The following is a 1096168-nucleotide window of genomic DNA, read 5'->3' on the forward strand; positions in this document are numbered from 1 at the left end:
CATTGCCTTAGAAACTATGCAAATCTTATAAGCATGAGACAAATGACACCCCTGGAACTATGCAATGTAACACTTGCAAATAAGAGCCTCACTGGTTCTTCATAGTATGTATCTGTTCATGTTGATGTCCTGTTTGAACTCTTTCAGAATTTTCTTTTATCTGCCACACTAAGCTTACTCTCATAAAACAAGATATTCTCTAAGATTTTATTTCTGTAGAGATCTCTTTGCTTATATGTCTTCCCATGCTCTACTATTCCCCAGTTTTTAAAATTCCAACTTTATAGAACTATATATATGGATTCATACATTTTTGTTCACAACGTTTCCAAATTCATAATCCTTCTTACATCACAGCTTCAGTTAATCTTTATTTGAACTCTACTTTTTCACTCTTTCTGGCAAATCAATGATATCCTTTTCCATATGTTTTTGAACAGCTCCTCTCTAGTGTCTGTAACAATGTATTTAATGGTATTTGTCAGTCTTATTCCTTGTATACCTCAGGACTCCTGTAACCAAGGGCAGTCTTACTTGTTTTTCTTCCCCATGGCATAAAATGGAACATATTTTTTGTTGGATTAATTAATCAATGTAACTGTACTAATTAATAATGTTAGACAAATAAGAGAAAAGGTGGGAGTTAAAATAGTTCCAGTTCCTAATACCATGCTAGGTTGATTACATATACTAAATGATTATCAAACTTAAGAGAAATTATATGGAGTACGGATGCCTTTCTTATTTTCTGGAAAAAGTAACTGAGGTTTACATGGTTAAGTAACTTATCCAAAATCTCAGACAGTGAGTTGCTTTTAAAATTCCTCTGTAAATGTATGTATAATGATGTTGCTCTATGTTAAGAATCAAAACAATGTCACACTAAATGGAACATGTCATTGTTTCATGGTAAAGAGAAGTATATTTTGCAATTTCCCTCAGACCTTCCAAATACATCTAGTGAATATTATAAGACTCTTATATGGCACCATCACAATAATGAAGTAACATAAGAGAACATTTTAATTGGAATAAGTTAAACCTAAGTTGCTTAGTTTGTATTTGTCAAAATATCAGGTTGTATTCAAACTTGACTTTTGAACTTTAAGACATGTTTCCGTTAGCTGTTAAGATCTAATTAGTTTTAAATCATTAGTTACATTAGTCAGTCTAGACTTTTATCATAAGTACACTTAAAAAATTTATTTTACAAAATCATGCAGAAAGTAGTTAGTAATTTATTAGTAATTAATATTTCATCCTTGAAGATGGGATGTTTTCTTGATTCATCACTGGTTTTAAGGTTTTGCTTCTCCATCCAAATGTTATATATGGTTTACCTAATCCATTTGGATCCACAAAAAGTAATACATATAATATTAGTTATATCTTTAATGTGGTGATTTACTAAATAAATTTTGAAAATACGTTTTGAAGTTTTAGACTGTTAAGACATCAAAGAAATAGGCTGTCTTTTTCCATAATTGAATGATTATTTGTTTGGATAACATGAGTACACTTGCAGAGGCTTTTCTTTCCAAAATAGACATTTCACATAGATATCCAGAAGTGGAGACACCCACCTTTGAACCTGAACTGGAAATAATAACGGAGCACATTGTTTGAACTCCTGTTATTCATTTACTTACGTATTTATTCATTCTTTTGTCAAAACCACTAAAATGCCTCCTAGGTCCCTAGAATTTGCAATAGTAAACCTGCATCTGCAAGAGAAAAGAAAAGACACTAAGCTTGCTAAATTTTGTTGTTTTCTTTTTTATTAATTTATTTTATTTATTTTTATTTTAGATTTAGGGGATATATGTACAGATTTATTACATGGACATATTGTGCAATGGTGATGTTTGGCCATCTAGTGAATTCAGTATCCAAATAGTGAGCAAGGTGCCCTGTAGGTAGTTTTTAAACCCTTTTTCCTCTTTCATCATCCCATCTTTTGGGGTCTCAGTGTCTATTATTTCCATCTTAATGTCCCCGTGTACCTATTGTTTTGCTCCCACTTATAAGGGAAACATGCGATATCAGATTTTCTATTTTTGAGTTATTTCACTTAGGATAATGGCCTCCCACTCCATCCATGTTGCTGTGAAAGACATGATTTTATTCTTTTTATGACTGTATAGTATTCCATGGTGTATATATACCATATTTTCTATATCCAGTCCACCACTGATGGACACTTAGGTTGATTCAATGACTGCGCTATTGTGAATAGTGCTGCAATAAACATACAAGTGCAGGTTTCATTCTGATAAAATTGTTTCTTTTCCTTTGAGTAGATACCCAGTGGTGGGATTGCTGGGTCAAATATTAACTCTATTTTTAGTTCTTCAAGAAATCTTCATATCATTTTCAATGGGGTTGAACTAATTTACATTTACTAATAAACTAATTTACATTCCCAACAACAGTGTATAAGATCTTCCTTTTCTCTGCATCCTTGACAACATCTGTTATTTTTTTACTTTTTAATAATAGCCATTCTGAAGGGTAGCAGATAGTATCTGAATCTCATTTTAATATGTATTTCCCTGATGATTAGTAATGTTAAGGTTTCTTCATATATTTCCTGGCCACTTTGTAAAGTGTCTGTTTATGTACATGTTTATGTACATACTATGTTCTGTTTTTAACGGGGTTATTTGGTTTCTTCTTGTTGATTTGTTTAAATTCCTTATAGATTCCAGATTATTAGTCCTTTGTCACATTCATATTTTGCAAATATTATCCTCATTCTCCAAGTTGACTGTTACTCTCGTGAGAGTTTCCTTTGCTGTGCAGAAGCTACTTCATTTCACAGTCGCATTTGTCTTTTTTTGTTTTTCTTGCATTTGCTTTTGTGGTCTTAGTTATAATTTCTTTGCCTATGCCAATGTCCAGAAGAGTTTTTCATAGACCTTCTTCTAGAGTTTTTATAGTTTCAGGTCTTACATTTATGTATTTAATCCTTTTTGATTTAATTTTTGTATATGTCAAGAGGTAGAGGTTCAGTTTCATTTTTCTGCATATGCCTAGCCAGATTTCCCAGCACTATTGATTGAATAGAGTGTCCTTTCCCTATTGTTCATTTCACAACTAACTTTTTCAAAGATGAGTTAGTTGTAGGTGTATGGCTTTACTTCTTGGTTTTCTATTCTGTTCAATTCATTTGTCTGTCTTTTTTTGTGCCAGTATCATATTGTTTTGGATACTATAGCCTTGTGGTACAGTTTGGAGTCAGCTAATGTAATGCCTCCAGCTTTGTTCTGTTCTCTTATAATCGCTTTGTCTATTCAGGATATTTTTTAGTTCCATATGAATTTTTGAATAGTTTTTTCTAAGTCTCTGAAAAATTATGTTGGCAATTTTATAGAATTACATTGAATCTGTAGCTTGCTTTGGGCTGTATAGACGTTTTAATGATATTGATTCTTCCTATCTATAAGCATGGAATGTTTTTCTCTTTGTGTCATCTATGATTTATTTCATCAGTTTTTTTTTTTGTTCTCCTTGTAGAGGTCTTTCATCTCCTCCATTAAATTATGTCTTGGTATTTTACCATTTTGTGACTATTGTAAATGGGATTGAGTTCTTGATTTGGTTCTCAGCTTGAATGTTGATGTATAGAAATGTGACTGATTTTATGCATTAATTTTGTATCCTGAAACTTTGCTGAAATCATTTACCAAATTTAAGAATCTTTTGTAGAAATCTTTAGGATTTTCTTGCTATAGGATTATGCCATCAGTGAGCAGGATAACTTGACCTCCTCTTTTCTCCTTTTGATGCCTTTTCTTTCTTTCTCTTGTCTGATTGCTCTGAGTGGTACTTTCAGTACTGTGTTGAATAGGAGTAGTAAGAGTGGATATCCTTGTCTTGTACTAGTTCTTAGGGGAAATACTTTCAACTTTTCCTGATTCAGTATGATGTTGGCTGTTGATTTGTTATATATGGCTTTTATTAATTTGAAGTATGTTTCTTTGATGCCTAGTTTGTTGAGGGCTTTTATCATAAAGGGATGTTTGGTTTTATCACATGTTTTTTCTGCACCTATTTAGATGACCATATTGTTTTGGTTTTATTTTTGTTTACGTGGTGAATCACATTTATCAATTTGAACATGTTCAACCATCCTTGCATCCCTAGAATAAAACTCACTTGATCATGATCGATTATCTGTTTGATGTGCTGTTAAATTTAGTTTGCAAGTATTTTACTGTCAATTTTTGTGTCTATATTCATCAGGGATATTAGCCTGTAGTTTTCTTTTTGGTTGTGTCCTTGCCAGATTTTGATATAAGAACAAAACTAGTTTTGTGAAATGTGTTAGGTAGGAATCCCTTCTCCTAAATGTTTTGTAATAATGCAGTCAGATTGATACCAACTCTTTTTGTGTGCTTTTGGTAAATTTGGCTTTGATTTCATCTAGTCCAGGGCTTTTTCGGTTCGTAGGTTTTTTATTACTGATTCAATTTCATAAATCATTATTGGTCTGTTTAGGATTTCAGTTTCTTCCTAGTTCACTTTTTGAAGGTGGTGTGTTTTCAGGAACTTATCCACTTCCTCTACGTTTTATAGTGTACATGCATAGAGATATTTACAGTCTCTGAGAATCTTTTGTATTTCTGTTGTATCAGTTATAATGTCACCTTTATCATTTCTGACTATACTTATTTGAACCTTCTCTCTTTTTTTCTTTTTGGTTAATCTAGCTAGTGGGCTTCTAATCTGGTCAGGTGGTGATACATTCCCTTAGCACTTGCTTGTCTGAGAAAGACCTTATTTCTTCTTTATTTAGGAAGCTTAGTTTGACCAGATGTAAAATTCTTGGCTGATATATTTTTTTTCTTTAAGAAGGATAAAAATAGGCTCCCAATTTTGTCTGGCTTTTAGGGTTTCTGTTGCAAAGTTTACTACTAATATGATAGGATTTCCTTTATAAATAATTTGTTCTTTTTCTCCAGATGCCCTTAAGATTTTTTTTTTTTTTTTGTCATTGACTTTGGATAGTCTGATGACCATATGCCTTTGTGATGCTTCTCTCATTTAGTATCTCACAAGTGTTCTCTGAATTTCTTTGATATGGATATCCACTTCTCTAGCAAGATTAGGGAATTTTTCCTGGATTATTCTCCCAAATATGTTTTCCACATCGCTTATTTTTTCTTATTCTCTTTCAATAATGCCTATAAGTCATAGGTATAGTCACTTTACATAATCCCATATTTCTTGAAGTCTATATGCATTTTTTAAAATTCTTTTTTATTTATTTTAGTGTGACTGACTTTATTCAAAAGACAACTCTTCAATCTCTAAAATTCTTTCTTCTGCTTGGTCTAGTCTATTGTTAAAGCTTCCGACTATATTTTGAAATTCACTTAGTGAATTTGTCAATTCCAGAAGTTCTATTATTTTAATATAGCTATTCCATCTTTCATATCCTAAATTGTTTTTCTGTTTTTGTATGTGCTGATTTTCAACTTTCTCTTCCATCTCCCTTGAGTTTCCTTGTAGTCCGTATTTTGATTTATTTATCTATTATTTCAGACTTTTTATTTTGATTAAGAGTCATTGCTAGAGAGCTAGTATAATCCTTTGCAGGTGTCAATATACTCTGTTTTTTTGCACTGCTGAAGTTCTTGCACAAATTCCATCTCATCTGAAGGAGCTGTTCCTCCTTATTTTTTAATCTGCTATTGTTTGAATGGGACTTTTATATTTTTAAATTATTTTTCCCATGAGGGTATGACTGTAGTATATGCTTTGTATGATTGTTTAACTTTATTTCTAGGTTGTTTTAGAAGGCCAAGTGCCTTGGCTGGGTTTTTTGTTTGTTTGTTTGGTGGTTTTCATTGATACTACTTGTTTCGCAATAGAATAGATTCATGAACCAACAACTCTCTCCTGTAGGACTGAGCATGTGCAGGTATCAGGATGCTTATCTACTGCACTAGCACTATGCCCTTCTGGAAGCAAGTTTTTTATTTGGTTGTGCAGTTCCAGCTTCAGTTCATTAGGTGGCAGTTAATTTTAAGAGCTTGTTTGCCCTCAGGTAGGTGATGATGAATAGAAGCACCTGCTCTCATGGGGCCAGTGGTAGTGGGAGATTGTGTTGGGGTGTGCTAAGGTATTCTGGGCTGGACTTGGGGAGTGCAACCCCTCCTCATCGTGGGAAGACAAGAATTCAATCCACTTCCCTATCACGCCCCTGTCACAGGACTCAGGACTTTCAGTTTATACAGACTTTGTCCTGCATGGCTGTGGACTATAAATATGCCCCCCTAGCCACTTTCACCTAACTAGGCTCAGGGCAGAGCCTTTTCTCCCAGTCCAGAACTGACTACTCTGTGGCTTCTCTGCCTCTGTTGCTGGATGCTGTTGCTCTGTGTAGGAAGCAGGAATTGAGCACCACCCTTCATACAAAACTAGCTGCACAGACTCACTTTCAGCTGGGGTACAACTGCTACAAGAAGGGCTAGAATGGCTTTCTCCAAGTGCATACATCCACCCCCAGTGAGAAGAGTCTCTGCTGTGTTTACAACAGTGAACAAGTAAAGCATGGAGATGACCCCCTCTCCTTGTCCTTGTAAGTTGTTTCTGAAACTCATTTATGTTTTGTTTCTTATAGTAATGGTTATAATTACTTGCATTCATAGGTATTTAGGTATTTTTCTTACATAATCATCTGTGTTTTAAAGCTGTGTCAACAATTCATAAAACATTATGATAATCATATGAGCAGGAGGAAACTAAAAAATAAACAAATGAATCTTTCGTTATCATCTGCTTCAAAGATATTGCCAAAAAGTTACTAAGAAAGATGAATGAATTCAGCAAATAACTTCACAAGTTTGTATTTAGTGGTTTGCAATACTTATCACTGCTTCTCAATCAACTTGAAGATATCTTTGTGACAGTTAGAACAATATATACCTGAACTAGTTAATACTTTTAAATGTTCTGCCTTAATTATCTTCATATAGATATATGTTATATATATTATTGAATTTAACTTTTATTGAGATTATTTTTACTACATTTTGTTATTTGCTGTCTCTTCATGCCTTTACCCTCTATCCAGATTAAAGATAATTATAGTATTTTATCTCTAGGGCAATAATTTAAGTAATTTAAATTAAGTAATTTTTAAATTTTTCTAACACCAATGATTCTGTGTTTAAGTATTGTGTTATGCACTGTTAATTTTCATCTTTTCCTTGTAATGTGTTTTCATCTATTTTCAAGTTAAGCTTCAAAGCAGCAAAAAATATTGATGTTTCATGTCTTCCATGACATTCCTACATTGATTGTCAAGGTGTTGAAATTTCCACCATGTAATTTTTTCCTCCACACTCACAGAGAGGCTGGTGGTAAACCTTCTATAAAGCATGTTATTAAAAGAAGTAATGAGTTTTCTTGTTTCAAGGCCCTCAAACTTAACCTTTTTTTTCAATATTTAGGAAAGGCTTTTTTCAGTTAACGCAACTCTTTCTTGCCTCAAATGTTCTTTAAAATTGTGGTGCAAATATAGTTCTCTGCAGTGAATTTCCCTAATCTTTTCTAAATTGAAAGCATTATGCAAGCATTTGTACCAATTTAAACAGTCATTTTGGATAGCAATTTTATGAGTCAATATTTCTTTTCAAGAAAATATTTGGCAAACTGTAATTTTGGAGAAAATATTAAGATTAACATTTTAGTTTCCAAAAATGCTTGTATTTGTACTATGAAGCAGAAAATTTATGTACAATTATTAAAAATAAAAAACTTTGGTAATTATTCTTTGTTTAAAAAATTAATTATAATGCTTAAAAATGTAAATATATTTTATTATACAGTATTATTGATAAATATTAATATATTAATATAAATATTACTCATTTATACTTACATTAAATAATATTTTGAGTGGCTACTATAATTTTACATCTGTTTTCTCATTTAATCCTCCCAAATATTATAACAAGTAGTGACTATTGTTATCAGCAATTCACGGATGAAGAAATCAAGACTTAACCATGTTGTTCCAAGTCACAACTAATGAGCAATGAGGCTGGAATTTGAATCTAAGTTCATATTATTCTTAAGTCTATTATCTTAAACACTTATAATTACTATATAATATACTCTTTTAATTGGCAACCTAGTATATACCAGAATGTGAAGTTACAGAAAGTTTCAAGATTTTTGTTAATGTAAGTTTTAATCCACATAAAGCAAGTATAATATTTGGTTTAAACTTTCAATAGGCTTACAATCCAGTTTGGAGCAATCAATTCCACAGGCAATGTTTAAATACATTTTGCACGTTCTATCCACTTATTTTTAAGAGAATAAATCTTTGCTGAGTCATGCAAGGCAGAAAATCACAGTTCTGCCTATATTTAACCCCTTCTCTCAAGTTCCATCTGCAAATCCTTCTTCCCTTTTATTCTAACTTAGAAACCTGTCAACTCTGCTTCATCCACTCTAACGTTAGTGCCACCATCTCATCTCATTATCTCATCTCATCAGGTCTTGACTGGATAAATACATATGTGTTTTACTGAATTCCTGTGTGCATAATTTACTGTCACTCTAATGTAGCCCAGCGAACCTACACCCCGCTACCTGAATTTTCTTTTTAAAACTGAAACCTCTTGTTTTTATTCCTTCTTGAAATGCTACAGCCATATTCACAGATGAAGTCTGGTGACTAAATCCCCACCTACCACTACTTGACTGTTGCGGTCCCTGAAGTTCACCAAATTATAGAATGATGGCTGGTTCTCAAACCTCTAAGTTACTTCATGATTTGGAATTTTACATATATCCATTGTATGAAATGTCCTTAGCATCTGTTACCCTTTGAAACTTAGTTTCAATATCAAGTAATGAAGCCTTTCTTAAATACCTAGAGAAAATCAATTTTCCAGTCTTCTACGCCACCTTTGTACACACAGCTTTCTGTTGTTACCTTTTTCCAATTATTTCACCATTATTTCTCTATGCATTCATTCATTATTTCGACAAATATTTATTGGATATTTGATATGCTTATAGTCCTGTGCTAAGCACTGAGGTTATACTTTGTTGTAACTCCATGGTTAAACTCCACAGGGACAACATCCACACAAACATTCTGTGTGAAGGACACATAAATAGTTTGGGGTTACATCATGCCTATGACTAATATGAAGAAGATGTAAACAAATGTATATTGAATTAAAGAATACCTTAAATATTCGTTTGTAAGAGATATAGTTTTAATATTTGTTACAACAGTTAGAAAAGGGTTTCATGAATATGAAATGAAAGCTTAGACTGCAACTGTTTTACAAAGCACTTTTTAAAGTAACTACTAAAATAATCTAGTAATACTTTTAGGGTCATTTAGAAAAGAGTAAAACAATCTTAGCCTAGCTAGTTCCAATAAAACTGTTGTGATCTGTTAAGACTCTTGATTATAGTGAGAATGGGTCAGAATGGATGAATCAACACATTTATGTAAAGAATAATATCTAGAAATGATGACAATGTATATTTGAAAGAAAAAAATATTAAAATGTCTTTAAATTTTCTAGTTTGTTATACTCATTGGAAAATAGAAGGTGAAAATGAAATGCTTTAGAGATGGTGTCTAATTTATTTCAAGAATTTGAGGTAAACTGGAACTGCTCTGCCCCGTTAATATGTGAGATGAGCACTTTAGGAGAGAAGTCAGGCTGGAAATGTGAATTTACTGAACATCATGATTGTCGTGTTGTTTAATGACTTAGGAATAGGTGGTAAGAGAGGTTCTTCTATCATAGCCCTACATCCTCTGGAAATACATGCTACATTAAAATTTATATTTCTATTTCCATATGCTTGGTATAACTAATGGCAGAAACTGAAGAATCTTAGGAAAAAAATGGTCTGCATTTGCTTCATACTTATTGCAAAGCCTGTGTATGAAGGAAAACATATTATTACTTCTAATTCTAGCAGACCATCACCGGCACGAGTCCCTGTGATGCCTCCCAAATCCATCCAAATGCTTAACCGAAGCTTGAATTTATTATTTTCAAGTTTGATGTAAAGTTCTTTTTTAACTTGACACTGTATACTGTGGCTTAAATATTTAAGCAAGGCTCTTTCGAAGATTGAGGAAAAAACCCTCACACATCAAAAGTATCTAATGTTTAATTCAGTGAGGTAAGGTTTCTCAAACTCTGAAGTTTATGTGAAGCTGTTTGGAATTTTTTCAAGGGTCTTTTATCTCTAAATCAAAATAGAATTTTTTTAAAAAATTATAGTAATTCTTCAAAACAGAAATAACTCCTGTCAGAGTTCTTTGATTTCTACCTAAAAGAAACAGTTACATGGCAATTGTTTATTTATTTCTACATGAACCCAACATGTTCAAACTCTAAAAGATTTAGACAAGCTTGCTTTAGTCATACATAAAGGTTTAGAAAACTTATGATTCAAGCCAACTAAGATTCTTGCTAGAAAACTCAAACAAAGAAAAATAATGGTTTGAAAACTGCACAATATACTTGGTAGATTACGATTCTTCATTGATGAACAGATAAGTAAACACCCACAAGTCAGTATATAAACAATAGGACTGGCTATTAAGTTTTTGCTAAAAGAAAGATCTTCCTTGAGAGAGTTTATAGAATTTGCTAATTGTTTTTCTTTTTTGTCTTATTTAATGTTAGTTGTCAAAGCCAAGTCTTCCCAGACCCTTACTAATTAATCTCAACAATTTGTTTTTCAAATTTTTAAAACATAGAAATATTAGGAGACTCTCCATTGGAGTGATTCAAGAGAGTTCTAAAACATGGGGATTGACAAAAACATTCAGATAGCAATCTGCAGTTAATAGTAATAAAATGATGGCAGTCACTGTGATGATATGATAATTGTGATGATTAAGCTGCTGGTTTGGAATCCTGGATGAATCACTTAAAGTAGCTTTATGGCTTTTAGCAAGTTATGTAACCTTTGAAATATTCACCTGGTTTTTAAAACCACATGGATGTAAGGTCTAAATAAGATAACCCATATAAATCATGTAATATGTCTCGCACATACTAAGCACATGCTAAGACTTTCCCCATGCTTTCTTTTTTTTTGGCTTCCTTTTTTTTTTTTTTTTAATTATTATACTTTAAGTTCTAGGGTACACGTGCACAACATCCATGCTTTCTTAAGCTTCCACCCCCCTGTCCTTGAAAATTCAAATCTATTTTGTTTACCAGGTCCTGTGATAATGAAGTCTTATGATAAAACCTGTTCCTGTAACATTCTTTTTAGTCACTATATATTTTAATCTCTTTTGTTTATCAAGTTAGGTGCCTGTAATAGTAATTTTTTCTAGAATATTTTTTACTGCTTTTAGCATGGCTAACTTTTTTCACCTTTCCTTCAATAAATGCTGCCTCATTTTCAGGTTCATTCTGAACACCCAATATAAAGTAATCCCCTCACAATCTAGACTGCTTATTATGATTTTAATATTCTACATATTTGTATTACTTATCACAATTTAGTTTTGAGTATTTTAGGAAAAGTTATTTAAACTGTGCCTAGAACATAGTTAATACTTTAAATTATTTGTAATTTTTAAAAGTTTCCTATATACTTTTCACACAGATTTGTAAGTTCTTGAGGGTTAGACACTTGTTCATTTTTTTTTTTTTGCCATTATATCATGAAAGCCTAGACAAAGCCTATACCTTATAAGAACTCAATGAATATTTGTTAAACAAACAAATTATTAAATGAATGCATATTTATAAAATTATTTGATTTCCCACAACATCAATGTAAGCAAAACATATTGTATAAATTGGAAGTTAAAGTTATATAAATTGTAGTATCTAATTACATTTGAGAGCTATGCTGCAGTATAAGAGACTTGTATGGACTAGATTTAGTGATTAGTATCCCTTTTATATGATGTTACTTTCTACAGACAGCAATAACACATTAATTTTTAGAACTAGTTTTTTGAGTCTATGCATTGGTATGGAAATATTTAGGTACACTAATATATATTTATATATTTATAAATATATACATATATAAACATACATACAAATGTATATGTATACATTATATGTACAGTATATATTTTATATCTACACTATATATTTGTATATATAAAAATAAAAAATATGTAAATACATAAATACATAATGTGTTTATATATATTTATATGTATATATAAATATATATATAATTTATATTTTTAAACTGTGCCTAGAACATAGTTAATGCTTTAAATTACTATTTAAATTATTTAACTATTGCATAATTACTATTTAACTATTACAGTTAATATATATATTTAAACTTATTTAAACTATGCCTAGAAAGTAGTTAATGCTTTAAATTACTACTAATATTCATATATAAAAATGAATTTGTATTTATATAAATATATAAAAATATATTTATATGAAAAAATATAAATGAATATATAAATATATTTACATAAGTTTACATATGAATATAATACATAAAAATATATAAATATTACAATTAATTTGAAGCATTAGTTATCTTCTAGGCATAGTTTAAATAACTCTTTCTGAAATGTTCAACAAAAAATTGTGATAAGTACTAAAAATACATAGATATTAAAATAATAAGCAGTCTAGATGTTGAGGTGATTATCTTAGATTGGGTGCTCAGAATGGACCCAAAAATGAGGCAGCATTTATTTATATCATTTCTTTATATATGTCAATGTAGTATTAAGGATGAAATTATTACATAACTATTAATGTTTTTGAAAATATTAATTAGTCAAGGACATATTTTGGCATTTTTCTTGGCAACAAATTTGTGGATAACAGTTTTATTTCTGGATGATATGGGAAAAATAAAAATGTCAGTGTATTTTTAATAAGTGAATAGCCTGTAATCATTTCAGTTTTAATCTATTGTACATAAGACATAACCTAGCAGTGTGATACATATCCTAGTATTATTATTTCACAAATTGCATTCACCAAGGAACTTCTATGTTATAACCTACTATTTGAATACACTGTATAGAATTGAGCACACAGAAGTTTTTTGTTTTTCTATTTTGTTTTGTTTTTGAGGCAGAGTCTCACTCTTGCCCAGGCTGAAGTGCAGTGGCATGATCGCTGCTCACTACAACCTCCATCTCCCAGGTTCAAGTGATTCTCCTGCCTCAACCTCCCAAGTAACTGGGAGTATAGGCATGTAACACCACATCCAGCTAATTTTTGTATTTTTAATTTTTTAATAGAGACAGGGCTTCTCCATGTTGCCCAGGTTGATCTCAAACTCCTGGGATCCAGTGATCTGCCCACCTCGGCTTCCCAAAGTGCTGGGAATACAAGCATATTTGGCTTTGTTTATGTTTTTCTTAGCTAGGACTTAGAAAATAAGCACGTTACAATATGGCATTACATTCTGAGTACTAATTCTCTGATGTTCACTTGCTAGGAAAATGGGAACAAATATATAATTTAAGGCAAAGTTTGATAACGACTTAGACATTCCGCTAAAATTTAGGTAATAGCATTACTATTTGTAACAATGTAGAGATGTAAATTTCCTATTTCCCTTCTTCTGAATATGAGGAGGACTCATTAATATTCTAATTTTTAATGAATCTTTTTTGGAATAATTTTGGATTTTGAGGAAAGTTGCAAAGATTGTGCAAAGTCCTCACTCCCAGTTTCCCCTAACGTTAACATCTTATATAAATCAAGTTAGTATATTATCTTTAGTAAAGTACTATTAACTAAACTTCAAAGTTGATTTGGATTTCACCAGTTTTTCACTACCATCCTTTTTCTGTTCTAGGAGTCAATTCAGAATACCGCATTGTGTTTAGACATTACATCTCCTAGTCTCCTCCGGTCTGTGACAGTCTTTTGGTCTCTATCTGTTTTTCATTACTCTGACAATGTTGAAGATCATTGGTGATCATTGAAGATCTTTTTTAACCTCCTCAACTTGACCTTTATGATTTTCTAAAGATTAGACTGGGTCTAGGGATCTTGGGGAAAAAATGTCCAAGAGATGAAATGTCCTTATTACATTGTGTCAGCAAGTAGATGGTATCCACATGACTTATTACTGGTAATATTAACCTTAATCATGTGCTTAATGATATGTCTTCCAGTTCTCTCCATTATAAGTTACTCTTTTCCATTTTCATATTCTGCACTTGCTAAGTGAGAGTAATATTTTGTAAAAGAAAATAAGTATATACAGCCTTATATAGAACACTTTAAAAGTAGGCTATTATTATTATATATACCTTTGGAATAAAGATTTATTAATCCATAAGAGATAAAAGACAATGTCACCATTTCACAATAACTCTGTGTTCCACAGGGAATAGGATTTTTATCCAAAAAACAAGGAAAGTTATTAATAATTGCTATTTTGTATCACTTTCCAAACTGTGAGAACAAAATTAGTTGTTCACCAAAATCATTAAGAATACATTTTATTTCAGCAACCTAGGCAAAAATATACGGATGCAAATTTTAGAAGTGTGGATATATCTATCTTTGTGTCTGTTTGTGATACAGATTATATGATATTCGCCTGTATTTGACACTGTTATTTTACTAATATGCCATTTTATCTCATATGTTTATTCTTTAAAAACATTCTGTCTCATATTGAGACATGATCGTTGTAAAATATATCCACAAATTGTGTAAAGTAACATTAAAAAGAGAGATTCAACTTAAATTTGAATGAATATTTATGTCAAGTTTACCATTGGTCAAAAAGGAAATTAAAAGGGAATTTTAAAAATACCTCAATGGAAGAGACACAACATACCAAAACTTTTGGGATGCAGAGAAGGAAGTACTAAGGAAAAAGTTTATAGCATTAAATGCCTACATTAAATATGAAGAAAGATGTAAAATAAACAACCTAACTTGATATCTTAAGGAACTACAGAAAGAACAAATGAAGCCCAAAGCTGGCAGAAGGAAAGAATTAGTAAAATTTAGAGCAGATATAAATCAAACGGAGAGTTTCAAAAATTGGAAAAATAATCAGTAAAACTAAGACTTGGATTTTTGAAAGGATAAATAATATGACAAAAAATTTAGCTAGACTAAAATAAGCCAGACACAGAAAGATAAATATCCCATATTCTCACTCATATGTGGGAGCTAAAAAATGTAACCTCATGGAGATAAAGAGTAGACTGATAGTTAACGTAGGCTGGGAGGGTTGTGTAGGGGGCCAGGGGATCAAAAGAGGTTTGTTTATCAATAGGGACAAACATACAGTTAGATAAAAGGAAAAAGTTCTAATGTTAAATAGAAGAGTAGTATGACTAGAGTTAACAGCAGTGTATTGTGTATTTCATAATAGCTGGAAGAGAGGTCTTGAAATATTCCCAACACATAGGAATGACCATGGATATCCTAAATACTCTGACTTCATCATTGCACGTAGTATATAGGTGTCAAAATATAACAGGTATCCCATATATATGTACAATTGTTATGTAGCAATAAAAAAGCTCTCAGCCAAATAGGTACCTCAATGCAATAAAGATTATATATGAGAAGACCAGATTAATGTCATAATCAATGGGGGTAAATTAAAAGATTTTGTGTAAGATATGGCAAAATGCAAGGATCCCATGCTCACTGCTTCTATTCAACATAATACTGAAAGTCCTCACCAAAGCAATTAGAAAAGAAATAAGAGGTATCCAAATTCAAAAGGAAGGAGTAAAATAAGATATTTCCAGATGGCATGTTCAAAAGAAAACCCTGAAGACAACAAAAATTCCTATTAGAACTAATGAACAATTTCAATGAAGTTGCAGTGTACAATATGAACATCGCAAAAATATCTGGTATTTCTATGCATCAACAATGAACTATTCAGAAATGAAATTAAGAAAATAATCCCATTTAAAATAACAACAAAAGAATAAAATACTTAGGAATAAAGGTAACCAAAAAGGTTAAAGACTGATATGCAAAATATTATAAAACCTCGATAAAGAAAATTTTTTAAAGACACAGATAGATTTCCCTTGTTCATGTTGGAAGAGGTAAAATTGTTAAGATGTTCATGCTACCTGTATTAGTCTGTTTCACACTGCTATAAAGAACTGCCTGAGTAAGAGTAATTTATTTAAAAAGGAGGTTTAATTGACTCACAGTTCTGCATGGCTGGGAAGGCTTCAGGAACATTACAATCATGGAGGAAGGTGAAGGGGAAGCAAGGCATATCTTACATGGCAGCAGGACAGTGAGTGAGCACTGGGGAAACTGACACTTTTAAACCATCAGATCTCATGAGAATTCGCTCATGGTCACAAGAACAGCATGGGGGAAACCACCCCCATGATCCAATCACCTCCCACCAGGTCCCTCCCTCAATACAAGGGGATTACAATTCAAGATGATATTTGGGGATGGAGACAAAGCCAAACCATATAATTCCATCCTTCCGAATCTCATGTCCTTCTCATTGCATTTTGATTAAAAAATAAAATCATGCCTTCCCAACAGTCCCCCAGAGTCTTAACTCATTCCAACATTAACTCAAAAGTCACAGTCCAAAGTTTCATCTGAGACAAGGCAAGTTCCTTCCACCTATGAACCTGTAAAGTCAAAAACAAGTTAGTTACTTACAAGATATAATAGGGGTATAGGCATTGGATATATGTTCCTGTTCCAAACGGGAGAAATTGGTCAAAACAAAAAGGCTATAGGACCAATGGAAGTCTGAAATTCAGCAGGGCAGTCATTATGCGTTAAAGCTCCAAAATGATCTCTTTTAACTCCATGTCTCTCATCCAGGCCACACTGATGTGAGGGGTGGGCTCCCAAGGCCTTAGGCAGCTCTGCCCTGTGGCTCTACAGGATTCAGCCCCTGTGGCTACTTTCACAAACTGGCATTAAGTACCTGAGACACTGGGTGTACAGTGAAAGCTGTCAGTGGATCTACCATCTTGGGATCTGGAGGACCTCTTCTCACCTCACAGCCAGTACCCTAGAGGGGACTCTGTGTGGGGGCTTCAGCCCCACATTTCCGCTCTGCATTGTCCTAGTAGATATTCTCCATGAGTGCTCTGTTCCACAGCAGACTTCTGCCTGCACATCCAGGCGTTTTCACACATCTTCTGAAATCCAGGTGGAGGTTGCCAAAACTCAACTCTAGTCCTCTGCACATCTGCAATTTCAACACCATGTGGAAACCACCAAGGCTTGGGCTTTGTGCCCTCTGAAGCAACAGTACCTTGGCCCTTTTTTAGCTACAGCTAGAGCTGGAGTGGCTGGGATGCAGGATGCCATGTCCTGAGGCTGCACAGAGCAGCAGGGTCCTGGCCCTGGCCCATGAAACCATTTTTCCCTCCTAGGCCTCCAGGCCTGTGATGAGAGGGGCTGCCATAAAGATCCCTGAAATGCCCTGGAGACATTTCCCCATTGTCTTGGCTATTAACATGTGGCTCCTCATTACTTATGCAAATTTCTGCTTCAGGCTTGAATTTCTCCTCAGAAAATGGATGTTTCTTTTCTAACTCACGGTCAGGCTGGAAATTTCTCAAACTCATATACTCTGCTTCTCTTTTAAATAAAAGTTCCAGTTTCAGATAATCTCTTTGTGAACGCATATGACTGAATGCATTCAGAATCAGCCAGGTCACATCTTGAATGCTTTTCTGCTCAGAAATTTCTTCTGCCAGATGTCCTAAATTATCTCTCTAAAGTTCAAAGTTCCACAGATCTCTAGGGCAAGGGCAAAATTCCACCAGTCTCTTTGCTAAAGCATAGCAAGAGTGAGTGACCTTTGCTTCAGTTCTCAATAAGCTCCTCATTTCCATCTGAGACCACCTCAGCCTGGACTTCATTGTACATATCACTATCAACATTTTGGTCAAAACCATTCAAAAAGTGTCTAGGAAGTTTCAAACTTTCCCTAATCTTGCTGTCTTCTTTTGAGCCCTCAAGACTGTTCCAATCTCTGCCCATTACACAGTACCAAAGTTGCTTCCACATTTTCAGGTTACCTTTATAACAAGGCCCCACTCCGAGTACCAGTTTTCTATATTAGTCCATTTTCACACTGCTATAAAGGACTGCCTGAGACTGGATTATTTTATTTTATATTATTTTAAAAAGAGATTTAATTGACTCACAGTTCTGCATGGCTGGGAAGGCCTCAGGAAACTTACAGTTATGGCAGAAGGTGAACAGGAAGCAAAGCATGTCAGCAGGAGAGAGAGCAAGAATAGAGGAAACTGCCACTTCTAAACCATCAGATCTCATGAGAACTCACTCATTAGCACAAGAACAGCATGGGGGAACCACCCACATGATCCAATCATTTCCCACCAGGTCTCTTCCTCAACGTGTGGTGATTACACTTTGAGGTGAGACTTTGGTGTAAACACAAAGCCAAACCGTATTAGTACCCAAAGCAATCTAGTGATTCAATGTAAGCCCTATCAAAATCCTAATGACACTATTTACAGAAATTGATTAAACAATTTTAAATGAACATGAAACCACAGATGATGCCAAAGCAATTGTGAGCAAAAATAATAAAACTTGTGGCATGACACTTACTGATTTGGAGATGTATTACACAGCCACAGTAATCAAATAGTATAGTGCTGGCACACACACACACACACACACACAAACAGATGTATAGACAAATTGAAAAGAATATATAACCCAAAAATAAGTGCAAGCATTTACAGTCAACTGATCTTTAACACAGTGCCAAGAATATACAATGGTGAAAGGATAGAACTTTCAATAAATTATGTAGGGAAAACTGGATATCCATATGCAGAAACATGAAATTAGACTCATAGCTAACACTATATACAAAAATCAACTCAAAATGCATTAAATACTTAAATGTAAAACCTGATAGTGTAAACTAGAAGAAAACAATGGAAAAGTTTCTTCACGTTGGTCTTGGAAACTTTTTTTTGGACATGACCAAAATATAGGCAATAAAAGCAAAAATAGACTAATGATATAACATCAAACTAAAAAACTTCTGCACAGCAAAGGAAACAATCATCAGAGTGAAAAGACAATCTACCAACCAAAGCAACATCAACAAAAAATAATAATAAATATGTAGATAACAAAAATACATAAAGGACCCAAACTGACATCTCTCAAAAGAAGGCAGACAGATGGCCAAGAGGCATAAGAAAACGTGTTCAGCATCACTAATCATCAGGGATATGCAAATCAGACCGCAGTGAAATATCACCTCACACTTGTTAGAAACTATATTACCTAAAAAGATATAAGATAACAAGCGTTGGTGAGGATGTTGGTAAAAAGGGACCTTGTTTATGAGAATGTAAATTGTACAAACATTATGGAAAACAGTATGAAGGTTTCTCAAAATTGTAAAATATATCTATTTTGCGATCCAGCAAATCCACTTGCGCATATAGATACAGAGGAAATGAAGTTAGCATGTTGTAGAAACGACTGCATTCTCATGTTCCTTGCATTGTTAGTCACAATAGTCAACACATGGAATCAACATAAGTGTCCACCAATGGATGAATGGAGAGAGAAAATTTGCAAAATATACACAATGGAATACTATTCTGCCTTAAAAAGAAGGAAATCCTGCAATATGTGACAACATGCATGAACCTGGAAGACATTGTGTTATGTGAAATAAGCCAGTATGAACCTGGAAGACCTTGTGTTATGTAAAATAAACCAGACACAGAAAAACAAATACTACATGATCTCACTCACACACAGAAGCAAAAACAGTCAAGCTCATAGAAGCAGAGAGTAGAATGGGATTGCCTGAGTGGGAGGATGAGATGTTTGTCTAAAGTTACAAAGTTTTATTTATGCAAGATGAGTAAATTCTGGAGATAATAATATTCAGCATGGTGACTATAGTTACCAGTACTGTGTTGCATACTTGAAGTTTGCTAAGAGGGAAGATCTTAAGTGTTCTCTTCAAAAAGAAAGAAAAAGAGGAATGCAGAAGGAAGGGAGGGAGAAAAATGGTACTATGGGAGGTATTGGATATGTTAATTCACTTGATTGTGGTGATCATTTTACGATATATACATATATCAAAATATCAAGCTATATGCCTTAAATATATACACTTTTCATTTGTCAAATATAGCTATACAATGCTGAAAAACTGAATTTATATTAATTTTAATTTGGCCCAAATGATAGTAGAACAAAAATGAGGAAAAACATGATTTCTCTTAAGTCTTGTTTTTTTGTTTGTTTGTTTTGGTTTGGTTTTTATTTTTGTTTTTTGTTTTTTATGAGACAGATTCTCGCTCTTTTGCCCAGGCTGGAGTGCCATAGCGCAATCTTGGCTCACTGCAACCTGTGCCTCCTGTGTTCAAACAATTCTGCTGCCTCAGCCTCCTGAGTAGCTGGGACTTCAGGCATGCCACCACACCTGGCTAATTTTTGTATTTTTAGTAAAGACAGAGTTTCACCAAGGTGGCCAGGCTGGTCTTGAACTCCTGACCTTGTGATCCACCCACCTTGGCCTCTCAACATGTTGGGATTACAGGCGTGAGCTACCACTCTGGGAGTTGGTAGTTGGCGGAAGTGGGAGTGTCATATAACTATACAGTTTTGTTGTTTGGGCCAAAGAAAACAAAGACAAGAGCAAATCCTTCTAGCTTGACTACAGATTAACTTAAAAATTTTTTTTCTAACCATGCTAAAATAAGAAAGTGTGGCAAAGTGATACAGCATTTCCAGTTTCTGATCATGTATTCAGAATGATTTATGAATAGTTTCCCCACCAGTGGAAGACTAAAAAAGCAGTATTGGTAATTCAAATTATTATGTAATGCTATCTTCAGTAGAAAATAAAAGGTGATTTCTTGAATAAACCCCTCTCACCAATGTACCTTCATCTGTCCTGAATTTTTTTCCTTTCAGCCTTGCAAAGAGAAGTCACTAATTAATGTAGACATGGGAAAAAAAGGGAAGTTTTCTGTATTTTAGCAAAGTGCTCCTCATTTATATATATAACGTAACTATAATTGAGTATAACAATACTATAATTGAGTATAACAACTTAACTATAATTTCATACTCAAACTACAGCTTGGATCCTCATGCTTCTCCATTGGCCTCCATGTCTCTGTAGTCACCACTCTATTCTGCTAGATTCAGCAGCTAGTTAAAACCCGCTTGACTCCTCTTAAGCCCAGAATATCATCTCCTTCGTTGCCAGCAAGAGCTGACTGTTTTCTTATTTTTCTGGAGCTATTCAGCTTTCTGAATATTTTCCCTCTGTCTATACTTTTCTTTCTTTTGTTTTCTACAGTGACAAGTGAAAATATTTCTTTTCACTAATGAAGGATGATGCTTTCAATAGAAACTCTACAAGGGCACTTACTCAAAAAACTACTACTACTTTTGCCTCATGCCTTCTTTATTGGTTTCTTCTTTCAAGCAGTTTATCTCTTATTTTTATTTTTTTTCATTTTTAAGAATCAAAACAGGCCAGGTGTGGTGGCTCACACCTGTAATCCCAGGACTTTGGGAGGCTAAGGCAGGCGGATCATGAGATCAGGAGTTCGAGACCAGCCTGACCAACATGGTGAAAACACACCTCTACTAAAAATACAAAAATTAACCAGGAGTGGTGGCAGGCGCCTGTAATCCCAGCTACTCAGGAGGTTGAGGCAGGAGAATCACTTGAACCAGGGAGGCGGAGTTTGCATTGAGCCGAGATTGTGCCATTGCACTCCAGCCTGGGCAACACAGTGAGACTCCATCTCAAAAAGAAAAAAAAAAAAAATCAACAAAAAAAATTAAAGAACAAGAAATCTGCCTCAGGTCAATAACCTCTTTCCATTACTTCCTTTGCATATATATTGAATCAACATTTGACCATGGCTATTCTCCCTGCTTCTTCACCTCTTCTCACTAGTTACTAAAGACTTACATATTGCTAATTGTGATGTATACATGACAAAGGTAGTAGAGTAGATATGTATGCAGGTTTAGGAATCAGATTGCTTGCATTTGAATCCTGATTCCAACTCTGATGATCTATGCAAACTCAAGTGATTTTATTAACTTCTCTTTAATTAAGATTGCTCAATTAAAATGGGAAAAAATACACTACCTATAGCATGGAGTTACTACAAGATTAACAGAATAAATATATGTATGCCCAATATTACTTGTTTAATCTTTGGAACGTTCAATATTTTTGTCCATTCCCTTCTACTTGTAGCATATTTGTAGCCTTTGATTAAGGTAAATCTCTTGATTTTATGCATATCTTCTCTAGCCAGAAGCTGCCTCTTTTTAAGACTCCTCCCACCATAATCTCAAATGTGAATTGTCTCTGGGAATAGGACCTCTACAACCTCATAATTAGTTCTGTTTGTAAACAAATTTGGGGTTAATGCTGTAGATTCCAGAAGCAGAATGCTTGAGTTCAAAACATAATTCTACCACTTAGAAGCTGTGGGAGTATAAACAAATTACTTAAATATTCCATGCCTTCGTCCCTGCCTACATAAAATGGAGCTGATATATTCACACCCATGGTTGTAAGGATCGAATTAGCTAATGCATGTAACAATGCTCAGAGTAGTGTTTGGCACCAAGGCGCTGAATAAATTTTATCTACTATGCCCTCAGAGATGTTCCAAAAGCTTCAAAGTCAGCATAGCCCAAACTGAAGTCATCTTCCAACCAGCCGTAATCTCCTCCTTTTTCAAGGAATTGCACACTATCTGCTCAGTTGGACAAATTCAACATCTGGCTACTCCCTTTACCTTATCTGCATATCATATAAATTACTAAAAACCTGCCAATAGTCCCACCCTTAGACCAAGAAAATAGGGACCTCCGCCCTGGGTCCCTTGCTTTAGAGGGTCTGCTCTGGCCCTCCTCTAGATTTACTTCTCTTCCCTCGTAAAGAACCATTAGGGACCAGAGATTATGTCACATTGGAGCCTAAAATGATGCCTCTTTCACCCTGAGACCTTTGGTTGGGTACCTAACAACCAAGAATAATCTGCCCAAATGGTATCTAACCTGACAAGCAAAGAAGATGCCTAGATTTCAATAGGTACCTAGATATTGCAGCGATGGAGGGAGAGAGGGGGAAGGTATAATAGGTTGAAATATCTTGAATTATTGAACAGAGGATTACAAAACCCTACCTTCTCATATACTCTGTCAATTAAGAGAAAGTGACAATGTATTTTTAAAAATATTTTGACTTCATGACTTATCACAGTTGAAAAGTCATATGTTAAACTGAAAAAAAAATTGTTTCCCTGAAAAATTGTGTGGTGGTCATTTCTCCTTATAATCTACTTTTTAATTTAAAAATCTGTTTAAAAATATATTTTTTCCAGGGCTGGGCGTGGTGGCTCATGCCCGCCTGTAATCCCAGCACTTCGGGAGGCCAAAACAGGCGGATCACAAGGTCGGGTGTTTGAGAGCAGCCTGGCCAATATGGTGAAACCCCATCTCTACTAAAAATACAAAAAATTAGCTGGGCATGGTGGTGCATACCTGTAACCCCAGCTACTTGGTTGCTGAGGCAGGAGAATCGCTTGAGCCTGGGAGGCAGAAGTTGCAGTGAGCTGAGATTGCATCATTGCACTCCAGCCTGGGCAATAGAGTGAGAGTCTCTCTCTCTCTCTCTCTGTGTGTATGTGTGTGTGTGTGTGTGTATATATATATATATATATATATACACACACACACACATACACACAAAACATGATATATATATATATATATATAAACAAAACATGATATATATATACACAAAACATGATACATAATATAATAAACTGCATAATGATGATAAAATATTTACAAATCTCTTTCTGTTATTCATCAAAGAAGCTCCTTCTCCTTATGAAATTCATAAAAATTAGCTTATCACTGTTTTCCTTACCTCTAATCAATAAACACTTTTGTTAATATGATATGGCAATTTTGTTTTTAGAATCAGATGTTTTATTTGCTCATTCTAGTCCTTTCTAGAAGACATTTTATTTTGAAATAATTATAGATTCACAGGAAAGATAGGACAAAGAGATGCCTTCTGATGTTCACCCGTTTTCCTCCAGTGATTATATTATACATAATAATCAAACAATATCAGAATCAGGATATTGACATAGGTGCAATATTTGTGAAAAGTTATATGCCATTTTGTCACATGTGTATAGCTGTGTAACCAGTACCACAGCTCAGATGTAGAACTATCCCATTGCTATGAAGACTTCACTCATGCTACACCTTATAGTCCCCCCTTCCATCCTCACCATCCCTAATCCTTGAAAACCACTCATCTGTTTTTCACATCTATGATTTTGTCATTTCAAGAATGTTATATAAACAGAAACATGTAGCATGTGACCTTCGAGGCTGGCTTTTTTCTTTCCACATAACTCCCTGAAATCCATTCAGGTTTTTGTATACATAAATAATTTGTTCATTTTTATTGCTGAATAGCTTTCCATGGTACAGATGTATCACAATTTGCTTATCCATGTAAATGTCTATGAACTTGTAGGTTATTTTCAATTTTTTCTATTGTGAATAAATTTACTGGGGAAATTTTTATACAAATTTTTGTATTAACATAGTTTTTTATTTCTCTGAAATAAATTGCCAATGGTGCAATTGTTGGGTATCATGGTAGGTGCACTGATTATTTTGTAAGAAATTGCTATACTCTTCCAGGGTAGTTGTATCATTTTACATTCTTACCCACAATGTGTAAGTGACCCAGTTTGTCTGCATTCTCTTCAGCATTTGGTATTGTCACAAGTTTTTAAATTTATCTATTCAGAGAAATGTGTAGTGATATCTCATTGCGGTTTTAATTTATGTTTTCTTAACAGGTAATGATGTTGATCACCTTTCCATGGGCTTATTATCATCTGTAAATTCTCTTAAATATGACAACTTGTCATATATTTAAATAATTTAGATTGCTTATTATTTTACTGATGAATTCTGTGACTATTTTATATATTCTAGATAAAGTTCTTTGTCAGATATGTGGTCTCAAATATTTTCTTCCACTCCTTAGCTTGTCTTTTTTGTCATCTTTGTCTGTTCAAACTACTATTACAAAATACCTTAGTTTGAATAATCTATAAACAATAGAAATTTATTTTGTACAGCTCTTTAGTCTGGGAAGTCTAAGATCAGGGTGTCAGGAGATTTGATGTCTGGTGAAGTCTCACTCTCTGCTTCATCAGTGGTGTCTTCTTGCTGGGTTTTCACATGATGGAAGGGGCAAGCAAGCTCTCTCAGGCCTCTTTTATAAAGGTACTAATCCCATTAATGACAGCAAAGCCCTCATGACCTAATCAGCTCCTAAAGTCATCACCTCTTAATACTGTCACACTAGGAATTAAATGTCAACATATGAATTTGGGGGGGGGAACAGCAACATTCAGATCACAGTATCATTTTAAAAGGGTCTTTTGCATAATGATCCCTTTAATTTGATGATGTTCAATCTACTTTTGAAAATCTAAGACCTCTTTGCCTAGCCTCAGGTCCCAATGATTTTTTTTTTCTGTTTTTGTCTAATAGTTGTATAAGTTCACATTATAAACTTAAGTATGATCCATTCAAGTTAATTTTTTATAAAGTGTGGAGTTAGGTAAAGTTTTATTTTTTTGCCTATGAATGACCAATTGTTCTAGGACAATTTGTAGAAAGGCCATTTTTCCTCCATTTAATTGTATTTGTACTTTGATCAAAACAGTTGAATATATTGAATGGGTTTATTTCTGGATTTTCTATTCTGTTCTACTGATCTATATGTCTGTCTATCCACTAATACTGCATTGTCTATATTACTGTAGTTATATATTAAGTCATATACAGTGGCATTTCCTGTCTTCTTCAGGATATTGTTTGTTTTCTTGCTACATTTTCATCACTTACCACAAGCTCATCAATTTTATTACTTTCTTCTGAAAAACAGGCCTTGTTTCATTGATTGTTCTCTGTTGCTTTTCTGTTTTTAATTGTAATAATTATAAATGAAATGTCTTTAATTATTGTAGGGCTAGTCAAATTCTCTTGCATATTGGATGAGTTATAGTAGCTTTTGTATTTTAAGGAATATGCCCATGTTTTCTAATTTATGAAATTAGGTGTGTAGGGTTGTTTGTAATATTTATTTACTTTACTTATGATATTTGTAGGGTCTGTACTGATAGCCCCTTTTTCATCGCTAATATTAGTAATTTGTGTGTTCTCTCTCTCCTTTTACTTTTGCCAGTCTTGACACTGGTTTGTTAATTTTATAGATTTTTTATTCAAATAATCATCTCTTTATTTCACTTATTTTCCTTATTATTTTTCTGTTTTGAATATCATTAATTTTTGCTCTTCTCTTCATCATCACCTTTATACTTGCTTTATTTTGCTTCTCTTTTTCTACTTTCTGGAGATAATAGCATATTATTGATTTTCAATATTTTTCTCTTCTTTAATGTAAGTATTTAGTACTATATGTTTTCCTGTCATCACTATCTTAGCTGTATCTCACATATTATGGTAAGTTGTATTTTCATTTTATTCAATTATATGTATTTTCTTACATCCCTTGAGATTTCCTTTGGATCATTTAGAAGTGTATTGTTTATTTCAAGCCATTTTGAAAATACTATTTTATCTTTTGTTTATTGATTTCTAATTTCATTCCATTGTTGTCAGAGAACATACATATAAGATTAAAATTATTTTAAAATTTTTGAGGCTTATGCTATGACATCTGATATGTTCTATCTTGATATATGTTTCATGGTAACTTGAAAAGTATATGTGTTCTACTGTTGTTGAGCAGAGTATTCTGTAAATATCAATTAAATACTGTTGTTTGATATTATTAATGTGTTCTATATCCTTACTGATTTTCTCTTTGTATGTCTTATCATTTGCTGAGAGAGGGATGTTCCTGTTTCTAACTATCACTGGTGATTTGTATACTTCTATTTCAGTTTTATGAGTTTTTGCTTTATGTATTTTGATATTCTATTTAGTGGATACACACTTAGAATTACTATATCATCTTGGTGCATTGACCCTTTTATCATTATATAATATTGCTCTCTCTTTATTTCTGGGACCTATTTTGTCTGATATAAATATAGTCATTTCTAGTATTTTAATTCATGTTTTCATGATACATATTTTTAATATAATTTTACTTTCAACCTACCTGTGTCATTTAATTTGAAGTGAATTTCTTGTAAATAGCATATAGTTACTTCATGTTTTGCATCCTCTCTGTCAATCTCTGTCTTTTAACTGGTATATTGAGACTACTTACTAGTATGATTATCGACAGGTCAGGGCTTAAATCTTTCATTTTATTTATTTTTTTTTTGTTTACAGCTTATTATTTATATTTTTCATTATTCAAGTATTCTTTTCTTATCCTCTGTGGGTTACTTGAATACCTTTTAGGATTCCATTTGTATTTAGTGTTGTGAGTATTTCTCTTTGTATAGGGTTTTATAGCGGTTGTCTAAGTATTATTATACATTAAATAAATGTAACTTGCCACAATATATTACTACCAATAATTTTACCACTTCAAGTGAAGTTCAGAAAGCTTACTTCCCTTTATGTCATTTTACGCTTCCCACTTACAAGAAAGAGAGAGAGAGAGAGAGAAGAAAAGAAAAGAAAAGAAAAGAAAGACAAGAAAAGGGGAACAAATGGGGGTATTCAAAACAGTTTTGTTTCTTGGATGTTGAAATCCCTATGTCACCTGTTGTTTTTGCTATACACTTCAAAGTTTTCCCATATTTTTTTTATTAAGTGTTGCCACTGCCATTTAATGAAACAAAGAAGGAAAAGTATGCTTATTTTAGTTTTTTTATTTTCATATGTTTATTTATTTTTTAAAACCTCGTTTGGTCATAACTTTTATTCTTTTTATATATTGTGGTTTGCTGCTTTTATTTTTTTATAGTTTTTTAATTATACTTTAAGTTCTAGGGTACAAGTGCACAACATGCAGGTTTGTTACATATGTATACATGTGCCATACTGGTGTGCTGCACCCAGTAACTCGTCATTCATATTAGGTATATCTCCTAATGCTATCCTTCCCCCCAATCCCTCCCCACAATAGGACCCAGTGTGTGATGTTCCCCTTCCCATGTCCAAGTGATCTCATTGTTCAATTCCCACCTATGAGTGAGAACATGCGGTATTTGGTTTTCTGTTCTTGCGATAGTTTGCTGAGAATGATGGTTTCCAACTGCATCCATGTCCCTACAAAGGACACGAACATATCCTTTTTTATGGCTGCAGAGTATTCCGTGGTGTATATGTGCCACATTTTCTTAATCCAGTCTGTCACTGATGGGCATTTGGGTTGATTCCAAGTCTTTGCTATTGTGAATAGTGCCGCAATAAACATACATGTGCATGTGTCTTTATAGCAGCATGACTTATAATCCTTTGGGTATATCCCTAGTAATGAGATGGCTGGGTCAAATGGTATTTCTAGTTCTAGATCCTTGAGGAATTGCCACACTGTGTTCCACAATGATTGAACTAGTTTACAATCCCACCAACAGTGTAAAAGTGTTCCTATTTCTCCACATCCTCTCCAGCACTGGTTGTTTCCAGATTTTTTAATGATTGCCATTCTAACTGGTGTGAGATGGTATCTCATTCTGGTTTTGATTTGCATTTCTCTGATGGCGAGTGATGATAAGCATTTTTTCTTGTGTCTGTTGACTGTATGAATGTCTTCTTTTGAGAAGTGTCTGTTCATATCCTTTGCCCACTTTTTGATGGAGTTGTTTGTTTTTTTTCTTGTAAATTTGATTGAGTTCTTTGTAGGTTCTGGATATTGGCCCTTTGTCAGATGAGTAGATTGCAAAAATTTTCTCCCATTCTGTAGGTTGCCTGTTCACGCTCATGGTAGTTTCTTTTGTGGTGCAGAAGCTCTTTCATTTAATTAGATCCCATTTGTCAATTTTGACTTTTGTTGCTGTTGCTTTTGGTGTTTTAGACATGAAGTCCTTGCCCATGCCTATGTCCTGAATGGTATTACCTAGGTTTTCTTCTAGGGTTTTTATGGTTTCAGGTCTAACGTTTAAGTTTCTAATCCATTTTGAATTAATTTTCATATAAGGAGTAAGGTAAGGATCCAGTTTCAGCTTTCTACTTATGGCTAGCCTATTTTCCTAGCACCATTTATTAAATAGGGAATCCTTACATCATTTCTTGTTTTTCTCAGGTTTGTCAAAGATCAGATGGCTGTAGATGTGTGGTATTATTTCTGAGGGCTCTGTTCTGTTCCATTGGTCTATATCTCTGTTTTGGTACTGGTACCATGCTGTTTTGGTTACTTTAGTCTTGTAGTATAGTTTGAAGTCAGGTAGCGTGATGCCTCCAGCTTTGTTCTTTTGGCTTAGGATTGTCTTGGCAATGTGGGGTCTTTTTTGGTTCCATATGAACTTTAAAGCAGTTTTTTCCAATTCTGTGAAGAAAATCATTGGTAGCTTAATGGGGATGCCACTGAATCTACAAATTACCTTGGGCAGTATGGCCATTTTCACAATATTGATTCTTCCCATGCATGAGCATGGTATGTTCTTCCATTTGTTTGTGTCCTCTTTTATTTCACTGAGCAGTGGTTTGTAGTTCTCCTTGAAGAGGCCCTTTACATCCCTTGTAAGTTGGATTCCCAGGTATTTTATTCTCTTTGAAGCAATTGTGAATGGGAGTTCATTCATGATTTGGCTCTCTGTTTGTCTGTTACTGGTGTATAAGAATGCTTGTGATTTTTGCACATTGATTTTGTATCCTGAGACTTTGCTGAAGTTGCTCATCAGCTTAAGGAGATTTTGGGCTGTGACGATGGGGTTTTCTAAATATACGATCATGTTATCTGCAAACAGGGACAATTTGACTTCTTCTTTTCCTAATTGAATACCCTTTATTTCTATCTCTTGCCTGATTGCCCTAGCCAGAACTTCCAACACTATGTTGAATAGGAGTGGTGAGAGATGACATCTGTGTCTTGTGCCAGTTTTCAAAGGGCACGCTTCCAGTTTTTGCCCATTCAGTATGATATTGGCTGTGGGTTTGCCATAAATAGCTCTTGTTATTTTGAGATACATTCCATTAATACCGAATTTTTTGAGAGTTTTTAGCATGAAGGGCTGTTGAATTTTGTCGAAGGCATTTTCTGCATCTATTGAGATAATCATGTGGTTCTTGTCTTTGGTTCTGTTTATATGCTGGATTATGTTTATTGATTTGCGTATGTTGAACCAGGCTTGTATCCCAGGGATGAAGCCCACTTGATCATGGTGGATAAGCTTTCATATGTGCTGCTGGATTTGGTTTGCCAGTATTTTATTGAGGATTTTTGCATTGATGTTTATCAGGGATATTGTTCTAAAATTCTCTTTTTTTGTTGAATCTCTGTCAGGCTTTGGTATCAGGATGAGGTTGGCCTCATAAAATGAGTTAGGGAAGATTCCCTCTTTTTCTATTGATTGGAATAGTTTCAGAAGGAATGGTATCAACTCCTCCTTGTACCTCTGGTACAATTCGACTGTGAATTTGTCTGGCCCTGGACTTTTTTTGGTTGGTAGGCTATTAATTATTGCCTCAATATCAGAGCCTGCTATTGGTCTATTCAGGGATTCAACTTCTTCCTGCTTTAGTCTTTGGGGAGTGTAAGTGTCCAGGAAATTATCCATTTCTTCTAGGTTTTCTAGTTTATTTGCATAGAGGTATTTACACAATTCTCTGATGGTAGTTTATATTTCTGTGGGGTCAGCGGTGATATCCCCTTTATCATATTTTGTTGCATCTCTTTGATTCTTCTCTTCTTTATAAGTCTTGCTAGTGGTCTATCAATTTGTTGATCTTTTCAAAAAAACAGCTCCTGGATTCATTGATTTTTTGGAGGTTTTTTTGTGTCCCTATCTCCTTCAGTTCTGCTCTGATCTTAGTTATTTCTTGCCTTCTGCTAGCTTTTGAATGTGTTTGCTCTTGCTTCTCTAGCTCTTTTAATTGTGATGTTAGGGTGTCAATTTTATATCTTTCCTGCTTTCTCTTGTGGGCATTGAGTGCTATAAATATCCCTCTACACACTGCTTTAAATGTGTCCCAGAGATTCTGGTATGTTGTATCTTTGTTCTCATTGGTTTCAAAGAACATCTTTATTTCTGCCTTCATTTCGTTATGTACCCAGTAGTCATTCAGGAGCAGGTTGTTCAGTTTCCATGTAGTTGAGCAGTTTTGATTGAGTTTTTTAGTCCTGAGTTCTAGTTTGATTGCACTGTGGTCTGAGAGACAGTTTGTTATAATTTCTGTTCTTGTACATTTGCTGAGGAGTGCTTTACTTCCAATTATGTGGTCAATTTTGGAATAAGTGCAATGTGGTGCTGAGAAGAATGTATATTCTGTTGATTTGGGGTGGAGACTTCTGTAGATGTCTATTAAGTCCGCTTGGTGCAGAGTTGGGTTCAATTCCTGGATATCCTTGTTAACTTTCTGTCTCCTTGATCAGTCTAATGTTGACAGTGGGGTGTTAAAGTCTCCCATTATTATTATATGGGAGTCTAAGTCTCTTTGTAAGTCTCTAAGTACTTGCTTTATGAATTTGGGTGCTCCCGTATTGGGTGCATATATATTTAGGATAGTTAGCTCTTCCTGATGAATTGATCCCTTTACCATTATGCAATGGCCTTCTTTGTCTCTTTTGATCTTTGTTGGTTTAAAGTCTGTTTTATCAGAGACTGGGATTGCAACCACTGCCTTTTTTGTTTTCCATTTGCTTGGTAGATCTTCCTCCATCCCTTTATTTTGAGCCTATGTATGTCTCTGCATGTGAGATGGGTCTCCTGAATACAGCAAACTGATGGGTCTTGACTCTTTATCCAACTTACCTGCCTATGTCTTTTAATTGGACCATTTAATCCATTTACATTTAAGGTTAATATTGTTATGTGTGAACTTGATCCTGTCATTATGATATTAGCTGGTTACTTTGCTCGCTAGTTGATGCAGTTTCATCCTAGAAACAATGGACTTTACATTTTGACATATTTTTCAATGGCTGGTACCTGTTGTTCCTTTCCATGTTTAGTACTTCCTTCAGGATCTCTTGTAGGTCAGGCCTGGTGGTAACAAAATATCTAAGCATTTGCTTGTCTGTAAAGGATTGTATTTCTCCTTCACTTACGAAGCTTAGTTTGGCTGGACATGAAATTCTGGGTTGAAAATTCTTTTCTTTAAGAATGTTGAATATTGACCCCCACTCTCTTCTGGCTTGGAGAGTTTCTGCCGAGAGATCTGCTGTTAGTCTGATGGGCTTCCCTTTGTGTGTAACCCGTCCTTTCTCTCTGGCTGCCCTTAACATTTTTTCCTTCAGTTCAACTTTGGTGAATCTGACAATTATGTGTCTTGGAATTGGTCTTCTCGAGGAGTATCTTTGTGGCATTCTCTGTATTTCCTGAATTTGAATGTTGGCCTGCCTTACTAGGTTTGGGAAGTTCTCCTGGATGATACCCTGCAGAGTGCTTTTCTACTAGGTTCCATTTTCCCTGTCACTTTCAGGCACACCAATCAGATGTAGATTTGGTCTTTTCATATAATCCCATATTTCTAGGAGGCATTGTTCATTTCTTTTTATTCTTTTTTCTCTACACTTCTCTTCTCGCTTCATTTCATTCATTTGATCTTCAATCACTGATACTCTTTCTTCCAGTTGATAGATTCAGTTACTGAAGCTTGTGCATTTGTCACGTAGTTTTCATGTCATGGTTTTCATCTCTGTCGGTTCCTTTAAGGTCTTCTCTGCATTGATTATTCTAGTTATCCATTCATCCATTCTTTTTTCAAGGTTTTTAGTTTCTTTGCGCTGGTTACATAGTTCCTCCTTTAGCTATGAGAAGTTTGATTGACTGAAGCTTTCTTCTCTCATCTCATCAAAGCCATTCTCCATCCAGCCTTGTTCCATTGCTGGCGATAAACTGCATTCCTTTGGAGGGGGAGGTGTGCTCTGATTTTTTGAATTTCCAGCTTTTCTGCAGTGCTTTTTCCCCATCTTTGTGGTTTTATCTGCCTTTGGTCTTTGATGATGGTGATGTACTAATGGGGTTTTCATGTGGGTGTCCTTTCTTTTTGTTAGTTTTCCTTCTAACAGTTAGGACCCTCAGCTGTAGGTCTGTTGGAGTTTGCCTGAGGTCCACTCCAGACCCTGTTTGCTTGGGTATCAGCAGTGGAGGCTGCAGAAGATAGAATATTGCTGAACAACAAGTGTTGCTGTCTGATTCTTGTTCTGGAAGCTTCGTCTCTGCAGTGTACCCTGCTGTGTGAGGTGTGAGGTGTAGGTCTGCACCTAGTGGGGAATGTCTCCCAGTTAGGCTACTCAGGGGTCAGGGACCCACTTAAGCAGACAGGCTGTCCGTTCTCAGATCTCAAACTCTGTGCTGGGAGATCCACTGCTCTCTTCAAAGCTGTCAGACATGGGCATTTACCTCTGCTGAGGTTTCTGCTGCTTTTTGTTTAGCTATGCCCTGTCCCCAGAGGTGGAGTCTACAGAGGCAGGCTGGCCTCCTTGAGCTATGGTGTGCTCCACCCAATTCAAGCTTCCCAGAGGCTTTGTTTACCTACTTAATCCTCAGCAATGGCAGACGCCCCTCCCCCAGCCTCCCTGCCGCCTTGCAGTTAGATCTCCGACTGCTGTGCTAGCAATGAGGGAGGCTCCGTGGGCATGGAACCCTCTGGGCCAGGTGTGGGATATAATCTCCTAGTGTGCTGTTTGCTAAGACCCTTGGTAAAGTGCAGTAGTAGGGTTGGAGTTACCCTAATGTTCAGGTGTTGTGTTTCTCAATTTCCTTTGGCTTGGAAAAGGAATTACCTTCCCCCTTGCGCTTCCCAGGTGAGGGGATGCCTCACCCTGCTTCAGCTCTCGCTGTTCGGGCTGCACCCGCAGACCAGGGCCAACTGTCCGACACGCCCCAGTGAGATGAACCTGGTACCTCAGTTGAAAATGCAGAAATCACTCGTCTTCTGTGTCACTCACACTGAGAGCTGAAGGCTGGAGCTGTTCCTATTCGGCCACCTTGGGCGTGCCCTCCAGTATGCTTATTTTATATTTCCAGAAGTAGATATCTGATATAACACTTTTTGGTCAGCATTATTTAGGTATGCTTTTAATACAATAAAATATATTTAAATGTACAATTTGGTGAAATTGTATATTTGAAAAATATGTGCACGCACACATTAGATATTAGTTTCAGCAGCACTGAACTTCCTAATACCAAAAATCAGTATTGTTTTACTAGGGATGTCATCACAAATTATGATAAACCAGGTAGCTTTTAAAAAATGTATCTTCTTACAATTCCAGAGGCCAGATGTCCAAAACAAGGTGTGCGCAGGGCTATACTCCCTCTTCTTTTAAAAACACATGTTGTTGGATTTCGGGCCCCCCCAAAATTTAGTATTATTTCATATCAAGATCTTTAAACGATAGAAAAACATAAGTAATTTTTTTAAATATCCCAAAATTTTTAAACAAACTTCTAAGTAACTTCTGGTTCAAATTAGAAATCATAAAGAAAATTAGAAACATTTTGAGCTGAAAGAAAACACACAAGAAACCTGATACATCACACTCTTGAAATAGAGCTAAACCAGTGCTTAGATGAAAGTTTATAACATTGAACACAAATATTAGGAGCAGATTAAATAAATTAATGGTCCAAGTTTCCACCTTACGCTAGAAAAAGAATAATAGACTACATACAAAGTAAACAGAATGAAAGAAATAATATAGATAAAAATATAGATCAATGAAATAGAAAACAAGAAAGTAATTTTTAAAATATTTTAAAATCTTTTTCTTGGAGAAGATTAATTTAAAAACAGATTTATCTAGGTTTTAGAAAATAATAAGGAAGACATGAATTATAAATATAAAAAAGGAGAGAGAGTTTATCACTAGACTGCTAGAGGTGGTAAATAGACATATGATAAACAACTGCATGCCAATACATGTGATAACTCAGATAAATTGGACAAAGTCTTTGAAAAACATAAAGTTGCAAATTCACAGCAATGGAAATAGATAAACAAAATAGCTTCCCATGTGTGAAGGAAAACTTAGTTTGTAGGTAAAAACCTTTCCACATAAATCAGTAGTTCTAGGTAAATTCATTGGTAAATTCTATTCAGTGTTTCAGAAAGATACGCTCTCAATTCTACCCAGACATTTTATAAATTATTCTGAGACAAGCATCATCCTGATATGAAATCAGGAAATAACAATACAAGAATACAAAACTCCAAATCAATGTCATTTCGTAACATAGGTGTAAAAATCCTTAACAAATTGAACATAATGATGTAAGGCAATATTACATCATGATCAAGTATGGTTTACTTCAGGAATACAAGGTTAGTTTAGTATTTTAAAATCAATCTATATCTTTCACTCTATTAACAACATTTTTAAAAAGAAAGAAAAAAGTCAAAGTGATGAACCCAATAAATGTAGAAAAGACATTTAACCAAATTTAACAACCATTTATTTTTAAAACTCTTAGCAAATTAAAAATGTGTGGGTGTTTTCCAGAGCATCTACAAAAAATAAACTAACTTATCAAAACCAAAACGCCATGAAATTATAGTTAGCATCATACTTAATGATGAAAAATGAAATGTTCTTTAGGATTGGAGACTGAAAAAAAAAAAGTGCATTTGCTTTGACATATTTTACTCAGTATCTTATTGGAAGTTTTAGACAAATGCAGTAAAAAAAAAGCAAAAAAATAAAATACATATTGGAAAGCAAAAAACAAACTTTCTTCATTAACACTTATTCACTCTATAGAAAGTACTGAGACATGTACAAAATCTTCAAGGAGTATTAAATAAGTTTAGCAAGGTTTCAAGACAAAAATCAACATAGAAAGACGAACTGCACTTCTGTTTTTAATAATGAAAATGTAGACATTAAAACATTTTAATATTATTTATAATGGCTTACAAAATATAACTCGTGAATGAATTCAAGAAGAGAGAGTTCTGTTTTTTAAAATATATTGCTACAGTGATTATATTTATGTAATCTCTGTTCACCCTTGTGTTTGTAAACAAAAATACATTTCTAGAAGTGGAAGCCAAAGTTGAGCACATTTTAAGGTTTTTGATACATTCAGCCAAAAATTTTTCCATAAGTATAATTTTGTAACATAAAATTCTGTCAGTATCTATGAGAACGACTCTTTCTTCATACTGCTGTCAACATTAGTTATAAGCAGTGGTATATTTTTAATGATATTTGCAAATATGGTAAGTGTCATAGGTTGTATTATGCCCCCTCAAAATTCATATGTTGGAGTCCTAAACTCCAGTACCTCAAAATGTGAACTTGCTTGAAGATAGGTTTGTTGCAGACGTAACTAGTTAGGTTAGGATGATGTCATACTGTTCATACCATTTCCTTTGATAACATACCATTTTGATAAACTTTCTTCTTGGTCTTAAAAATCAAGAGAGCCTCTTGTTTATATACAAAGTTGTTGAACTTTCTGTGACAAAAGATTATTTTATTTGAATTTTTTACTTCCTTTTAAATATCAATATGTGGCACTTTCTTTCAGATAAGGTTCGCCACAATTGTAGGGATTTATGCGTCCGTTCTCTTCTGCGCTTGAGCTCCATGGTGGTAGCAACTGGGTCTATCTTGTTCAGCACTATATTCGCAGTGTATAATGTATTGCCTGACATACAAAAAATGCTCAAGGAGATTTCTTGAATGTAAACATTTATTAAGAAAGAAACCACTAATCTACTATTAGGTGCACCAACAAACCACAGAGCAAGGAGTTATAATACTGAAGTTCAGGTTTTATTCCACTTATTTTATGGATTGTAGAATGGGAAGAAAGTCTGTTGTATATCAAATGCCTAACTAAGAATATAAATGTCAATCACAATTGATAATATTCTTAGTTTTTGAGCAAATAGAAAGGAAATGAATCTTTCCCTTTATTTTGTATAATATTAACTTCTATAGTAAAATATAAAATATTAAATAAAAAATGTTAAGCACAAATATGTCAACTTATTTTTCTTTTTATGTTATCAGTTTATCATCTACATTTGCTGCTTTTACCATATACTAAGTTAATATAAGAAAGTATGTTTCAAAGCAGTAATGTTGGAATACATTTCCTTTGGCACAAATAACAGGCCTTTCAGGATTAGTGTTAGCTCATTCCAGTGTTGAGCTCAGTGCCATGCCTACCACAGTATTCAATATCACAAGCTAATGACAAGAGAGTACTGGGAAGTAATACGAAGATCAGATGAAATAACCTAAGAGTGTGATAAAGTATACCATATGTTGCAATTTCCATTAGCTCATGAGAATACCAGGAATTTGAAGTCAGAATGAGATTAACAGACCTTTAGTTTTGTCAATTCTTGGAATATAAATTAAGAGCAAGGTGCATGTGAAGTGGACTATTTGTCTATCAAAATAATTATTTCAGAATGACTACAAAAGCGTCATTAGGAAAATAGCAATGCTAATGACTCTACCATCTAAGGCTTTCTTTTCAAACCAAGGGTATACTGCTTTCAATATTTACAACAGTCTATCATCCCCTCTTGATTTCAAAATCATCTAGCAGAAGACTCTCTTCTTAGGTGTAAAAAAATTTTCAGAAGGACTCTCCAAGAGGAGTGATATTTTTGCAGAAGGAATGACACCTGTTCGTCTAATTTCTGTTTTTCACATTGATATTTTGTTATAAAAATAACACTTTTGGAATGATTTCGTGACAAGTAGCAGGCATATTATTGGAGAAAAGATATCCAAATCCAAGTTTTAATGGATAATTGAAGAGCTAATTATTCTAGAGAATAGGTAATGTTTATTACCTACAGATGGCTGGTTACGGCTCATTTTACAATGTGTTCATCCTTAATTGTGGCAGGATATGTCCTGCTGTGTATCTGTCAAATGATTTAAAAAATGCCAGAAAGATTTTTCTTTTGTTTCAGCCAAGAGATCAAAAATGACTCTAAAATGCTTTCAGAGCAATGTGATTTGACTCCAACCCAATATATCCCAATTATGGTATAATGAAAAAGAAATATAGAAAATAATTATGTTCACCTACTTAAAGTAAGTTGTTATCTATAAAATAGCACAATATATTTAGAGAAGAAACAGATGTAAGCAATATATCTTAATGGTAACAACATTCTAGTTGGCTAGATATAAAAGCAAATTATACTATTGGAATCTGATTCTTTCTAATATTGCGGGGAATGGTTGTTGCAATTATGACTATTCAAAGTAATCACAATTGCCTTGATTCATTGTTTTGCCTCTTACTTTGCGTGTGCCTTGAGATAGGCAAGTGGAACATTTAACAGTAATCTGGCTTTGAGCCATATGTAAAAATGATTAAAAGTATAGGCTATAGACATGTCAGAACTTACAGCACAAGTTTTAAGAAATGGAATACAAAAGAGGTGAAATCGTTAATTTACCTGACTATCTTGGAATTGCTATTAGTAATAGCTTCCCAGAAATATACTGGAATAATGCGTCCAGTAAATATCCTATTAAAAGTAGTAATTCAGGAGGAGGTGATAAGGAAGGGAAGGATAAAAAAAGGGAAGGATAGAATGTCAGTTTACCTTTCCCCTATGTGATGCTAAAATTCCAAATGAACTTAAGTAATTATGTTTTGTAAAATCATCAAATAGGATGGAAGAAAAGAGACCAAGCTTTCTTTACTGACACGATGCACAATGACTCTCTACAAAACTGATGTTTATGAGTAATTGTGTCATTTTATTGAATGATTTGCTTTTAAAAGTTTGTAGAAAAATAACTAACAGTTTTGATGTCATTCATATTCTCCAAATTCAGCACTGTACTTTGCTTCATGTGCTTTCTATATTTCCTTCCCCCGACTCACAAATCAGAAAAGTTAAAACATATCTTTGTCCAGTACTGTCAAGTACACAATGTGACAGTATTTTATTTTATGAAAAGGGAAATTGTTGAGTGTGAGTGAAAGGTAAATTCATTTTTTAAAAAGTTAAAGCAATTTGGTATAAATCATATTAAAATACTTTGTGGTACAATCACCCATATTATTTTTCGGACCTTTGCTTACTTCCCTCAGTGGGCGATATTATCATTTTGATATATGAGGTCTCTATCCATGCATTTAGCAAGGTCTTTAAAAAAGCTTTGACTAAAGATGTTAGTGTTTTATGAGATCTTACTGAGATTTTGGGAGAAATTCCTCAAAGAATACTCATTGAGAGTGAATAGCTTCTTCAGTAAATATAAACATGGTGTGTATGCTCTGATGAAAGAAGCTAACGGGAATACAGGGGTTAAAGTTACTGAGACCCTTCTGAAGGTATAGGTCAAAATAATTCTGCTGGACATCAATCACTGCCATAGTTCTGAGCAGGTAATGGGCAGTGCCTACTGATATAGCTTTATAGCTTTATCTTTCTTATGGTTTTCAGATTGCTGTCAAGATTGAAGGGGTTCTTATTATATATCAAATGCTCTGGAGGAGGAAATGTTTGCCTGAGACTATATGGAAAGATGGCACCAATGAATATTTTTCCTGGCAAAGCATACAGTCTTCATTATTTTCAATATTGGATAGAAAGAATTTTCTGATAAATGAGCATATGCTAGTGTTTTTGTAAAAATGCTGCTTAATCCTTAGTTCTCTAAGTTATTACTTCAGTGTGACGAATATTGCTGTTATTTTTGTTTATGGTTTGTTTTGTCTGAGAACATTATCAGGTTGAAAGTACAGAAAAATCTCAAGCAAGTTCTATTTTGAGGTAAATCTCCTTTTCTTCAATAACTAATCCCTTATCTTTTACATCTTACTAGTACATTGTGAGGAGCCTATTTTTTTTTATTTGTAGTTACTAGAATCTTAGTAAATCCTAAGCAACATTTTCAAGTTCTACTCTATTTATAACAAGAACATTCCAAAAATATATGAAATGTCTTTAAGGCAAACTGAAAAATTCTAGGTGGAATATGGTCTTTCAAAAATATCATTTTAATCAATTAGCAGGACTTTATAGAAGTCTTTTACCCAGTGTGATTTTTGTGTTTTATGCTAAGAAGACAATTACTGCTTTAAATAAAATTAAGAGTTATATAAAAGCATGGCAACAAACTTCTAAAAATCCTTTATAATTAATTCTGTGACCGGTTAAGAAAATTAGAAGTTGATTCTAAAGTTCTTTCTTCAATACATTGCATGTGCTATTAATATGGGGTTTAAGATTTATGAAGGATAGACCCCTACTTTTTGACATTTAAAAACATTAAAATTTAGACAACGTAGTAATTAATCTGGTAAGCAATAAAGAGAAAGACAAACAAACAATAAGAAAAAGACATTTCCTCATTAAACAAACAGCTTTCTAGCTTTATTTCTGAATGCAGCTTCTGGCTATATTCTCAGAGAATATACTCTGGAGTACCTGGAATTATGTTTATGCCTCTTTAATTGCTACTTATGTGGATATGTCATTTACTCCTTTATTTAATAATAGCTAGTATTTATGGAGAACTTAGCACACATCACATTCTTATGAACTACATATGATTATATTCACCTTCTGGTAAAAATAAAAACAAACGCAAAATGGAGTCTTAGAGAAATAAGAAAATCTTGTGTTCTTAACTTGTCCCCGCAAAAATAAGTCTATTGGATTTTGGTTTAATTTTTTATGAAGTTAAGCATTTTAATCTTCCCTGTAATTATAAAAATAAAATATATGTCAACTTTTCAACATTAATTGAAAAATATAAGATATCTAATATCTATAGTGGAAGGGATTTTCCTAGAATTTGATAAATACCAATGTTTCAGGACTTTTCAAAGTTATTACTAAACTAATCGTCATTCTTCTATAATCACTATATTGCAAAGATTTTGTGCCTTTTCCTTTTAGGATTATCTTTTTCATTTGTCTGTCTTCATAGAGTGAGTACAAATGAAATGTTGCTGCATTGTGGTGAAGTGAGGGCCTTCAGTGCATCCAAAACTGCAGCAATGCACATTGCATCCATTGAGCAGCCTCCCATCATCCACCCTCTCTCACTCTACAGCCCCTCTGATTTCCCATTGTCCATCATTCCACACTCTGCTTCCAAGTTTACACATTACTTAGCTCCCACTGATGAGTGAGAACATGTAGTATTTGTCTTTATATCAATAAGGTGTTTCACTTAAGACAAAGGCCTCCAGCTCTATCCCTGCTGCTTCAAAAGACACAGTTTTGTTCTTTTTATGGCTGAATAGTATTCCATTGTGTTTATATACCACATATATTTATTTTTATTTTTATTTTTCCTTTTTTAAAAAAATTTATTATTATTATTATACTTTAAGTTCTAGGGTACATGTGCATAACGTGCAGGTTTGTTACATATGTATACTTGTGCCATGTTGGTGTGCTGCACCCATCAACTCGTCAGCACCCATCAACTCGTCATTTACATCAGGTATAACTCCCAATGCAATCCCTCCCCCCTCCCCACCCCCATGATAGGCCCCGGTGTGTGATGTTCCCCTTCCCGAGTCCAAGTGATCTCATTGTTCAGTTCCCACCTATGAGTGAGAACATGCGGTGTTTGGTTTTCTGTCCTTGTGATAGTTTGCTAAGAATGTTGGTTTCCAGCTGCATCCATGTCCCTACAAAGGACACAAACTCATCCTTTTTTATGGATGCATAGTACTCCATGGTGTATATGTGCCACATTTTCTTAATCCAGTCTGTCACTGATGGACATTTGGGTTGATTCCAAGTCTTTGCTATTGTGAATAGTGCCGCAATAAACATACGTGTGCATGTGTCTTTATAGCAGCATGATTTATAATCCTTTGGGTATATACCCAGTAATGGGATGGCTGGGTCATATGGTACATCTAGTTCTAGATCCTTGAGGAATCGCCATACTGTTTTCCATAATGGTTGAACTAGTTTACAGTCCCACCAACAGTGTAAAAGTGTTCCTATTTCTCCACATCCTCTCCAGCACCTGTTGTTTCCTGACTTTTTAATGATTGCCATTCTAACTGGTGTGAGATGGTATCTCATTGTGGTTTTGATTTGCATTTCTCTGATGGCCAGTGATGATGAGCATTTTTTCATGTGTCTGTTGGCTGTGTGAATGTCTTCTTTTGAGAAATGTCTGTTCATATCCTTTGCCCACTTTTTGATGGGGTTGTTTGTTTTTTTCTTGTAAATTTGATTGAGTTCTTTGTAGGTTCTGGATATTAGCCCTTTGTCAGATGAGTAGATTGCAAAAATTTTCTCCCATTCTGTAGGTTGCCTGTTCACTCTGATGGTAGTTTCTTTTGCTGTGCAGAAGCTCTTTAGTTTAATGAGATCCCATTTGTCAATTTTGGCTTTAGCTGCCGTTGCTTTTGGTGTTTTAGACATGAAGTCCTTGCCCATGCCTATGTACTGAATGGTACTACCTAGGTTTACCTCTAGGGTTTTTATGGTATTAGGTCTAACATTAAGTCTCTAATCCATCTTGAATTAATTTTCGTATAAGGAGTAAGGAAAGGATCCAGTTTCAGCTTTCTACTTATGGCTAGCCAATGTTCCCAGCACCATTTATTAAATAGGGAATCCTTTCCCCATTTCTTGTTTCTCTCACGTTTGTCAAAGATCAGATGGCTGTAGATGTGCGGTATTATTTCTGAGGACTCTGTTCTGTTCCATTGGTCCTATCTCTGTTTTGGTACCAGTACCATGCTGTTTTGGTTACTGTAGCCTTGTAGTATAGTTTGAAGTCAGGTAGCGTGATGTCTCCAGCTTTGTTCTTTTGACTTAGGATTGTCTTGGAGATGCGGGTTCTTTTTTGGTTCCATATGAACTTTAAAGCAGTTTTTTCCAATTCTGTGAAGAAACTCGTTGGTAGCTTGATGGGGATGGCATTGAATCTATAAATAACCTTGGGCAGTATGGCCATTTTCACGATATTGATTCTTCCTATCCATGAGCATGGTATGTTCTTCCATTTGTTTGTGTCCTCTTTTATTTCACTGAGCAGTGGTTTGTAGTTCTCCTTGAAGAGGTCCTTTACATCCCTTGTAAGTTGGATTCCTTGGTATTTTATTCTCTTTGAAGCAATTGTGAATGGAAGTTCATTCATGATTTGGCTCTCTGTTTGTCTGTTACTGGTGTATAAGAATGCTTGTGATTTTTGCACATTAATTTTGTATCCTGAGATTTTGTTGAAGTTGCTTATCAGTTTAAGGAGATTTTGGGCTGAGACAATGGGATTTTCTAAATATACAATCATGACATCTGCAAAGAGGGACAATTTGACTTCTTCTTTTCCTAACTGAAAACAGTTGATTTCTTTCTCTTGCCTGATTGCCCTAGCCAGAACTTCCAACACTATGTTGAATAGGAGTGGTGAGAGAGGGCATCCCTGTCTTGTGCCAGTCTTCAAAGGGAATTTTTCCAGTTTTTGCCCATTCAGTATGATATTGGCTGTGGGTTTGTCATAAATAGCTCTTATTATTTTGAGAAACGTTCCATCAATACCAAATTTTTTGAGAGTTTTTAGCATGAAGGGCTGTTGAATTTTGTCGAAGGCATTTTCTGCATCTATTGAGATAATCATGTGGTTCTTGTCTTTGATTCTGTTTATATGCTGGATTATGTTTATTGATTTGCGAATGTTGAACCAGCCTTGCATCCCAGGGATGAAGCCCACTTGATCATGGTGGATAAGCTTTTTCATGTGCTGCTGAATCCGGTTTGCCAGTATTTTATTGAGGATTTTTGCATCGATGTTCATCAGGGATATTGTTCTAAAATTCTCTTTTTTTGTTGTGCCTCTGCCAGGCTTTGGTATCAGGATGATGCTGGCCTCATAAAATGAGTTAAGGAGGATTCCCTCTATTTCTATTGATTGGAATAGTTTCAGAAGGAATGGTACCAGCTCCTCCTTGTACCTGTGGTAGAATTCAGCTGTGAATCCATTTGGTCCTGGACTTTTTTTGTTGGTAGGCTATTAATTATTGCCTCAATTTCAGAGCCTGCTATTGGTCTATTCAGGGATTCAACTTCTTCCTGGTTTAGTCTTGGAAGAGTGTAAGTGTCCAGGAAATTATCCATTTCTTCTAGATTTTCTAGTTTATTTGCATAGAGGTGTTTATAGTATTCTCTGATGGTAGTTTGTATTTCTGTGGGGTCGGTGGTGATATCCCCTTTATCATTTTTAATTGCGTCGATTTGATTTTTCTCTCTTTTCTTCTTTATTAGTCTTGCTAGCAGTCTGTCAATTTTGTTGATCTTTTCAAAAAACCAGCTCCTGGATTCATTGATTTTTTGGAGGGATTTTTGTGTCTCTATCTCCTTCAGTTCTGCTCTGATCTTAGTTATTTCTTGCCTTCTGCTAGCTTTTGAATGCGTTTGCTCTTGCTTCTCTAGTTCTTTTGATTGTGATGTTAGGGTGTCAATTTTAGATCTTTCCTGCTTTCTCTTGTGGGCATTGAGTGCTATAAATTTCCCTCTACACACTGCTTTAAATGTGTCCCAGAGATTCTGGCATGTTGTACCTTTGTTTTCATTGGTTTCAAAGAACATCTTTATTTCTGCCTTCATTTCATTATTTACCCAGTAGTCATTCAGGAGCCGGTTGTTCACTTTCCATGTAGTTGAGTGGTTTTGATTGAGTTTTTTAGTCCTGAGTTCTAGTTTGATTGCACTGTGGTCTGAGAGACAGTTTGTTACAATTTCTGTTCTTGTACATTTGCTGAGGAGTGCTTTACTTCCAATTATGTGGTCAATTTTGGAATAAGTGCGATGTGGTGCTGAGAAGAATGTATATTCTGTTGATTTGGGGTGGAGAGTTCTGTAGATGTCTATTAGGTCTGCTTGCTGCAGAGATGAGTTCAATTCCTGGATATCCTTGTTAACTTTCTGTCTCCTTGATCAGTCTAATGTTGACAGTGGAGTGTTGAAGTCTCCCATTATTATTGTATGGGAGTCTAAGTCTCTTTGTAAGTCTCTAAGGACTTGCTTTATGAATCTGGGTGCTCCTGTGTTGGGTGCATATATATTTAGGATAGTTAGCTCTTCCTGTTGAATTGATCCTTTTACCATTATGTAATGGCCTTCTTTGTCTCTTTTGATCTTTGATGGTTTAAAGTCTGTTTTATCAGAGACTAGTATTGCAACCCCTGCTTTTTTTTGATCTCCATTTGCTTGGTAAATCTTCCTCCATCCCTTTATTTTGAGCCTATGTATGTATCTGCGTGTGAGGTGGGTCTCCTGAATACAGCAGACTGATGGGTCTTGACTCTTTATCAAGTTTGCCAGTCTGTGGCTTTTAATTGGAGCATTTAGTCCATTTACATTTAAGGTTAATATTGTTATGTGTGAACTTGATCCTGCCATTATGATATTAACTGGTTATTTTGCTCGTTAGTTGATGCAGTTTCTTCCTAGCCTAAATAGTCTTTACATTTTGGCATGTTTTTGCAATGGCTGGTACCGGTTGTTCCTTTCCATGTTTAGTGCTTCCTTCAGGGTCTCTTGTAAGGCAGGCCTAGTGGTGACAAAATCTCTAAGCATTTGCTTATCTGTAAAGGATTTTATTTCTCCTTCACTTATGAAACTTAGTTTGGCTGGATATGAAATTCTGGGTTTAAAATTATTTTCTTTAAGAATGTTGAATATTGGCCCCCACTCTCTTCTGGCTTGGAGAGTTTCTGCCGAGAGATCTGCTGTTAGTCTGATGGGCTTCCCTTTGTGTGTAACCCGACCTTTCTCTCTGGCTGCCCTTAAGATTTTTTCCTTCATTTCAACTTTGGTGAATCTGGCAATTACGTGTCTTGGAGTTGCTCTTCTCGAGGAGTATCTTTGTGGCGTTCTCTGTATTTCCTGGATTTGAATGTTGGCCTGCCCTACTAGGTTGGGGAAGTTCTCCTGGATGATATCCTGAAGAGTGTTTTCCAACTTGGTTCCATTTTCCCCCTTACTTTCAGGCACCCCAATCAGACGTAGATTTGGTCTTTTTACATAATCCCATACTTCTTGCAGGCTTTGTTCATTTCTTTTTCTCCTTTTTTCTTTTGGTTTCTCTTCTCGCTTCATTTTGTTCATTTGATCCTCAATCGCTGATACTCTTTCTTCCAGTTGATCGAGTCGGTTACTGAAGCTTGTGCATTTGTCACGTATTTCTCGTGTCATGGTTTTCATCTCTTTCATTTTGTTTATGACCTTCTCTGCATTAATTACTCTAGCCATCAATTCTTCCACTTTTTTTTCAAGATTTTTAGTTTCTTTGCCCTGGGTACATAATTCCTTCTTTAGCTCTGAGAAGTTTGATGGACTGAAGCCTTCTTCTCTCATCTTGTCAAAGTCATTCTCCGTCAAACTTTGATCCGTTGCTGGCGATGAGCTTCGCTCCTTTGCCGGGGGAGATGCGCTCTTATTTTTTGAATTTCCAGCTTTTCTGCCCTGCTTTTTCCCCATCTTTGTGGTTTTATCTGCCTCTGGTCTTTGATGATGATGGTGACGTACTGATGGGGTTTTGGTGTAGGTTTCCTTCCTGTTTGATAGTTTTCCTTCTAACAGTCAGGACCTTCAGCTGTAGGTCTGTTGGAGATTGCTTGAGGTCCACTCCAGACCCTGTTTGCCTAGGTGTCAGCAGCAGAGGCTGCAGAAGATAGAATATTGCTGAACAGTGAGTGTACCTGTCTGATTCTTGCTTTGGAGGCTTCCTCTCAGGGGTGTACTCCACCCTGTGAGGTGTGGGGTGTCAGACTGCCCCTAGTGGGGGATGTCTCCCAGTTAGGCTACTCAGGGGTCAGGGACCCACTTGAGCAGGCAGTCTGTCCCTTCTCAGATCTCAACCTCCGTGTTGGGAGATCCACTGCTCTCTTCAAAGCTGTCAGACAGAGTCGTTTGTGTCTGCAGAGGTTTCTGCTGCTTTTGTTGTTGTTTACTGTGCCCTGTCCCCAGAGGTGGAGTCTACAGAGACAGGCAGGTTTCCTTGAGCTGCTGTGAGCTCCACCCAGTTCGAGCTTCCCAGCGGCTTTGTTTACCTACTTAAGCCTCAGCAATGGCTGGCGCCCCTCCCCCAGCCTCGCTTCTGCCTTGCCGCAAGATGGCAGACTGCTGTGCTAGCAATGAGGGAGGCTCCGTGGGCGTGGGACCCTCCCGGCCAGGTGTGGGATATAATCTCCTGGTGTGCCTGTTTGCTTAAAGTGCAGTATTGGGGTGGGAGTTACCCGATTTTCCAGGTGTTTTGTGTCTCAGTTCCCCTGGCTAGGAAAAGGGATTCCCTTTCCCCTTGCGCTTCCCAGGTGAGGCGATGCCTCGTCCTGCTTCAGCTCTGGCTGGTCTGGCTGCAGCAGCTGACCAGCACCGATTGTCCGGCACTCCCTAGTGAGATGAACCCAGTACCTCAGTTGAAAATGCAGAAATCACCGGTCTTCTGTGTCGCTTGCGCTGGGAGTTGGAGACTGGAGCTGTTCCTATTCGGCCATCTTCGTGGTTGTTTTTGATATAGCCTACTTGTTCCTCATCTCCCTAACCCAAACCCAACTCACCCTACATCTACTCATTGTGATAAAATTCACGTTCCAATACCAGAGTCATATAAATAAATTTTTCCTTTTATGCATGCATTTTTTTTAAAAAAACTAGCCAGTCCATAACCCCTGTGGAAAAATCTAGGGGATAATCCCACAGGTCTTAATAAGGGAATAGTCTTAAAGGTCCTCCCAGTCTCCCTTTTCGCTTGCTGGTTGAGCTTCCTGTCACCTCAGAACTTTCCATAGGCTCTCATTGATACACCCAACCTCTCTAAGACCTGTGAGTAATAAATTTCTTCTGTTTATACATTTTGGTTTCACCACCCCATTGTGTCTCATCTGACACATATCTGAACCTAACTTGCCCTTGGACAGGGCTTTCCTAGAAAGTGGCTCTCTTCTTTTCTTAAGGTCACTCTTTAAGGGAGAGAACTCAAGACCGAATTAAAACAAACCATATCAATAAAAATCAAACATGTGTAAATACTATAGATTTGAACTATAGCAAACTCATATCTAGCATTTTTTCATTAGAGATTATTAGCTTAATGGGGTACTATTGTTTAGAAATTAAATGTATTCAGTTTGTTTTATAACAGTCTGTACTTCAACTTTTGCCTTTTTGTTTTTAAAGAATTACTAAAACATTTCAGATGCTTCTCAGCTTGTCTTTCACACAAAAAAGTAACATGACTTTATTTTCCATCTCAGCTTGTCTTTCACACAAAAAAGTAACATGACTTTATTTTCCAGATTATAATTCTCAAAATGTTATTTTGAAAATATTGCCATCACAGTTGCCTCATTTGTTCTGTCCACATGCCCATTCATCCATCCGTTCATTCATGCGTTCATTCATCCGTGCATTCCTCAGAAAAGTTTAAAGCATTTTATTCCGTTTCAGGAATACAGCTGTTGTCTGAATATACACTAATTAATATGGCAGGCAAAGTCCTTGTGTTTTTCAAGGTTTAGAGGATGGGATGATAGAAAGATAACTAATATTTTTTTAAATTACAGATTGGATACATGTTTTCAAAACATTTTGTATTAGGTAAATGATATTCTCTTTGTGATGATGACATTTAAGCTGAGCCCTAAAATGTTAGAAATAGCTGGGTACTATGCATGAATTGATGCCACCCAGATGACTTTCAATATGTTTTTAAAAGTCATTTAATGCAAAAAGCGTCATGGATTTTAGTGAATATTTTTGAAGATTAATAGAACTTAGAGAATGTCCAATAATTACTTTCTTTCATATAGAGATGCTTAATTTCCTCTATTCTCTTTTTTCTTTAGGTGAAGCAATACTGAGTAGAGGCAAAAAATGGCAAAACTAAAAAACAAAACAAAACAAAACAAAACAAATAACCCTACTATGTAGATTAGTATCAAAGCTCTGTCAATTACCAGTTGAGTGAATATGGGCTACTAAAAATAGGTCCCTGTATCTCTTGTGTTTGAAGCTGGGATCTCAGTATCTCTTGCTTATTTGCTATTTCTTATAAGGTTTAAATTAGCACATATATATTACTTACAATTATACATTACTCAGAAATGACAGATTGTATAAGCTGCATATGTCTTAGCTATTATTAACTTTTAAAAAGTTACTCTCACTTCTGTTTTTTCTTTGATTCCCAAATTTGAAAAACTTTTTTGTTTGTTTGATTTTAAATTTGTGCTAAGACTTTAACTCACATTAATTTTTTTGTGTCCTCCCTCATCACCAAATGAGGTGGTTCTCACTAATAACTGTAACATATATCCCAACCTTACCCTCAGTAACATTTGACACAGTTAAATCTCTCATATTCCTTAAAGGTCTGTTGGCTTCCATGATGATACCTTATATCCTTCCCCTTCTAAATTTCTACTCATTCCTTTATGACTTCCTTAATGGATACTTTTCAATATACTCGACCACTGATACTTAAGCATCCTTTAGAATTCCTCAGGTAGTCTTCTATTCTCTTCATATTCTAATCGTGGCCATATTTACAGTCACAGTTTCAGGTGATGATTCACAAGATCCCCAAGATTTGTGTCTTTAGTGTTGACTTCTTTCTTTCATACTTCAAATAGTGTTTTAGATTTCTTGTAACATAATCACCATCTGCAAACTCCCACATGTTTGAAACATATGTTTATTCAGCATGAAATCCTTCTTAATGTTTTCCTCTATTGACTCCTACTGATACTCAGTTACCCAAGGAAAAACTTTATTGAAATACCCTGTTCCTCTAATCTGTAACTAAGTACTAACTTTTCTATTTATTTGATATCCCTCCAGTCTCACACCCTCTAGCTCTAGTGAAACAATGTGACTCAAATGTTACTAACAATTTTCTCTAGATTTTTTTTTCAACTGTTTCCTAATTGGATTTCCTCTCTCAACTCTTATGTCACTCTGATCAATCTGCTGCTCTCCAGACCATCTTTTTATCATCCATGTTAATCCAGGTAGCAAGATATAAATGAAGTCTTGGATGCAGTAAACAATATTTCCAGAGACTTTTTTCTCCTCTTGCTATTAAAGGATATCTAATTTCTAACCCATACTTTTCTTCCTCAATTACATGCCATTTCTTTTTTTTCTAAATTTCTTTATTTGTGTACCTTTGCTGAGGCAATTTCAGCTATCCAAGAAGCCATATGACAGTTCTCCTGCCTTATTCTGTGTCTCCCTACATCTGCTTGGGACCCAAAGCTGAATTATGTATGTCTTAGAAAATCTTTTCTGTCTACACACTCTTAACCTGTGGCCTGCTTCTTCATCCAACCTAGTTAAATTGGCCAGGAAGAGAAGCAGACATTTCCTTTCATAGGCATCTGTACAAAAACCACTTCTTCAAAGACTCTTAACATTCATTGTAGATAATACATGAACTTGGGGGATGAGTTGATTCCATCAATCCATAGAACACACCTAATCTATGAATTTCACTTTAGATTTATCCGCATACCCAGCTTTAAAAGTGTGCCAGTTACAATAGTGCTCCTCATTTTGGAAGTAAAGATACTTAAAGATAGTTATGGATATAATATATAGAAAGATAAAATAGAGATAATATAATTTTTTATCTCTTTAAGTATTCTTTGGCTTTCTCTTGATACACAAGAAGGGATTTCGGTTCACAATAAGATGGATTAAGTTCAATACTGGTAAACAGGAAAATGACTAAAAATGGTTTCTGATATTTAAAAACTATTTGGTGAATCATTAAATGGATGGTTAAATGGCAGAGGGAGTACTGTGTTGATTGACCGGACAAATCCAAATGAAATAGCACTTAAAAAGCAAAGATAATTGCTCTTGGCTCTGCAGCACTTTTTTTCTTAGTTATTTCTCAAGGCAAAAGGAAATAAGATAAATTCTCTCATTTAATTGTATGTTTATTAAATTGCTGTTCTCTCACATTTTCCATATGCACACCTTTATGCCTAGCCTACATATAGGCACTTCATAAATAATCAAATCAACTTCATATGACTTGCCAATTTCTTTCAGGTCAATTTAATCCAAGCATTCTTGAGTTATGTATTAAAAATAATCTCTATTTTACTTTTCATGAATAAAATCTAATATTCTTTGGCTTCTTTAACCTTTAATGTTACTCTAAGCTACTCAATTTCAGATCATTTTAATGTTCTAACTTTCACGCACATTTGAGTTAATCCAAAATTTATATCATTATTATTTTATAGACCTTATGTCTATTCATGTTCCATTCACTCCTAAGTGTATTTGCTCACTATGAAGATAATTTATATAAAATGTCTAAAACAATACTTGATTTATTCAATCAAAAGGCAATTTTTATTCAGAAAAAGGTAGTTGTTCTCTTCTCTTCTAAGATTCTTCCCTGATTAACTCTGTTTCTTCCCTTGTGTTTTGAAACATTTTTACTATTTTTATTCTAAAGCCTCTTTTAGATTGTTTTATTATTTGTAATTCCATTACAAATAAAAAAATTCAAATTCCATTTGAAATTCCATTACAAATAAAAAAAATCCATTACAAATATAAAAATTCCATTTATTTCATTAACTCTATTTCTTCCCTTGTATTTTGAAACATTTTTGCTATTTTTATTCTAAAGCCTCTTTTAGATTGTTTTACTATTTGTAATTCCAGAGGCATTATGCCCTTTTTTTTTTTTTTTTTTTAAACTATAATTTAACCAATGTTCCCATTTGTGGGGTGGGGAGGAGGTGATGATGAAGTCTTTATGTTTTCCTATTTGGTAGACTTTTTAGATGGTCCCTGTCTTGCTAGCTGTGATGAAGCAAGCTGCTATGTTGGAAAGCCTGTGTACCAAGGAACTGAGGACAACCTCTGGTCATCACTCAGTGACGCTCAGTTACGATAGGCCCTGAAAACTGAATACTGCCAAAGACAGATGAGTGAATTTCAAAGCAGAACTCTCCCTACTGGAGATTTAAAATAAGACAGCAGCATATAAGAGACCCTGAATGAGAATCCAGCTAAAATGACTAAATTTCGGATCCATAATAATTATAAGAAAAAAAATCTGTATTACTCTAAGCTGCCAAGTTTTGTGATAATTTATTTCTTTTTTCTTCTTCAATTTTTTTTTTTTTTTTTTTTTTTTTTTTTTTTTTTTTGAGATGGACTCTCGTTCTGTCGCCCAGGCTGGAGTGCAGTGGCCTGATCTCAGCTCACTGCAACCTCCACCTCTTGGGTTCAAACGATTCTCCTGCCTCAGCCTCACAAGTAGCTGGGACTACAGGCGCCCGCCACCACGCCCAGCTAATTTTTTGTATTTTTAGTAGAGACGGGGTTTCATCATGTTGGTCATGCGGTCTCCAACTCCTGACATCAAGTAATCTGCCCCCTTTGGCCTCCCAAAGTGCTGGGATTACAGGGGTGAGCCACCGCGACCAGCCAAGTTTTGTGGTAGTTTCTTAACGAAACAATAAATAATTAATACACACTTATGTTTGAAGAATTTCTGGTGTGGGGGCTAAATATAGAGTATTAAGTTGGCGATTACACCTACTCTCATCCCAAAACTTTAAAGATGTTTTTACATTCCTTTGTATTCTGTAGTTTCTACTGTTTCTTGGATATTTATATTTTTTATCTGGCTGTTTTTAAGATGTTTTTCTTCATCTTTATTTGGAACAGAATGATTATGAAGTGCCTAGGCATAATTTTCCTTGTATTTATCCAGTTTAAAGTTGCTGATCTTAGTGAATTCATAGATTGATATCTTCCTGCACATTTTTTTTTTAAATTAAGCGTTTATTATTCCAATATTTCTCTGTTCCATTCTCTCTTTCTCTGGAAAACTAGCAATATTAATTTTACATTTTTCTTTTTTGAAACGGAGCCTTTCTCGGTTTCCCAGGCTGGAGTACAGTGGAAAGATCTCGGCTCACCGCAACCTCTGCCTCCTAGGTTCTAGTGATTCTCCTATCTCAGCCCTCCAGTAGCTGGGATTAGGGGCACGCAGTCACCATGCCCCACTAATTTTTGTAATTTTGGTAGAGATGGGTTTTTGCCATGTTGGCCAGGCTGGTCTAATTTTACATTTATAAATGTGTTCCACTTGTTACATTTATAAATGTGTTCCACATATCACTCTGTGATGTTTCTTTTTTTTTTTATTCTTTGATTTCTGTGTTTCACTTTAGATATTTTCTACTGAACTCCTGAATTTAAACCTATGCAGTAACTCCTTAATTTTATATTTTTATGTTTATGTTTTCCAATTCATGACCTTCCACTGGTTATTCTGAAGTCTATATCTATTGAAATGCTCTACTTTTTATATATTTGAACTATTGTCATCTTTATTTTATTTTATATATTAATCTTAGCATTTTGAATTCTTTTTTGTCTAATATCTAACTCATCTCTGGATTTACTTTTACAGCTTGCTTTTCTTTCTTAATTATCAGTCACTTTTTCATGCTTTTTTATATCTAATACATATTTTTAATTTTATGCTGAAATTGTTAATAAAACATTTAAATATTCTACATTAGGTAACTTTTCCCTAAAAGATGTTTCATTTCATCTGGTAGTCAATTAAATCGCCCTCAGATGATTTTTTATCATTTTGGAGTTTAAGTTTTGTTAGGAAGGTTTCTTTCAATTCTTGTCTTAGTCCTAAACAAGTGTGCACTTCCTTAATGCTGGGTGTGCCTGCTTTGATGTTAACTGAATGCATGAATGATCATCAAGATTTTCCACTCAGGATGGGTCAGGATTCCAGGTCTTTCCAATTCTCTGCTCCTTCATTAATCTCTGTTTCTTTTGTGTTTCCCAGAGTCCTGTGCTACACATGTGCAACTTTAAGATTAAGCTAAGTCTGTAAGAGCATCTGAAACAGATTTTTAAAATTTCTTCTGTGTGATCTACCTCTATGAAATCATGCCATTAAATCTGAGTTGTCTTAGACACTCCAACACTCTAATACCTGTTTCATCTGTCCTGTCCTATGACTGTTCCTTTCTGCCTGGCGGTCATTTCTCTGCACCATAGTTTCAAAAGCTCTCAGAGTGAAGATTCCTTAATATTTGCCTCATGGTGTATGCTTCTCTCCTCTCAAAACGAGTATTTTTATTCTTTTTCCAGATGTCATAATCCCATGCAGGACTACAGCTCTGAGGATTCAGGGATTCAGTATGCTGGGCAGCAATCGGGTTTCTTTTGAAGCATGCCACAGCAGAAGCAGAGTTATGAAATTACATTCAGGTGGCTGTATAGGCCAGAGAAAGCACAAAGGAGGCTGGATTGACTTGAGCAGACTTTTGAGACAGGTTTAAGAATTCCTAGAAATGCATTCTGAGGACTTTGAGAGAGAACTGACATGCTATGGTATAAAGATGAGGGCAGTGATCCAATGCAATCTGAGATATTGTAATTAAAGCAAATAAAATTTATGCTATTATAAATATTTAAGTATAATAATAATTAAAATATTTAAAGTATATTTATCCACAGTGTGTATTTGGGTATGCATCTCATTTCACAGTCATTGGACTGCCTTTAAATGCAGCATAGGAAAAGCAAGTCCTTAAGAACCACAGCTAGCTGCCTGCTGTCTCTCCAGTAAAGGCAGCATTGTGCCTGCCAAACCTGGAGCTTAGCATATAGGATGATATGACTTAGATTTCAAAAAATCATAACCAAACTTAGATTCATATCAAACCTATAATTTGTTTCTAGGTACTTTTTCATCTGGCTGTTCATCTGTATCTTTTATAATAAACCAGAACACATACTTGTGTTTTCCTAAATTCTGCGAGCCATTCTAGCAAAGTGTCAAACCTGAGGAGGAGTTCACGGAGGCCCTCCCTACAGATGATTAGCCAGAAGAATGGGAATGCGCAGACTTGTGATTGTCCTTGAAATGGGAGCACTCTCTTGTGAGACCAAGCCCTTACCCGTGGAATCCGATGCAAAAGCCAACTAAATGGTGTCAAAGTTGAATTGAATTGTAGAATACTAGTTGGTGTTAGATAATTAATTGGTATGAGAAAAAATTCACACATCTGGTGTCAGAGATATTTTGTGTGGGTGTAGAGAAACAATTTTCCCTAGAACATTATTTGTTATTCTAAATATATAAACAAGTTGATGATGACTCTAGAAAATACTAGTTACATAATATTGCTAAAGGGACTCCTGAAAGTCATATAGTTCATATTCTAATCAAATTTTCCAGTATTTGTCAAATATTACCAAATAAACAATCCAAGGTTTTCCCAGTAGGACCTAAGAGGCTAGTTATAGATTATAAACAGACACCATTAAATTAATTAGACAAATATAGAGAGATCAATAAGAACTACAGTTAGTATATGCCTTTTATTTTCAGGAAAAAATAATTCTAGAACATTAATCTATTTACTTTTCTACATATGACACGTGAGACACTGAAAAACAGAAGCATTGAGGGCATAGTTTACAAGGTTCTAATGCCTTTTATTTTTGAAACAGAAACACTGAAACCAGTGCACTGTCTGGTAAAATGACTGTCAATTCATCTTTAAGTAAATTAAACATTTATAAAATATTTAAACTTTCACAAACACCAGCCTCTTAGACACTAAAGCTGCTAGTACTCTGTATCTATCTTTGAAAAGATAAAGAGCTGAGTCAATTATGTGGGGTTTAAAATTATGGCTCCAGGGAGTCTGAGTATTTTGAACATAGAGCAGAAGATTCATTGATAATATGAAGCTCTCTGCTACACTACGGTGTTTTCTTGTATTGACTTGCACTTTGAATCTTGATAACTGATTTAAAACGTATTAATTACAGAAGAAAAATAGGATTCCAGATTCCCACAATAAAGGGAATAAAAAAATACAGTACATGAAATTGTAAATCTTTTTTTTTTTTTTTTTTTTTTTTTTGAGACAGAGTCTCTCTCTGTCGCCCAGGCTGGAGTGCAGTGGCGCGATCTAGGCTCACTGCAAGCTCCGCCTTCCGGGTTCACGCCATTCTCCTGCCTCAGCCTCCCGAGTAGCTGGGACTACAGGCGCCGCCACCACGCCCGGCTAATTTTTTGTATTTTTAGTAGAGACGGGTTTCACTGTGGTCTCGATCTCCTGACCTCGTGATCCGCCCACCTTGGCCTCCCAAAGTGCTGGGATTACAGGCGTGGGCCACCGCGCCCTGCCGAAATTGTAAATCTTTTATTGAATTGTTCAGTTATCTAAGATTATCTTAATTAAGTGCGTTTTTTTCTGTGCATCAGCATGTTTGCCATCACATATTTAATTCCTTCCAGAAAGGAAAGAGTTACGTAAATCTTCAGTTTTGAATATCGCCCACAAAATATCTTTCAGTAAGCAGATTAGCTCAGATATGCCATTATAGAGTTATGTAGCAGTTTCAAGTCTCTTTTTTCATATTATTAAGCTCACATGGTATGTAATTGTCATAATCAAAAAGCAGTGCTACTTGGGATTTTTAAATATGCCATAAAGGAAATAATGAACTTGTCTCTGTTACAGATCCTGGATGTAAAATATTAAATGCTAAAGATTTAATCAACAATATTGTAAAAGACATAGCTTAAGATAGCTAATTAAAAGAGTTTAAGAAACTTTTCAATCCTATTCTTATTTGCCTTATCAGAAGCATTTGACACAGTAGATCAATCCCACATTGCTTTTGTGAAAGTTACTTCTCGTGGGTTTTGGAAGACCACAGTGTCCTTTGATGGATTCCTCTCCCTGACCTGACTCCTAAATGTTGAGCCTCTCAAGGCTTTGTCCCAAGCCCTTCTTTGTTCATTTTCTGCATTCTCACCTTAGGCTCTTTACCCGGCTTTATATGCCAGCTATATGCTAACATTAAAAATGGAAGAAAGTGTTAAAGCTCTAGAGACAGAGGAAAGGCTTAGAAAGTCCTTGGTTTTGAATACTAGCAGCTAAAAAGTTGATCTCATAGAAATAAAAAATAGGACAGAAAATACTAGAGGCTGGGTAGGGTAGGAGGAAAGGAAGGATAGAAAGAGATTTGTCAAGGATACAAAATTAGCTACATAGGAGAAAAAAGTTCTAGTGCTCTTTACCACCATAGGGTAATGATAGTTAAAAATAACATATAGTTTCAAATAACCTGAAAGGGGATATTGAACATTCCCAACACAAAGAAATGGCAAATGCTTGAGATAATGGCTATGCCAATTACTCTGATCTGATCACTATATATTATATGTACTGAAACATCACTATGTACCCCATGAATATGTACAATTATTATTTGTCAATTAAAATAGATTTTTAAAAAATCATCGATATTCTATATTTCTTAAATGTAAATTGAAGCTCAGACCTCTGCTCTTAGCTCCAGTCATTTATTTAACTTGCAAGTTAGTTATTCCTCTTAGATCCTCATAAGCATCTAAGATTTACCATGTCCCACCAAGATTAAATATATTGTAGGTATTCTTTACTTCAGTAAGTGACTCTTCATCCACACTTGGTGCCTAGAAATCATCATTAAACTATTTAGAACCTGGGAGTCATTGTTAACAATTCTTTATTCCTTACATTCCAATGCTCTATTAGGAAGTACTGGTATGGATATTTATAAAATATATCTGAAATCACTCATAAAATCCTTGTCACCTCAATAAAAATGTCTTCTAGTGGTGCCCATTTCTATTTTGATTTTAACCAAAGCATTTTACACCTTCATCAAACTAACATAATAATACAGAAAAACATATAGTCATTTAAATAGATGGTAGAAAAGCATTTAACAAAATTTTACGTATATTCATGTTAAAACAACCAGAAAAACAGTAACATAAGGAAGTTACTTCAATCTGCTAAAGAGTGTCTATGAAAACCTTACAGTTAAAATCATACTTAAGAAGAAATACTGAATGTTTTCCTCCTAAAATTAGTAAAAAGGCAAAGAAGTTTGCATTTACAACTGCTAGTCAATAATTTATTGTATTTTGTGTTAGTGCAATAAAGCAAAAAGGAAAGAAAAGTCATAGATATTAGAAAGGAAAAATAAAACAAATTTACTTACAGAGGACATCATCTTTTATGGAGAGGATTCCAAGGGATCATTAAATAGACACAAAATTATGAAGTTAGTAAGGTTGCAACGTGCCAGGTCAATGCAATTATATTTCTATATACTGGCAAATAATGCCTGAAAACAATATTTTAAAATGCCATTTACAATAGCACTAAAAACATGACGTACTTAGGAATGAATTTAGCAAAATATATCCAAGACCTGTACAATGAAACATATGATATTCTGTTGTAAGAAATTGCAAAAGAGGTGAACAAATGGTGAGATATACCAACTTCATAAATTGGAAAACACAATATTTTTATATTATCCTAAAATTGATCTAAAGACTTAACACAATACCACCCACAATCTCTACATGATTTCTTTGTTTTGCTTTGTTTTGGTTTGGTTTTAATAAAAATTGTCGTATTGATTTTAAAGTGTCAAATATCTCACTATCTCTCTTCACATATTTATATGTAGACTATAAGTTTGTTATCTTAGAAACAGACAGTAGAATAGTGGTTACTAGAGGATGGGGAGGGTAAAGAGGAGGGAGGAATGGGAAGAGATTGGTCAATCAATATAAAGTTACAGTTAGGAAGAATAAGTTCAGTTTTCCTATTGTACAGTAGGATGACTAGACTTAACAATAGTGTATTGTATATTTCAACATAACTAGCAGAAGTTCTTTAATGTTCTCATTACAAGGAAATGATGTTTAAGGTGATGGATATGTTAATTACCCAGATTTGATCATTGTGTAATGTGTACATGTAAAAAAACACATTATAACTCAAAAATATGTACAATTAGTATGAGTCTATCATAAATTTCAAAAATGAAATGAAAAGAATCCTTAATAGCCAAACAATTTTGAAAATAAAGGACACATTTTAAAGACTTTATTTCAAGACTTTTTTTTTCTTCTTGAGACAGGGTCTTGCTGTGTCACCTAGGCTGATGTGCAGTGGAGTGATCTCCGCTCACTGCAGCCTCAACCTCCTGGGCTCAAATGATCTTCCCACCTCAGGCTCCCAAGTGCTGAGACTGCAGGCGCAAGCCCAGAGAGTTATTTCTATTTTATGTAAAGATGGAGTCTCACCATATTGCCTGGGCTGGGAGATTTTGATAAAGCTATTCTAATAAATACAGCATTATGTTGATATAAGAACAGGCATAGAAATGAATCAAGCATAGATGTTAAAAGTATTTTACTTCTTGAAAGAGTATAAAGGGAAAAAATCTACAATCTCTGGGATTTTGTTTTGGTAACTTTTAGATAAGAATGCCCCAAATCATGAACTGTAAACAATAAATAAATAATTTAGGGATTATCAAAACATAAATGATATGGTTTGGCTGTGTTCCCACCCAAATTTCATCTTGAATTCCCACATGTTGTAGGAGGAACCTGGTGGGAGGTAATTGAATCACAGGGGCAAGTCTTTCCTGTGCTGTTCTCATGATGGTGAATAAGTCACACAGATCTGATGATCATATAAGGGGGAGTTTCCCTACAAAAGCTCTCTTCTGTTGTCTGCCACCATGTGAGACATGCCTTTCACCTTCCACCATGACTGTGATGCATCCCCAGCCACGTGGAACTGTAAGTTTAATGAACTTTCTTTTCCCACTCTCAGGTATGTTTTTATCACCAGCATGAAAACAAATTAATACGATAAATTTATTCTTTTCAAAAGGGATCCCCAGAAAATAAAAATGCCTAATACAGATTGGGAGGAAATATACATACATCTGATAAAAACTGGTATCCAGAATAAATAATGAATTCTTATAATTCAACAATGAAAGGACAATTCAATAAGTGTGGGTAACATATTTGAATAACCATTTTACATAGAAAGTATAATAATCATCAGTAAGCACATGAAAATATGCTCAACCAAGAAAGCTTCAATATAATTTTAATGAATTGTAATGAGATGCTATTATATAACCACTAGAATGCCAAAAAATAAGAAGACCAGTAATATTATGTGTTGGTAAATATGTGGAGCAATTGGAACTCTCATCCACTGTGGGTAGGGATGAAAAATTGTGCAGTCACTTGGAAAATTCCTATAAAACTAAACAATTCCATATGACACAGAAAGTCTACTTTTAGATAGTTACAAAAGAGAGATTAAAATATATTTACACAGAAATGATTTGTGTGAAAATGTTAATAACAACTTTATTTACCTTAACCAAAAAGGAAAAGCAACCCATATGTCCAACAGTGGATTAATGGATAAAGAATGATGATATGTTAAAATAATGGAATATTGCTGAGCAATAAAAAGGAACAAATTTTGGATATGGAAATTATTGTCAAATTTTAAAACATGCTGAATGAAAGGAGGCAATAAAAATGTACACTTTGTAGAATTCCATTTGTATGAAATTCCAGAAAAAGCAAAACTAAACTATATTTCTAAAAGCAGATCAGTGGTTGCCTGAGACTGAAAGGAGCACCAACAATTTTTTGGAGTGATGGAAATTTTCATACTTTTATTGTGGTGGTGGTTACACAGAGGTATATGTTTGTCAAAATTTACTCCACTGTGCACTTAAACTGGGACCTTTTATTGTATGTAAGCAAGCAATGTTACTTTAAAATATATAACCTAGAAAAGAGAAGATAACTAAGCCTCCTGACTTATAATAAAAATACTGCCATTTATTATGTACTGAACATGAGCTAGGCCTTTGTCTAAGTACTTTAAAGGCACTATCCCACTTAATCCTCATAACATCCTTAACTAGCAGAAACTACTGCTATCTGTCTTACAGATGATGGAAGCAAGTTTTAGAGAGCAAGACAACCGGATTTTTTCTTGCATTAAGCACTCAAAGATTATTTAGTGTTGTCTTAAAGTTTCTAGAAAGCTAAAAAAATTTCCTGTTTCTACTTTTTAAATTGCTTTTTCTTGGCAATGAGATTAAGTCTACTTCCTGTGGACTGAAACCTTGAAAATCAATACATCTGTTTAATAGTTTGAGATCTCTGGAATTCTCATTGAGGCCTTCTTCCTATATAAAAAACAGGCCAGAATGATGACTTCAACATTATCAAATGTAAAATGAAACCAACAAATAGAAAAAGCATTCTACGTTTTAATGTAAATTATATACAAGTATCTATGCTATATGCATGCAGTTTCTTCCAAAATATGATGATCTTCCCATATTTAAATTTTTATAGGGGTAAACTAAAAATTAAACAAAAAACTTTTAAAATATATACATAATATTCTACAGTAATATATTAAATATACTTTCTGAGGATAGAAAAGTTAACAAGATTGGAATTAAAGACAATATTTTGCTAAAGAGATATGCTGATAGCAGCATATTAGATTTTGCACAGAAAATACATTATCAGAAGGAAATTTTCTGGAGAGAATATTTAATCTTCCTCAAATTTCTATTTCCTCTGTGTATAGTAGAGAGTCAGAATGTCATTTCCAATAGTGTTCTCTGTGTCTTCAGAAGGTTTCTTCCTTCTGCATGTCTGGACTACCCTTCTATAATTAGTTATTACTGGTAGCAGACTGGAAGCATGTAAATAAAAATAAAAATTATGCATTTCAATAATTTAAGATATACATACTATTTGTAACAAAAAGCTTCATAGCATGTCCCTTTTTCAAAGTTTATCTTATAACCTATGTGTAGAATTCAGAATATCTTACTATAGGTGATGCCTTTCATAGAACAATGTATGTTCATCATTGTCCTTTGCCTTTACGACCCAAATTTTCTCTGCAAATTTAAGTAAACTGTTCTTATAGACACTTTATTCAAAGAATATCTTATTCAGAGAATAAGATTATATATGTATACATATCCACATATGCACATACATTCATATCTACACATAAACACACACACACATACATGTCTATATTATATATTTATAATTTATGTCTCCGGAAATTGTCCAAACAGCAAACGTACAATATGATCAATTACTTAGATTGTCCCTTGAAATTCACTATAATCATATCTAACAAGTAATATTGATAGCAGCAGGAAGCAGACAAATTCCTAGGCAGAAGGGGTGGGTCCCCATGAAACCTGACCTTCAAGACAAAATCAGCCTGAAGCCTGAAAACAGGGTTGCCAGTTTGGGATGGTGTCTGCAACAGGAGTGAGAACTTCTATTTCTGTTCACCCAGTCTTTCCCAATTGGTTCTTTCTAAATACTACTTTTTAACCAATCGAATGTTGCCTTTTCCAAGACTACCTACAGCCCTCACCTCCCCCATTATAGGCCTACAAAAATTCCAGACTCAGCCATACAGGGAGACTACCTGTCTTCAGGTAGGAGCTACCCAATTCAGGTTCCCTCTCTGCTGAAGGCTGTTCTGTCATTCAGTAAAATTCTTCTCTGCCTTGCTCACTCTTCAGTTCGCCTCATAACCTCATTCTTCTTGGATGCAGGACAAGAACCTGGGATCCGCCAAACAGTGGGTATGAAAGGAGATGTAAAGCTGTAGCCCTCCTGTCCTCCGCAGGTGTCTAGCAGTCACTTTACATAACAGGAAGCAGTGTCAGGACTGGGCCAGCCCAGGAGTTGCAGGTCAGAGTGGTGCAACAGGACCGAACAAGCTAGGACACGCCACTGTTCGCCAAACATGTGTGGATGGCAGGAACCAATGAACTGTAACACAAATGAGCTGCGACCCTTCTGGGGCCCAGACCTTAAGACTCCCCAAGCCAGAGTGGTAACATGCTGTAACACCCGCTTTGAGGCTCCATGGTTCCTGGTCTGAGTTTTTCAGGTGCTACCGCATTCCCCTCATCCAAACACCAGCACCCAAGGCAGAAGCTGCTTGCAGTACACCTGGTCCAGCTGCAGTCTCACACAGAGCCAGCACCTGGAGATTCTGTTCTGCAACAGCAGCCAACATGCCTGGCTCACCCTTGGCAGGCGTGAGATCCAGGCCGCTAGCATAAGCCAAGTGCAGTCTGCCAGCCCAAGTGGGTGGAACAAACCCAGCAGGTGCAAGCAAAACTCAAGCAGGGGTGCTGCTGGCCATGGAGGTCTCCGGCTGGTGAAGCAGCAATGATAAAATCCTGTCAAGATCTTATGTCAGTGAATGCTATCAGTAAGAAATAAGAAAACATTTTATGCAGAAGGTTTTCTGAAAACCCATCAAAAAGGAATATTCTTGGTTTATGCACAATGAGCTTTCTACCAAGAATAATTTTGAACATTTCTCCCTGTCGTGCTTGACCATACAACCTGCCTTGTGATTAAAGAGTAACCATGGGTCTGTGTCCAGGCATACAAGTGAACATACACTCACAGAACTAAAGTTAACAAATAAAAGCCACTTAAGATGATGATATTTTTCAGTCCCGGAAGAGCAGAGAGGAGGATATTGCTGACCTTTTGTAAACAAGCATCAAAGATTAATTTATCTTTGGTTTTATTTTCTCTTAAAATCAACTCTGACAACCCAAATTCAATATTCATCTGAACTCCCAAATCCTTCAGTAATCACAGGAAAACTGGATACTACAAGTTTTCAGATTTGGAGGGAAAACAAAGCATGGCATGGTCAAAACTACCTCTTTGTGTGGTCAGGTATGTGTGAAATAAACTCGACAGAATTTATCAAATATATGCTGTATACAAGTTATCGAGAAAGAGCTGGAGGGAAAAAAGCCAGAACCTGTTCTCACCTACATAAAACTTACAGTCTACTTTCCAGAATGTTGGGTTATTTTTATTTATTCATCAATACACTTAGCGAGCAGCATCTGTGACCCTTGCAAACTGCTGAGAATAGAGTGCTAGATATTAGGTCAGGCCTTCAAGTTTTGAATAGACAAGCAAACAATTAATAGCATTTAACACTATGGTGTGAGTGATGTGTGATCATGGAAGATAAAATAGTATGCCGTGAGATATTGTAAAAAAGTGCACCAATATATAGTTTCCTTGAGAGGCCAGAATCAGTGCACGCTCCTCCAGATTTGTAAACAGGATTGATATGGTGGCAAAATAAGCATGATAAGAGATAAATTTCATAATAATGTGCCTTACTAATAGTTCCAAGTCTCCTAACATGGTTGTGATGAAGAGTAAAACGTTCTTTGCAAAGTCTTATTAGCCCCTTCAACAAGTTTTAATACAAACTAGTGCTTCAATTACTAGGTTATCCAGTTTAATTGAGGAGCACAGAATTGGAAAACATGTTGTTTTTCAACACAAACTTGTCAACTAAGGGGCTGTGGCTCTGACAAGTCACTTAAAGAATGCGCTTATGTTACATTAGATGTTGAAGAGAGTAATATTTATTTTCTCATCTACTTTACAATGCTTGTATAGTAATGGAGCAACACCTTTAGGCTCCAGAAAAGAAAAATAGTGTGGAAGAACAAAATACTCTAATGCTATCATTTAAAATGACAGAGAAAGAGTTGTAATAAATTTCGACATCTTTACCTTTCAAAAGACCTTTCTCTTCATTAAGTTGTCAGTGACAACGGAGGAGGCAGTTCAAGGGCTGTAAGAGGACAAGCACGAGTAGATTCCCTCCAGGTCCAGATTGGATTTCAACTTTCATTTGAAAAATTAAAAAACTCTGGACTCTAAATTTTAGGGTTGGTCAGAAAAATGTGTGACTGACATTCTTTCTTCTGAAAAGCAGTTACTAAACATTTTAACTGCAGGGAACCTCATTAGTCCAAATAATTACAGCTTAACTCTGCATCAAACTGGCAACAAATGTATCACTGATAATGTACAGATGCTTGTAAAGAATATGATGATGCATTCTTTCCATGTTTTGCTAACTATTATAGAATTATTAGAGAATGTGTATGAAACAGGAATGTGTACAACACACACACACACACACACACACACATACACACACACATGATTCGTACTTAGATGGTCAAATATAAAATGGTAAATTAAAAGGAAATGGTTTGAGATAACGTAAGAAATCCGTGAAAGAAAGGGAGAGAGAGAGAGAGAACATCAAACTACTTGCAAAACGATACATAGATGAATGTACTTTTCAGCCCCGATCCAGTTCCGTGTGTGCCACAGAAGCAGCCTTGGATGTTCACAAAAATGATTCAATGAAATTCAAAATTTAATATGACTACCAAGCTAATAAGCAAATTTGTTTCCATTAGTAGGTGACCTGCTATTCAGCTTGAGAAAATCAAAACTAGCAGTGAATTCAACAATTAAAAGGTACTTTTACCCAAGCTATCTAAGGGAGCTATAAATATTTTATTTACTTATCTTCTTTTTTGACAGATAAAATTGTTTGTATTTACCATGTACAACATATTGTTTTGAAGTAAATATGCAGATGGATGAATACATCTACCTAATTAACATATGCATTATCTCATAAACTTGTCATTTTTATGGTGAGACTTCTTTACATTAACTCTCTTAGCAATTTCAATAATCCTATATCTTGCTACCTATAGTCACCATATCATAGTATAGATGATGCTGGTGTTCCTTTTGTGAATTTTACAAAAGAAATGAGAACAAAAGCCAGAGAGAGCCAATGGGTGAAGCAGGGGGGTTAAGAAATTAATATAGATAAAATTAAATGAATTAAATATTCTCTCCTCACTCTTTTGACTCAATCCACAACTCTGGAACACATATTGAATTTTTAGACCTACAATCATTTCAGTTTCTCTAAATCACTTTGCCAAATGTCCTCCTGAAGGCAGTGAAATGATATATTAAAAAATTTGTATGGATATAAAGTCACATACTCCCAAGGGATAAGTGCATCATCACAGAAAACTCTGGACCCTGCTGGATACATTCTTGGCACCAGTTGAGGGAAACGAAAGCAAAAGAAATCAGAGAAAGTAGCAAATGCCATGTAATTGAATGCATTTAAAATAGAGAGCTCCTGACTTCTATGTGCAGCTGGTATCTGTACTGCAGGTCACGTTATGTTCCACATATACCTATAAATCTCATTTAACAATATTGTATGTAACAACATTCCTAATGATTTGTAAAGAGTAAGGAAGCATAAGACATAAACTGTTTCCTTTAAATGAACTGGGACACACAGATACACACAAAATATTTTAAAAAGCTAAAAAAATGCATAACAATGAACTATTGATTTATTGTTAGATTTCTCTTTTTAGCTCACACATGAGACTTTTCCTGTGATCAAATATCTATTTTCTAATGTGTATGCTTGTAGAAACCTTATGAACTATTTTTCTACTTAACGTATCATAAAGGAAAAACTTATTGGTGATTATGATAATAAGAAAAATTAATGGTTTTATCAGGCAATGTCTGATCGTTTCTTGCAGCATGAAAAAATTATAACGTGGAATAATAAAGGCATGAAAACTTTTGTCCTCTAGTGAAAAATGACAGATTAAACACTGTATTATGAAATCACAAACAAAAAAAAATGCAGTCACTTTCTGCTGTATAGCATTGCAGAAAGACTGGTAGGGAAACAAATATACCAAATTAGGAGCCTAAAGAACTGGATTCTAATTCGACCTTTGTGACTTACTAAATACAAGCTCTTTGAGTTTTAGCTTCCTCGTCTATAAAATTGGTAAGCATTACTACAGTTAAGCAATTACAATTATCTCTGTGAAACTGCTTCACTTGTTTAGGATTTATTATAATTACATGCTTAGTTCCCAGAATGTAACATAAAAAGTGCCTTTGAAAATAACTTTGTTTTAGATATGAGATAATTTTAATGTTAATTTTGCCATATGACAGATGAAATCAAAGCCCTTGGACATTTAAATGTGAATGGAAAAGTAAAGAATATATACAAGTTAAGCATCCCTAATCTAAAAATTCAAAATGTGAAATGCTCCAAAATCTAAAATTTTTTGAGGGCTAACATGATGCCACAAGTGGAAGATCCCACACTTGACCTCATGTGAGATGTTGCAATCATAACTTTGTTTTATGCAAAAAGAAATTATTTAAAATATTGTATAAAATTACCTTCAGGCTGTATGTTTAAAGTCTATAAAAAACATAAATTTTGTTTTTAGACATAGGTCCCATCCCCAGGATATCTAATTTTGCATATGCAAATATTCCAAAACTCCCCCCAAAAATTCAAAGTGTGAGACACTTCTGGTCTCAAAGCATTTTGGATAAGAGATACTCTATCTGTACAGCTTTTAATTTTTTTAGTGGGCATTAAAAATGATATCCAAAGTCAGTTATTGATGGATCTTGCATCTTGATTTCACCTAAAACTCTCATTATGTCATTTAGATTAGAAGAGATGAAGCATCAATGTGTCCTAGGAACTCTCTGCACATTTTCTGTGGCCCAGAATTGTGCAAGCTTTGTACCTGTTTCTGTGAGTGGTGTTGGTAGAATGTGGATGTATGTATGTATGTAGGAAGGAAAAGTTTATGAATGATGGAGCCTCTGAACTTTGTCTTCTCCTTCCTTTTCTGAACATCATGATGTCAGAGACTTGTATTGGTGGGTCAAGGCTGGAAAGTCCACTTGACTAAGAGCTATGCATTCCATATCCTCAGCATTCTCAAGAATGCATTAGAGTGTCCGATTTCCCTTCAGAATTCTTCAGAAGTATTTTTTGATATGTGCAGCACATAGATAGTAATGATTTATTACTCCCTTCTTAGCCCTTACCTGTTTATTTTCTCTTACATTCAAAGTGTGTAGAAGAGTGAACACAATTTGAATTTCTATCTTGTATTCCAAAAATCTAGCATCCATCAAAACACAGTAGAACTCTAATTAGACTCCACATATTTCTAACATCTGATTAATCCTCAAATGTTAATCTCCTTTGGCGACAGCCTCACAGACACATCCAGGAACAATACTTTGCATCCTTGAGTCCAATCAAGTTGACACTCAATATTAACCATCACAACATTCAAGAAAATACACAATACAGACAAAAATGTGTGGGTATTTATGATGTACTTATATATAAGTATATGAAAAATCTCACAAACAAGTTTAGCTTTATTTGGAAAAAAATAAAAGAATAGCCCTCAAACATAATGCAGAGAACAAGAGTTCAACAGAGGTAGGAAGTCCAAGATGAAAGAGTCCACGAAACTTCTGGAGGTTTTTTGGGATTCTCAGAAACAGTTGGGTTTTTTTTGTTTGTTTGACTTTTTTTATTAATATAACGGTGAAAGGGAGGTTCTAGTCACACTTATTTAGTTAGTGCTTAATGGATCGCTAAAAACCAGGCTTCGAGTGTATCTTGAAGGTCCTCCTTAGGTCCTAATTATCATTTAAATCTGATCTGGCACACAAATTCGGATTGCCAGATAAAATCCTGAAAGCTCAGTTAAATTCAAATTTCAAATTAAAAACATATTTTGTGTGTGTGTCACAAACGATATATCGGCCATAGCTATACTAAAAATTTATTCATTGCTCTGTAATCCCAGCACTTTGGGAAGCTGAGATGAATGGATCACTTGAGATCAGGAGCTTGAGACTAGCCTGACCAACATGGTGAAACCCCGTCTCTACTAAAAATACAAAAATTAGCTGGGCATAGTGGCACATGCCTGTAATCCCAGCTACTTGGGAGACTGAGGCAGGAGAATCACTTGAACCTGGGAAGTGGAGGTTGCAGTGAGCCGAGATCACACCACTGTACTCCAGTGTGGGTGAAAGAGCAAGACTCTGTCAAAAAAAAAAAAAAAATATATATATATATATATAAAATATATATGTATTTCATTGCTTATCTGAAATTCAGATTTAACTGGGTATTCTGTATTTTACTTTATTTGTTCAATCTGACAACCATAACATAGATATAATTTTTATTTTTGTTTACTTAAGCTTAATTTCTGCTTGCTCAATCTTTCTCTCATTAGTCTTCATCATCACTGTACTTCTTCAAATGGAGTCACTTTGTCTTATCCATCAACTTGATATTATGTATCTGTGAGTGATTTCTATTATTGGATGTCTTTTAATGTGCTAGCTAACTTAGAGTTGCCTTCTGCTTCTGATGAACTGAATATATACAGGTTCCTCTTCACTAGGGAATAACATTTTGACATAAATAGACATAAATACTATTCCAAGCTCCACAGATGAAACTAGACTTTCTAATTATGATAGTTGCTGTGGATACCTTTTAAGGCATATTTCCATTTAATAAATGCATCATAGATTAGGCAGTATTCTAGGAAATGGTAACAGAAAATAAAAAAAAATAAATAAGACAGGATTTTTGTCCTTAAAGTTCTCACATTGCATTTGGGAAAAATGTGAATAAATGAGTAATTTCAATATTAATTGCAAGACATAGGAGGTATGCACAAGAAGTGGCAGCTAGAGGCTGGGGCAGGTGGATCACTTAAGATCAGGAGTTCGAGACCAGCCTGGCCAATGTGGTGAAAACCTGTCTCTTCTAAAAGTACAAGAATTAGACAGGCATGCTGGTGCATGCCTGTAATCCCTGCTACTTGGGAGGCTGAGGCAGGATAATTGTTTGAACCCGAGATGCAGAGGTACAGTGAGCCAAGACTGTACTACTGGACTTCATCCTGGGCAACAGAGCAAAAATCTGTCTCAAAAAAAAGGGGGCGGGGAGGAGGAATTACAATATTTGATATTAATACTTACAAGAAGGTCACACAAATTTTAACCTTTGTGCTTGAATAAACAATTAGATCAATGGAGCTAAGTAGAGAGCCAAGAAACTTACTCACACATATACAAAATTTTATTCCTACTAGTAGACTTTAGAGATCAGAGGGAAAAGATGACTGATTCAATAAGTAGTACTGATACATCTGATTACCCATATAGAAATCAAAGTTGATTCCTATATAACACCATTTTTAAAAAATCAAATTCAGGCCGGGCGCGGTGGCTCACGCCTGTAATCCCAGCACTTTGGGAGGCCGAGGCGGGCGGATCACAAGGTCAGGAGATCGAGACCACGGTGAAACCCCGTCTCTACTAAAAATACAAAAAATTAGCCGGGCGCGGTTGTGGGCGCCTGTAGTCCCAGCTACTCGGGAGGCTGAGGCAGGAGAATGGTGTGAACCCGGGAGGCGGAGCTTGCAGTGAGCCGAGATCGCGCCACTGCACTCCAGCCTGGGCGACAGAGCGAGACTCCGTCTCAAAAAAAAAAAAAAAAAAAAAAAAAAAAAATCAAATTCAAGTAGAATGAAGACTTGCATATTAAAACCAATGGTATAATCCTTTTAGAAACCAATCAAGGAAATTATTTCTGATTTTGAAGTAGGCAATATTTCTTCAAAAAGACACAAAGAAATTTGTTCATTTGAAGACACTAAACTGGGCATACAAAGTCAAGCCACAAACTGACAAACCACAACCCAAGCAATTGACAATGGATCAATATTGAGTTACATGAATAAATAAGTGCTACAGATCAATAATACAATATCATCAATACCATAGAAAAATCAACAAAATAGGCTGGTGCAGTGGCTGACTCCTGTAATCCCAGCACTTTGGGAGGTGGAGTCACAAAGTCAGGAGTTCAAGACCAGCCTGGCCAAGATGGTGAAACTCCATCTCTACCGAAAATATAAAAATCAGCCAGGCATGGTGGTGGACGCCTGTAATCCCAGCTACTCGGGAGGCTGAGGCAGGAGAATCACTTGAACCGAGGAAGTGGAAGTTGCAGTAAGCCGAGATTGCACCACTGTACTCCAGCCTGGGTGACAGAGCGAGACTCCATCTCAAGAAAAAAAAAAAAAAGAAGAAGAAAAATGAACAAAATATTCAAGAAGTCAATTTAGAGAATAAGAACAAATAATGGCCCCTCAAAAAAACCCTATTAAAAGGATATCAAATATCATTATTAAAAAAAAACCAAAGAAATATACAATTAAAAAAAGGAATATTTTCTAGAACATTAAAAATTAAAAGGTTTGAGAACACCAAATGTTGTATGTACATGCAGTAAGTCTCTTCACATAGGGCTTCTTAAACTGCAAGTTGGCACTATTATTTTTGAAAGTCTTTTGGCAATATGTAATAAAGTTTCACATGCAAAGAAAAAATGATCCAATAATTCCACTTCAAGGTACACACTCTGAAGAAACTATTAACACATGTGAACCAGGAAACAGGTACAAAAATTTTAAAGTTGCAATGTTGATTGCAACTTTGTCATTTTAAAAATCTAGAAAAAATATCAATTGACAGTAAAACAGATGGGTACACTATATATGGATTGAATTGAATGCAAATCACTGAAAATGCATGAAATACAGTTGCACAATTCATCGGGGATTAATCTCAATACAGTATTTAGCAAAGTATTTTCATTATGAAGTTAATAAAATACATATTGTATAATTTTATTAACATGTAGTGCAAAACAAATATTAGATAGTAGTTAAGAAAGAAAGAGAGGTATACAATTGGAAAGTAAAATCCAGGAAGCATTCAATGAACAGGCAATATTTTAAGTCTGAGTAGGCCATTCATAAATGTTTATTTCATTTTTGAACTGTTAATACGTTGTATGTATTATTTGTATAATGCTTTTTTGTGTAAAACCTATAATTGATGCCTCAGTTGCTATGTTGGTAATGTCTTAGATGGAAATCTTGGGATTTACTATAATATTCTAGACATTCTGATTGATAATTATTATCACACATTTCAGATCTATTTGTTCCTGGCTTCCATGATGAATAACCAAACAACTTCCTTGGTGTCCAGCTTTAGAAATACTGTGAATTGTTCACTAGTTGTACTGGTTTCTGATCACAGAAGTTTCTTCCAGTATCTGGTGTTATCACTGCTGCTTAGCCAGCTCCTTGGTAGCCCAACTTCAGGCTAATTATTACCCGGGCAAAAGGTTTGTGGCTTGCATTTTTTAGATCATAACATTATATTTTTCCTGTAAACTGTCATATCTGCCTGAACGACGTATTTGTTTACCTGTAACCAATTATACTTTGTCCAGCAGTTACTTTTCCTTCATCAAAAGATTTTATTTGTTTCCTGCATGCTTGACACTGTTGTCAATTATAGAAGTCACAGTATTCCTTTCATTTCATCCAGTCTTATTAAAGTTTTGGGAGGAGTTTGAATTTACATTATGCTTCCAATCCCTAAAAGATCTTTCACAGATATCATGCAGTTTCCTACCATAAGCCCTAATAACTTTAATTAATCTGCCAGTGTTCTTTCTCCAGCTGAGGCCAGTTTAGTGACAATGAATGCATTTCCTCATTGAACCTGACTATAGTTCAATACATACTTTTTAAAAAAAATTGTTGAAGGTTATTTGCTTGTTTGTTTGTTTCCTCAGTGCAAAACCTCCTTGCCTCTTTCAGCTAATGGTGGGGAGATTTCTATCTAATGGTAATATTTGAAGGCAATCAAGATTTTGCATCAGAAGAGAAAGTCAATAAGAATGGATTTTTGTAAGTTAGGTTCAACATTTTTTTGGTCTTATAAAAAGACTTGTTAGGTCAGAATGAGAGGAGTCAGGGCCTCTCCCATCCAAATTTCACCTCTTGGCAAAAGATGCTCTATTTTTGGTTCTTCGTAAGAGAAGTCCTTGTAGAGGTAGTGACTTTGACAACTAGTTTCTACTGAGCTATAGAAACCCACAGGCTTAATCCGTAATCCATTCTCCACCCTTCATCCCGCTCTTCTGCAAATCATTCGTCAACATGTATTGTTGCTTATTATTCACTAAGATCTTATTTGTGATGCAGTGAAGATATAGATACAACAAAATGACGGGTAAATTAAATTGGAAAGCAGAAACATACACACATACACAGAACCACAAATACACAGTCACACTGCAACTATCACCATGAATCATGAACACTGCTACCATCACCAACAACCAGTAATCCTAAATTGGAAATAATGAAAAGGAATAAATCTAGAAAGATAGCACATTTCCAAAACTGTGTGAAAGTGATTAGATGTTTGAAAATAATATGTTTATTTTAATTAATATAGCTGCTACGCTCTCATAAATAGTTGATACTTTCAAGAACAAGAAAATATGAAATATGATTTTTGTGTTGCTATGCAGGAGGATATAATCAATTTGCAAGTAGAGAATGTAACAGAATTACACACAAAAAGGGCTTCTTTTTTTTTTTTTCTGTTGTGTACTCAGAATAAATGCTATTTGTTAAGGTTAACAAAGCTCACACAAAAGCTGTTTCAATCCAGGGTTTAACAGTGTAAATTCAGAGGCATTAACTTGTGGATTTACCTTACATCCCTGGGTTGAATGTGTTTGTGACTGGCTTTGATCAAAACTAAACTAGAGGCAAATCCTCCCCCGCTTAATGAGCATGAGGTCAGTGTGGAGCAGGGTATCGCTAAATCTACCAAGATACTGACTAAATCTAGGCTCAACAAGATAAAATGTTTATATTATTATCATTTTTAATTTTGATGCATGAGCAGCTCAAAACTAGTTGTATACTCATGTTATTAAATATTACTGTAACATACGGGTCAAATGATTTTCTCAAAGCTAAATTATTCAGAAAAGAAAAATGTACTAGAAAGAGCATGGGCTTGAAATTTAAAAAGACTGATTGCATTCAGTCTCTTTTTACAACCTACCATGTGTGTGATTTGAAGCGATGGACTTACATTTTCTGTATGTGTTTCCTAAGCTTTAAAATGAGAACAACATTATTTACCTCAGAAATTTGTAAACTTTTTCATGTATGGCACATGAGGTTACACAAGAGACAGTTTGTGGGTATTTATGTGGAGCTTGGCAAAACATAATCTTTATATTATATTTTTATTAGAAAAATACAATTCAAGTCTTGGGTAAAATACTATATTAGTTTTTATGATACTTCCAAATAGTTTCATGAGCAACTTGAGCTTCATTCATGAACATAACATTTTGGAGGTTTTTAAAATATCAGGTCTTAGCTTTGCTTACATTTTTATAATAATCCTTTCAAAATATTTTTAGTTGTCATCAATATGTAACTCTGCACAAGTATATAAGAAATATAAAGCAATGGCCAGGTGTGGTGGCTCACACCTGTAAGCCCAGTACTTCGGGAGGCCAATGCGGGCAGATCACAAGGTCAAGAGATCGAGACCATCATAGAAAACATGATAAAACCCCATCTGTACTAAAAATACACAAATTAGCTGGGCGTGGTGGCGTGCACCTGTAGACTCAGCTCCTTGGGAGGCAGGAGAATCACTTGAACCCAGGAGGCGGAGGTTGCAGTGAGCCAAGATCGCACCATTGCACTCCTGCCTGGTGACAGAGCAAGACTTCGTCCAAAAAAAAAAAAGAAGAAGGAAAGCAATATAAAGCATTTTAGAACCATGCAAAATTGTTCAATTGAATTATATTTAGAGTTGAATAACTCTTATTTTATTAAAGAATATAATATTAAATGTACTGGTATAATGTGAATGTATTTTAAATATAACTGAATTTTTCACATAAATGATTTCACAGTAAGATGAAGCCTTTATTTGCAAAGTTTTGTATACTTTCTGAGCAATTAACTCTGGGGAGAGTTTAAACAGCACTATTAGTTCCAGTTTTCTATTGCTACATAACAAGCCACCCTTAAATTTTGCAACTTAAAGCAATAATATTAATTTAGTTTTCCCACAAACTTGCAACTTGGGTAGGGTTCAGCAAGGACGGCTTATTCCCCTCCCCTCAGCCCCACCCCAGTGGTATCAGCTACAATAGCTTGAGTGCCAGTAAAGGATCCATTTTCAAGAAAGACCATTTACATGGCTGACACCTTCATGCTGGCTGCTGACTGGAGGCTCATCCAAGTGCTGTCAGCCAGGGGCCTTAGTTTATATCTATATAGTCACCTTCATAGAGATCCTCAGGCTTCTCCCAGAATGATGACTGGGTTCCAAGAGCTACAATTCCAAGAGACAGGAAAGTGGAGACTGCTAGTCTTTTATTACCTGAGCTCAGAAACTAGGCATCACTTCAGTTTCATTCTGTTGAAACAGTTACAAATTCACCCAGATTCAAGAGGAGGGAGCATAGACTCCCACCATTTTCAGTCCACTACAATATTTAAAAATAGAGTCTTGGAGGTGCCACTCATAGTCATGCATGTCATGAGACAGTTTGCCTGTTTGTTATGCTCTACAGATCCCTGAAACCCAACCCCCTACAGCAGCATCACTAGTTCCTTGTGGGTAACGGGCAGTAGTGAATTCTGAATCTACTGCGGTTGTTGAAGTAGCTCTCCAGGTAATAGAGCATTTTCTTGGCCAAGCCCAGGATATTAATGAGTATCAGCAAGTACCTGTGCTGCTCACTGTCTGTGAAGATCATGGAGTGCTCATGTGCCTGTGCTGTGCTTTGCTATCTACGGGGTACTTCTCATTGACAGAGACATTTCCAGGAGTTCTGACAAACTGAAAACCCTTCAAGTTTTCCTGAAAGTTGAGAAGTTCAACATCTTGTTGTACATCTGTCTTAGTCAGTTTGGGCTGATACAACAGAGTACCATAGACTGAGTGGCTTATAAACAACAGAAATATATTAGGTTGCTGCAAAAGTAATTGCAGCTTTTTTATTAGGTTGTTGCAAAAACTGCAGTTACGTTTGTACCAACTTAGTATTTCTCACAGTTCTGGAGACTCAAAGTCCAAAATCAATATACAGCATGGCCAAGTTCTGGTGAGGGCCTCCTTCCAGGTTCCAGACTGACAACTTCTTACTATAAGTTCTCATATGGTAGAAAAAGGAAAAGAGGGGTTGAAAACTCTCTAGAGTTTGTTTGTTTGTTTGTTTGTTTGTTTGTTTCAAGACAGAGTCTCTCTTTGCCATCCCAAGCTGGAGAGCAGTGTTGTGATCATAGCTCACTGCAGCCTAGAATTCCTGGGCTTAAGGGATCTCCCCACCTTAAGCTCCCAAGTAGCTGAGATTATAGGCGCAAGCTACGGTGCCTGGCTCTTGGGATCCCTTTTATAATCCCATTCATTAGGTTCATTAGGGTTCCATCCTCATAAGCTAATTATTGGTAAAAAGCTTCACCTCCTAATTTCATCACAATGGGGGCTGGAATTTCAATGTATGCATTTTAGGGTGACAAAATGTTTCAGTCCATAGCAACACCTATAATCTATTGAAGCAAATCAGGTGTGAAATTTGTTTCCCTTCACAGAATAATTAACCATGATGCATATAATATGAGCTAATAATAGGTATGTAAATAGTGATTAAAAATGTGGGCTCTGGGTTCAGACCATTAAAATTAAATTTCTGGTTTCATCTTTATCTAGTTGTTTGATGTTGTTGGTAAAACAGAGATTAAAAGATATTTTACCTAGGGTTGTTATAAGGAATACATAGGATAAGGCATATAATAGATAAGGTCCAGCACATAGTCGATATTATAATAAATTGCTCTAATTACAATAAATGTCATAAATCACATATCTGCAAGCCATGGGTAAACCCAAGGTTTTCAGTGGTGCTTACTTTTATAATCTTTCCAAAACAATCATGAATGGCGATTTACTCAATTTGATAGGTTTTTTTATTTTTAACCATTTTGCCTTACACTTAATGTTCTCTATTTTCCTCTCATTTACACTGCTTGAAACACCTCCTATTTCAATATTGCCTATGGTACGTGATAATTCACTTCAAATTTCATACAGTAAAATATTAACGAAGAGGCCGAGGAAAAACAGACCACAGATCTGCTAGATCTGCAAATTAAGACTCCACATTTATTATTATGTTTTCTTTATCATCTTGAAGCCAGATTTCAATCTAATAGACTCAATCTTTATATAGGATCTAATTTTTAAAAACAAAATTTTAGGAAACACTGTATAGTAAGAGAAAATTAAATTTCACAACTTAAAAGTTCATTTAATTGATTTTTAATGGTGTAAGTTAAGCTTTCCAAAGTGATAGATTTTTATTCAAAAAGCATAATCAGAAAATATTTGGTGCCTCCCTGCCTTTCCCCCATATACTTCTGTTAAGACTGGCATCCATCAGAGGATTGACATGAGATCACAATATGTGGGGACGTCAGTCTCTTAGTGTGCTGAGTGTCAATGAGGTACAAGGCCGAGTGGACAAAGGAGTGCAAGGAAAAAGAGCAGAGACCAAGAAAATTGAAACAGAATAATATTATTTTCTTAAGAAGGAACTAAGGGGGAGTTCTTAGAGTACTCTAGGTATTTCCAACCCACTTAACTCCAAATAATATTTAAGAAACAAAGGGAATCTGTTCTTGGGTGAGCAGAATAGATTATATATGTAGCAGTAAAATCATCATGACGCAGTCGTAGAAATCCAGTCATTTGGGGAAATTTGCTAAGCATAACAATGGAGACAGAAGAAAAATTCAGGTGCACTGAAAACAGGGGTTGACAAAAAAGGAGAGAGAATCAGTAGACTTGGGTCAGATGGCTGAGGTCCTTCACAATATCTCATTCTCAAAATATCAGTAGTTTGCAAGGAGTGATCAGAGACAATTGTACCAAAGGCCTCTGTCAGAAGTGAATCTGATAGAGAAGACTGGCCTATTTTCCCTGATTTCCTTTAGTTTCAGGGACCTATTTATTAATATCACTCAAGTTTATTATGGCTTTGTCAATTTTTCTTGGTTTATCTCTAACTTATGTTGTATTTATTTTGTACTAGTTTCAAAACTTTCTGTAGAATTTGAAAGGCCTTCTTGCGTTATCTTCTTGCACCTAGTCTTGCAGCTCATAATTTATCTTTCCTCAGAACCCCGTAGGTAAACTTTTCTTCGGAGTCAGGTAGTAAATACACTAGGTTTGAATTTTTAGGGGTGATTGAATGGTCTCTGTTACAAGTTCTCAATTCTGCCTTTGTAGTGCGAAAATAGCCATGGACAATAAGTAAATTCATGGGTGTGTCTGTGTCCTAGTGAAATTTTATTAACAGAAATATACAGCTCATTGTCTGTAGTTGTAGTTTACTGACCATTGCCTTTAGAAGGTAAACGCATCCCTTCCCTGAAAAAGCTTTAAGGATTTTTGTTTTGTTTGAATTCTTAGTTTTGCTGTTACTAGGATACGACTTCTTGCATAATTTTTTTTCTTGCATTAATCCTGAATGTCAAACAATAACTTTTTTCCAAAGACTGGAGCTTTTATTGTGGAAAATGTCCTTCTATTAGTCTGATGATTCTCTCTACCCATTCTCTCAATTCTGTTATTTTGTTATTATACTAAAGAATAGTTGGAATTCTTGAACTAGCCATATATCATATACCTTTTCTGTATATTTTTTCTCTGGTGATTATAAAAAAATTAAGTTCTTTCTTTTATCTCACTTATTTTAACTTTAATTGGGTCAAATCTGCTATTCACTTTTTTTTAAATTAATATTTGGTGGGTTTTTTGTCACAGTAGTCAATTAAAATAATTCTGTTTTCTTTTTTTATTTCTTTGGGTGGGCTAATTTTCCATTTACTATGTTTGCTATTTCAGTTTCTTTGTGCTAGGCAGAATCAAAGGCATATTTTTAATTATTTATTATATATGTAATTTGTCATATAAGCAGAATAGTATTTGTATCTAGAATGTTTGGAAGAATTTTTATTCAGCATTTAGTGAAGTTCAGGTATCTGCTACAGAAAGCTTACTCCTAATAATGAGGGTGCACATTGTGCAACTGGGGCAAGGTGTGTCGGTGTATTTTCTTTGCTTTTTTTTTTCGAGACGAAGTCTCACTCTGTTGCCCAGACTGGAGTGCAGTGGCACCATCTTGGCTCACTGCAAGCTCCGCCTCCCGGGTTCATGCCATTCTCCTGCCTCAGCCTCCTGAGTAGCTGGAACTACAGGTGCCCGCCACCACAGCCGGCTAATTTTTTGTACTTTTAGTAGAGACGGGGTTTCACCGTGTTAGCCAGGATGGTCTAGATCTCCTGACCTCGTGATCCGCCCACCTCAATCTCCCAAAGTGCTGGGATTACAGATGTGAGCCACCGGGCCCGGCCGGGTGTATTTGTTAATTTTGGGTGACGGAAAATCCTTTCCCTCTTGGCAGTCCTAAATTACTTGGGATTCTATTGTGTTTTTCTTTCTCAAGTGACCAATCTAGGTATATCCTATGTTAACATTCTCACTGCAGAGAGTCATACTTGTAGTTTAAACTCAAATCCCATTAAAAAATAATATGAGCAAACACTAATACTGCACTTATGAGCAAACACTAATACTGAACTTAATATATTTCAGGTGCCATTCTAAGTACTTTCCACTTATTAACATTTTTAATATTCACAACTCCATATGAACAATTATTATCCCTTTATTATACCAATGGAAAAATTGAAAATTGCTAGATTATAAAATTTGCCCAAGTTTATGTAGATAGCAAGTGGAAGATGTGGTACTTAATCCCAGTGTTCACAAAACATAAAGATAGTTTTATGTTGAAATTTCAAAGTCTGTAATACCATCCCTTAGAGAAGGAGAAAATGAATGTGACTCTCAAGTGAAAGTCTTACTATGAAATTATAGATTTTGTTACTATGAGATCATTTTCTGAGTAATGACAGTGATATTTTAAAATTGATAGGAAAATTACTAATTAAAGTATGACTATAGCCCTTTTAACTATTTATCTGACAGTGTAAGACATTTTAACTTTGGGTACAAAATGTAGTTAAATATTTTTTCAGTGCTATCAGTTTTAATTAGATGTGATACGATAAGATCCTCTATAGTATATTCCCAAGATCGGTCATTATATCTAATTTAAGATTTGAAGGGGGAAAGGTAGTCAAAATAGGGATTAACTTAAGAGCCTAGTACACAAATGAATACTACAACCCAATTTCTTTGTTTCAACTGTCTGCTAGATAAAGCAGAGTAGATATAGCATGAAAAGATAGAATGATATGATAGTAGAATTATCTGGAATTAACAAGGTTCAGAAAAAAAAAAAAGCCCTTTTTTTAACATGTGATTATCTTCCTCACTTGACTGAAGGTCCCTGAAGGTAAGAACAAAATAGAAATAAACCTTGACACCATCTACAATTATTCATTGAGAAATGAGTACCCCCTATTTTTTTACAATATTTATGAAACTGATAAATCACATTGCTATTATGGAAAAATATATATATAACGTGATGTAATTTTAGCCATTTGTAAATATACAATTTAGTTGCATTAAATTTATTCACAATGCTGTCAACTGACACTATTATCTATATCCCCAAATGTTTTATCATCCCCAACTCATCAATAGCTCTCATTTGCATCTTAGTAATTTATAGTCTGGTATTGATAAGTGTTTTAGGTTTGTATATTTCTTTTCTGACTTTTAATGTATTCACTAGAATGGTTTTGTGTATAAACCCTGTACCATTAAACAATAACTCTGTACCCATTAAACAATACCTCTCCCCTCTCCCCTCAATAACCCCTTCAACCCTTAGTAATTTATAATCTTCCTTCTGTTTCTATGAATTTGTTTATTCTAAGTACCTGACACACGTGGAGCCATACAATATTTGTCTTCTCTATCTGGCTTATTTTACAAGCAAAATTCTTTCAAGGTTTATCCATGATAAACCTTGAAACTTATATCAAAATTGTATTCTTTCCATGACATTAGTAATGTGGTGAAGTAGGCTATCCCAACCTTTGTCTCCCCATAGAAACAAGAATTAGACAACTATCTTTGGATGAAAACAGATCTGGATGAGTTCAGTTCAGATAAAAACCTGCAACAATAAGTTGAAGAAAAAAAAAAGTAACGACAAAGAAAAAAATAGCAGAAAGAGTTTTGTTGCCTGAATCGTCCTATCCCCCAGCCTGGGACAGTTCAGCCTTGAAAAGAAACTCTCAGCCCATGATTTTCCCTCATGGTGTAAAAGAAAGCAGGGCAAATGACTGGTTTCCCTGGCCTTTTGGGTCACTGCTTGAAGGGTCCATTTTGGTTATATCCCAACTAGGCTACAGGAAAGATCAATATAGCTGAGATGTCTGGAGAAGCTGAAAACAAAGAAAAAGGGCAGGGCCAAACAGTTCCAGCCACGCAGCGAGTGATACTATGGTCCCCAGTGGCCTGCAGGAAGACTCTAGCAGTTGTTGCTGCTGAGGAGCTCAAAAACCATCAAAGCTGCTGAGGAAACACCATAAAAGGAGATGTTGCTTCACCACCCTGGGCCAGAAGCAGCACCCACTCTTCTTTTTCCCCTGCAAAAACATGCACATTCAAACTCCAGCACTGCCATTACTCTACTCCCTTCTGTGTTTAGGATCCTGGCTCTGCACCCACTCTATGCATGCCCACATCTGACAGGAGCACCACAGGTGGCAAGCTGACACCATAGTCTCTGGCCATAGTCACTCTGTTCATGCTCATGCTTCCAACCCTAATTCTGCAACCACTCTGGGCAATTTTGTGCCTTACACAGTGGCATCACTGCCACAGAAAGCACACTCAAATGCTGGAATCAGCACCAAAATGAATTCCCTCAACCATAAATTAATCCTGTGGAGGTAAAATAAAGCAAGAGAACTGCAACAGCCTTTACCATTAAGGATCTCAAAATTCATAGCTATGTTAGGAGAGTAGGAGAATGCCCACAGCCTTGGCTAACGAGATCTCCCTGAGTCTATGCTGACACTGACCTCAGCTGATGGAGTTGCATAGAAACTATGCTACCACACACTTTTTAGCCAGTGCCCTTGTACCCACCAATAGGTGAATATCTTCCAACACACACACACACGCACACACACACACACACACACACACACACAGTACGTAAAGGTAGGAAGAGGTGACTATAGGAAGACATCAATGCAAGGTTATAATAAACCAAAAAATTAAGAAAACACGACACCACCAAAGAAATACAATAATTTTTTAGTAACTGACCACCTCAAAATGGAACTTTATCAATTCCCTGACCAAGAATTCAAAAAAATCTTAGGAAAGCTCAGTGATCTACAAGAGAACAAAGAAAATCAACTAAACAAAATCAGGGAAACAATACACGAACAAAATTAGTAGTTATATAATAAGAAACAGTTTTTAAAAACACAGAAATTCTGGAGCTGAAAATTTCAATAGGGAGCCCCAACAGAAAACTCAATCATGCAGATGAAAGAATCAGTGAACTTGAAGAGAGATCACTTAAAATTATCCAGTTAGAGGAACGAAAAGAAGAAAGAATGAAAATAAGTGAAGAAAGCCTTTATAATTTATGGGATACCATAAATTTCACTGGGGAAGGTGACTATATAACCATATACAGATCATTCTTACTCTTTAATGGCGATGCAGAATTTATTTTAATTCTAATATAAAAGTTAAAAGAATTTGTCAATGCATATACAATATTAATAAAAGCAAATCATGACTACAATAACACAAAGCTGAAGGAGGAAAGTAAAATTGTAGTTTTAACTTCAGTCTTAACTGAAGTTAAGTTGTTACCAACTTAAAATAGAAGGTTTACCTATAAGATACAATTTATGGCATCTCAAAACAAGATACAGTATACAAATATTAAGCCAATCACAAAGAAAAATCTGTAATAGATGTACAAAAGATAAAGAGAAAATAATCAAAGTGAAATGTTAAATAATTATTGAATAACAAAATAAGACAGCAAGAGACGAAAAAGAATAGAGAAACAACTGAAAAATAGATTCAAAAGAATGAATGAAATGGCAATAGTAGGGCCAAACTTACCAACAATCACCTTACATGAAAATGAACTAAGCTCTCCAATCAAAAGGCTTGGAGGGGTTATACAGAAAAAAAAAAATCACAGATATATGTACAATAGGCTCGCTTTAGACTTAAGGACACACATAGGCTGCAAGTGAAAGAATAGAAAAATATATTTCATGAAATAGATAACTAAAAGAAAGCAGGTGTGACTATACTTATATCAGATAAAATACAGTTTAGTTCTAAACCTGTCTCTAAATGCAAAGAAAAACATTATATAATGATAAAAGATTAATTCAACAGGGAGATATGACAATCATAAATATATATGCCCCCAACATCAAAGCATGTAAATATGTGAAGAAAATATTAACAGATCGGATGACAGAAATTGACAGCAATATAATAACAGCAGGGGATGTTTGATATTCCACTTACAATAATAATGAATAGAACATTCAGACAGAAAACCAAGAGAGATACAAAAGACTTCTACAATGTGTAGACCAATGGACCCAACACACACAAACAGAACTTTCCAACAAACAGCATAAGAATACACATTCTTCTCAAAAACACAAGGAACATTCCCCAGTAGAGATCACTTATTAGTTCACAAAATAAATCTTAACAAATTTAAGGATATTGAAATCATTCCAAGTATTTTTTCTTGACCACAATAGAATGAAAATTAAAACTAGTAACAGGAAGAAAACTGGAATATTCACAAATACTTGGAAACTAAACACATAGCTTGAACAATCATTGGGTCAAAGAGGAAATCAAAATACAATTAAAAATGACAATACAACATACCAAAACCTATGAGATACAGCAAAAGCAGTAATAAGAGTACAAGAGTAATAAGAGAAAAGTTTACAGTGATAAACACTTAAGTTAAAAAAGAAGAAAGACCTCAAATAAACACTTGAACTTAACATCAGAAATAACTAGTAAAATAGCAACAAACTAACCTAATGTTAGTGGGGGAGGGGGAGGGAAAAGGAAATGAGTAGATCACAAATAAGTACAATAGAGATTTTATGAAAATAGAAAAGAAGAAACAATTCCAGAGTTGGTGTTTAGAAAAAATAAGCCCTTTATTAGACTAAAAGAAAATGAGAGAGGACTCAGACAATAAAATCCAGACATGAAAGAGAAGACATTACAATAGATGTCTCAGGAATAAAAATGATCATAAAGGAATATTATGAATAATCATATACAACATGTTGCATAACCTAGAATAAATGAATAAATTCCTAGAACCATATAACCAAACAAAATAAAATCAAGAATAAATCAAAAACAGGAGCAGATAAAAAAAATCTAAGAAGATTGAAGCAATAATCAAATATCTCCTAACAAATAAAAACCCAATACTAGATGGCTTTATAAATGAATTCTAATAAATATCAAAGAGGAATTAACATCAAACCTTCTCAAATTTTTCCCTAAAATAGAAAATGATCAAACACTTCCAAACTTATTTTATGAGTTCCACGTAACCCTCATACCAAAATAAGACAAAGACATTACAAGAAAAGAAAACCACAATATAATATTTCTAATAAACATAAATTAAAAGTACTCAATAATATACGAGCAAACCAAATTCTGCTAAATTCAGAGCATCATACGCCATGACCAAGTGTGAATTATCCCTGGAATTCAAGGATCATTACAAAACATTAATAAAATTATTTTAAAATGACCATCTCAATAGATGCAGGAAATACATTTGATGAAATTCAACATCCACTCATGATTAAAACAATTAGCAAAATACAACTGTCCCTTAGTATCTGAGGGGAATTGCTTTTAGGACCTTCTGTGGTTACAAAAATCCATGAGTTCTCAAGTCTCATGGTCAGCCCTTGCAGAACTGTGGATACAAACATTGCCACTTCAAATCTGCAGATTTTGCATCCCGCAAATTATATGTTTTCTACCCATGGTTGAATCCAGGGATGTGGAACCCAGGGATATGGAGGACTGACTATAGTTTTAGAAGGCACAATAAAAGCCATATATGAAAAGCCTACAGCTAGCATCATAATTAATGGGGAACACACAAAAGTTGTTCCTCTAAGATATGGCCCAAGGTAAAGATTTCCACTGTAGTCACTTCTTTTGAAAATAGCACTGAAAGACCTAGCCAATATGATTAGACAAGAAAAAGAAATAAATGGCATCCAAATAAAAAATCATTTATATTTGTTGATGACATAATCATATATGTAGAAAACTATAAAGATTTTAGAAAACTGTTAGAACTAATACACCTTTAATAAAATTGCAAGTTATAAAATCAAAATACAAAAATAATTACATTTCTATAAATACTCATGTATACACACAATGAAATATTATTCAGTTTCAGAAAAGAAAGAAATCATCCCTTTTATGACAACATGCATACAACTAGAGGGCATTATGCTAAGTGAAACAAGCCTGACACAGAAAGACAAATACAGCACGAGCTCACATGTGGAACCTGAAAAAGTCAAACCCATAAAACAAAAATTAGAATGGTAGTTACCAGGGACTGGAGAAAAGGGATATGGGGAGATGATCAAGGAGTACAAAGTTTTAGTTACATGAGATAAGTAAGTTCTAAAGATCTAATGTACAACAATGTAACTATAGTTAATAGTATTCTATCGTGTACCTGAAATTGGCTAAGAAGATAAATCTTGTTTTCACAACAAAAAAGGAAATATGAGGTTATATATATGTTAATTTAGTTGATTGTGATGAACATTTCAGAATGTATTCATATATTACATTCATGCACTATTCATACACTAATTCATATATTACATTCATACACTATATTACATTCATACATCATCTAGTTGTACACTATATATGTGTGTGTGTACATGCATAACATTTTTAACTGCAAACTATACTTCAATAAAGTAGGAAAATAATTTTTTCTATGACTGAATAGTATTCCATTGTGTCTTTAGGCCACATTTTGCTTATTCATTATCTGTTAATAGACGCCTGAGTTATTTCTACCTTTTGGTTATTATGAACAACGCTGCTGTGAAGACATTGCTGTATGGGTTTCTATTCCCTGCTTCAATTACTTTGGATATATACCTAATAGTGGAATTGCTTTGGATACATACCTAGTAGTGAAATTTCTGGATCATATGATTATTATATTTTTAACTTTTTTTTAGAATGTGTCGAACTGTTTTCCACAGTGGCTGCACTATTTAACATTCCCACCAGCAATGCAGGAGGGTTTCAATTTTTCCACATCCTCACCAACACTTGTTATTTTTCAGGGGTTTTGGTAGTTGCCCTCTTAGTAGGTATGAAGTGGTATTTTATTTTGGTTTTGATTTGCATTTCCCTAATAACTAATGAGGTTGAGTATATTTTCATGTGCTTATTGGCCATTTGTTTATCTTTAAAGAAATGTTTACTCAAGTGGTTTGACCTTTTTGAACTTTTTTCTTGTTGTTGTCATTATTGTTCAGTTTTAATTGCTTTTTATATATCCTAGATATTAATCTTGTGTCATTTACGTAATTTGTAAATATTTTATCTCATTCTACAGATTTTCTTTTAACTTTTTTAACTGTTTAACGGGAGTGGACGTATCCTTGTTTTTTACTTTTATTTTTTTCTCTTGTTCTCTATAAACAAACCATAAAACAAACATTTTCCCAGTAGCAGAAACCAGAATCAATTTTGTCATCTCTTAACCTCCCAAAACCACACCAATATATGACCCTTTTGGTTTTGGCTTCCATGTCTCAGTTTCATCACCTTTTATCCACTTCATTCTTGTGACCACCTATAAGTTACCATGATTCAGAGCAATCATAGGCTCTAAAAAATCACAGTAAACTTGTAGGAAATAAATTGTATAAATTTTCTGCAAAACATTTAAATAATTTATACTAAGCATCATTTTTTCTTGTTCAACTTTTATTTTAGAATCAGGGTGTACATGTGCCGGTTTGTTATAAAGGTATACTGTGTAATGCTGAGGCTTGGGCTATGATTGAACTCATTGCCCAGGTAGTGAGCATAGTACTTCATAGGTAGTTTTTCATCTTTGCTCTTCTCCCTCTCTTCCCCTTCTATTATTCCCCAGTGTTCCCATCTTTATGTTTATGTGTATTCCATGTTTATCTCTCACTTATAAATGAGAATATGCAGTATAATCCATCCCACAGAAACACAAAAGATCTTCAGAGATGTTTATGAACACTTTTATGCACACAAAGTCCAATATCTAGAGAAAATGGATAAATTCTTGGAAACATTGAACTGAGATGAAAGTAGAAACCTAAACAGACCAATAACAAGTTCTTAAACTGCATCAGTAATTTAAAGAAATCCTACAAACCAAAACAGCCCTTGACAAGATGGACTTACAGCCAAATTCTACCAGATGTACAAATAAAAACTAGTGCCAATCTTACTGAAATTATTCAAAAAAAAAAAAAATGAGGAGGAGGACTACTCCGTAACTCATTCTGCAAAGCCAGCATCATCCTGATACCAAAATCTGACAGAGACACAAGGAAAAAAGAAAACTTCAGGCCAATAATCCTGATGAACAAAGATGCAAAATTCCTAAACAAAATATTAGCAACCAGAATCTTTTAACTTTCTTGATAGTGTCCTCTGATAAACAAAAATTATTAATTTTGATGAAGTTCAACTTTACATTTTTTTCTTACCTGTGTGTTTGGTATCATATCAATGAAATCATTACCAAATCCAATGTCATGAAGATTCTCCCCAATGATTTCCTCTAAGACTTTTGTAGTTTCAGCCATTAAAGTTTTTGATAATTTTGAGTTAATTTTTGTATATGTTGTAATGTAAGGGTTCAAATTCATTCTTTTGTATGTGGACAGCACATTTATTGAAAATATTGTCCTTTCATTCTTTGAGTGGTTTTGGCATCTTTGTAGATAATTTGACTAAGTATGCAGGGTTTATTTTTGTACTATTATATTTTATGAGTCTACATGTTGTCTTTATGCCAACACCATACTGTTTTAAGTACTATAGCTTTGGGGGACATTGCAAAGTCAGGAAATGTGAGTCCTCCAGCTTTATTTTTCTTCTTTATTTAATTGACTATTTGGGGCCCCTTAAAAATCCATATGAATTTGAGGGTATCTTTCCCATTTCTTTGAAAAAGTCTGTTAGAATTTATATAGGGATTGCATTGAATCTGCAGATCACTTTATGTGGCATTAACACATTAACAATGTTAAGTCTTCCTGTCCGTAAACACAAACTTCTTTCTTTATTACTCATGTCTTATTTGATTTCTTTTAGCAATATTCATAGCTTTCAACATATAAGTATTTCACCTTGTTAGATCTATTCCTCAGTATTTAACTACTTTTGACATTACTGCAAAGATAATTGCTTTCTTAATTTTCTCTTTGGTTGGTCATGTTGTCATATAAATACTCAACTGATTTTTCTTTATTGAATTTTATGCTGCAATGTTGCTGAATTCATTTTTTAGCTATTGGAGATTTCTACTAGGTTCTTTGGGATTTTCTAGGTATAAGACCATGCCATCTATAAATAGAGATGGTTTTAACATGTTTTTTTTTCCAACATGAATGCTTTTTCTCTCTTTTTTTTTTTTTTTTTTTTTTTTTTTTTACCTTTATAGTAGCTCCGGCAGGGACTTCCAGTACCATGCTTAATAGCAGCGGTGAAAGCAGGCATTCTTGTCTTCTTCCTACTCGTAGGGGTAAAGCCTACAGTTTGAATATCTTTTTGAATATAATAGTTGCTGTGGGTTTTTCATAAGAGCCCTTTATCATATTGATGAATTATTCTATTCTAAGTTTTCTGAGAGTTTTTATCATAAAACTCTCCTCAATTTTGTTAAATACCACTTCTGCATCAATTGAAATGTTTATGTGTTTGTTTTTTACCTATATTCTATTTATGTGATGTATTCCATGGATTGATTTTCTTATATTGAAGCACCCTTGGTTTTCTATGTTAATCCCACTCGATCAAGCTGAATAATACTTTGAATATATTGTTGTATTAGATTTGCTAATACTTTATTGAGGATAGATATTTGCATGTATATTCGTAAGAGATATTCATCTGTAATTTTATTTTCTTGTTATTTTATTATCTGGCTTTGGTATCCAAGTAATCATGGCCTCATAAAATGAATTAAAAAGTGTTTCCTCCTCTTCTATTTATTGCAAAAGTTTAAGAAAGATGCATATTAATTCTTCTTTAACTCTTTGTTAGAATTCACCTGTGAACACATCTGGTCCAGGGCTTTTCTTTGTTGGAAGGTTTCTGATGACTGATTAAATCTCTTTAGTTAGTATAGGTCTGTTAAGATGTTCTATCTCTTTTTGAGCCAGTTTCACTAATTTATGTGTTTTCAGGAATTTATGTGTTTTCAGGAATTTTTAGTTATTCTTTATAATCCAATTTTCTGGAATACAGTTGCTAGTAATATGCTCTTATAATTGTTTGTTATAAATATTGTCATAATTGTTACCCATTTAGTCAAGGTTTCAAAAGATGTACACTTTGGATTGAGCATGCTATATCAATATTTATTAAAGTGAATGGTAAAGAGTGAAACTTAAAGCATAGACATGCAGATCACAAAAGTTCAAGTTTACGTGGCTTGAATTGTCATTGAGTAATGGTTTGAGAAAGAGTACTGATGAAGAAATATAATTTGGCTGATGAAGGAGGTAGAATGCCAAGTTAGGGACTAAATGTCTAACGTAGTAAATTCATTTATCACATAGGTGTTGGTTATAGGACTTTGACCCATATTCTAGGATGCCCTCTCATACTCTCAAGGTAAAAGTGAATATATTTCTATTAAGAGTCATAATTAATTGCATGAACTATTCAACTGGGTTGAAAGTATTCAGGCTCTGTTGAGGTTCTGATGTGCTTTTCTCTGCCATGCTGAAAAAGAGAATTTGAAATGCTGTCTGAAATTGGTCATTTGACCCCAGGCAAAAAATAAATTCTAAAATGTTATTAATGCTCAGTTTTTCTCCTCTGGGACTAAAGTGACTTAACTCACCTATATTTCTTCTTTTTCTTTGTCAGTGAGTACACCTTTTCCAAATCATCTGATGAGTCAGAGTCATAAGAGGTTTATGGTGCAGTGAAAAAGTCGGCTGCTCTTAGTTATAATCAATGTTCAAAGAGCTTTAACCTATGTTTTCAAGATACATGGCCTGATGCCCAGTAAAGATTACTTAAGATAGACAGACTGTGTCATCACCCAGAATTCTGATTTCTTGTAGGCATGCTAAGTCAGAAAAGCCATCAACATTATCTTATAACTTTCCTCATTCATGACCACAGTGACCTTCTTCACTGAAGAGTCAATGTTTAAAATCACTATTCACCCTTTCCAGTTGCCAAGGACCTAGCTCCAAAAGAAATGCATTATGTAAGTGAGTCATCTGTTTGCGAGTTTTCTTATTTGATATGGCAAAGGGCCATGCTGACTCAGAGCCAATTCAGTAGCCAAAGCTTTAGAAAATCACTTGACATGTAAACATATTCAAATCCTCTAATCTTTCAAAACTCTACGTTTTAAGGAGCAACTATATATATATCCCTGCCATTTTATAACCTTCAAGCAACACATTGGGGCGTTTGTCCTCAGTTTCCTCATTTACAAAATAAGGAATTTGGACTCTATAATCTGCTGGATCCTTTGGGGGCCTATACATTGGCAGTTCTTACATTTTCCAGTTTTGCTGAAGTTTTATTGTTTACTCTGTCAACTGAAGAAAAGCTAGTGTGAATGTTAGCAGCTATTGAAATTGAAATAATCTATTATTTCAGAATTTTACCCAGGCATTTAAAAAAACCTCACAATTTCCCCTTTGGATATTAAGTAAAAGACGATCCAGAAATCCAAATATATTAGTAATTTAATTTCAAGAGTTATTACAGACGGGAAGTATTGTCCCAGCAAACCATTAGCAACTATTTGAGGAGGAATTTACCATGTTAAATGTAGGTCCAATTAGTATGGTTTGGAACTTTCCCTTTCCAATGTTGGTTGAAAAACAATGTATACTTAAAAGTATGCTCCCGAGGCACTAAAATTAATGACCATGGTTCTCTCTTGATGTCACGGTAGGTATTACCTGGTTATTTAAAAAGAAAATTCCATGGAATATTATTTAGAAACAACTTTGGAAGAATAAATTGCTGCTTTTGATAGAAAGACTGGCAATCCAGCTAAGCCATTGACAGAGAACGAAGGTGTTGGAGAAGAAAACTTTTCCTCTACCCTCTCAAATTCAGGATCTGGGTGGAAAGTATGCTGTGAAAATACAGATTAACAAGAGAAAAAAAACAGTTTATTTGTATGCAATAGTTTATAAAAGAAGTAGTTTCCTAAAAGGTTAAAGTTAGAAGTTTATATATCTAACTTAGTAGGAGAAGCAAGCCGGGAGAAAAGACTTCTATAAGGAAAACAAATGGATTTCTTTAGGAAAGACAAATAGGTTTTTGGGAGAACAAACAAGAGATAAGAAAGCTTGTGATAACATTTGTTTATGCAGGCGTGATCACTCTTTTCATCTTCTTTATGGCCATCAAACTCCCCTGGAGAGGGGATGTATGGTAGATTTACCCTTGGTCTTGTTTCTGGGAGCAAAGCCACTCTCAAGGGAGGATTTATACCAGTCTTATTTCCCAGAAGTGGCTGGTTTTAATCAGATAAAGGATAGTTAGCTCTTCCTGTTGAATTGATCCCTTTACCATTATGTAATGGCCTTCTTTGTCTCTTTTGATCTTTGATAGTTTAAAGTCTGTTTTATCAGAGACTAGGATTGCAACCCCTGCTTTTTATATGCACCCAATACAGGAGCACCCAGATTCATAAAGCAAGTCTTTAGAGACTTACAAAGAGACTTAGACTCCCATATAATAATAATGGGAGACTTCAACACCCTACTGTCAACATTAGACAGATCAATGAGACAGAAAGTTAACAAGGATATCCAGGAATTGAACTCATCTCTGCACCAAGAGGACCTAATAGACATCTACAGAACTCTCCACCCCAAATCAACAGAATATACATTCTTCTCAGCACCACATTGCACTTATTCCAAAATTGACCACATAATTGGAAGTAAAGCACTCCTCAGCAAATGTAAAAGAACAGAAATTATAACAAACTGTCTCTCAGACCACAGTGCAATCAAACTAGAACTCAGGACTAAGAAACTCAATCAAAACCGCTCAACTACATGGAAACTGAACAACCTGCTCCTGAATGACTACTGGGTACATAACAAAATGAAGGCAGAAATAAAGATGTTCTTTGAAACCAATGAGAACAAAAACACAACATACCAGAATCTCTGGGACACAAAGCAATGTGTAGAGGGAAATTTATAGCACTAAATGCCCACAAAAGAAAGCAGGAAAAATCTAAAATCAACACCCTAACATCACAATTAAAAGAACTAGAGAAGCAAAAGCAAACACATTCAAAAGCTAGCAGAAGGCAAGAAATAACTAAGATTAGAGCACAATGAAGGAGATAGAGACACAAAAAACCCTCCAAAAAATCAATGAATCCAGGAGTTGGTTTTTTGAAAAGATCAACAAAATTGATAGACCCCTAGCAAGACTAATAAAGAAGAAAAGAGAGAAGAATCAAATAGATGCATTAATCAGATGAAGGAAGCTCTGAGAAGGTTCTTTTCTGCATCTGTTGAATCTCAAATGTCTTCAACTAAAAATAACCACACCAACTTGAGGGTTCTTTGTGGGTTTCGGCATTTCTTCCATTTTGAAACGTCTTGAGAAGTTTTACAAATGAGAAGCTGTGTTGGTTGCTGTAGAAAGAAGATTTGGGTTAGAAGCTGTGAGGCAAGAGATCTGCAAAGGGAAAGAAGAACATAGATTAGAACAAGGATGAATAAGCAGAAAATAACAAATCTAAGCACATTGCCCCATACCCCACTGAACCTGTCTCCTCATCTTGGGAATAGGTCAGCCTAGTTAAAGACTATGCCTCATTTATTTGATGGAGAATATTAACCTTTCTTTGTCAGAGGTGTGAATTTGACACATTTTTCCCTGTCTGATTTACATAAAAGCAGCATTGTTTTCCCATAATTGCTCAAGTTCCACCTTTTGTTGTGATCCGAAATTGTCCCATTCTGAATACTTCAGTGTATCCAGAATGGGACAATTTTGGAGCACATCAGAACCTAAACTTTAACTTCCAATTGGAGTACTCCTAGAGACTTTATGTGTTATTGCATATTGATTGTATTAGTTTGGAAATATCTACCATCATTCTTTCTAAATCATATGTTTCAAAACTTGGAAAAAAGGTCTTCATCACTAAATAGAGGTTGGAGCTGTAAGACACATTGGGTTTTCTATGATGTCTCATTGCATACATCCATGTGGTGTTATCTCATGAACACAGGAGCTCAGATTTGTAATTTGGCTTGCATTTAATGTAGAATTCCCCGTGAAGGAGAGTGTCAGGTATCCAAATTCACATTGCCCTCAGCATTTAAGTAGAAACACTTTATTAATATATACTTTGTTGCCCCTTGAAATACAGAAACTAGTGTTGTTCATGAACAAGGTCAGATGGGAAACTGTGACTTACCAAGTTGGGATCTGATGTCTTTTACAACCTCTGTCATCAGTTATGCTGGATCTGTGCTTCTCTATTTACATGTGTCTCTATCAGGATGTAAGAGCAAAGCAAGTTGTGAATTATTTGCTAGAGGAGACCTACAGCCTGATCTCGGCAGTTATGAAAATCACTTTTATCACCTAACCAAGTTAATAAAATAACTTTGGTTTACCCACATATGATTTTTTTAGAATAAGCAGCCTGATCAGAGAAACAGCTAAGGTATTCCAGAGCCTGCCAGCATGGCCCATAAACCAAGAGTGACACCCAGTGACCAGACAAATGCTTGTCCCTTAAAAGTTAGTAATAGAACCATCTATGACATTTGTGCAGGGTTTAAAATTACACCTTGGTTTGATTTCAGTGTTGTCATGGTATCTTACCTAGAAAGGGTCCAGTACCATTTCTTTTTCCAACGAAAAGGGAAATTTGTCCATTCAATAACGTCACCTGAACAAAGAATAGAACGTGAGCTTCCATGGAATTTTCCAAGTGCCAAATCAGTTTACCAGAAAGAGACTTGAAGTGATTTTTGTCTTCCTATTTGTAGATACCATACCCTTTTGCACATCTATAGTCCAGTCTGTGTCCACCAGGTATTTGCATTGGCAGAAACAAAAACTAGTTACCTTTGTCTGTATACCTATATGTTGACATAACCAAAATTCAGAGTGATTAGTTAAAGTTGCCAGTGTTCAGAAGACTGGCGCAAGTAGATGTTGGATTTATGCTAGAATTGTCAAAAAAAAAAAAAAAGCCATAAGAGTTAGTTGAAGTAAGACATAGTTTGGAAAACATCTCATTGTGAAGAAACAGAAGAAGAAAAGAGTAGCAATCTCCAGGCAGTCCATCAATAAATAAAGGGGAAGGTTTCTGTTTAAAGCTCAAAGAGGTTTTTGAGGTTTTTATTAACTTTTTTTTTCCTTTGGTCAGAGAAGAAAAAGATATCAAGGGAAAATAGGTGGAAAGGTAATTCTTGATCCAAGATATTGGAAAAAATAGTCTACTTTTTGTTGTCATCTGCTTTGGGATCCTGTGAATTGTCCCTGAAAATCCTTGGTTTGAAGTCAGCTCTAAGAATAGCTTTTCAATTTTTCTGGAAATGATGATCTGGGTCTAGCTTGGCATGACTTGCACGAATTCAGGAAAGATTTCTTTTCATTTTGATGGCCACGTAGGTGTACAGCAGTGCTTCATAAGCTACTTCCCAGAAAGATGACAATGCATGCTTTCTTTTCCAAAGTTTGATGTATACTTGATAGTTTGGTCAAAAGCGATAGCAAGGCTTCTTGATAGACAATGGTCATGACATTTTTGCCTGTTAATGGTATGCTCTGAGTATAACAGATAGTTCTTTCAGATATCTAGTCATAATACTGAACCTTGCACCCAGGTCTCCATAATGCTCACTCACTTCAGGAACAAAAAGTTTGGAGATGCTAATAGGCATAAAGCTATCAAAAATTATTCAAAAAGCAATTAATCCATCTCTCTTGTTTGGGGTTTTCCAGATTTTATCGGGGTCGGGGTGATGCTTCTGGCCACTTAGGTCTATTGTATTGACGTATTTTATAGTTCTTTTACTGTCTAAATTATCACATTCCACCTCTCTGAGGACTAAGGATGGTAAAGAGTATAGAATTTTAATGTCTATCCTAGAGTTTTTGTGAGCATGTAATTTACTTCTGCTGGTAAGTGAGTTCCTTGGTCTGATTTAATACATAAAGTAATGCCAAAATGAAAAATAATCTTAATTATTTGTTTTCTTACTACTGTTGTGGCATTGGCATGTCTAAGTGGATAGTACTCAGTCCATCTACTAACTATGCAGGTAATCACCAATTATGAGTTGAGTTGAGTATTCCTTATCTGAAATGCTTGGGTAGGACCAGAAGTGTTTCAGATCTGGGATCATTTTGGACACTGGAATAGCTGCATCATATTTACTGGATGAGCATCCTTAATCCAAAGACCTTAAATAAAAAATGCTTTCATGGGAATTTCCATTGAGCATTATGCCAACACTCAAAACGTTTTGGATTTGTATCATTTCAGATTTTGGATTTTCAGATTAGGTATAGTCAACCTATAGTGATAATAACCTGAAGCCTGAGGGAAATCTATAAAGTCCACCAGGAGTGTTGCAAAGGGGAATGTGGGTCTCAGAGGATTTCATGGGGAATGCTACTTATACCCAGAAATCTGGTAAGATTTACAAATAATACATTGGTAAATAATTTGATCAGAAATGCTGTGGATTCTAGGGCAAAACCAGCTGTCATTTACCTCTTCGATTTGCCCTTGTTTACACAAATGTTCCATTTGATGGGCAATAAATAGAAGCATAAAACATTAAAAGATAAGGGACTAGAGGAAATCCATTTGGTCCAATGTATAATCCTTCTAACAATTGTCTGGTATCTTCTTGCAGGTTTTTTTTTTTTCATTGTATGGCATCTGCCAAATATTATTGATATCAGTCAATGTTAAAGGCAGGGTTGTAAGCTGGGTGAAAAAAGGGTTATTGCCAGAGTTGGGGGGTCCATATTTGGCAGCTTTTTCAGACGCATTGTCTGCCAGAGAAACAGTGTCAGTCTCCTTGGCATGTGCCAACAATAAACAAAAGCAACCTCAGTTAGAAGATGAATAGGCAGTAATAGGGTAACAATTGTATGGCCACTGGCAATAGCAGTACCGGCAGAGGTCAGAAATGGAACTTTTCAATAGAGCCAACAGTATGGTGGAGTCCAAAGCACACCTCAAGTGTAAATAGTGTCTGTTTTCTCTTTGCCAAGGCTCGTGTAAGATCTAGACTGAACTCAGGTTCAGGCTGATTACATAGAAAGCAGAGTTTGTCTCAAGTGTTTCATGTAAGGAAACTATGGCACAGTCACTTATTATGTGTCAGTGAGAATTCTGCTTAGGACAGCCATGACAAAACAGAAATCTGGACTGTCGAGGAGGTGTCTAAAAAATCATAGTTTTAAAACCATTTATATAGCTATAAAGCAATCACGTAGAATAGAATGGGCTTTCCATCATCAGGGAGGAGTAATAGAACAGCACGGTTCAGGGTGTTACAATGATACAATAGAGACAGAATTGTTAATAGGTCCTGTTCATCATTGGTCTGCCATTGTATAAAGAGGTGCTGTGTTTTATGAGCTTGTAAGAGTGCTGACACATCAAGGGTAACAGAGGTGAGTAGGGAGGCCTAATGTAAGAATAAAGTCTTTGTCCATTAGGGTGGTAGCTGTGGCTTCTGCACACAGGCATGTCACAGGTTGATCAAAATGAGAAACATGACATAAAATGTAATTGAGAGACAAACAGCTATTCTGGAATACTAGCAACAATCTCATTAATTTCATGGCAATATCATTGAAAATGTTTGTCAAAACTGGATAAACTGAGGGCTGGGGGTGAAGATAACGCTTATTTTAATACTTCAAAGGAGGCCAGTGTCTCAGAGGGCCATAAAAGGGGTTCTGAGGTTATACCCGAGAGGAGAACATATAAAGGCTTGGCTAGGATGGCAAAACTAAGAATCCATTGATGCCAATAACCAGCTACCTCTAAAAATTTTCGTATTTTTTTTCCCTTTATTCTTAAGATTGACAAAATTCATTCAAGGCATTTTAGTGTGAGTTTTTTAGTGCTCCAAGATGCTTTATGGCCTAAATAAGTCAGTTGTTTGTACCCATTGAAGTTTAGATTTGGAGGCTTTGTAGCCTTTCTCAGTCAGTACCTTCAGAAGGATTAGGGAGTCTATACAAGCATTCTATTCAGTTTGGTTGCAAAGTAGGGGTCATCGACAAATTGGACAAGTGTGGAGTCCTGGGTAATGATTATAATGTCTCAATCCCTTTGAAGACTTGAGAAATATTGAGGGTGACTTCGCAACTCTTACTGGTATGAGATTCTTGGTTCTCCATATAATAGCAATTAACACGAGGCCAGACAAACATTTCCCACATAAGGTTTATTAAAACTTATGCCCAGAATTGTTGGGCATAAGGGATACAGTGCAGGAAGAAGGGTTCTTTGGCTGGCTCCTGGAGGGTAGGTCCTTGTGGTGTTTTCAGGAGTGTAACATGAATAACCTATGAGGTAAGCAAGCATCACTACAGGCGCAGAGTGAAGTACTGGGTGCACAGGCACAGTAAGAAATCATACTAGCACATACATTGCATGATCAGAAAATAACAAATAAGATCCACCCTGAGCAAGGATCAGGATCTTGCCCCGAGGGGAAGGCTATGGTCAGTCACCTTCCTTGTCTTGTGTGCATGTGGGTGGTAGGGTTGGCTGTCCTGGGTAAGCTTTGTGATGGAATGTTGTTTACCCTATCTTTCTAATAATTTGCAGTATCTCAGCGAGTAAGGGGATGATCATGCAAGGTCTGATGGTTAGTGGGTATGTATGAAAAAATACATTAGTGGGAGTGGGGCCAAGTCCCACATCTACTCTTTCTCAAGTTCAAATCTAGAGACATATATTTTTAGATATTTTTTATTATCATCTAATTTCTAGTATACATTTCTATGTTATTTAACTTTTGTTAGAACACCAAGTAGTCAAAATATCAGAGACTTAACCTAAAAAAAAAATACTGTTTGCTCAGATTAATTCAAATGGATTCAGCTAGGATTCATTTGTCTTCTCACTCTAGAACCTCAGCTTAATGAGTAGTCACTATCCAGAACATGTGTCCTCAAGGTAGAAAGCAGGAGAAGGGGAGATGAAGAAAAATAAAACAAATGTATTTTTTAATGCCTCTGCTGGTACATGGCATAATGTCACCTCTTCTCATATTCAATTAGCCAAAGCAGTCACATGGCCAAGCCCGAATCAGTGAGTGAGATAGGTATACTCCACCCACAGTAAAGCATCGTAAGGGAGAGGAGGAATTAAGAGTTGTAAGAAACCAAAATAGGCCGGGCACGGTGGCTCACGCCTGTAATCCCAGCACTTTGGGAGGCCGAGACGGGCAGATCACGAGGTCAGGAGATCGAGACCATCCTGGCTAACACGGTGAAACCCCGTCTCTACTAAAAAAATACAAAAATTAGCCGGGCGCGGTGGTAGGCGCCTGTAGTCCCAGCTATACGGGAGGCTGAGGCAGGAGAATGGCTTGAACCTGGGAGGCAGAGCTTGCAGTGAGTGGAGATGGCGCCACTGCACTCCATCCTGGGCGACAGAGCGAGACTCCATCTCAAAAAAAAAAAAAAAAAGAAAGAAAGAAACCAAAATATCTGCAACAATGTGCAGGGTAAAACATTTAATTGAAGGACAGAAAGTGTCTAATAGAAATATATATAATTAATCATTACATTGTTTTATTTATTAGTGTAGACATGGTATGCATACTAAATTCTCATCAATTACAGTTATTAACTTAGTAAACATGTCATACATTTATTAATGTTTTTGTCCAGTCTATTACATAGAAATCATTAGTAAAATAAGTTGCAGTAAATAAAACATGATTTGGAACGGCTTTATTATAAGTCATAAGTACCGTGATTTTTGATAAATGAATTAATCTTTAAAGGTGTGGAGCATAAGAAGTAATACCTGTACTTTTTAATTTAAAAAATAGCACTCTGGTGAATGTTGGTAATACTTTATTTAGAGGAAATACAATAGAAAGAAGTCAGTAATAACTTTAGGGTTTTACATAAGGAATTGGTACCTCCATCCTTAAATGCATCAGTGGTCCCCAAGTTATATTTGTGTTGAAGAGATAAGCCAAATGTCATTACTCTGACCTACAGTGGTTTGTATTTTTAGAAAAGATGGAATAACCAACACTTGCATTTTTACATCTGTGATATGAACCAATAACCCCATGAAATTGGATGAGCACTAAACTTTTGTTAAAAAAAAATGATTAGTCCTATTTTCTAAGATAAAAATAATAAAATATGAAAATATTTGAAGGGGAGATTTTCTTCTTCTAAGCCGTGAATTAGATTTCTTTGAGAAAAAATGTTGAAAGCCACACATTTCCCTGAGAAGATGAAAAACTAAGATGTATTATTTATTATTTTGAACTTAGCAAAGAGAGTGCTAAAAAAATTACATATTCTCCTAAAAACAATTTGCTCCCTAGCATTTTTTCCAACCCCTTTCATTTCTATGTGCAAAGAGAACAGAAGCACAGAGGAAGAGTGTGCCAGTAGTGATGTCAACTACAGAGGAATAAAGTTCATGGGCTGATTTTGAAGCATAAACATCATACAAATCAATGCATTCTAAGGATTGCTGAAACCCAGATCAAATCTAGTTTTTCTGAAGCAATATGTTTCTTTGCTTGAGGCATCAAACACAATACAGCATTACATTATTTTCCAAAAAACTATTTTGTGAGAAATATTCTTGAACTTCAATAATGAATATATGCTCAGAAAGCTCATCTGCCACTACATCTAGATATGCTTCATAATTTAGATTTTGTTGTCATCAAAAATACTAATATATGACATGATATTTTATGTTTACTAGGTTAATAATATGTTGATGAGACATAAGCTCATTAAAAGTTAAAGAAATCTATACACAATGCTACTTCTTCGGTTCTACTACAGTAACAGATAATTACAATCAAAATGAAAAAAATGCCACAATCTTTATGATTTTAAAATTCTCATTTCTAGAATTTATTTTGAAAAATATTTTGGCCTATTGACTTATGCAGAAAAATAACTGGAAAAAATATGAAGGAATAATGCTGCAAATTAAGATTATGCAAAATTACCCAGACTCGTAATACATTTTAAGAGCTATTTAATGAAATTGCAAATAATAAGGCATATGTTTTATATATGTGCTATTTCTTAAGAGCCACAGTAAACTTCAGACAAATTTATGGCTTAATAAACATTTACAATTTCCAATTAAATAGATTAAATACATTTAGTTTGTTTATAATGATATAACTATATGCTTAAATGACAACGATGCTTCTTGAGGAATCAGCAATAGAATTTAAGTATATCAACTCCAAACTGTTGGCCTAATGAGGGCTCAGGGCAGTATTTCCTTTATTCTTCATTAGCTCAAAGGTATTAATCAAGGCTGAAGCAAGTATCTGATTACAGGGCTGGAAGGAGTCACTTGTATGAGAGGCAAAGAGGTTGAAAGCTATTATATTCATAGGGCTGGTACTTTTATATGGCTTGCCTCAGTAGATTGCTTCTTTGTATTAAAAATTCGATGTGATTAGTGGGCACAATGAGTTTGTGATGAATAGCCTTTTACTTAGTTGGGCACTTTGTTCTGGGAAGACCAGAGATTCTAGTGTAGGGCGCAGAGAAAAAGAGAATGTAACTGGTATATTTAGCTTGTTGCTCTAGGCTTTGAAAAGAAAATGAGAAAATGTCCTTTTACTTGTATTTCATTTTTCCTGCCACTGAAATTATAGAATGCTAAAGGTCTTTGGAAATGAGTCAAAGAAGCCAAAGGAAATTCTCCAACTTTGCATGGTTCAAACTGACTCACCAGAGTAGGAGCCTGCATAAGGCTTTGTGGGTGGATGGTGAAGAGCGTCTTGCAGCAACTCTAGAAGCTAACAGTCTCCTAAATGCTATTATTCTAGTAACTTCACACTTCTTTCACCCTAATTATGAAGAGTAAGCATACACATTAAGCTAAAAAATGTCATGGAGTCACAGAGTTAGAGGTGGAACTTTAGGTATTTAGTCTTAAAAATCTGAAAACTGATTAGAGAAGAGAGTTCTCTTTTTTGTTATCTTTGCATTATCTTCACTCTGTATAAAACCTGTGTGGAAAGGCTGCATGAGATCTTTGGAAGAAGTATGATCTTCTAGCCCATACTGGTGCTTTTCTTCTTATCTGGATCTGAGGGGTGGAGGTAGGTGAAATAGATTCATTACCTGCATTTAATTGCTCATTATTTTAATTTTCTACAATTTTGTTTTCTTGGTAGCATTAATTAATTGCTTTACATATATCTACCATTTTTTTTCTTCTATTCCTTTTTGATCTTATGTGTTTATTCAAGACTTTATATTTTAGAGCAGGAGTTGAGTGGAAAGTACAGAGAGTTCCCAAATAACTCCTGACTCCACACACATACAGCATCCCAAACTAAATATAACTAAATATCACAGATAAGAGTGGTATATTTGTTACAATCAAGGAATCTGCATTGACATGTCACTATCATCCAAAATCTATAGTTTATATTAGGATTCACTGTTGGTGTTGTATAGGATATGGATTCTGACAATGTCAAATGCTACTTTTTATAGCAACCTATTAACACTAATACATGTATGTAGTATATTTTGAATATTAATATTCAAAGTATGATTTTAAACACTGTGATGACAAAAATCATGGAATATAATAGTAATTGGAAGTGCTATTTATCAAGAACTTTTCCTCTTTCCTTTATTGGAGACAGTTCTCAGGATTAAGGGAGGAGACAGAACTAGAAGGAATCTATTAAAGGTAATATTTATATAAACTCTCTGTGAAAGTCTTGTTCTCTGACTTGGATCTAAATAGTGCAATTGTCTAACCCCCATAGTCTAGTCACTAGTAATTTATAAAAAGTCTAAGATGCTGTGAATAAAAAGCCCTTTGTTCCCTTTCACACTTAACCAAGACCTGTAGGAGAAATAGTTATTGGGGAATAAATTCTAGTACTGGTGACACCCTTGGTCTTATATTTTCTCCTTACCCTGTGCCCTACTTTTCTAAAATATGCCTAGTCATTATCTAAAAATCAGTTCATACCTCACCCTGTTGAGGAAGGCTTTTCTTATTACTGTAATGTGATAAAATTAATCACTCCTCATTTTCAGTTTAATACATAATTCTATCAGGGCACTGCATATTAATTTCTGTGTTTACATGAACATCTCCTAGAATAGATTTCCTTAGTTGAAAGCTGGAGGTCTCATTAATCTCTGTTGTGCAGCAAAAAGCACAATGTCCTGCCTGATATATGTGCTCAATAAATAATTTTTATTTGAATTAACTAATGGTTACACTACAACTCATTTTTTATTCCCTTTAGTTGAGACTTATCTTTGTTTCTCCATATGGTTTTTCTGTTATATTCCAAACCATTCGCTGTTCAAATAAACAAAGAAAATGTGACTTTAATTTTTCTGTGACTAATCTAATATTTATCATAAGCACCACAATCCCCAGCTGGATAACTCAAGAAAATTAAATTTGGTCCACTTTAGTTAACTCAGTCCAATCCAGTAATTTAAGCAGTCTCTTCTGATGACCCAGTCCTATGTTCATTGTTCTATCATTGTTAAATCTTTGAGATTTTTGCTATGATTATTTTCAAGATAGCATATGTATATGTGGTAGAGATGGGTCTTTAAATACTTCATTATTTATATGACCACATTAGTCTCTGCTGTAAAAGTAATAATGTTGTCTTCTTCTTGGACTAGTGACAGATATAAACAGTTCCTATTAGGTTTTTTGTTTGTTTTTGGGGGGAGGCCAATAAGCTTTTACCAGGAACTGTAATCTCTATTTCTAATCATTGGTCTATTAACTCTTCACTCATTTTGCCTTCATCATTGTGATCTCAGCCATCAAAGTGTAATTTTCAATTAGTTCAAAATATAATTCTCATACATACAACCCAAATATATGGTAAACATGTGTTAAAATGTCAAACGAGAGAAACAGCAACATACTAAACTTGTTGAAAGAAAAATTCAATAAATGGAGTTTTATATATAAACATTCAACAAAAGAAATGCTGAAATACGTTTTCTAAGAGAAAACTTATTCTTATTCATCATCCTTTTGGGCAATGAAAATCTTTTTAGTTATCTTTTCTACGGAAGAGAAGTCAACCATGAACATGTAACTTTACAAAGTCTGAATCCCAATAAAAGGTAAATAATGTAATAACAATGGTGTACTTTTAGAGTATTAAATAATATTTGGGTAGACATGTTAGGCAATACTTAAGCATAACATTGGAAAGTCATGTAGTCATCTTTTTTACTTATTTCCAAGTTTCAGATTATTTCTCTTAACAGTGATCGAGCCCTCTAAGGAATTTTTTTTTTTTTTTTTTGATTTAATTCATTGGATAATGCCTGAATGTCTGAATTCTCACTATGCCATGTGTAGGGCATAGGAAATCAGAAGGCATACAAGAGTTATTTCCCCAAACTCAGATAACAACTCCCCTGTTGCAGGAAGTCAGGGACCCTGAAAGGAGGGACCAGCTGGAGCCACGGCAGAGGAACATAAATTGTGAAGATTTCATGGACATTTATCAGTTCCCAAAATTAATACTCTTATAATTTCTTATGGCTGTCTTTAATCTCTTAATCCTGTTATCTTCGTAAGCTGAGAATATACATTGCCTCAGGACCACTATTGTACAAATTGATTGTAGAACATGCGTGTTTGAACAATATGAAATCTGATTGTAAAACACAGGTGTTTGAACAATATGAAATCAGTGCACCTTGAAAACGAACAGAATAACAGCAATTTTAGGGAACAAGGGAAGACAACCTAAGGTCCGACTGCCTACGGGGTCAGGCAGAATACAACCATATTTTTCTTCTTGCAGAGAGTCTATAAATGGATATGCAAGTAGGAGAGATATTCCTTAATTCTTTTCCTAGCAAGGAATATTAATAATTAATACCTTGGGGAAGGAATGTATTCCTGGGGGGAGGTCTCTAAATGGCCACTCTGGGAGTATCTGTCTTACGCAATTGAGATAACGACTGAAATACGCCCTGGTCTCCTGCAGTACCCTCAGGCTTATTAGGGTGGGGAAAAGATCCCACCCTGGTAAATTTGAGGTCAGACTGGTTCTCTGCTCTCGAACCCTGTTTTCTGTTGTTTAAGACTTTTATCAAGACAATATGTGCACAGCCAAACATAGACCCTCATCAGTAATTCTAATTTTGTCCTTTGCCTTGTGATCTTTATTGGCCTTTAAAGCATGTGATCTTTGTGACCTACTCCCTGTTCGTACACCCCCTCCCTTTTTAAAGTCCTTAGTAAAAACCTGCTGGTTTTGTGGCTCAGGCAGACATCATGGACCTACCAATATGTGATGTCACCCCTGGAGGCCCAGCTGTAAAATTCCTCTCTTTGTACTCTTTCTCTTTATTTCTCAGACTGGCCAACACTTAGGGAAAATAGAAAGAACCTACGTTGGAATATTGGTGGCTGGTTTCCCTGATACTCCTCACCGTAGCTGCTATTGCACTACTGTCTCTTAACATGTTAAAAGTATTTGCTCATAATGTTTCTTCAAAAATATTGTGGGCTTCCTGTTTTAGATATTATGAAGCATACCATTAAATCTGTATCTATCTGCATGTTTCTATTTTGTGGTATCAACTTTTTGGGTATCAGGGTGGGACCAGCAGAAGGGCAGAAGAAGAAAACTCATTCAAGTTATCTATTTCCCTCAGTTCTAAAGCCAAGGTAATAAAGCTTTCAGATTCCTCTCTCTTTCTGGTCAGAACATTCTCTATGTAAAATTTATAATCAAGTACATTAGGCCTGGCTGTCAGAATGTCAATGAAGGACATATTGTAATTATCATTTCTTAATTATTATTTTCTCCAGTCTCATAAAATAGTACAGAAATAAGCTTTGAGTCCCAAATATCATGACTTCTTATTAAGTTATTCAAATTATATAAGCCTTAAAGCCATTATCATATTTTTGATACTTTTATGATAAATTTCCAATTTCTAATTTAGTCAAACAAAAGAGTATGTTACACTCTGGTCTCTCTCTAGACTTACCTCTTAGCACTTTTCTCATCATAAGCTATTCTCTAATCAAAATGTGATTTATGCCTGGGTGCAGTGGCTCAGGCCTGTAATCCCAGCACTTTGGGAGGCCAAGACGGGTGGATCACCTAAGGTCAGGAGTTCGAGACCAGTCTGGCCAACATGTTGAAACTCTGTCTCTACTAAAAATACAAAAAAAAAATTAGCTGGGCTTGGTGGCAAGCGCCTATAGTCCCAGCTACTTGGGAGGCTGAGGCAAGTGAATTGCTTGAATCCGGGAGGAAGATCAGGCCACTAAACTCCAGCCTGGGCAACAGAGTGGGACTCCATCTCAAAAAAAAAAAAAAAAAAAAAAGGGATGTGTCATTTTTCTCTGTGTGCTTCTGAGTTTGTCTTGCTAATCATTTTTTTCTTGAAACACACTTCCCTAGCTCTTCTGGCTAAATCTTAGTCATCTTTCTTGTTTTGGCTTAAGAATGACTTCCAAAATACCTCTTGTATGCTATGCTTCTCACAGTCTAGAAATTACCATTGTTCTGTTTGTCTATTTCTGTGTAATGAACCACCATAAGTTTTGTGGCTTAAAATAACAAAAGTCATTTATATCGCTCATGAATCTGCAATTTCCATGGAGCTCTGTGAGAATGATTTTCTCTTCTTCAAGTGGCATTGGTTGGGTTGGCTCTGAAGCAAGACTCTGGTAAAGTCCTTTTCACTGAAGAGTAGGCTATTGCTATGAAGGATGTTCTCTCTGTATTTTAAGAGGATTACTCTTGCTCTCCCATGGTGGAATGTAAGGAAAGGAAATATTTCCTGGATTTTCACTTTGAGAATCTGGTAAGATTCCTGGAGATTAAGAATATAAAACTTTGCCTCTCCCAAGAGCAGCCCTTAGGGGTTTCTTAGTCTCTACACTGTATTAGGCTATTTTGCATTACGCTAAAGAATACCTGCATTTTATATTTAAAAAGAGGTTTAATTGGTTAACAGTTCTGCAAGCTGTACAATCATGATAACATCTGTTTGGCTTCTGTTGAGGGACTTAGGAAGCTGACAATCATGGTGGAAGAAAAAATGGGAACAGGCACATCACATGGTGACAACAAGGGCAAGACAGTGATGCCACACACTTTTAAACAACCAAATCTCACATGACACTAACTGAGCAAAAACTAACTCATTACCAAGGGATAGAGCTTAATTATTCATGATGGCTCTGGCCCCATGATCCAGTCATCTCCCACCAGGCCCACCTCCAACTTTGGTGATTGCATTTCAATATGAGATTTGGAGGGGTCAAATATTCAAACTATATCACACACTAATCTAACTTAATCTCCAGCAATTCATCAAAATTACCATACAAGTATTCCTCCCAGTTTTTAGCTATAGCACCTTCTTCTCTAGGAAAGCAGATATTTGCTACGACTTTATTAATTCCCCGTCTATAGAGATTTTGGGGAAGTGGTTTGTCCTGAAAACCCAGTTTTCTTATACATCCAAGAAGAGTCATTGGTTTTTTAGTTTGTCCAGCTTTATCTTTCTGTCAGGACGTAAGTGATAACTTCTAAAGTTGTCTACATATCATATTTAAAACTGAAAGTCACCACAAAATACCATTATGAAAATTAGGACACAGAGTAACATGGCTATTATCAAAATTCGAAAAAATAACAAATATTGGTCATGGTATGAAGAAAAGGGAACTCTTGTATACTGTTGGTGAAAATGTAGATTTGTATAGCTATTATGTAAAATGGTATGGAAGTTTCTAAATAAATCTAAAATAGAACTACTATATTACCCCAGAAATCTCTTTTCTGGGCATATATTCAAAGGAAAAGAAATTGCCATCTCATAAAGTTATCTGCACTCCAGTGCTCATAACAGCATTATTCACAATAGCCAAAATATGGAAACAACTTAAGTATCCATCAATAGACAAATAAGAAACAGTGGTGTGTGGATACAGTGGAATACTATTCAGCCTTAACAAAGACTGAGCTCTTGCCATTTTCCACGAATGGATGGGGCTGGAGAACATTATGCTAAGTGAAATAACCCAGAAACAGAAGGAGAGATGTTGCATTGTTTCACTGATATGTGTAGTCTTTTAAAAAATTAAAAATACAGATATAGAGAGCAAAATAATGGTTACCAAGGGTGGGGAGGGTGGAATGGATTTGGGTCTGAGGTAAAAAGTAGCAGATATGTAAGACAAACAATTCCAGAGATTTAATATACAACATGAAGACTGTAGGTAATGAAATTGTAGTATATATGGGATTCATGCTAAATGAGCAGATCTTAGCTGTTCTTGCCACGGAAACAAAAAGGAACAAGTAACTATGTGAGATGATAGTTATGTTAATTTGCTTCACTGTAGTAATCTTTTTACTGCATATATGTACTCCAAACATCATGTTATATACCTTAAATATACACAATGAAAATTATTTTTAAACAAGAACATTTAAAAATTACACCCAACCTTTTCTCAGCAGTACACATATTTCTAAAATAATAGTTGGAAGAACAATTGGAAGAATATTCATTGATTATAATGGAGTACCTACTACTGAGGCAAGGAAAACAGAAGTGGATGACATAGTAGAAAGGGGAAATAATAAAATACAGTTTTTAAAATTGTGCTAAACTTTTTGTTCAACTGTGGCCTTCATACCAAACCAAAAAAAAAAGCAACAAAATACACAATGAGCAATTATTAGTTTACAAAGATGTATTGTATTGAGGTTTGTTAATACATGAATTCAATGAAGATATCAAAGTCAAGACATGGGATCTTTAGGTCTCTCCCCTCTATTGTCCACATTTCCAGCTCTATGCTGAGGCTGGTTTGATTCTTTTATTGCTCTATAATGTTGCCATTATCAGTCAGCACTTCACTCATTCCCAGAAACATACAGAAAACCTCTCCTTGGTTTCATTGCCCACATTTGAATTTCTTATAAATACATGGCATTGAACCATGCAGAAAGACAGAAAGGCATTTTACTTTAGTCATCCCATCAGAATTAACCTTAAACATTTCCTTAGTATGTGTCAAACAAAACGGGCATATACAGATAAACCCAGATAATTATATATAACATACTTACCTACAAACTCAATCTCAGCCTGTCAAGTCCTAACTCTTCATTTGATTCTTTAATATGTCACCTGTGATCTGGTATTTATTTCTGATAGCAATACTACCCTACTATACTGTTGTATTGTTCTGTATCCTTCCCACTTTTCTTCATTTCCTGTATCCTACACACACACACACACACACACACACACACACACACACACACAGAGGCACACACAGATATTTCTCTCAGATTTCCACCTGATTTTCCTTTCCCAATGTCTTCACACAAAATCAGGCTGTCTCATTTTAATCACAGAAAACCATCAGTCTTCTAGCAGGTTCCTCTTCAAATTCACTTTACCTTATAATTTCCTCTTTAATTTGTCATTCCCTACTCAAGAGCCTACTACAACCTCAGATTCCCTTAGTAGCTGGCACAAAGCTCTTTCCTAGCTTTCAAACTAATTGTCTATTCTTCCTCAACATGCAGTTTCGTTTCATTTATGTGACTCTTTTCACAGTCCCTGAAGACAACCTGCTTATTCTGATTTTTATTCTAAAAATACCTGCTTCTTATTGTACATTTTGTTTTTAGGTCTTTATTAATGTCTTGCACCCAGAACTGGAGTTGTCAGTCTCTCCTTTATCAATCAAAAGTCTACTTGTATTTTAAGAAAAATCCAAATTGTTCTTTTTTTATGAAGGTATTGGTAATTCATTATTCCTTGTCTGTACCTCCCAGCCTTCTTTGTTCGAATATAATTGTACTTATGGTCGGAAAGGAGGACTGAAGAGGGGAGGGAACAATATTTATGGATTATAATGCTACAATTTACATGTTACCTTATTTATTTCTAACAAAAATAGTCTTATGTTATATTAGGCTTATTTTACGTATAAACAAACAGAAACATAATATAGCAAATAAATATCACAGCCAGGATTCAAATTGAAGTCTGTCAGAGTCTAAAACTTTTCTCTTTTAACCAAAGGGGATTTAAAAAGTCACCTCTCAGTGTATCTTTCTCTCAATAAAGCCTAGTTACACTCTCAAGGGGTCTCAGATAATTTCTTTATGTTAGTTTTACATCCCCAACTACATTAAGTGGAAGAACAGTGTACTAGTTCATTCTCATGCTGTTAATAAAGACATACCCGAGACTGGGTAATTTATAAAGGAAAAAGGATATTTTTTTTTTTGGAGATAGTCGTGCTCTGTCGTCCAGGTGGTAGTGCAGTGGCACAATCTCAGCTCACTGAAACCTATGCCTCCTGGGTTTGAGCAATTTTCATGGCTCAGCCTCCTGAGTAGCTGGGACTACAGGTGCATGCCACCACACCCGGCTAACTTTTTGTATTTTTAGCAGAGACAGGGTTTCATCTTGTTGCCCAGACTGGTCTCGAACTCCTGAGCTCAGGCAATCTGCCCACCTAGGACTCTCAAAGTGCTAGAATTACAGGCATGAGCCAACATGCCCAGCCAGGAAAGAGGTTTTATTTACTCACAGTTCCTCAGGGGTAGGGAGGCCTCAGGAAACTCACAATTATGGCAGAAGGGGAAGGAAACATGTCTTTCTTCACATGGCAGCAGCAAGGAGAACTGCAGAGCAAAAGAAGGGAAAAGTCCCTTATAAAACTATCAGATCCTGTGAGAACTCACTATCCTGAGAACAGCAACATGGGGGTACCTCATACCAGGTCCCTCCCACAACACAGGAGGATTATGGAAACTACAGTTCAAGATGAGATTTGGGTGGGGACACAGCCAAACCATATTAGACAAGAAGAGTCACATACATATGTGATTGACATTCATCACTATCTTACAGCTAGTTACTAACATATCTCTCTCCTCTTCTTGATTGTGATTTCTTTAAGAAAATGAACTTTCTCTTCATGATTATAATTTCAAGAAAATGAACAATAAGTGCATAATTTTTCTATCTCTATTAGTTCGATAAATGAATTCATGTATTAAGCAATTAATTAAGAAATAATACATTATTGGCAAAGTAGCTGGCTTTAGAATAATGCTTTGACCTAGTATTAGGCAATAAATGCCAGTTGATTATAAATTGGCAAACAAAAAGGTAGAAATTTTGATTAAACTAGATATGTTATTTTGACATTTTAAAGAGTGATGGTAATATTTTTAAAACAAAATTCCCATTTTTTGTTGTGTCCATTCATTTACTCCATTTACACTTCTAACTCATTTTGGTGTCAATGAGAGAATATCTGACTGCTATAGAAAATACATTTAATAATTTATTTATTTTTAATAATGTATTATATAAATCTATATTTTATGTATTAAAAATTTAAGGATAAATATAATAAATATAAGTATAAATAAATTTATAATATAAATATATAATTAAATACATTAAATTAAATCTAGAAAATAAATTATTTAATAAATCTCATATAATAAAGCTACACTGAATTTACCAACAGCTCACTTAAGAATTGGAATCTTTAAATTTTTAAAATTATTATGCCTATACATACGAGAAACCTGTATGAATACTCAGTCTTTTTAAACCAGATTCCAGAAATGTCTACCTAGTTCATTGATAAAGGTGTAGCATAATATTATAACCTCAAATATTTAAAAATAGGCCCTTATATTTGCTGTTTTTCATTGGAAAAGGCAGACTAAAATTATGGCAAACTCCTCTCAGTCTTGGAGTTTGGTTTTAAATCTTCATATTCAATCAATGACTGAAGTGAATTTTAAAGGATGTTTATCTATATGATTTAAATCTATCACTAAAATATGTAGTTGTAAATTTTGACTATACATAAAAGATTAATTCTCTAAAATGAATGTACTTTCATACTAACAACAATGTAATAAAACAAAGTTTATTGCAATAGCATGGTTAATATGATTGCATACCAAGGAAAATTAATAACTAATTTATGAAATGTGTTTTGTTTTTATTAGCATAAAGAAGATTTAAAATTGTTCTCTGCTTTAAGTACAACTTGTGGAGGTGAGTGGTAAAATATTAGTGAAATACGTCACACATACAATCATATTAACTCTCCTTAAGGCTCAAGGTGACCACCAAGCAGCTGTTGTTTTGTAAGAGAAAAAGAAACATTGTACAATAAAAACAAAAATACAAACTTTGCTTTATATAGGAGAGTAAAACTGAATTCAGCTGCCTTTTGTGGAGACTAAGTTAAAAAAACAGGTAATTGTGCACATAGTTAAAGGCCAAAATAAAATTTATCATATATCCCAAAGATACTGGACTATAAAGTCAAGCTTCACTCAGACTTACATTTATTTATCAAGAAAATATTCATGAATCCTTTATGTTTCTTGTTGACATTTAAAAAATTGATATGACAGAAGATAATAAGGTATACTTGTTAAAAGGCAAATATGAAAAGTAACTTCTGTGGGACTTTTTGGCTTCCACTTGCGTTATATAAATCTGGAAAGAGTATCATTCTCACTCCAGTAAAGAAAAGTCAGAGAATCTACAAAAGCGCAAGTTTTCCTGAAGCCTTACAGGGCAAATTACTATGGAATTTTGACTAAAAGAAGTTACATGTAAATATGAACAAAAATATATGGATAAAACAAAATGCCCAGCATCCATTGGGTCAGGGAAATTACACTAGACCCAGAACAGGAGGTCTGTTTTGATCTAGGCTGTATTCTAGGTGTGACCTTGGGCATCCTACAGCATTTGCACCACCTTCAAGTGGTCTCTTCTCAGAGCATTTCTCTTTATTTTCAGGAAAGTTTTCCACTTTTCTGTTTTTCCATTGTTTTAAGATGCCTATATTAGCAATTAATGTGACTCTAGATTGTAATTTTTACCTTCTTTGTGTACATGTTAATGATAACACAAGCTGCAACATCCTAATTGATGCTTGCATTTGACTGCAATATATTCTAATTTGAATATTTTCCAAGTAAGTGGTTTGGGGTTTTTAACATTCTATTGCATTTGTCGTTTATTCAGCAAAATAGACACCTATATATCTTTGCTCAAATTGCGTTGACTATAAACCATAGGGAAAGAATATACAATTAGTATTTAACGTGATAGTATTAGCCTACATATGAATATGCATTTTAGTTTATTCTTGTGATAATTTCATACTGATTTTAGCAGAAAACGACACAAACAAAATGTCCTGTTACATGAGACTTTAAAAAGAATACAAAAGAAAGAATGTGAGTAAAAGTACTGAGCATTTCCTTAAAAAAGAGTGAGGAATTAGCAACCTCATTAAGATCTATGTTGTAGTATGCAGCTTCTGGACATTCTAGCTGCCTTAAAACACTTTGAAAGCTTTTATGAACTTTCGTATAATTAGGATATGAGTTTTAGCAACTTAAATATGTCTCGAAGACTGCACGCAGTTTGCCTCAATAGGCAAAGTTTGCAATAATCTGTTTATTTTCTTAAATTCTTATTGTACTTTAGACAAATAGCATTTCTTAAAAACTTCTTTCCCTCAAATAGCTACAAAATATTTTTAGAGTTTTGAAGTTAATTCTCTATTTGTTCAATAACAGTAACCAAAACAGTGAAACAAGTGCAATTTCTAAATGACATTTTTATGTCTGCAGCCAGCAATTGAAACACTCCCAAACACTGCAATTCCAACAGCATTCTTTCAAAATAATTCTGCAAACCACTGAGCCAATGGCTGCCCTTATAAAAGATAAATAGGTAGTAACTGTAATTTATTTTTGAATTTTCATATTAGAAAGGACAGAGGCTGAAATCATTCTAAAAGGTAAATTCTATGAAAGGTTGATGTAAGTGCATGGTTTTGGTGCCCTTTAGCTAGCCATCTGTATCCTGAATAGAAAATAGTCTACAATTTTTTCAAATGTTGAGTCATATCCCAATTACGCAAGAAGTGATTATCTAACAGCTAAACTATTTAAAAGTTCTAAAATCTCTCCCCACACCCCCAATAATTTGATTTTTTCGTCATTACTTTCTTTACACAGTTTATATGGTACAGTAGGTGGGTTTATTTTCCTGTGTAAAACATATTAGAGTAGGGCAGGGTAATTCTGGTTTCAAAATAGAAGTGTAGAAGCAAGCTGGCTTTACTTCTACCGAAAGAAAAGCAAATACACAGCACCAAGGTTATGACCAGCAACGTCCTAGAACTCAAATATGAGGATGAGATAGCTCCCAGAACAACAGAGAAGTGAAAAATCTCTGATAAAAGAATCAATCTTCCATTTCTGTGATGTGCCTTCTAATCTACTGGTACCAAGTGTGTAGAAAATTCCCTCATGTCATGATTTCTATATTGGAAATAATGAGATCAAGGTGAACAATGATCTTCCCTACCATTTGAGTTCCCTGGCAGGAGATATGTTCCTACCTCAACCCAAAGGAAGCACTGTGAATGCTCGAAGGGAGAAATAGTCCTAAGGACAGTCAGAAACAAAGGAGGGAGGTAGGACTACTAACTCCAGCCCTAGAAGCTGTTCTTTAACTTGGCTAAAGGAGATGGCAAATCACAGTAGTTGTTCAGCAGCACTACACTGCAGGAACTACATTCCACAAGATCCCTGGGTACAAATCTCTAGACAACCTTTTCATACTGCTATGGTAGTCCCTTTGAAGCCTCTCCTATTCTACACCCTATGTTGTCTGCTAGAGCTAAGGCACACCTGGAATTAAGGCATTATCCAGTGCCAAAAAGGAGCAGTAACCTAGTAGGGGGAAAAATCAGCAGGTGAATTACAAAAAAATTCCAGTCAAACATATCCAGTGAAAACCAAAACAAGCCACACAGAGAAGACTGGAATAAATAAATAATCATTCAACGCAAATACACAGATGTACATCCACATAGCAAATAAGAAATAATGAGTGCCCCAAACAGACAAAGCAAGGAACCAGTAACTGACCAAAATAAGATGGTGGTATGTGAGCTCTCTGACTAAGAATTCAAAATAGCATTTCTAAGAAACTCAGTGATCTCCTAGATAATACAGAAAAGCAGTTTGGATCAGAGAAATGTAAGAAGACATTGAAATAACAAAAGCAAACAAACAGAAATCTTGGAACTGAATAATACCTTTGCTGAACTGATACATTTTTTTTAGAGGTACTCAACAGCAGATCGTACCAAGGTGAGGAAAGAATCCATAAGCCAAAATATAGGTTTTTGAAAATATACAGTCAGTGGAGGAGAAAGAAAAAAACAATGAGAAGAAAGAAGCACCACCTACAAGATATATAAAATGATGTCAAAAGATCAAATCTAAACATTACTGGTGTTAAGAGGCAGCTGAGCAAGAGCAACGTATAGAAGTTTACTAAAACAAATAATAACAAAAATCTTTCTAAAACTTAAGAAATCTGTAAATAACCAGGTACAAGAAGGTCAAAGAAATTGAATAAGTTGACCTGTATAAGACTACCCCAAGGCATCTAATAGTCAGACTCTCAAAGGTTAAGCACAAAGAGAAGATCCTAAAAGCAGCAAGAGAAAAGAAGCAAATATCCAGAAACAGACTTCTCATTGCAAACTATACAGGCCAAGAGGCAGTGGGATAACATTTTCACAGCATGGAAAGGAAAACATCTACCATCTAAGAATATAATATCCAGCAATATAATCCTTCAAATACAAAAGAGATATGAAGAATTTCCCAAACAAACAAAAGCTGAGAGAATTCACCACCACCAAAACCATCTTATGAAACAATGCTAAATGCAGTTCTTTGATCTGAAAATAAAAACACAAACATGCAAAAAGAATATCTGAAGTTGTAAGATTAAATGATATAATTAAGTATATAGACAATTCCAAAATACTCTAATAATGTAATTGTTGTGTGGCTTCCACTCATATCTCTAACCCAAAAGACAAATCTTTGAAGAACAATAACTTGAAAAAAGCAACTTGTTAAGAGATAAGCAATATAAAAATATTAAAGATCAGAACAGAAATGAATGAGACTAATATAACAGCACAGAAGATCAACAAAATGAAAAGTTAGCCTTTACAATAGATAAGCATAATCGATAGCCTTTAGCTAGACTAAGGAAAAAAAGAACACTCAAACAGGAAAATCAGAAACAAAAAAGGAAGACGTAACAATTCAAACAAACAAAACCAAAATCATTAGAAACTATTATAAAAACTGTAAACCAACAAATTGGAAAGCCTAAAAGAAATGGATACATTCCTAGACACAGACAGCTGACCAAGGCTGAACCATAAAGAAATAGAAAACTTCAACAAACTTATAATAAGTGTCAAGATCAAACCCATAAAAAAGGTATCCCATCAAAAACATCTTAGGACCTGATAGCTTCACTGCTGAATTCTACTAAACTTTTAAAGAAGATCTAATATCAATTCTACTAAAACTCTTCAAAACAATTAAAAAGAAAAGTATATTTCCAAACTCATTAGTTAAGGCCAGCATAACACAGATACTAAACCAGACAAGGATACATACAAAAAAAGAAAACTATGGACCAATATCACTGATGAAGGTACATGCAAAAATCCTCAACAAAATACCAACAAACCAAATCCAGGAGATCATCAAAAAGATTATGTAGGCTAATACTATCGTGTTAAATACGAATTGTATATTCTTTCCCTATGGTTTATAGTCAATGAAATTTGGGCAAAGATATATAGGTGTCTATTTTTCTAAATAATCTACAAATGCAACAGAATGTTAAAAACCCCAAACCACTTACTTGGGAAATATTCAAATTAGAATACATTGCAGTCAAAGGCAAGCATCAGTTAGGATATTGTAGCTTGTGTTATTATTAACATGTACACAAAGAAGGTAAGAATTACAATATACATATATATGTCGTTGTGTATATATAGTTAAAAAACCATACTGCCCAAAGAAATCTACAAGTTCAATACAATCACGGTCAAATACCAAGTCATTTTCAACGAAATATAAAAAATGTGTATGGAGCCAAAAAAGAACCAGAATAGCCAAAGCATCCTGAGCAAAAAGAACAAAGCTGGAGGCATCGCACTACCTAACTTCCAAATACATTACAAGTAGATAGTAACCAAAACAACATGCTATAAAAGTAAACCCATACACCAATAGCACAGAATAGAGAGCTCAGAAATAAATCCATGTATTCACAGCTAACTAATCTGCAACAAAGCTGACAGAAACATACATTAGGGAAATAACCCCCTCTTCAATAAGGGGTGCTGAGAAAACTAAATACCCTTATACAGAAGAATGAAACTAGACCCATATATCTCATCATATATAAAAATCAAATCAAAATGGATTAAAGGCTTAAATCTAAAGCCTGAAACTATGAAACTCCTAGAAGAAAACAATGGGGAAATGCTCCAGGACACTGGTCTGGACAGTTTTTTGTGTAAGACCTGAAAATCCCCAGCTAACTTAAGCAAAAAGAGACAAATGGAATTACATCAAGCTAAAAAGCTCCTGCAAGGCAATGGAAACAATAAAGTGAAGAGACAACCCAAAGAATGGGAGAAAATATTTGCAAACTATCCATTTAACAAGGGATTAATAACCAGAATTTATGTGGAGCTCACACAACCCAATAGCAATAAAATAATAATCCAATTACAAAATGGGTAGAAGATCTGTGTAGAAATTTCTCGAAAGAAATCACAGAAATGGTCAACAGGTCTATTTTAAAAATGCTCAACATCTCTAATCATCAGATAAATGCAAATCAAAACCATAATGAGATCTTACTCCATTTAAAATGGCTTACATGAAAGACACAAGGAATAATGAATGTGGAGGAATATGTGGGGAAAAGGGAACCCTCCTGCACGATTAGTAGGAATGTAGACTATTGCAACCACTATGAAAAACAATATGGAGGTTCATCGAGAAACTGAAAATAGAACTGTCATATGATTCAGCAATTCTGCTACAGAGTATATATCCAAAAGGGAATCAATGTATCAAAGAGATACCTGCATTCCCATGTTTATTGCAGCGCTATTCACAATAGCCAAAATATGGAATCAACCTAAGTACCCATCATTGGATGAATGGATAAAGAAAATATGGTGTATATACACATTGGAATGTTATTTAGCCATTAAAAAATGGCATCCTGTCATTTGCAGCATCATGGATGGAACTGGAAGATTATGTTAAGTGAAATAAGCCAGGTAAGAAAGACAAATATAGTGTGTTCTCACTTATAAGTAGGAGCTAAAAACAGATCTTATGAAGATAGTAAATTGGTGGTTACCAGAGGCCAGGAACAAGAGGAGACATAAAGAGAGATTAATGAATTAGTACAAATATACAGTCAGGGAGGAGAAATAATACCTAGTGTTTCGTAGATCAGTAAGGTGACTATATAGTTAACAATAATCTATTCAAAATCTGTTTCAAAATATGTGGAAAAGAATAATTCAGAAGTTTCTAGCATAAGAAAAAATAAACATTTAAGGTGATGGAAATCTCAGTTACCCTGATTTGATCTTTATACATTATAATATATCTAAATATCAGATGTACCCTGAAAATGTGTACATCTATTATATATCAATACAGAAATAGAACAGGGAAGGGAAAATTTTCTGAAAGAAAACATAGAAAGCACAAATTATAAAGAAATTATTGAAGAGATTAACTGTACCAAAAATCACAAATTTGGGTATAATAAAAAAAACAGAGTAGGAGAACATATTTGCAACACATATACATGGCAGATTATTTTTATGTTTTGGAATCTCAATGCAAAGTCTTGGTCCTATATCTCTATCATTTTTGAAGGAGGCTTTGTCTGGCATCCGACCCCTACTTCAGTGTCTCCAGGCTACGGGTTGGCATTAAATCGGCAGTTCACAGTGCCTTTCCTGTGCTCATATTAAGGATATCAGAGAACCCAGGTCTGGCAAAAAAGGTATGTTGCTCCCTCCAACATCCCTATTGTATACAGCTTTCATATTCTATGGTCCTAGGAAATGGGCAGCCTGGTTCCAGCCCACCAATGCTTTAAAGTGTGTGTGTGTGTGTGTGTGTGTGTGTGTGTGTGTGTGTACAGCAGATCACTTTTAGCCCTCATTACCTTTGAAGTTGAGTTCCAGGATTAGATTAGATTGTATAGTGTTCAACATTTGATGGAGATACTTACTGAGTTGTTGGGTATGATTATATCAGTCACTTTCTCTTTTAAATATTTTATCTAGCATTGCTATGTGTTAGACTTAGAATGTTCTCAAAGCATGTGTTCACCATGTACATCATCTTGGCTAAAACTTGAATCCTCAGCTCTTTTACCCAAACCATTTCATGTTGCATAAAAAAATCATATGTCCATATGTCAGTGTTGTTCAGAACAGCAAGGATTTCAGTATACACACTAATATTTAATTAGATAATATTCATTTAAACTAATACTGAAATAGAAATTTTCAATAGTCTTACCCTTCTTCATTGTCTTCATTAATTGAATAAGCAATCATAGTTCTCAGCATGAGCTGGCCATTTAAAGTGAAAAATTCTACTGAATATTATGATTCTACTGCTATTTAACATAAATGAGTCTTTGCAATTTTAGTGACAGTTGTATCAATGGAATGCCTGCAGGCCAGAATTCTGTTTGATATTTCTAGCAGGAGGCTCTATAGGAAACTTGACATAAAATAATTGAATGGTTTCAAAGCAAAATAATGGAATAGTTTCAAAGCTTGAAACAACAAAAAGGTTTCAGTTTATTGATTCAGCCCTTTATTCCATCATATTGTACCAATAATTTTCATAATTCTATATTTGGTTTTATAACATTTACAGTAAAAATATTTTAAAATATGTTCATATGTTTTACTATTTATAATTGATGGCATCTTTTGATATTCCTACTACTAATTTCTGATAATATATTGGAGAATTTGGTTTTATCAGGAAACATTATATTAAGCTCTCCATGTACAGGGATATAGGCAATATAACGTACTGGTGAAAACTCAGAGTTCAAACTCTGCCTCTACCAATGATTAGCTGTGTGGCTCGGGCCAATAATGTTACCTTTCCAAGTACTATATCAGATAATTATTTGTAAAGAATAATTTTAAAGCACTAGAAAAATATATTGCACAGAGCAAGACCATGATAGTTAATAGCTATTATTTTTATGAAGATTGCCTTCATTATTTATCTTTGAATCCCCAATTGACCTATCACACTCCCTTGCATATTGTAATTGCTGATTAGATTTTATCTGATTATGTATCCCCTTTTAACTAATTTTTCAACCTTAGAATTTTTCATTTTCTGGTACTTAAAAATATTTCAAATAAAAATAATGTAAGTCATGTTCATCATTAAAATGTTATAAAAATACAAATTCTGTTGGCATGCCTTACTTTTAAGATGATGATACTGACCGTGTCTGTAAGTGTACCAGTGGTAAAGGGTAAACTATATGAGTGTAAGCAGCAAACATCTCTCTTTTACATAGTGAGCATGTGAAGCTTTTGGTGTTGATTTTGAAATAACTTGACGGGTTTTTGTTGGTCTGCCTGTTTGCGTGATTGTTTCTGAGACTCAGTATTAGCCTGGATGAAGTTTTTTTCTTCCAAATAGTGAAAGTGAGTGAATGTATCACTTCATTCCTTAGGGAAATCATTCAACTGAAGAACAAGAAACAGAGGGACACAAAGGTTAAGTAACTTGACAGCTAGCCCAGTGAATTGCCTTCTGAACATTACCAACTGTGTTTCCTAGTATCCATGCAAAGATGTACAGTACCTCTTCAAGATAAAATGACTTCCACTTTAGTAAATAAAAGTATACAGGAACACGCATCAATGTCTATACTTTGCTCATGCTTTGTTTACTTCACCTGAAATTTCAACATTTCAAAGGCCGGTTGATTGAGACATTTTATTTTCCTGTGTCCTTTATCATACGTTCTAGAGATACTCTCAGTATCAATTCATCACTTCTTAAAATCAGCTTGATTCCCTAGGAATTAGGTAACCCCCATTTCTGAGAGACTGGATTTCCAGAAAGTATACAGCCAAGGTCGGTTTTTTAAAAAATAATCTTCCAAACCTCCACTGTCTCTTAGTATTTTTAAGTATTCTATAAATATTCTGTATGTATTCTTTCCTAAAGTCATTCCCTCCTAAAAATACACGCTGCTGTCTGTTCTTTATTTGGCAAAACTCTGTTCATCATTACCTTTACCTCACTTTACACACACACACACAAAAGAAAGAATGCACACTTCCCACTCTCCTTAAACCAAAGGATGGTGCACTGCTCTATGGAGTGTATAAAGCTCTGTGGCACCAACCAAACATACAGATGGAGAATATATAGCTCTTGAGAGAGCGTAACAGGAACCAAAAAATGAGGAAGGCTTTGTTATGAGATAATAACAGGGGCAACACTTATTCATCTAAGGCATGTGATATACTCATGCTCATCTTTGCATTCCGTCTGTCTGTCTGACTGTCTACATATCTATCCACTCTTCAATCAATCTATGTTAGAATTAGATTTCAGAAGTGAGATATTAATTACAGTGATTCATAAAATGCATGTCACTTTGAATTTCAAAAAACAGTAAGCCTGGCCTGGTGTGGTGGCTCACACCTGTAATCCTAGCACTTTGGGAGGCCAAAGCGGGTGGATTGCCTGAGCTCAGGAGTTCGAAATGACCCTGGGCAACATGGTGAAACCCAGTCACTACTAAAATACAAAAAAATTTAGCCAGGCGAGGTGGTGTGTGCCTGTAATCCCAGTTACTCAGGAGGCTGAGACAGGAGAATCACTTCAACCCGGGAGGCAGGGGTTGCAGTGAGCCAAGATCATGCCATTGCACGCCAGCCTGAGCAACAGAGCAAGACTCCATCTAAAAAAAAAAAAAGAAAAAAAGAAAAACCAGTAAGCCTGATTTTCCTGATTATTTGATAGGTGGTAGCACTTTTCTTAAATTGACTGAGGTAAATCTGCAGTTCTAAGGAATATGTACTTACTGTATACAATATGTAAATAATTTATATATTAATGTATGTTTCTTTCAATTATTTTAAGGTGTCATAAAATATAAAAATACAATATTTATGTATTCCTTCACTTACATATAGTCATTTATGCTGTTTTTTTTTTTTTTGCTACTATAAAAAAAGCACCATAAACATTCTCTATCTTCCTATATACAAACTGAATGTAGGAAATCACAGAGAACTATGTTGTATGACAGTATTTGCACTTTTCCAACTTTATAATAGATATTTCAAAATTGTTTTCAAATGTGATAATATCACATTATATTGTAACTCCAGCAGAGTTCAGGAATTTCTGTTTATCCTCATCCTCACCAATAATTGCTGTTATTATGGTTTAACTTTTTCTTTTATTTTTTCCCCATTTGATGTTTATTATGCTGGTGATTAAGTTATGGTCTTTTAGCTCCAAATCCACTTTGAAATGCGTTAGCTGGGACTGGCTCCACATTTGTGCTTTGGGAGATGTTAATAGGAAGCACTGGAAGAAACTCAAAGCTGGAGGAAGAAAAGGGGTCTTGCTCCTTCCTGTGTGCTTGCTGTTTCTGTCAGCACCAGCAAACAGCCAACCCTGGCAGGAGCAATTGGTTCGCATTTAACAGCTATTTCGTAGTCACCAAACTAGCCGTATCACACTCACTCAGTAATATCAGTGCATCAAGAGATCTGAATTCCAGTTCCACAGAGCAAAAGAAGTGCTACAAAATTATTTACTTCAGGAAGAAAATACAGTCACTTCTCATTCTTTGCAGAATAGTCTATAATGTTGCTATGAACACTGAATAAGTGAATATTGAACTATTCCTCCAAGAGGAAATACAGAGTTAGGTTCCTGTGAGCTTCTGGTGACGCTTTCATCAACCAAAACAACATTGTATTTTATAGGTTTGTTTATCCACATCCTTGTAAAACAAGCCAGCCTCATCAGTGTCAAAAACTTGCTTTTCCACATGACCTGTTCCTGTATAATACTTAGCAGGTATTTTCAGATTTCCTCCACAGCCTTCTGATCTGTAGATACTGCCTCTCTTGTAAGTTTAACATATTCCATACCTTATCATCTTTTGAAACTTGAGAAATGGAAACTAACCAGCATAAGCGAGAAGGGCTTAACCTTTCTTGACTCTGGCTTTCAGCCCCACAACAATGCTCTCCACCATACTTTTTCTTTTTTCAACAGAGCATCATCTCATGAATCCATATATTTAGTAGCTTTTCCATCTTTCCAATAGTTACATCACAGGCTATAGATGCCACTTTAGCACTTTCCAGAGTGGTCTCACATACAGAGCAGTGAATTTTCTCTTCCTTTCTCTGGATGTACGGTATTATTGATTCATTAACATTGAACTCACAGCCAACAGCATTGGAACTCATGACTGCACGAAGCTTATCTAACACATGTATTTTCTCCATATGGCACATCACAGCTTTTGTGTGCTTGGGAACACTAGGCAGTATTTCAGCACTATGCATAAGAGATCATTTTAAACCAGAATCACCAAAAAAAAAAAGACACAGAAAATAAGAAAAGCTTGTCCCTCAGTTGACCACAAAAAGGAAACTTTAGGTCTACTGTCTGAGAGCAAAACCAGGGAGGAAGGGCATTGTCTTCAACCTCAGGTGAGAACGTGTGTGCTGAGTGACTCAGTTTTTCACCACTCTGAGTATGTCCGTGATTTACTGGGAAAGCGTTATCAATACTAAGTCTGAAGTTACAAACAATTTTAACAAATAGGCAAATGATGATGATTGACATCACAAGGAGGAAAGGAGATATAAAAAGATGTTAACCACAAAATTCAGTGGACAAATTTTTAAAAAATTGTCAGTGCTCTGTTAAACCATAAAAATTATGAATAATTTTACATAAAAACAATTGTACTTAAAGCATTAAACAAAAATAATGTATAATAGGGGAAATCAAAATTAATACTTGATATGTTTGCCCATAGAATAGTGTCATTTAAGTCAAATAAGAATATTGAAAAATTAACTGTAATTAAAGAATGGAAGTAGAATTTTACACTCAAGCAATATAGAAAATAAATGGGAACAAATAAAATACAATCAACTCATGATACAGAAAAAAATAGAAAAAAAAAGGCAAGGAAACAAATATGTTAAAGAGAAAGCATAAACTAAAAAGTAAAAAGCAAATACATAAATCCTGGCCAAAGAAAATGAAAAAAAACTAAGACAACAATAAAAGACAGAGGTTGGAAAAATCTATATGCTGTTTAAAAATACAATGGCACAGAAGCTGAGAAATAAGGTGAAAAGTTTTACCCAATAAATGCTAATTAACAGAAATATTGACAACAAGCAAAATATAATGCATGGCAAAATGCATTAATAGTAACAAATAATAAAAAGAAATAATCCACTAAGAATATTAGTCATGAACCTGTATTCACTTTAACAGTCTCCAAATTTAATAACAAAACCAATATAATTTCAAGAAAAATAGTAATATTTAACACATCTTTATCAGAAACAGACCTAATAAGCAGACCAAACAAAGAGTTGTAAGAATATAGGAAATATGAATTACATGAGTAAAAGCCATATAAAAATATTGTACAAAGACCTCTCTACACAACAGGTCAGTATCCATTCTACTCAAATACATGTGAAACTTTTATAACTGATCAAGCTTCAGTTAATTTAGAATTGATAGCAAAAGCTCAATGGTTCAATATTTTACCTCTTAAAAACTTTATTTTAAAACAATGTTAAACTTACAGAAAAAAATGCAAGTACAATACAAAGAACCTCTTTCCTGATTTGTCATGTACCATATGAGAGTAAGTTGCTAATATGATGCCTCATCACCCCTGCATATGTTAGTATCTCCTATAAACAAGGACATTTGCCTATGTCGCCATGAAGAAATCATGAAATTTACATTAATAAATTATAAATCTAAATTGCATTTTGCCAGTTGTCACAATAATGTTCTTTTTTTTTTTTTTTTTTTTTTTGAGACGGAGTCTCGCTGTGTCGCCCAGGCTGGAGTGCAGTGGCTGGATCTCAGCTCACTGCAAGCTCCGCCTCCCGGGTTTACGCCATTCTCCTGCCTCAGCCTCCCTAGTAGCTGGGACTACAGGCGCCCACCACCTCGCCCGGCTAGTTTTTTGTATTTTTAGTAGAGACGGGGTTTCACCATATTAGCCAGGATGGTCTCGATCTCCTGACCTCGTGATCCGCCCATCTCGGCCTCCCAAAGTGCTGGGATTACAGGCTTGAGCCACCGCGCCCGGCCTGATAATGTTCTTTATAGTAAAGGCATCAAGTTTGGAATTGTGTATTATACTTACTTGTCATGTCATTATAGTATTCTTCAATAATATCTAACATTTATTTCAATGTTTGTGCATTTGGGGGGATTTTAGGCTATTTTGTACCAGACTTTCCTGTGAAGCTACTCTTTTCCCTTTTCATAATTAATAAATATTTTGTAGAGAAGTAATTCAAAACTATGTAAATGTCCCCTTTCTATTCAAACTTTCATTTACTAGTGTATTAATGTATATTAATATAGACTCATTTTTTTACTATCATTGTTTGTTTGAATGGCTCAAATTCCCTTAGAATTGGCCAGTAGGATCCCATTGAAGCTCGCTTCTGTATCTTTTTGACATGCCCCCATTACTCTTTAAACACGTCCTTACTTTCTGGTATATGAAGATATTTCAGGTTCATCTTGTCTTTTCCCAAACTTGGTGGATTCCGTCATTTCTGCAAGAAACCTAGTTACTTTCAGAAAAGAATGGTATACACATGCTCTTTAGGCTAAACTGCTTATTGGTATGAGGAATTTACTGATATAAGGCACTCTCCATGGATAGAACTAGGGAATGTGTATGTATATATGTGTGTAAGCGTATATGTGTGTGTATATATACACATCTATATAGTCAAGTCTTTCTATCTATAATCTATCATTTATCAATCATAATTTATAAATTTGCATCAGTACTTCCAATTCCATCATAATAGGATAATTTTTTTGTTGTCTACATGTTTGTAAATACCTTTTCAAACAGAAACCTGATCACCATTTTTTAAAGATAACTACTGATATAATCAGTCTCCATTATACAACCAACTTCTGATTGCAGCAGCCTCCCTCTCCCCTCACATGATTACCCTTCTCTCCTGGCTTGGGTTCTGTCTCCTTGTACCATGTTGCCACTCTATGTGGGCACGCTGCTCGGGCTCTGACACTCTGCCCCAGACTGCCATCAAGAATATACATGTTCTCACTTCTTTTGAGCACTCACTTCAGGCACCCCTATGCATAAGCACCCTACTAAGTCTCTTGGACTCTGACGCTATATGGTAACCAGTCTCTGAGGTGACCTCAGATGATCTGTCTTCCAGTGTTCATAATCTTATGTGGATCCTACCCATAATGTACCAATGTTAGTGTCTGTGACTAATAGCCTAATGCAGAAATTATGGGATGCCATTCTAATAGTAGGTTATAAAAGCTATGGCCTCTCCCTTGGTGGCATCTTCTCTTGGTAGTGCTCTTTTTGCTCTCTCACCATTGGATCAGTCACTCTCAAAGAAGAAAGCTTCCATGTTATGATAACCTCTGCAGATGCCAACATGGGGAGGAAATAAAGCCTCTGGCCAACAGCCACATGGATGAAGTAGGAAGTGGACTTTCCAGCTCTAGTTGAAGCTTTAGAAAAGTCAATGGTAACTTCATGTGAGACCTTAAGTGAAAACCACAGACAGAAGCTGCTGCAGATTCCTAGCTTCCAGACACTGCATGAGACAATAAATGTATGTAGTTGTAAAATGTAAGTTTTGCATTACTTTGTTAGATAGCAATAGATAACAAATAAACATCCCCTGTTTGGTGCTATCCTCTGGCCTCCACATGAACATCATCTTCACCCTGCCTGAGTTCTGACACATCACTCAATCATCCCCACTATGGATACTCTCAGCTCCTACCTGGGTTCTGACACCTCATACTGAGCTTTCTCTTTGCAAAGACAATGTCCTGGTTGTGCTCCACCTAACTGGAAAGTTCAAAAATTGAATCAAAAGAAAGATGAAAGGGAAAAAAGGAGGAAAACCAAAATATTAAATACTGTATTTGGAAATTTAAAACATAAACTAGAAAACACCACAAATAAATAACAGAATCTCTTGTGGTAAACAGGCAAAGCAGTAAAGGAATTTTCAAAGATTAAAGGTATGTGTTTATGTCGATGAAATTAGATAGAGATTTGAATAGATATACTTATCCAAAAAATATGGTATGAGGGAAAAGGATAAACCCCAAAAACTAATGAAAAACTGTTTTTAAAGTCATACATTAATGAAAAGTAGGACAAATCAATAAGTAATAACAAAGCTAATAAATAGTTTCCTAGAAATGCTAATGAGGTGCACTGACAAAACAGATCCAGAGAATTATATAAAATAAGCAATATAAGAACTTTAAAGGAGAAATAACTATAGAAAGAATAGATTTTTTCAAATTCATAAGAAAATAATATGAAAACTTGGTAACATATTTTCTAAAAATTAGCAATTCTAGTTTTCAATAAGTGTATATTTATATTGTAGACTTTGTATATTAATGGATTATATTGCTATTTAGTTTACCAAATCTGATTTCGGAAAATATACAAAATTCAGATTGATTTATAGTCGTGAAATAAATTGAAATGGTATTTCGATATTTGTTTTGCACACACACACACACACACACAGAGCCACACACTTCCTTTAAATATCTTGATGGTTTTATAGCTTAGTTCTAAAAATCCATCAACATCCCTGTCATCATCAAAACAATCTAGAAAAGAATAAATAATGGAAAGCTCTATGGAAACCATAGTTTGTAAGAAAGATAAATCAATCCAGAAAAGGGTACAAAAATAATATTAGCAAACCAAATGTGATTGTAAGTATGTAAATACACATATACATATATATGTATGTACATATAAATATGCACATATATTTGTGTGTGTAAGTTTGTTCTAAGAACAGAAAGTGGTTTAACACTGGAGGGCAATTTCAGGTAATTCATTGCAGTAACAGTTTAAGGAGAAAACATTTTCATATCAGGAAAAGCACTGGATAAAATTCAGCACCTCATCATTTAAAAAGAAAGGTTTTATAGACAAGAAGCATAGACCATATTCATAATTTGGTAGTGTTCTTTATAAAAACATATGCATTATGTTAATAACAAAAAGTGAAAAGGATTCTCTTTGAATATCAGAAATAAGAGGTGATTGCATGTTTTGCTGATTTATTCAATATCTAACCGGGGAATAAATAAGTAAAAAAAATAAAATTACATTAAAGATAGAAAAAATGAGCAAAACTAACATAATTTACTATTATATCTAAAGAATAGTCAAAATATCTGCAGAAAAGCTATAAAATCAATAGAAAATTTCAGATAGTTATAAGATAAACATTTAAATAAGTTTATATTTAGCAAGATGCTAACAAGAATAGCTATCATTTGTTGCTACTTATACTACTTATTACTATGTGTTAATAAATACAAGAAGAGATACCATTTACAATAACAAATAAAAAAACACAAAGATCCAAAAGAAGAGAAACATAACCATGAATGGCAATTTTCAATATAAAAAGATGGAAAATCATTTTTAATTTAATTAATAAAGTTAATTCCATTCTTATCAAATCCCAACAGGAATATTCACTGGACTTGATTAAATAAAATGGAATGTAATCATGAAATACAAATGGCAGAGAAATGCCATGAGAAATGCCAGAGAATGCCAAGCTGAAAGAAGGGAAGGAATTGGAGGGTTAATAAGGTGGTGATGAGGATAGTTTTTCCACCCTAGATATTAAAATTTAATGTATGGTTACAATAATTTGAACAGACTTCTGGTACAATAATGGAAGCTCTGAAATATAAACTTTCAAATTATAATAAAGAATATATTATATGGAATAGATTCTACACATAGTCTTTAATAAATCTTACAAAAATTGCATATTACTATTAAATACATTTAAATATATTATCAGTGGATTAGAGATTTAGGTGTTAAAGATATCATAAAACTTTAGGTAAAAGTATAAGTGATAAAGTTGATTATCTCAGAGATAGAAAAAATTTTCTTAGACTGACACCAAAAGCACACATTGAGAAAACAGGGATGTGTTATTAATACATTACAATTAAAACTTCTGTATGGCAAAATACACCAAGAACACACTAAAAAGTAGCAGATGTGTTGAATTATTTGAATGAATTTAAAAGATAAAAACTCTGCCAAAATAATAAGAAAAGACAAACAACCTTTCAGAAAAGTGGGTGTGGGATAAAAATTGCCTAGTAACAAAGAGGAAACAATGGATCGCAAAGGCACTAAAGTGTGCTCAATTGTTTGGTAATTAAGATAATACAAACCAGACTAAAATTACAAATTATTTTTACACAGATCATGTTGGCAAAAATCACAAATCTAATAAAATCCAATGTTGGCAATGATATGGTAAATATTTTTTAAACATGATAAGGCCATAAATGGTATATTTGATTTTTGAGAGCAATCTGTTAATAGCTGCTAAATGTCTCAGAAAAAAAGACATTTGTTCATGATGAAGGATCACTTTTATGCATTACTGTATCCAATTTGCTAATTTTGATTCAAAGTTTAATGTTAATGTTCATGAGGGGTATTGTTCTGTGATTCTCTTTCTTGTGATATTTTCAGTTTTGTTGTTAGCCTAGTATTGCTGTAATAAAATGGTTTGAGAAGACTTTCCTCCTTTATTTTATGAACAAATTTTGTGGAGATATTGGTATTATGTTCATTTATGTGGTTGTGTGTTGTAGGGTAGATAATTTAAAAATTCAACAACTTTAATTGATATAGGGTTATTAGTGTTTTATATCTGTAATGTTTTAAAATTTCTAAGGTTTTGTGCATTTCCATAAGCTGTCATATTTATTAGCATAAAATTGTTTATGATATCCTCTTTTTTCCTTTTAAGGTCAGTAGGAGATGTAATGATGTTTCCTGTTTCATTCTAGACATTGACAATTTGTGGTTTCTCTGTTCTTTTCCAGATCAGACTGTCCAGATACTTATTTATGTCCTGGATCTTTAAAAACAAAAAAAGAACTATTTTGGTTTAATTAATTTTCACTATCTTGTTCTTTGGGTTTAAATTTTTCCTCTTTTTCCAGTTTCCTAAGGTGTGAACTCTGATTTTGTATATTTATCTTTGTTTAATGTAAACACCAATTTAGCAGCATTTCATAAAGTTTCACAGGTTAGATGTTCATCTTCACTCAGAACAAAGTAATTTTTCAGTTTCTCTTGTAATTTATTCCATGACCTATGGTGATTATTTATGGGTATATTTTTAAATTGCAACCATTCAGTGTTTTTCTGGTGACATCAGCATTTTCATGGCTTAGTGTTGGTATGTTGTATTCATTTCCTAGGACTGCCATAGAAAAATACCATGGACTGGTTCCTTCAACAATAGAAATTCATGTTCTCACAGTTTTGGATGCTAAAATCCAAGATCAAGATGCTGGCAGGGTTGGCTTCCTCTGTGTCCTTGCTTTTTGGGTTACAGATGGCTGCATTCTAGCAGCCTCTTCACAAGCTCTTTTCTCTGTGTGCACACATCGCTGGTGCCTCTCCTGTTCTTCCCAATCTTTTCTTCTTGTAAGTACACAGATTAGATTAGGTTCCTCTCAAATTGTATTATTTAACTTAACCACCTATTTGAATACCTTCTCTGCAAATATTATTATATTTTAATTATTATACTTTAAGTTATAGGTTACATGTGCACAACGTGCAGGTTTGTTACATATGTATACATGTGCCATGTTGGTGTGCTGCACTCAATAACTCATCATTTACATGAGGTATATCTCCTAATGCTATCCCTCCCCCCTACCCCCTCCCCATGATAGGCCCTGATGTGTGATGTTCCCCTTCCTGTGTCCAAGTGATCTCATTGTTCAATTCTCACCTATGAGAGAAAACACACGGTGTTTGGTTTTCTGTTATTGCGATAGTTGGCTGAGAATGATGGCTTCCAGCTGCATCCATGTCCCTACAAAGGACATGAACTCATCCTTTTTTATGACTGCATAGTATTCCATGGTGTATATGTGCACATTTTCTTAATCCAGTCTGTCACTGATGGACATTTGAGTTGATTCCAAGTCTTTGCTATTGTGAATACTGCCGCAATAAACATACGTGTGCATGTGTCTTTACAGCAGCATGATTTATAATCCTTTGGGTATATACCCAGTAATGGCATGGCTGGGTCATATGGTACATCTAGTTCTAGATCCTTGAGGAATCACCACACTGTCTTCCACAATCGTTGAACTAGTTTACAGTCCCACCCACAGCGTAAAAGTGTTGCTATTTCTCCACATCCTCTCCAGCACCAGTTGTTTCCTGACTTTTTAATGATTGCCATTCTAACTGGTGTGAGATGGTATCTCATTGTGGTTTTGATTTGCATTTCTCTGAAGGGGAGTGATGATGAGCATTTTTTCATGTGTCTGTTGGCTGTATAAATGTCTTCTTTTGAAAAGGGTCTGTTCATATCCTTTGCCCACTTTTTGATGGGGTTGTTTTCTTCTTGTAAATTTGTTTGAGTTCTTTGTAGGTTCTGGATATTAGCCCTTTGTCAGATGAGTAGACTGCAAATATTTTCTCCCATTCTGTAGGTTGCCTGTTCACTGTGATGGTAGTTTCTTTTGCTGTGCAGCAGCTCTTCGGTTTAATTAGATCCCATTTGTCAATTTTGGCTTTTGTTGCTGTTGCTTTTGGTATTTTAGACATGAAGTCCTTGCCCATGCCTATGTCCTGAATGCTATTACATAGGTTTTCCTCCAGGGTTTTTATGGTTTTAGGTCTAACATTTAAGTCTCTAATCCATCTTGAATTAATTTTTTGTATGAGGAGTAAGGAAAGGATCCAGTTTCAGCTTCCTACTTATGGCTAGCCAATTTTCCCAGCACCATTTATTAAACAGGGTATCCTTTCCCATTTCTTGTTTTTGTCAGGTTTGTCAAAGATCAGATGGCTGTAGATGTATGGTATTATTTCTGAGGGCTCTGTTCTGTTCCATTGGTCTATATCTGTTTTGGTACTAGAATCATGCTGTTTTGGTTACTGTAGCCTTGTAGTATATTTTGAAGTCAGGTAGCGTGATGCCTCCAGCTTTGTTCTTTTGGCTTAGGATTGTCTTGGGAATGCAGACTCTTTTTTGATTCCATATGAACTTTAAAGCAGTTTTTTCCAATTCTGTGAAGAAAGTCATTGGTAGCTTAATGGAGATGGCATTGAATCTATAAATAACCTTGGGCAGTATGGCCATTTTCACGATATTGATTCTTCCTATCCATGAGCATGGTATGTTTTTCCATTTGTTTGTGTCCTCTTTTATTTCACTGAGCAGTGATTTGTAGTTCTCCTTGAAGAGGTCCTTCACATCCCTTGTAAGTTGGATTACTAGGTATTTTATTCTCTTTGAAGCAATTGTGAATGGGAGTTCATTCATGATTTGGCTGTTTGTCTGTTATTCGTGTATAAGAATGCTTGTGATTTTTGCACATTGATTTTGTATCCTGAGACTTTGCTGAAGTTGTTTATCACCTTAAAGACATTTTGGGCTGAGACGATGGGGTTTTCTAAATATACAATCATGTCATCTGCAAACAGGGACAATTTGACTTATTCTTTTCCTAATTGAATACCCTTTATTTCTTTCTCTTGCCTGATTGCCCTAGCCAGAACTTCCAACACTACAATGAATAGGAGCTATGAGAGAGGGCATTCCTGTCTTGTGCCAGTTTTCAAAGGGCACGCTTCCAGTTTTTGCCCATTCAGTAGGATATGGGCTGTGGGTTTGTCATAAACAGCTCTTACTATTTTGAGATACGTTCCATCAATACCGAATATTTTGAGAGTTTTTAGCATGAAGGCTGTTGAATTTTGTCAAAGGCCTTTTCTGCATCTATTGAGATAATCATGTGTTTTTTGTTTTTGGTTCTGTATATATGCTGGATTATGTTTATTGATTTGCATATGTTGAACCAGCCTTGCATACCGGGGATGAAGCCCACTTGATCATGGTGGATAAGCTTTTTGATGTGTTGCTGGATTTGGTTTGCCAGTATTTTACTGAGGATATTTGCATCGATGTTCATCAGGGATATTGGTCTAAAATTCTTTTTTTGTTGTGTCTCTGCCAGGTTTTGGTATCAGGATGATGTTGGCCTCATAAAATGAGTTAGGGAGGATTCCCTCTTTTTCTATTGATTCGAATAGTTTCAGAAGGAATGGTACCAGCTCCTCCTTGTACCTCTGGTAGAATTTGGCTGTGAATCTGTCTGGTCCTGCAATTTTTTTGTTTGGTAGGCTATTAAATGTTGCCTCAATTTCAGAGCCTGCTATTGGTCTATTCAGGGATTCAACTTCTTCTTGGTTTAGTCTTGACAGAGTGTATGTGTCCAGGAATTTATCCATTCGTCTAGATTTTCTAGTTTATTTGTGTACAGGTGTTTATAGTATTTTCCGATGGTAGTTTGTATTTCTGTGGGGTCGATGGTGATATCCCCTTTATCATTTTTTATTGCGTCTATTTGATTCTTCTCTCTTTTCTTCTTTATTAGTCTTGCTAGTGGTCTATCAATTTTGTTGATCTTTCCAAAAATCCAGCTCCTGGATTCATTGATTTTTGGAGGGTTTTTTGTGTCTCTATCTCCTTCAGTTCTGCTCTGATCTTAGTTATTTCTTGCCTTCTGCTAGCTTTTGAATGCGTTTGCTCTTGCTTCTCTAGTTCTTTTAATTGTGATGTTAGGGTGTCAATTTTAGATCTTTCTTGCTTTCTCTTGTGGGCATTTAGTGCTATAAATTTCCCTCTACACACTGCTTTAAATGTGTTCCAGAGATTCTGGTATGTTGTATCTTTGTTCTAGTTGGTTTCAAAGAACATCTTTATTTCTGCCTTCATTTTGTTATGTACCCAGTAGTCATTCAGGAGCAGGTTGTTCAGTTTCCATGTAATTGAGCAGTTTTGATTGAGTTTTTTAGTCCTGAGTTCTAGTTTGATTGCACTGTGGTCTGAGAGACAGTTTGTTATAATTTCTGTTCTTGTACATTTGCTGAGGAGTGCTTTACTTCCAACTATGTGGTCAATTTTGGAATAAGTGTGATGTGGTGCTGAGAAGAATGTATATTCTGTTGATTTGGGGTGGAGAGTTCTGTAGATGTCTATTAGGTCTACTTGGTGCAGAGATGAGTTCAATTCCTGGATATCCTTGTTAACTTTCTGTCTCGTTGATCTGTCTAAACTTGACAGTGGGGCGTTAAAGTCTCCCATTATTATTGTATGGGATTCTAAGTCTCTTTGTAAGTCTCTAAGTACTTGCTTTATGAATCTGGGTGCTCCTGTATTGGATGCATATATATTTAGGATAGTTAGCTCTTCCTGATGAATTGATCCCTTTACCATTATGCAATAGCCTTCTTTGTCTCTTTTGATCTTTGTTGGTTTAAAGTCTGTTTTATCAGAGACTAGGACTGCAACCCCTGCTTTTTTTTGTTTTCCATTTGCTTGGTAGATCTTCCTCCATCCCTTTATTTTGAGCCTATGTGTGTCTCTGCATGTGAGATGGGTCTCCTGAATATAGCAAACTGATGGGTCTTGACTCTTTATCCAATTTGCCAGTCTGTGTCTTTTAATTGGACCCTTTAGCCCATTTACATTTAAGGTTAATATTGTTATGTGTGAACTTGATTCTGTCATTATGGTATTAGCTGGTTATTTTGCTTGCTAGTTGATGCAGTTTCTTCCTAGCATCAATGTTCTTTACATTTTGGCATGTTTTTACAATGACTGGTACCTGTTCCTTTCCATATTTAGTGCTTCCTTCAAGATCTCTTGTAGGGCAGGCCTGGTGGTGACAAAATCTTTCAGCATTTGCTTCTCTGTAAAGGATTTTATTTCTCTTTCACTTATGAAACTTAGTTTGGCTGTTTATGAAATTCTGGGTTGAAAATTCTTTTCTTTAAGAATGTTGAATATTGGCCCCCACTCTCTTCTGGCTTGGAGAGTTTCTGCTGAGAGATCTGCTGTTAGTCTGATGGGCTTCCCTTTGTTGGTAACCTGACCTTTCTCTCTGGTGGCCCTTAACATTTTTTCCTTCATTTCAATTTTGGTGAATCTGACTATTATGTGTGTTATAGTTGCACTTCTAGAGGAATATCTTTGTGGCATTCTCTGTATTTCCTGAATTTGAATGTTGGACTGCCTTGCTAAGTTGAGGAAGTTCTCCTGGATTATTTCCTGAAGAGTGTTTTCCACCTTGGTTCCATTCTCCCCATCACTTTCAGGCATACCAATCAGATATAGATTTGGTCTTTTCACATAATCCCATATTTCTTGGAGGCTTTGTTCATTTCTTTTTACTCTTTTTTTCTCTACACTTCTCTTCTCACCTCACTTCATTCATTTGATCTTCAATCACTGATAATCTTTCTTCCAGTTGATTGACTTGGTTACTGAAGCTTGTGCATTTGTCACGTAGTTTTCATGTCATGGTTTTCATCTCTTTGAGTTCGTTTATGGACTTCTCTGCATTGGTTATTCTAGTTATCCTTTCTTCCATTTCTTTTTTCAAGGTTTTTAGTTTCTTCATGTTGGGTACGTAGTTCCTCCTTTAGCTCTGAGAAGTTTGATCGACTGAAGCCTTCTTCTCTCAACTCCTCAAAGTCATTCTCCATCCAGCTTTGTTCCGTTGCTGGCGATGAGCTGCATTCCTTTGGAGGGGGAGATGCACTCTGATGTTTTGAATTTCCAGCTTTTCTGCACTGCTTTTTCCCCATCTTTGTGGTTTTATCTGCCTTTGGTCTTTGATGATGGTGATGTACTGATGGGGTTTTGGTGTGGGTGTCCTTTCTGTTTGTTAATTTTCCTTCTAACAGTCAAGACCCTCAGCTGCAGGTCTGTTGGAGTTTACTTGAGGTCCACTCCAGACCCTGTTTGCCTGGGCATTAGCAGCAGAGTCTGCAGAAGATAGAATATTGCTGAACAACAAGTGTTGCTGTCTGATTCTTGCTCTGGAAGCTTTGTCCCAGAGGTGTACCTGGCCGTGCGAGTTATTAAATGTCAGTCTGTACCTAGTGAGGGATGTCTCCCAGTTAGGCTACTCAGGGGTCAGGGACCCACTTGAGCAGGCAGTCTGTCCATTCTCAGATCTCAACCTCTGTACTGGGAGAACCATTGTTCTCTTCAAAGCTGTCAGACAGGGACATTTACATCTGAAGAGGGTTCTGCTGCTTTTTTTTTTTTTTAGCTATAACCTGTCCCCAGAGGTGGAATCTACAGAGGCAGGCAGACCTCCTTGAGCTGCGGTGGGCTCCACCTAGTTTGAGCTTCCTGGCAGCAGCGTTTACCTACTTAAGCCTCAGCAATGGTGGGCTCCCCTCCCCCAGCCTCGCTGCAGTCTTGCAGTTAGATCTCAGACTACTGTGCCAGTAATGAGGGAGGCTTCTTGGGCGTGGGACCCTCTGGGCCAGGCATGAGATATAATCTCCTGGTGTGCCATTTGCCAAGACCCTTGGTAAAGTGCAGTATTAGGGTGGGAGTTACCCGATTTTCCATGTGTTGTGTGTCTCAGTTTCCCTTGGCTAGGAAAAGGAATTCCCTTTCCCCTTGCACTTCCCAGGTGATGAGATGGCTCACCCTGCTTCAGCTCTCGCTGGTTGGGCTGCACTCACTGACCAGCACCAACTGTCTGACATGCCCCAGTGAGATGAACCCGGTTCCTCAGTTGAAGATGCAGAAATCACTAGTCTTGTGTGTCGCTCACGCTCGGAGCTGGAGGCTGGAGCTGTTCCTATTTGGCAATCTTGGGCACCCCCTCCCTTTGTCCCTTTGCGAATATTATTACACTGAGCTACAGGGGATGGGACTTCAACATATGAATTCTAGAGAACAAAATTCAGCCAATAATATACAATAAACTTTCTCTATGAATTCACTTTCTGCCTATCTGTGTCTTTAAACTTTAAGCACGTCTCTTGAAAAGTACGTATAGTTTTGTCTTGTTTGTTGTTTTTAATCCACTAAGACTATTTTTAAATTTTAATTGAAATGTTTGCTCTATTGTCTTTCTTTTTTTAAGTAACACTATTTTTAAGGTACATATTTAAGATATAAAACATGATGTTTATATACTACAGATAAGTAAATTAACATATTCATTAACTTTCATAGTTACCTCTTTTTCTTCTAGTGGTAAGAGCACCTAAAAGCTACTCTCTTAGCTAATTTTTAATATACGATACTATATTATTATCTGTAATCCTCCTGTAGTACATTAGATTTCTAGACTTATTCCTTCTACAAAATTGCTAATTTGTGCCATCTGACCTACATCTTCCCATTTGCCCTCCACCCTGTTTTAACCACCATTCTACTATTTTTATTTATTCAGCTTTTTTTTAGATTTCACATAAAAATGGGATCATGCAGCATTTGTATTTTTGTTTTATACTATTTCACTTAGCATAATTTTCTTCATTTGCTCATTGTCATTACAAATGACAGGATCTCCTTCATTTTTAAGGCTAAATCATATTCCATCATGCACTTATATATGTACCACAATGTATATATTTCTTTCTTCATTTATCTGTTGATGGACACTTAGGATTTTTCTGTACCTTGGCTATTGCCAATAGTGCTGCAATTAACATGGGAGCTCAGATATCTCTCCAGGTGCTAAAGTAATCCCCTTTGGATATATAGACAGCTGAAAAACTACTGGGTCATATGGTAATTCTAATTAATTTTTGAGGAACAATCATATTGTACTACATAATGGCTATATTAATTTACATTACCAACAACAGTGTACAAGGGTTCCCTTTTCTCCACACCCTTGCCTGCACTTCTCTCTTGTATTTTTGGTAATAGCCATTCTAACAGTTGTGAATTGATGTCTCATAGTTTTGATTAGTGATGTTGAGCACCTTTTTGTATAACTGTTGTCCATGTTTATGTCTTCTTTGGGAAACTGTCTACTCAGGTCCTTTGCCCATTTTTAATTTTTCTTTTTTTTTCTTTTGCTATTGAGTTTTATAAGTTCCTTATGTATCTTGATATTAACCACTCATTAGATACATGTTTTCCCAATATTTTCACCCTATATGTAGGTTGCCTTTTATTTTTGATGATTGTTTCCTTGGCTGTGTAAAAGATCTTTAGTTTGATCTAGTTCCACTTTTTTTTTGGCTTTTGTTGCTTGAGTTTTTGGTACCATATTAAAAAAATATATTGCAAAGCCAATATCAAAGAAATTTTCCATTATGTTTTCTTCTAGGAGTGCAATGGTTTCAGGTCTTTTCGTTAGATCTTCAATTCAATTTGAGTTTATTGTGTTTGGTGTGAGATGAGTGTACAAATTTATTCTTCTGCATGTGGATATTTAGTTTTTCCAACACCATTTACTGAAATGTCTATCCTTTCCCCATTGTGAGCTCTTGGTGTTCACGTGAAAGATCAGTTGATCATATATAAGCAGATTTATTTTTGGGCTTTCTATTCTCTTTCATTGGCATCTATGTCAACTTTGTGCCTGTAGCCTGTTGTTTTGCTTGTAGGGGTTGGATTGTATCTGTATGTTGCTTTGGGTGATATGGGTATTTTAACAATATTAGGTAATGCAAGGCTGGCTTATAACATATGCAGATTAAATAATGTGATACATCACATTATCAGAAGGAAAAACAAAATCATACAGTCATCTCAATAGACGCAAAAAAAGAAAAGTTTTTGAAAATGTTTAACATCTCTGCATGCTAAAAACTCTCACTAAAAATGTATAAAAGGAAATGTTTATGAAAAGCCCACAAATAATGTCATAATGAATAGGGAAAATCTGAAAGCTTTTGCTTTAAGATTGGTATAAGGCAAGGATGCCCACTCTCACCTCATCTATTAACATAGTACTGGAAGTACTAGCATCAACAATCAGACAAGAAAAGAAATAAAATCATCCAAATCACAAAAGAAGTAAAACTATGCAAGTTTATGGGTGACATGATTCTATATGTAGAAAACTCAAAGGATCCTACCAAAATCTATTTGCACTAATAATTGAATTCAGTAAAGCAGCAAGATACAAACTCAATAGCAACATACATAAATTCATCATGTTTAAGAGAATTATGATCAATGAGAAAAATAAAAAAAAATCTCATTTACAATAGCATCAAAAAGAATAAAGTACTTAAGAATAAATTTAACCAAAAATCCAAAAGATTTGTGTACAGTGAGAACTATAAAACTCTGATGAAAGGAATTAAAGAAGCTACCAATAGATGGAAAGGTATCCCATGCTCCATTTTCAATTAATGTAATCACTGAAATGATTGGATTTAAGTCTATAATTTATTATAATTTTTCATTTGTCTCTTCTATTTTTGATTTGCTATTCTGCCATTTTTGTCCTTTTATGAATTATCTTTAGAATTCTAGTTTTAATTTTCTTATTTTGCTAGATATACCTTATTGGTTTTGTTTGTGAGTTTAGTGATTGTCTGAGATAATACTATACACATCCTTAACTTTTCAAAATTTATTTGTAATTCTTATTGTAGTGCTTTGCATGAAATGCAGTAATTTTACAAAAGTATAGAGTATAAGTTCGTATCCTCCCATCTTTTATGTTGCAGTTTATATAGACTACACAATTTGACTTCCAAGAATCATATGATTTATAAAGTAGGAAGAAAAAGGCAAAAAACAGTTTTTGTGTTAAATATTTCTGATTATATTTATTTATTTATCTATTTTGGAAAATTTGAGTTTCCAATTGTGTCATTTTCCATACACATGAATAATTTTCCTTCTCATTACTTGTGCAGGTCTGATCACAATGAATTATCTTAGTTTTCTTTCACCTAAAAATGTCTTTACTACACCCACATTTATTTTTAAAGGATATTTTTGCTAAATATCAAATTCTGATTTAACTTTGTTGTCTTTCAGCACTTTAAAGATATTCCTTTTTGGAGGCCTTAATGATTTCCTGTTAAAAGTCCAGAAATTCATTAGTTTACTGTTTTCCTACCTGTAATGGGCTATTTTTCTCTCGAAGCTTTCAAGATTAGCTCTCAACATTTACCTTTTAGCAATTTGATTTTGCACAATTCTTTTTTGGTTTTATTCTACATGTGCTCATAAATCATCTTGTATTTGTACATTTCTATTCTTCATTAAATTTAGGAGATTTTTATATAATGTTATTTCAGATATTACTTTCTGACTCATTCTTTCTCTTTTCCCTTCCAGGATCCAATTATATGTATATTAGACCATGTAATACTATTAAAAAAGTCTCTGAGTCTCTCTTCTCTTCTCATAATATTTACATTTTTTTCTCTCTTTTCTTCACTTTCTATTTTTTTAGCAATCAGTGTTCAAGAGCATTGACTCTTCCTTCTATTTTGCAGTTATTTTTTTCATTTTAGTTAACACATAGTAGTCCCAAGATTTAATTTCGATATTTTAATTGTTTATATTTATCTGCTGAAATATCCTATATTTGTATTCATTGTGATCATATTTTATCTGATTTTATTTGCGTATTCACAAAAGCAACTTGAAAACTTCTCTTTTGGAAGTCTTTCATCTGACTGACATAAATATTTGGTTCAATTTTTTTTTCTTTACTTTTGAGACTGTGTTCCATTTTCTGTATTCACATGTTGTATAAATTTGAATTATAAACTAGACATTATGGACATTATGTTGTAGATAGTTGAATACTGTTTTTATTTTGTGTTTGTTTTTTAATGAGTGTTTATTCCTTAGGTTTCGTTTGGCTGGCTTTAATTACAAAACTGCTTCTTAGTCACAACTCCATTCTCAAATGAGATCTTTGTCTTTTGTTGAGTTGCTCTGGTTGTGTTTAGCTCAAGTACAGCTCAGAGATGAATCAGAACTCTACATAGACATAATCTGGGGATGTCCATTCCGTATATATTCTTCTTGAAATTTTACTACCCTCTTCAGCAATCATCTTTTCCCCGGTTTCAGTTTTCTGTTGGCCCAGGGCTTAAAGATTACAGTTTATCCAACTCCATCACCGACATGTTTTTCATCAATAACTCTGCTGCCATTGTCATGCCATGCCATCTATAATTAGCCCAGGCTAAAAACTGCCAAGATACAATGCACTTGTTCAGTTTTCTCCAAAGGAGTCTGAACTTCCCACAAGAATCTGTGTTTCTATTCACTTGCTGGTACCTTCATATAATTGCTTTTGTATTATACTTTCATGTTGTAGACTTTTCCTTGCATGCTGAATGGTTGCTTTTAGAGTTTGAGGACCTTATACTCCAGAGCAGATATCTTTATCATCTTCTTCTGATTTTACTTTTCTTCTTACCATACATTTTTTATCTTTGATTATTTCTACTTTCCTACTTTCTCTTATCCATATTCTTCTCTTTTAAACACAAGCTACACATTATATTCTCAAATTTTTTCAGTGGTAATCTACATACACATACCTGCCTACACACACATATTTTCTAATATATAGTTATTTAATAACTGTATTTTGATGCTAAACATAACAGTAATCTTTTCATTCTTTAAATATAATAGAATTATTCAACCACATATTCTTGATTATTTATACCTAGAATTTTTGTTTCATGTATGATATATAGAATTTATTATTATTTGACAGTACACAGTTATTAAAATTTACCACTAAAATTAGCTCACTGTTTTTGGGTGGTTATATTCTCCTGCTTTTACCTGTGTTCATTTCTTCCTGTTAAAAGTTTAACCTTTTGGAAATATTTCATTGAAGTGGTAAATCCCCATAGCTTTTGCTCATTTGTTTATTTTGTTACCATATACTCATTGTTGATGATAGTTTAGCTAACTATAAAATTCTGGAATAAGAAGTATTTCCCATTAGTTCTTCAATGACATGAGTATTTTTTGGACTTTCTTAGTTAGCAAAAGGTGACTACTTATTTCTGAATTTACACCATGGTATCAGCCCCTGCTTAGTTCATTACCATTTTTAGAGATTCTGCTTTTTATTTGTAAAATTTCTTCACATGTTACTTGACCTAGCTATACTCTTATTCCCAGGATGACCTATGGAACAGGTTGGGGGATAAAACTGAGAATACAAAGGAGCTACATATACATTGACCCTTTCCTAAGCCTCAGTATGGTTAATTGGTAGGGCTTTTACCTATAGCTCCCATACAAAAAAAAAAATCAGTCATGAATTCAGACACAGAAGCCAGGAACACAATTTTCATTAGTTCTACTGTGTAAAATGTCCTCAGATGGAGTTTGTGGAGTTTGAGGTAAGATAGATATAATGGCCAGATACATTTTATAAAACAATAATTATGTATTTTGAAGGATAAACAATTAAAGTTAAAGTATTATCACAGTTGTAAATGTTATGTTTCATATAATTGAAAAGTTCTTTATCACCTAGCCCTTACAGAAAAATATTATTACCAGGAGCAAATTTGATTTTATAACTCTATTTAGCAAAGACATTTCATTGTAGGTTAAGATAAATATTTGTCTCATTTGTAATTATATTGTCTATATTTTTTACTGAACCATTTTTTCTACTGTATTATAGAAATAACTAAGGAAAAAGGAAGAGTTATGTGCCTTATATTACGATGAAGTAGGACACCCACACCTTACTCAACATGTACATCAACACCTGCATTGGCAAAAACCTAAAAAATAAAATATTTACTTAGCAAAGAAACATATTTGCATGAGTCTTACTTTCCTAAATATTACTTTATTTGAAGACACTTGTTTTGGTGTCAAACACTACCTAAATTAAAATGTTTATTTCAATAATTATGGCAAAACAAATGTTTGTTTTGGGCCCAATGTAAATTCACAAATGTTCTTACAAATGTTCCATGGGCCAGCTGTTACTAACACTCCTTTTTAAACTTTCTTTGCCAAGAATTTTATCTACACTGGCTGCCTATTTGAAGACATTCATGAAAATGTTTACCAGGTAGAATGTTATTCATGTTTACAAATGTTGTCTATTCATTATACTTTTTGGTTTCCAAGCATAAATTATTTTCATGTGCATACTTCTTGTTGATTAGTGGATGAAATTATTCAAAATAAAATGGAAGAAAGATATTACGGTAATTCCTTAAAAGGGAATAAAAATGAAAATAAAATTATTCACTTGATAAAGTGCACTAAGAAGACTGGCATTTAAAAAATCTAAGGGGAAAAAGATTAATACAGAAAATTGGTTATTTACAAATAGTTTGAAATGGCTAGGGATGAAGGCGCCAAACTGAGCTTCCAGGTTGATTCCTAGAATGACACAGAACTAGCCTTCTAAAGAAAGTTCTCTCTGCTTCAATTCAAATGCTAGGAAATAGAAAAGCTGCCGCCCCAACTAATGACTCAACGTGTCCTAAGATCCAGGAATCAGGCAATCTAAGTATAATCTCCAGGATAAAAATTTCTCAGTGTTAACATTGCCAGCAAAACTGATGTCCAATGCCCACTAAGCTAGGGATTGAACACTAAACTATCCGTTCTAACGCTACTGAAATAACCACATGCATCCATGAAAATACCTGCAAGCAAAAACAATGGAAGCCGCAGAATCTTCATATCATTTCAACTTTTTATGTTTCAAGAAGGCCCATCAGCTTGGGAGGAGCTGGGATATATGTAGGACATAAACTGTAAGGAGGTCCAGGAATTTTAGACTTTATAGCCTCTACAGAGTAGTCAGTCCCGAAATAAAGGGGTTGGAGTTGCATTTATTGATTTAAGCTGAAATAATTGCCAGGATTCATATTAAAGAGATGGCTTTATCAACTCTACAGTATCATTTCTATAACAGCATTTGACATAAAGTGCAAATCTATTAGCTAATTATGCAAATCGAAATTGCGTATTGCCAAGTAAGACTACTCAATAATTCTATCAAAATAGGCCGGGCGCGGTGGCTCACGCCTGTAATCCCAGCACTTTGGGATGCCGAGGCAGGCGGATCACTAGGTAAGGAGATAAAGACCCTCCTGGCTAACACAGTGAAACCCCGTCTCTACTAAAAATGCAAAAAATTAGCTGGCCGTGGTGGGGGGCGCCTGTAGTTCCAGCTACTCGGGAGGCTGAGGCAGGAGAATGGCGAGAACCCGGGAGGCAGAGCTTGCAGTGAGCTGAGATCGTGCCACTGCACTCCAGCCTGGGCGATAGAGTGAGACTCCGTTTCAAAAAAAAAAAAAAGAAAGAAATTCTATCAAAATACACTCATGAGCCATTGCACCATGCTGATTTAAATGGCTTCTCCTTTAAGGAGAGAAACTTAAATTGCTGGTTTGCATTAATTCGTCATTATTTTTAAAAATATTTGATGTGGTGTGGATTATGAAGTATTTCAAACACATAAACTCAATCAGGAAGCATTTACAATTGCAGCTACTATTTATATGTAGACCATTTACTGGTCTTGATCTATGGTACTTCTGGTACCTGATGTATGTATGACTAAGAAACTGGCAGCTATACTGTTTGTTTGGGTCTTGCTTTTTTTTTTTTTTTTTTGAGACAAGGTCTCACTCTGTCACCCAGGTGGTACAGTGGCACAATCTGAGTTCATTGCAGCCTCCACCTTCCTGGTTAAAGTGATTCTCGTGTCTCAGCTTCCTAAATATCTGGGATCACAGGTGAATGCCTACACGCCTGGCTAATTTTTGTATTTTTAGTAGAGATGGGGTTTTGCCATGTTGGCCAGGCTGGTCTTGAACTCCTGACTTCAAGTGGTCTGCCTGCCGCAGTCTCCCGAAGTCCTGGGATTACAGGCCTGATCCACCATTCCTGGGATAGGGGTTTTGCCTTTATAATAATTGACTGCATATATTTTTTCACCTGATCACCTTGAATTGGGTTCATAGAAGCTCTCCAACTCTATGTCAAGATATTCACACTACCATTCCACGTGGCATTCCACTGATTCATTTCAGTGATGACAACATGTAGAAAGGCCTTATACATCAGGATATGGTAGCCACCCTGGTTAGTACAAAACATGCATGCCTGAGAGTGGGACATAAACCTCACAAAACCAGCGATGAAGTGTTAGGGGATTCCAGTTGTCTGAAGCATGGTATGATACTCTTAGAAGTGAAAGACAAGTTGTTTCTCACATCTCCTTTAACTAAAACTCAGCTAATGTTTGTCAGATCCTATTGTACATATGGTATGTTATTGTATTCTATTTATCAAGAAACCAATAAAGCTGTCATCCTTGAGTTGGGCCAGATCCTGAGCAGATTCTCTAACTGGTTCAGCCTCTTATATCAAGAATTCTGTCACCCTGCTTTTATGATCTAGCCGATCCAATGATGCTCACTAAGTCTGTGGCAGATCAGGATGTTCTATGGAGCTTGCTTAAAAGCCCATAGAAGAATCACAGCCCTACAATTTTGAAATGAATTGTGCTTTCTGATGCACATCCTTTCTCATGCTAAGAAATAATTACTGGTTTGCTATTGGGTAATGATATAACCTGGAAAACCACCGAGTACTTCATGTAAACAGAAGACCTAAGCTCTAATTCAGATATGTGTGTGTGTGTGTGTGTGTGTGTATGTGTGCTCAGCAGCATGTTAGCATCTAGTAAAAGAATATACATGAGTTGGATTACAGTAAGCCCCAAAGGGTGATTTAAGTTGCTGAAGCAGCTGAACCATACTCCCAAAACATATAATGCTCCTGCAGGCCAATTCTTCTTCACCCACTCTTCACAGGAAATCTATATGAACTAGTTAAGCCACTTGTATACATTACTATACAAAGTGCAGACATCTGTCCTAAGTTGCATCATTTCATTTTCACTCATAGGAGGCCCTAAAGACACTGAGGAATGAGAAACCTCCAAACTTCAAAGTTTATATCTGGTTGTCTACATTGCTCAGAAGAACAAAAGACACTAAGATATGAATCAGTCATGATCCATGATCAGTGGCTACTGGTTTGCTCAATAGTCAGTGGTTTTGAAGGAACATATTGAAAACTAGTGCCAAGTAGGTTTTAGGGACAGTTATATGAATGAATCTCTTAGACCCAGAGTGTGAGAATACTTGTATGCCATTTGAATAACTACCAATGAGTCCATACCTGTTTCCTCTAAAGTGAAGTGGACAAGATGCCCCATCCTTTAGATATCACTAAATTTCTTTCCTCAGCCACATCAGTGTTTGCTCAATGAGCTAATGCACAAAGTGGCCATGTGTCCAGGGATGGAAATAATACCTGGATTCAGCAACGATAGACACCACTTCATGACAGTGGTCTAGTAACTGATATAGCTAACTGTCCAGTCTACCAACAGCATACCCGAACACAGCCTGCCCAAATGATACTGTAACTGGAATGGGATATAGCCAGAAAATTAGAATCTAATCAATAGAACTTTCCATTGGCCAATGGGTAGCAACTTCAGATAAGTTATCCTATATTACATTAAGCTTCAAATTGATAATTATTTATCCTAATATACTGATAAGCTAGAATGTGTTGCACAAAAGAAACATCTACTAAAATTAAACATTAGTAAATCCTACTTAGTAAATTCACTCTCTTGGAAAAATCAAAATTATTATGAAGCCTGGCCATTGCTTAGAAAAACTGAAACTATGAAAATATGGATGCAAAACTGAATTATAAGTTTGTCTACTGCTTTTTGAAGGAATGAAATGGACCTTCCTCATCATTATGAATGAGATGTATTGAATCCTTATTGAATGAATGCAGTTTATGGTGGCTGGAGTTCAAGTTCTGTTTAGAGTTTAGATTTGTTACAGTTTAAACCTTAACAAGGAAACTTTAATTTCTTTATTTACACAATGGAAATAATAATACTTGCCTCATGGATTACTTTTTATAAAGACTTAAACCTAGACAGCAAAAGTAAAGTATCTAAAGCTTTCTTTCACAGAGTAGGCCCTTCATGAGTGTTATTTTTCCTCTCCCTTAAATGTTTGAATGATTTCTTTGCACTTATAGCACAAGTTGATTTTATTTTTATTTTGAAATTACAAGTTATATTTGAATACATATATTTATGTTAAAAGTAATATTGAGAGGGTCAGTAGACTCCTTCACCAGTGTTCTGAATGCACCTCACAATAACTTTTCTTTTTTTTTTTCTTTTTTTTTGAGATGGAGTTTCTCTCTTGTTGCCCAGGCTAGAATGAAGTGGCACCACCTCGGCTCACTGCAACTTCTGCCTCCTGGGTTCAAGCAATTCTCCCGCCTCAGTCTCCCAAGTAGCTGGGATTACAGGCATGCACCACCATGTGCAGCTAATTCTGCATTTTTAGTGGAGAGGGGGTTTCACCATGTTGGTCAGGCTGGTCTTGAACTCCTGATCTCAGGTGTTCCACCTGCCTCAGCCTCCCGAAATGCTGGGATTACAGGCGTGAGCCACCGTGCCCAGCTACAATAACTTTTCAGCAACCACCATCACAACATGAAAACAAATAACCAGTGTCACTTCTCTGTGCTTTGGTGTGACTTCTCCATATAGCAAACTGCTACTTACCTTTCAGTGCAGTATACTGGTTGGCAGCCGTGGTTAGTAATTATCTAGTTTAAATTGCATTTGAAGTCCCCAAACATTATGAAACATTATGAAAAAAATACTTGGCCAGGAGTGGTGGCACATGACTATAGTCCTAGCTACTCAGGACAGTGGAAGGAGAGGATTGCTTAAGCCCAGGAGTTGGAGGCTGTAGTAAACTATGATTGCTACATAGTTTATGCACTCTGGAGAGCTAGGCACTCCAGAGTGAGACACTGTCTCAAAAAGAAAAAGAAAAAATTTACTCATAGGATGGGCCCAATTCCTAACCTTCTATAAAGCATTGCTACCAACATTTGAAATGTATTTGACATTCTTATAACTGCCATTTTTCAAGCCATTTTACATTTTCCTTTTTGCAGAGGAATGATTGCAGTTAAACTTGCAAGCAACTCTAGCTGAGACTTCCCTGTAACTGTCATAAGTGAGAAATGTTTTAAAAATGAATAGTTTGTAAGGGTTAAGTCTTCTAATAGGAGCTGTTTATTTGTGGAGTTTTAATTAACTTCCCCAATTCTTGTGGAATAACTAGACAGCCTTAAGGTATTTTTTCACTTACTAAATAAATTTAAGTTACTCCCTAGGTTATATCATAATTACACATGGCATTGGTAATTGTCAGTTTGTTGCAAATAACCAATTATGACTCAAAAGTGTCTTGAAAGGATTGTTGACGTGCCAATATTGTTGACATGAGCTTAAAAGTAGCCTTTACCAGGTTTGCGCTTTGGGCTTTTCTTTAATGTCCTTTGGAATTAGGTGCAATTTTATTTTCACACTTTAACTGTGAAGTAGGCCACTTCAATATTATTTTCTTGTCTTTATTATTTCTTTTTTTCCTATTCTGTAAAGTATTTGCCCCAAAATCCACAAATGACAAAATTCTAAGGGAGATTTTATACTTAGGTATTTACATATGAAGTATTAAAAATAACATTTGACAATACCATCGTGAGGTTATGAAATTTATCCCACAGAAATACTTGCATGCAAAATTACTTACAAACAAGAGTGCACCAAGACATAGTGATATAATAAGGATATTGAAGACAAGCTAATTTTATACCAATAGAGCATGGATCAAATAAATTACTATGTATCTATTTATTAGAGTATTAAAGGAGTAAGTATATATATATTTTTATTTTACCTATTAATTTTACATAATATATTAATTATTGTGTTATTAATTTTAATATCTCTAATATGTAAATATATGCATTCAATGTGCTAATTCATTAATATTTTATAGCAGCATATGCTTTTAAATGCAGTGACTCTCTGGAAAGAGACTTAAGGGCCTTATAAATAGTTTGTCTCATTGAAGAAGTACTGAGTGACTTTGAAACAGAGGCAGTCCACTTGGAACAGGTAGACTAAGGTACTTATATAGTGAACTGTTTTTATTTAATAGAGTGCAAATTCAGGGTGTTCACTGAGATATATTACAAGATGTTAAAAGTCTTTTCTCAAGTTTTCCCTTGATGTTACAAATGTGGTAGTGGCATTGCTGTTTTACTCACCTCCCTCAAAACTCATTGATAATAACCAAATGAAACAAAACAGAGAAAAAAATTGCCACAACTGCAAATCACAATCAGTTGATATCAACAATCAATTAGATAAACAATATCTGCCAAATAAAATGAAATATGTTTCAAAATTTTAAGCTTACATAGAACAGATACATGCCCTCTTGGCCTCAGGCAGCATGCAGATTTTTCTAGACATAGTCTTGAAAGGTTCATCTAATAATATACCTTTAGTCCTACTGCAATAGTGCTCTATAGAAGAAACTAGAAATATTCTTGCATCACTTCAATTTAATGGCGCAAAAAGTGAGGGGAAGCTCAAAGAAGAGAAGGCAATGTGTGATCTTCCTTAGTGATCTTCTTTTCAGTGCTGACCAAAGACAGCTGAGCAAGTATAGACAACTCACTACATATATGCAGGTTACAGAAGGCCGCCACCAAAAGCCACACCAATCTCTTATTGCCCCAATGAAGGTGATAATAAAATATAAAAGAGGAATATGCCCCAGGAATTAGTATATCATAAATTTGTGAGAGTGTCATCAGAGAACAAAACTGCTAGCTAAAACTTTCAACACATGCCTTTTCTTTCAATACCTTCTCAGTTATTCTCAAGTGCTGGCTTGCATGGATCTACTCCACTTAAAAAGAAATACCATGAAAGGAACCAACAGTAGACCAATCCAAAAATATGTTTTTAACTAAATGATACATATTAGAGGAGGAATTAACTCCCCCAAATCTTCAGATGTGTAGTTCTCTATATTACCAAATAAATGAATGGTCACGGGTCAGTTTTCTGGGAGAAAAAATTTCTGAGAGAAGGATATTAAAGAAGAAATAATAAGAAAATTAAGGAGATTAGATGTGATCTGATGGATTTAGAGGAAACAACTAGAAAAATAAAATAAAATTGTCACTAAAGGCCAAATGAAATTAAATGAAAGCAGTATCACAAAGGACATGCACAAAGTCTATACAAATTTTATCAAAACAAAATGATATTAAAGCAAGAGATAAAAGAGATCAGAAAAAAGATGGTAGATATGAAAGAAAGAAAATCCAAATAAGCACAATTTATATTTCCGGGAAATGAAAATAAACAAGTAGAGGATATATAGAAAAAAATGAAATATAAATATATTTATGCGCACACACACACACACACATATATATATGATATTACAAATTAAATGACAAAAACTGTGTCCCAGGAAGAACTGATAAAAAGTGATTCATTACTAATCATATCTTGATCAATTTGCTAAACCTCAAACATAATAAAAGTACTCTAGATATACAGACAGGAAAAATTAGTTACGTACTTCAAGGAAAAATCAATCTAAACTAAGTTTTTCAGTTCCCAAAAGTTAATGGCAAAAATGTTGTCAAACTTTATATAATAATTCTGAATGTTATGGTATGTGCTCAAGAAAACTGGCAATCACATGTAAAAACAATGGACAGATAATCTCAAACGTGCAAAAACTCTGATCAAATATGCAGTGACCATACGTCACAGTTTGTCAGAACTCATTTATGCCTATTGTTCTTAATTGGCATTAAAACTGCCAATTAAGTTTTAAACTTGTCCTGGTTTGGATAATATATTGTTATACTAATAATAAACTGTACTCAAAAACTTGACAAAATTAACCATCTAAAATATGTGCACAAATGAAAAATCAGAAATGGTAACATAGAACTTCCAGTTTCAGCTCTAACATCGCAACAACTTATAAGTCATCACTTGGATTCTAAGAAGACAAAAAATTGAACAGAGTAAAAGTCAGTAACTTTTCTTGGCCCATGAGACAGCTGAGGTTTCAGGACAAATCATCTCCCTATACTCAGTAGAGACAGGTGAATATAGTGAGTTACAGCCAGCAGCTTCTGAGCAGAAGCCACTGGAGCCATAAACTGGCAAACACACTTAATAGCAACTTTGACGAGTGGCTGGAGGCTGAGTGTGAACTAACCTGAGAGTGAGAAACTCCCTGGGCTACAGTTTTAGTGGGGTCTACATGTTTTCACAGGTTTGACCTCCAGGAATCCATATCAGGTCTCAAGGTAGAAAGCCAAGAAATAAAACAAAACAAAAACCCCTCCTGTTTTGGCAGAAAGAGGAAAAGTAAACATTTAAAAATACTCCCAGAATGTTCTTTAAAATAAAGAACTACTCAGACTTTAGCATAGCCTTTTCCAACCTATGGGAGGAAAATTAACCAGCTCCAGCTGCCTCTGGCCTAAAAACTAAGAAACACTTATGAAGGTCACAGTTCAGAGACATGGGCTCAGTAAAGATGGAAATTTAATCATAAGATTATAAACCTTTTTCACCTACCACATCATAAATAGGGCTTCAGTATAATAATGGTATATTACCATTAGAGCTATAAGGTGAAGATTATTTTTAAGAAGGAGATTTTTAAAGAAACCCAAAGACAACATGTGGAAAAAATAAGGACATTAGAGGAAATTGATACCTACCTTTACAGCAAACATGAAACACAACACAACTCCTAGTCAGATTAACAAAATCTAAGACTAAAGGCCTGCCTAATACGACATGTGTATCTTTCAACAACAAAAAATACAAGGCATCCTAAAAGGCAAGAAAAAACACAGTTTTAAGAGACAAAGCAAACATCAGAGCTAGATGCATATATGACAAAGCCTTTAAAATAACAGACAGAAAATTTAAACTATGACCAAATTATTAAGCACTCTAATGGAAAAAGTGAGCAACATGGAAGAATAGATAGGTAATGTAAGCAGAGAGATTGAAACTCAGTGAAAGAATCAAAAAGAAATGCTTGAATCAAAAACACTAACAGAAATGAAGAAAGATGTTGATGATTTATCAGTAGACAGAACATGCCTGAGGAAAGAATCAGTGAGCTTGAAGATAAGTCCATAGAAACTCCCAAAATTGAAATGCAAAGAGAAAAAAAGAAAAAAGCAGAAAAAAAATCATGTAACTATAAGACAATTTCAAAAGTTGTAATATGCATAGTTGAAATACCAAGATGAGAAGAGAGAAGGGAGTAAAATAATATTTGAAATAATAATGGCTGAGAACTTTCCAAAATTTACTACAAACACTAAATCACAGATTCATAAAAACTCAGAGAACATAAAGCAGGCTACTCACCAAAACAATCTATATCCAGGAATGGCCTACTCAAATTGCAGAAAACCAAAGACAAGGAGAAAATGTTAAAAATAGCCAGAGAAAAATAACCTTATTAGTAGAGGAAAAATAAGAATTATAGTGGATTTCATGTCAGAAATCTTGCAAACAAGAAAACAGCAAAGTAAAATATTTACAATGTTGATAGAAAGAAAATCTACCAACCTAGAATTATATGGTGAAATTATCCTTCGAAATGAAAGAGAAATAAAGACTTTCTCAAACAAACAAACACTGAGACAATGTGGTGCCAACAGACCTGCCTTGAAAAAAAATTATAAAAGAAGTTTTTTAGGGAGAAGGAAAATGATACATGTCTACATAGTTGAAAGGAACCATGACAAAGAAGAAATAAATGGAGGTAAAGGGAAACATTTTTTCTTCATCGATCTAATGGTAACTATTTTAATAATAATATTATATTGGATGATTATAGTATATGGGTAAAGTGAGAGGAATGAAAGCAATGTTATAAGGAACAGAGGGAGAAGCAGGACGACTCTGTATTATGCTATCTGTACCACACGTGAAGCAGTATAGTGTTATTTCAAAGTAGATTTAGATTTGTTGTAAATACATATTGCAGAAGCTAAGAAAACCACTAAAACGTTTTATAGAGCTATATTTTATATGCTAAGATAGGTGATAAAATTGAATCATATAACATTCTACATTAAAACCAAAGAAGGCAGAACAAGAGCAGAAGAAAAGAAAAGAAAGACACCATAATTTCTTGACACAAAATTGCCAGAGAGGTCCTAGATTTTGCTTTCACATAATCAAAAATCTACTTTTCTTTTCATGCTTAAATAGAAATTATTTGAAAAAGGAAAAACAGACCATCTATATGGGTGAATAACGATTTCCATAATTTAAAATTCAGTGACAGTAATCATGTTGTAATTTTAGTATTTTGTTGCCCACATTTTTATGTGAAAAAAGTCACTTTTTAAGGAATTAAGAATAGACATAGAAACCCATGTTCTAGGTATATAAACTTATATTTGAGGAAACAAATGGAAATGAACCAGTATATTCATATTGTCATGCAAAATTAAGTCCATTTTTTATTTTGAAAAATTTACATCTTTTTAAAACAGACACAAACATTTTTCGCATTGCATAAAAATATTTTTTTAATTCATTCATGGTCATTTCAAAACTTTAAATTCTGATACCCTAAGAGTCATTCATCTTTGATGAACATATTCCATAAGTTTTTGAGGCATTTAAATGCACTGAACCTGCCAGTTGTATGTATATATCATGAGAGGTTTAATTGGAAAAATAAGTTGTTTGTTTGGAAATTTTTTTGAGTAGCTCTGTTTCACACTTCAATTTAACTGGTGTATTTTAAATATTGTATCAGTCAAGGTTATCCAAAGAAACAGAAACAGAATGAATAGGGCAGAGAGAGTATGTGTGTGTATGTGTGTTTGTGATTTACTATAAGGAATTGGCTCAGTAGTTATGGAGACTGGCAAGTCTAAAATTTCCTAAAGTGATGTGCCATTTCCATTCCAAAGGCTGAAATCTGTGGCAAATATTCAAATTTGAGTCCAAAGGGCAACAGTTACTGTAGAGCCAGCAAGAGCGGCTGCCCCAGTTCAAAGGCCAGTAGGCAGGAGAATTCTTTCTTATTCAGGGTAAGATAAAGCCTTTTGTTATTCAACTGATCAGATGAGGCCCACCCACATTATGGAGGGCAATGTACTTTACTTGGTCTAGCAATATAAATGTAATTCTCATCCAAAAACACCCTCATAGAAACACCTAGAATAACATTTGACCATATATTTGAATACAGTGTGGCCCAGTCAAGTTGAAACATAAAATTAATCCTCATAGAAATGTAACATTCTTCCAAATAATTTTATTAATAATATTCAGTCATTAGCTAAATTATTTGTACATCTCATCAAAATATTCCATACTATGTTCAGGGTTATTATTGCATATCACTTAGGATTTACCCCTACGTGTCACTCTTCTGAAAAAGCTCTTAAACTACTTACATTTCAAAATAAAGTTATCTATACAGAATTAGATATAATGTCTAAATGTCTCAATTATGACAAGAGAGTTTATTGTGTATGTGTCTTATATTCTTTCGATCTCTATCAGAAGCCATTATGTGGTATCTGTCACACAAACAAAGAAAAGAGTATGGTTTTCCCTAGAAGAATTTGAACGTCTTTAGCCAAGTTTAGAATAATAAATACATAATTTTTTTTTTATAATTTAGTCCTTCTGTTATCCAAGATAATGCTGTCACATTTTATACACTCCAAATTAATTATAACAACAATAAGAGAGAGAACGTGAAACAAGCATTACGGAAATATGCCAAAAGAATTCCAATACTTTCTCGTAGCCCTATTTATCACAGAACACAACACAATAAATAATCAGAGAAATAGGTACTTAGGTGAATCTTTGTTCTTCATTTCTCATGTTATAAAAACACAAATAGCTAACACTTGAATATGGAAATGTCATGTGACCCTCATTCTTTTGGTGCTTATGGATGTAATCCTGTTTAATCTTCACAATAACTTTTTGATATAGTTATTCCTAGCTTTATTTTACGGATGAGGAAACTAAAGCTCAGAGAAGTTGCATTCCATACCCATCAGCAAGCAATAAGTCAGAATTTAATTCAGATTTTCTGTCTTTGAAATCTCTTATCCCTAGTTTCCATTAGTACTTTCCTCATAAGAAATGTTCTACTTAGTAAAAATAAAAATGTAAAGGTTAAATGATATATTTAATCTAGCACTGGCATGAAATAACACTCTATACAATATATTAAAATGTCATGGCATCAAACTTTCTTAAGTTCAGTGTTTTTATAAATTCATCCAAATTCACATTGAAATTACTTAGTTTATATTATATATCAAATCTCATCAGATTTTTTAGAAGTGCACAACATGTGTTTATTTCTGTATTTTGAAAACTTTTTAATTCTTTAACACTAGTAGCATAGATGTATTGATACCATATATGCTAATGTTTCCTTGAGAGAAAACTAAAACTCCAAATCAGTCCTGGTTCAACTTACCAAATAATTATGTTGTGTGCTACTATGTATTTTATCTCAATAGGAGCTTGCGTCAGAGGCTACACTCAAAAGAGTCATCTCATAACCTTTCCTGCTAAGGATTAGCAATGAGAATCTGGGAACAGATGTCTGTTAGGTGTCCCTGCATGCCTGAGTGTAGACTATGATCTCATTTTATACACTATTCTAATATCTTTGTTTTTTTGTTGTTCAGCAGTGAAGCCTGCGGAGAACTGGAAAGAAATATTATTTCCTGTAGTTCACCATCTGTGGACCAAGGGTTTTTTTTTTTTTTCTTTCTTCTTGTGGTAAAATGCAATGCATACACCACACAGTTTTGGCCTAAACCAAGTAATTTGTTTCATCTTTAATTTGTAATTGGTTTAGTATACAAGTGCAGATAAATGCAAATTTAATTTGCAGAATGTGCAGAAGGAATAAAGTTATAAGAATATAAAATATATGCTACAAATATTCAGCTAGTGAAGTAAAATGATCACATAGCTTTTATTTGTGAGTCAAAGTGCCTAAAAATACAGGTGATATGGTTGGGATCTGAGTCCCCACCAAATCTCCTGTTGAACTGTAATCCCTAGTGCTGGAGGTGGGGCCTGGTGGGAGATGATGGGATCATGGGGGCAGTTTCTAATGGTTTAGTACCACCCACCTGGTGCTGTCCTTCTGATAAGAATTTTCATGAGATCTGGTTGTTTAAAAGTGTGTAGCGCCTTCCCCCCACTCTCTCTTCCTCCCACTCTGGCCATGTGAAGTGCTGGCTTCCCCTTGGCCTTGTGCCATAATTGTCAGTTTCCTGAGGCCTCCCCAGAAGCTGAGCAGAAGCCATCATGCTTCCCATGCAGCCTGCAGAATCATGAGCCAATTAAAGCTCTTTTCTTTATAAATTACCCAGTCCCAGGTATTTATTTATAGCAGTGTGGGAACAGACTAGAAAAAAGACAAATTCATGGTACATATTGACATGAGCATACAGTAACATGTAAGAAGTAGTATTTGAGTTGTTATTCAATATTCAAGTTGAGAGAATACAGGTGAAGATGCTTAAAATGGTCACAAAGCAACTTAAAAAAATAATAACAAACACAAAACAGAAAAGGCCAAAGCAAGAGTTAGTTTTGTTATGTGAAGCTAACTAGGGAACTGGGGTGTAACCAGTCATGTGACTGCACAGATCATGCCAAAGATGACTGAATGTCAAAAGCTGTTTATCAAAAGTGGGAGCATGTGGCAGGACTGGGGATCATTGTTGCTTTTGTGGTATGCCAACTTGTATATTTTACCTTATAACACATATCTATGGAATGCCATTTTCAAAAATTTCCCATGCTGTGAAAGTTCTCGTCTGATTCTATTACTATAAAGAAAGGCATATTTTAAAATTTTGCTGCGTCTATAAAGAAATAGACTACTTGACTGAATTATCAACTGAATTATCAACTACATCAGTAGATGTAGATTTTATTGTATCACATCTACATCTGATACTAAGCTTTATTAATACCTATATTTACTCTAAGCTCTCAAACATATCTTATAACCTATTTACACAAATGCATAGGTGAAGTAATTATAAAGCATGGCAATATGATAATTGTACTAATTTTTAATGTTGATGAATGTTCACTTAAATTAGAGCAAATAGTTGTCATAAAAAATCCACAATCATTAAAATAAATTTCAAAACTCAGCAATATTTTACTTAATAAAACTTTACACTTCATAAATCCATTGATATTTTATTTAAAGTAAGTAGCTCAGGGTTTATTAATAATAAAAAAGTCTTGAATTGCCTAATTTAGCTTCATAGGGGTTCCCTGTGCAATTAAACTGTGTGAAACAGAGAATGTTCTTAATAATTAATTACAAAAATTAATGATTAAATGAATGAGTGAATAAACCTATGAATATATAGAAAAAGAAAAAGTGGCCAAAACTGCCTAATATCAGGAATACATTGAAAAGTATTGAGAAAAAGTAGAAAATTTCCACAATACTTGTAACATATTGATGTGGATATTTAAGTTCTTATTATTTGAAGTATATACACACATGCATAAATACACACATAAACATACACAAATCATTGAGATAATGAGATAAATATAACTAAGCTGAATATAGGTAAGAGTCAAAACCAATTTTCATCTTGGATTTCATCAGGAAATTGTATGTCCATTCCAAAGTAGGTATCTTTTAAAAACTGCCAATATAATATACCCATAAATACTGTTATCGAGCAAACATCATTTTATAGAAAAAATGTAGATCTTTTAATTGCAGATTTTTGCAGATCTTAATAGCCAAGAAGCATGTGTATCAATAGATATTCAGGGACAGAGGTCTTTGGATTTCACTTGAATTTGTCCTAACACTATGGTAGAGGAAAATCCCAAGTTGGGAAATAGATCTGGCTTGATCCGTGTCCAAAGACCCTGATAGAGTAGAAATAAGTCAACAGAGAAGAAAGAGGTTCAGCCTCAAGGAAGACATCTCAATATGACGGTGGAAAAATCTCTATTAACCTTGAGTTCACAGTTCAAAATCATGAAATATACAGGAAATAAGTTATCATAACAAAAAATAAGAAAAACAAGGAATAAAGTTGACCTTACCATTAACTTTCGACATACAAGACTGCTGAACCATGGGACATAAAATAACTATGTTTACAATATTTAAAGAATAAAAGAGACTGTTTATAACTGGTAGAGGGAAAATTATACTAGAAAAACAAGACAACATGCAAATTTGAAAGAAAACAAAGGAGACGTTCTCTAAGTATATACACCAAAATTAAGATCTTAATGTCAAATAATATGTAAGTAAAAATTAGAAAATTGAATATTAGTCTCAAGAAATTACTCAGGATGCAGCAGAGAGAGAGATGTGGAGACAGAAAATATGTCAGAGAAGTTAAGAATAAAAAGACTTTTTATTTTATTATATTTTCAGAAGCCAAATTAGAGAAGAAAAGGTGATATGATATTTATAAAACTGATGGCTAATAAATGTCTAGACTTTAGGAAATACAATGAACCTTTTGCTGTGCTTTAGGAAACACAGGAAATCTCAAGAATATATTTTTTAAAAGAAGAAATCAAATGTAAGCATATTATGGATATAAAATCCCAAAATTGGTGGTTTAACCAAGCCCAAATTCCTATTCTACAAAGTTATCCTTCTATCTAGTTGTGAAATCCCCCAAAGGGATGTCTCATTTAGGGCAGGTCAGTTGTCTACATTTCAAACAGTCATAAAGAAGGAAAAAAGAAAAGGAGCATAATTTCCGTTAAACAGCATGATCTGGAAGTTGTTTATATTGTGCTTTTTGTTTATTTTATCCCTTTGCTAAAACTAAGTCAAGCATGAGGAAATCTGGAAATCATAATCTTTCAATTGGAAGTTATATGCACAGTAAAAAAAAAAAAAATACAAATCTATTACTATAAAACTGTGCTGCCTGAGAAAGTAGCCACTAGTCACATGTGGCTGTTTTAATTTAAATCAATTAAAATTAAATATAATTAAAAATTTAGTTTCTCATTTCCACTAATCATATTGGAAGTGTTCAATAGCCACATAAGGTTAGTGTTGGAAACAGTAGCTTAAGACATTTTCATAACTCAATACACAACATTCTATGGTCTAGTGCTGCTCTAGAAGGATAGACTACAGATTAAAGGAATTTGTCTTTCTGAGTCATTAGCTTTTCCTTTTGCCACCCTCATATTTATGTGACCCTTTATTTCTACACTTGAAACACTCTCACTCAAGAAAGACACCCACAACATCTTATCCAGTTATATTAATCATGCTCAAGTACAAAATCTTTGGGTTCCGCGCCTTCCAACAGACTCAGATGTGACTATTCTAGTGATCTACATAATGAAAGTTAATTGATCTATCTGTGGCCACCCTATACATAGTGGTGGAGCAGGAAAAGGAAAAGTACATTAAAAATACCATTTAACCAAAGGGAGAAAGGGAACCACCCGGCAGTCACTGCCCCCACACAATTATGAGATTCCTCCCATCTAGCAATCCTGGTTTTTCTTTCTGGGAATTATTCTCTAGTCCACTGTTGCCTTTGGCTCTAGCTGTGGATTTCTGGAAATGCCTTCTTTGGGGCCATAGCTGAAGTGAGCATTGGAGAATATTCTTCCTCAATATCCTGGTGCAGATTTGTGGGGTTACTTTAGAGGTTGAACAATCACAAGCTTTTGCACTCCTCGAGGTCATCTGAAATCAAGGTTCTACATAGGAGCACAAGATTCTTAATTCATTGCCACTGGGCAGATTCTTAGTTTTCTGGCTTAAAACTCTTAATGGGAAATACTTGAGAGTGATTGGTACTAGAGTTGAACCTCCTGCTAATGCTGCCTCTTTAAAGATACTTGTTAAAATTGCTTCTGGTTGGAGCACAGCAATAAATGGATTTCTAAAGGTTCTCTATCAACTTACATTGCAGGCCACAGGCATAGAGTGCCAGGGCTTTCTAATTATCACTTGACAATGGCAATATTCAAAATATTTTGCATTGTCTTCCTCTAATCTAGCAGATCAGTGTGTACTAAGAAAATGGGAGGCATTGGCAAACCAAAATTATTGAGAGATGAATGAAAAGAAGTCCAGGATAGTTTCTGTTCTATGATGTGTAAGTGAAATTTGATCCTATTTACAAAATGAAAAGAGACAAACTACTTTAGTATCCTCTGGCATTTCTGTCAGATTTGATGGAACTTGCTCAAACAATTTTAATTCTGCCAAGTGAAGGGCAAACTTACAGGTAGACTGAATGATTTATAGCAGAAAGACTTTTCACTATCTAGTCTATTAATCATTCACTTGTGTGTGAAAAAGTTCCAGTTGTTTCTTAAGCTAAATGAGTGACAGCAGCTTGCAGGTATAAAACAGCCTGAGTTCTGGCCCTAGCTTTACTACTGTCTTAGCTATGTCAATGCAAGCCTTTTTATTTCTTGCTTGTAAGATGGCAGGTATACTTTAGTCCTGCTATGTGGAATTAAGCTGACAACACAGCTTATGTGACATGCTTTGAACTAGGAAATATTGAAGTAATAGCTGAGTTTTCTTTCTTAAGGCCTAGAGAATGATTTCCTTTCAGCCAGTGGGAGAAATCCTAACCAAGTATAGCCAGGTGAGAACAAGTAAACAGAACAAGTCTCAATAAGAAGGATAGTTATAATCCGTCGTCTCATTTCACCAGTTGTAAAGATAGCTGTCATAGCCTTTTGGTATTCTACCCAGCAGTGTGGGATTTATAACACAGGGCATTTTATATTAAATAATCTGAAGGATATTCAGCAGAAACATCTATCTCAAAACATTTTTCTAAGTGCATGTTCAAAGGATAGAAATAACAACAATGAAAAATACTTCCCCTGCATTTTCAAGTTTCCAACAAGCTCTTTAAAAACGAAATTTTTAAGGAATTAACTGTACACTTAAAAATGGTTAAAATGCTAAATTTCATGTTACTTATTTTTTATCACAATTTTTAAAGGAATATTTACCAGATTTTAGTTCTCAGAGAAAGCTCTTGGAGAATATGAAAAATCACCTTATTATGTTTATTTTTATTTATGAAATTTTATTCTTATAAAAATTATATTTGATTTTTAATGAGTGCAGCCGGCCACCATGGCACATATATACCTATGTAACAAACCTGCACGTTCTGCACATGTATCCCAGAACTTAAAGTATAATAAATAAATAATAACCTTATTTTTTGAGTGCTAACTTTAGGTTCTATTTGTGACTACATTTACTCTTCACAGGAACTCTTACAGATATTATTCACATTTGCAGATGAGAAGCTAAGGTTCATAAGCATATACAGTTTACCTGAGGTTGTAGAACTAATAAGTAGAAGAGCCAGGATTCAAACCCATACTATTGGCCTGCAAAGTCACTATAAGGAGGCCAAGGCGGGTGGATCACGAGATCAGGAGATCGAGACCATCCTGGCTAACACGGTGAAACCCCATCTCTACGAAAAATAAAAAAAAAAAAATTTATCCGGGCATGGTGATGGGCGCCTGTAGTGCCAGCTACTCGGGAGGTTCAGGCGGGAGAATGGAGTGAACCTGGGAGCGGAGCTTGCAGTGAGCGGAGATCACGCCACTGCACTCCAGTCTGGGTTGCAGAGCGTGACTCCGTCTCAAAAAAAAAAAAAAAAAAAGGATTCCGTAGACTGTGGAAAAATGGAATAGAACCTCTCAATCATATTACAACTACTCTAAGAGTTTTACTATAATCCATTCCGGAGCAGTTTCCTGAGTGATCATGAAGATAGCACAACCTGAATCCAGCAATCAATGCAAGTAAAAGAGAGAAATAAAAATATCCTGTTGATTGATTGGTCAGTTGGTTGGCTTATTTTAGCCAGTAAAAGCCTTGTGCTGTCTAAGGAAAATAAGACTTTTGTTTAGTATTCAATATGACATCCTATCCAAAGTATGTTTCAAACTGAATCTGTTTGAAGTTTTCTCTCAGAGCTAACTTTTAAAAATGAAATTTCAAGTTATATTTTATCAGAAATGTAGCCTTTATTCAATCATGAAAAACAAATAAAACATCTGCCTGTCATAAAGGGTAAAGACCAAAGATGAGTTATAAATAGTTTCAAATATACACATACACAAAAGTTATTATAACAATAGAATGCAGGTAGTGAATGCTTTCCTTATTCTTTGCAATTCTTCTCTCTGTTCATTTTTCTCAACTTTACAGCCAATAGTGCTCAGAAAATATTAACTTTGAGAATCTTAATCTTAAAGTCAGATTTACTAAAACTCTTTAAAAAATGATTCAACAGAAAAAACCTGCCTATGACACTTACTGCTTTTTATAGGAGCAATAAAAACCATTCCTCATCATATGCAACCAAGAAAGTCTTTAACACTTAGGTTTAGAGGGTGACAAAACATTTTAAGAGCTGAAGTCTCCATATACAATTTTTTTTTAATCAACAAAACCTCATGACTCACCACTATTCTTTTCCTAACATTAGTGTGATCCAGAAAAAGAGTAAAAGATGTAGCCTGTAATTGCCTTTGGGTTGCTGTAGTATATGCTGAAATAATTGAGAACTGTTTCTAGTATTAGAAGTGGGGAATCTGCATGGGTCTGCAGCAACTCAGCTCTTGCCTACTCACAGGAAAGAACTCAGCTGAGAGGCATAAAGCACAGTGAGAGATTGAGGCAAGTTTTAAAGCAAGAGTGAAAGTTTATTAAAAAGTTTTAGAGCAGGAACAAGAGGAAGTAAAGTACACTTGGAACAGGGCCAAGCAGGCAACTTGAGAGGTCCAAGTGCACTGTTTGGCTCTTGACTTGGAGTTTCACACATTGGCATGGTTCTGGGGCTTCTGTTTCTCCTCCCTTGATTTTTTTCCTTGAGATGGGTTGTCTGCATGCATGGTGGCCTGGGAAGGGGCCACACGCACAGTGTGTTTACTGAAGTTTGTGTGCATGCTCACTTAAGGTGATTTTCCCTTACCAGTGGAGTGTTCCCCCAGAGGAAGGTCACATACCAGTTAAACTCTGTCATTTTGCCTCTTAGTGCAGACGCCTAAGTTCACTCGCCCAGCTCCTGAGATCTTCTCGGGAAGCTGCTGATCAGCAGCCTTAGGTGTTTTCTATCTGTTTGGAGACTGTCATTCCCTAGTGCCAGCTGAGACCAATTATTAACTTAGCAAGACAGTTTAACAACCACCTGACTCTCATCTAATGGTAGCCTGATATTAGTAGGGGGTCCCTCTTCTGTCCTGCTCATGTCTGCTTAGCTACCTACTCTAACACTAGGAATCGCATCAGAGGAGGATTTTGTCTGTTTTTTGAAATATTTCAAATCACCTTACAAAATTTATAAATAGGCTAGCAGATAAATAAAGATATCCAGATTGCTAAATACCTAATGATTCAATTTTGGGATGGCCCACTGCAGAAGTTAGCCTACTACAAGGTAGAGGGACATTCGCCACAAGAGACCACCTCCACATTTGACACCAACTGCAAGTTCAGGAGATTTCCAAAACTACCTTCATATTTGATAACTTCCTAGAAGAACCCAGAACATACTGATAGCTATTATACTTGTGTTTGTGGTTTATTTCAGATAATAAACACAGAATAAAATCATCCAAGAAAAGAAACGCAGGGGGCAGAGTTTAGGAAATTGCCAAACATGGAACTTCTGCCATACTGTCCACATGCAGTCTGGATGCATTTCTTTCTTGGCACTGATATATGATGATATACATGGAGTATTGCCAAAGGGTAAGCTTGATTCAGAGTTTTTATCAGAACACCATCACATAAGTATGATTGATTGGTTGATTGTCCATGCGTTTGGTCTCCTTCTACAAGCTCACTGATAGCCCATGACTCAAAGTCCCCACCATATATCATATTGTTTCACATTCTGGTGTAGCCAGATCCTATCCTAAATCCCATTGATGCTATCTGGCTAGCCCAAGGCTCCCACTAAAACAAAGATTATCTTCCAAAGCTAAGGGCATAAAGCTAACCTCTTTTGGGGCAAAGTTATATGCCCACGTGTATTAGTCGGCTAGGGTTGCCATAACAAAATACCACACATCTAGTGGCTTAAACAACAGAAATTTATTTTCTCACCATTCTGAGGGCTAAAAGTCCAATATCAAGGTGCCACCAAGATTGATTTTCTCTGAGGCCTCTCTTTCTGGCCCGCAGACGGCCACCTTCTTTCTTCCTCCTCATGTGGCCTTTTCTGTGTGCATGCACCCCCCCGATGTCTCTCCTGTGTGTCCTAATCTCCTCTTGTGGTCAGATTGGATCTAGACCCCCCCACCAAGAGCCTTGTTTTAGATTAATCACCTCTACAAAGACCTTATCTCCAAATACAGTCACAGTCTGAAGTACTTGGAATTAGAACGTCAGCATATGAATTGAGGGGAAAAAATTTAGCCCATAGCACTGCCTAAATTCTAAAGTAAGGCCAGTGGCTTTTATCTTGCCTTCTTTGCAACACTTAGCACAATTCAAGGTGTATATTACAAATAAAGTCAGCAAATAAGTATTAATTCACTGATTTAAAAAAATCACTCTATCTTCTGGAATTCATATGTCACAGGAAAGGATACAAAAAAAGAATTTGGGTGTTTGCTTATTTGTTCCAGTCAACATCTCAGTTTCAGTGTTTTTGTTCCCATTACAAAGAGACAGAATTAGATATTATAGCTATGTCTGCGAGGGAACAATCATCTTGAGCAAGGTTTTTTTTTTTTCCCCCCCTGTATCTATGAATGTAGTTCCTGAAACATTGACGTGGGGTGAAATAAAATTTTGTTGTGATTATAGAAGAAACTGTCAAGGTAAGGTTCAATATGCCATATATTCAGTATGTGAAAATAGAAAGTCTGATAAAACCAATTTTTAGGTTGTTGATTTGTTTATCTGAAATTTTTTGCAGTTCTGTGAATACTCTGTAGCCATTAGGAAAGCCCTCTTTGTGTGTTTATGTGTTTGACTATCTCTAGTATTCAGTGCTGTAATCTAAGAAATCCCCTATGTTTTAAAGCATGACTTTGAGAATGTGAGGTAGCTTTTTGTTTTTTGTTTGTTTGTTTTACTTTGCTTTGCTTTGTTTTAGAAATAAAACAGTATCACTCTGCTGTCCAGGCTGGAGTGCAGTGATGCAGTTATAGCTCCGCTACAGTCTCAATCTCCCAGGATCAAGTGATCCTCTTGCCTCAGCCTCCTGAGTAATAGGACTACAGGTGTGTGCCACCACACCTGACTAATTTTTTGTCAAGATAAGGTCTAACTATATTGTCCAGGCTGGTCTTAAATTCCTGGCCTCATGCAATCCTCCTGCCTCGGCACTGATACGTAATCTCTTTCCTGGCACCAAGCGATGATATACATAGAGTGTTTCTTTTTTTTCGTTCTTTCTTTCTTTTTTTTTCTTTTGAGGTGGAGTTTCGCTCTTGTTGCCCAGGCTAGAGTGCAATGGTTCCATCTCGGCTCAGCTCACTGCAATCTCTGCCACCTGGGTTCAAGCAATTCTCCTGCCCCACCCTCCCGAGTAGCTGGGATTACAGGCTCCTGCTGCTGCTGCCATGCCTGGTTAATTTTGTATTTTTAGTAGAGATGGGGTTTCTCCATGTTGGTCAGGCTGGTCTCTAACTCCTGACCTCAGGTGATCCACCCACCTCGGCCTCCCAACATGCTGAGATTCCAGGTGTGAGCTGCAGCGCCTGGCTACATAGACTATTTCTAACTAGAGGAGCTTACCCAAGCCCTGGTTCAGGGCTTGTGTGCTGGGATTACAGGCATGAGCCACCATGCCTGATCTGATGTGGCTCTTTTGAAGGGAAGTTTGGTATTATTATCAGAGATCACATTTTTAAAAAAATAGATTTTAATTTTTAGTACTGTTTTAGATTAACTGAAAAATTTTAAAAAGAGAGTTCCCATATACCCTACACCCAGTTTCTCCTATCGTTAACATCTTACTCTATTATGGTGTATTTGTTTTCATTAATGATTAATATTGATATTATTATTAACTAAAGCCCATAGTTTATTCAGGTTTTGTGGGTGTGTGTGTGTGTGTGTGTGTGTGTTTTCAGCTAAAGTCATTTTTCTATTCCAAATCCTATCCAGGATATGACATTGCATTTAGTTGCTTCCATAGGCATCTCTTGACTGTGACTGTTTCTCAGACTTTCCTTGCTTTTGACGATCTTAATAGATATGAGAAATATTGATTAGGTATTTTTCAAAATATTCCTGTATCCTGTATTAGAATATGTCTCATATTTTAGTGTGTATTTTTGTTGTTGTTCTTTATGATAAGACTCTTACCATGGATTTAGGGAAGGAAGATCACAAGTAAAGTGCCATTTGTGTCACATCTTATCAAGTATGCATAATATCAACATCATTCATAACTGTTGATGTTAGCCTTAATCACCTTACTGAGGTAGTGTCTGTCAGCCTTCTCCCCTGGGAAGTAGCTTTCTGTGTCCCCCTTTCTACACTGTAGTCTGCAGAAAGAAGTCACTGTCCACAGCCTACACTTGAGAAGCAGAAAGTTATAATTCCCCGGCTGGACAATATCCACATAAATTATTTCAATTTCTTTTGCATGGAACATTCTTTTCTTCTCCCCTATTTATTCATTTAGCAGTCTTTTATTTATATCAGAATGGACTCATGAATAGTTATTTTATTTTTGGTGTTCTAAATCAACAATATTTTGTTGTTCGTATTATTTCAACTGAGGCATTGGGAGACTTTTCAGTTGACTTTTATGCTTCTTTTATGCTTCTTTGAGTGACCTAATTTTTAGAAAACATGAAATGGTATAATAAAAAGTTTCCTATTAAGTAAATAATAAATCCAAGAAAATATCTTGATCTTGTTCAAAAAGCCATACATGCCCCTCTATGTTCTCTTTCTCTGGCTGTGCTTTCTACTTTTTAAAAGATTGTTTTATAACCATTACTTCTCCCATTGTCAGGTTCATGACTAACCTATATCCCAAATTATTGCATGTTATCTGCTGTTCAGCAAGAACAGATAAACTTCAATACAATGTAAAACAGTGATTCTTTCACATATCCTAGCAATCTTCTCCAACCCTGACTGTAGTTCATCTTAGTAGATTATTGTAGTATAAATAAGTTGTATAACTCAATATTAGGGCAAACTGAAAAACACTGAAAAGAAAACATGTTTTCAGGGTGGGTATGGTGGCTCATGCCTATAATCCTAGCACTTTGGGAGGCTGAGGCCGGTGGATCACCTGAGATCAGGAGTTCAAGACCAGCCTGGTCAACATGGTGAAACCCCCACTCTACTAAATATAAAAAAATTAGCCAGGTGGAGGGCACCTGTAATCCCAGCTACTTGGGAGGCTGAGGCAGGAGAATTGCTTGAACCCAGGACACAGAGGTTGCAGTGAGCTGAGATCACTCCATTGTACCCCAGCCTGGGCAACAAGAGCAAAACTTCAAAAAAAAAAAAAAAAAAAAAGGAAGGAAGGAAGGAAGGGAGGGAGGGAGGAAGGAAAGAAGGAAAGAAAGAAAGAAAGAAAGAAAGAAAGAAAGAAAGAAAGAAAGAAAGAAAGAAAGAAAGAAAGAAAGAAAGAAAGAAAGAAAGAAAGAGAGAGAGAAAGAGAGAAAGAGAGAAAGAAAGAAAGAAAGAAAGAAAGAAAGAAAGAAAGAAAGAAAGAAAGAAAGAAAGAAAGAAAGAAAGAAAGAAAGAAAGGAAGGAAGGGAGGAAGGGAGGAAGGGAGGAAGGGAAAGGAAGAAAGAAAGGAAGAAAGAAAGGAAGGAAGAAAGGAAGGAAGAAAGGAAGGAAGAAAGGAAGGAAGAAAGGAAGGAAGAAAGGAAGGAAGAAAGGAAGGAAGAAAGGAAGGAAGAAAGGAAGGAAGAAAGGAAGGAAGAAAGGAAGGAAGAAAGGAAGAAAGAAAAAGAAAGAAAGAAAGAAAGAAAGAAAGAAAGAAAGAAAGAAAGAAAGAAAGAAAGAAAGAAAGAAAGAAAGAAAGAAACATGTTTTCTATATGCTTTTCATTAAGGACAAATAATCATGCCAATTTTCATTTAGCTCTGTATCTGAGTAAAACCTCATTTTTGCTGGAACTTGTAAATGCTTTGGCAAATGACTTCTATAGTCTTGGGTCAACTACAGTGATTTTAGCATGTGTTCAGTGAAGTTAGGAGATAGTCCAGTAGGCAAAAAATTCCAAAAGGAAATTTGATATTGTATTCTCAGACTCCTGTTTCTCTTGAGTCCTAAAAGTGAACATGCTTTCTGTAGACAAAATGTTTTCATTATATACATTGTTTTACATGGAGCTTAGAATAAACACACAGATGTGATCTGCATTGTTGAAGAAGTGTCTTTATAAACATCAACATCGTTTTAAGTATTAGGCAATGCATATTACACTCTATGTAACCCTTTGAAAACCAACCAAGAAACAGAAAGTCTGATATTCTGGTTGTTAAATAAAAGGAATGAGTCAAAAATAAGATTCTTTTCCTATAACATGAGAGATACATCAATCAGTTTTCTGTATTCTATATAAAACTCTTAATCTAAAAGATTTTCTATTTTTTCCTAATTTTGTTAATTTATTTAGTCAGAGTTCAATGATTTTTATATTAATCAACAGTTTCGCACTCAAGTACTTTATGCCAGTTATCAACAGCAAGATTAATGATAGATACCTTTGATCTTAAAGATCTTTTTGATCGAATGACAACATAAAATGTACCACTTTACCAGGACCTAATATATATTATGAATATGTTAATTCATTTTATTTAGTTAAATTTATATAAATTAAGATTTCAATTATATTTGCTCAACATGTTTAATTCACCCTTAGTATGTCTTCTTATAGTGCCTGTATAATTTTAGGTTGTTCCACATTAACTTTAGCTTGTTGCTGATTCACAACCAGTACATTCTTCTATTCGACTGGTCGTATGTTATTTCCATTTGTCATTACCAGTTTTTTGTTTTCTCTGATATCAGCACTGCAGAGGAGTTTCTTTCTTTCATTTCTATTTAATTATTCCAATGTTTCATTAGCACTCTACCACAGTTTCTTACACTTCTTATAGTTTAGTCATATTTACATTTCTGAAAAATTTTAAACATGATCTAACATAAATATTTTCATTAAGTGAACTGTTAGAAACACAGAATTTTTATAACAACTCTTAAGCACTATGTTAATATCTATCATAATAGCTATTCATTCTGAAATGTAAGCAAGTAGTATGACCAATATCCACTTGTATAATTTTGCGGTCAATGTAAGAAGACCCTTATAAAAGTGATGGATGAGTTTATGTCACACGTTGTGCTGATGGTTTCACAGGTGTGCCCTTATCTCCAAACTCATCATGTTGTTTGCCTTAAGTATGTATGGCTTTTTGAAGGTCAACCATACCTCAATAAAAGTGCTTTTAAGAATATTATATCTAGAAGTCACTAAAATGTTCTATGATTTAAAAGGTTAAGTTTTGATACTACAAAATATAAAAAATAAATTATTAATGAAAGTATTACAATAAAATGAGTGTACTTGAAAATAATAAAATTTAAACATGTTGATTTCTTCCAAAAACTGAAATGTTTTAGGATTTCTGGTATGATTATGTGATGATTATATCTTTCTGAGCCATCAGGAAGAAAACAATTTTTGTTAAACAGAGTTAATCAACAGTATTATCAAAATAGGCTTTGACAAGAGATAATTGTCTTAAGAGGAAAGAAAATAAAAAAACATTGTAACTATGGCATTTCAGTCTAAAAATTAAATATTAAATGGTTGCTACACTAAAGTTTATTTATAAACAATAGGTTTGAAAAAAATAGAAAAACCAAATTAATCAAGTCTCTGCTCTTACAAAGTAGGAGAGGGGAAGATGAATCATTGTGAAATATTCCCAGAACCTTCTCTATCACAAAGTTCTAACTGGGGGCAGACTTTACGGGAGCCTTATCCCACCAGCTGAGGGAAGAACATTCATCCTACTCCAGGCACTTCTCGCCTTCCTGTCTCACTTAAGGAGAAAAGAAATGTACAAAGTCAACAGGGCTCTAGACGTCAGGGAAATCAATGGGAAACACTGCAGTCAGTTAAGCTGGAGAAGGCAAGGGATAAAATAGCTGTACCACTGGGAGGAGCATTTGTCAAGGTCACTGTCCCAAGAAACAGACCCACAGAGACACTGAAATTTATTGGTAAGATTACCGAATGTACCCCTTCCTGAGGCCTTACCCCCACACCAACATGGCTCCAGTGTAACAGTCTGTTACACATAGAAAATCTGCAAGACTCTCATTGGAAAGTGATAGTTTAGGGAAGCCCAAAGTTAAGAGTGGGAACAAAAAGTTATTAAAGGAATTTGAAGCTTCTGGGACCTATGACTACAACAAACATTAAACACTGCCCAATCTCTAGTTAGTTTAGCATGAATTTTTATACAAAATGTTTAATTACCTCAATTTATATTATCTAATATATGTCTCAATTTCAAGCAAGATTAAAAAGCATGTGAAGAAATGCCAAAAGTCTTAAGGAAAAAAATCAAGCATAGAACCAGACATAGCTATGAGACAAACTGGAAGTTTAAATAACTAAGATTAGTGTGTTAAAGTCTCTAATGAGGAAATAAATGATATGCAAAATATGATAGGTCATTACAGCAAAGAAATGGAAAATATAGGACTGAATCAAATGAAAATGTTGGAAACCAAAGACAGCATAGTAGAAATGATGACCTTCAAAGTGTTCATTAGTAGATTCAACAAAGTTACAATAAAACATCAGTAAACTTGAAGACTGGTCAGCAGAAATTATGCAAACTGAAGCACAAGCATAAAACAAGAAATTAGAAAATAGCACCCAAGAACTGAGGGACAATGTAAAACCACATAATATACTCATAATTGAGATATCTGATACTGGAAAATGAGAGAATTGGGCAGAGAAAATAATTGAATGGCTAAGAATTTTCTAACAGTAGTGGCAGATATCAAATTGCAAGATGTAATAAGCTCAGAGACCAAGAAGAAGAAAAAAACTGCTAAAAATCAAGGACGTAGAGAAAAGTATCAAAAGTAGCATGGGTGAAGAAAAGAATATTTTTTCTACGGAGGAATAAGGATAATAATTACACTACACTTGTTGTCAAACTATAAGCAAGCCAGAAGAAAAAAAATTGACATTTTTGACATTTTTGTCATTTTGAAAAGAAATGAACCAATGCAGAATTCTATAACCAGCAAAATTAACTTTCAAAGTCAGAGGAGATATAAAAACTATCTCAGGCAAACAAAAACAGTAATATATTTTAATTGCTAGCAGACCTACTTTATCAGAAATGTTTAGGCTGGGCATGGCGGCTCATGACTGTAATCTTAGCACTTTGGGAGGCCGAGCCGGGTGGATCACAAGGTTGGGAGATCGAGACCATCCTAGCCAACATGGTGAAACCCCGTCTCTACTAAAATTCAAAAATTAGCTGGGCACGGTGGCGTGCACCTGTAGTCCCAACTACTTGGGAAGCCGAGGCAGGCGAATCGTTTGAACCCAGGAGGCAGAGGTTGCAGTGAGCCGAGATTGCACCTTTGCACTCCCGCCTGGCAATAGAGTGAGACTCCATCTCAAGGAAAAAAAAAAAAAAGAAATGTTTAAAGAAATTCTTTATGCCAAAAGAATGTTTTATGGGTCAGAAACTTGAATCTACACAAAGAAATAAATAGTGGTGTAAATGGATAAGTGGATGTGAAATATAATCATTTTAATGCCATTTTTAATTACTTGAAAATATAAACTATGAAGTAATAATAGCAACAATGTATTGTGTGTTAAGGTGAAGTGTAAAAATAAAATATATAACAACAGTAGCCCAAGAGTGGTGAGTGTGAATTAGGAATATTGTTGTAAAATCTTTACATTGCGTGTGAAGCTTTATACTATTTTTTGAAGGTATATGCAAATTATTAAAAATTCAAATTTCAAACCCTGGGAGACTGACTAAAATATTTAAATAGGCAAATAATAAAAGACAATAGAAGAGAAGAAGTTGAATCATAAAATATCTACAATTGAATCTAGAGAAGGCAGTAAAAGAGGAAAAATAAAAAACAAAGGCAACAAAATTAGAGTATCTAGGTCTCCTCCAACAATTCCAAAAAAACTAACAGGAATAATTATCCCTAACTCATTCTACGAGGCCAGCATTACCCTGATAGCAAAGTCAGACAAGATGTAATAAAACTACAAGCCAACATCCCTGATAAACATAGATGCAAAAATTTTCAACAAAGTACTAGCAAACAGTTTCCAACAGCACATCAGAAAGATAATACACCACGACCAAGTTGGATTTATCCCAGAGATGCAAGGATGATTCAACATATGCAAATCAATAAACATGATATATCACATCAACAGAATGAAAGACAAAAATCATATGATCATCTTGATAGACACAGAAAAAGCATTTCATAAAATTTAACATCCATTCATGATAAAAAGTCTCAACAGACTAGGCATAGAAGGAACATATCTCAACATAATAAAAGCCATATTTAACAAAGCCACAGGTAACATTAGATAGAATGGGGAAAACTGAACGTGGAAAAGTTGAAAGTCTTTCCTTTATGAACTGAAAGAGGACAAGACCTCCTATTCAATGCAGTAATAGAAATCATAGCCAGAGTAATCAAGCAAGAGGAAGAAATAAAAGGCATCCAAATGTGAAAAGAGGAATTGAAATTATCCTTTTTTTGCTGACAACATGATTTTATATCTAGAGAAACCTAGACTTCACCAAAAAACCTCCAAGATGTGATAAACACATTCAGTAAAATTACAGAATACAAAATCAATGCACAAAAATCAGTAGCATATCTATACACTATGAACAAACTAGCTGAGAAATAAATCAAGAAGGCAATCCCATTTACAATAGCAACAACAATGACAACAACAACAACAAAAACCTAGAAATAAATGCAACCAAGGAGGTGAAAGATCTCTGAAGTAAAAATACAAAACACTGATGACAGAAACTGAAGAGGACATACAAGAGAAAAATGGAAGACATCCCATGCTCATGGATTGGAAGAATTCATATTGTTAAAGTGACCATTCTGCCCAAAGCAATCTACAAATTCAATGCAATTCCTAGCAAAATATCAATGCAATTTTTCACAGAATTTTTTAGAATCCTGACATTCATATGGAACCAAAAAAGAGCCCAAATAGCCAAAGCAATCCTGAGGGGGGAAAAAACAAACAAATGAAAAACCTAGAGGCATCACACCGCCGGACTTCAAAATATTTTACAAGTCTATGGTAACTCACACAGCATGGTACTGGTACAAAAACAGATGCGTAGACCAATGCAGCAGAATAGAAAACATAAAAATAAATCCACATTGTTACAACCAACTGGTCTTTGACAAAACCAGTAAGACTGTGCCCGGGGAAAAGGATACCCTCTTCAATAAATGCTGCTGGGAAGAATGAAACTGGACCCCTGGACCCCTGTCTGTGAACATATACAAAAATCAGCTCAAAATGAATTCAGAACTTAAATGTAAAATCCCCAAATACAAAAGTACTAGAAGAAACATAAGGCAAAGATTTTATGGCTAAGATTTCAAAGCACAGACAAAAGAAACAAAAATAGACAAATGGGATCATATCAACCTAACAAGCTTATGCATAGATAGCAAAAGAAAGAATCAACAGAGTGAAGGAACAACCTGTTGAACACACACACACACACACACACACACACACAAACACATACACACACACACATTTCCATTATAAAGTGGGAAAAAGACATGAATGAACAATTCTCAAAAGAAAATATATAAATGGACAATAAGTATATGAGAAAAGCTCAATATAATTAATCAAAGTATATGAAAAAGCTCAACATAATTAATCATCAAAGAAATGCAAGTCAAAATGACATATTATCTTACCATAGTTAAAATGACTATTATTAAAATGAAAAAAAAAAAAAACCAGATTCTGGTGAGGTTGCACAGAAAAGGGAACTCTTACACACTATTGGTGGGAATTTAATATAGCCATTATGGAAAATAGTACGAAAATTTCTCACAAAACTAAAAATAGAACTACCATATAATTCAGCAATCCCACTACTGGTTATTTATCCAAAGGAAAATATATTAGTATATCAAAGTGGTACCTATACTCACATGTTTATTGCAGCACTATTGACAATAGCATAGATATGGAATCAACCTAAGTGCCTATCAGCAAATGAATGGATAAAGAAAATGTATATATACAAACAATGAAATGCTATTCAGTCACAAAAAAGAATAAAATCATATTATTTACAGTAAAAGATAGGGAACTGGAGGTTATGTTAAGTGAAATAAATCAGACACAGAAAGACAAATTTCAAATGTTCTCATTCATATTTGACAGCTAAAAATGTTGATTTATGGTGGTAGAAAGTAGAATGATAAATACCAGAGGCTGGAAAGGATGTGTGTGGGGTGGGGGAGGGATTAAGTGATGTTCGTCAATGAGTGCCAGCTTAAGAAAGTTTCAGTTCTAATATTCAATAGAGTGAGTATAGTTAGCAACAATGTATTTTATATTTCAAACTGACTAGAAGGGAGAATTTGAAATGTTTCCACTACATAGAAATGATAAATACTCAAGGTGATGGATGCTCCAAATATTTTGACTTTATCATTACACATTCTATGCATGCAACAAAATATCACACACACTCCACAAATATGTGATATATTACGTATCGATAAAATATAAAGCAGCTAGGAAGACAATAGGTTTTTATCCAACCATTTTAATGATTACTTTAAATGTGAACTTCTAAAAATACACTGAATGACAAAAATTGTCAGATTGGAAAAGAAAGCAAAGAAACCCCAATGTTGGTATAAGACTTAAATAGAGGAGTTTTTAATGGGGAAATATATTTCACAAATATAGTTAACTGGTTTTTACCAAAAGCAAAGAAATTCAATGTAGAAAGCATAGTCGTTTCAACAGAAACTACTCAAACAGTTGAACTTTGGCAGGAGAAATATAAACTTTGAGACATATCTTACACTTCTGTAAAAATTAACTCAAAATGAATTACAGACCTAAATATAAAATATAAAATTATAGGATTTCTAGAAATGGTCATAGGAGAAAATCTATGTAATCTTGAATTATGTGATGAGTTTAAAAAAGGCAACACAAATTGCACAATTCATGAAGAAAAATATCGATAAATTGGTCTTTATTGAAATTCTGATATTTTCTCTGCAACATACATGACTAAGACAATGAAAACACAAGCCTCAGATTGAGATTAAATATTTTTAAATTACATATGTGATGCAGAATGTTAAAACTCCAATAATTAGTAATACTGATATATTGATATTGACATGTGCCTTGAGATACGATTTCATGAGAGAAATAATTTAGCTAGTAATTATCTGTTAGAATCTTCTAGGAAAAAAACTCTTAATCCTAGTCTAATCATGGAGATAACATCAAACCAACCTAAATGGAAAGAATTCTTCAATTGTCTTCAAATTTTCAATAACAAGATTGATAAGGAAAGACTGAGAAACTCCAACACACCAGAACATATAAGGGAATTAAGATAAAGAAAAAGCCAAGTAAAGGAACAGACAAGGAATGCCATTTAGTTATCAGTCCAACCTAATGAAAAGAAAATGCTACTTATAATGACAAACTGCAGTGTGGTGTCATGCATTGGATTCTGGAACAAAGCTGAAATTACAATAAAGTCTCTATTTGGTTAAGTGTTTTACCAATTTCAATTTCTTAGCTTTGACAAATGTGCCAGTTAAGCAAGGGGAAACTAAATCAAGAGTATGCAGTAACTCTGCACCATGCTTGTAACTCTTCTGAAAAACTGTAACTATTTCAAAATTTAAAAGATTATTCAAAAACTTAATTTGGTTTATGTTCCTTATAGCCAAGAGCTACTAAACGTGTATACTACTATAATAGTTTGTGTGAAATCAAAGGAAAATAAATAAAAGAAAGTAACTAAATCTAAAGAGGAATGAGGGCCTTGAAAATAGTTACAAGGAAAATGAATGATTCAAATTCTGATGCTGAGAAAGAATGTATAGTAAAACAAAATAGAAATAACTTAAGTTCTAGTTTTTGCCATTGGAAGAGATAGAGGCATCCCTAACAGAAATGCTGAAAAAAATCAGGAAGAGAAAGAAATTTGAGAAAAGAACTGATTTCTTCAGTTTTGCAAACATTAAGTATGCCTTGATGTGCTGGAAGTGTATGCAATTGTGCAGGTCAATGAAGCAGTTATTAGAATGTAACAGTAAGAAGACAGATTAGAACTGGAGATAATGATCTGGTGCTAGCACATAGAAAGATAATAGCTGAAATCCTAACAGTAAATTGCTAAGGTAGAAATTTTTGGAAAAAGTCAAGTTAATGAAAGAGAATGAGGCAGCATAGAAAGGATGGGAATTCTAAAGACACCACTTTAAAAAATACACTAAGAATTCATGAAGAAGAACAATAAAAGGAAATGGTAAAGGAGTAGGGAGGTAACAGGTAAACAATGAGAGGAATATATTACCACCTAAAGAGAAGAGAGGATGGCGAGAATTAGAAGTATTCATTAGTGTCAAGTACTACAGACACAAGGATCTATGTTGACTGAATGAACACCATAAGGTATGCATACTGAGAAGTCATTGATTACCAAAGGGCTCAATAGAGGGGCAAGGAACAAAAATAGAGAAAGTACTTCGAGAGGGTAAGAGATGTCACTTCTCTCTTATTTCCTGGGCGACAGTAAAATCTCATTCTCCCTCCTTTACATACAGTGATTACTCCAGCAAAATGGCCCACTCTTGAAAAGCTCAGCAAAATATGTTCGTCTGGTGTACATACTTTTTATTTTGTGGAAAGTCCATTTTCATGAAATGAGAAGGGATGCAATTAATAGCCCCAAACTGAAGCTCTAAAAATAAACTATGGAGCTATAAACTATGGAGCTAAGGCTACAATTATATTTAAACATTGTGTTTATGGAAGGGGCAATTAATAAGCAAATAGTGTAGGTAATGTGCATTAAGCAACTGTAGAGATGCAATAGTAAATCAACTGCAGTAGACTTCCTCAAAGATAGAAACATCTAATTAGTGTGATATGTGAATAGACACACACACACACACACATACACATAACATTTAAACATTATTTTTACAAAACATCTTTGAAATGGAAACCAGTAGTCAGTAGTCACAATCTAGCTGCCAACAGGCAGAAGACAGTCAAAGCTTGTGTTTGGCCGTCATGTTGGTTTCTTGTTTGTTTGTGTTGTTTTGTTTTTTGTTAGTTATTTGAGCACTTTGGGTTGAGGCATATGCTTTGTATTTTACTATATTTAGCAACATTCTTTATTATCTTACTTCTAGGTAACAAGTTTGTTGCTCTTCTGTGGCTCTTGAAGGTGGTTCAGTTTTGACTCTTTGTCTGTACATTATATGCAACTATTCTTGTATAACAGAGCAATAGAGCAAGTTTCCTTTTTCTTATTTTTGGAAAATCAAACATTTTGAGCATTTTTAAGTGGAAATGTTTAACATTGTTTTACTTTGGGTTCTGCCATTTTCTTTTTTCTATGTTGACGTGCAAAGTTTCACTTTAGAAATTCCAGTTATGCTTTCTGCCTTTTCTGGATTTGGAAAGAAGCGACAGAAATGCAATAGAAATTCATTATACTGGAATCTATGTGCATGAACAATAGTTGTAACTGCTTGAATAAAAATGCCATGATATTTATATCTAGATTTATAAATATGGAGATTCTGAAGCAAGACCATAGATCCACAATTGTCAAAATAGCTCTAGGCCAATTATCTATCTGCATTTATATAGCTCACAAATAAAAGCAAACCAGGAAATCCAGAAATAAATCAATAGCTATTGAGTGCTTCATTGGAGCTTTGTTCTATGCATATAGCTTACAGCTGTAGCTTTATTGACTGATGTGGATCACTGCACAATCAATATGGCGAGGGCAATATTTATAAGTCGTAAAATCTGGCTGGGACAAACAAATAAATGTGTTTATCCTGTAGTTCACATTACAATTACATAAGAACATGACTTCCATCTGAATTGTTTAAATAATTAAGAACAGATAAGAATTTTCTTAATAACTCAGATTATTTAGATAAAGCCTCCAAAATCATTTCTGCAGTATATATTATATATAATATGCAACTTTTTCTTCATCAGAGTATTTCTAAATACTTCTACTTTAATCAATTTTATGTTAAAAGACTGTATTCTCCCTTTTATTAATTATTTGTGGTCTAAAATCTTATAATAAAAACCAGAATAGAATATCTATAAGTTACTGAAAGTAAATGTCAGTAGAATACAGAGTAACAAATCTGGAAAATATTTTGGAGGAACGAAATAAAGTGATTCTTCTGTTTAATCCTTAATTAATGGCACCAAAAGGAGGATTGCTAACTGTCTTTCCAAAGAGTGTAACAGAACTCGGAGCCTCCACCAACCCAAGTTTGACCCCAACCTAAAATCCATTGGTTTAGTAGGGGAATAGAGGAGAGATAAAGAGAGACCAGAGAGTTCAGAGAAGTCACTGCTGCCTTAACAGCACAAAAACAGTGTTCACAAAACGCTCTCTCAGAAGCATTCACCAGAGATCGCACTTCAAATATTTGATCATTTCTTTTTCTTTTATTGGACACAGTAAGCAAGGTAGAGAAAAAATCCATACAAAAGCATAGCTGGCTTTTCAAACTGTACTCTCATTCATTCATTCTATTCTTTACGGAATAGCTGTTGAACTAAGCAAAAACCTTTATTTTCAAATAAATTATATAGAATGCATTTGCCTTGTTGTCGCATGTTTGGAAGAAAATACCTAACATCCATTTTGATTTGTCTAAATGTTTTAAATATGCAGATAACAGAACAAAATGACTATCCTCTAATATTTCAGAGATATGTTTTATTGTTTGTTTGTTTTAAAAAAATTTGAAAATAGACTTTGATCTATTTCCAGAGTTTTAATATAGAGAATGTTTGGAATACTTAGCAAATGTTTAGATTATTACTTGAGACCTATGATTACCTGTTCACATGGAATGTGAGAAACATTCTACATCAATGGATACAATTTTATTTCAGCAATCCCTTTTTTAAAAAGTCTAGAATACATATTCACTAGAGGTCTCAACAAAGCACAAACTGACATTCAGAGTCTAGTTACATCCAAAAACCTGTATAGATAGCCCTGAGGAGTTCGGAAGCCACGATGCAGGCAAAGAGAGTTTCAGGGGATGGAGAAAGTCTGTTCAAAGAACATTTGTGAAAGGCTGTAAGGAAATTAAGATAAAGAAAAAGCCAAGTAAATGAATAGACAAGGAATGCCATTTAGTTATCAGTCTAACCTAATGAAAAGAAAATGCTACCTTTAATATTCCTAGATATTTTAAAACATTTTCTATTGGCCCTATACACAAATTACACAAATGTAATTTTTCCTTTGTATCTTTTTTTTTTTTTTTTTTTTTGAGACAGGATCTCACTCTGTTGCCTAGGCTGGAGTACAGGGTGTGATCTTGGTTCACTGCAATCTCTATCTTTTGGGCTGAAGCAATCCTTTCACCTCAGCCTCCAGAGTAGCTGGGGCTACAGATGCATGTTCCCATGCCTGGCTTATTTTGTTTACTTTACTTTTTGTAGAGATGTGGTTTCACCATATTGCCCAGGCTGGTCTCAAACTCCCAGACTCAAGCAATCTCCTACCTCGGCCTCCCAAAGTGCTGGGATTACAAGTGTGAACCACCATGCCTGACCTGTACATTTTCTCTTACTAGGCTCTCTGTTCCCCACAGGAGCCATAATGAAGTATCAACTGAGATCATATTTCTCAACAGAAATATAGGACCCAGCAGGAAATCAGTGCAATAAGAATTGTGTATGATATCAGTTGTGGAGACTCTTAGACATACCTTTAGAAATTCTGCAGAGAGCTGAAATACTACCTAAGGAAGAAGCTTCTTGTAAATGGAATTGAAAAATTAAAGTTAAATGACTTTCATTCTACTGACTGAAAGAAATCCTGAGAAAATTTGGGATTCCTTTATTTAAAAGTGTAATATATTGGAGCAGTTTGGCTTTCAACCACAAACAATTCCTGAATCAGACACTGTAAATGAAAGAATCCTCTGTTAGACCTTTGACAAGTCTCTTGCAAAATGCACATACAAACCATGTTTGTCTCCATTTCTTCCTCATTGTGGAACACTTAACATTTTGATTTCCCTAAATTATACCTTTATGTGGGAAAGTTATTCTTTTTTTCTTATATTTTTGAAGCATGTATAACTTTAACTTTACCGAAATATCATCTTGCCCATACTGGATCTTATCTGTGCAACAATATCTACTAATGTTTCTGGCATTTATTTGCTTGTTTTTCATTTTTGTTTTTGTTTTGTGACAGGCTCTCACTCTGTTGCCCAGGCTGGAGTGCAGTGGCACAATCACAGCTACTGCAGTCTTGACCTCCCAGAATCAGGTAATCCTTCTGACTCAGCCTCCCAAGTAGCTGGGATCACAGGCGGCCACCGCCATGCCCAGCTTTTTTTTTTTTTTTAATTATTTGTAGAGGCGGAGTCTCCCTACTTTGCCCAAGCTAGTCTCAAACTTCTGGGCTGAAGGGATCCTCTCACCTAAGCCTCCTAAAGTCCTGGGATTACAGGCATGAGCCACTGTGTTCAATCTATTAATGCTTTCTTTCTTTTTTTTTTTTAATTTTGGTAAAATATAGCTAAAATGAAATTTACCATGTTAACATATTTTTGGTATCCAGTTCAGTGGCATGAAGTATATTCACATTATTGTTACAACCATCACCACTATCAATAACTAGACTTTTTCCTTTTCTCAAATTGAAACTTTCTATCCATAAAACAATAATTTCCCATCTACCCTTAACCTCATTCCTTGAAAGCCACCATTCTACTTTGTATGTCTATGAATTTGACTACTCTAGGTACTGTGTATAAGTGGAATTATAACCACATTTGTCCTTTTGTTTCTGGTTTATTTCACTTTGCATAATGTCATCACTGTTCATCCATGTTATAGCATGTGTCAGAATTTTATTTCTTTTTAAAACTCAATAATATTCACATGTACAGATATACCACATTTTATTTATCCTTTCATCCATTAATGGACATTTTGGTTGTCTCCACCTTTGGTGGACCATTGTGATAATGCTGCTATGAGCATTTATGTATAAATATCTGTTGAAATTTCTGCTTTCAGTTTTTTGGGGCATATTCCCAGAAGTTGAATTGCTAGATTAAATGGTAACTCTATGTCTAATTTTTTGAGGAACGTCCATACTGTCTTTCTCAGTGGCAACACCATTTGTACAGTAGGATGCTGTACATCCTACCAGCAATGTACAAGAGTTGCATTTTCTCCACATCCACTTCAACACTCGCTATTTTTATGGTGGATTTTTTTTATTTTAAAATATTATAGCCATCCTGAGTGTTAAATGGTGTTTCATTGTGGTTTTGATTTAGATTTCCCTAATGATTAGTGATGTTGAACATTTTTGCACATGCTTATTGACTATCTATATATTGTCTTTGGATAAATACCTATTAAGTTCTTTTGTTAATATTTAACTGGGTTGTTTATTCTTGTTGTTGAGTTATAGGAGTTACTGAGTTGTCTTTTTTGAATTGCAAGGACTTACTGTGAGGTTATGTTCCATTAAACCCATTGCAAATTGAAAATATTTTAAGTCAAATTGTGGTTAATACATGTACCCTACTGAACATCATAACTTAGCGTAGCCTACCTTAAACATTTTCAGAACTTTTACACTATTCATCAGTTGGGTAAAATCATCTGGCAACACTATACATTATAGAGTATTGGTTGTTTACCCTTGTGTTTGCGTGGCTAATGGAGAGGTAGCTCGCTGCCCAGAATTACACATCAAGAGAGATTTATACCACTTTCTACTGAAGGTATATAGCTTTTGCACCACCACAAAGTAGAAAATTTTTAAGTTTAGTCTGGGTGCAGTGGCTCACCCCTGTAATCCCAGCACTTTGGAAGGCCAAGGCAGGTGGATCACCTGAGGTCAGGAGTTTGAGACCAGCCTGGCCAACATGGCAAAACTCCCTCTCTACTAAATATAATAAAATTAGCCGGGCATGGTGGTGCATGCCTGTAATCCCAGCTACTTGGGAGGCTGAGGCAGGAGAATCACTTGAACCCAGGAGGTGGAGGTTGCAGTAAGTGGAGATCATGCCACTGCATTCCAGCCTAGGTAACAGAGGAGATTCCACTCTCTTTCAAAAAAGAAAAGAAAAGAAAAGAAAAATTTTAAGTTTTGAACCATTGTAAAACAGAGACTGTCTCTATGTCCTAAACATTAACCCTTTGTCAGGTATATATGATTACAAATATTTTCTCCCATTCTATGAGTTGTCTTCACTCTATTGACAGTGTCATTTAATGCAGAAATGTTATTAATTTTGATTAAATCCTATTTATTTTGTTGCCTGTGCTTTGGGTACCATTTGAGACCATATTGGTATTATGGTACGTCCAAGAAATCATGCCAAATCAAATGTCATAAAGGTTTTTTCTAATTTTTTTCTTAAAGTTTTATAATTGTAGCTCTTACACGTAGGTTTTTTTTATCTATTTTCTTTTCTTTCTTTTTTTTTTTTTTTTTTTTTTTTTTTTGAGATGGAGTTTCACTCTTGTTGCCCAGGCTGGAGTGCAATGGCACAATATCTGCTCACCGCAACCTCCGCCTTCTGAGTTCAAGCAGTTCTTCTGCCTCAGTCTCCCGAGTAGCTGGGATTACAGGTGCGCACCACCATGCCCAGCTAATTTTGTATTTTTTGTATTTTTAGTAGAGATGGGGTTTTTCCATGTTGGTCAGGTTGGTCTCGAACTCCTCAGGTGATCCGCCTGCCTCAGCCTCCCAAAATGCTGAGATTACAGGTGTGAGCCACTGCACCCAGCCTTATCTATTGTCGATTAATTTTTAATACAATTTAAGGTACGAGTACAACTTAATTCTTTCTCATGTGGATATTCAGTTTTCTAAACATCATTTGTTGAGAAACGCTGCTTAAACATTTTTCCTCTTTACCTTTTTCGAAGTAGGTACAAAGCTAGTACTTAAACCTCAGTGTGCATTTATTGTCAATTATTTATAAGTCACACAAGCTATTCAGGAAAGAAAATCTCACATGCTGTTATAATTTATTTGCACCAAAATAGGCACCTATTACATAGTATTCTTTGTCGTTGAATTTTTTGTGCCTGAAAGATGTAAGGTATGTTTTTGTACAGTAAAATAATTGAAGGACACATATATCTGACTCTGAGATACTGAAGTGAGGTGTTAATCTTTAAAAAGATTTATTGAAGAGGTGGAGAATATTATACATAGGAAAACCTCTTGACTATTTTTAGCCTTCTCTTCTCCACCACATTCCACTCATTAAAATATCTAATCTACTAACCTGCTTCACCTCATCACATGCTGACTTTCTGACTGTCAGCTCCTCTTACTTCAGAGCAGCTCCATACCTTCTGCTGTGTAATCCAGCCTCTCCTCTCAGGTTTTCCCGTTTGCTTCCGTTTTCTACATTTTTCTCAGCAAAACAAAAGAATCTTACTATTGATCTACTTTACAAGAAGAGAGTTGAAGGGCAAGAGAATAATAACATAATTGCCAATATGAGTATTTTATTTTATTTTATTTTATTTTATTTTATTTTATTTTATTTTATTTGAGACGGAGTTTTACCCTTGTCACCCAGGCTGAAGTGCAATGGCGTGATCTCAGCTCACTGCAACTTCCACCTCTCAGGTTCAAGCAATCATCCTGCCTCAGCCTCCCGAGTAACTGGGACGACAGGTGCCTGCCACCATACCTGGCTAATTTACGTATTTTTAGTAGAGACCAGGTGAAACCATGTTGGCCAGGCTGGTCTCGAACTCCTGACCACAGGTGATCCACCCACCTCAGCCTACCAAAGTGCTAGGATTACAGGCATGAACCACCACGCCAGGCCAATTCATTTTTTTCATTATGACATATAGCATACCCAAAAAATTATATGTGACTTAATTAAATAATGACAAAGCCTTATTTCCTCTAAAGTTCCATGGATACCACTTCTAATTACATCCCCCACCATTTCCCAAAATTTATCCATAATCATGAGTTTGTGTTCAACATTCTTTTGCTTTTCTTTATAGTTTTTACTACAAGTTGTTTTCTAAACACAATAAGATACAATGTTACCTAGCAGACAGAAAAATGTCAAAGTTTGAAAATACCAAAAATGAACCAAGATTTGGGACATGGGATTTTTCATAAACCACTGGAGCATACATTGTTATACAGGCTATGCGTAAAACAATTTGGTATTACTTTATAAATGAGGCTGTACATCCAACTGTTTTCTTTCTCAAAACTCTTACATATGTACTCCAGGAAAGATGTATTTGAACGTTCAGAGCAGCATTTTAGTGGTATAAATGTTAAACAACTCAAATGTTCACCAGCATACCAGTGCATAAAGATGAAGAGATTCCAATTTTAGGTATCAAAATAAATGATTCTCAAATATTTAGTGTTGTATGGAAAAGCAAGTCAGTGTATAAAATATATGATTTAATATTTTATTATATAAAATATTGCATGTAAAAACTCCTTTACCAAGATCATACGGTAGACCTTACTAGTGTTCATTGACCTCTAGTCAATCTCTTTAGGTTATATGATATAGCTTATAAAAGACTATACTTTCTTGCTTTATTACAGTCAGTTGATGTCATCTGTCTAGTAAGGGCCATGATGAGAAGATCCTGATTTAAATAATCAAAGTGCAGATGTGTGGCATTCGTGACTTCTGTTCCACATCCACTGCAATTGAAGGGGCCATGGATTTTAGAGGGTACATCTTCAAATCAGTGAAACCTCTTTCTGCCTAGCAACCAGAGTGATTTGTGGAGTAGAGTCCCTGCTGACCTATAAAAGACATATAGCTTGAATGAGAAATAAGCTTTGATCTGTTAAAATGGTAGGATTAAGGCATTGTTTATTATTGCATCAGGTTAGCTTATTCAACTATTGCAGTTGCCATGATCTCCTGTATGTATTATTCTCAAAAATGCAAGTTTTAAGTAAAAGAAGCCACACAAAAGAAAGTATATGCTGTATGATATCAGTCTTATAAAGTTTTAAAGTAGGCAAAACTAATATATTGTGTTAGAAGCCAAGAAAGTACGTGCCTTTAGGTTTTATTGATTGGAAAGACATATGAGTGGGGTTTCTGGGGGGCCTGGTATTGTTCTATTCCTAATCTGATTGCAGATTCATTCTTGTTATCTCTGCTAATAATTCATAAGGACTGTAGTGATGTCCTCCTATTTTTTGATATTTATAACTTGTACCTTTTCTCTTTTTTGCTTGTGCAGTTTTGTTAGGGTATATTAAATTTTATTAGTCTTTTTCAAAGAAATGAGCTTTGGCTTGGTTAATTTTTTCTATCATATTTTTTGTGTTATATAAATTTCTGTTCTTAATTCTATTATTTCGTTCTATTTTCTTTAGATTCAATTTACTTTTTTTAACTTTGTGGGAGTATAAATGGTAAGTTCATTGATCACAAGCCATAAGAATTGAATAATGCAGGTAGGATTATAAATTAACCTGTACTCATCGCTTTATCTGCATTGCACAAGTAGTGCTTTGTTATATTTTAATTTTCATTTAGTAAAACATTTCCTAATTCCAATTTGTGATTACTTCTTTCATTCATGATTATTTACAAGTGCTTGTATAATTTCAAAATATTTAGAAATTATCTAGTTATCTTTTTATAATAATAAATTATTAAATTTCCAAGTTAAATCTACTGTAATCAGGTAACAAAATATGTAAATTCAAAAAATTAGGGTTTTGCGTCTCACATTAAGTCATTGATGCATTTGGAATTGAGTTTAGTAATAAGATATAAGGTAATGATCCATTATCAGTTTTCCCAGATATTTACTTATCTTGTCTCCATTTATTAAATAGCTAATTATTTTTCCATTAATTTGCCATGCCAAAGCAATTTGTAATGCCAAAGTTGTCATATATCCGATTTTCTAAAATCTAACATATGATTTCTGTTTTATTGCTCTTTTTGTCTACTCCTTAGTTAATATCAGCTATTTTACATATTAGAACATTAAAATAGTTCTTAGGACCTGAAAGAACAAATCTGCCCCCTCCCACCACCACCTGATTCTTCTCGTTTAGGAGGTTTTGTCACCTCTCCAGATGCTGCTTCTAATTAATTTTGAAATCAACCTGTCAAGTTTCTCATATATAAAAATTATATATATATATATCAGTTTGCACAGAATTAATACCAGTATGATGCCATAGTAATCTTTTAATTCACTCAGATTTTCTTTAATGAACTTTAATGTTTGTATTTTATTACAAAATCAGCTTGCATATGTTTTGTGAAACTTGTTACTAGGTAAGATATGTATTTCATTGCTATTGTAAATGGTATCCTGCATGTGTGCGTGTATTTTCAAATAGTGTATTGCTTTTGTATGCAAATATACTGAATTTTTAAATTTAAATTTTGAACTTATTATCTGGAAAACTTGCTATATTATCGCATCTGATCAAAGGATTCTCTCTTGATACTTTCAAGCTGTTCTTCCTTTCCTATCTCATATCTTTTTTTTTGTTTAATGGCCCTTATTGTACTGACTGGAATGTTCTGATTGTAAATGGAATCCTTTTACCACTTAAGATAGTTTTTCTAAATGCTTCTCAGGTCAAATAAGTTCTTATCTATTTCTAATTGGCTAACAATTTGTCATAAATTCTGGTTGATTTTTTAAATATTATTTTCTTCACTAAATGCGATAATCACTTAGATCTTATTCCCCTTTAATTTGTTATATTTACATATCCTCTAATTTTGAAGCAATCTTGCAGTCATAAAGTGAATCTGTATGTTGTGGCATTTTACATTTTTATAAGGCATTACTGTATTTGGTTTGTAATAATTTGTTTATATCTGTATTTATGTTCAATAAATTTGGATTTTATTTTCTTTCTATTACTGGCCTTGTCTGGCCTTGGTTTAAACATAAAAGTAAATTAAGATTGAAACATACCTTCTTTTTCCTAGTCTTTGAAGACACCTTGTAAAGCTTAATGTTACCCATTCCTTGGATATTTTCTAGAACAATGATGCAAAATTATTTGGATCTGTTATTTTATATGAATATGGGGAGGATGTAAAGGAAGGTTTTAGTCTATCGAATTCATTTCTTTCTTTGAGATAGGCCCATGTAAGTTTTCAAAATTTTTTTGAATTATTTTTGATAATATCTTTCAAGGAATTTATTTTTTCATTTCAGATTTTTCATGTCCATTTCTACACATTTTTCTTTCTACTAATTCTTGAACCAGGAGGCTTAAATATTTACTTTTAGTAATTTTTATGTTTAGGTGTGATTATGTTAGTGTTCATAAACTTGGTGAAAATTTTTTGAAGTTTGTCCAAAAGAACATTTTTTAGACATTATTTGCATTCCAAATCCCATCTCAAACAATGTGAGCTTGAGTTAACAAATCTCAGAGGAAAATGCTTGGTAGGAAATCCTAGTTAGAGACGTACTCAGACACCTATAGACCTACCCAGACACCTACACCCTCTCAGGCTCTACGTCCCCAGCTCCAACATCACATCTTAATCCATGGGGTTTTGTGCTTTCTGGTCTTTTATGACTTCCGAAAAATTTAAATATTTTTCCACAAGTCCAGCCACACAATAAAATATTTTGAAAAATTACCCATTACTGTGCAGTTTTCTGAATGTCTATCTAGTCTGCCACAAGGTAACAGAATAATAAACATATTTTCTTTCATTCTGATCATTTCCTTTACCATTTCACCCTTTCCCATTTAATCTAGAATTTTTCGTCTATAACTTGGAGAATAGAAGACATAATAGAACAAAAGAAGATGATTATCTGTTTTTGAACCTTCAAGGCTAAGGATCTCGGACAAACAATAGATTAGAAAATCACTTGGGGATCCAGTTTCTTCTACCCAACTCACCTACTCACCTAAGAAGAAATTAGATTCCTCAGCAAATAATAATTTTGAAAGTAATAAATAATATTTCCTGAGAGGCTCTGAGAAGAGAGGCTTTGTATCTTGCCCATTTACTTTGCTCAACAGTTGATCAGAAGGGGGATGAAACCTTAGAGTAGACATTTTTTGGATTCCCCTAGACAGAAACAGGGTATCAGTATATCCCTTCTAATATGATGTGAGAAAAATGAAATACAAGTGGATATTTGACACATGGATGCATATGAAAACTTTTTTTCTAGACTATGAGATAGCTTTTCTTCTTTTGAGAGGAAGGTATAAGCACCTGAGATAAAAAGCCAGATCGAAATCTGTCTTATGTTGAAAGAGGAGTATGCAGAGCACATGCTATTAACAAGCAATGATACGAATCATGGTGGTACAAAGATTATTCCTCAGAGTCTAACTACTCAGAACATGAGCTCTACCCAGACGAGCACCACCAGCAGCCGCTTTTCCTAGAAGCCTGTTATAAACACAGAATTTCAGGCCCTACCCCAGTTCTATTTAACCTGAATCTATATTTTAATAAGATCCTACAGAGGATGACAGCAAGAAGCAATGAAAAGAAATGAACAAATAGATGAGACAAAATGTATCCAAAAAGTGACATCAGAAGATGGCACAGTATTCAACACCTCTGTTTACATGATTACTGATCGTCATTATATAAACTCTCCAAGTAACTGAGGGAAGTACAGAGAAGAAGACTAAATTGTTAGAGACCCTGATATTATGAGTTTATTCTAAGATTAAAGGTCTACCTTCAGAAAGATGTGGTTATAAAGGAGGTAAAATATCAGAGAAAATTAAAAGAAAAAAAAGTTTTTTTTCTAGCATGGGCTGAAATTTGTTCCTGCCATATAAACTTTATTCCTGCTTAAATCTTTGAGGACAGGGATTATGTTACATAATTTCCAAGTCCCTACCAGCACTTTGCCCAGCATGTTTCAAAAAGGATGTTCTCAATATATGTTTATAAATAAATAGAAATAAATTGGACTGTAAATATTTTTATTGATAATTCTAGTATATTGTTTGTATTTTATATATAATATATATGATAAATATATATATTTTATATATTATTTATAAATTAAACAAATATACATAAATAATAGTAAATAAAGAGTATAATTTATGAACTTATTCACAATTGTTCCTTACCTTAAATATCTCAGTGTGGTAGTTCAGTCAGGGTGATGGGAAAAATTATAGAGAAAAAATTATAAAGACAGTTTTAGGAAACAGACACAAACCTTCTTGGAAGGCCAGGGGATTTGCATAGCTTCAGTAAAAGATTTGGCTGAAGGGAACCTAATCCTCTTACCTTGAGTTAATAGCTTAAAATAGGAGCAAAGGAATGTAAGGGAGTTTATCTAAATAGCTTGTTTACTCATGTGGTCCTAAGACCAAACTTTGATCATTTGCCGGCAGGATGGCTCTCTCTGGAGGAAGGCGACCAGATTAATTAGCCACAAGTGTGTTGACTCAAAGCCTTTGTCATTAAATCTGTGCTGAACAAATGCCCACACGACTGACTTATCAAGGCCAATGCTGCAGACTCAGGCAGCAGAACTCCTTAGTCAGACTGACAGGCAAAGTACTGTGTCAGTGTACTCTTTCATCCATCAGTTGGGTCAGGGTCTGCGGGATGGACCCCCGCAGGTGGTGCCCCAAGTGAGGAAGCTGCAAAAGGATTGCAAGGGATCCCTCCAAAACGAAGGTGAAAAGGACTGCACAGTCAGTGAGTCAGTAAGTCATTGGTGCCTGCTCGAGATTTCCAAATTTGGGGGGGATTGTTCAAGCAAGGGTTTCATCATGGGACAACAGTTATCAGCTCAACAGAAACAGTATATAAAAGTATTGAAACAGTTGCTTAAAGCTAGTGGAGCCTCGGTTTCACAGGCTCTATTAAGGGACCTAATGCTAACTGTTGTAACCCATAACCCATGGTTCACAGAAGACATACTAGCTGTAGAGCTCTGGGAAAAAGTGAAGAGAAATCTTAAACAACACCATGTGCAAGGGCAATGGGTCCCTTAGTCTATGACTATGACTTACTAGAGCCATAGTCTAATGCTACGGGCTCTAGTAAGGGTGGCTGTGGTCCTGCTATATATAGAAGAGCCTAAAAAGGGGAAGAAGGAAGAACCATCACCTGCCTTACCACCTCCTCTTTCCTCAGCCCCGATATTACCGGGCCAAAATAACAAAGAGGAAATGGAGGCTTTCCCTGAGCCCCTTCCTCCAATAAATAGGAAAAAAGACAAGGGATACACTACAGCTATGGCACCCTGTCTTAAGCATGAGGCATTAGAAGGGGAGCTCTTAGCCTTCCCAGTAATGCAAGATCAACAAGGCAATCGGGTATATAAACTCATTTCTTTTAATGCTTAAAAAAAGATAAGAAAAGGCATTAGAGGCCAGAGCTGCGGGGTCAAGCAGGCGATAGGTAGAAAGACAGGCTCTGCAGTGGGGAAGCTCACAGACCCGAAGCCAGCAAGTGCTCCCAAGAACTCAGCCTGCACAGCAGCAGTGGTGGTGATGGGGAGCCAGGCCCAGCGCTGAAGCTGGCCTGCTGGGGAGGGGCAGGATGTGTGCGCAGGAAGGTCCACCCAGCCAGCAGCAGCCACCCGGTGGCAGGAGTAAGGAGCAGCACAAACAAAAAGTGGCACAGGCAAAAAGTGGCACCTAGGCAAGCGCAACTCAGCTGCCACCCTGGGACCCACTCTGCTGCCTTCTGGCAGAGCACAGCAACATTTCATGTGTTCCTTGTATACAAGCAACATCCTAGATTATAACTCTCTGCTAAGATTTAAGTAAAATTTAAGAATTTGAAAGACTTCTTTCTGATAATGGCCACTGTTATTATCTCTCTTTTACCCCTAAAGTGACTCTCCAAATCCAATTCAAGTAAAATAGTAACCCCTGTAGGGAGAGAAATTACAGACAGCCCATGAATTAATTGAGGAGCAATTAAGAGCTGGCCATGTAGAACCATCAAACAGCCCTTGGAATTTGCCCATTTTCATCATTCCCAAAAAGTCTGATAAATAGAGACTTTTGCATGACTTACGTACTATTAACATTAATTTGCAAGCTATGGGGCCCCTTCAACAGGGGTTTCCTCCCCCGCAGCAGTTCCTCAAGATTGGCCTATAATCGTTACGACTTAAAAGACTGTTTTTATACCATTCCCCTAGCAGGGCAGGACAGAGACAAATTTGCATTTACAATACTAGCTATCAATAATGGAAGACTAGCTTGCTGATTTCACTGGAAAACACTTCCTCAAGGGATAGATACTAAACAGTCCTACCATGTGTCAGTATCATGTAAATCAAGCTTTGCTACCCAGTAAAAAAGAATTTCCTGATTGCAAAATTATTCATTTTATGGATGATATTCTACTAGCAGCCCCAGTGGAGCCAATACTTTTAAGTTTATATACCTATGTCATAAAGAATACACAGTTACGAGATTTAACCATAGCACCTGAAAAAGTACAGATGTCCTCTCCTTGGAAATATCTTGGGTACATACTAACTTCCTGGTCAGTAAGACCTCAAAAGGTTAAATTATATATATCAACTTAAAAACCTTAAATGATTACCAAAAATTACTAGGTGATATTAACTCACTTTGTCCCACCTTGGCATTCCTACTTATAAGCTGCAAAACCTGTTTTCTATCTCAAAGGGCAATACAGATCTGGATTCTCTCAGGTATTTAACCCCTGCAGCACAAAGGGAGATTGAGGAGATAAAACAAGCAATCTCTCAAAGGCAACTAGATCACATAGATACGAAATATTCAGTCCAGTTGTTTATTTTTCCCACTAAACACTCCCCTACAGTGTTAATGGGACAGATGACCCCAGGGCTGTGCTTTCTAGAATGAGTTTTTTGCTCTTATACTGGGACTAAAACACTCTCTTCCTATATCCAGTTACTATATCCAGTTAATCAGTAAAGTCATCTATTCAGGCCACAGGTGATGCAGTCAGTTGTGACGTTATGATCTTGATATCATCAGGATTTCTTTAAGTAAAAAGCAGTTTGAAGCAGTTTTACCCTATCGGTAGATCGGCAATTAGCACTCTCCAATTACACAGGTCAAATAGAGCATGTCCTTCCTGCCAATAAACTCCTTTGGTTCTTATCTCATACTCCTATGATTTTACCTACAAAAATAGTTCACTCCCCCATACTTAATGCTTTAACACTGTTTACCGATGGTTCAGGTAAACATGGAAAAGCAGCAGTTTAATAAAGACCATGTGATGCCCTTACTCAATCTGGATTTACTAGCACTCAAAGAACTGAGGTTGGGGCCTTAATATAGACTCTGGAGACCTTTTCCTCTCAGCCCATCAATATTGTTAGTGACTCTGCCTACTCTATTTGTTGTAGAACCTTGAGAAAGCCCTAATTAAGTCCACTCTGGAGTTCAGAGTGTGATCTTTTTCTTTGACTTCAGCAATTGCTAGATCAATGTACATACCCTATTTTATTACACACATTCGAGCCCACAGCTAACTGTATGGCCCTTTGGCTTATGGCAATTATCAAGCAGACCTTCAGGTTATGACATCACTGCTCGACCAAGCCAGCCAATTGCATCAATTCTTCCACCAAAACTGGAGAAACTTATCTAAACAATTTCAACTTACCCCAAAACTGGCTAAATATTCTACAATGCCCAGATTGTCAGCTCACAGGCATGTCTCATCCTTCAACAAGTGTTAACCCAAGAGGACTAGAACCTAATCAGTTTCGGCAAACAGATGTTATGCACATCCCTGAATTTGGAAAACTTAGATACGTGCATGTATCTGTTGATACCAACACTCATCTAATTAGTGCACATGCTCTTCCTGGAGAGTCCACTCGATATGTCATTAAACATGTTCTTTTAACTTTTGCTTTTATGGGGTTACCCACAAATATTAAAACTGATAATGGTGCAGGTTATGACAGCTCACAATTTCAACAATTTTGTCACATGTGGAACATCCAATATTTCATAGGCATCCCATGTAACCCCCAAGGATAGGCCATAGTAGAATGTGCCCACTCCACTCTTAAAAATATGTGCAAAAACAAAAAAGAGGGAATATGAGTAAGGACCCTGCAATGCTATTGGCACAAGCCTTAGTTACCCTTAATTTTTTGAATTTAGATAATAAATTTCAATCAGCTGTAGAAAAGCACTTTGCTAAAACCTCTCAAGACACAAAACCTACAGTTTTATGGAAAGATGTAAACAGTAATGTATGGTGTGGTCCAAATGAATTGTTAAAGTGGGGAAGAGGATATGCTTGTGTTCACACACCCTCAGGTCCTCTTTGGATTCCAGCACAATACATTAAACCATACCATGGCATCAACGGATACATGCACATACTTAAGTTATCCAAATTCAGGAATGTGTGTAACATCTGTTTGCCATAACTGATTAGGTTCTAGTCCTCTTGGGTTAACACCTGTTGAAGGAGGAGACATGCCTGTGAGCTGGCAATCTGGGCATTGCAGGATAATTTGTTTAGGACCCAACCCAGTACCCAGTCCGGTACCAGAAATGAAGGAAATTAGCCTGCAGGACCCACAGCCCCAGACAATGTGACTTCCTTGGATGATACAAGCCCTGGACATCACCTGGGGGATGCTGAAGAAGACAACTCAAGAGGCTGAACGAATCCTGCTCCAGACACAGACACCATTCACTCCAGATAATTTGTTCCTTGCTATGCTCTCTGTTGTACATTGTAACTCGCATAGGGTATTGATAGCTTTCATGCTCTTGCTTTGTCTGCAACCTGTACCTGCTACATTCTATTGGGCTCATATCTTAGATCCACTTTTCTTTTGCCCTGTCACTTGGGCAGACACTCCCTTCCCAACCTTTAACAACATAACTGCTTGGCTAGGAGGGATAGATTTACCCCCAGTGGGGTCCCTCGTTAATGGCACAAATTGGACTAAGGTGTCAGGTAATGCTGCGTATCACTCTACTATCCTTGCACTGTGTGTAAGTTATAAAAGTTCTAGCATTTACTGTGTACCTTCCCAAACACGCTTATGGCTGCATTATGGCAAAGGAAATGCCTTAACAGTCTTAGCTGCTGGTAGCCACAAACCGGGCAGTGCAATCGATGCCAATTTCCTAAACAGTCCTTCCTGTGCTAAAGAACAAAGCCAAGAAAGTAATGGATTCCACTTTAGCTGAGAGGTCTGTCATGGGGGACAAGCCCATAGCCTCCAGTTAGGCAATTATAACATCTTAGACTGGATCCCCCACGGCCATTTGCAGGGCAGCCTTACTGATGTCCTCATCCATCATGGCATCAATCACAGTTTCACAGCCACATCCCATTTCCCTGTGATTTGGGCTGATGGGGGGATGGAATATCCCAGACCCCAAGGAAAGTCCATGCCACTTCAAGACACTTTATAGTGACTGGGACATCTTAGCACTCCCTTGACATCTGGCATGGGACATACCATAATACCAGTCACAAGTATACTATAACCTTTATTCATAATCACATTGATCAGTGCCTAATTTGCACTACCTATCCATATGTTTTCCTCATAGGAACCAATATTTCTATTACACCCCAAAACTCCGTGTTTGTGACCCAGGTGCAGGGACAGGCTTGGTTCACCTCATGTATCACTAATTACAAAATGTCTAATTTAAATATTACTAGTGTCATGATATTAAGGAGACAATCTGAGGCATTCCTACCAGAGTCAGGGTCTGTGGGATGGATTCCACATCTCAGGAGTCTAATTGAATAGTTTCCTTCAGTCTGGTTGAAAATGGAAGTCCCTGGATAAAGGAGAAAGTTTACCACCAAAAAAGTAAACTTGTATTTATATTTGATAATTATTGAACATTGGTCCTGTTTTACAAAGGAGACATGTTAGTATTAATGCCTGGATGATGCTGTCTTTTTCAGGACAAATATTTTCTTTTTCAAATTTCATATAGTCTTTTCTTATATTCATGTGACTTTAAAGAGGAAGATTAGCCTCTATCATTTTGAGATGGCTGTTTGTCACACATGTTTTTTTCCCTCACCATATCTCCAGTAACTTTTAATGCTAAAAACTATAGCTGAGTTGAGCATTCACACCTGAGTGTCAAGTGCTACTCATCATCAAGTGAGAAGAGCACATTAGTGATTTCTGATAAAATGCTTGTCATACTAGCTTTAAAGAGAGCCAAGGAAGTTTGTTAAAGTCAGTATCTCCGAGTTTTGGTGTAAGCCCTGTCACAGCTTCCCTGTTTTTCCAGACAACAGAAAAGTAATTTCTGAAGTACTAGCCGCTACTCCACCCTCCCTGTGTCATAAGTATCTTAAATTTCGCTCAGCAACACAACTACCAAGGTGCAAACACAGACATCTACGTGTTGATTTGTTACACCATCTAGACAAATCTATACTCTATTTTATAAAATTGTATATTTTTTAATGTAGCCTTTTTACAAAGCATGGTGAAATATGGTTCTTTAAAATAAATCATGACTAGTAAAAGGACATTAAATTATATGTGTGAATTTATTAGAGCAAGATGGTTTATGAACAATTTTGACACTTCATATATTTATTTCTATTTATTATTGCTAATAATAACTATTACTATTTGGGAGTGTACTTTAAAAACAAACTTAGTCATTACATAATTAAAGTTTGAGCCATGGAGAACATTTTTGTGCTTAAGAAGGTTTGTGTTTAAGAGGATTTACTTTGGGGGAAAATGTTTCCATAGTAAAATATTACATCTTTGCCACAAATGTATTGTATATGCCACAGATGTATTGTGTTTGCCACAGATGTATTGTAGCAATAATTTAAACTCTAAGTTTGCAAAGATCACATAGCAGTAGCAATAATTTAAACTCTAAGTTTGCAAAGATCATCATGCCATTCTCTAAAATATGACTAAATATCTTTACATGTATATGCCTCCCAAACATGAAAACTCAATGCAGCAGAAAATGTCCCCCCAAAAATGTATAATTGCATATGATATGTCTAAGGATGAATCTATTAAAGTGTATCATATTCCACTCTGCTGTCATTTTATAACATAGAGGGACATTATGCATTGTATGATGCCAAATTTGAATTTATTGGGTTTTTTCCAAGCATTAGACTAAGATTGTGAATGATGTTTTTCTTGAAAAAAAGATTCCATTTTAAAAATATTTTAAAATATGTATTATCTAAGATACAGAAGGGCTGCTAAATTTTCAATTTATTTTAAACAAGAGGTATTTTCAAAGCCAGGTAAAAGCTTGTTGAACCCATGATAGCTTTCTTCTCTTGCTGAAAAAGACCATAAGTGATTATGATTAAGTTGTCTCTGAATGTAAGGAAAATGCTAATTTTACAATCCTACACTGAAAAAAAGTGTCCACTTATATCATTAAGCTTCACTCTTTATGCCTATGTAATTTAAAATAATACAAAAATAAGAGCTTATCATATTGACCTATGTGAAAATTTTCATCATTCTTAAATTAACTATTTCAACATTTATAGCAAAATAGTAATGATGCATTTAAATTAATGTGTATCAATTTTAATCAATAATTTAAGAATATGATATAGTACATGAAAATCTTCACTAAGAAGTTTATAATACTAACGTTTCTTAAGACAATTGAATAAAAAAATGTTTTAGAGAAAAATCAAGTAATCTTCCAGTATCTCCATGGATTAGATGTAAAGCATTCCAGGATATTCTGTTTACTCTCTTACTTTTAAATATCTCTTGGCAAGGAGATTTCATAAATATCTTTAATATTATATAGTCTTTACTTAGCTTTTAGGTTTGATACCTAGGATATCTAACTCTAATATGATTCCTAACTCTAACCTACAGGTATTCTTCTACAGCTTTTGATGTGTTACTCCACATAATTGAATAAAAATCTCTATGTATGAAGTGACCAAATAACAGATGATATAGGATTTCCCAACAGAGGATTATTTGGCTGGCAATAATTGTAGATCTGGTATATTTTTAAAGAATATTACCTTCTTGTGGAAATAAATCATGTTTTGACCATGTCACTGGGTAACTGGTGATTAAGTACTTTCTACTCATTGTTCTCCATGGTTCAAACTTTCATTATGTAATGAATAAGTATTAAGACTTTACATTGAAATGTACCTAGATTTCAACCTAATTTCTATTTACCAGTTTAACTGAGCTTGGTTTCAATACATATAAAATGGAGATAATTATCCTTATCTCCTATGACTCCTATAAGTTTTAAATGTGTTAATCTTAGTAAAAGTGCCCTGCATATTATTGATATACAAAAATACTCTGAACATTTTTCTTCCTTCTTGATCTGTTAGGAATGGAGTTGAGGCCATCTTATCAAAATCAAACTCTCTGCTAAGCTAGAATTTCTATTTCAAAGAAAAATGACATTAATCCAATTGCCCACCTCTTCCTTGCGGGCACCCCAGAATTTGACTGTTAGTCTACACACTATCTGACTTAAGCCCATACACACATATTTTAAGTAGTTTCAGTGCTTTGTAGAATACACCACAGGAATCACATCCTACTGTCATTGGCAATTGTGAAATTTCTCCGTGAGTGCCCTGATAGGACTGGGAAAGTGTATCCACAAATTCACTCCCTTTGAGGAAATTCTCAGTTGTAGACTCCCCATGTGCTCAGATTTGTCTCATCAATATATATAGATCTTCTGCCCTCAGACATTTGGACACTGCAGAATGGCTAAGAAGAACAGTTTAATGTGAAATATAGCAAAAGTATTTTGACATAGCTTTTTTCTTTCTAAGTGAACCTCCTCATGAAGAAGAAAAAGAGAGACTTAAGAGTGAAGAATTCTTCTAGTAACCAACTCTATTAGTTCAGCTGGCCTAGAATATGTCTGAGAATAAACAAGACATTTAAAGCATATTGGGCCAGGCACGGTGACTCATGCCTTTAATCCCAGCACTTTGGGAGGCAGAGGTAGGTGGATCATGAGGTCATGAGTTCAAGACTGGCATGATCAGTATGGTGAAACCCTGTCTCTACTAAAATACAAAAATGAGCCAAGCATGGTGGCACACACCTGCAGTGCCAGCTACTTGGGAAGCTGAGGCAAGAAAATCGCTTGAACCTAGGAGGCGGAGGTCGCAGTGAGCTGAGATCGTGACACTGACTCCAGTCTAGGCAACAGAGTGAGACTCCATCTAAAAAAAAAAAAAAAGCATATTGAATATTTATTTCTTTTTATTTGAATTTTGAAAAATAAAGCTGTCTTTGATTATATTTTACTTTACTATGGTGTGAACTGTTTTTGAAGAAAGTTTTGAATCTTATTCAGCTTTGTGTCACTGGAGGCTAGCACAGTGTATGGCACATACAAGCATTCAAAAAGTCTCTGTTGGATAATTAAACAAATAATTGAAGTGCAGAACTGAGGTAGGAGGCAGGGCTCAACTCTGAAGGCAGGGCTCAGACACCAGGCCAAGTAATTGAGGACTAGCTAAAACAGGGTGGCGGGTGGTAGAAGCAGCTTGCCATAAGGCACACCTACCAGTTTGCCATGTTATTTTACCATTACCATGGCAACACCTTGAAGCCACTTCCCCTTTCCATGGCAACAACCTGGAATTTACTATCCTTTTCCTAGAAATTTCTGCATAACATGCCCCTTAATTTGCATGTAATTAAAACTGGGTATAAATATGACAGCAGAACGGCTTTTCAGCTTTGGGCACCCTACCTAAGGGGTAACGCTACTCTGCAAGGATCAGTACCTCTGCTGCTGCTGCACACTGCTGCTTCAATAAAAGTTGCTGTTTAACAACACTGGCTAACCATTGAATCCTCTTCTGGGTGAAGCCAGGAACCCTCTTGGACTAAGCCCCAATTTTGAGATTGTTTTCCTTGCATCAGAACTTAAAAGAATATCAAATAAATTCATGTACTGATGTCTTTATTTCTCATCCAACTGTATAATTGAAAGTAATCTACAACCTTGAATCACCTTTTTAATTTTCTCTCAGTTTGTCCAAGCTGAAATTGATATATCTCCATTGTTCCCACAGCCTGCCTTTTCCTACTAAACAAAATCATAAAATAATAGCACCTGTTATTGATGTGCATATTTTATCTCTATATACAACCATTTCCATTTAATTGTACATTTATTTTTACTCTTTGGCTAATACTGTTTTACATATTAATTGAGGAACATAGACTTCTTTATGAAGACAGTAACTCTATTTTCTATAAAGTAATATGTAATACTTTTCTTTTGACAGAGACAAATTAGTTCCATTCATGGTGACAATGAGTATCAACTATTTCAAAGCACTCTTCTGAATATTTCAGTAGATTAAAATGTAAAGAATGTATAAAAGCTGCTGTCAAGTAACAAGTTTCATAGAAGTTATGAGAAGCATACATTAATATATAAATATTCTTGGTGTTGAGATTTGAAATGATAGAAATCTGAAAATCAGAGGAGACAGTCTAAGAGAGAAAAGAGGTATTTGCAAAGGTTTATATTTACAATGCCATATAATAAGTTCAGCAAACTATGATTAACATAGTTTGCCCAAAGAATAAAATGTACGTTTTAGTAACTTGAGAATTTGACACACCAAGAGATTGCAAATATTAGCATTAGATAAGTTATACTATAACCTTTTATGTTCATGTCCCAGTCAATAGGTGAAAATCAAACTTCATTCATTAAAGCTAAGATCAAGATTCATAAGAAGAAATCCTGCTAAAGTTACTTTCCATCTAATACTCCTCATTTGTAGGTATTGAGATTTCTCAGTTTAATGTTTTGATAGCTAATGAATAAAGTTGTCAAAGGGGGATTATGCAATTAATGGCACATAAAAAATAAAGCCACCAGTTTGCATTTTTTTTTTTTTTACAAATTATCATCTCAAACATTGGCTGCAGTTGGTAAACACCTCAACATTTTATTTTTTATCTATGGAATGATATTGACAATGAAATGTAAGTGATGCTGGGGGAGCTCAGCATGACTGGCTCCAATTTTGGATAGAGGTAGGCCAAAGGGGACAGATTAATATCAGTTTATATATGAAAAAGAAGGTAACTTTTGAAGAGTTGGAAAATGTTACTCAATTTCAATGTAATTGGCAGAAAATTGCTACAGGCTTATAGCATTTGCATAAGATTTAGCTTTTTAGAACAAGAAGCATATTGGAAGAGGTGAGCAAATTAGAGTGGACAAATGAGGTCATTCTACTGTGACTGGAACAATAAAACGAATAGAAGGCAAATGCACCATGTGATACATTCTATCTCACATAGACAGCTCTCCAAAGAGCTCACTGATTTAAAAGAGGTGAAACCATGTAAAAATGTAGAGCTACAATGGCAATCATAGCTGTGGCAGAATATCCTTTATTATTGTGGTTCTCATAGTTAATCCTTCATTGCATGGCATGAACTATGTTGCTTATTTAGCCTACTAATTTTCAGTTACCGTATGCAGCTGTATTACAGGAAGAATCCAAATTAAGCAGTAAGGTCATTTCCTAGCTTCAGCTTAGTGAAAGTGTACATGATCAATTACCTTCTGTAATTTAGAGCAGCCAATGTCCCAGACTGTTTTATTTTATTCTAGAAAGAAAAAGAAGTGATGTGTCACTGGAATAGGCTGCACAAAACAGGTGGAACAAAATAATGTTAGCAATGAATGGGAAATAAAAAGCATAAATTGGTACTTTACATTTTACAATCATACTCTTTCACTACAGACATAAAAATAGGCCTGGTATTATTATGATCATTTATTATAAAAAGCTTTAGAGGACATCTTCTATGTGTTAAACACTTTGTTAGACTTTAGAATGCAAAAATAAACAAGATATAATTTATGCCTGAGGGAAGTCTACTGAATAATGACAGAGAACATGATGCTATATGTGCTATGGAATATTAAATGTAAATAAAACAAGCTTTAAAGACAAGTCGGTTAAATTTTGACTCTGTCACTTTCTATCGTAAAAGAACTTGAGCAAGTTGCTTAGGCTTTCTGGGACATTTTCATCTATAAAGTGTGAATAAATAATATAGCTGGTGAAGAGGCATATTTTGAGAAGACAATGAGACTAAAGAGCTGGATGGGTCTCTAGGGAGGACCTGAAGGTAAAAACACTGACTTAGAAGATACAGGTACATAAACAGTATAAATAAATAAATAAATAAATATAAATAAATAAATAAAGAAATAAATAAATAACCAGTATGTAGGAGAACACTATAATTAAAGAGAGAAAAACAAAGAATACAGCTCTGGATAACACAAACGTGTGGAGTGGGTGAAAGAGAAGCTGGTACACAATAGCTAAGAGAAGGCCAGGTGTGGTGGCTCACATCTGTAAAATCCCAGCACTTTGGAGGCCAAGACTGGCCAATCACTTAAGCGCAGGAGTTCAAGACCAGCCTGGGCAACACAGTGAAATCCTTTCTCTGAAAAAAACACAAAAATTATCTGGGTGTAGTCGCATGTGCCTGTACAGGTATTCAGGGGGCTGGGGCCAAGAAGATCGCTTGAGCCTGGGAGGTCAAGACTGTAGTGAGACAAGACAGTGCCACTGCACTCCAGTCTGGGTGACAGAGTGAAATCCCATCTCAAAAAATAACAATAAATAAAAACAAACAAAACGGTGAAATCCTTTCTCTAAAAACAAAAACAAAAACAAAAACAAAACAAAACAAAAAAAACAACCACCAGAAATTAGCTTGGTGTGGTGATGCAAGAATCAGTATATATTACAGGAACAGAAACTAAAGGAGAATCAATGGCTTTGACTTAAAGGCCAGATCCATGAGAAGAAATGCTTGATGCCCAATTTCACTGCTATTATTATTTTTTTTTTATTTATTATTATTTTTTTTTTTTGAGACAGAGTCTCACTCTGTCACCCAGCCTGGAGTGCAGTGGCCGGATCTCAGCTCACTGCAAGCTCCGCCTCCCGGGTTTAGCCCATTCTCCTGCCTCAGCCTCCCCAGTAGCTGGGACTACAGGTGCCCGCCACCTCACCCGGCCAGTTTTTTGCATTTTTTAGTAGATATGGGGTTTCACCGTGTTAGCCAAGAGGGTCTCGATTTCCTGACCTCGTGATCCGCCCATCTCGGCCTCCCAAAGTGCTGGGATTACAGGCTTGAGCCAGTGCCCCTAGCCTATTGCTATTTATTATTAAACATGACTGTTAAGATGTAACATGGGATAACAGAATGAGCACTGGACTAGGAATCAAAAGTTACTACTCCCTGTTCCACTTGAAACTATCATTTCAACTTCTCTCATTCTTAGTTTCTTTAGGTATAACGGTGAGATGGCAACCATTTCTATAATCAGGCTTATCAGGAAAAACGTCAGATAAAATATGTAAAAAATGTTCCATACCTTGTGATCTGCCCGCCTCGGCCTCTCGGGAGGCGGAGCTTGCAGTGAGCCGAGATCGCGCCACTGCACTCCAGCCTGGGCGACAGAGCGAGACTCCGTCTCAAAAAAAAAAAAAAAAAAAAAAAAAAAAAAAAATGTTCCATAAGTGATAAAAGACTATAGATTCAAAATATTAATGACATTAAAAATACAGCATAAACAGGAAAATAAAATGTGACATATTCCAAGATATTTTTTAAAGAAATTCATTTTTAGTTCACAACTGAGGACGAACATTTTCTGTTGTCTTAGTTTAGGTTATTTTTTCAATTTCCTCTTCTCCACTGGACCCTAAGATAAGACTTCCACTCATGCATGCTCTTTAGACACTGCTGATGCCACTATATTACTGTGTCCGGAATTGGTGCGTTCGTGGTCTTGCTGACTTCAGGAGCTAAGCTGCCCACCCTGGCAGTGAGCGTTATAGCTCTTAAACACCGCCTGTCTGGAGTTGTTCATTCTTCCTGGTGGGTTCCTCGTTCTTCCTGTTCAGCGCCACAGCTCATAAAGGCTGCGGACCCAAAGAGTGAGCAGCAGCAAGAGTAATCGTAAAGAGCAAAAGAACAAAGCTTACACAGTGTCAACCGCTTACACAGCATGGAAGGGCACCACAGCGAGTTGCCACTACTGGTTGGGGCAGCCTGCTTTTATTCCCTTCTCTGACCCCACCCACATCCTGCTGATTGGTCCATTTTACAGAGAGCTGATTGATCTGTTTTACAGAGAGCTAGCTGATTGGTCCGTTTTGACAGAGTGCTGATTGGTGCGTTTACAATCCCTGAGTTAGACATAAAGGTTCTCCAAGTCCCACTAGACTCAGGAGTCCAACTGGCTTCACCTAGTGGATCCCACAGCCTGGCCACAGGTGGAGCTGCCTGCCAGTCCTGTGCTGCGGGACTGCATTTCTCAGCCCTCGGACCGGGCACCACGGGAACAGGGGGTGGCGCCCATCGGGGAGGCTCCGGCCACGCCAGAGCCCACCCCAGGGGCGGGAGGCTTGGGCGTGGCGGGCTGTAGGTCCCAAGCTCTGCCGGGGTCGGGGGGGTCGGGGGGGTCGGGGGGGTCGGGGGGGCCGGGAGGGCAGGGGGAGGTGGCTGAGGTCCAGCGAGAATTCAGGGGAGGCGGCTGAGGCCCAGCAAGAATTCCAGCGCGGTGCGTGTGGGCAGGCAGTCCTGGAGGACCCAGTGCAAACTCCGCAGCTGCTGGCCTGGGTACTAAGCCCCTCACTGCCCGGAGCCACCGTCAGGCCACTCTGAGTGCGAGACCCACGGAGCCCGAGCCCACCCGGAACACACGCTGTCCCACCAGCGCCACGGGCACCCCTGGTTCCCGCCCACGCCTCTCCCTCCACAGCTCCCCGCAAGCAGAGGGAGCCCGCTCAGGTTTCGGGCCAGCCAGAGATGGGCTCCCACAGTGTGTGGGGGCTGAAGTGTTCCTCAAGCGCCACCAGAGTGGACGCTGAGGCCGAGGAGGAGCGGAGAGCAAGGGCTGCTAGCATGTTGTCACCTCTCATTATGAGCAATCAATAAGTCAGTTGCCTTGAAGAGACAATCTAAAACTAATTTCAGAATTCTTAAAAGATAGTAATTTTGAATCTAAAACAGAGCTATTTGAACCAAAAAAGAAACCAAAAAACACTTTTAATTCTTACACAGAATAAAATGGAATTTTTAAGTTCCACAACATCCATTAGTAATTTCAGAGGAATTAAATCAAAACACAAATTACTTGTGCGAAAATTGACATGTAAATATTATTCAAGTCATTCCATTAAAAAATGTCATGGTGTGCCTCATATGTTATTTCAATTTCCTCTTTATTTCCTAATAAACTTTAGAAGTTTCTTCACTAAAGTTTTATTCCTTTCATGAAAGGAGTCTTATTTACATAAGATTTCCAAATGGATTACTATTGGTATATAGAAGCTATTAATTGTTCTGTATTCAGCTGGTAAGCACACATCTTAGTGAATTTTTTTGTTACTTTAAACAGATTTTCATTTTATTCCCTTGACTTTTCTGTTTAGGCCATCATAAAGTCTTCAAATAAAGATAATTGTTTTTTAGTTATGAAAGGTTTTAATTTTTACTATTTATTGTGTATGCATTAAATAAAATTTTATGACAATGTGAAATAATTGTAATAATGGTAGTTATCTTCTAATTTTCTTAACTTGTATTTATAAAAGAATCAAGATGTATCACTTTCTAAAGTTGAATGTATTAAGAGTCTGCATCAAATGAATAAAGCTATATATAAGATTAATTAAACTTAAATGATAATTTGAAAGTGGAATTAAACGTGTGCTGTGATTTGAATGTTTGTTTCCTCCAAAATTCATGTTGAAATTGTATTGCCATTGTGATGGCATTGGGAGGTGGGGCCTTTAAGAGGCATTTGGGTCATGATGGCTCCATCTTCATGAATGAACCAATGCCTTTATCCTGGAAGGGGGTTCTCCCTTTCTTGCTCTCTATCTCACTCTCTTTTTCCCATCCACCATAGAATGATGCAGCAAGAAGTCCCTTGAAAGATACTGGCCTGTTAATCTTAGACTCCCCAGTCTCTGGAACCATGAGCCAATCAATTTCTGTTTATTGTAAATTACTCAATCTGTCGTATCCTGTTACAGCAACACAAAACAAAGACAATGTGCAAGTTTTGATGAAGAATATTTAATAGTGTTTTCCAAATTGTAGGATTAATATAAAAATCATTTTATAGCCAAGGTGTCCAGAATAACAGTTGACTTAAGTGATATATAAATGTATAACTTTCTGATGTTACAGTCTGAGCTTAAGCACAGCATTATGTCGTGCCTTAAGTCTCACCCATATCTGATTTGGATGAGACTTTGTACTTTGGACTTTTGAGTTGATGCTGGAATGAATTAAGCCTTAAGCGGCTCTTGGGATGAAATGAATAATATTATTTGTGAGAAGGAGAGGAGGTTTTAGAGCAGTGAGTAGAATGTTGTTGTTGAATTGTCTGTCCCTTCTAAAACTCATATTGAAATGTAATGGCCATTGTGATGTCACTGGGCTGAAACAGCAGCTGCTTCTGCTGTGTTGTGCTATTGCCCTCATCTGTAAGGTTCCAGATGACTTGCTGTTGTGTCCAGTTTCCAAGCCACAAAATGGAAAACTGAAGGGACAGGAGGAGCCCAACCCTTTCCTTAAGGGCTTGCCCTGGCATGTAAATTTATCGTTTTATTCATCTCTGATTGACATAACTTAGTTCCATGGCTGCACTGGCTGCAAAAGGGCCACGGAATGTATTATTTAGCTAGTCAGACAAGTTCCCAGCTTAATATTCCATTACAATATATAAGAAGGGCAAAATAGGTATTGGGACTCAAGGAAGATAGCTATCAGTATTTGCTAAAATCTTACAGGATTTTGAAATATTAATGAATGCTGATTTTTTCCCCACATTTTCTTGAACCATTTGTTCTCTTCTATGGTCTGAATATTGTTGTGCCCCTCAAATTCATAGTGAAACCTAACCCTCATTGTGACAGTATTAGAAAGTGGGGCCTTGAGGAAGTGATTAGGTCATTAGGGCTCTGCCCTCATGAATGGAACTAGTGCCATTATACAAGACACTCCTGAGATCTAACTAGCCCCTGTCGCCATGTTAAGACATAGTGAGACGGTGCAATCTATAAAACAGAGAACCCTCATCGACACTGAATCTCCTGGAGCCTTGATCTTGGATTTTCTAGTCTCTATAACTGTAAGAAATAATTTTCTCTTGTTTATAAGTCATCCAGTTCATGATATTTTTGTTATAGCAGCTTGAATGTACTAAGATATTCTCCATGAGCTTCGTCTTCAATTTAGTCTGTGGTGACTATTGTCTCAGAGAAAAGGTAACAGTGCCCAAAGTAGGAGGAAATGCATGAGTATGGTTTTTTGAGTTTCAAACACTGAAAGATTCAGTGCATTATGCTTTTTCCTTAAACAATATGTGTAGCGCATATAAATATTTATCACATTAAGGAGGAGGTAGGAGTTAAAGTGAAGTGAAAGAGAAAGTAATACACACCCTATTTGTTGGAGGGAGGTAGAGAAGAGGGAGCAGATTGATGGCGTTTCATGGGTCACCATGTTACTCCTTGGTCCTAAAGAAGCTATCAGATTCTATAGCTGTTTCAAATAAACTCTGGCATAGCACAGAACTATTACAGGTTCTGAAAAATATAATTACATCTACTATCAAATCTTCAACTTTACATTGTCAAAAAAGTCAACTTCCCTCACCCCAGCTTCCATCTAATTTAGTTCTGGACTCTGCAATTTGGGAAACCAAGTGTGTTTTGTTTGTTTCTTTCCACCTTTCTCTTTAGCAATTTGAGGATATGAAAATTCTCATTTACTAGAAAGAGAAAACACAACCACAACCAAAACTTGACAAGTTGCCTGCAAAATGTGTGATAATAGCAGAGAGTAACACTATTGAGGTTTAAAAGAAAACCAAGAACTGGAACAGTTGCCCAGTGCATGTTAATATGCTGTTCTTTTTGCCATAGCTAATTTCTTATTTATGACAAAATCTATATTGCCTTAGGCAGTTACTTAAAATCGCATTATAGTGATTACCAGGAAGTTTTAGAAACTAAATATAAAGAGTATTAACAATAAATATTGATTGCAGCTGTAAATGAATGTATGTGAATTTCATTGCCCTTTAAGAAAAGAGAGAGATCATATGCTCCAAGAGGTTGGGTGGAAATTATACAGGTGTTAAGTTTTACTGATTTTTGACTGGACTCATGCTACATCATTTGTTTACCATTGGTCATCTAGTTCCAACTCAAAGTTTAATACGCATCTAAGGATTAGTCTATTTTTACTCATCTTTTTTTAAATGAGATGAATTTTGCTACTATATTTGTTCTTTCACACTATGACTTAAAACACTTTTGCTATATGAATTGTTGAATATTAAAAGATCAGACACACAAACACAGCATGTTCAAATGACTGCGTTAGAAAATATAATATGCTATCTTTTTGGTAAGTCCTTTAAATACTATAATACATTTTTTAAATTATGTAATTTATATTTTTATGATTTATTGATTTATTCAAGTATGGTCAGGTATTAAGAAAAATACTTTGTAAAGAAAAGTATTTAATCCTGAAGAACACCAGTGAGTTCATCATACCCTTCTCTTGGTTGTATATTGTATTTCACGCCTCCAGTAATGGTACCCCCTCTGTTCTCCTTTGTTTCATGCATTTTAAGCTTAGTTTTGTCTCTTTCCTCCCTTAACATCCTACTCCCCCATAAGTACCTACACCAATGCATTTAATATATATCCTTATCTATGAATTTGTCCTATAGCATATGTAGTTTTTGTGGGAAGAGGAAGTATGGTTTCCAATTTACATAAATGTTAATGTTTTCCAAATCTGTTTCTGTTACCTACTTTTATCATTCATCAACATTTTTGAGATTTATATTGTTCTATTAATAATTAAATTTTTGTTTCCTAATGTGCCAAGTGCTCAGTACTACAGATTTCCAGCATTTTACTGATCCATTACTATAATGATTGATACCCAGAGTTACCCTCAATTCCCAGCTAACATAAATAAGGCTTTGGTGAATATCCTTTCACATGCCACCTTACAGACCTACATGAAAACATTTCTAAGCTAAATACCCAGGAGGGAAATACAGGGCCTTAGAAGATGCAAACACATGGCTTTATTAAGTTCAGTCAGATTGACCCAGTACGGCCTCAGTAATGTACATTTCCCAGTTCAGAGCTCCCATCTATCAACACCTCCAAGAGTAATTATCCTTATCCATCTTTCCAATACTTGTCACATTATGAAGTAACTTCTCCTATTGTTTAACTTATTCAATTTGTGCTTCTCTAATGAGTTAAAGCAATTCTTTATATACTTGTCAGCCATTCAGGCTTCCTTTTTCATTTTTCTCTTGGATCTTCACTCTTTTTGGTGATGTGTAAGGTATTTTTTGCAGTCTACATATTAGTAACTTGTTAGTTTTAAACATTGCAAAAGTCCTTTCTTCGTGTCATAATCTGCCAAATTTATCTGTGGAATTTTTGTTCAATATATATTGTTATTTTTGATGTAGCCAAACCCATCATTTTTAAGCCTTGGAAAGCTTATACTTTTAAAATCTTAACAAATTTCCCCAACCTTTGGTCAGCAGGATTATGTTCCTACATTTAAGGGAAGAAACTTTACAAAGAGTCTAAGGTAATCACGTAGGAGTTTACATCTCTTTTCAGATTCCATTTATTTACCCTGTATAAGAAAGTTCACAATTACATGTGAATATAATTATATTAAATCTATTAAAAAATCATGCACTTAACCAGGTAATACAAAATAATACAATGATAAAAAGCATTAAAATATATGAATAAAATAACCAAGATTTTCTTTTTCTTTTCCATTTTTTTTTTTTTTTTTTTTGAGGTGGCGTCTCACTCTGTTGCCAGGCTGGAGTGCAGTGGTGCAATCTCAGCTCAGTGCAACCTCCGCCTCCAGGGTTCAAGTGATTCTCCTACCTCAGCCTTCTGAGTAGCTGAGACTACAGGTGAGCACCACCACGCCCAGCTAATTTTTTTGTATTTTTAATAGAGATAGGGATTCACCATGTTGGCCAGCATGGTCTCAATCTCTTGACCTCGTGATCTGCCCACCTAGGCCTCCCAGAGTGCTGGGATTACAGGCGTGAGCCACCGTGCCCAATCAAGAACCAGGATTTTCTGTAGGTATCAATGGTAGTTATGAAAAGAAAGTGATTAGAAGAGACAAACAAATGTAAAGCAGTATCCTTAGATGCTTGAATGTGTTCAAATTATGACCTCTCACTTCAGAATTAACCTGAAACCTAAAAGGATGATTGGAATACAAGCAAACACTGTGAGGGATATTGCAGAACCTTTGTAAAAGCAAGTTGAAGGGAAAGTATATGTTCATTTGCAAAGAGATAATCATATTCTCATTCCTTACCAATTGTCAAAATTTCTTCTCTCCACTAGAATATTGGGTACGTACTTACTCAATAAGTATGCAAAACTACTATCAACATTTAGTGTTGGTGATTTTCCCAGCTATCTGTCATTGACTTTCTACCTATAGGTCTATACTGAGTTCATATGATTTAGAGTAGGGGTCCCCAACCCCTGGGCTATGGACCAGTATCAGTCTGTGGCGTGTTAGGAACCTGGCTGCACAGCAGGAGGTGAGCAGCAGGCTAGGGAGCACTACCAAGTTCCACCTCCTGTCAGATCAGCAGCAGCATTAGATTCTCATAGTGAACAGTGCATGTAAGGGTTCTAGGCTGCATGCTTCTTATGAGAATCTAATGCCTGATGATGTGTGGTGGGACAGGTTCATCCCAAAACCAAAACTATCTTCTCCCTGCTATCCATGGAAAATTTGTCTTCCACAAAACCACTCCCTGGTGCCAAAAAGGTGGGGGACCGCTGATTTAGAGCCTCTAAAATTATTCCTATATACTTTTTTCCTATTCTCATTTCCAACACTCTGCTTGGATGAGCTCCATACCCGTAACTATCAACAACCACCCATGCATAATCTCCCATTGCCTAAATCTCTCAGAACAATATATCCAGCATAGGTGCTATTTCCCTTAAGAACCTCTTTAAATCTTTCTCCTTTGCTCTCCCTCTTGCTCTTTCTCTCTAACACTATCTCTGTCTCTCTTCCTTTCCTTTTTTGACCCACAAAACAATCTCATCCCTATCTGATTGCAGACCCCCTTATAACTCATAACTTACTTCCATAAAAATATTTATAAAAATGAATTTTAAAGATTTTTCTCTCATAACCTAGATATGAAAAATATTATACAAATACTACATGTAATTTGATGGTTGATATGTTTTTTGTCAGTTGGGGGATGCAGATGGGAAGCAATAGGAAGAGATAGAGAGGAATACAAGAAAATTCCATATTTTCACATCTTTCTTTGACTCTATTTAGCCTGAAGAATAATTTAACTCCAAATTTATTATAAAATGTTATAAAATAACATTTTATTAAAAAGTGCTATTTTGAGACTATATTGTTTCAAATACAAATTTTTATCATAAGCCTTTAGTAACTCAAGATTTTAAAAATTTAATTATCTTAATGTATGTTGTTCATATTTTGAAAGAAAATTAGAATGGAAAAAAAAGAAAGTAGGGCCCCAAATGACAATGCTGCATTTCTTGATACTTTTCTCAATTTTTCTTGCATGATAGTGATTAATGATCCCTGACTTTGGCTGTTTCTTATCAAGTTCCTTCAGGTTCTGATTTAGAAAGTGAAGCTTAACCTTTCTACTCTTGATCAAGGATACAGAGAGGCTTCTGGATAATAACAGACTACAAATGAGAGCTCCTTAAACTGTAAAGATAAAAGCTGAGAAATAAGATAACAACTTTTAAAATCATGAAGTTTATGGATGGGGTAGACATAAACTTATTCCCAAATTTTAGTCTACTAACATCAGGAGAATTTACTGAGATTTACTTAAAAATAACAATAAAATTGTTAAATTGCAAGTCATCTATATATACAGAGCAGTAACAAGTAGTTCATGTAAGTAAATAAATTTAAGGAATTTTAGATAGATTCATAGGGAATAAATTTAGACTTATTCATAGATGATAAATCTGGATTTAATTAACAAAGTAAGGTAAGAATATTTAGAAATCTATGTCTAAATGTAGAGATAAGTAAATTGGGAAAATTTCCACTTCACCTATTCACAAAATATCTGGCTATATAGAACATTTTGTTAATCACAACAAGCATGTTACTTTTTATAAAAATTGTATCTTTGTGCTCTGGATGTTAGATGTGAGGTCTAGAGGTCTGGATATGATAGATCTTTCCATCTTGCCCTCACATATCCTTGGCAGAACTCTACATGCTCCTGGAAAGTGTCCCTCTCTGTCCCCAATATTCCCCTCCCCAACCCCACTCACAATACTCACTGAGTCACCACCATCATTCGTACAACAATCACCAGCATTAGTCTTCTTAGGCTCTTATAAAAAATAAAAACAAAAACAAAAAACCCAAGATCTTCAGATCCTCTTTAAAAACTAAAAAGACAGGCTGGTCATGGTGGCTCATGCCTGTAATCTCAGCACTTTGGGTTGCTGAGGCAAGCGGATCACTTGAGGTCAGGAGTTCAAGACTAGCCTGGACAACACATTGAAAGCCCATCTCTACTAAAAATACAAAAATTGCATGGGTGTGGTGGCCCGCGCCTGCAATCTCAGCTACTCAGGAGGCTGAGACTTGAAAATCGTTTGAACCTGGGAGGTGCAGGCTCCAGTGAGCCAAGATCAGGCTATGCACTCCAGCCTGGGCAACAGAGCAAGACTCCGTCTTAAATAAATAAATAAATAAATAAATAAAAGACAATAATACAGGAGTTATTAAGAAATAATTAGGCAGCTAGAAAGGGTGAAACTTCTCGGTGGAATTTTCATTTCATAAAAAGCAGCCCCCAAACTATTTCCTGTCTAACAGAAAGCAGCCTGACAAGTCAGGCACAGACATGCAAAGTAGGAACTTTTATATGTAAATACTGGCAGCTGTACCTGGAAGCCAGGTACATTCAATATGGCATCTCCTGCCCTCTTTTCCTTGTCACCGTGTTTATGGGTATCATCCTAGCCTCCAGGTAGAACCACGTGTACAGGCATTATGGCTGCCGCCAGGTGGAGGCCATATTTGCATAATAGAAGTCTAGGGTGGGAGGGCCAGTCTTTCCAGGGCTAGGTAAATAGCACAGCTGGTCAACCCAATCCCCTGAGCCCTATGTAAATCAATCACTGCCTCCTCAAGCCTCTGTACAAAACCGATTGTGTTCCCTGGCAAATTGGAGACCCTCTTTTGGGTGACCTGTTTTCTCAGCATGAGGAAGCTTTTTCTCTCTCTTTTCTTTTTCTATTAAACTTTGCACTCCTAAACTCACTCCTCATGTGTGTCCATGTCCTGAATTCTTCTTTCTCGACTGAGACCAACAGCCAGGGTACATACTCCAGAAAATGGAGCACTTTCAGCAATGTTGAGTTTACTTACTTGTCAGTCAAGTGAACACACATTAGAAGATGAAAGGCATTGAGTAGGTTAATGAGGGGGAAAGGGTGAGCTTTTTAAATGCTAGAAAGGTGAGGAGTCTGTGGTGGCTGTGCTTGTTTAGGATTAAAAACTAACACTCTATCAGATAAGATAGTCTACACATCTACATACAGTTGGGCTCAACAACATCTATTTGTTATTTGTCATGAAAAAGCCTTCAGTTAGGGCCACTAAATTTCTGACAAACTTGAAACAACTCAAGTTTTTGCTCTGGATTTATTTCGCTAGAGGTGTGTAAGATGAACTCACTGAAATATCTAGAAGTTGGTCCTTTAATAACTTTATTTGTTTAGAACTAGGTATGGAAAAACACAACATTCCATTTGATACCTCCTAAGCAAGGAATACATTGGTCTCCTAATGAACCTGAAAATTCAGGTTACCCTGATTACCTGGCCTCTAATCTCCTAATCTGATCTCATCTAGCATATCCCCTCAACTCCCAAGACCCTCAGGAAATCATTGTCAATTCTTATCCAAATCTCCTATTCCCTGCAGGTTTTTATTCATCTGTTTGGGAAGTCCCTCTCTCTTTCTTGTTCAAACTAAAATCTGACTCTGCCCTGATGACTCTGCATCACTCCAGACCCATGAGAAGGTAACTATTTTTTTCTTAAACAACCTCAGACATTGGGCTTCAAAGTGTCCTCTGTGCTCACATTGCCTCTTCTAGTCCATTCTCCTTGTCCTCCAAAACAACAACAACAACAACAATCCCAGCTTTGAATTACATGTCAATAGACCATGTGATAGATTGAGTGGTCTACCCCCATACTGGCACTGGGTTTGTCCCAGTCATTTGCTTTGGCCAATGAAGTAATTACAAACATTATGCAAGTAGGCATTTGCAAATTGCTGACACTTGGGGCTTGCTCTATCTTTGTTTACAGGAATTTTACAATTGCTAGACTGTGTAAGAGCCCAGGCAATTATGTTGTGTACCCACAGGCCCTTGGTAAAGTCATCTCATTGCCCATACAGGCCCCCAATCAAACTTCTAGATATTTCAGTGAGTTCATCTTACCCATCTCTAGCCAAATTAATTCAGAGCAAAAAAAAAAAAAAAAAAAAAAAAAAAAAAAAAAAGAATTTCCTAGCTAATCCATAGAATCCTGAGACATAATGGTAACTGTTTATTGTCTTAAATCTGTAATCATAGAATGGATTTTTTTAATATTGCAAAAGCTAATACGGATTACATCACCCAATTCTCTTACTAGACTGTAAACCCTATGAGGACAAAGATAAAATTTTTCTCTCCAATGCTGCAGCTCCAAAGTCTAGAAAATTTTAGATGTTCAACAATTTCTTCTTCAATAAATAAAAAGGTTAAATATATTCTTAGATCAATATTGCCCCAAATTAAGTATTAAAATAAAATAAATATTTACTTTATGGTTCACAGTTCCTGAAAATTAGAATATATAAATATCCTAGAAAATAATTTTGCTAAAACTATAGTAAACTTAAATTTTTTCCAACGCTCTCTTTTGCAACATTAAAGTGGTAGTGTGATAATGATGACATGGTAATGGTAAATTACAATGATTATAACATTAACATCATATAATTGTTGTTATTTATTGAAAATCCCTTGAATCCTCATATGCCATTGAATGTTCAAGTGAAACTTCTAAGATAGACAATATTATTATCTCCGTGTTATTGAGGAAAAAACCTGAACCTTCACAATATTAGCCATTAATCCAAAGTCTCACAGTTAGCAAGTGCTCGATTATATATTCAAAACCAGAAATTTCTTATTCCAAGGCATTAGTTATATTCTCTCTCTGAGTGAATCTTATTTATATCCCTGTTCTTAAAATCATTTTTGAGATAGAAGGAAACTTAGAATATATCTGATTCCATTTCTCTATTGAGTAGGTGAGGAAACAGAGAGCAACAAGGTCAACTAATGTGTCCAAAAGGACATAGACAATAATTTATTCAATAAATGTGCCATGAATTTAGAGACTAGTAGCAAGTAGATAACAAATGGAAAAAGAAAAGATGTTTTCATATATTAAGATTGTACCATGTGCTGGGCACTGGATAGGTATAGTTATGTGTATAACTTGGTTTATTCCTCACAGGATGCCAGTTAGGTAAGTGCATCAGTTCTACTGATGAGTATTCTGGAATTCAGAAGTGACTAGAGGCAAAACAATATGTATGAAATTCAAACATACTTCTATATGAATTCAAATAGCATGCTTTGTCAGTAAATATACATCAGCTGGGAATTATATTCTTTTTCTGTATTTTTAGCAGTGTCTTAGGAAGAAAGGCAATTTATCTGAAAAAGAATATTCTATTAAAAAGAAATCTCTATGTAAGAAAACTAGGATCTTCTAATATTTTGTTAGTTAAACTAGTGAACAAGAGGAATAGAGGTTAAAACAAAAGTCAGGTCAGAGGAGGAAACATGTTGTTTTAAAAAAAATTATTCAAAAATATATTTCTGAAATAGAGTAAATGTCAGCTATGTGCAACACACATAGTCTATTTCAGAAACATATACATAAATACATAAACATACACATAAATATATAGAATGTATAATTGTGTGTGTGTATATATATACACTATTAAAACAGAATTCATTAGGATTTCACATATATATATATATACACACACACACTATTAAAACAGAATTCATTAGGTTTTCACAATAGGTTTTCCATAAATGTCATTTTGTTTTGTTTTGTTTTTTGTTTTTGTTTTTGAGATGAAGTCTCATTCTGTCACCCAAGCTGGAGTGCAGTGGTACAATCTCGGCTCACTGCAAGCTCTGCCTCCCAGGTTCACGCCATTCTCCTGCCTCAGCCTCCTGAGTAGCTGGGACTACAGGTGCCCACCACTATGCCCAGCTAATTTCTTTGTATTTTTTAGTAGAGACAGGGTTTCGCCGTGTTAGTCAGGATGGTCTCGATCTCCTGACCTTGTGATCCATCTGCCTCGGCCTCCCAAAGTGCTGGAATTACAGGCTTGAGCCACCACGCCCAGCCCACAAATGTCATTTTTCTGTTCCAGGAACCATTGTAGGATCCCACATCAACTGTCATGTCCCGTAGTCCCATACACACACTTTTATTCCCCCAGTGCCTTTAAATGTATTGTTCCTTCCCTCCCTTGACTTTTCCTCCGTTGCCTGCCTGGTGACCTTGTCATTTTTTTTTTTTCCATACAATTTCAACTTTTATTTTAGATTCAGGAAGACCATATGTAAGTTTTTTATATGCTGATGAATATATTAAAATTATAATAAAATTCACTCATTTTTCTTCTGTAATAAAATTTGTTACAGGTTAACAATCTGGAAATTACATCAAGGTTCTGCTTATATAGTACACATAAAAGGCACAATGATTTGTGCCTTTTTAAAATATTTTAAATATTTAAAAAATGATTTTAAAATATCAGGAGGCACTTGCCTTCAAGACGGTACATGAAGGAGTGATTCACCTAGAACAACCCGGCTTCAGTGGCCAGTTTCAGCATTCCATGTCAGTGGTGATCAGTTTACTGAGAAGGAAGCCATGGGATGGGCAAGTTCTTCTAGAGGTAACTGCAGTATTTTAATTACCTAATTGTCTACTTTCTGAACCAGATTGTGAGTTATTTAAGTGATTGAGATTAATAACTGATGAATGAATTAATTAATGGATGAGGCAAGGGTTGGAATAAAGTTACCAAGTGAAAAATTTAGCGTACTTGTAATATATGATACACCTTGGTCAGAGACAGGTCAGGATGATACAATATAGATGAAAACTTACAAAAATGCATCAATATGTAACATTTGAGAAACATATTTTGCACTCAGTGAATCTTTGCTCCAGATACTACAAATGACAAAGAAGATCACAAGTTATTTTTAATTTTTTATGTATTAAATATTATTAAGAATATTATCAAATTAAAGTTTGAAATGCCTCCTATTTCCATGGGTTTAGTGAAATATTAAAATACATTTTAATATACTTCTTAAAATAGCCCCAAACTAGATGAGAGTTATCATTTTACATTAACATAATGCCAACATAATTTCAATTTAAATACATTTCCATATTTTTTATCAGAATTGTGTTAATATTCAAGTTCATTACCTCTTAACAGAGACTTATTCCATTTAGAGGTTATATGAATATGTTAGTTGTTAAGCATACTTACAACAGTTGAAATTTCTTAATTAAAAATTGTTATTGAAATACAAAATGTGCAGCATAGCAGTAGGCAAAGCAAGCCAGATACAATTCTTTTTGTATGTCTTTGGCTGTTGTCTTCTTTCCATTACACTTGAGAACCCAGGAAGATAAGTTAATATCCTTTTCAGCTTAATTTCATTTATTCTAATAATTGTAAATGATATTCAGAAATGCTATTTTTTCTGGGTTTAATTCTAAAAATCTTTCTTCCATACCCTAAAAACCTATCTTCTGTGCTTTCTGAGAAATAGCAAGTGCTTTAATGGGGCAACCACCTTGACTACTTATTGGAAGTGATTTCCTACACAGCCTGGTTGCTATGAATCAGTATTCACATCATAAAAAATATTAGACTAGGGAAAAAATCACTATAGAAATCTTTGATTAGGTTACTAATTGTATGCTATTAAAGACATGTACCACACATTCAGGATTTAAAACATTATCTTTTGGGACATACTGACAGGCAGTCAGGAAATACATTTTTCAGTTAGAATGTGACCACCAAATACTGTCTTATTGACTGACAGTTGCATTATGAATTTAAGCTGGGGATATAAAGTAGTCAATTGAACTACACATTTATCACTACCTGCAGTTGTGGATAAGATGAAAATAACTTGTTAACATGAGTTGGTGGAGGTTACAGTTTCCAGGAGCTATTGATTTAGTTCTGTCTGCAACTCAATTACAATTGAGGTGTGTAGGGGAGAGGGAGATTGGGAAACTAAGGCTAAAACAAAATATAAGTAATTATTTAAAATACAGAAAATCATGAGCCAAATGTACAGCATCTGGGAACCTGGATTTAGTCCAAAGTGGACCTTGAAGACCTAGAGCTAGGGTTGCCATTAACAGGCATGAAATCAGTGGCAAACTATTCAAATTTTTTAAGCATTAATGTGTTCATCTGGAAAAAAAAAGTGAAGGGGTTTTAGTAGTTTCAGTAATAGCATAAATCAACACTCAAAGTGCTTAATTTTGTAAGGACCATGTTGGAATTCTCGTTTTATTGTGGGCTCTTAAAATCTCATGACACAAAGCATCCATCATTGGTAAAGCCCTAAGTTGGAACTGGAAACAAAGTACATCTTGAAATAAAGTAACATCAATAAATAAGAAAAATTATACAATTATACAATTACTACATATCATACAGAGAATAAAAATTCAGCATTGAAGGTCATGACTCAATATATAATCATAAATTAGAATGCAGAATGGAAAACTCACTGGGTGGACTAATCTATCGAAAAGACAATTCAATTGTTTTTAAGTCAAGCTTTCAGATCTTCCAAAGATGTAAAGGGAAGATAATACATAATTTGAAAGGTTGTCTTTTCTTCCCTTTAGGCTTAATGACTACAGTACAATACCATTTCATTTGGTATGCCTCTTAAGCTCCAAATGCAAACAGAAACTGCCAAAATGTACTCATCAGAATTGCATCATGAAACATATATGATACTCTACATATTTTTCAGAATTTACTATTAAAAAATAAATTGGAAATCAAACATTGTAATTTTGTCACTGTCCTTGCTATTTGATATTATTTATCCTAGGATTATATAGCCTGAAGACCACTGATTATGACCATAAGATATAAAAGAATAACAGAAGGTATTCTCTCTTTTTATTCTTTCTTAATTAATCACATTATCCATGATATAAGTCAAAACCCAAAAAACATAAAAATAATCAAGATTAAAGTAAATAAAAACTGAAATAGAAGAGTAGAGGTATACAATCATTATTAGTAAGTCCTGGACAATTGATAATGATGACATAAAACTATTCCAAGTTGTGTCTTCTGATTATTTTGTTTGATTTTTTTCACCATCAAAAGAGTCAATAACATAACTTTTATCAGGAGAGGAAAAAAATCAGCTTTAGAATGTCAAAAGTAGAGAAAAACTATATTTGTACCATACTATCTTATTGTTGAAATTTTAAGGACTCTTTTGTTCACTAAAATGTAAAACAATTCTATTCATTAAAAATAATTATTTTGATAGAAGGAACATACCTGAATATAATAAAAGCCATATATGACAGACTCACAGCTAGTATTATACTGAATAGGGAAAAACTGAAAGCCTTTCCTCTAAGATCTGGAACATGACAAGAATGCCCGCTGTTACCACTGTTATTCAACATAGTACTGGAAGTCCTTGCTAGAGTAATCAGACGAGAGAAAAAAATGGGGGACATCCAAATTGGAAAGGAAGAAGTTAAATTATCCTAGGTGGCTGATGATATGATATTATATTTGGAAAATCCTAAAGACTCCACACACACACACACACACAAAAAAAAACTATTAAAACTGATAAACAAATTCAGGAAAGTTGCAAGCTACAAAACCAACATACAAAAACTAGTAGCATTTATATATGCCAATAGTAAACAATGTGAAAAAGAAAAAAATGTAATCCCATTTATAATAGCCACACATACAATTAAATACCTAAGAATTAACTTAACCAAATAAATCAAAGATCTCTGTTATCAGAAGTATAAAACACTGAGGACAAGATGGCTGACTGGAAGCAGCAGCAATCAGAGGCTCCCATTGACAAGATCCAAAACGCATGCTAATCCTACACCAGCAACTGAGATATTCAGGTTCTGTCATTAGAACTGACTAGGCAGCTGGTGTGACCCACAGAGAGAAAGGAAGTGGAGTGTAGTGTGGCAGCCCACCAGAAAGCCACACAGGGGAGGGGAGCCCCCACCCTCAGCCAAGGGAGGCCGTAAGTGAGCATGCTACCCTGCCTGGGAAACCATGCTTTTTCTATGAAACTGTGCAACCCACAGATTGGAAGATCCTACTTGTTAGCTCACGCCACCAGGGCCACTGGGCAAGACTCTGCCTAAGCCTGCCACGTTCCCAGAGGGGAAGGTGGCCATCATCACTATCTGCTGTCTAGGCAGGCTGAGCTCCTTGTGGGAGGGGCAGCAGCCAACACTCTAGCTGCAGGGCCTTGCAGGAACCCCAGCAACTCCAGCCAGGGGCTCAGGAACAGAACTCTGATCTCCCTGGGCCTGAGCCCCTGGGGAGAGGGTTGGCCATAGTCTCCACGGACCAGCAGACTTAGTCTTTCTTTCTGCTAGCTCTGAGGAATCTGGGCAGGCTAGGTAAGTGAGTTTCCCTCCAGCATAGCACACCCCATCCCCTCCACCAAGGGACAGCCTAAATGCTTCACTAAATGGGGCTTGTTTCCCATGTCACCCAACTGGATGAGACACCCCAACAGGTGTTGTCAGACATTCTATACAGGAGCATTCCTACTGTTACCAGGTTGATGCCCCATGAAGTTATAGATCCCAGAGGAAGAAGCAGGCACCCATCTTTACTGTCCTCTAGCCTCCTCAAGTGACATCTCCAGGTGTGGGTGCAAATCTGATGAATAGGGCCTGAAGTGAACCCCTGGAAAACTGCAGCAGCCCTACAGAAGAGGGACATGACGACTGAAAGAAAAACATACAAACAGAAAGCAACAACAGTATCAACAAAAAAAGTTCCCACAAAAATGTCATCCAAGGGTCATCAGCCTCAAAGATCAAAACTAGACAAACTCATGAAGATAACGAATCAATGAAAAAAAACACCAAAAACCTGTAAGGCCAGAGTGTCTCTTCTCATCCAAATGATCAAAACACCTCTCCAGCAAGGGTGCAGAACTGGATGGAGGATGAGATAGATGAATTGACAGAAGTAGGCTTCAGAAGATGGGTAATAACAAATTTGCTGAGGTAAAGGAGCATCTTCTAACCCAATGCAAACAAGCTGAGAACCTTGATAAAAGGTTACCAGAGCTGCTAACTAAAATAATCAGTTTAGAGAGGAACATAAATGACTTGATGGAGCTGAAAAACACAGCACAAGAACTTCATGAGGCGTACACAAATATCAGTAGCCAAATCAATCAACTGGAAACAGAATATCAGAGATGGAAGACTATCTTGCTGAAAGAAGGTAGACAGAGAAGATTAGAGAAGAAAATAATGAAAGCAAATGAACAAAACCTACAAGAAATATGGGACTATGTGAAAAGTCTGTAACTATGACTGATTGGAGTACCTGAAAGAGACAGGGAGAATGGAACCAAGGTGGAAAACACACTTCAGGATATTATCCAGGAGAACTTCCTCAACCTAGCAAGACAGAACAACATTCAAATTCAGGAAATGCAGAGAACCCTACTAAAATATTCCACAAGAAGATCAACCCTAAGACACATAATCATCACATTATCCAAGATCGAAATGAAAGAAGAAATGTTAAGGACAGTCAGAGAGAAAGGCAAGGTCACCTACAAGAGAAGCCATCAGACTAACAGTGGATCACTCAGCAGAAACCCTACAAGCCAGAAGAGAGTGGGGACCAGTATTCAACATGCTTAAAGAAAAGAATTTTCAACCCAGAATTTCATATCCAGCCAAACTAAGCTTCATAAGCAAAGAAAAAATAAAATCCCTTTCAGACAAGCAAATGCTGAGAGAATTTGTCACCACCAGGCCTGCCTTGCAAGAGCTCCTGAAGGAAGCACTGAATACAAAAAGGAAAAACCAGTTCTAGCCACTGCAAAACACATGAAAATATAAAGACCAATGACACTATGAAGCAATGGCATCAACTAGTGTGAAAATAACCAGTTAGCATCATGAGGACAGGATCCGATTCACACATAACAATATGAACCTTAAATGTAAATGGGCTAAATGTCCCCAATTAAAAGACACTGACTGGCAAATTGGGTAGAGTCAAGATCCATCAGTGTGCTGTATTCAAGAAACCCATCTCATGTGCAAAGACACACATGGGCTCAAAATAAAGGGCCAGAGGAAAATTTACCAAGCAAATAGAAAGCAGAAGAAAGCAGGGGTTGCAATCCTAGTCTCTAACAGAACAGACCTTAAACCAACAAAGATTAAAAAAAAAAAAAAAAAAGAAGACAAAGAAGGACATTACAAAATAGTAAAGGAATCAATTCAACAAGAAGAGCTAACTATCCTAAATATATATGCACCCAATACAGGAGCACCCAGTAAGTTCTTAGAAACCAAAAAAGAGACTTCCACTCCCACACAATAATATTGAGAAAATTTAACACCCCAATGTCAATATTAGATCAATGAGACAGAAAATTAACAAGGATATTCAGGCCTGGAACTCAGCTCTGGATCAAGTGGACCTTAATAGACATCTACAGAACTCTCCATCCCAAATCAACAGAATATACATTCTTCTCAGTGCTACATAGCACTTACTCTAAAATCAACCACCCAGTTGAAAGTAAAATACTGCTCAGCAAATGCAAAAAACTGAAATCATAACAAACAATCTCTCAGACCACATGCAATCAAATTAGAACTCAGGATTAGGAAACTCACTCAAAATCACACAACTACATGGAAATTGAACAACTTGCTCCTGCATTATTCCTGGGTAAATAATGAAATTAAGGCAGATGTCAAGAACTTCTTTGAAACCAATGAGAACAAAGAGGCAACATACCAGAATCTCTGAGATGCACCTAATGCCATGCTAAGAGAAAAATTTATAGCACTAAATGCTCACATCAGAAAGCTAGAAACATCTCAAATCAACACCCTACATCAAAATTAAAATCACTAGAGAAGCAACAGGAAACAAATACAAAAGTTAGCAGAAGACAGAGTTGAACTAAAGTAGATAGAGACACACAAAAAAACCGTTCAATAGATCAAGGAGCTGATTTTTGGAAAAATTAATAAAATAGATATACCGATACCTAGACTAATAAAGAAGAAAAGAGAACAGAATCAAATAGACACAATAAAAATAATAAAAGGTATATTACCACTGACCCCATAGAAATACAAAATACCATCAGAGAATAGTATAAACACCTCTATGCAAATAAAGTAGAAATGCTAGAAGAAATGAATAACTTCCTAGACACATACACCCTCCCAAGACTAAACCAGGAAGAAGTCCAATCCCTGAATAGACTAGTAACAAGTTCTGAAATTGAGGCAATAATAAATAGCCTACCAACCAAAAAAAGTCCAGGACCAAATGGATTCACAGTCAAATTTTACTAGAGGTACAAAGAGAAGCTGATATCATTCATTCAGAAACTATTTCACACAATTGAAAAGGAGGGATTCCTCTATAACTCATTTTATGATGCCAGCATCATCCTGATAGCAAAACCTGGCAGAGACACAACAGAAAAAGAAAACTTCAGAACAATATCCCTGAAGAACATCGAGGCAAAAATCTTCAATAAAGTAGTGACAAGCCTAATCCAGCAGCACATCAAAAACCTTATCCACCACGATCAAGTTGGCTTCATCTCTGGGATGCAAGGCTGGTTCAACATATGAAAATCAACAAACGTTATCCATCACATAAACAGAACCAATGACACAAACCACATGATTATCTAAATAGCTGAAGGAAAGGCCTTTGATAAAATTCAACATCCATTCATGTTAAAAACTCTCAATAAACTAGGTATTGATGGAACATACCTCAAGATAATAAGAGCTATTTATGACAAACCCACAGCCCATATCATACTGAAAGGGCAAAGCTGAAAGCATTGCCTTTGAAAACCTGGCACAAGACAAGGATGCCCTCTGTCACCACTCCTATACAACATAGTATTGGAAGTTGGCCAGGGCAATCAGGCAAGAGAAAGAAATAAAGCGTATTTAAATAGGAAGAGGGGAAATCAAATTGTCTCTGTTTGCAGACGACATGATCCTACATTTAGAAGACCTCATCATCTCAGCCCAAAAACTCCTTAAGCTGATAAACAACTTCAGCAAAGTCTCAGAATACAAAATCAATGTGCAAAATTCACACGCTTCCCTATACACCAACAATAGTCAAGCAGAAAGCCAAATCATGAGTGAACTCCCATTCACAATTGCTACAAAGAGAATAAAATACCTAGGAATCCAACTTACAAGGGATGAGAAGGACCTCTTCAAGGAGAACTACAAACCACTGCTCAGGGAAATAAGAGAGGACACAAACAAATGGAAAACTTTCCATTCTCATAGACAGAAAGAATCAATATCATGAAAATAGCCATACTGCCCAAAGGAGTTTATAGATTCAATACTTTTCCCATCAAACTACCATTGACATTCTTCACAGAATTAGAAAAAAACAACTTTAAAATCTATATGGAACCAAAAAAGAGCCTGTATAGCCAAGATAATCCTAAGCAAAAAGAACAAAGCTGGAGGCATCATGGTACCCAACTTCAAAGTATACTACAAGGCATCAGTAACCAAAACAGCATGGTACAGGTACCAAAACAGACATATAGACCAATAGAACAGAATAGAGATATCAGAAATAAGACCACACATCTACAACCATCTGATATTCGACAAACCAGACAAAAGCAAAGGGGAAAGGATTCCCTATTTAACAAATGGTGCTGGGAAAACTTGCTAGCCATATGCAGAAAACAGACACTGAACCCCTTTCTTACACCTTATACAAAAATTAACTCAAGATGGACCAAAGACTTAAATATTAAACCCCAAACCATAAAAATCCTAGAAGAAAACCTGGGCAATACCATTCAGCACATAGGCATGGGCAAAGATTTTATGGTGAAATTTCCAAAAGCAATTGCAACAATAGCTAAAATTGACAAATGGGATCTAATTAAACTAAAGAGCTTTTGCACAGCAAAAGAAACTATCATCAGAACAAACAGGCAACCTACAGATTGGGAGAAAATGTTTGCAATCTACCCATCTGACAAAGGTCAGATACAGCGATTTTTCAAAGACAGAAATACCACTCAACCCAGCAATTATAATAAAATAGAATGATATATATTCCTTTGGGTATATACCATTGCATACAATAGCATAACTGCATTTGTATTTTGGAAATATTTTCTTTATACTATAAGGAAGCCTCATTTTTAATTAAAATGATTAGCCATGGGTGATACTACAAAACAAAATGTCTCAATTCATATTCTTATTATTTTAAAATGTGATTTAAATTTCTTTTACATATATATGTGTGTGTATATATATATTAATTTTATATCAGAGTGGTGGCAAGCAAGACTGCCTTCCTACCACAATGGATTCCTTCTACTTGGGCATGTCTCTTAAAATGACTATTACTTTCTTATTATGTTAATATTTTTCTGCATATATAATACTCTCCCTCGGTAGATTTTATATAACGTTTTCAACTCATGCTCTCAGTAAAGGTGACCTTTAAAATATATGTTTCCAAAATAGGAAATGCAAATCTTAATAGAAAATTACATCTATACAAACTAAGAATTCCTGAGGACATATAGGTCACTGTACTTTATTTGTACAGGAAATTTTGAAATACAATAAAATAGAAGTAAATGAATTAAATATCATTTTAATACTAAGCTTACATAAATAATAAAACTAACAAATACAATTTTTCTCAAACTCTAGTAACCTGATTATCCCTCTGACTGTTGTACTTTGAACAATGCTATAAATTTTGATCATACATTATTTATAATTTTCTAGTATAACCTTGTTTAAATGCTGACTATTAAAATAAGCAATGACATTATTGATGAAACATAATGAGAAAACAACAATACCTACCATAAATTGTCCTTTCCAAAAAATATAAAGTCTTGATTATTAATTTGTTATCATGGGGTTGAATACTTAAAGAACTTTTAAATATCAACTACCATATTTTTCATAAAAATCTTTACAGCCATAATCACTATATATGATGGCCTCTATTTCAAAGTAAAGTTTGATACCATGTTTATAGCTCATTATTGTTTGTATTACTTCTGAAGACAGTGGCTCCAAAATTTTATTAAGTTTATTAATGTATTCATTTAGTTTTTCAAATTATAAGTGTGCCTAATCATAGCTGATGTTTGAGTATTTCTTACAGAAAGTTCTTAGTCAGTTGGTGGAAACTTCCCTATTAAGTTACTGAAGGATTTTAGCTCCCGCCATTCTGTGATACAACCATCTGAACATGTCTTCTAAGGTTGTCGAGATGATGAGGAACTTGCAGCAGGCATAACACCTTTTGATTGACTTGACTGAAAGTAACTCACATCACATTTAATCATAGTTCACTGGGAAAAACTGGGTATTGTCCTATCCTAACTGCAAGAGAGTTTGAGAAATGTCAGAACATCATAAGACCTAATTGTCTGTCTCTTCCACTATTACCAAGAACTTACTAGAAATTACTAAGGTGCATGGTAGATGTTTAAAAAGCCATTTAAAAAGTCTGTGTCAGGCCGTGCGCGGTGGCTCAAGCCTGTAATCCCAGCACTTTGGGAGGCCGAGACGGGCAGATCACGAGGTCAGGAGATCGAGACCATCCTGGCTAACAGGGTGAAACGCCGTCTCTACTAAAACATACAAAAAACTAGCCGGGCCAGGTGGCGGGCGCCTGTAGTCCCAGCTACGCGGGAGGCTGAGCCAGGAGAATGGTGTGAACCTGGGAGGCGGAGCTTGCAGTGAGCTGAGATCCGGCCACTGCACTCTAGCCTGGGTGACAAAGCAAGACTCCGTCTCAAAAAAAAAAAAAAAAAAAAGTGTGTGTCTTCTGAGATGACATGTTAGCAACGTAGGTAAAAATTTTTACGAATGTTCGTGTTCTATGTGAAGCAAACATGAGTATAAGGACTAATTCTACATAGGGATTGTGGAAAATGTAAGTAGAAAAGGTAACATTTAATGTGGGATTTAAAGCATGAGGATTTTGTCAAGCAGAGAAGAGGAAAGAGAAAGTTTTAAGTAGAAGTAATAATGCACACTTCTACTCCCCTGAGGTGGTTCAAACTAAGTTCTGGTAATGGCACTCATTCCTGTTGGCTGAAGTTTGGCAACCTGCTGGAGATACTGAATGTGATGGATATGTGGACAGATGGAAAACATATTAAAGCCACTTCAATATACCTTTATTGGCATCAATCAATATGTTCCACAAAATGGGAACATAGTAAGTCATATCTGGGTAGCACAGACAGGGGCATAAATCAGTAATTGTAACTTGTATCAATAGTTGATAATATAATTATATTTTACAATATCATGCATATAAAACTTCAAGACTGATAAAAGGGAAATAGTTTGTTTTGAATAAAGGAAATAGAATTTTAAAAATTGTAGTAAAATTGACCTCAGACAAGTGAGGCAAAGCATTCCAGGCAGAGGAAGCAGCAAGTGAAAGTATGTGGACAAGAACTTTCAGGGTTCATTCAGATCATAACAAATAGGTTGGTATTGCTGGAGATTAAAATGAAAAGAAGATCCCATGGAAGGTAAAATTTTAAGAGCTATCTTTTTGGCAGTAGACTTAGGGTGGGCAGAAGACGAAAGTGATCTAGATGACAAATTTTGAGATCCAATGAGACTACCATGGTGACAGTGGAGAAGAGTACAAGTTGGTTTTTAAGGAGGTGGTTCCAGTGGTTCTTGGTAACTGATACCTCGAGGGAGGCAGGAGGGGGAGTCTAGAATTCCTTCTAGTTTGCTGTTTTAGGCTATTCTTGCAATGCTATAAAGAAATACTTGGGATTGGATAATTTATACTAAAAAATATAATCGTCTCACAGTTCTACAAGCTAGACTGGAAGCATAGCACTGGCATCTGTTTCTAGTGAGGCCTCAGGAATCTTACAATCATGGAGGAAGGCAAAGCTTACAATCATGGAGGAAGGCAAAGCTTACAATCATGGAGCAGGCACATCACATGGTAAAAGCAGAAGCAAGAGAGACAGAGTGGGAGGGGGAGGTGCTGCACTTTGCAACTGGATCTCACGAGAACTCACTCACTATCTATTGAGAGGACAGCACCAAATGGATGCTACTAAACCGTTCATGAGAAATCCAGCCTCAGCCACAGGATCCGATCACCTTCCGTCAGGCCCCACCTCCAATACAGAGAATTAAATTCAACATGAGATTTGGGCAGGGACAAATATACCAACTCTATCATTGATTGAATTGAACATCCATGTCAAAGGAACTTGCAAGAAAATGCTGACAAATTACAATTTCCCTAATGAACTCACCTGATCCTCCCGGTGGAGCAATCTGAGCTCTAATCCTGTCCGCTTTCGTTAAGTGTTTCTTCTGTCAAGCCCATCCACGTGTAAGGCTGGAGGAGATTAACTTGGCCTATTGTCTCAGACTGTTAAGCTCATTTTACTCCTTCTGATGTGAGTTTATGACTACAGTGTTGAGGGGGAAATCCTTGGCCCAGGTAAAATCCTCAGCCAACAAGGAACAGCATTGATGGATAAACACTACCACCACTTTTCTCTCAGTGGGACAATTCATATGCACAATCAACCTGTCTCCTCCTAGGGTACCCAGTGGGAATGCGTTCACTGTTCCAGGCTGATAATGGATAGTGGAAATTTTATCTATTTTGCCTAAGAGAGTGTCCTATGTACAATAACCTCAAAATGATGAAAGTTTTCTAACCGATATTTGGAATCTCTTTCCCACACCTCTGACATACGGATGAGAAAAATGGGTCAAAGAACCTAAATGATTTGTTAAAGATAAGTGGCAGATTTCAAGATGAAGCCAGGGTCTTTTTAATGATAAGAAACAGAAATGTTAATTTAAAAAGAAAATTCACAAAATATATGAACTAAGCAGGCAATTATTCCCTTTACAATAGAATCCTTTATAAAACACAGGAAATTCCCACCTGTCCAAGTTAACATTATGAAACAACTTACATATATTTTCACTGATTTGTCCAATATTGGTATCCTGCCTTTCCTTTCAAAGAAGAAATTATAATCAAATATAGAAATCTGGAGTAACACATGATTAACTTGGTAGCTCATTTTAGCCCTTTTAAAACATGGCGATTGGTAAGAAATTCAGATACCAAAAATGTTGTATGGATGGGCAGTAAAGGAGATTAAATTGGTTGTCCATGGTTAGGTTTCAAGCAGTTGATGGTGGGATAAGCTTATGAAGAAATTTGTTAAAACAATATAACTTAGAAGGGGCATGAAATTTGGGAGATATATTTTTAATCTGCAAATAAAGAGTCTACTAGAAGCAAGTTTAAAAACTTTCATGTTTATTTTTATAAAATATGCTAAGACTTTAAGAGTTTGTGTCAAAAAACATTTCTAAGAAATTCAACGTGGTATATCTATGTTTTACTAGACAATTTTAAGGAGAAATTTCACTGCACTACATAAATGTTAGATGCACAGGAGCTATATGAGTAAGTAGCAATATTTACTCTCTAAAGAAAAGAATAAAATAGGCTGGGCATGGTGCCTCATGCTTGTGATCCCAGAACTTTGGGAGGCCAAAATGGGTGGATCACTTGCAGACAGAAGTTTGAGACTATCCTGGTCAACATGATGAAACACTGTCTCTACTAAAAATACAACAATTAGCCAGGTGTGGTGGCATCGCCTGTAGTTTCTGCTACTCAGGAGGCTGAGGCATAGAATCACCTGAATTCGGGAGGTGGAGGTTGCAGGGAGCCGAGATCACGCCACTGCACTCCAGCCTGAGTGACAGAGTAAGACTTTAAAAAAACAAACAAAAAAAAACACTAAGAAAGAGACTAATAAAACAATTAGATATCCTATTTTAACTTATTTATAACATACTTAGTCTCTAATCACACTTAAATACTTTAAAATGCCTTTTTGGATGCAGACATTTTAAGAAAAATCTGACTTTTCAAATAGAATAAAGAAAATGGATTTATCCATGCAATAGTAGTGAATAGTGTTGCATACTTAAAAATAAAGTGCATGCAGTTTTTCATAAGCCCATTAACACTATGCAAATAACAAAAGGATGCATTTATTGTCAGATTCTAGACTAGGGTCAAATCCATCTCTCTCTCCAGAAAATCAGAGTCCCCAAAGGAACCCTCTGGATGACTTTCAGAAATTTTGAAGCCACATCACCTTCGTAAGATCCTCAGCATGGCAGATGTGGTCTTCCCTTCCAAAAAAGTGATGCAAATCATGTATGAGGGAAAACTCTTCTGCTGCTTATACATGTTTGCCTAGATAAAAGGTGGGATATCACTTTCATGAACCCAAAATATTTAGAAGGAAGTGTTGTATCCACCTAATAAGCTCAGGGCTTTAAGAATGAAAGTTTTCAGATGAATGATAACTCCAGCAAAGCAATTTATAACCCCAAATCCTACAAGACTTACTTTGGGTGACACTACTTCTGCAACAGTATAACAGATTATTCTATTTCATTTCTTGCCCTGGCTTAGTTCTTATTATTTTCTCAGACAAGCCTCTACCCAAAACACAAGTGCTTCAGCCTTGACCTCAGGATCATCCAGTCAAGTCAACTTAACTCAGATACTTTTTCAATGCTATTTTATAGGCTTTGTATATACAGACATGAACAAAAAATTGTTACTTCTTTTGAGGCTTTTAGTGAAGCTGAAGGAACAGACATGTTTTTAAATGACTCTAATATGATGGAAAATACACAGGGTGCTAGGTCTTAAAAGATCAGTGCAGGAAAACTTGGGACGTTGCAGCGCAGTTCAAAGCAGGGCAGGGCTGGTCTTACCAACCTTTGATGATATTTTGTTTTAACATATACACAGCCTAATTACTAAAATGCTTGTCTCCTGTCCAACACTAGAAGAACAGTGCCCTGGATAAGTTAGAATAATTTGTTTCCCCAAAGAGATCTTTTAAAATGATAAGTCAAAGGAGCTTGGCAGAACAATTTTTTATGGTTCTAACAAGTTCAAATTCCTTATTGAGCCTGAGTCTTCATAGAAATACTTAATGGGAATGAAAAAAACTGAAGGACCATAGGCCAGATATGAGAAGCCACATAAGACATAGAATACTTCATATTGATTTGCTTTGATTTTCTGCTGCAGGTCACAAGTATATCATCATATAATCATCCAGTTTCCTGGAATAAAGAATAATCTTTCTACTTAATCATTTTATTCAATAGTTAGTGCTTTTTAGCTCCTAGATCTAGAATTTTTGTGACCTATTATTTTTCATAAGACTCTACTCACATTCTATTTTAAATGCCATTAATTTTCTACAAATAACAGGAAATATTAGATAATACTCTTTTTAATTCATTCACTATATTTAAACAAACCATTCTCTACTTTTACCATCTCATACTAGACTTAATCAGGCTTTAAGCAGTTATTGAACAATTCATTTAAGTGTATGTAACACTACTCTATCTTCACTTTTCTTTTTTATTGTTATTTATTATGATCTCCTATTTTAACCCCACAATTTCATTTGAATCTTTCTTCACTATTTCACTACATGTAATTTCTATAATGTTCTTTTTTGAGATTTACAAACTAATACATGGTTTTGCCTAACAGTGAGCACAACTTTCTCTTCTATACACTGTATGTTTTCCTTTGTTATTTTCTTTATAACTAGCAATTTACTTCCCTTAGAATTAATTATACTTTTGTATAAAATCTATGCCTTTACCTACATTATTCTTTTTGATTGCTGAAAGCTTTTTATCACACCACATTGCACAGTCCAGATTAAATGATGCACACAGAAGTTGTGCAGAGTTGCTGTTGGCAGTAAATTTTTCCACTGACTTTTTTCTTTCTTTCTTTTTTTTTTTTTTTTTTTTGATCTCTACTTAGGAGACACACTATAAATCTCATTTTTTGAACTTTTTAGTAAATATTCAAGTTTTATCATAGTTCATTTTTTCCCACAAAGATTCTTGCTAATTTTTCCCCATCTCTGCATATTCTATCTTAGATGCTTATACAGGAGCGTGCACTCCATCTTATGTATAAGATGCCCCTGCTTAGCCTCCCTTACACTTTTCTTTAGTTTCCTGGACAAACTCTGTATTAGTCATCCTTACTGCTGATTTGAATTTTGTCCCAAACATTTTTTCTGCTTTCCATACAAACCTTCCAATTTGTGCTTTTTCCTGGAAGATGTTTTTAAATTCGGAAAACGAGTTTGATCACACTCATTGGGTAGCTTCTGTTTAAAAACACAAACTGCATCAACATGGGAGAAAGACATGTAGGAGTTGTTTTCTTTTGGTGAATATTGCAATAGTTTATATTACCTAGTAATTAACTCACATATTTTAGCTTTGAATATACTTTTAATTGTACTTTGTCTAGAGTCAGATTACCTTGGTTTGAGTTTACATTTATGAGCTGCACAACTTTACTCAAGGAGCCTAACTTGATGAACTACAGTTCCAATAACATGAAATGGGGATTTTAAGAATACCTATGACATAAAATTGGTATGAGCACTTGCTAACATTATATTAAAAAAGCACTTGCGTGCAGTGGTTCACGTCTGTAGTCCCAGCACTTTGGGAGGCCAAGGCCGGCAGATCACAAGGTCAGGAGATCGAGACCATCCCGGCTAAAACGGTGAAACCCTGACTCTACTAAAAATACAAAAAATTAGTCAGGCATGGTGGCAGGTGCCTGTGGTCCCACCTACTCGGGAGACTGAGACAGGAGAATGGTGTGGACCCGGCAGGCAGAGCTTGCAGTGAGCCGAGATCGCGCCACTGCACTACAACCTGGACGTAGTGCAAGAGTCCATCTCAAAAAAAAAAAAAAAAAAAAAGCACTTGACCTAATCTTTGGCACATAGCAAATTTGAGCTGTTTATATTCCAGCATTATTACACTTCCTATGGCAAATATGTGAAAATAAATACATCATTATTCTCCATATTGATGTAGATACTGGAAAACAACACATTCTGTTAATACATAGTTTGAAACAGAAATTTTTCCATCTAAAGGAATATTAAGTCATCTAGTAAGCTTAAGAAACATTAGGTAAAAGTTGAAGTTCTTGGCTACAAGCCTTCTCAGAACTCTACGTGCCTTTGGGGAAAACAGGAAACATTGACCTGTCAGGCCTCTGAGCCCAAGCTAAGCCATCATATCCGCTGTGACCTGCATGTGTACATCCAGATGGCCTGAAGCAAATGAAGAATCACAAAAGAAGTGAAAATGGCCGGTTCCTGCCTTAACTGATGACATTCCACCATTGTGGTTTGTTCCTGCCCCACCTTAACTGAGTGATTAACCTTCTGAAATTCCTTCTCCTGGCTCAGAAGCTCCCCCACTGAGCACCTTGTGACCCTTGCCCTTACCCGCAAGAGAACAACCCCCTTTGACTGTAATTTTCTACTACTTACCCAAATCCTATAAAACGGCCCCACCCCTATCTCCCTTTGCTGACCCTCTTTTTGGACTCAGCCTGCCTGCACCTAGGTGAAATAAACAGCTTTATTGCTCACGCAAAGCCTGTTTGGTGGTCTCTTCATACAGATGCACGTGACATTTGGTGCCGGGACTCAGATCGGGGGACTTCCCTGGGGAGATCAATCCTCTGTCCTCCTGCTCTTTGCTCGTTGAGAAAGATCCACCTACGACCTTGGGTCCTCAGACCAATCAGCCCAAGGAACATCTCACCAATTTTAAATCGGCTAAGCGGATTCTTTTTACTCTCTTCTCCAACCTCTTTCACTATCCCTCAACCTCTTTCTCCTTTCAATCTTGGTGACATCCTTCAATCTCTCCGTTCTCTTAATTTCAGTTCCTTTCCTTTTCTGGTAGACACAGAGGAGATGCGTTTTATCCATGAACCCAAAACTCTGGTCCTGGTCACCAACTTGGGAAGACAGTCTTCCCTTGGTGATTAATCACTGCGGGGATGCCTGCTTGATTATTCACCCACGTTTCAGAGGTGTCTGATCACCACAGGGACACCTGCCTTGATCCTTCACCCTTAGTGGCAAACACCACTTTCCTGGGGGACAAGCACCCCCCCCACCCCTTCTCTCCGTGTCTCTACCTTCTCTTTTCTCTGGGCTTGCCTCCTTCACTATAGGCGACCTTCTGCCCTCCATTCCTCCTTCTTCTCCCTTAGATCCTGTGTTCTCAAGAACTTAAAACCTGTTCAACTCAACCTGACCTAAAACCTAAACACCTTATTTTCCTCTGCAATGCCACTTGACCCCAATACAAACTCTACAATGGTTCCAAATAGCCAGAAAATGGCACTTTCGATTTTTCCATCCTACAGGATCTAGATAATTCTTGTCATAAAATGGGAAAAAGGTCTGACGTGCCTGACATCCAGGCATTCTTTTACACATCGGTCCCTCCCTAGTCTTTGTTCCCAATGCAACTGAAACTAGGCCTCATAAAACTTAGAAACTAGGCCTCACATAGAAAAAATTAACACCAGGTGGCTCTGGATAGGGTCCCACCCTGCCTCGATAGGGTCCCACCCTGATAGGGTCCCACCCTGCCGATTCCGGGAGACAACCCCATGGGGTCCCACCCTGCCAATTCCAGGGGTCCCACCCTGCCTCGAAGTTCCCGGAATCAGCAACTCCAAGAAAAAACCTCATAAGGTCCTGCTCTAACCAATTAGAACAAAACACCTTGCTCAGGCCATAGCTAGACCCAATTACCACGCGCCTAAAGCTTTGTTTGAATTTCGCGCCTTAAGCTGTGTTTGGACTTGTGTTTGCCTATATAAACAACCTGAAACAAGCACTCTGGGTCCCAGGGCCAACTTAGAGCTTGGGACCCTAGCGCGCTAGTAATAAATAACTCTCTGCTGTGAATCTTGTGTCGGTGGTCCTTCGCGGCGACCCCTGCCCAGGAGGGAATCGACAGTTCGGTTCCAACACAACTCATCCCAAATCCTCCTTCTTTCCCTGCCGCCTGTCCCCTCAGTCCCAATCCCAAGCATCACTGAGTCTTTTCAATCTTCCTTTTCTACAGACCCATCCGACCTCTCCCCTCATCCCCAGACTGCTCCTCCTCAGGTCACTCCCCGCCAGGCTGAATCAAGCTCCAATTCTTCCTCAGCCTCCACTCCCCGACCCTATAAACCTTCTATCACCTCCTGTCCTCACACCCGGTCCAGTTTACAGTTTCATTCCATGACTAGCCCTCTGCCACCTGCCCAACAATTTCCTCTTAAAGAGGTGGCTGGAGCTAAAGGCATAGTCAAGGTTAATGCTCCTTTTTCTTTATCCGACCTCTCCCAAATCAGTTAGCATTTAGACTCTTTTTCATCAAATATAAAAACCCAGCACAGTTCATGGCTTGCTTGGCAGCAAACCTGAGATGCTTTACAGCCCTAGACCCTGAAGGGTCAGAAGGTCATCTTATTCTCAATATGCATTTTATTACCCAATCTGCTCCTGACATTAAATAAAGCTCCAAAAATTAGATTCTGGCCCTCAAATCCCACAACAGGACTTAATTAACCTTGCCTTCAAGGTGTACAATAATTGAGTAGAGGCAGCCAAGTAGCAACATATTTTTGAGTTGCAATTCCTTCCCTCCACTGAGAGAGAAACCCCAGCCACATCTCCAGCACACAAGAACTTCAAAATGCCTAAGCTGCAGTGGTCAAGCACTCTTACAGGACCTCTTCCACCAGGATCTTGCTTCAAGTGCCAGAAATCTGCCCACTGGGCCAAGGAATGCCTGCAGCCTAGGAGTCCTCCTAAGCTATGTCCCATCTGTGTGGGACCTCACTGGAAATCAGACTGTCCAACTCTCCCAGCAGCTACTCCCAGAGCCCCTGGAACTCTGACCCAAGGCTCTCTGACTGACTCCTTCCCAGGTCTTCTCAGCTTAGCAGCTGAAGACTGACACTGCCCAATCACCTTGGAAGCCTCCTGGACCATCACAGACGCTTTTGGTAACTCTTACAGTGGAGGGTAAGTCTGTCCCCTTCTTAATTGATACGGAGGTTACCTACTCCACATTACCTTCTCTTCAAGGGCCTAATTCCCTTGCCTCCATAACTGTTGTGGGCATTGACAGCCAGGCTTCTAAACCTCTGAAAACTCCCCAACCCTGATGCCAGCATGGACAACATTATTTTATGCACTCCTTTTTAGTTATCCTCACCTGCCCAGCTCCCTTATTAGGTCAAGACATTTTAACCAAATTACCTACTTCCCTGACTATTCCTAGGCTACAGCCACACCTCATTGCCACCGTTTTTCCCGGTTCAAAGCCTCCTTCGTATCCTCCCCTTGTATCTCCCCACCTTAAGCCACAGGTGTGGGACACCTCTACTCCCTCCTTGGCGACCAATCATGCACCTCTTACCATCCCATTAAAACCTAATCACCCTTAGCCCACTCAACGTCAATATCCCATCCCACAGCACGCTTTAAAAGGATTAAAGCCTGCTATCACTTGCCTGTTACAGCATGGCCTTTCAAAGCCTATAAAATCTCCTTACAATTCCCCATTTTACCTGTCTAAAAACTTGACAAGTCTTACAAGTTAGTTGAGGATTTGTGCCTTATCAACCAAATTATTTTGCTTATCCACCCTATGGTGCCAAACCCATATATTCTCCTATCCTCAATACCTCCCTCCACAACCCATTATTCTGTTCTGGACCTCAAACATGCTTTCTTTACTACTCCTTTGCACCCTTCATCCCAGCCTCTCTTCACTTTCAGCTGGACTGGCCCTGACACCCATCAGCCTCAGCAACTTACCTGGACTATACTGCCACAAGGCTTCACAGACAGCCCTCATTACTTCAGTCAAGCCCAAATTTCTTCCTCATCTGTTACCTATCTTGGCATAATTCTTCATGAAAACACATATGCTCTTCCACCTGATCGTGTTCAGGTAATCTCCCAAACCCCAACTCCTTCTACAAAACAATAACTTCTTTCCTTCCTAGGCATAGTTAGGTGCTTCAGTCTTTAAATACCTAGTTTTACCATCCTGACTAAACCATTATATAAACTCACAAAAGCAAACCTAGCTGACCCCATAGATCCTAAATCTGTTCACCACTCCTCTTTCCATTCCTTAAAAACAGCCCTAAAATCTGCTCCCACACTAGCTTTCCCTAACTCATCGAACCATTTTCATTACACACAGCCAAAGTACAGGGCTGTGTGGTAGAAATTCTTACACAAGAGCCAAAAGTGCACCCTGTAGCCTTTCTGTCCAAACAACTTAACCTTACTGTTTTAGGCTGCCCCCGACATTATTCCTGATACCACATCTGACCCCCATGACTGTATCTCTCTAATCCACCTGGCATTCACGATTTCCCCATGTTTCCTTCTTTCCTGTTCTTCACCCTGATCACACTTGGTTTATTGATGGCAGTTCCACCAGGCCTAATCACCACTCACCAGCAAAGGCAGGCTATGCTATAGTATCTTCCACATCTATCCTTGAGGCCACTGCTCTGCACCCCCTCCACTACTTCTCAGCAAGCCAAACTCATTGCCTTAACTCAGGCCCTCACTCTTGCAAGAGGACTACACATCAATATTTATACTCACTCTAAACATGCCTTCCATATCCTGCACCACCATGCTGTTATATAGGCTGAAAGAGGTTTCCTCACTATGCAAGGGTCCTTCATCATTAACGCCCCTTTAATAAAAACTCTTCTCAAGGCTATTTACTTCCAAAGGAAGCTGGAGTCATTCAGTGCAAGGGCCATCAAAAGACATCAGATCCCATCACTCAGGGCAACCCTTATGCTGATAAGGTAGCTAAAGAAGCAGCTAGTATTCCAACTTCCGTCCCTCACTGCCAGTTTTTCTCCTTCTCATCAGTCACTCCCACCTACTCCCTCACTGAAACTGCCACCGATCAATCTCTTCCCACACAAGGCAAATGGTTCTTAGACCAAGGAAAATGTCTCCTTCCAGCTGCACAGGCCCATTCTATTCTGTCGTCATTTCATAGCTTCTTCCATGTAGGTTACAAGCCACTAGCCCGCCTCTTAGAACCTCTCATTTACTTTCCATCGTGGAAATCTGTCCTCAAGGAAATCACCTCTCAGTTTTCCATCTGCTATTCTATTACTCCTCAGGGATTGTTTGGCTTCCTCCCTTTCCTACACATCAAGCTCGGGGATTTGCCCCTGCCCAGGACTGGCAAATTAATTTTACTCACATGCCCCAAGTCAGGAAACTAAAATACCTCTTGGTCTGGGTAGACACTTTCACTAGATGGGTAGAGGTCTTTCTCACAGGGTCTGAGAAGGCCACTGCAGTCATTTCTTCCCTTCTGTCAGACATAATTCCTTGGTTTGGCCTTTCTACCTCCATACAGTCCAATCACAGAGAAGCTTTTACTAGTCAAATCACCCAAGCAATTTCTCTTGGCATTCAGTAGAATCTTCAGACCCCTTACCGTCCTCAAATTGACTTCAGGAAAGGTAAACGGACTAATGGTCTTTTAAAAACGCACCTCACCGAGTTCAGCCTCCAACTTAAAAAGGACTGGACAATACTTTTACCAATTGCCCTTCTCAGAATTCGGATCTGTCCTTGGAATGATACAGGGTACAGCCCATTTGAGCTCCTGTATGGATGCTCCTTTTTATTAGGCCCCAGTCTCATTCCAGACACCAGCCCAACTTGAACTGCACCCTAAAAACTTGTCATCCGTACTATCTTCTCTCTATACCCTTCCCTTGTTTACACTGCTGGTTTACACTTTTCCTTCAAACTATCATAACTGATATCTCCTGGTGTTACCTCAAACTGCCACCCTTAAGTCTCTCTTAAAGTGGATAGATAATCTTTGCTGACAGGGTACACTCCAATACTTTCACCCTGATGAAGTCCTATTCTTTACTTTTATATTCACTTTTATTCTCGTTCCCATTCTTATGCCACCCTCTACCTCTCCCCAGCTATCTCCACCACACTATCAATCTCACTCACTCTCTCCTAGCCATTTCTAATCCTTCTTTCACAAACGATTGCTGGCTTTGCATTTCTCTTTCCTCCAAAATCACCAAGGCCTCGACTTATTCACTGCAAAAAAAAAAAAAAAAAAGACTCCATATATTTTTAAATAAAGAGTGTTGTTTTTACCTAAATCAGTCTGGCCTGGTATATGACAACATAAAAAAAACTCAAGGATAGAGCCCCAAAATTTGCCAACCACGCAAGTAATTATGCTGAACCCCACTGGCCACTCTCTAATTGGATGTCTGAGTCCTGCCAATTCTTAGTCCTTTAATACCTGTTTTCCTCCTTCTCTTATTCGGACTTGTGTCTTCTGTTTAGTTTCTCAATTCATACAAAACCGCATCCAGGCCATCATCAATCATTCTATATGACAAACATTCCTTCTAACAAGCCCACAAATCACCCCTTACCACAAAATCTTCCTTCAGCTTAATCTCTCCCACTCTAGGTTTCCATGCTGCCCCAATCCCACTCGAAGCAGCCCTGAGAAACATCGCCCATTCTCTCTCCATACCATCCCCCCAAAATTTTTGCTGCCCCAACACTTCGCTACTGTTTTATGTTATTTTTCTTATTAATACAATAAGGAATGTCAGGCCTCTGAGCCCAAGATGAGCCATCCTATCCCCTGTGACCTGCAGGTACACATCTAGATGGCCTGAAGCAAGTGAAGAATCACAAAAGAAGTGAAAATGGCCGGTTCCTGCCTTAACTGATGACATTCCACCATTGTGGTTTGTTTCTGCCCCACCTTAACTGAGCGATTAACATTGTGAAATTCCTTCTCCTGGCTCAGAAGCTCCCCCACTGAGCACTTTGTGACCCCTGCCCCTGCCCGCCAGAGAACAACCCCCTTTGACTGTAATTTTCTACTACTAACCCAAATCCTATAAAACGGCTCCAACCCATCTCCCTTCACTGACTCTCTTTTCGGGACTCAGCCTGCCTGCACCCAGGTGAAATAAACAGCTTTATTGCTCACACAAAGCCTGTTTAGTGGTGTTTGGCGTGTCAGCAACACGCATGACAGACCAAACACATTTGCCTTACGGCAAAGGCACTGTAGGTTTTGTTATACATGTTGGAAAATGTTCATTTGAGGAATCTGAAGAAGAAAAGATATTTGGTGCAAGGCATTATTTTCTTACATATTTCTAAAATCAGACTTGTGTGTTGAGGAAATTGATCTGTCAGAGAAATGTAGAAACCTTTGATTCCTGTTGTTTTCATTATTATTTTAAGAGGAGAGCAACTAGGAGATATTAGAATGTTTTTCTGATCATAAGTGTCAGTTTTTGCATTATGTCATTCTTTCATGAAGTAGTATTTTTCCAATAAGGACAATATAATACATATCATATCATATCATATTACCAGAAATGATTTGAGAACATTGTGAAGTTGCCTACAGGTGATCGTTGTATTACCCTTTGGCTTCTTCTGATGATGTCTCAGCCAGATGAGGGGATCAATAAAATTAGTATCTTACTTTTTGCTATCATATTAATACATACTTGCTCTGAAGAATAGTAATAAACACTTTAGGGAAAAAAATCATTACTCAGTGCAAATGCATCTCTGAAAACAAAATAACAAAATCTCTAAATAAATACCTTAGAAAATGGCAGAGATTATAGGGAGACAGACATGTAACCTAGGTAATTAAAAATAAAACCTGAAGTTGTCCCTAATAGTATATAGTTTACAGGTTAAAGCAATGGCAGAACTTAATATCTATTGATGCATTCTATTTAAATTTATTTAAAAATATGCTTCAAATTATATTTTACAAACCATTTTTATTATCTGTATGTAATACCAATATGTTTACTGGGTCCTAAAACAGTATCTGGTACTTTGTGGCCTTCAATATATATTTGTTAAATGAAGCACAAATCAAACTACAGACCATTAGCTTTGGTGACATTTTTCAGGACATATAAGTGAGTTTTACATAATTTATCTTCAATGGCCTGAGGGTTTTTAGATATTAACTATGACTTAATAGTAAAACACTTCTGTAGTACACAAGTTACCGATACTGGTAGCTGAGGGAAAAGGGTAACCAAAGGGTAACAAAATAAATGATAATCATTCCATTTTAGAAAACAAAACAATGTTTTAATACTTCCCATGTGTAAAAACTGGAATTTCTAAGGATTAAAATGTAAGTGTTCTTGAAAAGTGATATAGAAAGGGTGGCATATTTTCTAAGAGAAGTTATGATATAGCCAAAATTGTTTCTTTTAATAAATATAATTTTTGCCCATTCTATAATACAAATATTGCTGAAAAAGCAATCTTGATGAAGTAGTAAGTACAGTATTAGTTTCTCACTAAGCTATATAAGAAATATTCAAGTCAATCTTTTTAAATTAGCAGCTAATTAAGAGTATAAATTGACTTCATTGAAATGAATTTTAAAAACCTTCGTTCTGTAGAAACACCATTAAACGAGAAGGTAAATTACAGATTGGTAGACAATAAATATTTGTAAATCATACATCTAACACATGTTTAGAATATAAAAAGAAGGCTTTAAACCATGTAAACAACAACACAAATTAAATTAGAAAATGAGAAAAATACATGACAGATGTTTCACGTAAGAAGATATACAGATGGCAAATAAGCATACAAAAGGATTTTCTATATCATTAGCCACCAGGGAAATGCAAATTAAAACTAAAATAAGATAGTACTACATACCTATATTAATGATGAAAATAAATGCTTGTGAAAACTCCCAATGCTGGCAAAGCAGAGATACCAAATCACTCATATATTGCTGGAGACAATGTAAAATGATACACCCACTCTGGAAAATAGTTTGTCAGTTTCTTTTAAAACAAAAAATGACCTAAAATAAGACCCAAAAATTGCACTCTTAGGAATTTATCCCAGAGAAATGACACTTATGTTCACACAGAAATTTGTACATGAATCATCATAGCAGCTTTATATTTAATATCCATGACCTGGAAATAATCCAGATTTCATTTCACAGGTGAATGTTTATACAAGCTGTGATACAACCAAACCACAGAATACCACTTAGAAATATAAAGGAACAGACTATCGATACATAAAACAACTTGGATGAACCTCAGAGCAATTATCCTGAGTGGAAAAAGCCAACCTCCAATGATTACCTAGTGAATGATTTCATTTATATAACATTCTCAAAATGCCAAGACTATAGAAATGGGAAACAGGTTAGTGGTTGTCAGGGGTTAAGATGGGTGTGTGTAAGGATGGCTACAGTTGGGTAGAACAAAGGAGCCATTTGATGATGGGACAGTCTGTATCTTAAATATGGTAAGTTACACGAAGCTACATGTGATAAAATTTCAAAGAAATATATACATTTATAATAATCACTGTATCTATACCCATGAATTGTGAATAAGTTCTGTAGTTTTACCAATGTCAGTTTTCTTGTTTTGGTATTGTGTTATACTTAGGCAATATGCTAATTTAACAATAGGGGAGGCTGGTAAGTCTTCCTTACTAGGGGGTCTGCATGCATGGGACCTCCCTGTACCCTTCTTTGCAATTTCCTGTGAATCTATAATTACTTCAAAATAAAAAGTTAGAAAAAAAGTCACCCAAAAGAAAACAAACGATGCATGGTATATAGGATAGCAATATTGTTTGTTTTCTTAATTGCTATAACAGCATCCAGCATATTGGAGACACTTAAGAACCGGTTAATTACAAAACAGTTTACCAATAATAAAAGCAGCATTTTAAATTCAATCTCACAATTAACATATATATAACATGTTCAGAATGGTTTAAATATTTGTTGTCCAGTTCTAACTTTTGTAATAGATATGCAATCAATGCATCTTAGAGCTTAGCAAATTAGTTTCAAGACACTGATAAGACTGGGACAATAAATTGTTTTTAATTGATATATCATAGTTGTACATATTTTGGGGTACATGTGGTATTTTCATACATGTGTATAATGTTAATGATCAAATCAGGATAATTGGGATACCCATTACCTCATTTATCTTTTTCGTGTGTTGAGAACATTACAATTCTTCTCTTCTAGCTATTTTGAAATATATAGCAAAATATTTTTACCTGTAATATCCTTATTGTACTATTAAATATCTGTATGAAGAAGAATTAAACTAAATCTCCGTCTCTAAGGAGTAGAACTCATTTCTTCTAACTGTGTATTTTTACCATTAACTTCTCTTTATTCCTCCTCTACTCACCTTCCCTTCCCAGTCTCTGGTAACCACCATCCTACTCACTACCTTCAAGAGATCCACTTTTTTAGCTCCTATTTACAATGAGAACATGCAATATTTGTCTTTCTTTCCCTGGCTTATTTCACTTAACATAATGACCTCTAATGACCTCCCTCCATGTTGCTACAAATGACAGGATTCCATTCTTCTTATGGGTGAATAATATTCCATCATATATATATATATACATGATTTCACTTAACATAATGACTTCTAGTGACCTCCCTCCATGTTGCTACAAATGACAAGATTCCATTTTTTATGGGCAAATAATATTTAATCGTTGCGTATATATATGATATATAGAGAGAGTTGATTTTTATATATATTGATTTTATATATATCATATATACTACGTTTATATATTATATATTGATTTCATATACATTTATATATACTGAGTTTTATATAGTTTAGTTGTGTGTGTATATATATAATATACATGTGTGTATATATATACATGTACACGCACACACACACACAATGTTTTCTTTATCCATTTATCTGTTGATGGACCCTCAGGTTGATTTCATATTTTGGTTATTGTGAATAGTGCTCAATAAACATGGGAGTGCAAATATCTCTTTGATATACTAATTTTCTTTCCTTTGGTTATGTACCTAGAAGCAGAATTGCTGAATCATATTTTTAGTTTTTTTGAGGAATCTCCACAGCTTTTTTCATAATGGCTGCACTACTTTACATTTTCACCAACCGTGCATAAACATTCCCTTTCTCTGCATCATCACTGGCATTTGTTATTTTTTGTGTTTTTGGTAATAGCTCTTCTAACTGGGATGAGATGATATCTAATTGTGTTTTTGATTTGCATTTCCTTGATGATTAGTGACTTGGACATTTTTTAATGCATCTGTTGGCCATTTGTATATTCTTCTGAGAAATGTCTATTCAGGTCTTTTGTCCTTTTATTAACTGGATTATTTGTTATTGAATTGTTTCAGTCCCTTATTATTCTGGTTATTAATCCCTTGCTGAATGGATGGTTTGCAAATATTTTCCCCCATTCTGTAGGTTATCTCTTCACTTTTTAAATTACCTCCTTTGCTGTGAAGAAGCCTTTTGCCTTGATGTAATTCTATTTGCCTGTTTTTGCTTCTGTTGTCTGTGCTTTTGAGGTCTTCCCAAAAATATCTTTGTCCAGACCAATGTCCTTAGTACTTCCCAAAGTTTTCTTTAGGTAAATTACAAAGTTTCAGTTTCTATGGTAAATTATAAAGTTTCATAGTTTAAGGTCTTACATTTAAATATTTAATCCATTTTGAGCTGATTTTTGTATATACTGAAAGATGAGCATCTAATTTTATTCTTTTGCATATAGATATCCTGTTTTCCCAGAACCATTTATTCAAAAGGCTGTCTTTTCCCCATGTTCTTGGTACCTTTGTGGAAAATAAATTCTTAATTCTCAGAGTTCTTAAGATAATCAAAGTATAACATACACAAAGGTTACAAAAGTGGATGCCATTTATATAAAATAAGTAAAGTAACCAAAGAAAATCTTGATTACATGAACACTGAGGAAAAGACTCAAATCCTTCATGTTGCCCAATTTTCAAACTTAGATGCAATATTGATTTTTGCACCTTGTTAAACTAAAACTTACTGCAAGGGACCATTTTTTTTTATTTTCAGGAGACCTTTTAAGATAAGAAAATTGGACTTCATTTTATCTTAATTCACCTGATAAAAACTTTCGCATTGTCTCTCTCATTCTACCCCTTCACTACCTCCCCCATTATGCTCCTTAATAGATAAAGCTTCGCTTCAGACACATAAGAATCAATACAAAACTAAATACAGTGTGCTGCTACCCATCAAGGACTAAATGAAGAAGTATATGAAAAGTCTAGCGCTTTGAGTAAAATCAGTAAAAACTGCCCTTTTGCTACTTAACCTTTAACTAGTCAAAAGCTTATTTTACTAGAAATAAGAGAAGAGTATCGGATGCATTTTCTCAGATGCTGACTCAGTTATAAAAGTAATACAGACCCCCTCAAAACAGTGACTTAAGCATGACTAGAATTTCTTTCTGAAGTGAAATAAATACTTAAGTAGGGTGGTTAGATCGGTTTCATATCTCCATGAAGACATCAGCATCAGGGACCAAGTTATCTTCCAGTCCATCTCTCTGCAAACTCCAGGTTATAGCCTTGATTCCCATGCCGTAAGATGGCTGCTAGAGTAGCAGCTATCTCAAGGTTCTCAGAAGTTCTACATAGGACCTTTATTCACATATCACTCACAATAACTTGGTTAACTAGTATTGCAAAGGCAGCTGGAATTTTCTTTTATAAATGTAGGCAATATGCTCACTAAAATTTATCTTTTTTAAAATCTTAGAGAAGAAAACATACAATGGTTCTTAGGAGGTGAATAAAACCCCCAAAATAGATGCTATATTAAGATTCTCCAGAGAAACAAAACCAATATTAAACATATAATCTATCTATCTATCTATCTATCTATCTATCTATCTATCTATCTATCTATCATCTATCTTTTCTATCCAAAAGCTAGAGATGTAGATGAATACATACATACACACACACATACATACAGATTTATTATAAGGAATTGGCTCATACAATTATGGAGGCTGAGCAGTCCCAAAATGTACAGTCAGCATTCTGGAGATTCAGGATAACTAGTGATGTAGTAGTTTCAGTCCAAATCCAAAGGTCTGAAAACCAGGAGAACTAATAGTGTAAGTTCTAGTCTGAGTTTGAAGACGTGAGAAGCAGGAGAGCTGATGGTTTAAGTTCTAGTCCAACAGCAGGAGAAGACTGATGTCTCAGCTCAAGAAGTCACACAGGTGAAGTTTCTTTCTACTTTGCCTTTTTGTTCTACTCAGATCTTCAAGTAATTGAAGGAGGCTTACCCACATTAGGGAGAGGAGTCTGCTTTACTCAGTCTACTGACTTAAATATTAATTATATCCAGAAACATCCTCACAGACATACCCAGAATAATATTTGACCAACTGTCTGTGCATCCAATGGCCCAATCAAGTTGACATTTAAAAATTAACCCTCACAAACATATTCATAACAAAATAAATAGGAAATACTCAAGAAAATTAATCTTTGTATATGTTACTGATCATGTGGTCATAACAGGTATTTATAACTACCTTCTTCCACCACAATTCTGTATTTTCTCCGCATTCAACAGGGTCCTCAGTTGGCTATGGTTGTTTATCTGGCAGGATAACCCAAGTCTGTATTCCTGAAGGATCAGGGCCATTTGTCAACCTGCCTGGATTGGGTTGCTGTAGTTTTCCATTGAGTTTAATCCCAGGATATGGTAATACTTAGAGACACCCCAGGAAATCTCTTCTATTTCAACTACATTCTCCCTTAACTCCATTGTGAAATAGCAAGCCAACTTCCACTCAGTAGTTAGGCTCAATCACTCCAACCAGTTCAGGAACTCCATTCATTATCTAGTGATTCAGAGACATAAGGAGTCCAAAGTGGCTGAACAGTAGTCTAAACTTTCAGGTCAATGCAATCATTGTTTTGGCTTCTAGTAGAAGCAGTCTCCTTTAGAACAAGACCTCTAAGCCAGCAGAGCATAAGTTCATGGGAATAGGAAACAAAATTTTTGCTAACGTGTCACTAGGGAACATAGTGAGTGGTTCCACCCTTATCTCTACTCCCCAACTCACAGATCCATGAATCTTAGCTATAGGAGAAAGAGCACCATATATTGAATGCTGATTTGGAGCATATGCAGCCTTCTAGAGAACCTTTCCTCTTCCCTGGAAGGTATTACCATGTAGCTGGTGCTGTAACTCAGTCTTCAAAAGGCCATTCCACCATTCTATCAAGCCAGTTTCTTCAGAATGATGTAGAACATAATAAGACTGGTGTCTTCCATAAGCATGATTCAATTGCTGCACTTTTTTGGCTGTGAAATGAGTTCACTGATCAGAAGCAATGCTGTGTGGAATGACATGATTTTGGATAGGGCATTCTATAAGTCTGTGGATGGTAGTTTGGGCAAAAGCTTTGATGTATGGGAAGCAAATTCACACCCAGAGTACATATCTATTCTAATAAGAACAAAATGCTGCATATCCCATATAGGAGTGGTCCAATCTAATCAACCTGCTACTAAGTATCAGGCTTATCACCCCAGAGAGGACTCAATCTTCATCTCTACCATTGACAGATTGGGCATCTAGAGTAGCAGTAGCCAGGTCAGCCTTGGAGAGTGGAATTCCATGTTGCTGAGCCCAGACATAATCTCCATCCTTGTCACCATAACCATTTCATTCATTTTAACTACCCAATGGGTTCACCTTGCCTGCTGCTTAGACAGAGCCGACTTCTCAAGACAGGAGAATTGCAATAGAGAAAGAGTCATTTATGCAGAGCCAGCTGTGTGGGAGACCGGAGTTTTGTTATTACTCAAATCAGTCTCCCTGAGCATACAGGGAGCAGAGTTTTTAAGGACAACTTGGTGGGTGGGGGAAGCCAGTGGGCCAGGAGTACTGATTGGTCAGGGATGAAATAATAAGGAGTCAAATCTGCCTTCTTGTGCTGAGTCAGTTCCTGGGTGAGGGTCACAAGATTCAGTGAGCCAGTTTTTCGATCTGGGTGGTGCCAGCTGACCCATCAAGTACAGGGTCTGCAAAATATCTCAAGCACTCATCTTAGGAACCATTTAGGGAGGGTCAGAATCTTGTAGTCTCCAGCTGCATGACTCTTAAACCATAATTTCTAATCTTGTTTCTAATGTTAGTCCTACAAAAGCAATCTAGTCTCCAGGCAAGAAGGAGGTCTGCTTTGGAAACGGGCTATTATCTTCTTTGTTTTAAAGTATAAACTATAAAAGTTTCTTCTAAAGTTAGTTCATCCTATACCCAGGAATGAACAAGGAGACCCTGGAGGTTAGAAGCAAGATGGAGTCGGTTAAATTAGATCTCTTTTTCTGTCTCTGTCATAATTTTGCAAAGGCGGTTTCATCATGAGCCCATTTGGGTGATGACAGAGGTGACTGAGAAAAGAAGCTGGCTAGTATCTATAACTGGGCCATTCTATCGACTTGATTAATGAAATTCTGTTCTGTGGAAGCCACCCTTTGTTAAGTATTCACATGGAAAACAAATATCTTTATGTTTTTTACCTATTTAGCTAAGTCTATCAATATACCTTTTCCCCAGATTTACTTGTCACCAAGTTTCCAATTATGTTTTCTCCAAGTCCTTGATCATCCAAAGAAACCATTGGACATGCCCATGAATTGGTGTATAATCAAATATCTGCTCATTTCTCTTTCCATGCAAAATGGACAACAAAGTATACTGCTTGAAGTTCACTTAGTGTCCTGCCCACTGGAGGGGATTTTTCTTCATTACTATTCATCAGGGATAGCCCAGAAACAGGATTTAGTGCTGCCTCTGTCCACTTTTAGATGGTGCCTGCATAGTGTTTGGAATCACCTATAAACCCAAGACTTCCATTCCTCTATAAACTGATTATCTATCATGACAAAACTCCTGTGAAATCATAGCTTCAGGCTGGGAGAGAGCATAGTATAACAGGAGTGGGGGCCGTTGGCATTTGGGCCCCTATTTCATGTAACTTACTTGTCCCATTGGGGCCTGCTCAGACCTGTTCTTGTATATACCACTTTCATTTGATAATAAAGTGTACACTGCATGCGAAATTTTATGACTTGCTGGGTGAGATGACATGCAGTTCATGACAGGCTCAGGTCTCATGGTAACTTGATGGCCATGGTTAAGTTTTCAGTTTAGTCCAAGCGCTCTTTCTCAAAAGGGTAGTAGTTAACTTTAAAGGATGGCAAAGTGTTACTCCAAAATCCTAAGGGCCTACAGTGCAACTAACCTATAAAGGCCTGCTAAAGTCTCCAAACAGCATTCCTATCTACCACTGACAATCTACCATTGGATAGGCTAGATCATGTGGCCTAAGTGATAGAACCATTGGATAGGCTGGATCACATGGCTTAAGTGATAGAACAGATTTCACAGCAGCTCGGATCTGTTATGGATCCTTTTCTTGTTCCAGGTCTTACTCAAAATTAGCAGCTTTTCAAGTCACTCCATATATGGTCTGGAGTAACACACCCAAATAAGGCATGTGTTGTCTCCCAAATCCAAAGAAGCCCACTAGGTGTTGTTCCCCTTTTTTGGTTATGGGAGGCAGGGGCAGATGCAATAACTTTTCCTTCACATTAGAAAGGCTATCACAACATGTCCAACATCATCAGACACCCAGATATTTCACTGAGGTAGAAAGACTCTGAATATTTGTTTGATAAAAGTTGTCCCACCCTCTGACACACAAATATTTTACCAATAAATGTATAGTAGTTGCTACTTCTTGCTCACTAGGCCCAATCAGCATAATGGCATCAATGCATTGGACCACTGTGATACCTTGTGGAAGGGAAAGGTGATCAAGATCCCTGTAGAAACTAAATTATGGCATAGGGCTGGAAAGCTGTTATACCACTAGGATAGGACTGTGAAGGTGCATTGCTGGCCTTGCCAGCTGAAAGAAAACTGCTTCTGGTGGTACTTATTGACAGATGGGGTTGGGAGGTGGAGCATTAGCCAGATCAATAGCTGGATACCACATACCAGGGAATGCAGTAATTTGCTCAAGCAATGAAACTACATTTGTTACAGTAGCTGTAATTGAAGTTATGACTGGTAAGCTTAGGATAATTCATTGTCATTCTCCAAGATCCATCTGTCTTCTGCACAGGAAAGATAGGAGTGTTGAATGGAGATCTAGTGGGAATCACCACTCTCGCATCTTTCAAATGCTTGAAGATGTCACTATTCTCCGAATCTCCCCAGGGATAGAGTTTTTCTTTTGATTTACTGTTTTCCTCAATGGAGGCAGTTCTAGTAGCTTCCATTGGGCCTTTCCTACCATAATAACCCTCAATTTTAGGTTATAGAACCAATGTGAGGATTCTGTCAGTTACTAAGTGTGTTTATTTCAGTTAAGAACTCTGGCAGTAAGGAAATAACCAGAAGATGCGTTCAGGGATGCACTGGCCTCACTATGAAACTGACCTGAGCTAAACACTCTACTGATCACCTGATCCCCATAATTCCTTGCTGTGACTGGAGGGCCACAATTCCGTGTAGTCTCTGAAACATGTGATTATTTCCTCTTCCCCAGTGAACAGTTAGTAACCCTAATAAAAGGCCATGGGTCCCTTTGGGGAAGGCTGAAAGAAAGAGTAACAGTATAAATTTTACATAGTATACTCAGATTTTTCATTGAGGAGATCTAGCCTCTCCATTCACGGAGTTCTCAGTCTACAAAGGCTTAATTGTGCAAATTGCTTGAGGGAACATGACTCTGTTTTTATAATTTGAGTTGAACTTATTTTTTTTTTTTTCTTTTTGTTTTTTTGAGACAGAGTTTGACTCTGTTGCCCAGGCTGGAGTGCAGCTGTGTGATCTCAGCTCACTGCAACCTCCATCTTTCAGGTTCATGTGATTCTCATGTCTCAGCCTGCGGACTAGCTGGGATTACAGACATGTGCCACTATGCCCAACACTTTTTTTTTATTTCTACTAGACATGGGGTTTCACCATGTTTGCCAGGCTGATCTTGAACTCCTGGCCTCAAGTGATCCACTTGCCTCCACCTCCCAAAGTTCTGGGATTACAGGTATGAGACCCCACACCTGGCCTCGGGTTGAACTTTTATTCGTTGACCTAGAACTTTTCTGCTTATATAGCTCCAGTAAGATTTTAGTCAGCTACCTGTCTTTCACTTCTAGAAACACCCTATGATCAACTAGCAAACACCATAGTTCTAAAAACTCAAATTATTCTAATTGTTATCTCGACTTTCTGTGCATTACAGTAACCACAACCACCTTGCCTTTGATGGTTGAGTGTTGTTACTCAGCCCTGTCACCCCAGGATCCAATTACTCCATTGCTATTGGGTTCCCCAGTTTAGCGACTGTAGTTCCCACTGTAAGATGTGGCCTGCAGAGAAGATCGCAGAGCTTCTCTAGGATGCCAAGCTTCCATTCACAAATTTATTTCTCACAGTGCTTGTAATAGGTACGTCTTCTGGACCCTCCCTGGGTAGGTGAGTAGGTCTTAAATGACAAATTCATGCTAACATCCCAATCTCTCTAATCCTTTGAATCCTTTCCTCTATGATAAATCAAGCTAAGTTCAGCATTTTTAACATATTCATTGTAGGCCACCTATTGGTCCATGTTTCAGTCAAGCAGTCAAACTGTTTAAGCCTTTTCTAACTCCTCCAAATGTAATATTAAATGCAGAATCTCTGCTTAGTGAATCCATATCAATGAATTCAGCGTGATCTAATTTTATGTCTCCACCACCATTATTGTATACTCTTAGTATCCAGTCCCACACATGTTCCCTGAATTTCTATCTGTATATATTAGGTAAGTAGATAGATTAGATAGATAGATAGATAGATAGATAGATAGATAGATAGATAGATAGATAGATAGTAGACACATACATACATAGATACATATACAGATTTATTATAAGGAAATGAATCACTAATTATGAAGGCTGAGAAGTCCTAAGATCTGCACTTAGCAAGCTAGAAACCTAGGAGAGCTGATGGTGTAAATTCTGGTGTGATGGATACCTAGCTCTAGCAGTCATATGTGTGTAGTTTTGTCTTACTCTTCCTTTTTGTTCTACACAGGTCTTCAAGTAATTGGATGAGGTCTGTCCACATTAGGAAGGGAAATCCACTTTACTCAGTCTGCTGATTCAAATACACCCAGAATCACCCTTACAGACATGCAGAAGAAACTGTTTGATCAAATGTTTGGGCACTCCATGGCCCTGTCACACTGACAACTAAAATTAACCATCACAGGAATCACAGAGTTTACACCAGGTTGTGAATTCATTACCGACAAGGGAATGTATTGACTATCAATTCAACAAAAAATATTGGGGATCTGCAATGTGCATATTGCCAGATGCTTAGGGTCATCCACAAATGTGGAGAAAATACTTGCTAATCAAATATCTGATGAGACTGGTATCCAGAATAAAGAACTTCTACAACTGAACATTAAAAGACAAATAGCCCAACTTAAAAATGGACAAAGGATTTCGAATAGTCATTTCTCCAAAGAATATATACAAATGGTCAATAAGCACATGAAAAGTTGCTCACCAGTATTAGCTATAAAGGAAATGGAAATCAAAACCAAAACAAGGTCCCACTTCACAAACACCAAGATGGCTACAATAAAAAAGATAGACAATAATTAGCATTGGTAAAAACGCAGAGAAATTGGAATTCTCAATTGGTTGATTGTGGAAGTCTCCTAAGTTGATGCAGCTTCTCTGAAAACAAGTCTGGCAGTTCCTCAAAATGGTAGACATAGAATATTACATGATCCAACAATTCCAATCCTAGGTATATACCCATGAGAAATGAAAACTTATGTCAACACAAAAACTTGTACATGAATGTTTATATAAGCATTATTTATAATTGACAAAAAGTAGAAACAACCCAAATGTTCATCTAATGATAAATGGATAAATCCAATACGGTATTTCCATGCAATGCAACATTATTTGGCCATAAAAGGAAATGAAGTATTAATATATGCTACAACATGCATGAACCTTGAAAACATGCTAAGTTAAAGAAATCATAAAAAACACTCATTGTATTATTCCAATTATATGATGTAAGCAGTATAGGCAACTCTATAGATACAGAAAGTAGATTAGTAGTTGCCAGGAGCTGTGGGGAGAAAGGAGTAGAGAGTGACTGCTAAGGAACATGGGGTTTCTTTTGGAGATGATGACAATATTACACAATTAGATAGTAGGAATAGCTACATAATATTGTGAATTGTCAATAAAATGACACCAATAAAATGACTCTCCAGAAAAGAAATCTTACTGCATGGGGGATAGCAAAGATCAAAACAATGTCAATCAACAGGAGCGGCAGTTACAGGATGTCAACCCCTTGTGCAGTTTGCTGGTAGGTGTTGGGGCTACCAAAAAAGACATGGTTCACAGAAGCACTGGAAGGAATAGCACTCTGCCCACATAAAGATGAGACAGAGAAAAATCAGCTTCAGCAGTGAGCATTGGTCTCCAATGGCCATCGGGCGTCACCTGATGGCCATCGTAGGAAGATCGTTCACACATAGCCCTTCTTGTACAGCAGGTGAAGGACCCCATTTTATTCCTATTGGAAACAGATATAGCAGTGGGGTTGGCCAGGTGTCATATGACACGCACACTTGAAAAGAAGAAAGAAGTACACATCAAACCTGGAAGAGGAAATGATATTGCCAAACAAGGTGATATACCCACATGTTGTGAGGGCTTCTTATCTCCACAAAAGAAATATTCCAGGCATGATGCATGTTCCTGTGCAAGTATGTAAGTTTCTTCAGGCCACATGACCACCTTTCCCAGCATGAATATGTAGTACTAAAAACCACTCAATTGCACAGTTAGATATCATGCCATATAAATTATATATTCCTAAAACTGGTATTACAAATCATAAAAGTGTTTAGGACAAATAAAGATGGTAAGATATAGTATTGTTCCCTCACTTCAAAGACATTGAAATCCAATGAGGATTAGGTAACCAACAGTTATATGTTTCATGTTCTAAAATTACCATGTGCAAGAAGGGGATGATAACAACACATGCAAACATTGTGTAGAAAAATATGAAAACAATGTCAGTCACACATTCAATTGTTAATAGCTCATATGAATTAGAACATACTAAGAGAAAAATCTTCCGGTAGGTATACAGTCAAAAATAATGCATGAGTTTAGGTCGTTTCCTGTCACCCTAACCTCAAATAGAGTACTGCAGGGTTCATTTTAATACATAGTATAGCATTTAGATACATAGCATATCAAGTATTTCCTTTCACTCCCCAATGAGTTTTCACCTAGTGCTTTAATAGAATTAATATCAATAATAATATAATATAATAGTATCAATATTTGTAATGCATTCTGATACTATGGAGAGTATTTGTTCAGTACAAATAACTTTGCATATGTGAAGAAATGATAATATAGTCTACATTATATTTCTATTTTTATATAGAAAGTAGACCTTCCTTTGATTCTTTGATTAAAAAAGAGATTGAAGATTTTAGATTCTATGTTAAAAAGATAACGATTAAATTTTATAAGTTAAAAATGTAACCCTTAAGAAGTGAGAGGTCCAAAGTCAATGTCTGTCAAAATATTTACATTCATTAAAATAAAATAGCCTAAAGTATATTATTGTTATTTTAATTGTCATTAATGCTTACTAAGACAAAACACTTTGCTAAATTTTTAAGTGAATAATGTCATTGTATTAAATAAATACTAATATCGATTTTTCCATTTTAAGTTGAGGGAAATAAGACTAAAAAATATATGTTAATTTATGCAAAGTTACAGCCAGAATTCATGTACAAGTGAGTCAGAACCCCAGTCTCATGTTCAATGCCTATTTCAATTTTTACTAGATCATATATACTACATTATATCTTACTTCAGTATACTATTCAAAAAAGACCAAGAGTAAGAAAAATAGCAATAATAGCAGCTAATATTTATTTTAAATATGCATAGTACTAAACACAATGTTGAGTTTATGGTATCATTAAATTAAATTGAATATTGAGGATATCATATTGAATAGGACATATTAATATTAATGAGTATTATAAAATTAAATTCTATCACTAATGATGTTATGATGATGGTGATAACAAAATTGAAGGAAAGGATATGTAGAGCATTACAAGAGGAGAACTTCAGGTCTGATTCTTAAAAAGTTCAGTTGTTAAGGATTTAGCAGATTCCTGTCTATCAAGTATGTTTTAATGGATATAGAGTATGAGTTTTTTTCTCTAACTGAAAAAAAGATGAAATACAGGCTGAGTAGTCTTTTTTACAAGGTTTCTTTTTGCCATTTTATATCTTGTAGAAAAATCAAGATTTGTCTGAAGACCAAGCATTATTCCAAGGAGGGGTCAATTTCTACTTTTTTAAGGGTATGAAAAGGGTTTAAAATTACACTAAATATTGCTCAAGCAGTTGAAAGTCAGTTTCATTGTGGACCCTATATTTTTCTGTTTCTCTTTGTCATTACTCAAAGCAATGAGCTAATATTTAAGATCCAATTTAGATATCTCATTAGGGTGAAATTAGTTACTTTATTTAGGTCAATTATATTGAACTCTACCCTCAAACATTTTACAGATATTACAGCTTTGTTTGCTTATTCCTTTGTTTAATTTATTTGCCTATAGTAAGAACATTATCTGGGATTTGATTCTGTAAGTTATTTGATTCTGTATATCATCCATTGACTATTCCTTTTTTCAGTTTAATCACAAGCAAAGATAAGATTTTCTATTATTTATTTAATGTAACCTTAGGAATGACTAGATAAATTTTATGGTATAATTTGACACTCATCTGTTGTAATTGTTTTTGAAAGCTTTGATGGTGTTTTGATCCATGTTGGTAAGTAAACAATGTAAACAGACTTGGTGTGGGAGGAGGAGGTACAAAAAACATTAGAATAAGCACTGATTAATTGCACCAAGTGATTAGTTTTAGAATCAGTAACATTTGATTGAGATATTATCCTTTTACTTGTAAATTTCATTCAACTTCACAAAGGCAAATTATAAAAAGCAAGTGATCATTATGTCTTTTATATGATCAGAACCAGAAAAGAGTGTTATGAGGGAAAGAGGTGAGTAGGGATGGACCCATGCCACTTTGAGTGTAAGGGTTTGAAACACCATAGTAATTTAGGAATTTCTCCATGAAACCATTTGTTTCAATTAAGTCACTTCCTTTTATAAAAGACAGCAACTCAGCTCAAAATGGCTTCATCAAAGTAGTATTTGGCTGACATTTTCTTACTTCAGGCATGAATGGATCTTGCTGTTCATAGCATGTCAGTCCATAAACTGAATGTTATTGGTTCTGAATCACATGACATTATCTTCTATCCATCTTTGATCCAATCACTATGGCTGAAAGAATGATATGTTCTAATAAACCATCCCTACATTTTGTGATCATTCCTGGAATCAATGCCATCTAGACCTCACAGGCTAATAGTTGATGAGGTCTGGTTTCTCAAGGAAAATTGGCGTACACTTACCATGAGAAAGATGAATGAATGCCAGGAAGACAAATTAACAAGTGTCTACTAAACCATCTGAAAAATAAAAACACTAGACATTAGGTATTTATTGTCATTGATAGAGGCCAGGTGCAATGGCTCACACCTGTAATCCCAGCACTTTGAGAGGCCGAGGCGAGCGAGGTGAGCAGATCACTTCACGTCAGGAGTTTGATACCAGCCTGGCCAATATGGTGAAACCCTGTCTCTACTAAAAATACAACAGTTAGCCAGGTGTGGTGGTACACGCCTGTAGTCTCAGCTACTTGGGAGGCTGAGGCAGGAGAATTGCTTGAGCCTGGGAAGTGGAGGTTGCAGTGAGTTGAGATCGTGCCATTGCACTCCAGCCTGAGTATCACAGCGAGACTCCATTTCAAACAAAACAAAACAAAACGAAACAAAACAAAAATCATTACTAGAGAACGTAAGACAAGACGTCCTATTGCAAATGTGGCTAGTGTCATTTTAGTTAAAAATGTATTCAGTTAAATAAATCTCTCTTTATCAGCTTCTAAGATACTGTATGACAGCAACATGGCTTAATTACTCTTCTTTCTTATCACATATCATATTGCACAGCATTGTGTACTTCCTTACTTGATTAAACTATTTTTGGATTGCACTGTTGCAAGTTAATTTTGTTAGCTATTGTGTATTAAATAAACTGGTTAATTTATTGCTTTTCTGTCAGTTTTATTTCTTAACACGAAGAATATACTTTGAAAGCAAGAAAGGAACAAAACAGTTGTACTTAAACATGTGGTTTTAATACAGTGGTTTCTAATTCTTTTATGTAGTCAATTATTTTGATTTCAAATGGAATATAACTTAAAAGCAGCTTTGAGAAGCCTTATTAAAAGGAATTACTAAACAGCAGTGCAGGCCTTGGTAACGGAGCACTAACAAAAGGAGAAATTATTAATTATTTAAAAAGCTATTCATGACGCTTTGTTCCAAACCACACAATCTTATATGTTTACCTGCTCTGATACCATTTAACAGTTGAAAAATCACTTCCTAATCCCATTCTATTCAAAGGATCGTCAGTGCCCTGCTGGCAGGAACCCTGTGCTAACATTCAGTGTGTAAATGCCTCTCAGCCTATCATTTTCTTAATTTGTTCTATTTGAAAAGCAAATCTACAAACTGACCTTTTAAATGAATAACTACTCTGAAATGGCCTCAAATAATATAACTGATGAATTACCTCCTTTTCTTCTGTCTCTTTAAACTGATCATTTTTGTTCTGACATCTCCCAATGTTTCCTGCTACTAAAATGTTCATACTATTCATCCAGTCTTCTGTGGATTTGTATAAATTTACTCCTATGGATAGCTGGAAGTTCAAAAGGATAATATTTATCTTTATGAAAGGCATGTATGGTGAAAACATCAAGTTAAAATGTGCTCTGTTTGCTTCCAACCTATCCTTCCACCCACATCTCCTGTCAGATTTGAATTATATTCAAGTCATGTTTAACCGTCTACCACATTCTTCCAAAGCATTCTGCATAAGCCATCATTTCCTCAGGTAAGTGTTCCTTGATTTCTGGAGGGACTCCATTTCTATGGTCTCTAGCTTTAGAAAATTGCATACTTTTTACTCTTAAAGATATCAATATTTTCCATAATGTATGCCAGGCCATGTTAAGAGAGAGAATTAAGCAGATGAATAAAGAGATTAGGAGTTCAAAGGTTTGGGATAAGTATTTTGGAAAGAAAAAGCCAGCTAAGATCTCAGAAAATGTTTGATTGCCTTGGGGGTACTGATGGATAAGGTAGCTTAGAGACCATGATTTGAGCTGTCACTAGTTTATAAGCCATTATTATTTCCTGGAGCAGCATTCAGCTGCAATATGATTTGAAAAGTCAGCTGGAAAAAGTACATCAATTTTCAACTTTAGAGATTATGAGAGAAAAAAATGGAAGAGTCATAGCACATCTAAGTTCGAGCATATGTCCATGTAGTAAGCTGTGGATTGAAGTTTTCAGGCAAGCGCTGAAATTGGATAGATCTTTAGAACTATATTGTTGGACATGTTTACCACATGAATGTTAGACTATTTCCCAGATGACAGTAGGAACTAATATCAAGAAGATTATAAGTTGGGACTCATTTCTCTAATACTTAGGGAAAATATAATAATTGGGAGATTAGATATTAAGAGCAGCAGGAGGCAGCCAAATGCCTAGGTAGATAGGGGTGGGTTCCCAGTGAAACCCCACCTCCAAGCCAAAGACTGTTTAAAGCCTCAAAGCCAACCTACAAGTTAAATACATGGACCAGATTAAGAACTTGTCTTCCTGTTTGGTGTACTTTCCTCTGATTGATCCCCACCCTTTCCTAATTGGTTTTCTACACTGCTGTGTTCACCTTTTAGTGGTGTCTTAACTTTAACCTTTTTGCATACTCACAAACCAATCAGCACATACTTCCCATTCTGAGTCCATAAAAAGGCTCGGACCCAGCCACATGGGGGAAATTCCCAACCTCAGGTAGGGCAAACAGCCTCTGTGTCACCTCTTTGCTGAGAGCTTTCCTTTCACTTAATCAATTCTACTCCACTCGCTCTCCAGTGTCCACTCACCTAATTCTTCCTGGTTGTGAGACAAGAACTCAGATATAGCTAAGATATGGAGCAGAAATACCTCAATAATATGATCGTAAAAGAAGTTTTCAAATTGATTATTGCTATACTTCATGAAACTGAATAAAGGGGTTCTCTTTCAATAAAGAAAACAATGGTGTTGATTTAATGCCATTGGTACCAGTATTTCTCCCTGGTCTGTAATACATTAGAGTGGGAGGCTGAGCCATTTCCACTCCAGAGGGTAACAGGGCTAATTGCACTCTGAAGGAAAACTGAGTCTTAGTGAAGGCAAAGGAAGAGGGGAAATAGTTAATTTAGATCCTGAAGCTATATACAAGTTTTAGAGCAGAGTGCTGGGGAAACAAAATCAGAGGGAAGAAGTACTGGCCATCAAATGATGAGTGTGCATAAGAGGATAATTGAAAGCTTGCATTTTCACCATGGTAGAAGGTAGAAGTGAAAAATATTGACCGCTTGATAAAAATAGTGATTTTTGCTAAGAATTTTTCTTGTACCTCTTAAGACATCTCTTCCAAAAAGCTAGTTGGGAAGATTACTTACATTACAATATATCCACCTTCCATTGCAAAAAGTTAGTTGAAATTCCTAGGAGAATTCAGGCTTCAGAAAGTGGCAAAAGTGAAGATGGCTGTAGTGAATTGAGAGAAAAATCAAAGATTCCTAGGTGATTTATATTCTCATACATTCACTTCCCAATGGAAATACATTATCTCTCTGTGGTTATAAAGACAAAACTTTATTGGAAAAGCTGTACAGCCACTGGGGAAATGGCCCTTGGTTAGAATTTCTTTTACGTCACATGGAAGAGATCAATGGCTATCCAGTGGGTCTTCTGCCAAGAGAATCACAGCAGGTGGTATTTAATCTTTGAGGATATTTATTGTGTTTTCTCACCATGCTATATATCACTAATTCAATAAGCTCATATTATTTAATTTGTTCTTTTTAGATTTTATTTTTCAACGTTTCTTATAGAATATCATCTTAAATATACATTGTCCACATTCAAGACTTCCAACCAGTAACAATTGCATTTATCTATCTTGCTAGAAATAAAATGACTAAGAATGTAAATTCAAGTAAGAATACGATGGTTTAAAGAATACCTAACATTTCTGCAGGACTAACTAGGTGTGAAAAACTAAAATTTTTTTAAGTGCATAATATCGTAACAGTCTTCTTATTGTCATGATTATGTGTGTCCTGTCTTCTATTCAAAGTAAATTCAATTGGTTTGCCAGGAACAGTATGTGATATTTTCCATTTGAGAGAGCAGTGAGTTTACTGTCCTCCAGATAGAGTATTTGATCTTATGAATGCATATAAATAAAAATAATTGTTATAAAAAAGAGATGGGATGATGAGACAACACATGTTATAGTCTCACTGGGCTACTGACTACAATACTGGTCAACATTAGCCTAGTATGAGACTCCTGTGAATTATAAACTGGTAGATTAGACTGGTGGAGGGCCCGTAAGAGGTCATTCAGAAAGCAACGAAGGAGTGCTTTCTACTATATTCCTGCCAAATAACTATCTGTTTAAACATCCTAGTAATGAGATAACTATACTTTTGTTTTCTCTTTATAAACTACTTAAGCCATAGATTTATCTCAAGAACACTTTAGTTATCCCCATCATGATTATCTATTAAGATTATTCTTAAATGTAATGTAATTATTGAAAATAACCACTATATCTTCTAAATTTGGATTATGCACACCTTTGATAAGCATATCTTCTACATTCCCAGGTGGTCTTGAAACCTCCTCCCATTTATCTATGCAACAATATACTTCTGATGTGGTCACAGAATCAGCTCTCAACTTTATTTTTGTTAGGTTTACATTTGCCCAGAAAATATAGCTCTCACACTTTGTCAATTAAAGTATATAAAAAGAGAATACAACAAAATTTTAAAATATTGTATAGTATCTGGTAACTATGATAGAAAATAATCTAATAGTTCCATTAGACCACTAAAATCAAAGAAGTGCAATAGTCAATAACAAGAATTAGCATGCTAGCAGATTGGTAGATTAAAATAGCAATGGAATAACATTTAGCAATCTCACTAAAATTTATATCTAAATTATAGAAGAAAGTTTTGGTAACCAGATCTTAGGGGAAGGACCCATAGAATTCTAAGAGGAAACTCTTGGAATTTAGGAATGGGTATTAGAACACAACAGAAAATTTGTCTTTTACTTTAATGATTTAATTGAGATGAGTTGATAGTAAACATCAGAACATAGTAATTTAAGTGCAGTATTAGTTCAGAGTCACATAGGAACAAAAATATAATTCAGGTAAATCATTGTATTATTGAATCTGCTATTTTATTTTGTTTTTTTATTCCCTTGATTAGGAAATGGGATTGAATCCCAAACCTGGGCCAGAGCTGTCTGGGCCTGCAGGTAGAGCTTCATTTGATGGATTTAGGAACAAGGAACCAAACAAGTCATTACACCAGAATTAAGTTTACTGAATTTGGAGCACTAGTTCATAAAACACTTTCCTGGATTACTAAAGAGTTTATTTACAGTAAAATTTTACTTTAGATTACTTCCCTATATCATCTAGCCCACAAAATGGCCAGTCAAAATAGTCCTATTATGTAATACTTAATGGCATTGTAATTCTGGTCCTCTAACACCAACATTTTAATGAAATGCTACCTTTTTTTCTGTCTGGAATAGAAACAGCTCAATAATTCCAAAGATGCTAATTATATTATATATTTACATGTAATATATTCATGCATTTGAGTCTTGTGATGACGGGTAGTATACTTTGAGCTCTAAACAGTGGTTTTGAAAGAGGAGTTTGCCAAAAGGTACTTGTAAATATCATTCAAGTCACAGTTTGAGTCTCAGTTCTCTATTAAAAGGAAGTAACAATAACTGGTCTACCCTCTTCACATAACCTTGTAACAATCACGATAACTGATGTAAGTGAAAAGAAACTCTGGAAGGCATGAAGAAACTTTGTTCATTTTCTAGTCTCTAGTCTATGTCAAATGTTAGTAACTGATCAACCCATACCAGGAGCACAAGGATTGTGACTTTAATGTTGCTGGGGTCCAGAAATTCCTCCTTAACAATACCCAGTGACTTACTTTTTATTTCTCTTCATTTCACATGAACAGTATAAGTTATTAGTTGAGAAGAATATAACTTCTACTAGGAACTAACTGTACACAGAATACTAAATATTTAACTTAAGTATATAAGTAGTTATAAAAATAAGGATAATATTAAGTAACATCAAGTAATAACATCTATCATTTGTTAAGCACCATGATAGAACAGTACTATACATTATTAATTTAATCTCTACAACCTATGCTTGAGATATTCTTATCACCATTTTACTGATTAAAATGAAACAAAACAAAAGGAAATTACCATATTTCAGGATGTAACTAGTACACTCAAAATGAAAGAATCACGAATTGAATTCAGGTTGACCTGTCTTTAAACCACTAATAGCCATTGTGATTGAGAGTGTACAGCAGTAGGTTTATTTCTGTGTAAACTAACAAGTATCACTTAGTGCTTTAAAAATAATGATAAGGAATATGAGTTCCTCCATTGGTGCAGTCCTTGCTATATTGTTGAATCTTGTTTCAATATCAAAAATTATTCTCTTTTCCCATCCTGGCTAACATGGTGAAACCCGTCTCTACTAAAAATACAAAAAATTAGCCGGGTGTGGTTGCAGGCGCCTGTAGTCCCAGCTACTCGGGAGGCTGAGGCAGGAGAATGGCCTGAACCCGGGAGGCGGAGCTTGCAGTGAGCGGAGATCGGGCCACTGCACTCCAGCCTGGGCGACAGAGCGAGACTCCATCTCAAAAAGAAATAAATAAATAAAAATAAAAATTATTCTCTTTTCAATGAGACATTTAGGTAACCCCAGATAGGTATGGTTAAGGGAATGCCTTTGTGCTAACATTATATGTAACTTACAAATTCATAATGCAGATTCAGTGTTTATCTTTTTCCTAGATACTGTCTAATAAAAAGAAGGTATAACTAAAAATAATACATTGTGTACTTCAGACAAACCAAACTTTTAGTGTAATATTCTTATAGGTCTGTCTTTCATTATGCTTTTTCTTTTACCTGTATTTATTTCAAAACTTCCATCTCTATGATGTGAGTCTAAGTTTTCTGCTGATCGTATTTATTCAAGTACAACTTTTCACTGTTACAACTCAAAGTTTCTAAAAAATTATACTTGCATTGGATATAGGTCTCATACACCTTCCAAAACTCCCTCAACTGCCTCCACCTTAATTCTTCCTGGTTGAAGCGCCACTTCTTCTGGATGACCTCTTCATTTCTAGACGTGGAAGAAATTCTCCACTATGGGTATGAGAACTGGCTTGCTGAGTGGCCACCAAAAGAATGGATGCAGCTTGAAGTTGCAGTGACTAAACTCCCTGTGGGATGAAACTTAATCTGTAGAATATGTGTAGAGAGATGCGGTCGGTAAATTCTCCTGCCATTTGCTCTTCCAGAAATCTGGAGTTCCCCTAAACAAATTATCACCCTGCTGAGTTACCTGCTTTGTCTTTTTGCAGCTCCTCGTGAAGTTAGGAGTCATGCGTCTCATTGTTTTGCATCTTTCTAAGGATCTCTACTGTTTTGAGTTTTTTTACCCTAAACATTCTCTCAAGAAAATCTTTAGTATCTTATTCTTGGCTTTCTAGAAAGCAGTAATACTACTTAAAATTACTTAAAAATTTGTCAATTTTATTTTTAGCACACTTAGGTCAGTGATTTTCAAAATTGTGTTTTTTTGGTGAAGGAACCATTTCTTCAAATACATTCTAAGAAGGAAAGCAACACGCTTAAGTAGAGGAAGAGCTACTAAATTGAAGTAAGAATGTGTGTGTGTGTATGTGTGTGTGTGTGTGAGAGAGAGAGAGAGAGAGAGAGAGAGAGAAACGTCTGGAATCCTACCTTTTCATCTTGCTTCCCCTTGGGGAAATGCTGAAGTACATCTTAGGAAATCATAGAGCTTAATGCTCAGAAGATGATTTGGAAATAAGTGCTCTATTTCTGATGCTGCTTGTTACTTCACATCCTTGTAAAGATGCAGGACCTTCTGAGGTGTGAGCCTCCTCTAATATAAACTCAGCAGAAAGGCTTGCTAAGGTTTATGGGAATGACAATACTGTCTCCTCTTTGTTATTGTGGAGTGAATTCTCTCTCTCTCTCTCCCTCTCTCTCTCTCTCTCTCTCTCTCTCTCTTGCTCTGGCTCTGTGCATGTGTGTGTATGTGTGTGTGTGTGTCAGGATGAGAACAACTTATATTTCAAGTACTCCATAAAAAATCATGTTTCCCCATTTCTTAGAAGTTTTTTACTTTTTGTATTTTTTTCCAAGTTACATTGCACACCCACTTTTCACCCACTCTAGCTGTAGCAGCTTGAATTTTCTTACTGGACTCTTACATGTGCACATACATATTTATTATATAAGTATTTTCAAACCATAAAAGGATAAGGAAATATAAAGTATTATAAGAATTATAAGAGCTCTACTAGTTTTTAAAATTGAACTATCTGGATATAATTATACAAAGGCTCTATTGGACTTTGCATTTTATTAATGACCCAAAATTCAACTGAATAAGCGTTTATTGAGCACATACTTTCTTTAAGATCCTTTACTAAGAAACAGAGTCACCCAAATATAAATGTCACAATCCACTACAAAATATAAACAAGTACACAATGACTCAATTCGTATTGTGCTGCCTGATATCAACAGATGGAAACAAAGGCATTTGTTATGGGAATACAAAGGCATTAAGTGATTAGTATTGAATGAGAGGATCAAGGAAGGCTTCACGGAGTAGACAACAGTTGAGTTGAAACTTGAACTATTTCAACAGCCTAAGAAGATAAAAGGTACAGAGAGAGCATCACAAGCAAAATGTGGAGGTGTGATATGCTCGGATTACAAGTATTCTGAGAACTGAGGAGGCTAATTTTCACTTGTAAAGCAATTACCACCAGCAGTCAAAACATTTTAGAAGGCAGAACGCACTATTACAAATCATGCTGGAGCACTGCTCCACAATGGCAAATTTTAAAAATTCTTGACACATGTTCGGTACATTTTGCACTTGTAAACGTTGTGCAATGTCCAATATAGCTTGTAGGGTGTCTTGATTAAGATCTAGAGGAGAAGTGTGAATGAAGTCCCATGTCTAATTTGTGCCTTAGACATTTGAAATTTCCAACCAAAACCTATCATTTCATTTGTGTAAATAAGTCAGGGGTCCAAAAATATCATAGAAAAGCAGCTAGGATAACACAGATATTTTATAAGAGTGTCTATCACAGTTTATGGAAAAAAAGGAGGCCCTAATTACTTTTTACCATTTAGAGTCCATGTTAAACCAAGACTCTTCCCAAGGTTTTCACCTCCCATCAATGCTGCCCAGAGAACTTACAAAGGACGTCAGTTGCTCACCCTTTCCAGAGACATCCCTGCTTCTTGACAGCCCTTGTCTCCTTAACATACCTCCAGCCTTCTTCAAGCAGCATCGGGTCTGCTCTGAATCTAGGTCTGTTTAGACTTAAAGTCTCTGCTTCTGTGCTATCCTGAAAGTCAAAGGAGATATTTCCCAATTAAACCAGAACATGTGCAGCTATGCTTGCAAATGTGTCACATTAGCTTGGATTCAAGTATAAGTAAAAAAACCTGTAGTCAACCTCCTACTTACATCTGTGAATAAGCAACTGCAGGGCTGTTCAGGCTAAACAGATGGATGGTCCTGTCAGGAACAGATTGTGGTAGAGCTAGGATGTAGGATGAAATGCCACCCCCTCTGAACTGAGAAACATATTCAGCAGCAGGAAAGACGTTCATTTTAATGTAGACATTCTTTTTTAATTCTTCACATTTACTGATTCTAAGGAAAGGTTAAACCCTTTTGTCCTCCATACATTTTTTTTTCTTTGTTAGTTTCATTTTGTTTCATTTCATTCTACTGGATTCAGATTATATTACATCCACTTTAATAACCACCATCATATATGTTTTAATGCTGCTATATGTATAATCATCAAACATCATTAACTAAGTTTATTAACATAAATATCATAATATATAAAAAGCTTGTAATAGATTTTACATCAGACAAACTAAACAAGTGAAGCTATTTTCAGATATATTCATTAAAAAATGGAAAATTCTTTTTATTAAAAATTATTTGAATTTTATATATCTGAGCAATCCTTAAAATGATAATGTACATAATCATGGAATGTACATGAAATTAAAGTTAATGTGCTTGAAAATATTGTCTTACTAAATTTAGAACCTCTATGATAGTTCATTTTAACAATTTTCTCAAGTTACAATTCTATTTCAAGGTAAAGAAAAAGTTTATTTTAAAGTTTATTTTAAATCAGGTCTATATTCCATAACTCCATCGCTAACAGTTTTATTTACCACATAAGTTCGAATGAAGGGAAAATTTTAAACATCAACAAAATGTGATGGCATCATATGCACTCGGTTAGGTATGTGTTAAACTATCTTATGCATCACACAAGCTATCCATTTTCTTGAGTAACATGGCTCAACTGTCCAGATATTCAGCATTTCAGTAGCATAAAGAACTTTGGAAGAGTTTCATGTTTATATGATTTTGTTCCTTGGTACTCAAGTAAACACATATCAATGTTGGTCAGTTTTTGAATGATTATGTTTTACTTATAACAGTCCCATATATATTAGTAAATACATTCAGTACCAGCTTTTGAGAGCTTATATTATCAGAAATGGCTCAATTGCCCTTAAGAAGATGACCTCATTCTATATTTAATATAAAATTCATCATTTAAACGAAGAGAAGGTCTCAGGGAATTATTATAAAGTTTTATTTCATAGTGAATAAAAAATAATTCTAATGAGAAAGGACACTCATTTGCATACTTTTCTTTTTCTTTTCTAAATATTAAAAGCCTTTTGGAAATGATGTTAAGAGAAAAGAGAAGAATTCTATTTGGGAATTCATGACTTATTGTAAGGGAGATCACTAATATGATTATATTGATCTGAAAGGATTTTTTTATGAGTATGTAGCATTTTTAAGTAAAACAACTTCAATTTTCATACAGTTTTCCATTAGTTGAGTGAAGCAATTATAGACTGGACTGTAACTTCAAATTTGGGACATTTATAATTACCTCTCTAATTAGAGAGATCATCTTGAAATAGTTTTGTAATATTATAGCCAAGGAGGGAATAGAAGTGGAGAAGGGGTTGTTGGATAAATTACTTGTATTTGTTCAATTAACAGGTGTTTATTAAGCAATGATAAGCAGTGATATGTACTTGGGATACAAAGATTTCTAGGAGCATTAACTGCTCACAGAGAGATCATTGTTCAGTGGGAGAGGTAAATGTGCAAATAAATATATGAATGAAATATAATAAGTGCAATAGTTAAGGAAAATTCCAAGCACAATATTAAAGATGTGGGCTGGTTTCTTCCCACTGCTTAAAATAAATATGATACAAGAAATATAAATCGAGGGAATAACTTTTAAATATAAACTTTTATTCCCCCTTTGGCTGTAGTACTAGGCAAATATTTCAACTGAAGATAGTTTTAAGATAATGTAAATTTGAGAATTATAAGTATCCCAAATTTGAAGTCTAATTCCAGTCTATGATTGTTTAACTCAACTAATGTAAAGATGACTTAATGATTTAAGAAATTTTCTATGCAGAACGAAAAAAATTCAGTTTAAGAGGTTTGATATCCAGAAAGTATGCCTTAGAGAAATGATTGAGAGTATGGCTATATAATCTTGTGCTGGTGCCCCATAAAGATTAGAAGCTCAGAGTATTCAGTAACACAAAGGATTTTTTACCAGATTGAGGGCATGATTCATAGATCTCTTCAATCAAATAACAGGATATCTAGGAAGATTAAGGACATCATCTGAATAATCTCAGCAAAAGCCAAAAATAAAGAGGGGATTATCTAGGGAAAATCTGTGAAATAGCATCTTGACCATTTAACATAATCCATGTGATATACAGAGGAAACTCACAAAGTTCTTGAAAATGTTACATGAGCAGAAAGAGACAGAGAGAGAGAGTATTTGAAATGAATAGCTATTCAAGATTCCAAAAATTCTACAAGCAGGAAATAGATAAATATTTAGCTGAAAACACACAGTATATTTTATAATAAAAAAAGAACGGCTCAGAGGATGGAGTTGCTCCAGAAGGCAGAGTCACAAGCCACAGTAAATTATTTTCTGGCCTTGAAACTCAATGGAGTTTATACAATTGGATTTTGGAATTGGTTCAGACTATAGCTCTTTTTTATCTCCCATTTTCTCTAATTTAGAACTGAGATGTCTCTACATATTATCCTGTGCTTGTCCCATCATTTGGGAACAGCCAGTTTGTTTCCTTAGTTTCACAGATCCCCAGATAGAGAAGAATTGTGCCCAAAGTGGATATACCCAGAGCCTCACCCATACCTAATTTACATGACATACATAATGAAGTCTGGGACTTCTGGGCTGATGACATTTAGATGGGATTTTGAATTTTTGGTTGATAATATAATAGGTTGAGACTTTGAGTGACTTTGGGATGAGGAAAATCTATTTGGGATGGATGCTAAAACTTGGGAGCCAGAGAACAGACTGTAGTAAGCAGAGTGATATCCCCCCAATAATAACCCTCCACTAATCCCTAGAATCTTTGAATATTTTGTTTCACAAGGCAAAAGATACTTTGAAAATTTTATTGAAGATAAGACCTTGAGATCTGGAGATATTTCTGATTGTGAGGATGGGCCTCATCTAATCACATGAGTCCTTAAAAGCAAATATTTCCTGAATGAGAAAAATGACATTATGAGAAGTATTTGATGCTCCACTGCTGTTTCTGAGATATAGAGACTATGTTCTAGAACCTCAGAGAGGTCTCTGTGAGTTAAATGCAGCCGTAAGACAACAGCCAACAGCCAGCAAGGAAATAGAGAGTTCAGTTCCACAACTGCATGGAAGTGAATTCTACCAATAACTTGAGTGAGTAAGAAAACAGGTCATTCTTAGGGTCTTCAGAAAGAAATGCAGCCACCAACACTTTGATTTTAGCCCAGTGAGGCCAGTTAGATTTCCAACCATGGAACTGCTAGATGATAAATTTGTATTCTTTAGCTATTAAGTCTGTAGTGATTTGTTATGGCAGCAGTAGATGACTACGACAGGTGTTATGAAGCAGATAAAAGTAATGCATAGTCTTCAAAGGAATAAGTAAAAACCTACCAGAAAAGAGCAAGGTAGAGAAGCATGGTTTGGCATGGTGTTCCATATGGAGCTGTTGGTGTTATACTAAGGCAGAAAAATGGGGTACTGATGCTGCTAAAGGTGCAGTAAGTAAAATAGCTTTCAAGGAATACATTCCTATAGTGCATCAAGCACAGTAGTAGATAAGTTTTTTTTTTTTTAATATGGAAGATGGAATTGTATAATATTTACAAAAGTTACATATAAAGGTATTATAAATATTTTAGGTGTTTTGGCATATCCAGGTTCAGATACCTAAAGTAGGTTAGATCGATGAATTTCACTCTCAGAAAAAAATTGAGAATCATCAGCATATGGATATAGAAGATATAATGGCTACAGATAAACTTACCCAAACGGGTTGCTTTGAGTGAGAAGAGATGACGGTCAAGGATGAAACCAAGTAAATATTGTGTGTTAAAAGAAGATCCAGGAGAAGAAGCTGGTGATATAACCTTAATGATGTAAGCTAGTGATATAATCAAAATAATTATAATATTCAAAAATATGAGTATTATATGTATGTTGACAAAGAATACAAAAGAAAATAATTTTAACAACAAATTTCTCGATAGCCAAGTCCACCAGAGATGTCAGGTAGACAAAAACTGAAAAACAACCAGTTAGTTGAGCAATTTGATGAGAATATCAATCTTAATAAAAGGATTTCCCATAAAATGGTAAAGTCAGAAGCAAACTTCTCAATATGGTAAAAGATTTCTGGGAGGCAAAGAAGTGGAAAGCGTAGTTTGCAATTTCAAGATGCTTGTTGATGTGTGACAGAGTGGGAAAGTTTTTTTCCTATATAATTTGATTTGCCTATTGGCAGAAAAGAAAATGATGACAAGGAGGGAGATTTTGAATAGGATTCAAAAGAGAGGCAAATTAACAAATCTGAAATTTTGAGGAAGGGAATGAGTTCAGGGAAACAGTATGAAAGCTTAGTGTTGGTTGAGGAAGGAAGTTGCCACTTTCTATGAGACCAAAGATAAAAATGAGTGATGATAAAGTTAATGGAATAGCAGAAGAAAGGAGATGTTAGAGCCACTTATGCCCGATAACCTTTGTTGTATCCTTAAAATGACATGTGTTTATCTATTGAGAGGAGCATGAGTATAGGGTATGACTACTGAGGAGACTGAGGATAGCTTGTAATACTCTCTATTATAATCAGTTGGAACTGCCATAGCGTATGAGTAAACTGAAACACTGATATATTATGGTACTTGCCACATTTACTCATTAAATAGTAACATATAATGAGCAACATATCTATTTAATGATCACATAATTATAATTTGATTTCAGGAAATACAGCTTTAAAATCTGTGTTTACCTTATACAATACTGGTAAGTCAGAGTAACAGAATCATTGAGACTCCAAATTTAGAAGATAATGTTAATGAGAGTCAAGTTGAAGTTAAAACCTTAAGAGCTGGAGAATATAGTACATACAGGGAAGCCATCAGGGAGCTAATGCATGCTGAAAAAAGTGAGAGATCAAAGACAATGCATTTGAAAAATCGTCGTTGTTATTATAAAACATGTACAATTCCTAAGAGTGCATGGACTGTCATAGAAAATATATCAATGACTAGACTAATTTTACTCCTGCTTCTCAATTATGAAATCTCAATTTTTCTTGTACTCCGAATTAGAAGTACCGTATAGGGTAAAGCATCGGTTTTGAAGCTTTATTTCTTGGAATCAAATTATAATTGTGTGATATGTATTTTATGAGCAATCAAGGCAAATAACATAACTGATCTGTGCTTCAGTTTCTTCATATGTAAAATATCGATAAAATGGATATATAATAATTCCTACTTCACCAATATTTTATTTGTGAGAGTTAACTCATAAAAAAATGTAACATGATTTAGAGCACTGTCCAACACATACTAAGTGCTCAATAAATTTTATCTATAGTTGGTCTGTTAATAGAATCAGTAGTATTGTGTAAATATCTTATCAAACATTTTAAAATGTGTCTTTTTGCCAAGTGAGTGATGATAGCAGTAGCAGTGCTCCCTTTCAAAATTGAAAGTGAGATGTGGGAAAGGAAGCAAAGATGCTCTGAGCCTCAGAATTATGGGATTGTGAACACTTAAATTCATTACTTAATTGAACAATGGATAATATTTTCTGTTTTGATAATGGAGGCAATGAAACTTTACAATTAGCTCAAGTCAGCAGCTCTTCCTTGAAATAATTTTTTGAATAAACTTCTTTTCCACATCCTCTACTGTAACTCCTAAAATTGCTTTCTTGTGTTTAATCCTGCTGACAGACATGACTGAAAGTGTAACACTTGGGAATCCTTTAAAAACAAATGAGGTGAGAAAGATATAACTAAAAGGGGATGACATAGATGGCATTAACTGAGAGAAGTGTCCATCCAAAATGTAATTCTGAACACAGACACACATTAACAACTATAGCTACCTAATGGCTCATCCAGCAACCTATCTATTTAATGAGCAATTAATCAGTGACTACTATATATCAGTCACTTTGTTGTGCACTTGATAGAAAGGCCCGACACTGGCTCTCCAAAATTAAAAAATCATTTGGATCTTATCATCATCAGAAGAGTCTTCTGGAAATTGGAGGAAGTCATCTTGTGGGCAATAAATTGAGCAGGACAATAATTTAACTCTACTCAACTCTAGAAATCTGTTAGCTAAATTAGAGACCATGAAAGGAGAAACTTGGGCTGCAATTTCCTCAGGGACATTAAAGTTTAATACAAATGAGAGTTATTACAGAGCTGTGAACTTCTTGGGGAAAGAGCATGTTTAAACCCTGAGACTGAAGAGAGTGCTAACAAAGTTTGTTCAGTAAAACTCTGATGTTCTAAGATTTAAAAAAAAAAAAAAAAAAAAAAAAAAAAGGAATCTGTTCCATCTTTTCTCCTGGAATGAGCCACATTATATCTACTTTGGTTTTCTCTTCCATCTCCCCAGGGTTTTTGATCATTATTTCATTTTACAATGGAAATCCTCTTACTACCTTTCATTCCATAGTTAGTAGTGAAACAAAATAATACTTATTACAATGCAATGGACCTTCTTTTATAACTCTAAATGTATTTTAATTATACATTATACTTATAATATTTACACAATTTTTATACAAAAAGACAAATATTTTCATTCCATTATCTTCTCAGTTTAGTGGTTACATGCCAATGCTTACTCATTCTTTGTTTTATTTCTCTTTTCTACACAGAAAAAAAATTTAATAAAGAAAACAGGTCACCAGAGGAACATTTAACGTGCAATACATTTATTTCTCCCTGATAAAAAATTTGGGCCAATATATTACTCTTATGTTGCAGAAAAAGAATGCCAGAATTGAAGGATCAGGATATACTGATATATTAAAAGACAAAGGATATATATTAGCTTTGATCTGTCCATAAATTCATTTAGTTCTCTTTTCTACAATTATGTTCTCTATACTTGCCTCTTACAACAAATCCAGGGTGTGCAGGCAATGACCTAGTAAATAAGCTCACGAGAGGGCAGGAAAATATGAGGTCAATAGATGATGCAATCTCTCAAACGAATCTAATACTTTTGCTACTGTATCATTCTGATAGCTGACTAGAACATTTAAACACATGAAGCTTAACAACATCTACTGTCTTCTGGATATCAGCACCAACTAAACTTTTACAAGAAGCTTTTCTTATGTTCTAATACTGTTTATTTAAAAATATGAGTGTGCAGAAAAAACCCTACAGATTTATAAGTTGTTTATCTGCTACTTTAACAAAATTATTAATTTTTCCTGACTGTCCTATATCTTTAGATGAGAGTTATAAAGAAAAAAAATAGCTTTCATAAACTAGAAATATCAGCTTTCACCGCTGGCTATTTTCACAGCATTCTAGAAAAAATAGGCTATGGTTTATTTCCATAATCGTATTTTTCAAATAATTTATTTGCAGAAAAACAATGCTATCTTTCTTCAAAAAAATTTAAACAAATACTATATTTATATAGAACTACTTACAATAAATTTTTCTGTTGTGGTTTTTCTCTTCCTAACATATTTCCCTTAATCTTTGGCATTTTTCAAGACTCATATTTGAAGACAAATAAATCAAGATGAAATTAGGAACTTCATTAAATGACACCTATTTCAGGACTTCAAAGAAAAATCAAGCACTGAAGAGACAATGTTTGAGGCCAACCAACTCCCAACTGGCTGCAGCTCGGGCTCTGAATAAGTCAGGGGTAGGAAATATTAGCAAGTGGGAAGAAAGAGTTGACGAACCAATTATGATTTTGAATGGGAAAGAATGTCACCCCTAATTTCTGGCTTTGAAGATAATTCTTAAAACTTTGAAAAAGCAAAACAGCTAAAGAAAAATTACCCTGTGTTTACCTTGTGCTTATGATCTTCCTGTTAGATAATATGACTGTGATGCAGACTGTAATATTCCTGTTAGATAATATGACTGTGATGTTAATTTTGTAGACAATGATTTCCTCATTGCCTTTATCTTTTCACAAGACCCTGGAGATGTCAGTGAGGTCTAGGTCTGGGATAACTGATTCTAATTTTTAGAATGACACTCTTCTTCTTATATTATTTCCATTTTTGCAGAGCCATAATATTTTTCTATTATTCTAATGAGTTATAGTAAGTTGACAAACTAATCATAGTAAAATGTCAGCTTTTGGATGAAATCTTGTATATATATGCCAATGATATGCATGTTGCATGAAACCTCAGTGTCTTGCACTAATAGTGTGCCAGATGGCACCATCTTGCTATGGGGAAACCATGGATGTAGTATTATATTTCAAATTAGAATAGGTTGTTCTTATTTTAGATTGTGAAATAGCACTGAAGCTCAGAGATTTTACTGCAATTCAGTTTACCTATGATATTAAAATGGAAATGTATAAGAGATGCCTTAGAAAACTTCTGAGGTTGAAGTGGAACACTTCACTATCTCTATGGAGTTAGAGGGTGGTTCACACTTCAGCCAGGACAAGGAAGTAAGGGTGAGACAGACTTTTAAAGCCACAGATATGACAACTTAAGAACAAAAGATTCAGAGGTAAACTAAGAAAAGTGGAGCAGGAACAAGTGGATGACAAGAGCTTAACAGATTTTTGTAGACTTGTAGGGGCTGGAAACAGGCCAATGAATAAGGAGCAAAGAGGGATAGCAGGTTTGATTCTAAAAAGGAAGTAGGCCAGGCTCCTTGAATCCTCATGGTATAGGAGCATTCCAAAATGCAAACAAACTGACTTCCCAACTCACTTGCTATAAAAGCCAAAGTCTACATGACAGCTTCTTGGTCTCCACCTATCTGCCTGGCTCCTTATTACCTTTCTGACCTCATCTCCTACTACTTCCTCCTACATCTCATCCCAGCAGGCACACAGCCCTGTGTATATTCAAACACCCCGTATGTATTCATTTCCTAGGGCTACTATGACAAATTACCACAAACTTCATGGCTTAAAACAGAGAAACTTATTCTGTCATAATTCTTGAGGCCAGAAGTCCAAAATCACAGTGACAGCAGGGTGGCACCCCTCCAAGGGCTTAAAGGGAGAATTCTTGCTTGCCTCTTCCAGCGCCTGGTGGCTCCAGCTGTTCCTTGGCTCGCAGCTGCATCACTGCAATCTCTGTGTTTGTCTTCATGCGGCCTTCTATTCCCCTATGTGTCTGTGTCAAATCTCCCTCTGCCTCTCTGTTATAAAGACATCTGTCATTGGATTTAGGGCCCACCGGATGGTCTGGAATTATCTCATCTCAAGATCCTACTTAGTTATAGCTACAAATAACCTTTCTCTAAATAAGGTTGGATTCATAGATTCTGGGGCTTAGGGTGTGGACATATATATATTTGAGTACCACCAGTCAACCCGCTAAATCATATATAATTCTTCATCAGGGAAAGCTTGTTCTTTCTGGTCCCTCTGCTTGGAACTCTGTTTCCATAAATGTGAGTAGCTCGCTCCCTTACCGTGCTCAAGTCTTTAGTGTCATTTCACCTTCTCTGGGAAGACTTTCCAGAATACCTTATTTAGAACTGCAATCTCTTCTCCTCAATCCACTGACTCTTGGCAAATTTTTCTACATAGCACTTATTTCCACTTACTAACATGTAACATAATATGTATTCATTAATTTTTCTATGCCTATTCATAAGTATCTAGGCTCCACAAGAACATGAATTTTAACTGATATTCATTATTTTATTTACAACACCTACAAGAGTGATCAAACTGGAACATAGATGACAATACCTAATGTTTGAATAAATTTAAAAACATGAGCATCAAAAATATAAAATGATGGTTGAGAAATGTGATGACAGTTTAGGAGTTATGGACTTGTAAAAGTTATTTGCAAATTATTTTGCTAACAAATGACCAATATTCAGAATATATGAGTGCATACAAATTAATATTCAAAAGACAACCAAATAGACAAAAAATGAGCTTAAAAAGGCCCATCAAAAATAAGTATATTCTAATGCCATTGAAGATATGAAAAAAAGTCATTTTTCTGTTAGAATGATACAAATAAAGTCACCATGTAATACTAGTATATAACTTAAGAAAAGGACAAGTAATAATAGGTTTTGTCACGAATATGGAACAACTAGACTTAATACAATACTGGTCAGAATGTAAGTTGAAACAATGACTTTGGAAAACGGTTTGGTAGTTTGTACTAGAGCTGAAAATAGGCATGTCCAGTAATTCCAATCTTATACTTCATTCCCAATGAAAGTGAGTGAGTGAGTGAGTGAGTGAGTGAGTGAGTGAGTGAGTGAGTGTAATATTTTTGGATTACGGTTTTTACTTGCATTCTTGTTTCTGGTCTAGACACCCTTATAATTCAAGTATCTTAATGATAATCAAAGACTCCTCAGCAATTCCTATTATTGTGAAAGACATGTACAACAGCAATGTTCATAGCAGAACGATTTGTAATAGCAGTTACAAACTGGGAACAACTCAAAGTCAATTAATAGAATAGTGCATATAGTGGCAGTAAACAAACTACTAATATGTTCAACAATAGTGATGAATCTCACAAATATATGAAATTAAAGAAAGCAGGCAAAAATAGTACATCCTATATGAATTCATTTACATAAAGTGCAAAAAAAGGTAAGCTAGCATATATTATCAGGATAAAGGTTAACTCTGGGGCTGCAGTGACTACAGGGATTCATGAGGGTACTTCTGGATAATGTTCAATTTCTTTACTTGAGTTCAAGTTACACAGGTGTATTAAATTTATGAGCATACATCAAGCTTTACCCTAATGCTTTTAAACTTTTATGGACAAATATTATGTTTTCCTTTTTAAATTTTTTTTATACTTAAGTTCTGGGATACATGTGCAGAATGTGCAGGTTTGTTACATAGGTATACACGTGCCATGGTGGTTTGCTGCACCCATCAGTCCATTATCTACATTGGGTATTTCTAATGCTATCCCTCCCCTAGCCTCCCGCTCCCCAACAGGCCCCAGTGTGTAATGTTCCCCTCCCAGCATCCATGTGTTCTCATTGTTCAACTCCCACTTATGAGTGAGAACATACAGTGTTCGGTTTTCTGTTCCTGTGTTAGTTTGTTGAGAATGAAGGTTTCCAGCTTCATCTATGTCTCTGCAAAGGACATGAACTCATCCATTTTTACAGATGCATAGTATTCCATGGTGTATATGTGCCACATTTTTTAAATCCAGTCTGTCATTGATGGACATTTGGGTTGGTTACAAGTCTTTGCTGTTGCGAATAGTGCTGCAATAAACATACCTGTGCATGTGTCTTTATAGTAGAATGATTTATAATCCTTTGGGTATATACCTAGTAATGGGATTTTTTGGTCAAATGGTATTTCTGGTTCTAGATCCTTGAGGAATCACCACAATGTCTTCCACAATGATTAATTAATTTACACTTCCACTGACAGTGTAAGAGCATTCCTATTTCTCCACATCCTCTCCAGCATTTGTTGTTTCCTGCCTTTTTAATGATCACCATTCTAACTGGCATGTGATGGTATCTCACTGTGGTTTTGATTTGCATTTCTCTAATGACCAGTGATGATGAACTTTTTTTTTTTTTTTTTTTTTTTTTTTTTTTTTTTTTTTTTTTTTTTTTTGAGACGGAGTCTCGCTCTGTCGCCCAGGCTGGAGTGCAGTGGCGCGATCTCGGCTCACTGCAAGCTCCGCCTCCCGGGTTCACGCCATTCTCCTGCCTCAGCCTCCCGAGTAGCTGGGACTACAGGCGCCCACAACCGCGCCCGGCTAATTTTTTGTATTTTTAGTAGAGACGGGGTTTCACCGTGGTCTCGATCTCCTGACCTTGTGATCCGCCCGCCTCGGCCTCCCAAAGTGCTGGGATTACAGGCGTGAGCCACCGCGCCCGGCCCGATGAACTTTTTTTCATATGTTTGTTGTCCACATAAATGTCTTCTTTTCAGAAGTGTCTGTTCATACCCTTTGCCCACTTTTTGATGGGGTTGTTTGTTATTTTCTTGTAAATTTGTTTAGGTTCCATGCAGATTCTGGATATTAGCCCTTTGTCAGATGGATGGATTGCAAAAATTTTCTTCCATTCTGTAGGTTGCCTGTTCATTCTGATGATAGTTTCTTTTGCAGTGCAGAAGATCTTTACTTCAGTTAGATCCCAATTGTCAATTTGCCTTTTGTTGCCATTGCTTTTGGTGTTTTAGTCATGAAATCTTTGCCCATGCCTATGTCCTGAATGGTATTGCCTAGGTTTTCTTCTAGTGTGTTTATGGTTTGGGGTCTTATGTTTAAGTCTTTAATCCATCTTGAATTAATATATGTATAAGGTGTAATGAAGGGGTCCAGTTTCAGTTTTCTGTACATGGCTAGACAGTTTTCCCAACACCATTCATTAAATAGGGAATCCTTTCCCTATTGCTTGTTTCTGTCACGTTTGTCAAACATCAAATCATTGTAGATGTGTGGCATTATTTCTGAGCTCTCTGTTCTGTTCCATTGCTCTATATATCTGTTTTGGTACCAGTACCATGCTGTTTTGGTTACTGTAGCCTTGTAATATAGTTTGAAGTCAGGTAGCATGATGCCTCCACCGTTTTTCTTTTTACTTTGGATCTTCTTGGCTATATGGGCTCTTTTTGGTTCCATATGAAACTTAAAATAGTTTTTTTCTAATGATGTGAAGAAAGTCAACGGTAGCTTGACTGGAATATCATTGAATCTATAAATTACTTTGCACAGTACTGCCATTTTCATGATATTGATTCTTCCTATCCAGGAGCATGTAACATTTTTCCATTTGTTTGTGTCCTCTATTATTTCCTTGAGCAGCGGTTTGTAGTTCTCCTTGAAGAGGTCCTTCACATCCCTTGTAAATTCTTTTCCTAGGTACTTTATTCTCTTTGTAGCAATTTTGAATGGGGGTTCACTCATGATTTGGCCCTCTCTTTGTCTATTATTGGTGTAAAGGAATGCTTGTGATTTTTGCACTTTGATTTTGTATCTTGAGAATTTGCTAAAGTTGCTTATCAGCTTAAGGAGATTTTGGACTGAGACAATGGGGTTTTCTAAATATACAATCACATCATCTGCAAACGGAGACAATTTGTCTTTCTTTCTTCCTATCCGAATACTATTTATTTCTTTCTCTTGCCTGATTGCCCTGGCCAAAACTTTCAATACTGTGTTGAATAGGAATGGTGAGAGAGGGCAGCATTGTCTTGTGCTGGTTTTCAAAGGTAATGCTTCCAGCTTTTGCCCATTCAGTATGACATTGGCTGTGGGACTGTCATAAATAGATCTTATTATTTTGAGATCCATTTCAGTAATATCTAGTTTATTGAGAGTTTTTAGCATGAAGGGGTGTTGAATTTTATCAAAGGCCTTTTCTGCATCCATTGAGACAATCATGTGGCTTTTGTCACTGGTTATGTTTATGTGATGGATTACATTTATTGATTTGCATATGTTGAACTAGCCTTGCATCCTAGGGATAAAGCCAACTTGATTGTAGTGGATAAGCTTTTTGATGTGATGCTGGATTTGGTTTGCCAGTATTTTATTGAGGATTTTCACATTCATGTTCATCAGTGATATTGGCCTGAAATTTTCTTTTTTTGTTGTGTCTCTGGCAGGTTTTGGTATCAGGATGATGCTGGCCTCATAAGATAAGTTAGGGTAAAGTCTCTCTTTTTCTGTTGTTTGGAATAGTTTCAGAAGGAATGGTACTAGCTCCTCTTTGTACTACCGGTAGAATTTGACTGTGAATTTGTCTGGTCCTGAGCTTTTTTTGGTTGGTAGGTTGTTAATCACTGCCACAATTTCAGAACTTGTTATTGGTCTATTCAGGGATTCAATTCCTTCCTGGTTTAGTCTTGGGAGGGTGCATGTATCCAGGAATTTATCCATTTCTTCTAGATTTTCTAGTTTATTTGAGTAGAGGTGTTTATAGTATTCTCTGATGGTAGTTTTTATTTCTGCAGGATCAGTGTTAATATCCCCTTTACATTTTTTATTGTGTCTATTTGATTCTTCTCTCTTTTCTTCTTTATCAGTCTGGTTAGCAGTCTATGTATTTTGTTGATCTTTTCAAAAACCCAGCTCCTGTATTCACTGATTTTTTTGAAGAGGTGTTCATGTCTCTATCTCCTTCAGTTCTACTTTGATCTTAGTTATTTCTTGTCTTCTGCTGGTTTTTGAATTTGTTTGCTCTTGCTTCTCTGGTTCTTTTAATTGTGATGTTAGGTTGTTGATTTTAGATCTTTCCCGCTTTCTCCTGTGGGCATTTAGTGTTATAAATTTTCCTCTAAACACCGCTTTAGCTGTGTCCCAGAGATTCTGGTATGTTTTGTCTTTGTTCTCATTGGTTTCAAAGAACTTATTTATTTCTGCCTTCATTTCATTATTTACCCAGTAGTCATTCAGGAGCAGGTTGTTCAGTTTCCATGTAGTTGTGCAGTTTTGAGTGAGTTTCTTAATCCCAAGTTCTAATTTGATTGCACTGTGGTCTAAGAGACTGTTTGTTATGATTTCTGTTCTTTTGCATTTGCTGAGGAGTGTTTTACTTCCAACTATGCGGTCAATTTGAGAGTAAGTATGATGTGGTGCTGAGAGGAATGTATATCCTGTTGATTTGGAGAGGAAAGTTCTGTAGATGCCTATTAGGTCTGTTTGGTCCAGAGCTGAGTTCAAGTCCTGACTATCCTTGTTAATTTTCTGTCTCATTGATCTGTCTAATATTGACAGTGGGGTGTTAAAATCTCCCACTATTATTGTGTGGAAGTCTATGTCTCTTTGTAGGTCTCTAAGAACTTGCTTTATGAATCTGGGTGCTCCCATATTGGGTGCAAATATATTTAGGATAATTAGCTCTTCTTGTTGCATTGATCCCTTTACCATTATGTAATGCCCTTTTTTTTTTGTCTTTTTATACCTTTGTTGGTTTAAAGTCTTTTATCAGAGACTAGGATTGCAACCCCTGCTTTTTTTTTTTTTTTTTTTGGTTTCCATTTGGTTGGTAAACATTCCTCCATCCCTTTATTTTGAGCATATGTGTATCTTTGCACGTGAGATGGGTCTTCTGAATACAGTACACTGATGGGTCTTGACTCTATCCAATTTGCCAGACTGTATCTTTTACTTGGGGCATTTAGCCCATTTGGATTTTAAGTTAACATTGTTATGCCTGAATTTGATCCTGTCATTATGACGCTAGCTGGTTATTTTGCCCGTTATTTGATGTAGTTTATTCACAGTGTCGATATTCTTTACAATTTGGTATATTTTTGCAGTGGCTGGAAACAGTTTTTCCCTTACATATTTAGTGCTTCCTTCTGGAGGTCTGCAAGGCAGGCCTAGTGGTGACAAAAATCTCTCAGCATTTGCTTGTCCGTAAAGGATTTTATTTCTCCTTTGATTATGAAGCTTAGTTTGTCTGGATGTGAAATTCCAGGTTGAAAAATCTTTTCTTTAAGAGTATTGAATATTGGCCCCCACTCTTTTCTGGCTTGTAGGGTTTCTGCCAAGAGACCCGCTGTTAGTCTGATGGGCTTCCCTTTGTGGGTAACCTGACCTTTCTCTCTGGCCACCCTTAACATTTTCCCCTTCATTTCAACCTTGGTGAATCTGATGATTGTGTGTCCTAGGGTTGCTCTTCTCAAGGAGTATCATTGTGGTGTTCTCTGTATTTCCTGAATTTGAATGGTGGCCTGTCTTGCTAGGTTGGGGGAGTTCTCCTGGATAATATCCTGAAGAGTGTTTTCCAGCTTGGTTCCATTCTCCCCGTCACTTTCAGGTACACCAATCAAACGTAGGTTTGATCTTTTCACATAGCCCCATATTTCTTGGAGACTTTGTTCATCCCCTTTTTATTCTTTATTCTCTAACCTACTCTTCATGCTTTATTTCATTAAGTTGATCTTTAATCTCTGATACCTTTTCTTCTGCTTGATTGATTTGGCTATTTATACTTGCATATGCTTCATGAAGTTCTTGTGCCATGTTTTTCAGGTCCATCAGGTCATTTATGTTCTTCTTTAAACTGGTTATTCTACTTAGCAATTTCTCTAACCTTTTTCAAGGTTCTTAGGTTCCTTGCATTGGGTTAGAACATGCTCCTTCAGGTCAGAGGAGTTTGTTATTGCCCACCTTCTGAAGCCTACTTCTGTCAATTCATTAAACTAATTCTACATCCAGTTTTGTTCCCTTGCTGGTGAGGAGTTGAGATCCTTTGGAGGAGAAGAGGCATCCTGGATTTTGGAGTTTTCAGCCTTTTTGCACTGGTTTTTCCTCATCTTTGTGGATTTATCTACCTTTGGTCTTTGATGTTGGTGAGTTTCTAATGGGATTTCTTTGTGGAAGTCCTTTTTGTTGATGTTGATGCTATTCCATTCTGTTTGTTAGTTTTCCTTCTAACAGTCAGACCCCTTTGCTGCAGGTCTGCTGGAGTTTGCTGGAGGTCCACTCCAGACCCTGTTTACCTGGGTATCACCAGCAGAGGCTGCAAAACAGCAAAGATTGCTGCCTGTTCCTTCCTCTGGAAGCTTCATCCCAGAGGGGCACTCCCCAGATGCCTGCCAGAGCTCTCCTATATGAGGTATCTGTCAATCCCTGTTGGGAGGTGTCCGCCAGTCAGGAGGCACGGGGTCACAGACCCACTTGAGGAGGTAGTCTGTCCCTTAGCACAGCTCCAGCACTGTGCTGGGAAATCTGCGGCTCTCTTCAGAGCCGGCAGACAGGAATGTTTAAGTCTGCTGAAGTTGCACACACAGCTGCCCCTTCCCCTAGGTGCTCTGTCCCAGGGAGATGGGAGTTTTATTTATAAACCCCTGACTGGGTCTCCTGTCTTTCTTTCAGAGGTGCCCTGCCCAGAGAGGAGAAATCTAGAGATTCAGTCTGGCTCCAGCAGCTCTTTGGAGCTGTAGTGGGCTCAACCCAGTTCCAACTTCCTGGCGGCTTTGTTTACACTGTGAGGGGAAAACTGCTTACTCAAGCTTCAGTAATGGTGGATGCCCCTCCCCCCACCAAGCTGGATAGTCCCAGGTGGACTTCAGACTGTTGTACTGGCAGTGAGAATTTCAAACCAGTGGATCTTAGCTTGCTGGGCTCCCGGGGGGTGGGATCCACTGAGCTAGATAACTTGGCTCCCTGGCTTCAGCTCCCTTTCCAGGGGAGTGAACAGTTCTGTTTTGCTGGTGTTCCAGGCACCACTGGGGTATTAAAAAAAAAACAACCTGCAGCTAGCTCAGTGTCTGCCCAAATGGCCAGCCAGTTTTGTGCTTGAAACCCAGGGCCATGGTGGTGCGGGCACCCATGGGAATCTCCTGGTCTGCGGGTTGGGAAGACCATGGGAAAAATGTAGTAGCTGGGCTGGAATGCACTGTTCCTTATGGCACAGACCCTCATGGCTTCCCTTGGCTAGGGGAGGGAGTTGCCTGATTGCTTGTGCTTCCCGGAGTGAGACAATGCCCCACCCTGCTTTGGCTCATCCTCCGTGGGCTGCACCCACTGTCTAACCAGTCCCAATGGGATGAGCCGGGTACCTCAGTTAGAAATGCGGAAATCACCCACCTTCTGCGTTGATCTTGCTGGGAGCTGCAGACCGGAACTGTTCCTATTCGGCCATCTTGCCACCCACCTATGTTATACTTTTAAAAGTTTTTATTATATTCATCAATCTTGGCACTACTATTCCAGAAGTCTTTTATCTGTCACCCCACCATATGTATAGAGTCCCTCTTTAAGTTAGTGCCATATGTCCTCTAAAGTGTTAGCAGAGAAAATTCACAAATTATCTCTGAAACCACAAATCAGTCTAGGTTTCACCAAGTTTTTAATGTATGTCTAGAGAGTTCCAACTGTCCACAAGCATTTCTCTGCACTCTGACACATGGAGAAAATAAGGGATTTAACATTCTGTTTAAAAAAATGAAGGAATTGGGTAGCACCTGTCCAGGGAACTGGAATTGTATTGAGAGGTCAAATTTGGGTAATTGATACTTTGTTATTTGTTTCCCTCCCACAGGGCCCTTCTATGCAAAAAGTATCACAAATCTGGACTACTCCACATTCAAGTTCTGTTGTTTTTACTATAATTTGTTTTCTCTTCTCATATTGTCAGTGGATTGCAAATGTTCTTTCTCCTTTTCAAGGACTACTTCTTCTGTCATCTATTTTTTCCATGCTTAAGACTATTACACAATAACTTTTTTCCTCATTATCTCGTTATTTTCTTGAGCAGGAGATACTTCAGGATGATGCTAGAGAAAGCCCGTGTTGGGGCTTCTTTGCCATAAGCATGTCCCCATTTAATGTATCAATTAGGTACATTATGAATGAGACTTTTTCTACTGTTAATGGCTCTGAAGAGGAATTGAAATCCACCTTCTTTCTCCCTTATCTATTTTATCAGATGAGGAATGCTGATTTTAATGAAGCTGAGCATTAACTTTATTTGCAATAAGTGGTGGGTAAGATTGTTGAGAATTTTTTTATTATAGTTAATCTGCTCAAATTATAAGAGTTTCTAGATGCGAAGCCAGGATGTAGGTAAAAGCCATAATTTCAGGAAAAAGTCTTAAATGTTCTGATAATATTTTATCTTATTCAAAAATTATTCCTATTTCCAGAGCATACTGTGAGCTCTCAGCAAGTATAAATAATCAATAATTATAGTGATGGTAATAATAATAGTTAAGTCCTTTATACTGTTGGGACTTTGATGCATTACAAAATGCAAGAATCACATAAGCCCTATGAAATAGGTATGATAATTATCCCTATTCTCTTGCTACGAAAACTGAGGAACAGAGATTTAAAGTAATTTGTCTCAAGGTGACACAGCTAGTAAACGTTGGTCACACAGTTGGAGATAATACTTAATTGCTAGAGCAAATCCTAATAGCTGAATGTTTAAAGAAAGCAAGCAGCTTTCTCTCCAGGAAAACAAATTATAATTGAAATCCATAGTATGAAATTGGGATTAAAACCTTATAATAAGATGCAATTTTTTCTTCAAAATGGTGGATGGTTTTCATTTTGTTTTGTTTTTTGAGAAAGAGTCTCACTTTGTCACCCAGGCTGGAGTGAAGTGGCTCGATCTCAGCTCACTGCAACCTCATCTTCCCAGGTTCAAGCGATTCTCCTGCCTCAACCTCCAAGTAGCTGGCATTACAGGAGCCCACCACCGCACCCTGCTATTTTTTGTATTTTTAGTAGAGTTGGGGTTTCACCATGTTGGTCAGACTGGTCTCGAACTCTTGACCTCAAGTAATCCACCAACCTCGGCCTCCCAAAGTGCTGAGATTATAGGCATGAGCCACCACATCTGGCCTATTTTCAAGGAAATATAGGATATAGCATTGTAAGACTTTTGTAGGATTCTGGGAAATAACACTAAACAGTTAAATATTAAAGAATGTATTTGTACCCTTTGATTAGTTAGATAGGAGGAAAGAGCTTTAGTCATCCATTGAACAGAATAGTGACTATAATAAATAATAATGCATTGTACATTTCAAAATCACTGAAAGAATGAATTTTAAACGTTTTCACCACAAAAATATGGTATGAATATGAGGTGATAGATTTGTTAATTGGCTTTATTTAATCATTTCACATTTTAAACATATATCAAAAGATCATATTGTACCTCATAAATATATAATGTATGCAATTATTTGTCAATTAAAAATAAAAATTTTAAATGATTTATTTTTATCTTCTGTTGATCTAAAAGACAGCATGATGACTATTTTAATTAGTAACTGTTAATTATCTACATTAATCAGATAGACTAATTTGAGATATTAAGAGAGGAATGAAAATATGAACATGAAAATCAAATGATTGATTTTTTGTGTTCTGTGGTGGAGAACACCTAATGCCTATAGACATAATCCTAAATAGATTTTAGAAGAAATTTAAAAAATCGTGTAAGTAATCTTATGACAAGAACTTTCCATTAAATATGACAAGTTAATGACTCAAGGAATACTGATAAGAATATTGGAAAATGGAGATACAGCAGTGGCTGGCACAGACCAATACAGCTTTGAGACTGGAGTTACATTTTTCAGCAGTTTGCCTAATGGGTTAGTCACAACAATGTGTCAGAGAAGGGCAGAAGATGTTGGAGTTCAGCATCACAGTAAGAAAAATTACTTTGTCAACGTGCAAACGGAAACATTTTGTAGGTTCAGATACGAACAAAATATTTGAACAGATTGGAAAATGTATGCATATATTCTGTAATGTAATCAAAGGAAATTTTTTAACAATACTTCACATTAGCTTCAGTCTGTGACAGTTCTTGTTGAATTTCTGTTACTAATACTAATAAAGAACACCCTAATACCAAAAAAACCCTATTTATAATTTGTAGTTATTCCACATGCATCTGTAAAATTCTTCTAAAGTTTACTCCTCTTTCTCCTCTTCTTCTTCCTCTTCCTCCACCTCCTCCTTCTGCTCTTCTTTTTCCTCCTCCTCCTCCTCCTCCTCCTCCTCCTCCTCCTTTTTCTCCTCCTCTTCCTCCTACTTCTTCTTGTTAGGACATTGATACTTCAAAGCTCAGGTCACATAAGGACAGCAGTTGAACCAGTTGCTCCATTATATTTGCATCCTAGCAGTTAGCAGGTACACCTACTTTTGTTTAATTACCAATGATTTTACTTCATTATGAAACATTTATCCCCTGAAACAATGACTGTTCTGAGTAACCCATAAGGGTCTGTGTATTAGCAGCTGAAAACCTACAAACTCCTCTCTTGATGTTGCAAACTTTCAAGATACCCCAGCAATGTGTGTTGTACTTAAAGAATAAAATTAGAAAGTTCATCCTTGTGCATTTTTTCCCAGTTGTTAAGCCTAATGCATCTCATTTGGCCTGAGAATTGTTGTTTATTTATTCTCAGTAGGTACAAGTTACCTAATGACAGCCTAAAATTATGGTGCCTGCTACAATGTTCATGCATATAAAATATTTTCGAACACACACCCACAACCACATGCACACTCCTTGAATATAGTCAGTACTGCAACTGTCGCAGTGAAGTCTTTCTAGGGTGCTAAACTATTGAACAGAGATGACTAATTTCATTCAACAAAATTTTAGTCAGCACCTACTGTGCATTAGGCACTATTCCAAATCCAGTCACCTAGCAACTTACAGAATAGAAAGTGAGCCAGCAAACAAAATTTAACATAAATTATTATACAGTAGTATTATGGGAATACAGAGTTAGGAAGAAATAACTCTTCTTACTATAATCTGTGTACTGAAAAGATATCACAGCAAAGACAACATTTGGGCTGGATGTTGAACATAACTAGGACTTCACCAGAGGAAGGAGTAGGAGTGAATTGTAGCTAGAAGGAACAACTTATGTAAAGACATAGAGGCATAAAATAGGATAAACATGGCCAATGGATGGCAAGTGGTGTGATATGATGAAAGTATAGGATCCATAGGATTGCCTATTGAAACTGTAAATTAGAGAGAAATCAGATACTGAAAGGCCCATTCCCATAGACAACGGGATGTGAATATAGTTCTTATACAGGTGAATAGGAACATTAGTATGTTATGACAAAAATACAAAGGTAATGAAGGTCAGAAATAAAGAAGTGTTAGTGGAGAAGAAGTAAAAGTAACCCAACTGAGGGAAGGTGCAATTGACAAGGTGCCATAATTATTGACTATCATGATCAAAGCAGATGGAGAAAGTTTCATCGATCCTGATAATCTGGGTTTGATAATGGCTGGACCAGGCACAATTAAGCAAGCTGAAGAGAAACGCAAATGCATAAAGGAAGATGCTTCTTGAATATTGTAAATTTTGACTTTGAGAAGTTTGTGAACAAGCAAGTAACTTTATCCAGTAGGAAGTTCAAAATACTTGACTGTTTTCTTCTTATCCCTGCCTGGCTTAGAGTGTCAAAAAAGATAAGAACTAGACAATCTGAAATTAGCCAATGTGGAAAAAAATGAGACAGTGCAAAGAAAACCTAAAGTCAGTGTTTACCTTTGTGCTCATAAATGTTTTCTGCCTTTTCCCCCTCCTTGTAATATGTCTTTCCCATTTGTATCTCTCTGACTACATTAAGCACCCAAGTATTCCCTTCGCCAGCATTTTTCGTGCAACCAATCATCTCTCATTACTTCCTCTTTAACGTGAATCAAACTCTCATTCCATACATGTTTCTTAGCTAGACGAGACAAACAGATTAAATTAATTTATGTGCCAGTAATTGATTGTCATTGCCAACTCCTCTCAGGGATATTTGCTAAGATAATGTGATTTGAAATTAATAAAATTTAAAGCATTAAAAAGATGTATTTTGGGTACAAAGGACTCTTAATTTACACACACAAAAAATATTAAGATTGTCAAGTACAAACAGAGGTCAGGCAGAATGAGAAATGATAATAGTTTTTTTAGATTAAAACAATTAGTAATTCAGTTTTAACAAATCAGTTTAGGAGAAAATGAGATAAAAGGTAATCAAATAAAAAAGAAAAGAACCAAATAGTAATTGAATTATCATTCAATTACTAATTCTTCTGTGAAAGATAAAGGTGAAATGTACACTCACTATGATGATACGATCAAGAATTACATTTATAATATTCTTGGTGAGGAACCAAGATAAGAATGACACAGTTATTAATGTAAAATATTCTTTATATAGGAAACGAAAGAACTTTTATTTATAATTTCTAAACTGGCTTTTTCTTAACTAGTTTAAAAAAGATCAATTTAGTTTTGGTAGAACTTTAAAAAACAATGGTAACAAGATCTTGTCAATAGAGTTTTTGACAAACACTGATTGGCTGTTGATTGCATGTGTTACAAGCCTGTGGGTTTTGTTCAGAAGTTTAGAATTGCTAAAGAGGGATGTCTTGGAAGGGTATTAAATGCAAACAATTATAGTCAGGATGATTAACCCAAAAAAATCACATAAAATATTTTTTTAACAAATAGTACCATGATGTCTGTATTAATATAATAAGGTTATTTTTACAACTGAAAGTGTATGTTACTTAAGTCAAATAGTTATAATAAATTCTATCTAAGGAAATTTTAAGTGATAAAAGTAATAGCAATAATGATAACCCTGGTCATATGTTATTTCATTTCTTTGTACGTGTTTTCACATGCCTGGCCTCTTTGTCTTGCCCTGGGTTCTTCTAATAAGGAAGACAATTGGTACGGTTGCAATTTTAGAAATGAGAATACAATTATTACAGCTCTTTCAGGTTACTCAGGCAGTTAGTCACCCAGATTAGATAGATTATATTTTGAAAGGAAGGATATTAATTTGTTCAACCATTTAAAAAATATGTATTTTATTCCTGGTTGTGTGCTCAGAGCAGTAGATACAATAATAAAAAAAAAAGTCCTTGACCTTGTAGAGCTAAAACAAAATTAATAATTATTTGTTCAGCATTTCTCCTTTTAGGCTATATGCTATCTGTGAAAGACCCATACCAGTCATATTTACTTGTGTAGACTTAGAATCTAAAATAGAGCCTGAACATAGGTGAAGCTCAAAAACAGTTGTATTCATTTGTTGAAAAATACAGACTTAGTCCTTATCATGTGTGAGACATTCTTCTAGGCAATACACATATCAGTGAACAAAATGCACAAAATTTCCATCTTCATTTAAGTGTGTTATGGAAGAGATAAACAATAATGTGATAAATAAGTAAATATTTATAGTATATTAAATGGCTACAAGTGGTAAGGAGAAAAAATAGGCTTATTAGAGTTCAGAAATATATATATACACACACATACATATATATACACACACACACATATACATACATACATATATATATGTGTATATATATATAATTTTTTTTTTCCTTTTTTTTTTTTGAGATGGAGTTTCATTCTTGTTGCCCAGGCTGGAGCACAATGGCACAATCTCGGCTCACCACAACCATCACTTTCTGGGTTCAAGTGATTCTTCTGCCTCAGCCTCCTCAGTAGCTGGGATTATAGGCATGCACCACCACCCCAGCTAAATTTGTATTTTTAGTAGAGACGGGGTTTCCCCATGTTGGTCAGACTGGTCTTCAACTCCCGACCTCAGATGATCCACCCGCCTCAGCTTCCCAAAGTGCTGGGATTACAGGCGTGAGCCACCACGCCTGACTGAGACATAGTTATATTTTTTTTAAGACAGTGGCCACCGAAAGGCTCTCTGAGAATGTTACTTTGAGAAACAGTCTATTGTTGGGAAAGAATGAGACATAGATATTTGCGAGTTTCTCAGGCAGAAGAAAAATAATTATGAAGGCAGCAAGGTGCTGAAGCTTCTCTTGCTGGAGAAACAACAAGGAGGCTAGTGTGGTTAGAATAGAGTGAGCAAAGAGGCGAGTTTGAAATGTGACAACAGCATTGCCATAGGCATAGTGTACGGTCTTCAGAACAGACAGCAGTGTTGACCCACTCAAGCACAATTAGGGCAGGACTCTGTGCTCAGTCTTTTCATTTCAAGTCACAGAAAACACAACTCCAACATATTTGAAAAAATAAATTTGTACACGTACAAAAAACATGCATAGAAGATGCAGAATTCAATTATGGGGGATTCTAAACTAATTTGCACATGGTGGCCCAGTGTCTTCAGGCTTGCATCATCACGTCAGACCAAACCCAACTCTATGAGTCTTTGCAAACGACTCAAGCAAAGCACTGAGATATCATCTGGAATGGATTGACTTGGGTCATGTGTCCATCATACATAAATAATCACATTGCTCAGAGAAATGGGTTATTCTGGGTGACCTAGGGCTGTGTCACATGCTCCTTCCTAATAGCACATGCACTGAGAGAGAGAAACATTCTGGTCTCATCAAGGAAGGATAAAATGGATGCTAGAAGCTAATAATAAATACACTCAACAAGCTCGCAAGGGAAATTATATCTAAGCTGAGAACCATAGAAAGATGGCTCTAGACACGTAGGAAGGGCTTTATATATGGAGTTTTGACTTTATTAAACAGACAATAGGGAAGTGTTGAGGGTTTTTAACAGGACAACAGTGTAGACATATTTCTGTTTTTGAAAAAGTTCATTGAGATAGCAATATTGAGAATGGGTTAGAATGGTGCCATGGTAGATTTGCAAAGACCAGGTTTTAGGCTACTGATATAACAGAAAACAATTGAAATCTGGAGCACGTAGTAGCAGTGGGAAGGAAAAGCAGTGGATACAGCTGAGATGTATTTTGAAGCCAAAATCAACAGGCTTGAAGCTCAGAAGAAAAGAGGGGAGAGGGAAGGAAGGATTGTGTTCAGCAAATCTGATAGCTACTGCGTTATGGAAACAGGAGAGGAAGGATTGTGGATGGTCACACAAGGGGCTTCACAAATTTTGGAAATATTTCATTTCTGAAACTGGCTCATGAATACATGAGTAATCATGTTTTATTTCTTATGACATAAATATATCATATAATGTTTTATTATTTTATATTATATATCACCTTATGCATAGCATTGAGGTTTATCTTCCACTGTGGTTTCACAGATACCATTACAGGGATTGACTTTTATCTCAAAGAATCTAAATAACTGAAATATGAATTTGACTCTGAGCTAATACTATTTTCTCCTTTTGGCAATTCGTATCATTTAAAACAAATTTTGATTTTTGTTTGATTTTTCTTGGTACAGACTGGATGGTATTCCTCACTTTCTTAAATGTTCAGAAGCTTTTAAAATATGTTGATTATGATTTAATCCACATGTTCTGGATGATTCAGAATTTCTAGCCCAACATTCTGCTAGAAATACATTACTATACCCAGTTTTCAAATATATCAGTAACAACAGTTTTAATAGCATAATTAAATGTCCTGCATCCACTGAACCAGCAGAAATAACATTTGAATCTTACAGGGTAGTTCTTCAGCATGACTTTGAGCATTTTTTATGGCCAAGAATTCAGGTCCTTCTAGAAATTGTGTGAGCCACTCAATCAATACCTTTTATTATACTAATGTACTATTTAAATGAGTCAGAGTTTGTTTCTGATATTTGCAACTGAATACCCAGTTGATATAAACACCAATATGCACATTTTATAAATTTCTTCATTTCTGCTCAACAGTTCAAGCCTAGGAGAAGGCTACATTGATCTTGGATTGATATAGGATTAGCTACACTAGAAGAACAGTGAGTACAGAATCAAAGCCAGACATAGAAATAAACTGAGATAGAAAGGGATGAATATAGACAAAGAAAAGATGTCTACACCAATGAAATAAGGCAATTAAAAGAGGGAGAAGACAAGATAAAATGTTTTATCCAGATTTTAAAAACTCATCTGATTTCAGAGATGAAGTGAATGATGATGATATCATGACTCAGGGTGTTGTCAGGAAAAGCACTTCAGTAAGTAAAAAGGAGGTTATTGAAAATGTGGACACAGAGAACCTGAGGGGCTAGTAAGTTCAACAAATGGTTCACATATTGAGTTACAAGGATGACGAGGCAAAGAGTCTGGTGCCAAAGTATTCAGTGTAAAAGTAAGAAATTAGAATTCCTGTGGTGTTGAGAATGGAGAGGGGGCCATAGCTGATGGGTATGAACATCAAAGTAAAATATGTGTTTAGTGCAAGAGTAGAAGAGCTCTGCTCGGAGAGTAGCAGCAGAGCAGATGCTGCTGCCACATTCAACTCTGCAGACAGGCCTGGATTTACCCTCTCCTAGACACTCCTGTCTTTTCTGTATAATGCAGTTCAAATAACTGTTTGCAAATGTAAAATGGGCATGTAATATTACTAAGTGTAACAAGAAAGAGCTAAAATAAGCAAGGCACTGAACTCTCCACATACGTCGTAGCAAAAAGCTTCCATTTTAACTAGAATTCAGAAATGCTAAGGTCCTTTTATTTTAATAAAAATAGGATTCTGCCTGATTTTTATTTTGGCAAAAAAAAAAGGAAAGATAATCATTCATTTAAAAATGTGTTGTGATTCCTAGTAAAATAGTAAAATATAAGCCATATTTCTATAGAAAGCTTGTTTTTTTTTGTTTTTTTTTTTCAGTGAGAACGTTATCTGACATTTGTCCAGAATTATATAATCATTAAAAGGGACATAATTCAGAGATGAGTGAAGACAAGCTTTAGGCCTTTTAGTACTCTCTTTTTGTAATTTAATTTAGAGGGGAAAGGGCTATAAATGCAGTAAAATCATCATGAGTTCCCAAATTTGGATTTCCATATGAAAGAAAACCGAATACTCAAGTAAGATAGGACATAGACTTGCTGTATTAAATGAATTTCTTGATTTCTGAGGATAAACATTATATTTCAAAATAATGAAAAATTATATTTTTCAATTAACAAATTATCCATTTCCATCTTTGGTGTTAAGGATAGCTAACCTATTATCTCACATACATATTCCAATTATTTTCATCAGTATTTATTTCTCCAATAACTTCCTTTTATGTTGAGGTTTGATAAGTGATAGATTTTTATTTTATATAGCATCTAATTTTCCCCATAATGTCTATTGTTTATGTTTTTTATTGTCCTGTTTAAAAGCCTTATTCATCCTGAGACCAGATAATCACCTATGTGTTTCTGGTGTTTTTATGAAAGAATCCACTATAAGGAGTTTTAAATCTTTTAGAAATTGTGTTGGTATATGGTGAGAGATTCTGTTCTAAACTCTATTTACTTACTTATTTATTTACTTATTTTATTTATATTTCTAAGTACTTGTCATAACACTACTTATGAATGCACAAAATCCTGCACTGATCTGAAATGATAATTCAAGACAAACTGAAATGTTTATATGTCTTCCAATTGCTATGTGAACTTCTTACTCTCTTCCAATTATCTATCTATTTCTGTGCCATGGTCACAATGTTTCATTGTTCTGGTTTTATATTAATTTTGACATTTGGAAGAGTATGTTTATACTTTTGTTATTCTCACATATATTTTATGCTAGAACATTTTAAAATCACTTTACTAATTAAAATGTGATTTCCTTTTATTGTAATTAAATTAAAAAGTAAAAATTGGTAAAAGCTGACTTTTTAAAATTATTGAATCTTCCCTTTGAGAAATATAAAGTCCTCATTTATGCCAGTCACTGCAATTTTTAGAGCATTCCTATAGACCTTAACAACTACTTAATAAAATACTGTATATGCAATATTTTTTGCTCATTATATTTTCTAAATTTGGGTAGGGCAGTGCTAGAAGCAGCTGTTGAATATTTTAATAATTATTTATTTTACCCAATATTTTTAGAAGTCTTAATATTTTCAGGGATTCTCTATTTTTAAGCATGTTAAATGTAAATCATTTCAAATTTTTTCTTATACTGTCTTTCCCACCTTGTGTGTAAGCTGTGTCAGGGAATGATTTTCAAATAAAGTTAATCACTGCAGAACATAATCATCCTTGTCTTAGTCCCAAGTTTAATAGTAACATTCTTAGTGTTTCACTAGTAATTAAGATACTGTAATCCCAGCACTTTGGGAGGCCGAGACGGGTGGATCACGAGGTCAGGAGATCGAGACAATCCTGACGAACATGGTGAAACCCCGTCTCTACTAAAAAATACAAAAAACTAGCGGGTGAGGTGGCGGGCGCCTGTAGTCCCAGCTACTCGGGAGGCTGAGGCAGGAGAATGGCGTAAACCCGGGAGGCGGAGCTTGCAGTGAGCTGAGATCCGGCCACTGCACTCCAGCCTAGGCGACAGAGCGAGACTCCGTCTCAAAAAAACAAAAACAAAAACAAAAACAACAAAAAATATACTAGCTATTGTTTTGAAATAAATATCTTTCATCATATTAAAGGAGAGACTTGTTTCTATTTTACATTTTTTCAGTTTAGGAGGGAATTTGTATTTATCAAGTGCCCTTGCAGTATCTATTCAGGTCGTCTTGATTTCAGTCTTTGAACTTGTTGATGTGACAAAATACGTTAATACATTTTTTAATACTGAGACACCATTGAATGCAGAAAGCTAATCACTCTGTGTGTATGCCTATGCCTTCTCTGATATCATATAAGTTCTAATATCATATAAGTTCTCCTATTTCACATTTCCAAGAAGAGTCTGTGAGACATAGCCTTTATCTTTTTCTCTGCTGTCTATACAACTCCAAACCAATACTGAAGATTAAGTTTGACTATTTGTACTTTGTTCATCATTTTCCAGCTTTGTTGAGGTATAATTAACAAATTAAAAATATACATATTTGAGGTTTACAGTGTGATACGTATATATACACATTGTGAAATTCTACAATCCAGCTAATTATCATATCCAAAATCTCACGTAGTCACCTTATTTTTTTGTGGTGAGAATATTTAAGATCTACACTCTTAGCAAATTTCAAGTATACAATACAGTATTATTAACTATAGTCACCATATTAGTTTGTTCTTATGCTGCTAATAAAGACATACCTGAGACTGAGTAATTTATAAAGGAAAGAAGTTTAATTGATTCACAGTTCCACATGGCTGGGAAGGCCTCACAATCAAGGTCGAAGGCAAATGAGGAGCTAAGTTCCATCTTTCATGGCAGCAGGAAAGAGAATTTGTGCAGGGAAACTCCCATTTATAAAACTACCCTATCTCGTGAGACTTATTCACTATCATGAGGACAGTATGGAGCAAACTGCCCCCATGATCCAATTATCTCCACCAGGCCCTGCCCTTGACACACGGGAATTATTACAATTCAAGGAGAGATTTGGGTGGGGACACACCCAAACCATAACATTCAGCAAGCTGTAGTATATCTCCAGAATATATTCATCCTGCATAACTGAAAGTGTGTATCCTTTGACCAAGATCTCATCATTTCCCCAGTCCCCAAATTCACTGGCAACCACCATTCTACTCTCTGCTTCTATTAGTCTGATATTTCTACATTCCACATATAAGTGATATCGTGTGTTATTTGTCTTTTTGTGCTTGATTGATGTCATTAGCATAATGTACTCCAGTTTTATCCATGTTGTCACAAATGACAGAATTTCATTTTTAAGGCTAAATAATATTCCATTGTGTATGTATACCACATTTTCTTTATTACACTGATGGACACTCGAGTTACTTACATATCTTGGCTGTTGTGAATAATGCTGCAATGAACATGGGAATGCAGATATCTCTTCATCATACTGAATTAATTTCTTTCAGATATATACCCAGGAGGCAGATAGCTAGGTCACATGTAGTTTTTGTTTGTTTGTTTGTTTGTTTACGTTTTTGAGAAACCTCCATACAGTTTTCTATAATAGTTGACTAATTTACATTCCCCTTAATAATCTACAAGAGTTCCCTTTACTGCATGTCTTTGCCAACAATTGTTGTTTTGTCAGTTTATAATAGCCATTCTAGCGGATGTGAGATAACAACTTATTGTAGTTTTAATTTGCATTTCCCTAATGTTTAGTGACAGTTGAGCACCTTTAATACAGCTGTTAATAATGTGTATGTCTTCCTTTGAAAAACTTCTTTTAAATGAGTTATTGTTTTTCTTTTTTTCTGTTGAATTATTTGAGTTTTTATTTCTTTTGAATTAAGCCCCATGTATGGTTCATGAATATTTTCTCGCACTCTATGAATTGTCTATTCACTTTTTTGTTTTCTTTGCTCTGAAGAAGCTTTCTAATTTGATAAAATTTCATTTATCCATTTTTGATGTTATTACTTGTGCTTTTAAGTTCATTTTCAAAAATCATAACCCACACCAATGTTAAGGAGCATTTCTCATATGTTTTCTTCTAGTAGTTTTATGGTTGCAGGTCCTACATTTAAGTCATTGATTTACTTTACATTGATATGCTGTGAGAAAAGGGGAGTCAATTTTATTAAGTTTTATGTGGCCTTAGATTTTCTGCTGCTATAATATAGTGCCACAGCCTGAGTAATTTATAAAGAAAAAAATATTTATTTAACTCATGCTTCTGGAAGCTAGGAAGTCCTAAGGTGTGGTGCTGGCATCTGCTTAGCTATCTGGTGAGGGCTTTCTTGTTGCATCATCCCATGGCTGAAAGAGAAAAAGGCAGAAATTGTGCAGGACAGAGAGAAAATGGGGGGAGCCTACTCTGACCATAATGGCATTAATCCATTCATGAAAGCATAACTATCTTGACCTATTTACCTCTTAAAATGTTCCACCTTTTGATACTATCACAATGGCAATTAAAATCCAACATGAGTTTTGGAAAGGACAAACAATAGTACATGTGAATATCCAGTTTACCTAAAATCATTTATTGAAGAGACTATCCTTTTCCTATTGTATGTTATTGGTATCCTTGGTGAAGATAAAGCAAACATAAATGTACAGATTTATTTTGGGGCAGTCTATTCTCTTCTGTTAGTGTATGTCTGTTTTCATGACAGTACCAAACTGTTTCAATTAATATAATGTTGTAGTAGAGTTTTAATTCAAAAAGTGTGATGAAAGTATGATGCTTCAGCTTTCTTTTTTTTTTTCCTCAAAATTGATTTGGATATTTAGGGTCTTTTTTATTTCCAGAAAAATTTTTCTACTTCTGTAAAAAATGCCACTGAAATGTTGATAAGGATTATCATTATAGATGATAGATTACATTAAATCTATAAATCACTTCAGGTAGTACTAACATTTTAATAATATTAACTCTTCCAACTCATGAACTCAGGATATATTTCCATTTATTTTTGCATTACACAATTTATCAGCGTTCTATAGTTTTCAGTGTACAGATTTTTCATCTCCTTAGTTAAATTTATTTCCAAGTATTTTATTTTTATACTGTTATAAATGACATAGTTTTCTTGATTTACTTTTCAGATGGTTGGTTGTTAGTGTATAAAAAATACAAGAGAATATTTGTGTTATTTTGTATCCTCCAAATGTACTGAATTCATTTTTTTATTCTAACAGTAAGGTAGCCTTTAGAATTTTCTATATTGAGATAATATCATCTGCAAACAGAGTCAATTTTACTTATTTTCTTATCTGATTGTGATATATATGTTGTAATATATTTTTAATTCAAGAAGTAAAATTTGCCTTTTATTTATGTGTATATATATAAAATATGGCATATATCAATATATAAGTTATATATTTCATATATATCCAAATATATAGGTTAATATATATTTATAACCAAATATATATAAAAATATATATAGCCATATATAGGTATATATAAATATATGTTAACATATATATTAACATATATTCATATCTTTATATAAATCACTTGATTTATATATTTGTATATATAAATATGTTTTATATATACATATGTGTTAAATACATATTTATATATACAAATATATAAATCAAATGATTTATATAAAGATATGAATCAAGGCAAAGTGAATCAAAGTGAATCAAAGACTTATATGTAAGACCTGAAACCATAAATATTTATATATTTATACATACAAATATACACTTATATATAAATGTCTTTTATTTCATTAACTATTAAGCATTTTATTGAACATAAAATACATATATATATATGTGAGGGAGACTAATTTCTCCAGCTAGAACTTTCACTATGTTGAACAGTAGTGGTAAAAGTGGGCATCCTTGTATGTTCCTGATCTTAGAGGAAAAGCTTTCAGCATTTAACCATTGAGAATGATGTTAGTCATGGACTTGTCATATAACCCAGAAAATTGTGAGCTTTATTGTGTTCAGGTAGTTCCCTTTTCTTCCTAATTTGAGAGTTTTTATTATGAAAGGAGCTGAATTTTGTTAAATGTTTTCCTCCACTTCTATTGCAATTACTATATGATTTTTACCCTTCATTCTTTTAATGTCTTGTATCCCATCTATCGGTTTGCATATATTAAGCCATGTTTTAGTCCATTTGTATTTCTATAAAGAAATACCTAGGGCTGGATAAGTTAGAGGATTATTTGGCTCACTGTTCTGCAGGCTGTACAAGAAGTACGGTACCAGCATCTGCTTCTGTTGAGAGCCTCAGACTACTTCCACTCATGGTGGGAGGTGAAGGGAAGCAGGCATATATAGAGATCGCATAGTGAGAGAGGAAGACAGAGAGGAAGGAGAGGGAGATGCCAGGTTCTTTTTTAACAACTGTCTCTCATGGGAACTAATGAGTGAGAACTCACTCATCCCTCCCCATGCCCCATCAAGGAGGGCATTAAAACTCTTCATGAGGGATCCTTCCCCATGACCCACACACTTCTCTCTAGGTCCTACTTTCAGCATTGGGACTCAAATTTCAATATGAGGTTTGGAGGATCAAATATCCAAACTATAGCAAACTGTCATTGCATCCTGGGGGTAAATCAAAATTGATCATGGTGTATCATCCTTTAAATGTGCTGCTGAATTTTCTTTGCTAGTATTATGTTGAGGATTTTTCCATCAGCAGCAATATTAGCCTGTAATTTCCTTTATTTTAGTGTCCTTGTCTGACTTTGAAATCATAATAATGCTTACCTCATGTGATAGTTAATACTGTGTCAACTTGATTGGATGGAGGGATACAAAGTATTAATCGTGGGTGTGTCTGTGTGGATGTTGCCAAAAGATATTAACACTGGAGTCAGTGGGCTGGGGAGGCAGATCTAATCTGCTGGGCAAATCTAATCAGCTTCCAGCGAATATAAAGCAGCCAGAAAAAGGAGAGATGGGCCTAACCTCCCAGCCTATATTTTTCTCCCATGCTGGATGCTCCCTGCCCTTGAACATCTATAATATATATAAAGAAGAGTTTATTAAGTATTATATATATTAAATATTTTATATATAGGTATGTGTTAGTTCTGTCCTCCTAAGATAACTTGGAGTAATACACCTCATAAAAGGAATTTGGAAGCGTTCTCTTCAGTATTGGGGGAAGTGTTTTAGAATTGGTGTTAATTCTTTAAATGTTTGGTAGAATTCACCAATAAATTCATCAGGTTCTGGGCTTTTCTTTGATGGTAGCTTTTTAATTTCAGATTCAATCTTCTTACCCATTACTGGCTGTTCAAATTTTCCATTTCTTCATGATTTACTCTTCTTAGGTTTTATGTTTCTAGTAATTTATTTATTTCCTCTAATTTATCCAACTTGCTGCCACATTAATGGTTCATAGTAATCTCTTATGTTCCTTTATGTTGCTGTAGTATCACTTGTAATGTCTTCTCTTTCATTAACCATTACACATTTTATTAAACGTAAATATATATTTTGAGATAGAGTCTCCCTCTGTCACCCAGGCTGGAGTGCAGTGGTGCACTCTCAGTTCACTGCAACGTCTGCCTCCTGAGTCCAATCAATTCTTGTGCCTCAGCCTACCAAGTGGCTGGGATTACAGGCATGCACCACCATGCCTGGATAATTTTTGTATTTTTAGTAGAGACAGGGTTTCACCATGTTGGCCAGGTGGTCTCAAACTCCTGACCTCAAGTGATCCATCCACCTCAAACTCCCAAAGTGCTGAGATTACAGACATGAGCCACTGCAGCTGGCCAATATTTTTATTTATTTGAATTTTCTTTCATCTTACAGTGTAAATAAAGGTTTTTCTGTTTTGTTCATCTTTTCAAAAAACCAATTGTTAGTTTTTTAAACTGTTTTAATTTTTTAAGTCTCTTTTTTGTTTATTTCTGCTTTATCTTTATTATTTCTTTCCATCTACTAACTTTGGCCTTTGCTCTTCTTTTTCTAGTTCCTTGAGGTATACAGTTAGATCATTTATTTGAGAGTATTTTTCTTGATACAGGCATTTATTGTTACAAACTTCCCTCTTAGAACTGTTTTTGCTACATCCCATAAGTTTCAGTATATGCTGTGTTTCCATTTCCATTTGTGTTAATAAACATTTTGTTTTCCTTTTTCATTTATTCTTTGTCCCATTAGTTGTTCAATAGTGTATTGTTTGATTTTCATATATTTGTGAATTTTCTAGTTTCATGCCATTGTTGCCAGAAAAGACATTTGATATACCTTCAATTTTTTAAAATTTATGAAGACTTGTTTTGTGGCATAACATATTATCTATCCTTGAAAATATTTTTATGTGTTCGTGAAAAGAGTGTGTATTATGCTACTATTGATGAAAAGTTATGTATATCTATTATGTTAATTAGGTCAACTGTGGTTCAAGTTCACTGTTTCCCTGTGATTTTTTCTGGATACTCTACTCATTGTGAAGGTGGGTTATAAAATCTTTACTATTATTGCATTGCTTTCTGTTTCCCCCTTTTAGGTCTGTTAGCATTGGTATTATATACACAGGTTCTCCAATATTGGGTGCAAATATATTTATAATTATTTTAGCTTCACAATAAATTGACCCCATTATTATTATATTATGACCTTGTTTGTCTCTTGTGACAGTTTTTGACACAGCATCTATTTTGTCTTAGATCAGTATAGTCACCCCATTCTCTCTTCTGGTTACCATTTGCATGAAATATCTTGTTTCTACTCTTTATTTAAAACCTGTATATGTCCTTAAAGCTAAAATGAATCTCTTGTAGGCAGCATATAATTGGATTTTGCATTTTCATCCATTCAACATTCTATGTCTTTTAATTGGAGAATATTATCCATACACATTACATGAATTGTTAGGAATAACTTACTATCGCCGTTTTTGTTAATTGGTTTTTGTTTTATAGTTCCTTTGTTCCATGTTTTGTCTCTTACTGTCTTCCTTTGTTATTTGATCATTTTTGTAGTAGTATGCTTTGTTCTTCTGTTTTTTTGTGTATCCATTACAGGATTTTTTTTTATCATTATTATGACTCTTACATAAAACTTATTATAGTCATAATAATCTCTTTTAAGTTGATAAGTTTGATTGCATACAGAAACTCTACATTTTAACTTCTCTTCCCTCCACACTTTATGTTATTGATGCCATTATTTACATATTTTTATACCATGTATCAATCAACAAATTATTGTATCTTTAGTGATTTTTAATATGTTTAAGGCTTTTATAATAGAATTAAATGTGATTTACAAACCACCATTACAGTATTACAGTATTCTGAATTTGACTATATTCATACTTTTGCAGTGAGTTTTATACTTTCATATGTTATCAAGTTGTTAATTAGTTTCTTTTCATTTCAACTTGAAGAACTCCTTTTAGCATTTCTTGAAAGGCAGGTCTAGTGATGTTGAATACTTTTAGTTTTTGTCTAGGACAGTCTTTATCTCTTCTTCATTTCTTAATGGCAGTTTTCCCAGTACAGTAACCTTGGTTGACAGTTTCTTTTCTTTTTTTCTTTTTCTACAAGACAGAGTCCTGCTCTGTTGCCCAGAGCTGGAGTGCAATGGAATGATCTTGGCTCACTGTAAACTCTGACTCCCAGGTTCAAGTAATTCTCCTGCCTCAGCTTCCTGACTAGCTGGGATTACAGGTGCATTCCACTACTCCCAGCTAATCTTTGTATTTTTAGTAGGGGCAGGGTTTCACCATGTTGGCTAGGCTGGTCTTGAACTCCTGACCTCCTGATCTGCCAGCCTCAGCCTCCCAAACTGCTCTGATTACAGGTGTAAGCCACTGCACCCAGCTGACAATTTCTTTCTTTCAATATTTTAATTTTATAATCCTACTCTCTCCTGGCCTACCAGGTTTCTGCTGAGGAACCTACTGATAGTCTTATGGGATTTCCCTTGCAGGTGATGAATCATTTTTTCTTGCTGCTTTTAAATCATCTATGTCTTTGGCAGAGAAAGCCATTCACCAAGCAGCCTGTCCAGAGATTTTGGGCTGTCTGACTGGCAGGATCTGCAAGTGGGCTTACTGCTGAAGTTTTCTATTGGGTGGGCCTGATGCCTGGGCCATTGAGCAGGCAGGCCTGGTGCTGGGGTGGTCCTGGAAATTGTATCTTTAGGGATTGGCCTGTGACCTGGTGCCTAGGCTTGCCTCATACAGCTACAAACCTAGAACTCGGGTCTTCAGGGGATGGCCTGAAGCCTGGGGTTAAAAGGGTTGGATTTTTACAGGGTGACCAGGACCCTGAATCATGGGAACTTGCCTGGTGCTGAAGTGGAAATGGAGCCTGAAGATATGGGGTAGGCCTAGAGCCTGAGTATACAGGGGTAAGGCTTACAGCCTGGGTCTGCAAAAACCAGCCTGGCACCAGGGTACACTGGGGTAGGCCTGGTCCTAGAGTCTGTGGCAAAGCTGGGTGCTCATTTTATTCTCTTTTTCTCACACATAGGATATCTGTCTTCTCACTGTGCTGCATGGGCTTGGGGAAAAGATGACATGGGTAATGTGAATCTGCCCTTCCTACCATATTCAGTGAGTCTTTTCTTATTTTGTGATCCCCATATGTGTCGCCATCTGTCATCTGGATTCCTTGGCACTTATGAAGTTATTCTCATGCATCCATGTTTATTCAACTTGATGTTTCTGTGAGGGGTTGAGTTCTGGGAAAATTTTATTTTGCCATTTTTTTGGTGTCACTCTGTGTGTTTCTTTTGTTTTCATGTTTGTATTTTTTAACAAATTAGGTCTTACTCTGTCACTCAGGCTGCAGTGCAATGTCACAATCATAGCTTGCCACAGCCTCAAACTCCTAGGTACAAGTGATCCTCCCAACTCAGCCTCCTGAGTAGCTGGGACTACAAACATGTGCCATCACACCTGGATAATATTTTTTAAAGTTTTTAATAGAGATAGGGTCTCACTGTGTTGCCCAAGCTGATCTCAAACTCCTGGCTTCAAGCAATCATCCTGCCTTGGCCTCCCAAAGTGCTGGGATTATAGACCTGAGCCACTGCCCTTGGCCTGTTTTATTTTGTTTTGTTTAATGGATACCTACACCATTTGCCTTTGGATATAGAAAATTCTTCCTGAATTTTAAAATAAAACCTAAATTTTAAGAACAATTTCAAAGATATGGCACTTTTTTGTCCTGCTGTTTACTCACTTTATATTACTTAAAGACTCAAATGTGTCTCCTATTTTTCCTACAATTAACAAGAGAATAGAGTGTGGAGTGTCATCGTAAGAATGGCCATACAACTAAAAGGATGCACCATTTTAAAATGACGTTATCAAATATCTCAGTGAAATGAGACCCACAAGCAATGATAAATATGTCTATTCTCACAAAATTCTCTGCTCCAAGAAATTAACTCGTTTAACACTGAAACACATGCAGATATTGACTTTATGTGGCAAGGATGCAGATAAAAAGAGACTTGCCAGATTTCCTGACAGATCCTAAATGTCAGATCTCTCATTATTTCCCAAGTAATGCTATTACATGGTATTATATGATAACTTTTATTTAGCCACTGTTATTAACCCATCACCTATTAATTAAAATTTTCATGTATAGTTTTCTATAAAATTAGTGTAATCAACTTTACTAATACAAGAGATGGCTTCTCCATCTCTTTCAATAATTCAAGAACCCCAGCCTGAGGGACTCAGTTCTCCTGTGAGTGCACCACAAACTCTTCAGTTAAATAGAGACACTGATTCTCACTGCCACATGAAATTCCTCCTAAAGACTCATCCTCAGAAGTAACTCAGATGTCTTACATTTGTGCTGTGGTTTATCATTCTTTCAGCTCTTCCTCAATAAATTTAATTATTTTTTTTTCCAAAGGGTTCACTCTATACTAAAATGGCTAAACCCAGAGAACATTTTCATTATCTGTCACTTGCCATGAATCAAAAAACCTACCATGATCATTATACCATTCCCCCACACACACACACATTCCTGGGCTTTTATGCCCTTTTCTGGATCTCTGGGACTTATTTTATTTCAAGGGACTCATTATTATTATTTTCTGCTCTGATACATCCCAATAGATCTCCCATAAAAATGAGGGTATAGGACTGGTTTCCACCTGCACAAATGTGTATATTCCTCCTTGTAACTATACCAAGGAGTGACAAAGCTTGTACTAAGCAACTGAAACACACACATACTGACACACATGCACGTTTGCCATCATACACACAAACCTAGGTTACTGTGCTCTATTCTGGGAAACTTGGTGCTTTTCAACTTACTTTTGCGTAGTTTAGAGAGACCATTCACAAGTATTTAGAAGCAGTATATCAGTTGTATATTTAGACCAACACTAAACAAGTAGGCCCATTCCAGAATCCTGATATACATGCTTCTACATACTCATGACAAATATATATATAGATATGTGTGTGTGTGTGTGTGTCCTCATCACTATTTGTAATGAGGTATATAGTGTGGTTAATTATTTTTTCTCACAATTGAAGACCCTCCTCTTGCTTTCAAAAGTTGTGAAATACAACATATTACAGTGATGAAAGCATAATTAATTATTTCTCCTTTCTATTTTAGTCTCTTTCCTAAATCAGTTGGGCAACTTTATTTTAGATCATACACTTGATGGTAGAACAAAGAAATGGCCTTGCAAAAATGTAAAGACAATTTTCTTTATCATTCAAATATTTTTGCTTCAGAATTATTAAAACTAATATATAAGAACTTTTTACATGTAACTAATACAAATTGTTCTTATCTGATGAATAGTTAATATATCATATTTGTTATGTAAAATGTCCTTTATATATTCACTGTGACCTAAAGATAATAAACAACCAGGCAAAAGTGAAACCAGCTACAACAGTGTAACAGATTTAATGCTGTTTGCTTACAAAAGTGAAGGAACAGTTAATAGGAAATGACAAATCTTCATTGATGAAAATTCTAACAGGCTGATACCTATGTAGAAAACCTATTTAGAATTACAATTCTAAGGATACCCACTCTAGGATATTTTCCACATATTTAGGTCAATTTAAGACCTATAAAAATACCTTTTTCCCTTCAGAGAGTTACTTTAATACCTTGTCTAATTAGCAACAAGAGAGCTCAAAGTTTCTTACTACAATAACGTAGTTTACCAACTTGAATTTTAAAAGGTATAACTCCACATTTACATGTGTTTGCATGCTAGGGTTATTAAAAGGGAGAGGTAATTAAGAGGCAGAAAGAAATTATTTTTCTAAATGACCTTTTTTCTACCAATATCTACCAGAATGTTTTTCCATTTATATGTTTTGATTAGCAATGAGGTTGACATCCAATTAATACTAATACCATTCTGTATTGCAGGTAACAAAGCACAGCAAAAAAGGAAAAAAAGAAAAAAAAAGAAAGTGATATTACTTAAACACTATAAAATATATTGGAATTTTGTATTAAAAAGTCATTCTGTATCTATTAGGGTAGTTTTTACTGAAATTATCTTTCTATCAAATATATAATTTACTCTTTAAAATTATTATTTTTCTAATGGGTGCTATTTAAGGGAAAAAGCTTCTTAAACCAATGAATTTTTTTTTTTTTTTTTTTTTTTTTTTTTTTTTTTTTTTTTTTTTACCAAATCCTGGACAGTCTGTCAACAAAACACAATAATGTTTTAAACCATTATTTTGTTATTATTATCCCTTTTCAATTGGAATCCAAGCCTACCTTCAACATTATTAATCATTGGTGAGAGTGCAAACTGGGATAACCTATCTGGGATGCATTAACAAGGCATTCTGAAAAAAATAAAATATATACATATTTTTAATCATATAATTGTACTCTCACAACTGTATTTAATATAATATTTTTAAATATATATAAAATATATGTGTATCAAATCAGTCTTTATAATAGTGAAGCAAGCAATGGGGACAATCTGAATTTCAAATAAGATGTAAACACCTAAATAAATTGAGGCACATCAATATGATGGATGATAATGCAGCCTGTGAAAATAATATGATAAATCAAACTTGATTGATATAGAAAGATATTTTTGCTAAATGAAAAAGTATGTCTTAAAAGAGACATGATGACATTTTTGGTGATAATGGCATATTTATTTAAAGTATGTATAAATAAAATATCTTTTATACAGTATGGGTTTTGAAAATGTATTCTTCATTTTTAATGAAATATATGGGGAAATACGTGAAATATATTTTATAAAGTGAATGTACACACAATAAAAAACTGTACATTCATGCAAATAGCAAAAAGTATAGAACCCTTATTTCTGTGTGGTAAAATTAGCTTACAGTTTTTCTAAAATTTTTAACAAATATTACTATCTTGCAGCAGTAAAAAAAATACTATAATTTAAAATATATACATATATATAGAAAATCTACTGGAGAGAATCTGCATCTGCAGTCTTTAATAATATACGAGAAAGCATCTCTGAAGATCTTGACACACTCCTAATCATCAGACTCATATCTAGGCAGTTGTGATTGCCATGGTGATTTCAAAGCACTTGTTCTGATTCAGAAATGTGAAAATATGAAAACTACTGACTGAACTAAACATGGCTTGAAATATCAAATGTAATGCTTCTGCCTGTGCTTCTGCCCAGGTAGATTTTAGTAGTGCCAACCAATTCAAAGCAATGAACACATCTTTGTCTTCTGAAAGAATAACATTCATAGATTTAAAAGTAAAATGAGGTGGCTTTCTAGTGCTTTTCAAACTTTTCCCCTCTAACAGCAGAACACTGTATCCCAAATAATTCTTATATGGAGTATAAAACATACAAGAAGTATCTAAATGTGTACAATGAATCAGAACAGAATTGCTTTAAGGGTCAAAGGATGTGGGATACTAGCTGTGAGCTTTCCCCTCAGTCCTCTTTCCTCTCTTCCTGGCAGTTGCCCATCGGGCATCTCCCTAGAACCTACACACTCTGAAGAATTATGTTTGACATTGTTGATTTACAACATGGTTAAGCAAAAAATATGGAACTACGTTTACATTTCTGCAGCAATACATAAACAAATATTATACAGAATCATCCCTTAATGGTAGCAAATTCACTATATAAATGTAAATAATATATTATTATATATGATAGTAAGGAAAATAATGAATACACTCATGCTCAAATATTAGTGTGGAAAAGAATTATATGTATTTCTTATTGAAAATGAAGATTGCTGGAACCAGCCCTCAAAGATTTCAATTTCAAAGTATTCTAATAAAATTGGACCATAAATTGAGGAATATTCACAGAAAGTTTTGCAAAACACAGCTACCTCTGCCTCACGTGCAGACCCTTTTAAGTGTCTAAATCACTAGACTAAAATGGTAAATTTTTCACCTGTTCCAAGAGAAGCTTTTTATAACATGGCTCTCTTCAGTTGGTTACTGAAGAAGTATAGGTGAAACTAGGGGAAACCTAAGGAAAGGAGAAGAGAATACATGCTTCAAATACTAATCAGTGAAATAAAAACAATTAATGTATAATTTTTATATACAATGTTATGAATCAAGTAGATGAACATTCAGTAAAAAAAAAAAAATAGTACTTTTGAGATAGGGCATAGAAGAACTCAATGGTAGTGTGGAATATATTGTCATTAAAATAAGTCAGAATACAAAGCACAAACCCATCTAACTTAAAATCCAACCTGAACTAGCATGGATAAATTTCTATTAAATATCATTGGACAGAAATGGTGCCCTGTTGTGGTACTTAAGCTTAAGAGTAAACAGTTTCGGACTTTGATATAACAGATTTAACTCTACCATGTTTAAGAGATTTTTGTGATAATAAAAATATTGATTAGACTGGGTAATCAAAATTCACATATAAAATTGAAGAAACACTTATAGAAGCAATGTATTTATGACAAACCCATAGCGAATATCATACTGAATGGGCAAAAGCTGGAAGCATTCCCTTTGTAAACCGGCACAAGGCAAGAATGCGCTTCCTCACCACTCCTATTAAACACAGTATTGGAAGTTCTGGCCAGGGTAATCAGGCAAGAGAAAGAAATGAAAGGTATTCAAATAAAAAGAAAGGAAGTCAAATTGTCTCTGCAGATGAAGTTATTGTATATTTAGAAATCCTCATTGTCTCAGCCCCAAAACGCCTTAAGCTGTTAAGCAACTTCAGTAAAGTCTCAGGATACAAAATCCACATGCAAAAATCACGAGCTTTCCTATACATCAACAATAGACAAGCAGAGAGCCAAATCATGAATGAACTCTCATTCACAATTGCTAGGAATACAACTTACAAGGGACATGAAGGAGCTCTTCAAGGAGAACTACAAAACACTGCTCAAGAAAATAAGACAGGACATAAACAAATGGAAAAAAATTCCATGCTCATGGATACGAAGAATCAATAGCATGAAAATGGCAAAACTGCCCAAAATTATCTATAAATTCAATGCTATTCCCATCAAACTACCATTGACTTTCTTTGCAGAATTAGAAAAACTACTTTCAATTTCATATGGAACCAAAAAGAGCCCAAATAGCCAAGACAATCCTAAGCAAAAAGAACAAAGCTAGAGGTATCATGCTACCTGACTTCAAACCATCCTACAAGCTTACAGTAACTAAAACAGCAAAGTACTGGTACAAAAACAGATATATAGACCAATGGAACAGAACAGAGAGCTCAGAAATAATACCACACATCTACAACCATCTGATCTCCGGCAAACCTGGCAGAAACAAACAATGGGGAAAAGATTCCCTATTTAATAAATGGTGTTGGGAAAATTGGCTAGCCATATGCAGAAAATTGAAACTGGACCCCTTCCTTACACCTTATACAAAAATTTACTCAAGATGGATTAAAGACTTAATGTAAAACCCAAAATGATAAAAACCCAAGAAGAAAAGCTAGGCAATATCATTCAGGACAGAGGCATGGGCAAAGACTTCATGACTAAAACACCAAAAGCAATGCCAACAAAAGCCAAATTGACAATTGGATCTAATTAAACTAAAGAGCTCTGCACAGCAAAGGAAACTATCATCATAGTGAACAGGCAACCTAGAGAACGGGAGAAAATTTTTGCAATCTACTCATCTGACAAAGGTCTAATATCCAGAATCTATAAGGAACTTAAACAAATTTGCAAGAAAAAAACAAATAACCCCATCAAAAAGTGGGTGAAAGATATGAACATACAGTTCTCAAAAGAAGACATTTATGTGGCCAACAAACATGTGAAAACAAGCTCACTATCACTGGTCATTAGAGAAATGCAAATCAAAAACCACAATGAGATAGCATCTCATGCCAGTTAGAATGGCGATTATTAAAAAGTCAGATGCTGGCAAGGCTGTGGAGGAATAGGAATGCTTTCACGCTGTTGGTGGGAGTGTAAATTAGTTCAATCATTGTGGAAGACAGTGTGGTGATTCCTCAAGGATCTAGAACCAGAAATAAATAACATTTGACCCAGCAATCCCATTATGATTATAAGTCATTCTACTATAAAGACACATGTACACATATATTTATTGCAGCACTATTTACAATAGTAAAGAGTTGGAACCAACCCAAATGCCCATCAATGATAGACTGGATAAAGAAAATGTGGCACATACACACCATGGAATTATGCAGCCATAAAAAAGAATGAGCTCATGTCCTTTCCAGGGGCATGGATGAAGCTGGGAGCCATCATTCTCGGCAAATTAATACAGGAACAGAAAACCAAACACCGCATGCTCTCACTCATAAGTGGGAGTTGAACAATGAGAACACAAGGACACAGGGAGGAGAACATCACACACTGGGGCCTGTTGGGGGCTAGAGGGCAAGAGAAGGGACAGCAATAGGACAAATACCTAATGCATGTGGGGCTTAAAACCTAGATGATGCGTTGATAGGTGCAGCAAACCACCAAGACACATGTATACCTATGTAACAAACCTGCACGTTCTGCACATGTATCCCAGAACTTAAAATAAAATTAAAAATTAAAGAAGAAATGTAGATGAACACATACATAAGAAGTGGAATTGAGCACTTGACAAAGCTTTTCAACTTTCAAATTAGAATGTATATTGTATATATACACACATAAGAATGTATACACACATGTAAATATATGTATATAATACACACACACAGAAACAGATACAAACACAAGCATTTTGCCATGGGTGTGGGAAAATAGTACTTTTTAAAGTCTTCAACTGGATATGAAAATTGACCCTATTTTTACAAATAAGAATGGCACAACATGTTTTAATACCTTACATGTGTGCATAAAATTAGGTTAAGGAAACGATCAAATTAGCTCAAGGACATGTTTTTAGTACATGCCATTTTTGCTGTTTATCTTCAGTGCTCTCCTGCATTTTAATTTTTGTGATCACAACAGATTAAAACCCACATGACTGTAGGGAGAAACTGAGGTCAGTTAAATAAACGGTTTCACTTACACTTCACGTCCTGATAGTAATCATGCAAGGTATTAATCTTTCTATTCCTACCACTTCCTCATAGTCAGAGTCTTCAAGGACATGAGGACCAATAGTTAAAGTAGAACAGTGGGCAGCACACTTTTTAGTAAATGGTCTAACTTTTTAGTAAATAGTAAACCTCTTTACCTTTGCAGGTCAGAAGGTCCCTGTGGCAGCTACTCAATACAGGCAGTGTGGTGAAAAAGCAGCCATAGGCAATATGAAAATAAATAAGTATGGCTGTGTTCCAATAACACTTTGTTTATGGACTCTGGAATTTGAATATCATATGATTTTCTTTCTTATTATTTTATTGGTTTTTATTATTTATTTATTTATTTTTAAATTTATCTTTTATTTCATTAGGTTTCTGTGAAATAGGTGGTGTTTGGTTACATGGATACAGTTCTTTAATGGTGATTTCTGAGATTTTGGTGCATGCATCATCCAAGCAGTGTACACTGTGCCCAATGTGTAGTCTTTTGTTCCTCACCTCCCTCCCACCCGTTCACCCAAGTACCCAAAGTCCATTATATCATTCTTATGTCTTTGCGTCCTCATAGCTTAGCTCCTGATTATGAATGAGAATATACGATGTTTGGTTTTCCATTTCTGAGTTACTTCACTTAGAATAATCGTCTCATTTTCTTATTTCATGAAATATTATTGTTCTTTGTGTTTCTTTCAGTCCTCTAAAAATTTAAGAATTTTTCTTAACTCAATAGTCCTACAAAAACAGAAAGTAGGCTGGGACTGGCCCACAGCTATAGCTGTGGATCCCTATTGAAGATTAAGCTATCTCTTGATCATAATGGTGCCAATCAGTAAGGATGGCTGTCAAGGCCTGATGCTTAGTCCCTGTAAGAATAGCCATGTGTCAATTCCCAGAGGTATGAAAGTGGGAATCCATATTTTTGCTTCATTTTTTTACTTTGTGAATAAATAAATCTCATGACTTCTGATCACAACTTGAAAATTTGAAAAAAATAACTTATTCAGGACAATAAGAAACAAAAATTTTCCTATTTTGTATAAGCAAAATAGATGAGTACACATACATCAGTAAGTCAAGCAAAGATGACTCATAATTGCAATGAGTTCTACTCTCTCATTGCAACTATGCAAACTATTATTTGAAAATAATACACAGATCCTGGCATACTTTCTCTAAGAACAATGGTAACACCTGCTAATTGCATCTATTTCCATGAGAAGAAAACCATACTTTCAGGTTGGTTACTAGGTAGTCTCAGTTTCCATACAGGAAATATTCTCAGTAGTTTGCAGCATCTGAAGATGTTCATTATGGACTTTTTCATAATAGCTAAAGATTGAAAATATTCTAAATTTTTAAAACTAAACAATTGAAATAACCAAGTATTAAAAATAGAATTGAACAAGGTACTTAAGTCATTATAAAATTATACTTTTCATGTTTAAAAACACTGTCTTCTGGTTACAGTAATATGGCAGATTAATATTAGGTTGCTGTAAAAGTAATTGTGGTTCTTGCCATTACTTGCAGAAAATAATTGCAGCAAAAACTGCAATTACTTTTGCACCAAGCATATAAAACCTGAAAACTATCCCCTAGGTGCAACTAATAATCCCAGAAGAAGTACATCTTTTTTCAATTGTTTAGGGATACAATCAAGTACACAAGAAAAAACAATCTGTGCTCCGATAGTAAAGAAAGTATTGAAAAGCAGAGTAATTAATATGAGAACTGGAAGGGGATTTATTTTATTTATTTTTATTTTTAATTTTATTTTTGAAATGGAGTTTCACTCTGTTGCCCAGGCTGGAGTGCAGTGGGCAATCTCAGCTCACTGCAACCTCCGTCTCCTGGGTTCAAGTGATTCTCCTGCCTCAGCCTCCCAAGTAGCTGGGACTACAGGCGCCTGCCACCACATCTGGCTAATTTTTTGAATTTTTAGTAGAGATGGGGTTTCATCATGTTGGCCAGGCTGGTCTCAAACTCCTGACCTCAGGTGATCAGCCTGCCTTGGCATCCCGAAGTGCTGGGATTACAGGCGTGATCCACTGTTCCCGGCCTGGAAAGGGATTTATTGATCTTGGCACCTAAGGACTTGGGTGTTAACCCTAAGTAGAGGAATAAGAAAAGAAAGAAAGAAATAACCACATATTTTAAAATCACTTAGGTTGTTTTTGAGTTTTTTGATTTTCTTTAACAGTGATGAAAATTAAAATTTTCCACAATAAGAGTCATTCTGCCATACTGTATGCATTCCAACAGTACTCTAGTAATTCTAACTCCATTAACAGTACTCTAGCAATTCTAAAGTATTTTCAATCCCTCTTCTGCACTTTGCACTGTATTCATTGCCTTGGCATTGTGTTTAAAATAACCAAAATATTCTCCCTCTTCAACTCTGTAAAGTCTGTTTATATAGCACCAGCTCAGTGGTGTCTATTATTGCTGCTTTAAAAAAAAAAATGTTTGCAATGTGAAGTTCACAGTTTTTATAAAGATTCTCATCTTTGACTCACAATCTTTCAAGCTAATTCAGAAATATTCCACAAACTTTTCAGAAGTGTCCTAAACAATATTAGGGAGAAGTTTATTAAACTTTCACAGCACTGAGTACTGATTTATTCTTTAGTATTGAATATCTCCCAAACATCTACTCTAAGGAGTTCTATGAAAGGCTTGTCATTTGCCTTGGCATGTTTTCTTTTTGTTTTTTTGGTTTTTGTTTTTTGTTTTGAGGCAGAGTCTCACTCTGCTGCCCAGACTGGAGTGCAGTGGCGTGATCTCAGCTCACTGCAACCTGCATCTCCTGGGTTCAAGCGATTCTCCTGCCTCAGCCTCCTGAGTAGCTGGGATTACAGGCATGTGCCACCATAGGCGGCTAATTTTTGTGTTTTCAGTAGTGACAGGGTTTCACCATTTTGGCCAGGCTGGTCTCAAACTCCTGACCTCAGGTGATCCATCCGCCTGGGCCTCCCAAAGTGCTGGGATTACAGGCATGAACCGCCACACAGGCCTGCATGTTTTTTTTTTTAAGCAAAATACGTACTAGGATTGACCTGACTTGCAAAAATGGACTAATTAATGATTAATTTGGAAATGTTCACAAAATATTAAATACCTGATAATTATCAAGATGAAAAGGACCTAATAGCCTCAAATTATCAGTCATGATTTGTCCTCATAAAACTCCAATAATCATAGGCTTTCACAAAGTTTTTCTTCATTATTGCCAAAAACTAGAGCACAAAATTATAGAGCAATTCTAACCAGATAAAGAATGTTTTCCTCCATTCAAAGTAGATTCTATTAAAGATAAAGAAATAAATGTGTGTTTTGCTAATATTTTTTCTAAATGAAATATCATGTATCATTAGACAATCAGCCCAATGATAACTGACTAAAATTTCCTGATCAGAAAATATTCAGAATGTTGTATTGGTTGAAATTTAAATATGTAGTAGATGGAAAATACAAATTATTTATATAAAAATTGTTTCTATTTACATCTTTGGTCTTTTGTTAGTTTGAATAGGATGATGATTATGTATGCTGAATTGCCTGGAGTTCATAATAGTCTGGTTAAAAATATTGATTGATTTACCAATGGCAGTGTCATCTATCACAAATACTTCCTGCCGTTTCTAAGTCCTCCTCTCTATTTCAAGTCAGGTCCACAGGACTTCTTCACTTTCTCATCTCATATTCAGTTATAGTTTCTAACTTCACACCCATCCCAGAGTCTCTCCAACTCTAGCAAAAATTTTCTGACAAGATTGATGATAAATGCCTACTTTCTGAGTCCAATCAATATTACTTTATGATCTCTATATTAATTGATTTCCCTGTAGCATTTGATACTTTTGAGTCTTTGTCATTCATTACAGACAGTCTCTGACATAGGATGGTATAACAAGACTTTTCAACTTTATTATGGTAAGAAAGTGATACATATTCAGTAGAAACTGTACTTTGAGTACCATACTACCATTCTGTTTTTCACTTTCAGTACAGTCTACAGTAAATTAGATGAAATAATCAACACTTAAATATAAAATAGGCATTGTATTAGATGATTTTGCCCAACTGTAGATTGATGTAAATCTGAGCATGTTTAACATAGACTAGGCTAAGTGATGATGTTCAGCAGTTTAGGTGTATTAAATGCATCTCCAACTTATAATATTTTCAAGTTATGTTGAGTTAATCAGGATGTAGCCCCATCATAAGTCGAGGAGCATCTGCACTTACTTCTCCCTTATTTAGAAACCATGTCTATATTTTTCTCCTGTTTCCAGGCCCCTTGTCTTGGTGTTCATGGAGGATGTCTCCCCTTCCACTAGCTTATTAGGTGTTGTCACCTCCTCAGAATCTCTTTTTGGCCTTCTTCTTTTATCTCTGTGCATATTGTCCCTGGAAAACATTCATCTATTGTTATGATTTCAAATGTCAACTACATGCCAACAACTTGCAAATCTCTATCTATCTTCAGCTTACTTCCAGGTACCAGAATCCTAATGCTTTACAATACTCAGGGTAGAGATAAAAGAAAACTTTTAATTATCAACTAGGATAATTCAAAAATACATATTCATAATGATGAGAAATCAGTAGTTACCAGCTTCCAAAAATATTAAAGTATATATTATATATGAGGAGCTAGAAAGAAAAATTGCTGCAATTTGTAAGGGATACTTATGAGGTTACAAATTTTTAATTTTCTTCTTTAAGATTTTCAGCAATTTTCTAAATTTCCTACAAGGAACATTGATATTACAAAGGCTTGCTTAATATTAGTTTTGTTTACTGAATAAAATGTAGTGTTAATTTAACAGCATAAAACTCACAAAGCTTTAAAGAAATATAATTAGGATTGAGAATCCTGTATGATCACCATTCTTATAAAATACTTTAGCAGCCAAAAAAGGAGTTGCAATTTGTAGGTCTGTTGTTTTCTATTCCAAGTGTTTATTTTCTCTGTGTGTATCTTCTATCAGCAGATACCATCATTTTGAACCATATGTTTTTGTCACAATGTTTACATAACCTATCTGCTCTACTGGTGACTAACCATGTAGCCTTGACATATTTCTTAGTCATTTTTGACTCAGTTTCCTCATTTGCAAAATGGAGCTAGTAATATCACCTACCTCATAGGGTTGCAGTGAACATTAGATGAAATATTTGCTGCACATGTAATTCATAGCATTATTATTACTATTATTATATCTTAAGCAGATACATTAATTAAATTTTGATCTACTATCATATATATGTGTATATATATATCTATTCAATCTACCATTTATATTTTTATTTTTTATCTAAAAATTGAGCATCACAGTTCTATAATCATCATCAATACAGTAATATTGATATTTTACCATTTTTTCATTCAATAAATACATTAATACATAGCTAATCACTATCACGTGCACTTTGTTGAGTAAATATTCCAACTCATTTCATTTTTCACATAAAATGATGACGATTTTATCTGCTTCCCCAATAACACTTAATAAACATGCGCCATACCGACATTGAAGAAAAAAACTACAACTCCATTTTTAAATATAAAAAGTCAACATTGTTTTTAAATTTAGAAAAGTCAGCAGGGTGATGCTATGGTTGAAATAGAAGGTAAGAGATTCAACATGTGTTCATGTAAAAAGTAAAACAAATTTAAACAGCGCATTGTATGTCTCAATTACTTTATTGATGACCTTGTTGAAAAGTTTTTTTTTTTAATTGTACTTTAAGCTCTAGGGTACATGTGCACAACGTGCAGGTTTGTTACATAGGTATACACGTGTCATGTTGGTTTACTGCACCCATTAACTCGTCATTTACATTAGGTATTTCTCCTAATGCTATCCTTCCCCCGCCCCCCACCCCACGACAGGCCCCCATGTGTGATGTTCCCTGCCCTGTGTCCAAGTGTTCTCATTGTTCAATTCCCACCTATGAGTGAGAACATGTGATGTTTGGTTTTCTGTCCTTACGATAGTTTGCTGAGAATAATGGTTTCCAGCTTCATCCATGTCTCTACAAAGGAAATGAACTCATTCTTTTTTATGGCTGCATAGTATTCCATGGTGTATATATGCCACATTTTCTTAATCCAGTCTATCATTGATGGACATTTGGGTTGGTTCCAAGTCTTTGCTATTGTGAATAGTGCTGCAATAAACATACATGTGCATGTCTTTATAGCAGCATGATTTATAATCCTTTGGGTATATACCCAGTAATGGGATCACTGGGTCAAATGGTATTTCAAGTTCTAGATCCTTGAGGAATCACCACACTATCTTCCACAATGGTTGAACTAGTTTACACTCCCACCAACAGTGTAAAAGTGTTCCTATTTCTCCACATCCTCTCCAGCATCTGTTGTTACCTGACTTTTTAATGATCAGCATTCTAACTGGTGTGAGATGGTATCTCATTGTGGTTTTGATTTGCATTTCTCTGATGACCAGTGATGAGCATTTTTTCATGTGTCTGTTGGCTGTATCAATGTCTTCTTTTGAGAAATGTCTTTTCATATCCTTTGCCCACTTTTTGATGGGGTTGTTTGTTTTTTTCTTGTAAATTTGTTTAAGTTCTTTGTAGATTCTGGATATTAGCCCTTTGTCAGATGGGTAGATTGCAAAAATTTTCTCCTATTCTGTAGGTTGCCTGTTCACTCTGACAGTAGTTTCTTTTGCTGTGCAGAAGTTCTTTAGGTTAATTAGATCCCATTTGTCTATTTTGGCTTTTGTTGGCATTGTTTTTAGTGGTTTAGTCATGAAGTCCTTGCCCATGCCTATGTCCTGAATGGTATTACCTAGGTTTTCTTCTAGGGTTTTTACGGTTTTAGGTCTAACATTTAAGTCTTTAATCCATCTTGAATTAATTTTTGTATAAGGTGTAAGGAAGGGAGCATTCCTGTAAACCAATAGTAGACAGACAGTCAAATCATGAGTGAACTCCCATTCACAATTGCTACAAAGAGAATAAAATATCTATGAATCCATCTTACAAGGGATGTGAAGGAACTCTTCAAGGAGAACTACAAACCACTGCTCAACTACATGAAAGAGGACACAAACAAGTGGAAGAACATTCCATGCTCATGGATAGGAAGAATCAATATCATGAAAAATGGTCATACTTCCCAAGGTAATTTATAGATTCAATGCCATCCCCCTCAAGCTACCAATGACTTTCTTCACAGAATTGGAAAAAGAAAAACTACTTTAAAGTTCATATGGAACCAAAAAAGAGCCCACATTGCCAAGACACTCCTAAGCAAAAAGAACAAAGCTGGAGGCATCACGCTACCTGTCTGCAAACTATACTGCAAGGCTACAATAACCAAAACAGCATGGTACTGGTGCCAAAACAGAGAGATAGACCAATGGAATAGAAAAGAGGCCTCAGAAATAACACCACACATTTACAACCATCTGATCTTTGACAAACCTGACAAAAACAAGAAATGGGGAAAAGATTCCCTATTTATTAAATGGTGTTGAGAAAACTGGCTAGCCATACATAGATAGCTGAAAATATCTTCAATATAATTAAGAAAGTGAAAATGTGACCAGGTGACCAAAGTTCTTTAATGGGGAAGTGTAAACAATTATAAGAAGAAATAAATTTTCAAAGCTTATTTATTGAAAACAAGGAGGGACTTAGAAGAGGACACATTGTGAGCAGTTTTATGAGAATGCAGAATATGCGTGTGTGTCTGTGTGTGTGTGAGAGAGAGACAGAAAGCAGGAGAATGTATGTTAGTGAAAGTAACAGATAACAGTTTTATGAGAATGCAGTATACACGTGTGTGTACATGTGTGTGTGTACGTGTGTGTGTGAGGGACACAGCAGGTGAATGTGTGTGTGTGAAAGTAACAGATGTATTGTGTGTAAAAGTTTTTATGGAAGAGACTTGAGTCTCTTCCCCTTAGGAGGGAAAGCATCTTCTGAGGAGGACATGTTTACTGATATTGCAGTGATAGGGTATAAATTGAAGTTTCAAAGTCCCAGAGGGTCAGAATAGTATCCAACCAATAGACAGTGTATACTTTGATACTTTAAAGAAGGAAGGGGTGGCTGGGCATGGTGGCTCACACCTATAATCCCAGCACTTTGGGAGACCGAGGTGGGTGGATCATGAAGTCAGGAGATCGAGACCATCTTGGCTAACACAGTGAAACTCTGTATCTACTAAAAATACAAAAAAATTAGCCAGGTGTGGTGGCGGGTGCCTGTAGTCCCAGCTACTCGGGTGGCTGAGGCAGGAGAATGATGTGAACCCGGGAGCTTGCAGTGAGCCAAGATTGTGCCACTGTACTCCAGCCTGGGCAACAGAGCAAGACTCAGTCTCAAAAAACAAAAACAAAAACAAAAAAAGGAAGGGGTAAGAAAAGTTGAAAATGTAGATATGTTGATATGAATAGCTGGGCGCTGGGATGAACAAGAAATTAATAAAATTCCTGACTAATGGCTCTCTGAAAAAGAAAGTAAAGCCACTATTGATCCTCGAGTAGATGTTCATTGCAATGGTCAACAAAACTTTTGTAAATGATTTTTTAGTAAATTAGAAAAAAAATCTTTGAACATGACATGTAGACAAATTTCTGAATAGCACTGGATGTCTACCTGGAGCTCGAGACCACACATTTGAAATTGTGTAAACTGGCATATTGATGCAATTTCCTTACTAGAGCTATCTGGCATAATGCAGAAGTTGGGGAAGAGGAAAAGGTAGTTAGTTATAAAGGTGGATGCAGTGCAAGGAGCAACTCGGTGCCCTGTAAAATTGAACTGAGGTGGTAACAATAGAGATGACAAGAGTTGGGATAAATTCAAAACAAATATATTTTGAACTAGAGCAGACTGTGGAAAGGGGTGTTTTCTGGCTATGACTGAGTGGATGGTAGAACCACTTACTGAATTGAAGAAGACAGGAGCTATAATGTGCCCAGGGGCAAAATATCAAGAGTTCTATTTCAGACTTAATATAAGGAAACTTATGACTATGGTTCAGAAAATGCATGGGAGGAAGGCAAAATTGAAATCTTTGCAGAGGTTGTAAAATAGGACTGAAAAGTATGAATTGTGTGTTAAGGCAGGGCAGAGGCAATGAAAAGGAAAGATGAATGACTTTGAGAATATTTAAGAAGTAAATATGACAGAATTTGGTTGTTTATTGGATAAGGTATTTTTAAAAGTGAAAGAACTCAGAATTTCAAGCTTGACAAAACGTGTATTATATATTGAGTTAAGAACCAGAAAAATTAGACATAAGTAGCAGATAATAGTCGGCTAGTCTCACCAGTGTTGGTATGTCTAGGGCTCTTTCCTCAGCTCACTCATTCTTGCAACTCTGTATTCTCTATCTGGAGTCAATTATCTAGTCATAAGTTTTTTCCAGATAGTAATTTTTTAGAATTATGTTACTACATGTTTAAGAACTAAAATAATACACACTCATTGAATATGTCTCCTGTACCTAATTTTAATAACTTGGTATGTATCCTTCAATAATTTTCTATATGTTTCCATATAAACTGACATAATCATAAATGTGTGATTATACTAACACTATATTGTAAAAGTTTCTTTGCAGATAATATGTTTCCTAATAATCATATGTGGCTACCGCTCCTATTCCAATAAATTAAAGGTTTATTTTTTAATCAACCAATACTTATAGATCACTTAATGTGTGCCAAACACAGTCCTATGCACGAGAAGTAGCACTCAGAATATATCACTGGACTTAATTTGCTAATATTTCAATCTTTTACCTAACTTAATATGTACTTTTCTTATTACAATAAATAAGATTTTATATCAATTAACATAACATAACCAATCATTTTTGTCTTTTCTACAGTCTACATTGTTTTAAAATGTTGAAATATATAGTTTAAGGCCTTTTCATATCTCAGTAAAATATCATATGGCTTCAGTGTATTTAAAATAATATACCTTTTAATCACTTTCTGATTTCTTCTGTGGTTCTTAGATTATTCAAGTTTTTATTCATTTCTGGGATCAATTTAATTGCTTATATTTTGCTGGGAAAAATCTGTATTCTCATACTTATTGGCACATGATGTTACAAAAGTTTTATACTCAAACATCATTTTGACAGCTATAATTGGTTTATATCTTTTAATATTTAAAGTGGTGATCTTCAGGTTTTTAGTACATTTATCTCTTTGTCTTTCTATTTCATACTTTATACCTTCCAGTTGCCTTTTCTTTATTTTTACTATTCATTTTCTAGCTTCATAATTTGAATACTTAATTTAGGATTTTTTTTTTAACTTTTATTTTAAGTTCGGGAGTACACGTGCAGGTTTGTTACACAGGTAAATTTGTGGCACAGGGTTTTTTTTGTACAGATCGCTTCATCATCCAAGTATTAAGCCTAGTACCCATAAGTTATTTTTCCTGATTCTCTCCTTCTTCCCACCTTCCACCCTCTGATAGGCCCCAGTGTGTGTTGTTGCCTGCTATGTGTCAATGTGTTCTCCTAATTTAGCTCCCACTTATAAGTGAGAACATGGGTATTTGGTTTTCTGTTCCTGCATTAGTTTGCCTAGGATAATGGCCTTCAGCTCCATTCATGTCCCTGCAAAAGACATGATCTCAGTTTTTTTAGGATTAAATAGTAAATTTATTTTTTAATTTTAACAAATATATGCCATTAGTATGTTCTTAAGTTTTGGGTCACATTGGCAACATTGTCTTTAATTTGTTTTGAAATTATTTTCAGGAATCTTAAGGTTATAGTTCCCTTAAAAAATATATTTGCTATGTTTTACCCCCTTGAAGACGGTAAACAGGACAAAAAGGCATGGATATAAGCATTAGCTAGTGATCACCATTAGCTAGTGACTCTAAACAGTCACTAAGGCTTGAATTCTCTCTTTTCCATATACCTAACTGGCAGAAGTCCCAAAGGTTTCCCTGATCATACTAATAACTTTATAAAAAGTTGATCACTATTCATTAAAAATTAGATATTTGTAATGAAAATATAAATGAAGTCTAAACCAAAACTCTTAACCAGACTAACTTCAATGTTATGAATTACAAAATCTTCTTGACTGATTACTCTATTGAAAGGATCTTATGTGCTTTTAGAGAAAGATTAAATCCCCCTATAAGAGTTGATACATTTTAGTCAAAGACTAGAACACAACTTACATAATAGATGATTGGACTTGACAGTTAACAACTTAGTTATTTACACTGTACAATGGAACAAACAAAAATCTTAATATTTCTGCATTTATAGCTGTATTTGACCATTCAGGAATATGTTGGCCTTTATATTTACAGAAATTTCTTAGTTTAAGCCTAAAATATGTATATTTCCTATATGCAACTTTTAAAGATAATGTTTCTATTAGGAGGGTATAAAAAGCTGAAAAAAGAACTCCAAAATTTTTATCCTTCATTTTTCAAAGAAATTGAAGATCTTAAGTATAATTACAAGGAAGAAGTGAAGAACAATATTCTCTTAGAAGAGAAGGTTAAAAAAAGAAGAAGAAGAAGAAAAAAAAAACAGCTTTCAGAACAGTTGGGAGTTGAATTAACTAGCCCTGTTGCTGCTTCTGAAGAGTTTGAAGATGAAGAAGAAAGTCCTGTTAATTTCCCCACTTACTAAATGTCACCTATAAACTTCGTTTCATTTAAATATTTATTAACTTTATATGTTAAAATCCACCTGGAAATAAGCAATTCTCTGAGGTGTAGTGTTTCCTTCTCACTACCTTGTACCTTTACACTTAAACTGGAATTCTTAATAAATGAAATTATACAAAATTTTCAACTCACTATAAAAGTACATATTTGAAGACTTATAATAAGTTATGGCCATCAAATAGGCAATGAGCTCTGGTGAATTTCTCTACATTCATAATGTTTTAAGTTTTGTAAAGAGTATGAAGGTAAATTCAGCAATTCTAATATTTAAAATTGGAATTTATATATACTTATTTATACATATGTTAAGATCCTCAAATCCTAACTATGATATATATAAATACAGATGTAGATATACACACATATAGGTTATGAAGTTGAGCCATATGTTTTGTTAAATATCTAGCAAAATCAAATTGAGCTTAAACTATTTAATTTTGAAAATTAGTGACATTAAATTCTTGGTCTAATTGTTGTCTTTAAATTACCATTCAATTATAGTGGAGTGAATCCAGCCTTTGTACAAGCTTAGGAGCTTACTGTTACTTATGTTTTTATGGCTAGAGATTAAAATTAATTTGCTGGTTTTTAATAAAATTTTAAATAGGTATTTGAAACTGGAAAATTCATTTCTTCACAAATGGTAGAAGACAAATTGATGTTTCACAATGAACAGGAACTTGTGATATTCTTAAACATGGTAGCATATTCGAGATTAAAATATAATGATAATAAACTAATTTTATTTGTATTTTATACATCAAATATTATATCTTTGAGTCTAGCAAATTTCTGATTATCTACTTTTGAAAAATGATTAGACAAACACTTAATATCAAAGGCAGAGTCACATTTGTTCAGGTTCATGTTGATAATAACTACTCTTGAATTCATGTAAGTATCTTGAATTGATCAGCATAAGCCAAGATGATGATGATGGACCCTGTTTTTTGTTTTTTTTTTTATAGCTGTTCTTGTCCTGACATGTTACACATTTGTTTATTTTCTATCTTCCCCATTAGAATGTGAGCTTCATGAAGGCAGACACCTTGTTTTGTTGACTGTTTATGTCCAGCACCTTTATTAAACAGCCATCACTGCAATGCCATACTATTCCTTCAATTTTACCCACTTTGCAACCTTCAAACCAGGACAAGAGATTATTGTGCTTCAATGAAGGTAGATTTCTTATTTGAAATGCTCCATGAGGTAGAAGAAGATGTAATGGATGTTTCTTGCTCCCTAACCCATATGGGTTTCCATTGATATTTCTTCCTATGAGCTCCAGTGTTTGTTCTAAGAGATCTGATAGTGGCACTGCAGTAATTTCCAAAAGTCCAGAATCATCAGCATGATGTTTTAGTACCAGGGCAATTTCAAATTCATAATTAACTACAGAGGAATGCCAGCAATACTGTTTGTTGTTTTTCTCTACTGGTACCCAATCAGGAATGTATCTGTTTTCATTAGGCACTGGGGTCCCATTTATTTGTTCTATTTCTTTTGCTCTGGTATCCAGCAAGGTTTGGAGTCCAGAGCCAGTTTGAAGTCCTCTTCAATGTTCAAATATATATATATATATATATATATATATATATATATATATATATATATATATATATATATATTTATTTTGGGTTTTCATTTGAATGTAGAAAATTTTGAAATCTTTTTTCAACTTGTTTGTTGTGCTTTCTATCTAGTAGAGTCCAAAGCTATGGCTGATCTGATGTTCCCTTTTGGCAGAAGGCTCCTCTTTCACCTCCGTCACAAACATACTGCATTTTCCGCTGCACAGAGCTCAAGCCTTCATGATGAGCCCAACAAGCAGTGCGAGCGGAGGGTGTGCTTTCGAACAGCCCCTGGTCCAGGAGGGGAGAAGCCCTGGAGCAGTCACCAGCGGGCACTGGCCACTCACTCTCCATGCCCAGCAGCCGCGGCTGCTGATCTCATTCTTTTTTATGGCTGCATAGTATTCCATGGTGTGTATGTACTACATTTTCTTTATCTAATCTATCATTGATGGGCATTTAGGTTGATTCCAAGTATTTGCTATTGTGAATAGTGCTGCAATGAACATACATGTTCATGTGTCTTTACAATAAAGTGATTTATATTCCTTTGGGTATATACCCAGCAATGGTATGGGTATATACCCAAAGGAATTGCTGGGTATACACCCAAAGGAATATAAATCACTCTATTATATTATAATTGGTATTTCTGTCTTTAGGACTTTGAAAAATCACCACACTGTCTTCCACAATGGTTGAAATAATTTACAATCTCACCAACAGAGTAAAAGTGTTCCTTTTTCTCCACAGCCTCAGAAGCATGTGTTATTTTTTGACTTATTAGTAATAACCATTCTGACTGGTGTGAGATGGTATCTCATTGTGGTTTTGATTTGCATTTCTCTAATGATCAGTGATGTTGAGCTTTTCTTCATATGATTGTTGGCCACATGTATGTCTTCTTTGAGAAATGTCTGTTCATGTCCTTTGCCCACTTTTTAATAGGGATATTTGCTTTTTTCTTCTTGTAAATTTGTTTAAGTTCCTTACAGATGCTGGATATTAGGTCTTGTCAGAGGCATAGATTTCAAATATTTTCTCCCATTCTGTAGGTTGTCTGTTTACTCTTGATAGTTTCCTTTGCTGTGAAGAAGCTCTCTAGTTTAATTAGACACCATTTGTCAATTTTTGTTTTTGTTGCATATGCTTTTGGAGTCTTCATCATGAAATCCTTTCCCATGTCTATGTCTTGGAAGGTATTACCTAGATTGTCTACCAGGGTTTTCATAGTTTTGGGTTTTACATTTAAGTCTTTATTCCATCTTGAGTTAATTTTTGTATGTGGTATAAGGAAGTCATCCAGCTTCAGTCTTCTGCATATGGCTAGCCAGTTATCCTAGCACCATTTATTGAATAAGGAGTACTTTCCCCATTGCTTGTTTTTGTCAGGTTTGTTGAAGATCAGATACTTGTAGCTGTGCAGTCTTATTTCTGGGTTCTCTACTCTGTTCCATCTGTCTATATGACTGTTTTGTATCAGTACAATGCTGTTTTGATTACTGTATCCCTGTAGTATAGTTTGAAGTCAGGTAGCATGATCTCTCTGACTTTGTTCTTTTTGCTTAGGATTGCCTTGGCTATTTGAACTCTTTTTTGTTTCCAGATGAATTTTAAAATAGGTTTTCATTTTTAAGTTTTGTGAAGAATCTCATTGATAGTTTAATAGAAATAACATTGAATCAATAAATTGCTTTCAGCAGTATGGCCATTTTCACAGTATTGATCCTTCCTATCCATGAGCATAGAATGTTTTTTCATTTGTTTGTGTTATCTCTAATTTCTTTGAGCAGCTTTTGTATTTATCCTTGTAGAGATCTTTCACCTCCCTGTATTCCTAGGTATTTTATTCTTTTTGTGACAATGGTGAATGAGAGTACATTCTTGATTTGTCTCTCAGCTTGACTGCTGTTGGTGCATAAGTATGCTAGCAATTTTTGTACATTGATTTTGAATTCTGAGACTTTACTGAAGTTGTTTATCAGCTTAAGAAGCTTTCAGGCTGAGACTATGGGGTTTTCTAGAAATAGAATCTTGTCATCTGCAAAAAGAGATAATTTGACTTCTTCTCTTCCTATTTAGATCTCTCTTTTTTTCTTTTATCTTGCCTAATGGCCCTGGCAAGGACTTCCAGTACTATGTTGAACAGGAGTGGTAAGAGAGGGCATCCTTGTTTTGTGATGGTTTTCAAGGGGAAGCTTCCAGATTTTGCCCATTCAGTATGATGTTGGCTGTGGGTTTGTCATAAATGGCTCTTATTATTCAATACCTAGTTTATTGAGAGTTTTTAACATGAATGGATGTTGAATTTTATTGAAAGACTTTTCTTCATCTATTGAGATAATCATGTGCTTTTTGTTCTTAGTTCTGTTTATGTGATGAATCACATTTATTGATTTGTCTGTGTTAAACCAATCTTGTATCCCAGGGATAAAGTCTATTTGATCATGTTGGATAAGCTTTTTTATGTACTGCAGGATTCAGTTTGCCCATATTTTGTTGGGGATTTTTGCATTGAATCCAGGCTACTGGCTTGAAGTTTTCTTTTTTGTTTTATCTCTGTCAGGCTTTGGTATTAGGATGATGCTGACCCCACAGAATGACTTAGAGAGGAATCCCTTCTCCTGAATTGTTTGGAATAGTTTTAGTAGAAATGATACCAGCTCTTCTTCATACATCTGGTAGAATTCAGCTGTGCATCCATCTGGTATGGGCTTTTTTTAGTTGGTAGGCTATTTATTACTGCCTCAATTTTGGAGCTTGTTATTGATCTGTTCAGGATTTAATTTCTTCCCGGTTTATTCTTGGGAGGGTGTATATGTTCAAGAAATTATCCATGTATTCTAGATTGTATAGTTTATGTGCATAGAGTTGTTCATATTCTGACGGTTGTATTTCTTGTGTGGTCGGTGGTAATATACCCTGTGTCATATCTATCATGTTTATTTGAATCTTCTCTCTTCTCTTCTTAGTGGTCTTAGCTACTGGCCTATTTTATTTATTTATTTAAAAAAACAGCTCCAGTTTTACTGATCTTTTCTATAGTTGTTCATATCTCAATCATCTTCAATTCAGCTCTCATTTTGGTTATTTCTTGTCTTCCTCTAGCTTTGGAATTCATTTGCTCTTGGTTCTCTAGTTCCTTTTGTTGTGATGTTAGGTTGTTAACTTGAGATATTTCTAACTTTTTGATGAGGGCATTTAGTGTTATAAATTTCCTTCTTAACACTCCCTTACTTCTGTCCCAGAGATTCTGGTACCTTGTATCTTTGTTCTCATTAGTTTCAAAGAACTTATTGATTTCTGCCTTAATTTCATTATTTACCCAAAAGTCATTCAGGACCAAGTTATTCAATTTCCATGTAATTGTATGGTTTTGAGTGAACTTCTTAGTCCTGAATCTTACTTGATTGTGCTGTGTTCTGAGAGACTCTTATGATTTAAGTTATTTTGCATTTACTGAGGAGTGTTTTTACTTTCAATTATGGGATGAATTGTAGAGAATATGCCCTGTAGCAATGGCAAGAATGTATATTCTTTTGTTCTGGGGTGGAGAGTTCTGTAGATAGCTATCAAATCCATTTGCTCCCATTCTGAGTTCAGGTCCTGAATAACTTTTGTTAATTTTCTGTCTCAAAATGATCTGTCTAATATTGTCAGTGGGGTGTTAACATCTCCCACTATTATTATGTGGGAGTCTAATTCTCTTTGAAGGTCTCTAAGAACTTGTTTTATGAATCTGGGTGTTCCTCTGTTGGGTGCATATCTATTTAGAATAGTTAGATCCTCTTGTTTAATAGGACTCTTTAACATTATGAAATATCCTTTTTTTCTTTTTTGATTTATGTTTGTTTAAAGTCTGTTTTGTCAACAACTAGGATTGCAGCCTCCATTTTTTCTGTTTTCCATTTGTTTGACAGATTTTTCTCCATCCCTTTATTTTGAGACTATTTGTGTCACTACATGTGAGATGTGTCTCTTAAAGACAGCATACTAATGGGTCTTAGTTCTTTATTGAGGTTGCCACTCTGCATCTTTTAAGTGGGGCATATAGCCCATTTATATTTAAGGTTAGCATTGATATTGGTTGGTTATTTTGATAACTTTGATAACATTGATCGTTGGTTATTTTGCAGACTTGTTCATGTGGTTGCTTTATAATAATACTGGTTTATGTACTTCAGTGTGTTTTGATCATGGCTGGTAATAGTCTTTCCTTTCCATATTTAGTACTTCCTTCTGGAACTCTTGTGAGGCAGGTCACAGACCAGTGACATTGTAAAGCAACCACATAAACAAGTCTGCAAAATAACCAGCTAACATCAAGATGACAGGATCAAATCCACACAAATCAATACTTACCTTCAATATAAATGGGCTACATGCCCCACTTAAAAGACATAGAGTCTTAAGACCAAGACACAGGGTCTTAACACCAAGACCCATTCATATGCTGTCTTCAAGAACACATCTCATTTGCAATTACCCAAATAATCTCAAAATAAAGTGACGGACTACATGAAAATATGTAAAGAGATTACTCATGCTAACTCCTTAACCATCAAGGATTTCCTTTCTGCTTTTTTCTAAATCAAAATATAGTTATGTGTCACTTCATGACAGGGATACATTCTGATAAATACATTGTTAGGCTTTTTATTATTGTCTGAACATCATAGAGTGCACTTACACAAACCTAGATGGTATAGCCTACTGTATATCTGGGCTATATGGTATAGCCTATTGCACCTAGGCTACAAACCTGTGCAGCATTTTACTATACTGAATACCATAGGCAATTGTAACATAATGGTAAGTTTTTGTGTTTATAAACATATCTAAAGATAGAAAAGGTACTGTATAAATGCAGTATAAAAGGCAAAAATGGTACACATTTGTAGGGCACTTACCGTGAATGGAGCTTGCAGAACTGGAAGTTGCTCTGGATGTGTCAGAGAGTGGTGAATGAATGTGAAGGCCTGGTACATTGCTGTACACTACTGTAAACACTGTGCAATAAGGCTACACTAAATTTAATATTTGAATTTTTTTTCTTCAACTTTTATTTTAAGTTCAGGGGTATATGTGCAGGATGTGCAGGTTTGTTACATAAATAAATGTGTGCCATAATGTTTTGCTGCACAGATCATCCCATCACCTATGTATTATGCCCAGCATTGGTTAGTATTTTTCCTGATGCTCTCCCTTCCCCTACTACTCCCTTCAACAGGCCGCAGTGTGTGTTGTTCCTCACCATGTGTCCATGTGTTCTTATTGTTCACCTCCCACTTACAAGTGAGAACATGCAGTGTTTGGTTTTCTGTTCCAGAATTAGTTTATTGAGGATAATGGCTTCCAGCTCCATCCACATCCCTGCAAAGGGCATGATCTTGTTCCTTTTATGTCTACATAATATTCCATGGTGTATATGTATCACATTTTCTTCATTCAGTCTATCATTGATGGGCATTTGGGTTGATTCCATGTCTTTGCTATTGTGAATAATGCAGCAATGAAGATACCCATACATGTATCTTTATAATAAAATGATTTATCTTTCTTTAGGTATATACCTAGTAATAAGATTGATGGGTCAATTGGTGCTTCTACCTCTAGATCTTTGAGGAATCACCACAATGGTTGAACTAATTTACACTCCCACCAAAAATGTAAAAGCATTCATTTTTCTCCACACCTTGTCAGCATCTGTTATATTTTTTACTTTTTAATAATACCTATTCTTACTGGCACGAGATGGTATCTCATTGTGGTTTTGATTTGCATTTCTCTAATGATCAGTGATATTGAGCGTTTTTCATATTTTTTGGCTGGATATATGTCTTCTTTTGAGAAGTGTATGTTCATGTCCTTTGCCCACTTTTTAATAAGGTTGTTTTTTCTTGTGAATTTAAGTTTCTTGTAGACTGAATAGCAAACCTATGTCAGTTGGATAGATTGCAAAAGTTTTCTCCCATTCTATAGGTTGTCTGTTTGCACTGATGATAGTATCTTTTTCTGCACAGAAACTCTTTAGTTTAATTAAATTCCATTTGTCAATTTTGGTTTTGTTGCAACTGCTTTTGACATTTTTGTGAGGAAATCTATTCCTGTACCTATGTCCTGAATGATATTGCCTAGATTTTCTTCTAGGGTTTTTGCAGTTTTGGATTTTACATTTAAGTTTTTAATCTGTCTTGAGTTAATTTTTGTATAAGGTATAAGGAAGGGGTCCAGTTTCAATTTTCTGCAATGGTTAGCGAATTCTCCCAAAACCATTTACTACATAGGGAATCCTTTCCCCATTGCTTTTGTCAGGTTTGTCAAAGATCAGATGGCTGTAGCTGTGTGGTCTTATTTATGAGTTTTCTATTCTGTTTCGTTGTTCTATGTGTCTGTTCTTATACCAGTACCATATTGTTTTGGTTACTATTGCCTTGTAGTACAGTTTGAAGGTAGCATGATGCCTCAGTTTTGTTCTTATTGCTTAGTATTGTCTTGGCTATTTGGGCTCTTTCTTGGATCCATAAGAATTTTAAAATAGTTTTTCTAATTCTGTGAAGAATGTCACTGATAGTTTAATGGGAATAGCATTGAATCTATAAATTACTTTGGGCAGTATGGCCATTTCTATGATATTGATCCTTCCTATTTATAAGTATGGAATGTTTTTCCATTTGTTTCTGTTGTGTTCTCTCTCATTTCTTTGAGCAGTGGTTTGTAGTTCTCCTCAAAGAGCTCCTTCACTTCCCTTGTTAGCTATATTCCTAGGTATTTTAGTCTTTTTGTAGCAATTGTGAATGGGAGTTCATTCATAATTTGGATCTTGGCTTGTCTGCTATTGCTGAATAGAAATGTTAGCAATTTTTGCACACTGATTTTGTATCCTGAGACTTTGCTGATGTTGCTTATCAGCTTAGAAAGCTTTTGGGCTGAAACAATGGGGTTTCCCAGATATAAGATCATGCCATCTGCAAACAAAGATAATTTGACTTCCTCTCTTCCTACTTGAATATCCTTTATTTCTTTTTCTGGCCTGATTGCCCTGGCCAGAATTTCCAATATTATGCAGAATAGGAGTGATGAGAGAGGGCATTCTTGCCTTGTGCCTTGTCTTGTGCCAGTTTTCAAGGGGAATGTTTCTAGCTTTTGCCCATTGAGTATGATATTGGCTGTGGGTTTGTCATAACTCATTATTTTGAAGTATGTTCCTTCAATATCTAGTTTATTGAGAGTTTTAAACATGAACTGATGCTGCATTTTATTGAAGGACTTTTCTGCATATATTGAGATAATCATGTGGTTTTTGTCTTAAGTTCTATTTATGTGATGAATCATGTTTATTGATTTGTGTATTTTGAACTAACCTTGCATTCCAGGGATGAAGCCAACTTGATTGTGGTGGATAAGCTTTTTTATATGCTGCTGGATCTGGTTTGCCCATATTTTGTTGAGGATTTTTGCATTGATGTTCATCAGGGATATTGGCCTAAAGTTTTTTTTGTTATTGTTGTATGTCTGCCAGGTTTTGGTATCGGGATGATGCTGACGTCATAAAATGAGTTAGGGAAAAGTCTCTCGTTTTCAATTTTTTTAGAATAGTTTTATTAGAAAGGGTACCAGCTCTTCTTTTTACCACTGGTGGAATTCAGCTCTAAATCCATCTTGTCCTGGGTTTTTTGGGGGTTGGTAGCTTATTTATTACTGACTCAATTTCAGTACTCATTATTGTTCTGTTCAGGGATTCAATTTCTTCCTGGTTCAGTCTTGGGAGAGTGTCCAGGAATTTATCTATTTCTTCTATATTTTCTAGTTTATGTACATAGAAGTGTTGATAGTCATCTGTGGTGGTTGTTTGTATTTCTGTGGGGTCAGTGGTAATATCCCCCTTATCATTTCTGATTGTGTTTATTTGATTTGTCTCTTTTTCTCCTTTGCTATTCAAACTAGCCATCTATTTTATTAATTTTTTCAAAATATTGGCTCCTGAATTCATTGATTTTCTTTGAAGTGGTTTTCATGGTTCTATATTCTTTTGTTCCAACACTGATCTTGGTTATTTCTTGTCTTCTGTAAGCACTGGGGTTTCTTTGCTCTTGGTTCTGTAGTTCTTTTAATTGTGATGTTAGGTTGTTAACTTGAGATCTTTCTAGCATTTTGATGTGAGCATTTAGTGCTATAAATTTCCCTCATAACATCACATTAGCTGTATTCCAGGGATTCTGGTATGTTGTCTCTTTGTTCTCATTAGTTTCAAAGAACTTCTTTATTTCTGCCTTAATTTCATTATTTACTCAGGAGTCATTCAGGAGCATATTGTTCAATTTCCATGTAGTTGTGTGGTTTTGAGTGAATATCTTAATTTTGAGTTCTAATTTTGTGCTATAGTCTGAGAGACTGTTTGTTATAATTTCAGTTCTTTTGCATTTGCTGAGGTATGTTTTACTTCTAATTATATTATCAATTTTTGAGTAAATGCTGTGTGGCCATGAAAAGAATAAATATTCTGTTGTTTTTGTGTAAAGGGCTCTGCATATATCTATGAGGTCCACTTGATCCAGAACTTAGTTTAGGTCCTGAATATCTTTGTAAATTTTCTGTCTCAGTGATCTGTCTGATATTGTCAGTGGGGTATTAAAATCTCTCAATATTATTGTGTGGGTGTCTAAGTCTCTTTGTAGGTCTCTAAGAACTTGCTTTATGAATCTGGGTGTTCCTATATTGCATGTATATATATTTAGAATAGTTAGCTATTCTCATTGAATTGAACCCTTTATCAGTATTTAATACCTTTCTCTTCCCTTTTGATCTTCATTGGTTTAAATATGTTGCATCTGAAACTAGGATTGTGATCCCAGCTTTTTCTGTTTTCCATTTTCTTGATAAGTTTTTCTCCATCCATTTATTTTGAGCTTATATGTGTCTCTGCACATGACATGGGTGTCTTGAATACAGCAGACGAAGGAGTCTGGGCACTTTATCCAGCTTGCTATTCTGTGTTTTTAAATTTAGGCATTCAGCCCATTTACATTTAAGGTTAGTATTGTTATACATGAATTTGATCCTATCATCATGATGCTAGCTGGTTATTTTGTAGACTTGTTTATGTAGTTGCTTCATAGTGTTACTGGTCAGTGTACTTCAGTGTGTTTTGGAAGTGGCTAGTAATGGTCTTTTCTTTCCACATTTAGTGCTTCCTTCAGGAGCTCTTATAAAGCAAGTCTGGTGATAAAAAATTTCCTCAGCATTTGCTTGTCTGAAAGGGTTCTAATTTCTCCTTCGTTTATGAAGCTTAGTTTGGCTGAATATGAAATTCTTGGTTGGAATTTATTTACTTTAAGAATGTTGAATATTGGCCTCCAGTAACTTCTGGCTTTAGGGTTTTAGCTGAAATGTCTGCTGTTAGCCTGATGAGTTTCTCTTTCTAGGTGACCTGATCTTTCTTTCTCCCTAGTTTCTTTTAACACTTTTTCTTTCATTTTGACCTTGAAACATCTGAAGATAATATGTCTTGGGGATGGTCTTCTTGTGAAGTGTCTCACTTGGGGTCTCTGCATTTTCCATGTGCACAATGCAGCTGTACCCTGCAAAACCATAGGAGTGGACCTCCACAAGGCTGTGGGAGCCCACCTATTACATCAGTGTGCCCCAGATACAAGACATGGAGTCAAAAGAGATCATTTTGGAACTTCAAGGTTTAATGACTGCCCTATGGGATTTGAACTTGCATGGAGCCCATAGAGCCTTCATTTTGGCCGATTTTTTTCATTTGAAACAGGTGTCATTTACCAATGCCTGTACCCCCAGTTTTTCTTGGAAGTAATTTGGTTTTCATTTTACAGGCTCATAGGCAGAAGGGACTTGCCTTGCCTCGGATGAGACTGTGGACTTGGACTTTTGGGTTACTACTAAAATGAGTTAAGACTAGGGAAGGAGTAATTGTGTTGTGAAATGTGAGAAAGATTAAATTTGGGACGGGCGAGGGGCAGAGTGGCATGGTCTGGCTTTGTGTCCCCACCCAAATCTTAACTTGAATTGTAATGTGAATTGTAATCTCCATGTGTTGGGGGAGGGACCTCGTGGGATATGATTAAATCATTGGTGTGTTTCCCCCATGCTGTTCTGGTGATAGTGATTGAGTTCTCACAAACTCTGTTGGTTTAATAAGGGTCTATTCCCACCTTCACTCTGCACTTCTCTCTCCTGCCCCCACGTGAAGAAGAACATGTTTGCTTCCCCTTCTGCCCCGATTGTAAGTTTCCTGAGGCTTCCCTAGCCATGCCTAACTGTGATCCAATTAAATCTCTTTCCTTTTTAAATTACCCAGTCTCAGGTGCTCTTTTTGCAGCATGAGAGTGGATTAATATAACATTCTTACAGCCTGTGAAAACATGCTAGAAATAGGTGCCCATGGAACAAAACAAAACTACAACTTATTTCAAAACATAATAAAGAATATTAAGAAAACTATACAAGATAATAAAGAATATAAAAAAATGAAAAACAGAAGTAAATTAAAAAGAGAAAAATTTATTTTAAAAAGGAAGGCTTAAATAGAAGAAACCACAAAGCAAATGAACATAGAAAAATGTGTCAAGCAGAATAAAAAATCCAAAGGAAAAGAACTTTAAAATATAAAATAAGTTTTAAAAGATGTGAAAACTTCTAGGAAATTGATGAATGCTAATATTGCCTAATAATTTTGAACACCTGAATATTTGGAATATCTGGGAGGTGAAATCAAATTGAAGAAATAAGACAATACCAAAAATATAATTCAAAATATTTCCCAAATGGAATTTGAAACTATATTTTGAAAGGGGGCCACAAAACTAAAAATATTAACCTAATTTTCAACACCAAAGTATATTCTGGTAAAATTATTGCATGCATTTCTTTTCTAAAAATCTTTGTGCTCTTAAAGAAGGAACATGACTTACAAGGGAAAGAAAATTATATTTAAAAACAGTTTTTACACAAGTAAAAATTGGAATACTTAAATAGTAAAAAAGAAAATGCAGGTATAAGTAAAGAATTTTATCTTAAAAAATAGAAACTTAATCTAAAGTATAAATATAACACTTTTCAACATGCAAAAATCAGGGAACTGTGTTTGCTTGAAAATTTCATGAAGTATCTTGCCAGAGAATAAGCTTTAGAAAATCAAAATGACTGGAAGGACAACACCATGAAGTATGATAAGAAAGGTTTGTGAGCATTTATTAATTATTACATATAGAACCATTTAAGATTAAATGAGTTTTGAGAAGAGCAGTGTATTATGTGTAATAAATAGATGTTAGTTATATCAATGTAGATATAGAATAACTTTTTAAAAATGAGAATGATAGAAGCATATGAAAATTTTTATGTTTTCTATAATTCTATTGGTGTTATCATTAGTATTGTTATTTTAAGTGTGGAAAATATGAAACAAATCTTAGATTTAATCATGGCATATTCTATTTCTATCAATATCTATGTTCCTTAGAACCAATATACTCAATATGTAATCTTGCATTTAATTATGGCATATTCTATTTCTATCAATGTCTATGCTCCTTAGAACCAATGTACTCAACATGTAAATATAACGTAATATAGTAGAATAATAAAATCTCTGGTTTGAATTAGAATTAGAATTTTAATATGAACTCATGAATATATATGTTTGTACCCTAGCTCTGTCCACTGAAATTGCCAAGAAAAACGACTAAATCAATGGGAAGTACCATCCTCACCTTACAGATTTTTGTCTTGAAATATTTCTTTAAAAGAATATAGGACTTTTTTGGAAGGATGCTAGGAGGTGATTAATACAGAAGATACAATAATTGTTTTCTCTAGGAAGAGGAAGGATGTTGGATTGGGTTGAGGCATATTAACAAGATGTGTAAGATGTTTGGCAAAGGTCTATTTCTTCACTTGGGTAAAGTAACACAGGTGTTAGCATACTGTATTAAGCCATTTATTAGATTTGGATCATCTTATTATAATGTACTGTATGTATGTATGTATGTATGTATGTATGTATGTATGTATTATGTATTAATTGAGACCAAGTCTCACTCTGTTGCCCAGGCTGGAGTGCAGTGATGTGATCTTGGCTCACTGCAAGCTCCACCTCCCGGGTTCACGCCATTCTCCTGCCTTAGTCCCCTAGAGTAGCTGGGGCTACAGGCGACCGCCACCACGCCCAGCTAATTTTTTGTATTTTTAGTAGAGACGGAGTTTCACCGTGTTAGCCAGGATGGTCTCGATCTCCTGACCTCATGATCCGCCTGCCTCGGCTTCCCAAGGTGTTTGTTTGCTTGTTTTGTTTTGTTTTTGAGACGGAGTCTCGCTGTATCACCAGGCTGGAGTGCAGTGGTGTGCTATAATGTACAGTTTTGAATGGTGAAGGTGGAATAAAGAATTTTATCTTCAAACCAAAACAAAATTTTTCGTCAATGCACCTTCAGTAAACAAGTTATTCAAAGGAATTCTTCACGCAGAAAAAAAAAAATCATCTCAAGCAAAAACCAAGTAATAAAGAAAGAAAAGTCATTGAACAAGCAATCAAATCAAAACCTAATAAGTACTACAATTACAATAATGATGATAATGTCTGGCGGGTTTTAGTATAGGTAGAGTCAAAATACATGATGTCAATTATAAAAACTAGTGGGATTAAGTTTTCTATGTTTTTGGCAACTTTTATGACTACTTTCTAAAATTATTAATATATGCTAAAATCAAAGGATACATATTTTAGTCTCTATTAAAAACAACTTAAAAATGTAAAATTAACAAGGTAATCACAGGGAAAGTGAAATGATAAAATACCCTTAATCCAAAACAAATCAAAAAAGGAAGAAAGGAGAACATAGAACTGTGAAACAAATAAAAATACAGAAAATTTAGGATATATCAATAACAATAACTGCATTAAATATACATATAAATTAAAGATTCTATTTGATGACTAAGACTGTCAGACTTCATAGAAAACAAACACAAACATGATTGTATTCTCTTTCAAGAGGCAAATCTTAAGATTAAGAAGATAAAGACATTAAAATTAAAAGAGATACATGGTGCAATACTATAAGGAACGTTCCAAAGAGTACAATAAGGCAAATAAAATAAAATAAAATAAATTGCATAGGCATTGGAACTCTCATTATTTACAGATGAAATGCTCATGTATATAGAGACTTCAAAGAATGCAACTACAAACTGTTAGGATTATTGAGGGAATTTGGCAAGGTTTAAAATTACAAAGTTAGCATATAAAAATTATCTGTTTTCTCTATATTATCAACAACTAAAAAATAAAATTAAAAAATATTTTGAATGTGTTCTTGTACCATAAAATGAATATATGTGTGTTCTCTGCCCCAGTTTCCTGTGACACAGTTTATAAAAACCTTTGTAGCATCTTGAGTGACATGGGGTTGCAGGAACATCTTCTGTTAATAATATTTGGTCTTTGTCCCCAGTTTCTACACAAGAGTGTAAGACTCTTGGAACCTCCAGAATAATAACAGTGATTTTCTCTTCTAATGAGACTGGTGGCATTGGTCAAGGGGGTATCCCTAGATAGCTTCAGTTTGGGTGCCGGCCACCACAAAGATCCAGGTACAATTAGAGGATCGCAACAACAAAGAAGAAGACACTGATTTCCAAATGAAAAAGGATCTTCTTAATACATTGTACTGGATACATATACACTGGATCTCTTTATGTGGGTGCAGTGGGGATTGGAGAAAGGAAGAATCTTAAACTCTACCTAACACGAATCTTAAAAATAAATCTCAGATGAATGGTCAATGTGAATGTAAAAGCTAAACAAAGAAAGCTTTTAGATGAAAACAAGAAGAGGATCTGCAAATCTAAAGGCAGGTAAATATTTTTAAAATAGGACTTTTAAAGCAAGAACCATAAAGAAAGAGTTGATATATTTTACTGCATTAAAATAGGAACTCTCTGTCAAAGCCTACATTGAGAAAGTGCAAAGACAAACCAAAGCATGAACAAAAATATTTGCAGTATATTTATCCAACAAATGACTCTTTCAGAATACGTAAAGAAATCTGACAATCAAAAAACAAAAATAAAATCTGATAGAAAAATGGCCAATAACTTGTCCAGGTATTTCATAAAGAAGATATTCATATGACCAATAAACAATGGAAAGGTATTTAATCTGTTTAGCCATTAGAAAATGCAAAATAAAACCACAAGTTACATTGCACACTCATCAAAATGGTTATAATTTAAAAGTCAGGTAAATGTTTCAGAGTGTGTGAAATCAGGATAGTGGATACTTTCTTTAGAGTTGTGTGTTGGAAAATAGTAATTACTGGAAATAGGCACAAGTGGTTTATGGAGTGAAAGTAATGTATAAACCTCTATGGAGTTATAGTAATGTGTTCACCTTTATAAAAGTTATGCATTTATATGTTAAATGAGTAAATTTTTAATTATTTCCTCGAAACAAAATTCCAGGGAAAATCTACTGTTAGAGGATGTTCTACAGTATAATCTAAGGCTAATTATACATATTTTAGAATCACTCCCATAAAATTGTGCCAATTTAACTGCACCAAAAACAGAAGAATTTTACATTTTTGCTAAGTTGATAGAAAATTATACCTTGCTAAAATTGTCACTTTTATGTTTATTTCTTTCTAATTTTATTTACGTATATTTCCTCTTAGAATTTATTAAATGAATTAATTTCTAAAACTATTAATTTATAAGTTTAATTGTTCATCTTTTTGCCGTTCATTTGACCATACTGTCTTTGCTACACACATTGCATCCATATATGCAATTTAATTTTTGCAAATATATGCACATTGCTGTGTGATATTATGTGTATTTTCTTTCATTATAGGCAATTCTTTATTTATATGTATTAAAATTTACAATCGTTCTATTTTGTCTTTCACCATTCTGTACTTAGTAAAATCTCCTACGTATGAAAACAGATCGATTTTCACCAATGCTACAGTTTCCTAGTTTGTTTTTTCCTTGGCATTGTGTGACTTATGAATGGCTGGACATCAGTTTACCACAAGCTTTGTTGTTTAAAATGACATACACTTTTTATTTCAATTTCTATGAGTCAGAAGCCTAGGCAGAGCTTAACTGAGTCCCCTGATTTGAGTAGCTCAGTGTTGTAATAAAAGTGTGAGCTCGTCTGTATTTGCATATAGCAGCTTGGCCGGTCTGCTTACAAGCTCACCCAAGTTGACAGTATGAATTTCCATTTGGTTGTAAGACTGAGCATACTGATATCCTGCTACTTGTCAGCTTGCAGTCACCCTCAGCTCCTATAAGCTTCTAGCTTTTCCTTGTTACATACACTTTCCCAATATCCCCACTTATTCTATTAAACCAACAAAGAGAGCATCTAGAATGAGTTGGCTAGCAAGATGGAGTCTTATATATAAAATAACATAATCATGAGAGTTTCATCCCATTATCTGTGACATATCCTAATAGTTATAAAGAAGTTATGAGCGAGTGTTATATGAACGCATGAACACCAGAAGGCTGGGATCATGAGGTAAAGAACACCTTAGAGTCTGGCCAACAGGTTTATTTACCTCATGCCTGAGATATTGAAGAACTGGGAACTCTCCTCTGTGGCCCACTCATGTAATTGTCCCCGACAGCCATTCCTCCTCCTCCCTCTTACACGTGACCTAATCCCTTAAATGCTTCTCTCCACCCCTCTTGATAAAATCCAAATTGCAAAAACAATGGCAAGTAATTGAAAAGTGCAATTTCTTTCTTGAAAGAATTTTCCAGAAACTATACTATAAATCAGGTAACCATCTTATTAAAAAGAAAAAAAATCAGCCCTTTTCCTCAAGTTGGAATACTCCTTTGAAACTTCTGAAGCCCACTATTTTCAAATAAAGAATTATTCCAATAATGAACTGCTTGATTTTTGTTCCATAGCCCATAGGTGAATTAAGATAACTTGGTTTTTATTTCATTTATTTATTTATTTATTATTTATTTATTTATATTTCTTTTTTTTTTTTTTTTGAGACGGAGTCTAGCTCTGTTGCCCAGGCTGGAGTGCAATGGCCGGATCTCAGCTCACTGCAAGCCCCGCCTCCCGGGTTCACGCCATTCTCCTGCCTCAGCCTCCCGAGTAGCTGGGAGTACAGGCGCCCGCCACCTCGCCCGGCTAATTTTTTTTTGTATTTTAGTAGAGACGGGGTTTCACCGTGTTAGCCAGGATGGTCTCGATCTCCTGAACTCGTGATCCGCCCGTCTCGGCCTCCCAAAGTGCTGAGATTACAGGCTTGAGCTACCGCGCCCGGCCGCATTTATTTATATTACTTAAGTAGATTTTGCTGATTTCTTTTAACTTCCTGTGATGATGAATCAGAACTTTTATTTTATTTTATTTATTTATTTTAATTTTTTTTTTGGAGACGGAGTCTCACTCTGTCGCCCAGGCTGGAGTGCAGTGGCACCATCTTGGCTCACTGCAAGCCCCACCTCCTGGGTTAACACTATTCCCCTGCCTCCACCTCCAGAGTAGCTGAGACTACAGGCACCTGCCACCACACCCGACTAATTTTTTTTGTATTCTTAGTAGAGACGGGTTTCACCATATTAGCCAGGATGGTCTCAATCTCTTGACCTCATGATCCGCCCGCCTGGGCCTCCCAAAATCACTATTTCCAAATGAAATAATTTAAGACTGGATTTCTCCAGTGTGTTTGACTCTCGCTACTTCATATAAGATTTGATGCAATATTCATCATTCTATAAATAATTTAGAAATATATATTTTATGTCCTTTATCCAATGTACAGGCACTATTTAATTTATCATTGGTATTTTTTTCCAGAAATTTGTTACTGATTTCTCCTTTTAAATCATAATGGTCAAAAATAAATCTCAGGAAGTTATATACTTTATTATGTCTTACTGGCACATACTTTGGTGTCAAATATAAGTAACATTTTGGCATAGGGCTTTTAGAAGAGATATTCCTTGATGGTTTGGTCCAAAGTTAAATATAGTTGTATTAATTCAACTTTGATAATTAAAGAATTTGAATCCTCTCTGGATTTTCTTTGAATGTTAGTGGTGTTAAAAATCTCTAATGTTCTATTTCTGTATATTGTTCTTTCACTCTTAAACATAATGAAAAGTTATTTTTAGAACAGCATTTTGCTCCTTTAGAGATATTTGTTTTCTGTTAACTTGTTTTATGCTTTCTTTATGTTCTCTGTTATTTTGCCATTTAAAAAAAAATCTCCTTTCACTGTAATAGAAATTATACACTTTTCTGGCCTGATGTTTATTATTTTGTTTATGTGTCTTGGAAATTTCTTTTTCTCTAATTTGGTGGGATGGAAATTGAACAAATATGCTATATATTCCACCCTACCAAATGTCTTACAGAATGTTTTATTCCTGTGACAATTTGGAAGAAATATATATTGTTTTTATTTCTACTTGTAGTCACATTTATGTGTATTATGCTTACTTCTCAATATTGATAATAAAACAATTTTTACTTTCTGTTTAATGGAAAAGCTGAATTTGCCATTTTTTTCTTTCTTTTCATTTTCACTTTCTACTCCCAAGTATTTTAAAATTGAATCTAAATATATAGTTTCTCCTTATTAACAAATTACATCTTTTTTCAATAAATCTTAACTTTCATAAAAACTTTGGCATTTGTGTGTTGCTATATACTATTAAAAGAAGTATTTAAGACTTTTGCTCTCGGCTCAGACAAATAAAGAGCTTGGAAGTTTTCACTGTGATTCTTGCAACAAGAAAACATGCTGCACTGAAATTGCTTACTTTTCTTCAACCCATCAAAAAAATTGAGGTTACAGAGCAAACTGCTACCCTGAAATCTGGAGAGACAAGTAAATATAGAGAATATAGAGAATCACAGCTTCAATCAGCTTACTTGAAGAAGAAGACATTGGAGCTACAAACTAATCAGAACCCTTGATTGCTAACTTTGAAGAACTGTGAGAAGCTCAATGTGGAGTGCCATGAAGGTGAAAAACTCCTGGGGCCACAGTCTTAGCAGTCCTCCTTTCTCTCTCTCTCTCTCTCTCTCTCTCTCTCTTTCTCTCTCTCTCTCTCTCTCTCTCTCTCTTTCTCTTTCTCTCTCTCTCTCTCTCTCATACACACACACACACATACACCACTTTTGTACGTGTTACAGCTAGAAAACCCACCAGGTTTTTACAGTGAAGAGCCAAGAAAAATAATCTTCATCTTCCTGGCAGGGGAGAAGAAAATGTAACCAATTTAAAATACTCCTGGAACATTTTTCCAAAGAAAGGCCAATACTCAGAGGAAAAGGCTTTACAGGGCCTCAGCCAACCTTGGGGGAAGGGCTATTACCCACTGCAATTCCTTGTACACACTGTCTCACATAAGGGAGCAAAAACATAGAAACATTGTGAGGTCAGAGATTCAGGATACAGACTCATTAAAAGGCTGATATTTAATCATAGGATTAGAGAACTCTTCCCCTTCCCTGCATCCTACGCCACGTCACCAGAGCTTCAGTATAATAACAGTGGATTACAATTGAAAGAATCACAATGTACAGACTCTATTTAAGAAGAAATTCTTAGCGAAAACCAAAGACAACAGGGCAGACAAAAAACAGACACTAGAAGAAATTGTAACCTCTAACACAGCTATAGCAGATAACCCAAATCATAGCCAGATTAACATAAAAGTCACATTAAAGAAGGCTCATTTACCTCAGCTTCTATTAAATGGTATGTCATGTTCATATTTCAATGAAAAAATTTCAAGATATGCTAATAGACAAGAAAAACCTTTCAAAAAACACACCAATCATTAGAACAAATTCAGATATGGTGCAGACTTTGGAATTTCCACAATGGGAATCAGAAACAATTATGATTATTATGTTAAGGTGTTAATGAAAAAAGTGGCAAACATGCAAGTACAGATGGGGAATGTACACAGAAAAAAAACTAAGAAAGAATCAAAAGAATATTCTAGAATCCAAAACATTGTAACAAAAAATAAATAATTATTCCTTTAATAAATAATTTAATTCAATAGTACATTGAAAAAATATGAAAAAAGAATTATTCAACTTAAAGATAAGTCAATAGAAACTCCCAAAACTGAAATTCAAAGAGAAAAATAAATAAGAAGAGAAAAGAATATCCAAAAACTATAAGATAATTTCAAAAGAGGCAACACATACATAATTGGAATACCAAAAGAAAATAAGGAAGGGTACAAAAAATTTTTGAAGTAATAACGGCACAGATATATGTATATATATTTTAACTAGTGACGAACATCAAACCAGAAATCTAGGCAGTTCAGATAACACCATACGGGTTAATAACAAAAACTTTGGGTGCATCTTACCCAAACTGCAGAAAAGCAAAGACAAAGATATCATCTTCAAAGTGGGGACAGTAGGAGACATTCACTGCAAAGGAATCAATAAAATAATTATACTTCTTGCCAGAAAATATGCAAGAAAGAAGAGTATGAACAGAAATATTTAATCATCAACAAAAACATCATCTATTTAAAATTTTCTAGAACTTCTAGAACTAATAAGCAATTATAGCAAAGTTGCAGAATATAAAGTTGACATATAAAAGTCAATTGCTTTCTCTATTTACTATAGCAAAGACTTGGAATCAACCCACATGCTCATCAATGACAGACTGGATAAAGAAAACGTGGCACGTATACACCATGGAATACTATGCAGCCATTAAAAAAAAAGAATGAGTTCATGTCGTTTGTAGGGACATGGATGAAGCTGGAAGCCATCATTCTCAACAAACACAGGAACAGAAAAACAAACACCACATGTTCTCACTCATAAGTGGGAGTTGAACAATAAGAACACATGGACACAGGGAGGGAAAGATCACACACCAGGGCCTGTTGGGGAGTGGGGAATACAGGGAGGGAGAGCATTAGGACAAATACCTAATGCATGTGGACTTAAAACCTAGATAATGAGTTGTTAGGTGCAGCAAACCACCATGGCACACATACACCTATGTAACGTACCCGCACATTCTGCACACGTATCCCAGAGCTTAATTTGAAATTTGAAAAAAGGTCATTTATAATATCACTAAAAAAGAAATACATATAAATCTAACAAAAATATATTTAAAAACCAATATATGAGTAAACTATAAAATGCTAATGAAAAAAGTTGGAAAAGCTCTAAATATGGAAAGATAGCTCATGAATTAAAAGACTCAATATTGTTGGCCGGGTATGGTGGCTCATGCCTATAATCCCAGCACTCTGGGAGGCTGAGGCGGGTGGATCATGAGGTCAAGAGATTGACACCATCCTGGCCAACATGGTGAAACCTCATCTGTACTAAAAATACAAAAATTAGCTAAGCGTGGTGGCGCGTGCCTGTAGTCCCAGCTACTTGGGAGGCTGAGGCAGGAGAATCACTTGAATCTGTGAGGCGGAAGTTGTAGTGAGCCAAAATCACACCACTGCACTCTTGCCTGGTGACAGAGAGAGATTCCGTCTCAAAAAAAAAGGAAAAGAAAAAAGAAAAGAAAGGATAAAAAGACTCAATATTGTTAAAAAGTTCATTTTTCTTAACTTGATCTACTGATTCAATGCCACATTAAGCAAAATTTATTCTATAGTTTATATGAAAAGGGAAAAGACCTTGAATAGCCAACATAAAACTTAAGAACCAAGATTGAGTATATGTGATGTACACAATCTATTTCTAGACTTACTATATGTTTACTGTTATCAAGACAGCATGGTATTACTCAAAGAATATAGAAATATATAAATAGAACAAAATAGAAATGCCATAAATACACCCAAACATATATAGTCAGCTGATCTTTGACAAAGGCAATTTAACTGTAAAGGATTAGTTTTTCCAACAAATGATGTTGGAATAAGTGAATATTGATGCACCAAAACACACCTTATTGAACTTGCACCTTACACAAATAATTAAGTTAAAATTCATCTTAGACTTATAAAATTTCCAGAAGAAAATATGGGTGATCTTGCTTTTGGCTTGACTTTGTAGATAAAATATCAGAAGTACAAACCATGAAGAAAAACATGATATGAGAGTTTTTTAATTAAAAACTTTTACTATGAAAAAGGCACTGCAAAGAGAATAAAAGAAACAAGCCATAGACTAAGAAAAAATCATTCACAAAACAAATATCTGATATGTATGCAGCATATATAAAAACACTTGAAACTCAACAATAAGAAAATAAACAACCCAATTTTTAAAATGAGCAACATTCACTATAGCCACACACAAAAATAAAATACCTAGGAATACAGCTAACCAGGGAGGTGAAAGATCTCTACAATGAGAATTATGAAACACTGCTGAAAAACATCAGAGACTACACAAACAAATAGAAAAACATTCCATGCTTATAGATAGGAAGAATTAATGTTATTAAAATGTCCATAATATCCAAAGCAATATACAGATTCAGTGTGATTCCTATCAAATTACTAATGACATGCTTCACAGAATTAGAGAAAAGTATTCTAAAATTAACAAGGAATGAGAAAAGAGCACAGTAGTCAAAGCATCATAAGCAAAAAGAACAAAGCTGGAGGCATCACATTACCTGACTTAAAACTATACTACAAGGCTACAGTAACCAAAACAGCATGATATTAGTACAAAGAGACACATAGAACAATTGAACAGAATAGAGAGCCCAGAAATAAAGCCACATATCTGCAATGATCTGATCTTGACAAAAACAAGCAGTGGATGGTACTGGGATAACTGGTTAGCCATATACAGAAGACTGAATCTGGACCCTTTCCTATACAATTCTTGAATAAAACCTAATAAACACCATTCTGCACATCAGCCTTAGGGAAGAATTTATGACTAAGTCCTCAAACCCAATTATAACAAAAATAAAAATTGACAAATGAAACCTAATACAACCAAGGAGCTTCTACACAGCAATGGAAAGTATCAACAGAGTATATAAATATCCCACAAAATGGGATAAAATATTTGCAAACTATGCATCTGAAAAAGGTCTAATATCCAGAATCAACAAGGAACTTGAACAAATTAACAATAAAAAAACAAACCACCCAATTAAAAAGTAATCTAAGGACATTAACAGATACTTTTATAAAGAAGACATATATGTAACCAAAAAGCATATGTAAAGATGCTCAACATCATTAATCATCAGATAAATGCAAATACAAACCACAATGAGATAGATACCATCTCACACCAGTCAGAAGGGCTATTATTAAAAAGTCAAAAAATAGCAGATGCTGGCAAGGTTGCAGAGAAAAGAGAATGCTTATATACTGCTGGTGGGAATGTAAACTAGTTCAGCCACTGTGGAAAGAACTTTGGAGATTTATCAAAGAAAGCAGAGCTACCATTTAACCCAGCAATACTATTTTGGATATATACCCAAAGGGATATACATTATTCTACCATAAAGACATATGAACACATGTGTTCATTCCAGCAATTTACAATAGCAAAGACAGGGTATCAACATAAATGTCCATCAATGGTAGATTGGATAAAGAAAATGTGGTACATATACACTATGGAATACTATGCACTCAAAAAAAATAATGAGATCATGTCATTTGCAGTAACATGGATGGAGCTGGAGGCCATTATCCTAATTGAACTAATTTAGGACAGAAAACCAGACACCACATGTTCTCACTTACAAGTGAGAGCTCAACATTGAGCACACAAGGACACAAAGAAGGAAATAATAGACACCAGGGCCTACTTGAGGGTTGTGGGTAAGAAGAAGGTGAGGATTGAAAAACTATCTATTGGGCATTATGCTTATTACCTGGATGATGAAGTAATATGTACAACAAACCACCGCAACATACAATTTAATTATGGAACCAATCTGCACATGTACCACTGAAATGAAAATAAATGTTAAAATAAATAAATAAATAGGCAACCTCACCAAGAAGGTATACAGATGGTAAATAAGTATATGAAAAAATGCTCAACATAATATGTAATTAAGAAATTACAAATTTAAGCAAAAAAGATACCATTACATACCTGTTACAATGGCTTTGATCAAACAAAACTGACATTACAAAAAATGCTAGCAAGAATGTAGAGCAATAAGAAATATCTTTCATTGATAGCAGGAATGCAAAATAATACAGACACTTTGGAAAACAGCTTGGCAATTTCTTACTGAGAAGAATAAAATTTTACTACATTTTTCAGAAATTGCACTGCTATCCGTTTACCTAACTGATTTGAAAACCCATGTCCACACAAAATGGTGCACATGTAAGTTTTTAACAACTTAATTCATAATTTCCCAAAATTGGAAGCAACAAGATATAACTCAATATGGGAGTATATAAATTATAACATACTCCATATGACAGAATATTCTTCAACAATAAAAAAGAAATGAGCTATTAAGCCATAAAAATACAGGGATGAAACTTAAATACATATCACTAAGTTAAAAAAGTATATAGTCATCTTAGGGTTTATGATTTTCTGGCTAGCAGTTAGACTGTGTTTACCATTTGTTACAACTGTAGGTATCAGGGGCTAAATTTTCCTCTTCTGACCTCATTTTTGTCTCTCACATTACTTTTGAGTTTTCCTAGAGATTTCTTCTTGAAGAAGGTTGAATCTTAAATTTTTTTCAGTTTTAATTTTCAGTTATTATACAGGAGGTCTGTAGATACAGGGGCAAGGGTTGAGGGGTCAGAAACATTCTGTATTTCCACATCATATCTCAGTCTTTAAGTGGCCCCGTATCTCTAAGCTGTGACCTTCACAAGAACTTCTCAGCTTCCCTTCAATCCCCTTAGGTGAGACAGGAATCCTGAGGGTTGCTGGAGATGGGTATTTATCTTCCCTTTCTCTGTAGGTAGGTGAGGCTCTGGCAAAACAGTTTCCCTTGAGAACAGGTCTTTGCTATTGAGAACAGAACACAATGAGTGTATTTGAAAATGGTTAAATTCCTCTACTCCTGAAGGAAGCAGGGGCAATTTTATTTTTCTCTTCTTCACCCTAAGTATCTGTGAATATTTGTGCTCCTGTGTTAGGTGCGTATATATTTAGGATAGTTAGATCTTCTTATTGAATTGAACACTTTTAGCATTATGTAATGCCCTTCCTTGTCTTTTTTGATCATTGTTGGTTTGAAATCTGTTTTGTCTAAAATTAAAATTGAAACCCTGCTTTTTTCTGTTTTTCATTTGCTTGGAGGCTTTTCTCCATCCCTTTATTTTGAGCCTGAGTGTCATTATATGTGAGATGGGTCTCTTGAAGACAGCCTACCATTGATTGGGTCTTGCTTTTTTATCCATCTTGCCACTCTGTCTTTTAAGCAGGGCATTTAGCCTGTTTACACTCAAGGTTAGTACTGATATGTATGGATTTGATCCTGTCATTGGGCTGTTAGCTGGTTATTAAGTTGGCTTGTTTATGTGGTTTATGTGTGACACTGGTCTGTGTGTTTAAGTGTGTTTTTTTATTAGCTGGTAGCACTTTTTTCTTTCTGTATTTAGTGCTCCTTGTGAGATCTCTCATAAGGCAGGTCTGATGGTAATAAAGTCCCTCAACATTTGCTTATCTGAAGAGGGTCTTATTTCTCCTCACTTAGGAAGCTTAGTTTGGCTGGATATAAGATTCCTGGTTGAAGATTTCTTTCCTTAAGAATGTTAAATATAGGCTCCCAATCTCTTCTGGCTTGTAGGGTTTCAGTTGAGAGGTCTGTTGTTAGCCTAATGGGAATGACTTCGTAGGTGATCTGCCCTTTCTCTCTAGCTGCCTTTAACATCCTTTCTTTCCTTTCATTCTTGAAAAATCTGACAATTTTGTGTCTCAGAGATACTGTTCTCATGTAGAATTTTCCAGGAGTTCTCTGTATTTCCTGAATTTGACTGTTGGCCTGTCTAGCAAGGTTGGAGAAGTTTTCATGGATGATATCCTGAAATACATTTTTCAAGTTGTTTACTGCCTCCTCCTCCCTTTCAGGGATGCCAGTGATTTGTAGATTTGGCCTCTTTACATAATTCCTTACCTCTCGGAGGTTTCTTTCATTCCTTTTTATTCTTTTTTCTTTATTTTTGTGTGACTATCTTATTTCAGAGAACCAGTCTTCAAGTTCAGAGATTATTTCCTCAGCTTAATTTATTCTGCTGTTAATACTTGCAATTGCATTGTGAAATTCCTGTATTTTGTTTTCAGCTTTGTCAGATTCATTAGGTTCTCTTTTATCTCAGCTATTTCATCCTTCAGTTCCTGTATCACTTTGTTGTGTTTCTTATTTTCCTTGAATTGGGTTTCCCCATCCTTCTGAATCTCAGTGATCTTTGTTCCTATTCATATTCTGAATTCTATTTCTGCCAATCCAGCCAGTTCGACCTGGTTAAGAACTCCTGCTGGAGAACTGGTGTGGTCATTTGGAGGACATATGACACCCTGGACATTTGAGTTACCAGAGTTCTTGCATTGTTTTTTTGTTTTGTTTTGTTTTGTTTTGTTTTTTGTCATATCAGCATGTGGGTGTTCCTTTAACTGTCATGGAGATTAAGTACAGTCAGTAGGCTTCTTTTCTGGATGTTTTCACTTGGCTGAGGCTTTGTGTACAGTCTTAATTTGAAGCTGACCTCTTGTCTCTGGTTTCAGAGGGGGTAGGTTAGTGAGGTATTTTTGATGTTGAAGCTTTGATGTTATCCAGCAGATGATGCTTAGGCTTATAGCTCAGCTGGTAGACTCTTGTTTGGTGTGTGGCTCCCCTTTGTTTCCTCACGGCTGCAGCCTTGTTCCCTCTTAGTGCTCTGAAAGTGTGGGTTTCTCTCCCCCTTGAGTGCTGGCTATAGTTCATGACTTGACACTCCTGGGCTGCCCATTGCAGCTCTGGGATCATTGCAGTGTTTATGTTCCCTTTCCAGCTTAGAGGTAGCAGAGGAAGAAATTTTAGCAATAGTTGTGGCCAAGGGTAGTTTGCTTGACTCCTGGGGGCTCCACGTCAGAGAGATGCAGGTTAGCAGTCACTCAGTGCAGTCAGCCCAAGATGGAGGGTTTGTGCTGTGGGCCTAAGCAAGGAGAAACCTGTCTGGTGGTGAGCCATGGGGTGTGTGTGGGACCCATGGGCAATGAACTCGCCTTCTCTTCTTGGGTCAACTGCAGCTTGTTGGAGGTGTGGAGAAGGGCCTTTGCTCCTTCATTAGTCTGAGGGTGGCAAGAGCAGTTCCACTGCAGAGGCAGTGGCTGAGGCTTTCAGTTGACATTGGAGGCTCTTTCAAGGGAGTTGCTGAGTTGGTACTGGCTCAATAGCTCTGGTGGGGATAGGGGGTGGCTGGAGGCCCAGGACTAGAGGACTGCCGAGTGAGTCTGGCCACTTTTCCGTAGGGTTGCTGTGGTTTGCTTGGGGATCCACTACATTCCTTAGTAACCTCATATTTTCCAGAACCTGGAGATGTCCCCAATTAAGGCTGCAAAACAGGAAAGATGGCAGCCTGTCCCTCCCTCTGGAAACTTTGTCCTAGGGAGGTACAGACCTGTTGCCAGCCCAAAGGCACCTGTAAGAAGTGGCTGGATCCCCAGTTGGGAAGTTCCACCCTGTGAGGAGGAATAGGATGGGGACCCACTTAAAAAAAGCATCTGGACACATTTTGGTAGAGCAGCTGTATTGTGCTGGGGGTCCACTTCAGCCCTCGATCACCTCAGACACTCTGAAGCCCAAAGGCTGGAAGAGCTAAGTTGCCCAACAGCAAAGATGGTGGCTTGCTCCTCCCTCTGGGAGCACCATTCCAGGGGGAATTCAGATCTCAGTAGGCTGGAGAGCTTGGGTGGGGGTGGCTGCATGCTGTAGTTGGTAGGTTCCACTGGTGAGGAGGAATGGAATCAGGCATCTGCTTAAAGCAGCAGTCTGGCCACAAGTTTTGATAGAGCAGCTGTGCTATGCAGTGGGATCCCTTCCACCCCAGGTTGGCTCAGACTCTTCAAAGCCTGAAGGCTGGAATCACTAAGGTGCCCAAACAGCAAAGATGGTGGCCCATCCCTTGCCTCAGGAGCTCTTTTTCAGGATGTGTAATGCCACTACTGGTAGCTGGCCGGAATTCCAATCCAGTGTGGCTTCTATTGTGAGGTGCCATGGGAGTGGGGCCTGGGGGCCATTGCTGCTCAGCCCCTGGATTCAGCCTCTTTCCTAAGGGTACATACAAAAGTCTAAGCTTCCATGTTGTTGAAGCTGCCACTACTTTTGCCAGAAAACCCAATTATCTAAGGCTCCAGTGTCTCCATGCATGCCTGAGTGGCCGCTGTGCCAAGACTCCATGTAGCTCTGTCAGATTGAAGGCTGAAGGCCCTGGTGGAGTGGGTTCACAAGGAGATCTCCTGACCTGAGGGTTGCAAAGATCTGTGGGAGAGGCATGGTTTCCTGGGGTCACTCATTTACTCACCACTTCCCTGGGTTGGGGAGGGTCCCCTGGCTCCATGTTGCTCCTAGTTGGGCCATTGTCCTGTCTTGCTTTTCTTCATTCTCTGTGGGTCAATTTGTTTCCTTGATTAATCCCAGTGTGAGTACTTGGATGTTTCAGTTGAAGGTGTTATATTTACTCACCCCTTCTGTTCCTTTCTGGAACAGCCACACACACTGGCTGCTTCTAGCTAGCCAGCTTGGCCACTCCCCTCCTATCCTTTTCTTAAATAAAAGAAAATAAACTTAGCAATTGACCTGCTGATGTTATATAGCTGGGTGTCATATATGGCAAAGATCAAACTCAGGACTCTTCTGATCCCAAAGTAGGGGCTTGTTCCTATGAAAAATATCCAATTAAAAAAAAGCACACATATGCTTGAAATTCTGTTTTTTACAGTCTCAAAAAAGAATTTAAAAAGCCTAAAATTACTACAGATGCTTTGCCTTCATTTTGAGTAAATCATTTCTTTTTTGAAACTAAATCCATGTTTGTACAAACTCTTCCAGGTTAAAGACTATCTTGTCATTCTCTGAAATTTTCTATTCAACTAATTGTCTTAATTAATTAATATATTAACTTATTTTAAAAATCTAATTTTAAGACTTTGGAGATGCTAAATAACTATAGGTTGAGTAGCTCTTATCCAAAATGCCTTAGACCAGAAGTGTTTTGGATCTTGGATTTTGGAAAATTTGCATATACATTATGAAATGTCTTGGGAATGGAACTCAAATTTAAACATGAAATTCATCTGTGTTTTATATACACCTTATACATATAGTCTAAAAGTAATCTTATACAACATTTTTAATAATTTTATGCATAAGACAAAATTTGTGTACATTGAACCATCAGAAAGCAAAGGTGTCACTATCTCGGCCACCTTTGTGAAGAGTGTGGCTGTTTGGCATCGCCATCATTCTTGACTAAATTTATATGCTACCAATTAGCAATCATTTTATTACTTACAAATAAGAACTTAAGAGTAAAAATATGGCATACCATTAATACAGTGAGAAAAATAATATGTTCAATGTAACTACGGACAATAGCGTCACCAGAATACCTGAATCTGCTGTTAAACAACTGGAACAACAAACAATAAAAGGTCTTCAGTCTCTATCTATGATGCTGTATTTTGACTAAAAGGTTACTGTACACATTATTTTGTTTCTTGGGTGAGAAGAAACAGCAGAAGCTGTTGAGGGACCAGAAGAGGTCCTCTATGGATGAGGAGGCATTCTGCAGGATGGCTTTTTAAAATATTTCTACCAGAGTTATCTTTCTCATTAATAACAATTTTTGTCTCAGAATTCTCTCTTCTATTTTATAACTGACATGATCTCTGGTTCTGTTATGAATGCATGCTACTCTAGTCCTTTAATAGGCCCATCAACATTTTCACCATGTTGTCTATAGGCACTTTTTCTCTACAGTGTTAACATCACCTTTATAGTCACTAGATCACAATAACCTGGATTCAGAATCATTTCTGCTATTTCACCACCAGCCAGTGAATAAAGTATTGTAGCCTCATTATCAGTGTTAAAACTTCTTCTATATCTACATCTTCCAGCTTACTTAAGAGCTATGAAGGTACATTGTTTTTGCATGTGTGATTAGGTCAATCATTTTTTTCCTCACTTGATGGACAGAATCCTCCAAAATCACCACCTTGTCCGTCATTATCATTGTACATAGTGACAAGCCAGAGGTTGTGCCAGGCATGCATGCACAACTGTTTCTTTAGTCGCTGTGTTCTAAGCATTGACAATAGCACATACACCATTCTTTATGCTAAACTCCTTCTGAAAACTTTCCATACCCATGCCTCTGTTCATTATTGCTAGAAGGTGTTTTTATATTTACTCTTCATTAATCTAAGGATATTCCAATCATATGGCTAAATTAATGGAGTCACATTTGGGAAAAAGTACATGGCATAAACTTTATTCTTATGAGAATTTCAGCTGAAAGATGAGCAGAACAGTTGTTGAGAAATAATAAAATCTTGCAGTTGTCATCCAGTCTGGCTTCTCTCTAGTGAGCAGAAGCCACTGGTAACAATGTTTGTGACACCAACCAAAAAGATGTCCCTGGTGACTCATGTCTTTTTGTTAGCATAATAAAACACTGATAAGAATTCATTTTTTTGTTTGTTTTTGAAAACTGTGAGGACAGAAATTCTTGCTTATCACAACAAATTTACACTTAGGCATGTCTGCTGCATTAGCACATACCAATGCAGTTATTCTGTCCTTGATATCTTTAATTCTTGTAGGGGCTCTCTCATCAGATGTAGTCAGTGTCTTTCTGGAACAATAATTTCAAAATAGTGATGTTTAATCAGCAGTATAGACTTTTGTTCTGGCATCAAATTTTTATCAGTGATGACCCTGGCCAACTCATCAATGACTTTCCCCACTGCTTCATGATTAGCAGATACTTTTTCAACAAAAATCTTTAAAAATTTAATGTTGTGTCTTTTCTTAAAGTTTTGAAATCAACCTGTCCAATATTCACAGTTTCTTCTAATTTGTGGTTTATTGTAATATGTTTCTTCTTGTCTCATGATCAGTGTACCATCAAGTGGCATGTTCTCACTGACAAGCTGATAGAGCCACTGATATGATTTGGCTGTGTCCCCACTGAAATCTCATTTTGAATTGTAGCTCCTATAATTCCCACGTGTCATAGGAGGGACCCAGTGGGAGGTAATTGAATCATGGAGGTGGGCCTTTCCCATGCTGTTCTAGTGATAGTAAGTCTTATGAGATCTGATAGTTTTATAAAGGGGAGTTCCCCTACACAAGCCCTCTTGCCCGCCTCCATGTAAGATGTCCCTTTGCACTTCCCTTGTCTTCTGCCATGATTTTGAGGCCTCCCCAGCCATGTGGACTTGTGAGTCCATTAAACCTCATTCCTTTATAAGTTACTCAGTATTGGGTATGTCTTTATTTACAGCATGATAACAGACTAATACAGTAAATTGGTACCACAGTGGGGCACTGCTGCAAAGATACCAGAAAATGTGGAAGCAACTTTGAAACTGTGTAACAAGCAGAGGTAGGAACAGTTTGGAGGGCTCAAAAGAAGAAAAGAAGATGTGAGAAAGTTTGGAACTTCCTAGAGACATGTTGAATGACTTTGACCAAAATGCTGATAGTAATACGGACAATAAAGTTCAGGCCGACGTGGTCTCAGATGGAAATGACGAACTTGTTGGGAACTGGAGCAAAGGTGACTCTTGTTATTCTTTAGCAAAGAGACTAGCAGCATTTGCCCCTGCCCTAGAGATCTGTGGAACATTGAACTTGAGAGAGATGATTTAGGGTATTTGGCAGAGGAAATTCCTAAGCAGCAAAACATTCAAGAGATGATTGGGATGCTGTTAACAACATTCAGTTTTACATATTCACAAAGATACCATTTGGAATTGGAACTTATTTAAAAGGAAGTGGAGCATAAAAGTTCAGAAAATTTACAGCCTTATGATGTGATAGAAAAGAAAAACCCATTTTCTGAGGAGAAAGTCAAGCCACCTGCAGAAATTTGCATAAGTAATGAGGAGCCAAACATTAACCACCAAGACAAGGGGAAAATGTCTCCAGGGCAGGTCAGAGATCTTCACAGCAGCCCCACCCATCACAGACCCAGAGGCCTAGGAGGAAAAAATGGTTTTGTGGGCCAGACCCAGGGGACCTTGCTGCTTTGTGCAGTCTCAGGACTTGGTGCCTGGATCCCAGCAATGGCTAAAAAGGACCAACATAGAGCTCAGACTGTGGCTTCAGATGATGTAATCCCCATACCTCGGCGACTTACATGTGGTTTTAGGCCTGCAGGTGCACAGAAGTCAAGAATTTAGGTTTGGAAATCTTTGCCTAGATTTCAGAGAATGTAAAGAAATGCCTGGATGACCAGGAAGATGTGTGTTGCAGGGGTGGAGCCCTCATGGAGAATTTCTGTTAGGGCAGTGTAGAAGGAAAATGTGGAATGTGATCCCTCACACAGAGTCTTCACAGTGGCACTGCTTAGCAGAGCTGTGAGAAGAAAGCCACTGTCCTCCAGACCCCAGAATGTTAGAGCCACTGACAGCTTTCATCATGTGCCTGGAAAAGCCACAGACACTCAACAGCAGCCATGAAGGCATCCAGGAGTTGGGCTGTATCCTGCAAAGCCACATGGGCAGAGCTGCCCAAGGTCATGGGAGCCCACCTCTTGCATCAGCATGACCTGGATGTGAGACATGAGTTCAAAGAAGATCATTTTGAAACTGTAACATTTGACTGCCCCACAATATTTTGGACTTGCATGGGGCCTATAGCCCCACAGTATTTCTGACTTGCATGGGACGCATAGCCACTTGTTTTGGCCAATTTCTTCCATTTGGAATGGCTATATTAATCCAATGCCTGTATCCTCATTTAGGAAGTAACAAATTTGCTTTTGATTTTAGAGGCTTATAGGCAGAAAGGACTCATCATGTCTCAGATGAGACTTTGGAATATGAACTTTTGAGGTAATGCTGTAATGAGTTAAGACTTTGGGGGACTATTGGAAAGGCATGATTGGTTTTGAAATGTGAGGATGAGATTTGAAAGGGGCCAGGGGCAGGATGATACGGTTTGGCTGTGTCCCTAGTCAAATCTCATTTTGAATTGTAGCTCCCATAATTCCCACGTGTCATGGGAGAGACCTGGTGGGAGGTAATCAATCATAGGGTGAGTCTTTCCCTTGCTGTTTTCATGATAGTGAATAAGTCTCACAAGATCTGATGGTTTCATAAAGGGGACTTCCCCTACACATCCCCCTAGCCTGCCACCATGTAAGATGTGCCTTTGCTCTTTCTTTATCTTCTGCCCCTCTAGATAATTGTGAGGCCTCCCCAGCCATGTGGAACTGTGAGACCATTAAACCTCTTTCCTTTATAAATTACTCAGTCTTGGATAAGTCTTCATTAGCAGTGTGAGAACAGATTAACATACCCACTCTAAATACACTGTGAAGTTATTCACTTTTAGCTTCATGTAGTGCTTTTCTAATCTTCCTTAATATGTGTTAATCACTGTCAGCATAGAACTTCAACAATTTATATTTTTGTTTCTTTGGGTCATACATGGTGGTTATTCCAACACCATACCAATTTTCTTCAATAGCTTGACTTTCTGTGCTATAGATAAACATAAATGCTTCCTCTTGTTTTTTCAATCATTGTTACCCAGAGGAGTATATTTATGCCTTTTTGACATTATCCACATTTTTACACCACAGAAAGAGAATCATCAAAACACAGTGAGTAATACAAGTAGGTCATGGCCTTCTGTGGAGCATCATAGGGAACCTGCCTTTGACACATCCAAACTTACATATGTGCCATTGTAATTTCCTTTGTGGGCATGGTTGTAGGTTGGAATCTGGGCTTGCTCAGAAAAGATATATTGCAGATGAAGGGGGCTAGGAGGGTCTCTTTTTCCTTGCAGGTGCTGAATAAACGGTGTGTTCTGCACTGAATTTTGACTGAATCCTGGCAGATGAGGTCACATGTGGAATTTTCTACTTGTAGTGTCATATCAGTGCTCACAAAGTTTCAGATTTTGGAGCATTTTGGGTTTCAGATTTTTGGATTAGAGATGTTAAACCTTTATTAGCTTTCTTTTTTCAAATTAGTAGACTTTAGTTTTTGAGCAGTTTTAAGTTTATGAAAAAATTGAGTAGAAGGAACAGAGTTTTCATGTGATCCCTTTTTTCCCCCAGTATATCCTCTGCTATTAATATATTGGATCAGTGTGGCACATTTGTTATCATTGATGAGCCAATATTGATACATTATTATTAAAGTTTATAGTTTATATCAGGGTTCACATTTTATATTGTATGGTTCTGTAGGATTCGGCAAATATATAATTACATGTATACACCATATCATACAAAACATTTTCACTGATATACCTGTGTTCCATCTATTTATATCTCCCCTGTTTCCCCCTGAACTCTTGGCAACTGTAGATCATTTTATAGTCTCCATAGGTTTGCAATTTTCAGAATGTCATAAAGTTGGAGTCACACAGTATGAAACTTTTTCCAATAGGTTTCTTTCACTTAGCAATATTTATTTAAAAGTCTTCATGTCTTTTCATGGTTTGATAATGGATTACTTTTTATAGATGAATAGTATTCCATTGTGTGGATATACCATAATTTGTTTATCTATACATCTATTAAAAAATATCTTGGTTAAGCTCATGTTTTGGCAGTTATGAATAATGTTGTTATAAACATTTATGTGCAGGTTTTTGTGTAGATACAAGTTTTCCTCTTATTTGGGTAGACACTCAGGTAAGATTGCTGGATCTTATGGTATAAGTATGTTTATTCTTGGAAGAAACTACCAAGCTGTCTTCCAAAATGGCTGCACCATTTTGCATTCTTACTAACAAAGAATAATTTTTCTTTTGCTTCACTTCTTAGCCAGCATTTGCATTGTTAATGTTTCGGTTTTCAGCCATTCTAAGAGTTGTGTAGCAGCATCCCATTGTTGTTTTAATTTGCACTTCCCTAATGACATATGATGCTATCTTTTCATATGTCTATTTGTTATTTGTGTATCTTCTGGAATGCAGTATCTATTTAGATCTATTTCTCATTTTTTAAAATTCGTTATTTGTTTTTATTGTACATTATTTTATATTGTACAGTGTATATTACTTTAATGAGCAATTCTTCTTGTACATTCTTATTGTCCATTATTTTAAAGACTCAAAGACATTTAAACTATCAGTTAAGTCAAATATTTTCTTATATATTTTAAAAAATAATATGAATAAAATATTGTATTTTAGCATACTATAAAGTTCAACTTGGCAGAATATTAGCCACCACAATCAACATAATCCTGAGACTCATTTGATATTTAATGAATTGTGATGATTATGATCAAAAATAAAATATGTATACAATAGGAAAAACATGACATTTTACTACTAATGAACCTCTATTTGGTTTTTGGTTTTTGTTTTTTGAGATGGAGCTTCATGCCTATTGCCCAGGCTGGAGTGCAATGGTGTGCAAGTAGAAGCTTGGCTCACTGCAACCTCTGTCTCCTGGGTTCAAGTGATTCTCCTGCCTCAGCCTCCTGAGTAGCTGGGATTACAGGCATGTGTCACCACACCCGGCTAATTTTGTATTTTTAGTACAGATGGGGTTTCTCCATGTTGGTCAGGCTAGTCTCGAATTCCTGACCTCCGATGATCCACCCACCTCAGCCTCCCAAAGTGATGGTATTACAGGCATGAGCCACTGCGCCCAGTTGAACCTCTATTTGTTATAAAATATCCTAATTTTAGAAATCAGAAATATTGAATAAACAATAGGATTTTTAATTTTTATTCTAATTGGTTAACATTTTAATGTAGACTTTTTTCAGAAATGAAGGCACAAGTTCTGTCTATTTGTCTGAAATAATGAGAGGCCTCACTTTAACAGGTAATAGGTTTGCATTTGGGTTGAATCAACTTATAGCACAAGTTGGCAATCATTCAACAACTAATTGTGAAAATTCTATTTGATCATCATTCTTTAACTTGCACAGTACTATATAAGTTACAGTGACACATTCAAAATTACCTTTTTATTTTCATTTGGGTAGTCAAACAAACTTTTATATTCCAAGGTGACATTTGAATAAGTTGTACAGCTAGATTCAGATACAAGGCTATTTTTTACGTAACAGGAAAATCAATTTTGTAGTCTAAAATAACTTTTCTTTAACTTGGAACATATGTAAATTTTTAAAATAAGTATCAGTCTATTTCTTTACAGAGAAGTTATTTGTGGAATATTAAGTCTATTTTTATATATTTTCAGTAAGGTCGTTTCTCCCTTCACTGTACATTGGTAACAGAAAAAAATTATATGTCCTGTTTCTAGTATTTTAGTGGATAGCATTGGTGGGACATGTGTTTGTATGAGGAATTGATGTCTAATAATGTTATAATAGTTGCTCTGTATTTATTGTTTTGTAGGAGTCATACACTATGCTAAAGACTTTACATAAATTATTTCATTTAACATCATGATAAAATAATATCATAGATTTTTGTATCAGTATCAAAATTTCAAAGTACTTATATAATATCTAATCAGTGATTGAATCAGAATCTTTCATCTACATTATCCTTACTCATGCCTTTATTTTCCACCTATACACACACACATACACACACATCTTCATCTATAAGATTTAACTACCATAAGGTACAAAGGAAGTAAACAATAAAACACTGTAAAAGCCTGAGCCACCATAAGAAATAATTGTGAGTTTCTTTTAAGTCTGGAGGCCAAAAAAGCTTTCTTAGGGAAAAGTAGAAGCTTGGACCCAACTATGCCAGTCCTGTTTACAGTGGTATATATTATTTTATCACTGCTTTTTATTCTAAAAATATATAACTTTATGGAATTGAACATTATCCATTAGATCATTATAAAAATTTTTCATGTAATTTTATCTATTTATTACCTCAATTTAATCTTTTCATATTAACATACATAGTTCAAATTACTATTTAAATATTAATTTTTAATTAAAAATTCTCCATATCACCGATCCTCAAATAAACGCATATAAAAACCACAATAAAATACCATATCACACCAGTCAGAATGGCTACTATTAAAAAGTCAAAAAATAACAGATACTGGCAAGGCCATGAGAAAAAGAGAATGCTTATATACGGTTGGTGGGAACGTAAACTAGTTCGGCCAATGTAGAAATTTTGGAGACTTCTCAAAGAACTTAAAAGCAGAACCACCACTCAACCCATCAATCTCATTACTGAATGAATATCCAAAAGAAAACAATCCACTCTACCAAAAAGACACATGCACTTACATGTTCACATGGAAACAACCAAGGTGCCCATTAATGGTGAATTAGATAAATAAAATGTGGTATACACACAATGGAATACTCTGCAGTCTTAAAAAAGAATAAAATTATGTCCCTTCAAGCAACATGAGTTCAGCTGGAGGCCATTATCCCAAGTGAATTAATGCAGTAACAGAAAACCAAATACCATATATTCTCACTTATAAGTGAGAACTAAACAATGGGATCTCAGGGACATAAAGGAACTAAACAAGAGGTACTCAGGGACATAAAGATGGCAACAGTCAAAACTGGAGACTTCTAGAGGAGAGAGTAAGAGGGAGCAAGGGTTGAAAACTAACTATTGGGTATTATGCTCAATACCCAGGTGATAGGATCATTTGTACCTCAAACCTCAGTATCATGCAATATATGCAGGCAACAATCCTGCACATGTATACCTTGAATCTAAAAACTTGGAAAAGAAAAACATAAAATTATTTCTCAAGATAATTTGTCTTAATCTAATTATTTCTAGTAGAATTAAAAAGATGAGAGTAGAATGAGTCCTAAAAATGTATATTCAAATAAAATTCAAAACCACTTCAAAGGTTAAATTATAGAACATTGTAACAAGAAAATGCATTTCCATTCTAGAACTATAATTATTTTTCAATCTGAGTTTGTTTTTCTTTATTCGATTTGCAATTTTAAAAATCAGTGCCTTTGTAATTTTTTTGCTGTATTTCTGAAATGCCATTAAATAAAGAGCATTTTAGTCTTTGTAGCTTGAATATGTAAAATTCAATACTTTGTTCAATTGTTGCAGTAGTATAAGCAACTTGAATGAAAGGAAGTAAATAAACACTCAGCCTGGCGCGGTGGCTCACGCCTGTAATCCCAGCACTTTGGGAGGCCAAGGCGGGCAGATCACAAGGTCAGGAGATCGAGACCACGGTGAAACCCTGTTGCTACTAAAAATAAAAAAATTAGCCGGGCGTGGTGGCGGGCGCCTGTAGTCCCAGCTACTCCGGAGGCTGAGGCAGGAGAATGGCGTGAACCCGGGAGGCGGAGCTTGCAGGGAGCCGAGGTCGCACCACTGCACTCCAGCCTGGGCGACAGAGCCAGACTCCGTCTCAAAGAAAAAAAGGAAGTAAATACTCATACTCTAATGACATGAATATTTATTTTAAATGTTGATATGTCAAAAAGTTAAATGTTAGTCCATGTTCCAAAATTATCTTCAGAGTATCCGAATTACTTCAGGATTCTGATTTTCTAAATGTTGTTATTTAACTTATTCTAAAAGCATTGAAGATTATATGCATTGATATATTTCAAAACAGTAGATCCTAGAGCTATTTGTATTTCTTTTTCCCAACTAATGTGGTAAAACACAGCAATTTGCCTTCCTTGTGTCTTTAATTATCAGAAGTGTAAAATAATCATTGCTAATTTATATGTGCCACCTGGCAATATCTCAATTCTTTCCTAAGAATTATATGAAGCCATTCATATATATATTCATGGTAATTGAAATGCTGATTCATAGTAATTAATTCTGATTCATGACTTAGAGTATCTTATAGAAAATTGAGGACACCACCAATTTGGTTTTTAGAAAGTTTTGGTACACAGACCAGCTACAATGACTATTCAATTTCTTCACTGCTGAGAAGAGGCAAAAAAAATAGGTTAGTGTTCCTCAACATTTGTATAATTTAAATACGGTTCAATGCAATCTCTCTTAGAGTTTTAAGCAAATTTAGCTGAAGACTTAACCGTTCTACTTAACTTTATGTGCCAAAGTAGTAAATTGTCTTTTAAAATTATTATCAAGTTTTGTCATAGGACACAAAGGTGAAATCACTCACAAATTAACCGTTTGTAATTTGTGATGCGGCCCATTAGGTCAGATTTCTACCAGCTACTTCTGTCTCTTTGCTTCCTATTCTCACTATTTTTGCAAATTAGGTTACAAATCTTTAAAACAGTGATTTAAAATTTTCCATCTTTAAATTTCAGTACGTTGGGGAAAACTTACAGTCTTTTTGTCCTCTATTATCTGTCCCTTTGATTCAAAAATATACATACACAAGTTGTCTCCCTTCAGTCATGAAGACTGCATGTTTTTCAGTATTCTGAGTAAAGACTGGTATGTCATTTCTATTATGTATTTTCCATCTGATACAGATTAAAAATGAATGGTAACATATGGCTAACCAATCTTAAATTTGATTTCCTATGTGAAGTAAGAACTCCCTAAAGAGAAAAGAAAAAAGTATAGTCATGTTTTAAACAGTTTAACATAAAAACAGAACTGTATTTTCTGGGAAAGTAGGTGTGAGCCTGTCATAGATATTCAAACTTTCAATTACTTGAATTAAACTTACATAGGAGCCTACAAAAAATTTTCAAATTTGTCACAAAAATAAATTTAAAATTTAATAATTTACCAGATAATTTAAAAAATATTGTAGTAATTAATATTTTCTAGTCTCAGAATTTATTGTTTATATTTCCCTAAGGAAAAATAATAATAATAATAATTGCATTACTCCACTTTACCTTGATTAATACTATAAAAACAATCTTTATGAAAACAGACATTTTCTGCATTAATGAGAAGTAAAATTGATGTAAAATTTAAGTCTTACAATGATTAAGTCAATTGTTTTACTTTCAAATACTTTTGAGTAAGTATTGAGTATCTGAAAACTCTACATATAACTTAACTTTAAAGAGGAACGTATTTTATGCCTCTTCAGTACAGAAAATTCCTGTTTTGCTAATTGGCTTTAATTTGCTGCTAATTAGATGTTTGTGGAACAGCCCTCATTTCCAGTAACTTCTAAAATCTAAAACTTTTACAACTTGTATTTAACAAAAAATGCTTTTTGAAAGATATTTTTATTATCCCTAATCATACTATAATATAAAACTTGTTTTTATACAGAAATTTCATATGTTCTAACAATGAAAAAAGGAGAACATTGTTGTATAATTTTAGTACAGTTCTTTAGTCTGTTCAGACGGCTATAACAATATATCGTAAACAGGGCAGCTCATAAACAATATAAATTTATTCCTCACAGTTCAGAAAGGTGAGAAGTACAAAATTAAGGTGCCAGCAGATTAGGTGTCTGGTAAGAACTTGCTTTCTTATTGAAGACACTGACAGTGCCTTCTTTCTGTGTCCTCACATGGTGGAACAGGCAATCAAGCTCCCCTGGGACTAGTTTATAAGGGCATTAATCCCAATCATGAGGGCTTCATTTTTGTGACTTAATTGCCTCCCCAAATGCCCCACCTCTTAATACCATCAGCTTGGGGGTTAGGATTTCAATAAATGAATTTTGGGGCAACACGAACATTCATACCATAACATGCAGCAATAAAATAATTGTCTGCTCCTAACATATAATCATAATAGTGCAGCTGAAATAACATAAATATACTTAAAGTACTTGATTTCACTGATTGAATCCTTACATAGCAAATTCTTTCTTGATAAATAATAAAACATTACTTTAGTATAACTTCTGTATACCAACCAATATATAAATACTAAATAGTATATGAATTAAGTTTTGCTCTACAATGAAACCAGCATTCTGCTAAGTTGTAAATGGACTTAGCCATCCAGAAAACGTATTAAAAATTAAACAAAGTTAGCTTTGGAATTCTCATAAGAGTATTTTGTCAGAACTGATTCATGATAGTTCTCTTTCTAAAACAGCTCTTTCATGTTTAGTTACATTTCTAACGTATGAGTAAACTTTTAGTTTTAAATTTAATTTTGATCATACCTGTGTATTCTTTTATGGCTATCTATTTTTACAGATAATATTATTGTTCTGAATTTTTTTATGAAGTGTGATATAAAAGTGAAAAGTAAATCTCATATAATCTCATATAATGTCAAAAATCATGAAACTCATTTTGATTTTTGTAGCAGTTGTAATGGAATTGTCAAGAAAGTAGTAATAATCTAGCAGCATAATTATCTCAGTCAGTCAGCCTGCTTTTTCATTTTCTTCATCCAATCCTACATTTCATTTTCTCTTCATCCTAAATAAAATAATTCAGTTTACTGATTAATGAGCTAGCTGCCTACATCTAATTTTGTTCAATTCCTCCATCATGAGTACATTTACGTCCTGAATTTAAATTTGTATGTCACTTTTTTTCAGAAATCTTTCTTTTATCTCATTCCTGTTTTGGTCCATGGCAGAGCTAATTATCCTTTGGCAATAGCTTTAAAAATCTTAACAAGTTTAAGATTTTTATATCAAAGATGGAAACCAAGTTCTCATAGTTTTCTATTAGGTATTTTTTTCCATTAAATAAAAGAAAGTGCAGTATGTTCCAACAGCAGTGATTAGAACTTATTAAAATTTTTAAGTGATATGGTAAATTTTAAATCATTGACACTCTTGACTGAAATAGAAACACATTTTAATGATGGGAAATCTATAAAAGTAGGAAAAACAGTCTACTGGCAAGATTTATACATCTCAGTATCTTCAAGTCTTATTTACTTTATGCAAACATATCTAAAAACAAGTTTGGACTCTACTAATTTTATTATTTTGTCTTCATGATGCATAGTTAAATGTTACAAAAAGCATTTCCTTTTTTTTATTATACTTTAAGTTCTAGGGTACATGTGCACAACCTGCAGGTTTGTTACATATGTATACATGTGCCATGTTGATGGGCTGCACCCATTAACTTGTCATTTACATTAGGTATATCTCCTAATGCTATCCCTCCTCACTCCCCCCACCCCACAACAGGCCCCGGTGTGTGATGTTCCTTTCCTGTGTCCAAGTGTTCTTAGTGTTAATTATATGACAAAGAGCATAACTCTTTGTGAGAGCTAACTGCTTAGGTCACCATATAATTAAACCACCATGAGTTAATCACAAACTATAATAATATGTTTATTATTGTTGGGGGATGGGGAATAGCAGATATACCAAAGAGTACTCACACCACCAATTTTATAATACTGGTCAAAAAAATTTTCACAGGTTAATGGGTACAAGAGAAGAGAAGAGAGTATAGGCAATTCATGGTAATTCATGTAATGGGAAGTAATAATCTAGCTAGAAACCTCTTCAAAATATATCTATTAGTTTAGCATTAACACATCAAAAAATATTTAATCAGACAAAACTAGTTTGGGAGACAAAATTTCCACTTACATTCATTGGGTGTAATTAGGACAGCATTGATCTTAAATTAGAATTATGAACATGTGTGCAATTTTTATCTCCAAATTAGAGCTACATTTTTGTTTTTCTTTAAGTATAATCACTCATAACTTACATACTTCCATCTATGTATGTGAAACTAAATAAAAGTTACAAAATTAGAACTGAGATCTGTATTATCATATTTTCATACTAACTAAATGGATCACTTTCATTTAGTCTTGAAATATAATGATTGTAAAGATGTATAACTGACTTTTCACCTACCTTTTCAAAGACTTTTTTTAACATTGTAATCAAAATAGAGAAAATATTTAATGACTAACATCATCCTTTGAAGCTGACACTTCAGGCATTTTGTAATGAAATTGCCACACCTTCCAAGAAAGTGTACTACATTTGTTTACTCTTACTATGAAAAGCCTTGAGGTAGGAAAAGGAGGCACGGCAATTCAAAAGCTCTTTCTTTTTGCTAACAGTACTGACCAGGAAATTACCTGCCACATAACAATCTGAGGAAGGTTGTTCCAGAAAAAAACTATTTGAAAATGACAAAGTATGTTGAATGGATATGCAATTTTATGTACCAATTCATTCTGAAATTATAGTAACACATCAAAACCTGCGTCTGAATTGAGTCTTTACTAATATACCCTATGATTCAACATACTAACATCTGTCAAAATATGCAAGAATGAGTCCTTCTTGATGTCACTTTATACTGATGTAAGCTTTATATTTCTCCTTACTATCAAACATCTGTTAGACACAATGTCATTTAAAGTAGTAAGGAAAAGTGTTTCTCTACTCATAACACTTATAGCACTAAATGTGGTTTTTTCGTACCAACCAATTCTCCAACTGTCTACAGTCACCAGTTGAGTATCCAACTACTTAATTTAATCCTAGCATTAACAAACCAGCCTGTGCAAACCCCACAGGTTAAGGGCTCATTCTCACTGTCTGTCCCCACTTCAGACACCAGCCATAAGTATTTGGTGCCAAGGATACCTAAACTTGTCCAACTTGGCAATAATTAGGGGGTTCCCACAACTCTCTTCTCAAGTTCCATAATTTGCTTAATGGTCACAAAACTCAGGGAACACTACCTACACTTACAAGTTTATTATAAAGCATATTATAAAAGATACAAATTAACGATCAGACAAAGAGGTACATAGAGCAAGGCCCAGCAGGGTTCAGAGGAGAGGAGCTTCTGTCCCTGTGGAGTCAGAATGTGCTACCCTTTCAGCACGGGTTTGTGTTCACCAACTGAGAAGCTCTCCAAGCCTTGTAGTTTAGGGATTTGTATGAAAGTATTATCATGTATGAGTGGTGGATTATTCATTTACTTCCCAGCCACTCTTCCCTCCCCAGAGGATGAGGATGTGGGGCTGAAAATTCCACCCTTCTAATCAAGGCTTGATATTTCTGGTGACCAGTGCTTATCAAGAAGCTATCCAGGAGCCTACCAAGAGCCTCATTAGACTAAAAGACCCTCCCATCACCCAGAAAATTTCAAGAGATTCAGGAGCTCCATGTAGGATGCTGCTATCAGCCCCATTACTCAGGAAATAAGAATTTTTAAATCTCTGGGTCACAAACAAGGAGACAGAAACCTAATACATATTTATTTTTATATCATAGTTACTAAACAATGTAGCAATAGCTTTCTTTTAAGAGTTATTAGATAAATACAAGCTGCATGAGGGCAAGAAACTTGTCTGGATTGCTTATTGTTGTATCTCAGTGATTAGTACTGTGCTTAGCACAAGGTAGAGATACTCCATGTTTTAATTAAATACTTGCTGAAGAGATCAGGATTGATAATTGTGCTAAAAAATGATGAAAGTCAATTCAAATAGGATTTATTTGTGGTAATCGTCTTTGCCAGTATGTTCTATTACTTTATTATTCTCTTTCACTTTCTACTTATATTTTTATCTGAGATTTTTCTTCCAAATTCTGAACTTGTAACTGTTGGGTTGTATAATGTACAGATTGAAGAGGTTTGTCATAGATAGCCTTTATTATGTTGAGGTATGTTCCTTCTATATCAAATATTTGAAGGTTTTTTATCATAAAGGGATGCTGAATTTTATCAATTTTTAAAGCATCAGTTGAAATAACCATGGTTTTTGTCCTTTATTCTATTGATATTATGTATCACTTTGATTGGTCTGCATATATTGAACCATCCTTTCATTACTGGGATAGATCCCACTTTGTCATGGTGAATGCTACTTTTAAAATGTTGTTGAATTTGGCTTGCTAGTATTTTGTTGAGGATTTTTGTATCAATGTTCATATGTTGTTGAATTCAGCTTGCTAGTATTTTGTTGAGGATTTTTATATCAATGTTCATCAGGGATGTTGACCTGTAGTTTTCTTTCTTTATGTGTCTTTGTCTGTTTTTGGTATCAGGGTAATACTGGCCTCATAGAATGAGTTTGGAAGTATGCATTCCACCTCTGCATTTTAGATAGATTGAGTAAGATTAGTTATTATTTCTTTAAATGTTTGCTAAAATTCAGCAGTGAAGCCTTCGGGTCCCAGGCTTTTCTTTGCTGGGAAACATTTTGTTATAGCTTCAACTCTATAATTTGTTATTCATCTATTCAGTTTTTGGATTCCTTTGCAGTTCTATATTGGTAGGTTGTATGTGTCTAGAAATTTATCAATTTCTTCTAGATTTTCCAATATATTGGCATATAATTGCTCATTGTAGTCTCTAATGATGCTTTGAATTTCTGTGGTATCAGTTATAATGTCTCCCTTTCATCTCTGATTTTATTTTTCAGAGGGGATCGTCTCTCTTTTTTTCTTAGTTTAGCTGAAGATTTATGAATTTTTTTTTTTTTCCCCTGAGATGGAGTTTTGCTCTGTCACCCAGGCTGGAGTGCAGTGGCGTGATCTTGGCTCACTACAAACTCCACTTCCCAGGTTCATGATATTCTCCTGCCTCAGCCTTCCGAGTGGCTGGGACTACAGGCACCTGCCATCATGCCTGGCTAATTTTTTGTATTTTTAGTAGAGACGGGGTTTCACCATGTTAGCCAGGATGGTCTCAATCTCCTGACCTCGTGATCCGCCCACCTCAGCCTCCCAAAGTGCTGGGATTACAGGCATGAGCCACTGCACCCAGCCGATTTATGAATTTTATTTATCTTTTTAAATGACCAACTTTTTATTTTGTTGATCTTTTGTGTTTTTTTTGAATTTCAATTTCATTTATTTCTGCTTTTATCTTTACTATTTCCTGTCTTCTACCAATTTGGGGTTTGGTTTGCTCTTGCTTTTTTCATCCTTTATGACCCAACATTAGGTTGTTTGTCCAATCAGACAAATTTACTCTAATGCATACTTCAGTAGGTCAATTGCATTTTTAGCTCCAAAATTTTTGCGAGAGTTTTAAAAAAATATTTCTGTATCTTTGTTAAATTTATCTGATCAGATTCTGAATTCCTTCTCGGTGTTATCTTAAGTTTCATTGAGCTTTCCCAATTCAAGCTATTTTGAATTCTCTGTCTGAAAGATCACATATTCTGTCACTCTAGGATTAGTCACTGGTGCCTTAGGTTGTTCGTTTGGTGAGGTCTGTTTTCCTGGATGGTCTTGATATTTGTGGATGTTTGTTGATACCTGGACATTGAAGAGTTAGGTGTTTATTTTCATCTTTGCAGTCTGGACTTATTTGTACCCATCCTTCTTGGAAAGGCTGTCCAAGTGTTCAAAGGGAATTGTGTTTTGATCAAAATGTTTGGTCCCTGCAGCTGAATCTACGTTGAGGGCACCCTAAGCCCAGTAAGTATGTGGCCTTTGCAAATTCATAGAGGTACTGCCTTGGTGATCTTGGGTAAGACCTGAGGGGATTCACTGGATTAACATGGAGAGACTTGTTTTTTCCCTTACTTTCTCCCAAACAAAGTCTCTTTCTCCATACTGAACTGCTGGGAGCTGGGGGAGGGGTGACACAACACCCCTGTGGCCACCATCACTGGGACCATACTGAGTCACACTTAAAGCCAGGACAGCACTCAGTCTGATCCAAGGCCCATGGCAAACACTGCCTCATTACTGCCAATGTTCACTCAAGGCCCAGTGACTCTTCCATCAGCATGTGGTGAATCTAGCCAGGCTTGTGTCCTTCCTTGAGGGTAACAAGCTGACCCTGGCCCAGTGTCTGTCCAGAGATGCTGTCTGGGAGCCTGGGTCTAAAGTCAGGAACCTTGAGATTCTACCTGGTGCTCTATTCTACTGTGACTGAGCTGCTCATGGAGAAGAAATCTCTCCCCATGGCCTGGCTACCACAGGCTTGCAGGGAGTACTGCCTGGCTACCATCAATGTTCACTCAAGTCCCAAGCACTCTTCAATAAGCTTGTGGCAAATACTTCCATGCTTGGGTCTCTCTCTTCAGTAAGCTTGTGGCAAATACTTCCATGCCTGTTCTCCCCTCTTTTCCAGGGTGGGCCCAGAAAAGTCCATATATGAGCCAAGGCCTGGAATTGGTGACCCCAGGAGCCCACTTTGTGCTCTGCCCCACTGTGGCTGATCTGGTACCCAAGCTGTGAGACAAAGTCCCCTTTACTCTTCCTTTCCTTTTCCTCAAGCAAATGAATCTCCTCACATGGCCACTACAGTTGGGAATGTGCTGGGTCACACCTTAAGCCAGCAAAGCACTGTACCTCACCCAAGGCCCACAGCAAGTACCGCATGGCTACCGCTTGTGTTCATTCAAGGCAGAGTCTCTTTAGTCAGCAGGTGATGGATCATACCAGAACTAGTCCTTTCTTTCAAGGCAGTGGATTCCTTTCTGGCCTAGGGTGTGTCTAGAATTGTTATGTGAGAGGTAAGGCTTGAAATGAGGACTTCAGGAGTCTGCCTGGTGCCCGATTCTACTATGGCTGAGCTGGTATCCAAGTTGCAAGACAAAGTTCTATTTATTCTTCCCTTTCCTCTTGTCAAGCAGAAGGAAAGAGTCTCCCTAGGGGTTGCAAACTGCACAGCCTGGGGTTGGGGGATGGATGACACAAGCACTCCCTTGGCTGCCCCAGCTGGAGGCTCACTATGTCATATGTACCCCAAATCCACTGACTCTTAGCCCAGCCCAGTATCAGGACTTGCTGGGGAATCAGTCTTTGTGATCTAGATTGCCTTTCAAGTTTAGCACTTCAGGGCATTTTAACCTGTGGTGATGGTGCTAGCTGGAACTCAGGTTCTGACCACTGGGATGAAAAATTCCCCTCTGGCTAAGGATGGTCTGCATGCTCCTTCCATGAGTGCCAGCTGAATTCTGTCCAGTGCTGCTTTTGACTGTGACAGGAAGCACTGAGTTCCAACGGAAAGTCCCATAATCACTGGGCTCTCCCTCCTTTAAGTGCACAGATTCTCTGTTAATGCCATGCAGCCACTGCCAGAAAATGGGGGACAGGTGGTGTTGCCAATTCAAGACTGCCTTTTTTATTCTCTTCGGTGCCTCTTTCCTTGCTATGATGTTAAAACCAACTACTGTGATCATTAACCTGATTTTTTGTTCTTATGAAGGTGATTTTTGCATATATAGTTGTTCCATTGAGTGTTCCAGTGCAGGGGTTGGGGAGGTAGGGTATTGTGGGAGAGTTTTTTCAGCTATCTTGCTCTGCTTCCCTCCCTTTACCTACTTTTTTTTTTTTTTTTTTTTTAAATAAATATGGGGTTTTGCTATGTTAACCAGGCTGATCTAACTCTTGGCCTCAAGCAATCCATCCACTTCAGCCTTCCAAAGTGCTGGGATTACATGTGTGGGCTACTGCACCTGGCTTGCCCACTTTTTTTTTTTTTTTTTTTTTTTTTTTTTGAGACTGAGTCTTGCTCTGTCACCCAGGCTGGAGTGCAGTGGCACAATCTCGGCTCACTGAAAGCTCCACCTCCCGGGTTCACGCCATTCTCCTGCCTCAGCCTCCTGAATAGCTGGGACTACAGGCGCCGACCACCACGCCCAGCGAATTTTTGTATTTTTTTAGTAGAGACGGGGTTTCACCATGTTAGCCAGGATGGTCTCAATCTCCTGACCTTGTGATCCACTGCCTCGGCCTCCCAAAGTGCTGGGATTACAGGTGTGAACCACCACACCCGGCCCTGCCCACTTTTTAATAGGATTGTATGTTTTTTGCTATTGAGTTGTTTGAGTTCTTTGTATATTTTCAGTATTAGTCCTTTATTGGATGGATAGTTGGCAAATATTTTCTCTCATTCATCAGGTTGTCTCTTCATGCTGTTGACTGTTTTCTTGCTAGACAGAAGCCTTCTAGTTTAATATGCTCTCATTTTTCTTCTGATCTTCTTGTTGTCTGTGACTTTGAGGTCTTGGCCATAAAATCTTTGGTACACTAATGATCTGAAGTACTTTCCATGTGAATTCTTCTAGTGGTTTTACAGTTTTGAGTTTTACTTTTAAGTTTTTCTTAATCCATTTTTAGATAATTTGTTGTAAAATAGTGGTAGAATTTTACTTTTCCATATATGGGTATCTAGTTTTCCCAGCATGATTTATTGATTAGAGTGTCCATTCCCTAATATATGTTATTGGCATCTTTGTCAAAAATCAGTTGGTTCTAAATACACAGATTTATTTCTAGGTTCTCCATTCTCTTTTATTGGTTTATGTATTGGTTTTGCACTAACATGATGCTGTTTTCATTATTATAGCTTTGTAGCATATTTTGAACTCAGGTAATGTGATGACTCCAGCTTTGTTCTTTGTGCTCAGGATTGCTTATTGCTTTAGCTATTTGGGTCTTTTCTGGTTTCATGCAAATGTGATAATACTTTTCTCCTATTTCTATGAAGAATGCCATTGATATTTTGATAAATACTGCAAAAATATTAATTATTATCAACAATGAGCATTGAGATGTCTATTTGTTTGCATGATCTTCAATTTCTCTTATCAGTGTTTTGTAATATTCTTTGTAGAGATCTTCCACTTCCTTGTTCAAATTTATTTCTAGACATTTTAGATTTTTGTGGCTATTACAAATCGGACTGCATTAAATTTATTTTTCAGCTAGTTCATTATTGGTGTATAGACAACTATTAATTTTGTATATTTATTTTATGTTCTGAAAATTTACTGACTTTGTTCATCAGTTCTATGAGTTTTTTGATGGAATCTTTAAGGTTTTGTTTGTATAAGGTCATATCATCTGCAAAGAGAGAAAATCTGACTTTCTTTTTAAATAACTTGTACACATTTTATTTATTTATTTTGCCTGTTTGTGGTGGCTAGAACTTCTAGTATTATGTTAAATAGGAGTGGTCAAAGTGGTCTTCCTTGTCTTGATCCAATTCTTAGCTTTCAGGTTTTCCCCATTCAGTATAATGGTCTCTGTGGCTTTGGCATATATTGCCTTTATTATGTTAAGGTGTGGTCCTTCTATGCCTAATTTGTTCAGAATTTTTATCATGAAGGGATGTTAAATTTTATCAAATGTTTTTCTACATCTATTGAGATACTGACCTGATTTTGTCCCTCATGCTGTTTATGTAATGTATCACATAAATTAATCTGCATATATATTAGTTTATTTTGCATTGCTATAAAGGAATATCTAATGCTGGGTAATTTATACAGAAGAGGGTTATTTGTTTAATAGTTCTGCAGGCTGTTCAAGAAGCATAACCCAAAAATCAAGAAGCATAACACAAAAATCTGCACAACACAAGAACCAACAGAGGAAGTATTCACTTACTAGTTTAAGGCATTCATGAGGGATACACCCCCATGACATCTCCCATTGAACCCGAACTCTGACACTGATAATCAAATTTCAATATGAGATTTAGAGGTGACAAACATTCAAACTAGATCAACATATGCTGAACTATGTTTTGCGTCCTTAGAATAAATCTTACTTGGTCATGCTGTATTATATTTTGATGTGTTATTGGATTTAACTTACTAGTAATTTTTTGAGAATTTTTCTGTCAGTGTTCATCAGGTATATTGGCCAGTTTTCTTTTTTTCCTGTTCTCTTATGTAGTTTTGATATCACGGTAGTATTGTCCTTGTAGAGTGAGTTAGGAAGAATATCCTGTGCTTCAGTTCTTCAGAATAGTTTCAGAAGGATTGGTGTCAGTTCTTTAAAGTTTTACAGAATTCAGAATTCAGCAGTAAAGCCATACAGTCCTGAGCATTTTCTCCACCTTAGGAGAGATTTTATTACTGCTTCAAACTTGTTACTCGTTATTTGTCTGTTTGTTCAGGTTGTCTATTTGTTTTCGTTTCAATCATGTTAGGTTGCCTGTGTCTAGGAATTTATCCATTTTCCTCTAGTTTTTCCAGATAGTTAGCATGTACTTGTTCAGAGCAGATTCTGGTGGTCTTTCATGTTTCTGTGCAATCACTTATAATGTCTCCTTCTTCATTTATGAGTTTGTTTAGGTTAGTATTCTTTTTTTCTTTGTTTGTTTAGCTAGTGGTTTATCAGTTTTGCATGTCTTTTTGAAAAATCTAACTTGTTTTGTTGATCGTTTGAATTTTTTTTTTTAAGTCACAATTTCCTTTAGTTCTATTCTGACATTATGATTTTTATTTTACCAATTTTAAGTTGAGTTTGTTCTTGGTTTTCTAATTCTTATGGTGCATCATTAGGCTATTTGAAACCATTCTACTTTTGTGATGTAGGCATTTACTGGTATGAAATTCCCTCGGCACTCCTTTTGTTGTATTTTATACATTTTGGTATATTTTGTTTCCATTTTCATTTGCAAAAAAAAAAATTATTTTTAACTTTGTTAGTGACCCATTGGTATTTCAGGAGCATATTGTTTAATTTCCATGTATTTGTACAGTTTCCAAAGTTTTCTTTATATTGACTTGATTTCCACTTTTATTCCATTGTAGGCTAAGAATGTACTTGACATGATATTGATTTTTTAAAAATTGCTGAGCACACATAGGGTCTTCCTTGAAGTCTGGAGATTGAGACCATCCTGGCTAGTATGGTGAAACCCCATATGTACTAAAAATACAAAAATTAGCTGGGTGTGGTGTGTGTACTTGTAATCCCAGCTACTTGGGAGGCTGAGGCAAGAAAATCACTTGAACCTGGGAGGTGGAGGTTGCGGTGAGCCGAGATTGTGCCACTGCACTCCAGCCTGGTGACAGAGTGAGACTCCATCTCAAAAACAAAAACTAATAATATGTGCTTAATATATCTGGGTGTTTCTTAGTGTTGGGTGTATATATATTTGGAATTGTTATGTCTTCTTGCTGAATTGATCCCTTTATCATTGTATAATGACCTTTGCCTCATTTTACTGTTGCTGACTTCAAGCTTGTTTTATGTAATATAACTATAGGTATTCCTGCTCATTTTTGGTTTCCATTTGTGTGTAATATTTGTTTCCATCCCTTTAATTTTTGTCTATATGTAAACACATATACACTTTACAGGTAAAGTGGGTGTCTTGTAAGCAACATATATTTAGGCAAATTTTTAAACATACTCAACCAGTGTATATATTTTAAACAACTAAATTAATCCATTTAAATTCAACATTATTATTGTTAGGTGAGGACTTACTTCTGTCATTTTGTTCATTGTTCTCTGCTTGTTTTGTATATCCTTTACTGCTTTCTTCCTGTCCCATTGTTTATTATTGTAGTCTGGTGGTTTTCTATAGTGGTAACATTTCAGTCCTTTCTTTTCCTCATTTGTGTATCTATTCTATCCTGTTTAATGTTAAGTTTCATACATGAGTGTGTTTTCATTATGGTATATATTTTCCTTTCATTTCCTGTTGTAGAAATCCCTTAAGCCTTTCTTGTAGGAGGAGTATACTAATGATGAATTTCCTCAGTTTTTTCTTCTCTGGGAAAGATTTTATTTCTCCTTCATTTTTGAAGGGAAGATTTGTTGAATATAGTATTCTTGGCTGACATTTCATTTCTTTCTGCACTTCAAACATATTCTCTCATTTTGTCCTAGCCTTAAGGATTCTCCTGAGAAACTTGTTAGTCTGATGGGGTTTATGTGTCTTTATGTATCCTGATGCTTTTCTCTTGCGTTTTTAAGAATTTTATCTTTGTATTTGGTTTTGAATATTTGACTGTAATATTTCTCAGAACTTTTAAGGTTGAATCTATTTGGGAATATTATAGTTTCCTGTACCTTGATTTCTATATATCTTGCAAGACATGAAAAAATTTTAGCTATTACTTTGTTAAATAGTTTTTTTGTGACTTTTTCCATCTCTTCTTCTTTCAGAACACTCAGAATCTGAATATGTGTTCACATTATGGTGCCGCATATGTCCCATAGGCTTTCTTCATTCTTTTTTTATTCTTTTCTTTTTATCCTCTTATTTTCTTTGAGGTAGGGGGTTGACTGGGTTATTTCAAAAGACTGATTCTTGAGATTAGAAATTCTTTCTTCTGCTTGAGCTAGACTATTGTTAAAGATCTCAGTTGTATTTTTTATTTCACTCACTAAATTATTCACTTCCAGAATTTCTGTTTAGTTCTTCTTTATGGTATCTATCTATTTCTTGAATTTATCATTTATATCCCAAATTGTTTTTCTGATATCTTTGTATTGTTTATGTGTGTGTATGTTCTCTTGATTCTCATTCAATTTCTTTGGTCATATTATTTTAAATTATTTTTCAGGCATTTCATAGATTTGTGGTTTTTTTGGAATCTACTGGTAGATAATTATTGTGTCCTTTGGAGGTGTCATGTTTCTTTGCTTTTTCATATTTCTTGTGTCCTTACATTGATATCTAGTATAATAATAACTTCTTTCAAATTTTTGGATTGGTTTACATAGGAAAATATTTTTTTCCTTTAAATGTATCTATAGGGTTCATTGGATAGGATACTTCAGTTTTCATTCTGAGTGCATACAGAAGTCTAGTCTTCACATGATTTCTTCAGCTTTAATCAGTGTCAATGGTGTCTCAGTGCACTCTGATGGAGCCTGGTTTCTCAAAATGACACCATGCATCAGTTGCTTGGGTCTTAGAGGTGTTTGAGTATGAGTTTTCTCTCTCCAACAATTCAATTATGCAGACTCCAGGCAACAAGCACCCTTAACAAGTAGCAGGGCCTAGAATGGCCAAGGGGTTCTCTGGTGGCTAGCATTGCAAAAGTCTACAGTGGAAATGTGGACCACTCAGGATTTCTCTCTTGCCTTTTCCCCACACTAGATGGCCTCTTCTAGCTCCCAGCTGATCCTAGCCAGGCTGGCTGTGTCACTTAGTTCTCTAGACTAACTGCCTTGTTTCTCTGTCCTTCCATGCCTTAGATGTTTCTTATCGTTTCCCTGCTGAATGGTGCTTCTTAGATGCTCCATTTCACCTGTGATTATCCACTTGTTTTGCTTCCTTTTTGTTGACTCAAGTGCCTCTGGTCAGCCATCTAGAAGGGCTCCTCTCATCAGAATTTATGTTTCTGTAAGCAGTTTTAATAATTCTTTGCATGGAAATTAATGAAAAAGAATGTATATTATTTATTTTGTAAACACAATAAACTGTTATTTATGTAAAGACAGTATCAAGAATTAGGAAAGACATTCCACATTGTTACTTTAGAAAGAACAAAGGAGGAAAAATGCTTTGACACTTAAGCACTTACATGTATTTGACACTTAATCACTAAAATTGGATCACCAACCATATTTATATAACTGTGCTCTTCTTATAACAAGGTACTATATGTGAATTAATCATGTAATCTTTAAGTCTTGCAAAGTGTTAATATTGGTCAAACACTGAATGGGTGAGTATGAAAGGTAATAGTATTTAATAGAAGCAGAGACTTAGTTGTAGTTATGAAATAAATCTCTTTATTAAAAGAATACATTTGAAATAATATCAGACTATAATTATTATAACATATTTACTAAAATATTTAAGTAGCCAAATTTTAAACCTATGAAATTATACTGTGAGAATAATAGTGTCTCTTCACACTAGCTGCTAGATTGCTCCGGCATTTATAATAGCACACAATAAATGCTCATTTTCAGCTGTGGTTGGTAGAGGAATGATTTATTTCCTAGGTACTTAATTTTTCTTTAACCATATTTCCCATTCTCCATAAATCTTTACATTTTCATTAAAATGTGATGAATCAAAGATGGATTCATCCACTGGATCAAAGATGATTTATCATGGATATGATTTAACATCATTTTGAAGTTTTCTGTTTTCAGGAAATTGATGTAGCACTTTCAATTTAGTTATACTGGATGGGAAGAATTTGAAAATATAATTTTTCTTTTCAAAAATTCTAATGGCCTCAATGGAATTAAACAACTAGAAAAAGATAGAATTCTTAACGTTTACTTTATTTAATACTGTGATTCCTTTTTTAAAAATTATACTTGAAGTTCTTGGGTACATGCGCACAATGTGCAGGTTTGTTACATATGTATACATGTGCCATGTTGGTGTGCTGCACCCATTAACTCATCATTTACGTTAGATATTTCTCCTAATGCTATCCCTATCCCCTACTCCCTCCCCATGACAGGCCCTGGTGTGTGATATTCCCCACCCTATGTCCAAGTGTTCTCATTGTTCACCTCCTACCTATGAGTGAGAACATTGATTCCTCTATGGTTAACTACATGCAGAAGAATAAAACTTATATCTCAATATACAAACAAAATGAAATAAACACTTAAATCTGAGATCTGAAACTACTAGAAAAAACGGAAAAATGCTGCAAGAATTTGGTCTTAGCAAAGACTTTTTGTGTAAAACCTCAAAAGCACAAGCAACTGAAGCAAAAATAGACAATTGAGTTTGTCTCAAGCTAAAAAGCCTCTCCACAGCCAAGAAGTTAATCAACAAAATAAAGAGACAAGCCACAGAATGGGAGAAAATATGTGCAAACTATCCATCTGACAAGGCATTAGTAACTAGAATATATAAGAAGCTCAAACAACTGAATAGCAAAAAATATATAATCTAATAAAAAATGGGCAAAAGCTCTGAACAGACATTTCTCAAATGAGGACATACAAATGGTCAATGGTATATGAAAAAATGCTCAATATCACTAATCATCAGGGAAATACAAATCAAAACTGCAATGAGGTATAATCTAACCCCAGTTAAAATGGCATTTATGAGAAAGACAGGCAATAACTGATACCGGTAAGGATGCAGAGAAAAAATTATCCTGTACACTGTTGGTAGGAATGTAAATTAGTACAACCACTATTACAACCTCTAGTATGGAGGTTCCTTATAAAACTAAAAATTGAACTCCAATATGATACAGGAATTCCATTACTGGGTGTATATCCAAAAGAAAGGAAATTAATACTTTGAAGAGATATTTGCACTCCCGTGTTTATTGCAGCACTATTCACAATAGCCAAAATATGAAATCCAACTTAAGGGCCTAGTCATGAATGAATGGACAAAGAACATGTGGTACATATACACAATGAAATATTATTTAGCCATGTAAAACAATGAAATCCTTTCATTTGCAGCAACATGTATAGCGTTGGAGGTCATTAAGTGAAATAAGCCAAGTACAGAATGGCAAATATCTCGTCTCATTCATGTGTGGGAGCTAAAAAAACAGAATCTCAAAAAAAAAAAAATTAGAGTAGACTGGTGGTTACCAGAGGCTGAGAAGGGGAGGTGGGAGAGGATATAAGGAGAAGGTGATTAATGGATATAAATACTGTTTGATAGGAGAAATAATAAGATCTAGTGTTAGATAGTAGGGTGACTATAGTTTACAACAATCTATTGTATATTTCAAAATAACTAGAAAAGAAGAATTTGATTGGTTTTAGAATAAAGACTAATATTTAAGATGATAAATATTCCAAGTCCACTGATTCAACCTGTAATAATTATATGAATATATAACATATGTATCCTGAAACTATGTCTATTATAATTTAATAAACAAAAGGACTCCTAGTACTCTGTATAGTTCTACACTTATTAAAATTATATCTGATATTATTGTTCTGTCTTACTACCATGTTTCTAAGAATGTGTATGTTTATATACAAATGCCTAAGGATTGCAATATTTTTCTAAAATTATGTAACATATATGTTCTTAATATTTGTATTAATTGTCAATCTATTTTTTTTTTTTTTTTTTTTTTTTTTTTTGTTGAGACGGAGTCTCACGCTGTTGCCCAGGCTGGAGTGCAGTGGCGCGATCTCGGCTCACTGCAAGCTCCGCCTCCCGGGTTCCCGCCATTCTCCTGCCTCAGCCTCCTGAGTAGCTGGGACTACAGGCGCCCGCCACGTCGCCCGGCTAATTTTTGTATTTTTTTTAGTAGAGACGGGGTTTCACTGTGGTCTCGATCTCCTGACCTTGTGATCCGCCCGCCTCGGCCTCCCAAAGTGCTGGGATTACAGGCTTGAGCCACCGCGCCCGGCCTGTCAATCTATTTTTATTTATTTTTAAGTTCTTCATAATTTGTAGGAATTATTAATTATTTAAATAATTTTTGCAATAACTGATAACATTAATAAATTTCAACATATAAAGCACATAATGAAATTTTGTTTTTTTTTTCCATGTGGATTTATCTAGAATGCTTATCCTTCTAAGATAGTAAATATGCAGGTAATAACAATAAATACAAATGACACATCTTATATATACCACTAATATTATAATAGTAATTAATATGAAAGTCACACACTTATTGATTATGGTTACCTGAAGTTCAGGAATGGCAGGAATGTGTTTAGCTGGCTATTCAATAGTTCATCCTTCCAAAGGGCAGATTTATATCTGACACCAAAGAGAAATTTTTTGCAAAATTCAAGAGTCAAATATAGACTTTGTAATATCTCTAGTAGGTATCATTATTTCTTTTTAACAGATAAGGAAATCAAAGTTTAGTTAATGGCAAATTAAGAGTAAAATTAAGAAAATAAAAATTTTCTTCCTTTTGTATAAATTTAGTATGCGTAATTATAGCCTGATAAAAATTCCTTTTTCTTTACTCAGCAGGCAATGAAGTATAAACCTATTTACACTTCTTTCAGGCCAAAATATCCAAGGTCATTCATTCACTTAATACAATTGTTTGCATACTTTTTAAGGTTAAGGCAATATTCGTGTTACTAGGAATATTGCATTGAACAAAACAGTGTTCCTATTTTCATGAAACAAATATTTCGTTAAGGAGTGACAGGCAATAAATTATAAGCCAATAAATGTGTAATTAATTAAGAAAATAAAGCAATTGTTCATGGGTGAGAAAGGGTGTTTTTTTATACTAATGGTTATAAAACATTTGATAAAGTGATCTTTTAATAGAGATCTGAATAAAATAAGGTACAACTTTTCAATCTTTAATATAGAAGTTGTCTCTAAAGGTGAAAATGGAACATGTTCTACTTATTTATTTATGAACTGCTTTAGGAAAGACACAGTGAGAAGGGTGCCATTGAGGCAAGATTGTTGTGGTGGTTACTTTAATTTAGTTTAGTTTTGTTCAGAGCACTAAATCCCTTGGGCTGAAATTTACATAAGCCTGAAAAATATGTAATATTTTTGGTTCTTTGAAATTTCCAGGTATTTTTACAGTGAGGCATAAATAGTAACCATTCTATTTCTTCCCCAAGGTAAAACACAATCCAAATTTATCAACTAATTAATGACATCTAGATTTGAACTATCAGTTTCAAAGGGTTAAAAATTTAGTCAAACACATTGATGTCAGGGTACATAGGAATTAAACTAACACAAACAGAAAAATATTGAATCAGAAGCTCTTGAACTAATAAATGTCTGACACAAGCCTAAGGCAAAATGTAAACATCACAGAATCCCAGCTCTTTCTGGAGACATATGCAGACATATAAAATCCAGACTACATCACAAAAATATTGTTAAAATATTTATAATCTTCTCCTTCTTTTATATATTTCTCTTTTTTCTATGGTCTTCAAAAATAATAAAATTAAATTCCGGCCAATATTGTTCCTATGAATTAGCTCATCTATCACTCTGTGTTTATTGAGCAATTATAAATGTTGAATATATAGTCAGCTCTAAGCAACTTTAAGAGCCAATATTTCAGGCACTGTACTTATTTTTTTAAATGTACATGAAATTAAATAGAATTTCTATTTTCAAGAGGGTTTATAGTCTCTCTTGGGTAAGATAATATTTAAATTAAGTAAAATTGAAATGTAATAATGTTATGACTCTTAAAAAGTAAGAGTTTCTATACAGTGCTACGGTCGCACACAAAGGGGAATTTCTAACCCTCCATGGAGATGTTACAGATGAATTTCCAGAGAAGTTCATACATGAAGAATAAGGTATTCTTTATATAAATAAAAATGAGAATAAAGATATCAGCAGAGAGAAGATTGCCAAGGCATGGAGATAAGGGTCTTCACCTGAAAGTCAAGGTGTGTGCATAATATCATGTGGCCAATATCAAATGAAGGCAGTTATAACATGCTAATACATGTGAATTTTATTCTAAAAGGGTTAGGGAAACATTTAAGTTTTTTAAGCAATTAAGTTTCATGTGACGCATCCTTGCCAACACTTGATATTGCCAATCTTTTTTTTTTAACTTTAGCCTTTCCAAAGGATATATAGTGATATCTAATTCTGATTTTTCTTTTGTATTTTCTTAGCAACTATTAAGCATTTTTTTCATGTTCTATTTGGGCATGTATATCACTTCCCTTTGTGAAATGTGCATTTTTACAATTGGAGGTTTTTTTTTTTTTTAATTCTTTTTGAGGCAAAGTCACTCTGTCACCCAGGAAGAAGTACAGTGGCACAATCGCACCTCATTGTACCCTTGACCTCCTGGGCTTAAGTGATCCTCCCACCTCATTTTTTGATTTTTTTTGTAGAGACAAGGTCTCACTATGTTGCCCAGGCTGGTCTTGTACTTCTGGGCTCAAACAATCCTCTCACCTCAGACTCCCAAAGTGCTGGGATTACAGGCGTGAGCCATCACACCTCGTTTGTCCTCTTCTTATTAAGATGTAGGAATTCTTTACATAACCTTGACACAAGTCAAACTGTTACTGGTGGAAGTCATTCAAGTTACCGGCAGTGAATCTGTACAGGTTTATGGCAACCTCAATTCTTGCCTCCTCAGAAGAAAGAATTTAACTGAGGGGCATAAGGAAGAAAAGGAGACTGAGGCTAAGTTTCAGAGCAGGAATGGAAGTTTATTTAAAAAGCTTTAGAGCAGGAACAAAGAAAGGAAAGTACACTTGGAAGGGACCCAAGAAGTCATCTTGAAGGTCAAGTGCCCCATTGGACCCTGAACCTAGGATTTCATAGGATAACTGACTTCCAGTGTTTTGTGTCCCCTTTCCGTGGATTCTTTTCTTAGACTGAGCTGCCTGCATGCGTGGGGACCTAATAGTTTCTAGGAGGTGAGCATGCACAGTGTGTTTACTGGAATGCTCACCTGAGGCTTTCTTCCCTTTTTCAGTGGAATGTCCCCCAAAGATCATATTCCAGCATTTTGGCTTTCAAAGTGTACGATCAAGCCCACGCACCCAATTCCTGAAAGCTGCTGATTACCAATTTCAGGTGCTTTTATCTATTGGGAAACTGCCTTTCCCTGGGTGCTGGCTGTGACCAATTACTATTTTAGAGAGGCAGTGTAACAACTGCCTGACCATCACCTGATGGCAGCCTGACATTCCTGATGGGTTGGGGGAGCCCTCTCCTCCCCCGCTCAAGTCTGACTCACTACCTACTGTAAAAAAATGACTCAATTATGCTCTCTGTGTATATGGTTTTATTTAAATGTATGCTGTTTTGGGTTTTCTAAATCTCTTAAATTTGTGTAGTTATGTCTTTCAAAAATATGAGAAGTTTTTAATGATTATTTCTACAGTCATTTCTCATGCCTTATCCTCTCCATCATCTCTATTGTAAAATTGATATTTTCCCCTGGGTAATCTTGTGCAAATATACTTTGATATATATAAATATCTTGTGTTTCACCCACTAATTTTAGCATCTGTTAACGATTCTTGCTTGCAATAAGTATTATTGAGGTGTTAGCCAAGTAGTGTTAACCAAATGGTAATTCTATTTTTCCAATATTTTTATACATTTACAAATTGTAAATGTTATTGAAATGCAAACAAATTTATTGTGACAGAAAGTATTATCATTTGTTTCAGGAAAATAAGGCAGACAGGGGCAGGATTACCAAGGGAAGAGGAAACTTATAAAGGAGATAGATATGTTCATTATCTTGATTTTGGTGATGGTTTCCTGGGTGAATATATATTTTGCAAGTTATCAAAGTACATTGTACACTGTAAATATTTGTAAATACTCACAACTATACTGTAAATATTTGAAGCTACTGTATACTAATTATACTTACATATATTTGATTTTTTAAGTGAGGTTGAATTTTAATATATATTTTAATTCTCCTTCACCTAGTCCTGGTTCACAAAAATAGTTGTTTACCAAGAAAACAAATCTTCATTTTATCAAAGTTATATTAAATGATTAGTATTTTATATTTACTTTTATTAGACAAAAGTATAACAATTGCTAGCATTTGGGGAGGATTAATGAGGGTATAAAAGGGAGGAGGAGAAGGGAAAGGAATTATTAAAATTGAGATTTGAGGGGGGCAAGAACTAAGAATACACTTTGTTGTTTGAAAAATTGAGTCTTAGCCGGGTGCAGTCACTCACGCCTATAATAGCAGTGCTTTGGGAGACTGAGGTAGGTGAATCACTTGAGGCCAGGAGTTTGAGACCAGTCTGGCCAACATGGCAAAAACCCATCTCTACTAAAAATACAAAAAATTAGCGGGGCATGGTGGTGCATGCCTGCAATCCCAACTACTCAGGAGGCTGAGGAATGAGAATCAGGTGGGCCTGGGAGGCAGAGGTTGCAGTGAACCGAGGTTGGGCCACTGCACTCCAGCCTGGGTGACAGAGCAAGACTGTGTGTCAAAGAAAAGGAAGAAAAGAAAAGAAAAATTGAGTCTTTTCATTTAGTATTTGAACATGCCTAATTCTAAGAGAAAAAGATGGAATTGAGCCTGGGAACTGAGGAAACTGGATTCCCAGCCTGAAAGTGACAAAAATTAAGTGTTCATACATATGCCTACTAATTTTATCCTTTCTATAAAATGAGATTAAATCTGATGATCTCAAATGTTTTTTTTTTTTTCTTTATTCTAAGGCTATGTGATCCGTGACTCTTTAAAAGAATTTGCAATGACCAGGAGCTCAAAAATAATTTCATGAATCTTTAATGTAAATACTTTATTTATATCCAGCCAACTAAATTGCATAATCCTTTATGAATATCATGCTGAAGAAAACCACTTACTGGCTCATTATAATAAATAATAGCTTTTCTTTAAAATGTCCTACTAAAACTACGATGTACATTGTAAAAGAATGATAAATTTTAGTTGCTCCAAGTTGTGAATAGAAAATGTTCGTTAAGCATAATACTCTTAATTTATCACTCAACTTTGTTGTATTAAATATGCATTCACATATATGAAAGGAAAATAATCAATTTAAATTCATATTACATATCAGAAAATATAAGTGTATATTTCAAAGCAGATAACTATTTATATTCATAAATTATAGAATATTGCTATAAAATAAAACACGAGGGTTTTGTTCATTACAAATAACACATAGATAAACAATGTAAGTGTCTTTATTTCTTTCACTAGGAATGAGTTAAAAATAACACATGGGGGGGTGGAGCAAGATGGCCAAATAGGAACAGCTCCAATCTCTAGCTCCCAGTGCGAGCGACACAGAAGACTGGTGATTTCTGCATTTTCAACTGAGGTACGGGGTTCATCTCACTAGGGAGTGCCGGACAATTGGTGCTGGTCAGCTGCTGCAGCCTGACCAGTGAGAGCTGAAGCAGGGCAAGGCATTGGCTCACCTGAGAAGCACAAGGGGGAAGGGAATCCCTTTTCCTAGCCAGGGGAACTGAGACACACAACACCTGGAAAATTGGGTAACTCCCACCCCAATACTGCGCTTTACCAAAGGTCTTAGCAAACGGCACACCAGGAGATTATGTCCCACACCTGGCCGGGAGGGTCCCATACCCACGGAGCCTCCCTCATTGCTAGCACAGCAGTCTGCGATCTAACTGCAAGGTAGCAGCAAGGCTGGGGGAGGGGCACCCGCCACTGCTGAGGCTTAAGTAAGTAAACAAAGAGGCTGGGAAGCTCGAACTGGGTGGAGCCCACAGCAGCTCAAGGAGGCCTGCCTGTCTCTGTAGACTCCACCTCTGGGGACAGGGCACAGCTAAACAAACAAACAAAGAAAAAAAAAAGCAGCAGAAACCTCTGCAGACGCAAACGACCCTGTCTGACAGCTTTGAAGAGAGCGGTGGATCTCCCAACAGGGAGGTTGAGATCTGAGAAGGGACAGACTGCCTGCTCAAGTGGGTCCCTGACCCCTGAGTAGCCTAACTGGGAGACATCCCCCCACTAGGGGCAGAATGACACCCCACACCTCACATGGCGGGGCACACCCCTGAGACAAAGCTTCCAAAGCAAGAATCAGACAGGTACACTTGCTGTTCAGCAATATTCTATCTTCTGCAGTCTCTGCTGCTGATACCCAGGCAAACAGGGTCTGGAGTGGACCTCAAGCAATCTCCAACACACCTACAGCTGAGGGTCCTGATTGTTAGAAGGAAAACTAACAAACAGGAAGGGCACACACACCAAAACCCCATCAGTACGTCACCATCATCAAAGACCACAGGCAGATAAAACCACAAAGATGGGGAAAAAGCAGGGCAGAAAAGCTGGAAATTCAAAAAATAAGAGTGCATCTCCCCCTCCAAAGGAACGCAACTCATCGCCAGCAACGGATCAAAGTCGGATGGAGAATGACAAGTTGAGAGAAGACGGCTTCAATCCATCAAACTTCTCAGAGATAAAGGAGGAATTACGTACGCAGTGCAAAGAAAATAAAAATCTTGAAAAAAGAATGGAAGAATGGATAACTGGAATAATCAATGCACAGAAGGCCATAAACGAACTGACAGAGATAAAAACCATGACACGAGAAATACATGACAAATGCACAAGCTTCAGTAACCGACTCGATCAACTGGAAGAAAGAGTATCAGCGATTGAGGATCAAATGAATGAAATGAAGCGAGAAGAGAAGTCTAAAGAAAAAAGAGGAAAAAGAAATGAACAAAGCCTTCAAGAAGTATGGGATTATGTGAAAAGACCAAATCTACGTCTGACTGGGGTGGGTGAAAGTGAGGGGGAAAATGGAACCAAGTTGGAAAACACTCTTAAGAATATCATCCAGGAGAACTTCTCCAATCTAGTAAGGCAGGCCAACATTCAAATTCAGGAAATACAGAGAACACCACAAAGATACTCCTCGAGAAGAGCAACTCCAGACACATAATTATCAGATTCACCAAAGTTGAAATGAAGGAAAAACTATTAAGGGCAGCCAGAGAGAAAGGTCGGGTTATACACAAAGGGAAGCCCATCAGACTAACAGCAGATCTCTTGGCAGAAACTATACAAGCCAGAAGAGAGTGGGGGCCAATATTCAACATTCTTAAAGAAAAGAATTTTAAACCCAGAATTTCATATCCAGCCAAACTAAGTTTCATAAGTGAAGGAGAAATAAAATCCTTTAGAGATAAGCAAATGCTTAGAGGTTATGTGACCATCAGGCCTGCCTTACAAGAGACCCTGAAGGAAGCACTAAACATGGAAAGGAACAACCATTACCAGCCATTGCAAAAACATGCCAAAATGTAAAGAACATCGATGCTAGGAAGAAACTGCATCAACTAACGAGCAAAATAACCAGTTAATATCATAATGACAGGATCAAGTTCACACATAACAATATTAACCTTAAATGTAAATGGACTAAATGCTCCAATTAAAAGACACAGACTGGCAAAATGGATAAAGAGTCAAGATCCATCAGTTTGTTGTATTCAGGAGACCCATCTCACATGCAGAGACACACATAGGCTCAAAATAAAGGGATGGAGGAATATCTACCAAGCAAATGGAGAACAAAAAAAAGAAGGGGTTGCAATCCTAGTCTCTGATAAAACAGACTTTAAACCATCAAAGATCAAAAGAGACAAAGAAGGCCATTACATAATGGTAAAGGGATCAATTCAACAGGAAGAGCTAACTATCCTAAATATATATGCAGCCAATACAAGAGCATCCAGATTCATAAAGCAAGTCCTTAGAGACTTACAAAGAGACTTAGACTCCCATACAATAACAATGGGAGATTTCAACACCTCACTGTCAACATTAGACAGCTCAATGAGACAGAAAGTTAACAAGGATATCCAGGAATTGAAATCATCTCTGCACCAAGTGGACCTAATAGACATCTACGGAACTCTCCACCCCAAATCAACAGAATATACATTCTTCTCAGCACCACATCACACTTATTCCAAAATTGAGCACATAATTGGAAGTAAAGCACTCCTCAGCAAATGTACAAGAACAGAAATTATAACAAACTGTCTCTTAGACCACAGTGCAATCAAACTAGAACTCAGGACTAAGAAAATCAAAACCGCTCAACTACATGGAAACTGAACAACCTGCTCCTGAATGACTACTGGGTACATAACGAAATGAAGGCAGAAATAAAGATGTTCTTTGAAACCAATGAGAATAAAGATACAACATACCAGAATCTGGGATACATTTAAAGCAGTGTGTAGAGGGAAATTTATAGCATTAAATGCCCACAAGAGAAAGCTGGAAAGATCTAAAATTGACACCCTAACATCACAATTAAAAGAACTAGAGAAGCAAGGGCAAGCACATTAAAAAGCTAGCAGAAGGCAAGAAGTAGCTAAGATCAGAGCAGAACTAAAGGAGATAGAGACACAAAAAACCCTCCAAAAAATCAATGAATCCAGGAGCTGGCTTTTTGAAAAGATCAACAAAATTGATAGACTGCTTGCAAGACTAATAAAGAAGAAAAGAGAGAAGAATCAAATAGATGCAATAAAAAATGATAAAGGGGATATCACCACCAACCCCACAGAAATACAAACTACTATCAGAGAATACTATAAACACCTCTATGCAAATAAACTAGAAAATCTAGAAGAAATGGATAATTTCCTGGACACTTACACTCTCCCAAGACTAAACCAGGAAGAAGTTGAATCCCTGAATAGAGCAATAGCAGGCTGTGAAATTGAGGCAATAATTAATAGCCTACCAACCAAAAAAAGTCCAGGACCAGATGGATTCACAGCTGAATTCTACCAGAGGTACAAGGAGGAGCTGGTACCATTCCTTCTGAAACTATTCCAATCAATAGAAAAAGAGGGAATCCTCCCTAACTCATTTTATGAGGCCAACATCATCCTGATACCAAAGCCTGGCAGAGACACAACAAAAAAAGAGAATTTTAGACTAATATCCCTGATGAACATCGATGCAAAAATCCTCAATAAAATATTGGCAAACTGAATCCAGCAGCACATGAAAAAGCTTATCCACCATGATCAAGTGGGCTTCATCCCTGGCACAAGACAGGGATGCCCTCTCTCACCACTCCTATTCAACATAGTGTTGGAAGTTCTGGCTAGGGCAATCAGGCAAGACAAAGAAAGAAAAGGTATTCAGTTAGGAAAAGAAGGAGTCAAATTGTCCCTGTTTGCAGATGACATGATTGTATATTTAGAAAACCCCATTATCTCAGCCCCAAATCTCCTTAAGCTGATAAGAAACTTCAGCAAAGTCTCAGGATACAAAATCAATATGCAAAAATCACAAGCATTCTTATACACCAGTAACTGACAAACAGAGAGCCATATCATGAATGAACTTCCATTCACAATTGCTTCAAAGAGAATAAAATACCCAGGAATCCAACTTACAAGGGATGTAAAGGACCTCTTCAAGGAGAACTACAAACCACTGCTCAGTGAAATAAAAGAGGACACAAACAAATGGAAGAACATTCCATGCTCATGGATAGGAAGAATCAATATCGTGAAAATGGCCATACTGCCCAAGGTTATTTATAGATGCAATGCCATCCCCATCAAGCTACCAATGAGTTTCTTCACAGAATTGGAAAAAACTGCTTTAAAGTTCATATGGAACCAAAAAAGAGCCCGCATTGCCAAGATAAACCTAAGTGAAAAGAACAAAGCTGGTGGCATCACGCTATCTGACTTCAAACTATACTACAAGGCTACAGTAATCAAAACAGCATGGTAATGGTACCAAAACAGAGATATAGACCAATGGAACAGAACAGAGTCCTCAGAAATAATACCACACCTCTACAGCCATCTGATCTTTGACAAACCTGAGAAAAACAAGAAATGGGGAAAGGATTCCCTATTTAATAAATGGTGCTGGGCAAATTGGCTCGTCATAAGTAGAAAAGCTGAAACTGGATCCTTTCTTTATTCTTTTCGGAAAATTAATTCAAGATGGATTAGAGACTTAAATGTTAGACCTAATACCATAAAAACCCTAGAAGAAAACCTAGGTAATACCATTCAAGTCATAGGCATGGGCAAGGACTTCATGTCTAAAACACCCAAAGCAATGGCAACAAAAGCCAAAATTGACAAATGGGATCTAATTAAACTAAAGAGCTTCTGCACAGCAAAAGAAACTACCATCACAGTGAACTAGCAACCTACAGAATGGGAGAAAATTTTTGCAATCTACTCATCTGACAAAGGGCTAATATCCAGAACCTACAAAGAACTCAAACAAATTTACAAGAAAAAAACAACCCCATCAAAAAGTGGGCAAGGGATACGAACAGACATTTCTCAAAAGAAGACATGCATACAGCCAACAGACACATGAAAAAATGCTCATCATCACTGGCCATCAGAGAAATGCAAATCAAAACCACAATGAGATACCATCTCACACCAGTTAGAATGGCAATCATTAAAAAGTCAGGAAACAACAGGTGCTGGAGAGGCTGTGGAGAAATAGGAACACTTTTACACTGTTGGTGGGATTGTAAACTAGTTCAACCATTGTGGAAAACAATATGGTGATTCCTCAAGGATCTAGAACTAGAAGTACCATATGACCCAGCCATCCCATTACTGGGTATATACCCAAAGGATTATAAATTATGCTGCTATAAAGACACATGCACACGTATGTTTATTGCGGCACTATTCACAATAGCAAAGACTTGGAATCAACCCAAATGTCCATCAGTGACACACTGGATTAAGAAAATGTGGCACATATACACCATGGAATACTATGCAGCCATAAAAAAGGATGAGTTTGTGTCCTTTGTAGGGAGGGACATGGATGCAGCTGGAAACCATCCTTCTCAGCAAACTATCGCAAGAACAGAAAACCAAACACTGCATGTTCTCACTCATAGGTGGGAACTGAACAATGAGATCACTTGGACTCGGGAAGGGGAACATCACACACCGGGGCCTATTATGGGGAGGGGGTAGGGGGGAGGGATTGCATTGGGAGTTATACCTGATGTAAAGGACGAGTTGATGGGTGCTGATGAGTTGATGGGTGCAGCACACCAACATGGCACAAGTATACATATGTAACAAACCTGCACGTTATGCACATGTACCCTAGAACTTAAAGTACAATAATAATAATTAAAAAAATGGGTAAAAAAAAATAAAGTTAACCAAATGCTGAAAAATAAAATAAAATATAATATAATAAAAAATGGACCAAAGACATTAACAGATATCTTACCAAAGAAGATAGACAAAATGACAAATAAGCACATGGAAAGATGTTCATTTCATATGTCATCAAGGAAGTGCCAACGGAAACAATGAGATCCCATTACATACCTATTACTATGCCCAAAATCCAGAATACTTACACCACCAAATGCTGGCAAGAATGTGGAGCAACAGGAACTCATTCATTGCTTGGTAGCAATGCAAAATTTAACAGCCACTTTGGAAGACAGTTTTGTGGTCTCTTACAAAATTAAATACATGATTCAGTAGTTGTACTTGGTATTTACCCAAAGCAATTAAAATTTGATGTCCACACATACACACACACACACAATAATAACACATAGATAGACAATGTTAGTGTATTTATTTCTTTCACTAGGAATGTGTTAAAGAAAAATTATTATTGATACTTGTTAAAGCAAAACAAGGAAGACTATTCAGGACCATCACAATAAGTATAGGGATAACTGAAATGGTATTTTGCAATGGGGAAGAGAGACTGGACTCAACTCAGAATACAGTTCCCGGGTAAAGATTTATAGCCAAGAAGCAGGATGAGAACCAGTGGATGAAAAAATTACTAAAGGGAAACATCAAGGGGAAGGGAGACTCTGGCTAACTCCATCTAACAGGATTCTCCTAAGACAGGCATCACCTGGGGGATGGAGGATGAGAAACCTGATGAGATGTCTAGGGTGATCACATATCTAGGGTGGAAGTTCTTGCTAAACTAATTTTGCAGGGTTCTTTGATAAAACAGCATTTACAAGAAAGTGCATGGATGGGATGAGGAGAAGATTCAGGATCCCAACTAAATTTTGGTCAAGCAAAGAATCTTTGTCGTAAGCAAAAATTAGTGTTGTGTAAAGTGTACACAGAAGAAAATGAAATCAACCTTTTTCTTTTCTTTCTAATCTCTAAAACTTACCTCTCAGCTATGGAAACATTATCAGAATGATTACCTTTAATAATTTTTTGGTGAAATCATTTTGAAATAACTTAAATTTAGTTTAGGAAATGAATCATTACTATTATTTAAAAAGGGAAAATAATTCTACATAATGAGACTGCATTAAGAAGCTAAAAAGTAATTATTGCATGCAAACTGTGTAAAGCTTGCACTTTGGCAAATTTGTAAGAGTTAAATGCTAGACTGTTCAACTACTTACAAAAATCAATGAGAAAGGGAGATCAAAGAAGAAGAGCACAGAAATTCTCGTGCATTCATGAACAATTACATGCTAAGGGAAATGTTTAAATGTTCCACTTTCCTTGGGGAAATCGCTGCCTCGGAATTCTCACTAACTTTAAAAGAAAAGTATTTCCTTTGAAAGACAACACTTTCAAAGACTTTCATGACTGTGAACTGGCATTAGAAGAAACCAGCTTCATTCTGTGGATATTTACAGAACACTTACTACATAATAGGAAAATAAACAGGGTAAAAACAAAGAGGAAAAGGAAGTGAAAGATAAAGAGACAATAATAAAAGGACAAACAAAATGGATACCAGAAAAAAAGTATCTGGGCTTGTAAATAACTATTACCTATTGCTTCAGACAAAAGTTTTTGAAATGTAAATGATTCCATAGTATTTTCTTTTACAATAATCAACTCTCAGTTATCTTACAGATAATAACGTTTTCTTAGATAAATCAGTCCTTACAGTCTTTACATGAATTATTTTAAAAATATGAGAAAAGTAAATTAATTAAATATGTTATATACATTCCGAAAAATCTACTTAGGCCCATCTTTCCCAAGAATTGGCTCAATTAATTGATTCTACAAATGCCTAGACATAAATTGCTATCATTCTACTGTCAATAATTTTGGTAATTTTGGAGCTGTTTAACATTTAGAATGTTTAACAGAAGTTGGGGTGAGACCAGAACAGAAATGAAACCCAAACTACCCAATTTTATTTTATGTGACATCTCCGGTAAAAATGGTTTAGTAGATGGAGATTCTGAATTAAAATAGCACTTTACACATTCTCCAGGAAAAATCTTAGTCTTCATACTATAATTTTCTTCTGTAAGTAGGGAAAATTTGTAATTGCAGTTGTCTTGATAGCAAGCAGTACAGTTGCTCCTGCTTACCTGCAGTTTTGCTTTTTGCATTTCAGTTTCTCCTATCAACAGAAGTATGAAAATAGGCAAGTACAGTAACAATGAATCATTTTGACAGAGAGAGGTCAAATTCACATAAAATTACTATATTTTATTAGTAGCAGTTAGCACTGTTAATCTCTTAGTATACCTAATTTATAAGTTAAACTTTATCATAGATTTGAATATGTAGGGGAAAATATAGAATATATAGGGTATACATATATTCACTAGAAGTCTTGGAATGTATCCCCTGCAGATAAAAAGGAACCACTGTATTCAAAATATATGTGTTATTTATGCTATAATTGTATCCATAATGAACATGGAATAGATTTACATTTATAATATATGAAACCATTTATTGAGTTTTCAGAATTGTATTTTATAATATTCATTTTCTAGATACATACTAACATGAGAACACACACACACACACACACACACACACACACACACACGCACATAATGGTCATGAAATATATTGGTCTACTATTTCATGACCATTAAGAAGTCCCGGTGCTTTTCACAATTATTCCACTGATCTCGGCAAACACCCCCCATTCATGCATTTTTAGGTAACCTAACTTCCCTAATTCCAAAGCCTCTTCTAGTCTTCTTCACAACTCCCAGTGAAGTGTTTCAGCCCTCTTAACAAATTCCAAAGCATGTCTTGTCATAGCTACTAGTCAGCAAAATGTTCATTAAGCCCTCAAGCACTGTGTAGAATGGATTGCCCCACTACATAAGGAAATACCTAGAATTAGGTCATGAAAACCAGCACAATGTTAACAAAAAAAGAACCTTTTCAGTGGATGCTTGTATTTCCTCTCTTCTTTTTCAAGAGCAGTATAGACATGTATTTACAAGAAAGGCAACTTCCCTTCCTTGAAACTGACATAGGTATGAACCACCTATTTATAATTTACTTCATATCCTGGCTTTCTATTTCTCCTCTAAATATTTTCCAGAAGAGTCGAAGTAGATAGTGATGGCTGGTCCAACTACAAGAAGATGTTTTTACTCTACTTCTTAATTTACTGCTTTATCTTATCAGCATTAAAAATGTGAAATGATGGCTGGGTGTGGTGGCTCATGCCTGTAATCCACACACTTTGGTAGGCCTAGGTGGGCGGATCACCTGAGGTCAGGAGTTCGAGACCAGCCTGACCAACATGAAGAAACCCTGTCTCTACTAAAAATACAAAATTAGCCAGGCATGGTGGTGGATCCCTGTAATCCCAGCTACTCGGGAGGCTGAGGCAGGAAAAATCACTTGAACCCGGGAGGCGGAGGTTGTGGTGAGCCAAGATCATGCCATTGCACTCCAGCCTGGGCAACAAGAGTGAAACTCTGTCTCAAAAAAAAAAAAAAATAGTGAAATGACAAGACTCCAGGTGTACATAACTGTAGCTCAAATTTTAAGTAGCTCAAAATGAATGACACTGTGAATTGAGGTAGTTAGAGATTCAAACTGAAACATACTTCTCAAATGTGCAAAAGCCACTTGAAATAGGCATGTTACATTCAACAGCAACCCTTATGACATGGAGACATTATTAAACTTTTAAAATTAATACTTCTCAAGGTTTTCTTATAACTATACAGAAAATAGTGTTATCATATACATATACGTATCTTCGTCTCCTAAGATTAGTATATATCCTCATATTCTATGTAAGAAAACAAAAGGAAAATAATGAAGTTACATGAATTTGAGGTAGATACATCTCTTTTTTTTTTTTTTTTTTTTTTTGAGACAGAGTCTCACACTGTTGCCCAGGCTGGAGTGCAGTGGCGCGATCTCGGCTCACTGCAAGCTCCGCCTCCTGGGTTCACGCCATTCTCCTGCCTCAGCCTCCTGAGTAGCTAGGACTACAGGTGCCCGCCACCACGCCTGGCTAATTTTTTGTATTTTTAGTAGAGACGGGGTTTCACTGTGGTCTCGATCTCCTGACCTTGTGATCCGCCCGCCTCGGCCTCCCAAAGTGCTGGGATTACAGGCTTGAGCCACCGCGCCCGGCCAGATACATCTCTTTGTTATCATTGACCCAGATTGTCAGAGTGGATTTGCTGGGCTTTTAAAAATAAAACAGGCTGGATACAGTGGGTCATGCCAGCACTTTGGGAGACTGAGGCGGGTGGATTACCTGAGGTTAGGAGTTTGAGACCAGCCTGGTCAACATAGTGAAACTCCGTCTCTACTAAAAATACAAAAATTAGCCAGGCATGGTGGCACGCACCTGTAATCCCAGCTACTGGGGAGGCTGAGGCAGGAGAATTGCTTGAGCTCAGGAGATGGAGGTTGCAGTGAGCCGAGATCATGCCACTGCACTCCAACCTGGCTAACAGAGCAAGATTTTGTCTCAAAAAATAATAAAATAATATAAAATAAAACAATGTGAAAATTGTCATTTTAAAAAAAAATTCTTATGTTTTCTACCCAACAAAAGCAATCTAACAAAAATGTAAAGAAACCCAATACAAAGCAAAATACTGTGGAAGTGCCTAAGGAAGAGCTTCAGCTCTCAAACAATCATGGGGGTAACTGAAACGCATCTCCTGTTGAGAAGGACCAGCTGGGGCTTTGGCCAAGAGGTTAATTAAGGAGACTTGTGCTACTGACCTACAGCTCGGAGAATATTGGATGTATTTGATAACAAGTCAGTTGTGAGTCTTTCACAATCCAGAAGGCAGTGATTGTTTGCCTATATAACATGTAAAGCACATCAAAAAACATATAACTAATTGCATAGTTACACATGACAGGTGCATTTGTTTGCGAGGACAGCTATAACAAAGTACCACACACGGAGTGGCGTAAAACATGACTTACTGTCTCACAGTTCTGGAGCTTAAAGTTTGAAATCAATGCATTGGTAGGGCCATCCTCCCTCTGAAGTCACTAGAAAAGGGTCTGTTCCAGAAGTCTCTCCTAACTTTTAGTAATTCCTTGGCTCATGGCAATACAACTACAATCATCGCATGGCATTCTTCCTCTGTTTGTGTTTGTCCATGGCCCAAATTTCTTGCTTTCATAAGGACACTAGACATGTTGGAATCCACTTAAGTATGACTTCATCTTAACTAATCAGATCTGCAAAGAACTCAATACCAAACAAGGTTACGCTCTGAGGTAGCAGGGGTTAGGACTTCAACATAAAAATATTTGGAGGACATAATTCAACCTGCAACAAAATACAAATAAATGTCTTCCTGCAAGCAAAAATTACAGACAGATTAAAACGAACACAGGACCAGGTGCAGTGGCTCATGCCTGTAATCCCAGCACTTTGGGAGGCCGAGGCAGGAGGGTCACATAAGGTCAGGAGTTCCAGACCAGCCTGGCCAACATGGTGAAACCCTGTCTCTACTAAAAATACAAAAAGTTGCTGGATATGGTGGCATGTGCCTGTAATCCTGGTTACTTGGGAGTCTGGGGCAGGAGAATCACTTGAACTGGGGAGGTGGAGGTTGCAGTGAACCAAGATCACGCCATACACTCCAGTGAGCTGAGACTGCACTACTACACTCTAGCCTGAGCAACAGAGCAAGACTTCATCTCAAAAGAAAAAAAAAAAAAAAAAAGCAAATTAACATATTATCACACCTAGACATTGGAATAGTATCGGTAAGTCTTATATCATTCAGACATGAACTAAGTTGTACTAAACTCTATGCATGGTAAGCAAAATGAAGGCCAATTATTTGGCTCTAATAATGTTCCATTTCTTTTGAAATATCTGTTTACTGGGACAGTTACTCAATATTTTGAGGCCAGAAAGACAGCTAATCTAAAATTGGCTAAAAGCTAATGCTTTTAGAACAAAAATGATATAATTAACTCATTTTCACTTCTCTGATGATTTCCTAATTGGCAAATCTCTGTAAAACCACTTTTACCAGGACAGAAAAAAATCCAAAACCAAAAATGTCTTCCTTTTATAAAAAATTTTAGCAAATAATTGTAGATAGTCTTTAAAGGTAACACCTGTGATGTATATTTTATACCTAGTCAAACACTAAAGGGAAAATAAAATGTTACTGACTTTCCATTTTATTGTTCCTATATATTATTTCCTATGTCATTAGTTTTAAAAGGCTTAGAGAACAAAGTTACTAGTTGTACAGACTAAGAAGGACCTTTAAAAATATGTATGATCAGATTTTCAATAAATTTAGATTGTCCGAGACTCTCAATTCATTTTAATACAACAAACATTTGTGAATTGCCAACAACATGAAATATATTATAGCAAGCACTGTGGAAATTAGACAGCAAAATAAGATATGGTTCCTTCTCCCTGAAGGGGAAGTTACAGTTCAGTTAGAGAAATTGAAATAAGTAACTGAAACAGAAAATTAAAGTTAAGCAGTACCACTATAGAATTAATTTTAAAGTATAATAATAATAGCAATAGCAATAATAATACAACATTTAACAATGATATGGTGCTTCTTGTATGCCAGGTGCTGGTCTAAATTTTATATGTATATATATGTGTGTGTGTGTGTGTGTGTGTGTCTGCATGTATATTTAATCTCTATAACAATATTATAATACCGATACTCTCATTATACTTTTGCATATATAAGAAACCGAGGCAAAGAGAGACAATACAAGTTGGTTTCTGAGACTGCAGAGTTAAAGGGTTGCAGTTATGCCTGAAATCCAGTCAGTCTGTCTCTACAGAATCTTTTTTCTTGACCATTACCCTGTACTATGTCTCTACTCTTAGAATCTCTGGCAGATGATATTTTTGGTCTAGATACTAATCTGGAACCCACCAAATACAACAAAAATTGTCAAAAGTATTGGAATGAGGAAAGATTCATGTCACCAACTTAAAAACTACAAAATTTGAAATCTTTTTCAAATTTGGTGGGCTTTCGACCAGATGATGAGGAATTGGTAAAACTATCAGATGCTATAGATACGGAGTAGAAAAGGCATTTCTAGTCTTCCTTCCACCAAATACCTGCTCAGATTTCACTTAAGGGACAGATTCCATCAAAAGTCTGAAAAGCTAGTCAAGGAATGCTTCTTACTTGGAATAATGATTCTGACAGAATTGGTGGACCATGGGAGAAGCAGAGGACATGCTTGAAAAGACAAAGTTCCAGCTTCAGAATAGCAGAAGAGCAGGGCTAAAGCAGAAATGCTATACAAGCTATCTCTACTTTCCACATTCCCTCCTCTGACTCTGGAGAAACACCTGGAGGAGCTCAGGTAAAAGGGTAAGGGAAGAAGTAACCACTCAGGCAGTTGTGATTCAGAGTCAGAGGGGCAGAAATAAACATAACAAGGAGAATCTGCTACGTGGGGGTTCACCCACTGATTTTATTTTCCTGAAGGAGGAAACACCAATAATTATGGAATATTTGTTTAAAAATTCATTTACTCCAGGTTTATAAATTTAAATTGCTAAGTGCCATGGCTTATGCCCCTGTCCCATTTCAAAAATGATGAATAAGCAGCATGGCGCCTATGCCAAAATACATATATATTTTTTTAATTAAGAGAATACAGCAGGCAAAAAATGACCCCTACTGCCACGATCAACTCCACCCAATTCTTGTAAGAAACAAAGAAAACACCCCTTAATTTGTGCTTTAAAAATAGCATTACTACTCCTACATCTTTAAGACTAAAGGAAGGAATAGTACCTTCCAGAGAGCCCATCACAAAGTGACCCTTGCAACCAAGTTGATTAATAAGAATATGGCCTGAATAACCCATACTTTGTTGGCCTGACTAATCAGGATGAATGCTGGCTTCGCTGTTCATCTCTGGCAAAGTCAGAAACCTCAGGTTCCCTGGACATTCATTTTCACTAGGACTTTAATTCTCAATTTGTTGTCTCCATCCTTTTATCAGACTTATTCCCTTAACCCTCTTCTTCTTTTACTGTGCCCTCAGGTACTGCATGTCTGAGCCAGCAAACTCCTCTATCTGTACAATCTTTTATTTGACTTTCTCCAAGCCTTCTTATTTAAGCTGAAATGGCATTCCCCTAAAGGCACCATGTCCCCTTCTCAGAGGTAGACTATTTATCTCTTATTTCCCAGGTACATTAAGCTCTATCTCCTCTCCCTCTGTTCCTTAGTCTTCAGCTAGAGCACCCGGAAGGTGAGACAGGAAAAAATAAATATCTTAAAATGCATTGATGAATGCGAAGTAAATAAGAGCCAGCAAACTAAACTTAAATAATTATAAACTAATTTTAACAACACCATCAGGAAATACTTGTTTTGATTTTTGCTTCTTTAAAAAACCACTGACCCCTATATAGATGAAAATGTGGCCGACAAGTTCCTCTTTACAGTGGCCTATTGTCGGTTAATATTTAACATGTACTCTCACCTTTAAATCTAGAGCCATGGTATACTAACAGCTTAGAAAACTGAAGTAGTCCGATGAATTTAAATAACTAAAAGGAATGAATTAATTTTCTACATTTGCTGTTTGAGACAGTGACAGGAATTTGCCTATTTCCCAGTTTGGCTTAATTCAAGAGTCGATCCTGAGCCTTCTCTTCCTTGTTCCCTTCTCTTCCCAGATGAGCTCATCTATTCCCATAAATACCACTTCTGTGCTGACAACTCAAATATTCATATCTCAAGCTAACTCATTCCCCATAAGCTAAACTCATATAACCAATGGCCTACTTAAAATTTCCACCTCATGGCCTTTGTACACTATCTCCAAATTAAAACTTTCGTTTTTCCCTACCCACTACTCAAACCAAACCAAGGTTCATCTGTGATTCCTCCCATTCCTTCATCCACCTACGTTTAATCCATCTTAAGTTCTATGGTTTCTATTTCTAACACATCTCAAATCTCTGTCAGTGTCCGCTCAGCCCCTCTCACACAGCCCTCTTATACATCACAATCATCTCTCATTTACAAGTACTGCTTTACTATATTTGCACCCTATTTACTCTCCCAGCATCTACTTTCTCCAGCTCCTTCAACTACAATCCACTTTGCACATCAGCAAATCAGATCACTATCTTCTTACTTTAAATCCTCTAAAAACTTTCCATTTAATTTAAAATTAAGTCCATTCTCCCTAGTGACCTGAGAATGCCCTAAATCAGGAGTCAGCAGACTTTTTATTTCTGGAAAAAGCCAAACAGTAAATAGAAGCTTTGCAGGCCCTATGGTCGTATCATTGTAGCAAAAAAGTAGGCAGAGATGATGTGCCAACAAATGGGTATGGCTGTCTTCCAATACAGTTTTATTGATGAGCAATGAAATTTAAATTTTATAAAATTTTTACATTTCACAAAATATTCTTCTTTTTATTTTCTCCATCATTAAAAAATAGAAAAACTATTCTTACTTGACAGACAGCCATATAACGTCAGGTAGCAGGCCAGATTTGGTCTATGGGCTATAGTTTGCCAAACTTTCCTGAATAATTACCTGAGACCACATTTCTGACATCTCCTTGTATCTGTTTTTCTCCAAACCAGTATGTCTTAGCCATACCAGCCTTCTTTCTGTTCTTAAAATACTCCAGTATCCCAACTCGGACCCAGTGCCACACGTACATCAACTTAGAACATGGCTTTGCTTGTGGTATGAATGGCTTGCTACTTATCCTTTATCCATCCACAAAAATAAAGTCTCTTCATAATCGAGTCTATTATGTGCCCATTCTAAAGTAAAAGTGTAACCCTGTTCTATTAGCCTATTTTCATAGCACTTACCACTCTAGTGCCAAACATATGTGTAGTAGTCACTCAATGAAAGGCTAACTGAAGTAAAATCATAATTTTCTATATTTGCATATAGAACAGTAAGAGGATGGAATTTTTGAAAGAAAGAGTCATACATTGATACACATAAATACTATAGAAGAATTACACTTAACATACTCATTGGCAAAGTTAATACATTTAAAGGAAAAGAAAAAATTTATAAGCATCAATGCAAAGATAAAAGTCACATACAAAAGAGAAAGTAATATAATTCCAGGTTGGCTTCATAATACATTGCAACTTCCAAGATTACAAAAAAAAAAAGAACAGCAATGTTAAATTATGAGAGAAAGAGCATCCACCTCAAGTAATCATTCAAGAATATAGGAGACTACAGGACAGGAATGGCAGTGTGAGGAGCTCCACAAGCCTAATCCCTGGCAAACCAAACATAATTGATAAAAAATTATTTGAAGAAAATGAAAAAAACAGGCCAATCATGGTGGCTCACACCTGTAATCTCAGTGCTTTGCAAAGTCGAGGCAAAAAGATTGCTTGAGCCCAGGAGTTCTAGATAAGCCTGGGCAACATAGTGAGACCCTGTCTCTAAAAAAAAATAAAATAAAATGTATATATAAATTAAAAAATAAAGTCTCTCAAGTATTTCCTATGGGCAAACATTTAATGAAGAAACACTAATTTGAGGCAATCTCCTAAATCTCAATAAAAGTCTATGGCATTTGAAAAAGTGAGCCACCCACCTCTTCGCACCCTCCTACCTACTCAACATGACAGAAATCACTCCTGGTGGATGTGGATGAGATGAGGCTCCCTCTTGGCCCAGCTTCCAGGCAAGGGCTACAGTGTCTCTCCAGGAGGGACAAGCTGCTAGCATTTCTCATCGCCCATGTTCCACGTTGCAAAGGTTAAATTCCAGGTGAAGGCAACTGAATGGTTATGGGATTCCTTCAACCGCCCAGTCCCACTTATAGGGTGGAGGCTATATTCTAGGTACAGCTGGCCAAGAATACTGACGCTCTAATCACCACCGCTTCAGCTTGCTCATAGAGCAGAAGTTCAACTCTAGACAGGAAAAGTCAGAAAGATCTGAGGCTAGCACCCTAACCCAATGTCCAATTCATAAAGCAGAAGGGTCACTCCAAGACAAATGGGACACTGTTTATGCCCCCCACACCCCGCTTCTTAGAAGGGTAAAACTACCTATTTATTATAATAGTAGACTCTAAATATTACTCATTTATTTATTTATTTATTTTTTTGAGACGGAGTCTCACTCTGTTGCTGAGACTGGAGTGCAGTGGCACCATGTCGGCTCACTGCAACCTCCATCTCCTGGGTTCAAGCGATTCTCCTGACTCAGCCTCCCTAGTAGCTGGGATTACAGCCACCCACCACCATGCCCGGCTGGTTTTTATGTTTTTAGTAGAGACGGGGTTTCACCATGTTGACCAGGCTGGTCTCGAACTCCTGACCTCAGGTGATCAACCCACCTTGGCCTCTCAAAGTGCTGGGATTACAGGTGTGAGTCACCACACCTGGCCAATATTATGCATTTTTTTAAAGTTACAATGCTGTAAATTTAAAAATCAAAGATATGGCTATCAATTTGTAAATCATTAATGGTATTTCTAAGGATATATAACTGAGAAAAATTACTTGATTTTACTCTAAGTCTTACATGTAGAGAGAGAGAGAGAGAGAGAGATCTTTTCAACCAAAAATTATGCATTCTTAATTATCTTATTGTGTATTTCAGATGTATCTGAAATTCAAATATGCTTTTCTTTTAATCCATTCCTTTGGATAAAATAATGCCAGATGTTAGATCAAGAGGATATCAAGACTAGATATCCCTGAGTTCAATGGATATAGTTGATTTATAAATATGGCAGAAGCCTTCAGCCACAGGGTTAATTATGGGGGTGGGGGACTTGTCTGTAGCCAGGTAATTACTTCCAAAGGTTAAGTGTTCATCTCTATTTCCTCCTTTGGGCAAAACAATTGCCGCTCTAAAACAGCTAACAGGTGCATCACTTTGAAGAGCACTTTGAGGAAAACATTTTTCCTCACTTCCACCTGAAACAAAAGCATAGCTCACTAACGTTTCAGGTGAGCTAAACTCCAATGTATTCAATGGGCTGTCATAGCTGTCCGGACTTCAGCATCAGCTACACAGCACTGAAAACAAATATGGTCACACTGCTCAGCAGGAAAATTCAAGGTGTTTTCTTAGTTCTCCCAGTGCTCTTCTTGATGAATTGTGTGATAGTTTTACTGGCTTTGGCTATGCCAATAGCCTAGATATTTGGTCTTCCAGTTGTAAAAGGAGACTGGCAGATTAAAGAATTCCCTCTTGGGGTCCATGAAATTTAGAAACAAATTACAGCTGCTGTTCAAACCATCTGGGTCACTCATGTAAATGCCCATGGTAAGGAGCTATTCTCTGATAAGATTGAGTGCAATGAAGCTACTGAATGAGCCTGCAATACCCAGATTGCCACCATTCCTGCCTGAATCCATCATCATACTAAGTATGACAATACATCTACCATCACAGCCTGTGTATTAAATGAAGGACTATATGTTTCTGAAGCAAAAGCTGTCACTGAATGCTAGATGTGTAATTCCTCCCAATAATTAACCCAATTGTTTCATAATGAGAAAGGCTATATGGCACAGGGTAAGGAGTATTGATTGGCCTCATTCATTCCTGGAGGATTGACCACATCAGACCTTTGAATCCTTTAATGGGCTATTGGCAGTATCTCATTAATGATGACACTTTTTCAGTATATGCTATAGCTGTTTCAGTCCAATAATATGATTCCACCCATGTCATTGTGAGTCTTGAAACTAATCTGCCCCATGATTTTGGGCCATTTGTAATAAGTGTGTTTTATTTACAACAGCCACTCAACAATGAGCTGATTGTCAAGGTATTCCATCCACCTTCTATGCTTCCTCTATCCACATATCAACTATTTTCAAGTGTTGAAAAGATGCCCGTGAAAATCAACTGAAAAATATTTCAACACTACATTTCTCACCTCACCTTGTCCTGGTCTACACAACTCATAAAGGAACTATGTTTGGCCATTTTTGCTTTGCTATAAAGAAATACCTGAGGCTAGGTATTTAAAAATGTATAAAGAAAAGAGGTTTAACTAGATTATAGTTCTGCAAGTTTTACAGGAAGTATGTCACCAACATCTGCTAACCTTCTGATGAAGAACTCTGGGAGCTTCCAGTCATGGCAGAAGGTGAAGTGGGAGCAGGTACGTCACATGGTGAGAAGAGGAGCGAGAGAGAGAGAGACAGAGGGAGGAAGTCCAAGACTTTTAAACAACCAGATCTCACATAAACTAATGGAGCGAGAACTCACTTATTACCAAGGGAGTGGTGCTAAACCATTCGTGAGGGGTCCACCACCATGTTCTAATCACCTCCCACAATGCCACACCTCAAACATTGGGAATCATATTTCCACATGTGATTCCACACGTGATTGGAAGGGACAAATGTCCAAACCATATTAGAGACTTTGGTTATTGAATGTAGCTGTCTCCAGAAAAAGTTAATCCCCTCTTCGAAATGTTCAAGATAATCATGAGAATGAAAGGTTGGGGGAGTATATGAGCTTATTTTGGTGATAACTAGTTTCAGGAAAACACATTTGGGTTTGCTTGTTGTTACATCCTCCAGGCGACAACCTAGGCAAAAAAACAAAAACAAAAACAAAACACACACACACAAAAAAAAAATGGCCTAAGGACCTCAAACTTAATTCTCTTTCCATAACTTAGGATCTCTTGTTGTATTAAAATGACCCCAGATCATAAAGATAATAACCGCTTAGTGAGAAATCTACAGCTCAGCAATGCTCCTTCTAGTGGCCCACATGAGCCAGACTGGAGAATATAGTGGGTCTTTGAAAGTTTTATAAAATTCTTTAGCATGTGATCCAGGAGTATCATGTCTTCTACAAGCATACTTGAAACTCTGGCAGGCTAATTCTGTTACTTTACAGGTAGGGTAAACCTCAGAATCTACAGTGTTTGACATTCGCCTTCCTTGAGCCATATGTTTTCAAGCCTTCTTTACTTTGTTATGTTTGCATAATTTCCCATTGAAAATGTTAATTGAGGTCAATATATTATTAACCAATATGGAATGATATCATTCCAATCTGAAGTTGTATACTAGTAATCATATTTTCAAATGTTAAACCAATCTTTTATTCCCAGGATAAACTCCAGCTGATCATGGTATAATACTCTTCTTATGTATTGCTGCATTTAATTTACTAATGTATTTTAAGTTTTTTTTGTGTGTTTATATTAACCTACCATTTTTTTTCCTGTAATGTCTTTATCAGATTATGTATCAAGGTTATGTTGACTTAATAAAATTCATTAGCAATTGTTTATTACTCCTATATATTCTGAAAGAGTTTGTGTAAGTTTGGTGTTATTTCTTCCTTACATGTTTGATGGAATTCTGCTGTGAAAAAGTCAGGACCTGCAATTGTCTTTATTAGAAATTATTTAACAAATTCAAGCACTATAATAGATATTGGGTTATTCTGATTTATTTATGTGTATTATTTGGGGGTAAGTTATGTATCTAAAGGAATTCTTCCATTTCATCAAAGTTATTGGATTTGCTGCCATAATGTCTCCATATTATTTTTTCGATGTCTGTAGGATTTGTAGTGACATATGCTCTCTTATTTCAGTTGTGTTTCAAATCTCTTTGCACTACACTCGTCTTCCATTCTTACATCTAGATTTTAATTTCTGTAGTGATTCATTTACTCAGCAGTTTATTTTCTTTTTAAAAAACAGATATTCCAAAATTTAACCATTTAAAAACAAATGTATCTTTGGTCATATTTTCTGGGGACATCCAACAATCATTGTAGAGGTATATATTAGCTTTTTCTGTATAGAACCATGAATGCTATACAAAATTCTTTCCTGAAAAGAAGTGAAATATAAAACTATGCATTGCAATATTGTTCCCTTTTCTTCTTGCCTATGTTATCTTAACACCATTGACAGCCCTTATAACTTTATGAATATTTGCTGCTGAGGCTGGTCTTGAACTCCTGGACCTAAGTAATCCCCCACCTTGGTCTCCCAAAGTGTTGGGATTATATCATTGAGCCACCATGCCTGACCAAAGCAGTCTTCTTAAAAATATTGAGGATTCCAGAAGGCTTTTGTTAATGTGAGTTATATTTATTGTCATTGTAGTGTAAATAACTAAAACTGAGGCAATATTAAGCATAAAAATATGCTTTTCTCAGCTTTCTGTCAGTGAATTGAAGAGTTTAACACAAAAATAAAGTTTATATGCCCACACCGAATTACCATGAGTAGCTATGTTATCACACGATAATGCTGCCTCCAAATACCATTAGCCATCTGAGTGGCTTGAATGAATACTTAATAAAAGTATCATTAGTAGTTATATTTTAGTGAATGGGACATTTTAACACAAAAATTGTTCATAAGCACCAAGGAGAATTAATTATTCAAAGAAGATTCTTTTGCCAAATGTGATTATAGGACCACATACAAATCCAGTCTGGATACTAAATGAAAGATTGTTTTCAGAATGGCTCATTATTACCACATTTCTTTAAGTAAATGAAAAAGTTTAACTTAAAAATAGCTTATAAACACACAGTGAATAAAAGGTATTGGAAGAAATTTCTTTTGCCACACCTGCATGTAGACTCATAGAAACATCCTGTCCTGAAAATTAAGCGGAAGCTTGCTTTCAGTACGGCTCACCATTCTCAGTTTTCTGTCAGTGAATGGAAGAGTTTAACACAAAAATTAAGTGTCTATGCACACATTGCACACAACGAGTGGCTATGCTATCACATGATAATGTAGCATCCAGAGAACTCCATGGTAGATTATGAGAGAGTTAAAATAAAAAAAGAAATAATACCTTAGTGTCATTATGAAAATAGTTTTAATATTGTGCACCTCCTTAAAGGGTCTCAGGAACAAATAAGAGTTTCCAGACAATACTTTGAGAACCACAGACCTAGGCCATAAAGGCCTTTCTAAAGTTGCTTCATGTCAGAAACATTTTTTAAAGTCTTATTGAAGTGGATATCCCCATCTTTAGTTTGCACTTTATTTAAATTTTTAACTATAAAATAACTTGAAGTGCTTGAAATCTGATAAACCTTATAGGGATATACTACTCATTTGTCAATATTTCCTCCAATGTGTATATCTTGTCTCTTCAAATATAGTTTATTGACTATACAAGAGCATCTCATATCTTCTTAATAAAAAGCTTTCTGTAGATAATATACTCCAAAACATAACAATTTATGAACTAATTTGAATTCTGGTCATAATTTTTGGAAACACCCAACAATGGTTGTGGAAGTGCATATCAGCTTTTTCCGTGGAGATTCATGAATGCGATCAGAAAGTTATTTTCTGAAAAGAAGTGAAATATAAAACTATACAATGTTGTTCCCTTTTCTTCTTGTCAATGTTATCTTAACACATTTGACAGTCCTTATAACTTTATGAAACAAAAACTTCATGCCGTATGTGGTTTGCAGATTTTTGGAAAAAAAATGTGGTGTGATTTTTTTACTTAATAATATTAATGCCTTTAATTAGACTTTAAAAATAAATGTGTCCCTTGGTTGCAATGAGCAAAACTAGTGTCTACATCTTGGTTTCTAACACTATTTCTTCCAAAAACAAGAGTTTCTTAAAGAAATTGCTGATTCTGAGGCTGGAAGTAGAAATGTCCAAGATGAAGCTGGGACACCTTATAGTACCAGAAAGTTAGGAAGTGCTCCAATGTGCATACATGCACACATATACAAATGGGAATATGTAAAAGGGACACACTTAAAAGAGCTCTTTTTAACTACTACTGGTACAATTGAGCGACAAATAAATAATGAAACATTAAATTATAGCCTAAGATATAAAATTAATATCAATGACTCTATATACCACAAAAAAGTGGAACATAATTTCCCCCATTAAGTGTGATCTTTACACAGTGACTTCCTTTCCAAAAGGGCAGTACAGAAAGGTGGGGGGAAGAATAACTTTACAGTGGAGGAATTCAAAAAACACTACCCCCACCAGGCTATCAAGCTTAACGTCAACAGTGCTAAGTCATGCTGATACCACGTACGCTTGGTATGATATAAGAAGAATGGTACTCTTCCCTTGTGATCTTCCTCCCAAGCATCCATAAACCCTGTAATTCCACGAGGAAAACATTACATGAAGACAAACCGAAAGGTAGTCTATAAAATGCCTGATCAATACTCTTGAAAACTGCCAGGTCATCAAAAGCAAGGATAGTCTAAGAAACTGTCACTGTCTACAGAGGCCTAAGGAAACAATGAGGACCAAGTGTAATATGGCGTCTTGCATGGAATCCTGGATAGAAAAAGAACAAACATTAGGAAAACACTAAGAAAATCTGAATAAAGTATTGTCTTTAGTTAATAGTAGTATGTCAGTATTGGTTTATTAGTTGTGACAAATGTACCATACTGAGATGTTAACATTAAGAAACTCTGAGGGTGGAGTATATGGGAACTTTCTACCATTTTCAAGGCTTTTCTGAAAATCTTAAAAGCATCCTAAAATATTCTGCCCAATTTAAATATTTTTATTTCTTTTACTCTTGACTGATTAGATGTGCTTTTTTCTCATGGTTATTAATATACTTAAATGCTTATATACAATACCTGGTCTCCTCAAAGGACATTGAATATGTAATTCAAAGAAAATATACCCATAATTTTAATATTGTTTCCTCTAGAGAAGAATTATACATAGGGCTGTTCTTAAAAGTCACTGAGTATAGTTGACAGTTTATAATTTAATTTTTTTCCTATGTAAACTAATTTTTAATTCCTATACTTTTATAACTTCCGTGTGTCACAATTTTACTTTTGTATGTATAAAGACACAAATTTACTTTTATATGCACAAAGTAACATGTGCAGGTAACAGTGCAATGGCTGGACGTAAGTTTCTTTCTATTCATCCTTTTCAAAAGCAAAGATCATACAAGGTATTTGGCTGATCCCCAGGTCTTCTTTTTCCCTTTCTATTTCACCTTATTTTATTTATGAGTTCCAGTCTTTAAATATTTTTCATTTCAAAGTGAATTCTGTTTTTTATTTATTCTTACAATTCATAAAATACAAACACCAACAATTTCTGTACATTGCAAATGGGGCTTTATGATGAGCAGCAAATCTTTTCAGCTAGGAACATTTTAAATTTGAGTGAATTCTGACTAACAGCAAAAGTGTGTTACAAAAGTTTTCACTAGAGGAACTCACACATTGACATTAGAGTAATGGATGAAAATACAAAATCATCACAATCATATCTTCCTTTTAAAACGGTTATGCAGGTTAATTTTCACAATGCACTTAGAATTATGATGGAACATGATTAGATGTTAGCTAATATCATGATTAGGATGCCTTAGTAAATATTATTTCTTTCTAGGCATATATCCATTATGTATACCAACCAGTACAAGTCCTGTTCTCTCAAAAAATATGAAGAAGCTGAAGACATCATGAGAAGTCTGCTTAATATTCCCTGCCTATCTTCTAGATTCAGCAGATGAGAAAATGTCCTTTAATAGATTTTTAGTTATCACAATTAATGTTGAACAAGTGTTTTTAAACCCAAAGACTGAAAAAGCACTTCTTCAATGTTGGAAAATGTATCAATTATTTATTAGCATTTACTCATTCTTTAATTAGGTCAATTATTATTCGCCAACCATGTGTCTGACATTATTTCAAAATTGTGTTTGGTGAGGATAATTCCATTTGAAAGATGTGTTCCTTTTCTTTGGCTTATTATCTAGTCAGTAACAAAGGCCATGAACACTTTGTAAGTGTGTAAGCAGGTAAGTGTGTAAACACTATGTAAGTGACTGTGTAAGCAGGTAGATATTTGAATCTGGAGTTAAAAAAGAATGTAATGTAAACATAAACTGAGTTGGCATATAATTTGGTAGATGGATTGGTAATAGCCCCTATGGAAACAGATACAATTACTAGCAAAATAATACTTGAGAAAGAAAAATGTATGGAATGAAGTCCTCAGGAACTTTAATACTTAATGCTTTTGTAGAGGAAGGGAAAGGAATAGCCAGAAAGATTATGGTTAAACCAAGTGTATGTGGGTAATAGAACTCAAGAAAATAGCTTATTTCAAAAAGAAAGTATTAAACTCCATTGAATGTAGTTGTGAAGTAAAATAAATGAAAACAAAAGTTCACTGAAGGACTTTACTGACCTTATTAAGAATGGTATTTATGAAATAATAGGGTAGAGTATAGATTAAGGTTAATAAGGAGGGTGGTAAAAATGGAGCCCATGAATGTAGTTTATGTTTTGTTTTTATAAAATTTGGTTGAGAAAGGTAAGAAATGATTAAGACAGAGTTTTGTTTTAAGGTGGTGAAGACTTGAATATGTTTAATGGCTTATAAAATGTAGGAGAGCGGGAATTAATCAATAGTACAAATTTTCTGTGAACTTAGGAGGCAGCATATAGAGTTTAATTGATTAAAGATAAAAGAAGCAGGGTGGGTGTGGTGGCTCACACATGTAATACTAGCACTTTGGGAGGCCAAGGTGGGTTGATCACTCAAAGTCAGGAATTCAAGACCAGCCTGGCCAACGTGGTGAAACCCTGTCTCTACTAAAAATACACAAATTAGTCAGGTGTGGTGGTGGGCGCCTGTAGTCCCAGCTACTTGGTAGGTTGAGGGGAGAAAATCACTTGAACCCAGAAGGCAAAGGTTGCAGTGAGCCCAGATCGCACCACTGGACTCCAGTCTGGCGACAGAACAAGACTCTGTCTTTAAAAATAAAAATAAAAATTAAAAAAAGAAAAGGAGAAGTAGTTCTAGATTTTAATAAGAGGTAAGATAAGGAGTACTCCAGATATAGATAGGTTTGGAAATTTGGTGATGAAAAAATTGATGGAATACTTGCCTAATGGTTTCTATTTTGTGTCCTAATTAGCAGCATAATCGTATGTTTAACATGCTAGCTTGGAGTTTTAAGACAGTCAGAAGTTAGAAGAATGACTGGACCTATACATAGATTGGAGAGAATAGAAGAATAGTCTCCCTGGAGAAATATAACCAAAATAAAAATTGTGATGATGGCTCAGTTGAAGTCAGACAGATGAAGCTTAACATGTGAGTGGGAAATAACAAAAGTGAACCCTTCAGATATGAGAAGAGATCAACTCACTTATATCTTGTAACTCTTTGGAAAAAGCTGGGCATAGTGGTAAATACCTATTGCCCCAGCTTCTTGGGAGGCTGAAGTGGGAGGATTGCTTGAGTCCAGGAGTCCAGCCTGGGCGACATAGGAGAAGAGAGGATGGGTTTGAAAGATATCTAGAAATTAGAATCAATGGTAGGAGTTGGTGGATGTTAAAATAGGTACATTTTACTCAATAAAACAATAAGTATTGGGGAGAAACTCTATAGACAAATTTTTAGCGTAATATTTAGCAGCAATGGTTACTGGATACAAAATTAATAACGAAAAGTCAGTTGTATCTAAACATTAAGAAATAACTAAATAATGTTAAAGAAAATGCAACTTACAGTAGCATCACAGAATAAAGAAAAATCTGACAAAGATGCATGGGTTCCCAGATTGCATTTCTTGGTGGATGCAGCTCCATCCACAGGTGCAGAATAATGAGGAAGAGGAGCATGTATATGTACATAACGTAATGGGATAATGTTGATTGCAGAACTTGATATATTTATTCATTCAGGCAACATTTCTTCAATTCCTGCTGACTGTCAGGCACTGTGGAAGAGTGTGGGGATACACTAATAAAAAATATTGATGAGACATCCATCCTTTCTGAGAAATTGCATGAGCTGTCTCTAAGTGGATGTCTAGAATATGGCTGCATAAAGAAGGCTGGGCACTGGAAGATGGAAAATAGATTTGGGCTAGAAATAGAAAACCGGTAGATATTTTTGTACATATGAGAATAATCACAGAGAACACATTGTTCCAAAGGTCAAAACTTGGGGCATGCCAGTATATTGAAAAACTATTAAAAAAAAAAAAAAAAACTTAAAAACACAAATCTCATTTAAATGAGATTAAATTGTTCAAAATAGTAAGTTGTTTTTTATTCTAAAAACAAGTCATTAAAGTAGTAATTCTAAATAAACAGGTTTTATATATTTTTTTCCCTGGTTTATATTTTTAGTTTTCTTCTGAGAAAATGTCCTGAGGGAGATAAATTAAAAAAGAAGGTAAGAAAAAGTACAAGAAGCCAAACTGGAGCTATATCACCTTAATCACTTAATCTCAAAAGTCATGCACCATCATTTCTGCTAATTCCCTTAGTCAATACCAGATTTTGAGGGGAAAGGAAATAAACTTCACAACATAATGAAAGAGTGTCCAGTTCTGAAAATCATGCTGGATCAGAAATATTATAAAGATCATATTTTAAAAGTACAATATTTCACCTCAAATTTTACACACATCTTCTGAATTGTATTTTAAATTTCTACGTATCTAAGTCACAACCTGGGGGAAATTGGCATTACCCAAATATTAAGTATTTCTATCCATAAATAAACTTTATTTTGGTTTTGTTAAATAGCTCTTTTCACCACATTAGATTTTTTTTCCTATTCTGTGATGCTACTGTAAATTGTGGTTTTCCTTTACATTATTTAGTCTTTCTTAATGTTTACATATAATTGACTTTTGGATATTAGTCTTATATCCAGTTACCATTGCAAACTATCATATTACTGCCAAAAATGTGTCTATAGATTTTCTTCCCAATGTATTTTGTTTCATTGAGTAACATGCACGTTTTAAGGGTTCAGTTTGGTGAGTTTTGACAAATATGTATTTCCATGTAAATCACTATCGCAGTACATAATATTTTAATCACCTTTCATAAGATAGTGTTGTGTGCCTCTTTCTGGCAAAGCCAGTCCACTCAGGTACAATTAGCATTCTGATTACAGCAGAAATAAGTAAGTTTTGCACATTTCGAACATCATATAAATGGAATCACACAGCATGACCTCGTTCTTGCCTGGCTTATTTTTCTCAACCGTAATGTTTTTTCTTTTATTTTCAGTGTTTTATGTATCAGTACCCTGTTCCTTTTATTGTTTAGTATTAGTCTATTGTATGAATATACTACAATTTAGTTAGCCATTCTCCTATTGATGGACTGAAACAATCTGGGTCTAGTAAGGAGGGCGAAACCACATAGTAATTTTAACAGACAAAGTTAGTGCTAAGAATAATTAACTCTAAAAGTAAATGAGACTAGCGAAGTACTGGCTAGTAAGAAGTGGAGAGAATAAAGAATAAAGAACATTTATAAGAAGCAACCACTACCCTTAGGGTTGAACTAGAGTGCCCAAGGAAGACATTCCTCTTGGGCCAAGATACAGACTTTGTTGGAGAAGGCATGGATGTGGCTTACCAAGTGGCAGAGCTTTCTGGAACTATGCCTGCCAAAACTTGCTGGAAATTTGACCTGTAAGATTCACAAGGAGGTACTATATATAGCAGAAGCACCCTGTTACAAAACCATCCAACGTGGATACTGGAAGAAGCTGAGTGCTACTGGCCACTGGGGGCTACAGACACTGCACTGAAGAAGCCTCACGCATTGCAGGACCCAGCTGAGCAAGCCGACAGGAACCAATAAGCAAAACTTTTTTTTTTTTTTTTTTTTTTTTAATCCTGCAACATCTCCCTGCATTCTAATTCAGTGCCAGCTGGAATAAGCAAAAATGTTTAAAGGGCCCAGATCCATCTTCACAAATTAGTCTAAAAGGGTGAGCCAAGAGGCAATAAAACTATAACCAACATTTAGACCTTTGGATAGTTTTGGATAAAGCTGTAATGAATATATTTTAAAATTATTTGTGGAGTTTTTTTTTTTTTTCTCTTTCTCTCTCTCTTTGGTAAATGCTTAGGATTCATAGAGTAGACTGGGTCATAGAGTAGACCGTTATTAACTTCATAAGAAACTGTCAAAGAGTGGCAACATTCTGGGATTAGCTTGTCAATATCTACAAATAAGCCAACAAAGATTTTGATTGGGATTACGTTAAAACTATCAATTTCAAGAGAATTAATGTCATAATAATATTGAGTCATCTAATTTATAAATATGATTTATATTTTTTATTAAAGTTTTCTTTAGTATCTCCAATAATGTTTTACAGTTCTCAGGGTAAGTTCTTACACAGCTTTTGCTAATTTATTCCCAAATATTTTGTGTTTTAAATGTTATTTTAAATGGTATTTAAAAAAAATTATTTTCTAATTGCTTGTTACTAATATAAAGAAATATATCTAGTTTTTATATTGACCTTGTATCTTAAAACCATGATACATTCTTTTATTAGTTCTAGTAATTTTTTTGGTAGATACCATGGGATTTTTCTGCTTACACAGTCATAAAATTTGTAAATAAAGAACTTTACTTCCTCTTTCCAAACTTTGTCTATTATGTCCTTCTTGTCTTTTTGTTCTACCAAGGACTAGTAAAATAGAGAAGTAGTGTATGCAAACATTTTTTTGCCTTCTTTCAAATCTTACAGGAAAATATTCAATATTTCATTATTAAGCATAATAACAAAGTCAGATTTTGTTACCAAAACTATACTGGCCTCATAAAATAAATTGGAAAGTCTTCCTTTTCTGTTTTCTGAAAGTTTAAGATTAGTATAATTTCATAAATGTTTGGATGCAGTTAACATTAAAGTCATCAGGGCCTGGACATTTCTTTGTAGAAAAATTTTAATTATAAATTAAATTTTAAATAGATACAAGTCTCTTCATATACTCATATTTTCTATATTTCTTCTTGTTACAAATTATGTACATCATTTCAATGACTATTCAATGACTATCCTGGCTTTGTGGGTTTTTGTTTTTGTTTTAGTTTAGTGTTTTTTTTTTTTTTTTTTTTTAGACACGGTCTTATTCTGTCACCCAGGCTACAGTACAGTGGCACAGTCACAGCTCACTGCACTGCAGTGTTGACCTCCTGGGCTCAAGCAATCCTCCCACCTCAATCTCCCAAGTGGCTAGGACTACAGATGTGTGCCATTATACCCAGATAGTTTTTGTCTTTTTGTTTTTGTAGATACTGGGTTTCATTATGTTGCTCAGGCTGATCTCAAACTCCAAAACCAATCATTCTGCCTCAGTCTCCCAAAATGCTGAGATTACAGGTGAGGGGCACTGAGTCCGGCCCAATAACTCTTCTTTTAATTTCCAATAATACTGCTTCATTCACGGTTTCTCATTCATGTTTTATATTGGTAATATCTTCCTTTATCTCTTTGAAGTATGTTTTAAATTGTAATTTTAAATGTTTAAGTTGTTCTGCTTTAATATTTATGCTTTGTAATAGACTGTATAAATCTTTGTTGTGTTGTCTTAATAAAAATTGTGCTTTTCAAATAATTGTTTTATTGGCCTACAAGGTCATTTTTTTCCAAAGAGTATCAGCTACTCTGATAGGCACTGTGAGGAAGTGAAGTTTGGTCCAAGTTAGCCCTAGAGAGCTCAGGGGATGGGCAATGGATGAGTCCTTTGTGTAAGGGTTCCTGGCTCTAGACAACCACAGTCAGACAGTTTTTAACCTGACAAACAAGTCTGCTGGCCAAAGCTTCATGCCTTGTAACTCTCCCTTGCCCTGGCATTAGGAAAAAAACAAAAAACACTACTAGATGTTAATTTGCCAGCCCTGAGTGTTTGGAGGGCTAGAAGGGGTTAAAACAACTGTACAAATTTAGGTAGTCATTATCTGTTTGCCTCAGGTCTTCTCAAGCACAGGGTTTACACACTGAGAACATCTGAGTGAGAGCTTTGAGTATCTGTTATTGTCTCAGGACAATGGGTGTGGAAAAGCATGAAGAACTTGATAATTTTTTCCCTGACTTTATCTATTTATTTATTTGTTTATTTGAGACAGAGTCTTGCTCTGTCGCCCAGGCTAGAGTGCAGTGGCGTGATCTCCACTCACTTCAAGCTCATGCCATTCTCCTGCCTCAGCCTCCTGAGTCGCTAGGACTACAGGTGCCTGCCACCACGCTTGGCTAATTTTTTGTATTTTTAGTAGAGATGGGGTTTCACCTTATTAGCCAGGATGGTCTTGATCTTCTGACCTCGTGATCCACCCACCGCGGCCTCCCAAAGTGCTGGGATTACAGGCATGAGCCACCACATCCAGCCTCCCCTACTTTATTCTAATACAGCCATGTTGGATTTTCTCCTAAGGCCAAGGCCACAAGTTCAAAAGCTCTGCCATTGAAGAGTTGCAAATTTTCTATCTGTTTTATAACCATAGTAAGATATAACTTTGGCCAGGGACCCAGCTAAGATATAAATTTTTTTAAGTTTGAAGTTTTAATTTGAATTTAGATATTAAAATTGTTAAGGAAATTCTTATCTTGGGTTCATATATATTTGATTTTACATACTGAAAGCATTCAAATACTACTGATATCTGAACAACACAAATAAATGGTCAAAAAAGATTAAATTTTGTCAGCTAACATTAAATGCATGCTATAAAAATTTTAAATTACTCTCTGCACTTTTATAATATATTGGCTTTAAATTCATTATTTTAATGAAAGCATTTTCAGAGATTTGTTGTTCAAATTATAAATAAGTGAGTTACCTTTCAAAAGCATTTTGCATGAACATGTTTTACAACACAGAAAGTTCAGAGGCCATGTTAGATAGTTAGTCAACCACTATATAAGACAGAGAATGAAGTTTAGCAGCTACACTGCTACATTACGATAAATAATAATTATAAAGACTCTCACACCAATTGACAATCCTTGCCTGAGTTCATGTGTACCTAAAGTGGGACTTACTGAATCATAGAGTAGGATAATCCACAGATTTAATACCTTGTTTTTCGTTTGCTTTGTTTGGTTTGTTAACTTTAGCTATGCATTTAACAATTACTCATCTTGGTGTTCTCTCAATTCACCAATTGCGCTTGAAGTATGTTATAATTCATCCTTAGCCATCTGTAATTTGGTATTTCTATTGCATCTTCAAATCAAATCTTGACAGAGTAAAATCATAACACTCTGAATGACATAACAGATTTTAATCATTTTGGTCTCTAGCAAATGAACTAGTAAGCTGCTATTGATGTGTGAGGTGGAAGGATATGCTCTGTAATTATTAATACCGTTAAGCAGCTCTTTCCAATTACATGGATTAGAAGCAGTTCTCTTCAAGAGCAGTACCTACGTGTCTGGACCAGACACTTATGTTAGACCTATGGTGGCAATACAAGTAAACATATGCATTGTTTTCCTCAACATATTCCTTGCTCATGACTAGAAACACAGGGAGCAGTATTTTTCCCCAGAAATTCTAAAGCTCTCAGATGAATACAGGTTTCAAATGCAAACTTCAGCAGACACTCTTTGGTGGAGGGAAAGCTGGAAGAGAAGTTCAGTAATTTACGATTACATTAAATAATAACCCACACAAAATACCTCTCCTGAGCCATAAATTTCCTTTCCAAAGAGATAATTCTGAATGATTATATTTTCTACTGTCACATCTATTTAACTTAAGAGCTGCCTTCAAACATCAGAAATCTAGCTGAGAGCAGGAAAATAAAAGGTTAAATTAATCTTCCTTGTAAAGTCAGAATAAACAAAGAAAAAATCAAACAAAATATTTTGGGTAAAGATCCATAAAAAATGGATTATATGTATTGATGTCCCTATCTCTGATTATACTCATTTTTTTTTTATTACTGAAAGCTTAAGGATAAGGCATAACTGCAGTGCTAAAATATAGGTGTTATCTTTTCCCTGCAATATATTTCTCAGATTGAGGAAAGTTTTGATTAAAGAATTACTCCAGTGAAACTTTTACTCATTCATATGTCAATAAACTTTACTTCATTATGTCTCTTACAATAACTATAGGCTTATAGGACAGGACTGAAATGTTCTTATACAGCATTAATGAATTCACCAAAGTCTCAACATAGTCGGACCTGATGTCAAATTATGAATTCTTGATAAGTAAGGCAAAATGGTATAGAACAAGGAGAAGAACTTGAAATTTAAGACTAGATTTCTATCCTTAAGTCTGTAATTAAAACTGTCAGTGAGTTTTTCCAAAATACCATCTCTCTAGGCCCTAGATCCACCATGGGTAAGAGGATGGTGTAGAATTAGATTAATCATCAGGTCTATGGTCATACCTGAATGTTCCTGATCTCATCTGATCTCCCAAGCTAAGCAGGGTCAGGCTTGGTGAGTGCTTGGATGGGAGATTAATCACAGGTCAGTTTCAGTTTCAATGTTTCACAATCTAGTCCAAGATATAAGATATTCGTTGACTATTTCAGGTCCTTTATATCAAATCTCTAGGTATATTATCCCAGGAAATAGGTGCTTTGGGGGATTAGAAACTTTCCTGGCACTCTTGAAATCACACCATATATTTAGTCAATTCTCTAAAAAGTAATTCATAAACAAGATTCTTTGGAACTAAACAGCTTTGTTAATGATGTAAAACATAAAAAGGAAAGAAATATGCTATAGGCTCCAAATATGTGGAAATTATGTGCATGTGACTCTTTTAAAATAGCTGTTTCAACTCTGACAAATCACTTAATCTATCTAAGCCTCAATTTCCTCATCTGTAATATGGAGATTACACCACATGCATCTTGACATTAAACTGAGAATTAAAAGGATGGATACACTTTACATTTCGTAAATGTGCAGATGCCATCTTTATGCATTTTTACCTACTCAGTTCATCAAAATAAAAATACTTTGTTACTTTCGAATTTTCAGTTTTTTGACGTTGGTTTTCAAGAGTGTTTTATTTCTTTAGGATGCTAATTTTTCAGTTGAAAGTGCAGCATATAATTTAATATAATATATCATCTCATCCCAAATAGCCTGTTTGCAGTTGCTGTGTATTTTTGGCACAACTGAAAGGAGCTCTCCACTGTAAATGTCACCTATGATAGATACTATTGGCTATCAGGCCACTGGCATCTCTGGCCCATGGAGTAGGTCAGCAGGCAATTTTGCAGAGTGTCTCAGCGATCTACAGGAAGAACTTACTCAGCAGCAATACCAATTGCTTTTACGTAAAATTTAATTTGTATGATGAGTGCTTAAAGCAAGTTTTTTCTCTTACCACATCAGTAGCTTCCAAGAAGAAACTTCAGAGGAATAAACAAAAAGGAAATGAAGGGGCAGAAACTTAATAGGAAACAGTTTAGATGTGAAAGGCCAATTTCTTATTTAACTTCTGTGACTGTCTGACGCAGCCCATGTACAAGATTGACTATGGCAGTGAGTATGTCATAGGTTCTTTTTTCTTTATCTTTTACCTTTAAAAACTACAGCCTTCCTTAAAGTTGACATGAAATACTGTCTCTGATGCTGAAAGCATAAGGAAACAGAACAAACACAGCCAGGTTTAGCGACTAATTCAACGATTAAGCCTATAAATCAGAAGACTGGGTAATCTTCACAAAGAGTGACATATACTATTTACTCAGAGCTTTAAAAGATGTAATTGAGCAGTATAGAATTAGTGTGGGGACAACTTTGGAGGACTGAAAAGGATAAAAGGAGGAAGAATTGATTGAGAAATGGACAAGTCATTGAAAGAGAGGCAGTCAATAAAAGTGCCTACTTTGTGATCTTAGCCATAGCTTTTAAAAGTGTGGTTCACAAGCACCATGGTGGGTTTTGTTTGACCAAATTTCAAGTTTGATCAAATGTATTCTTTTAAAAGTTCATTTTCCTACTAGAGGATTTAACCTGAATTTTAAAGGACTACAAATAACATCTTTATTTTATTACAATAATATTTATTTCACTTTTTTCATAACCCTTCAAAGCAAATGGAGAGCTCTGTTTATAAGTCAAGCATTAAAATTTCGATTAGGCAGATTAACATGAAATAAAATATAGAATTTTAATTGATTTCCCAAGTCATTTTCTTTTTTTTTTGATATATATATATATATATATTTTATTGTACTTTAAGTTCTAGGGTACATGTGCATAACGTGCAGGGTTGTTACATATGTATACTTGTGCCATGTTTGTGTGCTGCACCCATCAACTCGTCAGCACCCATCAACTCGTCATTTACATCAGGTATAACTCCCAATGCAATCCCTCCCCCCTCCTGGATGCAGCTGGAAACCAAGTCATTTTCTAACATCCAAGATTTTATATTGCTTCTTTGCATACAGTACTTACATTCTAAACTGGGGAATTGGTTTCATTAACCCTCTACACATAGTACATCTACCCCAATGTCTGAAACAGACAGTGATGTTGTTTTGATGTGCTTGTGGAATTCATTAGTGATTTTATATTTCTGTTGAAAAAGTTGGAAAATCTTTTCCTTTAATTTAGCAGATATACAATTTTTTCTTTTAAATAAATATTTTATGTGTGTTAATTATGTTTAATGTTCAGAAAAAATGAATGCTTTTTTTTAAATTAAATTTTCTAATTTTTATTTAAACCTTATATAAAATACAATAAGTGCTATGTGGCATGTTTTTCTTTTGTATTTCTTTAAAAACTAGACTCCCAAAACATCATACTTTGAATACTGATTGTAGTCACTAAGATAAAAAGTACTCCTTTAGAGTACATGAGTTTTAGCTATTGGGTTTTTAAAATTTATTAATTAATATCTATTATCTATCCTCAATATAAGCTTTCCTAGTTCACATATAAATTAATGCTGATTCTACTTATACCACACATACATTTTCCAGCTTCTTTTTAAAATTAGTTTAATAAAACTGATTAAGTTATTACATTGAAATCTATTGGAACCAATTCATGACTTGAAACATAATCTCTATATTAATTTCACATTACTACATTAAAACTTTGATTAGTTGAATATCTGAGGGGACAGAGAGAATAGTAGATAAATCAGAAAAACAGTTTGATCTTAATTTAATATTAAAAATTATTCTTAAATACAGTCTAGGTACAGCTTTAGGCAATACTTTTACTAAAAATCATCTCTTAATTTTTTAGAGCCTTGGGTGTTTTTCCCCCAGATACTATTGATTTTGTTATGGAATAATACTGTAATTGTAGAATTTAAACAATTAAATGAGTATTGACACTAATAGTCTTTTTAAAAACTATTTTATTACTGATAGGAACAAATTGTCCTATATGAAGCTGAGTCCTTGAGGTGGCTGAGTGGTAGGTTGGAATCCGGGGATTATCATGGTAAAATTTAGACTTACATATTCAGAAAAGTGATGGAACATGAGTCATTTGGTCATCCAAGGGTGGTATAACAGGTAATAAGGAGGCCAAAGCAAACCTGAAGCTGTTAAGCAAAGGCCTGGAACTAAACTGAGGCTTGCGAGAGTAGGAGATAAGATGGTTAAGCTCTGTTCCATTTGCTCTTGAGAAGCTTTACAATTCTAAAGGGATCAGAATGTTTCCTCGTCAGTGGAGACTCTGTCACAGTTAGGGAAGAAGATGCTTATTCAATGATTTGGAGAGAAAACTGCTGATTTTGGCAGAGTCAGCACACACACTTTTTGAGCTACAGTGGCTGTAGTAATCTGCTGAGTAACTTATTGATGGCTTGTGGTTTCCAAGCCTCTTTCACTTTTGAGGCATTTTCCTGTTTGCAGGTACTTCACTAATGATCTGTACTCATTTGTTAAGATCTGTCATCTCCATACTTAGCTTCATGGTGTCAAGCGCTTTTGTTCATTTTGTCTTTCCCTCTTTATTTTGTAGCATAATGCTCAGCCTTTACAAGGTGTTTAACAAATGCTATTGACTGCATTAAAGAAAGACTGATTCACCAGAAGGATTCCTTGTGCTAGATTTGGTGTTGGACGTAATAGAATATATTTCTAAATTCCTATGGAATCATGTCCAGAGCAGAGATTCCCTTAGTTTTACATTCTGCTAATAGAAAATGTAAAATATTTTTCTATTATTATGTTATTTCAGTAAGTGTGAACTGTAGGTTAAAAACAAAATTCCACTCAGTTGGAGGCTGATTAATTGAAGTTTTCTCTAACTGCTACAGTCATATCTTTAAAAGTGAAGGTATTATCCTAAAATTTAATGACAGTGATAATCATTCATGTTTATTGAGCAATATCAATGTTTGGGTACTCTCAGAAAACTTCTCAAGCATTATCTCATTTAAGAGGACCACATAAATGCATTTAAAACTTGACATATGAAAGAAGTGAATGGGAAATTATGGCAATATATCACTCTTCAGTGAGTTCACAATGCCCAGAAAACTGTGCAAATATGCTGGTCATTGTTAAAAATAAAATGGAGATTATTTAACCACTGATTATGAGCAATACTGCATCCAAAATGTGATGTAAAATATTTCTTTGCTCTTGTTATCAAATCACTTTTCTGTCCATAGAATCCTGTTTGAAAGTGTACCTGAGAATCTGTTTTATTGTCTCTATGTCTATTCATTACTGCAGGTTCACCTAAATCTTTTCCCATTCTCTGTATATTTCACCCTCGCTCAACCCGAGATATATTCCTGCATCCTTTCTGGAAGGAAACAAATAGAGCTGGCTAAGCAAAGGGGAAAGAAGCTTGGAATGCCAAAGTCCTCTCCCGAGAGCAAGACAAGTTCCTCATGTTCATGTAGTTAATAGTAACTATTTTTTGATGCATTACTATGCTGAAAGCTTCTCCCTAATGTCCTACCAAAAACCCCTTTTCCATGAGGGTGAAAAAAGAGATAAAAGAATGACAGGAAATGAAAAAAAAATTCTCTTCCTATATACCCATTATGTAATTCTTAAAAGAATCATGAGAAGTAGAATAGAATGGCAATCATTAAAAAGTCTGGGAAAAAACAGATGCTGGCAAGGATGCGGAGCAATAGAAACGCTTTTATACTGTTGGTGGGAGTGTGAATTAGAAGACCATTTGGAAGACAGTGTGGTGATTCCTCAAGAATATAGAACCAGAAATACCATTTGACCCAGCAATCCGATTATGGGTATATACCCAAAGGATTATACATCATTTTACTACAAAGACACATGCACATGTATGTTTATTGTGGCACTGTTCACAATAGCAAAGACTTGGAATCAACCCAACTGGTCATCAATGATAGACTGGATAAAGAAAATGTGGCATATATATACCACGGAATACTATGAACCATAAAAAACAATGAGTTCATATCCTTTTCAGGGACCCGAATGAAGCTGGAAACCATCATCCTCAGCAAACTAACACAGGAGGAGGAAACCAAACACTGCATGTTCTCACTCATAAGTGGGAGCTGAACAATGAGAGCAAATGGACACAGGCAGGGGAATATCACACACAGGGCCTGTCAGGGATTGGGAGGCTAGGGGAGGGGGAGCATTAGGACAAATACCTAATGCATGCAGAACTTAAAACCTAGATGATGGGTTGATAGGTGCAACAAACCACCATGGCACACGGTGTATCTATGTAACAAACCTGCACGTTCTGCACATATATCCCAGAACTTAAAGTACAATTTAAAAAAAGAAGTAGAATAAACTTGAGATTTAAAAAATCCTTTAGTGAGTTCCATGGTTGTTCTTCAGAATATTGTTGCTTCTGGAAAAGCAGGCTCAACCTAAATGCACATTTTCATGAAGTAAATAAGATTTCACACAATCAGTACATGAGGGATGATGTCAATAAAATGCAAAGATGCACAGGAGCATTTGTGACTTTCCCACCCTACTTCTAGTAATTTTTTCATCAAATAGCAACACTTCAATGCAACGCACACTAATACAAGCTATGCAGAAACATATTGTTGTACAATGTGCCTATTTAACACATTATTCCTCTTAAAATAAACTTTTAGCCCTGTTTTAATAAATAAAAATTATATTTGTTTATTGGGTACAATGTAATGTTTTAAAATATGTATATATTATAGAACAGCTGAATCAAGCTAATTAACTTATGCATTACCTCACATACTTACATTTTTTTGTGTGTGGTAAGAACACTTAAAATTTATTCTCTTAGTGATTTTCAAGAACACAATATATAATTATTAACTATAGTCACTATGTTGTACAATAGAACTCTTGAACTTATTCCTCCTAATTGAAATATTGTATTCTTTGACCAACACATTTATCCTACCCCCAGCCCCTGGTAACCACCATTGTATTCTAAGTTCATCTTGTTTAGATACCACATGTAAGTGAAATCATGTGGTGTTTGTGGTTCTGTGCCCAACTTATTTCACATGGGTAATGTCCTCCAGTCTTCCAGGTTCATCCATGTTGTCCCAAATGCCCAAATGACAGTGACAGGATTTCCTTTTTTTTTTTTTTTTTTGGAGGTCTCGCTTTGTCACCCAAAATGGAGTGCAGTGGTGCAATCTCGGCTCACTACAACCTCTGGCTCCCAGGTTCAAGCGATTCTCCTGCCGCAGCCACCCGAGTAGCTGGCAATACAGGCACACACCACCACACCTGGCTAATTTTTGTATTTTTAGTAGAGACGAGGTTTCACCATGTTGGCCAGGAGGGTCTCAATCTCTTGACCTTGTGATCCGCCCACCTCGGCCTCCCAAATATTTCCTTCTTTTTATAGGTTGGATAGTACTCCATTGTATATATTTACCACATTTTCTTTATCCATTCATCCTTTGATGGACACTTAGATTAATTCTATATCAGGAACTCAAGCAACTTGATAGCAAGTAAACAAATAATACAATTAAAACATAGGCAAAGTAACAAAATGGATGTTTTTCAAAGGATACATACAAATGTATAAGTGTTGGAAAAAATGTTCAAGGTCAGTAATAATCAGGTAAATGAAAACTAAAACCACAAGGAGATGTGACCTCATACCTGTTAGAATGGCTATTATCAAAAAGACAAAAGATAACAAGTGTTGATGAAGATGTGGAGAAAGGGAACCCTATTACAGTGTTGATGAAAATATAAATTAGTGCAGCCATTATGGAAAACAGTACAGAGTGCCCCAAACGAAAACAGGATTACCAAATGACCTAGCAATCCTCCTTCTGAGAATGCATGTAAAGGAATTAAAATCAGTATGTCAAAGAGAAAACTGGTCTGCAGTCAAATCATCAGCTGTAACTGCAATCATCTGGAATCACCTGAGGGGGGAAATTTATTTCTAAACTCACTTCAGTGGCTGTTGGAAGGTTTCAGTGATAACCGGAATCATACATCTAGAGAAACTGGAATAGACCAAAGAGAGGTGGTCAAAATGTATACATGATCTTCAGCAAAGAAAAGGATGTGCTGTCTCTTTTATTATTCTTCCTGGAGTAGAAAATTTAGAATTATAGTGAAATTTATTTTAACTTTTTCGTGTTATAGGGATACAAAAGAAAAGTTTTCTATCTACTCTATTTTGGCAGATTTAAATGTCCAGAGAAAACAAAGTAAGATACCTAAACAAGGGATTAGTGGCTTTCTCTCATTTAATCTTAGTACAGACTTGCAGCATGTCTGTCAGGAAAAGGCCTCAGAGATGTTTGGTTATTTTCTTAAGGACAAGAATTATCATTTATGAGTATTCTCTATTTCTATGAAATTTTTATAATACAATTTAAATGGCCAGTGTCTGGAGTTTTGGGCCACCTCAGGGTACTTTTCGAGATATCTTCAATATCATAATCATGTTTGTCTTTTCTTTCCACTCTTCTATTGTAATCTGTAATCTTATTGCCTCTGAATTTACTTGCAGCTCCCCACTTCCACAGTTTTACTACACGAATGTTTTCAAATTGTACTTTTATAAGGTACTTCTAGCCTTGAAATCCTTCAGTACCTCTGATCTTCCTATATTCTTAGATCAGCAATCAGAACTCTCTAGGCTGTGAGCCTTTTTTGAGATTTTATCTCTTTCTTCCTATGCTCTCAACTTTCACCAATGTAGCCAATTTTCCTTCCTGACATATTCATTGCATATTCTTCTATAATTTTATACATGTTTTGGCTTCGCTTAGAATTTTCTGCCCCTTTCAAATTATCAAAGCCTACATTTCAAGGTTCATTTGAAGTGTCACCTTCTCCATGAGGACATTTCTAATGTAGTTGACATATATCTACCCCTTCTTCCTATCATGTTGTCATCTTTATTCATTTGACCATTAATTTATTAGGATGCAAAATGTATAAAAGTTAAGTGCTTCAACTAGTCTTTAAGTTACTGGACAACAGGAAGTGTGTTTTATATATTCTGGTGTTTTCAAAAATGACACACAGCATGCTTGATTCTTGGGTAATATTTGTTTATTAGTTGATCAGTATTTTGAAAAATTACAGATGGCTTCTCCTCAGGAATAGAAAATTAGAGGACATTTTATTCCTGCTGTGTTTATTGTATGTTTATCTTTATAATAAACACAAAAAGAACAAGGAAAAAGTACGTTTTTAAATATCCTGTAATTAGGTATCTTTTCTATCAACAAGTTATGAGTAAATTTGCATTCTCTCCTTGTGACAATGCAAAGACATTTGCTTAAATTTGATCTCTATATGCTTGGTAATTTAAAGATATTTATAAACAGAATGATTGCATCCTTGCCTTCTTATACATATTTTGTTTGTCTCTTTATTTTTGGAAAGTTGTTTCATAACTTTGCTCTCCCAGTTAGCAAACATGTGAGATTTTTCTGCCTGCTTCAGCTATCAATTGAATGAGTGAGTCTGCCTCTATCTTACATAGATCCTAAAAAGAAAATCTTGGGATTTTTTTTTCTTACCTACCAAAATAACCATGAAAGATTTTAAACTTTGATCATAATCTCTTTCTGGTTTATGTGATACAAATTTAAAAGTGATACTAGCTTTTTTGTCCTTTATAAATACCTAAAATAAAATAAAAATCTCAACCTAAACCATATTCATATGTGCTATATCCCCATTTGTTACTTAGAGTATAAATGTCCAAGGCTGAAAACATTTTACCGATGAACAAAGAGGCCTTTTACTAGGTTAAATAAAGGTAATCACAGGAAATATTTTGGATACTTCAAGCAAATGCAAAAACTTATATTTGGCTGCTTAGAAGATTGGGATCAGCTTCATTATTTAATTTAGAGGGCACCAAAACAGTAATGTGAGCTCACTTTTAAGATTATATGGGAAGACCGCAGCAATATGCCATTATTGAAACTAATAGATTTCTAAGGTTATGTTATCTATAAGATTTTATTTTAATTGTTTAAAAAAGAAGTATGTGGGCTGGGCATGGTGACTCATGCTTTTAATCCCAGCACTTTGGGAGGCCGAGGTGGGTGGATTACGATGTTAGAAGATCAAGACCATCCTGGTCAATATGGTGAAATCCTGTCTCTACTAAAATACAAAAAATTAGAAGGGCATGGCGGCACACACCTGTAGTCCCAGCTACTCAGGAGGCTGAGGCAGGGGAATCGCTTGAATCCGGGAGGTGGAGGTTGCAATGACCTGAGATGGGGTCACTGCGCTCCAGCCTGGCAACAGAGCAAAACTCTGTCTCAAAAATAAATAAATAAATAAATAAATAAATAAATAAATAAATAAATAAAATAAAATAAAATAAAAATAAAGGCCTGGTGCAGTGGCTCAAGCCTGTAAATCCCAGTACTTTGGGAGGCTGGGGTGGGCAGATCACTTGAGGTCAGGAGTTAGAAACCAGCCTGACCAATATGGTTAAACCTCGTCTTTACTAAAAATACAAAAATTATCTGGGCATGATAGCGCACACCTGTAATCCCAGCTACTGGGGACGCTGAGGCAGAAGAATTGCTTGAACCCAGGAGGTGGAGGTTGCAATGAGCCGAGATCGCGCCACTACACTTCAGCCTGGGCGACAGAGTGAGACCTTGTCAAAAAAAAAAAAAAAGAAAGAAAGAAAATAAAAGAAAGAAAGTAAAATGATTCATGAACCTCATCCAAGAACTTTTGAACATAGTATCTTGAGATGAAAACTGGCAATTTGGCAGTTGGCTTTTTAAGAAATAACCCAGGCCAGCGCGGTGGCTCACTCCTGTAATCCCAGCACTTTGGGAGGTTGAGACTGGCGGATCACGAGATCAGAAGATCGAGACCATCCTGGCTAACACAACGAAACCCCATCTCTACTAAAAAAATACAAAAATCTAGCCGGGCGTGGTGGCGGGCGCCTGTAGTCCCAGCTCCTCGGGAGGCTGAGGCAGGAGAATGGCATGAACCCAGGAGACTGAGCTTGCAGTGAGCCGAGATCCTGCCACTGCACTCCAGCCTGGGCGACAGAGAGACTCCGTCTCAAAGGAAAAAAAAAAAAGGAAAGAAAAAAGAAATAATCCAGGTGATTCCTTTGCACACTACAGTTTGAGAGTTATTTGATTAGTGATTAAAACACTGGGTCATTTGAATCACACCAACTTGATTGGACTCCCAGCGATTTTACTTATAAACGAGTCTTTTTAATTTTTTTTGAAAAAGCAATTAGTGTCTCTATGCTTCAGTTTCCTTAGAACACATAATCTCAGTGAAAAAGAAAACAATGGCGGGGCGCGGTGGCTCAAGCCTGTAATCCCAGCACTTTGGGAGGCCGAGACGGGCGGATCACGAGGTCAGGAGATCGAGACCATCCTGGCTAACACGGTGAAACCCCCATCTCTACTAAAAAATACAAAAAAACTAGCTGGGCGTGGTAGCAGGTGCCTGTAGTCTCAGCTACTCGGGAGGCTGAGACAGGAGAATGGCGTAAACTCGGGAGGCGGAGCTTGCAGTGAGCCGAGATCTGGCCACTGTACTCCAGTCTGGGCGACAGAGCAAGACTCCGTCTCAAAAAAAAAAAAAAAAAAAAAAAAAAACAAGAAAGAAAGAAAAAAGAAAAAGAAAACAATATAATCCAGGTTATGTTGTTTTTATGAGGATTAAGGAAACAGCACAATGTAGTGCTAAATATAGTTTCTAGAATATTTTTACACTTATTAGGTCTTAAGATCCATACTAACTAGCAAGAATATAATGATCAATTAAATATGCTAATATCTATTCATCTGGATTTTTAAATCTAGTGGAATTTTAAAATCTAGAAATAATTAAACAAATATTACCTGTTCTGTTTTTGATGGTGATGATAACTGAGATCTAAAAGTCTAGAAAAAAAATATATAAAAACTAAAGTAGGACCAAATGCTGTCAGAAAAGTACTTTCTAAGGGAGAAGAATGACAGAGGCAGAGAGAAGAAAATCTCTGTGCTCCATCTGTTTCCTCTGTGCTTTATACTTTGTGGGCTTTTGGCAATCCCCTTTTCCCCGTAACTTGTTGTTTTTGTTAAAAGGCTGCTGCATCTCATTACAGTGGTCTAGAAATGATAGACTTTAAGCATGCATTCATCTTTTAGGAAAAAAAAAGTATACATACTAAGAGTTTTAAGTCTAATAATTACATGGCTGTTATTTTTCTCAAAATAAATGATGTTTTATCTTTTTTTAGTTTTCATAATTTCCTCTTTATTACCTTTCTACTCCAACGTTTGTGAAGAACCAAGAGCTGTCCACTGAATACAGTCATGAGTAATAGAAACAAGATCACATTGTCTTGAGATTTATATTCTAGTGTCAGAGAATCAGGATGACACAGATGGTAAGTAAATACACACACAAATAAACTAATATGTAAGCAAAGAGAACAATTTCAGAGAGTGATCAATACAAGAACAAAATGAAATAAGGCGAGGCCATTGAAAGTGATGTCACGGTCAATGTTAGAATAGACCATCAGGAAAAGACTGAGTAGGTGACATGCTCAAAGGAATAAATTCCTCGACAGTGTTAGTCATTCAAAGAAATAGGAAAGTATATTTCAGGGATGAAATAAAATCTTTCTGCAGAAATAAATTTGTCTTGTGTGGAAAAAAGCAAGAGAAACAACAGCAGAATGAATAAGTGGTTCCAAGGCTGGTCTAAGGGATAACTCAGTACCATGTTACGTGTGGTCTTGAAGGTTATGATGAGGAGCTTTCTATTGTTCTAAGGATAAGGGGATTTCAACAGTGAAGTGACATAGTCTGACTGTTGCTTTTTAAAGTAGAGTCTGGCTGCTATGTAAATGGTAGAACATAGTGAGGTGAGAATGGAGGTGAATGTACCCTTAAGATACTATTTCAATAGACTTGGTGAAAGATGTTAGGTGTTGGGAGTTTAACAGTGATGGCTGAATTGCAAAAATATTTTTGAGGTGAATCCAAGGAAATTAACTAATGAATTGAGTGCATCATGTGAGGGGATGTGAGGAATCAAAGACAATGCTTGGTGTGAAGAATAAACAAGTGATTCAACAGAATGGTGCATTTGTTGATATGAGGAATATTTGGGAGAGTAGCTTTGACAATTTAAACCCAAAAAAGTCTAAAACTCAGTAATGAGGGAAAAGGCAAAGTTTGAATGTCATCCATGCATAGGTTGTAATTAAAGTTCTGAGAGTTGATGAGATTCTCTAGCTCGAGAGTATGCTAGAGGAGGAAAACATCTGGAGCACTAGATGTTTACATGTCTGGTAGAGGAGGAGCCACCAAAGGAGACTTTGAAAGGAAGATAATGAAGGAAGAAGAAAATCAGACATCTTGGGTATACTTGAAGGTAAGAAAAAAAGTCTATTTCAAGAAAAAAAAAAGTGATCACTTCTGTTAAATGCTGCTAAAAAGTGAAGTAAAATAGGGCAGTGAATTGACCACTTGCTTTGATCATTTGTAACCTTGCAAATAGCTTTTTCATTGGAGTTGCACGGAGAAAAGCCCCCTTGGAGTAGGCTGAAGAGAGGATGGGAAGACAGAGCAATAAAATAGACAAATCTTTTATTGGAGTTTTGCTTGATTGAGGAATAGAAAAACAAGGCAGTGGTTATGCCCTGTAATAGATTATGGAGCTTAATGTGGAGTTATGTGATGATTTTTTTTTAAAAGATCTAATTAAGGCATGTTGTGTGCCAACTGGAATGACCCAGTAGAAAGAGAAAGGGAAATTGCTGATGCAACAGAGAAAAAACTATATTGCAGAACCAATTTCCCTGAAAAAATGAATGGAAGTGGAATCCAGGGCACAGATGGAAGGACTGACTAATTGAAACCACAGACTTGTCTCCTACAAGAACAAGAATTATATGGGATAGAAGCAGGTAGGTTGGTGGAACTGGTGCAGGTTTTATCCAGATGTTCACTGCAAAGATACATTAGCACATGTAGTGTGAGGGAACACAGACAAGAAATCATCCCTGGCTTAGAGCTTACAATAAGCAAATATCCATCATCATTCTTTATATTTTTATTGCACACTATCCTTGTCAATACTCTTTTAAGTACAAATTTTGGCAATGGTACCTACTTTCATTATGTAGTGAGATGTTATTTTTTGGTCTCTGCAATTTTATGGTGCAGAGGCATAGATGTTAGTTTGCCTTGTTGCACTTACCCATTCTTGTAGTCATATGTTTGCAAGCTGTTGGAATAGACTGATACTGCCTGTCATTTTTTCTGACACCATTTAAATCACAGCAATGGTTTAATAGTTTCCTTAAAGTGATGCTATCATTAATTCACTTTCTCAGTGAGCAAGTTTTATTCTAGAGAATATATTGTGTTCAAAAGATATGGAATATTTGTGTATGGATAAATGAGAGTTGTGTCTCCTTATGTGACACTTAGTACTCTATTTTAACTCAAATAAAAACACATTTAAAAAAATGCCCTGGATTGTGGTGAATAGCATAGTCTTGACAATAGGCAGATCTGACTTTATATCTTAGCTTTCCCAAGTCATCTGAACTTGGAAAAGTTTCTTAACCACTGTCTCTTTACTTGCTCATCTGAAAATATGGATACTATCTCCCTCTCTCATTAAAGCAGTATTTGATGATTAAATAAGATAATATTTGTAAAGCATCAAATTTAGTCAGTGCATGGTATATTATATGGCAACCATTTCATTTTTCTTTCTGTGATTATTAGCATCATTACTGCTACTAGAAAATATCAGGGCTCATTTCTTATGATATTGTTTAATTTTTTTTTTTTTTTTTGAGACAGAGTTTCACTCTTGTCACCAAGGCTGGAGTGCAATGGCGTGATCTTCGCTCACTGCAACCTCTGCCTCCTGGGTTCAAGCTATTCTCCCATCTCAGCCTCCTGAGTAACTGGTATTACAGGTGCCTGCTATCTGGCTAATTTTTGTATTTTTAGTAGAGACAGGGTTTCACCATGTTGGCCAGGCTGGTCTCTAACTCCTGACCTCAGGTGATCCGTCTGCCTCGGCCTCCCCAAAGTGCTGGGATTACAGGTGTGAGCCACTGTGCCTGGCCTAATTGTTTAATTAAATCTCATGACTGCATATAGATAGGATTTTGAAAAAGAAAGAGAGAGAGAAAGAAAAAGAAAGAAAGAAAGAAAAGAAGGAAAGAAAGATAAAAAGAAAAGAAAAAAGAAAGAAAAAGAAACAAACAAAGAAACAAAGAAAGAGAAAGAAAGAAAGCAAAAAGGAAGGAAGGAAGGAGTGGAGGGAGGGCAGGAAGGAGAAAGGGAGGGAAGGAGGAAGGAAGGAAGGGAGGAAGGGAGGGAGGGAGGGAAGGAGGAAGGGAGGAAGAGAGGGAAGGAAGGAAGGAAGAATGGAAGGAAGGGAGGGAGGAAGGAAGGAAGAATGGAAGGAAGGAAGGGAGGGTGGAAGGGAGGGAAGGAAGGAAGGAAAGAGGGAAGGAAGGAAGAATGGAAGGAAGGGAGGGAGGAAGGAAGGAAGAATGGAAGGAAGGAAGAATGGAAGGAAGGGAGGGAGGAAGGAAGGAAGAATGGAAGGAAGGAAGGGAGGGTGGAAGGGAGGGAAGGAAAGAAGGAAGGAAGGTAGGAAGGAAGGAAGGAAGGAAGGAAGGAAGGAAGGAAGGAAGGAAGGAAGGAAGGATAAGGTTAGCCTAGAGAAAGGATGAAAGAGACCCAAGGTCAGGCAAGTAAGTTTATTAAGCTGCTGGGCTGCTCCACCAGTCAGAGGAGGCAGCCCTGAGCTTAAAAAAATGAGGGGTTTGCCGGGCGCGGTGGCTCAAGCCTGTAATCCCAGCACTTTGGGAGGCCGAGACGGGTGGATCACGAGGTCAGGAGATCGAGACCATCCTGGCGAACACGGTGAAACCCCGTCTCTACTAAAAAATACAAAAAACTAGCCGGGCGAGATGGCGGGCGCCTGTAGTCCCAGCTACTCGGGAAGCTGAGGCAGGAGAATGGCGGGAACCCCGGAGGCGGAGCTTGCAGTGAGCTGAGATCCGGCCACTGCACTCCAGCCCGGGCGACAGAGCGAGACTCCGTCTCAAAAAAAAAAAAAAAAAATGAGGGGTTTATATGGGGGAGAGAGATCCTGGAGTTGTTTGTCGGTTAACTTTACCACATACCATCTCGTGACCGAAGGAATTTACAAGAGAGTATAACTTAGGTTTCACCACATTTCTCGTGACCTCCCCCGTGCTGTAATCAGGGTTTGCTCAGTGTAGCAAGTCTGGTGATCTTGCTGTGGTGCCTAGATAAGGGTTCAGGAATGTAGCTGTAGAGCATTTGGGTAAGGGTCAGCTGTAGAGCATTTGGGGGAAGGGTCAGATGCACTGAGAAGGTTCCTGGGGCAGCTTGTTTCTAATAACAAGGACAGAAAGAAGGAAGAAAGAAAGGGAGGGAGGGAGGGAGGGAGGGAGGGAGAGAGGGAGGGAGGGAGGGAGGGAGGGAGGAAGGAAGGAAGGAAGGAAGGAAGGAAGGAAGGAAGGAAGGAAGGAAGGAAGGAAGGAAGGAAGGAAGGAAGGAAGGAAGGAAGGAAAGAAAAAAAGAAGTTAGTTTTCCTAAAGATCACCCAGCTAGTAAGTGGCAGAACACATGCAGAATTCAAACCCTGGAAGTCTGGCTCCAAAGCACAATGTCTACCTCTACACTCTACTGGATCTCACCACTACTACTCATGAATAAAGATATTCCTTGTTCTTTCTTCTGTTAAAATGAGATATTTTCAATCACTTTTGTTCCCTATACAACTCTTACTAAAGATGAGTGTAGCAATGAGGATGTTAGCTACTGCTTTATTCTGACTGTATCTTTCCCATTTCTGGGGGAAAGGGGGATGTTTCTCTATCCCAGGTACCATCCACATTCCATAGGCAATGATGATAGAAGTCACGATTCCAATTCTACCAGAAATTATTCAAAAGGTTATTAAATTATAGAGTATAAAGAATAAAATATAAAGAATAGATCCTATCTTTCTGAGAGAATATTTCATCTTCCTATGTGAAGGAATGTAGTCTCAATTACCTACAAGAGTCTCATTTCATTAGTATTTCATTCATTCTTGTGGCCAACGAAAGACAACACCTTATGCTTTCTGCATGATATTAGTTTATATAGATTACATGTTTCTTTCTATTCTTATTTCATTATGGCAATTGCAAGAGCCCAGATTTATCAATAAGAAAGCAGTCTTGATTTTCCTCTGAGCATTTCCTTATGCCTAAGGCACTCCAACTGTCTCAGTGATATAGTATACATAAATACTTCAACCCAAGGGGCTCTGAATAAATGTGCCACCTTGGCAACATGTGATTAAAAGTGTTGTGTGTGGTACTAATGCATAGAATTTGATTTTAATATCAATTAGAATTAGAGAAATGTTCTTTTCTCTTCCAGACAGAAATGACTGTGCCCCTGAAATGATATTTCATATTATCCACAATCCAATGTACTTATATAGGCATTCCCTTTAAATTTCCCGAAGAGATACTAATATACTGATTATTGAATAGTGTTGAGGCAAAATAGCTTTGCAGGATTTGGGGTCAAACAGATCTTGGCTTGAATCCTTGCTCTACTACTCATCACCTATGTGATCCTGGGCTGTATCTTTAAAATTGAACTTATAACTGTACTTCATATTGATAAGTATCAGGTGAAATATCACATATAACATATTTGGCATCCTCTTTAGAATACTGTGTCCAATCAATAGTAATAATAGTCATATGTATCAGTTAGAAAACTTTCATCTACAAATAACATAAAACCTAAACTGGACCAAGATCAAAGGAAATGTATTTCCTAAGAAGTACATTTCCTTAGAAACAGATACAACCAGAGGACCCAGAGGAGGGTTTTCATTAGGACTAACTCTAATGCCTCTTGTGCTGTGCTATGTCTAGGTGATATTTTCCAACTGTGTCCTTCTCTCTTATTTGGCTTTATCAGGAGGTGGATTATTGGAGGAAAAAAAAGCTGTTGTAATTCACACTTCACATTTTCACACTACAATGTCCAGAGAAAGAAGGAATGTGTTTTGTCTGTTTTTATAAGTCCCAGTAAACCTATCATGCAACTTTTTTGCCTGAATTGAGTAACCTAATCTGCTCATTTATGAATCATTCCTGGTAACAAGATAAATGTCATGTACTGATTGGGTCAAGTCTACAATGCTGTGCCAATCATTGTAGGAAGAGGAATGAGAGATACCTTTAGGCCAAAAAGTCAGTCACTGATGGAAATCTGAAACCAAAAGAAGGTGATTTGGGGGAGAGAAGAGGACAGGAATGGGTACAGGAAAGCTGAGAAATAACGTCACCTTTCATAGTAAGCAGTTTTTTTTCTCCAAAGTAATTAATGAGAATCTTAATTTTTTGAATGGATTATTTACTTATGTAACCAAAATTATATAGAAATGCTATTTATGAGCCTAGTGATGGATAACATGGCAAAAAGGCTTTGAGGGCTCAGGATCATGAAAATTTAAATAGAATTGTTTGAATATATGCCTGTCTTAAAGTCAATAATAGGAGGATACTAGCTAATTTTTTTCACACAAGTTCTGAATTAACACATAGCTTTATGTTATTTAAAAGAAACTTGACAGTGACATTTGACAATTCTATAAAACATGCAATAATTTAGTGGCATGTGAAGTGCTCTAAAATAAGAATTAATGGATGCACAGCAAAAAAGTTATATTGCATGTAAAATTATGTATATGTAAACTAAATATACATTATATTACATTGTTTCTTGGAGTTACTTGAATAATTTTACCATTATTTCTTGAGAGGAATATTGATACATTAATTAATTGATGAATATGAAGTATAATTCAGTCTTCATAATTCTAGTTACAATACAAATGCATAATAATTCTAATAGTCATCTCTTGGTATTAATATGACTCCTGTGTTTACAGGTCTTCTTTTGATTGCACTTTTGAAACCTGATGAAGCCCTACTTTTCTATGGGGTAATGAAATGTAACATGACATTAAAAAGGATACTTTCATCTGTTGGGATGGCTACCCAACTTTCCATATTGATTTTCATAATGTGGGATGATATCTAGATACCCAAATAAAAGAAATATTACATTTATTAGGTTGTTTCAGGTTTTTCATATGTTATTTGGATTCCATCCATAAGTAAAATTCATAAAAATTATAAAAGTGTCAAAAATAAATTAGAACAAAAGGTTAAATTAAGGTAGCATTTGGAAATTGTTAAACTTATTTCTGGAACTTTTATAAAAAGAACAGATTCTTGATAAGTAGGAAGAATCTCTAATAGAGAATGTTTTCGGGTAATGTAATATTTGAATATCATATGTTAGAGGTATTGTATTTGACAGAGGAAGAATGTGTATACCTTTTTTATTTGGATAGAATCAAACTTAATTTTCCCTATTTGTAAATAGAGTTAATAATACTTTTAATTGTCTCAGAGGTGTATGAAATCCAAGGTAATTTTTAACCTGGCCTATGTCATTTATTAATGGGTACAAGAAGCATATTCAATTCAGTCAGATCACTCTTTTCCACTCTACTTTTCCTGATATTCACCCCAAGCTGTTAAGAGCAGCTAGAAAATCTGCATTTACCCGGCAGCTACCAGAGGATAAAATCTCTTCCAAAACTGCAGTTCAATTTCACAAACAGGTATTAGAGCTGTGAAGATGAAAGACAGCATTCTCCACTAAAATCTGAAACAGGTAAACAAATAGCATTTTCTACTCCAGATTGGCCAACGAAGCTGGAGGTCGGTTTCCCAGAAGCAGATAATGATGATATTCATTTGGTTAGTGTAACAAGCCATGCCCCTTTTCTGTTGGTCCGAGGAAGCAAGAGACTGCCTGAAATAATGTTATAGTCACTTGAGGAAGATTAAAATATTTCACATCATCTGCTTGCTTCTTTTATACAGAAAGATCCAACACATTGAAATCCCTTTGCTCAGACAGAATAGTCAACCATGAAATAGCTGGAGAATAGTGAGCAATAAATATTTACTCTCTTGAAAACTGCAAGATAAAGATGCTACATTGTGTTCTATTAAAATTAAATAGAGGAGTGCCCCCACACAACCAGTGTGCACATGTTGGGCACTGACAATCAGGCTTGAAGCTGGGGCTGCCCAGTGGCGATTCCAGAAACACAGCAAGAGATTGATTAAAGTGAGCTTTCCACCATCTGTGGTCACGTTATGCTTGGGATAGTTCATGTATCTGCAAGGGCAGCAGTAAATATGCCAACAGAGTCAACAAGTTTCCTTGAAGCAAAAAAGAAAGTGGAGTCAATCAAGCTAAAGCTATATCTTAAATCTGATAGTGCAGGATTCATGGAAAAGAGCTGACTTTGGCATTATGTGTGAAAAGACCATCCAGCATTAAAATATTATGCTAGAAAGATAATTCCTACTTGGAAGATTTATTATTAAATTTTTAATTTGTTCTAAGATTTGTCCAATTAAATCAGTTACAGGCATTTTGGCTGAAAATCAACCTTTACATTAGGGAGCAATATTTTTTAAATGGGTTTGGCTGGAAATGGTTATGTATTATTTGGATGAGAGGAAGAAATAGAGGAGGCAAAGATGGAGAAGATAAATAATTGGACAAAAGGAGGCTTTTCCCCCAAAATCCAATGTTGCAATTCACAGCATAGTCTCTTGATCATATAAAAGTCTTTTGTAGGAGTCAGAATTGCTCATTCATTAACACATTCATTAATTTATTCAACAAATATGTGTCGTGTGCTTACTTTGCACCTAGGGTCAGCAATGAAGCCCTGAGGGAGACAAACATTCCTGGCTTCCAGGGGTTTATATTCTAGATATGTTAGAATTTAAACAACTTAAACAAATAATTATATAACTACACTTAAGAATGTTTCTCATCTCATCTTTTTTTTTTCTTTTTTTCTTTTTTTTGAGATGGAGTCTCATTCTTGTCACCCAGGCTGCAGTGCAATGGCGTGATCTCGGGTCACTGCAACCTCTGCCTCCTGGGTTCGAGCGATTCTCCTGCCTCAGCCTCCTGAGTAGCTGAGATAACAGGTTTCTGCCACCATGCTCAACTAATTTTTGTATTTTTAGTAGAGACAGGGTTTCACCACATTGGCCAGGCTGGTCTTGAACTCCTGACTTCAGAGGTGATCCACCCACCTCGACCTCCCAAAGTGCTGGGATTACAGGCATGAGCCACCATGTCTGGTTGAATGTTACATCTCTGATCAGAATGGCTGAGCAAGATGCAGCACCTCAAATGGACATAAAACCATTCAAGTAACATCGTTCTTTCTCTTTGAAATAACTATTCCACATCTCCTCCATGCTCTGCAAATGCCCTACCTTTTCCGCCTCACTTGCACATATAATCTTGCCTTACATTTCACATGGAGAATGGAAATCATTCAAAGAAATGCCCATTATGTTCTCAGGACCAAATCTATATACCTACCTGCATCTGCCGGGAACTACTTCTTTCCTTTTTCCTGAAAATATTGGGGTGGCATTGGTGATGTTTCTATCTCTTGGCAAAGGTGAATCATTCTACATGTGCTGCCTTCTCCATGACTTTACTTTGATCATTTATCTTCTTCCTATATCATTAAGCTCTATCTCTCTCTATTGGATGCTTTCTGTACTCCAGAAGTCATGCTTCACATGTTTTACAACATAACACATATAAAGTTCTAATCATTTGAAATCATACTAGGGAAAGCTGATGAGACTGCTGAAGGACTAAGGCAAGTGGCTCACTTGTCTCAGGCCATCTAGAACATTATAGGCACAACAGTGGGCCCAAGCGCTTATGTCAGAAGCTTTACGTAATAAGAAGTAATGAAGCACATTTAAATATCCTCCTTTATCCTATATTCATTCAGTTCCTTTCTCATCTTTCTCATATATAAAATTTCTAAAAAAGTTTTAAATACATATTTTTCCCAACCACTTCCTTATCTCATATTTAGGTTTAGAAATACTCCAATCTAACTTGCCTTTCTGCTTTTCTGAAATCACCATTTTCAGAGTAAACAATGATCTTCGCATTACCGAATCAAATGCATACCTCTCTGCCTCTCGTTTGAAAGCCGCCTTCCTTGAACTCTCCTCTCTCTTGACTTCCCAGATATAGACATTTCTGGCTTACTTCTGGCTTTCTGCCTATCTCCCCTTCCCATATATTTTTTTGTGTGTTTTGTTTCTAAGAGAGAGACAGGGTCTCATTCTGTCATCTAGGTAGCCAGCCAGGCTGGAGTACATTGGCATGATCACAACTCACTGCCGCCTTGACCTCTGGGCTCAAGCGATTCACCTGCCTAAGCCTCCTCCAAGTAGCTGGGACTACAGGAGCACATCACTATGCTCAGCCGATTTTGTATTTTTTGTAGAGACAGGCTTTCTCATATTGTCCATGCTGGTCTCAAACTCCTAGGCTCGAGCAATCTGTCAGCCTTGGCCTCCAAAGTGCTGGGATTAGAGGTATAAGCTCCCGTGCCCCACTGCCCATGTCTTCCTGATGACATTATTCCTCAGTCATTTTTGCTGGCTCTTCTGTCTGTATCTAATCTGAGAACTTGGTTATAACCCCTTTTTTTTTTTTTATCCCTTCTTCTTTATCTTTAGGTCATTTTACTGAGTCACATAGTTTTCATTCCCACATCTATGCCAATAAAACAAAATTTAAATCCTCAGTCTCACCTTCTCATCTTGGCATTTGTATTTGCATTTTTTAAACTTAATGAGTCTAAAATTAAATTATTCATTCCTTTCTTGGTCAGTCTTCTCCATCTCAATAAACATTTCACAAGACAATCAGTTTTGTAGTAAAAAATTCAAGTCATCTGAATGTTTTCCTCACCTTCAAAAGCCATTCCATCAGTAAGTATCAGCAATTCAATCGTTCTCACCCATATGGAATCTATTCTCATTCTTTTCTCTTCTGCTAGCATCTTATCTCAAGCCATCACCGTCTCTTACCTAAAACTTGGGATAAGTTCCTGATTTTTAGACATACCTCCCACATTTCCTTTCCAACTTGTTCCTATTCAGAAGAGCAAAATGATCTTTCTAAAACATAAATTATTTCATAAAACATCTACACACAAAATAACACCTATACTCTTGTATCTTACAGTGTCCTAAGTAGTTTGGGCTCTACCTCTGTCTCCAAACTCTTTTTGATCTACTTCCTCAGTAGCAGAGTGGCTTTCTTTCAGCCACTCACTTTTACTTCCTAAAATGTCTTTTCAAACAGAGATCCTTTTGCCTGTAAGACTCTACCCACCCTCTCTTTGAATGTTTGGCTCTCCTTTATCTTTTAGAGCTGGTCTTGTTTTCTAATCAGTGTTTTGTTGTTGTTGTTTTCCTTGGCAATAAATCTACAGTTTGTTTATTCTGTTATTACCTCTCACAGAGTACTGTCTTTTCTCTAAATATTATAGTCATCTTATCTTTTAATTATATTGTAAATGTTTGTTTACTTAGTCATTGTCACTAGAAGGTAACATTTACAAGGCTATAGACCATTTCTTTTCTGTTCATGAAAATACGGCAGAGGCCGGGCGCGGTGGCTCAAGCCTGTAATCCCAGCACTTTGGGAGGCCGAGACGGGCGGATCACGAGGCCAGGAGATCGAGACCATCCTGGCTAACACAGTGAAACCCCGTCTCTACTAAAAAAATACAAAAAACTAGCCAGGCGAGGTGGCGGGCGCCTATAGTCCCAGCTACTCGGGAGGCTGAGGCAGGAGAATGACGTAAACCCGGGAGGCGGAGCTTGCAGTGAGCTGAGATCCGGCCACTGTACTCCAGCCCGGGCCACAGAGCGAGACTCCGTCTCAAAAAAAAAAAAAAAAGAAAAAGAAAATATGGCAGAATGATGCCACACAGTAGGTGCTCAATAAATAGTTGTTGAGTGTGTGTTTCCACTTCAATGTGACAGACTAAGGCACTTCAATATGGCAGACCAAGGCACCAGCAGGAAATCCATGTTACTGGCAGTGAATCCATATGGGTCTGCAGCAACCTCAATTCTTGTCTTCTCAGAAGAAAGAACTTGACTGAGAGTCATAGGTAGAAGGAGAGATCACGGCAAATTTTAGGGCAGGAGTAAAAGTTTATTAAAAAGCTTTAGAGCAGGAATGAAAAGAAGTACAGTTGGAAGATGGCCAAGCAGGTGACTTGAGAGATCAAGTGCGTGGTTTGACCTTTTGACTTTAGGTTTCATATGTTGGCATGCTTCCAGGGTCTTGCATTTTTGCTGCCCTGATTCTTCCCTGGGGTGGGCTGTCTACATGTGTGGTGGCCTGCTAGCACTTGGGAGGTGAGCACGTGCAGTGTGTTTACTGGAGTTGTACACATGCTCACTTGAGGTGTTCTTCCTTTAGCAGTCGAATGTCTCTAGGAGGTAATATACCAGTTAACCCCAGCCATTTTGCCTCATAATGCGTATGCTCGAGCCTACTTGCTTAGCTCCTGGGACCTTATCAGGAAGCCGCTAATCATAAGTTTCAGGTGTTTCTGTTTATCGGGACACAGCCTTTCCCTGGCGCTGGCTGGGACCTATCATTATTTTAGAGAGACAGTTTAGCAACTGCATGACCACGACCTGCTGGTCACCTGGCATTCCTGGTTGGGGGGCCTCTCCTGCCCTGCTCATGTCTGACTAGCTGCCTACTGTAACAGCATGTCCCATCTTTGTTTCTTTTCTTTCTAAACACCCTATTGAAGAATATGTAAAGGTTTTTGCTTAATGAGAATATTCTGTTCCTGAACACATTTCTCAACAAATATTTGAGAAAACCAAATAGAAATAACTATTATATAGATTGATTAAGGAGAGCAGAGAAAGCCACAGTCTGGAACATAAACTAATGCTGTATGGCTGCATTCAGGGAGAACGCCAACTTAATTAAGCAGCAAGTTCAGCCAAGGGAGAAGCAGAGGTGCATGGCTGAAGCAGAGGCACTAATAGTAAGTTTATATATGAAACAGTTGATTTACTCATTCCTTGCCTCTATACTTTATGTGGATACAGAAAGGCATTCAGCCAGGTGATTAAGCCTAGATAAAAATACCAGAGATTTATTTTCTACTGAAATGATAAAAACTATCTCTAAAGTTAAAGCTCATACTGGGAGCTTTATCACATCAAATTAAAACTTCATTGTTTCAGCACTTAGGAGTTTTCGTGGTAACGAGTAGGACTTCAGCCTCATCTTGTCACCTTACAGCAAAGCCAGTTGACTGTATTTATCTAAGTATACAGAGGTCCTCTTTACTGACTTAAGATATAAATAATCAATCAAATATTACCTAACAATTAACATATAAGAGAAAAGCCAAGGCATGTAGAAAAGAATGTCCCAGACAAATCTAAAACTTTTTCAGAAATATTAACCATTAAGTGACATTTATACTAGTACTCTGAGAAAAATTTAATCAAAATTATTAGAGACAAGAAAGAGTTTTAAAAATTAAAAATATAATTACAAATGTAAGGTAGGAACTACAAAAAATAGAAGATAATTTTGAGGCACTCTCTATAGGAAAAAAGACAAATAGCTAGGGAATAATGATATAAAAGGAAATAAAAGGCATTCAGAATTAATATGTGATGTCATATTTAATTAATATTCTAGAATGTAGAAAATGAGAATAGATATTATCAGAAAACATAATAATAGATATTATCAGAAAACATCATAAGAAAAAGAGTCTCTTCAATAAATGGTGTAGGAAAACTGGATATCCACATGCAGAAGAATGAAACGAGACATCGATCTCTTACCATGTACAAAAATCAATGTAAGATGATTTAAGATCTGGAAATGTAAAACTAGTAGGATAAATCATAGATAAAAAAATAAAATGACATTGGTTTGGGCCAGGGTTCTTTAGTTTTGACCCAAAGTTTAGCAACAAAAGCAAAAATAGACAAATGTAATTACATAAAAAGAGAAAGCTTTGGCACAACAAATAATTAACAGGGTGTGAGACAACCTAAGGACTGAGATAAAATATTTTCAAGCCCTACAACTGATAAGGGGTCAACATACAAAATAGATAGGCAACTCAACCCTATAGAAGGAAAACAAATAACCCAATTTAAAATGGGTAAGGGACCTGAACAGACATGTCTGAAAAGGAGACATACAAATAACCAACAAATATATATGAAAAAAGTTGTTCAACTTCACTAATCATCAGACAAACATGAATTAAAACCACAATAAGATATCACTTCAAACCTGTTAGAATGCTATTATCAAAAAGAGAAGACAACAGGTGCTGGTGAGGATGTGGAGAAAAGGGAAGCCAGGCACACTGCTGGTAGAAATATAAATTAGTACAACTATTATGGCAAACCAGGGAGGTTCCTCAGAAAACTAAAAATAGAATTACCGTATGATCCAGCAATCGCACTTCTGGGTATTTAGCCAAAATACTTGAAATTAGTGTGCCAAAGAGATGTCTGCATGGCCATGTTCATCATAGCACTATTCACAGTAGCCAAGTTATGAAATCAAACAAAGTGTTCATCAAAAGAGAAGCAGATAAATAAAATGTAGTATATGTACACAACAGAACACCATTCAGCCTTTAAAAACAAAGAAATTCTGTCATGACTGGAATTGGAGAACATTATGATAAGTGAAATAAGCCAGGCACAGAAAGACTAAAGTTACATGTTTTCACTTATAGATGGAATCTAAAACTATTCAACTTAAAGAAGCAGAGAAAAGAATGATAGTTACCAGGAACTGGTGTAGCATAGGGGAATGGGACAATGACGGTCAAAGGGTAAAAAACTTCAATTCGGGAAAATGAGTTATTTTTCTTCAATATATTAATATATTTCACAGAGTGGTGAATATGGTAAATAATAATATATTGCACACTCCAGAATTGCTGAGAGTACACTTCAAATGTTTTCACCACAAAAATGGTAAGTATTTTGAGATGATGAATATGGTAATCAACTCGCTTTAATTTTTTGACATTGTATCCATAAATCATCACATCACTTTGTACCTTATAAACATATACAACTATAATTTGTTAATTTATGATTTAAAAATTAGAATTTAAAAAACAAAAGCAAACCAAAGTTTTCTTATTAAAAGGGTTTACAGAGTTCTGAATAGAATAAAATGAGATATTCATACCTAGATGTATAATGATAATATGTCAGCATTACAACTATTGAAAATATATGGAATATTATGGATTGAAAATATATGGAATATTATGGATTGAAAATATATGGAATATTATGGATTGAAAATATGATAAAATGTCCATTAATAAGTGATAATAAGTGATAATTTAAATGACAACAAATTATAAGGTCTACTAAAAGTTAAAAGATTATGGGGAAAAACCTTCAAAGTAATGAAAAAAAATTTCAATCTAGATTTTTATACTCAGTCAAAATTATTATCAAATGTCAGGACAAAACAAGGATATTTTCAGAACCCACAAACGTTACCTCCCAAAAACCCTATCTTAGGAATTTGGTGAATTAATAGTGTAGAAAAACAAGGTTAATAAACATCGAACATGGGGGATGGGGAGACAAAGAGGTTCAATTTCTCTTAGAGTTCACTATGACAACTATGACAACTGTGTTGCAAGGCTAGAGGCAAAAATTCATATTGATAAAAGAGGATGCAATGATTGGCGGCCAGACAAAGGGCTTTAAGAAAAATTGGAGGACATGATGAAACAAATATCACGATGAAAACTCGGAAGATCCAAAGAGAAGGATAAAGACGCAGAATAAAAACAAACAAAAAAAGTAGAGAAAACAAAGAAAGTCCAGTAAAGTTAGAAAGTCACAATCCAAATTAGAAAGAAAAAAACCCTTTGATCTGAACATTTTTTTTGAGCTATATGAAGTATGAAAATTTATTTTCTGCCCAGAGAGACATGAGTGTGGGACTTCAATCGTGCACCCTCCCACATACACACACCCATGCCCAGGGGCAATTGTTTAAAGATATTCTGCTTAGTGGGGGTTGATTTGTAATAAGTGTTTACTGCTGATATGTCATAAGATTTTACGTTAGAAAATGTCTTATTTATTTTACCTTAGAAAATGTCTCTCACACAAATAAGTACTGTTAAATACTGACATCAATCCATGAGCTTACAATTTTAATTGAATATAGTCACTTCTTGGAAATCATATATAGAATTCTATTGGGCTCTTCTCTTGATATTCACCTTTTATTGTGTCATTATGTTGTGGTTTAATCACTTACATTTGAAGATTAGGTGGAAACTCCTTAATTGTACAGTAAAGTGGATTTTAAAATACAAAAAATTTCTTCCCACTTGCATCAAGGTGCAAAACCCACTGCTGGACCTGTAATTTGAGTTCAGGAAATATTTCCACTGCAAATCAGAATGAGAATAAGATCTTATTTCTTGTTGCAACTTTTGACAGCATGTAAAGTGTTTAAAACAACTTGACATTACCAGTGATTCAAACGTTGATTGTTGAAATTACTGCAGCATACACTCCACATGTTAGCACTATTTTTTCATTCTCATTTTAGATCGAAATAATTAAGAAATATTATTTCTGCCTCCTGCTAACATCAAAAGCCATTCAGTTTTCAGTTAATAGTGGCTGAGGTAATTTTCCTCATTCATTCAGTAAAACTTCATTTTTGGTTATGTGCTCAAAAAATCCCATTGAAAATTTACCACTGCTAATTCATCAAAGAAGTAGGGCAGATCAGATTATTCAGCTTGTATTTCTAACAAAAATTGATAGAACTGGCAATAGTTCTATGTTTACAACTATAACAAGTGGCAGAAGTCAAATATTTTCCACGAATTCCATGAATAATACAATAAATAGCCATAGGCTTTAAGCACATTACATGTCCATAAGCTTTGTATATTTGTTCAATTTTTTCTTTTTCCACCACACACACATTTTTATCACCATCCTCTGTAATACATCTTAACAGATTCCACATCACATTGTACTGATTTCATATTTTCTCTACTTCTTTCTAAGTATTCTTGCCTGTTCACATATAATATTAATGTAAATTGGTCACTTTAAACTTGGCATTGACTCTTCTAATAGACAACATCTGAGCAGTGTTCTACTTAGCCATTCAATAATAGTGGGAGCCTTCAACACTCCATTGTCACATTAGACAGATCATCAAAGTAAAAAAGTAACAAATTCTGAACTTAAACTTGACACTTGACCAATGGGACTTAACAGATATATACAGAATACTGCACCCATCAAACACAAAATATACATTCTTCTCACTTACACACAGAATATACGCCAAGATCAACTACATGCTTGGCCTCAATAAATTTGAAAAAATCAAAATCATATCAACCATAATTTCAGACCACAGTGAAATAAAAATAGAAATCAGAACCAAGAAGATCTCTGAGAACCAAACAATTACATGGAAAGTAAGCAACTTGCCCTTGAATGACTTCTGTGTAAACGATATAATTAAGGAAGAAATAAAAAAAGTATTTGAAACAAGTGAAAAGAAAGACACAATATACCAAAATCTCTGGAATGCAGCAAAAGCAGTGTTAAGAGGAAAGTTCATAGCACTAAACACCTACTTTGAAAACTTAGAAAGATCTCAAATTAACAGTCTAACATTACACCTAAAGAAACTAGAAAAACAAGAACAAAATAACCCCAAAGCTAACAGAAGAAATGAAACAACTAAAATCAGAGCAGAACTAAATGAAATTGAGACCCAAAAATCCATACAAAGAATCAGTGAAACCAAAGAATCTTTGAAAGGATAAACAAGATTGATAGACCACTATCCATATTAACAAAGAAAACAAGAGACAAGATCCAAATTAGCACAATCAGAAACAACAAAGGTGACATTGCAACCAATCCCACGGAAATACAAAACATCCTCTGAGACTATTATGAACACCTCAATGCACATAAACTAGAAAATCTAGAGAAAATGGATAAATTCTGGAAAAGATACAATCTCCCAAGATCGATTTGGAAAGAAAAACACTATTCAACAAACATCTATTACACATCTACTATGTGTCTGGCTCTATATTAGGTGTTGAGAGTATAAGACATTGCTCCCTCAAAGAGACTACAGTTTTATAAAAATACAATTAAGCAGAATATAGAACTTGGTGTGTCATGAGAGCGTATGGCTTAAGAGATCAGGTAAAATTTCTTCAAAGAAACGATTTCTAAAAGGATGAATAAAGGATGATTAATGCTAGCCCCAGTAAGGGGGTATGCCTTAGGAAAAAGAGCATAAGAATAGTTCTGAAAGAAGTGAAGTCTGAAAAAGAAAACACTAAAAGATGAGAAATAAGTCAAGTTTAGAAGGATCCTTTATCAAATAAAACATAAATTCAGACTTTATTTTATCTGTTTTTACTTATGGGAGAGATTTTATCCTAAAGGATTATTGCAAGAGGGTGGGGAATGGAGCCAATGAAAAAGGGAGAGAACAATTATTGCAATAAGGAAAACACTGCTAACATGAGATTCTCACAGGTCTCCAGAGCTATGCAAAAGGATTTTCTTTTACAGTAAGGAATAAATAAGGCTAGAGAAAACCCAGTGTGGGGAAGTGGGGTGAAAGAGTGGCATGATTGGATGAATCAGTGAATGTTTTGCCCAGATGTCAGTCTGTGCTCAGGATGGGCCATTGGAGCTGGAGGCTGGTTCAGGCTGAGGGTAAGACTAAGTTCAGGGGCCTGGGAGGAGAGAAGCTTAACCCAAGTTTGGTTAACAAAAAGTTCGTTCCCACTGATCAGTGGGGCAAACATTTCAGCTAACCATTGATGAGCAAAGAATGGAAATTTGGAGGGTCTATGTCTGGCCTTGTCATAGCTAGACAGGGTTGTCATCCCTGAGTCTTATCTAAGTCATATGGAGAAGGGTGCATTCCTTGCCATAAGCCTTTTCTGAAACATGGAGGGCGTTGGGGGGTTGTCTTTAGCTAACCCTGTATATTAGGATCAAAGCGCTCACTTCAGGATAACAATATGTTTAACATTATCACTGTAATGCACTGGCTTGTAGAGGAATTGTAGATTTATCATTAACTTCCTGTGTACAGAATGTCACAGATCAGTCATTGTAAATAAGAGATGATTCTACATGAGATCAGTAGAACCAAACTCAAATATATGACAGGAGTTGGAAAATGAACAATTTGTTAAAAGCATCCATCTCGAGCTAGATTGTTGTCATCTGATTGATTTAAGTGCTTATGCACCACTACTGAGTTACCTTTACTCAGCAGGCCTTTTGACAACACGTTACCTGTGGAGTCACACTCTCTAGAATGCAGAGTGTTATAGGAGCAATTACCCTTATTTCCTGCCTGTGACTTTTTGAGTTTTGGAGGCTCCAAATGTCTACGTGTGAGGTGAGAGAGTAGGATGGGAAAACAATGTTCTCAATATCGAGAACATTGGGAAGTATCAAACAGGGATACTTCCTCATAAGGGAAAGCTATTGAATTATTTTATGGACTCTGAGTTTTGGGGCCCTGGGACAGTTACTGAAGTAGGAACACATGATATTTAATCCTCTATCAGCTGCTATGTTTCAATGAGGGGACACAAGGTGAGAACAATAATTGTTTTCACCAATTCCTGCCAGATTCTGTCAATGGATCGGTTCTGTTCCCTCTCTTTAGCTGGAGTTGTAAGGGATTTTCACCTTTTCAGTGTCCTCTCAGGAATTTTATGTGAAATCAGGAGAGGTTGTATTAGTGGAGGCTCCTTGCCAAATGTTATTCTTAACCAAAAATCATAAACTAAAATATTCCTTAAAGAGGGCATTTAGGCTTAAATCAACAAATGAGCAGGCATTATAAGTACACAACAGAATTGTGATGTAGTTCAAAACAATCTATAATAGGGACAGTTAGGTCAGCATTAGAATTAAACAACCGGCCTACACCCATAATATTTAGATGAAATAGCTTTGACTAATGTGACTCAATGTCTAATATAATGGATTCATACGTCTAAAAATTTTTCCCAGCCTGGGCAACACAGCGAGACCCCATCTCTATAAAAATTTTCAAAAATTAGCTGCATGTGCTAGTGCACACATGTAGTCTCAGCTACTAGGAATGCTGAGACAGGAGGATCACTCGAGCCCAGGAGCTCCTGGCTACAGTGAGCTGTGTTTGTGCCACTGCACTCCAGCCTGGGTGACACAGTGAGACCCTGTCTCAAAAAATAAATCAGTAAATACAAATAAAAATTCTGCATCATCTGAAAGACTGAAACAAAGGCAATTGACCAAGATGGCCTTAATGGCCCCTTCAGCATAACTAAACTTTAGACAGGTTTCTTCCTGCCAATAGGCCCTTGACCTCTCTTTTCTTAAAGCATTTCCTTTAGAACACTTGGAATTGTTTATTCTTTCTGTGCCCCTTTAAGATATAAATCCTCTCCCAGCCTCTTTCCAGTGCTACAACTCAGAAATGTCTCTCACAAGGACCTAGGAGCCATCCCTTTGAAATGTAATCACGAAGAAAAATAGTGCCCCTATCTTCCAGCCTCTGTGGGAAGGTATGAGTCTAACTTCTTCAAGTACAAATTAGCAAACACAGATGGCCAAATCACATTGACGATCTCCTCCACCCCCAGCTTCCTCCTGTAATTTTCCACTAGCTCACTCCCGCACTTAAAAATTCCCCACCTTGAACATCACACACCAGGGCCTGTCGAGGAATGGGGGCTGGGGGAGGGATAGCATTAGGAGAAACACCTAAATGACGACTTGATGGGTGCAGCAAACCAACATGACACACGTATACCTATGTAACCTGCACATTGTGCACATGTATCCCAGAACTTAAAGTATAAAAAAAAAGAAAATTCCCCATCTTTTGTTTCAACAGATTGAGTTTAATCTCTCTCCTCTATTGCAATAGTCTTGACCTCTATTGCAATACTTCTGAATAAAATCTTCCTGTCTGTTTAACTGTGAGTGGTGCCCATTTTACTTGACACAACTGATGGTAAATTTGATTTTTAACAGAAATTATTGAGACTGTGTTTTTAGATAAACACGGGCTTATTTGTTTCTGTTTGTATTTGCCAAATCCAGTCATTCAATTGATGTTCAAAAACACTGTAGAGTTTGAGAAATTTTTCTTTCAAGATGAAAACAACAAAATTTTGTGAAAGTCCATGTAACATAAAGAGAAATTATCTAATTAAGTAACGTTTGAAAGGAAAATTTTTGATCTTCTGAATCTGAAGTTTTCCCATTTCCTTCCTTCCTTCCTTCCTTCCTTCCTTCCTTCCTTCCTTCCTTCCTTCCTTCCTTCCTTCCTTCCTCCCTCCCTCCCTCCCTCCCTCCCTCCCTTTCTTCCTTCCTTCCCTTCTTCTTTTCTTCCTTTTTCCTTCCTGCTTTTCTTCGATTCTTCCTCTTTTCTTTTTAGAGGTCTCTCTTCTCAGGTAATCATTACAGCTTAAAGGACACGCTCTGTTTCCAATCTGTTTCAATTATCATTTATAAGTAGAAAAAAATTCAGTGAACTTTGAGAAATTTCACACTATTCATAGCATTTACACTAAACACAATTTCCATTAAATTTATAAAATGTCTTGATAATATTTTTTAAAAATGTGTGTCTTAAGCTGATTATCTTTCTTCGTACCTTATTCAGAGTCAAAGATGAGGGGGTGATAGTGAACACTGGAGAACCTAGAGGTCTCCCCAGGCTCTTAATTCTGCTATACTGGATATTCATTTTGGGCTAATTCGAATTCAACCTTTTTGTTTTCTTTTTCGCTATTGCAGTTTTTGCCCAGGTTAAGGCTAACTCATGATGTGGAAGGTGTTGCTGTTATTGCAAATGGCCCTGATGCTTCATCCAAAGACCAGTAGGAGCAATTTTAAGACTCAAATATCTGTAAGAATCGCAGCAGGTACTCGTTAGAAGTGAGAGTATCTGAACCCACTCCCAGCAATTCTAATTCAGGTACTCTCTGGAGATGGGTGGGTGTGAGCTCAGAATTTATATTTTGGAAAAACACCTTAGGTCATTTGATTTAGGTAGGTAGAAGGATTAAATGTTGAGAGATATCAATGTGGAATAAAATATATGAACCTGAGAAAATTGGAGAAGTGACAACATTAATTGTGGGAGAGTAGTAGAGTTGGAGAAACAATATGTCTGTGTGTGTTTATTAAAGGAGAAGAATAGATGAAAAGGAGGTGAATCCCTGGCCCTGACCTTGGCCCTGGTGCTGTAGCCTCCCATATGACTTCATTTTCAAGCCCTGCTACCTGTGTCGGCCTTGCATCAGAGGGGAACACTGCTTCAACCATTCTATTCTTTTAAGATAAAATTGACTAAAATTGGGATAACTTAATAAGTTAATTATCTATAAATGAAATTAACCCCTTATCTTTCTTTGCCAGACATACATTTGCACTCTCACTTGGTCATATGCCGCTGACATCCCAGGATTTTCATTATGTTTGCCCAAAAACAAACAAACAAAAAATGAAAAAACTATTAAATGTGTTTTTAGCAAATCCTTCTTCAAGCCCCTTTCTAGAATGTTAGATTTTTAATAATGTTTCAAATAAAGGAATATATTCAATGTATTTCTTTTATTTATCTTAGGAGAGGTAGAGTTAATTGGGGGAGCTAAGCGATAAATGAGCTACTAATTTAGTGTCAGAAAATATATATAATTGGCTTACTGGTCACTCTTCAAAAGAACAAAATAAAATAGTCATGAGTAGAAACAGGATAAACTTTCTAAACAGCTCTTTAAGGCAAGGCAATTCCAAAGTCTAACACTCCCATGGAGATTGTTCATGACCTCTACTTGAAAGAACCAGATCTATAGCTACTCCTTCCCACATGAATACGAAACAGCATTTGAAATGGCATTCTTCAAGAAAACAACCAAGAAATTTGTCTCCCAAAAACAATTATGTGAAAAAAAGTATTTAACCTTAAACTGTACATAAAGTTTTGGAGTATGTTACCACCTCATCTTCAGTAGTTATTCAATGCCATAGTGGACATGTCTTTCTGACATTGGCATTATGCCCATTAGATGTTATTAATAACCCAATTAAGAGTTAATAGATGACACTGGGGACTGACTTTAAAAATAGGACATTGATAACTTTAAATAACATAAAAATTATTTTTGTTGTGCGTCAGGTTTTACTGATGTTCTTCATTTTTCACTTCTAGGCTATTATAAAAATTAAGCGTAAGTGTATACCTACTTTCATAACTAGTTTTCATGAAAAGCAAACTAAATGTAAGTACATAGAAAAGGCACATCATGTTTTTAGAACTGTAGCTAAGCTTTTGTTGGCTACATTCCTCTTACACATGATGTGGGTAAGGTCAATCTAAGTGAATATTGGATTAGGTCCCTAAGTACTGTCACTACCCCCACCCCATATAATGAACTTCCCCACTCCCAGGCTCCCCATCTCGAAGTCAGAACCAAATCCTATCTATCTTTTATTTGGCGTTTGAGTAGGATTTACTGACCTTCTCAGGAACACTTTCTCAATATCTAGAAATCAAACATAGCAACACAGTACTGTAAAGTATATAATAAAATATGTTTACTTCTCAGTGGTTTTCTGTCTCCGCACACCTAGATAGATATTTTTAATCAGTACAGTTTGGCATTGAGTGAGTGAGGTAAAGTGGAACCATATGAGTGGGGAATCAAACTTAGCAAGATTTACGGGTGGGGATAATTGGCCAATGCTCATGCATCCTCATTATTTTGCAATTACAGCTTTCCAACACAATTTTCAAGGTTTGCTTATCTTAAATTCTTAATGTAGGCTATCTTCCAACATTTCTTCTTTATTATGTGCAGTATGATATGTTTACTCATAAGGGTTTATCCTTCTTAGACCTAATGCTTTGTGTTTTGAATACCTTCTAGATATTAAAAGTGCCATATACAGGAAAGTACAGTTTTATATATGCCAAGTTTCATTCAATTTATTTTGTTAAGCTTTCCTACTGCCTGTCCTATAATTCTTACTGGCAATGCAGAATACTTACCATAAAGTTATTCAATTAACTTTTATTTTTCATACTACTTAGCAAAGTTCTATTTAATTTTCATGTTAAAATCACTATTTAAACACCAAAATTATTAATACCTGCATATTCTTATCTCAGACTCCTCTTTTTCCCTAATTAACTGGAGGCATGCATTGTGTTGATTTTTTGTTTGGAGGCTGCATTAACTAGCTAGTCAGTTAGCCCCGGTTCTCTCTTTTTAAATAATTTATTACATTTTATTTTATCTTAGAATAGGGTCTCACTCTGTCACCAAGATTGGAGTGTGGTGTGATCATAGCTCATTGCAGCCTCAAATTTCTAGGCTCAAACAATCCTCCTGTAGCTGGTCTAGTTTTATTTATGCACTTATGTTTTAACACAGATAATAAAAGTCTTTCATTCAAGGAACATGTACCAAGAACCTACTATGGGCTAAACACCAAATGTGCTGAAGCTGAATCGTACTGTAGCTGAATTATAGTGCCTTGTGAAAGCTAATTGTGTGCATCTCTTCACAACTCTATATTCACTGACATTAATTGGCAGATTGCAAGTGGCCATGATGGAAATATTTACACCATAGTAATGGGCAAATATTAGATATCTGGAATTTTTTCCCATGAAAGCTGATTTACCAGCACAATACTTACTAACTGCCAGATGTCATCCTTGTCCTTAAGAAATGTACTGACAAGTAATTGGAATAGACAAATAAACCTTTAGATTTTCATCTTAAAAAGATAATTCTGCTACCGTGGAGACATGACTAATGTAAGAATGAGACTGGAATTATCATTAGAACAATCTCCTAGAAGAGCCTGTAGAATTTAGATGAACAGTGATGGAGACCTAAGTTAGGAAAACAACAGTGGAAAGGTAAAGGTGGACATAGATTTTTTTCAGGAGGGATTGAGGAGAGAAAAAAAAAAAAAAAGAACCCTCAAACCTGAGAAAAGAACTACTAGAAAGCTGTAGATACACAAGTCTCAGTGCTCATACAAGGGCAAAAACAGTTTATGTTGGACTAATCAGAGTAGAGAGACTTAGACTAGGCATTAATGTCTTCAGAAGGCTTAAACTTTAGTATTGGGCTTAATTAGTGCCAGAATAAAGGCTGCTTTTGACATATCATAACAAAGTTAAAGGAATGCTTAGAAAGGATCAAGTTGACTCGGGAAGGGGAACATCATACACCGTGGCCTATCATGGGGAGGGGGGAGAGGGAGGGATTGCATTGGGAGTTATACCTGCTGTAAATGACGAGTTGATGGGTGCTGATGAGTTGATGGGTGCAGCACGCCAACATGGCACAAGTATACATATGTAACAAACCTGCACGTTATCCACATGTACCCTAGAACTTAAAGTATAATTAAAAAAAAAAAAAAGGATCAAGTTGAAAACCAGAGAAAAAAGCCTACATTTTATTTTTTCAAATTAAACAAAATTCAGCATGCAACAATGGCAGTATCCAACTAAAACTCACCACATATGCAAACAATCAGGAAAAGATAACCAAAAACCAGAAGAAAAGTTAACCAAAAGAAAAATCAATCAATAGAAATGGAAAAACAGGTTGATCATAAAGGATGTTAAAACAACTGTTCTATTTATAAATATGTTAATGGAAAAGATGAACATAATAATGGGAAAATAGAAGAAATAGAAAAAATAATAAAGCTCTAAATGGAATTTTTATTGATCAAAAACATGTGAATAAAAAATACATAGGAAGGGATTAACTGTAGATTAAATACTAAAGAAGAAAAGATCAGTTAACTTGATGACATAACCATATAAACAATTCTAAATATAGCACAGAAAAAGATTTTGAAAACGAATGATAGACAGAACCACAACAAAGAGAGACAAGATAGCTAATGGTCTAACCTAGGTGTAATTAGAGACCCAGGAAGAGAAGATGGGAAGAGGGTAAAAATATTTGAATAAATAATGTCCAAAACTTTTTCAAATGGGATGAAAACTTCAAATTCACAGCTATAAGAAGATCCTTGGACCCCAAGGAAAAACAAAACTGAACAACAACAACAACAAAAAAGAAAATCACCCTAAGCCAGAAATTAGATGAAAATATTGGAAGCAGCCAGTTTATAGGCCAAAGATAAGAAAGAGAGAATTCTTATCAGAACCATGCAACAAGAAAACAATGAAATATATCCTTAAATTTCTGAAAAAATACAGAATACTATAACATTGATACAGAAAATCATGCAAAGACTTTTTAGATCAAAATTCTAACAGAACTTAGATCTGGAAAAGTTGTACTATAAGGAAGAACTTCAGAAAAATTGTAAATGATACCAGACTGGAATTAGGATCTACATGAAGAAATAAAACCCACAAGATAGGTTAAATATATGAGTAAACAGCCATTTTTTTTAAAAGTCAGTACCTTTAATAAACAACTGACTGTTTTAAAAAGGTACTGCAGAATTTGTGAAATGTATATAAAATTGTATGACAAACTAACAAAGACAATGGAAAGATAAATGAAAGTATACTGTTGTGATGTTTTCATACATACATGATTGGTGTAATATTATTTCAGAGTAGGCTATGCTAAGTTAAATATTGGCATGGCTAATGATCTGCTATGGTTTAAATATTTTTCCTCCAAAACTCAAGTTGAAATTTTATCTCCAATGTGGCAGTATTGAGAGGTAAGGCCTTTAGGAGGTGACTAGGTCATAAGGGTTCTGCCCTCATGAATGGATGAATCAATTCATGAATTAATAGATTAATGGGTTATTATGGGAGCAGGACTGGTGGCTTTATAACAAGAGGAAGAAAGACCTGATCTAGCATGTTCAGCATGCCCACCATGTGATAACCTGCACAACCATGAAACTTTGCAGAGTCCACACTAGCAAGAATGCTGTCACCAGATGCAGCCCCTCAACCATGGACATTGCAGCCCTCATAGCTTGAAGATATAAATTATTTTTCTTTATAAACTACCAGTTTCAGGTATTCTGTTATAGGCAATAACAACCCAACTAAGATATGACCCAATATTGGAGATAAATGGTTCAATAAAACATATTCAATTCATTAATAAGTCAATGAGAAAAGAGGAAAAATGGAATGAATAACAGATGACTCAATATGAAAAGGAAAATATACAATTTTAAACATAGGCAAAGGATCTGAATAGACATTTTCTAAAGAAGATATACAAATGACCCCAAATCACATTGAATGTTGCTCAAAGTCAAAAGCTATCAGGAAAGGCAAATGAAAGCCAAAATGAGACATTACTTCACACCCAGTAGGGTGGCTATACATATAAGAAAAAGAAAAATAACAACTGTTGGCAAAGATGTGCAAAAGTTGGAATCCCCGTATACTGCTGGTGAGAATGTCAAATGGTGGAGCTGCTTTGCAAAATAGTGTGGCAGTTTATCAAAGGGTTAAACATGGAAATAGCGTATGATCCAGCAATTCCATTCCTAGATATATACCCAAAAGAAATGAAAACACGTGCCCACAAAACTTGCACACAAATAATCACAGCGGCAATATACATACTAGCCAAAAGGGGAAACAGCCCAAATGTCTGTGAACTGATGAATGAATAAATAAAATTGATAAACAATAAAATATTACACAGCAATAAAAAGAAAGAAAGTACTGAAGCATTTTACCATATGGGTGAACCTTGAAAATATTATGTTGAGTGAAAGAAACTGGTCATAAAAGGACCACCTATTGTATGATTTCATTTATATGTGATGTCCAGAATAGGCAAATCTATGGAGAAAGAAAATAGACTGGTGTTTCCTAGGGCTGGTGTGGATGGGAGCGGATGTGGGATTGAGAAGGAAGCAATGTTTCTTTGGCAGCAATGAAAATATTTTAAAATTGATTGTGGTAATGGATGTGCAACTCTATGAATATACTAAAAGCCATTCATTGAATTATGCCATTTAAATGAATGAATTGTGCGGTATGTGAATTATATTCAACAAGGCCGTTTTACAAAAATAAACAGACAAAATAAATAGGAACAAATTTAAATGATAGATTAATTAAGCATAGGAGGATTTTTTCTTTCCTCTCCCTAAATTCCTATAGACTGTTGTGCCATTCTTGTGCCATGCCCAGTGCTTTCCTTTGTTTGTACTTTTGTAAAGTTTTTTGGAATTAAATTTTACATATTTTATATAAACTTGTGATTCTTTACAAAAGAGTGCTTTACCTTGCATATTGTAGCACAATGCTATTTATTGAATAGATTTATATTTTGTATATTGGGAAATGAGTGGCATTTTAAATTATGGATTTTTGAGGCTGCATTGGAATTTTAAAGGTTAGGTGTTTTAAATCACAGTCCACGATTATCATTTTTTAATGTAATTGATTAAAGTTTCAGATATACAAATAGAAGGTTAAATATGATTTATGAAATAACCTGATACAAAGTGCATCAAATCAACATGAAATTCTATAAAGCTACACAGAAGGTAATTAGGTTAAGAAGGTTACTTACATAAATACAAATAACTCATGCTTAGCTTTGTACATAGATCAAAGACAAAGTTGAAGGTACCATGGATTACAAATTAAATATGTCATTGCTATAATTTCAAAAGAAAAAAGATACCAGGCTAAATAAATTGCAATGAGCTATGCAGATACTCCTTACCTGGTCTTCTTAGTGTGGAAATTGGGATAATGACTAGTAACTAGTCATTATTAAATTTCAAAAGTTTAGGTAGTTTTCTTAACCAATATGTAAAGGGTTCTTTTGACATAGCCATGTATTTGAAAATTAGTTGAAAGTGTTTATATCCATATTAATTGGCAAACCACATCTATTTTTATTGAATGTTAAGGGCTAGTATAAAAATAAATAATCCAAACTACAAATAGTGTATTATCTAAATAACTATAGTGTGGTTTTGGTATGCAGGATAATTCTTTGTCCTGGTTTCCATTCCATTTTCTTGCTTCTTAATCTTCCTTCCATCTAGGCTGTTGGGCACTTCACCCAGGTTCCCCAAGGTATACTAGTTACTGTATTGTATTATAACTAAAATGTTAAACACTTTAAAATCATGGTCTGTTTTCTGAATTTTTTTAGGTTTAATGCATAGATGGTGAACTATATTTATATTGCTTGGTTTCTATTTTCCAGTGTAAACGTACATAAGTACCGGCACTACAAATAATATTTGTAGATTTTTTGCAATTGGAAAACATTCTCACAGGGGTTGTTTCTTGGATATTTAAAACTATCGCATTTCCCACTTTTAAAAAATAACACTACATCTCTAAGAGTTTTTTGTTTGTTTAATGTAATATAGTAAGTAGCAGAGCCAGGAGTCAAACTGCACCTTATACCATCTGCAAGATCTCTGCAAAATGACTTTCACAGGTGCAATACCAGAACTTCATACAATTTCTTGCTTTTGGCAGAGAAAAAAAGTTTGTCTCTCTAAATTTTAAATAGAAAATTATTCCCTATTGCTCAGAACCCACAATGGTGGTTTCTTTTACTCACTGATTAAAATGGTCAGCTTTAGAAACACAGAGTCCTGAAAGTTGTACTCACTCTACAGTGGAGGATGTGTTGCTATATCTGGTACAAAGATGAAATTAGGTGACAATCCGGACGGTGCAGGTTCATTCGATAGCTGGATTTTAGTTGGGCTCATCAGACAATAATCCCTTACTTTGAACATCTACATCTTGAACATCTACAAGTATGATCTAGATGACTTGGTCAGCAACCACAATTTGTGTGGCAGACCAAACACCTAGGCCCCTGGCAAAAGCCAGAAAGCCAGCAAAATTATAGCAAGGTTCGTCAAGCAGAGTATTGTCCAGAGCTATGAGTTATGTCCAGAGACACTGTCAGTCATCCATTCTCAACTAAACACAGTTGGTGCTGAGGCTGAATTGTATAGTGGACACCATCAAGTTTTAGCTTGGCAACCAAAAAATCAGTGTCTCAGGCCCAAGAATGTAGAGGAATCTCTCTAAATTGAGGACCCTATCAAACCAGTTTTGCTTCTGGAGGCAGATGGGGGAATACAATTTCCCCAAAGTATAGCTATCTCTTTTTCATGTAAAGCTGAGAAGCTGCTGTGGCCTGGCTTGCTGTACTGTTGGATACATAATTTCCATTTGACAAGTGAAGCTTGTTGGATGTCCTTACTTGTTCTCCAGTTAGTCACCACTGCCAGCATTGTGAACTACCTGGAGCCATAAGAACTTTAATTCTAGTCAATGACTCCCTTATGGTTTCCCACAAGATTTTTCTCAGGGAATTCTGCCCCAAAGGATCAAATGTCTCTTACGGCATACAAGGCTTATGTGTATATATGTATGTATGTGTGTGTGTGTATATATATGTATATATATGTTTTATTATACACAGGTTTTTAATATATACACATATAAAACAATGTATACATATATGTTTTATATATACATATAAGACAGAACACCAAAAAACCTCATATGTTTTACCATCATCTTTGAATAGATCTAAAATTGGCATGACAGACTGCAAAGGGTGCTGAGCTGAAAGCAAGTATTTCCATTCTTCCAGAATGAGCATTACATGCCATTCTCCTCTTCTCTGAAATGAACTAGCCAAAATTTTAAAGATGCACCTAGTTTCTGCCATGCCTTTTGTGAATTTCCCTCCTTTCTTGCTAGTGTAGATGCTCAGCCCTATAATAGTAATCTGAAAGGAAGTAGAAACCCTTCTGTCTTTTCAGGATGAATCTTAGTACTTGCTGTTACAATAAGGTAGACTTGAGGTTCCTCCCCATGTTGGTGAGGAAATCTCCCTCCCTCCTTTCTCCTCCTTGCTCCTGACCCAGCATTTCCTCGAGCAAAATTAGCAACTACAGCCCCCTATTTAGATAGGTGTCCTTGAACCTACATACATGCACCCTCCTCCCCAATTTCTTCTTACTAACAAGCAATAAAGTGAGGACCAGTGCTTCCAGGATGACCATATGGTTTACTTCCAGCCTCACTATACAATTTGGTCAATATGTTTATTACCAATTCCTGTGGACTTACCTTAAATTCTGTTATCAGCTTATGTGACACTCATACTTTACCTTTTAGAAGACCTTGTCTCTGTCAATAACTGATGTTCACTGCCAAAACATCTGAGATAGTTGGATATGTGTCCCCGCCTAAATATCACGCTAAATTGTAATCACCAGTTTTTGAAGTGGATCTGGTGGGAGGTGACTGGATCATGAGGGTGGGTTTCTCATGAATGGTTTATCACCATCCTCTTGCTACTGTTCTCATGGTAGTGAGTTCTTGTGAGATCTATTTGTTTCAAAGTGTGTAGCGCCTCTCCCTTTTCGCTCTCTTGCTCCTGTTCTGGCCATGTGATGTGCCTCCTCCCCCTTTGTCTTCTGCATGATTGTAAGTTTCCTGAAGCCTCCCCAGCAGCCAAGCAAATGCCAGTATCACGTTTCCTGTACAGCCTGAAGAATCATAAGCCAATTAAACCTCTATCTTAAAATAAACTACCCAGTCTCAGGTATTTCTTTATAGCAATGCAAGAATGGAACGATACAACGTCTTACAAGAACTGTGAGGGGTCTAAGATCTTTACCTAACTTGCAGTATAACCAGTTAGCCTGCTACAGTTTTATGGATGCTGGAAAAGACACAAGACTCCTGGGTGAGACAAAAGACTTTCTCACGGCGGTAACATTAGACAGACTATCTGATTTTTTCCACAGGTTGGAGGAACTCATGCTCTTACCAGGAGGCATGAAGGGGTCTATGTAATCCCTGCAGATATAATGGGCTTCAAGAGAGGAACTCTACACTTAGAGAATTTGGTTCTTTTATAAAAGGAAGCAAGCATATGTGTCCTTTGCTCCTGTGGGAGTCATTATCTTGTTAGGCTGAGCAGCAAGCAAGCCTACTTCCTGTTTCAGAGCGAGATACTATGTCTTTCAAGTGTGCTCATTAGGCAAACATCCTTGAAAAGACAGTTAAGGGCCCGGTGTGGTGGCTCACGCCTGTAATCCCAGCTCTCTGGGAGGCTGACTCGGGCAGATTGCTTGAGCCCAGAAGCTCAAGACCAGCCTGGGCACCATGGTGAAAGCCTGTCTCTACAAAAAAAAAAAAAAAAAAGCAAAAAAGAGAAAAAGCAAAAATTGGCCAGGAATGATATGATGGCAAGCACTTGCAATCTCAGCTACTTGGGAGGCTGAGGCGGGAGGGCTGCTTAAGCCCAGAAGGCAGAGGTCGAAATGAGCCGAGAACACACCACTGCACTCCAGCCTAGGTGAGAGAGCTAGACACTGTCTCGAAATAAATAAATAAATAAATAAAATAAAAGAGACCTCAGAACATAAGGTAAGTAAGTGCCTCAATCATGAGACAAGCTGACAATATGAGAAACCCATTGAAAATTGTCTCAACAATAACAGTACATGAAATCTTCACTAAAAATATTCATAATTTTGATAAGAATTGTCATAGACTCTTTCGGGGAATTGAAATTAAGAATCTCTTTCTTAATAAACAAATGCTTCCTATATACATTTGGTGCTATTATCTATGCAATTAAAGTGAATGGGTCACTGTCTCTTGTAATTCATGCATTAATATCATACAATTAACCCCTGATATATGCACTATTTTACTGAAATTCAAATACTTGTTTTCATTTCCCTGAGGAGCTAGTAACATGACAGTTTCACAGCAACTCAGCAACTATGTATTCTCAGAAATAGCATAAAATGTTGTTTGAACATGAACGGATAGAAACAAATCATGGGGTACTCTATGTGAACTGGACAGTGTCAAGGGAAGCCTGAAAAAGTCAGCTTGATAAATGTGGGTGACACTGAAGAAGGCAGTTCCTGGTGCTCAGAGGGCCTTACATTCTAGTCTGAAATACATTAATGCATGTTTACTATGTAATAACATGCCTTAGATAAGAGAGCTAATAAGTTTTGTATTTGGTAACATCCGCTTATATTTAGTTGTAGTAGTGGCTTAATAGGGTTCACATAAAGTGAGGAGAGATGTTTCACAAAAGTCACACACTAAAATGTAGTTTTTGGGAGGTGGAGCAGTGCTTTTTTCCTTCAAAGGTGGCACTTTATAGTAATTTGCTTATTGTTAACTATAAACTACATTGTTTTCACAATGTGGATACTAAATTCTGGATCATTGTAGTGATTTATTTGCCAATGCAAACATGTTGTCAGTTTCTAACGATTTTTACAATTGTATTCTTAGCACATAACCAAGAAAATATTTTAAAAATATATCTGGCCAGGCTCAGTGGCTCACGCCTGTAATCTCAGCATCTTAGGAGGCTAAGGCGGGCGGATCACCTGAGGTTGGGAGTTCAAGACCAGCCTGACCAACATGGAGAAACCCCGTCTCTACTAAAAATACAAAAAACATTAGCCAGGCGTGGTGGCGTGCGCCTGTAATCCCAGCAACTCAGGAGGCTGAGGCAGGAGAATCGCTTGAACCCGAGAGGCAGAGGTTGTGGTGAGCCGAGACCACGCCATTGCACTCCAGCCTGGGCAACAAGAGCAAAACTCCCTCTCAAAAAAAAAAAAATGAAACAAAAATATATATTATATAAAATATATATTTAACATATTTTATTAAATATATATTATATATATTAAATATATACGTATATTTAAATGTATATATACATATATACATATGTTTAATATATTTAATATATAAATATATATTTCATTATATATATATAATGAAAAGGAACAATAATGTCTGGACAACAGAGATCACAATGCGATTATTGTTTGCAAACACTCTAAGAGAGTAATAATAAAAAAATTTAGGGTTTTTAAAGCTATAGTCAGAGCCAGAGAAACATAGGATGGATAGAAATAGAAATATTTTTCAAGTGTGAGCTTCATTTAGGCCATCTGTAAACAGAGCCAAAGTTTGTGATTTAAATCTTACTTTGCTTCTGTCTTCTCCAACCTAAAGAACTAGTCATATGTCGCATAATGACGTTTCAGTGAACAATAGATTGCATTTACAATGGTGGTCTCATAAGATTATGATGGAGGTGAAAAATTCCTATCACCTAGTGATGTTGCAGTCATCCTAACATCAAAGCACAATGCACTACTCACATGTTTGTGGTGAGTAGTGCAAACAAATTTATCCCACTACCAGCTGTTTGAATGTACAGCACATACAATTATATACAGTACATAATACTTGATAATACTAAATGACCACTGTATTAGCCCATTCTCACACTGCTATAAAGAAAAGCCTGAGACTGGTAACTTATAAAGAAAGGTTTAATTAGCTCATGGTTCCACAGGCTGTAAAGGAAGCATGATGCTGGCATCTGCTCAGCCACTGGGGAGGCCTCAGGAAACCTACAATTATGGTGGAAGGTGAAGGGGGAGCAAGCATGTCTTACACGGCTGGAGTAGGAGCAAGATAGACAGAAGGAGGAGGTGGAATACACTTTTGAACAACCAGATCTTATAAGAATTAACTACAGAATGCCAAGGGGAAATGGTGCTAAACCACTCATGAGAACTCCATGTCCATGGTCCATTCACCTCCCACCAGGCCCCACCTCCAATACTGGGGGTTAGAATTCAACATGAGCTTTTGTCAGGCACACACATCCAAACCCTATCAACCAGGTTACTGGTTTATGTATTTAGTATACTACATTTTAACAGTTATTTTAGAATGTACTCCTTCTACCAATTAAAAAAATGTTAACTGTAAAACAGCCTCATGCCGTTCCTTCAGGAGGTACTTCAAAAGAAGGCATTATTGTCATGGGAGATGATAGCTCCATGCCTGTTATTACCCATGAAGACCTTCCAGTGGGACAAGATGTGTAGGTAGAAGGTAGTGATACAGATGACCCTGACCCCGTGTAGGCCTAGGATAATGTGGATGTTTGTGCCTTATTTTTTAACAGAAAAAAATTTTCAAGTAAAAAGTAAAAATTAAAAAAGCTTAAAGAATAAAGATATAAAGAAAATATTTTTGTACAGATATACAATGTATTTTAAAAGTTTTTGTTTGTGGATTTTTGTTGTTGTTTGTTTGTTTTTTAGACAGTTTCACTCCTGTTGCCCCGGCTAGAGTGCAGTGGCATGATCTCGGCTCACTGCAACCTCTGCCTCCCGGGTTCAAGCGATTCTCCTGCCTCAGCCTCTGGACTAGTAGATATTACAGGTGCCCGCCACCACAACCAGCTAATTTTTTGTATTTTTAGTAGAGGCGGGGTTTCATCACGTTGGCCAGGCTGGTCTCAAACTCCTGATCTCAGGTGATCCACCCACCTCGGCCTCCTAAAGTGCTGGCATTACAGGTGTGAGCCACCACACCCCACCTTAAAAGTTTTTTTAAAAGTTATAGAGTTTATAAAATAAAAAAGTTACGGTAAGCTAAAGTTAATATACTATTGAAGAAAGAATAATATTTTTAGGGGTGACAGCCCACCTGGGAGCAGCATGGAGCAAAAGGAACCCTCACCCGTAGCCAAGGGAAGCAGTGAGAGATTGTGCAACCCTGCCCAGTAAACCATGCTTCTCCCACGATCTTTGCAACCTATGGATCAGGAGATGCCCTCGTGAGCCCATGCTGCTAGGGCCTTGGGTCTGATACACAGAGCTGAGTGGAGTCTCAGCAGAGTAACTGCTCAGGCACACACAGAGCCCCAGAAGTTTTACATATTCTGGCCCCGGATTCCTGGCAATGTGGCAGCTCCATTCCTATATTCCCCTAGGAAAGGGGCTGAATCCAGGGAGCCAAGCTGTGTCATTCTGTGGGCCCCACTTCCAAAAGTAAAGACTCACTGGCTTGGAATCCCAGCAAATGACAATAGGCTGAGTTTGCCTGAAACTACAGAGAATTTGCGGGGGGGGGGGGGGGGGTGGAGACGGGAGGGAGGGAGGTCTGGGGGGAAGAGAGAGCAGCTACCATTTCTGCAGTTTGGTTGACTCAACATTCCAGCCTCCTGGCTCTGGAGAGCCCAGGAGATCCTGACTTGGAAGGGTCTTCTTCAGTGCAGTACACCTGCTTTGCAAAATTGCACACAAAATGGTTCTTTAAGCAGGACTCCAATCCATTCCTCCTGACTGGGCCAGGCCTCCCTGCAGGGGTCCGTTAGTCACTCCAGCCAGGCTTATATGAACAGAACTCTGATATCTCCCTAAGAAAGATCCCAGGGGAGGCGTGGCCACCAACTCTGTGATTTGGAGAGTCCAGGTAGTCCAGATGAGGAAGGGCCACCTCTGACCAATGCAGCACATGTGCTCTATCAAAAGCAGCCAGGCTGATTTTGTAAGCAGGTCCCTGATCCCGTTCCTCCTGACTGCATGTGATCTCCCAACGGAGGTCTCTGGGCAGCAACTACAGGAGCATTAAGGCTGGCAACAGGTCAGTACCCACCTAGGATGGAGCTTCCAGAGGAAGGAGCAGGCTCTCACCTTTGATGTTTTGCAGTAATCACTGGTGAAATCTCCAGGTATGGGAAAAACTAAGGCAACTAGGGTCTGGAGTGGACCGCCAGCAAACCACAGCAGCCCTATGGTTGTTAACAGACAGTGGCCTATTAAAATAAAAAAAGACAGAAAACAACAACAACATCAACCAAAAATACCCCACAGAAGCCCAATTCAAGATCAGCAACCTCAAAGATCAAAGGTAGATAAGCCTACAACAATGAGAGAAAATCAATGCAAAAATGCTGGAAAATAAAAAAGCCAGAGTGCCTTTTCTCCTACAAATGACTGCAACATCTCTCCAGCAAGGGCACAGAACTGGGCTGAGGCTGAGATGGCTGAATTAACAGAAGTAGGCTTCAGAAGGTGGGTAATAAACTTTGCTGAGCTAAAAGGGCATGTGTAACCCAGTGCAAAAAAGCTAAGAAATATGATCAAGCAATACAGTAGCTGATAACTAAAATAGTCAATTTAGAGAGGAACACAGTTGACCTGATGAAGCTGAAAAACACAATATGAGAATTTCCCAATGCAGTCACAAGTACCAATAGCAGAACAGATCAATCGTGTGGAGAAAAGAAGCTCAGAACTTTCAGACTATCATTCTGAAATAAGACAGCCAGACAAGAATATAGATTTAAAAATAAAAAGAAATGAACAAAACCCCCAAAATTTTGGAATTATGTAAGAACAGAGAATAAAAAGGGACAAACAGTACTTCTGAGAAATGTGTGATTATGTAAAAAGACAAAACAAATGACTGGGGTATCTGAATGAGATGGGGAGGATGGAACCAAGTTGTAAAACATACTACAGAATATCATCCAGGAGACCTTCCCCAACCTAGCAACACAGGCCAACATTCAAACTCAGGAAATCCAGAGAAACCCAGTAAGATATTCCATAACAAGATCAACTCCAAGACACATAATCATCGGATTCTGTGTTTCATTCCAAGGTTGAAATGAAAGAAAAAAATGTTAAAAACAGCCAGAGAGAAAGGCTAGGTCACCTACAAAGGGAATCACATCAGTCTAACAGCAGACTTCTTGGTGGAAACCCTACAAGACATTAGAGATTGGGGGCCAATATTCAACATTCTCAAAGAAAAGAATTTCCAACCCAGAATTTCATATCCAGCCAAACTAAGTTTCATAAGCAAAGGAGAAATAAGATCCTTTTCAGACATGCAAATGCTGAGCGAATTCACCACCACGAGGCCAGCCTTGCAAAAACTCCCCAAGAAAACACTAAATATGGAAAGGAAAAACCATTACCAGTCACTTCAAAAACACACTGAGGTATACAGACCAGTGACGGTATGAAGCAACCACATAAACAAGTCTGTAAAATAACCTGCTAGCATCATGACAGGATCAAATTCACACAAAACAATACTAACATTAAACATAAATGGGTTAAATGCCCCAATTAGAAGGCACAGAATGGCAAGTTGGATAAAGAGCCAATACTCATTGGTATATCATCTTCAAGAGACACATGTCATGTGCAAAGACATTCATAGGCTCAAAATAAAGGAATAGAGAAAAATTTATAAAGCAAATGGAAAACAAAAAAAGCAGGGGTTGCAATCCTAGTTTCTGACAAAGCAGAATTTAAACCAGCAAAGATCAAAAAAGAAAAAGAAGGGCATTACATAATGGTAAAGCATTTAATTAAACAAGAAGACCTAAATATCCTAAATATATATGCACCCAGTACAGGAGCACCCGGATTTATAAAGCAAGTGCTTAGAGACCTGCAAAGAGACTTAGACTCCCACGTAATTATAGTGGGAGACTTTACTAGCCCACTGACAATATTAGGTAGATCAGCAAGACAGAAAATTAACAAAGATATTAACAAAGATACTCAGGACCTGAACTTAGCTCTGAATCAAGTGGACCTCAGAGATATCTACAGAACTCTCCAACCGAAAACAATGGAATATATATTCTTCTCATAGCCATGCAGTACTTACTCAAAAATTGATCACATCATCAGAAGTAAAACACTCCTCAGCAAACGCAAAAGAAATGAAATCATAACAAACAGAATCTCAGCCCACAGTACAATCAAACTAGAACTCAATATTAAGAAATCCATTCAAAACCACACAACTACATGGAAACTGAACAATCTGCTACTGAATGACTCCTGCAGAAATAATGAAACTAAGGCAGAAATCAGGAAGTTCTTTGAAACTAATGAGAAAAAGGAGACAACATATCAGAATCCCTGGAACACAGCTAAAGTAGTGTTAAGAGAGAAATTTTTATCACTAAATGCCCACATCAAATTGCTGGAAAGATCACAAGTTAACAATCTAACATCAGAATGAAAAGATCTAGAGAACCAAGAGCAAACAAATTTCAAAGCTAGCAGAAGACAAGAAATAACCAAGATCACAGCAAAACTGAAGGAGATAGAGATATAAAAGAAATTCAAAAGATCAGTGAGTCCAGGAGCTGATTTTTTTGAAAAATAAAATTAATAAAATAGACAGCTAGCTAGACTTACAAGGAAGAAAAGAGAGAAGAATCAAATAAACATAGTCAGAAATGCTAAGGGGAATATCACCACTGACCCCACAGAAATACAAACAACCATCAGAGAATACCATAAATATCATACAATGAACATAAACTAGAAAATCTAGAAGAAACTGATAAATAACTGGACACATACACCTTCCAAGACTGAACCAGGATGAAATGAAATCCCTGAACCAACTAATAACAAGCTCCAAAATTAAGGCAGTAAGAAATAGCCTACCAACCAAAAAAAGTTCAAAACCAGACAGACTCACAGCTGAATTCTATCAGATGTATGAAGAAGAGCTAATACAACTCCTACTAAAATGATTCCAAACAATTGAGGAGAAGGGACTCTTTTCTAACTCATTCTATGAGGCCAGAATCATCCTGATACCCAAAACTGGCAGAGATACAACAAAAAGAAGAAAACTTCAGGCCAATATCCCTGACAAATAGCGATGCAAAAATCTTCAATAAAATATTGGCAAAATGAATCCAGCAGCACATCAAAAAGCTTATGCTCAATGATAAAGTTGGTTTAATCCCTGGGATGCAAGTTTGGTTCAACATATGCAAACCAATAAATGTGATTCATCACCTAAACTGAATGAAAGAAAAAAACCACATGATTATCTTAATAGGTGCAGAAAAGGTCTTTGATAAAATTCATCATCCTTTCATGTTAAAAACTCTCAATAAACTAGGTATTGAAGGAACATACCTTGAAATAACAAGAGCTACTTGATAAACCCACAGCCAATATCATACTGAATGGGCAAAAGCTGGAAGCATTCCCCTTGTAAATCAGCACAAGCCAAGGATGCCCCGCAATACTACTATTCAACATAGTATTGGAAGTTCTGGCCAGGGGAATCAAGAAGAGAAAGAAATAAAAAGTATCCAGATAGGAAGAGAAGAAGTCAAATTATCTTTGCTTGCAGATTACATGATCCTATATCTAGAGAACCCCATTGTCTCAGCCCAAACGCTTCCTAAGCTGATACAAAACATCTGCAAAGTCTCAGAATACAATGTGCAAAAATTGCTAGCATTCCTATATACCAAGAACAGACAAGCTGAGAGCCAAATTATGAATGAACTCCCATTCACAACTGCCACAAAAAGAATAAAATACTTAGGGATATAGCTAACAAGGGAAGGGAAGTGAAGGACCTCTTCAAGGAGAACTAAAAACCCCTGCTCTAAGAAATCAGGACAGGCAGAAGAGGTGCCAAGATGGCCAAATAGGAACAGCTCCAATCTACAGCTCCCAGTGTGAGCGATGCAGAAGACGGGTGATTTCTGCATTTCCAACTGAGATACCAGGTTCATCTCACTGGGGCTTGCGGGACAGTGGGTGAAGCCCATGGAGTAGGGCGCGTGGCATTGCCTCACCAGGGAAGCACAATGGGTTGGGGAATTCCCTTTCCTAGCAAAGGGAAGCGATGATAGATGGTACCTGGAAAACCAGGACACTCCCAACCTAATACTGAACTTTTCCAACGGCCTTAGCAAACGGCACACCAGTAGATTATATCCCATGCCTGGCTTGGAGGGTCCCATGCCCACGGAGCATCACTCACTGCTAGCACAGCAGTCTGAGATTGAACTGCAAGGTGGCAGCGAAGCTGGGGGAGGGGCATTCACCATTGCTGAGGCTTGAGTAGGTAAACAAAGCTTGAACTGAGTGGAGCCCACCGTAGCTCAAGGAGGCCTGCCTGCCTCTGTAGACTCCACCTCTGGGGACAAGGCATAGCTGAACAAAAGGCAGCAGAAACTTCTGCAAACTTAAACGTCCCTGTCTGACAGCGTTGAAGAGAGTAGTGGTTCTCCCAGCACAGAGTTTGAGATCTGAGAATGGACAGACTGCCTCCTCAAGTGGGTCTCTGACCCCTAAGTAGCATAACTGGGAGATACCTCCCAGTAGGGGCCGACTGACACCTCATACAGTCGGGTGCCCCTCTGAGATGAAGCTTCCAGAGGAAGGACCAGGCAGCAACATTTGTCGTTCAGCAACATTTGCTGTCCTGCAGCCTCTGCTGGTGATACCCAGGGAAACAGGGTCTGGAATGGACCTCTAGCAAACTCCAACAGACCTGCAGCTGAGGGTCCTGACTGTTAGAAGGAAAACTAACAAACAGAAAGGACATCCACACCAAAACCCCATCCATATGCCACCATCATCAAAGATCAAAGGAAGATAAAAACCACAAAGATGGGGAGAAACTACAGCAAAAAAGCTGAAAAGTCTAAAAAGCAGAGCGCCTCTTCTCCTCCAAAGGAACACAGCTCCTCACCAGAAATGGAACAGAGCTGGACGCAGAAGGATTTTGATGAGTTGAGAGAAAAAGGCTTCAGATGATGGGTAATAACAAACTTTTCCGAGATAAAGAAGATGTTCAAACCCATTGCAAAGAAGCTAAAAACCTTGAAAAAAGATTACACGAATGGCTAACTGAAATGAACACTGTAAAGAAGTCCTTAAATGACCTAATGGAGCTGAAAACCATGGCACGAGAACTACGTGACGAATGAACAAGCTTCAGTAGCCAATTTGATCAAGTGGAAGAAAGGGTATCAGTGATTGAAGATCAAATGAATGAAATGAAATGAGAAGAGAAGTTTAGAGAAAAAAGAGTAAAAAGAAATGAACAAAGCCTCCCAGAAATATGGGACTATGTGAAAAGACCAAATCTACATCTGATTGGTGTATCTGAAAGTGAAGGGGAGAATGGAACCAAGTTGGAAAACACTCTTCAGGGTATTATCCAGGAGAACTTTCCCAAACTAGCGAGGCAGGCCAACATTCAAATTCAGGAAATACAGAGAATGCCACAAAGATACTCCTCGAGAAGAGCAACTCCAAGACACAAAATTGTCAGATTCACTAAAGTTGTAATGAAGAAAAAAATGTTAAGGGCAACCAGAGAGAAAGGTCGGGTTAGCCACAAAGGGAAGCTGATCAGGCTAAAGGCAGAAACTCTACAAACCAGAAGAGAGTGAGGGCCAATATTCAACATTTTTAAATAAAATAATTTTCAACTCAGAATTTCATATCCAGGCAAACTAAGGTTTGTAAGTGAAGGATAAATAAAATCCTTTACAGACAAGCAAATGCTGAGAGATTTTGTCACCACCAGGCCTGCCTTACAAGAGCTCCTGAAGGAAGCACTAAACATGGAAAGGAACAACCGGTACCAGCCATTGCAAAAACATGCCAAAATGTAAAGACCATAGAGGCTAGGAAGAAACTGCATCAACTAATGAGCAAAATAACCAGCTAACATCATAATGACAGGATCAAATTCACACATAACAATATTAGCCTTAAATGTAAATAGGCTAAAAGCTCCAATTAAAAGACACAGACTGGCAAATTGGATAAAGAGTCAAGACCCATCAGTGTGCTGTATTCAGGAGACCCACCTCACATGCAGAGACACACATCGGCTCAAAATAAAGGGATGGAGGAAGATCTACCAAGCAAATGGAAAATAAAAAAAGGAGGGTTCACAATCCTAGTCTCTGATAAAACAGACTTTAAATCAACAAAGATCAAAAGAGACAAGGCCATTACATAATGGTAAAGGGATCAATTCAACAAGAAGAGCTAACTATCCTGAATATACATGCACCTAATACAGGAGCACCCAGATTCATAAAGCAAGGCCTTAGAGACATACAAAGAGACTTAGACTCCCACACAATAATAATGGGAGACTGTAACACCTCACTGTCAACATTAGACAGATCAACGAGATAGAAAGTTAACAAGGATATCCAGGAATTGAACTCAGCTCTGCACCAAGTGGACATAATAGACATCTACAGAACTCTCCACCCCAAAACAACAGAATATACATTCTTCTCAGCGCCACATTGCACTAATTCCAAAATTGACCACATAGTTGGAAGTGAAGCACTCCTCAGCAAATGTAAAGAACACAAATTATAACAAACGGTCTCTCAGACCATAGTGCAATCAAACTAGAAGTCAGGATTAAGAAACTCACCCAATACCGCTCAACTATATGGAAACTGAACAACCTGCTCCTGAATGACTACTGGGTAAATAATGAAATAAAGGCAGAAATAAAGATGTTCTTTGAAACCAATGAGAACAAGGACACAACATACCAGAATCTCTGGGACACATTTAAAGTAGTATGTAGAGGGAAATTTATAGCACTAAATGCCCACAAGAGAAAGCAGGAAAGATCTAAAAGTGACACCCTAACATCACAATTAAAAGAACTAGAGAAGCAAGAGCAAACACATTCAAAAGCTAGCAGAAGGCAAGAAATAACTAATATCAGAGCAGAACTGAAGGAGCTAGAGACACACACACACACACACACACAAAAAAAAAACCCTTCAAAAAATCAATGAATCCTGGAGCTGGTTTTTGAAAAGATCAACAAACTTGATACACCACTAGCAAGACTAATAAAGAAGAAAAGAGAGAAGAATCAAGTAGATGCAATAAAAAATGATAAAGGGGATAACACCACCGATTACACAGAAATACAAACTACCATCAGAGAATACTATAAACACCTCTATGCAAATAAACCAGAAAATCTAGATGAATTGGATAAATTCCTGGACACATACACCCTCCCAAGACTAAACCAACAAGAAGTTGATTCCCTGAATAGACCAATAACAGGCTCTGAAATTGAGGCAATAATTAATAGCCTACCAACCAAAAAAAGTCCAGGACCAGATGGATTCACAGTCAAATTCTACCACAGGTACAAAGAGGAGCTGGCATAATTCCTTCTAAAACTATTCCAATCAATAGAAAAAGAGGGAATCCTCCCTAATTTATTTTATGAGGCCAACATCATCCTGATACCAAAGCCTGGCAGAGACACAGCAACAAAAAAAGATAATTTTAGACCAATATCCCTGATGACCACAAATGGAAAAATCCTCAGTAAAATACTGGCAAACCGAATCCAACAGCACACCAAAAAGCTTATCCACTACGATCAAGTAGGCTTCATCCCTGGGATACAGGGCTGATTCAATATACGCAAATATATAAACGTAATCCATTATATAAACAGAACCAAAGACCAAAACCACATGATCATTTCAATAGATGCAGAAAAGGCCATTGACAAAATTCAACAGCCCTTCATGCTAAAAACTCTCAATAAACTAGGCATTGACGGGACATAGCTCAAAATAATAAGAGCTATTTATGACAAATCCACAGCCAATATCATACTGAATGGGCAAAAACTGGAAGCATTCCCTCTGAAAACTGGCACAAGACAAGGATGTCCTCTCTCACCACTCCTATTTAACATAGTGTTGGAAGTTCTGGCTAGGGCAATCAGGCAAGAGAAAGAAATCAAGGGTATTCAATTAGGAAAAGAGGAAGTCAAATTGTCTCTGTTTGCAGATGATACGATTGTATATTTAGAAAACACCCTCGTCTCAGCTACAAATCTCCCTAAGCTGATAAGTAACTTCAGCAAAGTCTCAGAATACAAAATCAATGTGCAAAAAATCACAAGAATTCCTATACACCAATAACAGACCAACAGAGAGCCAAATCATGTGTGAACTCCCATTCACAATTGCTTCAAAGAGAACAAAATACCTAGGAATCCAACTTACAAGGGATGTGAAGGACGTCTTCAAGGAGAACCACAAACCACTGCTCAACGAAATAAAAGAGGACATAAACGAATGGAAGAATATTTCACGCTTATGGATAGGAAGAATCAATATTGTGACAATGGCCATACCACCCAAGGTAATTTATAGATTCAATGTCATCCCCATCAAGCTACAAATGACTTTCTTCACAGAATTGGAAAAAACTACTTTAAAGTTCATATGGAACCAAAAAAGAGCCCACATTGCCAAAACAATCCTAAGCCAAAAGAGCAAAGGTGTAGGCATCATGCTACCTGACTGCAAACTATACTACAAGGCTACAGTAATAAAAACAGCATGATACTGGTACCAAAGCAGAGATATAGACCAATGGAACAGAATAGAGCCCTTGGAAATAATACCACACATCCACAACCATCTGAAATTTGACAAACCTGACAAAAACAATAAATGGGGAGAGGATTCCCTATTTAATAAATAGTGCTGGGAAAACTGGCTAGCCATATGTAGAAAGCTGAAAGTGGATCCCTTCCTTACACTTTACACAAAAATTAATTCATGATGGATTAAAGAATTAAACGTTAGACCTAAAACCATAAAAACCCTAGAAGAAAACCTAGGCAGTACCATTCAGGCCATAGGAATGGGCCAGGACTTCATGACTAAAACACCAAAAGTAATGGCAATGAAAAACAAAATTGACAAATGAGATTTAATTAAACTAAAGAGCTTCTGCAGAGCAAAAGAAACTACGATCATAGTGAACAGGCAACCTAGAGAATGGGAGAAAATTTTTACAATCCACTCATCTGACAAAGGGCTAATATCCAGAATCTACAAAGAACTTAAATTTACAAGAAAAAAAAAAAAAAAAAAAAAAAAAAAAAAAAAAAAAAAAAAAACAACCCCATCAAAAAGTGGGCAAAGAATATGAACAGACACTTCTCAAAAGAAGACATTCATACAGCCAACAGACACATGTAAAAATGCTCATCATCACTGGTCATCAGAGAAATGCAAATCAAAACCACCGTGAGATACCATCTCACACCAGTTAGAATGGCAATCATTAAAAAGTCAGGAAACAACAGGTGCTGGAGAGGATGTGGAGAAATAGGAACACTTTTACACTGTTGGTGGGACTGTAAACTAGTCAACCATTGTGAAAGACAGTGTGGCGATTCCTCAAGGATCTAGAACTAGAAATACCATTTGACCCAGACATCCTATTACTGGGGATATACCCAAAGGATTATAAATCATGCTGCTATAAAGACACATGCACCCATATGTTTATTGTGGCACTATTCACAATAGCAAAGACTTGGAACCAACCCAAATGTCTATCAGTGATAGACTGGATTAAGAAAATGTGGCCTATATACACCATGGAATACTATGCAGTCATGCAAAAGGAAGAGTTCATGTTCTTTGTAGGGACATGGATGAAGCTGGAAACCATCATTCTCAGCAAACTATCGCAAGGACAGAAAACCAAACACTGCATGTTCTCACTCATAGGTGGGAATTGAACAATGAGAACACTTGGACACAGGGCGGAGAACATCACACACTGGGGTGTGTCATGGGGTAGGGGGAGGAGGGAGGGACAGCATTAGGAGGTATACCTAACGTAAATGATGAGTTAACAGGTGCAGCACACCAACATGCACATGTATACGTATGTAACAACCCTGCATGGTGTGCACTTGTACCCTAGAACTTAAAAAGTATAATAAAAAATAATAATAACTGGTAGTATAAGATGAGGTATAAAATAAGCCAGATGTATTAAGTGTAGTTTCAAAGCCTTTAACATGGATTTTCAGCAAGATGAGTGAAATTTTGGAGAGATTTTTCAATTTGTTAATGATATTAGATTAGACATGAAATTTTGCCAGTTAAGGTTAACTGTATTGCTCATTAAGAGTGTTATACTTCTTGCAAGTATAATATTATACAAATTTGTATTTGAAAAGTAAGAAAACAATAGTCATCCTTTGTAAAGAAGCAGAAATATATTTGTTTAATGTCTCTTTTATATTAACCTCATAATAAATGTGACAGCAAGAAAAAAAAGAAAAAATAAATCAGAGAGGACAAAAACAAATGGGGAAAAAATATTCCATGGTCATGAATAGGAAGAATCAATATCACGAAAATAGCCATGTGACCCAAAGTAATTTTCAGTTGCAATGCTATTCCCATTAAACTATCATTGATATGCTTCACAGAATTAGAAAAAAAACTATTTTAAAATTAACATTAAACCAAGAAAAGCCAGAATAGCTAAGACAATCCTAAGAAATAAGAACAAAGCTGAGGCATCACACTCCATGACTTCCACCTATACTACAAAACTACAGTAATCAAAACGGCATGGTATTGGTGCAAAAACACATAGATCAATGGAACAGAAGAGAGAACTTGGGGTTGGGCACAGTGGCTCACACCTGTAATCCCAGCACTTTTAGAGGCCAAGGTGGGAATATCACTTGAGTTCAGGAGCTTGAGACCAGCCTGGCCAACATGGTGAAACCCCATCTCTACTAAAAATACAAAAAATAGACATACATGGTGGTGCATTCCTATAGTCCCAGCTACTTGGGAGGCTGAGGTAGCAAAGTTGCTTGAACCCTGAAGGTAGAGATTGCAGTGAGCTGAGATCATGCCACTGCACTCCAGCATGGGCAACAGAGCGACTCTGCCCTCCACCCCCCGCCAAAGAAAAAAGAATACAGAATTCAGAAATAAGACCACATACCTACATCCACCTGATCTTCAACAAACCTGACAAAAACAAGCAATGGGGAAAGGATTCCCTGTTTAATAAATGGTGCTGGGAGAACTGGTTAACCATATGCAGAAAACTGGAACTGGATCTCTTCCTGACACCTTATACAAAAATTAACTCAAGATGGATTAAAGACTTAAATGTAAAGCCAAAAACTATAAAAACCCTAGAAGAAAATCCAGGTAATACTATTCAGAACATGGGCACAGACATAGATTTCATGACGAAAATGCCAAAAGCAGTCACAACAAAACCAAAAATTGATAAATGGGATCTAATTACACCAAAGAGCTTCTGCAGAGCAAAAGAAACTATTGTTAAAGTGAATAGACAACCTACAGAATGGGAGAAAAGTTTTTCAATTCATCCTTCTGACAAAGATGTAATATCCAGAGTCTATAAGGAACTTAAACAAATTTATAAGAAAAAATCAAACAACACCATTAAAAAGTAGGCAAAGGGCATGAAGATTCTCAAAAGAAAACATACATGCGGCCAACAAACATATGAAAAAAAGCTCAATATCACTGATCATTAGAAAAATGCAAATCAAAACTACAATGTGATACCATCTCATGCCAGTCAGAATGGCTATTACTAAAAAATAATAAAAATAAAAAACTGATGCTGGCACGGTTACAGAGAAAAAGGGGTGTTTTTACACTGTTGGTGGGAGTATAAATTAGTTCAACCATTGTGGAAGACAGCACAGCAATTCTTCAAAGATCTAGAGGCAGAAATACCATCTGATCCATCAATCCCATTCCTGGGTATATACCCAAAGAAATTTAAGTCTTTCTATTATAAAGATACATGCATGCATATGTTTTTTGCAGCACTATTCACAATAGCAAAGACAGGGAAACAACCCCAATGCTCATCAGTCATAGACTGGATAAAGGAAATGTGGTACATATACACTGTGGAATACTATGCAGCTATAAAAAAATGAGATCATGTCCTTTGCAGGGACATGGATGGAATTTGAAGCCATTATCCTCAGTAAACTAATGCTGAAACAGAAAACCAAACACCGCTTGTTCTTACATGTAAGTGGGAGCTGAACAATAAGAACATATGGACACATGTCGGGGGAAACAACACACACTGAGGCCTGTCAAGGGGGGTGGTGGGGGAGTGAGAGCATAAGGAAGAATAGCTAATGAATCCTGGGCTTAATACCTAGGTTATGGGATGATCTGTGCAGCAAACCACCATGTAACACATTTACTTATGTAACAAACCTGCACATCCTGCACATATACCCCTGAACTTAAAATAAAAGTTGAAGTTAAAAAAAGAAACATACTTTTAATATTAAATTTAGTGTAGCCTTAGTGTACAGTGTTTACAGTAGTGTAGAGCAATGTCCAGGCCTTCACATTCATTCACTACTAACTGACACATCCAGAGCAACTTTGTCCTGCAAGTACCTTTTTTTCTCTTTTATATTGCATTTTTACAGTACCTTTTCTATGTTTAGATATGATTAGAAACATCAATATTTACCATTATGTTACAATTGCCTATGGTATTCAGTACAGTAACATGCTGTACAGGTTTGTATCCTAGAAGCAATAGACTATACCATATAGGCCAGATGTACAGTAGGCTATACTATCTAGGTTTGTGTATGTGCACTATATGATATTCAAACAATTATGAAAATGAAATGCATTTATTAGAATGCATGCCTGTCATTAAGTGACACATGACTATATTTTGATCTAGAAAAAGACACAAAAGAATTCCATGATGGTTGAAGAGTTGGCATAAGTAATCTCTTTACATATTTTTATGTAGTCCTTATTCCCAAATCTTTTGATCTATAGTGTCCAAATGTAACATACAAATTATTTAATGGAAAAAGTAATTAAGCAAGAGTCAAGAGAGGGGCTGGGCTAACTTTGAGCATTTCTCTTAAACTCTTTTGAATTAACTTCCTGGGTTATAAAATAAGGTGATTGGAAATATACTTCTCTTTTAAAATTGTATTTTGGATTAAGGAGGGTGTGAGCAAGTTTGATTGTACAGAACTGGGCCATTAAGAGCTAGTTTATAGAGACTTGTATTAGTACAGTCCTTGTTAGGAACCAAACAGTTGATTAATGTCTGTTTCCACGATCCTTATATAGAAAATTTCAAGACAGCCAATGTTTCAATTGGGCCATTAATTGTCACCATGCCATGCTGGGTATGTCTCAAGAACAAGTCATATTAGAGGGTAGTGTGCTGTTTTCCAGTGTCTTTCTAATCAAAGTTCCAAGATACCTTGGGTGAGAAAATTAGCCATCATGATTTCTAGACTTATTGATCATACCTCCTAATAATTACAATACAGGAAGGAAGTGCAATTGGTTGGTAGAAAGCAAATAAAATGTAAAAGTATTGAAAGAAATGATAGAAGAAAGTTTATTGAAATAATAACAGCCCCTCAAGTTTAGCAGATTAAGCTGGTACAATACATACTAGGGAAATGAACAAAAAACCCTCCAAATGAAACAGAATTAAGTAATTTAAACTAAATAATTACTGATTATTTAAACAAAATTAAATAATCACATGACCATGCACCAGAAATCACCAAGGACTTTCAGTATTTGACAGAAACAGTGATCTATGAATTTTATACTAACTCAACTTGCTAACTGAGAGTTCAAAAGCAGGGAATAGGTTTTAAAATGCAAGAGAACCAGGGAATATGAGACCCATACTCCATAATAAAATCCAGAACATAAAACAAACAAAAATTGTATTTCTTACAGACACTGGATTTGTTTACATAAGTATCAGTCTTTCATTCTGTCATTCTTTAAACAAAGATTTAGCATTCTTCTTTTCTGAATCAGGCATTATGCTGGGTGTTGGTGATAAAATAGTAAACAGTTCAGAGGAAGTCCCTGTTGTCATGAAGCTTATATTTTGTTTATATAAGTTATATTTGTTATATTTATATTATGTTGTCATGAAGCTTATATCTCCACTGTGAATGAAGGTAGTGATGGAAATAAAACAATAATTTATCATAATAGTAAACAACTAAAAAGAAAATAAAACATGGCAACTGAAATCATAGTGACTGATAATAAGTATAGGGTTGGGAGGTCTTTTATATAAATAGTTAGAAAAGCATTTTGTAAGTAGGTGACTTGTGTGCCAAGGATACTTACTGATTACAGCATTAGTACATGTTCAAGTGGTCAAGAATTCATCAATATTTTGTACGTTCTCCTTTCAATTCCTGTTGAACTCTTCTGGGAATAAACTACTCAGAATTCTAAAATTCCACGGGTCTTTATTTCTCAGCACTTAGCTTTAACCTTCCTTTCATTTTTGTTTGTCACATGACTCATTCCTAAGTATTTTCATATACTGCATTTTTGTCTTTTCAATTAGAATGAGAACACAATAAGGATATTTTCTCACCTTTTCACCTGTTGGATTTTATGACATGCTTAATGGGGTTTTGTTCCCCATGAATAAGCTACCATGCAAGTCACATATCTCCACTGCATTATGGTTTAACTCTTCTCTACCACAGTGACTCTTCCTACTGAGCAAATAAAACTGTTGGTAGGCATCAAAATATTAAGTAAAATACACATGTAACTTTGGTGTAAAACGTGGGGTGATTCCTGATTTTGCTCCTTTACTAGCTGTGGTGACTTTAGGCAAATTACTTATCTTCTCTCATATCACTGAAATTTGCATATTTTCAGCAAGACTGATTTGCATTCTTGTGATTACCTGAACCAAAAACGGTTTTGCCAGGACCTTCTTAATTTCTATTCTTTGCATGCCACAGAGCTGGTCAAATGATAATGTGGCTTTTCAGTGGAGTGGCACACTGATACTCTTGTCAGTTCTCAAGAATGAAGGACAAACCCACTCCATTACTTTCCTACAATGGCAGAATTTATTAAGTCACTGGATCTCCTGTTCTATTAACACCTCCACTCCTATTGTCATTACCTTGGCTCTTTGTAACTAACTCTCTTTTGTCTCTTTCCCATCATTTCTCTTTTGTTCTTTTTGCTTTCTCATTCTCTCTCTTAAATGGTTGTCAGGTTTTGTGCAATTGATTGCTGATATGAGTGTTGCTTTTCACCTGGTGTGAGGTACAGCAATTTCGGAGCATCAGGCTCAATCCTTTTTACTCTGTTTGGCTATTTTCACAGTTGCTATAAATAGATGTTCGCAAGTCATGTTTATGGAGCCAGAGTAGTTTGTTATTTTCTTTTCTTTCTTCCTTCCCTGTTTACATTCCTTACCTCCCTGTCTGTAATTCGGATGGTATCTCATTCTTTAGCCTTAAGAAATATAAAGTTTGACTTCCAGATAGCTGAGGTGATGCTATATTATCTCTCCATCTATCTATAGCTCAGAAAAAGCATTAACCTATTGTATATTTATATGCTAAAGATATTTGCCATATAAAATACAGGATGCCTAGATAAATTTAAATTTGAGATAAACAATGGATAATTCTTTAGTGTATATTCCAAATATTGCAAAAGATATACTACAAATTATTTGTTGTTTATCTGAAACTCAAATTTACCTGTGAATCCTGTATTTTCATTTGTGAAATCTGGCAACCCTTAAGTATTTTTTGTAGACCTGAGAAGCATGTTTTTCAATTAAGCAGTGTTAACAATGATTGTATAATTTTAAATATTAAAACTATGTCAGTGGTCTGATAAGATGATGTGAACACTTACTATGATTAGAAACTGCCAAATTAAATATAACAAAAAGCTTCACTAATATATACTTAAATAACTATTTTCATTTTTATAATAGAATATTATATAGTATTATTTCTTTTAATATAACCAATCTCTAATTCATTTTACTGAAATAAAAAACAAACATTTGTTTATAAATATATAAAAAGCCACCATATATCAGCCAATATACAGACTTATTCAAAATTCTTGGAAATTGTATTGATTCACTTGAGCAACTGATAATACTGAAGCAAAACTAAATACAACAAGTTTGTAATGAGGACCAGATGCTGAATTTGAAGCAATTGAATGGGTAATGAGCAACAAATCATGATATTGTACTCTTTCCAGAAAAGTAGTACTTATGTTAGAACATTTTCACATATATTAATGTAAAAAGCTATTTTTACATAGAAGTTTATCCTTAAGCTATATCCTTCATACATAAGAACTGTTTATTATATGCTGTTGCACCTACCCAAAATACACACACACACACACACATACACAAACACACACACAGCACTGACTAGCTGAAAGGCATTCTTTTCCTCAGTCATATACATTATAATGACCCCTAATGCAGAAGCCAGGCAAATATTACACATACACAGACACACCTGGATGTATATACATAGAGGAGCTTTTAAATAAGAAGCTTCATGTGCATATATAAACTTACCTTACTATTATATCATTCCATGTGTTTCTCCGAATTTAAATCAGGGTGACCTAAAGAAAGGCTGTCATTTACTTAGTACAGTAAAGATATTGAAACTTACCAAGCTAATGGAAAAAGTTTTAGGTTGAATTATATTTATACCTAGCTTGATATTTTAAATTCTGACTTCTTAGCAAGACAGGTATTGATTATAACTTTGAGTTAGCATTGATTTAGACATTCACAGAGTTTGAGAACTTTCAAATACTTCAGAATTTATCTGATTCAAAGTTTTCATTTCATACATACAATATATAGAGCATAGAACCATTGGCAGGCTTGCTTAAAGAAAATCAGCTACTTACTGATGGAGCCAAAGGTAAGAAACAGTCTCCAGACTACTGTCTTAGTGCAATTTCCAATATTCATTAATATCTCCTTACTGAAAGGTCATGCCATTTACTATAAAGGGAAAAAGGAGCAGGAATGTATGGTTGTGTATAGAGACCTATTACTAAGGAAAGTCTGTAATATCTTTCTTGAGGAAAGTATTAATCTTATTCTCTACAGAATCCATTCACAACCTAAGAAGCATGAAATAATGTCTTAAATTCTGATTAATGTTAAGCCACAGCTAAGTACATACATCAATGACAAATAAAACTTGGGAAACTTTTAAAATAGAATTGAATAATCTTATGCCATTATGTTATAATAACAGAGGATCAAGTAATACCACTTTGTAATACTCTGAAAATACAGATTTCATTTGCATACAGAATGTTTTACATTCAATTCCAGTATATAATTTAAGTAAGAGCTCATAAATATTTAAATAATTGTCACATAATAACGGAGTTTTTTAAAATTAAAAATGGGAACATTATAGAGAGGATTCAAATCTGGATAGAAACATGGGCTATCTAATCTTTGCAAAGTCCTCGGAAACCTTGAGATACAATATTTGATGGGAACTGTATGTATGCATTCCTTTGTTTAAACCAATTGTAGGTTCATAAATCGATTACAGAAACATTTTTCTGCTCCTTGGGAGTATACCAAATCATGAGTCTTCATGTTTTTAATTTCATTGTAAAATAGACAGAGTTGAATGGCTCTGCTGATGATGTATTAGAGGCGGTAATATTCTTCAGAATATGTGCTGAGAATGAAGGTTTTACACAATGTGTGGAGTGAAGCTCTAAATATAACTGAATATATATGTATGTATGTGTGTAAAAAGCCTTATTAAAAATGATTTTGCCTATGAAAAACTCTATAATTTCAATATGGAAAAACTGATTTAAAAAATCTGAAAGATCAAATGCACTTGCAAGCTCCCCTGAATATTTTGCCTTATAAGGTAGTCGGATTCCCATTTCTGGTGGTCTTCAAGAAGCAGCTGAATTACTTTGCTTTAAGAATAGTTAACAGTATAAATTGAATGTTTGTGTGACCCCAAAATTCATATGTTGAAGCCAGAATCCCTAATATGATGGTATTTGGAGGTGAGGCTATTGTGAAGTAAGCAGGTAATGAAGGTAGAGCCCTCATAATGGGATTAGTGCCCTTATAAGAAGAGACTCTGGAGAGATGATCTATCTCTCTGCTCTGCCTGTGAAGCTACAAGAAGAAGGCCACTGTCTACAAGCCAAGAAGAAGGCGCTGACCAAACACTGAATCTGCCAGTCCTTATGTTGGACTTCCCAGGCTCCAAGCTGTGGAATAAATGTTTATTGTTTAAGCCACACACAGTCTATAGTGATTTTGTGACAGCATCCCAAACTGACTAAGCATGATTTGTTTTCCATTGGGTGAGAGCATGCAATGGGGCATCTGGTCCCTCCTTGTCCCACAATTAATTTTTTCTATAATGTCTGAATTAACAGTTGAGCTCTCACAGTTACAGTAAGTTTGATGTCAATCCAATTTAAATGAAAATGGAAAATGGGGCAACATTTCATGTAAACAATATCTAGCTATCTTCATTATCTTATTTCGTTTTTAAATAAAACAAGCATTTAAGCAAAATTCTTTAAAGGCAGAAAGCAAAATATGTCTTTAATTATAATAAGAATTATACTAAGAATTTTTTAAAGTAAAATAACAGAAATGCTAAATGCAGGTGTAGCTTTGATATGAATAAATCAAAACGCCAAAAGCATTTGAATGTGTATATATTCCAATTTCAGAATTACTGTATAGTAATACTTAAGTTGTATCTGTGGGCAATTTATAGTATATTTGGTTGTCCTATGGAAACTATAAGACTCTAAGTCAAGCCCTAAGATATTTATCTCATTCCTTGGACTAAGGTGATAGTGATTATTTCACTTTGAAATATAAGAAGATATCTGATGTTAACAAAAATCTTGGGAATAAATACTTCAGACAAAATTTTTCTAATTCATTTTAAGACTTTTTCTTTTTTCACTTTTATTTAGATGAATGAATTTAGTCTTATATAGAAGACACATATTTTACCAAAACAATTAAATAGGTATTGGTTGTAGTGTCAAATTATGATTTACCGACACTGTTATGTTTTTATATTAAAATCACACTGCTTCACGTTTGATTAAAACGTGAAATACTTTGAAATAAAGTATTTATATGTGAAATAAAGCAAAATATTTAGGTCATTTCAAATTACTGTAGCTATTTTTTCAAAGAATAAATTATTTTTACATTAACCCTAGATTTTGAGACATAACTACTTTAAAATTTATAATGAACAAGTCACTTATTTTTTGAACCATTGAATGACATAAAAGCACAACTACTCCAATATAACCAGAAACAGGTATCTTAATGATATTAATAAAACCATAGTAACATCTGACATATATGATAGAGAAATTGACTCTTGGGGTGCTTTTTTTCTTTTCTTTCTTTTCTTTTTTTTCTTTTTTTTTTTTTTTTTTTTTTTTTTTTAATGTGACGGAGTCTCACTCTGTCGTGCAGTGATGCGATCTCGGCTCACCGCAAGCTCCGCCTCCCGAGTTGATGCCATTCTCCTGCCTAAGCCTCCCTAGTAGCTGGGACTGCAGGCGCCCGCCACCATGCCCGGCTAAATTTCTGTATTTTTTTATTTTTATTTTTTTTGAGACGGAGTCTCGCTCTGTCGCTCAGGCTGGAGTGCAGTGGCCGGATCGGATCTCAGCTCACTGCAAGCTCTGCCTCCCGGGTTTACCCCATTCTCCTGCCTCAGCCTCCCGAGTAGCTGGGACTACAGGCGCCCGCCATCTCGCACGGCTATATAGATATAGATATAGATATAGATATAGATATAGATATAGATATATTTTTTGGAAATTTTAGTAGAGACGGGGTTTCACCGTGTTAGCCAGGATGGTCTTAATCTCCTGACCTCGTGATCCGCACGCCTTGGCCTCCCAAAGAGCTGGGATTACAGGCGTGAGCCACTGTGCCCGGCCCCTGGGTGTTTTTATAAATGTACATAAATAGTTTTTTCTTATTAGACTATCAGACCATTAGAACACCTCATCTCACCTGATACAGTGAGTCAGGTAGTGAAAGATGTAGAAGACTGCTAACTTTATTATGATAGTAAGTTTCTTAGTAACAACAAACAAAATAAGAATGATTCTGTCTATTTCAGCTTTGACAGAATTAAAGATAAGTGTGGTTAAAGTTTTCAAGATAAGAAAACATACAACAAAAGCACAAAATACACTACAGCTATGGTTAGATGACTGAATACATTTTGGTGGAGATACCTATGAAACTGTGAGTGCATTTAGATTAAGAAAATGAAAATTGCTTAACAAATGCCCTCCAAAAAAAAGTTTGGCATATTTTCTCATCTTTCTATTACTATCCTTCCTCTAATGATAACGATACTGATACGGGTTAATTCATTTTTATTTTTGTTCTAAAATGTAGAAAAAGAACATTGTACTTGGATGTTTATTTCCTCATTATTGAAAATTAGCTCATAAAAGGTTCTCTGAACTCATAAGTTTAGATTCCAATTCAAAGCCTCTAATTTAATATAAAATATTCAATTTTATATCATATATTTTCGTTGTGTTGTTATTATTTTAATGGGTGCCAATCTAATTTCTATTTCATTTTCCATTTCCTTTTCTTTGCCCCTGAACTAATGAAAAGTTTATTTAATACACTGTGTAATAATACAAAAGGGACTAATTATATTTTGATAACAAAGACTGCCATTTTATAGCTCCTTTTCTTTATCATTTCTGTTAATACCATTTAAAAACACAGCACTTGTTACTCCCCAGCAGAAATTACTTCACTTTCAAGGTTAACCAGAATCTCATTGAGTCTTTGCTGCCTGCCTGCTGAAAGTAAAGCATGCAATAGCCACATATAATCTTTTATGTTGTTGAGTACTTAGAATTTTACAGAAAGCTTCCATGTGTAATATCTCATTTAATCCTCACAACTACCCAAATAATATGAAATACCACTGTATAGATGAAAAAAAAGAAACATAAACACTTATTTTTCTAAAGCTACACAAGTACCTAAAGGAATTCTCAATCCTCTTCTCCATTTTCCTAGCCACCTACATAATGAAATGTCCTTCCTCATCATATTTCATCATTCTCATCATATGTGCTATACATCTCACTATATACCAAACCATGGCATGTCTGATAATCCAGAGCATATTATCTAATGTTCGTCTACCACAATTATTTACATGGCATTGGTAAAAAAAAAGTGATGAAAATATTTCCTACACTGGTTTGTTTGTTCATGGTATTTTCTTGCATGCCTAAAGTAGTTTAGATGAATATTTTTCTTTTACAAAGGCAATCAGTTGTAAATCAGAATACATGTGTGTTTTTTACCTTTGCCAACTAGTCACATCTTATGTAACATTGTTAAGCCTCAATTCCCTCCTCTGAAGAATGAAGAGGAAGAAAAGAACTCTAAAAATGTCCTAATTTATAAATGCCATGTCTATGCTGAAAATTATACATAAGAATAGTTAAGTTTGGAGGGGATTCAATGAGCTGATTTGAAGAATAACTGGAGACAAAAAAGAACATATGTATATACAACATACTGGAGGCTACTTCCGTGATTAGCCATGGAATGACAAGAGCATACATTTATAAGGGACAGCTAACTGTCCCTTATATTAACTGCAAGTGCAGGTGAAGGAATGAATCAGAGTGATTTTGGACAAGGGTCATCATAGCTACTGGTGACTGATTCTGATTCAACACAGAGCATAAATGAATATTAGAGTCAAAGGTGTGTTTCATGTTAAGTGGAATAGTGGGTCTAGATTGAAATGGGGAAAGTAAAGAATATACCATCTAAAGAACAAGGTGGTGAACTTGGTTGGGGACATGCTAAGTTTTAGGTGAAAGTAGTAATATGAATTCTAGACCATGGAACTAAATTTAAGGCTGGGGATACAGACCTGAAAATTACCAGAGTAGAAGTATCAGACATAGACTTAAGAGTGAAGAATCTCTCTAGAGTGAGGGAACAGCAAAGTTAGACTTCAAGCTTCTGCAACTCCACGTTATTCGTTATAACACACCACGGTCACTGGGAAGCAGATAATTGCATTGCTGGAGCAATGGTCTTGTGTGGTTATGGGCACAACTATGGGAACTGACAAGACCCACCTCTTGCCTAATATTATACCTGGTCTGGTGTGTTTCTCATAATTCCCAGTCATCTTGGAGCTCCAAACTTCAGGTACTCCATGACAAAAAAAAAAGAGAGAAGGCACTGGGAGCCATTTCTTCACTCACTTTTACCAAAAGCATGTCTGTATTCTGTACTGATTCTTGTTTATTTCAAAAGGAAATCCAAATGAAAACAACTTTAAAGTCCAAGACTTCATCAATCTTAGAACCCAACCAAACTGAATTGGTTTATCGTAACTCACTCCATGTTTATCTTTTTAAATCTTCACTTGCTTTGTATTTTACAATGGTTAATCAATGTCCTTGGAGGAATGAACGAACTAAAAAGAAGACCACATATTTGAGAAACACTCATAATTATGGAGGGGTAAAGAGTATAAATCAATGAAAGAAATGGAGAAAAAAATCATGCTATCCTCATAGGCAGTAATAATAGCTAGCAATTTTTCTTATCTATCAAGTAGAAGAGCTGTTTTGCACAGAATGCATGTTCAAAAAGAAAAAAACAAAACAAAACACCATATTGCTGAAAGTTAGAAGCTATATCAATAAATTCAGGTCATGCAGTTATATTTTTGAGGGAAAAGCCAAGACTTCAGTACCACAAGTATAACTCTGGAACTGGTTAGCTCTCTTTGCATAGGGCATGACACTAACAACATTAAGGTGGTGGATATGGTGCAACTAAGCTGCCCTATGGGCAAACTCTAGAATGGTGCTTCTCAATTTTACCATGCCTATGGAGCACTGGGGTATCTTGACACAGCCAGAGATTCCACATTTCTGACAAGCTCCTAGGTCTTAAAGTTCACAGAGGGAGCACAGCTTAAATAATAAGCCTCTAGCTGATTGCTCCACATATGTATGACCCTGGTAATAACAGATGTGTGAGAGAATGTCAGTAGTTGGCACTAATTCAATATTCTCTGAATTTAAAAACAACAACAACAACAAAAATACCACAGGTTCAACTGATGCAAGTAGGAAAGAAAGCACATTAATTGATATGATGGAAGAATGAGCAAGTTAATTTAACTTCCCAACCTACCAAATTCATTCCAAAGTCTTTATTTTACAAAGAAATCTGGTTCAATAAAGGGTATAGTACATAATTTACCTTTTACCTACAGTGTTATTTTAGGTAGTTATTTACATATCCCAGAATGTGACTCAACTGCTCTTTTTCTTTTTTTTTTTTTAAATACTTTAAGATCTAGGGTACATGTGCACACCATGCACGTTTGTTACATGTGTATACATGTGCCATGTTTGTGTGCTGCACCCATTAACTCATCATTTACATTGGGTATACCTCCTAATGCTATCCCTTCCCCACCCTCCCCACAATAAGACCTCGTGTGTGATGATCCCCTTCCTGTGTCCAAGTGATCTCATTGTTCAATTCCCACCTATGAGTGAGAACATGCAGTGTTTGGTTTTCTGTCCTTGCGATAGTTTGCTGAAAATGATGGTTTCCAGCTGCATCCATGTCCCTACAAAGGACACAAACTCATTCTTTTTTATGGCTGCATAGTATTCCACAGTGTATATGCGCCACATTTTCTTAATACAATCTGTCACCGATGGACATTTGGGTTGATTCCAAGTCTTTGCTATTGTGAATAGTGCCACAATAAACATACGTGTGCATGTGTCCTTATAGTAGCATGACTTAGAATCCTTTGGGTATATCCCCAGTAATGGGATGGCTGAGTCAAATGGTATTTCTACTTCTAGATCCTTGAGGAATCGCCACACTGTTTTCCACAATGGTTGAACTACTTTACAATCCCACCAACAGTGTAAAAGTGTTCCTATTTCTCCACATCCTCTCCAGCACCTGTTGTTTCCTGATTTTTTAATGATTGCCATTCTAACTGGTGTGAGATGGTATCTCATTGTGGTTTTGATTTGCATTTCTCTGATGACAAGTGATGAGGAGCATTTTTTCATGTGTCTGTTGGCTGGATGAATGTCTTCTTTTGAGAAGTGTCTGTTCATATCCCTTGCCCACTTTTTGATGGAGTTGTTTGTTTTTCTCTTGTAAATTTGATAGAGTTCTTTACAGGTTCTGAATATTAGCCCTTTGTCAGATGAGTAGATTGCAAAAATTTTCTCCCATTCTCTAGGTTGCATGTTCACTGTGATGGTAGTTTCTTTTGCTGTGCAGAAGCTTTTTAGTTTAATTAGATCCCATTTGTCAATTTTGGCTTTTGCTGCCATTGCTTTTGGTGCTTTAGACATGAAGTCCTTGCCCATGCCTATGTCCTGAATGGTATTACCTAGGTTTTCTTCTAGGGTTTTTATGGTTTTAGATCTAACATTTAAGTCTCTAATCCATCTTGAATTAATTTTCGTATAAGGAGTAAGGAAAGGATCCAGTTTCAGCTTTCTACTTATGGCTAGTCAATTTTCCCAGCACCATTTATTAAATAGGGAATCCTTTCCCCATTTCTTGTATTTGTCAGGTTTATCAGTCAGATGTCTGTAGATGTGTGGTATTATTTCTGAGGGCTCTGTTCTGTTCCATTGGTCTATATCTCTACTTTGGTACCAGTACCATGCTGTTTTGGTTACTGTAGCCTTGTAGTATAGTTTGAAGTCAGGTAGCATGATGCCTCCAGCTTTGTTCTTTTGGCTTAGGATTGTCTTGGCAATGTGGGGTCTTTTTTGGTTCCATATGAACTTTAAAGTAGTTTTTTCCAATTCTGTGAAGAAAGTCATTGTAGCTTAATGGGGATGGCATTGAATCTATAAATTGCCTTGGACAGTATGGCCATTTTCACAATATTGATTCTTCCTATCCATGAGCATGGTATGTTCTTCCATTTGTTTGTGTCCTCTTTTATTTCGTTGAGCAGTGGTTTGTAGTTCTCCTTGAAGAGGTCCTTCACATCCCTTGTAAGCTGGATTCCTAGGTATTTTATTCTCTTTGAAGCTATTTTGAATGGGAGTTCATTCATGATTTGGTTCTCTGTTTGTCTGTTACTGGTGTATAAGAATGCTTGTGATTTTTGCACATTGATTTTGTATCCTGAGACTTTGCTGAAGTTGCTTATCAGGTTAAGGAGATTCTGGGCTGAGACAATGGGGTTTTCTAAATATGCAATCATGTCATCTGCAAACAGGGACAATTTGACTTCTTCTTTTCCTAACTGAACACCCTTTCTTTATTTCTCTTGCCTGATTGCCCTAGCCAGAACTTCCACCACTATGTTGAATAGAAGTGGTGAGAGAGGGCATCCCTGTCTTGTGCAAGTTTTCAAAGGGAATGCTTCCAGTGTTTGTCCACTCAGTATGATATTGGCTGTGGGTTTGTCATAAATAGCCCTTATTATTTTGAGATACGTTCCATCAACACCGAATTTATTGAGCGTTTTTAGCATGAAGGGCTGTTGAATTTTGTCAAAGGCCTTTTCTGCATCTATTGAGTCAATCATGTAGTTTTTCTCTTTGGTTCTGTTTAAATGCTGGATTACATTTATTGATCTGCGTATGCTGAACCAGTCTTGCATCCCAGGGATGAAGACCACTTGATCATGGTGGATAACCTTTTTGATGTGCTGCTGGATTTGGTTTGCCACTATTTTATTGAGGATTTTTGCATCGATGTTCATCAGGGATATTGGTCTAAAATTATCTTTTTTTGTTGTCTCTCTGTCAGGCTTTGGTATCAGGATGATGTTGGCCTCGTAAAATGAGTTAGGGAGGATTCCCTCTTTTTCTATTGATTGGAATAGTTTCAGAAGGAATGGTACCAGCTCCTCCTTGTACCTCTGGTAGAATTCGGCTGTGAATCTGTCTGGGCCTGGAAGTTTTTTGGTTGGTAGGCTATTAATTATTGCCTCAATTTCAGAGCCTGTTATTGGCCTATTCAGGGATTCAACTTCTCCCTGGTTTAGTCTTGGGAGAGTGTAAATGTCCAGAAAATTATCCATTTCATCTAGGTTTTCTAGTTTATTTGTGTAGAGGTGTTCATAGTATTCTCTGATGGTAGTTTGTATTTATGTGGGGTCGGTGATGATATCCCCTTTATCATTTTTGATTGCATCGATTTGATTCTTCTCTCTTTTCTTCTTTATTAGTCTTGCTAGCGGTCTATCAATTTTGTTGATCTCTTCAAAAAACCAGCTCCTGGATTCATTGATTTTTTGCAGGGATTTTGTGTCTCCATATCCTTCAGTTCTGCTCTGATCTTAGTTATTTCTTGCCTTCTGCTAGCTTTTGAATGTGTTTGCTCTTGCTTCTCTAGTTCTTTTAATTGTGATGTTAAGGTGTCAATTTTAGATCTTTCCTGCTTTCTCTTGTGAGCATTTAGTGCTATAAATTTCTCTCTACACCCTGCTTTAAATGTGTCCCAGAGATTCTGGTATGTTGTATCTTTGTTCTCATTGGTTTCAAAGAACATTTGTATTTCTGCCTTCATTTTGTTATGTACCCAGTAGTCATTCAGAAAAAAGTTGTTCAGTTTCCATGTAGTTGAGCGGTTTTGATTGATTTTCTTAGTCCTGAGTTCTAGTTTGATTGCACTGTGGTCTGAGAGACAATTTGTTATAATTTCTGTTCTTGTACATTTGCTGAGGAGTGCTTTACTTCCAACTATGTGGTCAATTTTGGAATAAGTGTGATGTGGTGCTGACAAGAATGTATATTCTGTTGATTTGGGGTGGAGAGTTCTGTAGATGTCTATTAGGTCCTCTTGGTGCAGAGATGAGTTCAATTCCTGGATATCCTTGTTAACTTTCTGTCTCGTTGATCCGTCTAATGTTGACAGTGGGGTGTTAAAGTCTCCCATTATTATTGTATGGGAGTCTAAGTCTCTTTGTAAGTCTCTAAGAACTTGCTTTATGAATCTGGGTGCTCCTGTATTGGGTGCATATATATTTAGGATAGTTAGCTCTTCCTGATGAATTGATCCCTTTACCATTATGTAATGGCCTTCTTTGTCTCTGTTGATCTTTGATGGTTTAAATCTGTGCTATCAGAGACTAGGATTGCAACCCCTGCTTTTTGTTTGTTTGTTTGTTTTTCATTTGCTTGGTAGATCTTCCTCCATTCCTTTATTTTGAGCCTATGTGTGTCTCTGCATGTGAGATGGGTCTCTTAAATACAGCAAACTGATGGGTCTTGATTCTTTATCCATTTTGCCAGTCTGTGTCTTTTAGTGGAACCATTTAGTCCATTTACATTTAAGGTTAATATTTTTATGTGTGAACTCGATCCTGTCATTATGATATTAGCTGGTTATTTTGCTTGCTAGTTGATGCCGTTTCTTCCTAGCATCGATGGACTTTACATTTTGACATGTTTTTGCAATGGCTGGTACTGGTTTTGTTCCTTTCCATGTTTAGTGCTTCCTTCAGGGTCTCTTGGAGGGCAGGTCTGGTGGTGACAAAATCTCTAAGCATTTGCTTGTTTGTAAAGGATTTTATTTCTCCTTCACTTATGAAACTTAGTTTGGCTGGATATGAAATTCTGGGTTGAAAATTCTTTTCTTTAAGAATGTTGAATATTGGCCCCCACTCTCTTCTGGCTTGTAGAGTTTCTGCCAAGAGATCTGCTGTTAGTCTGATGGGCTTCCCTTTGTGTGTAACCCGACCTTTCTCTCTGGCTACCCTTAACAGTTTTTCCTTCATTTCAACTTTGGTGAATCTCACAATTATGTGTCCTGGAGTTGCTCTTCTCGAGGAGTATCTTTGTGGCATTCTCTGTATTTCCTGAATTTGAATGTTGGCCTGCCTTACTAGGTTGGGGAAGTTCTCCTGGATGATATCCTGAAGAGTGTTTTCCAACTTGGTTCCATTTTCCCCGTCACTTTCAGGCACAGCAATCAGACGTAGATTTGGTCTTTTCACATAATCCCTTATTTCTTGGAGGCTTTAATTTCTTTTTACTCTTTTTTCTCTAAGAAAAATTCTTGCTTCATTTCATTCATTTTATCTTCAATCGCTGATACTCTTTCTTTCAGTTGATTGACTTGGTTACTGAAGCTTGTGCATTTTTGTCACATAAATCTTGTGTTACAGTTTTCATCTCTATCAGTTCTTTTAAGGTCTTCTCAGCATTGATTATTCTAGTTATCCATTCATCCATTTTTTTTCAAGGTTTTTAGTTTCTTTGCCCTGGTTACATAGTTCCTCCTTTAGCTCTGAGAAATTTGATTGACTGAAGCCTTCTCTCAACTCGTCAAAGTCATTCTCCGTCCAGCTTTGTTCTGTTGCTGGCGATGAGCTGCGTTCCTTTGGAGGGGGAGATGCGCTCTGATTTTTTGCATGTCCAGCTTTTCTGCACAGCTTTTTCCCCATCTTTCTGGTTTTATCTGCCTTTCGTCTTTGAGGATGGTGATGTACTGATGGGGTTTTGGTGTGGGTGTCCTTTCTGTTTGTTAGTTTTCCTTCTAACAGTCAAGACTCTCAGCTGTAGGTCTGTTGGAGTTTGCTTGAGGTCCACTCCAGACCCTGTTTGCCTGGGTATCAGCAGTGGAGGCTGCAGAAGATAGAATATTGCTCAATGGCGAGTGTCGCTGTCTGGTTCTTGCTCTGGAAGCGTCGTCTCAGGGGTGTACCCAGCTGTGTGAGGTGTGAGGTGTTGGCCTGCACCTAGTGGGGGATGTCTCCCAGTTAGGCTACTCAGGGGTCAGGGACCCACTTGAGCAGGCAGTCTGTCCATTCTCAGATCTCAACCTCTGTGCTGGGAGATCCACTGCTCTCTTCAAAGCTGTCAGACAGGGGCAATTACCTCTGCAGAGGTTTCTGCTGCTTTTTGTTTATCTATGCCCTGTCCCCAGAGGAAGAGTCTGCAGAGGCAGGCAGGCCTCCTTGAGCTGCTGTGGGCTCCACCCAATTCGAGCTTCCTGGGGGCTTTGTTTACCTACTTAAGCCTCAGCAATGGCGGGTGCCCCTCCCCAAGCCTCGTTGCCGCCTTGCAGGTAGATCTCAGTCTGCTGTGCTAGCAATGAGGGAGGCTCCATGGGCGTGTGACTCTCTGGGCCAGGTGTGGGATATAATCTCCTGGTGTGCTGTTTGCTAAGAACCTTGGTAAACCGCAGTATTAGGGTGGGAGTTACCCAATTTTCCAGGTGTTGTGTGTCTCAATTTCCTTTGGCTAGGAAAAGGAATTCTCTTCCCCCTTGCACTTCCCAGGGGAGGCGATGCCTCGCCGTGCTTCAGCTCTGGCTGGTTGGGCTGTACCCGCGGACCAGCACCAACTGTCTGACACACCCCAGTGAGATGAACCCGGTACCTCAGTTGAAAATGCAGAAATCACCCATCTTCTGTGTCACTCATGCTGGGAGCTGGAGGCTGGAGCTGTTCTTATTCGGCCATCTTGGGTGCACCCCCTCCACTGCTCATTTTTAAGTATATGTCATTTGCCTCTTGATAGGTTTACATATAATTTACTTCCTCAGACTTCTTGTCTCCCATGTAATATTTCATTGAATTGCTATTAACTTTTATCAGTGGCAATTACTACTTCTCTTTGGCTTTCTTATTTATTTTCATCTTTTTTTGGTTTTCTTTTCTCTAGTCACATGTAATTCTAAGATTGTTCATTAGTTTTGTGAAATTTTGAGAACAGGGAAAGTAGTTGATGGAAAGCATACACAGCAGGTGCCAAGAGTTGTGAGGGAAGATTTCATTCATACCCTAAAGGGAAGGATGATAGTCCATGTTTTATCTAACTATGCATAGGAAAACAATGCCTTCTCTAAGACTGCCAAGAAGCTCACATTACTAATTTGTGAGAATAGATACTTCTTCATAATTCTAGGCCCTTGAAAGATAAGTATATATAACAGATTAGAGATAAAATAACACACTCACCTGACCATGAAAGCAATTACATTTCTGCAGGTACCCATCTGAGTCTATATGTGAAACGTTGCATCAGGCTTATTAGACAAACACAGATAGAAGATCTATAAAGGCAGTAGATACTGCATGCTCAATGGAACATATGAGGTAAAATATATGAGAACTACAAGGTCTGCCTCTGCATGGTATTAGCAAACAAACAGTAAAGGTAGTGAAAATCCAACTATTCCTCCTAAGAGTTCCTTCGGGAGAATGTCTACAGCCTCAAATGTGGCACCTAAGACTCTTGCTGATCTGATCCCTGCACACTTACTCATGCAACCTCTGACTCTGACCTTGCTTTACACACCCTAGCCTCTAGTCCAGACCAACTATTTATAGTTCCACGGATGCCTCTTTGTGTATTTATTCCTCCACTGCACACAGGTCAGAAATATTCTTCCTTTCCCTGCCCAGTACATTTCTCATTATCAGAGATTTCACTTGAGAACCACGTATTTTGTGATGCCTTTTTCCAAAAATAAAAAATAAAAAAAATCACAGAAAGTCAACTGCTTCTTCCACTCTGTTCCATAGCATCTTGCTTTTGTAATTACCTGGGTCTTACGACATTGCAATATTTATTATATGTCTGTCCTTCTCACTGTACTATGAATTCTTCTGAGTCCCATCTCAGAAACGAAACAGTATTATGTTAGTATTCCTAGAACCTTGAATATTCATAGTATTTCTATAACCTTGAACATTCATTCATTCAATTATTGCTCATCAAACACCCACAAATAAGTTTAATAACTATTTATAAATAATTAAAATTCTTATCATGGTAACCAATCACTAATTTGATATTATCTTTTGAATTTAGGATTTTCTATTTTCAATAGAGTTTTCTTCTCTTAAGATTGCTCCTTGAAAGCATAGATTTCATAGGACATCTCACTAGTCCAGGCCTTACAGTTTCATAGCTGGATTAAAACCTTATTTATTTCTTTACTTATTTTGAGATAAAGTTTTGCTCTTGTCACCCAGGCTGGAGTGCAATGGCGCGATCTGGGCTCCCTGCAACCTGTGCCTCCTGGGTTCAAGTGATTCTCCTGCCTCAGCCTCCTGAGTAGCTGGGATTACAGGCACTCGCCACCAAGTTCAGCTAATTTTTGTAATTTTAGTAGAGACGCGATTTCATCATATTGGTCAGGCTAGTCTCAAACTCCTGACCTCAGGTGATCCACCCACCTCGGCCTCCCAAAGTGCTGGGATTATAGGTGCGAGCCACCATGGCCGGCCTAAAACCTTATTTTAATTGTTGCCTCTTTGCATGGAGTCCCTTCCCATGGTCAATCCCATACATAATTTTGAAGACAATATTCCCTGGATATCTATTCATGTCTAGAATGGTTTAGCAATCCCTGTTTGCCTACTTGAGCAAATATTAACTCAGTATTTCATTACAAGTCCCTCTCTATACCTCTTCTCCACAAATACACTATTTTTCTTTTCTGAGCACATGCTTTAAAAAAAAAAGAAAGAAAGAAAAAAAAAGTTATTTATGGTGAAAAATCTCTCCTTGTTGATAGTTTTGCAGTGCTCAACTTGCACTCCATGTCCTTGATAAAGTCTTCTAATATTTGGCTCAGTTAGCAAGGACTTCACCATGTAGCACTGTTTTCTCATGAACGTCTTTGGTAAATTATTTTTATCTGTTCCTCTTCAATAGTATCTCAAAGACTAGAAACTGAGTTTACACATTTTTTTCTATCATTTTCCCTCTCTAATTTTGCACTTTACTAGATATAATGTACACATAAAAATCATTCTTGATTTATTGACAAATACTTCACTACATTTTGTTACCTTATACTGGCACAGAACACCGTATAAATTCTACATAATGACATTACTTTCATGTTGCCTTCTAGCTGTTTCTTTTATAAAAGTCATCTCAACCTATGGATTATGAAATTGCTAAGAGCAGGAATGAATTGCTATTTGGAAAGTCACTGGAGTACAGCAGGAAAGTCACTGAACTGGGAGTCAGGAAACAGGTCTGAACTCTGCCACTTGTATGGTTTGCTGGAACGTTGTATTTTATTGCTATCATTTACTTCATCTGTAAAATAAAAACAAAATCCTCAGACATGGTGTGAGAATTAAATGAGATACTATGTCTGGAAACATTCTGAATATTCTAATATACTATACAATATAAGGCATTGCTTTTTGTTACATCTTCAAAATTATTTTGTGGGCAGCACATGCTGGGCACAAGGCAGACTGTCAGGAAGGTCTCCCTGAGACCTTCTTGGGTGTTGGGTCAAGTTGGTTGGGCATTTCTTACATTTTTACAGCAATAGCTACAAATTCCCATTCCTCAGCCTTTTTTTTTTTCTTTTATTGGATAAAAGTTATTTCAGTCTAATACAATTTTTGGCAAACCATTTTCAGCATTTTCCATCTGCTTACCACATACGACCTCTTGTAGTCCTGCTTCCTGCCTTTCCAACTCATCCATGAAATTTGCCTTGTCAATTCTCTCTTCCACCTCACTGAGGTAGCTGTCATACCTGGAACACTCTTTATTCTTAACCTCGCCTGCTTTTCTTTCCCGTGGGCTCCTCTTCCCCTCTGCTGGCTGCCAAGGAGAAGCACATTTACTGGCATTGCCCCCAAACAGATGCCTGCCTCGCTCCCTTCCCCCTTTCTTTTTCAGCCAAACCATCACTTGCCAAGGGCTGGTGGTTGCTGCCCCCCCTGTCCACTGCCTCGCACTGCTGCAGCTCCAGTCCTTTTTGGCAGCCTCCTCTGAAGTTCCCCTGCCCGCGTTCACCGGTGCTTCTTGCCAGCCGCCTCCCCCTCTCGCCTGCAGCTCTCCTCGCTCCCGCCAGCCTCTCCCCCGCTCGGTCTGCGCGCAGCCTCTTCCTCCCGCCCTTGCCAGCTGCTTTACTCGCCTTTCCTCAGGCTGCTCCCTCTCCTTCTTTCCCCAAGCCTTCCCCTGGCTCTTGCAGCCGGTTTCTTTCCAGAGCCCCCATCCCTCCCGTCGGATGTTCTCTTAGCACCCAGGACCACCTCTCCCGGGTCCCAGTGTGTGCGTGTGTCCACCGTTCACTTGGAAAGTGAGCATTTTCATCCCGCCTCTGTATTTGTCTAGTCCCCCACCAAAACCCTGTGCCTACCCTCAAGCCTGGAAGGCGGAATGTAGCTATGGTAGAGGGGATTCAGGAAGACACCAGGCCACAAACTCGGCGGACCCCAACAAAGTTTTGGACGTTCGGGATTTGCTATCTCAGGCTTCCCAAACTTGTTCAGCCCCGGCCACCGACCCGAACCACCCAGCGGCGCTCAGTGACCAGGCGCTCCTCTGATTCCCAGCGCCCCTAATCTTCCAGGGCCGCTTCCTCAAGAATGCTGACCGCTCTCCAGGACCAGGGGTTGGGCCGCTCCCCAGGCCCCACGAGGGTCCTCAGCTTGAGCCCCACCCAGCTCATGGCTGGGGAGGGGCGCACTCGTTTTTACATGCGAGGCGGCGGGGTGGGCGAGAAGAAAGAATGGAACCGCCCAGGTTGTTGGGTGCCTGCCTCGGGGATGCGGGATGGGAGATACTGTTGAAGAGCTGTGCTCAAACCAGGGCCCTTGTCGGGGGCTGGATACCTCCGGTGTGCCCTACCGTAGTGGGGAAGCCTTTATGAGCCGTCTCCTTTAAGAAGCGCGCGTCCGTGTGTATCTGGCTGTGTGTATGCTCGTGTGTGTGTGTGTGTGTGTGTGTCGTGGTGTGTGTCTGTGTGTGTGTGTGTGTGTGTGTGTGCGCGCGCGCGCGCCAAGGGCCCCGAGAGCCAGGCAGACCCCGGGAAGGAGGAGTTATGTAGATTACGGATGAACATTCTGGAGGGGAGCGAGGAGAGGAGGGAAGGAGAAGCAGAGGCAAGAGAGTGAGGAGCGGCGGAGGCCCTTCCCGCAGGAGCTGGGGGCGGCGGCGGCGGCGGCGGCGGAGGAGGAGTAGGCGGTGGAGGGAGGAGGACGCACGGGCTGGAGGCGGCGGCGGCGGCGGCGGCTGCTGCTGCTGCGGCTGCGACTCGGCGCTTTGAGCCGGAACCGCCGGCGAACTTGGGCGCCACGTTCCCGGTGACTGACCTCGGAGGATGGTGAACAGGAACTACTGCTGACCCTGTCTTCGTCGCTGCCTCTCCGGGGCTGCCGAGCGCGGGGCCCCCGTCTCCTCCCCTTGCCCGGCTGTGGGTGAACCTGCAGGCTCCTTACCCACCCGGAGGACTTTTTTTTTAAAGGAAACGAGGGAGGGAGGGAGAGGGAGAGAGGGAGAAAACGAAGGGGAGCTCGTCCATCCATTGAAGCACAGTTCACTATGATCTTACTCACATTCAGCACTGGAAGACGGTTGGATTTCGTGCATCATTCGGGGGTGTTTTTCTTGCAAACCTTGCTTTGGATTTTATGTGCTACAGTCTGCGGAACGGAGCAGTATTTCAATGTGGAGGTAAGAGTGCGAGGGCTTTCTTCCTCCCCCCTTGCCTGGGCTGCTCCCTGAAACATTTCCTTCACTCCTGGGATCCTTGTAGCTCAGACCAGCGTGGGTCCCAACACATTGTTTCCCTTCCAGCTGCCGAGACCCTGGTTCAGTGAAGGGTGTCTTAGGTGACGGATGCGTGTGAGACCCAGAATCCGTTATCCCCGGCAGCACAAAGCACGATGCTGCGCGCTCAAAGACACAATTGTAGCCGGTCCATGCTTTTCACCCAAGGAAGAGAAGTCCTACATATAGCAACCGTGTAGCTAAATAAGGCAGCTTGAGTTTATGATGGATACACAGCTCGGGGAAGACAGAATTAATTCCCTGGCATCATGTGCTGCCTAGGTATTGTTCCTGAAATCTTTCTCCCGGTGTTTGATGCCTAACAAAGGAGGTTAAAAATCAGAGAATCTGGAGGAGAGCGTGGGAACATTAGATGTGTTTAATAACAGTACTTTGTGATAAAACACTTGAGAGTCTTTTTTTCATTTAGACATAACTTAGTACACTGTAACTAGATCTGGCTACACAGAGGACATGAAATCCATCTCTTTTTAAGTGTCTTCTTTCCCCCTCCCCCGCCAATTGAAAATAAACGTGGCCCAATGTAATAGTTTTGAGGTGTGTTTTTAATTTGATTTCACACTCTCGTGGCAAAACGGGGAGGTTTTAGACTGTCATTTGCTTTACTTTGATAGCTTTGGGAACAGACGGCACAAAGCAAAAGGGAACTTAAGGATAGGGACTTGTCAGACCTCTGCCAAAGTACTCTTCCTGTCATCAAGTCAGCACTGAAGCCAGTAATGTGCAATAAATCAATTAAAGCGTGTATACACCTGGGCTGTAACACAACTTTATCACATATACGGTGGGATGCAAAGCCAGTAAGAGGGCCTTAGTAACATTTACTTCTTTTGATTAGATCTGATGTCCTCTGATCTCTCAAACGAATTATAAATAATTCTTTAAGGAATAATGTGATTTTTTTTTCTTATATTGTTGATATTGTAAAGCTTATTGTCATTTTGTTGGGAGTGTGTGTTTACACAATAGCAAGACCTGTTGCACAGTATTTGAACATGCTTCGTGTAACCAATTGATATACAGAGTATAGATAATAAATGCCATGTGTAAAGGCATATTCTGAATATAGCTGTGTTTATAGAAACTGTTCTTAGGATTTCATGTAATAAGTGATGGTTAGTACAGAAAAAAAGTATTTGAAAAAGTAAGAGCTATTATCAAAAGAGTTAAAGACCTTTACAGATATTAAGTATGAATAAATTACACAAAAAACCCAATTTGAAAACTAAAAAGGTTTAACCCTTTGAAAAATACAACTTTATTTTTTCTGGATAAAAAGAGAAAGGGGCTTGAAAGTCCAGACTTTTTTTATTGCAAATTTGAACTTTTGGAATTACGTGCCACAGATGCATTTTTGTACCTAACCTTTAAATCAAGAGATAATTTAATGTTGAAATGAAGGATTAGTTCATAGGCTGGAGGAATTAAAGTGGCAAGCTGTTATTTATAATGTTATAAACAGAAGGGCCTATTGCTTCAGATTGGTGGTGATGGTGGTGAGGTGGAGTGTGGGGGAGGTGGTAAAAGTAAGTGCAAGGTTGTGTCTTCCTGACTAAGGGAAGGGAAAGACAGCCTGAATTGATGGCTACCTGTTTTAGGAAAGTATTAGATTTGCTTTCAGAGATTAGGGTAACATGAGTTTTGATGATTATTAGATTTTTTGTGAGACTAAACATGAAAGATTGTATTTCTTTATATTGGAATCCCTCAGTAAGTTCAGATATTATTATGCAAGAAAAAGTTATGATTGTACTAAAAAAATTTCTTTAATTTTGGATTCCAATGACCCCTATCTTTCTTCATTAAGATGTGTGGGGAAAATGGTTTATATTTGTGGAGAAAATCGTTATTTTCCCATTTTTAGAGTATTTAAGTTATTCTATTCATTATTTATTATACAGATTTAAGCATGACAGATAAGAAGTCATGTGCCATCTCAGACCTTTAAAACCTTACTTATTAAAATGGGAAGTTTTTAATGATTTAGAGCAGATTATATACCATAGTTTGTGTTATCCCCAAATAGTATTTTTAAGCTCTTGAGCTCATTTTGGTTGGATTTATAAGCTTCTTTATGTGTAATGATACCCCCTTTTTTTTTTTAGATCTTAAGAGTTGCTGCTAGTGAAATGAAAATATTGTCAAGAACACAGAATGACAGGATGTTTTCTGACATAAATTGCTGCCTGATTCGCTTCTATTTGATGTTTCTTTTTGATAGGAAACACTAATCGGAAGAATGGTCCATCACTTCCTCTCCAGAAGAGGCACTTACATTGTGTTCCTCATTCTGGTGGCAAAACATACACACTGGGCATGTTTTATTTGATTGATTCTCAAGGACAGCCTTAAAATAAACAGTAATGATATCAGTCATGCATGAAGCTCATATGATCATAATTTTTTTTTTTTCAGTAAGCACAGAAAGTTATTATAGTTGGAACAAAGCTTCAGAGGGATGATTGTTATGCTGACAACTAAGATTACATTGCTTTATTCATCACTAAACTTAACAATTTGTGGTCCCCCCATTCTTTTTATCTCTATGATTTAAGGTTTAAGATTGTATATTTTTCCGGAAAGTGGGGGATTAGAGGAGGGTGGCTGGCTAGAGGTAGTCATGTTAACTCTTTCCTGTTTGATTGTTGAGAGTATAAATATTTGGAATTGTCAATTATTGAAGTGAGAGATATTTTTAATATGGTGATAAAATCCTGTTACAGAAAGATAGTGCATTTGGTTTTGTTTGTTTAGGTTGCTTTTAAGAAGCAAAAAGGAACATCTCTTACAGCTGAGAAAGGGTCAGACACTACCAGGAGTAGTACTATGGAAGAGATTCAGTACATTGCTCTCCTTTCATTTCAAGTGGAACACTTTTAATGTTAAGTCTTCAGTATATTCTCATTTAGGTAAAGATTTCTGTATATCATTGAATCCCTTTTTTAAGAGTTGGTCTTTCAGTGTGTGATAATTAGCATGATGCAGGGGAACACTGCTAATATTAACTAAGTCAAAAACTGTTGTCATTGGACAGCAGTCTGAATCAGAGGTGTTCATTGGTCAGAAGCAGCTAAATTATTAATAAAGAATTATTACTTAATATCTACTGTCTTAAAAATCATTTTGTTCCTAAAATAGCTATCTCATATAGGGATGCTCATGATCCTGTGGCTTTTTTTGGTATGCTGTGAGCATTTTTGTTATGAAATTTGAGACAGAATATAGTTCATGATAGTAATACCTCTCATATCATCAACTCTGAATAGTTTGTCAAATATTACTTATGTGAGCAACATATTCCTTATCAATTTCTAAACAATAGTGTACATTTCCAGGGAGGAAAAATTTTTCAAGCCCATTTAGTGATAAAGTAAAAACATATAAAACTCTAAATGATGCATATATCAAAGCATAAAATGATTACTCTTTTGTGAGAAAAAAGTCTTGATAAGGCAAAAATTGATTTTGTTGTTCCTGATTAAAGAAAGCAGAATATTTTAGATTTCAGAGGGGTCTTTTATGACAAATATGAGTTGAGTATAACTATTTCCTAAATTTTTCTTGCAATATATTTACTTAACTGATTTAAGATTTATTCATCTTTGTCAGGTTTGCCTGCATGTACCTAAAAAGTCAGAGTTTGCATTGGGTACTTTTGTATTGCATATAAATTTGGTAATTGATCATGAGACATTTCAGAGATAAAATATTCTATTTTATAGAATTTTACAGTCTTATGTTGGGACACTGTTTTGCTTTTCTCTTGTTCTTTGATTGCTTAAAAAATCAAGATGCATTATTTCATTTGGACATGGAAGAATGATGGTACCATGCCTTCTTGAATAAAGGTTGTCTCCTGAATATAGCCTATAATTCTCCACTGTAGCAGTTTATAGCTGGTCAACAACAGGGGCTGTATGACTGATTCATCAAGATTTTTATGTACTGCAAGATTGCAGGTTTAACAAAATGTCTCAAATATGCTGGCTGTTTAGGGTGCTCATAAGGGCCCAAAGCTATGACAAGGAGAACAAGAGGCTCAATTGTTTTAAGGTTCTCTAGCTTCTCCTACATGTCCCACCTGGAGTATGCCTTTCTCTATTCAGAGTTGCCTGGGCTGGGTCACTCAGGGCTATGGTTATTAATGAAACCATTACAGATAAGCATATGCCAGTGAGGTGTGTTTTCTCCTACTATCCCCTTGAGAAATGCAGAGAGAGCAATAGTCCAAGTTCATCCCTCTCCATACAGCTGGGTTTTGTCTTTCATTCACTTTGTTACCAAGTAAGAATACAGCTGGGTTCAGTGACAGCTTTTCTGTCTGTGGAGTCAGGTTAAAAATGATGAACGTGAAGTTGTCACTTTTTCTTAATTAAGGTTATTAACATAAGAAAATTTTAGGGCACTTGTTTAGTGGCATAATTATTTGAATTAATCAATAACTGTGTGTAAATCTATATTACTGACCTGTGTCGGTTACTCAAAATGTACTTGTTCAGACTATTTGGTAGAGGACAAATTGGAATTATTTTGGGACCAAAAAAACAAAAATGGACACTTGAATTAATGTATTAAATGTATTCAGCGTTGGAAGAGAAATATTTCTGTCTTTATAGCCCTTCAAGAAGTGTTGGACCTTTCAGCATGTATGTTTGAAATTGATAGTTAATTTTCATATGACTTTCTATCAAAATTTAAATATCTGTGAATATAGTAATACTCATCAATTCATTTTATATTGTGTAGAAATATAGTAATTAATAGCACATATTCTGGAACTAGACTGCCTGGGTTCTAATTCCATCCTTTTTGTCTGCAAGTTTTATAGTAAGAGACAGGTTAATTAGTCAATCTCTGTGAGCCTCAGTTTAACTGTCTGTAAAATCTGAATACTCCAAGTACCTGCCTCATAGAGTTGTTTTGATAATTAAGTAAATATATATCATATATATGTGTATATATTATATGTGTATATATCTAATAGCTTGAAATATGCCTTCACATGGTTGAACATTCAATACTTTGTAGATGTTGTCATTATTTATTTATTTAAATACAGGATCTTGTTCTGTTGCCCAGGCTGGAGTATAGTGGCATGATCATAGCTCACTACAGCCTCAACCTCCTGGGCTCAAGCAATCCTCCCACCTCAGCCTCCTGAGTAGCTGGCACTACAGGCACATACCACCATACCCAGCTTTTTTTAAAATTTTCAGTGAGACAAGATCTCACTATGTTATCCAGGCTGGTCTCAAACTCCTGAGCTTAAGTGATTCTCCCTCCTTAGCCTCCCAAAGTGCTGGGATTACAGACATGAGCCACCACATCTAGCCACATGTCATTATTATTAATAGAAAATAAAGGTTGATAAGGAGGTAATTGGCACCATAGCATCTAATGACATAAACACGTATCAGGTTAGGATATATCAACTGGTCTAGGAAGATTTTATTTAAACACCTTTCCATTTATTAAAAATATAATGTACTGAAAAATCAACCAAGCTAACATCAGTATATTTTCTTCCCGTAGGTTTTTCTTAGACAGTTTAGTTCAGGAATGTGATTTTCACATTTTGTCTTGTCATCTGTTACTATCATAGAATATCAAGTTCAGCTCACACCTTCTTTTACAACATTAGGTTCGCTGAAATCTGTTCATCTTTTCTAATGCCATAGAAAATAAATAGGCCTTTATAATTCAGTAGGCCTTTTTATTTTAATTGGATCAAACCCCAAGTGCTTCCTTCCCATAATATGGGCAGGATTCAATAAGAAACTTAGGCCAGCTCTGTTGTACCTCAAATTCTGAACAACAACCAAAAAGTCTTTTAAAAATTATGTATTGGGAGGGATAAGAATGGACTGAAAAAGAAATTAAAGTGTTTTCTACAGTAATAAAAAAATTAGTGAAAAACAGATCATATCCATATAACATCGGGAATGGCAAGATAGCTAGCAATGTAGTGTAATTGAGCACTGGGGGAGAAGTTGAAGGAGGTGGGCTTTAACTCAGGTTATTTCACTAACCTGGCTTTGAACTTGAACATGTAATTTCTTTGATACCTTCATCTGCAAAAATGAGATGTGAACTAAACTGTCACTAAGGCCATTTCCAAATTCGAAATTTGATAGTAGTAAGCCTAGAAGCTTTAGGTTATATAGCCAAAGGGGGTGGGGAATGCAATATTGACCCTGCAAATTTGGTAACAACTGAATCACAAAGGTAGATAGTTCAGATTTTTTTTTCTGAAATAACTGTAATGAGGAAACGCAGAATGTATAGCTTAAATCTAACGTGTTATCTGTAGTTCCAAAGGGTGTTCCATTTTGGAGATCATCCTAGCCCTCCGCTGAGTAGTAAATACATTGGCAGCAAATGATATGTAATTTTATAATCTAGTTTTGGCCAAGGTAGCAAATCCTAAGTATTAATTTTGAAAATATAATTTAGTGCTATTTTGAAAAACAAATACCGTCTACAAGTGGTACTTCAGTCATAAAAAGGCAAGTTGGAATAAGTTCAAAATCTAAGTTTTAACAGTTTTTGGGAGGGAGTGTCTCAAAATTTAAATCTGTCTCTCTGTATATGTATACAAATATAAACATGTTTTGTAGTGAAATAAAGTGCTTATACTGTATTCTCCATTTGCCCATTGTGGGAAATAATTTGGGCATGTATTCTTTGAGGGTTTTTTTGTTCTTCACCACATATTTGATTTTGAGTATGAAAAATCAGATTGCATTTGTTTTATCAAATATGTAGTTTATGTGAACAATAAAAAAATTCATGCTGAAAGGACAAAATACTAAGTAATAATATATGTGACATTCACATTTTATTTTGCCTTATTTTGCTTTTACTTGGGGAAGTTATTTTTAGATTTGAGGTTCTTCATGAAACCATATTTGATTGTTGCTTCCTATGATTTAGCACTGTGAATGGATATTTTTTGCTTGGTGTTTCACCACAACTGTTTGGCATTGTGCATCCTTATGTTTGGGTAGTGGCATAGCTTAATGGGCCACATGACAGAAGCTGAGCCAAGAGAGTAAGTGTAACCTGTAACCTTCGATTAAATGTGACCTCTTGGTGTGGCATATAAAAAGAGGCTAGAGGGAGCTATTGAGCTGTTTAAAGACTCCAATGGCTTGGAAGAATTTGGTTTAAAACCAAGGACAGATACTAGGTGCAATCAGATGTTGCAAAATGAATCATAGCCAATTGTAGATTTTGGAGAATCAATGAATGCAGTTCACGATTTAAGATGTAAGCTGGTTTACTGAGAGCCACTTGGCACCAGTGATTACATATTTGATGAACTAAGAAGGAAATTAGCACTTCTCTAGGGAAAAATGTTCTGGGCATGGCAGTATAACAAAGAATATTATAATGCAGGAATGCTCTACATTTCTCTTATTTTTAGGTGTGCAATAGGTCAAAACCTATACATTGTAGTGACTAGGTGTATTTGGTGTTCCTGTTTTAACTAAAATGACTAATGAAATAATTGTGGTTTTATAGATTAGAGGTGGAATAAATTTCATATGATAATGCCTTTTAGATTACGTGTAGTAAAAATCCAATTTTAAAAGCTCATAAGACTAAAGTGATTTAAATTTCTAATGTTTACCATAAGTCCTTATTGAATAAATACTTTTCAATGAAAGCAGATTTTAAAATACAGCTTTAACCTATTCTTCCTTTTAAAAATATGTAAGAAATGATCCACAGAAGTGTGAAACAATGTGGTTTCTTTTAATAGGAGCCTACGAAATGTTTTTAGTTGAGCAGATTATTATTTGACCTCTGATAGAGCTTGGGGTATAACAAAGGCACTTGCTAATGCATTAGGGCACGCCAGCATTTAGTTAAAATATTATAAGCTACTCGTAACCATCACTAAGATTTTTTGTAAGTTTTTTAGTCTAGTCACTTAAGTGAAATACGGATTATTGAAGTAAATCATGGACCCTGAGAACAGATAAATGTTCTCAAGAGAGATAGTCCTTAGCGTGATGTATTCAAATGACCAAAGAAACCCAAATAAACTACTCACTGAAATGGAATCTTACAGTGTTTGTTTTAAGCACGTTTAAGTTAAGGAGGAATAAACTGCCATTTTTAAGAGGAAGCTGGATACTTTTATAAACTTCATTTCATGTCCCCAAATTGCTTGCACCTGATGTGATGTCAATGGAATGTAGGCATGTGCCTCTGCATGCGACTGAGGCAGTCAGACCCCGAATGATGTCAGTGGAGGCATTTTTCCATGGGAACTTTTCACAGTTGAATTCCTACCATGTGTTAGTAATTTCGCATTGTTTATAATAATTAGAAATTTGTTTTTATTTTAGGTTCTAATGTCTGTGCATTCATTCCTTCTTTACTCTCAACAATTGCAGTTCCTTTTCTCATGCTCTACTTGCTTCATCTAGTTGGCATCTTAGGAACTTCATATTGTACTTATATTGCAGGACCTCAGGCTTAGAAGTTGGGGAAAATTATGAAAAGTCACATTTTTACCCCTCCCCTCTGTCATCGTTAATAAAGTAAAATAGTTTCAAATAGCTTAGAGAAACGAATGTATACTCAATGGTTTATATAAAATCGAGAACAAACATAGAAGAGAGCAAGAGCACTACTAAGTCAAGAGCATTACTAGGATATGACTAAAATCCTTTTTGGAGGTTTGGGTATTCCTTGTATTACAACAGTGCTACTCATATAACTCATTGTTTTGCTTATGTATGATGGATTGAGTGAAGTTGTTTGCTCCATGGGTGACTCAGGCAAATTGCTTAAGTAGCCTTTGCCTTGTTTGGGCCATTTATGTAATGGATATGTGATCTTTATTGCCTGTCTGTAGCATGGATTTTATAACAACAGCATCCAGACACTGCCAAGCAGTCTCCTTTGTAAGTAGGAATAATATGGTGTCTCAGTCCCTGAATTCCCTTTGATGACTGGGAGCATAGAAACACCTACATTCTGCCATTATATTCTGATTAAACAAAGGTCCAAATAACCAGCAACTTGGAAATACCTGGAATTTATTTGAACACCGAATTTTAATTATAATTAAAAAAACAATGTTAGTTAACATTGGTTAAACACAAACTATGTGCCTAATAAGTGTTCTAAATATTTCATATATAAACACATTTAATTCTTCTTATAATCTTGTGAGTTGGTATGACGATTTCTGTTACACAAGTGATGGATCTGCAACACAGAGGTTAAGGAACCTGCCAAGGTTACATTGCTATGAAATGCTGAAGTGGAATAGCCTAAAATCAAAGCGGGCAGGCTGACTGTCATACCCAGGCTTCCAAACAAATAAATACAAGTGAGAATTAACTTCCAGGTTCCCAGTATGGATAATTTGATCCAGTTCCATTACTAACATCATTTGTATTCCAAACTAAAATAGTATAACTAATATGTGTAGTGGAAAAATATTAACCTATCCTGAGCAGATAGTCTTATCTGGTGTAAAAACTGAATAGGGTATTGTTGATTTGATTGGTTGATTTAAGATTGCTTTTGTGGTACTCATTATAGTTTTGCAGTTATCTAAATTATTAGATAATTGGTAATCCATGTATGGTGTAATCTTAAATATATACAATATTAAATTGTAGTATTTTATTTGTCAACTATTTGTTATATTGCAGTTTACCATTAAATCTGATTTTCAAAGTGTTCAGGAAGATTTGGTTACATTCTAAGATTAAAAAAATTGAACAATACAGAAAATGTAATGAAAAATCTTTGTCAGAGACGGGTGTTCCAATGCCCTGCAGGGAGGAATGTGTGTGTCTATGGCTACTGACTGGTATGTTTTATGAATTCTGGCGTTTTGTTATTTTCATATATATTGTATCTATTGAGTAGAAGCTAAAATGAAATATTTTATTGTTTTTAAAATATTTATTTAGTTTAATATAAAGCGGCATTTTTCAGAGATAGATCAATCCAGCGATGGATCAGGTGTCTCAAATGTTGCTGAGTTCCTCCTCACTGTTTGAGAATAGGCCTGATGGCTGGTTGTTGCCTTTATTGTAGAGAGAATAGAAACTCCAACGTGGTAGTTGACCAACAGATGTAAAAAACATCTTCAGGCCCTAAGATTGTTCTTGTATGTATCCTTCAGCGCTCACATAATTTGTTTATTACCTTATCAAAGAAGGACTATTTCTAAACCAACTTACAAAGGTGAAAATCTAGGTGATTTTTACAAAACCTTTTCTACTTTCTCAATTCCTCTGAAGGAAGTAAAAACATACCTCAGAGATGTTGCTGGTTTAGTTTTCTCACTGCAATAAAGAGAAATTCACAAAGAAGTGAGTGACATGAATTTCTTGGTTTCCCAGTGCATATAAAAGTTATATTTACACTATTCTATATTCTATTAAGTGTGAAAGAGCATTATATCTAAAAAAAATGTACATACCTTAATTAAAAATACTTAATTGTTAAAGGACCATTGAGACTTTGGCAAGTCCTCTTTTTGCGGCTGGAGGGTGTTGCCTTGATGCTGCTGGCTGCTAACTTGATCATGGTAATGGCCCTGGAGATGAGGGTGGCAGTGGCAATTTCTTAAAACAACAGTGAAGTTTGCCACATTGATTGACTATTCCTTTCATGAAAGATTTCTCTTAACATGCAATACTGTTCGATAGTATTTTTACCCACAGTAGAACTTTTCAAAATTAGAGTCAATCCTGACAAACCCTGCCGCTGCTTTATCAACTACGTTTCTGTAATATTCTAAATCCTTTGTTGTCATTTCAACAATGTTCATAGCTTCTTCACCAGGAGTCGATGTCATCTCTAGAAACCACTTTCTTTGCTCATCTGTAAGAAGCCTCCTCATTCATTAAAGTTTTATAATGAGACTGCAGCAATTCAGTCAGATCTTCAGGTTCCACTTCTAATTCTCTCAGAGTCATCGATAGGGATTGGAATAATTAATGTTATTTTTACCTCCCCCCATGAATCATGAGGATATTTAGTAGCATCTAGAATGGCGAATCTTTTACAGAAGGTTTTAAAGTTACTTTGCTTAGATCTATCAGAGGAATCACTATGTATGGCATAGTGATTATAGCCTTACAAAATGTATATCTTATATAAGCAGACTTGAGACTTGAAATTACTCTTTGATCCATGGGCTGCAAAATGGATGTTGTGTTAGCAGGCATGAAGAAAACAGTAATCTCCTTGTACATCTCCATCAGAGCTCTGGGTGACCAGGTATGTTGTCAGTGAGCAGTAATATTTTGAAAGGAATCTCTTTTTCCTGAGCAGTAGGTCTCAGTGGACTTCAAATATTCAGTAAACCATGCTGTAAAAAGATATGCTGTCATCAAAGCTTTGTTGTTCTATTGATAGAGCAGGGTAGATTTAGCATAATTCTTAAGGGCCATAGAATCTTTAGAGTGGTAAATAAGCACTAGCTTCAACTTAAAGTTGCCAGCTGCATTAGCTCCTATCAAGGTCAGTCTGTCCTTTGAAGCTCTGATGCCAGGCACTGACTTTTCCTCTCTAGCTATGAAAGTCCTAGATGGCCTCTTCTTCCAATATAAGGCTGTTTTGTCCATATTGAAAATCTGTTGTTTAGGATACACACTTAACATTGATTATTTTAGCTAGATCTTCTGGATAACTTGCTGCAGTTTCTTCATCAGCACTGCTACTTCATCTTGCACTTTTAGGTTACATAGATGGCTTATTTCTTAAATCTCATGAGCCAACCAGTTCTAGCTTTCAACTTTTCTTCTGCAGCTTCCTCCCCTCTCTCAGCCTCCATAGAATTGTAGAGAGTAAGGGTCTTGCTCTGGATTAGGCTTTGGCTTAAGGGAATGTTGTGGCTGGTTTGGTCTATGCAAACCACTCAAACCTGTTCTGTAACAGTAATAAGGCTATTTCACTTATCATTTGTGTGTTCACTGGAGTACCACTTTTAATGTCTTTCAGAAACTTTTCCCTTGCATTTACAACTTGGCTAACTGTTCAGTGCAGGAGGCCTAGCTTTTGGCCTGTCTTGGCTTTCAACGTGGTTTCTCACTAAGCTTAATCATTTTAACTTTTAATATAAAGTGAGAAATGTATGACTCTTCCTTTCACTTAAACATTTATAGGCCATTGTAGAATTGTTAACTGACCTAAATTCAATATTGTTGTGTTTCAAGGAATAGAGAAGCCCAAGGACAGGGAAAGAGATGGGGTAGTGGCCAGTCAGTGGAGCAGTCAGAATACACACACTTAGTTACTAAGTTTGGCATCTTAAATGGGCAGAGTTTGTGGCACTCTGAAACAATTACAATACATCAGAGATTAGTACATAAAGTGAGGTTTGGGAGTCTGTATTTTTTAATTCTAGAACCCTAGGTGAGTTTTTGGGTCTCTGTTTTAGTGCATATCTCACGATATGTTCTTTGGAAGCTAATGCTACAAGATATTTCTCAGAAACATTCGATAGTCAAATAAATTTGATAAGTGTTCGAAAAAGAAAAAGAACACTAACCACAGATTACCATAACAGATATCATCTAGTGAAAAACCTTGAAATATTGTGAGAATTACCAAAATGTGACACAGAGACATGAAGTGAGCACATGCTGTGGGAAAAATGACGCTGATAGACTTGTTTGTTGGAGGGTTGTCACATACCTCACTTTGTAAAAACTACATTATCTGTGAAGTACAATAAGGTAAAATGAAATAAATGGAGGTATGCATATCCTGTCCCCAAAAATGGACAAAATGTTTGAACAATGATATTCAAGTCACTGGACTTTGGGTAATAAAGTAGTTATCCCTGAGAGATGGGAAACAAATGCAAAGAACCTTAGGATTATCTCAACTTGCTGCCTTGAGAGAGTTTCCAGCCATAGCACCAGGAAGGTGGAACCCAGGTTGAGCTGGACAGACTCTGAGTTAAGGAATGGAGCTGAGTGTATAAGGAGACCAAGGTGGCTCGCATTCAGAATACTGGAGAGAAGAGGACTGCGAAGAGCAAAAACACCAGAGATCTGCCCAGGGTTCCCCTTGAGTATGCAATTGAGAACTGATCTGTGTCTTCCTATGAAGTAACTACTGGTTTCCAAGGAAAGAATCAACCAAAACAGCTAGAGGGAATCATGCCCAGTGTTCATGAAGGCCTTACCATAGTGCCTGCTCCCTTCAGCCAGACCGGATAACCTCATACTTCTTAGGGCAAAGGGGAGAGTGCTTAGAAGTGTCTCGCCTCAGTTATGAAAGATAATTAGCTCTGGACTAAACACTGCTTTGGTTCAGCTTAACAATACCTAAAAGGAAGACTGGAAAGAATCACACTGTTTCTAAGTGACTTAACACAACAAAGCTTAATAATATATATTGGAATACAGAAATACCCAGCACTCAACAGGGTAAAATTCATAATGTCTAGCATATAATAAAAAATTGTCAGGCATACAAAGAAGCAAAAAAACACTAATTAGGAGAAAATTGTATATATTTAAATTGATTCAAAAATATCACAGATGTTATAATTAGCAGATAAAAATATTAAAACATTTGTTATGACTATATTCTTTATGTCCAAAAGTTGATATATGGAAGATAGATTGAAATTGAACTTGTAGAGACAAAAACTACAATATATGAGATTAAAAATAAATGTGAAGTTAGCAGCAGATTACCCATTAATGAAGAAAAAAATAAACTTTAGGTTGCAGAAATACAAGTAATTCACAGAAACATGAAACAAAAATTTAGCAATGAACAGAATATCAGTGAGATATGGGACAGCTGCGCATTACCTAATATACATGTGATATGGTTTGGCTGTGTCCCCAACCCAAACTTACCTTGAACTTTCTTGTGGTGTGGGAGGAACACAGTAGGAGGTAATTGAATCCATGGGGAAGGGTCTTTCACATGCTCTTCTCATGATAGTGTATAAGTCTCATAAGATCTGATGGTTCTATAAGGGGGGTTCTCTACACAAGCTCTCTCTTTGCCTGCTGCCATCCATGTAAGATGTGACTTGCTCCTCCTTGCGTTCCACCATGATTGTGAGGCCTCTCCAGCCATGTGGAACTGTAAGTCCATTAAGCCTCTTTATTTTGTAAATTGCCCAGTCTTGGGTATGTCTTTATCACCAGTGTGAGAACAGGCTAATACAACATGTATACGTGTAATTTAAGTCTCTTCAACAGGGAGAGATAGAAAGAATAACGCTTTTCCTAATTTGATGAAAAATACATAAATACATAAACTCACAGATCCAAGAAGATTGATGAATCCCAAGCACAAAGAAAAAAGAAGAAAACTACAGTAAGGCACACCATAATCAAATTGCTCAAATGAGTGATAAAGAGAAAAATCATAAAAGCAGACAGAGAAAAATAGACACCTTTCATATAGAGTAACAAATAATTGCAGATTGCTTGTCAGAAATAATACAAGGAAAAGACAGTAGAGAAACATGCTGAAAATACAGAAAGGAAAAAAACCTCTCAATCTAGGATTCTGTACATAATGAAAATATATTTCAAATACTTAGGCAAAATAAAGAATTTTTCAGAGACACAAAAGCTGAAAGATTTATTTCCAGCACAACAACATGGCATAAAATGTTAAAAGCTGCCCCCAAACTGGAGACAGCACAGATATCCATCAACGTCAAAATGTATACATACAAAACTCTGATACATGCATATAATGGAATACTACTTAGTAATAAAAAGGAATGCACTATCAATACATTGTAAAATAGTAAAGAATGCCAAAGTAATTAGGCTGAGGGAACAAAACCAGTTAAAAGGAGCACATACTGAGTGATTTATTTTAAATAAAATTATAGAAAATGGACACTCAACTTTTTTTTTTTTTTTTTTTGAGACAGAGATTTCCTCTTTGTTGCCCAGGCTAGAGTGCAATGGGGCAATCTCCGCTCAGGCTCATTGCAACCTCCGCCTCCTGGGTTCAAGCAATTCTCCTGCCTCAGCCTCCCAAGTAGCTGGGATTACAGGCATGCACCACCACACCCAGCTAATTTTGTATTTTTAGTAGAGATGGGGTTTTGCCATGTTGGTCAGGCTCATCTGGAACTCCTGACCTCAGGTGATCCGCCCGCCTCAGCCTCCCAAAGTGCTGGGAATGCAGACGTGAGCCACCATGCCTGGCCCAAATGGACACTAATCTTTAGCAACAGAAAGCAGTTCCGTGATTGCCTAGGGACTGAGGGAGGAGGGCAGGAAGGCTGGGAGGGAAAGATTATAGAGTCCAGAGAAGACTTTTGCTGGTGATGGATGTGTTAATTTTCCTGGTTCTGGTGGTTGTTTTCTGTGTATGTCAAAACTTGTCAAGTTGTACACTTAAAATATGTACTACTTGTTGTATAGCAATCATACCTCAATAGAGCTGTTAAAAATTGCATATTGAATATATAATCCAGTTCTTAGTAACCAACTTAATAAGGATAACTGCTGGTAGTTACTTGTATGCTGTAGCCTAAATTGAGAGGGAAAAGAATAGTTTGCAGTCTTCTTTATGACACTATTCTATAGAAATAAAATGTCTAACTATAAACGATTGGGTGATCAGGGCTTAGCTTTGGGCCATGTCTGACTCTGGAATCTGTCTTTGGATTCCTATGGCTTAAAATACCCATATGAAGAGAACTGCCAGTTTTTATCTCCAGTTGGCATCTCTCTTCTCAGCTCTAGCCTGTATTCCCATCGTCTGCTTATCCATCTTACTGTGTACAATGACAGATGTTCTGATCTGCCCTGTCACAGTGTTTCCTCTGATACTACTTCCCACCACTGTGCTGGCATCACCTACCACACAGGTGTTCAAGTTAAGAGTGGACACCAAATCCGCAGTTTTCTGCCCCTTACTCTCTACTTCTAATCAGTTGCCTCATTTCCTCTAATGTATATCTTAAGTTTTTTTTTAATTTCTGATGTCTATTTTGGGTTGCAACCCTGTTTTAAATCTTCATTACCTCTGGTCTTGACACGTTATATTATTTATAACATGGCATGCAAGCCCTCTCATTATCAGCCTCACCGCTTTCTCTAGCCCCGTAGCTCAGAGTTCATCTTCTGCTCACTGTGATTTAGTGTAGTGGTCCTCACATTAAAGATGCCTGTCTGCTACTAAACATTAATGAAAACCCAAAAAAGCTTCTATTATGGTTTATATCTATCTATATTTATGGTATTAGATAAATCTGAGAGAATTTTAAAATACTGATTTAGAAATTCATTAAAAATAAGTCATGTTATAAATAACATTTTTATGAAAAAATAATTTTACACAGCAAAATAATAGTAAGAAAGGTAACATTGTTTTAGGTCTTTCCAGATACTTTAAATATCTGGCTTAACAAAAAATAGCTAGATTCTCATATCTCCTTATGCATTCACACTCCTGATACTATAAATCACATAGGCTCTGGTAAACTTAACTGTCAAATGCAAGTGAATGAGAGTAAAAAGGCAAATAACATCTTATTAAGATTGTTTGACTCCTGAAAGTTTTAGGACACTCAGAGGTTCCTAGATCAAACTTTGATAATCTCGGCTCTAGCAGGTGTGCTGTTCCCCTTTTACCTCTTGGATATATCAATGTCCACCATAGAGTCTTTATCAAAATGCTTAATTCCTTCATTTCTTTCCCATCCTAATGTGCATTTTTTTGGTCTTCCTGTGTCTAGAAAAATGTAGGCCAAGTTCATACTTGCTAGTAGAAAAATTTAAGGGGACAGAAATAACTATTTTTCTTCTTGTCTGGGGCACATAGGCAAATTCAGTACGTTAGAACAAATTGAATGCCTGTACGAGTAATCCATTGTACAAGGTGTTTGTGTGATAGATTCACAGCTGTCTCTCACAGAAAATTATAACTTTGTGTTGAGCCAGAGTATATCTGTCTTGGTCGTTAGTGTGTTCCATGAGCCAGACACCACCATGCAAGTAGAGTGCTCATTAGATATGCACTGAAAAATGAGTAGATTACATCATCCATATTCATGGGTTTTAATTTCTAATGTAGATGGTATTTTCTGATCCATTTCAATTGTTGTCCTTTTTCTTTTTCTTTTTTTTTATTATTATACTTTAAGTTCTAGGGTACATGTAGATAACATGCAGGTTTGTTACATATGTATACTTGTGCCATGTTAGTGTGCTGCACCCATCAACTCGTCAGCACCCATCAACTCATCATTTACATCAGGTATAACTCCCAATGCAATCCCTACCCCCGCCCATAATAGGCCCCGGTGTGTGATGTTCCCCTTCCCAAGTCTAAGTGATCTCATCGTTCAATTCCCACCTATGAGTGAGAACATGCAGTGTTTGGTTTTCTGTTCTTGCGATAGTTTGCTGAAAATGATGGTTTCCAGCTGCATCCATGTCCCTACAAAGGACACAAACGCATCCTTTTTTATGGCTGCATAGTACTCCATGGTGTATATATGCCACATTTTCTTAATCCAGTCTGTCACTGATGGACATTTGGGTTGATTCCAAGTCTTTGCTATTGTGAATAGTGCCTCAATGAACATACATGTGCATGTGTCTTTATAGCAGCATGATTTATAATCCTTTGGGTATATACCCAGTAATGAGATGGCTAGGTCATATGGTACTTCTAGTTCTAGATCCTTGAGGATCCTTTTTCTTAACTCGTTTAGCCCATACTGGATGACAGCATGGTGTCTTTACCTTACATTTACTTCAATTACTTTATTAGAAATATTTAACTTCAAATAATCAGGGGTCATATTTATCTTAGTTATTAATGGTCAACTGGTGAGCAACTTGGACTTCGAGATTTTAAAAAATCATCTCCATCATATGACAGTATTTTTCGTATAAATAGCACTTTCTATCTTCATTCACCAATAGAACATTTATATAAATGCCTTTTGGCTTGGCATTAAAAATATTTTTAAATTAGTCATTTTTTCCCCCAGTGGTGTGTATCAGAATATCTTAGGGAACATATCAAAGGAAAATAACTTTGTTCTAGTTCAGTGACTTCAGTTGTAGTTATTGCTATTATTGAACAGCACTTCACCAAATGATTTTTAGAAAAGAGCAAAAACAGTTTTACTTGTATTTCACTGGAGGTCTTAACTGATTTCCATCCCTGTTTGAGCTACATGGATGAGGAAAAAGGTGCATACACTGTCAGTCGCTGTGTCCATTAGCATGTAAAACTTGAAGACTCAATAATCACATAATAATTTGAATTTCTTTTAAGTAATTTACATTAAAATTAGATCATAGTATTCAAACAGGCACAATAATGAAGGCCCATGAATAGTTGACTCAATAAATGTTAAATATATGATGGATTTGCTTTTGCTGAACACGTCCATATTGGTGATAGGCAGGATAAAAACAAAGAATATGAGGCCTTCTTTACTCTTTCATTGATACATGTGCTGTCTATCTGAATTCCATTTTAGGAAAAGTAGAGGAAGTGTAGTCTTAGAATATTAAGCAGTCCATTTTTCACTTTTGTGTTTAACAGAAAAAATGAGGCTGTTATTATAGGATCATATTAGAGTAACGAAACACTTGGAGCCTTTTCTTTGAGGACAGCCATCTGCCCAAGAGTTGCAGGTTCCAGTCATTATTTTTTTAAAGAAAGGTTTTCTTTTTGCTACTTAAGTAATTTCCAGAAATTTTCTAGACACACACACAATTCCCCCTTCCCTCCTGCCACCCTCCCTCTTTACAGACTTTCCTCCCTCCCCTGCCTTCCTTCCCATAAAAATGCATTGTATAAAATGTTCTGCCTTCCTTCCCATAAAAATGCATTGTATAAAATGTTCTGTATATTTTTAACATAACAATATACTTTGGAGATTTTTTTTCTATCAATGCATGTAGAACAACTTCATACTTGTATGGTATTAATAACTTGTAATTTTTTTAACTATAGCCTATTACTGGACAAAGAGGTTATTTTAAAAGTTGTTTCTATAATTAAAAAATAATGCAGCGTAATATCTAAGTACATGTGAGTTAATTAGTTTATGTAACAAAATTTCTGGAAGTGGAATTACTGCGCTAAGGGCTATATTTATTTATAATTGTAGTGGATTCTGCCAAATTGTCACTCAACAATGCTTGAGCATGCTTGGTTCCACACACACTTGCCAGTGCTTTTAAGTTTTTCCTAATCTGCTGGGTAAAATATTAATTTTTTTTGCAAGTGTAAATTCATAGCAGCATTGGGAATTTTTATGTGTTTTAAACTATTTATATTTTTTAAATTATGAAGACTTCCTTCTTCTGCCAACTTGTGTTTTGTCTTCTCTTTTTGATTATATGAGCTCTCTATATATTAAAATTGGCCCCTTTCTGTCATAAAATGAATTTGTTGATGTTTTGATTTTTTAAATGTTTTTTAAGATTAGTCATCTATGTTGTAACTTTTAGTTTTGTATTCTTCAAATCTGCAGCATTTCAAAAGTTTCAAAGAAACCACTTTCTTTTTTCTTTTTATCTACATGAATCTTTGAAATACATAAAATACTTTTAGTGTAGATAAGGAAACTGGAATCTAACCCATTTTTCCTAAAATTACTGAACAGATGCTTCAACACTATATATTGAGTCATACATCTTTCTCTCACACTTGCTCAGGCTTTGTTGAGAACTAACTACTATAGTATGTAATGGCTTAAGACAGATGCCATTGATCTATGGAACCATGGGTGGCTTTGGGCACCTCTTGCTTTATATAGCTTGTCTGGGGCAGTTCTATTGCATGTATCTGACATGATCCTGGAACCACTGACAAAATAGAACATGTTCCCTTGGTAGTGGCAAAAGCATTATAGAGCAAGCATTCACATGTGATGCCTCATAAGTCTTACCCTCATAATTAACACAAGGTCCCTTTGAACACATTGATTGTTCAAATGCAAGTTTGCTGCATGGCAAGGTCCAAAGTCAAGGAGCTTGGCTATACACTGTCTCTCTGATGTGGCATGGCAAGGATATAGATACAGGGTGAAGTGAAGAATTGTGGCCAGTGATGCATTTATGATGTTTTCAATGCTTTAAATGCTGCCTTTATTATATACTAATTTTGACACATATTTCAGTCTATTTCTGAATACAATTCTGTCCACAGATTTATTTAAACATTTCTGGGAAAACTATTTTGAAGTTTCTGCTTCTGCCCTTCAGTGGTGGTTTGCAGCTTTCTGAGATATGGAGTTATTACATTTTTCTTATGTTGCAGTTTAGAATGGGATCTTCTGATATATTTACCAAGTGACATTCATCAATTTATAAATTTTTGTATATTTTCATATAATTATATGAAAGATAATCATAAGGTTTTATGTATTCTTTCCATAGATTCTCTTGAGTAGTCTGATACAGGGCTATATCATTTATACTTAATTTTGCCTCCTTTTCTGTGTTTTGTTCTCTTATTAATTCTAGACAATTATAGTGTCTAGTTGTTCCAGAGCAGTATTAAGTAATTATTGTGATACTAGGCATACTGTCCTTTATTCTGACTAAGGGAAATGGGGACTAATTTGTTTTCAATTGTCAATTATTAAACTAAAAAAAGAATTAAGATACTAGTTACTTTATTTAGGATAATTCATTCTAGAATCTTTGTATATTGCTATTAAATTAAGATTGATGGTGAGGATGTAGCATGACCAGCCTGACAAGAATTGAAATTTGGTATTGTCTATTTTTCTATTTGACATTCTCTATTTCCTTCTTAATTCTTAACGGATTGGTTGCTTCCATGACTATCACAATGATAGGAGGACAAAATTTGTTTTCAAATAAAACAAGAAATGGATACTTTAATTTTTGATGGAATATGAGCATTTTATTCAAGACTTTCATTCAAGACTCTTCATTTCATGCTACAAAAAGCCAATTTGAACTACCTTAAGCAACGTAAAAAGTTCATTGGAAATTGCTAATGTAGTTCAGAGGTTGTTGGGTAGAGTGCACCAGGCAAGCATGGGGCAGTTGCAGATATCTTAAACGTGAGATGTTGATTTGGTTCTCTGCTTGCCTGTTGGAATATGGGAATCTAGCAATTTTTGCACATTGATTTTGTATCCTGAGACTTTGCTGAACTTGCTTATCAGCTTAAGTTGCTTTTGGGTTGAGACAATGGGGTTTTCTAGATATAGGATCCTGCCATCTGCAAACAAAGATAGTTTGACTTCCTCTCTTCCTATTTGGATACCTCTATTCCTTTCTCTTGCCTGATTACCCTGGCCAGAACTTCTAATACTATATAGAATAGGAGTGGTGAGAGGGTGTCCATGTCTTGTGCCAGTTTTCAAGGGGAATGCTTCCAGCTCTTGCCCATTTAGTATGATATTGGCTGCGGGTTTGAAATGTATGGCTCTTATTATTTTACACTACATTTCTTCAATACCTAGTTCATTGAGAGTTTTTAATATTGAATGTTATCAAGGTCTTTGCTGCATCTATTGAGATAACCATGTGGATTTTGTCTTTGGTTGTGTTTAGGTGATGAATCACATTTATGGATGTGTGTATGTTGAACCAACCTTGCATTCCAGGGATGAAACCAACTTGACTGTAGTGCATACGCTTTTTAATGTGCTGCTGGATTCAGTTTGCCAATATTTTATTGAGGATTTTTACATCCATGTTCATCAAGTATATTGGCCTGAAGTTTTCTTTGTGGTATCTCTGCCTAGTTTTGGTATCAGGATGATGCTGGCATCATAAAATGAGCTAGGAAAGTGTCCCTCCTTTTCAATTTTTTGGAATAGTTTCAGCAGAAATGGTACCAGTTCTTCTTTGTATCTCTGGTAGAATACAGCTGTGAATCTGTGTGGTGCTGGGCTTTTTGTTGTTGGTAGGCTATTTATTACTGCCTCAGTTTCAGAACTCATTATTGGTCTTTCAGGGATGCAATTTATTTCTGGTTCAGTCTTGGGAGTGTGTATGCATCTAGGAATTTATCCACTTCTTCTAGATTTTAGTTTATGTGTGTAAAGGTGTTTAGAGTATTCTCTCATGGTTGTTTGTATTTCTGTGAGGTCAATGGTGACATCCCCCTTATCATTTCTAAGTGTGTTTATTTGATTCTTCTCTCTTTATTCTTTATTCGTCTACCTAGTAGTTTATTTTATTTATTTTTTCAAAAAAACACCTCTTGGGTTCATTGATGTTTCAAGGGGCTTTTTGTATCTCTGTTACCTTTAGTTTGGCTCTAGTCTTGATTATATTTTGTCTTATGCTAGCTCTGGGTTTTGTTTGCTCTGGTTCTCTAGTTCTTTTAGTTGAGATGTTAGGTGGTTAACTTGAGATCTTTCTAGCTTTTTGATGTGGGCATTTAGTGCTATAAATTTCCCTCTTAACACTGCTTTAGCTGTGTTCCAGAGATTCTGGTACATTGTCTCTTTGTTCTCATTAGTTTCAAAGAACTTCTTGATTTCTCCCTTAATTTCATTATTTACCCCAAATTCATTCAGGAGCAGGTTATTCAATTTCCATGTAATTGTATGGTTTTGAGTGAACTTCTTAATCTTGAGTTTTAGTTTGATTGCACTGTGGTCTGACAGACTATTGTGACTTCATTTCTTTTGCATTTGCTGAAGAGTGTTTTACTTCGTATTATAGGATCAACTTCAGTGTAAATTCCATGTGGCAATGAGAAGAATGTGTCTTCTGTTGTTTTGGGGTAGAGAGTTCTGTAGATATCTATGAGGTCCACTTGATTCAGAGCTGAGTTCAAGTCCTGAATATCTTTGTTAATTTTCTGTCTTGATGATCTGACATTGTCAGTGGGGTATTAATATCTCCACTATTATTGTGTGGGGATCTAAGTCTCTTTGTAGGTCCCCAAACACTTGGTTTATGAATCTGGGTGCTCCTGTATTGGGTGCATATATATTTAGGATACTTAGCTCTTCTTTTTGAATTGAACCATTTACCGTGATGTAATGCCCTTTGTATTTTTTGATCTGTGTTGGTTTAAAGTCTGTTTGGTCAGAATCTAAGACTGCAACCCCTGCTTTTTTCTGTTTTCCATTTGCTTGGTAAATTTTCCTTCATCCCTTTATTTCAAGCCTATGTGTCTTGCACTTTACATGAGTCTCTTGAATACAGCATGCCAATGGGTCTTGGCTCTTTATCCAGCCTTCCATTCTGTTTTTAAATTGTGGGCATGTAGCCCATTTATATTTAAGGCTAGTATTGTTATATGTGAATTTGATCCTGTCATTATGATGGTAGATGGTTATTTTGCAGACTTGTTTATGTGGTTGCTTCATAGTGTCACTGGTCTATATATTTTAGGGTGTCTTTTAAGTGGCCAGTAATGGCTTTTCCTTTTCATATTCAGTGCTTTATTCAGGAGCTCTTGTGAGGCAGGCCTCATGGTGATGAATTCCCTCAGCATTTGCTTGTCTGAAAAGAATCATATTGTTGCTTTGCTTATGAAGCTTAGTTTGGCTAAATATGAAATTCTGGATTGGAAATTCTTGTCTTTAGGAATGTTGAATTTTGGCCCCCAATCTCTTCTACCTTGTAGGGTTTCCACTAAGAGGTCTACTGTTAGTCTGATGGGCTTCCCTTTGTAGTTGGCTGGGCCTTTCTCTCTGGCAGCCCTTAACAGTTTTTTCTTTCATTTCAACCATGGAGAATCTGATGATTATGTGTCTTGGGGTTGATCTTGTTTTAGAGTATCTTACTGGGGTTCTCTGCAGTTTCTGAGTTTGAATGTTGGCCTGTCTTGCTAGGTTGAGGAAGTTCTCCTGGATGATATCCTGAAGTATGTATTTCAACTTGGTTCAGTTCCCCGCTTCTCTTTTATGTACACCAGTCAGTTGAAGGTTCAGTCTCTTTACATAATCCTATATTTCTCAGAGGTTTTGTTTACTCCTTTTCATTCTTTTTTCTCTCTTCTTGTCTGCCTATCTTATTTTGAGAAATAGCCATCAAGCTCTGAGATTCTTTCCCCACTTGGTCTGTTCTGCTGTTGATACTTGTGAGTGCATTGTGAAATTCTCATGTTGTGTTTTTCAGCTCCATCAGGTCAATTATGTTCCTCTCTAAACTGGCTGTTCTGCCTATCAGCTTCTGTATTGTTTTATCATGATTCTTAGTTACTTTTGATTGGGTTACAACATGCCTCTTTAGCTCAGTAAAGTTCTTAATACCTACCTTCTGAAGCCTACTTCCATCAATTTAGCCATCTCAGCCTCAGCTGAGTTCTGTGCCTTTGCTGGAGAGGTGTTACAGTCATTTGGAGAAGCAACACTCTGGCTTTTTGAGTTTTCAGCATTTTTTGTGTTGATTATTTCTCATCTTTGTGGGCTTATCTACCTTAGATCTTTGAGGTTTCTGATCTTTGGGGTTTTTGTGAGGATTTTTTTGTTGATGTTGTTTTCTATTTGTTTTTAATGGTCAGGCTACTTTTCTGTAGTGCTGCTGCAGTTTGCTGGGGGTCTGCTCCATACCCTAGTTGCCTCAGTTTTTCCTGTACCTGGAGGTATCACCAGTGAAGGCTGTGAAACAGCAAAGATGGGAGCCTGCTGCTTCTTCTGAAGGCTCTGTCCCAGGGGGAGGGGGGAGGGGTACTGTCCTATTGCCAGCCTAAACTCTGCCTGTAGGAGATGTCTGGAGACCCCTGTTGGGCGGTCACACCCAGTTAGGAGGAACAGGATCAGGGACCCAACTAAAGAAGCAGTCTGGCTGCTTTTTGGTAGCACAGCTGTGCTGCATTGTGGGGGACCCCTCCTCTTCTGGACAGGCTGGACTCTCCAGAGCTGGCAGGCTGGAACAGCTGAGTAGACCAAACCACAGAGATGGCAGCCATCCCTCTCCCTGGGAACTTGGTCCTTCTCAGGCAGACCCCAACCTGTCATCACTGGCTTGAGGGAATTCCAAGCCAGTGGGTCTTAACTTGTGAGGTGCTATGGAAGTGGATTCCTTAAAACGATGCTGCCTGGCTCCCTGGATTTAGCCCCACTCCCAGGTGTATGTAGTTATGTCTCTCCCTCCTTGCCAGGAATCTCGGGACCAGAGTATGCAAAACTCCTGGGTCTCTGTGTGTGCCTGAGCAGCTGCTCTGCTGTGACTCCACATAGCTCTGTGTATCAGACCCAAGGCCCTGGTGGCGTGGGCTTACAAAGGGATTTCCTGATCCACTGGTTGCAAAGATCTGTGGGAGAAGTGTGGTTTCCCAGGTGGGATCGTACAGTCACTCACCGCTTCTCTTGGCTGGGGGTGGGAGTTCCTTTCGATCCATGCCACTCCTGGCTAGGCTGCTGACCCTCCCTGCTTTTCTTCATTCTCTGTGGGTCGAGCTATTTGCCTAGTCAGTCCCAGTGCGAGAAGCTGGATATTTCAGTTGAAGGTGCTGAATTCATCCCTTGCTTTCATACCTCTCTGTGAGTGTTACAGATTTTAATCGGCCATCTTGGACCCTCTATTATTATCCTATTCTGTTTCTCCTTTTACTATCTTTAACTTTCCTCTTCCCCTTCTGCATTTCCAATTATCCCCTACACATATATGCATACTTATTTTCCGACTTTTTTCTTCCCCTTCTTTTCTCTGTAATTTTCCCTTCGTGTCTCTGAAAAGTTAGGATTAAAGTGTGATTTAGGGTTGTTACTTATTTGGAGACACTTGTCCTGAGTGCAAGAGTGAAATGTCAGTGGAGAAGGAGTACAACAGGGACTTCATTTTGTGCACAGGTAATATAACAAGGGACAGAAATTAGACTAAATGAGTCAGAGTTCTACACTAATGTGACTGAGAAAAACAAACAGCTGAGAGGCATAAGGTTGGCCTTAAACAATAATTTTCGGGTTTACATGCCACGTTTTTCCTCAAGAGGTGAGAAATATTTTCCCCCCTCTGGCAACTTCTTCCACTGATTTTATTTGATGATGTGACAGCAAAGTGCTGAAAATGTTGCTCTTTGCCCTCCTAATTATTTTCCATGTTAGGATCTTAACTATAATGTCGATCTGTTATTTTTTTAAATAGGGCATCTGGGAACCTGGTTGTGGGTATGACTTTGTTACAAGCTTCATAGAAAGTTAATGGCAGAAAACAGAATAGAAAGTGGGACTTTCCAGTGTTCTTGTGAAAGTTTCTGAGCAAGTGAGCTGGAGTGAACAAAAAGCAGGCATTCTGGCATCATACCAATGGTCAGATTTCAGAAAGTGTCATTGTGATATGTGACTGATAAATGTTATTTTATTATGTGGATTATCTCTCAGTGTTGAAAAAAATAACTTTGTGAAACAGTAAAAAGTTTTAGCCATTTGAATGTTGAGGTATGATATTCATTAGTGTATTTCCTGAAGACCAGTTTTAATGGGGCAAAAGTGAATATTAGGGTATTACCAAATATCTGCTAAATTCAAACTTCAACAAATTGAGTTTTAAATAATACATTTTCTTCCCCAATAGCAAAGATGTTTATGTAGTAGCTATGATTCAGTCATCTCAGTTTTAGGCACCATTAAATAAGAGCATCTTTGTTTAAATGTATCTGTAATGTTACAATTAAACACATTTCTAACTATATACACATAATGTCATATTCCTGCATATATCTGTATTTTCATAAAGAGAAAATATAGAGTATAGCATATGTATTCATGCATACATTGAAAGAGAGCTTTCGGTAGTAAATCGGCTTCTTACATGTCTTGAGATGTTCATCTTATTTTTAAGCTTTGTGGCAAACAAGTCACAGAGATATTAAAAGAAAATAGCTATTTTCCTGCTTCCAGGAAAGAGTGAAGAGGATCAGACAGTTAAACTTCAGGAGTTCTTCTGTTTTAGGTTTTTATGTGTAAGATTTACTGCAATTATAAAATGGAGAGAGGCAGAAAAAGAGGAAATGAGAAGGAGGGACATTGAGGGAACGAGAGAAGGCTGAGAAAGGACTTTCCTTCACCCCCTGCCTGTTAACACTAGAAGACTTAGCATTGCTATGAAGAATATTCGTATTGTGTTCTAGAATTATTAGAGCCTTATGAGAGATAATTCTCATTTTTCATTGAGCTAGGTTTAAAGTAAAGGATGTTTTCTGTGCAAGATAAATGATTTATAAATTTTAAAGTATGAATAAGGCAAAAATAAAGATTTAAGTGATATAATCTTTCACCTTCCTGTGTCTGCCTGCCTCTAAACGCATGCATAGAAAATTGTAAACTTTGTCTTCCTGTTTTGTTTTTTCCATTTTCCATTTACCATTGCTTTGAGGTTATTTTTGCCCTTATAACTGATGGCATTTCATTAGCTGGTGGACGAGTTACTCTCTCTTCAGGCTCTTAAAAAAAGTGGGGGGCCTTTCCTCTATCATGGAGGCTTCTCTACTTTCCGATTCTCTCTCTTTCAGACAGTGAGAACTTGGGGACCTCCATTCAACAGTACGTCCTTGTCCTCATAGGATAAGTTCCGTAGTAGATGCCTGAAACCAGCAATAGTACCAAACCCTACATGTATTTTTTCTTTTTCTGTGCATACATACCTGTGGTAAAGTTTAATTTATAAAATACGCACAAAAGAAGATTAGCAATAATAACTGATAATAAAATAGAACAACTAAGTAAAATAAGGCTTGCTTGAATGCGAGCACTGTTATCTCACAACGGGTGATCTGATAACAGAGAGAGGTACTAAGTGACTCATGAGCAGGTTGTGCCGACAGCATGAATACATTGGATTCATGTCCAGGGCTGATGGAGTGGGATGGCGTGAGATTTCATCATGCTGTTCAGAAAGGTGCACAATTTAAAATGTATGAATTGGTTATTCTAGAATTTTTCATTTAATGCGTTTAGATTGCGGGTAACTGAAACCACAGAAAGTGAAACTGCATAAGGAGGGCTTCTGTGTACTACTTAGGCTTAATAATTATTTAACATAGAAAGTGTGAATTTTACAGTTTAAGAGATAGAAGAGTAGACAACAATAGGATTCCTATCACAGTTTCCCCGATAGAATGCATTTGTAATTTCCTGTATACAAGTATGGTAGTTGATGCTATTGGGGATATTGGTCACTCTTTTCCAGGGATACCACTTACATGTGGTCTGCATTTCTTTCACCTTTTTAATGTGAATGTTTCTTGGCATTTTCCCACATGAAAGACATTTATGTTTACTTTTATAGAAAAGAAATATAAGCATAAGTAATATGAATATGCAATCTAGTTTCTATTTAGTACCTAGCACACACAAAAAGTAAATGTTAAACCTTTTGCTGTTCATACAATCTGGAAAGACACGGGATGTAGGCATGAAATTAGTATAGGAAATAAGACAGTATGGTTCATGTTTTGATATTTTTAACATAAGTCAACATTTATAAACAACTTTATAGACTCACAGAAGGTTAAAGAATGATTTTGCAAATAAGAAAAGCTATTATCGATTGTCTGAGATACAATTGACTAAATGTTTTCCCCCAAGTCTTGTCATTGCAGTATACATTATAGACAGACTAATAACATCATACTAAATCACCTCAAATTGACTCATTAGATGAAGTAGTGACAATTCAAGGTTCTGAGGTAGTAATATGCTTTGGTTAATATCTGGATAGTTTCAAGTTCGGCAGGTGGAATTATCCACTTTTATGTTTTGTATTTTAGGAATGTCGTGGTGGTGCTTTTGTTGGAAGTATTCTTTAAAAGTGAGGAAGAAGTGGGTGATGGAAAATGGGTTTTCATCTCCCATGGTCCTTTCCTTTTCATCTTGCTACTTCCAGATGGGATCCAGATTGAGGATAAAGAGATACAGTGCTAGCATTAATTAAAGAATTTGGAGTATGAAGTGTACTTTCTTTTTTGTTTGCCTTTTTATTTGAAGTTCATATTGATTTCCATGGATAAACAAAAGCATGAAGCCAGGGTTTATACATTCACTTTCTGAGCAGAAGTGTTCAGCCATGAAAAAACGAACTTATCTGTTTGCAATATATTTTCTTCAAATTGGGAACAGATGCATGTGTCGTTCCAGAGTCGAGGTAAAAAGGACTGAGCTCTTGACTGAATAACCTCAACTTTCTTCCTTTGGCCATTGTGACTTTTCTTCCATGGAAGGTTATCTGTCCTCTCTTTTTTTTTCCCACTGTGTGATTGTAAAAGATGAAACCAAAAAGAAAAAAAATGAATTTTTACAAAACAAATTATAAACTATAAATATAATGTTAGAAATGAACTAGACAATTTTACCTACAGTTTTTTATGATTAAAAACTCAACAGCTATTTTAAATTTATTATAACCAGGTATTGAAATTCAATTTGATTCCTCAAACTGAGTACTCTGACCGTGTAATGTATGTGTTTAAAGTAAGATATCACTTAAAAAGCAATATAGATAATTCTCATTATGTAACTAATCACAGAATAAGTAGTGCCAAATTGAAAAGATATATTCATGCTTAATTTATTGTTCATCATCTCCTGTGGTCACTTTTTTCCTGTGCCATGGAGCAGAGGTCTCACACTTCCACGTGCAGATGAGTCACCAGGAGGAAGTTGTCTAAAGTGATGATTCTTTGGCTTCTTCTCCAGAAAATCTCTTTCGGGAGGTCAGAGTAGAACTCCAGAATCTACATTTTGAAAAAGTCTCCCCTCCCCTCGTGTGATATTCATGCTGCCAAGCCATTGGTCTTGCTTTAGGAAGTACAGTTATAGAATTTCCTGAAGGATTGCTATCTCAGCAATTCCACGTGTTTTCCATTTCTTTTCCTAAATTGAATTCAGGTTTATTGGCCTATAATTCTCTGGTTCATCTCTTGCTCCACACGTAAATTTGGCAATTACAAGCTGTACATGTTCTACCTCCCAGTCTGCACTTTGATAGTCACGTGGATGTGCCTTCTTACACTGTCCTAACATGGGGTGTTTGGGGAAGGAAAGTGGGAAAATGTTTTATGGTTGTTATTAGTTTTAACTGAACATACTCAAAATGGTCTGCCACATTTTTCCTTTTATTTTCTTCATGGTGATCTTTTATTGCCTTTCTTACCTTCTCTCTTACCTTCTAATCACTTTGAACAGGCACAGGCATAATTATAACTCCCTTTTTAATTTATTTAGCCATCATTTTTTTCCCTACCTTTTTGACAGGCCTAGATTTTTGCTTTCTGCACAACTGAGCTTATTGAGTTTATTTGTATGTGGTCGAATTGTAATGCTTGGATGCATTGAATTTCCTTTCTCTAATTGTTTTCTTCCTAGACTTGGCTCCCTTGCCTTCAAAAATAGCCACTTTTTCGGCACTTTGCAAGTGTGCCAGACATTGTGCTAAATGTTACATATATTACCTCCTTCCATTTTTAACTCTCTGAGGTGTATTTGTTATTATTACCATACTCATTTTACAGATGAGGAAACTGAAGTCACAGAGAAGAAACTTGGCTAACTAAAGTCTTGCCACAAATGAATGTGAAAGCGAGAACTGGATTCCTGACATTCTGCCTCTAGAGCACACTTGTGAAACTACTGCACAGTACTTAGAGTTTATTAGCTGGGTAGAGTCTGGCTGAGAATCAGCCTCCATCCTGACTGTATCAAGGCCCTCTCTGGCAGAGCACTGCTGAGTCCTTTGGGAGGAAGTGCTGCTATTTCTTTTCTCTAATGATCAAGTCCTTAATCCTGTGGTGGCTCATTATCATTTTTGGAGTGGGCCATATGCAGAGAGGCCATCTCTATGGTTAATCATAATGACTGAGGACGGTTTGTTCTCTCAGGTACCTACAAAGGACAGTTCTTAGGTCCCAGAGACCTCCTTGGTTATTATGCAGAAGTCGTTTGAGTTTGGGGAGAACACTTCTACAGGGCGTCTGTTCTAGCTGTTGGCACTTCTTCCTCAGAGCACTCTGCTCTTTCTTCCATTAATAGCCTTTGGTGGTGGTACTGTATTGCCTTTAACAAACTTCCTTGCCCAATTATTCTTGGGGGTTACTCTTTCAGATCTGAGTATGCAGGTGGGGTATCAGTCACATGTATTTAGCTTTGTGGGAGCAGATCCTTTGGATAAAGTAATATCTTAGCCAATCTGATATAAAATACAGCTATAAAACAGTAAAATATTGAAGTTCCAGGTTTGAATAACATTTTTATAATAAATATACTGGAAATTTATTTTTAATTTAAAAATCATTACTTTCTCAGGGCACTGACATTAAGTTATTTTGAATTAACTTTTATATTATTTAATTAATTATTTATTTTCAGACAGAGTTCCACTTAACTGATAAATGAATAAATGGCTCTATCTATCTATTGCAAGCTTTTTTTTTTTTTTTTTTTTTTTTTGAGACAGTGACTGTCACCCAGGCTGGAGTGCAGTGGTACGATCTCAGCTCACTGCAACCTCCACCTCACGAGTTCAAGTGATTTTAGTGCCTCAGCCCCCTGAGTAGCCGGGATGACAGGTGTGTCATCCCTGTCATACCTGTCATCCTGGCTAATTTTGTATTTTTAGCAGAGACAGGGTTTTGCCATATTTCCCAGCCTGATTTTGAACTCTTGGCCTCAAGGAATCTGCCCATCTCAGCCTCCCAAAGTGCTGGGATTACGGTCATGAGCCACCTCACCAGGCATACATTTTCTTTATTTTCCTTACTTCAAAAGAAAAATGGTACCACCTATAGTGTTAGAAGTAAATGTTGGTGTAATAATAGTGTATAAAATATTTCAAAATTGCCAAAATAACAAATGTTTAATGTCCTCATTCTGAAAAAAATAAGTTGATGAGGTGATGGATATGTTAATTAGCTTGACTGACTCTTCCTATGATGTGTACATAGACAGAAAATCACATTGTACACTGTAAATATACACAATTATTATTTGTCAATTAAAAATAAACCAATAAAATGCTACTTTAAACCATTCATTTTATTACAGAGATTATTCAGAATTCTTGAAGATAGAGTTATATTCTTATCCATCTTTACATCCCAGCATAGTGTCTGGTAATTGGTAGAAGCTGATGAATAATTGTTGAATAAATGAGTGAATGAATGAATGAATGAATGGTGGAGCCTGAAAATTTGAGGTGGCAAAAAATACTGGATTATGAACACCATCTTGTGTATTATATTTGGACTAGTCTCAATTAGTAAGTAGGATTAATATACAGTTAATATATGATATGAAATTGTTATTAATGTATTGAAGCAAAGTATTATATCTAAGCTTTTATTTGATTTGCCTTATTTTTTCCCCCGTGTACCTATTATGGCACTGTTTCACGTATTGTTAGAGAAAAATGGCACAGTACAAGGTTCTTGGTAACATCATCCTGCATATAAAAATATATCTTGTAAAGCAACGTATTACCTACCATCTGTGCTTCACTTATAATCTTCAAAGAAATTACTACACAATTTTCAGAATTACCTTACTTCTTTAAACAACATGTGTTTTAGGAAAACAGATTAAGAATTGGAGAACATTTCTGAATTCTTTCCAGAAACCACCATGTTTATTAGATTTAAGCAGCCATTAAAAAAAGACACTTGAAAATATCTTTCTTTAATGAAATCAGCCCCATTGGAAAATTGAGATCATCGCTCACAAAATATTTAACTTAAATTGCTTTTTTGAGTATAAGATACAGTCTCTGTAGTATAAAGTTCCCTCTGAGAGAGTCTGTGAATACTGATTTTATTGGGCTGTGTCCAACCTGTAAATACAGATTACCTTTTTATTTTCTTCTATATTATCTTCAGCTTTTTAGATTGTGTATTGCTGCTACTAATAGCAGTTTCCACTTGAAATTGTTGAGTTTTTCTTGGCTGTTTTTCTTCCCAAGTGTTTAGGGAACCTACATTCTGGATTCTTTTTTTTTTTTTTTTTTTTTTTTTGAGACGGAGTCTTGCTCTGTAGCCCGGGCTGGAGTGCAGTGGCCGGATCTCAGCTCACTGCAAGCTCCGCCTCCCGGGTTTACGCCATTCTCCTGCCTCAGCCTCCGGAGTAGCTGGGACTACAGGCGCCTGCCACCTCGCCCGGCTAGTTTTTTGTATTATTAGTAGAGACGGGGTTTCACCATGTTAGCCAGGATGGTCTCGATCTCCTGACCTCGTGATCCGCCCGTCTCGGCCTCCCAAAGTGCTGGGATTACAGGCTTGAGCCACCGCGCCCGGCCTCTGGATTCTTAAAATAAACAATCAAGTGTTTGTTATTGATGGAAAATTGGAACTTGGTTTAGAGCATTTCATCTAAATAAGAGGTGAATTATTTTAAATTCAGGAGGAAACATCGAAGTAATATATGTCTTTGTTAATTACTAGTCACGTTTGTACGGTAAGACAAGGTTTGATTACTGTTTCCTTTATGCTATATCCCAAAGTGTGCACAATATTTTGTAGGATAAAAGGGATACTTACAACACTATTCCCTTGAAAATAGGAGTTAAGCCTAAAGTGGATATGCATTTCATTGCTAATATTGAAATGTCAGGTCCATGCCAGGCACAGTGGCTCATGCCTGTAATGCCGGCACTTTGGGAGGCCAAGACGGGTGGATCACCTGAGGACAGGAGTGCGAGACCAGCCTGGCCAACATGGTGAAACCCCGTCTCTACTAAAAATACAAAGATTAGCTGGGCATGGTGGCAGGTACCTGTAATCCCAGCTATTCAGGAGGCTGAGGCAGGAGACTCGCTTGAACCCGGAGGCAGAGGTTGCAGTGAGCTGAGATTGCGCCACTGCACTCCAGCCTGGCCGACAATGTGAGACTCCATCTCAAAAAATCATAAAATAAAAATAAATAAATAAAATTCTAATATTCATTAACTAAGAACACATTATAGTTATATATATGTTTATATATGTCTATATGTACCATAACGTTATATATATCTATATATACACACACGTCTATATATACACATATATGTAGATATATACACACACGTCTATACATATATGTGTATATATAGACGTGTGTGTATATTCTATACATATATGTGTATATATAGACGTGTGTGTATATATCTACATATATACATATATGGACATATAGACATACATATATACATATATGGACATATATAGACATATATACATATATAGACATATATGTATATGTGTGCATAGCTAGGTATACACACATGTCTATGTATGTATATTTGTGTGTGCATATATACAACACATATGTCTATATATCTGTATTGACATTTATCATATATACACACATTTATATAGGCATATATAACTAAAATGTTTTCTTAGTTAATGGAATATTGGAATTTATAAAGCATCTTTATAGAAAGTCAGTTCGACATGCAAATGTCTCCACATATCATATGTCAGTAACTCTGTATTCTGATTGAGTGATTGTAAATTGTAATTGGACTAATGGTTGGTCTAGCTTTGAAGTGTTTTATAGTGTGGTCTTCAGACTGCTCTTTACTTTTCTTTTCCTTTCATTCTTATCAAATTAGAAAGCATCCAGAAAAGTGTCTGACCCAGTAGTTGGTCACGAAATGTTGGCTCATAGGATTTGAAATAACTAAGATAACTTTATGTAAAGAAGAGAGATTGAGATGGGACACTGACTGTCATGGATTTAAATCAAATCCTAACTTCACTCATACAACGTAGTCTTGGAAAAATTGTTTAAACAGTCTTAAGCTCATTTTGGTTTTCTAAAAAAAAGTTAACTATTTTATAGGTAATGGATTAATAGTGCCTATCTCATATTGTTTTCGGGATTAAATTAGCTTTAATATATATAGTATATGCTTAAAAAGGATTTCCTTAATACCTTTTTTATTTGTTCAAGTTCAAAGAAATGAGTGATGCTCCCTTTTAAAAACAATGGATTAAAATTTTGAGAATATGTTTATTCTCACTGTCATTTAGATTATACCTTTATTTGAAGAACATACCAAATTGGTTTTTGTTACTCTAACAGATATTTGGAATTGTTAATGAATTTAATTAGATAGAGGCCCACTGACCAGTTCAAAGCTATTTTTTTATCCATTAATCATCAACTTTTAGCATTGTCTCTTAAAAAAAAAACATTAAGTAGTTTTGGGGTAAGGATAATAACTTAGATCACTCTCAGCTAAATAGGTAATTAGGAAACAGTGGAAAGAGAGAAGGTAGTAAGACATAAAAACTAGTTTCCATAACTTAGAAAATTATATTTAGTGTTAGGAGTTTCAACTCATTCTCTTTTATCTTCTTAAAATCAACAAGATGTACTCAGTATGGATAATGATATAACCAAAAATATATTAATAATTGTGGTGTGTCATTTACTCTCAAAGTTTTATGCAGTTTTCACATCTGTGTTCATTACCTGTTGAACTCTAGAGCGTTAAATAGATAGATATTAAGGCACTGTGAACTCCTTGAAGTCATGTGTAGCATTTTTATATGTGCGTTTTTCAGAAGTTCTTTGTTCAGGTTCTCAAAGAGGTTCAAAACCCATTGTCAATTAGGCGTTAAAACTATTGTCACTGTATGTTAAATATTAAAAAATCGAGTGATACTTAAAAGAGGCTTATAGGTTTTTGTTATTTCTTAATTTACAAATATAATTTCTTGTTAAATGTTCATCCTTTCAACCAAGTGTTTCTATGCATATTTGGTGGCATGAATGGATTAAATAATACTTACAGATTTCCATATTTAGCTTTCTATGAATACCAGTAAGTGAAAAAACTGTTTAATTATCCAGATGCTAGATACAACTTATTTCATTAGCACTTCCGAAAGTGATCGTTATCTCATAGATTTTACTTCTTCCAATCATATGATTTCTGTTATGTATTTACCTTTCAAATATGTATTTATTTATTCACATTTTTCTCATCTGGCTATTTGGGTACATAACAGCTGGTATTATTTCAAGACTGTTTGATCTGTCTAGGTAGGAGAGGAGCTATACCTACTAGTAGCAAGGGCCCCTCACCTGGTGTTCATAGGTGGTTAAGTATATGGACATCGGGCTACTGTGAACTCTCTGAAGTTCAATGAAGTATTTGTATATGGGTATGTTCTTAGGGTCCTTTCCTCAGATTCTCAAGGGGGTCCATAATTCCACAATTGATTAAGAGTTAAAGTGGCCAGGCGCGGTGGCTCACGCCTGTAATCCTAGCACTTTGGGAGGCCGAGGCGGGCGGATCACAAGGTCAGGAGATCGAGACCATCCTGGCTAACATGGTGAAACCCCGTCTCTACTAAAAATACAAAAAATTAGCCGGGTGAGGTGGCGGGCGCCTGTAGTCCTAGCTGCTCGGGAGGCTGAGAGGCAGGAGAATGGCATGAACCTGGGAAGCGGAGCTTGCAGTGAGCCAAGATTGCGCCACTGCACTCCATCCTGGGTGACAAAGCGAGATTCCATCTCAAAAAAAAAAAAAAGAGTTAAAGCTACTGACACTGTGAACTAATCTAAAAAGTGAATAAAAATTAACACAGAGAGGTTTGAAGGATTTTGCTAACTTCTAATTTTAAAATATAATTTTGTATTAAATGTTAATCTCCAGCAAAGCAGGTAATTCTTCTAGAATAGTTCTTTCTTAATAACTATTGATTGCCTTTCAAGGTATTATTTTCAGGAAGCAGCATCTGCTGTGCAATGGAATAAGAATGGACTTTGTATCCAAGATGATCTAACTTAAAATAGTATCTCCTCAAAATACTAGTTACGTGACACCTTAGGTAAATTATTTAGCATGTCTGTGTCTCAGTGTTCTCATGTGTAAATCTAAGATAATAATTCTTACCCAGTACTACTAATGCGAGGATTACAGATAATGCTTACAAAGCATCTGGTAAATATCAAGTCCTTAAAAACGTTAATATATTTACATTTAAAAAACCTATCTATTGAAAATGTTTTCATTTTTCTTTCATCTTCCTATTTTTTAAATCGATTTATCCTAAATATTAACTTGCAGTAAAATATGTTACTAAAGGTTATTCCACAAAATTCTTAGGTTTTGCCTTCCCTGGGACTTGATATTTTCACTTGCAGCTTTTATTAATTTGTTCACCTTAACTAAATTTTTCTACTCAATTAAAAGAGAGGGTTTCAGTTTGCCTCTACTATAGTTTGGAAAATATGTGCGTCTTTCTTTTCCCACTCGAAGACACTGAGTTTGCTTTTTAACTTCTAGTGAAAGCATAGAGTTAACAATGACCATTAGACTGAAGTTTTGAAATATCTGTCCAAGGTATAGGAAGGATCTTTCTAGTTTACTTCTCTCGTTATAGCTCCCTGTAGTTTCTGGTAGTAGCTACTGGTTTTGTCACATAAGGGTAATTCTAGGTTAATTTGGACTTCTAAAAATTTTAGCCACATTTGTAATGGAACATATTTTTAAATCTCTGTTTCTCTTAAAAATTGGCCTGATTATTGTCTGTTTATTTATTTATTTATTTAGAGACTGGGTGTGACTCTGTTGCCTAGGCTGGAGTGCAGTGATGCAATCATGGCTCACTGCAACCTTGACCTCCTGGGTTCAGGCGATCCTCCTGCCTCAGCCTCCTGAGTAGCTGGAACTGCAAGCATCCACCACCATATCTGGCTAATTAAAAAAAAAAAATTATAGAGATGTGGTATCACCGTGTTTCCCAGGCTGATCGCAAACTCCTGTTCTCAAGAGATCCTACCCCAGCCTCCCAAAGTAGTGAGATTACAGGCATGAGTCACCACGCCTGGCCCTTATTTTTTATTTGACATCAAATGTCAAATTAAGCAAGGTTTTACTCATTAGAATGGGAGAATCTCTTCATTTTTTGAATATTTAAGAATTTCTTCTATTGTATAAATAAAATATGAGTAAAAATATATATCCAGCTGAGATTATGGTTGCTTCCCTGTTTCCTTTCATCTTACAAAAGGTTGCAAATCAAGTAAGGTGTCATGATTTGGTGAACAACATTCTTGCCTTATCAGATTGGGATGTTATCTCTGCCAGATATGGTGGTGCATGCCTGTAGTCCCAGCTACTCGGGAGGCTAATGCAGGAGGATCACCTGAACCTAGGAGGTCAAGGTTGCAGTGAGCCATGATCGCACCACTGCACTCCAGCCTAGGCAACAGAGTCACACCCAGTCTTAAATAAATAAATAGAAAATAATTAGGTCAATTTTTTTTTTTTTTTTTTGAGACAGAGTCTCGCTCTGTCGCCCAGGCTGGAGTGCAGTGGCGCAATATCTGCTCACTGCAAGCTCCACCTCCCAGGTTCATGCCATTCTCCTGCCTCAGCCTCCCAAGTAGCTGGGACTACAGGTGCCTGCCACCACGCCCGGCTCATTTTTTATATTTTTTAGTAGAGATGGGGTTTCATCTTGTTAGCCAGGATGGTCTTGGCCTCCTGACCTCATGATCCGCCCGCCTCGGCCTCCCAAGGTGCTTTGATTACACGCGTGAGCCACCGCGCCTGGCTCAATAAGGTCAATTTTTAAGAGAAACAGAGATTTAGCAACTTTTATTTCTGTGTATAGATCATAGGGGGACATGAACTTATCCATAATATGGGTGTTCCATATGCACTCAATCCTCATTATTTGTGGATTCCATATTTATGAATTTTCCCATTTGTGGTAATTTATTTGTTACCTCAAAATCAATACTTGTGGTATTTTCCTGGTCACTTATGGATATGCACAGATGGACAAAAAATTTGTGTCACCCAGTAAGCATGTTCCCAGTTAAGGCCAGATAAAGCAAGAGTTCTGCCTTCAGATATCAGCTTTCAGAGGATGGAGGCAGTAGGGGGCAGTGCAGGGTAGTGCAAGGTAGTGCAGGAAGAGCCCTAGAGCCAGGTGGAGGAAGTTTCAGTCCCAACTCTGGCACTTGCTAGTGGGGTAGGCTCAGGAAAGTTACCTAACACTTGTGAATTTTTTTTTGCCTTTCTTTTGTAATAAAGAGGAAAATGGAATCTACCAGTCTGTGTTGTTTTGGGTATTTAAGATTATATGAGTGGTGTGTGTGTGTGTGTGTGTGTGTGTGTGTGTGTGTGTGTGTGTTTTTCTATATAACCATCACAAATAATGAGAAATGACTGTATTTTTAAGTAATGTCTAAAGTAAATTTTTGTATGAAATGACTATCACTATTGCAAAAATACTTCGATGTGTATGTGTAGGAGATGTACAAATATTTTACTTGCTAGAACTTTTGACATCTATTGTTCTTTTCTTCCTCACAGTTGTCCTCTGATGTGAGAATTGTTGATGATATACTTTATGGGTCATCTACATGTGCTATTATAATCATTTTATATTTTACTGGCTTTTTAAATGAGCTTTAAAATGTTCCTTTTTCTCCATTGTACAATGTAGAAAATTTTGGCAGCACAGAAACATACAAAGATGATAACAAAAATGTCTGTGTTCCTGCACCCTATGATATTTTCCTTTTAATCTTTGTACTCTGCAGTTTTTTTTTGCTCTGATTCATCCCTCCAGTGTGCTGCAGTCTCGTGCTCACTCTCTCTCTCTCTCTCTCTCCTCTCTCTCTCTCTGTTTCTGGGCTGTACCATCTGATTCAAATGTTCTGCCCATTATCTAACTAACACATACTTGGGGTCAAGTTTAGCTTGAACCTCTGTGATGCCCTGTCTGCCAGAAGGCCCTTGCCTCTTCTGTACCAACAAATTGAAATTATCTTGTTTCTTGTGTGGCTTCCTACAGGAGCATAATTTGTCTTTCTCCTTTTTTGTTCCCTCAGAAAATGTCCAGTGACTATTTGTTTAATGAAGAGATAAAATGATTGTGATAAATGACTTAGAGAAGAGTGAATGAGTAAATATATCTTCATCTACATCACTGATTATTTCCTTGAGCTAACGTCCTAGAACATAAAAATACTAAATCAAATCTTGATACACAATAAACATTCATTTCCTGAAAGGATGTGCAAATTTTTACTCAAAGGGATATATGAGAATTTCTATCCTACTGCGTTCTCACCAACATCAATTTCTTTATTTTAAAACAATATTTGCAAATTTGGGAGATACAAAAAATGGCCTCTTTACTGTTTTATATTGCAACATTATTGTCCTCTAAAGATACCAGATCACTGGTCAGTTGATGTTTAGCAATTAGGGAATGATAGGTCCTCTATGCCTCAGTGGCATACTTAATCAACCTCTTGTATGGGGTTAAATAGGGCTCAGGGTGTTCTTAGCATCTTTTGAAATACTTGATGCCAACAACCTGCTGTCATCTGATATAGCACCTGGTGCCCATGGCCTTTCTGCAAAAAAAAAAAAAAAAAAAGAAAGAAAGAAAGAAAAAAAAGAAAAAAAAATGGTGTCCTGCAATGTTTATGTTAATTGCTGCAATTTCTTTTTTTTTTTTTTTTTTTTTTTTTCTTTTTTTTTTTTTTTTTTTAATTTTTATTTTTTTTAAATTATTATTATTATACTTTAAGTTGTAGGGTACATGTGCATAACGTGTAGGTTTGTTACATATGTATACTTGTGCCTTGTTGTTGTGCTGCACCCATCAACTCGTCATTTACATCAGGTATAACTCCCAATGGAACCCCTCCCCCCTCCCCCCTCCCCCCTCCCCATGATAGGCCCCGGTGTGTGATGTTCCCCTTCCTGAGTCCGAGTGATCTCATTGTTCAGTTCCCACCTATGAGTGAGAACATGCGGTGTTTGGTTTTCTGTTCTTGTGATAGTTTGCTAAGAATGATGGTTTCCAGCTGCATCCATGTCCCTACAAAGGACACAAACTCATCCTTTTTGATGGCTGCATAGTACCCAAAGGATTATAAATTATGCTGCTATAAAGACACATGCACACGTATGTTTATTGCAATTTCTTAACTGTATTCTATTCGGAAGAAGAATGAGGTTTCATGGAAATTCTGAGATATGCTCATTGTACACTGCTCAAGCATAAAGCGAATTGTCTTTACTAATGGAATAGTTATATTGGTTTTGGTAACTGTTGGAGTGTATTGTGTTTATTGATTTTAAGTACAAGATGACCCTTTATCATACTGGATAGATTTGTGAGTCTAAAGTAAATGAGGCTTTGGGTTAGTGTTTTCAAAGTGGTGTGCCTAACTTTAGGACTATGATATGTTTATGAAATTGACAGTGCATGCATTTGTGTTGTTTGAAATATATGAATATCTTCATTCACTCAAGGAGCCCAATCAGATTCTGAGGTTTGACTGACCTTGGTATTACTCTTACTCTTTCACTTACTGTTTAAGTTACCTTTAGCAAATCATGTAACTTCTTTGAGCCCCAATTTCTTTGTCTGTAAATGAAAGCTAATGCTAGTATCTGTCTTACAACCTTTTTGTTACAATAACACAAAGAAGTGCCTGATTACTCAAAGCTCTGGGCACCATGTCTGACACATAGGAAGTGATCAATAAATGTTAGTTTTACTCATGACACTGCCTATCACATAATGGGCTATTTGTTGAAAGAATAAGGTTTTTCAACAAATATTTAGGGCCCTACAACTCATCCATTTATGTATTCATTATTTTGTTTGATACATATTTATTGAGTACCTGCTATATTCCAGATATATTAGGTGGAGGGGATGTAACAATGAGCAAAAAGGCATGATCTCTGCATCAACTCGAGGGCCTGAATTTGGGGTATGATGTAAGAAGTAAACAGAAAATTAGCAATGTGGTAACTGCTATGAAGAAGATGCACTTGATGAGATGAAAACTCATAGCTTTGATCTAGCAGTGGCAAGTTTCTCCTAACAAGTGACATTTGATTTGCCTTTCAAAGAATGAGCAGGAATTATCTATTTAAAATTTGAAGAGGGTGGGGAGCTTCCCAGGAAGATAGAATAACATACAGAAGGAATGGAGAGGGACGTTACTGAGAACAAAGGCTGGAAAAAGGCCGGGGTGGCTGGCGCTCAGAGAGAGACTCTTAACTGGTTGTAAGTTGGGGCTGGAATATAGGCAGGGGATCCGAGCATTCAGAACTTGTTAAGTGGCTTTGTCTTTACGAGCAACGTAAGCTTTCATAGTCCTCAGTGGGCATTCTTGGAGCAGTGGAAAGTGCTTACAGGTCTCAAGTGATTATATGTTACAGTGTGGAGAAAGTATTGAATTGGAACCAGAATGGATGTAGATAAACCAGATGTAGATGGCTATTGCAGCATTCTAGATGGGGATGCTATATTTAGGGTAGTGACACCAAAGAAAGGAAGATTTAAGAGAGAAATTTATAAGGTAAAATCTTTAGTGCTGTTGATTGAAGGCATGAGGATGGGAGGAGTGGGATGTATCAGAATTGAATTCCAGGCAGGGCGCGGTGGCTCACGCCTGTAATCCCAGCACTTTGGGAGGCCGAGGTGGGCGGATCACTAGGTAAGGAGATCGGGACCATCCTGGCTAACACAGTGAATCCCTGTCTCTACTAAAAATACAAAAAACTAGCCGGGCGCGGTGGCGGGCGCCTGTAAGTCCCAGCTACTCGGGAGGCTGAGGCAGGAGAATGGCGTGAACCTGGGAGGCGGAGCTTGCAGTGAGTGGCGATCATGCCACTGTACTCCAGCCTGGGCGACAGAGCGAGACTCTGTCTTAATTTAAAAAAAAAAAAATGAAATTGAGTTCCAGGTCTCTGACTCATGTAACACATTGAATGATAGTGACATTCACTGAGGTAAAGAACCTGGACAATAAAATGCTTGTATTAGGAATTTTATTTGGAACATGTGGAGTTTGAGGCATTTGTAAAGAATTTTCAGAAAAACAATTTTTAATACTTATTTAAGCTCAATGGAAAGGTTTTGGTTGACTGTCACATCTAAACATGTGAGTCCAATATAAACAGGTGGTAACCAAAGCCAAGGATAAGGAGAAGATTATTTAGGAAAGGAAAAAGTATACTGTGAAGACAGGAGGGAACCTAGGGGAGAGTCTTCTGAGATTCTTATACTGAATGGCTTTGTGTAGGCAAAAGAACGTGGACAGGATATAGGAAAGAAGTACCTGGAGGGAAAACAGACGATGTAGTGCACTGGGCCAGGGAAGTGAAGGAAAAAGTGTATTGAGTGGGAAGGAGTGGTGAACAGTTCATCATGCTGTTGAGAACTGAAAAGAGCTCCTTGAATTCATCCCTATGGAGACCTGCTACTGACTTTTTGAAATCATTTGGAAGACTGATACACTCAACCCAGTTGGAGTGAGTTAGGAGTAAGAGGTTAGTGAGAAAATACCATGGGATATGAAGCTGGCTTTGAAGAGAAAGAGTGTTACAGGAGGAAGATGAGATGACATAACAGGTGACAAATGAGATTGCAAAACATTTTATTTGAGGAGTGCTCGAATTTGTTTAAAAGCCATTAGTAAAAGTTCTGGAGATGGATAATGTGTTGGTTGTGCAATAGTGTAAATACACTTGATACCACTGAATTGCACACTTTAAAATGGTAAATGATGTATATATTTTACTGCAACGTTAATTTTTAAAAAGAAAAAAAAGTCATTGGAAGGATCCAGTTGAGGGGGAGGGGTGAAATATATAATAGAGAGAAGATCATCAAAAGTTTTATCTCTTCAGTAAGGCAAGAAGGGGCATAGTATCTAACATGATTCAAAGGATTTGCCCCAGGAAGTAGAAATAGCTCATCTTTTATAGTGAGTGTGATACTTTGAAAGTGAAGAACTTTTCATGGAGTAGCTTCTTTGAGTTTTGTTGTAAAATGGTGGGAAAGATAAAAAACAGCTCTTGTTGGCCGGGCACGGTGGCTCACACCTGTAATCCCAGCACTTTGGGAGGCTGAGGTGGGTGGATTGCTTGAGGTCAGGAGTTCAAGACCAGCCTGGCCAACCTGGTGAAACCCCATATCTACTAAAAATATAAAAATTAGCTGGGTATGTGGTGGTGGGCACCTGTAAACCCAGCTACTCAGGAGGCTGAGGCAGGAGAATCACTTGAACCCAGGAGGTGGAGGTTGTAGTGAGCCAAGATCACACCATTGTAGTCCAGCTTGGGTGACAGAGCAAAACTCCATCTCAAAAAAACAAACAAGCAAACAAACAAAAGACTGTTCTTGTCCCTGCTGGGATTTATAATATGTCAGGAAGATAGACAAATAAATAAGACACAACAAGAACATATGCTAAATGCTGTTATGGGGGAAATAAACCAGTTATGAGAGAATGTTAACAGAGGCCCATAATAAGGACTAGCAAGAATCAGGGAAGTTTACCTTGAGGAATTTACATTTATGTTACAGCCTCAAGGATAAGTAGGAATTAGCTAAGGCTAGACAGCATGAGGGGGAAGAATTTCTGGCAGAGAAAATTAAAAAAAAAAAAAAAAAAAAGGCATAGAGAAGAAGGAAGCACCCTTGGGGGAAGAGAGTTTGAAGCATTTGAGGAAGGAATTAAAGCAGTTCAGAGTTTGCTGGAGTGGAATTGTTTTAGGAAGCAGTGATGCAAAAATGGAGCACAGAGAGGCCGAATGTGTACATGGTGAGTAAATAGCACTTAGCAGCATTCTTCTAGCCATCTCCATTGTCTGTCATCTACTTCTGAGAGGTGCTTCCTAGCACTTCCAGACTACAATGCTGGTATTCACATTGGCTTTAAGGAGACAACAGGCTGTGTTGAAAAGAGCACTGAATTAGAATGAGAAGGTCTACAATCTAGTATTGCCTCTTCCACTCTTTGTTTACATAGCTTTAGACAAGTTATCTAACTTCTCTCTTAAAGTCAGTATCATCATTGTAAATGGAAGGAATTAAGTGAGATGATCCTTCAGATCCTTTCTAACTAAACAATTTTTAAAATGATATGATAGATATGCACATGTTTGATATGTACCACATTAATAACAAAAGCCAAATGTTGACAGAAATTGTTCAAGAGCAATTTATCCACTATTGTGTGACTGTTACATAAGCAACATCATTTGTAAAATCTGTTAGATTGGCATGATAAGACATTGCTTTGTGTATTTGGAGGATTAATAGTACTGTGCTGCTGTGGATAATACAGAGCAATGTCTGTTGCCATTTCAAATGACTTTCACTAGAACAGGTAAAGACAGTATTGTCCTAATAGTGTCATCAAGCAATTTTTCTGACAAAATACTGTTTGTGTACAAAAGGTGATGATGTTTGGGGGCAAACAATTCATGAAAGGTCAAGAAGTCATTGTTAACAATTATCATCAGTTGTTTCAATATTTATTCAATGCTCAAATGTAGAACTTTCAGCACCATTTGATACTTTGCAAAATATTATGATTCACCTTGTTGGCATTGTTCAGGCCATGTGGGTAATGATGTTGTGAGGTCAAGTGAGCAGCTTTTGTGGGTGTTTCCTCTCTTAGCAGAAGACAATATGTCCAAACAGTACATTTATGGAAATATGAGTAAATTTTTGTATGTTCTAGGTCTCACAGGTCAGTGTATAACCTCACGATTATTAATAAAAATGTTTTAAAGCATTTTTGGTTGTTTGGTTTTAGTATATCTGCAAAGAGCAGAATGTGCACTAGTCCGTGGAAGTGAGGATTTTAGACAAGACAATGTGACATTTCTAAAGGATATTATAGATCATGGACATATATTCATAAATAGAGAGAGTGGGGAGTTGCCTGGGGGTGAGATAGGAAGGGAGGCAAAGCCCTGTCAAGTACCTGTAAAGTGCTAACCACATTATGCCTGTCGTGTCATTTAATATTCACAATAGCTTTGTTTTTGAGTTCTGTTTTTGTGTATACTCTATACAAGAAAACTGAAACAGAGAGAGATCAAATAACTTGTCCAGTGTTACAGATCTGTAAGCTTCAGCACTTATACCCAGAGGCATGGTCTGCCTGACTCAAATGCTCATGCAGTTAACACTCTGTTTTAGTTATGTTAATATAAAAGGAAAACAAGAAAGAAAAGAAAGCCAAATAAATGAAGAATATGAGTACAATGGCTTTGTATAAAATATCTCCTCTTGATCCCTTTTGTCTTGCAAGTCGCACAGTTAAATGGAATCAATGTAACTATGTTAAAGAAGAGGAGGATTTATACTGTTTATTAAATGATTGTACAATGCCTCATTGTACCCAGAATGTGTTGTCCACTAATCCAGACCAGAGTATTATGCATGAGATGTTTAGTAATGAAAGATAATGAAAAAAATGCCCTTATATCAAAATTCCATAGTGATACCACATCACATTGAACATGCCATATATAAAAAAGAAAGCCATATAGTATTACCAACAAAAATTTCCATGTAAGAAACTTCAATAAGCTTGACTTAAACAATATATGAAAAGAATAATATGTGGAACCAAGTGAAATACATGTTGTTTTAAAATAAGAAATGAGTAATATAATACCCTATGTGAATAGATTATAGAGAAAGACCATGTGATTCTATTGAAGAATGCCAAAAAGCATTTGACAAACTAATTCCCATAACTATTTTTTAAAAAACAAAACACGTTCATTGAAAATAATAATATAGCTACCTCCTTAATCATCTCTTTACTTACCTGCATTGAGAAAAATACTGATTCAATAGAAACATTTCTAATTCAGGGGGAAGTAACTTCAAAGACATTGTGTTCACTGTTATTGCCTAGAAGCTCCAATCAATGTAATTAGGAAAGAGAAAGAAAGTAGCATGTCTACATTGCAAAAAAGATGACATATTCAGCGTTATTTGTTTTCAATATGTTTTAGTATTCCAACAGAACCCCCATAGATTCTATTGAATGAATATTTACAATTTTCAATTTATTGTATTTTGTAATTCATTGTATGCATATAGAAAAACTCTGGAATTTGGCTGAGCATGGTAGCTCATGCCTGTAATCCCAGCACTTTAGGAGGCTGAGGTGGGTGGATCACGAGGTCAGGAGTTCGAGACCAGCTTGACCAGCATGGTGAAACCCTGTCTCTACTTAAAAATACAAAAATTAGCCTGGTGTGGTGGTGTGCGCCTGTAATCCCAGCTACTCTGGAAGCTGAGACAGGAGAATCTCTTGAACCCCAGAGGCGGAGGTTGCAGTGAGCCGAGATCGTGCCATTGCAATCCAGCCTAGGTGACAGCAAGACTCCGTCTCAAAAAAAAAAAAAGAAAAAAAGGAAACTCTGGAATTTTTAGTATTAATTTTGACTTTATACTGAAGTCTGTTAATGTTTCTTTTAAAAACGTGTAGAATTTTAGTTACCAAGAACAGGAAGGAAGGATTTCAACAAAAATTTAAAATTTTTGGACACAGAAGAGCTTGTGGATGGGGCTTGTGGACATAGAAGAGCTTGTGGTGGTTAGGACAAGGGCATGGTCAGGAGATCCTGTCAGAAAGAAATTTCCAGAAGAATGAATAGACGTTTTCAAGGCAAAGAGAATTTCCTAGGTTGACATGTAGCATGGCAACACTTGAGAAAACATGGTGGACTGGGGAAAGCACTGGTTGTCCACTCCGTGACTAGGGGGCAGCCTTGTGCAATGCTTCTGCCAGGTATGAGGCAGCTACCTGGGGCTAGGTGGAATCAGATTTCTGAGCTTTGGGTACTGGTCAATTTATTGATTAAAGGTCCACAGGTGACTACTGTGGACTGCCTGCTTAAGAGCTGCTGACTGGAAAGATCACTGACAAGAGGGTCATTAGGCCTGGATTTTAATTTGGTTCTGATATTAACATCCACAACAATCTCAGTTTCCTTCTCATGGCAGCTGAAGCTGTAGTCATTTCTGTATTACATCGTTTCCTTTAGGATGATTTTGAAAATGAGTTTCACCTTCCTCTGACCCTTGCACTGATGTTTTGATGAAGCAGCATGTTGGAATGCTTTCTTACCCTTGGGAGCTCTCTCTTAACTCTTGTGCTCATCATCTATGATCTCCTATGAGCCAGTATGTTCTTTTTTAAAATCGTAATTTTGACTCTACATGAATTTAACATGAGCCCTAATATAGTATAAATGAATTCTTACTAATCGTTAAAACAACCTTATCTATATAATTTTTCTTTTGCCTTCAAATATTCTTACAAAATATGGTTTTTAATTCCATCTGTATTGATAACCAGAGGAAGTAAGGGAAAATTTGGAATTGCAAAGACCTGTCCTTGATCTGGGTCTTGTACTCTTTGCTTTGCTGTGATTATGACTTTCTGCTCCTGCTTTGGAGTGAAATTTCATCATTATTAATTTGTGCTTTCCTGATCTCCTGTACTATGTGAGGTTGGTTAAAGCTAATAGCAGTATACTGATATATTAAAATATTGGGCAAGATATCATAGGACTGTTGTGATTCAGAAAAGCAGAAAGTGAAAAGAAAGTTTTTTGAGATGGGGTCTCACTCTGTTGCCCAGGATGGAGTGCAGTGGTGTAATCATAGCTCCCTGCACTCTGGAACTCCCAAGCTCAAGCAGTCCTCCTGTCTCGGCCTTCTGAGTAGCTAGGATGACAGGCACCAGCACCACGCCTGGCTAATTTTTGTTGTTAATTTTTTTGTAGAGGCATGTTGCCCATGCTGGTCTTGAACTCCTGGGCTCAAGTGATCCTCTCACCTTGGCCTCCCAAAGTGCTGGGAATATAGGCATCCATGCCTGGGCAGATATTTTTTAAAAAACAAAATAAAAATAATTTATATTTGCCTGTCATCTGTCTAGGTATATAATTAAATGAAATATTGTAATGTTCACTGAACTCACATCTTCAGACACAGACCAGAATCATTCCTTTCAAAAACATGGAGATGGTATATTGGTATTTTGAATCTTCTGTTATTTTTTTTTCTCTATCATAGTAGCATGGATAGAGTTCTCTTTATTCTACAGAATAAATTCTTGCCTTTTTTGATGTCATTACATGGAAAATAAGTTTTGCTGATGGAGTTTAAGTTTTAAGATACTTTTTGAAACATGTCTGTTCCCTATATGGACAAAAAGCTTGCAAGAAGTGGACACAGCTGCAGTAGAGTATTAACTTCAGGATATATTTGTAACACGTAAAAAGAAAATACAAAGCAGACCATAAGTGCACAAATTTTGCCTCTTAAACAGATGCAGTTCAGTGTTTGTCAGCTCAGAAAGTTGTAAAACTACAATCAGATCCTTCAGGATCATTTATAGAGGGAGACTCTGCTTGGTGATGAGAGATGTGGGAGGAAGGGGAATGTTGGGGATATTGCTGAATTCTGAACCACTGGGGTTCATCTGCCCCCTCGGGAACCTCCTCTTTTGAGGGCATGAGCATTCTGGCTCCTGGGCATGTCTTTCTCTCTCTTTTTATAAAACATGACAGTCCAGGCAGGGCCTCATGGTTCTTATGCAGTTTCTTACCATAACTCCCTGAAGCTTCGTTGTATGTCACTGAAGGCTGCTGCATATTAGAGTTCCTTTTAGGTGGATGATACTTTGAGAAGAAATATGGAGAGTCGTTGAATGTCCTCTAATACTAAGCATTTGTGGCAGACACTCCTCCCTCCATATTTTGTTTTACCCTTTGGATTACCAAATGCAGTGGCCCCATTTACAGTGAAACAGATGTTGCCCCTCTTGAGACAGAAGTTAGTTATGTCCCGGAAAAGTTCTGCCTGCAACTCTTGAGATTATGTCTCCAAATTTTGCTGATGCTTCCTTACTCCTGTATGAGAACAATGCAATGACAATTTAGCCCCTCAAAACTTTTGTAAAGTTTCCTTTGATATTGTTCTAAAAGCCTCTAAAATGTTTCTAGAAGGATGTTACCTCACCCCTTCAATACATTAGACTAGTTCTGACCAAAAGAAATAGAATGCAAGCTATGTAGGTAATTTCATTCTATTAGCCATGTTGAGAAAAGGAAAAATAAACATATTATTATTATTAATATTTTATTTAATGCAGTATAGCCAATATATTATCATTTTAACATATGATCAATAAAAATATTGATGGGATAGTTTACATTTTTTATGCATTGCTTCTTTTTTGTTGTTTGTCGTTTTTTGTTTTTTGTTTTTTGTTTTTGAGACAGGGTCTCGCTCTGTCGCCAGGCTGGAGTGCAGTAGTGCAATCTCGGCTCAATGCAACCTCCACTTCCCAGGTTCAAGCAATTCTCCTGCCTCAGCCTCCTGAGTAGCTGGGACCACAGGCGCGTGCCATCACACTTAGCTAATTTTTATATTTTTAGTAGAGATGGTGTTTCATCATATTGGCCAAGCTGGTCTTGATCTCTTGACCTCATGATCCGCCCGCCTCACATTAGCCCTATTTCAAGTGTTCAATAGCCACATGAATCTAGTACTACCATATTGGACAGTATAACAGTGGACCAAAAATTTGCCCTGGAACTACTCTGCTGCTTTAATTTTATGTAGCTATGTTATTTATGCAAATCTACCAGTTAGGGTTGTACAATGCCCCTAGATAATAAAGTCATCCTATTGCCAGCAGAACATTATAAAGTCTTTTCAGTTTACTTCCTAGAATGTGAAAGCTTTCCCATTCCATGCAATCCTTTGTTTCCGTCAAATTACAAAAATGACTCCCCCATCATTATTCCATTTGAAAGTAGTGAAATTCAAAATCATGTACGAAAGCCTCTTCATGCTTCTTGTGTGTTTGTTGTTTTTGTTGTTATTTTAATTCTAAGCCAACTAAAGAATTTCACTTCCATGTCTTTCAGAGCCTGCATAGTTTCTACAGCTGCTATAACCTCGATGTGTCTTCCATAGTAGTTAATGTAGCTTCTGCAGCACTTTAAAGATTTGGTTTTACCCCAGCCTTATACTTCTTATGCTTCTCATCACTTTGTAGTCCTAGGAAATTAGGAACCTGCGTGAAAATATTGCAGCACCAATATTACAACACACCCAGGTCTCAGAACCAAATGCGGCCAGTATAGCAGTTTATGATTCATGCTTTATACAGCAGCATTTCTTGGGCAGTGGACGTGTTCTCAGTATCCATTCCAAATCTTATATTTTAGACCGGTGTTGTAGAGCTTAGTGTTAGCTGGGAGATCAAGGTAAACAAAGATATTAGAACAGCCAAAAATGCAGGTTTCAGGATTTCAGCTTCAGTAGTAGTGATGGTTTATAAAGTAAGAGACTAAGAGGAGGAGCAGACTTAAAAGATCCAAGATGACAGTTTGTCTTTGGCCTTCCTGGTCTTTTTGTTCAAATATTTTTAGCCATTTTGCCTGCCATATATAGAGTTTCAGGCACATGTAACTGGCATTAGAGCCTTACTCATCGAAGATGCCAAACAAATTTCTGGTAATTCAATGCAATCAGTAGTGCTGGAGAAGATCTTATAAACACCCTTGATATATCAGCACATCAAATATTACTGCATGAGGAACACCTACTATTGAGGTAGGGCAGACCTGTCTTATTTAGTTTCTCAAAAGTTATTCTGAAAATGCATAGACCCAATGATATAGAGCTAATCTTATAGATGAAAAGTAAATGGGCTAAAAATTATTCTTTGCATCACTAGTCTTACACAAAATGCAGGCTTGGTAGAGACCAAAAATTCATTCCTTGTCAAATATAGCATCCCAAAAGTGACCAATTTGATAACCTAATTTTTAGTAATAATTAAGTAACCATAATTACCCTTATGGTTTACAAAGGTACTTGTATGTTTTATTTCAAGTCTAGGTAAACATTAGTTTTCAAAATAACCATTGCAGCTGCCTGCAGCACAGTTTCAGCTATAGTCGATCCAGAAAGAGAAAAGGATGATACACGTTTTGTTTCCAGTCTGCTCTCTGGAAGACATCTGTGTATTTCTTAGTTAGAATCTCCCAGAAGCTTATGTGAGCTTCATCTTGATAGCACACCTGGGTGGAGATGTAGATCTGGAGGCTTTGAGACTTTATCTGAATAACCTGAATAGAATATTTGTAATTAAAGGGATTTGAAGAAGATACACATAATCATAGTGACAAATTAAATATATAGCTGAGATGCATCTAAAGTAATTAGGACTGAGCTACTGAGCTTTTCCTTGCTTTTGCTCATATTCGAATTCCAAATGTTTTGAAATGGAAATAACAATTAATATGTAATAGTTGAACATCTTTAGTTTTATTGTGGTGACTTAAGAATAGTTGATATGTATTGCATATGTTATTTTCACTAAAAGATTTATTTCACTTCTCTTTTAAATGGTATAGTGTTAAGATTTTCTAATTTTAATAATATCCAATATACCTAAGAGGAAAACATTGTATAGTGAAAATCTTTAAAGTGAAAAATATGTTAAGGCAAAAATAAAGATAATTGTTTTAGTTTGGTCTATTATTATTGAATATTTGTGATTTGTACATTCAACTGAATCACTATATAATTTCCTTTTTTGAAAAAGACATGGACATGGAAAGAATGAAACTTGACCTAATTACCATTTTATTAATTTAACCAAAATGCAGAGTGGTTAATATATCTTACTCGGGTTCTCTTATTCATAATTGAGAGATGGGAGTGTTAACTTCTCTTCAAAGACAGATAATTATCAACCCCCAAGCAGTATTGGGTAAGAACATCTGAATAAGAATGACTGTTTTATATACTTCCTTTTATGACATAGGCTATGGACTGATGAAGCACGAGATTTTGGTATTGTAAAGCCTACCTATTTAAAGGAAATTTTAAAAATATTTTCTTTGAAATCACGGGTAACTAATTTTGTCTTCACAGTTATTTAGGGTAGTTCTTCTCTGGAATTTTCCAAGAGACTGGGCTGAACATTTGCATAAATACAAAGCAATGCATTTGAGTGCAGGAAGCAGAGAATTACTTTCATATCTTATTTAAGCTTCTGTAGAGACTATGGAATTATCCTCAAAGGAAATGAGTAATACTTCAGACCAAAGATGCAAAAGACCACAGAATATTGGCAGAATATTAAAACATGTGCACATGCACACACCCACTTACTGACACACACATTTACAATTTACGTATATGAGATGCTACATACCTTTTGCAGTGTAAGCTATACTTTTGTGTGTCTGAGCAGGGATACCCCACTGTTGTCCTAGTTTCTTAAGAAACTCATAATGGCTTCATTTTTTCTATCCAATTCTGCAAATTTTATGATTTATTTGCTTAGAGTTTCAATTTTATAAACTGCTTAACTTTAAATGTTAAGAGACTTAAGTTATACTAGTCTTAAAATACATGTACAGTACACTGGATCTCAAAAATAGCATTTTAATGTTACAACTAGAAGACACGAATATCTTTGACACTTTTAAAATCCTACTATTTGCAAGGGACTAGGAGTGCTCTTAGTTGATTTTATGAAGGTCAGGAATGAGTATGTCAGATTCATAGCTTACAAGGCTAAAAAGTTGGATTCCCATCTTGTTTAAAAAGATAAACAAAGCTATGGTTTTTTTTAGTGTTCACAGTGGTATTATTTATAATGTAGGTAAGCAGTGTTCTCTGGAATTGTTACTGTAACTATGAGTATTAATAGCAGGCCACCCCATGATGTAGTTTATTAGACCCAATTCTAATATTTTGATATTATATTAAGTAATACACGGCAAGGGCTGAAAAAGATGAAAGGGATCCTTAAAAGAAGAAGATAAACACTGCTATGTGTTTTTTAAATGTTCACAATGGTATTATTTACAATGTAGGTACGCAGAGTTCTCTGGGATTGTTACTGTAACTATGAATATTAATAACAGGCCACCCCATGATGTAGTTTATTAGACCCGATTCTGATATTTTAATATTAAGTAATATATGGCAAGGGCTGAAAAAGATGAAAGGGATCCTGAAAAAAATGGCTAAGTTATATTGGAACTAAAGTCATTATTCAAAATGTTTTTCAAGAACAGAGGTAATTTATCTTAATCTTAAAAGATGGTAGGGAAAGGCATTATATAACTGCTTATGTTTATTCCACAATTCTTGATCAATTAATAAGTAATATTTTTATTCCATATAATCTTAGTTTCATTTTCTATATCAATCATATTCTTTCTAAATTTGTAAATTATTAACTATTAGTCTTTTTAATCCTTACTTAGATTCACACAAAATAATGGGAAGATAAAGCTACAATCTTGATTCTCATAGCTTTTTCAGAGATGGTAGTATAGGGCCAAATGATTCATATTTCTCTCTCTCTCAAGTGTATTGTCTGGTTAACCATTGATTTAACTACGGTGACTTTTTATTATTATTTACTCCTTAATGTCATTCTCTTTTAGAAGACAATAATCTTTTGTAAAGATAGGTTTGAGAATTGGGTAATGATGCATGAATGTGAGTTTGTATACATATCCAGGATACTTTTGGAGAAAACTTTGGTGATATATCGTTTGAACTTGTCTTTTTCAGGTTTGTTTAGGAATGTTCTTGGTAGTGATGTTGGTTGCTCTGATTATTTTCTATCATGTAGTTATCTCTTTTTTGGTATTCTTTTATAAAATCACCTGACGTTATAACAAATACTGTTTTCCTTTCTTAAAGAACACAGATGAACAAGACTAATCAGACTCATTTACCTTTCACATACACAGAACTTAGTAATTACAGATTGTAACTTTTACATTGGGCTGTGCATTTGTTGGAATCTCTTTTTAGGTGAACTTATGTGTTCATTATTTTATTCAAGCAAGTGTTCCTTCATGCATTTATTCAATGCATTTCTTTTTAGTATCTACTTTGTTCAGTACATTTAAGTGTAGTGTCTGCATAAATATGATAGAACCTCTGATGTATTTAGGAACATGCAAGGAGCTGAATATGTCTGTGGACTTAGGTATTAAAGGTAAGTGAGAGAAAAATACAAGATGGGAAAGGTAATCAGAGACCAATCACAAAGCTTGTTATAAAACACACCTGCAGGATTGGATAATAATTGAAAGACATTATAATCCCTCCCTTAGAAGTATATTTAAATTCCTCTTCTGTTTCTTCTTTCGTTGTAGTCATCAGTCAAGTCTCTAGTTCTGGATAAACTTAGCTATACACAGATCCTGTGCTTGCACTTAAGTAATTGAACATACCTGAAAAAAAAAAAAAAAAAAAAAAAAAAAAACCACAAAAACAAATTTAGTGATTGGTCTCACTTTAAATTCGTCGTCATAAATCTCAGACACTCAACTCTGCTGAATAGTCTACTCCTTCCATGATTCGTTTGCTTTCTTAGTATCCAAAATGATTATTTTATACCTTCTTCTCTTCCCATAAAACTAGTATTTCTCTCAAAGTCAATAAACGTTAGCAGTGTTGATGATGGTGATGATGGTGGTGAAGAAAATGATAAAAATAACAGCTCTGACAACCAAAGTTGATGATGTTGCTGCTTTGTGGTGTCCCCTCCTGTTATGTCATCAAGACTTTGATCTATACTTGTTTCTTTTCTATTCTTGTAACATCAGTTTTTTCTTGTCTATACTCAGGTTGTTTCCATCGACATATAACCATATATTCTGTTTGCCATTAAATTATTAAGGGGAAATTGTATTTGAAGATGCCTATTAATAGTTTCTAGTATTTGTAAGCACTCAGCAACAATTGTATGTGGATTTTTAAATATTTGAATCAGAAAGTATATTTCACAGGCTTAAAGAACCCTTTAAATGTGTGTAACATTGTAACAAACAGACAGTTAATTTCAAACATTCTAATTAGGAAATCATGTTGATATATGGCCATTTTTTAGATTTAGTCAATATAACTTGTAGCTAGAATGTACAGTAGTGCTATTCTATGTCAGAATTGATTTATTATATATCACTCTGTGCAAGATTAAACAGAGTGAAACGGTAGGTTCCTGGGTCAGGTCAGAGGATTGAGGACCAGTTTCTCATCAAAGGCAGGTTATTTTCTAGACCGGGGGCGGTCGCACACGCCTGTAATCCCAACACTTTGGGAGGCCAAAGCAGGTAGATCACATGAGACTGGGAGTTCAAGACATGCCTGGCAACATGGTCAAACCACATCTCTACTGAAAATACAAAAAAAAAAAAATTAGCCAGGCATAGTGGCACATGCCTGTAGCCCCAGCTCCTCAGGAGGATGAGGCAGGAGAAATTGGTCAAACCTGAGAGGGAGAAGTTGCAGTGAGGTTAGATCATGCCACTGCACTCCAGCCTGGGTGACAGAGCAAGACTCTGTCTCAAAAAAAAAAAAAAAAAAAAAAAAAAAAAAAAAAAAAAAAAGGTTATTTTCTATTTAGCTATTCAAAGCAAGAAGGATACCTTTTTTTCTTTTTTTCTTTTTTATTTTTTTTCTTTTTCTTTTTCTGACATGATTTGTTTGAAGCCAGCTTAGTAGCAGGGACTGAGGTCTAGTGTTCTATTCCAGTTGTTTCCTTTGATTTGGCTAAAATGACAGAATCATAGAATTTTAATTCTTAACAGTCTCTGGGGAAGAAATGTTGAGGTCAGATATTCCAAGCTTCTATTCAGTATCCCTGACATAACTCGCTTTTGGTGGTCACCACTCCCTTCTCTATGTGCTTACAAAACATCACTGCTAGAATTTCACTGGTGATCGATGTTCACTGGTCTGCAATTTTGAAAATTCCTCTCATGACAACCTTTTCAACATAGATTTCACAATTGTCATGCCTCTGGTTTTGGCCGCTTTCCCGTTCCTTGTGACAACACAAATATTATCTACCCTAGTTATGTGATCACATTTACTTACCAATTGTCCCATTGCCCCCAGAATATAAATTGTCTGGATTTAAAGATAACTATAGTGAGTTCTTAGTGTCACTTTTTTGTTTTTTAATCTCAGGTTTTAGCTCTCTTCTAATCACATGTGTACTACCTTTCACTGTTTATGATCATTTTCCTTGATAAAGAAGCAGAAACAAAATAGGATTCAAGGCGTTCTGCTGTTTACTGGATTTTGTTATAGCACATATGTTTCAAGCACTAAGCTTTATATATTCTTTGCTATTTTTTTTACTCTGACATGAATTAACATAACTTTCTTCTTGTTCAAAGTATAGATTATTGGGGATAATGATGATCTTGATGATACTGCTGATGTGATACTAATAATAAAGATAATGTGACCCCCAATATGATTCCATTATAGCCATGAGGATGATGAAAATGATTGATAAATAATACTGCCACTGATATGACATCAATACCACTGCACTTGTACACACTTACATGCATGTATTCATGGACATGCACCTTTAACTGTTTACTATGTGCCATGAACTATGTTATTAATGTACTTTATATATTGTCCCATTTAATCTCCATGAAGTTTTATCAGGTAGGTGTTGTCCCCATTTTATAGATGGACTAACTGCTAACTTAAATATGTCTTAGCTAGTAAGTTGCTGAGCTAATGTTCAAATTCTGCCTTCTCTAGCTCCAAAGCCCATTTATATCACCATAATGCATAAGATAAGTACACATTTTACATGTTTAAACTAACTTTTCTATTATCTACCAAGTTCTTCTGTGTTTGTTTTATGGCTGCCCATTTTAGCACTTCACATTTAAGCCAGTGTTTTCTATCTGGGACTCAATTTTGAGGTCTTTTCCATTTTAGCATTTGTGTCTATGGGATCATACTAAAATACTTTTTCTGAAACTTTGAGAATCAGCCTTTTCAAAAATCCAAATCTGCGGCTGAACGTGTTGGCACATACCTGTAATTCCAGCTACTGAGGAGGCTGTGGCAGGAGAATCACTTGAACCCAGGAGGCGGAGGTTGCAGTGAGCCGAGATCACACCACTGTACTCCAGCCTGGGTGACAGAGTGAGACTCCATCTCAAAAATAAATAAGTAAATAAATAAATAAAATAAAATCCAAATCTGTGAGTGGCAATGACTGATGTGAGTGACACATTGTGCTCTTATATAAAAATAATTCTATCTAGATTCCTCTTGTATACTCTGCAACAAACCATTTTTTAAAATCTTAGAGTCAAAGTTAGAGAAGTTCCTACATTTGCTTTCATAATCCAAGTTATGGGAAAATGGTGCAAAACACATCAAGAATCCATCAGTGTTATTATTAGTAAATTAGAATTCCTTAGTAAATTAGTGTTATTCCTTAGTAAATTAGAATTCTACCAGGTCATAAGTAATTGAAGTTTCTTCCAAGTACTGTCTATTTCCCATCAGTTTTAAAATCTATAAACGATCACTTCTTTTTCTATCTGGTTAGATACCTGTTTGTATACTCTGCTATAGAATATCATGTTTTACTTCATTCATTTTATCTTAATCTCTCTTTGGATTTAAACCATACCCTAAAACCCAAATTAAGTGTACTGACTTTACGTTAGTCTTACTCATTTATTATTCATTCATCTAGCAAACGCCCGGCACTATGCCAGGTCTGGATAGATACAAAGGTAAATAAGGTAGATATATTCATGACGTTTTCATATAGTTGCTGAAATGTCTAGAACTTGTTTGGATTGTGATTAAAGTAAGGCAGTTCTTTCTAGATCTTTTGGGAAGACAATTTTATAAAACTATTTAAGTTGTATACATGCTAAAAGAGAAATCAGGACTGGAAAGGCACAAAATAAACAGATTTGGCCTATTCTACTGTTTCAAGAAGACATCTTGAAGAAAATGACAATTGACCTGACACTCAATTAAATGAAAAGGAGTTGCCTTTGGATATTTATTTTGTGCCACAGACTTTATATAGGCTCATGCCAGGCATTTATTAATTCGATAACCATTTAATTCTTATCTCTTTTGTTTACTACAGGAAATTTAGTTGATTCTCTGCTTGCTTATCTACAAAATGTACATTAAAAGTTATTGTAAATATTCAGCGGGATATCTGTGAATATTTTCGTAAACTATACATTGACTTTTAGATTATTTCTCTTATTTTGCTTCTAATTATATGTAAGATACTATATGAGTTGCAGTGGGAATACGCTATTGCAGACCTTATTCACTGATTCCTGTAGCAGTTACTTACTTTCCTTTCTTTTTCTCTCTGGTATTCCCAGAAGCAATTTGGTAAATTTTGGAGGAAATTTAGAAATGGGATTGTAGTATCAGATTTCTAAAATGTATTAAAATTATTTTAGTGATTGCCTAACTTGGGTCTGGCTTTTAGTTTTCGACTTGAGAGTTATGGGATTTTCATAATCCTGTAATGCATTTATTCAACTTTGTTGAGATCCTCTATGACTCACCATGCTGAGCTCTGGAAACTGTTCTTTGTCTTAAAGAACTGGGTCAGAAGGCAGTACCATTCCAAAAGGGTTGAAGTGCTTGAATATGAACATGAACCCATCAATTTAATCACATATTGTCAGTGCTAAAAGGTGTTGTATACTTGATTCTAACTAAATAAGAGAAATGAAAGGTGAATACTTTTTATGCCTGAGTATAATATGAGATATTTTAGTGTTATTGAATCTGTTAAACAGTTATGCATTTAAAAGAATGGCTTATGAAATGAACTCTTTGTTTTATCTGGTTTTTCTTTGAAATTCTGCCATAAAAACTGCTATATTTGAAATGAGTCTCCAGCAACAGTAATACAAAAATATTTTAATAGGTCGTAGAGCAAAGCAGTGGCCTGTAGGGTGGATGACATTCCAAGAGCTGGATCAGGATCTAGGAGGTGTCTGATTAACCCTTTAGTTACTGGGTCACTGATTATTTCTAGGGAGTGATTAGGACAGTGACTGTTTTCCAAGCTGCATGGAAGAAGTCTTGTGTTGTACGGTAACAACTGGTCAAGTTGTACTGATGCATTCTAGCTAGCCATCAGCTCTAGTCTCAGTATCAGTTTACCTGTTTATATTGGACATATTTTTATGTTTCTAGGTAAGTATATGATTCCCCTCAACTCCGCTTTTTGTCTCCTTAATTCATCCCTGAGATGGGTGCACGCACCTTGTCCACTTTTGTTATGGCTCTGTGAAGATATTATCTTGGTTGCCCTGTGAAGGTGTTTCCCTATAGAGAGAGATCTTGATGTTTTGCTCTTTTTATTTTTTAGGTCATTCACAGTGAAAGACAGGCCATGATGTCCATAACAGGGTAAATGTGCTTAGGCTTACATGCCTTAGGTAAAGCCTCTTTGTGGTACTACATAGTACTGTTTACCATGAATGAAATTAAAAGTTAAAAAAAATTTAAGATGGTAAAATGCTAATGTAGAAACACCTTGGCACCTTCCCAATATGCAGTGCTTTCCTGTGGTCTGTTCTGCAAAGTCTATAAGAGGCTCTCTGTTATTAGGAAGTACACTGGCTTCTTACTGCCTGTCGTATATAACTGAGTGCTTCAGTCTGGATTGCTGCTTTTTACCTTGGGGAATCCTGCCTGTATCCTCAACCCCAAGGTCCTGTGAGAAACTCAGCCTGTATTGGTATAGGGGATGTATCAAAGAACCATGCCTGATGTTCAGTACTTTCAGAGTGGAAGGCAATACACTTGGAATGGAGAGAATGGAAGAAGAATAAGTAGAAGGTTAAAAAACAAAGAACAATAACAAAGCATGGGATTTGTGAAGAAATTGAGAAAGAAATACTTACTGGTATAAGGGTGAGCACAAACAGTGCATCTGTATAGATGTCTGTCATATGGTTGGGAGGAAAATCAAAACATTTGCTTAAAATTGACATGTTTGGAAGACTAGACCAATGATGGACGAATTGACTTCTGGGGAGATATTGGCTTCTAAGGAAAAAAGGAAGTTGATCTATTGTGGTCCCCCACTCCACCCTTTTAACCAGAAAAGCCTCTGTTTTATCTCTGTTATATATTAGAGTTCTTACTAAGATTTCATTTGAGGAGGGAAGAACTGTCTGGAAAAAAAGTATGGAAATCATAGAACTAGAATATATACTCCTTGAAGCTTCTTCTTCTTTGTGCCAGGCATCAAGTAGATATTTTGTTGAATAGACAAATGAATGAATTTGTTTGTTTGTTTGTTTGTTTTTGAGACAGAGTTCCATTCTTTTTGCCCAGGCTAGAGTGCAGTGGCGCAATCTCTGCTTACTGCAACCTCCGCCTCCTGAGTTCAAGAGATTCTCCTGCCTCAGCCTCCCAAGTAGCTGGGATTACAGGCATGAGCCACCACTCCCAGCTACTTTTGTATTTTTAGTAGAGACAGGGTTTCTCCATGTTGGTCAGGCTGGTCTCGAACTCCCAACCTCAGGCAATCTGCCCACCTCAGCCTCCCAAAGTGCTGGGATTACAGATGCAAGCCACCGCTCCCAGCCTAGGAATTTTTTATGATAAATCTGTTGTTCTCTGGAGATCCTAGTACAGTTGGTAGGATCTTCTTTCTTATACAGGTAAAACGTTGCGTAAATCTGGCCTTTTAAATTTAAACTATATTAAAAACTGTGGTTTCTTTGTTATGATTGCTTCATTCACACTCCTATGTAATGACAGGATCATTGAATAGGAATATGATGTCAATTTTGGGGCCAGTTACAGGACTTTCTCAAAGTATATTGCCCTAATTTCTGTATTCTCAACTTCTTACTTATTTGTTAATAAGTAATTATGAGAATACTCAAATTTGACTATACTGACTATATTACCTGAATTTTCTCATGATCTTTCCTTTCAATATTTAGTAATAGCATCATTTCACCATGTGCTACCTTTGATAATTCTACTAGCTCTTGTTTTTTTGTTTTGTTTTGTTTTTGTTTTACAAAGAATACATACGCAACTAACCCTCAGATGTCATTCTTTATGTATTCAGTGAGCGTTTAGTAGGTGCCCACTGTGTGCCAGGTGTTACGCTAAGTGTTGGCTATGTAAAAGTAAGGCAGGTATGGTTCTTAGCATACAGAAATTCACAGCCTGGTATGAGGAGGCAGGTACATTAATAGGTGCAAGTGTTATATTAGCAGGCCCTTTTGGGGTATTGTGGGGATACCCAAAAGTCACAGCAAATGGGAGAGAGTTTTGGGTAAGGAAAGTGTGTGAGATCTGTAGTGAAAAGATTTATATTTAAGACTTGACCACTACTAGCCGTGGTATGTCTTAGGAAAGTTACTTATCTTTTTCTTCTCTCAGTTTTCTCAACTGCAAAATGGCAATAAGGATCAAATTGTCATGTTTTCTAAACTGTTTTGTGATTCATATATACTATATGAATATTAGCTTTCCCTCTGTGTTTCCTTCTAAGGAAAAGCAGATGAACGTTCCTGATATTTATTGGCAGATGTCAGGTAGCAAAATGTGAGAATGACTAAGAATGACATCTTAGTTGTCCACAAGTGCCATATAAATTAGCATTCATCACACCAGCATCTTCCTTCTATATGCATATTAATTTTCTGTGATCTTTCTGTATTTGGGACTATTTTAGAATAGTTAATAGATTCTCAACTCATGTGACCAGTTTTTTTGAGGAAATGTATAAAGCAGAGGTTGTCAGGAGTCATGAAATAGCAATTTGAAGATAATTGCTACTGATTCAGCATGATTGAAATCCAAAGATAAAATTTAGTAGAGAAAGATTGCAATATGTTCACTTTTTCATGCTCTAGGGCCTACCATTAAACAACGGAATAGTTGCTCACCTTGGGTAGGCACATTTTTTTCTGTTTTTACAAGCTACTAAGAAAAAATGGTCTCTTTGAGAACAGTAAGTAGAACTGCACTATTATGAGAAAATTTCCTCAAAATCATGAAATGCCCATTTTACCAAAATACGAGGGATCTCAGGAAAATGGGAGCACCAAATGGGTGGAAGTACAATGCCATAGAGTCCTGGATGAGGTGCCAGAGACCTGGCTCTTCATAATTATGCTACAATTTCACTAAGTTATCTGATCTATAAAATGATAAATGTATACTCCAAATGAATTTATATAATCTCCAAAACCACCAATGACACTGTTATGTCATAAAATGTTATTGAATCTGAACTTGAAGGTCACTTTTTTCAACTGAGGAAAGTATGTCAAAAAATAGCATACTCACTAATAAGGAGATGACCTTAGTCTGATGGATATAAACATAGTTATAGATGACAGAATCACAGACCTGGAGGGAGATTAGTCTATTTACTCTCTTGGTTCCCATCGTGGCTTGTACTCCGTAGTGGGCTGGTGAGAGAATTAGGAAGTGTTAGGCATATATTTTTGTTACAATAATGGGAGCACCTCTAGCATTTTGAGGGGTAGGGATGCTAAAGGCCATATGATGTTTGAAATTCTCCTACATAGTAAATCATGTCCCTTGCAGGATGCCAGTGGTGTCCCATTGAGAAATGCGAATAGAACAAGCTCTCATTTTATAATTGACAAGGCAGTTCTAAGAACTAAAGAATGATGGTCCTGATTGCCAAGCAGTCAGATCCAGATTGCCCTGATTACTACGCCACTCAACTCCATTTCTTTGTTTCCCTAATGCCCCAGTTGTCAGTGTAGATTTGCTTTCATCTACTTGGAAAAACTCCACCACCAAACTGTTTGCAGGGTTACACAAAAGTTACCTAAAATGTAATGCCATTTGCCAGTTTTTTGTTTTAGTTACATTATTTACTTCCAAAGCAAATCTGAAGGTATTTTCAAACTATGCTGGAAACATAATCACAGATTATTTCCTATGTAAGGCATCACTTCTGCTGCAGAACCTTTTCTGACTTGTCCAAGTCTGCATACAAACTTTACCCATATTTTGCTAGGTTGTCTCTATCATAGTACTTACAACTTCATTGTGGTTACCCAGTTAATGATCATTCTCCCCCGTTAAACTATGAACTCCCTCTGATTAAGGACTGTGCTTTTTTCACCACTGAATTCTCAGTGCTTTGTGCAGCTTTTAGCTTTCATAGTATCTTGAATGCTTGAGACACTAAATGGAAAATCCAGAATGGATTCAGAGTCAGAGACCATGATGGAAACCACATTTCTGCCAAATTAATGGTCTTGTGAACTTGACCTCCCTAGGACTCAGTGTCTTTATCTGAAAGAAAATGGAAATGGTCATTTCTACCCTGAATTTGTCTAGTTGAGGACTGAGTTTGAGGACTGGTGAGAATCAGTACTCAGGTGCATTAATTATTTCCAAATTAAACATTTCTGCAGTAAAGTTAAAGGATTCTGCTTACAGCAAAGGGTTTTAGGTAGCATCAAATAGGAAATGTTTGATCAGCTCATTTTCTCAGGTCTCAGGTTTCATCATGGTAGACATACTACAGGGAGAGAATCAGTAGGGGCAGGGAATTGGTAGGCCAATGCAATGCAGTCCTGCCAAGTCATTGGAAATGCTAGTCTTCTTGTCCTGGTGTCTGAAATGTTAGCATGGTTTTCTTTATGTGTTTGTATAAAGTGTCTAACATCTGAGGTTAGGGCATGATTTTCGAGATATGCCATATTGTTGTATTAGCTCTGTGTTATAATAGTACTTAGCTATCACACATGGACAGCACACTGCCACTGTGTAATGATGGTTGGTAAGTGGCATGGCAATCATGTATGTGCTGTGCCCAAGGCCCAGGAGATTCTGCGCATAGCAGGCCTGGCCATGGCCTGAATCATATCTCAAGTGATCTTTTCTGAGGATTCAGATAATCACCTGCATGTACTTGACACTTAGGATGTACTTGCTTCATGATGATACTCTATAGTGTTTACCCAGTCTCTATTTCTAATACTTTAAAAACATGTAAGATACTTCTAAATGATCAGAAATATGGACTTGTAGCTGGGCGTGGTTGGTCATGTCTGTAACCCTAGCTCCTCAGGAGACTGAGGTGGGAGGATAACTTGAGGCCAGGAGTTAGAGATCAGCCTGAGCAACATAGCAAGATCCTATCTCTACAAAAAATTTTAAAAATTAGCCAGGTGTGGTGATGCATGCCTGTAGTCCCAGGTACTTGGGAGGCTGAGGCAGAAGGATCACTTAAGACCAGGGGTTGAAGGCTGCAAAGAGTTATGACTGTGCCACTGTACTTCAGTCTGGGGGAACACAGTGAGATTCCATCTCTAAAAATGTGTGTGTGTGTGTGTGTGTGTGCGTGCATACATTTTGATTTCTGATACTTATTGATTTCTTTCTGATGTCTAGCACTGACCTAAAGTAATAAATGCGCGCGCGCGCACACACACACACACACATCATTTTTGTAGGGAGGTTGCAGTTGAAAAATGTATCAGTCAGGCATATTATACATTTTGTAGAGGATTTTAAGCACCAGTCCCTGAATGGGGGATATTATGGATTGAATTGTGACCCTACAAAATTTATATATCAAGGTGCCAACCCCCAGTACCCCAGAATGTGACCTTATTTGAAGATAGGGTCTTTACAGATGTAAATAAGTGAAAACTAAGTGATTAGGGTGGGCCTAATCCAATATGATTGGTGTCCTTATAAAAAGGAGAAATTTGGACATAGAAACACACCCAGAGGGAAGATGATTTGAAAAGACATAAGGAGTAGATAGCCCTCTACAAGCCAAGGAGAGAAGCCTGGAATAGATGCTTTCCTAGCAGCTGTCAAAAGGCAACAACCCTGCTGATGCCTTGATATTGCACTTCCAGCTTCTAGCCCTGTGAGACAATAACTGTCTGTTTTTTAAGCCACCCAGTCTGTGATATTTGTTATGTCAGTCCTAGAAAACTCATGTGTTGGATGGGTGGGGAATTTTTCCATATAGACTTCCTCTCTGCCTTGGCTTTCCTGTAATTTAAGCCCTGCTCTAAGTAATAAGCCAGAACAGTTTATATATACTGTGATACATTTGAGAGGATAAGTGGGTTTGGAAAAGTGAATCAGTATAGCTAGATGTCTAAAAAGGGAAGAAAAATTGAATTTTCTTTTAGGAAATTGCATCTTTATGTTATGTTTGTTTTTAAGCACACTCATTGAGACAATAAAAAATGACATTTTTAAAAGCGCAAAGGGTGTTGATTGTCATGATTGAATTTCTGTCATAAATTTATATAGAAATGTGGTAGCAATTCAAGTGGTGTATCAGCACTCCTTTTGAATTCAAAACCTTTTTTTTATTTTTGAGACGGAGTCTTGCTCTGTCACCCAGGCTGGAGTGCAGTGGTGCTATCTCCACTCACTGCAAGCTCCACCTCCTGGGTTCACGCCATTCTCCTGCCTCAGCCTCCCGAGTAGCTGAGACTACAGGAGCCCTCCACCACGCTCGGCTACTTTTTTTTTTTTTTTTGTATTTTTAGTAGAGACGGGGTTTCACTGTGTTAGCCAGGATGGTCTCGATCTCCTGACCTTGTGATCCACCCGCCTCGGCCTCCCAAAGTGCTAGGATTACAGGCTTGAGCCACCGTGCCCGGCCTGAATTCAAAAACTTTAACTTACTACAAAATTGCCAATTACTTGAAAAGAAGGTTTTAAAAGTAAAGAAAGTTTATAATGCTTGCAAAGCCCAAAGAAACAGAACTCTAGAAAAGAGACAGCCAACAGGCTATATAACTACCATTATATTGACAAAAGCCATCAAAGCTGTACATGCAGATTCTCGGTAGTAAGCAATACTTCTAAGGAGAAGCCTCGGGTGTGTACTTGCTGCCTAATGGGGGCATAAACAGTGAAACAAAAGTGAGTAGTTTAACCTCTGTTTCTGATGAAGTTCCAGAAAAACAGAGTTTTATAAAATGTATTCTTGGTAGACAAGTCCATCCATACCAAGCTCTTGGAAAATCTTGAGAATCAAATCAAATACAAACAACCTACAGAAAGGAAATATTTAAAAAATTCTTATCTTTTCTTGCTTTAGTAAAATGTGCACTGTGCCACATTTGATAAAATTTCCCGTGCCCACACTTTTCCTGTAATAATACATCTCACTGCTGCACATAGTATGGAGTGTGTTTTATAATTTTGTTTGTGTTTGTTTTTGTTTTTGGTGAGAATGGAGCTGTGGCTTGGATTATTGACTAAGGTTCAAATATCGCTTTATTCCCAGACATTGAAACACCCATGTTTTGGCCCTGTGCTAGGCACTGGAATGTAGAACTAGAGAGATAATTATCCTTTGCCTTAATGAGCTCATAGTCTTTAGATCTTACTTAACATTCTACCTAAGTAACCTTGGCCAGAGTACTTTCTGAGTGTTAAGTTATTTATAACCTCACGGAGTTGCTCTGAAGATTAAATATTAATAATATGTGTGAATCATGCTAAGTGCAGTGCTCAGTGCATAGGATACACTCAGTAAATGTTACCCTCTTCCATCAGTAAATGGTTATATGGGGGGGGTGTTTGTGTATGTGTACATGTACATATATGTATGCATATGTGTATATATATGTGTGTACAGATATGTATCTGCATATGTGTATATATGTATATGTATGTAACATACCTAATGGGAAGTGCTTTGAGTTGCTTCTCTGGTATTAAGTACAATGATGATTCTCAGTCTCCATTCCCTGGTATCTTTTTGTCCAGTGGTTTATAGAGTCTGAAGGGGAGGAGTTTTAATTGAGTGGCTGGGTGGAAAATATATCCTAAATAGTGAGGTGAAAACAGAAACATCGATTATATCATTAAGTATGGTAGTAAAAATGTGAGCACTAGGGTGGGATTTTAGGGGATTGCAGTTTAGAATTATAATGCTATTATAAATTGTTGGGTTATTTTTCCCCCCTCATAAAACTGACACACTGATTATACAGTAACATATTTTTCTGGGCTTGATAATACAACTGTCCATGTGATATTTTTGAATCCAAGATAGGCATGTTTGTCTCCTAAATGATTTCTAATCTCAGTAAATGAAATAACCAGAATCAGTACAGATCTAACCCACTGTGCGTAACTACCTACTCTTGATCCTGGTAAAATGATTGTTTATAGTGGTGTTCTTGAGACCAGAGGGAATGATTAAATTAGAATCAGTATGTCTGCATGATAAAGCTAGGAAATTTATAGTATATTTGAGGCATATCTTCAAGACAAAGTGTTAAATAACTTTAGTATTTCAAAATGCAGTGTATTCCCTTGATTTTGGCAAGCTGCCTGAAATGAGCTGTCAGGGTGTTTGAGTACAAGATACTTGTTAAAGTGCATTTGTTATCTGAGGTCACTAATGTAAGAATTAGCAAATTAATATATTAGAAGCCATGTATAACTTAAAACAGTAATGCTCATCCAATGGAAACAATTTACTTCTCAAGTGTTTATAGATTGAAGTCTGGTGGTCAGTGGTTAAAGGATCTGTTAACCGAGAAACATAACATAATTCATTAATAAAACATGAGGATTTTTCAGTCATTTAGCTATGTTTATACTTCATATATTTTTTCTAATTTTTAATCTATATTGTAATTGTTCAGGTTCATCTGAATATCATCAGTTTAAATGTTGATATTTTTCCCCTAATAATTTTGGTTTGTTGGCTTTTTGTTAGCAGAAGTAGAGGAGATCTTTTCTTTGAATTTTATTTGTAAACTGATAAGATCATTTAGGATTTTAGACTACGGAGAGATAACACCCTGTTTTTATTGGTAACATGAATGCTCAGTTAGGGCTCCACAAAGTGGAAATAAAATATCAGTATATACTTATTTTGGCAACCTATTAGGAAAGTTTCAATAATTGACTCTAGAAATCCAAAAAAAAAAGTAAACTTTTAAGTGAAAAAAGTAAGATCATTTGAAGTCTTAAGTAGCAAGGAAAATACATGTTTTTTTGCCTTATGTTTTAATTTCTTTCTTTGATTTTGCAAGAAACAAAAACACATGCATTCCTTAAATATGAGTGTTTTGTGAAGGAACTATTTCATAGGAATGACAGTACAGTTAAAAATATACTCATATTTTTTTGTGCAAAGCAGTAGAACCATATTATAGAAATGTTTTTAAAATACTGTAAAAAGTATAATTTTTATCACTTCATGTTTCTTACTGGTGTATTTCTTTCTAATAATATCACCATGGGCTTGTTTTTTCTAGTTCCTCATATTGTGCATTTTTTGAATATGTAGCTTTTCACCTCACTTGGTCAACTAAGTTAAAACAATGCTCTCTACCTTTATTAGTAGAAATAAGTAAAATTTGGGGGGTTTAGGAAGCAACCATTAATCTACCTATTGGATTCTGACTTATTCACACCCTTTTGCCAGACTGAACACTTAGGGAATCCAGCTTCAAGTCAGATTCTTTCCATTCTCATTGACATTGATGGATCAGGTGGGGTGCTCAGTAGTTACTGGAGCTGAGTGATGGGACCGACATGTATCATAAGGATTTGTACCTTTTCCTATAATAATCTTCAAAATAACCAGTATTTTTTGCATAGTATTCAATGGAATCAGTGTTCCATTGTTAACATAGTTACAGTCCTAATGGTTGGGGATCCCTTCCCTTCCCTTTCTTTTTCCCTTTCTCTTTCCTTTCTTTTTTTATTTTTATTTTTTGCTTTGCTATTAAACATAAGGATAAGGTGGATCCTTCTGTACATATCACATTTTCCACAAGTTTAAATTATTTTCTAGGATTGATTTTCCAAAGTACTCTTGCTATTTTTGGTTGTGATAGATGTCACCAAATTGCTTCACAGTAGGGGTGTAGTAACATAAATGCCTTAAATAACATTCACAGTGCACCCTCGCCAATGTGTGAACATTAACATTGTCATTTTGTTCTTCTGTTTTAATACTCCAGTGAGCTTTGTTTTAATCATCATAATATACTGTCTTTGAGACATTTCCGTTGAAAATGCTTCCAATTTCCTGACTTTAATCTATCTTTTTCTAAAGTTGTAACTTTGGCATGATAGAAAGTATCTAGATAGTTATATGTATACTATATATAGGTAGCATCCATATGTAGGTAGCTTTTGCTCTCCAAAAATCTTGGCTCTGGAGTTAGACATGGGTTCAAATGACAGTTCAGTTACAGGACAAGGCCCTTAATCCATTTCTGCCTGTGTCTTCATTTTCTTCATCTTGCATGTGGAGGTCATGTATGGTGAAAGGAGGAAAGGAAAGGAAGGCAGGCAGGAGGCATGCTTCCTTGTGAAGCTACCACATTAGGTTCTTGGGATTTTTATGGTGATTTCAAAATTATTATGTTGTTGTAAATGGAAGATGAAACCTCTGAATCATAGCTATGCAACTTAAGATATGTTAAATAGAACTCAACCAAATATTTTGACTTAATTTCAGTGATAGTTCTCTTTTTACTTCTGCAGTACTCCAACTTTACACTGTGTCTTCTCTGTAAAAGAAATGACAACATTTCTAAGTTATTGAGATAGGTGAACAATAGCAACATGATTTATTTTGCCTAGGTCAGAAATGAAAATATAGTTTTCTGAGTTGTAAGCTCTCCATCTTCCTTCTTATTGTAAACCATTATTTAACATTTAACATTTACAGTACATCAGGCAGTGTGGCTATCACAGAAAACATTTTTGCTTAAAAGGCCTACTTTGTTCATATGAGGTTTTATTCGGTCTTGCTTTTTTTAGTGATTTTCTTTGTTTTAGACAAAGGGCAACTAACACAATAGGGGAGATTTAGGGGAGAATGAGGGCTTAGGTAGGGAGTGATTTCTCAAGTCAGGGAGAGACCTGATATGGCGTTAGACAGGCATTAGTATGCCTTACAGTCGACTCACTGGAAACTCACTCTGGTAACTTATTCATAGTTTTGGAAATTGAAAGCCTATTTTAGCCACTGATCTTAAGTATAGGCTCCTGAGTGCAGAGCTATGTGCATTTTAATCATCTTCCTTCTTGAAGGCTGGCAAGAAAAGGAAATTTTATTAACACAGCAGAGGTATTAGCACAGGCACAAAGCAATCAGGAGGGAAAAGGAGATGTGAAGCAAGTCCTGCTCAAAAGAAGAGTCATTGCATTTTGACTTCTCTAGCTTCAGGCAGTGAAGCTAGATGCCCTTTCTGTGTTACGATTGTTCCTTACCGTTAGCCTACCCTTCTGTTCCTGGAAAGCATTTTTTTTTTTTTTTTCAAAAAGTTGGAAAGTAACTTAACCGACCCTGCTAGTGCCTTCCCTTTAACTGTGAAGTAAATGTTGCAAACACTTACAGTACTGTTTTTTGATTTTTTTGTGTGTGTCACCTTTAATAGGATAGTGAGGTCCAGTATAACCCATACTCTGTTCATGTTTATAAAATGAAATACTGGGATATTTGTTCATTTAGTCAGATTAACAAATATTTATTCAATGCATAGTGTTTATGCCTACTTACCCCATGCTTATAATGCATTGGTGAACAAAAGGAGCTTTTATTCTAGCAGAATTCATGGCAATAAATTATATTTAATATTAAACTGAGCTTTCTTATCAATGATATTAAGCCCCATAAATGGTAGGTCCCTTAGAGGGCATTGATCTACCTAGAAAAGTTGAATATTTCCTAAGAGAATGGCATATGCCAGCAAAAGGCAAAAGTAATTGTAAACGAGATTTGACTTTTTGCTTGTTTGTAGCTTTGTTTCCACAGAAGCTATATTTTTTGCACATACTTCAAACATCAGCATATATATGACCTCTAGTAAATGATCCCAACTGATGGAAGGTTACTCTTTTCTCTATTCTACTCTACCTTGTACAGGTTTCTAAAGTGCATTGTCCAAATGTATTTGCTATTGTGTATACACAGGTAACATGCTAAGACATTCTGAGCCCTGTAAGAGCAAGGACTGTCTCACATGTTTGTTGAATGAATGTATGTCCTTAGGTTTAAATATAAACCAAACTTGCTATGAGTAGACTCAGTATAGCTCAAGTGAAATAACAACATATTCAGCCTTATGAAGTGTTCAAAGAACAACTGTTAAGAGGATGCAAAGTGACAACTAGTTATAAAATTTAAGAGAATGAAATTACTGAATTTAAAACACTAGAGGCTGAGAAAAGACATTATTGTATGGAGAGCAGGGGTCATGCTTACTGAGGATAGAACAAAAGAAATTTGACAGAATTATAATGAGTCTACAGTTCTGCATTTTGAAAACTTGAACATTATATTCAGAATTGCTTAAATAGGTTCTGAAATAAAGGAAATAAAATAACATTTGGTTATGATGACCTGACAAAGCTTCTAGCAAGGAAACCTGGTCATAAAATGTGAACATTTGTATTGCTGCTAGGAAGGTTATAAACCAGGGACCCTCTGAGTTATGTGTACTATAGCTCCCCAATGGATGGTATGTGTGGGGTGTGCATCTGTGTGTGTGTGTGTGTGTGTGTGTGTGTGTGAGAGAGAGAGAGAGAGAGAGAGAGGGTGATTATGGAAGGACATAGTGAGAAGGGAGAAGGGAAGATAGCAAGATGGTGACAACGTAAAATAAATATGCATCCTTCAGTAGTTTGTCTTTCTTCTCAGAAGAAGTCAGGGTTTGATTCAAAAACAAGTTTATTGAATTCTGAATGTCTTGGACTCATCTTCTAAGATGGGAAAGAGATCAGTATCTTACACTAGACAACACTTTATTTAAAAGAGAAAACAAAGCAGTAGGTGTATAACCACATATTTGGATCATTCAACATTGGAGGTTGTTGTGTAAAATCCATTTGACTATTCAGTTTTTGATTTCAGAAAGAGAGAACATTAGCCCATTTGCCTGTTTAATTGAAAAGATTGGTTCTTATTAGACACAAGCTAATTGTAAATAAATAAAATTATTTTTGCAAATACAAACCTATGGTTACTCCTGTCTTTGATTAAAAAAAATGGAATTAAAAAAATAAAAAATAAGTATTTATAATGTTACAGGTTTTAAGCTTGGCTTGGAATGTATTTAACTATTGAAGATAGAATTGGTGAAAGAAGAATAAATGGGTTAAAAACACTGCCTAGAAAAAAAACTGAAAAGAGGAGATGAGCTGTTTTAATAAGATCAGGGACACCAGGTGCAGACACATTACAAAAATAAGCTGGGACAACCTTGAGATTCAACCAAGAGAAGAGATAAGAATGACCTCTGGATAAATGAAAAGATAACAGTAGAAGAAAATGAATCCAACATCTACAGAAAAGTTCCCTAAAGCCATTACTGCAGACATTGGCATTTAAATGATTGAATTCCACTACTTTCAGAAAAGGCCTGCCCAAGCCATGTGCCTTAGTGAGGGAAAAATCAGACCCTTGCTCAGCTGTTCCTCAGTGTGTATGAGTGTGGAAGTCTGATATGTTTCATGCACCTATATAAAAAACCCTAACAATCAGCCCTTATCTTCTTGCCCATCCTTCGGCAGAGTTCAACATACTGTTTTTAACTAAAATGGAAATTTCAAGTCCTTATTTACAATGAATGTGCAATAAAGAGGCAACTATTTTATTGGAGGAAAGCTTTGCTTTTAAACTTGAAAATCCTTTTATGATCCAAATTCATCCTCTCCTAGTGATCCAGACAGATCACTGGATCAATAAGAAGTTCTGTTTTCTCAACTGTAAATTAAGATAATACCAATTTGTGTGTATGTCTTTGAGTTTGTATGTGTGTTATTCTGTTACACTGCTATAAAGAAAATACCACCTGAGGCTGGATAACTTCTAAAGAAAGGTTTATTTTGGCTCATGGTTCTGCAGGTTGTACAGGAAGTGTGGTGCTGGCATCTGCTTCTGGTGAGGGCCTCAGGAAGCTTACAATCATGGCAGAAGGTGAAGGGAGATCTGGTGTATTACATGGTGAAAGAGGAAGAAAGAGAGAGAGAGGGCAGGTGCCAGGCTCTTTTAAATGAGTTCTTTTGCTTGAACTTACAGAGCAAGAACTCACTCATTACTATGGGGAGAGCACCAAGACATTCATGAGGGTTCCATCCTCATGACCCAAACATCTTCTGCCAGGCCCCATGTCCAATATTAGGAATCACATTTCAACATGAGATTTGGAGGGGACAGATATCCAAGCCAAATCACTGTGTGCATGAATTTTTCCCCATGTTTTTAAAATAATAGTTTTATTTATAATAGATTTAGATTAACAAGAAAGATGTGATAATACATATAGATAGTTCTCATATTCTCAAAAAGGAGTTTCTCCTTTTATTAATATATTACAGTGATATAGTACATTTGTGACAATTAATGGCCTAAGATTGGTGCACTATTATTAAGTAATGTACACAGTTTATTAAAATTTCCTTAGTTTTTATCTCATGTCCTTTTTATGTTCCAGGATTCCATCCAGGATACAATGTTATATTTTGTTGTCATGCCTCCTTTGTTTACTCTTTGGTATGATGACGGTTTCTCAAGTTTATCTTATTTTTGATCATCTTCACAGTGTTGTTATGTACTGGTTTCAGACATTTATTTATTCAGCTATCAGTTGATCTATTTTATATTTGTTATCTTTACATTTTTATTCAAATAAAATACAAACTAGTGGATGCATTAAGAAACTAAGCATTTTGCCATGCGTGTGGCTCACACCTATAATCTCAACATGCTGGGAGTTTGAGGCAGGGGGATTGCTTCTCCTTTTTTTTTAACTTTTATTTCACGTTCAGGGGTACATGTGCAGGTTTTTTATATAGGTAAATCTGTGTCATGGAAGTTTGTTGTATGGATTATTTCATCACCCAGGTATTGAGCCTAGTACCCATTAGTTATTTTTCCTGATCCTCTCCCTCCTCCCACCCTCCACTCTCTGATAGGCCTGTGTGTGTTGTTTCCCTGGATGTGTCCATGTGTTCTCATCATTTAGCTCCCACTTATAAGCAGGAACATGCAGTATTTAGTTGTCTGTTCCTGTGTTCGTTTGCTAAGGATAGTGACCTCCAGCTCTATCTGTGTCCCTGCAAAGGACATGATCTCATTCTTTTTTATGGCTGCATAGTCCTCCATGTTGTATATGTACCACATTTTCTTTATCCAATCTATCATTGTTGGGCATTTAAGTGGATTCCATGTCTTTGCTATTGTGAATAGTGCTACAGTGAACATACATTTATGTGTGTCTTTATAATAGAACAATTTATATTACTTTGGATATATACCCAGTAATGGGATTGCTGGGTCAAATGGTATCTCAAGGCAGGAGGGTTGCTTGAAGCCAGAAATTTCAGACCAACCTGGGCAACAGTGAGACCATGTCTCTACCAAAAAAATAAGAAGAAGAATTTTAAAACATTAGTTTGCATTAAAATGATTGCTATTTAGCTAGTTTGTAGGTGAGAAAAATTGAGTAGATTTTATAACCTGAATTGAAACCTGAAGAACTGATTGCTAGATAGGGTTTTTCTTTTTATATATTATTTATACTTATTTTTAAATTATATATTGACATTATAGTTGTGTGTTTTTATGGGGTACAAAGCAGTGTAATGTAAAATGATTAAGTCAAGCTAAGTTTTGAAACACATTGGTCAGATATTTTTGTAGCCTGCCCCTCAATAGGGATTTGTCTGATATTTTTCTCATTATTGGACTGGGGTTATAGGTTTTGGGAGGGAGGACTTGTTGCCATTTTCATCACGGCATATCAAGGTACATACTGTCAACATGACTTATCACTGTTGATGTTTATCTGGATCATTTGACTGAAGGACTGTTTTTCCAATTTCCCTACTGTAAGATTACTCTTTTTCCTATCTGCGCATATTATACTCGTTGGAAGGAAGTCATTGTGCGCAGTACACACTTAAGGAATAGGGACTTATGTTCTACCCCTAGGATAATACCTACGTATGAGTGCGATTCTGAGGACTAAATGAGAAAATATATATGGAAGACCTGGAATAATATACAGTGTTGTGTAAATAAATATTAGTAATGATAATCATAATAATAAGTGTATCAAATGCATTCTAGTTGTGTTTCTAAACCAGTACCTCTGTAAATAACTGACAAGTATTTCATGAAGGTGAGGAGATGGAGAAAAAGAAAATAGAATTTTAATTAAGAGAACAACAGTTTTTCTAAAGAATTGTCCTATCAGACTTCATTTCCACTGCTTACCAAGTATCTGAACTTGTTTCCAGAGAATTGCTCATTTATTGATCAAATCTACTATTCATTTAGCAATTTTTTTTCCAATCTATTTGGCTTGAGTCAGATAAATCTAGTTATCTAATTTGCGTTTTCTTTTATGTATTAAATGTTTCTACATTAGTGCTTTGATTTGGCTAATGTATTAAGGCTGGATAGTCTCAAGATAATTCTAAGTTAATTTAGTTTTTATCATACAACTAAGAATATTTTTGGAGTATAATTAAAAATTCCGGAAAACAATGATAAATGTAATTTAAATTACTGCAAGTCTGTTAGATTCGGTTAAAGTTTTGTTTGTTTGTTTGTTTGTTTGTTTGTTTGCTAAGAAGTGGAAAACACCTGTTTCTGAAATTTTCTTATTAAAAATACTATTCAACTTCATTTATATCTAGATCTTGATTTTTTTTGAACCTTATATACTCCTTTTTTATATTTGACATGTAAGAGATTATTGGTTTGTTTTTACTAAGCTGGGAAAAATAGTTCAAAAGGGAAGTAAACAAAATGTATCTGCTATTTGATAGCTGAAGGTGTAGGCAATAATGAAAATATTTCTGTTACCTGTAGTGATTGACAAATCAGTTGGAGGACTACAGTTGTCTGTTAAGATAATGAGCATCATGAGCTAGAACGAGCATATGTGGAAGAGGCCCTAGTACAATTTACCCTAGGGAAAACTGCAGCCATCAGAGGGTCATAAAGACTAGAGGATTATGACGACATTACAGGCACTGAGGGCTACTTTGGTAAATTTCTGGGATTTCTTAATGAAACTTATATATATTTAATATGAATTTTAAGAGATGACATGTTTTCGGCCCCTACTAATTGGCCTTTTGAGTAGTTTGTAAGGGATAGATACTGTTCATGATTTTTGGTCATCACACTACAAAACAATCTGATTTAATAGTTACGATCCCTTTATGCTTTCTCAAAGAATAATAAGTTGAGCTCAAGGGAAAATAAAATTGCTTTTATTTGATTAAGTGGCTTAAAAATGGAATTAATGACAGTCTCACATTTTAAATTTTAAGGCTTTATTTAATTTGGAAATTTTTATTTTCTTATAATAACCCTTCAGTAGAAGACATATTCAGAGTATCAAGTACATAAACTTGAAAACTAAGAAAGACATGATTCCTATGCCCACTCTTTCTTAAGTAGATCTTTGTATGGAGTTTTTAGGGTTTCTGTTTAGGGAGCTATTAAGTCTTTATGATTTCTGGTAGCTAGATCATGAAAATGGAATAGAAATTTGTGGGGCAGGAATGGAACATTTTGGGCACTGAGAATCAATGTTTAGGCAAGATATTAAGATAGTATAATTTACAAATGGTATAAGAGTTATCTACAGCTAGAGCATATTTCTAGTGATCAGGAAACAGTAGAAGCAGCTGCATTAAAGGAAGATATGACAGCTACAGAGATGAGTTTTTGCTTATGTAACCTGATTCCTAATGTTTGCAAATAGTGCTAAAATAAAACTAGTAAATATTTTAGGAACATTACATAAAATTCTTGTTGAAAAGCAGACAAAAGATTGAATAGGCAAAATTTTAAACTTAGTTTCCCAGTCGGACCCTCTTGCTTTGGGATATTAGAAACACACCTAGTTGGACACAGTTCTTTCTGTATACCAACCCTGTTTCTCCTATTTCTCATGGATTTCCTGTACCCTTGCAGTCCTGATTTTGTGGTGTGGAGTTCTATAGCCAGTGGTGATCTTGCCTGCCTTTTCCCTAAAGCCGCTGTCTGGAGGAGGTGTTTTCTCAGGAGAGGAAAATTATATTCCCAAGAGCTACTTGTCTAGCCAGGTGAAGGGCATTCTCAGGCTTGTCAACAAAATGTGGTTTCTAACATTTGATCATTCCAAGTAAAACTCTCCCTATAACATAAGGTGGGAAAGTTACTCCAGGAATCAGAAAACTAGACATTGTCAGTAAAGATTAGGAGATGCATCTATTCCTTAGGCTGGGGAAAAGCTATGAGCATAATTGTAGTATCAGAAAGGTCTCACTGCCCTTTGCTTGAACCATTACCCTGCTTCCATTCGCCATTTATGAGGCCTCTGATGAAACTAAAAGCTAGTTATAAAGCTGGCACTTACTCAGCATCCCATTGGAGTACTTTATTTGATCAGGACTTATTACATTCATTTCTTACCTCTCTGGCTTCCAAATTTTGTGTTTTATCTTAAACTTCCCTGTTTTCATCAGATATAATTCTTTTCTGCCACATCCATTTCCTCCCTACCCCACCAGGTATGCTGCATGACATTTTGAGCATTGGCTCAACTGGTTTGTCTGCCTTTCCATCTCAGTGTCCTCTATTGCTTCTCTGGTGAAGGTTGTTGGCTCCAGGCATCTCTGAGGAACTCTGAACCCTCATTCATCCCCAGCCAGCTAATTTAAAGAGTTATGTTGATGATTGGCCTTTTTTTGTTTCTTTGCAGTTTAATTTTACAGGAGATTAAGTAAGATATTTTCTCTAAAATAGAATTACAAATTACATTTGATGAACATATTTCTTTAAATATTAGATATTGGTCGTAGCAATATAAACTGCATTATAGTTGGGAAATACAGTTTTTTTTTTAACTATGTCCAATACAGCCCTGTCAATGAGATTCTTCTCACCAGTCTCTCCCTAGAGGACAGCTCCTTTTTCCAGTTCTCACACTAAGCAAGTCCCTCTGGGAATATTGTGATGATCAGATGTGTGAGAGATTACTGACCTCAGAGACCCAGAATGGAAGTCGTACTAGAGGCTGGAAGCCATGATCACTTAATCCAGGAGGATCGGGGAATGGAGGTTTTCCAGTAAAGAAGAAGGAGGGGAGCTCATGGGAATCTCTGCCATTGATGAGGACCTTACTTTTTGCCATTTCTGCCTGTGCCCTTTCCATCTCTGAAACTTTTTTTTTTACATTTTCCGTCCCTTTATTCTTTACTGATGGCTCCTGAGAACATTTCACAATCTACATTGTTGGCTCACAAATTCACTCTTTACCCTAAATCATTTACTCTTTAGTCAGTCTGGTGAATTTTAAATTTTCACTTTTATGTTTATTATCTACAGTTGTACAGTCTTCTTGTACATGCTTATGTTTACAAAATTCTTATCTATTTGATGATATTCAATATGCTTACTTTAAATGTTTGTTCTGCTTGCATCCATTAATTTTACATCACATGCTGTAGATGGTTTAATGCATCATCTTTCTTTTATAGAAATTGTGCTGTAAGTGGGTAGATGATGACAGACTGTCAGCTAATGCAGCCCCAGCCTCAGCTTTGTGTCTCAATTTTGGGGAGGTGTGTGTATATAGGGGATATTTCAACAAGGTGAGTGATCTAATCTGGGGGAATTTTAAAAATATTCCCACCTTGGTGCCCACTCCCCAATTCAAATTCATTTGATCTGGGACTGGGCCCAAGCTTTCGTAATTACTTTGATGATGTCAATGTGCAACCACATTTGACAACCTCAGAGGCCTAATCATTGTGATGAGAGAGTAGGAGGAAGAAATGTACAACATCAGCCAGATTCTCCTACACTGTTATCTGCCTCCATGACATTGTTACTGCAGCTGGGAATGAAGATGAAATGATTAAAGACGTGTACAGAGCAGTGTGGAGTAAAGGTACAGCTGAGCTCTGTTATACATTGCCTATTCTATATTCATGACTTTTCTCTGGACTGTTCCACCTAAAATTGTTCCAGGGTTTTCCTACCTTTTATTATCAATCTCTCTCTCCTTTGTGCGTATTTTCCTGTATTGGCAGGAAAATGTTCTTGTAAGAACCACAGCAATGAACTCTCTAGCCTCATTCCCTGTGAATCCTGTAGTCTGTCAGCCTTTCCATGGGAACAGAGATAGAAAATGCACAGGAACAACTAGTGCTACACAAGAGCTGACTTGAAGGTGCCACATGTTTCCTCCATAGCTGTCAGGACTTTATACCCTCTGGGTGCCTAGTCACATGTTTCTGAAAACTAATATAATGATGGCAATTTGTATTATTTAAAGAGTTACAAAATTCTCAAAATGACAAGATAAAAGTACTAGACAGTAGAAATTATTCCTGTGGAATATTTATACTTGTATCATCACAATAAACTTTTGTTGGAAATCTTTTACAAAGTTACTACAAAATTTTCCTACTGTATTAAATAAACACTGTCTTCTGGATATATTTTAAACATTGTATGAAGATTTAAGATACAATGAATGTTGACTGTGCAGCTACCCTGAATGACCTCATTATGCCTTTGTGGTTCTTGGAGCTATTGGTTATCTTTATTCTTCATTAGTTGGTTATTCTTATTTCCTAAGGTCTTTGGAAGAACTGCTTCCTCTGATTCACTATTTTATTTTGTAACAGTTTCAAATAAAGGGTTGTCCATTCCATTTACCGTCACATGATAAAGAGTAAATACACTCAGAATAAGATTTAATTCGATGAATGAAATTCAATGTAAAATTGTTTAAAATTTATTTTTTGACTTCTGAGAAACAATATATGGCATATTCTTATTTTAGAACTATCTCTGTATATTTTAATTGCTGGATTTTAATTACCACTGGATAAGAGAAAGGTTATTCTGATTAAATAGTATCACATATGTCTTGATAGGTTATTTTCCTTAAATGACAATAGACTTAAATTTATTCCCTCATTCAGTACCATTTATAAGCATACTTAAAAAATGTCTGGAGTACGTGACTAATTCTTTAACAGATACTATTCTGGATCCTTCACACGTTTCTTTAAGTATTCAATTATCTAACGGAGGTAAAGTTGGGCTGGGTAGTATTTATCATTTGGTATATTTTTGTATATGTCTTTAGGCACAGATGATATCCCACTAAACTGATAACATCTTTTCAACCATCTTAATAGTTGATATGAGATAGCTACACAGCCTTCAAGGTGACCAGATTGGCCACATGGCTTATTTTGCTTGTCACACAGATGCATTCATATGCAGTATTCTTTAGGTGTGCTATGTAAGATGTGTCTGGGTGCCTGTAACTGAATTGGAAATGGCCAAATTATTTGATGTATTTAATTTTCTATATATAATGAACGGTTACAAAAATACTTGGTCTATAACTTGACAAATCATCTAAATGAATAATAAATCATGCAGATTTTCTACCATTAATGTTACTGCTCGGTTTACTTTAGTGTGACTTCCAATGATGCTGTGTCATCTTTCTGACCTTTCATTACTTTTGTTTTAGCAGTCACATACAGAGATTGGATTTGGGGATTTTAACGTAGTCTGTGTTTTCGTCTTTTACCCTGTAACATCCTTAGCTGTTTTTTAGCCCTTGCCTTATAAAGAAAGGGGTACATTAACAGAGAATTTCTTGCTTGCTTTTTCTCTCATATTTCTTTTAGAAGAGAAAAATGAACTTGAAAATGCACTTATTACTAATCATATATTTTTATTTATAGAATTGATTTAATAAAGCCCTAGAAGGTTTAATAAGGATAGCTTTATAATGGTTATTTGAAAAAGGGTGCTTTATTTATTATTGCTATCCACTTTGGGAATGTGCATCGCTTTTCTCCAAAGTCACACCTTGATATTGTCACATTTCTTCTGCCATCTGTTCCCTTCATCATTGCCTGGTGCTGTTGAATGCCACTTCTGCTGAACACTTGAAATTTGCAGCCACTTGGGCCTGTAGTGATGCCAAAACAACGGTCCTGTTGGGTCCTTGACCTTATCGTTTTAGGGGACTCTGCTGATAATCTTTTACCTCTTTCTCCATCTCATACAGATTGGTCTCCATATTCCTCATGTGTTCTCCTAGTCCAGGAAAACCTGACTCTATTCTAGCTTTTCTTCCTTACTTTGAGGCAGTTCTAGTGGTAATGCATTTCTCTTCACCTTTACACAGGGGACTGCCTCGGAGAGCCTAGCTCAGCTGTCAAAATACTATAATGCTCTTGATTTCCATGCCTATCAGAGAGTGCATCCATATGACTGCCATACTCAGACTGCCTGATGTTTTAGGAATGCGTAAGGTCATATACTTATGCCTTTCAAAATCTTTAAAATATTAATAATGAGGAACAGCCTGTATATTTATTGGTCCCCAAGTGGGAAAGACCTTGTGTGGTAAAAGTAACTGTGATATGGAAACATAGATATATACCTGTATTTAAGGAGAAGAATTTCAATTCCAATATTTGTGTATTGAGAGTCACACCTTTTAGGCATAGTTAGAAAACAATTCAGGGTTGAGAGAAGAAAGGTCACATAAAACATGGCAAAGAAGGAATAGAAATTTTGAATTAAAACCTCAGGGAAGAAAAACAACATGAATTTACATCGGTCTGGGCCTTAACCACCTGCCCCTACCCGACCTCAATTTCTATGTATTGGTGTGGAAAGAAGTTGCTGAGAGATGTTTCACTGGAATTGAAGACATGGGTTTGACCCAAAGTTTATTGACAGCCCAAGGAACATAATCTCTAGTTATTAAGAATCTATCTGAATAATATCACCTGAAACTAGGAGAAATAATAATAGCACAAATATGTTCAAAATCTTTCTGCAACATAATTTTGTATAAGTCTATGAAAGTCACGAAGGTAAAGAAAGATGTTATAGCCAGGTAGTTGAAAATCAAGTCTCTGGGTCACACTGCTTGTGTTCAAGCTCCGGCTCTACCTTTTACCAGCTGTGTGAATTTAGGCAAGCTATGTAGCCTCTCCGTGTCTTGGTTTTCTCAAAATGTATAGGATGGGACTATGATTAGGATCAGTTCAGTTAATATATGTAAAATACAAGAGTGCTTGATTCATAAAGAATGCTCAGTACATGTTAGTTTAAAAATCATTATTAGAGAAACTGTTGCATGTATTATGAAGGAAAGGATTGATGTACCACAAAGTGAATTGGATGTGTTTTTACTATTTAGGCTTAAATTACTCCTCTTCAAATCGTTTTTAGAATTTCATTGCCAGAGTGTGATATAGCTTTTACATTCAAGTCCACTGATGCTTTTCAGTCATTGAAGATTCTGCAGGTAATATGACCTGTTTTTGTAAATTCACAAAATAACAGCAATATCTTACATTTTTATGTTTCCCAATTGTAAAAGTTCTTTGAAGTAGGTAAGGTGGTTATATAACACAGAAAAGTAAGTCTGCTGAGGAATTTGCATTTATGCTTGTAATTTGATAGACTGCAGTGTTTGCTTCAGACCAAAGAACCATTTGTGATTAAAGTGGTAAACAACTGTTGCCCTGAACAAAGGAAACACATCAGCTTAATTCTAAAGGTTCTTTACTAGAACTTTTCACTGGATAGATTAAAAAAAAAAATTCATTATTGTTACCTTTAATAAAAAACAATTCTAGTAACTGATTTACCTTTATTAAAATACAAAATTGCAGCTATCTTTTTCTTTTATACTTCTCTCTGCATTGATGCTTTGACTCAAAAGATTGGCTGTAAGACTGAAATTCCAGCAACGAGAACTTAGTAATATCTTCGACAGGCAACCTGAGGACTATTATTTAGAAAGCAATTAATTACTCATCTCTTTTGAGCAGTTGCCCAAATAAAACAATGGTGTCATACATTATGTTAACACGCAGCACAAAAGATCCCTGCTTACTAAACAATTCTGAGTTCCACTGAAGGACTTGGGCCTTCTTCCAACGCTTAATGTAAAAAAATTACCTACATCAGCAGAAAGCAAGTATTTAATGCAACACCATCATAAATTTGAGGATTCTTGCCCCAAAAACAGTCTTTTAAGCATCTACTGTCTCATTCTGTCTTCGTCCGGAGTCTACTGCAACATTTTCTGGGTGAAATCATGCTGACTGGAAGCAAATTAGAATATGCATGACAGGAATTGGTCTTTGGTCTCAAGAATGACCAGGACTGCTGTCCCATCATTGCAGATGGAGCTGTGAGGCAGTGATGTGGGGACCAGGAGCTGGCGTTGCCTGGTGCATCAGCATTCTGAGGAGCCTTCCATGTCCCTTCCCTGTGGCTCACTCCTGTGGGCAAAAGTGTGAGCAAAATACATCAGATGCCTCCCTAAATCATGCTAGGCAAGATGATTCCTAATGGTCTTGAATCCAAGTACTAAGCTTCAGCAAACATATATGACCTTGGTAATATATTGTATTTATCTTCTTATCCTAAACCTTGACAACAGTAACTTTCATTTTTGGACATTATCTTCAAGTCTGAAACTTAGATTGGGAGGCAAATGATAGCTTGACATAGTGACTGAGAACTCACATTCTTGAAAACATGGGATCCTGAAAAACATTCTTGCAAGTATATTTAACTTTGGCTTCTGAGATTATAGGACATTTCTTTTTAGGCAGGTTGAAGACATATAGATTTACCATCACTTTATAAATAAATGTCTCTCTAGTCAGACTAAGGACATTAAAAGAAAAATAGTATCTGGGTAATATATGCTAACAAATAACACTCTTCCCTAACTCATTTGCTTCACTGATGTCAGGATGTGAGGATTAACACCTGTCTGTCTACTAACCAGCCTGAAGGATAAGGATCAAAATTTTCCAGTCACAATATTTTAAAGTGTGACTGTTCTAGGCCTTTATTTTTATGATTTATATTGCCCATAATACAGTTCTGCTACACTTAATATTTCAGAGTTCTGTTTTTACTTTAAGATGTACTCAGACTATCAGTTTCAGCATTCATGTGGCATTCAGATGGGGTGTTTACTGTGACTCAGTGTAAGTTACTTGGATGACTCAATGACAATGCATTTCTATGGTACTATCCCTTTCTACAGTTTATGAGAGCTTGGTTTCAAGTCTTTGGACCAATCTTCTGAGCCACAGTTCTTTATATTGCTATGTTCACACAGGGCAGCATACATAACTTTATTACAAAGTATCATTTGATTTAAAATATCTCCCCTTCCACTATAATCCTTCTCTAGGAGTGAAAGGATGTTGTTGATAAGCCCTAAGCCTTTGACAACTGATATAGAAATTTTTCCTAGAATTTCTACTACAAAATGAAAGACATAAATGTTAGGAAACAAAGGTAAAAAAGAAAGAAAGTGATGAATCTTGATTTTCAAAATGCTTAAATTCTATTACCACAACTGTGTGCTCTTTTCCTGTCTCCATTAAGGAAGGAAAATAAAATGGGAAAAAAGATAGCTGTTACATTATCTCATTTCAGCATCTTCAGATGAGCTGGTTGTATATCTTTCTTTTTTATTTTCTGTCCAAGCACTAAAATATGTATGTTGCCCTGTGGCTTAAATAAATACCATGTATTTTCTAATATGTCATTTAAATTGAAAAGTTGATATACTAGATATACATCTAGTTGTTCCAAGAAAATTTAGATTAAGGTCACAGCAAAAATCAGATATTCAAGATATGATATTTAAGATACTTACATATGATTATGTAAATCATATTGCCCTTGGTATCTTTTCATATCCATCTTAGCTAAAAATAGTACTTCATAATTTATTGTATATTTTCAAGGAGCTAGAAGAGAGGATTTTGAATATAATCAACACAAAGTAATGATAAATGTTTTAAGTAATTAATACACTAATTACTCTGATTTGATCATTACACATGTATCAAAATGTCACACTGTACTTCATAAATATGTACAATTATTATTTGTCAATTAAAAGGAAAAAGTTCTTACCAAAAATTGATAAGTATATGAGATAATATGTTAAATAGCTTGTTTTAGACATGCACAATGTATACTTATATCAAAACATCATGTTATATACCATAAATACATCCTTTACACCATAACTATGTCCAGTTTCTATTCATCAAATAAACAATTTTTAAAAAAGAAACAGAAAAATAGCTTTTCTTCCCTTTTTTACCCTATGAAACTCTCTACCTAAATAATCTTATCTGCTCTCAAATGTTTATGTTTATCCAGAATACTTGGGGCATTTTTTAAAACTGACTTGCTGGACTATAAAGTTAGCTTCACCATGTAAAAAACTTTCATGCATATTTCTGATAATGCAATAAGCTAGAAATAAAAAGAAATATGGTAAGAAAAGTGACATAGAGGCATTTAAAAATTTCAAAGCATGCTTCTAGAGACCTCCGAAATTAAAGAAATCATAATGAAATTTTTTAAATATTTACACAGAATGGATGTGCAGTTACTACATATGAATGCATGTTGGAAGCAACAGAAGTGGTACTTTTTTGTGGTTTCTGTTCTTTTTTTTTTGAGACGGAGTCTTGCTCTGTCCCCAGGCTGGAGTGCAGTGGTGCGATCTCGGCTCACTGCAACCTCCGCCTCCCGGGTTCATGCCATTCTCTCGCCTCAGCCTCCCGAGTAGCTGGGACTACAGGTGCCCGCCACCATGCCCGGCTAATTTTTTGTATTTTTAGTAGAGACGGGGTCTCACCGTGTTAGCCAGGATGGTCTCCGATCTCCTGATCTCGTGATCCGCCAGCCTCGGCCTCCCAAAGTGCTGGGATTACAGGCGTGAGCCACTGCGCCTGGCCGTTTCTGTTCTTTTTATTTTTTAAGAACTATCCCAGTTCTCTTTTGGTCTTTTGAAGCCATCCCATTACTGGGTATATACCCAAAGGATTATAAATCATGCTGCTATAAAGACACATGTACACGTATGTTTATTGCGGCACTATTCACAATAGCAAAGACTTGGAATCAACCCAAATGTCCATCAGTGACAGACTGGATTAAGAAAATGTGGCACATATACACCATGGAATACTATGCAGCCATAAAAAAGGATGAGTTTGTGTCCTTTGTAGGGACATGGATGCAGCTGGAAACCATCATTCTTAGCAAACTATCACAAGAACAGAAAACCAAACACCACATGTTCTCACTCATAGGTGGGAACTGAACAATGAGATCACTTGGACTCGGGAAGGGGAACGTCACACACCGGGGCCTATCATGGGGAGGGGGAAGGGGGGAGGGATTGCATTGGGAGTTATACCTGATGTAAATGACGAGTTGATGGGTGCTGACGAGTTGATGGTTGCAGCACAGCAACATGGCACAAGTATACATATGTAACAAACCTCACGTTATGCACATGTACCCTAGAACTTAAAGTACAATAATAATAAAAAATAAATTAATAAATTAATTAATTAATTTAAAAAAAAGAAAAGAAAAGAAAACTTTGTCCAAATGCTACATTAGAAAGAATAAAAGTTCAAGATTCACTAGTTCAACACCCAAGTTAGAAAATGATAACTTAATATACGCAAGAATGTAGAAAGGAGGAAACAATGAAGATTAAATCATAAATTAATGAAGTAGAAAAATCAGAGTATGACATAATAAACATATAACGCTGTGGATCCACAAAGCCAAGTTGATTCTTTGAAAGGCTAATAAAGACAAGCCGCTGGCAAGATTAATAATTATAAAATAGAAAGCACACATAAATAGGGAATAGGTTATTTTAGACACTAGTTTTGGAACTAGTTATAAGAAGATATTTTGATCACCTTTATGCCAGTAAGCTCAGAAAACAGATGAACTGAAGCAATTTTCAGATCACTGTTGTTGCCTAATAAGCGGTTCTCTAGACTTGGTCGTTTTCTCCTCTCAGTCCATTATCCACATAGAAAAGTCATCAGTTTACAAAGAAAATCTAATTATGCTCCTCTTCTGCTTAAATATAAGCCTTGTATACTTACCAATAGTTTAAGAAGAAAATATAAAATCCTCCTGTTTTGCAAGACCCGACATCTTGCCTCACCTGCTTATCCACCTTCATCCCTCTCTACTCTGTCCCTGCTGCTCTCCTGGCACACTGTTTTCCCTTCCCTGCGTTCCCCAAATGTACTGAATTTCCTTCTGCCTCAGGGCTACCACTCATGCTATCCTCTCTGCTGACGGCATTTTTCACTACATTCTCTAGAGTAATTCTTATCTTTCAGATTGCAACTAAAATATTACATTCTCAATTTGTTCCTCCAAATATCTGGGTACCGTGGCCTCGCACATTGACACATAAAATTAACAATTGCAGATGGTTAGTGACCACTTGACTTTAGGTGCCTGTGACACAGGAAGGGTTCATGTTCGTCCATTTCCTGTGCTCCTCATCCAACATTGTACAATGGGCATTGCATAAGTTGACTCCTTTCAACAACTCTTGACAACACTAAGTGAGTAAGTGAACACCCTGAGTATGTAAGGCAGCATGGGTCTTTTGTTGCCCTCTGAAGGCAGACCTCAAGGCCTGCAGCATTAAAGGCTAAAGGGTGTGGATGTAGGTCATCTAAGTTAACTTTGTAAAATAATAAATCCCAACTTATTTTTAACTCATGTTTCAAGAAATGCATAAAAGTAGAGCACATTAGTTCTTATATTTGATTTGGGAGGGAAGGAATTATATTTCTTCTAACCAGTGTTAATTTTTGACTTTTATTTCAACTGAATGCAAAAACAAAAACAAAAAAACAAAAAACACATGGCAGAATGCTACAAGTTATTACAGTTAAAATAGCTCCAAAGGGATTCATGCTATGTCATTATCTGATTTATCCTCCTCATCACAAGGACTATATTTAAAAACATAAGACACTTAGAGGAAATTCTTATCATTTTAGTAATCGTGTATAGGTTTTGTTTAAATCTGTGGAAACCGTGATATTTTTCAGCTTAATTCTCTACCCATTTTCTCTTTTCCTTTCTTTAAAAAAAAAAAAAAATTCTTATAACACTCAGCTATTTCCAGAGAACTTATGGTAGATGCCAAAATAATGGTTTGCATTTTTAGTAATGTACCTCAAATAGATTTTACAGTGAGGTAAGGTAAACATGATTCGTATTTATTTCACTCGATGACAAGTTAAATCTTGAAGATATTTTATACTAATCTGTTTTTTAAAAGTGAAAACACTATTCTAATTGATTTTGAAATGTTCTTTTTCTTTTTTTGTTTTTTTTTTAGACTGAGTCTGGCTCTGTCTCCCAGGCTAGAGTACAGTGGCACAATCTCAGCTCACTGCAACCTCCGTTTCCTGGGTTCCAGCAATCTTCCTGCCTCACCCTCCCAAGTAGCTGGGATTATAAGCAAGCGCCACCTTGCCTGCTTGTAATCATATTTGGGGAACACAGGGAAAGGAAAACAGTGTGGCAGGAGAGCAGCAAGGAAAGAGTAGAAATGGATGAACGTGGACAAGGAAGTGAGGCAAGATGCTGGCTCTTGCAAGGAAGGAGGATTTTATATTTTCTCCTTAGACTAACGGAAAATAATACGAGGCTTACATTTTTTTATTTTTAGTAGAGGTGGGGTTTTGCCATATTGGCCAGACTGGTCTTGAACCCTTGACCTCAAGTGATCTACCCACTTTGGCCTCCCAAAGTGCTGGGATTACAGGTGCGAGCCACTGCACCCAGCCAAAATTTTAATTTTTTTTCTATCACAGTATTTTATCATTGGCTATTATGAACTTAAATATCATAAACTTTGGCATATGCCTCAAAGTTATTACAGAAATAATACACATATGCAGTATAAAAAAGGCAGAAGGATAGGAAACAAAGAGCCCATGTCTGTTTTTTTGGTTTTTTTTTTTTTTTTTTTTGAGACAGAGCCTTGCACAGTTGCCCAGGCTGGAGTGCAGTGGCACAATCTCGGTTCACGGCAACCTCCCCTTCCTGGGTTCAAGCGATTCTCCTGCCTCAGCCTCCTGAGTAGCTGGAATTATAGACAAGCCACTGGGCCCAGCTGCATCTGGCTAACTTTTGTATTTTTAGTAGAAATGGGGTTTTACCATGTTGGCCAGGCTTATCTCAAATTCCTGACCTCAAATGAGCATATTGGTGGATAATACCAAAATGCTGATATTACAGATGCAAGCCACTGGGCCCGGCTGCGCCCGGCTAATTTTTGTATTTTTAGTAGAGATGGGATTTCACTATGTTGGCCAGGCTGGTCTCAAACTCCTGACTTCAAATGACCCACCTGCCTCGGCCTCCGAAAGTGCTGTGATTACAGGCATGAGACACCACACCTGGCCAAGCCCAAATCTTGTTCAGGATCTTTGATGTGGGTATTTTCCCCTTACACATGACATTGATGATCTAGATCATTGCTTGCCTAGTACAGATAGGGTAAGGAGACAGGCACGATGACCTTCCTGTGACAGGTTCACCATATTTCACCTAACTTTCATAAACATAATAGGTATATTTCCTGAAATAATTCATCACTTTATAAGTGATTTTTCTTTGCAAGGCTGGAGGAAGTACATGTTACTTTGAAGTTCATCCTGCCAACTTTAGGTTGACTGATGACCCAGTTTTTAATGAAAGAGTGATAGGGATACTCTTTCATGCGCTATGGTACTTATAGTGACTAATGTTGCCACAAGCATACAAATCATTTCCAAGACATAAGATTGGTCATGATAGAGTCATCCATGTAGGTTACCAAGGTATGCATTTTCAGTCTTTGAGAACAAATGCATACACAAACGTAAATCACCTATAATAGCCTCAACCTCTTTCACAAATACTTTGCTTCATGTACGTGCCATACCCAAGATGCAGTTTTGAAAAGCTAAATTCAGGCTTGTGAATTTGAATCAGCCTTGTTACTTAAGCCTAGCTATGTGACTTTGAGCAAAACGCATAATGCCCATTCCTTCATTTCTGCATCAGTAAAACAAGGTAGTTGAACAAAAAGAGTTCCAGGTCCCTTTTACCTCTAATATTCTTGTTAGACTTTTTATAAGAAACGTCGTGGAGGATGGTCTTATCAGTGCAAGGGTGATAACTGAAATTTAAGAGGATTATTAATTACTAAGCAGACAGGTGTTTATATGGTCATTTACAATTTATGAAAGATTTTGAGCAGTTGTGGAGATTAATTTTTTTACCTGTAAAAATAGCAATATTTATAATCTGACCTGACTTGTCTATGTCACAGGAACTGTGAAGTACTATACGGACGTATGATTTTATCTTTATTACTACTAAGACTAATTTTGCCGTAAGTGCTATATAGCGCGAGAAATCTTGAAAGGGGTAGTTGATGACTAAATGTTGGAACAGGTGAGATCAGCAGTGGCCCAGATCTGAAAAGTGAGTCATCAAAGGTGTGAGAAGGTGAAAAGCTTTGATTGTAGGGCTGGTCTTCTGTTTGTTGTTGTTGTTTTGCAGAGTCTTGCTTTTCACCCAGGCTGGAGTGCAGTGGTGCAATCTGGGCTCACTGCAACCTCAACCTCCCAGGCTCTAACGACCCTCCCACCTCAGCTTCCAGAGTCGCTTGCAGGTGCACGCCACCACACCCCGCTAATTTTTTGTAGAGACAGGATTTTGTCATGTTGCCCAGGCTGGTCTCACACTCCTGGACTCAAGTCATCTGCCCCCTTCAGCCTCCAAAGTGCTGGGATTACAGAAATGAGCCACTATGCCTGACCCTAGGGCCAGTTTTAACTACTTAATGTTCATTTTAGGCAGGAACTTCTTCCATCCTGATTATTGCCACCAGCAGTTAATGTCATCAGCAGCTGATAGTTTATGAGTGCCTACCATGTGTCAGGCACTGTGCTAAGCACACTGCATTTGAACCTCACAGAACCCTAAGGGAGTACAGATTTTGAGGCCATACCATTAACTAGTAAGTGGTAGATTTAGATTCCGCTTCAGACTTTGGGACTGTGCTGTTCTGTCTCCTCTCCTTTATGCACTCTTCGTATACTTTCCGCTTCTAATTTTCATCTCCATGCACAAATTTCCACCTTATGAAACTCCTGTTTCCAATAAATCATCACTTCTAAGACTTAAAAAGTTGGTGGTTTACTTTATTGCTATAGCATTCCTGCTAAGACATCTAGTTATTTGAGTAAAGACACCTATGCTTGGCCGGGCGCGGTGGCTCAAGCCTGTAATCCCAGCACTTTGGGAGGCCGAGACGGGCGGATCACGAGGTCAGGAGATCGAGACCATCCTGGCTAACACGGTGAAACCCCGTCTCTATTAAGAAATACAAAAAACTAGCCGGGCGAGGCGGCGGGCGCCTGTAGTCCCAGCTACTCGGGAGGCTGAGGCTGGAGAATGACGTGAACCCGGGAGGCGGAGCTTGCAGTGAGCTGAGATCCGGCCACTGCACTCCAGCCTGGGTGACAGAGCGAGACTCCGTCTCAAAAAAAAAAAAAAAAAAAAAAAAAAAAAGACACCTATGCTTGTATGCTGGGAGTTATGTTCTTGTGCCTTGACTTAAATATTATGAGGTTTGAAAATAATATATATGAAACTTTTTTAAAAAGTCATTTGGGCATAAACTAATCTGTTAACACTTACTATTCTGTGTCAGTGAGTCTTAAAATTTTGGGGATGATATAGAATCCTTCAAGATGAAGTAGCTAAATGCAAAAAGAAAGAAACACACGAAGAAAATTTTCCTAGAGTTCAAGGGAGTTGGACCTCTTGAAGCCCTCTCTGGGGTCACAGTTTAATAACACCTGATCTATGGTTTGAGTAAAATAAATTTACCCACAGGCTGTAACTTGGGTGTTGTAAACTTATTATTATGTTACTTTCTGAAAGACATTTAAACAATGAGTAAGTGGAATAAAGGGCAGTATATGCTTTGGGATTTTGAAAGGCCACTTGACATCTTTCTTCCATCAGTCTGTAACCTTTTTCTACTTTCCTGCTTTACAGCAGGTCGGCCGGCTTTATGGAGTCACTGTAGTTAAAAGAGCCCCAGCTCTAATTGCATGTGTAAGTAAAGGTCAGAGCCTAACTCTGAATTTGCTGTTTGTCCTAATACCTCTTTAAAGAAACAAAAGATCTGCTTCTGTTAAAGAAGGGTCAAGGCAGAAAAGTGAGTTAAATGATTGAGTCAGAAGCAGTCATTAATTATAAAATAATTTCTGAGGAGACCCATGGCACCCAGAACCATTAAAGCAGAAAGAGTTTGGATACATCGATTCTAAGGCCAAATCTTTTTATGGAATGAGAGGGGAAGAAAAGTAATTGTGTTCACTTGATTTGGATTGTATCATACTTTTGCCAAAATACTTCAACCTTTATTAAATTCTTAGGAAAACAGTAATACCACATTTTAGTTTTGTGGTTACCCAAGTTCTAGCTTATATTTTAGGTGAAATTACAGTTGCAAAATGACAAATTCACATTAATAAACAGATTTAGTTAATTAATTGAAATTCTAAGTTATATAGCTACTATTCGGTAATATGAATGCAACTCCACTTTATGTTTTTCTCTTAAAGATAAGTGATTTAGGATTTTTCCATCTCTAAAAAATGAGCATAAATCTTGTTTCTGAAAGTTTAAAGCATACACTTAATGAAACACGGATTTAATGATTCATTGCTAGCTTATTTTTTTGAAAAAATCTTTAATTGCATAATATTATTCTCAATAGGATGGATTTAGCTCCTTGAAGTTGTATCTAATATATGTCTGTTTTCATGTTAGGCTATAAAACAGAATTATCACTGTGAAATAACTAGATTTGGCACTCACTTTGGGAGTCTTTAAAATAAAGTAATGAATAAAACTGGAAAGACAGTGCTTTTGTATCCCGTACATTAAATATCTGTTCAAATGTGAACACACTTTGCTGAATGAGATGTTCACACATTAGGGACAAGTTGTGTCTTAAAATTTCTTTTGTCTGTTTCATTCATCACTGTTTAGCATTGGTTTCAATCTTGCTTTGTGCAGACACTGTGCAGGCATCTCTGGTCTTTGAAAGAGGAAAAAAGCCCAGTCCCGGACAGTTAAGAGCTCAGCTTCCTTAGTGGAAGGTGCTCCTCTGTTCAGAAAGAACATGCTCTTGGAATTAAAACAAAATGACCTTGTATCTGGTTAGTGGAATCAGACTTGCATCATTCAAGAGGCAGCACTTAGATCTGACCATCAAGGAACTGAATTGATGAGAAAGGCATTTGGGATTGATCAAAGGAGATAAACCAAGGTATCTCCTTTGGGTAGGACATTATGGAGGGAAGGATAGGACATTATGGTGAGTTATTCTGAGAAGGGCAATCTATCTGGTTTGACCTCAGCATGGATTGCCTATAAGGAAAGTGGTATCATAGAAATCTAGAAAAGCAGGGTGGGCTGTAAAGTGAAAGGACTCAAATTTCTGGCTTAGATGCAAATAATTTATCTGATCGGCAACTTTAAAGGCCTTTTTTTAAAAAAAAAAATAAGGAATGGAGTGTCATTAGAGTAGTAATATCTGGCATTTGTTGAACACTTGCTCTGTGCTACATACTCTGCTAAGAATTTTCATGTATTACCTGATTTAATTCTAATGGCAAATTTTAAAATAGGTAGATTATTATCCCTATGTAACTGATGAATAATCTGTGGCTTAAAGACACTAAGTAAGTTGCTCGAAGTCACACAGGTGTTATAATAAGTGAGTGAGCCAGAGTTCAAAGCTTGATCCCCCTGACTTCGGAATCTAACTCTTCTCATCCACTACACTGTGATATGATGTAGGCCTTGGGAAGTACATATGTGAATATTCTGTTTTTCAAGATGGGATTTTAAACACCAAACGCAGGAGTTGACTCTCTTCTTATTGAGCATATTCCACACTGCTTTAACTGGATGCAAAATATAGCTATTACTCAAAAAAAAATTGTCAACTTATATTGAAAGTCCATTTGCTGTTTGTATTGACAATATTTGATTCATTTCACTGTGCAGGATAGGTGTTGCTGACTTGCATTGGCTCCATTCCCAGGTGAAGTATTGTTTGAAAAGTAGTCATATATTTAACACCAGATATTTAAAGGACTTGAGTGCTTCTCTTAAGATTAAAACTATTTAGAAACTCTAGGACATACTGTGATTCTGTTTGTCTACGAAGAGTCTCACCATACGGAACATATGTGGATCACTTAATCTAATCCTGTTCTTTATGTGGCTATGTGACATCAGGCAGAAATGATCTTATATATAGTAATGAGAGCTCTCCAAATATGTAGTTAATCTATTTAGTATGTAGTAAGTGTAGTTCTGCCAAAATTGCAAACTATTTGCTGGTTTTACAGAATCTAAATAGTGTTTTTTTTCTAGGTCCCTGACCCGTTGGGAGATTGCTTCAGTTTTCCCATCTGTAAAATGGCATTTTCTATGTAGTATACTGTCAATTAAGTCAATGCAATTAAATATGTAAAACTGAATTTCTTACAAAATCACTTTGAAATCAGAGATGAAAGATACTTTAGAAGTTTAAATTGACATTAAATATCTATCAAGGTTTAAAATGGATGAGGAGGACCACTTCTTTACTTGCCCATATGTGAACTTTCATCCTCATAGATGAAAGAATCTGGAAGTAAATGTATGACGACCTCTTGGTTGCCTCCCCACTCCATTCCTTCTTTTTATGGCTCAACGTCCATGCAGGAAAACGAACTCAGAATTTTAAAATATTTTGATGGAGTAAGTATCATTAGCACTCTATCAATGTTAGAATCTCAAATGTTTTGATGGATTTTAGATAGGGTAATGAATTCGGAATATGACATTTTCAAGATTATAACCTAAAAATACATATATGTTTTTATCGTATTTAGAATTATTTTAGAGAAAAACTTTTTTAAAAAATGGTCACATCATATTACATATGAAACATAAGTTTTCAACTTAAAGATATTTTAAAATAAAGAAGTTACAATCATTTGGGTGAAGTTGATATCTTTATGTATAGTGGAGTGGGAACCTACCAGAAATATTTTCACAGGTGTTACTTAGGTTTGTAGAAAGACTTGTAAACTGTTAATATTTACAAGCTGGTCACCGAGGTGGCCTCCCAGTGACCTTTCATGGCAGTCATGAACTTTGGTTAGAGAAAGAGCTTCATGACTTAAATGTGACGTGTGTCTTTGTTGCTCTGCTTTCTGCCACCACTGGACTTTCATTTCTAGACTGGGTGGATGGGTCCTTGTCAGCACCTTAGTTTGGTTCTGACACTGAACTTTCTGTGTAAGGATTTAGGGTAAAGAGAAGCCAAATAATTTTGGATTCGACTTTCAGTTGATTGTATGGAAGATATATAAGATAAAACTGACCAAATCAATTGCAGCACACACTAGCAATCTACTGAATAAAGAATTACTAATTTTATGTTTATATTGGGTTATATCTAGAATGGCTCAGTTTTGAGTTGGATGAACCCTTTTATTTCATTGACTCATTAGAGAATCTATTCACTCTTTCTCATCTTTATTGATTCCATTTTATTTTCTCAGATCCATCATAGGTACAAAGAAGAATCCAAAAGGAAAATTCAAGTTGGTATTACAGCTATTTCAGACAAAACATCTAAATAATGATTATTGAAGTTTGTCTGTTTTTGGACACTGACATATATATTGCCCATTTCATTTCAGCAGTATTTTGAGATGGAAATTTTTATCTCTATTTTACCAATAAGAATACTAAGATCCAGAAAAGGTATATGACTTCCTATATCTGTACAGATAGTAATGTCGAAGGTCTTTCACTACGTGTCTTAGAGTGACTTGATTGCTGAGTTCTAAGATTTTGCAATATATGCAACTTCATATGACTCCCAGAGAGATCATGAATAATGGGTATGCAGGTTGCAAATTTGTGAAGAAGAAAAACCATGTAGCTTGTTTATCTAGCATTTATAAGAATGCATCTCAATTTTAAGAAATATGATCACATTTCTTAGATGATATTAATGTTGCTTGTAATCATTGCTACTATTTTTTTAAATGCAAACTTTAAATAGCTTATATATGGTTGACTTTCTACTAGCCACCATATAAAATGACATGTTATACATCAAGTGTCAATATATAGTAAGGGCAGGCTTATTTTTTATGTTTCTGTTGCTTATTTATTCCTTACAAAAAAAAAAAATTGATCCAGTGACTAGCAGTAAGTATTTAGGCTTATCTTAAATCTCAGTCTAGGTTATCTGGACTTTAGTTGATGATGCCTAAACAGTGAAATGTTCATATGGTTAGATTTTCATTTTACCTTCCCACTAAAGGTCTTTTATGTAGCCTGCTTCAGAATTGTCTTTTAAAATGTTACTTTTTCACTATAATTTGTTTACCCTCAGTTACTTAAATTCATTTATCTTTACCGTTCATGGGGTTATGTGGCTCTAGGGCAGTGGTTCCCGTATATGGTCCCCATCCCTAGACCAGCAGTATCCACATCTCGTGAGTGAGAAACCCAGGGGTGTAGCCTGGCAATAAGTGTTTTTAAAATGTCCTGTCCCTGTTGATTCTAAGGCACAATAAAGTTCGAGAATCCTTGTCCTAGAGATATGTCAAAATGATGATGGACACCACAAATAGGCATTTCCATGGTATGTGACTCTTAGCTTTTATGGAATATTGGCTTGTTGGTACATTTTATTTCTAAATGCTTTACTTCTAATGAGAAAGGGATTTGTATTTTGCTACGGTACTGTTATACAAGGAAGAAAGACACAGTGATTCAGTGGTGAAGAAATAAGATAAAATATGTTGGATCTCTTAACTACATTCTAAATTTTCCATTTTCTCCATCCCATGTCTCAATATTCTTTAAATACAGCATTACTTATTCTCTCAGTCATTTAGACTTGGATGTACACATCCATAGAATTTTCATCTCCCTTGTTATTCACATCAACTAGTCTTGAAATTTACCAATTCTACTTCAGAATTGTGCTCAATAGCATTCTTGTCTTTTTTTTTCCCCCCTAACAATCACTAGGTGACTAGGTCATAGCTCTGGCCCCTTCACTGACTGGGTGCCTCTGGATTTTTAAATCTAATGCATTTTGTACAGATAAATGCCACTAAAATATTGCTTTGTCCCTGTTGTTCTTCTGCAAGTAAAAACCAAATTAAACAAAACGAACTATTTCTTACCTCATAATAGTCTTACCCTGGCTAAGATTTCACTGTAACCTAATTATAACCTGTCTTTTCTACCTTGTCTCTCATTTTTTAAAACCATGCTCTGTAGCCATGTTGAGATTGGAGAACACACCCTGTTTTGATTTGTTACTTTTCTCTTGTTTTGTTTAGTTTATGCCCTAGCACATGTGTTGTCATTGAATGCGGTCATCTCACAGAACTGTTAAAATCATTCATATTTTTAATAGGAAAATAGTTATATTAATATGACAAGAGTAATATATACACGTATGTTCTGGAAAACTCAGCATATTCACAAAATATCAAAGAAAGTAACAACAGTTTTATTATGTCACTTCTATATTAGTGACCCTATTATTTATCTTCTTCCTTTGCATTTTTCCATCATTGTAACCATATGGTTTGTTTCACTGCAGCCTTGACCTCCTGAGCTCAAGCGATCTGACCACCTCTGCCTCCTTAGTAGCTGGTACTGCAGGTGTGTACTACCACGCCCACCATTTTTTTTTTTTTTTTTCCCATAGAGACGGGGTCACAGATGTTGCCTAGGCTGGTCTTGAACTCCTGGGCTCAAGTGATCATCCCATCTTAGCTTCCCAAAGTGCTGAGATTACAGGCATGAACCATCATGCCTGCCCTGTAGTGCTTTTAATAAACATTTTTGTACTATTAAAGTGTTGCTTTTAAATATAATTGTATCGACTCCACAATAGCCTAGTAAGAATGTTCCAAAGTTTATTTAATAATTGCCTTCTGATACATGCAGGCTATTTCAGGCTGTGTTTGTGAGCAAAGGGATGCATTATAAATATTGGTCTAAAGAACATCTTTGTATATCAGTAATTTACCCATATTTTTGGTTTTAAGACAGACTCTCAGATGTGTGAAGTTATTCTGTTTAATTTTACATACATGTAAGTAAAAATTGCATTTAATATGTCACTTGGAAGGAGCTACACATTTTATTATAATAAATGCACTTCAAGTCCTATCTTTGACAATCATTTTTATTGTCATTGGTACCATATATATTTTTCCTGATATTTTTCCATTAATATTTCAAATAAGCATTTTACCTTGTCATTAGAGTTTATGAAAATCACTTTGTTGGCTATGTAATATTCTATTTAAAAAGTATCAGTATTTAATCATTTTAATTGTTTTGCAGTCAATTATTTTGATATCTGTTAAAAATAATTATTCATGAAAACATTTGTAGAAATGTGTTTCAATTCTCTTATTATTTTCTTGTAATAATCTCCTAGAAGTGCATCTGAGGGTATGAACATAAATTAAAGCTCTTGAAACATCATGCCAAAATTTTTTCCAGAATGGTTTGCCAATTTATACCATTAGCAGCATATGAGAATGCTTGATTCAGTGCTCCCTTTTTAGCATTGAGGATTTAATGTTTTAATCATTGCTAAGTTTATTGGGGAAAACAGTATTTTGTTTTAATTTGCATTTCTTTGATTAGTCGTGTTTGAATATTTTCATGTTCATTAGTCATTTGTATTTCTTCTAGGAATTTTCTGTACATAGTCATTGCCAATTCCTAAATTGTGGTTCTGCAGCTTTCCAATTGCTGTTAATGATATTAACCATTTGTCTATTAAACAAAAAAAAAAATATATATATATATATTTTAATATGATGATTGTTTTTTAAGTTCCAGGGTATTTTAAGGAATGGGCTCTTCAGAGTTAAATGAAACAGAGTGAGTGTTCTACTTCTGATCTGAAGGATCAGCTTATGAAGTAAATTGTAGGCCAGGGAGCAGAAATTAAATTTTACTTTATAGATATCACAGTGTCTCAGAAGTCCTTTGAGCAAGAGTGGAAAACACAGCAATCTTTACACATTAGAAAGAACAGAGAGCCTTGGAAAAGGATACTAGAGTGGGCCCTTGCCTGAAAAAGGAGCTGGGCACTTCAGATGCTGATTCATGATGTGGGTAGGATTACCATTGCCTGACCCTTGACAAGAGGAAAGTCAGAAGACTCACGCAAGACACACACCCAACCAAGATGGATAGGTCTTTGTTAGGTGTTGATGACAGGGTTATTTTGGCTTCCTGAAATCTCATATTTGTAATAATCTATACTTTTAAGATTTGGGAGTTTTAAATATGACATTGTGAAATCTAAATTATTTCTGTGGTAATTTTTCATCCCTTTTAATCACAGAACTTCCTTCTTTTGTGAAATGTGTAATGAGCCTTCACCGTTATTACATAAAGACATAATTTGATGTTTTATATTTGATCCTTTAAATCTCCTAAAAGTAATTTTGCTATATGTATATTGTAAGAATTTAAATTAGTTTCTTTTTCCCCCAAGATTTAACCTACTGTCTGAAAGCGGACTTGGCTGCCTTTGTGATCTCACAGACTACACATCATTATTATGTATTTAAATTTCTTTGTCCACCTATTACATAGGAAGTTATGTTACTTATAAAATATAGTTGCCTGATTTGCTCATTCTCTCTAGATCACTTTTGTTTATTTGTAAGTGAGAAGAAGAAGAAACAATATCCAGAGTGAACTAGATGTGGAATCCCTAGTTATTGTTTTCATGTTCTTAAATGTTTTCATCAAAACTATTTCTGAGAGAATAAATACATAAATAAATACATGTAGGCTCTTTGAGTACTCTTTTGTTAACATTTAATAGGAAACAAAGTCCTCCTGTATGTTTTACCAGGGACTGAGTTGAAGGCAGTGCTGACCAGAATTGTCAACTGAAATAGGCAGAAGAGACCCTGGTCAGCTCTCTCGGACATGCCTTACCAAGAGGGGAGGACACGAGAGCTGGCTTTTGGGCAGTAAGAATGAGCCTGTAGGAGCCCCATAATCTATGAGAAAAAATAAATTCCTAGTAGAAAGAGTTAAGGATTTTCAACCATGATCTATGTGCGAACAACTAGAAAATTTGACTGAATACATGATTTTAAAAAACTAAAACATGCTTCTTGACTGAACAACCCATGTTAAATACCACAGAACTTGAAAATAAGTCTTCTACAATTAAAAGGTATGATTTGAAATACTGTATCCAAGATTTATTTGTTGGGAATTAATCAATGTCCTGAAATATCTTCATTGGTATTATTAAGTCAGTAGTCATACCTACCCCATAGGGTTATAAAGTATTTAGAATGTAGCCTGGAATACAGTCAGTTTTAATAAGTGATCGCTGTTTTGTGATAATAATTCCACCAAAACTAATAAGTCTATTGAGTATACTCACAGTCAGAATCTAGCAGGAAGAATAGGAAGGGGAACACAGATTTAAGAAAGTAATTCTCACTTTCACCTGAAAAAAATGAAAGTTTAAACCTTTTGAAAAAAATGGGAAAAGAAGGTTAATACACCTAATCTATATATATATATATTTTTTTTGTGTGTGTGTGTGTGTGTACACACAACAGTCCATTTGTTAGTTGCCATGAGCACAATTGAAAGGAAAATATCTAACTAGGAAAATATTCTTAGTGTATAAGAAAATTTTTTCAAAAGTAATTATAAAATAGTTATATAAAAATGGGGGACAATACCAACAGAAAAATGGATAAGGGAATGAATGCGCTATTTCTACATTCACACACACAGGTCAATTTTCCTAATAATCTAAGAAATAGAAATGGAAAGAATAAGGTACGTTATCCTGTACAAAATAGACAAAACACTGGTAATTCAGAGTATTGTCAAAAGTGGGGGAAATGAGCAACCTCATGGCTTATGGGAGAAGCGAAAATAGTACACCTTTTCTAGAAAGCAATTTGGCAGCATCAAAACTTTTAAATATTTATATATATTGATACTACTTGAGCACTTCTGTGTGTGTGTGCCTGTTTTTGTAGGTGTGTGCATGGGTCGATGAATATTCAAAGATGAAAACATTCAAAGTGAATACATGGAAATTATCATTATATATGGCTGAATAGGTGGGATTAATTTTCTTGTCTTTTTTATTCAATGAATATGTATTTCTATATATTCATGGATCTCATTGTTTTTGGATAAAAATTGTTATGATTATTTAAAGCAAAAATATTTTTAGTAATTATAAAGAAGTATCTTTAAAGATAATAAATCACCCTCAAATCCCAATAAATATGGTAATAAATTCAAGTTAGTTTGGATACACTGATAAATGGTGTGAACGGTAAGAGTAGAACATGGACAAACACAGCCTGTATGCATTTTTAAAGTGTCATGGAAACATTTCATGTGAAGTGTTAAGTTTTAATTTGAACTAAATAATATTAGTGTGAGCTCTTCTGTTTTCTCTTAGTGCATTTTTATCCATTTGAAACAACATAAAATATCTTACAACTATTTCATGTTAAAACTAGTGAAATTGTAAACTATATAGTTTCAGCATTTATTTTTTGTTTGAAAGGGATCTTTTATTCCTCAATGTAAAATGAAAGTATTTCAAATATTTAAACAGGTGGTGCTTGTTCATAAATGATTTAAAGTGTTAGGATTTATTTAACACCTCATTCAGGAAACAGCAAAAAAGATCAGAGGTTAATCTAATCCTCTAGGCCAAAAACTCTCAAATTGTGTTCAGAGATGTTAATGGGTATTCTGGAAAAAATACATAATTTAAATGTTGTGTGGTCAAATACGGCTGGGAAATACTGTCTACTTTAATCCTACTGTTGATTTTTCAGCTCACATTAACTCTCTGAGGTTCTCAGAAACCTGCTTAGCTTTGTTTAACTCAGCATTTACCACCTATATTTGACTATGAAATCCTTTCTTTTTTCACAGATCTCCCGTTAAACTTGTCATAAAAGTAGAGTTTACAATTTGAGAAATGAGGTGATAAATTATTCAGTTCAAGCATAGGTTAATTGTTTTAATTTGTATATTCTTGTTTCCAATAGTCTTGCATGGTCATTGTATTCTGATGAGTCTAAAATTAACAGTAAAATTATGTAGTAACTAGTAGTTTGAGATGAAGTCATCAAAATTCACTTCTAAGCATTTTGTGTGCAAATGGCATATATGATCATTTTATATAAACTGTCTAAAGAAAAATCCTTTTGTTAGCAATAAATATAAACATACTGGGAAAAGGTAACTATTAATGGACAAAAGTTACCAAAACCAGCTGTTTATAGTATGTGTACCTATTAAAGTCCTGCTTATCTGATGATGTATATCTTAATCAGTTATGTGATTCATATCCTATGGTATCCAGAATTTTGTATTAAATTCTTAAAGAGGTATTAAGATTAAACTGGAACTTTGTTTATAGCCTAGAGCAACAGACCAATTTTCTTATTAGTCAAGGCTACCATTAGTTACATAGAACCAATAGTGGCATTTTAAATTTTGAAACTGTTTTAAATGTTCAGATCATAATACAGAAGTATCTTCCTCACAATCCTCCAGAGGCCCCCACAATGCAACCTAATGCAGTTTTTTTAACTGTCTTGTCCATTATCACTCAATAAATTTTTCTCATGACTTTTCCTTTCATAATCTGTGCATCTTTGGCTCTCGTATCCTTCACCACATTCCTAGAGGTCATTCTCGCTATTTTTACCTATCAAAATCTCCCACTTTTCAGGTCCATACCAAATTTTTTCTGCCTAGCAAAATATATATATATATTTTTATTATACTTTACGTTCTAGGGTACATGTGCACAATGTGCAGGTTTGTTACATATGTATACGTGTGCCATGTTGGCGTGCTGTACCCATTAACTCATTATTTACATTAGGTATATCTCCTAATGCTATCCCTCCCCACTTCCCCCATCCCACAACAGGCCCCAATATGTGATGTTATGCATCCTGTGTCCAAGTGTTCTCATTGTTCAATTCCCACCTATGAATGAGAACATGTGGTGTTTGGTTTTCTGTCCTTATGATAGTTTGCTCAGAATGATGGTTTCCAGCTTCATCTATGTCCCTACAAAGAACATGAACTCATCCTTTTTTATGGTTGCATAGTATTTCATGGTGTATATGTGCCACATTTGCTTAACCCAGTATATCATTGATGGACATTTGGGTTGGTTCCAAGTCTGTGCTATTGTGAATAGTGCTGCAGTAAACATACATGTGCATGTGTCTTTATAGTAGCATGATTTAAAATCCTTTGGGTATATACTCAGTAATGGGATGGCTAGGTCAAATGGTATTTCTAGTTCTAGATCCTTGAGAAATTGCCACACTGTCTTCCGCAATGGTTGAACTAGTTTATACTCCCACCAACAGTGTAAAAGCATTCCTATTTCTCCACATCCTCTCCTGCACCTGTTGTTTCCTGACTTTTTAATGATTGCCATTGTAACTGGTGTGAGAGGGTATCTCACTGTGGTTTTGATTTGCATTTCTCTGATGACCAGTGATGATGAGCATTTTTTCATGTGTCTGTTGGCTGCAAAAATGTCTTCTTTTGAGAAATATCTGTTCATATCCTTTGCCCATTTTTTGATGGGGTTGTTTGTTTATTTCTTGTAAACTTGTTTAAGTTCTTTGTAGATTCTGGATGGGTAGATTGCCCTTTGTCAGATGGGTAAATTGCAAAAATTTTCTCCCATTCTATAGGTTGCCTGTTCACTCTGATGGTAATTGCTTTTGCTGTGCAGAAGCTCTTTAGTTTAATTAGATCTCATTTATCTATTTTGGCTTTTGTAGCCATTGCTTTTGGTGTTTTAGTCATGAAGTCTTTGCCCATGCCTATGTCCTGAATGATATCGCGTAGGTTTTCTTCTAGGGTTTTTATAGTTTTAGGTCTAGCATTTAAGTCTTTAATCCATCTTGAATTAATTTTTGTATAAGGTGTAAGGAAGGGATCCAATTTTAGCTTTCTACATATGGCTAGCCAGTTTCCCAGCACCATTTATTAAATATGGAATCCTTTCCTCATTTCTTGTTTTTGTCAGGTTTGTCAAAGATCAGATGGTTGTAAATGTGTGGCATTATTTCTGAGGCCTTTGTTCTGTTCCATTGGACTATATCTCTGTTTTGGTACCAGTACCATGCTGTTTTGGTTACTGTAACCTGGTAGTATAGTTTGCAGTCAGGTAGCATGATGTCTCCAGCTCTGTTCTTTTTGCTTAGGATTGTCTTGGCAATGCAGGCTCTTTTTTGGTTCCATATGAACTTTAAACTAATTTTTTCCAATTCTGTAAAGAAAGTAATTGGTAGATTGATGGGGATTCTGCCTGGTGAAATACTTTCTAAATAACTCAGAATGATATAATTAATCTATTTTTCTCATGAAGGTTGCTATTTATAATAATTTTTTAAGTCCTAATTGTGCACTCTTAAAAACGAAATCCCATGTCATCTACACACTTGTTTTCCTACAATACTGAGTACTGCATGGAGTGGGCAGACGTGGAAAGATCTGTTAAGGTGGGAGTGAGACACCTGCCTGGATTTTATAATTACTCTATCCCAATAACAAAATGCTATTTTTATATTAATATATTTATCAAACTTTTTATGAAGATTAAAAAACAAAGCAGGAGTATGATTTTCTTCTAAAATAAAAAAAAATGAACAAATATATAAAAAGATGGATGTTTTGTAATATATCATACCAAAAAACTCCCAAAGCCTTGATGCAAGAGAATTCATGATCTGATTTGTATTTATTTGAAATCAGTATATGATTATAGGCTTTCAGCTTCATATAGGTCTTGGTGGACCATAGGGTGAGAATGTCAAAAATAAATATAATTATTTTTTTCTTCACTTCCTTTCTGGGGTTTGTTAATCAAATGTTAGAAGATTTTAACTGATTCCTTGATTTTTAAAAAAATGTTCTCTGTTTCTTTGCATGCATTTTCATTGTACTCTGTTTTTTGGAGGTTGTGTTAATTCATCCTGTCTACTGGTCGTATTTTATTTCAGTTTGAGAATTGTATTTTTTAATCTTCTAGGATATTTAATTGTTTTTAAAAACTATTTTTTGGTAGAATTCTCTTCTCTCTGAGGTTATTAATTATAAGGATTTTGTTTTGTTTCCTGACATTTTTGTCTAGTTACTCCGTGGCTCTTTTTAAATGTTATGTTATTTGCTTTTTTCAGATTCTTATTTTGGAGGTTTTTTCAACTATCTGGTGATCCTTGGTGCATACGGAAGGCTGAGACACTGAAAAGATTATTGAATGTCATGGCCAGCCTTGCTAATTGGAGGGCTTCACAGTGCATACATTGTGTAGTAATCTGTACTCTCAGATTTCACCATTTATAAAGAGTTTTCTTTTGGCATTTGACCTTTGATGTCTCTTGAGGAAGTATTAGGGCCTGAGGAAAATAAACTTGCCTGGCTGTCTAGGATTCAGGTGAGAAAAAGGACAAGGTATCTTGCCATTTATTGGGCAGGCTGTCACTGACTCCCCACCCCTCCCAGCTATTTTGGTGCCTCATCTCTGTGCCTTAGCCCCCAGCTCTACCATGCCTGGTATTCCTAAGTCCTGAAGCTTTCTGGTTAAGTTTTCTCTGAAACGAAGCCTCATCTGGTTAAAGGAGAGTCACGTGGGTACATAGTTCAGCCAGACTTCATTCTTGCTAATTTAACTGGTCCTTCCATGAGTTTTAGACAATCCTTTGTGGATTTATGTATTTTCTAATTTAGTAGGGTTTCAGGAAGGAGCAAGAGAAATACATATACTCAATCTTCTAAGTTTATCCAGAAATCTTAAACATCCCTTTTGGACTTACATAAAAAAATTTATATCGTAAGTCTCTGGACAGTAGTTTGGGTGGAACAGAGTACTACAAGCCAGTTCAGCTGCAGCATCCACCTCACGTTGACTTCACTGAAGTGAATCTTCTTCCTTTTGTTGATAACACTTTTCTTTCATCCTCACAGATAATTATGTCTCCATGAAATAAGGACTTTGCAACTCCCAATGAATAAATGTGCCTAGGCAATGATTATCAATGGCTTGATGAGATACATACTGATGGTGTACGACACTACCTATGTTCAGACTAAAAAAAAAAGTCATGCACACATACAATCTGAATGTGGACAGTTCTCCAGATCTACCAATTTATAGGACACAGAGGGAATTGGGGAGCATGGTCAGTGAATCTGTGGAGATGTAATCAGCAGAATCTAGACATACAGACAAAGGAATTTCTATAGAACAGTCTGATTCCTTCAACAACAACAAAAAATGGAAGAAATAAAAGGAAAGATGAACTTTATTTTAAACTAAAATACAAAACTTAAAAGTCATAACAACACACACAATTTATTTGGACTCTAGTGAAAGCAAGCTATAAAAATAAACTATAAAATAATTGAGGAAATATGGAAACTGCCTAGGTATTGAAGATAGGTATGATAATGATATTGTGGTTATTTTTAAGAATTTGTATATACTAAAAGCTGGTACTGAAGTAAATCATCAATGAACTGATATAACGCTTGTGATGTCTTAGATTTGCTTCACAATGAACTGGATAAAGAAGTGAGTAAGGGTTATAGATGAAACAAGATTGTGAATGTATTGATAATTATTAAAGGTGGTACAAATATATCACATTCATTTACCATTCTCTCTACTTTTGTCGTTGAAATTTTTCATAAGAAGAAATTTTAAAAAATGAAAAGACTGTTTTGACTCCATTCAAAAGATGAATATATCTGCTTCTGAAAAATTCAACTCAAAAATTCAAAGCTCTTCGGGTTCAATACAACAAAATGGCATTAAGGATGCTAGTGTACAGTTTGGAATGCAAAGCTCTGCATTTGAAGCTACAGTGTCCACACTGAAATATGCATACTGATAGAACTAGATACTGAAATTTTTATAAATAACTCTTGAATATTTTGAAGTTTTATTTTAATTCAGTGCATATTGTCATTGTAAAAATACTTTTAAATGGCTATTGGTCCCATAGCTGTGGGTGTCTCTGTTTTTAAGAGTACCAGAGGGCTGTATGAATTCCCAAAATGAATGACACGCTGGTCCCAACAGGCGACCTTTGAAATAAAATTCTTATAGAAGAAAAAGCATACATTCTCCAGTGGACATGGTCTCATGCAACAACAACAACAAAAAGCCAAAGTCTTTAAAGCAATCTGCATACTGTAACGTTTCTTGGCTCTCTGGAACTTTTTTGACTTCATCTCCTCTTGCTTTCTCCTCTCTTTCTCCGTTCCGCAGGCATACTCTTGTCTCGCCTTTATGATGGCTATTGCCTCTGCCTAGGAGGTTCATAATTAACATCAGTAATTATGATGTTAATTCAATATCACATCAAGAGATGTGCCTGATGTGCGATGCTCCTTCTTCCAGTGTTTATTCAAAATGTCACCTTCTTTTTGAGGTCATCCTTGTTTATCCTGTCGCTAATTTGCCCTTCTTGATCCCTCCTTCTTTCCTGCTTTATTTTGTTTTCTACTGTGGCTTTTATCTCCTATCATAGTCTATATACCTTTTTTAGTCATCATATGTATTTATTATCTATTACCTTTCTTACCTCACCAGAATGAAAGCTGTGTGAGGCCCGAGATATTTATATCTTTTATGTTCTGCTCTAATCCCTGAGACCCTTGTGTATGGTTGATGCTCCATTAATACTTAGGGATTTGATTTAATAATGATCTGACAATGATGGGCTACCTATTTTAAAACAGCCAATTCTTAAGAGTTTCTAAAATGTATTAATGAACTACCATTGGGTCTTTTTCTGTAGTTTACTTTAGATTTTAATTTGATACCATATTATGAAGTTAGACTAATGTACAGCACTTCTCTTGAGCATGTGTATAAGCTCAAGGGCATTTTATCAATATTCTGGAAGGATTCTTGACATTAAGGCATCATTAATATTGCCGGTATTTAGTGAATATTTTCATATTGATGCCAATCTTTATTTCATTTTTTTCCAGTTTTATTGAGGCATCATTGATAAATCAAAATTAAATGCATTTAAGGTATGAAACATGTTGTTTTGATAAACATACATTGTGAAACAATTACCACTATCAAGTTAGTTAACATAGCCATCACCTGTCATAGTTAGCAATTTTTCTCGTGTGGTAAGAAATTTTCAGATTTACTTTTAGCAAATTTCTAGTATACAATGCATTATTAACTAAAGCCACCATGCTTTATATTGGATCTCAAGAATTTACTCATCATACAATTGAAAGTTTGTCCCTTTTAATAGAAATCCCTCAATTTCCCCTGCATTCTTACTATAGATTTAAATTCCTCCTAATTTAGGTCATTGAGATTTGCTTAGCTTCCTGTGCATCATTAGAATGATGCATATTTTAATGAAAAGTTTATATTTTCCCACTACTATACTTTAAGAAATGAACATATTGTGTTTCAGATATTGATAATTCATGTCTCACTTGCAAAAGGATGGATATACATAATACCCCTCTCCAAGTTTTTTTCCTTAGAGGTTGTTTTGCTTACTGAAAATAGACAGATAAAGAGTAGAAGTCAGAAGATCTTTTGGTTAATATAGTGGGCCAGAGGAAGCAAATGAAACAAAGCAATAAAAGTAAATGGTATAGCCTATCTGTAATCTTCTCTCAGTGCTTTGTCATGCATACTAAAGGACCAAGGTGCAACGTTGTGTGTGACGGAAATTGAGAAACAAGTTCACATAGACATATGCATTACTTGTGATTTGAAAGATGTGTCTGCAAGCATCTAACTTACTGGCTCAGCCATGTGATTTATTTGAATTTTCTCCTAAATTATGTAATTTTCAAATATGTTATATTTCTATTTTTCTCACTCATATTTTCATATTTTTATCTTTAACTTTGTATTAAGTGGAAATAGTGATAGTAAGGATCAATTTTTTTGCTAATTTTAAAGTAAATGTCTACAGATTAGAACATATTCAACTATCTGTCACATGCAGGGGCAGGGGAATTGGTGCTGGCACAGATAAGAGATTGGTAATGTAGAGGAGGATTGCTCATATAACTGAGTAGGTTTAAGATGATGAAGTCCAGTTCCACATTGGCAGAGAAGGGTGTAAGAAATGCAGAAAGGAAGAAAACTGTATTGAACCCTGTGGTGGATTAATATTACAGATATTCATATGAAGTCATGGTTTTAAATGTATAGATATAGATATGGGAATGAATATAGACATAAATATATGTATTTGTTACCATTGTAGTAAACATAAATGGACACACGTATATGTGAGTATGTGTGTATACAGGCAGATAGAAACATATATATGCATACATGAATGTATTCCCTAGCTTTATACATTGAGAGAACTGGGATTAGTGACAACCACATAACAATAAATACATTTTTTGCCTGGATCTTGGCTTCTAAATACCATTATCTACTAAAAGCATCTGGCTTCTTAGAGAAATGACTGATTTCAGGGCAAAGTACAAGATGATCCTGGAACACCTTGTTTTGTCAGAATGCCAGTAAATGCTTGAAGAATTACAGGAAAACATTGAAAGAACAATGACACTAGCTTGAAGGGTCTTCAGTTGTTTGAGTCAGAGACAGATAAGCATCAAAATAAGTAATGATAGTTACATATTATAATCCATTTAATAAAATAGCAATCTATGAGTCCACGTATATGTAAATATAAAAGCAAATCATTTGAAGTTACTTGAGAAACCAGATATTTATATAATTCAAAGTATATATCCAATAAAATTGTTATTATTGACAAAGGGGGAAAGTGTAACTTCACTGTGGAGAAACTTTGCAGACCTTAAGCAAGTTATCAAAGTAAACATTATAATTAATGGGACAAACTGAAATCAAATGCCACCTGATAGATGCACCCAGCATCACATTGAGATATTTCTGAAAATGTTATTTAACAAAATATAATTATGAGACAGTATCAGCAAAACAAACTTGATAGACATTCTCCAGAATAACTGGCTTGTAGTATTCTGAAGTGTCAAGATTATGAAAGTCAAGGAAAGACTGAGGCACTATTCCAGACAGAGGAAACTAGCATGGCATCGACAGGCAACTCATCATTTTGAAGTGGATTCTTTTGCTATGAAAAATATTTTTGAGAAAACTGTATAACTTTAAGTGGGATCTGATGATTAAATGATAATGTATTGATGTTAATTTCCTGACATTGATAGTTATATTTTGCTTTGTAGGAAAATGTTCATGTTTACACAAAATAACAATATTCAGGGTAATGAAGCATTCTTTCATTGGCAGTTTACTCTCAATGGTTCAGAAAAATTAAAACTTTAGTATTTAACCAATTTTTTACAAGTTTATGATTATTTTAATTTTTTTAAAAAAAACTCATGGAGAACTAATTTTAATTTTATAGTTTTTAATGCATCAATGCTTTTGTAAAACACAGTAAAAATAGTACCTAATGCCAGATTACTAGAACAGTTTCTAAAAGCTTACTCTTATTTTTTGTTTATCTCAGACCTCAGAGACATACCAGTCTATGCACCACAGTTTGAAGAACACTGCTCTAGATTAAAATTGTCTTTTGTGATAAAGTATGTAATTCTTCTTCTATGAAAATGACTTTCAGGTGCCACAAATATATGTAAAATCATACCAAGCACTTTGGAGCATGCATGGTCATTATCTGATGGTTTTTTTAAAAGCTATCAAGATGATATGTAAAGATGATCCTATCCTGCTGCTTTTTTGGTTCATGGAATACACTCAAATTGGCATGTCTATTAGCCATACATGCCAGTCAGAATCCTAGCACGAAAAAGGTTGCACACTCTAAAGTGTCCAGTCAAAAAAAATATTTCAGTATGGAACTATTTCCTGAGATTTAGAGGCAGTTAACGAAAACTACAGGAGATGGTGAACTGTACTGAGATTAAGAACAGCAGGAAGTCATCACTATTCTTAGGAGTAGGAGGGGAAAGGAAGATCACTTAGTTTCAGAGCCTGGTGAGATCTGGCATCATGGAAAGGTAATTAACTGCCCAAGAAACGTGGCACCATAGAGAACAGCATTGAGGTTAGGGAGGGGGCATGGATGTCTCAACCTGCTCTTTCTTATATCTTCTTTATGGATAGAGCTGCCTATTGTCTCAATCCAACTGAAAGTCAAATGGCAAGGGATCCTGGGCAGTACAGTCCATAGAAGTTAACCTCTCTAGCCTCTGCAGAGATGAGGAGGACAAACAAATCTTAGAAAGGCAAATGGAAAATAAATAGTGTTAAAAATCCTCTTAGATCAGTTGCTACTTCTTAATTTAAATTTATATCTATTCAGTAATGAAATTTGTCACTAATTTATTATCTGAGGGTACCTTTTCAGATTTAAGGTTTAGAATGATAGTTCCTTCACTGAAAAGGAGGCTCACTTATTCTCTGTTCTCTTCTTCAAGTGTTTGGAAGGCTCTATAAAGATTATCACACTGGCAGTAAACAGGGAGCTGAATCAGGACTAGAGATAGGGGACATGTTAGGAGGTCACTACAGTTTCTCAGTTTAAAAAGATTAAGGTCCTTGTCAAAGGACACAACATTTCAGTTAGACAAGAGGAATACATTCAAGAGATCTGTTATACAACATGATGAGTCGATAAGCTGGTAATTTATACTTGGAAATTGCTCAGAGAGTAAATTTTAAATATTCTCATCACAAATAAATGATAAATATGTGAGATAATGTACATGTTAATTACATTGATTTAGTCATTCCATATATTTACTTATTTCAAAACATCATATTAAACACCATGCTTAGACTCAAGTTTTGTTCATTAAAATGTAATGAATAAACTGGAAAAAAACTAAAAGTTTGAGGTATCCAGCTGAGCCTAAGGAGTGAGATAGAGATGAGTCTTGGTTGTATTCACTGTACACAAACAGCTGGGTGTGTAGACTGGTTGACAAGTTGAGAAAGATAAGAACAAGAACAAGAAATGTATTTTAGATAATTTTCAGATTTGGAATTTGATGGATTGGATGGTGTCATTTACCTGTATAAATAACAGAAGACTGGGCTATATGTTGCCTGCATTTGGAGCCAGATGAGAAGTGATAAAAGGTTCAATTTTACACCTGATGAATGTGAGAGGCCCATGGAGACATGTAGATGTAAATGTTTGCTGGAAAACGTCATAGATATTTCTGGAGTTCTGGAGAGAGTTCATCTTGAGCTACACATGGAGGAGTCATCACGTTTAGGTATTGGAGACATTATTGTTGTTGTTGCTTTTGTTGTTATTGCCATCGTTGTTATTACCAGCTTGCATATGTGGAAAAACTACAATCTGTTAGGCGCTTGTTAGAATCAGAGAGGTTGAGTTGCTAGTATTACCCTCAGGAGAAGATGAATTCTCTAAGTGAAGATAGATTAGAATCAGCAGATCATTTCCAAACATTTGGAATATAGTTTTTGAGGGATGGGAAAGAAGAAGCATCAGGAAACAGAAAGAGAAAGAACAGTCATTTATTTTCCAATTTGATATTTATGATTAATTTTCACTATTCTAAGTGATTACTCCTTTTTCTAGACTGCTGCTTCTTTGGTATGTAATTATGACATTAAAGTTAATACCTAACCTCAGGTCCATAGGCTCAGAAAGCTCATGGGGAAAATAGCATCTAGGACTGGGACTAGAAAAAATATTTGTACTTTTTGTAAATCAGTCTTGTGACTGTTATAATTGATCTTATAACTGATCATTTTTCTATCTTTGCTCTAAGTTTTAGGAAATTCAGAGAAATCAGTTATATGGCAACTATACCAGATAGTGGAGTATACATAATCTACATTAATTCTGCCATTGGCATTATCTTATTTTCTATTCTTTTTCCCTTGCGTGTTAATGTTATAATATATGAATATATGAGTAACGTTAAATATTGAATGAGGTAGAGTATTTTTAAAGTGAATAAAAATGAAACCATTTAATTTTGTAAAGCATTTTTTCTCATTCTCAAACATCTTGTGATGACAAGGTTGACCCATTTCAAATTTTAATTTGCAGTATTTATCGAGTCAGAATGTCATGCTAAGTTAAACACAGTTGAGTAACATGTAAGAGTCAGTGTGGAGGATCTTAACAGTGTTTATTGAATTGGTAGTCCAGTGATACTGCTAAACAATTACAGAACTCATGTTTGTTTAATCAGCACAAGTACAGCCCCCAAATCCATTTAGCATGCATCATTTCAAGCAATCTTTTAAAATTTTGTCAGATAATATATTATACATACAAAAACATTTTTTTAAGAAAACTTTGCCTCTGAATTTTCATGTTTACTAAATCTTTTAAAAATTATAATCATAGAAAAGTTTATTCAGAAGTAGAGTTTTCTACTTCAACCCTTTGCCTACAAAGTTCATTCACCAGGTGATAACTGTTTTTAATAATTTCTTATCTAAACATACAGAAAATATCTATACATGTGCAAGCATAATATATAGATGTAAGTATGCAGGTGTGTTTTCATTTACCAGTATTTTATGTGCACCTCTTCCTATCTATTCATATGGATTCATCTGATTCTTCTTTAGGATTATATAATATTCTACTACAATAACCAGGGAGTAGAAAACAGGATTTATGGTGAAGACTGGATACAGTTCAAAGGACCTTTTCCTAAAGTGATGAAATCTCAGAGAGGCTCATGAGATGTAGTCAGTAATAATGTTGTAGCAGAAGGACATTTTTTGTTTGTTTTGCTTTCTGCTTAGTGGATATAACTATCATAGACATTTTTGTTAATAAATTTAGCAAATCTGTTACCTAAAATTGTCATGTATTCTTTAGATATTTTGGAAATATTATTATGTTAGATATATAACTGCAACATGGACAGATATATAATTTTTATCTACTGTTTTGAGCTGTTTTATGATATTCCCTGTGCTAGGAATTCTTGTAGGGACAATTTTATTGAATTCTCACCACAACCCTGTAAGGTAGCATCATCATTATCTTCATTTTGTACATGTATAATTTGAAACTTAGCAAATACCATTTACTTTGTTCAAGATCATAATTTGTAGGCATCTTATTCAGGCCCTGAATCTGTGTCCTCCAGACTTAAAACCTGTGTCCATACCCACCACACACCATTACCTCTCACGTAGTGACTTGTTAATTATTCAGCCAGCCATCTGCACACTAAGTGCTCTCAGAGGCAAGAGAAACAGAGATAAGGAAGGAGAGAGACTTCAAGGAAGACTAGGACTTGATTGGTCAAGACCCTTTGGTATATACAGGACACTGGAGATGTGGGGCCAGTGTGAACACAGGTGAAGCCCAGGAGGCACATTCTGTAACCCAGTTTGGATAATGCCCAGGTAGTATATAAGCCTTTTGGGACAATTGAGCTTGTTAAGGTAGATATGTATGAATTTTTGAAGTTTACTCATTGCAAGGATAAAGAATCTTAAACCATTTCAGTAAGTAAATGATTGTAATCATAGCAATCATAGTGTTTTGAGCAAGGAAGTTAAATAAAGGAAATGATATTTTGGGATACTTAATCTTTCCATACTTAGTAGGGTAGGTCAAAATTGAAAGAATATAGAGCCACGGAAATGAATTAGGCAATTAGGAAAGTGTTGCAATACTCAAGTACAAGTAAAAGAGAGCCTGGTCTAGGAAGGTTACCTTGAAGATGAAAAGGAGGCAGAGGAGTTTTTTTTTATAAACTCAGGGATTTAACATTTTGTGAAAGGCTTTTCAAGTTGTGTTTAAGATTCCATTTCCATTCTCCTAGTGCTCTACCCCATGAGGTTTGGAGCTCTATCAATGTGCACCCATAGTACTCATACAAACCCCTGTCAGAACACCTGCCTGTGTCTCTGATGGTTAAACTATGAACTCCTTGATAACAAATACCTTACTTTTTACCTTTGCATCCTAGGTTCTAGCATTCTGCTCCCAAATCTGTATGCACCAAAAATTAAACAGGATTACAATGGTAGTAATAATAACTACAACATATTTTATAGCTTACAACCTTGTGGCTAGCTACCTCTAAAATATCACTTGTTGTTTGCATTTTATTTTGTTCTTCCAGCAAAATGACCTACCTGTACACTGGTGAGATTCAGCTGTGTGAAACCAGACAGTGGATTTCTGAGCCAGAACGCTTATGTAGATCATCCTTAATCTTATGTAATAAAGGCTAGGTTTGTTACCCACTCTTCTGGGCTTCCTGGAGGTTGTTAAGAGCAAGAGCTGTTTCAAAGTTACAATGACACTTGTATCCATGGATATTGCCTACTCATTCTGTAGCCCTGGGCAAGTTGATTAACCCTTCTCAACTTGTTTCCTCATTTGTAAAATGACAATAATAATACCAATCTCGTAGGCTTGTTGTGATAATTATATGAGCTAATGTGTTAAGGAGATTAGTGCAGTGCCTGGCTTAATAAATGTTAAGCTCTTGGTGTGTTGTTTACATTGAGTATCAGTACTTTCCAGAATGCAATTTTCAAGCAGTAAAACAATTCCGCATTGATTTTTATCTGTGGGTATGGGGATGGAAGGTAGAATCTGAGAAGACAAAGATAAAAACCTCTAAGTGCTTGCCCAACAGTGGCCTAAATTATCACTATTACTTCCTATTGTACCTTACTGTATATTTCCTAGAGCTTTCCCAGATGTGCCTGGGAAGGTGCTAATCTTTGCTATACGTGTGATAAAATGAGATTTGTTATACACCTTTTGAGCACTGGACTTCCTACTGGGGGTCTAGTTTTGTGTGTATATGGGGGAGAGTGGGGTGGTAAATAATCAAGTAGTAAACCCAGTTGGCAGAAAATGGCAAAATATGATTTGTACAGTTGTGTTATCAATTGGCATTAATGCATGGATGCCTCACTTAACGAGCCCTTGTAATTCCATCACTCAGGCTCAGAAAATGTGCTAGGAGCTGTCTGTGTTGACCCTACTGTGTTGAACAAAATAGATAGAAATACAGTATAAAACCATAAATAAAGCAACCATGTAGTGATCTCAATAAGTACAGCAATAGACATAAACTGGGTGCTATATGTTTGGGTGGTGAAGTAGTCAGGGAAGCCCTCTGTTTCTTTGTCTTACTCAATTCAGGCTGCTAAAAAAAGTGTCATAGACTGGGTGGCGTATAAAGAGCAGAAATGTCACAGTTTTGGAGGTTGGAAGTCTGAGGTCAGGGTGCCAGCCTGGTGGAGGTCTAGGAAAGATTCTCTTTTAGGCTGTAGATTGCCAACTTCTTGTAGTATACTCCCTGGTGGAAAGAGGGATAGAGAGCTCTCTGAGGTCTGTTTTAAAAGGGCGTCCCATTCATGAGGGCTAATTACCCTCCCAAAGGCCCTACCCCCTAATTTTATCACCTTCGGGTTAGGATTTCAACATATAAATGTTGACAGACACAAACATTCAGTCCATAACATTCTTTGATAGATGAATGAATAAACAAAATGTGGTATATACAAGTAATGGGATATTATCTGGTCTTAAAAATGCTACATTCTACACACTGCAACATGGGTGACCATTGAATATATTATTATAAATAAAATAAGCCAGACACAAAAGGACAAATATCATAATGATTCCACTTATATGAGTTGCCTAGAGTAGTCAAATACATAGAGAGAGTAGAATAATACATTTTACCTTTGAACAGTTCAGGGATTAGGGGCACAGATCCCCACATAGTCAAAAATTGGCGTATAACATTTGACTTCCCCAAAACTTAACTACTAATAGCCTCCTGTTGACCAGAAGTCTTACCAATAACATAAACAGTTGATTAACCCATATTTGTATGCTATAGGTATTATATACTATATTCTTACAATAAGTAAGCAAAAGGAAAATGTTACTAAGAAAATCATATGGAAGAAAAAATACATTTTTTTTAATGAAGTGGAAGTAAATCATCATAAAGGTCTTCATCCTCTTCATCTTCACTCCTCAGTAGGCTGAGGAGGAGGAAGAGAAGGGGTTGCTGTTTTCAAGGGTGGCAGAGGCAGAAGAGGTGGAGGAGGTGGAAGGGGAGGCAGGAGATGCAGGCACACTCAGTGTAACTTTATAGAAATACATTTTCTAATTATTTTGCCTTTTCTCTAAAAATGTTTTTATATGGTTTGAATCCTTCCTCCAATGATTGCTTTCATTTCAGTGCTTGCTTCATAGAAAAGCCCATAGTTTTGAATAAACAGAAGCCTTCTACTAGATTGTCTAATATCAGTTTGTTTTCCAGCACTGTTTCTTTTACATCTTCTTCCTCATCTGGCACGGTTCAGTTGCACTCATCGCTATTAAGTCATTTTCTGTTAATTCTGGTGTGGTATCTATCAGCTCTTGAATTTCTCCAAAATCCATATCTTGAGTACATTCCCTGTTCTTTTTTTTTTTTTTTTTTTTTGCCATATCTGCAACCTCTTTCATGATTTCCTTGATTGACTCCATCATAAATCCTGTAGAGTCATGCACAACATCTGCGTACACAGTTTTCTGCAGCAAGAATTTGTTGTTTCAAGATTGATGGCTCTTTATATAACAATGATGGCATCTTTCATGGTGTAATCCTTCTAGACTCTCATGATTTTCTGTCTACTGGGGATCTGTTCAATAGCATTGGCAGTCCTTTCCATAGAGTACTGTGTGTAATGAGCCTTAAAGTCTTTATGACCCCCTGATAAGACGTTGTGTTTGGGGACAGGTAGACCACTTTGACACCTTCAATGTTGAGTTTATGGGGTTCTTGGTGACGAAGGAAATTTTCTAATATAAGAAGAACTTTAAAGAACAATAGAAGAATTTGCCTTACTGGCATGGTACTTCCTGACTTCAGGGACAAAGCATCAATGGAACCAATCAATATTCTTATTGTCCAGACAACTTAAATACTGGCAACTGGTGTTTATCTTTTCCCTTTAAGGCTTATGGGGTAGCAGCTTTTAGAACATGGGCAGTCCTAATCATAAACCCAACTACATTTGCACAAAACAGTAGAGTTAGCCCATTTCTTCTTACCTGAAATCTTGGTTCCTGGTTCTCTTCGTTACTAATAAATGTTCTTTGTGGCATTTTTTCCAGAATAGGACCCTTTCATCTCATTAAAACTGTATACAGGCAAATATGTTTTCTTCCCAATGATTTTCTTCAAGACATCTAAGAACTAGTCTCCGCTTCTTTATCAGCAGAAGCTACTTATTCTGTTATTTTGACATTTTGTAAGCCAAACTTTTTTCTAAAATTATCAAACCATCCTTTGCTGGCATTAAATTCTCCAGCTTTAGAACCTTCACCTTCCTTTTGCTTTAATTTTGGCATATAATAACTTCAGCTTTTCTCGAATCATGTTATAATCTATAGATATGCCTTTCTTGGAGTAATCCTGCACCAACATACAAGCTCCTTTTTCAACTGGAGATTAAAAGGTATTTTGCAAACAGTGCAAGGTTTTTATGCCTACTGGCGTAGCTGCAGCAAAATCTCATAGATTTCCTTATCTCTCTTTCCTTTTTTTGTTTTTTTTAAACAATCGTCCTTACTCTGAATTCATTTACCTTGAAATGACGGGTAGCCTCAGCTGCAGACATCAATCTGTGCTACAAGTGAAACAATTCAACTGTTTCTTGTAATGCCACGACTTTCCTCTACTTTTAGGGAGTGCTTCCAGCATCACTAGCAGCACTTTGTATGGTTCCCATGGTATTATTCAAGGTTTATGGTATTGCAATAAACACAATAAAAATATGTGAGAGCTGCAAGAGATCACTTTTTACTGAGATATGCAATTAGGTGGAGAGATAACTTCTCACACAGATGATTTGCATCACATAGCATTTTCAGCAGATACAACATTTGGGCTCACTGCAATAGCAACAGGAGGTGGCTACGGAATTATCATAGTAGTACAGTATGTACCACAGTTAATTTTATGCAGTTATTATTTAATACTGCATCTTTGTGTTTATTTACATTTCTCTCAACTGGGAATAACACCATATATAGTCTTTGTGTGCCTAAGTTTTAATACGTCTTAACTTTTTATAATAGATTTGTGTATATTTTTTGGTAGTAAATGATAAAATAGATGAGTTACCACATATATTTTATGCATTCATGACATATATAAATTTTAGAGTTTTTTGATATTTCCAGGCTATATGGTTCATCTGTGAGGTTTTTCAAATTGTTGAAACTTTCCCCAAAATTTTCCAACGTATTTATTGAAAAAATATACATATAAATGGATTGAAACCCATGTCGTTCAGCAGTCAACTTAATTACCAGAGGCTGGGAGAAGCAATAATGTGGAGTCATTATTTAATGATCACAGTAAGTCTTTATTTAATGTCATCATAGATACATTCTTGAAAACTTCATCTTTAAGTAAAATGATATGTAACATAACCAATTTTACCATAGGCTAATTGATATGAGTAAGAGTTAAGTTCCTACAGCATATTTCTGGTCACAAAAACCATCACCAGACTTCTAAGTAAAGACCAAAACACTTCTGATATTAAACACTGAAATAAATGTAAGCTATACATACATTTAACATTAATAAAAATTAAGATAATTATATATCCAATTATTCCAGCTTAGTATCACAGATGGCCAGAGCCTGTCTAACAGCTTAGGGCACAAAGCATGAACAGACCCTGGACAGGATGCCATCCCATTGCAGGGCGCACTCACTCACACCCTCCCTCACTCTGACTGGGGTCATTTAGACATGTCGGTTCCTAACAGGCACATCTTTCTGGGATGTAGTAGGACACCTAAATACCCAGAGAAAACACACAAACATGGGGAAAACATGCAATCTCCACACGAACAATGGCCCCGGCTGGGAATTGATTTTTTTTTTCATCAACATTATAACGAAACCACATTGAATAAAACATTATTTGAGGACTTTTCTATATATAGTTTCAGTTTGTGATGATGAAAAAATTCAGGAGATGGATGGTAGTGCTGATTGCATAACAGTGTCAGTGTACTTAATGCCATCAAATTGCATCCTTGAAAATTGTTAGAATGATAAATTTAGGTTATGTATTTTTTTTAACCACAATTTAAAGAAAAGACAACTTACCCTAGTTGGGCAAAGAGAGAGAAGGTAGCAATATGAAAGCACAGAGGCCAGCTGGAGAATCTTACAGTTTCTTGTGGGAAATGATTGTTTCCTTGACAATGGAGTGGCAGCAGAAATAAATATTTCCATTCAAGATTAAATTGTAGCTAAATCTTGATGATGGATTGGATATCAATGATGAGGAAAAAGAAGAAATTAAGAATGACTGCTGTATTTTTTATTTAAACAGCAATGTGATCTCAGAGTCTGGACATTTGGCTGCGGTCAGAGTTACAGTTAAGTGGTGTGTCATAGGTGCATAGATTGTATTTGAGTGATTAAATTTAGAGAAGATAACTAAGGTTGCTGGTCAGCTGTAGATACTAGCAACCTTGAGGCTACAGTAAGAAAATGCTGTGAAAGAATAAAGTGAGAAGAAAGGGTGTCTCTGGCAAAGAAGGTTTCAGTGGTTTTTTAAACTGTAAAACTGAAATGGCCATAAGTGAAATATTCTAGCATAGAAATAAGAATATTAATTAGGCTGGGCAAATTGGACCATGCAAGGCTATTTTGCACTGGCAATTAGAGAAACCCTTAGAAGTAGGAGTTAGTGTTATACCCAGAACTTATGCAGCCACAGCTCAGTGCCCTTTCATGGTACAAAACTGGGTGTTTTGTTTGCATAAAAACTGAACATTCTTGGTTATTGTAGGTATGTTTTCAGACAGTCTGCCTTTTCATTTTTTAATATGAATAGAGTCTCCTAGGCTTTCCAGCATACAGACAGGCAGCTGGGTCTCCTCTCTCTAAAAGGCAGTCTAAATTAACAGACAGAGCCAAGCTTGGTGCCAGTCATGTCTCTCTTTGAATACTGATTCCTCCTCTTACTATTGATGTGTCCTTGAGCAAGTTACCTATTTTTTCTGGGGTTTTATTTTGTCATTACAGAGGTTATAGTGCTGAATATGAGAAGTTATTATAAGGATTAAAAATAACGCATGTAAATTGCCTGGTACATAATGGGCAGTAAAGGCATGCTAGCAGTCATTCTTATGGAGACCTGCTGGGAGTGGAACTGCAAGTTCAATGTGACCAAAGAACAGATTCTATGGAGGAAAGCAACAAGCGAATAGTTTGAAACAAAATCATACATGGCTTGGAAGGCATTCTAAGAAATTGATTCTGTAGGATATGGGCAGCTTCAGTAGTGCATGATGGAAAAGGAAGAGCTTGAGACTTGTCAAAGTCAGAATAGAATCTAATATCTAGGTATTGATAAACTGCTTTCTTACCTTTTCAGGAGAGTAAGTGTGGCACATTGGAGAGAATTTAAGGAAATAGCTTCATTTTTAGAAATAAAGTAGTTTCTATCAGCTTTATGATCTCTACACTTTTTATTGTACATCTTAATTTTTAAAACATGTACCCTGTTTTACTTATAATTATATTCATGAACTAAAGCACTAGAATTATGTATATTATACATCATTATAATAGAAATATTAAGGTGAACTAAAGATGATGTGTTTTAAAATAATTTTTATTTTTTATTTATGAATTATATTTACATTGTTTTGCTCTTATTAGAAATATTAATCATTTTTTCTTTGAGAGTTCTGTGACTGATTCTTCCTTATTCTTTAAAATGCTGATTTAACACTTTGAAATACAGCAATTTCAAGATCAGTTTATTTATAATCTTTATCTTAAAAATAGTCATAGCCAAAAATGGTACCACACAGGATCCTGGAAGAGTTGCATCATTAGCTGGTTATAAATCATGAGCCTTATTTTGCAATGCTATCCCTCAATTCTGTAAAGGTTTTTGGTAAAATTCAGCAGGTAAATTAACCATTTTCTCTGATGTCTATCAGTTCATTCTAAAAAACAATCAAAAGGTGTTGCATCTTTATATTTTTAACAAATGGGCTTAAAACTCTCTGCAACTGTTCTATTGGCAGATCATTTTACAGATGGAAAATTCTGTTGCTGGGATTTTAAAGTAGGGAATTATGATAGTTTGAATAGGTCATGAATTTCTGTCTTTTTTTTTTTTTTTTTTTTTTTTTTGAGACGGAGTCTCGCTCTGTCACCCATGCTGGAGTGCAGTGGCCGGATCTCGGCTCACTGCAAGCTCCACCTCCCGGGTTTAGGCCATTCTCCTTCCTTAGCCTCCGAAGTAGCTGGGACTACAGACGCCCGCCACCTCGCCGGGCTAGTTTTCTTTGTATTTTTTTAGTAGAGACGGAGTTTCACCGTGTTAGCCAGGATGGTCTCGATCTCCTGACCTTGTGATCTGCCCGTCTCGGCCTCCCAAAGTGCTGGGATTACAGGCTTGAACCATCGCACCCGGCCGAATTTCTGTCTTTTTTAATATAATGTCATGTGATGATAGAAACATTTCCAAACATCTGTCTTTAAAAATAGTTGGCATGGCATATCTTTCCTTGAAAAGCAATTTATCTTGCATTGCAAAAACATCACTTTTATCTTGATGGTACAGATTAAAATATTTTTGTTTCTTATATCCCAAAATAGCTACTGAATAACCCACTATTTGCAGCTACTTGTCTTCACAGGAAAGGACAGCACTTTTGTCTTTTTGTAAAAGAAAATACATAACTCAATTTGACAACTTTTAAGTACCTTGCTATGAAATAACCAGCAAACATCTATATAGCACAAAATGTTTTGTTAGTCATTACCCATCGTATTTGAAAGTATTATAAAATTTCTTTTTTGTAATATGATATCATTCATAAATCCATATAACCTGGCACAGAAAAATAGCTGTATGTTGTATTGTGCTGGAATCATCCTAACTGTTGAGGTGACAGTGTGAAACTCTCTGCACTGTGGAACTCCAGCTCCTCCCTCAGGACATCTGGTGGTGATGAATGTATGAAGTTTGGTTAGTCTGTATATTAAGTAAAAGTAAAGTTTATTTCTTCTTGTATTAAGTTTCATCTACAGTTATGCTCAGGCTTGTAAGTGTGGATGTGTGCATTTTATAAAATGTTCTAGTGTTGGCCGGGCGCAGTAGCTCATGCCTGTAATCCCAGCACTTTGGGAGGCCGAGGTGGGTGGATCACGAGGTCAAGAGATCGAGACCATCCTGGCCAACATGTTGAAATCCCATCTCTACTAAAAATACAAAAAAAAAAAAAAATTGCTAGCCATGGGAGCACATACCTATAGTCCCAACTACTCAGGAGGCTGAGGCACGAGGATCCCTTGAATCTGGATGATGGAGGTTGCAGTGAGCCGAGATCAAACCACTGCACTCCAGCCTAGTGACAGAGTGAGACTCCATCTAAAAAAAAAAAAAAAAAAAAAAGTTCTGGTATTTCGTACCTTCATCTCAGTGGGACATTTTGCACCCCCCACTTTGCAAGTTTAATTGAGATTAATTTCTTTTTTGTATTTTTGGTGTCAATGAAACTGAATCTGCTCCCAGTAAATAAAGCTGAGTTGAATCTGTGACTCATATGACAGACTCAAGTAAGTGCCTTTAGAACATTCACATGGTGCATTGTTCAGCATTTCTCTTCACTTGGCTAGTGTGAAAAGACACAGATTTGAGGGGGATTTTACTGTTGTGAATTTTTAGGTAATCATGATATAAAGTAGAATCATGTCAATGATTATTACAGGTAGTTTTTTGGTAATTCTGTCTACTTCAGAAACATAGGGGTTGTGGTATCATATACAGGCTTTGTTATTGTTTATTGTTTGTTGTGTTTTGCTTTTATTTTGGTCTTGTTTTGTCACTGTTTATGTGTGTGTATGTGCATGTACACTATAAATTAAAAAAAAAAAAAACTAAACAACTTAGAAGAAAAAAAAAAAAAACAGTAAAATCTGAGCAGACGGCATATCACAGTCCTCTGCAACTTTCCAGCATGATGACCAGCACATAATGGAATTTCAAGTAAGGGCTCTGCTCTCTTTTAACACTGGGGCTCAGCCATTACTGTTGGAGGGGTTTTGTTCCCACAGCTACTATGTATGAAGTGTAATTCACTTTATGCAGATTGGAAAACCTCTCCACAGCCTTGACACCCTAAGTTATTGGCTTCTATCATAAATGAGTTTCATGTTAAGGTGTAAAATATGCTCATGACGGCCATCACAACTTTTAGTATAACTCACCTGTTTTCTTCTCTTCCTATCCAAATGATGGTTGCCTCTTAATTGATAAGATGTTTTATAGAGTAGCTTTTGGTTGTTCCACTACTTCCTTTGCATTTTAAGAAGCCATTAAAGAGATGGTAAAATTCTAAGTGAATTGAATTATATTTGTGCAATTTCATACACTAATCCATTCATGCTAGGGATGGGATGGTAATTTAGAGGCCATTTAGATTTTTGAATGAAGAAAAAGGCTAATTTCTGCCTTGTTAACTTATCCTGTGAATCTTCAATTTGACCAATTCTGAGTGACTACTCTAACATGAGTTTAATTGTTTGGTTAATAGGTAGTTATAATTCACATTTATAACCATTTTTTAGAAGAGAAAATGTAGGCCACAAATCCTGCCACTTTTTATAACCAGCAAATATATGCTATTTCAGGAAAAAATGTCCTTAAGCTGTTACTGCCTTGGCTGATGATACCGCAAAATAGAGGGGTCATCACCTTTTAGTTGTTAATTTTGCTTTATAACAAAATTTAACAAATGCATTTATAAGTCTCATACTGAAAAATGGAAATTAACATTTTATAACATTGAGAAGTTATCTGTTAAAAGCATTTTTTCAGTTGAATTTCATCTGAGAAAGTCAGTTAATTATATCAGAATATATTTTAAACATCATAGATTTAGACATTTTGTTAGTATGTTATAATTTGAGAATTTAGCAATTTTAAAAACTTGTTTCCCAAAATAATAAAAATGTTTATATAATCAAGTAAATGGAAGAGATTCTTACTAAATAAATGCTATAAAATAAATTTATCACCTTTGCCCTTTCCTTTTCATATGAGTACTGCACTTTGGGTCATATAATCACTGGGTACAAGGAACTTGCATTTGCCATACCACGTTAGCTGGAAATTAACTTTACTTGAAATAACCTGAAATAATTAATTCAGTCACAAATAGGCATTGTGGACTGGCAAAGTGATTTTTCAGATTAAATAAAATCCTAACACAGCCTTCCTTATGTTCCCCTTCAATTATTTCTATAATTTCTAAAATGTATCTCTTCTAGTCCTAATATATTCATTAGTTTAATTACCTATTCACTTATTCCAATTTTCTTTTTTTTTTTTTTTTTGGTGGGGGAAAGGATGTCTGCAATTAATCCGAGTTAGTATTTCAAGATGTTTTCTATATATATTATGTCCTATCAGTGAGGAGGTTTAAAAATTGTTCTTGCATCTGTGTTTCATCAAGCAAATTAATAACAGTATCTAACTTTATGTTAAGATATTGATAAACTTACTAGCTTCAAGGCTAGAGGGAATTTTTTTTTTCCTCTAGGTTGTAGTATTGGCCTGAAGGAATAAATAAGGATACATATTTTTAAAAATTACTACTTAGTTTTGCTCTTAGTGGTGAGAACTTCTACTGTCTCCATTTTTTTATGTAATCATTTTTCAGGATACTGCTTAATATATGTGGGTGAATAACTCAGTCAATTAACGTAGGTTTTCACAGTATGGGCACATGAAATATTAGTGACAAAGTCAGTTTTTGTCACTAATCTTTATGAATTAATGAATTCATTAATGAATTTTGCTGAAATTTTGTTTGCCTGTCCTTATTTATGCTATAATCAAGTAAAGGCAGTGTCTATTGGCACAACATTTAATATTTAAGTGTTTACCTTTTATTGCTTGATATATTGTCTTGCTCTGCAGAGAACAATAGTCTTCTGGTTGTTCCTCCAACTGAATAATCACTAAGTGCTGGAAATTGGTTTTGTCTACCTGGTAGCAAGATGTTTGATGACTTAGTAAAACAGGAATGTAATTCAAGGTGAGATTTTGTTGCTTCATTTGAGGTTGGTTGTTCTGGTGATAATGAGGTGGGGTAAGTCCCAGATAGTAAAGAGTCAAGGTTTGTCTTAAAGGAACTTGTTTGTCCCTTGATATTTTTTCAGTGTTCTCAAAAGCACTTGTCAATCCAGTGAGCACAAAATGAAGAAAACATAACAAAAATCAGTTTGCCAAATGTGTCACACCTTATTTGCTTTTGGATTTGGGGAGTTTTGAAGCACTCTATGATTCCTTACCCCATGTTGTTTGTCTTTCCTTACAGCTATGACTAGTTCAACCTCACCATTTTTAATCTTGCTCTATCCCAAGGACAAATCTTAAGGTGAACAGGAACGATTTTAAGAACTCAGGGTAGTTGGTAAGCATAAAATAGTAATATGATTTACTGAGCAAGAATTATGCTGAGGGCTTTGTATATTCTCAGTTAATCCTAGCATCACCCCTACAAATTATATATCATTCATCCAAGTGCACACAAGAATAGATGATTCTTTAACTATTCATAATGTACATTTGAGAACATTGAAAACACATTAAGGCACAGCCAGTCTCAAGAGACAAATTTAGTATTTGCAGTCATCCAGGAGATGAAGTATTTTAAGACAATGATGAAAATAGGGATGTATTTCAAGTAAAAACATATGAGGATGGAAGGTTATGGTGTAATCTGTAATATATATGTATATATGTTTACAGATACACATACATACATATATATTTATATCTCCAAATTTATTTTTAAGAACAGTGAAAAAGATGCAAAGACTACATGCCAAATCATTAACCTTGGATAGCAGAATACTAGGGTAAGCGGAAAGATACATTTTCAAATATTACTTCATAGATTTAACTTTTTGTCAAAAAAGATATTTTACATTTGTAATTTGGAAGAAAAGTTTGCTTCCTAGGTGACAAATCAATCTTGATTAGCCAGAAAACAAACCTTGACCATAAAATGGTAGAACTCATAGCTTTCCCAATATTTTACAATTAAAAATAATGATCCACTCCTCAGTCATTCAGAAAGAACTCCCTTTCATAAGTGACAGTGTAAAAGAAAACTTGAAGAAAAATCCCAATTCATTTTTTACATTATTTTAAAACATTTGTTTGAAAGGCTAGTGCATAAATCAAATATGTATGTTTTATTCTGTTCATTATGCACTTAACATTTACATATTTTATAGTTCCTCTATCTGTACATAAGTCATAGGTTTTATTGTTAATGGTTTTCTCTTTGCTTTCCTCATAAACGTAATTGCCTGTAGCTTAGCACCCATGGGTTACCTAGCAACAAGTCAGCTCTCTAGCAAGTAAGAAATGAATGCAAACAAGGTCTTATGGAAAAAACATTCAGTTTAAGAATATTGGTGCATGTATGTTATTAAAAATCAAGATACAGCATTCTAATTTTGAGAAATGACATAACAATAGGTATTGACTTTCATATTAAATAATATTCCCTGCTTCCTTCATTCAGAAAAAAGTGGAGTCTATTTCAGACTGCACCACTGTTAACTAGGAAACTGAATATTCATATTTTCCCTGGCAGTCTGTTCATTACAGATTAGATGAGAAGAGTGTCTTGGCATGCTTTTACTATGTGGTACATGAGTTTACTAGATTAAGTTTCACTAATACACCTTCCTGACAGTGATGCATTGCTCATTTCTTAAATAGTTTTAGAATAAATGTGTTTTTTATTTTTTCAAGGAGATGTGCTTATGGTACTGTACTTTTGAGGTGGTTAGTTTTTGTAAATACCATGAAAAATTCCACTTTGTGTTTCACATTTTAAGACTTTGATACATTTAATATTAGTATCTTTTGGTGAAATTTAACTTCTATACTTGCTGGTTATTTTCACTGGGAAAATAGGTCTCCTGTTTTAGAAGTTGAAGTTCATAAAGGAAGAATATCAGTTATTAGGGAAAAACTACAATTTCATAGGATGGTCATTTATATGATAAATAGACTGAGGTAGGAAGGGTAACACATGCTGGCAAATACCTTTCACCAAATAGCAAGGCTTGTATTTTATGCCAGGGACAGAAGTACTTGGCCCTTATCAGTTTGAGAGGTAGCTCACTAAACTCCAAGAAATCTCGGAGCCCTGTAGAAGACTGAGGTAAAGGACTGCAGGATGGGATGTGGCCGGAACATATGATTGCGCATTTAAAATGAATGCATAGCATTGTAAAACTAGAAAGCATCTGCTCCCTAGTGGAGATACATGTGTTTGGTGTTTTTTTTGGTTTTTTTGGGGGGTTTTTTTTGTTTTTTTTTTCCCCCAAATGCCCTACATTTGTATTCACTTGTAAAATTTAACCTTAAATGACTGAATTTTTGCTCCAATCACAGTTAGAATGTGAGTTTAACTATGAGTTCTTTCTCTGTCCTCCCAGAGCACCCTTCACCAGGGAAGGTGGGGGATAAAAATCATGAGACCCTTAAAGAGAAGTCTAAACACTCGTAAGGTGATAGTTGGATTTGGATTTCTTCTATAGGTGAAAAGCTTGGTTACTTATGTGATTTAGATTAAAATGAGTCACCAGAAATAAATGAAGAAAGAATATTTTTTACATGGTAAAGTCATCAAAAGATACCTAGCTACGATGGGATAGAATGGTTTTCTGGAATTTACACTCAAAATGTCATAGAGTAACATGGTTTATCTGTAAAGAAGCTACACGTCATAGCTGGAGTCACTGGTCAATTTCAGGAAGACGGCTTTTTTAATGTGGTATATGCACATAACTGCCCCTTGCAACATAAACCTCTCAATGGAGTCATACTGTTGAAAAGCATCCTTCATTTTGGGAGGTTGAGGTCCTGGAGGACGGGGATAATCTTAAGTTTTTATCCAGTATTTGCTATAGTACGTTATACATTATAAGCTTGCAACAAATAATTAATCTTTTTTTTTCAATTAGCATTAGGAGGTATGTCAGAAAGATCCATAACAGTCACTCCAATTATATTAAAATAACCTAACCTATATAATATATATTATAAAAAGATCAAACACTTAAAATACTGTATGCCCTTGTGGATAAAATGTTCAAAACTCTATTATAGGTATACATTAATTACCAGAAAATTATTGTAAAAGTATAAAATTGATCTAAAAGAAACTGTACTTGTTATTGCAGGTTTGGTTACAAAAGTACGGCTACCTTCCACCGACTGACCCCAGAATGTCAGTGCTGCGCTCTGCAGAGACCATGCAGTCTGCCCTAGCTGCCATGCAGCAGTTCTATGGCATTAACATGACAGGAAAAGTGGACAGAAACACAATTGAGTAAGTAATGGCTCCCACCCTCCTTTCTTTTGGTCTTTGAGCCAAACTAAGTAGTCTGGAATACTTTATATGAATTCCACCAACCAGAAATGGAGTAATTTGTCTCATGAACTTTCTTTGGAATTATATAACCTAATTTAACCCCACTCCTCCAATATTTCATAAGATATTTAAGGCCCAATGTCAGGTTTGCTTACCTGATTTTAGCAACATAGTTTCAAAGTAGTAAAGAAAGTATGAATGGGAGTTGAGGTAGGTGTACGGTTGAAGCCACTACAAGAAGAGCGACTATGAGCAACAGAGGTGTGTTGTGTGGCTGAGAATATATTGTACACATTGCTTCCCAAATCTCTGTTCATTGGTATCATATTAGGAGCTTGAAACGGCCAAATGGAAATATCTACACCCTGAAAACTAGGAAACAACACAAATTAGGGCTTTTATGTTGGGTAGGAGGGGCAGCATCAGAGAGCCAGTTAACAGTTTACTAACTCCCCACTGCTGATGGTTCTAAATAAAAAAAAAAAGATTTTCGGCCGGGCGCGGTGGCTCAAGCCTGTAATCCCAGCACTTTGGGAGGCCGAGACGGGCGGATCACGAGGCCAGGAGATCGAGAGACGATCCCGGCTAACACGGTGAAACCCCGTCTCTACTAAAAAATACAAAAAAACTAGCCGGGCGAGGTGGCGGGCGCCTGTAGTCCCAGCTACTCGGGAGGCTGAGGCAGGAGAACGGCGTAAACCCGGGAGGCGGAGCTTGCAGTGAGCTGAGATCCGGCCACTGCACTCCAGCCTGGGTGACAGAGCAAGACTCCGTATCAAAAAAAAAAAAAAAAAAAAAAAAAAAAAGATTTTCACTGCAAAGTTACTTCTTTCAATTTCTTGTTATCAAAGGACTCTTCTTATTTTTTAATAGTTTTGCTTTTTAATGATTGGTTCATCAGTCATTCATTTATTCATCTCTTTATTGAGTTCTTTATCAGTGAAAGATAAAGCATGTACAGATTCAGAAGGCATAATCTCTTCATCAAAGGAGCTTAATTCTTATCTTCTGCATAGATAAACATAGTCACAAATGCTATTACCACAAGTACACAGTAAGTTCGTAAGATTATAAAACAACAGCATTACTTTTCTGGACAGCAAAGGGAGAAGTGATTAATTTTTTCAGTGGAGAGAAAAATCATTTGTGTTTTTAGAATCCTTGATATTCACAAAATTTACATATTTTTGTTCCTTAGTTTGATCATGGTACATCAACCCTCCACAACAGGACAGACAAGCATGCATTTTTCTCTCTGCTTTCTCAAATAGAGGAACTAAATGTCAAAGGCTAAGTGAACTGCAGAGTAGTTGCAGAACCTCTCTTTTAACATTTGATCTGGGGAACTTGCCCTGCTATATACCTTGAGAAAAGACATACTGTTTTTCTTTTTAAACCTTAAATACCTGGATTATCTAGACTCAGACATACTTAATTAATTCTGACATATCAAACTAATTTAATACATAATTTTGAAATTTTGCCATCTAATGTTTGCAACATGATGTTAGTCATAATTTTTCTATTTCATCAACACAGGAAAACCTTTATAAATAATAAAGACTTTGAGATTAAACTTCAAAGCAGTTTGAAAACATAAATACATTACCTCCCCTAGTACTTTTGAGAGATGCATAAATATTAACTTTGATCTACGTCTTGGAAAACAGAATCAAGAATAAAAAGATTGTATTCTGCCACAATTAGAAATTTGTTCTAAATATTGGGAATAGAGTTTTGATAGTTTGGACCTGCTGTCCTCTAATCACTGCAGTTCTCTCTGAATGCTAAAATATTTTAAGTCATAATATGCCCTTGTCTTAAATAAATATAGTTTTAAGTTAACAAGCAAAAGCCTCAAGCAAATCCTGTGTTTTGTTGCCATGTATAGTACCAAATTCCATTTAAATTGTACTCCTCATCACAGCATTTTACGAAGTGCTGTGGACAACATTCTTGTTCTTAATGGAGAGCTGTTAGCTTCTGATTCACTTTCTTGGAAAATATGATGCAATTCATAAAAATAAAAATAAATTGAGGACTTGGGAAACAAATTAGTTCATATTGTTTGAATGTCTATCTTGACTAGTGCCAGAATAATAAGGAAGTATTACTAGTTATTACTACTTATTACTAGTTATTAAATTTAAGGAAGTGGAATCCTAGAAAAGGTACATTTCCACCAGTTTTGTGAGCTCCTGTTGGTCATTGGAAGGACTTGGGATGGAAAGGTTTGTTTTCAGAAAGCGGCTGGAGGAAGGTTTTTGTCAGGAGGTAATAGAAGAGTAATGTGCACAGGATTCATTTGGTCCCTTCATGTGGAAAGGGGTCTCAACAGTTTGCTGTTCTCTGGCAGGAGGATGTAAAAAATGTGGAGGGGTAGAAAAGGACACGGGCCTTTTTTGGGGCACAGAGTGGCTCAGATTCCAGACCAGTAAAAATGATGGTGTCAGTGCATGGGAGTTAAAGTAGCATTTCTGTGGTAGAGCATCACAGAGAAAAGATCAACTATGTAGGCAGCCCACATTTTAAAATCAAAGGAACTTTTCTGCTTGTTTGTTTTGGTTTGGAGCTATTTTGCTTTTGTTTTTGAACAAAGCCTTGTTCTAATTCAGGTTTGGATTTTTCTTGGTGTCTTTTTAGGAACTGGTAGTGCATCTTTCTCTTCAGAGTGTTATACCTGGCAGTTATTTCTAGGTGAAACAACTAAAGCCTTGTTAACTCCGCCTCATCTTCCCTTCCTAGCCTGCCATGCCTCCTCTGCTCCCTGTGTCTGCTTGGAGACTTCATTCTCATTGTCACTTGAACTAGAAACTTGGTGACTTCATTTATTTCCTGCCTTTTTTTTTCTACTGTCACATCTCTGCTCTTAAGGTGTTACTGCTCAAGGTACTCAGCTGAAAGAGTGTACTATTTTTGGAAGTATAATCCCCATCATCATGATATTAAAGCTATCATCTGTGCTTTTGTAATCTTGAATGTGTGGTAACAATCCATGCTGAAATCACACTCTTGTTATATTAGGGTCAAATTATAAGATATGAATTTTTATCTGACACTTACTACATAAAATATGGACTATAGTTATAGATCTGAATTATTCCTTAGTATTAATATAATGTCTTAACCATTTTCGATGCTATAAACTCTTACCTAATTTTAGACTCTTGTCAAGATCAATTGTTTTTATATTAAATAATTATATCCTTTCTTGGCAGATAGATATGTGATACATTGAATCTGTAATTGTTGGGTAATTAAAAGTAATGATGACTATTGCAGTAATCCCTATATTATGTTGAAGAAATTGCCCATTTTCAAAAAATAAGGTATTACCTTAAATGTCATATTATATTGCTTTAATATGAATTAACAATGGTATTAGAGATCATAATAAGTACTTATTCCCTCCCACAGAATGAGTTCATCAGTGATTCTTTTAAATTATAGATGCATAGCTAATTTTTATAAGCAAGCTCCCTTAAATTTCTTAATTAATGGAGTAATCTGTATTATACATAAAGTGTATATATTTAGCAAGGAAACAAAAAAATAGCAAGGCAATAAAGAAAATGAGTCTGGTATGTTTTATAATTTTAATAGTAGTTTTTTTCATATTAGTTTATCTTTTATATGTGCACAGTGGCATGCACTCAAGTGTGCTTGGTGAAATATTTCTTTTTAAAATTATTTTTAATTATTATGGATATATAATAGTCCTATACATTTAGAGGGTACATGTTATGTTTTGGTACAGGCATACAGTACATAATGATGAAATCAGAGTAGTTGGCGTAGCTATTACCTCAAGCATTTGCCATTTATTTGTGTTAGGCTCATTCCAATCTTACTCTTTTAGTTAAATATGCAATATATTGTTTTTAACTGTAGTCACCCTAGTGGACTATTTACTACTGTCTCTTATTCATTGTATCTAACTATATTTTGTACCCATTAGCCACCCCTTCTCTTTATCCCCATCTCCCTCCTATCCTTCCCAGCCTCTGGGAACCATAATTCTAGATAATTCTAGTCTCTGTCTCCATGAAGTTCTTTTTGTGTGTTTTTTTTGTTGTTGTTCTTGTTTTTGTGGGTTTTTTTTTTTCTTTCTCCCACATATGTGAGAACATGCAATGCAATCTTTTTGTGCCTGGCCTATTTCACTTAACATAATGTCTTCCAATTCCATCCATGTTGCTGCAAATGACAGGATTTTATTTTTTATGGCTGAATAATATTCCCTTGTATATACATACCACATTTTCTTTATCCATTCACACACTGACAGACACTTGAGATGATTGCATGTCTTAGCTATTGTGAATAGTGCTGTAATAAACAAGAGAGTGTAGATATCTCTTCAATATACTGATACCCTTTCCTTTGGATGTATGCCCAGCAGTAGGATTGTTAGATCGTATGGTAGTTCTCTTTTTAGTTTTTTGAGGAACCTCCATACTCGTCTCCATTGTGGTTATACTAATTTATATTTCCATCAGTAGTGTATAACGATTCCCCTTTCTTCAGATACTCCCCAACATTCATTATTGCCTATCTTTTCGATGAAAGCTTAACCAGGGTAGGATGATATTTCATTGTACAGAAATTTAACTTAATTAAAATTTATTTAAGGTTGAATAAGTAGTTTTTTCAAGTCATTTCAATGAAACTGTGATATTTGGACTCCTAATTTGATAATTGAAATATTTATTTAGATGTACCAAGAACCCCAGCATTTTTGGCTTATCAATATGTTTTATGATTTTTATTCTTTTGTCTAAATTGCCAAGGGAGTATTCTCTATCTTCTTTTTCAGTTTGGATATAAAAGATATGTTCTTGATCAATTGATGTTCTTCTTTTTATTTCTGAATATACCCATGGCATTAAAACACTATCACGTTATAGGATAGGTCAGTCCATGTTTTGGTGGCAGCAGAAAGAAGGTTGATAGCTAGTGAGCAGGGACCTTAGATTCCTGTTCTGAAAGAATTGGAAGAATTCTCTTCAAAAGAATTTTCAAAAGAATTTTCAAAAAGTTGAAAGAATTGGTACGAGCTGACACTGAAATTGTGTTCACATTGAAGATCATGGTGGCTTAATATGCTTTTGTTCTTGCTCAGGTATTTAGGTACTTTAACTTTGCCATTGCAATCTTGTGAATAACCTGGGTGTCTATACAGGCAGTTAATGAGTCTGTAGAAAAAAGAAACTCTGGACTGGAATGACCTGTCAGCCACAATATTTTTAGCCCTAAGTTAATTTACTTTTAAAAATCTTTCCATTACAACTGGACTTGACTCTATGAATACAAACAAAACCTGAGGATTTTTTAAAGTAATTAAAATAACTATATTTTAAAATTTTTAGAAGGATCTTTTGGGGACTACTATAAATAGTAAATATTATTTGTACTTTTAACTAAAACCTGGAAAAGTATGGAGAATGGAAACTTGTTTAACATATTATCCTGGTGAATATTGTCTTGGAGAACTAATTGATAAAATACAACATATGTATTTGGCAGTCATTTTCTTTTCTCATGGTAAAGGTAGGTGTATGTACACAGAGCCACTGTGTGGCAGAGCTCTAGCTGCAAGGGGTGATGTTTCCCTGGTATTTTGTTGAAGCACTGCCTTCCTGCAGCACCACTACAGGATACCCAGTACAAGGACTATAACCTAAGGGCACCTCTTAGAGTCATGCAGTGAGTGGCCTTATGTGTTTGGCATGAATGCCCAACTTATTAAATACTTTTAAAAATATTTTTTTACTGAAGTTAATGGACACTTTCAGATAGTGTGTGTGTGTGTGTGTGTGTGTGTGTGTGTGTGTGTGTGTGTTTACACCAAACTGTCTAGAAGCTTCTGGCTACTTCACTTACATAAAACAGGGGACAGTGAAGCTGTTTACTTATATTTCTGTTATCAAAGTACCAAGAAAATCCCTGTTTTAAATAACACACATACAGGTCAAAGGGAGGTGAAGCACACTGTTATTTGTATGCTGCTGCTGCTGCTGCTTCTACCACGATTACCCCCGGTATAACTACTTCCTGATATTTGTAAAATTATAATAGTTATTAGAATTGGAATTATAAGTTAATAATAGTAGTTACTGTCTGCTAGACACTATTTTAAGTGTTTTAAATGATTTAATTCATTCTTCACAATAACCTAATAAGAGAGGTAATATTATCATCTTCTTTAAAGATGCGGAAACTGAAATATAAAAAGAAATGGTAACCTGACTATTGTCATAGGTCTAGTGAGTGATTCAGTGGAGCCAGCGAGGTAACTGTACAGTATGGCACCTGGATCCCTGCTTTCAACTTTTATACTCCTCTAAAAAGCACTGATTTAGATTTTTTTTTTCTTTTTCAGTTGAGTTAACTTAAATGAGGACATTAATGATCTGCCCACCTAATTTTAAAATTCTCTAAAATTCCCAAAAATTAAATCAGTATTTCATTTATGAAAATTGAAGCCATGCCATTATTTACACCTTAATAATTACAAAATGCCTTTTTTAGTTAACCCTCTACCACATGCTGCAGTGCCCCTTTCCCGTGTCTTTGTTTGCTTTGGGATGTCAACTTAAAATTTCTTACAAATGAGTCAGTTAAGAAAAAGAAAAAACACTGTTATATGAGTTGTGTGTTGACACACTAAAAAAGCAACTATGTTTAAGCAGTGACACTGTCACAAAAAAGTACTGCCTGAAAATAATGTTATTGAAAGCTTTAAAAAAAGGTGGCAACTAGATTTTACCAAGTTGCCAGTTGTATATACCCGTATATATACACACACACACATATATATATGGGTATATGTATATAAAATACACTTATATGTTAACTTTGTATGTGGCTATATGTAGTTATATAGTCCTGCTTTTTGTGTAAACAGGTATATATGGGATTTATCAAATTGATATTTGAATGCTACTAACATTTTTGTGGCTAATACATTTATATTATCTATTTGGGCAACTGGAAATGAACCTGACTGCTAGACTCTAACTGAATAAAAACATTAACATGCCAGTTTTGCATTTAATATTAGACAGCATTTCATGTATTGATGAATCCTGTTAAACACTGACCATTCTTTGTATCCATTGGGAACTTTAAAATTTCCATAAGAAAGGACCTGCCTGCCACTATTCACAATAGCAAAGACTTGGAATCAACCCAAATGTCCATCAGTGACAGACTGGATTAAGAAAATGTGGCACATATACACCATGGAATACTATGCAGCCATCAAAAAGGATGAGTTTGTGTCCTTTGTAGGGACATGGATGCAGCTGGAAACCATCATTCTTAGCAAACTATCACAAGAACAGAAAACCAAACACCGCATGTTCTCACTCATAAGTGGGAACTGAACAATGAGATCACTTGGACTCGGGAAGGGGAACATCACACACCGGGGCCTATCATGGGGAGGGGGAAGGGGGGAGGGATTGCATTGGGAGTTATACCTGATGTAAATGACGAGTTGATGGGTGCTGACGAGTTGATGGGTGCAGCACAGCAACATGGCACAGTATACATATGTAACAAACCTGCACATTATGCACATGTACCCTAGAACTTAAAGTGTAATAATAATAAAAATAAAAAATAAAAAAAATTTAAAAAAAGAATTCATGATAAAGGGAAAGAAATCTGAAAAAAAAAAAAAGGACCTGCCTGCTTATGAAATCGAATGTTTAAAGTCACATACAAAAGCCTGAAGACTGATTTAGCTCAGATTCTGTGTCATGTTCAGTAGTGTGATGTGCTTTGATCATATTTATGGTATTTTACATCCTTTGATACCCACTAATGTTTCTGTGCCAGAATGTTTACATACAAATATTGGTGAAGTTAACAGGGAGTATTCTCAACTTTACCAATCTTCATTCAGAGTTCTTTTCATTAAATCATTAATTGGTATTATATTATATATGTTATGCTTATTTCTTATGTGTAAATTATCTACTTCATGATTTTGTTTTATATAAGTGTCTACGTACTATCTCTGCAATAATCATTTGTTAAAAGCGCAGAGTTGGAGAAAGTTATGAAGTCCTCAAGAAATATGTAGGATTGTCGAAATGATCAGTATATGAAGAATGACATACAGACTTAGTTCATTTGCTTCATATTCCTTATTGGCGACTTCACTAGGCACTGACCTCATGCTTGGCTGTCTACCCTCACTCACAGGTCAGTGGCAGATAGAGACAGACACATACAAATCAGGATACACATTATAAGACATGCTGCATTGGGGTGGTAAACTATATCTATGTGAGCTGACTATTAAAGAATAATTAGGATTCTCAGGGTGAATAAGGAGTGAAAAGTAGTCCAGACAGAGGTCACTGCATATAAGGGCAGGAAGAGTTTTGGTTCTGTAGAAACTCGAGTGGATTTTGAGAAGGAGGACAGGGGCACCCTCACTAAGTGGACCTAAATCAGATTCTTTTTACAAAGGTATTTCATGCTCAGAACATGTAGAGAACACACCTTTGCTTTGGGAAAATGTATTGTTAGTAGTGAAAATGAAGGAAGTGTTGAGAGTGAGAGATATGAGACATTTTGAGGGTCAAAGAGACTAGACTGTGATTGGTTGGATGTGAGGAAAGAGTAGTAGAGGATCATACCTGGATATCTGGTGTGGGCATTAGAAGATGCTAAGGCTTTCAGTTAAGATGAGGCATCAGATAAATTGGTGAAAGTTTGGGGTAGGAATGTCATTATTTTCTTTGTATTACATATAACATTAGAGATGATGACAGGATATCTAGATGGAGGTGTGAGAGCACTTACCCCATTATATTGTACTTTTTAAATGATACGTGTCTTACCTGTGTGCTATGAGCTCAGTAAGGAAGGGGCTCTTTCTTTCTTCATCTTTTAATCCATACTTTCTTTTATATATGTTAGCATGTTGTAAAAGCTCAAAAATACTGTAGGATGAATAAATCAGGATGAGATGGGTAAATGAACAAATAGAACACAAGCAAACAACTATTTGAAGTGGGCAAAAGCCCAAAACTTAAATAAGGAATTCAGCAGAAATGTCTTTTAGCACAGGAACCTAATATTCCTCCCTAAAATATCTGTTTTTTGGGCCGGGCATTGTGGCTCACGCCTATGATCCCAGCACTTTGGGAGGCTGAGGCAGGCAGATCACCTGAGCTCGGGAGTTTGAGACCAGCCTGGCCAACATGAAGAAACCCTGTCTCTACTAAAAATACAAAATTAGCCGGGTGTGGTGGCACATGCCTGTAATCCCAGCTACTCGGGAGGCTGAGGCAGGAGAATTACTTGAACCCGGGAGGTGGAGGTTGTGGTAAGCCAAGATCATGCCATTGCACTCCAGCCTGGGTGACAAGAGCAAAACTCGGACTCAAAAAAAAAAACATCTGTTCTTTGGAAGATGCATACACTTCACAAATAAATCTTTTACTGACTCCAACAAAAGCATGACATCACTGCCTTCATTTTTCAATTTTATACATACTAAAGTAATTTTAGAGACTATACCCTCATTGAAAATACATTTTATTCTGGTAATAGTGAATTCTGTTGTTTCAAATTTTACCCAGCTATCCATTTCGGGTTTTTTTTTTTTTTTTTTTTTTACACATTGCTTACTTAAATGTTTTCCTTAGCTAAATGTGAATGTAAACATATCCCACATTAAGTAAATATATTCATATTTCATAATTACATATTGTTTGTTCTCCCGGGACTTTCAATGAGATAAGTACCTACCTTAGGAATATTATAATTTTTTGAGAATATAATTAATACCCACATATAAAAGCAACTTAAATCATCGTAGGCACACCATTAATACTTAATTGTTAGTTAAATCAGTATCTAGATATTTCTCCTATGCCAGGAGTTGTGCAAGATACTGAGAATACCAAAACCCCTTCTCTTGAGTGTTTTACAATATAATGAAATATCTCTCAAATTCATTGTGTTTAGGAATACCCTGGAAGTGTTAGTTAAAACTGAGAGGCCTCTGATCTCACCTCCTGAGAGCTCAGTTCCGTAAAGCTGGATAGCCTCTTAGAATTTATCATTTACAAGATGTATTTTTTAATTCGAGGACTTAAAGGGGAAGAATGATTTTCTGAAGTAACTCTACACTGCATTTAAACTAGGATAGAATTTGTTAATCTGGTAACTGCATGGTCTACATTACTGGGGTCAGAATAAGAAAGCAGAATCTTTTAATGTTTTCTGGAAACGTGCCATCTTTCTTAAGAAGTAAAAGTTATTATTTCACTGATGCAGAAAGTTATTTTGTTTGTAAAAGTGGATTATTTGATTTTGTTGCATAACATGTAAATTACTTTACATGTAAATTACTTAATGTGTAAATGACTTAGAGAGTCATCTCTATGATCACGCCTTTTGCGTTTAAAAAGTATAGAAATTGTACTGCAAATACTCCAAAAATTGTTTTTCATTTTTACTTTCTGAACCATGTAGCACTATGAATTTTCTGCCTTACCTTTGTAGTTATTAAAATAAAGAGACTAATAAACAGTAAAGTCACTTTATAAAGCACTAAAGAAAAACTACCCCCCAAATCATGAAAATCTTTCTACTTAGATAAGATGCAAGAATAGATAGAAAATGTGACAGTGGTCCAATGAGACTCTCTAGAAGAGAAATTAGACTATTTTATCTGTATATGTATTAAGATTAATAAATTAAAAGCAGCATTTCCTTTTCAAATTGAAATACATTAAACCTTAGTCTTGTGAGTGCAAAACCTCATATTCAGAAAAATATTTTTAAGCATTGAATTTGGTTATTTATCAAATATTCAAAGCAAGTGGCTGCTGCTTGGAAATGAAATAATGATCAAATGTAAAGAAGAAAAGGTAGAGAAATGAATATTTTATTTGAACAAACAGTTGACTGCTATGTAAATTAGAACAGAGTAGCATATATCCTCTTGAATCGTGGCATTTAAACTCAGGTAATAGATTAGAATAATCTTTGAATGTTAAAGGTGGAATACTCCTTAGTGGCATTTTATGAGTAACACTAGGAATTAAAGACTTGCTCGAGATTATATACCTTGTTAACAGCAAATTCTTAGAAGCTTTAGAGTACCTCTGTCTACAGTTAGCTCAAAATAAATCAGAGAGAAGAAAATTATCTAAAGGATCTGAATAGTAAACTAGTGTTTCTTGATAATTCAGGAAAAACTATGCTATCTACTTAGATTCAAAGTGCAAGAAAATTCAGTGTTCCCTTTACTTTATAGTTTGCCATTTTCATCATCACTATCTCAGATTAACCTCTTAATTGATTTCCTTTTGAATTTAATGATTAGGGTTATTAGTAAATAACTGGAAAATACTGCTTTTTTTTTTTTCCCAGCTGGATGAAGAAGCCCCGATGCGGTGTACCTGACCAGACAAGAGGTAGCTCCAAATTTCATATTCGTCGAAAGCGATATGCATTGACAGGACAGAAGTGGCAGCACAAGCACATCACTTACAGGTATAAGAACTCATGATTAATCTCCCCTTTTCCCCATTTTTCATTACTATTTGTTTTGACACATAGTTTAGTATCTTCTGCACGTTGACTACATGTTAATATATAGGGGTATAATGTTAACATAAGAGACTTAAAACTGCTATTGAGAGGAGAGTAAATTGTTCATTAGATACCATGTAGACACTCTGAAACACTTGGGCTCTTTTGTAAACTATTCCAGCTTCTTGAATGAATGTCAATATTATGAGAGACTTTAGATGAATGTTCTAACATATTACATTCTTTGATAAATATTTATAATCTCTAAAGTAATCAAATAATAAAATATGTAAATAACTGCTATTTAAACAGAATGTTGAAATAATTAATCAGTGTTTAATATCAGTCTAACCATTCTGCTTTTTATCTTTTTCTTAATTGTGCAAGTGGTTTTGTCTTCAGTAACAAAGTATTTTCCAACCTAGAGTGACTATTGTTATTAATGAATTTTCACATTTATTCATTTTGTAATTGAACAACTGCTTATTGAGTCCCAGTATGAACAAAGAACAATGCTAAGGCCTGGAGATGTAACAACAAATAAAACATGAGGACCCTGTTTGTCCTCATGGAATTTACAGTCAAAAGAAGTTGAATAGTCATATAAATACGATGCTTGTTATAAAAAGAAAGGACAGCATGCAAGAGAAATGTAAACCAGGGTCGTCCAACCCATTCTAGAAAACCAGATGAGATTGGCCTAAAGAAATAGGTTTTCAACTAAGACCCATAGGAAAAGAAAGAACTTGTTAAACCAATGGGCAGGAGAAGGGGAAAGGTACTTTGGCGAGAGGGTAGAACGTCAGGAGTCATCTCTGTCAGATTATGTGACTAGAAATGATAATTTTAAAGTATTATTCTTCATGTAAATACCCTTTTGTATATGATTAAAGATAAAACAAAAGCCTCAATATATTAATTTTCTACTTATATAACTGGAACATGTCACTTGAACTTATTTTGGTTATTTTGGAGATACTTTTTTTTTTCTTTTTCTGAAACAGAGTCTCACTCCATCACCCAGGTTGGAGTGCAGTGGCATGATCTCAGCTCACTGCAACTTCCACTTCCCAGAATCAAGCAATTCTCCTACCTCAGCCTCCCAAGTAGCTGGGATTACAGGCCTGGACCACCATGCCCAGCTAACTTTTGTATTTTTTGTAGACACAGGATTCCCCCATGTTGGCCAGGCTGGTCTTGAAGTCCTGACCTCAAGTGATCTGCCCTCCTCAGCCTCCCAAAGTGCTGGGATACAGGTGTGACCTACCGTGCCTGGCCTGGGAACACTTTTCTGTCTTCTTTTATATTCTTTTGCTGTCTTCTCACACAGCTCCTAGATTATTGTCTTATGCTCCTAGATTATTGTCTTATGCTACTTACTTTAATTATTTCTGCAGATAAGAAAAATCAAAGATGAAGCAGCTTTAGGCTAAGCCCATGAAGTTAGTATTCACCATCATTTAAATTTGCTCACAAGATATTTTTATTTCACGTATTTGTTTTATCATCTCTACGATCTGTATTTCCAAAGCAGAGTTAAGAAAGTTAACTCTGCTAAGTTAAGAAACCAATAAGTTCATATGGAATATACAGTTATTTTCCCAATAACTGTAATGTATATGTCTCTTGTCTAATAACCATTTTTCCATTAGTGGAATTAGTGGTTACAGTGCTTTCTGAGAGGAAAACATGGATTTTTTTTTTTTTTTTTTTTTTTTTTTTGAGACAGGGCCTCACTCTGTCACTCAGGCCCTAGTGTAGTGGTGTGATCTTGGCTCACTACAAACTCTGCCTCCCAGGCTCGAGGGATCCTCCTGCCTTAGCCCACTGAGTAGTTGGGATTATTGGTGTGCACAACCATGCCCAGATAATTTTTGCTTTTTTTTTTTTTTTTTTCCAGAGATAGGGTTTTACCATGTTGCCCAGACTGGTCTTGAACTCCTGGGCTCGAGTGATCCTCCTGCATTGGCATTCCAAAGTGCAGAGATTACAGGAGTGAGCCACCACTCCCAGCCCATGGATACACCATGAAAAGCATTTGTAGATTTTGATGAAAAATGGTCACATGGCAGAATAGAAAGCCTAAAATATACTACCAATTAGGGTAAAACTTGGATGAGATATATTAGATTTTTAAAACTAAATATATATCTTAAAAACATTGTTGAGCTGAAATAAAAGGAAAAAACCTAAAAACCAAAAGTAGAGGGAAATTAGGAAATTTAGGAGGCATGTGAGCATGTAGGTCAAGTAGAGAGATGTTGAACTTCTGTCTTGGCAGTACCATAGAATATTAAATAAGAAACTTCATACGATTACCTTAATAGATACAGAAAAGTGGCCAAGGAAATTTACCATCCATTTTTGATAAGCAGGAATCAAAGCAAAAAAGTACATTTTGGGCCAGGCGCAGTAGCTCACACCTGTAATCTCAGCACTTTGGGAGGCTGAGGAGAGCAGATTACCTGAGCTTGGGAGTTTGAGACCATCCTGGCCAACATGGAGAAACCCTGTCTCTACTAAAAAAAAAAAAAAGAAAAAGAAAAGAAAAAAAAAAAAGCTGGATGTGGTGGTACATGCCTGTAATCACAGCTACTCCAGAGACTGAGGCAGGAGAATCACTTGAACCCGGGAGGTGGAGGTTGCAGTGAGCCGAGATTGCGCCATTGTACACCAGCCTAGGCAACAAGAGTGAAACACCATCTCAAAAAATAAAAAAAGAAGTACGTTTTGTTAAACAGAAAAATGGCCTCTATGAAAAATACTACACTTTTGTTATGTAGTTCACATACAAAATGTTGGTAAAATCTTTAAGAAGCAAAAACAGTATCTGCTACCTCTCCTCTATTCAGCAACATTGTAAAACTACTAATAGAGGTAAAGAAAGAAATGGAAGTAAAAGATACAAGATTTGAAAAGAAACAAACTATCATTAGTCTCAGTTTATATATATTTCTATATGGTAAACCCAGAAGAAATTCTGATGATTGTTTAGAAATAATTAACAAATATAGTCAGCCTAAAATTAGATTTTATTTTCAGAACAATTTTGCATTTACACAAAAACTGATAGTACAGAGGGTTCACAGAGTTACTGTGTACCCTCTCTTCCATCCTTTACATACTCCCCCAATAAAAATGGTTTCTCCTATTATTAACATCTTGCATTAGCACAGTAGATTAGTTAAAATTGATGAGCCAGTACTGGTACATTATGACTACTTAAGTTCATAGTTCACACTATGTTGTGTGGTTCTATAGGTTTTGACAAATGTATAATGTCATTTATCTACCAATATAATATCATACAGAATAGTTTTCCTTCCCTAAAATTTCAGTGTTTCACCTATTTACCCCTTCTGTCCTCTTCCCAAAGCCCTGGCCAGCACTGGATTTTTTTTTTTTTTTAATGTCTCTATCATTTTGCCTTTTCTAGAATGTCATATAGTTGGAACTATAGAGAATGTAGCTTTTTCTCAGACTGGCCTCTTTCACTTGACAATAGGCTCTTAAGGTTCCTTCACATTTTTCGTGACTTGAAGCTCATTTTTTATTTCTGAACGATAATCCATTGTATAAATGTGCCATTGTATGTTTATTCATTCACCTATTGAAGTCATCTTGGTTGTTTCCAGTTTGGGGAGATTATGAATAAGGCCAGTATACACATTTGTGTGCAGGTTTTTGTGTAGGCATAACTTTTCAACTCATTTGGATAAATACCAAGGAGTGTGATTGCTGATCATGTGAAAAGACTATGGTTCGCTTTGTAAGAAACTGTCAAACTGTCTTCTGACATGGTTATCCCATTTTGCATTATTACCAGCAGTAAATGAGAGATACTGTAGACCTACAAGCCCTACCCCCAGCATATGGTGTTGTCAGTGTATTCAGTTGTAGTTATTCTAAAAAGAGTTAGTGATATTTTATTCAGATAAAATAATTGAGATAAAACAATTATTATAAATCAATTGTTTATTAAGATAAGCAATTTTATTGATAAAGATTGCTTTAATTTGCAATTCCCTAATGACATTAGATACAACTTTTCATATGCTTATTTACCTACTGTCTCTGTATCTTCTTTGGCGAGGTGTCTGTTCAGATCTATCAATTTTTAATTGACTTGCTTGTTTTAAGTTTTTCTGTATATTGTGTATGTTAGTCTTTCATCAGTTCTGTTTTCAAATACTTTCTTCATATCTGTGGCTTGTCTTTTTATTCTCTTTAAAATGTCTTTTTAAGAGCAGAAGTGTAATTTTAATAATGTCCAACTTAGCATTTTTTTTTTCCTTCTTGCATTGTGCTTTTGGTGTTGTATATTAAAAATCATCATTAAACCCAAAGTCCTTAGATTTTCTCCTATGTTATATTCTAGAAGTTTAGTAGTTTTATGTTTTGCATTTAGGGCTCTGATTTCTTTTGAATAAATGTTTGAGAGATGTATAAAGTCAGTGTCCAGATTCATTTCTTTTACTTGTGAATATCCAGTTGTTCTAACACCATTTGTTGAAAAGATCATTCTTTCTCCATTGTATTGCCTTTGCTCAGTTGACTCTATTTGTAGTGGTCAATTTCTGGGCACCTTCCTTTGTTCCTTTGATATATGTATTTGTTATTAATCCAATATCGTCCTATGTTGATTACTGTGACTTTGTAGTAAGTCTTACTAATAGGTAGTTTCTGTTGTCTGATTGTGTTTATTTTCTTAAGTATTCTGCTGGGTATTTGGAGTCTCTTGCCTTTCAATATAAACATTAGAGTTTGTTGATTCACACAAAATAACTTGCCATGAGTTTTGCATGCATTGTATCTATAGTTCATCTTGGAAATAACTGATAACAGTATATAGTCTTCTTATCCATGAACATGGATATCCTATTTATTGAGATCTTTGACTTCTTTCATCAAAATTTTATACTTTTCCTCATATGCATATTTTGATAGATTTATTTCTAAGTATTTTACTTTTCTGGTGCTAAATTAAATGGTATTATGTTTTTCATATCAAATTTGAGTTGTTTATTGTTAGCATATGGAAAAGCAATTGACTTTTGTATATTAACCTTGTATTCTGCAACTTTACTATAATTGCTTATTAGTCTAGGAGATTTTTTGTTATTGGTACTTTTCAATATAGGATATATCATCTGTAAACAAAGACAGTCATAAATATTTTTTTCTTCCTAATCTGCCTCTTTTCATTTATTTTTATTGTTGCATTACATTAGCTAGTGTTTCCCGTATGGTGTTGAATAGGAGTGGTAAGAACGGAACTCATTGGCTTTTCTGATCTTAGGAGAAATACAAATAGTTCTTCAACATCATGTGTGTTTTAAACTGTAGATTCTTTACCAGACGGTGTTCATCAGATAGAAGAAGTCCCCCTCTATTCTTAGTTTGCTAAAAGTATATATTGTGAACGGGTGTTGGGATTTTGACAAATGCTTTTTCTGCATCTGCTGATATGATAATATGAATTTTCTTCTTTTGACTTTTGATGTGAAATATTACATTAATAGAATTTTCAAGTCTTGAATCAGCCTTGCGTATCTGGGATAATTCTCAATTTGACATAATGTACAGTTCTTTGTATAGATTGTTCTATTTGATTTGCTGACATTTTTTAGGATTTTTACATCTGTGTTCATGAATGTTACTGATCCATAGTTTTTCTTTTTTTTATATATCTTTACCTGATTTTGATATTAAATAGAGTGATATTGGAAGTCTCCAACTATAATAGTGCTCCATGCATTTTTTTCTTGCATTTCTATCAATTTTTGTAACATATATGTTCTTGCTATGTTGTTAGGCACTTGCACATTAAGTAATTCTAATATCTTCTTGGAAAATTGAGACCTTTATCATTATGTAATGACTCTTTATCCCCAATAATTTTCTTTTCTATGAACTCTGCTATATCTTAAATTAATGTGGCTAACCTAGTTTTTTTTAATGTGCGTAAAGATAATATATCTTTCCCTATATGTTTACTCTTAATTTACTCTTAATTTATCTGTGTCCTCATATTTAAGGCAGGTTTCTTGTGAGAAACATATGGTGGAACTTGCTTTCTGTTTTTGTTTCATTTTTTTTTTAATCTTTGCTATTTTTATTGGCATATTTAGTATTGACTTTTTTTTTTTTTTTTTTTTTTTTTTTTTTGAGATGGAGTTTCACTCTTGTTGCCCAGGCTGGAGTGAAATGGCGCAATCTCAGCTCGCTGCAACCTCTGCCTCCCAGGTTCAAGCGATTCTCCTGCCTCAGCCTCCCGAGTAGCTGGGATTACAGGCATATGCCATCACGCCAGGCTAATTTTGTATTTTTAATAGAGATGGGGTTTCTTCATGTTGGTCAGGCTGGTCTCAAACTCCCAACCTCAGGTGATCTGCCCGCCTCGGCCTCCCAAAGTGCTGGGATTACAGATGTGAGCCACCGTGCCCATCCTAGTATTCACATTTAAAGTGACTATTGATGCAGTTGGATTAATACCTACGTTTGTAACTATTTGCTGTTGTTATTGGTTTTTTATATTTGTTTTTGTCTTCCCCTCTTTCAGTGCCTTCTCTGGTTTTAATTGACCATCTTACATGTTTTCATTTTCTCTTAGCCTGTCAATTGTGCTCCTTTTTACAGTTATTTTTAAGTGGTGGCCTTGGGGCTTGCAATATATATGTGCAAGTAATCAAAGTCTACTTTCACATAACATTATACTACTTCACAGGTATTACAGGTATCTCATAACAGAGTTTCTAATTTAATTCTTCTGTCCCTTAGAACATTCTCATTATTCATTTTATTTATCCATGTGCTATGATAACCCAATACATTATTTCTATTATTATTTTGAAGAGTTATTGTTAGATCAATTAAAACTAAGAATAATAAAATACTTTATTTTACTTTCATTTATTCCTTCCCTAATGATCTTTCTTTTTTAAAGAGATACGCATTTCTGATGAACATCATTTTTCTTCTTTCTGAAGAACTTCTCTTACCTTTTTTTTTTTTTTTTTTTTTTTGTAAGGCAATTCTGTGGACAACAAGTGTTTTTAGTTTTTATTTGTCTGAGAAAGTCATTTTTCCACTTCACTTTTAAATGGTAGTTTCACTGGATACAGAGTTCTAGGTTGGTGATTTTATTATTTAAACACTGAATATTTCAAGCCCCTTTCTTTTTGCTTGCATGGCTCTTGAAGAGGGGTTTAATAGAATTGGTATCTTTGTTCCTCTACAGATAAGGTATTTTACCCCCGTCTGACTTTTTCTACAGTTTTCTTTTTGTCTTTTGTTTTCTGCTTTGAATATGATATGCTTAGGTATAGTTTTTTTATATTTATTCTGTTTCATGTTCTCAGAGTTTCCCAGATCTATGATTTGGTTTCTGCTATTAATTTTGGTATATCCTCAACCATTATTACTTAAATTTCTTTCTCTCTTCTCCTAGTATTTTCATTGTGTGTATTTTCTCTCTAGTTCTTAGATATTCTGTTCTCTTTTTCATTCTCTTTTTTTGCTGCTTCAATGCATTTACTAAAAACCTACAGCTAATATTATACTCTGAGATAGAGATTAGATACAATATATTGTCCTATCTCCGCTCTCTCTTTAATTCAAAGTGAAATATCCAGTAACACCCAGAAATATTGAAAAAAGGAAAGGGCAACATATAAAAATAATAATATACATGAGGTTATACTCCACAATAAACTTTACATGCTTACAAATTGACACAAATTCTTCATTAGGTAAGAATAGAAAATAAACTTCTTACAGTAAAAAAAGAGAAATTTTTCCCACAAGAATAAAAGTTGGAATATATGAAATAGGTGAGGATATGCAGGACTTGCCACATATGGTAAGAAAAATTTTAACAATAAACAGACTCAATTTTCAATGATCTATTTATCACATAAGAATTAAACAACTATATAAAAATTAAATCTATCTATTAGACATTCATTTCAGTCCATTTTTCAATTTGGGATGTTTCTTTTGACATATCTTACAGCGCACTGATTATTTCCTTTGCCATGTTTAATCTAATACCAGCTTATCAAAGGCATTCTTAATTTCTGTTTGGATTCTTCTCTAGAGCTCCCATCTTTCTGGTTATATTATCCATGTGTTTTCTTTATGTTGTCTACATTTTTCATTAGAACCCTTAGCCTATTGATCAGTAATTATGCATTCTCATTCTGAAACTTCCAAAATGTTGGCCATATCTGAGTCTGGTTCTGTTGCTTGCTTTATCTCTTCAGCCTGTTTTCTCTTCCTTTTTGCAAAGCAAGCAATAGAATTGCTTGTAATTTTCTGTTGCAAGTGGGAAGGTATTGGGTAATAGGAAATGAGGTAATAATCCTTTGATGTGAGCTTTTATGTTTATCTAGTTAGGGGTTGGGTTGTATTTAACCTTGGCTGTAGCTGAATTTCTTCTAGCATTCTTTTTACTTTGTCTCCTCCTGTCTTTAAATATCTCTAGAAATTCCTCCTTAAATAGATAACCGTGTCTTTAAACTACCTCATTTGTAATCCACTGTTAATATAGTGGAGCCCTGTTGGTTTGGTATAAGATATTGTACAGAGGAAGCATCTGTAATCCTGTGATTAAGTCCTTTTTAGTGAGTCTGAGTATCTGAGCTGTGACCTTCTGACAAGTCTATTAGGCTTTTTGTTTTTCTTCGTTTATGTAGTATATGAAGGCAAAAGGAGGTTGAGCTGTCTAATTATCTTTAACCTAGATCAGATAATGCTTTGATAAAATAGTTTTCTTTTAACACTGGCCTTTATTATGGAGAATAGAATACTCTTGGCATATTTCAAAATTGTTGCTTTTTTCCTCCCCATGCTGGAGGAAGGAGAGGATCTTTCTCAGATCTTCACTGTAAGAACTTGATGAGGGTCCTGGGGGTCAAACATGTAAAGTGTAGAGCTCTCTCCCCGCCCTCCACCCCTAAGGCTGAGACGTTGAGGGTTTTTCCTTCTCTTGGCTTCAGAACTTTTCCTCTTGATAAACCATGAGTCTCTGTATTTGCTCCTCTCTCCACTTTTGGGGCAGAATTTTGCCCTATGACCTTATTTTTTTGATGGAATGAAGAAGAGTTATTTCAATTTATTCGGTTTTATTTCTTGTGAGGTTTGAAGTGATAACTTCCAAACATTTTATATATCGAAGCAGAGACTGCAAGACTGTAACTGTCTTTTTAATAAAAACCAACATACGAAATATATACACACATGTGCCCACATTAAAAAGCAGTCCAAGTGTATAACCTTTACAAAGGCACTATTTAAAATAGACACAAAAATATAAGAGCAAAGAATAAATCTATAAAATGATGTATAAACCTTTTATGGAGAAAATTATGAATTTTTATTGAAGGATGTAACAGAAGATGAACAATAAATGAAGAGATATATTTTGCTCTCAGTAGAAAGACTTAATATAATGAAAGTTTGACTTTTCCACAAATTCAATGGAATTCCAACAAAAATCCCAGTAAGCTATTTTTTGTATAATTTAACACACTGAATCAAACATCTCTGAGGAACAGTGAAGGCCAAGGAGGACATCAAAATGTTCCCACCACTGGATATGAAGACTTACTTTAAAACAATACTAATTAAGGCAGTTTTGGGTATTAGCACAAAGATAGATTAATAGGCCAGTAGTACAGATGATAGATCAAGGAAACAGATCCTTGTATATATATAAAAAAAATTGATTTATGCCAAAGTAGGCTTTATAGATCAATTGGAAAAGGATTCACTATTTCATCTATAAAATTTTTCTGTGATAATTGATTATGTATATGAGAAACAATGAAAGTGAGTTCATACCTACCCCATACCATACAAAAACAATCAATAAGTAGTAATGGAACTAAAATGTATAATCAACTATAGAACTGTACACCTTAGACAGCTCCATATATTGATACACTATCTTCATTTCAGATAGTGTCCTTTTTGACCTGATTTCCAAACTGTTGGCAGTGCACCCTATTTAGTATCTGTGAATCCTTATACTCACTACACTTTTTTTTTAAATGAAAGAAAGGAAGGAAGGAAGGAAGGAAGGGAGGGAGGATTAAGAACTATTATATTCAGAACTGGTTATAATTTCACTCATGCTATGTTCCTGTCCTGACAATGGCCTCAGCTGGTTTTAAGCATACAAGTAATTAGGTGTTTGTGTGTATAAACTTTCAGGTCATTGATAAACACAGCATCGGTTAAGAGTCTGTTTTATAGCAGGAAAAACCTGGGTTTGAATGCTCTCTGTGTCACTTATAACCTGTAAAACCTGCAAGTTACTTAGATCCGCTAAATCTTAGTGTCCCAGCGTGCAAAGTGAATATTGTAACAATACTACCTCTATTCGTCCATTTTCATACTGCTATGAAGAAATACCCAAGATGGGTAATTTATAAAGAAAAAACGGTTTAATGGACTCACAGTTCCACATGGCTGGGGAGGCCTCACAATCATAGCAGAAGGCCAAGGAGGAACAAAGGTACAACTTACATGGCAGCAGACAAGAGAGCTTGTCCTCTTTATAAAATAATGATCCTTTATAAAACCATCTGATCTCGTGAGACATATTCACTATCACAAGAACATCACAGGAAAACCTGCTCCCATGATTGAATGACCTCCCACCGAGTCCCTCCCAGGACACATAGGGATTATGGGAACTGCAATTCAAGATGAGATTTGGGTAGGGACACAGCCAAACCATATCACTACCTCACCAAGTTTAGGGAAAATTAAGTAAGATAATGAGAAAAATAATAAAAGTAGCATAATGTTTGAAGTATAGTGTTTAATATATACCAATTATTATCTTTACTTCTTTTAATTTACCAGACAAATTGCAGAAATTGGTTGAGAGTGCTCTGACAAGACTATGGAGAGTTAGAAATGAGAGCTAAGTATATTGCACTTTAAAGTTAATGTATATAAGGTGTTAAGAAATTGTCTAGTGTATAGAAAGCATTATGCAATCATTTGCTATTCTTTTTTTCGAACAATATTTAGAAAAAATAAATTAATAAGTAAAATCTGACATTTAAGCTCAAAAATTAATTGTTCATGGAAAGGGTAGCTGAACTGTACCCTGACAATATGCAGACAGGAGGTGGTGTGAGAGTGGTGGAATCTAAGTTTTATTTGATAGCAAACTCATTATAAACCAACAGTATAATGTGATCCAGAAAAAGTTAAAATGACCAGATTACTTTGATACACAAAGCAGTGGTGATACTAATTTTTCTCTTTGGGTTTTTTGGCCAAGTTTTACCCAATATACAGTTTTCTCTTCTGGCTACCACACGTTTGGCTGCTTCCTGGAAAATTAATGTACTCCTCTCAGAAAGCAGTCAAAGCTGGGCATGGTGGCTCATGCCTGTAATCCCAGAACTTTGAGAGGCCGAGGCGGGCATATCACCTGATGTCAGGAGTTCGAGACCAGCCTGACCAACATGGTGAAACCCCATCTCTACTAAAAATAAAAAATTAACTGGGCATGGTGGCGCATGTGTGTAATCCCTGCTACTCAGGAGGCTAAGGCAGGAGACTTGCTTGAACCCGGAAGGCAGAGGTTGCAGTGAGTGGAGGTCATGCCACTGCACTCCAGCCTGGGCAACAGAGCGAGACTCCATCTCAATAAACAAAAAACAATGATCAAAATTTAAGGGAACTGTAAATCAGTCTGCATGTGGAATAAAGCTAAGCGTTCTCAGCATCGTGGCGAGTGTATTTAAGGGGGAAATTTCTAGTTATTCTCAAATTGTTAAAGACTTTCAGAAAAACCTAATATTTTAAATAATTGGAAAATTAAATCATACATCATATGAGTTATCTTCATTTTTGGAAGTATTTTAACCAAAAATTTATTCACTTAGGTTAAATTAGAGACTGTGTATGCGTTTATGTAATGGTTGGAAAGTTGGTTGTTGAATAAATTCGTTAATTCCAAACAGGTTTTGGTTAAACTTTTTTTCATGACAATGATAGAAGCTTCTGAGTAACATAACTTTTATCAAATAGATCTGTATTACCCAATTGTTGAATATTAATAAAATGGACTTAGAATAAGTTCTTTTTCTCTTAGAAATCTAAATTCCAAAATGTTATTTTGTGTGACAACGGCCAATGGGACAGGTACCTAAATTGTGAGATGAATATGAGTATTTATAATATATTAATTAATATAATAGTGCTATATTGATTAGTTTTTATTTTTCCAGTATATTAATCCTTTAGCTCCTCTTGTTTTTAAGTGAATGACTCTGTTACAACTGAGGACACACACTGGAAGTTATTTTACTTTAATATACAGAGCAAAGAGGTTGCTAAGGAATTTTTTTTAAAATGCCTCCCCAGAAACATTTTTCATTATTCTCTCTAAACCCAAAGAGTTCACTGAACTTGATGATCCTGTTGAGTTCAAAGAGAACTCAACTTGTGTATCCAGAGAATACATAACAGACTGAAAAAGCAGAACCCACTTAAACAACACCCAATGTAATGTGTACTTAATTAACTCTGCCCTGCATAGAAAGCCAGCATCTTGGGAAATAGCCAAATATTTAACGTAAGGCAAGGTTTCCTGGAGGGACTCCATATTCACTTTCTATTTTGTGACCATTTCTCATACTTAAGAAAAAAGTTGTGAAACTCCATTAGTTATACAAACATAATATGAATAAAAGTAAATTGGTCTATTTTATTTTCTCTGGATAGAATATTACAGCACATTCAGGATATGTTAGTAATTTAACTATACTCTACTATGTTTATTCTCTTTTATTCTTAGCAATTGTCTGCATTCCCTGTTATAGTAAATTCTATTTAACTGATAATCACTTACATAAAATATTAGTATGCCTTTCCAAACAACTAATTTTTGTCTATTTAATTGAGTAAAGGGGATTTAACCCTGTTTATATAAAAATATTTTGACATTATATTATGAGATATTTGTAACCCAACTAGATGCCACAGTATTTAGGATTTTTTTTTTCTAATATTAGGGATCAAACAATACTTTAAAAAGATTTATTACTGTATCAAAAACTTTAAAGAGGGCCGGCACTGGTGCTCACAACTATAATCTCAGCACTTTGGGAGGCCGAGGTGAGTGAATCACTTGAGCCTAGGAATTCAAGACCATCTGGGCAACATGGCAAAACCCTGTCTCTACAAAAAGTATAAAAATTAGCCAGGCGTGGTGGTGCACAACTGTAGTCCCAGCTACTCAGGAGGCTGAGGCAGAAAGATTATCTAAGCCCAGGGAGATAGGGGATGTAGTGAGCTATGCCACTGCACTCCAGCCTGGGTGATAGAGTGAGACCATGTCTTATCCACAACAACAACAAAAAAAACCTTTAAAGAGTTGTAACCATTCTTAATATGTAGAATTGTTATGAAATGAAATTGTTTTGATCTAATGATAATACATCAATTTTATTTCCAAATCTAAATACTGTTTCACATTTTTTATTTTTATTATATTATTTTACTTCATTTTTCTCAACTCTTTTGTACTTATAAATAAAGACACTTGTTTTGTTATGTAAGACTGTGTAAGACATGGGCATTAAAGATAAAATTTAATAATTTTTAGATTAAAATTCCAAAATTTACCAAATTGGAAGTTTGAAAGAATCAGTGAAATAGTATAATAAAATGCCACATATACTTCAAAAAATGAAATCTATCATCTGTTAAAATAAGAAGTAAACTCACTTTACTGTTTTCACAAAAAGAAAGGGCCAGTAAAAATATTTTAAAATTAAATTAGCTTTATTAAGTTTTTCAGACTTTTACTCATTTTAAGTCAATGTCTTTTATTCTGCAAATATATTTAATCATTTCTGCATTTTTATTAGAATTGTTAGTAGCAATCTTGTTACCTCATGATCACTCTGTGACTTTTGTGAGTTCATTTATGAATACATACAAAATACATCTCTCAATGGCATAAAAGTTTCTAAACTCTTGTGTTTGTTTGCACCTAGTTCAGAACTCTCGCTCTCACTTTGAAGCATACTTGTATATCTTGTATTTATTTATTTTTTTACTGCATAAAATGTGTTGTCAGAGGTCATTAAATTACCACTACATTGTATGTGTTATAAAAAGTTAGTAATTTTAATCATCTAAATTGGAAATTTTAACTATAATTTTTTCTGAACTTTCATAAAAAAACAATTAGGTGTTACTATTTTTACATTATTTATACTGCTAATTCAACATAACCAAATCATTAAGAACACAATTAAAAATGCATCATATGGCCGGGCACGGTGGCACACACCTGTAATCCCAGCACTTTGGAGGCCAAGGCGACCTGAGGTCAGGAGTTCGAGACCAGCCTGGCCAAAGTAGTGAAACCTCATCTCTACAAAAAACGCAAAAATTCACTGCCTGTAATGGTGGGCATCTGTAATCTCAGCTACTCGGGAGGCTGAGGCAGGAGAATTGTTTGAACCCAGAAGGTGGAGGTTGCACTGAGACGAGATAGTGCCACTGTATTCCAGCCTGTGTGACAGAATGAGACTCCATCTCAAAAAAAAAAAAAAAAAAAAAATGCACATACCATTGAAATTCATCATATATATTTAAATAAGAGCAATAAGTATTTTTCTTCCTAATGTTGAATTTTCCATCTTTGTTTAATTCAAGTAAGACCACTGAGTACTCATTTCCATTTTGAACAGTCATTTTAACTTTACATATCAAAACCTATTAAAATGAAATAATATCTATAATTATGTTTATTCCTATTTTTTAATTTAGAATTTTAAATTTATTTTAACCAGCTATCGTTTTTCTTCCATACTATCCAAAATCCACAATTAAGTGGGCCTCCAGAAGATAAATAAAGCAGTGTCAGTTTCTAACTATTTATTCTGATTTATTATTGAAAATACACCTTCCTTTCAGCTCACGTTTTTCAACCGTAATGTTCCTTTTTATCTCCACCCTTCATGTGTGAAACTGGGCACTGACTTCCCGGATTCAACCTGGGCTCAGTGTCATCAGCATCTATAACCTTTTTAATCTCTTTTTTGTAATCTTTTAATTTATGTTCAGGGGTACATGTGCAGGTTTGTTATGGAGGTAAACTCATGTCATGAGGATTTGGTGTACAGATACCTTGTATTTATTAATGACAATCATATATAATGTAGTTAAGCATATCTGGAAGCTAATCAGTACATAGCTTTGAAAAACACAGTGATGTGTTCTCAAATCCAAATAGTACTCCACATTTATTATTTTTATTATATATTTTGCTTCATTTTTCTCAAAACTATTATGTACTTACAAGCAAATAATACTAACATGATTTATTTCTCTATTATAAGATTATTCTTTATTTGAAATCACAATCAATTTCTCCATTACATATCAAATCCGTCACCAATCCCCATGAACAATTCTCTCAGAACACATACTGAAACTAATTCTTCATATCTCCATGGCTATCACACAAGTCCTGGCTTCTCTCTTCTCTTATGTGAACTTCTGAAATGTTTTTTTACTCCCATTTTTGTCCCCTCATCCATTTTTCCATCAGACACAGTGATCGTCATTGCTCCAACTCACTGAGCAGTCCAGTTCTTTGAACTGGCCATCTTTGTTTGGCCTTCTCAGCATTCCCCCGGCTGGAAACTCAGTGCTAGGCGTCTTTAGCTCCTTCTGCCATTGAAATCCTGTTTGTCATTTCCTCACCCCCTCACCATATGAAATTATCTTTTTGTTCTGTTTATTATTTATCTCTTATAACTAGAATATATAAGCACTGTGGGAGCAGAGTCTTGCCCACAGCTGTATCTCTGGCACCTGGAACAGTGCCAATTATGTAGTAAGTTCTTTCAATAATGTGTCATAGGAATATCAGCCCACTAATGAGGGACTTCTGAAATCCCATAGGGTGCATAGAAAATAAAAGACTACTAGGAAAATTAATTTAGACAAAATTCAGTGTTACATTACCTTGCATGTTTCTTTAGCCATTAGACAGGAAATTTAGAGACTAGCAAGGTAGACAAATGTCTGTGCTATCTCAGTGCAGATGTTTATTCTTCCTCAAAATATAGTTTTTAGCACCATGTTGAATATACCGTAGAGTTAAAACAAACTAACAAAACAATAGCAACAAAATATTGCACAGCCTTCTCCCTGAGTAGGCATGTCCATCCTTTGGCTCAGATCCAAAAAAGAAAATGCTGTCTTCCTCAGCTCTTCTTTTTTTCCTCATAGCCTATGTCTAATCCATCAGTGTATCTTGGGAGACATATTCTCAAAATATATCCAAAATACAACCACTTCTCAAAATCTCTGCTGGTACCAACCTGGTCCAAAGCACCATCATCTCTCACCTGGATTTTTGCAATAGTTCCTGATGTGTCTCCCTGCCTCAACTCCTGCACCATATCACTATATTTTCAACATAATAGCTCAAGTCATTTATTAAATCATAAGTCAAATGTCATGTCTGTTCATGATGCTCCAGTTTTTCCCTTCTCAGAGCAAAAGCCAGACTCTTTAGAGTGGCCTACGGGGACCTACCTTATTTGGTCTCCTTCTGACTTACTGACCTCATATCCTGACACTTACTCTCTCTCTGTGACCAAACTATACCAGCTGCCTTGCTGTTCTTTGAACCTGCCAAGAATATCTTCACTTCAACGCCTTTCACTTGCCATTTCTTCTTCCTTGCCTGCACTGCTTCCACTTGGTTTGCTATCTTATTTCCTTTATGTAATGAATAACATTTACCACCAAATAATCAATGTAAATATAATCTGGATATTTGTTAGAAAATAGTGATAAATGTATCTTAAATGTGTGGTCCAACATATAATTTAAGGCAATAGATTTTTACCCAAATGTTTGGATTGAAACCCAGCTCTGCCACTTAGAGGTTTTTCTCTAAATTCTTATAAATCCCCACTGTGCTTTTGGTAAAATAGGTATAAGTACCCATCTCATTGAGTTACTCAGGAGATTAAATTAGATAATGTGAAGTGCTTTTCTAGCTCATAGTAAATGATTCATTAATACTATTTTTAGTTTACATAATTCCTGCCTAATATTTATAATTGTATTGACATAGAATCAGGTTAAAAATATAATGTGCATATTATTTTTCCACTGGAAAGTTAATCCTACAAGTTTTTCCATGCTGATTAAAAAGTCTTAAAATGGGAAAATAATTTTGAATCCTATTTATATAATGGCATGCATTACCGATGCCATGATTTAGCCATACTTCATCATTTTAAATTGTTTCACTTTCGGTTCTCTTTTATGATTGCATTTCAATATATATTCACCTGGATATGGTATCCCCTTTTTTGTAATAAAATAGTTTAATTATCAGTTGGGCATGGTGATTACTCCTATATCCCAGCTGCTTGAAAGGCTAAGGTGGGAGGATTGCTTGAGTGAAAGAGTTCAAGGCCAGCCAGGGCAACACAATCAGATCCATCTCTAAAAAAGAAAAAAGAGTCAAAAAAATTTCATTAGTGTAAGTTCATAGATGTAACATTATTGGTTGAAGTGATCTGAAACTTATTTATGACTCCTCTGAAATTTACCCATTTTTTTCACATGCATGGTTTGAATTTATAGTGCTATAACATAAAAAATACACATACTAGTTCCATTTTTGTTGTTTAGGAAAAAACTGAGAAAAAATAAACATCTGATTTAGTGCTAAATGAATCAAGGACAATATTTATAGTGATTTAATCCATTTGTTATTAGCATTAGGACAAACTAAAGTACATGATGTCCAAGTTACTTCTTTAAATTCATGTAATTGTTTAACCTTTGTATTAAGTAGCTGTTTATTCACAATACATTTTTAACTAGAACAAATTAATAAGAAACAATAGAACATCATAAATTGTAGTTATTTGATCATTTCTTTAAAAAATTAAGAAATAATCATGTATCTGCTCAATTACTATTTACAGATCAAGAAGAGCATAAAGACATTGTTTGAAATTGATGTGTGTAAATATAATGGTGTGCCTCTAAAAATTAGAAAAAAATGAAATTTTTATTTCATCTGAAAACTGTTGTGCCTCTTTGATCATTTGGCAAATCTGCCTTTCTCTTTCTTATCCAGAAGGTAAAGTAACTGATTGATCCAGTTACCCTACTGTTAACCATTCTACAGAGATCTTCTCATTTAAAACTTTGATACATGAATACTATCCTGAGGAAAATTAAATGATTGCAAAGTAGTGAAATCTAACAATAGAGACAAGAGGAATGAGTATGTGTTATTTCTATTTAATATGACTATTTTCTCTAATATTTTACTTAACTGAATCGGTCAAAACTTGTAATAAATTAACTTACACATAACAATACTGATTATTATATTTTCTAACTTTCAGTATAAAGAACGTAACTCCAAAAGTAGGAGACCCTGAGACTCGTAAAGCTATTCGCCGTGCCTTTGATGTGTGGCAGAATGTAACTCCTCTGACATTTGAAGAAGTTCCCTACAGTGAATTAGAAAATGGCAAACGTGATGTGGATATAACCATTATTTTTGCATCTGGTTTCCATGGGGACAGTTCTCCCTTTGATGGAGAGGGAGGATTTTTAGCACATGCCTACTTCCCTGGACCAGGAATTGGAGGAGATACTCATTTTGACTCAGATGAGCCATGGACACTAGGAAATCCTAATCATGATGGTGAGTACATGTTTGTTTTGCAGTGTAAATACTTCTATTATTATTTCAGAATACCCAAGAGATTTAACAATTTACAAACTTAAGGTATAGATCCTAAATTTACTTTTAAAATTACAAAGCAATATGTAAGCATACTTTTATGGCATATTAGGATAAGAATTTGTGTAGGTCATTAGATAATATAGTTATATATGTGTTCTTTTGATTCAAGATTAGAACCTTACACTATCTATAAATACTCTAAAGTAAGTTTTATCTTCTTCACAATGTGATTCCTTAAAAGATTTTATAGTCAGTATTTAAGTCATGAAATACATATTAAGAAAATTCTGCTGTTTTTTACACCTTGTCCCAGTGTTTCTACTTGAAATTTAATCCTGATTAGCATCTGTAGTCTGGCTTCTACTATATCTTTTCTACATTATTTTCTCTTCCTTTTTTTTTTTTTTTTTTTTTTGAGGTGAAGTTTTGCTGTTGTCGCCCAGGCTGGAGTGCAGTGTTGCAATCTCAGCTCACTGCAACCTACACCTCCTGGGTTCAAGTGATTCTCCTGCCTCAGCCTCCCGAGTAGCTGGGATTACAGTTGCCTGGCACCACACTCAGCTAATTTTTATATTTTTAGTAGAGGCGGGGCTTCACCATGTTGGTAAGGCTGGTCTCTAACTCCTGACCTCAGGTGATCCACCCACCTCCACCTCCCAAGGTGCTGGGATTACAGACATGAGCCACCACATCCAGCCTAGTTTCTATTCTATTATTACCTTTCTAGTCTATAATTTTTGCAGGCCAGGCGCAGTGGCTCACACCTGTAATCCCAACACTTTGAGAGGCCAAGATGGGAGGATCCCTTGAGCCCAGGAGTTCGATATCAGCCTGGGTCTGCTTTTTAAACAAACTCCTTCTGTTTTTTTAAAAAAATTAACATTAAGAAAAAAATATATACACACACACACACACACGTTATTTTTTGCTCCTTCTCTTTTGTCTATCATCCATTTCATTGGTCTCCCAATCTGATGGGACTATATAATTTATTATATTTTCATTACATCTTAATTTTTACCAAAGATCATTTTTTGCAACTGTATGCCAACATATCTATCAGTTTTCTAAGCTTACAATTATTCTGATATGCAAAAATAATGTAAAACTCAGAAACTTCAATACCTTTTAGCTACTTAATATGAGAGTAGTTACTTAATATAAAAGGCATGTGTTTCTTCCTAGTCAACAATGCATATTTCAATTCTGTGTTTTAAAAAATTTGCAGTTATAGGATCATAGAATAAGATTTCTATATAGCCATATCACCAGTTTTTATTGTGAAGACTTATTTTTCTTCTGATTGTAGAATGTTATTTAACTATAAGTGTACATTTATTTAATGACAACTAATCACGTAATAAAACTCTTAATTTCACCTTGATGAGTTAACCCTAGTCATGACATTAAGCTTTGTTTGTTCATAAGAGGGTTCAGTTACCTGGATTAGCGTAATTAATAACCTTGCAGTTTTAGGATACCAAGGGTTCTGTCATGTTTTGGATAGGAAAAATTAGGTTGAGTTAAATTTCAAATAACATCAATTTCAAAGAAAAAATATAATAAATAACTGTTGATGTTTTCCAAAATAAAGTATATAGTAGTAAGATGATTTTTTTTAAATGGTTATTAATAGTTGTATGTGCTGTAATATTAAATTATTATTACATTTTTAAGAACAGGTTTGAAGACTAGTGGAGATTTTAGTATAACAGAATGAAAAGCCAAAAACTTTGGAGGCCAACAGATGTATATTTACGTGCTGGCTAATTATTCAAAAATGTGTAGATTTGTTTTTACCATGCAGTTTATATTACAGGCCTGTAAGCATTATAAGTAGAAGTGCTTTTTATGCAGGCATGTTTAACCTACTGTATACCTGAGCATCTAATAATAAAATATCTGGAACATGGTAGTTGGGGCATACCAGTTTGACACATAAATCATTTAAAATAAAACATGTTTGTTTTGTTTTGTTTTTTTTTCCAAAATCACACAGGGATTCTAGTGAAATAATTCAGACTTCTTGAAGTCAATTAAAAAAAATTTTTAATAATATAAGAAATGCTTGCATTCTAAATGGTTGACAAGAATAACACTTATAATGGTAGAATTTTACTGACACAGGCTGCATTTACTTCCAGGGGAAAGATTTTCTTTTGATATTCTGAAAAGATAAAATTGCATTTTATTGCAATAATGGATCTAATCATTAAAAAAATTGTAAATCTATAGTTTTGAAGATGTGTCAGTTTGACTTTGTGACCTTTTAAATTTAAAATTATTAAAATCCTATATGAAAGAAATGTCTATCAAGTTCCCTATATTTTGTCTTAAAATATTGAAGTCCTCCATGAGGAAGGTTGCATGAATTCTTTAGCTATAAGCTTTATTAGCTGGGTTTTTTCTTTTCTTTTCTTTTCTTTTTTTTTTTTTTTTTCCAGAGACAGGTTCTCGCTATTTTGCCCAGGCTGGACTTGAACTCTTGGGCTGAAGCAATCTTCCTGCCTTAGCTTCCTGAGTAGCTGGAATTACAGTATTACCTGGTTTTTAGGCATCAACCAACACTCTGAAAATAAAGAAAATCTTTTGGGAAAAAAATCTACAGGGAGATTTTATGAGAAGAAATAATAATGTTTACACCGATTTGAGTGTGGTCAGTGCTTAGAATGCTTAATAGTTTTGTGTGATTTAAGAATTTTTCCAAGGAATGTATATGTGGGAAAAAATTCTGAAATATAACGTGGCCTAAGGGGAACAATCAAGTCAATGCACTTTTGGCTGACAGTATTCATCAGTCGACTTCCGGAGTATGTTAAATACGTTTCTTAACAACTCGGGAAGTATAACATTCTTTACGCATAGACAAATGACCGAAGAATGTGAACAAAACAATTGTTTAATATTTGAGTTATTTGGAGAAAACTTTGTATTTACTTGTCTAACAAGAACACTGTGCTGGTGAATGAGCCTGAAGGAAAGGACTCTGCAAAATAATAGTGTTTCAGAATTTCAAGAGATTAGGGAGACATTAATTGACTGTTGGAGATGTGATGCCATAAAGATTTACTGCTTAATTGAAATTCAAACTTTTAACCAGCAACAGCAGGGCAGCTAGAGTAGTGTCGGGCTGAAGTATTGATCATTTATCAAAAGAACAGCCTCTGTCTTTGCTTGTGGTACTGGTGGCTGTGGGGAGAATTAATTCATTTTTACATTCGCGATTCTAACTATATGTGAGACTATCTTTTTATATCACAAATATGCAAGGCACAGTTCTGACATCTTCATTGATAAACTTTTTCTTTTCTTTATTGTAGTCCTGGAATGCCCCCGGGCTTACTTACCTGGATTATTTTCTTTCTCTTCTATTCACAGCTCTTGAGCAGCTAGGAAACAAAGCAGCTTGTTTATTTAGCAAAAATGCAAATGAAAGAGCCTCTTGATAAGTACCCAGCACATTTTTCAGAGCATATTGCTCAGCTAATGAAGGCAATTTGAATTCTGTCTACCTTAAAAGAGATAAACAGTGTCTTAGGCTGCCAGTAACCCTTAATTCATTGTTATCTACTTTCCTATCAATTTGCTAATAGTCATACCTTTTGAAAATTCAAACTAAAGACCATTAAGTGAATTACAAAATAGTTTTATTAAAATAAACACATTCGCACACACTTATATACACAACCCTAATACAAATAATGCCTTTTTTAAGATTTTTTATTTTCGTGGAATGAATCAGCAACACAGTTAATGTCATTAACTATTTTCAAACATGCAAATTAATTCAAAATAGAAAATATTTATCATGATAGTAGTTTTAAAAAATATACATTGCCTGAATGTGAGTTGGAAAATTTAACTCCAGCAAAATGTTAAGATTCATTTTGAGTAACAATAGGACATTGTTTCCTTGTCTATGGTTAAAGTTAAAATGGTGCTATCAATGTAAAACAAACGTATCACAAGGATTCTTCCTAATTAGACAAGCATCTACAGCAGTAATATAATTTTAAATGGATACTCTCCAAGCAAAGCAGGTTATCTATTAAAATAATATGTAAAACTTATGACAGAAAAATATCTAGAGGCATATCCTATTTTAACACATAGTTGCAATTTTGTTAAAAAGAATACATTGCAGTGACTCTGCTTGCTGTCAGGAAGTTCACTGCCTAACATAAGGAGATAACCAGGAAGGTTATCAACGCTGTTGTAGCAGGCTGTCAAAAAAAAAAAAAAAACAAAAAGAGAAAAATTATGATAAAAATGTCATCTGAGACATCAAAACCATTAAATTCAATTCATCATTCACTGTGAAGTGATTGACATCTACATCCAAACCCACTCATTCCTGAGTACACCTAGTTTAAGTTAAATATGTTCATGGTGTGATACTTGAGTCAATGGACAGGACTTAGGCTGACCTTGGAGAGTTAGCTTTCTGTAACTGAGATGTCCATTTGGTGCCATACTACAGAAAACACCTGTGTAGAAGTAAACCTAAGCCTTCCGCAGGTTTACTTCTGCACAGGTTTACCTCAGGTTTGCCTTCCCAACCTTTCCTGCTCATTTTGCAACTGCACTGCTATATAATGTTTCTCAGAGGCCTACAAAATTTGAACTTTGATATTTGAGGAAAGAAAGAGTTAATACTGCATTAGTCCGTTCTCAGACTGCTATGAAGAACTACCTGAGACAGGGGAATGTATAAAGAAAAGAGGTTTAATTGACTCACAGTTCTACATGCTGTATGGGAGACTTGGCTGGGGAGGCCTCAAGTGAACTTAAAATCATGGTGGAAGTGCTAAGGGAAAGCAAGCATATCTACACATGGTGGGAGGACAGAGAGAGAGAGAGTGAAGGGAAAGTGCTACACACTTTTCAACAACCAGATCTCCTTAGAACTCACTCAGTATCACAAGAACAGCAAGGCGCAAATCTGCCCCATGATCCAGTCACCTTCCACCAGGTCCCTTCTCCGGTGCTGAAGATCGGATACCAACTTGATATTTATGAAGATGCGTCTCGTCAGTACAACCAGCTGTGGGAATACTGTCTCAATTCATCTGTCCTGGAGTTTTTGAAAAGGAAAGGACTTGATATGGACAGTCAAGGACCTTAACTCATCCTTAAAATAAGTTAACTTATTAAGATTTTAAATTCTAAAAATATTAACTCTACCACATTTTTCTTATCATGTTTTAAAACTGGAGAATGAACTCTCTCAATAATTCGGCTTTCACAACTATTATGGAGGATTATGTATGTTTGCTTTTAAAAAACTGACTTCTTTCCTTTTTTACTGGAATGAGCTTCATTTTACTGAATCTGTTTCATTTTACAAGACTGGTAACCAAAAGTTTCATAGTACTGACTTTTTAAAAACCTTTCAGTTACATAGCCTTACATGATTACTATGCAGTCTCTACTTGGTTATTTATTTTTAGATCCTTGTGTGCAGTTGGAAAATAGCAGAAAATTTGATATAGTCACATTCACAAAAATATGTCACTTGTTAGTATTACACAAATGTATAAAAGGATCACAAACATTAAAATGCATATAATATAGAGTTCTAAATAAAGGGAAGCAGATTAAACCAGAAATTCCTATGACTTAACACAACTGATTTTATTTCTTGCCCTTGTGGTGGGATAGAGAAGCTCTGTCCAAACACTCTATCAGAGACACCAAGAATAACGAAGGCTTAGCATCAACACATGACTTTGGAAGTTGCCTCAGGTGTCAACGTCCAGGCAGCAGTTGATAAATTTGCTCATGTGAGGGATTTATTTGCCATCCCCTGGTATCTGTGGGGCATTGGAGGACTCCCTGCAGACACCGAGATGCAGAGATGCTCAAGTGCCTTATATATGATGGTTTAGTATTTGCATATAACCTGTGCACAATCTCCTGTATATTTTAAGTCATCTTTAGCCTACTTATACTACCTAAAACAAGGTAAATGCTATGTAAATAGTGGTTATACTGTAATTTTTAGAGAATAAGGACAAGAGTTAAAGAGTCTGTACATATTCGGTACAGATGCAATCGTGTATTTTTTTGTTCAAATATTTAAATCCATGGTTTATTGACTTCATAGATGCAAAAGCCATGGATGTGGAGGGCCAACTATTCTACTAAACTGTTTCATTTCCCCCCGGTTGCACTAAAGTGCAATACTATGGCCACAACTAATCACAAGGAAGGCAGGAGAAAGGTGACAGGTTTAATGAACAGCTAGTCCGTGTCTGCCACAACAATATATTGAGAAGTAAATCAATACTACTTGGATTTTATATATACTTTGAATCTCTTGGTAAGTTGTTTAATCATAATTCATACATATTTTGCCCTATTGTCCATTATTTAGCTATTGTTATTTCTCTTCTCTTACATAGTCTGTGTAGAAATATTCCTTCTAATTAATCTTTAAGGTTTTTTTTGTCCTTTATTCTAGACAACGAGACAAAATGAAATCGAAGTTTCAATTTTCATCCCCTTTTTTCAATATAGACAATATCTTTAAGTTTCTGAAAAAAATCCAGTTGGTCTGAATTAATGATTTAATGGCATTATTGCTTAAATTATCTAAGACTAGTAACAGATTTCTGCTTTAGTTTTGTACCTTTTTTGCAGAATTACAGCCATACCACTTTAAAACCTAATATGCTACAATTTTTGTAAATTTCCTACAATGTAAACAAAGCAACACTAGCTACTAACAACAACATTTAATTTATAACTCTCTTCTTTAGTTGAAATCAAGAGTTGCCAGAACCCCCACCCTCTTCCCTAAATCTATTGACTACATATCATGGAACCAGCAGAAATAGACTTTGTTATAATCCACAGTGGAGATTGTAGCTTTGCCATTGATTTAATGCATCAGAAAAAGAAGAATGTGGGCATAAGAAAGATTCCACCTCTGTTCAGTAAAACTGTACGTACCGGATGCATATGTCCTGAGCAATGGGAATTGACCTAAGACCATGGAATATCAGCCTGCTTTCCAGGTTTTAATTGAAAAGATTGTTTGACCAGCATGTAAAAAAAAAGTAGTGAAAGTAGGAGATATTATAAAAAGCCTCTCTATGGGTTATCATCAACCATAATCAAAGATGCATAAAGAAGAAAACAAAAAAAATAAAGTGCTAATTTAAGTGCACATTTAATACATTCCAAACACAATTCTAAATTAGTTTTGTGTATTTAACTCATTTATTCCTCAAAACAAATTTGTAAAATATATAGTGTAATTACTTCCATTTTGCAAGGGAACTGAGGCAGAAAATTTATTAACTTGCCTAAGGTTAGGTAGTCGTAATAACAGAACGATACCATTAAAAGGATACTGAAGAATCAAGGAAAAATGAATATCTACTTGAAGACTCAGGAAAAAAAGGCTGTCAATGAAAGTATTTTATCAAGAAAACCAGAAAAACAATATTAGAAACAACTCAGAACATCCATTGCTGTGCTTGCTATGGATCAGGAAAAGAAAACCTGTTATTACTGTAAAAACTGACTCTGTCATGTGGAAGAAAATCTTGGTAAGCCATTTCTAGGAAAGTATGAATAGATAAAATGATGTGAAAGCCAAAGATAAAGTATAGATATTGAAGATCTGGTAAATAAATTCAGCTTAAGAGTGCAAGATTCTCTCAGGATGGAGGAAGAGTAGGAAAATTAAAGCAAAATAAATAAGCAAACAGATAATAGCAATAATGTTCAATTCTAAAATGAGACAGTAGTGTGCAATTCAGAAGTCATTTTATTCACTGCAAAATTGATAAAATCAGATCCATAAATACATATATCCTGTAAGTAAAAGATTCTTTCAGTCACTATGCAGAAAAAAAAAATTATTCCCAAAGGACTAAAAAGTAAAACTAACCATTGTTTTTACTCCTGCTATGCAAATTTCTAAAAGACAATAGAAGAAAATAGAAGACATAATATTTTTTATATATTCTAATTACATGCATATTATTTTCATTATTAAATTATATCTGTAGTTTTAAAGTATTCCCTTATAAATATTTGTTTTAGAAATCATGTGTCCTGAATTACACTTCCTGTGATTTAGTAGTAACATAATTTAGTATGTAACATAATTTAGTAGTAACATAATATAAAGATATAAACAAAATTTGGACCGAACATTCAGTATTTATTTATGTGATAACATTCAGTATATTATTTATGTGATTTATTTATGTGATGTTAACATAGAAGTCTGATAATGTATTTTCACATATTAATCCTTCAACAAACATTTTTTTGATCATGCTATTATGAAATATTTGATAGAAACCTAGGGAAAGACTTAGCATTATGTAAAATTTAAATGAAAATATTAATGATCTATACTGCCACAAGAGAAGCAGAATTTTACAACCTACAATGGATATATAATACACTAATTTTAACAAGTAACATGTAGATATTTTAAAAGAAAACTCTTGGAATGGTTACTTCTGGAAGACAAAATATTCCAGAGATTTTTCTTACTACTAAAGAAGTAGATAAGCAATAAGGTACAATTTGTATTGAATGTTTTGACATCACATTCAGGAAGGATATCTCCAAATGATCAGTAAAACAGTGAGCTCAAACTAAGAGTTTTGAGTGGTGAGTATGTGTGAAAAGCAGAGACCAAACCTTAGTTCAGGGGCAAGGTGAGCAAATTGAATCTGAAGCTCCCACGTTAAAATACTGCACTTGGATATGGACAAAATGATACACATACATACACAGCTCCCTGCATAAGCAAATATATATCCTCTAGAGGAAACATACTGGGTTTAGGCACCCAACTATTTTCACAGGTGGCTCTCATGCAAATAGAGGTTTAGGAGCAAAGATCACTAATACAGAAGGAAACAGATTATCATGAATGAGAATCAGCTCTAAACAATAGATTAATCTTCAGGATTTCAGATACTGAGACTATGAAATTAAGTTGCATAATCTTAAAATAGGATATCTTTTAAAACTTCAGGATATCTTTAAAAAGGAAAAAATGGAATCACAGAACTGAGCAGACATCAAGTGACTATGAAAAGGAACCAAGAAGAGCTGAGGAATAGAACTTTAGAAATGTAATAGTAAGAATAAAATGTAATCATAAAAATTAGATTGAATAGCAGGCTAGTATTGGTTGAAGAAATATTTTGTGAACAAAAAGATAGATTTGCAGATAGTAAATCTGTAAATTGCAGTATGGAGAGTAAAAAAGATAGGAAGTATTAAAAGGTAAGATATATGGGAAATAGGACAAAATGATGTAATATAATACAATTGGAGTCCCAGAAGGAGAAAACTGAGAAAATGATGGAAAGATATGCAACATGCAAAGTATACTTGTTGATAATTATCTGGAGGTATAAATATGAATCCACAGATAGAGGAAGCTCAATATATTCAAAGCAGCATAAACTAAAGGCATGCATGCGCACACACGCACACATACACACAGACACTTATTTTGTAGTAACTGCTGTATACCAAAGAGAGAATTTTTTCCAAACCAACAGATAGAAAAGACTCATTATGTGCAATTTCACAGGAAACTCTCATAGTCACTGGAAAGTCAAGAAGACAGTGGAATACATTCAAATACCAAAAGAAAATAACTCAACCTAGAATTGCCCAGCAAAACTCTTTCAAAGGTTAGGATGGAAAAAAAAAATGTATAAAAGGTGAGGCAATTGACCATTCACTTAACAATTCTTCAAAACTTTCTGAGACATGAAGTACAGGAAGAAAGAAAATATTCCTAGAAAAAAACTTAGATGAAATAATTTTGATGAAAGAAAGTAATAAACATTGCATGCATACATTAATAAAAATGTGTAATCTGTATAACTAAAAAGAAATAAAAGTTGATTGCATAATAACAGCATGTAAACCATAAGACATGAGAATTAAGATGTTCTCAGATCCTTATATTGTCTTAGCATTAAGGAATTAATTTTTTACTGTATTAAGTGGGCATAGTAAATCTTCACGGATAACCAATAGTAGAAGAGGTAACAAAAGAAGAAAACCAAAATAAATGTAAAATTGCAACAGAAAAAACTATAGTTTTTAGAAAACAAGCAAATAAAAATTATAGCATAAAAAAGCAAATAAAGTGATCAGATGATATGATAATTTTAAAATTTCAAACATATCAGTAACCACAATGAATATAATTGAACTAAACTTGCCATTTACAAAGTAAAGTTGTTGGAATAAATAGAAATAAAATGCTATCTATAGTTTATAATAATTTATATACAAAATGTTAGAGCAAGTGACAGTGAAGATGTGAATCAGCAAGAACATTTATACCTGCTATGTAGGAGTATAAATTGTTCAAACAGTTGGAGAAAAGTTTGGAATATAAATTGTTCACAGTTGGGGAAAAGTTTGGAGTATAAATTGTTCAAACAGTTGCCGAAAAGTTTGGCAAAAACCTAGTAAAATTGAACATTTACATAAATATTTACCGAATTTTTTTTTTTTTTTGGTTTATTGGCATTCTAAAGAAAGCTTTGCCCTTGTGCATTAGTACATGTATACAAGAATGTTTTCATGGCATCATTGCTTTTAATAGCCAAAAAAGAAGGACCATTTAAATGTTAGTAGAATGAGTATATAAAATTCTTATTTATTTACAATGTGGAGTATTAAGAGACAGGGAAATATAGTACTACGGCTACAAGCAACAGTCTAGATGAATTTAAAAGACAATAATGAATGAATAGGGCAAATTGCAAAAGACTAGATACAATATAATCACATTTTTTCTAAGGTTCAAAACAAACAAAATATATATTCCATGTGGATATAGGCATGTAAATGTGCTTTTCGAAACAGCAAAGGATACCACAAATTTGAGGATAGTGATTAGTTTTGAGGGAGGTAGAAGAGTAGAAAAAGAACAAACATACCTGAGTAGATGTAAAGGAGTTGGCAATATTCTGTTTTGAACTTGGGATGGCAGATTTTCAGATGCATGTTATTATGTTTTGTAATTTACAATAAGGTATATTTTGCTGTATGTGTCTAACTATAATTACGTAATGTCATAGGATCTTGCTGAGCATATTGAACCCAAATAAATATTGTTTGATCTTAATTGAATTGTACCAGTCACATTGAATTGAAGTTTTCATGCACAATGGAGCATTTGAATTGAGAATTGAAAAAAAAGTGTAATTCTGACAAAGAGAAATGGGAAGAAAGAAATGTTAAAGCAAAAGAACTATATGGGAAAGATCATACTAAAAATGATTAGGAATATTTGTCCAGAACCACGTTGCTCAACCTCAGCACTATTGGTGTTTTGGAACAGATAATTCATTGTTGGGGTAGGAAGAGAGATGTTCCTATACATTACAGGCTTGATGTTTAGCAGTGTTCCTGGCCTCTAGCCATAGATACTGGTAGCATTTCTGAATTGTAATAACCAAATATCTCCAGTCTTTTCTAACAGTCCCCTAGGAGATAAAATCATCCTCAGTTGAGAATCACTGGTCTAGAAGACAAGGTAATTAAGAGTGAATAGTAGTAATAATATGAAGACTAAGAAGATTGCTTTTATCCAATTTGTTGAAGTCAGTCAGTGACATGCTAATGAGGTTGGATTTCTCTTAGGGCCCATTGGAATCTACTGAATGCTTTTCAACAAGGGAATAAAATGAGTATACCTGCAATTTAAAATATTGTATCCATGTTGCAGGATATGAGATCTATTAAGGCGTAAAATATGAAGGGTTGAGTATGACCTGTTCTGAGCTTATTTCTCTATTGAAATGGATTTTTGGCCTTTTTTCAATATTATCTCCCATACTATTACTATTATTTATTTCAAAATATATATAGTCATGTGAAACATAATTGTATTTTGGACAATGATGGACCTCATATATGATGATGGCCCCATAAGATTATAATACCATTTTTTCCTGTACCTTTTCTATCTTTAGATATGTTAATATAGATACACAAATATTTATAGTTGTGTTATAGTTACCTACAGTATTCAGTACAGGAACATAGCTGTACAGGTTTGTAGCCTAGGAGCAATAGACTATACCATACAGCCTAGGTGTGTAGTAAGCTTTACCATCTAGGTTTGGGTAAGTCCACTTTAATGTTGGCACAATGACAAAATCACCTAATACATTTCTTGGAGCCTATCCCCATCATTAACTGACACATGACTGTTCTAGAGACTTATGGGGTATTAAAAATAGAACAGTTTTGAAGACACTCTACAGGCAATTATGGGTTTTATTTAAATTAGATTATTGTACAAAATAAAATATAGAAGCATATGTAAGAAGCAACTTTTTAACTTCAGGAATTGACTTATTCAGTGTGAAAATTCTGCTAACTCCACCTGACTCTAGAGCAAGAACCCTTCCTGACTTCTCTGTAACAATTGTATTTCATGTTTGTTAAACTCACCACTTACAGGTTTTTAAAAATTGTGATGTCTTAAATTGTATCTTGGACATATCGAATTTTAAATTCGCTCATTCATAACAGAAAAAACTTGTTTTTTATTTAACACTGAGTTATTCAGAGTTGAAGAAGTTGTTTCATATTGTATAGTATTGAAAAAGAAATCTCAAAATAATAACTCAATTCCAATTTCTCTTACCTTATTTTGACATATATAAAAATGGAACTTTATTCTCTATTACTGGCCCATATTATATTAGTCTCTCTATATATAAATTATCCAAGCTAAATTTGCTAAAATTAGATAAAAGTCTCTAATTTTTTCATGTTAACTTTTAAAACCAGACTTTATTTTGTTCCCTTCATAATATATGTTTTCCAGATACATACACACACGTACATACATACCTATGCAGGATACTTCATACTATGTATAAATTAAACAAAATTTTTAAATATTGTAATTTAGGTCATTTTTTTAAAGTAAACTTGGCACTTTGTTAGAACTTTCTTTTTGCATGCAAACATTGATTTTTTTATAGCCACCTAAAAAAATTAATTTTGTTATTAAATGTCTGTTGGATAGAATATTAGATCAAGAAAACAGCATCGTTTAGCTCTACTAACAAGAATATGTATCTGTATGCATACTAAGTACTTTTTAATGATTATACATTAAACCAGAGGCAAATAACCCCTGTTTAAAGTGAAAGTTTTTAACCTATGAAAGCTTTTTGTTATAGTGATTTTACTGACACAGTTTATTGACAAAATTTTAGCCAGATGACAGGGATTAATGGTTTTTGTCTAATGGAAACATTGGAGAAATGTACATTTCTGTTATGTATGTTATTTCTTAGGAAGATGATTCAGATAAATTAAATTGGGTATAATTTAAACTTTTTAGACTTATCTTAAGTTTCCAATCTGATTCCTGGCCTCAATAAATAATGCATCTTAATTTACTGATTTCAATTAGTTAAATTTGTAGGTGTTTTCTACCTCTTAATTTCAGTTATTGTTTCTATATGAATTTCTGCCTTGAAAACAATGACTGCATTTTATGCCCACTTCCTTCCATCGTAAACTCCTGTTCAGTCCCTCAAGACCCTTATCTAATCAACCTAATAATCTTTTCCTAATCACTTTCTCTATATAACTTTACACCTTCCTTTGTAAGTTTGTGGCATGCATGGAAATATAGCACCTTTCCATGACTATCTTAAGAACATAATGAATTCTTATGGAATAAATGAAATCAAACTAGAGGCAATGTACTTTACAGAATAAACTTTTAAACAGAATAGATTATAAGTTTTGAATTTGCTCAGTATATCTAAAACAATGATTTTACTCAAGTAGTAGAAGTACTTCGAGTAGAACTCTTCACACTTGAGGCTGAAGATACTGAAGAAAATAAGAGAATCTTTGAGGAAGCACTGGGAAATACTTCTCTTTATCTATGTTTATTATCAACTTATATAATTTAGTCTTAACTAACCTAAATTGCCATGATTTATTTTTCAGCCTTAATACTTTCTTTTCTGAACATAATCTCTTCATTTCAACACTGATAAGTTGGGGTGGTGAGATGAGGAAGGTGATGAGTCTCACCACACTCTTCGCTCAGGTTGAATCTTCTGTCCATCTCTATTCAGGACCTTAAGGCTTTATATTCACATAATGCATATGCTTTTTAGCTTATGTGAATCTCAAATGATAAGGTCAAAATAGCATACCAAAAATTATTTACTTCATTTTCCTAAATAACTTCAACCTCATTATTTCTGTGGTACCACTCTGAGTACCACCACCCTTCCTATTCAGATTGACCCAGATATGTGACGTTAATTTACCTAGATATTTTAAATTCAACACGATGCAGTCTGGTGCCTGCCTTGTTCTTCTTAGATTTGACCTAATGGACTCTGTCAAAATCTTTCTTCTTCAAAAATACTGATGTAGCCAGATACCCACTCTGACATATCTATAGCCATACATCTTCATTTCATACAGACCAAGAACAAAATGATTGTTGGTCTTCAGATAAAGACTTGCAATTTTTCTCAATGCCGATATCACATCTATTGGCAATAGAACAATTGAGAATTAATTCTTCTGTATTTAACATCCCTTAAACTGACCATACCTTTGTTTCTCTTTTTGTAGTGTGTGGGGTGGGGAAGAAGGTGGTAGTTGAAAAGGATACAATCACCATTTAAACAAGTTAAATATGACAATCCACTTACTTCAATACCTGGTAAATAATAAATATTAAAATAAATATTAAAACATTCGTTTATTTCCTGGTAACTACAGTACCAACTGCACATTTTGATTTATCATTAAACCCATAATTTCTAGTAAATCTTTTACTGTAATATGGTTTATAATATTTTTAATCATATAAACAATATCTTTGTGTAAATTTTTTTTAACTGGAAGTTAGAAAATTATTAAAATCTTTAAGACTTTCACTCAAAGATAACCACTGCAGGTCTGATAAATTTAATCACTCTCCTCAGTAGATATATATTAATTACTAGATAAAGCAGAGATGTAAATCTGGGCAGCTGTATGTACAATTGTTATGAATTGTTCATAATTTTAAAATATGTCTAATGACTAATACATAGCTTTAAAAAATGTCTGATGACTAATATCTAAAGAGTCATAATATTCTGGCATGTGATTTAATATAATAGGATTATTTTAATGGCGAAAATTCAGGTTATCTCTAATTTTAGCTCTTAAATATACTGTAATGAACACATTTATGGCCAGGCGCGGTGACTCACGCCTGTAATCCTAGCATGTTGGGAGGCCCAGGCGAGCGGATTGCCTGAGCTCAGTTCAAGACCAGCCTGGGCAACATGGTGAAACCGCGTCTCTACTAAAATACAAAAAAAAAAAAAATAGCCGTTTGCCTGTAGTCTGTAGTCCCAGCCACTCGAGAGTCTGAGGCAGGAGATTTGCTTGAACCCAGCAGGCAGAGGTTGCAGCAAGCCAAGATGGTGCCACTGCACTCCAACCTTGGCGACAGAGCGAGACTCCGTCTCAAAAAAAAAGCATATTTATGTGCGTAAAATTTAGTTTACCACTCTAGTGATTTCTTTATGATAGAGTCACATAATTATTTGGTCAAGGAACATGAACATTTTTAAAGAACTTAATACATTGTTATGTTGTTTTTCAAAAACACAGAGCCAGTTTATACCCCTACCAGTAATATATAAAAAGGACAGTTCATTTGACCCTGAACATAACAATAACTATGAAAGTAATGGTAAAAATAATAACTAAATTGCAAATAATAATAGTATTACTGAATATCAAATTCTGTTAGGTGCCATAGGTGAATTTTTATTTAATCATCACTGAACCTCTATTAAGTAGATTCTGTTATTATCTTAACTTTACAGATGAGGAAGGTGAAACACAAAGAATTAGATAATGTGTCTGAGGTAATAGTTGTAGGTGAGGATTCTGGTTATGTACCCAGATAGGATGGCTGCACAGCAGGCACACAGATTCAGCCACTCAAACTATCCACCTGAGTATTAACTCTAATAATACCTGATTTTTCACCTTGACCAATCTAATAGATAAGAATTTAATTTCACTGATTTACATACTTTGTTAATACTGAAAGGCACATATTTTTGTGTGTATTACTCTATTGTATGTGTTATGTGAATTTTCACTAGCTATTTTCTGCCTTTGTGTCTATTATACTATTCTACTGAGTTATTTTCATTAATTTGTAAGACATCTTTAAATAGAAAGGATATTAAATGATTATTTCATTTTCTTCCACTTGGTTATTTCTAGGAAGTGGGAGAGAGCCAAACTTTTTTCACAAGAAATTATAAGGAGGCTATCTCCCTTTTACTTGCCTATGGAAAGTACCATTCACTTATTTGGGTACCAGGCTAGCAGTTAATAGGTTATTTTCTCTGTGTTGCATTACATTTTTTCTGTCCCACAAAAATATTTTATTGATACACTGGGAAAGACTAGTATTCAAATTTGATCCTAATGATATTTTAATTTTAATGACTTTTCACATAGAACCTCTTTTTATCTTTTTGGAGTTTTAAATTTTCTGTATTGTAATATGTAGAATACATTTATTACTTTATTTAAGCATAGAGTCTGATTTTGCAGACAGTATTTTATCTGTTTTCTTTTTGCAAATTTTGATGTGAAATAATTGGTTTTCTGAATTCGTGTAGGCAGCAGTTCTTTCTAATCAAAATGTTATGAAATATGCTTAGTAAGGTTATTAAGACTTTTGAAAAATATAGGAAAATATTAAAAAAAACTTAGTTTTATATTCAAAATCTCACAAAAATTCATTCAGTAGGATATTATTCATAGCAACAGCAGAAACCAGATTAATTTCATCTTCCCAGTTTCCATAATTGAATAAATTATAATTTGAGTTTAAGGCACATGTGGCTGTTGTGATGCTTCTAAAATATTCTACAAATTCTTTGACACTTGTCCCATTGAAACATAGTTTCTAAATCATCTCCCAATGAATATAAGTCATACTTAGTGACTCCCTTCTAATGAATAGAATGTGGTAGAAGTGATGCTATGTGACTTCTGAGACTAGGTCATGACAAAGATATACTTTCTAACTAGAGATAGCGCTTTCTCTCTCTCCCTCTCTTACTCTTTTATTTCACTTCAAGATATTTGACTTTGGATACAGTCTGTGTTTCACAGAACCCCAGGCCATATGAGACCCAAGACCCAAGTGGAGATGGACATCCACCAGTGGTCAACACCAATTTGCAAACTCTGTGAGTGAGCCACTTACCCTGAAGTAGACTCCAGCCCTCCTCAATCTAGAGAAGAATGCAGACCCAAACCGTATCAAATTGCAATTTTCCTGGAGACCCCCAAGGTAGAACTCCTTAGCCAAGCCTTTTCCAAATTCCTGGCCCAGAACATTAAAGAAATAATATAGCAAATGATTATTGTTGTTAAAATGCAGTAAATTTTCAGAGATCAGTGATATAGCATTAGATAAATAACATAGCTTTCTTAAAAAAAGGAAAGAAGGTTACTTTCTAGGAAATTACCTAGGAAAATAGGAATTTAAATGTCCTATTTTCTATGAAATTAAAACATTCAAGACAAAGATGTATAGCAATATTTTGAAGGTAAGAGCATAGAGAAGAGGTAGGGAAAATGTATACAAATTAATAATTGAAACCTGGCCAATTTTTTTATTAACCTTATTTTTATTCAGTAATTAATCAGTGTATAAAAATTGAATGCTATTAACTTTGATTCTTCTGCTTATATCAGAAAATAAAGAAGAGGGTAAAAAAACTGGCAGTTATCCCTGCTTTTCCCATGTTTTGTGGAAAGAAAGTCAATAAATACGTAGACTGTGTAGACAGAGAATACAAAAGCTCCCTACATATGTATCAACGGCATGTCTCTTTTTGTCTTTCAAAGGTTTATACTTGAGTCTTAAATGATGGTTTGAGTAATGCCCAATTGTGAATTACTATGAGTTTAAGCGGAATAACCTAAAGGAGAGATGGGGTAGTATACCCACCTGACTAGGTGTATTTAATAATGGGATATGCTGATGACCTATTATAAATTGTTTGGGAAGAGAATATATTGAGAAGCACCTGAAATTTTAAGGATCCTAAATTCACTGAAGAAGAAAGATGCTGAAGTAAATTTGCAAAGCTATAAGGGGAACTAACAGATGATTGAGCATAAAATTGGAAGATGTGCTTATTATGAGAATGTGTAGTAATTTTTCTACAGAAAAAAATAATTCTAAGAGACATAGACAATGTCAGCATGTGAACAGTCAGCTGTAAGTGAAGAATTTATTATTTGGTGACAAAATAAGAATTTATTATTTGGTGACAAAATTTCCAGGTGCTTCTCAATATATTCGCTTCACAAACAATTTAGAGATAATTTAGCAGAAAAACATTTTTATGTCCCAAAATATGTTTAGAATTTTAGTTACCAGAAACATTTTTAAATGCCTTTATTGCTCACTGGCAAAGTCAAAAAAGTGATTGAGTGTACCTGAAAAACATAAATGCCTTGGCTATGATGACAGCTTATAGCAAACTAATGTTCCCATTGAGATCAAGAAAAGACAGATAAAATAACATGCATATGTATATATATATATGTGTATGTGTGTATATTCAGAGACATAAGATAACTGCCAGGATATCCAGGACATGAGATGTGAAGATCCTGGCGAAAAAGGAACCAAAGAAAGGTGAGCTTACATACTAGGTGATCTTAGGGCATTTGCCAATTCTGGTTGAGACTTCAGGTTCAGGGTTGACGGTATCATGCACAGAAGCCAAAAGAACTTTTAGGAATCTTCTGGAGATAAGGAGACAACGAATTGGAGTTTGAGGCCATGAAGGAAGCCACAATTAAGGGGCCAAGATCCATGAGAGTAGGGAAGCACTGAGATGTACATTTCAATACTATTTATTGTTCCTCTCAAGGTTTTACCAAACTCATAAACTGCACTGGATGAAAAACTAAGAGCCAGTCAAAAAGCCACTGAAACACAAAATAAAGTTTTCAGTTGTCTCATGGTTGTGAGGCTACGAAAATTAGAGTGTAGGGCCTGTTAGGGATAATGGACTTTGGCAAACACAGCATGAGCACATTTGGGACATCTAGAGAGTCACAGCCTAGGAACAGAGTCTTAAAGAGAATGTAAACAGACTCCTCAGTCTCTGATAGGGCGCAGATGATTTGCCCAATTTTAAGTCTTTTTCAAAGGATAGGATGAATATAGATGAAAATATTATCTAGCATCTCCCCAATATGTATACACACTGCCTAGTATTCAGGAAGGTTGCCAGGCATCCAAAAGAAACTAGACCTAGAAAAAAAAAAAAAAAAACACATACACATGATTCAGGTGTTGGAGTTATCATTCAGTCTTTAAAATAACTGTGATACATATAACTAAAAAGTAGATTTGAGGCTGCAGTTTTGGCTGTTAAAAGAAATATATTGCAAAGGATCAAATAGAAACCCTAGAACTGAAAAGATACAATAACTGAAATTAACAACTGAATAGATGTATTTCATAGAAGAATGGGCACAATAGAAGAGAAGGTGTGTGAATTGAAAGAGACTAGTATCTATCTTCCAATATCAAGAAAATAGAAAATATTCAGGCTTAAGCACAAAGAAATCAAGAAGAGAGAGAGAGGGAGCTCTAAATGAGTAGAGACATGCATATAGGACACAATGAAAAAACGTATAACACCTGTGAAATCAGGAGGCTTCAAATGTGAGAAAGTGGAGAAAAAAGAATGAAAGCAATATATACACAAAAAATTGCAGGAAACTTTCCAAAACAGATGAAAAACATCACACCACTGAACAAGTGTTTGAACTCCAATCACATTGAATACAAAAATTATTACTCAGACATGTCATAGTGAAACTAGTTAAATCCAAAGAGAACATCTTAAATGCAGTCAGAAGAGGCAAAAAAAAAATGAAGGCACTTTTGGTTGAGAGAGGAAAAATAAAATTGGCATCTGACTTCTCAACGTCAGCATTGAAAGTTAAAAGACAATGATATTGACAGCTTTCATGTATTTAAAGAAGTACAGGTTCAATATTCCTTATCCAACATTCCAAATTATTGGGACCAGAAGTGTTTGGATTTTGTGGGGGAGGGGGCAGAGGCTGGGGGGTATTTGGAATATTTGCATTATATTTACCATTTGAGCATCCATAATCCAAAAATATAAAATCCAAAATGCTCCAATGAGCATTTCCTTTGAGTGTCATGTTGGCACTCACAAAGATTCAGGTTTTAGAGCATTTCAGATTTTAGATTTTTAGATTAGGGATGTTCAGCCTCTAATGCCACCTAAAACTGTATTCCAGCAAAAATATCTTTCAGAAATAAGTACAAAATAATTTTCTAGATAAAGAAAATCCAAGATAATTTGTTGGCAATATATCCACACTAGAACCAATACTAATGATTTCTGGCAGATAAATATGCAAAACTTCAAGATGACCAAGACAGTCTTGAAGAAGGGAAAACTCCCATGGATAACTTTTATTATCAGATATGAGACTCTCAGTAAAACTACCAAAATCAGCAGCATACTATATTGGCATGAGTATTGGTGAGGGGACTTTATTAATGGAACTGAATAGATAATCCAGAAATAAATCCACACATCTATAGTTCTTCAGTGATAATCACTATACAGCAATAGAGTAGGGAAAAGGCCTTTTAGGTAAATAATGCTAGTTTAACTGGATATCTGTATGGCTGGAAAAGATGAATGTTGACCCCTCACCTTACGCCACATATTTTTTTAAATTTATTATTATTATTATACTTTAAGTTCTAGGGTACATGTGCATAACGTGCAAGTGTGTTACATATGTATACTTGTGCCATGTTGGTGTGCTGCACCCATCAACTCGTCAGCACCCATCAATTCGTCTTTTACATCAGGTATAACTCCCAATGCAATCCCTCTCCCCTCCCCCCTCCCCATGATAGGCCCCGGTGTATGATGTTCCCCTTCCTGGGTCCAAGTGATCTCATTGTTCAGTTCCCACCTATGAGTGAGAACATGCGGTGTTTGGTTTTCTGTTCTTGTGATAGTTTGCTAAGAATGATGGTTTCCAGCTGCATCCATGTCCCTACAAAGGACACAAACTCATCCTTTTTGATGGCTGCATAGTATTCCATGGTGTATATGTGCCACATTTTCTTAATCCAGTCTGTCACTGATGGACATTTGGGTTGATTCCAAGTCTTTGCTATTGTGAATAGTGCCGCAATAAACATACGTGTGCATGTGTCTTTATAGCAGCATGATTTATAATCCTTTGGGTATATACCCAGTAATGGGATGGCTGGGTCATATGGTACATCTAGTTCTAGATCTTTGACGAATCGCCATACTGTTTTCCATAATGGTTGAACTAGTTTACAATCCCACCAACAGTGTAAAAGTGTTCCTATTTCTCCACATCCTCTCCAGCACCTGTTGTTTCCTGACTTTTTAATGATCACCATTCTAACTGGTGTGAGATGGTATCTCATTGTGGTTTTGATTTGCATTTCTCTGATGGCCAGTGATGATGAGCATTTTTTCATGTGTCTGTTGGCTGTATGAATGTCTTCTTTTGAGAAATGTCTGTTCTTATCTTTTGCCCACTTTTTTATGGGGTTGTTTGTTTTTTTCTTGTAAATTTGTTTGAGTTCTTTGTAGGTTCTGGATATTAGCCCTTTGTCAGATGAGTAGATTGCAAAAATTTTCTCCCATTCTGTAGGTTGCCTGTTCACTCTGATGGTAGTTTCTTTTGCTGTGCAGAAGCTCTTTAGTTTAATCAGATCCCATTTGTCAATTTTGGCTTTTGCTGCTGTTGCTTTTGGTGTTTTAGACATGAAGTCTTTGCCCATGCCTATGTCCTGAATGGTACTACCTAGGTTTTCTTCTAGGATTTTTAAGGTATTAGGTCTAACATTTAAGTCTCTAATCCATCTTGAATTAATTTTCGTTTAAGGAGTAAGGAAAGGATCCAGTTTCAGCTTTCTACTTATGGCTAGCCAATTTTCCCAACACCATTTATTAAATAGGGAATCCTTTCCCCATTTCTTGTTTCTCTCAGGTTTGTCAAAGATCAGATGGCTGTAGATGTGTAGTATTATTTCTGAGGACTCTGTTCTGTTCCATTGGTCTATATCTCTGTTTTGGCATCAGTACCATGCTGTTTTGGTTATATTTTAATGTGAAAGAAAAACTGTCAAGAACTTAAAATACAGCATAATTAATACAGAGAAATATTTTAAATAGGATACAAGCTTTAACCATAAATTGGACTTCATTATTATTAAGAACATTGGTTCATTTTTTTAAAATGCCATTAAGAATATGGAAAAATAAGTCATTTATTTGTAATAGATATTTGTAATGCCTGTCTATAAAGAAATCGTATGTAGAATATGTCGTTGGAAGACAATTCTTCATGGAGATCTTGTATTTCTGTACATCTTGCAAGTGGGGTGCTAGCTACCCTTTCTTTCTGGGCTACCTTTTCACAAAGTCGGTTATAAAAAAATAGCCTTGACAGATACAGATAGTGTGTATCTCTCTGGAATAAAGAGCTTACTGTGCAGTATAATTAGCATAATACCTTCCTCTAGAAAAAAGAGCAGGCATGCTTATTGACCTTTATAAAATATTTTGGTTCCTTAATCTAAGAGGTTTTGTTTTCTAATGCAGCACACTGAATCTGCAGGTATCTACCTGTATACATACATATGACTCCTGGGGGATATGGAGCAAAGTAAACTAATGCAAATATACTGATGCCCATGATGCTTGCTCTGTCATGGGTAATAAGATCTTCTGTCTCTGACCCAGGCATATTATGTCTTCCAGCATTCCATGAAATGATGACAGGCTAACTTCTTTCCTCTAAAATAGGGCAAGTCTCAGACCCTTCACAGTCCTAAATGTAAACAGACAACTCCAAAATGGCAAAAAGAAATAGGTAACCCAATATAAAAATAGATAAAATACTTCAACAAGCATTTCACAGAAAAAGAATAACAAATAAGCATATGAAAATTTGTCAACATTACTCATCTGGAAAATCTAACTCACAACGCGATATCACTCATCCACCAGAATAGCTAATAAAAATATTGATGATAACAATTACTCAGTTATTCATGAGAACGTGGAACAGATGGAGTTCCGTACAGTCCTGGAAAAGGAGAAAAAACTATATGTATATACACATACACAAACATATGTGTTGAACTATTTGTCACTATTTAAGCTGAACATATGCATGTGTGTTGAACAAGTATTTTAGTGTGGGGTGGGGAATGAATATAATGGTATAATGTGGTGTGGTATATGAAAACATATGTAGTGGAATATTCATAACATTGCTGTTTTTAATAGTGCCAAACTAGAACAACTCCAATATTTATCAACACCAAAAATATAAACTATTTATTTATTCAGTGGAATGAATTAAATGAATTTAATTCATATTAAATATAAATTCATTTGATTAATTTATTTAATATGAATTTAATCCATTTAATATTTGATATTTTGTTTAATATGAATTTATTTAATATGAAGTTCAAAAATGAGCAGTCTAATCTGTGGTTATCAGGATCTGATAACCATTCCTTTAGGAATGTAGCAACCAAGAAGGAGACTCAAGCAGATGGATTACCAGTAACATTCGATTTCCTGATCTGGGAATTGATTGCATAGGGTTTTCAATTTATGATGATCAACTAACCTGTACACTTAGGATTTGTGCAATTTTATAGTATGTACTTTTTACATCAATAAAAATTACTTAAAGTTTTTAATTTGATTAAATTAAGGAAGACTTGGGAACCCACACAATATGGCAGGCCTCTGCAGTTTGTAGTTAAGCTCTTAGAGTGCTTAGTGTCTATTTCACTCCTCCTACACTCTCAACTAGAGTTTTCCAGGCTCCTGTCAGAAGTCATTATTTTATCTTAGTTGTCAAATCCATGAACCTTTTTTAGTCATCTCTTTCTTGACATCTCATTTTATTTATCCTCTGCTTTATTAAAACATTTAGCTCTTTTTAACTTCCCAGTAGGCTACTCACTCTATCTTCTACTGTTTGAACTATTCCAAGTTACTCTTCTTCAAGATTTCCTTCTTCCATGTACCTCTACATTTTGACCCATGGATTTTATTATCCTTTCTTTTGTAATCTTTCTGTATGTTTTTTCTGCCTGTTTATTTATTACTATGGCTTAACCTACTTATTTAATAAAAACCTGTAAGAACATTAATACTGAGTCAGTTTTTCTTTGAGAGTTCCAAACCCAAATTTCACTGTTCCATAGGAATCTCATCTCAATAAATTCAAAAGTTAACTTTTCATGTCCCCAGACCTGCTGTAGTTTTTTGTATTCTCTGCCTTTGTTAATATATCATCATGTAATTGTCTGAACCAGAAACCTGGTGTTACTCTGGATTTTTTTGTTTGTGTTTGATTTGTTAATTTGCCCTTTATCTCATTTTTTCTCCACAATAACATGGTTACATCAGTTCTCCTCTTTATCTGTCTGTTATGTCATCCATGACACTTGCCACCTATAACACTCCTACCTTAGTTCATTATTTCTTACACAGGCATTTTGATTAGAACACAACTGGTCACCCTGACTCCAGTTTTAAGCCCCAAGACTCAGTCTCACAACAAAATCATAATAGAATTGTTCATTTCATCTGAGTCTTTACTAGCCTGCACATACTTCTGTCTTAGAACCAGCAAACTTGTAAAATATCCTTGAGTTTGCTTACATATCTATCTTATTCTTATAGACTTAAACTGGGACCTTATTTTATTGACCTCAGAAGCCACTGTGCTTACAGCATTTTAGATGCTAAGGATATGGCTATTGAGGGGATATCTCTGTGATTTTTAGGTATTTGTATTTTTGTGTTTATTTATCAGTCTCCCTTATCAGACTAAACTCATTGAGAGTCAGGTCAATGTACTTAATCTAATACTCAATAAATGTTTGCTTAATGAATAAATGCATGTAGTGGAATTAAGTTTGGCTGAAATAAACTTTGATTAGGAACTTGTAAAGGACTAAAAGATTAATAAAAAGGGCTTTAAAGTAGCTCAAAGGAAGAGAATCATATAAAAATTCAATTGAATAGTTGTGAGATAGTGAATTCATTATAGGAAAAGGAAAGATTTATTTCTTATCCTTTTTTCAATGATGAAAAGCTTATTTGGGAAAATTCTATTAAAATTCTTTTCTAGACATGAACAGACTGAAGAATTACCAATCAAATAGCTATCAATCTTATATTTTAGAACAATACATAAAAATAAAGCTACATATATCAGTGACATCAGATCTAGGTGTTTCATAAGGTGGAGAAGAAAAATAAAGATTAGTGGATCACATGTCTAGCCAAGCAAGGTAGTAGAAAAAAAAATAAGGAATGGATACAAAGAACATTTGTATTAAATAAGCTGCTAGGGGAAACAGCAACATTGTCCCTAGAAAGGATAATACCTGATGAATAAATTGGAATGTGTTGAGAGGAAAATTAGAAAAATATATAGAGGAGAGATGGATACATGGTTTAAAATTATTTAGACATTCATAAATCTTTGACAATGTATAATACCAAAGACCCCAAAACCTAATCACTTTTTTATGAAAAAAAAAATAGGCTTACAAAATAGAAAATAAAGTATGTAGAAAATACAGGTACTTCTCTGAGTAAAAATAGTTTCTTGAGAATATCTGTTCCAGGTACACAATTTATAAAAATTTGAATATCTTTAAGTTTTAAGTTGAGTTATACCTTACTGGTTTTGAATAAAACCAGTAATTGAATATATAAAGAAATTGAATATATAAGGATATTAAATATATAAGGAAAGAGGAATAAAAACAAAATTTCTTTATGTAAGTGTGAAGAAAGATGCTTTTAATAATCTAAGAGCTATGTGTCTTTAATATTTTAGTGGACCAAGGGAGACTCTGGGATTTTGAAAGCAATTGCTTATGGTTATTATTTTTGTTAGAATTGGTGACATATTGCTGGAGTTAGAATTTCTCATTAACTGCTAAGAAGCATATGTTATAAAATAATTTAAAATTACATATTCATATGCACATTTTTCCACAAGCATTTCTGTAGAGGGGTGTCTTCTTTTTTTAATAGTTTTCTGCTTTTGGAGGATCTAATATGTTATCTTTTCTTTGTTTTTACGTTCCGTTTTATTTACAACAGAAAACTGTGCTTAATGCTGTGTATGCTGATACTGAATTGCAGTCTACCTTCTTTCTTTTCATTCTTTATATGGTTCTACTTGAAGATTATATTGCAAGATAAAGGTCAGCAGGATACAAAATGACTAAAAAGTCATTATAATATGTTAGATGATGATATGATAGTTATAATGGGAACTATGATAATTAGAGAAAAACTGAATTTTTATATGAAAATTTTAATAATATCTGTCACATTGTTAATTCAGGTTCTAAGTGTTATATTTAATTCTACATCGTTATTTTAAGCTCTAATTTTGTTTGTCAAAAAAATGGGTACTAAGACTGAAGAGTCATTAATGTGAAAATATGTCTGCATATTCTCTTTGTCAAAGGTAGAGGATGACTCTGAATTACTCATTATAACATGCAAAGAATGTGACTACTTTAGCAAAATGAATAGAGAACATATTCTTCAGATATAAACAAATACTATAACTCCATCATTAGAAGTTCAGTTTACCCATCACTAGCTCCTGATTCTCCAGCCTATATAGAACAGTAACTGAGGAGGATTATTGAAAACTCCTAGTGGACAAGACAATGATAAAGAGGCCCCTGTATTTGTGCCTGATTATTGGGAGAACATTTCTGAGCACAAACACTTCATTTCAAAATTTAGCAAGTCAGAGCTGTATAATTTTTATTTATCTAAGTGTCATATTGAAAAGTAGCAGATTTTAAAGCTTGCAATTTTTTTCTTAAGAATCAAATTTAATAAAGGTAATGGCAAGGTAATTCAATATGATTCTTTTTTCCTCTCTGCTTAAGTAACATGAATTCCCAAAACAGTATGTGGAATAAAAATCATTACAGTTTAGATCATTTTCTATTATCATAGAAGAAAAAAAGGTACAGTGTTAAAGGGGAGAAAAATTGCTGACTTTGACTACAGTAGACCTAGGTTTGAATCCTGGCTTTACCAATGATTAGCAGTACTCCTTGTTATTTGTTTAACATTCCTGAGTATCAGTTTTCTTCATAGGAAAAACTTATATGGAACACTGTCCCTTGCATACTTATTACAATGAGTGCAAACACTTAGTACGGTATCTAAAACCTAGAAATTGCTTCAAGCGGTAGCCTTCACTGTTGTTACTGATGCTAGAGTAACCAGCCCCCAAATGGCCGCCAATGAGCCACCTCTGGGTAATTACTCCTTGGTATAATCCTCTCTTCTTGAGCGTAAGCTAGACAAAGTGGCTTCAATCTAATAAATAGACCAGAGAAGAAGTAATGGTGAATCACTTCCAAGATTAGGTTATAAATGACTGCGGCTTCCAGCGCAGGCAGTATTTCTGTCTGTCTCATCAGTCACTGTGGAAGAAGCCAGATGACATGTCATGAGGACATCTAGCCAGCATATGAAAGGAGCCCACGTGGTGAGGACCACATCTCTGTCCAACAGATAGCAGGATCCAAAGCTTGCCAACACGTCCTAATTGGGCTTTGAAGCAGAGCGTCCCCTAGTCAAACGTTTTGACAGCTCCAGCTAACAGTTTGAAACCTCACAAAAATCTGATCTTGAACAACGCAGTTAAGCTTCTCTCATATTTCTAGCCATAGAAATTGTGAGAGTATCAGCGACTTTTGTTTTAAGCTGTGGATTTGTTACGTAGCAATGGCTAACTTAAACAATATTATCATTCTTGAAGTTGTTTACAAAGTACAATTGAAAAATCGTGTTTTAAAGAGTCTTTCTAAGGCTTTTTAAGTATTGAAACTTATGTATATACAAAATCTTTATTTTTTTTACTTTTCACAAAGGGATGTATGAGTAATTTGATGGCGTATTTTTAAAAAATCTGTATTTCTCCACAGCTAAAATAGATTTTGGTAAAAATCACTTCACTGTAAGGATGACTAACAAAATAGAGCAGGACAAGGCCAGAAGGAGTATGTGAAAATAGTCAAAGTAGTTTCAGAGGGAAATTCTACCTCTGCAAAAGACATATCCCTTGCGGCAATAAATGACATGATGTAGTGAATGGAATCATTCATAAACAGTTCAATTCTCATTTCTTAACATTGACCATCCAAGGTTGTTTGATCAAAATAAAACATACTAAAACTTTGAACAATGAGAGGAAAGGGGCAAATGGTTTATCACTTTTATATATGTTGTGATATTTGCATGAAGAAAGTGAGAGAGGTAAAAATTTTTATGGTTTTTTAGGGGAGCTATTAAGGATTAAGTTACATGTGGGTGAATAGTGACAGATGGGTTGGATAGGAAAGTCTAAACCAGATTATGAAAGGTAGTTTTTAATGGATAGTTTGAACTGTAATAAGAAACGATTTTAGGATTTCGACCAATAAAGTACTGTGATAATAATGATGTTTTGTTAACACTCAACTAATATGATATAGGATGGTAGATGTTCTCTAGCAGAGCACAGTCAATTCCTTGGAGACTATTGTATCTCCTATGAATAGTCTGTGTTTCTCGTTGGACATAGAGTGGACAATATATTCTTGCTGTATGTTATTAAAATTCATGGAATCTAGCAGTCCATGAGCAAACATCAAAGGAAATGATAGTTCTTTTTGGTATCAACATTGATTCTTTTTTTGTTCATTTGTGTCATAAGATTACATTTATATCTTTTACCTTAGTTTAGGTGATGAAAGTTATGGAAGATTGTGTGTGTGTGTGTGTGTGTGTGTGTGTGTGTGTATAATACTACAAGATAGTCATATTCAGCATAGGGAAGAAATACTTTGTATTCAAAGAGACCTGGATACAAACTTTCCTGTACCACTTACCAGCTTTTAAGTTATTTACTCCAAGCCTTTATTTCTTCAGGCTCTGTCCGGGGTGATTACATCTACCTTAAAAGATTTTCGTGAGAAGAATCTGGGCCATAATGGGTACCCCACGAATGTTACCATTATCCTTTAGTAAATGAAGCAACTGCTTCCCATTAATTAGGTTATTTGCAATCAAGACATAATAAAAAGGAAAAGAAAGCTCACAATCAGGGATTTACATCCCTTGCCTTTTTTTGAGTCAGAATTTCTAATACATTTTTAAGTGTTCCTGTTTGCTGGAAGAAATTTCCAAGACTACAGTGAAGTTATTATACAAATTTATTTCCTTAGAATCTGTAAAAATTATGAAACATAAGTGGTTTATTCATTGCTCTACTTACAAACCACACACACACACACATATTTCACAAGACATTTAGGTTATGGTTCCCATCCAAGTCATGTATCCTAGAAAGAAAACATTCCTCAGAACATTTGAAATTCTTAACCACATTGCCAACAGAATAGTCTGCCAACTCCTAAGCAAAAACCCAGGCCTTTCAAATATTTGTTTACTAAATAAAAATAAGACAAGATATTTTGCTGCACCTACACTGAAATAATTTAAATATGAATTTTAGTTACAGAATATGTGGAGTAAATCACAGACAAATGTAAAGCATATCTATCATTAAAAAAAGAAATGTCCTTTAATTTTCATTTCCATTTTTATCTTGCTATTTCAGTTCTGCCACTCTAAATGCAAACTAAAGAAAGCAGATAAGGAAGACACTTAGGTTACATCATATCCTTTTGCAAGATCCTGAAATATGTTTTAAAATTTGCTGTGTGAACACTAGGCCATGCATGAATCTTCTGATTTTATTGGTGTGTGCCATGTACATGTCTATTTTAAAGTCCACTACTTTACTAAAATATTTTGATAAACTGGCTCAGCTAATCCTCGCTAATTTTGACTGCACAAATAATTACCGAATTTATGATTTTGCATATTATTTTTTAAATTCATACATTAAGGTAATTTATCAAGCCAAACTTTACATGTATTACATTGCTTCTTAGAAAACAAATATGAGCTCAAGTTACTGTTCTGAAATGAGAATTACAGAAAGGCAAACACATTTGTCTTTTCTTATTAGCATCAATAGCTTTAGTCGAGTTGGAAAATCTTATTTAAAATAAATAACTCCTTGTCAGAAATTCCAGAGTTGTTGATTTCAAACTCTGGGTAATCACTCGATAAGCCAACACAGTAAATTAATGCCAACTGTTCCACTGTCAAGTGTAAGGTTCACAATATTCTAAAAAAGAAATATATATCTATCATTTTTAATTGTCTATGAATTTTTATATGTCTATGAAATTTTATACATATATGTGAAGCCTACTCTAAAAAATACATGATTATATTAAGGTACTAAGGTTATAATTTTTTTATATTTTTATACTCATTTTGGTGTAGTTTTACTATTGTATACCTTCATGAAAATATGCATGCTTGGGAGAGTATGGAAAGAGGGTTGCTTTAGAGAAAACTAAAATTAAAAAACTAAAACATTAATAGAAAAAAGCCTTTTCTTTTCTTTTGTTAAATATTTTTTGGCAAAACAGGCTCTTTCAGAGAAGAACTTCACTTAGAGAAGAAAGGGAAATCATCAGGAAATCTGAATGTGCCATGATAAAGTTATCAAACTTCTTTACTATACTTGCTGTTGTTTATGTATTAACGTTTTATAAAAACAAATTTGTTTACAAGTTTTTAATCTCTGTACAAACACTCGAGTATAGAGGGTTATTTTTATGAGCTTTTGCTTTGTTTTCTAAAAACAGGAAATTGTTTATACCTAGGCCATCAGGTCTGTAATATAAAAAAATGAATTAGGTGGCAATGAACTGAAAATAGCAAAATTTGGAAAGCAACTAAAATTCTATCTTCCCTCAACTTTTAAATTCTATAACTAATTTAATCTCCTACTTGCAGAAAACAAGCAGTTTACTTGAATATAGGGTAGTTGCTTCTAAGTATGTAAATATATCCAGGAGCAGAGAAACATGTTGCATGGGTTTACTCTGAGGGCCCTACACACGTACTCTAGTAACTTGATACACAACTATAACATCTGTAACATCTTTTCACTTGATTTCTGGTTAATTCTCTCTTGCTACTTCCTTCATATTGTAATTTGTGCATCCCTTCTGTGAGGGTCTCTATTCTAGTCCTCAAGAGCTGGGAATTTAAACTCAACCATTCTCCAACTTTTATTCTCCTTTAGGAGGTGGAAATGAACCAGAAAACCCATCTAATTCTGTTCATGTTTCCAGATGAGCCTGACCACCATCCAGATCTTTAGGATCCCTCCTTCCACAGCCTATAAATACTTTCCCAATATTTTCCTGGGGATCCCATAGTCATGATTGGTTTTACTAAGTATAGAGAGGATGTCCACCAATGTGATTAGAAGATCTTTTTTTGCTAATTGTTGCTAATCAAAATAAGACTCTTCCCTTCCCATAGAGACAAGAAGATAAGGACTCTATCTTGCTTGATGATTACATTTCAAAGAATGGCTCCCAAGTCCCAGAGAAAGACATTCCTAGGTTGTAAAACTGGCAAGAATCTGGGATAATATTTACATCTGAAAGTAACAAAGAAAGGATTTATATTTGAAAGTTTCCTATAGTAAATACTTTAAGAAAAGTGCAGTCTGGAACTTATGGTCAGGAAAAAACCTGTCTAAAATTTAGTCAAGCTGTAGGGAAAATTAAGGCCAAGATATAAGCCACAAAATACATCTTAAATTCAATTGCTGTATAAGTTACCCTTTATTTATGCTTTAATCAGAGTTGTTTCTTTAGTGTAGGATCAGAAGTTTTTTCATTGTAAAATAAAAAAAGTTTCTGGTGTCCAAATATGTATACTGAAAAAGCAGGAATTTTGTGAACAAAATACACTAATCGTTTTGCTAATTATTCTTCTCATATGCAATTTTGCAAGCATGTACTGGTTTCCAATTTTATGAAGGCTTCAAAAGTCTGTCTTTGCATGACAGTAAGCTGAATGCCCTTCCTCAAAAAGAGCCAACCCATCTCCTTGTTATGAGCCAGCCATTATGTATAGCAGCTTTGTATCAGTGGTGTTACAGTATGTCTTCAAGCAGTTTTCTTATAGGATAAGCTCACATCAGCAAAGTGCTTGAAAGATACAGCAGAATGCATATGGGAACTACAATCTAGGTGTGTTGGTCCAAGCAAATGTATGAAACATTTTATAAACTTTTGTACAATTTCTTGCTAACTATTCATTATTCATTTAAGCACAAGATTTGCAGAGAAAAGCCGGTATAAGGTACTATGTGAAAATAATGTGAAATATTTCTATATGACATTTATATGGACAGCCTTTAAAAATTATAACCTTGAAAGTTCTAATCAAAATCCAAATTAAGTTTTTCTGCTTTTGGAAATAATGAGAGTAAAATATGAGATGATCTTGACATGGAATTTGGTGGTTTAGGGGTTATGACCAACAGTAATGTAATAATGTCATACTTGTTGTTGGTCTTAACCCCTAAGTTCAAAAAAGGATTTCAAATCATTATATCACTCACATACTTCCTTTGCTCATTTCAACTCCTGTGTTCTGTTCCCTTCAGCACTACCTTAGCCCTCATCACCTAATAGCTTTGTCTACTGAAGCAGTCTTCTAACTGCTTTCTTTGCCATCAATCATTTCACTCCAATCATATTTGCATACTGAGGCCAAATTACTCTACAGCAATATCATTTCAATGTCAAACTTTCGTAGTACTCTGTTATCTCCTACATGATAATAACACTCAAACCTAGCATTCAAAACTCTCCAAAACTTGAGCCTGGTATATTTCTCAACTCTGTCACTCACATATGTTTGCATAGTAACCATATTTAACCAGTTGGTGCACTAGTTTTGGTAAAGTCAGAACTGGTGTTTAGATTCCTGTTCGGGCACATAACAGCCTTTTTACTTTCTGTGATCTAGTGTACTGGAGTTTCAATTTCTTTTCATGTCATTTAGTATCTACCTCAAAAGTTTGTTGTAAGGTTTGTTGATTATAGGAATATTTGCAGTGGTAGAAGTAGTTATTGTTATTGTTACTGAAATTACCACTCTTTGTAGTAAACTATATTCTAGAAACTATTCAAAGTATTTTATATACTTGATGGTGTTTAACCTACTAACAACCCTATAATAGGTGATGTCACACCCACTTTACAAATGAAGAAATTGAATTGCAGAGAGGTTAGTAGTTTACTAAATTGTATACAGTCAATAGTTGAGTCAGGATTTAAAATACAGTTTATCTTTTATTTTTGATATATATGTAAGGTATGCAAAGTAATGATTACATATATACACACCCACATAAACACACTGGGAAGTGATTACCACAGTCATGTTAGTTACCACATTGTTCACCTCACGTAGTCACCATTTTTCTTTTTTTGGTGACAAGAACACTTAAGATCTACTCTGTTAGAAAATTTCAAGTATTGGCCGGGCGCGGTGGCTCACGCCTGTAATCCCAGCACTTTGGGAGGCCGAGACGGGCGGATCACGAGGTCAGGAGATCGAGACCATCCTGGCTAACACGGTGAAACCCCGTCTCTACTAAAAAATACAAAAAACTAGCTGGGCGAGGTGGCGGCGCCCGTAGTCCCAGCTACTCGGGAGGCTGAGGCAGGAGAATGGCGTGAACCTGGGGGGCGGAGCTTGCAGTGAGCTGAGATCCGGCCACTGCACTCCAACCTGGGCAACAGAGCGAGACTCCGTCTCAAAAAAAAAAAAGAAAAAAAAAGAAAATTTCAAGTATAAAATGCAGTATTGTTAGCTATAGCCATCATGTTATACGCTAGACCCCCATAACTTATTCATCTTATAACTAAGAGTTTGTACCCCAGTATGTCTTAAAGGACTTAAGTAGTGCAAAAGTAATTCCATAATAACTTTCAGTACTTTGCTAATGCATTCATGTTTTGGGAAAGAAGTTCTGTAGTTTCTCAGATAATTTTGAGAGGATTATGAGCTCAAAAGAGCTCAGAGTTACTGAACTACTCTCAGTTCCTAAATGAAGAACAAAGGCCTTGGGTGATTTATCTTTAGAGCTCCAGGCACTCATATTTTCTGGCCCAAGTAGAAAAATCAATTATATGCTATGATAAATTGTTTATCAATAGTTCAGTAATTCTGCATATATTTCCTTGCACATAGTAGATAATTGAAAATTTTTAAAAGAGTAATTCATATAGTTGTTGCTGATCTGGAAATTGTAGCACATATTACCAGGATTGCCATACAAATAATAATTTATATTTTTCAAATAGTAATCAAAATAATATGGCAATTCATATCAGTTCCTAAAAACTGGCTTTGCAATTTATTATGTGATTACTTTTATTTTAAAGCAGTCAGTAAAGTTGATCTCTTTTGCACTAGCTGTAGAGAGAGGCAAGTAGGCCTCCAGAATCATCCTGACCAATCAAAATGAGCTACCCATGGAAAAAGTGTTGCACAGATAAATCACAGAAAAATAAATAACATGAAACATAACTGAGAATGTTCTTAGAATCTTAACTGAGCTCAATTGGAAACAAAAAGGGCTTTGTTTTTAGCATGGTGCAATTAACTATATCCAGTCTTGCTTTTCTTCAGCAAGACTTTTATGAATTAGGTAAAGACATGTCTAATTCATTAAATACAGACATCATCTTCAAACTCTAGCCCAAAGGAATAAAAAGTATAGTTTGGCCTTGATTATTCAAATATTTTCCTAAGTTTTCTACTTTACCTGACTAACATATACATATAGGTTGTTTTAATTATATTGATTTAATATAAAGTATTTGTTTTATTAAATACTATAAATGTTTGGCACATATATTCCTGAAAATACTTTTTCTGATTTTGGAAGACCTGTTAAATGGCAATTTGTTTTCTTCATATTTTAAGTGCACAGTGTTTAACTGTGCCTTATTAGACATACTTCACACCACATCCAAATAGACAATTCTAACATTCCCGGCAATCTTCTTTAATTGCTGAATACATATTTTGAAATATAATTTAAAAAATGAAATTCTGTGTACTATACCTATGTCTTCTAATTGTAGCAATAATGTTTTTTTTTTAATTTTGTAAAAAAAAAAAAAAAAACTCCAGGACTTTCAGACTTAATTAAAAGTAAGAAGCAATGAAAATGATAAAAAGCTCTTTGAGTGGCCAAATTGGACTGAGGATTTTTATGGACTGAAGTGTGTCCATAAAAATTTTGTAGTTAAAGCCACAAAATTCATAGGTTGAAGCTTTAACCCTCTAATCCGATAGTATTTGGAGATCAGGCCTTTGAGAGATAATTTGGGGTGGATGAGGTCATGAGAATAAGGTCTAGTTAATGAGATTAGTTTACTTATAAGAAGAAACACCAGCAAGCTTCCTTTTTCTCTGTTTACCTTTTTCTCTCTGAGTACGTACAGAGAAGCTGGGCATTGAAGAAGTCAGGAAGAGAGCCCTCACCAGAATCTGACCATGCTAGTGCCCTGAGCTCAGATTTCTAGCCTCCAGAACTATGAGAAAGTATATTTCTGTTGCTTAAGCCACGCGGTATGTGGTATTTTGTTATGGCAGCCAGGACAGACTAAAATGCTTACCAAGTTTTAAAATAGTAAGTTTATTATTAGCTCAGTGGAAAAAAGAAATGCTATTATTACAGATACCTACAAAAACCTCCTATGCAGCAGCTGTGTTCTTTGAAGGTGGCTTGACAGGGTGGCCATCACCTCCTGGGATGCTCAGTAGAGCCTTGAAAAGATGTTGAGGGCTAAGGAAAAAGTGGATAAGTGCATTTTCTTAGCACACTAAGTTTTTGGTTGTGGACCTGGACTGTATGGGAGCTTACATAAGTTTCTACCACTTACTGTGTAACTTTGGTCAAGTCCCATTGCCAATGAAAGTCATAGTTTCTCAGTCTGTAGAATGGTAATAATAATAAAACCTAATTAGTATGGAGGGGAGTACATAAACTAACACATTAAGCACCTAGTACTCTACTGGGCACATATGACTATTAACTGATACTTCATTCTGTCACTTGCGTATTATAAAAACTATTTTTTTTAATTCCACAAGCGTTGGGGCATAATAATAGTCCTGTGTACATCAAAAGACTTCAAAGGTCCGAGTGTATATAAAAATAAGTTAGGTTTGCCCTCAAATAAATCTCAATAAAATTTATCTGACACACATGTAAATGCTACTCGTAAGTGCATTGCAAGAAATTTACTCATCAATGGTAAGTAACTAATAAATGATTGCAATAATAAACATTTTTTCATACTCAAACTATGTCTGACTCAATTGGGGGAAAGCATTTAGAGAAAGGACTGAGGGATGGTTCTAGAGTTTTGAGGCACTAGGGGAGCAGCCCAGTCTAGGTGGAATGCTGAAGGCAGGGATGGTGGGCAGGGAAAAGGAAAGAGAGAACACTCTGAGAGACTGCAGGCTCCATGGAAGAGTAGTAGTGTCAGAAAGAGATGCGTGAAAATCCACCTAAGATCGGCTTCTCTCAGCTTCTGTATTGCAAAGCTGTGACATAAGTCTTTTTAGTAGCCCTCTTTTCAGTGAAATGCAAAGAGAGTCATAGCATAGGTACAACAAATAATAAAACCTAATTATCAAGTTTTCCAGACTTGAAAAAACACAGGAGACAAGGAAATAGATGATACTTCTACCTCTGGAAATTTTCAATCACAGACGTTCCTTCAGACCAAGAGTTATGCCAAGCCTTTTGGGTTTTGTAGAGGGGGTTAAAATGGACAATATTTTAATCCCTTGTTTATTTCAGAAGTGCTATACAAACACTCACATGCTTCAAAGCAGCTTCCTTTCTACTGTATTTTTCAGTTTTTTCTTAGAATCACCTTTTAATCCTAACCAAATGGAGAGAAGATAGAGTGCTAAAATACCCCATAGCATTTATCTATTGCTACACAAAAAATTACCCCAAAATCCAGCAACTTAAAACAACAATTCATTATCTCACATGGTTCTGAAGGTTAGAAATCCGGGAGCAGCTTAGCCAGGTGGTTCTGGCTAGGGTTATTTCATGGATACCCATGTTGGCTGGGGCCGCACTCATATGAAGGGGTTGGAAAATTCACTTCCAAGCTAACTCACATGGTTGTAGAGGAGGCAGGGGTGAGGGGAGGAGGGGAGAGAGAGAGAGAGATAAGATGGAAGTCATGGATGTATTGTATGACCTCACCTTGGAAGTCAAATACCATCACTTCTGCCTTATTTTGCTGTGGCAAACTGATAAAATGCTGATGGACAATGTGAGTGTGAGATCAGGAGGTGAGGATCACTGTTGTCATCTCAGAGGCTGGCTCCCAAATATTTCTTTAGCTTCTCAACTAGGGAAACCAACTGTACGCATATTCTGATAGGACTGCAGGTTAAGAAGACCCATTCCATCCTATCCATCCACTAAGCACTGGAGAAATTTCTACTAATCACAGGTTTGGTGATGATTTCTGATTTTTATTTCTAGATATGGACTGTAACATTTTAAGTATTTATATATATTTAAAATTAGAAATATGTTCAAATTTATTCCGTCAGTCTTTTAACCTACAGGTGAATATTAAGAGCATCAGAATTTTTCAGGGCAATTATGGTATGTGCTACAATCAAGTTATATATGAAAGACTAGGTATACACAGATGTAGAGGGACTGAATTGACCTGGGAATTTGGAGAAGGCTTCACAGAGGAGATGACTTTGATTTTTGTTTTAAAATATTAACAAGATCTTGCACAATTGACAGAGTCAAGCTAGAAGATATATATTAGGGGAAAAAATGCTGAGTTTCAACAAGTTTTAGAAGACAGAATGCAAAGATAAACTTTGCAAAGCTCCAACACTAGGGGAAACTGTAATTCATTGAAACACATATTTGATAAAAGTGTAAGCAAGGCAAAATATACCAAAATACATTTAACAAAAATGTAAGCAGTGCAATGACAAATTCAGAACTCGGGGTAGTGATATGACCTCTGGAAGGAATGGAGGAGCCAAAGTTTTGGGATCACAAAATCATCAGAGAGAGAGATTAAGTGATGCTGGTGATATCCAAATATTTTAGTAGGATTATAAATGTTCCATAACAATTTGTATGTATAAAATATTACATGATCTTTTTTTTAACATTCAGGATATGTCAGCAGGGAAGACAGTATCTGAAAATGCATGGAAGGGTAAAGGACCTTGGAATAATATATAGACATAATTATGACAAAGAAATGACAAATAATTAATTATCCTTCATAATATACAGTTTAGTATTCTAACATTGTATTGGAGTATACAAAGGAAAGGAGATTTTAGATACAATTGAAAGCAACAAACTCAAAACTCAAAATCTTGCAAAAGAAGCAAGTACTATTTCTGTATTAAGAACCAAGAGACTGATTTCTCCTTTGTTGCCTGCTTGGTGATAAAATCAAGGCATATTACAATTAAGGATTTCAAATAATGTGAATTAATGATAAGTTACAGCAGCAGTTATTATTTTCATCATTTGGAAAGAGGTCCGGTGCATTTTAATTGTCTGAAGCTCATCATGTGCCAACAACTTTTGTTCCTAGTGGAATTCAAATTACAGGGCAGTACTTTATTGAACAACTTACCCTTTTAAACTATTGTGAAGCTGCAAGCAAGGTTTAATTACATTATTGCCAATCATCTGAAGAATGGTAATTACTTGGAGCCCTTGGCCAATGTTTCTGATTAAAAGTAGTGTAGAGTACTCCACAGGTCATAAGTTCATATCCTGGTTCTATTAATTTTCTTCTAAACCTTACTTTATTCCTGAGACAAGGAATGACTCCACCCTTGGAAATGATGTTAAGGAAAAATATGAATGATCTGAAGAGAACAGATACATGAAACAGAATGACTTTGGCTGTTATGACCTGTTTGCTATTATGTCTGTGTTGTTTTTGTCTTTTTGTATTCCTCTTTCTAGCCAAAAAAGGAAAAAAAAAAAAATCTGAGACCAAGAGACTCTTTTCTTGTGAGAGGTTTGAAGTACCTTTAATAATCAACTGGGTTCCTAGCCAAAATTTTAGTTTTGACTGAAAGCAATATTTATCTTCTTAAGAGTAAGACTGACTTCCTATGTGTTTAGGAACAGAGCAGGGTCTGTTTTTTCTAGTGAAGGGGACCTGATATGCAAGGAGGAGAGGATGGAGGTTGGATTTTTTTTTTTCCCCTGTGAAGATTAAAGCAAGATATAATCCCTGTAAGTCCACGTCGGGACTTTCTTACCAAGAAGTTGCATCAGTTTTGCTAAAAGAAGGTCAAGAGTATCTGAAGCTATTTTCTGAGTCAGCACTGTCTTCTGACTGAGTTCAGGTGTGACTAGCTGTTCATGGTGAACTTGAATGCCAGTTCGTGAGTTTTCTGCTGTTCGTTCGACTGCCTGGGCTTCTTTTGTTCCTTTGTCTGCTTGATAGATCTTTGTTTTGCCATTCAGTCTGCTGTTGGTGAAAATATCCTTTCACTTAGCCCATTGATAGCATGCTCCAGCCAAAATTGACTCATGTTTTCTGGGTGTGGCCATGCTCCGAAGCTATCCTTCTTCCCCTTAACATGTTATTTAGGGTAGCAATAGGCCACGTGGTTATCAGATTCATATTTTAACTAAGGTGTCTCTGATTCGAAATTACAAAGGTGTTCATTGTAGCATTGGGGTTAGATGTTCCATATCTAAAAATGAGTATAACTTCTTTTCTTTCCAATCATCCTCTCACCTGTGAGTGCCCCCAAGACACAATCCTTAGTAGTCTTCTCCCTAAATTACATACTTCCAAACACCGTCATAGTTATGCAACTCTTCATGAATAACTTCCTCCTTCCTTCTGTTTTCCTTTTTTTCTTCCTCCTGTGACTACGATGTTCCCTAGACAACCCCCAATAACCATGCTCTATTAGTATTTTTACTCAGGTAGACCACAGGAAGTACTGTCAATGGCTCATTTTTGGTATGCTAATGTCATATGAAGAGTCAATCTTATGATCTCTGTGACAGACTACTCCAGAGTGGAAAAAATGTTCGTTATTCGCCTGGCTTTTGGGTTCAAAAAATAGTCTTCTGAAGGCAATTATCATAGTACATTATAAAAATGGTTGGAAAGAAGTTTTCATGGAAATAATGCTGGTTGAAATTATTAAATATTTGCATTCATGGCAAGTATTCATGTGAAATATTAGCCTTCATGTTCAATCACATTAAACTTTTCACTTAGAAGCATAACCCTTAGAAATGTAACAGCACCAACTATTTGATACATCATGTTGCCCAACTAAATGTTTAGCATTAAATATATAGATGTAGGACCACCTTTTTCTCCCGTAATGCGTATGGTTATGATGATCCAGAGTGAGCAAAATGTAGAAGTCATCAACAGGGGGTTGAATGCGTAAAATCACACCAAATATCTCTGCAGAGTTTTTACTCCATAGACTTTACTGTACAAGTTTACCACAGGTGGAAATTTTCAGTGATGAACAGCAGCTCTTAAGATAAATGTATTTGGTTCAGATTATGTATGAAAAGATTAGAATTGGTATTTATAGAGCTAGGACTAGCATTCTAGTTAGTATGACTAATAGCCTATAGATTTTATTTTACATTATTATGTTTCTATATTCTATGCTAGCAAAAAATTTAAGCTTTAGTCTAGGAGTCAGAATATCTTAAGTCCCAATCTTAGCTCTTTGCTGTTCCTGACAAGACTTGTCACCTTCATGCCTTAATTTACTCATTGGTGTAAAAGTAAGGAAGGTATCTGCCCTATATTTTTTACTAAGTTGTTAGAATTATATTATATGTGAGGCATATTAAAGTAAGATGTTTCACATTATGTGTTTCATAATTAGAAGAGTATTTTGACAGCAGTAGTATCAGTTTCCAATGCTTCTGTTCTTCAACTTTTATTCTTTTTTCTTCCCTTTTGGATTCTAAATATCTGTGACTTTATCACGACCACCTCCTCCCTTGACCCTTTTTTGAACGAAGGATATTGGATTTTTGCCAGTAGGAAAACCAATGATGAAACCATACTAATAGTTGAAGGAAAGAGTTCCTCCTATTTTTCTTGGGTAAAATGTTGATAATACCAAATTGTCCTTTTCAATTCTGTATTTGGATATTAGTTACAATAACTTATTTTCTTCTTGTTCACACAGGAAATGACTTATTTCTTGTGGCAGTTCATGAACTGGGACATGCTCTGGGATTGGAGCATTCCAATGACCCCACTGCCATCATGGCTCCATTTTACCAGTACATGGAAACAGACAACTTCAAACTACCTAATGATGATTTGCAGGGCATCCAGAAGATATATGGTAGGTTACTACTTTTTCCATTTGCTTAATCCTGTAGTGAAGTCCAGAAATTCTGCTGTGTTTTCTTCTTTGAGATAGATGCTCTAAGAATAAACAGATAACTACAGAAAAAGTATGTAGCTGGCCTACTGGCAAAACTATTCTATCAATTGAATTCTGTTGGCAAAGGTCCCAGATATCTTAATGTATAGATTATGGGAACATGTTAAGCACTGATGAAATTTTCTTACTGAGTTTGGTTGGAAAACCTGCAGTTACAGCAAAGTTCTGATAAACTTTAATTTTTAAAATTCAGGAAAAAATATGTAATAAGTGAATGTAACAAAAAAAAAACGGAAAAATATAAGACTTTCGTATATAAAATGCTGAGACTTTTCTACAAACTGATAGATTGACTCACAGTTTGTGAGAGTTGATGTTAGATATTTCCTCGACAAAACACTTTTGAAGGTCCACAAAATACCCTTATATGATAGATACAAGAAATTGACCCCAAAGTCACGTAATGATTTATTGACCTAGAGTAAGAGTTAACAAACAAAGGAGTGAAATTAACAAGTGGTGAAGTTTATCAATACAGAATACAAAACAAATTTTTAGTATAGTAGTGTCATTTTTATTCATTCAATGAATGCAAATTAAGAGAAAAGAGAAAAGACTATTATGCATATTTACTATAATCCTAACTTCCTCATACAACCATTGACCTTTATAACGACATTTATTTCACACATAGTAGCAAAGAACTTAACATTTATAATTAACATATAGCAAATATGCTTTACTAAATGAAGTGAAGCTTTTGTTTTTACAATACAAAGACAAACATGTGCTATCTGTATGTTAATATCCAGTATCCAAAAGATGTCTTTTGCATTTTTTTTTTTTTTTTTTTTTTTTTGAGACGGAGTCTCACGCTGTTGCCCAGGCTGCAGTGCAGTGGCGCGATCTCGGCTCACTGCAAGCTCCGCCTCCTGGGTTCACGCCATTCTCCTGCCTCAGCCTCCTGAGTAGCTAGGACTACAGGCGCCCGCCACCGCGCCCGGCTAATTTTTTGTATTTTTAGTAGAGACGGGATTTCACTGTGGTCTCAATCTCCTGACCTTGTGATCCGCCCGCCTCGGCCTCCCAAAGTGCTGGGATTACAGGCTTGAGCCACTGCGCCCGGCCTGTCTTTTGCATTTTTAAGCAGCATAGTTTAAGTTCACTAATTCGTTTTGCATTCATTTATTTTCTTTTAATTTTAATAACTCAGTGGTAAGTATTCTCTCAGGGTTAAAATAGATTTGTAAAAAAAAAAGGTCAATTTTTGTGCTGCTCTTTAGTTTTCTGGGATACCAAGAAGAGAGAAATGTCTGACTCAGTGCTAAATATCTCTTTTGTTGAATTGAGCTATCCTATGTCTAAGTGTGTGTCATCAGAAATTCTTCTTAAGTGGTTCACTGAAAGAAGTCTCTTTCTCATGACCTCATGAATTAGTAGTCTAGACTGAAGGTCTGCAAAAGAATATTCTTCCCATACCTAAATATTAAGTGCAAACAGCTTTACATCTTTTTTAAAAAACATGAATCTCTTGAGAATGATGCTTAACATCTGTACCAAATTACATGTGTAAACTTTGTCTTGATTTAGAAGCCCTTTTGAGAAATACTTCTTCACATTAATATTTTACTGGTGGTGTTTTAATCAATCGGTATTTTAGATTCACTACTTAAAGGAAACACTCTTCCAGCAATTTGTCAAAATATTTCATTAGAAGAAAACAGTGAAAATCAATGAAAGAGTATAAAATAGTTTTGACACATTGGATAGAATAAACTTTGCTTAGTTAATGTTTATCTTTTGGAAATATTTTCATAGAATCATTATCTATTGAAATCTAGGATTAACTTTGTTGGAGCTTACTTACATGGCTCCAGTATTCCTTTTCATTTATTTATTATTTATATACCACCTGCTTCCAAAAAAGTTCTGAAGGCAGCTTTCCCAAAAATAACTGTGGTGAAGCTATGAAAAATATTATTAAAAATTAACAAAGTAAACCTAGCTACCTGGATCCAGAATCTAGCATGATAAGGATAGTTTCAGATAGACTTGGCAATGCTTTTTGGGGGTAAGATATTTTGTCTTTTGTTTTTTTTTTTTTTTCAGAAAATATACGATCTTAAAGACCTCTTAGTTCACTTAGTCTGTGCCCTCTGCTGATAAGTGATTGTTCTCTATAGCATATTTTCCAGCTCTATTCCAGTTTTAAGTGAGCCAAGCACTGTCCTCATATTTTCAAAAGGTCCACCTGACAAGATTCCTCCACCTACAAGACCTCTACCGACAGTGCCCCCTCACCGCTCTATTCCTCCGGCTGACCCAAGGAAGAATGACAGGCCAAAACCTCCTAGGCCTCCCACCGGCAGACCCTCCTATCCTGGAGCCAAACCCAACATCTGTGATGGGAACTTTAACACTCTAGCTATTCTTCGCCGTGAGATGTTTGTTTTCAAGGTAGGAGACCGTGATTTTTTTTTTTTTTTTTTTTTAACAGTAGATCAAGTGTCTAGTGTTGCTTTAGAAAACAAGTTCTCATTCATTCTAACACTACCTTCCCAGCACTCTCACAGTTAGAAAGTTCAAAAAAAAATTTTAAAAAATAAATGCACAAATGGGCTTAAATGTCTAGCAGAAGATTGCTGTAACATTCTATTTTGGGAATGCATTTATGTCAGCAGAAGCTAAAATGCCTAAAATGTGAGGGTAAAAAAAATGCTGCATGTTATGAAGAGATAAAATAGCATAATTTGAATCATGAATAGGAACTAATAGGGATGATTTGCTTGGGAGCTTAGCCACTTCCAGGCATACTGCAGCTATTATATCTTTGGTTTACATATCTTTATGAGATCCCTGTAATTTCATTTGACCATTACAGCATTGTTTTTCAGGAAGAGCATTGATCATTTTGTTTGGGGTCCACGGGTAGCCATTTGAGTTAAATCTCCTCTATGAGGCTATCATTTTGACTTTACATATATATGTTATTGTTTTGATATTGTTAGGCAATTGTATGTAACTAATTTATATGATTTTTTTTAAAGGCTACAAGCTGAAACTAATTTTACATTTGCAAAAATACTTTTAATGTTGGGGTCTCAGAAAACAACACTAATAAACAGTATATCAAAAGTAAATTATATAATATTGGAAGGTGAATATAATACTGAAAAATACTTTCCCCCCCCGGTATTTGTAAGACACTCTTAAAGACTAACAAAGTAAGTTTGGATGTTGGTAGTAGAGTATTAAAAGAATCACGTTTTGCCAATATTATTTATTTTAAAATAAAACAATGTGCTCTCAGTTTTGGTGGACATAAATCAATAAATAATCATATGCTCTTCTACTTATATGCTGCCTATGTAATTTTCTGTCTACCAGAAGCTATCATTTAAAAATACAGATTTCATATAATTTTAACTTGATAAAATGCTCTATTTTCTTTGTTGAAAAATAATATCTGGATTTGATATAATATGCATAAAAGCATCATGCTTTCCAGGAAAAAATCAATGTGTTTCTTCAAGCACATGAATAGATTTTTGAACTCTATAAATGCCCTGTAATACTTTATTTGATATCGCCATTCTATTTCAAGTAGTTTAATAAATTTAGATTCAAAGAGTAAAGAAAATCTTACTTTTGTTGCTCATTGTGTTACTCTGTGTTACTCATATTGTTAGTCATTGTGGCTAAGCCCACAGCAACTAGTTGAAATGAACACAAAGTGCAATCTTGTTTATTCCACAAGACACCTGATGAAAACTGAAGGGTTGGCAGAATTTCAACATTGCAGGCTTTATACCTTGATATCATAATAATAACACTAATGCATCAACCTTATCTGAGAATATGATGTGAAATTGACTCTGGGTACATTATTTTTTCATTATTCCTGTCTATCTTAAGTAGGTTGCTGATGTCAGAGGAGACTGGTGTCTTCATATCTAGTGATCGCTTTCAACAGCCTCTTTGCTCTGCACATTGTAAAAGTTTAGTAAGTGCGGTTGACTAACAAAATAAAGTCCTGTGATCACTGGTTCCTGAAATCAGGAACTGATAAAAAATGCATGGATCAGACTCTCAAGTAGAAATGCAATAGCTGCTACTTTCAATATCAAAACAGGTATATAAAAAATGTAAGTAAGGCATGCTTCCCTAAACTCTGAGGTTATATTGGATTCCTTTATCAAAATCCCTGACAGGACAGAGTTTCTAAAATCTTCCCTATTTTCATTTTCTCACTAATTCCAAGAATTATTGCTTTCTTTCTAAGAATAATTTCTCTGGAAGATAACATCTTCTAATAGGCATTTTTTTCTTTGTAATATCCATTTGCTTAGTGAATGTTTTGTCACATAATTTCATACTTTTTGTTTTTATCTCATCTTTGATAGAATGTGTCTGTGTGCCCAGTATACTTTCCTAGGCATCAAGAATGTGTGAATAGAAACTAGCATCCCTGTCTTTGCAGAGCTCATTTTTCAGGAATGAAGACAAACTTGAACATTAATACTTTTAATACATAAGAGTAAAAGTAATGACACTGAAACAAAGAGAAAGTACTGAAGTCTAATCAAACAAGAAATTTTACTGAGATTGGAGTTGTAATGAATTTTGAGACAAATTTTCTAGGCACCTTAAAGAAGTGGGTGGTGCAGCAATAGGTTTGTGTATGGAGGGAGAAAAAAACAGACATGTTACTATCTAGTATAAAGTGATAATCTTTTAATTCAGACATATGCAACATTGGATAGATGTAAAGAAAGCATGATTGCATGATATCTGACTCTTAGTTAATAGTTGTCATAGATTCGGTAACCATTATGTGTCTCTGACCTCATAAAAACACTGCAAGATAGATAACATTCTGTTTTACAAATTTAAAAAACTGAAAATCAGAAAAGTGTTGTTCAAACACTTCTAAGAGGTAGTCAATAGCTGAACACAGGTCTACGTGATTCTAAAATCTATGTTTGCCCCACTAAACTTTTTGCTTTGTTACCTGAAATAATTGAGAAAAGTTTCAAAAGAAAAGTAGACTTTCAACTATATTTTGAAATCGTAAGTATTCAAGAAATCTTTATTGCCTTCATACTGTACGGTAGATGTTATTTTAGGCACTGGCTATGTAGCAGTGAACAAAATAGGCTACACTTGGGTTTCTTGCAAATTGCATTCTAGTCTTCAAGGTGGACACGTGGGTGAGAGGCTTCACACAGATGTTCCACTTGTGAATGTCACAGAAGGATGTGAGAATGCTTACATGTGACAGAGCCTGGAATTCTGTTTTTCAATGCCAATGACAGCTGATTGGTCTCCTAATTTCTCCTCTATACTTACTTAGTCTAGACTGCCTTTACTTCTAAATTAATGTCATTACCCCATATCTGATCTTTCTCCCATTTCAACATTTCTTCAATGTATACATCATTATTTTTCATATTTTGCTTCTTATTGACTGTCTCTTCAAGTATTTTGAGTATTGCTCATTGTTTGATCTCACTCTTATTAATATGTTGATTTTCTACTTTTGTTTATTACAGACTCTACACAATTTAGAAGTGTCTTCATCTCCTCAACCCTTACCCATCAACACTTACTTTCTCCTAAATTTTAATGTCTGGGGATAGCTTCTTGAGTCTCTGCCTATCCAAATGTTCCATCCTCAGCATCTTCTGTTGTCCCATCTTCTCTGATTGATTCTCTCTAGTGATTTTTATATTCTCTATATTCATTCAATTAGCATGTTATTTATTTCTGTCTTCTCTAATTATTTCTTACTGAAATGTGTTCCTCAACAAGATTTTTACTTCTCCAGAGCGGAGATCGGTTCACGTGACCTTCATAGTGCTCAGTGCTAATGAATAGGGATGTCATTGTAAGAATTGCATAATCAAACCGTGGCAAATATTATTTTTATACTATGATAGTCAGGCTAATGAAATCCTTGAAGCATTTTATTTTGGTAAGTTGTTATTCCTTGCCCAAAGATTTCAATGAGTATTATTTATATAAATTCTATATGTGTGATTTTTCAGCCAAAAATAAGAAAATCTAGATATAAGCAAAAGGTAATATCATCAGATAATTTTGTTTTCTTGTAAGAAAGAAGCCTTTCTTTATAGTAGAACTTTCAGCATAATGCTTTTTGGTTGTGAGCTTCTTCTCAGAGAATCTGATTGACATTGCACTTTCCAGGCATCCATTTATTTAAAGTGAGTTCACCTAGACATGTGTTTCTGTAGGAGGTGGGATATGTATATACATACATACACACAGACACACAGAAACACACACACACATGCACACACACATACCCTTCTGTCCTTATGCATGAAAAAATTAAGCCATGCAGCTTTATAATCTTTAGAGAATGTAAACCACCTAATCTAAGAAAATGAGAATCAAAACAAAATGCCAAAGGAGAGAGAAAAAAATAACAATAACAAAAAAGCTTTGTCCTTACCCTAGAAAAGGTGATTTTAATACAACTCCTTGAAGAGTGTAAGCTGTTATAAGTAAACTGACAACAGCAAGATCTGATTGTTCAAATGAATACTCTCAAAGCACCTTTGGACTACAAGATAAGAACACTGAATATTTTAGTTTTTAGTTGTGTAAAAAAAGCAGAAGGCAAGAATTAGCCAAAGTTGTACAGAACATATTTCAGTACACAATATTTCACTATGTATGCATGAATGCATATAGTGGTAACTATATTCTTTTGAAGCTGGAAATAGAAAAAATTGTATACAGCACTAGGAACTCCTTTAGTGTCCAAAAAGAAAGGATAGTTGCCTTTGATTACTGACCAGTTCTTTTTTTTTTTTTAATTTATTATTATTATTATACTTTAAGTTCTAGGGTACATGTGCATAACGTCCAGGTTTGTTACATATGTATACTTCTGCCATGTTGGTGTGCTGCACCCATCAACTCGTCAGCACCCATCAACTCATCATTTACATCAGGTATAACTCCCAATGCAATCCCTCCCTCCTCCCGCCTCCCCATGATAGGCCTCGGTGTGTTATGTTCCCCTTCCTGAGTCCAAGTGATCTCATTGTTCAGTTCCCACCTATGAGTGAGAACATGCGGTGTTTGGTTTTCTTTTCTTGTGATAGTTTGCTAAGAATGATGGTTTCCAGCTGCATCCATGTCCCTACAAAGGACACAAACTCATCCTTTTTGATGGCTGCATAGTATTCCATGGTGTATATGTGCCACATTTTCTTAATCCAGTCTGTCACTGATGGACATTTGGGTTGATTACAAGTCTTTGCTATTGTGAATAGTGCCACAATAAACATACATGTGCATGTGTCTTTATAGCAGCATGATTTATAATCCTTTGGGTATATACCCAGTAATGGGATGGCTGGGTCATATGGTACGTGTAGTTCTAGATCTTTGAGGAATCGCCATACTGTTTTCCATAATGGTTGAACTAGTTTACAATCCCACCAACAGTGTAAAAGTGTTCCTATTTCTCCACATCCTCTCCAGCACCTGTTGTTTCCTGACTTTTTAATGATCACCATTCTAACTGGTGTGAGATGGTATCTCATTGTGGTTTTGATTTGCATTTCTCTGATGGCCAGTGATGATGAGCATTTTTTCATGTGTCTGTTGGCTGTATGAATGTCTTCTTTTGAGAAATGTCTGTTCATATCCTTTGCCCACTTTTTGATGGGGTTGTTTGTTTTTTTCTTGTAAATTTGATTGAGTTCTTTGTAGGTTCTGGATATTAGCCCTTTGTCAGATGAGTAGATTGCAAAAATTTTCTCCCATTCTGTAGGTTGCCTGTTCACTCTGATGGTAGTTTGTTTTGCTGTGCAGAAGCTCTTTAGTTTAATGAGATCCCATTTGTCAATTTTGGCTTTTGCTGCCGTTGCTTTTGGTGTTTTAGACATGAAGTCTTTGCCCATGCCTATGTCCTGAATGGTACTATCTAGGTTTTCTTCTAGGATTTTTATGGTATTAGGTCTAACATTTAAGTCTCTAATCCATCTTGAATTAATTTTCGTATAAGGAGTAAGGAAAGGATCCAGGTTCAGCTTTCTACTTATGGCTAGCCAATTTTCCCAGCACCATTTATTAAATCGGGAATCCTTTCCCCATTTCTTGTTTTTGTCAGGTTTGTCAAAGATAAGATGGCTGTAGATGTGTGGTATTATTTCTGAGGACTCTGTTCTGTTCCATTGGTCTATATCTCTGTTTTGGTACCAGTACCATGCTGTTCTGGTTACTGTAGCCTTGTAGTATAGTTTGAAGACAGGTAGCGTGATGCCTCCAGCTTTGTTCTTTTGACTTAGGATTGTCTTGGAGATGCAGGCTCTTTTTGGTTCCATATGAACTTTATAGCAGTTTTTTCCAATTCTGTGAAGAAAGTCATTGGTAGCTTGATGGGGATGGCATTGAATCTATAAATTACCTTGGGCAGTATGGCCGTTTTCACGATATTGATTCTTCCTATCCATGAGCATGGTATGTTCTTCCATTTGTTTGTGTCCTCTTTTATTTCACTGAGCAGTGGTTTGTAGTTCTCCTTGAAGAGGTCCTTTACATCCCTTGTAAGTTGGATTCCTAGGTATTTGATTCTCTTTGAAGCGATTGTGAATGGAAGTTCATTCATGATTTGGCTCTCTGTTTGTCTGTTACTGGTGTATAAGAATGCTTGTGATTTTTGCACATTAATTTTGTATCCTGAGACTTTGCTGAAGTTGTTTATCAGCTTAAGGAGATTTTGGGCTGAGACAATGGAGTTTTCTAAATATACAATCATGTCATCTGCAAAGAGGGACAATTTGACTTCTTCTTTTCCTAACTGAATACCCTTGATTTCTTTCTCTTGCCTGATTGCCCTAGCCAGAACTTCCAACACTATGTTGAATAGGAGTGGTGAGAGAGGGCATCCCTATCTTGTGCCAGTTTTCAAAGGGAATTTTTCCAGTTTTTGCCCATTCAGTATGATATTGGCTGTGGGTTTGTCATAAATAGCTCTTATGATTTTGAGGTACGTTCCATCAATACCGAATTTATTGAGCGTTTTTAGCATGAAGGGCTGTTGAATTTTGTCAAAAGCCTTTTCTGCATCTATTGAGATAATCATGTGGTTCTTGTCTTTGGTTCTGTTTATATGCTGGATTATGTTTATTGATTTGCGAATGTTGAACCAGCCTTGTATCCCAGGGATGAAGCCCACTTGATCATGGTGGATAAGCTTTTTGATGTGCTGCTGAATCCGGTTTGCCGTATTTTATTGAGGATTTTTGCATCGATGTTCATCAGGGATATTGGTCTAAAATTCTCTTTTTTCGTTGTGTCTCTGCCAGGCTTTGGTATCAGGATGATGTTGGCCTCTTAAAATGCATTAGGGAGGATTCCCTCTTTTTCTATTTATTGGAATAGTTTCAGAAGGAATGGTACCAGCTCCTCCTTGTACCTCTGGTAGAATTCAGCTGTGAATCCATCTGGTCCTGGACTTTTTTTCGTTGGTAGGCTATTAATTATTGCCTCAATTTCAGAGCCTGCTATTGGTCTATTCAGGGATTCAACTTCTTCCTGGTTTAGTCTTGGAAGAGTGTAAGTGTCCAGGAAATTATCCATTTCTTCTAGATTTTCTCGTTTATTTGCATAGAGGTGTTTATAGTATTCTCTGATGGTAGTTTGTATTTCTGTGGGGTCGGTGGTGATATCCCCTTTATCATTTTTTATTGCGTCTATTTGATTCTTCTCTCTTTTCTTCTTTAGTAGTCTTGCTAGCGGTCTGTCAATTTTGTTGATCTTTTCAAAAAACCAACTCCTGGATTCATTGATTTTTTGGAATGTTTTTTGTGTCTCTATCTCCTTCAGTTCTGCTCTGATCTTAGTTATTTCTTGCCTTCTGCTAGCTTTCGAATGTGTTTGCTCTTTCTTCTCTAGTTCTTTTAATTGTGATGTTAGAGTGTCTGTTTTAGATCTTTCCTGCTTTCTCTTGTGGACATTTAGTGCTATAAATTTCCCTCTACACACTGCTTTAAATGTGTCCCAGAGATTCTGGTATGTTGTATCTTTGTTCTCATTGGTTTCAAAGAACATCTTTATTTCTGCCTTCATTTCGTTATGTACCCAGTAGTCATTCAGGAGCAGGTTGTTCAGTTTCCATGTAGTTGAGCGGTTTTGATTGAGTTTCTTAGTCCTGAGTTCTAGTTTGATTGCACTGTTGTCTGAGACACCTTTTGTTATAATTTCTGTTCTTGTACATTTGCTGAGGAGTGCTTTACTTCAGATTATGTGGTCAATTTTGGAATAAGTGCGATGTGGTGCTCAGAAGAATGTATATTCTGTTGATTTGGGTGGAGAATTCTATAGATGTCTATTAGGTCTGCTTGCTGCAGAGATGAGTTCAATTCCTGGATATCCTTGTTAACTTTCTGTCTCGTTGATCTGTCTAATGTTGACAGTGGAGTGTTGAAGTCTCCCATTATTATTGTATGGGAGTCTAAGTCTCTTTGTAAGTCTCTAAGGACTTGCTTTATGAATCTGGGTGCTCCTGTATTGGGTGCATATATATTTAGGATAGTTAGCTCTTCCTGTTGAATTGATCCCTTTACCATTATGTAATGGCCTTCTTTATCTCTTTTGATCTTTGATGGTTTAAAGCCTGTTTTATCAGAGACTAGTATTGCAACCCCTGCTATTTTTTGTTCCCCATTTGCTTGGTAAATCTTCCTCCATCCCTTTATTTTGAGCCTATGTATGTCTCTGCGTGTGAGATGGGTCTCCTGAATAAAGCAGACTGATGGTTCTTGACTCTTTATCCAGTTTGCCAGTCTGTGTCTTTTAATTGGAGCATTTAGTCCATTTACATTTAAGGTTAAGATTGTTATGTGTGAACTTGATCCTGCCATTATGATATTAACTGGTTATTTTGCTCATTAGTTGATGCAGTTTCTTCCTAGCCTCGATGGTCTTTATATTTTGGCATGTTTTTGCAATGGCTGGTACCGGTTGTTCCTTTCCATGTTTAGTGCTTCCTTCAGGGTCTCTTGTAAGGCAGGCCTAGTGGTGACAAAATCTCTAAGCATTTGCTTATTTGTAAAGGATTTTATTTCTCCTTCACTTATGAAACTTAGTTTGGCTGGATATGAAATTCTGGGTTTAAAATTCTTTTCTTTAAGAATGTTGAATATTGGCCCCCACTCTCTTCTGGCTTGGAGAGTTTCTGCCGAGAGATCTGCTGTTAGTCTGATGGGCTTCCCTTTGTGGGTAACCCGACCTTTCTCTCTGGCTGCCCTTAAGATTTTTTCCTTCATTTCAACTTTGGTGAATCTGGCAATTATGTGTCTTGGAGTTGCTCTTCTCGAGGAGTATCTTTGTGGCGTTCTCTGTATTTCCTGGATTTGAATGTTGGCCTGCCCTACTAGGTTGGGGAAGTTCTCCTGGTTGATATCCTGAAGAGTGTTTTCCAACTTGGTCCATTTTCCCCCTCACTGTCAGGCACCCCAATCAGACGTAGATTTGGTCTTTTTACATAATCCCATACTTCTTGCAGGCTTTGTTCATTTATTTTTCTTCTTTTTTCTTTTGGTTTCTCTTCTCGATTCATTTCATTCATTTGATCCTCAATCACTGATACTCTTTCTTCCAGTTGATCGAGTCGGTTACTGAAGCTTGTGCATTTGTCACGTATTTCTCGTGTCATGGTTTTCATCTCTTTCATTTCGTTTATGACCTTCTCTGCATTAATTACTCTAGCTATCAATTCTTCTACTTTTTTTTCAAGATTTTTAGTTTCTTTGCACTGGGTGCGTAATTCCTCCTTTAGCTCTGAGAAGTTCGATGGACTGAAGCCTTCTTCTCTCATCTCGTCAAAGTCATTCTCCGTCCAGCTTTGATCCGTTGCTGGCGATGAGCTGCACTCCTTTGCCAGGGGAGACATGCTCTTATTTTTTGAATTTCCAGCTTTTCTGCCCTGCTTTTTCCCTATCTTTTTGGTTTCATCTGCCTCTGGTCTTTGATGATGGTGATGTACTGATGGGGTTTTGGTGTAGGTGTCCTTCCTGTTTGATAGTTTTCCTTCTAACAGTCAGGACCCTCAGCTGTAGGTCTGTTGGAGATTGCTTGAGATCCACTCCAGACCCTGTTTGCCTGGGTATCAGCAGCAGAGGCTGCAGAAGATAGAATATTTCTGAACAGCGAGTGTACCTGTCTGATTCTTGCTTTGGAAGCTTCCTCTCAGGGGTGTACTCCACCCTGTGAGGTGTGGGGTGTCAGACTGCCCCTAGTGGGGGATGTCTCCCAGTTAGGCTACTCAGGGGTCAGGGACCCACTTGAGCAGGCTGTCTGTCCCTTCTCAGATCTCAACCTCTGTGTTGGGAGATCCACTGCTCTCTTCAAAGCTGTCAGACAGAGTCGTTTGCGTCTGCAGAGGTTTCTGCTGCTTTTGTTGTTGTTTAGCTGTGCCCTGTCCCCAGAGGTGGAGTCTACAGAGACAGGCAGGTTTCCTTGAGCTGCTGTGAGCTCCACCCAGTTCGAGCCTCCCAGCGGCTTTGTTTACCCTCTTAAGCCTCAGCAATGGCGGGAGCCCCTCCGCCAGCCTCGCTGCTGCCTTGCGGTTAGATCGCAGACTGCTGTGCTAGCAATGAGGGAGGCTCCATGGGCGTGGGACCCTCCCTGCCAGGTGTGGGATACAATCTCCTGGTGTGCCCCTTTGCTTAAAGCACAGTATTGGGGTGGGAGTTACCCGATTTTCCAGGTGTTGTGTGTCTCAATTCCCCTGGGTAGGAAAAGGGATTCCCTTCCGCCTTGCACTTCCCAGGTGAGGTGATGCCTTTCCCTGCTTCAGCTCTCGCTGGTCGGGCTGCAGCAGCTGACCAGCACCGATTGTCCGGCCCTCCCTAGTGAGATGAACCCAGTACCTCAGTTGAAAATGCAGAAATCACCGGTCTTCTGTGTCGCTCACGCTGGGAGTTGGAGACTGGAGCTGTTCCTATTCGGCCATCTTGCTCCGCCCTCTATATTGACATTTTTGCATAGAAAGTACTTATATTCACAATTCATGTTTCAAAATGCTTTTACATTAATTCAAGATAAATAAGCAAAGTTTTGTTTCAAGATTTATAGTGCACATGAAAAGCATTTTATTTTAGTAACTTTGAAAAAATAACACTTTTCTGATTTTTTCTTTCAAATTTGGCATTTGTGAATGTGCCACTGTTGTCCTCTTATATTTCTTTAAAGCAAAAATTAGACTTTATTCTTTGTATTCCCTTTTTAAAATTTTAGTTAAGTATGTTGTAATTATCATTGTGCTTTGTGGATTATGTGAAGTTATTTAAACATTCACCCAGGTCTTCACAATCTCTTAAAAGCATTTATTTATTTTATCTTTCAAAAGACGGTCTTACAAGTATAAATCTTTAAAATAAAATACGTGTGAAAGCTGTAATTATTTTCAAATTAGGTGATAGTCTACCTGAAAAAGTCCATGAAAATCAACAGAAAAAAAATTAAAACTATTAACACTGTTAAGAAAGACTCCCTAAGCCATAGAAAAAAATAAAATATAACTTATCTGATAACTATATAGACTATATAAATGGAAAATATTTTTTGACACAAATGAATAACTCATTGGATTACATTGAACTAGAAGAGCCTGGCAATTTCATAACATTCAATAAATATGTATTTAATAAACAGTCTTTTTACTTCTAACTCTGTCTTCTCTGCATTTAACCTTCATGAGAGAAGTTCATGATTGTCTTGTTTGTCTGTTCCCAGTGCTTAGAAGACTATGTACAATTATCACTTCATAATTATTTCTCATTTAAATGGATCTGATATACAGTATGTATAAACAAAAGCAACAACAGACTTTACAACACACAACTTTACTTTACAATACACAACTGTAATGATGGAAATCTAAAAGAATTGAATAAATGGAGAGATTTACCAAGTGCTTGGATGGGAAAAACTTAATATCGGAAAAGCATTACTCTCCCACATTATTCTACAAAGTAAAAATTATTCCAGTCATAACTTCAGTGGAATTAGGGATGGGAGACCTTACACTTTAAGATTCTAACTTACATGTAGAAGGACAGTAATTGCCAGTTTCATGGACAGTGTTGTGGACAGGATAGTAATTGTAAGTCTTATGCCAAACTTGTAATCCCAGCTGTATCAATCACCACTCCCTGCATACCACAACTGATTTTTCAGTACTCAGTTTTTCAGGATAGATGTTGCCCTTCCAGATATTCCATATTATATAAAGAAGAAAAAGGGGCAAAATTGAAACATATAGTAACCATGTCAGGGAAAATAGACAAATGCTTAGTGTCCTTACTATGGCTGGGCTTTGTTGCCCTCCTTGATTAAAAAGATGCCTGGGTGAGCAAGAATGTTAAATTGTGCAAATTACTCTCTCAGAAAACATCAAGAATTTATTAACAGGAGAAAGAGAGGGAGTGGATGTTGGTTAGATAGCTAGCCATTTTTCCAACACTTTCTAAAGCTTATTTCTTTATGAAGAGAGTTGCTGATTTTTATGTGTTAATTGTGTGACCAGTGAACTTACACAATTCTTCATTATTTTTAATATTTTTTTCATCTGGCATTCAGGAATGTTTTTCAGTTTAAATCTTTATACTTCATCTAGAATTTACTTTGGCATAAGGTATAAACAGGGATTTTAATTTTTGTCCAAGTTATTAACCTAGCTTTATCCTATTTTTTATTTTTGATAAAAGTTTCATATTCCATATATATTGGAATAATAATATAGATAACACCTATTAATCACCTACAATGATTTTTTCATATGTTTTAGATGGATTATCATATTTATATCTGACATCATATGAGAAAGAGAGACATAAAAGTTAATTCATTCCCATATATCAAGCTATGGACAGCTTACCTCTGAATTTCTTTTTTTATTCCCAATAGTTTTTCATTGTACTCAACAAGTGTATTTCTATTTTTTGTTAAATGCAGATGAATTTCTCCTAATTAACACCAAAATATGGAAAAAGAAACAATCTCAACACAATAGCAATATAAAATAAAACATCTAGGGCTACACTTATAAAAAAATGTGCAGAACTTCCGTGAATAAAAATTAGAACTTTATTGTAGAACAAAAATACAATTTTGATAAATAGAAAGATGTATCCTATTCTTGATTAAAAGATTCACTCTACTAAAAATTTTGATTCTTTGTATCCATCTTTAAATCAGTCTGATTCCAATACTCAGGAGAAAATATAACATGAAATATTCAAAATCTTAAAGAATAACAACATATATAATTCTAAAGATAAAAATAGAGAAGCAATGAAAGAATTTCCATGTATATGGGCCGGGCGCGGTGGCTCAAGCCTGTAATCCCAGCACTTTGGGAGGCCGAGACGGGCGGATCACAAGGTCAGGAGATCGAGACCATCCTGGCTAACATGGTGAAACCCCGTCTCTACTAAAAATACAAAAAAAAAAAAACTAGCCGGGCGAGGTGGTGGGCGCCTGTAGTCCCAGCTACTTGGGAGGCTGAGGCAGGAGAATGGCGTAAACCCGGGAGGCGGAGCTTGCAGTGAGCTGAGATCCGGCCACTGCACTCCAGCCTGGGCGACAGAGCGAGACTCTGTCTCAAAAAAAAAAAAAAAAAAAAAAAAAGAATTTCCATGTATTGGAATGAAATAATCAGTATTGTAAAAAAAATTACTTTCCCTGATTATTCTAAAAGTTAAAAGTAATTCCACTGAAAGTCCCCAGACTTGAGTAAATGAAAATTATGATATTCATTTATAAGAAGACTTGATAAAATTAAAATGGCTAATAAAAATAGTACCTTAGTTTTTAACCAGGTAACATAAAAGATTATATAGGAAAGTATAAATGTATAAAAATACAAAAGACTATACTACTGGATTTTAAAACTTACTGTTACGCAAATTTTTTTAAAATTGGATGACATTTAGAGATTACTAGATAGGACAAATGAACAGAATAGAGTCAGGGGAAAAAATCTAAATAAATTCCAAGGTGGACCAGCTGTTTAAAATGGAAACATTAAGCCATAAAAGTACTAGAAGAAAACTTGCAAAATCTTTTCTATTTTGATTACATGTATATATACCTTGACATTGAGTTGTTTCTAAATAAGCTACAGAATTAAAAAGCTATTCATAATACCTTGATAGATTTAATAACGTTTAATATAGACATTTCTACATGGCTGAAAATATTTATGAATCCACTTGAAAAGCAATACACATATAAGAAGTGTTACTTTTAAAAGTTATAATAGGCTTAGAAATGAAAAAAAGGAAATGCACCCAGTTGAAAAATTACATGAAGATAAAGAAATGCATATACATTTTAAGGAATAACAAGTAACTCATACATACTTATAGAAGTATATGCAAATTAAAAATACAGTGAGTTTTTTTAAATTCATTCTGACAAAGGTCAAAGGTTAATAGTATCTTATATTTGTGAGAATGTGGAGAACTAGCACTGTGATTCTGTTAATGTGAGTATGCATTCTTCCTACATTTCAGAAAAATGTTTGATCACCAGGAATCTTTGCCTGGGAAAGGTTTTTTGAAGATTTACGCTCAAAAGCTTTCAAAGGCTGTGTATATAAACAGTCATTTCAGCATTTTTGACAGAAAACTGGAAACAATGTAAATGTCCAGCAAGAGGAACTTAGCCTTAGACATATCCTAGCCAATGTAATACAGTGTAGCTATTTTAAAGAATGAGGTTGAATCTCCAAGATATATATTTTTAAAGTGAGGTACAGAGCAATTTTTAAACCATGCTATTTAAGAGGGAGAAGTTGAGGAACACATACTTATACCCAGATTCCTATGTATACCCAGTGACACACTCATACCCAGATACAAATTATCCCTAAAAGGGACACAAGAAAGTGAAAGCACTGAGTGTCTCTGGGGTGATGATATATGTAGTCAGAGGTAAGAAAGAAAGTGAAATCTACAATTTAGGTGATTTTAATCTGTAACTATAAATACATATATATACATAACATGTAAATATGTATACATACATATATCTATGCATGTGTGTATATATATTTGCATATATACAAATATATTTATAAAAATTGTCAAAGGACTAATACTGTAATGTTAAGTACAGTTATCTCTGGATAAAAATTAAAGATTATTTTTAACATTTTATTCTTTTTTGTCATGGAGTTTTATTTTTCACTGAACATTTAATAAAGGAAAATGTGTTGTTTTTAATGTTGTCTTTAATAGCAGAGATTTATTTTAATGATGCATCTGTGTTTTTAATCTTTATTTTCTCTAGAATACTATTGTTGGCATTAACATAATCATTTTTACAGATTCTAGAATTAGGCTCTTCACCTTGAAAACAAGAATGATTTTGAGAATCTGAAAAGTGTTTTCTTAAATATTCACTTTTCCCCTCCACCATGAATGAGAGAAGTGACAGGGAGATGGTGGGGCATCCAATTTTCCATAGAACTTATTTGCTTGACATTTGGTTCCAAATGTTTATGTTTCCATCATTATGCTTCTTACACTACTTTGCAGTTTCAGAACATATATTGTGTTTGTTTACATGTCTATTAATATTAAAGAAACTATAGATAGTATGAATAGCAAATGAGTCAAATTTTAAAGGTGATTTTAAATTTAAACTACAGCAATACTATGTGTTACAACAAACAGGAGAATGTGCATAGTTTTCCAATTACTAACCCCATGTATGGTGATTGATCCACAAAGTAATAAAGTAAAAATGAAAATGAACAAAGATATCTACTGTACCTTTTGGGCCAGTAGGAAAAAATTTTGCAAGCAAACCCAGATTATCCAGTAATATGGTAGTGGTATAGCAAATGATAATAGTCATGAGTTGCCTAATGATAGCTAAGGTAAAAAAAAAAAAAAAAGATGAGATAAAAGATAAAAAATGGTACACCTGTGTAGTACACTTACCATGAGTGGAGGCTGCACACTGGAAATTCCTTTGGGTGCATCAGTGAGTGAATGACGACTGAATGTGAAGGTCTAGGATATTCCTGTACACTACTGTAGACTTCATAAGTATTTCACACTTAGACTACACTAAATTTATAATTTTTAAAATAATGAATTAACCTTAGCTTACTGTAACTTTTACTTCTATAAGCTTTTTTATTGAAAATGTTTTTTGATTGTTTGTCTTTCTTTTTCTTTTTAAACTGTTTTGTTAAAAACTAAGACACAAACACTCACATTAGCCTAGGCCTACGTAGTGTCAGGATTATCTATATCACTGTTTTCTACCTCCACATCTTGTCCCATTCAGGGGCAATAAAAGGCATGGAGCTGGCATATAATGAAAACAATGCCTTCTTGTGGAATACCTCCTGAAGGACCTTTCTGAGACTGTTTTATAGTTAACTTTTTCTTTTATAAGTAGTTCACTCTGAAATAATGATAACATGTATAATATGGTAAGTATGTAAAAATTATTAACATAGTCATTTATTATTATCAAAGGTTATGTACTACAGTTCATTGTATGTGCTATAATTTTACATGACTGGCAGCGCAGTAGGTTTGTTGACACCAGCATCACCATAAACACATGAGTAATGCATTGCACTATGACGTTATAATGACTACAACATCCCTAGGCAATTGGAATTTTTCATCCTCATTATAACCACCTGTCTTGTAGGCAGTACGTCATTAACTGAAGAATTATTATGGACTGACTGTACATCAACCCAATGGAATATAATGAAAATCACTTGAAACATTAATTATGAAGAATATATTAAACAATGAGACATGATTATCATATATAAACAAATAAAATACTAAAATATAAAATTTTATGTTAACACATAAAATATTAAAATATAAAATTTTATTATTAAAATACATTGACAAGATATGGAAAAGATAGACAAATTGTAGAGTGAAGGAATTGTGAGTAGATTTTAAAAATATGTGCTATTGTAATAATGTTACATATATGTTTAGTAGGCCAAAATATAGTGATATAGAAGAAGCTTTATAAATGTGAAGACTGAAATGTATTAAGTGATGGTGAAGTCGTACCAATTTTTAAAAATAAAATAGGCAAAACCTTTTAAAATATTCATTGAAATTTTTCTTTAGACTGACTAAATGGCCTTGGACAATATTATGACAAGTGTCCATAATATAATTTAGCCTGTCTAGCAAAGGTGTCCAATTAGGTAAGAATCCGTGCCCACTATGCATTAATCTCAAGTGGAAATAATCTTATGTAAATCAAGCTAAACACTTATTTTGTTTGTGTAACAGTTTTGCTGTTTTCTAGGCACTATTGTGAGAATTTAGTCTGTTCATTATAGAAATACTTTAAAATCATGCAAAGTGACAAGATATTTGGCAATTCAGAGAGTTTTGTTAAATTATGTCATGTGAGAACTGTCATATAGCAAAGTTTGTCAGCTCTACAAACACTAATAAATTATTAGCCATAAAAGGTAGTTAGCACAGAGCCTGGTACACAGCAGATTTCAAGGAATTTCAGCAACTAAAGTTATGGTTGTAGTAGCTGATGATGGTTGTGTTATTATTACTACTGCTATTAGTACTGTGCAAAGCACTATAATGACCTTAAAGTGATTGCAAAGGAGTCTGTGACAACATTCTTTACTCTCAGGAAGCTTATAACTACTGTAATCTTTTATTCATTCGCTTTTATTCTTTCATTTAAGGAAGTTTTATCCGGCTACCAAGTAATAGCTAGACATTAGTAATAAAATGATGACCAAGCCATTCCTTATTCTTTCCCTCAGGAATGAAATAATTTAGCTAAGTACCAGTAATTAGATCATCACAATACATTGTTATGTTCTGTAATAGACGAATGTACAAAGTACCATGGGAGTACTTAGGAGGACCACATATATTGGGAAAAAGTTATTGTGAAGGGATGTAATCTGCATGTGCAGATGTAAAGTAAGCCAAGGCTGGAGGTATGAAAGAATATAGTGCACTGGGAAAGGAATGTAGCTTACTATAGAAATCAAGGCAAGGAAATCGAGAAATGAGGATGGAAAATCTCAAACAGAACTACTTCATAAAGAATCTTATATGCCATGTTGGGAACTTGAAGCTTTATTCCACTGGCCAGGTTAACCGGCCAACAGAATAGACTAAGAATGACTAGGTGGGAACAGAATGTAGGGGACCGAGCTAATGAGAAGTGTTGAGCAAAAGATAGTTCCTGGGGGTAGAACTAGTAAGAACAGTCCCATTCCTAAAAGGCAAGAGTGAAGACAACTAGCAGAAAAGAGATTTGGGCAACAGGACTATGGTATTATAAAATATATATTTGATCTTGGACCCTGTTTTCTGGCATGCAATTTTTAAAAGCCTTGGAATCTTCAAAGTGATATATTCTTTTATACTAATGAGTTGACTGACAGCTGGCAGCCCCTACCTTGGTGGTTGCAGGATGGGGGGTGGCTACTGGAAAGAGGGAGACAAGAGTAGAGGGTTAAGAGCTTCAACCCCACTCCTTAACACCAGGGGAGGGGAGAGGGACTGAAGGTTAATTTCATGGCCAATGGTTGAATCAAACATGCTTACATAATGAAGCCACCATAAAAACCCAAATGGACACAGCCTGGAGAATTTCCAGATAGCAGAACACATGGAGGTTCCGGAAGGGTGGCATGCCCAGGGAGGAAATAGAAGCTCCGCCCCACTCTCCCCATACCTCAGTCTGTGCACTCTTCACCTTTGTCATATCCTTTGTAATAAACTGGTAAATGTATGTGTTTCTCTGAGTTCTGTGTAACACATCTGTAAATCAGTCAATCCCAAAGGGGATCAGATACTTGAGACCTAACTTGAGGCCAGTTGGTCAGAAGTTCTGTGGGCCCAGAGTTGCCACTGCTTATCTGAAGAGGGAGGGAGGCAGTTTTTGGGACTTAGTCCCCAACCTTGGATTGAAGGACACTCCACTGATAACCACTGCAGAATTGATCACACACTTGCTGGTAAGGACAAATCTCCAAATATTTTGGGGTCAAAATATTGAAAACACAGTCCGTGTTGACTGTTGTGTTGGTATGAGAGCAGAAGAAAAACAGTTTCAGTTTTTTCTCATAAGGGCAAAAGAGCAGCTCTAAGAATTGTAACACTATGAATGAGTGACGAGAAGCCAAGACTGGATTTTTTAAATGAGGCTTATCTTCAGATGTCCAGGGAGTTCAAATTATGAAGAGAATCAGAGACAGCCAGATAGCAGGGAGATGTCCTATCTGGAACTAGATGAGAAATAGTAGAATATTGGGACTTCTGTAAAAAGAAGCAATAATGTTTTCCTTTTCTTTGTACAACTATTATTTACTGAAACTTGACTCAAAAGAATGATGCATCATATTCTTAATCTGTCCAATCAAAGGGCAGCAAGCATTTTTATGGCGAATTAAATTGAGCTATTGTTAAACCAAGGCTCTTTACCCCTCACCTAAAGCAGTTGCTGAGTCTCTGCATTCTTTGGGCTGTGCGACTTACTAGTGAAGTGCAGTTATTTGTACCAGTTGCTGGTCAGGTCATTAGGCAAAGACTGTTGATATCCTTGAGCTGAAGTCCAAAGGAGCTGATGTAAGAGCTGGCCATTCATGTGCCACTGACACATAAACCTCCTTATTCATAATCCCAAGATCTCTTGAATAGAGAGCCTTTTCCAAGCAGCTGCATTTGCGGTTACTATTAGAAAGAGAAATGCTGAAGTTTATTGATTCCTGAAACTTTTTCATGTAAATTATAAATTTGTTAAAATTTCTTTATTGCATATATTAATATACCAATCTGCTTTATTGCCTATACAAAGAATAAAGGAGATTCTTGATTAGATTATGTGATTAGAAATAAGAACGCTATTTAAAAATTATACAATATACTAAATATATATGTAAGGGCAATTTTCTCAACCACATGTTAGATATAAATAGGAGATTTTGTTTTGCTTATCTTTCATAAATGTATAATATGGGAATTAGTATGTGGAGGAACATAGTTTCTGATGTATAGTCATATTCAATGTATCTATTTACTTTTTGAATCTGTATTGAGCCCCTGTGGTGTTTAAGAAAGTATACTACCTTATGGTAAAAGCAGAAAAGCCTAGGTTTAGGGCACCTGTATGACCAGGAATCCACTATTGAGCCTGAGTTTTTTCATCTGTATGATGAGAATCTTTGTAGCTGCCTCAGTACCTTTGCCTTAAAAAGTTTACAGTCCAGTGTGGCAAATAGACATTAATCAGCTAATCAGAAGGAGACAAGTAAAATTCTACCTATATGAAATGCAAAGTAAAGAAAGCAGGAGGTGCAACAAGAGCATATAGATTTTTTCATTTTTAAAACGTCGTCATTAAAATTGGCAGATACTTTTCTGAGGAAGAGAGGTAACAATGAGCTGTCCCTGTTTTTTGTTTGTTTGTTTGTTTTTAAGAGAAACAACATATTACAGGGGAAAAAAATCTGGACTAAAAGTCAGGATACATGGCTTGTAGTGCCAGACTATTTTACCTTGATTATTGGACTTTACCTCAGTTATTGGACTATAAATTTCTAGTCAAATAAGGCAAATAATAATAGTTGTGCTACCTATCTCATGATAAGGGAAGATATTGAAAGCACTTTGAATGTTTCAAAATAGCTGAACTGATGTTAGATATTGTCGTCATTGGTATACATTTTAGGATGAATTGTTTGAAATGTATGATACTTTTATGTCACTTTTATGGTTTTAAATTGTATTAAGTCAGTATATGTTATATTGGAGACTTCAGCTGTCTTAAAAACTAAAAGGTTCCAGACTGTAAAGTTGAAAAATAATTATCAGAAGTGATATGGGACCTGAAAAATATGACAAATTTTAATCAAGGCTGGGAAATAAAATTTTAGTAAAATTTTTTAAATGTTTCCCATTTTCCCCAATCTCTTTGGCTTTTATTTAAATAATTCTGTTTTTCATAATATAAAAAAGGTTCTTATATTCTTTTTAGAACATGTACATAGAATTTGAATATATGAAATTTAGAACATGTACATAAAATTTGAATCTATATGTTAGATTTTCTAAAAATAATTCCTTATATGTATATCACTTAATTCAACTTATCACTTATTTCTAAGAAAAAAATAGTTTTCATTCTTAGCAAACTATCACAAGAACAGAAAACCAAACACCGCATGTTCTCACTCATAGGTGGGAACTGAACAATGAGATCACTTGGACTCGGGAAGGGGAACATCACACACCGGGGCCTATCATGGGGAGGGGGGAGGGGGAAGGGATTGCATTGGGAGTTATACCTGATGTAAATGACGAGTTGATGGGTGCTGACGAGTCGATGGGTGCAGCACACCAACATGGCACAAGTATACATATGTAACAAACCTGCACGTTATGCACATGTACCCTAGAACTTAAAGTATAATAATAATAATAATAATAAAAATAGTTTTATCGTAACACAGGAAAATTTGTCTATATTTATGGAAGTTTAGGTAAATAACTTAGTATAAAAAATCTACATATATATCATTCATAGAATGGGAACAAAATAATGATCATATAGTTTTATCAACATGTAAAAATTTTTGCAAGTTTGGCTGTAATTTTGTTTACAGACAGAATTTTATACTTCTTTTGACTTTTCTTACATACTTACAAAATTAATTTTCATAATATTATACTTGGATTTTCTTTGACAGGTGTGAGATTAGAGCGGGGTGTTCATAATAGGCAATGAAGTTGTTTTCTACTTTGCTTTTTTCTTCTTAAAACAATGAATGTTATGAATTTCCAACTGAATATTTGGTTTCATTTATTCTTTTAATCTGTAATAGTAATATTTACTCTTGAAATAAATGTTTGTTATTTAATAAAGAATTGGCCATGTCCTAAAGGAAGTCTAGCTTTTGCCCTCTGATATGTGGAGTTAGCCTATGTCATACTTGATACAGTCTCTTTGTTTAGAGAAGGGATTGGTGACACTGGATCATAGGGTAGGGACTGGCCACACCAGAAATACCAACCATGTGATTTAAAGTGATTCACATGGTTTAAGTAGACCTAGACACCGAGTCCACCCGTGTGGGCAACCAGTCAATCAATCCTGCCTACATAATGAATACTCAAGAAAAACTCTGGACACTGAAACTCAGATGAGCACCCATAATTGGCAGTAGCCCATGTTGTCAAACATTGATACTAGGGTAGTAATGCATCCTGAGGACAATGGAAGCTTCTCAGACTTGGTCCAATGTGTCTCTCCCTTTTGCTGATATTTTATCTGTACCCTTTCCCTGTAATAAAACATATCCATGAGCATAAGAGTTTTCAATGAGTTCTTTGAGTCATTCCAGGAAATTATCAAGTCTGAATTTTGGGAATGTCTCTCAGACTTGCAGTTGGTGTCAGAGTAAGGGTGTCCTTGTGTGGACTCTTCCCTATGACTCAGTAGTTGGACCCTAACTCCTTGCCATGGATGTCAAAAGTCTTGGACAGGACTTGGCAATCTGGAGGAATGTGCCCTTAAGCTCACAGTTTGACTAACTCTAGGTAATTCCATTATCCAAATTCCTCAAATTTCTTCAACTCAGTGACAGTTACACACTTTTTAGTTAAAAATTTATTCTTTGAAAAATTAAATATAACTATTAAGGTCTCATTGAATCTTTAACAAACTGAATTGTAATTCTTTAACAAACTGAATTATGGAATTTGTCATAATTGATTTTCACTTGCAGGTTGGAAGACTGGGCTGATGGGGAAGTCCTATGTGCCAAGTCCCAGTCTTTTGATGTTTTCGTTCTTTTATTAGTATTATTATTATTATTATTTTTATTTATTTATTTATTTTTTTTTTGAGACAGGATTTTGCTCTCAGGTTGGAGTGCAGTGATGTGATCATGGCTCACTGCAATCTCTGCCTCCCAGGCTCAAGTAATCCTCCCACCTGGGCCTCCCAAGTAGCCAGGACTACAAGCATACACTGCGACACTCGGCTAATTTCTGTATTTTTTCTAGAGACAGGGTTTTGCCATGTTGTGTAAGCTGGTCCCGAGCACCTGGGCACAAGTCATCTGCCCACCTCAGCCTCCCAAAGTTAGTATTTGAGGATTAGAAACATGAACCACTGCACCTAACCTCCATTCTCAATAGAACGTTTAAGCAGCATGAATCTATATGTAGAAAATATCCTTGGCAAATTATATACTGAGGATCAATATAGTTAATATCCTGATTCAACCAAAAAAATATGTTTTCTTAGAGATAACTTAAATTTAAACTGAAATTATAAAACATTTTCCCGAATTGAGTTTATGAAAACTCTTACCAAAGTTATAAGGACTTTCCAATAGAAATCAATAAAAGAGATACTACAGGTGACATTGAGTATTTTAAAATCTGCCATGTGAAGGAGCCCATTCTGTGCATGTGCAGAGATACTAAAACCTACAGTGGAAAAGCAGATTTTGCCCTAGGAATGTATTTTATTTCAATGAAATTGTCACTACAGAGGCCATATCCTAAAATGTTAGAAATCAAGGGAAATCTGTCTATAGGATATAATATATATGAACACTTACAGTGTTTTAAATGCTAGAATGTATAATGTTAGAGTGTTTTCTTGTGTTTCCAATCATGGATGAGTCTGGCTAGGACCTTAAAAAAATTAAAATATACCCTCCTATAACTATATATTTAGACAATATTTGCCAGAAGAGGGTGTGACTTTCCCATGAGGGTTGCATATTTAACAAATTCCTTCAGTCCCCACATTGCCTGTTGGGAAGGCTTCTAATCAATCTTCCTGACAGGCGCTGTCTTTAGACATAACACTCAGTCCAACAGTAAATTACATACCTAAGGCCTCAGATGAAAGACTAGGAACTTAAATTTCTTGTTTTCAAAGTAGTTCTATTTCTCTTGTTTATTTTTAAAACACCAAAGACAAAAAAAAAGGTAGTGACCCTTTGAAGAATTTTAGAAGCAGGAAATACAATCCTCAACTTTGTTCAAAATAATGCCATCGCCATCAGCATTCAAATTTGAAATAGGGACACTGAAGTCATGATTAGCCAGTGTAGCCAAGTAAGATTTTTTAAGTTTTAAAAAACTAGTTATTAAAATATAATCACTGGTCTGAAGATGTATTATCTAAAACTCTGAAGTCCAACCAGTTTTTAAATATATCTTCCATAATACTCTCAAAGGATCTAGGGAAGTAACTCATAATCAAACCCATTAATATTCTTTCAATGAAACTTATAAATATTATTAATAACTGGTATAGTCTCTAAAATATCATCACATAGTTGATATCATATTGTCTGCCAAATAAGTTCATACCAAAATCAATAAACAACTTTCTTCTTTCAAGCTCTCTGGATTTTAGAACTGTGAATTAGGGATTGTAGATCTGTACAATGAATATTGCAAAACAGTGTAAACAGACAACATTGTCACGGTTTTTTCCTTTACCAATATTTCAGGAATCTTTGAGGTATAAATAGTAAAATATAGTTTTGAGCTTAAAGTTTGAACAAGTTACAGTTGGCTTTCTCATACCACTCTCTTATTCACTGCTCCATTTCCAATGCCTAGCATAGCACCTAGCTTTTGGAGGTGGAAAATAGTTATTTATTAAATGAATGCATTCTAGGTAATCAGTGATTTGGGAGGTCTTTTGAATGCTCAGCTAATAACTTGATGAGGTTATTCAGGAAGGTACTGTCAGGGACACTGTTACATTATCAAAGGCTCATTAGATAATCAGGCATAGATTCAGGTTGAAGAACTGTACTTGGTTTTGAAGTGTATTATTTATGAGAGCAAAAATCACTTTACAAAACAATATTCCCTAATGAATCAAGTGGTATTGTCTTTCAAATATCTATAAATAAAATAGATGCTCCTTGTGAATTTTCTAATAAGTATAAGCAGAGTTGAAAACTTGTCTGTTCCTCCATTTTTACCACAACTTTGTGCCTAAACTGAAAGAGGAATTCAGATATCCTTTCACCATGGTAACGGATGGGGAAGTAAGACATGAGAGTTATGCATCTTGTCCTAATGCATAGAAGACCAAAGCCAGAGGTCGGAGTCAAAACCAGAGGCCAGGACTCTTAGTACTTTCTACCATGCCATTTCTATTTAGGTTTCTGGTGGAAAAAAAAAAAAAATTAAAGAACAACAATGAAAAACACACAGACATTTCAGTCTACCTGTAGTTATAATAAACTTGCAAAAATTTAAGTCAAATTTCAAGGCAAAATTGATAGAGGGTTTTTTTTTTAAATGTCTTTTAGCAAATTATTGACTTCTTTTCTTTTTTATCACTAAGCATTGCCAGTAGTAAAATATTAATGTACTGTAAAATCTGTGGAGCCGTGCCTTGTATTTTTATACCTAATCAACTCTGTGTATAATTTTGTAACCATGTAGCCCACCCTGAATTACAGTTGCAAGCTATAGGCATTAATAATATGGAAACTGCTGTGAATGAAATAAGCCTTTGACAGTGGTTAGGAAGGCCAAAGAAAGAAAACTGAAATCCTTTTGACAAGCAGTTTCTGAAGCTCTGATGTCCCTTTAAAGGCCTTTTTCATGTTGGCGTGTAGACAGGCTTTGCATAGCACACAGAGTAAAACCTATTAACTGTAGTACAAGGGGCTAACAGTTTTTCATGAGACCTGGAAAGAAAACGGACAAACTCTGCTACTGCTGACATTTCAGTTTGACATTATATTTTTGGATTTTTGGCTAGAGAAAACAAACACATAACTTCTTTTGAGATGTGTTACTGGTGTGTATCTGCCTCTTGAATTTCCTTGAGAGCTACATATTCCAAATCATAAATATTTTAAAAATATTTTATAAACTATAAATATAAAGAGGTTTTTTAACCCTAGATCTTTGCTGCAAAAACTGAAGACTAGACAGAACATAGCACAAGGGAGAAAGATACTGTTTCTTTTGTGTACTTCATGTTTATAGTTATGGTCAGTAAGCAGTTTTTAAAATAAAGCAATAGCCCATCTTATTTGGTGTTAAAAAGGATGTTAATTTGAAAATCAGTGAATAATATCACTAGTTAATCTTTTTATCACTCTTCTAATTACTATCAATAACTTCAAATATTTATAGTTAATTTCTTTATAAGTTAGTCTATATATAATTTTGGTAGTAATATTTATCAGTGGAATCTATGGTTATCTAACATTCATCTCTTACTTGTCAAGGATTCTGTTGGGTTATGTGGAGGAAACCACCATAGAATATTTCAGAGCTAAAGCATGTTTGGAAAAAAAGAAATGAATATAATTATCTCACATTAAAAATATACCATCGTACTTCCCCAAGAACTCATAATATGTGATTATGTTATATGTAAAATAAAGAGTTCTTTCTGATATTTCCAGTAATACACTCTGACTTGATCTAAGCCCAAGACAGACCCACCTTATACTAAATAAATGTTACGGCATTTCATATTAATGTGAGAATTCAGCGTGGGTTTTAGGCCAATTCTGACATAGCATGTAGAGATTGTTTCCTTGAAATTCTCTAGTTATACATTTCAAACATGAAACATTTATAGTGTCATTGAAATTACTAGTATATACATAGAAATAAAGGGAGGAAAATATCATTTAAGATTGTGTTTGATGTTTAACCATAACACAGACACTCCTGAAACAGGGCATAACATGTCAGCATTTGTAATTCACCTATCTAGGTAAAGCCTAAAATGACCTCCTGTGCTATTAAAAATGCTGCTTGGGGGTTATTTTAAAATATCATCCATCATTTATATAATTATTATATTAATTTGAAAAGTTTGTTAAATTTTATTCATAAAGAAGTACAAAGAACAACTAAAATCTGGATACCAAACAACATTAAGGTAGTGTAAATCAGAATTGCATTCTATTTTAAGATGTTAAACATAGCCAGGAAGGTGGCTGGCCAGTTTATTCACTACTCAGGGTCACTGTGTATCAAGATCTAGTCTTTAGGTTTATGGACCCGGCTGTCTCAGTGATTCGGGCTTAAAAGAAATCACTGAACAAAATAAAATCACAAAAGACTGGTTATGGTTGATCGATGGGCCAAAATGGCAACTTATCAGTTTATGGTGAGAATTTTAATTCTCACAGAAAATATGCATTAATTATATTCAAGAAGATTCTGCATTATAAGCCACATTATAATCAAAAGTCTACTTCTGAAGCACTTAGACAATCTTAATTGCATCCCTAGAGCAATCATTTTTTGATAGCCTGATAATCCCAGTGTTGTGCTAGCATGTAGTTGATATTGTACATTGTTACATGTGTTAAGTTTTCAGGACATACAGTCCCTGGATAGTATTAAAGTCCCCCTGACCAAAATCTGCTTTTTGTATCATTTTTTTTTCCTTAAACAATGAACAGTCTGCATTGCCCATTTCAAAACCTCCATTTATACTGGATTTACTTAGAATATTTGGAAATATTTAAGAAGAATTAAATACCTTTGTTATTTTTCCATAGATCTGCATGCATCCCAGTTTCACCAAGAGATACTCACTACTGCTTGAGTGGGTTCCAGATACAGATGGTCAGTCTCACCCATTAAAGGCTAACTTTTTACTTAACTTTCAGAATGGTGTACTTACACATCCAATATGAAACTTTGTACTTACTATATCTCGTTATAAAATTTGATAAATATTAATAGCAAAGATCAAATTGGGAAAGAAAAGTCAGTGTATTTTTTTTATTTAAAAATGCCTTTATATTTCAAAAAAGCACATTTCTGCTGTGAATAACTTTAATCTTCATTTCTTATTTAATGCATTTTTGATTTATTTATGCAATAAATATTTATAAGGTGCCTGCCTTTGCCTGGCAGACTTTTAGTATCAGGGAATACCATAGTGAGCACCACAAAATCCCTCTCCTAAGATGAGCTTTATTTGGGAGAAAGAAAAGACAGTCAAAAATCACATAAATATGCATAAGTATTTGAGACATTAACAAATTCAAAGGTGAAAATTAAACAGGGTTATGTGATAGATGCTAACAGTTGGGATATGTGGAAAGGAAGATGCTGTAGCTTCCGAAGGATCTTTTCTGAAGAGGTGACATTTTAGCTGAGGTTTAAACAGATAAAGGAACCAGCAATGCAACGATAAAAGGAAATAACATTCCAATTAGACCTGTAGCTAAATAATGTTTTTTGTGAGACTCTAAAAAGAAAAAACAAAATTCTGAAAGTTATAGCCATAGTGCCTGTACCTGTGATACTGTGATACCACAATTAACATTTCAACTGACTACACCAGTGGAGTTGTAGAAACACTGCACATTTTTTAATCAATAGTTACAGTGTTTCTGCTGAAGATTGACTCTAGAAACACTAGTGCCTTACAATTATCTCACTCAACATTTTCTCATAGTCTTGAATCACTGCTGCATTTTGGAATTTATTTTCATATCAGTACAGGAGTCTTAAGTATGAGAAAAATCATAACATTGATCAAATGCTAAAATGTTATTTTCTAGAGCAAGGCTATTCAATAGAGTTTGCTGCAATGATGAAGGTACTCTATGTGCGTGCTACTCAGTATGGTAGCCACAAGTCAAAAGGCTGCTGTTAAGCACTTGAAGTGTGGCTAGTGCAACTAAGGAAGTAATTTTAAAATTAGATTTAGTTAACTTAAATTTAAGTAGCTACACATGGCTAGTGGCTACCATATTGACAGCACAAATCTACAGAATTAATTTTAAATAATTATCAGTGTTTCGGAAAGTATGAATTGATTATTTCTTTTAAAAATTTAAGTTACACCTTCAGACTACTAATAAGAGGTAAACTAGAATTTGTCTCTGAATTGGAAATATGTTGATTAAGAGAATATCTTAAACCTGTGTGTGTGTATGTGTGCATTTGTGTGTAAATGAATTAGTCACGTTTCTGCTACCCCATCTTTTCGTTTGTTTTTCCTCTGGCATACGCTAAAATACTGTTCCTTCCTCTGTGGCCTAGGAGGTAATGGTGCAACACTCTACATCCAGAAGAAATGAACCAGAACAATATACAGAAAGCTATTGAATTGAAGACCATTAACCTCCATTCCATTAATGTGTTTTGTCTTCACTGTCACAATTTCTATGTATCTGACTAGTAAGAAATAGTTATGACAGAATCTGACTAAGGACGAACAAATCTGCAATGATCTTTTGGGGGAAAATAGGTATTATTGATCTTATATGAAAAAAATATTCAACAAGAATGAATGATAGTGTTAAAATATTGCAAAACGGTAGATATCTGTATTCTTTATTGGTCTTTGGGAGTAGGAGAAAATCTGATTTTTAATCATATGAGTGACTTCTGTTTAATGATTGATTTGATTATGATGATTGAATCTAAAAAACACACTTCAGAAAACAGCTATGAAAATAATGTTCACTGAGCACCCAAATTAAGTTACTGTAAGTCAAAAAAGCATTTTGAAGGATCAATAGGAAAGAGAAAGAAAAGACTTTACCCCTTCCAGGATTTTCCAGACACGACATTGACTACTTTTATTAGTGTAGCTTGGCAAATGGAACTCAAATATATATGCTCATATTCATGAGAATAATAGTGACAATGTTATTTTTCTATACATCAGATCACATGAGACATATTCAGACCACAAAAGCTATTTCAGTATTACCTAGGCCCACCTATACTTGTTTTAATTGTTCAGCTTCCGCTTTGGAATTGAATAGAACAATGTCTATTTTGTAAAGCTCTTTAAGATATATATTGTGTAGACACATGTTTAGTTGTAATCAGTAATATAAAAGTAATTTTTAAAATTAAAATTTGACAATTTTTACTCATGTATTTGAGTACCAATCAGAGGAAAGATGAACTTGATGGACCATATATTACCAACTCACTCATTTTGTGCATAACTCACTGACTCAGTTTTCCTTTCAGAAAATAATGGTCTGAATGCAGCTCAATACGAAAATACTTGAGCCATAGATATTTAACATTAAACATGTCTCAATACAAAATAGTTTTATTTAATATTCCATAGGAGGAATAATTATAAAATTAAAACAAAATGATTCATTCCTTTAATATCATTCCTTTAAATATTATTCCCTTTTAGTTCAATTGAAATAGTATTTGCTTTGTAAAATAATCAATAACCAAGTTTTCAGGACTAGATGTGTGGCATAAAGTAAGATTCATCTATATTCATGATGTTTATAAAACTAATTACCATTGCAACTTCTTTTTCAACCCCACAATAAAAATCAAGAAACAGTGAAAAATTCTAAAACCTTGCAAAAAACAAAAGTAAATTGGAATATATTTCTCCCTTCACATATAAGCAGAAGACAGGGAGAAAAAATTTATTTGCTCAACTAAATAAGCTTGTTTCCTCTCCTCACTTCCACATTAATTTGACTACTCATGAAGAAATACAGGGAAAATAGCATATTCTCAATTACATTTGAACTTTTCACTATATTTCCCAGCATACTATACATGTGATTGAGCAAGAAGGAATTTTCCCACATATATAAATGTGTTTTGGCTGGGCGCGGTGGCTCAAGCCTGTAATCCCAGCACTTTGGGAGGCCGAGACGGGCGGATCACGAGGTCAGGAGATCGAGACCATCCTGGCTAACACGGTGAAACCCCGTCTCTAATAAAAAATACAAAAAAAAACTAGCCGGGCGAGGTGGTGGGTGCCTGTAGTCCCAGCTGCTCGGGAGGCTGAGGCAGGAGAATGGCGTGAACCCGGGAGGCGGAGCTTGCAGTGAGCCGAGATCTGGCCATTGCACTCCAGCCTGGGTGACACAGCAAGACTCCGTCTCAAAAAAAAAAATAAAAATAAAAATAAATAAATGTGTTTTATGAACTCACCTTTTCTTTCTTAATGCTTGGAACCTAATTTGATTTTTGTATTATGTTTTGTTCACTTAGCATCCTCAGTCTGGGATGTGTGTTTTATTATTTAACATTTACTTCTCTACCTAACTGAAGTGCTTTATCTTCTCTACTTGTTGCAGTAGTGGACTTCCCTCCTGAAATCCCTAGTGCTTTCTTTTCTAGCCCTAAGTGAACGTCTTGCCCTTAGACATAGCACAATGCTGCACAGCCTGTCAGACCCTTCTAAATCCCCATGTATTATTACATCATTTCCTCTTCTTTTTAGTCCCTCATTTCCTGTTTTCTTATATACATTCTACTTCAATGATCATATTATTGGATGCCCCATCAAGCTGTTGCCTTTCCATTTCATATCACATTGTGTACAGTTGCTTCTAGAATTGCCATTCCTTCCCTTCAGTTACCACTCTATCCTCTTAGAGCATGCATTCCCACGACATGCTACCTGAATGCCTCCTGGTCATCAAATCTTATTTCCCCTTTTACCAAGAAGATATGTCCTCTCCTGTTCACCATAATCTTCAGCCTTATGAAGCATAGATTATTTTGTGCTTTTCTTTTGTGTGATACATATTAACTTACTTTTCCATAACACCCTGAAAGTTTTTCTGTGAAAGCCCAGTCAACTTCATCCTTCCTCACCTTAAAAGATTTCTTGAGTTATTCTTAATATATGGATCTTCCAGCTTAGTGAAAGAAACATACCATCTCTTTTATGCCCAAATGACACCTGGTACTATGTTCAACTTCTATACATTCACAAAGATTCAAATGTTATACACCAATTTTACCAATTTTATTTTATCTGTCTTTTGTCTTTAGATTCCCGGTTGCTCAGAATGATTTTCAAAAATTATTTGATCATATCGACATAATTGTTCAAGGCTTTATAATTTTGCTGAATGATTAGGAAACTTACTGACTTATTTTTATTTTTTAGAACTTTCTCCAATTGCTTTTGTATTCAACAGTAAGTCATGGGTAAAACCCATAAAAATGACCCAGTAGCACAGTGCTTTCCATTCATTAATGATTGTGATCATCTGACTTCCCTCAAGACTGCCTTAGAACTTGATCACTATTTTACTCCACAGCAAGTTGTGTGTTGAGGACTTACTCTGAGTGTAAAGAAGGGCAGTTACCTTTTGAACTCTGTATTTAAGTAAATAAACCACAGCCACACAGAGACAGCAAAAGGAATGCTTTCAAGAGCATATTAGCATAAAGCAATTAGGTAATGGTAATGAGGATTAGTCTCCCCTGTTATGGCAACAACTGTTCCTGAACTCCAAAACAAAGTCACTTAGGAATCTTTCAGGGTTTTTTGCTTTGTAATTTCTTGGGAATTCCCTGCCTCGTCTACCCTTATCTCTTAGGAGCAAATCAGTCATTCAGCCTAGGCCTTTAACACTTAATTTGTTGACAACTGACTTTGTGTTCCTTTGAAAGAAAAAAAAAAATATTTCCCTATGGCACATTCCCTCCTGGGCAAATCCCCCTGCCTGCTTCCCTCCCACTTAGGCCTATGCACTTGCTCCGGGCTTATAAGTAGAGTCTATTGATTCTTTAGTTCTTCTCTCTCTCTCTCTCTCTCTCTCTCTCTATATATATATATATATATCTCCACATATATACACACACGTTATTTTATATATATATATGTGTGTGTGTGTGTATACAATTTTTTTTTTTTTTTTTTTTTTGGAGACAGGACCTCACTCTGTTACCCTAGGCTGTAACGCAGTGCCACAATCACGGCTCACTGCAGCCTCAACCTCCCAGGTTTAAGCAATTCCCCAACCTCAGCCTCCCAAATAGCTGGGACCTCAGGCGTGCACCACCATGCCCAGCTATTTTTTTTTTATTTTTTGTAGAGACAGGATCTCACTATGTTGCCCCAGCTGGTCTTGAACTCCTGGGCTCAAGCAATTCTCCTGCCTTGGCCTCCCAAAGTGCTGGAATTTCAGGAGTGAGCCGCAGCGCTGGGCCTCAATATCGTATTCCTAAGGCTGACGGCCTGCTCTACTTTCTACATTCTTTCAGCCCAGTGAAATTCCTCTGGTGTGGTGTGGTGAAGTCTGGTGAGAAAGAACATGTCTGATTGAAGACCAAGTTGAAAATATACTCTGTAGCTCTAGCTCAACCCTTTCCCTCTTCCTATGTCGTATCATGAAACCTCTCCTTTCCCACCCTACTCAGCATGCCTATGCCATGGCACACTGGCTGCTATTACAGGAACTAAGGTATGCTATGGGAATAAGCAGGACAGTCGCCTAAAAAGCAAGAAGTCTTTGGGGGAATAGGAGGCATAGTTTAAAGAAAGTATCCCCAGAGGAGGTGAAGCCTAGATTGTACCTTAAAAAAGAAAAAGAGAAAGCAAAGTATGATGCTGCTGCTTATGGAAAAGAATATACATATGACTTGCACATTGGCCAGCCTACTTAGACCATTGGATGGAAATTATAACGTATAAATTATTATAATTTCCATTTATAGTAATAAATGTATAAATTTATATACATTTATAAATTTATACATTGATTTATAAATTATAATTTTCATTTATAAATTAAAATTATAGTTTCCATCCAATGGTCTAAGTAGGCTGGCCAATTTAAGAAAATAGGCCAGTTTAGGGCTATAGGAGCAGGAAAGAGGGCCTGAGGAAGAGTTTCTGTGAGGACACCTAAGAGTTTCTGTGAAGACATCTAAACAGAATATTGACTAAGTTTTCCCAAATTCCAGGCCAAACAAAAGATTTGCTGATCTATCTCTGTCTCTGTTTTTCTCTCCCTGTCTTTGAACATTCATTCAACAAATGGTGCTGGGAACTGTTCCAGGGCTAAGGGGTACAGTGTTTTAATAAGACAGATGAGGCACATACTCTGATGGAAAGCAAGTGAACAAATAAACAAGGCAATTTCAGAGAACAATAGGTATTGTGAAGAAAATAAAACATGATGCTTTGATAGAAAGAGATTGAAGAGACAACTTTAGCTTGGGTGGTGAAAAAACTAAATTGAATACCTTGTCTATGTACGTTAGGTAGAAACGGCCCTATAGTCAGCAAGAACCTGGATTTTATTGTAGATGAGACATCTTTCTTCAGTTCGAAAATAAAAGGATGGTAATTCTTGATAGGTGTGCTAATGATACAGCTGTTTTCCCAGCTCATAATATTCACTGAAAGGTAGTTCCCATTTTATAGAGACAGCAAGAATAGCATTTTACAGAGCATTTTGAAATTAGCTGTCTACCTCTCCTCCTCTGTAGATTGAATATACATTCTTAAAGAGTTCATATTTTTGAATCCAGAACTGCTAGTACAATGGAAGGAATGAACGCTTTTACCTGTTTCAACATTTAATTATATGGTATGTGAATTATTTAGAGCACCTTGCTAATGGGATCTTCAGATCACAAAAATCAGAATATCATACAGCAGTAATGTGTGATGTATTCTTATCTGGAATTTGTGACTACTTTCCCTAACTGCAGTATATTGATGATAAACTTTTTAGTGATTGTTCTTTTCTTCATTGCAACCATCCCCCAGTGATTTCTGAACGAGAGTAGATTAAAGAAGAAACAGGAAAAAGATATAAATACCTAAAAAGACAAGAGTGTCAGCACACACCCTTCTTTCACTTACTCCTCAGCTCGCTCTTTCTATGCTAGGGCTGAACTACATTTTTGGTGTAGCAACACTTTTTTATGATTTATTGTTTATGTATAGAAATTGGATAAAAATGAATATTTATATTATCATCTTCATGAATGATTATGAATTTTTAAGTTTTAAAATTAGTATTCTCTAAGTTAGAATTTCGAATGAATACTAATGAATAAAAAGGGGGTCCATATCTGCTACATCACTTAACTCTTTGGTGTTGAGATTTTTTCATATAAATTAATATAAAAATGAATATTTAATGTTTGGAGACTATAAATGTTAACACATAAACTTAGCACAAGTAGTAAACAAAGTATTCTGAATATATCAACTCCCTTTTCTTTTGAAACACAAATAAACACTTTATGTATTAAAATAGTTCACAATTTTTAATCCAAATGGTGACTGTGACATTCTTGCTTGAAAATAAAGACATTAAGGGAAACTTCAGAATTGTGAATTTAGAAATTATTTAGAAGAATCACTTGTTAATATGTCACTTCCTTCCTCTACTATAATAAAGTCTATATTTTGAGCATTTTTCAAAAATACCCAAAGTGATTTGACCTATTGAGATGTACTGCTGCATCATTTCTCACAGAATTACATCTGGTCAATCTTAATTGATGAGCCCTGAAAACCATGCCTGCAAAATCATTGCAGACATTCACGACTGTCTTAGTGAAAAAGTCTATTCTAATGGTTGCTTTGAACAGGTTTTCCCCTAACATTTATATACCAAAACCCAGCTTATGTCAGCTCTTGTGATAAAGTATTGAAAGCTTCCCAGAATGGCATTATCTTTGCCAGACACATCTATTAAGGCTCCCTTAATAGTTTTTTCTTCTTTGAGTTATGACTTTACTTTTTCTTTTCCAATGTTGAAAAAGTAATGTAGTTAATTAAGTGTAAATATTCTTGCTCTCTCTTTAAACACTACAGTACCTTTTACAATTCTCTGTAAACTGTAAACCTAAGAACAAAATGTAGTGTGAAATTAAATTCATGAATTTATAATGTATTTGCATGTTATCACAATATGTGATTTTACATTTCCAGTCCACATATGTTACAGTCAAATGAAGCATATATTATCCTTAGTTACATGCCACAAAACATATTTTTGTTTCTTTTTTAATGAACAAAGATGCTGGTTACAGCCTTTTTTATAGTAGCAAATCTAAATGGCTATTCAATGGAGGTTTATTAAACTTATACTCACTAATTGGAATAGTATTTACCCATCACAAATATTTACAAAGCTTCCATAATATTATTTTTTCATAATCTAGTTACCTATGTATTTTCCAGATTTTTAATAAGTATATATTTTCAACTTTTTACTAAGAAATTTTTCAAAAATACAGAAAAGTTGTAAGAGTAAATACAGTCACACCTAATATTTAGATTTCACAACTATTAGTGTTTTGCTTATATTTATTTCATATGTATGTATGTGTGCAAATGCTATACACATGTGCAACTGTTTGGCAAAACAAAGTTGCAGGTATTATGAAATTTGGTCTTTAAATATGGGATCGAATGAGTATGTGTTGCGTTTGGCTATGTCTCTTTAGATCTTTTAATGGGCTGTTTTCTTCCAGCCTCTTTTCTTTTCTTTTTTTTCTCTCCTTTTTCTTCTTGCTGAGACCAAGCCAAGTTTATAGTCTTATAAACTATCTCCCATTTTAGAATGTGTTTGATTGCTTGTCTTAAGTTATTCCTCTCTTAAATGTGAAGAAGTCAAGTCTGAAGGCCCAATTAGATTCTGGCTTAACAAGTTTCACTTCTACATGATTGTACATCATAGATTTTGTGACTTTCAAATGCCTAGCTATTTGTGTTGCATCACATTATGAGCATATAGCTAGATGTCCGCTATCACTGATGCAATCCTTGATGCTTAGGGTGGCAACGGGCATAACTTTGCCTTGGAAAGGTATACTTTTGCCATTAAAATTAGCATAAATACACACAAGTGCATGTAAAATTGGTGAGATTTTAATAAGATTGGTAAGTTGGATCAATCTCACTTTTCTGTTTTTGAAATTGTAGTTAGGCAAGAGTTACCATTGGGAGAAAAGTAGGGAAGGAAAAAATGAATCTGTTTGTATTATTTCCTATAACTGCTTGTGAATCTACAGTTACCACAATATGAAAATTTTTTTTTTTTTTTTGCTTACTTTGCACCTGGTTTTTTGTAATGTACAAATATCTTCTTTCTCAATAATAGATGGAATGTAGTCACATTCATTGATGATTCTTGCTTGAACCAGTCATTTAATTGGGAGTTGCAAAATGGTTTTTCTCTTTCTGTTTTCCCTTCTGCATTAGGCATTCTTCTCTTAAAAGCTAACTCTCATGAACTAGAAATGAACTACGTTTTTTCTTCTCAAAAGGCAGCACATATATTTAACTCTTTCTCATAGTTAATTCTTTCCCTTTGATTACCAAGTTTCAGTGAAAAGAGTTCTTGCAATAGCCAGTTGCGATAGTAATGATTAATACTCTGAACTCTTAAATATATTCATTCAGTATATTATACCCAATTGCAGCCATTTTTCCTTTTGATTCTCAGTTTATCCCAAATTTACCCTTTGCTTAAGCTGCTCTCATGTTTTGGCATGCTTCCATTAGTCTTGAGTAATTTCTTACTTCATCACAATTGTCCCAGGCTTACCTTCTAATTAGCCTATCTTGAGCCCAGACTCAACTGTTCTCCAAGAAGCCCTGATTTCCTTCTAATAGGAGCTCTATGTAATACCTGTTGGTGGAATATTACGGCTTCTATGTCTTTTGAGTCAATAAAATTAGGAAATTGTGAAAATTTCCTTAAAATTTAGAAAAAATTAGAAAATGCTATTTGTGTATGTTTAAATCATGAATTATTTTCATTCTAATTTCTAATCCAAATATAACATTAACATCTTTGTATCTCTTTATTTTACTCTGAAACTCTTTGTTCTAATAATATTAACATATTAACTTTTGTCTTATAGTAGTTTTAAATTTATAATACCAGAAATCCTTTTAATGATAAAATTATTAAATGAAGATTAATATTTATTTGAAGTTTCTTTTGTGGTCTGTTTCCCACTAATGTACAATTAGAGTACTCGGTTCCAAAGTCATATGATATATCTATTTTCTCCATGTGGATGTGTTTCCAATTTCTTGTACAGATGAATTTAGGGATTTATTTTTAGCACATGCTTTTTTTACCTTTGATTTTTTTTTTAATTTTTAACAATTCAACCTGACACAAATTTTTTTTGAATATATAAAACATGCACATGGTCTGAGAAATCTGTCCTTCATTTCCACACTTTTAGTATGTTCCACCCATTTTTATTAGTTAGTAACCACTTTTTTGTTAGTTTCTGTGTTATCTGTTTAGTAAGGACAACATAAGTAATATCTATATTTTATCTATATTTATATCTATGCCTATACAACAATGTTAATATAGATAAATTTTCCCATCCTCTTTTACACAGAAGATAAAATACATTTGCTATCACAAATGACATCACAGTGAGAAACCTTGCAAAAATTTATTTTTATTATAGTATATCATAGGAATTTGTAATGTATAGCATCTTTTTATTTGGGAGGTTGTAGCTTAATCTGAAGTGGATTGACAGAGAAGAGATTACTGGATCAAAAGACAAATATGTATATAATGCTATTAGATGTTGCCATATTGATCTCCACAAGCATCATGCCATTTTGCACTCCTACCAGAAATATATATGGGTGCCTATTCCTACAAGCCATGAGATCAAAGCAATCTGATAATACGTGGTATATCAAAATAGTTTCAATTTGCATTTTACTTATGAGTGAGGTTGAATATCTTTCCCTACATTTATAAACCGTGTGTGTGTGTGTATGCACTGTTCATGTCTTTTACTGATTTTTCTGTAAGGTTTGGGGGTTTGTTTCCTTGATTTTTAAGAGTTTTTTATATATTAGATTAATCGACCCTTTGTGATCTGGGATACACATATTTTCTCAATGTTGTCATAGCTTTTTACTTTGTTAGTGGCCTCGTTTGTTCTTGAAAACAAATTTATTTTTCAAATTTATTGTCAACCAATGTTTTTATATAATGTGGTTGTTTTCTAAGAAAAACAGCTACTGTCGACATGCTTTTAAATCCAACAGCTTCAACTTTCTGAGTTCCTTTTACTTCACCATTCTGAGCAACAAATGTCTTTGTCACCTTTTCAACAGAATCTAGTAATATGTTTTAAAATTTGAGCTGCTTAGAAAAAAAAATTTTTTTACTATAATATATTTAAGTATTATATTTCTATTAAATGTATTTTATTGTTGGAAATATTAGGTGATATATTCAAATATTTACATAAAATACCCTAAAAATGTATAAATTTAACCTAATAATTGGTATTAGCCATCATCATCAGTCTTTTCTTTTAATTCTTCTTAGAGATGGGGGTCTCACTATATTGCCCAGACTGGCATGGAACTTCTAGACTCAGGTGATCCTCCTATATCAGCCTCCCAAGTAGCTGGGATTACAGGCACAAGCCACACCATCATCAATTTTTATTTCAATAAGTGCAGTAATTATGGCTGTGATTATGAGATATAGAGTCTGGCATAGGGTGTTATTAAAAAACTTTAAATAAGAAATTTTCTGAGAAATTCTGATGGTTTGCTTTTTCTCCATGCTTTTGAAATATGACTAAAACAATGAGTCAGTTCAGTGGTGAAAGTAACAGCTATTTAATAGTAGTTTTCTCCAAAGTATACTTCTCCTTCCCTGAACTCCAATTGAAGTTCCCCATTTATTCTTCTTGCCCCTTCAGAAGGGCAATGTTCTGAAATTGGTGAACCTTTGGACGTCTGTCTTAGGGTTAATATTCATTGCTGGCTCCTCCATTCTGCCCAGATGTACATAGCTACCTGTGCACTGCTGCCTCCCAAACTCCACTCACCTATGAGACTGCCTGATGAGCTTTGCTACCAAGGGTTACTCCACGGTGGAGAGCATCCAGCTGGGTGCTTCTGAAATCTCATACTGCTTGCAAAGAGGTAGAACCAAAGCAGGCCCTGCCAGGGAATGGAAAACCAAGACCACCATTTCTTTCTCTGCCTAATAAGCATCCATATAAATCACCTTCCTCCTTATTATGTATATAGCTGCCACAATTTTGTCTTTCTTTCAGTAATGTTGCATACCCAATTTTTTTCTTAGGAACCAGCTTAATTTTCAACACCAGTTTCCCCAGACACACTCCATGCCCACATCAGAAGCCTTTAAAACATAACACATGGCCAGGTGTGGTGGCTCACGCCTGTAATCCCAGCACTTTGGGAGGCCAAGGCGGGTGGATCACTTGAGGTCAGGAGTTCAAGACCAGCCTGGCCAACATGGTGAAACCTCATCTCTACTAAAAATGCAAACATTAGTTGGGCATGGTGGTAGATGCCTGTAGTTCCAGCTACTCAGGAGACCAAGTCAGGAAAATTGCTTGAACCCAGGAGGTGGAGGTTGTTAGAATGTCATCTTAATAAATAGACTTAATATTCATTAAACAGCTACTTTGCTTTGAACAATCTCAGGTATATGTACTCATCCTATGATAGTTTGGTGAAAAAAATTGGTAGATTTTTCTAGTAAATGTGTTGTACTCCTGCAGTAAACCAGACACAGTTCACCATGCTGATAATCCAGTGATAAGTAAAATACACACTGCCCCATTCCTTTGGAGCATATCATACAGTGGAGCAGGTGGAAGAAATTACTTCACAAATACAATGATGCAGTAACACATGTGCAAGTTCTGTGAAGTCAAAATGCAGAGTACCATGAGATAGTTCGAGGATGTCTTAGTTCATCAGGATATGCTATACCAGAACACCATAAACTAGGCACTTTACAAATGGCAGAAAATTACTCTTCACATTTCTGGAGACTGGGAGATCTAAGGTCAAGGCACCAGCTGATTCCACGTCTGGTGAGACCCACTTTTCATAAATGGCAACTGCTACTTGTATTCTCACACAGTGGAGAGGGCAGTGCAGCTCTCTAGGGCCTCTTTTATAAGGGCAATAACCTCATTTATTTGGGTTCTGCCTTCCAGGCATAATCATTCCCAAAGGAAAGGCCCCACCTCCTAATACCTTGGGGTTTAGGATTTCAACATAAGAACTTGAGGGGATACAAACATTGAGATCATAGCATACTGTTACGTAATTTCAGTCAGAGGGCAGCCAAGCCCACTTTACGGAATAACATTTCAGCTGAGAATTAATGGATGATTTGTGGTTCAAATTGATGGAAAAAGAAGAACATTTCAAGTACAGTTGTCTCCTCCTACCCATGGGGGATATGTTCTAAGATCCCCTGTGGATGCCTCAAACTGCAGATAGTACCAGACCATACACTATGTTCTTACCTATACATACACACACCTATGATAAAGTTTAATTTATAAATTAGGCACAGTACGAGATTAATAATGAAATAGAACAATTACAACAATATACTGTAATAAAAGTTTTGTGGATAAATAACTTATATGCTGGATATATTTGGTTCAGCATATAAACAGAACCAAAGACAAGAACCACATGATTATCTCAATAGATGCAGAAAAGGCTTTTGACAAAATTCAACAGCCCTTCATGCTAAAAACGCTCAATAAATTCGGTATTGATGGAACGTACCTCAAAATCATAAGAGCTATTTATGACAAACCCACAACCAATATCATACTGAATGGGCAAAAACTGGAAAAATTCCCTTTGAAAACTGGCACAAGACAGGGATGCCCTCTCTCACCACTCCTATTCAACATAGTGTTGGAAGTTCTGGCTAGGGCAGTCAGGCAAGAGAAAGAAATCAAGGGTATTCAGTTAGGAAAAGAAGAAGTCAAATTGTCCCTGTTTGCAGATGACATGATTGTATATTTAGAAAACCCCATTGTCTCAGCCAAAAATCTCCTTAAGCTGATAAGCAACTTCAGTAAAGTCTCAGGATACAAAATTAATGTGCAAAAATCACAAGCATTCTTATACACCAGTAACAGACAAACAGAGAGCCAAATCAGGAATGAACTTCCATTCACAATTGCTTCAAAGAGAATCAAATACCTAGGAATCCAACTGACAAGGGATGTAAAGGACCTCTTCAAGGAGAACTACAAACCACTGCTCAGTGAAATCAAAGAGGACACAAACAAATGGAAGAACATACCATGCTCATGGATAGGAAGAATCAATATCGTGAAAATGGCCATACTGCCCAAGGTAATTTATAGATTCAATGCCATCCCCATCAAGCTACCAATGACTTTCTTCACAGAATTGGAAAAAACTGCTTTAAAGTTCATATGGAACCAAAAAAGAGCCCGCATCTCCAAGACAATCCTAAGTCAAAAGAACAAAGCTGGAGGCATCACGCTACCTGACTTCAAACTATACTACAAGGCTGTAGAACCAAAACAGCATGGTACTGGTACCAAAACAGAGATATAGACCAATGGAACAGAACAGAGTCCTCAGAAATAATACCACACATCTACAGCCATCTGATCTTTGACAAACCTGAGAGAAACAAGAAATGAGGAAAGGATTCCCGATTTAATAAATGGTGCTGGGAAAATTGGCTAGCCATAAGTAGAAAGCTGAAACTGGATCCTTTCCTTACTCCTTATACGAAAATTAATTCAAGATGGATTAGAGACTTAAATGTTAGACCTAATACCATAAAAATCCTAGAGGAAAACCTAGGTAGTACCATTCAGGACATAGGCATGGGCAAAGACTTCATGTCTAAAACACCAAAAGCAACGGCAGCAAAAGCCAAAATTGACAAATGGGATCTCATTAAACTAAAGAGCTTCTGCACAGCAAAACAAACTACCATCAGAGTGAACAGGCAACCTACAGAATGGGAGAAAATTTTTGCAATCTACTCATCTGACAAAGGGCTAATATCCAGATCCTACAAAGAACTCAAACAAATTTACAAGAAAAAAACAAACAACCCCATCAAAAAGTGGGCAAAGGATATGAACAGACATTTCTCAAAAGAAGACATTCATACAGCCAACAGACACATGAAAAAATGCTCATCATCACTGGCCATCAGAGAAATGCAAATCAAAACCACAATGAGATACCATCTCACACCAGTTAGAATGGCGATCATTAAAAAGTCAGGAAACAACAGGTGCTGGAGAGGATGTGGAGAAATAGGAACACTTTTACACTGTTGGTGGGATTGTAAACTAGTTCAACCATTATGGAAAACAGTATGGCGATTCCTCAAGGATCTAGAACTAGATGTACCATATGACCCAGCCATCCCATTACTGGGTATATACCCAAAGGATTATAAATTATGCTGCTATAAAGACACATGCACACGTATGTTTATTGCGGCACTATTCACAATAGCAAAGACTTGGAATCAACCCAAATGTCCATCAGTGACAGATTGGATTAAGAAAATGTGGCACATATACACCCCGGAATACTATGCAGCCATAAAAAAGGATGAGTTTGTGTCCTTTGTAGGGACATGGATGCAGCTGGAAACCATCATTCTTAGCAAACTATCACAAGAACAGAAAACCAAACACCGCATGTTCTCACTCATAGGTGGGAACTGAACAATGAGATCACTTGGACTCGGGAAGGGGAACATCACACACCGGGGCCTATCATGGGGAGGCGGGAGGGGGGAGGGATTGCATTGGGAGTTATACCTGATGTAAATGACGAGTTGATGGGTGCTGACGAGTCGATGGGTGCAGCACAGCAACATGGCACAAGTATACATATGTAACAAACCTGCACGTTATGCACATGTACCCTAGAACTTAAAGTATAATAATAATAAATAAATTTTAAAAAAATAAATAAATAAATAAATAAGTAAATACCTTATAACACTAGACTTACCTATTTTTGGACTAGGGTTGACCACAGGTAACTGAAACTGTGGACAGTGAAACCACAGAAACAGAGGGCCTGCTGTAGGGCAAACTGTCTGCAAGATGTCTTAAGGAAGAAAAGAGCTTTCCTCTGTCAAGCAGCTGAAAGGAAGCTGATACAACTGGAGCGATGTGAGCACAGGAGAGACTGCTGGGAGCTGCATAGGAGCTGGAGGCAGAAGTCCAAGTTTGAATTGCATTCTAGATGCAGTAGGAGGCAAAGTAGAGGCTTTACTTTGGCATTGAAGTCATCTCAGTGAAATACAGTGGCACTCGGATGGTGACAGCGGTGATGGTGAGAAATCAAGAGATTTGAGATGCTGTTTCAGAAAGGGGGAAGACTAGACAGAGCAGGACCAAGGTGGCTTGGCAAAGGAGGGCCCAAAGAACAACTGGTGACTGCTAGAAATGTTCAGTGTGAACATGTGACACATTTGTAGATTTATGGAAAGCTGTTGGTTGAATAAATGAATCTATGTATCAGAAAAGAAGTAAAAGTAGATCAGTTCTACTGATTAGCTTTTTTGTTTTTTGTTTTGTTTTGTTTTTTTCTGAGACGTAGTCTCGCTCTGTCACCCACGCTGGTAGAGTGAAGTGATACCTTCTCAGCCCACTGCAGCCTCTGCCTCCTGGATTCAAACTATTCTCCTGCCTCAGCTGATTAGTTTTATTAAAAGGTCCTGAAAACAGCAATTCCTGCTGATAGTAGATCATTAACATCATCGTTTCATATTCAGACAGTAGGCCTTTTCCTTACAGTTCTTAGCAAACAAATATACCTGTCATGAGCCAGAATTTTAAAGGATGTAAAAGAGTAATAAACAGAATTTCCCCGTGTGTTACTGCTCCATGGTGTACACTATGTGAACTTATCTCTGTGAACTAAATGATCTGTCTGGGTTCTATGCTACATGGAAAATAAATCTACATGTAAGACTGTACGTGCTTGTATCGTTAAGTGAAATATTGGTGTTTAAGTAGGAATTCCAATTTGGTAATGTTAAGCAGTGTTTTTTTCACAAGTTGACTTTACACATAGGCTAGTTATGGTTAATATTTCCCCTTCCACCTCCTTCTATAAGGGCTGAACCAAAGAAAGAGAGAGGGAGAGGAGAAAGAGAAAGGAAGAGGGAGAGAGAAGAAAAAGAGGAAGGGAGAGAGGGAAGGAGGAAGGAGGGAAGGAGATAAGAAGCTTAAGGCAACATACAAATAGCAGATTTAGAGCTCCATAAGGGTTATTAGTCTTTCTTTCCCTCCCCATCTAAAACTAAAACCAAACTTATCTTGTTTAGAAGGGTGAAACCAAATGTATTTTTTTTTATTGTTCAAAGACCTTTAAATATCATACTTTTCTAGAAAACAGAATATGTACTAAACATCTACCTATTCAAATAGAATTTTTATGTTCATGCGACCCCTTTATAGCTTTTATAATTTTTTAATAAGGAAACATCTTAACCACAACAGGGAAAAAAACTGAGATGTAATTTTAAAACGTTGACTTCTAAAAGGATCATTACTTTTACTTTGCTCTTTTCTCTTCACATTTTGTTTTCTTTAAAGAAATATTTATTGTGGCCCTATTATGTGTAAGGTCCTTTTCTGGAAATAGGGGACTATATGTAAACAAAAGACCAACATTCTTGCCATCAGGGAGCTTATATATTTAGTGGAGAGAGAATGAACAATAAATTAGTAAAACAAGTATTGTATAAAACGACTATAAATGCAGTGAAGGAAAATACAACAGGAAAGGGAGGTGAAGATATCCAGCAGACCTGTATGAGTGCAGTGAGGGACTTCAGTTTTAGGCAGCGTCATCAGGGGATGTCTCACTTATAAGGAAAATTTGCACAGAGACCTAAATAGCATTTTAAGAATCCTTTCTCTATGAATTGTTCACAAACCCTATTTCTGATATGGCAGTCTATAGTAACCATGGCATGAGTTTACATCCACTGTGACAGATGCTTTCTAAATTATTTGTACTATTGCTCTCTGCTAAACTGCAGATAAGTTGAATAGAGGCAGAACCTGAATATCTATAATTTATATGACTCTCTGCCAAGGCTGCTGTCAACAAAAACCAGTGGAATTCATCTGCAGTTTCACATGACCTTCTGAATTTTTGCAAATTGACTATGTTTATCTTGAGACAGAACTTGCATTTCTCCCCTTATTAGTGGCAAGTTGGGGTTGTACTTCTATATGCAGACTGCAACACGTGTCTGTTGCATAGAGCCACTGGCCCGGCTCCATATGTGGTGAGATTATAGCAATGGGAAGGGCTTTTGTGGGAAAAATTGGAATGTAGTCAAGGTTTTTTCACTAGATTTCCTCCCATTCTTCAGCTTGGAGAACTTTCTGTTTCATTGTTTCATAGATAGTCATGGTCATTATTTCTTTATCAGAATCCATTTGTTTATTCATTTCTACTAATTATTTTGGCATATATATTACAATAATTTAAGAACACTTTAATTGGAGATTGGCATGGTTTAAACACCCCGTTAGAAGCCCTTGTTATATCTAAACAAAAATTATGATTTTTCTTTTAAGTGATTAGAATATCACTGACTTATATTTTATTTGCAGTGAACTCTTTATTTTCGTGCCCCTGTATATTTCTCTGAATCAATCTGTATATGAAATTGTATTTGAAAATCTGTTTCTTTTATCTACTGCATATGGATCAAAACATTATTAATACAGGCCACCTAGCACCATGAAAATTATCAAGAAAAGGTGAAAAACATTTTTTACAAATTGATTGGAATGAGATACGTGGCTGGAACTATAGTATAGCTGACATCCAAAGAGGAAACAATGAACAAGTGTCAAAACTGTAAACAGGGGTATGAACAGGGAAAGTAGATAACTTGTTTCAATATAATTTTAACAATAACAACAACCAAAAATGTTGGTACTAGTCTGTGCCAGGTTCTCAGAAAGTTCTTTGTATGTTATACAGTAATCATGCTATAAATTAGATATTAATTTGTGCTAACTCAATGACTAGTATATTGACCAAAGTGACACAGTTGTTAGGCAACAGAACAAGAATTGCATATGAGCTTAGAGCCATTAATTAAGCTATTTCCTCGTTTTTAAAAAAATTACAGAAGTTGGTAGAGAAGACAGTACATGATAACTAGAACAAAGTACAACTATTAAAGGCTTTTAAGACAGTTTTCATATTCAGATTCATTTGGGTGAAAGAAAGTTCATTGTTATCATATTAACTGAAGTCCAAGAATCCTCAGTAGATTGTGTGTGTGTGTGTGTGTGTGTGTGAGTAACTGATAAATCCTAGAAAGTTTGGTCAGGCTAACATATTGTTAACCAAAAGCATGAGAAAGTCCTAAAATAAATCACTTATATAATATATAAGTTGTATGAAAAGAGCAAGAAAGAAAGAGAATTAAAATGGAAGTATTTTTGTGATATATACTCGTCTAAATAGTGGATATACTTAACATCCAAGTGAAATATTGCTTATATGTACAGAAATTTAAAATAAAGTGAAATTTTAATTGTATTAAAATCAATTTTTAAAATACACCTAGTTTTTAAATATTAAAACACTGAGTCGTCTTTCATTTATTTTCAGATTTTAAATAGAAAACTACTTAATGTCATCAGATGTATCTTTTTTTGGGTTTGAAGGGTTTGTTTTTGTTTTTCGGGATTTTTTGCCCTTAGTAAATATTATGGTGAAACATATTGTATGTAGGCCAATTATTAATTCAACAACTTTATAAAAACCTGCTGTGGGTCAAGCCATGTGTTCTTCACTAGCGGTAAGAATGAATAGACACTTTTCCTGTAAAATGACCTGTGCTATGATTGGGTGAAGTACAGGGTATTACCAGAGCAGATAGGAAAGGCAATTAACCCAGACTAGAATCCTCCGTGATGATTTATTTTTTGAAAATAATTTTGCCTATTTTTCTTGAGTAAAGTTATCAGCCAAAAATATGTTTAATGATGAAAGAGGGCTCTACTTTATAACTGTATGAGACAATAGACATAACGGGCATACAGACAGATATTTCATCCTCAACATGGTAGGTGTGGAGATCTTGCATATATCTAAAAATGTTAGGAAGCATGCGTGGCCCTAGCGCTGCTCTCATATTCAAGAAACTGACATATCCACAAATCTGGCAGGGATTTGTCTGTGCTACCTCCATCTAGAAAGCCCTGGAGAAAATGCAAAATGACAAGATTCAGTATGTTGACATTATGTTTTTAATTACACTGTATGGCTTAGACATTAAGGAATTCACTACAAAAGATTTTGTGATCATTGTGGTCAAGTTGTTTAGCTCTTTCTCTGACGGATTTAATGTAAGACAATAATAAGGAAACCAACTTGACTGCAAAAGCATCCAGCCATTGCACTGTGAAATACCAGGGAGGCCTACATATTTGTTGAGAAATGCCTTTGCTTGGTTTGCAGGACCAGTGGTTTTGGCGAGTGAGAAACAACAGGGTGATGGATGGATACCCAATGCAAATTACTTACTTCTGGCGGGGCCTGCCTCCTAGTATCGATGCAGTTTATGAAAATAGCGACGGGAATTTTGTGTTCTTCAAAGGTAAGGATGTTTTCCATATCTGGCTATGTTGTATTTTAATCATTTTGTCTAGAGCCCTGTGCTGCACACAAAAGTGATGAAATGAGATTATATAGCTAATGAATTTAATGAAATAAGCTATGTTGACTAGAAATATAAATGAAATACAGATAATTTTCAATTTTTATTTTATTTGTTCTCATATGGTATTCTCATGTCAGATTTAAGAGATATTCTTTCTCTTAGAACTTTTAGATTTGACTTAAAAGTACCAAAAAAATTAATACATAAATAGCCATTTCTGCACTGACTAAAGGTTTGTTTGTTTGTTTGGAGTATTTGGAGTTGCTTGCTGGTTTTAGGCATTCAAATCTATTACACTCCTATTTTCATACATAATCTCTGAAAATCTGCTTGATTTAATCAGTTTATTTAAACAGAGTCTAGTAAACTAAGAAATAAAGGTAAGGAAAACAGACTTATCCAGTTATCAGTATCATGAAATTTATGGTCTGTTATTTATCTGAGTGCCAAATTTTAATCTCACAAGTACTACCAACTGCCTGGCTTGCAAAAGTGAGATTACCTGACGAAGTGAACTTAGGCAACTGCCTATTATTTTATTCTCAAAACTAGTTAATATTCAAAACCACAAATCTTATATCTGTGGAGGAAAACACAGGGACAAGAGGCAGATTGAGTTGGAGGACTGAGGGAATTGTGAAGAGAATGTATTTGAGCTAAAGCTGAGGAGAACTAGAGTGTAAAAGTTTATGATTGAACATATTACCCAAGAGCCTAAAGGCCTGAAAATAAGCTTATACAGGAATAGAGATTGAGGAAAGGAAAAGGGGGATCTTAATCCCTCAAAAAGCAATTATTCACAGAATCAAACTAAAATAATAGTAATGATGAGGGTAATGAAAACGTGGGATTTGGGAAACACTTGTAATATTTAAAGTGAGGCTCAAACTACCTCTATAAAACGGAAGTATATACCTGGACTTTATCTTTACAAATTGTTCCTCAAGAAAAGAGGCAGTTTAGTACATTAACTGTAAAAACCTGAGAATTCTATGGCCATGTTGCCAACCTCGAACACTTACTAGATGTATGAACTGAACAAGCTACTCAATTCTCTTTGCCTTAGTTTCCCCATCTAAAAAATGGAGTTTGTATTATTCCCCATCTCAGAATGATTTTGAGAACTAAATTAATTACTACATGTAAAGTACCTGGCATGTATAAACCCTCAATAAATGCCAACTATTGCTGCTGCTGCTCGTAAGATTGCTATTAATTTTCTTGCCCTCCTGCTGTCTATAATAAGCATATAAAAAAGTGTGCGTGCACCGCACCACAGTGGACAAAGTAAGGATACCACCTAAAGGCTGTGAATCTTAGCGACATGATATTCGAGGGAAATTCCCCTCTCCTACACCCTTCCTGGGTCCCATGAGTAGGAGCGACAAAAAGAAGGGCAGGTTCATTCCGACTAGCCTTCCACTTGGGGACTATCCCAGGAGGCCCTGCCTCCTCACAGGACCAGTAGTGCTCTCTGACAAAACTGCCTGAGGCGAAATTGCCACAGTCATCAATTCATGTTCTGACAGCTCTTTATTGCCTCGGGGGCATCTCACTTTTATTCGCTTCCCTGCTCCTTACTCTGTGGCAGCTCCTTTTCATCTTTCAACAGCCAGCATAAAAGGTATGTCCCCCAGTGCCCTCCCTGCCCACCCTATGTAAGTAGTATCTTCTAAGTTGCACAAAGTATTTGTAAAAAAAATTGAAATTACCCACAGCATTCAGATGGAAATTTCATGAGAGATGGAACTTGTTTATATTTTCCTGCATATCATTTTATTTTCAGTTCCTAAAAGTTTTGGGTGCATAGTAGGTGCTCAATAAACATTTCAATAAAATATCACTGAATACTGATTTGATTCAGTATGGTGTTTGTTATGCTATGGTGCTTACAACAGCAATAATTTCATCTTTTGTCCCAGACTTATCTAACCGCCAGAATGTTGTGCTTGTCAGTGGTCTCTTCTAGTACATTGTCAACCTCAGGAAATGCCTACTGTTATAAATTTTGTCACTTTGAGGATCCTGCTTGGTGACTCTTTCCTCCAGTTTACTCTTACCGTCAAATAAACCCTCTCAAAGCCCAGCTATGACTTGTAGCTCTCCCGCTCAATAAAGCATTGATTATCTAGAAAGAGTCAGAAGTTCTGGGTATTGCCAGTGAAACCACACTCTTCCCTAGTCTCTACCTCATGACTGGCAGGAGAGGAGTGAGAGTCCTAGCGCCCTGGGCTTCTGAAGTGAAATGACCCCCTCCACTACCGTCACTACAGCAATCACGATCAAAATATTTCTCCTTGATGCTATCTCTTTATAGCCCTTATCATCCTCAAAAGATCAGATAACCACATCATTCCTTATCCCACGTGGTCACTCCATTTTGCTCTATGGGCCATGAGGCAATCTCTGCCCCTTTGCTAACAGTTGATCCCCTTCCCTGCATAACTTGTGCAGGTACCATCTGACAAACCATATATTTTAATTGTTTATCTGTATCCTTCCCACTAGAATATCCCATAAAGGCAAGGCATTCTTTTTTGTTTTTTTCTTTTACACTGTTTTATCCCCAATATCTTAAACTGGGCTTTGACAGACTTTTTCTGTAATGACAAAATAGTTAATATTTTAGGTTTTGCAGCCCATATGGTCTCTATTATATACCTTTCTTTGTTTTTTGTATGTGTTGTGTTCTAACTTTAAAAATGTAAAAAGTATTCTTAGACCATGGCCCATACAGAAGCAGGCTGTGGTCATAGTTTGTTGTCTTAAACAATACTTGGAATATAGTAAACACTCAATAAAGATTGATTGAATGAACCAAGAATAACATTCAAGCCCCAACCTGTACTTATAGCCTTGTACAAGTTGGTCTCAACCTATACCAGCCATATTAGACTCTTGTTACTAGTGATTTAGATGTTATTCTTCTTTAATTTACTCTTTTATTTAGCCTCTTTGCCTTACATTATTTCTCTTTGTTTTCTTCTTCTCTCTCTTTACAGAGATCATCTTTTATGTTTTTTTTCTTCTTCTAATCTATACTAGACAATTATTATGTATTTGAATAGCTTCATCTTTTATTCCCCTATTTAACTAAAGTCCATGTTTGGATATAAATGTATTTAACTGTGTATTTCCTAAAGGTATTTGGTATTAACGTTGTTTTCATTTTGCATAAGAATTTGAAGATGTGGATTCAACTATATGTATAAATGAGTGTTTAGTTATAAAGTACAGCTATTGTGTTAGTAATATAAACATAAATATAACATGTCTTGTTTATTTGAACTTTTATAAATCTTAAGAAGAATGAGAAGCCATTAGATACAATTAAAAATTTATATTTTGACTGGGTGCGGTGGCTCACACCTGTAATCCCAGCACTTTGGGAGGCCAAGGCTGGCAGATCACGAGGTCAGGAGATCGAGACCATCCTGGCTAACATGGTGAAACCCCATCTCTATTAAAAATACAAAAATTAGCCAGGCATGGTGGCAGGTGCCTGTAGTCCCAACTACTCGAGAGGCTGAGGCAGGAGAATGGCGTGAACCCGGGAGGTGGAACTTGTGGTGAGCCAAGATTGCGCCACTGCACTCCAGCCTGGGCAACAGAGCGAGACTCTGTCTCAATAAATAAATAAATAAATAAATAAATATTTATATTTCGGTATAATTTAGATATTTTTTGAACTTGGGCAAAATTATATGTGCACATGTACATCATATGAAGTGGGAGTTGTCAGTATATAAATTATGAAAACATAAAACTTGTCCTTTATATATGTGTCCAATTCTATATTTTGAACATAATCTTACTGCTTTTTGGTATGTTAAAGTATGGTATATCAGAATGTAATGTAATATATTACATAATAGTATACTATAATGGTAGATTCTGCTTCCAACCAAGAGGTAATAATGGGGATCAGATTTGTTTTTCTTCCTGAAACAAATAAGAAATTGACATTATATTAAAAAATGATTTTCAAAGACACTGTGTATCAAGAAACAGAGGACATTGAATCCTGAGAGTCAAGAAATAAAGGAGATGAGCCCTGAAATTGCCATAGCTTCCCATCTGAATAATTTACAGGCTGTGGCACAAGGTAGGGGAACCCAGGCAGAGCTCAAAAGACTTCCTCAGTTGAAGAGACAGAGCTAGGAGTTCAGGGAGAACAAGGTGGCTTCATGCACAGGAGAAAGTAACATAGAGGAGAGAGCTACACAAGAGAGCCCAGAGATTAGCAGATGGACTCTCATACATATTGGAGAGATTATTGGTCAACTCATGTCTGTAAGGAAACTACTCAAATCTAGAAAAGGAACCAATCAGTGGGAATAAAAGGAGCAGGGCCTGACACTCACGGAGGGCCATAGTAACTGCTGCCCCCAACCACCTGTTCATAGGCATTGGATCGAGTATTGAAAAGGGCCTTACCTCAGTTATGCAGAATAATTATCCTAGAAATATCCCTGCTTGGATTCTACTTAACAAATCTTCAAAGTAAGACCTGAAGCCATCACATGATTTCCAAATAACATTCCTAGAACACAGCTCAAGAATATTTATAGGGATACAGAGATAGTGACCCAACAAGGTAAAATTCACAGTATCTTGCATTCCCCAGAAGATCAGGAACAAGACAAGGATGTTTATATCAGGTCTGTTCAACATTGTGACAAGTTTTATCTAGTGAAATAAATAAAAATAATTTAGACTGGAAAGAAAGAAACAAAGCTGTATTTATAGACAACATGATTGATATGAAACAGAAGTAAAACTGTATCCATGGATGTGATTGTCTGTGTAGAAAGAGAGAGGATTGCAGTCAACCAAAAAGCTTCCAGAATTGATAAGTGAGTCTCTCAAAGTTACAAGATGCAAGAATATTAATAAACATTTAATTGTATTTCTGTATATTTTCAAGAACTATAAAGGATCTGAGATTTTATCTTATTTATAAGCTAATAAAAGCCTGTTAGCCTGCCTCATGTTCATGGATGTTGACAGAAGACATGAGATTCCTGAGTCAGAGAAAAGGATGGAAATCAAAAGCAGTAGCCATAGTATAGTCATCTGTACTTGTTCCCTAAACCCCAGTTTTAAAAGTGTGATACTAAAAGGTGACACCTTACATGAAAGTAGTCTCATTGCAGGAAAGAAACCATGAATTAAAGTACCTAAATTTTCTATAATTAGCAACAAGCCTGCCCAAATTTTTCACTGAAAGGAGATATTTTCTTTATTTATTTTGGACAGTAAACAAACCTTTCCTTTGCGGTGAAGGGAGACACCGTATCTATAATCCAAGATGGTTGGCTCTACAAATATCATTGGAAATGGAATCTAGAACGAAGGCAGTCAGTGCCTCTGCTCTCAAGACAAACTGAAAAGCACAAGACCTATGAAGAATTATCTCTCATCACATACTAACAAAGAACAATCAGGAATTGAAGTTTTAAAATAAAAGGCCATTTACAATTGCATTCGAAAACACCAAATACTGAGGAATCAATCTGCAAAAAAATGTGCATGACCTCTACATTGAAAACAACAAAACACTGCTAAATGAAAGTAAAGAGGCCTAAATAACTGGACAGATATGTGTCATTCATGGGTCAGAGGGCCCAGTATTATTACAATGACATTTATCACCAGATTGATGTTGACGTTCATTGCAATCCCAATCAAAATACTTGCAGGCACTTTTGTAGTAATGGTCAAGCTGATTCTAAAATTCATATATACAAATACAAAAGGCCTATTATAGACAAAACCACTTTGGAAATACTACTTGATTTTGGCCAGGTAAGGTGGCTCACACCTGTAATCCCAGTACTTTGGGAGGGGAGTCAAGTGGATCACTTGAGGTCAGGAGTGCAAGACCAGCCTGGCCAACATGGTGAAATCCTAACTCTACTAAAAATATAAAAATTAGCCAGGTATGGTGGCAGGCTCCTGCAATTCCAGCCACTCGGGAGGCTGAGACAAGAGAATCTCTTGATCCCAGGAGGCAGAGGTTGCAGTAAGCCGAGATCATGCCCCTGCACTCCAGCCTGAGTGATAGAGCAAGACTCTGTCTCAAAAAAAAAAAAAAAAAAAAGAAAGAAAAAGGAAAATACTACCTGATTTCAAGTCTTATTTCAAAGCTATAATAATCAAGACTGAAAACATATATGGACAAGTAATTTTTGACAAACATACATGTTAAAAAAAAACAAAAAACAACACAAACCTCCGATTCACATCCTGTACTATATGAAAATATGGTCCTAACCTAAATGTGAGGGCTGAATCTATAAAACTTCTAGATAAAACATAGGATACAAAAGTTTGTGACCTTGATCTGTGCAAAAATTTCTTAGATATTATGCAAAATCATAATTTATATAAAGAAAATCATAAAGAAAAATTGATATATCAGACTTAATTTAAAAATTATTATCTTCAAAGACACTTTTAAGGGAATAAAAAGCCTCAGATTAGGCTTCATTCAGTGCAAGTGTAAGCCAAGTATAAGATGAAGGATATTTATTCACAATATATAAAGAACACTCAAAACTCAATACAAAGAAAACAAACAACTCAATAAAAGTGAGCAAAAAGTGTTGAACAGAAGCTTTACCAAGGATCATAGATGGATGTCAAATGAGCTCATGAAAAGATGCTTTACATTATTAGTCATTAGGGAAATGTAAATTAAAACCACAATGAAATACCACTGCAAACCTGATAGAATGACTAACATATAAAAGACTGACCATACCAAGTGTTGGCAGGATTATGAAGGAACTGTAACTGTCATATATTGCTAATAGAAAGTAAAATTGTATACTCTGGAAAACATTTTGGCAGTTTTCTTTAAAAGTAAAATGCACAGCTACTGTATAATCCAGTCATTTTACCCCTTGGTATTTTCCCAAGAAAAATGAAAACATGTGTAATCAAAGACCTCTACATGAATATTCAAAGCAGCTATATTTGTGATAACACAAAACTGGAAATAATTCAGATATTCTCAACAGGTAAATGAATAAACTGTGATATATCCATATAATGAAAGAATATTCAGCAATAAAAAGAAATGAAATACTGATTCACATTACAAAATGGATGAAGCTCAAAATAATTTTGCTGAGTGAAATAATTGAGACAAAACAAGAGTACATACTATATTATAGCATTTGTGTTAAATTTTAGAAAATACAAACTGACGTATAGTGATAAAAAGTGCCTCATTGGTTCCCTGGGGAAGGCAAGAGTTGGGCATGAAGAAAACTTCTCAGAATGACGAAATGATCATTTTCTTGATTATGTCAATACTTTGATAGGTATGTACATGTCAAAACTTAATAAATTATACACATTAAATTTATTGAATGTCAGCTATACCACAATAAGACTGTTTTTTTTTTTTTAACAAGAAGCTTTACTAAGCACATAAATTTATGTTGGAATAGATAATGCAAATATTTCATACATTTAAATATACTGATGACATAGGTAGTACAATTTGATTCCTTCATTATTCCAGAGCATGTTAATTATGAATATCCAAATTAGTACTATTTCAGTTTTCGTTTCTTAGTTGAGTCCGTTGGTAATCAAGTGCAATGAACCCTCATAGCTGAGATGCATTCATTCCGCAGCAACTTTCCCCTCTAGGTTAAAGTTTTAGTGTTATTGACAATAGTAGAAGGAAAATTTAATCAATTAAGTCTTAGTAAATAACTCATACACTTACTGAAGAAATATTATAAATACTCTATGATCTCAATTTAATTTTAGATGCTACAACTTATAGTGATTATAAAGTATTCTCTCCTAAGTGTTTATCTTGGAAATAACTACCAAAAAATTTTGATGCCCACATTTTGAATACTTTTGTCACTGTCATTTTATATTGTTTATCTGTGTTTTATTTTTGCTCTGTAATTTCTCATCTTATTTTTGTTTGTTTTTAATTTATGTTTTATCTTTGTATCACATTTTGTATCAGATCCCTCAAATTTTTGTGAAATGACTATAGGTACAAGTAAGTAGACAAGTATTTTAGATACTTTTTCTTTCAACCTCACATGTGTAGACATATGTATGTGGGTGGGTATTTTTTTGTTGTTTATGTTTTTTTTAAAGAAGCCAGTGTATAATGTCTCCCTTCACTGATTAAGTTGCTTGCTGTAAGGGCTGTTGAGTGAGATTATAGATATACAAACCTATAGGCCTTTCTTACTGAAAGTCAGCCAACTTTATGGTTTGGTGTATGTGACTATCACTGAGCACCATTTACAGTTGTGATGGCTGAATAGACCAATTTATTCCTCTATTTGATATTTAGTAAGTAACACTGAGTCGTTCTCCTTTATGCTCATAAGGTGTTTTTTGTTTTTTGTTTTTACTTAGAGACACCCAGAAAATAGAAAATGTAACACACCTCAAGGAAGTAATATGCTTTTTTTTCCAGCAACTGAATGTACTCCACACTTTGTGCTAGTTAGCTATCTTTCCATCACTCAGGTATATCCCATATAAAGAGTAACATTTTAGAAACATAATCAAGCCAGGTATACATTCTCAGTTACTAGGCATGTAAGATTGAATGGTTATGAGATAATAGTATCAAAAAAGCTGTCTTGCAAATTGAGCTGGTGCAATCTCTTTCAAGAATTGGAAACAAATTTTAAAACAAAGATGCTGGTGTTGTCAGAATCCATAACAGTCAAAATAAAATCAAGTAGTTGAAAAGTTGTCTCAAAATTCAAATTATTGCTATCACTTAACAACTTTAAGCAATACTTATTACCCTGGTTAGCAGTTTTATTTCAAGAGACACAAATCACTTATGGAATAGAAACTAAAATATATGAGACAGAAAAGAGGACGGCAATAAAATTTGGGAATAAAAATGGCATACAGAAGATGTGTATCAAAAGAGAGGAGTTGTCTAAAATACTTGGTGCTGGAAAATGGCAAAGAAAAGAACTGTTTGTTAATAAATGGTTTATATGAATTTAATTGTTATGTTATTTCAAATGAGTACTCATAAACCGGCAATTTCTTTATGCTGCTCACAAATTATTTTTCTTGAAAGGTTTAGCGAGTATTCATGAAGTTCATTTGAGGTTGAAATACATTGTTTCTTACATAGTACAATAAATAGGTAACCTAAAAGAAATATTTTCTATAAATAGGTGAATACAATGATTATTTATTTATTTATAGGATATAACAGAAAAGTTATATATAAGAAGTTATACTAGATTAAGGAATTTATAGATAGTTGTCTTGGTATACATGAAAATAGATTTAGACTAAGCGAATAGTGCTACTTTTTGAATTATAAATATTTATAGAATTTTAGTATTAGTGGTTTTGTTGTATGTTGAAACGATCATCTAAAACATAGGTCCAAATGTTTAATATTTGAAACTCTTGTTGCTAATATACCTCTACTTATTATAATGATTCAAAAACTCTATAGTATATTTTCATTATGTCTATTTTCATTTATGTTTGAAGCTGCAGTATTTTCCTATTAATATTACTTGTGTATCTAAAAGTTTTCCTCATTTTCTTTTTTTTTTTTTTTTTTTGAGATGGAGTCTGGCTTTGTTGCCCAGGCTGGAGTGCAGTGGCCGGATCTCAGCTCACTGCAAGCTCCGCCTCCCGGGTTCACGCCATTCTCCTGCCTCAGCCTCCCGAGTAGCTGGGAGTACAGGCGCCCGCCACCTCACCCGGCTAATTTTTTTTTTTTTTTTGTATTTTAGTAGAGACGGGGTTTCACCATGTTAGCCAGGATGGTCTGCATCTCCTGACCTCGTGATCCGCCCGTCTCGGCCTCCCAAAGTGCTGGGATTACAGGCTTGAGCCACTGCGCCCGGCCTCCTCATTTTCAAAAACTGTTATAACACAACTTTGTTTGTTGTGCCCCTTTGAGTTCCCCAGGAAGCAGACACTGAGACCAAGTTAGGAGGTTGAGTGGTTTGTCGAGGAAGAAGGTAAATATATGAAAGATTAAAGGGGACAAGGCAGGATTAGCAGTAGGTGACAAAGTCTTGGTGAACCCGATGCCAAGCTTCAGATCAAAGAATGCCTCTTAGAGAACTTGCATACAGATCAAAAATGGCCAGTCTTTAGTACTCTGCTGTGCTCAGTCTTTGGTGGGAGGCTGCTGAAGAAGAGTGTAGCCTTGGCCCAATTGGTGCATCAGACCCAAAGGTGCTCAGCTGATGATAGTTTCTTTCTCTAAGGAAGACCTGAGCTGCACACCTCAGTGGCAAGCACACTTGCCTAAGCATTCAAAATTCTCTGCTTACTGGATAATATTGTGGAATCTGGAAAACAAAATGCTGCTAACAAAAAGTCATATGACCTCAAGAGTTGAGCATTTATTCAAATTTCCTGAGCAACCAACCTATAAATGATATAGAAATCAAAACAAATATTGAGCCCAAATAAGAGTTTAGTGTTACTTAATTGTTTATTATTGGTATCATTTATTTATTTGAGTAGGTGATAAGCAAATTTGATCAATGAAATACTGTGTTATAACCATTTATTGGGACATCCTGAGGCACATACAATGTGAATGTATTTGATCTCTCATTATTTCCAGAATTCCAAGCGAGCATTAAGTTAGCATCCTATGTACAAATTATGAAAAGAAAGCTCACATTCATGACTTGTCCAGGATCTTACAGTTGGTTATTGGTAGAGCTGTGACCGCCTAGTTCTGACTTCAAAGCTATTGAATGCCCCATTAAATAACATAATCTAACAAATAAAATATCAATTCTTTATAACACTTTTTTTAAATTCCCTGATGTTTTCTCAATGAATATATAAATGATGAACAGTAATCAGCCCAATAAACAATATTTACTGACGATTCTATGCACAGACTTCTGTGTTATGAAGAAAAACCATTAAGGAATTTGTTTTCTAATCTTTTCTATAAAAGACTACATAGTAAATACTTTCTGCTTTGTGGACCATATGGACTCTGTCATTAACTACTAAACTCTTTCATTGCAAGGTAAAAGCAGCCATACGCAATATGTAAATAAATAGATGTGGCTTTTTGCTGGTAAAGGGTTATTTACAAGAACAGGTGGCAGCTAGTGGTCCTCGTTTACTGACCACTGTTGTAATAGAAGACACAAAATACTAATGTATGAATAGTTTTGAGGAGACAAAAATACAGTTGATTTTTTTTAAAATTTCTTTAGTAATAAGGCACAAAGGATATCTGACTACTTAGGATACAGTGAACAAGCATGAGCTGAATACACTGGGTTAATTAATAAACACTCCCATTGAAAATGTTTGGTGATTAGTTGATAAAGGAGAGAAGAAGAAGGGAATCATTAGCAATTCTGAAAGCCAGAGTGTGAACTCGTTCTGTTCTGAGAGTCAATTTTGGATAGTAAGATAAGCACTGAATCAAGAGGCCTGGACTGCAGTACAAATCTATTAGCACCTGGCAGTGTGGCTTTAGACACATCACTTCTTTGACCTGTAAAATAAGCAAATGCGTTAGGCTGGATTCTCAGCCACTTTTCTGATCCAGTACATCTGAACAATATAATGCACTCCCATCATTAACAGTGGCTCAGTTCAAGGGGGTCAAAAAGCAGGTAGAAATCTTAACCTCCAGAGTAAGCATTGTCCTTCTGAAAAAAAAAAAAAAAAAAAAAAGAGGTTATTAGATACTGCATGTTTCCTGATAGGAACAGCATTTAATTTAAAAATTCTTTTTGGGATTATTTGTTTACTGTCTATCTTCTCTGCTAGTCTGTTCCACAAGGGCAGGAACTTTTTGTGTTGCCTTCATCAGTGTTTCTGCAGCTCCTAGTTGAGTGACAGACTATAATAGGCTCGTAATAAACAGACATTGAATAGGAGAATAGATGGATGAATAGATGGAATAAATGGATGATTGAATGTCATCCATCCGTTGAATAGATGGATGGATAGACGAATATCATTGAAAAATCACTGCAGTAGATGATCTGTAAAGTCCTCTCCAACTCTAAACATTTTTAAAGCTATTCTGTTTATAAAACCTTTTGGTCTTTAATTCTAACTTGTTGATATTTTCCCTCTGCATTCTGCCAAGTACAATGTCGGTAAGAACTAGTTTTTTTCCACTTGCTCCAGAATGTGTCAACCTCATCTGAAATCCAGGGAATACTTACATTCTGCCAAAAAGGCAATATTTTCCTTGAGAACCAGACTGTCTGATGGTAGGGTAGTTAAAAAACCACCTGTCATATGTACAGTAAAAAGAGTTGAATATAAATCTTACATATTTAACTGAAAAACTAAAAAACAGAAACAAAGTCATTTCAGTTTTTTCATATGAAAATCTTAACTCATCAGGATATAAAAGTAACTGTATAATTGTATTTTCAAAATAAACACTCAGAAAATTAAATGTTACCATTCATAATTATTATTGAGTTATTTCCTTGAATTTTATGCCACATACTCAGCAGGCATGGTGGTATTTCTTAATTTTGGTGAGTAACTACTGGAATTCCGTCATGCAACTTTACAGCAAATGTTTGCTGATAAGCTATCTATTTTGCTTTGTTTTCATAAAGGGAATATAAGTGCATTTTTCCTAGCAGGTTAAAAAAAAAAAAAAAAAGCTAATCGAGCTGTTTTATACAAAGGACTTCATCATTAAAAAGTGAAAGACTGATTATTTCTCCCTTTTGTTTACGGAAAATACTAGACCAACAGTACAGGAAAGTATTTTCAATGCATAGTTTTTAAAAATAGCAACAATAACAGTTTTTTAAGTAGAATAATAACAATTTCCTATAAGAACAGTAATTCCTTTTCTTTTTTCACACATTATCCTCTACTGAGACACCAGGACTACAACAATAAACTAAGCTTCTGTGAACCATTTCTCCTGCTCCATGCACCAGGGCATCCTGGTTATTGATGAGCCTAGTGTCATCACTGAAAAAAGCCTGGAAGAAATTATCATGCAAATGATAATCAAGTTTAGGAGCTGCAAAAGGAAGTGATCGAAAGCATACTAGAGTGCTTCTGCTTGAAGGACAACCAATTGAGTTGAGCTGACACAAGATGTACCCTAAATAGCTAGCATGAGAGGCATTGAAACTGCATACTCCTTCCTAATTAAAAAGGAGATGAAAGCAAAGGATGCAATAAGTCACTGAGGTATATGCCAACAGAAAAGGCCTTTCTCTCTCTTTTTTTATTGTTTTAAGACTTTCTATTTTAAATGCTACAGAGATTAGATTAAAATATAGAGCATGCTATGAAACAGCTTTCTGGATTTTCCAACTCACTGACTCTGGCAAGGAAGTGATCTGGGCCTTTGGGATGAGGGGTGTGTGTGTGTGTGTGTGTGTGTAATATTCAGATTATACAAGGGCTGAGAGTAAGTTTGCATTTTTATGACTGTATTTCCCAACACTTGATTAAATATAATCACTTAAATAAATGATTTTTCAGCACCATACCAGAGCATGCCTTATATTTTCTCACTCTTGCTAGTGGTTATAAAATTTTTCTTTCCTGCTATACTAACAAGATTCCAAAGTAATGCCCTCAATGGTATTTATGTAGCCTTTATTGTGCCTTTTGTTAGATTTTTGGTCCTATATTTGAGTAGTCGTGTAATATTAAACATGGTTCTTTGCTTCAGTAACTATTTATTAAGCACCTACTTTCCAAGCACTATAAATGAGGTGCTGCAGGAAAATAATGTGTTCGATGTAGTGTTTTTCCTCAAGTTACTCACACTCTAAAGTGGGTGGCAGGCTTGTGATTCATCAGGGTACAATGTACTAAGTAATAAGATCAAGGTAAATGCTGGTACTTTGACAATGTAAAGTGCCCACCATACTCAGATGGGAAATGTTTTTCAGAGAAATCGTGCTAAGCTAAGTTTTGAAAGTGTCATCCTAGTTTTCCATAAATGGAGATAAGTGGAATGTAGATGAGATAAGACACCCATACTGAAAGGAGCCTTGAAATGACATATAATGAATTTGGGTTTTATCCTGAATGCAGTGAGAAAACACTGAAAATTTTAAACAAAAGAGAGGCAAAAATCAAGTATGCATTTTCAAGGAATCCCTTTGTTGACTTTGTGGAGGACAGTTACAAGGGAGACTGACTGGAGACAATAAAGTGAGAAAGGGAACTGTTGAAATAACGTAAGCTAGGAAATAAACAGGTTTCTCTTAAGTCTCATGGCTGAAAGACAGCATGGTATCATTGGCTAGAGCCAGGATTCTGGCCAACAGGCTTGGGCTCAGATGCACCTAATAACTTACATGATATTTGATTGTTCACAATTTTACGTTGAACAGTCTCATTCAGTTAAAAGAAAAATAAACCCTGTAAGATTAATTGAGCTTATGGGGAACTTATGGTAAGCAGTGGGTGTGTAACAGGAACTCAGACAGCCAGGGTCCCTCTCCCATTCATAGCTTCGCTCCTTGCATCACTTTTCTCTTTTCATTCTCTTTTCTCTTTCAGTCCATCTCTTTTATTCAGTTTCTGCCTCCTTATAATATCTGCTTCCTCTGGCCATATTGGCTTCTCACGCTTCCTATTATATAAAAATAGTCAATTTCCCCTGCTGAGAGGGAAAAATCTCTCAGTATTCTCTGGGTCATCCTCCCAAGAGAGAAACATGGATGGTTCTGCTTATCTCTGCTTATCAGATGAAGCCATGTCTCCATAGCTTACTCTGCAGCACAGCATTTTGACTGGCTCTAGTCTTACAGTGATAATATAGAGAGTGGATTTGGAGAACAATGACACCTACTTTACAGCTTGTGGACAAAGCAATTACCTTTAGAAGGGACGATGGAATGGATGATGGAAAGGACCATTGGTAAAAAAGAACAACCTTCAAAGGACAGTTCTAAGTGAGAGTTAGGAATTGAAATCAGCTGAATGTATTTAATGATCCATTAAATACAGAAAATAATGAACAAGGAGGTTTCTGATGTCATCCACAGAATAACTAGCATTCCATCTACCCAAAGAGGGAAAATAAGAAAGGTTTTCAGATGAGTTCAGATTTGAACTTTGTAGAAAATCCCATCAGATAACTATGGATACTGGTTGGCTTTCAAGAGATATTTGGATCAGAGATAGTCATTTATGACTACATTTTTTTCTTTTCGGCTTCTGACGTTTTCTTTTGCTTTTGTCTTCAACACTGCCTTTTCTTTCTCCTCATGTGCCTACTCTTCCCTCTTCCTTTATGTGATCATTCCCAATGGTCATAGATTACTAGAAGTCCAGTTATGGTTACTCTTTATCTTCTGTATATACTTTTCCCAGGATAATCTCAACACGTCCTAAATTTATCCTAAATGCCACGTGTAGGCTTGTGTCTTACAAACTTACTTTCAAAGTGACATACCTGGTTGTCTACATGACTTCTTTATGTAGATATCTCACTGACATCTCAGACCCTTGATTTAAATTTCCCACTCACCTTTAGTCTTGTCTTATTAAATAACACTGTTATTCACTTGTCTACACAAACTAGATCTTGAATATCATTCTTAATATTATCTTTATCTTATTTCCTTCAGCAATGCCTATCAATTCCATCTCCAAAATATGTCCTGACTTTGTTTTATCCTTTCCATCTCTATTTCTGCTGTATTGGTCCAAACCACTATCAAAGAACTTTTTGATTTAACTATTCAATGACTTCCTATTTCATTTAGAATAAAGTTCAACTCCTACATGGGTTACATGATCCTCACCTCTATCATTATACACTCCTATCACACTCTCTTCTAGCCACACAACAAGCTTCTTCCCATTATAACATTTATTCTTTATGTTTCCTTTACCTCAAACAATCTTCAGTGGTCTGGCTCCCTTGAATAGTATGTCACAGTTGAATAAAGAGATCTTTCCTATGTCTAATACAAAGTAGCCCCATCCCATCACTGTCACCTTAATATCCTTTTTTCTTTCTCTATTTGTATAGCACTTTGCTTTCTGAAGTTTTAATTTATTTATCTGCTTGATTCAAGTCAATGTTTCCATACTCACTCGCTGATATCTAAGTTTCATGAGATAGAGATGTTGACCTTCTGCTTCACTTCTCTATCTGTAGTGCCTACAATAGTGCCTGGTGCATGTACTGAGTAATTATTGAGTGAATGATTCAATTAATTCTTGCCAAAGACTCTTGATGGGTCATCTTGTTTTCATTCTTCCCTTTATAATCCATTTTTCACCAAAAATCATTTTAGTGTATAAAACCAATCACAACCCAACACAAATTTCATCTCCTTGATGGCCTCCAGTACACTCTAAATAAGATTTCAACTCATTATGTTCATTTTCAAAGATTTTGTCCTTGCTTATTACAAATTACAGATCTTCTTTCAATTCGTTGATCATCCCAAACTGTCCTCTGCTCTGAATGCACTTCCCAATATTCTTTGCATATTTATTACTTTCTCTTTCTTTAGATTTTGTTGTATTTCTTCAGAGAGGTCTTTCTGACCTTTTTACTTAAAGTACGTTCCCTTTATTTTTTTTCTCAACCTGTTTTTGTTTTTGCTTTTGTTTTAGCCTTCACTAGTTTTTGAATTACTACAGTTATCCATGTGTATATTTGGTTTTCATCTGCCTCTTCTGCTGTCATGTAGGATGATCAGGGTAGCAATCAGGTCTGTCTTACCCTTTTCAGTATCCTGAGTACCTGGTATGATACTTGGGATGCTTGAAGATACCCAGTAAATGTTGTTTTAACTCAAATGGTATCAAATGTTAGTAGAAGGTCTTGGAGTAAATGAGATTACCCATGGTTACAAACTAGAAACTCCCAACTAAGTTTAACCTAAGGATGTGTGGTTTTTGTTAGCTTATTTTGTGTTAAGAGAGCACATGTTTTAAATTTTTTGAATACTCTTAGGTATTACAGGAAAGCTATGGTTTATCATAGTCCTTATCTATGGGTGGTTTTGAAATATTGTAGAAAGGACGTTGGGACACCTTACTTTGCCAGACATTAACCCCAGGAGGTGCCAGAGATCCAAGACGATGCTGGATCATAGAATGATTCAGAAGGCCCAGGAGAAGAGGACTTGGGGAAGGAGGGAAATACGCCTTTAGGGTAATAGATATTTACTGACTTTTTTGGAAATATCTCAATATTAGTGTAGATACTGTACTACTACTATCATCCCTAACCTGGCCCCTGTAGTTATTTGAGTTTGTGACCCTTCCTTATTTAGGATAAGAAGAGAAGAAAGCAGAGAACATAATCCTAGGAAACAACAACATTCAAGGGCTGAGTACAATACAGTAAGCCCAGAAAGGAGCAGCTAGAGAACAAGCAAAACAAAAGAAAATGGTTTTCTGGCAGCTCAGGGAGGAAAGTACTTAAGGTGGTCAATTGTGTCAATAGATAAGGATGGAAAATTGTTTAGTTGGAGGGCATTGGTGACTCCAGAACAAAAAGCTTAGTGGACTGAAACTTGATAGGCATACCAGAAAGGGAAGTGGTGGGCGCAGTCGGCCAGGGGCACAGGGAGGGCATGAGGAAATGTGCTGTCTGTAGAGAATTGTCAAATAGCAATACAACTGACTAAAGCCTGTCTGCTTTTGTCTGCTTTTTAGTATCATCATGCCATGCTCCAGCAATTCCAAACATGGTTAAAGTTAACATTTTCCTCCCCTCAGTTACCACTCTTAAAGGCAGGAATAGAGTTAACAGAAGAGGGCATGAGGTCAAGGGAGGATGAATATCTAAGACTAGGGAGACTTGTGAACATTTATATAATCAGAGGAAAGGACCAGCCCAGAGGAAGTGTTTCAGTCGAGTAGAGGTTATAATCACTAAGTCAATCTGAGGGCATACCCGTTGCTCAAAATACAGGAATGATTTAGCCTTGAAAAAAAGTAGGACCTCTAATTCCTAGGGGAAGAATCCTTCATCCTTGACTTAGAATTGTTTCTTTATGGTGAAGTTGTAGATCTATTTTATTTTTTAAATTCACTCACAAATTTTGGTTATATTTTTATATTAATAAGTAGTGTTCATTATATCCACTTGTGAATGATATTTCAAAGATAACATCAATATTCCAGATGGGACAACTAATAACTTATTTCAAGGATTTAATATGGTATATATTTAGTATAATTTTAAATGTATAGTATATATTTAATATAATAATTTTAAATGTATTGTGTTAATTAGATATATTCTAATTTCTGACATTAAATTAGTATATTCTGCATTTACACTTATTTCATACAGGTAACAAATATTGGGTGTTCAAGGATACAACTCTTCAACCTGGTTACCCTCATGACTTGATAACCCTTGGAAGTGGAATTCCCCCTCATGGTATTGATTCAGCCATTTGGTGGGAGGACGTTGGGAAAACCTATTTCTTCAAGGGAGACAGGTCAGTATATACTTCTGATGAGAAAAACAGTTAATTAACTAATGTTTAGAAAATCAGCACTTCTAGTCTATCAGAGGCATGAGCTGTTGATGAAGAATCCTGGTGGATTTAACACAGGAGTTAATGCAATTAAAAATTGTTTTATATTTCAAATAATATTTAAGATAAATCTTTCTTGAATATATTCAGCTAAGGTGACTTTCTTATGAATATGTATACCTAGCATATGTTTTTTCATTTCCCCATAATTGTAACATGCCCATAATACTATGTAAGCTGTGTATATGTGTGTTCTTGCGATACATTTTTTGGGGAATTTTACTTACTTTGTTGAGAAAAAAAAAATACTTTTTAGCACATGATTTTTGTTGTTTCACACTCAAAGTTAAATTTTTATACTTTGTATACAATCAATTGTGAAGACTTCCAAATAATTTCAGTTTAGTCACAGATTATATTTCTTAAGAAGCCATTTATTTAGATACCATAGTCAAACTATCACTGGGCTAAATACTTTTAGCTTGAAGGATAATATTTTCTCCCAGCTATTTTACTCTCTTATTTTTTTCCCCTTTTGTGATATTACTAACAGAGTTCACAAATTGAAAGAGAATTGTTAGTTTAAAACTTACAGTAAGGCTGAGTGCGTTGGCTCATGCCTGTAACCCCAGCATTTTGGGAGGCCAAGGTGGGTGGATCACTTGGGCTCAGGAGTTCAAGACCAGCCTGACCAACATGGCAAAATCCTCTCTATGAAAAATACAAAAATTAGCCAGGTATGGAATTACAGCCATGTAATTTCAGCTACTTGGGAGGCTGAGGCATGAGAATCACTTGAACCAGGAGGCAAACTAGTCTGGGCAACAGAGTGAGACCCTGTCTCAAAAACAAAAACAAAATTAAAAAAAAAAAAAAACCTTATGGTAGCTATTAGGCAGATATAGCCCTAGCCCTGCCCAGTTGTTAACAGATATTACAAATGGAATATATATAAGTCGAAGCCTATATTTTTATTAATTTAAATAAATATTAAATTAAAAAATCAAAAATCAAATTTTAATTACATTATTACTAGCTAGCTCACAATGAGAAATTCATAAGTAGACTTCATTGGTTTGTAGGATGACTTAAGTCTGCCATTGTACTTCCATTTGTTAGTAAATTTTTTAAAAAATACACACATATAAAGTACAGGCTTCAATGTCCAACATTCCATTACTGAGTTTGCCATATTATCTTAGCATAAAATAACCCTATGCAATGTCTCCAACTTTAGGAGAAAAGTAAGTAAGACTATAAACTTTGTTTATTTGGAAATTTACAATTTTTAATTGCAAATGATTTCAAACATTGAGCTTTATGTGTGAACCAAAAGTTGCTATAATTCGCTTCCATGAACAAGAATGTACACTTTTAAATTTATCCTTTTACTAACTTTATATGCAATATTTCTCTATTTTTCCATAGCAAAATGCTAGTTGATTTTAATTCATTATAATAAAATTAGACTGTGCTTTAGTGTTTCTTACTAAATCACAAATTAAAAATATCTATCAAACAAAAATTCGATCAAAGGAGAAGATGCTACTTAAAGCCACAAAAAGTATAATGACTATCAACAGGATGTCAATGTAATAGGGTATGAAAGGGGAAGAACTTTATTGCCACTGCATAGTGACCACTAATGAAAATAAATCTGCAGACTTATAACATATTCTTTAAAATGGTATAACCCTTAAGGTTGTTAAATTCACCGGCTGATTTTAATTGCTTGAATAAGTACCATGCAGATCTCAGTACTATATGGAGTTGCACTTTTTTCTTTTTCTCAAAAAAGGGCAAAAATGAAAGACTGAGGAGACACTTTGGAGAAGTTGGCTTCTAGGGGACAGAAAATGGAAGCTGAACTTTTATATAACAGTTTAATTAAAGTTTCATAGATAATAATAAAAATGCCCATTTCATTATCGGATAGCTCTTTTGCCCACAAATGTAGAGATTACATTTAAAATATTTTCATTCTAAAAATTTAGTTCTTACTGGAACATTTAAGTTTAAAGATTAAACGTGAACTACCTTAAATTTGTGAAATCAGTGGAGGTTAGATTCCAAAAGTAGAGAAGAATAAAGACTATAGAAAACAGGAAAAGGGTTTTTTAGATCATTTACTCCCCATTTGAAAAGCTACATGCTAAATACAGAAAATGTATTTTCTACATGCTAAATACAGAAAAACCTTTATTACTTTTAAGTTCTGTTTAAATAACTATGGTTTTATAGGTTTTAAAAAACTGAAAGCAAGATTTCAATTAATTTCCGTGTGTGATCTTATGTAAGATGTCATGAATTATAGATGTTTTATAAACAAATTATTCCATAGTCGTATAATTACGTATTTCTAGAGTCAACAGTAAATTATCAATATGTTTATTCTAGATTTAAAAGTTAGATGGAAAAGACATTAAACTCTCTAACTGAAACAAAGAAACAATTTAGTTGTCACTTTTATATGAGTATTTTTTATTATTTATCCCCTCTTCTCCCACTTCCATTTTTCTGCTTACAAAAAAGAAAAAAATTATGTCAACAGTTTTCTATTTATCTAAGGCTAAGAGCAAAAATGATTTTAGTGAGTATCTAGAACAGCTGTAAAAAATTCAAGTCCTTAAACAGATCAGGTGAGTAATGGCTGTAACACTGGGTAAAGTAGTATATCCAAGGCAATAGCGAATGACGAGTACTGTGGTGAGCTGGAAAGTGCAAAAACTCTAGAAAAGCATTCAAAATCAAGATTACTTAAAATAATTTACTATGCAAACAAAGCACGTCTTTAAATTAGATACTGCCATATGTCAGCCCTGCATGTTGTTCACTTCCTACCAAAATCTAGATACCCTCAATTACAGCCCAAGAGTACCCTTCCCTCTCCACCAAACTGCCTGTGACAGTATGAACATGAGGCAGCCCATTCTATTCTCGGTAGCTCTAATGCCTGCTTCCTTAATATTTCTGCACGTGTCCTACCCTAGCACTTATTTCATTCATTCAATAATGCATTTTGAAACACAAAGTATGTGACATGTGCTAGGTAATGAAGATGGAGTAGTAGAAAGAAAGACCACAGAGCTCCTAGTTTCATGGCACTTAGACTGTGTTGGGGGAGACAAATAATAAACAGTAAACAAATAAATGACCCTGATAATTTTCACAGTGAGAAATGAGACTCCTGGTGGTAAGGACAGGTTAGGACTTAGTGTTGACTTGGGGGAAGGCCTCACTTGTGAAGGGGACACTTGAGTGGGGACTTGAGTAGGAAGACGTTTCAGCCATAGAAAGCTATTCAGGACACTGTGTTGCAGGTGGGTGATATAGTCATGCAAAGGCAATAATGTAGGAAAGAAGTTGGATTGTTCAAAAACAGTGTTGCTAGAGCATAGTGGGTAAGTGGTGGAAACTGGAGGATAGGGACCAGATTTCACAGGGCCCTGTAGCCTATGGCAAACAGTTTGAATTTTATTCTAAGTACAAGGAAGGGGCATTGGAGGGTTTTCAACAGGAAAGTGATATGATCTTCTGTGTATTCACAAAGATTGTGCTGGCTTCTGTGTGAAGAATGGGCTCCAAGATTGGAGGCGTGGAGGGTAACTGGGAGACCATTGAAGGAGTGCAGGAAGACATGATGACAGCGGTGGAGATGGAGCAAAGTGGGTGGGTGCAGGATACATTTTGAGTATGATAGCAAGTTGTCCTCAGGGCTTGGATTTTAGGGGAGGAACAAAATAAATCAGGGCAACTTCTAGGCTTTCCACCCAAATAATTAAGTAGATAGCACCTTATCTGGAGACAAGACAGACACGGAGAGTGATATTGGGGGAAGGGATTAAGAGATTGAAATATCCATGCTTGACTGAGGTGCCTATTTATACACCAAGTGAAGAAGTCAAGTAGGTGGTTAGATAATTGAGTTTGCATCTTAATGGAGAGTTTAGTTGGAGGCACAGATCTCAGACTTATTGACATATAAATGGTATTGAAAGCAGGAGTTCATGTGAAATCTTCTAAGTATAGAGATAGCTAAAGAGAGTAGATGAAATGACAGTTCTTTAAATAAATCTGTAAATTCAGATTAAAATATAGAGTGTTGTACTATTTCACATAAAGCATGGAACTCAGTCCCTCAGATTCCTACTTGCCCTTTTGTTAATACACTACAATTTGGTCCTTGGATAAGTTTTGATCTTCATAACATTTAGCTTAAAATGCTATATTTCTAAGTCATCTCTCAACATCTCACAAACATATCTAAGACTCTATTGCCATATTTCATAAGAAGCTTAGCTGTCGAGAATTTTAAGGTATTTTCAAATAAAAAGAACAAAATGTAGACCTACTTTATTTTCTTGATTATTATCATCACTAACAGTCAAATAGAAAAATACATTTATTTCTTCCAGCTTTAATGGTATGTTTATAAAGTAATTTCTTAATGTATATGTTTTGATTCATTCAAAAATATAGCAAAAACTGATATATTGATATTTTCTATTCTGTTGCATTTTTAAGACTGATTCTGAGGAATGGGATTTGGGGGCATTGATTAAGACTGCTAATCTCAAAAAAAATCATCTGATTAAAGTCAAAATTCTACAGTAGAGATAACTGATGAATCAGAAGAAAGAGCTATGAGCTTCATTTATAATAGCTTTTATTGCTTACTGACCCTCCCACACAAAATTTCAATGTTTTCCATGAAAATATCTACATTTTAAACCCCCCAAATGGTTGATGTACACAGTGTTCTCATCTGAATATGCTAATTTACTTCTCAATGCATCTATAAGCTTATTTTTCAGGGAGAAAAACTCGGTGGGATGAGCTTTTTTGTTCATGTTGACATATGCTCAAATATGTTGAAAATTAAAATACAAAGCAATGTTTATGAATAAGCCTCAGCACCTTTTATAAGACAGCACTAAATATAGATAATTCTAATTGCATTCCAGTTTACTGGATGTATTTCAAAGCTGACACAAAGCAGACAACCTTTGGGATTGAGCCTATGTTGAGTTTTTCTAAAATTGTAAAATGATCCTAAATTATTGTTTTGTATTATCTGCTGAGAGGGAGAAATGCGTTTATGTTGACGAATTCATACCCAAATTATGTTCCTACAAAAGAGTGTAATACAATTTACATTCCATTAACGTTTTCCTGAAATGAGATCTCTCTGAATCCTATGAGCCTGGCATATAATATAGGTGCACAGAAAAGCATCAGTGGGTGAATAAATCTATGAATGAACAGACTAAGGGAGAAAGGAAAGCTATACCCAAACAATGAACACCAATTGTTTGAATGACAGCATTGAGAGAATAAGAACTACAGGCAGACACCAGCAGTAACATTTGAATTTCAATTCTACCACATTCAAATGCAGTAAATGTGACTAAGTCAATTGTCTTTGAATAATATGATACCCAATGCTCTGTCATTGCTTAAATTGAGTGACAATTCATACTAAATCTATGGTTAGGATATTATTGTGGAGAACTCTGTAATATGTGATGTAAAAGACTGTTGAGGGATTTAAGCAAAACAATATATGTGTATAAATTTACTTTATAGCTACAAAATGCTACATAAAGTGTAGTTTTTCTACATAAAAACATAACTACTTCTCAGAAAACTAATCTGGTTGCTAGGTATGTATTAATGTTACTTAAATCACATGCAGGATGTGATCCCATTGTCCTCAGGATTTTAAGTTATTCCAAATTTTATTTATTGTTATTATTACTATTATTTGAGATGGAGTCTCTCTCTGCTGCCCAAGCCAGAGTGCAGTGGCGCTATCTCGGCTTGCTGCAGCCTTCGCCTCCTGGATTCAAGCGATTCTCCTGCTTCAGCCTCCCAAATAGCTGGGATTACAGGCACCTGCCACCACGCCCAGATAATTTTTGTATTTTTTAGTAGAGACAGGGCTTCGCCGTGTTGACCAGGCTAGTCTTGAACTCCTCTTGAACCTCAGGTGATCCACACGCATCGGCCTCCTAAAGTGGTGGGATTATAGGCATAAGCCACCATACCTGGCCTATTATTATTTTTTTGAGACAAGGTCTCATTCTGTTGCCCTCACTGGAGTGCAGTGGCATAATCGCAGCTCACTGCAGCCTCAACCTCCTGGTCTCAATAGATCCTCCCACCTCAGCCTCCTGAGTAGCTGGAACTACAGATGCGCACCACCATGCCCAGCTAGATTTTTGTTTTTGGTAAACACAGGGTTTCATCATGTTGCCTAGACTGGTCTCAAACTCCTGGGCTCAAGCAATCCATCCACTTCGGCCTCCCAAAGTGCTGGGATTACAGGTGTGAGCCACCACACCCGACCCTAGTCCAAATTTTAAGTTAGAATTTAAAAGCTCACTTTAAGTTATAGTTTATGTCATCTAAAAATGCCATGTATTGTTAAGATATGTCATTATTTATGCTATTATGAGAGGAAAACCCTGTCAAGTAAACTAACACTGTATCTGTTGAAAGGGCATTCTGATGTTGAGAGATGTAAAATGTGAAAAAGTGTTTCTTAGGATCCATGAAATAGGTATTTGACTATTTCCCTGCAAGAGACTTTCTTTGCTCAAGTGTGGAAAGCAGTTTTATATATTTATATATACACTATTGTAAACCCCACTGAGATATTTACTTGAGAGAAGAGATCTTTAGATTATGAGCAAATCTCAACTACATTAACCATTCATCACAGAATGTTCTGTGGGACAGGAATATTCAGAAATGATGTTTAATTTAAATATTTTAATTTAAAAGTAAATGTTTCCATGAACAAAATGTGAAAGAAAATACATTTTAGAATTGGTGGCATGATACACTAATGATTCCACTTCATTGTGCTCTTCCAAATGATGCAGTTCAGGCACCATTCTTTCAGCTCAGTGCTTCTCCATGTAGCTATTTCTGATTTGTTCATCAGATCTGTTCTCATCTTTGATGTGATGAGAACCTGTGACAAATACCCGTGACAGTTTCGCTTTTGGTGTAAACTCTTCTTTGGGTGTTATTTCTTAGAACACTTCCTGAAATAATCTTTTTCTGTGTGAACATTGAAGATGGAGGAAGTGCATCTTCAATGGATGGAGGAATTCCAGATGTTACTCAAATGAGGTTTCTAGGAATTTATAGCAAAACCTTTGCACAGGACCCCAGAGCTCTGTAGGTAAAGAATCCTCCATAGGCCTGGCAGAGGCATATCCAAACTAGAAAATACTTATTTTTTTCTAATTTCAGATAAAATGGCTAAGACAAAAATAATTTTTTAAAAATGTATCATTTCCCAGATATGTGTTGGTGAAACACTAGCTTTAGTAGATCACCATAGATGTTTAGCGGGGGAAAAGCATTGTCAAATAAAATCGGGAAACATATTTAGTGGCATCAAATGAATTTGGAAACTGCCTTTATGGTGAAAATAGCAGATAAACATGGTTATCTGAAATCAGACAAACATGGTTATACTTCTACCTATCATTCATTGTCCTCCAAGAATTCTCCTCTCTCCGATGGGGACAGTGATGACTATCTCATGGGTTTGTTGTGATTAAGTAAAATAATGCATAGAGCAACCGGGCTGCCTGAAATCAGTGATATCACTGTGAACTCCCAATGATTTTACCCTTTTGTCAATCTTTGTGACCATTCAAAATATAAACTCATTTTACTCTTAAAATACATGAATAATAATGAGTGATCCAAAGTAGGGATGTTCACAATTTGTTCCTTGGAAGTCTAGGGGTTCTGTGAAAGTAGCTCAAGGACTACCCTGTGAAGGGATAAGAGTCTGAGAGTTCTAACTCTTGGTGAGTTTTGCTCTTATTTGTATTAATGTCTACACTTTCGTACTCCAATCAAGACCAGCCCTAACGTCTATACTCACATTCCCAGTTTCTTCCTCAACAGCTCCACCTTGAAGTCTGAATTTAAAGTAGCTAACACCAAAGTCAAGATTCCTCAATTCATCTCAGCTTACCTTCCCTTACTTCCTTACCTTACTGAATGATAACATTCTTCTTCTAGATAATCAGGCTTAAAATTCTTGAGTCATGCTCAGCTTCCTTCTCTTTCACACTCCACATCTAATCCATGAATACGTCCTTTGGCTCTTCCTTTAAAATATATCCCAAATGCCTTGATTTATCATCAATCCTATAGCTGTTGACTCCTTAGTCCAAGGATTATTGCAGTGACATCCCAACTGGCATTCCTACTTCTGCCTTACCTCCTTCAAACTCTTTTACTCATAGCAACCAGTGTATTCTTTAAGTTTAAGCTCCTCTGTTCAAAATATATATTGGCTTCCCGTCTCTCTTAGAGGGAAACCAAAGGCTTACTGTAGTGTAAAGGCTTGTCTAATCTTAGGTTCTGGTTCTGACTCTCACCTTGTGTCCGCATTACTAACTCAATTCCAGTCACCCAGCCTCCTTGTAGACACAGGTATTCCAGCATGTGCCTGCCACAGGAATTTTCAACTCCTAGTTTCTCTGCCTGGAATGTTCTTCTCCCAAAAACTACATGTATTGCTCCTCACTTTTCTGTGCTCAGATGTCAACTTATCAGATAGGACCTCTCAGTCCACCAATTTAACGTGGCTTCTGATATTCCTAGATAACTCTATCTGCTTTGCTTTTTTCATAGGTGTTATCACCTCCTATCATAGTATATATTTATTGATAAATTAGTTTATTGCTCATATCCTCACATATCCTATAATGTGAGATCGGTGAGAACCACAGCATATCGGTGTTGTTCAAGGTTGTATCTCTAGCCCTACAATAATGCCAGCAACATAATATATATTCACTAAATATGTACTGAATGAAGAAATAAATCAAGATTCTACTTAAGATTATTTCAAAAAAAAAATGTTCTGCTTCCTAAGAAAGATTTTAAAAACTCATGAAAACCTCTGATATATATATGCAGGTTGGTGATGTCCTTATGAACTATAAATATACTTAGCTAGCACTTTTTATTCACTTTAGCATACTGAATAAGAACTTATTTTTAACACAGGCAGGATATGGACAATAAGATGCCCATTTTTAATATATGCAGGAGAAGAAACAGAATAAATGCCTTATGCCAATTGTATTTTCAGTTATTTAAATCAGAGCTTGCCAGTTGGAGTTCTGTAAATCATTAGCAGGTGCACAGGTAACAAAGTCAAGCGCACAGCAAAGGTCTAATAAATGTTAGCTATTATTGTTTGTATGCATAATCTTTCCCTTATATGTGTGTTATTGTGGTGGTGGTTGTTGTTGTTTTTATCCTTTGTAGATATTGGAGATATAGTGAAGAAATGAAAACAATGGACCCTGGCTATCCCAAGCCAATCACAGTCTGGAAAGGGATCCCTGAATCTCCTCAGGGAGCATTTGTACACAAAGAAAATGGTATGCAACATGTGCTTTCTACATTTCATAAGTTTGCTATCTTAGTAACACATTAGGCTTTTTCACTGTGCTAAATTAAGCCATTGGAAAGTGCTATACTGGAGCTATGTAATACTGTATTTCTATTTATATGAACTTTTTTTCCTAGATTTACATGTAATATTATGCTGTAGACATTTTTTAACCTCCACTTATTTTAGTTTGTAAAAAAGTCATTAGAAAAAAGATGAGTAATAGTTTAATATGGAAGTTGTGTATACCTTGGAAGTAATCTCACCTGTATTTCTATTAAAATTCCTGTAAAGATAATAAAAATACATGGGACAGAACCGGTCACAAGGAAGATAGAGGTGCCACTCGAGGTATTATATCTGGTAATAATGCATGTTGAGAATTATCATTTTTTATGTATTCTTTGACTTAGAGTGTCAGCAAGGAAGGAAGATTCCAGCTCAATATAGTGAGAATAGAGTGGATATATGATGGCATAATAACAAGAAAAAAATCCAAGAGCTGCCTCTTTACTTGCTATCCCAGGATTTCACATTCAGCTAGATCCCGAGTGGAAAGTTAGCTAAGCCATGGATAATCAGTACTCCCCTATCTGTTGGCATATATGAAATGTAAACATATCTCTTCTCATCCAGGGATTAGTAAATACGAATAAATCATAATAATAATTTGAAATTGAATTTATGTGCAATATTTCAGAACAAAGGAAAGGAAAATGACATTCTGAAATACAGAGAAAAAAATTTACCTCATCAAATTATTTTCGATATGAAGCATAAGAAAATAGTATATTATATATGTCCTCAATAACATGAAAAGTCTGTGACGTATGTTCAGCATAAGCAAAAATAGGCATCTTTTGCAAGACAAACTTAAGTGCATCTAGAGGCAAGGAAGAGAAAGCAAAGGTAATGAAAGAGTCAGGGGAGAGTGAAAAAATCACACTAGCACTGAAAACTGTGATTGACCATAAGCCTATTGCAAGATTAAGAAAACTCTACACTGGCAGAGGATGGGAGCTCACGCCTGGGAGGCTGAGGTGGGTAGATTCCCTGAGGTCAGGAGTTTGAAACCAGCCTGGCCAAAATGGTGACACCCCCATCTCTATTAAAAATATGAAAATTATCCAGACATGGTGGCATGCACCTGTAGTCCCAGCTACTCAGGAGCCTGAGGCAGGAAGATTACTTGAAACCAGGAAAAGGAGGTTTCAGTGAGCTGTGATCATGCCACTGCACTCCAGGCTGGGCAACAGAGCCAGACTCTTTCTCAGAAAAAAAAAAAAAAAAAGGAAGAAAAAGAAAACTCTATGCTAGTATAAACTTGAAAGAACTTAGAACCAGGATAAATTAATACCAATCAGAAAAATCAAAGTACATGTACTGTTTTTTGAGCATTGCTGTATGTATAATGATATACCACTACATTCTGTGTGATGGTGTCCCAGAAGTGGAACACTAGGCAGAGGCAAAGTCAAAAAGAACCTTGAAGTCCTGATCATAGTACTGGCTGAGAAAAATAATTTGTTTGTATTCTATTGGCTCAGAAAATTGAAAGACCAAGTTAAGATATTACTTGTATGTGACAGAAGCAGAAATCCATAGTACAGTGAGACTAAGATTAAAACATAACTCTCTGAGATAAAAGGGAAAGGAATAAGAGAGTAAAGGAAGTCACTATAAAGTCACGTCGGAGGTAGTAAAATCACATTAATAATGTGCCTCAAAACTTTCGAAGCTATACACTTAAAAAGGACAAAGAAATGAAAACATGTGAAAGATGAGCACATCAGTTTATTCTTCCACATGTATTAAATAGCGACTTCTTACTAATGAGCATGTAAGAGTAAGAAATAGAACACAGAGACCCTCCTCTCAGGGTGCATCTCCTAAGCTATATAGTAGTACCAGCTGTGGAGAATTATCTCTCATTACACTTTTAGGATCAAACAATAGAAAAGTCCAGTAAGGTTCAGTCAAACATAAAAGGATCATCAAATAAAACATAGCCTCATTAATTTATTTTCCAGAATTTCTCAAAACAATGAAAATTTAGTTAAGAATTCACCAGAAGTTGTTCTTCATAAGCATGTATACAAAAATACATGTCAAAGCTGCTTTTAAAAGAAAAAAAAATACAAATACCTAAATATTTATTCAACCAACTGACTTTCATAAATGAAAAAACCCTAAATTATTGAACAAGATGAATTTTGCAGGGTCAAGGTTTGACATACTTCTATTACTAAGATTTTAGGCTACTTCCTTTCAAATGCTTACACTATCTCCTAGTAACTAGACATTTTTTTTTTTCTTCTGAGACAGGGTCTCATCTAACTATGCTACCCAGGCTGGTCTGTAACTCCTGTATGATGCCCAGCCTGGTGTTGAACTCCTGGGCTCAAGCAATCCTCTTGCCTCGGCCTCCCAGAGTGCTGAGATTACAGGCATGAGCCTCTACAACAAACCTAGACTTTTTATGTGTACCAAATATATTCAATAACTACAATTCTACTCCTATATGTGGAGTGTGTTACTATAAAATTTGGCCTACAGAACTGTATAGTATGTAAATAGAAACTTCTTAACTTTTGTGTAATGCCCAGTAGCTCCATAGTAATTAGCTTTAGCTAAAAATTGAAGATGAGGACACTTCCGGCTGTTGGTTTCCAGTTTATATAAGAAGTGCATTCACCTGTTTTGAAGGTCTGTTTAATTCTAGATGAATGCCATTATTTAACTATGATTGTCTAATGTACTGTTATTTGGCAGGCCCTCAATGTTACAATGGCAGGCCCCTTTCTTCATCCAAGCCTGTTGAGTAATTATATTGAATTTCATTAATGTGATCAAATACCAACTCTCAGCAGAACAACTCTAATCTACATACACCTGTTTTCACTTGGCAAGTTGCCCTCATTGCAAAACTGTCCTACGAAACTAAAAGCAGCAGTAGGTGTTTATGGCATTGAACAGAATGATTTCCAGAATAAAGTGCCCTGAAGTGATCATCTGCCCTATCTAAAATTTCTTGAGAGATGTCAGAGTTCTTCATTCAAAAATGATACCTCTCACACCCTTGGACGTTTAAACTACAAGTATTTGATAAAAGACAGGAGATCTCTAAGGTCAGGAGTTTGAGATCAGCCTGACTAACATGGAGAAACCCTATCTCTACTAAAAATACAAAATTAACCAGGCCTGATGGCGTATGCCTGTAATCCCAGCTACTCAAGAGGCTGAAGCAGGAGAATCGCTTGAACCCGGGAGGCAGAGGTTGCCGTGAGCCGAGATCGGGACATTGCGCTCCACCCTGGGCAGCAAGAGCGAAACTCAGTCTCAAATGAAAAAGACAGTAGATATCTAAAGGGACCCAGTCTTAAAAAATTATTAAGTATCCAGGCTCTAGATCTAGATCAAGATTTAAATCTTGTGTTCACCAGAACATGAGCATGTTATTTTGTCTCTGATCCTCAATATCGTGGGCTTAAAAGAAAGGATAGTTAATTCTACCTGATAGAGTATTTGTGAGGATTAAAAGACAGGTCATCTACTAAACTTTAACACAATGCTTCTTCCATAATAAGTCCTCAATAAAACAGGAAAAAATATTACCTTCATTAATGATTACAAACTATGAATTATGCTTTCTATCAAAAATAGATAACTCCTAAAATATAGTTTTAAGTAATTATAGCGTTAAAACATTTCTTCTTGATTTTTTTAAGTTTTATCTCAAAGGACAAATTAAGTCAAAGTATTATAGTCACACAGAAACTTGACATGAATGAGCTGTGGACAGAAAGAAAAAAAATGGATATGTGCCCAACAAAAGGATAAAATTTGGAGAACAGACCTAGGAAAAATGTCCCTATTTGTAGTTTAATCATCAGGAGCTTACAAAGTGTATTGTATGCATTCATAATGTTTTAGAAAATAAATTGCATGTTACTTGAGCCTCCCACATCCCACCTCCTCCCCGTGAAATATAAGGTACTAGGAAGTATTAAAAATGGAATTGTAGATTTATGTTCTATTTTATTCTTAAAATAGTGAATAATGGCTTTGGTACTTCTATAAAATATAGCTAGGTGACACAAATTAAACATACTTTTAATAAAGTAAAATAAAGAGGACAAAAGGAGAAGGAACAAAATGTTTATGACCTAGAGCCAGAAATGAGGTTAGAGTACCAAATGCTATGAATACGTCTTTACATGTTGAGATTCTTTGCAGACAAATGAAAGCCCCTCCAGTTTTATGATTTATATTTTATTATGATTTCTCATCCAAATTACAACAGGAAACCTGTTGTTTAGAAGGAGCACAGATTCCTGATACTAAGATGATTAGAAATTTCCCTTGAGGTGTTTCATAGAGAAGCTTCTTTATCATACATTGAACAATGTTCCCAGTAACAGCCTGAGAGTAAACAGTGTTTCAGTTTATAAGGCTGTTTCAGCATCTTTCAATATAGGTTGATATTATCACACTAATATGTAATTTTGTAACAGCAGTCCTATAAGCGAGCAAAAAGATAAGGTTCTCTTTTCTAGCTTGGACTAGGAGTAGATTGCATAGCATGGTCTTTGAACAGTCCTCTGTAAATGATATTTCTCTCTCTGGACTGAGCTTTCCATAGGCATTAGATGGCATCATTCCTGGAGCACAGCAGCCATAGCCATCTTAACAGACAGCTGAGCTGAAAATAGTGTTTTCTTCCTATGAAAACTGAAGGGCCTTAAAATACATCTCTTAAGACATAGCCTATTTTAATAACATTTCTCTACATATACACTGTCACAAATAAGTGGTACCTGTGTGTGTGTATGTTTTTCCCCCTAGGCTTTACGTATTTCTACAAAGGAAAGGAGTATTGGAAATTCAACAACCAGATACTCAAGGTAGAACCTGGATATCCAAGATCCATCCTCAAGGATTTTATGGGCTGTGATGGACCAACAGACAGAGTTAAAGAAGGACACAGCCCACCAGATGATGTAGACATTGTCATCAAACTGGACAACACAGCCAGCACTGTGAAAGCCATAGCTATTGTCATTCCCTGCATCTTGGCCTTATGCCTCCTTGTATTGGTTTACACTGTGTTCCAGTTCAAGAGGAAAGGAACACCCCGCCACATACTGTACTGTAAACGCTCTATGCAAGAGTGGGTGTGATGTAGGGATTTTTTCTTCTTTCTTTCTTTTGCAGGAGTTTGTGGTAACTTGAGATTCAAGACAAGAGCTGTTATGCTGTTTCCTAGCTAGGAGCAGGCTTGTGGCAGCCTGATTCGGGGCTGACCTTTCAAACCCAGAGGGTTGCTGGTCCTGCACATGAGTGGAAATGCACTCATGGGGAAGCTTCCATGATGCACAGTATCTGCTGTTCTTCAGTCCTTTGTCTTTCTTTGTCATTCAGTTCTAGGCCTTTCCTCTGCACGCTCAATGCCCAGTAAAATTTCAGGATTAACTAAAGAAGAGGAGAAAAAGAAGAAAAGATTCTTCTTAAAAGTTTCTAATGTTATTTTCCTTCTGAAGTCTGAGCCCATTTCTGGGGGGAGAAAAAAAAAAAAAAAAGCAAATCAGAAAACCCACGATTTTTCCTTCTTTTTTTTTTTTCTTTATGTTTTCTTTTTTTCTCTCTCTCTTTTGCTTTAAAACAAAGGGAAAAAAGAGTTTAAACAAAAAACCCACAATTGAACTTCCAGGAAAGTGTGAAGACCCAAAACAGCTTTGTCTCCAAAGAAGATAGCTCTCTGACTGCTTTGGATAGTCTCCTACGCACCATTTTGTCAGGTGGGAGATTTGGAATACACATGCAGGACGTTAGACTGTTGGGACAGCCATTTTCCAACAACCAAGGGGCCAAAATATCTGCAATATAGTAACAGCCTTAATAATACATCCATTTTTCATTTTATACAGCTGTTCTCAGCTATGTCCTCAATGTTTCATCGCATTTATATTCATAGCTATTTTCAAACACGACCTTTTAATTGTTTTTGAAGTATTTCTAAACCCCTTCTTTCCACCTTACTCCTCCATCATTGTGATAATCTTCCCAAGTTGTATTAGGCCATTGCCCCAGGCCTTCCATGAGTCTGTCAGGAATATTCATTACAAAGCAGAGCAAGAAGCAGTATATCTCTGAAGTGGATTACAGTGACAGTTATTTTACAAGGATTTGTGACACTAGTAATATACCCGTGTAACCCTTTGAGAACTATCACACCAGCTTTCAGAGTCTTAGGATTGTTGGTCTTGTGATCTGATAAGTTACAGAACTGGGCAATGGTAAAAACAGTCACAGGTTCAAGAAGATCAGGTTTTTAAAACATTATGTCCTATAATGTCATGTAATTTTTAAATGATTTACAAGACTACATAAATGTGTTTATAACAAACAGAAGTGATGTTACTTGCCAAAATTTTTCTGGCAAATAAAAAAGGTATTTTATTAAGAATCTCGTAAGACTGAAATTTTATTTGAAAAACTGATAACAGCCTACATCTTCTCTTTTTTTGTTTCAGGCATACTGAATTTCTGTTTGAAAATCCATTGCATGAAAATTCAATTTGCCTTGGTATATGCAGTTAGCATTGCCATTTTAAAAATGAATTAAAACGATGACTCTGAAGTTGCATGAATATGCTCCAGTGCATTACCTATTGCATGTCCACCATAGTTCTCAAAGGGTTAGTGTGGCTTCTGGCATTTAGCCGTCCATTTGATCACTGACAGAGCCAAGAGACCACCAAAGCATTTCATTGTTGAGTGTAATTTGTCCTAACAGCAGTATTGTCATTTTCATGTGACCTGCAGAGCAGGTTTGTATCAATATTTTTTTCCTAGAGAAAAGTCAGCAACTGACAGACCTCTTTATTGATTTTTAGGAGCTGCTTCTTGCAGTGAAAGGCTTTACAGCCACTGGGCTGTGAACTTATTAGAGATGGTCAGAATGAATGCACCCCATGAGTCAGACATTGGCTTTGTGTGAAAGCCAGCTTTGAGGGGATTAGCTTTTGAAACAATGAACAGCTTGCCTTGAACTTGATTATTGATCTATTGACTGTCATTAACAACAACTTAAACATTGTCTTCTGTGAAAATTTTCCTTGAAGAGTCCTGTTCTATGTCTTTGCCCTTTGACCTTTAACTTGCAAACTGGCACAAACTGAAGGAAATCTGGTGTTGCTTCTCCATTGAATTAGTTGTTCTCTAAAATCTAGTGAGCATGAGCTGTTTCCTTAGAGTGGAGAGAGTGATGATGGCCGATCTGCAGATGGACACTTTGCTCTTTACATGCACACTCTGAAAATGCCCTATAGGTAGAAGTGAATTTTAATTTCATTATAATATAATTTCAAGTCTAAATTCATCATTTTAGTACAAATTACAAAAAACTATAGGGAAAAAAAAAAAACCTCAAATACTTGAATGGCCAGTGTGGCTTTTATATAAAGCAGGAATTTTATACTAGTAAAAATTTCTTACTCATTTGCTAATAATACACATTTCCAGATGATTTTTAATGAGTGTAGGTATACATTCTTATTTCGAAATGGATAGTTTGGCTGCCTTGAATTTATATTTATACTCAACATAGCATGAAAATCAGAATGCCTTTTGGTTAAACTACATGTTTATGATTTGGTTGGGGAAAATATTTTATAATTGTAGGTGGCATGCTGCAAAGCCTTGCAGATTGTTATTTCTTACAACCTGAGCATATATACTGTGAGGCTAAGAAAAAAGAACAGTAAGAAAAGAAGAATGGCTTTACAGTTAAATATCATACAATGCAGATGATATTTTAAGAGGATATTGGAGATTATGTACGCAAGGGCCAAGAAAGCAAGAAATGAGAACCAGAGTCAGCCCTGTAGCTTTACTTCAGTGCTTCCATTCTAGATGATGCTGATATTATAAAGAGTTAGTCACTGCTGCTAAGCATGGAGGACTATATACATAAGCTCGTTTTTACAGTGTTTGCTTGTAGGAGGGTTTAATCCTTTTAGGGCCTTGATATCAAGAAAAAAATAACTGGAAACTATATTTTGCTAAAGATAGAAATGAGGAACTGTGTCATTTTGGGACATGTGCAAATCATTGAGGAACTCCATCACCCTGCATTGAAAATTGATTTTTTTCCTCTAAAATGAGAAAGAAACTGAATAAGCAATCTGTTGCCTCTTTACTCATTCATCACAATATCCTGATTCGTCATAAGACTATAAGTATAAAGGGCTAGAAAATAATCATAGCATTAAGAAGGAAGGAGTCTATCATTATGCTTGAATTCTGGCAAATGTCATGAATAAGGGTTGGGTCATATTTACTTTAATATGACACAAGAGTTATGTGATAAGCAAAGGCATATAAGGCTACTCTTTTGACTAGAACATTTCAGTTATCAGGCTGTACTATTACAAGAGATAAGAAAATAAGGACAATGTAATCACAAACACTGGGATACCATTTGTTTATTGTACACCAGCTACTTTGTGGGTATGGTTCCTGACTCCTCTTCTACTTGGGGTTTGGGAAAAAAGTCTCAATCCAAATGGAACAGCGATAGGGAAAGTAATTGATCTAACACATAAGAATAGTGATTCAAAACCAATGTGGAATAAATTTCCATGGGTCAATAACATAAGGTGTCAGTTCAGTATTAGTAGAGATATGCGAGGCATCAAATATCACTAAAAACATGAAAAGCTCAGACATACCATTTCCCAAATTGAAATGAAAACACATTCATGCCTGCAAAACTAATTGTTCTGCTTCATTTATCACTACTTTATCTAATATAAACACAAATGTAAACAAGGCAATGTTCTTCACATAAAATGACCATATAGTTAAGAATTTTAGTAAAATATTGTTGTTCTGTGTATTATTAAACAAATGCAATGAAGTATTAAAATAGCTGATCAGTTTGAATTTCCTGTAAAGCAGTAATTCCGCATCAGAATTGTAGATAAGGTTGTGAATTTACTGACTCACTTCCGAACAGTATCTGTTGACATGGCAGTCAGAGCAGGTGAATACAGATGCTCTTTCTGATTACAAAGGTTATAGAGCTAAATCAGACAACATTATGTGATACTAGCAAAGACAACTTCTGTTATAAATCAGAGGGCAAGGCTTTTCTGAATCGATGTGATAAATTACTAAGTAATGATTACCAAAAATAATTACTAAGTAATAAAGGATACAGACTGGTTTACTGAAAAAAGCAAGTGTTACATTTAATAATTACTCATAATCATTTTTTATTAACACATAATTTGGCCATTTCATATACTATGTACCTATTTTCATTCCCTCTCTGTGGGTCATTAAAAAACACAATGTGGTGGATAAGAACATTGTCCAAACTTCACTGCTAGTTCCAGTACATAGATGATGGTGTATAAACTGGATTGTAGGGGTAGTCATATTTGCAAGTTCTACATATTATGCTAATATCTCTAGTGTGGTACACATACACACCCACACTTTGTGGATCTTACAGTGGAATAAATAGTGTGTCCACATTAACTAAACTCAAAGTGCTATCTGAAGAGGAATGGATGCTATAAGCAAACAGACTGAATTAAACTGAGTCATGAAAATATATATATATTTTTAAGTTTTTGGAATCATTTCCAGAAACTAATAAAGGGGTTTACTGATAGTATTGAGTCTGTGAGATTGTAGCATATACTGAAACAATCTTCTGGATGGTGGTAAGATCTTTTTAAGCAAACACAGTAAAGAGCTTATTTTATTTCTGATGCTTTCAAGGGCATATTCCAAAGTATCACAGATGTCAAATAGAATATGCTATATAAACCAAAAATGTACATTTCAGATGACCTATTACAGCAATCTCAGCCAATATGTAATATCACAAAATGTGTCAAGTCAATCGTATAAGAGGATCTAATCATTCGGCTGGATTTCATGTACTTTCATGATGTTGATATATTGTGACCATGGGAAATAGGTGCCAGAGCATATGTAGCTAAGTCACAGGTTCCACGTTGCCTAGGAGGGAATCATAACTATATCAGAAAATTTTTAACAGTTATGTCTTAAAAATTAGAATTTTATGTATTAAAGAAAGCAGCAACCAGGAATAGCACCACACCATAAATATGAAAGCTAATTATTATATTTAATAAATATAATGGAAATGGAGGAGGAGGAAAAATGAGTCTTTTGTTAGATATAAAGACAAACTATAGCACTCCTTGATAATACAACTGGAAATTTTACTTTAGCAATCATAAAATAGTGGAGAAAGAAATGCCACTTCAAGCTCTTCACACTAGTGATGATTATGTGATATATCAATGTAATATTTAGCCAGTGGTTATTAGATGTTACCATGCTTAAAGACATCTGATACTCATGCATTGCCTTACAGGCTAAAAATGTAAGAGGTAGGTGTTCAGTAACCTCAGTTGGAAAGATATATAATGTTAGAATCCCCTGAGACAAGCCATTTCCCTGATATAGAAATTTACCTCAATAATCATGTAACCTAAAACACTTGGCATAGTAGCAAAGAAGTTGCCTTAGTGTTCTAATCTCATCTAATTGTGACCTTTGTCTTTCATGTACTTCTGAAATCATTTTCCATTTTTTCCATTGGTGTGATTTTGACACAATTCTGAAATGTTTCAGGTAAGATTAATAACATCCAATTACAAATATGTGTTTCAATATTTTATACATGTCCACTTTGAAAGTTAAACCAATAGTATAGAAAGCCTAAGAATGAACAGTGATTAGACAGAAATTAAGGGAAAAACACATGATATTGTAAAATTCCTGTCAATTTTTGAGTAGAATGCAGAAGTACGTAGCAGTCTTCAATTTTTAAACACAATTATGAGCTTACAACTGGACGTGACATGCATCATTTATTAGAACAATGTTAATTGTTTATACTAAGTAAGGATATAAGATCACCGAAGCTTAGTGTTATAACAGAGACTTCACAGGCATTCATAACTAATGCTTTCTAAGGAGAATAAGGGCATAACCCAGAACTCATGGTCAGTGCAGAGTAAGTATTAAAAGTTATGTATGAAAGACATTTATTTATAGAGATTTCTGAGGATTCTATGCCTTTTCAACTTAAAGATGAGTGTGTCTTAGAATTTATTTTATACATCATTGGACTGGGGATAATATTCAAATCTGCACTCAGCGTATCCTCACATTACGTGGCACATTGAACAGTATAGGAAAAGACATCATAAACTAGAATGTTGTACAGATTCATATAACGTTGCCATGTGCTCTTCTGTAGAGCTGAATTTATATGCCCTTAAAAAGGGATAAAAATCAATTAAATATAAATATGAAAATATACGTTAGGTCACTTAGCTTCAGAGCAAGATGTCATTAACCTTTATTTCACAGAGAAAAACTGGAAGAAAAGAATGGTGAACAAGAATAAAATGATAAACTTCTTGGCTTATAGAGATGTTTCTTGGGAATTTTTTCCACTTGTTTTTATCCATGAAAAAAAAATATCAGTCACAATACAGACATTTCTTTTGTATTTGGTCTGTGGGTAAACTGGATCCCAGGCAGAATACTTTTTGCCACAGGCCTTTTTATACATGCTTTATATATGATGAAGCTTTGGTGAGATGTGACTGCATGGTAGGATGCATTTTCCTAGGATAGGATATGGTGCTGCTTGTACTTGCCACCTTTTATATGAATGTATGTCGCTACATTGGCCTGTCTGGCCAAGATATGAATGAATAAAGCCTGGTATGAGCTGTCTATTTGAAAAGTCACTAGGATGCATGTTTCATTTGCTGTTACATAATGCCAGTTTGAACCTGTTTCCTCTATATATTAACAATCCAATTGTTAAGATAAAATATACTTTGCTTGAATGAATGATTTTGGTAGTAATATGAGAGTTATCCTTAAATCAATGTTATAATTTTTGCTATTACTGAAATTCCATCACAGAGGCCACATTATTGGCTGTCTTCTCACAGCTCTTTAGTGTATACCATTGCCTGAGTAAAATTAGGTTTTTAGGTCTTTTTGGCATTTACTTCTTTTATAGCTGATGTGAAATCAATTATTCCTTTATATGTTCATAAGTACAAATTATCACTATCTTAATTACTTCCAAACAAACAATTTCCAAGCAAGGGTGTGTGTGCCTGGTTTTTCTGCTCCTCCAATTCTAAGATCATTATTTGTTTGCCTTCTGTTTGTCACCCAAAAATACAGATGGTTGGGAAAGATACATCTTACTGAGTTGTCTTATGCAGTCTCTGTCTATATTTGCATTTCTTTCTATTTCTACATTGTCTTTTTTTTTTTTAAACACAGATTTGGTTTTCCATTCCCTTTGTGAAAATCAGTATTGAGCAGCATTGTACATCAGAGGTGGTACCCAGGAAATATCTTTGTTCCTCAGTATTTTCCTTCAAAACTTCCATGCAAAGACAGTCCCAGTAAAGTTCACATACATCCCAACCTCTCTCATTGGCTTCTAACTTTTTATAGAGCTATTCCCCTGAGAAAAGTGAAATGCTGAGTATGAAGGGTATTGTCTGTTGATGAGATAGCTAAGGAAATTTGCTTTTGGAGAATATATCTTAAATAATTATACAGGAAGTAGTCACAGTATAGTGTTCTCTTTAAGGTACATCATGGGTACATAAATGCCTAAAACCTTCATCCTTTGGTCTATTTCTCTGTATGTGTAAATTACATATATGTTAGAGAGATAGAATAAAAGAATTAGGGGTGTTACAGAGGCAACTTTTTGCTGCCTTGGTTTTGACTGTATCAGCATTTCTATTGCAGACCTCTATTTTCAGGGGTTTTAGAGACTCGACCATAAAAATTTGCTTCAGGCTTAAAAGTTTTGAAAGATTTTTTTTAGGTATCTAATTTTAAACAAATAGATCTTGTTTTTATATTATAGGAGGGAATAAATGGAGTTTACTAGTTCAATTTTGCGCTAATATAACTTTTAATGAACTTAACTTTTTAAACAAAAACATAAAATCTAATTAGTTCATAGTTGGTTGATGCTTTTTTAAAAGAATCAATTATTGACCTTGAGAAACTTGCCTGCTTCATCAGTATAGTAACCTATCTTTAAGATGTTTTAAAACGTGTATACCTATATTAACATTATCTTGATTCCAGTGGCGGATCAGTATGATAATGCAGATTTATGACATCCATATAAGCTATCTGGTAATATTGATTTGGGAATATATAGTATATATGATATATATATATACACACACATATATATATATTTACTAGATAGATGAAGAGAAAAAGCTCCCATAAACTTAGTTTGTCAAATAAATACCATATATTTAAAAAATTGCACAGACATTTATCATTCAGAGTCAGAATGAGATGCAAGTAATTGCAAAGGGAAGTTGTCTCTTGGGTAAACAATATACATTTTATAGCTTCTTACAAAACTAATTTTTTCTTTCTATATTGTGGTTATGGGAAAGTAAAAAATTAAAATTAATACAGACTTTATTTAAATAACATTAAACTGTGAAGCAGAGAGAAATGCCAGGAAATTAAATATGTAGGCCATTATCTTGTGGTTGTCTGACAATACTTCACCTTTCTTTTAATTCCCCATGATATTTTCAGTTATGGAGAGAGTATTAAAATCTAGATTTAAGTTTCTGCATTGTTCTCATTACACTCAACACTATTTCATTAAGTTCTTGATAATATGTAGTGTTCTGTGTGCAAGGAAAGAAATAAATAATACATTTATTTGCTGAATGAGTTTTAAGGTGTGCAAGTTGTAGTGATGTTTTTCCCACACAGGATTCTATACATTTACACCATCTTAAATCTGGCATAATTTTTTTCAGATAGCTTCTACTGACAAACACAAAGCTTGTTTGTGTGCAAATATAAGGCTAAATAAATGGTGCTAAAGTGTATTATGACTGTCAGATAAAATCAGGCAAAATTTTGTGGTGCTTAAATTAATTTTTTCATTGATTTTATTGATCAGTGCATTGAACAGTGTTTATTATTCACAAGTTGTCTTTTATTAGTAAATCAAGGCCTCATAGCACATTGTTAAATAAAGTGGTTGACTAGTCTATGTAACAGCTCACCAAGCTACTATCTCTTTTAACTCCTTATAATGTTGCGTCATTAAAGGTCAAGGGGTCATGCTATTAATCTCATTGCTATAGACCATTAACATGACTGAACTTTTCCACAAAGTACTTATGTTTACAATGCTATAACCCTTTGACTGCTGCGGCAACCTTTAACCACACAAATGTCACAAGCTAGAATCATCAGCATGGTTCTTGCCATGGCAATCAAAGAGTTAAGGGCTGTGCAGTGATTTTTTTTGTATTTATTAATTTATATTTATTTTGTTTCCATTCAAGGAGGGGATTAGGGGTGGGGCAGTTTTTGTCTGCTGTAAGTGTCTTAACCAAGGGAAGGGTTAAATGGCTTTTTATACTATTGCATCTTCTGTATTTACCATCAATTCATTGTGTTGTAATTAAAAGAAACTGTCAATAAATAAGAGAACAGAAAAATGGTTCATAGACATTGTGGTTTTACTCAATGAATGATTTACATACATTTATGACCAATATGTAAGATATGCTTTATAAGCAGTACCCGTTACTATCTATGTCTTTCTAATCCATATGAAACAGAAAATGAAAACTAATTTAGGGAAAAATCCTCAGTGCATTTCCCTGAATTAGCAAGTATATGAAACTGGCCACATCAACTGGAGAAACTGTTTAGTTACTGTATGCTTATAACTGTGATCAAATAAAGGAGAAGAAAACTTCATTGCATCAAATATATTTCAGGCAAATGCCTGTAAACATAGGATATTTAAGGTTTCTACAAAGACTTGACAAAAATAAAAGACTACGTTTTGAATAGATGAATATAATTTATTTTTTAAAGTTACACATCATAGTTGTCTAGGCAAATTTAATCACAGAATTAATTTTTCTATTAACTCTTTGGCAAAATCCCATATAAGAAATCACCCCCCCACCCCCCACCCCGCATGGTGGCTCATGCCTATAATCTCAGCACTGTGGGAGGCCAAGGCAGGCAGATCACCTGAGGTCATGAGTTCAAGACCAGCCTGGCCAACATAGTGAAACCCCGTCTCCACAAAAAAATACAAATATTAGCTGGGCATGATGGCGGGTGCCTGTAATCTCACCTACTCAGTAAGCTGAAGTAGGAGAATCACTTGAACCAGGGAGGTGGAGGTTGCAGCAAGCTGAAATCATGCCATTGCACGCTGCAGCCTGGGCAACACAGCACGACTCCATCTCCATTTAAAAAATTAAAAAAGAGGCCGGGCGCGGTGGCTCAAGCCTGTAATCCCAGCACTTTGGGAGGCCGAGGCGGGTGGATCACGAGGTCAGGAGATCGAGACTATCCTGGCTAACACGGTGAAACCCCGTCTCTACTAAAAATACAAAAAAATTAGCCGGGCGTGATAGCGGGCGCCTGTAGTCCCAGCTACTTGGGAGGCTGAGCCGGGAGAATGGCGTGAACCCAGGGGGCAGAGCTTGCAGTGAGCCGAGGTCGCGCCACTGCACTCCAGCCTGGGAGACACAGCGAGACTCCGTCTCAAAAAAAAAAAAAAAAAAAATTAAAAAAGAAAAAAATCGGATTATAGTAAAGGATGGCCATGAACTGAATAACCCACTCACAGAAAGAAAGCAAGAGGAAGGACTAATATTTTCATAACTAGCATATTAATAAATTACCTTGTACATAGGATAAACTGTGAAATCACTTTCTGAGAATATCAAATAGTTGCATGTAATCTAGTACTAAACCAAGAACTTTCTGAAGATTACATATAATGTGTATCAAAGGTCATCTGAATTTTAGGAAGTCATATTGGGAATAAAGCAAACAGGTTGTTCTCTTATGCAAAAATCAAGGTACACCTGTCCACCAAGGAATTAATCTTACAAATTGTAATCCACACATGAAAGAGGAGCTGTGAAGCAGAGTAACTAAGATGATTACAGATATTTATTTTCCTGAAGTCATAAAAAGTAGACTAGAGGGATAGAGTACCTTTGTGTTAAGTTGAACTCTGAATCTAGAATGATTCCTGGGGAATTTGGAGATCTATCAAGAGTTTAAAGGAAGACTGCAGATAAGAGTTGTTGGCTTTTAGAATATGTCAAAGAACGTACAAGGGTGAGCCAACCAACAATATAGTTTACTTTTATTTGTAGAAGGCTTTTTAAAAAAAAGATAACCTTGATTTTTGTAAAACTTTTAAGAATATTAAACCATAAATATCTGAATCCAAGAATCAATCTCTTTTGTTTTTATTGTCAGAGAGAGAGAAGCTGGAAACATCCAATTGTCTCAGTAGATAATTTATTTTTCTTATGTATATGGATTTATTTAATATCAAAATACAATATTATATGCAATATATTACATGATTTTGCCACAATCAAGGACTAAATTAGAATAACAACTTGTAGAGGAAAAGAAGAATACAAATAAGGATATAGATAATCTAGTAATACACCTAGCTCACTATAGGAATAAGTATTACTTATTGAGGTGGATTGTAATGTTTGCATATTTTAATTTTTTTAAGAAAGTATTTGAATGGGCATAGCTTCAACCCAATTTCATGCATTCAGTCACCCTCTCAAATTAGTTACCCCAGTGTGCCACTGGCTCTCCCCTCCTACTGCTCTTCTTCCTTCCTCTCCTCCCTTTCTTCCCTCTCTTTCCCTTCTTTTCTTTCCTTCTCTCCTTCTCAATTGCACTATTTCTTGGAAGAAAAATTTACAATCCTTTATTCTTTTCCACACCCTGATTCTTTCCTTTTTATAATTGAGTTGCACTCCTCACCACTTCACTAGAGCTATTTCATGAAAGGTAAATTATATAGTCATCACTAAATTGAATCTTTATTTCCTATCTTACTGGACTTTCTCATAGTATTTAATACTAATAATTACTCTGTCGTTAATATTTGTTCTAGGCAGCTCCTTGGTGGTAGGAGTGTTCATTTTTTTCCTACCTCTTTCATCCCCAGAGGCTGATAAAGTACCTAGCTCATAGTCTTCAATAAAATGTTGACTTCTAGACATTAGAGTTTAGGATTTTCCCTCACCATGTTAAACTAATTCTTGTGAGTTTACATGACCCCACCACCACCACCACCATGTTCTTAACTTCCTTTATTTCTACACTCTTTCCTGGACCCTCTTTCACAGCCATGGCTTTAGCTTTATGACTATGATGTGCTGTGAAATTCAGATTCACAATTTCCACCCACTTGCTAGACAAATTGATTTGAATTTTTTTTAGCTTCCCAGATTCAATCTACTAAATTTAAAACTCACAACTATCCCTTCCCTCCCCTAAAAATTCCTCCTGAATTATCTAATCTATTTAATGGTACTAGATTATCTTGTTTACCTATCCATTAAAACTTCCCAAGTTCTTGGCCTTCTCCTTCCTTTGACACACATGCCCCATTCGACATTTGCCATATCTATGAATTCTACTCCGAGTTCCACATGGTATCATTTGCATATGATTTTTCCTTGGCATTCTTACCCTATTTAAGGTTCATTATTTCTTGCCTCCTCCGTGTTCTTGTCTTATTCAATCTCTATTTTTCATCCTCTCTACACGTTTCTGGCAAAACAATCTTCTCAACTTAGAGTTCAAATATTATCATTCCTCTTAAAATCTTAAAAACAAAGATTTTATATGCAGACCCTTCAAAATCTATACTTCACTTTCAAGATTTTTTCTCCAAGGCATATCATTATATATTTTTATACTTAAAGCCATCCAAGTATCTGCCATATCTTACCCATGTTCTTGCACATACTGTCCTCTCTATTTTGAATTCCACCTTCCCCATCTTCCCTGACCTCACTGAATAGATAAAAACACCCCCACCTTTGAAACTTCATGTCATCTGTTTGCATTCTGTTTTGCTAGGATTCTCCTAGTATAGTTAATATTGTCTCCCTTTTCCTTCAAAAGTGTTCCAGTTTTGTAAGTTATATGACCATACTCTTAACCAACATTTTAGACAAAGCTTATAATTTTATGTGAAATTTTAAAAATAATTTCTTGTCAATGTCTAAAATTCTGGTGATTATATTCTTCTTACTGTTTTTTTCCTTTTTCTTCTGCTGCAGCATGTGATGTAGTGCCTTACACAAAGAAGGAGCTAAGAAATATTTTTTGTACTAAACTTAATTGTGTTCTTTACTATAACTGGCATTACAGAAACTTTGTTTTGCTTTGTTATATTCTCTAACCCATTTTCTAAGAGTCTTATGAATTAAGATATTTAAAAGCATTTGTGTTACAAGATCAAATATTTTAAGCAGTTGACCTTGATTTTTTTCTTTTTTTTTTTTTTAATTTATTTATTATTATTGTACTTTAAGTTGTAGGGTACATGTGCATAACGTGCAGGTTTGTTACATATGTATACTTGTGCCATGTTGGTGTGCTGCACCCATCAACTCATCATTTACATCAGGTATAACTCCCAATGCAATCCCTCCCGCCTCCCCCCTCCCCATGATAGGCCCCGGTGTGTGATGTTCCCCTTCCTGAGTCCAAGTGATCTCATTGTTCAGTTCCCACCTATGAGTGAGAACATGCAGTGTTTGGTTTTCTGTTCTTGTGATAGTTTGCTAAGAATGATGGTTTCCAGCTGCATCCATGTCCCTACAAAGGACGCAAACTCATCCTTTTTGATGGCTGCATAGTATTCCGGGGTGTATATGTGCCACATTTTCTTAATCCAATCTGTCACTGATGGACATTTGGGTTGATTCCAAGTCTTTGCTATTGTGAATAGTGCTCCAATAAACATATGTGTGCATGTGTCTTTATAGCAGCATAATTTATAATCCTTTGGCTATATACCCAGTAATGGGATGGCTGGGTCATATGGTACATCTAGTTCTAGATCCTTGAGGAATCGCCATACTGTTTTCCATAATGGTTGAACTAGTTTACAATCCCACCAATAGTGTAAAAGTGTTCCTATTTCTCCACATCCTCTCCAGCACCTGTTGTTTCCTGACTTTTTAATGATCGCCATTCTAACTGGTGTGAGATGGTATCTCATTGTGGTTTTGATTTGCATTTCTCTGATGGCCAGTGATGATGAGCATTTTTTCATGTGTCTGTTGGCTGTATGAATGTCTTCTTTTGAGAAATGTCTGTTCATATCCTTTGCCCACTTTTTGATGGGGTTGTTTGTTTTTTTCTTGTAAATTTGTTTGAGTTCTTTGTAGGTTCTGGATATTAGCCCTTTGCCAGATGAGTAGATTGCAAAAATTTTCTCCCATTCTGTAGGTTGCCTGTTCACTCTGATGGTAGTTTCTTTTGCTGTGCAGAAGCTCTTTAATTTAATGAGATCCCATTTGTCAATTTTGGCTTTTGCTGCCGTTGCTTTGGGTGTTTTAGACATGAAGTCTTTGCCCATGCCTATGTCCTGAATGGTACTACCTAGGTTTTCCTCTAGGATTTTTATGGTATTAGGTCTAACATTTAAGTCTCTAATCCATCTTGAATTAATTTTCGTATAAGGAGTAAGGAAAGGATCCAGTTTCAGCTTTCTACTTATGGCTAGCCAATTTTCCCAGCACCATTTATTAAATAGGGAATCCTTTCCCCATTTCTTGTTTCTCTCAGGTTTGTCAAAGATCAGATGGCTGTAGATGTGTGGTATTATTTCTGAGGACTCTGTTCTGTTCCATTGGTCTATATCTCTGTTTTGGTACCAGTACCATGCTGTTTTAGTTACTGTAGCCTTGTAGTATAGTTTGAAGTCAGGTAGCGTGATGCCTCCAGCTTTGTTCTTTTGACTTAGGATTGTCTTGGAGATGCGGGCTCTTTTTTGGTTCCATATGAACTTTAAAGCAGTTTTTTCCAATTCTGTGAAGAAAGTCATTGGTAGCTTGATGGGGATGGCATTGAATCTATAAATTACCTTGGGCAGTAAGGCCATTTTCACGATATTGATTCTTCCTATCCATGAGCATGGTATGTTCTTCCATTTGTTTGTGTCCTCTTTTATTTCACTGAGCAGTGGTTTGTAGTTCTCCTTGAAGAGGTCCTTTACATCCCTTGTAAGTTGGATTCCTAGGTATTTTATTCTCTTTGAAGCAATTGTGAATGGAAGTTCATTCCTGATTTGGCTCTCTGTTTGTCTGTTACTGGTGTATAAGAATGCTTGTGATTTTTGCACATTAATTTTGTATCCTGAGACTTTGCTGAAGTTGCTTATCAGCTTAAGGAGATTTTGGGCTGAGACAATGGGGTTTTCTAAATATACAATCATGTCATCTGCAAAGAGGGACAATTTGACTTCTTCTTTTCCTAACTGAATACCCTTGATTTCTTTCTCTTGCCTAATTGCCCTAGCCAGAACTTCCAACACTATGTTGAATAGGAGTGGTGAGAGAGGGCATCCCTGTCTTGTGCCAGTTTTCAAAGGGAATTTTTCCAGTTTTTGCCCATTCAGTATGATATTGGCTGTGGGTTTGTCATAAATAGCTCTTATGATTTTGAGGTACGTTCCATCAATACCGAATTTATTGAGCGTTTTTAGCATGAAGGGCTGTTGAATTTTGTCAAAAGCCTTTTCTGCATCTATTGAGATAATCATGTGGTTCTTGTCTTTGGTTCTGTTTATATGCTGGATTATGTTTATTGATTTGTGAATGTTGAACCAGCCTTGCATCCCAGGGATGAAGCCCACTTGATCATGGTGGATAAGCTTTTTGATGTGTTGCTGAATCCGGTTTGCCAGTATTTTATTGAGGATTTTTGCATCGATGTTCATCAGGGATATTGGTCTAAAATTCTCTTTTTTTGTTGTGTCTCTGCCAGGCTTTGGTATCAGGATGATGTTGGCCTCATAAAATGAGTTAGGGAGGATTCCCTCTTTTTCTATTGATTGGAATAGTTTCAGAAGGAATGGTACCAACTCCTCCTTGTACCTCTGGTAGAATTCAGCTGTGAATCCATCTGGTCTGGACTTTTTTTGGTTGGTAGGCTATTAATTATTGCCTCAATTTCAGAGCCTGCTATTGGTCTATTCAGGGATTCAACTTCTTCCTGGTTTAGTCTTGGAAGAGTGTAAGTGTCCAGGAAATTATCCATTTCTTCTAGATTTTCCAGTTTATTTGCGTAGAGGTGTTTATAGTATTCTCTGATGGTAGTTTGTATTTCTGTGGGGTCGGTGGTGATATCCCCTTTATCATTTTTAATTGCGTCGATTTGATTCTTCTCTCTTTTCTTCTTTATTAGTCTTGCTAGTGGTCTGTCAATTTTGTTGATCTTTTCAAAAAACCAACTCCTGGATTCATTGATTTTTTGGAGAGTTTTTTGTGTCTCTATCTCCTTCAGTTCTGCTCTGATCTTAGTTATTTCTAGCCTTCTGCTAGCTTTCGAATGTGTTTGCTCTTGCTTCTCTAGTTCTTTTAATTGTGATGTTAGAGTGTCAATTTTAGATCTTTCCTGCTTTCTCTTGTGGGCATTTAGTGCTATAAATTTCCCTCTACACACTGCTTTAAATGTGTCCCAGAGATTCTGGTATGTTGTATCTTTGTTCTCATTGGTTTCAAAGAACATCTTTATTTCTGCCTTCATTTCGTTATGTACCCAGTAGTCATTCAGGAGCAGGTTGTTCAGTTTCCATGTAGTTGAGTGGTTTTGATTGAGTTTCTTAGTCCTGAGTTCTAGTTTGATTGCACTGTGGTCTGAGAGACAGTTTGTTATAATTTCTGTTCTTGTACATTTGCTGAGGAGTGCTTTACTTCCAATTACGTGGTCGATTTTGGAGTAAGTACGATGTGGTGCTGAGAAGAATGTATATTCTGTTGATTTGGGGTGGAGAGTTCTATAGATGTCTATTAGGTCTGCTTGCTGCAGAGATGAGTTCAATTCCTGGATATCCTTGTTAACTTTCTGTCTCGTTGATCTGTCTAATGTTGACAGTGGAGTGTTGAAGTCTCCCATTATTATTGTATGGGAGTCTAAGTCTCTTTGTAAGTCTCTAAGGACTTGCTTTATGAATCTGAGTGCTCCTGTATTGGGTGCATATATATTTAGGATAGTTAGCTCTTCCTGTTGAATTGATCCCTTTACCATTATGTAATGGCCTTCTTTGTCTCTTTTGATCTTTGATGGTTTGAAGTCTGTTTTATCAGAGACTAGTATTGCAACCCCCGCTTTTTTTTGTTCTCCATTTGCTTGGTAAATCTTCCTCCATCCCTTTATTTTGAGCCTATGTATGTCTCTGCGTGTGAGATGGGTCTCCTGAATACAGCAGACTGACGGGTCTTGACTCTTGATCCAGTTTGCCAGTCTGTGTCTTTTAATTGGAACATTTAGTCCATTTACATTTAAGGTTAAGATTATTATGTGTGAACTTGATCCTGCCATTATGATATTAACTGGTTATTTTGCTCGTTAGTTGATGCAGTTTCTTCCTAGCCTCGATGGTCTTTACATTTTGGCATGTTTTTGCAATGGCTGGTACTGGTTGTTCCTTTCCATGTTTAGTGCTTCCTTCAGGGTCTCTTGTAAGGCAGGCCTAGTGGTGACAAAATCTCTAAGCATTTGCTTATCTGTAAAGGATTTTATTTCCCCTTCACTTATGAAACTTAGTTTGGCTGGATATGAAATTCTGGGTTGAAAATTCTTTTCTTTAAGAATGTTGAATATTGGCCCCCACTCTCTTCTGGCTTGGAGAGTTTCTGCCAAGAGATCTGCTGTTAGTCTGATGGGCTTCCCTTTGTGGGTAACCCGACCTTTCTCTCTGGCTGCCCTTAAGATTTTTTCCCTCATTTCAACTTTGGTGAATCTGGCAATTATGTGTCTTGGAGTTGCTCTTCTCGAGGAGTATCTTTATGGCGTTCTCTGTATTTCCTGGATTTGAATGTTGGCCTGCCCTACTAGGTTGGGGAAGTTCTCCTGGATGATATCCTGTAGAGTGTTTTCCAACTTGGTTCCATTTTCCCCCTCACTTTCAGGCACCCCAATCAGACGTAGATTTGGTCTTTTTACATAATCCCATACTTCTTGCAGGCTTTGTTCATTTCTTTTTGTTCTTTTTTCTTTTGGTTTCTCTTCTCGCTTCATTTCATTCATTTGATCCTCAATCGCAGATACTCTTTCTTCCAGTTGATCGAGTCGGTTACTGAAGCTTGTGCATTTGTCACGTATTTCTCGTGTCATGGTTTTCATCTCTTTCATTTCGTTTATGACCTTCTCTGCATTAATTACTCTAGCCATCAATTCTTCCACTTTTTTTTCAAGATTTTTAGTTTCTTTGCGCTGGGTATGTAATTCCTCCTTTAGCTCTGAGAAATTTGATGGACTGAAGCCTTCTTCTCTCATCTCATCAAAGTCATTCTCCGTCCAGCTTTGATCCGTTGCTGGCGATGAGCTGCGCTCCTTTGCCGGGGGAGATGCGCTCTTATTTTTTGAATTTCCAGCTTTTCTGCCCTGCTTTTTCCCCATCTTTGTGGTTTTATCTGCCTCTGGTCTTTGATGATGGTGATGTACTGATGGGGTTTTGGTGTAGGTGTCCTTCCTGTTTGATAGTTTTCCTTCTAACAGTCAGGACCCTCAGCTGTAGGTCTGTTGGAGATTGCTTGAGGTCCACTCCAGACCCTGTTTGCCTGGGTATCAGCAGCAGAGGCAGCAGAAGATAGAATATTTCTGAACAGCGAGTGTACCTGTCTGATTCTTGCTTTGGAAGCTTCCTCTCAGGGGTGTACTCCACCCTGTGAGGTGTGGGGTGTCAGACTGCCCCTAGTGGGGGATGTCTCCCAGTTAGGCTACTCGGGGGTCAGGGACCCACTTGAGCAGGGAGTCTGTCCCTTCTCAGATCTCAACCTCCGTGTTGGGAGATCCACTGCTCTCTTCAAAGCTGTCAGACAGAGTCGTTTGCGTCTGCAGAGGTTTCAGCTGTGTTTGTTATTGCCCTGTCCCCAGAGGTGGAGTCTACAGAGACAGGCAGGTTTCCTTGAGCTGCTGTGAGCTCCACCCAGTTCGAGCTTCCCAGCAGCTTTGTTTACCTACTTAAGCCTCAGCAATGGCGGGCGCCCCTCCCCCAGCCTCGCTGCTGCCTTGCCGGTAGATCACAGACTGCTGTGCTAGCAATGAGGGAGGCTCCGTGGGTGTGGGACCCTCCCGGCCAGGTGTGGGATATGATCTCCTGGTGTGCCTGTTTGCTTAAAGCGCAGTATTGGGGTGGGAGTTACCCGATTTTCCAGGTGTTGTATGTCTCAGTTCCCCTGGCTAGGAAAAGGGATTCCCTTCCCCCTTGCGCTTCCCAGGTGAGGCAATGCCTCGCCCTGCTTCAGCTCTGGCTGGTCTGGCTGCAGCAGCTGACCAGCACCGATTGTCCGGCACTCCCCAGTGAGATGAACCCAGTACCTCAGTTGAAAATGCAGAAATCACCGGTCTTCTGTGTCACTCGCGCTGGGAGTTGGAGACTGGAGCTGTTCCTATTCGGCCATCTTGCTCCGCCCTCCCTGACCTTGATTTTTTTCTAAGGCCTTACTTATTTTCTCCAAGGCTCTTTAAATATTGCTTATTACTCATTAAATCATAAAGAAAGCCTCAAGTTTAGACTATCCTTTTTTATATTAATTGTTTACTTCTTTTTTTTCTTTTTTTCTTTTTTTGTTTTTGTTTTTGTTTGTTTGTTTTGAGGTAGAGTCTTGCTCTGTCACCCAGGCTGGAGGCAATGGCATGATCTGGTCTCACTGCAACCTCCACCTCCCAGGTTCAAGCAATTCTCCTGCCTCAGCCTCCCTAGTAGCTGGGATTACAGATGCCCGCCACCATGCTTGGCTAATTTTTATATTTTTAGTAGAGATGGTGTTTTGCCATATTGGCCAAGCTGGTCTTGAACTCCTGACTTCAGGTAATCCACTTGCCTCCCAAAGTGCTGGGATTACAGGAGTGAGCCACTGCACCCCACCTTAATCTTTTACTTCTGATAATCATCTTTTAAACCAAGAGGAAATTTTTTAACAATAGCCAAGTAAAGTGGGAAACCTGTATGTTGGCAGATAAATTATCAGAATTTAAAATATTCAAAAATCAAATCCTGCTTTCTCAAATCTGTGCATAGACATCAAAGAAATATTTATTAGTTTACTTACCATTAGACAGTAAACAAATTCCCTTATAAAAGAGACATTGTGAAAAGACTGAAATAGGAGTCATTTTACCTATTCAGAGGAGAATGCAGCCCAAATTCTTGCAGGTCCAGTGTCGGGTCTACAGGACAGCATTTCAAACATGGTGTTTAATCTGGAGGAAACTAAAGATCAGTGAGGTATTCAAAAGGGAAAAGCCAAGTCAAGAATAAAAGAGAGGATATAGATAAGCAGTTCAAGAGCAGGAAAAGAAGCCATTTATTAAAGTTATTTGTTACCTTGAACAGCTGATATTGGACCATTATGCCTACAATAATTTTCACCTAAGAACTCATTCTAGAGTTTACCTGGTGTGTGACATGCATCTAAGAGCTATCATCACATTTTCAGGTCAAATGATAGATCACCCACAGGTATATAATTTCCTTCTTTCCAAAGCCCTACTAAAACTATAGAAAATCTATTTTATTTCTTTATTTTCAAAGACCTCGGAAAAGGAAATACAAGTGAGGAGACCGTGGCAACATTTGGGAAGCTGAAAACAAGTGGACACCTGGTAACTGGCTTAGCAGAACCAAGGAAACCAAATCATAGAAACTGGCAGGGGCAAGCAGGCAGCAAACCCACCTCCATCACATATGTGTTGAATGCTGGGTGAATGGACACACCAAGCAGCTGTGGACATAAGGTGAATGGAGTTGACTAAGAAGAATTTAAAACTATAAGGAACAGTTAAATACTCCAGATCCTGTCCATGCCTCCCTGCCATTGATAACTCACTCTCCTCTTTCCAGCCCAAAACTCAAATATTTGACCCACAGAAAGGGTAAAAGAAAGTCTCTGAATTGGGACTTTCTATACCAAAACAGAGGATTAGGTGAATCCCCTGTTCTATAGTTCAGTGCTGAATTCTGAGGCAAATGCAGAATCCTTCCTCTGTCTCACCACAGGAACATCAGCATTGAGATTTTTGTTTTGTTTGTTTGTCTGCTTTTTCTCTATGTCAGAAAGTGGAACACTCTTCTCTGGTGAATCTGACAACTCAAGAGGAAACATAATAAAATTTGGTACCCAGGGTTTTCTCCATAAATGGCCAGCAGGATTATCCCTTATTAAATTTCATACTGACAGATCCCATCAATGCAGTCAATATTTCCAATCAGCTATTTGTTTACCCCTGTTGAATAGCATCAGATAATCAAGGGTTTCTAGGTATTTGAGGAAAGGCTTAAGCAGAGAGATAGAGACCAAAACAAATGCACAAAACCCATGAAGGAAACAGGTTATGCCTGAAGAAAAAACATGTAAAACTATCTTTAATATTCCATAGAGGAAACAAAATTCTCTTGCTTGGAAATTAAAAACATAGTTAGAACAACAAAGAATTTAATATAAAGGTTGGAAAAGTTGAGTTAAATCTCTTGGAGAATACAGCAAAAAGAGAAAGATATGAAAAAACTACTAGAGCAAAATATTTGAAAATTAGAGAACAGATCTAAAAGTCTAGGAGGTACAACATTCAAATACTTGGAGTTCCAGAAAAAGAGAACAGAAAAAAAATGAAGGAGAGAAATAATTATCATACAATTTGGTAAAATTTTCTGGAATTTAGAGACTTAAGTATCCAGGTTGAAAGAACCTAGAAATGTCAAGTATAATGGATGAAAATGGACACACAATAAATCACAGTGAAAATTCAGATCATGAACGACAAAGAAAACACTGTATAAGCTTAGAGAGAGAGGGTAGAAAATTCACTTACAACGCATAACAAATTGAAATGGCCTTAGATTTTTCCAAAATAACACTGACAAATTGAATATTAGAGTGTTGTCTTTAAATTTTTGAATGAAAATTATTTTTAATCTATAAGTCTATACACAAGCAAATATTAATTAAATGTAGAGTAGAATAAAGCCAGGCAAGTTCTCAAAAGTTTTTTACTCTCATGTTACAGTTCTCAACTAAAATATGTGTTTCCCTAAATAATGAGAAATTCAAAAAGAGACATAGAATTCAGTAAAAACACACCGAACTTTTTAAAAAGAAGAAGAAGGAGGAGGAGGAGGAGGGGGGAGGAGGAAGAGGAAAAAGAAGAAGAAGAAGAAGGAGAAGGGGAAGGGGAAGGGGAAGGGGAAGAGGAAGAGGAAGAGGAAGAAGAAGAAGAAGAAGAAGAAGAAGAAGAAGAAGAAGAAGAAGAAGAAGAAGAAGAAGAAGAAGAAGAAGAAGAAGAGGAGAAGGAGGAGGAGGAGGAGGAGGAAGAGAGAATAAAGCAGTAAAGGAATTATCTGAAAGTCCAAGAGTATGGTGAAGGGTACCTCCAAGATTACAACTGTACACCAGGTATAAAAGATAACCAATTCAGATTGGAGCAGCATAATGAATAGATAAGCATGTTGAGGACTTTTGTACTAATGACTTTGTCATCATAGCATGATTTTTAACTTATGATGATACTTCAGGATGTGCTTCATCAAAACAAGAAAATAAATTTAAAATAAGAACACATAAGATCTAAGGAATAACCAGGCGCGGTGGCTCATGCCGGTAATCCCAGCACTTTGGGAGGCTAAGGCGCGCTGATCCCCTGAGGTCGGGAGGTTCAAGACCAGCCTGACCAGCATGGGGAAACCTCATCTCTACTAAAAATACAAAATTAGCTGGGGTGGTGGCACATGCCTGTAATCCCAGCTACTTGGGAGGCTGAGGCAGGAGAATCGCTTGAACCCAGGAGATGGAGGTTGCCGTGAGCCAAGATCTCGCCACTGCACTCCAGCCTGGGCAACAAGAGCAAAACTCCGTCTCAAAAAAAGAAAGAAAAAAGGAATAGAAAATTCATCTCTCGAGAAAAAAAATCCTAAAATAAAAGCAAAGGTAAATCCTGCATAGCAGACCTAGAGAATAACTAGTCCAAATAGTAGAATCAGTGACTCCAGTATGGAAATTATACATATATGTGTGTATGTGTGTGTGAGTATAATTCACACACACAGAGTGAAACAATACACAAAGTAAAACCAATAAATTACTTGATGTGATTGGCCTTGTGGGAAACTGTACCTAGAGGCATTTGGAGTGTATAGAGACTTAACCAATTAGGTACCAAAATATGAAGCAAATATATAAACAAGGCATTTATTAATTTAATAAATATTTTTTAATTCTAATAAAAATCCAATTTAATGCCAGTTCTAGTTATAGGCAGGATAATGTACAAATTGTATTTTTATTTAACCAACAATTATAATAAAACAATTGAGAAAATAAGGGAAGGGAAGCAAAGGAGATGACATAGAAGACAGCTTAATCTTCATCTAACAGGGAAATCTAGAGATGATGTCTAATATTGATTTAAAGATAAAATACTTGCATATTACTTAGGAATTCTGACATGATAAATGCCAAGAAAAAAAATCAGCTGAAAACATCAGAAATATTTGGGGAGGAGGACTATGTAAGTAGGGGCTGGAATTGGGAATGATTATATTTTTGGTGTTGTTTTAGCATTATGCAATGTTTTAAATGGTGTAACTGTATTAATCCAATAGTAGAGAGTTGAAATCACAAAAGCAACCCATGGTGAACACGTCCAAAATTTTCACGGACATAGGAGTGCTCTGACCACGACTCCACTGCTTTGCGTCTGCCACTGGGCATTAATCAGACTCATTTGATCATTGTTTTTCTTTTCACCCACTTCCCAGCATAGTCTTGTCTTTTCCTCCCCATTATCTGCTCCTCTTTTACAGCTTCTGTGGACTCTCACTTGGCAGAGAAAAAGAAGATTCATGAAAATCTTTGCAACTGCTTGTCAGAACACTTAGCCTCAGTCTTAGGGAGATATTTAGTCAGAAGTTTTTGAATGATAAGAGCTTAGGGATGATAGATTTTTCCATTTTATTAAGTGAGAAATACTCTTTAAAGGAAAGGATCAGTGGGGTAAGCAATGGTGAGTAAAATTAACTTAGAATAAGATACCAACCAGCTCTAGGTCATCTCCCCAACAAGAAAGTGAGGATCTTGAAGAAACAGGTGAGATTTAACATCAGAGAAAATTTTATATGCTTTAAAGAAATACTTGTAACAGTAACATGTTATCTGTTACTGTGAATTCATAAATTATCCTTTCCTCAAAATGATTATTGGTTCATTTGTCTTTTCATTCAATATTAATTGAATATTTGCTGCATTTCAAATATTTGCTAGAAGAGGGGATAAGCTATGCAAAGTCAAGTAGAGGAATCAAATTTGTTTAAATTATTATACCTCATTGTAATTAGTATATTTATATAGCATACAATGCATAGCACAATGTACTATAATGTACAATATGATAACATGTATTGTAATGGGTATAAGATCATGAGAGATTCTCAATGGCAGTTCTACTTGGGGTTATCATAGAATACTTGATAAAGAAGGTAATGCATGAAAAAAAGTAGGAGATTAAGAGCTTAAAAGTAGGAAAGTATCATTTCAAGCAAAAAGTATAGCTTATGGGAAAGCATACAGGTGTGGCAGCATAGCACATTCGGGAACTGAATTATTTCAGAAATAGAGTGCAATGTACATAAAGAAGAATTGTGAACATTAAATTCAAAGATATAGGCAAGAGTTATATCATAAAGGGATTTGATGCCTCTTTTTCAGCCAACCCACCTGGTGATTGTGTAAGCTACCCATCAGCCCTTTTAATGAATTTGTTTTTGGTTAAAGTCAGTCAGAGTTGGTTTCATGGCATGTGACTAACTCTGAAATGAAGTGGTTGTTGTCAGTAGCAACTTGGGGGAATAGAGGACTAAAAATTTTATATCTCTCCTGGTTAGACATTGAATAGTGAAAATTAACCTATTTTAAAGGCATATATCTTGGACAGCTAATGGCACTTTGGAGCAAAACAGCTAAATTATTATGTTTCATTACCTGGAATTGGGTACAATAGAAAGCAAGGCTTTAGAAAATCCAGGCTCTGCTGCTATATAACTGTAGGAAAGACTTGAAGGTCTCACAGACTATGAGCTGAAGTCATTACTTCTTTTCGTTTTTTTCTTTTGAGATAGGATGTCACTTTGTTGCCCAGGCTGGAATGCAGTGGCATGATCACTGTTCACTGCAGCCTCAACCTCTTGGGATCAAGTGATCCTCCCACCTCAGCCTCCTGAATAGCTGGAACTACAAGTGTGCACCTGGTTAATTTTTGTATTTTTTGTAGAGGTGGTGTTTTGCCATGTTGCCAAGGTTGGTCTCAAACTCCTGAGCTCAAGCAATCCACCTGTCTTAGCCTCCCAAAGTGTTGGGATTACAGGAATGAGCCAGTTCACCCAGTCCTGAAGACTTGCCTTCTAAGAACACATGAAAGTTTAAAAAGGAAAATTATAAGCTAAATTTATAGTTCATTGGTTCAGGCATTGTATTAGTCTGTTCTCACACTGCTAATAAAGACATACCCCAAACTGGGTAATTTATAAAGGAAAGGGGTTTAATCGACTCATAGTTCAACATGGCTGGGGAGGCCTCAGGAAACCTACAATCATGGCAGAGGGGGAAGCAAACATGTCCTTCACATGGCAGCAGCAAGGAGAAGTGCCAAGCAAAAGGGGGAAAAGCCCCTTATAAAATCCTCAGATCTTGTGAGAACTCACTCACTATTACAAAAACAACATGAGGGTAACCACCCCCATGATTCAATTACCTCCCACAGGGTCCCTCCCACAACATGTGGGAATTAGGGGAACTACAATTCAAGATGAGATTTGGGTGGGGACACAGCCAAACCATATCAGGCATTTACTGAAAACTAGGGACTTTCTATGAATTTCTTAACTTTTGCAGCCTCTCTTCTGAGAAAGCTAGAAACAAAATCCTCATTTGATGCATCATTTGATGCAGTATGCTGCCACATTCCAATGTCTATTAATTCATAGCCTCATTAGATCTCTTACATAAACCCTAAAGGTTAGGACTGGGAAAGAAAAGAACCTACTAATTAAAATGAAAGGATATTGGAGAACTTATAGGATTCACATGACTTCCCAATTCACAGTCCATTGTGAGTTTAAACATCTCATTTTCCTAACCTGATGAGGTGGTGTTTCCTGCCTTGTTGAAAGACTACATAGCAACCTCTACAGTGGAGTTACCCTGCAAAGACAAGTTAATAAAATCTTTGCCTTGTTCTTAACACATTTTAATGTCTCCAGTTATAAAGCTAGAGTCATATTCCAACATACCCTGAGAAGAAAGTAATTATGATATCAAGCATTGAGGATACAGCTTATATACCAAAAAACTAGAAAATGTATGCCATCTAGGTTCTGCTACATATGGGAAAGTATTCTGAAGGTGCTAGACCAAGAAGGCAGAAACACATATTTTTAATTGGCAAAATTTACCAGTGTGAGTTTACTACATATTCTGTAACAAATGAGCTAGATCAAACAGTACAGAATATAGTAAACCTGGAATCATTATTTGTTCAAATAACTGAAGATGAGATGCCAAAAATTCCTTGATAAAGAAGAAATCCAAAGACTAAATGAGATGGCAATGTTAGAATTCTGTATCCACTGTAGCTCACTCACATACACCTAGTCATATTCCATCTTTCCCTATGATGGAACATTCACTTTGAGAAAGTATTTTAAAAGTTGTTCTCTACTAAATAGGGGTGCTAATGAGAGAAACTATTTTCAAAACAGCTTACTATCTCAATGAGGACAATAGTTCCCAAAAATGGAAAGGCCCAGGTAGCAGTAGCTGTCATTGGCCACCAGGAGCAAGAGCAGTTTGGTTGCGTTAGTGGATCTTTGGAGGTAGGTATTTAATCATTAAAGCCCCTGAGATGAAAATAGAAGATAGCCCATGAATTCCTATCTGAATTCTAGAACTGATTTAAAAAAATTAGGCCTTATAATCTAGTTGAACAGAGGCCTGACTCAAGCCACCTATTTGGAGAGCTCTTTCCCAGTTCTCAGACCTGAATCAGTCCATAGACTCAGCATCTGTTGAAATTTGAAGAAAAACAATGCACCTAGTTACCCCTCAGGAAAAAATTTTTAATGTTACCACAGTTATCTGTTACCATTTCACGATGTAATTATGTTCTAAAATAAGGTAAATATGCAGACTTTTCAGGAATATTTTGACAATGACTTTGCTCTAAATTTCATTCTTAGAATCCTAAATAGCAACTTTGGTCTTATGGAGACAGGTGTTGATTCAAGATAGTCCCACTTGGATCCCAACATATACTATGATTATTTCCCTAGTGAATTTTGAATATTACATTTAGCATCCGTTAGAACCTCTATCTCGGAGACCTAAGTGAAGAGTGATTACAATAAGTAGGACCAAATAGAAGCTCCAAGTGCTCCCTCTCAATAAAAAAATTAAAACTACACCTCTGGAGTAAATGCAGAAAAATTACCTGGCACCATCATCAAAGATTTGAAAACTTCAAGAATTGTGATTGGTATCACACCAACATTTAACTCTCCTCTTTAGCCTGTAGAAAATGTGTATGGGATTTGGAAAATGATGCTCGATTATCATAATGGTAATAGATGGTAATTTAAACTGCCACAGCTATCCCACATGTGGCTCTCTTTACTGAAATAATTTGTATAGTCTCTATCACTGAATGTGTAGCTACTGATCTGGCAGATGATTTCTTAATGTATTCCAATAAGTACGGACTGTCATATTCAGTTATCTCACTTAGCAAGGATAGCAGTACACCTTTACCACATTGGCACCATGTTATGTCAAATATGTGTTACAATTTAGTTTGAAGGTAAATTAATCTTTTTTTTTATTATTTTTGAGACGGAGTTTTGCTCTTGTTTCCAAGTCTGGAGTGCAGTGGCGCGATTTTGGCTCACTGCAACCTCTGCCTCTCAGGTTCAAGGGATTCTCCTGCCTCAGCCTCCCAAGTAACTGGGATTACAGGCACCCACCACCACACTCACCTATTTTTTTTTTTTTTTTTTTTTAGTAGAAATGGGGTTTCACCATGTTGGCCAGGCTGCTTTCAAACTCCTGACCTCAGGTGATCCACCCGACTCAGCCTCCCAAAGTGCTGGGATTACAGGTGTGAGCCATTGCACCCAGCCAAATTAACCATTCTTACTCTTACACAGAATTCATACTTACCAACCGCACTGACGACAGCTTGCTGATAGAAGCTAGATACGGTGAGCTAGGAGATACTGATGCATGCATGCCAAAAAATGGGAAATTAATGTTGTGAGAAAGTATGCTCTATTCAAGGAAATGTCTATGTGTCTAATTGTTTAGAGTGTGTTAGAATATTTCCTCTAAATTTACAAGTAAGTTGCTGCACTTCACAGACACCACCATCAAAAGAGATGCACATGTAATACTTTGTGATGCAGTTCTTCAGCCTGTTTATTCAATAATCCCAAAGTCCTGAAGACTCAAAGAAAGAAAGAGATGTTTGTTGACAGTATCAAAAATTTTCTTTCTTGCTGTCATAACCCAGTGTATCTACTTAAACTGTATTTGGCAGATTCAACCAGCAGAAATCTGTAATACACAAAGTCCAAAGTTCTGGAAAAAAAAAAAAAAAATGTAATTTTCAGCAAGTAACTGTTCTCATTCGAAAAATAATGGTTACCTTGCTACTGTGTCCTATAAGGTACTGAACCACAAACCATAAAGACACTCACACTTTTGATTAATTGGATATCTGATCTACCATGCCATAAAGTCAAGCATGCCAGTAGGACTCCATCAAGTGGAAGTGGCATATACCAGATGAGGTCCAAGCAGACCCTGAATGTACAAGCTGCATGAAGAAGCGGTACACATTCCCGATTCACCTGTACCTGCTGCCAGGTCACACTTCCCTTCTGCTGCAACAGTAACTGAGAAAGAAACTTTCCATCCTGTTTTATGGATTACTTGAAAGACTGTCACCAGTTGAAGAGGACTGTTGCAGTGAAATAGTCCAACTAAGAGGTGGCTCTGAAAAAGAGTGAGGAAAAGAAGTTCTTCAAATGATAAATCTTGACTTTGCCTGGAGAGAGATGGTCTGAAGTAAGTGTCTGCACTGATGCATAGATGGTGGATAATTGTTTGGCCGGATGATCTGGGAGTTGAAACGGACACGACTGGAATCACAGTAACCAGTGGACATTCTTCATTGTCTCAGTGTTTAGAAATGGTGTATTCTCTTTTCACAGCAATGCTTTCTCGTAACTAAAATCGATATCTACTTAACTGATGGCATTGCTCATAGTTTGAATTTTCTGACAATAAAATATCATGATACTTTAGAGGTAAGAACATTTTTTTTGAAAGACACAAGAGGTATAACATTGTCAGCTGGCTTGTTAGTAGATATCCTAGTTTTTGAGCTTGCAGCAAAGCTACCAAAGTGTTCTAACTAATGATAGCACTTTTTACTTAGAGGGACGATGTGGCATAATGGATAGCTCTGAATGGAATTCCAGTTAATCACTAACTAAATTTTGGGACCAGGCAAGTCATCTCTCTGAACTTCTTGTTTCCCATGTATAAAAATAATTGTTTTACAAGTCCTTTTATTTTCCAGGATTCTATAGATGATTGCAGTGAGGGAATTGTTAGAATGACAAGGTTTTATATTTTTTTAAATGTGTGTAGTAATGAAGCTCTTAGTACATTGCCCAAAATAAGGTGTTAACATGGAAGTTTCTTTCTAACTATTTTTGGGTCAAATAGTTTCATCTCTTGGATTATCTATTTTAGATATTGATTTTATGTCATGCTTTCTTAGAAACAGTACTGCAGTGTTTCTTAAAAATGGACTGTATGTGGCCATAAGGATTCCTGAGTTCTACACTCAACCTGATGAATTGAATTTAACAAACATCTCAAATAGTTTTTATGGTTGGCCCAGGTGTGGAAACACCAACACTTACAATAGCCTGCTAATTGTTTCCTGAGGATATTCTTTGCTCAGCCAACAAAAATGTTAACTTTGCTGGAAGCAGAAGTCATGTGATATAGTCCTTTTATTTCCCATAATGCATAGCTGACATTTGGGTACAAATAGATAGTATGTGTTTACATAATTGTTAGAGTGCCTTTAAATTAAAATGAACAAGGATTGCAGAATGAAAAGCTGACCCAGAGTATATTTTCTTTAAAATAAGATTTTTTATGTATATGGCAGCTGGAAATGTTCCAGTTTGAAGTCGTTTGTGGCTGTGAATTATTCAGTATACTGACAGTGATATTTGATTTGAAACTCATTCATTCCTTCACTAGTCACGAGGCGAAACACCTCCTAAAGAGCATATTTAATTGCCCAGATGTTTGCATGAAATTACTGCCATTAATCACAGTATTGATTATGCTTCTCCTGTTTTCCGGCAGTCTTCTATTTTTAAACAGTCCCCTGAAGTGACATAAGGAGGCATCCTTGTTATCTGTGACTTTCTAGTTTGCAGTGTAATTGATAGATGAAAAATTCATTGTGCACCATTTAAAGCTGCTGCTTGTGTTGAAAAGGTAGTTATTTTTGTCACTTCCTGTTTGCTACAAGGCCTGTTCTGTGCTGCAGATCCAACAACTGGGCCACTTTTTCTCCAGTCAGCATCTCCCTGCATACAGAACTGGCCTTAGGCAAAATTGTCTAGTAAGCTGTGCTTTCAGGCTGTCTCCCGTCTCACTGACCAACTCACCTCCTCACCCTGCCCCTACTTCCTGCCTTTCGTCCTGTAAGCTCCTGAACTGTGTTCAGTTTCCAAGACCTCAGCTATCAACTAGCTTAGCTTACAATGCACAAGACTTTTGTCTCTTAGAAGTATCTGCATTTTGATAAGAACTTTGAAAATCAGTACTCATTCCATCTCAAAACTAAAATTCATTAATGGAATAAAAATTTATTTAAATCACTTTTTTTTTTTTTTTTTTTTTTTTGAGATGGTGTCTCGCTGTGTCTCCCAGGCTGGAGTGCAGTGGTGTGATCTCGGCTCACTGCAAACTCCGCCTCCCGGGTTCACGCCATTCTCCCGCCTCAGCCTCCCAAGTAGCTGAGACTACAGGCGCCCGCCACCACGCCCGGCTAGGTTTTTTTTGTATTTTTAGTAGAGACGGGGTTTCACCATGTTAGCCAGGATAGTCTCGATCTCCTGACCTCGTGATCCACCCGCCTCGGCCTCCCAAAGTGCTGGGATTACAGGCTTGAGCCACCGCGCCCGGCCTATTTAAATCACTTTTTAAAAACTCTAGTACTTATTAAGAGCTTTCTATTCTTTAGGCCAAAAAATATTTTTATTTTTGTGTAGGAGAGATTATCGGTGTTAAGTGATATCTGGCATAAGTTTTTTATCCTGTAAAATGAAAATTATTGAACTAGATTATTCAGTCATTTTCAGTTAAAAAAAAATTACAAGGTCTTAAGCAGGCAGATTGCTTCCTCATAGGTCACATGGAACACGGTCATGCAGTCTGTAAGAGAGCACTGACCAGCTTGTCTGTAACCTGGGCAGAATCTTGATGGCATTTGACATTTGAATCTCTATAAAGGACTTTATGATGACAAAAAAAAAAAATTAGTTGAGAGTGAGCAAAGCCGTTTCTGCAAGAAAGCACGTAGTGTTAATGAAAAGTTAACATAAACAATTATTCAAATACACAAACCAAACACAGGAACTTAAAACCAAAACAAAAAGACACCAGATTAGAAATAATTTTTAGTTTATCTTCATATTAACTTAAAAATCTCTTCTCTCTAAGGAGTTGGTGAAACTCAAAATAAGATTTTATTAGTTGTGCCCCACCCCCAACATTTGTAGGGCTTAGGCCAAAAGTACAAAAAGAGGCCAATATACCAAATCTCTAAATATTAAAAATAATAGCAAAAACCGCATTTATTTTTGCACCAACCTAATATTAAACATTATCAATCAAGCCAAGATAACATGTCTTGTTTTCTTCTACCTTGAAAAATTTACCTTCCTAACAACTTGGAAATTAGAATTGAATTTATAATTCTCAGACTTCTGCCCGTGACTTCTCAGAGTTCCACCTCAGACTGGGGTAGCACGAGGAGAACCAACACATGAAACCAGGCCTGTGACTGCCCATGTCTCTTTCTACCCCAGATCAATCCTGTACCTCAACGAGTCAAATTTCCAAGCTCCCTCTGCCAGATACCCACAGACATCTCTTGGTTACCCCTTTAGGTACCCCGATGACCCAGCAGTTCACTCACAAAACTATAGACCTATGCAAGCTCTGGATGCAGGTGCAGAGTTATTTGAGCAGAGAATTCCAGAGCTCCAGCTACTCTGGGCATGCGTGTGTGCCATCTTAGAGTGGGCACATAGGCTTAGTCCTGGGAACCTCATACCTTATGAAGAGAAGTACGGCTAGAAGAACTCAAAAGGCAGGGGCTCAGGGCAGAGGCCCTATTGTCCAGGTCTAGAAGTAGAACTGGATATGGCTAAAGAAGAGTTCTGTTCTATAACTATTTGAATACTTGTACACTTTAATTATTACGTTTCTATGTTGTCGACTAACCCATTTTTTGGCTCTTCTCCTTCTGTAAAAGTTTATAGTGCCATCATAAATACTCTGCATATTTATAACTATTTCTTTTTCTATCTTCTATGTTATAGTTCCATGGAATGCTTGATGCACAGAATCCTAATCTCTGCAAAATGCCTACCACAAATAAGATATCAGAATACTTGTTATCTCTTTTGCTCATTGTAGTAGTGAAGAGAGTTTATATAGAATGCTCTAGCTTTAGAATGGGAAGAGAACAATGTCTGTGTTGCTGTTAACTGAATTTCTCTATGCAGAAATCATTGGCCTTTACATTTTGTGTCTCATAATCAGATGTTCCTCCTCCCTTATTTCTCTCTGGGGTTTTTCAGTTTAACAATTTCAAGGACATTTATGTGAATTACAGTTGACCACTGAACAGCATGGGGGCTAGGGGCATTGACCTCCTGTGCAGTTGAAGATCTACATCTAACTTTTCACTCCCCAAAACTTAACCACTATCAGCTTACGATTGACTGGAAGCCTTACCAATTACATGAACCATTTAACACAGTCAGAGAAAAGAAAATGGTGGGCCAGGCGCAGTGGCTCACACCTGTAATCCTAGCACTTTGGGAGGCCAAGACAGGTGCATCACCTGAGGTCAGGAGTTCACAACCAGCCTGGCCAACATGGTGAAACCCCATCTCTACTAAAAATACAAAAAATTAGCCAAGGATTGGTGGCAGGTGCCTGTAATCCCAGCTACTTGGGAGGCTGAGGCAGGAGAATCGCTTGAACCCAGGAGGCAGAGGTTGCCCTGAGCCGAGATCACACCATTGCACTCCAGCCTGGGCAACAAGAGTGAAACTCTGTCTCAAAAAAAAAAAAAAAAAACAAGAAAGAAAGAAAAGAAAATGGTGTTAAGAAAATAACATTAAGTGGAACTGGATCACCCTAAAAGTCTTCATCTCTGTCACCCTCACTTGAAGCAGGTTGAAAAGGAAGGTTGAGGTTGGCCTTACTGTATTAGGGTGGCAGAGGCAGAAGAAAATCTATGCAGAAGTGGACCTGCAGAGTTCTCACCTGTGTGTTTAAATGTTAACTGTTCATTTACAAGTTAAACACTACTCTGAATCCCAATGAAGGAAGTAATTTTTCAGGACTCTATCTGCTCTGATTATATCTGCTTAGGACAGAAATACATCTTTTTAATGAAAATAATGAATGAATTACATAGAGGAGTAAAATACTTTCCATATCTATTTGAAGAAAAATGAAACTAATCTCTAACTCTTATCCCCAGTCAGAAATAGCTTATTTTAAAAATTAAATTTCTCAAAGATAGTTTTAAAATATTAGTCAGAGTGAAAAAAAACACACAAATTAGTATTAAAAAGGGGTTGTTTATTTTTCAGGCTTTAAATTACAAATAAAACAGGAGGTATTTTGGCTTATATTGGCACAGTGCCATTATAAGTGGTATTCTAATTATGTGTTGACAGTTCAATCCTATGAACTTTGCTAAAACTAAAGATTGTCTATACTTTTCTAAACTGTCGATTTCTTCCTTTGGCAACCTTTTTTACTCAATTTCAGCTTGAACTTCTTGTACTCATAGTCTTTATTGCCCCAGTTTTCTGGAAGGCTTGATAGTGTTGGACTCAAATATACACTTGTAACAGACTCCTAAGCAAATAAGGCTAATGGTTATAAAAGGCTGCTAAAATCTGGATGTAAATACTGAGTTGGGTTGATAATTTGCATGATTAGGGGAACATTGGGGAGGATTCCAGACATCTTAGAGCGCTTCTGAAGTCCTAAAAATAATTTGCATGTTTTGGAATGAAACTATGATGAATATTCTGTGCTCACTTTTGAGTCTCATGATGTGCTCAGGATTAAACAAACAAACAAACAAACGTGCAAATACTGCTTCATTCAGTTAGTCCATGAAAGTTGGTTGAAGCAGGTGTGAAAAAGAAATTCCAGTGTGTTATAGATGGAATGAATATAGGAGAAATAATGTGATGTGTATTTATTTTAATTACACAGTTCACATTTTAGAGGATAGCACATTTGGTCTACAGAAAGTGGGAAGAAGTCATCTAATTAATATATGTGTAAAGGATGCTCTGTAATATCACTTCAGAATTGCTGGAAGTAGACTCAAGAGCAAATTCAATTCTGAACCTACTAACTGTGACACTCATCAAGGTCAAGAAATGAATAAAAAATAATATTAAAAGCCTTTTTTCAGACCTCAAAAATAATCTGAACTGTAATTCTTTGTCAGATATGAACATATAAAGTAAACTTTGTCTTGATTCTCTCTCATCTTCAGAAAGAATGAATAGTGATATGGGACATTAGAGTAGGGTTACTGATATTCAGGAGAGTAGAGTGAAGGGTGTATCTGTACAATGGATGGGACTTGGGAAGTAAGTTTTATTCTAAGTGGTTTTGAATCTGGACTATTAGAGTCACGGAAATCTAAGATCAAGTTCAAGCTCTTTCACCGAGTATGCTGGCAATTTTGGACAGAATAGACTGTGCCATGATGGGGTTACATTAAAGTTATCAGGGTAAGTTAATGGTTTTTAATACTTATTTACAGATAGATGGATATGCAAATACATTTAGATATGGGTATATATACATTACATATATATACATGTATATATACATACATATTTTCTAGCTCTGTTGGCTGACAGGGCCTTTGATCAATGACCTACTAGTAGCAATGAGCAAAATTACAGTACTCAAATTTTGGTGACTAAATACCATTATTTACTAAAATGAACCACAGTTTCTTGGGGAGAAGTTTGATTCTAGTACTGAAGCAGTGAAAGTACAAGAAGAACCTAGAATATCCTGTTGAACCAGAAAGTAAAGAAATGCTCCAAGAGGGATGAAGTAATGTCAAAAAGGCAAAACAGTTATCTTGAAGGAGCTCAGAGTGGTCAAATCTGAAACAATTTAAGTAGAAAAAAAGAGAGGTAATAATGGATTATAATACCTCATGTAAAGGAAAAATTCATGGTTCCCTACTGAGGTAAATATATACATAAATATTTAAATGGAAAAGAAGAGAACACTCTTATAGTGGGGTGCTGCTAGCCAGTAAATATAGAACCATATATGAGTTAGAAAATCATCAGTGGGGCCAGGAACAGTGGCTCATGCCTGTAAATAATCCCAGCACTTTGGGAGGCTGAGGTGGACAGATCACAAGGTCAGGAGTTTGAGATCAGCCTGGCCAATATAGTGAAACCCCATCTCTACTGAAAATACAAAAATTAGCCAGGCGTGGTGGCAGGCACCTGTAGTCTCAGCTATTTGGGAGGCTGAGGCTTGAACCTGGGAGGTGGGGGTTGAAATGAGGCGAGATTGTGCCACAGCATTCCAGCTTGGGTAACAGAGCAAGACTCTGTTAAAAAAATAAATAAATGAAAGAAATAAAAAAATCATCAAAGTATTAGAAAAAAAAAAAACAGAGGATTAAAGTTTGATGAGGTACAGAATATTTATATGGCCTCATGTTATCTTCTTTACAAATGGCATATTGATTACAAGTGGGAAATAGTAGTTACTGAGTGGAGAAACCTGATGGATACCACAATAACAAAGTGATAACATTAAATCTACCAATATTGGAAAAATAGTGCATGCCTTCTGATAGGCACTAAGGATAAAATGTGTCATGGTTTTCCTGTCAAACATAACCTGAACCTAATAATGAGGAAGCACCAGACAGGAACTCTTCTACAAAATAATTGGTCTGTACCCTTTAATAATTTCAGAGTCAACAAAAACAAAGGCTAAGGGATTCTTTCCAATTAAAGGAGACTACATAGACATGAAAACTAATCGAAATACCTGATTGTGAACTAAGAAAGTAATAGCTAGAAAGTGTTTTATTAAGACCTTTGACAAAATTTGAATATGAGCTATAAATTTCAAAAATATTTTACTTCAAAGTTAAATTTCCCAATTTGGACAATTTGTCAAAGAAAATATGTAAGAGAATATACTTGTACTTAAGAAATACACAATGAAGTATTTAAAGTAAAGGGTCGGCCAGGCATGGTAGCTCATGCCTGTAATCCCAACACTTTGGGAGGCCAAGGCTGGCAGATCACCTGAGATCAGGAGTTCGAGACCAGCCTGGCCAACATGGTGAAACCTTGTCTCTACTAAAAATATAAAAAATTAACCAGGTGTGTTGTCAGGCGCATGTAACCCTAGCTACTTGGGAGGCTGAGGCAAGAGAATCACTTGAACCTGAGAGGCAGAGGTTGCAATGAGCTGAGATTGTGCCATTGCACCCCTGCCTAGGTGACAGTGTGAGACTCCATCTCAAGAAAAAAAAAAAAAAAAAGTCAAGGATCATGCTGAGAGCAGCAAGAGGCAGCCAACTGTCTAGGCATATAGGAGCTGGTCCTCAGTGAAACTCCACCTCCAAGCCAAAGACAGTTTAAAACCTGAAAACCAAGCTACAAGTTAAATCTTCAGACCAGATTGAGAACTTGTCTTCCTGTTTGGCCTACTTTCCTCTGATTGATCCCCAGCTTTCACCTATTTTACACATACCTAACCTTTCCTAATTGGTTTTCTACTGTTGTGCCCACCTTTGAGTGGTGCCTTTACTTTAACCATTTTTGCATACTGACAAACCAATCAACACGCACTCCCCATTCTGAGTCCAAAAAAGGACCTGGACCCATCCATATGTGGGACTTCAGGTAGGGTGACCACCCCCACATCCCCTCTCCACTATAACCTGTTTCATTACTCAGTAAAATTATTCTACACCCTCCTAACCTTTCAGTGGTCAGCACATCCTCATTCTTCTTGGGCATGGGAAAAGAACTCAGGAACCAGTGCACAAGCTAGACTTGGCAGGCTGATTGGGCAGGGTGCATCCTGTGGGAGGCAGCGTGCCCTGAGTGAGGCCTTCAGCATCACCAGCCAGAGGTCCCCAACTGGTAAGGAGACCAAGAAAAATCCTGCATCGATGATGTTTCCACCTAACTGTCAAATGGTTCAGAGAGAGAGAAAAACAAAAAAACAAAAAACCAAACAGAATTAATAAAGCAAATTGGACAAAATATAAGCAACTTTTGAATATTGATTAAGGCTATAAAGAGTTCGTTATACTATTCTTGAAACATTTCTGTAAATCTGGAATTATATTAAAATGTAAAGAGAAGAAAAGAAGGAAGGATGGAGGAAAGTTGGCCACAGCCTTGAAAATGAATGAATTTCTTTTGTCTTGGTGGTTTGTAATTCTAGAGCGAAGGGATAAGGGATGAATGGGTGGGACTTTCACATCACAACCATCTAAATTTACCCATGTGAAGCTAGCTGTCATATTTGGTGGTTTTCTGCTGCTCTCCTATTCTTGACTTCTGGCCCTGAAAATATAATGAAATACAGATTACTTCTTGGGTCACCAAGCAAATGCTAAACTGTTCTGAGGTGAGTGGCATATTCTTACTATTTTCTACTCTCTTTATTGATTGGAGTGTATTTTTTTGCTATGAAATAATGTCTCTGTATGTTTCAAGAACAGCATAAAGACAGACTCCAGAGCTAAAATGGCTGTAAAATATCTCTACCCACTTCTAAATTTAGCAACTGCCAATTTTCAGACTTGCTGTATGACGTGTTAGTTGAAACAATAACTATTAATTTAAGAAGGAAAATTTCCTTTCACTGTTGAGAAAATTAAGTGGTGATCCTTCAAACATTGTAAGATGAAAAGGATGTAATGGAACAAAACCCCCAATGGCCTTTGAAAGTCTAAATTGGAAAATGCATTCTCAATGCAATTTTAATTAAAGCAATTGAATTTAAGCAGTTGAGATAAACAAGAAATTGGAAGCCTTAAACCTTAATTTATCACTTTAATGGAGCAGATTATGGAAATTGTATTTTAAATATAGGTCTCTGTTGGTTTGAACTACAAGAACTCCATCAGATAGTATGCTGCAAGGCACACTCCTGGTCTTTCATTTAATGGTCTTCTTGCCTAGTTGATTAAATAAAGATTAGCATTTATTATCTTCACAGCATTTTACAAGCTTTACCAAATGAAGCTAAACAGCCCTTCTATGAGGTGGGCAAGCCCACTGCTTTACTCTTATTTATAGATACATAAATCAGAGAAGACTCAAGGTCTCAAGTATTACAGTAAAAAGGAAAAATAGAAAGTCACACATCTTAACCTTACCTAGGTTTTTTATCATGTCTAATATGTTCAATCTATTGTTCAAAAAACTTCAGATCATTTCACAGTTGTTGGGCTTATATGATACTTTTGATGAAATTAAACCTTGCTAGATTTCTCTCTTTTCAAAGCACATAGAAAGAAGAGATTCTTTTGTAGTAACCACTTAGTTTCCTGTTGCTACCACAACAAGTTACCACAAAGAGTGGCTTAAAAAACACAAATTTATTTTCTTACAGTTCTGGAAGTCAGAATCCTAAAACTGAGGTATCAGGAATGTCTTCTTCTGAAGGCTCTAAGGCAGAACCTGTTTGCTGTGGTTTGAATCTGTCCCCTCCAAAATTCAGGTGTTGCTTATGTGACAGTACAGCTGACGCTTGAACAACATGCATTCAAACTGTGCAGATGTACTTATACCCAGATTTTCTTCTGCTACTGCCACCTCTGAAACAGCCAGACCGACACCTCCTCTACTTGCACTTCTTCATCAGATTACTCAACATGAAGACAAGGAGGATGAAGACCTTTATGATAATCCATTTCCACTGAATGAATAGTAAATACATTTTCCCTTCCTAATGATTGATTTTCTTAATAAAGTTCTTTTCTCTAGCCTTCTTTATTATAAGAATATAGTATACAATTCATATAACACACAAAATATATGTTAATCTGTTTATGTTATCCAGACAGTAGTAGACTATTTGTAGTAAAGTTTTAGGGGAGTCAAAAGTTATACCTAGATTTTTTACTGTGCAGGGGGTTAGTGCCTCTAAGCTTTGTGTTGTTCAAAGATCAATTGTATTAAGATGCAGGGCTTTTAGGAGGCAATTAGGCCATCATGGCTCCTCCCTTGTTAATTGGATTAAGGTCTTTTTAAAAGGGGGTTACACAGAGTTCAGCTAGTTGTGCTGTCTTCCGCTCTTCTACCTTGTGAGGACACAAGGTCAGGCCTCATTTGTCCTTTTCCTTTCTGCCATATGAAGATACAGCAAGGAGATCCTCACCCAATGCCTTGATCTTGGACTTCTCAGTCTCTAGAACTGTGAACACATACATTTCTATTCTTCCTATATTACCCAGTCTCAAGTATCCTGTTATAGCAGCACAAATGCACTGAGGTACTGTTTCCTCGCTTTTGCCAGGCTCTAAAGGCGACCTTCATTCTTTAACTCAGGGCCCCTTCCTCTGTCTTTAAAGCCAGCAACGTAACATGATCACATCTCTTTTAGTGACTCTAGCCTTACTGCCTGCCTCTTATAAGAACTCTACTGATTATTATCTGGTACACTGGGATAATTCAGAATAATTCTTCTATCTCAAGATCATTACCTTGATAACCTCTGAAAATTATCTTTTGCTGTAAAAGGTAAACTAATCACAAGTCCATAGGTTAGAGTGTAGATGTCTTTGGGAAGACATTATTCAGTCCACCACACTTCTCAAAACTTATGTAGGGAGGAAGGAAACTGAGATCCACTCTTTCTTCCCATTTTCAGTCTTCAGATGATATGATGACTGAGACAAAAGGTAGATCCTAAGGACACACCTCAGTCAGAATGGGGAAGTAAGAAGGCAATATGATTCAGTCCATCAGAGCAGGGATTTTGTCATGGAACGATGTGGGTTCTAATCTGATACTATACTAGTGAGCAAGCCTGAGAGAGAGGTCAAGTCTCTAGTTGATGAATGATCAAGCAAGTTAAAACAACAACAAAAAGGCACCATACTCACATCAATTCTTCAGACCTTCTAGACTTGATTTTTCAAGAGTTTATTTCATATCGCTTGCTGAACCTCCTTTTCCACAGGCCTAAGAAGCTTCCTGTTGACATTCTACATGAAACATAATGAAAAGTCACCATACTGGACAATGTACCCAGAGGAAAAAGCCATACTTCTTTTCTCTCTTTACCCTCCCCTCCCAACTAAGGCTTCTAGTATTAGTCCTGACTTGGCTGCTTACCAATAGAGAAACATTAGATAAGCTACACAATTCCCTGAACCTCAATTTTCCTATTCCTAAGATGGACACAATAATCTTTACCTCATAGAGTTTTATGGGCTCTAAGAGAGTTATGCAGGAAGATAACCTGGCATGTATTTAATAGTGGCTTATTTAGTATGTGGGGGTTTTTTTAATTAAAAAGCAAAACTGCATCCAAAACCCCTGGTGTCCATTCCTCTCAAGAAACTTCACAAATTCTGTTTTAAGCAAATGCATTCAGGCTGTTCTGCTTGACAACATGAGCAGCATATGACAACAGAACTGACGTGTGTAAAGACATAAAGATCTTCTCCCTTAATAAATAACCATATAGTGAGATCCTGTGCTAGGCACAGTTCTCAAGGTGCACCACATTTTGGAGAAGTGAAGTCATTACAACATAACATGGAAAGTGTTGTGATAGAGGTATGAATAAATTGGTAATAGAAGCATAGAGCAGACACCTCCTCCATCTCAACCTTCTTTCTCTCTGACTGTGCAATAAAGTGGTGAAAATGAATTGTGCTTCCGCACAAATGATACCAATAGGCAAGTAAATATATTTGATAAAGAACTTGCATCCTTTGTTTTTAAGGCCCCGGGCAGATAAGAAGGTGTTTTTCAGGCAAGACTAGAGAAACTACAGGTAAAATCTCAGTCCACAATGTCAGCACAAAACCCTTTTTATGCAGCCAAATGAGACCTACATTCTGGCTGACTGCCTGTGAAAACAGCAGCATTTTGTTAAACTAATTACATTGTCTTCTTGCAAAGAATAGTCTGGGTGTTATCTGATTTCCTTTCTAAATGATAGTCCCTGTTCTTACCAAATTGCTTCATTCAGTAGTTTACTACTTAGTGGAAAGAATAAGGATACTGATCTCTTGCAGTTAAGCCCTTTGTTCTTAATTTCCTCTGCAACCTCCACCCAGTTCCTTTCCACCATATTTCACCAACCTAAACTCTAAATATCCCAACAGTCTAAACTGTAAGCAGTCTACATCACTGACAAAATATCAGTCAGGAAAGTAAAGGTCAGAGGAAAAAAAAAGTAGTGTGTGTGTTGGATACTTGCTTTCTTGTTCCAAGTATTAATTCACTATAGAGAGACTGGACCCTACTCACTTCCATATTCTATGAGTGCAGACTAGAATGTGATTTATAGACTTGTATTACTTTAGTAAAATTCCACTGAAATGGAACAACTCAGATGTTCTCTAGAGTTGTTTATAATAGGATTTTATCTTTATTAGAAAGAAAATACCGCCAGTTCCAGCTGCTCTTGCTTTGGAGGTTAAGCTACAAAAATTCACTTTTCATCTGTAGAATGTGTAAAGTTTAGTATGACAGCTGACCTCACATATTTAAATGCTATTTCATGTTATTTAGTTTAAAATTTCTCTCATAAGGCTAGGCACAGATAAGAAGGGACCCAGGTGTTGAATGGCATATTTTCATTTCTGATGGAATAGACTTTGTCCACAAAGTTGGAAAGCAAAAGAGGAAATGAAGAACAACTAAGAAAACTTATTTGAATGAAATCTAAAGAATATAGTCTGGTGTTTTCATGAGTTTTACCAAAAGTATGAATGAAAATAATAAAAATTGATTCTGTCAGCAGAACTATTTATTTTTATACTATACAAAATAAAACAGGAATGAAAGGAAAATCATAACAAAATGAAAATGTAATATTTGTGCTTTTCCTGAGTTTCCTTCACTATGGCTATCTTTCAAAATGAAAAGGAAAGAAACACAGCCTTAGGAGCTAATCAACATTCTTGACTTCTAGTGACATAACCTGAGAGGTTTTGTCTCAGGTTCATTGAATCGCAGCTAGCTGTCCATGGAGTCATCAACATATTTCTTGTGATAAAATGTACGTCTAATTCTAGGACTCCTCATTTGTGAACTAGACCATGATTTCAATGCTTTATGCAAGCAGATGTATTAAAGTTGCTCATTTACAGCAGGTCGAACCATCTCCCACAAAAGTCATACAATGACGTATATTATCATTAAACAAGGGAAATGGTGTTCAGCAAGTGCACTGAGATTGCAAAGTGTGGAATTGGGAATTTGTTAGCTCAGCTGGACAAGGCCATTGGCTATCAAGAAGGCAGGATACAGGCAGGCATCACTCAAAGCCAGGCACACCTTCAGCTGGTTCATAGCCTTATAATACCTTTATCAGGCAATACTTTTAAGCTTTAATATTTTCATTATTTTTCCTGGCATGGTTAATTTCAAACCTCATCTATTTTCTCACCACTTCATACAGCATGCTGAAATTTGCCAAAATTACTGTCCCTAGTATAAACATCCTGGAATAGGGAGGTAACTAGACACTGCATCAAGTTTGGAAGCTCTCAGTTAACCTAAGAAAGCAGCCTTTCACGATTCCTCTACAGTAGTAATTGCCCATTTAGTATAAAGAGTGATGTGTACAAATTGTACGTGTGTGTTTGTGTGTGTATGTGTGTGTGTGTGTGAGTGATAAAGGCCATCTCTTTTAGTCTGATACTGGGGTCTTCAACACTGAAATACATTAGATAATGGAAGAAATTATCCAGAAAGAGTCAAAATCATACTAGAAAATTAAATACTTAGGTAATAAACAAATGATAATTTATGATCTTTTTAACTTATGATGGCAAATAGTCTCATAGTATCTACTATGTTCAAAGCTCTGTAAAAGGCTGTGGGAAACAACAAAATAGCTGAAGCATCTGATTTTGAAAAAAGTTTTTTTTTTTTGAGATAGAGTTTCACTCCTGTTGCCCAGGCTGGAGTGCAATGGCACAATCTTGACTCACCGCAACCTCTGCTTCCCGGGTTCAAGCGATTCTCCTGCCTCAGCCTCCTGAGTAGCTGGGATTACAGGCATGCACCACCATGCTGGGCTAATTTTGTATTTTTAGTAGAGACTTGGATTTTCCATATTGGTCAGTCTGGTCTTGAACTCCCGACCTCAGGTGATCTGCCCGCCTCAGCCTCCCTTCAATTGTATTTATTCTTTCTGTTGAATATGTATATTACTTTGAAGATTTTACTACTACAAATATTAACTTCATGACCGCCATTGCACATAACTTTCTGATTATTTATATAAGATGAAATTCCACTGAAGAGTTGAAGGATCTAACTTATGTATTGAGAGGATCACTCTCAATAATAAATTTATAGGTGCTAAATTTCTGGAAAACATATGCGTAAAACCAAATTTGCTTTCCAGAAAGCTCATCCAATTCCTCTACTAACCTTGTGAGTGCCAGTACATGACACTCTTTTAAATTAACATTGTTATTTTATATATATCTATCAGCTAATTTTATGAATGAAAATATTATTATTTTTACAATTTATAATTGTGAGATTGATCTTTCATTGAAAAACATCTCTAAATCCAGAAACTCCTCGATCCAGATGACTGTTGAGAATTCTAGCTTCTTTGTTGTCTAGAAAGCAGGTTGTTTAGACAGGCTGTTTTCAAATCCTGATCTGCAGGAAAATTGAAGGCGGAACTTCATTTTGGGTTTATTTCTGTCCATTTATTTATTTATTTATCATAAAATATTTATTTATTGCTTACCATGTGACAAGCAGTATTCTAAGCTTTAATGATTAGCATTGGACAAAGCAATTCACTGCTCTCATGCAGCTTTCTTCCTGCAGGGAGAAAAATCAATAATAATTTTTAAAAATAGCAAACACACCAACATGTAGATATAGTTTGTGATGTGAAATACTGTCATAAAAAATTTAAGATCCGCCAGCATATAGATTCCATGAGAACAAAGTTTTTGAGTATTTTTGTTGACTGCATTGGCCCTAATATATACAATGATGCCTGAAGCCCTGAAACATGGTAGGTCTGTAGTGAGTGTTTGGTGAATGACATAAGAAGTAAATTAAAAGTGGGTTAAGGAGATGGAGAATGTTTGCTATGGGCAGGAATGCCACTTACTGTAGGGTGGTTAGAGAGGTTATTTGCCAACTAACCTAAGTGAGCAGACACCTTGACCTCTAAGAGAACTGATACAGGGTCATGTGGGTGCTGTGGAGCCAATGAGAAAGAGAGTAGAGGGTGCATTGTTGGTGGCGGGGGAAGGGGTGGGAGATGGGACTATGCAAGGTCTCTGGCATTCAGTCTGAGTGAGATGAAATTCCACTGAAGAGTCGAAAGATCTAACTTGTGTATTGAGAGGATCACTTTTAATCTCTCAGATTCTAGAGACAGAGGACCAAAGCAAAGGAATTACTTAAAGGAGACTGTTGCAATAATCCATGCAGAGGTGATGACGGCTTGTAACAGAGTGTTAGCAGTGGAGATAACGAAAAGTGGTCAAATTCTGGATATATTTTAAGGATAGAGCTAACAAAATTTGCTGCTTTGTAGAATCTGGTCTAAGAAAGACTGAAGTCAAGTGGATTCTGGCCTGAACAACTGGAAAAATGTAGTTGTCTTTCATTGGAAAAAATTATGATAAGAAAAAAAATAAACAGATTTAGGATACTTTTTTTTTTGGATATGCTTAACTTAGTTTTAATAACTTTGTTAAGAAATAGTATTTAGTGTTGTTGAAAATGTTTTAGACAAGTCACCTAAAGTTCTCCACTTAGGTGGATAACGTGTAAAAAAACAAAATGAATTTATTTTGAATTATGCAGTATCATACATAACATATATAAAAACCTATTTCACCAAAATTAAGAGCAGGAAGGAACACTGCCTTTAGAGGGCTCAACGTTAGTATCATATAAGGGGTAGAGGGACGGTCTTTACTTTGTAATAGAAAATGGAGCAGATTTAGGCAGCTTAACGGCCCTAGGGTTAAAAGTTTGGCAGGTGTCTTAGTCTGTCTGTGCCACTATAACAAAAATACCAAAAACCAAATGGCTTGTAAACAACAGAAATGTGTTTTTCACAGTTCTGGAGGCTGAAAAGCCTTAAATCAAGGCAGATTCATTGTCTGATGAGGAGGACCTACTTTCTGGCTCACAAATAGTGCCTTCTCACTGTATCCCCATGTGGTGGAACAAGGGATCTCTCTGGGGGTCTCTCTTATGAGGGCACTAATTGCATTCATGAGGGACACAAACATTCTGATCATAGCAGCAGGTGTGCTTGCTACACAGGTCAATACCTTAAAGGATGCTCAGTTGTTCACCATCAGCATCTAACAAGAGGGCTCTTTGTGAGCTCATGTAAAATAACGTCTTGAGTTATTACTGCTAATCTAACTTTGTTTTTGATCTACAGACTGGTAAGTGCTTGGAGATACCAGTTATACAGTTTTTCAGTGCTGAAACTCATATATGAATAACTTCAGTTCTTACTCTAAATTAGTGCAGTCAATAGAAATTGAATATATGAGTATCTTTAGACTGTGCAATAATTTCACTTTGCATTTCATGGATAAATGTAATCCTTAATAAATAATTTATAACTATTCTGTAAAATATTCAAAACAACCTTCAATGCTTTCTTATAATGATGAAGATGTGGGGATAATTACCCAGACAGAATGTCCTATGTCTCAACAACCTTAGGCATCTATGTTATGGTATTAGAGATCTTTCTCTATTTTTCTTGTACCACCAACAACTCTTTTAAGTAAAAGAAGCAGAATGAACAGACACAGTGAAGGGTATTGGAAATCACTGTAGGGTAATATTTTGTGGAAACATGGAAGAAAAATGTACTGCAGTAGGAAAGATATGTAGCTTCCTCCAATGCCGAGGCTACTGGTCAAACTCAATAAACATAAGGTATTAATGAGAATATTGGTTACAAACCCCCTTCCTCCCAGCAACACACACCCTTTTAATAATTTACTTGTAGAATCATTGAAACATTCTCAAAAAAAAATAGTAAATTTGATTTTGAGAAAATGTACTCAAAATTAATTCTGAAGTTCACAGAGTCATCCTATTTTGTGGCTCACAATAAAGGCTTTTCCCTCTGACTTTTCTCTATTAATTCAGAATCCCTCAGGGACCTAAAGTCAGGAAGACTTCTGCATGCATCATAAATTTTCTAGTGACATATTTAACCCAGCTTCCTCTGTGGGAGCCTAGTGTATTAACAAACAACTCTGACTTCCTAGAACACACACCTTTATTGAGTTTCAAAATGACCGTTTTCAGGCTGACTGGAACACAAAACAAAGCTCTCCTTTTACTAAGGGCCCATTGAAGGCCACTTTGATTCTTCCATCAACATTGGGAACTGCCAGAAAAATTTCATTTTTTCCTGTGCCTGTTGGAAGTAGGGGAGAGGTTCTAATGAATCCATTGTCAGCAAACATGACTTTCTTGGATTGCAGAACACGACATGACAAATCCGTTGCACTTTCAGTCTATGGATGTGAATGTGTCAGTGTTCTTCCTCTCCTGAAACTTTGCCAATTAGGAAGCAGATTCTCCTATTCTGTATTTCAAAGCCTTATTCACACACTGACATTAGTGTTACAATTTCAGTAATGGACCCTAAGAAAGCATTACAGCTAAATAGTTCTAATTTCAATTATGAACGACATTGTATAGAATGAATGCTCAGACAGATGCTTCAGACTCCAACTAAATGCACTATGTCCTAATTGCTTTGCAATCTTTCGATTCAAGTCCAGTGAACACTTCAGTCCTGTTGCTTCACTCTCTCTGAGAAGGTAAACACCAAGCTTTAATGGGCTGTGCTAAGAATAGCTACTCAAAGCAGTTAAACAAAACTCCAATTCTTTTCAAGACTGGCAATGAAACAAGGTTCTAAAAGGAAGGACTGTAAGCATATGAGATTAATGCTAAACTTTAAAAAAGTTTTAAGAACTTTTATAAACCTGCTAAAAGATAGGTGAAAAAAGTTCTAGTGAAATTTGTGTTTTAATATAAGGAAAAAATATTACATATATTAAATTCCAGTACCAGCCAATATTTGGTGAAAAATGAAATTCTAAGTAGATTAGAAAGACTCGCCTTTTATTTCTTCCCATTCTTAGATCCTTATCAATGAATGGTCATAACAAGTTCAGAAAATTTCTTTAAAAATCTGTTTTATGATCTCACAGAACATAATTTAAAAAATACTTTTCCACACCTCTATCTAGCCTCCCATTTCTAAATATAAATCAAAAATAGGTTTGTCAGAAGCAGTTGGCAGCAGAAAGCGGGATGCAGCATGTGGCTAGCTGTGCAGCAATAATTCCTTGCTTTCTGGGAATTCTAAGGGAGAATTGAGGCATGAGGCCAGAGTAGAGATCAGGACAATAATTTCAGAATTAGAAAGACACTCAATAAATACTCAGTGATCCCTATCCTCTCTGAAATGTTTAATTTGACATGCAAATGAAATATATTCATGGCCATAAAACATTTAGGCACTCAATAAATGTTTGCTGAATACATTTATGAAGTGACAATGAAAAATGCAGAATTCATTACTTTATAATTATATGTTCATAAGTCAACGTATGTTTACAAAGTGCTTCCCAGTCCTAGTCTTCATTGTAGAGCAAAAGAACTAGAATTGGATTAGCATTAGCCACAATGATTCTCAGCTGAGCAGCACTTTACACCTTTTCCACATATTATTTCATTGTGAGATGTTAAATGCCTTGTACAACACCACTTCACAGCCGGCCAAAAGCAGCACTCATTCTGTGCATACCCCGGGTGCGATGAGTTCACCGTGTAATTTTGCTTCTTGATCAGTGCCTGCACAATTATCAAGAGGAAGCCCCCTAAAAGAGCAAGCTGAGTGCACCCATTTATGGGATCCTACCAAGCAGTATGATTGTGGAGTCTATTCATTTACTGTAACAAGATTCTAGGATGCTCTAATTTTCCAACTTTTATCACTTCTAAATTTCTATTGAAAATTCCCAATTACAGCTCTCAGAAACACAAAATAAGATGAAAAATTCATATCCAAAAAGCTTCTGTCCCCATTTGGTTCAAGAAACTCTAATTCCCTTGACCTTCAATTTGTCCAATCTATAGGAGCAGACTAAGCATTTCTTTTTTTCTAAATATTTAAAATTATCTCATTTTCTTAAATAACATGAAATTGTTTGAAATTATTTTTGTGTGCCCTAAGGAAAGTGAGAAGGTAGAAGAAATCTGAACGAATAAAATTCATTGCCATTATATAGTGATTAACATTAAGTAAACATAAAGTACAAGCGATATTCTCTATGTGTAACAATAATAACAAAACTATCTTTAGTCTGGATATTGAGAAATGAGAGTTTTAATTGCTGAGAATTTGAGTTCACTATTTCCAGGTACTTTCACATAAGTACTAATTTCATTATTACAAACAAGCTCTAAAGTTATACAATATAATACTTGGGAAAATTGAGACTCAAAACTTTTTTTAAAAAAAAGTACTAAAGGCTAATACGATAGCCTTTAGTGTCAAACTAACATGATCTTAGTATTAAAGCTTGCCAAGCCTCATTTCCCTTTCTACAAATTGGAGAGGATAATAATACCTATGTCATAAAGTCGTGAGAATTAAATAAGAGTATTTGTGTAAGGTGGTTAGCACAGTGCTTGGCACATGATAAGTATACAATGAATGTTAGCTATATTTTATGAATAATTTTAATAATGTATCTAGGGATGCTGGCCAAGAGGTTTCAGAGCTGATTCAATGTTAGTTTTGTCTGAGCCCAAAAATATGTGCTCTTAGCAATTACACTCTATTGCTTTGCACCATCTGTAAAATGAAAGTGTCCAAAATGGATGACATGATCTTATTCTGAAATATTGTGATTCAGAGGTCTAAAGATGCCTGTTATTTCCTTATATTAATTAATCCATATAAAGGTGTATTACTGCTATCACGGCATAATGATCACAATTATAATAATGGACTCAGTCTTTTAATGATAATTAAGTATCATTTCTCACTAAGAATAAGTTTCCTAATGTTAAAAATTTGTTCTAAAATGAGGAACACGTATGTTTAACTCAGGGTACTTTATTTATAATAATGTAAGTTTATAATTGGAAAGAAATTTCAGGTTCTTTGAATTCTAGAAACATAAAAAGAATGAAACATCATCCCAATAACTGCACATAAAGGTCAAAATTAGGTTCCTCCCACAGTGGAGTTTCTTTTAAAAAAATTATAACTTTGAACCACTAGTCATAAGCAATTTGTAGGTTAACATTTTCTTTCTTTTTTTTTTTCATGAAATAAATTGGAGAATCCAACAAAGGAGTTTATTTACTTTGAGTTTGTGAGTCATAAAATAATTGAAATACCTCAATTAGCCTGGCTTAAGCAAAACTATCCTGATTTTGAAGAATCATTTTGCATCATCCATTTCAAGTGTGCAATTTTATGTGGAGGTACCGAACATCAAAGGGAAGACTAAGTAAAGGTTGTGACTATATGTGGCTGACGCCCTAAATAGATGCTTCACGTAAAGAAGTTGGCTCAGCTCATAGCATTTTATTTAAGAATGACTAAATTTTATTTCTGGAAAAAGGAGATTTGAAAACATTGTTCATGTTTTGGGAAAAATAAGATTTCTTCCACTTCACTAAGCTCTCGTTAGTACATATTCATGATACACTTTACTTTCATATTAAATACACACATGAGATATTCACAGCCATGGCGTGATCTTCAGAAAGTGCTTAGTAACACACCTACATACAAATAATTATTTATTATGTTCAAATGTGTGTTTACATTTACATATGTATGCATGTGTGTGTATATATATGTATGTACACATATTTAGAATGTTTCAACATCAAACCTTGATAGACACATATCAATCATTTACTATAAAAAGAGCCCACACTCTAAAGCTAACTGACCGTCTATCACATTTGAAAAATCTGCTATAAAGGAAGCACATGATTACCTTACATAAATTGGTCCTGACAAATAAGTGTCTTACAAAATGGCTGTCATTTCATTCATAGCTAACACTCTCAGGAAGTGAAGTCATCTCTTTAAGTCTCGTCTCCTTTGCAAATTTTTAGGCTTTACATCAGTTGTGCTTTTCCCCGAGGGTTATTGTTTATTGGTCTTTGTTATCCTTTAGAAAATGAAAGGAAAGCAAATATTCTCTTTGATGATTGATTTACAGAGATGAGGAAGAATATATGAAGCTGCTCTGAGTCTCATTTGTAGTATAATGCCTATCTGTGAGGAGAAACCAGCATCGGTTGCTCTATCCAAGCAAAACTGAGAAGGAAGCTTTTAGTCAAAGAAATAGGAAAGATAAAGAGTTTGAGAGATATCAAGTTCATCTTTCTTTGTCAAAATCAGACAGGCATCAGCAGAAACTGGCTGGGCACAGTGGCTCATGTCTGTAATCCCAGCACTTTGGGAGACTGAGGCAGGTGGATCACCTGAGGTCAGGAGTTTGAGATCAGCCTGACCAACATGGTGAAACCCCATTTCTACTAAAAATACAAAAATTAGCTGGGCATGGTGGTGCATACCTATAATCCCAGCAACTCGGGAGGCTGAGGCAGGAGACTTGCTTGAATCCGGGAAGTAGAGGTTGCAGTGAGCCAAGATCGTGCCTCCAGCCTGGGTGACAAGAGCAAAACTCCGTTCCCCCTGCCAAAAAAAATTAGATGGAAATCAAAATATTTCCAACTATAATAAAATGAAGTTCCATTCTTTGCCACCTTCACTTCATGGCCACTCCATACGTCAATTATCCTGGGATAAAGAAGGACCAGAAATCCTTCAACTAGAGCCTGATCCAGTGGGAACATTTCATCTACGTCCCAGTCATCAAAGACATGGGGATCACCTGCTCCTACTCTGCACCATGCTAAGTAAATGCTCTTCTTGGAAGATCAGACTTTGCATTCTCTGTTGGATGTCTGACCGTCAGGGAGAAGTATGTGAAAGAAGGTCAATGTGGTCCAGCAGCAGGCACATACTGACCTTCACCCAGAGAAAGATGACTCTTTCTGGACTGCTAGTGGAAAGAATAGAAAGGGGTTGATTTTGTGCTTCTACCTAGTCTCCTACGGCTTCTGAATACACTCCTACTATTCATAATGTGAGCTAAACAGAACTTCAGGTAGCTTTATACACTGTTTTTATTGTTTTGCTATAAAATCATGTGCTATTGATTATGTAAGTTTTTTCTATCTTTTGGTCTCTAAAACTGTAATGGCATTAAGATATATCCGTTAATCCAATGTTAAATTCACAAGACATTTTCATAGAATATAAAGTTTAATAATATTGACAATGAAGCAATATTAACATAGGACAAGACCACCATTATAGAATACCTACAGGTCCCTAGTATGGTGCCCGTACACTGGTCTAAAGAGGCATCAGAAGGAACAAGACATTGAGCATTATTATCTGGAAAAACACTGTTATTCTACCCTAAGTGTCATGTACAATCTCAACTTTCTACAAGGTTTTCTTATATACTAGAATGTCAGCTCTGGCTGACAGAAAAATGAAGACAGGCAACACAATATTCAAATTGTAAAGATATACTGCTCCTACTATGCATTCATTGTCATCTTAATCTTACTTGTCTCAAAAACTCGTCCTGGTCACTCTGCATTTTTTGGCTGGGTAATTCATTCCTCTCCCATGCTCCTGTGACTTCTATCCTGGTATGAGCCAATTAGCATCAAGAAAGGCTTACTTAGATGATCTTTGTATAAAGTCATAATCATACTTATGGACATATTTTTCTACTTCTGAAAAAAGAATGATACTATACTATGATCCATGAGATTAAGCAAGAATATGTGTTTGTTTTCAAGTAACAGTAAGCTATGAAAGAAAAAAATCCAGATTCATGATTAGTTAATTTAATTAAATTTATCTATATCCACTGGAATTTTTTTTAATTTTTATTTTCCTGAAGTACTACATAATTGTCAATGGACTTTCATTGTTTTTTGTTTGCTTGTTTGTTTGTTTGTTATGAGATGGAGTCTCACTCTCTCACTCAGGCTGGAGTGCAATCTCATGATCTTGGCTCACTGCAACCTCCGCCTCCCGGGTTCAAGCGATTCTCCTGTCTCAGCCTTCTGAGTAGCTGGGATTACAGGCATGGGCCGCCATGCCTAGCTAATTTTTGTATTTTTAGTAGAGACAGGGTTTCACCATGTTGGTCAGGCTGGTCTCAAACTCCTGACCTCGTGATCAGCCCACCTCAGACTCCCAAAGTGCTGTGATTACAGGCGTGAGCCACTGCGCCCAACCTCATTGTTTTTTGTTTGTTTATTTTTTCTTTGAAATGGAATCTGGCTCTGTTGCCCAGGTTGGAGTGCAGTGGCGCGATCTCGGCTCACTGCAACCTCCGCCTCCTGGGTTCCAGTGATTCTCCTGCCTCAGCCTCCTGGGTAACTGGCACTACAGGCGCCCACGACCATGCCCAGCTAATTTTGTATTTTCAGTAGTGATGGAGTTTCATCATGTTGGCCAGGTTGATCTCGAACTCCTGACCTCAAGTGATCCACCTGCCTCGGCCTCCCAAAGTGCTGGGATTACAGGCCTGAGTCAACACGCCCGACCTAACTTTCGTTGTTTTAGTCATACTCTTTTGTCCTGTATATTTTTAATTCAAAAAATATGCAAAATCCCATTAAAAGTGATCAGCTGGGGAAAGTTTGCTGGCCCAAATAAGGCTTCAAAATATGACCATGGTTTTATATGCATTGTGAAGGAATTAACTGATACAATCAGTTACAGACAGTAGTAATACCAACTAATTAGGGGATATTAAATAGGAAACCACAGATTGAAGCTTCTTTACTTGAGTTCTTGAACTGCCTAAATGATGAGAGGAGGTGTGGCAGAGGTATTTGTGGGTCACTGTCATCAAACTCTACTTACTTGGATTTTTTTATGGCGGTGACTTTTAAGCAGAATAATTGAAGATGCAAGTAGTTTTTGTGATGTAGAAGGATAAATTCTTAAGTAAGCTGAGATAAGGTGAATAGAGTAAAACACACACACACACACACACACACACACACACACACACACAAACACACACACAGAGGAAATTAGAGAAGAGGGCCATCATGAGACTTCCCAAGGCCTGTGCCTGAACCCTTAGTCAGACAGTGAACCTTTGAGTCTAAGGTTCAGTGTCGATTTTAAACAGGCCTTAGAAAGACATAATCTCCCGAGAGAGTTTATCTCAACTAATAGGCTCTTTAATTTCAGAGCATCTCGAAAAAAGTAAAGGTTGAAGACCTCTCTTCGGATATCAGATTAAATGGAGCGATTGATATCCTAGAGTTGGAGAAAAGCCTAAAAATGATTTCTAGAAGCTATTATAGAGGCTTAAGGCTCTGACTAGGTCCCCAGGACTGACTTTTGTGAAATACGAAAAAATGGGTTTTCTTGAGGTTTCAGAAAACTTCCTATGAGTTCAGGGATAATTTTTCAATTGTTATGGTTACTGAGATGTGTTAGAGGATCAATGATTACCAAAACAGTAGAGAAAAGTAAGAGGAAAAGATTAGGCTACATGGAAGATACAATTCCATGAGCTACATTGAAGGAATATGTACAAATTTGCCACATTTGAATGCAATAATGAGGGCCAGTTGCAAAATTCTATGTTTTTAGATCTAATTCTGATGGAAAAGAAAGCTGAGGAAGAATTTAGGGAAGACTGTGCTTCTAGGTTCCCTTGGGAAAATTAACATCTTTTTATAATGAATTCAGGTGGACCCTTACTTTTGCGATATTTTAGTGAGCTTCTTGGAATGGTGTGCATCTGATTATAAGCAAAATATTTTAATAGTTTATTTATTTGAAGGAACAAGGGAAAAACTTCACTTAAAATAGCTTTAAAAATAGTTTGATTTAGATATTAGATATAAAAGCTTTTTAAATAATAGAGAATATAGTTATTTCAATATGTATGTTTTGTCCTCTAAGTCTGAGAGGTGGATCATGTTGGTAAGTGAGCAAGTGATATAACTATAAAAATCTCTTGCAATTTTTTTTTGATTAGTGCATCTTCCAAGATAGCATATGGTATAAAAAAGATATTATCTCCAATTCTCCTGTGTTTTTAAAAGTATATTACATATTCAAGACTACATGGAATAAATGCACATTGCAAGAACATGCCAAATAGTACTAAATTTTGCAGATGGTATTTGGAATATGGAAGGCTAGATATCAATAACTGTTTTTTAAACAATGCTTTTTAAAATTTTTGACAACACTTAAAATGAAAATGTTAAAGAACAAAAAAAAAAACTCACCTCTCTCTACCATTGTAATATTGTTTTTGCTTTTATTGTTTCAAGGTAATCTTTAGTTACCTTCCTTACCCACATACATATTTTATTTTATTTTATTTTATTATGTATTATTATTATATTTTATTTTTTGAGTCAGAGTCTCACTCTGTCTCCCAGGCTGGAGTGTGGTGGAGCGATCTCAACTCACTGCAACCTCCACCTCCTGGGTTCAAGTGATTCTACTGCCTCGGCTTCCCAAGTAGCTGGGATTACAGTAGCCACCACAATGTCCAGCTAATTTTTGCATTTTTACTAAAGGTGGGGTTTTGCCATGATGGCCAGGCTGATCTCAAACTCCTGGCCTCAGGTGATCCACCCACCTCAGGCTCCCAAAGTGCTGGGAGTACGGGCGTGAGCCATCACACCTGGCCCAAGATACATATTTTAAACAGTACTTTATAGTTTTAAAGTCTTTACATCTTTGGTAAGTCAGTGGAGATGTACTTTCCTGATCAAATTTTTGTTGCTATCGTTTGTCTCTTTCCCCACCCTTGACATTGCAAAAGAAGAGGAGAAGGAATAGAGAGAGGAGGAGGAGGGGGAGAGGGAGGAGGCAGAGGAGGAAAAAAACTTACGGTTTATGTCTTCTTAAACTTTTTTCTTTTTTTGAATAAATCTTCCTTTGAATCAATAATTGGAATTAAGTTACTGGTCAACAATTTTAGATTTGTTTGTTTCTTGCCATGTCTGCCCAGGAAGATATGATACACTTAGTGTCCAGTATACTTTGCTCATATACAGATATTTTAGACTATTTTAGATCAAAGTATGCCTCATGTTTAAATGGAAATATTAACAGTAAGTCGCGCTAGCTGTCATTTTTGAACATAAACTGAAAGTAACCTCCATTGATTAAGTTAGTATATTTAGAAGAGTGACCACATCAGATAAACTAGAGCAATATCCCCCACCCTCCAAACCAAGTGATATAGTCAAGAGTAGGCTTTGGAATTAGACAAACTAGGGTCAAATCCAGATGTGTGCACCTATGTGGTTTTCCTCTTCCTCATTAAGAATAAAAGGATAACAGTATGTATGTACTATGGCTGTGGTTAGAATGCCATGAAATGAGGGCAAAATTATTGAGAGCAGTGCCTAACATGGAGCAGGGGCTTCATAAACGGAAGACCTTTGTGCTCTTCCTGGAGATCATGGAAATTCATTTAGGATCAAACTTAAATCCAGTATGCGCTGATTTCTAGGGTTATAATCTACTTAGTTGCCCCATATGATATAGATAACAAGCATGTTCAAGACAGTCACATTTCTCTGATTATCTAATGGATTGTTACCAATTCCTGATTTACTTTTGTAAAAGAGGTGAGACAATGTGTGCAGTTATGAACTAACCAGTGCATGCATGAGTTTAATCGTATTGTTTCTTTGTATGTGACACTTACCTATACTTTTGTGCACAGATGGGTGTCTAAGCCCCTGTAAAACGATTTGCCTTTTCTGGACAAATAGTCTTATTGCTCAAATTAAAGAAAAAAAAAAAAGAGCTCCAAATATTTGCAATTTTATGCTTGACAAAAGAAGCCAAAAATATTTGCCAGTTTGAAGACTGTGCTGTGCTTTGAGTGGAAAGTGCTAATTGGAAAACTCTTAGATTATTTGAATGTGGAAAAACACAGACTGACCCCTACGAAAGGGCACAGTTTAAAAAGGACTTGCATAATTTGCCTTTGAAGAAAGCACATTTATTTCTCTGGTACCTAGAGTCACAGAAGTAGGCCTAGGAAGAAAGAGAAAACTAGTAATGGCAAAGGATATCAGACATCAAACAAATATACACATTTGTACTAGAGTATATAGTTTTCCCTGTTCTCAAAATAGCTGAAACAGTATCATTAGGAACCTAATCTCTCCTGGTAGAATACTGGCATCGCCTCACAAGATCATTTCCTGAAGGTCTGGAGAAAGCCCAAGCTTTATGATGTCATGGGCAGTTGAGGAGACCATTTTTTTCTTTGCTAGCATAAAAATCATCATTTGAAAATGTTTTAAATTCTTGTTAAATCAAAGATGGGCTCTATGATCATCCTAGTCACAAAGACAACTGTTAAGATTGTCAGAAATGCTAGATGTTTCATGCTGCCTAGCCATTGCACAGCATTTCTGCTTATCTCTTTTTAAACTGTTGCCTACACATTTCTTGCCCTATCATTATGTGTGTTAAGAATTTTTTAAAAGAGAGAAAAATCACATAAACTTCACATTTCCTCAAGGACTGGAAAGAGGAAATAATCAACCAATTAACGGTGCCCCAATATTAAATCACATCAAGAACCTTCACTATAAAACCCATAGAATTGGTAAAAGGGTTGTTTAAGTGCCCAAATTTTTTATTTATGTGAAGGCAAAGAAGACAATTAAATACCTTGTAACACATTTTGTTCAGGCAAAGTATCTGTGATTCACACACACCTGGCTTTTCATTTGGACAACTGAAGGCACCCACGAAGCTTCACAGCTCATAAAGAGAACAATCAGAGGATGCAAAGAAAGAAAGTTGAAAGGATGTAACTCAAAATTTTATTTTTCTCTATTGCCTGCGTATTTATTTTAATGTTTTGATAGAACTCACTGGAATCATCATTCTTAACTGGACAAGGGTTAAGAATGGAATATGCAGTCACATACTCGAAGACATCTTTTAGCCTCCTTCTTTTGATGCCTTTCAACTATCAATGTGACAAAAGTAGGACGTGCATATCTGAGAAGCCCAGAAAAAGAAATAAAAATGTGAAAACAGTTTATACATTACATTAGATTAAGCAGGATAGCAGGATAAGCATTGAAACGTAATTGTGTCACCATAAAGCCTTTTGAAAACTGACAATGCTTCAGTGAAAGTAATAAAGCATTCAAATACTTGAATTTAATCATAACCCCTATCATGGAGAGTTCCACTAGGCAACGCTAGTACCTGATTTCTCCTGCCCACACCGCCTCAGCTGTCAGAGGCATTAGAACCTGAGCAACTCCATTTTGAGTGAGGGCGAGAAATAATGAGACTGAGAGCTACTAGGCAGCATTCTCAGAAAGTGAGGCATTCCTAGCTTCTAGATGTTTACAGTTAAGGGAACAAATTAATAATGTTTACTAAACAGACCCAGAGTTGGGAGTGTCCAGATATCCCGATATCTGGAGAACAAAGGCACTCCTAATTTTCCTTTAAAGATAATAATATCGATTCTTATAAATATAGTAATTAAGAAAGTTAATCATTTATCACAAACCCATGTAGCGGAACACATGTCCCCATACATACAAGTATTGTGCCTAGGGTGGATGCGTTCCTCCTCTTACTTTCAGGAACAACCCACTCTGTCTATGGAGTAGCTGTCCTTTCACTACCTTACTTTCTTAATAAACTTGCTTTTGCTTTGCACTGTCAACTCACCCTGAATTCTTTCTTGCGCAAGATCCAAGAACCCTCTCTTGGGGTCCTGATCGGGACCCCTTTCCTGTAACACGGCCTATTCCACAGTCTCTGGCACCTACAAGTGACAAAGATGTGGCCGGGCATGATGGCTCACACCTGTAATCCTAGCACTTTGGGAGGCCGAGGCGGGCAGATCACCTGAGGTCAGGAGTTCAAGACCAACCTAGCCAACATGGTGAAACCCCATCTCTACTAAAAGCACAGAAAATGATCCGGGCATGGTGACACATGCCTGTAGTTCCAGCTACTCAGGAGGCTGAGGCAGGAGAATCACTTGAACCCGGGAGGAAGAGGTTGCAGTGAGCCGAGATCGCAGAACCCTGCACTCTAGTCTGGGTGAAAAGAGCAAAATTCGGTATCTAAATAAATAAATAAAATTAAAGATGTAGCAAATTTGTCACAGCCGGAATATGATCAGGACTTCACTCACCTCTACAAATCTGCTCAAGCTAAGGGGCTTTTCCTTCAGCAATGTTTGTTTCCTAATCTCATCCTGCTTGAAGCCTCAGAATAAGTTGAGCAATCCTGCTCCGATATATTTTTCAGTTCCTTGGTTCCATATACTGACACACCACCAACTGCCCTGAGAGTCCACATTACTTCAGAGCATTTAAATGTATTAAAGGACTCTACTTTCATACGCAAAATTACCACTTTTTTTTAATGTCATGTTAATGAACTATCCCAAAGCAGTTTTCCAAAGAGGAAAATATGCTTTCAGAGAGTAGTTGATGCACTGAGCAGAATCTATTTAAAATCCACTCACAGAAGACTTTGAAAACATTAATCAGCTACATGATGATCTGGGTTTTTATATTTTAAACTTCAGAGCATCTGGGAAGTAGCCACTCTTTAATCATTTCTCAAAAGGCAGCCTGCTCTAGTGGAAAATGCAAGGTGCAGGAAGGGAAACCGGGTTTTAAGTTGCGGGCCAATGCCAATCGATTGGTAATGGCTTTTGAAGTGCTGGTTGGAAAAGGATTCTGGGACCATGTGGAAGCTTTGAGTACAAAAGTATTGAAATTGCATAGCAATGTCTGTCATGCATTCCAGAAAAGGCTATGGCAGTTTGTGTGCCACAGATACATAGTCTCTTTATGTACAGTGGAGATGGAAAGCCATAGCCAGATTCTAACCATGGAGCTCTCATTTTAGAGTTCTAAGCCTTTCAGTTTCTTTGTCACTAAATAAGGGAAGGATAATACCTGCAGCTCAGTTTTATTATGAAGACTGGAGGAGAACAAGTTTATGTTAAGAGCTCCAACTTATTTTTAAGGAAGTGTTCAGTGATTTTTTAACGAGTTTTATTTTGAGAAGATTCTTTAAAGTACAACCAAATATAGCCTTTTGTATATCCTTTCTAGTATGGAAAAAAGTTCTTTTTAATAATTAGTAAAGTTCTTTTTAATAATTAGAAACACAGAAAAGAAATTAAATTATTATCACTTTAAAATATTTTAAGCACACAAAATCTGCTTAAAATTGCACTGCTACACATATATTTCATAATGTCTCCATTATTTCAATTAGATCAAGAACTCAATTTATGAAGCATGAGAAGTTTTTAAGATAACTTGACTAAATTAAATGTATCATTTTACTAGTATTTTATTTACTGCTATTATTAATTATATATAATATTCACAAATATCCTGCTAAACATGTTCATGAAATATCAGAAAATGTAAAATAACACTTAAATCTTTTCCAATATCCAAATTGTTCCATATCATGATGAGCAATATACTTTATGATTTTTCTTATTTTTAAGTAGTATTTTCATTATTATGTATTAAAGGATAAGCAGAATTCAGAGTTAAAAATCCATACTTCCTTCAGATTTTAAAATTAATTCTTTACTCTTTAGTTGGCATGTCTTAATGAACGACTGTTGGCCCTGAACTTTGTTTCTAAGTATTTGAACTGCATACTTGAATTAGGCAAGAGGATATCTTTGCTCAGTTTGCTGCCTCTGCATTCTGAGGGCATCTTGCTAAATTCTCTCTTAAGTATCTTATAAAATTGATTTGTTTATTCATTGTAGTGGCAGCAGCTGGTAGATCTGAAAAAAGAGAGCTGTAATTAACAGTAGCAGAGGAAAGAAAATGACCACATTGCTTTTTTGCTAACAGACAAATGAGCCTATCAGAGAAAAGATTGTGATTCGTGGAGTTGGTGTAAGAAACCCAGGGGATATCAACTAGCAATGTAATTAGTTATAGTCACTGTCTATGCAAAGCTGGAATAATCAGTTGAAAAGTGAAAAATCGTTATCAGTAACTCAGCCAGCTATTCTGTCTACATGCTAGGAGGAAAAAAAAAGGGATTGAGTTTTTTTCACACTGCTCAATTGATTCATGTTTGGAACATGATATTTATTATTATTTTGTTCCTTGGGGCAAAGAATTAGAAAACCTCTACAGCAACTTTATAGGGGCAACAACATTGTAAATTCACTCACTGTGTTGTTCGTTGATTGGTTAAATGATTTAATATCAGGCAGGTTAACTTAAAACTCAGGAGAAATATTTTTACAACTAAATGAGAAAGACTTCCTTTGAGAGTTCCATCTCACCTCGAGTTCATCAATTTTTAAATCAAGCATTTCTTGTTTCTGCATGACACAGAATTTCAAATATCAAAGGCAAATTAGAAAATGTAAATTGAACTCATAGGTAAAATATAATTTCTTTTCAATTGAAGGCATAACTCTGCTCGACATACCATCTCTTTAGTTATCTGCTATTCTTCCAAGTGACCAAGTCACAGTTTATTTATTTCTGCCTTCACTTAACTGCTTTATTAAGAAGAATACTTTCATGTAGAGCTCCCTACAATTTTCCACTGAAATATCAGCTGGGGAAATCTAGAGACACCAAAAAGCAGACACCTAGAAGACTTGAAATTGTTTCATGGCTTTTTATTTTATATAATGATGCAAATTTTGCATTCTGCTCCTTGGAAACTCGTATTTGTCCAGTAGAAATATGTTTTTTAATGATTCGCTGGGGAAGTTGGGATGCACATCGAGAATTTCCTACCCGTTGGCAAACCAATGTAAATTGCGCTCACTCCCTCTAGATGCAGGGTGCTTTGGTTCAAATCTTGCTCCTCTTTGGGCTAGCGATCTTGGCCAAGTTTCTTAGTTTCTCCATGCCTCTGTTTCATTATCTCAAAAATGGGGGAGATACTTCTCATAGATGCAATGTGAGAATTAAAAGCAAAAATATGGGTAAACTCCTCAGACAAGTGACTGAGCACATAATAATAAAAACTTGGCAAAATTTAGCTATTCTTTTTATTGACTCTTACATGGAAGAACATTTAACTGAATTGTAAAGTGTTAACTTCATATTGGGTTTAGTATGCTGTGTTCTCTTTTCTGTCTTATAAACTCTTATAAATATTAGTGTGCAACTACCTTTCAAAAGTCAACACATTTGCCAAATATTCTGTTAAATAGCATGGATAACTAGAATGCCTCCAAAGAGAGAGTAGAACACAATCTTTTCTGGCTACTGTTGACATTTTAATAATTATAAAGTTCATACATTTTATGTTAGTTCCAATTTTGCTAGTTCAAAATAATTCAGTATAAAGCAGTAATAAAATTTTATGAATCAAATTTTCAAAAAATAATGGAAATGCTTATTTTTAGTTTTTTCTTTGAGATATTAGTCTTAAATAAAGTACATCTTAAATAATATGAAGTCTTCAAGAATACATGCTTTACATAAATATCTTATTGCCCTGCTTTTTAAAATTCCTTTTGCTAAGAAGTCAGGTTACTTGTTTAAATAACAGAGTGAAAGGATTTCTAGTCAGTAGTTGTTCTCTTTTGTTTAAAGAATTTAAAAAAAAATTATTGACTGATGTATAGCATACACACAAAAACCACACAGATCACCAGGCCACAGCCTGATGCATTTTTACAAATGTAACATGACTTTTTAAATCAGCAGACACATCCAGAATTAGAACATTCACATAACATTAGAAGCCATCCATATGCTCCCTGCCAATCACTGCCCACTGCAAGGATAACTTCTACATTAACTTCTAACATCAATCATTGATTAGCTTTGCTTATTTTTGAACTATATATAAGAGAATTACTCACTATGTATTACTCTGTCTTCAACTTATATCATGGAGTATTTCATTAGAAATATTTTTCCATAGGAATACATATAAGACTACCCATTGGTGTTAAAACTAAGTACAGGCATACCTTATTTTATTGCGCTTAATTTATTGTGCTTCGCTTTATTGCACTTGGCAAATATTGCATTTTTTTTTTTTTTTTTACAAATGGAAAGTTTGTGGCAACTCTGTCTTGAGCAAATCTGTTGGCACCATTTTTTTTCTAACAGCATGTATTCACTTTATGTCACTGTCACATTTTGGTTAATTCCTGTAATATTTCAAACTTTATTATTATTATATCTATTATTATTTGTGATCAGTGATCTTTGATGTTGCTATTGTAATTGTTCTGAGCATCACGGACTGTGTCTGTATAAGACAGCCAACTTACTTGATAAATATTGTGTATATTTGAACTTCTCCATCAAGTAGCTATTCCCCATCTCTCTCTGTCTCCTCAGGCCTCCTTATTCTGTGAGACAAAACAATATTGAAATTAGGCCATTTAATAACCCTACCATGGCCTCTAAGTATTCCAGTGAAAAGAGGAGTAGCATATCTGTCACTTCAAATGAAAAATTAGAAATGATTAGCTTAGCGAGGAAGGAAGGCATGTTGAAAACCAAGACAGGCCAAAAGTTAGGCTTCTTGCATCAGTTAGCCAAGTTGTGAATGCAAAGGAAAAGTTCTTGAAGGCTAGTACGGTGAATACATGAACGATAAGAATGTGAAACAGTCTTACTGCTGTTATGGAGAGACTTTTTAATGGTCTGGATAGAAGATCAAACCCACCACAACATTCCCTTAAGCCAAAGCATAATCCAGAGTGAGGCCTTAACTCTCTTCAGTACTATGAACACTGCTGAGAAGGCTGCATAAGAAAAGTTGGAAGCTAGCAGGGGTTGGTTTACAAGGTTTAAAGAAAGAAGCCATCACCATGCCATTAAAATGCAAGGTGACACAGCAAGTGCTGATGTAGAAGCTGTAATAAGTTATCCAGAAGATCCAACTAAGATTACTGATGAAGATGACTCCACTAAACATTAGATTTTCAGCCTAGATGAGACAGCCTTCTATTGGAAGAAGATGCTATCTAGGACTTTCATAGCTAGAGAGAAGTCAATGCCTGCCTTCAGAACTTGGAAGTACAGGTTGGCTCTCCTGTTAGGGGTTATTGCAGCTAGTGACTTTAAGTTGAATCCAATGCTTATATGCCATTTCAACTGTCCTAGGGCCCTTAAGAATGAAGGTAAATCTATACTGTAAATGAAATAACAGAGCCTGGGTGACAGCACATATGTTTATAGCATGGTTTACTGAATATTTTAGGCCCACTGTTGAGAACTACAACTCATAAAAAAAAAAAAAAATTCCTTTCAAAATATTACTGCTTATTGACAATGCATCTGGTCACTTAAGAGTTCTAATGGAGAGGTACAAGGAGGTTAAGGTTGTTTTCATCCCTTTAGCACAACAGTCATTTGCAGTCCATGGATCAAGAAGTAATATTGACTTTTGTCTTATTCTTTAAGCAATACATTTTGTAAAGCTATAAATGGCATAGACAGTGATTCCTATGATGGATCTAAGCAAAGTAAATTAAGAACGTTTTGGAAAAAATTCACCATTCTAGATGCCATTAAGAACAGTCTTGATTCATGTGAGGAGGTCAAAATATTCATATTAACAGGAATTTGAAGTTTATTCCAACTGTCATGATTGAATTCGAGGGGTTCAAAACTTCAGTGGAGGAGGTGACTGCAGATGTGGTAGTAATAGCAAGAAAACTAGAATTAGAATTGGAGCCTGAAGATGTGACTGAATTGCTGCAGTCTAATGATAAAATCTGAAGAAATAAGAAGCTGCTTCTTATGTATGAGCAAAGAAAGTGGTTTCTTGAGATCCAATCTATTCCTGGTAAAGATGCTGTGAACATTGTTGAAATGTCAACAAAGGCCATTGAAATATTTAATAAACTTAGTTTATAAAGCAGCAGCAGGGTTTGAGAGGACTAGCTCCATTTTGAAAGAAGTTCTACTGTGGGTAATATGCTAGCAAACAGCATTGCATGCTACAGAGAAATCTTTCATGAAAAGAAGAGCCAATCCACATGGCAAACTTCATTGTTATCTTATTTTAAGAAATTGCCACAGCCTCCCCACCTCCAGCAACCACCACCCGGATCAGTCAGCAAGCATGGACATTAAGGAAAGACCCTCCACAACTGAAAAGATTAGAAGTCTTAGAAGGCTTACATGATCGTTTGCCTTTTTTAGCATTAAGTGTTTTTAATTAAGGTAAATACATTGTTTTTCAGACATAATGCTATTTTACACTTAATAGAGTACAATATAGTGTAAACATAACTTTTATATGCTCTGGGAAACAAAATAATTGTGTGACTTGCTTTATTGTAATGTTTGCTTTACTGCAGTAGCCTGGAACCAAAACCGCAGTATCTCCAAGGTATGCCTATGTAATATACTTGCCATTTGCTATAGGCTATCTAAATACGTTTTATGGATAATGTCATTTAATTTTTACATTAATCTGAACAGCAAGTAGTACTATTACATGAATTGTATTGTTGTGAACCAGAAGGCTTAGAGTGGTAAACAATTTTCCTAGGATGTGTAAATGTAACTGGTGGACTGGGAGTCTAAAGTCAGCTCTATAACTTCAAAGCCTGAACCGTCAGATGTTGCTATACCTCCCTATATTAGACATGCTGAGATCTCACCAAGGCTTGGCAATCTGTGAGAGATATACTAGACTCTTGGAGGGAGTCAATTATTGTATTAATGAAAAGAATTAATAGTATAACATGTATTTTATAATTCAGTTTACAAAAGCTCATTTTTCTGCAGCTAAATAGACTGTTAATTGCCACATGCTGGGTAACAGAATTTTGCAGATTTCAAAATCAGAAGTTACACAAATACGTCAAATATTCAGAAAAAGTCATTCACCGCAGCTTGCTCCTCAGCTTCCCCAATAGTTGCTATAATTTGTATACCGAGCAAGTTTTAGAAAAAGTCAACATATAATGGTAGCATTATGTGTGTTTTGAAAACATAACAAACCTTCAACATCCATTAAGCTGAGATTAAATAAAAATTTGGTAGCAAGAATTAAAAATATATCAATATTAGAAAGCAATAAAAAAGAGGACCAACTTCAAAGGATGAGTCACATAACTTAAGCTTCTAATAAATACCTATTAAGAAATCTTAAGGCTGGGAGTTATGGCTATGCCTGTAATTTCAGCACTTTGGGAGGCCGAGGTGGGTAGATCATCTGAGGTCAGGAGTTCAAGACCAGCCTGGCCAACACGGCGAAACCCTGTATCTACTTAAAAAAAAGAAAAAAAGTAGCACCTGTAATTCCAGCTACTTGGCAGGCTGATGCAGGAGAATTACTTGAGCCCAGGAGGCGGAAGTTGCAGTGAACTGAGATCTCATCATTGCACTCCAGTCTGGGGCAACAGAGTGAGACTCTATCGCAAAAAAAAAAAAAAAGAAAAAAGAAAAAAAAGAAAGAAAGAAATCTTGAGCAAAAGAAAGAAGACTATCATCTGGAACTTTTCTCAATTTTATTTTTCTATTTTCAGAAATAGAAAATAGACATTTCTAAATGTCATGGATCCTCCAAGTATGTAGTAGCCTTTTAAACTAAAGGAAAAAAACCTGACTCTTCCAAAACAAAGAGTTCTTAAAATACAAAGGAACTTGTGAAGGATATGGACACAGTCCCTCCAAATCAAATTCCTCTCTTCATCCTTAGTAATAGAATTCCAAGGCGAGCATATGACTTCCTAGCAACAGCTACATTTCCCAGGGTCCCATGTAGCCAGTTCTGGCTTTGTTACCAATTCTTGGCCAATCATGTCTATGAAAGGAAGACATTTAAACCATTTCTCATTCGTGATCATAATGAATGAGATCCTTTTCTCCTTTCTCTATTCTGGCTCCAGTCGTGAGTCAGCTTATGCTATGTGGATGAGGATAGTCCACTAAGAAAGGTGGGGCAACACTCTGGAAAGAGCCTGGGTCTCCAATATTATAAAGTAGCCCTGGACAGCCTATGTCATAACTGGTATTAAGAAAGAAGGAAAATTCTGTCCTATTTAAGTGCTTTTATCTTGGATCTCTGTTATAACCAGACAGCCTATATCTTAATCACTAAAAAATCTGGCACCTGAAAATAATGTCTTCATATAACACAACTTGAAATAGGTAACATTTGTTATCTATTATCTAACCTGTCCGGAGATGGGCAGCAAAAACACAAGTATTTCTGACTGGAAAGCTGGAATGCTGTTACAAAGTATTTGGTAAAATTGTTGCTAATGATATCTTGGAAATTGGACTGACTATAACTCTAAGGAAAAGAGTTGAAAAAACGTCTTAAATACTATAGACAGTGGCTTGTAGTGATTTTCTTTAATAAATCCTACAAAGGAAAAATGAACTCAGGCTATCGCTAACCAGCTTGCAAGCATAAACTCAAATATTCATGGCTGGGACAAGGGTCACTCTCTCTGCCTGCACCCAGTAATCCAAGCTGGCTGGGTGGCTGGTGCCTAGGTGCCCTAGAAGTTAAAAAGTTAAAACTGATTTTGTACTTTAAACTACGACATTTGTATGAGGTGGCTCTGAAGCTACTATGAGATATAACCTCAAACTATTTCTCAAATACCTCCCATTTAAAATTTTTAGGCCAGAGAAAGGCAGCTATCTTGAGGACAGAAATCATATTAAGGGAATTGTCTTTCTCATATAAACCTATATCTGGATTGCTTTAAGACAGCTTCCATTAAGTCAAGAAAGATGAGCAGAGAGACTAGTGAATAAAAAAGATAAAGTATTTAGGAGATATATGTGTGTGTGTGTGTGTGTGTGTGTGTGTATATATATGAAATCTTTGATGCTGGCTACATGCCCATGTAATTTGTTGGAAACAGATATATTAGAAACCTATTAAGTTTCTAGAGGGCTATATTGACAAAGGAGCTTCAATCCTGGATGCCAAAGGACGAGTGACCTAAGCAATGCCTGCGCCCCCAGAAGTGCAACAGCAGACACAGGATTATAAAAGCTGTTTGGCCCCCAAGAAGGACAAACTCTCCATTGTTCACTTCAAATGTGGTCATCAAGGATAATGAACAGCAAGGACCTTCCAGGAGAAAATGCAGGGACCTGTGGACAATGTGGAAGGTATTCCTCCAAGAAAACAGAACTAGACAAAAAAATTACTCAGCAGTCAAGGCAGGAACATATTTGCAATTTCCCGCCAGTGGGATTTGATCATTATAATGAAAACAGAACTGCGATGTATTTCCCATTCCTTCCTTCTCTGAATGTAATCTTTTAGAAAAATTATCTTGTTCTGACTCCACAGTTGTATACAAGTTATTTCATGTGTGTTTGTGAGGAGGAGGAGATTTGCATAACTTGTTTTTCAATTTAGAGGTCACCAGACCCCCAAAATGGCTTTCTGGACCTCATGGTGGTGGCTCCATATCACCAAGATCCTATGATTTGAGCTAAATCCAGTAATTTAATGGAAATGTTGAGTTTTATCTTTTGGACTAAAGATGAGTATGTGTACCAAAGTCTATGTGTACCAAAGTCTATGTGTACATGTGTACACATTTAGAGAGAGATAGATGATCAAAGTGGCAGAAAGCAGAAAGACTACTAGTCTTCCAATATTCTTACTCTTTCATAATGTCATTTTTATAAAAATCAAACTTTTTTCCCAAAGATTATATTTCCCAGATTCCTTTGCAATTAAGCTTGGCTATTTCACTAAATTTATTGATGGCATGTGAGAAAGTAATCTGTTTTACTTTTAGGTAATAGCCTTAAAAGAAAGGGGTATGCCTTCCTTCTCCTCGTCCTTCATCCTGCTTCGTGAAATGTGAAGCTGGTGATGAGCCACCTTGGATCACGTAGACAAGGAAACTGCTCTGGAGATACTGAAACTATAAGCTAGAACAGGCCTCAGTTACTGGATGCTATATAAGCTCAGGACCACCATCTTGTCTGTAAGGAAAATAAACTAGTATCTTGTTTAATTCATTTTAATTTGGTGGTGCTCCAGAAAATACTGGTGTGCTGCAAATGAGTTTCTAGTGTGCCAAGATATTGATATCCTCAGCCCTTGGAGTAGCTGGGTCAAGCCTAAAGCTGCTAGAGCCCTTAGGCTAGTCCCTATCTTCTCAAAGAGTCACTTCTGCTTTCCCCTTTTGATGTAGGTGATGACACTGGAAACATTGGAAAACACTGCCCTAATTTATAGAGTCCTATTATTTTAGGTCCCAATAGACTACTGCACTAAAACATCAAGAATGCCCAATATAACAGCAGAATATACAACACGGAAATAACTAGGCTATGCAATGAGTGGCAAGCAGAATTTCCTTTTATAGTAATTTGATAAGGCCTCTCATCCCTAGGCAGCTTGCAGCTTCAGACTCCATTCACCTGGTGCCTTCCTCCATTCATTCCACTTATGAAAAGGATCCAGCAAGAGTGTGCCTAAGTGGAAAACAAGGAGGCACAAGGGATCTGCGTGCATTGGTATCACTTTGTATGATTTATTGCCTGTGTTCTCAGTCTGGCTTTTTAGCTGAAGCAATGGATCTACCAAGGGAAAGTAATCCCAGCAAATTCCAAGTTGTCATTTTTGTCTGCCTAAACATGGGCGCTAGCCTACGTGGTCTGACCTAGCTACCCCTATCATTCTTTAAAGCAATTCTATTGTGGCTTAACCTTAAATAAACAATCCCTCAGGGCAAATATATCATGCTATTGCATCATCAAGAATTAGAGATATGAAATCTGTTGTAAAAATATTTAATATAACTCCTTGGACCAAGCACATGAGAAAATTTCTAGTTGCCTTTTGAATTTATACAGGGTCAGAGACTTCTGGATCAATCACAAACAAAACTGATTTAATGACTCCTTGCTTGGAACACTGAACTATTCACAGAGGTTAAAAAGTATATGAAAAATGGGTTGGCAAACCAGATGATGAGGCCCTACAGCCTCTATCCATCCAGTCATCTCCTCAGGGGAATGATATCTCAGAGTGTTACTTTCCCGACCACCCTAGACTTGCTAAGTCTCAGATGTCCAAATGTATCTATGACTAATGGCTTCTTTTCTGTTTGCAGTTTAACGTGAAACAGTTTGAAGAGGGCCACACCTTCCTTCCAGGCCCTTATTAAACATGAGGAAAAAATTAGTGTTCCTTCCAACTGGTTTAAGTGGAAAGTAGAGAAGACAACTAAGTTATCTTGTAACACATTAAGTAATGTTATAGGAGAGGGAGCCAGAAAGCTCCTTCTCTAGAGCTGTCCATCTGATGATCCTACCAATACTGTATATACCTTCTCTTCTAAATGAAATCTGGACTGTGGCTTTTGCTGTATGGATTTGGTATAAGAGAAGCCAGACATAGGTTGGCTACTGACCCAGGGTCTATGGCCTGGATTGGAAAGGATACGATGGGTCAATTAGATCTACTATCTTAAAAATCTGAGGGAGGAAATAAGCAAATGACTAGCAGGAATTAAATAAAGAAAGTCCTGATATAAAGAAGCCACTTCTTTGCCTAGCAAGCTCTTTCTTGCCATGCAAGTTTCAGCATAAGCATGAATTTTTTCGGGAAGATTTTTCTTCATCACTTAGACTGAATTTAATCTCCTTGCCTGGAGTGTAATGGATTTCTCGTTCCACTCATCATAATGACATTTTTAAGATCTGTTTTCTCTTCCATACTGCAAATATGCAAGATTGCTCAAGCCAGAAACTGGGGTGGGTGTCATTCATGAATCCACCTTCTCCCTTACCCCCATGTCCATACTATCAGCAAGCCCCATAAATCTTACTCTCAAAATACCTTTCAAATCTCGCTACTTTTTTTCCCATCTCTATTGCCAGGCCTTATCCAAATTCCCATCTTCTCTCCACTGGACAAGAACAGCCTCCAACAACTTAAGTGGTTTCTGATTTCTACTTTTACCTGCTTTCCATCCATTTTCCACAAAGTTAACTGAATGATCTCTATAAAATGTAATTTATCTCAAGCCACTTACTTAGCTAAAATGGTTCAGAGGCTTTCTATTGTGCTTAGAATAAAATCCAAACTCTGACACAGCCTATAAAGCATGCAGGATCTCCTGCCCACCCACCCCTGAAACCTCATCTCATGCCCCACCCCCTCACTCACTTTCGTTCACTTTCATGGCCTACTTTTCAGTTCTTCAAATATACCAAACTCTATTTCACTTCAGCGCCATTCCCAGAGAATTCTTCCACCAAACCCACTTTAGTTTGCAAAGACTTTTCTTTAAAGGTTCTTCCCTCACTGCCAAGTCTATGTTAGCTTTTCCCGTTACACTCTCTTAGAGGAACTTTCATAGTATTTGCCACATTTTGATGTGTGTTTCTTTTTATAATGTCCTGTCTCCTCTGGTGAACTGTCCAGTATATGTGGGCAGAGACCAAATCTACTTGGTTTAGCATATAGTGTACTTTTACATATAATAGCTACCCAATAAATATACGCTGGATTAATTCAGTTGTAAACAAAGAAAATTACTTTTTTGAATGAGGGCAGATGTATGAACAAAAGAGATAGATAATGCTCCTCAAAGGGGTAGAGAAAGCAGCTGATTCTCCAAGTTGCAATAATTTGCAAAAGTTTCAGTTCTGTACAACTCATATCCTTTCAGAATGAAGAAAACAAATACAACAAACAAGCAAACAACCTCTTTGAGTAATAAGAGATAATACATCCTTCTTGAAATAAAAAAAAAAGCACTATCAAGTAAGATATTATTCTGGTGAAGTTACTGTTAATGGTGCTGAAAAAGGAAAGCATGTATACATTGAAATATAATAGTTTGGCATCCCAAGGGAGAAAGGAACACCACTGTTTTAAATTAGATTTTTTAAGATTGTTTTTATTCATTTGTTAGTTGCCAGGTTATTATCTGTCTCTTCCAGCTGAATGTGATCTTCCTGAAGGCAAGGCCTTTTTCTGTGCTATTCATAGCTGTACTTCCAGCACCCTTAAAAAATAATGTTTTTGAAGAATATATAAAGAAAATGTGGATTTAAAAATTACCATTGCAGAGGATGATGCATATGCAGAGAAATACAAATAACATTTAGGAATTCATCATGTTAAATTAGAAAGTATTTCCTCTTGGCGTTAGTTCTTTGCTTCTGGATAAACTTTTCTTAAAATGATGTATAGAAAACTGTTTAATAGGTGAAACTTGTACACATCAACCTTGGGAAAGAGAAAGAATTGAACATCTACTATCCTAAATAGCAATTCTGCTGGAGCTATTGCAATAGAAACCTTGTATTTTGGGAAAGATGATGTAATCAAGGCTTTTTACCAAAAAGAAGATTACAGGATTGAGAAGGCAATTTCCTGGAATAGTACAACTTGCATTCATTCCTGTTTTTGACTTATACATTGAAAGGAAAATATCAGAAAAGTCTGAGAATATTAGTTCTCTAATTCAAATGACCTAAATTTTTGGCTGTCTTAAATCTGCACAGAGAATACCATTGTATCTATGCAGCCAATTTAAGGAGGATGCCATATGTTACATGTTTCTGAAATAAACAGTTCTTCAAGTAATGCCTTCATTCACTTGTTCATTCAGTGCATATCAATCACCAATATCTGACTGAGAAATTTCACACAAAGGACTACTTTTTTTTTTTTTTTTTGAGACAGAGTCTATCTCTGCTGCCCAGGCTGGACTGCAGTGGCGTGATCTTGGCTCACTGCAAGCTCCGCCTCCCATGTTCATGCCATTCTCCTGCCTCAGCTTCCTGAGTAGCTGGGACGACAGATGCCCGCCACCATGCCCGACTAAATTTTTGTATTTTTAGTAGAAACGGAGTTTCCCCATGTTAGCCAGGATGGTCTCGTTCTCCTGACCTCGTGATCTGCCCACCTCGGCCTTCCAAAATGCTGGGATTACAGACATGAGCCACCACGCCTGGCCTAGATCTTTAGTTCTGAAGCTTAGCGGCATATTGGATCTCCTGAGAGTAGTTATAAAATTATCTATACCTAGTTCCCACCAAAGGAGGGCCCATTCCAGTTAGATTTGACTTTTTGGGGGATGAATGAATAGCTGGGTTGCTGGATGAATTTCTGTTATTTGTTAATGAGGCAGCTACCCCTCTACATTTTTTTTTTTAAGAGTCAGGGTATTGCTCTGTCACATAGCCTGGAGCGCAGTGGCATGATCATGACTCACTGCATCATCTAACTCCTGGGCTCAAACAATCCTCTTGCCTCAGCCTCTCGACTCGCTGGGACCATGGGTGCACACCACTGTGCCTGGCTCCAGCCCTTCTCTCTTTAAATTCTCCTCTGAGCTAAGCTAACATTCACTGAACCAACATCAGCATCTGCCATTTTCTCCACTCCAGGACATGATCACTAAGAGATTTTGTCTTCCTTACTTCTTTTCAATTAGCTGTGTTATCAGCTTTGTGCTTATTTGATTTGTAATATCCTTTTTAGTAGAGAATCAATAACAGTGTTTGTCACGTCTCCACATCCATCAGTTTCCTGTGATAGTGATAACTTGTTGTAAGCCATTGGTCGACTGGACACAGTCAATATAGGCTCTTCCTATAGATAATCGCGATTAATTTCTAGTCAAACCCCACAATCATTTGCCTTATTGACAACATTTCACCTTATGTTTCCATAGGTTAAAGTAGTTTAATGAATGAAATATTCCTTTGATTAAAAGACTAGTCTGCCAAATTAAGAATCTAACATTTTATAGAATTATATCATACAGTGACTATTTGGGGCCAGGATAAATAGACTTCTGAGGATATTTCTTTCTATATTATTGTTAAATTCCCCCTCAGGTCTATCATGTCAGGATTTATTTATTATACTATGTATCTCAAAAGTGGTGAAACTTTCAGTAACTGTGCGATTTTCAGCTGAAGTGTTGTATGAAGACAGAGAGACCTTTTCCCCCTGCGATGTGAGCAGTGATGTTAGAAGAGGAAGTGAGTAGAGTGTGTTAGAGAAGAGACATGACAGAGGCTGCCAGGAAAGCCGTGTCAGCTCACGGTATTAATCTTGTTCTAAACGACATTGAGCACATGCCAGGATCATTGGAACAAGCAACTTATGTGGAAGCCAAGGAGAGGAAGAGCAGGTGGCCGGCAGAGGAGTCTAGGCGCTCACAAAGCTCCCCTGTTTAGTGCCCAGCCTTGAAAAGCTGCCTTGCTCCCGGAACTGAGGGAATGCATTCTAGTGTGACTGACACACTGTGAGTATCAGAGGGTGTTTCTGAGTCACTATTAACACGCACTATTAACATGGAACCAGGAAATTTAAATGATTTGCTGTAATCTATCCACCTTTGTACACCAGCTCAAAATGCCAGTCTGTTAAAAGTCATCTGTTTTTTACCAGTTGACTAATTTTGGATTAGGTAGTTGAGGATGCACATTTGGCCAAGCAAATTAATGGGGTTTCAACAATTCACTGGTATAGTTGCTCTTCAGAGACAAAAAAATTAAAGAAAGCAACTGTTAAACTATAATCATGTTCAACCCTAGCATTTCCCCTTTAAGTTGAGACTCCTATTGAAAGCCAATTTACTAAGCTAATTGTGTGCGAGCTGGTAATAATATCCATTTACTGTGTTTACAGTATCAATTATTATTTTTTGTAACTTTACAAAATTCATGAATTGTCTCTACTAATGGATGTTTAGTTTCTTATTTTTCTAGCCAAATCACAGGGTGGACAATTTAGATAACCTAGGAGTTATGGTGGGAGAATCAATACGTTTTCCTGAAACCAGAAATCTTTAAGTGAGCAGCTTAAAGAAATGCTACATACACTCTGTGAACCCAGAGATGCTAGATGGTGCCTTTGCTTTATATAGCACACCCTGTTCCTAAGTTTATTATACTGCTATCTTACATAGATTTTGAGCAGGGTTTCTTGGTATATGAACACCTGCTTTGCAAGCAACACAAGCACACAAATGGCACTGGTCTTTCATCTCTTTCCTTTACCTCTGAAACCTCCTGGGGCTGCCTAGTGGGAGTCCATTTATAAAAAACAACTAAACATTCAGAGCTGTTTAGAAAAACAAGCTGCATGTTTAGAAATAGTTATTATTAAATTTGAAAAGTGGAAAGTGTTTAAGGGTTTTATACTACAGGGAAGGGAAAGATTTCCCGGCGTGATTCAAGGTGACACTTCTTGCCCTCACCTAAGATTTCTCTTTGAAAATGTGTGTGTTTTTTTTTTCTTTTGAGTTATGTCTCCAAAAGTTTATCAATGAAACATATTTTTTTTTTGTACAGCTTCCTTCTCTTTCTGATGTAACCACAAATGAGTTTAAGGAGCCAAGACTCATTCATATGTTCACATGAATCAGTTCAATAAATGAATTTTTTGTAATACCTAGTTGAAACCAACTCTTTGAAAGAATGGGGCTTCTGTTGATGTGAGAAAAGGAATAAAGCAGATCATTTGAAACACTAGAGACTAGTGCTTGGGAAGGGAATTCTTCAGAAAGCTTTAGTAAGAGACCAGGCACAGTGGCTCATGTGCTTTGGGAGGCCGAGACGGGCAGATCACCAGAGGTTAGGAGCTAGAGACCAGCCTGGCTAACATGGTGAAACTCACCTCTTCTAAAAATACAAAAATTAGTTGCACATGGTGGCACACACTTGTAATCCCAGCTACTCGGGAGACTGAGGCCAGAGAATTGCTTGAAACCGGAGGGTGGAGGTTGCAGTGAGCCAAGACTGTAACACTGTACTCCAGCCTGGGCAACAGAGCAAGACTCCATCTGAAAAAAAAAGAAAAGATTTAGTGACAGGCTTGAAGTAGTAGCAGCACTCTGAATACTTACGAGTTGGGAAAATGGCATAAAGAAAGTTAGAAAGGGATTTTTTAAAAATTAAAAAAAAAAAACTCTTTTAAAAAAATTTACGTGTACTTAAGTTGTCCTTCTTGTTAATAGTAAAGACATTTGTTGAGAGTCTAGCTCCAGAAGATATGTACTAAAACATATATTAAAAGGAATGGTGCTAAGTTGTGAGGGTTATGGTGACAACAACCAATTTTATTATTGTTAGAATATGAGAGAAAAGGACTTCCAAGAACCCATTTCCACATGTGAGCCTCCTGATGTTAGAACCTGACTGTCTCTGCCTTATTCATCAAACTCTGGTGCTGGGTAGTTTACCAACTCTGTTCAGTTAACTTTCACAGTAACCACGTATGGTTCATATTACTCCACACTTGCAGGAGACACAAGATCACAGATATAACTGGCCCAGGATGATACAATGAGTAACACTGGACCTAAAATTCAGCATAATTCTGATGATGGTGCACAACATTGTTTATGTGGGAGAATGTGACCTTACAAAACAACATTGGAAAATAGAATCTCATCATATGGAAGATGGCCTGCAATGAAACTATTTTCTTTTTTTTAAAAGAGTACTTGAATCAACATTATAGGTTTTACAACAACAAAACTGATCATTTTCCTGGTTTTGATAAAGGCATTTGCAACAAAGAAATATGATTTGAAAGTGCATGTTCTTTCGTATTGGATGAGATGAGCAGAGCCCAGGTTCAGTTTGTACTTATCCACTAGGCCATGAGTTCAGAGGATACCATTTTCTAATTTCCCTCTTCCCCCAAGATTACTACTTTTATTACATCTATAAACATGTTATATTTTGTTTTTTTTTTACTCACAGGTAGTTCCTTTCTCTATTTTTACAAAGACTAGTAGTAGTTCTTTCCATGAAACAGAATTCCCTTGAAATCAGAACTATATGTCACTGTGATAGTACAGGGCCCAAAGTGAAAGTCAGTCAGACAGTGTCAACCAGATCTTAATAATTAAACAGAATTTTAAATTTTAAACATGACACTGCCTATTAAATCAGCTCCCTTCTTGAAATAGAAACTAATATGTACTCTCCAGAAGTCCTGCTGGGAATCATGCATAAACACATCCATCTGATACAAAGTATCTTCCCTAGTGAGCTATCCAGAAAAAAAATAATGCTAGGAAAATAGTGCTATAAAAGAACAGGGCTCATTAGCATGTTTGGTAACAGTGACCATGAAACAGCTCTTTTAAATACATAGTATACAGAAAAACAAAAATGCGAAAAAGATGTGTTTTTGATAATTCAAGATATTTAGATAATTAAATAAAAAATTAAAGACCTTTAAAAATAAGGGTGATATGAAGTGAGAAAAATATTTAAGGAACAATTATTCAGTATTTATTATTTTCCTTTAAGCTTGGGATACTTCTAAACCTTTTACACAAGAAATGAGTTAAAGATGTGGTTTCATGTATTTATGCAACTTTAATGTGGTTAATGCAAATCGATAATATTACTATATGAAGATGATTGCATTTTAATCTAGATGGTTTTCTGGGTATGAAAACTGTACATAATTGTATTAATAATATTAATGAAGTGTTTGTGGATCTCTGGGTGGAATTTATGTTGTTATAAGGTAATCTTATGATCATTATTTCTATCACATCTATAAACATTTTCCCTATGTTAGCAATGAAAATCCTTTCCTTAAGTAATGAGAGATGGGAAAAAACAGAATATACAATACTCTTTACATAATAAGGAAAAGTATTTGAGCATCATCAAATGAATAGAGGAAAACCTCAAAATACAGAATCCTAATTTATTTAAATAAAGTAAAATCTATTTTCTTTCAGTGGCCAATAATGAACATTAAAACTAATGAACAAAAACCCTCTGTGACTATTCAAGTGAGGACAAATCAACAATTAAGGGTGTAGAGTGGCAAAGTACATTTGAGACTGCCTTATTAATATTAATCTTAAAATGCATGGAAGTATCAGCACATTGTAGAAACTGTATATGACATAAGCATTCAATTAAAAAAAATTGGGCTATATTTTTCTGCAAAACATTTTATAAGTATAGATTTTAGGGAAGTGTAATTTGCAGAAATGTTTGCATTATTCAGATCTTTTAAAATGGATTTTAGAGTAGGCACAGAAATGCAGTTAAAGAAAAAATGTGTATATAGAAATATAATGGGTTGAATTCAAGATTAATAAAACTGAATGTTTTGAATATGAATGTATACATATATACTATATATAGGTATGTGTATATATAAAAATATATATATACAGATAGAGACAGAGTTTGTTTTTGCTTTTGTTTTTCAGAGATCGTCAATACATTTCAATCTCACTCTGACCTTGCTTGCTTGAAGAGTCATTCAGGGTTAGATTCTAGTTCCCTGTGTTAACAGTGGAACAGCCTGTGTTACCCCAAGTTATCAGCAGCAGATATATCTATGCAGGTCCATAGCATATTCAGTTCTTGCCTCCTCAGAAGAAATAATTCGACTGAGGGGCATAAAGCAGAAAAAGAGACCAAGGTGAGTTTCAGAGCAGGAGTGGAAATTTATGTAAAAAGCTTTAGAACAGGCAAAAAAGGAAAATTCACTTGGAACAAACCCAAGTGGGCACCTGAAGGTCCAAGAGAGAGGAGAAGACAACAAAAAGGAGGCCTTGATCCCAGGACTTTGTAGGCTCATGTCTTTCCCATGATTCTTCCCTTAGGTTGGGTATCCCGCATACACAGTGCTTTCCTTACCCTTGGGAAGCAAGCACATGCAGTGTGTTTGAGGAGTTATACACGTGGCCATCTGAGGCTTTTTTCCCTTTTTCCAGTGGCATGTACCCCAAAGATCATACTTCGCCATTTTTGTCTCTTACTGTATATGCCCAGGAAGTTTTTCCTCCCTGGGGTCTCTTTTAATTAACCCTTTAATGTTAACAGATGTGGACCATCCGGAACTGGCCTCTCCCTGGCACCAGCTACCAATTTATCACTTTTAGAGAGGAAATGCGATAATTGCTGAGCCATCACTTGACTTTCTAGTGGACTGAGGGGAGAACCCGCTCCTGCCCATCTCATATCTGTAACACCGGGACTCACTAGCGTCCAAATTGTGGCAAGTCACTTAACTCCTATGATCTTCAATTTCTTCATCCGGAAAATAAGACTCAGCTTGTGAGACTGTTGTGTTGATCCATTGAGGCAATGTCCATGAGTGCTCTAGAGAGAAAGCAGAAATAAGACATATTTATTTAAGTCCATTTAATATAATTCAATCTAATATAAATTGAATTCTGTAAAAAACTGCAAATCCTATTCTTAGAGATTTACACTTTTTGATATTTCTAGCTCTCCATATGAAGTATACATGGTATATTTTAAAAAAACAAAAACAAAAATCATTAAATTCGGTTAGACCCATCTGAAATCCCTTAGTCAGAAAGTGGTAGCCTTGATTAGATCTGACTCCAAAGCCTGTGCTGACCCCAAAACAATGCAATGTAATGTTTATGAAGCATGATTCAAATAAAAGTAATCTCTTTCATAGAAATATTCACTTTCAAATAGGCCCATTGGATTCTCTCAATAAGATATTTATTTTTAAAACAGCAAAGGGACCTTCCTGTAGGATAATTTCAGTAGTGGTGGTGTTAGATGTTATAATAGTACTAGCAAAGGTGGTATCATTAGATTACATAGTGTATCTATGGTGCAGAAAAATGGCCTAAAATAAATTAGAATGAAATTACTTGGGAAAATTCTTGAGGGGTTGGGTGAAGAGGCAGAAACAATTACTTGAAATGTTGAAAAGGTGAGAAAAAAATTACAATGTAATCGTGCTGGAAGATAATGCTCAAATTGACTCTATTAGGATGTTCGTGGAGTAGCATGAGCAATTTTTACCTCGGGATGTTTATTAAGATAAGCCAACTGGTATAGCAAAGTGGACATGAGGCTCTTGAGTCAACTGTCTGAGGTTATATTCTCCCTTCTGTGGGACTAATTGTGTTACATAGGGCAAATTACTCAACTCCTCTGTCTTTCAGTGGTTTTCACATCTGTCAGTTGAGGAAAGAGATAACATTTATCTACAGTTTTATTGTGATGGTTAATTCAGTTTTTAGATGTAAAATGGTTGGAATAATAACTAACACACAGAAACAGTTTCTGGAAAATAGTAAGCATCCAACCAGTGTTTGCTGCCCTTAGTTTTTATTGAAATTATTTTATTAGGAGATTCTTGTGACAGTTACCTTTCTATATCCTTTCTCCTTGTCATTTCACTCCTAAACTTGCTGCAGCCGGCCTTTTGTTATCAGCCCCCTAAGCATTCTTCTTAAGTTGACTAATAAACTTCCAATCACAAAATTCAATAAAAGTTTCTTAGTAATTTTCTTTTTTGACCTCTCTGTGGTATTTGTAATGTTGATTTTGTTTCTTCTGTTTGAAACCTTCTTTTTCTTTGAAAATCTATGAATGCATGTTATGAGTTTTCAGAATGTCACATAATTGAATGAAACATTGTGTTCATGTCAAGCCCTTGGAAATGTGTCTTGGCACATATACTACAGTGTTATAAGTGTTGTTGTATTCACTGATTTGTTATTATTATGGCTAGCTTCACGTGGAGCTTCCATACTTCTCATTATTTTCTCAAAGGTTGCACTGATGTAATAGCGGATGTCACATGTATTCCAGTATCTACTATACTGCTTGCCCGAAAGTAGCAGCTCATTATATATATTTATTAAAAAATAATCTGCAAAAAATGCTCACAGGATGTAGGTGCTTTATTTTTAATTGTCAGTATTTGGAAGCAACCAAGATGTCCTCAAGTAGTGCATGGATAAATACACCATAGTGTATGTAGACAATGGAATACTATTCAGCACTAAAAAGAATTTAGCCATCAGACCCTGAAAGACATGGAGGAACCTTAAATGCATATTATCAAGCAAAAGAAGCCAATCTCAAAGGCTACCTACTTTACGATTCCAATTGTATGACAATCTGAGAAAGGAGAAAGGAGAAACTATGGAGAAGGTAAAAGATCAGTGGCTGGCAGAGGTTAGCAGGAAGGGAGGAACAAATAGAGAGAATATAGAGGAGTTTTAGGGCAGCAAAACTATTCTGTATGACACTATGGTGATGGATACATTATTCTGATTATTATGTGTTGTCAAAATACAAAGAATGTACAACACCAAAAATGGACCCTAATGGAAACTATGGATTTGGGATGGTAATGATATGTCAATGTAGGTTCCTCAAGTGTAAACAAATGTACCCTCTGGTACTGGATGTCAATAGTGGAGGAGGTGAGGTTTTACATATGTGAGGGTAGGGATTATAAAGGAACTTTCTGTACTTTGCACTCAATTTTGCTATGAACTTAAAACTGCTCTAAAAAATAAAAGTCTATTATATTTAAATAAATAAATTATCAACCTTAAGAGGGGAAGAGTTGATCCATGAAGATGTATTAGAGTGAGTGACATTTGAACCGGGGTTTGAAGCGTGAATAAATAATGTCAGAGAGACAGCAGATAAAAATGCATCTCAGGTAGATAAAACAGTCTATAAATGTTTTGAGGTCTGAACAAGCATTTTGACTTCAGAAGGGAAATAGCGTAGGCAGATTAGTACTGCTAAAATACCCCCAATTTTTAAAAGTCTCTGAAATTTGTACATCTCTAATTTAATCTCCTTAAATCTGTTAGCGTATTTTGATTTTTTTTTCTTATCATCTGAATATAGTCACCAACTTTAGCATAAGGTAAAAATACCCTGAGAGACTGACCTACTGACTGATTAACCTAAATGCTTCCAGCCTCGTTTGAGGAGAAGAGTCTTTTGGATGTGTCCGTGAAAAAACAAGGATTCTCTTACTCAGACAGCTTCCTTTGTGTATCTGAAGAATGCGGTTAAATAGTGTATAATCCACTGAAAGGGATACTGTAGTTCACCAGAATGATATCCTGTGGTCTCAAAAGGAGATTTTGATTCAGTTCCTATAGGACATAAAGTGTGTTCACAGGCTTTACAGGAAAGCACTGTTCGAGTTTGAACACTATTTCTTTCATCCCATAGAGGATAACACTTTTCAGCAAAAGAGTAGTTTACCTGTCTTCTCTCACAATGGTTAGAGGCCAGAGTACTGAGAGATAGTATTTTAGATGCCTTGGTTGTAAGTGGAACTAATTGTGAGTAAGATATTTTTTAAAGTAAGGGTACCGAAGCACAACATAATGAATCATTTTTTTCTTCAGACTACTTTTTGGTTATTCAGTTTTGTGAATGCAGCCATTGATGCTATCTTTGAGTTAGAGACACATTTTAAAACATGAAATAGTATGGAAAATTTGTAATACAGAGTTTGTGTGTGTGGTTGTGGTTTTAATGGTAAAAATCCAACCTTGAATAGGTTTTCATTCACTGTTTATTCATTGCTTCCTTCTTTCATAAAATGATTATTGAAAGACTCCTATGTGTAAAGAATTAGGGAAGGGAGGTGCCTGAGGACCCCTTATGTGGAATCGTCTCTCAAGTGCTAATAATTTAGAGAGAGCTTAAGTATGGTGACTTTATGGTTGTTTTGTACATATGTGCATGCATACTCACTGTATATCACATTACATATACATATTGACAGCACATTAATTATATATTACGAAGTGTGCCAAGTTCATTTTTAAATTGCCAGACATGTCATTTCTTGCACTAATAGAGAAACAGTTGTTCAGAGATTGGATGTTTTTGAATGCTCATCATCATTTGGAAACTACTAACAATGTAATTGATTCACTACTTTCTGTAAACACCTTTTCTAAATAATAAGTCACATATACAAATAATTAAAATTTGCCATTTTTCATTGTTCTTTATCTTTCAAATACTTATTGAATAAGAGTTGGTAGAGTTTCATACAGATTAGAACATATCTAGGATAAGACACAGTGGCACACAAGTACAATCCCAGCACTTTGGGAGGCAGAGGTTGGTGACTGCTTGATTGAGACCAGCCTGGACAACATGGTAAGCCCCCATCTCTACAAAAAAAATTAAAAATAAGCTGGTTGTGGTGGCATGAGTTTGTAGTCCCAGCTACTTGGGAGGCTGAAGAAGGAGGATCCCTTGAGCCTGGGAGGTCGAGGCTGTAGTGAGCTGTAATCACGCCACTGCATGCCATCCTGAGTGACAGAGCAAGATCCTATCTCAAAAAAAAAAAAAAAAAAAAAAAAAAAGAAAGAAAGAAAGAAAAGAAAAGAAGAAGGAGAAAGAAATTAAAAAGAAATAAAATAACAGTTCTAGCTGAAAGTCTAAATGTTAGAATGTTAGATGATAAGTTTGTTTATATTTGTTGCTGCATACCCTGTTATTTTTTGTGGTCTCACAGTCTCAGTAAGATTCCTCCAATTTTAAAAATTCTTCCTCATTCTTCCTCACCATTAAGAATCTATTTCTTGTTAGATGGAAAAATAAATAAGAAATAAAAAGTGGCAAAAGGGACTACTGAACACTAAAATAGAGAATTTTTTCACTGTGATTATAATAGTCACTTTTTTCTTTACAACTTTCAGAGCCTAGATCAAGGGGTTATTTTTGTGAAAACTATGAAGCAGTTTACATAAATAATGCATTTCATTCGAGATCTTGATGGGGTCTTTTTTGTTTTGTTTGTCCTAGACATATATACTTACATATTACATCTTTTTTTTAAAAAAGATAAAATTATATGTGGCTTTATGGTCAATTTCAGTAACTAATAAACTTGTAATCTATTATAAAAAATTTGCTTTTATTTCCTTTCAAGTAATGTCTGGAATAAATCATTATAACCAGTGAATTGAAGAACATCTGAAAATGATATCAACTTTGGGTATGCAAACATCATTTAATTTTAAATACTATAATATTTTACACTGTCCTTCTCACAGAAACTATTAAGTAGCAATTTCCCATCTGCAGATGGTGGCAGGTCATCCAGATGGTACTGATGTTTACTCCAAAGCTGTCTTTGAACATCTGTTGTATTGAGCATTAAAATGTTTTTCTTTTGATCAAAAATTGTTTTTCGCCTTTGTTATAGCATGAAAAATCCCATGAAATTCATACTTAAAAGCAGAAAAGCTACCAGCATTTTCTGATGAGGGGCAAAGAGAACAAATTGTGAATACAAAAACAAAGAAAAGTGAAATATAAATTGGCATCTATGAATTTTATGTAATTGTGAAAATATGACCCAAGGTCAAGTTTATGATAGTTTTTTAAATGTTTGATTTGAATCCTTAGGTTGTAGTTAAGGGTGTACTTGTAAGATGGCTTGTGGAAAAGGAAAGCTAAAACATCACCACCCCTGCAAAAAGAACAATAAAAGAAGCTCTGATTTTCCAATTATCATGGTATATATATTCCCACCATGACTGATTTGAAGTCACCAGTGCCTCAACAGCTTCTCACATAATTCCTGATTTTTAACAATTGGCTTTTGTGAGTCAGTGAAAGACACTCCAGGGCATCATGATAGTATTCACAATAGATATGATATATATCCTTTTTTTATCATGGCTGTTATGAAGTCCAATTTGTTTTACTACGTAAACACAGATGTCTTGGTTTACTGACATTTTGAGTGGCCATTTTTAATTGCTGGAGAATCTGCTGTATGCAGGCAACACACACATATTTGAGCATTGAAATTACCAGTTCCTTCTCCCCATTAAGAAGATCTATTTTCTTCTAATAACTTTTGTTACTTGTTTTGTTACATGAACACTGGAATGTTTGAAGTGAGGTTGAATTTGAAGAACATTATTTTAAAAAGCTGCAAAATGAAGGGAGCAGTTGATTTACATGATTTGTATTTTAATAGCATTTTTGAACTATTAGTAAAATATGACATCATTGGCTGAGCATGGTGGCTCACACTTGTAATCACAGCCTTTGGGAGACCAAAGCGGGAGAATTGCTTGAAGCCAGGAGTCTGAGAACAGGCTGAACAATAAAGTGATACTCTGTATCTACAAAAAAATTAGCCAGTACAGTGGCATGTGCCTGTAGTCTTAGCTACTTGGGAGGCTGCTGCAGAAGGATCATTTGAGCCCAGTAGTTCAAGGCCGCAGTGAGCTATGATGGTGCCTTCAGCTTGGGTGACAGAGCCAGACTCTGTCTCTAAAAAAAAGGACATCATCAAACTTAGGTTGTATCCATTATAAAGCCAGTAAAACATGTTATTATTCTGCATTCCAAACTAGTAACATTTAACAGTTTTGTCAGTAGTTTTATACATGAGAATTTCCATTGTGTTGACTACCCCTTCTTACTGATTAATAAAATTACTTCTGTTGCATCCAGTTTTGGATTTGGCCTCAATATTCTGCTATCTGCTCTCTGGCCAAAATCTGCTTTTCAGGTGCAATTTCAGTTTTTGGGAAGTCAAAAATAACCAAATGCCAACTTCAATAATATTTTCCTGGTAACCTTGAATTTGTGCATAATTGACATTAATGTGATTGCATAGGCTAACAACATATCTAAAAGCATGGTAGCACTGATATTAAGATGACTGTGTGCCATTTACATTAATTTGTAATATCTTAATATTCACTTTTAAGTAGTAGTTAACATTCTAGATGTAATGTGGAGTGAATTTTTCTTTTCTGCTTTATATGATAAAATTGTATTAGTCATACAGAATGTAAATTATACCTAATATTTCAAGATTATGAAAAATTCTAGCTCTACGTATAGAAACAGTTGTGAAGAAACTTCAAAATAGTTAAAAGAGGGGAAAGCATTGACAATTAATATAATTATCACAGGAAGATTATTAGCTCAATATTTTATTAAAACATTTTGAAACAGCATATGTTTCTAAATACTAAATAATAATTTAAGGCAGAAAAATACAGATACAGCTATAATATAATAATAATATTTAAGAAATTGTTTGTATATTTATAACCTACATATCATTTAAACATTAAGCAATTGATAGCACTCATAATAAACAAAATAAAATTAAACAGACTTTAATTTTTAACTATTTAATTCCATTTAGGCCCTGAGTCTTTCTGGAAGAAAAGTCATGTGTGAGAATTCTTCAAGTATTATGAAGATGAATTAAAAGCTACTTAAAAATTACATGACGAATAAAAACTCCAAAATCATGAGTGACTACACCAATGACAAATCATCTTCAGATGGAATGATGTTACATAAGACTATAAACAAAATTAAAAAGTATTAAAGAAAAAGAAGACACCTTAAAACATATTTGTTCTTATAATTTTTTTTTAAAAATAGACTTTAAAGAAAACTCTAGGAAGGAAGTTTCTTAGAAATTTGAATTTATGAAGGTTAGAAATCCGACCAAAATCTTGTTGAAATAATTGCTGTTGACTACCAGCTCTTTTCAGTAGTCAAAAGCGAAGGATTGGCTAGGCACAGTGTGCTAAAGCCTATAATCCCAGCACTTTGGGAGGCTGAGATATGAGGATCTTTTGAGCCCAGGAGCTGGAGACCAGCCTGGGCAATATAATGAGACCCCGTCTCTACAGAAAATAGTAATTTAAAAAAAAATTAGCCAAGGGTGGTAGTGTGTGCCTGTAGTCCCAGATACTCAGGAGGCTGAGGAAGACCACTTGAGCCCAGGAAGTTGACCCTGCAGTGAGCCGTGTTCACGCAACTTCACTTCAGCAAAAAAAAAAAAAAAAAAAAAGTGGGAGTATTGTTGAGATTTGTCAAGGTGATTTTGTGCATTTATTTCACAAGTGTAGCTCTATGACAGCTAGTGGACTATATTTGATATCTTGGTTATTTAAAAGATAACAAAAAGCATATTATTTTGAAATGAAGTAATTATAACAATAAGCACTGAACATTTCAGTGAGAGTTCAATCTCATCCTGCATTGCAAGGAAGCTTGCTGTCTTTACATGAGAAAACAGTCCGGGCGTCAGGGCGAACTTGCAATTGTAACAAGAATCTCTGGTGGAGAAGATGACTCAAATATATACTTTAAGGTCAGAAATAAGGGATGAATTATAAAATCACTGGAAATGGGAATAGACCTTATTTAGAGATGGACTTCATTTTTCAGCCAGCATCTACCTGTTTGGTGTATTTCCTAAAATTTGTAACTTAAATTTTATGGATTTCAACACTTCCCTGAGGAGATGATTTCATGTGCCAGTTCATACATTTTTTTCTAATATTCAAAACTAAATCCTCTTTTTAAAAAATTTATCCAAGCAATACTAAGTACTATTCAGGATTTAATGAGCCTGGTTTTCTCCCCTGTGGGGTGGAAACGCTCGCCTGAATAAACACTCCCGGAGCAGCCAGGATTTATTCAGGAGAGGGAGCGAGGAAAGGAAGAAGCACAGCTTCTTTCCTGTGTTCACGCACAGCAGGATTCCATTTGGCCCCAGGAAGTAACTGTGCCTCATCCCTGAAGGGGCAATGGGAGTTGGAGGAAAGGAAAAAAGCAGGAGGGAGAAGGAGCATGCACTATTTTCATCAAAGAGTGATAATTTGACCAATCCACAGGAAACTACAAAAAAAGATCTGATGAACAAATTCTACATAAATATGATGTTCTAAATGAATAGGAAAGAATGCAATGTCAAAGAAATACGGTGTCAAGAACGACACAATAACTACTCGACATCCAATTTTACTACTTAGTCCCTAAATAGTTTTGAATAAATTACCTAATTGTCTTATCTGTAAAAATTCAAATAACCCTTCTGGAAGGTTGTTTTGAAGGTGAAATAAAGACAGGCTCCTCAATAACTGTTTTTTGACTTTCAATCTTTCTTTCCACTTATGTGTTTTGGTAAAGCATAAAAATGAAAAATCAAAACACAGTGTTTACAGCATTGTTCAATACTCTTACCTTGCAACTTATTTATTTCCTTATCGATACAGTTTAATATTTATGTAATATACCTGGCCCTGGGGAATGGTTTTTAACATAAAAAAGTAACTCTTTTAGTCCAGGACACAGACACACAAATAAACACAATTTTAGTAAATGTAGCAAGCTTTACAGTAGAGTATGTAGACTATGGAGTTGGGTCCAAATGAATACAGAGGAAAGGAAAGCTCCTTTCGAGGAAGTCAGAATTCCTGTAGTAGATACTTTAAATTAAGTAAATGCTTCTCCAGCCTTTCTCCCTGTGGACAGAAGGAAAAGCCTATCTCACTTGTTATTAGGTGGCCAGTTTCATCAGGGTTACAGGAAACTTCAATAGGCTCCTTTGCTACCTGTAAAAGGGGGACAGGTATTATCTATCATTGTCCAAATCCATATAATACTTTATTTGGCAATTTGGTGCTTAGAGGTAAGCTGAAAAAGGCCCTTTGAAAGATATACACATCCCAGTCCCTGGAATCTGTGTCACCTAATGTGACAAAGGAAACTTGCAGATGTGATTAAGTTATGGATTTGGAGATGGGGACATTATCCTTATTATCCAGATGGGCTGTCAATGTAATCACAAGGGTACATATACGAGAGTGATAAGCAAGTCAAAGAAGAAAGTAGCAGATGTGATGATGGAAGAAAGAATTTGGGGTGACTCCAGGGAGGGGTCATGAACAAAGGAATGCAGGCAGGCTCCAGAAGCTAGACAAGACAGGGAAACACATTCTCTCCTAGAGACCCAGAAAGAACCAGTGCAGCAAACGCCTTGATTCTAACCTAGTGAATGAAACTGATTTCAGACCTCTGGCTGCCAGAATGATAAGAGAATCAATTTGTGTTGTTTTAAGCACCAAAATTGTGGTAAGTTTTACAGTAGCCATAGAAAATTAATTTTGCCATGGATAGGGGCCCTGGTACACACCACTCCAGAGAAAGGTATGAAGATCTCAGCTACTATATAATCAATCCACATTTTCTGCCCAGTTTACATCTCAGGTAAATTTTTCCTCTGTGATTGCTACTAGCCATGGCCAATCATTTCAGCATAATTCTCTGGTAGGCATTTAGGAAAAAGGTTCCAAATTGGTGGATTGTGGGCTTCAATTAGCATACAGGTTTGCTTTTCATCCGCATGTATTTGATTTTCTGTTTAAAATTCAGGAGATTTGCCATTAAATACAGATTTTTACCTTCTTTTCAAAAATCTGGAAATGTGGGGCATGCCCATCTGACGACCACTGTTTGGAGTTGTGTTCTTTAATCAGGGTGTACACTTGCCAGTTGGAAGTTACACTAATACTCCTTCACCCTGGTTATTTGCATGGCTCATGTAGATAGAGTTTGTGATCAACACTTAATTCTTTAAAATCCAAGAAAGATAGCATTTTTGACTAACTACTGCTTGGGTCCTGGCAACTTAATCCTCCCTGAGGAAGGAAAGCAAAAAGGATCTGGAGAGCTTGGAATGGAATGGGAATAAAAACACTATGAAAAAAATCAATCAAGAAAAATAAATAAATAAATTTCCTAAAAGCTTTGAAGAAGCAGTGGCATTTCACTTGGTCTTAAAAGATGAAAAAAAAAAAAAAAAAAAAAATAGGCTGCATGCGCCATGGCTCACGCCTGTAATCTAAGCACTTTGGGAGGATGAGACGAGCAGATCATCTGAGTTAGGAGTTCGAGACCAGCTTGACCAACATGGAGAAACCCCGTCTCTACTAAAAATACAAAAATTAGCCGGGCATGATGGCACATGCTTGTAATCGCAGTTACTCAGGAGGCTGAGGCAGGAGAATCGCTTGAACCTGGAAGGCAGAGGTTGCAGTGAACCAAGATCATGCCAACTGCACTCCAGCCTGGGCGACAAGAGCAAAAGTCTGTCTAAAAATAAATAAATAAATAAATGGATGAATAAATAAGAGTTAGTGACAGGATGGACTATGACTTCCTCCACTGACTCAAAACTTGAGATTTCTTAGAAATAAGACAGATATCTGGGGCCAAAGAACAAAATAAAGCCAGTCTGGAGGTCCTGAGAGGGGTAAGATCTATGATCTGGTGGGGGGACAGAAACAACAGCTCAGATGGTAGAGGACTAGTGGTGAAAGGATGAGTTGTGAAATAGGGGGAGGGGTAAGATTTTGAGTTGTGATTGTATTAATTCATTCTCACACTGCTATAAAGAATTGCCTGACAGGTTTGGCTATGTCCCCACCCAAATCTCTTCTTGAATTCCCACATGTTGTGGGAGGAACCTGGTGGAAGGTAATTGAATCATGGGAGTGAGTATTTCCTGTGCTGTTCTCATGATAGTGAATAAGTCTCATGAAATCTGATGGTTTTAAAAAGAGGAGTTCTCCTGAACAAGCTCTCTCTCTCTTTGCCTGCTGCCATCCATGTAAGAAATGACTTGCTCCTCCTTGACTTCTGCTATGATTGTGAGGCTTTCCCAGTCATGTGGAACTATGAGTCCAATTAAACCTCTTTCTTTTGTAAATTTCCCAGTCTTGGGTATGTCTTTATTAGCAGTGAGAAAATGAACTAATGCAGTAAATTGGTACCAATAGAGTGAGGTATTGCTAAAAACAGAACAAAAAATATGGATGTGACTTTGGAACTGCATAACAGGCAGAGGTTGGATCAGTTTGGAGGGCTTAGAAGAAGACAGGAAAATCTGGGAAAGTTTGGAACTTCCTAGAGACTTGTTAAATGGCTTTAGCGAAAATGTTGATAGCAATATAGACAATAAAGTACAGGCCGAGGTGCTCTCAAATAAAAATGAGGAACTTGTTGGGAACTGGAGCAAAGGTGGTTCTTGTTATGTTTTAACAAAGAGACTGGTGGCATTTTGCTCCTGTCCTAGAGATTTGTGGAACTTTGAACTTGAGAGAGATGATTTAGGGTATCTGGCAGAAGAAATTTCTAAGCAGCAAATGTTCAAGAGGTGATTTGGGTGCTGTTAAAGGCATTCAATTTTACAAAGGAAGCAGAGCATAAAAGTTTGGAAAATTTGCAGCCTGACAATGTGATAGAAAAGAAAATCACATTTTCTGAAGAGAAATTCAAGCTGGCTGCAGAAATTTGCATAAGTAATGAGGGGTCGAATGTTAATTCCCAAGACAATGGGGAAACTATCTCCAGTGCATGTCAGAAGTCTTCACAGCAGCCCCTCCTATCACAGGCCAGGAGGCCTAGGAGGAAAAAGTGTTTTTTTGGACTGGGCCCAGGGTCCCCATTTTGTGTACAGCCTAGGAACTTGGTGCCCTGTGTGCCAGCCACTCTAGCCATGGTTGGAAGGGGCCAATGTACAGCTAGGACCATGGTCAGATAGTGCAAGTCCCAAGCCTTGGCAGCTTCCACATGGTGTTGAACATTTGGGTGCACAGAAGTCAGGTACTGAGGTTTGTGAACCTCCACCCATTTTTCAGAAGATGTATGGAAATGCCTGGATGCCCAGGCAGAAGTTAGTTGCTGGGGTGGGGCCTTCATGGAGAACCTGTGCTAGGGCAATGTGAAAGGGAAATGTGAGGTCAGAGCCCCCACAGAGAGTCCCTATTGGGGCACTGCCTCCTGGCACTGTAAGAAGAGGGCCACTGTCTTCCAGAAACTAGAATGGTAGATCCAGTGACAGTTTGCACTGTGTGCCTGGAAAAGTCATGGAAACTCAATGCCAGCCCATGAAAGCAGCCAGGAGGGAGGCTGTACCCTGCAAAGCCACAGGGGCAGAACTGCTCAAGACCATGGGAATCCACCTCTTGCATCAGCATAACCTAAATATGAAACATGCAGTCAAAGGAGATCATTTTGGAGGTTTAAGAGTTGGCTGCCCGGCTGGATTTCGGACATGCATTGTAGCCCCTTTGTTTTGGCCAATTTCTCCCATTTGGAATGGCTCTATTTACCCAATGCCTGTACCTTCATTGTATCTAGGAAGTAACTAACTTGCTTTTGATTTTACAGGCTTATAGGTGGAAGGGACTTGCCTTGTCTCAAGTAAGATGTTGGACTGTAAACCTTTGAGTGAATGCTGAAATGAATTAAGACTTTAGGGGAGTGTTGGGAAGGCATAATTGGTTTTGAAATGTGAGTACATAAGACTTAGGAGGGACCAGGGGCAGAATGATATGGTTTGGCTGTGTCCCCACCCAAATCTCATCTTGAATTCTCATGTCTTATAGGAGAGATCCAGTGGGAGGTAATTGAATCATGGAGTCAAGTCTTTCCCATGCTGTTCTCATGATAGGTAATAAGTCTCATGAGATCAGATGGTTCTAAAAAGAGGAGTTCCCCTACATAAATTCTTTCTCTCTCTTGCCTGCTGCCATCCATGTAAGATGTGACTTGCCCCTGTTTGCCTTCTGCCATGATTATGAAGCTTCTCCAGCCATGTGGAAGTGTAAGTCCAATTAAACCTCTTTCTTTTGTAAATTGCCCAGTCTCAGGTATGTCTTTATCAGCAGAGAGAAAATGAACTAATACATTGCCTGAGGCTGAGTAATTTATAAAGGAGAGAGATTTTTGGCTCACAATTCAGCATGGCTGGGGAGGCCTCAGGAAACTTAACAATCATGGCAGAAGGCAAACGGGAAACAAGGCACCTCCTTCACAAGGCGGCAAGAGAGATAATAAATGCAGGAGGAATTACCAAAGACTTATAAAACCACCAGATCTCGGGAGAAGTCACTCACTATTATGAGAGCAGCATGGGGAAACCACCCTTGTGATCCAATTACCTCCACCTGGTATCTCCTTTGACACATGGGGATTATGGGAATTATCATTCAAGATGACACAAAGCCTAACCATATCAGTGCTTTTTCATTTCTATTGCCTGTCTTATCAGGAGTGTGAGATGGAGTCTGATAAGGGTGATTAAGTTGGGGGTTCATTTACTTTGGACTGAATGGAGCATATGTGAATGGATTGTAGTCACTTCTCTGTACAGTTATTTCTGGCTGTCCTTATACAAGAATGGCTAAATTAAAAAGCCAAGAACTGTTTCTAGATTTTTTGTAATGTGCTGTAGGACACTTCTCATAGCTATAACTGTGCATTATATCAGCTTTCTGAACTGGTGGGAAGCCACAGATTCAAGGAGTTGTAGAAAAAGTGTTATTGGTTAATCCTTTATGATACTACCCTGCCCGACTACAACACTCTACAAGAATGGATACGGTAAATTCCAGAAGACAGAAATCGACACACATTGTAGAATGTATTAAGGAAGATCAGATAAAGTGCCTGCTGGGAGGCAGCTTTACAGTTAGGTCTGGAAGGGTCCATACAGTTTCAAAACAATTAAAAATGTATTTACTTTAAAGTTAATGAAGTTAAGCTTTAGAACTTCTCACCTGTATGGATCCCTTCTAAATATATAACTACTGTTGTACCTAATTTTATATACATTTTCTTAAAAATGGCTTGCTTTAATCCCTCCCCCATCAATTCTGTGAACTTCAAACTCAAAAATCTAAATCTTTCCATGTAAAGGTGGAAGGGCAATCTACAGGAAGGAATGTACAAAGAGAAAGAGGTTGGAAGATTTAGGTTCTTTTCAGGAAAATGAATTTGGTTGGGTTTAGCTGGACTGTGGGATATATGAGGATTAGTAGTAGAAGATAAACTTGGGAAGGCAGGTCATTGCCAATCACAGATGACCTTGAATGGCAGGCTTTGGAATAAAGCTTTATTAAACAAGTATACACTGAAGTAGTGGTGCCTAGCCAGGTTACAGAAGGAAGGAGTAATTAAAATAATGAGGAATGACACATCTCTGGATCTCAACTGAGATTTATTAATCCTGAATGGTTCCTGAAAGCAGCAGGATAGGGTGGGGTCTGGAAGTAAGGGTAACTTGCAAAAGGCTTTCAGTTTCTATAATGCCCCAGCCTTGTTATTCCTTATGCCTCATCCTCACTTTTATGTTCTATAGTTGAATACTGTCTAAATCTGATTAATATTCAAAATCTTCAAGTGTGCTTTCAAAAATATGAATTTCTTGGTCTCATCACAGCCCCACTAAATTAGAACTGAAATCTCTGAAGGGTGAGGTAGAAAGACTTACAATCTCCTGGTAATTGTCCTTGTCAGTCAAGCTCAATTCACATGCAGTTGGAACCCATTGAAGGCCTTTTGAGCAGGGAACTTTCAAGAACATAGTATTTTATAAAAGGTATTCAGAGGCCAGGGGCAGTGGCTCACGCCTGTAATCCCAGCACTTTGGGAGGCCAAGGTGGGTGGATCATGAGGTCAGGAGATCGAGACCATCCTGGCTAACAAGGTGAAAACCCATCTCTACCAAAAATACAAAAAGTTAGCCGGGTGTGGTGGTGGGTGCCTGTAGTCCCAGCTACTCGGCAGGCTGAGGCAGAAGAATGGCATGAACCTGGAAAGCGGAGCTTTGTGGGGGCCTGTAGTCCCAGCTACTCGGGAGGCTGAGGCAGGAGAAGGGCATGAACCTGGAAGGTGGAGCTTGCAGTGAGCCAAAATCGTGCCACTGCACTCCAGCCTGGGTGACAGAGCAAGACACTGTCTTGAAAAAAAAAGAAGTATTCAGAAACACTTTTTTTCTAATAATAATCCTGTGAATGACCAGAAAACATATATTTTTCTATCATTTCAAAGTTGGGGAAACTAAGGCTTAGAGACTCAAGTGATTTGTACACAATCACAAGGCCAGCAACTAGTGTTTGGATTTCTATTTCCTAGTCCAATGCGTTTTCTACTATTTTACAACTACTTTTTGAACTACAAGTTGTAAATTCCTTTATTAATAAAGGAATTCAATTGGTATAGAAAAATACCATAAAACCAAATAAACAAATCCTTATTGACTTAACTGATTATTTCTGTTTGTTTCTACGTGTACAATTTGGCTACAAATTGAATTTTTGGAAAAAAAAAACTCACTAGAAAACAAAACAGAAACTTACAAATTAGCATTTATATTCACAGAACTGCAGCTAGTCCATGCAGTAAGTTGGACAAGGGCATCCATTCATGGGGGGAATGGTAGATTGCACGGTTGTGAGCATTCAGGGGGTTGGATTTCCATTTCTCCCAATGCCTGGTTAGCCAGATTCCATTGTCCAGTGCACAACGTGCCAACTGTGTGCAGCAACCCTGTGGCAAACAAACAAAATGTGTAAGAGTCAAACGTTGGGGAAAGGACTGAAAGTGGGAAGACTTAAACCTGTGTAGGTATAGCATTGTCTAAAATCTGAAATAAAAAAAATATTAGTCATGTTTGTGAGGGTTCTGAAGTGTAAAGCAGTGACTTTTTCTCTGTAAATCAGAACCATCTGGGAAACTAAGATAAGAAAAAGTTCCATGTTTGGACTCACCCCTGGAATTCAGATTTAAGTTGGCGTTGGATGGTTCTGATGGAAGAAGTGTATCTTACAAGTTCTCAGGTGATGTTACTATATGGCCTAGATAGAGAATCACTAATGTAAAGCATAACAATGTCATCCCTTGTACTCTTTTGTTAGCCAAAACTTAAATTTGTGAAAGAATTCCTCAAACAAGATTCCCTACTAATGTGTGGTATGGATATATTCTAAGAAAAGAAATACAAAAGCTGCAATATTTTATCTCAAATGATAACAGACAAAATACAGAAAGTAGTTATGGATTTACCTTTTGTGGGCCATTCTGGTCATATAAAATTTTATGAATGATTTAAAACATAAGAATAATATGCGTGTTTAGGGCTAGAATTTCATCATTTTTATAGATTTTAATTTAGTTTATAGAAATAGAGTTTATGTTTTTGAGAAACAAATGTCTTTTGGTAAAAAATACAAATATTTCAAAAAATAGTATGGAAGGAACACAGAAACTAAACTTACAACCAACAAAGCTTTAGGATTATGAAATTATTTTTGAAGTGCTTCTACATATGCCCTTTGAACTATGTCAAAGCTGACATAACTGGTAACAGGAACTCCATCAGTAATGACCTAGGCTCAGAAGATACATTCACATGAAACAAAACACCTGTGCATTGGTACCATAGTTCTGCAGACAATGTTATGTGGAGTCATCGTAAGTCACTTTAGTAAAATAAATATTCAAAAATGTATCAGCTAGGATTCTAAAAATTGATATGATTTTGAAAAGATAATATATATTAACTTCAGATCCAAAAAAGTAGTATTGATTGAGCATTTGTTATATCTCAATAAAGCATATATTTTTAATCTTTACAGTAACCATGTGCAATTGCTGTTTCTCCACGTATTCTACTAATGACAAAACTAGGCCCATCATGGTCTAAAGCCTGTACTTCTAATCACCTCACTAATTTGTTGTTGTAGTTATTGTTGTTTTCCTTGTTTTTTCTTCTTTTTCAGGTTCAGAGGGTACATGTGTGGGTTTGTTACGTGGGTAAATTTCATGTTGCTGTGGTTTGGTGTAGGGATACTTCTGTCACTCAGGTAGTGAGCATAGTACTAGATAGTTTTTTGACTCTTGCCTCTTTCCCACCCTCCCCCATCTAGTACTTCCTAATATCTACTGTTCTCATCTTTGTGTCTGCATGTACTCAGTATTTAGTTCCCACTGACAAGTAGGAACATGCAGTCTTTGGTTTTCAGTTTCTGAGTTAATTTGCTTTGTATAGTGGCCTGCAGCTGCATTCATGTTACTGCAAAGGACATGATTTCATCCTTTTTTAATGGCTGCAAGGTATTCCATGGTATACATGTACCCTATTTTATTTATGCAGTCCATGGTTGATGGGCATCTAGGTTGCTTCCATGCCTTTGCTAATGTGAATAATGCTGCAATGAACATTCAAGTGCATGTGTCTTTTGGTAGGATGATTTATTTTCTATTGCGTATATACCTAGTAATGGGATTCCTGGGTCGAATGATAGTTTTAAGTTCTTTGAGAAATCTCCAAATGCTGCAATGAACATTCAAGTGCTTGTGTCTTTTAGTAGGATGATTTATTTTCTATTGGGTATACACCCAGTAATGGGATTCCTGGGTTGAATGATAGTTTTAAGTTCTTTGAGAAATCTCCAAATGGCTTTCCACAGTGGCTGAACTAATTTACATTCCCGCCAACATGTATAAGTGTTCCCTTTTCTCTGCAACCTCAGCAACATCTGTTAAGTTTTGACATTTTAATAATAGGCATTTTGACTGGTAGGAGATAGTATCTCATTGTGGTTTTGATTTGCATTTCTCTGATGATTAGTGATATTGAGCAGTTTTTAATATCTTTGTTGGTTGCATATCTGTCTTCTTTTAAGAAGTATCTGCTCATGTCCTTTGTCCATTTTTTAATGGGGTTATTCGCTTTTTGCTTGTTGAATTAGGTTCCTTATAGGTTCTAAATATTAGACCTTTGTCAAATACAGTTTGTGAATATTTTATCTCACTCTATAGGTTGCCTGTTTATGCTGTTAATAGTTTCCTTTGCTGTGCAAAAGCTCTTTAATTTAATGAGGCCCCATGTGTCAGTGTTTGTTTTTGTTGCAATTGCTTTTTGGGACTTAGTCATAAATTATTTGTCAAAGCCAGTGTCCAGAATTGTATTTCCTAGATTTTCTTCTAGGATTTTTTTATAGTTAGGTCTTACATTTAAGTCTTTAATCTATCTTGAGTTAAGTCTTTTTTTTTTTTTTTGGAGACGGAGTCTCGCTCTGTTGCCCAGGCTGGAGTGCAGTGGCCGGATCTCAGCTCACTGCAAGCTCCGCCTCCCAGGTCTACGCCATTCTCCTGCCTCAGCCTCCTGAGTAGCTGGGACTACAGGCGCCCGCCACCTCGCCCGGCTAGTTTTTTGTATTTTTTAGTAGAGACGGGGTTTCACTGTGTTAGCCAGGATGGTCTCGATCTCCTGACCTCGTGATCCGCCCGTCTCGGCCTCCCAAAGTGCTGGGATTACAGGCTTGAGCCACCGCGCCCGGCGAGTTAAGTCTTATATATGGTAAAAGGTGTGGGTCCAGTTTCAGTCTTCTGCATATAGCTAGCCAGTTATCCCAGCACCATTTATTGAATAGAGAGTCCTTTCCCCATTGCTTGTTATTGCCACCTTCATTGAAGATCAGATGGTTGTAGGTGCGCGGCTTTATTTCTGGGTTCTCTATCCTGTTCCATTGGTCTATGTGTCTGCTTTTGTACCAGTACCATACTGTTTAGTTACTATGGCTCTGTAGCATAGTTTGAAGTCCAGTATTGTGATGTCTCTGGTTTTTCTCTTTTTGGTCAGGATTGCTTTGGCTATTTGGGCTCTTTTTTGGTTCCGTATGAGTTTTAGAATAGTTTTTATAATTTGTTTTTTAGTTCTGCCTCACTAATTATTTTAAGCTTAAATAAATCAAGCTACCTTTTTAAAGTGACACAAATTTTTAACTTTTCATATTCCCACAATTTGGAACTTATGTTTTGCTTACATATTAATATTATTCTTATGTTTTAAAATTTTAACAAAGTGTACTTTATGGACACACGTGTAAAAATAGCTGTGTTATGCTTATTTTCACAAGGGTTTTGTATTGACTGCAAGTTAAATCGCACTTCCTTCATAATAAATTATATTCAGATCAAGCAAATCATTGAATGCTTTGTTCCACTTTTTTCACATATGACAAGCCTCATAAATACCCTTCAAGTTAAGTATTACTTTTAACTCATCTTAGAGGTATGGAAACTAAGGCCCAACGAAAATTCATAGCCTCATTACCTAATGCATAGCAACTAGGAGATAAGTTACTCTGAATTTAACCTCAGTGTTCTTTTTCATGACAGCAGAGAGGCAGTGGCAGAGAAAGAGGTAAAGCAAACTTAAGAATGAATGAGGAGATGTCTAAAAACCTAAATCAACATGATTCACTGGACTATAAAGATTTTCTTGTTAGTTTCCTTCTCTTCACCTCACTACCACCAATTCAGGTCAGGCCTTTTTCATCTTTCATATACTCTCCTATTTCTTCTTTCAAGCTTTCTTTGTGCTATTAATTGATTTATTATTTCAAATTTAATAACACTGTCTGTTAAACACTAGGTATAAGAGGGTGATCAACATACTGGTCAATGCATTCTTGTAACTAAGCCTACATATAATCATAAGTAGGGAGCCTAATTACATATTGCAAGTCCACTGCTTAAAATCTCTGGATAGCTCTGAAAGACTGTTTGAATAACATATCCTTATATGTTTTCGAGAGTTTTTTAGAACTTGATCCTAACCAAGCATTACAATGTAATTTCGGGCCCCATATATCTCCTTTACTTTTGGGGTCCTAAAAACTCCTTTTACTCAAGAGGCTAAGGAGTTGTTTTTTTTTTTTTTTTTTTAAATAACTCAAGGCTTTTATTCAAACACAAAGTTTGAGCTAATCTACAGTTAAGGGCAGAAAAAATTTGAACAGTGGTCAAAACTCAATATTGGTTGAAAATAAATCTTCAATTAAAAAGCATATTTATCTACATGAAAAATTGATGTACATAACAAAAGTAGTATTTTTTAAAAAATTTAGATCTAAGTTTTAAAGCAATCATATTTTGTTTCTCAAGTCTCAAAGAAACTGACTTTGAACAGTTTCCTTTAAAACCTTCACTCTTGCCACAGTAATGCAGTCTTGGCCTTTCAAAACAGCTGTGCTTCCACTGAAGAATAGTGAAACAGGGAGGCAGTTTATGGCACATTTGTTAAGTACAGTTAAGTTAGATTCAAACTCCAGTTCTTCTACTTGCTGAAAGATCATGAGCACATTCCTTAAGCCTTTAAGTCTCCACTGTAAAATGGAGATAATAATGGTACCTTCCTGATGTTTAGGTTGGTGCAAAAGTAATTGCAGTTTTTTGCTATTACTTTCATTTTGCACCAATCTAAATACTGCTCAAATAATTAAACGAATTGATGTATACATGTAAACTTCTTCGGGTATTTCTGAGGCCAGAGTAAAGTGTTAACTCTCATTTTCATTCCTACTTTGAACACACACACACACACACACACACGAGAATCACTAGGAGAGATAATTAGCTCTTCCTTTATTTATTTATTTATTTTTTCAAGATGGGGTTTTGCTTTGTCGCCCAGGCTGGAGTGCAGTGACAAAATCTCAGCTCATTGCAACATCTGCCTCCCAGGTTCAAGCAATTCTCCTGCCTCAGCCTCCACAGTAGCTGGGTTTGCAAGCGTAGGCCACCATGTCAGTCTAATTTTTTGTATTTTAGACATGGGGTTTCATCATGTTGACCAGGCTGGTCACGAACTCCTGGCCTCAAGTGATCTGCCCACCTTGGCCTCTCAAAGTGCTAGGATTACAGGCGTGAGCCACCATGCCCAACCGAGCTCTTCCTTTTAGAGCAGATTTCAAATGATCAGATAAATCATGGCAGTACTTAGTGGTCTGAAAAGTTAAGAAGAGGCACACAAGATTCTGCTTAATTACCCAGGGACATGCCTTCATTCCTCATTACTGCTGCATCTTGACCGCTGTCAATCCACAATAGGTTCATATGCCTTGGAAAACAGAGTGGAATTAATGTGTCTACACTGTAATTTAGGATTATATTTTTAGCTCTCCTACCATCTTTTTCCTAAACTTTCTTTACCTAATAAAGGATGAACATACATTTGTTTTGTTGTGTTTTCCTTTTTTGTTGGCATTGTGAGAGCTAGTACACAAATTCAGTAGGAGTTCCTGACAAGTCTGGAAAATGTGATCTCTTAATTAAGGAATGACTACTCGTCTAGATTTATGGAGGCTCAAGGTATTAATTATAGCTCAACTGTTAAAATGGAAAAATACTTTTAAGGCAGAAGTTCTGTGGATTCGATTCAAATAAATTCCTCTTTTAATGGATAAAGTAAAACAAAGAGAAACATTTAATTAAAAAATGCAAAGCTTGCTACTGGTGTACAAAGGGGCAGAACAACAAATTCTCATTGAGTAGGCTTTATTTTGCACATATTGCATTAAAAAAGTTTGTCCCATATGGCTAGAAAGCTATAAATATAGGAATAAACAGAAATGTAGCAACCAATGATTGTTAAAATGCCTGATATGTATACAGCTATATAAAAATAAATATCACAGTAATCATTATCTCTGGTCATAGCTTTGCTCTTTGGTGCCGGCACCTAAAACAAATAAAAGACGTCAAATTATTCTTAGGAAGGTGTTCCATTTCTTGGGAAAATTATTTTAAGATATCTTCCTACATGAACAATATTCCATACCTGTGTTATGGTCCAAGCTAAACTAGAAAAGTATTTTTTAAAAATTATAAAAACAAATGCTTCAAGTTTCTTCTATGTTTCCAGTGCAGTTCGGATTTCTATTTGGAGACCACATTAATTGTGCAGCAAAGCTAAGGGATAGTTAAGTGGAATGTGGAAATGATATTTCAACATCCTTCCTAGATCAGTTCCCTGTTTTAATATAGAACAGGTTTGTGAGACTTTATATACAATTTAAAAAAAAATATGGTCATTAGTATATTCAAGCAAAAGTAAAATCTGCCAAAAGCATCAATAAGCACAAAAAAGAAAAAGAAAAAAGATAAAAAAGAACAATTCTGAAAATATACTTAAACTTCTTTTTAAAATCTTCTTCTTAAAGATGACAATTATATGAACATTTATATACCTATAATTTAACAATCACAAAATATTTTATATTGTTATTATTAAGTGATTTTGTTCACATTTTATAGAGGAATACAAGGTAAAACTTTCCTTTCAAGAAAGATACCCATATGGGTGATATCTAACCTTTAAATATTGCACACTTAAAGATACCTATATGACTGTTGTCCTGCTGTTTTCTTATTTAGATTGAGTACAGTTCCACAATTTGAATGTGACGCTGTCTGGTGTGTCTAATGAGCCAGAGATTGTAGCAACAATAACTGAGGAGAAGAGGGAAACAGCAGATGCACCTCCCCAAATGGTTGGGGCTGACAGATGCTGGTAAACACCTACAGGATTCAAAACAGAATTGGTTCAGGGAAATCTCACGTTTCTTGTTTGCAGTGTTTAAAAGGACTTGGGTCCTCAAACACTGGGATATTATAGTAGGGTTCACTAGGCCTTCTTTCTACATGAGCAAGATTGGGCTTTTCTGAACAACATTCATAACACATGATAGGAAGGCTTCGAGGGCAAATTTTCTAGCATTTAACCCATTTTCTCTGTAGCTATGATGGTTTCAAGTGTGTGTGGTGGCACTCTTACAAGAAAATTCCTTGTGTGAGACAAGAGCCATCACAATGTTCTTGTTCTGGACGTGGACTGGAACACTGTCAGGGCAAGTTTCCATCAACCGTTTTGTTCTCTAAGATACTGAGTATGGCCATAAAGTCTGGTTAAGAACGTTCAAAAGAAATAGAAAACTTGACATTTACCCTCGAGGATAAGGGGGAGACAAAGTGTGGTTTACCATACACTTCTGCCCAGGCTCAAGTGTCCAGAGCCCTTCTCCCACTCTTCTGAGTCAGACAGTTAGTTACTCACACTGCAATCTTCAAGTCAAATGCCACCTCCCACATGATCACTCCGCTATCTCAGGGAAGAATTCAGCTAGAATCTGTGGCTCCTCCTGCTTCCCTTCCATAGTGTGATGTACACTTCAAACTTCATTTTACCTCACATATTCCCTGACATTTTATGGGCTCCCTGAGGACAGGAAACACATATTATGTGTCATTGCTGAATGTTTTAAGTGCTGAAAGGGTTGGCGACTGGTGCTGGGGCAAAACATCTTTCTTAATTTTTATTTTGCTTCTTGTTTGTCCCATGGAAGCAGAATACAAACAAATAGGAACATAAAAGGAATTTTTATCTTTACTCACTATACAGATTTCCTTGGGGAAAATCTCCAAGCTCTCTTCCTTTCTGAGCTTTCTCACTTTCTCCCAGAATACTCCCTGGACACACACATAAAGTTTTCTTGAGGACATTCAGACATGAACTTATATCTTATCTCTGGGCTTTCTTAAATTAGTGAAATTATCCTGCATCAAGTACCCTCTCACCTTGATACCATGCCCAAATCCAGACCACAGCTAAGGAAGAAATCACCATCCAAGGCTTGAAGATGTGAAGATAAAAGCCAATTGTAAACATTAGTTTGGATTTCTCTACTGTTGCGATCCAGAGCCCATCCTCTCCTCTGGCGGCTCTACTCTGTCTTGGGCTACTGAAGTCACTGACACTTTCTGTCAGCTCTGAAATCTTCCTAATTTTTCCTGGTGAATTTCCAACGATGGTGAATATATGAACCTGTGTGAAAATAAACATTATCTGTGCTTTAAAAACTCTTCATAAATATATGTTAATATTGCTAAGTAGTGACTATAAATGTTTTCAAATAGTGGTAGCAGAAATACACACACACACACACACACACACTCTCACACACTCACACATATTTCGGAGGAGGTTAAGGATACTCTCCAGGCTAAGAAGGCTGTATGGGAAACAGTGGGAATTGGGCTCTTACTGGATAATTGGATGTGGATGATGAACTCAAGGTTCATGGAGGAAGTAAGTCTTGAGCACATTTTGAAGACAATTAGAGAAGGCAAATGTGATTTATTTACAAGCCAGAGAGCAACCTATTGATACAGGTATGCTGATACGTTAAATGTCTGTGATCTGATGTCACATCAATCCCACGTGCTTGCTAAAGGCCATGATTGGGATCAGCACTTGCACAAACCTGCTCATATTGCTTAGAGAAGCCAGAAGCCCTAAAATCTGAATCCTGATACTGTCAAATAGAGGAAAGACAACTGGGAGAACTAAGAAGTCCACCCTCCAGTGCTTATCACAAGTTCTTTTTCTGCCAAAAACTGTGAGAGTATGTAGAGATCATCTTTCCCTGCAGATATTCTCAGAGAAAACTGCTTTAGAAGGCAAATGTATTTATTTATTTATTTATTTTTGAGATGGGGTCTTCCTCTGTCACCCAGGCTGTAATGCAGCGGCATGATCTCGGCTCACTGCAACCTCCACTTCCCGGATTCAAACGATTCTCCTGCCTCAGCCTCCTGAGTAGCTGGGATTACAGGCATGCACTACCATGCCCAGCTAATTTTTTTTTTTTTTTTTTTTTTTTTTTTTTTTTAGTAGAGATGGGGTTTTGTCATGTTAGCAAGGCTAGTCTTGAACTCCTGACCTCAAGTGATCCGCCTGCCTCAGCCTCCCAAAGTGCTGGAATTATAGGCGTGAGCCACTACGTCCGGCCAGAAGGTAAATTTTGATGTAGGTTCCTAAATGGGTTTAGCAGGGACCTCATGAATACATGATAGGTGGGTGTAATTCCTGTATTTTGCCAGGGAGGATTCAGAAACCATTTCCTCCTGTGACCAAAGGGATTTCTGGCTTTCTTGACTGAGAATTGAAAAGATCTTAAATTGTGCAGAGGCTCTGGTAAGGGCAAAATAGTTTTCCTGTTATTGAACTGTCTTCTCTATTATTAAATTAGCATTGCTTTGGAGTTTAAAAAGCAAAGACCAAGTGCCAAATAAAACAAACTATATGTGTTCAGATGTTAATGGCTGACTGGAAAATGTCTTTATCTTTCTCAATGGCTGGTCATTTTTTCTGTAACCATATGGAAATATAAATTCAGCTGGATGGCCCCTTAGGAGTTATGAATTTCAAGTGTAAGAAAAAAAACACTCTACCTATATAATATACTATGCTTCACTGACAAAGAAATCTGTTTTGTTTCACAAATGAGAGAACTGGGAGAAAAAATGCCACAAAAAGTAGGAAGAAAAAGTTTAATATATTCAGGTGGTGGTCAGCATTAGATGTAACAAATTTTTCTCAGAAATAATGATCGAAATGATTTGTTTTTATTCCCATTAAATGGGACAAGAAATGTTTGAACAGTTGCTAGGAAAATTTCTTTATTAAAGGCACTTTGGAACATTCTGTTAAAACTTAGCTTGAGCCACAGCTTTCTCACCCCTTTCCCAGCCAATATCAAAGTCTCCCTCTGTTGCCTTAGTTTAAGACTTTTTTTTTTTTTTTTGCCGAGGCTGGTGAAAACGTTTTCTCATTGCTTTAACCCACTCTTAGACCAGACCATAATTCACCAATCCTTTGCTACCTTTTTTTTTTGAGTCATATATAAGATCTTACATGATTCAGTCCATGGCAAATTTGCCATTTCAAATCCAACCACTGTCTGTCTCTGACAATGTGTTTAATGTACATGATTATTTATTCAACATATAATTATGGGGCACCTACTAAGTGTAGCATTCTGTTGTAGGCTGTGGAGTGAAACAGACCCAGTCTCTGCTCCTGTCAAGCTGATATTCCAGTGTCCATTTTTTTCTGTGAATTTACCCTGCTATCCTTTGAATGCATGTCTTTGATTATGATACCCTCTTTGCCTTTCCATCTTTGCTTGGCTAAGTCCTCATTTGCGAAAGATCCAATTCAAATAACATGTCTTCCAGGAAGTCTTCAGTAGTAGCTCTGTATTCTACTAACTTAGCTGAGCTGGACTATATTTCCTAGAATTCCCTTCCCTGGGTTGTTCCAAGACAGTGTTGAGCACAAGGGAAATTTGTGTGAGATTTGGAAGGGGGAAAAGAAGCAGCAGTAGCTCTGGAGGTCAGTGCGGGTACCAGGCACAGTGGCAGCTCCTCCCTACCACTGATCTGCTAGCTCACTTGTTGGTGTGGGTAGCACTTGGGCCTGTAAGTCTACCAGCTTTCATCTACTCTCCTTCTTTAGCTGTTCTAAGTCCTATGCCAAGTGCATGTGCATCTCTGTGGCAAAAGCTCTCAGCTGCATCTCTATATCCCCTACATCTTTCCAGTTTCTTCTCATGGAGTCTAGTTTGTTCTCATAGATTACATTTTGCCTTGTAGGTTTTAGTTTGCCACTGCTCTGTTCCATCTTATGTCCATTTTTCTTTCCTGAATCTAGGCCTAGCTGATCCGCAGCCTTGTCAGCCCAACACTAAATGCAGAGATAAAAGTCTTGCAAGGACTTTTCTACCAGCAACCAGAATTGTGTAAGTTTTAATTCTCATGCCAGATCTCTCGTTTAATGGTACTCACATTGATTTTACTTTTCTGAGTGAAACCTCGTTGATACAGAAATGGGTATCAGAAATGGAATGTCACTGAAACAAAAAAACTTAATGGCAGTAGCTTTCAGAGTAGGTAAATGGGAAGGGAGAAATGGATAGCAGCAGCCTGACAGGTCTCCAGGAGAATGTTGGTGAGGCTTACAGGCAAGTAGAAAATGTTACTGGAAATTGGAGGAGAAGAGAATTCTGTTGAACAGTGGGGGAAATTTAACAAAACTGTTACCTGCTATAATGCGGAAAATAGAAAACATACCTAAGGAACTAATGGAGGTGAGTAAGGGAATTTCCTGGCAAAACTTTAAAAGTGTCAACTAGTTTCTTTTAGCTGCATATCATCAGTTACAGACAGAGAAAGAAGAGCAAAGGAAGAAAATAATTCAGGCTTCAAGCAGAAATTAAGATATATAGGAACCAAGACTTGCTGAATTTGATATTAAAACTTTCATATTCTCCCCATCCCATACAATATACATTCACCAAAAAAAAAAAAAAAAAAAAAGAAAAAAAAAAAAAAGGCTTCGGGGCAAAGATCAAATCCAGGGTGCAGTCAGGAAAATGTGGCCTCTGGGCAGGTCAGACATGAGGTCAAGGGTGTGACTATAAAACCCTTTGTTAGGAACTTAGAAAAAATATTAAGTTGGTGCCTTATAGATCCCTTGAGAGAGATAAAAGGCAAAAGACTTTCTAAGGGTTTTTTGGATGTGCCTTGCAGATCCTGCCCTTTAAATATTAAGGCTTTTAAGAATCTTAAGGGCATTATCTCACAGCAGCCTTCTGGAGACGCAAAGTAGAGAAAGACTTATGTAAAAAAATTTGTAGGCCTGACTTTTGTCTAGCAGACTATACTATAATTTCATATATTTTTAAAAATACGCAAAATTTTAAAATAATTCTTCCATCTTAGGAGCTAAGTTATACAGAAACAAAACAAAACGTAGGTGCTAAGTTATATAGAAACAAAAGAACTTTGGAACCCCAAATATCTACCAATAGAAGTTAAGCTGAGAAAATTACTTAACTGAGAAACTAATCAGACTGAGAAAGCTACTCAAACAAGGGCTACATATATGGAAAAGGAAGGATGACTCAGAAAGTAGAGATAGAATACCAGAGGGCAGGGCTTAGTTAGAACCCTAGAAAACAACTCCCAGATAGTCTTCTGAGTGCAAGACCAGGAAATAGCAACGTGGATTCAGTTGGTATCAGAATTACTAGAGACCAGTAACTGTTCTTTCTTTCTTCTTTTCTTATTTTCTGCATGGGAAGAAGGTCTGGTCTCATGAGTGTATAAACCGTGCAATTGCTCAGGGGCCCGTCCTAAGAAGGGCCTTGAGCTTAGCTTAGTTCTCTGCTGTCACCATCTTCAAATTCTTAATCATATTTGAAGAAAGGGCCCTGCCTGTTAATTTTGCACTGGACCCCACAAATTCAGGACTTTCCCAACATTATTTATTTGATGTTTGATGAGTAGATAACTTGTCTTTTAGTGACTAGTCTTCAGACCAAAAGAAACCGGTGCGTCACTTCCAAAGAGCCTCATCCACACCTAGATCTGATGATGAGATCCTGGACCTTAAGCCTGAGCTGGATGCTGTTTTATATGGGATGAAACATTTAGCAGGCCTTAAAGGGGTCAATATGTTTTATGAAGTGGAGGAATATAAGTAATTTGTTGCCAGAGGGCAGACTGTGGCAGCTTTAAAAAGTTTTTTGACATGGCATTTTAAGAGCTTCAATCTAAAAGGAAGAAGTTGAGGCAAAATTAATATAAGTAAAGAGTTTATTTAAGTTTATTTAAGTTGCCTTGAATATACACTTCAGTTAAAAGCAGTTACAAGTGGATTCTCAAAGGGGGAAAAGAGGCAGTTCCTGAGATGTTTACTGAGAATTTACATTAAAATAACAGAAGCTACTGGTTAGCTATACACTATTCTTTGTATCAAGAATTCCAGGAACATGAAGATAATGGGGGAGAGAGTTAGGAATAAATACTTTTAAACAATTGCTCCCAGGAATCAGTAGAAAGAGCATGACTGAAGCCCCATTACTCACATCTGCCTTGGCCTGTAAACCTCGCATGACTCACACTGCTCTGAGCTTTTTAAAAAATTTTTAAATTTTTTAATTTCTATTTTTTTTGGAGACAGAGTCTCACTCTCTCACCCAGGCTGGAGTGCAGTGGTGTGATCTCTGCTCACTGCAGCCTCCCCACCCCAGGTTTAAGCGATTCTCCAGCCTCAGTCTCCCCAGTGGCTGTGATTACAGGTGTAACACCATTCCGGCCTAATGTTTCTGTATTTTTAGTAGAAACGGGGTTTCACCATTTTGGCCAGGCTGGTTTCGAACTTCTGACCTCAAATGATCTGCTCGCCTCAGTAAGCTATTTTTCTTTTCTCAAGAGATGGGCTATATACCCTTCCCCATGAATCCACATGGGCTTGTTAGTGGTGGAAGTTATCTGAGTTATGGTGGCGAATTCATATGGATCTGGGGCAACTTCAATTCTTGCCTCCTCAGAAGAAAGAATTCCACTGAGGGGTATAAGGCAGAAGGAGAGACTGAGGCAAGTTTTAGAGCAGGAGTGAAAGTTTATTTAAAAGCTTTAAAGCAGGAATGAACAGAAGGAAAGTGCACTTGGAAGAGAGCCAAGTGGACGACTTAAAGGGCAAGTGCATGGCTTGACCTTTGACTTGGGGTTTTATAGGTTGGCATGCTTCTGGGGCCTTGCATCCCTTCTTCCCTGATTCTTCCCTTGGGGTGGGCTATCTGCCTGTGCAATGGCCTGCTAGTGCTTAGGAGGGCAGCATGCACGGTGTGTTTATTGGAGTTGCACGCATGCTCACTTGAGGCATTCTTCCATTACCAGTCAAATGCTCCTAGGTCATTTACCAGTTAAACTCTGCCATTTTGCTTCTTAGTGCACACTCTTGAGCTCACTCGCCCAACTCCTGAGATCTTATCAAGAAGCTACTGATCACCAGTTTCAGGTTTTTTCTGTCTATAGGGACCAGTTATTTTAGAAAGACAGATTAACAACTGCCTGATCATCACTTGATGGTCATCTGACATTCTTGGTTAGGCAGAGCCCTCTCCTGCCCTGTTCATGCCTGACTAGCTACCTACTGTAACAGCTTATGATTGCTTCAGTAGTGAGTGGTGGAATGAGAGCATCACACCTCACTTCTGAAATGAGGTTGCAAAAAGTCCAAGCAGCTTCTTCCTGGACCTCTTGAGATCCTCTTTCTTGAGAGGTTCTTTATAGGAACATTCTCTCTTACAACCCTGAAACCATTTTGTGATAAGTTCAGGCCAAATACAGGTGATCTAATCAGCAGTCACAATTGAGACCAGCCTTCACGTAATCTTAAGCTATGTGCTAGATATGCAAGGAAAAAAGTCTCAGATGATTCTAATCCTCAATCTTTCAAACCTTCCTAGATCATGCACGAGATACTGATACAAGAGTGGGGCAGACTAAGTGCTGGGAAGAGAAGGGTGTGATCTCTGGCTAGGGCTCCACCTCTGGGGTCTATGCCCATGGACCTAGAAATGCCTGAAGACAGGCATTTCTCTATTCATGCCCAAATGTTGCATTTCCTGAGGCCACCCTGGCCTGCCATGCCCCCATCCTGTGCCTGTAAAATCCTATAAAAACCCAGAGACCCTAGCAGGCAGAGACACAAGCAGCTGAGAGGAACACATCAGTGGAAGAAAACACAAGTGGCTGGATGTCCAGAAGAATGCACTGATGTAAGAGCACACCAGTAGACTCCAGCAGGTCAGTAGGCCATCAACATGGAGTTTGGCTGGGACAGTTAGAGGGGAGCCCGGCCCTGAGATGACTGATTCCAGGGGAAAATCACTTTTCCGCTCCTTCTCCCTTCTGGCTCCCCGATCTGCTTAGAGCTGCTTCCACTCAGTAAAACCTTGCACTCATTCTCCAAGCCCACACGTGACCTTATTCTTCCAGTACACCAAGGCAAGAAACCGTGGGATACAGAAAGCCCTCTGTCCTTGTGATAAGGCAGGGGATGTAATTGAGCTGACTAACACAAGTCATCTACAGATGGCTAAACTGAAATCACGCACTGTAGCACATGCCCACTGGGGCTTCAGCTGTGATCATTCAACCCCAGACACTGCTGTGGGGTCAGAGCCTCACAACCTGCCCATTTGCATGCTTGCCCGAGATTTGAGCAGTAGGGCATTGAGGAAGTGAGCCACACCCCCATCGCATGCCCTGTGAGGAGGATAAGGGAACTTTTCCCATTTCAATACCATGAATCAAAAATCAAGAAATCCCTACTATGCACTATCCAAATTCCTGACCCGCAAAAGCCATGAGTATAATTCAATGGTGCTGTGCTTATTGCCACTGAGTTGGTGATGGTTTGTTACACAGCAATAATAGCTGGAATATCTTGCTGCTTCTACCCACGCAGGCTTGGTTAGATAATGCTCCCTGTGCCTTCCTACTTAATTTTGCAATCCATTACTTATATCTGCTACACTTTCTTGCAATGTATATGCTCATGTCTGTCCATTAGTGGACAGTAGTGTCATCTTCATCTATGTCACCCAGAGCCCTGCACATAGTAGTTGCTCAAATACTGTTTGATGAAAGATTCAATATAATTGCAAAGAGAATTCCTCCTTCAATTACTAGCCACTCCACTTTACACCTCAAAGACCCAGCCCAGGTATAACATTTAACTTCAAGTTCTTGCCTGCAATGAACTGAATTTACATCTCCCCCGAAATTTATATGTTAAAATCCCAATCCCAAGGTGATGGTACTAGGAAATGAGGACTATGGGAAGTAGTAAGCTCCACCCTCTTGAATGCGATGAGTACTTTTTTAGAAGAAACTCTAGGGAGATACTTTGCCCTTTCTCCACATGAGGTTAAAGTGAGAAGATGGTCATCTACGAGGAAGTGGGTTCTCACCAGACACCAAATCTGCCAGCACCTTGATCTTGGACTTCCTAGCGTGAGAACTGTGAGAAATAAATTTCTGTTTTATGTAAACTACCCAATGTATGGTTTGTTTGTTTCTGACAGTCTTGCTCTGTCTCCCAGGCTGGAGTGCAGTGGTGTGATAACTCACCGCAACCTTCGCCTCCTGGGTTCAAGCAATTGTCGTGCCTCAGCCTCCTGAGTACCTGAGACCACAGGTGAGTGCCACTATGCCTGGCTAATTTTTGTATATTTTTTAGTAGAGACGGGGCTTCACCATGATGTCCAGGATGGTCTTGAGCTCTTGGCCTCAAGTGATCTGCCCATCTCTGCTTCCCAAAGTGCTGGGATTATAGGCCTGAGTCACTGCACCTGGCCCAGAATTTTGTTATAGCAGCCCAAACTGAGTAAGACTTTGACTCAGTGGGAATTCATAGAAGATCTTTGAGCCAGGCAAGCTAAGTTTGTAAGTATTGGGCTGACATTATTCTGTTTTGATTACTTCTGCCTTGACAAGACTTAAGAATCCACTACATACTTCCCTGATGTGTGGATTATTTCTCTTAGGACACAGGCTTAGAATTCTAAGTTTATGAGAGATGAGAAACAAGGCTAAGCTAATTCTGAAACCCAGTCTCCACTCTCTGCCCAATGGTAAGGCCATATGATACCTTACTTTCATTTATCTATCAGGACCCTCCCCCCAACACACCCAAAAATCCTGCCTGTGGGAGAAGATTTTTGGCAGGCATAGGTTGGTGGTTAAGGGAACAGGCTTTGGAGTCAGAAAGACCATACTCCCAATTTACCATCTGCCCACTTATAAGCTTTCTGACTTTGAACAAAGTACCGGAAACACTCTGGGCTTCATTTAATCACCTCGTAACACAGATAGTAATAGTATCTAATGCATAGGGTTGTGGTGAGAAATGAAATGAGCTAATGTACATATAGTGTTTAGCATAGAGTAAATGTCTAATTAATACTAGCTATTATCCTCTCCAAACAAATAGTCACTGGCACACCATCAATCTCTACTATAGCCTCTTTACCTTTGTTCTAAAAACTGGGTTTCTTCTCCTTCCCCAAGCCTTAATTCTCCCTTTTATCCCTGTTTTTTGTTTGTTTTTCTTTTTTAAAAAACAAAATATTGTCTTCTTTTTTTGATCCCGCTTTTGTCATGAAGTTGTTTTTCTTCCTTTTAAAAATTATGCTTCTTTTTGCTGGTAACTACACATCCACTGCTGCCCCTTCCCAGCATTGTGACTTGGACCTGTGCTCATCTTTCTCCCACCAAGGCTTTGGAATTTTGTTCTACATCACAGTTTTGCTGAGGGGATCATTATCTGGTGCTCAGCCTCCCTGATTTGGAGTCTTTGAGCTACACGTATTTTGTCTTATCCCTGACATTCTCCATTTATATTGCCCATGCCCAACCCCCTGATCCACTGCCTGTATAATACTGCAGTGTGCCACACATTTTAAACTCCATCTCAACAGATTGTATCTCCTTCACCAGCATTGTCTTCCTTGATCTGGCTCTAAGTCATCAACCATGCACAGTTGTATCCTAAGATAATGCAGTATACATAATCTCTACACAGAGTCTGGTTAGGGTCTTAGATATCTTCTGTCTCAGACCAAGACTGATTTTTAAAAGCATGAACTGTGGCCTGTAGGAAATGAACAAATTCTCTTAGCTGTGAAATGGAAAGTAAACATAGAGGCTTTGCTAGGCAACAATGGCCTGAATAAGATTGTGGAAGTGGGAAATGAAGAGGAAGGGAAATATTCAAGAGGCTAAGTACAAAAAGTGGTCACGAAAGGGCATGAGGGAATCTGAGACAAAAACTATTCCGGGTGTTGCTGGATAAGTGGTAGTGCCCCTGTTAGAAAAGGAAGTTAAAAAAAAAAAAAAAAAAAGTGACTTAATTAATGATTAATTGGGGATAGGTAAAATTTGAGGTTATGGCAGACTAACCTGGTAGAATCTTTTAGTAAGATGTTTAAAATACATGATTAAAACTCATATGGTGGGCCGGGCGTGCTGGCTCACACCTGTAATCCCAGCACTTTGGGAGGTCGAGACAGGTGGATCACCGGAGTTTGGAGTTCAAGACCAGCCTGGCCAACATGGCAAAGCCCCACCTTCACTAAAAATACAAAAATTAGCAGGAAGTGGTAGCAGCGTCTGTAATTCCAGCTACTAGGGAGGCTGAGGCAGGGCTAATCCCTTGAACCTGGGAGGCAGAGGTTGCAGTGAGCCGAGATTGCACCACTGCACTCCAGTCTAGGTGACAGAACGAGACTCTGTCTCAAAACAAAAACAAAAACAAAAAACCCAAAAACTTATATAGTGAATTAGGGTAGGGTTCAAAGTTTTAAAATTCAACAGCTCATCAGCATAGTAGGAATTTTGTCAGTGAATGACAAAAAGATTTAATATAAGGTGAGCACATAGGTGGGCTACACCACCTGAGAGCAGCATAAGAAGATGAAATAATAAAGGAAACTTGGAAGGAGTCATTGAAGACTGAAGGAGAACAAGGACAGTATATTAATGGGGATGTCTAGGGGAAGTGGGTTTCAAGAAGAATGGATGATCAGTAGTAACCAACACAGCAGAAAGGTCAAGGAGGATGGAGTGGAGAAATAACACTGAATTTTAAACAAAATCTTTGGTGTCAGCCAAAAGAGCAGCTTCAGTATACCTAAATGGATGCAAGCCAGCTTTCATGTGATTAAGAGTGGTGGTGAAAAATTAAACAGTAAAAACTGTATTTCTAGTATCCTGAATCATTAATCTTAATGTACTTCCACAGTCATCAACTCCTGGAGTTGCTAGAGAAGATCTCATAGTTCAATATCTCAGTGTAAAATGTCTGGAACGTTGGTAATAAAATCTCTACACTTTAATTTCCAGGGACTTTTGGAGAACTCACTACCTTGGGAAATAATTTATTCATTTGTTAAAAGGTCTTTCTGACTAAGTTGATGACATATTAATTTAAGTAGATATATGGTCCCCTTGGTGTTGTTTTACCCACGTGCATGCTCTGAGTATCTATATAGTTTGTGGCTCTTTATGTTCGGGTATTGCCATCAAAAAAATTGCCTGAAAGAGGCTTCATCAGTGTTATTTTTCAAAATAAATTTTCAAAATACTGTGGCGATAGGCCTTGCAGTCACCTACATTCCACCAGAAATTAGCAGTAGCATTTGCCTACTCCACCAATAGAAAAACAAACAAAACAGATGATACAAAACAAGTTGATAAAACATTATAGGCCAACAAATATCATATTTCATTTTCCCATAAATATCCAATTTTAAAAAGTAAAATTCATACAACCCTTGATGACACGTTGCTTTTGAAATACTTTGTGACTGTGTATGTAGGTTTTCCCTTGTTGCAGTCATTTGGAAAACATCATAAAGGGTTTAGTTTTGTAAATAGCAGAGGTGAATTGAATTCAAATTTTTATGAGTGAAATTTCAAATAGACTTTTGATATGCTGTGTTTATTGTTTGATTATACTCACATTGCCATCTATCTAGAGAAGTAAATTCCAAAATAAATGGAACAAAATGTTGTTTCCATGCTAAAAGACTAACTTTCACAACTTTTTGCAAGATGAGATTTTAGTTGACTTGGGAGAGTACTTGACATTTTCAAATTCACATTCTTTACTTGAATTCACTGGAGAGAGTAGAAATAGCCAAGTGCCGGGTAACCTCCCAGAACTGTTTTGGAGAGGACTTACTGCTAAAAAAATATTGCTCTTCTCTAAGATGTTTTGGGTACATACCATCCTAAGAATGGTTGCAGAAATAGGTTATCTCTTATCACCTTTCAGCTGTGGAAAGCCCTAAGAAAAATATGCGGAAGGTGAAAACTGCTGACTCGGCAGTGTCAACTTCCCTAAAGGTCCTTCTTGTAATGCCTTCTTCACTACAACCCCCTTCCAGTTTAATAAAACCATGTTTCCAACCAAGGGAAAAGGTGAGTAGGGAGCCTCTTATTTCAGGGAATCCTGGACTACTTAGCTTAGAGTGTGTGAAAGGCTTAAAGGGGATATTGAGTATTGCATATGCCTAAAAGCATATTGAATATTCCTCGAAAAGTATCCTGGATTCCAAAGAGGCCATTTTGAGAGGTAGACAGAAGTGTAGAAGATGACAGAAGCATTCAGCAGATTTTGTTTTACAGATAGAGTTATCATCAATGTCATAATGAATAAAATTACAGAATTTCTTACATAGTCTAATTGAAGATTAACATACTTCACATGTTTTATATGGCTTCTTGACCCATGTGGCATAATGCCACTGTTTCTTTCCAAGTGCAATATATCATTTTTGTATAGCTAAACATCTTTTCAAATGCAACCTTCACCCCATCAATTCTTTTATGGGATTATTGTGTGAGGTGGGAAATGGGGTCTACATAAAGCTGTAATCAGAAAGAATTAAGAGGATATATAACATTCTTTCTGTGACACATGAATCCAGCTCCTAAGAAGATTCCTAATACACTGAAACCTGTACAGGTAAGAGGACTTGCGATAGGTCAGGATCCTGGGAAGTACCAAGCTAAAAGTCCACTTTGGCAGCTTCAAGCAAGATTATTTTTCCACTTTGATGTTTCTTATCATTTGTACTTCTGAATCTGAAATTCTCATCCTTATACCTCTATGATCATCTTTGCTGTTATAATTTCATGTTTTCTACTTCCGTATGATGGCAAGGGCATGCAGGATGATGGTCCTCAACATGTCACGAAAAACCTTGAAATCCAAGCTATCGAACATGATGGAGGCGGTCACTGAGATGTATAACACTGATCAATTTCAAACCTCTTCTCAAGGAATGACCTTGAAAGGCAACACTGACTTTGGCAATTTGTTTTATTTTTTTTACTTTAGTGTTTAGCAGGATGGAGGCATTCTCTTTAATTAAATCATTTCTACATTTCACCATTATGCTTGGGTGTGAAAAAGCATCATAAACACTCCTTGTAGATAATTGTGAAGGTTGGAGAAATATACTCTGGCATTGTCCCATGTTCATTCACAAATAATATTATTTCTTTGTAAAAATCATTTAGCTGTTCTAACAAAGAACAAATATCAGTATGTGTAGAAATATTTTAGATTACTTTTTGGCATGACCAGCAATAAAAAGCTCTCTATAATTTTATTTCCTAAATACACATTGTTGATTTCAAAGAGCAAAAATAAAAATGTGTTTATAATTCAGGCAAAACAAATGGTGAAGTAGGAAGATATTGGAACCCTTGTACATTTCTGTTGGGAATGTAAAATTGTTCTGCTGCTATGAAAAACAGGTTGTCAGTTTCTCAAAAGTAAAACACAGGATTATCCTATGATCTAGCAGTTGCACTGCTAAGCATACACCCTGAAAGAATTGAAAACAGCTACTCGAACAAAAGCTTGTAAACAAATGTTCATAACAACACTGTTTACAATAGCTAGAAAGAAAGAGTACAAATGTCCATTGACAGATTAATAGATCAACAAACCGTGATATATACATAGAATGAAATATTCAGCCATAAAAATAAACAAAGTACTGACACGTGCTACAACAGGGATGAACCTGGAAAACTATATTCCAAATGAAATAAGATAGACACAAAAGGTCACATATTCTATGATTCCTTTTATATGAAATATCCAGAATAGGTAAATCCATAGAAAAAGAAAGCAGATTGTTGGTTGTCAGGTGCTGGTGGGGGAGAAGAAATTGGGGAGTAATTGTTAAATGGATATGGGATTTTATTTTGGAGTGATGGAAATGTTTTGGGACTAGAGAGATGAGGTTGTACATCATTGTGAATGTACTAAATATTGCTGAATTCTTCACTTTAAAGTGACTAATATGTGAATTTTACTTCAATAAAAAGTTTGTGTAAGATTAAGGCAATTTTCTCAGCATATTATATTGCATGCAGTTTTATTTATACCTCATAGAGTTAATCAAGTTTCTAAGCCAAAAAGGAAAATGACAATTAGAAGTTGAAATTTCTAATTCCTACTTTTGGAATTTCCATCATATGTGTGTCCTGCTTTAAACTGTATTATTTAATTAAAACAGAAGTTGGAAAACAGATTATTGAGGTCTTACCTTCTAACCTATTTTTAAAACTTTAAATTGCACTTTCTTCTGAATAATTTTAAATTTTGGATTGCTGCATTATTTAAAGTTGGAAGTTATTTTCTAAAATGCGATTTACAGACATTTCTACAGACATTTCAGGAATATGTCATTGCCAGAAAAATTTCACAGCAATCTTCCAAAAGTTTAATTGCTTCTTTATCATCCAGCTAGAGAAGTAGTTTCCCTGACTTGCTTGGCTTCATCGAGCATTGCAAGAAGACACTTGGGCATCATTCACTGGCAATTTGTGGCTAAGTGGAATATTATGACAATAAGCACAATGGATTCCTTATGTGCACCCCATACCTGGTTGCTCATTTCTTGGCAGAAATTGTCATGAGTAGGCCCCTGCACCAGTGCATAGTCTTGTAACTGGTTCCTATTAAACGCAATAATTTAGGGTTTCTCTTCTGGGATATTTCTTCCTGAGGCTGAAACACTGATAATGAGGTTTAACTGGAACAAAGGGACACATATATTGTTTTCCTCAAGTATCTGTTTGTACCACAAGCACATGATTGAATCCTTTTTTGTTACATTTTGACTCTTCTATTTGGTATATATTATACTTGATAGAATGAGAATAGTAGCTATTGATGGCTGCATTAAATGAAATTTAATTGGTCAGAGAAAAAATATCTCCATTTACTCATGATTTTAACTTCTGAGGCCATTGATATCCTTAATTAAACATTTCAGGATGCCTTAAAAGATTGAAAGAGTGGCTATATATATTTTGTGTTTATGTCATTTTTCTCTTCAAAATAAATATACTTTACACACTAATGAAATAGGCTGTATGCCTACTGGCTACTAGAAAAAGCTTCCCAAACTTGCTATTACAGATGTGTACATCATTTGAATTATAAAGTCATGTTTTCTTAAGGATAATTATGAATTTATGCATTTTTATTCAGAAAATAAATAACCTGATATATTTTATTTGACAAATATATATATTCAGCAAAAGACTCATCTTTCCATCTACTTCATTTGATGGTTTAGTTCCTTAATATATTTCAATAGGGCAATACATTAATTCTAAAGTAAAAAAATTCACTTGCTACAATTTTCAAATAGTAGCAGTGAATTATATTATACCATAAATTGAAAATACAAAATCTGTTTAAAACTTGGATAACAAATATTGCCTTAGAGAACCAAAGAACAAAATGGAAATACATTTAACAAGTCCAAATTTTTTCTTTTTTTCCCCTTGGATGTTTTCTATTCTTCTGTCTCCAGTTCACATACTCTTCCCCATCCCATTCACTCAGCTATTCATCCCATTCATAAAGCTTTTAAAATTTCAATTATATTTTTCGGTTCTGAAATTTCCTTTTGGTTCTTTTGTATATCGTGTTTCTTTGCTGAGACTTTCTATTGCTTTACTTGTTTTAAGCATCTATGTAATTGCTTGTTCAATAATATATATTTTTAATTATATTTAATTTTTACGGGTACATAGTAGGTGTGTATATTTATGGGGTACATGAGATATTTTGATATGGGCATACAATGCATAATAATCACATCATGGTAAATGGAGTATCCATCACCTCAAGCATTTATCCTTTCTTTGTGTTACAATCTAATTATACTTTTAGTTATTTTAAAATGTACAATAAATTATTGTTGATGCAGTCACCCTGTTGTGCTATCAAATACTCGATTTTTCTCATTTTATCTAACTATATGTTTGAACACACTTAAGCATTTTTATGATGCTACTTTAAAATCCTTTTCAGGCTGGGCGCGGTGGCTCACACCTGTAATCCCAGCACTTTGGGAGGCCAAGGCGGTGGATCACTTGAGGTCAGGAGTTCGAGATCAACCTGGCCAACATGGTGAAACCCCATTTCTACTAAAAATACCAAAATGAGCTCGGCGTGGGGGCGGGCACCTGTAATCCCAGCTACTTGGAGGCTGAGGCAGGAGAATCGCTTGAACCCCAGAAGCAGAGGTTGCAGTGAGCCGAGATTGTGCCACTGCACTCCAGCCTGGGCAACAGAGTGAGACTCTGTCTTCAAAATAAACAAACAAACAAATAAATAAATAAATAAATATTTTTAAAAATCCTTTTTCATACCCTTGACATCTCTGTCACCCGGGTGTTGGCATGTGTTGACTTCCTTTCTTTTCATTCTGTTTGGTGTTTTCCTGACACTTGGTATGGTATGTGTTTTTGAATGAAAACTAGGTATTTGGGGTTTTATGTTATGACACCCTAGATCTTATTTAAACTTTCTGTTTGGCTTGCTTCTTCAGATACCTCTCCAGCAGAAGAAGGAAGTCCCTGTTCCTTTTGCTGCCAGGTTGGGTAGAAATCCAGGTTCCATGCTTGGCATTCATTAAGGCCTGAGGTAGTGTGCTTCTCATTACTGGTGGGCAGAGAGGGAAGTTTTGGCTCCCCAGTAAGCTTCCATGTATTTCCCACTGGCTGGAAGGGGTTTAGTAACTCATTAGTGTCTCATTTCCATTCTCACATGGCCCCTTGCGACACCACAGCTGCACAGGCATAATCTTGGGTCTCCACTAGCCCTTCTCTAACACCACTTCATCAGGAATTCTAGGGGATCCTTATCGGTTTCTGGTGGGGACGAAAGGCCTTTTTTTCTAAGTGCCTGTTCTTGACCACCTCTGTGCAGGTTTTAGACTACCTTGTTATAGCCTTTAAGAGTGAAAGTCCAGGCTCTCCAATCAGACTTTGCTGACATGGATGAAGTGAGGCACTTTTTAATTTAATTTTATTTATTTATTTTTTTCTGTAGAATTTGGCTTGAGTGGAGTGGTTATTGTTTAAAAATTTTCTATCTTGCAGGGCTGCACCTTTCCTGGCCATTTGGCTAGAGACAGCTGATTTTCATTTCTATTTTACTGTTTTTGTTTCTGCACATTGATGTTTCCAGGTTACTGGCTTCTTCAGTTCTAAGCCTGAGATATACGAGTCAAAAAGAAAACTCAGAAAACTCTCTACCATGTTGTTCTTCAGGTATCAGATTTCCTATCTTCTGCCTTCTTCTTTCTACCTTTCCGCATCTTTTTATGTTTTTTTAATATATAATTCCCAAGAGTTCTCATTTCGTTTAGTGGAAGGAATAAACAAAAGTACATCTGTTCTATCTTCCTGGAAGTGAAAACCTACAAAATTTTAAAAAACAGTATTATGTACAATAAACTGCACATATTTAAAGTATACTGTTTGATAAGTTTGTATTTACATAAGCACTTGTTAAATTCGCAAGCCAATCCTAAAATTTATATGGACAGGGATAGAAATTAAAATAGTTGAAACAATTTTGAAAAGTAACAGTTGGTGGACTTCTTGTCTTGAACACTGACTATGAAGATTTAGTAGTCAAAATTTAGTAGTTGTCAACACATTGTGCTACTGAAATAAGAATCAAGTAGTTTAAGGGAAGAGGGGAGAGAATGAAAAAATAGACATGCTTATCTAGTCTTTCCATTTCATTACAATGATAACACAACAATACAATGGTGAAGGAAAAGCCTCTTTAGTAAATTGTGCTGGACCAACTGATAGCCCTATGTAAAAGTAAACCTCAAGTACCACTTTATGCTAGCCCTAAAAATTAATTCCAGAGAGATCTTATAACTATGAATTAATTAAAATCAAGTGAAATAAGAAAAAATTACTTTATGAGAGTATTTATAGAAGGTTCTTTCAGTAGTTCAGGTGAAAGGTAATAAGGAATCAAAGACAGGGAACACATCTGAGCATCTGTAGAGGATGCGTGGACAGAGAGATTTGCAGGACTGGCTGTGGGAATTAAGGAAGTGAAAGCCATTCCATGTTGCCCACTGGGTAGGGAAGGAATTGTAAATATCTTTAAAAAAAAAAAAAAGAAAAGAAAAGAAAAGAAAAGTAACACCAATAGGAATCGAGGAATGGAGATCGTGTGTCCCCATTTGGGCAGTTTATAAACAACTGAAATGTTCAGAAGCGCTGGGACCAATTCTCTCTTTTTTTTTTTTTAGCACCAAAGAAAAATGCACAAATGTTACAATCTGAGCAAGGGCCATGGAGCATGTGAAGGGCTTGCCTCCATGGAGAGCTGCTTGACTTGTTAATGAATAGCTGAGGGTTTATGAGATTCTCTTCTTTCATCAGTGAGATAAGATGTGGATTGAGAATGAGTGATTGCCAACATCTGGCGAATTTTAGTTAAAATGCTTTTCAGTGAACCAAATTTATTGTTGTGTGTTCGTTTGATATGGGTCATCAGGTAGACAAATCAATGAGGTGACTGAATTAATATAAAGACATTTTCATTGTCTAAGCCACAATCCTTATATTGGGTTGATGTAGTTTTTCAGTCAGACTGCCTCTGCTCAGGGTTTTGAGGTCTGTAGTGTATACAATTTCACATCCATTGTTAAAATATGAATCTCATATAGACAGTATATACATTAGCAGTATACAAGTATTTATTAAGTTGTGCAGATTACAGGAAAACACGTGTCTATCACAAATGCTTCTAAAGAAAACATCAAAACAAAATTAGAGAGAGGATTGGAAATGTTAATTTAAATGATTGGAATTTACATATTCCAAAAGGAAATATGGGTTTATTTTATACAAACATCTAAAACCATTGTCCGAAACAGATATTTGTAATCTTAACAATTAAAGTTTGTTTGCCAATTTGGTTCCTCTATAGAAGAGTTAACTTTTTTAATGAGTTAAGACCATTTTATTTTCTTTCTTTTTTTCCAGATGGAGTCTCTGTCTGTCACCCAGGTTGGAGAGCAATGGCGTGATCTCAGCTCACTGCAACCTCCACCTCCTGGGTTCAAGTGATTCTCCTGCCTCAGCCTCTTGAGGAGCTGGGATTACATGTGCACACTACCACACCTGACTAATTTTTGTATTTTAATAGAGATGGGGTTTTGCCATGTTGGCCAGACTGGTCTTGAACTCCTGAACTCAGGTGATCCGCCTGCCTTGGCCTTCCAAAGTGCTGGGAGTGCCACACCCGGCCAAGGTCATTTTATCTTCATCAACTGGAAACTATAGGTTCTTTCCAAATAACTTAAAACTCAACTTTATTTCTTTTGAAGTCTGAAAGCTATATTTCATCTTTAGATATTTTTTATAATTGTCTCCTTTTGAGTTAACCCCGCCTTCTTCCCTCAGGGTAGTACTAATAGATTGACAATCTTTGAAAGAATTTGTTTTAATAAGTGTAATATCTCAATATAGTATAACACCATGTCTTATTATAATAAACAAATGATGCTTGAAACCCATATCAAACATTTGTGGTTTCACAATAGACTTTTTGTGATAACATATTAACAATATTATTATGTTATTATTTTCAAGCAAATATTCTGCTATAAATTATCTTTTCTTATTTAATCAATATGGAACATAGGAAACAATGTGTATGAGAAAATAAACCTCTCAAATAATATATTATTTTATGTATTACTACCGTTTTCTATTATTTAATCCAATTTTCCTTTGGAAAAAGTAGAAATTTGCTTGTGCAGAGCACAAAATTCACTAAAGCCCTTTTGCTCTAATTTCAAGTCATTTCTTCCAAAGTTTTTCTTATACAAACGCACATAAAATCACCTACTGAGTTCTAATAATACCCTAATAATTTGCCTTTCATATATTCTTATATTTTCAATTTCTGTTAGATATTTTCATATTTGTAGGGGGTGGGTGGGCTGAGTCCTTAATAAGACTCTCAGTCATCTGGAATGTAACATATCTTATCTAAATGTATTATTTACTGCCTCAAGCAGTTATCATATTATGACTTCTTCAAATGCCTGGTTTTTAACTATAACATTAATATTTTCAGCTAAATCATAAAGATTGTCATGCACCTTTCCTTCAAGAAGAAAGGCTTTTAAATATCTGCATATGCTTTTTCACTTCTTCCAAAAATTCTGCTGGTATGCTTTAAGACCTAATAGTACCAGTAGATTCAAATTCAATTTGATACCCAAATCTCAAATATCAAATCTTCTAAACTTTATTTTTCATGTATTCTCTATATCCAACCAGTTTCAACATTACGACAGCCAACCCCCTCCAATTTTTCTGCACATAACAGCAATAACTGCCAACTAGCAGATGTACTATGTATTAAGCACTTTGCTCAGCACTCAGCATTAACCGTCTCATTTAATCTCCATACCCACTTGGATCCAGATCTAGTCATTGGGAACTGGCTGCCAATATCAGTTATGACTATTAACAGCTCTGGCTTTTTAAAACCCTACGCCAACCTTGAAGTGGGTTGGCTTTATTAATCCCATTTTAAGAAGAATCCTAAGATGTAGTGAAGACTAGACTTAATACCACAGAGCTAGTGATCATGGAAGCAAGAACTAAACTCAGGCACATTCAACTCCGAAGCATCAATACAATTATTTGTATTTTTATAAGCACAATTCTATTTCATCCTTTATCATTTTGAACTTGAATAACATGAACCTCTAGACTTCTTACATTTGGTCTATCTTGGAATATCCTACACAGAGTAGCCAGACTAATATTATTTATTTTTAACTCCCTGTCCAAGTATGAAAAGTGAATTCTTATTGCCTGTGAGATAAAATCCAAATTCCTTCTCTCCATTGTAAGTTTCCACTGACGAGAAGAGACAAATAATGATTGTCCTTAAACCCAAAGAGAAGGCATGTAGAAAAAAACCTAGATTAAAGAGGCTAAATTTGTACTGGGTATTTGGATTATATTTTTTCTTTTGAAAATTGAAATTTGAAAAAAAATACACATATCTGAGTGTGTGTGTGTATGTATCTTTGTGTGTGTGTGTCTGTGTTTATGTGTTTTTGTGATTATGTTTTAGTTCTCTCAGGCTGCCATAGAGTAGGTGACTTAAACAATAGGAATTTATTTATCACATTTTTGGAGACTGGGAAGTCCCAGATCAAGGTAGCAGAGGGCTTTCTTTTTGGGTTGCAGATGGCCACCTTCTGACTGTGTCCTCACAGGGTGGGGCAGGAGGTGGCAGGGAGGAGAGAGAGCTCTTGATTCTCTTCCTTTTCTTATCAAGACACTAATCCCATTATAGGGATCCCACCCTTGTGATGTCATCTAAACCTAATTACCTCCCAAAGACCCATCTCCAAATACCAACACATTGGTGGTTAGGGCTTCAACATATGAATTTAGGGAGACACAAGCATTCAGTCCACAAAGCACACACATACATGTACATTTATTAATAGCTGTAATGCAAAGACACCAGTGGAGATTCTGGTGTGTCATTTGTAGGTATTACTTTGATAAGCAGAATGCATAAATTCAAGAATGTAAAAAGTATATTACTACTGATAAAATAGTTTTATAAAAGGAAACCATATCAAGCAAGGTTCTCTTGAGGGCAGAATCAAAAGTATAGATAGAAGAGAGGGGATTTATTAGGGGATTAGCTCACATAACTATAAAAGCTGAGAAGTCCCATGATATGCTGTCTGCAAGCTGAAGAACCAGGGAAGCCTAGAGCATGGTTCAGTTCAAGTATGAAGGCCTCAGAACCAGGGAAGCAAACGGTGTACCTCTCAGTCAGCGGTCAGAGGCCTGAGAATCTGGGGTGGGCTCCTGGTGCAAGTCCTAGAGTCCAAAGGCTAGAGAACCTGGAGTTCTGAGGTCCAAGGGCAAGAGAAGATGGGTGTCGCAACTCCAGAAGAGAGAGACAGAATTCATCTTTCCTCTTTTTGTTCTATCTGGGCCCTCAGTTGATTGGGTGGTGCCTGACTACATTGGTGAGGATTGATCTTCCTTATTCAGCTCACTGATTAAAATGTCAGTCTCTTCTGGAAATACTCTCACAGACATACTCAGAAATAATAGCTTACCAGCAATCTGGGTATCCCTTAATCCAGTCAAGTTGACACCTAAAATTAACCATTAGAGCAACTATCATTTCAAATCTAATCTTTATGGCATGGATTGTTCTAGATTTATGTAAGTGTGATAAAATCCCCATTTTTTTAAATTGGAAAACAAATAGAGGGTCAGAAATGCAAGCAAGTTGCCCAAAGTTACACATCTAGAAGACTCAAAGCTGGCCCATGTTACACAGCTCTCTCTGAAGAGTGTTTTGTACCTCTGGGATTTTTATTAATGTCCTGACTCTATACCCTGCATTCATTCTACTACACCACACTGGATGATCACTAGGCTGCAGCATGAAGATAATCACATTTACAGTGGCAGTTTTCTTGTTTGGAGACTAGACCAAACTTCAGGTTCATGCTCACTTAGAAAATGAAAGTCTAAGATATTAAAAGCTGGAGCAGATTTTGACAGCTAGATTTCTATTGGCTAAACCGGATCCAATTTGGTTGGGCCTTTGTTTACAGCACATACTAAAAAGTGCTTGTGAAATAATCAGGGACTCCTTCAGTCACCCTAAAAATATAAGCAAGGGTGGAACAAATTTTAAATATGATTTTTAGGGATAATTTACATTCAGTGTGTAAAGGATTTTGACACATTCAGTGATATACTGGGATAATAACATATACTCTATCACCATTTTTGAATCAATTTTTCAAATCCTATGTAGATAAATACTTAAAATTCAATTAATTTGAAGAGGATATCTGATGTCTTTTATATACAAATGATGATAAAATAGTGGTATTAATAATGATATAATACCTTGCATTAAACAAGCAAGAAAATTTCTAGTGTTCATCATAAATTGTTTGTAAATATATTCATCAATAACGTTTGGCATGACCTAATACATTTCAATATTTAATTTTTGTTCAAAGTCTGAATTTCTCTGTTCCGTTTGCAAGAATTTTTTTGGTTGGTGAAAGATTCTTTCACCTCTGAGTGGTGTTTTGGTTAATACGTCTTAAAGAAATATGACACACAAACATAACCCACAGGTTTTCAATCACATAGTTCATCCCCTATATGTGAATGCATGTACATATTTTGTATATATGAATTTACATGGTTGGATTGTTAATGCTGTAGTCAACCATGATCATGTTATGATTTAGTACAATTCGGTCTCATTTAATGTGAACTACATATGTCCATCACCACTTATGCTTTATTATCTTCTTATTGTCAAATCTGAAAGAGAAGTAATTAATTTCACACTTGCCATATAGACCAATGCAATGACCTTGAAATTCAGAAAAACAAATGGGTCACTATCTCTGTTGAGACTTTTTTTACTGCTGCCTGCACTCCTCAAGGCATTCTAATGCATAGCTCTCTGTTTCATTCACATAAAACTTAGACATTGACATTCAATTCTACATCCTCCTGGCTTTTCTGCGGAGTATTTTATCCCTTTAAATGAACATGATAACTTATACTATTGTACCCCAAACACTTGAACATTTAAACATTTAAAATAAGAGACTTTTTAATATAAATCTTTATTGTAGGAAATTTCGGTGCTGAAGCACCAGAAGTTTAAAGTCTTATTACTTTTTGCAGGCTCTGTAGAGAGTTGAGATAAACCATTGTGATTACAAAGAATTTATTTTAGAATAAACAGTAACACGGATTCTTGAAAGCGTTTTTATGATGTTAATATCTTAATGATTATACTCAGAGTCTGAAGCAGAGATCTTCCTGAAAGAGCCTGTGCAGATACTATGACTAGCTGATTGGGTATAAAACACATAAATACATAAAATAAATAACCAAATCAAATAAGATTTTTTGGTAGTTCATAAGAAAATAATTGGCTGAATATTTTACACATAACTGGAAATTTTTGGAGACATAGCCTTAGGCATATATGGAAGGCACAGCTTGCTTTATTTTTGTTTTGAGTCATAACTATAGTCTAAGATTTCCACAGCCTTTGTCTTGAATAGTTATACTGCATCATTCTCAAAGACATTCGAAACTTTGTGTCTAAACCACAGCATTTAATTTTCTTCGAGAAAACTTTGGCCTTTGTGAGGCATGGTCGTAAAGTAGTGTGATATCCCTCATATTACATGTAAATTGGTAGTGAAGGTAATTCCAAAACAGAATATTCAAAGCATTGTTCCCGATTTTAATAATGGGAACTTTATTAGAGAAAGCACTCAGTATCTAGATATGACCATCTCGAAGGACAATGCTCATATTATTAGAGACATTCCGACATCCTGTTACAAACCCAAATAGAACAATGCAAAATGAATCAGGTCTTTTTAGTTTCCGCATTGTTTGGAGTTATAGGAAACTGAAGATAATGTATTTTCTGCAAGTACTGTTGATTAGTGTTTTAGGAAATTCGGCTTGTTAATTCTAGCTTAGGCCAGTTGTAAGATAAAGCTGCTATAAACCAGAGAGACAATGAAATAAGCTGGTTGAAGAGACTGAGCAAATGATGAGTAGTCTTTATTGTAGTCTTGGGAAAGAGCCAACAAGACCTAATTCCTCAAGTCTAACTCTAGTTTAGGATTATGGGAGAAGGTTAAAATATGAGTCCTCAAGTGATCTATGTGACTTAGCACAGCTTCTGAGAGTTGGGAAGAAGAGACCTGTTGTGAACTTCTGAGAAATAAAAGCAGTGCATGTAGCAATGATATATCAAGTTCATTTCAAAGGATTCACTGTTTGTTTTCCTTTAAATAAGATAAAAAGGAAAATAATAGAAAGGAATAGTTGATTTTTTTTTAACCTAGGACTCAATGGGGAAGTACTGTGGAGTAGGAAAGAAAAGCATCAGCAGTATCAGTTTGACACTTTCCAGCACACTCATTAGAATCAGTTCAATCTTTGTGTTTGAAAGGAGAAATCCTATACTAAATCAGAGGGTTTGACTATTTCTTCAAATTGTTTTTTATTCCAGAACACCCCCTAGATAGGAAAACTTCAGGAATTTAATCATCTATTGAGGTCGCCTGGTTCTTCCTTCCTTGCTTCTGTTGCCTTTTTGCTGTGTGTTTTGAGTTTAGAAAAAAGGTTGTGAAGTTAGGGGAAAAGTCATGATTCAAAGGTAGCTGAATGGCTTTTCTCATTCTATTCATATGAGTTCCACTCTTACTAGAATTTCCCTTTGTGTATTAATTAGAAAGTTTCTTTGTGAATCTGCATTCATATCCCATTGCACATGAGAATGAGAAAAGGCTATTTTAGACACTGGGACTCATCTGTTGTAGAAAACAGTCATGTTCACTTTGATGTCTTAGCAAACAGTTGTTTTCAAACCTCAGATCTTTTCATTTTCTTTCAGCAAGCGGTTCAGGTGATACATAAGCTAGAACTTGAGATTTTTCTTGGAAATGGTACTACACTTCTTGTTGTGATGGCTGTGATTCCCTTTTCTCCCAGGATGATATAATCACAACATCAGGCTACACTGCCTTAGCCCTTGCTGGCTTCCTACATGAGTATGACAGAGGAATTGGGGAAGAGATGAAAGACTGGGCACACAACAGATCAAAGGCTGAGGGGCTGTCAAAGGAAGGCACTGGGGGACCAGTAGTGGCCAAAGGATAGGTAGAAGAAACCAAATCAAACAGGTTACTTAATGCAATTAACGTGGTGTGCGGGATTTGAATTACCTCTTTTGCATCATCCATAAAATCTGTGAATTCAAACTTCACAAGCTGCTGAGTAAATTTGACTTCCTGTAGACAACAGTCAAATGGTCCCCATACACATACTCATTGATCTAAACTGAGAAAGATTCAGCCTACCCAGATGAGGAAACAAATTCTTGTCCTGTCTTGGAAAGCACAGGAAAATTTGAACCTAAACATTAGGAGAGAATCCACAACATTGAGGTTACATGGAAATGAATTTATCATGGATTATTCTAGTTTTATCATTTTGCCATCACTTTTGTTTGAAACTCAATTTTAAACAAATTGATATTATTGAAAATACATAGTAAAGATTGTATATTTGAATTTTAGAACCCAAACTGAGGTCTGATACCCAAGGGCATGCTCTTTGACTGTTACTAGATTTAGTTGGACATTATTGACCTAATCTTTTGAAACTTGTTTTTTGTCGCTAGGCAACTCACTTGTTCAGTAACATGTTCACTTTCCCTTTTCTCCCTTCATAGAAAGTAGAAGTAGGGTGGGGCTCAAGATTCCATAGATGATTATTCAATTAGTTTGAGAGAAAACTAGAAAACGATATCATTATAAATCCATCTGGATAATATAGTACCTCCTTTTGAAGCATAATTAAAATATTTGGAATACATATGCACATAAATGACACCAGTTTTACCTGGAAATTTTGTTCCTTTACCACATTTTTGCATTCATTAATTGTCAGTAGTTGAGGAAATGTTTGCAGCAAAAACTGAGTGTTTGAAACATATCCTAAAAACTGTTAAAGAATACAGGCCTAAAGTATCCAACAATTATCACCTAAAAGGCTCAGTATTGTTAAATTTAACATAGCTAGTTACATGCAATAGACTTATAGGCCATGATGTGTCAAGTTGAGGAATATATTATGTTCCAATTTATAAAAGGACGTACCTCTCCAATAGTATACTGAGAAAAGGAAAATAAAGTGCTAAAAGGTCCCAGTGGTATCCTAGCAACTTACTCAGGGTCTTGGAAACAAGGACATGTGCATTGAATCAATTCCAGGAATTTGTGGCAGTAGCCTGTGTTACGATGGGGAAATTGCCAGGCCAGGGAAGAGAGTTAATAATTATTACATGCCAGGTGGTGTTCTTCCATTTTGTTTCCCTCAGTGAACATAAGATTACCAGAGTTTTTGGTCTGTGCCTTTTCTCCACAGAAAAGTCTGCTTCTACCCAAAATTAATGAATCATTGAAAAATGTATAGCATATATTTACTACAAAGCCCGAACAGTCTCATATTATATCATTTAAACCTGCCCTAGTCTTTGAAAATCAGTATTATCCACATTTTAAAGCTGAGAGAAACTGATGGCAATGAAGACTAAGTGGTTTACCTATAATGGCCTATCCAGTCACTAGCCTATGTGAGCCTGGAACCCAGGTCACTGGTTATGCATCAGAGCAACACGGCTTCCCTGCTGGCCTGCTGCTGCTAGAGAGTAAAGATAAATATGCTGTGTGTAATATAAATCAGTTTCATTCCTCTCTGGGTTTGCAGGTCAACACAGAGCTCCCCTCAATGAAAATTCTGGGACTATTAATACATGATTGCTTCTCCAGTCTAAAGGATGCATGCACTTTGCTCAAAACAATTTAATTCAGTTCTCAAGGAAAGCTTTTACTGTTGCTACCATGTTTCTGTCTTTGTCTCTCTCTCTTACCCTCCCTCTATCTCTCTCTTCTTTCTTCTGAGCGTGTAAGTTTAATTAATATTGCAACCTCTCAATGTATTTTTTTCAAGCTCCTCTCTGTTCTTCAAGCACTTCAAACACACCCAAACAGCCACAAAATTCCTGGGTAGAAATAATGTCTCTTGAGCTTTTATGGTGTCAAACTGCAATCTTTGAAAACAATGGTCAGTTGATATGATTTCATATTTGTTTATTTAAACGCACAGACTCTTTTTGTCTTGTAAAATCTGTTATAGGTCAGCATGTACTGATAACCTACAAATCAAACCCCAGGATCCTGCATAGGAATAGCTCTCTCTTTATTTGTCTTCCAATTAAAGTTTCTGCATAACATCGGGTTTCTAATGGATTCACTCCAAGTTTTTGGCCAGAAGTGATTTAAATTCTTGCCTGACAGACTTCCACTCAGCATCTCTTAAATTAGTAGAAGAGGCTCAGTGACAATAACTTATAATCTAAAAATTTAGTTGGTTGCTTTCAAGATTAATTTCAAAAGCACTATATAGTGAGGAGAACTCATCTAAAGGTGTAACTTACAGTGAATATATTTCAAAGAACTAAAAAGCTTTGAAGACTGGTGCTTTTACATAATATAACCAACAAGGAAGGTTACCAGCTATCTTCCTCCTGGTTTATATCTATCACAAACCAATATAAACCATTTATTTAAAAAAACCAGATGTGCTGATATCTTTTATTTCCCCATATGCCCTTTCCTAGAGTTTGCTCTTTTGAAAAATGGTAAGTTGGCACATGCAGCATGGATGCTTTTCCAGAACACATCTTTAATGTTTTTTCCCCCAACATGAGATTATCAGAAAGAAGAGCCAAAAGCCACACATTATGCAAACATTCCCACTGCGATTGAAAAATTTGGCTGCATATAAAAATTGTCACCGGTAATTGCAGAGTCAGAATGAATTGTGGCCTTAAGGCTCTTGAACAGAAGGTCTAATGAACCTGTGTCTCACAAAATGGCATAAAGTGTGGCCATTAAGTTAAAAACAATAGACTGTACAGCTTGCTACCATGGAGCCACCAGAACGGTTGGATTATGGTTGGAATGTGACCTTGTAGGTTACATATGTTACCTCATGTCATTACCACAGTGAATTTAGAAGGAAAAGCTGTTTATATAAAGTTGAGAAGCTAAGGTCCTTTGTAAACCTTTGTGTACATACCTAACTGAGATCACACATGAGTATTTGCCTTCCTTATTTTAAATTTAAATGATGCTTTTTTTCAGATTATTATAAAACTTTGACTTCAACTTAACACCCTGCTTATCCAGCATGTCACGTAGTTGCTGGTGAGATTCTGATACATAAACATTGAAAAACAGCAAACACCAGCCATAAACCCACAAAGTAGTTTCATCCCACACCCTGAAGTTCAGGACCTTTAGAGCCGTTGAGTCAATGTTTATGTTCATATGAGAAAGTTGGTTTTGGATGTGGTACCAAACCTTGTGGAAATTTCTTCCTTATTTAACAAGATTAAGCACCAAGCAAAATAACATTTACTGACTGAATAGAATCAAAATGTGAAATTCCAGGGAATTTGCCATGTAGGATTTTAGTTTCATTATGCTGGGATCATCAAGAGAATGAGCACAATATAGACCTGACTCATACATCCCTTTGCTGCGTCCTGCTTTTGGGAAAAATGGCTGCTATGCACGTTTCTGTAGATTTTTATATTTTCTATGTAGAAATAAGTGATAAAGAAACACCCTGAAAAAGCATTGTTTCTGAAGTATAGAAGGAAGAGATGCATAACTTGAATGCTATTTTTCACTGGGTAGATATGCCAGGTCTCAAAAGGTAATAATCTCTTACTATAAAACCCAAGTTAAAAATAACAAGAACACTGAATAGTAGTTTGAACACCCACATTAAAATTATTGTGGCATTGACTGAGAAACCAACTTATTTATATTTTTAGTATATTTTTAGGCTTGATTTGGTATGCTGAGAATCATTTTAACAGTACATTTATAATATCAGCTATAGTTTCTATATATTCTCAGCAGTTGAAACCAACAGAGGAAAAACAAGAGATTAATGTTCATTATTATAGAATATAAAAATTAGCAACAATTGCTAAAAACTGAGATCTTAGTGGCTCCAGAAACAATTATAGTAGCCTCTTGATTATTAGTACTAGAGATCAAGAAGTAATTGATGGAGGAAAGGTTAAGCTGTCAATGGTGCTGATTGCAGTTTGACAAAAACTTCTAGCATAACTCACCTCTAAGCAAAGCAATATTAAATTATTGATTAAATATGAATCTCGCCTGGAATAGCTATGCTATGCTTAAATCCATTCAAATCACATCCTTTCAAAGATTTAAATTCAATATTATTTTGAAGTATCAATTTACCAAGGCTTTTTGAAATGACAATTTGTTGTTATTCTGGGTCTTATTTTATTTTATAAATTTATTTTGCTGAAGGAGCTTTAGTAAACTTGCAGTATAGATGTTGCCTGGATAAGACTGTCTATACCTTAGTAGACTGTAGTCAGGTTTGCATGGAAGCGGCTACATAATGCGTAGGAAGATACCATACATTTTAAAGAGAAAATGTCAGGAAGTGTCCTGTGCTGCTTTTTTTTTAAAAAGTACAGATTAGGAGAGGAAAAGCAGAAACATGCAGAATCTGTCAGACTGGAGAAAATAGGAAAGCAAGAAAAAAAATTTAAATGCAATCTTTCTGTGATTTTCACTATGATCATTTTTACATATATAAGTTGTCCATGTTCCTTTTTTTTTTTTGACACCGAGTCTCGCTGTCACCCAGGTTGTAGTATAATCTCATCTCACTGCAACCTCTGTCTCCAGGATTCAAATAATTCTCCTGCCTCAGCCTCCCAAGTAGCTGGGACTACAGGTGTGCGCCCTCACAGCCGGCTAAGTTTTGTATTTTTAGTAGAGACAGGATTCTACCATGTTGGCCAGGCTAGTCTTAAACCCCTAAACTCAGGTGATCCACCCGCCTCGGCCTCCCAAAGTGCTGAGATTACAGGCGTGAGCCACCGCGCCCGGCCCATGTACCTTTAAGCTAGAAATTGATGTATCCTTTTAAGAGTTGAAAGGATCATTTCAGTGAAAGGACAGTGAACCATGATGATATATTTAGTGCTGCAAATCTTCCCAACTTCAGGGAACTCACTGTTGCATCAGGCTTCTAACTTATCACCCAGTTGGTCCCAGTGTACTGTCCCTTTCCAATTCAGCCTCTACATAAGGCTGTGCTCTTTCTAAAACATAAACAAGATCTTGTTATTTTCATCTTTTCTACTAAAAATAAGTCAGCAAGAACACCATAAGAAAGTATTGTTTTTGGAGTATGGGAGAAAAAGATGTCTAACATGAATGTTATTTTTTATTGTGTAGACTTGCCAGGTCTAAAAATGTCACAATCACAGACTGTAAAAACTCAAGTACAAGAGAAAATGGAATGAGCACTGAATAACAGTCTGAGGATCCATATTAAAAATACTGTTGCACTGACTGACAGCCTGAAAACTTCTTTGATAGTTCCCTGTTGCCTATAGAATCATATCAAATTTAGCATGGTACAAAAAGTTGATGTGATGTGGCACCTATCAATTTCTGCAGCTCATTGTTTTGTCACTCTCCTTGGGATATTCAATATTCCAGCAAGAGAGAATTGGTTAAGGATATAATTCAGGCAGTGTTTGAATTCCCCTTGTTTTTGTGACTACACACTTCTACCTGGAAAGCCTATATTTATCTGGTAAACTTGTATTTAGCTCAACATCCAGCTCATAGTAGACTATGGCTTATAATGGGCTAGTGACATTTCATTTAACAATTTTTGAGGCAACATGGAGTTGCTAAAGTTTTATTCTGCAAAGTAAAGATATTAACATAAAACACAAAGCAAGTAACAAGCCACCAGCTACAACCACATCATTTCATAAAAAAGAACATTTAACATCAAAAAGGAAACATGTAAATAATCTGACACAAAGAATAAATTAGCCTTTTGAAAATATCTCTCTGTTTCTTATTTTTCTCATTTTATTTTGGAGTAGCAAAAACTTCATTAAACAGGCACTATTCCATAAAGCAGTGTTTTAGAACATTTTCCCTAGCAAAGTCAAACAGGGCCAATCGCTTTCAATTCAGGCAATTGTTACAGTTATTGTTCTGTACTGCAAGTAATTTTTTTTTTTTGCATGCTGTTTTTCCTTCTAGAAAGTAAATTATTAATGACATAAACCAAGTCTTATTCATCTTGTTATCATCTGCACCTAGCGGAATGCCTAGCATAAAATGTGAATACAATGTTAGTTTAATGAATGGAAGCTTTAATAAATGAAGACAATGCATCTCACTGTTGGACAGCTTTGGTTATTAGAAAATTTCTTAGGTTCAACTGAAATTCTTCCTTAGATCTCCCACTTCTGCTCCAAAGAACAATGATATTTCTACTCCCAAATAGCAAGCCTTCAGGTACTTCAAGCTGATTTTCTTCAGGTCATATAACTCCAGTTCCATAAAATACTTCTAGTAGGAAAATGTTTGGACACTTAGCAATTCTGGGTTTCTTTTTCTTCAATTCAGTCAAGTTTGTTTTTATCCCTCTAAAATTATGACAATACAGCAGACGCATTGTTTAAATAGATTTGGATTTTCAAAGACCTGGGTTCCAGTCCTTGTTTGCTCATTAACAAATTAGAAGAGCAATCTGAGATGATTGACTAGAATTTCTGGAGATTTGGTTTCATCATGTGTGAAATTAGGATGATAATGATTGCAAATAATGTATGCAGAATCTCAGCAGATGATCTGGAATAGAGTAAGTGCTCAATTAGTTGTAATAACAGTGCTAAAGTGTAATATAATAACACAAAACAAAAGAAATACATGTGTCATTCACGTAACTGTCTAGGGCAGTTACAGATGACTGGGGTGGCTTAGGGGGGTAAGCTCCAATAGCCTTTTAGAGACCCAGATTCTGCTATCATTAACACAGGCTTCTAGGGGCACCATGGATGACCTCCCAGTTAGCCAGCAGGAGGACAGAGCACAATGAGGGATCAAGAAAGGGAGGGTTTTATGTGTGAGATCTAGTACATATGCAGTGGTATACGTTACTTTGAATCCCATTGTACAAACTAGGGCTCATAGGATCATGCCAAAGTTCAGGAGAGACTGGGAAATATGGTTGAGACCTAAGTGAACTAAAAGAAAGGGGAAATGGAATTTGATAAATCATACTAAACTATCCAGTTCAGTGCAAGAAAGACTATTAGAATATTAGATTAAGATGGCTAAGGTTATTTTGTGGTCTCATTTAATTGCTAGATCACATTAGATTTGTGGCCATGTTCATAGTTTGTGTTGAGAAAGAAAAGAAACTTTTTATCTGAGAAATATGAGCCACTTTAAATGATCAGGCCCAGAGAGGCATTGAGATGGGAACATCTCAATTCCCCTTGAGCTAACTAATCACCTCTTGAAGCTACTTGCTATGTGGGCTTTAGATTGACTGACACCAAGTAGCCATACATTAACCTAACAATGCTGCACACCATAACTCATACCTTATTATAGTTCAACAGTGTACAGCTAATCACTATTCAATGTTATTTATGAAAACCAATCAGAATTCCAGCTTAGTTCAGCCCACTCCTTGTTTTCTTTTGCCTTTAGAAACCTACTTGTAATAAAGGTGGAACAGAGCACTCCCCAAGGCAACTTGGAAGTGTTTCTTGGGAAGCTGTCCTCATATTGGCTCAAGAAAACACTTAAAAATTGTATTTTGTGCCTCATCTTCTTCCTTTAGGTCGACAGTGGGTTATCCTAATTGTAAATTGCTGTCTACTCTTCTGTAAATTTGGAAAATATTTTTTAATAAAAATATATTTTATTTATTCATATCTAAATACAAAAGAAAAACATATTTGCTCTATTAAGTTTTGAAAACACATGAAAACCTGACAAAAGTAATAGTCACCTGATTCATTATGTAAGCCCAAAAGTATGATAGACAGGTATCAATCAATACAAAGTTTATTTTGCAATGATAAGGATCATAACCTATGACATAGCCTTAGGAGGCCCTGAGAGCATGTGCCCAAAGAGCTTGATTTTATATGTTTTAGGGAGACGTAAGTCATCAGTCAATATCTGTGTGGTATACTTTGATTTGGTCCAGAAAGGTGGGACATTTCGAAGGGGGAGTTGGGAGCTTCCAGATCATTGGTGGATTCAAAGATTTTCTGATTGGCCATTGGTTGAAAGAGTTAAGTTATTATCTAAAGACTTGGAATCAATAGAAAGGAGTGTCTGGATTAAGATAAGAAGTAGAGACCATAGTTCCTATTATCCAATAAGGTATCATAAGTGGTTGCCCTAGAGTCAATAGGTGATAAATGTTTCCTATTCAGACTTTTAAAAGGTGCCAGACACTCAGCTAATCTCTTTAGAATCAGAAAAAGGTCTGGAAAGGGAAGGGGATTCTCTACAGAATATAAATTGTCTCCACAAGAGACAGCTTTGCAGCACCACCTCAAAATATGTCAAAGAAATATATTTTGGGGTAAAATACTTTGTTTCTTTCAGGGTCTGCTGTCTGTCATGTTATGCTATATCAGAGACAAGTTGGAATTTGGTAGCTTATTGCTACAAAGAGTGCTTGTCAGTCTTAAGATCTCTGTTTTAATGTTAATGCTGATCAGTTGTGTCTAAACTTCAAAAGAGAGAGAGTATAATGAGGTATGTCTGATCCCTCACTTCCCATCATGTCCTGCACTAGTTTTTCAGGTTTCTTTGGAATCCCCTTGGCCAAAAAGGGGGTCTATTCAGTCAATTGGGGAGATGTAATTTTATTTTTGGTTTACAATAATTACATGATAATAAAGATAATTACCTTAAAGATATTATGAAGACAAGATTATATATATATGACAGCATATATTGGACAAAGTGGCTTCCAGCATTAACCACAATTGTTAACGTTTGACTGTTATAATATTGTGAAATACATATTTTGTCTTCATCCCCACATCCTTGCATTCAACTTCTAAAATCTTTACAATCTCCAAAGTGATGCTTTTTTGTATGTCAATGATGATGTCCTTTTTGATATCATGACTGATGACCAGCAGCTTCAATGTAGCTGCAGGATGGGGACTGGTCATTGCAAAGACTGAAGCATGATTAGAGGGTTGGGACTTTCAGTCCAGCTCTGGCACCCCAGGCTTCAGGGAGGGGAGAGGGGCTGAAGGGTAAGTTGATCACCAATGACTAATGGTTTGATCAACCATGTTATGTAATGAAGCCTCTATAAAAACCCAAAAGGACAGGGTTCAGAGAGCCTCTGGACAGCTGAATATGTAGAAGTTCCTGGAGGGTGGCACATGTTGGGAGAGCATGGAAGCTCCAGGTCCCTTCTCACATGTCTTGCCCTATTCATTGCTTCATCTGTGTCCTTTGCACAGATTTTCTTTATAATAACCGGTAAATGTAAGTAAGTGTTTCCTGGGTTCTATGAGCTGCTCTAGCAAATTATTTGAACCAGAGGAAGAGGTCATGGAACCCAGATTTACAGCCAGTCAGTCAGAAGCCCAGGTAAAACAACTTATGGCTTGAAGTTGACATCAGAAGGGAGGGGTAGTCTTGTGGGACTGAGCCTTCATCCTGTGGGATCTGAAGCTGTCTCCAGTTAGATAGTATTGGAACTGAACTGGAGGACACCCAGCAGTAGCTGCTGTAGAATTGATTGCTTGCTTGGTGTGTGTGTGGGAAAACCCCACACACACTTTGTCACAGAAGTCTTCTGTGTTGATTGTTTGTGGAGTGACAACAGAGGAAAAACAGTTTGATTTTTTTTTCCACTCAGAACTGTATAAACATCACAATTATTTTCCTAAGCAAATATATGAAACACTTTTCTAAAAGCAAAATTGAATCATCATTGTCTTTTGTATTTTGGGTGGTTGACTTTTAAAACATCACATATTATGAACTTGTTCTTTTATAATTATATTCATTTTCTATGCTGCACAACAAATTCCCACAAGCTAATGTCTTAAGACTACATACAATTTTAAAAAAATCATCTCATAGTTTCTGTGGATCAATAGATGGGACTTGATGAAACTGGGTTCTCTTCTCAGGGGCTCAGGTTGAAATCAATGTATTAGCTGGGTTGTGTTCTCATTTAGAGCTTAATTTCCTCTTCCAATCTCATTCAAGTTACTAGACAATTTGGTTTCTTTGAGTTATAGGACAAAGGTTCCTATTTTCCTTATTCTCGTTTGCTGGGGGAGTCATTCCCAGCTCCCAGAGGCTGCCCTAAGGTCTTAAGCTGTCTCTGATGGCAACTGACTTCTTAAAAGTCAGCAGAAAAATACTTCTCATGCTTTCAATCACTTTTTTTCAGGACCCTGTCCTTTCTAAGGGCTCAGTTGATTAGCTTAGGTCCAACCAGGATACTCTCCCTTTTGATTATCTCAAAATCAATTGATTTAAAACCTTAATTACATCTGCAAAGTTTTCCAACCTTGGTCATAAAAAATAATCTAGTCACAGGGGTAATATCCTTTGTACCCACAGGTCCAGGCAACACTCAAGGGGAGGAGATTACACAGACTGTAACCCTGGGGGAGAGGGTAGGATTCAGGAAACTTGGGAACCATCTGAGAATTCTGCTTACTATAGTCATTAATCTCTGTTGTTGTGCTTGCAGTTTACAATAGGTATTATACTGGTAGCCATATATTTGTGATTATCCAACTGTTGAGCACAGATACAATGGCACTTCTCTGCCCTCTTGCAATTAAGTGTGGCTCAATGACATTCTTTGGCTAATGGATTGTGGGAGGAAGTTATATGCATAACTTCTGGATGGCAGTCTTAAGAACTGATGAGGCTTTTAGCAAACTTTCCTTTCTTTCTAGCACAGTAACCAACAATGACTGAGATGAGGGCTGCATTGCTCTTCAATCTCAGCGACTCTGATGCACAGAGCTCTGTTGCCAACTCATGACGGGCATGTGGCATGAGAAAGAAATAACTAACCTTTGCTGCTTGAAATCATTCAGTTTCATGTCTGCTATAAGAGAAAAATTTCTCCTTTCATCTTAGATACACCAAACTTTATTTTTTCCTTTTTAACTAGTGGTAGAATTTTATATATATTCCTGTTTAATTTCACTGTATTGATTTTGGTCGAAATTTCCAAGTTGTCAATATAATTTTGAATCCTGATTCTGTCATCAGCTTAGCAGTGTCTTTTAGCTTGGAGTCACTTGAACATTTGGTAAGCAGCCTTAGATGTCTTAATCCAAATAATGCACACAATTACTGATTATGACTGGGTCAATGACTAAGCCCTCTGCCATGTCCCTACAGTTCCTCAATATGACAATTAGCCATTAATCACTGTTTTCTGGCACTATTATTCAAACAAAATCATGTAAAAGGTGTGTCCATGATTTAATTTTTATAACAATAATATGGTTACTACAATTTTAAATGCCGTGATGAAATAAAAACAAAATATTATGTTATGGATTTTAAAATTCTTTTCTTAACAGTTTTATTAGGATATAATTTACATGCTATGAAATTCAACTATTGTAAGTCTCCAATTCAATGATGCTCATTTTCCCTTCCCATTTACTTCTCTAGACTTCTTTCAAATGCTTGTATAAGCTTCCAGCATTATCAGAGGCTCTCTGTGCCCTTCTCACTGCAGGTGCCATGGACTTCTTTTGCCTTTTTCCATCAGGTTTTCACACGCTGGTTGTTTTCCAAAAGTTATGCTTCTCAAGACATTCCTCAGAACACACATTCTTGAACTTGAGGCTTAGCTAAGCTATTTATGTGACAGTTTCCTTCTGTTCTCCAATATCAACTACATAGGGCCAATATGGATTTGCTTCTTAAATTCATATTGTATTTTTCCTCCAGCCTCTGAAAATAGTCAATCAAATGAAGGTTAAGACAGTATTAATGGAATTAGAAAAGTACATTTGTTCCCTGTCCTCTCTATACAATAATTTTACATTTATGGTAATCAGGAATATGAAATTCCACTAAACATGTGATTATAAACTTAATAACCTTGTTTTCACACACAGATTGCACCATTGTTATGCATAGGGTATCTTACGTTCTAATGTGTCCTAGGAAGTCTTAGTTTACTCCTTTTGCCTCAATATAACAACTGTGCACTTTCAGTCGAAATGGAGGCTTATTTTAGATGACAAATTATATGATCACCCTAATTATAGGGCTTATATTTAAAAAAAAACCAAACTTCTGTTAATATCATTAGAAAGGTTTGTAATGATTAATTTTATCTTTCAACTTGACTGGGATAAGAGTGCCAAGACAGCTAGTGAAACTATTTCTGGATGTGTCTGTGAGACTGTTTCCAGAAGAAACAGCATTTGAATCAGTAGGCTGAGTAAAGATTGCCCTCCCCAGTGTGGATAAGCATTATGCAATCCACCGAGGGCCCGAATAAATAACAAGTTACAGAAATGGAGAATTCACTGTCTTCTGTTTGAGCTAGGACAGCCGCCTTTTCCGATCCTCAGACATCAGTGTTCTTGGTTCTTGGACCTTCAGATTTGGACTGGGACTTACACCGTCAGCTGCTCTGGTTCTCAGGCCTTGGGACAAATACCGAATTGCACCATTGGCTTTCTTGGGTCTCCAGCTTGCAGACAGCAGATAGTGGAACTTCTCAGTCTCCATAATCCCATGAGCCAATTTGTATACTAAGTGTCCGTAATATAGTATTATAATAAATGTAATATAGTATTGTATAATAATATAATATAATGTACCGCAAAATCTTATGATTCTATTTCTCTGGAGAACCTTGACTAACAGAAATATCAAAAAATAAAAGGCAGCAGAAATTAAAGATTTGAAAAACTCCAACCTGTTCATATTGAAAGAAATGAGAAACCTATTTGGAAGAGGACAGGAAGAGTGTGGCCAAAGACCATCCGATGAGATTAGTCAGCCATCTAAGGAGCAGCCATGAACTACTGAGTGAGAAAATAAAAGAATGACCATGATGGAAATTTAGAAATCATCAGGGCTTCCACCCCCATCCAGCCTCAGAGTGCAAGAGCCTGGGAAGCAGAGCAGCTTCAAATGCCAACAAGGGGCTACTGCCTGAGGGACCCTAGCATGTCTTGCCTGGCACTGCCTCACATCTCAGGCTGTGCTCCCTGAACTGCAGGGTAGCCATGCTCTTTGGCTGCCCCAGTTGCAGTTATGGCAGGCTGTGGCATGGCTCAGGCCATGGTGGTTGCCTGTCCTGAGGGCACAGATAACAAATATTGATGGAGTCTGGGCAGCACTCTTTCAACCAGTGCATGCAGTGCTAGAGTCCGGGGCTGTGGCTACCTCTAACTAGATTTCAAAGTATGGAGCCCTCCAGAGCCTTGGTAAGCTACACAGGCAGAGAACAACCATGGGATTGGAGCCACCCTGGAGATCCCAGACCAGTAGAGCCACTGGCATGCAAATCTAGCCCCAGAGAGCCACAGGCATGCAACCTCAATCATAATACCTGTTGTGTGAACTCTGCCCAACAAAGCTGTCGAGGCAGGAACACCCAGAGCCTTGGGGCCCCAACCCCTGCATGGAAAAGCTCAGGGGGGAAGGACATCTGCCTCAGTGGGTCTGGAAGGTGGGATCTTCCCTCCAGTGGGCCTGGAGGGAAGACCTCAAGCCAAAGATGGTTCTTCATCCTCAAGGTTTAATGTTGTTTGCCTTACTGGGTTTCTGACTTACTTGAGACCTGTTATTCGTTTCTTCTTAACTATTTCTCCTTTTTAGAATGGCAATGTCTGTTCTGTTAGCCTGCTCCATCATTGTCTTTTGAAAGCATGTAACATGTATGATTTCACAGGTTCACAGAGCAATTTGCCTCAGAATGACTCCTACCTTGAGTCTTATTCACATCTGATTTAGATGATTTGAATGAGACTTTGGACTTAGACTTTGTGGTAATGACTGAAGACTTTGGGGGCTGTTGGGATGAAATGAATGTATTTTGCATGTGAGAAGGATACAATTGAGGGCAGTGGTGTGGGGATGGAATGCTCGTGGTCTGAATGTTTCTGTGCCCCCAACAAATTCATGTTTTGAAGTCCCAGCACCGTAGGGATGGATAGTATTTTCCTGCTACAGGCACCAGGTGACTGTAATGTTCATCACAAGTGTTTTGTGTATGAGCTTTTCATAATGATGTAGGAAAAAATGATGGGACATGGACTGATAAGTCCTTGCCTGTGTTATTTCAGACTCAACATGTTCAAATCTGACCTACTTGAGTAATACAAAAGACATTGTTCTTAACATATCAGTAACTGATTTTTTAAAAGTGGATGCTTCTTGTTGAATAGAATGGGAAAAAGCTATTGGCAAAATTATGAGATAGGCATTGTCTGCCCTTGGCATTATCTCCCTGTTTTCAGTCTCCTCCCCAACCACAGTCCTGTTTCTATTTATGAGCTTCATCCAGTCTCCTAATCCAATCCCCAGCCTCAATGCTTTCATGATATAATTTAGAAAGTCATTTTTACGGCAAAAATTTCAGTATGTGTTACCATATCAATAGTTTAGCCTTCTTGCCTCATCCCCAGGACGACTTGCCTTTAACATTCATATGTAGTGGCTAAAAAAAAATGGATCTCATGTAAGGAGTATCTCATGTAAGGCATGGTGGTTACCAGGGTCTGGCAAGGGTATGGGGGATGGAGGAGGAAGAGAGGTAGGTTAATGGGTTCAAAAATGTTAGAAGGAACAAGTTCTAGTGTTTGATAGCACAGTAGAGTGACTATAGTCAACAATAAGTTATTGCATATTTCACAATAGCTAGAAGAGAAGATTTGTGATGTTCTCAACACAAGAAAGGATAAATGAGGTGATGGGTAGTCCAATTACCATGATTTGATCATTATACATTGTATGCATGTATCAAAATACCACTTATGCCCCACAAATATGTTCAATTATTATGTATCAATTCAAAAAGACAAGAATGTTAAATCCAAAGAAATAGTGGGACACTTTTAAGCTTACTGTAAATTTGTCTAGGAGAGACAATTTTGTATATGTGCTGCTGAAGTGAGCACAGGAGAGACAATTTTGGCAAATAAGACTTTATGTTATCACACAAAATATTTACATACATACATACACACCATTTATATATATGGTGTGTAGTCATAATAAGCAGTTTATATATAATTGCAATAGTGTGTAATCATAATAAGCAATTCTATATAATTATTTCTAATATATTATGTACAAAATAAATATATAAATAATTATATAAGATAATTTAAATAATCATATATAATTTCTTATTATTACATTATATAAAATATAATTATTTATACTATATATAATCTATATAATTGCTTATGATTACACTATGTATAATCTTTTCAACTTGGTATTTAAAGACATTTGTAATTGGCTTCACTTTAACATCCCTCCTTATCTTTTATCACTTTCTAAATTGAAGCTCTTCCTCCCAATAGCTTTATGTTTAGCTTGCTCTTTCTATTGTTTCATTAATTTCTCCTGTCTTCAATGACCTTTCTTCTCTAGTCCATCTATTTAAATACTTCTCATCCTTTAATATTAAGATTGAGCTCTATTTTTTTTTTACATCAATCAAACATTCAGTGAACCTCTTACTATGAGTGAAATACTGATACTGATAGTGAATTATATTAATGGAGCCAAAGGCAACATAAAATAATGAAAAAGAAGAATAAAAATGAAATATAGGATTGAGTGGTGTGGCTGACAGAATAAAGACCCTCCAAGAATGTCCACATTGTAATTCTTGGAACTTGTGAATATGTTAGGTTATATAGCAAAGGGAAATTAAGTTGCAGATTGAATAAAAATTGCTAATTAAAGCAGGGAGAATATCTTGGTTTATCTGGTTGGGTTGAGTATAATACAATGTCCCTGAAATAACTGAAGAGGTAGGTGGAAGAACCAGAAAGGAAATATATGGGATTGTGAAAAAGACTTCAACGGCCATCACTGGCTTTGAAGATGAAAAAAAAAAAAAAAAAAAAACCATGAGGTGAGGAATATAGGGAGATTATAGAAGCTGAAAAAGACAAGAAAATGGCTTCTGCCCTAGAGTCTCCAGAAAGAAATGCAGCCATGCCTCCAACTTGATTTTAAATGAGTGACTCATTTCACGCTTCTGACCTGCAAATCGCTAAGATAATTTCTCCTGTGTTTGTATTAAGTCACTGAATTTGTAGTAATTTTTTACAGCAGTGACAGGATGCTAATACAAGCATGATGAAACAATCAGGATTCAAATAAGATATTTAAGTATAAGAGGTTGAAGGTGGGCTGGGTGTGGTGGCTCATGCCTGTAATCCCAGCACTTTGGGAGGCTGAGGCAGGTAGATCACAAGGTCAGGAGATCGAGACCATCTTGGCTAACATGGTGAAACCCCGTCTCTACTAAAAATACCAAAAATTAGCCAGGCATGGTGGCGGGCGCCTGTAGTCCCAGCTACTCCGGAGGCTGAGGCAGGAGAATGGCATGAATCCAGGAAGTAGAGGTTGTAGTGAGTCGAGATCGCACCACTGCACTCCAGTCTGGGCAACAGTGAGAGACTCCGTCAAAAAAAAAAAAAAGAAAGAAAAAAAAAGTTGAAGTATGTCCTTTAAGAACAGCTGAAAAAACTGAGAACATTTATTTTGAATTTTGAAAATGGTAAATTGAGTTGCGCTTATAATAATTGCAATGATATATTTCACAGATATGAAAAACAATAATTTAGTTGCAGATAGTTTAATACTATATGCTAGGCTTTGTTCTAGGATTTTTTTTTTTTTTTTTTTTGACACCGAGTCTCGCTCTGTCGCCCAGGCTGGAGTGCAGTGGCGCGATCTGGGCTCACTGAAAGCTCCGCCTCCCGGGTTCAAGCCATTCTCCTGCCTCAGCCTCCCGTGTAGCTGGGACTACAGGCGCCCGCCACCACGCCTGGCTAAGTTTTGTATTTTTAGTAGAGACGGGGTTTCACCGTGTTAGCCAGGATGGCCTCGATCTCCTGACCTCGTGATCCTCCCCTCTGGGCCTCCCAAAGTGCTGGGATTACAGCCGTGAGCCACCGTGCCCAGCCTTGGTCTAGGATCTTAATCCTCACTTAATCTTCAAAATAATCGTATGAACTATTTTTCATATAAAATAAATAGAAACAAAGAGAAGGTAAATAATTTGTTTCAAAGTCTTAGTCTAATAAGGAGAGATGATATTTGAACAGACACAGTCCGATTCCAAAACGTTTCCTCTTCCTAGTAAGCTATTCTAAAAGAAAAAAAATCCATTTACTCTATGTGACTTCAAAGGGAAAAACTGGAATCTGAGAAGTGAAACTTACAGTAATTTACACTAGTTCTGATGAGGGAAGAAATTTTATAGTGCAAAGCTGTCAATAGTTAATTTGGCTGAGATGCAGTACAGATTGATTTGGTTGAGCAACAGTACAGACATGGTTGAGTAAAGGCAGAGACTTTTTTTTTTTTTTTTTTTTTTTTGCTAGAGAAGGAATCAGCTGTGTTCTGAATGAGAAAAACAGGTGAAAGTAAAGAAGATAAGTAATGAAAATGTTCAATTCTCTTGAAGAAGAGAAAAGTAGAGAGGAAAAGATCTGGGGTGATTCAGTATCTGGTGTTGGCTGTGAAACAGTAGGGTATGCTTGAGAGAATTTGATCACTGCCAGGAAAATGGAAAGGGAAAAATCTGTCAAGAACTGGTTATTAGTATAAGTGTATATTTATTATTTATGTGTGATAACTCAGGGAATAATTTCATCATATATCTTAAGTTGAAAAATGAAAGTTAATTAAAGCTGCATTTGCTTATAGAACAAAAACATGGTTTACACTAAAACTTCGGCCTGAAAGCAGCTGTAGGTCAAAGGAGCTGATTTTATCTTGAATGCTCAATATTGACCCTGTAATTTACGGTGCTTATGCCTGAAAACATAGCTGTAAATAAAGAATAAAGAACAGTCCTTGAAGCAACAAAATCAATTAAAATTACTTCTATCCCATAGCATTTATAGGCTACATGAAACACAGATAAACTTTATTGACACTGGCAATTTACATTTTCCTAGATTTGGAGCTAAGTAAATGATGTTTCCATTTCAGCATCTTCCTTTCATTTTGGCTAGAATATCCACTAAGAGTCCTCTCTTTTCTCTTATATGAAAATCTTACATATGCTAAATATCAGGCAAGAGTAATTTTTATGTTGATTAAGATACAGTCAAAATATTATATTGACTATGTTTATAAGATTTAATTTTTTGTTCTTACCAAATAATAAATTTACCCAATGTATATTCACAGTAGATGGCTGAATATTTTGGTTGACAAATTACTTTTACTTATAGAAGTATCTATACACCTTAAAGTATTTGCAAGTAAAACTGAATACCTAGATTCAAAACCTATGGAACATAGAGGATAGATCTATTTCTTGAAAACAAAGTACTCTTGTGGCAAAATGTGTAACTAATTTTACATGTGGCTTCAAATGATTTAGGCTTTCTCTTTAGCTTATTTTTAAAAACTTGGATTTTTTAAAAAATCAGTCTTTGAAGTCATAAAACAGATTAGCACCACTTCATTTATCCCATCCTTGCAGATAATGAGTACACAGTGTATAAGTAATACAGAAGGTATACAAGATGTGGGAGATTTGACTTGTGGAAAGATAAGTAATAAACCAATTTATCTAAAATTTGTCGCAGGGTTTTAAGTTCCTAAATTCTGTTATTGAATATGGATCTAAGAATTAACACCGAACTATCTGGGACCAATAGATCTTTACCTATGTGTAAATCAGACTTCCAAAGGGTTATCTTTCCTGTTTCTCTCAGTATTATTAGTTCAGTGCCTTAAAGGTGAAAAGGAAAATCAGTCATGTGTTTTATTTGCTTGGTCTCCTCTATGAAGACGCTGTGAGATGGACCAGTATTCACCTTGCCACATCTCCACAAATTGGTGTCCCTCTGTGCTCTAAACCTTTGCATTTTCTGCTATAACATGCCCTCAAAATCTACCTTAAGTATCGACGAAGACCTGTAAACTCAACACATAATGTATTTCTGGAATGTATAAGGCACCCAACAAATGCTGATTGAATGAAGATGAAAACAATGATATTTGTAAGCTAGACTGCAGTTTGTTTTTACAGAAATTGGCTTATTTGATAAAACAAGAGAATTGGTTCATCTTTGTAATGTGGATGACCCTACATCTTAAGGGTATTTCCAATGACCTTTTCTATTGTATTAGTCAGACAAATACAATAGGGTCACAGGGACCCTACAGGGACAAAAACTAACAGGAAATATGTATATATGAAAGGGAGATACATATAAACAGGAGTTTACTGGGGAGAATTGGCTCACACAATCACAAGGTGAAGTCCCACAGAAGGGTATCTGCAAGCTGGGGAAGAAGGAAGTCAGTAGTCGCTCAGTCCCAGTCCAGAATCCTAAAAAGCAGGGAAACTGACAGTGAAGCCTTCCGTCTGTGGCCAAAGGCACGAGAGCCCCCGGCAAACCACTCATGTTAAGTCCAAGTGTCCAAAGGCTGAAGAACCTAGAGTCTGATGTCCAAGGGCAAGAGGAACAGAAGGAAGCCCCCAGTACTAGAGAGAGATGAAAGTCGGAAGACTCAGCAAGCTGGCTTACCCTTCCCTCTTCCACATGCTTTGTTCTAGCTGCTCTGGCAGCCAATTAGATAGTGTCCACCCACATTGAAGGTGGGTCTTCCTCTCCCAGTTCACTGACTCAACTGTCAGTCTCCTCTAGCAACACCCTCACAGACATGCCCAGAAACAATACTTTACCAACTATCTAGGTGTTCTTCAAGCCAATCAAGTTGACATCTAATATTAACCATCACATCTGTCAAGCAACACTTTCTGGTAGAATTTTTTATTTTAGTTTTATCAACGAATTAATTGTGATTTTCTGTCCTGTTTCTATTATTTTTGCTATAATATATTGTTAGTTAGTCTCCAAAGATGGCCCCTAACAAGTTTTCTCCTTGCTTTATGCACATATTTCTATATACATCAAAAGGTCGTAGTTTATCTTTTCTTATTTCCTCTAAACCTTCACCCTCTGGAATGGTCTTTTGACTGGTTTTAACCAAGGAAGGTGACAGAAGTGATGTTCTAAGAGTTCAAAATCAAAGCCTTAAGAAGACTAGCAGCTTTACCTTATTGTCCCTTGGCACCATGCCTTGACATGGGGAGGAGCCCAAGGTACATGGAGAGGAACGTGGCGGGTACTGGGTCTTGATGGACAGCCCCTGCTGAGCTACCAGCTGAAAGCCAGAGACAATTGCCAGACATTTAAGTGAATCATCTTGACATACCAGCAGAGTTGAGTCCCCAAATGACTGTAGCCACAGCTAACAACACATGGAACAGAACTGCCCAGGTGAGTTCAGACCACTTACAATATTATAAGAGATAACAAAACTGTGTTATTTAAAGTTGCTAAATTTGGAGATTGTTTGCTATTTATGAAAAAAGATAACTGAAACAATAGACTACCATCTTCTAGTACATAAAGACAGCTTAATTTTCTAATAATGTATGACTTATTTCTCTTGAATAGATATCTGAGTTCAAGCATTGCTCTACAGAAATGATAATATTCATCTCTCTTATTAATATAATATGCAATAGCTGTCTTATTAAAGTGGTATGTGAAAGAAAAATTGTTTTCATTCTTGGTGCTATGTGGTCACAGGTTTTGTTTATGTTGTCCCATATGTGCATGCTATACATTGGCTTGTAGTATAAACTGCTCTTTGTCCTCCAGTATTTGTTCTCCTCTTCCCTTGTGATGACAGAGCCATGATTTTTGACTGGACATTTAGCTGTGCAGGATGGAGACAATTTCTCAACCTGCCAAGCTGCTGTAATTTCTGATCAAGGAGATACCAACGGAAATCACCCATGTAAGCTTATGGAGATTGCTTGCTCCTTCTTTGCTTCCTTTGAATGGAAGATAGATAATATATTTAGAACTTATCTTAGACCGGGGGACAAGGTCATTTAGGCAGAAAGGGGCCTGGGCCTTGCACTGTGGTGCACCAGGCTCACCTTGGAATGCCTGCTAGGAGTTTCACATGATAGAGAAAAAGATTCTGTTTATTTAACACAGTTATTAGGATTCTCCGATACTTGCAGGTCAAGCCAACCCTCAGTAATCTAGCAAGTATATCAGACTCTAGGCTGAAACCTTTGCTAGTAGTCCACATTTCTAAACATATCTTTTAAAGCAAGATTGATAGGGCACATTTTTTCCCCTCAATAACATAGTTTCCTTTATATGAAATAGAAATAATCACAATCAGCTTCAATTAATTTTCTTTCTTTCTTTCTTTCTTTTTTTTTTTTTGAGATGGAATCTCACTCTGTCGCCCAGGCTGGAGTGCAGTGGCATGATCTCGGCTCACTGCAAGCTCTGCCTTCTGGGTTCATGCCATTCTCCTGCCTCAGCCTCCCGAGTAGCTGGGACTACAAGCGCCCACCAGCATGCCCAGCTAATTTTTTTTGTACTTTTAGTAGAAACGGGTTTTCACCGTGTTAGCCAGGATGGTCTTGATCTCCTGGCCTCGTGATCCGCCCGCCTCGGCCTCCCAAAGTGCTGGGATTACAGGCGTGAGCCACCGTCAATTTTCTTAAGATGCCTTTAGGAAGTATGAAGTAAATGTGTTATATTGGCATCAAGGTAAACCAGAATCTTCCATATGCAAATATTTTATTTTAATAATCTTTCATTTCTAATGATGTGTTTGAATGCTAAACAGAGAAAATAAAGAAAAAGAATAAATACATTTTGGGAAAGAAGATGTACACTGATGAAAATGACACAAAACAAAATTTTCAAGGTATTATACGCACATGTGAATGATAATGTAACATATATACACACATACTGAAGAGATTTTAAAGGAATAACATAATAAGGCAGCACTAGAAGGACAATTAATTGTGAAGGCACTTAGTTTAACATTTGGGTGCCTCTGGAGGACAACTTGCAGGCATTATGGTAACATCTTAATACATAATTAAAGTAGCATGCTGATTGAGAGACTGTCTGATAGCGTCTAACTGTCTAGCAACACATGGCTGAGGCACAGGAGAGAATCAGGGTTAGTCCTGTTCTTATCTTCTTTTTTTTTCTTTTTTTTTTTTTGAGATGGAGTCTTGCTCTGTTGCCCAGGCTGGAGTGCAGTGGCATGATCTCAGCTCACTGCAACCTCTGCCTCCCGGGTTCAAGCGATTCTTCTGCCTCGGCCTCCCAAGTAGCTGGGACTACAGGCGCATGCCACCACACCAGGCTAATTTTTTGTATTTTAGTAGAGATGGGGTTTCACCATGTTACCCAGGCTGGTCTCAAACTCCTGAGTTCAGGAAATCCACCCGCCTCCAGTTCGAGCTCAGGCAATCCACCCGCCTCAGCCTCCCAAAGTGTTGGATTACAGGCATAAGCCATTGCACCCGGCTTTATTATCTTAATTTAGTGAAAATACTGTTATTTCACACTTTGCTTCAGAATAGGCACAATATAAAAAAGCAGGCATGTTTTGGTATGAATGCTGGAACAGCTAACGTCATTGCCACTTCTCACTGCCCTTACATACATCTCCATTAGGAAATCTGCCTTTCTCCATTAGAATGGCAAACCTTCCGTCTACCATCCAGTTACCAATTACCATTATCTGCTATGAAGCTTAGTGTGAGTGATGAATGATAAACTTTTGTTTTCTGGATTGGCAACTTTCCCAATGGCAAGATAATATGCACAAAGAAGAAGATACTCAAAGGTGCATTTTAAATTATTTTTTAATATCGAGGGTTTTTAACCACAATACAATTTTTTTTTTTGAAAAGTTACCACAATATACCCCTACACACACAGAGGTATACACACACCATATATTCTGTGGATTCTCTTCCATAAAATATTAAGCAATGTTTTCATAAAATGAAGAAGGATGTCCTCATCTGTCACATATTAAATGTATTTCATAAAGCACAAGTATATATAATTCATGTCACTTTTTGTCTATTTAATGTTATGACAAATGCCAGTTTTATTTATGTTCAGGTCAAATTTCTTAATCCTTCAAAAATATCATATTGATTTCCTGTAAAAATGAATTTCAAGGTTCGATTGTATCCACATAACTCTTAAAATTCATCTTTCTGATTTATTGAGGCAGCTCAGCTATTTCCTAGCTAAACCATATTTTTGAAGCTAAACTATATCTTGATGGGAATCTACATAGTATAAAAACACAGATTAGAAATATGTGAAAATGTGCTTGACTATCTGTCTCTTCTTAAAAATGGAAATGATTCACAGAAAGCAGCAAATGAGAAATTTATGATTCAGTAGCAGCAACATGCAGACCATTATAGATTGTTTCTGTCACTAAAGGCTTCTCAGATACACGGAATGATGCAGTTTGGGATTCCTCTTTTGTAGTATAATTTCCAGGAAGTTACTTGCTTGCTAACTCCCAAATAGATATTAACTGATGTACAAATTCCTTTAAAAATTGGCAAAGTAATGCGAATCTCACCATGTCTCTGACGTTCTTTATTCTTTTGACAAAATCATAAATGTTATCTAAATGTTATCACTAAGAAAATTTTGTATGTGGACGGGAGTCTATAAAAAGTTTTCCATGTGAAGGCAGACGTATCCAAAGGTTTACAACTCCACTAGCATCCTGATTGAAATCTGAACTTGGTTCCATGTTCCTATCTTGCTTTCATGAGCTCACAGCTTCATCAATTTCTCTGCTAGTTTACAAAGGAAAGAGCAAGAGGAGTGTACAAAGTGAGAAACTGTAGATTTAGAACAAACCAAAGGAAGTAATTTTAGTGCAGGTAATTGTCATTTCAGTGGCAGGTTTTTCAGAGATCTCTGTGGTTTCAGTACTGGATCTCTACGTAAAAATAATATAAGCAAGACTTGTCGTTCACAACAAAAATGATTCTAATAATTATGTCAAATTCATCGCATCATACCTGCTGATACCCTGTGAGGTAAAGAAGAAAGTTGTGAGGAAAGGATGGCCACTCCCTTGTTTAACAATGCCAATTGATGGTTGTCTCTTGGGAACATTAACCTCCAGGCTAGAATTTTTCTGTTTTTTTTTTTTGTTGTTGTTGTTGTTGTTTGTTTGTTTTTGAGATGGAGTTTCACTCTTATTGCCCAGGTTGGAGTGCAATGGTGCAATCTCGGCTCACTGCAACCTCTGCCTCCCAGGTTCAAGCGATTCTTCTGCTTTACTCTCCTGAGTAGCTGGGATTACAGGCATGCGCCACCACATCCGGCTAATTTTGTCTTTTTAATAGAGACAGGTTTTCTCCATGTTGGTCAGGCTGGTCTCGAACTCCTGACCTCAGGTGATCCACCCGCCTCAGCCTCTCAAAGTGCTGGGATTACGGGTATGAGCTACCGCTCCTGGCTGGTGGCTGGAATTTTTCAATAGCACCTCTGTTTGCTGACAGGTATTGAACTCGACAGTGCCAGCTTCTGGAAGATTCATTATTCTCCTGTGCATTACTAACTCTAGAGGCAGGCAAAAATGCCAGAAATCTCTTGAGCAAAAACAGTCTTATATATTGTTTTCCATGACTTCCAGACTCTGGAGATTTCGATAAATTATGCAATTCTGAGCGTTTTTCCTCTAAATTGAGCCCAATTTAAACTCTGAAACTTTAGCAACAAGCATGAAAATAGCAATTATTATTTTTTCTTGTTTTATGTGTGTATTTTACCTGCTTTTATGTAGCTTAAAAGTATTGTTTATTTTATTCCTTAAGATTCGTTCCTATTCAATAATAAGAAATGAGACCAGCCCAGGAAACATGGTGAAACCCACTCTACAAAATACAAAAGTTAGCCAGGTGTGGTGGTGCATGCCTGTAGTCCCAGTTACTTGGGAGGCTGAGAGGTGGGAGGAACACTTGAGCCTGGGAAGTCCTGGCTGCAGGAAGCCACGACTACAACACTGCCCTCCAGTCAGATGACAGAGCAAGACCTGTCTTAAAAAATAAATGAAAGAAAGAGAGAAAGAGAGAAAGAGAGAGAGAGAAAGAGAGAAAGAGAGAAAGAGAAAGAGAGGAAAGGAAAGGAAAGGAAAGGAAAGGAAAGGAAAGGAAAGGAAAGGAAAGGAAAGGAAAGGAAAGGAAAGGAAAGGAAAGGAAAGGAAAGGTTTGGTGGCTCATGCCTGTAATTCAGCATTTTGAGAGGCTGAGTTTAGCGGATCACTTGAGTCCAGGAGTTCAAGACTAGCCTTGGTGATATGGTGAAACCCCATCTCTACAAAAAATATAAAAACTAGCCAGGCGTGTTGGCATGCACCTGTAGTTTCAGTTGCTCAGGAGGCTGAGGTTGGGCGGATTGCTTGAACCTGGGAGGTACAAGTTGCAGTGAGCTGAGATCATGCCACTGCACTCCAGTCTGGATGACAGAGCAAGACCCTGTTTCAGGAAAAAAAAAAAAAGAAGAAGAAGAAGAAATGAAATGATATTTGGGTAATGACATGTTTTATTTAATGAACTACATTGATTAAAGTAGATAACAGGTCAATAAGCACACTTTTGGATATCAGGTAGAATACAATGACAAAATATGAGCATGCGTGTATGAGTTGGTTACAGGTATTCACCTAGGCAGCTAATATGTCTTCTTTTTACATACAGCAGCATTCCGGAAGGGGTGGCAAATAGGGAGAGCAGAAAGGGAAGGTTTTGACTGTAGTACAATCCTTAGGCTAGTCCTGTTTATAGTAAAGAAACAAAATGTATTTGCTGTCTTATTGAAAGGACACTCCTTCTTTGATAATTAAACTGTGCATACGTTAAGTGTCTTCTTAATTGTGGTTATGTGTTTGCTTTTTACACTTGGATTCATAATGACCATCACCAATTAAGCAACACTGGAAATCTGTAGTGATCAAGTGTATCCAATATACCTTTTCTCTGAAGCTGTGCAGGGGAAAACAGCCCTGTTCTCTCTGAAACTGATAGCACTTTGAAAGGTAATGAGCTATGCAAGAAGCAGACAGTGAATACAGGCTTTACTTAGTGAGCTTGGGCTGGCTTGCTGTTATAGTATAAAAAATAAACATTGTAAAACAACAATTGATTTCTGATGAGTAAAAAGAATGGACTCAGACTGTTATAGCAAAAACTCAATACTCAACAATCGCTGATTTGTACACTACTATCCTTCTTTCCTAGAAACACCAAAATCTACTTTCTATTACTTCTATTTTGTCATTTTCCTGCCTCAATGAACTTTACGTATATCTTAACTTTGGACTAAAGATTTTGTAGGAAATATATATGTTCTTTTTCTAAAGTTGGAGTCATTTATCTGGACAGATGGTCATGCCAGTTTAACACATTGTGCATAAATGCTATGTAGCATGGCCAGAGTATAGAATGTTCTCTTTTGTGAAATAGTTTTATTTTAAAAAGTTACTATATTATGAAAAAAACCATACTTTGCCCATGTGTGTTACTAATTTTTGAAGAACTATATTGAACACAAAGATCAGTGTGATCATGATTTATTTTTCTTTGATTCAAAGGCTTTCATCATTATGTATAGCTGAGTTGAAGTTCCACTTAATGTTTTATCTTAGTTATTTTTCATACACTTTTGCAAGTAGGAAATACTATTTATTGAATCTGTGTTTATGCTAGGATATGACATATGCTAAATCATTTTGACCTTGTCTCTGTCATGAAATTGTTATGATTAATATTTCAGGTTTACAGTTGAGGAAACATACTCAGAGGCATTAGGTAATGTGCATAAAGATGGTAAGTGTGAAGGCTGTTTCAGGAATCATACTTAAGGCAGTGCTTCCTCAGTGGTGTTCTGCTCAGAACCTTTTCTTTTTTTTTTTTGAGACTGAGTCTCACTTTGTTGCCCAGGAGTGCAGTGGCACGATCTTGGCCCACTGCAACCTCCACCTCCTAGGTTCAAGTGATTCTCCTGCCTCAGCCTTCCGAGTAGCTGGGACTGCAGGCACGTACCACCACACCCGGCTAATTTTTGTCATTTTTAGTAGAGATGGGGTTTCGCCACGTTGGCTAGGCTGGTCTTGAACTTCTGACCTCAAGTGATCCTCCCGCCTCCGCCTCCCAAAGTGCTGGGATTACAGGCATGAGCCACCGTGCGCAGCCTGCTCAGAACCTTTGATGGTATCCCATTATGCATCGAATACACTGCAAACCTCTAGCAGACATCTCCACAAATGAATTTCAATCTGCATTTCCTCAACTTTCCATCCACTAAATTTTGTGCTTTAGCTGCAGATAACTTAGAATTCTTTGAAAATGTCCTGAGCTTTCCTTTGTACCTGCTCCATGATTTTCCCCCTATGAAACGCTCCTTTTCATAATCTCTGCCAATGAATATCCTAGTCTTTCTTCATGATGCAGATCACCTGCCAGCTTGCCATATGTGTCCCTCAATTCCTTCAGGTGAAATTAATTATCCCCTCTTCTAAGATTGCAAAATTATATTCTTTTATTAAAAAATATCTTCTGTTCTGATGTGCATTTGTCTATTTCCTTGGTTCTGACTTCCACTGTTGCTTAATTGGTGATAGCCATTATGAACTGAAAAGTAAAAAGCAAAGATATAACCACAATAAAAAGTACACTCAAGCTGCACATTTTAATTATCAAAGAAGAAATTTCCATTGGTAGAGGAATACACCTTTCGGCAGGACAGCAAATAAATTTTGTTTCGTTAACAGGACTAATCTAAGGACTCTGCTAAAATCAAAGCCTTTCCTTTTTGCTCTCCCTATTTGATCTCCTTCCGGAATGCCCCTGTATGTAAAAAGAAGACATAGCAGCTGCCTAAAGTATAGATATCTTTGTAAAATGGTGGCATTTTATATATCTGTATATTTTGCTTCATCCATAATTATAGGTAATTATAACATATACTTTGCTTCGCCCATCCTAATATCTTGCATACCGAGTAGGCTCTTGCATACCGAGTAGGCACTCAAAAAACAGTTTTGAGTTGGCTTTCTAGTCGATAGAATATTTTATAAATTAGCTTTTTGTGTATTCAGAAATGTTGGAAATGACAAATGACTGGTTGATTTTGGAATACCATGGTGATATACAATGTGTACATTCTATTCTAAAGATGTTACTTCAGTATTCAGCATGCAAACACTTGGTAATTTTCTATTATATGGTTATTACAAATTTAATCTTGTTATTAATTCCTGGCAAAGAGCTTCTAATTCCATATTGATTATAAATATGAAAAAATGAAAATTACAATGGAAGGAATTCCTAGTTATACACAATACATCTTTAGCTCTTTACACTATTCTTGTAAAACAAGATATATTATTTATATTTATCATCCAAGACATGCAGTTGACCATTTTTAATCTAATGTTCAGTGATTTAATCATAGTGACAATTTCTGGTTATAGAAATAATTTTTGTTAGCATTAGTGGATTGATTTAATATTTCTAGGACTTATTAGGACAGAGGTAAATGCTAGATTATGGAACCTTAAGGATGACCTAGTTAAGGGCTTCCTTTTTTTTTTTTTTGAGATGGAATCTCACTCTGCTGCCCAGGCTGGAGTGCAGTGGCACGATCTTGGCTCACTGCAAGCTCCGCCTCTTGGGTTCACGCCATTCTCCTGCCTCAGCCTCCTGAGTAGCTGGGACTACAGGTGCCCGCCACCACAGGTTCTTAGCACTAGGATTCTAGACTTAGAGATGCTGATGATCCCTCTCAATTTACATGCACAATATTTGTATTTGTTGTTCCTTCCTCCACCTGTAGAGTTTTTTGTATATTCTTCTCATATAGTTTTATAATCATCTAAGCTGTCCATAACCACTGAAGTCATCTCTCTAAATTTACAAAGGAGTCCCAGAGAGATGAAAAGACACATATATGTCATTGCCTCACTGAAACCAGAACCCAGGTCTTCTAATTCCGTGCACAGTGACTTTCCTGAACATGATGTTAACTGGTGCCATATTGTGAATTCATAACACATCTGTATATTCTTCATTAACCTTAAAGAAAAACACGGGAAGATGATACATTTAATGGTAACAGTAAAAATGAAGCTCACTGCTACTTTTGTTTGTCCTTCAATTCCTAAAGTAATTCTGGGAACAGAATGTAACACTAAACATATAGTCACAACATGACCTATTCTTAGCATTCTTTATTTCTGTTTATTTCTTTCACCTTAAAAGATTATTTTGAAGCAAGTAGAAGCTCTACATTTTGTGAGAAGTCTCCGAAATACTGAGGGAAATGTCTGTCCCAAACACCTTTGATAAAGTAAGTAAGCCTCTGAATTATTTTTCTGTTTAGGGAAAAGATAAATTATTATACTTTTGACTTAAAAAATTCAGCATTTATTTTATTGATATACTTTCTGACACTGCATTTTTAAATAATACAACAAACAAAAAAACCCACATATACAACAAAACCAAAACAAGGAAATAAGTAAACCAAAAGTGATATGGCAAATATTAACAGCTTATTTTCTAAGAAACTTGCTTATTTTTCTGGATAAAAGGAGAAACCTTTGGTGTCAATGACTGATACATAATAATGTACAAAATACACTAGATATTTTGTCAATTAAAATACTAAGCCAACACCTGCTACTTCATTCTATCAGTATTACAGTAAACTAGAACTAGCTTAGTTTGGAAATCCGGTTTCTTCTAAAGACCTATTTATAGTCCTTTTGGTAATTTTTGTCTCACAGAAATTTATTAGTATAAACATATATTTTAAGAAGTAGTACATTTTCAAATCAATGCTTCATATTCAAAAGTGATCTTTTCTGCATACAGATACCATCCAAGTTACTGATCAATTGATCAATTTTTATTTGCATGCTTTCCAAAACAGGAATTAAGGTAGCTCAATGCCTAAGTTGTTTCTCTAGGAAAGGGTTATAGTTTCTTTTGTACCTGGCAATAAATTGTAAATTTTCTGACTAGAGCCAAGTACCTATCTATGGCCCCAAAACATATATATAGTTTCTCTTTACCTCTCTACTTTTCTTCCCTTTTTCACTCCCTTCCTCTCTCTATCTGTGCCAAGATAACTAGGTTACTCAAAGACTGAATTATTTGTTTAGCATAATACTGTAGCTTAAATTGTTTTTAGAAGTATGTATACATTCCATCAAGTCCGTCCCTAAGACTTAGATTGTCTGAACTGTGTCAAGATCTCTAAAAAGCCTGGGATATTACCCTAATTGCAAGCTAACAAGTTAGCCTGCCACAGTTTCATAGATGTTGACGGGAGATACAAGACTCTTGGAACAGAGACAAAAGACTTTATTGCTCACAGCAGAGCAGATACCATAAACTTCATGTTTGCATTGGTTCCCCTTGCCACCCACGTCCCATAGGGACAACATGAAGCAGGGTCAGGAGGAAGCTGTGCATTGCAAGTGGGTTTGTGTCACAGCTGAGGGAACTCCAGGTTAGGAAACCCCATTCTTTTAAAACAGCTACTAGCTAACTTATACAACCTTTGCCACAAAAGAAAACATATCTTTATTATTCTGGATAGCTACCAAGTGTTCCCTGTTCCCCAGAGAGACCTTATTCTAACTAATTGTTGTTTCCTATACAAATGTTTTTGAAAAGATAGTCCAGAACAAAAGTGTGGCAAGACATGCAGCAATGAGAGGGAACTTTGTAGAGTTGTCACCCATCAAATAGTGTTAAACTTGATCCTTACTTACTGTGGTAAAGTAAGTAGTAAACTTGATCCTTACTTACTGTGGTAAAAAGTGGTAAAATTGATCCTTTATCCTTTTTAAGGATAAAGAGTGCATAGATAAAGAGTTACTAAGAGTATATGTAGAGGAAAGAATTTTTGTCCTCTGCTATATGATTACATGCTATTTTCATCTTAAGTAAAAAATTGATATGCAGAAAATAATCTAAAGTTGCAACTGACAATTGTGAAAGAGATGAAATAATAAGGCCCACGGAGGAACAGGAACTCTCAGATACTGCTGGTGTTAGTATAGTTTGGCATAATTTTTAACAGGTGAATTTGTTTTATGTATCAAAAGTCTTAAAATGTGTGTGACACATACTCTAAATACTTTCCCAAAGACATCAGTATAGATGTGGACAAAGACAGAAATGGTTATTAGCTGTGTTTTTCTAAAAAGAAGGAAATAGAAACCACTTCATGAATAAAAAAGAAATTATTTAAGAAAATTATGGTTTACTCATGCAACAGAAAACCATATATAAAATGAAACCTATGTTATGGAAGAAGTCCTAATACCATTGTAAAATAGTCACAGTATAGGGCTGGAGGCTAAAAAACAGTGTGCACCATAAAACAATGTTTTTAAACAGGAAGTACCTAACTTTATGTGCATGTGAGTATATAAATATAGAATTACTGAAAAACTGTATACTAAAATGTTTATGTTAATGGCGAGATTACAATTTCTCTTTTAATAAATTTGCTTTAAACTTTTCTACTTTTCTGTTTTTAATATTATTTTTCTAATAATTGTGCATGTGCTACTTTATGATTAGAATATATGTTTTTTAACTTTTAATGCAGATTCTTTGATGTGACGTAGAACATTATTCTATGACATAAAGTATATAAAACTGTTAATTTATCCTGGATTTTGAAGTGATGAGTTATAATAAGGACAAAAGAAGTCAGACACTGCCTTTACATCCATTGAAACATCCACCTTTGCTATAAAACTGGTATTAAGAAAGTAAGTTAAGAGTAAACATAAAAATGAAAATATATTAAGTATTTCACTAATGAAATTTTTTTTATCAGGAGCATAATTGATATACCTCTGATCAAAACTGTTGATTGACATATCCAAATGTCTGGTATTTCAGATGCCAATATTAAGAAAAAGTTTAGTAACAATGATATATAGTTTTGATTTTCATATTGGAATAAAGAATATTTATAACTTTATGAGAGTGTTTTGGGAAAGTGATTGTAAATGGCTGATTGGAACCTTCTACATCAGCTCATTTAGAATCAAATCACAAAAATTATAAAATCAAACAGTTTATATTTCAAACTAAAAAATATACAAATTTTATGTTATCAACAAGTCATGTTTACCCTTGCAAAATTAACTAAAAATTAAAAGTGTTCACCATTTGTAAAATGAGCTATATTAACATTTCTCATATACTACAAATTTTACATATTCAAGTTTATTTATTTATTTATGTATTTGTTTATTTGTTTATTTATTTATTTGAGATGCAGTCTCACTCTGTTGCCCAGGATGGAGCACAGTGGCATGATCTTGGCTTACTGCAACCTCTGCCTCCAAGGTTCAAGAGATTTTTGTGTCTCAGTCTCCTGAGTAGCTGGGACTACAGGTGTGTGCCACCATGCCTGGCTAATTTTTATATTTTTAATAGAGAGGGGTTTTTGCCATATTGGCCAGGCTGGTCTTGAACTCCTGACCTCAGGTGATCCACCTGCCTCAGCCTCCCAAACTGCTGGGATTACAGACATGAGCCACTGCACCCCAGGCATGTATGTTTGGATCACAGTAATCAAATATGAATATTTTTAAACAAAATCACATGTTCTAACACAAAACTTCTAAACTACTAAATCTCTTTAACTCTTATAAAATTCATTGTTTCATATATAGTCCAGGTGTCTTTTATTTGCCCCTCCAGATGTGCACTCCACCTTTCTTTCCATACTTTCTGCCCCAGAACCTGTCCTCTGTGGACAACATCCCAACTGCACAATTCAGTGATGTTAGTGATGTAGTTAGGCCATGGTGGGAGTATTTACTCCATGAAAATCCTAACAGGCGCCAAATCAGTTTTTTTCCTTTTTCTCCTCTAAGAGCCAGTGGTTTAAACATTTACCACCATGAAGCTCTAATTCACACATATAATAGATAGCTATTAATTACATAAATTATCTAATAGTTTACATTGAGAATCACCATTTTAAATGTGTGTGTGTGTATGTGTGTATGTGTGTGTGTATGTGTGATGTGTGTTACAAGTGGGATTCGCCTGTTAATGAGAAACCCCACCACCTTCTTATGGGTAGAGGGAAAAAGGTTTGGGTAGAGGGAAAAAGTTTAGGATGAAGTACAATGAAATGGGAGAATTCCCTAACAAATGAAACAACTGACTATTATTTGGCAAAGTATATTTACCTGAGTGAACTATAGGGACAATTGAGAGACGGTTAAAGGAAAGGGACTCCCCTTAATTTTTAACACAGAAACTATAATATGGTCTTCATATTGGCCTTATTTCTCCATCAACATTTACTAAATCAAATCTAAGTTTTATTCTCCTCTCAGAAATCATTAGAAACAGCAGTATTATGGTTATCAAGCACTTATAGGACTATGTACAATTATTAAGCTGTTGGAAAGAACAGGAAAACAAATTTTAAGCAGAACTCTTACTGTTAAAGCTTACAGGCTAAAACATGCATATCTAGAACAAAAAAGGTAGACGATCCCTTGTTTTACCATAATAACACTGAAGCATTTAAAAATATTAATATTCCTGAACACATAACATATAGTAATTTCAAGGTCTCTTGAAGTTATAATAGTATGCTTATCAAGGAAAGAAATAACTCCAGTTAAATACTTTCCTCCTGGTAGCAAATGCTGTAGTGAAGATATACCACAAACAGATGGTGCAGAGGATGTGAGATGGCTTGATGATGGGAGGATAATATCACTAAACCAGAATAAATTTGTGCTTGAGCCTGAGGATGGAACTGCTCAGAGAAATAGATAAGAAGCCAACAGTTTGGGGTTGGGATTACACAGATAACTGCTTAATATCCAAATTATATTTCTCAAAGTATCAGAAGAGGTTGAAGATGCAACTAAATTGTAAAATATATCAACGAATGGAAGTCACATTTTTATTGCAATGATAATGCAAGGGCAGCTCAACGAACTTTGTAGAGCCATGCGGGCCTGCAAAGTTTAAATAAATGCACATCTATGAATTCCACCAAGCACTCCACAGTCTCTGCAAGCCAGGATTGCTTAGCATATGGCATGTGGGCATGCAGACCCTTTTATATGTGTAGATCTATATGCAAAAATGAGGAGGAATGTGGAATTAAAATGTGATAATTGTCCTTTTGTGCTTGTTCTTTTGGGAGTGCCTGTGTGTGTTGAGGAGTGATGTGGGAGAGAAAGGAAGTGAGGGGAAGGCAGGAGGTCTGGTTCATCCTACTCATCTATTTGTTGACTCCAATAATGTAGAATGAGATATTTTTGCATGTTGATCTTTCCCTTACTGAAGTATGAGGCTAATGAAAAGCAAATAATGGTCAGTTGTGCACATGCTTGTACAACACAACACCAGCACTTTTAGATGGGTTAAGTGTGGGTGATGTACATTTTTGCATAATTTGGCATACAATTTAATTTTCTGAACTAAACATGTACCGAGGGGGCATTTGAAATTTATTTCAGAATGAATCAGCAATTGAACATAACTTAAAATATTTTTTATTTAAATTATTTTTGAACTCAAAGCATTGAGCAATTTCATTTAATTTTAAAACATGAGGCTATTATTACCCCACTTAGATTATTTATTCACCTGCTGACAGCTCTATCTTAAATAATTATGATTCTATTCATCAAAATGCCTGATTTTTTTAAAAAGCCAGCCCCTTGATGGACATCAATCTGTTTCATAATGTTTCAGTGCATTTTTGATGGAAGGATGCTGTTAAGTTAGTAATGAAAAAATTAGAGGAAAAAAATTCAAGAAGCAGAGTCTGAGAAAATGAATCATGAAAACAATCTGTTTTTTTTTTTTTAAATACAAGATAATTTTAAAAGCCTAAAGAATGGTGAGCAGTGCTTTGCAAAAGTGTTAATTGAGTACAGTAAATATTATGTGTAAGGCACAGAGCAGTTGATGGTGGGCGTGTCAGGAACTTTTTTAAAATAATATTTTTTATTGAAGTACAGCTTACATATAAAAATGCTCAAATAATAATTATACAGCTTGATGAATTTTCAAAAATTGAAGAAACCTACATAACCAGCACGTGGATCAAGAAATAAAATATTTCTGGACCTCTAAAGTTCCACTTTATGCACTATTCTGTCACTACATTCACTCTCAGAGTAGCCTGTATCCTGAGTTATGACAATGTAGGTTAGTTTTGCCTGAAATATGTTCTTTTTTAAAAAATAGTTTTGCCTGAAATATGTTCTGTTTTTAAAAAATCTCTCTTTACATTCCATCTTTCTCCTCCCTGTTGTGCTCATCTTCATCACTGTAGCATCTATACAACATTTAACACTTGCCAAGAACCGTGTCTGTATTGCTATTTACTCCTTAAAACAACTCGATAAGGTACATATTATTATGATATTATTATTGTTTACATTTTACAGATTGGAGAAATGACTATTAAATTATTTAAATGAAGTGTACAGTAGTAAAATTAGTAAAAGATAGATGAGGGATTTAAATCCAAGCTTGTCAGACAACATCATGAAAGCCTTAAGACATTACACTGAAAGATATCCTTGTATTTTATTGATTTCCACCTGAGTATTTTTGCTTCTATAAAGCTTTAATTTCCTTGGACAAATATTTCTCAACTAATTTTATAAGCAAGGCACAAAAGTTAAAATATTGATCATCACAGCATCTGCCTTCAAAGAAAACCCCATACATATATAAATTTCATCACAGAGTGTATATTTGGGGGATACAAGGGAACACATTGTTGGAACAAGAATCACATGAGTTTTCTGTTGAGAATCGTTACTGTGATGAATCATGCTTTTTGCTGGGACTATATATATGAATACTGAGACAAAAAAGAAAGGTTGAGAACAACTGGCCTATCAGAAAAGAATAACACATTAGAGTCACAGATATAAGGAGCCAACTCTGTGCCTTATGATTAAGACAACAAGTGAGTACTAAAGAACATCCAACTAAAGACTTCTGAGTTTTGACTGGTAGAAAGAGTGACACTTTTCCTCCAGGTATCTGAATTTTATCTAAGCCTTATTTTAAATACAACCTATATAATATGAAATTTAATATTAAAAGCATAAATAAAAAGAAACCAAGAAAAATGTTTTCAAGGGAAAGGGATATTTTTTAAAAAACAGTATTTGTCAACTTTGATTATACAGAAAACAGAAATGAGATTGAAGGCAAAGTCACTGAGTTAATACTTGAATAAAACTATAATATCTTATATCTTTACCAGATTAAATTATGAAGACTTTTAAAAGTCTGGTGCTTTGTCAGAGATACAGGAGGAAAAATTACTCTAAAATGAAAACTTCTCCATATTATGAAATCATTATGAATTAGAGGTAAGAGTATTAAATTTAATTTGACAGGCTTATGTATGGAGTGTAAGTTTTCATGTATGTGTAAGTGTGTGCACATGCAAGAGACTGTTAGAACTAGGACTTAAAAATATCTACTTTAATTTAGCTTAATATTTCTATAAAAATACAGCCTTTTCATTTTCCTGTTTCACCAAAGCAAGCATGTTATTTTAGTAAATAGGATGTAAGATTTACTAAAGAGATTATCTTGGCAAAACCAGAGTTGGGGCATTTCCAAGTTCCCACATGGAATTTAATAAATCCCCAAGAGAGGTGACCTTTTCATTTGGAGTAAGCTATTTGGTTAATATGAGAAGTCAGTGGGTGAAGAATTACATCAAAAACACATGAAGCTTCATAGGTAACAATCTACTAATCCATTATGAAATGCCAGTGAATACTTTGTACCTTAGGTTTATTATTGTAAACAAAACAAAACAAAACTATTTTTATTTGCTTCAAAAAGGGTATGCTTTGGTGCAGAAATTGTAACAGTTCATATAAAAGCATAATAATGTTTTTATAAATATGACTGCTTTTAGGTATAATATTTGCAATGTTATGTTTGCAGGATATTTGCAATGTGCTGAGACTAGTGCTAAGTGCTTTGCATACATTTATGCTCATCTTTTTAGCTAACAATTTAGTGAGATATTATAATCCCAATTTTCAAGATGAGAAAACCAAGCAAGGCACATAAAAATTTACTTGTGTTATGTTTTACCAATACTAAATGACAGACATAGAATTCAAAATGGAGTCTATTCAAAATTAAATCTCTTTCTTCTGGCCAGGTGCAGTGGCTCATGCCTGTAATCCCAGCACTTTGGGAGGCCAAGGCAGGAGGATCACCTGAAGTCAGGAGTTCAAGACCAGCCTGGCCACCATGATGAAACCCTGTCTCTACTAACAATACAGAAATTAGCCGGGCGTGGTGGCAGGCGCCTGTAATCCCAGCTACTCGGGAGACTGCAGCAGGAGAATCGCTTGAACCCAGGAGGCAGAGGTTGCAGTGAGCTGAGATGGCACCACTGAACTTCAGCCTGGGCAACAGAGTGAGACTCCATCTAAAAAAAAAAAAAAAAAAGCCGGGCGCGGTGGCTCACGCCTGTAATCCCAGCACTTTGGGAGGCCGAGGCGGGCGGATCACAAGGTCAGGAGATCGAGACCACGGTGAAACCCCGTCTCTACTAAAACATACAAAAAATTAGCCAGGTGCTGTGGTGGGCACCTGCAGTCCCAGCTAGTCCGGACGCTGAGGCAGGAGAATGGCGTGAACCCAGGAGACAGAGCTTGCAGTGAGCCAAGATCGTGCCACTGCACTCCAGCCTGGGGGACAGAGCGAGACTCCGTCTCAAAAAAAGAAAAAAAAAATTCTCTTTCTTCTATGTCACAGTGATTCACGTTTTGACCAAAACCAAGTATAGGCAATAAGAGCAATTTCAGTATACTCAAGATGAGAAAAAGAATTCTAGATTGAGTAAAATATTCAAGGGTTATTTAGCCAAAATGTATACATTCTGGTGCATATATTTAATATTTAATGCTGCCAAAAAATATAATCTCAATCTAACCTTTTGATATGTTCAACTCTTCATGTTATGTTTTTTGGCTAAATGAAGGCAGTCACTCACACAGGATTTTATACTTATTTTATGAATTACCTTTCTTCTTTTGGACTTTAAGTGTATGCTTATAAATTTTTATTTATGTGTTTATATGAACATACTCATTGATATTAATATAACATAAAATGCTATCCATCTGCTAGAATTATATTTAAAGAAAGTACATTATGTGAGAAAGAGAACAATGAAAAATGTAAGTTTGGACTTAAGTTTTATTAGAAAAGGACATTTCTTCAAAGACAGTTCACACTATATATTGGGATAAAGGACACAGCTGAAAGCTAATATATCTATGTTATAACAGGACAACCTGCTTAAAGCAATTTGACGCTCACTGAGTATATTCAAATGAGTTTTTAAGATTATGAAGCCTGCCTTGTCTTGCTAAGGATAAGTGAATGGCCTGTGTTGTTTCATATAAGGATTATCATCCCTCCTCCTAAATTATTAGCTTATAAAATTGAAGACAGTGTTTTGGCAGAAAGTAAGTGAGGTTCCAGGTTTTTTTTTTTTTCCCTGCAGCCTCACTGATAATACAATTGAAACCACCTTTAACAGAACATCTTATTAAAAATAAACATCATAATTAGGTAAATATCTAGATTTTAAAAGATCTACGCTTTTCTGGTTTCAGTATTAAGTAGAAAAAAGTTATAAAGGGATTCTGATGTTCCTCAACGATATGTTCAAATATTAATGACTTTGCTGTCCATAATTCTTTAGAAAATATTGTTAGTCTTCTCATACCCTATAAACATTTTATATTTGTGCTTTATAGCAAGATAAGAAAAGTACTCTTCTCTTACATGCCCTCTAATTGCTAGCAATCACTGACCTTTTTACTACCTCCATAGTCTCTCCATTTACAGAATGTTGTATAGTTGGAATCTTACAATATTTAGCCTTTTCAGACTGGCTTCTTTCACTTGGTAATATTTGTTTAACTTTTCTCCATGTCTTTTCATGGTTTCATAACTCATTTATTTTTAGTGCTGAATAATATTCCATTGCCTGGATGTACTACTGTTATTTATCCTTGCATCTTCTGAAGGACATCTTGTTTGCTTCTAAGTTTTGGCAATTATGAATAAAGTTGCTGTAAACATCCGTGTGGATGGTTTTGTGTGAATATAAATTTTCACTTCCTTTGGGTAAATATGAAGGAGCATGATTGCTGGATCATATGGTGAGAATATGTTTAGTTTTCTAAGAAACTTCCAAACTGCTTTCTAAGGTGGCTGTACCATTTTACATCCTTACCAGCAATAAATGAGAACTTATGTTACTCTATATTATCACCACTTTTTTTTTTTTTTTTTTTGGCCATTCCAAAAGGTATGTGGGTATGTCTGTTTGGTTTTTTAAAATTTTAATTTCTTCTTCAAATATTTCCACATCCAAAGTCTATTTTTGGAATGACAAAATATGTAGTAAATCAAAATCAAAGGTGATGAGGGACAAAAGACTACACACTGGGGACAGTGTACACTGCTCAGATGATGGGTGCACCAAAATTCCAGAAATCACCACTAAAGAACTTATTTATGTAACCAAACACCACCTGTTCCCCCAAAACTATTGAAATAAAAAAAATAAAAAATTTACAATAAAAATATATTTAATGGTTAAAGCTTTTACTTCTACTTCTTGATAACCCTACCTGGGGATTCTACAACTCCTAAGAGTATATGGTAGTTCTCAGATATTAATATAAATGGTTATCATTAAAAAATATCCATTTCTTCTTCAAATATTTCCACACCCAAAGTCTAGTTTTTGGAATGATGCAATACACAGAACATCAAAATCAAAGCTGTAAGAAAAAGATTATAATTTTAATCACATATTTAAGTCTAAGATAAGGGCTCTGGTGTCAAGTGGTCTCAAGCTTTTAGAGTACAGTTAACTATGCAGTTAACTATAGGCAATCAATCACAGGAGCCACAAGAGCTCTCAATGGCCAAAGCTGCAATAATTTTAGCAAATAAATAAATGACGTATAAAATAAGTATTCAAGAGGCCATACTATATAAATAAATGAATACATTAATATAGACACACCTATAAAAATCTCCCTTATAGAATAATTCCTAATAATTGATGTGTATGTTCTGCCCTCAAGAAACTAAAGCATAAATCCCTACTCCTGAAGTGATAGATGTGCAAAGCTTCTTCCTTTCAAGGGGTACAGTGTGAAAAGAGAGGGACAGATGTTTATAGCATACAGTGGAAAAACCCAAGAAACACTACCATATTCAGGTGACCAAAGTTAACATCAATGATGATAAGTCATGTCCACAAGACGTCTGCACCCTTAATGGCATTTTCCTCTGTTGTCTTCCTCCAAAAACATAAAACCCCAGTATTAGTATGGGAAAAACATCAGACAACTCTCTATTGAGAGATATCTATAAGATATGTGACCAATATGCCTCAAAGCTGTCATGTATATAAAAAGTAAGGAAAGTCTAAGAAAAGGTCATGGCCAAGAGAAGCATAAGGAAACATGATTGATATTATATCATGGATGGGATCCTCGAACAGCAACAGGTCACTGGATAAAAACTAAGGAAATAGGAATAAAATATAGACTTCAGTTAATAATAAAGTATCAATATTGGTTTATTAGTGTAATGAATTTATCATTCTAGTGTAAAATGTTAATAATATGGAAACTGGGTGCAGAGTATGTGGGAAGGCTCTATATTATCTTTGTAATTTCTCTGTAAATCTAAGACTGTTGGAGAATTTTTAAAGGGGTTATTTAAAAAATTAAATTGCCTAGATGCATTCGAAGGCAAAAGTTATTATATTGGATAAAAACTTACCAGCAATATATTGTTTATATGAACCCATTTACATAAAAGAACAAATTTAAGTTGAAAGTAAAAGGTGAGAAAAGGTACAGCAAACACTATCAACCAGAAATCTTGGTTGCATATATAAATATTAGATAAGAAGGGTTTAAGGATAAGGATACTTTAATATCAGAGAACACATATTTAACAAAATAAAAGTTGGGCCAGCGTGGTGGCTCAAACCTGTAATCACAGCATTTTGGGAAGCCGAAGCGGGTGGATCATGAGATCAGGAGATTGAGACCATTCTGGCTAACAGGGTGAAACCCCATCTCTACTAAAAATACAAAAAAATTAGCCGGGCATGGTGGCAGGCGCCTGTAGTCCCAGCTACTCGGGAGGCTGAGACAGGAGAATGGCCTGAACCCGGGAGGCGGAGCTTGCAGTGAGCTGAGATCACGCCACTGCACTCCAGGCTGAGCGACAGAGCGAGACTCCGTCTCAAAAAACCAAACCAAACTAAACTAAACTGAACTGAACTAAATAAAAGTTGGCCGGGTGCGGTGGCTCACGCCTGTAATCCCAACACTTTGGCAGGCCAAGGAGGGTGGATCACAAGGTTAGGATATCGAGACCATCTTGGCTAACACGAAGAAACTCTGTCCCTACTGAAAATACAAAAAATTAACCAGGCTGGTGGCAGGTGCGTGTAGTCTCAGCTACACGGGAGGCTGAGGCAAGAGAATGGCGGTGAACCTGGGAGATGGAGCTTGCATTGAGTCAAGATCACGCCACTGCACTCCAGCCTGGGCGACAGAGCGAGACTCCATCTTAAATAACGAACTAACTAACTAAATAAATAAAAGTTAAAAAAAATTATAATAATAATGGCAATCATTCAAAAGGAAGACAAAAACAATCGTAAATTTGTGTGTACCTAATATCAACTTAAAATATACAAAGCAAAAACTTTGACAAATTAAATAGAAGAAATACATAACCCCTCAATCTTAACTAGACTTTGAAATGTCTTATGGAGAAACTGATAGAAAAGAGAAACAAAATATGCATAACTATAAAAAATTTGAAAAATGCATTAACCAACTATATCCCTTTACCTGTTTATATATCTGCCTATATTTATATCTCTATTCATATCTATGACTTTGTTTTTCTACACCAAATAACTGAAGACTATGCATTATTTTCAAGTGAACATGGAAATATAAATAAAGCCTTAAGAAATTCCAAAGGTTTTAACTTATGTATGTTCTCTGACCATAGTTGATTTAAGCTAATTATGAAAGACAGAAAGGTAACTTGAAAAATTCCAAATATATGAAAATTACAGAATGCAATACTTGAACAGGAAGCTGAAAGAAGAGGATGCCCAAATAACCAATAAGCATATGAAAAACTTTTCAAACCATACTCCAGTGGGAAGAGCACATCAAAATCGCATGATCTAATGTACTCCTACCCCTATTTGTAAAATGTAAACTGACCAACAAAAACAAGAATTGGCAAGGATGTATATACATTTTTGACAAGACTGTAATCGGTTTGTCAATATCTACTTAAGCTAAATATATGTTTACCTAATAACCCTTCAATTTCACTTTTTCTTTTTCTTTTTGATAGGAAGTCTCTCTTTGTTGCTCAGGCTGTAGTATAGTGGCGCTATCTTGGCTCACTGCAACCTTCGACTCCCGCGTTCAAGCAATTCTTCTGCCTTAGCCTCCCGAATAGCTGGGACTACAGGCGTCCACCACTATGCCCAGATGATTTTTGTATTTTTAGTAGAGACGGGGTTTCACCATATTGGCCAGGCTGGTCTCGAACTCCTGACCTCGTAATAGGCCCGCCTTGGCCTCCCAAAGTGCTGGAATTACACCGCGCCTGGCCGAATTTCACTTATTAGTAAATAAGAGAAATGTATGCATACAGCTATTATAACATGTATGCATGTCTCTAAACAGGAATAGAAAAGAATAAAAGCAGCTGTCAGAGTAGGAGAAAACTTGAGAGAAGCAACGGAACCCTTGTTTCAGATCACGCGATTCTAACGAGAGTTACCTCAGGGCACCTCAGAGCATTCGGGATTTTGGCCAAGGCGACGAAGGATCTCGTCCGGGTCGATCTCATACGCGCAGGCGCACACGCAGCGGAAAGTTCTTCCGTTCCAGGTCGTGCTGGTAAAGAAGCGGTACTTCCTCTTACTCCCGGGACAGAACTTCCCCTCAGGCAGGAGAACGTCCATCGAAGGAAATGGAGAACAAAAGACCGCGACTGCTCGAGGAAGCGGACAAGCAGAAAAAGATAGCCAGAGTGGGACTCAATGCACCTTCCATGCTACGAAAGAACCAGCTAGGTTTCCTCAGATTCGCCAACTATTGCCGTTTAGCTCGCGAGCTGCGTGTAAGCTGCATGCAGAGGAAAAAGGTCCAGATTCATAGCTGGGATCCCTCGTCTTTGGCAAGCGACCGATTTAACCGCATACTGGCGAATACCAACACTGACCAGCTCTTCACAGTGAACCAAGTCGAAGCTGGAGGCTCCAAGTACGGCATCATCACCATGCGAGGCCTGACGACCCCTGAACTCCGGGTATACCCGCACAAAAGCCTCTACGTCCCTAATCGGAAGGTGAATTCTATGTGCTGGGCTTCACTGAATCACTTGGATTCCCACCTTCTGCTGTGCTTCGTGGGACTCGCAGATACTCCCAGTTGTGCCGTGCTGCTCCCAGCGTCGCTGTTCATAGGTAGCTACCCAGGAATGCGTCGGCCAGGCATGCTCTGCAGTTTCCAGATCCCTGATGCCTGGTCCTGTGCCTGGTCCCTGAACATCCACGCATATCACTGCTTCAGTACAGGCTTGTCTCAGCAGGTCCTGTTGACGAACGTGGTGACGGGACATCAGCAGTCATTTGGTACTAGCAGTGATGTTTTGGCCCAGCAGTTTGCAATCATGACTCCTTTGCTGTTTAATGGCTGTCGCTCTGGGGAGGTCTTTGGCATTGATCTGCGCTGTGGAAATCAAGGCAGGGGGTGGAAGGCCATTTGCCTCTCCCATGATTCAGCAGTGACCTCTCTGCAAATCCTCCAAGAAGGGCAATGCCTGGTGGCATCAGACATGACTGGAACTATCAAGCTGTGGGACTTGAGGGCCACTAAATGTGTAACACAGTACGAAGGTCATGTGAATAACTCCGCCTACCTGCCCCTGCATGTGAACGAGGAAGAAGGAGTCGTGGCGGCCGTGGGCCAGGACTGCTACACGAGAATCTGGAGCCTCCGTCATGGCCACTTGCTCACAACCATACCCTCCCCATACCCCGCCTCGGAGGATGACATTCCCAGTGTGGCCTTCTCTTCTCGCCTCGGGGGTTTCCGAGGAGCACCAGGGCTGCTCATGGCTGTACGGGAGGACCTTTATTGTTTCTCCTACGGTTAATTCTTCAGGGTGCAGCCCGGAGGAACGTGGATTTGACTTAAAGAAGTAAGGAGTATCGTATTATCGTTTCTATGAGTGCATTTTAAGAGATGTTCGATGTTTGTAGATCCCATCCATCCGGCTGCCAGGGGTAAGGTGCTGTTTTATGTGAAGATAGTTCTGTAAAGTTGTTTCAGTTAAACTGTGGGCTTAGATAGCGTGAAACTGTTTCCCTTTTCTTGTTAAATACCTTAGAATAGTTATTCCTCCCCCCCCCCTTTTTTTTTTAACAAAAAATACTTTTCTAAGGACTGAAGATTGGCAAAAACTAAAATAAATTAAAACTGCTTCTTTCACCAGAAGCCCTTTAGAGAAGCATAACAATGCACTGGTGAGACTGTTTGACTAGTCCTACCTGGGTTTCAGAAATACATGCATCATCTGTACTTGAAGAGGCCAGTGGGAGAAGAGAGGAGGGGGAGGTCATTTACCTGAGTCTCTACAGAAGTTTTTAAGGCTACATTTTGGAATCATTAAACTTGGCCTTCTCAAACTCAATAGCAGATCTCTGAGATTCTCCTTTTATTATTTTCCGTAGGCAATGGAAGGAAAGGTAGATCTTTTTAAATAATAGAAGTGTTAAACAGTCCTTAACGTGCTTTTGTGGAGGTACCTTCCAGAATGTCAGGTACAGAAGCTCCGGTTTCTATTATTGTGACTTGAGTGTCAGATTCAAGGGCTAAGTGTCAAAGATAATTGATTGTAACTCTTTGTAGTCTAGGAGTGGCAGGGCAGTTTGTGAGATGGTTATTCAAAGTGTTAAAGAGCTTGTTTTTCTACCAAAAAATAAGCTAGGAAAAAAAAAAGCAAAACAAAGAAACGTGTAATAAAGTTAGTGGCTCCTTCTTAATAGCCAAAGCCTGGAAATGATCTGACTTTACAATATGCTAAAATTGATAAATTGTGCTGTAATCACACAATTGGATAAAGCATAATATAAAATAAGGCACAATTGCTCTATGAGACTATGGATTAATCCCAACATGTTGATTGTTAATGTAGATAGAAATGAGTACAAGCTGATTCAGATCTCAAGTTCAAAAGCAGTAAAAACTTATCTGTGGTGATTACAGTTTGAATAGTAGGTATCTCTGTGGAAGGAAGAAAGGATATTGTTCATTTTGTTTTCCCTTTTTAGGATATTGTTTGGGAAGTAACATGGGGAAACTTTAGAAATGCAGTTTTCTTTTTCTTGATCCTTGATACATACATATTTTATATGTCTACACACTTCACATTTTATATGATACCTCAAAAATGAAAATATGAAAACAGGACACTTGTAATTGGTCAGGCAAGGGAATGATGATGGCCTGGACCTGAATATGAGAAGTAGAAATAATCAGAAAAATCAGAAATGATTGCATTGGAAGATCGTTCGAAGGTAGTATTAGTAAGACTTGCTGATGAGAGTAATCTAGAAAGTGAAAGACAGCATAAAGATTGCAGCTTTTTTGTTAACTTTAGGACTGGTGGATGGTGATGTCATTTACTAAAATGGAGAGGATTTGAGGTGAAAAAATTTTAGGTGAAGGGAATAATGCTGAGTTTTAGGCAACTATTAAAATGTCCAATTCACTAGATAGGAGGTGATGTCAGGACATAGATGAGGTTAATGTAATAATTACATATTGATAGAGGAATAGGTCAATAGAGAAGATACAAAAGAGTGGTTAGGTGCATAGATTTTTGAAATCAGTTTAATTGGTTTTTGGTACTTGATGTGTGACAGGAGAAATTGTGTAAGCTGTACTTGTGTGACAGGAGAAATTGTGTAAGCTGTACTTGTTATCATTTCTTCTTTGTAAAATGTCTTAGATAATAAAATTAAATCATAAAGTAGATACTTGTTTAAAGGATGTATACATTGTCCCTTTTACATTGTAAACACTGAATAAGAACTAGCTGCAGATGTAATTTTTTAAAAAAGTCCAAAAGCAGCTATGGGCAGTTGACAAAAGAAAACGTAATGACTACATAACTTGCAAAACTGTTTACCCTCCCTTGCATGTAAAATAAATGCAAATAAAGCAATGATTATGTATTGTTTTCATTCATTGGTCTAGTACAATTTGTTTGTTTATAGCAGCTTTATTTATAATGGCCAAAAACCAGAAACAAACAAGATGTTCCTCAAAAAGTGATGGATAAACAAACTAGTGTACATACTTATATGATGGAATATTACTTAGTAATGAAAATAAATGAGCTATTAAGCTGCAAAAAGACATGGAGGAATCATAAGTACTTATGAAGAAGCCAGTCTCAAATGCTATAGATGTATAATTCCAACTATATGGCAGTCTGGAAAAGACAAAACTAAAGATGGTTAAAAATATCAGTGGTTTCCCAGAGTTCAGCAGGAGGGGAAAGAGGTCAATAGATGCAGTGCAGGCATTTTTAGGGTAGTGAAAGTGTTCTGCATGATAGATACTGTAATGATGGATTGATGACATTATGCAGTGTCAAAGCTCAGAACTGTACAACACCACAAAGAATGAACCCTAATGTAAGTTATAGGCATCACTTAATTATAATGATCAATATTGGTTCATCAGTTGTAACAAACGTGCTACACTAATGCAAGATGTTAATAATAGGGTAATTTGCAGAGTAGAGAAGTGGTATATGCCCAGTTTTTATATTGTCTGTACTATCTCTTCAATTTCATGTTAACACTTCTCTAAAATAGTCTATTAATTATTTTTTAAAATAAGTTATGATCATAGAAACGAAAACAATGTGGAACAGGTTGTTCTTGCGTTGGATGACGTGTAAACTTGAAAAATCCATCAATAAACATCACTGAGACTGACAATGCCCATGAAGAAGATAAACCTTCCCTTCAGGCTGCAGGCAGAATCAAGTTCAGATCCTGTTAGCTAATGATGATGGTGATAAAAGACTTAAAATTAAGGCATTAAGGCCTATTATTATTACTTTTTTTGGAGACAGTATCTTGTTCTGTCACCCAGGCTGGAGAGCAGTGGCATGATTTCAGCTCACTGCAACCTCCATCTGCTGAATCAAGCGATGCTCCTGCCTCAGCCTCCTGAGTAGCTGGGATTACAGACAGGCACCATTATACCTGGCTAATTTTTTAATTTTTATTAGAGATGGGGTTTCACCATGTTGGCCAGGCTGGTCTCAAACTCTTGACCTCAGGTGATCCATCCACCTCGACCTCCCAAAGTGCTGGGATTACAGGTGGGAGCCACCGCGCCCTGCCTAATTTTTGTATTTTTTAGTAGAGACAGGGTTTCACCATGTTGACCAGGCTGGTCTTGAACTCCTGACCTCAAAAGATCCACCTGCATATGCCTCCCAAAATGTTGGGATTACAGGCGTGAGCCATTAAGGCCTATTATTATGCAATGCCTTGAAATCTGGTGAAATCAAGAGGAAATCTGGTGGCCTAATGAGTATTTTTCCTTCCCACTCTGCTCCCACAGATAAGTGTCCTAGCCTATTAACCATTTCTATTAAGGGGACTAGGCACAGTGCCTCCTTGTTTCTGACAAGCAGGTTTATGTTGCTGTTGCTGCGAGCCCATGGAATTATTCAAAGAAGCCAATCCCGTTCTCGCACAGCAAACAAGGAGTCACCTTACAACTACAAAGCCTATCTCCCTGATTGTTTGCTTTGTTCTCAAATGCAAACCTGTGTGACCCTGTGCAATGTCCTCCCTCAAGCTGTGAGTATATGTGACTAATAAATTGCTACCAATCTCATCTGTCCAGGGTCCAGCCATCTCCATAACCCTAGAGTTAGAATTCCTCCCTCACCAATGGGATGACTAAGAAGAAATTAAAACAGATGGGTCTTATCTATCAGTAAAACAATTGTTCCGGAAACTGGAACCCCTAATAGACTTAGGCTACTCAAAATTTCTTACCGGAATTGGAGAGACGTCACAGAAATCTGCTGATGCATACCATGGACACCTGCCAGCTGGTAGAATTGAAATTGAGTTTGTCACAGGTAGTAGTGGCTACATAACTGGTAAAGTCCTCAGACAGGTGAGGACATGCAACTTAGCTCCAGAAAGTGTTCAATATAGGAATCGCCCTAGTGTGCATATTTGGATGAATGAGATTCAGTCGTAAAGGCTACTTGCAGAGTGTCTCTCTGGTGTGTGTCAGGTTTTATTTCATTCCTTGCATTTCTGAAGTCTTTCTCCAGTGTGAACTTTCTGGTTCCAAATAAAGTTAAGTCTTTGACTGAAGGCTTTCCCCAAATTCATTTTATTTATAATGCCTATCTGGATTGTGAATTTTCTGCTGCTGAATCACAGCAGACATTTGGTTGAAGCTTTTCCCACGTAAGGCTTTTCTCTGTAGTAAACTTTTTGGTGTCAGATGAGGTTAGACTTTTTACTAAATCATTTCCAACATCTGCTTTACTTATAAGACCTTGCTGCATTCTCTAGTGTTGAAGGAGGCTTAGAGATATGGTTAGAGAATTCCCCACATTCACTTCATTAATTAAGCTTTTCTTCATTATGGATAGTTTGATCTTAAAATTCCAAATTTGCTGCATTCTGAATGCCCTTTCGAATTCTTCAATGTGAACTCTCCAGTGCTTAGTAGGTGTGGGTTTGCAGATAACTGATGTCTCCCATTTGCTACGCTTAAAAGGCCTTTCTCTAGTCCTCTCTCAGTCCCTGCGCTCTTTTCTTATTAAGGGCTTCCCCCCGCTATGTAGTTTCCAGTGTTGGTAAAGGTTTGCTCTGAACCAGAAGCCTCTCTCATGTACACAATATCTTTCAAACTGGACCACACATTGCACTGGAGTGGGCCTTCTGGGTAGACATTCCTGTCCTGGAAGCCTTGACATGTGATACTCCATGTACAAAAACTGTGTTCAAAAGGTTTTGTGTTGAGTGGAGTTGAAGCCCTGGCTAAGGAAATTCCCACAGTTGTTTTGTGTATAAGGGGTTTCTCCAAGGTGAACTCTCACCTGTATGATAAAGTTGTATTTATGATTAAGTACTTTTCTACATTTGCTGTTTTCATAAGGATTTTATTCCATATATATTCTCTGGTGCTTAACAAGTATTTATTGTGATTAAAGGCTTTCCGATACTCAATACTTCTGTAGTATCTTTGTCCAATGTGAAAGGCCTCCTCCCAGCTGGTGCTCCTGTATTGCACCCCTTCCCCACTGTGAGTGACCTGATGCTTGAGAAGACCTGAGCTGGTCAGAAAATCCTCCTTACCCTTCCTATATCTGAAGGGCTTTTGTGACAGGTGGACTCTGCAGTTCTTCAAAACTCAGTCCCTGCGCTCTTTTCTTATTAAGGGCTTCTCCCCACTATGTAGTTTCCAGTGTTGGTAAAGGTTTGCTCTGAACCAGAAGCCTCTCTCATGTACACAATGTCTTTCAAACTGGACCACACATGGCACTGGAGTGGGCCTTCTGGGTAGACATTCCTGTCGTGGAAGCCTTGACATGTGATACTCCATGTACAAAAACACTGTGTTCAAAAGGTGCTTCCTTAGGCTTTACTCTGCAAACAAGCAGGTCAGGCTCTCTCCAAGCGCTTTTTGCCACAGCTGAAATCCTGTCCACATAATCAGGCACTATGTTAGTCTTATAGAGGTTCCATAGCAAAATACCACAGACTTGGTGGCTTAAGCAATAGACATTTATTTTTTCACAGTTTTGGAGCCTGGAAATCCAAGATTGAGTTGTCAGCAAGTTTGGTTTCTCCTGAGACCTATCTCATTGTCTTACAGACAACTCCCTTCTTGCTGTGTGCTCACGTGGCTTTTCTGTGTGTGTCCAATCCTGGGGTCTCTTCCCCTTTATATAAGGATACCAGTCCTATTGAATTTGGACCCCACCCTTAAGACCTCATTTAACCTTAATTAACTCTTTAAAGGCTGTTTCCAAATACAGTCACATTGGGGGCTTCAATATATGAATCTGTTGGGGACACAATTCTGTCCATAATACACACATAGGACTCTCCTAACCACTACAGTTGGATAATTTCATGGGACCAGGAAGGTGCTAATATGCATGGTTCCTAAGTGCTTATGCAGTTATATGAACCTAAGTTGTAAGAGCCAGAATGACTGCCACCACCTTTTTTTTTTTTTTTTTAAGGTAGAATTTGCTTGTAAATGGGAAAGGGAAAAAGTGCCCCCATACACAGTTGTGAGGAAAGTAAAATTTAAATACTCCTAGAGGTTGGTTTAGCAAGAGCTAGCAAAATTTTAGAACTTTGCATAATTTTAAAATTAAAGTAATTTCATTTCTAGGAATTTGCCCCAAATTAATAGACATACAGAGATATTTGTTTATTTTCTACTATTTTCCTATATACCACATGTAATTTGATACATAAACTATATAGAAGAATATTTAGATAGGAAAATATACATTTCATATATGCCATTCTGACATATAATCATTTGCAATTTATCAATATTATAAGAGCTTGAGGGGAAAGAAAGAACTAATATGTTAAATGTAATATTGTGATATGCCCTAAGATGTCTTCACATGAAAAAAAAAAATGCATTTTAGAGAGAAAAAACTGAAGAAGAGGGACTTTTTTTTTTAAGCAAGTGAACTGGTAATTATGGCCAAATTGAGTCTGAAGATCAACTGAAATAGCCATCCTTTGGTTTCAGAAAACATTATCAAGGTAGTTACAAGGACATATGATAACTACCTACCTAATTTAAGAATGATGATTTTGAATATAGATACTATGGAGTAAGATGCAAAATGTAATATAAATTGGGTTTATCTTCAGTCAAACATTTTTTTTTTTGAGGGATTAGAGAAAACATTCTCCTAAAGATTTAGACTGTAGAGCTGCTTTTCCCCACATGCTTTTATTTATACAGAACAACACTGATTTCACTGATTTGAAAACTATTGGAATCGCCTTGTCCATACCAAAAAAAACAAACCAAGAAAAAAAACCAAACCCAAAAACCAAACCCAAAACAATCCCTCTCTAAATGACCACATGCTGTGAGTGAGGGAGGGAGTTTTCCCTAGAGGAAATGGCCTTCCCACTGTCCTTCCTGTTGTGGAGAGAATGGTGGTTTCAGGAAAATAAAGAGAAAAAAAAAAATCTTTCCACTATTGGGGGCCAAAAGGTTGAGAGACTTTGTGGTGAATGTACCTAGAGATTTTCCTTAGCTAAGTGTGGGAGTAATAACTAGTTATATGACACATGGAAATAATCAGGAGATTTTTAAGACCCTCAGACTAGGTCAAGGTTCTTTGAGTTCAAATAGATACCACTGCTGTTGCCAGTGAAATACCTTCTCTTCCTGATTTTAAGGTCAATTACTCCTGCGTGATGGAGACTCATTTCCTTGCCTGCTCTCATTGGTGTGTTGGTCAATGTTTAATAGCCAACTCTGGGGGTATGGGCAGGGAGCCCTGATTAGTAGCATTTGCAGTTTTCATGGTGTAAGTGTTCCCACTTTGGACAATTTCAAGCTATTAATGTGATGCTACATGTTGAGATGAGATGTACATCGTTGGCTCTGCAGCCAGTAGTAAACTGTCTCTTGGCATGAGAAGCCTGAAGTGACAGAGCAGTGCTAGACCTTAACATTGAATGGGAAAATGGCTGTGCCCCATTGCAGGTGTATTTTCTTTTGGATAACCATAATCACTAAATCATGATTTCCCACCGAATTAAGTTTGCAAGGATAAGAATCACAGATTCTCCAAATGAGTCACAGGAAGTGATGGTAAGCTGAGTGTCTCCTACTGCCACCCTTTGGTTCCTGGGCCTAGATATTATACCTATTGGGTAGAAAACCATACGATATTTATTGAGACATACATACCATATGATATTTATTGATTTAGGATGTATATTGCATTCTGGAAGATGATTCTTTATTCTTGCAGTGTTGTATCTCTAAGCCAGTCTTAAAGGTCATTCCATTGATCTATCTTGCCATCAGTTTATTTGTTAGAATGTTCCCCTAAGCTATTAAACATTAGACAGGTTGTAGGCCAAGCTTGTCCAACCTGTGACCTGTGGGCTGCATGTGACCCAGGATGGCTTTGAATACAGCCCAACACAAATTTGTAAACTTTTAAAAATATTATTATTATTTTTTTTTTTTTTTGCTCATCATCTATCTTTAGTGTATCCCATTCTCATTTACCATGGGTGAAAAGTAACAGTTTTACAGTTATGGCATGTTTGGGGATGTTATTGTTTTTATTTTCTAGGACCACTCCTGGCATCCACTGTTTTGGGTCCTGTGTCTCAGCATGAGACTCAGAATTACACGCAAGATTTTTCTTGGGGAGTGATACTAGTTTCTTAAGGCTGTGATAACAAGTTATTGGCTTAAAGCAACAGAAATTTATTCTATCACAATTCTGGAGGCTGGACATCTGAAATCACATGTCAGCTGGCTCACACTCCATCTGAAGGCTCTAGAAGAGGATTCTTCCTTGACTCTTTCAGCTTCTGGTGGTTTCTTGCATTCTTTGGTTTGTGGCATTACCCTCACTTTAACTCATCATTGGGAATAAGATGCCTGGAGTAAACTTGGGCACTGCATGTTAATACCTTTTGGCTTACTACAATGACCAGAGAGGGACTTAGTTGTGACTTACCAGCAGCAAATAGCAGTATACACATACACACATATATATCTATATATGTATATATACACAGATATACATACATATTACTATACATATATCCAAACATATATGCATCATCTAAATTATCTATACATACATATCATATGATGCTATTTATTCATATATATTTTTATATATGTATATATAGAGAGTAATGTATGATATTTATTCTGAAGAATTGGCTTATATGATTTTGGGGGCTGGCAAATCTGAGCGCCATAGGATAAAACAGCAAGCTGAAAACTCAGGCAAAATTTAAACTTGCAGTCAGTCTTGAGTTTGAATTTTATAGGTCAGGCCAGCAGGCTGAAAACAGGCAGAATTTCTATGTTATAGTTTTGAGGCCAAGTTCCTCCTCTGAAAAAACAGTTTTTCCTATTAAAGTCTTCAACTGATTGGATAAGGCCCATCCATATTATGCAGGGTAATCTGCCTTATTAAAGTCTAGTGATTATAAATATAAAATACCTTCCAGCAACATCTAAGAAATGTTGGTAACCAAACAACTGGGCACCCATAGACTAGCCAAATTGATATTTAAAATTAACTCATTACAGTATTTGTCACTTGGTGGTAAGAGATAGGATTCTATTTATTTTTTTAAAAAGTTTTCATATTTTTTTGTTTTCTAGAGTTTTAAAAAAATGTGCACACACTAATTTCTAATATTAAAAGGTCAATAAGCATTATATTATTAAAATATGAATGTATTTGCCAAAATGTCTTAAAGTAGAAGAAAACAATGTTGTAGAAATGAGTGAAATATCAGTATCTGCAGAAAAACAAGCATACCAAGTATCAACTGATTTTTAAGTTGAAGTAGTATTTTCATGTAGACCAGAAACTAGACTTGTTCCCACGATTTTCAGTAATAAATCAAGTATGATGTGATGTTCTTTGAGTTGCTGCTGGCCTTCTGAAGAATATTTCTCTCTTTGTTAAAATGGGGATAAAAATTATATTGCCTTCTCTTAATAGAAAGCAGTGTAAGTTAGCCAATGATTCCAAATGGTGCAGGTTATTATTAGACTGTTTCCATAATCTGTTCCATTTTTTATCCATTCTAAAATGATGTGCTACTTTTCCCTCAAAAGAGTTGTTAAAAATCAGGAACAGATTAAAGCCTGGGAAGCTCTTATTCCCACCAACTCACTTCCCATCAGTTATATTATGGAGAACTTAGCCTTGGTAGGGTGTGTACACTGTTTCATGAAAGAACTCTGAAATCTAGTAAGGTCATTTTATGGCCATTCTCAGGGTTACAAAAATATGACATAATAAAAGGAAACTATATGGTTCTCCTCTCAGGAAGAATGACAACCTTAGGCACTTTATAATGATGAGCCTCATCACAAGCTTTACTATCATCTTTAAGGCCTATATAAGCTTTTAGTTAGTTGTACTAGCATGTGCTTTTAGGTGTTTGATCAACTAATAAATTTTTATGCTGTCCTTCCACTCGATTATATTACCTTCAGGTAAAATGTTCTCTGATTGCTCTTGGAGTATGGTCTTCATGCTTTTGAACAACACTCAGTCCTAACAACTTGATGCTCTTTTTCACATTGACTGGCAAATTCCTCACATGGAACAGCAATAATTCTGAACAAGAATTTTCTACTAGGAACAGTGGCTCATTCCTGTAATCCCAGCTCTTTGGAAGGTCCAGGTGGGTGGATTGATTGAGCCCAGCTTCTCCAGACTAGCCTGGGAAACATCAAAAGCATTAGCTGAGCAAGGTGGTGTGCCCCTGTAGTCCTAGCTACTTGGGAGGTTAAGGTGGGAGGATCACCTGAGTCTGTGAGGTAGAGGATGCAGTGAGCTAACAGCACTGTGCTCCACCCTGGGCGACGCAGAGAAACTGTGTTTCAAAATAAATAAATAAATAATAAAAAGGAAAAGAAATAATTTTCCATAAGTCCTTTAATCCTTTCATATTACCTCTTTTTTCTTTTATCCAGCCTCCTTAGGCAATAGAGTCTCTGGGATAGGTCAAGTTGAAAAGAACATTGCCAACACTGGCTTTTAATCCTATAATGGAGAGGGAAGCCATTGAAAAAAGAAATGAGTAGGCTTGCTTTCTTCTTTTCTTTTCTTTTTTATTTTCAAGACAGAGAGTCTTGCTCTGTCGCCAGGCTGGAGTGCAGTGGCGCAATCTCGGCTCACTACAATCTCTGTCTCCCTGGTTCAAGTGATTGTCCTGCTTAAGCCACCCGAGTAGCTGGCATTACAGGCACCCGCCACCATCCCTGGCTAATTTTGGTATTTTTAGTGGAGATGGGATTTTACCATGTTGGCCAGGCTGGTCTCGATCTCCTGATCTCAAGTGATCCACCCACCTCGGCCTCCCAAAGTTTCTAGGATTACAGGCGTGAGCCACTACGCCTGGCCAGAAAAGAGTAGTCTTTCTTTGAAATTCTTCTTAGATAATATAGCTGAACACAAAAAGTTCTCTTGACGTTGTTGATATTATAGTCACAGTTTCCCTAGTGATTTATATTATATCTATTTATTCAGATAACATTTATTTGTTCTGCCTACCTATTATATTTAAAATGTTAGTTATTTACACTTCACTGCAATCACACTTTTTGGAAAACTTATTTTTGATGCAAAAATGAATTTTTAGGTTTTTTTAGTCATATGCTAATATGTGTTCTTTCCTTATTTGTTTGTGCTGGAGTGGACTAGTTCAAAGTATAAACTCTTAGAATACAGAAGCCATGATTGTAGGAAATCTCACCCCAGGTCATAATGGCCCTGCACAGTTCTTAGTAATGCAAGAAGGCTAAGATGCTAATAATGGACTCAAGTGCAAATTAGCTGCAGCAATAGTAAAACCTCCTGTGATAGAAGACCGTTATCATTTGAAGCCAAAGTAGTTTTGTGATGCTGCAGGAAGGTATAGCAAAATCAGCTTGCTGTTGTAAATCTCTTTTGCCTTACCTCTCAATAACTTGTCATGTGCCCTGCTAACTACAGGACCCACATCTTTGCATGCTATTTAGAGTGTGTTTCTGTGAGTCATATATTGCATTTGACATGTTATGTTATATACGTTTTAATATATAAATCCACAGGCCCTGTGGATTTCATAGGCATTAGAAATAATTTTTAAGAAATAATTTAAGCCTTTGATTCTTTTTTTTTTTTTTTTTTTTACTTTTTTTTATTTTTTATTTTTTTTTTTATTTTTTATTTTTTTTTAATTATTATTATTATACTTTAAGTTGTAGGGTACATGTGCATAACGTGCAGGTTTGTTACATATGTATACTTGTGCCTTGTTGGTGTGCTGCACCCATCAACTCGTCATTTACATCAGGTATAACTCCCAATGCAATCCCTCCCCCCTCCCCCCCCCCCCCCTCCCCCCTCCCCATGATAGGCCCTGGTGTGTGATGTTCCCCTTCCTGAGTCCGAGTGATCTCATTGCTCAGTTCCCACCTATGAGTGAGAACATGCGGTGTTTGGTTTTCTGTTCTTGTGATAGTTTGCTAAGAATGATGGTTTCCAGCTGCATCCATGTCCCTACAAAGGACACAAACTCATCCTTTTTGATGGCTGCATAGTATTCCATGGTGTATATGTGCCACATTTTCTTAATCCAATCTGTCACTGATGGACATTTGGGTTGATTCCAAGTCTTTGCTATTGTGAATAGTGCCGCAATAAACATACGTGTGCATGTGTCTTTATAGCAGCATAATTTATAATCCTTTGGGTATATACCCAGTAATGGGATGGCTGGGTCATATGGTACATCTAGTTCTAGATCCTTGAGGAATCGCCATACTGTTTTCCATAATGGTTGAACTAGTTTACAATCCCACCAACAGTGTAAAAGTGTTCCTATTTCTCCACATCCTCTCCAGCACCTGTTGTTTCCTGACTTATTAATGATCACCATTCTAACTGGTGTGAGATGGTATCTCATTGTGGTTTTGATTTGCATTTCTCTGATGGCCAGTGATGGTGAGCATTTTTTCATGTGTCTGTTGGCTGTATGAATGTCTTCTTTTGAGAAATGTCTGTTCATATCCTTTGCCCACTTTTTGATGGGGTTGTTTGTTTTTTTCTTGTAAATTTGTTTGAGTTCTTTGTAGGTTCTGGATATTAGCCCTTTGTCAGATGAGTAGATTGCAAAAATTTTCTCCCATTCTGTAGGTTGCCTGTTCACTCTGATGGTAGTTTCTTTTGCTGTGCAGAAGCTCTTTAGTTTAATGAGATCCCATTTGTCAATTTTGGCTTTTGCTGCCGTTGCTTTTGGTGTTTTAGACATGAAGTCTTTGCCCATGCCTATGTCCTGAATGGTACTACCTAGGTTTTCCTCTAGGATTTTTATGGTATTAGGTCTAACATTTAAGTCTCTAATCCATCTTGAATTAATTTTCGTATAAGGAGTAAGGAAAGGATCCAGTTTCAGCTTTCTACTTACGGCTAGCCAATTTTCCCAGCACCATTTATTAAATAGGGAATCCTTTCCCCATTTCTTGTTTCTCTCAGGTTTGTCAAAGATCAGATGGCTGTAGATGTGTGGTATTATTTCTGAGGACTCTGTTCTGTTCCATTGGTCTATATCTCTGTTTTGGTACCAGTACCATGCTGTTTTGGTTACTGTAGCTTTGTAGTATAGTTTGAAGTCAGGTAGCGTGATGCCTCCAGGTTTGTTCTTTTGACTTAGGATTGTCTTGGAGATGCGGGCTCTTTTTTGGTTCCATATGAACTTTAAAGCAGTTTTTTCCAATTCTGTGAAGAAACTCGTTGGTAGCTTGATGGGGATGGCATTGAATCTATAAATAACCTTGGGCAGTATGGCCATTTTCACGATATTGATTCTTCCTATCCATGAGCATGGTATGTTCTTCCATTTGTTTGTGTCCTCTTTGATTTCACTGAGCAGTGGTTTGTAGTTCTCCTTGAAGAGGTCCTTTACATCCCTTGTAAGTTGGATTCCTAGGTATTTTATTCTCTTTGAAGCAATTGTGAATGGAAGTTCATTCCTGATTTGGCTCTCTGTTTGTCTGTTACTGGTGTATAAGAATGCTTGTGATTTTTGCACATTAATTTTGTATCCTGAGACTTTGCTGAAATTGCTTATCAGCTTAAGGAGATTTTGGGCTGAGACAATGGGGTTTTCTAAATATACAATCATGTCATCTGCAAACAGGGACAATTTGACTTCTTCTTTTCCTAACTGAATACCCTTGATTTCTTTCTCTTGCCTAATTGCCCTAGCCAGAACTTCCAACACTATGTTGAATAGGAGTGGTGAGAGAGGGCATCCCTGTCTTGTGCCAGTTTTCAAAGGGAATTTTTCCAGTTTTTGCCCATTCAGTATGATATTGGCTGTGGGTTTGTCATAGATAGCTCTTATGATTTTGAGGTACGTTCCATCAATACCGAATTTATTGAGCGTTTTTAGCATGAAGGGCTGTTGAATTTTGTCAAAAGCCTTTTCTGCATCTATTGAGATAATCATGTGGTTCTTGTCTTTGGTTCTGTTTATATGCTGGATTATGTTTATTGATTTGCGAATGTTGAACCAGCCTTGCATCCCAGGGATGAAGCCCACTTGATCATGGTGGATAAGCTTTTTGATGTGTTGCTGAACCCGGTTTGCCAGTATTTTATTGAGGATTTTTGCATCGATGTTCATCAGGGATATTGGTCTAAAATTCTCTTTTTTTGTTGTGTCTCTGCCAGGCTTTGGTATCAGAATGATGTTGGCCTCATAAAATGAGTTAGGGAGGATTCCCTCTTTTTCTATTGATTGGAATAGTTTCAGAAGGAATGGTACCAACTCCTCCTTGTACCTCTGGTAGAATTCAGCTGTGAATCCATCTGGTCCTGGACTTTTTTTGGTTGGTAGGCTATTAATTATTGCCTCAATTTCAGAGCCTACTATTGGTCTATTCAGGGATTCAACTTCTTCCTGGTTTAGTCTTGGAAGAGTGTAAGTGTCCAGGAAATTATCCATTTCTTCTAGATTTTCCAGTTTATTTGCGTAGAGGTGTTTATAGTATTCTCTGATGGTAGTTTGTATTTCTGTGGGGTCGGTGGTGATATCCCCTTTATCATTTTTAATTGCGTAGATTTGATTCTTCTCTCTTTTCTTCTTTATTAGTCTGGCTAGTGGTCTGTCAATTTTGTTGATCTTTTCAAAAAACCAACTCCTAGATTCATTGATTTTTTTGGAGAGTTTTTTGTGTCTCTATCTCCTTCAGTTCTGCTCTGATCTTAGTTATTTCTTGCCTTCTGCTAGCTTTCGAATGTGTTTGCTCTTGCTTCTCTAACTCTTTTAATTGTGATGTTAGAGTGTCAATTTTAGATCTTTCCTGCTTTCTCTTGTGGGCATTTAGTGCTATAAATTTCCCTCTACACACTGCTTTAAATGTGTCCCAGAGATTCTGTTATGTTGTATCTTTGTTCTCATTGGTTTCAAAGAACATCTTTATTTCTGCCTTCATTTTGTTATGTACCCAGTAGTCATTCAGGAGCAGGTTGTTCAGTTTCCATGTGGTTGAGCGGTTTTGATTGAGTTTCTTAGTCCTGAGTTCTAGTTTGATTGCACTGTGGTCTGAGAGACAGTTTGTTATAATTTCTGTTCTTGTACATTTGCTGAGGAGTGCTTTACTTCCAATTACGTGGTCAATTTTGGAGTAAGTACGATGTGGTGCTGAGAAGAATGTATATTCTGTTGATTTGGGGTGGAGAGTTCTGTAGATGTCTATTAGGTCTGCTTGCTGCAGAGATGAGTTCAATTCCTGGATATCCTTGTTAACTTTCTGTCTCTTTGATCTGTCTAATGTTGACAGTGGAGTGTTGAAGTCTCCCATTATTATTGTATGGGAGTCTAAGTCTCTTTGTAAGTCTCTAAGGACTTGCTTTATGAATCTGGGTGCTCCTGTATTGGGTGCATATATATTTAGGATAGTTAGCTCTTCCTGTTGAATTGATCCCTTTACCATTATGTAATGGCCTTCTTTGTCTCTTTTGATCTTTGATGGTTTAAAGTCTGTTTTATCAGAGAGTAGTATTGCAACCCCCGCTTTTTTTTGTTCTCCATTTGCTTGGTAAATCTTCCTCCATCCCTTTATTTTGAGCCTATGTATGTCTCTGCGTGTGAGATGGGTCTCCTGAATACAGCAGACTGATGGGTCTTGACTCTTTATCCAGTTTGCCAGTCTGTGTCTTTTAATTGGAGCATTTAGTCCATTTACATTTAACGTTAAGATTGTTATGTGTGAAATTGATCCTGCCATTATGATATTAACTGGTTATTTTGCTCGTTAGTTGATGCAGTTTCTTCCTAGCCTCGATGGTCTTTACATTTTGGCATGTTTTTTCAATGGCTGGTACCGGTTGTTCCTTTCCATGTTTAGTGCTTCCTTCAGGATCTCTTGTAAGGCAGGCCTAGTGGTGACAAAATCTCTAAGCATTTGCTTATCTGTAAAGGATTTTATTTCTCCTTCACTTATGAAACTTAGTTTGGCTGGATATGAAATTCTGGGTTTAAAATTCTTTTCTTTAAGAATGTTGAATATTGGCCCCCACTCTCTTCTGGCTTGGAGAGTTTCTGCCGAGAGATCTGCTGTTAGTCTGATGGGCTTCCCTTTGTGGGTAACCCGACCTTTCTCTCTGGCTGCCCTTGAGATTTTTTCCTTCATTTCAACTTTGGTGAATCTGGCAATTATGTGTCTTGGAGTTGCTCTTCTCGAGGAGTATCTTTGTGGCGTTCTCTGTATTTCCTGGATTTGAATGTTGGCCTGCCCTACTAGGTTGGGGAAGTTCTCCTGGATGATATCCTGAAGAGTGTTTTCCAACTTGGTTCCATTTTCCCCCTCACTTTCAGGCACCCCAATCAGACGTAGATTTGGTCTTTTTACATAATCCCATACTTCTTGCAGGCTTTGTTCATTTCTTTTTCTTCTTTTTTCTTTTGGTTTCTCTTCTCGCTTCATTTCATTCATTTGATCCTCCATCGCTGATACTCTTTCTTCCAGTTGATCGAGTCGGTTACTGAAGCTTGTGCATTTGTCACGTATTTCTCGTGTCATGGTTTTCATCTCTTTCATTTCGTTTAGGACCTTCTCTGCATTAATTACTCTAGCCATCAATTCTTCCACTTTTTTTTCAAGATTTTTAGTTTCTTTGCGCTGGGTACGTAATTCCTCCTTTAGCTCTGAGAAATTTGATGGACTGAAGCCTTCTTCTCTCATCTCGTCAAAGTCATTCTCCGTCCAGCTTTGATCCGTTGCTGGCGATGAGCTGCGCTCCTTTGCCGGGGGAGATGCGCTCTTATTTTTTGAATTTCCAGCTTTTCTGCCCTGCTTTTTCCCCATCTTTGTGGTTTTATCTGCCTCTGGTCTTTGATGATGGTGATGTACTGATGGGGTTTTGGTGTAGGTGTCCTTCCTGTTTGATAGTTTTCCTTCTAACAGTCAGGACCCTCAGCTGTAGGTCTGTTGGAGATTGCTTGAGGTCCACTCCAGACCCTGTTTGCCTGGGTATCAGCAGCAGAGGCTGCAGAAGATAGAATATTTCTGAACAGCGAGTGTACCTGTCTGATTCTTGCTTTGGAAGCTTCCTCTCAGGGGTGTACTCCACCCTGTGAGGTGTGGGGTATCAGACTGCCCCTAGTGGGGGATGTCTCCCAGTTAGGCTGCTCAGGGGTCAGGGACCCGCTTGAGCAGGGAGTCTGTCCCTTCTCAGATCTCAACCTCCGTGTTGGGAGATCCACTGCTCTCTTCGAAGCTGTCAGACAGAGTCGTTTGCGTCTGCAGAGTTTTTGCTGCTTTTGTTGTTGTATAGTTGTGCCCTGTCCCCAGAGGTGGAGTCTACAGAGACAGGCAGGTTTCCTTGAGCTGCTGTGAGCTCCACCCAGTTCGAGCTTCCCAGCGGCTATGTTTACCTACTTAAGCCTCGGCAATGGCGGGCGCCCCTCCCCCAGCCTCGCTGCTGCCTTGCCGGTAGATCACAGTCTGCTGTGCTAGCAATGAGGGAGGCTCCGTGGGTGTGGGACCCTCCCGGCCAGGCGTGGGATATGATCTCCTGGTGTGCCTGTTTGCTTAAAGCGCAGTATTGGGGTGGGAGTTACCCGATTTTCCAGGTGTTGTGTGTCTCAGTTCCCCTGGCTAGGAAAAGGGATTCCCTTCCCCCTTGCGCTTCCCAGGTGAGGCAATGCCTCCCCCTGCTTCAGCTCTCGCTGGTCGGGCTGCAGCAGCTGACCAGCACCGATCGTCCGGCACTCCCCAGTGAGATGAACCCAGTACCTCAGTTGAAAATGCAGAAATCACCGGTCTTCTGTGTCGCTCGCGCTGGGAGTTGGAGACTGGAGCTGTTCCTATTCGGCCATCTTGCTCCGCCCCCCTTTTTTTTTTTTTTTTTTTGAGACGGAGTTTCGCTCTTGTTGCCCATGCTGGAGTGCAATGGCACGATCTCGGCTCACCACAACCTCTGCCTTCCAGGTTCAAGTTATTCTCCTGCCTCAGCCTCCCTAGTAGCTGGGATTACAGGCATGTGCTACCACGCCCGGCTAATTTTGTATTTTTAGTAGAGACAGAGTTTCTCCATGTTGGTTAGGCTGGTCTCAAACTCCCGACCTCAGGTGATCCACCTGCCTTGGCCTCCCAAAGTGCTGGGATTACAGGTGTGAGCCACCGCACCCAGCCAAGCCTTTGATTCTTAACCATGATATGACATCCTCATGTGTCATAGACAGTAATACTGTTTGTTACAATAAATTAGTACTTCTGGAACAATTTACTTTCTTATGTATTAGAGTAAATTCAAAGTTACCTTTGAAATAGTGATATGATCACTCATTATGCTATCTTTCAATAGAAAAGAAAAATATGCAATGACAGCATTTCAGGAATTAAAAAAAACTTGTATAAATTATATTCAAGCAATTATGCTAAGGAAGGAAATATTATTTGTTACATATACCATGCTGGATACAGTTTGGAAAACTCAGATCTTGTCTGGTATCTTCCCTTTTGGGAGAATAAACAGAGGCTTAAAATAGTTAAAAAAAAATTAAGAAGTGGCACCTAAGAAAAATTAGAACCTATGCCTACTGATTCCCCATTACCATCATGAAAGCATAGACAAATTATTCTGAAAACAGAAGAACGGAGATAAACATGCAGCATATTTGACGATCCACTTCCTCTGTAAAACTCCTCATAGCCTTAAAAGAAAGGATGAAAAAGAATCCTATGTGAAAAGCAGTTTTGAAAAGCAATTGTTAGGCCAGGCGCAATGGCTCATGCCTGTAATCCCAGCACTTTGGGAGGGCGAGGCAGGCGGATCATTTGAGGTCAGGAGTTTCAGACTATCCTGACCAACACAATGAAACCCCGTCTCTACTAAAAATACAAAAAAAAATTAGCCAGGCGTGGTGGTGCATGCCTGTAGTCCCAGCTACTCAGGAGGCTGAAGCAGGAGAATCGCTTGAACCCGGGAGATGGAGGTTGCAGTGAGCCAAGATTGTGCCACTGCACTCCAGCCTGGGCGACAGAGTGAGACTCCATCTCAAAAAACAAAACAAACAAACAAACAAAAAAAAGTAAGAAAAAAGAAAAGCAATTGTTATCTATTTGTAATCTGAAATATTGAAAGAACTTGATGTGTAAGAGTTACCCAGAATGTATAATAATATCAGGTATTCACAAATGGCTCCTATTCCTTCTATGGGTTCAATAAATAAGAACTTTTGTTCCTGAAGTCTGGTACCCAGGGAGCAAAGATTAAAATGTGAGCTTAGACTTTAAGTGTAACTAAATTAGTCTCGTGGAAATTTTCATAAAAGGAAATTCTCATTTGCTTTTATAAGTGTTTCCTTTGATTTTAGATATCGCTTATAACTGCTTAATAACATATCAATATTTTAATATTAAGCATTTGGTTAGTTCCATCAAGTAACATATCACTGTATTGATTGAAGAACATCTCATTATGCCGGTTTCAAAGGTTTTGGATAGAGGAGCTTTATGATTTGTTATGTAGGCCATTGTTGAATTGTTCTGACTAGAATTTAATAGAGATTATAAACACAATGATTAAGTCAAGATTAATGTTTCAATACAGTTGATGAAGTCTAAAGAGAAATTCAACACGCATCAAAGTTATTTTAGACATTATTAAGGAAAACATTTTTTGATGGTGACATTTTAAGTTAATAAAAAAGGAAAATAAAAATCTTTTATTTTTAATTCATATGTAATTTAAAACATGTCTTTATTGATTATATACTGTGAACAAGGCTGTTGTGCTAAGTGTGGTAAGTTATTCAAAAATTATTGGAGAATAAATCCTTACCTAACCCCCAAAAAGGGAAATTTAAAACACTGAAATATAAATTGAATTGAAAGTTGATGCTACCACAGTATTTAACAAATATGTGAAAAGAGAATTGTGATCAGTCCTATTCCCACTACAATAATGTACCTTAAACAAGAATTCACATCTTTAATAAATACCCCAATTTTGACTTTTCCCCACTGAAATGTGATCACACTGTGCTAAGGTAGTGTTCTTCCTAATTGTGGTATAAATAAACAGCCTTGTATTATCAACATACTTTTTGGTAACATTTTGGAGAGTGAGCATTCCTCAAAATTAGTTTTTATGAGGATTTTAATAAGGTTAAAACAGTGATAAAAGTTACCCAATGGAACACATTTTAACACAAAATTTTTAAAAAGTTATTTATTTATTTTAAACATAGTGTAATGACACTCCCCACCCCAAAAGGGCAGCTCTGAGATATCATTAAAAAATGTAGTGGACACTTTTCCGTTTTAACTTGAGAATTAAGATTTTATCTACACTTGGTAGAGTCCTGTTTGCTAATTGTCACACGAACCTATTTTCTTGCACACGTTATTACTAAATAACATTATCTAGCTTAAAATGCCAGGAAAGGCAACTTTTTGCAGCAGTACAAAGGTCAGCAATGGGATTAACATTTTAGCTTTTATTTTGTCAGTCAAATCCTGCAAATTCCTGGATCTTTTGAGTAAGTAGAACCTTGCATGTGTATCCTGAGGATAAAAATCAATTCCACATGCCTAGGATATAAACGACCAACTTTGGATGCAAAACACATCAAGTGAAGGCTTCAAAAGCTGTAATTTAAAGAGGATTTTTAGCTTCCTAATTACTTTATTGAACTTTTTACTTCCTTCTTAAGTAAAGATTGTTTCTTGTTACAAATGGATTTCATTAGGAGATGTGTCCTTTTTACCTCTGTTCTTGGTGAAAACAGGCTATTCTGAGTAAATTGGCAGGAAAGAGAATATGGAAAACTGTTGTATTGGTGAGTGAGTCAAGACCTTGGCTTTATATATTTGATTTACATTAATACTTCAAAACAGTACAAGAACCTTTAATACTCTGTTTAGGTTATCATTAATTACACAAATTCTACTTTAGCACAGCTGTTTATGATAGTTCATAATTACTGCATTCCAGTGTATTTTTCCTTCTGGCTTATTGCTAATTTAAAATTGTCATACATTTTTTTTTTTTTTTTTTACAAGACCACTATTTTATTTAAATTGGTTTGTCAGAAGTCATCTATGGAATAATGATATGATTCACTATTTTTATCTATGATAAAGTCCAATTTAACAATAGGTAAACTATGGTATTTACACCTTTAACATTTTTTTAAAATTTACTTTAAGTTCTAGGGTACATGTGCACAACGTGCAGGTTTGTTACATATGTATACATGTGCCATGTTGGTGTGCTGCACCCATTAACTCATCATTTACATTAGGTATATCTCCTAATGCTATCCCTCTCCCCTCCCCCCTCCCCACAATAGGCCCCGGTGTGTGATGTTCCCCTTCCTGTGTCCAAATGTTCTCATTGTTCAATTCCCACCTATGAGTGAGAACATGCAGTGTTTGGTTTTCTGTTCTTGCGATAGTTTGCTGAGAATGATGATTTCCAGCTGCATCCATGTCCCTACAAAGGACACAAACTCATCTTTTTTTATGGCTGCATAGTATTCCATGGCGTATATATGCCACATTTTCTTAATCCAGTCTGTCACTGATGGACATTTGGGTTGATTCCAAGTCTTTGCTATTGTGAATAGTGCCGCAATACACATACGTGTGCATGTGTCTTTATAGCAGCATGACTTATAATCCTTTGGGTATATCCCCAGTAATGGGATGGTTGGGTCAAGTGGTATTTCTAGTTCTGGATCCTTGAGGAATCGCCACACTGTTTTCCACAATGGTTGAACTAGTTTACAGTCCCACCAACAGTGTAAAAGTGTTCCTATTTCTCCACATCCTCTCCAGTACCTGTTGTTTCCTGATTTTTTACTGATTGCCATTCTAACTGGTGTGAGATGGTATCTCATTGTGGTTTTGATTTGCATTTCTCTGATGGCGAGTGATGATGAGCATTTTTTCATGTGTCTGTTGCCTGTATGAATGTCTTCTTTTGAGAAGTGTCTGTTCATATCCTTTGCCCAATTTTTGATGGGATTGTTTGTTTTTTTTCTTGTAAATTTGATTGAGTTCTTTATAGGTTCTGGATATTAGCCCTTTGCCAGATGAGTAGATTGCAAAAATTTTCTCCCATTCTGTAGGTTGCCTGTTCACTCTGATGGTAGTTTGTTTTGCTGTGCAGAAGCTCTTTAGTTTAATTAGATCCCATTTGTCAATTTTGGCTTTTGTTGCTGTTGCTTTTGGTGGTTTAGACATGAAGTCCTTGCCCATGCCTATGTCCTGAATGGTATTGCCTAGGTTTTCTTCTAGGGTTTTTATGGTTTTAGGTCTAACATTTAAGTCTCTAATCCATCTTAAATTAATTTTCGTATAAGGAGTAAGGAAAGGATCCAGTTTCAGCTTTCTACTTATGGCTAGCCAATTTTCCCAGCACCATTTATTAAATAGGGAATCCTTTCCCCATTTCTTGTTTTTCTCAGGTTTGTGAAAGATCAGATGGCTGTAGATGTGTGGTATTATTTCTGAGGACTCTGTTCTGTTCCATTGGTCTATATCTCTGTTTTGGTACCAGTACCATGCTGTTTTGGTTACTGTGGTATAATTTGAAGTCAGGTAACGTGATGCCTCCAGCTTTGTTCTTAGGATGAACATCACTGCAAAAATCCTCAGTAAAATACTGGCAGTCTGAATCCAGCAGCACATCAAAAAGCTTATCCACCATGATCAAGTGGGCTTCATCCCTGGGATGCAAGGTTGGTTCAACATACGCAAATCAATAAATGTAATCCGCATATAATCAGAACCAAAGACAAAAACCACATGATTATTTCAATAGATGCAGAAAAGGCTTTTGACAAAATTCAACAGCCCTTCATTCTAAAAACGCTCAATAAATTCGGTATTGATGGAACGTATCTCAAAATAAGAGCTATTTATGACAAACCCACAGCCAATATCATACTGAATGGGCAAAAACTGGAAGCATTCCCTTTGAAAACTGGCACAAGACAGGGATGCCCTCTCTCACCACTCCTATTTAACATAGTGTTGGAAGTTCTGGCTAGGGCAATCAGGCAAGAGAAAGAAATAAAGGGTATTCAGTTAGGGAAAGAAGAAGTCAAATTGTCCCTGTTTGCAGATGACATGATTGTATATTTAGAAAACCCCATTGTCTCAGCCCAAAATCTCCTTAGGCTGATAAGCAACTTCAGCAAAGTCTCAGGATACAAAATCAATTTGGAAAAATCACAAGCATTTTTATACACCAGTAACAGACATTCTTAATAGAGGAAAAAAAAATCACTTATTCACATATTCTCAAGGCAGCATCTCATACAGTACAGAGGAATACAATACAGAATGGCCGGTCGCGGTGGCTCACGCCTGTAATCCCAGCACTTTGGGAGGCCAAGGTGGGTGAATCACGAGGTCAGGAGATGGAGACCATCCTGGCCAACATGGTGAAACCCCATCTCTACTAAAGGTACAAAAATTAGCCTGGTGTGGTGGCACGTGCCTATAGTACCAGCTACTTAGGAGGCCGAGGCAGGAGAATCACTTGAACCCGGGAGGTGGAGGTTGCAGTCAGGTGAGATTATGCCACTGCACTACAGCCTGAACAGAGCCAGACTCCCTCTCAAAAACAAAGAAGAAAGAAAGAAAAGGCCGGACACGGTGGCTCGCGCTTGTAAACCCAGCATTTGGGAGGCCGAGGTGGGCAGATCACAAGGTCAGGAGATCGAGACCATCTTGGCTAACACGGTGAAAATCCGTTTCTACTAAAAACACACAAAAAATTAGCCGGGCGTGGTGGCGGGCACCTGTAGTCCCAGCTACTCCGGAGGCCGAGGCAGGAGAATTTCGTGAACTCCGGAGGCGGAGCTTGCAGTGAGTCAAGATTTTAATGATTTCCCTTTTGACTTAAAATTTTTAAAATCCTTAAAAACTCTTATAGGCCTGCTTGAACTGGCTCTTGACCTCTTGTTTAAATTTATCTTGTAGTCCTCATTTCCTCATCATTTTATTGCAGTATAATTGGCATATAATAAATATACATATTTAAATCTTACAATGTGATAAGTTTTCACAAAAGTATACAGCTGTGAAACTATCATCACCATCAAGGTAATACACTTCTACCTCACTCTCTAGAGCTTCCTAATTTTTTGTTGTAATTCCTCCCTCCCAAACTTCTTCTTTCCCTTCCCTGGGCAACCAGTGATCAGTCTCCTGTCACTCTGATTTAGTTTGTACCTTGCGGAATTTTATAAATATGGAATAAAAAAGTTTGATCTGGGATTCTACAGGCAAGGAATGGACCAATAGAACTATTTAGCTCTGAACAAGTGTTATCCTTCAAGAAAAAGGACGAATGTTCCAGGAGGATTACTGCTTTCACCACAGGCCCAGAAAGCACAAGCTCAGGGATCAGGGCTGCCATGCCCTTAGTCCCAGAGGCTGGGCCCACTTCCTCCAACCAGAGGTCAGGTTTACTGTCCAGGGCTAAGTGTGGGGGCTGCCTCCCAGTGCACTCAGAGGATACAGTATCAGTCACAGATTATTCTCAAACCTTGAAATCTGCTGGAATTTGCCCTGTTACATTTGAGACTTGCTTGAGACTCATCACTCCTCTTTTCCTTGCAATTTCAAATGGGAATGTCTATCCTACACCTGTTCCACCATTATATTTTGGAGGCAGATAATTTGTCAGGCTTCACAGGTTCACAGAGTAGAGAGAAATTTTGCCCCGGAACAAATCATACTCCAAGTCTAACTTATACTTGACTTAGGTAACAGATGAGATTTTGAACTTAGAGTTAATGATAGCATGAAGCTCATAATACAAAACTAAAACACAAAATGAGAAAGGCAACAATTAGAGAGAGTCGCAGAAATTCCATTATTTCACAAAGTAATAAAGAATATAAAACCAATTTGTTTAAAATGAGAAAAACGGTGACATAAAGAGGTAATAAGGCAATCATAAAAACAAAAATATCTTATGTGACTACAATAAAATAAAATTAATGACTAAATTCTTAAAACAAAGAAAACACACCTTTCAAGCTTTAGAAAGTACATTCCTATATATGCATGAGTGATAGAAGAATTTATAATAAAATTTGATTAAAAATATTTATGTAAACAATAATTAAAATACCACATAGCAAAATTCATGGAATAAATCAAAAGCAGCATTTGGAGGGAAATGCTTATTTTAGAGAAGAAATAACCAAATAATAAAGTGTTAAGCCTTCTAACTTATAACTTAGAGAAATAATAATAATAATAATAATAATCTATATATGTGAGACATGCCTCTCAATCAGTATGGCAAAAAACATAAATACAAAAGTAAAATGATTGGAAAGGTAAAAGAGACACTACTCACAACATTATTACTGTGTATTTGCATACCCCCGACTCTAAAACATCTTATTATTATTTTAGAAAGCTTATTAATATTTAATGAATAATTGTGCTTACATGTATCTAGGCATTAGCAATGGACATTTTTATAACATATCCATTAAAAATATACTGTCGATAATACATCAAAATTTAAAAGCACATCATACTCAGTTTCCTAAAAAGAAGGTGTCTAAGGCTTTAAATCAAAATGTAAAATGTATTTGAAAAACACTGAAGGTCTACATAAGCCATATTCAGAATAAAATGACAAAATAAGCTAATTTTTCCAAATGAATTTATGAATTTAATGAAATTCTAATCATCTCAAAAGGATGGTGGTTTTTAGTGAATCAATATTTGATAAGTGATGCTGATGCAACTTTATCTAAATGGAAAATAAATAAGGAATCATAGATCGTGAGGTACTAAAAAATAAGACACATATTAAAGACAAATATGAAAAAGAGTAGTTATACAAACTTAAAAGAAAATATGAGAAAATAACTATGTTTTTTGCATTGGAAAAGATTTCTTAAACAAAACATTTAAAAACACAATTCCATAGGAATGAGCTGATAAAACACACAGTACTAAAATTAAAATTCTCTGTACAGCAACAGACATCCATAAAAAGAAGAGACAAGCTACATAATGGGAGGTGATATCTGTCATGAGTATACTAACATGGGATTAATAGCCACAATATATTTTAAGAAGAAACTTTCACAGAGGACAAAAGTAAATAAATAAGAAAGATCAACAATGGAAAAACAAAACAGGTAAGGGAAATGGGAAAGTGTCATAGGAAGAGAAACATTATCTCCTATGAAAAAGATGCTTGGCCTAATATTTTGGGAAATGCAGTCACAAGATGCAGTGAAATGTCATTTCTCACACACAGATTGGCCAATGATACAAAAATTCTGATGATACCAAAAAAAGTATTCCTAACATTAATGGTAATAGCAAAATGCTGAAACAAATAGATAAATAAATATTGGTATATTTGAGACAATTGCATCCTATAGGGTAATAAAAAATATATGAACTAGAGCTATATGTGACTGCATAAATAATCTCATAAATTTATCTTTGAGAACTATTAGCAACTTATAAAATGGATACAGACAGTATGTCACTTTATATGAGATGAATGCACATGAAAAGTCTGTCTCTATAGCATACATTAATACAATTATATGTAGCAAAAGTGTAAAGAATGCAAGAGGATAATAATTATAAGTTCATTGTAATAATTACCTGTACAGGGGAGAAGGAAGAAAACAAAAGTTAAGACATAAAATGAGGGATAGAGGGGCTTCAGTTCTTTCTCTGGTTTCCAAGTGCCTATAATATTAAATGTTTTGAGGACTGCTGCTTTCCACAAAATTCCAATATCCGCTTCTTCCACAGAGTAAAATTTAAGCTAGTCATATGGCTAGACTACATTAGCCAATTCCTTGCAGTAAGGTGTAGACCTGTAACTTAGGCTTAGTCAATAGAATAATGTATATCAGTTTCTGTCCTAAGTATTAAGAATGCAGATATGTTCCCACATTCCTCATCTCCTTTCTTTTTCCAGTGGGATTTAATCAACATGTGATATTAACTCAACCTCAATACCAATTTTAGATGGAGATAGTGGAGACGCAAAATTAGGGAATTTGAGGACCTTCTGAATGATTGCAGGGAGAAGTCTATTATTTTACAATAGCTGCTTTGCAACAGTAATATTAGTAGTATCACAAGATGATGAAACAAACTTCTACCTTGTTTATATCATTAATTTTTGTGTCTATTTATTACAACTGTTTAGTTTTAGCTAATATTAATTATGAATTTTATGTCTAAAATACTCTATTAATATAAAATGAGAAAGAGCTTAATACATCTGCTATTCTATTCTCAATGTCTTAAGTAATTTAATGCATTAAACTTTAAAAATCCAAAATGTATAAAAAGAACATATAACAAAATAATTTTGTTTGTGATATGTACAGAATTTCTATAAAGTATATAAATGATTAAATTTTTTTATTAATTAGCCATGAAGTTGAAAACAAATTTTAAAGCCTACCAGAGATAAGAAACGTAACTGATTTCTAATTTATCTGATATTTCTCTCCATTAATCTCTCAGTGAAATAAGAGATATAATTTTGTAAATTAAACTGAACATAATTGCTCTTTGTTAAAAATAAATGCTGACAGACTTTAGAAATTACTGCTTCCAATTAGCAGCATGTATTTTCATTGAACAATGCAATTTATTCTACCTTTTATAAAACTGTAAAAAGAATACTTAGCAACATTGTTTTCCCATGTTAGTCCAAAAACAGTGATGTAGATGTCTTGTTCCTCTAATATTACTTCTATACCTTTCTTTTGGAAATGTCCATGTTTCCATTATTTGTGACTTTGTTGTCTGACTATCAAGAGGTCCCACCACCAATGCTGTAAATGTGGGGAACTGTCTAAGGCTGAGCCTAAACATAGTGATTTTTTTCAGATGTGGGCAAATAATCTATGAAAAATTGATGTTTATTTCAGGAACTTTATATGAACACTGAAAGAAGGTGCTTTACTAATTAGTTGAGAACAGCTATAAGGAATAAGGAATGTATTGTATATATTGTATCCATCAGTATCCTTTCAGGAGAACAGAAGCTATTCTCATCTTTTTAAGCAGAACTGGCTGTAGGACAGGTTATTAGAGGTTTACATAGCCTTTGGAATAGCCCGAAGTAAAGGTTAAAGATGTCATTGCTAGGTCTCAGTAAAATTAGAAGTGCAGGATTTACAAGCAAGCATTCCAGTAATTTCAAATGCTGGCAGCAACAATATGGATGATTCTAACAGAATTCCAGGAAGTTAAAACTCATGTCTTAGACTGCTTCTTCTTACACACCTGGCCACGGATGTGTGTTTTCTTTCTCTTAGTCTTTCCAACCTTTCTGAAAATGTGCTACTAACTGCAACCTAACAGGAAAATTTGCTGAGGAGTTAAGGAAAGTGTAGTTCCCAGATATCATCCTTATGATGTGGTAGAGAGTATGGAAGGCAACAGGAATGATGCTGCTGTAGCAACAGGAAATCTGTTACACAGAATTGGCCTATACTCATCTAGCTTCCATGTAGAGGAAACCTGCCTGCAAGTATATGTCACTGGAGTCATAAAGAGCTGAGACACAGAATTCTAATAATATTTTTCAGCGCTGTGACTCAGTCGTCTCTTAGATTACCAACTTATGTATACCAATTGGTTCTTTTATTTCATTAGTTGTTGTGCATGTATTGAGTTTCTGTCTGTAAAAACGAAGGGAGTCCCACAGAATGCAAACAGAAATAGAACAGCATAGTGGACTATGAATTTAATATCTTCTTCCTTTGAGTATGGGAGGATAGTGCCTAACAAATAAATGGTGTCTTTGTTAGCCAGAGCCACCAAAACAAAAAACCATAGACTTGGTGGCTAAAACAACAGAAATTTATTTTTGCACGTTCTGAAGTTCTAGAAGTTTGATATCAGGATGTCAGCATGGTTGAATTTGATGAGGGCCATCTTCCTGACTTATAGACAGCTGACATCTCACTGTGTGTACACATGGCCTTTCTTCTGTGTATGTGTGAGGGAAGAAAGAGAGACAGCAAGCTCTGTTTTGTATCTTCTTATAAGGGCACTAATTCTATTATAATGGTGCCACCCTCATGAATTAATCTAAAACTAATTATCTCTCAAAGGTCCAGAGATGGTTAATTTTGTGTTTCAACTTGTCTTGGCCATGTGGTGCCCAGATAGTTGGTTAAACATTATTTCTGGTTGTGTTTCTTACAGTGTTTCCAGAAGAGATTAGCATTTGAATTGGCAGACTGAGTAAAGCAGATTGCCTTCCCCAATGTGGGTTGACATCATCAAATCTGTTGAGGGCCTGAAAAGAAGAAAAAGGTTGGGCAAAGTGGAATTTGCTCTCTCTGCCTGACACCTGGAAGCTGAACATCAATCTTCTCTTGCACTTAGGTTGAACTTACATGATTGGCTTTCCTGGATCTCAGACCTTCAGACTCGGAGCGGAGTTCACCTGGAACTACACTACCAGCTCTTCTAGGTCTCCAGCTTGCAGATAGTAGCTTGTGGGGCTTCTCAGCCTTCATAATCACATGAGCCAATTTCTTATTCTCTATACATATATACTGCTATTGGTTCTGTTTTTCTGGAGAACTCTGACTAATGCAAGCCCTATCTCCAAATGTCATCATATTGGGTATTAGGGCTTCCACATATGAATTTTAGGGGACACAATTTCATTTATACCATTCCACCAATAGCCCTGCAAAATTTATGTTCTTCTCACATGCACAATACATTCATTCCATCCCCAAAGCCCTAAACGTCTTAACTCATTTCAGGATCAACTCTCAAATCTAAAGTCTAAGGTCTTATCTAAATAGCTCCACACCAGTTAAGTGAGACATGAAGTACAATTCATCCTGAGGAAAAACTGCTTCCCCAGCTGTGAATCTGTGAAACCAGAACCTGTGAATTCCAAAATACCATGCTGGACAAGCAAAGAATAGACATTTCCATTCCAAAAGGGATAAATGGAAATAGGAAGAGGTGATGGCAGCCCAAGTAAGTCAAAACATAGTGAGAAAACTTCTTTTTCTTTTTCTTTTTTTTTTTAAGACAGAGTCTCACTGTGTCGCCCAGGCTGGAGTGCAGTGGCACGATCTCAGCTCACTGCCACTTCCGCCTTCTGGGTTCAAGCAATTCTCCTGCCTCAGCCTCCCGAGTAGCTGGGATTACAGGTGCCCACTACCGTGTCCAGCTAATTTTTGTGTTTTTAGGGGAGATGGAGTTTCACCATATTGGCCCACCTGGTTTCAAACTCCTGACCTCAAGTAATCTGCCCACCTCGGCCTCCCAAAGTGCTGGGATTACAGGTGTGAGCCACCGCGCCCAGGCAAAATTATTTTAGATGTTTAAGGCTCAGGAATAATGCTTTTGGTCTGATAGTCTGCCTCCAGGCCAGCTGGAGTGGTAGCATCGCCCCCAGAGCTCTGTGGGGCTGCTCTGACCCTTCAGGTTGGTGGGGCACAGGTCTTATTGCTACCTCTGAGGGCCACACCCTCTAAAACTGAGAAGGAAACAGCCTTTTCCCCTAGTCCTATGTTTAGCATGGCAGACCTGGTGATGTGTAAATCACCTTTGGGGTCATTCTTCTCTTGAAGAATAACACGTGTTAATGGCAGAATAGCTCTATGGTCATGTCCTGTATAATCCAAGAAGGTTAACAGCCCCACTTCATTTCATCCCATCTCCATTTCCTTCAGTTCAAACAAGCATTGTTTCTGCTGATATAATGCCATCTCTATTCCTGGCTTCTGCAGAGACTGATAATTAAATACAAAGTTCATACCCGTGACCTCTTTTTCAAATGGTTGTTCAGCCACACGCAGTATTCTCTCAAGAACAAACTTTCTCAGTTTTTGCAATATAGATAGGCTAAAACTTTTTCAAATATCCAAGTTCCGGTTCCTTTTTGCTTAATAATTATTTATTCAATTCATCTCTTTCCTATTGCATTGTACTATAAGCAGTCAGGAAAAGCTAAACCACTCCTTTAACACTTTGCTTAGAAATATCCTCAACTAATATCAAAGTTTAATCACTTACAATTTCTGCATCCCATAATATACTAGAACAAGCTAAGTTCTTTGCCACTTTATTAGAAGACCACCTTCCTCCAGTTTCCAATAGCGTATTTCTCACTTCCACCTGAAATATAACCAGAATGGCCTTTAACACCCACATTTCTACCAATATTCTGTCATAACTATTGATATATTCCCTAAGAGACAGAAGCTTTCTCTCTAGCTCTCCTCTTCGTTCAGAGTCCTCACTAGAATTGCATTTAATGTTCATATTTCTAGTGTGCACCAGAAAACTCTTTCAGCCTCTAGCCATCAGTCAGTTCCAAAACTGTTTCCACATTTTTGGGTATTTGTTGCTGCAGCAACCCACTCCCAATGCCAAAATTTGACTTCGTTTGCTTGGGCTGCCATAACAAAATTGTGTACACTGGTACTTAAACAACAGAAATTTATTTTTACACAGTTCTGAAGACTAAAACTCTGAGATCAGGGTGCCAACATGATTGGTTTCTGGTGAAAGCTGTCTTCCTCGCTTGTAGATGGCCAGTGTCTCACTGTGATCTCACATGGCCTTCCCTCAATGTGTGTACACAAAAAGAGAGAGAAAGGGAGAGAGAGAGCATGCTCTGTGGTGTCTCTACTTATAAGGGCATTAATTCTATTATGAAGGTCCCATTCTCATGACCTTATCCAAACTTAATTATCTCAGAAAGGCCCCATCTCCAAATATCAACACATTAAGGGTTAGGACTTCAACATATGTATTTTAAGGGATACAATTCAGTCCATAGCAGATGGCCTTTTCAGAGATGGCTATTCATGTCAAAAATAGCCAGAAATGTTTATTTGCATATTACAAGATTATGTAGAAACTCTGATGAAACATACAAAAAGCAGGCTTAGAATAAATAAATAATTTTATCATGACTGCAGGCTGTAAGATCAATACATAAAACAATTATGTTTCCATATAAAAGCAAATAAAATAAATAAGTAAAACATAAAAACAATACAGTTTCTAATAGCATTATGGTAAGGATAACTTTAGAATAAATCTGACAAATGATACTCAAGCTCTATAAGCTGAAAATTGTAAAAGATTGATGTGAATAAAGAAGACAAAAATAAAGAGATATTACTTGTTTATGCATTAGAAGATGCAATATTCTTAGTATGTCAATTTTCCCTAAATAAATCTATAGATTCAGGCAAACCCTGTAAAAATCTCAGAAGGCAAAATAACAACAAGATTTCACTTCCCACCAACTAAAATGGCTATTAAAGAAAAAGGATAATAATAAATAATTCTAGTAATGTGAATTATACATTATTGATGAGAATGTAAATGGTACAGTCAGTTTGGACAACAAGTTAGCATTTTTTGAAAAATTTAAACAAAAAGACCACATTCTGGGGAAATAACTACACCTCAACAAATAAAGTGGGTCCAGCCGACCCACTAAACACCCCCCCACATATTAAGCCAGAATGGTACTTCCTATTCGCATACGCAATCCTGCGATCTGTTCCCAATAAACTGGGAGGCGTATTAGCACTCTTCCTATCAATTCTCATCCTAGCAGTTATCCCCATACTTCACAAATCCAAACAACAAAGCATAATGTTCCGCCCACTCAGCCAGTTTCTATTCTGACTCCTAATCACAATCCTATTAACTCTCACCTGAATTGGAAGCGAACCAGTAACCCAACCCCTCATCATTATCGGCCAAGTAGCATCCGTAATATACTTTATCACAATTCTAATCCTAATACCACTGGTCTCCCTAATCGAAAACAACCTACTCAAATGATCTTGCCCTCGTAGTACAAATTAATACACTGGCCTTGTAAACCAGAAATGAAACATTCTTCCTAGGGCAATCAGAAAGAAAGTACCTAACTCCACCGCCAACACCCAAAGCTGGCATTCTAACTTAAACTACTTTCTGTATTCTTATGTTGCATGAACTTCATAGTATAATTCTAGTACCAACTTACTTATAATACTACTATGTAATTCGTGCATTACTGCTAGCCAACATGTATAATATATAGTACTATATATGCTTGACTGTACATAACACATATCATTACATATCAACCCAACATCCTTGAAAAACATGCTTACAAGCAGGAACTCTAATAAGGACTTCAACAGTAACACATAGCATGACCCTTCCAAATCCAATTCACCTTCCCTACGGATATTAACTAGACCAACTTATGTTAATCGTCCATAGTACATTAAGTCGTTCATCGGACATAGCACATACCTATTAAATAATCCTCCTCACCACGGATGCCCCCCGTCACTTAGGAATCCCTTGTTCACCATCCTCCGTGAAATCAATATCCTGCACAAGAGTGCTACTCTCCTCGCTCCGGGCCCATAACTCGTGGGGGTAGCTATACTTGAACTGTATCCGGCATCTGGTTCTTACCTCAGGGCCATAACAATCAAGATCGCCCACACGTTCCCCTTAAATAAGCCCTCTCGATGGATCACGGGTCTATCACCCTATTAACTAGTCACGGGAGCTCTCCATGCATTTGGTATCTTTTATCTCTGGTCCGCACGCAACCCCATCGCAGAATGCTGACTCCCACCACATCCCGTCCTGAATGCGCCTGTCTTTGATTCCTGGTACATGCAGTTGTTGATCGCACCTACGTTCAATATTTTAGCTCCACGCAAACTTCAGCAAGGTGTTATTTAATTCATGCTTGTAGGACATACCAATAACCAGTTCCGCAACACCACTCCCACCGCGCCATAAACCACAGTAATATCTCATCAAACCCCCCCACCCCCATCTCCGACCTTCATCCAAAACCCACTCTTGCCAAACCCCAAAAACAAAAGTCTTAATATGTCCGATCAGAGCTTGTATTTTCATCTTTTAGGTGTGCACGACTCCAACTGCCATTCCCTCAATTAATAGGTATTTACTTCACTAAACACTCTTAACACCAACCCACAACAAGCTCCTCCCCCACAACCCGAAAGAAACTACCCCACAATTGTACTCACACCTCCGTTTATGTAGCTTAAACCCGCCCAAAGCAAGACACTGAAAATGCCTAGATGGGTTTGCACACCCCATAAACAAATAGGCTTGGTCCTGGCCTTTCTATTGGCTCTTAGCAAGATTACACATGCAAGCATCCCCGTCCCGGTGAAGACGCCCTATAAATCATCATGACCAAGAGGAGCAAGCATCAAGCACACACACGCAGCTCAAAACGCTTTGTCTGGCCACACCCCCACGGGAGACAGCAGTGACAAATATTTAGCAATAAACGAAAGTTTAACTAAGCTATGCTATATTTAGGGTTGGTTAATTTCGTGCCAGCCACCGCGGTCACACGATTAACCCTAGCTAATAGAGATCGGCGTAGAGGGTGTTTAAGATCTGACATAATAAAGCTAAACTCCATCTAAACTGTAAAACCCTAGCTGATGTAAAATAAACTACGAAAGTGGCTTTAAAGCTTCTGAACACACAATAGCCAGGACCCAAACTGGGATTAGACACCCCACTATGCTTGGCCCTAAACCTCAATAGTTAAATAACAAAACTACTCGCCAGAATACTACAAGCAACAGCTTGAAACTCAAAGGACTTGACGGTGCTTTACATCCCCCTAGAGGAGCCTGTTCCATAATCGATAAACCCCGATCCACCCCACCCTCTCTTGCTTAGCCTATATACCGCCATCTTCAGCAAACCCTGATGAGGGTTACAAAGTGAGCGCAAATGCCCCCACCGCAAAAACGTTAGGTCAAGGTGTAGCCCATGAGACGGTAAAAAATGGGCTACATTTTCTATCTCAGAAAATCCCACGAAAACTCTTAATGAAACCTGAGAGTCCAAGGAGGATTTAGCAGTAAATTAAGAATAGAGTGCTTAATTGAACCAGGCCATAAAGCGCGCACACACCGCCCGTCACTCCCCTCAAATATATTTAAGGAACATCTTAACTAAACGCCCTAATATTTATATAGAGGGGATAAGTCGTAACACGGTAAGTGTACTGGAAGGTGCACTTGGATAAATCAAGGCATAGCTTAATATAAAGCACCTGGCTTACACCCAGAAAATCTCAATACCACTTGATTGCCTTGAGCCAATACTAGCCCTAAGCATAGCCAACACTAATACCAAGCCACCACACATTAAACCATTCACCTACACAAAGTATAGGCGATAGAAATTTTAATCTGGCGCTATAGATATAGTACCGTAAGGGAAAGATAGAAAACCACCCAAGCACAAAACAGCAAGGACTAACTCCTGTACCTTTCGCATAATGGATTAGCTAGAAGCAATTTCACAAAGAGAACTACAAGCCAAATTCCCCGAAACCAGACGAGCTACCCAAAAACAGCTAAAAGAGCGCACCCATCTATGTGGCAAAATAGTGGGAAGATTTCTGGGTAGAGGTGACAAGCCTACCGAGCCTGGTGATAGCTGGTTATCCAAGACAGAATCTTAGTTCGACCTTAAGCTTACCTGCAGAACTACCTAATCCCCCTGTAAGCTTAATTGCTAGTCTAAAGAGGGACAGCTCTTTAGACACTAGGAAAAAACCTTACGGAGAGAGTAAAACCCCCAATTACCATAGTTGGCCTAAAAGCAGCCATCAATTAAGAAAGCGTTCAAGCTCAACATCAACCACCTCAAAAATACCAAACACATAACTGAACTCCTCACACCACATTGGATTAATCTATCACCCCATAGAAGCAATAATGCTAGTTTAAGTAACATGAATATTTTCTCCACTGCATAAGCCTAAATCGGACCGAAAGCCTCACCGATACTTAACAGCCAGGCATAGCAAGCACAAACAAGTCCATGCCACCTTCACTGTTAATCCAACACAGGCATGCCTTAAGGAAAGGTTAAAAAAAGTAAAAGGAACTCGGCAAACTCAAACCCCGCCTGTTTACCAAAAACATCACCTCTAGCATTACTAGTATTAGAGGCACTGCCTGCCCAGTGACACACGTTTAACGGCCGTGGTACCCTGACCGTGCAAAGGTAGCATAATCACTTGTTCTTTAAATAGGGACTCGCATGAATGGCACCACGAGGGTTTAACTGTCTCTTACTTTTAACCAGTGAAATTGACCTGTCCGTGAAGAGACAGACATAAGATAATAAGACGAGAAGACCCTATGGAGCTTTAATTTATTAATGCAATCAAAAACCATACAAACCCACGGACCTTTAAACTACTACACCTGCATTAAAAATTTTGGTTGGGGTGACCTCGGAGCACAACGAAACCTCCGAACAACACATGCTAAGACCACACAAGTCAAAGCGAGCTAACATTCATAATTGATCCAATAATTTGATCAACGGAACAAGTTACCCTAGGGATAACAGCGCAATTCTATTCTAGAGTCCATATCGACAATACAGCTTACGACCTCGATGTTGGATCAGGACATCCTAATGGTGCAGCAGCTATCAAGGGTTCGTTTGTTCAACGATTAAAGTCCTACGTGATCTGAGTTCAGACCGGAGCAATCCAGGTCGGTTTCTATCTATTGTACATTTCTCCCTGTACGAAAGGACAAGAGAAATAAGGCCCACTTCATAAAGCGCCTTCATTACATAAATGACCTAGTCTCAATTTAGCAAAGTATCACACATTCCACCCAAAAACAGGGTTTGTTAAGATGGCAGAGCCCGGTAATTGCATAAAACTTAAAACTTTATAACCAGAGGTTCAACTCCTCTTCTTAACATCATGACCACAGTAAACCTTTTACTTCTAGTTATACCTACATTAGCTGCCATAGCATTCCTCACACTCGTTGAACGAAAGTTACTAGGCTATATACAACTACGAAAGGGACCCAATGTTGTAGGTCCATATGGACTATTACAACCCTTTGCTGATGCAATAAAACTTTTCACTAAAGAACCTCTAAAACCCTCAACATCTACCATTACCCTCTATATTATCGCACCCGCTCTAGCCTTCTTCATTGCCCTTCTCCTATGAACTCCCCTCCCCATACCCAACGCCCTAGTCAACTTCAATCTAGGACCCCTATTCATCCTAGCCATGTCTAGCCTAATCGTCTACTCCATCCTATGATCAGGATGAGCATCAAACTCAAACTATGCCCTAATCGGAGCCCTACGAGCCGTCGCTCAAACAATTTCATACGAAGTCACCCTCGCTATTATCCTACTGTCAGTCCTACTAATAAGTGGCTCATTTAACCTTAATACACTCATTACAACGCAAGAACATCTATGACTTCTCCTACCATCATGACCCTTAGCCATAATATGATTTACTTCTACGCTAGCAGAAACAAATCGAACCCCCTTTGATCTCATAGAGGGCGAATCAGAATTAGTATCAGGCTTTAACATTGAATACGCTGCAGGTCCATTCGCCCTGTTCTTCATAGCCGAATACATAAACATCATCATAATGAACGCCCTAACAACCACAATTTTCCTAGGCACATTCTACCCCATCCATTCACCAGAGCTATTCACAACATGCTACACCACTAAAACACTCTTCCTAACTTCCCTATTCCTATGAATCCGAGCAGCATACCCCCGACTCCGTTACGACCAACTCATACACCTACTATGAAAAAGTTTCCTCCCACTCACACTGGCACTACTCATATGATGCACCTCAATACCCATCGCAATCTCCAGCATTCCCCCTCAAACCTAGAAATATGTCTGACAAAAGAGTTACTTTGATAGAGTAAACAATAGAGGCCCCAACCCTCTTATTTCTAGGATTGTAGGTATCGAACCTACCCCTGAGAATCCAAACTTCTCCGTGCTACCTCATACACTCTATCCTAAAGTAAGGTCAGCTAAACAAGCTATCGGGCCCATACCCCGAAAATGTTGGTCATATCCTTCCCGTACTAATTAACCCACTAGCTCAACTCATTATCTACACCACAATAATTACAGGCACACTTATCACAACACTAAGCTCACACTGATTTCTCGCCTGAGCAGGCCTAGAAATAAACATACTAGCCTTCGTCCCAATTCTAATAAGAAAAACAAACCTCCGCTCTACGGAAGCTGCTACCAAATACTTCCTAATACAGTCCACCGCATCTATAATTCTCATAATAGCAATTATCTCTAACAACCTATCATCAGGATGCTGAACAACAACAAGTTACATTAACCAACCCCCATCCCTAATAATAACAACCGCCCTTGCCATAAAACTGGGAATAGCCCCCTTTCACTTCTGAGTCCCAGAAGTCACCCAAGGAACACCCCTAACTTCCGGCCTACTCCTCCTTACATGGCAAAAACTAGCCCCCATCTCAATCATATACCAAATTCACCCATCAATCAACACCCACATCCTCCTAACCCTCTCTACCCTGTCCATTGTAATAGGCAGTTGAGGGGGTCTTAACCAGACACAATTACGTAAAATCCTAGGATACTCTTCAATCGCACACATGGGTTGAATAATAATAACACTGGTATACAACCCAACTATTACAATTCTTTATTTAACTATATATATTATCCTAACAACTACCATATTCCTGACCCTTAACCTAAACTCAAGCACCACAACGCTCATACTATCCCGCACCTGAAACAAATCAACCCACCTAGCACCACTAACAGCACCCATTCTCATATCTCTAGGAGGCTTACCCCCTCTAACTGGCTTCCTACCCAAATGAATTATTATTCAAGAACTCACAATGAACAACAACTTCCTTATCCCCTCTATTATAATTATCATAACTCTACTTAACCTATACTTCTACATACGCCTAATCTACACCACCTCCCTAACACTATTCCCCACATCCAACAACACAAAAATAACATGACAATTCGAAAATACAAAACCCACACCCCTTATCCCCCCGCTCATCATCACCTCTACTCTTTTACTACCGATCTCTCCCCTAATCTTAGCTACCCACTAGAAATTTAGGTTAAACAAGACCAAGAGCCTTCAAAGCCCTTAGTAAGTAAAAATACTTAATTTCTGAAACACATAAGGACTGCAAACACCTACTCTGCATCAATTGAACGCAAATCAACTACTTTAATTAAGCTAAGCCCTTACTAGATCAATGGGATTCAAACCCACAAAAACTTAGTTAACAGCTGAACACCCTAATCGACTGGCTTTGATCCACTTCTCCCGCCGCAGGAAAAAAAGGCGGGAGAAGCCCCGGCAGAAACTCTGAAGCTGCTCCTTTGAATTTGCAATTCAACGTGAAAATCACCTCGGGGCTGGTAAAAGGAGGACTAGACCCCCATCTTTAGGTTTACAGCCTAATACTTACTCAGCCATTTTACCACTTTTCCATCCCACTTATGCTCATCAACCGATGACTCTTTTCAACAAACCATAAAGACATTGGAACCCTATATTTACTATTTGGTGCATGAGCTGGGGTCATAGGTACAGCCCTAAGCCTTCTCATTCGAGCTGAACTAGGTCAACCTGGCAATCTACTAGGTAACGACCACATCTACAACGTTATTGTAACGGCCCATGCATTCATTATAATTTTCTTTATAGTCATACCTATTATAATTGGAGGCTTCGGGAACTGACTAGTGCCCTTAATAATCGGCGCACCCGACATAGCATTTCCCCGTCTAAATAATATAAGCTTCTGACTCCTCCCTCCTTCTTTCCTACTACTAATGGCGTCAGCCGTAGTAGAAGCTGGCGCTGGAACAGGTTGAACAGTATACCCCCCTTTAGCAGGAAACTTCTCCCACCCAGGAGCTTCCGTAGATTTAATCATCTTCTCCCTCCACCTAGCAGGTATTTCCTCTATCTTAGGGGCCATCAACTTTATTACTACCATCATCAACATAAAACCCCCCGCAATATCCCAATACCAAACCCCCTTATTTGTCTGATCAATCTTAATCACAGCAGTCCTTCTACTCCTCTCTCTACCAGTCTTAGCCGCTGGCATTACCATACTGCTAACAGATCGCAACCTCAACACTACTTTCTTTGATCCTGTTGGAGGAGGAGATCCTATCCTGTATCAACACCTATTTTGATTCTTTGGTCACCCCGAAGTCTACATCCTCATTCTTCCCGGTTTTGGAATAGTCTCCCACATTGTAACTTACTACTCTGGAAAAAAAAGAACCGTTTGGGTATATGGGTATAGTTTGAGCCAAAATATCAATTGGGTTTTTAGGTTTCATTGTATGGGCCCATCACATATTTACAGTTGGCATAGATGTAGATACACGAGCCTATTTCACTTCCGCCACTATAATCATTGCAATCCCCACCGGTGTGAAAGTTTTTAGCTGACTTGCTACACTTCATGGAGGCAACATTAAATGATCTCCAGCAATACTTTGAGCCCTGGGCTTTATCTTCCTATTTACTGTAGGAGGTTTAACCGGCATTATCTTGGCAAACTCATCCCTAGATATCGTACTACACGACACATACTACGTTGTCGCCCACTTCCATTATGTTTTATCAATAGGGGCTGTATTCGCCATTATAGGAGGCTTTATACATTGATTTCCCTTATTCTCAGGCTATACACTGAACCAAACTTGTGCCAAAGCCCATTTTATCATTATATTCGTGGGCGTAAATTTAACTTTCTTTCCACAACACTTCCTTGGCCTGTCCGGAATACCCCGACGCTATTCTGATTACCCTGATGCCTACACTACATGAAATGTCCTGTCATCTATAGGCTCCTACATCTCACTAGTAGCAGTAATCTTAATAATTTACATGATCTGAGAAGCCTTTGCTTCAAAACGTAAAGTACTACTAATCGAACAACCCCTCACTAGCCTAGAATGACTAAATGACTGCCCCCCACCCTACCATACATTCGAAGAATCAACCTATATTAAACTAAACGAAAAAGGAGAGAGTCGAACCCCCTAGAACTGGTTTCAAGCCAGTCTTATAGCCCCTATAACTTTTTCAACAAGATATTAGAAAAATCATTTCATAGCTTTGTCGAAGCTAAATTATAGGCCAAACCCTATATATCTTACATGGCTCATCCAGTTCAACTAAGCCTGCAAGACGCCACATCTCCTATTATAGAGGAGCTAATCACTTTCCATGACCATGCTTTTATAGCCATATCTTTAATCAGCTTCCTAGTGTTGTATGCCTTGCTCTCAACACTCACAACAAAACTAACCAATACTAACATCACAGACGCCCTAGAAATAGAAACTATCTGAACCATCTTACCCGCAATTATCTTAGTCCTAATTGCCCTCCCATCCCTGCGCATCCTGTATCTGACAGATGAAGTCAACGACCCATCCTTCACTATCAAATCAATTGGACACCAGTGGTACTGAACCTATGAATATACGGACCATGGGGGCCTAATTTTTAATTCCTACATATTACCCCCGCTATTCTTAAACCCAGGAGATCTTCGGCTTCTAGAAGTTGACAATCGAGTAGTCCTCCCAATTGAAGCCCCCGTACGTATAATAATTACATCTCAAGATGTCTTGCATTCATGAACTATCCCTACACTAGGCCTAAAGACAGATGCAGTGTCTGGACGCTTAAATCAAACTGTATTCACGGCCACACGACCAGGCGTCTATAATGGACAATGCTCAGAAATCTGTGGCGCAAACCATAGCTTCATACCAATCGTTGCAGTACTAATCCCACTAAAAATCTTTGAAATAGGACCTGTATTTACCCTATAAATAACCCTATTTCCTTTCTCTCCCCTTAACACCCTCACCTCATAAATCCTCAAGATACCCTACAAGTCCACTGTACAGCTATCCTAGCATTAACCTTTTAAGTTAAAGACTGGGGGACACACCCTCTGCAGTGAAATGCCCCAGTTAGACACATCGACATGATTCACTACTATTATGACGATGCTTCCTACATTATATCTTATCATACAATTAAAACTACTAAACACAAACTACTATCAACCACCTCTTACAAAAAACTCCAATCTACAAGCCCACAATATTCACTGACAACCAAAATGAACGAAAACCTGTTTACCTCATTCTCAACTCCAACAATCCTAAGCCAACCCGCCACAATCCCCATCATCCTATTCCCCACCCTGCTAATCTTAACCTCTAAACACCCCATTAATAATCGACTAACTACCATTCAACAAAACCTAACTCAATTCACCCTAAAACAAATAATAATAATTCACAATGCTAAAGGACAAACCTGATCTTTAATACTAATGTCTCTAATCACCTTTATTGCTATAACGAACCTTTTAGGCCTTCTGCCTCACTCGTTCACACCAACCACCCAACTTTCTATAAACCTGGCCATAGCAATCCCTCTATGAGCAGGCACAGTAATCGTAGGACTTCGCTTTAAAACCAAAAATTCTCTAGCTCACCTTCTACCACAGGGTACACCTACACCTCTCATCCCTATACTGGTAGCAATCGAAACTATTAGTCTACTTATTCAACCGGTAGCCCTAGCCGTACGACTGACCGCAAACATCACAGCTGGCCACCTACTAATACACCTAATTGGAAACGCTGTACTAGCACTATCAACTATCAGCTTCTCCATGACTCTGCTAACCTCCATACTTCTAGCACTATTAACCATTCTAGAAATTGCAGTAGCCCTAATCCAAGCCTATGTCTTCACACTCTTAGTTAGCCTCTATCTACATAACAACACCTAATGACCCACCAAACCCATGCTTATCACATAGTTAAACCCAGTCCCTGGCCACTGACAGAAGCTCTGTCAGCTTTCTTAGTAACATCCAGCTTAGTCATATGATTTCACTTCTACTCTACCACCCTACTAATACTAGGCCTACTAACCAACATACTAACCTTTTATCAATGGTGACGTGACATTGTACGAGAAAGCACATACCAAGGCCACCACACAACATCTGTCCAAAAAAGCCTTCGATACGGAATAACACTATTCATCATCTCAGAAGTATTCTTCTTTATCGGCTTCTTCTGAGCATTTTACCACTCAAGCCTCGCCCCAACACCCTACTTGGGGGGCCATTGACCACCAACAGGCATTATCCCTTTAAACCCCCTGGAAGTACCCCTCCTAAACACCTCTGTACTACTCGCGTCTGGGGTTACAATCACCTGAGCTCATCACAGCCTCATAAACAGTAACCGAAAACAAACAATCCAAGCCCTACTTATCACAATCCTACTAGGCACCTACTTCACCCTGCTACAAATCTCAGAATACTTTGAAGCGCCTTTCACTATCTCCGATGGTATTTACGGTTCAACATTCTTCATTACCACAGGCTTCCATGGGCTCCACGTTATTATCGGATCCACATTCCTCTTTATTTGCCTCATTCGCCAACTACTATACCACTTCACATCGAACCATCATTTCGGCTTCGAAGCCGCCGCTTGGTATTGACACTTCGTAGATGTTGTCTGACTACTCCTCTATATTTCTATCTATTGATGAGGATCCTACTCTTTTAGTATAACCAGTACAATTGACTTCCAATCAATCAGTTTTGACAGCATTCAAAAAAGAGTAATCAACCTAGTGCTAGCCTTAACAATCAACACCCTATTAACCTCGCTACTGATAATTATCATATTCTGGTTACCCCAACTCAACTCCTATACAGAAAAAACTAGTCCCTACGAATGCGGATTTGATCCCCTAAGCCCTGCTCGTATCCCGTTCTCAATAAAGTTCTTCCTAGTCGCCATTACTTTCCTACTATTTGACCTAGAGATTGCTCTACTACTATCCCTACCATGAGCCATTCAAACAACAAACCTCCCAGTAATAATTAAATCGACCATCACTTTCATCATTATCCTAATTCTCAGCCTAGCCTACGAATGAACTCAAAAAGGGCTAGACTGGACCGAATTGGTAAGTAGTTTAAATAAAACAAATGATTTCGACTCATTAGATTATGTTAACCATACTAACCAAATGATCCCCACCTATATAAACATTATACTAGCATTTACCATCTCTCTTCTGGGCATATTAACCTACCGCTCACACCTAGTAGCTTCTCTCCTCTGCCTAGAGGGAATAATGATATCACTCTTTATCATAGCTGCCCTTATTGCCTCGAACACACACTTCCCTCTAATCAATATTATACCCGTCATTCTGCTAGTATTCGCCGCTTGCGAAGCAGCAGTAGGTCTTGCCTTACTAATCTCAATCTCCAATACATATGGACTAGACTATATCCACAACCTAAGCCTGCTTCAATGCTAAAAATAATTATTCCCACAACCATACTACTACCTATAACATGACTTTCCAAAAATGATACAATCTGAATCAACTTGACTATACACAGCCTAGCTATTAGCCTCATTCCCTTACTATTCTTCAACCAAACTAACACTAACCTCCTTAATCACTCAACCCACCTATCCTCTGACCCACTAACAACACCTCTCCTAACACTAACTGTCTGACTCCTACCTCTCATGATCATAGCGAGCCAATATCACCTATGCAATGAGCCCCCCTCACAAAAGAAACTTTACCTCTTCATAATAATTCTCCTACAAATCACCTTAGTTCTGACATTCATAGCTACAGAACTAATTATATTCTACATCCTATTTGAAACTACTCTTATTCCCACTCTAATTATCATCACTAAATGGGGCAGCCAAGCAGAACGTCTTAATGCAAGTACATATTTTCTATTCTACACACTAGCCGGCTCTCTACCCCTACTCATTATACTAAACCACACCTACAACAACACAGGCTCATTAAATATTATATTACTAACACTCACAGACCAAAAACTAACAACCACCTGATCTCATAACTTTACCTGACTAGCATGCATAATAGCTTTTATAACAAAAATACCCCTATATGGCTTACACCTATGGCTCCCTAAAGCTCATGTTGAAGCCCCCATTGCAGGATCAATAGTTCTTGCCGCAGTACTCCTAAAACTAGGTGGCTACGGCATAATACGACTTACTCCCATTCTTAACCCCTTAACAGAATATATAGCCTATCCATTCCTTATATTATCCTTATGGGGCATAATCATAACAAGCTTAACATGTCTCCGACAAACGGATCTAAAATCACTCATCGCATACTCTTCTGTAAGTCACATAGCTCTTGTAATCGTAGCCTCCCTTATCCAAACCCCCTGAAGCTTCTCTGGCGCAACTATCCTTATAGTCGCCCATGGACTCACCTCTTCCATATATTTCTGCTTAGCTAACTCAAACTATGAACGCACTCACAGCCGTATCATACTACTATCCCGAGGACTCCAAATCAACCCAATCATAAAAATCATAAAAATCCAACCCAATCATAAAAATAATTAATCGTTCTCTCATTGATTTACCCACCCCATCTAACCTTTCCATATGATGAAACTTCGGCTCACTTCTTACAGCCTGCCTAATTCTACAAATCATCACAGGTCTATTCTTAGCAATACACTACTCACCAGACACCTCCTCTGCCTTCTCCTCAATCGCACATATTACCCGAGATGTAAACTACGGCTGAACCACTCGCTACCTCCACGCCAATGGCGCCTCTATACTCTTCATCTGCCTTTTCCTACACATGGGCCGAGGCCTCTACTATAGCTCATACCTCCTCCTAGAAACCTGAAAATATTGGCATTATACTCCTTCTTATAACCATAACAACAGCTTTCATGGGCTATGTCCTCCCATGGGGCCAAATATCATTTTGGGGGGCAACGGTAATCACAAATTTACTATCGGCAATCCCATATATCGGAACCAATCTCGTTCAATGAATCTGAGGTGGGTACGCCATTGGTAACCCCACTCTCACACGATTCTTCACCTTACACTTTATCCTACCTTTCATCATCGTCGCTCTCACAACTGTACACTTACTATTCCTACACGAAACAGGATCAAACAACCCCTGCGGAATCTCCTCCGACTCATGATATAGAAATCATGCCATATATGCTGTCAGACTGGACTGGAATTAAACTAGAAATCAGTGACACAAAGATAGCTGAAAAATTCCAAAATACATGGAGATTAAACAACATACTTCTAAATAACACATGTTATTATACTGCATAATGATATATATGACATTTTGGGAAAGGCAAAACTATGGAGATAGTAAAAGATCAGTTGTTGCCATGGTTTATGGGGAAAAGAGGGATGAACATATGGAAAACAGGATTTTTAAAGCAGTGGAACTAATCAGTATATCAGTATAATAGTGGAAACACGTCATTACACATTTGCCAAATTAATAAACAGCACCAACAGTGAACCTTAATGTTAGCTATGGGCTTTGGGTGATAATGGTGATAATGGTAAGTCAATGTAGGTTCGTAGATGGTAACCAATATACCACTGCAGTGAGAGATTCTGATAGTGAGAGAGGTTATATATGTATGGGGAGGGGCATATATGGGAATGTTCTATACTTCCTGCTTAATTTTACTGTGGACCTAAAACTGCTATAAAAAATAAAATCTGTTTTGTTTAAAACATTAAACACATACTTAGCAATTCTACCCAACAATTCTACTCACAGGAATGTACTTAAGAGAGATGGAAATATATGTCCACACAAAGATTTACCTGCACATGTTCATAGCAGCATCAATCATTGATGTCAAAAATTGGAAACAAATCAAATATTTATCAACAAGCTAATGGATAAACTAAACATGTGTATCATAGAATGGAACACTATTCAATAACAAAAGGAAGTGAAATGCTGTTTCATGCTACAACATGTGAGAACCTGAAAAACATCATGCTAAGTAAAAGAATTTAGGTGCAATATCACACATTATATGATTCCATTGATATGAAATGTTCAGAAAAGGAAAATCTAGAGAAAAAGAAAAATGATTAGTGGTTGCCTGGGACTGGGGTTGAAAAAGAAAATTGCCAACAAATATGAGGAATATTTTGGAGGGATAACACGTTCTAACATTGAAATTTAATGGTTGCACAACTCTATAAATTTAAATTGAATTTTGTGTTATGTAAATTATACCTCAGTTATTCTATTAAAAAATGCCAGCAATTTTTTTTTAGCAGATTACAAGCTGATTCTAAAATCCATAATGAAGTGCAAAGGACCTAGAACACCCAAACAACTTTGAAGAAGAATATATTCAGAAGGCTAACACTACCTAACTTCAAAACTATGAAACTATAGCAATTGATACAACATGATATTTGCATCGAGATAGATAAGTAGATCAACAAAATTAAACAAAGAGTCCAGACTATGCCCACATATATAGAAAAAGGATCCTTGACAGAATAAAACGGCAAACCAGAGGAGAAAGGGTAGTCTTTTTAACAAATGATCCTGAAACAATTGAATATTCTTATGCAAAAAGGAAACTCTGATTAATACCTTGCACAAGCACACAGTCAAAATTGATCATAGACCTAAATATAAAACCTAAAACTAAAAAACTTGCAGAAGAAAGCATAGGAGAAAATCTTTGTGACCTTATGTTAGGCAAGAATTTTTTAAATATATGATATATATAAAACAAAATCCTTCAGGAGGAATACATTCCATTGTTCTATTATACTGTGGGATGACTATAGTTATGAATAGTATATATTTTCTAATAACTAGAAAGAGGATATTAAATGTTCCCAACAGAAAGCAAATGATAAATGTTTGAGATAATGCATATGATAATAATCCTGATCTGATTACTATTCATTATATGTATTGCAATATCACTATGTACCCCATAAATAAGTATGATTATTCTGTGTCCATTTAAAAAATGTTTTAAGAAGAAAACATACAAAACAACTAGGCCATGAACAAATTTCTGATTGATATTAAGCAACTTAAACACATAAAATCCATAAAAGAAAATAAACTGGGCTTTGTTAAATTTAAAAAACATCTGCTTTCTGAAAGACACTGGTAGGAGAATTAAAAGTTTAGCCACAAACTCACAAACTGGAACAAAAGTACTTGCAAAGCATAGATAGGATTAAGAGTTCATACCCAGAATATAGATAGAACATTCAAAAACACACAACGAACACACATACCCCTAAAAATAAGTCCAACACTTTGAAAAGACACTTCATCAAAAAAGATATGTTGAATTTCAAATAAACACATGAAAAGATACTCCACATCATTAGTGACTAAAGCAAATTTAAACTACAGTGACATACCATTACACACCTAACTTTAAAACAGTGACTATACGAAGTGTTGGTTAGGATATAAAGGAAATAGAGCTTCTTTACCAGCTGGTAGAAATGTGAAGTACTATAACCACTATGAAAACAGTTTGACAGATTCTTAAAATGTTAAGCATACATCTACCAGATTATCTTGCCATGTTACTCCTAAGTATTCTCCCAAGAATAAAGTGATGTCTACATAAAAACTTGTGCACAAATATTCATGGAAACTTTATTTGAAATAGTCAAATGCTGAACACAACAAAAATGTCATCAGCAGGTGAATGGATAAACAAATTGTGGCATATTCATACAATGGACTGCTACTCAACAATGAGAAATCAGCTATTTACACACTTAACATAGACGGATCACAAAAATTATTATGCTGCCAAAGTTAGATGAGAAAGAAAAGTACAAGACACAGAGGTTGGTTTCCTCCTCCTCCTCCTCCTTCTCATTCTTCCTCTTTCTCTTCCTCCTTTCTTTTAAAAATGGTTTTCTATTTTTTTATTATGGTAAAATACACATAACATAAAATTTATCATCTTAACCATTTCTAAACTCCATCGTTTATCATTTCTTTGTGTTAAGAATATCCAAAATCTTCATTTGTAGCTATTTTGCAATATACAATAAACTATTAATAGTTACATTTATCCTATTGTGCTATCAAACACTAGAACATATTCCTTCTATCCTATCATATTTCTGTGCCCATTAACTAACCTCTCTTCATCCCATTTTTTCCCCTATTCCCTCTAGCCCAGGCAACTATTGCTATATACTTCTCTCTTAGTACTGCTTTTGCTGGGCCCATAGGTTCTGCTGGACCCATAGGTATGTTGTCGTTCCCTTTTTATTTGTTTCTAAATTTTTTTTATTTTCTTAATTTTTTCATTGACTCAATGGTCATTCAGAAAAATGTTATTTAATTTCTTTTTTTTTTTTTTTTTTTTTTTTTTGAGACGGAGTCTTGCTCTGTCGCCCAGGCTGGAGTGCAGTGGCACAATCTCGGCTCACTGCAAGCTCCGCCTCCCGGGTTCACGCCATTCTCCTCCCTCAGCCTCCCGAGTAGCTGGGACTACAGGCGCCCGCCACTGCGCCCGGCTAATTTTTTTCTATTTTTAGTAGAGACGGGGTTTCACCATGGTCTCGATCTCCTGACCTTGTGATCCGCCCGCCTCGGCCTCCCAAAGTGCTGGGATTACAGGCGTGAGCCACCGCGCCCGGCCAATGTTATTTAATTTTGACGTATTTGAACTGTTTCCAAAGTTCCTTTTGTTATTGACTTCTAGTTTATTATTTTTGTGATATGATCTTTACATAGTGTTGATTTTTAAAAATAGTTTTTAAGACTTGTTTTATGGTTTCATGTGTTGTCTATCCTGGTGAATGTTCCATGTGCTGATAATAAGAATGCGTATGCTGTGGCTGTTGGATGAAGTGTTCTGCAAACGTCTGTTAGATATTTTTGGTTTGTAGTGTAGTTGAAATCTGATGTTTCTTTGTCTATTGTCTGTCTAGATAATCTGTCCAATGCTGAACATGAGGCATTGAAGTCACCAACTATTATTGCATTGGGGTCTATCTTTCTCATTAGCCCTAATAATATTTGCTCTATATATTTGGGTGCTACAGGGTTGGGTGCATATATATTTACAATTGTTATATTCTCTTACTGAATTGATCAACAACTTATTATATGATGACCTTCTTTGTGTCTTCTTGTTTTTTGACTTAAAGTCTATCTTGTCTAATATGAGTACAGCAACTCCTGCACACTTTTGGTTTCCATTTGTGTGGAATATCTTCTTTTATTCCTTCACTTTCAGTCTATGTGTGCTTTCACAGGTGAAATAAATAAGTTTCTTGTAGACAGTACACAGTTGGGTTTTGTCAGACAGTCTTATTTGGTCCTATCTCAGTTGTTGTAGTTCAACAAGTAACATTTCTGCTAATCTGGTTGATTGGATACATAGGTCAAATGCCTAATCTCTTTAGCAAATGGCTGTCCAGCTCTCCATAGCATACTTTCTTATTTTTTGCAATATGAATGACCTGAGAATTTTTCAAATATTCATATTCTGGTTCCTTTTGCTTAACAAAACATTATTTAATTAATCTTGTTTTTCTATCATTTTTCTGTAAGCAGCAAAGAACAACCTAGCTGCATCTTCCACTTTGCTTAAAAATCTCAACTAAATATTCTAGTTTATCACTTCCAGCAATAGAAGATAATTCAGCCAAGTTCTCTGTCATTTTATAACAAGCATTTTCTTTCCTCCATTTTCCAATAGCATGTCCCTCATTTTCATTTGCAGCCTCATCAAAAGCACCTGCAACTTTCATATTTGTAGCAATATTCTCTTCTTGACATATGTGTTCTTTAAAATGATATCTACTATATCCACAGTTCCCTTTTTTTTTCCTGAGCACTCACTAGAATCACATTTAATATCCATATTTTTGCCAACAGTCTCTTACAAAGCAATATAAGCTTTATCCTATCATGTGACTTAAAATTCTTCTAGCCTCTTCCTATTATCTAATATTGCAACATTATGGAAATAAACTTACATTTGTAGGTATCTTTTTCATATCACCTCACCTTCAGGTACCAAAATCTGTATAAGTCTCCTAGCACTGTTGTAGTAAAGTAACACAAACTTGAAAGCAGCTTAAATCAACAGAAATTTATTCTCTCACAATTCTGGAAGTTAGAAGTCCTAAATATAGGTGTCAGCAGAGTCATGCTTTTTCTGAAAATGATAGAGGAATATTTCTTTGATTCTTCTTAGCTTTTTGTGGTTTTCTGTCAATATTTGGAATTCCTTGGCTTGCAGCTGCATACTTCCAATCACCCCCTTTGTCATCATGCAACCTACCTGAGTGTCTGTGTCTTTGTATGGCCATCTTCTTATAAGAGCATCAAAGACCAGTAAGCAGAGATGCTTACTGATGCTCACCACTGGTAAAGATACTCACCATCCTTAGTTATTAGAAAAATGAAAATAAAAACCTCAATATGATAGCACTACATATCCAGTAGAATCACCATAATAATTAAAAAACACAATAATATGTTTTGATGAGAACGCAGAATCCTCATACATTGCTGGTGGGAGTGTAAAATTGTTAGTCACTTTGGCAAACTGTTGTAGTTCCTCAAAATGTTAAACAGAATTACCATATGACCAAGAAATCCCACTTCTAGTTATATAGAGCAAAGACAGAGGAAAATACATGTTTGTACAAAAACTTTTACAAGAACACTCAAAGCAGCTTTATATATAATAACTAAAAAGTAGAAAGAGCTTACATTTCTATTAAATGATAAACAGATAAAATATAGTACATCCATACAAGGGAATATTATTTAGCCATAAAAATGAATGAAATTTGGATACATGTTATAACATGGATGGACTTGGAAAACATCATGCTAAGTGAAAGAAGCCAATCATAAAAGACTCCATATTTTATAACTTAATTTATACAAATGTCCAGAATAGATAAGCCTTCCTTTAGAGATAGTAGATAGTGGTTGCCTGGTGTTGACATGTGGGTGGAAATGAGATATGACTGCCTATATTTTTAGAGTGATGAAGATATCATTAAATTAGGTTATAGTGATGTTTGGAACATACACTGTAGATATATTTGAAAAATCACGGGCTGGGCTCCATGGCTCAGTGATTTTTTAAATCCCAGCACTTTGGGAGGCTGAGGTGGGTGGATTGCTTGAGGCCAGAAGTTCGAGACCAGCCTGGCCAACATGGCAAAACCCCGTCTCTACTAAAAAATAAAATAAAATAAAAATAGCCAGGCATGATGTCGGGCACCTGTAATCCCAGGTACTCAGGAGGCTGAGGCAGAAGAATCACTTGAACCCGGTAGGCAGAGGTTGCAGTGAGCTGAGATTGTGCCTTTGCACTCCAGCCTTGGTGACAGAGCGAGACTCTGTTTCAAAAAAATTAAAAAAAAATAAAAATCACTGAATTATGTAGTTTACATGAGTGAATTTTATGAAATATAAATTCTATTACAATACAGTTATAAAATATTGAATGCAAATAATAAATAATAAATTTTACTTTTAAATCTTAAATATTTTTGATTTTCAAAACATTTTAAAAACATTTAATTTAAATATTATAGGGTACAAATATTTATTTTCCTTTCATAAAAATAAATTTAAGAAGGCATAATAGAACCCCAAACTTAGAAACAAAGAGCTATTCTAGAAAATTAGCTTGAATTTCACCTATATAGTTAAAGTTTTAAATGAAAGCTCACAAACTTGGATTTAGAACTGATTGTCTCTATCACAAATGTCTTATGACTCTTAATTGACATGGACCAACCCTGTCAGCTTATTTGCCATATTTACATATCTGAATATCCCCTCTTTCTCTACTTCTTAGAGGGTAAAAATGAAATAAAGGTAATAAAAAGACTAATTGGTAAAATAATTAAAGGCAGAGAAGTCTTGATTTCCTTTTCGATAATTTACCCTGAGGGATCAAACTATTATTTTTTTGACACATAGGGATTTGACCTGACATCTTAACCCTTGTGACCACACATCCCCCATCCCAAGGTGAAATCTTGCGGCACTCCTTTTTGGTACTTTGGGAAGGTGGTGGTGCGGTGGAGTGAATCATCTAAAGGATTAATAGCACCAAAGTGCTTGAGAGTGGACTGTAGAAAAATGCAAGAGGATATTAAAAGATAAATTTATTCAAAGGTAAAATCATAATCTAATATAAATATAGAATTCACATATATCAAAAGTCTTACTTAACTTATTAATGAAAGAACTAATAAGAAGATACAACTGTTCGAAGGTAGAATTTAAAGACCACACATATTTAGACAATAATGAATATTGATATGAATTTACATTCAGATGCAAATCTAGCCTATCTACAGGCAGTCATCAATTGCACTCCCTCAAACATTCTTTTGCATTTCTAAAGATGATAATTATTTACATTATGTTTTCTATGACTGAGTTGAAAATTAGCTCAAAAACAATGACATTTTGAGATAATCTGAAAGAGTGAACTATACAGGACATTCAGTAGTACTTTTTCCCATTCCAAAGTATTTTGTAATTTTTCACAACAATAGACATCTCTAATAAAGATGGTTTTTGCTTATTATGGAGGTTGTGAATGTTGAAGACAATGAGACAGTTGGGGTAATCAAAACATGAGATCAAGTGCCACAAAACAAGTTACTTCCAGAAACCTATCTCCCTAAATTATATGGGGTTGCTTAAACCTAAAGTAAAAGTATATTGAAGATATGCAGAAAGATCTTCTTAAATGACTCTTCAGTAAGGCTTTTCTAAAATAAAATGTCTCATCCATTCATTCATTTATTTAGAGGCCTTATTGCAGGGATTATCATCAAGGATTACTCCTTACTTGTATCAGGTCTGAATGCAATCCAAAAAAGAAATAATAAAAATTATATGTGCTGATGTATTGGAATCTGTATACTCATTTTTCTTAGAATTAACAAAGGAGCACATACCTCTTCACCTGGAGCAGCTTTAGGTAGCAGTTTGCTGGGGTGAAATTGGGGAAGTTCTTATGGATAACTCTTTACTCTGGTAAGGATTTTGCTCTTGATGTTATAGAGGCTTAATAACCTCTATATCACACTTGAAAGGCCTGCTGCAGTACATTCTGAGAACATTTTCACTGTTGGTCAAATTTCACATTGGCTCCAATCAGCTCACCTGCACACAGGCACAACTTGAATGTCCCATTATTTACTCACACTTAGCTTTAAAACAAATATGCATTGCTTCAGTGTAGGTGGCTCCGTAAGGTTGTAGGCTGATGATTTTTTATATAGTGTGAAGGTCCCACATAATTATTATATAAAAATATTATATATAAATATTATAAATAAAATATATTTTTATAATATCTTACAAATAAAATATTATGTTTTATATAAAGTAAGGTCCCCCATAATTGTTTTGACAACTCCAGGGAATCTAGAAGAAACATTTGGTAAGAATTTTATAGCCATGTAGGAAGTGACACTTGATTATTTCTCTTTTCATCTTTAAGCTTGGTTTAGAACTTAATGCTTGGGATCCCCTTAATAAAGCATATAGTTAATGATTTTATTCTAAAACTGCTGAATATGTTTCCTTGCCCCCAAATACTTCATTCATTAGTGTCTGAAATGTCCATCATAGTCTCTTTTTTGCATTAAGGCAATGCACCAAATTAAAATTTTTATGCCAATAGGAAAATAATTATTTTAGCTGTTAACACCTGGGTAAAAATAGCATATCCAATTAGTGAGGTCCTGATAGAATGGCACATGGAGCAGATAGGATTTGACTGAGAGCAAAGAAAGGAAAAAAAGTGAAAGAAAAATCAAGAGGGAAACTACAAAAACTGACAGAAATAATTTTTTTTTTTTTTTGCAGTAAGAAAAAAGAAAGAAAAAACTTTTGGTGAGGAAACATCTTAGTCCATTGAGGCTGCTATAACAAATACCACAGACTGGGTGGCTTATAAACAACAGAAATTTATTTATCACAGTTCTGGAGCCTGGAAAGTCAAAGATCAAGGTGCCAACAGATTTAGTGTCTGGTGAAAGCTCACTTCCTCATAAATGACACCTTCTCACTGGGTACTCACACGGTGGAAAAGACAAGGCAAATCTGTCCGAGACCTCTTTGACAGGGAAGTAATCCCATTCATGAGGGCTTTGCTGTAAGACATAACTACCTCCTCAAAGGCTCTACTTCCTAATATCATCTTGAGGATTAGGATTTTAACATGTGAATTTGGAGGGCACAAACATTCAGATCATAACAGGAGAAATGTCAAAATGGACAAGGAAAAAAACTGCCAAACCTTATATCATTCATAATTTTCCTTAGTGTTTATTGTATTGATGTCAAATTCTCTTTTTCTTCTATGCTTTCAAATGATCAAGGCCTCTTTGGAAATATTTTTTCAAACACTACAACTCAGAACATGTTAATCAATGATAAAAATGGTCAGTTTTGCGTCATGAGTTTTAAATAAACACAAGGAAAGCATTTGTGTCAGTTTTCAATTTATTGCCTCTGAGGTTCAAATTTGTGTTTTAATATATGCTCTGCAATAGTTCTCAAAAAAATTTAAACAGGACATGTTAAACAGGCAAGGAGGACTTTATTCAAGAATATTGCAATAGGATACAGGCGTTGAGCTCAACTCTGTAGATACAAAAACTGGGAGAGTTTAAGTGCTGGAATGAGCCAGTGGAAAAGTACTGGAGAAAAAGTTAGGGGAAGATTGTCAATGTGATTACGCCACACATATATGCTAATTTACACTTAGAGAAGTTAGGATCTTTCCTTCCCATAAGGACTGAGAATTATGGGTGCTGTGCTATTTCTCCTGATGAGTACATATCAAAGGAATGGTGCCCAGGTCCCTGAGAAAGAAAGTCCTGTGTTGTGAAACTGGCAAGAGCCCAGAGAAGATTTACATCTCAAAGGAACAGAGAAAGAATTTAAAATTGCAAGTTTTCTAAAGGAGAGGCTCTAAAAAGAGGGAAGTTAGATATCTAGAGTCCAGAAGAAATCTATTGAAAGTTTAGTCAAGCTGCGGGGAATGTTAAGGCCTTCTTGGTCATAATAGATTGTGTAATTCCTTTATGCATTTCTTCTTAAAACTAAACAGAGTGGTAAACTTTCTTAGAAGAAGGTGCTGGAGGGACATTGCATGAAAAAAGGCTTTACCTGTGGTGTCTTGATGCAATATGGTTGGCTGGTGGTATGGGTGTGGGGACATCTAGTGGAGTTCTGCCACAGCCATATGGCCAGAATACACATTGACCTTGCAGCCCCAGAGTATCCTAGGGATCTCCCTTTTCAGTCCTCCCCATATGGACATCCTGTGCGCTAGGTTTCCAGCCATGTTGGAGCCTCCACTCCATGACACTTCAGTCACCAGCCGTGACTTGTCCCTCTTTCCTGCTTCCTGGAGTGTTGCTTGCTTTCTGTACCATAACAACAGATTAGCTATAGTCTGGTGTATTAGTCTGTTCTCACATTGCTATAAAGAACTACCTGAAACTGGGTAATTTATACAGAAAAGAGGTTTAATTGATACATAGTTCTGCAGGCTGTACAGGAAACATGACTGAGGAGGCCTCAGGAAACTTACAATTATGGTGGAAGGCAAAGGGGAAGCAGGCATATCTTATGTCTGGAGAAGGTGGAAAGTGAGAAGGGGAAAGTGTTACACACTTTTAAACAACCAGATGTTGTGAGAACTCACTATCATGAGAACAGCAAGGGGGAAGTCCACCTAGACCCCCATGATCTGGTCACCTCCTACCAGGCCTCTCCTTCAACACTGGGAATTAAAATTCAACAAGAGATTTGGGTGGAGACACAAATCCAAAGCATATCATCTGGTAAACTAGCAAACTGCTGCTATCCAGTGGGTTCAACCTTATTCTGTACCCTAGTCTTAGGGAGGGATCCTATTTCCATGTTCATCCTTCCTTATGTGCTCGCCCTCAGCCCTAGGATACCATACAGAGTTTCATTATATCTCCAGTTACTATTTTTTTTTTTTCAACAGAGTCTTGCTCTTGTCCCCTAGGCTGTCGCGATCTCGGCTTACTGCAACCTCTACCTCCCGGGTTCAAGCGATTCTCCTGCTGCAGCCTCTCGAATAGCTGGGATTACAGGCACCTGCCACCATGCCTGGCTAATTTTTGTGCTTTTAGTAGAGACGGGGTTTCACCATGTTGGCCAGGCTGATCTCGAACTCCTGACCTCAGGCAATCTACCCGCCTCGGCCCCCCAAATTGCTGGGATTATAGGCATGAGCCACCACACCTGGCTCTGGTTACTCTTTTTTCACTTTAGTTATTATTCATATTAGCCTTCCCCTAATTAAATCACTGAATGGTTCTAGAGCTGATTGGATCCAGGCTGCTATAATATTTTGTTACCATTGTATTTTTCCCCTAAACTATAGATTCTCACTGGGAGACTTGGACATATGCCCAATTCTTTTAAAAGCATAATTGGATAAGGATTAAGAGGGGGATGTCCATAATCTCCCTGGCTTTAAGGTATGACTTGGGAGGAGATGACCATAGCTTTCAACAAATTCTTAAAGATCTCAGTGATCAAGGAAAAAAAAATGGAGGATAATTTTTTAGTCTAGAAAGTGAGCACCAAACCTGGTTGCATTTTATAATTACTATGGAGCTTTTAAATATGCCACTGCCTGGGCCCCAGCCCAGACTAATTGAATCAAAATTTCTAGGAGTGAGACACAGGCATTGGTATTTTTCAGCATGCCCCAGGTGATTTTGATGTGCAGTTAGAGTTGAGAACCACCACTCAAGGGGCGTACTACCATTTTGGTTTCTTGTGCTTTTCATGCCCTCTTAATCATTGCTTTATTCTTCTTGCTTATAATAGAAGACTATTGAATGGAAAGTAGAGATCAAAAGTGCTCTTCCAGCAATTTAATATCCAAATTTTTAACTCATTTTCCACATAAAATGACCTTACATTAACAGTGACTCTTAGGAAGAGTAGCACGTGTGAGTTATGATCAAGAAATTAAATTTGCCCATTTCTTTTTGGTGGAGGTCAAAAAGCCCTACAGCAGGTAGATAGTGCACTCACAAGCATGACAGAAAAATTCTCAAGATAAAATGACCTTTCAAGTGGTAGAAAATGTTCTTTTAGAGAAAATTTCTTCAATACTGTTTAGAGGGCTCATTTAGAAAATGCCACCTAACCACTGAGTAAAGGCATGTTCTGAACAAAACGATTTTATATTTAGTTTGAACTTTATACAAGCAATTTGCTGTTCCTTATATAGCATGCAGTGACAAGAAAAGAGAGATTAACACCATTCTTTCTAAGCATTGAAGTTAAAAACTGACTAAATATGCCAAATCTAAGTGTCAATTTATTTTTTCAAATGGTGTCATGATGTTTCTTTATTTCTCCTGCAAGGAGATTAAAATGTGTTTTTATAGAAAATTTTAAACATGATGCAGCACAAATGTCATATAACAGAACAAATAAAATATATTGTTATATGTATCCTGTATTCTTTCTTGGTTTTCTACAGATTTTCTTAACAAAGTCTTGTAAGTGATATGTGGATTGGCTGGGCTTCTGTGTATTTGTATTGCTAATCTTAATAAGTAAAGACGTCATGTTCTTGACTTCCAGCTAATTTCTTCATCTTGTCTGACAAAATCTTGGTTAAACAAATGGTTCTTTCCTTATGGATCTGAAGGTCAGCAGTATATTTGGTCAGAGCAAACTAGGAAATTATTTCAAAATGTGTGATTGATCGTGGAAGACCCTTTGCACCTGTACTCTGAACTTAATGCTGATGTCTAAAATCTGAGAAGTTTGGCTGATGAGAAATGAATTGGGATCAAGAGTAGAGGTTATGTTGACATAAGTGAAACCTCAAATCTATGGATTCTTCCTGATTTATGACAATTATTTTCCTTTGTGGACGATAGAGTCTATATCTTAAGAAAACATATTAATGGGATTTGAAGGCAAGTAATGGGGTAACAAAATTAAAGAGAAAATTAGAAGAATATAGCTTGTGATTGATGTTACTGATTAAACTAGACTTAACATACTTAAAAAAATAGACAAAAACATACTCTAAAATTTGGATTCTCTGATATATGTGAATATATCTTAAAGGAGCTAAGATAAAACAAATTCTTTTAATAATAATTCTTAATAATAAAAATTCTTTAAGAGTATGAAAAGTCACAAGAGTTTTTTTTTGGTAAAAAAGAATAAATTTGCTCAGTTTTAAAGTGTATAACAATTGGTTAGGACAATTTTGCTGAAAATTAAATATGAGATATTGGGATTAGATATCAAGAGACTTTTTTGGCAAGATAGCCTAGGCTGCCATAACAAAATAGCGCAACTGGGGGGCTTAAAACAGTAAAACATTATTTTCCCACAATTCTGGAGGTTAGAAATCCAAGATTAAAGTGTCAGCATGTTTGGTTCCTTCTCGGTGCTCTGAGAGAGAATGCTCCATGCCCTTCTCCAAGATATGGGTGGTTGCCAGCAATCCTTCATATTCCTTTGCTCATAGATGTATCACTCCAATCTGTGCCTCGATCATCATATGGCATTCTTATGTGTCTCTGAGTCCAAATTTCTCTATTCTTTTAAGGATGCTGGTCACTGGATTGGGTCCTACCCTAAACTAATATGACTTATTCTTAACTTGTTTACATTTGTAAAGACCCTGTTTCCAAATGAGGTCACAATCATAGGTACCAGCAGTTAGGGCTTGAACATATCTTTTTGGAGGATGCAATTCCACCGAATACACATAGTGTTTCAAGAATGTTTGGAATATTCTTTTGGGGATTTTTGGTTATGCAAAGACCTTAGAGCATTTTAACTTTTTTAACCCCTCAAATTATGATTTTTACTGTGTATTATAATACTCAATGTATATTTTAAGCCCCATAAGACATTCTTATTTATACAGTCAGTATTCATCTAAATTCATTCATATAACAATCTTTTTCTTTCCTCTTGGTTACTTCCCCAATCTTCCATGTATATTTGTATGTGTGTGCATTGGCAGGAATAATGAAGGAAAGCATGTGTGGATGTTTATGGGAAACCTACATGGAATCTTTCTTGTCAAAGACATAATAAAATGGACCAAGTGCCCTTTAATATCTCTTCTAAGAACATGGTTCTATGAGAAATTCATTTAATGACTTCAAATAATTAGAGGTCCTTTTACCCAAGGCAATGTTTTTCACCCTTTCAACTTGCAAAATATTGCAACTTTAATTTTGCTCGGATGCATAAAATGCATCTTTCATCATTGTGGTAGTGAAATGAGAATTTGGAGATTAAAAAGTCAGAGAATCTAATATCTACTGTCTTTATGTGTGTGTAAAAATAGGCACTTAAAGCTTCATTTTTGGGAGTTGATTTTATAACCTTGTTGGGGGCCATTTGGTAGTATGTATTGGTAACTTGAGAAAAGGAATTTATATATACAGGCATTTGTATTTTTGAATTAATAAATATGTGCACAAAATGTATATATAAATGATTTACTGGAGATTATTTATAATAACAAAAACTGGAAACAATTTAAAGATATGTAGGGGAAAATCTGTGGTCAGTGGAAAACTATGTATTTTTGTTTAGCCTCTGGCATTATCTTATTCCAGAATTATTTTCAACTCTGTAAATTGTAGATAATTCATAGTGATGCAAAATAATTATTGTCTATAGACGTGTCAATTTTTTCCTCTGGAGGTTCTATTGACTCCCCTGCCATACTGTTGAAAAGACTAGTTTTGTTCCTATTTGCACATTTATTTTATTATTATTGGTTTCTAAATCTCTCTCTTGTTCTCTCTGTGGTTTTGATTCTTTTTTGAAGAGGTTTGAACACCTCACCAGTTTCTTCCATAATGGATTAAAGAAAATCTTTATTACAAGTTTATTTTTAAAACTGTTTGAGTCATGATTTTACTTTATTTTGAAAACTATTGCTTAACATGCCTGATAATGAAGGAATGGTTCAGATATCTATACCAGGTAATGCTGCATTCACTCATTTAAGTAATCTGCCAGTGAATTTGATAATGTAGATGTGGCCTAGCAAATTACTTAAGAATGTGGTCAGATCACAGCTCCACCACTAAGCAGCAGTGGGAACAGGTGCCTCAATTATCTTTTATAAAATGAGCATAATAATATCTACTGGATAATTGCATTGTGTAACGTATTGTGTAAGACACTTAGAAGAGTGACTGATATATTATTACATTTTAAAAGTATACAAAAATAGCATGGCCTAATTTTATAATTTTATAACTATTTGATTATCTACTTACGTATCTTAATCTATCCTGAAAGGAAAATATAACAATATTTTATTTCTGAGTATATAAATACATTAGTCTTTTTATTTTCCTTTTGTTTACTTTTGTTTATTACAACAGACATATGTTAATTTTATGAGAAATTAAGAAACAGTTTAATTTTTTAAATGTCGCTGATTTCGTTAGCCATTTAACAAATATAATAGAGAATAGAAAAAAAAAAAAATCTCCCTGGGGTGAAAATGTAATGTAATGTCTACCCCTTTTTTTTTTTTTTTTTTTTTTTCAAATGCTTTCTTTTGTTTACCAGCTTCACTGTGTGTCCTGGAATTAGTCTGTGTAAGCTTCTCACCAGTCATGCATGTGAATGAAAAAAAAGGGTAAAATTATAGCAAAATCACTGCTCTCTTTATGAAAAACAGAAGAAGCCTGTGCATGGGCAGATGGTGCTTTATTCCTAATTTGCAGGGCATGTACATCTGGCGATTCTGTCCATATTTTAAAACCTGTGTTCAGGATGCGGAAGAGCTGCATGTGACCTCGGTAACAGGCTGCTCCCTGATAAGTTGTCATGAAGCAACCTGAGACAGGCAGAGATAAACCAAATGGTGCTTTTTCATCTTTAAAATATAAATCTCATCAATAATAAAATATATGCTCTCCTTCATTATTCCTGTCAAAAATTGGAAGATAAAGAGCTCCTATTGGAAAATACGAGCTCAAATCACACAAGAGTCAGTAACAGTGCTGCTAGCCCCAGGACTAAATAGCACAACCTTCTCAGTCACTAAGGATCCAAACTCAGCTAATGGATTCAGATCTACTTCCACAAAATGACTTACTCATCATAACGGTGTTTTCTTAGGTATGGTCAGCAGCTACAAGGAGGAATTTCAACATGATTGTCCACAGATGGTTGCCGGTTCTGCCAAACATGCTTTCTGGAATAGCCACCCAGTTCACCCATGTGTTCTCCAAAAAACCTAGAGAAGTGCAGACACATTAACTGGAGGTACATTGCAAGAACTCATTATACGATATAGTCACCTTCGCAAGGGAGACTTAGGCCAGTGAGAAGAGAGGGGTCTTTAAGTAATGGGCCAGAAAAGACCAATTCTGATGAGAATTGCACTTACTACAGGGACAAGATTTGTCCATTTGAATCATGGAGGTCAGAAGATGATTTCTGGTTGTTGGCACATTCAACCAAAGAGAGAGAGACAATGAAAGGAATTTCTACACCCTGCAGTCACTAAGGTAGAGCTTCCCAGCTTAATATTGTGTCTAGGTTTGCATTATTGTGGAGGAAGAAACAGTGCGGTAAGTATTCTTTATACAAGAATCTTTTCCGATCTCTCCACTAGATGTTTGTAAGGTATGGGGAAAAAAATTCAGATATCGTACCTTGTCTAATCTAATGCCTAGCCGTATATCATACAGAATTGAAAGTGGCTTATGTAACTGTGAATCTCTCTTTCCTGGGGCACCTTCTCTACACTTAGTGAGTATAAGCCAATGTGGAAGTAACAAAACAGTCTTATGTTTTACATAGACACCGTATATACTTCTGCAAGTCAATGTTTATTAGGCCAGTTTGGTGATAAGTGTAAAATACAGAATTACTTTTGTAGAAAGAATTTTTGTTTCAATGGAAAACTGCATATTAGTCATAACATACCCTTCTAGATTTGTCAGATTCTATCTCTGGCCATTGCCTTTGAGGTATTTTTAAAGTTTTAGGTAAATTCTGTCCTGTCTAGTAGTGATTTTAATTGACTTCCTTCCCCCCATGATAAAAATCCTCTTTCATATTTGCAATTCACCTCAACATTTTTTTACTCCATATAAATCTGTGCTATTTGATTTATTCTTTGAAGTGGCTATCATATCTGCCTGTTCCATTATATGACTTGAGTATATTCTTTAACACAAGTCCGTGTTCATATTTGAGTGCAAGAAATGATTTTAACATTTTATTATTATTATTTTCCACTGACAAATTGTGTACATTTATGGGGTACAATGTGATGTTTGGATAAATATATACAATATGGAATGATTACATCAAGCTAACTAGCATATCACCATTTTTTTTTTGTTGGTGAGACGTTTGAAATTTACTCTCTTAGCTATTTTGAAATATACAATACATTATTATTAACTATTGTCAACCTGCTGTGCAATAGATCTCAGAAACTTAACTTTTATGAAAAGTACCTTTGAACGGCTTTAGAGGATTTTCACTAAGATGCCCAATGAGTTCACCCACCAGAGTCTGGCAAACTTCATTGCTAGACAAGTGCACTTCATGGATAGTTTAATTTGCTGGAGGTGGGTCCAAAGCAGTTGTTGAACTGGCCAGGTGCAGTGGCTCATGCTTGTAATCCCAGCGTTTTGGGGAACTGAGGCCATAGGAGTCCTTGAGGACAGGAGTGAGAGACAAGCCTGGGCAACATAGCAAAACCTGTTTCCACAAAAAATACATAAATACATGAAAATCAGCTGGGCATCGCAGTGCACACATGTAGTCCTAGCTACTCAGGAGGCTGAGGCAGGAGGCTCATTTCAGTCCAGGAGTTTCAGGCTGCAGTGAGCTATGATCATGCCACTGTACTCCAGCCTGAATGAGAACTGTCTATAAAAAATAAAAGTAAAAAAAAGAAAAATAGCATGAGCCATGAATATGAAAAGGGAATAATTATTTGATACTAACCATTGAATTCTGTAATTCTGTGTTTAATCTTGACCCATGGCTACAATTGGAAAGTTGAAGTTATAAATTCGATGTGTCCTTGTCTCTGGCTACATGTCTGGAATTCAGAAAGGCCCTTATGTCTTATTGTATAAGGTCATAATATTTTCCTAAATCCAGTGGTGTTAATAAATTTGATTATAAAGCATCTTAAACAAAAAAACTCTATTCTGATTGGCTTAAATTAATAAATAAGTGCTTATATAAAGATAATATTCTTAACATTTCCAGAAAATAGGAAAATTGAACTTCTAATATTTCCTATATGCTATACTTAAAAGGTACTCTTGGCCGGGTGTGGTGGCTCACGCCTGTAATCCCAGCACTTTGTAGGGCCGAGGCGTGTGGATCATGAGGTCAGGAGTTTAAGACCAGCCTGGCCAAGATGATGAAACTCCGTCTCTATAAAAATACAAAAATTAGCTGGGCATGGTGGCAGGTGTCTGTAATCCCAGCTACGCGGGAGGCCAAGGCAGAGAATTGCTTGAACCTGGGAGGCAGAGGTTGCAGTGAGCCAAGATCGTGTCACTGCACTCCAGCCTGGGTGACAGAGCGAGACTCCGTCTCAAGAAAAAAAAAAAAAAAAAAAAAAAAAGGTACTCTTATTGAAACTGGGAAATGTTTTTAATAATTCTAGTTTATATAATTTAGGTAAATCATGGCAAATGAGACTATTTTAGTAATATTGTCTAAATAAAAATAGCTACATCAATCCTGATTTATTAATGTTAAATACAAGGGTATATCTTAATTCTACTTGAGTATGTTCTTCTTAAACTTATAGAGGTTTACTGATGAACCAAGCTGACATTACTTCTAGTTCATGTTTAAGGTTGTGAAAAATATAAATTTTTGTTTAACCAAATTAATTCATTATCCTGACAATGTTATTTCAGCAGTAATTATGTTTTGGAGGATGTCAATTTGAAGATAATTTCTAAGCTCTTCAGATGGTTTAAAACTTTGGACAGACATTAAACTAAATTAACTAATGTATGTACATTCATTCATTACACCACTAGATAAATACTGATTACTAAGCATAATTTTAGGTTTATATGCCTTGTTTTTATTTTATATTTATATGCTACAGAGAGACTGTATCTTTGGGTCTGTTAATGACTGTGTTCATTTTGCCCCTTTGAGGAGGTTAATATAAAGAGTGGCTGTGTTCATGAGCTATGCTGGACTGCAAGGATGCAGGTGTGTAACATTCATGGAGGTCCACCCCCCAATTTTCTCTGAAATAGAGCTTACTTTCGTTAAAAGACATAATTGATATATTGGAATGAGAATGCTTATAAACAATAGTTTCAGAGAAAAACAACTATGTACATCTATTTTTCAAGAATAAGAGTAGATTTCTCTTTTATTTATTTTTTATTTTTTTAATTTTTTTTTGAGACGGAGTCTCGCTCTGTCACCCAGGCTTCAGTGCAGTGGCGCAATCTCAGCTCACTGCAAGCTCTGCCTCCTGGGTTCACACCGTTCTTCTGCCTCAGCCTCCCGAGTAGCTGAGACTACAGGCGCCCCCCACCACGCCCAGCTAATTTTGTTTTTGTATTTTTAGTAGAGACGGGTTTCACTGTGTTAGCCAGGATGGTCTCAATCTCCTGACCTCATGATCCACCCGCCTCGGCCTGACAAAATGCTGGGATTACAGGCGTGAGCCACCGCGCCCGGCGTGGAGTAGTTTTCTCTTAAGGAGTGGCTTTTTGGTCTCTGAGTCCCTTTGCACTCTTTAGGCTTATTGAGGATTCCAAAAAGAGTTTTGTGGGTGATAATTATTGTTATTTACTGTGTAAAAATTTGAAACGAAAAATTTGAATGCTTACTTGTATTCTTTTGAAGATAGCAACGATTACTACATTGATGTTAATAACACTCTGGTAATATCATAAAACTAATTCTGACCTCGCGGATCCCCTGAGATTGGTCCTAAACTGTCAGTTGGTTCCAGAATTAAAACTGCATAATAGAAGACAATATTTGGAAATTAATTTTGTCTACATTTATAATATCTGAGTTTGAAAAATTATAAAATATTTTAAACTCTTAGCAAAATGTGCTCATTTTTCATGTTCTTGTTTCCTTGGCTTACTTTTTATTGTCATAATGAAGATAATTATTCTTATATTTTCCTGTGAAATATGCCTAGATAATAAATATATTGTGTTTTACTGGAATAACCTTTGATATTTGTATCAATTTTCTGATGTCCTTATTAAAGAAAATAAGTTTCTCATTTAGGTTTTTTACATTCACGATAACTTCTTATGTTTAATTTTTAAATGTTTTACTGTTACTTTAAAATAAGTGATAGTCTGGGTGTGGTGATTTAGGCCTGTAGTCCCAGCACTTTGTGAGGACAAGGTAGGAGGACTGCTTGAGCTCGGGAGTTCAAAACCAGCCTGGGCAACATAGTGAGATCACATCTCTCAAAAAAAATTTAAAAATAATTAACCAGGAGTGGTGGAGTGTGCCTGTAGTCCCAGCTACTCAGGAGGCTAAAGTGGGAAGGCTGCAATTAGCTGTGATCATGCCACTGCACTCTGGCCTGAGCAACAGAGCAAGACCCTGTCTCAAAAAAATAAAATATAAAAAAAGAAAGGAATGACATTACTGTTTCTCAGGCTCCCTGATCAGATTTTTTATCTTAAGTATTAAAATCTCTTCACAACTTTTGATTTTTGCTTTTCTTCTGAAAGCAAATTGTAAATATAAAATAAAATAATTTTTAGCTTGCCTTAAATCTAAAATTGTCTTTGAGATTTATGAGAGGGCATCTGGAAGATCAAAGTGTTCTGTTCTCCGAAGGAGAAACGCTTGAGGTGATAGATAGCCCATTTACCCTGCTGTGATTATTAGTTACCGCATTTTTAAATTAGAATATCTCGTGTACCCCACAAACATATGCACTTACTAGTACCCACAAAAATTAAAAATAAAGAATTGAAAAAAAAGTTTTTTGTTCATTTATCTTATAAAAAAAGAAGTAGAAATAATAAGGCTTGATACATTACAATTGATGAATTGTGAGGGAAGAGTTATAAAATGAGAAGAGATACCCAAGTTGGCTTAGGTAAATGTTATTAGTATAAGTATTTCAGAAATGGAATGAAATATGGGAGGTTCTTAGAGATTTTTCAGTGTCCTTGCTGTCCAAGGGATGTTTCTACATATCAGTCTGCTGTGCCTGATGTTAGTTGAAAAGGGTGCATTTTAGCAGTCGTAATTTCAGTTGTATTTTAAAATGTTAACGTGGTTGCATCATTAATTCTTTCATTTGGATCTTCTATGTCAGTAGTTTTCAACTGGAGATTCACAATAATTTAATATGGAGTTTTATTAATACGCAGATGTTTAAGAACTACTACAGATTTAGTAAACCTCTTACTGATATCCTTGCTATATTCTTATTATATCTTATTATATACTTAGTTTATTCATGATATGTCAGGCTTTTTTTTTTAAGATTCCTATAATGTGTTATATCAAAATTTTTTCTCTGTAAATATTATGATCATCTATTTTTTTGCAATTGATTATATTATCTTGTTTTCATGCCATAGAAATAACCAAATTTTCCTGTTAATTGTATTATTATTGTTATGAATTTTTAATAGATCTTTTATTGCTAAAAATTATCACCAATAAGTTAACAACAGTCATATTAAGTCTTTTGTTCTCTATGGGCAATTTTGTTGTTGTTGTTTTACTCTGATGCTTTCCTGAAAGCTCTGAAATAAATTATAGGTCAGATACTTTTTCCTCAACAAAGAACTGCTTGAGAGCACTATGGAAAAGGGCATTGCCAGGTACTTTTGAGTATGAGCTTCTGATGACATCACTGAAATAAGCTTTTTAGACTATAACACTGGAACTGAGTCAGGAATTCCAGAATTTTAGTAATTTTAGAGATGAGTTCATGAAACTCCTAACAAAAGACCCAGTGGAACAAAAATTACATAGAATTGAATGAACTAGTGAGTGATAATTACGTTTTATTTGAACTATTGATATTGTTTTAATGTTCTATTTACTCATATATAAAAAAGGCCTTTTTCTATCTCCTTAAGCTATCTGTAACTCATAGCAATTTGATAGTCTCCGTTTTTATAAACTAAAATAAAACATTTGTAAATTATCTTATTCTTTCTACTTGAGCCCTCCAGAATTTAGAAACTTTTATTTATATTTATTTCTTTATTTCTTTATTTAGAGATGAAATCTCGCTCTGTCACCCAGGCTGGAGTGCAGTAGCATGATCTCGGCTCACTGCAGCCTCCACCTCACAGGTTCAAGAGATTCTCCTGCCTCAGCCTCCCGAGCAGCTGGGACTACAGATGTGCACCACCATGCCCGGCTAATTTTTGTGATTTTAGTAGAGATGGGGTTTCACCATGATGGCCAGGCTGGTTTCGAACTCCTGACCTTGTGATCCTCCCGCCTCAGCCTTCCAAAGTGCTGGTATTACAGGTGTGAGCCACCCTACCTGGCCAAGAATTTGGAAACTCTTATTGAATATTCTTATTTTTGTAGCAATGTAGCTATTTGCATGAATCCGATAGCAGTGTTATTCTTTATACTAAGTAAGACATAATTGGAAACTTTGGTTATGCAACTAAAGACTTATTTGAGACTGATGCTCATTTAATCAGGTATGACCAGACACTTTTAAGGAACAAAGATTGACTTCATGAAAGCAATGTTTACAAAGCTCTCTTAGGAAAACTGGTATGGCAGGTAGCTTACAGGGTTCCCAGCCTCACGAGTGAGTAATGAAGGTCACTTCTTGTCTGTCCCAGGAACATTAGGATATTTTAGGGACCTTGAGAAGAAAGAAATTCACCCAAATAAATACGTACTATAGACGAAATCTTATGGTACATTATTAGCTTGGCTGCCAAGCCTCAAGGGGCTTTTAAAGGTCCAATTTGAGATTCTTTAGAAAAATTTTTAGCAAAGCAAACTTAGGAAGGCCCACGTAGCAAATTAACACTGTTGTTGCACCTATGTAAATAATCAGACCAAATCTAATGAGAACAATTTGTATTTTGTGATCAAGAGTAGTCTTTCTTTGAGATAATTTTTAATCAATAGGGGGAATATTGTGGAAAATTTCTTTCAACAGAAAACTATGCATTTTCTACAGCATGTCCTTCCAGATTTATCATTTTCTAGTCCTGTTGTCTTTGAGCTATTTTGCAACTCTTTTTAAGTTGTAAATGACTAATGATATGTAAATTTTCTCCTGTAAGTTAATGATTTCAATGGATTTCCTTCCAATGTGGAAACACAATTTTGTCCCCATTTGCAATTCATCTCAATATTCCCTTACTTCATACAAATTTGTGCTGTTTTGATTGTTTCCTTAAACCAGTCATAATATCTGCCTTGGTCCCTCATATGATATTAGTAAAATAAATTCTTTAACAAGTGTTTATTTTCATATGCATTTTTGAGTCATGATTTTACCATTCTTTCTAAAAATTATATGTTAACACTTTTTTCCCCAATAATATTGACAATGGGTGGTAAACTATGGGATTTAAGAGAGCATAGTGGTTACATTAACTACTATATGAACTATAATACTGTCAATAAAGTAAGGGCATTTTCTTCCCAATAGAGTGTTATGTACTTAAAATAGTTGTAAAATATGTCTCTATTAGTAGAATAGAGAAACAAGCAGAATAATGAGTATATTTTGCCATATTCTAATACAGAAGTGAAAGATAAGGCCATTTTTACCCACTTCCAGCAATAAGCAGATATGCCTTAGCTTCACTCTAGGTCAATAAAATTATAAGCTAGAGCTTAAAAGTAAACAAAGACACCTTGAGATTGGGCTAGTTTTTATGTGAGTAGTTAGGGAGATCATTGTTTTATAATCCTACTAAACTTATAAATGCAGATTATTTTAGGTTGTCATTTTCTATTGATATCTTGGCTTGCTTTTCACACCAAAGGTATATTGTGATGTGGTAAACTAAATAACGCTTCATCTATTCTGGAGTCTTAATAGGATAAAATGGTTAAATTTTTATTTTTCTTAAGAATGACCATAGAAATAATAATTTAATTCTTACTCTTTGCCCTCCTTTTTAAAATCACTGTAATTAGAAGACATAAAAATTTAGAATTTCACTGACGTGACTTATGCCATGGCACTTGAAAGGCTAAGTGGCTAGTTTAAAGGCAAAAGTAATCATTAAGTTTCAAATGACAACTTTTCTTTTACATATTATATTATGATTAAATGAGTAGATGAAGTTATTACCCTTTAATATTTTATAGCTCAATAGGCATAACAGACACATGTTATAGAAAGTCTACTGATCAAAGTCTGACCAATAGAATGGCTCTTGGTTTTTAAGAACTAAACTTTGTAGAACAAAATATGTTTTGAACATTTTCTTTATGTCTTAACAAGAGCTTGTTATTTATAAATAGTTTTAGTTGAGGGTTGGGGGTTGACATACATCATTTCAAATAATGAGATACAGAATCCTGCTGTATATTAATTAGGATATATCTGTAATTAAATCCTGTATTGGGAACTACTCTCCAATGGTTCCTCTATCAGTGGAGAAATTGCCTCTTAAAAATAGTAAGGGGGATTTTCCCATAACTTTTAATTATCATGAGTCAGTAAAACTATTGCATTATATAAATTTCAGAAATTTTTTTTTCAGATATTACCAAAAAGTTTTAAAATTAGATGAAATATTTTTTATATTATTATTGTTGTTGTTGTTCTCTTGAGATTCAAAGGTTTACCATGAGTTTTCTAGATGTATTCATTCTAATTTGAATTAAAAAGTCACATAATTAAGTTATTAGATAAGGCAGAGGTTCCTGAAATTAAATAGTTAATTGAATTTGAGGGGAAAAAAAGAATAGCAGAAGCCCCTGAGTATCCTGCATTTCAGAATTAGTGACATAGGACCAAAACAAATTCCATGGCAACGCTCATTGTGTGTGGTAAATGCAATACAGATAAACCTATTTATGGATCCACTGGGAACACATCATAAAACGATGATCACTTAAAACTGGAATAATAAAATAAATCTCTGTTCTCTTTGGCAATGATTTCTACTAATAGCAGTTCACCCATGTGGCAATTTCCTGATTCAGCATTTACATATAAATAAACCCTGAGACTCTTAACGGCAGTAATGACTTTTTTTTTTTCCTGTTAATTTCTTTTGAGACTATTAAAAAAAAAAATAAAGAACCAAAAAGCTTCTTTTGCCATTGCCATCTTTCCTTCTCAACTAATTCCATTGAAAGTTTAATATACATTTGTGTTCGTTTTTGAGACAGGGTCTCACTTCGTTGCCCAGGCTGGAGTGCAGTGCCATGATCACAGCTCACTGCAGCCTCGACCTCCTTGGCTCAAGTGATCCTCCCACCTCAGCCTCCCCAGTAGCTGGGACCACAGGCTCGTGTCACTATGCCTGACTGGTAGTTTTTGTAGAGGTAAGGTTTTGCTATGTTGCCTGAGCTGGGCTTGAACTCCAGGCTTAAGCAATCTGCCTGCCTTGGCCTCCCAAAGTGCTGGATTACAGGTGTGAGCCACTTTGCCAGCCAATATAAATTTGTGAACAGATAAAATGGAAGCTACTTTCTAGTTAGCTGAATAGAAATCAGAAACATAACTCTATTGTTTAGCAAAATGAGCAAGGGAATTGAAACGTATCTCATTACAATAGCCAAAAAAAGGTAGCTAAACTCAGAACAGGTAAGATTGTTATTAGAAAGCATGCAGTGGCTTTAGCCCTTTAAATAATGTATAATAAACCTAGAGAAGTTTCAGAAGAAAGTAAAACATCGTACATTTTGGAAAGCATAAGAAACAGTGTAAAGTAATGACCTTCAGAAGAATAAAGCTTAAGAGTATAGAAAAAACTGAACTTTTCATGTTTTTCTTAAGAAAAAATGAGTTTTTTGTAGGTATTTTTATAGTTTTAGGCAATAAGGATGCATAACAAGAGAAAATGACTTAAATTTTAAAATTAATTTAACTAAAGTTTCCAAGAGTGTGCATCGTTAGGCAAGATTCATTCAGATTAATAGTTATCCATATCTCGTCTTTCACTGCATATGTTTCAATCTTGTTTGTTTTAGTTCATGTCATGGTCATTTCTTAGACTATGCTTATTTCCTTCTAGTAATGCTTTTAGGTAATATATAAATAACAATGATTGTAAAATTTATTTTCTGTTAGTTTTTTTAGCTTCCTCTTGTGATCTTAGCTTGTTTTCCCCTACTTTTCATTATCTGGATTTCTATGAAGACTAAATCTTAAAACAAACACATCATTAAACAACTCGAAGGTAACTAATAAAATCTAAAATATTTAGTGCAATACTTTAATAATGCAGCTAAATCATTAGTCAAGATTTCAAGTCACAATGGAATATTTATTAAACATCTTGTTTCAAGACCAAAATAACATGCATGTAGGATTCAGCGTTTAATATGTATGAAAATAAATGGCAATATAGCAGTGATTATGTGGCTGTACTCAGCTGTTTATTGAATTGATCAATTAAGCAGAAGACCACACAACAGCAAAAGTGCAATAATATTTTTTCATTCTTTCCCCTTTGGATATATTGGAGGTTCTAGCAAGATGTTCAAACAGTCATAGCTGCACTGTTTTAATGCCATGCCTGTATGAGTGTTTTTTACTTTCTTCTTAAAATAGTTTGGAACGTTTCTCAGCATTATGAAATGTCATCCAACACATCTACAAAGTGTGACAAACATCTGTGATTCCTCATGTCTCATACGTGCTAAGACTATATTTCCTATTTGGAGAAAGTGGTTCTCTGTGAAGCACTGGGATATTATAACATTACTGCTACATTATTTAAAATGGTTCATTATTCCTGCTTTGTTCATGAGGGAACTGGAAACTTCACTAATTAGACAAATATACCACTGATGTTACCCTAGAACTGCATGTAAATGGCAGCCTGTTAATTTCATAAGGTGCCGAGGGGTATTCAGTTACTGGTTGATCATAAAGACATTAAAGTTAGGTGAACTCAGATGCATGTAATAGCCTCCCCATGGCCTCATTTGGTTCTGATGTGGTGTAGTGAAACACATTCATCTAATCCATTTAAAATATGTTAGCTGAAGTGGAAGGAAAGTAAAAAAAAAAATGGAATGTACTTTTAGTGGCTTACTTAACAATTTTACTCTGGTAAAATATATGTTTTATGTGAAATGACAGGTAATTAGGATAAAAACTGATTCTTGAACTAGATGTGAATGACCCGAGTTATAAAATACCTCAATTCACATCTCCTTTCTGGATTCCCTCCAAAACACTGAGAAGTGACTGACCCATCATTTTGAACAGATATGTACATTACTCTTTAATTGACGAGACTAAAATGTGAAACAAACTAAAGACAATACCTAAAAATAGGAAATATTGAAAAGAAATATTGGTTATTATAGCAAGTTTGTTAGTGAGGAACCAATTCACCACTAAAATAATAATCACTTCCATAATCTTTGTATATATTGAGAAAATTTTCCTTTGAAGCTATTGACTGATTTTCAAAACTATAATCTGCATGGCCTTCAGACAAAGAGTATTGAAGAAATCCTTAAATTATATCTACCATGATTTTTCCTTGCTGCCAAACCTGACAGTCATTGATAGCTTCTCTAATTTCAAGCCTGTCAAACTCATTAAACAGCAACATGGCTGAACGCTTTTCCAATGATTGTACCACCATCTGTTTAAATTATGACCTATGATCTTTCCAAAAAATTTAGAACTTGAATATTAAGTAGGATGAAAGCAGTTTACCTCTGATACACATAGTTTCTCTGTAACTATTTTGAGTTATATGACAATTTCATAAATATTAGCCATGGAAATTTACTTTAATATTTACAGATGCAAATACTCACTATATTCACTAATGTTTTATTTATTTTTTATTTTTTGAGACAGAGTCTCATTCTGTCACCCAGACTGGAGTGCAGTGGTGTGATCACTGCTCACTACAGCCTCAACTTGCCAGGCTGAAGCAATCCTCCCACCTTAGCCTCCTGAGTAGTCGGTACTATAGACATAGCACATCATGCCTGGTTAGTTTTTTAAATTTTTTGTAGAAACAGGTTCTCTCCATTTTCTCCGGCTGGTCTTGAACTCCTGTGCTCAAGCGATCTCTTGTCTTAGCCTCCCAGAGTTTTCAATTTTAACCACGAATATGTGTGTGTATGAATATATATACACATATATATATTCATATATATACACGTATATACATACACACATATATACATACAATATACTATATATACTGTGTGTATATATACATAATTGTTTATATAATCCTAACATATTTTTCATATATTCCATTAAGTTTTTATTAACTTTTAAAGTAGATTGCTTGCAAATATCTCCTTAATAACAAAGACGTCTAACTGACCAGAAATTTGGCTACAAAAAGCAAACTTGAAGTCTCTAGCAAAGATTGTTAGTTTCACCTAAATGGACTTTTTAGCTTTATCAATATCGACTTTCTGAATGTACTACAATATCTATAATAGCCTTTACAATGGATGCTTAGACTTCAAATAAAAGTAAATAACCATATTATATATGGAAATTTTTACATGAACAGGCAATTCTGGCACAAAAGTACTTTGATCACTACTGAGCCATTACAACAAATATAAAAATACCAGAAATTCTACTATTGCTGTGGCTTTATTTCAGGGCTAACAAAAGCCTTATCAAATAGAGTATTTCTTATTTTCTAAGATATCCATCATTTCCCACATTTTAACATCTGTGAAATGAGGCATGATACAGTTAGGCTTTGTGTCCCCACCCAAATCTCATCTTGAATTGTAATCTGCAGGTGTTGAAGGAGAGTCCTGGTGGGAGGTGATTGAATCATGAGGGCGGTTTCCCCCATGCAGTTCTCATAATAGTGAGTGAGTTCTCATGAGATCTGATGGTTTTATAAGTGTCTGGCTCTTCCCCTGCTTGCACTTCTCTCTCTCGCTTGCCATCACCTAAGATGTGCCTGCTTCCCCTTCTGCCGTGATTGTACATTTCCTGAGGCCTCCCCAGCCATGTGGAATGGTGAGTCCATTAAACCTCTTTCCGTTATAAATTACCTAGTCTTGGGCAGTTCTTTATAGTATTGTGAAAACGGACTAATACAAGGCTACATCTTCCAATTGACAGAATATCATTGTTTAATTGGCAATAGGTGTTTTTGTTTTGTTTTTAAGTGGCACTTGAAAAGAGGTTGGTGCAGTGGCCTATTTCTGTAATCCCAGCACTTTGGGAGGCTGAGGCGGGCGGATTGCCTGAGGTCAGGAGTTCAAGACCAGCCTGGCCAACAATGGCCAACATGGTGAAACCCTGCCTTTACTAAAAGTACAAAAATTAGCTGCGCTCTGTGGCATGCACCTGTGATCCCAGCTACTCAGGAGGCTGAGGAAGGAGAATTACTTGAACCTGGCAGGCAGATGTTGCAGTGAGCCGAGATTGCACCACTGCACTCCAGCCTGGGCGACAGAGTGAGACTCCATCTGAAAAAAATTTTTTTTGAAAATAATCCCCCCTTATCTATAATTTCACTTTCTCTAGTTTTAGTTACTCTCAGTCAACTGATGTCTGAAAAATAAGCAAGCATCATACAATAAGCTATTTAGAGAGAGAGACCATGTTCATATAACTTTTATTATAGTGTTTATTATAATTGTTCTGTTTTTTACCAGGAATACTTGCTACTCTCTTACTGTGCCTAATTTTTGTAAATTTAACTTTATCAAAGGTATGTCGGTATAAGGAAAACTCTATATAAAATATTGGGTATTATCTGTGGTTTCAGGCAACCATTGGGAGTCTTGGAATGTATCCTCCTTGGATAAGGGGAACCTACTGTATCTTAAATTGACTCTCTCATACTCTACGAAATAGTTGTGCATTGCTAAGGGTAAAGTAAGTTCAGAATATGAGGTAAGAAAACAAAGAGGAATCTTATAAAATTACCTCTGTGTAGTTTGTTAATTTGCCTAGAGTTGGTGTTCCATATTCAAATGCTTCTGAGTCAGGTATGAATAAGCACTGGTCACTGACTAAAGTAAATTTATTTGCATTCTTGATGTTAGATTACCAACCAATAGCTTACAGGTGAAGTTTAAATTTGGGCTATTTTTTTTCTCCTTGTGTGTTTTAAAAATATGTATTCAGAAAATAATTATTAGCAAAATGTATTTAGGAATCAGCTTATGATTGTTAATTTAAAGGTTAAAAATCTTCCAAAATTGAACTATTCTGTTTTAAAACATAGGTAGAACACTAAATGTAAAATAAAAGAGCAATCTTCAAATTATATATATGTATAAACATAAAACATATATACATATTTTGTATAAACATAAAAATATAAAATTTTTTCCCTAGATGTTAAGAAAGTAAAAATTGGCTCAAGATAGACTTGCTGAGATTTGAAACTATAAAATTAGTTTTCTAAATCAATACCCTGACTTGAGCAATTTTTAAAGGCATATCTTTCAGTGAATGAGTGAATAGGTTTCCACATCTTGACAAAGTAAATCTCCATTTCACTTCATTTTTTTATCAGAAAACAAGCAGCGGAAAGAACTTAAAAGAAAGTTTTTTGTTGGTTGGAAATCTTTGTGAGCTAAGGCTATTTGTGTCCATAACACTAGTGGGTGTAGGACGGCCCAGACGACTAAGTGTATGTGTGAGAGGGTTAAGAGGCTAGCAACATTGAGGCAGAAAATGGTAAAGAAGAGCAAATATAACATTTAAAATAGAAAAATTACCCCAGTATGGTGCCTTTAGCCAAATGAGTGAAATAAGGGAGAGAATAATTCTTCCATATTATGCAATTGCATATTCCATGTGAATCCCATGTAAATTATAAGAAAGCCTTAACTCTCAGGTCCTGTTGAGTTTTTCTTATTGTTAACACATATTTGATCTGGAATTACAATGCTCATGTGTTTGCATGCCCTGCCAACTATGTTTTGTTTACATGCAAGGATCCTAGAGAGTAGATACTACGTTTCTCTAAGTTAATTGTATTTCATTTCATGCTGCAATGCATTGTTATCACATATTGATAATATTAATGAGAATGCTGTTAAACCAATGAGGAATCCAAAATGAAGGACATAATCAGGTAAAGTATTTGTGGTTTTAGTTTTTCCTAATATGTTTACAGTCTTTCATTTTCTCAGTCTATTGTGATAGGCAATGGCATATTTTTACAGTGCAATTTTAAATCCTTTTGCAAAGCAATTCTTCCCTGGTTGTTTTTTCTGCCTCTGTTCCACTCTCCACTTGCTTTTCCAATGTGTGTATTTTTTTAATAGACGACTTTATTTTTTAGAGCATTTAAGTTCACAGCAAATTTGAGTAGAAGGTATAGAGATTTCCCATATATCACCTGCCACCTCTCATGCATAGCTCCCCTCATTATCAGCATCCCTCACCAGAGTGGTATTTTTGTCACAATTCAGAAATCTGTACTGATACATCATTATCACCCAGAGTCCGTAGCTTATACTAGAGTTCACTTTAGGGTTATACATTCTGTGGGTTTGGACAAACGTAAGATGTCGTTCATTCACCATTATGGTATTATACAGAATAATTTCAATGCCCTAAAATCCTCTGTGCTCCCTCTAATGCATGCCAAACTCTGATTTTTTTTAACTGTTCTGATAGTTTTGCTTTTTCCAGAATGTCATAGTGTTTGAATCATACAATATGTAGCCTTTTCTGACTGGCATCTTTCACTTAGTAACCTGCATTTAAGTTATTCCATGTGTTTTCATAGCTTGATAGGTTATTTCTTTATAGTGTAGAGTACAATTTAATTGTTTGAATGTACCAGAGTTTATTTATTCATTCACCCTCTGAAGGATATCTTGGTTGCTTCCAAGATTTGGCAATTATAAATAAAGCTGCTGTAAAAATTCCTGTACAGACTTTTGTGTGGACATAGTTTTTTACTCCTTTGGGTAAATATTAAGAAGTGCAATTGCTCCATTTTATGGTAAGAGTGTTGAGTTTTGTTAGGAACCACAAAAGAGTCTTCCAAAGAGACTGCACCATTCTGCATTCCTATCAGCAATGAATTAGAGTTCTGATTGCTTTACATCCTCACCAGAATTTGTTATTGTCAATAAATTTGGTGTTGTTTTGGATTTTGGCCATTGTAGTGGGTGTGTAGGTTTTGTAATTTTTTTTTATGTGTGTATTTGCCATTTGTACTTCTTTGGTGTGATATCTATTAAGGTCTTTGGCCCATTTATTTTTTATTTTATTTCAATCGTTTTTGGGGAATAGGTGGTTTTTGCTTACATGGATAAGTTTTTTTAATGAGATGCTGGTGCACTTGTCACCCCAGCAGTGTACACTGTACCCAGTATGTAGTCTTTTATCCTTCACCCCCCTCCCAGCCTTTGCCCCAAGTCCTCGAAGTCCATTGTATCATTCTTATGCCTTTTCATCCTCATAGCTTAACTCCTACTTTAAAGTGAGTATATACAATACTTGGTTTTCAATTGTTGAGTTACTTCATTTAGAATAATGGTCTCCAGCTCCATTCAAGTTGCTGCAAATGCCATTATTTCGTTCTGTTTTACAACTAAGTAGTATTCCATGGTGTATGTATATCACATTTTCCTTATCCACTCATTGATTGATAGGCATTTAGGTTACTTCCATATTTTTGCATTTAAGAATTGTGCTGTTATAAACATGCGTGTGCATGTGTCTTTTTCATATAATGACTTATTTTCCTTTGTGTAGATATCCAGTAGTGGGATTGCCAAATTAAATGGTAGTTCTACTTTTAGTTCTGTATGGAATCTCCATGCTGTTTTCCATAGTGGTTGTACTAGTTTACATTCCTACCAGCAGTGTAGAAATGTTCCCTTTCCACCACATCCATGCCATCATTTTTGTTTTGTTTTGTTTTTAAATTATGGTCATTATTGTAGGAGTAAGGTGATATCTCATTGTGGCTTTAACTTGCATCTCCCTGATAATTAGTGATTTTGAGCATTTTTTTTCATATGTCTGTTGGCTATTCATATATCTTCTTTTGCTAATTATTTATTCATGTCATTTGCCCACCTTATCATGGGATTATTTGGTTCTTTCTTGCTGATTTGTTTGAGTCCCTTTTAGATTCTGGATATTAGTCCTTTGTTGGATGCATAGTTTGTGAATATTTTCTCCTACTCTGTAGGCTGTCTGTTTATTCTGCTGGTTATTTCCTTTGCTATGCAGAAGCTTTTTAGTTAAATTAGGTCCTATTTATTTATTGCTGTTTGTGTTTCATTTGCTTTTGGGTTCCTGGACGTGAATTCTTTGCCAAACCAATGTCTAGAAGAGTTTTTCCAATGTTATCTTCCAGAATTTTTGTGGTTTCAGGTCTTGGATTTAAGTCTTTGATCCATCTTTAGCTCATGGATGGGTAGAATCAATATTGTGAAAATGACCACACTGCCAAAAGCAATCTACAGATTCAATGCAATTCCCATCAAAATACTGGCAACATTATTCACAGAACTAGAAAACAATCTTAAAATTTATATGGAATCAGAAAAAGAGCCCACATAACCAAGCAATACTAAACAAAAATAACAAATCAGGAGGCATCACATTACCCAGCTTCAAACTATACTTACAAGGCTATTGTTGCCAAAACAGCATGGTACTGCTATAACAATGGACACATAGACCAATGGAACAGAACAGAGAACCCAGAAATAAAGCCAAATACTCACAGCCAACTGATCTTCAACAAAGTATACAAAAACACAAAGCGGGGAAAGGATACCCTATTCAACAAATGTTACTGGGATAACTGGCAAGCCACATGTAGAAGAATGAAACTGGATTCTTATCTCTCACTTTATACAAAAATCAACTCAAAATGGCCCATTTTTAAATCAAATTATTTGTTTACTATGTTAATAAAACAACTATTACTAAACTATACTTACTATAGTTTAAACTCAACAACTATATATATAGTTTAAACTATAGTATCATACAGTAATTGTTGTAGTAATATAGCAAATATATAGTTGTTGAGTTTGAACTATATATATAAATATATATAGTTATAGAGGGCATATATATATATAGAGAGAGAGAGAGAGTCTGTTATCAGATGCGTCTTTTGCAAATATTTTCTCCCACTCTGTGGCTTATCTACTCAGTCTCTTAACATTATCTTTTGCAGAGCAAAAGCTTTTAATTTTTTTGAAGTTCAGATTACCAATTACATATTTCATGGATGTGTCTTTAATATTGTATCTAATGAGTCATTGCAATACCCAGGGTCATACAGGTTTTCTCATATGTTATCTTCTAGGAGTTTTTATAGTCTTGTGTTTTCCATTTAGGTCTGTGTTCTACTTTGAGTTAATTCTTGTGAAGGGTGTAAGGTCTGTGTCTGGATTTGGTTTTTCTTTTGTAGCTGGGTGTCCAGTTGTTCCAGCACCATATGTTGAAAAGACCATCTTTGCCCCATTGTATTGACTTTGTTCCTTTGTCAGAGGATCTTGTCAAAGATCAGTTGACTATATTTTATGGGTCTATCTGGGCTATTTTGTTCCATTGATATATTTGTCTGTTCTTTTATCAATACTGTACTGCCTTGATTATTGTAGCTTTATAGTAGGTCTTAAAGTCAGATATTGTGATTCTTTTTCCTCTCCATATAAACTTTACAATCAGTTTGTCAAATTCCACTAAATAATTTGCTTGGATTTTGATTGGAATTGTATCTGTGCTATGCCATCAAAATCATATTTGCCAGAAACCCATCTACAGATATTTTGAGCTCCTGATTTCATTAACTTTGTGAATGTGGACATTCCTTTCCTTAAATTTCAGAATATTTTATTAAAAATGGAACTTAATAATACTTCTTCTAGTTGCCTTACAGGGGCACAAAACACATATTTTATAAATTGAAAATATTTATATAAATGTAATGAAGTGTAGCTGTTATTCCCGTTATCCTTGATCATTTCTTACACATTGTAATTTGAGATAATTCTATTACATTCCACGCATTACAGGGCAGTAATATCATATCCTCAGAGTGCCAGCTATACATAGAGAAGCAGCTTAGGATAGTCTGCCAGTTAAACATGTAATCTTCTGAAATTTAATGTATAACTTGATTATTTAATGCTTATAAGATGTTTTCATTAGGAATATCATTATGCCTGGTGATGAAGTGCCTAGATCAGATGACTAAAAGATTCCTATAATGCAGCGGAAAAATTGTATCAGTATCTTCATTTGTTTCTAAGTGGAAAATCTAGGTTTCTAATTTGTGGAAGGGAAAAGAGTCCCATCGACCTGTCCTGCAATGAGTTTTAGGACTCTCTGTTTCTTACTTTGCCTTCATGGTAAGAGGGTAAAATCTATGCATAGGCCTCCACTGACTTGTGGACTTTCATTTTTGTCCTCAGTTATCACTTTTAATTGCAATCACCTTTTGTTCTAAGGCTTTGTAACTTCACAACCTCTTCATCGTGTTCTTTTCCTGAAAGTCATTCTAAAAACTTTAATAGTAATAAAGGGCAATCATAGGAAAATCATTGAAACTTGCTTATGTAATTAAGTTATCCTTTTCTTTTTCCAAATTTTTTATTGTGGTAAAATATACAGAACACAAAATTTACTATCTTCATTATTTTTAAGAATACAGTATTTAAGTAGTACTTAAGTAGTATTACACAGTAGGTTATACTTAGTACTCAGTACTAGTTAGTACTCAGTAGCATTAAGCACATTCATATTGTTGAACAACCAATCACCACTATCCATCTACAGAACTCTTTTTCTCATATGAAACTGAAACACCATATCTATTAAACAATAAATCCCCATTCACTCCTGCCTCCACCCTCTGACAACACAACTCTATGCTCTGTCTCTATGATTCTGACTACTCCAAGTGCCTCATATAAAAGGAATCTCATAGTATTTGTCTTTTAGTGACAGGCTTATTTCATTTAGTATAATGTCCTCAAGGTTCATCCATATGTAGCATATGTCAGAATTTGCTTCCCTTTTTTTTTTTATTTCAGAGATAGAGTTTCGCTCTTGTTGCCCAGGCTGTAGTGCAATGGCACGATCTCAGTTCGCTGCAACCTCCGCCTCCCAGGTTCAAGCGACTCTTCTGCTTCAGCCTTCTGAGTAGCTGAGATTACAGGCACCCACCACCACACCTGGCTAATTTTCTATATTTTTAATAGAGACAGGGTTTCAGCATGTTGGTCAGGCTGGTCATGAGAATTTGCTTCCCTTTTAAAGATACATAATATTCCATTGTATGTATCTATCATGTTTTGCTTGTTCATTTATCTCTTGATGAATACTCAAATTGCTCTCATGTTTTAGCAATTGTGTTTAATGCTACTTATGAACATGAGTATAAAAATATCATCTCTTTGAGACTTTATTTCAATTCACTGGAGTGTATAGCCAGAAGTAAAATTGATGGGTTATATGGTAATTCTATTTTTATTTTTATTTTTTGAAAATTACTGTACTGTTTTCTAGAGAAGCTGTTTTAACATTCCCAACACTGGTGTACAAGGATTCTAATTTATCCATATCCTCACCAATATTTGTTATTTCCTATGTTTTGTTATAGTAACCATCCCAGTAGGTGTGAGATGGTACCTATTCGTAATTTGAATTTGCATTTTCTAAAGATTAGTGAAGTTGAGCATCTTTTCATGTGCCTACTGGCCATTTGTACATCTTCTTTGGAGAAATGTCTGTTCGAATCCTCTACCCATATTTGAAATAAGTTTTCTTTGTTTTTGAGTTTTAAGAGTTCTCTATGTGTTCTAGGTATTAATCCCTTATCATTTATATCATTCACAAATATCTTCCTCTAATCTGTGAGTTGCCTTTTACTCTGTTGATAGTCTTTTGGTGCAAACATTTTTAAAATTTTCAAGAAGTCTGAATTGTCTATTTTTTCCTTTTTTTTTTTTTTTTGCCTGTGCCTTTAGTGCCGTGTTGAATAAATCCTTAACTATATATGGGAAGGTTTACTTCTGGACTGTCTATTCCATTTCATTGGTCTTATATGTCTGTCTTTATGTCGGTAGTACATTGTTTTGATAACTTTAGCTTTGTAGTGAGTTTTGAAATGAAGCAGGTTGAGTCCTCCAACTTGGTTCTTCTTCAGGATTGTTTTGGTTATGTGGGGTCTTTTGAGATTTTATGTACATTTTAGGATAAGTTTTACATTGGGATTTTGACAAGGATGGCATTGAGTTATAGACTGCTTTCGATTTACAGCTTAACAATATTAAGTCTTCTCATTGTCAAATGTGGATGTTTTATCATTTATTTGCATTGATTTCTCTTTAATTTCTTCATCAATGTTTTAGAGTTTTCATTGTATAAGTCATTGTATAAGTCATTCACCTCTTTGGTTCAGTTTATTCCTAAATGCAGTCATGTGTTGCTTAATGACAGAGACATGTTCTGATAAATGCATTGTTAGGTGATTTTGTTGTGTGAACATCAGCGTGTACTCACAAGAACCAAGATGGTATAGCTTATTACATACCTACACTATAGCTTATTGTTCCTAGGCTACAAATCTGTAGAGCATGTTTTACTGTACTGAATACTGTAGACAATTGTACCACAATGGTAAATATTTGTGATTCTAAACATATGGAAACATATAAATAGTAGAGTACTACAGGCATGAGCCTTCACGCCCGGCTAATTTTGTATTTTTAGTAGAGACTGGGTTTCTCCATGTTGGTCAGGCTGTTCTTGAACTCTCGACCTCAGGTGATCCGCCCGCCTCGGCCTCCCAAAGTGTTGGGACTACAGGCATGAGCCATTGAGGCAATAATTAACAGCCTACCAACCAAAAAAAAGTCCAGGACCAGATGGATTCACAGCTGAATTCTACCAGAGGTACAAGGAGGAGCTGGTACCATTCCTTCTGAAACTATTCCAATCAATAGAAAAAGAGGGAATCCTTCCTAACTCATTTTATGAGGCCAACATCTCACTCATAGGTGGGAACTGAATAATGAGATCACTTGGATTCAGTTGGGGTGCAATACTTCAAATTTCATATTTAGGATGACCTTTGCTTATTTAATTTTAGAAAATTTATTTTATGTAAGGCTTTTCTATTATTTCTTGTGTTTTAGGACAACATCTAAATAATGTCTAATATTCAATAGTTAATATCTAATACATACATATCCTTTTTTAGGACCACATAACAAATATTATATACAAAAGGAATTATGGAGAATATAATAGTTACTTTATAAAGGAATTAAAAAGGAGTGTGAATTAAGTAATATAGCTAAGAAAGTATAGGACAGTTGGCTAGTTGCATGGAGGAAATGAAATGAAAAGAGCAGGAAAAGATGCTGCCAGGAAGTGGACAATTGTGTCATATTCGACAGAATAATATGACCTTTGGTTACTCTTCATTCAATTCTAGAGTCCAAAAGATGCAGTTATTTACAAGAGGAAATAGATTTTGATAAAAATTAATGAAGACTTTAGACAATGATGTACTCATTTTTAAAAAATTGAATTATTTATATTTTTTATTTATCTAATTGTTTTACTTCCCTGATGTGAAACCATATTTAGAAAACATATGTCCCATTGCACTGGTAATCTCTTCAGTGTGTTACTATTTCTGGGATAGATCAGTCCTGCAGTCATGAGCATGTAAATCTCGAACAATCGTTGCTGACAACCTCTTCCTGCAAGTCTACATGATTTTCAAATGGAATTAACTTAATCATTCACTTTTTTGAGAATGTTGAAAATATAAACTTCTTTATTAACTGACATGGAAATATACTCATTGTCTATATGGATCAGAGAAAAAGATAATTTTTAATCTTTTTTGTTTGCTTTGAATTCTTTATGTTAAATAATCTGTTGGATACCATTAAATCTTGATCTCTGTGATAGATTTTTTTGAAAACTAACATTGGTTAACATTTATTAATTCATTCAACAACTTTTTAAAAAATCACTTGATTTGGACTGATTATACACAGATCAATCATCCATTGTCACGATTTTATTTGAATCTAGACCCCACAAGTTCAGACAAACATAGAAACAAATAATTATGAGATAGTATGAACAGTTCCAGAGAACATATGTGTAGCATGAAACTAACTGAGCCCAGGAAGCAGTTACTCCATCTGCCCCTGGATAATTGAAAAGAGCTGCACAGAGAAGTAAAAACTGAAGCCGAGACTGAAATAATACACATTTTCCAGATGTGCATTTAGTGAGGTGAGTTCTAGTCCTTTAGATTTATTTTCAAACTGAAGGTGTCCTTTGGATTTTCTCTTGTCATTTTACTAGTACAGACAGCACAGTTGACTCCCTGAGCAGTGAACTTGAATAAAATCTCTTACAGAAGGTAAAGGAAGAGGGTTTATGGGTGTGTGTAATGAAGACTTCCAGTTGATCAGACTCTTTTCAGTGTTTTAACTAGTTTCAGGTTTCCCTGTGTTAGAACATAGATGAAGAATTTTTTCATCATCTCAATTCTGCTTTAAATATAATGATAGACAAGTTAGTGATGTTACACTGTTTCTTTCATGTGCCTTCTCCTATTTCTATTTGAGATATGTACTTAGTAAATGTAGAAATAATTTATTTTAATAGAAACTCTGAATGTACTAAAAATGAGATTTATTGAGCAAATAGTTCAGGCATCAAGTGTTCAACCAATTATTTGAGCCACCTGCCATTAATTTGATGGACAATATGGGAAATGAGAGTAATAGAGAAAATGTTAGTGTTCTCCTGAAAATATGGCAGTGTCACAGGGGAAGAGGGGAAAATTCAGTTTATATTTTAGGGAAGAAAAGCTTTCTAATATTATGCTTAAAAATTTAATTTTCTTTTTTCAGATCATAGAGAAAATCAGGATCTCCTAGGAAAATTGGAACTCAGAAATTGAAGACACAAAGATCAGATCAGATACCGGGAGACAGAATTTTGTCAACCAGAGCTACTTCTCTGTACACTGTAATGGAGAAAACCAAAGATGACTGTAGGTATAAGTCAATTATTAAAGACATATCAGTGTAAACAAAAACGGTGGCAAAACTAGGAAGACTGAAGGAGAAGGGTAGGGAGCTATCGTTAAAAACACTCCCTTGATTTTCCTAAATTCTTATATTGGAAAGATATTGTGGTCTGTAAGTCTCTAATTACTTCTTAAGTATCTTCTGTGCATTTTTAAATAATTAGTAACACCATAAATGTATTCCTATCTTTCTTCAAATTCTCAGTTAAAATTTCACCAAAATATCCAAAATTAGTATTTAATTATAACAGGTACTGAAAAATGTGCACAAATCACAAATGAGGAGTTCAATGAATTTTCAGAAAATGAACATACCTTTGTAACTTGCATTCAGGTCAAGAAATAGAGCATTAACAGTACCTTGGAAACCTCTCTTATATGCCTTTCAAATCACTACCCGCTTTCCCAAGGTTAACTGTTAATAATGATTCTAGCATCATAGATTAGTTTTGCATGTATATGAATTTTAGATAAATGAAATCATATAGTATATATGCTTTTGCATCTCACTTCTTTTGCTTAATGCTGTTTGTGAAATTCATCCATGTCTTGATATGTGTAAGCTTGCATTGTCTTTTTAGCTTCATTAACTTCCTGAAAATTATGCCTTGTCCATTTTAGAACTGAATTGCGGTGAAAAGTAGGAGCCTCTCTTTCCTGCATTTTATAAAGTGATCAGTTTAAAAATAAAAAGAGGTAAGTAAAGAGCTGAGATGTCAGATTGTCTTGAAAATAAAATAATACTACTATTAATAATAATGGGTTCATTAATATTTAAAAAGGACTCTGTTTACCTGTTTTTGTACTTTGAATATATTAAGCTTTTTTATACATATCAAATTTCTCTTTGTTTTTTTTTAGGAATTCTTATATGTGAGATAGTCATCACTTAAGCAAATCCTTCACCAATTATTTTATTTCAGCTTTAACTAACAATAGCTGTTATGCTCTGAAAGAGTAAAACATTAGGTAGTTTTAATCTCTTGGACAGTTTTGAGAATTAAATCTGTAATTTAATCTGGAACAGTTTTGAGTTTAATATCCTGGACAGCTTTGAGACCCATTATAAACTTGCACGAGTTTTGGTGTCCCAAAGCCAGGAAAAGAATCACTCTTACTGCGACTGAGCAAAATGGTAAGCTCTGTACCAAATTGATGAAAAGCTTACCAAGTCCTCAAGAAGGCAATCAAATTTCTCAATGCTAATAGTTTAAAGGTCATCAAAGCACTTAAATGCTCAGAAATAGTAGTTCTTACTATCTCCAGATCCACTGGAATTTGATAGCTCATATAAATAAAACTGATTGAACAATATTCTTTGTCACTGTAGGCTCTATGGGGCCATAGAATAGAAAATGATGGAAATTTGCTTAAAAGAATATGAGGATACTTCTTAGAGACCAAATCCCAAATCTAATAGTGTTTGGCAGTAATTATCGATGGTATTGGAAGTAGTGTTAGTATTTAAAATGGTAAGTTGCATATGAATTTTATGACATTATCAAAATGGGATAAATTTGTTTTTGCAAGGCAGAAGTCATAAAACACTAAGAAAAATATGAATATCAATTTCATTATAGTAATTCAGATTGCCTAATTATTAAATACAAAGCATTCTTTTTCTTTTGTGATAATGCTGAAAGAGGAAAATCCTAAAGTTACAATAAACTTAGTAAATCCTAAATAATGGTGTGGAGAAACTGGTGTATATCTGTATTTGTACTGCTTTTGCTAGGTGCAAATTGTATTGGCAGTGTTTCAAGTTAGAGATGGAGAGGAAAACGAATTTTCTTTAGGTAACTTACACAGATTTTGAGCATAGTCACATTTTATAATAGAAACTAATTATTAAAATCCATGTCAGTCTTAAATAAATTTTTACAGACTGGAAGCATGAAGTTGGAGTGGTGGAAGAGAGTTGTGGTGGTGAATGTTTACTGTGATAGCATTTTACTGATCCTATAAATATCCCATCAAGAGATGAGATATTGTTAATGCAGTGTGATTTCTAAGCATCCTTCCTCAATGACATAGTTTATACGAACCTTATAAACGAAACTAATTATATTAAAGGAAATTCTTTTCTGAACTGTAAATATTGGAGATAAATACTCGTAAAATTAAGTAGAGATTAGAGAGTGTTTCAATTAGGAAAGTGACAAGCATTATAATTGCCTTTAAACAAATAAAATATAAATACAAGAAGGTATTCAAGAGACTACTTTAATTCCCGAATCTATAGCCAATTAAAGAAAAAAAAATGTTGTAAACACAACATTGAGGTTTTCCTAAGTTGTGATCGATAACTTTCCAAATTTACTCAAGAAGTATTTGTAAAATGAGTTTATTAAATGTAGTTAAATCTAAGCTGAATTATACATATTTACTTGTCTATTTCATTTATTGATTCATTTACTCTTTCAAAAAATTATATACTCACTATATGCTAGACCCTGCTCTCTTAAAGAGTTTCTTTTAAAGTAGAAACTCTTGTTCTACTTTAAAAATAACTAAACAAGAGAGAATAAATGTAAAATATAATGTTATGTAGTTGTTATAATATCTGTAATCTTAAAAAGTAGGAATCTCAAAAAATGGGAATCTGAAAAAGGTGATATTATCTATGTATGTGCTTGTCCCAGTCTCAACTCTAGGGGCAGTTAGTTGATGAAACTGAAAAATTACACTCCAGGAATTGTCAGAAAGGCAGAAAGACCAACTGTAGATGCAATTACTAACAGGGATTTATTAGTGATAACTTCATAAACACTTCACATTTGGTAATGACGATGATGCATTCTTACTGATGGGCTCTTACGAATGAAATTGGATAGTCAAAATGTATGGATTGGCTAAAATATTTTAGAGACACGCATACCTTGATATATTTTGGATATAGCCTTGTGATATACATTTCCAAGAATCATGGATATATAAGGAATCTTTAAGAAAGATTAAATTACTTACTGACTTTATGCTATCTCTTCTCCATATGACTATGAATTTTGTAATTACTGAAACTTAGCAGAGGAGCACCTCAAAGTTGCTCTTTATCCCTTACTATTTCCCTATTCTTCTCCACTCTCAAAGAATAACTGTGATTTGGTAAGACTTAAAGTCATTATTGGCTACTCTGCTAATGGTTGCAGGTTGCTGAGGGAGTTTCAACATTATAAATGGTCCTTATGGGGTTTCTCATTTTTCCTAAGTAAATTCTGCTGAAAGAGAACTGTCCATTCGTTAGTCTTTGTCTTAGTGGCCTTCGGGAAGTTGAGGTCAGGCAGCCTGGAGGAACTCCTTTCTAGGCACTGGGGAAATATTAGTCCTGTATTTCGTGCTTCCCTTTGCTTTAATTCTTTCCCTCAGGTGGCTGCTCTTAGATGTCCACCGAGATCTAAGACTTTGGTTTCACATTTAGGATTTGGTATAAAAACAAAGACAGAGTCATTTGCTCTGCCTTGAGTGTTGACCTTTCAGGCCTACCTAGAAGGAAAGAGGTTCTACATGAGATTTGACTTTTTGAAACCAACACCCTTAGTAGTTAATAAACAGTATTTTGCCTTATTACTAGTTAGTATATAATCTCTGACACACTGAGGTGAGGAATCACTTGAGGAAGGGATTCAGATGTTTCTGTTTCCTTGGCGTAATTTTATCTTAAACAATTATCACCCTTTAATTGTAACCCCATATGCTCAAGAGTAATTACTAGAAGTAAAAAATTATTTCCTTCCTCTACAGAACTGTGTAGTTTAGTTGGGTTACTAAATAAATAAACAGGCTGGGTACAGTAGCTCACACCTGTAATCCCAGTGCTTTGGGAGACCAAGGTGGGAGGAATGCTTGAGGCCAGGAGTTTGAGACCAGCCTGGGCAATATAGCATGACTAGTCTCTACAAATAATAAGAAAAAAGCCATGTGTGATGGCTTGGTCCTGTGGTCCTAAGCTCCTTGGGAGGCTGAGGTGGGAGGATTGCTTGAGCCAGGAGGTCAGGGATGCAGTGAGCTTAAGATCATGGCACTGCACTCCACAAGACACAAGAGTGAGACCCTGTCTTAAAAAAAAAAAAAAAAATAGAAAGAAAAAAAAAAGAGGCTGAGACACTTATAAACAAATGTGAGACAATAAATTAAATGTGTGTACGTGTGTGTGTGTGTGTACTAAGTATGGGGGTGCATACAGTAGCACTTGCCACATGGTAAACTTTTAACAAATATTTGTGTGATAAAAGCATAAATTCATAATCCATGTGTTGTAAGTTATTCTCTTAAAATACCAAAACATAATTAAAAACAAAGAAGAATCCAAAAGTGTAAAGTAATGGATCAAAAAGATTTGCTGTTACTGTCCCCAAAATCAACAAGCATGAGAATAATGCAAAAGGATACAACGTATTAATTAATCTCTAAACATTTTTCTTGTTTTCTAGGTTTTGAGAATATGTTTTATCAATCTTGTGTATGTGTCACTGTTTTCTAGTCAATTATCTTACCATGCTAGTGGCTGAAGCACAATAGAAATCAAAGATTTTTTAGTACTCAAATGTTAAAATACTTCCCCTATATGGGTTACCTCTTAATTATGAAGGCATTTGTAATTGCTTCTCTCCAGATTTAGGATTAGTCGAAGAGTGAATGATGAGATATTTTCAATAAAGTGTTGTTATCCGTAAATAGCTAAATGGCCTTTCAATCATTTTTGTAATGATATACTATTAAGTCTTAAATTTAAATAGTGAAACATTAAGGATCTTTTTCTGAAAAAATTTTTTAGCTTGCAGGATTATGTCATTTATTCTTTGATTTATAACTGAAGTACTCTAATACAATGTTAACGTCATGATTTTCTACTTTGGGAGATGGTTTAAAGATCAACAATTAGTAGGTGGCATATGGTGGCATGCACTTGTAGTCCCAGTTACTTGAGAGGCTGAAGTGGGAGGATTGCTTGAGCCTGGGAGTTTGAATCCAGCCTGGTTAACATAGTGAGACCCCCATCTCTAAAAAAATGTTTTTAAACATCCAAATCAGCAATTATTAATGTTTTTTACTGTGTGTATTGGATTATGTAAATTAAAGGGGAAATCTAAATGAATGATCTTAAAATTGATTTTTTTAACACAGCATTGAAGAAAAATTAACAAACGTTGAACATTCTCTATATTACAGACACCCCTGCTAGAATCTAGGAATTCAGAAAGAAAGGGACTGTCCTCTGTGCTTCAGGAACATTCACACAAGTGAGGTAAATATTTTGCTAGATTTTAAAAAATTATGTTGAAATAAACTTGAATTATATTTGTTTGGTTTTGTGGGGACCAAAGGCCAAAAGCTGGTTTTGAAAACACAATTAAAAGGGATGAATGATTTTTAAAATCAACTTGTAGAAGTTCTGTCTCTCTGTTGAAATAAGTAGCACTTTTTTTGTCTCAAAATATTTCTTTGTTTCAAAATCCTCATGTTCTTTTATAAGCTGTTCTTTACTGAAACTAAACAAAAAAAATAAATAAATAAAACAACTAAACAAAAGAATAAAAAAAGAAGCCTTACATGAAACTATTATACAGTATTGTGAAAATAGAGAACTTATTACAGTAGATTATTTAGACAGAGCTCAGACCATATTATGTATAATTTGAAACATTACATAACTGTAATAAGCAGATCTCAAGTGTTTATAAGTAAAAATTACTATGTGGGATGATAATGAATAAATAGAAATGTAAGCAAACCATGATCTTTGCTTTGGAAATATTTTTTCTTGACAATGTCATGTACTCAGATTTTAGATTCTAACTTAAATTGCATTTTTATTTCTGGCTAACATCCCTTTCAGCCTGTAGCAATTACAGAGTAGATCGTCCAGAGTAAAAACAAAAAGCAGAGACGAAGTTAAAGGGCTTCCTGCTACATTTACTTGGCACAAAGTCTTATATCGACCCTCAGAGGTAGATGTGGGTGTTAATCACTTCATCTTAAGGACTTTTCCTCAGCTCCTCAGAAACTGAATGTGTTAAGCATAGAGCGCAATGGGAACAGCTCCATGCAGGCTCACTTGTTCATTCATTAATAATTTATTTATTACCAATATGTAATAAACACCCTTTTCTTATTGGTCAGACCACTTCCAGGATAATTTATATGATTGTGTTAGCATTGCCTTTATTTGTGGTTTCTGGGGGAACCTTGTCAAATTATAATCCTATTCTACTTAATTTCCCTATTGGTGATCTGTATTAAAGTATATCCTATCTTGACCATGGGATTTTCCCTCTCAGATTTTACATATACAAATGGGCAATGAATTTTGTTTTTCAGAGGAGACACAATAAAGTACATTTATATTCTCCACCTTGCAGAATATTATTTTGGTATATGCTGAGCCAGATTATCTCAAGGTCTATGTTATCAATAGATGGGTATCTTTATTCTCTCAATGCCTTGTTTTAGAGAGGTACCTTATAGCTGTTCTGATTTTCAGTATGAAGGATCAATTGAATATTGCCCAAATTAAATGTAAAAAAGAGGAGAAGGGGACAAGCATTATTTGACTATCTGCTACTATTAGTTCATTAGTTCAATTCTCAAGACAACTTTTTAAAAATTTTATGTATTTAGTTATTTAATATTTTTGAGGTGAGGTCTTGCTATGCTCTTCAAGCTGGTCTTGAACTCCTATAAACAATTTTTTGAAGTAGAAACAATTATCCTCATTTTATTGATAAGGAAATTAAAAATTAGGTTATCTATAGGTCAGACTATAACTAACATTGCCGTGGAGATACCATTCAAATCCAGTACCCTGTCATGTTATATCTCTTGCCCTGAATTAAATATCAATTGGAAAATGCATTGGATATCTAGAATTTCTCCTTGCTTACTGGAATTTTTTTTTCAGAGAAAAACAACTTCTGAGGCTACATATCATAGCAGATTTAAAAATGACTTAATTACATTGTCTAGTTGCAATCACAGAGATTTGGCTGGTGGTGCTTTCTGCCTTTAAATAATCATGTCTATTAATATTGCAGAGTGGGTTTGTCTCTTTCTGTAAACTAGGTTTAGGAATAAAATCTGATCGATTTTCAAACCAAATAATGTTTTTCATTGGAAACGTACTACCCTACCTACTACCAAAGGTACTATGCTACCTACCCTTTGGTAATAGGTAGGGTAGTACCTTTCCAATGAACCCATACCATCTATTATATCCCGTACTTCAGAATGACTGTATTTGGATGTAGAGTCTTTAAAGAGGTAATTAAGTTAAAATAAGGTCATTAAGGTGAGCCCAAATCCAATATGACTGGTGTCCTTATAAGAAGAAAACATTAGGACAGAGACACATTTAGAGGGAAGACCATGTGAAGACACAGTGGGAAGGGTGCCATTTGGAAGTCAAGGAGAGAGACTCAGAAGAAACCTACCCTGCCAATTCCTTGGTTTCTGACATCTAGCCTCCAGAATTTTAAGAAAATAAATTTCTATCGTTTAAACCACACTGTCTGTGGTACTTTGTTTTCTTTATTAGGGGAGCCCTACCAAATTAATATACCATTTTATTTGATACTGTAGGAACTGAGATTTCCTGGCTCACATTTTCAAGTAGTTCTGCTTGGGAATCATTTATAAGATTTAGAAATCATCCATATTAAGATGTGGAAAGAGAAATATAATTAGTCACCCAACATACTAAATTATTATAAGTAGTTGTATTTGTAATGGGGTATTAAATAAATACCCTGAATGTGATATGAATATTTAGGGTCTCTCTATCATTAGGTTGCATGGATGATAACCAATCTGTGTACTATGTTGTTGTCGTTATTGTTGTTGTTTTTGAGATGGAATCTCACTCTGTTGCCTAGTCTGGAGTGCAGTGGCACAGTCTGGGCTCACTGCAACCTGTGTCTCCTGAGTTTAAGTGATTCTTCTGCCTCAGCTTCTGGAGTAACTGAGACTACAGGTTTGTGCCACCATGCCCGGCTAATTTTTGTATTTTTAGTAGAGACAAGGTTTTACATATTGGCCAGGCTGGTCTGGAACTCATGACCTCGTGATCCGCCTGCCTCAGCCTCCCAAAATGTTGGGATTACAGGCATGAGCCACTGCACTTGGCCCTGTGTACTATGTTGTTAACAGCATAAAGTAATAATTAATAAGCCTGATATTATTTGACTATTGTTTATCAAATATCTATAAGATTGTATTTGAAGACAGTGAAAAAAATGCTTTCAATCTGAGCTACCTCACCACCTGGTCCACCAACATGTTAACATCACTGGGCTTATTACTTCTTTGCTACAGACTACTAAAGAGTTTTGTTAATATGCAAATTTTTCATCTAAGTAAAGCAACAAATTAGGTTTGAATTATTCATTAATATTGTTATACAAATTAGTTTAATAGATGATATAGCCAATTACTTAGCCTGTCCTTGCAGCCAGTGGACATGTATTTGTTAATTTTATTTTTATTGACAAGTAATAATTATATATATTTATGAGGTACAATGTAATACTGTAATACATGTATACATCAGGGACTCTGTAAATTACTTTAATTAGTATATTAATCACCTCACATATTTACCATTTCTTTGTAGTGAGAACATTTAAAATCCCCTCTTTCAGCAATTTTGAAATATACAATTTATTATAATTAACTATAGTCACTGTGCTGTGCAACTGATCACCAGAATGCATTCCTACTCTCTAACTGAAACTTTATACCCTTTGACCAGCATTTCCCTTACCCTGCCCACCCCTCACAACCACCATTCTACTCTTTCCACTTTTATGAGTTCAAATATTTAGATTCCACATATATGTGAGATTATGTGATATTTGTCTTTCTCTTTCTGGTTTATGTCACTTATCATAACATCCTCTAGATTCATCCATATTGTCAGAAGTGACAGAATTTTATTCTTTCAAAAGGCTAAGTAGTATTCAATCATGTATATTTAAAACACATTTTAAAAAATTCACTCATCTTTTGATGGACACTTAAGTTTGTTTCCAAATCTTGGATATTGTGAATAATGTTGCAATAAACATGGGACTGCAGATATCTCTTCCACATACTAATTTCAAAGAGGATATACAAAAGGCCAACAGGTATATGAAAAAACAGTCAATATCTCTAATCATCAGGGAATTACAAGTTAAAACCACGAGGTATCACTTCTCAACTATTAGAATAGCTATTATAAAAAAGATGCAAGTTCACAACTGTTGGTGAGAGTGTGGAGAAAAGGGAACACTTGTACACTCTTGGTGGGGATGTCAAATAATACAGCCATTATTTAAAAAAAAAAAAAAAAAGCAGGAAGGAGGTTTCCTAGATAGCTAAAATGGAATGACCGTGTGATCCAGCAATTCCACTTCTGAACATGTATATTTTAATAGAGAATAGTTGAAGGCTGAGCTAGGCACAGCATACTGTGGGAAGGTACGGACAGAAGGAAGAGGAATATTAAAAAAAGAAATAGGTAGGCAAACGGAGATACAGGCCACAAGCAAAGAAAGTGTATTTGCTTTAAGCTGGAACTGACACCACATAAAAGTATGACAGGAAGTGTGGGTAAGTTCACCATTTATAAATCAAAAGTAAACATGGAGAAGTGCTGAATATGGAATAGACATCTCTCATGTGGGAACAGAGTGGGCAGTTAATTCACAACACCAACCCTCATATGATTGGTACCTTAAAGAAGCCATACCATGCTTCATGAATTAAAACAGTTCCAGAAGGAAAAGTAAGGTACGTACATATCCCAATTTGTTTGGGGCATTCTTTATTTTCTCCCTTTGTCCCCTGGTTAGGTTAAACATATGACATCAACAGTATTTGATCATTTTAGCCTATAAATACAGCAATTTTTAAGTAGTTTAATCTAATATTAATAATATCTCCTTTTGCTCTTGAGTGTCTGAGTTTGATAAAAAGTTATATGTATATATATAGTTACCTTAATAAAATAGCTGTGGTATTATCGTTTTTCCTAGGATGTCTGGTAATAATTTTCCTTATTTCTTTTTAATTGGTGACTTTAATTAGTATATTTAGAAACGTTTTCCTTGCTGAAACATATACATACAGAATTGTATTGAGAGTAGGTAATAAGAATGAGACAAATTATTCCCCCATAAAATGAGTTTTAAGACCAGTAACAATAAAATATTTTTAATTGATGTATTTAAAAGATTGGTGGTTTATAAATAATTTTTAATTATTATCTTTCCATAGGGTTCAAATGGAAATATCTTAAATGTAAAGATACATTTTACTATGTCTATAGGGCAAATCAATCGTATTTCTTGCATAAAGGAGGCATTCTCCCTCTTACTACATGGTAGAGCTGCTTCAAACTAGATTCTGGTAGGTATTGGAACCTCTCCTAGGACCACAACACAGGCAACATATAATTAACTTTGTCAGATGGCTAGCAGCTGAAACCAATCATGTAGCAATGCAGACATATAGTACCTCTCATAAAGAGAATGGAAAAGTGCCTAATATAATAAATAAAATAATTTTTACAACCATGATAAATAACCATTACTGCTTCATGGTGTTTTTTCTTTTAGTTATTCACTGTTTATGACTGAAAATAATCAATAATCTAAACTCCAGTGACTGAAATTGAATTACTAAGTCCCAATAAGCACTGAATCTACTTTTTACTTCTAGTATTGTTATTTCTGTCACTACGTGATTATTTTTTACATTTGTCTCTGTTTGTCCTTTATTTATCATGAAATAAGTTAACAAAGCCTGGGAACTGCTTTTGAGTTAAGGTGAATGTCAACATTTCTCTGCTTAACTGGTATTAATTAGTTTTGCAAGGGCAGTTTTGCCTAACTTTTTCCACTAATCATTGTACTGCTGAAAGGCAAAAAATAGTGAGATGTATTGCCAATTCTCTTCTACTAGAGAAATTAATATACTTAAAAATGTAAAAATATAGACCTCTGCAAAGAAATTGCTCAACTACAGCAATCCCGTTGTGTGTGTGTGCGTGTGTGTGTGTGTGTGTGGTGGAGGGAATTTAGTTATATATTTTTGAAGCATCAACCAAGCTTACTTTTTATTAGAGGGTAAGTTGAAAATCCATTGGTGTTAGCTATTCTTTTTAAATTTGAGAGTCACTGGACTACTTAAATGTATTTGGTTGAACTTTGTTTTTTATTGACTTATGATATGAAATTATTATTTGTAAACATACCTGTAAATCCTAATTGCAGAAATTAATGCCCTCATCATTTCTCAGTTACCTAATAAAATTAATGTCATACCCACACACCCACATCCATCTACCCCCGCAACACACTGAAAGTTAAATATCAGACCTTGGATTGGACTGTATTCTGTATGGTCAGGATTAGACTTTGAGTGACAGAGTTGAGTAATAAAAAGTTATTTGTGTTTCCACAGGCAGATGACATTATTTCTTTCTAAAGCAAAGCTACAATTAGGACCCATCCTTAAGCTGTGAAGTCACAAGGTCATATAAAGTCCACAGGGAATTGAACTCTACTACATTTCACAACTATTATTAAGGACAGAATATAACATGAGGAGAAGCAAAACTCATAATGTAATTTTAAAATGTCTGACTTCCAGTTTTATACAGGAAAAAAAGGCTAAACTACTATAGTATAAGAGGTTGTTACTATGAAAGAAGGAAAACAAATATAGTTAAAATGTGGGGACAGATTTGAGTGCTCAATCTTTCATTTAGATTTTCACAAACAATTCTCACACCTTTTAATGTCTTCTGCAGCATCAAAATACAGTTACCCACACTGCATTCAGGTTGCAGTGGGCCCTCAAAGCCCATCTTACATTGCTCCTAATGCCTTTTTTGAGGGGATCTTTAATTATTAATTGATCTATTAATTTGTTATTTACTTTTCTGAGTGTCCAATTTGTTATGGGCAAGTGCCAAGAGATGCAGAGAAGAAAAAGATATTGTAATCCCTCCATGCTAGGAACCCATAGTCTGATAGTGGATACCACCATGTAACCAAATAATTGGAAACACATGAAATATAGACATATAGGCAGTATAATGTGAGGGTACAATTGTTTGGGAGTTAGTGTGTGGTGATGAAGAATACAGACTTGATAGGGAACAAAACCAAATGGGAGTTCAAACTTCCCTACCTTCTAGCTTTTGAATTTTGTCCAGTCCTCAAACCTGTTTGATTCTCAATTTCCTACTTGTAAAATTGGTGCTTCTCCTGCCATATTGTTCTAAGGATTAGAGCAAATACATGCAAAGCACCAGGAATTTAACAGATTCAAGAAATAAATGCTATGTGGTTCATATTAGAGTGAGGCCTGGTCTGCCGTGTCAGCAAGCAGTTTTGAAGTTTTCTTGTATTCATTAGAAATCTTTTAAACATTTCTAAGCAGCAGAATGACAGGGTCAGAAGGACACTTTAGAAAGATTAGTCTGGCAACAGTGAACAAGAGAGATGGGAGGGGGAAGAACCTGGAGATCAGAGACAAGTTAAGAGACTATTGAAATAGTTCAGGCATGAAATTAAAAGGATCTGCACATAGAGGATAGAAGGCATCCCAGGTGACTAGATTGATAAAATGAAAAGGATTCTGCAAGGGAGATGAATGGCACTTCTTTTTCAGAAGAATGGGCAGTGGTATCCTTCAGGGAGAGGAGAACTAGCATTATCGTACCCCCAATAGTTGCTCACTATAAATTAGACATTTTGGACGCTTTAAGACACTGCAATATTCCAAAAATGAGGTATACACTGTTTCCTCATTTTTTAGACAAGAAGGCATTAGAAAGCTTAATTGACTTGCCCAAGGCCGTACAGGTAGAAAGTGCTTGAGTAAGATTTAAACCCTGACCTTCTGTTGCTAGAATATATGAGCCGCCTATTGTTACATTAACTTGTCTTCAGAAGCAATAGCGACTTCCCAATGTTGGGAAGTGACGGTAATAAAGTCAATAATAGAAATAAAGCAGGAAAAAGTTATTGAGATGGAAAGGCAACAGCTGACATTCTCCCTCACCAACCCACTGTAATACTCACCAGCAGAAAACATATAGCTCAGCTGGTGTAAGGCTCTGTCCTCTGCTTTTCCCCACTGGGCTCCTCACCACCACCTTGTGCACAATCTGGCCAGTGTTCTCAGTTCATCGTCACTATTTGAGGAGTATGGTTAAGGGGCATATGTAGCATATTCTGCGGAGTTGAAAATTAATCAAGATCTCTTCAATTTTCATTCACTTCTAAATTCTAAGATGCTTGTTTACTTATATTGAGGAGTTGGTCTCATGCACTAGTTTGCCTCAATATCATTGTCTTTTTTTTTTTTTTTTTTTTTTTTGCACGATACTTTGTGCATATTTGCTTTTTTTTATTCCATAGATCTTAAATAATACTTGGGTTAAAGTGTGAACACCTCAAAACTCTGACAAGCAGTTGAGTCTAAAAGAAAGCTGAACCAATCCTAATTTTGTCTGTAATACACAGGTCAATCATCCATCATCTGGATTACCTCTCTGAATTACTTGCTCTTTAAGGAAGGTTTAGTGAAGAGTTAGAAATGTGGAGTACAGAGCATTTGAGGAAAATCCGTGTTTATAAATAACAAATAGGAGAACTAGTAGACCATAATGAGAAGATGGGAAAGAACATGTTACATATTAAATTGAAAAATATCTAACATTTAAGGCAGCTACAGTAAAACCCGCTTCTCCATAGAGTATTTGTCACAGACACAACACAATCTCACTTTTTGCTTGACATTTGTATAATTTGTTCGACTGCTATAAAAAAGTCACCTAAATAGTGAACCTGGATATTTTATCAAGTCATGGAATAAATAGAATAAAGCATTGCCCTCACTTCTGCATAATGCTTCACCAGTTGGGTTTCGTAACAAAACTGTGGTTTTTGTTTGTGTGTTTGTTTTGTTTTGAAGGGGAGCCTGAATTAACAGCTACTACGTTAAAAAAAATTACATTTTGACTGACTGGAGTGATAAGAAGTCATTTGTTTAGCTGTTTGTTATGCTTTTAGGTAGGACCACACCTACACCCTCCTAGATACGTGGAAATGTATCCTAGATGTATTGACTATAAGGAATTGCATTTTATAGCCTTCCTATATTAACAGGACTTCTCAAGGGGGCAGTGAGAAGAAATTATTATAGCCTGTCTAAATCTCTCCCTATAACTTGAGTTCACTTCTTTCATGTTCTCCTGGTCATTATTTTGATGTAATAACTTTCACCTACTTAGACTGGTGACCTTTACTGTAATATATTATGGGTTATCTTTTAGTATAGTTAAACGCTCACAGGCCAGGAAAAATGCCAGTGTACATAGGCTTCAGTGATATAGGAGAAATAGTTTTTGAACTATTGTTAAACTATTTTCTGTTTCTTTCTGCATCTCCTAAAACAGTTTCATTTTGCAGGTACTATATCATATTCTTTACAAGGAAGCAATTTTTTCTTGTTCTTTGACTTTACAGGGTATGTGAAACAAGCTTATTCTCCCATAGTAACTCTGGTCCTAACACAAGGAGAAGTTTATAAGGGGACTTTTACCAACGGCTGTTTATTGTTTATTTCTGAGCTATCCCTGAGTACCTATGTGGGAAACCAGCACTGGCCGGTAAAGATGAATAAGAAGACTGATAGGTCGTCAATTTTGTAATGTTCAGAAGCAATTCTGAGGGACTTTCTTAACAAAATCAGATACATTCTTATAGAGGAGCAAAGCTTGAGGACTGACTGTCAATCTCCAGGAGAAAGAAATACCTGAAAACTCCCACAGTCTAAATGTAGACCCAAGAATATGACAGATACATCATAGTAGCCCTATACTACTATATAATTTGGAATGCCTTGACATTTTCATTTTTTTACATTCATATTATATGGCAGTATATGAGGTTCTGGGTTTTTCAAATTAGTACTCTGAGCTCTGGTCTTGCCTCATACAGTGTATCCTCACCACTGCTACCTCTCACCTATGCTAGTACATTCATGTAACTCAGATAGCAACAATTCAAACAAGTGATTAGCAATATAGCTTAGCAAATAATGTCAGTTCTCTATAAATTATTATAATGTCATTGAAACACTGGTTTTGAAGACTGTTTTATGAATAGTAAGACATGTTTATTGCATACATGTTGTTAGTGGGGTGGGGCTAAGAACAAGTGGTTGGAGTTACACTGTAACTACTATTTAACTATTTAAGCATAGTGGATATAAGAAAAGTGACTTAAAGATAAATCCGCATATGATAATGAAAATTGCCTGAAGGTAGTAGGATAATTAAAAACCATTTATTTACTCTCTTCTTTTTTTTCAAATGTACTGTAACATGGCCATGTTGCTTTTATAATTTTATAATGTAAATTATTTTAATAAGAATTACTTCTCAGTCACCTACCCACGTGAGGAAGAAGAGAGAGGAGGAAGCAATTAATTCTGCTGGAAAAAAATCAGATTGAAAATAAGCCTCTGAGCGAGTTATTCAATCATGGAAAGAACATGCGAAGAAAAGAGAGAAACAAGAGGGGAAATGCCAACACTGGAGTTGCAGGTACCCAGGGTGGAGTCGGCTGTGGTACCTGAGGCAGTGTTGAGCAGTGTCAGGGGCTCAGCTGAGCTGGGAGAAAGAGCTGGGTGGCCAGATCTCAGATGAGCTGATTGAAGCCAAAAAGCAAAGAAATAGGGAAGCTTTTGATGACTTACTGCCATGGTACAAGCAAGAGTGGATACTGGAGGAAGTCCCGACTCCTCCTGTTCCACTTTCCCCCAAGTTGTTGCACGTGGGCGGGGGCTCGGGTATCATGGCAGTTGTCTCATTGTTGAGGGAGCCCAGGGCAAAAGGGCCAGAGGTGTTATGGGCCCCACTGGGGAAAATGTCTTCAAGGTCTCTTTTTCCCACCTATCCCATAAGGAGGCCTTGGCAGAGGTACCTGAAGATGACCTCTGCCAAGGCCTCAGATAAAGATATCTAGAAATGAAACACATGGGCCAGGAATGCAAATATGCAGAGTAGGATGGGCCAGAGGGGCCTGAGTCCTTGACTGCAACTTTCCTTGGAAACTGTAGTGCCCTGGCTGTATACCGTATCTGATGTGGGGAGGATACCTTTTCCACATGAGGCCTGCCAGGTAATGACTTTTTAATAATATATGGTTAGGACTGAAAAATAAAACATTTTCCAGAAGTTTAACTCCTTCAGTTGAGCTCAAACCCTGAAGGCTATCGTTGGAATCTGGGGTCTCTGAGATTTTTAATCAGAGGAATGATACAAAAAGTATGTTTTAGAAAGGTAACTGGTGTGCATTGTGGAGAACAGACAGGAGAGAGTTAAGAGCAGACACGGTAACACTACTTCTGTGTTCAGATGTGGGCATGATGAACTCATTTCCAAAAACATAAAGTAGTGTGTAAAGAAACTAAGAGAAAATGAATGACTTGCTGATGAGAATTGAAATGTCTCTTTCTTCTGCTTCTCTGAAGTAATTTAAATTCATTTTAAAGTTTTGCTTATAATCACTGATATACCATTAGTACAGTTAAATCTTTCCAGCTGTCTATAAAGTATCTTACTCATTAAGGAAAGTATAGATGAAGTCGAATCTATACTATCTTAATTATGAATCATGTTATCCATTTTCAAAACTAGGTTTCATGGGCTAATTTTATAAAAAAAGAAACACATGAAAAATTGCTTAAAGGTTTTCTTGACTAAGTTTGCATTTCTCAAGACATTTCTCAAGAGCAAGCTCAATAATTTGAAAGCCATCTGTTCTATAGACAAAAATAATACAGTCAAAGCAAGGAATTGAGAAAAAAAACTGGTATTCTCCCCATAGAGAAGAGAAAAATGAAAAAGTGGAATTCCACTGGAAATGTTGAAAACCCTTACTTATGACAAAGAATCCAACTGGAGAGACACTTACAATGCACATGTCTACAACCACAGACATTAATCAATGTATCATTTCCAGGTTGTGTTTAATATAAGAAGTAACTTGCACTCTCTTTGACCTAATATGTTTATTTCACCAATGTCAAGAAACATTGAGTTTAAAATACACTGGTTAACACAAACTTTTATCACGTGGGTCAAATAATTTTGAAAACCAAATGTAAGGTTAAAGGACACCTTTATTTGAAAACTTTATAATTTAATTATTTTCCTATTGTTAATAAGAAATTACCTTTTAGAATAATAAAATAGACCTGAAACAATGAAAACCTTTAAGAAAAATAATGATCCTATGTTATTAAAAGAATGGGTGGCTTTCAAGAATAAAGTCCAAAAGATTGTCAGAGAAACAGAGGCTTCTTAGAAGATTCAAACATCTTTCATCACCCTGAGTTTGCTTGCACAAAGAGCCATTAATCAGTACGACAGCTAAGAAAGTCCAGTTATTTAAGAGAATGCTTCTCTCCATTCAGTGAAAGAAGATTCTAAATGCAGCTGTAAGACCAATAACAAAATTATTCGTGCACGAAAAGGGCTGCACAGACACACTAAATGTTTTGCTCTTCAAAAAAATGTTGCCTAAAATAAGACATTCTCTTTTCACTAAGCATCTGTGTGGACACAGAAAATTCATTCATTAATTTAACAAGTTATTTATTCAGTTGCTCTTATGTGCCAGGCAGTGTTCTAGGCCTCACAGATACAGTGATGAGCTAGATAAACCTACTTGGAACCTGTACTATCATGTAGGGTTAGAGATTAATCTCTGAAAAATAAGTATATAAATGTAATACATTCCAAATTAATAAATATGAGGAAGAAATTAGATAAAGTGGAAGGAAAATAAAAAAATCTCAGGACCCCAAACTTACTATGCAGAAGGGAAAAGTTAAGCCTGGAAACTGAGTTATGCAAGAAACTGCCTTTCCCTTTGTTACTAAACAGTCAGCTGCAAGATAGACAGGCCCATGTCTTTCAGGGGCCTCCCTTACCCTAACAAGGAAAACTAACAGTTTATCTTCGTAAGTACAGGACAAAAACCAGACTGGAAATTATCCTTTGCCCACCCTGAGACAAATGCAGATTGGGTAAGAGATGAATGTGTAATTGACTGTTCTCCTACCACCTCCTTTCACATGTAACATGGATTGAATGATTGCTAATGAAACCATGACAGGAATGTAATCAGTTATCTCACTACCTTCCTCCTTTTTTACCACTTTCCCTTCCTGGCCTGCTTTTTTCCCCCTTTAAATACTGAAACCCTCAAAATCCTTTCTGGAAAAAGTATGGGACACAGATCCTGTACCTGAACTCAGGTCCAGCTGCTCACTGATGGAAAAGCTGAATACACAAGAGATGAGGTATGCTAGAAGGAAAGCAGCTTTGTTCAAATGCCAGCAGTTGAGGAGATGGTTAGGCTCATGCATCCAAAAACCATCTCAAATGACTGAGGGGATTTAAAAAGGGAAACTTGGTACAGGAAACATGCAGCAGTGCTGCAGGGTGCAGGTCTGCATGTTTTGTTTTGAGGGCTATCTAGAGTTATTGTCCACCTGGAGTACAGGCTGGTGCCATCTTGGTTGTGGCCAGGTTGTAGATTAATGATTTTGAGGTAATCTCCAGGTTGGGGAGATTTCTGCAGCTTGGTATGCATGGCTGATTTAATCTCAAGATTAGCCTCTGACTTGGTTTTTTTTTTTTTTTTTTTTTTTTGAGACGGAGTCTTGCTCCATCGCCCAGGCTGGAGTGCAATGGCACGATCTCCGCTCACTGCAATCTCCACCTCCCAGGTTCAGGCAATTCTCCTGCCTCAGCCTTCCAAGTAGCTGGGACTACAGGCATGTGCCACTATGCCCGGCTAATTTTTTGTATTTTTAATAGAGACAGGGTTTCACCGTGTTGGCCAGGATGGTCTTAATCTCCTGTTCTGGTGATCCACCTGCCTCGGCCTCCCAAAATGCTGGGATTACAGGCGTGAGCCACCGCGCCTGGCTCTTAGCCTCTGAAAGTTTTAAGCATATAGTTAGATAAGCATGCATGGTGTAAGGGAGTGTCTGATAGGAAAGTGAAGGAAACAGAGTATTTCAAAGTACATTTCAAGATTATATTCTAAGACTAGAAAAAAGGGTTAAAATGCATTTTCAAGCTAAAATACTTGGTTACAACCCTACTAAGACTTGTGTCTCCTTTTCCAGGTACATTCTCAACCTTGACAAAAAGCAAAACAAAACAACAAAAGCAAAAACAAAAACCTCTAAGTTTATTGAGACCTCTTTCAGATGCTGTTTTTAGTTTACAATAGAGATAGGGTGTTGCTGAATGGAAGCGTGGAAGAGGCTGCTTTCTATGGGTTGGCCCAGAAAGATTTCTAAGGAGATGATGAATTCTAAAGATATTTTAAAAATTGAATGGGCACAGGAAATTTTACCACAAAATGTGGCTCTCTGATATAATGAGAACTTTGAATTAAAAATCCTTAGAGATTAACATGAGCTGGAAGAGACTCTTCATCTGCCTACATAAAGGGAGGACTGACCCACCAAGGAGATCAATTATCCTTGTTCCCCTCCCTGTTATCTTATTACCCTTTACTGGAAAGAAGACCAAGAATGTAACCACAGCAGAATGGGCCTGATATGGTTTGACTGTGTAGCCACCCAAATCTCATCTTGAATTGTAGCCCCTACAATTCCCACATGTCATGGGAGGGGCCCCGTGGGAGGTAATTGAATCTTGGACGTGGGTCTTTCCCATGCTGTTCTCGTGATAGTGAATAAGTCTCACAAGATCTGATGGTTTTATAAAGAGGAGTTCCTCTGCACAAGCTTGCTCTTCCCACTGCCACGTAAGATGTGACTTGCTCCTCCTTGCCTTCCGCCATGATTGTGAGGCCTCCCTAGCCACATGGAACTGTGAGTCCATTAAACCTCTTTTTCCTTATAAATTGCCCAATCTCCAGTATGTCTTTATTAGCAGTATGAAAACAGACTACTACAGGGCCCTTTTTTTGTTTTTTTTGACAAAATGTGGACTGTCTCCAAGGATCATTTAAATTCCAAAGAGAACTATTTATAAGTTAATTTCTGTTCCCCATTGCAATCATTCTCCCTAGTAATCATTTATTGACCCCCCAATAGAATTCCTCTTCCCCTGGTCGTAAAACCTGTTTTGCCAGGATCCAAGCCCTCAATCTTTCTGTGACCTCAATATGGTATATAAACTTTTGGCCACTATTGGGATACGGAGCAATCACTGTGATTCTCCTTGTGCACACAGTTAAATACATTTTTACGTCTTTCTTATTAATTTGCCTCATTGTGAGCTGATATTTCAGCAAAACTTCAGATGGCTAAGGGCCTTGCCCCCCACAAAAGGACTAGAAAATTAAAAAAGATATTTTCGATGACTAGATTTTAGGAGTGAAGAAGAATTAGAGTGACACGTAGATTTCTGGCTTAAGTAATTGAGTAGAGGGTTGAGTAATATATTAGAAAATTTATGAAGCAAAGTAGATTTAAAAGAAGAAGATATTAGGTTGGGTTGTGGACACAGAATTTGAAAAGTCCTATACTCAACATTTGCCAAGACTGTGGCAAGAGTATAGATGGAAACTCACATGCCACATTTCTAAATATCTAAAAGTCAAATGTTAAGCTAAAAAAATTAACCTGCTTAAAAAGTCCTATAATGCTATCATAAAAATTATGTCTTATTGAGAGAAAATTTCTATTTCATGTCTTTTTAATCTTTTTCCTTTTCTGGGCTATACTTTTGTACTTGTTCATTACTGTCACAATGTTGAATGGTACTAGCTGAATTATGTAAATGATTGAAAATAAAATATAATTATCTTCAAGTGTGTGATGTGAATGTACCTTCATAAAAAAATGTAAATTAATGTGAATGAATGGAAAAAATATTAAAAATATGTATTTTTAAAGTTAATTTTCTAAAACAATCAAAATAATTAAAATTAAATATAAAGTACATTAAATAAATATACAATTTTGAAATAAAATTACAAAATAAAGTTTTAAGAACTGTAATTAGATATTATTAGACATTTTTACAAAAACCAAACTTTTGCATTTATATGACACTATATTCATCTAATTGTCAGTAAAAATTGGTATCATGTTTCATGCAAATTGTTTTTATCTACATATTGGTAATTCCTTAAGTGTTGCAAATACCATGCTAATTCTTCAGAACCTTCAGAAAGATATTTAAAAAAAGAAAAAAGATACTTGGTAATACTGGGATATGCTACTCTTTTAGATATTCTGAGGTGGGATTTTACAAGAAAATTACATCTGTTTTTTTCTCTTATCTAACTGCTTTTACAGCTCAAATCCTTTTTTGTCTGAAGCAGTGTCTGTCTCTCACTCTAACAGAAGAATGTTCCTACACAGTTGCCTTTTGTTTTGAAGATATAGGACAGGATGAGGGGAGATGAAATTACCTGGGAACTTTACAATGTTAGGAGTACAAATGTTTAAGGTTATACGTTTTGCTATACAGCACTAAGCAGCCAAACCCAAATGACAGAGGCACTCTTGTGTTTTTGGTACTCTGTGTGTGTGTGTGTGTGTGTGTGTGTGTGTGCATGCATGTGTATGTGTGAGAGAGAGAGAGAAAAATAGAGAGAAGAGAGAGTAGGAGAGATGTGGGATGTTTGAAAGTAGGAAACATGCTTTTCATTTTTCCCAGGAAAAATGCTTTTCTGGTCTGGATGTAAATATCGTATTAAATTTTAAACATCTATGGAATATCTGGTTAGAAGTTTCTAGAAGGAATTAGCCCTTAGAGATCTAGATTAAGAACACATATTTAGAAGCCACCAATGTATAGGCAGCAACTGAGGGGTTATATAAAAATAAAATCACTGAGAACTTATAGAATAAGAATAGAAGGACAGAAGGGTATGAAGAAACATAAGAGAACATCAACATTTTAGAGAGCCAGAGAAGTAAGAACAGACAAAAGAATAATGAAAAACTTAACAGAGAGACACTACCTAAATCTACAGAAAAGTTGATGAGGATGAGAGCTGCAAGAAGACAACAATTAGAATGCATCTGTTACTTAAATCTTATACCTGTGAATTTACCCTTTGATACTAGGGTACAAAATTTTAAATAACTTTAGGCCTTGGGAATCTGTTGTTAAGAGTCATGCAAGAAAGAATAAATTGTTAGTAAAAAAGATTTCTGATGAATGTGTCAAGATAAGTAGAAGAAGATAAAAACATCCTTATTTTTTTTCTTATTTCAATCAAAAAATCTAGTAACATAAAGAAACAATTAGACCTGATGACATAAAGGATATATATCCATGTTATAGCAATCTAGTGCATCCCAAGAAGAGAAGTGCTTATTCCCATTCAAGTGAAAACAAGATGACAGTGTTAATTTGCAGCCAGTTAGGCAACTCATGCTATCAAAATATTGTTAACTGGAGAATGACAAGGTTTATACATTTGGAAAGGAGAGCTTCAGTTCTCATAAAGTGTTGCAGCCTGCTGTGTGGCCATTCAGACCAGGTTGGGAATAGCATAGCCTCTGGCCAGAAGATGAAAACATATACTTTGAGGGAACAGGAATTTATGCTGAGTGGGGTAGGCAAATATGCATATTTAATAAGCCACAAGAGTGTTGTGGGAAGCCAAGGACTCCTGAATGGAGGGACTGGCTGGAGCCAAGGCAGAAGAACATAAATTGTGAAGATTTCATGGACATTTATCAGTTCTCAAAATTAATACTTTTATAATTTATTATGCCTGTCTTTACTGCAATCTCTGAACATAAATTGTGAAGATTTAATGGACATTTATCACTTCCCCAATCAATACTCTTATAATTTCTAATGCCTGTCTTTACTTTAATCTCTTAATCACGTTATCTTTGTAAGCTGAAAATGTATGTCACCTTAGGGCGACTATTGTACAAATGGATTGTAAAACGTGTGTTTGAACAATATGAAATCAGTGTACCCTGCAAAAGAACAGAATAACATTGATTTTCAGGGAACAAGGGAAGATAATCATAAGGTCTAACTGCCTGTGGGGTTGGGCAGAATAGAGCCATATTTTTCTTCTCGCAGAAAGCCTATAGATGGATGTGCGAGTAGGAGAGATGTCGCTGAATTCTTTTCCCAGCAAGGAATGACCCCGGGGAAGGAATGCATTCCTGTGGGTAGGTCTATAGACGGCTGCTGTGAGAGTGTCTGTCTTATGCAGTTGAGATAAGGACTGAAATATGCCCTGGTCTCCTGCAGTACCCTCAGGATTACTAGGATTGGGAAATTCCAGCCTGGTAAATTCTAGTCAGACCGGTTGTCTGCTCTTGAACCCTGTTTCCTATTAAGATGTTTATCAAGACCATGTATGCACAGCGGGACATAGACCCTCATAGGTAATTCTAATTTTACCTTCACCTTGTGATCTTTATTGCCCTTTGAAGCGTGTGATCCTTGTGACCTACTCCCTGTTCGTACACCCCCTCCTGTTTTAAAATCCATAATAAAAACTTGCTGGTTTTGCAGCTTGGGGTTGTCATCGTATTCCTACCAATGGGATGACACCCCCAGAGGCCCAGCTGTAAAACCTCTCTCTTTGTACTCTTTCTCTTTATTTCTCAGACCAGCTGACACTTACAGAAAATAGAAAGAACCTACATTGAAATATTGGGGGCTGGTTCCCCTGATACAAGAGAAGTCATAATTATTTATGAAAGGAGAAATCGTACATGCACAGGTGAGCTATGTGTTTCTTTGTGTGTTGCATGTACATAAAATGAAGTCATTAGCATGATCCCAGGGTGGAGTGTTTGGCTCTCTGATGTCAAAAGGTGAAACAGAGGACAAGAAAATCCTCACTGTGTATCCTCTATAGACTGGCCAGAACCACTCTGTGATAGGTAGTCTCTTATCAGGAAGGAATGCTGGATGGTTGTTGTACTGAAACCACAAAAGGAAGAGGCAGTCAGGAGGTTGATTGAAATCAGGGGCAGAGTCTTTTGAAAGGGCTGGTTTCTGTTTAGTCCTTAGGGAAGAAGACCTAATGGTGACTAGTGAGAGAGTATAAGTGGGTGTGTTTGACTTCCCATCCTGTCAAGTCCAGCAGCTCAGCTTCCAAGGTTTCTCTGGGGTTCTCTTCACCAAGAGACTATCTGCTCAGTCAGCTGGGGGTGCTTAGAATTTTCTTTTTATTTCTCAATAAAAACCAAAAGATCACTTTCATCTAAATCACTTAGATTATTATGTTCTCCATTACCTATTCTCAGTGAAAGTGCCATTACATCTATTAACCCCACATTATCTAAGAAAAAGGTATAATTACGGTGTGACTAAATAACAAAATAGATTGTTAGTTTCATAACCCTAAGTTATTTTAAACCACATCATTTTTTTTCAGATTCAATTTTTAAACTGGTCAGGTATAGACACAACCAGCAAAATTAAAGTATGTTGAGTTTTTTTGCAGAATTGGTTGGAAGTTGCTGTGACAGCAAATATGTTCTTAAGACTCAGAAGTTCAAAACTCCAATTCTTTTTAATAGAGCTCATAGAAAAATTAATGTTGCAAATGACATTCAAAATTTTATCATGAAAATATTATAAAAATTAATGTTATTCAAAAGATACATATATTGCATATATTATATATATTATATATGTGCCTGCCACCTCATATATATATTTTGTATATGTGTATATATTATATATAATACCTATGCAATTTTATATATATACATAATACATATGCAATATGTGTATATATACATAATACATATGCAATATTAATGTTGGATTCCTAACGTTAAGTAAATTTTATCAATTTCTGTCTGGCAAAACTAGACATATTCTTTAATTCTTGTTTTTTTAATTCTAGAAGTAATTCACTTTGCTATGCCTCAATTTTCTATAAGCAAAAAAATTTAAAATCTTTACTTGGATAGAGTTATTTTGAGAAGGAAACTAATGATCCATCTTATATAAAATTTTCAGAATCAAAGTTTAAAATTCAAGAATACAGTTTCTAATGGCAGGTAAATGTAATCATCATGAGTATGGTTGAATTTTGTCATTGCAACATTGGCCATTTGTATAAGCACAAAAATGGAATGACCAGACCCTCCAAATTCCCTATATATACAAAATTGGTTAAAAAAAATCCACACTCCTTGGGCAGGAGACTTTCCTACAAAATGACATTTTCTGTTTGTTGCAGCTAAAAAGAGAGAAAGAAGAATTATCTTAGTAGTTTTATAAAAGGGTTTTTTCTTCTAATACTATCACAGAAATCAAATGTGAATTAAAAAAAGAAAAATAAAATCCATGTTCATATCTTGCTGCATTTGAAGTTTTCAACATTTATCTCTTAACCATCATTTCCACTTTTATTTCTCAAACATGCCTATAACTTTTCATCATTAAGTTTATTTCTGATAGCAGCAAGTGCTGATTGCTCACCTTGTCAACTTCCAGTTTTAATGTTTAAAATATGTAAGATTCCACTTGAAAAATATTAGTCTTCCAATAAATAATAGTTTTAGTTATCAATAGTCCCATCTGTTAATAATCCCTCTCTCCTTATTCCAACCCCCTAACAACTTTTGTTTATGTAAACATTTGTTTATGTATTCAGAGTATGTTAATTAAATGGAACATATGTTTAATACACAAATTAGAGAAAAATTAACTCATGAGTATAAAAATGTTCCCCAAAGGATTGAAAGTACCTTTGCAATATCAGAATCTTTATGGAGAATTCAATGATAGAAGTCTAAATCTTTAATCCACATATGTTTGTTCAGTTATTCATTCAACAAACAGAAAACCTACATCTTCTGTGATCTCAAGCACGTATACAGTACTAATGGTTAAATTGTTTGAAGGATGGGAAGTACTTGCCAAAGGCATCTTTGTCTCAAGTTCGGATAATGCAAACATACTTGGCTATGGAGGTGTCCAAGAATCAGACACATATAATCTTTATTTTTTTTTAATGAAAATCCAGGAGTCAAAGTAGAATTTCAGTCTTGTCTATGTCAAAAAAAGAATGTGCTTTTATCAGTGAAATTTAAACATTTTAAAACACTTGATCTCTCCAAATAATTAGACTTGTAATAACAAAGAAACTGTATGTCTCTTTATTGTAAGACAAAACAAAATTACAGAAGGACTGGCTTATTCTAATTTAATTAAATGTTCATGTTAATATTGGCCTAAATCCTTATTTTTCTAGGACAATTCATGAGTTTTCTATTTCAACTTATTTAATTTCATCAAGAAGGTAGTGTCAAAAGCCCTTGAAATTATTTTGACTGAAATATATCTTCTTTGACTATATTCTAGATGAAATATTTGTTAGAAAATTCGGAATTTATTTTTTATTTTACATTAAGTAAAAGACTATATAATGGAAATGTAACACTCTGAATAAAATAAAATGGATGTAGAAAGAATTTGAACCTTTAAAAGTGATAGTATAATTATTAAAACATATCATAATTTCAACAAAGATAATGAGAATAGGCCTGGAGGTGGAAGTTGTTGACAGGTGTCTACAAATTCTGCAAGCTAAAATGTTTATAAAGCGATTCCATTATTGGGTATACCCAACAACAGTGAAATCACTATGTTAAAGAAATATCTTCACTCCCATATTCATACATTACATCATGCTATACAGGGGAAATATATACAATTTGTATTTGTCAATTAAAATTAATGAGTTCTTTGTAATAAAGCTTATTGCCAAATGGCATCTGAATTAGAGGAGATTCTCTTCTATGGAGGGAGAGGAAAGCTAAATGCAAAACACTAATGGGCATGTAAATTCACCTCTGTAGATTCACTCTAAACTTCAGAAACTAAAGTTCAGAAGAAACTCTGAAGATCTGAATTGAGAGTGAAGATCAGAATTTGGAAGTAAATTAGTGATAGCTACACAATAAATTTAGTTAGCAAACAAAAATAGTTAGACAATAAACTCCAGTAAAAAAAATTAAAGAAATAAAATATAGTCATTTGGTTTATTTTAAAAATTATAACCGGTTAATACCCATGTGGATGCTGATTACTGATTCAACTCAAAATTGTAATATAGTTCTCTTGGGAGGAGAGAAGGAAGGGAATATGTTTGACTTTGTTTGGGCTTAGTGATAAAGAATGAAATACAAATAAACAGCAGTCAAAATGAGTTATTTTAAAATATAAGAGTAGACTTCTAGTAGGAATGTGACTGAGTAAATCAGCAACAGTCTCTCTTCCTCCTCCTGGAAGTTATTCAAAACCAAAAACTATCACAACTCTATAGTCAGCAAAATGAGGAGACACTGTAATCCCCAGGTTTTGTATTAGAGGTGAAGGCTGCCAACAGAGCTCAAATTAGGCAGAAGCTGTGCAGTAGGAAATGGAGCTGAGAAGTCATGGAGAGAAATCACAGCATTGAGAGGGACCAGAAACAGTGCATCCTAGAAGCAGTACTAGCACAAAGAAAGCATGTGGAACACGAAGGGCTCTCTGGGAGGTACAAAATCTATACTCTGTTTTCTAACATAAAGATGAAAACTGGGGTGAACTGAGTTGGCACCAGATGTTTCTCAGGAAACATTGAGAGCTTGAGGATGTGAGTGTAAAATAAAACTCATCCTGTCAAACTATTGTTTGGCAAATGTAAGGAAAAGAAAAATAGAGAAATGAAGAAACAGGAAGAAGCATTGGGAGGACAGGTATTGTATGAACCCCAAGAAGGAATATAGAGCGGGGAAACAAGGTACTTGGACAAAATAAAATAGCATGTGGAAAGTATTACAATTTTTATGAAGAAAATAATAGCTAAAAGGAGATTCACCAGATTTGTAATCCCACTTTTTCATGGTTTGGTTCTAGTAGAGATAGCTCTGTTTTGGATCATCAATTGTTTATGTTACAACATGAACCAAGTCTCCTCATGTAAACCGTAAGGTTTTTGAGGACATGAATTGTTTTTCATAAATCACCCTAGTGCTCTGATATAGAATTATGTGTGTAAGTATGTATATGTGTGTACATATACATATATATGCATGTATGTACATATGTATGCATAGACACACATGTGTGCATATATACACACACAGAGAGACACACACACGTATATATAAATGCAAATATCTCGGGAAAGCCTCATATTAATTCACAAATTGAGTTCATAGACAAAAAGATAAATCAGAATCCTGAATTGATAGCTTTTTTTTCTCTTTAAGCAGTTTAAAGATGATATTCCACTGTCTTTAGCCTCCATAGTTTCTGAAACAAAGTTAGTATGTGGTTGTGTGTTTTTGAGCCAGTAAAATAAGCCCCTTGGTTTCCTGTTTCTCCTTTGCCAACATGAAGGCTGGTAAAATAGTGTACTTGTCAAAGGGCCAAGGTCTTAAATAAATGTAAATTTTAAATGATTCACAGATTGTTTTTAAGTTTTTAGAAGAATAATGCAAGAAATGTTAGTGTTAACAATAGTGACTATAATAGTTATTCCTCATATGTAACATTTTTCTCAGGCCACTTTCAATCATTTCTCTTTAACTTGCATTTTAAGCAGTTTGACTGCAATGTACCTGAACATGGGATTCTTCATCACATCTTTCTGTAAATTCTGTGAATTTATGTCAGTCACCAAATTTGATAAGTTCTTATACATTTAAAAAAGTACTGTTCTACTATATTCTCACTCTTCTCCTTCTGGAAGATCAATTATATATATTGTAGATATTTTGATAGGCTGATTTACAAAAATTGTTTGTCCTTCCTGGTTTTCAGATTCGATTATTTATATAGATCTATCTTCATTTTCACTGTCTCTTTTCTCAGTCGTATCCATTCTGCTATTGAGCTTCTCCAGTGAATTTTTTTGTCTTAAATGTTATATATGTTAGTTATAAGATTTTCATTAGATTTTAAAAATTTCTATCTCTCTGCTCTGATTTTTATATTTTTATTTATTTTATGTCTTCGAATATATTTATAATAGCTACTTCAAATCCCTATATGCTCATATCAATATCTGGGCTATCGTGAGGTTGATCCTCATTTATTGTCTCTTCTCTTGAGAATTGAACATGTATTTTTGTTTCTCCATATATCAGGTAATTTTGCATTATCGCAATGTGGAGACTGCTTACCCTGTTTTATTATCGTAAAGTGTTGTTGCTGTTGTGGCTGTGGTAATTATTGTCTCTTAACAAGTTACTTGAGTTCAAAGGCAAACGTTGTCTGTGGCAGATTGTGTTTCAGTGCAATCTCTGGTTACTTAATATGTAGTTGGAGAAAGCTCAATGTTAATCATTAACATATCAAAAGTTAAAACACTGAAAGCAATCCAGGAAAATTAGCTTTCTTAATGAGTTTATTTATAAAGAATTAGTGTATTTTAGCCACATTTTGATTTTGAGAAAATAAACACACATATTTGATAACACATATGCAAGGAAAGATTTTTACTAAAAGACTGGGTTTTGGATTACTCTACCATAGCACTTCTTTTGCTCGTCATTGAACAAGTTCAGTATCATTGATTAAAAAATGTTTTTCATTCATTTTCAAAACTCAATTAATGTTGGATGAATATATATGTGTTCTCTGAGTTTAATAGATAGAAATCCTTTTTCTTCCCTTGTTCTTGAGTCCAGTTGCTAGCAAAATCAATTTAAGAAATTTTGGTAACGGCCTTATACACAATGATGTAGAAATTCTTTTCACTTGTGAGTCAACTGCTGACATTTAAATGAGCCAAAGCAGTTAAATTACACCTCTTTGATTTAAATATGTGTGTAGACAGAGTCTTGCTCTGTCACCCAGGCTGGAGTGTAGTGGAGCAATCATAGCTCACTGCAGTCTTGAACTCACGGGCTCAATCACCTACAAATAGCTAGAACTATAGGTGTGAGTCACTGCACTCAGTTTTGTATGAATATTATTTAGACATAAATTTCTTGGCAAAAAAATTCTTGACTGAATTTAGAATATGTAGGATTAGCTAGGTAGGTAACCTGTTGTTGCACTTTTGATTATCTTAAACCACCAAAAATGTACATCAAAATACTCATTGTGCCAGACATAATATGGATTTGAAAATACAACCAAAGTAACAAAAGTGTTACTAACTTAACAATTATGTCTGATTCTGAAGGAATGGAATCATTTTAAAACAAAATTGCCAATACAGTTTTTTAAACCAACCATATTTCTGCAACTAGACCTAGTATGGTTTTGACAGATGAGAAGCTTCAATTTTCTTTAGGTTTTGATTATGCTTTCATGAACATGAACCCTAATTAAGCAGAGTTCAAGTTTTTCCTAAACAATTAACAGCCAGAATGCTCCCTAAAATAAGGGAGAAGAGTTGGAAAGCAATTTCAAGATTCTGGCAAATAAATGTTATACAAGACTCAGTCAGGGAGGCAGCAGTGCAAATGGAAAGTGGGTTGACAATAGGTTACTTTCCTGCCTTCAGAGTTGTGATTGTCTATATCTGAATAGTCATATATTTGCGTGTGTGTGTGTGTATATGTGTTATGTATTTGTATATACACACATATGTATATATATAGATGCACACACATATAAATAGATAACATATACATACGCACATATATATACTCACACACACAAACACATATTCTTAACAGTGTTTCCTTTTTACAGAGTATTAAAAAATCAAAGGTTATTGTAATCTTAAATTGCTTATGGTTATCTTTTTCCTGTTCACTTTTTTCTCGTACCCTTTGCCTACTGTTTCATTCTTATTTAATATCAGAAGTTACTAGTTAAAAAGAAAAAATAATTTTAAAAAACATGTTACAACCAAAGTCAGAAATCATAAAGCATCAAAAGTAAATAGAATAATAAAGATTGTAAAAACAAAAGCTAAAAATGAGATAAAACAACTGAGGAGCCTAGTGTTAATGACTTAATATAATTTTATTACCACAAAGAAAAACAGCAAAAGCCAATATAATTCTTTGAACTGGTAAATCATAAATTATTAACTCCAAAGATGAATACAAAAGCTAGTAAAGCAATAAACTCATAACTACCGAAAGATATTCATAAACCTATAAGAGCAATATAAAATTAAGAATGAAAGTAAATTGAATTAATGAAACAGTCAAATGGTCTCCAAAATTAAGAATATGGGAAGCTTGTATATGCATGAGCTAAAACTGCTTAACAATGCCAAGAGTTAATGCTCAGAGTTGAATTTGCGGTTAGCGGGGTCGTCAAGAAGCTGGGCTGGTAAGAGAGCTGAATTTTTCATCTGAGTGTGTGGCAGGAATACTTCCAATGTTTATAGATGAGGTCAAACAAATTATGTCAGAGTAAACTGTCAAGTTTTTCAATCTCAACCCTAGACAATCAAAGGCAAAAAGAATAGATAAATTTTAGTAGGTATAAATTCTGTAAGAGTCAAATCTATTATTTCTCTTTCTGCTAAATCACTACAAAAAGTGTTTAGGATTTCTAGAGCAAAAATGTTTATTTAGATTAATAGATCATGATATTTTTCCTTCATGATCTCCAACTCTTTAGGAGGCCATGAATTAACTTCCCTAATATTTCTGTTAATACTACATCTGCAGCATGTTAAATCATGCTGGGAGCAGTCAGCAGGCCATAGGACAAATGCTCAGCAGTCCATTATGAGCCCCCTGTTTTGTCCATTGAGACTCTGAGCCCGAGTTATATTATACAGTTTTTCATTGCATAGTATTTTTCTTGTGCATTGGAAACTGCCTACCTCTTAAAATTTCAGCTAGTTGACTGGCTTGTTGTGACTAAGTAAAAGTATCCAAATTCTTCTTAGAAACATTCTAAACATGTTTATCTTTTCTCAAAAAAAAGTGTTAAATCACAGTCCCAAGTTTACAATAGTTATGAAATCCTGCTGCTACTACTGGGTCTTCTGTAATGGATTATGCCTGATGTAATCCTTAGACTATAACTTCCATGAGTGGAAGCAACAAGGCTGCTTGGCTTGCCACTGTGTTAGCACTAAGCATAGTTCCTAGCACATAGTAGATACTTAAATTTATCTGAGGAACTAATGAATAAGCAATTAGAACAAAAGCCACATTTAAAAATCTTAACATATATAGTTAATGCTGATTGAAAGTCAATAAATATTTTACGTAATACTTTTGCTAGTAATGTTATATATTTAAAAAGTATAATAGTATTTTAATTTAAAAATATTACGTTTTTATTATTCCTACAAAAACTATTATACTGAAGATATTACTTCTCAATGCTTTTATTCTTGGGCTAAGAGCACTTGTTCTTTTTAATCCAATTCCCTGCTATTCACAGGCATGCAGGGCAGGGGGACTGATACCAAGATTGATTTGTATCACTCCTGTGATACAGTATGTTGATCTTGGGAAGAAGAATTCAGTATCTTTATATTTGGAATTGAAAATAACTAACAGCCTTTGGGTTGAGTGACCAACCTTGGAAAATAAGGCATGTGGAATGCAGAACAGAGGCTTAATCTGTCAAATAGGAACATTGGATCCATGATCTAATACGTGGTTGTGCGTTTTTGAGCCAGTAAGATAAGCTCTTTGTTTCGTGTTTCTGCTTTGCCACCATGAGGACTGGTAAAATAACATACTTGTCAAAGTGCTAAGGTCTTAATAAATGTTAATCATAAATGATTGGCAGATTCTTCTTAAGTTTTAAAAAGAATAAATGCAAGAAATATTAATATTAACTATAGTGACTATAAGGCGAGTCCTTTGCTTGGCAGGACAGGTTCCATACTCAAAATACCCAAGCATATCAGCTCTGTGAGAAAAATGGAAGGACCTAGAAAACTAGGTGTGAGATAAAGAGCTAGCTAATGAATTGTTAAGCAGATTTTATATATGATTTATAAAAATCTGTTCTAATTTTTTTGATGTACGTCATTAGGCTGATTTTTCCTTCTCTATCTTTCTCACTTTCTACATCTGACAAGGTTCTGTCAAAACTTTTCAGAAGTACGTAATGTATTCCCTTTCAATTTCATTTTACTCACATGCTTAAATATTTCATAGTGAAAATCCTTGTTTTCTCATAACCATGAGTCTTAATAAAATAATGTTTACCATGGTATAATGTTAAACCAACCTAATTTTCTTTCTCTTTTCACTTACTAATGCTTTAATCCTTGATAAACATGTGCCAAACACTTGTGTGTCTGCACATTATTTTATAACATTTGGAAATGTTTATTTCTTTGCTGAGTAAACAAGTTCCTTTAGATTTTAAAAGGGATTTGGAGGCTCCCCATGATTCCTATCCTTAGGTGGATATTCATTTTGCTTGAGAAACAAACACAGGATAAATTATGTTTATAAATACTTTGAATTTCAGCAGCTACCTCTGCTGGCAACAGGGGTTGTGGGATAAGTTAGAGGACTTGGGCGTGTTTCATAAGGTTTTTGAGCCCGGGTTCCCTAAATAACAGATTGAGACAATGCTTACTTATTAATACTTTATTGTGAGTTATAATTCTGGAAGGTAAAAGAGGTGGGAAAGAATAAATGAGAAAAAAGAGAAAGCCAGTTTAGAGTTATGTAGTTCTGAACAGGGCACATTCTCGCAAAACACCCAGGTAGTTAATTGGTCACATGATTCAAGTTCAGGGGGAATAAATGGAATTCCTCTGTCAGGATGGGGAAGAATGAGCAGCTGGTATGTAGATTCCTGCCTGTCTCATTTCTCCCTAGTCAAAATTTTCCCTATAGACTGTTAACTTCCACCACTTCCAGATTCTGTTACTTTGTTTCTTTTAGGGAGTCTCAGGAGATGGTAGAGCTATCATAATTCTGTCTGTAAGATCCGTATACTGGAGCTGAAGTGGTTTTGATGGAGGTATTGCTGAAGGGTTAGTCCATGTCCCTGGGAAAGGCTAAGATAATTCATGTTAAAAGATGAGGTAAAATGTATCCCAGGACTTAAAGTATAATTAAAAAAAAAAAAAAAAAAAAAAACAACATGAGGTGAAGGCAGTGGTGGCCAGGGATTATGACTTGATATTACATCTCTCCTGTTGGATAGATCTGAAGGGGAAGCCAAGATCCAGGGAGCAAGTTGCCCTGAGTGGATCTGGTGATCCTTGGAAACTGGATTTGGTACAGTGTACACCCTGAACCTTTTAGATAAGCTTATATCCTCCTAGGATAACTGTCACAAGTGAAAACTGAATCTTCTGTCTCTAAGAAGGGCAACACAAGTCCAATTCTTCAGACTTTAAAGAACTTAGTTGGCAAATGAACACAGATGCAATCCCCACTGCTGCATCTGGTCTTGGAACTTCTTTTTATTCACAGTTGGCCTGCACTTCAGGCTGTCTGGTAAGATGCCCTGAAACTATGCTTAAGTCTTTGGGCCCATAAGTACCTTGTCCTTATCAGCTTATGGTTACTTTGGTTATCCAATCACAGTTATTACTAGGCATGGAAACAGCAAGTGATGCCAATCGAGCCCTCATTATTCTAGACACATTTCTCCCTATAGCAGTTCCATACTAACAAGGTCATTTATTCTCATCACTCTAGTTACATAGTCTAGTCATTCTATTGTTTTCTTGTGGGAACACTGGAATGTGAATCCAACATGGCCAGGTGGGAGTCAAATGTTCAGTTCAATGAAGCACTTATTGTGTCACCTCAATGATTTTTATCCTAGGTGTATCAGAGTCTCTAATCTAGAAGATGCTAAGGATGAATGGACTGGAAGAATAAATTATGCAAATGAGTCTCTAAGAGTGATGGTGAGAGGGGCCAATCCTGCTTTTAGCCTTGGTGACAATTCTGGTATTTCAGCTATTGGAAACACATGACCATATACCAGCCTTTGGTTCACAACAGTGACCACATTCTGACAGATGCTCCAGCTCCTTAAAGTTTGTCCCTGAGTTGACGTCTTAGTTGACCCTTCAATATGTCATTCCACTATTCAGTTGGTAGAATAGGCCAGCTACTTCTGGGTTATAGAACATGGTAATACAAGTGGATTTCATGTTTATGATCCCATTAACACACTCCTTTTGCCATAAAATGGGCAAGGCATGTGTGTATGTGTGCACGTGCATAGAAGAAAAAATAGAGCTGTATTTTGAAAATGCCATTTCTGAATGCAGTCTGGACATAGAGGTAAATTGAGAAATACTTAGGGAGTAAAAGTAAAGTCACCATGATCTTGGGATGAATTGGAAAAAGAGCTGAGAGAGAAGCTGATGTTGGGGAGGACTCAAAGTACTGGTCTTGAAATATGAGATGGATGGTTGATCTATTCACTTGGATTCACAAAAAGACTACTCGGGGTGGTAGTACATATAAAGTTATCTTTTGATGCTTCTAGATGTGGATAGGTTGAGTTTGAAATGGAAAAGAAGTGAGGTCAAAGTAGCAATTGTGCATATGTGTTTGGAGCTCAGAGAAGACTGTGCACTAGAAATGTCAAATTCTGTATCATTTGCATGGAGGTAAGCCTCAGCATGCATAGACAAGCAAAAATATACTTGGTGAGAAGAAAGCCTTTCATTGAAGCCAGTGAAACTGCAACAATTGGTTTCTTCTTAGAAGAGTATGAACCTGCAGAAAATACAGTGGTAGTAAAAACAATCAGAGGCAGAAAGAAAATCAGGTTATAAAGGGAAAAAGAATGAAAAGGAAGAAGATCTCTCAAGAAGGAAGGACTCGTTATCTATGTTGAATGCTGAGATGTTAGGTAAGATTGAAACCTTTCCATTGGATTGAAAATAAAAGTCATTAAAAAGCTTAGGGGATTGTTCAGAGTAGAAATCAAATTGTAGTGAGTCAAAGAATGAATGTTCCTGGCACACACGAAGTGTTCAGTACATGATTATTTCCTCTCAGTTTTCTAAAATAAAAGATTACTTGACAATACTTTTGTTGCAAGTATTTTACATTTAAATCATTTGATTTTAATGTTTAACTCCTGTGGGGCATAGGATCCCATAATGACAGTGCAGATGATGAGGCATTTTTAATGGCAGAAGTGGATGTTAAATTTAAAAAAGTAATCTGTGATATGATTTCCCATTATGACATTCTGGGAGAACATTCAACAGAATTTACTAAATATTTAGTAAGTACTATTAGTATTACTACTACTAATAATAGTATTACTGATAATAATATTAATGATACTAAATACTAAATATTTACTTGTTCTAAGCATAGAGACAGAGCCTCTCCAAGTTCACCTTTAATAACTCAACAGGAAAGCAGAAATTTAAAATGCTAGCCAGTCATTAATCAATATTGATTGTTGGCCTCTGCTATCACAGAGTTCAAGTTCAATGGGAAAGGCACATTTTAGGCAAATGATGATGAATAAGTAAATAATTGCAACTATATAAAAGATAAAGTAAGAGCTGTGGGCACATACCCACAGTAGTAGGATCTATCTACTTTTAAGGATCAGAGAAGTGAGTTACAATAGAAAATACAAAATTCTGTTAGAGAAAAGCAGGGGTAAAATTGCTAGCCTCAAGGTCTAAAACAGGGATGCTGATCTTGCCTGGGTCAGGACGTATGACATTACTTACAGGCTGGGAAGAGTTTACACACTTTGATTTTTGAGTTCAGTGTTCCTTTCAGTTAAGCCAGAAGGCAATGGGAGCTTCACTTCTTAGTTACTTTCACCTCCTGTGGAAAAGTTTGCAGAGGAGAAAAGCATATCTAACATTCAACTCTCAGTCTTCGTAATTAGAAATAATCATTGTATGAAAGAATGTGTCAAGTTTTGATGTCATATCCCTACTTCCAGTGAAAACAATAGCAAACAAAGTAAAAAAAGAGAAGGCTACCACTTACTCTGTTGTATGTGCCATGTTGCTTACAGCTGTGATTGTCTTTGGGATGTTATTGCATTATGCTTCCTATTACAAAGTTCATATTACAGTTTACAGCCATGTCGTATGTCTCAAAAAATAAATAGATCATGTACATTGAAGTTCATTGAACTATTAAATACTGAAATCAAATTATGTTTAGGCTGATTTTATGAATAGATGAATGTTATGGCAGTGGAATGGGAAAAACTTAAAAATAGTTTTTAAGGTTCTTAGTCATGAATTGTGACAGTTTTATTTAAATTTTTTTTTTTTTTTTTTTTTTTTTTTTTTTGAGACAGAGTCTCGCGATGTTGCCCAGGCTGGAGTACAGTGGCGCGATCTCGGTTCACTGCAAGCTCCGCCTCCTGGGTTCAAGCCAATCTCCTGCCTCAGCCTCCAGAGTAGCTGTTACTACAGGCACCCACCACTATGCCCGGGTAATTTTTTTTTTTGGTATTTTTAGTAGATATGGGGTTTCTTTTTTTTTTTTTTTTTTTTTTTTTTGAGACGGAGTCTCGCTGTGTCTCCCAGGCTGGAATGCAGTGGCGTGATCTCGGCTCACTGCAAGCTCCACCTCCCGGGTTCACGCCATTCTCCCGCCTCACCATGTTAGCCAGGATGGTCTCGATCTCTTGACTTTGTGATCTGCCCACCTCCGTCTCCCAAAGTGCTGGGATTACAGGCGTGAGCCACCGCGCCCGGCCAGTTTTATTTAAAATTTTAAACATTTATATTTAAAAGTAAACAAACTGGCAATCGTTGTTTTTGTCCTAGTTACCCACGAGGATACTTTTTTTGTTACTAATATTCAACTAATATTTTGAAACCTTCATTAATATTTTCCACTCATTAAATTCAATTCTGGAGAATATGTAAATCAATATAACAAAAGCAACTTCTTTACTTTCACATCTTTTGTGCACTTGTTTTTGGTGCTCTCATTAATAAGTTTACAACTTAGTATTTCTTCATGAAAAAGATACGGACAATGATTAAATATTGGTGTTACATATTTCCTATTGTATTAGGTAACTCTAATATAATAACTCTCATGAAAGGCTGAATTCACTCAGAAAATTCCAGTCCAAATATTACACAATGTTAATATGAAAAATAAACATTTTTTTCTACTGTTACCTTGTGATATGTGTCACATATATTTTAAAGTTTACAGAACAAGTAGTAATATTGATGTTAATTATTTTTATCTAAGAGTCAATGAAATTTGACAGTATTTTGTTTCTTGCTTTATGGTCTTAATTTGTTATACTATGTTATAAAAAGTTTTTTTAAAAGATAAATCTTCCTGTATGTGAGAAGGAAATCTTGCTATGTCAAATGCTATTATTTAGGTTTCCTGATTTATATTATAGAAGAGTATGACAATGCCTTGTTAAGTTATACAAAATAAGGCAGTATTACTAGATGTGATGTGCATGGTTAAAACTTTTACTTTATAGTGTCTGATTAACTGTATGTATTAATTCCATCAACAAAATGATTCAATAGAAATTCTAGACTACTTTGGTTAATTTCCAGCATTTGCTTATGAACAGCTTATTACCAAGATTCTGTTTCCATGTAAAAATGAATTGGAAAATATTATATAAATATTTTTCATTATTTTGTCTACCTTTTTACTTTTAGAATCAAGTGTAGTTATAGCACATACTAGGATTTCAATTAATTTTTGTTAAATGGTCAGTGTCCTGATAGTTGAAGTAAAACATGTGTTCCTTTTTGGTTTACTTGAATATTTGCCTAGGAACATATTTTCATGTCATGGGAGGAACTAAATGCAATCAAGTAAAAAACAAAGCAGTCACTCAAAGTTGAGGCATTTGCAAGGCTGTCTCAGTGAAGCTTACATTAGATATTATTATAATAAAAATAATTAGCATGCATTAAGCTTTTACTATGTGCTAGGCATTCTTGTAAAAACGTGTATATACATGTATGATCTGATTTAATATTTATAATAGCATTATGAGTTGAACATTATTTATAATCTCCATTTTGTAAATAAAAAATAAAGTGGAGTTTCAGTACAGTAATGACAGAATTACTTATGTCAATATATGTCCTGTAGACAGCAGTGTTAAATTCTGAACAAAATTTAAAAAGAACTACTGAAGAGTTCCTAATTCCTAACTACCCAAAAACTAGAGGAAGTTTGACTCTTGAAGGGAGGAATTTGAATATTAATGGATGAGATTCATGTTCGTCAAAATTTTGGCCTGAAGGCACTCTGCAGTTCACACCTTGTGGGGTAGCTGGCACTGAAGTAGAGAACTGCATCCTCCTTCCCTTCAAATATCAGAGGATGGAGTTTAGGACTGACAGTGAATAGAAATTGAGGAAATAAATAAAAGGAGCCACGGGAGAAGTATCCTATCATCTGCTTAAACTCCTTCCAAATTCTTGCCTAACTTCTAAAAAACACGTGAACAGACTCTAAGGATCCTAACGGAAAGCAAAAGCTTGAAAAAAAAGCTAAGGGACATTTTCAGTTTGCTGTCCCCAAGGAGAGACAGTATTTTGATTTACAAGACCTGCTAAGCCAGAAGGGGTTGGTAAATACTTCAAGCTCTAACAAATATTCAAGAAAGCATGAAACAGGCTGGGCGTGGTGGCTCATGTCTGTAATCCCGGCACTTTGGGAGGCTGAGGTGGGAAGATCATCTGAGCTCAGGAGTTCAAGACCAACCTGGGCAACATGGCAAAACCCAGACTCTACAACAAATACAAAAAAAAAAAAAAAAAATAGCTAGGCACGGTGGCATGCATCTGTAATCCCAGCTATTTGGGAGTGGGAAGCTGAGGTGCGAGAATTGTTTGAACCCGGGAGGCAGAGGTTACAGCGAGCTGAGATTGTACCACTGCACTCCAGCCTGGGTGACAGGAGTGCAACACTTGTCTCAAAAAAAAAAAAAAAAAAAAAAAGCATAAAACAAAGCCCTACTCAAGGTAATCATGTAGTAATTTAACTGTGTGCGAGCAAATAAGTAAACACAGAAACCAGAATTCCTGCTGTGTATCATCTGCATGTCCAGTTTACAAACAAAGATTACTAGATATATGCTGCTTTGGTTTCCACTTAGATTATACATAGCTTCATGAGTACACTACTATGCCCCAACAGTGAGAAAATCCAGATAATCTACAAAATCATCATTTTTTTTCAATCTATTAGAGAGATTAGATCTCACATGAAGTTAATTCCAAAGAGTAACAACCATCTCTGAGGAGCATCCATAAAAGCAGACAAGAATAAAAGAAATGACATTTTAATAAATTATTGCTATGGTTTGAATGTGTCCCCACAAAAGCACGTGTTGGAAATATAATTCCCAATGCAACAGTGTTGGGACATGGAACCAAATGAGAGGTGTTCAGATCATGAGGGCTCCACCCTCCTGAATGGATTAATGCTGATCATAACAGAGCTTGAGGCTGCAAGTTCAATCTCTTGTTCTCTCTCACCCTTCTTATCCTTCTGCCATGGATGATTCAGTAAGAATGCCCTCATCAGAAGAAGCTCTTCAATCTTGAGGTTCCCAACCTCCACAACTGTAAGTCAAATAAACTTCTGTTTATTATAAACTACTCAGCCTGGGCTATTTTGTTATAGAGGCCAAAACAGACTAACAAAATTCTTAAATATGAATTATGGATTAGTGTGACAGTTTAGAGTCCTTGGGAACTGTAGGCACAATGGCTTTCTGCCTCCATGACCTGCTCACTAGAAAGACTGAGGAAAAGGAGTATGCTAGTGAGAGTACCCTTTGGTGTTGTACACCCATGAAACCTTGCTCACTTCCTAGATTTTTCCTTCATAGGAAGCAAAAATCATTGGGCAGCTTGTGGGGAAAGGGTGAAGAAGCAACTATAAGCCTTCATAGTTGCCTCTCATTACTTACATAGAGATCCCTCAGCAATACATGCCCTCGAATATGCAGATTTGATCCAGCAGTTTGCTTAATCAAAGAATGTGCGTGAATAAAAGGAGGGTGCAATGACTGACTCTTGTAATCTCAGCACTTCAGGAGGCTGATGCTGGAGGATTGCTTTAGCTCAGAAGCTCAAGACCAGCATAGGCAATAGAAAAAGACCCCACCTCTAAGTAAGTAAGTAAGTAAATAAATAAATAAATATTTGCTGGGTGTCATGGCAAATGCCTATAGTTTTAGCTAGTCTGGAGGCTGAGACCACTGCACTCCAGCCTGGATAACAAAGCAAAACTCTGTCTCTCAAGAAAAAAAAAAAAGGAATAAAAAAGGAACAACAGCAAACATAAATGTAAACACTAAACTGGTACATATATCCTGTAACAATTGTACAACATTTCCTATTGCAAAGTTTATTTCCATTTGACCATAGCTCTGCTAAAATATTTTCTTCTTCAATTGTAGCTATAAAAATCTACAGATGAGAAAAAAAGATGATTTTCATTTATAAATTCAAAATTTAATAAGAAATAATCAAGTGTCACCTAATACTTTGTTTTTTGGATGGTTCACATTTTATGTGTCAATGTGTTTGTTATACAATATATACCTGCCATGAAAAAATGGGATTTTTATACATATGGTCATTGCATTCCCATAGTCCTATAGAAATATGCTCATTTTTCCATTTGCTTGTTACTGTAATACAAATTTAGACCACCTTTCAATGCACATACAACATGCATTTATTATATTTAAATCAATGTTTTTGTTTTCTTTTGTAGAGAAAAATAGTGTTCCACTACAGAAGAAAATGTATAATGTATGCCATGGGACAGTATAAAACTTAAGTAATTATTGAACCCAGAATAGGAGAGTGAAATTTCAGTGAGTTGACTTTTCCTAGATTATTAAATTTGCTAATATGCAGCTTACACATACTGTCTAGCTTCACGAGTGTTTCACAGCTTATTGTTATGAATTATACTTACTTAGATGCAACGTAAAAGAGATTATAAGATACACTTTATTTATATTTTGAAAAGACACTCAAAATCTCTCCCTCTCCCTCCACAAAGTATTCTTTTGGTAAGTCAATCACTTAAATTAATACTTTGACATGTGCATGTAAAATATATTATTTTGCAAGGGATAAATGTGCAGTGTAATATACATGAGCATAGTAAGTATGACTCCTTATTTAAATAATCAGTAGATAAATTCTCTGACTGTAAAACATCTTATAATTTAGGGATGGTTTAAACATGTTTTTTCCCCAAATTGATGAGAACAGCCAAAGGCCAATTAGGGATGTTATGATTTATTTGAGTAATATCTGAAAGTCTCTCATTGTCATTAATAATGTGTCCTGCAGGTGTTTTAGAATATGAATATGCTAAAAATATTCTATAAAATTATTTCTCTGGCATCTACTTCATCAGAAATCTTAGTCATTCTCAATAGCAATTGGTTTTATGGACTTCCTGGGGCAATGGGTTTAATATATTTTTGCCATATATCTAAAGGCATGGTTGATGATAGTCTCAGTATATTGACTCTGTTCATGCTTGAATGAATATACAGCATTTATGCCTTTTTCCATCTTATATTCTAAACCTATATATTTAGCATCTGTATGATGTGACATGAAATATGAAAAAATTAACTTCACTTGAAAACATTGTTTATATACTAAAAGCATTTATCTTAACAATGTATTGGAAAAGATTGAAAATAATGATAATGATCATCATTTTGTATAAAATAGAATAATTCTGTTGAAACTTCTTTCAGTTTTTACTAGATTCAATAAGGTATTTTGATAAATTACAACAAAACACTGCTCCTTGGGGATTAAAGAATTTACTTTTTAGTGATGCATTTGAAACTTGAGTTGAAATTTTAGTGAGTCTTTATTACACTTAAAAAATAATTATCCTTTTACTAATTGTGTAGTCTAAGATAAATTGTTATACTCATTAATTTATTCATTAATAAATGTATTTTCTGCATACAGTATACATCGAGAACTAGATATATATAAATGAATAGACATCTGTTAACATTTGTTTCTGGCAGTATAACAAACACAACAGAGAAAAAAGTGAAATGATTAAAAAAATCAAAAAGAGCAAGAAAGAAGACTCAAGAAATCACAAAAATGTAGGACAAATTGAAAGCACAAACTATGGTGATATATGTAAATGCAAGCATAAGTATTTACAATAGAGATAAATGGACTAAATGATGTGTTTTAAAAACAGTCATAGTGTATTAAAGATAAGTCTGCCACATGCTTTTTATAAGAGAAAACTTATAAACTTAAGAAAAAAGTAAAGGTTGAAAGGAAACAAATGAACACACATACCATGTAAATGCTAAGCAAAGCAAGCTAGAGGAACTATACTAATCTTGGTTAAGATTGCCTTTAAGGTATAAAGCACTACTAGACCTGAACAGTATCTTTATAATGATAAAATATACAAGTCATCAAAATGACATAACAGTTTGAATGCATTTTCTAATATGGCCTCAGTGGCCTCAAATGCCCAAAGGGATGGGGGGTGGGAAAGAGAGGACTACAAGAAACAATATATCAAGCAATAATCATATTGGAAAAATTTGGCACACCTCCCTGAACTTGAATAGCATGATTAATAAATTTGTCCTAATGAACACATGTGGAACACATTATGCAAATTCTCCAAAATGCATATTTTTTGTAAGCACACTCATAATGTTTTTTAAAATTGATCTTATATTGGTCCATAAATACAGATGCCTACGTCTCTGACAACAAAATCATTAACCTCTAAACAAATGATAGAAGAAAACTATTAGAAGTCATAGATTTAGAAATTAATGAGCACTGAATAAATAAGAAAATACAACGTAGTAAAACTTGTGGGACACAAGTATGTGATTCAGAGACAAATTAATTGTTCAAAATGTATATATTAGGGGGGAAATGTTGAAAATAAATGAGCTAAGCAATTATTTAGCAACAAAAAGAATAATCTCAAAGAAAGGAAAGGAAAGAAAATAGTAAAGAGTTGAAATTAATGAAATAGAACTCAAATGTCAGAAAAAAACTCAAGAAATTATAGAATCTACATACTGTAAGAAGTAACTGGATGGCATAATGAATTGTTAGTTTGAAGATATATATGAGGTGAACCAATTCCTAGAAAACAAATGACTTTATGAAAATTGACACAAAAACAGAACACACAAATAAAGACTATGATATAAAATTTTTCCATGGAGAAAACTCCAGGTTCTGATGGCTTCACCAGTAAAATATTTCAGATATTCAAGGAAAAATAATATAGTCTTATACTAAATCTTCCTGAAAGAAGCAAAAGAATCAATATTCTCCACCTTATTGTAGGTGGCTTATATAACTTGATTACTAAACCTGGAAAGAACAGGGAAGCTACAAAGAAATTTCTTTCCTGTACATAGCTACAAAAGTTCCAGATAAGAATTTGAATTTCAAGTCCACATGATGTAAAACAGATAAAGTATAATGACCAATTTCAATGTATTCCCAGAATTATTTACATTATAAAATTCATTAATAAAATATAGTACAGTATCCTGAAAAGGATACATTGAACTTATATCACAGTCACCTGGTGGGCTTGTTAAAATATGGATTACTTGCCTCCAACCCACACTTTCTGATTCAGTAAGTGGGGTGAGGAACAGTAATTCACATTTCTAATAAGTTATGAGATGATGTTGATACTGCTGCTCTTGGGAACACATCTTGAGAAGTAGGGGAAGTATTTTGTTAGAAAAATCAAAGATGATAACCTCAATAGGGGCAGTTAAGATAGTTAATAAAAAGTCACTATCCATTTATTATATTAACTATTAAATAAAATACCTTGATACCCAAAGAGGAATGAAATAAAAATATATTTCCTTGATTAGCAGAATGTAATATATTAATATATCATTATATTTAATAGAGCACCATATTGAGAACATTTATTTGAGGCCAGGAACAAGACAAGAGTGCTTATTTTTACCACTTACATTCATCTGGGCAATTTATGAAAGGGCCAGCCAGTGAGACGGGACATTTTTTTTTAGTGGTATAAAGAATAAAAGAAGAAATACTCTGCAGATGGTTTGATTATGTGGGTAGGAAATTTAAAAAAAAAAAATTCTGGAGTTAACAGCACAGTTAAGCAAGATTCCTGGATATCAAATCAATATGCAGAAACCAATTATAGCTCTAAACACTTTCAACAAACAGAAAAGTTCAACAACATAAGATTAGTAACAATCGTATGTTGAATTCAAGCTTCCTGCCCTTTATTGCCTCTCACTGCACCCTGTAAACATCTACTGAGTTATGATTTCAAAGGTATCTTTATTTTTTAATGAACTTTAATTATAGAATTGTTTTAGATTTTCAGGAAAAATCAAATATAGTGCAGAGTTCTCATATACTTTACACTTGTTTCCCCTATTATTAACATTTTATATTCATATGGTACATTTGTTACCATTAACAAAAAAAGTGGTTTTTTGTTTGTTTGTTTGTTTGTTTGTTTTATTCATAGTTTATTCCCATTTGCCTAGTTTTTAGTTGGTGTCCTTTTTCTGTTCTAGGACCCCACCCTGGATACTACCTTAAGACAACTTTTCATGTCTTCTTAAGCTCTTCTTGACTATGACAGTATTTTATACTTTCCTTGTTCTTAATGACCGCCAGCATTTTGAGAACTTCTTGTCAGTTATTTTGTAGAATGTCTTTCCATTTGTACTTGCCTGGTTTTTCTCTGATCAGATTGGGGTTATGGGGTTTTAGCAGTGTCATTCTCATCATATCCTATCAACGGTGACTACTATCAACATGACTTATCTTTGCAGATGTCAGCCTGAATCACCTAGCTAAGGTGGTGTTGATCAGGTTTCTCCACTGTAAAGTACTTTTTCCTTCCTTTCCATATTATACTCTTTGAAGGAAAGTCACTATGTGCAGTTATGGCCCACTTTCTTGAGGCTGGAGTATCTGATTTTTCCGCACAGAGGGGAGTTGTCTGTTCTACCCCACTTATTTATTTATCGAATCATTTACTTGTATCAATATGAGCTTAATAATCTTTTAATTATATTTTTAGGTTATAATCCAATGCTGCTTTTTCTTTCCCTCAAATAATTCCAGTGTTGGCCAGTGGAAACTTTGCCAGTTGGCTTCTGCGTCCTTTTCATAAGCTTCTTTATCATGTGTGTGTGTGTTTGTGTGTGTGCATGCTTGCGGGTATTTGTGTGATCTAACCACCACCTTACTTTTAAGAAGTGAGAAAGATACTCCGGCATCATCTTGTTATAATTTCTGCCATAACCATAGAATCAGCATTTCCCCAAAATCCCTGGTTCTTTTCATTGGAGTAATATAAACCAAAATTTGAGCCTGAAATGTGCTTGTTGCTACTGGGGTGCCCTTGCTTGTAAGAACTCTCAGCAGAAGGAGCAAAGAAAAACATATATGTATACTAACGCATATGAATATATGTACATATCAATAAATACTTCTGTTGATAACCATTTGTACCTATTCACATTTCCAACTGAAATCCATTATCACACAGATAATTCTAGCCTATTCCCATTGCTTATCTGTAAACTTCCACTCCAGCAGTGAGAAACCTGACTTCCATCATCTACATTCCACTTAATTATTCAATTTCAGTATACATGTATCATTTTTTAAATAAATTGTTAATCCGCATGGTAACTGTTTTTAAAGTTGCATTTGTGTGACTAAAATGTCAGTATCATTTTGGGTTTTGTTCTCAGAAGGAAAGGAACAAAGAGACACTGGTAGTGTGAATAAATATTTTATGTTGTGGAGAGAAAATGTTTTCTTCTCACATAAGAGTTGTTCTTCTTTCATGTAAGATTCTTTTGCATTTTGTGAACTATGTAGCTTCCAAAGACAGCATGATTTGGGTCTTGAGTTAGGTGTAGCTGTAGAAAAAGATAGGACTGAAATAAGAGATAGGGAGATACACAGACCATAGCTTCAGATGTGATTACTCTTTCCAGGATTGTCCAAGGCAAAATTTCTTTTAGGAAATGGCTTCTATGATACCTAGTGATTCTTGGGGAGAAATAATGAAAATTATTCAAGAAGGGAAAGATTAAGCTGATTGTGAACTATATATCTTCATTAAAATATTTAACATACTTCAATATAGGCTAGATTTAAAATGCCACATGACTCCCAGGTTTAATATGTCACAGAATTTATAGAAACCAACTAAAAGAATTTTTCATGTTCTAATCTCATGTCCAGCTCAATCTCATTTTTATGATGCAAATTGTAAGTCTTGATAGAAACCTGCAATTTCTTGCTGTCCATTTTATTTTTGATCAGATTTTCATCTTGCCCTATATCTCAGTGAAATGTTATCTTCTATTGTAGCAACTAGTTTATTTGCTATACTTCTAAGTGGCTGGAGAGGCCCTAGGATAAATTATGTGGTAAATTATTGGCCTTCAGTATCAAACATTTCTTTCAGTAAGCATTTATTAAGTATTTCTATGCTTCAGACAATATGGCTGGCCCTTATACTCAAGGAGCTTACAGGTTAGAGGAAGAAATATGTGACTAGATTATTATGATAACATAATAAGCATTCTTATAGAAGTATGGACAACATACTATAAAGAGCGAGAGCTCCTAACCCAGAGTGTGTGTTAGAGGTTTCCTGGCTGTTTTAAGATAACACCTAAAGTTTTCTTACTTATTTTTATACCTACGGCGAGACCTTAGTACATAGAGGGTATACAATAAATATTTGTTGAATGAACTGACGAATGAAGTAATATATGAAGCATCTCTTTTGGTCGTAGCGATCGACAAACTTCAGTCAAACAGGCCTCATATATTCTCTTATTTGTTAGTAACTTTATAGAACCTGGTCCACTATATTTTACTCTTATCCCCATCCTTGATTATTTCAGTATCCATATAATTGATCTATTTAATACTTTATCCCTTCAGTTTCTTGACTCATTACCCATTCACATGCCCATAACCTAAAACTGGCTGTTCCTTTTGAACATATTCTCAGTATCTCAGTTTCAAATTCTCACTCTCTTCTCATCACCATCTATATTTCCAGTTCTTTCCCCTCTAACAATGATTAACCCTGTAATCTCTATCCCATTGAATCCCATTGACTGTTCCAGACCTTTCCAGCACACCCCTGTGGTTTTACCACTCTCTTTTCTGGGCTTAAATTCCATAATTCATCATTAAAATTATGCTCATTAATACAACTTCAATAATCTTTTCTTGTTTCTCGCCATTGACTTACCTTAAAACACTAAAACCTTGGTAAAATTACTTTTCCATTTGATATAAGCCTGTGCAGCCACAGAGGAAAGTGGCTATATACACAAAAGCAAGCATGCTTACGTGTTCCAATGAGGCTTTCAAACTCCTGGTTATTCTATGACATTTCCTTATTTCATTCATTTTTGTACTCTCTAAAGTTTTCATTTTGTGTCGTTTCATCTCAAATAAAACTTCAGCTGACACTTCCCTTCTCACATCTTAGTAAATGATTTTTATCTCACTGGACTGGAAAAATGCAAGAAATGAAGAAATTTTGCCCTATTGTTAAGTTCACCCAATTGCACATCCACAATACACACTTCTTTCCCTTCTACTAAAATGAATGAATTGTCTGCACCCTGTTCCTATGAAAAACAAATCTCCAATTTTTATACTGCCTTATCTTCTCTCATCAATGCAAGTATTTCAGACTCTTCTGTATCATAGGTTCCTTTGCCTACAGAATTATTTCATCATCCCACAGTGTATCTCCCATCTTAAAAAGCAGCTCTTTGTCTCACATCCCTTTCCAAATGTAATTATATGTGATAGTATTTGGAAGTTATGTATTCCTGAGGTGAGTTTGATTGTTAAAAAAAAAAAAAAAGAGAGCCTTAGGTAAATATTCAGCTATATTGTCTACATTAGAGCTAAATATACATAAATTTGTCAGAACTTTTCATTTTTCAACTGGATGTTTATTTCATATTTGATGTCATATTGGAAGAATCAGAAAATATTCAAAATGTGGGTAGATATTTAGGAAGAAAAACTACCAATAGGATTTAAAAACTTTCAATTAGAACTGGATCTAAATTAATTGCCTTTCTCTTTCCTTCTTTTAGCACATAAATATCTCTTCTCCACAAAATGAAACTCACAAAACATGCAGTTCAGTTCCCTGAAGCTCACTTTATCCTTTCCAAATGAAAAATAATACTGATCACTTTTCTTTCCTTACAGAACATTCTAAAGAATTGATTATTTTGTTTCTGAACTTTAAGCTGTTGCACTTTATCTGGAAACCCATCAGAATCTTTTTACTGAATTCCCAAGTTGTTAGATAATTACTATTACTTAATCTTCTGAAATACCCCTAGCTATTTTTCTTTTCATAATAAATAACCAGCAATTTACCTGAACATAAATCTTTGATTAGAAGTATAGACTTATACTGGACCCAATAATTCACTGCTGAACTTTTGAAAAACCATATAGGTTTCTGTCTGTGTAGCAAAGCCAATTGCTTAGCATATTGTATATGCTGAGGATTAAAGTACTCATTAATGCTGACTAAATGGATTGAATGTGAGTGTGAAAAATGTTCAAATAACAGATCATATTCACATTAATGCAACTGAAGTTGTTGGAGGCAGTTTCTAAATCAAGCCATGGGACTTGTATTTGTCTTTTAAAAATAAACACAAACACATAGAGAAACCTGGTTCAGTGTCCTTCCAAAATCTAGACAGCTTTTATATCTAAGTTCTGCAAAATGTACACAAATGTTAAAATGCAGAATTAAAGCTATAGTAGTTACGATAATTCTGGGCCATAACCCAAAACAATATAAAAGAAATTTGTTTCCCAGAGCTAAATAGTTCAGGAAAGTGTGTCTTTATATGGAACAGGCTGTTACAAAGGCATGATCTTTAATTTAGAATCAGACAGGCCAGAATTTGGATCTAGGGTTCTATTATAGACTACCTGAAGGCAAATCATTTGGTCTGTACTCTTCATCTAAAAGAAAAGAAAGCTGGCTGCGATGGCTCAAGCCTGTAATCCCAGCACTTTGGGAGGCCAAGGTGGGCATATCACCTGAGTTCAGGAGTTTGAGACCAGTCTGGCCACCATGGTGAAACCCCATCTCTATTAAAAATACAAAAATAAGCTGGGTGCAGTGGTGGGCGCCTGTAGTCCCAGCTACTAGGGAGGCTGAGGCAGGAGAATCGCTTGAGCCCAGAAGGCAGAGGTTGCAATGAGCTGAGATCGTGCCACTGCACTCCAGCCTGGGGAACAGAGTAAGTCCCTGTCTCAAAAATAAAAGTAAAAAATACAAATAAATAAAAGAAATTAGAGGATAATTATAAAGCATAAATGGACTGTTGTAAAAAGAAAAAGTAATATAATCACTTTTTCCTAATTAAGAGATATTTGTTTTTGATATTCTTCAAACCACCACACTTTCCTCGAAATTCACATAAAATTCACTGTGGAATTAAAAATGCAGCATTTTGAACAAACATGTTACTTATATTTAGTTCTTATAGCTGCAGATCTGCTTACTCAACAGATGATAAATTCCAAATTCATAACTATTGCTTGATTTATTGTATCCAGAAACACATTCATTTCAGTCATATATTAGTTGAGGCTCAGAGATTAGTCATCTCCAGAAGCACCCTGAGGTAAAAAGATTGTATTTTCCTTTATTACAGAGATGAGAATGAATAGCTAAATCTTCACCTGATCACACCCAATCAAAATGTTTCTCAACGTCTGGTACATGTAGCCCCTTGTCAAAGTCACTGGGTTATTGTGATTCATATTAAAAATACAGACTCCTCTGCCCTATTCCAGACCTACTGAAATAGAATCTCTGGGACTGGTACAGATAATTTGAATGGATTAAGAGGTTCCCTGGGTTTAGTGGACACTAAAATTAGATACCCTTAAGAAAAGTAGAAAAACACCCTAAGCACAATATAAGTTAACGCAGTCAATAATGTTAAAAGATAAAAAAGGTTTATTGTAGCCATATGTGTTTATATATTGTAAACATATGCTTTAGGTCTACTGGATCCCTAACTCCAGTCTCCATGAGGGTTTAGTGTATACACAGATTCTAGCTGTTTAGCATACCAGCCCCATAATTACTTTTCCCTTGTATTCAAAGTAACTGTCATTATATTTCTGGAACCTTCTCTGAACATCATACCCTGAGTCTTGATATCTCTCAGAACTGAAACACCTGAAGAATTTTAGACTTCAAGACACTAATTCCTCACTACAGCAACTTGTACCTAATAGTCATATTCTCGTCTTCATACCACATCTGCTTCTCAAGCTCATTTACAGCTTAGCCCATTGCTTGTTTTCTTCTACTCCTTAAGCCCTGTGTGGCTTTATCCCTTTCTCTAGCCACAGAAGCCCACAGTACATAACTTAAGTTGTTCTGCTTTTCCACCTCTACAATTCCCTTTTTTTCCCTTAAATTTGTACCTCATTTGATTAGAACACTCCTAATCCTGGACAGTCCAAAATGCTATTAATTGCCTCTTAACGTATGTATTAT

General features: G+C 35.8%; 3 protein-coding genes, 2 long non-coding RNA genes and 1 pseudogene across 5 annotated transcripts; 4 read left to right on the top strand and 2 right to left on the bottom strand.

The window, feature by feature from the left end:
- The first annotated feature begins 205837 nt into the window (after positions 1–205837).
- Positions 205838–215840, top strand: LOC139355812 (uncharacterized). The gene is made up of 3 exons (XR_011606908.1): positions 205838–205988; positions 212909–213008; positions 215718–215840. It is a non-coding gene; the product is annotated as an uncharacterized lncRNA (long non-coding RNA).
- A 49167-nt stretch (positions 215841–265007) lies between these two features.
- On the bottom strand, positions 265008–500192 carry LOC112429404 (uncharacterized). The gene is made up of 6 exons (XM_071067417.1): positions 500013–500192; positions 499516–499974; positions 498315–498483; positions 343294–343357; positions 307502–307579; positions 265008–265138 (listed from the first exon to the last, which is right to left on the bottom strand). The coding sequence occupies exons 1-5, from the start codon at positions 500190–500192 to the stop codon at positions 307546–307548; spliced, it is 906 nt and encodes a 301-aa protein (XP_070923518.1). The 3' UTR covers positions 265008–265138; positions 307502–307545.
- On the bottom strand, positions 323075–324246 carry LOC105497358 (RNA ligase 1-like; annotated as a pseudogene).
- LOC105497291 (matrix metallopeptidase 16) lies at positions 499875–795332 on the top strand. Its single transcript, XM_011768303.3, has 10 exons — positions 499875–500340; positions 630380–630528; positions 641974–642096; positions 660564–660868; positions 702301–702462; positions 704750–704961; positions 752626–752764; positions 771120–771270; positions 780619–780734; positions 785591–795332. Exons 1-10 carry the CDS (start codon positions 500209–500211, stop codon positions 785923–785925), a joined length of 1824 nt encoding a protein of 607 aa, XP_011766605.1. The 5' UTR covers positions 499875–500208; the 3' UTR covers positions 785926–795332.
- A 94226-nt stretch (positions 795333–889558) lies between these two features.
- On the top strand, positions 889559–911291 carry LOC105497292 (uncharacterized). The gene is made up of 5 exons (XR_011606909.1): positions 889559–889680; positions 891379–891466; positions 896624–905043; positions 905590–905672; positions 907419–911291. It is a non-coding gene; the product is annotated as an uncharacterized lncRNA (long non-coding RNA).
- Positions 911292–956597: 45306 nt separating this feature from the next.
- LOC105497294 (DDB1 and CUL4 associated factor 4 like 2) lies at positions 956598–960470 on the top strand. Its single transcript, XM_011768304.3, has one exon. It carries the CDS (start codon positions 957192–957194, stop codon positions 958377–958379), a length of 1188 nt encoding a protein of 395 aa, XP_011766606.1. The 5' UTR covers positions 956598–957191; the 3' UTR covers positions 958380–960470.
- The last annotated feature ends 135698 nt before the right edge of the window (positions 960471–1096168 follow it).

This window comes from Macaca nemestrina, chromosome 8 (genome assembly GCF_043159975.1).
Source record: "Macaca nemestrina isolate mMacNem1 chromosome 8, mMacNem.hap1, whole genome shotgun sequence".
Classification (NCBI taxonomy): domain Eukaryota; kingdom Metazoa; phylum Chordata; class Mammalia; order Primates; family Cercopithecidae; genus Macaca; species Macaca nemestrina.

Coding starts and splice junctions, on each gene's coding strand:
- LOC112429404 (XM_071067417.1), bottom strand. CDS start 500,192: ATGGATGGACGAGCTCCCCTTCGTTTTCTCCCTCTCTCCCTCTCCCTC. Junction 499,975..500,012: donor GAGGCAGCGACGAAGACAGG/GTCAGCAGTAGT, acceptor CTCCGAGGTCAG/TCACCGGGAACGTGGCGCCC. Junction 343,358..498,314: donor ACTACAAGAGGTCGTATGTG/GTAAGCAGATGG, acceptor ATTCCTTTGCAG/TGAATGTCTCCTACTGTCCC.
- LOC105497291 (XM_011768303.3), top strand. CDS start 500,209: ATGATCTTACTCACATTCAGCACTGGAAGACGGTTGGATTTCGTGCAT. Junction 702,463..704,749: donor GGGCATCCAGAAGATATATG/GTAGGTTACTAC, acceptor TATTTTCAAAAG/GTCCACCTGACAAGATTCCT. Junction 771,271..780,618: donor TATTTCTTCAAGGGAGACAG/GTCAGTATATAC, acceptor TATCCTTTGTAG/ATATTGGAGATATAGTGAAG.
- LOC105497294 (XM_011768304.3), top strand. CDS start 957,192: ATGGAGAACAAAAGACCGCGACTGCTCGAGGAAGCGGACAAGCAGAAA.